The sequence below is a fragment of the Lissotriton vulgaris genome, chromosome 10, assembly GCF_964263255.1.
Source record: "Lissotriton vulgaris chromosome 10, aLisVul1.2, whole genome shotgun sequence".
Lineage (NCBI taxonomy): Eukaryota > Metazoa > Chordata > Amphibia > Caudata > Salamandridae > Lissotriton > Lissotriton vulgaris.
Genome location: NC_141698.1, coordinates 1055495360 through 1056648792, shown reverse-complemented (window position 1 = coordinate 1056648792; position 1153433 = coordinate 1055495360). Strand labels below are relative to the sequence as shown.

Below are 1153433 nucleotides of genomic sequence, written 5' to 3'. Positions count from 1 at the left end.
ATATACTTTTATGTGACTGTGAAATGCTTTTATGATAATTGCTATCGAATAAAGCTTATGCAAAATGAATGGGGGGCATGGAAGAGTTCCTGACTAAGTGGCTCACCGGCTGGCTACTTCCATAGTTGTTGTCCTATTATTTTGTTGTAGAGAGGGCACACAGGGCCATGATGCAGAAGTCGCCCCGGGAAGCCAGACCAAGTCCTTTCATTGCAAAGATTTTGAATAAGCACAACAGCGGAGACATGATTTGAAATCAATCCAGACAAAGAACACCTGATGTTCAAAAACACTTGCATCCTCAAATGTCATGAGTACACAAGACTAGTCCAGCAGAAGCAACAGTAATTTATGGCAGACAAGGCCCAACTAGGTGAGCAGAAACTTCCCTATGCATTGCTGTATCTAGCCAAGCTGAGGGTGGTGTACCAATCCCGTATGCTATTCTTTGAGGCACCAGAAGTATACGTACACATGACAGGATTGCCCCGTACTTTGTAGTACAATGGCATTTTAAACAAGCATTTGCAATTCAATAGGTCTGGCATTTACGCAAGTTTAAGCAATTGACATTGCAAATAACTGGCTTTTATTTATGTTTTCTTTTTTAAAACATAAATAAAATGCATTGTCATTTACAATGCCACTAGCTTAAACTCGTGTAAATGTGAGACCTATTGCATTGCAAATGCTTTGACTGGTATGGCTCCCACGGTTCCCCGCTGTGTGCCAAGCATACGTTGTATAAATTGATGTGAATACTGTAAGTGCTGGACTGGCTCACTCTGGAAGAGAACTGGGCCTTGTCATGAGAAATGAGGCTTTAGACTGGAGGAGAGCGGTCCACGGGACACCCGAGGGGGTGCTGACCTCACTGATGAAGGCCGCCTGCGTGTACGTGTGTCGGCTGAAGGTGTCAGCTCAACACAGCTGGACACTCTGAGGCAAAAAAAGCTGATAAGTCAACAAAAGAGTGATTTCGAAAGAAAGGTAGCTCTGAAAATGTATTTTCATTTTGGAGGCGGCCTGACAGGAGTCATTAATGAACTTGGTGCGTGCAGGAATCGCTTAGGAGCAACTGCTAGAAAGAGCAGGGGGATTTTCCGCTCTGCAACGAAAATGCAATTGCATCTGCCCAATGATCCTGTAGACAACTAGTAAGGGCCAGTCTCCAACGCCGTCCTCTCCAAGCTGCCTCGTCAAACCCGCAGCTCTCACCTAATTAATGCAGCACTTGGACCCAGTGTCTCGCCGCTATGCTTTTCCTTGGCTTGTCGTAGGTCTCTATTGCATAGCTCGTCTTCAGGGCCGGACGTCGAGCTGTAACTCATAATCGGGTATAGGCTTGGTAGGCTTCTTCCTCAGCTGCTCATCAAGGGCTATGCCACGTACCCTCTTCTACTACGTTTGCTTTCCCTGGTTCCGGAAAGGACTCCGCACTGTAGTCTCAGCGTTGAGCTCCACGATTGAAAACCAAGGGAAAGGGAAAGAGCAGTGCACGCTGGAGGCAAGCCGTGACCGTGCACATCGGCGTGGCCTGCAACTCGTGCCCAGTGGCGAGGCGTAGAACTCGGTGAAGAAGGAGAGATCGGTTGTCGGTGTCCAAGATGACCAGTGGGTCTTTTTGTGAGTACATGCTGGCCCAGCCGAGGACCCAGAGGAGCCACAGCACATGCATCATTCTACCAGTAACAGCGCTGCAGGGACGGAAGAAGACCAGCCATAGAGAAGGAGGAGGGAGGGAAAGAAAAAGCACGCAATGTTTGTTGGTGAGGGAGAGGGGGGGTGGGTGGGGGTGGAGGGTGTGTGTGAGTGTGTGTGTATGTGTGTGTGTGCGTGTGTGAGTATGGGCACGCACATTCTACCATCAATGAGGGTCATTTGGACTGGTGCTAGGTGCCCACTAGAATAGTGGACAGCATATGCCAAGCCAACGTCTCACAGCAGCTACAGGAGTGCTGTGTGTTTTCTGATTGGAGCAGCTGTAGCAGCACTGTGCTTTAACAATGGCTGTGAGGGCACTGTCCTTTACGGGATGGGGCAGCTGTGAGGGTGCCATTCCTCCCATCCCGTGAAGTAACAGTAGATGCTGTAGCACCCAGGATAATGTGCTGCATGGCCAAATAATTATAAGGTCCCAAAGGCACGACATATTGGCTATGCCAATGCTTTTTCACGGAGTGTTGGCGTGACGGGCAACACACAAAGATAAGAACAGAAAGAAGCATTTGACAAAGCCAACACAAGTGGTTTGCCTGTTATACCTAAGGTAACAATACCATTATTTCATGCATTGCAAGTTATGAAGTAGAAGATGGCAGTCACTTCACATTTCATATAATTTTTTCAACAGCAAAATGTAAAAAAATGAATATGCAGTGACCCTGATAGTGTGGAGCGCTTTTGTAGGCCTGAGCATGAAATTCTACTTCGCTCATTGATTTTGCGGAGTTTTTCCCACTCCACGCTCCGCGTAGCACGCGGATTTCTGAAAAACTCCGCAGAGCAGAGTTTTTACTTACTTGCGCTCACCAACATGAAGTTTGCAAGCGGGGAGAATTTTACCCCAGACCACCTCCCGGCGATATCTTTCAATGCTGGCAGTGTGGATGGTCGCTACCGCTTGCGTTGAGAAACCTTCCATTCGCGCTGAGGAAGCTGCTGCTCTAGTAGAACATCAACTCGAGCAGCAGAAAGAAGCTGCACCCTCTTGCGCTGTGCGTGCACCTTTTCAACTGATTTTATAGCACGGGTCAAACTCCAAGTTCTGAAAATCAGTGTGAATGGTGCAACGTAACGCACTCTGCTGCTTGCCAAAGTCCGCGCAGCACAGCAGAGTTTTTCAGTCATGCGGAACTCCACGAACTCCGCCAAGGCCTACTCATTAGCAGTTGCTAACAGACAGCTGCAGCTGTCTGTAGCCAAACACTATCAATAGTGCACTGCTTGACCTGCTGCTTTTGCTCAGTTGGTGGCTCTGGGGACTCACACATTTAACTGCAGAGATCTGTGTTTGACTTCAGGGTCACGGGTTCAAAGGCTGGTAAGTTGACTCAGCCTTTCATCTTTCTGTGGTTAATAAAAGGAGCACTATTGAGTTAGAGAACAATGAACATCTGTTTTTCAGTACCAATGTACTTTTCAGGGTGAAAATGTGCTTTACAATTCCTACTGCTCCAACTGGGGAAAGTAGGGAATGTGACCTGAGCTCACCATGTAAATCACCAGTCCCCCCAGCAATACTGTAATAAGAGAGGAGTATTTTGAAAGATACATGGTTATTATGAAAGATGTGCTGGAGACTCACCCACAGTAACCTGAGTCCTACTTCATGTTAGGATTATATTTAAATGTACAGATTGTGTCCACCTTAGAAGAGTGAGAGGCTGGGTAGCTCCTATGTGAATTCAAAAGTGCAATCTACAGTTTATTTACATTATTCTGCAGTAAACTGAGCCTTTGAGTAACCGTAACTGGACTGGGATGTGTAACCTGGAGATCACAAGCAGACCTGTGCAGCTGGCTCAGTCACCTTTAACTATACTTTAGGGATTAGAGCCTGCAGCTTGTAGGTTGCAGTGTATTATGTAGTAGGCACAGTAACAAGTTCAACAACCTTAATGTAATGAGGACATGAACTCACAGGAAGAGTAAACTTGACTCTGTGCATCAAGCAAATCAAGCCCTTATGTGTCTGATTACGTGCCAGGCATGAATGTGGCATCCCCAGCAGGGGGACTGGCCTAGTTAGTGAGATTCAGGGGGGGCTCAAATTTCCCAATTAAAAAAGCAGTCAGCTGCAGGGTGGACAGGTAAGATGATCAAGGCCCAGATCAGTTGACTGGGGGTGAGTGCTTGCAACGTTCAACACTCGGTCCATCATCCCCTTTGGTTTTGCTTTGTTTCCTAAGTTGGCAGGGTGTGCCCAGACTTGGGTCCCTTGCTCACTTTGCCACTGGATTCAAGCTAGGCTGGCTGATGATGGCTGATTATCCAGAAACCAGTTCCAGGATGTTTTTTTCAGGTACAGGGAAGACATGGCTTGGCAGTTTGGGCTGGACTGTTCCCATGAGGCACAGGGTCAGACTGATTTGCATATGGCCATGTCTGAACTGGGATGGGAGAGTGGGCTAAAGAATGGTGATGGATTAAACCCAGATCAGCTGACTGGGGGTGAGTGTTTGATTCGCTCAAACGCTCCGTCCATCATCCCCTTTTGTATCGCAATTGTTAAAGTAGTCATTTAAATGCTAAACGTGTCCTAGATTCTTATTATAGAAGGCACAACATTATAGATTATTAAATCAAGCATAAGAGGTGGTTTTACAGCGCACAACTTGAAGTAGTTAGAATTGTGCCTATGTAGGATAATAAAGAAAAAGGAGGCTCCAAAATAAAAGATTTGTTTAGGATCACACAATTTGAAGAAGCAGGGCAGCAGGTATTGATTTAAGTTTATCTGGTTTCACATTTTGAAATTCAGTCTCCATTTGCATATCTCTGGCACTAATTCACATAAAAGGTTAATCTTTTGTCTTTTATTCTCGGGTCAAAACCAGAAAAACACATCGATAGCAGACCCGACACAGGGCCCTGAGCCCAAATGCCAAGTAATGAATGCAATAATTTGGGAGGGTGTCACACCCCCAAACAACCCCCTTGAAGCTATGCCCTGATCTCCAGGCAGCAACTTCAGAACACTTTCTGGACCTGAGGACGAACTGAAGAGGACTGGACCTGCTGTCTTTGACCTGAGAGGAGCCATGAAGGACTGGACTGCTCTTCTTGTACTCAGGAGAAAGAAGTAGTGGGTGCATAATCCCACTCTATGTTCATGGGATGGGGGAGTGCAACCTAGAATACACCCTCACACACTTTTAATCACTCATTCTTTTACGTCTAGTTACTGGTGAACGTGGGAGTGATGAGTAGGGGTGTGGAGTAAATCTGATGACGGAGCGTGTACGTGTGTCCACTAATTTTATCATTTATATGGTTTTATTTGCTATTTATGGCATTGGGCATTGCTTTAAATGGGCAAGTACTCTGTCCGGTACTGAGTACCTGCACTTCTTCCATTTGAAAGGGTGAGTAAGTGCACTTCTCCGCAGTGCTGCCAGTGCACTTCTCAGGAGCAAGCAGAATAACAGATACTGTAAATAGCGAGCACCTTCACTTCTATAGTGCCATTTAATGCACTGGCGTAGAAGCATATTCGAGTATATTGGTCAGAATTACTGAGAGATGAAAATGGCCCTTAAAATGACTGCACAAAATAGGTTTATCAAAGTATAAATAACACACGTCCTGATACAGAGCTCTCTGTGCATGTGGGGCCCCTGCTCTATTGCCGGTGAGTCTCACAGACGTGGGAGGTAAGAAGTGTTCTTATGGGTCCTTCTGGTTCTGCTGTTAATTCCTTCTCTGCTGTTCAGTGAGTGGGTTTTAATAGAGCGGTCCCTTTAAAAGTGTACTTGAAAGCCCTATGCTGCTCTGGTGGCAGCTCTGAGCACTAAGAATTGGAATATGAGAAAGATGCAATAACATACAAAGTGGCTTGTTGGTCTAGGGGAATGATTCTTGTTTAGGGTGTGAGAGGTCCCGGGTTCAAAGCCTGGATGAGCCCATTTTACTTCTTATTTATCTCATATTCAAATTTTTTAATTTTTATTTAATGCGTTTGAAATAAGGAAAAAGGATTTTTTTTCATCTTTCTGAAGTGTTTTTCAGTGCCCCTATTTTAAACAAAAAAATCTTACAATCAAAAGATAGCTCGTCTGGGATTTGACCCAGGACCTCTCACACCCAAAGCAAGAATCAAACCCCTAGACCAACATGCCACTGGGAAGTTCATTTACCAATAGGGTTTAGATGTCTGTACACGTAGAGCTCGTGCTCTATATTTTCGCACCAGTTATGCACATTGCACTGGAAGTGGCAAAAATTAGATCTTGTTGAGGGAAGATGGTTTAAGGCACAAACAGTGACTTCTTTTAGAAAATGTTCACGTCCTTTTATTTCAAACGATTTACAACAAGAAGACATTAATTTAAAAAAAAAATGGATTACACTCATTTCCCTTGCACGAGGTTGTTTCAAATTTGTGAATAGAATATAGTAAGTTTGTTACATTTATAAGATGCAAAACAGAAGTATCTGATAATGAGCAGAGATGTCAACGAGCGGAAGCCCGATTGGGATCCGGCTGCACACCGACTGCACTTCCGATTATCACTCGTTGAAACCGGTGCACAGTGACAGACAGACAGGAGGTGGCGCTACGGAGACAACATTGAATATCGAAAAGGAGAGCAATTAGCGAATTCCAAGCTTAAAGAGCTTGCAAAGATTATTGCTACTAGGAGCGTTGGCCTTTAAGAACAAAAATAGAAATCATAGATGTAAAAAAAAGTAAAATAAACGAACCGCCTGAACAGGGACTAGAACCCTGGTCCCTCAGATTAAAAGCCTGATGCTTTACCGACTGAGCTATCCAGGCTCATTTGAAAATTGGCAGGCTTGTGTTTATATATGGAAAAAAAAATGGCGTCCCCACACTGCTGTTTTCTTTGTTTCATAGTTTCCTCTGTTTCCTGAGCCCTTCAGATCAATCCAGACAGGATCCATCAGAGAGTTTCACACTCTGAGTGTCTCCCCCGCACTGTGCTCACCACGCATTCTGCCTGCAGAATGAAGGAGCTGTTTGCATGCCATCACATTCACATAACATTAGTGGAAGAGCTCGAGTGCTCCTATGTGCGACTGCTTGTGAGTAGAGTGTGCACATGCATAAGTGTGACTGCTCGTGAGTGGAGTGTGCGACTGCTCGTGAGTGGAGTTTGAGCTTGAATTTGTGTAACTGCTTGTGAGTGGAGTGTGTGCGACTGCTCGTGAGTCGAGTGTGCATGTGTGTGACTGCTATTGAGTGGAGTTTGTGCTTGCATGTGTGTGACTGCTTGTTGGAAATGGCCCTGTTTGCAGGGTTATCCCCAAATATTTAGATTTTTCCTCCTATTATTTCCTGACCTGTGTGCATTGGTTTTAGGACTATGGGCATTTAACCACTCCAAATCAGTGATAAAGTATGCTCTCTGTGTAAACTGTGTTATGGATTGGTTTTTTCATGATTGGCTATTTGATTCATGTGTCAGTCCCTAGTAAAGTGCACTGCGAGTGCCAGGGCATATAAATCAAATGCTGTTGGTGGGCTGCAGCACTGGATTGTGCCACCCACGCAAACAGCCTGTAAAGTGTAACTCTGGCCTGCCATTGCGTAGCCTGTCCACAGCCTAGGGCTGCCATGTCAAATTGGCAAGTGCACACACTTGCAAGTCCCTAAACCTTCCCTTTTCTACATGTAAGTCGCCTCGAGGTAGGTCCAATGTACCCCCATGGGCAGGGTGCACTGTATGTGAAAGGTAGGACATGCGCTGGTGTGTGTGGCATGTCCTGATAGTGAATTTAATTTATTTTTATTTATTTTAAAAGTTTTATAGAGCGCAAACAAGATCCTTACGGATATCAGAGCTCTTTACATACAGAATGGGATAAAAAGGCAAGGAGTAATAATTAAACAAAACATTTTGTGCAAAGATGAGCAAATTGTTACAAAAAAAGAAACAAGGTAAGGTAGCAACGGTGCATAGGTGGTCAATATACATAGTCACAGGAGGAAGAGTACTGAGTTACGAGATTACATTAGTCAAAGTTCAGGTAACTTTAGCTAATAGGAGAGATTTTACTTCTTTTTTGAAGGATGCCAAGGATGAGATAAGTCTGATTTCTGGAGGGAGGGCATTCCAGATCCTGGGCGCCATCCCTGAGAAGGAGCATTTATAAGTTTTTTCTTGTGAAATCTCTGAGGTTACAAAAGAAGATTGTCTGCACTTCTTGTCACTCTTGAGCCACCCGAGATTGTCAGTTTCTGAGCGAGGTAGCTGGGGGAGTTATGGTGTATAACCTTGTGGGTCATGCAGGCGATTTTCAGATGTATTCTAGCTTCGTAAGGCAGCCAGTTCAAAGCTTTTAGATCAGGAGAAATGTGTGAAAGTTTTTTTGAGCCCGTGATTAGTCTGTCTGCAGCATTAATAGAGGCTTTTATTGGTGCGGTTGTCGATATGGGGAGACCACAGAGGGCAACACTTCCATAATCCACTCAAGGGATGACTAGGGCTTGGACTGCAGTTCTGAAGTCATTGAGAGGAAGGAAAGTTTTCAATTTCCGCAATGTGTTGATTTTGAAATTAGCTCCCTTCGTTGCATTGCTGACGTGATGATGCATATTGAGATTGCAGTCAAGGGTTATGCCTAAAGATTTCGCTGAGTCCACAATAGTAGGTTGAACGTTGAGTGCAATGAGATGGTTAAGCCAGGACTGAGTGAGGGGGACTTTGGTGGGAGGCGCTATTAGGAGGAATTCCGTTTTTTGAAGGTTAAGTTTGAGGTGACTCTCTGCCAGCCAAGTCTGTATGTTCCTAAGCATTGTGTTGAGTATTTTGATGTCATCAAGGGTGTGTATTTTAAGGTAGAGCTGGGTATTGTCTGCGTACATGTGAAATTGAACATTAGATGCTTGAAGTAGTGCGGTAAGTGGTTCCATGAGTATATTGAACAGAGTAGGGGAGAGGGAGGATCCTTGAGGGACACCCAGTGTTACAGGAACTGGTGTGGACATAGTATTGTTAATCTTGAATTTCGCTGGGGACGCACTGAGGTAGTGCTTGATCCTTGTGTGCGCCACCCCATTGCTACAGCCTGGTCCTGCTGGATGGCAGATCGGGAGCGGAATGGCAGTGACCTGAAGAGCGACCAGAAGGCGCGCTACTGAGCGGAGGTACCCGTATACGATACTTGGTGCTCCCCTGCGGTGGTCGCTGAGTGCCTGGTCTGCTGGCTCTGCGTAAGGACAGGATGTCGAAATCCACTCAGCCTAATAGTATCATACAGTATACAACCCAGCGTCTGCCGTCGCAACGGATTACGGGGCAGAGAAGTCAAGAGGAGTGCGCGGATGTGCCGGCGGAGCCTTCCCGGGCGGAGTTGCTGAAGGCCATACAGGGCTCCCATTCTGCGCTGGAGCGGCAGATAGAGACTGTATCGCTTGATGTCAACCTTCTGCGAACGGATCTTCGCAAAGTGGCGGATAAGGTATCGGTGGCTTCCCTCCAGAAGACAGTCATGCAACTCACCTCTATGAAGCAGGCATTGGAACGAAAAGCTGAGGACGCGGAGGGTAGGGCGCGCCGCAGCAACATTAGAGTCCTGGGTGTGCCGGAGCGATTGGAGGCGGGGAATGCCGAGCACTTCCTGGAGGACTGGATTCAGACTAAACTGTGCCCGCATGGGCTATCAAATGTATTTGGCATCGAACGAGCGCATAGGGCCATGGTACCCCCCGCACCCGGGGGAGCCTCCGAGGGCATTGATTGCGAAGATCCTGAACTATATAGTCCGGGATTGCATTCTGAAGGCGGCGAGGTAGACGGAGTCTCTCACCATTGAGAACAGCCACATATGCATCTATCCTGATTACACCCAACAGGTGCAAGAGCAGCGAAAGTCCTACCTGGGAGTCAAGCAGAAGCTCCAGGAGATGAAGCTACAATATATGCTGTTATATCCTGTCAAGGTCAAGGTGATATCTCAGGGCCGGGCACATTTCTTCGAATAGCCCGCTGAGGTGTGGGAGTGGCAGGAGATACAGGGGTGACGACATGCCCACGGGAGAGTGAGGGGGGCCCCGTGAGACCTGGGGGAACCATCCCCAGAGACGACGATGCGGAAGGCGGAGCCGTTGGGACCTTCCTTGGCAAGGGATGGTCCAGAGTCCTCGGGCGCATCCACCCCTGGGGACGTGTTGGTTCCAGATACCCTGCAGGACATTGTGCCAGGTACAGACTCCACGGCTCCGGTGATCGCAGAGACTGGAATGTCTGAACTGCTGCAGGGGACGGCTCTGTCGTAAGGTACTGTTGGAGTGAAGAGTGTTGTGCTCTGCTTTGGGGGCTTTAGTGCTGGGCCTTGAGTTTGTATGAGGTACCTGGGAGCCGTGCTGTTCGAGCTTGAATGACGTAGAGGAGCGTAGGACCTGTATCCCGTTGGAACGACCTTATGTGGCGGTGTCTGTCTTTATTTTGGCTGGGGAGGGCCCTGCTTTGGGACTGATGCCGGCGGCCAAGCCCAGGTTCATTCCTGTACGTCTGGTTCCCATGGGGAGCTAGAAGGGGGGTGGGTGGTGTTTGGTTGGGTGTGTGTGTGTGTGTGTATTGGATGGGACGAATAGGGTGGCTGTGTACATCCTGGCACCAGCAGGGGGAGGGCAGGATAGCGTGTTTTGTTGTTGCTGTCATCTTGCTCGTGGGTGGGGGTGGGGGTAGATGTTATGGGGGGTTGTTGGGTTGGGGGGGCTTGGGGGGTTGGTGGGGTTGGGAGGGGAAATTGTTGCTGGCATCGAGAGTACTGTGTTTCTGTTATTTGAATGGCTGATCAGATGGGCTAGGTCTCCCGGCCTGGATGCTGGTTGGGCCCGTGGGTGGCGGAACACGCCGTTTGTAATATATGTCCAGGTTGGGCGTGATCTCCTGTCATGGGGTTTAAATTCTTAACTTGGAACGTGCGTGCATTGGGCACTTGCACTAAAAGATACAGGGTCCTTTCATTCCTCCGACGCCATGGCGTCTCCATTGGGTGCCTCCAGGAGACCCACTTGAACGAAGAGGGTGCCCAGAAGCTGTCCTAAAAATGGCGGGCCAGATGTTTCATTCATCCTATTCTACCTATGCCAGGGGGGTCCTAATCTGGGTGGCACCTGGGGTTCCCTGTGCCGTGATTGTGTAACAATAATAAATGCATGGGGCTAGTGGCAGACTGTATGAAAGGAAGGGCTATTTGTATTTAAAGAATGTAAATCGAGAGAAGATTTCTGGTATCTACAGTCCAAAGACAATAGAAATAGAGGAAGGACTGACAACCTTATTCTATGACATAGATACCTTTGGCTGGGGAACTTTCAGCAGAGTATGTGGCTCACTGTGTATGTGCAGGGGCTTTGAGTGAGTTTTGACCAGGGTTCAAACCCCAGGTGGGGAAAATCTTTTTTTTTTTTTTATTTTATTTCTAAATTCCACAAATGAAAGCTGTGCCTTTGTAAATGACCCCCTAGCAGTATCTGGGAGAACTATGGCCTCCTTACTCATAGTGCATGTCAGGCATTGATAATGGCATGCTGTGTGGCACGTGGATAGGGGGGACAGGTTTGCTATGAAAGAAATCACTTATTTAGTGGAATGAGAATTTGGGGATGATTGTGTAAGCATTGGAAATGCATGGGGCTAGTGGCAGACTGTATGAAAGGAAGGGCTATTTGTATTTAAAGAATGTAAATCGAGAGAAGATTTCTGGTATCTACAGTCCAAAGACAATAGAAATAGAGGAAGGACTGACAACCTTATTCTATGACATAGATACCTTTGGCTGGGGAACTTTCAGCAGTGTACGTGGCTCACTGTGTATGTGCAGGGGCTTTGAGTGAGTTTTGACTAGGGTTCAAACCACAGGTGGGGAAAATCTTTTTTTTTTTTTTTTTAATTTTATTTCTAAATTCCACAAATGAAAGCTGTGCCTTTGTAAATGACCCCCTAGCAGTATCTGGGAGAACTATGGCCTCCTTACTCATAGTGCATGTCAGGCATTGATAATGGCATGCTGTGTGGCACGTGGATAGGGGGGACAGGTTTGCTATGAAAGAAATCACTTATTTAGTGGAATGAGAATTTAGGGATGATTGTGTAAGAATTGGAAATGCATGGGGCTAGTGGCAGACTGTATGAAAGGAAGGGCTATTTGTATTTAAAGAATGTAAATCGAGAGAAGATTGCTGGTATCCACAGTCCAAAGACAATAGAAATAGAGGCAGGACTGACAACCTTATTGTATGACATACATACCTTTGGCTGGGGAACTTTTAGCAGAGCACGTGGCTCACTGTGTATGTGCAGGGGCTTTGAGTGAGTTTTGACCAGGGTTCAAACCCCAGGTGGGGAAAATCGTTTTTTTTTATTTTTTATTTTATTTCTAAATTCCACAAATGAAAGCTGTGCCTTTGTAAATGACCCCCTAGCAGTATCTGGGAGAACTATGGCCTCCTTACTCATAGTGCATGTCAGGCATTGATAATGGCATGCTGTGTGGCACGTGGATAGGGGGGACAGGTTTGCTATGAAAGAAATCACTTATTTAGTGGAATGAGAATTTAGGGATGATTGTGTAAGCATTGGAAATGCATGGGGCTAGTGGCAGACTGTATGAAAGGAAGGGCTATTTGTATTTAAAGAATGTAAATCGAGAGAAGATTTCTGGTATCTACAGTCCAAAGACAATAGAAATAGAGGAAGGACTGACAACCTTATTCTATGACATAGATAGCTTTGGCTGGGGAACTTCCAGCAGAGTACATGGCTCACTGTGAATGTGCAGGGGCTTTGAGTGAGTTTTGACCAGGGTTCAAACCCCAGGTGGGGAAAATCGTTTTTTGTTTTTTTTTTAATTTTATTTCTAAATTCCACAAATGAAAGCTGTGCCTTTGTAAATGACCCCCTAGCAGTATCTGGGAGAACTATGGCCTCCTTACTCATAGTGCATGTCAGGCATTGATAATGACATCCTGTGTGGCACGTGGATAGGGGGGACAGGTTTGCTATGAAAGAAATCACTTATTTAGTGGAAGGAGAATTTAGGGATGATTGTGTAAGAATTGGAAATGCATGGGGCTAGTGGCAGACTGTATGAAAAGAAGGGCTATTTGTATTTAAAGAATGTAAATCGAGAGAAGATTGCTGGTATCTACAGTCCAAATACAATAGAAATAGAGGAAGGACTGACAGCCTTATTCTATGACATAAATACCTTTGGCTGGGGAACTTTTAGCAGAGTACGTGGCTCACTGTGTATGTGCAGGGGCTTTGAGTGAGTTTTGACTAGGGTTCAAACCACAGGTGGGGAAAATCTTTTTTTTTTTTTTTTTAAATTTTATTTCTAAATTCCACAAATGAAAGCTGTGCCTTTGTAAATGACCCCCTAGCAGTATCTGGGAGAACTATGGCCTCCTTACTCATAGTGCATGTCAGGCATTGATAATGGCATGCTGTGTGGCACGTGGATAGGGGGGACAGGTTTGCTATGAAAGAAATCACTTATTTAGTGGAATGAGAATTTAGGGATGATTGTGTAAGAATTGGAAATGCATGGGGCTAGTGGCAGACTGTATGAGAGGAAGGGCTATTTGTATTTAAAGAATGTAAATCGAGAGAAGATTGCTGGTATCTACAGTCCAAAGACAATAGAAATAGAGGAAGGACTGACAACCTTGTTGTATGACATACATACCTTTGGCTGGGGAACTTTCAGCAGAGCACGTGGCTCACTGTGTATGTGCAGGGGCTTTGAGTGAGTTTTGACCAGGGTTCAAACCACAGGTGGGGAAAATCGTTTTTTTTTATTTTTTTTTTATTTCTAAATTCCACAAATGAAAGCTGTGCCTTTGTAAATGACCCCCTAGCAGTATCTGGGAGAACTATGGCCTCCTTACTCATAGTGCATGTCAGGCATTGATAATGGCATGCTGTGTGGCACGTGGATAGGGGGGACAGGTTTGCTATGAAAGAAATCACTTATTTAGTGGAATGAGAATTTAGGGATGATTGTGTAAGCATTGGAAATGCATGGGGCTAGTCGCAGACTGTATGAAAGGAAGGGCTATTTGTATTTAAAGAATGTAAATCGAGAGTAGATTGCTGGTATCTACAGTCCAAAGACAATTGAAATAGAGGAAGGACTGACAACCTTATTCTATGACATAGATACCTTGGGCTGGGGAACTTTCAGCAGAGTACGTGGCTCACTGTGTATGTGCAGGGGCTTTGAGTGAGTTTTGACCAGGGTTCAAACCCCAGGTAGGGAAAATCGTTTTTTTTTTTTTTTTTAATTTTATTTCTAAATTCCACAAATGAAAGCTGTGCCTTTGTAAATGACCCCCTAGCAGTATCTGGGAGAACTATGGCCTCCTTACTCATAGTGCATGTCAGGCATTGATAATGGCATCCTGTGTGGCACGTGGATAGGGGGGACAGGTTTGCTATGAAAGAAATCACTTATTTAGTGGAATGAGAATTTAGGGATGATTGTGTAAGAATTGGAAATGCATGGGGCTAGTGGCAGACTGTATGAAAAGAAGGGCTATTTGTATTTAAAGAATGTAAATCGAGAGAAGATTGCTGGTATCTACAGTCCAAAGACAATAGAAATAGAGGAAGGACTGACAACCTTATTCTATGACATAGATACCTTTGGCTGGGGAACTTTCAGCAGAGCATGTGGCTCACTGTGTATGTGCAGGGGCTTTGAGTGAGTTTTGACTAGGGTTCAAACCCCACCTCGGGAAATTATTTTTTAATATTATTTTAACTTTTTTAAACAATTTATTTATTTTAGCAGAGTGAAACATAGTCCTTTGGAAATGCTCAACTGATAATAATGAAAGACCAAGTAGAAAATCTATGGCATATGTCACATCAGATGTGGCATATGCCACATGACAGAGTGACACGTGTCACATGCCAGACTTGGGCTCCAACCCCTTCTCCACAAGCCCTTGATCACATGCAGTTCGCTTTAACCTTTTTGTTTTTATAATTGCATTCAAAGTGCACGCCCCCAATCCTTCTCATTGCTAGTCATGTGACCATAAACCATGTAAAAATACTGTCAGCACGTCTTCGTATTAGGTAACATAAAACACTACCATCATGTGTAATAATACAGCCCTAAAATACATAAATGTATTTAAAACACTGAAACCACACATATTAGGAAGCGTATTTCCGATCAATTTTTCCTAAGTCGTTTAAAAGTATACTTAAAAATAAACTAGAATAAATTGCTGGAACTTCCAATACTCCGCAATTATTTTTCTGTATAAATACAGAAATGCAATGTATAGATACTGGCCTGCTATAGGTTATTATATTTTAATATACTTTAAACTGCGTCTTCATAAAGTATTTTAAATGGGCGAATATATATATTAAAGGCTCCTAAAGGAATTCCCTTTGTGGCCTCTTGCTTCTCTGCAACGGAGGGGTTTTTGTTGGATATTTTCACGCCAGCCAGAGGCGTGTGAAGAGGCCCCGGTCTTGAAAGTGGCTGAAGCTTTACTGGTTCTGCTTTTGCAGCGTTTGGTGTCTCCAAGTGATTGGATTTTGCTTCAGCCCGCCTCGGAGTGCGGACCTAGGAATGGGCTGCTGCTCTGAGCAGTTTGTGACTACACGAAGAGCCGGGACCCACTGTGATGCGGACTCACGGCCTGCCTGGTAACTGCATTTGAGGCTGGAACGTCAAGGGGACCCGAGGGAACCCGAGGACAGTAAATGAAAAACAGGAATGCCCATTGCTATTCATCGCACTTTGCCCTGAACAACAAATAGCTCACCTGGGCTCAAGATTTGTTTTGACTCCCCCTTGCACTACCTATACAGAGCAATGAACTCTGGGACCTGTAGTCAAGTGACAAGACTACGGAGGGTGTGCCCTCAGGTGATTGAGGGGTGGAGCACTTTAAACCAACGGAAGTGCAGCAGGACACATATAAGTGTGAGTGGAGCAGTTTTCTGTCATGCCCGTGTGTCCAATTAAAGGCTCCTAAAGGAATTCCCCTGTGTGGCCTCCTGCTTCTCTGCAACGGAGGGGTTTTTGTTGTGTATATATATATATATATATATATATATATATATATATATATATATATCTCCTCCAATCCTGCTTTCAATAAAAACAGGTCTGACACATGCTCGGGTTTCCAAACTGGATTTCAATGGCACCAGTACACCTTTACCAAGCTTCGCGATGTCCGTAGTTACAGCCTCTGGCAGACGCGTTTCGGCGTGTGCCTCATCAGTGCCAGGTAAATGCTGCATCTCTCAAGGTGAATCTTTTCGCAGGGCTGTTGTTAAAATACACCACGTGTTCTCATTGGCTGGGACTCATGGATGTAGAGAGCAGACAGGGAAAGTTCCTCCGGTGATCAATGTCGCTGTGATCCCCACCACGAGACCTCGGGCACAGGGCACCAAGTCCCGCAACAAGGAACAAGCACAACAGTCAGATTGTGGTGCAGTGACCCATCTTCACACATGATAATGCGTTAGTTGCTTCGCCGGTTCCTTTAGATATTGCGGGAACGAACAGGTGGATTGTCATCCCAGTCGGGCGTTCCTTAAGCAGACAGACTGCCTGCTCCCTCTCCCCAGTACCTCCAAGACACTACAGGCTGGGGGGGGGGGCCGCAATGTGCTTTTTAAACACTCCAAGCCACGAAAGTTTGTCGGTTATTTGCGGAGCTCCTGAACGAGGGGCGTGTCAGATAAAGAGGAGCCGACCTCCGCCTTCACATAACTCCTCCAATCCTGCTTTCAATAAAAACAGGTCTGACACATGCTCGGGTTTCAAAACTGGATTTTAATGCCACCAGTACACCTTTACCAAGCTTCGCGATGTCCGTAGTTACAGCCTCTGGCAGACGCGTTTCGGCGTGTGCCTCATCAGTGCCAGGTAAATGCTGCATCTCTCAAGGTGAATCTTTTCGCGGGGCTGTTGTTTAAATACACCAAGGGTTCTTATTGGCTGGGACTCATGGATGTAGAGAGCAGACAGGGAAAGTTCCTCTGGTGATCAATGTCGCTGTGATCCCCACCACGAGACCTCGGGCACAGTGCACCAAGTCCCGCAACAAGGAACAAGCACAACAGTCAGATTGTGGTGCAGGGGCCCATCTTCACACATGATAATGTGTTTGTTGCTTTGCTGGTTCCTTTAGATATTGCAGGAACGAACAGGTGGATTGTCATCCCAGTCGGGCATTCCTTAAGCAGACAGACTGCCTGCTCCCTCTCCCCAGTACCTCCAAGACGCTACATGCTGGGGGGGCGCCGCAATGTGCTTTTCAAACACTCCAAGCCACGAAAGTTTGTCGGTTATTTGCGGAGCTCCTGATATTTATATATATTTTTTTCTTCTTACACACCGGTTCCACCAACCGCCGCTCCACTTGACCACGGGTGCCTCTTGCCGCACGGTAGAGTGTGCAATATCTTCCCAACACTTAGTCCCTCAGTCCACGGGACTTATTTCAAAGAAGAGCACTCAAAGTCACTCCAGCATGGCTAGCCATATTTATTCACAGCATTGCAGATAGTAAACAAGGGTTATAAACGCGTTTCGGCGTTGCCGCCTTCGTCAGTGTAATTCATTGCATTTTTTTCAGTGATTTATATAAAATTCATTGTGACTTCCGGTCACGTGCACTAAAAGTAAAAATAAAAAACGGCGCATTTCATGCAATTCCATCATTGGAAATGGCGGCCATCTTATAGTGATAAATAACGCGCTAACACAATCATAAAGTGCAATGTGAATACATTCATCTGTACATTCAAGAGCTTTCACAAATCATTCGGTGATTATAATGATCAATTCATTAATGATGCTAATTTGTATGCCAATATAATATTGTATAACATATTATTGGTCGCTTATCGTTTTTTCAGGGCCGTTATTTCGCACAGTTCTCCTAATCACTCCCTTAATTGGGCAGCTATCTTTGGCATTTAGAGGTGGGAACTGGCTTGGGTGGGAGTCTCATTAATTTTAGGGCTTAGTATAGCCCTTGCAATCAAGCCCTGAATGGGCTTTATTACATTCAAGCTAATATTTGGCAGGTACTTGGGTCTTGGATGTAATAAAGCCCCTTCAGGGTGACCAATAATATGTTATGCAATGGATTACACTGACGATGGCGGCAACGACGAAACGCGTTTGTAACCCTTGTTTACTATCTGCAATGCTTTGAATAAATATGGCTAGCCACGCTGGAGTGACTTTGAGTGCTCTTCTTTGGAATAAGTCCCGTGGACTGAGGGACTAAGTGTTGGGAATATATACATAAAGCTTTTCTCCAACTGACGAGAGCCACCATCCCTACAGGGGAGCTTCGCAAAGCGGGCAAGGAGCAACCCGCATTTTGGCACACCAAGGCAAAAAAGAGAGAAAACTGCGAAGCCCAACTGCGTCTCTCACTGGCTTTATTTGCTGTTCTGAAGTTGCAGGACATCAAACCCTACGCGTTTCGGCCGTTATTAATGGCCTTGTTCACAGGTGAGGTGCATCACAATCAATTAGCTAACACACTTTTGAACACCCTCTTCACGTGACCAGATAAAAGTACTACCAGACCAATAGTGCACCTTGGTTGTTGTTACACACTGCGGTAATCGTAAACTGTAGCTGAATAGCGTCTTGGAACCACAGATAGAATAAAACCATTTCACAATCTTAACATATTATGATATATATCCATACTAATATAATAAAGAGAGAACCCAAACCTTTGAGGCGGGTAATCTCAGGAACCACAGCACCAATCACAACACCCAATACAGCGTTGGAAAGGGCAGTTGCAGAAGAAGGACATAGGCTATGCAGACGCCCTTCATATACATTTAAAAGGTAAAAGAACTGTGGCAGCAAAGTAGTCCCTTTTGGGCGTGTCTGCGTTGTGCTGTGGGCATGTGCTGGGGGCGTGACAAACGCTGGGGGCGTGTGGTACGTTCCGCCCTTCATGCCATGTCTCATATCATGTGCTAATCCCACCCTTCTCCCTTTAAATACCCCTGCACCCCATAATCATAACCCACCCTTACTCCTTAAAATACCCCATCACCCTTAAACATTAACCCATCTTAACCCTATAAATATACCCTGTACCCCAAAACCCAAACCTACCCCTAAACCCTAAAAATACCCCTGTACCCCAAAACCCAAACATAGCCCTGAACCCTGAAAATAAACCTGTACCCCAAAACCCAAACCTACCCCTGAACCCTAAAATACCCCTGTACCCCAAAACCCAAACCTAGCCCTGAACCCTAAAAATAACCCTGTACCCCAAAACCCAAACCTAGCCCTGAACCCTTAAAATACCCCTGTACCCCAAAACCCAAACCTAGCCCTGAACCCTAAAAATAACCCTGTACCCCAAAACCCAAACCTAGCCCAGAACCCTTAAAATACCCCTGCACCCCAAAACCCAAACCTAGACCTGAACCCTTAAAATACCACTGTACCCCAAAACCCATACCTATCCCTAAACCCTGAAACTGCCCTTGTACCCCATAACCCAAAACTATATCTGAACCCTTAAAATACCCAAACACCCCAAAACATATACCTCAGTACCCCAAAACATATACCCCTATACCCATACTTACCTTATCCAAACATTAAAAAAAACATGCTTTTACCATTCATGCATTTACGATGAATTTCGTTGTAAATGTATGCGTGGTAAAAGCATATAAAATGTAATGCCATGCGTTATAATGGCATTGCGGAGTCATGGTACTTTGGTAATGAAAGTATGCGGCGGAGTCATGGTATACGGAAAGAAAGTTGCGTAATAATGGGTGTTTACGCTCCCCCGGTAAGTACATTGGTGGTACGGCGGCCCACATCTCCAGCAACATACTCATATTTTTTCACCACCCATTTGAAAAATGCACAGGTCTCTCTTATTGATGGCCAGCACCGACATACACTTTTAGACATACCTCCCGCCACAAGTTCTAGAATTGTGAACTTTAGAGCTGGAGAGCTACGTTTGAATCTCGGCATCAGCTCAACATCCTGTGATTGCAGGCAAATCACTTTGTCTCCCCGTGCCTACCACAAATGAATGTGTTCTTCTGTAATGTAAATTGTACTCATACCATGTTGTCGAGTTTGCGCTATGTAATATTGTAAGGAAAAATAAAGTAGGGAAACTCGAGTTCACACACTACTGAACGCGCACTCTTAAGTGCATCAGCAGTGCACTGTGAATCGGAGCGTTTCACAGGCCTGTCACAGACAAGAAATGCTATCAAAACAAAATCCTACAAAACAATATACTACTGCCCGGTAACAATTCATACCCGGACAACGTTGGGACGGGCTGCTAGTATATATATATAGGGGGATAGAGAGAGATAAAGATATAGATATAAAGTGCAGAAAATATTAAGTTTACACTTTTACACTTTTACTGTCGATGCTACAATCTACGGCCAAACTGAAGGTCAATACACATGCCTATTTAAACTTCCAAGAAAGCCTGCTAATGAAAATCAAGGAGACATGTGTACCAAAAAACAGTCATAAATAAAGATCTAGCCCAAAACAACGGCTACACATGAACATTACCTAGAAAACATGAAAAAGTCACTCCTCGCCTAACAAATGCAGGCATGCATATGTCATGACGGCAGACATCTGACACTGGCGCATTCAATGCCATGGTGCACAAGTAAAATACACATGAATAATTAGAATACACATGTAATAAAGGTGCACTTTATGTATGCATTTGAAGTGAATGCAGCTAGACTTTATTGAAACTGTTCTGTCATGAGCAAATGAGTCCTGATAAAGGCAGGAGTATGTCAGGTGAAGCTCTTGAAATGCAACCCTATTATTCATGAGAGGCGGTAATTGGGATTATTGTTTTGTGATAGAGAAGGATATAATTGGTGCTGTTTGAATGTTGGGATATACCTCCAAGCCCGTAGGAAGTAAGTAAGTAAGTAATATTTTTCTAAAGCACGTGAATGCCAAGGCTTCTTAGCACTAATGAGTGCTATCACTGTCCGAGAGACATGCTTTAGACACTAGAAACAAAGAACCAAGTCTTCAAGCATTATCTGAAGACCAGCCTGCTTGTTTGAGACCTCAGTGAGAATGGCATCGAATGCCACAGCTTACAGGCCAACTGGAAAAAAACTTCTGCCCCCCTCCAATTTGCTTTCTTTACCTTGGGGATAACCACCAATCAGGCAGTGGATGATCTTAAGTCACGTCAAGGGACATGCCACCTAAGTGACTTCTGAAAGATGGAAGGGCCAGAATCATGGAGGGCCTTGCATACAATGCATAAGTCCTTAAATTTTACCCGAGCCTAAACAGGCAGTCAGTATAGCTCCCAAATGCTCTTTGATATGGGACTACATTTTGGAATTTTTAGGAGTGAGCGGACTGCTGCATTCTGCAAAGACAAGCTTTGATTGCAAATGCTTCTGTGCTCCTAAATAGAGAGCTTCACAGTAGTCTATCGTCGATCGAACCAAGTCAACTATTACCTTTTTTTGTAAGTCTAATGGGATGAATAGAAAGATCTTTTTTTAAATCTTCAAGATATAGAAACATGAAGATGTAATATGATTGATCTATTCTGAAAACAATGGATCATCGAACATGATTCTCAGATGTTTTGCTTTTCGAACTGGGGATAGGCAAGGCCCAGAGACAGCCGCCACCAAGTATTGTTCCAGAAAGAGGTGTTCTTTCCAAAGAGTAAAACCTCTGTTATCTCAGTATTCAATTTGAGACACTTTTCCTGCATTCATCTAGCGATGTGTGCCACACAGTTGTTAAATTCTTTGGCCACACGTCTAAATCAGATGAAATTTATACCACTATTTGTGTATCATCTGCGTAAGAAATTGCTGAATTTATTTACCCTTAAATAAATTCACAAACATTTTGCAACACAGATCTTAGTAGAAAAAATATTCTAAATGATGTCCAAAACTCTTATTATTGTTTTAAGCCAGGAAAGTCAGTATTTAGATTGTCTTAAACCATGATAAAAAACCCTTCATAAATGAGCCACTATTGCCAGGCTTAAGACAGTCTAATGACTGTCTTAAGTCTGGAAAACTCCTTAGCAAACTGGCTTCTTAGAATGTATTCTTAGTGTATTATTAATTCTTAAAATATAATTTAATTGGATTTTTTCTTTAAAATCTATGCCTGTCTGCATTACTTATGTTATTGTTTCTCTCACAGTGTAGTTCATCATACTAAATGCTTTTGTTTGAATAGCAATTCACCAGCCACGGCCGGCAGTGGGAGTACCAGCAGGGCGGTGACGTGGGGAGGGGCAGGGTGGGGGGTAGTAATGTATGGATTACGGAGTTTTACAGGTAAGTAAACATTTAAATAAATAAAACGAATTTTGTTGCGTGCACTGCATCGCATTTGGGGATGCAGTGCACTCAACGAAATTCGTTTTATTTATTTGAATGTTTACTTACCTGGGAAGCTCCGTAATCCATGCATAACAAAGGGACCTTTTCAACCTACTTTGGTCAAGTATATTCTGGGCCCTTGTCCAGTGGATTTGCTTCAGCGGCTTGCCATCATCTTGCATCTAAAGCAGCTGCTTTTCACTTGCAAATGGTGGGTTGGCAAGAGCATGAACCAGAGGGCACAGTGTGAAGCACAGCTGTAAAATAGTAAATGCTGGGGCCAAAAGCTCTGCTCAGAAGTCTACGGCTAGTGCTGTTTAATGTTGGTGCTCTAAATAGTCCCTCTCATGACTCTTTAATTCACTACTAAACATTTCATGTCCCTTTATCTCACTGTTGTGGGTTTTTGCTTCCTCTCTTTGTCACAGTTTTTCCATCTTTGTCTTCCTCTGTCATTCCACTTATTGTGTTTTCCCTCTCTTGCCCCCTGTAAGTGTCTGATGAGGAACATCAACCTCCATCTCAAACTAAGTACTGCAACTGTGCAGAAAAAAGCCCTCCAATTAGCAAAGTTAGAAAACCTTCAAGGATTTGGGGGGGTTCGAGGGATCTGAATCTAGGCAAATGTCCAGAAAAGCAAGCATAGACCAGGTGTCCAGAAACACAGATCAAACCATTTTCAAAAAGTTAGATTGGTGTGGAAAATGCCCAAAAAAGAGGGAATGCCAAGTGCCGCAAAAGAATTGTGGACTCACAGAGCTCTATCTCATTTTCAATATTGGAGAGGGTGTCGTTGGCACACAGATTGAGGTAATTTTAGTGCCTTCAAGATTTGGGCTGAGGACCCTGAAGTTCTAATTATGGATATGCAAATTTGTGAAATGAAATTCTGGTTTTGTAGATAGAGAATGTGTGTAAGAAACTAAGAAACGTTGTGCATATCACAAAGTTGACAATGGTTTTCATTGTGGGTCCTCTAGATGAAAATCATGACTTTTATAGAGTTTTAATTCATATTTATTATAAATCACGGAAATTAATAAACAGAAACAGTGATTTTCTCTTCTGCAACACTACTCAACATAAAAAATAACCCCTGCAGTATGTGTCTAGTAGAGAATACAATGTATGTAATAGTATTGTGGGAGTCTCCTGTATGAGATAATGATTTAATACACAATTAGTATATATCACACTGCAAAAGTAATTTGTGCTAGAAGATGTTGTGATAATATTGTGGCCCTTTGCCTCCTATGGGGAGTTCCTACTCCCATCCAAGAGATTCGCCCTGGCCATTCCTTGTTGGTTTAACCTTTACTATATTTTCCAATCTTCTTCCTGTTTTTATGCATATTTTGCCCCTCATTTCCCATATCTCTTCTATTTTTGCAGCTGGGCTCAGTGATGGCAAATATGTGTGACAGATCTTCAGGTGCGTCTGTGTCATGTCTCACCTTTTGTGTCTTCACATTTCTGCCCTGTGTACTGAAAGTCGGAGAAGTGAGGGGAGAGTCTGTCCAAGTAGAAAAGAAAAGATGCTTGGAAAAGGTATACCCTGGAGAAGGAGGAGCCTCACAGGAGAGTAGAGGTGAAGAAAGAAGATAAGCCTTAGCTAGATGGAATCAAGAGGCCTATCTTCAGTGGAGGTTTAGGTCCAGCCTTTTGCACAAAATGTCTTTACTGTACCCACAGTCCACAAGTCATTCACACCTCAGATCCTCAGATCTGCTTTAGTTTTACTTCCCATCTTGAAGTAGCGTAATGCGTAAATATTTATATTTGTCTCTGTAGGAGAAGATGAGGTCCAGAAACACTTTTTTCCTTCATATTGTTACAAATCACTGACTTCTAAGGACTGGTGTGTGATGCAACACATTTTTTAAAATATTGTCCTTTCCAAAACATATTGTTTTGTCCAGGATGCTGTTGTATTTTTAATACAAAGTGACCCGCCACGTACAATAACTGTTCATGCCAAAATACATTTTGCAGTGTAATGAATATTTTAGAAATGTGTTGAAGGGGATTTGAAATGCAGTTTGAAAGTGAAAGGGAGAACTAGGAAGTAGGTTGGGGTGGCATAATGCCATTAAGCAATCCATACTGTGTGTCTTCAATAGATGGGGGAACCCAAGTGTAGCTGTGCTTTGCGTTACTGTATTTAAATATGTCAATTTTTTAACTTTTACATTTTCATAACATGATTAATCTAGATTTTCTCAGAAATGTACATTATTGTGGAAATTTGACCCCTCTAAATCCAAGAACCATTCTTACTCTCCTAAGAAGACTAATGTGAAGTGCCAACAGTTCGGTCAGACCCCATTATACAAAACCCGTTTGCATGGCTTTGGTGGTCCTTTACTTCTTTGAACTCGTGAACAAGAGCCAGGAGCTCCGAAACGTGTTGCGCTTTGATTTGCAGCCATTAAATAAATCACTCTGGTGGAAGCAGATAAGCCACGTCGATTCCTTTGTGGAAAGTATGGAGCACACGTGATGGCATTAAAGGGGCTCGCTACCCCATTGTGGCTTTTACCGTGGCAAGTGGCTTGGGTAAAGTGGACTGTTGTGGTGGATATATGTATATATCCACCACAACAGTCCACTTTACCCAAGCCACTTGCCACGGTAAAATATATATATATATATATATATATATATATATATATATATATATATATATATATATATATATATATATATATATATATATATATATTTATATATATATATATATATATTACCTACTGGCAGTCGCCAGTAGGTAGTTATAGTTAGGACCTAGTTTCCATAGGAAATCCACAACATTCTATTTGGAATAACTTTGGCGCCGGTCGACAGATCTTTGTGAATTTCTCCAAGAAAATGGCCTACTCGGTTCCGCTCCTTCCCTGAAAGTTTGGGGATGATTTATCAAGTGGGGGCCGGGAAAAAAGGGGGGTCCCAAAACATGTTTTCCCCATGCAATTTTCCATAGGGACCTTTAGCCAGGGCAACAGCCCGAACGGCTGAACGGAATTACACCTAATTTGGCAGAGAGGTAGAGTTTGGTTCGCAGATTGTGCTTTTTGTTAAGTGGTGTAAATCGGTGCAGTAGTTTCTGAGAAAATTACAAGTAAAATCATAGCGATATCTAGAGACGAAGTACGGCACGTGTACGGAAATCCGTACAATTACGAGCTGCATGCTGATTGGCTGTCAACTGTCTGTCAACACTCCATCTTGTTCGTCACTAGAACCGAGTCACAAGAAAACAGTAAAACAAAGTTGAGAAATAAGGAAAGGGGGCAGGGTAGAAACATCCTGACCCTCTAGGCTTGCTCAGGGGGTCGTACATGGATTTTTAGGCTATATATATATATTTTTTTTTAAACAGACAAATCGCAGGTTACGCGTACGGAAATTCGTACAATTACGAGCACGAGCTGCGTGCTGATTGGCTGTCAACTGTCTGTCAACATTCCAAACCAGGAAGTGTTGGCAGCCATCTTGTTCGTCGCTAGAACCGAGTCACAAGAAAATAGTAAAACAAAGTTGAGAAATAAGGAAAGGGGGCAGGGTAGAAACATTCTGACCCTCTAGGCAGCTCAGGGGGTCGTACTTGAATTTTTAGAAAAAATAGTAAAATCACGAGGTATGCGTTCGGAAATCTGTACAATTACGAGCACGAGCTGCATGTTGATTGGTTGTCAACTGTCTGTCAACGCTCCAAACCAGGAAGTTTTGGCAGCCATCTTTTATTTAGAAGTATGCGGGGGGCTCATGGCCCTCTTACATGCCCCAGGGACCACCACCTTCCTGGGGCAGTAATATTTAAAATAGGGGGGTCCGTGACGGCACAGACCTCCCCGCCTCGGGGACTACCACTTCTCGGGGCTTTTTAATGTTGGGAGGGGGTTACGCGGCCTCCGTCCTGGAGCTCTTGATGGCTCTGGGAACACCATCTCTCGGGGTCAACTCCTGCAGTGTCCCGGGGTGCCTACCCCCGGGACACTGCTGTTTGCTTTGGTAGGGCAGGAGAGCCACGGCTCCCACTTTAGCACAGGAAACCGGGTTCCTTTTTGAAAGAGAGAGCAAGTTAATCTGTTCTCTCTTTCAAGTAGGAAAGCAGATTGCTTTTCGTTAGAGAGAGCACCATGTAACCTGCTCTCTCTGAAAAAGCAATGCCGGCTCTCAAAGGATGCGGGGAGCCGGCAAGGACCGTGGGGGCATTGGGGTTCCCCCCAAGATCCCCTATGTAATTTTTTTAGTCCCGGGCGATGGGGTCCCTTTGCAGCTCCTTAAACATTCGTACATATCATTTCTGCAAAATCCTTTTTTGTGTTGGGGAACAGAGTATTACTCCAGTGACTTTGTCATCCATGTATCTTTTTTACTTTTTCTTTATTTGAATTACGTTTTATTTACAGTATGTTTCTACCTCTCTTTAGAATGAGTTCCACAGCGTAGCATCCATTGCAGTGTTCTTAGCTTTTTTGTTCTTTTGCCTACTTACCAGTTTGTGTTCAAGATTCGGTGTCCTATTTGTGTAGCTTTCCTTTGTGTATCTTTTGTGCAGCCTTCTTTTGTGTTTGTTTTTTTTAATCTGACTTTGTTTATTCAGTGCTTTATCCAGTGTTCTGAATATAGCAGTACATCTGTAGACATGTACTTTACTCCTTTCCTTTGCCTCCCTCCACCCTAATTGACAACGTAATTGGGTGAGTCAAACTAAGGCACTGCTGTCGTCACTGTTTGAAGTTTGCAACACAGTAGGTAGGATAAGTAAATAAATAAAGCCCTTGACACAATGCAGAGTGACACTGTATTTAGTGTATTTAATTTTCGAATGTTTTCAAAATAAAATACACTCATGTACAAAATATTGTTGCTTTATTTGCAAGATAAATATTTAATATAATTCATATGAATCACCACATATGCTGATATTACAGTAAAGATAAAATGAAGTGTTTATGTTTTTGTACAAGGACCTACAACATAAGAAATTCAGTATGGAAAATCAACAAAACAATTTGGAAGACAGTTTCGAAATTAGTAACAGTGTCATAGAAGAGCTGAACATACTTTTTACAAGTAGCGAGAATGAAGAGGAAGATATAAATGCTGCAGATATTAGCTGTGATTTCCTAGACTAAACCTTAGATGTTGATTTTCTGGAAGCATTAGATGACATTGAGTATGATCATATGACTTTTGAAATTGATAATCAGGAATATGAAATACATGATGAAATTATTTTAGAAGCTCTATTAAGTTATGAGATGTTAAACGAATACATTTATTAAAATGGTTTGAGACATTCTTCTTGCAGAATTGTAATCATTCAGCTAGTACTGAAGTACTCATGTTGCAAAGTGGGCCTTAGGGCATGGACTGCTTCAAACCCCTATAGACTATGTATGCACTCTTCCATGCACCGGCAAATTTGTCTTTTATACCTTCAATTGCCCAGTCTGTTTCCTTACACTTCCAAGAAACACTAACACACTTCTAGAAAGGCAGCAAGTGTGCAAATTTCTTACTGCCTTCGGCTGGGGTAGTTGTTACAACAAAAAGGCTTGATAAAGGGCCTACACTTTGAATACGAATATGAAATAGAAGAATATTTAATAACCATAGCCAAGAAAGGCAGCAGGTAGATGTGTGTATGCGTGGATGATGTGTTGATTGAGTGGAAGATGAATAATGTAAAAAATAAGAAAGGCTGCAAGTGTGCAAATTACCCAATGCTTTTAGCTGGTGAAGTAGTTAGAACAAAAAGGCTCGATAAAGGGCCTTGACTTTGAATCAGAATATGAAATAAAAGAATAGTTGATAACTACAGCCAAGAAAGGCAGCAAGTAGATGTGTGTATGTGAGGATTGATATGTTCATCTACTTTTCCAATTTGTCCAGATGTGGAATCTGTTCTTCTACAGTTATTTATTCTTCTCCCAAATACAAATTTTTATAGTATTGATTATTTTTTACCAGATTCAACGTTGCTTTTTTCACTTTCCTAACATCAAGTAATTCTTGCCAGATGTTCTTACTCTTAGTATGAACGCCATTAACTACAATAACTAGAGGTTTATCTTCAACATTTTGTACACCAATTGTTTCAATATTTTTCACTGTTGTATCAATACAGATATTGTGATACATATTATCCAATTAGAAGAATAATTGATAATCCCAGTCAGGAATGGCTGCAAGTGTGGAAATTACCCAGTGCCTTCTGCTGGGGAAGTAGTTACAACAAAAAAGGCTCCATAAAGGGCCATGACTTTGAATCAGAATATGAAATTGAAGAATAATTGACAACCACTGCAAAGAAAGGCATCAAGTGCGGAATTTTCCACTGCCTTCTACTAGGGTAGTATGTACATTAAAAAGGTTGGATAAAGAGCCTTGACTTTGAATCAGAATATGAAATTGAACAATAATTGATAACCCCTGCGAAGAAAGGCAGCAAGTGCGCAAATTTTCCACTGCTTTTATTATGGTGATCCTCCTTCTATTTGACAGGATTCTCAGAAGAGATGGTCCTTCTTAGGAAGTCAAAGTAGAATGAATAAAAAGGGAGGGATCTTTGAACAGTTGGAATAGGAAGTGCTATGAACCAATACACTATAATACATATACTTTCTGGCATTTTTTCAGTGCAATATTAAATTTCTTCTACAGATTTAAGTACTGATTTCATGTTGCATGAAGACTTAGACTCAGCCAAATGATTCTTCTAGATTTGGAGTAAAGACTTGCAGATGATAAGTGATCTGAACATTCATAAGCTCCAATTTCTTGATGAAATACCATCTTTAAACTGTAACTATTTAATTTTTTAGTTAGACTTTTCTTGTAGGAAATCTCTTCTCACATCTCCTTCAGTTCTGTCTTTTCTGAATTTGTTATGTAGGGTGTTAGATATAGAGGAACAGCAACGGAATTGTCTGCAATATATTGAATGCCTATGTTAGAATTCCACATGGACAAAATGAGTGGGTTGTAGTCATTTATGTATTTTGACACTTCATTTCTTTTTAAGTTGTATGTATTTTTTGGAGACTTTCTTGTGGTAGTATGTAGCAAAGATGATATAAAACTGTTCACTCTACCTTTCAATATTACAGTACATGGAAATCCAAAATGACATTTGGTGTAGAACTTGTCCTTAAATTTGTAGTTTCAACAACAGTATTTCTCACAACCGTGGCTTTGTAATTGTAAGACTTGTTCTCTTAAATCCTTATCTTATGTACTTTTGGGATTTGTGTCTCAAAGAAATTGAAATAAATCATCCCAAGAATACTCAGCACAGCTTACATACACATTTATATAATATTGATTAGTTTTTTTACCAGATACGTTGCCTTTTTTACTTTTCTAACATTCACTAATTCTTGCCAGATTTTCTTACTCCTAGTAGGAACCCCATTAACAAGAATAACTAAATGTTCATCTTCTACATTTTCTACACCAATTGCTTCAATTTTGTTTAAAAAATCTACAGGCAAATATACAACTCTTCCCTTTAATCCTGTTTGTAAATTTGAAGGAGGCAATATTTCTGTATTGGGCTCCACACGAACAATAGCCTGAAATGGATGCACACATTGAATAAGAATAGACTCATAGGTATTTAAATCCATCAGTTCAGAAGGAATAATTACCAACTCAAGATTATTATGCACAGCTCTAGCAGGCATTTTGTTGTCATCTAATTTGTTATATTAATATTTACAAATACGCTGATCAGAACCCAAATGAAAACAATTCTCTACCAACAAATAAGTTGCAAAATGCTTCCACTCATTATTATTTCCCATTTTACTTTTTAAATACAGATGAACAGTCCTGGTTTGATTTTTATAATGAGTTCGTTAAAAATAAATAGAAGAATAATTTGACGTTTCATGTGAAATCTCCTTAAACTTTTTAATATCTTGTTCAAAATTTTCTACAGTACAACATTGTACATTCTCTTCCACATTTTCTTCTATTAATATTTCAGTTTCTGCACTGTCTTCCTGAGGACCAAAGTAAGTAGGCTGAATTTCATCAGAAACATTTGTACATCTTATACAGATGCACGGAAAAGAGTACTGTTCACCTTTTTTAAAATTAGTGCTGGACTTTTTGCTTATATAATGTTCTGACTAATTTCGTCATTTGAGTATGATGAACTGGTACCATTCTGAATTGGTGAAAAACACTGCGCCAAACTTTTTTAGAAAGACAAGCCAGAGAATGACCGGGCAAACCAGTATTTTCTGTCACTGTGCAAGGGTCTTATTCTTGAAACATCTTAATCTTTTGTTTAACACTTTTCTTAATATAGTTATGTAAGAAATTGCGTAAAAAATCAATAGATTCTTGACTTATAGTATAATTACTACTACAATTACAAGTGTTTACTGGAGCTTTAGGACGGCTCCCTAAAACCTCCTCAGCTAACACCTCTTCTGTATTTCTAGGAAGAATTTTCTCTTTCTCAAAAGCACAACCATTTCTAACCTCATAAGCATGACCACTAGTGTCATGTGCATGCAACAAATCATTACTCTGAAGATAACTCTCATGATTAAAAAAAGGCTATGGTTCCATTCACCCAAAGAAACTTCTGAAAAATTACTTCTGTTAGTTATTCTTTTCCACTTACTTTTGGCCTTCATTAAAGTGATTGGTTTATCTAGTGATCAAATTGTATTGATTACTAAAACAAAAAAAATTCAATTCGAAAGCCTTCTCAAATAGATTTTCTATAGTTTTCTTTTTCTTATAAAATGCGGTTCATAAAAAAAATCTTCACTTTCTTAATAAATTTGTTACAACTGTATTATAAAATTCTAGAATAATTGATAACTGTAGCCAAGAGAGGCAGCAAGTGTAAAAATGTCTTACTTCCTTAGGCCGGGGTAGTTGTTATAATAAAAAAGGCTTGATAAAGGGCCTGTACTTTGAATACGGATATGAAATGGAAGAATAGTTGATAACTGTAGCCAAGAAAGGTAGCAAGTAGGTGTGTGTACATGTAGATGATGTGTTGAGTGGAAGATGAATTATGTAAAAAATAAGAAAGGCTGCAAGTGTGCAAATTAATCACTACCTTTGGCCGGGGAAGTAGTTACAACAAAAAGGCTAGATAAAGGGCCTTGACTTTGAATCAGAATATCAAATTGAAGGATAGTTCATAACCTCTGCGAAGAAAGGCAGCAAATGCGCAAATTTCCCACTGCCTTCGGATGGGGTAGTTCTTACAACAAAAAAGCTTGATAAATGTGTAGTGACTGATGTTGAGGACAGTGATGCTCCTGTTTCTTATTTGTGATGAGGTTGATAGACTATTTCACCTTACACAAAAGTTCATCGCAATAAATGCATAGAAATTTAGGTTTACCACAATCAAGATTAATGTGTGAATATGGACTGGTTGCTGAAGATGATGTTGCAGCAGTTGATGTGCTTGGTGCAGCAGCAGGTGGGTTGACCTTCAATGTTTGTGTTGCAGCTCAAGAAAAGTTGTTGGGGTGCAAGTTCTTCATGTGTCGCACTATATTTGCTGTGCTAAAGAAGTATTTTTTCTATGGATCACCCTTCGAAAGAGTTGTTTGGCAAATTTTACAGATTACTTTTGTAGTATTAATCTTTGGCTGGGGTAGTAGAAATGACAAAAATGTTTGATAAAGGGCCTTGACGTTCAATCAGAATATGAAATTGAGGAATAATTGATAATCCCAGCCAACAAAGGAAGCAAGTGTGCATCTACAGCAACAAAGTTCTGTGAAGTGTGCGTTGATGCGTGGTCCAAGCAGGACACATTGGTAGCAAAGTCTTTAAAATCAAGTTTTCTAATAAATATTGGTTGTCCATTCACAGAAGTAAGTTGAAGTATATCTTCAAAAAGTACGATATATTTTTTTTCTAAATAAGTCGTCTTATTCAATACCGTCACGTGGTGATGATTTGTGGTGCACTGAGCTAGTAATACCTTTGGCGCTGAGCTTGAACGTACCCTGTGATGATGTGTGGTCCGGAGGGAGTTACAGTAATTGAAGTAATGTCTTTTGTTTATTGAATTCTGCATCAATTCCATTTAAAAGGGACAGTATGTCTCACTGTGAAATAAAAATGTTCACTCTTCTTTGTGATGATTCATGGTGCACTGAGTAAGTAGTATCTTTGGCGCTGAGCTTTTATGTTCCCTGTGCAGTGTAGATTGAAGGCAGTTGTTAACAGACATAGACGAATAGTTTTTGTCACTTATTTAAACAAAATGTGAACACATATAGTAGAATTTTGTCTGCATTAAATAAATGAAGGCTGACTTTTCAAGTGTTCCCAATTAAATCTGAGGATATTATGCAATGGTCTCTGTTTTAAGTAAATCAAGTTTGTATTGAATGTTTTCTGTAGTGCTGGCGCTCCTGGTATCTAGTTGTGAACTCTACTGAGCGCAGAATTGATTGAAGGCACATAGTAAAGAGAAATTTACATGGAAAACTGAATTGAAGCTGTGCACCCTGCTGTCCATAATGTAGATTGAAGGTACTAATTGACACAAACATTGATGAATGCTATTTTGTACAGTTAACAGAATCTGAGGACAGAGTACACTTGTCTCTGCCTTAAGTAAAGCAAGGCTGGATTCAATGCTGTCCTTAATGTAGAAAGAAAGCTGAATTGAAGTTGTGAACCCTGCTGTCCGCAGTGTAGATTGAAGGCTCTAGTGAGCACAGTTATAGATGAATACTATTTGTGACATTCTTTTACAAAATCGGAAGACATAGAATCCATTAGTCTCTACTTTAAATAAAGCAAGGCTGGATTGAATGTTTTCTGTAGTAGTGGAGCTCCTGCTATCAAGTTTTGAACTCTACTGACCGCAGAATAGATTGAAGGCAGTTGTCAGCACAGATATAGAAGGCAAATTTAGTGACAAAGCTGAATTCAAGTTGTGAACCCTGCTGTCTGCAGTGTAGATGGAAGGCTGTTGTTGACACAAAGATCGATGAATGCTATTTTGTCACAGTTGACAGAATCTGAGGACAAAGTACAATTGTCTGTATTAAATAAAGCAATGCTGGATTCAATGTTGTCCTTAGTGTAGATTGAAAGGTGAATTCAAGTTGTGAAACCTTCTGTCCACAGTGTAGGTTGAAGGGTTTAGTGAGCACAGTTATAGATTAATGCTATTTGTCACATTCTTTTACAAAATTGGAAGACATAGAATCCATTAGTCTCTATCTTAAATAAAGGAAGGCTGGATTCAATGATTTCTGTAGTACTGATGTGACTTGTGGTACGAAGAGGTAAACTCTGTTGTTCGTAGTGTACATTTGAAGGTAGTACTTAGTACAGACATTGAGGAATGCTTATTGTGCCATCCATTAATAAAATTGTCTCTGCCTTACATAAATGAAGGCTAATTTAAATGCTGTGCATAGTGTAGATAGAATCATGAATTCAAGTTGTGACCCCTGCTGTCCGTAGTGTAGATCGAAGGCAGTAGTTGACACAGAAATGGAGGAATGCTTTTTGTCTTTTATTTAAACAAAATATGAAGACATACAGTTGAAATATCTCTAAATTAAAGACATGAAGGCTGAATTTCCTACTGTTTAAACTTTAAGAAAATCTGAGGACATTGTGAAATTGTCTCTGTTTTAAATAAATCAAGATTGTATTGAATGTTTTCTGTAATGCTGGCGCTGTTGGTATCTAGTTGTCAACTCTACTGAGCGCAGAATTTATTGAAGGTAGTTCTCAGTACACAAACTAAAGAGAAATTTACATGCAAAGCTGAATTGAACTTGTGAAGTGTGCTGTTTGCAATGTATATCGAAGGTAGTACTTGACGCAAACATCGATGAATGCTATTTTGTTCAGTTAACAGAATCTGAGGACATAGTACAATTGTCTCTGCCTTAAGTAAATTGAGACTAATATGTCAAACTCTGTTTTAAGAATATGCTGCATTCTTAAATGCACAAAGGCAAGCATTAAGTTTGATACCATGCTTACGTCATCAATAATGAGAAGTTTCATTTTCTTTAAGAGTCTTCACAACAAGCTTCTCCAGATAGCTTGTGGTATTGCAATTTGTTGTCATGCTCCACAGGTAGTATAAGTAAAAGATGTAATGTAGCATTGGAAATGTTAACATTTGGTCATATTTTGAATATATGGAATTTATTACAAATATGTGACAAGGAAATTATGCTAATTATAGAACTATTCAATAAGATATAAGAATTGTAAAAATGACTGAACATGGCAAAGATGTTTTACAGATTCGATTACTTTGCAATTTGTTTGCAAATGAAAATATTGTTCCTGAGTTTGTAGCTACTTTTAGAATAATTGATAACCCCAGTCAAGAAAGGCAGCAAGTGAGCAAATTCCCCACTGCCTTCGGCCAAGGTAGTAGCTACATTAAAAAGGCTCGATAAAGGGTCTTGCCTTTGAATCAGAATATGAAATTCAAGAATAATTGATAACCCCATCCAAGAAAGGCAGCAAGTGTGTACATTTCTTACTGCCTTCGGCTGGGGTAGTTGTTACAACAAAATGGCTCGATAAAGGGCGTGCACTTTAAATATGAATATAAAATAGAATAGTTGATAACCATAGCCAAGAAAGGAATCAAGTAGGTGTGCGTAGGTGTAGATGATGTATTGATTGAGTGGAATATAAATAATGTAAAAAATAAGAAAGGCTACAGAAGTGTGCAAATTACACAGTGTGTTTAGTTAGGGAAGTAGTTACAAGAAAAAGGCTTGATAAAGGATCATGACTTTGAATCAGAATATGAAATTCAAGAATGATTGATAACCCCAGCCAAGAAAGGCAGCAAGTAGGTGTGTGTATGTGTAGATGATGTGTTGATTGAGTGGAAGATAAAAAAGGTGAAAAATAAGAAAGGCTACAGATGCGCAAAGTACCCACTGCCTTGTGAGGGAAGTGGATGTTTGGATTTCCAGTCCACTACACAGACTGTGCATCGGATTCCGCAGTGGGAACCTGAGAAATGGGTAGCACATCTAAGCAACCAATGCAAGTGTACAAAGTACAAACACTGTGTGATAGAAAGGACGCAAGAAAGGACGCAAGTGTGCAAATTACCCACTGCTATTCATGCATAGTAGTTACCAAGAAGGCCTAATAAAGGGCCTGCATATTGAATTTAAATTACTTGAAGAATAATTGATAACCCCAGCCAAGAAAGGTAGCAAGTGTGCAAATTTAGCACTGCTTTCGGCTGGGGTAGTTGATACCAATTACAAGATAATGTAAAAAAAATTAATGTTGAGCATAGCGATGCTCCTGCTCCCTGCATTTTATTAGGTCGATAGACTGGTCCCCGTAAGACAAAAGTTCATCACAATAAATGCATAAAATGTTAATTTCACCGAAATCAGGATATACATAAGCATGAGCGGATTTTGCGGATTGGCAATCCGCGAATTTTGCGGATTTGCGGATTCGCAATCCGCAAAATCCGCGAATTCCCGCGAATTTGCGGATTTTTTTTTTTTGTGTTCGCCCGTGTTTCTGCCAGTTCGCGAGGGTTTTTACAATTTCGCAATTTGCGAACTTACCTGTCGGGTCGCAAGTTTTGCGAACTTGTTGTTTCTACGTGTCCAGCCTGTTTGGGACACTCTTCTTCATCACTGCCACTCTCTGTCACCACTGCCACTCTCTGACTACTCATGCCACCCTCTGGCCCACCCATGCCACCCTCTGTTTCATCACCACACCCTCTGGTTGTCCAGTGTACATTATTTTCGGCAAAGCAAAGCACACCTTCCCTGCCTCAAGTGACCTGAATTAATTTGGGGCTGATTAATGTGTAACAGAATATTTTTTTAGCTGGCACCTGCTTCCTTAGTGCGCCCTGATTAGTGATCTTTTGCACTTGCTAAGTGCTTTCATTGTTGCAAAATTAGTTACAACACCTGCCCTGCCCCAACTGACAATAATGAATTAGGGGCTGATTAATGGATTTTAACTTCCAGCCTGGCTCCTGCTTGTCTCCCTTAGCTGTAATTCAGGACCTTTGTGGCATATGTGTAACTATTCTGAGGTTCAGAGCAGGGTCACATAATAGTTTCAACTGGCAACTGAACTCTGGAGGGGCCCCTCAGGAAGCACTACAGGAAATGGCTACTAATGATGTGCCTGAACTTTTGAACCTGGTAAGTAGTTACTTTCAGTTTTGCTAAGATCGTATTTCTGCAATTTTGCACTTATTCGCGGGGCGCGAACTCACGCGAACAGTGCGAGCAGCGCGAGCAAAATCCGCTGCTCGCGGATTTGCGGATTTTGCGGGAAATTCGCAAATCTCGCGGATTGCGGATTTCCGGAAAATCCGCAAAATCCGCGAGCGTAACGGATTTTCCGCCCATGCTTAGATATACATGAAAAACGCTTGATAAAGGGCCTTGACTTTGAATCAGAATATCAAATTGAGCAATAATTGATAACTCCAGCCAAGAAAGGCAGCAAGTGTGCAAATTTCCCACTGTATTCGGACGGGGTAGTTCTTACAACAAAAAACTTAATAAATGTCTAATGACTAATGTTGAGGACAGCGATGCTCCTGTTTCTTGTTTTTGATGAGGTTGATAGACTGTTTCACGTAACAGAAAAGTTCATCGCAATAAATGCATAGAAATTTAAGTTTACCAAAATCAAGATTTATATGTGAGTATGGACTGCTTGCTGAAGATGCTGTTGCAGCAGTTTATGTGCTTGGTGCAGCAGGAAGTGGGTTGCCCTTCAATCTTTGTGTTGCAGCTCAAGCAAAGTTGTTGAGGTGCAAGTTCTTCACGTGTCGCACTATATTTCCTGTGCTAAAGAAGTATTTTTTGAATGGATCACCCTTTGAAAGAGTTGTTTGGCAAATTTTAAAGATTACTTTTGCAATATTAACCTTCGGCTGGGGTAGTAGCTACAACAAAAAGGCTCGATAAAGGGTCATGACTTTGAATCAGAATATCAAATTGAACAATAATTGATAACCCCAGCCAAGAAAGGTAGGAAGTGTGCAAATTTCCCACTGCCTTTCGGCCAGGTAGTAGCTATAACAAAAAGGCTCAATAAAGGGCTTGCACTTTTAATAGGAATATGAAATTGAACAATAGTTCATAACCTCTGCGAAGAAAGGCTGCAAATGTGCAAATTTCCCACTGCCTTCGGCCGGGGTAGTTGATACAACAACAAGGTTTGATAAACGGCCTGCAATTTGAATAGGAATATGAAATTGAATAATAGTTGATAACTTCTGCAAAGAACGGCAACAAGTGCGCAATTTCCCACTGACTTCTACCCGGGTAGTATCTACATGAAAAAGGCTTGTTAAAGAGCCTTGACTTTGAATCAGAATGTGAAATTGAAGAGTAATTGATAATCGCAGCCAAAAAAGGCAGCAAGTAAGTGTGTGGATGATGTGTTCATTTAATGGAAGATTAATAAAGTAAAAAGTTAGAAACGGTGCAGACGTGCAAAGTAACCACTGCCTTATCAGGGAAGTAGATCTTTGGATACCCAGCTCATTACACAGACTGTGCGTCACAAGAAAGGATGGAAGTGTGGAAATTACCCTCTGCCATTCACAGGAAGTAGTTACCAAGAAGGCTGAATAAAGGGCCTGCATTTTGAATTTCTATTACTTGAAGAATTATTGATACCCCTTGCCAAGAAAGGCAGCAAGTGTGAAAATTTCCCACTGCCTTCGGGCGGGGTAGTAGCTACAGCAAAAAGGCTCGATAAAGGGCAATGACTTTGAATCAGAATATGAAATTGAACAATAGTTGATAATCCCTGCGAAGAAAGGCAGCAAGTGTGTAAATTCCCCACTGCCTTCGGACAGGTTAGTAGCTACAACAAAAAGGCTCGATACAGGGCCTGCACTTTGAATACAGATATGAAATAGAAGAATAGTTGATAACCATAGCCAAGAAAGGCAGTAAGTAGGTGTGTGTACGTGTAGATGATGTGTTGATTGAGTGGTAGATGAATAATGTAAAAAATAAGAAAGGCTGAAAATGTGCAAATTATCCACTGCCATTTACGGGTAGTAGTTATCAAGAAGGCTCAATAAAGGGCCTGTACTTTGAATTAGAATAACAAACAGAAGATTTGATAACCATAGACTATACTGGCTCTTTTTTAATATTGGTAGACTTTTGTTAAGCTTTTTTTAATACATGAACAGCAGGAAGTGAGCAAATTACCCACTGCCATTCCCGAGTAATAGTTACCAAGAAGGTTCAAAAAAGGGCCTGCACTTTGAATTTGTATTACAAGAAGGATAATTGATAATCCCAGCCAAGAAAGGCAGCAAGTGTGCAAATTTCCCACTGCCTTCGGCCGGGGTAGTAGCTACAACACAAAGGCTCGATAAAGGGCCTTGACTTTTAATCAGAATATGAAATTCAAAAATAATTGATAACCCAGCCAAGAAAGGTAGCAAGTGTGCACATTTCTTACTGCCTTGTTACAACAAAAAAGCTTGATAAATGTCTAATGACTAATGTTGAGGGCAGCGATGCTCCTGTTTCTTGTTTTTGTTGAGGTTGATAAACTGTTTCACGTAACACAAACGTTCATCGCAATAAATGCATAGAAATTAAATATTCCAAATTCAAGATCAATATGTGAGTATGGACTGTTTGCTGAAGATGCTGTTGCAGCAGTTGATGTGCTTGATGCAGCAGCAAGTGGGTTGTCCTGCAATCTCTGTGCTGTAGCTCAAGCAAAGTTGTTGGGGTGCAAGTTGTTTACGTGTTGCACTATATTTGCTGTGCCAAAGGGGTATTTTTTAGATTGATCACACCTTGAAAGAGTTGTTTGTCAAATTTTACAGGTTACTAATGGTTGGTGTGTTTCAGTTAGTATGTGTCTGGACTTCGCTGGAATCTTTAAGGGACAAAGTAGGGCTTCCATAATACAGAAATACTTTGTACTTAGTGACCTCCAATTCTATTTTATGATGAACGGTTGAATTCTACATCTGCCTTTAGGACTAGTAGGAGGGTAGCATTTTAAAGTGTTTTACAGGTTACACTACATGTGTCCATGCAGCTAAAGAAAACGTAGCATGGTTATGCATGGGCATCCTCTCTTACAAAACATAGCACTCAGCATTCTGGATTGTAAAAGCTTGCCATAGGAGTGACTGACGAGTTTATATATGTCAGTGAGAAAAGAAAAGAAAAATAAGTATGCTTGTTTTACATTAGAGATATACAGACCTGAAAGACTGTGCATGTAAATCCATGAAATCTTTTTTGAAGTTATGGAAGAAAGCAGTGAAAGGGTGTTTAAAAGCAAAACTGTCCAGCATAAAAAGTGCATGATTGTTCTTTTTGTTGAGTCTAAACAGACCTTTTGGATTATGACCATGGAATAGTGGTGTAACTATATCATTGATTCTATTGTCAGATATCTACCTTAGTGATAGTGGAATTACCACTAGTTTTTAGACTACCAGTGAACAATCATGTTTAGAGGAGCAGTATTCGTTCTTGACCTTCAAAGAGGAGGAAGATTTAAATTTATATTTCAACACCTAAACAAAATAATTGCTAAATTTCAAAAAGAAAATTAAGTAGGAATGTTAGAGGAAGTCTGGTCCAACTCTAAAAGGATTGTGCAAATCGGAACAGCTGAAAGAAGTTTGTCTCAACATTAGTTTTTATGATAATTCAGACACATCACTAGATTGCAGGAGTGTGCAAATATCTAGTTAGACATCTTGCATGCGATCATATGTTACTTAAAAACATACATTTTGCACATATCTAACCAGTAAAAGGTAAGTAAGATTTACATTAGGTTTTATAAAGTCAAGGTGGAGTCATCTGATGCATTCGAAACATTGGGCCTGTTGGGAAGATAATGAAAAGTAACTTGTTATTAACATTGCATTGTTTAAAGGTCAATAGCTTTTTGAAATGAAAACTTTATATGTATTTACATGGTAAACATAGTTATCTCTCATCACTTAGTGGAAACGTGGTAATGACTCCATAACTTGGAAGGGTGCATAGCCAGCTTTTCAACATGGTGGACGTAACTCTAAAAAGACCCTTGCAAATGCCTCAGTTATCTGAGTGAGAGTAACATACTCCCTGTATCAGACAAATGGGAACTGGAGAGTTAATGCGTTCTAAAGACTCCAAGGACTTATATCACTTAATTTTGATATTCTGCATTTACACTCATTAGTGTACTTACCATTAACTTTTGCTCGTACGTTGTTGAAGTATCTTGGTTGCAGACAACACAATACTTTTCAACAGACTCTAAATGTAAAAAACAGATGTACATTAGCACATCATAACAGCAATGCTAACAATTAAAAACTTAGTTTGCAATATATTATGCATGAGTCTAGGTGTTTTTAGATCCAGGATTAGACACAGTTACAACTGTTGCAAGCATATTCAAATGACTTCACTACAAACAATATTGAAAATTCACAACTATAATGACAATATCTTAATATACTATGTTAAAAAGTAATGATATGTCTTTATCTATGAAAGATCGTGTATGAAAAAACAAAATAAAGAAGAATCCAATGTTCAGGACAACACCAGAGTATAAGACCTTATTTATCATTGAAATGTTAAAGTCAAACGTGATGATTCCATTAGGTTCATTGCAATTTTCAGTCCATAATTCCCCAGAAATATTACATTAGTACAAATCTGGGCTACTGGCTGCTGAGTTGGGTAGCATTCTGCAAACTGAAAACATAATAACAAAGCTAGGGCTAGGGCGACTGACTCTGGGATCTGGGGATCACGGTTCGATCCCCGGCCCCGGCGGTAGGTTAGCCCAGCACCATGTGACTCTGGGCAATAGCTCGCTTAATCTTCCCGACGGCCCCCAGCGCCTAGAGACCCTTACGGGTGAATGTGCGCTTTACAAATGTGGATTATTTATTATTTATATGTTGAGCAAAAGTCGAACCTGAATGTTAAAGCAATCATAGGTTTCAGAGTAGAGAATTTTAGTACACACATTGATGGGAAATTATTACTTAAAGATAAGTAACTGTAATAGGAATGAAAATATAAATATATTTGGTGTAGAGAGATATTTTTGAGAGGAGGGCATCGATTACTTGTAAAAATATATGAAAGCACATGAGCTTCTAAAATGGAACCAATAAGTACATCATATGCTATTAGCTATAGTATACACAATTTACATGTAGCAGAACGTGGTGTACCTGGTACAGGTGTGGAAGATGGATCAGGTTGTGACGATCGAACAGGTTGAGAAGATCGAACAGGTTGTGAAGATCGAACAGGTCCTGAAGATGGTACAGGTGCTGGTGAATTCACTGGTTATGCTTCCTGCAAATAATTTTGAAACAGTAACATTTCTTAGTGAAGAAATTAGTTTAACAACCTAACACAAACGTTTCTACAACACAAAAAGTTCATCTAAATTAACTTTCTTATATTAATGTAGTTTGAAAAATATGTTGTGTGCAGAAAGTTTAAGCAAGTGATATAGAGTACAGTCTATACAAATACAGAGGTAAGGCCTGTCAAATGGATGCAGTTTGAAAACATGACAGTTTAACAAATGGCCCTGAGGCCCTGCAGTGATAGGCTTGATTTTTATATTTAGAGTTTCTTATGTGGGTGGCACAATTACTGCTGTAGGCCCAGTAGTGGCGTTTATATGAGCAGCCTTGGTATACATAACTATCAAGACTAACATTTTAATCATGGACAAACAAATACCATTACACTTTCAAAAAAAGCAGCAATTGCACTTAAAGACTGATCATGAAGTGGTGAAGTGTCCAAAACATGTATTTTGGCGAAAGCATGTCATAAAAAGATGTACGATAGAGGGAAAAATGGTTAGGTAACCTAAGCCAAATAAAGGGCCAGTACAACACCGTAGTGTCAAGGTTATAAATCCAACAATTACTATGAAGTAAAACTATGCTACTCTGAGGAGGCAAAACTTTCGTAGGCCAAATAGAGCACATAAAAAAACAACTATAGGTCACATGAGTAAGGAAGAAATGTTAAAAGTCAGCGGAGGATTAAAAGGGAGCAAATATGATGATTAGGAGAGAGTACTTATGTTGAAACACAAAGCACGTGGCGTAGTACAAAAATGCAACATATATATTTATGAAAGCACAATATATAAGAAAACAGGCCTTGGAAGGCCATGTGAGGCAGTGATAAATATTAAAATTCATGGGAGAAAAAAAAACACAGCTGGGAGGGCCACGTGACGCACAAAAAATACCATCAAGCACGGAAAATGTATAAGAAAGGCATAGGAGGGCCCCGTGACACAGAAGGAATTATTAGGATCATGCAAGTACAATCAATAAGAATAGAGGGCTGGGAAGGCCACGTGAGGCAGTAATAAATATTAAAAGTCATGGGAGAATTAGGAGAGAGCAAATACAATGAACCACAAAGCATTTATCCCACAAAAATAAAGCAAAACAGAGCTGGGAGGGCCACATGACGCAGAAACAAATACCATCAAGCACGTAAAATTTCTAAGAACAGACAAAAAAGCATGTGACACACTTCAAAAATACGACATAGAAATTCATGCACGCATAAATTATTAAAGAAAGGCATAGGAGGGCCCCGTGACTCAGAAGGAATTAAATAATAGGATCATGCTAGTACGATCAATAAGCATAGAGGCGTGGGAAGGCCAAGTGAGGTAGTAATAAATATTAAAAGTCATGGGAGAATTAGGAGGGAGCTAATACGATGAACTACAAAGCACGTAACCCACAAAAATAAAGCAAAATAGAGCTGGGACGGCCACGTGATGCAGAAAATAATACCATCAAGCACGTACAAATTTTAAAAACAGACACAAAAGCATGTGACAAACTTTAAAAATACGACCCAGAAATTCATGCACGCACAATTTATTAAAGAAAGACATAGGAGGGCCCCGTGATGCAGAAGGAATGAATAGGATAATGCAAGTGCGATCAATAAGAATACAGGGCTGGGAAGTCCACGTGAGGCAGTAATAAATATTAAACGTCATGGGAGAATTAGGAGGGAGCAAATACGATGAACCACAAAGCATGAATGCCACAAAAATAAAGCAAAACAGAGCTGGAAGGGCCACATGACACAGAAAAAAATATGATGAAGCACGTAAAATATCTAAAAACAGTCACGATACACGTGACATTTAAAATATACAACCCAGAAATTCATGTAAGCACAATTTATTAAAGAAAGGCCTAGGAGGGCCCCATGACGCAGAAGGAATTAAATAATAGGAACATGAAAGTACGATCAATAAGAATAGAGGCCCGGGAAGGCCACGTGAGGCAGTAATAAATATTAAAAGTCATGGGAGAATTAGGAGGGAGGTAATACGATGAACCACTAAGCACGTAGCCCACAAAAATAAAGCAAAACAGAGCTGGAAGGGCCATGTGACGCAGAAAAAAATACTATCAAGCATGTAAAATTTTTAAGAAAAGACACGAAAGCACGTGACACACTTCAAAAATACGATCCAGAAATTCATGCACGTACAATTTATTAAAGAAAGGCCTTTGAGGGCCCCGTGACGCAGAAGGAATTAATAGGGTCATGGAAGTACGATCAATAAGAGTACAGGGCTGGGAAGGCGACGTGAGGCAGTAATAAATATTAAAAGTTATGGGAGAATTAGGAGGGAGCAAATACGATGAACCACAAAGCATGTACCCCACAAAAATAAAGCAAAACAGAGCTGGGAGGGCCACGTGACGCAGAAAAAAAATACCATCAAGCGCGTTAAATTTCTAAGAACAGACACGAAAGCACGTGACACACTTTAAAAATACGACATAGAAATTCATGCCTGCATAAATTATTAAAGAGAGGCCTAGCAGGGTCCTGTGACGCAAAAGGAATTACATTTTAGAATCATCCAAGTAAGATCAATAAGAATAGAGGCCTGGGAAGGCCACGTGAGGTAACAATAAATAGTAAAAGTCACGGGAGGATTAGGAGGGAGCAGATAGGATGAAGCACAAGTAAACCAAATCAGAGCTAGGAGGGCCACGTGACGTAGTAAAAAAAATACTAGCATGCAGGTATAATTTACAGCTCATTCTCCTACCTTTGCCTCTGTCGTCTCTTGTCTTGTATTCAAAGGCTGGTGCTTTGGCTGGGCCTGGGGTGGGCTGCGCGCAGGTGCCGCCGCCTCCGTGCCGTGGCTGTGCGGCAGCAGCAGTGACACTACGTCGAGTGTGAGGAGTCCTCCTCCTCTCAACCTAACAGTTCGTAGTAAAATTGACCACAACAGTGTGTCTGTCATCCCAGCAGAGGCAGGCAAAAGAGAGTGTGGTCACGTAAGTGCCCTCATTATATGGGAACCAAACCAAGACCAGGGTTGTCATTGGTAGCGCTTTCGCGATCTACAAGAATGATGTCCTTGGGGGACCTCCCATTGGTTAATGTATTGCTTTCCAGGCTTAGTGATAGCAAGCATCCCAGGTGGTGGCATCTGGGGAGTGTGGACGTGCGTGCACCATGCATGTGCAAGTGTGAGTGTGTGCAGCAACAATTAACAACAGAGAGAGACAGGGCGAGGTTATCATGTGCGCAGAGGCAGGCCCAGAATCGGATCTCCAATGAGTGACCACTTCTAATCAATCTCGTTAATGTGCCCTGAGCTCTGATTTGTCACTGAAAGGGTGATTGCACCATACTGTGTACTGCTAATCATATTCACCATACCCGCGAATACGGTACGAATATGCTTTGATGTTCCGCATCGCATCAAAGCTTTTGTGTAACGTCACATACGGCGTACTGTACGCGAAAGGCGCCAACATTTCTAGGTCTTTAAAAACATATATTTATGTATTTAATGTACATACTAAGGGAAGACATTATCTGGGATAATTATGAAAATAGTTTTTTAAACTTTTAACAATCGTATATTACTTTTAAAAAGAATTACACAAATCGCGGTAGAACGTCATGCGTACTTGTATCGTAAGAGCACCGTAAGCACACCATAAGCGTACGCAAAGTCATGTGACTTTAAAAGAAGAGATTTGATTGGTTCCTAACACTTTCTAATGCAACTGTTGAAAGTTCCGTCCCATTTTAATCATTTGACTTTGACTTTCTAAGAAAGAGCATCTCTTCTGAGAATATTGTCAAATAGAAGGAAGATAACAATAATAACAGCAATGGACTCATCTTCCAGCCATTCTTCAGATGGACATTTCATTCCTAACGAACCTCCAAAAAAGAGGAAAGAAGCTCTAATTTGAAAGTTTTTTACTTTTCTAGAAAGGGAAAAAAAGGTTAATGCTCCAAAAGGAGCCTGTAAAATTTGCCAAACAACTCTTTCAAGGGGTGATCCATCTAAAAAATACTCCTTTGGCACAGTAAATATGGTGTGACACATGAAGAACTTGCACCCCAACAACTTTCCTCGAGCTGCAAGACAGAGGTTGCAGGACAGTCCACCTGCTGCTGCACCAAGCACATCAACTGCTACAGCATCATTTTCAGCAACCAGTCCACACCCACAAATTGATTGTGACTTTGGTGAAGTTAAAATTGTATGCATGTATTGCGATAAACTTTTGTGTTATGGGAAACAGTCTATCGACCTGATAAGACGCAGGATACATGTGCATTGGTGTCCTCGACATTAGTTCTTTTTTTTCATTCTTTTGTTCCAGTTGAACGTGTTTTGGGTTCAAGTTCCATTTTATTTATTTTAAAAAAAACTTGTTAAGCGAAATTAAAATGGGATGGGACCATCACAAAACTTACACCTTTATGGGACACTAAGGCACTGGGACATCTGCGACGCACTAAGGGCTTTACCCAATGGGATAGCATCGGGATTTCAACTGTGGGGGACATGTGGACTAGAGAGGGGGTGGTTTCCTTTGCAACTCTTCAGGAACAGTATGAGCTGGGGGATAACGAACTATACAGATACATACAGATCAGACACGCCCTACAGGCGGCAATCCCACCAGACACATCCCCACCAGAATCCTCTCCGCTAGAAGACCGTCTGCTCACGGACTTCTTACAGGAGGGAGCAACCTCGCTGACATACCGCAAATTGATCAATAACCTACCTGACCCACTGGAGAAGCTAAAAGACAAATGGATGACTGATGTCGGAGACCTAGCTAGATGAGTCCGACTGGAACGCAGCCATGGCGTCTCCCCGTGAGGCAGGTATATCCTCCAAATTCCGTCTAGTGCAGTTAAAAATTCTACATAGGATTTATTACACCCGCACGACGCTACACAAATTGCAAAGGGCGGATCATCCCTATTGTCTCAGAGGCTGCGGGGCAGAGGGCACGTTTATACACACGCTGTGGGACTGCCCATGTATTGTTAGTTATTGGCAGTGGGTTCTACGTACCATCGCACAGACACTTCACACCTCACTCACACTGGACCCGCGGATGTGTCTACTGAATGTGTGGGGGCCTACTGATCTTACCTTCTACGCAAGGGCGTGGACCACGATAGGGCTGGTCACGGCAAAACGAGACATCGCACAGAAATTGGCGCAGTGGATCCGAAATATGGACATGCTCATGCTGACAGAAAGAGCAGTATACAAATTACTGGACAACCCTCGTAAATGGAACGGAGTCTGGCAACCGTGGAATTCCTACAGGGGGGATATATGTGAGCCGCTGGATGAGGAGGATCTTGAGGGTTCTGATGATGAAGAAGAACACTGAATGGGGATCGGGGCAGGATGATGGGCAACACACATGGTGGTATGGGATGGTTTTGTAGTAGGGGTTTATGGCGGGGGGGATAGGGAAGGGCTCAGGGTACGGAGAATGTATGATTGGTCCCTCACATGACAATTATGATGCTAGATGCTATACCGAGTCTAATTTAATGACATGCTGATTCATGTGTGCAATTTCTTTTAGTTTATGTTCATTGTTACACAAAAAAACACAAAAAGCAAATTGTAATTTTTTACGGTACATTTATACGCTCCGTTCATCTGATCACTTTGATAAATGATGCTGCTACATAATCAGAAGAGGTCCGAAAACATACGCATTGTCTATATTTACTTTGTACCATGAACCGGCCTCAGGGATGTAAGCATTTATGTGATTGATGATGATGATACTATTTTATTTTTGCAACAAAAATACAATTTAAAAAAAAAAAAAACTTGTTGACAAAACACCAAAAAAAAGAAAACTAAAAACACAAAAAAACAGTTCTTTTTAGTAACGTTTTGATAGTCCATAATAGCGATTTTTAAGAAATCGCTAATAAAGACTCGCAAAACGGGATGCATGTAGAGATCTGAATATTTTTTAGATTTCTACTGCTTCCTTATTTACGATTCACTAATTGCAAATCGCAAATAAGGAATGGCTGTCCCATTCATTCCTATGGACCTGAAGACCCATAGGAATGAATGGGGAGTCATTCCTTATTTGCGATTAGCAAATAGCGAATCGCAAATAAGGAAGCGATTTCAAGGGTGCCAGGGTGTCCAAAGGACACCCTGTAGCACCCCTGAAATGGTAATATACACTGGTGTTGCGCACACACATCCAAAGTACATGTGTGTGTGTAACATACAACTTAGAAAAATGCACTAAAGTGCATTTTTCTAAGTTTTCGCTATTTACCACCTAGTTAGACTTCATGGTAAATAGCGGCCCAAGATTGCGAATTCGCAATTTTACAATGGTTCATGAAGTGCATTTAAGGAATCTCAAATTGAGATTCCTTAAATGCAATTAATCGCAATTTAGCGATTTCTATAATTGCGATTTTTGCATTTGGGATGATGAATCCCAAATGCAAAAATAGCGCTCGCAAAGGGCCAGATTCTCAGACTCTGGCCCTTTGTGAGCCGATTTCGGCTTCATGAATATGGCTGAAAATTTCTATGTTAGTGTATAAAAGTTTCTCAGAATGAATGCGTATGGTACGATTACCCAAAAAAAAATGAAAAAGGAACTATATAGAATTCAATTTTAATATATTGAAAAAAAATGTATCAGAAAAACAATTTGCAATGTAGTTTTGTTTTTATTTTACAATAAGAATATGAAATATAATTTAAAAAATAAAATACATTGTATTTATATTAAAAATTTAACAAATTAGTATAAAAATGAAGATATATAATAATTAATACATTTAATAATTATCATTTACAAAACCTTTGAAATACACTGAAAAAAAACATAGGTTTCACACACGTTATAGTTAGGAATTAGCATTTAAAAAACCTTGAAATTCACTGAAAAAAACATAGGTTTTAGGCACGTAATAGTTGGGAATTAGCATTTAGAAAACCTTGCAAATTCACTGAAAACACCATAGGTTTCACACATGTTATAGTTAGCTGGACATTTCACTCATACGAAACCATTGAAATTCCCCCGTTATAGTTAGTTCAGCTAACTATAACTTGCGCGCCCACAATGCACTGCTGATGACATCACATATTACATCACTCCCGTGCCTGTGAGAAATCTTTGGAATCAGAGCAGTTTCTCTTCAGGTGTAGCAATTCCCCAAATGGGATGTTTTTAATCATACTAAAAAAAAATTAAAAATAAATATATATATATATATATATATATATATATATATATATATATATATATATATATATATATATATATATATATATCTCAGCAGAACTCCATCTTCAAAACACCAAATCTTAAGGAAAAGACGAACACGGACCCAGGAAGTTAAGTGCATGAATTGATTTATTTTCCGTAGACACCATGCACCACCATGATGCGTTTCGGCCCCCCAAGAGGCTTTGATCACATGACGTTGACAGTGCAAGCCGCCCTTTTAAAGTGCTAGTGTAAACCATCACATGGTCAGTGGATCAAACGATATGGAAGACATACTGTTGGGGTCACAACATAAATATTGGCTTGCAATAAATGCCCCTATTAAATTCAATAATACATTTTGGCAACAATAATTTAAAACTGATCCAAAAGATGTGCAAATGTCAACAAACAGTACAAGCAAGTGCTTGACAATGCAGTCTTGTGCAAAAGGTGATAAACCCCATAGTAGGGTAAATAGCACCGATGCATTGCATAAATATACAGTACAGTCAGTCATGTAGTAGGCAACCATAAATAGGCTGAAAACAACGCGGGATAAAACATAGTTAATAATAATTCATATACGTTTCAATGAATGTGCAAATTAGCAATAATTGTGCAAACAAATGCATATCAGTGCAGATTTGTTGAAAACATAATGAAACCCATAGTGGGCGAAATTGCACAGGTATATTGAGCACCTACATCATGTCATCATATATGTGAATAGGCAATTATCAGTCCCTTAGAACGTGTAAATAACGCCTGACCGTTGATACTGCGTCCCGATTTAGTAAAGCACATCAATGTTAATGGGCCAGAATACTGCCTGGGTGCAAAAATACTGGAGCAATTGCAACCTACGCTGTAAACCTGTGGTTAATCTTACATGTACATGGCCAGTTGCCACGAGGATGCAATTGTCATAGTGATGCCCTTGCATGGAAAAACTAAAATATAATGTGTGCAAAATTCTGCGATGTTAAAAACTGTCTAAAGTAGCTCATTGATTCATTTCTACCCCCTGCAAACATTGGGAGCATGTCGCTCAGAAGGACCAGAGTCTATGGTGGTGTTGTATGTGCAGTAGAGGAAGTAAATAAAAAAATCAATAAAATAATGATTTTTAAAAACAATGTGTTGTGCTCACTATCCTCTACACTGACATATATCAAACAAAAGAGCATCATGAATTTGATCTGTGAAATTTAGTTGCACAAAGAATAAATACAAATATCTATTACGTCATAAATATTTAAAAGCCGCATATGTCTTAAGATAAATAAAAACATCCTGAAATATGGGCCTCACACCAACATGGTAGGCTAGTTACAACCAGCACATCGTGGACAGGTTGCCAAGCAGAGCATCTAAAAGATTTTATTGTGTGCATCCTATAATGACTGACTAAATCCATGTATGTCTATGATGCCCAACAGAGGAGTTTGGTCCACTGAGATCATGTTACTAAGTATAAAACAAGAGGAGTGAAGTGTGGACAAAGGGAAAAAGAGATTAAAATGTGATCGCGGGAAAATATCTACTGCTTAAAGAAGTCGGTTACAGTGAAGCAAATATTATATTGATGGAGTCTAAACTGATGCTGATATATTGATTGGGGCCGGGAAGAGAATTATAAATGCGTATATAGATCCTCACTCGAGTTCAAAACATTTGGGCTCTTGGTATCCAGCTCAAGGATGTATCTTGTTTCCTGTTTTTTGAGTAAGGCCTCACGGTCCCCCCACGGCGAAGTGGGGGCACCATGTCCACCACAAAGTAGCTGAGATGTTCCAAGGTACTTTTGTGGGTCTCTTTGAAGTGCCTGGCCACTGGATATGTGGCATTGTTGTTACTGATAGCCCTCATATGCTGGAGTACACGTTTGTGAACCTGCAACTTGGTACTACCCACATATTGCAGGCCACACGTGCACTCCAGCATATACACCACAAAGTCAGATTTGCAGGTGAGCTTCTTGCTGATCACTCTGGGGACATCGCTGAAGGGACTCTTATATGTCATTTTGTTCCTTCCCACTTTACAAGCTTTGTAAGAAGCACATTTGATAAATCCTTAGGTTAGCTGTAACCAAGAACTGACAGAAGTTACTTCTGGCTGCCTTTTAACTAACATGTCACTCATGGAGCGTGCCCTGCGAAAAGTTAACCCAGAGAGTATGACCAATAACAGAATCACTTTGCACAATAGACCAGTTGCTGTTAATGGTCTTGCGTAATTTGTTATGCTGGCGACTGAATTGCATGATTAATCTGGGGGTTCTAGAATATCATTTTGATTAGTAGGTATCCCCACCAGCTTTGGGTTGAGAGCTGTGGAGCATGGGACAATCTTTGCTTTTCTGATGGCTATGTCCAATGTATTGGCAGAGTAGCCCCTGGCTAAGAACCTCAGTTTACTCTCACCTTGTGCTTGCACACATTCAGAATCAACACGCAAATGTGTCTAATGCGCAGCATCTCCCCATAGGGGATGATGCGTATTAGGTGATCAGGGTGGTGGCTAGAGGTATGTAAAATCGTGTTGCCGGCGGTGACTTTGCGGTGTAACCAGGTTGCCAGTACATTATTAGAAACGTAGACCTCAACATCCAAAAAATTAACAGACATCTTGCTAACATTGTCAGTGAATTCCAAATTGAGGTTGTTAACATTGATCTCCTCAATAAACACTGATGCTGCTGACTCTGACCCCTTCCAGACCAGGAAGAGATCATCATTGTACCGATACCATGCAACAATATGCTGTTTCAAAATATGGTCAAATCCTGTTTTGAGGACTTGCTCCTCCCACAGTCCCATGTGTAAACATGCGTAACTGGGGGAGAAGCAAGCCCCCATCGCCACACCCCTTAGCTGCTGAAACACCTGATTCTGAAACAGAAAATAATTGTTATCCAAGCAGGTCTGGATCATGTCAGATAGCATTTTGGTATGTTTGGACATGTAGCAAGGTTTTTTCCTTAGGAAATGATCACCATCCCTGTGATGAATACTGGTGTATAAGGCTGTGATGTCCAGAGTTATCAGTAGGTAGTCATCCTGCCACTTGATGGTCTCAATTTTCCTCAAGAAATCTCCCGTGTCTTGCAGGTAAGAAGGAAGATTTTTAACATGTTCTTGAAGAAAAAAATCAATCTATCTGGAGGTGTTCTCCAGTAAGCCATTCCTCGCGGAGATGATGGGTCTCCCTGGAGGGCGTGTGGGATCTTTGTGAATTTTAGGAATCATATAAAACACTGGAATGGTGGGATGATTGACCTTAAGATATTTGAACTCATCATTACTGAGCAGGCCAGCACTTTTCCAAGACAGCAGTTTTGCATTAAAGTTTCTCCAAGCATTTTTCACAGTTTGCCCATCACTGCGTTTGTAACAATTGCGATCATTTTAAGAGCTTCCTCCATATACAAGGACCTCGGCCACAAAACAATGTTGCCCCCCTTATCGGATTGGCGTACTATAACGTTGTTGTTTTGCAGCTTCTTCATCAGGCTACCATAGCTGTTGTTTTGCCTGCGACATTGCTGTTTTGTGCAGAGTAGACATATGGAGTTTTTGGAGTTTCGAAGTGACCAAATCATTGTAGATATCTATATTGTCATGGAGCATGACGGGATTAAATGTTGACTTGGGTTTGAAATTGGTTAACCCGGTCAGATTTAATTGTGGCATGTCGATAGTATTGCTGGTGATAGTGTCATCAAGGGAGCGCTCTTTATTTAAGTCTTGTAGATCACATAACAACTCAAATTCATTAACAGTCATTAGAGGGGGACTGGCCGGACCCCCTACATCTCCTTCCTGTATTTTCTGTAGCCTAGTTATATTAAGCAAAAAGAACTTGCGCAATTTGAGCTTGCATGTATATTTGTACACATCAATGCGCGTCTGCGCATAATCAAAGTTATTAGGAGGGCAGTCTGTTAAACCTAGTGACAGGATATTTTTTTCATTGTCAGTGAGATGTAGATCAGTCAGATTAATGATTGAAAGTGCATCACCCGTCTTATCCTTCATTTCCGATTCCATTTGCTCTGTGGTTTCTTGTAGGTAACTGGTTTCCCGCTGGTGCTGTCTATTGCGGCACTGTCTGCGCTGGTGGCGTTTTATGTTTGCTCTTTGTGTTGATGAGAGTTCGGGACGCGGGGTCTGAAGGTTTGTCTGCGATCTTGGTGCAGGCATTCCTACTCCTGCGCCAGGGAGCATTTTGTAAACCCCAATCGTGAGCTAGATGCAGCTGATTCATTTTCCGATTCACTCCCAGGTACAGAGCTCACATCAGATAGCGAGGAGGATGATTGCACCATCTCGTTTGCGGTCAAAGAAACCTGCTGTGCCTGTGCTGAGAACTTGGCCTTCTTGAGAGAGTCAAATTTTCTAGCAAAAGTAAACATTTGCCCATTCTGATAGTCAAACTTATCTCTCTGAAATTTAAAAGCCTTACGTATTTTTATAATGTCCTCCTCCTTTGCAAGGCGCCCCTGCATCTCATCACCGTACTTTTTCTCCCGTGTAGGATCACCCACTTTAGAGATCTTTTCATTGAGCTTGTCTATTTTAATCTGTGTGAGGGCTCGATCACTTTCCGCATACTTGACTACAATTTTAACCAGGCGACATGATGATTCAAGGTTGCACTCAGCCCACTCAGCCAGCATTCTTGGGTCCGGATTCTCATAGCTCGGAGCCAGCATAATGCGGAGGCCGCGTGGGATACGTCCCACCTCCAGGTAACGTGAGAGTGACTTGTGCTCCCACCATTTTGACTGCTCCGTGCGAATCACTTTCTCTAGCGCCTTAAACATGTCTTTCAACACGGTACTCCCAGTTACAGCAGCATTAGAAAGTGCCCTGCTCGGCACCTCCGTGATCGGAAAGTCATCAAACATTTCCGCTGCCGCCTCCTCGCGGCTCCGCACAGCGTCGGCGGCCATGGTGCCCGCAATAGTTTAAGGAATTGAATTAGTTGGACAAAGAACCAGCCCACAGCACACAATTGGGCTCACCGTTAATGTTCTGCACACTCCTCCACCGGAACGTGTAGCCTCTGCACACTCCTCCACCGGAACGTGTAGCCTCACTTCCTGCCTACTCAGTGTACAGCAATTAGGCTCAATCACCGCTGTGAGAACTCACCGCCGTCGCTATCAGCAGGAGTCTCTGTGGCTGTCCGGGGGCTGCTGCGGCTGCTCCGACTGAAACAAACAGATGCTTTCGGGTTACCAGAAGCTAGCTTCCTGCCACGCTGCCCAAACAGAGGAGGGGTCCATGAAACACTGAAGAAGTAAACCGGTGTGAAATAGGAGCAGAACTTCGTCTTCAAAACACCAAATCTTGAGGAAAAGACGAACACGGACCCAGAAAGTTAAGTGCATGAATTGATTTATTTTCCATAGACACCATGCACCGCCATGACGCGTTTCGGCCTCCCAAGAGGCCTTGATCACATGACGCTGACAGTGCAAGCTGCCCATTTAAAGTGCTAGTGTAAACCATCACATGGTCAGTGGATCAAACGATGTGGAAGACATACTGTTGGAGTCACGACATAAATATCGGCTTGCAATAAATGCCCCTATTAAATTCAATATTACACTTTGGCAACAATAATTTAAAACTGATCCAAAAGATGTGCAAATGTCAACATATATGTGTGTATACACTGGAAAAACCATAGTGATGTCATTTGAGACGTCACTGACAATGTAATGAATGATATAATATGTGATGTCATCGGCAGTGCATTGCGGGGGCGCGAGTTATAGTTATCTCAACTAACTATAACGGCCGAATTTCTCTGGTTTTGTACGAGTGAAATGTCTAACTAACTATTACGTCCCTGAAACCTATGTTTTTTTCAGTGAAAAAAAAATATATATATATATGTATATATATATATATATATTCACGAACAGTCCACTCCAATCAGGCTAGACAGAAGACCAGCACGCCATACCTTCAGCTTCCAAAGTTTATTAAATTCGAGCCCCTACCCCCACAAAAAAAATATATATATATATATATATATATATCTTTTCTTTACGGCCAACATTAGTAAAGTACAAGCAGACTTCCTTGACGTCCATGTAACCATTGACAGTAATACTATTATCACTTCATTATATCGTAAACCTACGGCTGGAAATAGTATACTGCACGCCAGTAGCAAACACCCACAGCACGTGATTGCCAATATTCCATACGGCGAGCTGCTGCGTGTAAAAAGAATTAGCAGCACTCCAGAAATATTTGAGCAGGAGGCCCAAAACACTATTAACAGACTTAGAGCGAGAGGCTACAAAGAAAATACTCTGAATAGTGCCCTTAGACGTTGCCGAGACAAACCTAGGGAAGCACTTTTCACATCTGAAAGTGAAGACTCAGAGTCAGACAACTCTGCCCCTCGCCTAATTCTAACATTCAGCAAACAGGAGAGACAAATAAGGTCCATTGTTAGGAAGCATTGGCCTATCCTCCAGACTGACAGTCTTTTGAGTGATATGCTCCCCAGTGCCCCGACTATAACCTACAAAAGGGCTTCCAGTATGCATAACTGTCTAGTTAAGAATAGCCCTGAGCTGGGCAGTGGCAGTGCCTGGCTCAAACAGAAAGGTTTCTTCAAATGTTCCTCTTGTAGGGTGTGCAAATTCGGTGTTAACACCTCGCATTATCTTACACCGTTTAGTTCCATCAGGAAAGCAATCCAGGGTTATTACAACTGTCACAGTGAGTTCGCAATATATGTCCTGACATGCACATGTGGCCTACGTTATGTGGGCAGTACCAAGCTGCAGGTGCACGTCAGGATATTGCAGCACTTACGAGCAATAGTAAACAGTGACAGTACCTACCCGGTGGCACGCCACTTCAAGTCCACACATAACAATGACTTGTCTAATTTATCTTACTATGTCATTTATGTGGTAGCGCCCCTCGCAAGAGGGGGTGACAGAGAAAGATTGCTGAGGAAAAAAAAAACCGAATACATAATACTACTAGACAGCAAATACCCGAACGGGTTAAACACCACTGAGGATTTACATCATTTGTTGTGAGTGTGCATTTTACCATCTTGTACCTGTTTATCTGCATACATATTCTTTCCTCAGAAACTTGAGGGTATTCACATGTGGCTTTTCAAGGTCCTGCTGAACACTGAACGGGCACTTGTTAAGAAAATCTATACTGCGCTGATGTGCACCCATCAGAATTTCATTCAAGATTCTGTAATCATATAAAACTTAATTTGTAAAGCTCCCTGTAAATATGCATCTCCCTGTACAAACTTTATAGTAATTAATGTTGATTGTTGAGTTATTATAATCAACTAGGATTCTTTTTCTTCTTTTGTTTTTCACTATAAATAATTCATTTTGGTAGGAATCACTATAGGTAGTGGTTTATGAGTAAAGGCACTAGCAATGTACATTACCCTAGTCATGATTAAATCATATTTTTATGGATCATTGATTCTAGGAAAGGTCCAGATTGTCAATGCAGTGATCTATGGAGTTTTCATTTGTAAATATGTATATAGGATTGTTAATAGACAGATGATGTGTATACATATACATATTTTTGATATTTGTACAGAATAATATACATAGATAGTATATATATATTTTTTTACATGTAAATACTTCATTGAACCCAAATTAGATTAATTTGTATTCTCCATTTATCAGATTCAGGACCTCATATTACGCATGTACATTGTGTTGTATATCAAAGTTTTTGCATTCATGCAGCTATTTTGTTTCAGTGCCCTACTCACTATTTTTATATTTGTTTAGTGGTGTGCACGTAGATAAAAACTACAAGAGTGTGTTTTTTATGTTTATACACCATGTGACTACCAGAAGAGGTGGAGCATCACTTTAAAAAAATGTGTATAAATTTGTTGCTGACCAGGTGCGCGGTGTGTGACCAAGAGCACAAGTTGCTCGAAACGCGTAACCTGTGAGGTTTTAATAAATCTCCTTCACTGCAGCCTTTGGGTCCGTGTCTTCTTTTCCACAGCGGGAGTGTACTGTCAGAAGATTCTTTTTCATATATATATATATATATATATATATATATATATATTCACAAAAAAAAACATAGGTTTTAGGCCTTATATAGTTAGGAATTAACATATAAAAAACCATTGAAATTCCTCCTATATAGTTAGCTGGACATTTTATTGACATAAAACCCAATGAAATTCCATATATAGTTAGTTGCAATAACTATATATCGCGCACCCGCAATCCACTGCTGATGATGTCACATATTACATCATTCATGACATGGTCAGTGACATCACTGATGACATCACTGATGACATCATCCAGTGACTGTGTGTTGCTGTAAAGTTTAAATATGTTTTACATATTGAAGAATGAGTGGATGTATAAGTGTCTGGATGAAGGATTTAGTAGGTGCGTGACTGACTGAGCGAGTGAATGAATGTGTCTTACTGAATGCATGGGTTAATAACTAAACTGTCTGAAAGTGTGCATCAATATGTCTGTTGTTGTGCAAGCTGCTACATGTGTTGATCAGTAGCTATATGAGTGGCTATATAGCTTATTGATTAGTTGCCCAAGTATTTGTATGGAAGACTGAGTGTGTGTGTAACTGGCTGGGAGGCGAGTGACTCTGTGCAGATCAATGTGTACTTGTATCAGTAATTGTATAAGAGAGTAAGTATGTGTTAGTATATGTTTGAAAAAGTAAGGTGTTCTGTGTTTAACTGTATAGATGAGGAAATCGAAGTGTGATTGATTCTTTACAGGACTGACTAGGTGTGTGAGTAAGTCCATGGATGAGTGGCAGTGTGTGAGTGTCTGCATAGGTGTATGAGTGCATATGACAGTGTTGTAATAATGAGTGACTGTATGTACGAGTGATTGTATGGGTGAATGAGTGAATGTGTGCGTAGACGTAGGAATCAGTGAGTGCGTATGTAGTAACTGGTATTGGTGTGTCATGATGTCATCAGTGATGTCATTTGAGATGTCATCAGTTATGTCATCAGTGATGTCATTTGAGATGTCATCAGTGATGTCATCAGTGATGTCACTGACCATGTCATGAATGATGTAATATGTGACATCATCAGCAGTGGATTGCGGGTGCGCGATATATAGTTATTGCAACTAACTATATATGGAATTTCATTGGGTTTTATGTCAATAAAATGTCCAGCTAACTATACAGGAGGAATTTCAATGGTTTTTTATATGTTAATTCCTAACTATATAAGGCCTAAAACCTATGGTTTTTTTAGTGAATTTCATTGGTTTTTTAAAGGCTAATTCCTAACTATATATAGTGTATAACCTATGGTTTTTTCAGTGAATTTCATTGGTTTTTTAAATGCTAATATATAGATATGTAAGGGCAGAAACCTATGGTTTTTTCAGTGAATTTGCAAGGTTTTGAAAATGCTAATTCTATTAGAGGATAACGTTTAAATATGTTACGATCCTTGTGGGACCACCTGAGCAGCCCTAGGGATCCGATTTTTGATGCATGAACGATGGTTGGATGCATGATGGATGAATGATTGTTGGGTGGATGCATGGATGGATGCATGCATGATAGATGGGTGAATGGATGCATGAATGATGGATGGATGCAGGATGGATGGATGGGTGGGTGGATGGATGTGGTGCATGAATGGTGGGTGGGAGGGTGGGTGGGTGTTGGATGGATGCATGCAAGAGCTCATAAACATGAGACTCGCCTGCAACATCATTCACACTACAAAAGTTGTGGAGATGCAGCAATATCAACACAAAAATAAGATCAGCCAACATGCATGGAGTATCAAACGACAACATACACCACTCATTGCCAAATCATAGCACGAATCATCTACAACGGGTCAGAATGGTACTAAAATGTGTCATCATATGAATTTAAAATTTGCAATGCAGATGTTTGAATGTAAAAATGAACACTTGGCATAGTACAGCCGATTCCATATGCAGCTGTAATTATAATTAACTTTTACGATCGGCTCAATAAACAACTTGGGCCAGGCGCAGGCAACAAGCAGCTCACCGACCCCCAGGCAGGCCGCCAGGCAGCAAGGAATCGCTCACCGAAAACCGGAAATAGACATAAGCAATCAACAGCTGAGCTTCTCTGCACAACGGCTGCAAGAAAGGAGCCAGTAGTATTTTTTTGAAAACTAACCTATACACCGGGTTATGTGTTTGTTTCACGAACTCTATCACACATTGGTATTAGATAGATTGGAGTGACAAGAATTATATATTTATAAAACTTCTTTTTAATTATTCTTTTTTTTAAATAAACTTCTCACAAGTGATTATGTGATTTTTTTCTCCTTTTCACACTTTTTTATATATATACATAAATAAACATTGATATTCTTTTACACAATTCCTGCAAAATACTAAACATAGATATATATCTAATTACAATAATTGATATACATATATTGATACATAAGTCAACAACTGATTATTCATAACCAATACAAAACTAGATCCAACAACGCGTTTCGCCTTCATCGGGAGTTTTGTATTCTTTACAGTGGATACTAAAATAGTAGAAAACACTCAATTAATTTTTCTCAAAGATGGAACAATCTATAATAGACAATATGTGACAGTAGTTATACCTATAATACACTAAATCTCTCTATTCTGTAGTTGATTCTGAAGCACCCTCTCCCAGTGCCAGAGACCCTCACCCTAGATGACTACAAGCTCTATCTTTATACATCAGTATCCACATATTTACATAAAACCTTTACATGCTATTTTTACATAAAACCTAAACATGCTATATTTACATATGTACATTCTTTATCTATATACACAACTTATTCATCTGATCCTTACATTAAACCTTCTCTGAGTTTGTATTATTTCGGGTTAATTTTGACATTTTCAAACTAGGTGCCCATTTAGAGATCATTTTAATTTTAAATGCCTGCAGAAGATGCCCAATGCAGTGATAGCGACTAAATGTGGATGGCTTGTACGTAATGTATCCTACCTTAAATATAAGAAATGGTGATTCTATGCGAGATAAAGTGAAGCAGTGTTTGGATGGCGACGGCTGGGACGGTCCTGGACAGATTTAGAATCTAAAGCAATAGTCTGTAATGAGAATACAGAGTCAACGGAGTCTGTCTAATGATCTAATGTGAAGTGAACCTTAAATTTGAAAAGAAGTACATGTGAGAGGATCTATTTAGGTGGAAATGCAATCTTTTGATTAAACACTACACATCGAGGTGTAGTTAGCGATATGTTCCTGATGTGGGGTTCTGCCAAATTATACAATTATCTGTCAAAATATAAAAATGAGATAACGCTTACTAAATGCTAAATGTTACTATCCATTAGAATGTAGCAGATAAGTCAATGGTACCTACTTGAGATTAAGGTTTGAGTGTGTGCCGGCTCTGATGGCTGACTTTATGTTCGTGCAGGACGCACTAAAACCAGTGCTGCATAGAGAAACCAAGATAAACCAGGTGTAAGCACTCAATATTTCTTGAAAAGAGTTGCCATAATCATTTACAGCTGTGGCAGGTGAGCGTATCTTGAACGGGGGCGGCATTGTAATGTTATCCTCATAAGATGAAGAGTAATACTAAAACTGTGCCACCCAAATAAACTTCTGGCAGAAATGATAATCTCATCCCATCAGTCTAAGCGGTATTCATAGCGAACTTGAAGCCTGAGAATGTTGCTGGCGTGCTCAATGCTCGCTAGGTAAACGCCACTTGTGTCTAAATATGCAATCATGTAGACCCTCACCTAAGGGACCTCCGGCATCTAAGGGGATAATTATTCTACCGGATCCCCCGTCTATCGATATGGTCCTTACTTACTTACTTAAAAACCGGCCGTCACAGGGTCCCGTCTACCCGTGTGTGTGTGGGGTATTTAAACCCACAGAACGCGCTTTCGTGCGATACTTCGGCGGAGGCATCGCGATGATAAGGATAGCAAGACAGAGGGGTTCTCGATGAATAGGACTCAACTATTAATGAATGAAATTAACTGAATTATTAATGTAGGTAAATTACCCAAAACGATGATTATATTTAAAACGGGATTATGTTTCCGCATTTCTGTATATAGAGATACAAAACCTGAATGCTGTATGTTTGACATAGAATCGATCCAATTACGAACAGAGTGCCGAGTATAATTGCAACTGGAAAATGTTCCGGTTTCTCGCAAGAAGGACCCGGCCAGTAGTAGCCAATCCTGATGCTGCGAGCCCCCGATGACGTCAGAGCTCCTTGGCCAATCGGAGCGCGGCTCCTTCGTGCCAGCAGCCTATCAGAGCACGGCTCCTGCGTGCCAGCCACCAATCAGCTAGCTGCCCCTTCGGTTTGGTCTCCGTGGCTCTGGAGATGCGGGCGGCAATTTCTAGGGCAGTCTCAGGCCCCGGATAAATGTTAACAAGCACCTACGAGGACGAGGGGAAGGGGGGCGGGAAAGCACACGGAGGGGGCGGGAATAGCTCCAGAAATCACTTTAAGTGAAAGACAGGGGGAAGCGGAAACCACGTCCTCCCGGCCCCGCCCACAATCAGGCGGCGGCCATCTTAAGGCAGCTTGGGCGGCGGCGGTGATCTCGGGGGCCAAAACGAGGGGTGGGCACCCTCGAAATTAAAATAAAAACATTAAAATGAAAGAGAGAAACCCCCCAAGCCCCCCCAATCCCCCCCCCAAAAAAATCGCGAAAAATCGCGGGGTGCGCGCACGCGTTTGCGCTTATAGATATATAATTGATTTCTCTTCTAATTTTCTCAGGAACCACTGGAGGGATTTACACAATTTTACCAAAAGCGTGATCTGCATACCAGACACTACCATTTTGACAAGTTTGGTGTAATTCCCTTCAGCGGTTCAAGCTGTAGCTGAGTCTAAAGGTCCTACGGAAATTAACATGGGGAAAACACGTTTTGGGACCCCCCTTTTTTCTCAGCCCCCACTTGACGAATCCCCCCCAAACTTTCAGGGAAGGAGCGGAGCGGAGCGAGCCATCTTCTTTGAGAAATTTGCGAAGATTCATTAACCAGGGCCAAAGTTATTCCCAATAGAATGTTGGGGATTTCCTATGGGAAACCGTCCTAACTATATATGCCTACTGGCTATGGCCAGTAGGTAATATATATATATATATATATATATATTTATATATATATATATATATATATATTATATATATATATATATATATATATATATATATATGTATATATATATATATATATATATATATATATATATATATATATATTGTTAGACCTGGCACCTTGGCGTGAGTCTCCCTTCCACTTTTTGCTGATGTGCCTCCGATGTTTTGCTGGTTTTCCGATACTCAGAGCACTGCGCCACGGCTGATCCGTGCCGCAGTGCAAGTGCTCCCTACTCTAAACTGTACATACGATTGGTATCCATGATTGGTGCATTGGATTTACTGTTAGTCCCTAGTAACGCGCACGAGAGAGTGCCGGGGCGTGTAGATGCCAATACTGCTGGTGGGCTTGCAGCGCTGGTTGCGCCACCCACCCAAGCAGCCGTAAAGATGTGTCTGGGAACTGCGACCGCAGAACCCGCGTGCGGTCTCGTACTGTCACGCTAGCTGGGCAAGTGTCCCCACTTGCCAGCACCGACCCTTCCCTTGACTACATATTAGTCACCCCTATGGTAGGCCTGCGGGCAGGGTGCCTTGTAGGTGCAAGGTAGGACAAGCCCTGATGTGCGTGGCATGTCCTGGTAGTGACCTACAACGAAGACCGTATTTCACTACTGAAGGCTACCTGCTCCATTAGGCCAGACTGAGCTGCGAGGATTATTACAACCTATAACCCCCGCAGGCTCAAGGAGCATGGTAGTGAGTCATGTTTAGTATGCCTGGACTCAGGATGATGAGATATTTCTTGTAGTCAAGTTTATTTCATTATCCTGGGTTTGCAAATGCTACTTTTAGAAAGTTAGCATTTGCTTGCCTAACCATTTCAGTTGCCTCTGCCAGTATGTGTATCCGACTGTCTGGGATGTGTGAGTGACAGGGCTGGAGGGATGACAGGTGGTGAATGCGCAGATTACACCTTAGTGGGAGGTAGGAGTGCCTCTTGACTCGAACTGTCGCTGTGCTCGGCCACCACAATGCTGGCTCCACCCTCCTGGGGAGCGGCGGATGACTCTGCCGGCACCTGGCCCAGGAAGGGCGAAGCCCCATCAACAAGGTACTCTGGCCACCCCTGTCCGGACAATGCTGGCTCCACCTCCTGTGGGGCGTCTGATGCGCCTGCCCCTCACACTGAAAGCAGAGCCGGAGTACACCCGTCGGGGTACTCCAGAACTGAGAGTGGCTATGCAAAGGCCCCCCTGGCCTGCGAGAACAAAAGACTTGGCCTATAAAAGATGGAGCCCTGCTCCTTGAAAGTTAGATCCAGTTTGGGCCACAGAACGACTCTGCCCTACGAGAAGGACCGCGAGAAGACAAGGAAGGGTGCTGACTCTTGCCTGTGTCTGGTGCCTTGCTGCCGAAGGAGAGGAAGACAAAAAGACTACGAAAAGACTTTTGTGCTACTTGTGCCAAACTCTGCGAAGAGATCTCCAAGGGCTTGGAACTGAACTTGCCCCCTGACCAGCGTCCCAGGACCAGTGGACGCTAAACCCCCCCTTGGAAGAAAGCGACTGCGGGTGCTGACCATCGCCGCAGTACCGACAAAGAGGAAGCTCCTCTAAGGCATCCACTCCCTCCCGACCACCGTGACCGGGGCCCAAAGCTACAGCGGAAGCACAGTGAGGACCAGCCGCCGCTGGCCCGAACATCGTGACCACACCTGCGCTGGGAGCCCGAGAGCAAAGCGAAGGAGGACCCGTCTGGTCCGAGCTATCGAGGCGACTGCATAGCGAGCCGTCCCTCACTTGCAAGGACAGACCATTGCCCTACGAGAGTCCACCAGGTCGGTAACCTGCCCGACAGCCCAGCTGTGAGCCCACAGCTGCACCGACATTTGGCTGGGTACGTCCTGCGCTTGGGGACCGTACCGCCACTTGTCACCGCCACACAGCCGCCGACTCCAAGGTCGGAGCAGACGACGAAGAGAGGACCGTGCCGCCACAGAGCACCGCTGCCCCGGACGACCAGTGACCTGCTCGGCCGAAGAGCCGCAACGATCAGCGACACCGGGAAGGCAACGCGACGTGGGACAGATCCCCTGGAAGCCGCTGGCTCCACAAAGACCTTTGTTTAACGCCGGCCTACGGGCCTCAAAAGAACTACAATAAGAACTGTGGTAACCTAAAGCTAATAATCTGCAACCGTATCCGTAAAGTTATTGACTGTATTCACAAGCCTGCGTAAAGTCTATATAAAGAGATATATTTTTACAAGAATACAGTCTGGTCTCGTTGTGTGGTGGGTTGGTTGTAAAGGTGTACTGTTGCAAGTGTTTAACCCTATGTGCCCCAAGGATTAGCCTAAGACTGCTTAAGCCACACTACCTAGAGGGTAAGCAGAGGTTGTCTGGAAGGTAACCCTCAGCCCTGACGAGGAAGAGAGAGTCCCTGCTTGTCGCTAGTGTTGCACTGCGCCAACTAGAGCCTCCCCCTTCCTACATTGGACGCAGCGGTGAGGATTTTCGAATTTACACTTGCGATAGTCATACCTGAGCTTCTGACCACTACACAAGGATTACGGTACGGTTATTAAACCACAGACTTTGCTTTTTGAAAAGAAGATTCCGAGTGCAGAAACCATGCCGGGCACAAAGAGCCTGGATGGAGCGGAATCCACGACCTCCGAGGTTTTGGAGGTAGAGTGGGACCCCGCCAAAGTGGATAAATATTCCAAGGACGAGCTGAAATTCTTTTGCAAGAAACTCAAAGTTCCGCACGCTGGCTGCAAAAACAAAACGCAGCTCTCCAAGGCCCTGAAAGCCTGGATAGAGTCCCGAAAGACCCCGGAAGAGCAAGACGTCCTCGCCGAGCAGAACGCAACGGAGGAGCAGAATGCGCTTGGGGATCTGATCGATCTCGAGCGGCAGGACAGCGAACACAGCTTTGGAAAAGGCCTGTCGCCAGAGGAGCTGGCGGACAGGAAGGAAACCCGGAATCACGAAAGAAAGTTGGCAGAATTGAAAATCCAGCTGGAGCTTGAAACGAAAAGAATGGCGCTGGAAGAGCGAAAGCACCAGATGGATTATGAGGTGAAAATGAGGGAGATAAGTCTCAAAGAGAGAGACTTGGATCGGCCTCCCTCTGGTGGCAGCACATCGCCAGTGCAGGTAGAGTCAAGAGTGCATATCCTGAAGGACGTAGTCAAGGAGTTCTTTAAGGGGGATGACATAGGACAATGGTTTAGGGCATATGAGGTAGCCATGTCCTCCCACCGGGTCCCTGAAAAGGATTGGGGAGCGGGGTTGTGGGGAAGGTTCCTTAGCGAAGGGAGAGATACCTTGCTAGATTTGCCCGTCGAGAATCAGAGGTCCTATACCCACATGAAAGAAGCTTTGTTGAGCAGGTACGGGCTTACCCCTGAAATGTATAGACAGAAGTTTAGGGGATGTACTAAGCGGCCTGGGAATACGTATGTGGAATATGTGACTTACTTTTGCAGAGCACTGGATGGTTGGGTGAAAGGTAACAAAGTGAATGATTTTCAAGGTCTCTTTGATTTAATTGCATGGGAGCACTTGTCTGATCACTGTTTTCCTGAGTTACGCCAACATCTGATCGATAGCAAGCTGTCCAACCCGAGGAAGCTTGCTGAGGAGGCGGACCGCTGGCTCAGCACCAGGGTCCACAAGGGTCCCGTGGGAGATTCCGCCAAGAGTGGGCAGGGTCCCCAGCAGAAGAGTGGGGGGGACAAGGGGGGAAAACAGAAAGGGTTCCAAAAAGGCCCCCAAAGTAGTTCCCAAGGGAATCCGCAGCAGGGTTCTCAGCCTCCCCCACCCCCGAAGCAGAATGGGGCCCCGACAGGTAAACCTGTTCCAAAGGGGCCCTTCAATTGTTTCAAATGTGGCGAGCCTGGGCACATATCGAGTGACCCCAAGTGTCGCCTATTTGGAAAACCCGCACCCACTGGTGCTCCGCCCCGACAAGTGACTAGCGTTCACCTGGGAGAAGAAATGATGGTCCCGGGGGGTGGAGATCCCGTTCACATGACCCTGGTCTCGTTAGGAGACAGTGAGATGATCCCTACGAACTACCTGCCCTCTAACACTAAGAAATATGGGCAGGTGGTGATCATCAATGGCAAGGAAGCTGAGGCTCTTAGAGACACAGGAGCCAGTGTGACTGCAGTGAGGCAGCACCTGGTGTCTCAAGAGCAGGTTGTACCCCATGCCTACTGTAGGGTTATCAACGCTGATAATTCTGAGAGTCAGTGTCCGATGGCTCAAGTTCCCTTCGAGTGGGGGGGGGTCTCTGGTACTCTGCAGGTCTGTGTGAGAAAAACCATGCCTGTTGACTGTTTGCTAGGGAACGACTTGGAGCACTCCCCTTGGGAAAAGGTGGAGAAAACGACTCACCTACGGATGGTGGGTCTGCCTGACTGGGCGTGCGTGACCACCCGGTCGATGGCAGCCAGTAAGGGTGATCGAGAGGTCCTGGGGCCTGATGGAGAGGCCCAGGAACCGGCCTTAGGGAGAAGGCGCAGGGGGCGCGGGAAACCGGCCCCTGAAGTTCCTACGGTCCAGGAGGAGGCAGACCTTGAGGGGGATGCCCTGGAGCCTACGGGGGAACAGATCGCCGAACTGGGGGACCTGCCTGAGCTGACCCATTGGCAGCAAGAAGGAGGACCCTCCAGGGAGGAATTCTGCAGGGAGCAGAAAGAATGCCCTTCTCTCACGGGTATGCGGCAGCAGGCTGCAGACCAGGCCAATGGTGTTCAGGCCAAAACACATTACGTGTACTGGGAGAACGACCTCCTGTATTCAGAGCCTAAGGCTGCTGAACCTGGGTCAGCCCGTGTGCTGGTGGTACCCCAGAAGTTCAGAGCCTTCCTACTGGGTCTGGCTCATGATGTACCTTTAGCAGGACATTTGGGGATGGACAAGACCTATGACAGGCTTGTCACCCACTTTTACTGGCCCCAAATGCATAAGAGTTCCGATACTTATTGCAGAACCTGTCCGACTTGCCAGGCAAGTGGGAAGACGGGAGGGAAGAACAAGGCTCCCCTCCAACCCTTCCCTGTGGTCGGTACGCCATTCCAGCGAGTGGGTATTGACATCGTCGGGCCTCTGGACCCCAAGACAGCCATGGGCAACAGGTTCATCCTGGTCTTGGTGGACCATGCCACCCGGTACCCTGAAGCCATACCTCTGAGGACAGTGACGGCTCCCGTGGTGGGGCGTGCACTGATGGGAATTTTCTCACGAGTAGGATTCCCTCTAGAGGTAGTGAGCGACAGGGGGACCAATTTCATATCGAAATATATGAAATCCCTTTGGCAGGAGTGTGGCGTAACGTACAAGTTCACCACCCCCTACCATCCCCAAGGTAACGGGTTGGTTGAAAGATTCAACCGAACCCTCAAAGGCATGATCATGGGCCTGGAAGGTCCGATGAGGCGCAAGTGGGACGTCCTCTTACCATGCCTACTGTTTGCCTACCGCGAGGTGCCACAGAAGTCCCTAGGGTTTAGTCCCTTTGAACTGCTGTACGGCCACCCCGTGAGAGGACCACTGAGTTTGGTAAAGGAAGGCTGGGAGCAATCTCCCAGGAAACCTCCCCAGAATGTATATAGCTACATGCTGGCCTTCAGAAACCAGACCAGGCGCTTCAGACAACTTGCCGAGGCAAATCTGGAAGCGAGCCAGGAAGAAATGAAGCGGTGGTACGATCAGAATGCCACTCTGGTCGAGCTTCAGCCTGGACAAGAGGTGTATGTCCTGGCCCCGGTGGAGCCCTGTGCCCTTCAAGATAAGTGGACAGGACCATTCGAGGTTGTGGAGCGGAAAAGCCCCGTGACATACTTGGTGGACATGAAGACGGCCAGGAACCCTTTGCGGGTCCTACATGTCAACCGCCTCAAGCCCCACTTGCGAAGGTCCGAAGTGGGCATGTTGTTGGCAACCGATGACGGAATGGAGGAGGAGTCAGAGCCTCTACCGGACCTCTTGGTGGCCTGTGAGAAGGATGGGTCAGTGGATGGAGTTAACCTCTCACCCTCCCTGACCGCAGAACAACAGGAGGATTGCCGCCAGTTACTGGGGCAGTTTCCAGACCTGTTTTCCCTGGTTCCGAGTGTCACAGATTGGTGCGTCCATGATGTGGACACTGGAGACAGCTTGCCGGTGAAGCATAAGGCTTACCGGGTGACTGACAGGGTACGGGCCTGCATCAAGGAGGAGGTCTCCAAGATGCTTGCCCTCGGGGTGGTTGAGTCTTCCAGCAGTCCTTGGTCCAGCCCCGTGGTCTTGGTCCCAAAGGCTGCTGCGCCGGGAGCCACACCCGAACTCCGGTTCTGTGTGGACTACAGAGGACTCAATTCAGTCACGAAGACTGACGCGCACCCCATCCCCAGAGCTGACGAGCTCATTGATCGGCTAGGGGCTGCCCGGTTTCTCAGCACGTTTGATCTGACGTCTGGGTACTGGCAGATCGCCTTGACCGATGGGGCAAAGGAGAGGTCGGCATTCTCTACCCCAGATGGGCATTTCCAGTTCCGGGTTATGCCATTTGGAATGAAGAATGCCCCTGCCACCTTTCAGAGATTGGTCAACCAGGTGTTGGCTGGACTGGACGAGTTCAGTGCCGCCTACCTGGATGACATCGCGGTGTTCAGCGGCACCTGGCCCGAACACCTGCGACACCTCTGGGAAGTGTTGATGGCCCTGCGCAGAGCAGGCCTCACAATCAAGGCAAGCAAGTGCCAGATTGGGCAGGGTTCCGTGGTGTACTTGGGACACCAAGTTGGGAGTGGCAAGGTAGCCCCCTTGCAGCCCAAAATCGAAACCATCCTGGCTTGGGAACCCCCCAAGACCCAGACGGCAGTGAGAGCCTTCCTGGGGCTCACTGGGTATTACAGGAGGTTTGTCAAGGGCTATGGCACGATTGTGACCCCCTTGACAGAGCTGACTTCGAAGAAGCAGCCCAGGAATGTGATTTGGACTGACACCTGTCAGAAAGCTTTCGACACCCTGAAGACTGCCATGTGCACGGCGCCCGTGCTCCTGGCCCCCGATTTCTCCAAAGAGTTCATTGTGCAAACAGACGCTTCAGAGCATGGTGTAGGGGCTGTTCTTTCACAGATGACTGAGGAGGGCTTTGACCAACCCGTAGCCTTCATAAGTCGGAGGTTACTTCCACGGGAAAGTAGGTGGAGTGCAATAGAGCGTGAAGCATTTGCTGTGGTCTGGGCACTGAAGAAGCTAAGACCCTACTTGTTTGGGTCTCACTTCCGAGTTCAGACGGACCACAGGCCCCTCAGATGGTTGATGCAAATGAGGGGTGAGAACCCGAAACTATTGAGGTGGTCCATTTCTCTACAGAGTATGGACTTTACGGTGGAACACCGCCCTGGCACCGATCACGCCAACGCTGACGGTCTGTCCAGATTTTTCCGCCTTAGTGATGTGGAACTCCCTGGGGAAGGGTAGTTCCCCCCACATTTCAGCTGGAGGGGACACATGTTAGACCTGGCACCTTGGCGTGAGTCTCCCTTCCACTTTTTGCTGATGTGCCTCCGATGTTTTGCTGGTTTTCCGATACTCAGAGCACTGCGCCACGGCTGATCCGTGCCGCAGTGCAAGTGCTCCCTACTCTAAACTGTACATACGATTGGTATCCATGATTGGTGCATTGGATTTACTGTTAGTCCCTAGTAACGCGCACGAGAGAGTGCCGGGGCGTGTAGATGCCAATACTGCTGGTGGGCTTGCAGCGCTGGTTGCGCCACCCACCCAAGCAGCCGTAAAGATGTGTCTGGGAACTGCGACCGCAGAACCCGCGTGCGGTCTCGTACTGTCACGCTAGCTGGGCAAGTGTCCCCACTTGCCAGCACCGACCCTTCCCTTGACTACATATTAGTCACCCCTATGGTAGGCCTGCGGGCAGGGTGCCTTGTAGGTGCAAGGTAGGACAAGCCCTGATGTGCGTGGCATGTCCTGGTAGTGACCTACAACGAAGACCGTATTTCACTACTGAAGGCTACCTGCTCCATTAGGCCAGACTGAGCTGCGAGGATTATTACAACCTATAACCCCCGCAGGCTCAAGGAGCATGGTAGTGAGTCATGTTTAGTATGCCTGGACTCAGGATGATGAGATATTTCTTGTAGTCAAGTTTATTTCATTATCCTGGGTTTGCAAATGCTACTTTTAGAAAGTTAGCATTTGCTTGCCTAACCATTTCAGTTGCCTCTGCCAGTATGTGTATCCGACTGTCTGGGATGTGTGAGTGACAGGGCTGGAGGGATGACAGGTGGTGAATGCGCAGATTACACCTTAGTGGGAGGTAGGAGTGCCTCTTGACTCGAACTGTCGCTGTGCTCGGCCACCACAATGCTGGCTCCACCCTCCTGGGGAGCGGCGGATGACTCTGCCGGCACCTGGCCCAGGAAGGGCGAAGCCCCATCAACAAGGTACTCTGGCCACCCCTGTCCGGACAATGCTGGCTCCACCTCCTGTGGGGCGTCTGATGCGCCTGCCCCTCACACTGAAAGCAGAGCCGGAGTACACCCGTCGGGGTACTCCAGAACTGAGAGTGGCTATGCAAAGGCCCCCCTGGCCTGCGAGAACAAAAGACTTGGCCTATAAAAGATGGAGCCCTGCTCCTTGAAAGTTAGATCCAGTTTGGGCCACAGAACGACTCTGCCCTACGAGAAGGACCGCGAGAAGACAAGGAAGGGTGCTGACTCTTGCCTGTGTCTGGTGCCTTGCTGCCGAAGGAGAGGAAGACAAAAAGACTACGAAAAGACTTTTGTGCTACTTGTGCCAAACTCTGCGAAGAGATCTCCAAGGGCTTGGAACTGAACTTGCCCCCTGACCAGCGTCCCAGGACCAGTGGACGCTAAACCCCCCCTTGGAAGAAAGCGACTGCGGGTGCTGACCATCGCCGCAGTACCGACAAAGAGGAAGCTCCTCTAAGGCATCCACTCCCTCCCGACCACCGTGACCGGGGCCCAAAGCTACAGCGGAAGCACAGTGAGGACCAGCCGCCGCTGGCCCGAACATCGTGACCACACCTGCGCTGGGAGCCCGAGAGCAAAGCGAAGGAGGACCCGTCTGGTCCGAGCTATCGAGGCGACTGCATAGCGAGCCGTCCCTCACTTGCAAGGACAGACCATTGCCCTACGAGAGTCCACCAGGTCGGTAACCTGCCCGACAGCCCAGCTGTGAGCCCACAGCTGCACCGACATTTGGCTGGGTACGTCCTGCGCTTGGGGACCGTACCGCCACTTGTCACCGCCACACAGCCGCCGACTCCAAGGTCGGAGCAGACGACGAAGAGAGGACCGTGCCGCCACAGAGCACCGCTGCCCCGGACGACCAGTGACCTGCTCGGCCGAAGAGCCGCAACGATCAGCGACACCGGGAAGGCAACGCGACGTGGGACAGATCCCCTGGAAGCCGCTGGCTCCACAAAGACCTTTGTTTAACGCCGGCCTACGGGCCTCAAAAGAACTACAATAAGAACTGTGGTAACCTAAAGCTAATAATCTGCAACCGTATCCGTAAAGTTATTGACTGTATTCACAAGCCTGCGTAAAGTCTATATAAAGAGATATATTTTTACAAGAATACAGTCTGGTCTCGTTGTGTGGTGGGTTGGTTGTAAAGGTGTACTGTTGCAAGTGTTTAACCCTATGTGCCCCAAGGATTAGCCTAAGACTGCTTAAGCCACACTACCTAGAGGGTAAGCAGAGGTTGTCTGGAAGGTAACCCTCAGCCCTGACGAGGAAGAGAGAGTCCCTGCTTGTCGCTAGTGTTGCACTGCGCCAACTAGAGCCTCCCCCTTCCTACATATATATATATATATATATATATATATATATATATATATATATATATATATATATTCCAGCTCAAAGGTACCCAACGTACAAAGGAGCACCCGGACCTCATCTGCACACAAGGAGCCTTGAATGGTAAGCACGCCTCCAGCACCACGATATCCTTTCACTGTTCAAATTGCCCTGGATGCCTGACGCGTTTTGAAGTGTCCCCACTTCTCTTCAGAGGCTTTGGCAGTTATGAAGGAGAGCTTGAGGCACCACATCCCTTCTTGCTTAGATGCACGCCCTAGATGGGACTTATGGGACTTGTAGTGCCTCATGTCGCGCTAATGTTCAGTTGGTAACTTTTCAAGCCCACAGATGGGCCTCGCTGTGTGGAATGCGTGCAAAATCCATACGCTGCTGTCCCATATTATCGGGCCGTAGTCAAGACCGCAAGGCCCTCGGTTCTTTCAGGGTGGTGCTCCTTCCGCGGCATGGGCCGCCGCGTAAATATTCCAGCTCCAAGGTACCCAACCTACAAAGGAGCACCCGAACCTCAGCTGCACACAAGGAGCCTTAAATGGTAAGCACGCCTCCAGCACCACGATATCCTTTGACTGTTCAAACTGCCCTGGATGCCTGGCGCGTTTCGAAGTGTCCCCACTTCTCTTCAGAGGCTTTGGCAGTTATGAAGGAGAGCTTGAGGCACCACACTCCTTCTTGCTTAGATGCACGCCCTAGATGAGACTTATGGGACTTGTAGTGCCTCACGTCGCGCTAATTTTCAGTTGGTAACTTTTCAAGCCCACAGATGGGTCTCGCTGTGTGGAATGCGTGCAAAATCCATACTCTGCTGTCCCATGTTCTCGGCCCGTAGTCAAGACTGCATGGCCCCCGGATCTTTCAGGGTGGTGCTCCTTCCGCGGCATGGGCCGCTGCGTAAATATTCCAGCTCCAAGGTACCCAACGTACAAAGGAGCACCCGGACCTCAGCTGCACACAAGGAGCCTTAAATGGTAAGCACGCCTCCAGCACCACAATATCCTTTGACTGTTCAAACTGCCCTGGATGCCTGACGCATTTCGAAGTGTCCCCACTTCTCTTCAGAGGCTTTGGCACTTATGAAGGAGAGCTTGAGGCACCACACCCCTTCTTGCTTAGATGCACGCCCTATATGGGACTTATGGGACTTGTAATGCCTCACGTCACGCTAATGTTCAGTTGGTAAGTTTTCAAGCCCACAGATTGGCCTCGCTGTGTGGAATGCGTGCAAAATCCATACGCTGCTGTCCCATGTTCTCGCCCCGTAGTGAAGACCGCATGGCCCCCGGTTCTTTCAAGGTGGTGCTCCTTCCGCGGCATGGGCCGCCGCGTAAATATTCCAGCTCCAAGGTACCCAACGTACAAAGGAGCACCCGGACCTCAGCTGCACACAAGGAGCTTTAAATGGTAAGCACGCCTCCAGCACCACGATATCCTTTGACTGCTCAAACTGCCCTGGATGCCTGACGCGTTTTGAAGTGTCCCCACTTCTCTTCAGAGGCTTTGGCAGTTATGAAGGAGAAACGCGTCAGGCTGCTCCTGCCAAGCGCATTGTGGGGCCCATCCAGGGCTATGCATTGGGGACACCATGGACACGGCACCCATTTGGGTAGCAATACCGCACTACAGGTTCCAGAATCCTGTGAGGGACTATGGATCACCTGTACATTTTCAACAGCCTATCAGAAGGCAGTATTTTTTTAACAAAGGGTGTGGTTTTGGTGAACTATGCCTTTGAAGAAGGGAACCAACCCGAAACGCGTCAGGCTGCTCCTGCCTTGTGCCCGATCTACTGGAGATTCGCTGCAGCTCGTGTGCTCCCTCGCCTGTGGGTGACTTTGGAGCTTCCATTTTTTCACGGCGGCCCGGCCGTGGAGGGAGCACCACCGTGAGAAGGGAAGCGGGCCTTGGGGCTTGGTATCCTGCCATGTTCTTGTGGAGTGCAGCACCAGAGAAAGCCAGACCAAGCGCATTGTGGGGCCCATCCAGGGCTATGCATTGGGGACACCATGGACACGGCACCCATTTGGGTAGCAATACCGCACTACAGGTCCCAGAATCCTGTGAGGGACTATGGATTACCTGTTCATTTTCAATAGCCTATCAGAAGGCAGTATGTTCTGAATAAAGGATGTGGTTAAAACGCTGTGTGTTTGGTGAACTATACCTTTGAAGAAGGGAACCAACCCGAAACGCGTCAGGCTGCTCCTGCCTTGCGCCTGATCTACTGGAGATTCGCTGCAGCTCGTGTGCTCCCTCGCCTTTAGGTGACTTTGGAGCTTTAATTTTTTCACGGTGGCCCGGCCGTGGAGTGAGCACCACCGTGAGAAGGGAAGCAGGCCTTGGGGCTTGGTATCCTGCCAAGTTCTTGTGGAATGCAGCACCAGAGAAAGCCAGACCAAGCGCATTGTGGGGCCCATCCAGGGCTATGCATTGGGGACACCATGGACACGGTACCCATTTGGGTAGCAATATCGCACTACAGGTCCCAGAATCCTGTGAGGGACTATGGATCACCTGTTCATTTTCAACAGCCTATCAAAAGGCAGCTTTTTTTGAATAAAGGGTGTGGTCAAAACGCTGTGTGTTTGGTGAACGATGCCTTTGAAGAAGGGAACCAACCCGAAACGCGTCAGGCTGCTCCTGCCTTACGCCTGTTCTACTGGAGATTTGCTGCAGCTCGTGTGCTCCCTCGCCTGTGGGCGACTTTGGAGCTTTCATTTTTTCACGGCGGCCCGGCCGTGGAGGGAGCACCACCGTGAGAAGAGAAGCGGGCCTTGGGGCTTGGTATCCTGCCAAGTTCTTGTGGAGTGCAGCGCCAGAGAAAGCCAGACTAAGCGCATTGTGGGGCCCATCCAGGGCTATGCATTGGGGACACCATGGACACGGCACCCATTTGGGTAGCAATACAGCACTACAGGTCCCAGAATCCTGTGAGGGACTATGGATCACCAGTTCATTTTCAACAGCCTATCAGAAGGCAGTATTTTTTGAATAAAGGGTGTTGTTAAAACGCTGTGTGTTTGGTGAACTATGCCTTTGAAGAAGGGAACCAACCCGAAACGCGTCAGGCTGCTCCTGCCTTGCGCCTGATCTACTGGAGATTCGCTGCAGCTCGTGTGCTCCCTCGCCTGTGGGTGACTTCGGAGTTTTAATTTTTTCACGGCGGCCCGGCCGAGGTGGGAGCACCACCGTGAGAAGGGAAGCGGGCCTTGAGGCTTGGTATCCTGCCACGTTCTTGTGGAGTGCAGCGCCAGAGAAAGCCAGACCAAGCGCATTGTGGGGCCCATCCAGGGCTATGCATTGGGGACACCATAGACACGGCACCCATTTGGGTAGCAATACCGCACTACAGGTCCCAGAATCCTGTGAGGGTCTATGGATCACCTGTTCATTTTCAACAGCCTTTCAGAAGGCAGTATTTTTTTAATAAAGGGTGTGGTTAAAACGCTGTGTGTTTGGTGAACTATGCCTTTGAAGAAGGGAACCAACCCGAAACGCGTGAGGCTGCTCCTGCCTTGCGCCTGATCTACTGCAGATTCGCTGCAGCTCGTGTGCTCCCTCGCTTGTGGGTGACTTTGGAGCTTTCAGTTTTTTCACGGCGGCCCGGCCGTGGAGGGAGCACCACCGTGAGAAGGGAAGCGGGCCTTGGGGCTTGGTATCCTGCCAATTCTAGTGGAGTGCAGCGCCAGAGAAAGCCAGACCAAGCGCATTGTGGGGCCCATCCAGGGCTATGCATTGGGGACACCATGGACACGGCACCCATTTGGGTAGCAATACCGCACTACAGGTCCCAGAATCCTGTGAGGGACTATGGATCACCTGTTCATTTTCAACAGCCCATCAGAAGGCAGTATTTTTTGAATAAAGGGTGTGGTTAAAACGCTCTGTGATTGGTCAACTATGCATTTGAAGAAGGGAACCAACCCGAAACGCGTCAGGCTGCTCCTGCCTTGTGCCTGATCTACTGGAGATTCGCTGCAGCTCGTGTGCTCCCTCTCCTGTGGGTGACTTTGGGCCTTTCATTTTTTCACGGCGGCCCGGCCATGGAAGGATCACCACCGTGAGAAGGGGAACGGGCCTCGGGGCTTGGTATCCTGCCAAGTTCTTGTGGAGTGCAGCGCCAGAGAAAGCCAGACCAAGCACATTGTGGGGCCCATCCAGGGCTATGCATTGGGGACACCATGGACACGGCACCCTTTTGGGTAGCAATACCGCACTACAAGTCCCAGAATCTTGTGAGGGACTATGGATCACCTGTTCATTTTCAACAGCCTATCAGAAGGCAGTATTTTTTGAATAAAGGGTGTGGTTAAAACGCTGTGTGTTTGGTGAACTATGCCTTTGAAGAAGGGAACCAACCCGAAACGCGTCAGGCTGCTCCTGCCTTGCGCCTGATCTACTGGAGATTCGCTGCAGCTCGTGTGCTCCCTCGCCTGTGGGTGACTTTGGAGCTTTCAGTTTTTTCACGGTGGCCCGGCTGTGGAGGGAGCACTGCTGTGAGAAGGGAAGCGGGCCTTGGGGCTTGGTATCCTGCCAAGTTCTTGTGGAGTGCAGCGCCAGAGAAAGCCAGACCAAGCGCATTGTGGGGCCCATCCAGGGCTATGCATTGGGGACACCATGGACACGGCACCCATTTGGGTAGCAATACCGCACTACAGGTCCCAGAATCCTGTGAGGGATTATGGATCACCTGTTCATTTTCAACAGCCTATCAGAAGGCAGTATTTTTTTAATAAAGGGTGTGGTTAAAATGCTGTGAGTTTGGTGAACTATGCCTTTGAAGAAGGGAACCAACCCGAAACGCGTCAGGCTGCTCCTGCCTTGCGCCTGATCTACTAGAGATTCGCTGCAGCTCGTGTGCTCCCTCACCTGTGAGTGACTTTGGAGCTTTCATATATATATATATATATATATATATATATATATATATATATATATATATATATATATATATATATATATGTTTTTTTTTAAGCAAAAGATCCTCAATGAAGAAGACGCCGCGCACCACTTTCAAGTTAGTTTTAGTGCTTTATTTAGTAGGTTTTCTCCCACCCTACGCGTTTCAGACTTTCCCAGTCCTTGGTCACGGTATACAAACAATAGTCCCTTGTTTGTTTTGCAATTTTATACACATACACCCAATTAGCCTGTTACGATGCATTATGGGTGTTGTAGGCAGTTGCAGTTATTGTTTCATTTATCAACAATTTTCAAAATACTTCGAGTCTGTTGGAATTTCTAACGTTGTTTAACGGGTTAGTACCGGTTTAGATTGTCACCAATACTATCTTAATTCATACATTTATGAAATTAAATACATTAATGATAATGAGCTGATGCTTTGTATATTATCACATGTTCAAGTTAAAACAAAGACCCCTATGGGATTAAATGGGGATGATGATATGTACGTGCACCTTTAAATTGTATTACTGACGGGCACAAGACACTTATGAGAACATTCTGAACATTATTGATTGAACTATGAGCTTCATAAAAATGTATACTTCATGTATGGTTTAAATTGAATGTGGTAGATAAGCAGAATATTAAGACATTTTTATTAGTTTTCCAGATACTAAGGGCTTGTAGGAATTTTTGTTGTCTGGGTATTTGTTATAAATATGGCACTCAGCCTTTAATTAACTTGATGTCATGAGTGATGTCACTGACCATGTCATGAGTGATGTAATATGTGACGTCATCAGCAGTGCATTGCACGCACAAGTTATAGTGAGTCCAACTAACTATAACGTGGGAATTTCAATGGTTTTATGCAAGTAAAATTTCCACCTAACTATAACTGGTGTGAAACCGATGGTTTTTTCAGTGAATATATATATATATATATATATATATTTTTTTTTATATATATATATTTATATATATATATATATATCTATATATATATATTTATATATATATATATATAGATATATATATATATATCCACCGATATATCTGGTAACAACCCTGGACAGCCAATAAACTCTGTATAGGGCAGAGAATGCATGATATATTAAGAAGATAGTGCTAAATGCAACTGGACACGAACAGTAGCAGCCACGTGCTCTCTAGGATTTGTGTTTCTGTGCTCCTTAGGTAGGATTTTTGCCCCAAATTACTCTTAATTAATCAAGCGGGTGTAATTCCATCATTTTTGCAATATTGAATCACACAATAATGCAAAATTACAGAAATGACTGCGATTACTCAGGCCTAATTAAAACCACTTCCATACCTAGTCAAAATCCAGATGTAAACAATTGGTGTTGATCATTAAAAAGTATGATTAGGTCAAAGGTTGCTAAAGACTTCTTGGGAACATTCTGAAAGCTTGACTGCCATTGCATTCCGTCCCCATTGCATACCATTAACTTTGTAGTTTGTAACTTGCATTTGCTTTCTTTCTACTTGCTAGCTTTAATTGTTTTAGGCTGTCGAGCATGTGTTTCTCCCTCCCATGGAGAATAGCCTGTTTACAATATTCTTCCACGAGTGCTCTCTTTTGGTAAACAGGCCTTTAAATTTTGTTCCTATCTTGTTACATTTGCTGTGCATTAAAAGACAGAGGTCAAATTCCAGGTTCTGGTTTTCGCAGGAACTTGGTGTTTACTTTTTTTCTGCCATCAAAGTGAGAAGATTTATCTGACAATCTGGTTGGTGAAAGGAAAGGCTTTTTTCTAGCACACAACAAAATGTAAATGTATGTAAATGAACTAAGCAAGTATCTCAAAATATATCAGGAGTTAAAAAGCACGAATGAAGCACATTTTTTCATAATGCTGAAGTGTGCCGGAATCAAATATTTTAATACGATCAAATCAAATCAATTTACTAGGTGATAATAATTCTGCACATTATCGTGTGTGCACTGTACAGTTTTATCAGAAAAACCGTATGCTTGTGCAAATTTAATGGTCATTTCAATTGCAAATGTGTCATCTTTAATGGCAGTGCACTACCACGCCATGCATACTCCACTCTATGCCACTCCACTCTAGGAAACACAAATCCACTTTATGCCACTCTACACCACTCCACTCTATGCTACTCTATGCCACTCTACTCTGTGCCACTCCACTCTACACCAATGTATACCATTTCACCCTACGCCACTCGGCTCCACTCTATGACACACCACTTTATGACACTTCACTCTACTCTATGACACTTTATGACACTTTACTTCACTCTACAACACCCTACTCCATGACACACCACTCTATCCCACTCTACTCTATGCCACACCACTCTACGAAACTCTATGATACTCTACGCCACTTTACTCCAGGCCACTCTACACCACTCCATACCACTCTACTCTATGACACTCCATTATACCATACTCCACTCTATGACACTCCACGCCACTCAACTGTATGAAACTCCACTCTACAACACTCTATGCCACTTTACGACATTTTATGCCAATCCACTCCCATCTACTACACTCCACGTCACTTTACTCCACTCTACAACACTTTACTCCACTCTGTTTTATGCCACTGTACAACACTTCACTCTATGGCCCTTCACTCTACGTCATTCCACTCTGACACCCTGCCTAAACCACTTTATGCCACTCTACTCTTCGACACTCTGCGCCACTCTATGTCTGTTAACTCCAGGTTACTCTACTCCACTCTCCACCCCTCCATGATATTCACCTCCACTATACACCCCTCCACTGTAGAGTGCACACTCTACAACTCCCTACACCACTCCATTTTATGCTACCCCACTCTATGACTCTCCACTCTATATCACTCCACAACAATCCACTCTATTCCACTCCACTCTTTGACACCATACTCTATGACACTCCACTCTATGGCACTCTACTCCACTCTATTGCATGCCATTCTACACCACTCCAATCTATGACTCTCTGCAATACTCTCACCACTTCACTCTAAGCCATTCTACTCCACTCTACGCCACCCTAGTAAAATAAAAATATGTTTTTCTATTTTGTTTGTGCTTTGGTCTCATGTTAAGTTAGCATTCCAGCACCATTTTATGTTCAGCCGCCATTTTCAATCATGTTGTCAGCTATGTATTCCCTGACTCGAGAAGCAGGCTGTGGAAATGTTCTTTTCTCCATGGTTCAGCCTTGCTCTGCTAATGAATACACTGTTTTTATTAAGCACATTCCTTTCTCATAGATAGAGGCTTTCTCCCACTGGCCTAGCGATAGATACAAGCAGAACGACCTTGGCATAAAAATAATGTGTGGCCGGTCTCAGAGTCGAGACTCATCTTACTTTACTTCTTTGTTTTAGCTGCACCTGCTAGTAGATTTCCATTACGAGCGGGACATTCTTGGTTCAGAGACGTACATATTCTATCTCTATGTTTGCTAAAGTCATTCTCTCTGCAGCAATCCTAGGAGGCTGGTCAGACTGGACTCCGTTCAAGTGTACCTGAATAAAATATACTTGGTTTGTATTCTCTACTGTCTGGCCGACTCTTCATTTGTACGGAAGGATGAGAGCTGGTCGCGAGTGACCCGGGTAGCCCTAATCAGTTCACTTCCTTCAGTTGGCCCTCGAACAGGGACTCCATCAGGTGATCCATCCTCGCCCGCTGACTTTGTGTGGAGGTCGGGCCATCGTCTGGTCTGACAGGCAGACCAGGGATCCCTGCACGAGAGAGACATGAACTCACAGCTGCCCCATCTGTCTAGCTGGGTGGTGTCTCGCCCAGTGGTCATACCGACTGGGGTCCTGAATGGCAAAATCTTGGATTTGACCGTTTGGTCTGAAGAGTCGGCAGTGGATAATAAATTCTTTTGACCTGTGTGCACCAGGTAAGTTTGTTTTGGTTCTTTGTGGATATAGTACCATTTGGCATGTCTTTTGCAAGGTCCAAGGACCGATTTTGTTTTGCATTTGTTACGGTCTTTGTTTGTTAATAGATTTGTTTCAAACTTGCTTCCCAAGATTGTGACTCGATTACAGGCTTCCGAAAGTACCTGGTCCACATCTTTTCCTTCTGTTATTTTGAATATGACGCAGTATTATGAGCACAGGGACAATGAGGATAAGGAGAAGGAAAAGAAGCACAAGGATTTGAAGACAAAGGTGTGTTGCAGCAGGCTTCTCTGGAGAATGGTAGAGGATGTGCTTGTTTAGCCCGACAGTTTCCACGTACTAGCAGGAATACTATGCCGGTGTGGCCGAATCATTGTGCATATTGTAAGGAGGAGGGACACTGGCACAGTGAGTGGTACTTCTGCAGAAGGTGGCAGTCCCAAGAGAACGAGGGTCTGGTGGACAGGGTCGTGAAGTTGGTGGCCTGGATAGGGCTCAGAACACTGTGGCATCTCACGATCGTACTAATCAGAACTACTTTGACGACCCTCTGGGCAAACAGTATTATCATGATGACTACGATACGGATGAGGTGACCGAGATGTCTTACAGCTAAGATAGCCAGAGACAGGGTGAGGGACCAGTTTTGATACCTGTAGACCAACGAGGTCCGTATGTTAGTGCGGATGTGCATGGTTCAACTGTGGAGTTTTTGGTGGATTCAGGTGCAACAAACAGCTCTATTTCTCATTCCTTAGTCCCTGCGGCGACTCTGTCTGACCATCATTATGTTTCAGTAAGGATTTTCTGGTGTACCGGTTTCAATTTGTGTCAAGGAAGGTGCTATTTTACCCCATATTCCTCAGTATAAGATAGCAAAGGCAGGTGAGCGAGCTTTGAAAATGATTGTACAGGATTTGATTGAGAAAGGAGTACTTGAGGAGACGACTGCTAATGTTTGCAATAGCCCTATTCTTCCCAATCTTAAGAGGACGCCTTTGGGTCCCTATGAATATCAAGAAGATGTTTATCGTTTTGTGATTGATTTGCGTGAAATTAACAAAATAGTGATTCCCCAGTTCCCGGAGGTCCCTGACATTACGACTATGTTGATGATGATTCCTTCTTCTGCTAAATTCTTTTCTGTCATTGACTTGAAAAATGCCTTCTTCTGTATTCACATTCATCCTGATAGCAGATATCTGTTCGGGTTCACCCTCGCCGCTAGAAGCTTTAGATTCTGTTGCGCTCCGCAAAGGCTATACAGAGAGTCAGAGTATCTATAGTCAGGCCTTTGAAAGCTCAGCTTGACTCCTTGTCACTCTTTACGGTGGTCAGTCAAAATATTGATTTTTAAATATCGACCTACCTTAATATCGAGTTTTTAATATTGTATGGACAGAATATCGAAGTCAAGAATGTCGTTGACCAGAATATCGACCCCAAGGTAAGTAATATTATTTTTTTCCAACCCCTTCTTTGCGCCTGTCGGCCAACGGCCATTGCAAACACTACCTCCGAAGTGCTGCGCACGTCCGTTAGCCGACGCAGCCCTGCCCACTCAAAGGAACGCCCCGCACCGAGGCAGATTTGCCGCCATGGTTAAGGTGTTACTATCTAAGTAAGTAATATTGAAGTAATATCGTAAACAAAATCATCGTTGTCAACAATATCGAGAAAAAAAATTGTGTTTTGTATTTTAGCATGTATTTTATATGTATGTTAAACATTTTTTTAATGTATTTTCATAAATTGTAAAATAAATGTTCAGAAATTAGTAATTGTGCTAAAGTAAACTTTGCATTTTAGTATCAGAGCGGGTTGTGAGTTTATAGGGGAATAGGGTGGGAAGTAATTTAATTATAATTAATCAATTAATATGTGTTTATTTATTGTCATTGATTATTAATTATTTGTTAATTAATTATTAATTGGTAATTTATGTTTATTAATTAGTTAATTTATAATTACAATAATTATAATTCATGTAGTGTTAATTTTTTATTAATGTATTGTTAATTAATTATTAATTGGTAATTAATTTTTATTAAGTGATTAATTGATAATTAAATTAATTATGTGATTTTTTATGTGTAGTGGGTTGTGAGTTTATAGAGGAATAGGGTGGGAAGTAATTAAATTGAATTAATTGAGATTGTTTTTATTTATTGTTGATGATTATTAATTTATTGTTAATTAATTTTTAATTGGCAATTAATTTATATTATTAGGTAATTTGTAATTATATAAATTAGAATTAATTTATTATGAATTGTTATTAATTGATTAATTGATAATTAAATTAATAGTGTTTTTTGTATGTGTAGTGTGTTGTGTGTTAAAGGGGGAATAGTGTGGCAAGTAATTGTATGTTATTCAAGTAAATATTAACTTAAATATATTGGTATTTATAAACAATTTTTTGTTAATTAATTATTGATATGTTTTTTTTATTATTATTTAATTGATAAGTATGGTAATTTAACACCTCACTGGAGATGGAATAGTAATTTTAACCCCTACGTTATCCAACGCTTTCTCTACTGTTGCACTCTCTGCAGTGGGAATAGTAATTGTTACCCCTACGCCATCCCGAGCTTTCCCTACTGTTGCACTCACTGGAGTGGGATAGTAATTTTTACCCCTACGCTATCCAACGCTTTCCCTACTTTTGCACTCACTGGAGTGGGAATTGTAATTTTTATCCGTACGCTCTCCAGCGTTTTCCCTACTGTTGCACTCAGTGGAGTGGGAATAGAATTTTTTACCCCTACACTATCCTGCTCTTTCCCTACTGTTGCACTCTCTGGAGTGGGAATAGTAATTTTTACCCCTACCCTTCCAGTGCTTTCCCTACTGTTGCACTCACTGGAGTGGGAATAGTAATTTTACCCCTACGCTATCCATCACTTTCCCTATTGTTGCACTCACTGGAGTGGGAATAGTAATTTTTACCCCTACGCTATCCTGTGCTTTCCCTACTGTTGCACTCTCTGGAGTGGGAATAGTAATTTGTACCCCTATGCTGTCCTGCGCTTTCCCTACTGTTACACTCACTGGAGTGTGAATAGTAATTTTTATCCCTACGCTATCCTGCGCTTTTCCTACTTTTGCACTCTCTGGAGTGGGAATAGCAATTTTTACCCTGACACTATCCAACTCTATCCCTAATGTTGCAATATGTGGAGTATATATATTAATTTATATGTATATATATAATTAATTTTAATATTATATGTATTAGTTATTATTTTTAAATATGTTTTAATATTTAAATCTATGTTTTTTTAATTATATATATTATTTACTTAATTTTACATTATTATTAAATTGTTTTAAAAAAACTATTTTTAACACCGACATTTTTTACTATATTTTTTTTCCAATATTTTAGTACTTAGCTTTAAGTAGATAGGGCTTCAATATTTCTGTTTCCATATTTCTGTAGGTCGATTTTCTGACCGTTGATATTTTGTCAGACATTCACTCCCTACAGGTAATGTATTGCTTCAGTATGTCGATAACTTGCTCATCGCCTCGGATACCGAACAAGGTTGCACGGACAGTACAGTTAACTTGCTGCCACATTTATCTCAACATGGCCATAAAGTATCCCTTTCCAAATTTCCCTATTGTCGACAGGAGGTCACCTACTTAGGTCACCTACTGTCGAAGGTGGGTAGGAGATTGACCCCTGAGTGCATTAGTACCATTGTTAAAATGTCTGTCCCTCAAACTCAGAAAGACATGCGTGCTTTCATAGGTATCCCTTCCTATTGCAGGCAGTGGATACCTGGCTATTCATTGCTTATTAAGCCCCTGCTTGTGTTAACACTAAAGGATGTGCATGAACCCTTGCCTTGAGCGCCAAAGTGTCAGCAGTCTTTTAAGCAATTAAAAACTGCACCTTGATCGGCTCCAGAGCTTGGTACCCTTAACTATGCTGAATGCTTAGTATTGTACTTCGATGAGATGGGTGGCAGAGTTTTTTAACCCAAAAATTTGGAGATAAGCAACATCTGAGTACTTACTTCTCTGCTGTGCTCGACCCTGTCACCAGAGCCCTCCTGAGCTGTATAACAGCAGTCGCGGCTGTGGCTGTCTCAATAAGACAATTGGCGGGACTCCTACTCGATACTGACCTCATAGTTATGGTACCCCATGCTGTGAATACACTTTTGAATAAGACAAGGACACAGCACATCACCAGTGCACGTCTTACAGGTTATGAGCTAACACTCTTTCAAAAGCACATTACAATCAAATGCGATGCCACTCTGAACCTAGCCACATTATTATTACCCCTCCCTTCTGAGAATGAGGAAATTGACATACATGATTGTATCTTCCGGATGAAAGAAAAGACGAAAGGACGGGTAGACCTGACTGATGTTCCCTTATCTGACCCCCAAGGGGAACTATATGTCGATGGCACTTGTTTTAAATTACCAGATGGCACAACAACAACTGCGTATGCAATTACTACTTTCTGCATGGTAGTTGAGACATCACGACTTCCCTATCAGTCAGCCCAAGCTGCAGAGTTAGTTACCCTAATACGAGCCTGTAAATTGAGTGAGGGTCTGGCTGTCAATATTTATACTGACAGCCAGTATGCCTCCAGGTTGCGCATAATTTTGGGCCCCTCTGGGCCGAGAGATGGTACCTTACTTCCCATGGGATGAGAATACAACATGACCCTCTCACGTATAGGCATTTGTCTGCTTTGAAACTCCCTAAGAAGTTAGCAATAGTGAAGTGCAGCACCCATAAGAAAGTTACTGACAATATGGGTCAGGGGAACATTTGTGCAGATCAGACAGCTAAGGAAACAGTCTGAACAAAGATGAAAAGAATGTTTGTAGCTGGTCCGTCAGGTGGGTACCCGAGTTCTCCATGTTTGAGGATACACTTGACAATGTGAAGGAGATACAGAGTGAGGCCACGGTGCAAGAATTAGCAATGTGGCAACAAAGTACAGCAAATTTGAACGATGAGGGATGCTGGATTGAGAAAGTCTGCTCTTTCCCTACTGTTGCACTCTCTGGAGTGGGAATAGTAATTTTTACCCCTACCCTTCCAGTGCTTTCCCTACTGTTGCACTCACTGGAGTGGGACTAGTAATTTTTACCCCTACACTATCCATCACTTTCCCTATTGTTGCACTCACTGGAGTGGGAAAAGTAATTTTTACCCCTACTCTATCCTGTGCTTTCCCTACTGTTGCACTCTCTGGAGTGGGAATAGCAATTTTTACCCTGACACTATCCAACTCTATCCCTAATGTTGCAATATGTGGAGTATATATATTAATTTATATGTATAATTAATTTTAACATTATATGTATGAGTTATTATTTTTAAATGTTTAAATATTTAAATCGATGTTTTTTAATTATACATATTATTTACTTAATTTTACATTATTATTAAATTGTTTTTAAAAACTATTTTTAACACCGACATTTTTTACTATATTTTTTTCCAATATTTTAGTACTTAGCTTTAAGTAGATAGGGCTTCAATATTTCTGTTTCCATATTTTTGTAGGTCGATTTTCTGACCGTTGATATTTTGTCAGACATTCACTCCCTACAGGTAATGTATTGTCAGATGCATATATTCTTCCTGTAGTGACAATGGCCCACGGCCAGGCTCATATCAGTGCTAACGGTATTCGAAAGTTATTAGATCCCGTATGGCAAAATGACAACAACTCGAAGAAAGCTGCACATTTTGTGAAATACTGCATGGTGTGTGTGATGCCAGTCCTGGCAAGGGTACCATCCAGTAATTTTCCATCCCCCACTTTCCCTTTTGAGGTCCTGCAAAGTGACTTCATAGAGATGGACAGTGTGAATAATTTGAAGTATGTGTTGGTGGTTGTCTGTGTGTTCAGTAAATGGGTTGAGGCCTACCCCACTAAAGAAAATACAGCCATTGCGACTGCAAAGATGGTTCTGAAGGAGTTCTTTCCTCGCTTTGTCTTGCCCCGTTTGATCTGGAGTAATAATGGAAATCATTTCAATGCCTAGGCTATTTAGTTGGTTTGTGAGGAACCACACATCAGACAGAAGTTTCATGCTTCGAATCACCCCAGACAGCAGGTTTCGTTGAGAAGTACAATGGTACTCCACAAACTGAAATTGACAAAGATTCAGGAGACCACCGGAATGCAGTGGCCAGTGAAGAATCGGGTTTTAGAACCTAGCAGCGCCAGGGAAAACACTCGAAGTCTTCGGATTCCCCTGCCTCGGCAAACAGAGACACGGGACACTTCTTGATGACGTCAAAGCCCAAAGTTTATTGGCTGCAACCAGGAACAGAGGTCTACGAAGCACAACACAGGTGGTTCGCTAGAGACTGCACAAATTCAATGAGCGAAGCATGGTCTTTTATTCCAAAAACCACATTCCAGGCTAGCATCGATTACATACAAACTAACCAATCACAGTGTGACATTTCAAAAGTAGCGCATGACGACAATCCCACTTTCCGTTGTCCAGCCCACCAGAAATGACCAAGCACATTCCAATATCCTGTTTGATCAGGCCGGACAAACCCATCATAAAACCTCAACCCAAATCAGTGATTATGTCGTAAAGGAAGGAGCAGAAACAGATGAGAAGCAAGATAGAAGTGTGGGTGCAGTGTACTGTAAACTCAGCAATGTCCTGCTCTTTGATCTTTATCTGACCAGCTGCTTAACAAGGAACTGGCTCAGCGAGGTCAGCCTCGGGCAAGGGAGTCAGTTCGGCCAGGTCTCTCAGGAGTCAGCTAAGGTGTACGTGTCTCAAGGACTCGCTCAGCCGCAGTCATCGGCCTATGTGAGGGCAACCACACAAAATGGCTGCCGTACACAAAATGGAACCCGAGGGTTCAAACAAAATTCCTGAATACATAGTGTTCTCATTGATCAATTAAGACGAAAACACTCGTACACACCACACTCGTGATTTGCGGTCTGCTGACACCAAAATCGTTTATATCCGACTACCTTTATTGAACGGGTTCAGAACCTATGAACCACGGACCCACGAACTACGGAACCACAGACCCTCCTTTTGCTCTTACATAGGCAATAAACCCAAACCCATGTCAGTCTGAATTTAGGTCTATATTCATCAGATCATCGATATGTTGCTGTAGCATCATCCTAGTACTTAGTACCTCTCTCTGGACAGGTCTCCTCGCACATGAAGTAGCACAGAGGCCACAAATAGCAGGAGCACACTGTACACAGAGACAGAACAGGAAAAGGATAGCTAAGACCATCCCAATGACCATCAAAATCTTCCATCCCCACGTGGATATCAATCCCCAAACCCATCCCATCAACGACCAATCTCCCTTATCTATATGTACAGAATCCGAGATCTTATGTAGTCTGGAAATGGCCTGGAAGACTGACGGAGCGTTGTCTGGAATGAAAACGCAGCAGCTCGATTGAATCAGTTTACACACTCCACCTCGGTCTGCTAGTATGACATCAAGAGCAACTCTATTCTGAAGTGTCATAAGTCGATCCGACTGGAGCTCAGCAGTCAAGTTACTAAGGGCACCAGCAGTTTCGACTATGGTGGACTCAACCACTCTTGTCAACTGGTGAATGTTCCTGCTGTTAACCATCGGTCCCCAGAATGGCAGAAAACCCTTAAAGAAATCTCCCAACTCTTGCCCTGCAGTATCTTCCTTACTGAAGACACCTCTAGCAACTCTCGTCTTATGGTAATCTGCCGCAGCTGTAAAAGTGGGAGGCAACAGGAAAGAAACAAAACATGTGCCCGAAAAGTCAGGGGGCAACCATGTATACGCTTTGTCATAGCAGATGAAATAGGTACCCTTAGCTGCTAGAAATGCTGGGGAAGTCTGAGACGTAAACACATAAGTCTCAGTGCAGTCACTCTTCCCTAACTGAGCTTTCGGATTCTTGCCATTACCCTGCAGACAATAACGACCCTGATGGGGCACTATCCAAATCGGTGGAGAACTTTTCGCTCGCTGGTTAACACTCAGACTAACTCCATATCCAGTAACGTCCCAACCACTATATGGTTGTTTCTCATCTTTCGGAATAGTCTCAACCGCATTAGTCCCTTTCACCATGTTGACTATACCTCTAGCCAGAGCACTATTCTTCGGATTATTTTTCGGTGAACGTTGGGGATAGACACTATGGGCATAAATGAACATCGTTCTATATGCCCAAATAGAACCATTAAGGCTGAAAGGCAAAACCAAGTACGGAATACCTTTACCGGTCGTATGGGGCATTAGGCCACAAATCCAACAATTTGTCGTGTTCATAACTAGCTGGTATTGGTGCAAAAGTTGAATAAAGGAATTGTTGGCAAATTCCAATCTTCTAACTACTTCATGTTCTGGCAGAGGGTGAAAAGAATGAGAAGAAATGGTAGGAGGAGGTGTAGGTTGCACAATGGGCATAAACGTCACTTTAAAAGAAAATATCACATAACCAATTAAAAATATCATTAAACTCAGTAGCATAAACAAACACAATATTAAAAATCTTTTTTGTGTCATTAGTTTGTATATCTTGCTCTTAAAGCTTATTGTCTCAACAGGTCTCTCCAACTCGAAGAACTCCATCCTCACTAAATATGCTGCTCGCGGTGGTAGGGTTTTCTATGCTAAGGAATGCCTCTGTCAGCCCAGGGCAACTCCCTTAGGCTAACCAGAGCAGTCGACCTATTGTCTCAGGCTTGCACTCCAAAGACTTGTCAACCGCGACCCTACAGCTGAACCCGGATGGCGGTTCGAAAAACAAAAATCAGTAGTTCCTCGGAGGAGAGTTAACCTGCAAACAGAAAAATCATAAAAACGTAATTTTTTTATTTGTCCAGCGACTCTCGGTCGCAAAATATAACGGTCTTTGTTAGGCAATGTCTGTTCGCGGAACAGGAGTTCAGGCTCAGTAGAGTTCAAACGATTCCAAGGAGGCACAGCTTCTTGAAGAAGATTGTCACTTTCTTTCTCAGTGTTCGTTCCAATCAAACGGGCATCGCTGAATGGCAGAAAACGAGGCACGGTTTCAGTCTCAGAGTCTGGAAGTCCCTTCAGGACCCACCGGTCGTACGGTAAGGGCAACGGAGCCCGTTTGCAGTGTACGCCGTGGATCCAGTTTTTCTTGCCGTGCACTCGAACTGCGGAACGTGTAGATAGTAAAACCAAGTTGGGTCCTGTCCAGCGAGGCTGCTCGTTCTTGCTCCGCTGAAAGTTCTTTACAAACACCTAGGAACCGGGTTCAATGGCGTGACCTGGATCTTCAGAAAGCTGTGGTAAACTGTCATGAACCTGTTGGTGTAAGACACGCAGTTTAGCCATCAGTTCGTACAAATAATCAAGTAACACAGGATGTTCAATTTCACTAAACTTCGTCGGTCTTGGCACGCCCCAAATATTCGCCGGGCGGCCAAACACGACCTCATACGGACTCAAACCCATTCGCGAATGCACAGTCATTCTTGTGGACAGAAGGGCTAGGGGCAAAGCATCTGGCCATTGCAAACCAGAGCTCGCTTGAATTTTGGCTAATTTCAATTTCAAGGTGCTATTATAGCACTCGACTAAACCAGCTGATTGGGGGCGATTTGCAGCGTGGAATTTCTGCCTTATTCCTAATCCCTCACATACTCTCTTCATCACTTGACCCACAAATTCACTCCCATTGTCACTCCAGATCATTCTCAGCAAACCAAACCTAGGGAAGAACTCTTTGATAAGGGCTTTCGTTGTGGACAAGGCAGTATTGTCCTTCAAAGGGTAAGCTTCCACCCATCTAGAAAAGGAGCAAACAACCACTAACACATATTTCAGGTTGTTGCACCTCTCCATGTGGATGAAATCTAGCTGCAAAGCCTCGAACGGATACGTTGGAGGAGCAAAATGACCAGCCGGGGTTGGAGTTCCCTTACCAGGATTGTACATCAAACACACCATACAGTTCTTAACCAAATTCTCTGCACATTTGGGAATTCCTGCATTCTGCCAAACCGGGGCCAACAACTTGCAAATCCCTTTCAAGCTGATATGTGCCATTCCATGAGCCATTGTAACAACTGGAAGCACAAATGCATCGGGTAACAACTATCTTTGATGCTCAGACAAATCAATCCAACAACCATTCGAGTCCAATCTACCCTTACTCTCTCACCATTCATTCAACTCTTTCTCTGTAGCTTCAGCTTGGATGGATTTCACACTCTCAATCGTATCTTCACAAATGCTTCTATCAGGAACCCATCTCGCCGGACCTGCAACATACATTCGGCTCATCACATTTCTCGCAGTTTCTTTCGCGACTTCATCTGCAAACGCATTTCCGCGACCAACATCATCCGTAACTTTCTTATGCGCACTGCACTTCACAATCGCTACTTGCAATGGCACAGTAAGTGATTCAAGGAGTTCATTCACCAATTGGCCATGCTGGATTTTCGTCACATGCGAAGTCAGGAACCCACGCTCTCGCCACAAACGTCCAAAGCTATGAGCAACGCCAAACGCATACTGGCTGTCAGTGTACACATTCACTCGTTTTCCTTTCGCCAACACACATGCTCTCAGTAATGCAATCAACTCTGCTGCTTGCGCTGAATTGTGTGGGATACGTGCAGCTTCAACAATCGTATGCAAAGTCGTAACAGCATATGCCGCAGTCGTATCACCATTCGGAAACTTGAAGCACGAACCATCAACCCACAAAGTACCATCACACTCTGGAAGAGGAGTATCCCTAAGGTCTATCCTCCCTTTCGTTTCTTCCTCAGTTCTAAGGAAACAATCATGCTGTTCTTCAACATTATCTGTCTCAGCTGAAATCGGCAACAACGTGGCTGGATTCAACGTGTTGCATCTTTTAATGTGCACATCACTCGCTAACAAGGTCAATTCGTAACCCGACAACCGAGCACTAGTTAAATTCTGTGTCTTGGTACGATTCAACAAGGTATCCACTGCATGTGGAACCATCACAATCAATGTATTGTCCATAACCAAACCAGCAGACTGTCGAATTGAAACAGCCGCTGCTGCTGTAGCTCTCAAACAACTCGGCAACGCTCTAGCTACCGGATCCAAGGTCGACGAAAAGTAAGCACATGGACGCTACTAATCGCCAAACTGTTGAGTCAACACTGACAATGCACATCCCTCTCTCTCGTGGACATACAATGTGAAAGGCTTACTGTAGTCGGGGGTACCCAACACAGGAGCCGAACACAACGCATTGCGTAATTCTGAAAAGCTCTTCTGACATTCGTCAGTCCAAGGAATAGGATTTGGAGTATCCTTAACAGTAAGAGCTATCAAAGGCTTCGCTAACAACGAGAAATTAGGGATCCACTGTCTACAGTACGACGTAATACCCAAAAACGCACGTACTTCTCTCTGTGTCGTAGGCACACTCATTTTCGCAATAGCTTGAATTCTTTCTGGGGTCAGTTTCCTTCCCTCCTTCGATAAGAGGTGACCTAAGTAGGTTACTTCTTGTCGACAATATTGCAACTTCGAAAGAGAAACTTTGTGATGAAAATCAGACAAGTGGCGTAACAACAACAAAGTAGCCTCTCTACAAATCTCTTCATTGTCAGAAGCAACTAACAAATCGTCAACATATTGAATAAGAGCAGCACCATCAGGTAAAACCAACAGATCAAGTTGCGTTTTCAAAGCTTGGCTATAGATCGATGGACTCTCACAGTAGCCTTGAGGAGCGCGCTTAAAGCGGAAACTTCATCCTCCTAAAGAGAATCCAAAGATATCTCTACTCTCCACGGCAATCGGAATGCTGAAGAAAGCATTGTTGAAGTCAATCACCGAAAACCACGTGGCTGTAGCCGGGATCAAAGTTAACAAAGCGGTGATATCAGGTACAACAGGAAATTGCGGGACAACGATCTTATTCACATCGTGAAGATCGATCACAAACCTATATACAGGGGGCTGTGAAGAATCTGTCCTCTTCAGAACAGGCAAAACCGGACTATTGCACACATTACCTCTCGTTTCCTCGATCACACCCTTTTCGATCAGATCATAGATGATCGCCAAAAGTGCTTGCTCACCATCACTCGAGATATGATACAGTGGAGTACGCGGTAACCTAGCATTCGCTTTCAATGTCACAACATATGGCGGAATCTCCAAGAGGCCTACATCGTTCGGACCAGTAGCCCAAAGAGAATCAGGGAGGGAAGTCAGAATTCAGGTGGAAGTCGATCTGTAGATATATACATCTGAGAGATCACTCTCTCACCCAAGGAAAGATGTACTCCTGACGGAGAACAATATAGCGTCGCATACAATCTTTTTAACAAGTCCAATCCCAACAAGTTCTCACCACAACCGGTCGTCAAAATGAGGGGTGCTTCAAATTTACGAGGTCCAACAGAAAGAGGCAACAGAGTAGAAATCGGATTCGTAACCGGGGCGCCAGAAAAATGTACTGAAACATTCTTTAAGCCATAGAAAAGTGCGCCAGGGAGTTTAAAGTGCATAATAGAACTCTTCGCAGCACCAGTATCCAACAGAAAAGGCTCTGACATACCTGATGCAATCACTTCAACATAGGGTCCACTCTGATCTACTGGAACTGAAACAACTCCCTCTCTTTGTCTATGGCTGTCCTAGCAATCATTACCATCCACTTCCTCACCTTCGACGTAGTAATCGTCCGTATAGTACTGAGCTGTCCTACCAGACGCACCCTGTTGCTGATCAAAACTATTCATAGAATTCTGTGGAGGCAAAGAAAGCGCGTTCTGACCACGATCTCTACCTCTAGGCGCTTGTTGAGCACCTCGACCTCTCACACCCAAAGCACCATTTGTGCGCTGTAACAAAACCGGACAACTACTCTTGAAATGGCCCTCTTCTTTGCAATACGCACACTGATTAGGCCCATATGGAAAACGTTGTTGAGAAAACTCGGTCCTCTGCGATTTTCTCGAATATTGCTGATTCTGCTGATAATCGCGTTGATTATTACGGGGCGGATAAGCTGGTTGTAGAAGAACTTTAGTCTTCAATTCCTTAGTCTTCTTATCCTCTTTCTCTACCTCATCTTTGTGCCTATTTTCATAGTCCTGGGCCGTAGCTAAAATCTGCGCTGACGTGGAAACGGCCCAAGCACTCTCAGAATCCTTCAGTCTATTGCACAATTCGGGAAGCAAATTATGAACAAATTTGTTGACGAACAATCTCTGACCACCCTCGGTAGCCATGTCCTGACCACTGTGATCTACAAAGGTCTCTTCGAACCGCGTGAAAAAGTCGGACACAGTTTCATCTTTCTTCTGCTTACACGCAGACAACTTGTCCCAATTTACACGCACTTCTGGCATCAAAGTCTTCATATAAGTAATAATTTTACCAGGAAGTTCATTAATCAAATCCTCAGGCTTAGCGCCACCTACTTGTCTATTATCAGCATTTCTAAGATGAGCCCATGTGTCACCTAATTCATCCGCATGATCCGTATGACGAATCTTACTCCAAATAGACTGTGGAACAACATTCCCAAACAACATATCTATGTCTGCCATATTCATGATACACAAACCTACAGTCTGAGTCAACTCCTTATAGTATCCTGCCGGATTTTTGCGCGGATCAGGCAAAGTCTGCTTAAGCGCCAAGACTTCAGGGCGCTTCCAAGGAACATGTACCCAAACACGCTGAAAGTGTGCAGCAACATTTCCATCTTGAGGTCAACAAACTGGAGGAACCTCACGCATCGGATACTGACGCGCTTTTCTCCCTATTGACGAATCAGGCTCAAACAGTCGCACAGAAGGAGTTGCACTTCGGAATGACAACAACGTCGCAACTGCTTTTTCAATCTCGAGACCCACAACGGTCCCTTTCGCAAACTCGGAACGTATTCGGTACAACTCAGATGGAGCTTGTCCTTCTTCTACCCATTGTTCAAAAAGGAACGCATACATCATATCAAAGACTTACCGTTGCTTTGGTGCTTCCCATTGATGGAAAACATCCATAATACCCTCAAGATCATACTGCGTAGAATACGTAACCCATTTACGCGCCATGTGATCCAACACTGTCCGTTCATTAGAATCAGGCAACTGACTACTCGATTGTCCACGCTCCTCAACAGGAGACATACCACATGATCCCAACAGAGGAGAAAAGATACTAGTAACTGCAGCAGTCATTCTTTGTCTAGCAGAAGGAGAAGGTGACAGAATAAGGGAAGACGGAACAACATTAGGGGAAGTAAAAGTCGGAGCAGAAGGAGTATACAAGACAGGCGTAGGAGTAGCAGACGAAGGAGGTAGCAAAGTCGGCGGCCCTTGAGAAAGCTGCACCAAAGGAATAGTAGCCAATGGAAGAGGAGCTGGCTGTAGAGGAATCGCAGGTGGCAAAGCAGCCGGAGGTTGCGCAACTACAACTGGTGGCGGAGGTGCCGTAGCATTCTGTGCATAAGGGGGTGGCGAACTCAATAGATGCGACATTAAAGGATCTTTCGCAAGATCTTTCTTCTCTTCCTGCTCTTTAGGTGGCAAAGCTGGGTAGCACTTATCTACCGCTAACTTCCGGATCCTAAGCATCTGTTCGCTCTCTTGCTCTTCCTCATTATCCCTAAACTGTATAGCAGCTTGCACCATTGACAAACCTCGTTCTCGTTTATTCTTCTTCGCTAACTTAATTTCTTTCTGTTTGGCTTCTTTTCGCCATCTGCGGAAAGAGTCAAACATTGCCGGCCGGGCTTTCTACTTGAACAGTTTAACTTCGAGATTGTCTAAAATCTCAGTTTCAAAGCTACCATAACTGGGCCACTGTAGGACACCGTCTTTTCTCGTGTATTTCACCCAGATGTCATTATATCCGATGGGGCCCACACCATGTTTTACATAGAGCTCATAGGTCAGAGTTCCAATCTGAGGAACCGAACACGAATCCTCCAATCGGGAATCCCTAGAACAACCAAAACCGAATATCTTTCCAAGTCTGCTAAGACCAGGCATCTTCGCTCACTAGTCTAGCTTTAAACTTCAAGGGAAATCTCAAAACGATAGTCTCGTGAATACACGAGTCCCTCGGCTTTGGGGCCTGCAGGTACCAAATCAAAGCGATCCTCGGAGGGATACCAAAAACAAACTAAGGACTGGGAGACGCTCCACTCATACTTAACTGAAATGTCAATGGCGTCACCAGAAGACCCGTCTATCGTCTCGCTCTACAAATTGTCTATGGCTCCAAGACAGGGCGACAGTCAGGGCAGCAGTCCTTCGTAGCCGTCGGAAGGCGGGGAACCTCGCAGCAAAGACTTTCGGACCACAATGACATACAGGGGTCGATGAAGTGGCAGGCCTTCCTCCAGAATTTCCACACGAAGCTCCTCACGATCTTCGGGCTTGGACCGGTACCGCTGAAGTCGCCCCACGTTCGGCGCCAACTGAAGAACCGGGTTTTAGAACCCAGCAGCTCCAGGGAAAACGCTCGAAGTCTTCGGATTCCCATGCCTCGGCAAAGAGAGACACAGGACACTTCATGATGACGTCAAAGACCAAAGTTTATTGGCTGCAACCAGGAACAGAGGTCTACGAAGCACAACACAGGTGGTTCGCTAGAGACTGCACAAATTCAATGAGCGAAGCATGGTCTTTTATGCCAAAAATCACATTCCAGGCTAGCATTGATTACATACAAACTAACCAATCACAGTGTGACATTTCAAAAGTAGCACATGACGACAATCCCACTTTCCGTTGTCCAGTCCACCAGAAATGACCAAGCACATTCCAATATCCTGTTTGATCAGGCCGGACAAACCCATCATAAAACCTCAACCCAAATCAGTGATTATGTTGTAAAGGAAGATGCAGAAACAGATGAGAAGCAAGATAGAAGGGTGGGTGCAGTGCACTGTAAACTCAGCAATGGCCTGCTCTTTGATCTTTATCTGACCAGCTGCTTAACAAGGAACTGGCTCAGCGAGGTCAACCTCGGGCAAGGGAGTCAGTTCGGCCAGGTCACTCAGATTCAGCTACGGTGTACGTGTCCCAAGGACTCGCTCGGCCGCAGTCATCGGCCTATGTGAGGGCAACCACACAAAATGGCTGCCGTACACAAAATGGAACCCGAGGGTTCAAACGAAATCCCTGAATACATAGTGTTCTCATTGATCGATTAAGACGAAAACACTCGTACACACCGCACTCGTAATTTGCGGTCTGCTGACACCAAAATCGTCTATATCCGACCACCTTTATTGAACGGGTTCAGAACCTATGAACCACGGACCTACGAACTACGGAACCACACCAGATGCTTTACCATTAGCTCCTTTGTGCACAAGAACAACAGCACATTCTAGGGCAGGATTGTCACCCTACGCGGTCTTGGTCACATGCCCAGTTAATGTCTGGGGCGTCCCGCGTAGGTTCTGAGAGATTGAGTACCCTTTATTGACCGATTATCTGTGTCAGTTAACTGAAAATTTGCATTCTATTCACCAACAGATACGAGAGTTGCTTCCGCCTATACCAGAGGGGCCTGGCCACAACATCCAGCTGGGTGTTGCTTTGAAACTTTCAGCGGAAGAAGAGCTTGGAGCCCCATTGGAAGGGGCCCGGGTTAGACCTCCTTGCTACCAGGAGCGCTGTGAATGTTGCTGGCCGAAAGAATTGGATTCATACCAGTCACTGCCGCAGAGTACCCTTGCCCTTACCCTATGACCAGTGGGTGAGGTATGGTAATGGGGATGCTGAGGGAGACAATTTACCTCAGTGTGTCCTCTTCAGTGACGCCCAGCTTATATGGACCCAAATGGATGCTAACAAGGATGATGTACTAAATGCAGCAGTCCCCCTGGAAATTCGAGCAATAAAAGAGCCCCTCTTCGTTGACCCCTCTGTGCCTGGAGTCACCAGGAACAATGTGTGCCTTCGGTTGAAGAACGGTGCACAAAAGGAGAAGTCAGACTCTTTAGGGATGGACTGTGCAAGTCAGGGTGTAGTTTGACAATAGTACCAAAGGTGTTAGTTTAGGGTGAGGCAAGATTGGTGCCTTGTTCTGACATTGGACAGGATAGATCGAACGTGCTCCGTTGGAGGGGGGTACATTATCCTGTGCGACATGGGATTCCTTGAGAGCTAGGACTGAACTGCTCCACCGCCGGTGCTCAAGAGTGCCAACGTTGATGAACAATAGGAGCCTGTACCAGTGAGGCTCAGCCGGACACTGGGAACTATTGCCTTCATTATTACTTTTTACTGCATTCTCCTTCTTTGCTTCATAATGAATCCGTTTTGTCAGCCTATTAATGAGGAGGAACAGTCATTTGCACTGCCGTGTCCAGAATGGTGTTGGTCCACAAAGAGTAAAATACTTTTTGCATTATTTGTTGGAATTGCTTTAGTTGCAATACTTGGAATATCTCTTGGTTTCAATAGGAGAAGTATCTCATACCTTCTTTGGTTGTATAACACCCATTCCCCCTGAACACATTTTTGTTACTTTAGCCCCTCACAAAGGAGATCACTGAAAGACTTGCACAGAAAATGTCTTCATACAAATGTTGCATTAAGCTCATGATGTGTCCAATATAGCAAATTGTTGAGTTTGTGGATTACTCCCTTCAGCTACTCATAAAGGTGACAATTTGTTGTTCATGCTTTTGTCATATCCTGGGAGTTGTGAGGGTCGGTTTGCATTGTTTGTCATGGTACACTACCATTTCCACCACTCTGCCCAGGTTATGACACCTGCTGATTCTCGCACTGTGGTTGGTTATATACGTTTTTATCATGGGTTTACTCCTTTAGGTAAGGCAAGACTAAACATCTCTGGTACTTTGTCCCCAAACTCCTGTATGAGCAAATATGACAAGGTGAAGAACAACACATGGCTTCGAATGGAAATGGCGGATTTCCAGAAGTTTATTACATCTGAGTATTGTCAATCTTTCCAAGATTGTAATGTCACTAAGGACAAACCAATACCGGTGTCTGTGGTTCGCTCAGCAGCTGCCTTCTATGACATGGGGAGGGGGAGATAGAGGTGGGGGAGAATACATGTAATTTCACCTACCCACTCAGCAAAATTAATAGTACTCCTTTGATCTTACCCCCTAACGTCTATGTCATCTGTGGATCCCGACCTTATATATGCTTCCTAGGGGATGGTCTGGCAGGTGTTACCTCTCTTTTCTTCTTCCCCCGGTGTATGTTGCTTCAACCAATTACCATAAGGATCATCAGCTGCAGCGTAGGAGTATATACTTGCCCCGAGTCAGAAGGGTCATTGACACGCAGGATACATATCAGGCGGGTACCACCTTACAGCTGTTTGAGTATGCCACGAAGGGTATCATACTTTTTGGGGCCCCATGTCCAATAGCCTTCAAATTTGTTGGTTAAAAAGGGTTGTTGAAGTGGTCATTAACACTAAAGCTGGTTTACTGACAAACATCACTGCTGAGATTCAAGCTACGCAGTTTGTTACCTTGCAGAACCGGATGGTGTTAGACGTCATACTTGCAGATAGGGGTGGGGAATTTGACGACATTGGCAGTAGCTGTTGTGTGTAGATACCTGACCATGCCCCAAATGTGTATGCTGCCATAGAGAAATTGCATAGACTCTTATCTGACATACTGTTGTAAATGAATCTAGGACCCTAGTGTAATTTTCCCGATTCATGCCCTTATATAGGTATAAAGTACCCGATCCTTATATAGGCATAGAAATCATTACCATATTTGGACTGAGCCTATACAGCCCAAATACGGCATGGCTACTTCCACTAAGTACCAAGAATCAACAACGATTTCTTAGAGAAACCCGCCTTCAGCAGCTAGGGACTTCCCCTCGCCTGAATACTAATTTATCTAGGAAATCATGGAGTTTTCAAAGAACTGAGTCTTTGAGTGACGTTATTAAGTCCAATCATACGTCAAACTCGGCACCTTCAAAGTATAAAGATGCCTACATTTGCCCAGACAAACACACAGTGGTTTGGAGCAGATCGACTAACTACTTGCCCAATGCATGCAGCAGCAAGTGCCGAGGGAAGCTGACCCTCCAGCTGACGCACTGAGAAACTCTGTCTTTTCTCCTGCCGATAAATCAAGCTCCAGTGTTTCCAAGCTACCCTTGCGAGTTGCTGGTAAATCGAGTTCTGAGAGAGAGATACAAGACCTCCTTCATTCTAAGCCAAGGTATGGAGCTGATTAGACCCTTAGAGAATTCTTGGATAGATCCTTGGCAGAAAAATACTAAACTTAAGCTACTCCTCACTTACTTCCTCCCTTGTACTAGACTTAGGTTAGGTACACCGGGGTAGGCGTATTTTAGAAGCACCAGTTGAGTATTTTTAGTCATTATTTTATCACTGTATGTATTTTATATGTTTTAAGGCAACTTATGGCTTAGAAACCATATCATGCTTTTACAGTACTACTTTATAATACTTTTCGTATTATATACGCTGTACTTTATAACCAGTATTACGATTGTAGCAGTACATTTCTTATGCATGAGAAAGAAGACTGTTCAATAAATACCTTTTATTGAAAACGCCTGTCTCTCTATTTTTCTCAGCACCTCTGGTGAAGTGAAGCATGCACGATTGACTGAGTAAAATAGTTATCTATAGTTTCCGCAACTCTAGAGATTGATTTCTTATTCTTGGGAAACAAAGTTGTCATGTTTATGCGGTTGTCAGAAACTAATCCCTTCTTGTTTATTCGAGAAAGTTTCTACTGACCTCTGAGCTAGCTGGCACTCACAATTAAGTTTAATATATATGATAGAGACCTAGTCGACCTCAGTCCTACGTCAAAACTATAGTATATGTTATTCCATTGCGCAGAGCCTGTTGGGAATATAGGTACTACACCACATTACACAAAAAAAATGGTACAGGGTCTTTCTCTGGGATGCTCTGGGGGTATGCTCAAGTCCTGGGGTTGGAAGATCCTTATCTTTCTAGCTGTGATTGCTGGTACTTTCTTCACATGTTGCCTTTGCTTACACTGTGTCCCGACCTGCTGCACTTTTTGTATAAATGTTCTCACCCATAAACCGAAGAAGTCAGTTCATGACACTAGCGCTGCTATTATGTTGCAAAAGGACAATAACGATATAATGCAAATCGATGAGGGCATTTTTGGTTGCACATCATCCCTTGTTACTTCTACCCCCGATACGGAGTATATGGCTTGCTCCAAGTGTTGATGTCCTTTGCTTCTTAGAATACTACACCTTTTCCCTTCACAATATAAAATGGTTTAGCGAATGCTAAAAGGAGGGTCTGATGAAATGAAAATGTTTTGCTATTTTGTTTGTGCTTTGTTCTTGCGTTGTTAGCACTCGCTGCTCCATTTTATGTTCAGCCACCATTTTGAATCATGTTGTCAGCTACGTATTCCCTGACTCAAGAAGCAGGCTGTGGAAATGTTCATTTCTCCAAGATTAGGCCTTGCTCTGCTAATGAATAAACTGTTTTTATTAAGCACATTCCTTTCTCATAGATAGAGGCTTTCTCCCACTAGCCTAGCGATAGATACAAGCAGAATGACCTTGGCATAAAGATAATGTGTGCCCGGTCTCATAGTGGAGACTCGTCTTACTGTACTTCTATGTTTTAGCTGCACCTGCTAGTTGATTTCATTATGAGCGAGACATTCTGGATTCAGAAACGTGCTATGTATGTTTGCTGAAGTCAGTCCCTCTGCAGCAATCCTAGGAGGCTGGTCAGACTGGACTCTGCTCGAGTGTACCTGAATAAAATATACTTGATTTGTATTCTCTACTGTCTGACCAACTCTTCATTTGTATGGAAGGCTGAGAGGTGGTCGCGAGTGACCCGGTTGGCCATTTTTGGTTCACTTCCTTCAACCCCCCTCCATACCACTCCACTCTATGCCACTCCACTTTATGACACTCCATTCTATGACACTCAATTCTAGAACACTCTCCACCACTACACGTTACAACACTATATGCCACTCTATGACAGTCTATGCAACTCCTCTCTACTACTCTTTATTCCATTTTACTCCACTCACAGGTACTCCACTCTATGCCACTCTACTCCATTCTACAACACATTACTCCACTCTACAAAATTTTACTTCATGTTCGACACTAAACTCCTCTCTATGCTACACAACTCTATTACACTTCGCCCTACACTCCTTCACTCTACTGCACTCCACTCGGACATCTTCTCTACTCAACTCCAGTATACAACACTCTACACCACTCTATGACACTTAACTCTAAGCCATTCTACTCCACTCTACCCACCTTCATCGCAAAGTGGACAATCTACAACTCTCTATGCCACTCCACTCTACGTCACACAACTCTACAACTATACACTATATGACTCTCCACGGCACACCACTCCAATCTATCACACTCCATTTTGCGACACTATAGTCTATGACACTTCACTGCATTATACTCCACGTTACGCCATTCCATTGTACTCTACTCTACCCCAAGACGCTCTACGACACTATATGCCCATCCACAACACGGTCCTCAACTCTGCGAACTCCACTCTATAACATTTCACTCTACGACACTCCACATTACAACTCTCCACTCTACATACGTCACTCAACTTTATGCTACTCTATTCCATTCTACACCATTCTCTACTCCACTCTCCATCACCCTTCTCTACTGCACTCTATGCCACTCTATTCCACTCATCCCCACTCTACTCTACGTCCATCCTCTCTATGGCTCTCAACTCTAGGCTCCTCCACTCTATGACATTCCACTGAACGACACTCCACTCTATGCACTCTAGTCCACTCTATGACGCCCTTTTCTATTGCACTCTACACCACTCTACTCCACTCTTCTGTGCTCTACACTACTCTACTCTATTACACCTTACACCACTCCACTGTACTAAGCCCTACGTCACTTTACTCCATTCCACTCTACACCACTCTACTCCACTCCATGACACTCCACTCTTCTCCACAACATTCCACTATACTCCACGGTACTCCACTTACTCCACACCACTCTACTCCACTCCATGACACTCCACTCTTCTCCTCAACATTCCACTATACTCCACGGTACTCCACTTACTCCACACCACTCTACTCCACTCCATGACACTCCACTCTTCTCCACAGCATTCCACTATACTCCACAGTACTCCACTTACTCCACACCACTCTACTCCACTCCATGACACTCCACTCTTCTCCACAGCATTCCACTATACTCCACGGTACTCCACTTACTCCACAGCAATCTATTCCGCTCCATGGCACTCCACTCTGTGACAATCCACTCTACCCTACTCTACGACACATTATTCCACTTTACACCATTTCACTTTAAGACAATCTATACCACCCCACTCTACGACACTCTATGTCCCCGCTCTACGTCCCCCTGCATCACTCCACTCTACTTTACTCCACACTACACCACTGTACTCCACTCTACACAACACTCCACTCTACTCCACTTTACTTCACAATAACACTCCCCTCCACTCCATGACATTCCACACTGTGACACTCCCCGACACTCCACTCTACAACATTCCACTCTACAACACTACGGCATTCTATGACACTCTCCACTCCACGCCACTCTCCTCTACGCCACTTTTCGCCATGCTGAGCAGCAGCCAGGCTGGTGTACAACATGGACAAAAAAAAAATTTGCAAAACCAATGGTTCTTGCATAGGGGAGACCTAAAGGCTTTCAAATGCTTGTTTACTAAGCACCTCAACACAATTAAGATTTCAGCATGTTCGATATAAATAGACACGGGTCTGTTAGTAAACATTAACGGGACCGATGTATTCAAGAGTTATAGCCTTCATGCTTGTCCCGTGGCAAACTTTGTCTTCTGCAGCGGGCTCATAAAACCTCGAGTTGGAAATGGCCGTGCCCGCGGATTGAAGGGCAGAGCGCCCCGGAGGCATGTGAAAAATGCACGGCGAGGAGCGGGACGGTTCGTGAAGGCACGTCTGTCTGCGCTGCGAGGGGGCCTGGCCACGAAAAAAGGGCCGGCTCTGCGGGGATGACAGGAAGGGGTGAGGTTTTCTATGAAGAAAGAAAAAAAAGAGTAAAAAAGTGCCTGAGACCTGGGAGCAGCGGGCCAGCTGTTTGCGAAGTTGAACGTTTCCTGTTCCCCTGCTCGGTGCTCGGCTGTGAGTCACCCAGACGCGGAGGGCTGGGAGGGCTGGGGGACGGGAGGGAGGCAGGAGCCTGTGTTGGAATCCGGGGCTCGCTCGGGACGGAGAGGCACCTCGAGGGCCAGAGAGAGGCCCCCCGCATGAAGAGGCCCCCTCGCGGGCCCCGGCCTGGTCTTATGAGAGCCCCGCTGGAGGGACCATGACTGAGGGGCGGCCCCGGGGCCAGCTCTGGCTGCTGCACGCTGTCTGGTGGAGCCTGGCGGCCAGCGCCGTGCCGCCCTACCTTCTGGACTCCGGTAAGTGCCCTGTGCGCGCGCCGCGCCAGTCCCAGGCTGGCTGGCCTGTGCGGACGGACGTGCGCTCTCGGTTATGTGGATTCTGTACAGCGCCTGGCGTGCTTCTGTTTCTGAAATCACCTTGGTGGTGTCCTGGCCGAAGGCGGCCATAGAAAGAGTCTTTTAAATAAGTTGATGCATAATTCCCAAAAGTCAGTGCACTCGTGCTGTCTGGGAGTCTTCGGACTGCGTGTGGGACAGACTCCTCCACATGCTGAACGCTCACTTGGTTGAGCGCCTGCTGCGGAGATAATTCTGACTTGCAACAGGTTTCAGTCTCAGCGCGACCGAGAGCTGCAGGGGTCAGTGTGCAGCGACTCGTACATGTCACCTGTACCCATCCCAGTAGGATTGCTCAGCAGGTTAATGCACCTGCTCCAGATGAGTGTGCTTGAGATGCGGTTCGCCTGTTCAAATCACAGCAAGATTGAACAGTCGTTTAATGTGCACTGGATAGCTCTGCATAAAGCCTACCTTTCGAATTTCCTAGCCAGATAGTTCAGCGGGTTAATGTTCTTGCAGTGGCGGTTCTGGGGTTTACAAGCTTGACTCCTGGCACGGTTCGTTCTTTCAAAGTACTATACGCTGAATGCACGTGTACGGATCAATAATAACACTATATATTTACACGCCAGGAGACAATTCCGTGCCTACTGTCGTCAATTATAATATGAAGAGACGCCACGTTTCTAATAAAAGTGACTTTTCCTGCTTTGCATGTAATCCATTGAGAAAAAAATGCTTTATTTTGGTGAAACAAATCTAAGTGGGTTTTGTTCTGAAAATGCAACATATATGGAATCATATTTTCAGTTTCTTTTGCCTTCTCTGCCCTGCGGTCAGCGTGTGAGGGAGATGAAGAGAGTTGAGCTATGTTGGGCAGATGTGCGCGTAATTTACAGGTGACCTGCACGAACCCCGACACGATTAACTTCGCCTTTCACCCTGCTAATGCCAGTAAAGCGCCAAGTCTTTTGTGGCAGGCGCTGCGCCAGTAATGGATCGGGTTGTGCCCCGGGGCTGCCAGAGAGAGGGGCGCAGCCCACCCTCCTCCACTTGAGACGCTCTTCCCGGCACTCTCCGCCCCTGTGAAGCAGCTTTTGTAATCCCGGCGCTGCTGCGTGGGAGGCTTCGCATGGTTTGTCCTGCGCAACGCGCTGTTTGATTTCTGCATCTTAATCTCTGCGAGTTAGACCCGGCATGTGAGGCTGGTGGATAGCGTGTCCTGCTCTTAACGCTCACACCTCTGTTGGTGGGTGGAGCGTGTAGCGGCCTCTAAAAACGTACCATAACTTCGATTACAAAATCCCGCACATTAGTTATTCTCGTAAATGTTATGTCCCAGGGTGCAGTGAAGCACGAAAAGGGTACACCTGGGTCAGCAAACAAAGCACACGAAGTAAATATTATGGTTCAATCATTCTTTCGAGGTGTTCGGGGGAGAATCTTGTAAATGCCACCAGAAACACCGGGTGACTTTGTTGGGCAAAAGCTCACTTATTTGTTAGGTATATTATATATTTTTTCATATATATCATGCTTATATTGGGTGGCAGTATGCTTCAAAGGGACTGTTTGGGGGACAAAAAGGATTTCTAGGTGCCGGCAAGTTAACTACAGTGCTTGTTTGTCTGCAGTAGAAGGATAGACACCTGTTAGTTGTGTTACTCAGCAGTTGTGTTATAAAGCAGCAGTATGCAGTCATGCATTAATTAAAAGCGCCTTCAGCGGGTAGAGCTGATAGGTTGTAAAGCCCCAAAGCCCCCCTCCTCCAGTCTCCGGCTGCTGGTAGGCCCTGATTGCCGGAGCAATGTTTAGGTTTCCCTTACCATTCTCGGAGATGATGCTGCTTAACAAAGGGCACTGTTGCAGCTGCGTTTTTGATGCTGGCCCTGCATAAATGCATCGCTATTCTTAGAAGGTGATTATGTGGGCGAAGGAAATAATTAAATATAAGCCCCCCCCCCCCCCCCCCCCCCCCCCGTTGTGTGAAATGTATAATTCACAGGAATGTATGAATGTGGGAATTGAGCCGTTCAAACCTAGCCTTGCTACAACATGCCGGGCAGGTAGACAGGGGGCGATTGAAAGGGGCAGAGGGGGCACCCGGCGACCGGAATGGTGTGTTGATGCAGAAGGAAGTGGTGGCGGAGCAGACACGGTGGCCGTGGGGTATATTATAGGAAGATGAAGAGCGGGTGTTAAATTCCCGCCCGGAAATATCGCCGCTTTTTGTAGAATTAAACTAGCTAGTCACGCAGTGACCTTGCCTATAACAGCCCGTAACATGTATTGCACCAAACATTCGCTTTATTCACTAACCAGCGCTCAATGTAACACGTCATAAAATGACACGTCAGAGTTTATCTTGGAAGTTAACGACACAATGCAAATTGTGAGATGTGGACTTTGAAGAGCGAGTCTGTGTTCTGCGCTGGTCGCTCGGTGCTGACGTCGTTTTGTACTGATCCCTCTGGGCACCATTCCAATGTACTGGTGAAACTGTTGTGTATTTGTCCATTGTGCCTCAACAATGCTGCTTTTTGCTCTCCACTCCATTGTAAATTGCTGTCTCGGGTACCTGAAGTGTGCCTTCCTTGCGATGTCGCGTGTGCCTGGCACCAGGAGTTTACACAAACGCCTCGTTGCAGTTGGGTGGGTCAATGCACCTGCTGCACTAATTATTGTGTGCCCGTGGTCTGATCCTACGCAGCCTGAAAAAAAGTTGTGATGCGTAGTAGTAAAATACGTTATCTGCAGCACCGGCGCACAGTGGCGGTGAGATCAAGCACTATACAATACATACTGGTTATTGTACAACTTTCCAATCCTTGCCTCAACACATCAGCTTCCTTCGCATATAGCATGTGTATTATTTTTGCATTTATATAGCGCCTACTTCCCCTGACGAGGCGTCGAAGCGCTTAATTGCACTTGAAAGTTCTGGACTGTGACTGCACCTTTGCTGCTTTCCAAACGCGAACCAAAAGGCATCCGCTTTGATTGGTATTACACTCTCTGCTTTATTATTATTAATCTGGATATCCCGAGGTGCGTAGATGACCCCTGGGGCGCCAGGGATAAGGGGTTCAGTGCCAGCGAATACAAAAGAGGTGACCAAAATCTCAGGGGCCCCGACCAACTTTGACATGGAGCATCTTCATTGTAATTTTTTATTTATGAGTGTAATAGACAAAGGCAAAACGTATAAATGATAAAAGCTCTATAAAATACATAAACTGATCAAGTTGATTGTCTAATATCGGATGACATAGCCATCTCCTGTCAATGTCATATTTAAAGTGTCTCCTAACATGAGGCATGTTCCCATCCCTTTAAAGTTCAAACTCATAATCGCGCCCTTTGGAACTCTCCAGCTTTATTATAGCTCCTAAAACTTGGCGCTAGCATGTTCACGAAGTGCCGAGGATCACCCATTTCGGTGGTGTGGAGAAGCCTGGCTGAGCACGAGGACTAGGCCACAACAGACAGGCGCTTTCTGAACACCCCACATATGACACACCCCTCGTAATATGTCTTGCACGTGTTTCACGTGCGGTCCTGAACACACCTTGGGGCAGATTTAGAGATCTGCGCCTTATCGACTCACAATGGCCCAGAGGGGGAGCACAGAGGGAGTTCTGCACTGGGCTCTGAGTGGCTGTTAGTGGACCCAGGAAGGACTGCCCCTGCCGCCTGGGGCACAACCCGCGCACGAGTCTGCACGGCCATGGATGTCAGGGGCACTCCATACACCTGTCATTGTTAGGAAGACCATGTTGTGTTTTTGTCATGTTATGATGAAGTAAGGCAGCAGCCTCAGGGCTCCTTCTGTCGGTGGCATCGAATTACAGCAAAAGCCCCCCTCCCGCCCCCTAAAAGGCCTGTTTTCGCTGCACCTGCCTCACGCTAGAGGCAAAATGTCATTGTTTTTCTGGTAGAGCTGGAACCCTGGCACTGGCCCTGCCTAGCTTTGCCTATCCATCTCAGCAGACACTATGCGACATTAATTACTTACCACAAGAGGCCCTAATTTCACCTGTCTCGAGACAATGCTTTCCTCCGTCCACCCCTGGTAGCACAACATTTATCACAGTGATGTGTCAGGAGTCACTAATCAGAGTGCCTCTACCGGATGTTGAGGCACAACTCACCCTCACACACAAGAGAGCGCCCAATGTTTGGATGAAAAACAGAAGCTTCTAACAGCTATCAAGGCCCAAGTGGAAACTTGCAATTTTTGCTCTAAAAGTTTGTTTTAATATCAATGGATGATTCCCACTTATAAAACAATTTATGTGAAAATATGATTGAGCCTTTGCTGCATGGTGTGTGCGTGTGTGCGTGTCCGTGCATGTACGTGTGTGTCGGTGTGTGCGTGTGTCACTCCGAGTGCCTCCCTGTGTTCCCATTTAATTCTGTCGCTTAAAGTTCTGTCATTGGCCTGGGCAGGCAACTGGACTGTGTAATGAAACCACACTATTTTTATACAAAGGGGTGTGTGCTTGCCCCAACACTTTACATTTTCTAGTTTTTAGGTCTGGCCTTTGAGACAGCTTTAGATGCCTCGATTGACTTCTGTTTCCACCCCCAAAAAATCATACATAATACACGCATGTAAAGGGGCTTTAGGTCAGACTTCATCCCGCGATCAGTTACATCTCCCGCCACCCTTTGCGTCCGTGCAGCATACTCTGTCGCGCGGGGCAGTTGGTCAGTCCTCTATACCCATTGGCTGACTTCACTCTGAGTGGCTGCTCAAAGCCTGTGCACGTTGTTCTCCTCCACTTAAAAGTAGTTCTGTTACCTTCAGTGACACACCCAGTTCAAAGAGTGTTTTATGCTATCTGTTTATTTATATCGACTTTGACTGCCACCTATTTATTTTACCTACACTTTAGAGGCCCAGTTGGGGATTTTTTCCTGTCTTTTTTTAAGTTGCTGTTATGAAGTTTTTACATGTCATAATATTGTAGCTGCATGCAATTTGAGTGCTTGGTTAGGTGGTGTTTATTCTTGTCTCCTTCATAAATAAGGACAATTATAACATGCACAGCACAAGTAAACACACATTAAACACTCAAGCAACCAAAACAGCCGCAACCTGCTTCGGAATTATCCGAATGTTGAAAAAAATTCTTCCACTACTACCTTTCGAAGCTAGGCAAGTGGTAATTCAGGGCCTTGTACAATCTAGGCTGGACTTCAATAATGCCCTATACCTAGGAGCCCCAGAGTATGTGTTAGAAAAACTGCAAAGAACACAGAATTGTGCCGCCCGCACCCTCTTACAGATTCCCCGCAGAGAGTCAGTCAAGGCAGGAATCAGAGCTCTCCACTGGCTCCCAGTCAGAGAGAGAATAAAATTCAAGGCACTCTGCATATCGTATCAAGCATTTCACAGAGCAAGCCCAGAAATTAACCATTCACTTCTCTCCCCCTACTGCCCTGTAAAAATCCTGCGCTCCACGAATGCACTTTTTGTCGTAGTCCCCAGAATCAAGAAAGCTAGAGCAGGAGGCAGGTCCTTCTCTCTGAATGCTGCCAAACTCTGGAATTCGCTCCCCTTTCCACTCAGAGCCAAACCTACCCTTCTACACTTCCGCAAAGAACTCAAAACACTCTTATTTAGAAATTAATCCCCCTGCTCCCTCCCACCCTCAGAATTCTTCTCTTTTCCATTATCAGCGCTTGGACGCCTTCGGGCAGCAGTCGCGCTCTACAAAACCCCTTCACTTCACTTCACTTATTTAAAATTTATCACTAGTAACCCTGTTATAGTAGTGATTTTTTATTTTTCTAAAAATTTTTTTATCGCAAACAAATGGTAGCCATGTTTAGGCGCTGCTTGTCTTTTTCTACATATTTTTGTGGCGTATGCTTGCAACGAAAACAAAAATGCACCAGCCTGCCAAAGCCTTACCCAGGGGCTTTGGCAGTGCTTGTTCTGATTTAGATCTCCTCTTAGACAACCTCCCAGATCCCTTCCTACGTCAAGTTTAGCAAAATACATTCTCTTAATTACGAAAATTATTAGTTATTTGATTATACAGTGGTTGGGCATCAAAGCTCTTTAAATGTCTCCAATGTATATGTTGTGGCTGACTCTTTAAACATTCATCTTGAAAACGGCCAAACAACGTTGTATGGAGTCGGCTCCTTGGGGCTCGTGCAGCAGTGGTGGTCACAAGTGGAAAGTACTGGTGTTTGCCCGGATTTGAGTGTAGACTTTGGCCATTATCTACATTGGAGGCCTCAAACAGAACTGAGGAGCTAATGAGACTGATTGTGTGATGCTTACCTCATGCAACACCCATTAGGCCCACTTGCATGCACTGTCGTGCTAAAGCCACTCCTGTGCTTGCATTGGCCAGTTCTGTGCTTGCATTGGCCACTCCTGCTCTTGCATTGGCCACTCCTGCGCTTGCATTGGCCCCTCCTGCGCTTGCATTGGCCCCTCCAGCGCTTGCATTGGCCATGCCTGTGCTTTTATTAGCCAGTCTTGTGCTTGCATTGGCCAGTCTTGTGCCTGCATTGGCCACTCCTGTGCTTGCATTGGCCACTCCTGCGCTTGTATTGGCCACTCCTGCGCTTGCAATGGCCACTCCTGCGCTTGCATTGGCCCCTCCTGGCTTGCATTGGCCCCTCCTGCGCTTGCATTGGCCCCTCCAACGCTTGCATTGGCCCCTCCAGCGCTTGCATTGGCCACGCCTGTGCTTGTATTGGCCAGTCTTGTGCTTGCATTGGCCACTCCTGTGCTTGCATTGGCCCCTCCAGCGCTTGCATTGGCCATGCCTGTGCTTGTATTGGCCAGTCTTGTGCTTGCATTGGCTAGTCTTGTGCTTGCATTGGCCCCTCCTGTGCCTGCATTGGCCCCTCCTGTGCCTGCATTGGCCCCTCCGGTGCCTGCATTGGCCCCTCCTGTGCCTGCATTGGCCCCTCCTGTGCCTGCATTGGCCACTCCTGTGCTTGCATTGGTCTCTTCTGTGCTTGCATTGGCCCCTCCAGTGCAGCATTGGTCCCTCCTGTGCTTGCATTGGCCACTCCTGTACTTGCATTGGCCACTCCTGTGCTTGCTTTGGACACTCCAGTGACTTCTGGTTTGTCCTACTCGGACTGATCAAGAAGAGGTCAATAACAAATGATTTTAGACCTTTGAAAAGCCACTCAGGGGAGGGCTTACCAATATCTGGGAGTCCATCATACAGCTGTAAATTCACTTGGATTTTATTGGTCACTGGCCATTATCTGGAAGTGCAGGAGCTGCAAATAACAGCCAATATCAGCACAGACATTGTGATTGACCTGTTGATAGTTTGCAACATGTTTTGTTCCCATGTCGGTGGAGGCAGCTCCTATGGCTGCCAATAACTAACCCCGGGCAAAGCACTACACTACGCTCGCGTAGTTTGCGTTACTTCGCGAATTGCACGCAGCACAGTGCAAACACACGTAGCGCAGCGGTCATTTTTTGCTTGCTCACGGCCGTGAACATCAAGTTGGCGACCGCGAGCAAGCAAAATGACATCCCGGCGAGACTTTTTTAATTCGTGATAAGCAACATCAAGTTGCTGATCGCGAGCATGGAAAATAAACCTCCCGGCAAGATTCTCAACACGGGAAGGTCATGTTTCTCATTGCGAGTGGTCGCGTATGCTCGCGACCGATCGCAATGAGAAACTACCAGTCCCCGTTGAGAAAGCTCCCACTCGTGTAAAAATCTACTTGAGCGGCAGCAAAAGACAGCTCGCACTGTGCAAGATGCCGTTTTCAATGATTGCACAGTGCGGACAAGCATCTGGCACTGTGCAATCATCTCGAACAGCGCACTACGCAGTTTGCGTAGTGCATCGCGAAGTGCACTTTGCATAGCTACGCGTAGCGCTACTTCGCAAACTATGCCCAGGCTTCCCAATAACACACACATTCCAATTGCATCTGAGAAATTGACTCTGACTAGATCTTTGCATAAATGGACGACATGTGATAAGAAAACAAAAAAAAGAATGACTTGCATCTGTTGAATGGGTATTAAGTGCTAATAGATTAGATTGTTTCACTCTAAGTACAATAATTACTCATAATTCATATCTTATTATTACTAAGAACAAAGAACAGTCTGTTTGTTTTTTAATGTTTATTTCTATTAGACATTTCTGGTTGTCCGACTTGCCAAATTGAGATTATCTGATCAGGTGTGTACTAGGATTTTTTAAAACGGAAAATTGAAGGACAGGGTCTTGTTAATGGGCAGAGAAAGAGAGACACTGAAGTCAGTAATGCATATCCCTTTGCACCTTGGAAGCTAAAGCCACACCCCACAGGTATCCGGAGCCTGTACATTTCGAGTAGGAACACTATCTCCTTTGTGATTCAATTTTTTGTTGATTAGTGTTGTACAAAATTATTTAAAAAAACGTGTAATTTTGCCCAAGGTATGAACTTTCTACCTTTTGAAAACTTTCCTTCTTTGTGAAATTTGCTGCTTAGGAGATTTTTCTGTGGGGGAATTCTCATGCAAAAAGTATGCTTTGTGTTTTTTTCCCCTCCAAAACCTGCTCTTAGATGGATTTTTATACTCCTTTATTTTAGTGAAGTTGGCAAAAATGTCTGATTTTGCAGTTTCAAAGAACCCTAATTTGTTGACATGTTAGAATGCCTGTGAATGAATACATTACAAGTCTATAAAACTCCAATGTGTATCATATACATGGTGTATGGATTATCCTTATCTTAATTGTCCTCCTTACTGCTTGTGTATATTTAAACAATTCTAAGGAAGATTTATAAAGTCTTTGCACCAGCGCACAGTTGTCAAAGTAACACAACGGCGTAAAGTCTGGTAAGGGGATTTACTTTCAGGCCAAATGGTATTTTACGCTGGAAAAGGGCCCAGTGCGTTTTCTCAGTGCAAGTAGCGCATTGCGTTGCTTTACTTCACTTTGCGTCAATTGGTTCGTTACTTGGGTGAAGCACGCAAGCACCCATGGTTTTTGGCGCAAAGCCCAATCTACTAAAATAGCCAGACCCAGCTTTGCATTAAAGAATAACACCCCTCGCAAGCACCAACATGTTTATTTTTCAAACATTTCTCTCATGTATCTGTGCTGCACTGTGAGACATGTTAAAGAATTGATCTAGGCTTGGTGTTTGTAATGGAATGATGTACGTCCAGTACAAAACCTCTGCTAGCCGCCCGCACACAACTTTACGCCCTGCTGCAAAGGTTGCGCGTAGCACTGGGCAGCCTCTTCGTGAGAAGGTACATGGGCCTTAGGAGACAAGACACTTGTGGTTTTCAGATTCAGGACAGTGAGGGGGTGGGGGGGGGAGGGGTTAGACGTTTTGTCATCGGAACAGCCGTGCCCCACATATCAGGGCCTTACCCACCCTGCTCAACTTTAGAAAGGAGCTTAAAAACGAAGGGCTTTGCAATTATGTTCTATGCATACAGCGCCAAGAAACCTCAGGGTATCCAAGCACTTTGCAAATTGTATTAACATAACATATGAGGGCAGGCTGCAGGCTCTTTTTAATAAACCTAAATCTCCCCTGTTTTCTTCCCCTGGCGCATATACAGTCCAGCACAGCAACTTTGATTGCCGCACTGCATTACACTAAACATGATTAAATCTGCCCCTACATAACTAGCAACTGTTTCCAGGTAAGAGGGCGACGTGCACCAGTTGTTTTGCAGCCAATATCACTCATCCTGCTCGGGTCTGCATTTTCACTTTTCCACCTGTAGTCCAGCCTGCTTAGGACTGCAGATATCAACCTTAGCTTGTTCTACATATTTTATTGGTCGTTTCATCGATATATGTTTTTGTGTCAGTAGATTTATGCATAAGCACTGGTGCTATTTACACTTAAGTCATAACATGTACACATAGTCACCAGCCATCTCCAAGTCTGATGTTTCACTTTCAGCCGAGGGCATCTACTTCCATAAAGAAAGGTATGACTACAGCCTTCGGGCGCCACCTAGAGGTGGCACCAAATTACTGCAAAAGGCTTGATTTTTTTTTGACTGAAGGTAATGCACTCCAGGTAGCAAATTTCTAGTTTGGCTGCAGCATTGAAAATCCTCACACCAAATCTGCTTCAGCCAATATAGGCTTTTTAGCTTGCCACACCTTGCAGGCTGGCATTTGCAGTTTCACATCTACCAATATTATTGTGGGTTTAAAAGTCCCTGTGTGCAAATGTTTATTGTGTAAAAAGCCGGACTCAAAGGTGCCAAGCTCACATGAGGCTACTTGGAAGCTTTACCAGTACCATTTGTCTAGGTTTTGCATTTCAGTCGCTGGACACCATGGCTCAGCTTATAATCAGTATTAAAATCTTTATAAGGAGGAGATAGTTGTTTATGCGTAGACAGTGTGAATTGCATCGAGCACATGGTCCAGCTGTATGAGCAGCTGGGGCCACAGAGGCACTGGACAGGCAGTATGAAGAGATGAACAGCATGGCCTTTGCTGGTGGAGGTGTGTAGGAAGCTATAATGGGGTTTGGCTCTGGGTCACCCCCGCAGCCGTCTCCTACCCAGCCGGAGATTGGACATAGCTTTTCCTCGTCTCCCCGTTATGTTTCCTTCCCTCAGCAGCCAACATTGTTTTTTGCATGTATTCTGCTATGCTCTTGTAACGGATGTAATTTGTAACTTGTAACTTAATGTTCCTCATGTAAAACGCTCTGTTACCTCCGGGTCTAGCCAGCGCCATATAAAACTTTTCAAAATAAATAAATAAAGAGATTCACTTGAAGGCTCTTCATTGGCTTCCAATTAAAAAAAGGATTCTTTTCAAAAGACTTGTCCTTGCTCACAGAGCGCTGCAGGCCACCGGGTCAGGCTACCTCAGGGACAGGATTATAGAGTGTGCTCCTTCTAGCAGTCTCTGATCTTCCATCGGTCATTTGGCTAGGATCCCACAGACTCAACGAGCTAGAATTGGAGGACGGTCTTTCTCCGATCTCAGGCTGGTGCCTGGAGCAAACTACAACAACGGAGAGACCAATCTTTGAGGAAAAATGAACCACCTGGATGTCTCCGCAGCAATAATGCTAGGGTTGCTTGTGCAGACAGCCTTAAAGCCAGAGCAGGGACACTCGGTGTGCTTTATACACCTCTATATCATTTCATATCATATTACATCATATCAAGCACATGAGTATATTGTGCAAGGGTTTGAGGCCGAGGGGCCCTGAATACATCGTATGAGGAGTTTGAGAATCAGGAAAGACAGTGGGAGGACCTTGGATCAATCCCATGGACATGAAGAGCTTGGGACAACTGAAGAGTCTGTAAGGAGCGTGGTACACGTGGTTAGACCGTCTAAGGTGCTTGGAGCACATTTAATGGAGGGGTCGGTATGTTGAGCACCTGGACAGAAGGGATTAGTGGCCTTGGGTTCATGGACAGACTGTCAGGAGCTTGAAAGGAAGGCAGTTTGGGCACGTGGACATGGGAGGATCGATAGCCTGGAGCTCCGGTCAGACTGTGTGAGGAGTGTGAAAGGATAGGTAGCTTGGAGCTCATGGAGAGACGGTGAGGAGCACGGAAGGATAAATATCCTGGGGCTCATGGACAGAGTGTGTGAGGAGCGGCGAAGGATCGATAGCCAGAGACTTATGAACAGAGTATGTGAAGACCGTGGAGGGATAGACAGCCTGGGGCTCATGGATAGAGAATGTGTGGAGCTTGGAAGGATCGATAGCCTGGGGCTCATGAACAGAGTATGTGAGGCATGTGGAGGGACAGAAAGCCCTGGGCTCATGGATAGAGTATGTGAGGATGCTGGAGGGTGGGGGGCTTGACGTTTGTGGACAGTCTATGTGAGGCGCCTGGTTGGATAGGTAGCTTGGGGCTCATGGATAGAGAATGTGGGGAGCCTGGAAGAATCGATAGCCTGGGGCTCATGGATAGAGAATGTGAGGAGCCTGGAAGGATCGATAGCCTGGGGCTCATGGACAGAGTGTGTGGGGAGCACGGAAGGATCGATAGCCGGGGTCTTGTGGACCGAGTATGTGAGGCATGTGGAGGGACAGATAGCCCTGGGCTCATGGATAGAGTATGTGAGGATCCTGGAGGGGTGGGGGGCTTGACGTTTGTGGACAGTCTAGGTGAGGCGCCTGGCTGGATAGGTAGCTTGGGGCTCATGGATAGAGAATGTGGGGAGCCTGGAAGAATCGATAGCCTGGGGCTCATGGATAGAGAATGTGAGGAGCCTGGAAGGATCGATAGCCTGGGGCTCATGGACAGAGTGTGTGGGGAGCACGGAAGGATCGATAGCCGGGGTCTTGTGGACCGAGTATGTGAGGCATGTGGAGGGACAGATAGCCCTGGGCTCATGGATAGAGTATGTGAGGATCCTGGAGGGGTGGGGGGCTTGACGTTTGTGGACAGTCTAGGTGAGGCGCCTGGCTGGATAGGTAGCTTGGGGCTCGAGGACAGGAATGATAGCGTGCAGGGCATAAGATTGTTACTACAAATGAGTGTCCCTGATTGTTAAAAAACTCTCCAGTTCTTTCGACCCCTCATCTCTTTGCAACATCTAGAATTACACCCAACTCTTTCTCTAGAAAAACGTTCTCTGTACGCCATATCATCCAAAATTGCTACACAACTCCCCATTTCCTTACGGGTAGATGACTCCTATTTTGAGTACAGTACCTAAATGGTCTTCAAATCTGTTTTTGTCACTGTGTCCTTGACCCTGATTTCCTACATTCTTCCCTTCTGCTGTGTATGCTGTGTTTACAGCTTACACACTTTCGTATTACCTTACATAAACTTTTATTACATGGTTTACTCTACATTCTGTAGACGAGGCAAGGAGTCCCTGCGGGCTGTGCCTTCCGGATACGGAAGTGCGGTGTCAGGAAACGCGTCGCGGGGTCAGCCTATTTCGAGCCACAGGAAATGTTATTGTACCACCCAGCCGTGTAACCCAGAGCTGGAGGCTTTCACTTCTTAGCATGGATTGACAGGCGGGCCGGGGGCAGCTGCACACATCAGAGGCCTTGTTTACCCTGTAGTGGCTTTAAAGCTCTATATAAGTAAGCAGGCGGCTTACCAACCAGATTTACCGCCATAAATTATAAAACTGTTAAAAAATAAAGATACAAAAATAAGCAAGCGTTATATATCGCGGAGGGGGGCGATGAAAGTGTTGGGGGTGGGAGAGAAGAACCCTCGGTATGTTACAGAGTATGGCGCAGGACTACAGATACTGTGAGTATAAAGAACAAGCATTTGCAGTGCAATAGGTCTCAGATATACGAGTTTTTGAACTATTGGCAATGTAATAGCTTAGACTCTCGGAAATGCGAGACCTATTGCATTGCAAATGTTTGATGTCTTACTAGCACCTATGTGGCTCTTTCGCATTTATGGAGGCCGTGTCCCTTTCTTTAGACAAGTCGTGTCTAAAGAAAGAGGTGTGTCCGTCATTAAAGTGTAACCACAGCATTGGGTGCTTTGACAAAAAAGCATCTGTTTGTCAAGTTGACAAACAGATTTTTTTTTTGTAAAAGCACTAATGCCATGCTTTCACTTTAATAGCGGCCGTGCACCCTTCTTCAGACACAACTTGTCTAAAGATAGGGGCGCGGCCTTCACGAATGTGAAAGTGCCGCATGGGCGCTAGTAAACAAAAAAATAAATAAGTGCGGCCGCTATACTTAAAGTGGACCACGCTACTAAGATGAATTAATAAAGAAACATGGCCACTATAGTTAAAGCGAACCGCCATTAGTAAATAAAATAGAAGCGGGAGGCGTGCTACGACCTAGTGGCTGGAATAGGGGCAAATCATTAACCTCCTAGGAGCGCCGAACGTTCAGCGCCCAGTGCTGAACGGTCGAAGAACGAATGCTGGCCCGTCGGCCAACGGTCGTGCGCAGCACTGGCAAGGTAGTGTTCGCGATGACCGTTGGCCGACGGCAGCACTTAAGGGGTTAAACAAAATAGTGCTCAGAGCCACTATACAGCAGAGCATGTGCCCAGTCAAGTAAAAAGTCCAGTCATTATGGGAGGTAACAAATGCAGAAAAGGCAGTACTAATGAGGTACTAACAAGCTTAATACCGACTCGGAAGTCAGCGTTTACGAAGGACAATGACGCAAGCCAATTAAAAATATTGGCAGAGAGTGGGCGGGGCTTCAAAGCCATACTCTAATACTGCATGCCTCGCAGCAGCGCATTCGCTGCCCAGGCTCAACCTAATAAATGGAACTGGTGCAGAAATTCAGCAAACGCTCATTTTTATTACCTTTTTATTATCACTTCTTTATTTAGGTTATGGAGCGCCTACATTTTCCGACCGTACTTAATACAGAAACATTTTCAAATCGGGGCAAAAATGACAGAAACAGATTGCGGCAAAAAAATGTCCCTAGTTTTCATTTTAGATTATTTTACTCATGAGCATAGTTTTTAACCAAGTTTAGTTCCTTATTTAAAATACAAATTGCATTTAGTTTTTTCCTCTTTTTTGTGCTTTACTAAGAATGAAGCAAGCTCATCGTTCCTCAAACTTAGTTTGGTAGTTTAGTATTTTAAAAGTTGATAAAAACTCGTCTCCAAACCTACTGATATGTGTATACCACATAGTTATTATTGAACTGAAACATCCCCAGTGTTTTTTTCTGTGTTTTTATCGCATGCCTCCTACAGGCAAGGGACGATTCAGTAAGGGGGTGCCTGGAAGGGTTAGCAGAAGCGCTAGGGTCAGAGAAGCACTTTCTTTTCAAAGTGAGTTATGATGAGAAGTTGGCATCACTGAGGAAATGATTAATTAATTAATTCATTCATTTATTTATTTATTCAAGTGTTTTGTGGAGATAGGATCTTCATATGAGTATGACTTCTGAGCACTGCTGTTTACAGGCCAATACAGTAGAAAGTAAACCAAAGCCAAAAGCGACAACAAATAACATTCACTTCTTGAGTCCTACAAGAATGGGAGAAGAACCCCTGTCTAACCTTCTGCGATCACAGGCCCAAGTAAAGATTTTCAGTAAAATGATCACCTGGGCAGCTCAGTTTTGAGGAGGTTCTTGAGTCTGGGGTAGTTCTCTTCGGCTCTGTAGTGATCCAGAGTTTTTCAGACTGGCTGCGGTGCCTCTTCGATTGAGGAGGCATTTAGGGATCAGGAGTGAGGATGCTGGTCAGACGCCCCTGATGGGAATGCAGCTGGATGGCCACCTTTGGTAGGAGTGACAGGACCTTCTTCCAGTAGGCCTGGGTGGTGGTGCTCTTCATAAGGCATCCTCTCCCCTGGCCCTTCAGAAAGGAGTAAGACAGCAGTTGAGAACGATTGCAAAGCGAGTCCTACCACTGAGGAGGCCCTTAAGACCAGCCTTGGCAGAGATAGTCCAGGTTTTCCGAGGCCTTCAGCACATTGCACCAGTCCAGGGGCTGCTCATGAGCTCCCACATTCCTAAAATGCACATCTCTGACTATTTAAAAGATGTCCATCTTGTTCCCCCACAGCATCTTTCCCCAAAGGGCACCTGCAGTCTCAGGGGCGCACTGTGGACTCTTCACTCACACACAACATCCGCTCTCATTATTGTACACCTGGGACCTACTCTTCCCCCTCATACTGGTTGCATCTTCTAGCTCTAAGCCCAGGCCCCATCCATCCTGTCTTTCAACTTCCTTCATTGACAATATTGGTTTTATTACAGATATTTAGAGGAACAGTTCAATGGTTATAACCACCTGAGGCAAAAATCAATTTTCACCTCTGGTGGCCTATTCGTCACCGGCAGAAGGTTCCCAAGTGCAATACGGCATCCTTTTCTGCCACCTCCTGGAGGCGCCATGATGTGTATGCTCACCTTGCCTTATGAACGCGCTGATCCTGGATATTTTGTGTATGTTGCTGTGGGGTGAACTATAGAACGTTTTTAGCCCTGCAGAAGTATCTAAGCTGTAACAATGTTATGTGTGGGGTCCACACAAGACCTGATTACAGAACAAGAGGGTGCTGGGTAGGAGGTTTTGGCAAGTTAGTGGGGATGCAGAGTATTCTGTTGGTTATCATATATTTACATCGCCCATTTTGCAATAATTATTCAACTGCATTTATTAAAAAGTGAAAGCAACAGAGATGAGGTGTGACATTATGATGGCAGTACATGCACATATTTGTATTTATCCTTACACTGTTCCCCTTTTTAAACTCAAAGAGTAGTAGTGATTTCCCAGTACCCAAGTGCCAAAGCTGTCATTCGAATACTGGGTCTCCAGTTCCAAGGCCAGCAATTTAGCAATAATTCCAGATTGCTCTTCCACCTTTGTGGAGTTGCGTGGTCATCCAAGCATCACCATCTGACACCATACCTTTTGTCCCGCCAGGTTTCAATCAACTTTAAAACAGGGATAATCCAAAACTGGGCAAGAAGTCATGGTTTTTGTGGTGTAAATCTAGTTAAAAGAACATCGAAGACGAAGAGGTTGTGTACCATGCTTCGAGTCTACACACCTCTCCTCCAGAGGAGGGTTCAAGTGAACTTTTGATTTACTCACATGAGGCACCTTAAATTGTCCCTCTTCTGTATCCAATACCTCAAAAGTGCAACATTTGTCTCAAAGACGCCTCCTTTGGCTGCAGGGAGGGAACTTCTGCCCTCTGCTATTTCCTCCACTTGTTTTAATTATGTTGTTATGCGACCCACAACACACTTCGTAGGAATGCATGTGCTTACAGCCACATGCATCAAGCTAAAAACCGGTCGCAAACGGGCAGATTCTCAGAATCTGCCCCTTTGCGACCGGTTGCATTTAGGATGCATCATCCCAAATGCAAAAATCGCAATTTAAAGAATCTCTAAATTGAGATTCCTTAAATTGCGATTGCATTTAAGGAATCCCAAATTGAGATTCCTTAAATGCAATGCATCAAAGTCAAAAAATTTCCGATTTTGCTAATAGGAGTAGCAAATTACCATGAAGTTGAACTTCATGGTAATTTGCAAAAACTTTCAAAAATGCACTTTTGTGTATTTTTCAAAGTTTCATGTTGCACACACACATGCCCTTAGTGTAGTGTGTGCACAACATATGTGCACAGATCAATTTCAGGGGTGCAACAGGGTGTCCTTTTGAGACCCTGGCACCCTTGAAATTGCATTCTCAATTTGCGATTCTCTAATTGAGAATCGCAAATTGAGAATGTCTTCCCATTCATTCCTATGGGCCTCTAGACCCATAGGAATGAATGGGGTGGTATTCCTTAATTGCGATTCGCAATTTGCGAGTCGCAATTAAGGAATGTTTAGAAATCGCAATTTTTTAAGCGATTTCTACATGCATACGCTTTTGCAATTCCTTAATTGCGATTCCTTGAAAATCTCAATTAAGGAATCGCAAAAGCCAACATTGATGCATGTGCCTGTTAGTGTACATACTAAAAAGGGAATTAATTACACTTGTTACAGATTTTTAGTCTGTTAATATATGATGGATAATACACCAAACCATTTGCCTGCCCTGCCTACCACTGGCTTTTTTTCAGCAGAATCCTTTTGGTATTTATTTTATAAAGTATGAACATGACCCGCTTGACTTACCACCGGAAATACACTACAGGAAATCACAACCGGAAATAGCAATACAGTAAGCCTTTCCCCTTCAACCACCACCACAAACAGTGCACTGGCACACATTTCTATGCATCCTGCAGAATACACTGCAGGCGCGGTTTTCAAATTCGACGTAAGACTTTGATTAACGGGGAAAAAACGCTGGCAAGCGGAGGGGTGTACGGGGTTGCAGGTTGTCATGCCTACCAAAAGGTGCAGTATTTTTAGTACTGTCCGTAGGTTAAGTTATCAGTAGGCCCACTGGAATAAAGTGGCAGGCGATCTCCAAATTATGTGGCAGAGTTGATTTAAATTACGGGGCAAGGAAATGCAAATTATCCAAATGCGGCACGTGTGATAGCATTACTGCATAATTCTGTCATTTTTATCACTTGTTAAAAGTGTCTAGGCAAAAGTTTTACCTCATTAGTACTACCGCTAACTTCCAAATATTTAATAAGCAGCTGAAAGAGGACAATTCAACCTGTGGATAGGACTTTCCACTGCACAGGAAAATGGGTTGTCGGAATTTTAGTAACTTTTGATCCGTTTCAGTTAGAAACACTTATTTTTGCTAAAATCTGCAGATTATGCAGTTTTTGATAGATTATGTGGCAAATGCGGCAAATCCATATATTTGCAGAAAACGACAGGGCTTCAGAATAGCATGATTTGAAGGGCCCTGTTTCTCAGTTTTTTAAGTGTGGCTTCAAGTCACAGGCACTAAGCCAGAATCAAGGCAAGCAATTTTAGCTAGAAGAGATTTGACTATACACTGCATGCTTGCATGTCATTAAACAAAAAATGCTTAAATAAAATGTCTGCCCTAACGCTGCTCAGGTCTGTATTTTTTCGCCTTATGCCCTTCCTGCTTGGCATTGCCTACTGGCGTTCTGCAGGGGTTGAGAACTGTGCTTGCTTCGTGGTGTTTGACTTGTCCTGTCCAGTGACATTCTGACTTCCCAGAACAGTTATTGTTATATTGTATGTTTTTTTAATCTCAGTTTTTCACTGCACATTGATTGGAGGCCTTCTAGGGCTGACTGCAAACATTTAGAAAATGTGCGCCGTCCTGGCTGAAGTACACACGGATCACATTTCGCCTCCAAAGGCAACGAGTCTTTATTAACTCAACGCTCCGGATTAAAAAGAATTACAAAGATGCGGAAACCTGATCTGCAAGGGTTTCCTCTTATTTCCTGTTCATTCAAGAATAGCAAAAAGCTACGAGTCTGTCAAGGATTGTATTGTTAACCTTTTTGCGTCTCATAAAGGAACATTCACGAGAGTGTGTTTATTACAATTTGTGTATAAAGGACATGGAACTCACTCGGAACTGTACAGAGAATAGGTAGGGCGTCGCCCAGGACTTTCTAGGGCATCACTGAGTTAAGTGGGGCATGCCCAGGATCACACAAACAGTTGCATTTGTGGTGTGCGAGTGTCCATGGGCATGAAGACTAAAGGGGCTGGAGAAATACAATTAAATTGATGACACTGAAGGCTGGCATGCAAAGGTTTTTAGAAAATTGACACAGTGCACTCTGCCAAAGAGTTTGCCCACCTTGACAATGACATCTTGAACGGCACAAAACCTAGTAGTGGACAGACAGACTTGCAGAACTGCCAGCCAGAGTTTATCTACTCCTAGAAGCAGGGCTTTAAGTGGGATGAAAAAACTGGAGGGTCGCTCAGAGGGGCGTGGTCATTGTAATTAAGTGCGTGGTTTAAAAAAACACTTCAGCTAAAATATCTGTGCTTAGCATAGGGCGCCGCCCGACTTGTATTTTGCTGTTTCTGTCATTGCATTTAGATATATAATACAACAAGTAACATCATACCTACAACAAGTCAGGACTATTGTCTTTGTCAGTGGTTGTTAGTTACCAAGATAAATAAGCAGCAACTATTGCTTGTAAACAGAGCCCGTTAGAGACCCTTTTCGAGGCCCCTTTTAAAAAACTGCCGGTGCTCAGACCTGATGAGACCAGGCCCACTTAAAGCTCTGCCTAGAAGTACAACAGGAGGGTGGTGCAGTCGGAATACTGGGGCATGAGCAGGAATGTACAGTTTACAATCCTCGCCGGGGTGAGTGGGCCCTCTGATGGGTGGGCACCCTGCATGCAGCTTTGGATAACCAGGGTTTGCTGTCAATGCCTTTATTTTCACAGGGTGCCCTCTTTAGTATGTGAATGGATGTAGGTGAGCATGCCTCTCCTGTTACCCCAAAACAGGCGGAGTAGGTAGGGAGGGTGGTGTAGGGATTCCTTTTACTGCACAATCACTGTAGTGGGAGAGAAATACACACACTCATGGTCTGTGCCCGGTAGGTCTGTAACCCACATCACAAACAGTGTAAGAAATATTAAATCAGGTTTATTCCATGTACCTGGAGATCACCGTATAGGGAACAGATGCTACGATGTACAGTCCCTCTCTCTCAGCATCATTGTAGAGGCACCACCCTGAGCGAACCCATCCCAGCTCTGGTAGAAAGTCGAATCACGTGAGACGCCCATCACCAGGGACACAGTTCTGCCTTCCCTTTGCACCAATCATAACCTCTACCTGATCACTGCTCTCTCAGCCCTATTGGTTCAATGTCTCCATGTTTACCTTATTTCATGTATTAGGCCTGGCTAAACGCAGCAGCCGAGGAAAGACCTATTGCTGCCAATTCTACAAAACGTACACAGAGTGGCAGGGAGGAGCATTTCCATCTCTCACCTCTCGGTACTGGGTGTTTAATGTACCACTGCTGCTTCCATTGCAATGCAGGACGGATTATTGTACATCTCAAAAGCACAGGGACTTGCCGCACATTATACTCTTTGAATTATGTGTGCATTGCATACAGAAAGAAAATCGTTTTTGCTTTGTTTTTCTGTACATCGGGCTCCTTTACTCTTTTTGTCAGGAAATGTGTGTGAGTCATACACACACATATTTTCAAACCCTTCTATCCACACAGCCCAGGGACCTAAAACACAACAGCATTGGCAAAACAAGCAGGTTTGGCATTGCACGAAGCACAGGGACTCACACATACAGTTGAAATATGTTGCACATTCACGCCAGTCCTATTGGCTTGGCCAAAGCTTGTGGCTCGAAGGCTCGCTATCTTCTTTTTATCTTTTTCGGATGCCTCCACGCGCGTCTTTAGTGCCAGCTAGGAGCAGCTTCGCTTGATCTGCCTCCATGTTTCCATTCCTGGCGTTTGTTTTAGAAATGATAATCGGTTGCATTAGCACAGCTGGTTCAATGAAAGCAAACAACTTCCAAAATACACTGATTGTAGGAATCAAAGCCCAGGGCTGGAGACATGGTGTCCTTTCGCATTAAAGTGGTGTGTTAACACTGGCTCTGAATGTAGAATGCATCATTGCACTCATCTCAGATGTTATTGTAGCCTTGTGTTCTATACTTATTTCAAGGGTTTGTGTAGCGCTGGCTTGTGATAGGGACCACTTCGTAGCGCTGAAATGAAATCCCCATGCCTAGTAATGTCACTTGATGCTGAATGGTCATCAGATGGTAAAGCATGGGCGAAAAGTGTTCAGCCGCCACAATGAGAGGTACATCTTGGTGCACAAGCGCACAGGTAGACATGTAATGGGCCCTTGGCTTACGTCAGAGCATGAGATGACAGGTAGAAGGGTAAATACGAAGAAAGGACTGGCCAGAGACAGCCTGCTTCAAAGATAGAGGACGTCTGAGTGGCATGTGCTATGCCGTTCTATACAGCCAAGGCATAGCCTGGAATAATGCCATCAGGCCTTTCAATGTAAAGTCTTTGGGGGAGGGGGAGCCTTGTGAGGTGTAGCATGTGTCGCCGAAGCCAAGAAGAGGGAGAGCTAAGGGCTTTAGTGTTCCAAAAAGGTGTAAAAACCAAGCCTTTTTCAGCAAAGACTATTTGAACAACAGGAAGCAGCACTAGGAAGATGTCAGGGTGGAGAGACAGGAAATGCACACTGAGGTGCAGAGGAGGATGGGACGTCAAAAAGATGGAGACAAGATGGCAAAATCATTGAAAAAAGGTCTGTGGTCACCTTTTATTTCCTAAACAGGAGTAAATGTAAAGCCGGAGAGCGTGCAGGGTCTGTGTGTCAGGGGTTTGGAGTGCAGTGGCCCGCTTGGCAGTGGCCTGTTGGGCCCACCCACCTGCAGCTGTGTGTGGGACTTGTGTAGAGTGACTCGAGCTGCAAAGCGACAGAGCACTGTACACGTTCAGGGTTGTACAGGAAGGAGGAAGAGAGAGGAGTGGGTACTGGGGATACAGCATCAAGCGCGAGGTTTGCACTGGAGTGGGGCAGCGTGTTGGGTGAGGATTGCAGGGAATTGCAGGGCAGTGAAGAGAGTGGTAGGTAGTGCTTGAAATGGAAAAAATAGAAGTGCAGGTACTCTGTACCAGAGTACCTTCTTGTTTCTGTGAAGTGCCGGTACTCCCCAATTAAAAGTATAGCATTTCTCTTGAGGAGTGCCAGTACTCTCCAATTAAAAGTATAGCATTTCTCTTGAGAAGTGCCAGTACTCTCCAATTAAAAGTATAGCATTTCTCTTGAGAAGTGCTGGTACTCTCCAATTAAAAGTATAGCATTTCTCTTGAGAAGTGCCAGTACTCTCCAATTAAAAGTATAGCATTTCTCTTGAGAAGTGCCAGTACTCTCCAATTAAAAGTATAGCATTTCTCTTGAGAAGTGCTGGTACTCTCCAATTAAAAGTATAGCATTTCTCTTGAGGAGTGCCAGTACTCTCCAATTAAAAGTATAGCATTTCTCTTGAGAAGTGCCAGTACTCTCCAATTAAAAGTATAGCATTTCTCTTGAGAAGTGCTGGTACTCTCCAATTAAAAGTATATCATTTCTCTTGAGAAGTGCCAGTACTCTCCATTTAAAAGTATAGCATTTCTCTTGAGAAGTGCCAGTACTCTCCAATTAAAAGTATAGCATTTCTCTTGAGAAGTGCTGGTACTCTCCAATTAAAAGTATAGCATTTCTCTTGAGAAGTGCCAGTACTCTCCAATTAAAAGTATAGCATTTCTCTTGAGAAGTGCCAGTACTCTCCAATTAAAAGTATAGCATTTCTCTTGAGAAGTGCTGGTACTCTCCAATTAAAAGTATAGCATTTCTCTTGAGAAGTGCCAGTACTCTCCAATTAAAAGTATAGCATTTCTCTTGAGAAGTGCTGGTACTCTCCAATTAAAAGTATAGCATTTCTCTTGAGAAGTGCCAGTACTCTCCAATTAAAAGTATAGCATTTCTCTTGAGAAGTGCCGGTACTCTCCAATTAAAAGTAGGGGGGGGCGGTCTTGTATGCAAATGTCTGAAAAGTGATCAAGCGGCACGTGGCTTCATCTGCACGTGGACATTGTATATCCCGTCAATTACAGCAAATGAGCGCTTAATCCCTAGGTTAGGGTCAGCGTGGAATGAAGTGTCTGCCTTGATTCACCCCCAGACAGTCAGACAGACTGAAAGAGCTAACGAGGGGGTGGATGTGTGAAAGGCAAACTCATTACCTGGGGCCCCGCGTGGGATTCAGGGTTCAGAGCGACATTCTAGTTTACAGCTTCAGAAAGTAGGATGAGGCAGTTTCGCCACTGAGTAGGTGTGAAAGAAACGCCGCACAGTATCGTGTAGGCAGAGAAACAGGTCTTTATAATTCACCTCAGGATGGAACAAGAGAAATAAAGCGTTTGATGCATCACAGAGAGACCGACAGGTCCCCCAAGGATGCCAGTACCCGCCTGCTCCTGCCATGGTGTGGTTTCACACTGCACAGTCATACCCTACCCCACAAACACCCTAGAAACATTCAGAAGCACCAAGGATGAATACAGCGCACTCTCCCGCCAGCAACACCAGCTCGCATGACACCAACCTAGTTTGTGATGCACACATTGAATTCACTAGGGTCTGTCTGATCAAGGGACCGGGGTCCCACCAAACCAGACAAAAACAGGCAAGTCTTCAGCACGCCTACCCACACACATAGGACAAACACCTCTGAACAAACTCTCTCCTAGCCACGCACAAGCAACCACAACCTACACTCAAACACTGTCCTTCTGTGTCTGCACAAAGGGCGCCCAGATGAAGCCATAGACACTTCCCATTGACAAAGGTTGAAGCTCCAGTAGAAATGTCAGTAATCCAATATAGCACAACGCTTGTGCACTCCACATGTACTTGTGCCTTCACTTTTTCCAGGTGACTCTTTGACAAATTCATCACTTGTGGTGAGTGGCCACCGCGCCCTCTGCTCTTCGAAGCATGTTGTGATCTAGTAAACGCCTTGAGCCCAAAGATGGTTGCTAGCTTCAGAATTTCATTTTCACTTTTATAATATACATATATGTATATGTTTGCACGTCTATTTATAGAACATATATGTGTATACCTGTGTTAACCCTTTTAAAGTGCAAACCTAGCTAAGCAGCAATGTCTTTCTAAATGGTTGGAGGAATTGCAGCGCTACAAGCGAAATCGAATTTTGTCAACTGGAGGGTTCCCCGTACACTAAATAAAGACTGTTTTCATGCCTGTTTTTTCAGACAATTGACCCTGCCTCTCAGCAGCTTTGGCACTGGATGGGGCATGGGGAGTGTAGAGCATTCACCATTTTAGTAGCCCCTTGTAGTTTAGTCCATTTACCATTTTGGTAGACCCATGTAGTTCTCCATATCTCCCTAACATGTACGCCCACAATTAATAAAATATGATGTCCGCCTGGGAAAAAAAGTTACTTATTGCCAACTGTTGTAACCCCAGAGGAGAAACATTGGACCGAAAGTAATCAGTTTTTGTGCCGTTAAGCAGGATAACGCAGCTCTCAATCACTCCAATACCCCTGTGTGGTGCCTTGTATAGAAGAGGCGCTTTTAGACCCCTCTCCTGAGTTGGGGTCCTCCAGGCACCCATTCTTGCAATTAAAAGTGATTAAACTGGACCTAAAGGCATCAATGCTCACAGACCAGACTTACATAACTTAGGGTTCTTGGCCAACAGGCATACAAGCGTTCATGCACAAATAACCATGTGCAGCAGGTGTGAGGGTGATGCGCATCATCATCACGGGGCACGTGCACGGGGTACCACAAGGCTATGTGCACCAGGAAAGCACGTGGCGATGTGTGTCAGGCCAGCACAGGGATGGGTGATTCAGCAGGGTGGCACTGGTTTTCTTTTGCTCAAGGGGCAGGGTGAACGTTCATTGGGTGAGCATGGGTGATGCTCATCAGGGGCTTCAGAGTGATGTACACAGTGGGCACAGGGTGACAGGCAGCTGAGGGTACAGAATTATGTACATTAAAAGCACCAGGGGACGTGCACCAATGGGAACATTCTCTGTGCAGTCCCATGGACTCAGTTTGCAGACTCTCGGTCAGAATTTCACTTTGTAAATTAGGGCGGTGTTAAGCTAAATTGTCTACACAAGTTGTATTGATGGTTTTAGTCTTTGCAGTACGGTTTGTTTTTTGTTCCTGATTTCATAGGAATTACAATGGTTCCCTATTGCCGGGTTGCAACAGCCTAGCTGAACAAACACACTTCTGCAGCGTCTAAACGTCACTGTGCCTGACTCGTAAAGTAATCGAGTATCCCGTGATGTACTTGCCTAGAGACCCCTTCAAGCCATGGGTGACATGTGGCATGAGAAAGCCATGACAGGCTGCATGGATTACATTGAAGCCTGTGCTAGTTACAGCAGGCAGTGTGCAACGTAATTCAAATGTCCATCGACTGTTACAGCAAGTGCCCGCCACAAAAATGCCCATTTGAAGGCCGGATTCATTTTAACAGCATCATCAGGGAAAACAGCAGTTGACACGTTACCAAGGGGTAGCTGTTCAACTCCACTTCTAAGGCACGTTTCTTGTATACATACGGATACATTTCTCTCTCAGGCAATGGGAAAGCTGCCAGATGCACATAGAACACCTTTGTACTTTCTTCTGTCTCTCCAGATGATGTAACATGAATTAAAGATGCAGGCTCCGTTCATCAGGAGCTAATGGTCGACTCAGCATCACCGATCACCCTGCCCCAGAGAAACACAGACAACCGCCCCTCATCACAGCAGCCCACCCTGCCCCAGAGAAACACAGACAACTGCCCCACATCACAGCAGCCAGTCCTACAAAACAGGGGACTGGAGACATTCAGAAGAAAACACATAGATAAACTTATAAGAAAGAGGCAAGGTGTGGATTCTCAGTTTAATACAACAGGTTGGAGTGGAAAACGACAAAGGCCCAACTTAAAAACAAGCATTTGCAATGCAATAGGTCTCACATTTTAGAAACATTGACCTATTGGTATTGTAAATGAAAATATCTTTTATTTGTGTTTTTAAAAAAAACCGCAATACTAAAAGGCATTGTCATTTACAATACCAATAGGTCAAAGTTTCTAAAATGCAAGACGTAATGCATTGCTAAAGTTCATTGTTTACAAGTAAACCATGCTGCGCTTTCACGTTAATAGAGGCAACGCCCTTTTCTTTAGACGAGCCATGTGTAAAGAAAGGTCCGTGGCCGCTATTAAAGTGAAAGCGCGGTATGGGATGCGTTTACCAAAAAAAGCATTTGTCAAGTTGACAAACAAATTCTTTTTTGTAAAAGCGTCCTGTGAAAGCTCTCATGGCGCACTGAATATGCTGAATGTTGCAGGAACGTATGTAGTGCCTGCAGTACGGGAAACCAATAAAGAAAATAGTGCTTACAGAGTAAATAAGACATATCGTGTAACAACCGAAGTAAAAGGGCCAGTCCTCATGGGAGGTTACAAATGAAAACAAGGCGGTATTAAGGAGGGACTAATAAGCCTATTAACGAATCAGAAGCAAACATTTACGAAGGACAATGACACAAGCCAATGACAGATCTGGGTGGAGAGTGGGCGGACTTCAAGTCCATACTCCAATACAGCAAGCCTCGCAGCGTAGAGCAGCGCATGCGCTGCCCAGGCTTGACCTAAAAATATAGGGTACTTGCAGAACTCCTACTGTCCCACTCAAATACAGGGACAGGTTTCACAGACCGCAGGAAGTGGCTACCTGGTGAAAGATGGTCATTCTTTGGCACAGCAGCTCCCACGCATCCCACACTCAACATATGACTGGCACCAATGTGTGAACCTGCGACCTGTAGGCGCACACACTCCTTTTCGCAGCAGGTACCCAACCCACTGAGCTGTCGTCCCCGTTTGTCCATAGGATGGGAAAGTATCAGCCAAGAAAACAACCCAGATGCTCTCACATTTTCACTGAAACCTGGAAACCGCCTGGGCCGAGACTGGATGCAACTAAAGCCAGGCTGAGAAAGAAAAGTAAATTGCCCCTGAGACATGGAGCTTTCCTTTGGCCCTGAAGTGTTTCCACTTGATATCTAAACAGTCATCACTTAGATGTCCAGGCCTAACACCTTCTAGACTAAACACACGCCAAGAGCTTTGTTCTGAGGTATTTTAAAGGAATGGAAATAAAGTTCAAATCGGGCCATTCCTCGAGCGGTGTCTGTAGGTGGAGTGTAAGTTGTCCACAGCTCAGCTCTCTAGAAACCAAAGCTACAGCTTCCTGATAGGCCCTGGGGCAGGGGCCATCAGCCAAAGAATGTCAATCCAACTTAGATTCGCAGGCGTGGAAAGCAAGCGCGCTCGAGCCATTTCTATCTGAGTTTCGAAGATGACATTGGGAGACACGTTTCAGGACATGCGATTGATAACAGTGGGGCAGATTTACAAGCCCCTTGCGCCTCTTTTATGCTGTTGTTGCGTCACTTTTGTGACGCAGTGGCGCCGCAAAGCCAGCGTCATGGTGCAGGGTATTCACAACGTGACGCATCTAGGAGATACGTCACGCTGTAAAGCCCTGCGCCACATGTAGGCATTCCTGCGCGGGGGTTGGGGGGCGTTCCGGCGCAGGAACACCTCCTAAAAGTGGCTGAGTGAAATCTACAAGATATCACTCAGTCACTTTTAAGGCCATGCTGCGTAAAAACCCAACCATGCTTGAAGCAGGTGTAAGGTTTGACGAAGCATGTTAGGGATAGGGCACCCCCAAGCCTTGCTGGAACTGCGTCACGCTTGCGACGCAACTCCAGCAATGCGCCGCCTTTCCGACGGGGGGATGCGACATGCATCTGCCCATCCGTGCGCCACGGTGCACCGCATTGTAAATGCGGCGCATCAGTGGTGGCGCACGGGTGGGCAGATGCGTTGCAACTCTTCTGGCGCATCCCTGATGATTAGCGCCCGAAGTAGCAAATCTGCCCCTGATTATTGTTTTCTCCAAAACATAAGTGAACGTTCATGCTTTGCGAGGGTACGTGCGAGAGGAGCAGATTCAACCCTTCTACAGCAGATCGGTGAAATTTTGCAACTACTTATAAAAAAAAAATCCATTCCGTGATGAACATTAAAACATGTCCTTGTTGAAGAATTAATTTCAAATGCACGTTTTGCGCTCTTCCTTTTCAAAGCGCTATTGGTGTTCAGCGACACGTGAATCGTGTCTGACGTGGGCTCATCTAGCTCCCAGAGGAGGTTTATTCAGGTTGAAGTGCTACATGAATGAAGGAGTGTGCAGCTCAGATGCCCTGCTCATCCAGTTATTGGCCTCTCTGCAGCGAAGCCTGTGTTTGTAACATTGCAGTTTAGCCTTGTAGCTACCAGCCACTCAAGGCAAGACCCCAGACCTGTTTCACTGCTACCCAAGCTGACAGATGATGGCGTTTGCTTATTTCTGGGTTGATTGCAGTGTGAAATAAGACAACAATCATTGGGAGGCATTTAATTGCATGTTACAAAAACTGAAAACTCTCTTGGTACGTAAATAGTAATTGCTTTAACTAGCCTGCTAAAAGGCACCCGTGTTATCAACCTGCAGTTTGTGGTTTGTGCTGTATAAATCTTCAGATTTATTCTTATCTAATTCGAATTAGGAAGGAAGGCGCAGATGAGTGTGGGAATGGATGGAAGGACTCCTGGTCATTTATAGGTCCCTCCTAGTAGGCAGCGCATTCGCCGTCTAATGCAAAATTGACTTACTTAGAACATACAGGGGCATTGAGCCCACCTATTGCTTACCATTGGTTGGCTTTCCTGTCACTCTCATATGCCTACTTCTTGTTAGTGTTCCCGTGTGTTTGCCCACCCATGGAGCATAGCCTCTTTACCATCTCTTTTGACTGTCTGGCTTCTGTGTTTTCATTGCTTGCTTTCCAAGCACTGCATCTTAATTATGGGTTAAGCACTGTGTGGCAGCGCATGTGTTTTCCTGCTGTCTACCATACTTTTCTTTTCCTTCCATCCACCTGCGCTCTCCAACCCTCTTGCTCATTGCTTCTCCTCACCACCTCCACCCTCTATTTTGCTTTCCCGCGATCTTGCTCTTCATGTTGCTTCCCAAGCCCTCCTCTCCCACCTGTTGCTTCTCCTTCACACTCTCACCCACCATGTTGCTTCCCCTCTGAGGCTTCCTTCTATTTCTTCGATTGCTTCTTCCCCCCACACCCACCCTCCATGTTGCTCCTGTTCCTCCTGTAACTTCCCTCATCTGTACCCGCTGTGTTGCTTCCCTTCACCTTGGTTCTCTGTGTTGCCCTTAACATGTCTTCCCCCATCTGTACCCACTGTGTTGCTCCCCTTCACCTTGGTTCTCTGTGTTGCCCTTAACGTGTGCTTCAAAAGAAAAAATGCCTTTTTGCTACTTTTTTATTTTTATTTGCTGATCCTACCCAGTAAATATAAAACAGGTTGTGTTATTTTGTTGACTGCCAGCTGCGTGGTGCACTTGTCTGCAAATTGATGCATCCGATGTGTCATTGAGCCTTTTTAATTTTCCTTAGCCATGTTGAACAGCATCGAGGATGTAGTACAACATGGCTTAAAACAATTGGTAAAGCCAATTGGTCCCAAAAGCAAGACCCATTGGGTTTGCCAATGCTTGTTTATATGCTTGAATGGGGTAGTCTAGTTAGTTACTGGGCTTTGGTGACATGTTACACCTGATTCCTTTTACTTTGAACATGTGCTTTCCATCTGAGCAGGGATTAAGGTACTAACCTTGGAGTGGTGTGGCTCACTGGTTAGAGGCGGCAGACCCAGAAGCAGCGAACGGCCTGGACCAGGGTTCAATTCCCGACGCGGCAGGGTCGTGCACCTGGGTCAACGGACCCGATCATTCTCGCCTCGGTGCCTACTCTAACCAGGGATCACACTCGGCAACTCTGGGCATTAAGCTTGCCTCATCTCTACAACGACCCCCCACAGACGCCGGGGATGCCTGGTTTCACCTTGGAGATACCCAGAAGGGACCATCTCACAGGGAAAGCCAGGACGGGTTCCCCAGCAGTCTTCAGCGCGAGGACACCCCAAGATGGGGTAACAGTGCGCTTTACAAGTATCATCATTACATTACCCCTTCGATGCTGGTGACGGAACCATTCCGTCATCAGTCACGGTTGAGCTGTGCGGATGACGGAATGGTTCCGTCACGACCACACCCTGTTCTGGAATGTCCAGCACCGGGGAAGAATCTGCACCGCACGGAAGGTTTTAAGGGCATATGTAGCATCAAAATGTAGAGGGGCAACTGTGAAGAATGGGAAGGTTTTCACCTCAGAGGTCTGAGAGACATCAGCCACAAGGCAAGCCCCCCAGAAACTATCATTGATAAATATTCCTGTTATTCACAGCTACCCAATTCTAATCCTATATAACATGAGATCATTGCGTAGCATCGTCTGCCTCAGGGACCATGTTATGTTTTGTTGATTTGTGTAGTGCACCATTCACCGGAGAGAGGATCCGGGCACTTGGGCAAGGTCTATAGGTGTGTGGCCCCAAGGTGCTTATATGAAGAACCAGGTCTTCCGCTTCTTGCGGAACTCAAGAAGGGAGGAGGAGGCTCTGATGTGTTGAGGGAGATCGTTCAGTGTACAGGGTGCCATGTATGGGAATGATCGACCTCCAGTTTTGCTTTTACAGATGTTAGAAGTGTATGAATCAATGAAATAGCATTTATAGAGCATGCAGCTACTCAGAAAGAGTGTCCCGGTGCTGAAAAGACTATCAGACCCTCGGCTGCTCCCAGAAGCTGGAGATCGGGAATTAATTATGGAAAAGCCAGGTTTTAAGCATTTTCCTAAAAATGGCAACTTCGGTCACTTTCCTAAGAGTCAGTGGGCAAAGGTTCCAGGCGTGGGCACCATGGAGCCGAAAGGAACAGCCGCCGGAACTGGCACAGCGTATCCTGGGAATGTATGTGAGTGAAAGTGATGCAGAGCATAGGTGTCTGGTGGGTTGGTGAAAGTGTATGCAGCTGTTCAGGCATTCTGGTTCTGTGTTGTGTAGAGCTTTGTATGTGTGTGTGGGAAGTTTGAATTGGCTTTGCTTGTGAATGGGGAGCCTGTGAAGATTCTTCTAGTGTGGTGTGATGTGGGTGTGGCATGGGAGGTTGAGAATGAGTCTTGCAGCTGTGTTCTTGATGATCTAGAGTCTGTGTAGGAGTTGTTTGGAGTTTCCAGCATACAGAGTGTTGCTTTAGTCCAGCCTGCTGGTGAGGAATGCTTGCGTGACAGTCCATCTGGTGTTCCGAGGCACCCATCTGATTATCTTTCACAGCATGCATACAATGTGGAAGCAGGAGGTGCACACTGGTTGAGTATATGGAGGGGCCCCCCTCTGGACTCACTCAGGAGGCTCAGGCCGGGGTACTGTGCTGGGAGGGCCCCCTAGAGCTGTGGGGTCTTGCAGCGCTGCCAACCACACAAGTGTGGCGACAGCAGTGCCACGCCCTAAACCACCTGCCTACACAGATGATCCATGCCCACCCAAGCCTGCCCCAATACCCTTGGGCACAACTGTCTCGACCAGCCATACATAAAGTGCACAAAGCATCCCTGAGTGTTGAACTTAGCTGCATTACTGATAAAAAACACGTTATTTATCCCGCAGAAATCCCCTGCATCCAGCTGTCCTGTACTGTCCAATCGATCAAGAGTCAGCTAGAGAGGCTTGCCCTGGACCCCACACCTAGTACATGATAGCCTACAACTGACCTTCCCTGACATGGGGTCAGTGGCCCATTCATCGTTCCTAAATACCCCGGGGAGGGGAGGCTGGCATAGGCTCCCCCGGGTTCCCCATACACCAACTTATTCAACAGTGGCAGCTGGTGACATTTGAAAGAGGTGAGGTGTAAAAGTTTGGGATGAGTGCCCTCTGGCAAGCTAACGAGCCACACTGCTATAAGGTGAGTCCTGGGGGTTCCTCCTCCAGGTAAACTTTTGAAAAAGAAGTGGGAAAATGGTGCATTTTTAAGTAAATTCGAGAAAGCAAGAAACTTCATAAAGCAATTGTAAACTGTCTCTGCAAAAAGGGGGCCAACAATGAGTGATGCTGTGGTGTGTCCAATACTTTCACCTGCCAAAGTCAACTCATGTTGCACCAAGAAAAATTGTATTTATTGGGACATGTTCTCTGCAGACACCCTGGAACACAGTGGAGATGAGTGTTCACCCAGACACCTATTTTAGTAAGCCTGCTCTGAGACTACAAGAATTGCATGCTCCACACTATCACCCATTCTAGAAAGGCGTCATCATATCACAAGGAGAGCAGTTTCTGTGCTGACACCAGTAAGATGCTCCTGGTAGGATTGACATCCCATTAGCCACCTTGGAACCCTCTTGAAATAGTGTTTGTCAAGCCACCCATTCTGCAAAGAGTTGCCGAGACTCCATAGAGCACAGTGCCATCCCACCTTTGGGAACCACACAGCTAGGCACTCATTCAGGAACGTTACTGACAGCAATTTCTACCAAAACACCTACTCCAGGAGTTCCACTAACCGAGCTGAGAGCTCAGTGTCTATCCCAAAAACTGGTCTAAGAGGACGCTTCAGAGTGTAATGTCTCTCAAGATACCTATTCGGTGAGGCCACCCTGGAGAACCATTGAGGGAGTAGTTCACATTGGAGCATTGTGAAATTAAGTGTACCCTCTACAGTACCAAATTTCTAAAAGGGAAGGTAAGAAGAGGAATCCAGCCTGCTATTATTTTTAAAGAAAACTCTCAGATAATTGGGAGGTAGTGTACAACCAAATACATCTTCTAGAAGGTCACATTAACAGGGTGTTCATCCACCAAAACACACTTGGGCACCATAGATTGCATTATCCACCTCAACACTGATTCTAGGAGTGGCTTCACCTTTGGGAACACAGGAGTGAAGGGATCACCTGGTGACTCAATGGAGCAAGCGTCTCTAACTTGGCCACCAGAGACTGCAGAATATTTCCCAAAAAGTTTTCTATGAGGACCATCCGGATCACCATGAAGTGAAGACCACCACGTGAGATATTCTTACCAGGAGGTCATGGGGTAAACGTACCTCACACCAATTCGACGTGGCACATTGTGCCTAAAATTAACTACTCAAGTAGGCCCATCTTGAGAGGTCACAGGAGCTTCTATTTACTGGACACAGATCCAGGTGGAGGCTAGTTTTTCTAATGCAATGTTCTGGTGGTATCTCTTGGAGAAAAATAAGACCACTGGTTCTCTCAATCCAATACTGGAATGACTCATTACCAGACCCAATCTTGGATGTCAATACACTTGATTTGCAGATCTGACTCACTCTGAAAGAGTAGCAGGACTGCTCCTGCCATACACACCCTTAGTGTAATGGAAAGAGGAAGGATTATTGATAAGAGCGTCAAACAGTGAACCCTTGTTTGGAGAATGATCATGGAGGAGGAAGGTTAAGAGCTTTCCTTTGAAATTCCTTTTGCAACTGTGCAAAATAAAAGGCTTTTTAGAGTGACAATGAAAAGATGCCCTTCACAAGTGCTAATCCGCCAGGCTCACCTTGCAATGATAACGCAGATTGAAAAATTAAGTATTATCATATTTACAATCCATACATTATTCTTTAGTTATAAATGTAAAAGATAGAAAAATAAAGCAATGAAAACAAAAAAAATGGGCCATGAAAGGCAATCGTGTAGGAATCGCTGCTTCAACAGACTTTCCTGGCCCTCTGAGTACATGCAGCGCTTTAAGAGGATGTGTTTGGTGTGGGAGCAATGAAGGAAGAAACTGCTTCAAAATCATTTAAAAAGGCAAAAACAAAATTAAACGAGATGTACTTTGTGCAGCAACAATTCTGCAGTCTGCTCTAGATGCGAGTTTGGAGTCTACATAATTATGCTGCCCTGGAGCTGCCCCAGCAGCTGTACAGGAGCATAAACAGATCTTCCACCTAATTGATCTAATAATCCAGTCTTTAAAATGGTTCAATGTACAGAGCACTTCAGTTGGAGAACAGTGGAAATGGTCTCAAAGGAAGGAGAAATGTGCAGCCTAGTATTGAAGTGGCCTCCAGGGGAACTGTGGAACCCAACTCTGGAAAAGGTTCCTAGTTGTACAAATCGTAGAATGCTGAAGATGCACAGGAGTATGTAGGCCTGTCAGGAGCTCCAGGAGGCCGGGGGTGCACTGATCTGCACAACTCCGACAGCACCCCGTGCGTATGCAGTAGCCATCCAGAAGCAGAAGAAATGACAGCAGTATACACACAAATACACAGCTCTAGAAGCATGGTGCACATGGAGTTATGGCCAATGCTCTATTTCTAATGGAAAATGCAGCATAATTTGGCTAGATGTTAGATGCCAGTTGTCAGGATACAAACCACATAAAAAGAAAACTAAGTATGTGAACAATACATCTCTCCAGATATTCTATCCCTTGCTTGGTCAGGTCAGCCACGTATCTATCTTTGTCATAAAATTTCTGCAAATACAGATTATATTATTAGCCTTAATTTAAACGGAAATGTATCCCATTTTTTAGCGTTCAATTGGTAAATTATGAAGCACCCCGGTGTGCCCTGACACCAAAGACATGCAAATGTTCGTAATGACAATAAGCAATACGTCCTATGAAAATCAAGCCTGCAGACACTGAAATATTCCCACATTGGCATCATACAAGTTGTGCTGAAGTGTTTGAAATAATTTTAAAAGGTGCAGCAAGAATGGAATGGATTATATTTTTCAGTCCTGTAATCATGTAATGACTTATTTATTTCACACATTTAAATAATGCTTGTGTGAATTTGGTGTAGCCTGCATATATCTGTGCTTTAATAACACATGATGACTGGCCCCTCAAGTCTTTAACTTTCTACAGTGACTTGAAACAAGAGGCCCAGTAGGACTTTTAAGCTCCCTGGTTAAGAAAATAAAGAGGTGAATGCGCTTGCTGATCGTACAGCAGTGCACCAGGTGGGGAAGAAAAGAGGCTAAGAGCCAACGATAGCCATACTCTGGGCCCCTATTTCTTGCGTGGACAGCAGTGTGGATGCACCAACAAGGGTGTGCATACACAGTACAAAATATGTTGGCACAAAAGAAAATATCCACACTTTTTCTTGCCTGTTAAGTCGCTGAACTATCTTCCTTTAACTAGACAGGCTGTCCCGTTCTGCCACTGTTCTCTTTGTCATCTTGGTGATGAACAGTCCAACCAGGGAGGCTGTTGATGTTAACAGTCATGCACCTGAAGGTGCGCACCCACTTGTCTGCTTCATCCTCAGCTCCTGGCAGACACCAACGCTGCAAATCCTGGCATCCATTCTTCTTGAAAGGGGCCTTCGAGTCTGTGCAGAATCCGATGCATCAGCATGACGCTTGTGTGCGCGCATCCACAGTCTGCCCGTCCCGCCGCCTGATTCAGCGATCGATTCGGCACCATTTATAAATTTTATTTGCATCAGTGTGTGCCCGGGGTGCCGTGCCACACCACACACTGCCACCTGCCTGCCCTGCATCAGACAGACGGCCGGGCCCGCCCCCGCCCCTGACGGGGCCCCCCCACCCCATTTTGGAAATTCGGACTTACTTGACTTGACTCTCGGGCGGGGTCCCAGCGCGGCCCCCCTAGCGACCATTTACATTTTCGAACTAGAAGTCACTCAGTAGACTCGGACCGCCCGCGCACAATTCCACAATAACATTTAATTTGAAAATTCGAAGTTTCGAACTAGAAGAACTGCTGCCGCCTGCCTCACACACACTAGTCACTCACTGCTGATTCCCAGGACCCCGGCGGCGGGGCCGGGGCCCCCGGCCGGCCCGCCAGCACCATTTAAAATATGAAAGACAGACTGAGACTCGCAGGGGCCCCGGCCGGGCCCACTCTGCGCAGTGCGCACCATTTTGTCACAGCCCTAGTGTGCGCAAGCAGCATGTGTTACGTGAGGGGTATTTACGTGAGGGGCCCCTGTGGGGCCCCTGGAGCCAGTGGCACTCGCGTGGCCCCCCCGCAATGCGGGGGCTGCGGGGCCTTGTGTTACGCCCCTGGACATCACATGAAATCCCATGGGAAGGTCTTGTTGCCGAAGACAAGTACTTCCGCCTTGTCCGAGTTGAGCTTCTGGCAGTTGGTTCGCATTCAGTCTGCTACCATGGTCATGCAGCTAGTGAAGTTGGTTCTGGGGTGTTTAACTTGTCGGTCACAGAGAGGATGAGCTGGGTATCATCGACATAGGAGATGACAGTGATGTGTTGTGATCAGATGACGTTGGCAAGTGTTGTCATGTATATGTTGAAAAGAGTGGGGCTGAGAGACGATCCCTGTGGGACTCCGAATATCAATTTCTTGGTCTCTAATGTCAAGGGTTGCAGCCTGACTCTCTGGGTTCTTCCCGTGAGGAAGTAACACATACATTTGAGAGTGGATCCTTGCATGCCAATCTCATGGAGTCTTCTGATGAGAGTGTTGTGGAAGACCGTGCTGATGGCTGCTGAGAGGTCGAGCAGGATGAGGGCCGCTGTTTATCCTCAGTCCAGGATGTTTCAAATGTCATTGGTGCCCGCAATGAGTGCTGTTTTTGTTTTGTGGTTCTTTCTGAATTCCGACTGTGTGTTGTCTAGAAGATGATGAAGTTTGAGGTGGGTTGTGAGTTGCTTGTTAATGGCCCTCAATCACTTTGGCTGGGTATGGGAGCACAGAGATGGGTCGACTGTGGGCTTCTTGAGGAAGGCTTGATTTCTGCAAGTTTCCATTCATCCAGGAAAGTGGCAGACATGATTGAGGTGTTGATGATATGGGACGGGGGGGGGGGGTGCCAATTGGTGAGGTTCCCAGTTTGTAGATGTGGTGGTGGAATGGATCGGTTGGGGCCCCTGAGTGGATGGTTTGTTTGATTGCAGCTGTGTCATTTCTGACGTGGGTTGTCCATTTGGTCAGATGGATATCTCAGTTGGTAGTGGGTAGGTTAGCAATGAAATTCTCTGGGGTTGGGTTGGTGTGTGAAGTTACTGTAGATGTTTGCAATTTTGCTGTGGAAGAAGTTGGATAGAATGTTGCAAAGTTGTTGGGAGGCAGCAATGTTGTTGACAGTGGCTAAGGGCGAGGTGAAATCCTTGACGATCGGGCAGATCTCATTGCAGCTGTTGGAGCTTCCTTCGATGGGGTCCACTAGTGCCTTTTTCTTGGTGTCTCTAATTTGCTGGTGATAGCATCTGAGTGCAGCATTGTAGGTAGTTCTGTCGGTGGTGTCATGCCAGGCTCTCAATTTCCTATCTAGCTGTTACAGTGTCGTTTGGTGTTTCAGAGGGCTTCTGTGTACCAGCAGGTCTGCTAGTTTGATTTACTGTGCTTCTTGCATTTGATGAGTGCAAGGGATTCCACGCAATTCTTGATCCAGTTGATGTCCTTGTTGAGGTTGTCTGTGGGGTTAGTGCTGAGGGCACTGAGACAGCTTGCTTCTGTGAATGTGCCCCAGCTGCGACTTGGAAGTGCTGCATCTGGTAGCAGTGTTGACTGGAGGTGTACTGATGTGGAAATGGATGATTGAGTTGTTGGTCTCTGTGAGCTGTGAGGTGCAGTTGTTTTGATGCTGTCGGCTGTGGTGAAGATGGGATTCAGTGTGTGTCCTGCAGTGTATGTTGATTCTGTGACTATCTGCGTGCATCCGATGTTGCTCAAGCTTTTAAGAAGTGCTGTGGAGCAGTGGTTGTTTCGGTCTTACAGGTGAAATTTGATGTCACCGTGGAGAATTTAGGCTCTGGAGTCGATAGTGAGCGAGTGACAAAGTTGGTGATAAAGTTGGTAAAGTTGGCTTGGGTTTCAGTTGGTTGGTAGACCAGGGTTCCGTTCAGTGTGAATTTTTGGGAGATTTGCAGCTTGATGTGCTGGTGTTCCATGAATGGAGTGGCGTTTGCTGTGGATGTTGTGCATTTGATGGATTACTTGTAGATGATTGCGAGTCCTCCCCCTGTCTTGTGAATTTGATTTGATTATGTGATTTGTAGAGCGCTCTAATGCCCGAGGGCGTCTTGGCGCTGTCAAGGATAAAACTGCCCGACGGTGGATCTGGTGCACCCTCAGGCTAAGATGAGAAAAGCCAGGTCTTTAAATTATTTTGGAAGGACCACAATGAGGGGCTGTTTTTCAGTTTGGCGGGAAGCTTGTTCCATGTTTTTGCTGTGTTGCCTATGAAGCTTCTCCCCCCCCACCTTAGTTGTTTGAATCTGGAGGACCTGAGGAACTTAGCACTACTAGATCTTACAGTCCTTGTTGGTACATAGGGTTTTAGGTTTCTTTTTAAGAATCGTGAGCCTGAACCGTGCAGTGTTTTATGCTAGCTGACTTAAACTGAATTCTTTTTCTACAGTGAGCCAGTGTAGGCCTCTCATTTTTGGCCTACAGGTTCCAATTTAGGAATATTCAGAACCAGCCTGGCTGCCGCGTTCTGGAGCCGCTGAAGTTTTAGTAACAGCTGTTTTTGTAGCCCTACATATAGAGCATTACCATAATCTAATTTTGATAGAACTATCAAGGTAACCAGGGTTTTGGAGGTGTCAGGTGGAATGCATGGCAGCAGTTTCCTGATGAGCTTCAGCGTATACCAAACAGATGAGGAGAGGTTGTTTATTTGTGCTTCAAAAGTTAGTTTGGAGTCAAATATGACACCTAGGTTCCTTACGTTGTCCACCGGCGAAAGACATCTGCTGAGGCTGTCCGGCCACCAGAGGTTAGACCAGATGTCTGATTTTCTGTTGAGCTATCTTGTAGACCACTGGGATTATCGTAGTAAGGTTGGGAGCCAATGAGGAGTTGAGACGGGTCTCTGTAATGAAGAGGATGTCGGTTGTGTTGCTAGAAGGTTCCATATTTTAGGTGAGTTTTTGCTTTGCTAAGTGATCATGAGCTGAGAAGCATGCGTGCGAGTGGGTGTTGACATGAGGGGTTGCTGTGGCATAGGATGGGAGTGTAGGTGTTGTTGGTGGTTTTATAGTGTGTGTGGTGGGGGTGTTGAGGGCATTGTTAGTATTTGTGTGGGGGTTGTGGATGGGTGACTTCTGGAGAATTGGCAGAGGGTACAGGTGAAGGCTCTTACCCTTGGTGTGATGTGCGACACAGCAGCAGGTAGGGGAACAGCATCTGGGGCCCAGTGACCTAAGGAGTGCTGTATAATATCGATTGACGGTGATAGGAGCAGGGTTTCTGGCGCTGGGTGCGGTCCAGGCTCAGATGAGTGCTGAAGGGCTTGCCCCTGCCCTCTGCATGCATCTGCTGTGCGTCCATGTTGCAACTGTCATTAAGTAGGTCCTGAGAGGGAGGAGTCCCAGGTGCCATGATGTCATTTCCTGTGTTGATGGGTGATGGGTAATTATGTCCTCTTCCTTGGCTTCTTCTTTTAAAGACAGTTTTGGCAGAAAAGTAGTAATGGTACTTCCTGGGCTGGTGGATGATGGGAACTCCAGTGATGTCACTTCCTGTGCCGGTGGGTGGTGGAATTTCTTTTACAAAATCCACAATTTAGTGGTCGGTTTATTTCTCATAATGCCCCTCCTTAATCTATAATTTAGAGATAGGATTATTTCTCAAAAACACCCTTTAGATTCAAATAAAGCTACCAGAAGTAGAACATGCTTGTTGGGAGCACTGAGATTTAGACAGCTGCTTTCAGAGTCATAAGAATAATAAAGGTATCTTGAACTGTGTACTAGGTATGCAGAAGAGCAGAGCAACAAATATGTTTTGAAAATCACACTCTGAGTGGCAGTTTGAGGATTATTACATCACAAACTTCAAACTTTCAGAAAGAAGGCGTTTGTTACCAGTTAATTCTTACGTTCCAATAGAAGTGAATTCCAGTCGTACATGCTGACATCTCCACCCTCCCTCCCTTTTTTTGCCCCTAAACTTTCTGAGTTTTGTGTACGAAATCCATTCTTGGTTATCAGACATATCAACTGTCTGCAGCTGTTTCAGCTCAGACAGTGGTTGGCGAGAGAGCCATTTGACACAACGGTGACCCCGGTATCAGTAGGGTCTAACCACCAAGAAATCCTAAAAGACATAAAGTGTGACCGCCCATCACATGATCTCACCCAAAGATAGTCAACGGCTAGCACACTGCAGTACTATCAAATCAAGAGCTAGGCAGGCATGGCTGGTGTCACGCATGCGCTTTTCTTGTGCCCTACCAAACCGTTGGCACGGAAACAAATTAACCCTGATGGAACCAAACCATGTCAGAAGCGCCAATCATAAGTCGTATTAAGGTTTAAAATTTAATTTGATAGAATTGACTTCATTCGAAATCAATAGGAATGAACCATGTTTATGAAATAAGTAAAATTGTGTTAGTTTGAATATTCATATATAAATGTTTGTTTTAATGTTGTTTGTAAGATCAGTTTTTGTATCTAATGTGCTGAAACAATCACAATATTGTTCAACAGTTTTAAGGATTTACTTTGGGTTGGTGGTTTGTGGCTTTTATTCAAATCTTGATTAATCACCTCTGAATGCCTCTTCTGGAAACTAGGATGACTAGCTGGTTGTACTCACTATGGGCCATATGCATGAACACATTTTCCCATAGGCACAGAAAGGGCAAAACCCTATGATGCATCTGGCACTATACCCCAATACTGTGCATGGATTAGCAGTGGGTTTATCTGAACCCCCTTACTGTAGTGACTCCCAAAGTAGTTGATACATAGAACGTGGGGCAAAGGAAAGGGGAGTATAGAAAAGTGTTGGGGTGATGATTCCATAGGGTGAGGGACTGCTCTGGCCAAAATAGGAAAATCAGTGTTGTCTGAAGCCCTAAAAATCTTCATGTCATTCTGGAAAACAGGTAACAGGAAGTCTCTCTCCATCAATAACATCTTGATAACTGAAATATCTTTTTCTAGGTAGAGCCCTAGTTAATTTGAGATGGAGACATTTTGCGCATCAGCTATTTTATGTAGATTTTAAGTCTATCATTCATCTGAATTTCACTATTTTTAGCATGGAATGGCGGTCTCACAATATTTCTAATAAACTTTAACCCACGGCACCAAAAAAAGGTTATTCAAAGGTATCACCGAATGCACCCATTAAAGGCAGCCTGGGAATTCAATATGAATAAGTGATGGCGTAGAGGACATTATGATAGAGCCATTAAACGAAATTGCGTCATAATAACCTGTTGTGCAATGATCTAAAGGGCCCTTTTCACTGGAATTCAGTTTTACAACCACGACACCTTTAATCACGGGGCTGCATCAAATATAGTTTGATCACAGGTGTGATCCGCTGTTTCAATTATTGTCTGTTGAAAACAATTTGCACAAAATAAAACAGCATCCGCTCTTACCTACATATTTACATGATTTTTTTTATGTTGTCCGGGGTTTATTTTGGCATAGTGTTGAGTTTTTCTAGAGGATTTCTTGAATGTTGGAGTTCTGCATGGAGTAATTGGTAGCAAACACAAATGCTTCTCTTTTTGTTAATTTGAACATCTTGAGTATCTGTTTATATAAAAGGCATTCATTCCGCATAAAACCCCATTTAAATAACTAAATAGTATTTTTTTATAAACAAGTATCATAATTATCCAAAACTTGGATTATTTTTCATATGACTCAAACATATTTGCATGTTTGGGTGAATCTATGGCCCTCCTGCGTGTCCTTGTCGATTTGGGTCTGGTGGCTTAGTTGACTAATCCATCCCCTGTAGGGTCTTGTGTTTGATTTCATGGTCATTGGTTCAAATCCTGGCGGGCCTACTCAGCCTTTCTTCCTTCTGAGGTCAATAAAACGAGTACCATTGAGTTGGATAACAATACACATCTGTTATTCAGTGTCAAGATACCTTTCTTGGTGACGATATGCTTTACAAACAAATATCAAGTTAAAATCCTAAAAATATATCAATCCAATGTACAAATTGAAATATTGGACTGCTTTACTCTTTGCACCACTTAGTATCTGCCTGTGAGGTCTCTGTAAGAAGACTGACAATATCAAGCGTAACTAAAGCAACTGTATCCTGGGCTGAAAATAAGCTTTTTGTACTAATGCATTCAGTAGAATCCTTCCTGTGTGCCCCACTCTGGGAAGGGGTTTTCTTTGTAAAAGTAATGAATATGACTTGCTTGAGGTTCTAGCAAACAACTCTTGTCACCATTGATCTTCCACAAGGGACAGCAAGATGCTTATAAATCTTTTTTTATATGATATTGTCACTGATAGATGTCCGGTGACATGATATGTGCATATATATTTTCAACGCACCTTTTATGTGAAAGCTTTTGATCAGGTGTTATCATGTTAAACAAACAAGATATGATGCATCCACTGATCACTTACCCGCTGTATCATCACAAAGCTGATATAGAGTTGGAGCCATATACTGTGTTATCCGCCTTTTTTGTTCTGGTTTAAAGTATTGGAGCAGATATTTTTAAGTAGGAAAATTAAAATATATAAAATCGTATTTCATTTATTAATGATCAAATATGTTTATTTGGGATTAAAAAAATCAAATATTAGTTTGCTAAATTTGAATTAATTTGCAAAAAAAATATAAATAGCTTTAAGCATTTTTAATATTATTTAATAAGTGTGTCCAAACAATTTTTCATTGATACAGCACTGGGGCATGCAATAAAGTTATTTTTTGTCTGCTGTTCTCTACTGTTAGTTTGGCAATAGAATGTAATTAACGTACACAGTTTTTACGTAAGAAATAAAAAGTCTGCAGAAAGGAGGATCGTAGGTGACACAGGCCAAAGGAGAAATCTGGTACATTTACAACACAACTCTAACAGGCACATGCATCAAGCTAGGATTTTGCGAGTCCTTAATTGCGAATATTAAGGATTAGCAATTAAGGACTCGCAAAATCCTATGCATGTAGGAATCGCTATCATAATAATAGCGATTCCTACACATTCCTTACTTGCGACTTGCGACTTCTGTTCCTGGATTACTAGGGCCTTGGACTCTCTGATACCTATTGTATCTACTAAAATCAACTCCAGAGAGTCGAGCCCCTGGTACGATAGTGCCCTTCGGGCCCTAAAGGGTGCCTGTAGACGGGCTGAGAGGGCCTGGAGGAAAACCTATGGAGCTGATCTAAAAGCTGCATACGCCAGGTCCGTCAAGCTCTACCATCGGGCTATCTGTCGAGCTCGAGCGGCTTTTTATGCCGCGGAATTCCGGAACAGTACTAATCCGTCGAAAGCCATCTTTAAGGCCGTAAAAGATCTTATGTCAAAGCGGACTACCTCTACGACCGTAAGCTCTCTTTCCCACTGTGAATCCCTTGCTTCCTATTTTCTGGGGAAAGTCCAAGCTATTTATCGGACATTCCCTAGCATAGGGTCCGGTCGGGAAAGTATCAATGGGACCCACCATCAGTCTACTCTGCTTGTCTTCCCCCCCCTTACCTTGGACGGGTTTGATAAACTTGCGTTGCAAGTCAAATCTGGATCTCCATCCGATCCAGTAAGGCCTGCTCTCTTTCGAGATCAGGCTTTTATGGGACGTGCAGCTGTATGTTCCCTCGTCAACCTTTCCTTGGAAACGGGAGTAGTTCCAGCTAAGTGGAAGCAAGCTGTGGTGTCCCCAATTATCAAAAAGCCCTCCCTGGACCCGGCCAAGCCTGAAAGCTATCGCCCCATTTCATTGCTACCTTGGCCAGCCAAGATCACTGAGGCCCATGTCAACTTGGCCCTGTCTGAACATCTTGTACGGACCAATGCCCTCGACCCCACACAAAACGGATTCCGTGCCGGCCACAGCACGGAAACCGCGTTACTTGTGATGGTGGAACATCTCCGTGCAAGGTTGGATGCTGGTCAAACGGCGGCGCTTATATTGTTAGACCTTAGCGCCGCCTTTGACACGGTAGACCACAGCATCCTCCTGCATCGGCTTGAGGAGACCGGCATTGGCGGTCAGGTGTTGCAATGGTTCCACTCCTTTCTAGATAACCGCTCCTTCTGTGTTGCCATCCCTCCCTTCAAGTCCAATTTCCAACCGCTGGCCATGGGGGTTCCGCAAGGGTCCTCGCTGAGTCCCACGTTGTTCAATCTTTACGTGAGACCGCTGGCTGATGTCGCTAGGCAGTGGGGCCTAACTTTGGTCTCATATGCCGACGACACACAGCTGGCGGTTACTCTCAGCGGGGATGCGGAGACTGAGGCCCCCAGGTTTCAGTCTGGACTGAAGGCGGTGGCTAGCTGGTTGACAGGCAACTGCCTTCAGCTAAATGCCACAAAAACGGAGGTGATGGTTGTCGGTAAGGGAGTGGAGCTGTGGGGTGACCAATGGTGGCCCTCTGAGCTGGGACCCACTCCGACCCCGGTATCTGAGATGAAAAACCTGGGGGTCTGGCTGGATGCGGGCCTCTCCTTTGTAGGGCATACTAAAAAAACTGCGGCCTGTTGTTTCGGTCTCCTAAGGGGCTTGAGACCTGTTCTCAAGTTCTTTGACGCCCCGACCAGGCAGCTGGTGATCCAGGCAACTATCATCTCCCGCCTGGATTATGCCAGCTCTCTTCTGGCTGGGGCTAACCAGGCCGAGCTAACCCGTCTGCAGCGGGTTCAGAATGCTGCGGCGAGGGCGATTGTCGGCCTGCCCAGATTCAGCTCGGTGGCAACTGTCCTTCGTACCCTACATTGGCTCCCTGTCAGGAAGCGCATCCTTTTTAAGGTCTTGTGTCTCGCTTTTAAGATTCTGAGAGGTATTGGCCCGGAAATCCTATCCAGCTGTCTTTCCTTTTATGTTCCCACCCGCACCCTCCGTTCCCAGGGTTTGGCCCTTGCGGTGGTCCCCAGATTTAGGCTTAGTCGCATGGGTGGCCGCTCGTTTAGTGTAAAGGCCGCATCAGCATGGAACTCCCTTCCTGTTGAAATTCGTCTGATGGAGGACCTCTTGACTTTCCGGAGGGCTTTAAAAACTTTCCTGTTTTAGCTGCTTTCATGTTTTTAGTTTCCTGTTGTGTTATGTCCTACCTTGTCTCTGCGCCGGGACGCCCCTTGGCTGGGGTATCTGTGCGCATAATAAATCAATATAACATAACATAACATAACTTGCGAGTCGCAAATAAGGACTGGCTTCCCATTTATTCCTATGGGCCCATATGAATGAACGGGAAATTGCAAGCGCAATTTGCGAGTACCAATAGGTACTTGCAAATTGCGCATGCAATTTCAAGGGTTCAAGCTTGTCAAAGGGGCAGCCTGTTGCACCCCTGAAATTGATCCGTGCACATATGTTGCACACACACATGTCCAAAGGACATGTGTGTGTGTAACCTACAACTTTGAAAAAGGCACTTTAGTGCATTTTTCAAAGTTTTTGCTATTTACCATTTGGTATGATTCCACGGTAAATAGCGGGCCCAAATAGTGAAATCACTATTTTTAAAGGCATCTTGCATTGCATTTATGAACTCCCAATTTGCTATTCATTGAATGCAATCGCAATTTAAGAAATGCAAAAATTTGCAATTTCTTAAATTCATGCATCGCAAAAGCTATTTTTGCGATCCAAACGGTTGATTTTTTGCGAATCGCACCGCTTGCGATCGCAAAAAGCTTTGATGCATGTGCCTGTAAGCACCTAATAATTACTTCAGTTCGGCTTCCACCATAGGCTTATAGGCTGGGATCATGCTTAAAAGTAGCAAACTACCCCATTTCTTTTTATCTCTAATACCTCTGTTTATTAAAAATGTTGGGGTACACTTTTCAATTTTTCACGCATCACAATGCAGCAAGCCACCTTCCTGTGCTGCGTGAAAGGGCAAGAATGCACTATATTTAACATCACATGGCGCATTCTTGTCATTACTTGCGTTGGGCCGCTCTTGGCTGACAGGTGCCAACCCAGGCACCCTTGCACCATGGTGCAAGGGTGCCTACATTGTAAGCAAGATTGTTTCTGTGCAGGAAGGGACATCATCCGACACAAAAACCATCCTCCGAGGCCTTTCCCTCTTTCTATGTGTTCTACGCGATTTGCGCTGCGTTGCATTACTCTACATTCATCAGGCCATGCAGGGCTACGCAAGGTGGCCGTGCGTGACTTAATAACTCTTACTTCAGTGTTGCATCTTCCTTGAGTGGTGCAAGGGCGATATAAAACATTGGTAAATATGCTTCAATGTAAGTGTAAGTGATTGGCAAACTATAGCGAAGGGCTGATGTAGATAAGTTAGCCATTTCATATTAGCACCAAATATTTTGGTTTCTTATCAAAATGAACTTATCAAAATATGCATCCTTGGTAAATCTGCAGGGTCATGAAAATGAGAGGTCTTGGAAATTAACTCTATTTTCATGGGAAGCTATTTAACATATTGATAACTTGTTTTGTTTGCGATGTGCTTGCATCCTTTCAGCAGGGCCACTGGAATTATGCAGCACTGGAGGGTCAAATTATGCAGCAGTTGAGTAAATTATGCGACAAGAAAAGACAAATTATGCTGCATTATGGGGCACGTTTTGCTATGGACCGCTATTGCAATGAATGCTTATTGAGACAAAAAAGGTTTGCTTTTAGACAGTGTTTTTTTAGATTGACATGAACTCAGCAGCTTCTCCAACAATAAAGTTTTGCAAAAAAAACATCACAAACCAAAACAAACATAGGCAAAGTGAAAAGATGCTGCAGTTCATTCATGTTTGGACTTTCCTCCTGTCTCAATGTAAGTCCACATCTGATGAAATCCAAGTGTGGATGTTGTATGCAGTCTAAAGTCCAGCCATGCAACAAATGGTGGGGACATTGATTAAATGACATTTGTTTAATTCTCCCATTTTTAAAGGAGTTTTATAACAACGCTGTTCTGCACCCATAAAGACAGGCACATTGAGCACAGGTCAGAAAATATTGTAGTGTACACACAGACAAGGCTTGTTGGCGCTTCTGGATTTCACAGTAGAAACTAAATACAAATATTTTTGTAGGAGGAGGTTTTTAGAAACATATTAATTTTAAGGGTCCACATTGCCCTGTCCTAGAAATAATATCACTATTTTAAAAAAAAAATGATTGAACATATATGTTTAAAATTGTTCGTATGCAAGTTCTTAAACTTGAAAGGTCGGAGTAGTCCTTTCTGCAGAGGGTACGTTTTAAAAGACTTGGGAGACTTTCTTTCCAAGCTGTTATTTTGGCATGCTCGTGCAGGCAGGGCTGGACTTGCAGAGAAACAAGCAGGGTTCTGTTACTCTTCCAGCTCCTCCGACCCAGCAGGTGGACTCTTCCCAGAGCACAAACAGGTCTTTCTTTAGCTAATATATGTTTCCTTATAGGGTCACAGCGCAGAGCCTTGACATGGGCCCCCGAGGCATACTAGTACCACTGGGGACACATAATTGCTGCATGCACCATTTGGAAGCGGATGTCAACCTTGCAGAACATCCTTGTATGTGTTCAGAGCACATCCTCCCCTCTCCGGGGCCCAGTTCATGGAAAATCCCACTCCATTCATTCCATTTCAAATGTAACCTTAGAGATCTCAACACCAATGTCACCAGAAGCACAGTTTCGCAGACTGTTAAGCAAGCTGTGAATTAGAAGGCCCTGTTTTTGGGACCAATTACAATAGTCTTTGACCTGGTTGACGACAGAGGCATGCGTGGCTAAACCATGCGTGGCTCTGCAACACTGCCCGAACAACGAATGCGTCTTAACAACACATTCCTTTAACCCCTCCCATGCTGATGACGAGCTCAGCTCGTCATCAGCCACGGTGCTCGTGTGCTGATGACGAGCTGAGCTCGTCATGGCCCGTGGAACTCTCGCACGCTGGGCTAATTCCCCTGCTGTGCTGAGCGTTCCATTAAACGGGCGTGGTCGTGACGAGCTGAGCTCGTCATCAGCACACGAGCACTGTGCTGCATGATGAGCTGAGCTCGTCATCAGCACAGGTGTGCTGTGCGCGCCACCACGCCACCCAGCACAGCGGGGGACTTACCCCCACAGCGAAGGGGTTAATATGCATGCCTTTCCCATGCAATTTTGTGGTAAAGACAAGACTTGTAAAGGGATATGTGTGGAAAAGATCACACCCCAGCCCTCCTGCCCTAAGCACTAAAAACAACCTGCCCCCCCCCCCGAGCCCAACACAACAACCCGACTCCTCCTGAGACCTTAAAACAACCCTGACCCACTTTAGAGCCCTACAAAAAAACTTACTAGACCAAGACTCCAGATCCTTCCTCTTCCTGTGCCTGCACACGTGTATCTAGACCGCACACTGCCTTAAAAACGCATTTGATTGGTTTAGGCATATGTGTGGTTAAGGCAAGTGTGGTTCTGCTAGCGGGGAAACGACATACGTGGCTCAGCCCGAGTTGTCAATGCTGTTTCCCCTATAACCTTTTTGTGCGTCTCTTGCATGATCAGCTAAACTCAGATCCAAGGTTGGGGGGGGAGGGGGTAAAAATAGAGACCAAGAAAGTAAGCTCCACCCACGGGTGAAGGTAGTGATAGAGAGGTGCATCTTAGCTGCACTCTTATCCAACAAAACATATCACTATGTCTTATTGATTAAAAGAGCCAATAATGGCTGTTATAGGCCTTCTGCTCCAACAATCCAATGTCTGTCTTCCTGTGTCTCTCTTTTTGAGTTAAAACATTCTATAAATAGATGGAAAGGTCTACTAACTTCACAGGCTTGCTGTTTTGGGCAATAACATTCATTAAAAGCCCTCTCATAGTCTGTCGTCTACAGTTCGACCTTTAACACTATTAGCACATTTTAGTCAGTGTGGATAGAATGTCCTAAATCAATCACGGGCAAAGTGAAAAACAATAATTGAAATGTTGGAGCAGAGGCCCACATGCATCAAGCATTTTTGGAGTCGCAAACGGTGCGATTCCTTAAAATCGGCTGTTTGCGATTTCAAAAATGCTTTTTGAGATGCATCATGCTTTTTTAGAAATCGCAACTTTTTTGCGATTTCTAAAATTGCGATAGCATTTCAGAAATAGCAATTTAGCGATATCTAAAATGCTATGCATCATTTGATTTCAAATTGCGAAATTTGAAATTGCAAGTGCAAATTACCACGAAGTTGAACCTCGTGGTAATTTGCGAATTTGTTTAAAAAAGCACAAACATGCATTTTTTAAACTGTAAAGTTACAGACACACATGTCCATAGGACATGTGTGTATGTAACTTATACTCAAAAGTACATTTCATGGGTGAAGGGGGGGGTCATTTGGACCCCCCTCTCCACCCTTGAAATGCATTGCTGAATTGCGATTTCAAATTGCGAATTCGCAATTCCAATTCATTCCTATGGGCATTTTAGCCCATAGGAATGAATGGGAATTGCGAATTCGCACTTTGCTAATCGCATAATATTTGACAATCGGTAAAAATTGCGATTTTTACTGATTCTCAAATATTTTGCGAAAATGTACATGCATCCCATTTTGCATTTCCTAATTTGCGATTCCCTAAAAATTGCAAATTAGGAAGTGCAAAATGAAACAATGATGCATGTGGGCCAGAGTGTCTTATCAGCTGTTGATGGTTCTGCTACTCTATACGATTCAATGGAGCTTGCGACATGACAATGACCTAATACAACGATTCTCCACTGTAGGTTCCAGAGACGTTTTAAGGGAGGCATGAGCAAAGAGGGCAGTTGCCCAGGAACCTAACCTTCCAAGGATCCCCTGGGAAAAGGATTTTTCTCTTTATTTGACTACTGTTAATCAGTGCTTACTTTGTAAATATATAAGTGCCAGGGCCCTTGTCAAGGGGCCATTTGGGGCTGGCATCACCCATTGTCCCACCTGAGCTGCCAAAGACTGCACTAATACAAATACCAATTTTCAGACCCCTACGGTTGTGATAATTCAGACTAATCCAGTCCCCGAAAGCTACAAGCATGGCTTGGGTTATTTTGAATACATATTGAATTATTAACCCTTTCCTTGCTGATGACGGACCCGCTCGTTCATCAGCCGCGCCTGCGCGGGGCTGATTTCGGGCCTGCGCGGCGCGTTCTATTAAGCGGGCGGGGCCATGACGGAACTGCTCCGTCATGAGCACAGCTCAACCGTGGCTGGTGACGGAGCGGTTCCGTCACCAGTATGGGCGCGCCGCGCGGCCCCCCCGCCCCCTTAGCGCTGCGGCGGAATAGCCGCCGCAGCGATGAGGTTAAACAAATCTCTAAACTAGACAACCAGCTCCACCATATGGCAGACCGTGATAGGTGACGGTGTTGACAATTAAGTGCTGTTGCTGAGCACTGGAAACATCCAGCCCAAATTAAGCACTGCTGTCTATCTTGTTTCTTTACCCAAACCTCTCTCCTTACCACTACCTCAGACCCTGTTTCTCTAGTGTGTCATTTTAAGGACTTTTGGGGTCCCGAGCAAGACATAAAAGTTTAACCTATAATTTATAATTGTTTAGCATCAATTTGGCTTGAATTAGCTGGAAATAGGCACTAACGCTCAAAACTGTTCCATATATGGGCCCCAAATAATTCTTGCACGGGCCCCCAAAAATCCTTAAGATGACACTGGAAGGATCTTCAATGATAACTGTAAAATATGTCTGCGTACTTGCGGGGATCCCAGAGTACCTAATTTTTAACATAACAGCATATGTAGATAAAGGAGATGAAAAGGTGTTTCACAAAAGAAGGCATAACCTCCACAGTCTAAACAGACAAAGGTGTTTATTGAATTGTATTGTTTCCTAAGTAATACAAAAGGAAGCACTGTAGCATGTGACCTCAAACACGGTGCTACAACAAAAGAGCCTAAACTCATAGATGGAAAAAAGTACATGAAGGAGAGAAAAGCCCAATAGATAGACTATATCGAAAACTGAAAAATGGCACTGTTTCTTTAAGGAGACGCTTTCTGATCCCAGCATGCCTTGTGCCAGCAGCTGCCTCAAAAGCTCAGTTGTTTCTCTGGCTTGTGCTGAGTCGATCTCACAACACTTCTAGGGGTTTCAAACCCTATTTTTTTTAGGTTTTATCCTCCGAATGGAATCTGTTTCAACGGCATTCCACATTATAAGTGTGGTTGAAACTTTTCCACTCTAAACAAATCAAGCAATCTTGTGCATATTGTGTAAAAATAATGCATTCTGTCATTATGGAATTCAGAGTATTCACACATCTATTACAATGTTTCTAGGAAAAGCTGCAGTATCTCCTAAAAAGAAATACACTTAATTTTTTTTTAAAAAGTCTGTATCGTAGCAAGTTACCTGACTAGCATTGCTTGCTATGAATCCATCTTCATTGGCCACGCAAAGGGTATCCGCGGGTCGGTGTATTCTGACCTGTGCGTAAACCCTTGTTTATTCACGGGTCGGAATTACGAGTTGGAAGATATTTTACGCATTCGATAATAATCAGATGTGTTAAATACTTCAACTTTCGTTATATTTTGGCGGGTTAAACCTGACGATTTTGGCGGGTTAAACCTGACGAAATTTAACATGACTAAAGCATACAGTATTTTGATGGGTTAACCCCTCCTATGCTCATGACGAGGTCAGCTCGTCATGAGCCACGGTGCTCGTGTGCTCATGACGAGCTGAGCTCGTCATGACAGTTGGAACGCTCGCACGCTGGGCTAATTCCCCTGCTGTGCGAGCGTTCCATGAAAACGGGTGTGGTCATGACGAGCTCAGCTCGTCATGAGCACACAAGCACCGTGGCTCATGACGAACTGACCTCGTCATGAGCACCGGGCGCTGTGCGCGCCACTCCCCTCCCTGCATAGCGGGGAAAACAGCCCCGCAGCCAAGAGGTTAAACACGACAATCAACATGTTATTTCCCACAAATATGTAATAGGTACTATGTCTCGCACCCAATAATTAATGTACTTTGTGGTATCAGGTGCAACAAATAGCACCAATACTGGTAATCAGGGCCAAAGTGTTTTGTCATCCAGGTAACATACACTGTAAAGATCTTAAAATGATCGCACTCATGTCAAGCGATAATACTTCCACATGAACCAACACAATGTGTGTAATAAATTCTAAACAAATCTCTACACAGTCAAGCATAAGCAAACATCAAGACACAACCAATGGATGGAAAAAGGTAAACCTGGAAATATAGGATAGGGGTGCCAAGATTACGAAAGCCTTTTGCTATCATATTAATTGTAGAACATGCTTTTCAGAGGCAGATACCGGGGAGTCTGAAATCATGCGGCAAAGCAGGACCAAATTATGAGGCACAATTAATTATATTAAAAAAGGCAATGAACAGCAAATTATGTACCATAATGCAGAGTTTTTTGTGATAGTATTACTTCATTATTTTGTCATTTTTACATGTGTTAACATGGTCTCGGAAAGCATTTCACCTATTGGTACCAATTTAAAGCCCAAGAGCTGCAATACGGAAATGGGAAATGAAAAGTTCACTTGTGTGACAGGTCTTCCACTCAGCAGGAACACGTGTTATCATGTTTTTCGTTCCTTTTGACCTGTTTGAGTTAGGACTTTTTTGTTAAAATCTTCTGATAATGCAGCAGATGGTGGATTATGTGGCAAATCCGTAATTATGCAATAAACGCCCCAGATGCAGAATTATATGATTCCAGTGGCCTTGCCCATGACATGTTATGTTATGTTATTTTTATTTGTACCACGCACAGCTGCCCCAGCAAAGGGGCGTCCTGGCGCTTAATAAAAGTATATATTAAGTGTTTTCCCTTAAAAGAATGTGATAATCGAATTAACTATGGAATGTGTGGTGTTTTTGAGTAAATTCTTCGAAAGAGTAATCCTGTTTTGCTGCCAGGCCGCCATCGCTCCAGATTTAACCCCTCCACATGCATGACAGGGGGGGCGGGGGCGGGGGGGGGGGGGGGGTTGCCTCCTCATTAGCCCGCAGCATAGACATCTTTCAACCACTGAAGAAAGAGTAAAGTCGTTTGTGAGCACACCAGGGCGCGGGACATCTGCCTGGCTTCCCGCCGACTTTAAAAACTGGACGCTTGTTTATAGCAGTTTGCAGGCCTGCAATTTTGCACAACTGTTTTTGAAGGAAAAACAGGGCGTTAACGGCCCGGGCCTGTCATTTGCTCTGCCCTTACTTAGCAGAAAGGAGGCTTTTCAGAGCGAGGAAATTACGGGCTGGACTGAGCTGAGAAGTGAGCTCTCCATCGCGTGACTGCGAAGCTGTTTTCGTTCCTCTCTCAGCAGCGTGTCAGGGCAGAGGGAGAGTGCATTAAGGCCTGGCCGGCGCAGGAAGCGCGCCCTGTGCTCGTGCGCATTCCCGGCGTTCCCACAGATGCACGTTACAGCTGATACAGATCACGGCGCGCGTCATCGCTGCGCTGCTGCTTGATTCGCTGGCACTAACCCCACATTCCTCCTGCGGACAACTGAGCATCAAGACCTCCAAACTAAGCCAGAAATGAACATATTACATTTTCACAGCATGTCGTGCTCGGGCTTAAGGCCCGTTATTCAGTAACATCCGTGCAAATGAGACAGCATTTAAAGTCCTGCACGTCACTGCACGGCATGTGTGTGCCATTGACTTCCAAATAATCTTTGTTTTGGTGGTACCACGTCACGGCTCTTAGAAAGAATGCTGCCGCATGCCAAGGCGGCCTAGCCCTGAATCCACCTCATGCCTCTTTCTTACACCACCCTACATTGGCTCTTTATTTAATAAGTTGTTTTTCATCCCTGCTTTCTCCTTTTATCACTGTTTATCATTCTCTTTCTTTCTCCCATTTCTTGGTCTGACGTATGATAAAAACTAAGCCCTGGGTCTCCCCCAGAAGTGAGCCTGCCCAGAGTCTGCAAGCCACTGCAACGTGATGCCTTTGGGTATTTGTTGCGCTATATATACATTTTCTACATTTCATTAAGCGCTGTGCCACGCTATGTGGTGATTTCTGCTTGCAAAAGGCAGCACTTCTGCTTAGCTAGCCCCAGCGTTGGACTGTTGGTACTCTGGACCTGCCACAGAGAGTGGCTTTAAAGGGTCAGTATGTGGGCTGTTTTTTTGGTCCCATGGGCTTTGATGGGGCAAAAAAATAAAATAACAGCCCACAAGATGGTTCTTTCCAGCCAGCGCGTCGTGCCAAAGTGTCCGACGGGACCAGTGCAACACCACCTGGCTCCCTAATGATCATGCATAGGATGGGGGCCGCTATCTCATGAATATACACACATTTTTTTTGTTGCAGGATTTAAAAAAAAATAATTTTATTGTATTTTCATTTACATAAAACACAATCATTAAGACATGCATAAAAGACTGGCTGTAGTTGTCATTCTGCTTCTGTGGCTCGTACAGTTACAAATCGTAGGCGGATTGTTAGTGTCTGTTTGGTTTTGGTTGCATAACCCTCTTGGATAGACCTAATCAAGTTTTTGAGGCTTACTTCTAGTTTCTGATCTACTTTGAGCAGTGCGTTTTTTGTTAACTATTGGTGTGACTATCATTTTGACTGTTTCTACTCTTCCCCACCAGGTTATGAATTTAGGTGACCATTTATCCAGTAGTTCTTTTATCTTTTTGAATGTGCTCTCTTGATTTTTTTCGAGCGTGCTTCTTAGATTTCTATCAAAAATGATTCCCAGGTATTTTATCGAGTGCGTTTATACCTGAAGGTATCAGGGATCCGAGCGCGTTACCTGAGCACCAATTGCTTTACACAAGGACACATTCATTTTTGTTAAGCACGGGGAGATTACGTGATTTTCCCAGAATCATAGGATCACAGGATTTTGAACGTCATTGTAGAGACTGACTCGAACTGAGAAGAAAGCGATATGCCTTGCAGGCAGTAAAGAACACACGGATATGCAAATTCCTAGTGACTATAGGTTTCGAAAATGTCTGTCACCTCTAACTTCACTTTCCCACCCACCCCTTGCACATAGATAATCTATTAGTTGTATATTATGACGGAGACTGGACATGGGGGAAGAAGGGTGAACCAATCAAAGGTGGTGCAGACCCCTCATTCAGACTGCAAATCTAGGCTAATCTTGTGTACTGGGTCACACAGCAGCACTACTGTCCGTTTACACATATATCACAGGATCAGATACCAGATGTATTACACCAATATTACATGCTCAAACCTCAAACACAACTTGATATATCAGTGTAGAAGTTAAAATGCCTCTACACAAATAGCCATGGCAGCAAATGATTTAGTTTTACGAAGGAACCAAAATAAGCAATTAATCTCCCAACCTCAGCGTGGATTTTTACTACATTATCAGCTTAAAACAAATTTTGAAAAAAAACTGTACTGTCCCCATAATCTCTGCTTTACTATCTCACACTGCTGCTGATGATCCAAAATCGGTAATGCTGTGCAGGGGAGGCCAGCACCCCCCACTAACTGCTTTATTGGCTGAGGCCCAAACTCACCGCAAACATCTGAAAGATAAACAATCCTTAGGTGTTTGCACAAAGATTAAAATACCAGTGGGCGAAAGTCTAATTTGCTGCTGTATAACTAGGCAAAATTCTGGAAAAATGTATGTGAAATTATACAAATGCAAAACTGGCCGTTAGTTCTGGATTTTTCTGCAAAATGTATCCTCACATTCATTTTGGAAGCGAGGACGTATTTTATGCTTAAAAAAACAAATTGCACAAAAAACACAAGTAGTAAGCGCTCATATATTAATGTTGCAATACAATCACTACAAGTGCCACAAACAGCAGTTGCTCGCGGTCTGGGCTTTTGTGCTGTTCCTTTGCTCCTTCAGTGAATATTTTACCTCAAACACAGTGTAATTACATCATGTGGCATATGTTGCCTCTCAACTAATGTCGTGCTGCTCACAAACACAAAAGTGGGCAGTGGACCACAAAGCACTTTTGCAGCATCAATTTAGAAAATGACCCAATAGTTTCCAACAAATACACACTAACGTTTGTACAGATTCCAAATGTTCCCCCTGCCCAGAAGCACTTCCCCTCCACAGGGAATACAAACAGTAAAAACACGATAAATCGGACCGGCACCACCCTTTGCAAAAGTTATTAATGTCCATAACTTCCATTAGGATCAGATTGTGTGAAAAGAGTTGATTTTCATGTCAGTTGTATGATGTATCATTTCTTTATTCTCAATCCATATAAAAAAAACATCAGTCAACGCGTTTCGTCCTGTTTGAATAGGACTTCTTCAGGGCAAAATTGAATCTGTGTAACACCCGTGATCCTGGGATGTTATCTAGTTGTAAATCGAGTTTATAGTCAGAATTGTCATCTGGCTTCTCTTCCAAAACCTCAAATTCGGTCCTCTTTATCTCTTATACAAGTCTTATTTTCATTTAGCCAATACGTCAGTGTGTAAAAGCCCAAGATTCGTCTGGTTTAATAACCACGGATCAGTAGTCACAGTGTGTATTCAAATGTCGTGCTGCTGTAGATCCTCATCTCAAGAGGATGGGACATTTGACAAAGGTTGGCCAAAGTTCCTATAATAAAGGAGAGACGAGTGAAAGCATCTTTTACGAAATGCCACTTCCTGTTATGGTTCATTATCGTCTTGTGTAGGTGTTTGGTGAGAGCTGCTGAGAGGCTTTGCGGAAGTAGAGTCGTTAACGCAGCCCTGTGTCAGCGTCTGTGCGACCACGCACAGCGCATGCGCCCGTCGAGCACGCACCAGGCAGTGCCTTTAGAGATTGTTTTCGAGGTTTGAGGAAGGGTCAATGCAAACCTTTGTAAATGTTCTTCATCATTAAGTAGAAATGACCTCAATTTTACTAATCCACCCTCATGGCCAAACGTTTTTCTGTGCATAGATTTGGTTTACTCCTCCCGCGTGGCCTGTTTTCCCCGTGTATATATTTTATCTATACTTGAACCGATTATTGTTGCTCGTCATATGCTCAGTGACTGTTTATTGCCTTGCTCTCGAATTTGTAAAGCACTCTGATACCTCCGGTTTAGTTAGCGCTATATAAAACCTTTAAATATTAGTAACAATTGAGGATTCATTTGTATGTACATTATATTTCTTCCCTTGCTTCCTTTATTCTCTTTTGTTCTGTTCTTTTTCGATTCTTCGTCTTACCATGTCCAATTTTTTTGCTTTTTTGTGAAGTGGAGTTTGTATTTTTTCTCATTTAAAACGATGTTTAGTCACATTATGTAAGTAAGATCACGCAGTTCGGACTAGTGATGAAGCAGGATTAGAAATAAAGACTTTCTCCATGGCCAGTGACCCACGGATGCTTTTCAGCCCCCCCCCCCCCCCCTCTGGCCGACATTAAGCACTATGAAGCACTGTTTAATCCTGAAATACTCAAGAGTTGCTGTTGAATTTGGGAATGATAGCATTATTTATTGAAACAAAACATCCGAATAAGGTTTATCTGGGACTTGGGCTCAGTGGGTTGTGCCCATGCTGCTGGTACCTGGTCAATCAATCTAACCTGCACACATGTCACTTTTTCCTCCTGTAATGCACCGTTTGCTACCTCTTGAATTTGTTTGCTCACGATTGTCACTTTTGCCTCATGTAACTTAGCGTTTGCTTTTGTAATTTGTTCACTTGTAATGTTCTCATGTATCAGTTCTGTTCTTATTGTGAAGCGCTCTGACACCTTCCGGTAAAGTCCGCGCTAATAAAAACGCATAAATAAATGAATGAATAAATACATAAATAAATAAATAAATAAATGGTCGGGGACCCCTGTAGCTGTAGGCTGTGTTTTAATTTCAGGCTGACTGACTCTGCCTCTTGTGCTTGCAGTTTGATTAAATAAATACAACCGTATTATGTAGTAATGCAATATGTATATTACGTGCCTACAGATAATTTATTGTGTGCTGCGTTCTATAAGAATTGGCTGTGGAATGAAAAGTGACTCCATCTACAAATATTGCGCCATGAGGTTTGCGGTCGGCGCCGTTACGTGGAAGTAGCATCTCCCAGCTCGTGACGGCTGCCTCCGGCGGGGTCACACTGTTGTGTTGGGAGAATGCCGGCATTAACCGAGCCGGGGCATGCCAGGACAGAGCTCTGCGCAGCAGAGAGCTGCTCTTTCCTTTCATGTGCCCAGTTCACAGTTTCCAGCCCTGCAGTCCATGTGCTTGTTGCGGGCTTTGTGCTCTGACTTCTGTCGGAGAGACCCTTTTTATCCAATTTGTGTTTTATTGAAGTTATTACAAGTCGACATTTATTAAGCACCACCACAAACGTGCTTAACATAAAAGCTGTGAACTCAAACAGCACGCAGGCAGATCCGAGGCCAGCTGTTTCACTGTCACTCGCTCACATCTGCTAATGTAGCTGGTTGTGTTAATTAGCGCTTTAGACAGACACAGCTGCTCGCTACCTTAAATCACCGGTTCAGAGTCCCCCTGGCGGTTCAAGCGTTCATTGTCCCGAGTCTGACAGCATGGACAGTGGTTCACGAGTGATGGTTCTTGTGTAGGGCTTGAATCGGCTGCAAGGCACCCAGTGTTTCCCATCTAAATGAACTAAGGCTTGTAGAGATTCATACCATGGTTTGTCGAGGATCACACAGTTTGCTCAAGTACCTTCCACTTTAACCAGAGAGATGCACACGGATCTTGTGGATTATTGGGCCAAGTTATTCTTTTCTCTCTCTGAAGGAGTGTTTCCTGGCTGTTTAAAAGGGAGCCCGCTGCATTCCGTCCTAAAATAAACCAGCAGCTATTGGGTGCAATCGTATTAACTGTATAGCTAACATTCTTGTAGGCGGTGTGATCAACCAATTGAAATAATCTGCTGGACGCAGCACAGATACCGCCATCTTGCACATCGCTGGTGACATCTTTACGCATTCATGACACTGGTGATTTATTCTTATTAATACTCCTTGATCTACTACCGGTGTTTGACAACATGTTCTTGTTTTCTGTTGTTTTTGTACTTGTATAGCGCACAGCTACCCACAGTGGGTTTCCCGGCGCTTGTACGAATACCGCAAGGGAACCCTTCCTTGCTTTCCCTGTGAAGTGTCCACTCCTGGGCACCCCATGGTGCAGACCAGGCATCCCTCGCGTTGTGGGGGCCGTTGTGGAGACTAAGCAAGCTATTGCCCAGAGTTGCAGCGTGGGACCCATGATCAGAATAGGCACTGAGGCGAGAATATCCGGTCAGGGGAATTAATGAGCCCGAGACCCGCCGGGGCTGGAATCGAACCCTGGTCCCTGGTCAGAGCTCTGCATCGAGGTCTGCCTGCTCTAACCATTGAGCCACACTTCTCCACAACATGAACCACAAAATCCTTATTTAATCCTCTAAAGAAACACATGGGTTTCAGATGCAATTTTCTCCACTGGTTTCAATATTTCTCACCTAACCAATGGTTTGGAAATTATAAGAATTGACCTCTCTTGCTCAATCCCTGCCCCTGGTCTCAACAACGCTCCTCATCTGTCTCTTCTGGCTGATGCACTCTCCAATCTCTACCTGGAACCACTGGGTGACATCATCAGAGGGCAGTATTTCATGGCACCAATATGCTGGCATCACCCAGCTTTATCTGAAGGCTCCTTCTCCTGAGGGCATCACCTTAGGAGCTTCGACTCTTGATGGCACACTAACCTGGACGATGGCGCATCATCTCAAGCTTGATCCCAACCAGACAGCGATTGTGCTCATCTGGTCTCAATCCTGCTCCACCTCAGTCCAGAGATGGCTAGACTGCACCTGACTGCTCTCCATCCACGATAGAAAGGGCTGAAACAGTAGATCCCACTCTGCAAATTCAACTCTGGTTCCGTAACAATGTAAACACCGTAGCCAAGCGCGCTTATCATCAGATTCGACTTGCCTGGGGGCAAAACTATCCTTCAGAAACAGGACTGGTGTGTGTTGTAGTTCAAGCAGTGGTACTTTTCCGAACTGATTATGGGTACTTCATTCTCTCAGTGGTTCTTCAAATCCACCTAGGCCATCTCAGAGCATCCTTTCGTGCTGCGGCACGAATTACATCTGGGATCGGTTGCTATCAGAGTCCTTAAACTGGCCCCTGATTGATGGTAGATGAACTTATAAACTGATGTGTTTAGTGCTTAAACTCTTTCACTCTGGTCATGCTTGCTATCTGGCAAGAAAGTTTAAGATTTCATGGGGGTTCCTGCCAACTTCCCAGTTCAGGCAACGTTCTTTTAGAAATCCCTAATTTTCAACAAAACAAAAATAGGCTTTTTTCCAGATCAGCCTCAAATGTCTGCAATTCCATTCCATCTGCAGCCCACACCACCCCCTTCCACCTACTTTCAAACTAGAACTAAAACATTTCCCTCTGAACCATTAGTTACCCTCATCCTCTCTGTAGCACAGTGACAGCTTGAGTGTGGTGTACTGAAATCTCCTCTGTGGACACGGTACTGTGCTGGTACTGTACGCGGTGAATGCTCAGGGACCAACCTCATCATCCTATTGCTTGCTGTTCTGGGCTGACTCAACATATATTTGTGAATATTTAGGCTTCTGTACAGGTGCTGATTTGGTTCCTGCTTAACTGTTGTAAAATGAGGGTTGAACCTGTGTATTATCATTGATGCATAAAGGCTTGTTATCTTGATTACATATTGTCCTGGTGATGGACTATGCTGCCTTGTTCCATCTGCTGCCCTCTATATAGTGCTCTGTTGCTCTTGGGCCTTCTATGTGCTAAAGAAGAACTTTAAACCAATAAATAACAAATACTACAATGTAGTAAGGAAGATAGAAGCCAAATCCAAGTTTCTCACGCCTGTAAATTGGCTGCTAGACAAGATCTTGGGTACCCGTAACCTCTTTTTTCCCAGGACTCGGATACCCGAGACGGTAGGTGCTATGAAAGGCCATTCTTCTTCTTTTCCTGCTAACAACTAAAGCTCTTCTTAGTAAAAGAGTTGTAATGCAGTCCACTTCCTCTGGCCTGCTGCCTTGAATGGCGCCGGAGAAGGTACAACATTCCTCCTATTGTGTTCAGGGAACAAAGGTCTCAGCAGGCAGAGCTTTCTTTCATAATGAGATGTACTAAACAGACAAAAATAGCCCATTATTTCAATGCACCAGTTATCCTCTTCCCCCCTGGAGGAAAGCTCTTCCACGTCTCTTGCAGAGTTTAGAAGTAATTGGCCAAAACAGGAGCTGGCACAAGGTGAGTCTCCTTGAATAGCTCCAGAGCTGGTCTACCTCATAACTCATACTGTATAAGGTTTTATCATATTGAGCAATATATAGATTTCCATATTAATCTGGCTTATGTCACAAACGTATATCTATCTATTTACGTATACATCAATATCAATAAAACAGTTCTTGTGTAGCGCTGGGTATCACCCATGGGGGTATCCAGGCGCTGTGCTGAGGGAGTTCCCTCGAAGAGCTACGTCTTGCGTCCCTTCTTGAAGTCTGTCAATGATGGTGCAGTTCGGAGGTGGAGGGGGAGAGTGTTCCAGGATTTGGCAGCGAGGTGGGGGAATTAACATTCTCGGTGCAGCATCCAGGGCCGGATTAGGAACAGCAACCAGCCCTGGTAGATTGCTGCTCGACCGGCCCTGGGAGCGGGGGGCAGGGGGATGCTAGTAAAAAGCACAGCTCCCGCTTTGAATACTGGGGGCCGATATCGCAGCACTGCTCAAAACAATCCCCCAGTGACAAACCGTCCCCTACAGCCAGAAAACCGGCCCCACCGCTCCGGCCCACCAGGGAAATCCCCACTGCCTGCTACGGCCTGTCCGGTGCTGCCGGCATCAACGGATGTGCAGAGTCTGTGCAAGGGTGAGCTGTGAGGAGCGGAGGTTTCTGGATGGTTGGTGGAAGTTCTTGTAGTGGTTCATGTGTGCGGGTCCCTGGTCATGGAGGGCTTTGGAGGTGTGGGTCAGGAGCTTGAATTGGCTTCTCTTCTGGATGGGGAGCCAGTGGAGGTCTCTCAGGTGTTGCGTGATATGGGTCCTTTTGGGCAGGTCTAGAATCAGTCTGGCTGCTGTGTTCCAGATCATCTGGATTCTTCTCTTGAGTTCTCTGTTGGTTCCTGCTGTGTGCATATATATATATATATATATATATATATATGGAGCAAAATTCTGTTCCCAGTTCTGACCACAGAAGTAACGGACCACCACACGGTTTTGGCAGAGTGTCACAGCGAACTTTTATTATCCATTTCGACAGCAGTTCAGGTAGGCATGACGCGTTTCGGGCAGGAACTGCCCTTGATCACATAACGGAAATGCAGATTGTATCGCCTTAAATAACGCACACACTCGTTTTTTTCTTTCTACAATCACACCACGTGTTCTAGTGGTGAACAACATAGAAAACAGACTTTTTCTAGCGTGTTAAGTGTTTTAGATGTGCACACGGAACTGTGACTTTGCCGATATAAATACAAGTATAGCAGCATGATATACATTGCACAAAAAATACGAATTCTTTCAATACAGTTAAGATTGCAACCAAAATATGACCGCTTAAATGCGTATTGGCGTGTACCAATCTCGAACCAGTGACATAATACTTAAAACCATATGATACAACTGTCGTGTTTTATAAATAGTAATCCAGTTAATGAAGCCTTTTGCAATCAATAAATAACATATAAATATGTTAAAATAGTAGAAAAATATACCTCCATAAATAAAAATGGTCAAATGGTAATTTACATAAATAAATATTATGTTAAAATGATTGTGCAAAAATGGCAATTTGTCTTTTAACTGGCTATAACGTAGTTGTTATACAGTCAATTACATGTATTGGCTCCTGAAAGTGGCACGCCTGAAGGTCCCGTTGCTGGTAAGCAAAGAATACTATTTATAAAGTGCTAGTGCTGACCTATTATAATCAGGGTAGCCTCTCTACCCTCAAACCACTGGTTTCTAAAGCAATAGATAACCAGATACGTGCAAAGCCAACTTCCCATTATATAAAGTGCTGAGTGAAATAAGTGCAACCAAGATAGTATATAAGGTTTAAAAACATAGTGATACTCGGGAGAGATATACAATCATAGGTTCAGTAAGGGTCGCTCAAAGATCTTAGTAAATTTAATTACATCTTGTGTTATATTTATCTATACAGCTGGCGATGTTAAGGACCCAAGTGACAAGACCAATTAAATTGATGGATGGGGTACAGGATACAATAATCATTACAGCAGGAAGGTATGTATATCCTCCCTGTCATTAAGTCCGTTAGGGTGTTTGGAATCGAGATTAAGAATATATCTCGTTTCTAACTGCCTTAAGGCTTTATCTCTGTCCCCACCACGCTTAGGTATCGGTGCCTGATCAATTACAAAGTAAGTAAGACAATTGACGTCTTTATTGTGGCTCACTTTGAAATGTCGGGCTACCGGATATGCTGGGTCACTGTGGATGATGGCACGAATGTGTTGTAGGATGCGCATATGTACGGGATTTTTTGTACTGCCAACATAACGCAAGCCGCAGGTACAAGTAAGAACATAAATAGCGTATTCAGTGCGGCAGTCGTATTTCCCTCTGATGGTTTGCGCTTTATTTTTAAATGGGGTGTTGTAAGTGGCAGTGTTGGCTCCAAATTTACATGCCCTACATGTGGCACATTTACGGAATCCATTGCTGGAGGGCATCCATGTTTTTATGCTTGTAGACCCCGTGGAAATCTCTTTAGATAGGAGATTCCCTAAGTTTCTAGACTTCCTAAATGTCACGCTAGGATGTTCTAATAACGTGGTTTTAAGAATAGGGTCTGTAAGAACAATGGGCCAATTCTTTTTCATGATGTTGCGTATTTTGCGCTCCTGTCTGCTATATGTGGTGATTAGTCTTGGGGAACTATTTTCATCTGCTGTACTGGGATCTGCCTCAGTGGTGCTAGGCAGCAGGGTGGATCTCGATCTTTCATTAGTCTTATTCATGGCTTTGTCAAGGATGTCCTCGCTATACCCTCTTGCTCGCATGCGATCTAAGCATGTCCGACTGCAAATATTAAACTGTTCCGGCGTGCTGCAAATGCGTTTTAGGCGCAGCAATTCACCATAGGGTATGCTGGCAATTAGGTGGCGTGGATGAGCACTAGATGCATGTAATATTGCATTTCCAGCAGTTGGTTTTCTATATGCTATAGTAGTAAGTGTCTCATCAGTTATCATTATCTGGACATCTAAGAATTCAAGCATGGTGTCGCTTATATTAGACGTGAAGTGCAAATTGAACTCATTAGCATTTAAAAGTTCCACAAACTGTAAAGCACTCTGCTTATTGCCTTTCCAAATAACAAAAACATCGTCTATATAACGAAGCCATGAAATAACATTATTTTCAAATGTCACTTTGTGTTCCTTCATGAGGACCTGCTTTTCCCAAAACCCTACATGCAAGCATGCATAGCTTGGAGAAAAGCAGGCCCCCATGGCCACCCCCTGCTTTTGTCTACAAAGTTCCTTTTCAAAAGAAAAGTAATTGTTGTTCAAGCACCATGAAATGAGGGAAATCAACATTTTGTTATGCATGGCATATTCAGCAGGCCGTGTATTTAAGAAATGTTCCACACCACGTAAACCACAATCGTGCCTTATACTTGTATAGAGAGACTCTATATCAAGAGTTAACAAAATCCATTCCTTTGACCAGGTTATGTCATTAAGGTGCCGTAGAAAATCGCCAGTGTCTTTAAGATAAGAGGGCATCGTTCTTACTAGGTCCTGTAAATAAAAGTCAATGTATGAGCCCACATTTTCCGTCATGCTTCCTATCGCCGAAATAATCGGACGGCCAGGAACCGGAACAGTGTTTTTATGAATTTTTGGGAGTAAATATAGATAGGGCAACCTTGGATGGGTGTTAAACAGGAACTTATGCTCATCATTTGATATCAGTCCCTCTGATTTCCACTTCAATAGTTCTTTTTTTAAATTATCCTTTGCTTTGTTGTATTTACTCCATGATGTCAATTCATAACATTCATTATTATTTAGTTGTCTCTTGGCTTCCAAATCATACTGTTGTTTTGGCCACAGGACCACATTGCCCCCTTTATCAGATTTTTTAATGATAACAGAAGCATCCTTGGCTAGTTTATCTGTTAATTTATTCAGCGCAATTTGTCGTTGAATAAGGATGACCTTTTTGTTCTGGTTGATGGAACAATTCAATTCCTTGATTTCCTCTACGACGCGATCATGAAAAACGTCGATTGCATCCTTTGGCATTAGGGGAATGAATGCAGACTTGGGTTTGAAAGGGCTTTCTCCTGCACCCTTCTGTAGTAAGTTTAATTCTTTTACTTTAGCTTGTGTGGGTGCCTGGGAATTCAATTCATCTTCTTGGTTCAAGCCATGTAAAGCCCATAACGCTGGTATTTCCCCTACCGATAGGCCAGAGGGGTTAGAGGCTTCCTGCTTGTTTTGTTTGTTTTCCCCTAGATCTTTGAGGGCATGAAACTTTTTAAGTTTTAACTTCCTGATGAAAATAAATAGATCCACACGTGTAGAAGCATAGTCAAAATTAGTGTTAGGACAAAAGTTCAGACCTAAGGAAAGCAGCTGCTCTTCAGCTTTTGTCAAAGTTGTAGTGCTAAGATTAACTACGGTGTTATCATTTATTGCTTTTTCTTCCGCAAGTAGTTTTGCCTCTTTTTTGGCTTCTCTTTTGCGTTTCCTCCGGGCGGTTTTTCTAATGGTGTTCCGCCTTCGTCGGCTTGCTTCCTTTCTTTTCTTGGTCTCAAAGTTTTCAGACGGTCCTGCACTAAAAAATCCACCTCTTCACCTAAGCCCGGGATAGCATCAGTGGGTTCCATGCTGCCTGAACTCACTGAGCTCAAACTGGATTCACTCGTGACTGATATTGTGTCTATTTCTTCCAGATTCCCAGATGCTGTAGTCTGGTTAGTTTCCAAGATGTTAGGTTTGGTGGAAGCTTTTCCCTTCATTTTGCGGATATTCTCATATTTTTTTGCAAAAGTGTAGATTTGGCCTCTTTCATAATCCTCCAAGTCTCTGGCGAATTTATGCACTTTTCTATTTTTTATCTTTTCTTCATATTTTTTCAAGCGCTCTTTAATTTCATTCATTTTTTTAGAAATCCAGTCCTGGTTTTCCATTTTACTTAAGTCATGTTCCATCTCCTCAATTTCTTTTGCGAGGGCTAACCGGTCGATATCAGCATATTTAATTAGAATCCTGATCAGGTTCATTGATTGTTGCAGGTTACTTTCCCCCCACTCTAATAGCATTGCGGGATTGGGGTGCTCAAAGCTGGGAGCCAGAAGTATGCGCAAGCCCCGCGGAACCCGGTTGACCTCCACATATTTAGTCAGGGATTTACTCTCCCACCATTTCGTTAGCTCACTGCGCATTTTTTTCTCCAAATTTTCCACAACAAGTTTGCATCTTTATTTGCGTCTTCGGCATGCTCATTCTGCGTTTTTTTCGGTGCATTTTTATCCTTGTTTCTAACCACATTGTCGAAGAGCGCATCAGCTTCCTGTTCTCTCTCCCGTACTGCGTTACTCAACATGATGCCAGTATCCTTTGGTTATTGTTGACTGCAATAATACTAGCCTGCACGTGTGCGTGCAACTTGGCTATCTTCACATAAAAATGGAAAAACACGCTGTGTTACGCCAAATCGTAGCCCCGTCTTGTGTATGCTTTTTTGGATTACTCACCGGCGACGAGGTCAAGCCTTCGCGGGTCCTCCGACTCAAGCGTCGGCGTCCTCGAATGCCGGTTTTCGTTCTCGTCGTAGCTCACAAGGGGTTTAGCCAGCCTGAAGATTTCCTTCCGGAACAGCAAAGGTTGTCGGGTTGAAGGCGGCTTCCAGCTCTCGAGGCGGGGTCCAGAAAAGCGAAAGCAACCAGAAACTTCCGCATTCGATATGGAGCAAAATTCTGTTCCCAGTTCTGACCACAGAAGTAACGGACCACCACACGGTTTTGGCAGAGTGTCACAGCGAACTTTTATTATCCATTTCGACAGCAGTTCAGGTAGGCATGACGCGTTTCGGGCAGGAACTGCCCTTGATCACATAACGGAAATGCAGATTGTATCGCCTTAAATAACGCACACACTCGTTTTTTTCTTTCTACAATCACACCACGTGTTCTAGTGATGAACAACATAGAAAACAGACTTTTTCTAGCGTGTTAAGTGTTTTAGATGTGCACACGGAACTGTGACTTTGCCGATATAAATACAAGTATAGCAGCATGATATACATTGCACAAAAAATACGAATTCTTTCAATACAGTTAAGATTGCAACCAAAATATGACCGCTTAAATGCGTATTGGCGTGTACCAATCTCGAACCAGTGACATAATACTTAAAACCATATGATACAACTGTCGTGTTTTATAAATAGTAATAGTATATATATATATATATATATATATATATACATACCCACATATATCTATATAAATATATATAAGGTTGTACGCTGTAGAGAACTTTCAGAGGATGGGTACCTTCTCGCAGTGATTCCAAGAATTCCAACATACACCAGTCTATGATTGTTGGTGGGTTGTGATGTTTAACAGGTGTGACTGGAGGTCTTGCCAAAACTTTTATGTGTTGCCTGGCATGTTAGTATGTGAGTGCATTAGCAGAGTTAGTGGTGGCAAGGTTCTTTCAAAGCTTTCATGTGTGACCTGTATTATTTGGCTTGTTTATGTCCTGGCATGTTAGTATGTGTGGGCATTAACTGCAGTTAGTGGGGGTGTTGGGAGCCATGACATGTATGTACTGCCCTTGTTAGTTTGGCATGTTAGTTTGTGAGTGCATTAACATGTATGTAGTGGTGGTGGTAAGGTCCTTCCAAATCTTTTATGTTTGGCTTATATGAATTGGATTGTCCATTGCCTGGCATGTTATTATGTGAGCGCATTAACTGTATGTAGTGGTGGTGAGGGGCTTCCAAAGCTTTTAAGTGTGGCCTGTAATATTTGGCTTGTCCATTGCCTGGCATGTTAGTATGTGCGGGCATTAACTGCAGTTAGTGGGGGTGTTGGAAGCCATGACATTTATGTATTGGCCTTTCAACTCCACAGCAGACATGAGCCGTGCTGGATGTGTGCCAGGTGTACTGTCGAATATGTTGTAAGGGTTGTACACCTTTGTATCATTGTAATATTATTTACAGTATTATGAATTGACTTCATTAGGACTAGATTGATTCAGACTAATCCTCAAAAAATAATAATACACATTACTCCTTCAGGAGTCGCCTCTCTTACTTTACTTGCAGACACCTCACTGAGTGGACGTCTGATGGCGCGGACTCTCTGTTCAGCATACCCTATTTACACATGGGAGACATGAGAATCTGAGTGCAACCAGTGCCATCCTTCAGAGGTCCAGCAGATGAGTGACAGTGTCTCTGATTGGCTCCCACTGCTGCCATTCATGCCATGCCAGCATAGCCCTCCCACTTGGGTGAGGGGTGTTGGGTTCATGCTCTGCAATACTAATCTCTCAAGTTAGCTTTAGTCCACTTCTGAGCGGGTGGATTTGCTTTTACAGGGAGCATGTCTTTAATAATCCTTGGGGATTAGCCCTCTTAACAGAGGAAGTGGCGTAGAAAGAGTGGCGCAGCATCTGATGCGCGCGAGGGAAAGCCCCTCACTCTACGCGGCACCTTTAAAAAGCCATAATTGGGATACAGCTGTCGCCCCACACACCATCGACATGGTGCTGCTGCACCTGCTGCAGTAGTAAATGCTATGCCCCTTGTGTAAGTAGGTGTCAGCAACAGTAGGGGTCCCAGATTCACTGTTTAGCCTAGTTTGAGCATACATCTGTTGCTCAGTTTCTTCTAGTCTCTTCACTCATCTGGCTCTAATAGCCCTATGTTTAGTTCCTTATTGATCATTTGATAACATATGTATATGGGTGATAAGCATGATTCACAGATCTGGAAAGAACATGTGTACAAGGGTATTTCAACATCCTGCCACAGTTGCCCTAATCCAGGTTTGCGTATCGTAGGCGTGCCTAGGGTTAGAAGACTAGGTTTACGTCAACTTTACGTGGTTTCATTCATGCATGTGCAGCGGGACATGCGTAATTTGTAGCACGTGCATCTGTGTTCCAGTTTACTACCATTTGAAGGCTTCTGAAGCAGTTTCAGAGTTTGGGCTCCCTCGATGGTTCTGGGGTACTCATCGACTGCAGCCATACTGTCTGTTGCCTACTCGTGCAGTGAATAAGATGTATTGTTACTTTCCAATGTCATGGCACTTGGAAAGCGTGAAAGGCTGCGTCGTCCTTGTTGGGTTTCAGACTTACCCCTTCCCAGCCACAGCAGATGTCAGGAACAAGTGTTTAGCTCACTGAGCCATCTTCCATGCCCCAGCTTCTTCCCAAGACAGAAAGTCGTTGTTTAGGTGAACTTGTTATGTTAAAAACTACAGATTCTTGCTAAATGCTTGGCAAAAGTTTAAAAAAACACCCGTTCATCAGAAGCAGGGGATGCCTCATTTGGGAGTGTGAGGGCACGGTCTGTGCCCATCAAAATTCCTCATTTGCCAGCTTTCAAACTAAGATGTAATGTTGACTTCCAGTGTGTCCGCCCAATGCCAAGAGAAAGTGCTGGATGCCGTACGAGCAGTTTACTGCACGCGCTATTGACGTGTGTGATAAACCCCCCTGTTAATAGTGGGTTAATCAGATTTCATCAGCCCAGTTTAGGAGAATTGCTGGGCGTGAAAGCACACTGAGCACCCTGCACCAGCCCTTCTGCTTTGCATTAGGATAGATGTAAAAAAGATGGTCTGGGATGCGGCCCAAGTAATTACCAGTGGCTGAGATTAATCCAAGCATCCCACCCATCACTGTTATGTATACTTGAGTGCGACACCCAAGTGTGATGGGTGTGCCCTGATGTGGGTCCCGTGCTCACTCAACCGCTGGAACCAATCTTTACTTGACTGATGAGCCCAACGTGGGTGAAACTGGTGCTGGGTTGCTTGTGTTCCGGTTCAGAGAGGACCTGGCCCAGCAGTTGGTGATGGACTGCTCCTATTCGAGCGGGATGATAACTGATTTGCATATGGCTGGGTCTAATTTGAGGTTGCATAATGGGCAAAAAAAACATGGACTGGAATGTGGTTCCAAGTAATTACCAACTGCTGAGATTAATTAAAGCAATTTTTTATATGCTACAATGTTGAAGCCCAGGAGGGCCCATCAGTCTCTTTCAGAAGAGTGACACATTAAGTACTGTTAAATTGGGTATAAGTGATATAATTTCTGTACAGTGCTCTCAAAATGTTAGAACGGGAAACATGTTATTATCGATACTCAAAGGCATTATGTGGCAAAAGCAGTGTGAAAACTCCTCGCTGCTGAACTGTTTTTCATTTGTATACAGCATGTTTCCCTTGTTTACACCCCGAGGGGTACCGCTAACTACAGGGCAGGCGGTAGCTCCTGGGGTGGCCACCTTTCCAAGAGAGAAATACTAGCCATTAGTTATTGGTTTAAGAGTCTGCAAAGGGCTAGAGATAATATTCACTAGGACTTTAAAGAAACTCCTATAAATGTATTTGTAACGTGACTTTCCTGTATTTATTTACTTTCGTGATGGACCATTAAATCAGCTCTAGAACACATATAAATGTGTTTTCTACTAATATTTACTGTTTGAGTTGGGCACAGATATGGGCTATTAATATCGCCGTTGGGTAATTTTGCTTATTTTTTTACCCGGTGCTACATTCAAATACTGGTGGTGTCGGTAGAACACTGGCCAGGTGGCAACCCTGGCATTTTCTATCCCAGGAAGGAAGACTGGGGACTGGCACCAGCGGCTCGGGGTGAACAAGACACATCTTCCCATCAAACCTGAGCTTGAGACCAAAGAGTGCGTGGTGCGGAATTAGGTTCCCATCTGGCCTCATAGGCTGGTGAACTGGGTCCCACTAAACTGCGCCACCGATACTTTAAAGTTTTCTACCCGCACCAATTGTATTTTAATGTTTTCTACCGGCACCACCGGTATTTTAAAGTTTTCTAATACGCCACCAGAATTGTAATGTTTTCTATAAGCACAACCGGTATTTTAAACTTTTCTACTCGCACCACCGGTATTTTAATGTTTTCTGCAGCTACCCACCGGTCTTTTAAAGTTTTTTACCGGCACCACCGGTAATTTAATGTTTTCTACCAGCACCATCGTTTAAAAAAAGTTTTCTACATGCATATACCGGTATTTGAACGTTTTTTACCAACACCCACCGGTATTTTCAAGTAGGTTACCAACACCCAACGGTATGTAAAAGTTTTCTACCGGCTCCACCTGTATTTTAATGTCCCAGCCAGTACAAAAATAAGCAAAATCATTTAATGCCAGCACTTTTAGCCCTTATCTGTCCAGGCCTTGGCAGAGAGTAAAACAAGGACAAATGGCCGATATTTTGCTCCTGGAAAGCTGGCAACCCTCTGCGGAAGCAGAGCGGCAGGCACCCCGGTGTTGTGGACGGACCATAACAGCTCGGTACCACACTTTGTTTTAGGAGATCGAAGAAACTCCCAGGGAGCAGCAGGCCCTCGGCTCGCTCCCTTCCAGAGGGCCAAGACCCCGCATTGCAGGGACTGGAGGGGGCCTGGGCAGTCTAGACTATCCAGAATGTCCACGTCTGCCCAAGAATGGCAGCGAAAGTGGATATGCGCCTCGCAACTCCCAAGCGAGCCCAGCACGGGCCGCTGCCGACGTAAACATACGGGGATTCTCGCCCTGAAGCTACATCCCTTAAAGGGGCCAAGTCCAGGATCGCAGACGTGCTCCGGAGCATGGAAGAGAGCGCGCGCAGCCCTGCAAGCCTCATCACGGGTGCTGTGTCGACCCAGCATCCACCCAGAGCACGTGGCCTTGCTTCCAAACAGGCCAGATCTTTATTGGCAGCGGAGGGCCTCCTCGAAAGATGTGCGTCACTAGCGCTTTGAAGGGAACATTTCTGACAACACCTGGAGGAAGGACGCGCCAGGACGCCCTTGGAGGCCCAAATGCCAGCACTCACGGGCAGCCCCGAGTTTCTAGTCTAAAATACTTTGCATTTGTCACACATTTTCACTCACATGGCCTCAGCTTTCTTAAAAAAAAAATACTCCTTTCACTGTTTAGAAGTATTTCTTCTCAAGAGAAATTTGTAAGAGCAATGTAATGGTTGCAGGGTCCTATGAAGGATTGGGGCCAATACATATTTTGAGGGCCACTGTCTGGAACAGCTTTGAATTTCATACGTCATCTTTTGCTAATTGAAGCCTTATGTTGCACAACATTAATAAATTATACGTTAAACATTAAAATACAATAATACACAGAAGGGAGCTAGAGTGAAGCTTCACTTTACCAGGGCACCCCTGGAAGGTGGGGGCCCTCAGCAGCTGCCCACTTTGCCCATGCCTTTAAACTTCTCTGGGTTGTTGTGTGGAGCGGAAAGTGCAGGAGAGTGATTAAGTAAGTGAGTGAGAACAGGCAAGCACAGAAGTGAGCCGTAATGACCTGTGTAGTGACGCCTGTCAGTGTGTGGCCCGGGCAGCCAGCGGCATTCCCTTAGGTAGAGGAGTCGCAACCAGTCTATCTTCTCTTTCAATGGAAATCACTTTCCGACAAGTAGACTAAACATTACTTGGACCACAGGGATCAGTGTACTCTCCTTCTTCTGTTTCGGGGATTGTCCGTATGAGGCCTGGTTGCTCAAGCATTCTGAAGACAGCGTGTTGGTTCCGAAGGAAGGGGAAGTGACGTAGTGGGTAAGAAGTTGATGGTACAAAAGAGTTATATTCAACTTTGCACTCAGTCAAATGGTTTAATCCTGGGCAAAGCGCTTCATCTCCTTGAGCCACAAGTTCTTATCTACTGCATTTTTAAACATGTAGATCCTGGAAAATTGGTATTGGTAGCATGTTGAGCTCATTTATGACAGACGTGAAATCCATATTAGAGCAGGCGCACACATGTTTTATTTGTCCTCTCTGCCTCTGTACGTTCCCCCACCAAACTCGGTTTCTAGCCCGCCACACAGTGCTCTCTTCCTTAATTTCACTTCCTCTTGAAGCAAAAGCTCAGTCTCCTCTGTTGTTCCTTTTTCCATCTCCAGTCATGGAAGCAGTCTATAGTATCCCTCTTCCTTTTGACTTCTCTTGTTTGTTTTCTATAATTCAAGTTTTAATTCCTTCAATCTTAAGACTCTTAGTAACTTTTTTTGACTTTTTTCAGTTGAATTTTCACCTCCAAACAGACCCGTGATGGAATTCAATATCTGCCCGGATTTTTCCAGTTATGAAAGTTATGCTTCAAAGTGACTTTTTGCAAAGTTTATTTTTCTTCTGTCTTCATCTTGTTTGCCAACTGAAAAATCTTCACGCTTATTTCCAGGATTTGTAACTCAATCAGATAAGCAGTGAACAGCAAGTCAATGGATTCAAGTGTTTGGGAAATCTGTCTGGGCATTTTAGTGCTGCCTAAGGATTTGATTTGATTTTGTACAAAGACCTGGCATTAACACGAAGAAAATGCATATGCTTTGCACTAAAAAAAAACCATCGGGAGCACATTACCAGGAGGTAAATGGCACCTTCTCTGTGGTCACCACAGTGTGCCTCAGGTCAGATCATGTGTTATCCACTGATGTAGACTTACTACTGTGTTAAGTAACAGCCTAACACTAGGGCAGGAGTGTAGACTGCAGTAGACTATGAGGCCCCACCAGGGGGGTGACCGAGGAAGAGTCCCAGAATGTTGGTGGGTCACAGGCACAGGTAGATGTTTCCAGTTCTGGTACTTCCATTGTGGACAAGGCCATCTTCATGGTGCCACCTTCAAGCTTCATCAGAATGAGACGTGAAAACCACCTATTATGAGGATGTGGCTGTTATGATCGGACCCCTCTGTCCAGTCCATGACAAAGTCACCCATGTATCGCAGGTCCACCACCGGTTTCATAGGCTGCTGTTAAGAAATTTGCATTCTCCTCTATTATTCTTGTGATCAACCTGGCCAGGAAGTTTGGTGATTGTAAAAGGAAAACGCCCTGTGTCGTTCTGGCGATGTTCTATTAGGAGGCAGTTCTTTGCAAGGCCTTTAAGAAAGGAGGCATTTTTTACCTGTAGTAAATCTGATACTCTTACTGCGTTAGTCTCATACCATTATTAGCCCACCTAGTGGCGAGATGGGACATTGCACTTTAACCGGGGGAGCAGATTGGGCCACATGTCCCTCCTGTGTCTCTCTCTACCCATACATCCTGAGTTTGAACTGGAAGGTGCTAGATCTGACAGCAGTAGAGGTGCACTCTTGTCTCCAAGATCACAAGGAAATTCATGGAAAGGAGGAGATAAACAGCTGAATGTCTTCAAATGCAGGTTTAGGATTTCATTCAGTGAGACCTTGCTGTAGGTGGGGCTTAAATTAACTCATCCAATTATGCATATCATTGAACGTGTTGAACTTGGCCCTTTTTGAAAGGTCATCCCTGAACTTTTTGCCTTCCTCCTTTTTTTCTGACCTGGTGTTGGTGGTTTTAGGACTCTGGGCACTTTAGAACTGCTGTCCACTGTGAAGTGTGTGTGCTCTCGGTGGTTAACATGATAAGATTGGTCTACACCTGTTTGGCATATTTATTTACCTGTCAGTCTCTTGTAAAGTGGTGTTCGAGGCATATGGGCTGCAGATGGTACATGATGAATAGATCGCCCTCTGGTGTTGGGCTCGGATGATTGCACTTTGTTTTTCTCTTGGAGAGTCTTTTGTATCTTGGTGACTCCTCCCTTGGTTGGTAGTGCGCATGGGCATCGGCTCCATCCTTAGATTGTTTTTTTCCGCCATCGGGTTCGGATGAGGATCGAGACGCTCCAGATCAACTTCAGAGAAAAGTGATTTATCGGCGCGTATTCCCTTTCCAATTCGACGGTATTGTTATCGAACGCGTTTCATTTCCATTCCGACGCGTTGCAAATTCAAAATCAAAGAGAAAAACTTGGATCTACGTCGACGAACAGGAGGCCTTTCTCGACGCAGTCAAGCCCGGAGTCCATGGAAAGGACTCCATTCAAAAAATGTCCAACGTGTGGTGCTAAGTTCCCACACAAGGACCTACACGAGGTGTGCAACCTCTGTCTGTCGCCTGAACACGAATCCAGGGACTGGGAAGCCTGCGCAGCATTCTCCTCCAAGCTAACGATTAGAAATCGTCGAGCTCGAAGACACGAGGTTTCCAGAATGCAGTCGGAGGCGATCCCGGAGCTGTTCGGAGACGAGCAAATTGAGGAAGAAGAGGATCAGTCGGGGTCGGAAGGGGACCAGTCGGAGGTTGAAGAACTCATCGAGCAACAAACCGTGAGTGACGACGTCCCCTTACCGAAAAACCGACCCCGTGCGGTAACGACCCCGCCTTCGGGCCCGGTCAAACCGCAGAAAAAAGTTTCCGACGCCCCGCCCTCGGGCCCGGCAACGAAACCGAAACTGAAACCAAAACACTCGGACTCCCACCATGTCGGATCCGAGAAAAGGGCGACATCGACTTCGGCACCGAGGCTACATACAAGGGAAAGCTCGGTATCGAAACATTCCATGTCGAAACATAAATATGATTCGTCGTCCAAGATTCACTCGATACCCAGGAAGTCGGAATCGAGTAGACATTCGGTGCCGAAAACACCAAACACTGACGATCGAAAACATAAGCACCTTTCGGAACCAGGACCTTCGGTACCGATTCAGGAGCAACAGACAGATCCCAAACAAAAGATCTTGTTTATCGATCCGCAAACTGGCAAAGTGGTCACGAAGAAGAGAAAGAATGAACAGACAGAAGATAAATCTCTTCCTTCAAAAAAGAGAACAATGGGGACAAATATAACTCCTCCTGCTTCTCCTCGACCTAAAGTCACACCCTCTTCTCCTATTCCTCACACTAGGCCAAATATTCCTACACCTTCCACAACAAGACCATCTACACCTCAGTCTGATGTAGACAGTGATCTAGGGGAGGGAGAACCTCAAGGGGATGACGAAACCATCCCAGATGAGGATGACCCATGGGAAAATTATGACGTAGGGTCAGATGAGGACAACGACCCAGAGTTATATCCCTCAAAGCCTTCACCACCTGATGATAACACAGGGTTTGTGCAGCTCATTAATAGGGCAGCAAAATATCATAAAGTAGATATACATACAGAACCTCAAATAGAGGATTTCCTGTTAGAGACGCTACCTAATGCACAAAGAACATCAGGTACTCTTCCTATGTTGAAGGGTCTTCTCAGTCACACAGAAGAAATATTCAAAGACCCAGTGAGGGCTAGGGTGTTAAACCCAAGAATTGATAAAAAATATAAGGCGGCTCCAAAAGGATCCAATATTTATTAAAGGGCATGTACCTCTAGACTCGCTGGTGGTCTCAAACGCTCGTAAAAGAGCAAACTCATTATCTACAGGAGAGGCTCCTCCACCTGATAAAGAGTCAAAATTAATAGATGCATCAGGCAAAAGAGTAGCATCACAGGCGGCAAATAGCTGGCGTATAGCCAATACACAGGCACTACTCGCACGTTATGATAGGGCACATTATGATGAATTAGAAAAACTCATCACACATCTCCCCAAAGAACATCAGAAAAAGGCAGATCAGTTAATACAGGAAGGTAAAATAATAACTAATACTTCCATTAAGTGCGCCCTAGACGCAGCAGACACTGCAGCAAGATCTATCAACATCAGTGTCATGTTAAGGAGACATGCATGGCTTAGAATCTCAGGATTCAAACAGGAAGTACAAACGGCCCTACTAAACAAACCATTTGATCAAAAGACACTGTTTGGTTCAAGCACAGATGAGACCTTAGAAAAAATGAAAAAAGATACAGAAACGGCTAAGTCAATGGGAGCATTGCAACAGCCAACACAAAGAGGTTCCTTTCGTAGATCCACCTATAGAGGGGGCTCAAAGAATACAGGAACAAATCAGCAATCCACCTCTTTCACACCAACATCACCCAGAGGTAATTCAAGAGGCAGTTACAGAGGTAACAACAACAAAGGTAGAGGCCGCGGAAATAATAACAACCGCAACGCCTCAACCCCAAAACAGTGACTTCATAGAACTCCCCCCAGACCACATAACACCGGTCGGGGGACGTCTATCACAGTTCCTACCTGTCTGGGAGAACATCACATCAGACAAGTGGGTGAGACAAATTATCCAACATGGTTATTGCCTGGAACTCACAGCTACCCCACCAAACATCCCCCCCAAACAGCGTCCAATGAGTCAAGATCATCTGACATTATTAAGAGAAGAAGTACTAGCACTTCTACAAAAGCATGCAATAGAGAAGGTCCCAAAAGATCAACAAGGAACAGGAGTATACTCTCTATACTTCCTGATCCCCAAAAAGGACGGGTCCCTAAGACCAATATTAGACCTCAGACCTCTCAATGCTTACATAAATTCGGAGCATTTCCACATGGTCACGCTCCAACAAGTACTCCCTTTACTGAAGAAAGGGGACTTTCTTTCTACACTGGATCTAAAAGACGCTTACTTTCATATCCCAATTCACAAAGCCCACAGAAAATACCTAAGGTTTGTATTAGAAGGACAACACTATCAGTTCAAAGTCCTTCCGTTCGGTGTTACAACAGCACCGAGAGTTTTCACAAAATGCCTAGCTGTGGTGGCAGCACACCTAAGAAGACAACAAATACATGTCTTCCCATACTTGGACGACTGGCTAATAAAGGCCAAGTCAAAAGAAGAATGTCTTCACAACACACAGAAGACAATTCAATTGCTGCACCACCTAGGGTTCACGGTGAACTACAAAAAATCACACCTGCAACCAAACCAGATTCAGCAATACCTGGGGGCTACGTTAAACACAGAAAAGGCAATAGCACACCCCAACCCAATCAGGATACAAACAATGGTCGGGCTAATACAAAGATTTCAACCACAACACTCACTACCAGCACGAGTGTTTATGCAACTATTAGGCATGATGTCCTCCTGCATACTGCTAATACCACATGCCAGACTACAAATGCGTCCACTACAGGAGTGTCTAGCGACACAGTGGAATCAGGCTCAAGGTCAGATTACAGATCTGGTGTTGGTAAACGACCGGACGTATCGCTCTCTGAAGTGGTGGAACACGGAAAACATTTCCAAGGGACGGTCGTTCCTAGAGCCAATTCCACAAGTGATAATAACAGCGGACGCATCGCTCTCAGGATGGGGAGCGCATATGGACAAATACACAGTGCAGGGGAAGTGGAGTGTGCAGCAAAAGAAACTGCACATCAACTACCTAGAACTATTAGCAGTATTTCTAGCACTAAAAGCTTTCCAAATGCAAATTACAGGCAAGGCAGTCCTGATCAGAACAGACAACATGACCGCAATGTATTATATTCAAAAACAGGGGGGGACACACTCTCTCCAACTATCCAAACTAGCACAGGACATTTGGAGATGGGCCATTCCTCAAAAGATCTATCTGTTAGCAGAACACCTACCAGGAGTTCAAAATCAGATAGCAGACATCCTAAGCAGACAGTCAGAACAAGTACACGAATGGGAGCTGCACGACCAAATACTGCAGCCATTCATCCAAAAATGGGGGCAACCAGAGATAGATCTGTTTGCCAATCATCAGAACGCAAAATGCAAAAACTTCGCATCCAGGTACCCACACCAAAGGTCCCAGGGCAATGCACTATGGATAAATTGGTCAAACAAATTTGCTTACGCGTTCCCTCCTCTACCACTAATTCCGTTACTGGTTCGGAAGCTGCAGCAACACTCAATGACAATGATACTAGTGGCACCCACGTGGGCAAGGCAGCCGTGGTTCACCACACTGCTACAACTCTCACAAGTACCACATCAAAAGCTAAGATTATTACCCATGCATCTTACACAGAACCATGGAGAAATAATGCACCCAGATCCCAAACAACTGAACCTAGCGATCTGGCTCCTGAGGTCATAGAGTTTGGATATTTAGATTTACCACCAGAATGTATGGAAATCATTAAACAAGCAAGACGTCCTACCACCAGAGCATGCTATGCATCAAAATGGAAAAGGTTTGCTATACACTGTAACAGTAAGCACATCAACCCTCTGGACGCATGCACTAAACAAATCATTTGCTATTTACTACACTTGCAGCAATGTAACTTAGCATACACCTCTATAAGAGTTCATCTCGCAGCTATAGCGGCGTACCTACAAAACAGGCAACATCTTTCCCTGTTTAAAGTACCAGCAATTAAAGCTTTCATGGAAGGACTCAAAAGAGTCATTCCACCAAGAAGACCACCTTCCCCAGTCTGGAATCTCAACATAGTACTTACCAGACTAATGGGGCCACCCTTTGAACCTATGCATAGGTGTGAAATACAATTCCTCACATGGAAGGTGGCCTTCCTCATAGCTATCACGTCACTTAGAAGAGTAAGTGAGTTGCAGACTTTTACAATTCAAGAACCATTTATGCAGTTACACCAAAATAAGGTGGTTCTTAGAACAAACCCAAAATTCTTACCAAAGGTAATTTCAGCATTCCACATCAATCAGTCAGTGGAATTACCGGTTTTCTTTCCAAAACCACAAACAGTAGCAGAAAGAGCCCTGCATACACTAGATGTTAGAAGGGCCATATTGTACTACATAGAAAGAACACAAACTTTCAGAAAGACAAAACAGCTATTTGTTGCGTTTTCTCCAACACACAAGGGCAATCCCATATCTAAAGCGGGCATTGCCAGATGGATTGTAAAATGCATTCAAATATGCTACTTAAAAGCAAAGAGAACATTAACTGTTCCTCCTAGAGCTCACTCTACACGTAAACTAGGAGCATCTATGGCATTTTTGGGAAACATTCCACTAGATGACATATGCAAAGCAGCTACCTGGGTTACACCGCACACCTTCACAAAACACTATTGTGTAGATGTGCACACAACACAACAAGCTAGAGTGGGACAAGCAGTATTAAAGACTTTACTTCAAACAGTTGCAACAGACACGGGCGACCACCGCTAGGGAGAGAACTGCTGTATAGTCTATTCATAATGTACCATCTGCAGCCCATATGCCTCGAACGGAATATGCTACTTACCAGTATGCATCTGTTCTTGGCATAGAGGGCTGCAGAGTGGTACATGCCCTCCCAGCCTCCCCGGAAACCTGTGTCTGTTCCAACATTATCTTATTTAGATACACTTACATGGGCATTCTTATCTGTATTCTACTACACTACTCCATCTAACCCTACTATGGCAAAACAATCTAAGGATGGAGCCGATGCCCATGCGCACTACCAACCAAGGGAGGAGTCACCAAGATACAAAAGACTCTCCAAGAGAAAAACAAAGTGCAATCATCCGAGCCCAACACCAGATGGCGATCTATTCATCATGTACCACTCTGCAGCCCTCTATGCCAAGAACAGATGCATACTGGTAAGTAGCATATTCCATCTCAGATACCGAGGGCCAGTAAATTAAATACTACTGGTGGGCTTGCAGCGCGGATTGCGCCACCCACCAAAGTAGCCTTTCAAACCTGCCTCAGACCTCTGCCATTGCAGGGCCTGTGCGCACAGTGTTACTGCCGCTGTGACATGGCACCTAAAGTGGGTGCCACATCTGTGACCTTTTACTGCATGTGAGTCACCCCTAAAGTAGGCACTAGCTAGCCTTATGGGCAGGGTGCATTGTAGGTAAAAGGTAGGACATGCACCTTAAAGTGTGTGACATGTCCTGGTAGTGTCAAACAGACATTTTGGTTTCTCACTGCTGTGAGGCTGCCCTCTTATAGGAATGCATTGGGGATTCCCTGATAAGTGTTTCAGTGGTAATTCCTGATATGAGAGGAGCAGCGTGGTCAAGTTTGGTATGTTTGGAATAGTAATAATAAATGCTGTGCAATGGTGTGCGCAGATTTATTATCACTATTCTAGAAATGCCACATTTAGAAGTTGGCATTTCTGTGTGCTATGTGTCTGCCTGCCTGATATGTATTGCATGTCTGGCTCTGGAGTGACGGGGGCTGGTGAGGTATGTGGCTCCAAGGAGGGCAAGGTGAGTCAGTGCTAGGCTGAATGGGCAGATCTACATTTGGAGTAGTGTGAGGAGTAGTCCCTGACCCTGAATAGGGTTGTGCCTGCCTGGGTGAATACTGGCTCCGCCCCCCTGTCGTGTGTCTGAGGACCGAGCCCCCATCTGACAAAGGAGAGTGGAAGCCTGGTGAACAGAGTGCTTCAACACCCCCCCAGAACCAGTTGGGACTGGTTCCCCCAAGCCCTGTGCCAGGGCAGAGCAAAATGAAATGCAATATAAATAGGGGTCTGTGACCCAATGTGGGGTGTGCTTACTAGGAACCTGTTGGAGCTGTGGTGCTGCTGGGCGCCGGGGGGAACCGCCACAAGGGTGTGCCCCCCTGCTGGAGGGTCCTGTGAGCTGGCCCACCGGGGCCCAGCTCTGCCCTGCATGATTTTGGGGCTGAGAGTTCCCTCCTGATTGTCCTGAACCAGGGACCGACACGCTCTCTGGGAGTAGCTGGGAGCACTGGTGAGTACAGTCCCTTTCTCCTTCCTGCAGCTGTGCTGAGGGGCCGTGGAGAGCCCCCCTGCTTATTGAGGTGCCCTGGAGGGGTTTGTGAGCCTGATGTGGGCTTGAGAACAGGATTGACCGACAGACAGAGCAAGGAGCTGCGCTGTTCCCTGGAGATCGACGGATAGCTCGCTCCGTATGTCTCTGTAGTCAATTGCGGACCGGAAGTCAGGCGGCAACTTTGCCTGACTATGGGCGGGGCCTATTCAACAGGAAGCTCAACGGAGGAGAGGAGGCGCCATGACCTCATCAGCAAGGGCAGGACATCGCGCCCTCCAGGAAGGAAGCTGTGCCCGACCCAGAAGCCAGGCGGCGCGTGCCTGCCCAAGGATGGAGCTCACCATGCAAAGGAGGAGAACCCTGCGTGCCAGCCAGTGGAAGAGAAGCCTCACAGGCTCAAAGGGTCCCAGGAGACGAGGACCGGAGCCCCTCGAACTCCCACAGGGACCAGAGGAGACCAAGAAGAACAGCCCCAGTGAGTGGGCCTGGAATGGTGCATTGTTGGTGCTGTCAGAGTGCACCGGGAGGAGCCCAGTGAACGGGGCTCCCTAGGCACTGTTAGTGCCAGTGCTTTCTCTGCTACACAGCTGCACCGCGAGAGCGTGGGCAGCTGCAACAACTGGGCACTTTGACCCTGTTTAGTCCCGGAGTAGGGCTTCAAAGGCACTGTTAGTGCCAGTGCTCATTTTGCATCAGCTGTACCGCGAGAGCGAGGGCAGCTGCAACGGTGGGGCATTTCTTTCTTAGGAAAAGGGGGTGAGACGCACCCCAAGCCCCAATGCATTCTGCACATTGTTTTTGCTGGCAAGGCAGCCAGAGGGCTACTTGGGATGCCCTACATTTGCGAGCCCTGACATTTGGGACAGAGGGCATTTGGGCCCCAACGAAGGCCAGTTGGCCTGGGCTCATTTGGTGTCCTGATGTGTGCACCTTCCTAGTGAACCTGGGGTGCACTGCTGGTTATTAGGATGTATGCCTAATATGACTGATGCATAATGTGTTTATGCTGATGATGATGCCTAATGTCATGCTATGATGTTTATGCTTAGGATGATGCCTAAATGCTAATGTGATATGATGCTAAGTACAGTATTTCTACTAATAGTTTCTGCTTGCCTTATATTTGCGCTTGTGCTTTGTGATGGTTCTAACCGTGGCCCGATTGGCCCAGTCATGTATATAATCCCCTGTAAATGATTACCAGGTGCCAGTTGGCACAGTGTATATGTGTGATTATGATTCTAATGTGTACCAAAAGAACTGATGGCAGGGGTTTTGAGCAGTAGGCAGCACCTCTGTTGTGTTTGCACATAAGTTTACTCTCGATAATTACAATGTCTCTTGGCGTGCTCCATGTCTTCGCACTGTGCCATCCACAGTGCTAAATAATATGTAAAGATAACCTCTATATATGTAGACAATACAATAAATGACAGAGCACAGCACAATATAGTAAGTAACTGACTAGTCAGTTACATACTATATTGTGCTGTGCTCTGTCATTTATTGTATGATTCTAATGTGTTTTGGATAATACAAAGGCTATTTGTTATATAAGCTTGTGTGGAGTGTCTTTTGTAGTGTATCTAGTGTGTTGCTCTTGTGTGTGCGTTGCGCAAATGTTTGACACATTGCCTCTGGGATAAGCCTGACTGCTCATGCCAAGCTACCAAGCGGGGTTGAGCAGGGGTTATCTTCAGCGTGTAACTCCCTTGCCCTGACTAGAGTGGTGGTTTCTGCCTAGCTTAGGCGCTTGCCCTAGCCAACCAGAAATCCCATTTCTAACAGACCCATAAACTAAATTAAGTGCAGGTGGTAAATGCAGTATAAACATTTTTGTTTTCTTTGCATCTTAAAATGTGGGCACACTTCAGAAATATTTGGAAGCAGTTGCATGCACTTAAGAGACAAATATTCAACATATTTAAGGAGGGGGTGGGGGGTGTGAGACTACTGTATCAATTTTAGGAGATGTTGGGACTCTGTGAGGATCTGGAGGCACCATCTGAACTTGTTCACTTCTACTTCAGATGTGCTTGGATTGTCTTTATCGTTACCTAGGTTTGTTTTTCCAAAACTATTTTGACGGTACTGTTTATTTGGAGTGTGTGTGTGTGGCAATGAATAGAACTCTTCACGGAGTATGGCTACCCGCGCCATTTTAAAGTTGCCTTCCAGAGAGGCCGATGGGCGTAATAAAGCTGGCCTTTTTAGTGGTTTAGTCGTTTGCCATAGGTGGAAAGATGCCAGCTCACCCAGTCAGGCCATTCAAAGGCTCTTTAGAAGGGGGAAGGGCGTATTGGGAAACTGAGCGTGAGAACTGGGAAGTGGTCACTAGCCAACATCTACTGACAATGCAAGGTTCTGTCAAAGTTTCATGTTTTAATCATTTCAAATTTCGCCCGTGGCACACACACAGAGCTTTCTGCATTACATCTGCATTACATATTTAAACCCTTGCTGGTTTTCATCGAAATCTGACCTCTCTCACTTAAGGAAAGGGGTTGAGATTTTTGGGGAGTCTTCTTAGACATTTTTGAGAAACAACTGTCTGCTTAGGTTGTCCCACATTCAGACAATCCCAGCATTTACCAGTCTTCCAGAACCAGGGTTATTGTGGGTCAAAAGCCCACCCTACAGAGACATTAATCAGTGCTTAATTTGTGAAGTGCCAGCACTGCAAATGACAGTAACAACGCCACCACTAACCCTCCCACTCCTACAAGGGTGACATTTCGGACTATTCCAGTCTCTCAAAGTTATAAGAACGGCTGGGCGGCAGGTAATAGTCATTTTAATGTAGATTGAATTAATTAACTGTTGTGGTCATCTCAAAATTAGCCAGACAGTGCCACCTTGTGGCAGACTGTCAAGCGCCAGTGTTGACAGTTATGTGCCGGAACCACCAGCACAAATTAAGCACTGCAGGAATTAGATGTATTATCAGTGGCAGGCAAGTTTAGAGTGAGTTTATCCTTAACATGTACACAGATCAATAGTTTAATGCAGGAACACTGCAGAATAAGATAGTCCAATGTGTGGTGAGGACAGAGGCAGGGGCATGGTGATATTACAACTGGCCATTGACACTCTTGCAAGATACTGCTTTTCTGCAAGTCCTGGATTTTCAGCCAACAACACCAGCATTCTGGCTCTGGCCTCTGGATGTGATGTTCCATTCTTGTATTAGGCTTCCCGTGGTGACAAGAAAGGGTACCCATTTGGCATGAAAAAGGCTCAAATATCAGTTTTCAGTAGGGGGAGCGGAAGGCCGTGGTTCCACATGGAAAATTACTTTTCCAGAGGGGAAGAAACAGAAATGTGCTGCAAGTGCAAATGAACGTTTCATCAAACTTTACTCCTGCCTATTGTTGACGTACAAAACAAACTTCAAGAGATTGTACAAATGGTAGAAGGCTAGGCCTGGAAATCTACTCATTGCATGGAGTTCTAAGGGTACTCCTATTAGGGCTTTAAGTGGCCTGGGTCCCTCTTTGTCTCAGCCCGGTAATAATAAAGAACGGACATTATTCATCCCCTGTATTCATGCTGTTAACCTTAATGGCAAAAAATACAATGTAAAAACATTAAAGTAATTCATGTCAACTATTTGGTTTCTGTTTATATTGCATGTTTTACTTAAAGTTGCATTACCCAATAGTGTTATCTACTTCTAGAATGGTGTGTTTCTCTTTTGTTTTTCTTCTTCATATTTTACTTGTATATGCACACTTTCAACTGGCTCGCCTGCATGTATTTCACACGAGCCATGACTGAGCGCCCTGGCGTTGAGGCTAAATCCAGCTCGAGTTTCTCACAGTGCCTGTCAGTGTGCCAAAAAAGGTGTTTCAGAATACATGCCCATCCAATCCTTGGCCTCTCTGCAGAGCGCACAGAGCAATGGTCATGTGATTGTGATTCTGTACAAATGCGTGAAGGAGGTATACAGTTGTAAAAATATCGACAAATCGAAAGTAAAACAAAATGCAGCGGTTACAGGTGGGGTGAGGAGGGGGTGTTGTGTTTTTGCAGGGTGGTGAAGTGAAGAAGATGCGACCTAGAGTGAATCTAACAGGAGTGAATGAGACACTCTGTCGGTGTTTACCCTCCCCACAGGCCTCAGCAATGTTTATTTAATTCACAGTCTCGCAATTTCAGTATTGAAACATTTCGAAACATTTTGAATAGTAATTATTTAAAACAAAATCATTTGTTGTTACGCATTTATCTTAAATAGTACACAACCTTTGACAAAGCCAATAGTAATGGCTGGTTTTAGGTGTATTTAGTTGTTGTGTTATATAACTGGATGCAATAACAGAAAGTTCAGAGGAACAAAAATACTGGTTGGGTGGCACACTATAGGTCCCCTACCAGCTTTTTTCATCCCACTTACGCCCTGCTCCAAACATGTGCTGTTTGATGCAAGTCTTAGTGCCCAATCAATGATGCCTCGGTATCCCATCCCCCCTGTGTGGGGGAGGGTGGGCGTTGGTAGGGAGGTCAATACACATTTTCTTTACATAAAGAGCAGTCCGGTGCTCGCTTTCGGTGGAATCCTTCCAATGCCAAGTTCTTCAGCTGGCCTAGCCCTGATGTTCTAACTGGCTTACAAGGCGCTACTTTTTCTGACAGATGTTTTCCTGAGGAACTTTTTATATCTCTTGGAACTCCCCACCCTCAGACCGGACCTGCCGGGGAGGTTCTGCCAGCCTAACATGAGATCCCCTCCTGGGCCAGCAGTCAAGCGGAAGTGCTTCCCTTGGGAGAGGCCTGGCCATGAGCACAATGGAAAATAACAATAAACATCCGCCCTTGATTCAGAAGCGCACGTGACTATTGTGTGACTCTGAGCGCGAAAAACCAAGAGCACTTTTTTTATGGCTCAGAAAAAGTCTGATTTCCTCTTCACACCCTTCTTAAGCATGAAACGCCAATGCTGGCTGAATGACCCGGCTTTAGAGGGCCGCGGGCGCATTTTGTGGCCTGGTGGCCCAATGCAAGGTTCATTTGACGCCGAAGCATTCAAGGCACAATGCACACCCGTCAATATATGAAATCTTACTGTGCAAGACCTTCAAGAGTTCCATTACCATGTAGGTATATGATATTATTATTATTACGTAAAACATAGACTCCTCCAATATTTAAATAAAAGGCGGTCTCTAAATGTCTTATGAGCTTCCAGTTGTGACATCACTAGTCACTGTAATGCAAAAATTACATCACTACTGTAATGCGTTATTATAGTTGAGTAGTGACAGAAGAGTGCCAGCTGGCAGAGCCTGCAGACTGTGAAAGGCTGACCGCGAAGTAGAATTACAACTGCTGTTTAAACATCAGAAAGGAGAGCTCGCGTTTCAGCGTCTTTAAACGAAATGTCCCTAAAAATGATCTCTATTAGCAGAGAGGGAGACTTTTATAGAGTACTTTTTTTGAAAAAGAAGTGCTAACATGAAAGCAGCAATCTCTGCACGCTACCACGCATTTGTAGTGCGTCTGTTTTTTAAAGCAACTTACATTACACTCTTTACAAGAGGTTTTTGCAACAATTAATTGCTGCATGTTTATTTTCAAACTGCAGATTCTCCATTTCTTCTTGGGTTTTGAAAGTAATCTTGTCGTTCGTTCCATGCCCTTTGCCCTTCAGCCGTGCCCCTCTGTGGTCATACAACACCCCTCGGACTTGCAGGAACCTTCTAACGTATAGTAGATACGTCTTGAGTACATACATGAGGCTGCATATGATTTTTCATGTCTTTGTATGTTCAGGGTGGGGTTTTCTATGCCCCATGTTTTGCTCCTTGGAATAAAAAAAAAACCTTGGACACGCGTAAGTACTCTGAACTGTTTCGGTTGAAGAAGGTACAAGGCTGATTTGCATATGGGTCACCCCCCCCCTTTGCTACCCCTGGTATCATCATGAAGACATCAGCAGGAATAGAAAGCGAACAGGGCTTTAATAACTAGGTTTATTTCCATGGTTTTCACGCCTTGCTGCTTCAAAGCATCTCACCAGCAAGTGCTATGTTATTGTTTCTTGGCGCTGGATAAACACAACATCTATGCCCATCATAAACACAGGAAAGGCAGCAGTGCCTTGGAAAAAAGAAGTTTTGCGGCATGTGCTGCGGTAGGTCACACGCGAGCACTCTCTTGCCATCTAGTGTTGGGTGCAGGCGATTTAAGTTGTTTTTCTCCGAAGAAGAGGTTTAACTTTAATGGTGGCATGCGATCCAGTGCACCAGGACAAAGAGGCCAACTCAGATTCTTTTTTGTGAATCTACAGCACTACAAGCTCCAAACCATGTTTGATGTTCCTAGCATTGTTGACTTATAAAACAATCTGTGCTTATGAATTGTCTGGCACAATAAAAAAACAATCTACATTCTGGGAGGACATGGTGAGTAACACTATTTGGCTGCCCTTTGATGCAACATTGGAAAATAAAAGCAGACCCGTGTATAGTAGGAGTATTTCTGTTTTACTGCTGCTAGAGGAGCACGCGGTATTCGAGAAGGGCCTACAAAGTGCAGGCCAGCTGCAATGGCTGCATATCTGGGGAGGCCCCTGCTGGCAGAGCTGGGCGACCAGACACTGGGGAAGACTCAGCTCTGATCTGTTGTTGTCCAAAACTCTGGGCAGCTGCTACAAGAGGCAATAGTGTACATTCCTCAGAGGGAGGGGGTTAAGCTCTAATATAGAAGATGGGATCTGGGAGCACCGGAAATTGATTAATCTCTCGAAAGTGATGTGGACAGAGGGACTTGAAAGAGGGAAGAAAAGTAAAGAATAGCATGGAGTTACGAATAATACATCTATCCTTCCTCTATCTGCACTTACCTTTCAATATTTTGGTCCTTGAAGTTTTGTCCACAATATTCTTGTCCTGTTACCCAATCTTACCTATCTACAATCACGGGCATCCTTCCTGTACAAAACCTATGCTAGACTCAGGCACGCACCCTAGCACTATGACACTAAGAAGAGTGCACCCTCCTGCTTTCTCCCTGTCATGCAATGCAGCACGGCCTCTTTAGGGACTGCGCTGCATACCGTGACAGTTTTCATAATCTGGGCCTAAGTGTCTCCCGCCTGACAAACTCTAATTAAGGAGTTGAAGGCCAGGTTTAGAGTTCGGTGAACAGGTTACTCCGACACAAACCTGACGGATATCCCGTCCACCTCATGACAAGTGCCTTTGGATATAATGTTCTTGTAATACGGTGTACGGGATAGCAATCACTTTTGCAGCAGAGTAACATGTCCTTCGAACCATAATTCAGACCCTTAGGGCATCATTAGGATGGTGGGCGGACTCTGTCCGCCAGCCATCCTATCGTAGAATGCCTGCCATTGGTGCGGGGGTCCCATTGGTGACCTTAGGATGTGCCCCCCACACTGGCGGGCGCATCCTGCATTCTTGACACTGCGGCGGACGGTGCACTCAGCACCACCCGCCGCAATGCCAAGAAGGCATGTTGTGCAGTTCCATGCACAACGTGGCAGGCACCGTGCAGTGCCTTCCATGTTGTGCATGGAACTGTAGGGGGGTAGCATAGGTACCCCCCATGTGCACCCTCTACGCCCCAGAATTCCTGGGTGCCCGCTACGGGCCCCCAATGGCAAAAACAGCCTGCCTTTCCGTGGCGGTAACGAGGCATATCCCCACTGATATGCTAATATGGATGGCGGTGTCTCACAGACACCGCCACCATGCTAACAGCTTTTCCACCCGGTCGACTCTTCGACCGGGCGGAATACCGGCGGACGGTCTTTCTGTCCGCCGGGGTCCCTCCTGCCATGGTAATGTGGTGGGGGGAAATTCTAATGCGGGTAGTGGTTTTTAGCGGGCGGATCGCCACCGCCATGTGGGCGGTGGCGATCCGCGAGCTATCCTAATCACCCCCTTAGTCTTTAGGGATGATGTACTTTTGTTGTACAAATGCTTAGCCTTGAATGTCTACACCATATTGTTATTATTATTGGCCTGGTTTTCAATGGTAAAGAATTCCTCTCAGCAAACCTGCTTCTTTCATTATATAGGAGTAAATGTATAGATGTATGTATGTATGTATGTAGGAGGCAAGTATACATGCCCTTATATTGTTGCTATCTTTCTAAATACAAAAAAGCTCTAACATACATGCTCAAAGTCATGCAAGATGCCATTTTGTTTTTAAACAAAGTCACTCCTTTCTACTGTTTCTACCAACTTTTGATCAGTGGCATCTGGCACACTAAGACCCTCAGAGTTCAGATGCTGTTCCTTTCCATGTTTCCATGTTTACTGGCCATTATTGGGGCACCAACCAGGGAGAGGTGGGGGGCATTTTAAGGAGATTTCTTCCATTGGTGAATATAATATTAAAGAAATGGGATATTTAGTGAAGGGAAGAAGTGGAAAAGTCATTACATTTCCAACAGGAAGACAGTAAGTTTCTTGAAGAATGATCTGGGTAGTTTGCAGTCCTTCCTTCTCCAGAAAACAAGATGCTGAGTCTTGATTTTGGTTGTGCAAACTATTATGGTATTTATGCAGCTTGTTGGGAAGAATAACCCTGAGCCTCAACAGATGTAGCATTAAACCTTTTTTTTCTTCTTCCTACCCTCAGATAAAAGCATGATGGATTACGACCTGCCGCTCATGCCCCAACAAGCTCCAGAGCCTCGCGAGCTGTGCAGGTGGTGTGATCGATTATCGCCCAGGTGCAAACTCCGCGATACATGCTACACCAACTGCAGCGCCACTGCCACCTGTGAACATCGCCAAGAAGCTTGCGCCGCACTACAGTAAGGGCCTTAATCAATCATAATAACCACTTAGAGCTCCAAGTCACTGTTGCACAATGACAATTGTTTCAACATTCGTAGTATATTTTGGGCTCCATTTTGAAAACTGCTTAACCTGCATGGCCTATATTTCTTTACATATATTTTTTTTTAGAAATTCCTCCATGCAGTGATTTTAGAGCATGGGCGGTTTTGCGGCAAGGCAGTTTTAAGGGTACACCAGATTCCTCCTAAAATTTGTACCGATTGCCTATGGATGCGAATGGAAGCCTCAAAATATGACTTTGTACAGGACTCTAAAAATCCTACCAGCTACAGATTCAGGGTACTATTTCTGCCTGGGTTGTTTGATCACACAAATTAGTCTATTTGTCAACAGCGGTGGATGAACTGTGGTTATTGGGTCACATACCTGGTCTCCTATTCCAAATGAGGTTGTTGGCAGTAGGCGCTGATTGGTCAACTGCTGATTTGTTCTCTGTATCTAGTTTATTTTCTGATTACTGAGCCCTGGCTCTTAGGCTGGGGAGGTGTCAGGAGGGTTTCGGGGACAGAAGTATTGGTCTACTGAGTTGTCTAAGTTCTGAAATAATCCCTGAAAGATGTACTGGTCAAGTTATTTCTTGTAGTCAGTTAGTTTTAGTGGCGGATCAAGTGGATTCTGGAGTTATGGTTCTTGTATGTTAATGGATTTGCTCTTGGTTTCAGCACTTTAGTTTTGTTCTGTTGGATAGAAGAGGAGTGACTGACTCTAAGGAGACAGGATGAGATGTAAGTGGGAACCTGACCTTTTACACTAAAAGACGTGCAGTTCGAGTGGGTTGTTATTAGGGGTGGGTGGTGGACTCCGCTCCCCTAATTCAGTTTACTGTGTTTTTGCTACTTCGCTTGGAGTGCAAAGTTCGGTCAAAAACTCCGCCATCCACCACATAGCGGAGTTTCCCGGTGCCCACCCCTAACTTGTCAGAGGATTGGGTTCTATTTATTGTCAACCTGCCCCTAGAACAAGCCAGTTCACATTGTAGTCGTGAGTCACACAGGTCTCACTTTCGGCAATCTACTCACAGCTCGGGTCGAACTGCATACCTGCGGGGACGTGCAAACAACCAAAGAGTAGGCAATGACATTACTTCTGCATGCATAAAGATTAATCTAGCCAATCAAGCTAAGCAGGGGCAGGGTAAATGCTGGCGCAAAACACATTGAGTAAATCATAACACTAGAGACACGATTGAAGGTCTTAGACTGCCTCTTCAGTGGCTGTGAACTCCTGCTACCCTCACAGGCCGATAGCAAAGCAAACCAGAAAATTCAGTATTTACCATCCCCAAACCGCCAGCTGCATCGACCAACACTTGAACCTCCGGCTCCGCCATCTTGCTACAGTTTGTCGCACATGCATAGACGAAAAAGAGCAATTTGCGATTGGGAATTGTAGGTAGTGGATTTGGAAGTAGGTTCCTGTCTACTTAGACTTAAAAATACTGAATTTCCCGGTTTGCTTTGCTATAGACGTGTGGGGGTAGCGGGATTCACAGCCATTGATGAGGTACTCTAGTGTCATGATCTACTTAATGTGTTTTTTGTGTCAGTATTAACCCCACCCCTTCTTCTCTTGATTGGCTAGATTAATCATTATGCATGCAGAAGTAATGCTATTGCCTATTCTTTCGTTGTTTGCATGTTCCCGCAGGAATGCCGCTCGAGCCGAGCTGTGATTGGATTGGCGAAAGCTGAGCTCTGGGCGCCTCACTCCTACAATGTGAACTGGATTGTTCTGGGGGTGCAATCACATGTTGACAATAAATAGAACCCAATCCTTTGACAGGATTTGCAAAGGAAATTAAATATAATAGTAGAACGCCCCATAAGAAAGGCATGCAGCCCGCAAAGCGAGTCGGACTGAGTTTTTTGGTAACTCCAGGGAATTCCGCTGAGTGAAACTCCACGAACTCCGCCCAGGGCTAGTTGTTATAATGACCGTGCCAACTATTTTTTACTTTGCACACATTGCAGCAGGTATGATTTTGAATTTGTGTGTTCATCAGATGCTAGTGATTACTTGGCATGCGTGCATTTTGTCATTTTCTAGGACATCATAACTCCTGAGTTTCTTCCTGTTTTGTGCAGCTTGACACAAGATATGTTATAGCCATTGAAATATCCCCTTCTTCATTTCAGTTCCTCCTCCAGATGCCCCCTGTCTTGTTGTCTTTATTCCATTACCACCCCTCAAAACAGACCCTCCTTCTCTGTTTACCTTTGCTTCCATTCCGCCACCTCCCACTAATTTCAGCTTTACTTCCATTCTGTTTATGCGTTATGTTCTCCACTCACTAACTTCAGCTTTACTCCTCTTTCGCCACTGTCTATGTTCTCCTCTCACTCCCTTCACTTTTACTTCTATTTTGCAACTGCCTGTTCTTTTCTCCTCCCTTCACCTTTGCTTCGATTCCTCCACCGCTTATGTGTCCTCTCACTCCCTTCACCTTTGCTTTCTTTCCAACCCCAACTGTCCCCCTCCCCTCACCCCCTTCACCTTTTCTTCCCTACTCTTACTCCTTTTACCTTTGCTTTCTTTCTTTCCTCTCGCTTGCTTCCTTGTCTCCACCAGCTTGGCCCCCTCCGCTTGCACGTCCCACATTTACTGACTTCCTCCATTAATAGTTACCCTTTCTCTAACTTTACATCTAAAATTCCATCTCCTGACATCATCCTAACTCTGCCCTAGCTCTACTGCCTCTGCCTTTGTTTCCTCCACCACTTACATTTCGTCCTCCTGCCGCTCCCATCTTTACTTCCAAATCTCCCTCCTGTTTTCCTCCCTTTTACCAATAAGTGTTTACTTCCTTTCCTTTTCTATACCTTCTTCTACTTTCAACTTAAGCTTACCTGCTTTTCCCTTCTATACCACCTCTTGCTCTTCACTGCATCGTTGATTCGTTGCTTCCTTTCCTCCCCTACTGCTCCTCCTTTCACCATCTCCAATTGCACCCAAGACATCTCATCTTTGCTTCATTTTACTTTCTTCCCTCCTTCTGTACCTTCTTTCCTTCTCATCACATACCTACTTTCAGCACCTATATCACTTCCCCTTCTCACTTCATTCTTACTGCTTTTTCTTTCTTTAGCCCACCACCTCCTGCCTTCCCTATCTTTACCACCCATCCACCACCTGTTTCTCCTCTCCACAATCTTCTCACCTTAACTTCAACTCATGAACATCAATTCACCAAAATGCAAGGGGTAGCAGAAGTGAAATCACACGCCCTTTGACCTTCATGTTTACTCATACACAAATGCTTACACATACACACACACTCTCTCACGTAAACACACTCACCCACAAGCACGCACACAACATACATTTAAAAGCATTGTTTTTTACTTATCTCAGTTGCCACGAAAGCCATATTCCATCTAATTGTACTCCACTCATTATTGCACTAATAGTGACTAATGTTGCATTAGTCACTTTTAGTGTAATAAAAAAAATTGAGAGGAAACAAAACGAGTGGAGCCCCAACCGATGTCCAAAAGGACGAGCTGCCACCGTGTTCCTGGCACTGATTTTGCCACCTCTGAGGCCAGGGGTCTCAAAGACAGTGCCAGGGGTCGCAAGGAGCAAGCCAGGGGTTGTAGCTCCGACCCCTAAATGACGTCCATGCGTAAACTGGCTTCTGCCCCCCGTCAAAAGACATAGCTAGGCCCTGCGCCGCCCGAGGCAGCTGCATGTAAGAGCGGGGGTGCTGGTGATTCATGTTTGCCGCCCCATGATGGACGTAGGTAGGAACTTGTGCCGCCTGGGGCGGACCGCCCCCCATTGCTCCTCCACTGTCCCCGTCCTTTCTCTCCATCCAGTCTATCTGTTCTGCACTTCCAGTGGTGGCTATTCGAGGGAGTGCTGCGGGCGGTGGGCGGGGGAGGGGCAGGGTGGGGCGGGGGAGGGGCAGGGTGGGGCGGGCATACGAACGAACTGAGTTATCAATCAATCAATCAGGGGGTTTTGTAAAACATGCTACTCACCCGCGAGGGTCTCAAGAGTAAATAAATAAAACAAATTACATTGTGTCCGCTGCATCGCCATTTGGCGTTGCAGCGGGTGCTATGTAATTTGTTTTATTTATTTATTTACTTAACTCCGTTTGGCCGTCTGCTGGAGTTTACTACCCTCCACTCTGCCCTTCCCCTGCCCCGCCCCGGCTCACCACCCCGCAGCACTCCCTCGAGGAGCCGCCACTGTGCACTTCTTCCTCCTCTTCCAGCTCATGTCAGCGGAGGTCGATATGCTGTTCCCTGCAGCAAACACAATAAAGAAATTAAGAAGTAAATTAGAATTATAGGTTTTTGTAAAAATGAGGGTCCTTGGTTTAGAGAGAAGGCTCTTAAGTTTAGCAATTAACTCTCAAATTTAAATATGGCCTGAGGCATTGGAGACTGTAATAACACTTCTCCATTCGCTTTAGTTCTCTGTGAAAATGGAACGAGCCTAGAACTGACTTTTTTTGATTTCCATTCCTTTTCACTTTTTTATAATTTTTTCCCTATCTTGTCATTTTCACATTTGTGAAATAATATGGTGGCCTGCACGATCCCGCGTACATGTATGCACACCCTTTGCACATAGCATTTTTGTGCACTTTTTCATGTTGCATAATTACATACCACCCATCTCATGAAGAACATTAAATTGTAGCAAAATATATTATGAAATAAGCCTTTGTATAAATTGAATATCGTATTCCCTTTTGCACGCAATTTCCTTCCCCTAATGCACATGGTGTGCATAGTTTAAGATGCACATGAAACTTTATATTGTTCACACTATGCACATATATAACATGCTCGTGGGAAAGATGGCACTGGAAAAATTATTTGTCTGCACCTGGAAAGTTATTTATTTATTTATTTGTAGAATTTCAGTAATGCTTCTACCAAAACGATTTACAAAAATGAATGTAGAGTAATAAATAGAATAATAATATGAAAGAACAAGTAGAGAAACGAAAACATAAAAGAGACCAAAAGAAGATACAAGGAGAAAAGAGAGGAAAGAGAAAAAAAGCGTTCATACCAGTTAACATCGATTTGCCCTGAAAATATTAATAAAAGGTTGTAAAGTCAAATCACACTCCGAAAAGGGGCTACACCTGATGCCCAGCAACAGATGGAATCAACCAAAAGGAGGAAACGGGCTCAGTCTATTCTGGATTCTTTCCTAGTTGGAAACAGATACATTTATTAATTCTAGTCTTGTCACTTCCTGGTTGCTCTTTTCCATGTCTCATGCATCTTGCTCATCGCTTCTCTGTTCCATCGCGGAACGCGTGATTCAAGAACATGCTCATTGTCACTCTTGGTCATGAACCCTTGAAAAACCTATCTGGATCATGTGCTCTGTAAGTCTGCCATTCTAAACCAGTTTGGGACAAGCGCTATGTAGGATCAGGGAACGTCGGAGAACATCTTCTTACTCCACATTATGTCTTGCCAGATTCTCTGTGGGAGTGACTTCCCTGGTGAGTGTCTTGCACTCACTGAAATTGCCTGTCACAACTCACATCACATTCTGCATATAAAAATGGAGTTACTTGCCTTATTGGCCCCTTTTGCATCACATTTTTCTCGAGCAAAGGGCCTCTTTGTTAATCAAAAATTATCCTTTTCAGTTGGGAAAAAAAACCATCAACAATTTTCATTTTCTTTTCATAAACTGGGCATTTAGATCCATAAATTATTGTGGGATCAACCCTACTAATATTCAGAACGTGAAGTATTCACCCCTGCTAGGTTTCCCTCACAGTTTATTCACCCTGGTATTCCACTGAACAAAGCTGAGGGGCCTTCCTCCTCAGACCAGGAACCCTCCTACATAAGACAACTGTCTACATTGATGGTACTTGGCCTGTGAATTTGGAGGATTTTCCCCAGAGGGGTGTTGATGAAGGTCTGGACTTTTCTGTAGGAGATCACTATTGTCCTCCAAGTTTCTGCTCCTTACAGAAGGACTGATCTTAAGTTAGTGTTAAAAAGACGAATCTTAGTTTGCAGCATTCGGTCCTTGGAACTCCAGACCTTCTTTGGCTGAATGAAGGCAGCCCTTGCTTTGTAGGTGCTTGCTTTGACCCAGAAAATTATTATAAAAAAAGTATTGGGGCAAATTAACAAAACATTTGCCATGCTACACTGTGACTTGTGTGCAGTGAGAAGGGCAACTACATAATTAAAATACGGATCCTGATTCACAAAATTAAGATAGGTGGATTGTTTCCAATGCGGTTGTCAGTTCTGATTTTGATAATTGACACCGTGGGGTGATGGATGAGTACGGTCCCATGAAAATTATTCAATGCAAATGGTGTGAAAAAACAAAAAGTATCAACATTCGGAATGCCTTTGTCGGCAATTCTAAACTTACACCTAAAGAAAGCATAAATACTGCAGTAATTGTGCCAACTTGCAGGGAACATTCTCATGATTGTGGTGGTATGGTTGTGGTAAAGATTAACATTGAATACTATTCGCCTGAAGAAGGAGACAGAGAAAAGAAAGTTTAGCCGGGATGTACACTAACCCAAATTCTGCAGCTGCAGAGTTTCTGTAATGAGGCCAATAGATAACCTTGGGGATATGACAAACAATTGTATCCTAGGGTAATTCATACTTTTCCATAGTGCACATCGAAGGGTTTCTAAATTTGGTGATTATCAGAAAGCTTCTAAATTTATAGGTGCGCCTCTAAACCTGCAGGGATTTTCAACGTTTACATGAATGGGCCCATTATGACTGAGGCTCAATTCTTCTGGCCCTGTGTTTCCTCTACACAGTTGTTCAGAGCATATTCAAGCTAACGTGGAGCGCCGATATGCCACAGGGGCCATTTTATATCCAGTAGGGCGGTAGCTGGGCTTTGACCAACTGACCACCCAGGCTTACGGTTGTCGCCAAGCCCTTGGAGAGGAGAAAAGCATGTCCAAGTGCATCTTCTTTTCAGGTTGGTGATTGCTTCAAGCCAACCAGTTTCAGTGGATCTGTTAGTGCCAAGGGTGTTGCTAAACCTTTCCCTGTGGAAAATAGTTTTTGCTGCTGAAAACCTCTCCTACATTGTCACAAGTGCAGAGAGATGTTCTCGTATCATTGCCAGGAATATATTTCTGGTCTGTTAAGTGGCTAGAGAGGTGTTTGTGTCCAAGCTCACAGTGCATTCCTGCCCTGGCATGCCCACTCCCCACCTATTGAAGTACATGTACTCACACTATTCACGTGAATGTATCTTTTTTATGAATGCAATGCATTTTATTAGGCTTTTGAAAATCCCAATGTTTTTCGTAACCACACACACACACACACGCGCGCGCGCCCACACACACACGCACAAACAAACGCACACACACACACACTCTCTCTCTCTCTCCCTCTGTGTCTCTCTCGTGTTCAAATCTATTGCCATTGTGTAGTCGACTCTCGCTCTCCTCACTGAGAGTTTGAAGAGCATCCTGGGAATTCAGGAAATATACGTATCCGGGGGCGTGAGGGCTGCAGCCAATGACGAAGGAGGGGCTGGCACTTAACTAGCAGCATGGCCCTTTCTTGGCCCCTAACAAAACACCAAAACGACCGGTTTGCGCAAGTTGGTTTATTTTTGTAGCTTTCAGCCACAAAAATGTGCTGCTCAGAGTTTATGATTCCGGTATGAGTGAAAAATGTGCTGCCTGCCCACCTTTACAGGGAAACATTCTATTTCCACCATCTGGGTCTGAGAGTGAGTTCAGAGAGCGGTTCTGGATAAGTAACTTCAACGGATGTAATAATTTGGGTCAAAGGGGTAGCAGAGATCTTTGGAGCACACCAGTCAGGATGTCCCCTCACAATAAAATATTATACAAATTATCCCTCAAAAGGCACGCTTCAGTTTATGGTCTGTGTGTTGAAATGATTGATTTTATTACGTTGTTATATTTCTAAATGTAAGTGTGTGATTGCCAGGCTCGTGAAAATAGTCGATGACTAATACAGCATATTATTTGCATCAAGTGTACTATTAAAGCAGCTTTCACCCATGTATTACTGCTATGCAAAGGTCAAAGTACAGGCCAATTAGGTCGCTCTTAAAGTCCCCTACAGAGGACAGCTGGGCCCACACTCAGAAGGTCTCTTTAGTAACATTGATCTGGCTGAGTGGATTGAAGCCTTTGTGGTGGTTCTGCTTGAATTAATTTGCTGATAATTGCTACAAATTAAAAACAGCGTAAACCATATGTGTAGAGCCAGAGAGGGGAAAGGGAGTTGGATCGGCATCATGAAAGTCTCTAGGCTCCGCCCCTTGAGATTCATGCCCCCATCTAGCAATAGTAAGAAATGCCATATTCCATGTTGTTGATCTGTAAGTGTACTGCTTGCGTGCACTCACACACATTCACGCACACACACACACACACCCACCCACACACACACCCACACACACACACACACGTATGCACTCACACACACAAATATGAACAGAACAACACAATGTTGGAACACAAAGCAACCCAATACCCTCTCTGTCTTCTTTTCGACTTCCCTGAAATCTTTAGGCAAACAACTGGTGAGAGGTCCCTGCCCACCCAGCTGTGTGACCATCTGGCGGTACGACTCAAAGGGGATGAAGATCCTACCTCAGGCCTGTGTATGATGGAAGAAAGGAGGATAGTGGATGGACTGCTCTACATGTGCTTGTGCCGAAGGAATGAATGCAACAATAACCCGGCGCCCAAAACAGGTATGCTGGTTCTTTCCTCCTTGGTAAACTACACCAGTGGGACAGATAGTGCCTATTTCATTACTCCTCAGAACTTGTGATCAGTCTCTGGTGTAATTTGTTGAGTTCAAAACATTCTTTTAATGCCACTGAGGACGCAAAGGATAAATGAAGGTAGCTCTAACTTGGGGGTGAAACAGGTAAAACTTCATGAATAAATAAATAAATAAATAAATACATGGCGGTAAACAGAAATCATGGGATCAGAAAGTCCAAATCAATAATAGAGAGGACACTCTTCGATGGGAGAAGTACAACTTCTTGAATTACCAATACCTTGGTGATTGGAATCCCCATGGCCAAGATCCTTGTAACCTACAGCTCGTACGCCTAACTCTAGACTGGGTCAATACAGCCTCTCGTCTCTTACAGGTGTCATCAAGTTGAGTAAGATGATTGCCTTTCATGGTGACATTTTTCTTCCTTACATTTTATGGAGGTGGGTGGGTTGTGTGTGGCGCTCTTGTATATTGACTACTTTTTCAAAAGTGGTTCAGAAAAGTGGGTATTTGGGGTTCGGTGAAACTTTGCTCTTATTCCTGATTGAGAAAGGTGACTGCCTGTGGAGTCACGCCTCCTACAGAGCCACACCTGATTGTAAACGGAGTCACTCCTCCCACTGACAGTGCCACACTTCCTCATTACATTTTTTATCTAAAAAAGGAGATAATTTAAAGAAAATTATGAAGAATACGGTGAGGGCACATCTGTGCCTCTGCTTCATTTGAACACAAAATACTCCCCAGCTTTTCTATTGCGGAAAGCATGTACATCGGGTCCACGTCTCAGCGGTTGATGAGTATTGGTTGGTGCACAGCAGTTTTTGGATTTGTATTGGTGGATCGTCACAGTAATTTAGGGCCACATATATCAACCAAATTTGCATTCTCAAACTAACCGATATGCAGAATTGGCACGTTTGCAAACGCAAAAAAAGGCTTTTTACATGTACCAACCCCCTTTTGCCATTCGGTAACCTGTTACCAAGTGCCAAATGGGTTTGCAATTAGGTATTTGTAAGGGGCGCGTTTAGGGCGTCCCTTCCAAATAGCGAATCCTAATAGTATGTATGAATGTTTTGTGACTGTGAATGCTGTCCCAAAACATTTGCATTTTACCACCTTCTTCATGTAGGTGCTAATCCATTCACAAATGGGAAGGGGTCCCCATGGACCCTTTGCCCTTTAGGAATGGTTGTAAAAACATTTTCTAAGATCCGGCAGTAAAGAAGAAGAAAAGGGGCACATAAAGAGGGGCCACATATGAAGTGCAGGAAGAATAAACTCAGTGAAGGAAAACAAAAGTTAAAAAAAGAGGGCACCAATGGGAGAGGGACAATCTAAGTAAATACAAATGGAACACATGGGGACCGTGGCCTATATACAAGCAGAGAGGGCCTAAGTCCCGGGTCTCATAGAACCCAAAGGTGTTGGAAAATATAAATAGAGAAGCAGACTTAAGGGCGAGAGTGACAGAGTCTTTTTACGTAATCGCATTTTCCCATGGGAGAAGTTCGTTGAGACCAGAGGTAGCTGTCTGAAGAGTAAAGATCCAGAAGACCTCTCTTTTCTTTCTAAAAATGTCTACGTTGCCGTCTCTCGGATTCCTGATCTTTTCCAAAATAGTCAATTTAACATCTTTCAGTGTGCTTTTTTCGATCCAATGTTCAACCAAGGGCGCTCTGACTCCCTTGTTACAAGGGCATTGAATCAAATATATAATGTTGGATGTATGGCAGTTGGTCATTTCCCTAAGTTTAAATTGTTTTTTGCCCCATACACGTATATCAGACCACATGGCATGATTACAGGCCTGGCATGTACCGCATTTATGGTTGCCTGTAATGGGCGTCGATCCTGATATGGATTTCTGGATTAAATTCTTTTCCTCATTACAGGTTGCTTTAACCATGGTTGTGTTTGAATGCAAAAACAGGTTTTCGGAGTTTAGTAGTCTGTTCACCGGCATTCAGAATATGCCATTGTGCTCTAATGATCTGTCTGATTTTATTATCGAGATTTATTATTGAGTAACACTGATCAATTTAGGGTCCTCGGTCTTAGGTGGTTTTTGGAAAAGCCTGTCTCTATTGTAATATCTAGCTCTTTTGTAAGAACCTTTAATGAGCCCTCTTGGATATCCTCTTGCGAGGAATTTGTATTTAAGTTGTTCTGCATGATAGTCGTAGTCTTTTATATTGCAGCAGTTTCTGGGCAATCGCAGGAACTGACTAAGAGGGATGCCACGCTGTGACATCTCGGATGGTAACTGTTGAAGTGAAGCAGGGTATTTCTTGCCCTCGGTTTAGTATATAGAAAGATCTGGATAGTATCATTGTCATTGGAGATCCAGATGTCAAGAAACTTAACTTTGCTTTTGATAGTGAACTTAATATGTGGATAGCAGAGGTTGATCCGCAAGAGGAATTTGGTTAACTGCTCTTCATCACTTCTCCCAATGAAAAAGATATCATCAATGTATCTTTGCCAGTGATGAATATTTTCAGCAAATGGTGCAATTTCGTTAAAAATACATTTCTCCTTGAAAATACCCATGTAGATGTTGGCTACATTGAGGGCACATGCCGCCCCCATACTAACTCCTTAGGTTTGTATATAACAGGAGTTGTCAGACTCAAAGTAATTCTGTTTGAGGACAATGGCCAAACATTGTAAGATATACAACCAGTTTTCATAATTTTCAGTCCTCTCTTGAAGCACTTTCACCCCTTGTAACGGTTCTTGTTGGTGGATGTTAGTATAAAGTGCCTCGATGTCCATCGTGACTAGGGTATCCGTATTAGAGTTGAATGGAATTCCTTCTACTTTGGATATCATTTGACCTGTGTCCTTGACGTAGGCTGGGAGGACAGAAACCAAGGGTTTGAGAAATTGGTCCACATACCTAGACAGAGGCTCGGTATTACAACCTATAGTAGACACTTTGGGTCTAAAAGGTGGATTGGTTGTGAGTTTTGGGAAGTCCATACATTAAAGATGTACGGGTGTCGGATTTATTGAGGAACTCAAATTCCTGTCTGCATATCGTACCTTTATTCATGGCTTCCTCTATGATATGAAGGATTTCTTTCTTTTGCTGTGAACTCCAACATGGCGGCTGTCATTTCTTCATATTGCTTTTACATTGATACATTCTAGTTCTTTTAGAAATATCCCCATTTGTGCCTTATTACGAGCCTTCCACAGTTTCTCATGCCGCTTTATAATGCGCTCCACAAGCCGTCAACTTCACTTCAGTTGTATCACTGAAGGAAGTACTGTGTGTCCATCAGATTTCGAGTAAGTTTATCGGCTAGCGTCTCTTTGTACTACTGGATTTGTCTCGAATTTCGAGCTTCGTTTTCACTTTGCCTTTTGGCTTATTTAACTGTTCTCCTGATCCAGTTGTATCTTTTACTAAGGACCTACTGTGTTTCTACCCGATATTGCGTACGTTTATCTGTTGGCATCTATCTCTCAAGCCTTCATAGGATCTGCCTCCACTCATTTTCATGCTCCATTTTATTTTGTCCCTTGGATTCCTCTACTTTACACTTTAGATACTTTTCCCAGGTTTTTGCTCTCTTTTATAAGTCACGTGATTACGAATCTTATGTTTGCCTTATGTTTTGTTGTATTGCGGGCTTCAGTTTATTCACCTTTCCTCATCTAGGAGGGATCCTGTGGTCACTACACTTTGGTGTTCCCCAAGCCCGTACATCGAGATTCACTGAGGTTTCAATCCATAGCTTGTTTATTTCTCAGATCGATGTATTTTTCATTAATTTTTTTCAGACTCGGTCTCTCCCATTATTATTATTATCAAGATTCTGGCGCTACCTTCTGCATTTACTATTGGAGGGGGTTTCCCCCACCCTTTTTTCTCACCTGGTTGAAGACGAGTTTTCTTATTGCTTACCTTTCCAAAGATTGTGTATGAGGCAAGTACTGTCCTCCATATTTATATTTTTCTTTTATATGTTTTTTTCTGTACCGTTTTTTTAACTCAATCTTTTTCTCATATACTAATAGGCATTTTATACTCCTTGGTTACCGCCTCGCCTTGACCTACATTTTTTCCTGAATCTTTTCACTTTTTTCGAAACCAACTTTTTAATGTGGGACTATTATTTAAGTACCTGGGTTCTGCCCGTTTGGGTTTAACTCCTCAAGTAGGTATCATGCACCCTCCGTTTTCTATGTTGCCTATTCACTCTCTGACACGTGGGTCGTTTTTCCAGATTTTCTACTTCAGTTTGAAATCTCTCATACTTCTACCTTATCCTTTCACTGTGTTGTTATTTGGTTTGTTACAATAATTGGTCACAATATGCATAGTCACATCGTAGTTACAGTTCTAATCCTTCCAATTCTTCTGAATTTACTGTATTCAATATATCTCTCCCTTTTCATTTCCCCCCTTTGCCCTTGATTTAATTTATAAGAATATTTCGTTTAAATTCATTCGCTGTATTTCCATATTTCAGATCAGATCTTGCATGTTACGGTGAGCCCCCGTTTCCTGAATCATTATTCTGTGAATTTATTCAGATTTATGACAGGTGTCATTGACTTCTGAATATAGATAGCGCCCTCATGAAGGTTGTGGTTCACCCCTTCTAACACATTGTGACTACCGAAAATTGCGTTGGCGCACCTCTGTCTATATATATTGTACTTTCGTTATTAGAATAATTCTGTAGCAATTTGATTTTTGCGAATATCTCTACTGTATTACATGAGATTCTTTTTGATTTGTCATATTTGTTTGTATTTTGATCTGCACTTGGGGTGAAGTATGGTGAAGTATGATTGGGTGGGAGTTTTTATTTTTTCAAATGTCATTGTAGGTCTTTGTGTTTTTGATGTATGTAATTTATTGTTTCTTTTTTGACTTACTGTGGAGCTCACAAACTCTGTATATAAATATACATATTAATGTCATGATATTTTTCTATATATATCAAACAAAAAATATTCTATGGGCGATGAATACATCGCAAAATGAACTGATCTGACTTATGGTGTTTGTAGTATTATAGACGCACTGCTTTGTTAGTACAAAATTGGAGAAGTTTTTTTCCCCTACTTTTTGTTAGAATATCCTTCCCTGGATTCTTCTCCATAAATTTGTTTTCTCAGGCACCCTCTTTTTTGATTGTGAATGGTTCCTGTAATTTAATCTTCTCTAGATTAGTCCACCACAGACCGTTCTCAGATGCATGCTTTCCATATAATATTGAACTGGAGGAGCCTGCATCATTTTTGACTAAAGTTCATGAAATCTGGGGGGAATGTGCGTCCAGTTTCACCGACTTAACCCATCCATACAGGGGAACGGGGAAAATAATGAGATATATGATGTTGTCTTACAGCACGTCATCTCCTTCAAATTGACCCGAACAAGCACATCTGCTGACCAATCAAATGCTGAGCTACTGTAAACAGCTCACCAACAAAGGGGATGGCAACTTACATTTTGTAATTACATTCACTCTTTCACACAGCTAATGCTGTCTCAAGCCACACCCAAAAAGGGATTAGTTCTCCTTATTTAATATAAGAAGGACATCAGAACTGACGCATCTTCCAACTTAGGGCCTAAGACCTTCCGACATCTACTAGAAAGTATGTTATAAGAGGAATGTAATGAACAACAGACTTGTTATTTTAACTTTCTTCATCGTGAGACCTTCTTTCTCTTTGTCTAGTAAAAGAGATTTTTGAACGATCCAAGCACGATGGAGGAAGTCCAATGCACCAGCAATGCCGGTATTGTGATCTGAGACCCTCCGATTGCAAAAACGAAGGCCGCTGCACAAGTAACTGTGACATCTTCGCCATCTGCGATTTCGCCCATGAAGTCTGCGTTGCTGTCTGGTGAGACAACTTGGTTTTTCTGCACAACAATAGGGATTAGAAGCCACCCAGGTAGCTGGCTTTCCTAAAGGGCTGCATGGTTGTCCTTGTAGACACGCCATGACGGTTCAAACCGGATACAAATAATGATGTGTTTTCTACGCACTGTGAATAACCTACTGCGCTGTTAGTAAATTCAGTGTTCAATTTACCAACGTCTGTATAATGAAGTGCTGACCTGGTTTTAGCTTGACTCAAACTTGCAAACTCTTAGAAGCAGCATGTCGGCTATAGTGACTTTGTCTAAGAAATAGAACAATGCTTTTCTTTTCTTGGCTCCTGGATCAAAATGTCAAGAATCGCAGGCTTGGAACCCTCTCCTGGAGGCAGCCTGTTTTTAACATAAAGGTGGGACTTCCTATATGATAGGCCACAATCCACAGAGATGAAGATATTTGCTGTCTTCTTAAGAAAATCTAGGCCCTGCAGCATTTGAACTGTGACCGATTATCAGTGCTAAATGTTATGTTGGGAAGCAGGTGGGTTTGCCAATACATGGAAGATGTTTAAGAAGATGTTTTACTTATTTTCTTGAGTCTACTGTAAGTAGTCTGCTAGCTGGTCTTTTAGGTGTGCCATATGAATATCGAACTCACAATATCCGTGGGACGTCATATCGAGGGCAAAATATGTTTAAAAAAAATATCGACTGGTAAGCTGAGGTTTTCTAAACCAAATTTCACATATATGTACCTGTGTGGTACATGCATCTTCAAGGTACAGAGCTGCGGATTTAGGAATAGAAAATCTATACTTCCCTATAAGCGCTTAGCTTTCAATTTTTTGTCCTTCGATAATCTTTCCTCGATAGTCTTGTCTCTCAATATTTTTTGTGTCAATATTCAGTAATCCAACCAGTCTTTTGAGGCAGTATTGTTTTATATTAACTTTGGTTCTTTTAGATTTGTGAATTTAATAATGCCTTTATTTTTTTTTAATACGGATTTATTGTGTAGTTTTACCTGTACAGTACAATCCATGATTACTTCCTTACTATTAGAATGTGGTTTAGAGGTTCTTTATACTGTTTATGTGAATCTTTCTGCTGAAAATTTTTACATTGTACAGCAGCATATATGTCATTTTTTTTGCACGTGTACGTGCTTTAAAAGTAACAAATATTGAGTAACATAACGGAATAATCTCAAGGGAACGGAGAATTTAGGAGATCATAGACGTTTGTAACAGTGGGGCCCATGCAGGTAAGTGCGGTGCAGCGGAGCAGGCGGGATAGGGAATGTAAAATAAATAAATAATAAAACCACGTACCATGCGCTCACCGCATCGCAGAGTCGGCAATGCGGCAAGCACAAGGTAAGTGGTTTTATTTATTTATTTATTTTATGTTCCCTATCCCGTCATTTGTCACTTTTACCGTCCCTCGCCCTGCCCCTGCCCCGCCCCCTCTCCGCTTACCTGCTCGGTCCACCACAGGTTTGTAGTAAAGCAATATCAAAGTTCCAGCTATAAAAAACATGGAAGAGAACGCATGGGATTCCAGTGTGAGACAGGAAGACATATTCAGAGAACATGCATGCTGTTGATCATTTGTTGATGTAGTTGTTGGAACCTTCACCTAAGGAGGCTGACACAGCAAGCCTTTTGATTCTAATTATTCTGCAGGCGAAAGAAGGGTCGAAACGTGACCTTGGAAACATTGTGTCATGACCCCAGGGAGAATTTATACGGTCACTCACTGGGCAACGTGGATGAAGGGAAATGTGTCCTGAAGGAACAGAAGGTGGAAGGCGGGTTGCTGTACCTGTGCGCCTGTACCGGTGAAGACTGCAACAGCCAGCCCAGCTTCAGTGACTTTGATGCTGAAGGTAAGTGTGCCGACAGTGGTTTTCCCACTGCATGTGAGAAGACATTGGTGGCAGATTCACAATGTTCTTTGCGTGTGCAGCGTTACTTTACATGCCCAAATTAGAGTGTAGACATATTTTTGCAAGATGATTTTACACTTATCCAAAGTTTTTTGGTGTGAGTTAATGTACTATCATGAACAGAGTGGGAATTTCAGGGCAGGGACCCTTGAACCTTGACCCAAACATAATTGTTTGTGGGTAATTACAAAAATAATGTTTTTGTGGATATTCTCAAACGGTTTGTGACTTATTTTGACCATAGAAATTGTCAGAGATGTACTCCTGCCACAAGGAAGAGCTACATCTCTTTCCAGGGTTGGCACAAATTCCTATCAACATTGGCATGGGTTTATGAGAAGGGTTTTTCACGAGCTTGCAAATTTTGACATTGATTGGCCAGTTACGCCGCGGCGATGGTTGGTTTGACAAGTCTCATGTGTATCAAGGGCAACTGTTGAATTGTTCCGGAGTCTGCCCAGTTGTTGCATGGGGAGATGTCAGGGTGGCTTGGTCTGTGATACCATTGGGTGCTGAAATGTACCAGAAGCTGCTCAGTTACCCGAACAAAGCGAAACCAAAGGGGATGATGGGCGGAGTGTTGAACATTGCAAGCACTCAACCTCAGTCAACTGATCTCGGTTTAATCCATCATCATTCTTTAGCTCACTCACAATATATTAAGATTTGCTCACAGTCTGGGCGCATCATTTTAAATTTAAGTAGGACTTAAGTTGTGGCAAATGTGCCAGGATGCCTCGTAGGCAAGTCAACATCTGCGCCCACATAATGATTTGGAAGGCGGATGGTTGTTTCACTGTTCCTGATCGTTAAACTTTGCATGCTTTTCGGTGCAGCTGATCAGTTGTTTTCAAAGAAGTAAAAACCGGTTTAATCATTATAGGAGAGGCCATTGGATAATGAAACCTGGGCGGTGAGATTTTGAACATCTCAACAAAGACCAGGAACCTGAGACCCCTATCTTTGTAGCTGGCCCCTCGACAGCATTCAAAATCCCAGGGATTTAGGTCTCGCCTACCAGACAGCACAACCTTTCAGTTGACGTAAAGCCCTATTGTCAGCTTAAGGTGGGCTTTCAGCCCGCTCATTCTTACCATGGTTAATATATATCGCTCTCATTTGCTTGCTTTTTATTGCTTGCCTTGTGTGGCCTTGACATTCTCTTCTTATTTTTTTTACCTCCTCTGGAGCATGGCCTCATTACTTTTGTCCTTCAATTGCTTACTTTTCAAGCACTACTTTTTCTTTTTTGTTTGAGCACTCCATGAGAGCGCATGTGTTTTCCAGCTGTCCCCCTTTTGTCACTCTATTGTCCCTTTCATGGGTTCATGTTGCTGTCACCCTTGTGTTTCACCCACACCTCCCTCCGTGATGCACTTGCCCAAGTGTTCACCCCTCGCGTCAGCAGGTCCATGTTGCTATTTCTCGTCCATGTGCTTCCCTGCCCCTCCCCCATGCTGCATTACTCTCTTTGTGTGTTGTTTTCCCATAACCCTGCCCTCGATGTTGCTTACGTGGTACGTGTGCCTATAAAATAACGTGGCCAACCACATCAAATGCTTTTTTTCTTTTTTTAGCCATACTGGATAGCATAATTAAAAAACATTAGCTCAGCCACTGTTTACCAAAGGGGAGGCCTATTGATTTCTCCAATGCTAGTTTGTATGGGGAATTATTTTAACTTAATAGGAGTTAATACACGTTTTTACAAAGAATGGGTTCAAGACAAAATTACATTTGACCCAGTTTAGAAAATACTTTACAGCCAAGGTCTTGTCATCTACGCTCAGCCCATTTACTTCCAACTCCCTATAAATAAAAGTGGAAAGAACGCAGAGTCCCTTCTATTTGCAGTAATCGCATATGCATATTGCCTGAGTATTCCCATTTTATTCTATTTAAGATGTTTTAGGGCCAGGACTTAAAAGGCATGTACTCTAAAGGTCCTTTGCAAATTGGCCCCAGTGTACCCAAAACTTCACTTTTATGTAAAAAAGTTCCCACTTTTACTTGTGACCGTGAACGTAGATGCAGGCGCGGTTTACAGCTGTGTACTGTGGTTCTCACCAGGATCTAATAGTCAGTAAGATTCTGCTATGAATTACAAATTTATTATGAAGTATTGTACTGACTGTAACCATTGTGTACTTAGATCCAGACCACCGCGAAGAAGTAGGACAAGAAATTGGCTGGATGGCCCCTTTGTCAGCTAAGCTTTACTCAGACACCAAATTCATATCCTATGACACATTAGAAGTAATTTCTGAACATCCATTGTTGTTGCCTCTCAGGTGCCTCACCCAAATAAAGGTGATCAGATTCCCCGTCTAGCAATTATGGGAGATTTGGGACTTGATTGGAGTTTGCACTTTGTTCTGCTCTTGTCTTTCCCCAAACCTTTCCATTTCCTTCATTGACATCCATTTCGGACGTTTGAGGTCCCCATTGGTACCAGTTACTATGTCTTTGTTATAAGAAATGTATTGCTGGTAACGTAGCACTGATCTGAAGGGGAGCACCATTATTTTATGTTTCTTGTGCTGAGTTGAATGAACTTATGAAAGTGAATGTAGCCGGGCTTTTTAATGGGAATTGAATCACTCCAGGATCTAATTGTAATTAGGGCTCCCGGTTTTATGGTATTTCTTTTTTTCAACATTTCCGTCTGTATTTATCCATATTTATTTTTGGGTAATTTTATCTGTATTTATCCATATTTATTTTGTGTTTTGCGTATAAATGAAGTTTAAAAACTGTACATTTCCATATTTATTTAACTGATAGACGTGCACTCATACTTTGTCTGTTGTGTTTTAGCTATTTAAGCTGTCAAATATTACATAACAATACATCCACTGGTAATTACTAGCATTATACCATAAATGTATGTTAACAAATGCTGTTATTTAAATACATTTCATCCTGTGTTTTTTAATTTCTCATGCTGTCCATATGCTTAGCTGCTGGCCTATAATTAATCAAAGACCGCATGGAGAGTCACCTAAAAGGTGCCCAATTTTCGGTATTTATCCACTTTTAAAAATAAATACAGACAGAAAACACATTGTTTTCTGTCTGTATTTATCTCTAAAAATCCGTAAAAACGGAAAACAGGGCGCCTTAATTGTAAGTCATATCAATATTTTGTTTGTTGACTGATCTGTTACGAAGCAGTGTACTAATCGCAATCATTGTATACTTAGGTCCGGACCAATCCGAAGCAGTAGGACAGAAGATTGGATGGGAGGAACCTTCCTTAGGTAACAGTTTTATTTGTTGATTCTACGATTCATTTGAAGTAAGGACCTGATTTATACTTTGGCAGACGAAGTAAGTATTGTCCCCTCTGCGGAGTACTTTATTGCCGCCATTGCGAGGGTACTCCACTCACCAAAGTTGGAGAAGTCCACCAGCCCAGCTGACATCTCTTGTATTTACAGGAAGTGCCATGCATCGAAAGTTTGATGGACGACTTCATCAACGTGATGGGGCAGCACCCCAAACTTTCAATATTTGTTCTATTTCCAAAAAGAAAATCCCACCGTAAGATTTTCTTTTTGAAAATAAAAAACAAATAACCCCCTCGCTGTGAGAGAATTTTCCCATGGTGTTAGTGGGCAGTGAAAAGTACAAATTGACCCTATCACCAGGTTTTACCTGGCAATGACAGACAATGAAAACGGGCCATGTGTTCGCCCACTCTAAATAGGGCGGGCAAACACATGGCCAAACCTCCGACAGCCCTTCCTCAGTCGGGCCGCCAGAGGTGTATGTAGGTGACGGAGATAGTGTAGTCTATGCCATCAACTTGCCATAGTTCTGCTTGATGCTAAACGAGGCGGGCAGAAATTTGCCTTGGCAAAGAGGGTATTCCGTTGCTTTTCCAACGCAGTACCCTGTCCACCACAGTCTAAATCGGACCCTACGTTTTTAACTTTTGAAGTAGTTCAGTGCTGGGTAACGACCCCAGGTTAGCTGAAACAGATTTGAACTGATGGGTAGTAGTAACAAAATGTAACCTTGATTTAAGTATCTATTTGCTCTGGGTGTCCAGTTTTCCTCTCTGTGCAGTTCTTTCCCCCCTTTGGCATCTATTTGCAATGGCTGAGGTACACATTATTACGGGTTCCTGAGTATTTTGTTCTAAGAAATGTATTTATTCTAACGTAAGACTGGGTTGTGCCAGAACCTTTGTTTTATCTTTCTTTGCTTGGGATTCTTGTAAATGCCACCCCTGCGTGAGCTCTGTTACTTTTAATTCTCAATAAAAAAAATACCCATTAAAAAGAGAAAGCAAGTACATTTGTATTGCCAGTGTTGTTGTGAAGACCATGATGGTCTTCATTTTAGTTTGTATATATTTACTTCATGATCTCCCTGCAGCCTGTTATCTGTCATAGAAAGTATGACCTTCATAACAGGCCACGAAATATGCAAAGTTCCTCATGGCTGCCCACTGTTTAAGCTGACATGTTTTGTCACTTTCGTCATTACTGTGTAGGCATGCGAATACATGGTCCGAGTGCCTACAAAATAACATTGCCAAAAACACATCATAGCCTTTTTTTTCCTTCTTTAAGCCATGTTGTACAGCATAGATAAAAACCATTGGCAAAGCCACTCGTTTCCTAATGGGAGGAGAACTGCCAAAGCCAGTTAATATGTGGAATTATTCTTTAATTCTAACCAGAGTTAATGCTTATTTTTCCAAATGGTCCAAGACAAAATTACATTTTACCCAGTGTAGAAAATATTTTAAACCCCACGTCGTGTTAATCTACGCTGTCTTAACAGCTAATGTGTGAACTATACACAGGGGGTGGTTCACAAAAGCATTCATGAGTATGTGGAGTAGTACAGCAGGAGTACTCTTTACATACTCTTGTATGTTTTTTAAATGAGCCCTGATACATCCAACTTCCCATTAGTAAAAGTGCAAAGAACACAGAATCCTTTCTATTTGCATTAATTGAATATGAATATTGCCTGAATATTCCCATTTTAGATGTTTTGGGGCCAGTTACGAAAAGGCATGTGCAAATATGTAAAAAGGGAACTACAAAAGTACTTCTTTGCGTACTTCAAAATGTTTTTGTAAATAGGCCACAGTGTGCCCAAAACCTCACTTCTATGTAAAGAAGTGTCCAGTTCAACTTATAACAGTGAACATAGACGCAAGTGCTCTTCACAAATGTGTACGTTGGTTCTCTCTGGAATATAATTGTAATTCACCACAGAATCCTCTTGGCTGACTGATTCATTACACAGTACTGTACTGACTATAGCCATTATTACTTAGATCCAGACCACCCCCAAGACGCAGGACAAGAACCTGTCTGGAAGGAAGCCTCATTAGGTAAGATTTTATTACATATTCCAAGACTCATTAGAAGTAATTTATGAACAACCAGTGTTGTTGCCCATCAGGTTCCTAACCCGAATATAGTTGGCCAGTGCCTGTCGGGTTCCTAGCTCGAATATAGTTGGCCAGTGCCTGTCGGGTTCCTAACCCGAATATAGTTGACGAGTGCCTGTCAGGTCCCTAACCCGAATATAGTACACCAGTACCTGTCAGGTCCATAACCTGAATATAGTTGGCCAGTGCCTGTCGGGTTCCTATACCAAATATAGTACACCAGTGCCTGTCAAGTCCCTAACCCGAATATAGTTAATCTGATCCCAACCCTGGATTATCTTTTTGAAAATGTAGAAAAAACAGTAACACCCTCGCCATGGAAGATTTATCCCATGGTATTGGGGTCATTTTGAAGTTTTCAATGCCTGTTACTGCCAGGTTTTACCTGGCAATTACGGACAGTGTAAACTGGCCATGTGTTCGCTCACTCTAAGTAGGGCGGGTGAACACATGGCCAAGCCTCAGAGGATCCATACACCATCGGGCCATCAGAACTGTATGTAGGTGGTGGAGACAAAGTAGTTCCCACCGTCTATATATTGAGGTTTTATCCGTTTCTAAATGAGGCGGGAGAAACTTCACTTTGGCAGAGAGGATACTCTGTCGCTGTTGCAACTGAGTACCCTCTCCTCCAAAGTCCAAATCAAGCCTTTATTTTTTAACTTTTAAAGTAGTTGCCTGCTGGATACCAACCCTAGGTTGGGTAGAACAGATTGACACCAATGGGTATTAGTTGACAATTTTCGGCTTGACTTGAGTTTCTCTTTGCTCTGAATGTCCCGTTTTCCACTTCGCCCAGTTCTTTTCCCCCTTTGGCATCTACATGGAATGGCTGAGGTTCACATTTATACAAGTTCCTGAGTTTTTTGTGGTCATAAATGTATTGATTCTAATGTGAGAGTGTTTTGCACCTATGCACCATTATTTTATATGTTTCTCTGCTTAGGGATTCTTGTAGCGGGCACCTCTGCTTGAGCGGTGTTACATTTCATTCTAAATTTTAGAAAATGCACATAAAGGGGAAAAAAGTGCATTAGAAGTGCCAATATTGTTGTAAACACTATGATGGTTTAATTGTAATTAGCTTATTTCTGCCTCATTTTCTACCTGCAGTCTGTTATCTGTAATAGAAAGGCTGGCGTTCCTAGCAGCCCACGAAGAATGCTGAGTTCATCCTGGCTGCTTACTGTTTGAGCTGACGTTTTGCCACTTTCAGTATTAACAACATGGAACCTCAATTAAAACTAAACATGAGGATAGATCCGACGTGGTTTTCACAGGGGCGTAGGAAGGGGGGTGCGGTGGGTGCGAGCCGCCCCCGGTGTCATCACTGAGGGGGGTGACAAAATATGTGTTTTAAACACACATTTGTGCCATTTTGTCAAGCTGGGAGTGACGAGAAATTTTCCGCACCTGGTATCACCTGACCTTGCTACGCCACTGGGTATTCGCCATGTTAATTCAGTCTGCTAAGAGATACAGTGTCTCGGAGCTCTGTTTTATTTTGTAAATATGAGATAGCATCAGTGGTCAAATGCTATTTAATCTCAAGGATTTGACCATTGATTAGAACAGGCCTTCATGCTAGAAGCATTGCGAGAGGTTGTGTCGGCTTGAAGATCTAGTTTCTCTCATTCAGAGCTGGTTTCTGACTCCATGAGCAGTGCTGAAGATGTCCCTGACCAAATGTAGAAGTGAAAAAAGAAGAGTTGTTCTGTTCCTCGGGGAGGATTGATGGAAAGTCACACGAAAGCTGGAGCCCACTGTGTCACACAAAGATCTACAGGGGGAAATCCATTTGTTGGATGTAATGCCCTCACACACCTTTGCAGGTGTCATGCTTCATCATCTGGGCTTCTCCTCGTTGGGGCTGCGGTGCAATACCCAACGGGCTCACCGTAAAGAAGGGCACTTTATCGGAGATCTTTTATCCAACAGCCGTTAAGTGTAGTGCGGGTGTGGGGCCAAGATAGTGTAGATGTGGTGGTGATTGTAAAATGAGGCTGAGAGTACCTGAAATTATCTTTATTCTGGGGGCCTCCTGCCTCAATTAAAAGCTGTGAAACCGACACTCATTGGAGAGTAATGTCTCCTATTTATGTGTCAGTTATTGAAAACTAGTGGTGACGGTCAGCATGTTTCTCGCGTTTAAGTCAGTGGCCTCGCGATTCTTCAGGACCATACGGAAAGGAACTATCTACACTAAAGATTTGTTTATATGTCAATGGTTCAATAGTTTAGAAAAAAAACAGGAAGTAGACTCATTCACCGACTGACCCGGTATACCCCTGGCACCGCGGAAATTGCACTATTGCAACGCAGACCTTTGAATCATGCCTGATTGAGGGTTGAAACCGCCACCACCAGGCAACCATCATGCCCGCTGCTTTTCGTACTTCCCGGGTACACCTTCCCGGCATTAGAGGCTTAAAACGATAAGGCGTTTAATTTAATGTCCTGATGATGGTCCCCATGATTAAGTAGTGGGATCGAAACGCGGTCGACCTGTTGTGCACCTTATACAAAAACTTGATTTATATAATGTGTATATGTAATGGTGCCTTTGTGATTTTTCTGTACATTGAATTCTTACAGAAAATCTCTGCTTTTGCCTTAAAAGCCCTGTTGTTGTTCTTGTGTCACCTTCTGTATTTGATCCGATTGTGTCTGGGTACAGGCTTGTGCCCCACACTGGTGATTTGTTGGAGGTATTCCTTCTGTATATGAAAAACTTTCAATTGAGTAAAAATTGAAGACCTCTGTCCGGCTGGACATGTCGCTCCTAATATAGAACTGATTTCGTCTGTATTTATTGTCTCACATTTACATGCTTGCATGGGACCGCTGTTGTTTCATAAAGTATGCTCCCTGAGGTCCTATGCTGACTCATTTGGGGCCCCTTGTTGTCCTATACATGGTTCAATAGTAACACAATAAGGTTAAATGTGTCAATCTACCTGCAATGGGCTGGAACTACCTAAAAGTGTAAAGATTCCAGGCATCAACAGTATGCAGCGGTCATCAAATCAGGTTTTCATTCCCATGTATCTTGGTATTTCGAAGCGTAGTCTGGTGCTCATTGATCTACCCACACCGCCTGACCAAATGTACACAATCTCCCCTCCTGATGAGTTCTGATAATAAACAGCTGAACCAGCTGTTCAGAGGCTCCTATGATTCATCTTGAGAAACTTAAAGGGCTGTTTGCTATTTAATGCTTTAGCTGCAATTTAGAATTGTACTTGGATATAGCATTAAGGTGTTAGGATGCTAGAAACAGCTTGTTCATTTGCTAGGAATGTCCTACTTGTTTTCACTAATCATACCATGCCTTATTGTTCTTATTTTTATATACTGTGTGTTTACCATTCATATTTTTAGCATTAGACTGGGGATTTTAAAATACAATTTTTATCTACATGCCCCAGTTATCTTTGTGTGCGTTGTTCACAAATCAAAGATTGTTGGATTGCCACTGTGTCCCTGAATCTGAGTGATCTGACAATAATAACCTGAAAACACTTCTTGTGCATGATCACCCTTCCGTCTGTGTCAGGGCTGTGGTCTAACTGGTTTTTCTAATTCAATGTTAATGCAATAAACAACATCTTCCATCAGAGGGTTAGAGAGCTGGCCGCTGCAGCTCCGGGGTCCCACAGAATTCATATCAATACATGGAGGTCTATATTTAGTTCTGACTGTAAGCCTTCTAGCAAGATTTTCAATCAAGATCCAATGACCAGAAAAGCAAAGTGTTCATTAACAAAGAAGACAATTTGGGTTGGAGAGAAGTATGTCAATACTGTCGTTCTTTCCTTGAATTTCAGCCACCTCCAGATGCTCTTGTTCCAGGGATATAGTAGTCTAGGGTACGCTTGAATATTTGGCTGCAGCACTTGTTTTCATAGGCCTAATATAGCATATTTTAGCCTAAACCGATCTAGAAATGAGCAGAACACTGTGCAAGATGGGGGTATCACAATGAGACTCAGTTGGTGCTAGGGAGAGCGTTAGAACGGGCCAAACGAAGGAGCGAGAGATGGTTAAGCTTTTGTGTGGAGTAGCTGAATAATAGACAGAAGGCGCAGGAGGTGTATAATCTAGGCTCCGGGATCATAGGGGTTTCTATGCTCTAATTCAAGACGTCATTTTGTAATTTTCACTGCCCGTTACTGACCGGTTTTACCTGGCTATGATGAACAGTGAAAATTGGCCATGTATTGGCCCACCCCAAATAGGGCGGGTGAACACATGGCCAAACCTTTGACGGCTCTTACTCCGTCGGGCCGTCAAACGTATATGTTGATGGCGGAGATACAATAGTCTCATCTGACAACATTTTAAAGCTCCCCCTAAGTATCCTTACCATAATGGTCCGCCCGCTCAATTTAAGTGTGGGCGGACCATAGGTTTGGCTATGGCAGTGACTACTCCATCACCACCAAAGTCAAACCTCTCAGACGGCCCCACAGAGTAAGGTCCGTTGGCAAAATGGCTATATGTTCCCTCACCCAATCGGTAAGAGCGAGCATATAGCTATTTTTTACTGTCCATCACTGCAATGCAAACCCTGGCAGTAAGAAAATGCTAATAAAGCTCATCCTGTTATGGGAGATGAGCATTACACTTTTTATTTTTAAAAGGAAAATCGCATTTTAAGATTTTCTTTTTGAAAATACAAAGGTAAACTGTTTGGTGCAGGGCTGCGTCCTGCTGACACAGTCCTGCACCAAACCATGATGGCGGTCCTTGTCAATGCATTATAAATGACCGTCATCTTGGCGATCATTTATAAATTTGGCGGACGGTCCCTGCAGGAGGAGACTTGAGTCTGCATTCCCTGTAACTTATACAACACTATCTTGTGTAATCCCAGATATAAACTAAAGAATTTGGCAACATTTGCTCCATATGGAAAAGACAACCAGTGCATGTAAAGGCCATGGTGCATGTCTAACCTGAGCTTTTTGCAATGCACAGAGAACTGTGTAACAAGTCACCTCCACTGCAGTGCATGGACACTTCACTGGTAATGCACTGCAGTGGAAACACTAGGCTGAGCAAGGATGGTGCTAACCAATCAGCTGCTGAGCTGCCATAAAGAGGCTCAGCAACAAATTGGGCTATCCAATGGCTCTCTCTTTATGCGCTTGTTTTTTTGTAAGGACTTGAGCTCCCTGCAGACAGCTAAAACAATCTGGAGCTAAAGCAGCCTCCAGCACGTCCTAAATATGGAAATCACTTCTCCTTTAATAATAGAAGAACATCAGCACTGACAAACTCTTCATTGAATGGACTAGGGACAGCCAGGTAACCAAAAGAAAGTACAGCATAAAAGAGTTAAGGGTCAAGCTGATAAAATGTTATGTAATAAAGCTGTTCATTCTGAGCCCTTCTTTCTGTCTGTGTAATTACAGAGACTTTCAGACATTCCAACCCTGATGGATCAATTGCAATCAGTCAGCTGTGTAAGTTTTGTGATGAGAGAGAATCTACCTGCAAAAACGAGGGCCGCTGCAACAGTACCTGTGAAATCACCTCCATCTGTGAGAAGCACCAGGAAGTCTGCGTTGCTATCTGGTGAGACGTCTTTGTTTTCTACACATGTTAGAGTAGCAGCCATCCAATCAGCTGCTGTTCCCAAAGTGATGTATTAATTTATTTGCAGATACATTGTCACAATTTAAACTAGACTAGTTGTTCTGTATAGCACTCCATATGGCACTTTTGTTACTTCACCACACTGTCAATTAATCAAGGATTTGTAAAGCGCAGTGCGAAAACAGTAGCGGCTGGCATGACTCGCGTGTGCGGAACCGGCAAATGTTTTAAACGTACCTTTTCTGCGCGCTGAGTCTTGTGTCTTCACTGTGTCTTCACTGCTCCGGCTCTCATGCCTCCGACAGGAATAGGAAGCAAGCAGCCTCCCTCCCTTCCCCTAAGCCAATCACAACGCTTCAGTGGAGCGTTGTTATTGGTTGGGACGCCTCCCAGCCAGGGGCTGTAGGGGATGGCATGTATGGAGAAGTGCAGAGTGCACATGACTGGTTTGGGCGGCTTTCTCGCACTGCAAGAAAGCAGTGGGGGGATGCTCCTCCGCCCTAGTGGAGGAGCCACCCCTGGAGAACAAAGATGCGACTCACCCTTCACTGCAATACTAGTTCACACAAGGCAATTATCTTTCTGTTGACGTTGTTTACCCTGTGCTACGGTATCGAAGAAACGAATCCAGCACGTGCATGTGCTTTAAAGTCAATAAACACATAAACCGGTATTGCACTGCACAGCGCCATGAAACCCGAAGGAAGCACTTGCTCTCTACAAGTAATTATAAAATATCATACTAGGGTGACCAAATCTTGAGAACCAAATGCCGGGACATTTTGCAAAAATAGAAGGAGGACTACAATTTTACATCAACAGAGGGGCGCAAAATTAAAGCTCTCATCAACATAGGGACACAGAGGAGGCACTAAAAAAATAAACAGAATGTAATTTCAAAAACCAGCATCATACATATTAATTAAATTGCTTACTTATAACAGCTGCTAAGTAGCACAGCTTTAGGGCACCTAAAAGGTGTTCTCACTGTTTGCAGTTGACCCCCTTTAAAAACCGGGACAGGAGCCAAAATTTCCTAAATCTCCAGGGACCCAAAATACTAAGGGGCACATACATCAAGGTAGGATTTTGCGAGTCTTTAATTGCAATTATTAAGGAATCGCAATTAAGAACTCGCAAAAGCCTATGCATGTAGGATTCGCTATAAAAATAGCGATTCCTAAACATTCCTTAATTGCGACTCGCAATTTGAGAGTCACAATTAAGGAATGGCTCCCCATTCATTTCTATGGGCCTATAGGAATGAATGAAAGATTGTATGCGCTATTTGTGGGTACCAATAGGTGCTCGCAAATTGCACATGCAATTTCAAGGGTGCAAGGGTGTCAAAAGGACACCCTGTTGCACCCCTGAAATCATGATGTGCACCCATGTTGCGCACACACATGCTCCGAAGTTTTTGCAAATTACCGACCAGTTTAATTTCTCTGTAATTTGGGGCCCGAATAGCGAAATCGCTATTTAAAAGTGGTTCTTGCATTGCCTTTAAGGAATCGCAAATTGCGATTTCTTAAATGCAATCGCAATTTAAGAAATCGCAATAAATTGAATTTTTTTAAAATTGCGAGTGCCTTACACCTTGATGCATCCCTAAAGCCCTTTTTGGAGGGCGCAAACGGCCGATTTTTGCGAATCGCACCGTTTGCGCTCGCAAAAAAGGTTGATGCATGTTCCTGTTAGAGTTTTTTAAGGGCATGCAGTTTTGTGATATGTAAAAGAGGACACACTTTTTAAAACTTGCCACTAATTACATTTCAAATGTTAAATCATATGTGGAAAAAATGTAGAGGATCCTAGTCTAGAAGCAGAAGAGATATTAAGAGAGCATGTCCCTTATTCACATAATTCTAGGAAGCCTGGATGTATTTGCGGCCTATTTACCATGAAGGATACGATTTTTTTTCATTTACAGGCGGAAGAACGATAAGGGCATGACCTTAGAAACACTGTGCCATGACCCCAGCGTGCCCTTGTATAATTACACCCTGGACACCGTGGATGAAGAGCGGTGTGTGCTGAAGGAGCAGAAGGCTGCTGGCGGGCTGCTGTACCTGTGCGCGTGCAGAGGTCAAGAGTGCAACGACATGCCCACCTTCAGTGACGTCGACCTTGAAGGTACGCATGCTCACCACTATGCCACATGATGTATCCCTGCAAATCTGCATGCAGAATGATTTACAGAAAGGGTCTAGGATATAAAACCGCACTTATTTATATTATGGGAAATTTTGTGACCATGTGGTGCATTGATCAAAGGAAACCTGACCCTTTTAGTTTCCTATGTCATGAAAAACCTTCCACAACAGACAATTACAAAAAATAATTTGATCCGCACACAGTTCACATAAGAAATCAGTTCCACCGGGTGAAATAGTTCACACAATTCTTTATTCTTTGAATCTTTATTTTCTTCTTCTTCACAGTAGCCAACGCGTTTCGTCATATTAAAAGACTTCTTCAGGGCTCATCAGTCATCAGTCATGTTCCAATGAGTGTTCCCTCTTCTCGAGTAGAGCAGACCTTATGGTCCTTGTTCTGTGTCCCTACAGTATTGGGATCATTCGTCTAAAGGATGCACTTGTCTTCTTGATATCGCTATGGAATTCCGTTCATAAGAGGACAGCTTCAAGAGCTTTGCATCCTCAGTCTGGAGTCTTTGGTCAGGCTGGTATTATACGGTAGGTTCCTTGAACAGTATACGGTCAATGTTGACCCAGGGCTCTTAAAAGTATCACCAGCAAGGCTTCCTTCTCTCTATGTTCAACACCGTCAAAACTGTGTGAACGGAATTCCATAGGGATATCAAGAAGACAAGTGCATCCTTTAGACAAATTATCCCAATGTCCACTTTCAGACCTCCCTCATAGCACTGGGACTGACCAGCACAAAACTCCAAAATAGGGTCAGTCCTGTGCATGAAGCATTTTGTTTCTAATTAGGGTCCCACTGGAAGGATAGAAGGGCACTTTTGCCTAATTAGCCCAACCACTCTGCCTCACCCACTCTGGCGGTTTATATTAAGTATACCCCAGACTGTGCCACTCTGGCTGTTCTTGCAGTGTGTTCCCACGGCTGTGCCACTCCGGCTGTTTAAGGAATGGGTGCTCTGGAGTGTGCAAAGTTATTTCATTTTTTTCAAGCAAAATTTCATAAGAGCTTGCCCCTATCCCGATGAGTTATTCTTCACGCGAGAGCATACTTCTTGTAAAAAAAAGTAATGTGGGATTCTGACACGAGACTGGTTCAAGCAAAAAATACCTCATTGTGGGAAATTCCGTGCGCTGATTGTCCCGTGAAGTAAAATTACACAAATTTGCATAATTTCATGTAACACAATTATGGTATTTTCACAAATTTGGCCAGTTTAATTTAAATTTTGCTCATGCCTTCCTTTGGCTATGCTATGTTTCCATACTACCCGTTATATCCTGCCACCTTGGTGGCACACCTTACTTACCTGTAGTGGGCATACCTTTCCATGTTTTTCAGTAAATATAGGGTCCCAGGCTCCCTACGGGCACCTCCATAGTGCCTCCTTTTTAACGAACACTCGTGCATTAAATGAGTGAGCTAATATACCAAGCAACACATAAAAACACTTTGAGCGCCAGAGGCTTTTCCATTCCTGCTCCCTTGTTTTATATCCGTGTTTCCATTTAAGTGAAAGCAGACTCTTCGGGTCGCCATGGCAGGAAGACAAACGAACATTACAGTATCAGACATGTGGTTTCCTGTCTGTGTTTAACGTGGAGCGGAACATCGCAGCCAGCTGCTCCTGGCCCCGCCCCCGGGATAACCAGCGGTAATTGGTTTCAATTACACTGACTGGCGTCCGGGCGTAATGACGTCACACCTACGTACTGATGCTACATCCTCCTCCAATGCTTCTCCTTTATTCCCCTCTGGCTCTGTATTCAGACTCTGTGGTAGCTGTAAGACCGATTTAAAGTCTGACTGGAACAGGGGTATCCAAGGTAGTTCCAGGACACCCATGCTGTACCAGATTTTCAGTAAAAGCACAAAGTCAGGGCTTTATGTGGGCCAGGTCCAGCCGGTGCTCAGCACCAGCAGTTCTAAAAAGCAAGTTTTGAGATGGAACCCTATCGGGTTCTTCATTTTTACCCTCACCCTCAGGCTGAAAAAAACTCTTAACTTAGCAGTGCCACCCGTCATTGCCTTTGATGCAACTTCAAAGTGACTCGTTCTAGTTCTTTCATAGTCTCATTATTACAGAAATGAAGCATTTTAAATATTTTATACAACGAAGCCATAGTTGTTGCTTATTTATCTTATGCAACTAACAACCATTGACAAAGCCAACAGCCCTGACTTCTAGGTGTAATGCTACTTGTTGTGTTTTATATCTGGATACAATGACATAAGAAGCAAAATATGCGTCGGTGGCACACTATGCTAAGCACAGATTTTTAGTTGAGTGTTTTAAGCCAAGCCCTTCATTAAATCGACCACGCCCCTTTGAGAGACCCCCCAACCAGTTTTTAAATCCCACTTAAAGCCCTGCACAAAGTAAATTATTTCCTTTCAGAGTGATAGAATATACATTCATTTTATATGAATAGCCTAAAATGTTGACATGGACCTGGCCCGATGGGACCTTCGTTGAATACCCAAGTTGTGGTGAAAATGTCAGACTCGAGTCTGGAACTAAATCCTGAGACCAGGACATGAAAGTATCTGAACTCCGGCATTGCTGGCAATTTGCTGCAAGGCCATATAATGGCAACAGAGAGCTATATACATCTTTATAACACATCAAAACCTCTTTAGGGAATCACAGGAGTCTCGATTTTAGTATTCCTTGATTGCTGAGCACATAGTAGTCTGTTCACTGAGGTGCTCTCCACAGCAGACCGATTGAAAAACAAGCATTGGCAAAGCCAATAGGTCTCAACTATTAGGAAACAAAACCAACACGTGGAGAGCGCGGGAGCAAAAGAAACATGGGGGCTGAGGGGAAAGCAAGAGAGATGGAACAGGTGGGAGAAAGAATGAAAGAAGCACACAGACGAGGGCAAGAGGGAGGGGGTGGCTAGAAGGAGTTGGGCAGCAGAGAAAAATACAGAGAACTGGGCGAGAGTCGTACATAAGGGAGATGGCCTGAAAACGCATGGAGTGCTTCACACAAAACAAAAAAGTAATACGCTGTGGAAACGGCAATGCCAGCCAATCAAAGAGATTGTAAAAAGGCAATGCTGCAAGGGAGGGAAAAACACAAGATTGAAAGCTGGGAGACGAATGAGAAGCAGGAAAACGCAAGTGACAAGAAAAGCCAACCAATGATAAGCAATGTGTGAGTTTCAAGCCCCTCGATTTTCTTGGTAAGCCACAATATGCCTCGCAACAGAGAGCGCATTGGCTCACTATCCTGTAAGTTCGATCTAAATATTTCTCTGTGTTGACCCCTGCTGGCAGACAGGCCATTCTGCAGAATATCATGTCTTACCAAAGTGCCAGCAAAAATGTGTAGCGTATGCTAAGGAAATAGAGGAAAAAAAAGAGGTTTTTAATTTCTAGGTTTAAGGATTATAAGACTCCAGTAGTTACAGTGGGTTGCCCCTGTCCCACATATGTCAAAAACTCCTAACCAAACATCAATGGCTGCATAATAAGTAATTGCCAGGGGTGATAACTAAGTTACTGTGACCACAATAGAGGGTTTTAAAAATAGTAGATTGGCATGTTTCAAGCAATTTTCTGACTCCAGTTATGTCCAGTTAATTTTGTGAAGCTGATCAAATGTCCAATATTCAGGATACTGAACATCTTTTCTGCTCTGCCCCATTATGAAAATATCTCGAGAGACGCACTAGTAATATTTAGAGTACCCTGGTAATTTCATGCATCTTCCAGTGATTCTCAGAGACTTCTCTGGCAGCTGTATCCCGCCAGAGAAATCTGACTATGCTACCAGTGGAAGCAGGGATTCCGGCTGATCAGTCCTCAGATTACCAGGTTCAGAACCATATAAGGGGATATACCAGGTTCAGGCTTTCCATCTGTATTTACTTATAACTAAAGTGTAAATTTACCTTTGTGAATAAGACCCACTATAAACAGAGGGACGCCCTATTTAATTCCTGCTGTTTTCACTGCTTGTACTTCCGTTCAACTTTCCACAGCCAATGGGAGGCAGGTGAGAGGTTAAAGGTGGAACAACAGGTCAATCCTGTGATGTCAGTGGGGGGAATATTGTCACTTCCATTAATCCTGGAATTGTGGTGAATACTCATCAATGGGGACAGCAGTGAAAAGAAAGATGAATTCACTTCCTGTGGTGTTCACAACGGGTCAAAGTTCAAGTGATAGCACTTTGTCTACCACTTTGATTTCTGCACAACAATCCCATAGTTTTCAGTACGTTACTAGAATCCAACACTAAATGGTGAGGTGCTAGGAAATAATGTAGCCTGTCGGGAGAGGGGGCGGGGGCTGCTCAAAGGTCACATGATGTCACTTCCTGTATTGTCATTAAGTCATTGTTCATTAAGGTATTGTCAATGCCATATTTTTTTAGAAATCTACAATAAAAAAAACTCTTGCTGCTTACATATGTCTTTTTAAGAAGTTATGAACATTCTGTAGGGAGACTGATTCTTTATTGGACCAAACTGTTACAATTTATTTTGCTGATTCTCACTTGTTGTTTTTTTCTTTCCAGAATGGAAGGGGATTCCAAAGGCGATGCTAATCCCCATCAGCCTCCTCCCGCCCATCTTAATTGCCTTCTTGGTCATTATCGCTTTCTATTGTTACCGCATCAATAGAAGAAAGAAACTCCACCGGAAGTGGGAGAAGGACTGCAAGTCCAGGCACCCTAACATGGACTGCAGTGACATCCGGGCCATCATGATGGACGACGACCGCTCTGACATCAGTTCCACGTGCGCTAACAACATCAACCACAACACAGAGCTCCTCCCCATCGAGCTGGACACCTTGGTGGGCAAGGGCCGGTTCGCCGAGGTGTACAAAGCCAAGCTGAAGCAAAACACTTCAGACCAATACGAAACTGTGGCCGTCAAGATCTTCCCGTATGAGGAGTACGCCTCCTGGAAAAACGAGAAGGACGTTTTCTCGGATATCAACCTGAAGCATGAGAACGTTCTCCAGTTCCTGACAGCGGAGGAACGCAAGACAGACCGCGGCAAGCAGTACTGGCTTATCACCGCCTTCCACTCCAAGGGGAACCTACAGGAATACCTCTCCCGACACATCATCTGCTGGGGAGACCTCTGGAAGCTTGGAGGATCCCTCGCTCAGGGCATCGCCCACTTGCACAGCGACCACACACCCTGCGGGCGACCCAAAATGCCCATCGTTCATCGGGATCTGAAGAGCTCCAACATCTTGGTGAAGAGTGACCTCACCTGCTGCCTGTGTGATTTCGGGCTCTCCCTCCACCTGGATCCAATGCTGTCCGTGGATGACCTGGCGAACAGCGGGCAGGTGAGTCATGTCCCATTGTTAAGTAGCGACTTGCAGGGATTTAGCCTGTGACTCATTTCATGAATCAGTCTCTGGGAACAAACCTAAAACAACACATTGAGCACACATAGAGAAGAGTTTGACATGGCTCAGAAAAGAGTCTGACAGTATTTATAAACAGTGTGGCTAAAAAAACCCTTAGGCAGCGTGAGCCATCCTTGATTCTAGGACTCTAATAAGATGAATCACCTGGGAGTGCACTGCATGAACTCTGGCTGTTGTTTGTTTAACTGTTAGTGCCCACATCAATGATGTGCCATACTAATTTAGAGTACGTTTTAAAATATGTCATTTACATTTATTAAAAGAACTTTCAAAACTATTGCACACACTTTTTCGCAGGTTTGCAAAAAAAAATTAAAAAGAGTTAATCAGCTAAACATTATAGAACATTTTAGAAATTAATATTAAAAGGAGTAAGCACAGTTTCCTGACTCGTTGGGAAGCGAGTTTCCCCTGGATTCTGACGGCACCACACTCTGATGGAAATCTCAGCCGGATCATTAATTTATTAATAATGGTGTTTATCAGTCTTTTAGAGAAAGATCTTATAATGGTGCATAATCCAGTGTAATACAAATGCTTTTGGTGATGCTGTGTTTTCCCAGGGCAGAGGGCCTGCTCACACCCCTTACTGCAAAGGGACCAGCGCAGTACTAGAGACAAGACGCCTAGTTTAATCCACCCACCTGAAGAGGTGCAGACTAAGGAAAGCCATTGCTTTCCATTGAACTAGGGAGACAGGCGGAGATCCAGTTTCCTCCATGCGAATGGTGTAGGAAAAGTGTCCCCTAAAAAAAACAGTCACGGAGAAAGAAAGAACCTACAAAGTGTCGGGTTTCCATGAGATGACACACTGCAGAAAAAGAAAGAACCCACATGGTAGCGGGGTTCCATTAGATATCACGCTGCATAGAAAGAAAGAACCCACATGGCGGCGGGGTTCCATTAGATAACACGCTACAGAGAAGGAAAGAACCCACTTGGTGGCGGGTTTCCATTCGATGACACGGTGTGGAGAAAGAAAGAACGTACATGGTGGAGTGTTTCTATTCGATGACACGCTGCAGAGAAAGAAAGAACCCACATGGTGGAGAGTTTCCATTAGATGACAGGCTCAGGTCTGCACCACTGTTGACTCATGACTCAGGATTAAGAGCAGGTCATTGAGGTGGGACAACCTATTTCCTGGGCCTCATCTTTGGATATTCATAGAGTGGATGCAGCATGTCGGGGGCGTGGCCCCTGCCCGCCTGTGCTTCCCATAGTCCTGTGCTTCCACAGGCTGTTACATTCAAATAGTGGCATTCAAGTGCACTGCCAGTTGATGTAACTTACCTCAGAAGGCATCTTCTGAAGTTGTAAAGGGAGGCTTTATCATTAGTCTGCATTAGTTTGAATTCTCCTTTGTTTTGGGTGGGTTGCATGCATAGCAACTTCATTGCATTGGCTGGGCCAGCTGTGGAAAGCTTGGATCTTACCCAAGACTTTCTTGGCAGATCCGAGCCACTGAATGTGGTCTGTGTAGGGAAGAGAGACGGTCTCTAGGTCTAGTGGAAGAGGTCTGCTCTCTAATGCTGACTTTCACAGTCAGTGAAAACTACAATCCCAAAATAATGACTTTATCTCAATGGGCTTCGGTTATCCAAGGATGCAAAATGAAAACCCCAGATAGTTACTCATTGCATGCGGAGGTTCTTGTTAAAGTTTTGAGTCCCTGTGGCATATGTGGCTGCAGCAGTGACACCTAGTGGCATGCAAATGAATCAACATAATGCACACACAGCTGCTTTTGTACAGAGCTTAGCTACATTTGGATTGAAATCTACTGCAGTCAAATGGGGAACATCCTTTACGACGCAGATGTTACCCCGCAGTACCGTTACAACGCGTATTTTAGAACGCAAGTCGTAACCACGACGTGCGCTGGAGGGCGCTAAATGACAAGGAATAGTAGATTTACTATTCCAAAACCTTCCCTACAGTACGTAGGCTGGTATTGGAATAGTAAATTAAACTATTCCTAAGTCCGCACCCCTACAGCGCAAGTCGTGGTAACGACTTGCATTGTAAAATACGCGTTGTAACGGTACGCGTGGTAATACCACGCGTCGTAACAACGTACATCCCAGTCAAATTGTTAACAAATAAGGACAAACGACAGGCCAAGGTTCAGCTCAACCAGAGCACATGTACAATCAACAATCAAAGGTTGGTGCAAAACGCTTCCTGCACCCATCGTCCAAAGGTACAAATCAGGTCACAATTTTCATAGAAGAATGGAAGGTGCACTCGTTGAAAGTAGACACGTGAACAATGAGTCCAAAAAAGCGCTTCTTTTTATTCAAGTAATCTATAAAAACCAGCACACAGCCAACGCGTTTCATTCCCAGTTGTGCCAAAAGGGCACTTCGTCAGGGCTCTTAGATTGATGGCCAAATAGGCATTGAGAGAAAGTAAAAGTTGCACAAGCAGGTTGTAAACCTACAGCTTCTATCTACACAGCAGTAGATCAGGTAAGCATCATACCCACCTTCTGTGTTGTTCCAGTACAGCTCAGGAGCCGAGTTACAAAACTTCCTAATGTCAAAGATAAACTACAGAGGAACTAACTTAGAGAAATATAGTTCCCCCAGAGTTCCTCTAAGCCACTTCAGTTTTACACAAGTGCCAGAGCAAAACTACGTAAAAGCAGGGAACCATGAAGCATGTCAGCCCTGCCGCTGCTTCTGAAGAAGGGGGTAGGGAGGAAGGGCTGGGGCCAGGTCTGTCCTATTCTATGGTCTGACTCACTGGAGGCTCCACTAGATCTTCACAAGCACAGAGGTTTGAGCTATGTAAGTTTTGCCAGGAACAAATTCCTGGTCCACTGCATGCGCCTATCTGTCAGAACTGACTTTGGGTCACTTTGTTGCCCCTCTCTGCAGGTGGGCACAGCCAGGTACATGGCCCCGGAAGTACTGGAATCCCGAATCAACTTGGAGAACCTGGAGTCGTTTAAGCAGACGGACGTGTACTCCATGGCGCTGGTCCTCTGGGAGCTGACCTCCCGCTGCAATTCTATTGGAGGTAAGCAAGGTGTCCTGATTGCCAGTCATCATTGTTACCTAATACAAAGGGAACCGCCCAGTGCATAGTTACATGCAAAAAACACAAATTGTGGTAAAAAAAAATCTGCATACTGATTGACATAATAAGGGCATATGACACATACCCATCATTAGGTTCACTTACTCCGGTAAAATAAATATCAGTGTATGGATTTTCCACCAATGTAACTCAAGGATTTGGGGAAGATCAATGAGTGTTTCAGGGTAAGGCACCATGCAGGAGTGGTTTGTGGGTGTGAGTTTTTTGGTGTTCATATTCTTTATACCAGTAGTTTCCCTCATCCAAAACAAGTTTACATTTACTCCTGTAAAAAACAAGAGTAAGTGACTTCCCAGGGTTGGGAAGAGAAGGAATGTTTTCATTTCATATTTAACAGGAGTATAGGGGAGAGAGTTTCTTCTGTGGGGAAAAGTGTTTGAAAATGAGTTTAAAACCGTTAGTTGTGCAAAATGTATCAATCCACCTTATTCGCTGTGCAAATTTAACAGTTAGTGCACAATCATCATAAGTAAATGTTATCCATTGGAGTTTTTCAGGAGTAAAGCTTAGATTCTGTGTGAACTCTAAGAAAGTAAGAAATCTACTGTAAACCTAAGCCAAGGAGAGTAGATTTCAAGTCTCACGCGGATAGGTTTTGTGTCTGTGTAGATTATTTCTTTTATAATGGTTCATAGGTTAGGTACCTGTTACTGGTAGTTGTGTGTGATTTGCAGGTGATTAGTTTGACTCTCAGCAGGGCCTACTCAGCCTTTCATCCTTCTTAAGTCGAAGCACTAAGTGCCATTATGGTTGGTCATGATGACATATGTCCTTTGCAGTACTCACGAATGGCAAATGTCAGATCGACATTGTACATGAACAGGGATGTTAATAATTATGCTTACAAAGTTCCCAATAAGTATCAATCAGTATTTTGAATATTGGATCAAATTGATGGCAAATCTGCCTACTAATTAAACAGCAGCATTGTAGACCTGATACAATGGTGGGGATGCCCATGAGGACAAGAAGCAGAAGAGACCACGTAGACCTTGCATGCCACGATAAAACTATGACAACTCTCCATTTCAGACCGCGACACATCCACACCACCGTCTCTCAGGTTAAGACTATGGACCTGATTTCGATTTTGACGGATGGGCTACTCCATCACAACGGTGATGGAAATCCCATCCTCTGAAAAATAAATCACATTATATCCTATGGGATTTATATTTCACCGGACGGGGACGGTATGTCCATCACCGCTGTGATGGAGTAACCCGTCCGTCGAAATCTAAATCGGGCCCTAAGTGTGTAAATCTAAAAAGGATTTCATCTGCAAATTTTCTGAATTTCACAAAGGTGGCAAAGGGTTTTATGGACAAATGATCCATGCAAAAACCTATTTTGCCACACACAACTTTCTTTTTGCAAAAGGAGCTTCTGTACAAGGTCTTTTTCTGTGGAAACCGTTTTTGTAGGAATATTTACTAAAAGGTGGAAATTTACAAAGGGGAAAACCTTTGCAACTTCATAAAGTTGAGAAGATTGTTCACCAGTCTTTCAAAATTTCAATTTTGCACATACATAGTCAAGACATATGCATTTTAATACTGAACTACACATATAAACACAAACTCACCAGCCCTAACAGGGGCTTGGATTGATAATGGCGCTAAACTTGAATTTGAAGCTAAGCATGGCTTCGGATAAGAATCACCAGAGGTACCTTTGACATGTTCTGGTTTACCTTAGATAAAAATACTTTATTATATATGGGTCTAGTTCCAGCTATATTTCTTTTGCTGATTAAACCATACCTGCAAAAAGAAGGTATTGAATCATTGTGCAAGTCTTGGTTCTCTCCAACCTGGATGGTTGCAACAACCTAGTCCCCGTCATCACCGATTCCCAGATAGCTCCACAGACTAGCATCCTTCAGGCTTATCACTGTCTCATGAAAGTTCTAAAAAGAATGCCCATGTCACCCTATGCTGGACCTGGCCCTCTCTGCAGGGTCACCCCAAACGATTTGCCTTTTTCCCTCCACTTTTTGATGAATTTGTTTTTGCTGGCCTTAGGCCTGCTAACCAGTGCTAAAGTGCTTGTGCGCTCTACCTAAAACATGGTTTGTTAGGCTTACACCTGATTAGCATACTTAATTTCCTTTTAAGTCCCTTGTAGAGTGGTACACCATATACCCAAGGCCTGTGAATTAAATTCTACTAGTGGGTCTGCAGCACTTATTATGCAACCCACTTAAGTAGCCCTTCAAAACATGTTGTACATGTCCTGGTACTGATAAAACCTAAACTCGTTTTTCACTTTTGTTAGGTCTGTCCTCCAATAGGAAAACATTGTGGATTACTTATTACATTTAATACGCTGTACTTTCTAATTGGGAGCTGTTGGCTATGTCATGTTTAGTTTCTATGAAACTGTAATGATAAACCCTCTTCAATGGTAAAGGCAGATTTTGTATGACAATTTTGAAAATGTCACATTAGAAAGTATTTTCCTGTCCTTAGCCCTTTTGTGCATGTAGCCTGTCTTGGGTCACATGTGGCTAATCAGCAACAGGGATATTAGCACACTGGGCTTTCTTGCATGTTTTTGTGGCAGATAGATTTGTTTTCATTTCTTTGAGGTAAGAGTATCACAATAAGCCAATTTTAATTCTAATCGTCAGCCTTGCTTCCTTGCTTTCACTTCCTGTCTGTGCACACATCCGCCTCCCTGTCCCTTTCCGGGTGGGTTTGCGCAGTTGTCAAAGAAAGTACTAGGATCCTGTCATCTCCTGCCTAATCCCTTTCATACAAAGCTTCGCTGTCTACAGTAATTTAGAGTTTGCAGTGGATCAAACGGAATATCCGGCAGAATTAAAGGTACCCAAAAAAGAAAGATTCTGCTTTAAAACCACGAGAGTGTGGAAGCCTTGTAATTAGTCATGCAAGCTCTGACCAGAGCATGTGAAAGTAAATACTGCAGCAACCTCAGGACCTGCTGACAAGGCTTCTTTATGGGAGGCGAAGAGACCAAGAAACCCTTCAGTAGGATTACTAGTCAGTTTATTTTTTCTTGATGACCTTCGGATCACGATGCTCCAAATCTATACCCTCCCCCAAACCCAAGGAGAAAGTGGAAACCACTGTTGCTACATGAAGTGATAGCTTCACCAAAAACCTGACAACGCCCACCTTCAACAGGTCCACATGACTGTTTAATTTGCTATAATGTCACTTATTTTGATAGTCAAATATTTCAATGCTTGGACATTTTCCATGGACCATCCGCGTATGTCGAGGAACTCAAATGCGTAGGTCAGTTTTATCAGGATGTATGACATTACAACGCATGCTTTTACCACGCATGCCGTTACAACGCAGTTTTTACAACGCATACCATTACAACGCATAGCGCTTTGGGGTGCTGGATAGTGAATAGTTTAATTTACTATTCCAACTCCAGTCCCCGTGGATAGTAGGTAAGGTGTTGGATAGTAAATTAAATCTATTCCCTATCCTAGAGCGCCCCCCAGCGCAATGCGTTGTAATGGTTTGCGTTGTAATGGTTGCTTCGTAATGGTAGTGCGTTCTAAAAGTTTCGTTGTAAAGGTTGTTCGCCGTTTTATCAGTTTCTATATATATTAGGAATGAATGTATGACGTTACAATGCATACATTTACAACGCATGCACTTACAACACAGTTTTTCCATCGCAACATCCTATACAATGCATTCCATTACATCGCATGACACTACGTCGCATTTAAAAAAACTACTTTTACAACGCATTGCATTACATCGCATACTACCTTTAAAACGCATACCATTACATTGCAATTAAGCAAAGTATTGGATAGTATAGGGGTAAAAATTACTATTCTAACTCCAGGGGGTGCAACAGTAGGGTAAGTGTTGGATAGTGTGGGGATCAAAATTACTATTCAAACTCCAGGGCGTGCAACAGTAGGGTAAGTGTTGGATAGTCTAGGGGTTTAAAATTACTATTCTAACTCCAGTGGTAAGAGTTGTAATAGTATGCGTTGTAATGCCTGCGTTGTAGTGACATGCGAGGTAGTGTCATGCGTTGTAATGGTATGCATTTTTAATGCCCGAGTTGTAGTGTCATGCGTTGTAAAGGATGTTGCGATGTAATGCCTGCGTTGTAAGTGTAGTGCGAATTAATGGTTGTGTTGTAAAGGTTGTTTCCCATTAGGAATCACATCCATAAAACTTGTTTTTCCCTGATGGCTCCTCGTCTCAACCTTCTTCATGCCCCGACTGACTCCTATTTAGCCGCTTTTTATGTCTGCCTTGAAAGCACAATTGTCTACATGAGCTATTGTTACCAATTCTTTACATTGTGTATGCTTTGGATGTACCTTGAAAAGTATTTTGTTCCACCTCATGCTGTTGGCTGTTTGGTGTTACATTTTGCTTTCTATAGAGGGACTATTTTAATTCTCAAAGTACACTGAATCATCACACAGTAAACCTGCTGTCTTATATGTATATTACATATAGAAAACGTAGTTTTTTTTCAGCGCAGCAAGCCTTTTAATCAGGACTCAAAATTCAAGTCAGACCTATTGGTGTTGCCAATGCCTGTTTATCATTCCAAGGCAGATTGGCTGCTCTACGCTCCGACACACAGTGACCACCTTGCCTTCTTTAGAATTAATCTGATATTGGCATTACTCTAGAGAGGGCTATTCTAATCCCAGCTTTAGGGTCACTTCTTCATTCATTCATTAACTATCCATGCTCAGTAGCATTGCTTTTAATGCCAGAAAGAAAACCTGTTCCTGCCAGTGTGCCCACTTTGGCTTCATTCACCTATTATTTTCTCTTTGTGCACATCAGTGCTTACTTATATTCTGCTTGGAGGATGGAGCTGTTTCCCTTCACTGGTCCTCCACCAGTGTTGTTTGCTTGGCACACACCGAGGAATGCTCCATGTCTCATGTTCCACGGTGATGCAGGACGCCATGTTTGTAAAGTTGAGCAAGGATGATTTATGCCAACAGCTCTCAGCAAAATGCTCTGCGAACAGATTTGTGACTAGGAAAAAAATGTGTAATGCACTTATAGTTATGGAAATGACTTAAACCCCCATGCCTTGGTAGTACCAACAGCACATGCGTATCCATTTAACTCTGCTTCAAAAGCTTTGATGTACAAGCAGGGCGAAAAGTGTGAAGAGCAAAGTTTATTCACAGTTTAAGGATAAGGAATCTCATGGTCGACCCTCAGGCATCAGTCTGGTCACAATTGTCATTCAAAGTATGTGAACACTCAGCCCATCTTATTCATTCACTTTTGACATGTTATTGACACCCACATTATTGTGTAACTTGACAGAGATCTACAGAGCTCAGTCTCAAGGGCTCCTACTACACCTACCTTGGCTACCCTGCACTGGCTGCCGGTAAAGGAGTGTATCTTTTGTATGTCTCTATGTGCTGTGCACAAGGCAGTGCACACGCCACAGAGATCAACACGCCTAAGTTGATACATCCCCACCTGTTCGTTAAGATCTAAAGCCAGTTCTGCCTGGCAGTTCCCAAATGCCAGCTTGAAACTCTGGGCAAGAGGTCCCTTTTCCAGCAGCTGCTTCTAGGTGGAACTTGTTGCAATGTGCCAAATGGAATTAGTTGAAATGTAGGCAGTGACTCAAGACCAGGCTGTTTCCTGTTTGTAGTCGGTCGACTGACTAGCTCTCTTGCATTGGTGTTTTTGTACTTGTGTCGGTTTCTGGGCTTTCAGCAGCAAGGTACCCTACACAGGGTGCTTGCTGCTTTCTATACATTACAAATGCAAATACAGATACATCTTCCCAGGGCTCTTCAGCGCTGGAGCTGGCATAGTGCAATAAGCATAGCTGTGAGGTGCGCAGAACAACCATGTGCGGCAGCAAATGTCAGACCACAAGCATTGGAAGGCCAGTCACGGGCCCGCCCCTAATGCTGCCATCAAGCTTCTTGGCTGGCAAGGTTGTTGTTTGGGTTGAATGCCTGTTTCATATTTGAATTGTCTGGAACCCACTGGTGTACATTTTTTGAGGAATGACTGCATTTTATTCTTTCAGAGGTTGATAAAATGCATTTGGACAATATTAAAGACGATTTCTTATATTACATAAGCTGAGAGGCGATTCAGTTTGTGGTGTTAATAAGTCATATGCGCTGGGAACTTCTCTGGTAGCATTTAGTTTAATTTTTTATCTTATCACTGCCATCATTAAAGTCTGCCAGCTGTCAGATTGTACAATGTGGTCTAGTGGTTGGGGTGGAGTTGAGAGGGAGGAACAGGAACAGGAGGGGCCAGGGACCGGAACGAGAGCAGTTAGAGTAGGGACAGGGATAAGGATGGATGCATAGTAATAAAGCTCCAGTAATTATAATTGATGGTGTCTGTAGTTATTGTAGCAGGATGCTACAACTGGCGACGAGGGTGGGATTAGCAAAACCCACAGACCCCAGCACCTTGTGAAAATACCCTGTCCCGAGCAGCAGCCTAAATCGAGCTGTCGAGCGTGACTGAACTGCTGCTTCGACTGAAGAGGCCATCAGCAGGCCACTCGACCCCTCTGCAGATCGTGAGGGAGCCGAGAGGAGCGACTGAAAAGAGCGCTGAAACGCTCGGTGCCAGAGAAGAGCCCTTCGCGCTCAAAACGCGAATCACGCCGGCGGTGTGTGCAGTGAGTGGCCCTCATAAAGACAGGAGTCGGGAGCCCACTCCGACCCTGCTAGACCCCAGAGACCTGGAATAGGTGCCCAGCGGTGGGAGAATCGCTCCCTGAAGGACCGGTTGAGGAGCGCGACTGAGCGCCGGAGAACTGGGGCCTGAATGCCCGTGATCGGAAGGAGAAACCCTCACGCCAGATGCGTGTAATTTGGCAGGGTGTCGGTGTTGAGAAGCGCGAAGAGCGCTGAGTAAGGCGGGAGCCCACCCCGGCGGCAGAAGTCAAGGAAAGCTGCCCTACCTGAAGTATTGACTCCAGCGGTGGATCCTGGCTGCAACCGGTAAGTGGAAGCACTGAGAAATGCAGTAACTCCGGTGAAGAAACGAAAAACGGCCGAAATCCCGTCGAAAACGAGATTCCCGCGCGGCCATTTTGGAGTCAGGCAGCAGTGTCCAATCCCCTGCGAGGGATCATCGGCGGCCATTTTGAGGTCAGGCAGAAGACCTGAAATTGCAAATAAACATTGGCGAGTGCCACAGGGCCCAAAAACAAGCACTGGTAAGTGCAAAACAAGCATTGGTAAATGAAATGATGACATTGAATGAACACTGGCAAGTGACGGACTATATCGATGAACGCACATTGACAGAATACAAGTAAACAAGCATTGGCACCTATGTTGTATCAAGCATTGGCAAATGCAGGAAGGATGAAAGAAAACAAGCACAGATAAGTGCAAGAGGTGCACCAAGAAAACAAGCACGAGTGACCGCAAGAGAAAGTCATCAAACAAACACGAGCAACCGCAAGTCTTGAAGGAAACAAGCACTGGTGGATCGAAACGAACAAACGTTGATAAATTCAAAGTGGCAGCAATCCACCAAGCATTGGTAATTGCAAGAGACTGATAAAGGCAATAGTAAAACCGCAATAGCACAACAAGCAGAAGCAAGTGCAAGGGTTCACAATAAATAATCATGAACGAAGGTAAAGAGAAAACAAGCACGAGTCGACGCCCGAGACTAAACAAGTAAACAACCACGAGTACATGCAAAAAGTGCAATTTGTAGACAAGCGCAAGCAGATGCTGGAAATACAAATGAAACAAGCACGAGCTAACACAAATAACAAACGAAGACTATCTTGAGCACAATTGAGCACTGATACAAGCAACAAGGAGTGTGATGAATCGAAGTGATTTTAACAAACCAGCACCAGTAATAGGAATGAAACAAGCATTGCTACCTACAAATGAACAATAAGGAATCAGTCTTAGCAACCTTAAATGAACGGATGTTGGCAAAAGAGGAGAAGCAAACATTGATCCACACAAGCGAACAAGCCGTGGCAGGCGTAATGAAAGAACACGCATCGGCCAGAGGAAATAAACACCAGCAAATGCCATAGCCAAGCAAAGTAAACGGTGAACACAAACACGCACTAATACCGGTGACAAGGAAGCGAATGAATAAAAGCAACTGTCAGCAACAAGCACTGGCACCTACACGATTCACAGCGCGCCAAGCACAAGTCGGTACCGGTAACAAGCGAAGACTGCACTGAACATAAACAAGCACGGACGACCACAAGCTCTGAAGTCAGCGAGCACAAACAAACGCAGATCTCGAATGTAAGAAGTACGAGCAAAGACAAGCGCCAAAGTAGACATTTGGCACCAAGTGAAGACAAACAATTGAGCAGAGTGAACAGTCCTGGAATCAGAGTCAAGAATCTTCCTCCCTCATGGCAGCAGGAAAAGCAACTCAACGGTCTAATCCCTGTATTGAAGTGCCACCCCCAGTGACACAGACTGACACTCGGAATCTGGGTCTCGAATGGAATCGGTGGCTGGACTCCCTGGACGATTTTCTTGATGCAATCGATGAACAAAGGGATGGACAATGTCTGACACTACTCCTCCAGCTAGTCGGTCATGAGGGCCGTCGCCTAATCAGATCATTTCCCAAAAGGGACACAGAGAGCTATGGAAGACTCCAAGTGAAGCTACGTGCCCATTTTCATGCACTGGTGGAAGTGGATCATGCTCGCATCGCTTTCCATGCAGCGCGGCAGGAACCAGGAGAACCACTGCCGAGATTCATTACCCGGTTACTAAGTCTGGTACCCTGTTGCCACTTTAACACATTTACTAATGAGGAAGCAGTTCGACTCCGAATAATCGAAGGTTGTTCAAGCGCAGACACGAAGCGCAAGATTCTTCAGGAACAATGGTCGCTAAAGAGAATCATCAGAGGGGCCGAGGCTGGAGTGCGAATAAAAGCAAAAGACTTCTCGAAAGACGTGCAATCAAATGCAAGACGCATGGATGTCTGGAAAGAGGCACCCCTCATGCCTAAGGGAGAGGCACAGGAAACAAACAAAGCTGAAAAGAGGGAGTGTGAATCCGAGTCAAGAATCCAGAGACAGAACGTCATGGAACACTCCAAGTCACCATCACAAAAGACAAGGATGAATCAGGATCGCGAAAGCGGTACGGATGCAACCTCATGGAGCTATTCAACCTCAAGGAGTCAGTCAACAGATGAGGACACTGATACAACCTCACAAAGTTATTCAACCTCAAGGAGTCCGTCAACTGATGACGAGAACGATTATGAAACAGATGACGTGTCAAGCAGGACAAATCACATCCATGGACAAGATGGCAGATTGCTCAACAAGAAGGTAAGAAAGATGACCCACGGAAGAAGGGACCTATCCCGTCAATGCCGGGAACCAGCACGCGGACAACCCCGGCCATCCTCCCGCCATGCACTAAAGTCTACAGATGAGTCCGAGGAAGCATCAAGCAGTGAGACAAATCACCCCAATGACACGGACGTTAACACAAACAACAAGCGAGGAAAAGAAACCAACCGCACGAGGAGTAGCAAGCCACTCAGACACCGGAAAGGGAGAGGCATGTGCACTACAGACAGTTGTGTCAACGAGAAAGCGGAGAAGAGACAATTGATGTCCCGTGGAAAGGGTGAAGACCAAATGCTCCGAGACCAAACTAATGACGTAAACGATCCCCCCACAGCAACAACACAGAGGACACAAAAGGAAACATACCCACGGAAATGCTCCGTAAACAACTCCGACTCCAGGAGCATGTCATCCCAGAATGCCAACTCAATAGACATATCGGTCACGACGCCCTCAAAGGAACGTTCTCAGAGGAAACCGGCAACCGACTCCTCCGAGTCGGAAGACATGTCTGTCCGATCATTTGGGTCAACAAAATCACGGTCCCGACCACAGCCATGGCATCAATCACCCGGACGCACAACAGAACCAAAGGACAACACGTCACGTCAGACATCGCCACCTCAAGACATGAATAAGATACCGTCACCCCTGATGGGGTCAGAGAGGTTGACTAAAAGAACTGATGGAAGGAGAACAGAGAGATGGGACAATATCTATTCAGTGGCAAAGGACTATCCCGTCACCCTACGGGGAGGACCGAACGTGGTGACAGAAACAAACTGCCACCAAATGAGAGACAAACAGACACATGACCAGGTGGTCAAGGGTCTCGCCAGCCTCAACCATGAGCGAGAAGGGAAGAAACGAACAGTGGCAGCAAATGAGGCCAAGAATCAAGACAGGACACCCACCTCAGATAGTACATTGACGTCTGGCGTGCCCGACGGTGTACAGATGAACAGTGTTGCTCCCAACCGGACGAGACAAAGAGAGATAACCTTACAGGAGGGAGTTTGGAAGAAGACCGGAACATTATCCACTCCTAAAGAAGATCAACCGTCAACAGAACAAGAGTCACCAAGGCACGCAGACTGCCACTGCCGAGTTGAGCCAGCAGCAGTCACACAACATGAAAGAACCATGACAACTGCGGAACTGGATAATAAGCCGCCCATATACAATGGGTCACACTCTCAGAAGTGCAATCCGGTAGTCAAGGATGCTTTGGCTAAGACGCCGGAAAGAGTGATCAACGTCAGGACCCCCACGGATTCGACGCTACTGATACTCGAAGAACAAGTTGTCCGCCAACCCGTGTGGTGGACTGAAGAATTGCGAACACTGTGGAAATTAAGTTCAGTTTGTTAAGAAGGGGGGAGATGTCAGATTGTACAATGTGGTCTAGTGGTTGGGGTGGAGTTGAGAGGGAGGAACAGGAACAGGAGGGGCCAGGGACCGGAACGAGAGCAGTTAGAGTAGGGACAGGGATAAGGATGGATGCATAGTAATAAAGCTCCAGTAATTATAATTGATGGTGTCTGTAGTTATTGTAGCAGGATGCTACACCAGCCATATGCAAATCAGTCTTAGTTTCACTTAAAAATTGAGGGCCCATTTCACAAATGTAAAGTTAGAGGAAGGTCTAACTTGATGAGTTTCGGTATTCAAAAAGGGCATTATTACGACTTTTGGTATTCCCAAAGGGCATTTACGGGTAGTAAATGCCCTTTGTGAATACAGTAAATTGTAAAGTTATACTTTTGTCTAACTTTACCTTTGTGAATCGGCCCTGAGTTGTCTAGCCCAAAAAGTTAGAATATGAAGATTCTGAACAGGGCCATCAAGACATTTGGAATTGTCAGACCTTATCAGTTTCTTCTGGCATGAGTAGCTACGACACAGAAAACTTGAGACACCAACCTGGGAGTACACCTTTAATGTAGGGAAACACTGATAAAGCAAAGATGTAATGGATGTAAAGGTTTACATCACTTTTTACTACTGTAAATGTTTCTGGATCACATTCCATTGCATCGTTTTTATATCAGCTGTGCAATTACAGAAACAAACTAACCTTGTATGTGTAAGCCCTCATGCATCGCACCCCAATGTCTCCAAGAAGGTCGTATTACACCTACAGAATCTTCAAACCAAACATCCAGCGCCACCTGTAATGACTCCAGAAGGATTGGAAGCTATCCCACCACTCTACAAGTACAGGATAACGTACAGTATGGACTCAGGCTTTGCCGCCGCCCCAAAAGGGGGCGGGCATTCTCACCTGCTAAGCCACACCCCTTCTGAACTGACACACGAACAAAGCCAGGCGCGCCAGCTTCAGCCTTGTTCGGTCACTCATTGAGCGGCACCTTCACTCTCTCTGGAAGAGTGACCTCGCCCCATGTCTGGGTGCAAACCACCAACTTGGGGATACACACCAAGGCAAAAAAAAATCAGCAATGCTACAAAACCGCAAGATTGTCGGCAAGCAATAAGTAAAGCAACTTCTTTCAGCCCTATTATTTTTATTATTCTTTGTTCAATGCTTGTATCTTTCTCAGACTCCAGTAGTCATGATTAGCATGGAAGGAACTTTCTGCATTGCTGTTTCCTGGTGTTCCCATTGGGCTCCAGTGGGGGCGGAGAGCGACAGCATGCTGCTTGAAAGAAGAGGCGGGGAAGCATGGCGAATGTTTGTTTGTCTGGGTTTTCATCAGGGTGTAATTTTCAGACAAATTTAGAAATGCAATACTGCTTTCTGAGGTAGGGCACCAACATTACTCGGCCAGGACAGCTGCGTGCCAGATGTTGGGCCCTGTTGAGCATTTCTTTCATCCTCTGGGCAGGAATTTGCAGAGAGGCAGATAGGTAGGGCAGGGCAAATGTATTTCATTCTCACAGACTTCTAGAAATGCAAAGCATCTGGAAAAAAAGTTAGTATTCAGAGTCTATGATGTCATTTCTTAGTGCTTGTCAGTTTTTTATTAAATCGTCCTCCTTGCTTCGCCTCAAGCGTTCCTCTTTCTTGTTCTCCCTTTCAAGACTTCTTTTATTCCTCAAGGATTCAATAATGCTCCAAAACCATAAGGGGATATGTTAAAGTGGCCAACCTATAGACAGCGGGCCCAAGAATAAACCTAGTATCAAATGTAAGCTTTCCTGCTTGATTCAGTGTTGTGATTTTCATCAAACAGCTGTATCTGCATACATGTGGACTAGTGACATGATAAACACTGGTCTTAAATGACAAAGTTTACATAGTGGGCACCATAACTGATTCTCTCAGACCTGGGAGGAATTAAAAGGAAGTAAAACCATCCCTGGAGAAATACTGTGATCCCACCCTGCCTCCAGCCACCCCTCTTGTGTTACTTCTGAATCTCATGTATGCAGATCGAAATGAGAGAACACGACGGGGCGCTTTTACCATGTGATAAAAACCACAGCATTCATTTTTTTTTTTTTGAAGCTTATATAGTGCAGGAATCACCCTCGAGGGGGTATCCCCTCGCTGCGGTGAAGCAGCGCTAGGGTTACCGACAAGTAAGCCATAAAGAGTTCAATTTTTAGGAGTTTCCTGAAGCTCAAGTGATCCTCACCACAACTGTCCAAAGTGAGGGGTAATGAATTCCACAACCATGGAGCCCTATAAGAGAAGGATTTGCCTCCTGAACGCAATTTCTACACACGGGGAATAGTAAGAAGATTTTTCGTACCCAAGCGTAATACTCTGCTCAACTGGTAAGGAATACGTTCCTGAGCTAAATAGCTAGGTCCTTTGCCATTTAGGGCTTTGTGGACAGTACAGCACCTTTTGAATAAATTCTCTGGTGGATGGGAAGCCAGTGAAGTTGCTGTAGGAGAGAAAGAGAGGCCGTTCTAGGAGGCATATTTGTGACCAAGCGCGCCGCCGTGTTCTGTACAACCTGTAATCTATTTAGCAGAGATTCGCTGTCAGCGTCCAAATGCGCATTGCAATAGTCCAGGCGACTCATAACCAGTGCAAGAACTAAGAATTTGCGTACCGCTAGTGGAAGGAGGGGAAAGACTCTACGCAGCAAGTGAATCATATAAAAGCAAGTCCCAGAGGTAGCCCCCACTTGGTCCTGCATAAACAGTGTCTGATCTAAGTAAACACCCAAGCTTTTTACCACCGTCCTAGGGATGGGGCAGTCCCCAAGTCTGCTGGCCACCAATCCGTAGACCAGAGTTTCTTAGCGTTACCAAAAGAGATTATCTATGTCTTTCCAGCATTCCTCTGTGTGACCTGTTTCACCTGCACAAAGTCCTCCATGTAGCCCATGGAGACATTTGTGCAGGAAAAATGGAGCTGTGCGTCCAATCACACCTGGCGCTGAACTTGAAGTTCAAAAGCAGCCGCAAACCCAGAATGCACCTGATTGTAGATTAACGGAGGAGCTCTGACTGAGCCCTCTGGTGTTTGAAGTAAGTATACCATAACTGGAACATACTTTATCAACAGAAGGGAGGACGAAAGGTTGAGGGGGACCTGAGTGGATATAAAAGTATGTCATTGAGTGTGTGCCCTCTTCCAACAGGAAGGCACGCTGATCCCTTAACCCATCTTACGAACAACATTTGTGAAACCAAACAAAAGTACATTATGGACAATCATGATGGGAGCATCCTGTATTTGCAAAATTAGAGAAATAGATCTATGACTTGTTTCCAACATAATACAGTAAGTGGGTGAATGCCCCACCTTCATCGTTACCTTGCTTGTAACTATGGAATGTTCATAACTCCAACGCTTTGGGCTTGATTCACAAAAACTTTGTTATGAGTAGGTCTGACTTACTCTTGTACTACTCCTTGCCTTTCCTGAAGCCCAGGAGTAGGGCACAATTTCTCCTGGCTTCACTCATGGAAGTCAATAGAGAGACAGGAGTACCCGAAGAGTAGGAAACAGGACAATGTGTGTAATATAGGACCTTTGTATCTCCTCTACGGAACACGAATATTAGTGAACAGATTATTTGACATGTGCAACACATTTCATTGTTTTGACCAGGCTTAAACTCTCAACCACCTATCCATGTTGGTTTGGACTTTTTCCTCATTCTAAATGCCCCACGTCCGACGTGATGAAAGTGAATGGTGAAACACATCACCTAGGGGATGGGGGAGAGGTAAAAATGAAACTCTGTGAGGAATTCTGCCCTTTCGATCTAAGAACGCTATGTTGCTCTTGCTCTCCTGCGCACACTAGTCATTCACCCTCACTGTAAATTGTAGAATAATTGCAGGGACACACACAAATATGTGAACCCCTCTTCTCACCAGTGTTTCTGTAGTCTCCCTTCATTGATTTTTTTGCCCACATTCATGTTTCCCTCCCATCTCCCCACTGCCTGGTGATGTTTCCCTTAGAGTGTGGCTACCCTCCCCTCTTGCATCGGAAGGAGTTTGCCGCAAATCCACCTCTCTGTTTTACGTTGGGTGCATTGAAAGAAGACATCTTCCAACCATATATACTGGCCCAACCGATAATATAACAACGTAAAGTAGCACAAGTAGTAGTAATGCGCTATACAACTTCAGAATAACCCAATAACAATGCAGATACCTATTTTCAGTTCTCCATTTTAGTAAGAAAGTGTGTTGGTTGAAAAATGACGATCTCGCGTCAGCCATTGGTCTATCAATGATGTCATGGGTCTAAAGCAGAAAATGGGCCCCTTTTGCTCAGTTGGGGTAAATTGGCCTTAAGATAGATACGCCTCTGCTGCCAGTTTGTATTACTGCACAAGGTCTTGAGCCGTTTTTCCCGTCCCCCAAAACACTTCCTACGTCCTGTTATTGTTTGCGCATTGTTTTGTTTCTCCACAGCTAGCCTTGTGCTTAAGAAATTCAGTACACATACATACACACCCGAAATACATCACCACCCCTCACCCTTCTGTTGTTACTCTCCCAACAGAAAAAAGTGATCTCAAATGTTCATCTTCACCCGGTAGAGCCACAACCAAACTTCCCTCCAACCCCTTGGTAGATGATGGCTGAGACCTGTGATGCAGGCCATTTTGATGGATGATGTATTCTGAGATGTCAAGTTGCAGGGGCTCACCCAAGGCTATCACCCACAACTAGTATTGCTCTGATGGTATTTTAATTTGTTGACATTAAAATTAATCAACAGGAAATTGTACAGTGTTTGATGTTAGTAACATATTGGAACATTTAACAATTCCAGTGGTATTTTAATAAATAGCACTTTGTCCAAAAATCTGTTTTTAACACAAACAAATTGAAATACTGTTGCATACAACTGTTAAAGGGCTGTGGCCAGTACTGCTGACGAATGCAATTACCACAAAAGCGTACGGTTGGTTCACTCCCTAAATTCTTCTTTTTCTTTGAATTCTGACACTTGTAGCGGTAGAGCTCTCATTGTAAATCAAAAAGCTGAAATGTAACAGTCAAAAAGTGGAGTAAATACATTTAGCAAAACATTGTGTCTGATATTTGAATCCACATACTGCTGAAGACTCTTAAACTAATCAAATTACAGGCAAGAGAGAATTTGCTTAAATAATTTGGGTTCTGATGTACTAATCTGTTTGTAACCCCGAATGGGCAATTTCACACCAACTGATTTGCTAACTGGGATGCAATTTGCGATCTGCTAAATGTACAAATAGATCCTATTGCACATTGCCTTTTCGCTGACTTTCACTACATGTGACCCTCAGTGATTAACTTTGAGTTTAGCGAGAATGGCTAACAAGAGGCAGTGGACATCCATGCCTGCATTTGCACGACCAAATGTATTCGTTTTTAAAAAGAAGCCTTTGTCTCTGAGAGAGACAGGTGCTGCTTTGTAAAGATCATTTTCCTGGGAAGACATCAGGGAGAGAATGCAGTCTGCTTTTCAGGAGGCCTTTGAACATATTTCAGAATGGGAAACTGTCAAGGGTAGCTTTCCCTCTGCAAGTAAAACTCCAGCCCAAAGCAGGTATCGGTATCCGGTCAATTACATTCGCAAGTACAGCAAGTTCAAGTTCAGGGATTTGTATAGCGCACTACTCACCCAGAGGGTCTCAAGGCGCTTGAGGGAGGGTGGGTGCATTACTTATCGAAGAGCCAGCAAAAAGCCATAGATACATGTGATCGCAGTGGTAAAAAAATAAAAAAATAAAATGTAAATCTTGTACTTGTATAGCGCACAAATCATCCCCGAAGGGGTCTCAAGGCACTGGGGGCCATTGGGAAGATTAAGCGAGATAATGCCCAGAGTCGCATGGTGAGGGGCAGACCCCTGCCGCCAGAGCCAGGGATCGAACCATGATCCCCAGCATCCAGCGTCAGACGCCCTGGCCGTGGCGCCACACTTCCCCCCTTTCACAATATCTCAATCAAGAGGAGATGGCCCATTCACATGCCCTACTAACCACAATCAAGAGGAGAAGCCCCTTTGACATGGCCTCTAAACACAATTAAGAGGAGCTGCCCCTTTCACATGCCCTCAACCACAAACAAGAGGAGACGCCCCTATGACATGCCCTCCTACCAGCAATTCAGAATGAGTCACATAACCCCTTCTGCAAGCCCAACAAGCATTGGCATAGCTAATAGGTCTCGCCTTTGGGACCTTTTAAGTGTTTTGCTTGAGCTATTTGGGGGGTGGTGGGGGAGGTAAACAAGGCACCACGGACTGAACGTAAATCAAACAGCTGCTCAGGCTTTTCAATCAAATTATTACAACTTATTGCACAAGGAGGTCGGCGTTGGCAGCCCCTGGTGCTGTGTGCTCCAGATTTGGAACAACAAAGGAAGGTCCCGCGGATGTTCTCTGAAAGGACCATTTGGCAGTTACACAGCCTCCTCCACACTCAAACACACAGAGGCAGACACACATGCAGAGAGGCAGCTGCACAAGCTCGCAAACCACACACACTCATTCACAGTCTCACTGAGACACGCAAATACACAGGCAGACAGAATTACAGACAAGAAGAGAACTAAGTTGATTAACTTAAAGTCTGGGGCTGCCTCATAATGACATAAATAACAGGCTTCCTAAATATGCAACTCAAGAATTGCAACTCCAAGAAACAGTTCAGGGTTCTTAAAACAATCATCAAATTACATTATAATAGAAGTGAAAAAGAGCCCAAAGAAAAGATTTGAAAAGGGAATAGCAGGAATTATGCCCAGTAGGGCTCTCAAATGAAAGTCAACCCAATTAGGAGATATAGACAAGGAGCTCGTTTTAAGTTCAACACCAGCACTCACGTCGGTACAGAAGCACCACTAGAACCAAATTGGGGAGATTCTTCCACACACTGTTCTCCTGTATCTAGGGCACGCCATGCCTCACCTTTGTTACAAAAACAAGCCCGCGAGGTCACAAGCAAAAACAAACAATTGTGTGCACAATAAATACACTATATACAAAAATGAATACTAAATACTCAAACAGTCACATGACACCAAAGTGCAATTTAGAATACAGTACATACAACCTAAATCAATTACAATCAAATAACATATACAGCATAAAGGGAAAAAGACCAGTCCTTTAATTGAAATACCAGTGGACAGGCGGAATCAAGAGTGGAAAACAATTGCCTGCGTGTCACACGGAACCTGTGACTAAATGTTCGATCTGGTTGTATATAGTGTTATTGTGCACACAATTGTTTGTTTTTGCTTGTGACCTGATTGCTTTTGACAGTGGTTTCTTTTTGATGTCATGCTTTTATGAGCTTGAAACTTGCTTAAGAATCAAAATAAATGTCTTGCTAAGTAAATGGTTTGGTCACGCAGTACTTATGGGCTGTGTGAGCCCTAATTTGAAATCAAAATATCCAGGCTGGCTACTTTGTTCTGTTTTGCAATTGTTGAGGTCCAGGCTGGCCTGTTTTGTTGGACCCAAAACCTTTTTGTATACATATTTTTTGAAAGACAGCACGCAAAGCCCAATTAAAATAAGCACAAAAAATACACACACGCACTAGCTTGTGAAAAGTCCTGGTCAGCTGCAAGAGGCCGTATCCTTAGATCAGCACATGCGCGCTGCGCCAAGGCTCGACCTAAAAAGCGATTCCACTCTGCACACCATGTTATTTTTGGGAATCGCAGAGTTTGGGCCGTCATCAGGACTATAATCAGACGCAGCAGGATGCTAGGTTCATGATTGGTGAAACACTGAGAAAGTCACATGCATTGCGGGTTTCTAGTGGTTCTAATATCATTGCCATGTTTGAAGGCTATCAGCACTCAGATATATGGGTTTGAAAAGTATGAAAACGTGTATGAATTTAGGGCCGTCCTATTCCACTTTATGCAAACCAGCACTAAGCAGCCCCGAGGATTCTTGGAGCTGTCCTAACAATGACATGCTCAGGTGTGGAGATCGCCCCAAATACTGACAATTGAGAAAAAATCTTTTTCAGACTCACATCTGGAAAAGTGTTTTGACCCAGCCTGTAAACCCGATGTGGATTCAGATAGCGGCTGGGAAGTCTGTGCAGCATTTCAGTGGCTCGTGACAGCACTGTCTGGGGATCCCTTCTTCCTGTAACAGGAGGAGCTGGCAGACACTTCTGTACACTTTGAAGAATGGTCTTTTATGCCTCAGTTCACAATGTTAATCCCTTTTTGTGTTTCCTTTCTACCTCTTCCTGTTTTGTTAATGTAGTGCAACGCCCTCTCTTCCCTTTGGTTTGCCCGTGAACCTGAGAGCTGCTAAACTAAATAAACAAACTGTGCAGTATTATTAATTTAATTTAGAACACACTCCCAATGACTCACAGCCAATGAAACCACTTTGGTGATTTTTTGGGCGAAAATATCAAAGGTAGTTTACATTTAAAAAAACGAAATCCAGGACTTTATTTACAAAAATAAAAACAAAATAAGATGACGCCTTGGTGAGCTCATCTCACTGGAAAATGTAAGATCTCTGCATTATTAGCAGCACATTCCAGCACTTAGCTATGTCACTCCCATATCACTGCTGCTTTTGTTGCTTCTTATACCAAGCTTTCCAAAGAAGGTACAGAAGGGCTGGATTCACCCCAAATTTTCAGGGTAGCTTAATAAGCTAAATTTACATGTCATCTAGTTATCAATCATTTACTTTATCAGTATTTATCCTTAAAGTAAAAAAAAAAATGCTTTTAGGTACAGACAAAGTTTTAGTGCAAACTGATCAAACTGATGCTTGGGGCAGACAAAGGTTGTGGAGCATGATGACAGATAATTGGCTGTACCGGTCGAGTGTATGTAAGGCAAGTGTTAACTGCTGCCCGTAATGATGATGTTTTGATTAGTCAGCTTTATTATAGAGCTATGTGAACCTCTCAACGATTCTTTTATGGGCATGTTGGGGAGGATTTCTTTGGCGAAATAGATTTCCTGTACAGTAGCTATTGTGCAATTAGCTGTTTTATTGTGAACTATGGTAAACACACAGATTTCAGCAGCTCTCACACAACCCCCTGAGCTAGCTCACTGTAGGAAATCTGCCTTTTCTGCTTGGTCCGCGCAGATTGTTCACATTTTTCTCGACCCTATGTTTTTGGTGACTTTGGAACTCTGTGGATTTTACACCTGGTGACCAAGCAGTCTGTGTTCTCTCTTTAACCCCTTGGCCGCGGCGGTAATTCCATCACGTCGCTGGGGGGGGGAGGGGTTCCGCGGCGCCGCCATGCTTGTGACGGAACCACGCCATCACGAGCCACGGGCGGGCTGTGCTTATGACGGTGTTGTTCCGTCACGGCTCCGCCCACTCACTAATTTGCCCGCACAGGCTGGGAATCAGTGCCGTGTGGGTGGAGCGGCCACAACATGATGGAACCACGCCATCATGAGCACACGCCACCCGTGGCTCGTGACGACGTGGTTCCGTCACCAGCATGTAAGGGGTTAAACATGATTTAATTGGCTATTACTAATTGGTATGCTTAATTTTCCAATAAGTCCCTAATAGTTAGTGTACAAAGAGTACCCAGGCCCTGGAAGTTAAGTCTTGCTAGTAGAATGCAGCATCTACTGTGCCATCCACTACAGTGGCAAAGCAATCATGGCATAAGGCCTACCATGTGTAGCTTGACTGCTGTCGTGGTAATCCTGAAATTCAACCCACCAAAATAACCTTTTTTTCAGGTAAAAACCTCCCTTTAAAATATTAGTAAGTCACCCCTATGTAATCCTTTTGGCCCACAAGTTATTGTGCATCATATCTAAAAGGAGGACATGTAGAAAATGAATAATACCATGTCCCTACGGTGACATGGCCCAAAAAGCTATTTTAACTGTGGCAGAGCTAGCTGTCCTTTGGACAAATTCAGAGTTCAGATTAAAATACCAATACTGATAACTCAGGAAAGGTACCATCTAGAAAAATAATTAAAAAAACGTTTATATAGTTTTAAAACCCAATTCAATGGTGAAGTCAGATGTTTCATAAATATTAAGGAAAAGTAACTTTGAGACACTTACCTTTTCCCTGCCGATGCTCTGAGAGGCTAATTGGTAATCAGCTCTCCAACAGTAGTCCAGTCATTAATTAGATTTGATTTGCTGTGAATGAGGTGTGAAATGCCACCAAGAGTAAACAGTAGGCTGACCTGAATGAGAGGAGATGACTGCTCTGAATTCAACAAAATATGTAGTATGGGGGCTTTGGAGCTCCTTTTGACAGCACAAAGTCAAATCAAATCATGCTGTTGGGTCTGTTGAGCCACAAGTAATACTTGGTGTGCACTTTAAAGGGAGAGAACAGGATGGCAAGACAATTCTTATTAAACCCCTGTCTGGTTGCTGAAAGAGCTTGCTTTTGTCCTACCAGACTTCTGTCTCTGGGTTTGTTCCTGGTACAGTACCCGCTTCAATCTGGATTTTAGTGCATATGGGGGAGATACTAGGATTACCATAATAAACTTCCCACTCGCCCCAACAGCCTCAGAGCCCAAGTTTAGTGTGGCAGAAGACCTCCGCCAGTTTGAATTTTTCCGGACACATTGTGCTTTATGTTTGATTAGTGTATAGGAAATAGGAATTACTGCAAAAAATCAGTAGGTTGGGGCCTGCTATCTTTCACCACTGGTTAGGGAGGGGCCAGAACTCACTCCCACCAACAAGCTAATGGCAGGCATAAATGTGGCTTACCCAGGCTCTTTCTTCAGAACACTTTCTGGACCTGCAGAATATCAGAAGAGAACTGGACCTGCTGTCTGTAACCTTAGAGGATTCTCGAAGGACTGAGCTTGCTTCCTCTGGTACCAAGGACAAAGAAGCGGACTCCAAGTGACAGTTGGCTAACCTCCTCTGTGGATATATGGATACAACATCCTGCAAGAGGTCTTTTCCTAGAATTACCCAGACGACCAGTGGCAACTGGACATCCATTGAACCTTCTGTTGGCTTATGCCTCTGCCTGATACCCTGGGAGCCTATAGGCACCTCACCTGAAGTCTTGAGGGCCTTAGAAGTGTCCTTTGGTTGGTTGGACTTACGCAACTGAGTCAGATGGTAAAATATTTGACCAGGGCGAACATGGTTGGTGTAGCCGACCCGCACGCCATCATGGTCGGTGTTGGAACTGGCCCTTTTTGCAGGGTCATCCCCAAACTTTTTGCTTCTCCCTCCCTTATTTTTCCTGACCCGTGGTTGTTGGCAATAGGACTCTGCGCACTTTACCACTGCTGATCAGTGCTAAAGTGCATATGCTCCCTATGTAAATTGTTATTCTGATTGGATATACATGTTTGGCATATTTGTGTCACCATGAAGTCCCTAGTAAAGTGCACTGGGTGTGCCAGGGCCGGTAATGACAAATGCTACTAGTGGGCCTGCAGCACTGATTGTGCCACCCACAGGAGTAGCTCTAAAATGGTGACTCGGGCCTGCCACTGCAGCGCCTACGGGCAGTTTAGAACTGCCATGTCCTCCTGGTCCGCGTCCCGCTGACCAGGCCTAACCCTTCCCTTTTCGTGCACATCAGTCACCCCTATGGAAGGCCCAAGGTACCCCCCTGGGCAGGGTGCAGTGTATGTGAAAGGTAGAGCATGTACTAGTGCAGGTGACATGCTATGGTAGTGAATTACAGCCATTTTCGTTTTTCACTATTGTAAGGCTATCTTGCTCCATAGGTTAACATGGGGGATGCTGGCTACAGTGGTTAACAGCATTTCTTCCCATAGGAACAAGATAGGACATAAGTATCTAGTATCCCTGAACTCAGAATTTAATAACGCATCTTTTAGGAAAGGTGGTTTTTAGATCCTGTGTTTGAGAACAGCACTTTTAGAAAGTTGCTGTTCTCTTGTCGGACCCTTCTGTGTGCCTGAGACTGTTTGTGTATTGACTGTCTGGTTTGTGAGTGACAGGGGCTGGGGAATGCCCCAGAGGCTGGATGAGTCAGCACTAGGCTTAGTGGAGCAATTGCTACCTGAGTGGTGGGAGGAGTTAGCACCTGGGCTGAATAGGGCTGTGCCTGCCTGCCACAAGGCTGGCTCCACCTCCTGCTGGGCGGCTGAGGACCCTGCCCCTCACTCTGAAAGGAAAGATGCAGCCAGCAAAACAAAGTGCTCAGGATCCACCCAGAACTGGTTCAGACCGGGCTCAGGGCCCACATGCACAGAGAGAACAAAGACTTTAGGGGTATAAGTACAGGACCCCTGACAACAGAAAATTAGATCATCCTGGAAATCAAGAAGGAACCTCTGCCAAGGAGAAAGCTGACTCTGAAGAAGGAAGACTGTCCTGCTGTTGCTCTGCTGGACTGACCTGCTGTTGCTTTGCTGCCAAGGAGAGGGGAAGGACTTTGCTGTGAGCTGTGTCCCCTGTCTTGAAGGAATCTCCAAGGGCCTGAGAAGAGCTGGCTCCCTGTTTCCGAAGTCCCAGGAACAAAAGGACTTCATCCCCAGTCTCCCCGAACTCTGCTGAGAGAGTTCTGTCCTTCGTAGAGTGCTTGATCCAGTTGTGGGGCCTCTAGAAGTTGAACCTGAGCTGGGAAGCTTGAGACTAAGCTGAGAAATTTGTGAAGCTGAAAAGTGTCGCCTCGCTCGCTTGCGGAGCGCAACCCCGACAGTGCGAGAAGTTCCCCGCCGCTACGAGGGTCGAGATCGGCGCAGCACCTGACATCGCTGCCGAGGCCGTCGCACCCTTCGTTTGCGGGACGCCCCAGGCCGGTGCAGGGGAATCGAACATCGCTGCGAGTGTCGTCGCAGAGCCTGTCGCCTGGGTGAGATCACCGCACCGCTTGCTTGCGGACCGCATCACGTCGCTGCGAACATCGTCGCAGAAACATCCCATCGAGGAGCTGCGAGAGAGAGGGTCACCGCTGGACTGCGCATCGTCGCCCCGGAGATCGTCGCAGCCCCTACGAGATCGCATCGTGCCTTTGCGAGAACAGACTTCCCACGGAACCTACGCACCGGAATCTACGCAAGCTGCCTTCCTCCCCTTACAGACCGGATTCGTCGCCGCACGCCCGCTGCTGCAGCGGGGCTGTCGCATCGCCTCCCCAGGGTCTCAGGAGTAACGCATCGCTTGTTTCCACCGCACCAGCTTCCTGCTTGTGGAACTTTGTTGCATCTAAAAGGTACTGTGAGTCGACGTGACGCAACTGTGAACTTTTCACGCATCTGTGGATTATTTGATCGTAACTTAAAGAACTTTGATTACAACCTGAAGAACTCATTTGAAACCATAACCTTGCATTGTGTATGTTGGATTTCTGCCGTTTTGGTCTTGTGTAGTTTAGAATAAATATCTTGATTTTCCTAAACTGTTGTGGAATCAGTTTGTGGTGTTTTCACTGTGTTACTGTGAGTGTTGGTACAAATACTTAACGCATTGCCTCTGGTTAGCCTAGACTGCTCAGGCCAAGCTACCTTGAGGGCGAGCAGGGGTTATCTTAGAGGGTTATCTCCTCGTCCTGACTAGAAGCAAGGGTCCCTATTTGGACATTGGTACCTACCTCTGCCAACTAGAGACCCCCAGTTCTAACAGTCGGCTTCAAATTGTGCCTAGATCTCAGTATACCGTGACTATTTTTTATCACTAGAGCTTAGTGATTTTTTACTCCATTTCTAATTAAAACTTAGAAAATCGATTTCTCTAGTACCCTTACCAGCTTGTTGCCATTTTTGTGTCATTTTGTTTATTGTACTCGTGTAATTTAGTTTGGGATTGTCATTGCTAAGCATTATGACGGTTACTCTTTTTGGTACTGCATAATTACTTTTCACATCGCCCCAAGTTTAGCCTTTCTTCTCTATGCCTTACTTACCAGAGGGTTTAAGTTGAGCTCAGGTCAATTTAGTGACTCGGAGTGTGGGAAATGGGATTCCCCATTGGCTGAGGGTCGCACCAAAGTCCAGTAGGAACCCCACTTCCACGTAAAAGAGGGGAGGTGCACTCCCCTAAATGATGCCTGCTCCCCTTTGGTAATACTGTAGCCAGGGCAGACAGGCTTACTCCCTAGCTAGCGTGCCAAGCATTTCGGACTACGCGCGGTGGTAGGAGAGTCCCACTACAAATGGACACGACACAGAGTTCTAGTAAAAATATCGGATTCTTTATATAACTTTCTCATAAGGTGCATAACCTCCACAAGGTTACTTCAAGACGAGGCTTTAGTTGTCTTGTTCAAGAATGTTTCAGGTGGGTTTAGTCCTGGTCAGGGTAGGGTAAGTCCTTGGGCCGCTCCATTTGTACTCGCAGCGTCTCAAGGAGGTCCCAAGGGCGACGCGCACCGGATGGTGTGGGTGAAGAGTACGTGGCGTCCTCCTCCCGATGGTACAGGACAAAGATATACAGCGCACAGGGGGGTTCAGGGGGGGAGAGTACTAGGCGTACTCTACGTTCATGCTTAAAAGATTGCGATGCGCACCAGCGGGTGCGAGTCAGGGCTATGGAGCGTACTCTATGTTCTCAGGCTTGGAGGTTACGATGCGCCGGTTCTGTCCTCAAGGTTCGTGACACACCAGCAGTGCGGGCAGGAGTACGCTTCGTAGTCGTGCTTCTATCCTCAAGTTTCGTGGTGCACCAGCAGTGTCGGCAGGAGTACACTTTGTACTCGCGGTTCGGTTCTCACAGTTCGTGGCGCACCAGCAGTGCGGGCAGGAGTACGCTTTGTACTCGTGGTTCGGTTCTCACAGTTCGTGGCGCACCAGCAGTGCGGGCAGGAGTATGGAATGCACTCTACATTGCTACTGGTCATTCAATGCGGACGACAGACTTGAGCCGCGACGAGGTCAGCAGGGCTCTGGTAATGGCGAAAGCTTGGAGCCGCGACAGCCTCAGCAGGGCTCTGGTAATGGCGAAAGCTTGGAGCCGCGACAGCGTCAGCAGGCCTCTGGTGATGGCAAAAGCTTGGAGCGCGACGGCATCAGCAGGGCTCTGGTGATGGCAAAAGCTTGGAGCTGCGACAGCGTCAGCAGGGCTCTGGAGGTCTTTTTAGACGCACACTCGCAGTGCCTTAGGAGGGAGCCGTGACCGTGTCAGCAGGGCTCTGGGGGTACATCTTCCGTTATTCCCCCAACAAGAGTCTCCTTTCTAGTCCCAGCGTCCTTCCTTTATTCCCGACAATGTCTTTGATCTCCTTTCATGTAGGCAGGGAGTTCCCCTCCCCAGATCCTGGTCGGGGGGTGTCTCCCGTCATGGGACATCTCATCCTTTGAAGCAGGAAGGTAGGGTCGTCAGCCGCCCAGCTGGCAGCGGCATTGGCATTCTGGAGGACATGACACTACCCAGAAACCACTCCTCCCCCCTAATCCAAAAGGCAGACAGCTGACACCAGGTGCTGGAGTTGCCCTAGGCCCTGTCACCATCTCCAGATGGGGAATACACATCCCGGCCTTATCATCCAGTAAGAGTGTATGAGGAAACAGTCACTGCCCAGACGTCCTATTTCCAGACTTCGAAGGTAGAGGACACACTTCCTAAAGAGTGTATGACTTACTTCGGATTTTAGGGATGCTAGCCTCGTATTTTTACCATGTTCCCCGGGTAAGGTAATTAATAAGGGGTAATAAGCAAAAGCTACTAAAAATGAAGATAGCAGTAAAGTATTACGAGGTCATGCCACCCACACCAGGGCAGGACCTACCTTCTACTAACAATGCGCCCTACCCAAGGGCCGACCATAGGGGTGCCTGGTAGGTAGAAAAAGGGAACCCAATAAGGTTTGATAAAGGGTAAAGGTGTTGCAAGGTTCAGGGGTTAGTCTTGGAAGGAGGGCCAGGTCCAACACGGAGGGTAGTGATTATTCCATGAAGTGCTCAGTTGCCCCCCATCCCGATAATACAAATTCATACACTCACCAACTGTTATATATGAAACACATTCATGTCATATTAGACAAATAGTCACAGAATATACAGTCCTTGCACCACATACATGGAGCATGAGTTTTTGAGAATTTTTTTCAGGAGAGTGTATGGATGACAAAATATACCAGAAACAACAGGTTGTGTACACAGACACACTGGCGTCTCCATGTTGGGCTGCATGGTAACAAGTGGAAAAAATATGTAAGACTTGGTCTAGCTCAAGGATGTTATGGACCTCACCTGTTATTTTGTGTTGAGTCTTCATGGCTGTAAAGTAACTTACTGGGAAGATATTCCCAGGCTTTCGTATGACATCTCTATGTACATGAGGACCACTGCACCCTACTCCAATTTAGGAAAGAGTTGAAGATGCACCTCTTTAAAGAACACTACATCACAAAGCAGAAACTGTTCACTGCTCTAGAACCCAACCACTTCTACTGCTCTGGAACCCAACCAATTCTACTGCTCTGGAACCCAACCAATTCTACGGCTCTGGAACCCAACCACTTCTACTGCTCTGGAACCCAACCAATTCTACTGCTCTGGAACCCAACCACTTCTACTGCCCTGGAACCCAACCAATTCTACTGCTCTGGAACCCAACCACTTCTACTGCCCTGGAACCCAACCAATTCTACTGCTCTGGAACCCAACCACTTCTACTGCTCTGGAACCCAACCAATTCTACTGCTCTGGAACCCAACCAATTCTACTGCTCTGGAACCCAACCACTTCTACTGCCCTGGAACCCAACCAATTCTACTGCTCTGGAACCCAACCACTTCTACTGCCCTGGAACTCAACCAATTCTACTGCTCTGGAACCCAACCAATTCTACTGCTCTGGAACCCAATCAATTCTACTGCTCTGGAACCCAACCACTTCTACTGCTCTGGAACCCAACCACTTCTACAGCCCTGGAACCCAACCACTTCTACAGCCCTGGAACCCAACCACTTCTACTGCTCTGGAACCCAACCACTACTACTGTTCTGGAACCCAACCACTTCTCCAATAACTCGTTTATTGTATCCTTGCCTTTGACCCTGTTCAGCACTCCGCTTCCTTTTGTCTAGGTTCACGCTATAGAAATACCTCGTATATAAATACTCGTTTAATTTCTTAGCAAGTTTGTCAATGAAGGAGTGTGATTTTGATGTCAGCTTCAGAGATCTTGAGGTGCAGCAGATTAGAACAAGTGAAAAAGCGACTCAAAGGGGTGTCAAGAAGCAAGTTCGATGTTTAGTGTGCAGGTAGCCACCCCCCCCCCCTGCTTTGGCAGTGTTGCGTTTCCTGTAATATAACACACTTGACCGCAGATTGTTCATGCATCTGCTAGTTTAATTAGTTGTCTTTTTGGTCCTGATGTCAGTCACTGTTCATTAACATATGTTGTCCTCAAGTATTTAACCAACATTGTTTACAAAATGCTGTACAGTGTGCTGCCCCTCGATCTAGAGCTCGGTGAAGTCATTTCCTGAGGTATTACATCCAGGGTGAAAGGTTGTGAGATGACACTGTCTCTGTAGGGCAGGGATATGAGGCTACAGTTGTTACTAATGTTGACTCGTACACAGAACCTAAACAATGGCTGTATTGTAAAGCCTCGCCTTTCTGAATTGTCATTCTTTTAGCTCTTTGGAGAAAGGCAGGGGTGGGGGAAGGAAAGGGAAATACGAGTCTGTCTTAAATCAACATCATTGTTTAGAAACAGTAATGAGGGTACGGTAACAATTCCGAAAATGACTGAAAACGTTTGTCTCACACACCCTAAATCAATAAACATGTCACATATAAGAAACAATCCCCTCCATCAACTCCACGCTTTATTTCTTTTTCCTCGCCTTCTCCTAAGGCCATTTCAGCCGAGAAAGAAGCATCAATCAGTTGTGTTCTTCCTGCACTGTAAAAACACACACAATAAGTGAAATCAAGCAGAGAGTGATCTACTTTTTATGTCTCCTGTACAAAGTTGTATCAATACTAAGAGTGGACTTTGGGTCTGTCCATTTCTTATCATTGGGTGGCTTTCTATCAATCTTATTTGCTTGCTTCCTGTTAAATGGCTTTCCTTTCTCTTCTTGTGGTTGACCCGTCCCTGGAGCATAAACTCTTTACAATTCTTTTGATTGGATGACTTGTATCCTTCCACTGCTTTCATTAGTAGCACTACTTTTTCTTTTGCTTACTTTCTCCTCTGGAGTGCATGTGTTTTCTCTCTCTCCAACTCTTCTCTGTGTTGCTTCCCCTTTGAGATGCCCATCCCCACACACTCTCTGTGTTGCCCTGCCAACCCCAGCTCACTTACTGCATCCCCACATGTCCCCTTCTTGGTCCTGTTTTTTAATAACCCTCAGCTCATCCCTTGGCCTTGCTCATCCTCCTACGTGCTCACTGCCATTTCTCAGAAGTTTTAACTTGCTGTTCCCATCCTCTCACTTCTCTGTTGTTCCCTGGATGTATGTGTCCATTTTAGTTCTTTTTTTTTTCCTTGTGAGTACAGCCAGACTGCTGCAATTTGCTACAGAGTTGCTTGTTTTTTTACTAGATTTGCTCTTGCGCGCCTTTTTGTGTGTTTAATTCATCACTCCAAAATGGGAATCCGCCATCCTGGAGCTGTAAATCAAAAAAAAAATTCCACCACATGATTTATCCCCACAACCATCATGCGGGTGACAAACATCAAAATGGCTGCTAAGTGGAAGCGCATGTGCATGCATATGTCATCACTCTGGAGCCTCCTATCATGATGCATACGTGTGCAAGCATGATGATGCAAGTTTACGTGTACATCATTTACTCCAGTTGCAGCGGCCACAATAAAGAGGTGGTGGGGCGGGTTGAGGGGCCATGGGGGAGCATGGGAGAGCACAGGAGGGGGAGTGGCTGGGGGTTTATAATAAAAACCTAATTTAAAATAAAAACGTACCTGGAGCTGCCTCCCACGTTGCACTTGGCATAGTCCCTCCTGGTCCCAGCATGCACTGGGGCCATGCCACGGACTCCCTGCAATACCTGCGCTGCTCTCGCATGAGAGCAGCACAAGGATTGGTCTGAGCAAGCAGGAAAGACGCCCTGCTCGGACCAAGGAGTCTGCGGGGTTTCTCCAGGCCGTTTGCTCAATGCAACTGGGCTGGAGAAAACCTAAGTGTGCATGCGAGTTTTGGTCAGCCTGAGACGGCCAGACAAAAGACATATGCACACTTGGGAGTGGAGTGCACATCGCACTCCTCACCCCAATGCCCCGCCCCTCCCTTCGCAAGCTGGCTCCGAGCCAGAAAATGAAAAATAAAATGATGATATAATTTTATTTTTCATTTACTAGCTCTGAGCCAGGCAGTGGGGCAACGCTCCTCCGCCATTGTGAAGAAGCCGCCACTAATTTACACATATTTATTTATTTTTCCAATTCTGTTGACCATAGGCAATAAACCTCAACAGCTTATCTTTGTCCCATAAATTATCCGTGTTCCTGGTTTACATCAGACACTATCTTGTAAGGAATCAAGGTTCGTCGCTGTGGACAGGAGTATTGTGCTTTCGGGTTTGATAGGCTGTTGCAGGTGGTTGATTAGTTTTACTCTAATAAAATGTGACAAACTTCCAGAAGTAACAGGACTAAAGCTGAAAAAGATGTCTCTCAAGCAGATGTAAACATGTGTTCATTTTCTATGTCCTGTTTTATACATGTGAACCACATGTATTTACTGTTCTGTGCTTGTTTACTCTCTGGCAGAAGTGAAAGACTACGAGCCTCCATTTGGATCCAAAGTGCGGGAGCATCCTTGTGTGGAGAGCATGAAGGACAACGTGCTGAGGGACCGGGGGCGGCCCGAGATTCCCAACCCCTGGCTCAGCCACCAGGTGAGATAGCCCTGTCTGTGACGCGTCTTGTGTAGTGCGCTGAGAGTGTTTCCTAACATATTATTAAAATTAAGTATGCACTGGGTTTGGGAGTGAGTACAGTTTACCAGAAAGAGATATGGCATAGGGACAGACTAAGAGCTTTGCTGGTCTATTCCAGGCTTTTCAGAAGGTATAACTAGGCCTAGGGCCAAAGCATTTTTGGGACCCTCTGGATGAACAGGTGGCATCTGGCACCATCTGGTGATATGCCCAGGTAAGTTGCCTTATCATCATGGACATCAGGCCCTTGAAAGGGCCGGTCCTGGGATATAACACCCCTTTGCTCCCCTGCTCCTCTATGGGACATCCCTGGTCTGGTCCCAGACTCCTCCAACCGACATCCAATTCAGTCATCTGGAAGGAGGGAGAAGGCTGGCAATGAACAAGAGGAACATTTGTCATATCCAACACCAAACCTTACAGCTAATTGTATTTTCTCAACTCCCCTTCCCTCACTGTCCAAGGCGATATCATCAGGCCGGAAGGAAGGCTGTTGTTAAGGGAGCAGGTATTGGGGAGTCCTTTATGCTTTTCTCCGCTCTCTCGCCCTTGTAGCCTACCTTCATATAGGTCCTCTGGTTCTGCTCTGTTCCATCGTCGCTCAATGAGTTATGACCAGACTAGGGATAAAAGCGCAGGGAGTGTACCGGACTGCCACTGGTATAGGTGGGAGGGAACCAGCTGCGGCCCATGCAGGTAAGAGTGGGGGCAGTGGGGCCAGGTGGGGGGATTTCGACAGATAGTGATGAGGGAAACTTAAATAAAGAATTAATTTCCCCTCGTCTGTCGAAATCCTCAACCACTTTGCCCACCGCTCTTACATGCACGAGCCGCAGCTGTAGAGAACACCCCTTTCCTAGCCCCGCTCCCTACTAGTCCCTTGATAATGCAGTCCTACACTCTTCCTTCCACCCTATTGATAGTTAGACAGTGATGTGCCAGAGAATTCACCACCTGGTGGATCACACTTGAGTGGTCCACCTTGTGGGTGACACAAGTGCTTTCTACCTTGTGAAAAAACATTAGTGCCCCACCTAGTGGATGACAATAGTGCCGCACCTGGTGGATGACATTAATGCTCCACCTGGTGGATGACAATAGTGATCCACCTGGTGGATGACAATAGTGCTCTAGCTGGTGGATGACAATAGTTCTCCACCTGGTGGATTACAATAGTGCTCCACCTGGTGGATGACAATAGTGCTCCACCTGGTGGATGACAATAGTGCTCCAGCTGGTGGATGACAATAGTGCTACACCTGGTGGATGACATTAGTGTTCCACCTGGTGTATGACAATAGTGCTCCAGCTGGTGGATGACAATAGTGCTCCACCTGGTGGATGGCATTAGTGCTCCACCTGGTGGATGGCATTAGTGCTCCACCTGGTGGGTGACAATAGTGCTCCACCTGGTGGATGACAATAGTGCTCCACCTGGTGGATGGCATTAGTGTTCCACCTGGTGTATGACAATAGTGCTCCAGCTGGCGGATGACAATAGTGATCCACCTGGTGGATGACAATAGTGCTCTAGCTGGTGGATGACAATAGTGCTCCACCTGGTGGATTACAATAGTGCTCCACCTGATGGATGACAATAGTGCTCCACCTGGTGGATGACAATAGTGCGTGGATGACAATAGTGCTACACCTGGTGGATGACATTAGTGTTCCACCTGGTGTATGACAATAGCGCTCCAGCTGGTGGATGACAATAGTGCTCCACCTGGGGATTGGCATTAGTGCTCCACCTGGTGGATGGCATTAGTGCTCCACCTGGTGGGTGACAATAGTGCTCCACCTGGTGGATGACATTAGTGCATGTTTGTGGACACCTCTGAGAATATAGTGCAGGCACAGTTGTCGCTGATCGTGCATTGTCAGAAAGAAATCTGTAAACCTTTAAGGAAAAATAAAACAACAATTATTATTTTTTTTAAAAGCATGTTTACATTTCAGATTCAGTGCTTAGAATTGTGTTTAGGAACATGCGTCCAAAATACTCTTTTTGTCATATCCTGAACACTACTTCCTCACACTAGTTAGCATGGGGATTTTATTGAAGTTTGTTGAAGCTAATAAGTGCACTGCTTCTGTTTGTGGTCACAGGAATAACTGTGTACATTGTGGTGAGTCAATAAAGGACACTGGAGATGTATTTACATTAGGCCTGGGCAGTAAATTCCGTACCGCTTGGGGAATTTGGGTAATTCCGCGTTCCGCGGACAACGCAGAATTGCCAAAAATTACGCGATCTGCGGCTTCGCAGAATTTTTTGCTTGTTCGCGCTTTCAAAATGTGTGTTCGCAAGATATTTCTCCCCGAGCACGCAAACAGCTTTAGCGAACAGGAAAAAAGCATTGCGAACGAGCGGAAAAAGCAATTCTGCATGTTCGCAGAACTTTTGCGTGCTCGCTGAGATTTTTTACTATTTTGCGGAGTTTTGCGTAGCGCGACTACGCAGGTTCCGCCCACCCCTAATTTACACTAGCACTTTAAGGAACGGTGAGCCTGGCTAAGCCAATCAGAAATCTTAAATGTCGATCAATAATTATTATTGTTTGCCTGCAGTCTACCCTCACTCAAGAGCATGAAATAGGCAGTAACTTTGAATACTTGTGCGAGGGGAAGAGCATGGAAAATGGGTGCTAATAGTCTTATTCGGCACATGCTATCAGGCATCACCCTTTGTTTACTGCTTTTTCACTGTATGTCCTTGTTGATCTTACTTGCAGTTAACTCCTCTTAATTCTCACAGTAAATGGTTATAACACTTAAAACAAGTGCCCTATGTACAAGCCCCTATCGCCACAGGAACGTCACTATTTGTGACGTTTCCATGGCGATATGGGCTTTGTCTTATTTACAAGGCAGCGTTAAGCCACTTAACGTAGCATAACTCTGCCTTGTTAATAAGGGCAGCATAAATAGAAGGCAGTGCTAAAATTAAGACCAGGGAACACCTGGCCTTAACTTGGCAAAAAATGAGGAGAAATCCTTTATTTCTCCTCGTTTTTGCTTTTTCCATGTGTGCTGCCTTGTGGTAAATGCCTTGGATTGTTCATGTGTAGGAAGGTGACCCATTAACCCCTTGAACGCGGCTGGAATTCCCTCTCGGTGCCGGCGAATTCCACGCGTGCGTGGGGGCCCTCAGGCGCACACGCCCACCGTGACGTCGGGCTGCCCCCAGCCGTCCAACGCATGCAAAAGGTTAAGCAGCACACAAAAAAGTGACAAAACGGCATTTAAAGATTGTTTATGTGCAGGAAGGAACACTTTCCGACACATAAACAATCTTCCCCTGCACACAGACACCCTTGCACTAAGGCGCAAGGGTGCCTGTGTTGGCGCTACACTGCTTAGTGTAGCACCAGTGCAGGGGGAAACACAAGGCTCCACCATATCCTTGTAAATATGGTGCAGCCTTGCGTTTCTGAAGTGGCGTAGTGAAGCGTTAAGCCATGATGGCTAACACCTCACTCCGCCACTTCTTTGTAAATATCCTCCTATGTTTTAAAAGTTCTGAACTGAATAGTCATGGAAACTACACCCTCATACAGCAGGGGCAACTCTGTGCATACAACAACTCTACGAGGACATAGTAATGGCAGTCTGTGCTACAAATATAGGAACAGTAGTACAGCAGAGCATGGCATGTACATGGCTGGTGGAAGGCCCCACGGTGGGAGCTTTCGGGAAGCTCTGCTGTCGAAGACTCAAAGTAAACAAGAGCCATTTTGTAGTAATAGGAACATGATGTGTAGCGTCTGCTGCCTGCGCTTGTCTAGGTCACAAAGTTGGCAGCACTCATGGCTCCTCTGAGCCAAGCAAGGCTTTGGCAGCAGGTACACGAGTGTCTGGGACCTCAGTGCTCTCTGCTCTGTCGAAGGCCTTTTTCAGAAGAAAAGACAGGATCCTTTAATCCTCTGCTGCTCTCAGGATGTTTGGCTTCCACAGCTGCTACACACACTGCCTAATTAGTCTGCCATGGCCTGATCAGGCTTGCCCTAGTCTGGCTTTTGTACACTTCTGTGATCTTATAAAAGGAACTCTATTCCTATTGAGAGATTATAACACACTAAGTACACAAGTCTTAAAGTTTCAATGATGGAATTACATGTATATGGCAAATTATCTTTCTGACCGGTTCCTCTAAAAGGCCTTTAGGGGTGGAGTGGAATCAGTCACTTGACAAATTTTCCATGTGACTCTTCCTGAACGATCCTCCTTTCCTATCAGAAGCAACAACTAGTCAGGATATCATCTGACTTCCCCCTAGGCTAGTCAGTCTGAAATACGAAAGCAATATGCTACTAGTGTTGGGTTTACTGTTATTATTATTAGTGTTAGTTATCTTAGTGCCAGTGTGTTGGTGTTAATGTCAGTGTTACTGTTCGTGTTAATGATAGAGTTTGTTTTTGGCAGCGTTGTTGGACTTTATGTTGTTACTATTGGTATTAGCTTTGTTGTTTGAGGGTAGTTGTTGTCAGTGTGGCTATACTTGTGTTGTTGGTCTCATCATTGTTAATGGTATTAGTTTTATTAGAGCTGTAAATGTTATTGTTTTTAGTCGTTGATACAGTTAGTTTTGTTTTCATTGTTAGTGTTATTGTTTTTAGCAATGTGTTTAGTGCTTGTGCTTGTTAGTTCTGTTAGTGCTAATATTAGTGTTGTTAGAATTTGTGTTTGTTTAGTAAGTGTTAGTGTTGTTAATGCTAGCATTCTTAGTATTAGTCTTTAGTTTTATCATTGTTAGTGTTGTTATTAGTGCTAGTAGTGTTCATGATTGTGTTGTGGGTTTTGTTAGTGTTGGTAGTGGTACTGTTGTGAGTTTTGTGTTAGTAGTATTAATATTGTTAGAGTTGTTAGTTCTAGTGTATTTAGTGTTGTTATTAGTGCTGTGTATATTAATAATGTTAATGTTTTAGTATTAGTGCACACATTGTTAATGTTAGTGTTGTTAGGGTTAGCATTGTTAGTGTTGTAAGTGTTATCATAGTTCGTATTGGTCCTGATATTATTGCTGTTAGTGTTCATGTTTGTTGTGCTAGAGTTGATATTAGTGTTGTTAGCGGTAGTTTAGTGAGTGTTGGTTTTGTTAGGGTTAGCATTCTCAGCATTAGACGTTACTTTTATCATTGTTTAGTGCTGTTAGTGTTCATGATTGTGTTGTTGGTTTTCTTAGTGTTGTCAGTGTTACTGTTGTTAGTTTTGTGTCCGTAGTATTAATGTTAGTATTAATGATGTTAGAGTTGTTCATTTTAGTGGTGGGGTTAGTGCTGTTTATTTTACTATTGTTAGTGTTTTAGTGTTAGTGCACACATTATTAATGTTAGTGTTTTTAGGAATGGCATTGTTAGTATTAGCAATCTTAGTGTTATAGTTAGTATTAGTCCTGAAAGTATTGCTATTAGTGTTTGTGTTTGTTTGTTGTGTTTGTTTAGTGAGTGTTAATGTTGTTAGGGTTAGTATTATTAGTATTGCTGTGTATACCAATATTGTTAGAGTTGTTATTGTTAGTGCAAGCATTGTTAATGTTAATGTTGTTAGAACTTGATAGTCCCTATTCAGGAATATATAGTGGCATCAGTGCTAGGATCCTTCGACGGTATCTCAGTTTCTAATTCTCTTCAGGGTTGTGCTGAATAGTTAACTCAACACATTTTAAGCAAATTGAAACGAGAAAACGGCATCAACGCGTTCTAGCCAGTGAAATCAATGGTGTAAAAAATTTCCAGTGCTTCTTGCTCAGTTCTGGAATCCGAGAAGGATGAAATTGCAGAACGGGAGGCAATGGCAGAGCAGTGAAGTAAACAAAAGAGAGAAAGAGCGGAAAGCAGAAATGGGAAAGAGGAGAAGTAGACAATGGTGGTAGTGGAAACCCAGAGAAAACAAACAGGATTGTTGGGTGCAAAGTTGCTAAGTATTTCCCTTGTAAAATTCTTGAAGTTTTTTTTTCTTCAAAAAACCTCATTGTAGTTGTAAAGTTTAAAGAATTCTGAAAACAATCCATCAGATAGAGGTTTTGTAGAAAAAATGACAATTCTATCTTTAAAAAGTCTTGGAAAATACCTATAAAAAAGTTCTTAGTTTTTTTGCATAGGCAATGTTTTGCACACTGACAGATCCTTGCAACCTGTGTGAAGTGTGTACACTTTTTGCGGGTTAACATTTCCTAGACATTCTGGTGAGGGAAAGCTGGAAAGAGTAGGGGGCGGAAGGCCTGCCTTTAGTCCGTTCTGTGCTCGTGATGGAACCCCTCCGTCACGAGCCACGGGTGCCCTGTGCTGGTGACAGAGTGGTTCCGCCCTGTCTCAGCCGCTCCGCCCATGCTGCATCAATTCCGTGCCTGCGCAGCTGAATTAATGAGCGGGCGGGGCCGTGACAGGACTACTCCGTCATGAGCACAGCGCGCTCGTGACGGAGTGGTTCCGTCACAAGCATGGCGGCCTCGCGGGACTCCCCCTCCAACCCCCGTCCCCCCCCCCCCCAGTGTCGCAGCGGAATTACCACAGCGGCCAAGGGGTCAAAGACTCTGCCCACTATCGAATTCCAGTGAACCCATCATTCAGGATAGCATTCTGGACCGTCCGATATAGAATCCGGACACTTCACTCAAGCCTTCCGATCAACCATTGACACTGGTTGACATCTTGCCCCAACATATTAATTGTCAACTTGTAGTGGTAGAGCAATGAATTAATCAAAAAGCAGCAATCAAAGACCTTTGATAGATAACATACAACATGTCTTAAGAGAGTTAAAAGGGGACAGAAGGTGGCGGATTTAAAAGTTGTGCACATTTGTCAAAAAATACGTTTGCTAAATTCTTGTGAATTCTGCAAATATTTGAAAACTGGTGATCGACTTTTTGAGCTGTTTTTTTGTGGAATATTAGGGAAATTTGGCAAATTGTAGTCTCAGTAAGACGGCAAAAGAGATGAACACTGCCTGGGCTACACCTCATACACATGATGGGTCCCATGATCCAGGCCCGGACTTGCCGTTGCGGGCACCGGGCAATCCCCCGGTGCGCCGCATGGGTGCGGTCCGGTTTTGGGCCCCTGGGGGCCGTTTGTGTTACAGGGCCGTTTATGCACCATAGCTTCAAAATCGGCCCTGCAACAAAATAGGCCGAAAGCTGGCCCGGCAAAGAGCTCAGAACTCCCCCGCCCCCCCCGGGGCCCGGCCGAGCACTTTGCTGGGGCCGGTTTTGGTTCCCAGTCCGGCCCTGCCATGATCTGCCAACTCTTGAGACACAACACACCTACACTTCAGCACATCATTCAAGCGATCTGACAAGTGATTTTGTAGTCCTCAAACTAGGAAATTACCTTGTGTTACTTGTCAGAGTCTACGCCATCCTCATCAACTTCAGGAAGTGCGGGAAGCCTTCTTCTTCAAGGGTCCTTAAAATCTTACAGAGCAAGCTTTATGTCAAAATCTATATCTGTATAGAGCTATACGTGCTGTTAATCACTTAAAATAAGTAATAATGAGTAATATATTTTACCCCATTTCTGTAGGGTATCCAGTTGGTGTGTGAGACGATCACGGAGTGTTGGGATCACGACCCTGAGGCCCGACTGACCGCGCAGTGCGTGGCCGAGCGCTTCAGTGAGTTGGAGCATGTCGATAGCCTCTCGGAAAGAAGCTGTTCAGAGGAGAAGATTCCAGAAGACTGCTCCGTGGACAATACCTTGTAAGGATGGTTTGATTGTGAACTTGGAAACATGTGTGGCATCACTGATCTCTGGATATGGATTTAAAGGAACTGTTAAAAACAAAACAGGATGAACTCACCTCTGTTAACTTCAATCTTCTCTCCCAAGAGGAACAAGGAATTATGGGAGTGAAGAATGGGATGATTTGCATCTGAACTTGGAACATTTTCAGAGGATCAGCTGAGTCAAGGTTTCCTCAGGAACACATTTACAATAGTCATTGACCTTTGCACTTTATAAATACCTGTATATAGCTATGGAATAACTATTTTTATATATACAATAATCTTCTAAAGAATCAAGCTAAAAAACACATCCAGGAAAAAATACAAATAGGAAGGCTGAGCTACTAAACAAAAATACTAGTGTGATAGTATAGTGCTGCATAACACCAGAAACACACCAGGAAGCACCATCATGAACTGAGCATATGGGGTAGAGGGTGTACTCAAGCCAGGTCAAGATATGGCTGTACGTGGAGGCCCACCAGTAATTTCATACTGATCTAATATGGTCAGTTAACCCTTTCGCTGCTGATGACGAGCTCAGCTCGTCATCACCCACGGGTGTCGTGTGCTGATGACGAGCTGAGCTCGTCATAACTGAAGCAAAAGAGCAATTTGCAGCACAGCGCAAAAATCCCCGCAGCAGCCATGTGGTTAACTAACCTCATTCTCTATGTCTTTGGGAGTTTGTTCACACCGGTGAATTCCTCATCTAACAAATAGGAAAATATGTATGCTAGGAAATACAGAATTCAGACACACCTTTTCTGCTGCTGTTTTGAAGATAAAAAAATGGTATTGAATGAGGAACCAAATAGCAAAGTTTACCTCGTATTAATGAAGTAGACAATACAATTCTACCCTGGACATGTCTGCTGCACTCAATGGATATCTCTTATTTCAAATCTTCAGTAGGCTGCAATAGTCCGACCACTTCTGTTGCACGAACTTGAATGGGAGGATCTAACCATTGCGAAGGAATGGTTTTGCAAAAGGAAAACCTAAGCCTTGCTTTGCAGAGCGGCAGTATGATGCTTTTCTGCTCTTTCTTTTACCTCATTTGATACACAAAAAACAACAATCGATCCAGGACTTGGGTACCAATAGGGACCTCGTGCATAACTAAGTGTGTGCAAAACGCAGGTTGGAATTGCCAATGAAAATCATGGTATAAAATCACAAAAAATGAAAAAATATTAAAAAAGCAGTGCTGCTTTTTCCATCCTTTCCATTATTTCCAAATATGTGGTAAATTCTAAAGGAGTTTTTAATTGATTGGCCTTTGGTGGACATCACTAATTTAAGTGTGCCGAGAAGCCAAAATACACTGGCTGATAAGTTATCCATGCACGCGTGTGCTGCTCTGAGGTGATCATTTCGCACAGGTAACTATAGATTCAATCATAGGAAAACAACTGTTCTGGATTAAAGGTTTTTAGATATGACAATATGTGCAGAATGAGACTTTGCAGAACAATCAGATATGCTACATAAGGTGCCAGGCAAAATGCTAATTTCACGCAACATCTTTATGATATGTGAAAACCCTGTAGTGCATGGCCTAGTGCATAATGTTGGGCATCATAAATACTTTGAAACAATACAAGTCACTAATGGATGTCGCTTAACCCATTATCCCTCACGACTTAATGTTGTACATTCAGTATTCTCCACCGGGGCACTGTGATGTCACCAAGGATGATAAAAGCATCTTGTTGTTTGTGAGTGGCAAACAATGTGCCAGGGGTCACAGGTCAAAGATCATGTGAGCTAAAGGTATGGATCCCATAAGTAAAACAGGCCCTAGGAAATCGCCACATTCTCTCACTTCAAATTAAAAGTATTGACTCCAGAACTAGGCCAGAAGCTGATGGCATTCACATAATTGTTACTTCATATAACAAAAGCTAAAGCCCAAAATATTGTCATACTTTGAGGACGGTATCATTTTAAACTCGATTGTGTCAGCCAAAGACAGGTATCACTCAAAGCTATTAAAAAATTGCTCCACTTTATAGTAAGATTGTTTTTTATTTTTAAAGAAAGTTATTACAGACTTTGATTGTTATTACATAATAAAAGTGGTGGCTCTTCCTCTTGGTTAGATGCCTAAAAAACTCAAGTTTCTTTTGTTGTTTATTACCATAAATAAAAAAAAAAGCTTTTAACATATTAAAAGTATTCTTCAAGGGTCCGTCATCTGGAGCTGCTCAGCAGACCAGTACAGTTTGGAAACATGGCTGCAGATTAACTAACACTTTGCTCCAGGTTTGTGTTACAAAAGTGACAGAAAAGTGCTGGTGTGGGATTTACTCTCAACGCAAATCTTTTGAGTGTGAAGCTTTATTTGCTTGAAGGGGACTTACCTTGAATTGTATATGGGCGTTCCCATGCAACCACCAATGTGTGTTTTGATGCAAATCTCTATCTACTAAGATCAGCAGTCACAAAAGGCCCCGGGTCTCCTCAAGCAATTGTGTGCTGCTCACGTTAAACTGTTGACCGCGGGGATAGCTCAGGATTTCTCAAGCCTAGTCGCCCTGAGAGCAGCCTCTGTCTGCCCTTCAGTGCACCAAACCTGCCGATTTTCTGTTTCCACCAAAGCTGTGCACCTTTGGTCACAAGTCGCACTTTTGCATTAAAAGCAGCCAATTGTAAAAAGAATATATCTCTCTGCAGCAGCATAAATGAATTAATGCTACTTTCTAGAGAAAAAAACCCCACAGACAAAATAAAGATTTATTTTCAATCTTCCTAAAGCCGCTTTTTATAAACAAAACCCAGAATTTGATTTAACCGGTTGGCTGCTTCGAACGTTCAGCTCCAGTGCTGAAAATTTGAAAAACGGGTGGGGCAGCGTCGGCCAACGGACGTGCGCAGCACTATCAATGTAGTGCTCGCGACGACCGTTGGCCGACAGCAGCAGCCAACGGGTTAAGGGAAGGTGAGTAAATATTGCATCCTTTTACGGTAACTTAATATTGTAAGCTCGCAAAGTACCACCCAATATTGGACCTAGTAGAGGTGCGTAGGTAGGTACCTTTACTCTTAAAAGCAATGCCCTCACTGGGCAGCACGTGCAGCACCTGTTCAAGGCAGGGTACATCACAATGGTGTTTTGGGTGCTCCGCCGACATCACATTGAAGGCTAGGCCAGAAAGTCAGCAATTCATTTTTATTGTGTATTTCACAAGTCTGCCAACTGGCACTCCGACATAGGATACCATCACCCATTCCTGGCTTTTCAGCCAGTGGCAAGTTGCATTGTTGGGTTTGCAGTTTTGCTTGTAATAATGTCATTATGGGCTCAAAGTGCTGTTGAATTGACAGAAAGTGTTACATAGGATATCGAGCTACCGGTCTGCTCTGTTTTAAAAGTTTTTAAAAGTTTACAAATTCATCCATTCCACTACAAAAGCTTCCCGTTTCATACATTAACCCAAAAGTAAAATCTGTTCACATATTGTGTGAGTTCAGTCTCTCATTCACATCATGCATTAAAGCATGCATTCCAGTGCAAAGTGTTTTATCTTTTATGTGGTGGGTATTTTTATACTGAGTTTCACATCATAGCAAAGGTACAGCATAGACAGCAGCAGCGCAACCTTCCCCAACACAAAGAATAAGTAAAGGACAGGTGTCAGTAACAGAAGGAACATCATATGATATTCTTGCACATACAGGATAGACAAAGCGGAGATGGCTAACACACGAAGGAGGAAGTGATTGGAGTTAAAGGATGTGCACGCTCATTATAAACATATATATAGCATACAAGATGTGCAATGCTCCTGGAAGAAAACAGCCTGACATCTTATTGAATCAACATACATTCATGATGGTCCCTCACCAACCTGGTGGTATGTTTCATCACTGGGTTCACATCTGGCACTGGCAAGCATCCAAGAGTACTGTTGGTCACTGGTTGTACAGTTTCCTAGTCATGGGTTATCTGGTTTTAGGTGAGTTTATGTTCCTTATCACAACATTTGGTGCCTCCCTTTGTTACTCAGTCAGACTGATATTAAAATGGTGTGTGAGTGAGCTAAAAGGGTTTATACTGGTCTCTCCCTACTACACGATTCAAAACAGGCAGGTCAAACAATAGACCGCGCTGCCCTATACCATCGACACGTTTCAGTGGTCAAGTATTGCCCCTACAAGGCCAGGCACCTTCCTCAGGACTATCGATGTCTCATATCATCAAATACTTCCTGGTTCATAGGCTGTGTTATGTAAGTGCATCTAATATATCCTCTGTCTTTTCATAACAAGAGTCAACAGCAGTGGAAACACCCCTTCTTCATAGAGCAGGTACACCCTGGGCAGAAACAGTGCAAACGTCCCTTCTCCAGAGGACCGGTGCGGGCAGCAACAGTGCAAACTTTGCTTCCCCACAGGACAGCTGCACCATGGTAGCTGCAGAATACGCTTCCCTCTCTCCCAGAAGGCAAACAGTGCAACCTTCCATTCCCTGCGCAACATATTCAGCAGGACATGCTAATACAAGGTTTCATCACTCAGAGCATGCCCTGTTAAGGCATGAGTGACTTGTAGGCAGTGGTGGCTCCTCCACAATGGCGAAGGAGCGTCACCCCACTGCCTGGCTAAGAGACAGTAAATGAAAGATAAAACTAAGTCATTGTTTTATTTTTCATTTTCCGGCTCTGAGCCAGCCTGCGAAGGGAGGGCGGGGCATTGGGAGGAGGAGTGCGATGTGTACTCCACTCCCAAGTGTGTATATGTGTTTTGGCCGGCCGTCTAAGGCCTACCGAAACACACTTGCGCACTTAGGTTTTCTCCAGCCCGGCTGCATTGAGCTGCTATGCTGGAGAAACCCCACAGATCCCCTGGTCTGAGCAGGGCGTCTTTTCTGCCTGCTCAAACCACTCCCCGCACTGCTAATGAGAGAGCAGCACAGGGATGGAGTCTGTGACGTGGACCCAGTATTTGCTGGGACCAGGCAGGACTATGCCGAGAGCGACGCGGGAGGCAGCTTCAGGTACGTTTTTATTTTAAATTATTATTTATTATAACCACTTGTGCGCTCCCACGCCTGCACTCCCCTGCGCCCCGTCCACCCGTCCCACCACCTCTTTATTGTGTTGGCTGCGACTGCTTGTAGGTACAGAGAGGAATGCATAGGTGGATTATAGGGTACATATATATTACTTACGTAATCTGTGGCATCCCCCGCCTAAAGGCTGTGCTCAGGGTCCCGGCTTTTGTCCCGGGGGCCCGTTTTCTTGCAAACTGTGTCATTTTCAGTCACTCCTAGGTCCTCCTTTCACAGACACTCCTACGCCTGTAGACCTCAACCCTCTGCTCCCCAGGGGTAATAGCATACTATGTAATGTGAGATCTTTCTCCAAACATCATTCGGAAGTTTGGGACCTAATACACTCAAACTCCCCCGACTACTGTTTTTGCACCGAGACCTGGCTTAAACCTCATCTGGTCCCTGCTATCACCTTGGGGGTCCCTTCGGGGTATAAGATCCTTAGGCTGGACCGCCCTGTTAAATCTGGCGACGGGGTCGCGGTAATCTACAAGGATACTTTCAATGTCACTCTTCTTGACCAATGCTGCACTGACGACATTGAGATACTGGTCTTTAAAATTGGTCTCTCGCCCCAATCTTATTGGAAGGGAGCATTAGTGTACCGCCCTCCGGGCCCCTACACTGAGGCCTCGTCTATCCTCCTGGAGACTCTAGCCCCCCATATTAAATCTGGAGCTAATTTTGTTCTCCTAGGGGACTTCAATGTTCACAGTGAATTACCTGACAACGCTGATACTCGCAACTTGTTGACCGACCTATCTGCCCTAGGCTTCAAACAGTGCAACCAGGGCCCAACTCATCAGGCCGGTCATACTCTTGACTTAATCCTATCGAACTCTCACCCCTTGCCCTGTCACTCCCCTCTACAGGTGGAATGGACCGACCATTTTATAATCCACTTCCTCCTCCCTACGCTCTTGGAGGAACGCCCCAACCCTATTCCCCTGCCACTATGGCGCAGACAGTGGCACAAGGTGTCCGGTGATTCTTTCAGAAATGTTTTTATCCCTCCTGATTTTCTTCCCTCAGACTCCCCCAACTTGGCCTTGTCTAAACTTAATAACGCTTTGAGCACAGCGATCAACATGATTGCCCCCCTAAGACGCTGTAATCAGCGGTCGGACCGCAAACAAGAACTATGGTACTCAGACCTATTGCGCGCGGAGAAAAGAGCTTGCAGAAAGCTGGAGAAATCTTGGAGACTCTCGCGCAGCACTGTCGATAGAGATAGGTACAGCTCAGCTATGAGACTCTATCATAAAAACATCAGAGCTGCACGTAAGTCCCATATTATCTCCCAACTCTCTGGGGCCGGTCGCGACCCTAAAATGTTGTATCAGGTGCTCTGCACATTTACCAAGCCTGCCGCTTGTGATAGTACAGAAGTGCTAACACAAAAACTGTGCGATGACACGGCTGGTTTTTTCTCGGAGAAAATTGATGCCATTTACCAAAAAATTTCTCAATCTAGTACATCCATGGATGATAATGTTCCCCCTCCAAGTTTTCAGCCTGGAACAGTCGGTGTTGCCCCTGCCTCACTATCATCTATCCCTGAGATTACCTCAGACCAGGTCAACTCTCTGATTGGGTCCATTAAGTCAGGCAGCCCAGTAGACCTCGTACCTGCCCGGGTTATGCACCTCATTGGAAGTGTCCTCAGCCCCTCCATTCGGACGGTGATCAACCGTTCTCTATCTGAAGGGCTGGTCCCCCGGATGTGGAAGGAGGCCATAGTTAAGCCTATCAGGAAGAACACCGCTATCCCCTGGTCAGACATGACCAATTTGAGGCCGATCTCCCTTCTGCCATTCATCGGCAAATTGACGGAGAAACATGTCAATCACCATCTCTCCGCCTTTATTGAACAGACTGGTAGTTTAGACCATTCACAGTCCGGGTTCAGGCCTAGGCACGGTACTGAGACCGCCCTCCTCTCCGTGACGGACACCATACGCATGTCACTGGATAGAGGGCTGTCTGTGGTGTTGGTGCTGCTGGACTTGTCCGCAGCATTCGACACCATATCCCACGCCATTCTCCTTACCAGATTAAAGGAGACAGGCATTGACAAATCTGCCCTGGCATGGTTTTCCAGCTTTCTTTCTGAGCGGACACAAACGGTGAACATGGGCTCCTTTAGTTCCACCTCGGCCAACATCATCAGAGGAGTCCCATAGGGCTCATGTCTTAGTCCTACGTTGTTTAACGTATATGTCTCCTCCCTGGCCAACTTGACTAGGTCCTTTGGGTTCATGCCTATCTCCTACGCTGACGACACGCAGCTGCTGTTCACCTTTAAGACCTTGACCCCCGAGATTAGACAAGCTTTCTCTAACGGCATGACTGCAATCGCCAGCTGGATGGCCAAAAACTTCCTACAGTGTAATGTGGGAAAGTCTGAGGTCATGTTATTCGGAGAGGCGAGAATCCTCTGGACCCCAGACTGGTGGCCTCCAAGCTTGGGACAGGCTCCGCCTCCCAAACAGGTAGTCAAGAACCTGGGAGTACGTCTAGACCAGGACCTCACCCTTTCTCATCATGCCAGCACCACTGCAGGGTCCTGCTTCCACATCATCGGCCTCCTTCGGAAGGTGTTCCCCCTTCTACCGGACGATACCCGGAAGACCCTGGTCCAGGCCCTCGTTTTGAGCCGCCTGGACTATTGCAATGGCTTACTTCTGGCCGCCAATGAGGGAGTGCTCAATAGATTGCAGGTGGTGCAGAACACCGCAGCACGGTTGGTGACCAACACCCCCCCCAGAAGACCGTCCCTCCCCCTCCTTAGGGCCCTCCACTGGCTTCCTATCCGGAAACAGATAGAATTCAAGATCAGCTGTGTGATACACAAATGCTTATACAATCTAGGACCACATTACCTGACAGACAAATTTGTTTTTCACCGTCCGTCCCGTATCCTCAGGTCCTCCAACCTACAGCTGCTTCAGGTTCCTAGACACTATAAGACAAGACAGGGAGGCCGTGCCCTATCTATCATGGGTCCTCGTCTATGGAACAGTCTCCCCCTCTCCCTCAGAGAATGCCAGAGCCACACAGCCTTCAGGAAACGACTAAAAACTGTACTATTCTAGGAGGAGCTTCTGATCTGTTCACCTCACAGCACCGCGCGGAGATACACCTTCGGGTGTGATGCCGGCGCGTAACAAGCCCATAAATAAATAAATAAAATAAATATGGAGTTCTGACACCATTTACACTTCGTTGATATTTCACTTCGGGATCCTGAAAGTCCTACGTCTATCACTCAGAGATCTGCTGACACTGCTGTTAACTATTCTCATATCCTTCTGTCTTCCTTTTGTCACTTTCTTTAGACCCAGCTGCTGCCATTAACATGCACTTTAGTCTGTGAACTTTAGAGCTCCAGTTCTAGGTCCTTGCTGTCATACAGATAACTTTTCTGCACAAGGAGTGAAAGAGTTGTGGGCCCAGTGCAATAAATTGAAGAAAAATGGAAGAAAAAAAAGCCTATTTGCTGATCCTTTGTTTCCCCTCTATTGCCCCCTCTGCTCTAAATTCCCCTTCTCTCCATTAGATAGTCTCCCTTTCTCTCGTTTGCTGTGCATTCAAACAGTACCTCTACACATCGTCTCCCTCCCTCCCTTTTCTCTGTCTGTCTCTCCGCTTGCTTCTAGTCACCCCACTGCTTACATTTTTCTCTCTTCTCAGTCTTTTCTGATTTTACTATTGTTTTGCATTCATTTGTCCTTGCATACTTTACGTTTACCACGAAATACCTTACACTTTTCCTTAACACCTCCCTCTCGCCATTTTCTATTCCAACATGATGTATTATACATACTTTCTCATTTCTACAACTCTTCTCAAGTCTACCACTCTTTCACCCCTCTATCTCTCAGCTTCCTCCTCTAACTTCCTTCTCTCTACTACTTCTGTCTCCCAATGCATCACCTGTTACCAGTCCTAAGATTTTTCCATCTTGATTGATTGATTGATTGATTATAGTGCTTAAATAGTGCATACTGTCACCCTACGGGTATCCTGGCGCTTCAGACTAGGGAGAATTGACCAGAATGGAATAGGTCAGAGCAGAGAAACAGGGAGACAAGAAGTTAAACCCTAGGAAAGAGCCAGGTTTTTTAACTCCTACGAAACTCTATCAGAGAATCAGTTTGCCTGAGGTTCAGGGGTAGTTCGTTCCATAGGTGGGCACCAGCCACATTAAATGCCCTCCCTCCCGACCTAGAGCGTTTGAACCTGGGAACCGTCAATAAACTGGCGCTAGAGGAGCGAAGCTGCCTCTTGGGCTGGTACCATGTCAACTTTTCCTGCAGTGGGACTGGACCCAGCTCGTGCACCGCTCTGAATACCCGGCAGAGAGGCTTAAAGTGGACCCTTTCCTTAATAGGCAGCCAATGGTTCGGGGCACACTTTTCTGCAGGAGTGGTGTCACATCTGTTGTTTGTTCCCCAAAGGTGGTTGTCTAGGCTCCCACCTAATATTCTCTTGCACATCAATTTCCCCTGTTCTCTCCTGTGTCTCACAGTGCCCTCTCTACTCACAGCTACTCTCTTGATATTTTTTTAATCATTCATCCTCCTCCCTCTTCTTAAACACATGTCTAGGGGTGGGCGGAACTTGCGGAGCTGTACTTCGCGGAATTCTTTCTGAGGAGTTGAATAAAAACGCTGTGCTATTCCATGGAGTTCCACCCACCCGTAACCTGCAAGGGAGTCTTCTTTACGCTGGTTGCTGGAGGTGGCTCTCCTGGCAGAAAGCAAAGGCGTTAAGCTTTTTTCTAGCAGCCAGCCGCAGCGCATGCAGGTAAGAGCGGTGGGGCAAGGTTGGGGGGGAGGGGTTGGGGGTTTCGACAGATGGCAACAAGGGAGCATTAATTATTTGTTTAATTTTCCCTTGTGGTCATCTATCGACTCCCTCCCCTCCCAACCCTGCCGGTATTAGGATCCATCAGCCTTGCAGGTCTGTTTAAGCAACACAGCGCAAACACATCTGGAATGGTGAAAGCAGTCATGGGCTTGCGGCTCAGCTGTGGCAGGGTGGTCTAGGCCTGTGCGGAAATTGCTTAGCCAAGAACATTGTGTCTGAATGTTAATGACGTGGGTAGGAGCCTGCTCCTGGCAGGTAGTATATTGTTGAAATACATCATACATTGAATTGCCAGCAAACTCAAACTAGTCACTACCCCATGTTGCAATTGCAAACACTGAGAAAATCTGCTATTGCACTGATCATCACTCCTACCATCAGCCCAAGGGTCTTGGCAGTCTACAGCCCACACTGTGGCCTCCTGTTTGATGCTGACCCAGTAGTTACAATACAATTCTCAGCCTAACTGGCAACTAATACCCTCCTCAGTGATTCTCAGTTCACTCACACACACACACAGGTGAACACACATAGCTCTAGAGTGTGTGCATTAAAGCTTCTCCTCCCCCTTAAAAATAGACAGGCGTACAGTGAAAAGACTATGAGGTGAACTCAGGCCCTCTAAAATTAAATTTCCCACACCACCACATGCAAAGAGGCTCAGTACGCATAATTGGATCGGCTGGGGTGGAGGGTGGGTCGGAGATGTGAACATGTGTAGGCAGAAGCAACCCAGCTTACAAGGAATAAATAAATAAATTGGCCAGGTGACCAGCCACCATAGAAGGGCACAACAGAATATTTTTAGCCGGAAGTCTCCTACAGTAAGAGTAAGCACAAAGCAAATCGAAAGAAGTGTTTACCTGTTTACTCGGAGGGGACTGTGCTGTCCTTGCGGGGGCGCCTTCCCACCCGGCATCGAATCCATGGTCTGCTGATGCTCTATGTTCATCTACACTGGGACAGCAACAGAAATCAGGATTCCAGAGTACTGTCGACATCGAGGACGGACTAGTGTAGATGTGTTTGCAGTGCCAATCAGTCACAGTCTTTATGTCTCGCGGGTGAGGGGGTGGGTGTTCACAGGTGGGGGTCATGCAGGGAGGGTGTCACGCGGGAAGGGGGGGGCGTTTAATTTATTTTAAGAAAAAAAACTACCTTTTAACACCGGTCCCGGACTCCCGCGTCGCGTCTCCTGCTCAGTGCTCACAGGAAGCAGGATCAGGCAGCCTCCTTCTCCTCCCCTAAGCCAATCACAACACTTCAATGGCAGCATTGTGATTGGCTAGGGCACCGTCCGTGCAGGCGTCTATAGGGAGGCTGTTTTCTCCATGCAGGCTGCATAGCAGCCTGATAGAGAAAACGGGGAGTGCTATGACTGATTTGGTCAGCCCTGGGTCTGACCAAACAGTCAGCGCCCATAACATTTGTCTAGCCACTCCTCCCCGATCCGCTCACCCCCAACCAGGCATACCCTGCTTCTGCATTCTTGCAGTGCGAGAAGCAGAAACGTAAAATGGTATTTATACCATTTTACGCTTCTGCTTCTCGCACTGTGAGAAAGCAGTGGAGTGACACTATGCCCATGTGGGGGAGCCGCACCTGGTGCCAATACCATATTCAGTCAATAAAAAGCAGAGAACAAACTTTGACCGCCAGTGCGTTTCTGCTGTCTCTGGCCCAGCCCAACACTTTACAGAATGGACTGTGCCCAGGTCCGGACTGGGACCCACAACCGGCCCTTGAAGAAGTGCTCGACCGGCCCCCCATCCCCACTCGGGGGGAAGGGGGGATTGGAAGGGCCGCCGAGCTCTTGGCAAGGGCTGCTTTTAAGCCGATTTTGGTACAGGGCTGATTTTACAGCTATGCTGCAAAAACGGCCCTGTAACAAAAACGGCCCCCAGGGGCCCAAAACCGGCCCCAACCCGTGCGGTGCACCGGGGGGTTGCCCGGTGCCCGCTATGGCCAGTCCGGCCTGACTTTGCCAGTCCAGACCCTAATTTGGTCTGCTTCAGTGTTGTGTCCTTTCCTTTTGTCCACTCTCTGCTCCAGACTCAGCAAAGGCGGAGGAACCCTTAAACCGTCTGCACACTTCACGCCAACCTATGGTCAACAGAGTGCAAAGTGCTGCCATTGGCTGAGTGCTCTACACGTACCGAGTCATAGACAAAGAAAAAGGCAAGAGCACCATAAGCACAACATTGTGACAGCAACTAGAAGTTAGTACTGAATGATTAATTCCGCGGGCAGAGTGTCAGAATATATCAATTATTTCGTGTTACAAGAGTAATACAGAATTACTCAATTCTTCCAATTCCGCTGGTGGAATAAAAAATTCCGCCTACCTCTACATCATGACCTCACATTTTCCCTTCTTATCCTTCCACCTTCTTTTATCTATCTTACATAGGGTACTCTCACACTTTTCATTCGCTCACTCATTTGTGTCCATCCTCTGACTCATTACTCTGTCTCTCCTCACATCCACCAAACTCACCACACTCACGCCCCCTACTCCTGAGCGATATCTCACTATTGTATCTCATGCATTCCGTTATTAGATCTTTCTTTCACATATATTCTAGTCTTCTCACATGTCTTTCAAAGATCTTGTTTTCTTTTCTGTTCACTCAAATCTTTTCCATCCCATTCTCACTCTTACACTCCCTCAACTTTCAATGACATTCTTTTCTCATAAACACACATAAGTATGTATGTATGTATGTTCTTATATAGCGCTCGACTTACCCTAGGGCATCTCGGCACTTGCATTGGGGACCCGTCCTGGCTTTTCCCTGTGAGATAACCCGTACTGGGTATCCTCAAGGTGAAAGCCAGGCATCCCGCCGCGGGGGGGGGGGGCGTTGTGGAGATTAAGCAAGCTATTGCCCGGAGTTGCAGAGTGTGAACCCGTGATTCGAGCAGGCACCGAAGCGAGAATTATCAAGTCCGTGGACAATTGGGCTCAGGACCCTGCCGCCTCGGGAATTGAACCCTGGTCCCTGGTCTGACCTCTGCTTCAGGGTATGCCTCCTCTAGCCAGTGAGCCACATTTCTCCTTACACACATACACACATTATCTTCTCATTTTTAAAATCCTCCTTTTGGTTGCAAACCTGAGTCATGTTCCCTTAACCTCATGAACCTTCTCTTGCTCATATTCTTCTCCTTATCACCTACTTTTTCTCACAGGCATGTTAACTTTTTCGTTCCCTCCCTGACACTGAGGTACACAATCGTGGACAGCTGTGTTTTTATGTTCCCTATCACTAGTGCAAATGCTGATCATTTCTGAAAAATAAGCTGGTGAAAACAGAGGTGTGTTCCACATTTAGGCAGTATGGACCTTGCCCTTTCTGTGCCAAGGACGTAACTGTTCCATCCTCCACCATTGTGGTCATGTGCAGAGGAGGTAACATGTCCAGGAAATCCCTCTGCTGTTTACAGCAGAGGGATTTAATTTTTATTTTATTTTTCAGCCTCTGGAGCAGCAGAAGAGCTTGCCCTGCCGCCCAAGGCATTTTTTTTAGTCTAAGGACAATCGGCGCCCATGGAGCAGTGAAATGTTTACATTGGATGTTAAATAAGCCAATCAGCTCATTGGGAAAAAATGGTCCGTTTTTGGTGGAAAAATGCTCTGCATGGATTTGGTGTTTTGGTCCATTTCCTGTAGTGGGCACTCGGTCTATCCACACAAGTGAAGTGCCATTTGTATTGGAAAACCTGGGGGAATGCCGGGTGGAAGGAAGATTGTGGCTCCCTGCAGATTCCAGAACTTTCCATTATAGAAATGTGAGGAAAATGTGTTTTTTATAATCAAAGTTTGATTTTACAAGGGATTCTGGGTAATAAAAAACGTAGTGAGAGTCATGCAAGCAATCCATCCTGGATAGCTCTAAGTTGGCTTGGTTTCCCTGGGTGCTGACTGAGCTAGGGTCCAAAATCTAGAGGTATAAAAATGGTAGAACAAGGGTTATTATCAAATTTCTGGTCACAGTGAGGCTTCACTTGTGTGGCCAGGTCCATCCTCCAGCCTACCACACTGCCAAGGAGGGGGTTCCATCAGGCCCAGGGAGGCCTTGTCCGCTTCACCTGTGTGAAAAGGGCCCCGGGTAGAAGCTCCATCGCAGACCCGTGCCTGAGGCCCAGCTGGGGCTCCCAGCACCCTGGCCGCAGGTTCCCCTGAGCCTGGACATTTGGTCGCACGCCATGCTTTCCACTGAAGCGACCAGATGGCCGGGCTGCCCTGGAAGTCCCAACCATGGTTCATTTGCTTCCTTGAACCCAGCCATGGCTCCAAGAGTTTGTGTGCTTTTGCACCTTTGGTCCACTGTCACTCGGTGCACATATGTTATAAGAAATTGGATAACCTTCCTCCAGATTACTAGGGACAGGGTACCCTGGATACCCTTGTTGTCTGGTAGTTCTCAGCCAGTGACCAGATGGCCCAGGACTTAGGCCCCCCCATCCTGATCTCCATCCTCAGGCCTGCCGTGTGTCAGAGTGCCTCAGTACTGAGGCATGGGTCGGGGGCTTGGGTTCCAGAGTCTGGGACTTAGGTCCTGGTGCCGTGTCCTTAGTTCTGGGGCCATGGTCTTATAGCCTGGGTCCTGGGGCCTTGGTCCTGTGGCCTGGGTTCTGGTTCCCGTGGCCTGGGTCCTGGGTCCTGGTGCCTGGGTCCTGGACTTGGGTCCCTGGTCCTCTGTCCTGGGACCTGAGTTCTGGGACATAGGTCCTGGTGTCTGGGTTCTGGCCCTGGGGCCTGCTGCCTGGATCTTGGGTCATGGGTCCTGTGTCCTGAGTTCTGGGACCTGGTTCCTGGGTCCAGCGTCCTAGGGCCTGGGTTGCGGGGCTTGGGCCCTGGGTCCTGGGCACAAGACCTGGGTCCCAGGGTTTCGGTCCTGGGTCCTGTGGCCTTGGTCTAGGGTCCTGGTGGCCTTGGTCCTGGTGCCTGGGACCTGGGTCCCAGGGCCTTGTTCCTGAGGCCTGGGGCCTAAGTCCTGGGTCCTGAGTTCTTGGGTCTGGGTCCAGAGCAGTGGTTAAAGTGCATTTATTTTCACCAACATAAAATATTGGTAAGAATGCACATACAAAAATGGTTTGCAGTACTAATATCAACTTTACCATTTGAAATAAACTGGGAAAAAACACTATGGGTTCTACTCACAAATTCCATTTTGTAGTATGTAAAACAGTGCGCAGATCTACACCACCATGATGGAGATCTCTACATACGTAAGTGGGCGTTTCAATAGTAAATGTGGGAGCTACATTGGGATCCAGCTGGAAAATGGAGAATACTTACTACTAAATGGGAAACAAAAATGATGGAGGGGTTCAGGCAGAGACATGTGGAGACAAAGACACCCACAAAAGAGTGAGACCAATGCTATTCACAAGCACTTTTAAAGTTACTACAGTCCTAAAGGTGTCCAGACAGGTGTGAATGTACTCCAGCCCTGCCTTAAAGTGAGTCAAACACCACACATGGCCATTCAAAGGTAAAACCCCATGAAATGACGAATTCCATGTGGTTTTGAAATTGGAATAATAGGTCATATACAGTAATTCCTCCTTCCATGGGGTTTTACTTGTAATTGCACAATACTGGTGTGAAATTACCACATGATTACTGGAAAATTGCATGAAATTTTACCGCTGCCCTAGTACCATGCAACTTGTAGGGCTGAGGTGGCAATTCAATTTGTGGCAGGCAGAGGTCGCGGTGGGCAGGATCTGTTGAGAGCCACGACCACAGACTTCTACAGAGGTCGCAGTGGGAAGGATCTGTTGGGAATCACGATCCCAGATTTCTGTCGGGACTCACGATCCCAGACTTTTACAGAGGTCGAGGTGGGCAGGATCTGTTGGGACTCACGATCCCAGACTTCTACAGAGGTCATAGTGGGCAGAATCTGTTGAAAACCACTACCAGATTTCTACAGAGGCCTTGTTGGGCAGGATCTGCTGGGAATCATGATTCCAGACTTCTACAGAGCTCGCGGTGGGCAGGATCTGTTGAAAACCACTATCCCAGACTTGTACAGAGGTCGTGGTCGGCAGGATCTGCTGGGAATCATGATTCCAGACTTCTACAGAGGTCGCGGTGGGCAGGATCTGTTGAAAACCACTGTCCCAGACTTCGACAGAGGTCGCAGTGGGCAGGATCTGCTGGGAATCATGATTCCAGACTTCTACAGAGGTCGCGGTGGGCAGGATCTGTTGAAAACCACTATCCCAGACTTGTACAGAGGTCGTGGTCGGCAGGATCTGCTGGGAATCATGATTCCAGACTTCTACAGAGGTCGCGGTGGGCAGGATCTGTTGAAAACCACTGTCCCAGACTTCGACAGAGGTCGCAGTGGGCAGGATCTGCTGGGAATCATGATTCCAGACTTCTACAGAGGTCGCGGTGGGCAGGATCTGTTGAAAACCACTATCCCACACTTCTACAGAGGTCACGATGGGCAGGATATGCTGGGAATCACGATTCCAGACTTCTATAGAGGTTGCTGAGGTCAGGACCTGCTGGGAATCACTATCCCAGACTACTTTTGTTCTATAAAAACAGTTCCCATAGCATAGGGAAAAAATTGATCTTTCCTTAATAGTTAACCCGGACCCAGATGCGGGTGAGGTGGAACAGAAGGGTGTTTTCTACTATGAACAGAGAGGAGCACATAAACAACTAAAGGAGGAACATTAACCCTTTCATTCTGGGCTGACACATTGGCTCTTTTTCCATCCATTCTAGCTGTGGGGCTACTTTTAATAGTAGTATGGGCTGCCATGACCTACCAATCTCCATAGGACTCCATCCTGCTCACGGCCTCCTGCAGTGCGGGACTGGACGGATTGTTTCCCGCTGTGGCCGGGTGGCCAGAGCGTCTCCCTGCTGGATGAGGTGCTACAGTAATGAATAGGTTTATTAGCAAAGCTTCAACTGAGCCATCATCAGGGGAATATTTCTGATGTGGTGCTTGTCACATCTTTTTGATAAATGGTTGTTCCGGCTCGTAGTCTGGTCAGTGCCACGGCTTCATCAATGCGGGAAAAACATTTGCTGCAAAATCAAAATGCCCCCTGAAAATTGCAAACGTTTCTTTGGCCCCCCTGGCTTCCGACCCCTAATGCACAACTTTGCAAAGAAAGCGAAGGAGCAATTAACATTGACACCTAATGTTTCTGTGGACAGATGGCACCCAGAATCCTTTTACTTTAAGAGTTTGCTTCTTGCAGGTTCTTGACGTGATGCTCACTTGGTCCACATATCTTTTCTGAGATGGGACAGGGGGAGACCAGTGTAAATCCCACAAACCCTGAGTCAGTAGGGTGAGCAGCCTACTCCCAACATTCATCCAAGGGGTATGAGCGATAGATGAGTGGGTTCAGCGCTTGCTGAGCAGAGGCTGCGTAGAGCCTGACCTTCGTGTAGCGGGTTTGAATCCCAGCATGAGCTCAGCCTCTTATCCTTTTGGGTAGCTGCAATAAAATGTGGCCCATGTGAGCTGAGTGAATTAAACCAACCAATATTCAAGGCATCAATATACATTTCAATGAGGATATTCTTTAAATATGCAAATCAAACTAAAGGAAATAACCCTTTCAATTACTTATGTTTTGTACACATTTGCAATATGTGCACTCCCATAAGAAAAGAGTGCAACTTATTTTGTGTCTTGTACCATCATGAACCATTTCAAGCACTGGACGAATGGGTGGGAAATGCTGGGAACAATGTCCCCACACTTTTTCACTGTTGCAAATAATTTCTCATACTTTTGTAAGTTTTCTCATAGACAGCATTAGTACAGAGAACCGCATCTTCTCAGGCACATTCTCCCTCTACTGCAGATATGATGAAAGGAGTGATGAGGCCACAGGAGGTTCTTAACCCAGGACTCAGGCCCCTGGGGGTCGTTATCCTGGGACTCAGATCCCTGGGGGTTGTTATCCTAGGCCTCAGGCCCCTGGAGGTTGTTATCCTAGGACTCAGACCCCTTGGGATTGTTATCCACGACTCAGACCCCTGGGGTTGTTATCCTAGGCCTCAGGCCCCTGCGGGTTGTAATCCTAGGACTCAGGCCCCTGAGGCGTTACTATCCTGGGGGTTGTTATCCTGGAAATCAGGAACCTAGGGGTTGTTATCCTGGGACTCAGGCCCTTGGGGGGTTTTATTCTGAGACCCAGTCCCCTGGGGGTTGTTAATCTGGCACTCAGGCTCCTGGGTGGTGTTATCCTAGGCCTCAGGTCCCTGGGGGTTGTTATCCTAGGACTCCGGACCCTGGGGATTGTTAACCTAGGACTCCGGCCCCTGGGGGTTGTTATCCTGGGGCTCAGACCCCTGTGGATTGTTATCCAGGGAATCATGCTCCTGTGGGTTGTCATCCTAGGACTCACGCACTTGGGGGTTGTTATCTTGGGACACAGGCCCTTGGGGGTTTGGTTTTCTGAGACTCAGGCCCCTGGGGTTGTTATTCTAGGACTCAGGCCCCTGGGGGTTTTTATTCTGAGACTCAGGCCCCTGGGAGTTGTTATTCTAGGACTCAGGCCCCTGGGGTTGTTATCCCGAGGGTTGCTATCCTGGGACTCAGGCCCCTAGCGCTTATTTTGGGACTCATGCCCCTGGGCGTTGTTATCCGAGGCCTCAGGCCCCTGGTAGTTGTTATCCTAGGACTCAGGCCCCTGGGGGTTGTTATCCTGGGACACAGACCCTTGGGGATTGTTGTCCTGGAAATCAGGCCCCTGGGGGTTGTTATCCTAGGAATCAGGACCCTGGAGGTTTTTATCCCAGGCCTCAGACCCCTGGGGGTCGTTATCCCAGGACTCTTATCCTGGGACACAGGCCTTTGGGGTTGTTATTCTGGGACTCAGGCCCCTGGGGGTTATTATCCTAGGCTTCAGCCCCTGGAGGTTCTTATTCTAGGACTTAGGCCCCTGGGGTTGTTATCCTGGGGGTTTTAACCTGGGACTCAGGTCCCTGAGGGTTGCTATCCTGGGACTCATACCCCCTGGGGATTGTTATCTTGGGACTCAGGCCCCTGGAGGTTGTTATTCTGGGACTTAGACCCCCTGGGGTTTTTTATCCCAGGCCTCAGGTCCCTGGGGGTTGTTATCCTAGGACCTAGGTCCCCGGGGTTGTTATTCTGAGACTCAGACCCCTGGTGGTTGTTATCCCAGGCCTCAGGCCCCTGGGGGTTGTTATCCTAGGCCTGTCCTAGGGGGAACGACCCATGACCTTCCAGGTAGGTCGCTCCCCCTCTGCTGCAGCACCACCTGCGCCAGTGTCTCCCTCCTGATACCGCCTCCTGTGCTCCTGGTGCCCCCTGCACCCTCGCTGCTGTCTCATGCCACTGCCACTGCGTGACAGGTACCCCCGCTGCTGTGTGCCTGTGCCCCCTGACCCCTTCTTGATTTTCTGTACCCCCGCTGCTGTGTGCCTGTGCCCCTTGACCCCTTCTTGATTTTCTGTACCCCCACTGCTGGTTGCTGTGTGCCCCCTGCCCATTTTCGCCATTTTGTCTTTTTCGCTCTTGTGACCCCCTTGTGGCGCCCGTGCCCCCTGCCCGTCGTGTATTTCCTGCCGCTTCCTCCCCAGCGGCCTCGCCCCCCCATGCCCATTCACTGCCCGTCCTACCCAGCTTAATCCCCCCTCCCCACCTCCCCTTAAATGGCGGCCGCTGAGCAGCTGCGCACAGCGCACGTGCCGCTGGCGCACCTACGGCAAGAACATCTGCGCCGCCAGCGCCAGAACCCCTGGCCTCCACACCACCCAGGACTACCGCTACGACTCCAACACCCTCATCGCTCTCAACCACGGACGAACCTTCAGCTGCTACAAAGCCACCCCCAAGCGCACTCATGGCCCCTTCTCCTGCCGGAACTGCAGCTTCTCCTGCATCAACGACGCCGATGCGCCCACAGCAACGGAACCCAACCGACTGCGTTGTATCCTCACGCAAGCACGCCGTCGAACTCTGGGACCTACTCACCACCACATCTCCAGACGTGGCCTTCTTGACCGAGACCTGGATGAACAAAGCCTCCGCTCCAGACATCGCAGTGGCCATCCCCGACGGATACAAGATCTCCCGCAGAGACCGCACCAACGCAGTCGGAGGAGGTATCGTCATAATCCACAAGAACACCATCAAGGTCTCCACAAACACAGACAACACCCTCACCACCGCCGAACACATGCACTTCAAGATCGACATGTACCCAAGACCACCCTCTGAGGCTCTCTCGTCTACAGACCACCCGGCCCACGTCCCCAATTCTGCAACTCCATTGCCGACTTCATCAGAACGCACGCACTGACCTCCACCGACTACATCGTGCTCGGCGATCTGAATTACCATCTGGAAAACAACAACGACAGCAACTCCTCCACCCTGGTCGACAACCTCGCCACCCTCGGACTGAAACAGATCGTCACAACCCCGACCCACATCGCCGGCCACACGCTCGATGCCATCTTCTCTTCCAGCCCACACGTTGCCTTCAGCCACGCTTCCGAGCTCACCTGGACCGACCACCACTGCATCCCCTTCACCTTCCAGAAACCCGTCACACACCACCGCACCCCACAGATCCCCCACCGACGCTGGGGCAAAGTCACCAAGGACCTACTAGAAACACACCTCGCACTCAACCCACCGACCATCCCCACCGACCCCGAGGATGGGGCCGGCACCCTCAGACTCTGGATGGAAGATTGCGCCAACACCTTAGCACCAGTGAGACAACCCACTGACAGTGACACCAGCCAGAGAGCCAGCTGGTTCACCCCGGAGCTCCTGGCCTCCAAGCAGACCTGCCGGAAATTTGAAAACATCTGTCTCAGCGATAGAACGCCCGCCATCCGCGCAGCCCACAAAGACACCATTCGCAACCATCACCACCTGATCAGGACCACCAAAAGAGCCTAATTCAAAGACCGCCTCGACAACAAACCCCACAACAGCAAAGAGCTCTTCAACATCGTGAAAGAACTCTCCAATCCTAGCTCTTACACCAACGACATTCCGCCTTCACATGCCTGGTGCGACAGTCTCGCTGCCTTCTTCCACCGCAAGATCACCGACATCCACAACAGCTTCAACACCCGGCTGAACCCTATGGACCCCTCCACGACGAACACTTCGAACCCCACTGACCACGGCCTTCTAACCACATGGACCAACGTGAGCACCAAAGACATAATGAAGACCATGAGCACCATCCACTCGGGCTCCCCATCTGATCCTCTTCCCCACCACATCGTCAACAAAGTCGCCAGCCTCATCGCACCCCACCTGCATAACATCATCAACTTCTCCTTCGAGACCGCTACCTTCCCTGAGAGCTGGAAGCACCCCGAGATCAACGCCCTACTAAAGAAACCCAAGGCAGACCCGAGCGACCTCAAGAACTTCCGGCCCATCTCCCTGCTCCCATTCCCAGCAAAAGTCATCGAAAAGATCGTCAACACCCAGCTCACCCGCTACCTAAAAGACAACAGCATCCTGGACCTCTCCCAGTCAGGCTTCCGCAGCAACCACAGCACCGAGACTACCCTCATCGCTGCCACAGACGACATCAGAATCCTACTCGACAACGGTGAGACAGCAGCCCTCTTCCTCCTGGACCTCTCCGCCGCCTTCGACACCATCTGCCACCACACACTACGCACGCGCCTCCACGACGCAGGGATCCGAGACAAGGCCCTGGACTGGACCACCTCCTTCCTCTCCGACAGAACCCAGAGAGTCCGTCTCCCCCTGTTTCAATCCGGAACCACCAAAACCATCTGCGGCGTCCCTCAGGGATCCTCCCTCAGCCCGACGCTGTTCAACGTCTACATGGCTCCCCTCGGTCGCATCGCCAGACTACACGACCTTAACATAATCTCCTATGCTGACGACACCCAGCGAATCCTCTCCCTCACCAAGGACCCCCTCACCGCCAAATCCAACCTGCACCAGGGTATGAAGGCTGTCGCAGATTGGATGGAGGCTAGCTGGCTCAAGCTGAAGACGGACAAGACGGAGATCCTCATCCTTGGGCCCAACCCCTCAGCGTGGGACGATTCCTGGTGGCCAACATCACTGGGAACCCCCCCGGCACCAACCAAACAACCACGCACGCAACCTAGGAGTCATCCTCGACTCAAAGCTCAGTATGACCAACCAAGTCAACGCAGTCTCCTCCTCCTGCTTCCACACCCTCCGTATGCTCCGCAAGATCTACAGATGGATCCCGGCGGACACACGAAAAACCGTCGCCCTCGTCAGCAGTCGACTCGACTACGGAAACGCCCTCTACGCCGAAGCCTCGTCCAAACTCATGAACAGACTCCAAAGAATCCAGAACGCCTCCACACACCTGATCCTAGACGTCCCACACCGAGACCACATCACCCCACACCTGAGAGGCCTGCACTGGTTCCCCGTCGACAAAAGAATCACATTCAAACTCATGATCCACGCACACAAGGCACTCCACAAGACCGGCCCAGCCTATCTCAACAGCCGACTCTCCTTCTACGCCCCCAACAGGAAACTCCGCTTCGCCGACCTGTCCCTGGCCGCCGTCCCGCGCATCCACAGAACCACTTCCGGGGCAGATCCTTCTCCCACCGCGCCGCCAAGACCTGGAACACCCTCTCCCTCCACCTACGACAGACAGCAGACCTCCCGGCCTTCAGAAGACTGCTCAAGACCTGGCTCTTCTACCACTAGCTGCAGCTCCTCCCCGCTCCAGCGCCTTGAGACCCTAGCGGGTAAGTAGTGCGCTTTACAAATCCCCTGATTGATTGATTGATCCTAGGACTGAGGCCCCTGAGGATTGTTATCCTGGGGTTGTTATCCTGGGACTCAGACCCCTGGGGATTGGTATTCTGGCGGTTGATATCCTGGGACTCAGGTCTCTGGGGGTTGTTATCCTGGGAATTCAGGCCCCTGGGGGTTGTTATTCTTGGACTCAGGCCCCTGGGGGCTGTTATCCTGGGGGTTTTAACCTGGGACTCAGGCCCCTGAGGGTTACTATCCTGTGACTCATACCCCCTGGGGATTGTTATCCTGGGGCTCAGGCCCTTGGGCGTTGTTACCCTGGGACTCAGGCCCCTGAAGGTTGTTATTCTGGGACTTAGGCCCCTTCTGGTTGTTATCCCGGGCCTCCAGTCCCTGGGGGTTGATATCCTAGGACTTAGGCCCCTGGGGATTTTATTCTGAGACTCAGCCCCCTGGTGGTTGTTATCCTAGGACTGAGGCCCCTGAGGATTGTTATCCTGGGGTTGTTATCCTGGGACTCAGACCCCTTGGGATTGGTATTCTGGAGGTTGATAACCTGGGACTCAGGTCTCTGGGGGTTGTTATCCTGAGAATTCAGGCCACCGGGGGTTGTTATCCTAGGAATAAGGCCCCTGGGAGTTGTTGTCCTAGGACTCAGGCCCCTGGCAGTTGTTATCCTGGGGTTGACAACCTGGGACTCAGGTCTTTGTGGGTTGTTATCCTGGGATTTAGGCCCTGGGGGTTGTTATCCTAGGACTCAGGCCCCTGGGTGTTCTCATTCTGGTGGGTAATGCGGGATGTTAGCAAGCCCCTTTGTGCCAGAGGAGTGTTGGTGCATGGCCATGCCCCCTACTATTCTCAGTCACCTTTGATTTGCTTCAAATTGTGAGCTCTTCATTCCAGATACTTTGATTGCTTGCTCCACATGCACAATAATCTTAAACGGCGAGGAGGACCCATATCATGTGTGACAGCTTAATTCAAGCCTTGTTTTTTTCTGACATAGCTTTATATAATGGAAGTCTCCCACAGTAATTATTAGGGTCACAGCTCTCTCCGTGATCTCATCCGCCCCCTAGATATCATAGCTCCCATTGTATTTTTTAGCTTCTTTTTTGTACTTAGACCTCTAACATCAAGAGCAGTTTATTGGCCTCGTGGCAGCAACCCTTTGTAAAAATGAAATGTTTCAGTCCAGTTGAAAAAACAAGACTCAACCAGGCCTTTTAGGCAGTCTCAGTAAAGAGGCAGCAAATTGGATGGCCATGTGGTCATAACTCTAATGTTGCACCACATACCATGAATAATGCTCACTGCTGAGATCTGTAGGAACCCATGTTGCAGTGAGAGAATTAGGGACCCAGTGCTAACAGTCCAGCATCTTTCATGACTTCACTTTACGTAGGCAAGTGACTGATACAATATTGGACTTTCGCACTTTCAGAGGCACCAGCCTGTTGACAGTTTTACAATTTTTCATATAGAACAGTTGAATAAAAATACGAAAGGGCTGTCAATCACAAGTCAGGTACGCTTTTTATATGTCTCATATATTTCCAAGGATTCAGAATTTTCAACCTGTTGATAAACTGAGCTTAGAAGGTTAATACTTCTACTGCATAAAGCTGCATCTAACATGCAAGTCCTTAGCATTGAAGAATGTAGAATAGCTGACTATAGCTTTGAAGAATATAGCATAGTGGAATATAGCATTGAAGAAAATACCATAGCGGAATATAGCTTTGAAGAATATAGCAAAGCAGAATATAGCTTTGTAGAATATAGCATTGAAGAATATTCCATTGCAGAATATAGCATTGTATAATATTCCATTGTAGAATACAGCACTGCAGAATATAGCACTGCAGCATATTCCATTGCAGAATATAGTATTGCAGAATATTCCATTGCCGAATATAGCCTTGCAGAATATTCCATTGCAGAATATAGCATGGTATATTATTCCATTGCAGAATATAGCATTGTATAATATTCCATTGAAGAATATAGCATTGCAGAACATAGCATTGTAGAATATAGCATTGCAGAATATTCCATTGCAGAATATTCCATTCAAGAATATAGCATTGCAGAATATAGCATTGCAGAATATCCCATTGCAGAATATAGCATTGCAGAATATATCACTGTAGAATATTCCATTGCAGAATATAGCATTGCAGAACATAGCATTGACAAATATTCCATTGCAGAATATAGCATTGAAGAATATTCCATTCAAGAATATAGCATTGCAGAATACTCCATTGCAGAATATAGCATTGCAGAATATAGCATTGCAGACGATCGCATTACAGAATATAGCATTGCAGAATATAGCTTTGCAAAATATTCCATTGCAGATAATACCATTGAAGAATATTCCATTGCAGAATATAGCATTGAAGAATATGGCACTGTAGAATGTTCCATTGCAGAATATAGCATTGTCGAATATAGCATTGCAGAATACAGCATTGTAAAATATTCCATTGAAGAATATTCCATTGCAGAATATAGCATTGTAGAATATTCCATTGAAGAATATAGCACTGCAGAATGTAGCATGAAGAATATCCCATTGTAGAATATAGCAATGCAGCATATTCCACTGCAGAATATAGCACTGCAGCATATTCCACTGTAGAATATAGCATTGCAGAATATTCCATTGCAGAATATTCCATTGCAGAATATAGCATGGCAGAATAAAGTACTGCAGAATATAGCATTGCAGAACATAGCATTGCAGAATATAGAATTGCTGAATATGTAGCATTGAAGAATAAAGGATATAGCACAATATAGCTTTGAAGAATACTTCATTGCAGAATATAGCATTGCATAATATTCCTTTACATTTTTTTTATTATTAATAATGCAAAGGGAGATCGTTGGTGTATATACAGATAAAAGAAAAAGACAGCAAACAAACAAATCAGGGCGGCAATCAAATCGCATAGTATCCATTAACCAAAGTTAATACATCAAAACATATATGAAATGAATCATATTTAAATTGTCAATCCTTAAATACCCTATGCCAGATAGTTTGAAATTTCCGGGTAGCGCAAATACCTCTAGTTTTTGCCACAGCTTTTTCCTTTTAACAAATATGAAGCAACATGGCCCACCATTCTACCGAGCTACTAGGTTTAGGGGAGATTCAGGCCCTGGTAATTGTGAGCCTTGCAGTAACTGATAAGATAGCCAAGAATGCATGACATGCGCTGCTGGGGTCGTTCTTAAAACCCATCATTATTTCCTGTGTAGTAAATCTTAGTTGTCATCCCAGTCTATCTCCGCAAACATGGCTAATATCCTCCCAGAATCCTCCAATAGACGGGCATGTTGCAAATGTGTGTTATGTCGGCTGCAGTGGCTCCACATTTGGGACATTTTGTTTTCTCATCCAGGGCTTGGTCGACTCCTTTCCCCCGCTAACTTGCTATGTTCTTGGGAGTATAATATAACATACATAACGTCTTTAAGTGTTGAAGCTTTAGACTGACTGACACTATTGCCTCTTTTAATGTATTGAATGCATTCTTGATCACTTCAGCAGAGATATCTGACCCCAAACTGCGGCTCAAATTCAGCGCAAGCTGTACACATGGATCTGTTCTAGGCTGTGTAAAATGTGTGTAAGCAATACGTATTGAATGCTTAGGGAGTAATTCATGAATAAATGTCAAGATCTCATGTAAAAAAATTGATACTAACCCTTGTGCCCTCAGAAAAAATCTCTGATCTGAAGATACTTATAATAAAAATGTTAAGGAAGTGAAAATATATTTTGAAGACTTTGAAAGGTCTTAAAGCCAGTAGTGTCATATAAATGACCAAGTCCCTCCACCCCCTATGTAGCCCAGCTTTTTTCCAATTTATCTTTAAAGATCTCGGGGAGAAATAGATTGTCCCAAAGAGGGAACCTATCATGAAAAGTTGGGAGCGAATAGCCATGAACAATGTCCCTCCAAATAGTAACTGTGTCTCTGATGATCTTAAAACGAACACGTTTATAGTAATTTGGGTCTAGTGTGCTATATAAAAATCTAGCACTCTCTTGACCCAGTAAAAACTGATGGTAAAAATCTTGGCCTTTATTTACAAAAAGACTATGGAAGCTCCCTGAGAAAGAAGCCGTAAAATAAAGTTTAAAGTCTGGAAGTTGGAGCCCACCAGCATTGCATAATATTCCATTGAAGTATATAGCATTGCAGAATATAGTATTGCAGAATATAGCATTGTAGAATATAACATTGCAGAGTATATCATTGCAGAATATAGCATTGCAGAATATAGCATTGAAGAATATAGCATTGCAGAATATTCCTTTGCAGAATATAGCATTGCAGAATATAGCAGTAGAGAACATAGCATTGCATCTAATAAGCAAGTACTTAGCTTTGAAGAATATAGCATTGCAGAATATAGATTTGCAGACTATTCCATTGCAGAATACAGCATTGGAGAATGTTCCATTGCAGAATATAGCATTCCAGAATATTCCATTGAAGAATATGGCATTGCAGAATATAACATTGCCGAATATCCCATTGCAGAATGTAGCATAGCTGAATATTCCATTGCAGAATATAGCATTGAAGAATTGTCCATTGCATTCCATCTGGGAGAAATGGATTGTCCCAAAGAGGGAACCTATCGTAAAAAGTTGGGAGTGAATAGCCATGAACAATGTCCCGCCAAATAGTAGCTGTGTCTCTAATGGTCTTAAAACGAACACGTTGATAGTAATTCGGGTCTAGTGTGCGATATAAAAATCTAGCACTCTCTTGAGCCAGTAAAAACTGATGGTAAAAATCTTGGTCTTTATTTACAAAAAGACTATGGAAGCGCCCTGAGAAAGAAGCCCAAAAATAAACTTTAAAGTCCGGTAGATGGAGCCCACCAGCATTGCATAATATTCCATTGAAGTATATAGCATTGCAGAACATAGCATTGCAGAATATAGCATTGCAGAATAAGACATTGCAGAGTATATCATTGCAGAATATAGCATTGAAGAATATAGCATTGCAGAACATAGCATTGCAGAATATAGCATTGCAGAATATAACATTGCAGAGTATATCATTGCAGAATATAGCTTTGAAGAATATAGCATTGCAGAACATAGCCTTGCAGAATATAGCATTGCAGAATATAACATTGCAGAGTATATCATTGCAGAATATAGTATTGAAGAATATAGCATTGCAGAATATTCCATTGCAGAATATAGAATTGCAGAATATAGCAGTAGAGAACATAGAATTGCATCTATCAAGCAAGTACTTAGCATTGAAGAATATAGCATTGCAGAATATAGAATTTCAGAATATTCCATTGCAGAATACAGCATTGCATAACATTCCTTTAAATTTTTTTTATTATTAATAATGCAAAGGGAGATCGTTGTAGCATATACAGATAAAAGAAAAAGACAGCAAACAAACAAATCAGGGCGGCAATCAAATCACATAGTATCCATCAACCAAAGTGAATACATCAAAACATATATGACAATGAATCATATTTAAATTGTCAATCCTTAAGTACCCTATGCCAGATAGTTTGGAATTTCCGGGTAGCCCGAATACCTCTAGTTTTTGGTACAGCTTTTTCCCTTTCACAAATATCAAGCAACATGGCGCACCATTCTACTGAGCTACTAGGTTTAGGGGAGATTCAGGCCCTGGTAATTGTGAGCCTTGCAGTAACTAATAAGACAGCCAAGAATGCATGACATGCGCTCCGGGGGTTGTTCTTAAAACCCATCATTACTTCCTGTGTAGTAAATCTTAGTTGTCATCCCAGTCTATCTCCGCAAACATGGCTAATATCCTCCCAGAATCCCCCAATAGACGCTCATGTAGCAAACATGTGTGTTATGTCGGCTGCAGTGGCTCCACATTTGGGACATTTTGTTTTCTCATCCAGGGCTTGGTCGACTCCTTTCCCCCGCTAATTTGCTATGTTCTTGGGAGTGTAATATAACATTTATAACGTCTTTAAGTGTTGAAGCTTTAGACTGACTGGCACTACTGCCTCTTTTAATGTATTGGATGCATTCTTGATCACTTCAGCAGAGAAGTCTGACCCCAAAGTGCGGCTCCAATTCAGCGCAAGCTGTACACATGGATCTGTTCTAGGCTGTGTAAAATGTGTGTAAGCAATACGTATTGAATGCTTAGGGAGTAATTCATGAATAAATGTCAAGATCTCATGTGAAAAAATTGATACTAACCATTGTGCCCTCGGAAAAAAATCTCTGATCTGAAGATACTTATAATAAAAATGTTGGGGAAGTGAAAATATATTTTGAAGACTTTGAAAGGTCTTAAAGCCAGTAGTGTCCTAAATGACCAAGTCCCTCCACCCCCTAAGTAGCCCAGCTTTTTTCCAATTTATCTTTAAAGATCTCGGGGAGAAATGGATTGTCCCAAAGAGGGAACCTATCGTGAAAAGTTGGGAGTGAATAGCCATGAACAATGTCCCGCCAAATAGTAACTGTGTCTCTGATGATCTTAAAACGAACACGTTTATAGTAATTCGGGTCTAGTGTGCGATATAAAAATCTAGCACTCTCTAGCAAAATCCTGGCATTTATTTACAAAAAGACTATGGAAGAGCCCTGAGAAAGAAGCCCAAAAATAAAATAGAGTTTAAAGTCCGGTAGTTGGAGCCCACCAGCATTGCATAATATTCCATTGAAGTACATAGCATTGCAGAATATAGCATTGCAGAGCAGAATATTCCATTGCAGAGTATAGCATTGCAGAATATAGCAGTAGAGAACATAGCATTGTATCTAACAAGCAACTACTTTGCTTTGAAGAATATAGCATTGCAGAATATAGATTTGCAGACTATTCCATTGCAGAATACAGCATTGAAGAATGTTCCATAGCAGAATATAGCATTCCAGAATATTCCATTGAAGAATATGGCATTGCAGAATATAGAATTGCAGAATATACCATTGCAGAATATAGCATTGCTCAATATTCCATTGCAGAATATAGAATTGAAGGATAGTCCATTGCATTCCATCGGGGAGAAATGGATTGTCCCAAAGAGGGAAACTATCATAAAAAGTTGGGAGCGAATGGCCATGAACAATGTCCCGCCAAATAGAAACTGTGTCTCTAATGGTCTTAAAACGAACACGTTTATAGTAATTCAGGTTTAATGTGTGGGATATAAAAATCTAGCACTCTCTTGACCCAGTAAAAACTGATAGTAAAAATCGTGGTTTTTGTTTACAAAAAGACTATGGAAGCGCTCTGAGAAAGAAGCCCAAAAATAAAGTTTAAAGTCCGGTAGTTGGAGCCCACCAGCATTGCATAATATTCCATTGAAGTATATAGCATTTCAGAACATAGCATTGCAGAACATAGCATTGCAGAATATAGCATTGCAGAATATAACATTGCAGAGTATAGCATTGCAGAATATAGCATTGAAGAATATAGCATTGCAGAATACTCCATGGGCGAATATAGAATTGCAGAATATAGCAATAGAGAACATAGCATTGCATCTAACAAGCAAGTACTTAGCATTGAAGAATATAGAATTGCAGAATATAGAATACAGAATATTCCATTGCAGAATATAGCATTCCAGAATATTCCATTGAAGAATATGGCATTGCAGAATATTCCATTGCAGAATATCCCATTGCAGAATACAGCATTGCAGAATATAGCATTGCACAATATCCCATTGCAGATTATAGCATTGCTGAATATTCCAATGCAGAATATAGCATTGAAGAATATTCCATTGCAGAATATAGCACTATAGAATATTCCATTGCAGAATATAGAATTACAGAATATAGCATTGCAGAATATCCCATTGCAGAATATAGCATTGAAGAATATTCCATTGCAGAAAAAAGCATTGAAGAATATTCCATTGCAGAATATAGCATTGTAGAATGTTCCTTTAAATAATATAGCATTACAGAATATAGCATTGCAGAATATCCCATTGCAGAATATTCAAATGCAGAATATAGCACTGCAGAATATATCATTGAAGAATATAGCATTGAAGAATATTCCATTGCAGAAGATTACCGGTAATTAATAGGGCATTTCAGACTATTACATTGCAGAATATAGCATTGCAGAACACAGCATTGCAGAATATAGCATGGCAGAATATAACACTGCAGAATATAGCATTGCAGAGGATAGCATTGCAGAATATAGCATTGCAGACTATAATATTGCAGAATATAGAATTGAAGAATATAGCAGTGAAAAATAAAAAAATATAGCATTGTAGAATATAGCTTTGAAGAATTTTCTATTGCAGAATATAGCATTGGATAATATTCCAATGAAGAATATAGCATTGCAGAATATAGCATTGAAGAATATTCCATTGCAGAACATAGCATTGCAGAATATAGCATGGTAGAATATAACACTGCAGAATATAGCATTGCAGAACATAGCATTGCAGAACAAAGCATTGCTGAATATAACATTGCAGAAAATAACATTGCAACATTGCACAATAGAGCATTGCACAATATATCATTGAAGAAAACAGCATTGTAGAGTATTCAATTGCAGAATATAGCAGTAGAGAATATAGCATTGCATCTAAAATGCAAGATTTTAGCATCGAAGAACATAGCATAGCAGAATAGAGCATTGCAGAATATAGCAGAGTAGAATATTCCATTACAGAATATCCCATTGCAGAATATAGCATTGCAGAATATAGCATTGAAGAATATTCCATTGCAGAATATACCATTGCGGTATATAGCATTACAGAATATAGCACTGTAGAATATTCCATTGCAGAATATAGCATTGCAGAATATTCCATTGCATAATATAGCATTGAAGAATATCCCATTGCAGAATATAGTATTGCAGAATATTCCATTGACGAATATAGCACTGCAGAATATAGCATTTCTCAACATTCCAATGCAGAATATAGCATTGCAGAATATAGCACTGCAGAATATTCTATTGCAGATTATAACATTGTAGAATATAGCACTACTGAATATAGCACTGCAGAATATTCCATTGCAGAATATAACACTGCAGAACATAGCAATGCAGAATATAGCACTGCAGAATATTCCATTGCAGAATAAAGCATTGCAGAATATTCAATTGAAGAATATTCCAATGCAGAATATAGAATTGCAGAATATTTCATTGCAGAATATAACACTGCAGAACATAGCGATGCAGAATATAGCACTGCAGAATATTCCATTGCAGAATATAGCATTGCAGAATATAGCACTGCAGAATATTCTATTGCAGATTATAACATTGTAGAATATAGCACTGCTGAAGATAGCACTGCAGAATATTCCATTGCAGAATATAATACTGCAGAACATAGCAATGCAGAATATAGCACTGCAGAATATTCCATTGCAGAATATAGCATTGCAGAATATTCCATTGAAGAATATTCCAATGCAGAATATAGAATTGCAGAATATTCCATTGAAGAATATAGCATTGAAGAGCATATCATTGAAGAATATTTCGATGAATATTGATATAAACCTCAAACCAAGAAAGCTTCCAGGGGACTGGGGATCCAGGGTGATCCACCTTCTGGGAGATGTGCGTTTGACATACTGGGCGCAGGATCAAAGCATAGGGGAGATCTCAGTGGGCTAGAGAACTGTATGTAACATGTATGTTACAGGTGCCAGTCACAGTAAGCTAGTCCCCTCCCTACAATGCACAATTAGATTAATATATAAAGAAACTCGCTGCAACAAGGAATTTTCTGAGAAATGTGGGTAAAAATGACAAGCTTCTCACGTTCTACAGATGTATTTAAAAGTCGATAATCTCTACTTTACAGCTCAAGTAAAATACGATTAACTATCACTCATCAGATGGGTTTGCTCTTGTATTTTGATCATTGACAGTGCTGAGAGTTCTTGCCACTAGCACCAAGACGCCTATTTTGGAGTAAAAGCGCGCTTTATAAACCTTTTTAACATAAAATAACATCAATGAAATTGGCCAACAATTTGACATGCAGTTATTTGAAGGTGAAAGACCAACACAACAGGTACAGAATAATTTGCTCATTTGGCCATGTCTTTGTCCTTTTTCAGTGACCAACCTCCCCCGTCCTCGCGTGCCCTCCTCCCCATTCGCTCTCAATCACAGTTCCTATATTTTGTATGCATTGAAGTGCTTGTGGTAGGCGCTATATATGGCTAACAGTGTTTTTAGAACATTCGTGCCCTTTTAATAAAGAGATGCATGATTGGCTGGCAGATAACAATGGAAGCAAACCGCTTGATAACATATTTATTTATTTATTTAATGTGATTTTCTATAGTGCGAACATTACCCGAAGGTGTCAGAGCGCTTTACAACAGAACCAGTTGCGATACATAAGGATTTAGGATTACATGAGTTACATAAAATATACAAACAGGAAAGAAAATTGCAAATGTACAAGTTGTAAAGTCATACAGGGACAAGATACAAATAGAAAAAATTGTAACTTTACAAGTTGTAAAGTCACTGAAGGAAGAGATACAAATGGATAAACGCTAAGAATCACGTAGGAATGGTAGTGAGTACAAAGGTCTACTACATATACCAGTGGTTAGAGTTATCTCTATATACATATATATACAAACTAGCAGCCCGTCCCGACGTTGTCCGGGTATGAATTGCTGCTGGCCAGTAGTGTATTGTTTTGTAGGATTTCGTTTTGATAGCATTTCTTATCTGTGACAGGCCTGTGAAATGCTCCGATTCACAGTGCACTGCTGATGCACTTAAGAGTGCGTGTTCAGTAGTGTGTGAACTCGAGTTTCCCTACTTTATTTTTCCTTACAATATTATATAGCATGAACTTGACAACATGGCATGAGCACAATTTACATTACAGAAGAACACATTCATTTGTGGTAGGCACGGGGGAGACAAAGAGATTTGCCTGGAATCACAGGATGTTGAGCTGATGCCGAGATTCGAACGTAGCTCCCCAGATCTAAAGTTCGCAATTCTAGAACTTGTGGCGGGAAGTGTGTCTTAAAGTGTATGTCGGTGCTGGCCATCAATGAGAGAGACCTGTGCATTTTTCAAATGGGTGGTGAAAAAATATGAGTATGTTGCTGGAGATGTGGGCCGCCGTACCACCAATGTACTTACCAGGGGAGGGTAAAACACACATTATTCCGCAACTTTCTTTCCGCATACCATCACTCCGCATACTTTCATTACGAAAGTACCATGACTCCGCAATGCCATTATAACGCATGGCATTACATTTTATATGCTTTTACCACGCATACATTTACAACAAAATTCGTTGTAAATGCATGAATGGTAAAAGCATGTTTTTTTTAAATGTTTGGATAAGGTAAGTATGGGTATAGGGGTATATGTTTTGGGTTACTGAGGTATATGTTTTGGGGTGTTTGGGTATTTTAAGGGTTCAGATATAGTTTTGGGTTATGGGGTACAGGGGTAGTTTTAGGGTTTAGGGATAGGTATGGGTTTTGGGGTACAGGGGTATTTTTGGGGTTCAGGGCTAGGTTTGGGTTTTGGGGTATAGGGGTATTTTTAGGGTTCAGGGGTAGGTTTGGGTTTTGGGGTACAGGGTATATTTATAGGGTTAAGATGGGTTAGTGTTTAAGGGTGTTGGGGTACAGGGGTATTTATAGGGTTCAGGGCTAGGTTTGGGTTTTGGGGTACAGGGTTTTTTTAGGGTTTAGGGATAGGTTTGGGTTTTGGGGTACAGGGTAAATTTATAGGGTTAAGATGGGTTAGTGTTTAAGGGTGTTGGAGTATTTTAAGGAGTAAGGGTGGGTTATGATTATGGGGTGCAGGGGTATATAAAGGGAGCAGGGTGGGATTAGCACACAATATGAGACATAGCATGAAGGGTAGAACGTACCACACGCCCCCAGCGTTTGTCACGCCCACAGCACACGCCTACAGCACAACGCAGACACGCCCACAAGGGACTACTTTGCTGGCACGGTTCTTTTACCTTTTAAATGTATATGGTGGGCGTCTGCATAGCCTATGTCCTTCTGCTGCAACTGCCCTTTCCAATGCTATATTGGGTGTTGTGATTGGTGCTGTGGTTCCTGAGATTACCCGCCTCAAAGGTTTGGGCTCTCTCTTTATTATATTAGTTGATCAGAGACTGCTAGACACTTGTCTATTCTCTGTAACTGCTTATTAATAACTCAGAGACTGCTAGACTAATGTTTATTCTCTATAAATGTTTATTTAGCTGTTCAGAGACTGCTAGACTAGTGTCTATTCTCTGTAAACGCTCATTTAATGTATCATCGGTATGAAATTTTAATGGTATGAATTTTTAAGGAGTTTTTATTGTCACAGTGATTATCATTTTTTGGTATTCTTAATAGTAATGAACTTTGCACCTGTATCTATGATGAGTTATAGTTTTTTAAATTGTGCCATGTGCTTGCGTCTAAATGACTTTGTAAATTTAATTGCTTTTTATTATATGTTTCGTTGTCTGCTTTTATGAGTAATACTCGAATAAAGCACTTTTGAAATTGAAATTGATTATATTAGTATGGATAGTAGATTTTCTCAGGGCTCCATTTTACCAGCGATTCGGCTTGGACAAGTATATATTACATATTTACAGAGTGAAGAGAGAAATAAAAAAAATAAAAAAATAAATAAAAAGGGGTAGAGAGTGGTATGTGGGGAGAAGAGTTGGAGGCTGAGATTGGTGAGAGGAGAGAGGGGACCTGAGGGGGAGAAAGAGATAAGCCAGTCCAGCGTAATTGAAATGTCTGTACATAGGCTGATGGCACCTGGGCACATTTTGCAGCTCTTGTATCAAATACATCATGATTCTCTGTTTTGTTTGTTGGGTATGTTTTGCGCTCTGCGTGCCATGGCCACGGTTGGCAGAGCTGGCACTGGGCAGTGACTTCACGCTGGGCCAAACGAGCGGGGGTGAGTGGGCGCAGATGAATGCAGCTTCAGGTGCCAGCGTGCTCACTGCCACGGCAGTGTTCCTGGGCGGAGGGGGGCAGGGTGGCAGCCTGCCAGCTCCCTCTCTTCCCACGTGCTGGCTCTGCACGAGGAGGCTTGGCAGCAGCGGCTTCCTGTGCAGGCCTCTTCCAGCCTGTGTTATGGATACAGTGTAGGAGTCACAGCTGCATCGGAATCCCAGCGCCTGGGGATTAGTGCAGGAAGGAAAGACAACTGTGCTCTCAGGCAGAAACGTTAAAGCAACAGCACTGAGACGACATGTGAGTATTACACAGACCCAGCAACTGGACCCATGTCCTCAGAAGCACCTTTAATATCCAGCCTGTTTACCAGGGGTGCAAATAGGGTGGTTGTTTTTCTTCTTTTTTCAAACTTCACAAAGGTACAATAAGAACTCTTCAAAGGTTGTCGATTTTTTTTGCTTTGTCACATTCACATGAAAACCATGACCCTAGAACATATTATGTTGCATGTATTTATATTTAATACTCACTGTAAAAATATCCTTTCGATATTCACCTAAATCACTTATTTTTCTTCGCCACAAAATGTACTACACACGGTAAACTTGAAGAGAAAAAGTATGCTGACGCTTGCTGTTGCACATAGAAAATCACCATAAAACATAACGTATATTTGTGAAGTGCACGTTCCCAGAACGGTATCTTGGCGCTGAATAACAGTTGTTTATAGTTACCCAACTAAATGGTATTCATTTTATCAACCTCAGAAGGATAAAATGCTGAGTGGACTCGCCAGGATTTGAACCTGTGACCACGAGGCCAAACACAGGCTCTTACAGTGGACATATTAGTCTACTAAGCCACCAGACATGGCATCTGGTAAAATCTCAGAGAAAAAAAATCTGTTTACGCTTACAGTAGTGCATAGAAAATTACCATATAAGGTAAACTTGCAGCAAAATATTATGCGTATGCTTGCTGTTGTGCATAGAAAATCACCATAAAAGATAAAGTTGCAAAGAAACATTATGCCTAAGCTTGCAGTCAGTACCAGGATGCTTGTTTCCGGTCCAGGGAGGACCTGGCCTGGCAGTTTGAGCTGGACTGTTCCCATGAGGCACAGGGTCAAGACTGATTTGCATACGGGTGAGTCCAAACTGGGGTGACGGGGCAACCGAAAATACCAATGGATTTAACCCAGATCTGTGACTAGGGTGACTGCTGTGCATAGATCACCATAAAATATACATTTGAGAGGACATTTCTGCTTAAGCTTGCTGTTGTGCAATAGAAAATCGCCATAAAAGTAAACTTGCAGAGCAAAGATCTCCATACACTTGCTGTTGTGTATAGAAAAGTGCCCAAAAAGTAAAGTTTCAGAGAAAAATTCTGCTTATGCTTGCTCTAGTGCTCAGAAAAGTGCAAAAAGGTAAACTTGCAGACTACAATTTTGCATGCACTTGCAATACATGCCAATTCAAGAAATCTTTATTCGGTAATCAAATCACCATAAAAGAATCGAAATCGAAAATCAATGCAATACATTTTCACGTTTTGTTGCGTCCAATTCGAGTAAAAGCACATCACGCTGCAATTGAAAGGAAGTAGCTAAGATGAGAAAATAAACTTTTCACAAGCAAGTGCAAACTGGAAACTTTGCAAACAATTCGAAATCACCTATTCGGGATATTCGCAAAACTTTGCTGGCAATTAAAGAAAACTTTGGATTACCCTCCCTTTTGCAATTTGAGTACTGTGATTCTAGGTTTAACCTTTCCCCTTCTTAGTAGGACCCTACAAGCCCCAGTGTGCAAGTTTATATATGTTCTTTGCTAGTAAAACATCCAGTAATCCCAGATCGCATGAAGAGCACAGTCGGTGGCACTACCGTTGCCGATCAAGCTGCCAAATTATGGAATTCCCTGATTGCAAAGTGTAGAGTGCCTGAGAATTACCCAGAGTTCAGAACAATGGGGAAGAGCTGGTTATTCCCACTGTGATTCATCAGCGAATCCAGAGGCATAGCTTTTTTTTTGGGGGGGGGGGGAGTGGGGGCATGGGGTGTTACATCCCCCTAGCACCCTAAAAAATGCATTCTGTAGTAAATAGTTGGGTACAGGGGCTTTCAGTCAGGTACGGTGTGGTGTCTGACGGATTTCACCCAGAATATTTGCATGCGCACAATGGTAAAAGCACACACGCACACACTCTCTCTCGTCTCAGCCTTAAAACTTGGTAGTTTCAAATCTATTGTGCTTTAACCTCATCCGTGCGGCGCATTTTCCCGTTGTGCGCTGAACTTTTAAAAATCCTCAGCTCGTCATGAGCGTACGAGAGGTGTACTTCATGACGAGCTGAGCTCGTCATCAGCGTCTAAGGGGTTAAGTGCCCCTAGCAATCGTCTCTCCTCTGTTCTTCCACTGCCTCTTCAGCACCCCTCATGTCCTGCTTCTCATATAAAGTAATTTTAACATTTAATGCCAGCGTGATTGTTGGGAAATCTGAAGCTTAAACCCCCTCAATCTTACTGCCCAAGGTACACCCTGCGGGAATATACATGGTCTTCACACAGACAAGTGCCAGCACAATTTGTGGGCCTTGAGTCTATCAGTAGACACTGTCTACAAACAGATGCCAGTGGTTCCCCTCTAATGATCAAAAGAGAACCAGATCAGCTCCATCCCCTTGCAAAAGTTCCTTTACTAAGGTCATGAGCAACCCAGATCAATAAGGGCATTGTGAGAGTTTCCATTTAAGTTTTCTTTGTGCAGAAGGCATTTGTCTGCATACATTTACATATCTTGGTAGAGCATGCTATGTGTCTTGAAAGGCACCTAGTTATCTCAGATGGAGGTGGTAAGTGCTGTACAAGTACAAAAGTGCAATATGATCTTCCACATGCAAATAACGTTGTTCCTTTCTAAAGTTTTACATCCAAAGAGTGCATGCTATCTCAACAAGCATTGGCATCACCAATAGGTCTTGGCTTTGGGACCTTATAAGTGTTTAGCCAGAGATATTGGCAACGTTTCTAAGGTATGTTGTAGAGAAATGTAGCTGCTGTGTTCAGTACTGTAAAGTTTGTGTGCAACAGAAACAGCATATTCCCCCTGATGAGTCTGTTACACAGCATGCCCAAAGAGCAAGTACTAATGATTAAGTGCCCATGTGCGCACTGGTAGACCCGGTCTCACATTAAGCAGTAGTTTAAAGTCTAAAATTGTCAAACTGATGTAGCAGCATGGTTGCCTGCTCATAAAAGATGAAACGCTGAGCGCTAGAACACGTGGTCTCTGCAGCAGGCTCTCTTCACACTGAGTAATCCGTCCATGTGGGCTTGCGCTTTAGCATCATTACACTCACCGGTTTGTGTGTTGGGTATTATAAAACAGAAACAGCATATTCCCTAACGAGTCTGTTACACAGCAAGCCCAAAGAGCAAGTGCTAATGATTAAGTGCCCATGTGTGCACCGGTAGACCTCGGCTCAAATTAAACATTCGTAAGATAATGTTTACTCCATGCGACTCCTTCACCAGCACTGAAGAATTCACATTCAAACTGGGCCCCTTAGACGTTCATGCCTCACAAGCGCACTTGTTTGAAAGGTTTCACAATTCCCCTTTTGTTCTATTACAACTCAAACGAGGTGCTGTAAAGTAAAAAAAAATACATAAAAACAGGCGCTATTATAAGCATTGGGGCACATGAGCAAATGATTTAAATAGCCCACAAGTAATGCGGCTTGGCACGTTTTCTACTAACAAGGTAAAGTAACAGCGTTTGAGCCTCAATCGGAAAATAATGTTTACTCCAAGAAATTTATTCATACACAAGGACAAAAAACTAAGAAATTAAAGAAAAACGCGGCCACAAAAGTGAAAGCGACAGCATTGTCTTTCATTAGTAACATGATCCAAGGGAAGAATGCAGATGCCATAATGCGTGCCGCTGCTCACTCCAAAACACTATGGGAGTGAACATTTAGACAAAAGTTGGGACAAACACACGCCTGTGGCCATTTGCGTGCTTTCATTTTCGAAAGACACATGCAATGGCCAATGAATTGTGTGGGAGTTACCAAAATCACACAGACAAGTTTAGGGGAAGTTTGGAGTGCTCACAAGAAGCCTCCCATAGACAGTGCATCCGTGCTGCGCTAGGCTCGACCTAAAAGGGGAAACAGTTGGAACACCACTGCTTCAGCCACATGTGTTCCAACTACGCAAGCGCTACCAGGCTTGCCTTAATCGCCCATATGCCTTAACCACACACATGCATGGTTAAGGCATTGCACGGACTAGTTGCTGGCTGCTGCTCAGTGGAAGCAGGAGGATACCAGGAAGAGAGCTAGAGGATGCAGTGAGGTAAGTGGGGCTAGGGCCGGCTTTGGGTTTGTATGGGTTGGGCAGTCATTTTCAGGGTTGGGGGGTCAGGGTAGTTTTCAGGGCGGGGCCGTTTCCAGGGCTGGAGGGTTGGTGTGGTTTTCAGGGCTGGTGGGTGGGTTGGTGTTGTTTTTTTAGGTCGAGCCTAGGGCAGTGCGCATATGCTGCTCTTGGAGATGACTTTTAGAAATTGGTCAGCACTTTTCAAGCACTCATGCTTGAAAGGGCATCCACCTTGCGGGAACGAGCAGCGGCATGCAGGGGTCATCTGTTTTCAATTAGCGTGGCAGCGCGCTCTTATCACAGTCACTTAATATCCCCTGCCATGGTCCCCTCCCTCCCCTGCCCATCGCTGCCTTCTGCAGGTTCCCGTTTATTTGACAAACATGTTCCACTGCTGAGAGTCACCCAGTTTGTGATTGTTCCCAATGCCTTTGTTTATCTCTCTGGTTTTATACGAGAAGAAAGCTAGGAACATAAGTATCAAAATGAGCTTTTGGAAAATTGTTATACTGGCTGAATTATGTTTAACGTTTGATGGGTCCAAGGAATGCTGAGCGACGATTGAAATCTTTGGGAAAATAATGAGATGAGAATTTAAAATTATTTAGGTGCGGAATTTCCTTATTGGCTGTAATCAGTGTTTGGCCTGTGAATCCTGAATCACGATTTATTTTGCACTTGTAATGAGGGTATTCGATGTAACACGAGCCATTTTTGCACAGTACCCTGCCCCTCCCGCCAGAACCAGCGTGAAAATGTGTTGCCCATTCATTCTTTGGCACAGTAACTGATTGCATACCATCACATAGGGACCACAAGGGTTTGGAGATGTGACTGCTATGCACCCCAAGAGGACTTCAATTTCCTGCCTGTTATCTAATTTGATATTCTAAAATTATTCATGAGCTATGTCATACTTGTAAATTGTTTATCAATTTACAATTAACTTACTGCGGGGCATATCATCAAGGGGAAGCGATAAAATGATTGCCGCTTTAGCGAAAAGCAGCGATAATTTTATTGCACCGAAGACACCATCCGCACGATGAATACCATCCACTCCAGATCACCAACCGACCCATGCCCCCACCACGTCTTCAACAAGGCCGACTCCGTCATCGCACCCCATCTCCGAGACATCATCACCTGCTCCTTCAACACCGCCACCTTCCCGGAGAGCTGGAAGCATGCCGAACTCAGCGCCCTACTGAAGAAACCATCAGCGGACCCCACCGACCTCAAAAACTACCGCCCCATCTCGCTCCTCCCTTTTCCTGCCAAAGTCATCGAGAAGATCGTCAACAGACAGCTTGCCGCCTTCCTCGAGACAAATGTATCCCTCGACCACTTGCAATCCGGTTTCCGAACCAACCACAGCACCGAGACCGTCCTCATCGCAGCCACTGATGACATCCGAGCCCTGCTCGACAACGGGGAAACATCGGCTCTCATCCTCCTGGACCTCTCCGCAGCGTTTGACACTGTCTGCCACCACACCCTAGTGCAGCGTCTCAACAACACCGGAATCCAAGAGAAGGCACTCGTGTGGATCATCTCCTTCCTCGCGGGAAGAACCCAGAGAGTCCGCCTCCCCCCCGTGCAGATCCTAGGCCACCGAAGTCATCTGTGGCGTACCACAAGGATCATCTCCCAGCCCCACTCTCTTCAACATCTACATGAGCCCCCTCGCGGCCATCGCACGCCAACACAACCTCAACATCATCTCCTACGCCGACGACACCCAGCTGATCCTCTCCCTCACCAACGACCCCGCCACCGCCAGAACCAACCTACACGAAGGGATGAAAGACGTAGCCGAGTGGATGAAGAACAGCCGCCTGAAACTGAATTCAGACAAGACGGAAGTCCTCATCCTGGGACCATCACCCTCTACATGGGACGACTCCTGGTGGCCCCCCGCCCTGGGCAGCGCACCCAAACCAACAGACCACGCACGCAACCTGGGCTTCATCCTGGACTCCTCCCTCTCAATGACCAGACAAGTCAACGCCGACTCATCGTCATGCTTCAACATCCTATGCATGCTCCGAAAGATCTTCCGATGGATTCCCACTGAAACCAGGAAGACGGTCACGCAGGCACTTGTCACCAGCCGACTGGACTACGGAAACACCCTCTACGCTGGAACCACAGCCAAACTGCAGAAAAGACTCCAACGTATCCAGAACGCCACCGCACGACTCATCCTGGACATCCCCCAACACAGCCACATCTACGGACACCTGAGAGACCTGCACTGGCTCCCCGTCAGCAAAAGAATCACGTTCCGACTCCTCACCCACGCACACAAAGCCCTCCACGACCTGGGACCCAGTTACCTCAACAACTGCCTGACCTTCTACACTCCAACCCGCCAGCTAAGATCAACCAGCCACGCCCTCGCCACCGTTCCACGCATCCGAGGAGCCACCACGGGAGGAAGATCCTTCTCCTACCTGGCTGCCAAAACCTGGAACTCCCTCCCCATGCGCCTCCGTCTGACCCAAGACCACCTCTCCTTCAGGAAGCAACTCAAGACCTGGCTGTTCAAGCAGTAGCGGACTCCCCCCTCAAGCGCCTTGAGACCCTCCGGGTGAGTAGCGTGCTATACAAATGTTATGATTGATTGATTGACTATCAGCAAGAGCATGCCAGCGCTTGTTTCTATGCCTCTGCGCCTGTTTCCCTGTAGCCCAGCTTTGCAACGCCAATGATATGCAAAGTGGTTGTACCCTACAAAAATAACATGGATAATGTCTGAAACAAACATATCTCCTATTATCAATCCGGTTGCTAACCTGCGTAGCGACAAGAAAAGTAGCGCTAACCGCGCTTATTGCAGGTTTCATAATGCTTCTTTTATTCTTACTTAGCCATATTGTCCTATGGGAGGTGGATTGTGAGCATAAGCTCACCCTGCCCTATGTACAAGGATTCTCCTATCGCTGTGCGATTATCGCTGGATTTCCAGCGATAATCGCACATTTTGCAGCTTTTGCTGGATTATATATCGCATTGGAGATAAGCGTTGCTGATAGCACGCTATCTCGGGGATATAATCCAGCGATAGCTGGTGATAATTATTCTTGCACTAAGCACGCTTAGCGATAATTATCGCTGGCTGTTGCTGATATGTCCCTGCTAGACTAAACATTACGTGCAACAAATGAGTATAACAACTCTAATAATGATGCATAAGATTTAATTAGTTCTGATGCTTGCAAGTAACACTACAGTCCAACTGTGGGCTGCATTGGCTAGCATGCTATAGGTCTGTGAAGCGCTTCAATGCCTCTACTGGGACAGTAAGAGCTACATTCATCCACAACGCTTTGCTATAGTTGATTGTGGGAGCAGGATGTGTGCCAGTCTCCTGCCCCAGTGGCTTGTCAGCTCTTGAGTCGCTCTTGCAGGTCAGACATTGCCTCTGTGTTTCCTTCAGTAGTGATATGTTCTTCAGTTACCAGAAGCACCACTCGCCACCTACCCGGTGACTTTCCCTGATAACGTTTCTCCAGCTCCTTACAGGAACAAGCATTGGTATTGCCAATAGGTCTCCACTTTGGGACCTTATAAGTGTTTAGCCATGCATCAGTTGATGTTGTTGCACCAAGGATATTGTGCTGGATAACACCAACACTTATAAGGTCCCAAAGGCGAGACCTATTGGCTATGCCAATGCTTGTTTAATTAGAGGTTAGGGTGTTAGGCATAGGGGCAGTGGAAGAGGTTGGGGTAGTTTTAGGGACAGCATGGCTAATGGGAGGGGTCGGGGTAGAGTATGTATAGGGGCAGGGTTTTAGGCCTCGGGGGAGGGGAGTGGGGGTAGTTTTAAGGCTTAGGAGAGGGCGGGGTCATTTTTAGGGCTAGGGGGAAGGTCGTTTTTTAAATGAGGGGTTAGGGTTTTAGGCCTAAGACCAGTGAAAGGGATTGGGGTAGGTTTAGGGACAGCATGGGGTGCTGGGGGGTCTGGTTGGAAGGTTTTGGGCCTCAGGGCAGGGGGGCAGGTAGGGGGTTTGTAGCTTAGGGCGGGGGAGAGAGGGTCAGAGTAGTGGCACCTTAGCCACGCATACACCTTAACCATTCATGCCTTTAAAATGAAATTATGGGGTAAAGGACTATGTGGTAAATAGTTTGCAGTGGTGTCTTCTCCGCTAAGGTGGAGTAGCGTCGCCTCACTGCTTTTAAGCAGTGTGACTAAAGGTAAAATAAAATGATAATACCTCAATGTTATTATTTTATTGTTTCCAGCTGCTTTTCAGGCAGGGATGCTCTGCTCTCAGAGCAGATCAGGGGAGGAGTGGTTTGCCCACTCCAAGTGCGCATGAATGCTTGGCTGGCCCTCTGGGTCTGGCCAAACATTCATGCCCACTTTGCGTGTTCTCCATGCAGGATGCATTACAGCCCGCTTGAAGAACATACCCAGGGCCCCAGTCCCCATCTGAGCGCCGAGCTACGGGGCTCAGACCAATCACAATGCTGCATTGCAGGAGCCTGGGTGTGCTTCTTGGTTTCCGTTCCTGGCCCAAGTCGGAAGGAAGAGAGACGGACCAGAGATGGGGGACGTGGCGATAATGTAAGTGTTTAAAAAAAAGTTTTTTTTACATTCCCCTTCCTCCTCCTCCCCGACCCCTGCCCCATCACCCTCGAGCCATACCGGCCCCCACTGATGGTTTGGGCTGCGTGGTAGAGGCATGTGTGATTTAGCCATGTGTGCCTCTTTCACGCAACCCTCAAAAAGCCTTACCTATATTTCTAAAATCATGTGGAAACATTATCCTTGTTATGTTATTTCTATTTTGTAAAGCGTAACACATCACACATGAAGATGTATCTAGGCCTGGGCAAAGCACTACGCTACGCTCGCGTAGTTTGCGAAGTTTGCGCAACTTCGCACTATGCGAGCTGCACGTAGCACAGTGTGAACATGCGTAGCATAGTGCAGCAGTCATTTTTTGCTTGCTCGCGGTCCTCAACGTCAAGTTGGCGACCGCGAGCAAGCAAAATGACATCTGGCGGCACTTTTTCCTTGTTCGCGATCAGCAACATCAAGTTGCCGATCGCGAGCGTGGAAAATAAACCTCCCTGCGAGATTCTCAACGCGGGGAGGTCTGTTTTCTCATTGCGAGTGGTCACGTATGCTCGCGACCGCTCGCGATGAGAAACTACCAGTCCACGTTGAGAAAGCTGCTGATCGAGGAAAAATTCCCTCGAGCGGCAGAAAACTACAGCTCACACTGTGCAAGATGCCGTTTTTAATGACTGCACAGTGCCGGATGCTTGTTCGCACTGTGCAATCATTGAAAACAGCATCTTGCACAGTGCGAACATGCTACTACGCAGTTCGCGTAGTGCTACGCGTAGCTCGCGTAGTGTGAAGTGCACTTCACATAGCTTCGCGAAGCGCTACTTCGCAAACTACGCCATATCACAGCCTTTTCATGTATCCCATCTACTCCTGGACTGAAAACCAGGGACCATTCTTTCTCACTCCTTTCTGTCGAATCACCCTATCATTACCCGCCAGCCTCCGAATGCCTTACTCTGAGTGAAAACTACCCAAAGCCACATGACCTTCTACCTATTCACTATTATTATATTTCTGCAAACTACTCACAACTCAGCTCATAGTACACAATCTCTTCCTTTCCTGCGACATTAAAATGCCTTATCTCCTCACTCCTGTATATTCAGCCCAACAGCCATTCACGAGCCCTTCCGCTAACAATTACATCTAACCCTAATAATTTAATCTACCACAGAGAAAGTGGAGAAAATGCATGGAATGGTTTCCTTCAGAGCACAGGACTAATCCAATACCCAAATAGCACTAAATTATCCACGAACCTTGTATTCAGGAGTAGCACGGTACTAGCACGCTACCCATCGAATGTGCTCCCACGCTTCGTCAGGTTTAAGATACGTTATATAAATGCAATTACAATACAATAAAATACACATTGATGGAAATACCAAACATGAAAGCAGCAGTTGTGTTTGCACTTTATTCAGAGCATTAACTGTAGACAACATCATCTACTGAGAGTATTAACAGATGTTAATAGCCCAGTGCCTCTGAAGTAGGAATCCAAGCAAAGGGAATAGGATTGGGGGGCAGTTTACAACTGTTAGCATTCGAAGTCTTTGGGCATTTACGCGCCTGCTCTGTGCCCCTGCGTCACACAATGCAGGCAAACAACAGGAATGAATGCCTGCATTCTAAATATTCTGATTGGATGAGCCGATCTCAGTCCTAAAGTGACTGAAGAGCAGTGCTTAATTTGTGAATAAATGAGTGCCAGGGCCCAAGGCATTTCACAGGAGGACTTTGCAGCTTGCACCACCCACTGCACCTGCCAGAGCTTCCATTTCCACTGTTAGTAACTAACCATCACACTCCAACAAATGTGTCAATTTGGACTAGTCCATGTCGCCCAAAGCTGTACGACTGTCATGGACAAGGTATTTCATTATTTTAATTTTGTATGTGTAAATTGAATTTTTAAACAATCTGCTGGCGTGCCCTGCTAAAAAAAAAAACAGACAGACAGTGCCACCATGAGGTGGACAGTCAGAAAGAAGTTCCTTTGTTGAGAAATAAGAGCCAGGGTCAAGCACAAACAAACATTGTCACAAATTAAGCACTGCCGAAAACCAATGAAATACTGACTTAGTAATTCGTTTGTGAATTTTGGAGAGCACACATTTTTACCTTTTGAGAACTTCAAAACACTAGAACAAACTGAAGAGGAATATTCTGGTGAAGAGGAAAGGGATGTGGGTTCAGTTTGAAGGACGGGGTGCAAATCTGATATTCATTGAAATCTAGCCCTTACTGTGGGTGATCTCTTCTAGCATAGTTGGGACACTTGGGGCCAGATGTAGGTAGCCTAATACTGATCGGTAACGGCCGAAATTACAAAATTTCGGCAGTTACCGACCGTTATTAGGCTTTTCAGATGTAGGAGGCCAAATTGAAGGATTCAGTAATTTACTAAATCGGTAATTTAAGGAATCGGTAAATTACCGAATTCTTAAAATACCGATTCAGTAAATTACCGAATCCTTAATGTAGGGAGCACTCAAATGAGTGCTTTTCTCATTTCAGGATTCGTTATTTACCACCAACTACAAGTTGGTGGTAAATATCGAAAACCGTTAAAAAAGCATTTTTTAGCAATTTTTAACAGTGCCATGTGGCAGACATAGGAATGAGTGGGAAATACCGAATCGGTAAATACCGAATCGGTAATTACCGAATTTTACCGATTCGGTAAAATTTAACGCATTTTTTCCTACATAGCATTTACCGATTCTAAAATACAGAATCGTTAAAATTCGGTATTTTAGAATCGTTAAATGTAGATTACCTACATATGGCCCTTGGTTTCTTTGGAGTTTTCTGCTGTAGATGTCTCAAGATACACAATAATAGACTGTGGAAGGCCCTCAACCCAACATGAGCTCGCTTGGAACTGGCCCTATTTACAGGGTCACCCCCAACCCTTTTGTCTTCCTCCACCTACTTTTTGCTGAATTTGTTTTTGCTGGCCTTAGGACTCTGTGACTTTACCATTGTTAACCAGTGCTAAAGTGCTCTCTCCATAAAACATGGTACCATTGGGGTGTACCCATCTGGAATAGCTAATTTACTGGGAAACTGCACTACATGGGCTCAGGGACTAGAAATTAAATTCTTCTAGTGGCCCTGCAGCATTAATGGTGCTACCTATTTAAGTACCCCCTTGAAACATGTCTCAAGCCTGCCACTGCTGAGCTTGTGAGTGCAGTTTAAACTGCCAGTTCAACCTGGAAAAATACATCTTTTGCCAGGCCAACTATTCCATTTTCCCCTAAGGAAAGCCCTGGTCAGCCCCAAGGGCAGGGTGCAGTGCATATAAAAAGTTGAACACATACTTATTATAACTGGGGCAAGGATGTGGACTAATGGCTAGGGTGGTCGATCTCAAAACTATGAAACTGGGTTTGAGTCCTCGCAATGATGCTCAACATCCTCAACATCCTGTGATTCTGGGCAAGTCATGTAATCTCCCCGTGCCTAACAAAAATGTATGTGTCTGTTCTTGTGTAAGCAACTGGTGCTCAGGTAAGGTGCTCTGATACCCGATAGCTCCCAGTCAAGTTCACGCTATATAAAACTCTGAGGGATACTTGTATGTTTTACATGTCTTGGTAGATATTCCTGGGTGGTGCTTTATGCTTTTAGGTGCTATTTTACAGTTTATTCTTTAAAAATTCATAACTTTGGTTCTACTGATTGGATGTTTCATTTTAGTCTTGTATTATTTATTAAATTAAACTACATATTTCTAACCTGGTGGGGAATCTTTTTGTGCAGTGTTTAGACTGTTTTACAGTTTGAAGTGTTGCAGGAATACTTTATACATTGACTCTAAGTTAAGCCTGGCTGCTCTGTGCCAATTTACCAGGGGATGAGCACAGGTTAATTTGGGGTTTGAATGTGCCTTACTCTGGCTAGGATTGTGGTTGTTGCTTGACCCGGTCTCACACCCCAGCTGACCAGTAACCCGGTTTCTAGCAAGATTAATTCCCGACCAATTGATAAATAGCTTTTCCTAGTTGAGAAAAAAGCACATTATTTCTGCTACATATTTCATCACATTCTATAAAGCACCACATTGTAGGTCAAGATGCAAAGAATGTAAGCCTCGGTGTGCACTGAACATTGTGTTTGTCTAACTGTGGCCACACTGTGATAGAACACCTTCAGTATAGGAGCATGGTTCACACACATGAGGACTGCAGTATTTTGGATGGATTCCAAGGGCAGTCTATCATAAACATGTATGGGTGGTCCAGTATCTGGCCTGTGGCTTTAAGCTTTATATAACTCCATGTTTTCATTGGAGTGACTGATGAATAACATCCAGTGTATTATAATAAATACTGACATGTTTTATAGCTGGATGTAAAGGGATATGTTGTTCGTTTACTGAATGCTCCAGCATGTACCGAAGAGGGATGTGAATGAGTTATGGGGCCTGGGTTAGAGTTGAGTGCACTGGAAAATGTCGCTGATATTTGGAGGAAGTGCAAATCCAATGAGAATTCACCTACTGAATTTCCTCCATCATCCGCATGAGGATTCTCCTCCAAGATCCTAAAGTGGGATAAAGTCACAGGTGAAATGTTCTAGTGCTTTAGCTCTTCATCAAGGGGGCCTTGGGGTATTTTGGCAACTATACAAGATGCATTCTTGTGCCTATCTTTCCTTTTTTCACAAGCACAAACACAGCAGAGCCAACTAAATGTTGATGGTGCCATTGGTGCCCTTCAAGGGATGCCATAGGGGACCACCTTTATGGTGGATGCTCACAAACAGTGTGGCTCAATGGTTAGAGCGGCAGACCCTGATGCAGAGGTCTAGTCACAGACCTGATAATTCTCGCCTCGGTGCCTATTCCAATCATGGAGTCCCACTCTGCAGCTCTGGGCAATAGCTTGCTTAATCTCCACAACGGCCCCCACAACGCTAAGGATGCCTGGCCTCCACCTTGGGGGTGCCCAGGAGTGGACGCCTCACAGGGAAAGCCAGGATGGGTTCCACAGCGGTATTCGTACAAGCGCCTTGAGACCCTTGCGGGTGAGTAGTGCGCTATACAAGTATCAATTTACATTTACATTACATTTACAAACAGCCTTGCACGTCCTCCACACACCAGAACATGTTCCATTACCACTCAACTCTAAACCAGGTCCACAATCTTGTAAATATTGTAATATCCTTTTCTTTGAACAGATAAAAATTTACAAAACTTTCTTGATCCTGTTCAAGGAATGCGCCATCCTTTAATATAGCAGTGAAGGTCTGTTGAGATTTATGAGGCAAATAATATGATATAATTGCCTTTATAGATGTAGATTATTGTAATGATGACCTATTATCACTCAGTCTTCTGAAGCACATTTTTGCCCCCTAATAATCTGTGGGTATAATCAGGGTGCAGTAGTTTGAGGAGCATTATTTCAACTTATTGTATTTTTTATGGAATCATTTTTTATGGTGACATGGCCAACAAACAGTGGCTTGCCCATATGGAGGTTAGCAAGAAACAGCACAGGAGAATTTTAGACATTGCCTAAGTGGCAGTTTCTGTTGATGAACCAGAGTGAACTTCAGATAAACTCTAGCAAAACAGAAACTTTCGTTGCAGGAGGAAAAGAATATTTCTGGCTCTTGGCAGCAGATAATATGGGTTCACGACCAACTGCTGTGAAGGTGGCAAAAAAATCATGGGTTTTATATAGATTAGATTTCAGGGTCAGGTGTAGTTTTGTACTGGTTGCAAACTTGGTTGCAAATTGTGTACTGTCTTTTTGTGATCAGTAAATTATTTTGTGAACCAACCTATGTACTAATAGGTAAGTTTATAAAATGTGAAATTGGAGTGGGTCAAAGAATGGCCTGCCTCCTTAACCCGTTGACCGCGGCGTGAATTCTGCCATGGTGCCGGTGAAATAATGGGTGGGCGTGGTTCTGACGGCCCCCGCCATCCTCCGCACACGCCCACTGTGACGTTGTACGGTCTGGGGCCGTCCGATGCATGAAAGGGTTAATATTCATTAGGCAGGTCGCATATTGTGACCCCCCACTTATTAGCTCTAATTTCACACGGACGGCAGCCTGCAAGGGTCAGCAGACCACCATCCATGCATAAGTATTATAAACTGATTTTTTAACCCCTCCCCTGCTGATGACGGAACCGCTCCATCATCAGCTACGGTTGGGCTGTGCTGATGACTGAGCGGTTCCATCTTGGCCCGGCCGCCGCGCCTGCGCGGCGCTGATTTCGCGCCTGCGCGGCGCTGATTTCGCGCCTGCGCGGCCGTTGTATTGAGCGGGGCGGGTCATGACGGTACCGCTCCGTCACCAGCACAGCTCAACCGCGGCTGGTGACGGAGCGGTTCTGTCACCAGCATGCGGCCGCCCCGCCCCATTAGCGCTGCGGCGGAATAGCCGCCGCAGCAAAAGGGTTAAAGCAGCCTGAGTTTCTTAAAGGAAAGGGAACTTGCAAAAACGTCCTTGACAGCAGACAGTAGTCCCCTGGACCTGTGTTTATGCCCCTTGAAGAAACCACTGTCATTATCAAAGGAAAATTGGTCCAAAAGGACCTCTTCTTCTTTATAAATTAGTTATTACCCGACCTGAGAGTCAGTAACTGGTCAGTGGTTTAAGACTGGAATCCCAGTAGCAAAGCATTGATACATAGGTTACGATCCTCAAGTGGAAGGGACACCACAAACCTAGCCATTCCAGATTGGGATCCAGCAATCATCTCAAAACCCATTTAGCACTTCTGAATCACTAACTGGGTTTAGAACATCAGAAAACTACTTTTTACCAATGGCAAACTCTCCAAAATAGTATGTTTGCAACCTCAAATACATTTATCTACATCTGGCCGCTAACTCTTAAGTCTCAGTTTAATAAACCTTTTTCCTGTTTTGCCACCATGTAGGTGATGAGTAAGATCCTGCCCATTCTCGCGATAGATTGTAGAAGAACTGCCATCCAGGCAACCATTACTTTGTGCCAGGACTATGGCACCTCTATCTATTTACATTTACATACCTCAGGGTTACTTGGCAGATTGCTGGTAGATCAAAATACAGCTGCTGGAGCAATCTCAGGTCTATGTAGACAAGCCCATACTTCTGGCCTTCTGGTCAAACTACACTGGCAACCTCTGCACAAAGAATCTGGTTTAAATGCCTTTGCATTGACTGTTCACCCGATACAGCCCCTCTTTCAACTATACACATTTCAAAAGTATGTCGCCCGTTGACACCTGTGGTCTTCCCCAGCCCACCTCCCAAATGTTTCCAGGAGGCAAAAAGTTAGAGAAGGAGGCAGAGCTCTGTCATTTCGGGCGGCTAAGGTCTGGAATCAGCTTTCGTTTTTGGACTGAGAGCAGAGCAACTAACTGAAAATCAGGAAACTTCTTAAGACATGGAGACTCCTGCAATCCCCTTAAATTTAGAAGTCAGAGATTCTTTGTGCTGGTCTATGTTGTGCTGTAGTGTGTTCGCCATTTGCACCACATACTTAGTTGGTGATGCAACGAGTGCAAGGGAAGTGGTTTTATTTTTATAGTTTTTATGTTCACTATCCCGTCGTATGTCAACTTCCACCCCCGCCTCACTGCCACACCGCGCTTACCTGCATGGGCCGCCACTGCTTTCGATATTCTTTTACCATGCTCGCCATAGGGCATCACGGTGCACCTCTGTAGAGCCCTTGCTGGCATGCTCCACTACCACAATGTTCTCATGTGTTTTTGTGTGGAAGATCATAGCAGCTGCATTTTCTAGTACAGTAGCATGTAGTAGTACTACAATAGTCCTGCTTAAGTCTTACAAAATGTGATTCACAAAGCCAACAAGTGAACATCTCCACCTCCACCTCTCCTATCTTTTCTATGGGGAGATCCTCACACATGTAGGTTTACTACTGAGTAGTAGATGTGGGAGGGACCAGAGGAGTGGCTGGGAAAACGGACATACAACTAAAACATGAACTTACCAACAAGAGAGTAAGCTCCTTGTTATTCTAAAACTGCACTTCTGGCATTACTACAGCCAAAAACTGATCCAAAACAGAAGTAAATTGCACCAGCCCAGAGCTGGAGTAAGTCCAGCACCACAAATTGACAATACCCTGCTGTAGAAATAATGGAGGTAGAAACTTAAATTTACCACCATAGGAAATAAAATGTAATGAAATTAATTAAAATAGTAAGAAATATACATGAACATTAATTTAGGAATACAAAAATCTAAACATAAAACATTAATTATATAATTATATAATATTTAAACAATCTTTTGTGAATTTATATGAGTGTAACATTGTTTTAATTAAAATATAACTAAACTACTTTCAATGAATTCTGTTCATCTACTTTAATAATTAATAATGCATAATAAAACATTTATTTTCTTAACTTTACAAAGTTTTTTCACATCCCTGTTCTCACCTTCTTTATACTGTCAGGTATTCAAGATCGCAATACTTGTGGAGAGTGGGAGATGGCAGGACTCTCAGTGGATCTATATCTCTGGCTTGAATCTGAACTCAGGGTCTCCAACATAATTCCAAGGTTGGAGAGGAACCAGAAATAACATTCCCTCAGTTGCTATACAAGGTTTCAATGCTGTGTGTGTTTAAATATCACCACTAAGTAGTTATAGTTAGGATGGTGTTTCCATAGGAATTTACTTTTTTGGTGTGCTAATAACTTTGGCACCGTTATACAAATCTTCACAAAGTTTTCCACAAAAAAAATGAACGTTTGTAAGTGATCCGTCAAGTGAGGGGCAAGAAAAAGGGGGTGTCCCAAAACTCAAAATCCCCATGCAATGTCTGTAGACATTTGTGGAATGTGCTACAGCCAAAAGTTTGAATGGAATTACACCAAATTAGGCAGGAAGCTAGATCTTGATCCAGAAATCATGGTTAAGGTTAAAAATATTTGTATATCTGGACGGTTAGGTTCACAGGACTTTTGTGAGAGAACAGTGAGAGCACCTTAAAAAAATAGAGCATTGTGATCAGCATAGGAGGCATATTTTCCCTTGGGTCACCTTGTTCGTGGGGGAGTGAGGATCGCGCAGGAGCAAGTGCTCTGATTGGCTGGCAGCAACATGAAAATAAATGTTGTGGCAGCCATTACAGGACTCGGGACTTAGTTTCCTGTCCTAAAAATGTTTTTTTTAAACAAAATAAGGGGGCAGGGTAGGGATACCCTGTTGGCCTAGCTCTTGTGTGGGGGGATCCCAGAGGGACTCCACCAGGGCAAAATGTAAATGGAAGGTGCCATTGATTTTTCATTAAAATTACCCCCGGGTGTGTCAGGGTCCTGGGATCGATAAATAGAAATATTTGGGTACGTAGGCATGTGTGGGGCTCCCCGCCAAGCTGATTTTATCCCCAGGACCCCAATCTCCTGGGGCCCATGAAATTTTGCAAAGGTGAGAAGGAGAGGGAGGCGCACAGCCCCCATCCCCAAGCATCGTAAGGCCCTGGGGACCCCATCCCTGAGGCCTCTATATTTAAAAAATGGGAGGGAGCATGCTGTCTCCCTCCCTAAACCTCAAAACTCCCAGTGAACCACATCTATTTAATGGGGAGGGGGAGCACAGCCCCCCTCCCCAAGCCTCTAAAGGCTGAGGACCCCATCTCGCAAGGATGGATTTAATTACATGTCACAAAAAGCCCACTCCTGCAACAGTTTCCTGTCTGCATGAGCACAAGCAGGGGGAAAACATTTGCACTCGCACCCACACCCAGCGTGAGCAGCAAAAGTACTCCATCGTCCAGTTTGTTACCCGTGCTCTTGTGGGCAGGAAAAGGGATTGCAGAGAACACAGAAAACTCCTGCTTGGGCTGCAATGCCAGCTACCATTGCACACTTGATGGCTGCATGCAGGGAGCCCACATTAGTCCTAGGGGATGGGGTCCCAGGGCCCGTAAAGGCTCAGGGAGAGGGGGGCTGTGCCCTTTCCTCCCCTTAAAAAAGTATATGACCCCAGTGCATTGGGTCCTCAGGGATTATAAAAGGCTAGGGGATGGGGCTGCATGCCTGAGGGGCCCATTGAACCCTAATAATTGGTGTAATTCCTACCCCAGCACTCCAATGGGACATTTCCTTGCTTGTATCAGGGCCCATGACATCTTTGCTACACTACTGCATCCAGCTGTTCATTGCTGTAATTAATCATTAAAAAAGTTATATTTATGCTTGGTAACATAAAACAGTAGTTAAATGTCAAAATAGTGACATGAAAACTCCACATAGTAGTTCGCTTTACGCCACATAATTTTAATTTTTTTGCCTCATAATTAGGCTCTCCACTGCCGCATAATTCCAAGGGCCCTGGCTTTGGTGGCGTAGACCGCCACCTGGTTGTACCAGGCCTTGACTGAGATTCCGAGGGGAGGAGAGAAGCACCCCAAAAAAAATGTGGCATCACTACAAGGCTGACACTGACCTCACTCTTTAAGGGCTATTAGCAACGCTCACTTCTCAATAAATATATATATTTTGCTATAGAGTTCTACTCCTTAGAAAATCAAGTGAGCAATTAATATTAGTAGCTGATTGGATGAATATATTTTAGACCCTAAACATATTTAATAAACAATAATAACGTTTACAGCCTTTAACCCCAGGCTATATGTATTCCTGCAGGAGGGTATGTAATGTAGAACATGAAGAAAGTGTGTTCATGTCAATGAAAACATCAGCAGGGAAATGTGTAAAAACGTATGTGCTTAACGAGAGATTTGGGGTAGGAAAGTAGATGCATGTTTTAGTAGGCTCTGCAGAGCTGTCTGACCCTTCACTTGCCAGCAGGTTTATTAAACTCTGTGCTTTATTGCCATTAAAATTATATTGTCTTTTCTTTGTTTCGAGAACAGTAACATAGACTTTTGTGAAGAACTCAGCTTCTCTCATGTTCAGTGGCCCATGGAGCAGGTGGGGGCCACATTGCACCCCTTCAGCTGGATCTCGTCTGGGGTCTTAGAATTCCTGCAGTACAGGATTCCCCGGATGTCTGTATTCACCGATACCCTTGTGGCTTTTTGCTTCGGGTGCTTGCTGCTGGTCCAAGCTAAAGATGTTGCTTCAGATAGATCACTGCAGCTGTGTTCTCTCTCAGGGAGTCTGGGAGTGAGATGCACATGTCCACAGTATCATTTGTATTAATGCCATTTCAACACATCAAAAATGTTTATTGATTTCATAACTTTTATTATGGCCCCTACTCATTTTCTATATCTTGGCCCATCCAGTACTTGAGTCCCTCCGCAGACAGTGTCACCCTACCACACGTGCGTTATTCTCACCAAAACGTTTTTTTTATACAAAAGCAAACTTTTTGACATCATCAAGCAAATCCCACATGTAGTGCCTTTAAAGCAAGCCTGCTTGTGATTTTTTGGTCCCGCCTAGCGACGCAGCGTATGCGCTGCTCACCTTGGCGAGGCTATTGTTGTCGGTTTGGTAGGCGAAGGGGCACAGGAGATGTGCACTCCGTACGCGTGCACATCTCCTGTCCCCGCGTAGGGCTGGCTCGCTTTCAGGTTTGTTTAATTCTTAGCCAGCGCAGACAAAGGAGCCTTGGTGTCAGGCTCGCGCTGTAATAAATCTCAATGTGCACGCTTACGTACAGGAGATGTGCACTCCGTACGCGTGCACATCTCCTGTCCCTGTGTAGGGCTGGCGCGTTTTCACTTTCGTGCAGGACACTTTCAGGCATATTCTCTACTAGTTGCTGTCGAGTGTTACTCTATTGTCATCTGCGGGCTGCAGAAGTACACAGCCTCAGAAGGACAAACTGTAATACACTGCTGTCTAGAGTAGGATTCTGACATTTTGGACAACTGGAGGGGTGATCAAAATCTGTTAATCTGGAGTGGGGGTCAAAATCTGATAATCTACAGTTTAACATTTAATATGTATGTTTTTAAACTTTGAGGCGAAGAATGAGAGACTTACGGAAATTTGCCATATATGACTATGGACGATGGTACTTGCATTCATGGAGTTTTTTTTTTCTAAAGGACAACTGGAAAAGCTCTTGCAGAAGCGATTTAGGGTACTTGTTGGCATTTAAGACTATACAAATCTGTTACTTGACGTGAAAGGTGGACGCCAAATTACGCCTGACAGAATTGTAGGTGGATTCAGGATTAATCTGTGTGTGAACTTCACATTTCATTTTGAATCCTGGTGGATGGTTCTGAGGTCGACAAAACTGAATTAACAAGCATTTGCAATGCAATAGGTCTCACATTTGCAACAGTTTGAGCTCTTGGCATTGTAAATGACAATGCCTTTTATTTATGTGTTGGTCTTTTAAACATAAATAAAAGGCATTATCATTTACAATGCCAATAATTCTTGCAAATGCGAGACCTATTGCATTGCAAATGCTTATTTTAATTGTGATCAGAAATCACAAAATAGATATTTAGCATTGAATAAAAAGCAGACAGACATAAGAAACTGACATCCCAGCCAGGGATGTGCAGAACCCCACTATGGAAGGACACTGATGAGTGAAGTTAACATCCTACAGAAAGTGAGTTTGCCATGCAGGAAGAGAAAACTGAAGATTGCTGTTGTACAAGAGCTGGATTTGACTTTCCCAAAAAATAGACCTCTGAAAGTATGTTACATTATTTGTCGGTAACCTTTATTAGCGGTACACATGATGCTTTCAGACAGCTATATCAACACTGTCAATGATACCCAAGGGATCTACATTGCACAAAATGTAAACATGTAAACATATAACTCCCAGGTTTTGTAGCATTGACATTCTGACATTCTCTTCTGATGTCCAAGGCCATCACAGAAATATGATCATGTGTGATGTATTGATTAATGTGCAACACCTGCAAAATACCTTGATGGTCCAGAACTCAAAAAGGCCAAGCCCCTCCAACCCCCCACTCCCCCAATTTAGTGCCTCGTTGAGGGAGCACCCCTGCACTTCAATGAGATCATACTATTCATCAGCAATTTGAAAAGCAGAGAACAAGCATAACAGGGCATTGGGATTAATTGATGGATGATTGACTGTATGCTGAACGGATGAAGATTTGTGAATGTGAATGAACAAATCCATATAGTGATGTTAGAAAAATGCACAAATAAGTCAACTGATAGACGCAAGGAAGGAATTAATTAATTAATTAATTTCGAGAATTATAGGCCCGCGCACACCCTATGAGCAGGTGAATGAGGGACATCTTGTTGCAACAGGCAGAATTAAAAATGTAAGACTTTGGGGAAGATAAAGATATGATGACAGCAATGATTCTGCCCTAACAAGGGATTCTCCCCTCTAGAAAGCTATAGGGAAACTAAAAAAGGTAATTTAACAAAATAATTAATACAAATATTTTATGTTGAATAGTAATGCAAGTTAACTTTATATATACATATATAATATATATTTATTTTAAATCTAGAAAAAATAAAAAATGCTATAGCACTATTAACTTACATTTGAATTTAATCTTTAAGTATATTAAATATATTAAATTAAATTAGAACTATTTTTGCTGGAGTTCAAATGAAAAAATATAATTGTTTACGTCCACAATGGGGCTAATGGATCCACTTATTTCTTGTGTCTGTGCTCTCTTTGGTTAAAGGGTTAGTCCATGTGCTGTAGACAGTGAAATATATTATGGGAGCCTATGCACAGGTGGTGAACGGGTTCATAATCCAGGCCCCTGTCACTGTTTTTCCCACAGTTTTCACCTTTTCCTGTTTCTTTGCTTTAGCCTTCCTGAGATTCAGTCAAAGACTAGATGGCAGAATCCTGAAACCCAACTCTCTGTTATAGCACCCCTGATCTGGTGTATTGTAGGCATGCATCAACAAGTCATTGGTTAACAATGACACTCTGTTGAAAAGAAGATGTAACAAGTGGTCACAGGAGCACACACACACACACAATAACAGCAGATAAATAATATGAGACAACTATTTCAGAAGTACAACAGTGATGAAGTCCATCCTAAGTGATGCAGAACATGAGAGGACCATGTGTGCAGCCCGGTACCCAAGGCAGGAAGAAAACAATGATAAGGAGGAAAACACACTATTCATACCAAACAGACCATATTATTAATGCAACCACTGTTAGTTAAAAACACTGACAAAACCGACCAGATATCTCTTCATGGCATAACAACACATTTTATAAATAGATTACAAATTTGATTTTCAGTTAAAACTTTACAAGTTGCTCCCTGTCAGTTGTTACTATGGCTTAGCAACAACTGCAGAAACTCAACACATCAGGGTCACGTCACGTGCATGAAGGAAGACACATGTTTAAATATTGAACATGAAATGTTTAAGTAAATAAATATTTCTTTTCAAATCATGAAAAGTTACAGCCTAGCAACAAAAGTATCATTTAAAACATACATTTTTTTTAGAAGTTAGCAACTGTTAAATTCCGAAATTGCTGTGTGCTCTTTTAAAAAAAAAATGTTATCGGGTGGGACATTACCTATCTTTATGCAGTTTTTCAGCTTGGGATGAGTGAGGTATATGCGAAATACGATTTTTGTGCGGCAATTTCCATATGTTTGAGGTTTTTCCGAGCAGTTTGTTTTTGCTCCTTCGCTTCCCACCAGAGAGCTGGGAAAATGACTGTATGTGTGTTTTTACCACACAACGTGTACTGAGTCCTCACTGGTAGTACAGAATCACGTTTGCACTTGAATTGCTGTTAGAAGAGGACTCGGAATGGGTCAGCCACTGTCTCTAACTGCTCTTACAGAGCTCAGTATGAAGGGGGTTCCTTCAGTCCCAGGCAGGATTCCCTCATGTTCCTTATTTGTGTGGAAGTATGAGGTCAGGTAGATTTACAGATATGTTTCTAAAATTCAAAAGTAAGCGACAGAGTGACAGACGATGGCGGACAGGCTTCTATTAAAGTTAAGGGACTTCACTGCCAAGCGGGCCAATCTACAAAAAAACTGTTGGGCTGGGGTGAAATCAGTCAGTCAAAGCCTTTTACTAAACTTACAAGTAGTGTTCACTCTGCTGAGGCGCCGACGCTTCTGCATGCCACCATAATGGTAGAATGTGGAAAAATAGGCTGGAAAATGTAGTTTTCTAAACATAAAAATGTTGTTTGCTAAAATAGACATGTCTGCAAAAAAAAGGCCACATAAAAATACTTATCTACAAAAACTACATTTCCTTAATCCCACTATAAAATCACTTGCCACCAGCCAAACTGGGATTGGTATTGGAAAAATACTTTACTTCAGTCCTACAATATGGTAGGTGAATGTGGCTAGTTATGGGAATTTCTAGCAGGTGGTTTTTTTGCAGGGACTTCTGCTTGTACAGTGTTCATTTTTGCAGTTGTTTGGATTCTATATGTTTGAAGTCTACATTTTTAAAGTCTTTGTTTTCACAGGGAACCCACTTGAATATGTTTTAGGGACAGGTGCCCAGAGGGTTCACAAGGCTTCCTTTGAACTAATTAGAAAACTTGAAAACTCCAATTTCATGAGATTTCAAGCGTTTTGTTCCTCTGAACAGGATGAAAAACCAATTCCATAAACATAAGATTAGCAGCACTATTTTCAGAGATAGTACTTATGTTTAAACAAACAGGAGTACTAGCCGTACAATTCCAAAGCCCAATGCTATTATTCAGTATTAATTTAAGAAGTGCATCTTTACAGAGAGTTTTAAAACAGTGTTCAACCAGGTTCCTGACATAGTAAGTGCTACCTGTGGTGTTTCTGCTCAGGTGTGTTGGAAGAAGACTGTCTAATAGCCTTTTCAGTTGTGCACTCCATTCTGGAGCACAACTTGCGCCAGATCTGTTGCAATCATTATGATGCATAAAGGGTATATAATATATATTCCTTCCTAGGCCCCTAACATAAAAATATATCTAGAAGGTTGAAAAATGTTGGGTTTGTTCAATTAAAGTTTAAGGGGCATTTTAGGAGTTTGTCATTTACAGTGTTCTAATAGAGATTGATTTATGATTCACAGTGGCCAGATTTGATTTGGAATTTGGTGTATTGGGTGTGTCATATCCTATGGCACTTGTTGTACGGCGGACAGGATATCCGTCACATTTAGTGATCCATCCCACAAACTTTAATCAGCCTCTAGGGATAATTATGCTATGTGTATTTGTAAAATTTGTGAAATAGGAGTCTGTCAACTTTTCCAACTTTTTTCCGCAAGGTCTGGAAGATGGAAGAGGTAAGGTCTGATCATTTTATATACCTGAAGTTCGACATCTTATTCACTTCATGATTTTTATCAAACCTCATGTTGGAAAAGGCTCTAAATTTGGGATGTGATTCTCAAGATGTATTCAACATTCAGACAAAAGGTTTTATATCATTTTGAAATTTCCAGCATAATTAACTGATCACAAACATTCGTCTATAAACACATTCTTTGTCTGAAAACGAAAACATGGACCAGCAGCCTCATCGGCTGCTGGCCTACAGCTACAAATCTTTGCCAAGCAAGTCAATCTCATCCAGTACGAAATCCATGTCTTCGCGGCTGACTTGAGGGCTGATGATGATCTGACGAAAGAAGTTGACTTTGCCACGGTGAGGCTGGTAGCCCACCATCATGCTGCCTTTTTTCATCATCCGCTCTTTAATAACAGGAGCCACCTGAGAAGGAAGAAGATGATATCTGATGAATTCTGGATCAGCTTATCAGACTGATTTAAATAAATACACGTGACAAAAGGCATGTGTGAAAATGTAATCCCATGGCTAGTTCTAATAGATTCCCTACACAACCAACTTCACATAAGCCACATGCAGTGGAGAGATCTCTGAATGAATTGTTCACAAAGCTTTGTCAAAATAGGCATATTTAAGTTAGGCAAGAATTTCGCCTAATCCTAAACTATTTGTATAAATTAAAAGTATTGAATAGGTTTCTAACGGTGGATTAATATGTAGAAATGTAGGCTTTTAGGTCTCAAATGGATAGCAATGCTTTCCATATTTATGAAGGACTTTCAGAGAAGTATATGAAAGAAAACCAGAGATACCGCAATTAGGCCTGGAAAATATGTATATTACGCTGGCGTAATTCATTAATTTAACGAAATTTGCATTAAGTTTGTTATCTTAAATCCCCAGAATTAAGCCAGTGCGACACTTTGCATAATTGCACTGCATTTGTGCAAAATATTTACCATGAAAGGTGCCATTCACAGTAAAAAATTAACCACAGATGCATGCAAACAAAAGAACGTGAGCAGCTGCTGTATGTGATGCTTTGTTTAAATGCATCCTTGTGGCAAAGAGTTTGTTTCAATGCTGGAAAGAACTTTTAATATATACAAGAGGAGAGCATATCATCTCACTTCAACAATTTCCTTGGAAATACACTACTAAACCTATCTAGGGAATAATGGACCTTTATTTAGAACAAACTAAACATCCATAAATGTGTATTTCATTATTCTTAACATGCGATTTTTGAGGATACTTTTTACCTTGATGTATTGCATTTTCTCTTGACATCCAGTCTTTTTCTCTCTGTTTTCTATTTTATTTTTGCTCTCTTTATATAATTTTATTTAAGTTTATAAAACGAAACAATATGGGTATTTTTACTGATTAACCTCCTTTCGAACAACTAAAGACATATTTCAGTCTTGATGCTTTATACTCTGTATATGATTTTACTTACATTGTTAGCCAAAACTATAAAACTTTGTGAAATATAAAAATTGACACGAGGGCACATTTCATGTTAAAATATAGCACCAAAGTACAGTTTTGTATTTCACATAATTATGCATAATTTTGCGTACTTTTGCTGGAATTTCACATAATTAGACGAAAGCAATTTACACAAATTTCACACACTGCTAAATACAACCAAAATTTACATGAGTTAGACAAACATGCTTTATTTCCTTGGTGTCACCATTTACTGAAAGAGAGGTTGGCTTTTGTTCAGGTTGATCAAGGAAAACCCTCATAGATCTAACAAATGATAAGAAATGGTTCTACTTCTTTTACATTTACAGAACTTGGCATTGAAAGTTGCAACACACACTCCAAAAGTATGTTATTATGCATAATTTCGGAGGCAGCCCTTCATGCATCGGGTTTGACGTCATGACCTCATTTCTGGGGAGGAAAGATGATAAGGGAGGGATTTCCTTTAACCCCTTGGCTGCGGGGCACATTTCCCCGCTGTGCTGGGGGGGAGGGGGTGCACACAGCGCCCCGGTGCTCATGACGAGCTGAGCTCGTCATGAACCACGGTGGTCGTGTGCTCATGACGAGCTGAGCTCATCATGACCACACCCGTTTCTTTAGAACGCTCGCACAGCAGCAGAATTTGCCCAGCGTGCGAGGGTTCTAACGGCCATGATGAGCTCAGCTCGTCATGAGCACATGAGAACTGTGGCTTATGACGAGCTGAGCTCGTCATGAGCATGGGAGGGGTTAATTGACTATTCCCTCTGTCACACATTAAAAAACCTCCCTATAGCTCCATCTCTCTCTTAGAAATAAGGGATTACTCAAAGGGAAAGGAGCAAATGTTTCTGCAAACTCACATCTCCTATATGAGTTCAGGTTATTGTAGCTGCCCTGCCCTCCCCTCCTTCTGTTATATCTGTCATACCTGGCTTCTTGGTAGGGAGTAAGAGGAGGATGCAGAAAACAGGAGAGTGGCTGGATGTACAATTACATAAATGAATGTAATGCAGAGTGAGTCCAGGACGTTTAGTGGTTTAAACACAGAGATCAATATCTTAGACCCAGTGAGAATCCATCATCTCTTCGTTCTTTTGCCCATGAAGTTAGTGCCAAGAAAGGGAAATGAAAAGTTTACAACATTGTATACAGTTCCCTATTATCCTACACACTGCTTCCCCTAAATTAGAAAATAATATTCTCTCTACTATTCAATCATGGTTTTTTAATCATGGGAGTCACTTATTGAAATTTAGCATCCACATAATACCTTCTTGCCATATCAGCCACGACATGGAAATTGCTAGCAATAGCAGAAAAACTAAGGGTACGATTATGGTCTTGGGGAATAGGATCATCCATCAAAAACATGACGGATGTCCCATCCGCCGTATTACACGTTCCATAGGATATAATGGAATTTTAATACGGCGTCAGGATATTCGCCACGTTTGTGATGGAGTATCCCATTCGCCAACATCGTAATCAGGCCCTAAAACAATTATCACATACAAAGGCAGCAACAAAGAGGGGTGTTAATCCCCATGCATGTTCCAAAGTAGAGCAGCTCCAAATACCATGGTGGACACCCCTACATAATTAAGGACCTCCGGAGATGGTTGGCTACAACTCCCTTTGTAGGCCTGGCACAATCTAGCCAACATCATGGCAACAAACACAGTGTTATGAGCAATCACAGTGGGAATTATCTTAAGATGACAACCGAGAGGCGCTGACAGTCCAATGTCAAATAAACGGAGAGCTATTGAACATCCCTCGTGTGAACCCTCGTTTTTAGGTCTCGCCTGGACATCGCATCCAAAGGATGCGTCCAGGCTGAAGACTTATAGCTGTCTGACACGGGGGAATGAGGGACACGAAACTATCACGAGCTTATCCTTGGCTGGATTGAGCTGCGTGCACGAGCTTTCTGCCTTCAGCCTTCAGTTTCTTTTATAATGTTTCTTTTTTTCTTTGTGTGAGCTTGCCTTAACCGACAATGTTTCTTTCTTGGTGTGATCGTTGTTTCACTTTCGTTTCCCGTGTTAGACCGTTTTGTTTCTCGTCTCAGACTAGAGTGTGTTTGTTCTGAACACGAAATATGGGGCACAAGGCATACATTCACTTGACACGCAGCAATCAAGCCAGGCTCCTGAAACAGAAGCAAGCTCCACATGCACAAGTAGCGCATTAAAGCACTTTAGCACCATGTGAACCTGCCATCCCGGGGTGGCTTGTTGTACATGCAGATCTTGGAGGATTATTTATTTTAAAGTCCTTAAACTGTAAGTTGATTCCACCTGTCATTCATCGGATGCGAGACTTGCTACACACTCACAGAGCACATTTTAAATATAGAATATCATGTGTCTTTAACGCATGCCTGCCTGCCTCAGGGATCACGCCAGCAACTCCCCGGGCGGCGGCGCCACACCTCCAACTCCCGGCGCAGCCCAGGCAGCAAAGCAACAGAGGCTGTCCCGGTGTGTGCATGAATGGCGGTGGCAGTCTTCAGGGCGTCGGGGCAGCTCCTAGACCAAGCCTGCCTCAGCTCGAGCCGCCCGTCTCAGGGTTCCTGCCTCAGGGGAAGGTCCGGTCCGGGAAGGTGCTGTGTCGACGGGAGTCGCAGCACACGCGCCCCAGCGCCTGCTCGCACATCCGGCCATCGACACTCAAAACAGGGGGGGTGATCCTCCGCAATGTTCGACCACCCTAACCCACACACCAGGCGATCACTCCGCTACCCCAGCCAGGGCCATCCTCACCGCTATTTCGCCATCCGCCGGGATCCTGTCTCCGCAATCTCTCGGCGGGGCAGGGCGCCCCCGGGTGCGCAGCCCTCACGCCGCGAGTCCGCTCACCAGCGCAGGCAGGATTGTAGGAACACCCAGGTCTGACCGGCGACTTCCGGTCTCGGCTTCCGGCACCAGTGATGATCTCGTGCTTGCCCTCTGCCTCCCGCTACTATCTCTGCTGCCACTGCTGATACCGTGATCCTCAGAGCCCCAGGGATTTTCTGCGATGCCTCTTGCAGTACGCGGTTAGTGGGTGAGCTCCGTACCTCAGGTTCCTTGGTAGCAGCTCGCGGCCGCCTCTCGCCTCTCACCGCTGCCGCATGCATGCACACGCATTTACACTTACACGCAGGCACCCAGACAGGCAACCCCCCACAGTCACACACACACACACATGCATACACACAGACTCCAAGACACAGACACACGCACGCTCACACACATGCACAGCCCGTCGCCGCACGCGCGCGCGCGCGCGCACACACACACGCCCCCCCCAACAAGGCGAAGCCCAACTCACCGGCTTCCTCGGCTCTCACCGGCAGCAGGACTCTTCCTTCCTTCTTCGGCACCGGGGCGCAGGGTAGGCTCCTGCCTGCTCCGGTGCTCAAAACAATCGCGGGCTTCCTCGGCTCTCACCGGCAGCAGGACTCTTCCTTCCTTCTTCGGCACCGGGGCGCAGGGTAGGCTCCTGCCTGCTCCGGTGCTCAAAACAATCGCGGCTCTTCCGTGGGAGGCGTGGTAGGCTCCCGCCCTCCTACTTCCTGTTTCCGGTTGTCCCGCCCGGCCTGCCTGACTTCCTGGTCGCAGGCCGGCGGCGGACTGCAGCACGCGCCATGCTTGTTCCAAGGAGAGGCCGGCGGCTTGAGCAGGGGGATGGGCAGTTTGGTGTTTGCGTGGTATAGGGAGGTGAGAGCCCAGCAGGAGGACGACAACTTGGAGTTTGTTCTCATTTCATTATATTTAATTAGTGTTCTGTGTATTTGTCAGCCTTTTTAAGACTTTCCAGTGCGGACTTCCAGCGCTGTTACGATTCATTGGATGATGAACTTGAACGTTCTCCGCCTTAGTTCCTGAAAACGCCAGGGGCACGTTTTACTTTTCCTTTCACCTTGTTGAAGGTATTAGTTACAGAACGCATCCATCCATTCAGCAGGCAGGATGGTCTTTAGGGGAACCTCCAGCGCCCTTTATATAGAACAAAACTAGAAATTCCCGTTGGTGTATTTGGCTCATCTTTCGTCCCTCTTTTATCAGTGCCCGTCTCACTCGCCTTCTCTTTTCTAGCGCCAGCCAGACAGCAGATGTCCGCCTGCTCGAGGTTTTTTTTTGTTGCTGATTGTATCGCACGCTAATCTTTGAAAAGAAGTATGGTGACTCCTTGTAGCAGACAAATGCAGAGTGCAGAGTGACAGTAAGTGCAGAGTGCGTGCAGAGTGAGTGCAGAGTGCGTGCAGAGTGACAGTGAGTGCAGAGTGAGTGCAGAGTGACAGTGAGTGCAGAGTGACAGTGAGTGCAGAGTGACAGTGAGTGCAGAGTGAGTGTAGAGTGAGTGCAGAGTGACAGTGAGTGCGGAGTGACAGTGAGTGCGGAGTGACAGTGAGTGCGGAGTGACAGTGAGTGCGGAGTGACAGTGAGTGCAGAGTGACAGTGAGTGCAGAGTGCGTGCAGAAACAGTGAGTGCAGAGTGCGTGCAGAGTGACAGTGAGTGCAGAGTGCGTGCAGAGTGACAGTGCGTGCAGGGTGAGTGCAGAGTGCAGGGTGAGTGCAGAGTGCAGAGTGACAGTGAGTGCAGAGTGACAGTGAGTGCGGAGTGACAGTGAGTGCGGTGTGACAGTGAGTGCGGAGTGACAGTGAGTGCGGAGTGACAGTGAGTGCAGAGTGACAGTGAGTGCAGAGTGACAGTGAGTGCAGAGTGACAGTGAGTGCGGAGTGACAGTGAGTGCAGAGTGACAGTGAGTGCAGAGTGACAGTGAGTGCAGAGTGACAGTGAGTGCAGAGTGCGTGCAGAGTGACAGTGAGTGCAGAGTGACAGTGAGTACAGTCACTCAGCACCACCACATTATCACTCAGAACCACCACAGCACCACTCAGAACCACCACAGCACCACTCAGCACCACCACAGCATCACTCAGCATCACTCAGCATCACTCAGCACCACCACAGCACCACCACAGCACCACCATAGCACCACTCAGCACCACCACAGCATCACTCAGCATCACCACAGCCCCATTCAGCACCACCACAGCATCACTCAGCACCACCACAGCACAAATATGTTCTCTCAATGTTTCGAGCTTTATTACAAATGTCACAAAAAGATGTTAATATTTCACTTCTGTTCTTGGATTTCGTTACAATAAAATACACTGAACATAATCTTCACAAAAGTTATTTACAAAAGTTTAAGCTATTGCCATTATAAATTACAATCACTTTTATTAAGTATTAAAAAAAATTAAAAGCCATTGTTATTTGTAATATCAATACATCTAAGTCACGTAAATACAAATGTTGCATTACAAATGCTATAGGTGTCACATTTGCGAAAGTTATAACTATTGGCATTGTAAATGACAAAGCTATTAATTTAGCTATTTTCAAAACCAACACATAAATGAACATTTGGTGAATTACCATTAACATATTTGACTTTTTTACTAAGATATTATTGTACTCTTTTATGCAAACAAAATTTAGATACTGCATAAATAAGTTTAATAAAACATATTTTATATGTAGCTTTTTATGTAAAAAAAAACTATAGCACAAAGCAAAAAACAATTGCCATTTACAATGCTAATAGCTCAAATTTAAATAATGCGAGACCTATTGCATTGCAAATGCTTGTTTTAACGTTTGGCAGACCACAGCACAAGCGAGCCACCAGGGGTTCAAAAAAAGAACTTTCTTGTAATACACTCTTGAACAGATGAAAGTTACCTTCACCAAGCTACTTATCAGCCTGGCAGAGCACAGCTTGGCTTTCTAAGACATGGAGATAGCAAACTAAACTCCAGTCAGAAATAGTTACTTTGTCAGTTCAACACATAGACATCACTCCAAGAGGCTGGACTGCTCAAGACACTGATCTTCTTTCTTCTCCCAAGGGCCGACTGATGACATTATGACATTTCTCCATCATCTTCATATCTAATCCTGTGTTTACTTTATCCTCATACATGTGTGTCCTTCAGTATCCTCGCTCACTTGCCTCATCACCAATGGAATGGTGTGGCCACTGGCCAGGAACAAGTAGACAAAGAACTTTAGGGAAACTGGTACAATTCTGAAAATGTATTATAGTTACAAGTAGGCAGATAACCACCAGAAACAATCATGCTCCAAAATATGACCACGCAAAGGATACAAGTCCACACCTCCTAAGTGACAATTCCTCGCGTGGCAACAGCATCATTCTTACTAGAAAGACAATCCCACCTCAACACCTACTGCTCTTGCAGTCATTGTGAGGGAGGCAGGAAGGCACTGATGTGGATGTGTAGGCCAATGACAGGAAGAAAGGATGTGTTGACATGAGTTTCCCTGTCTGTCCTTTGCACAGACTGATCATTCCACATGGTTGGATGCATTGATGTGATGGTGTCAGCATTGATACACACAAATTGCCTACTACAAATAGCTCCGAAATGCATGGGACTCGCTAGTCAGCTACACCGCCCCACCTCATTACTCAGCCTTTACAGGAGCCAAGGAATTGAACAACACTATTCTTTTTTTTAATGGTTTTATTTTGCATTTTCAGGAAAAGAATAAGACACACAGTACATTTCCGAAAGAAGCAGTGTGAAGTACATAGAACTGGGAAACACGGGCCAGGCCCCCCGCCCAAGGCAATCAGCACCAATCAATTACAAATGCACTCAGGGCGTACATACAAAAAAACAACAAAAAAAAGGGGGAAAAGCCAACATCATTCCTCCCAAATGGCCCCAATGGAACATAGCCGCTCTCATATGATGAGGACATGAGGTGAAGATCAGATGCCGTTATGGGTCTAGACGTTGTCATATGGAGCCCTCCCGCCACTTGTAGACGTCATAGGTGAGTAGCGAAGGGGCGCTATATGACATCAAACTAGGCACCGCAAAGGGTTGGTGCAAGCTGCTCCAGACCGTGCACAGAGAAGATGTTGTCAGCGCAGTGCTATGATTCTGGTGTCTACTTTTCAAATTTTTCACTTTCAGAAGGTATGAATTTTATTTCTTTAACTTCAAAGGAATGTGCAAGGTGGGGCTTTAAATGTGTCAGTATTGTTTGGAAGAGCAAAGGTCTGTTTTAAAATATTTTTTCCATAAGCTGGCACCATATGCCAACAATACTAAGAATGACCACCATATGGACACCAGATGCCAGGGGTGGTCATAGTATGGCAGTGATTGCCACAGTACATGAATGCCCACCTCATATCATAAATGCCCAATCTAGCATCAACGGCTTCGTGGTACGCTTTTGAAACCCTGACTACCGGTATAGATGCCATGGCTTAGATCAAATCAGGATCCCTGCTGGATCCCTGCCCCCTTTACGTCTTCTGCCACCATGCACCTCTATTCAGCACCTATTTAACCCATCTGTTCAACAGTTCTCCTTGCAAATGGAAACATGCCCTGGTATTCCTGCTTCTGAAAAAGGCAGGTTCAGACCTCCTCAGTATGGCAAATTACCACCCTATTTCCTTACTCCCATATGCAGCAAAAGTAATTGTGAAGCTTACACAATCACAACTTTTTCTTTATTTAGAGGAAAACAACCTGCTGGATGTCTCCCAAACAGATTCAGAACTAATCACAGTAGGATAACCGCTCTGCTGGCCCTGACCGATAACATCAGGCTGCCAGGTAAATAAGGGCAAATCTGCTGTCCTTATCCTCCTGCAGCCTGTGACACTGTGTCCCATGCTGTTCTCATAAAAAAGACTGCATGTGATCGGTCTTCAATGGACTTCTCCTGAATGGCTTCTATCCATCCTGTTGGGCAGATCGCAGTCAATTTACCTTCCACCGTTTAGACCTGATCCATCACCCTAACATGTGGTGTCCCCCAAGGCTCATCTTTGGGCCACACACTCTGTAACATTTATATGACCCCTTTGGAAGACACTGCAAGAGCAAGGGGGGTTTGACATATCCTATGCCAAAAATACACAACTGATTGTATCAATAGCAGAAAATTCTGAAACAAGCAGATGCAACCTAATAGACTGCCTGACTTCACTCGCCTCATGGATGCAAGATCAGTGTTTAGATAAAACTGAAATGATTCTGTTGTGGATGGCAGATTTCATCTTGAATGACTCCGGGTGGCCCAACACTCTTGGCCCTGCATCTACTCCTAAAAACACAGCGAGGAACTCTGCAATCTTAATAGGCATCACACCTTCCTTGAAAGAGCAGGTCGCCTCGATATGCAGCTCATGTTACGGCACCCTGCACTTCTTGTGCCAAAACCCTCATCCAGGTGTCTGTCATTGGTCACTTAGATTATGGAGATGCTTTGTATGTCAGAATGGCAAATTATCCATTTTCTCTTTTGCAAATTATTACGAAACTGGCCGCTTGCCCGATATACAATATTCCCAATATACCTGCATTACATAACATACTGTAACATAACATATCATGAAATAACATATTATAGCATAACATTACGTAACATAACATATCATGAAATAACATAACCTATAGCATACCATAATATAACAAACGCCCATCATATGCAGAGGCTGCTCACCAAAATCCAAAGAGAATCCATGGGAGCCAAGCGTGGTCAGGCATGCCAGCATGGCTACAATATGCATTTGGGGGATCGCCGTAAACTAGAGTAGGCTCTTTGCTTGCCAAGATCCGTGGAGAGCCACTAGATGTCAAGAAAGGCCACTGTAGTAAAGTGCCTTTTTTGACATGGTTAGCCCCCACTTTTTGCCTGATGACTGATGTGATTTTGATCAGTGAGTGCCCTGGGTCACTGCTAATCTTGTCCCCAGGGTCTGATCTCCTTCCCTAAAATGTACCCCTAGTAAACAGTTGCCCTAATACCTAGGGAAGAGGGACATAAGAAGGTCTCCTAGGGACCGCTCACCCAGACAAGGTGGTGCTGCCCTCGTAGGCTGAGTGACCAGGGGTAGGACACATCAAAGGAGGTGACATAGCACACAGCCCTGTGAGTCATGCCACCCCACACTGCTTGAGGTATAGGTAAATCACCTCTTTAGAAGTCCTTAATAGCCCTAAGGCAGGGTGCAATATACCCCATATGTGGACACCCCCGCATGAGTCAGGGCATCTCTACAATGCCCAGTCAATTCTGTGGGGTTGTAAGTGCGCAGGGAAGCCATAAAGAGTACACAGACTGGATTCCCATCCACACAAGTTTCCTAGCTACATGATGGCTTTCCTGAATGAACCCTTGCAGATTCCAGTGTCAGAATTATTAATAATTTCACACAGGAGACCCTTCTAGAGGGTCCCCTGAAACCTTATCAGTCACTGGTTGTCTAGTTTTAGCCAGCCTGCCATCACCAGACATGTTTCTGAACCCCTGGGGGAAGGGCCACAGCTCTCCGGTTCCAGAAAGAATGCCTGCCCTGGGCAGAGGTAGTGACACCTTCCCTTGCACGATCTGCCTATGCAGACGCAGGAACTTCAAAGGACATGTCACCTTTGAACCCTGCCCCCAGCCCTCTGCTGTTAAAAGCAGATGGCAACCTCCCAGTCCTGCTCCACTTTTGGCGGGAGATCTGGCGGGAAAATGAGGTAAAATGGGAGGTGTGTCTACCTTCCCCCTGTACCACCCCTCAGGTGGGGCAGGCAAGGTAGACACCACTTTTGCCTATCTGCCATCTTGAGGATGGGGATGGTAGCTAATTAGAAGTCAGGGTATTCCCACTCCTCACGTGGGGTAAGCATAAAGGGGTGTAGGTACTCTACAGGCAAGCAGTCCATTGGCTACTACCGCGCCTCCCCTAAATTCAGTATTTAGTGGCTCCCCGAGAAACAGACTCAGATTCGACGGACCTAACGAAGTCGACGGAAGAAGACCTCTGGTAGAACAAGAACTCAACCCTGCTACAGAAAAAAACAGCGCAAACCCTGCCAACTCCAAACAGAACTCGACAAAAGCAACCTGCTGTCTCTCCTAAAACCTGCAAGACTTCCAAGAAACCCTGGAGTCCCTGCAAGTCTTTGCCAATTGCCAAGAACCTTCATTTGGGCAACAGGCTCTAGTGCCCAGCATCTGTTGGTAAAGAAACCGCTGTGGTTGAGGACTTGCACACTGTATTGACGTGACTCGCTACTGGAATATTGTTGCAGCATTAACGGTCTCCACCAACTCGAGGGATCCTCTCAGCACAATGACCGACGCTGGAAACAGCCCCGTTCCTGAGAGCCTGTACCTTCCTGCCAGTGGCTTCGACGGCGTAGGCAGCAATGTTGGCATGACTGCCTCCTCCTCCGTGACGGTCTGCTCTTCATCACATCTGTGGCCTGAACATTGCCAGTGAACTCTGACATACAGTATACATGACTGCTGGTACTCCTGCTCCAAGTAAATCTCGACTCCTGCTGTACCCGAGTCCTGGACCTCCAAAGAACGTCATCTAGCAGGTGAAGACCTTCAACCGGTCCAAGTGGCGGGGTCCTCCGAATCTCCTCAGTGGAGTCCTCCTTCCAGCGACCGCAAGGGTAACTGAATTGGCTGTACTCCACCATCTAAGACTACACCTTCATCCTGGCAACCTCGACCACTGGTTGTCGGTGCTTTCATAGAACTACAGTGATCTGCTGTCCGCAACCGCAATGGTAACTGTGTTGGCGGTTCACTGAACTCCATTAAAAGTGTACATCTCTATTGCTTCCTGCACCGACTGCAATCGAAAATATTTGACGGAATGAGTGTGTAGATACTGAAAGTACTGCATGCTTTGAACAGCATTGCCTTTTATCCCAATTTCCACAGTCTACAAAGTATTTATTGGAATATTTTAAAACTGTACAAAGTATATCTTCAATTTGAAGTCTTGTTTCTCAAATATAAATAAAGATAATTGCTATTTGTATACAAATTGGTCTTGGATTTATTCTTCAGTGTGTATTTCATATATTGCCTCTGTCAGTACAACAAATGCTTAACCCTCCCCTCTGATAAGCCTAAATACTCGCCCTCACTACCACAAAAGAGAGTTAGTATTATCAATTTGTTGCCTCTACCTTCCTTTGGCGATCTCTCACACTCTCTACATTGTGTACTTCACTTTAGCACACTGTACACAAAAGCAGTCTCCTACAGCCACTGTGTGGCAGGAATACACACCGAGGTCAGGTTGGATGCTCATGGGTAAAGAGTGTGCCAAGATGCCAGTGTGGCCTCTGTTCACACACCCTAGAGGACAGGCAGCCACAGTTACAGGAACAAGCTGCTGTATTGTTAAGCAGTTCTTTTTAAGCAACCTAGGGGCATATTCTCAAGAACGTGTAATAACCATCGCAAAAGTAACTTAACGCAACCTTCAACATCGCAGTCTATCGCAGGAAATTTACACCGTGTTAACTAAGTATTCACAACATAGCGGTACCATGCGATAGTCTCCAGATAACGCGTCACATGACCGTGTTAAAATCAATGCCACGCCACAAAAAGGCGAAACACGAACTCAAAAAAGGTTGTAATGAGGGCAATCGCGATTCAAAAAGCAGAAAAAAAACAGAGGCAGACTTGCAAACCTACGCATCTGGTGAGAAAATGCACTATAAAAGCTACAAAAACAACACACCAGAAACAATCCAAAGTGCGTAGCAACATGGATGCACCCTGACCAAGCGCAGGGGCCAACGCGAACACCACAAGCCCCACAGACCACCTGCTAGGAACAACGGGGTTGGTGAAGGCCAAGGAGAAGAGGGAGAGGAAGATAAGGTGCAGTCCACAGGAAAACAAGATCAGAGTCACAGAGGTGACAGAACACTACCATCAACTGACCCACAATTAGACTACTGTGAATGCAGATGGAGTGTCGAGGAAGCCAATGGAGGAGGCCAAGAGGCACTGGTATGATGTGAAAATCGAAACCAGGCACAAAGCCGCTGCCAACAGGAAGGCAGCAACGGCGACAGGAGGTGGAAGTCCTGCACCACAGGAGGAGCTGGAGAAAACGGAGGCCACAGACATCAGTATGGAGATGGTGCAAGGAGTTGGGAGTCCGGACACAGCTCGGAAGGACCTGACCCGGTACACAGACAAAATATCGATTTTTAAATATCGATATACAAAAATATCGAAGTTTAAATATCGATGGGACAAAATATCGAAGGTAAGTAATATCGACAGTCTAAATATCGATATTAGTATGATATCAGTAATATCGAAGTTTTAAATATCGATGTCAATAATATCGAAATAAATAACTTCGATGTTACTAATATCAATTTTTAAATAAATTTAGTGTATATTATATTGTATTTATTATGTTTTATTATTTATTTTTAATGTAATTTAATTAAATATTGTCTTTTACTACTGTAGCGGGTTGTGGGTTTATAGGGGAATAGGGTGGGAAGTAATTTAATTATGTTAAATTAATTATTAATTAGTAGGAAATATTAATTAATTAATTGAGAATTAATTTTTAATTAATAATTTTAATTAATTGATTAATTGATAAATATGTTCTGTAGCGGGTTATGGGTTTATAGGGGAATAGGGTGGGAAGTAATTTAATAATAATGAATTAATTAATATATGTTTGTACATATTTTAACTAATAATTAAATGGTAATTAATTTATATCAATTAGTTAATTAATTAATATAATTTTGTACATATTTTTAATTATTAATTAGTTGGTAATTAATTAATATTAATTAGTTAATTACATTAATTATAGTAATTTTTTTATATATATTTTTTTATTCTTAATTAATTAATTGGGAAAAATAATATTAATTATTAAATTAAATTAATTACAGCTAATGTGCTAATATATTTACTTTATTGTTATTGTTAATTAATAATTAATTGGTAATTAAATAATATTAATTAATTTTGGGTAAAGGAGTATTTTTAGGGTTCAGGGTCAGTTTTCAATTTTTGGGTAAAGGGGTATTTTTAGGGTTCAGGGTCAGTTTTCAGTTCTTGGGTAAAGGGGTATTTTTAGGGTTCAGGGTCAGTTTTCAGTTTTTGGGTAAAGGGGTATGTTTAGGGTTCAGGGTCAGTTTTCAGTTCTTGGGTAAAGGGGTATGTTTAGGGTTCAGGGTCAGTTTTCAGTTCTTGGGTAAAGGGGTATTTTTAGGGTTCAGGGTCAGTTTTCAGTTTTTGGGTAAAGGGGTATTTTTAGGGTTCAGGGTCAGTTTTCAGTTTTTGGGTAAAGGGGTATTTTTAGGGATAAGGGTCAGTTTTCAGTTCTTGGGTAAAGGGGTATTTTTAGGGTTCAGGGTCAGTTTTCAGTTTTTGGGTAAAGGGGTATTTTTAGGGTTCAGGGTCAGTTTTCAGTTTTTGGGTAAAGGGGTATTTTTAGGGTTCAGGGTCAGTTTTCAGTTTTTGGGTAAAGGGGTATTTTTAGGGTTCAGGGTCAGTTTTGGGTTTTTGGGGTACAGGGATATTTTTAGGGTTCAGGGTCAGTTTTGGGTTTTTGGGGTACAGGCGTACAGGGTAAAAACAAAAAAAATTACATTAAATCAATTTAATAACATTAAAAAAAAAAAATTACATTAAATTATTAAGTGTTTTATTTATTTTAAATGTATATGTATTAGTTTTAATTTTCTTTTAATATTTTTATTTAATATTTGTAAAATTATATGTATTTTAACATTATTTTTACATTATTATTAATACATTTAAAAAAACGATATTTTTAATTCCGATATTTTTGTACTACGATATTATTTTTTCGATATTTTTGTACTTACCTTTATGAAGATAGGATTCCGATATTTTTGATGTCGATATTTTTGTTCCGATATTTTTGTATTTCGATATTCTGTCTGTCGATATTATGTCAGACATTCACCTGACCAAACATCAACAGTGTGAGTAACGACCAGGGACTGGTGGGACGGGGGAGATGGTCAAAATGGCACACATGCACAAGTAAGTACAGCACACAGCACACCCACAAAGACCCTGGTTCATGTCCCTGATCCCGGTGGAACACTGCAGCACACTCACATAGCAAGAACAGCACATCCACATTGACGGCAATGTGGTACAATGCGCAACCCCGACACTGCAGAACAGAGGACACAACTGGCTCCGCACACACTCGGAAACAGGCATACTACATCTGACAGAGCTGGAAACTGTGAAATGGAAATGTACACGTACAACCCCACATCCGCGTCATGTAGTCCACATGTCCATTATCCCACATTTATTTATATTTATTTATTTATTGCATTTGTTATGCGCGACAGCTACCCACAAAGGGTTTCCCGGCGCGAAATTTGTAGGATGAATGAGCCAAAGGATGGAGAGGGCCTAGAAGTTAAAAAGCCAGATTTTGGAGGTGCATCTAAATTATGCACCTCCAAAACAGTCACAATGTACATTGTCATACAGACTGCATGTAAACAAGAACAATTCGCCAACATACATGTCAACACAATGTCAACATGCATCTCCCCTTCACATTGCAGAAGGGCACACAACACCTCTAGCAGAGCAGACCACACACTGATCAGTGATGCCAGGGAGGACCACCACACCTTCAACACCGACGCCCTATAACAGCCCATTGACATCCCACTCAACCCACCACCAGGACCAGGGCAGCCAAGCAACATAGCAGAGAACACAGCCCCAGCAACAGACCACACAGCATGAAGCACCCGCAAGCACGGCTGGCTCACAACACTTCACCGAGCCACACATGCCATTACAATGCCATTTGTCTGAATGCCAAAAGGAGGTGACCGAACAGGGGCGGGTGGGGTCCGATCCCATGGAAAACAAAGTAGTTCACATACGTGGTTCTCTAATTCCCTTCAGGGACCACCTACACCACACAATAGAGACCCACACTGCCACAGAGACACATGCATATGCACATTTCCAGTACAGAACCACACCTAGAGTCATACAAATATTAGTCACACACACACGTTGGCTCTGAATACGTGGGCCCAGTCCACTCCTCTTACGTATTAAGTGGGTGACGACAAACCTACATGTCCAAGCTCCAACCCGCTGCCTGCGGTGACATGTCTGCGTCCGCTGGACTCAGCACAATGTAATGTCGTAGGGACCAGGGCCCTCATGCATACAACATGACCACAGGAACACACGCAGATAGTATGTGGAACTGGCTACGGGCACATGCGCCCAGCCCCTTTATTGGCAGGGTCACATGTACAGTGACGCTGTGCTGGATGTGTGTAGGGTGAGTGTAAGCCAGCCCACACAGAATGGTTGGTGCTGGCAACAATTTGAACAGTGAACACCATTAAAACGGAAACAGAAAACACCAGCATAACAGGGTCAACTGCTGAGCAACATGGAGGTACAGAGGTCATCCAATATGCAAACAGAAGTGTCCGTGAGTTGCAGTGCACTGAGGTTGGGGCACCAGAGCTGAGCGCGCTCATGTGAAGAGAATGTCTTGTATTGTGTCACTTTGGGATATACCTGATGAAGCTGCAGTGGGGTGTGTTACACCTGCATCATCTTCCTCATCATCGTCCCAGGTCTCCCACACTGCCTGAGGTAACATTGCTGCGCAACCTCTCCACAGCACAAAACACAATCAGCAACGGTTCATGTGTTGCGGTGCACTGAGTCAGTGGCACCTGGAGTGCTGAGCAGGGTATCAGGTAGATGGTGGCATTCACGACAGGTGTGAGCAACTCCGTCAATCTGCCAGTACCACTGTTTCAACTCTGGCAGATGGCGGTTGAAGGTGGTCCTGGCGATGGTGGCGTGTGCCTCCCATGGTGATGCCACGTCCGGGCCGATCAGGACTCAATTGGATGTGTGAGCCCTGGTGTACCGCAGTTAAGGCCGGAGGCAGCGGTTAGCGCAGGGCCACAGACACATGGCGTTGACGACCCTAAGGCCATCATCTCAGAGGTCATCCAATATTCAATCAGACAGGGTCCCTGACTTGAGCTGCACAGAGTTAGTGGCCCTGGATGCACAGTGGCTGACACAGGCACACCACCACGGGATGGTGACTTGTGGTCCACTGAGGCAGGGCCAGGCAGACTGAGCGGGTCCTCAACGATGTCCAAGGGGAGTGTGGCGTAGGGTCACGGGGGACAGTGGAAGATGTCCTCCAGGGCATGATGCGGGAGTCCAGTAGCCGTCCGGAAGCAGCAAATGGAGGAGTGGAATGCTACAGCCCGTTGCCACCACAAAATCGGTGTCAGCTACATGAGGATGAAAACTACCCACTAGTCCATAGACTCAGAAGCCACCAAAGTTCGACCAGAGAGTGTCCATGAATATCGGGGAACAGACTTAGTGGCACCGGGGCTGAGAGGGGATGCAGTCTGCGATGATGCCGGTACACTGATATGAACTCTGCCATTGCTAAATCAAGACTCTGTGACCTACTGGACCGCAGTGTAGGCCAGAGGCAGCAGTCAGCAGTGGCCCATAGCCACGTCTGGTAGGCTTGCGATGCACAGAGTTAGTGACACCAGGGCAGTTGTCGGTAGTGTACGATCACCTCTGTAACGATGATCCTTTTTTCCTCCCAACTGCAACGTGTCATTCTCTTACGTCTCTCCTTGCGTGCAATGATATGTACTCTGCCTTTGAAAAATCGATGCTCAGTTCCAATTGTGTGACCTACTCGAGCACAGCGTAGGCAAAGGGCAGTGGCCTGCATGGGCCCACATGCACGTGTGGTTGAGATGCTACGCCCAGACTTGGTGGCACCACTAATCGGAGGGAGTATAGTGACATAAACTCTGCCATAATTAATGTTCTCTGACATGGTGTAATCAAGACTCAGTTCCAAATGTGTGACCTACTTGTCGACTGTGTCTGCCGGTAGAGTATGTAAATGAGAAAGGAGTACTTTGGGTCTGTGTCGCTGTGGCCGTGATGGTCTGAGGAGGCTGCTAAGGTCACGGCCCTCGGGCTTGGAGCTTGCACCGGCACGTGGTGGGCCCACTTTGACACACGCCAATGTCGGCAGGGGAGCAGTGAGGCCTTGAATGCCAGGGGCGGGCAGGACAGGTCCGGGGACCAGTGGCCAGGGGTGCAGCGGGCGCACAGGATTGCAGGCCCCGCAGCACACAGTGTCGGCCTCATGGCGGGGTGAGATGCGCCGCCCTGGCAGAGACGTTGGGCATTCCGGAAGAGGACCATGCCCAGAGTAACGTGCCTTTTATTCACAGCCCTATGCTGGCCTGGTGTACGGCGGGCTAGCCCACTCCGCTCACGCTTACGGGGAGGTGACGTAACAAGCTACATTTCCACGGGCTTCCCCACTGGCTGGGGTGACATGGTTGCGTCCACTTTCCATTACACTCCAGACACCAGCAGTGTATGTTGACATGGATCTGTCTGTGGTCTGCATACTGCAGTCTGGCCCTCACATCCACGCCACACTTGGCATTGTTTACATTCTTCTTCATCGGTCACTTGCCTCCTTCGCACCTGCCTGGTCCCCACCTCTTCCCACATTCTGCTACTGTGTGACTGCGGTGCCATGCCATTGATGGCTGATGTACATGGCTGGCCCAGGTTCCCACAATGAGTTGTGCTGTCGTGTCTGGTGTGTGTGCCTGTTATTCGGCATGTTGAATGTGAGATTGTGATGGGTGCATTTCTAGTGTTGTGAGTTGCATGATTGTGGAGTTGCGGTGTGGGTTGTGTTCATTTGGTACTTGCCAACGAGCAGTGCATTTCCGTGGGTGCCATCCAGGTAGCGTAGGTTGATAATGGACTGTATGAAGGTGTAGGGATCATGCACACTGCCTGGGTGGTTGCTGTCGACGTTGGTGGAGATTCCTCGGTGGTCCGCTATTAGCTGTACATTGGTGGGTAGACGTGCACCCTCTGTTGCGCTTATTGTGTGCAGTGTTGCCAGGGGGCACAAGTTGGGCATGTGTGCAGTCAATTGCCCCCTGGCACATGCAGGAAGCCAGCTGTGGTGTAGACGCCTTGCTTGGACTCTGGCTGTTCCTGCGCAGTGTGGGGGAAATATAGATAGTGGGGTACCAAGCTGATGGTGTCATCCATGTCCATTGTGAGGGACTTGGATTGGGCTGGCTGTGTGACTCCTCCGTCTCATGCGGTTGTTGGTTGAAGGGTACCAGAGGCAGACATGTGCGGCACAGCCAGCAGCTTTGTCTGAGGTGGGATGTTGATTTTCCACTGTGTTGGCACCATCAGCCTGTGGACAATGGTGGTCAGGATGCGGAGGATGGTTGTCCTTTCGAGCATGTAGTGGGCAATGACATTCTCTGGTGTTGGGTCTGTGAGGTTGGTGTATTTTCTGAGGGTCGCTGTCTTTGTGTTGCCTCAGTGTTGGTCCGGGGGGGAGGGGGCGGGGTGTGGTGGTGGTGGGTGTTGTGGCCCTGTTGGGGCTCTGCGCTGCATGATCCTTGGCTCCATGGCACCTGTTGCCCTTCAGGTGTGGCTCTGGGCTGGGCTCCCTTTTGTGGTACTGGCTGTCGTCCGACTTTACACCAAATCAGAGCAGGTGTTAATTTCCTGCTGCTAACATGCCTTATCGCATGTTTTGTGATCTTATCGCCGATCTGGCTGGTCGTTGAGAATGTTTCTGAGTGGTGTTGTCGCGGCTTTTTGCACGGGAGCATCTCATTAGCGATAGTTGCCGGGGTCCTCTGTGGCGATGTTTTTTGCGGATGCTATCGCAGGTAAACTGGTGCAATGGGCTAGTAGCACCAGCTTGTGAATGGTGCGATAAATTTATCGCCAGTTTGGCTGTGAAAAAGTGCAGTTAACTCTGCAATAAGTCCTTGAGAATATGCCCCCTAATGTTTCTCACTCGTTTTAAATGAAAAGAATTATGAACTTAAAGAAGCGAAGAGAGAAATAAACCTTGTTGCTACGTTTTTGCAACACAAAAACATGCTGTGTTCGTTTATTTAAAGTCAGAGAGGTTTATTGGCCAGAAGAAATATGGACAGGTCATTTAGTAGCCACCATTTTCATTCCAAAACAAGCAGAACCGCGCTACAACGACGACAAATCGCATGTTTTCACCTCTCAGTCTGGGCCTCGCTGCAGTAAACAGCCATGTTTTCTTTCATGTCTGCATGTGTCCTGGACCGCCTCCATCAGCCGCTCATAAACGAGGGATGCCCACCAGAGCCTGTGCGCCTCAGGTCCCATGAGCAACAAAGACAGACATAAACACACTCTCTGGCAATCACAGCAGACCACTTCCACAATCTCAATGAGGCAATAAGCAATGGAAAGGGATGAATGCAGCCTTGTGCTGATGAGCCTGGAGGCAAGGCTCGGGGCCATAGCATGGGAAAGCTAAAAAGTTGTCTAATATTCTATTTTGGTTTCACAGGTGACAAACCATTATTAATAGTTACCATTTTTAAAGTACACACACAGACAAATTGTATTGTCGTTTTCCAATTCAAACTCAATACAAGAATGGAGAGTTGAGTCACAGACCTCTGCTACCAGCACCTAACCCACTGAGCTAGCCTCACAGATGTCAGCTTCACGCTGATGAACTGAGCTCAAAGTCCATTCTTTGCAGATTGCATCACTGTGGTTTTTAATGAAATGTACTTTATTTTTATGAAGTGCTGTATCCAAGGCTGTGGCTTTACAGGACATAGGCAGATGAGGCAGTGTGCTGTGAGGCAAGGAGGGCCGAATAACTTGGACTAGTTCTGGAAGAGTCGAGTCTCTGCCAGGTTTCGGGAGCTGCCGTGGATGTGTTGGTGTAAGATGAGTGCTGCTCAGACGAGCTGATCTAAAAACAGCTGTCAGTGTTGAGATAAAGTGACTGTCAGGCCGCACCTGGGCTTTTATTTTGTCTGAAATAAAGTAGGGGCATATCATCAAGGGGCTGCAATAAAATTATCGCCGCTTTAGCGTCTGTTTTTGGGCGAAAAGCAGCAATAATTTTATCGCATTATCAGCAAGTACACGCTAGCGTGTGAATCCATGCCTCAGCGCTCGTTTACTTAACGCCCAGCATCGCAACACTAATGAAATGCAAAGTGGGCGTACCTTACTAAAATAACGTGGAAAATGTCGCTAACATAACTTCCTCCTATTACCAATGTGGCCTTAAACCCGCGTATCGATGATAAAAGAACCGCTAACCGCTCTTATAACTGGTTTCAGAATGCCTGCTTTTAATCTGACTTAGCCATTATATCCTATGGGAGGTGGATTGTAAGTATAAGTCCACCTTGCCCTATCATCATGGATTTGCCTATCGCTGTGTTTTTAGCGCTGGATTTCCAGAAATAATCGCACATTTTGCCGCTATCGCTGGATTTTTTATCTCCTTAGTTGATGATAACGCGATATCTTGGCGATTTAATCCAGCGATAGCCAGCCATAATTAAACTCGCGCTTAGCGATCATTATCACTGGCTGTTGCTGATATGCCCCGTAGTGTCGCTATAGAAGAAACACTGGGTTAAGGCACCATGCTGAAAATACATTAATGATAACAACAACTATGAAGATAATAATAATAAATATATATATTTTTTAAATGAAGAAAAAGAAAAATGAACCTACTGGTGCAATTCAATTTAAAGTGTTGGGGTAGCGGAAGGCAACAACACAACATTAGAACCTGGTAACACCCCAGGAAGTGACATCATGCAACTTTTAACTCTGCTGATAGGTCATTTAAAACTTCAAGCAACAGCATGCTACAATGAGTGGTTGCAAAAAAATTTCAAGTTATGAAATACATATTTACATTGGTTAAAATAAGTATTTTACAAGTTTGCGGTGATCAGAAATAGGACCTTTAAAATCATCTATATGAAAGTAGAGAACAACGCATGATAAAAAATTACACACTACTATCAAAAAGTGTGCCACCTTTTTCCTCTTCCTAAAACAGGCCCATAGAAATGAAGCAACACAGAAACATACAAATGGGTCTGGTAAAGCCTTTAGAAAATACATGGCGACCCGGCATTGCCTACATTTATGGTGCCTAAGGATTAGAAGTATAAATATTTTTCTTTCCTCAGAGTAGTTTTTACAAAATAGTAAAATTTGCAGGTCCGACTGGAAAGCATGGTTGTTACAAGGGCAGGGAGCGAGATCTGCTAATCTATATTTATTTTGTGTGAATCCCAAGAATATCGGCATAATATTCAGTCTGAAGCGTAATAATATGAATCTGTGCTGTGCATTGTTTATGCGAAATAAATAAGGAAAACTGATAATGGTGGAACCAGGTCATATGCAATAGAAGACTGGTAGATCCGTTTCTTTTCCCTATGGGCTTGTTCTGCTCTTTGGGAATGTAGATCTGTTAACCATTTTTTCTTGACTTCTTCGCAAGTATCGGGGTCCTGAAAAAGTTTTGCCATCCCTAGGGCTTTCAGTACTGTTTCTACATAATTTAGCCACCCGGTCCTTTTGTAATGATCTAGATTACAGCATTCTCTTATAATGGTTTGTGTCAGGTCGACCGTGGTTCTCTGCCATATTGACAACCACATGAGGACCAGGGCCATCCTTATGGAGTCACTCAAGTAAAGAAACCCCAGTTCAAGATGTAAATCGTGGTTTGGGGCTGATTGTGGTAAAGACACACGATTTTTTAAAAAGGAGTCTTCCATTTGCTGTAACAGACCATCGTTTATCATCCCCCAAACACTAGCTCCATATGTAACGGCTGATTTTACTTTGGCTCAATATATGTTTTTAACTACGTCCAATGGGCTTCCACCCAACTCTTTTGCGAATCTCTTAACAGCGTTGAGGCTTCTTTGCATACCCTGCCTCTTGTTTTTACTAATTTAGACCAGGAGTGATCCTTGTAAAAGAGCAATACTTGCGTGGCTCTGCATGCCTTAGTAAATCCAGAATAATTCCAAGCAGCACAAATCGCTTTGCGCTGAAAAGGTGTTCCATGGGTGGAGCATGGATTTTGATGCAATCCCAAATTTTCTACGATTATTAAACCTGGGAGTGCATCAAAATGGTACACAATCCCAAGTGAGATGTAACAAGGTGAAATATCTTTATTTCCCCTCGTTATTTCCTCTACGGATTGTTTGTTGTGCAGACAGGTGTGCTTCCCATGCTGCAAGGGTCCCAGCATTGGCACAAGGCAGCACACAGTGTGCCAGTGCTAGAAAAGAGCAGAAATGCATCATATCCAGGGCCACTAGAATTATGCGATTGTGTGGCCGCAGCGATTTTTGCACAGGTACAGATTTTCAGCATTTGCCGCCTAAACCATCATCTGCCACAAAATCTGCAGATTTTAACATAATTTTTTGTTTTTAGCTCAAACTGTTCAAAAGTTACTAAAAATGCAGCAGAGCAGTGGAAAGCGCTTTTTAAACCTTTCAGTTGCTTATTGCTATATTTGGGTTTTAAACTGGTACTAATGAGGTGTAACATATGGCCAGACAGTGTTTCCAAGTTTAAAAATGACGAAATATGAATACGTATACAAAAAGTGGTGCATTATGCCGCATAGTTTGCTTTTTCTTGCTGCGTAATTTACTCAGCTCTACCTCATAATTTGGCCCTCTCATGCTGCATAATTCCAGTGGCCCTGATCATATCTTAGTAGATATGGCACAATTTTGCTCTCCCCCTCACAAGAAACGCAGCAACTTGTTTTACAAACTTGCACAGCGTGACTTCTTTGTAAATCTTCCCCATGATGTGCTTGTTGGTGTCCTCCTTGTACCCCCAGTGTCTGCATGAGTTAGATGGTATACACGGTTTGTTCCACATTCCTTCTAATTGGGTGATCGGAATATACAAAAGGCAAAATTGTAAGTAGTTATTTTTACAGGTTGGATGAAGTTAAATATACCAGACTTGTGTAGGTATATTTCTCAATTATATTATATGCATGTTTATACTTCCATGACGTGTTCAAGTCAGGTGATTTGCGAGTAATGGTCATAGTCTTACATATCAGGATCTTGTGCTGCAGGTGGGGATGTTTGCAAGAACTGATAATGGTGAAAGATTATTAGCTGCAATTGCCTTTTCTGTGGCTGCAAGGCAGAGGGCAGAGTTTAAATCTTCAGATCTTCTAAGTTCCTCGAGGATGTAGGGCCAGATGTACAACGCTTTTTAACGTGCGCAAAAGGGTCTTAGACCCGTTTGCGCATGCTAAAAAGCATGGGCCCATGTACAAACAGTATTTTGCGACTCACAAATAAATTGCGACTCGCAAAATACTGTTTTGCGACTCACTATTAGGAAGGGGTGTTCCCTTACTAATAGTGACCGCAAAGCTATGTACCAATGTTTTGCGACCACGATTGTGGTCGTAAAACACTCGCAAATTACCACCTACTTCAAGTGCATGCAATATATTTTTTTAAGGGCAGACAGTGGTCCCAGGGACCATTGCCAGCCCTTGAAAAATGAAATGAAAACGTTTCATTTAACAAAAAAAAATACATCCTGTTTTCCTTTAAGGAATGCGGGCTGCATTAAAAAAAAGCTGCTTTATTTAAAAGCAGTCCCAGACATGGTGGTCTGCTGAGCCCAACAGGCCACCATACCTGAAAGGGCCTGTCATTCCCACTGGGGTCGTAAATTACGAGAGGCTCATTAATATTCATCAGCCTCAAAATTTGCGACCCCATTGGGAATCTCAAACACTGTTAAACACACTGTTGTACATGCCAAATAGTGCCTCGCAACTTGCAACGCAATTTGTGGCAGGTCATACATCTGGCCCCAAATGCTTCAATGAATTCTCCTTGGCTGAAATGCGGTCACAGACAGAGTTTATTTTCGCCCTATGAGGTAGTCCAAGTATAGGCGGCATTGATTGCTCGAGCCCTTTTTTGGTTGCCAAGGGAGACAAATAACGGAGACCCAATAGAGATTTGATTTCCTCTGTGTAAATGTGATTGATTTTATCGACCGTTTTCTCCTTAAAAACAATGGAGGCAAATACGAGTGATGGTGTCAGTGTTGAAGGGAGTATTTATTGGGATTAGGAAATGGCCCAACCACCACATACCCTGGAGAATCGCTTTACTGATCCAGTAACAATCTGGACCGTGTCTTTTTATTTGCGATATGAACTGTCCAAGATAGCTTATTGTCAATTGTTAGGCCTAAATAGTCATCAGAGGTTACTGATTCTATAAGATTATTATCAATGGTCCAGTTCACTCCCTTCTGAGTCCTGCCAAAGGACATTACTTTTGTTTTCCTCTGGTTAATTTATAGTTCATTTATCTGGTTCATCAATCCGATTAAAATCAGTAGATTAAGTAGCTGGCTTTGCAGACCTGAGGGTCTCAAAGCTAATACAATGATGTAATTAGCATACACTTGGTAATAAATGTGTTGCTAGTTTTGATACAAAGCTGTTCAGGGGATTGAGGTGTGCTGTTAGGTCCAAGATGGATGTACGATGTTACATCGCATTCTGTCGTAACGCATGCCTTTACCAAGCATGTGTTACAACGCGAATGCTATTACAACGCAAACCTTTACCACGTTTGTTATTTCAACGAAAATGCCTTTAACATACATGCCTTTAAAAGGAATTAGATTATAGGCATATGCATGGCAAAGGTTTCCCTGACCCCTATCCTACACCCTAATCACAGTCCCTGGCGTACCCCACCCCCTACCCTCTGGCCCCTAACCCTTCTATAAATGTACCCTTCCCCTGCCCTAAACCCTAAAAACCTGCCGCTGCTCTCCAACCGGCCCCAGGCCCTTCCCCTGCTGTAAACCCTAAAGCACTACCCCTACGCGTCCCCCATCCCCCAGTTCTTCTTTATCCGAAACCCCTAAAATAGAAGCTCCAGGCCCAACCCCCTTCCCTATCTCCTCGTGCAAGCCGCTCGTCTGAGGGGCGGTGCACGTTGTTGTGAGGAAGCGGAAGAGTCTCTCCGTTTCCTCTAATGACGTGGATTGCCTACCAATGTGGCTGTTTTCACGCATATGCCCTTACTACTACACATATGCCTTTACCATACGTACCTTTATAACGGAATTTGTTGTAAAAGCATGCATGGTAAAAAACATATGCGTAGTAAAAAATGCAGAGTAAACATTACGTTGCAATGGAGCCTGCGTTGTAACACATACGCTGTAGTGGCATGCGTGGAAAAAGCTGCCTTGTAATGGCTGTTTCCCGGCCAAGCTATATAAGGAGGAAAATGGACTGGCCAGAACGAAGCCCTGCATTACACTGTTTGATGTAACTTTTGGAGAAAGAACTCGTTTACACAGCTTAATTTGGAGCTAGGTGTTTTCATGCAGCAATGTCAATAAGTATAGTAGCATGTGGTTAATGCCTCAGAGTTTCCTCAGGTTCACCCTTTCCAAGGCAGAGGCATAGTCTATATAATAGGTAAGTAGGTTGGTTTTCTTTTTAGTGTTTCGTCCACCAGTAACTTCAAGTTGGCAATGTTATCGATCGCAGAGCAATTGGATCTGAATCTGGATTGATTGAATGGAAAGAATGTTTGTGATGATGGGGGGCTTGTCTTGAAGAGTGTGAGTGGATCCTCCCTGGAGTTACCATCTCCATCTCTCTCTGCAGGTATGTAGGGATACAGATTTTTGGGAGGTGATGCTGTACCTCTTCAGACCTTCAGAGTGACAGAAGCCCAGATAACATCTGCATGTGTGATGACACAGTGCATTCAAGACTATTTATCAAGAAAAACAAAAAACAAGGATAACACAATATCAGCTGTACTCCACATAATATAAAAAAAATCAACCCAGAAGATAACTTGAAATAACTGGTCCAGGTCAGGACATTATCTCATCTAGGGTAGAATGCCGGGATTTCAACTACTAAATATCATGCTACAAAAATATTTTATCCAATAGATTGAGTACAAAAATATGGTGACAGTAAATATGAATAGGGAGGTATAGACTTAATATATTAAACTCCACATATATGTACTGTGACCGTATTGTCCACCTTCCCGATCACTCTACGTGTTCCACTGCTGTAAATGGCAAAGCGGCTGCAAAGCAGTCGAGGTCCATTTGCAACTGGCGTACATCTGGAGCCAACAGAAAATTCAAGGGGCATATTTACAAGCCCCCTGCGCCACCACTACGTCACATTTTGTGACGTACTGGTGGCGCAGGGGGCTCCTCCATATTTACATGGAGAGGAAAAGCCACCCTGAGTGACTTGTTCTCTCCTCGTAAATATGGCCCCTTCACACGCAGCACTGGGCACTGAAGGGGTGTTCCATGATTGTTGCTGTGGGTGTTCCCACGCAACACCCATGGAACAAGACACAGCTCCAGATTTATGAGAAATCGTAAATCTGGAGATGCATGTGAATGCTACGGCACCCTAGAGGTGGCGTAGAGAGGCGCAACGAGGAGAAATGTTTTCATTTCTCCTCGTTTTTTCCTCTTTCAATGCATGCTGCATTCTACAGCACACATTGAAAGAGCAAAAAGCCTCTTGTGATTGTTTTTGTGCAGGAAGGTGTCCCTCCCTGCACAAAAACAATCTCCCCTAGACACAGGCATCCTTGCACCATGGTGCAAGGGTGCCTGCGCCGGCGCATGGCAGCTGTTTGTGCGCCAGCGCAGGGGAAGCACAGAGATGCGACATATTCTTGTAAATATGTTGCATCTCTGTACTTTCCAAACTAACGCAGCACGGCGCAGCAAAATGACTTGCTGCACCGTGCTGCGTTACTTTGTAGTAAATCTGCCCCCAAGTCTTTGAATAGCCTCTTCCTGCAGATGCCCACAGGCCATAATGTACTGATTTCAGCCCAGTTCATCCATGCGGGGTAAACAGTTTTCGGGTCATCTTCACTGCGGCTCAGATTATTAAAGTTTCAAGCAACTAGGAAGGGACCTTGCTGCAGTGCGCTGCGTGAAAGGGAAAGAACAGAAATTAGCAATATTTACTAGGCTATGGATAGGGTGCCCTTCTGTTCTCACCTTGTGCTGGTGCACTTGTAGGAACCATAATACAGGAGTGCCTGTGTTTAAAAAAAAAAAAATTATTTGTGCAATTTTATATAGCGCAAACTTTACCCGGTGGTCTGAATAGTTGTTGTGCAGGAAGGCATAACTTCCTGCACAAACTCCGTTCTTAGAGGCTTATTCTTGTTTGTACGGGTGCTGCAAAATGCAACACACATGCAAAAAGGAAGTAACAATGAGAAATAAAGATATTTCTCCTCGTTGCAAAAGCCTTGGGTAGGGGCACCATTATGGCACAAACTCAGGTTTGTCGACATTAGTAAATCTGAGTTTGCATCAAAATACATGGATGGATGCACTGGAACACCCATTCTCCGCCCATGTAACACCTCCCCGATGCAAGGCAATGCAAGGAATCGCTATGTGCTGTCTTGTGTTACTTTTTTCTTTTCAAAGCCATGCTGTTGTTGTAAAGCTTTTATTCGACATTTTTGTCACAAAGCCATGCAAAGCCATGCAAACCTGGCTTTGCTTGGCTTTGTAAATCCGAAAATAAATTTTGAGTTGAGGTTTTATCAGAGAAGTGGCACATCCACATAGCAAATCTGAGTAAATTTGTGTATTTTATATAGTTTAAATAGAGTGTTCATTTTTAAATTTCCACCAGTGTAACTTCAACGGTAAGAAAATAAAATACATTTCTGACTTTTTGGACTGTCTTTTTGATATATTGGTAGCACCTAATTGTTGATTTTCTATATGAAATATTTTCCAGGCCAACAAGGAAATGCCAGAGTGAAGCAACAGATTTAGAGGCATAGCTGTCAATTGATCAGTAAGTGCAGTGGCACCGTGACCCAGCATCTGAGGGGCCCACTACATCTCAATTAGAGATTTTGGGGCAGATTTACCACTTTTTCATGCAGCGCAGTGTAGCATCCGCAAATGCTGAGCTACGCTGAGTGAAAAGGACAGAGGAGGAGAGCGCAAAATTTACTGAAATAAGGCACTCTCCTCCCCCTTCCCTAGCACTGGCGCTGAAATCAGCTGCTGTGCGCCACTGAGACACCTTTGTGCCATGATGCAAGGGTGTCTCTGTGAGTCTGGCATATGTTCCAGTACAAAATACTACACTTAAACTGACTTTAAACCTTTACCCTCTTTGTATTTAAGCTGTATAGTGCAGCACACGTACAAGGTCGGAAAAGAAAGGAGAAATTAACACATTTACTCTTCATTGCGCCCACTTCAAATGAGTGCAGTTTTCTGACGCTAAACCCTGTCTACTTTATTTAGTAAATTGGGTTTAGCATCAGAAACCTTGGGTGGTTGCATGGGAACGTGGGAACGCCCATGCTCCACCTATGGTACGCACCCTTGGCGCTAAGTAATGCAAACATTATGTTAAAATGATGAAAGAAGCGTAGACCAGGTGAAGAAGGTAATAAGATCTCTACTTTATTCTTTAGATCTCTTCATGGTTACAGGTGACCAGATGTAGTTAGATCCATAAGAGTGCCCCACCAGGAGCAGGCTCTCCACTGCTCAGCCCATCCAAACCAACACAATCAACATTCCATCTGATGTCATCACTGGCTGAGCAGCAGGGAGAGAACCTCAGTAAGGAGGGTGTATTAAGTAAAGGTACATTACAACACATCCCCCGCTTTATAATGATAGAAAACAAACAACACATGTGAAGATGAAAAAACAAACATTCCGACAAAAGAGGATGCAATAATAAGAAACAATATACATCATCCCCATGCCAAAGTGATCACAACAACAAATGCATGAAAGTTGCCAAACATACAAATGAGGAGAAATGAAGATGGATGAGAACTCAAATACTACACCCATCTCCCTTTCATAAAGATCACAAACAAAAAGAAAGCAAGTTAATAAAAACATACTTCAAGACCGGAGGGTGTATTAAGTAAAGGTACATTACAACACATTACTTTCATGTTATTTCCAAAAGAAAATCAGAAAAACAAGTGGGCAGATTTACAAGCCTCTTGCACTACTTTTGCGTCACTTTTCCCATGTTAAAAATGACGCAAAAGTGGCGCAAGGGGCTTGTAAATATACCCCCAGATTTTTCGCCGATTTGCATCACTTTTGTGACGTAAACACAGCGTAAAATCTTAGTAAATCTCCCCCTTTATTTTTACTCCCAGAAGGCAGGGAGATCTATTTCCTTTGGTGCATTCAGCCCCTGAGCGGTCGTGTTGCTCCTCGGAACAGATTGTCGAGTGAGAGTCGCCATGGCGCTTCACCTCCTTCCTTTATAATGTTGTCAATTTCCCCCCACTCTCAGCTGCTTTCCATTATGTCCAGAACAAATGACAAAGCCTGGGCCATGAATCGTTCTTTGAGTGTCTCGCTTGCTCTTCCGTCCGCGCGTCGTGAGCTCGATAGCTCACTGATGTAAAACACGGAGCTGCCAGGCACTCGTTTGTTACGAGGAAGAAAATCCATAGTCGGCCATGAATCCGCGCTTCCATCTCTCGCTGTCGCGTGAGCCCGCGCGCTGGAGTCAGTCATGGCGTTGCATGGGGCGGGGGTGTCAGCATACCACTATAAATCACTTTTATTGCACAGCATCAAATTAATGAGCCCTCTAAAACAGGTGGGTGGGCCCCAGGAGACTTCAATCCACGCCAGGTTTTCTGGCTCTCCATATAAAATACACTCACATACAATGAATCTAAATGAAGCATTTGAATAGCGGGGATGGGAGGTGTCCTCGAGATGTCCAAACTCCATGCGCTGACAGAGGTAAGCCTGGGAGAGCTATTGAGGGGCCCCCGTCAAAGGCGCGTGCCCTTTAACATCCAGGACCGCATTCTGACAGCGGGGCCGAGTCAGTGTTAAAGCAGGCGCCACTTCTCCAACCATGGGTTTTGTGCAAATTGCGCTAAATCCTGGGGTGTTGGCATGCGTAATTTCATTGAGTTATTGATGTCGGATGTATGAGGTTACAACGCATGCTTTTACCACGCATGCTGTTACAACGCAAGTATTACAACGAAAACCTTTACAACGCATTACACTTGGGGGACAGAGAAGGTGGTTAAGATTTATGCTTGTGCAAAGGTTCAAACAGTCTTTCGGAAGTTTGCTGACATCAGTCAACTTTGCTTTTTTACTGAGTTTTTTAAGTAAAAATTTTTTTTTTCTTTTTGCTGCAAAATTCTGCTCTTAAAAGTGCTTTAAGCGCTTTGATTACTTGTCATAATTGTTTTACTCCAATACTATCTTCCCCGTCCCAGTCCACACTAATGTGAGGTGACAGTGCACCTTCTAGACAGGCATCCTGCTGACAACGTAAAATAATGATTTTTTCAAATGTACCCTGGATCCTCTCAGGCGGAGGCTCTGTGCCCACACTCCAAGCACTAGATAAGTGGAGCTGGTTCAACCACATCTCCTGAGTAGGCTACCCAGGCTTCAAAAATACACAACCACATGAAAAAGATAAAAGTCTCCTCAACTGTACCCAGGAATGCTGGAAATGGGAGTGAGGGCAACAGAAGGGGAATAACCACGGCAGTAGCAGCAGAGACAGCCAGTGCTGGTGCTCAAAGGTTATCACAGACTCAAAAGAATGTTCCCCTTAAGAATCCCAGGACATGTTCAGGCCACAAAGAAGACCAGCCTAAGCCGCCAACCACAATCGAAGACAGCCACAGACACAACCCATCAAGCATTGCCCCAATGAACACCATTGAAGTGGAGGCCATCCAAAGGACATGGGAGGTGAAGACCTGAAAACATAACCTCAATTGAGCTTGAGAAAACATCCAAACAAAACTTGGATGAAACCATAGGGACAACAGGAAGTGACACTCCAAAGAGCCCAAACGTCATGAGCAAAACCCCAGGATCAGCCCAGCCCACGGAGGCCCAGTCTCTAAACGAACAGCCATTAGGCAAGAACTTCAGAAGGTCCTAGGAAGAACGGAAGACAGAGTGGGTGGTGAATCCGCAGAAACACCTAGAGCATAGCAATGAGAGATACAAAGAATGGGCTTCACAAAATGAGACCCCAAGATGAGATCCACCAATCCTCACCAGTGCAGAGTCATGTTAGAGTGAAGAAAAGAAATGATAAAGAAAGAAGAAGGCTCAATCACAAATACACTAAACTAAGAAAAAACATGGAAAAAGGCAATTGCTTTTTATTGAGGAGTAGTCCCCAAGAAGGTAACCCCGAAGCATAGGCGAATGACTGGATAGAGCGAATGACTTCAGGAAAAGGAGAAGTAAGGCAAGATTGATTCACCAATCTGTTCCCGATACCATGGTTGGAAAACAATCTCTAAAGAAGTAATCAAGGTGAAGGTCTAGCCATGTCTAATCAAATACCCTCAATTGTTAAAGTACCCAAAGACACCCCCCTATTGTGAAGCATTTCGAAGTCAGGGATACCAAAAGTTGGGGAACCAGAAGGATTTCTTGAACCATGGCTACAGCACAATTTCATAGCAAGGGCCCTAGGAGTAGACAAGAATTAAGGGATCTGGAAGATTGCATTGAAACAAGAGCCGCAAGAGAAGACGAATCATTCAAGGAAGTAGACTAGCTCTTCAAAGACACCCAAAATGTCTTGTGCAGAGTAAAAGGGGTTACACACAGAGAGAGAAGAAAAACAGACTGAGCATAGAATCAACCTGGACCAGCCACAGGACCTGGGCTTGTAGGTGTAGAGAGCAGGTGCAACAAGAACTTGCCCAGTGGTACATAAGCCTTGCCATAGTTAGGTAGTGATGAATTACAACATAGCAAGCTTGATCGAAAAGCAGGACAGAGCCACTCTCTGTTTCTTTGCCTAGTGGATTCTAAACATGCAAAGATGCAGAAAACCTACAATATTTCTGGAGCAGAATGCACCTGCAGGGTTAGAGGAGCCTTGCCAAACAGAGGTTGACAAACAGTGGAATTCCCACAGGTTCTGGGGAAGACAGGGGAAGTAGTAGTCAAGTCAGAGTGCTCAATCCAGAGGCCACTGACAAAAAAACAACCAGGAGATGAAAAAAGAAGAAGAGTCAACACTTGATTGAAAAGTCCAATAAGTTGACATAGTTATGCGGTGACAGAGGAACTCGCCCTGAATGTGTGAGTCAAGAGATAGAGACTTTTACAAGCAAGGCACAAGTGACAAAAGTACACAAGAGGCCCATGGCAAAATAGTGCAGTGAGGGCCACATGGAAACAGCAATTCTTTAGGTAATCCTAAAACAGACAACAACTGGGCTCCAAAGAGTAAGGGGGATTGGCTGGGCTTGAACTACTGTGCTGAGTACCTAATCCCTGAGCCACAGCACCAGTAGATAGAATCCAAATCGCATATCTCCGCATCAATCCATAACTAGCGAAAGATCAGGAGAAGGTCAGTAATGACATTCTTTAAACTTCATGTTATTCCTCCATACAGACCATGATGATAGTGGTAGCGGGAATGAAACCCTATCCAACAGGATGAGATTTAAATAATAAGGAGTGATCATTAAACAAAATATAGAAATATAAGGTAGGTGAGAGTTGGTGCAAAATCTCCACGCACTCCAGTCACCACACTGCCCTTTAAAAACATCAGCAAAATAATGTCAAACATCCAGGTACAAGCATTAATGCCGAGGTCAGCCCAATCTAAGATGGCATCTGTTGATGCACAGTGTCTCAGCCCACAGTGAGCCAGACTCCTGAGAGAGCCAGCGTTCACCGTGTGAAACAGCCTGCATGTGCCATACCTCACATCCACAAATGAACAGGGCAGAAAATGACAAGGCATCCAGCCTTCTGCACACACCAGAAAAGTGAAACCAAGAACTGAAAGCATGAATCAATCAATCAAAGTGTTCTTATATAGCAAGGCTTATTAGCCATGAGGGTATCCAGGCACTAAGCTGTGGCTTTCAGTCGAAGAGTCCCTTCCTGATGTCTGCCAATGAGGGTGCTGTTCAATGGCGGAGGGGAAGGGCGTTCCAGGATTTTGCAGCAAAGCGGAGAAGGATTGTCCTACGGTGCAGCAGCGGCAAATGTGCAGTGTCGGTGCAAGGTGAGTGAAGTGTAGGTTCCTGGGTGGCTGGTGGAAGTTTAGACAGTGGTTCATGTATGCTGGTGCTTGGTCATGGAGGGCTTTGTAGACATCGGTCAGTAGCTTGAAATGGCATCTCTTCTGTAGGGGGAGCTATGGAGGTCTCTTAGATGCTGGGAGATGTGAGTCCTTTTAGGCAGGTTAAAGATAAGTCTGGCTGCTGCGTTCTGGATTTTCTGGAGTCTTCTCATGAGTTCACCGGTGGTGCCTGCATATAGTGCATTGCCGTAGTCCAGATGACTGGTGATGAGGGCCTGAGCCACTGTTTTCCTGGTGAAGGTGGGTAGCCATTTGAAAATTCTGCAGAGCGTGTAAAAGCAGGTTGAGGAAAGGGCGTTGACCTGTCATTTCATGGGGAGTTTGCTGTCCAGGATGATGCCGAGGTTGCGAGCGTGAACTACAGAGTGAGGCTGGGTCTGAGGTCCGATGGCCACCAGGAGTTGTTCCAGAAGTAGGTGTGGCTGCCAAAAATCAGTACTTTGGTTTTGTTTATGTTTAGTTTCAGGAATTTGTTCTTCATCTAGGCTGGGACGTTCTTCATGCAGTTGTGAAAGTTGGTTTTCTTCATAGTGGGGTCCACTGAGTATGAGAGGATGAGCTGGGTGTTGTCAGCATATGAGCTGATGTTGATGACGTGGGCTCTTATGATGTCTGCTAGCGGCATCACACAGATGTTGAAGAGGATGGGACTGATGAATGATCCTTACATTGCTCATCAGATGGTGTGCTTGTGCTGTGAGGTGAAGGAGACAAGTCCTCTGTGTGCACCCGAAGAGGAAGAATGGCATCAATCTGAGGGTGTTGTCTTTGATTCCGATCTGGTGCAGTTGATTGATGAGTGTGTGGTGGGAGATGGTGTCGAAGGCAGCAGAGAGGTTGAGAAGGATCAGGGCGGCTTATTTCCCTCTGCCGAGTAAGGTGCAGATCTTGTCTGTCACGGCGATCAGGGCAATCTCGGTGCTGTGGTTGGCTCTGTATTCTGGTTGGGCGAGGTCTAGAAGGTTGTTTCTCTCTAGGTGTTTGGTAAGTTGGAGGTTGAAGACCTTCTCAAGGACTTTGATGGGAAATAGGAGCAGTAAGATTGGGTGATAGATCTGGAGGACTTTGGGGTCTGCGGAGGGTTTCTTGAGAAGGGTTAAAACCTCTGCATGTTTCCAGGCATCGGGGAAGGTGGCTGTAGTGATGGAGATGTTGGAGGTGTTGCAAGGGTAGGAACCAAAACTGTTGGGATAATGAGATGAAGTAAAAACATTTGCATTCTGCGTGTGCCTCCTGCTACAGCATATGACCCAGGGAGGAAAGAGCAAGACACTCCGACCCCAGCTACGAACCAGGAAATTGCTACCAAGGAGTAGAAACAATAAGAGAAGGTAAGCCACAGTACCGACACCCCAACTCGACATAGGGTGATTGCTGGCTGCACCTACATTAATAAGGTAAAGTTCAGAGAGGGGAGGTGAAGCAAACAAACAGGAGAAAGACTATGACACTAAGAAGGCATACCCTACCGGTCTGCAGAAGGTTCTAGTCACCTCACCCAAAGAGTCCGAAAAGCATCAAGGGCTGCACATGGCAGTCTGTGGACAGCAACATACATAACTAAAACAAAAATTTCAAACAATGGGCCCTTCAATGAGGACAAAGCTGGGAGTCTTCTACAGACACACACAAAGATATTTGTGGTTGGGCCTGTTCTGGTTATTTGGGAGTACATATATATTGGAGTGTGTGCATAGATCCTTCCACTGTGAGGACCAAGGGCAGTTTTTTCCTTTGGGTTGGGAGCGGGTGCCTTTTTTTGGGAGGTGCATTCACCTCACATTAGTAAGGGCTACAGCAAGAAGGCAATGAGTTTTTTCTTTCAAACATATTATTAGAAGAAGTTTTCTAATTTCTACTCTGTTATTAAAACTTTGCAAAGTTCATGAACTTCACAAAGATTGTGAAGATTTAAAATAAACATATTTGCAAGGTTATGAAGTAAAAACCTTGCAACTTTGCACATCAATATGAAATATTTTGTATAAAGAGCTGTTGAATGCATGTTATAAAACGGGTAGGCCTAAGAGCCTAATTACTTGTGTCAGGATGGCATTTGGGCGAATATGTTGTTAGATGGTTCATCTTATGGGAGAAACAACTACTGCAGTTGTTGGACATGTTTTTTTTGACCAGATAACGGTTGGTGGAACAGGCTCTAGGAATCTAGTTCCAATTGAAAAGGAGTACTCTTACAAATAGTCCTTTCGAGCACAAAAGGGTGACTTATCGCCCGTAGGAGAAGCCTTTGTTAACTTCTTGCCAGTTCAATCCACCTGCACATCTTTCCTTCATTGCTGCTGTCATTGCTCAAGAAACCCAGTTGCCTGTTGATCACAAGACACCCTGCTCCCAAATTCTGGGCAGATCAGGCGATCAGTTGAAGTGATCGCCTCCCATTTTAGCATGGGGAAGGTTGAGAGGAGCACTGTGGTCATCATCCCACACATCCGAGAGGACAGCCTGCTGTCCCAGTCACTGAGATTGCCATTCAAAGACCATGGAATGCAGTCTCGGGCCAAGGTAGCTCCTTGGAAGGATAGAAGTAGCGTATATCTGTGGTCCTGGTCTAAGTGAGACCCAGATTCAGAGTAGTCCTCAAAGAGCTGAACTAAGGATACAAATCTGGGATACGGCAACCATCTCTGATATGCTCCTATCACCAGGTCTCCTCGTGACATGAATATAATGCTCAAGAATTGTATGTGGAAGGTGGTCTCTAAGGGGAATTTAAGGCATGGTTGGTAAGAAATAGGGACTGCAAGCAGGAAATGCCTGGTGTGTGGCAGGTACTGGTTGCAGCCACCTCTCTCTCTCTTTCTGAATTTCTCTCTCACTCTTTTTGTTTGCTGAGGAGTACTGCTGCAGTAGAAGGGGCCCTCCCTTGTACTGTAGCAAGTGGACTGTCACTGCTCCCTCTTTAGTTAGGAATCATACAAAACTCTTTTTCCATAATTTGTGTGCCACCAGTGGCGTAGCAAAAGGTGGTGGTCCGCCCAGGGCGGCATGAGTTTTGGGGGTGTCTCTTACCTGCGGCCGCTGCGGAGCGGCAAATGCAGGGATCATCAGCGCACCACTTCAATCTTACCTGCGGCGGTTGCGGGATGGAAAACGCAGGGACCGCCATGTGTGGCAAAAGGTCTAGCTACACCACTGTGTACATGCTGCCCTTCAAATCTGACATGGATCCTGCTAGACCTGTCAGACTTCTGGTGGTCTTCCCCCAAACCTTTTGCCTTGCTCCTCTTTTTTTTGCTGATCTTGTTTTTGTTGGCCATTGGACTCTGTGTACTTTACCACTTATAAAGTGTGTGTATTCTCTCCCTAAAATATGGTAACATTGGCGTAAAACCCAATTAGATCAATTAATTGACTTCTAAGTCCCTAGTAAAATGGTACTACATGTAACCAGGGCCTAAGCATGGGCGAATTTTGCGAACTCGCGATCCGCAAATTTGCGAATTCACGATCCGCAAAATTCGCGAATTTGCGATTTTTGTTTTTTTGTGTGTTCGCGGGTTTTTTTGCGTGTTCGCAGGTTTTTTTTGCGTGTTCGCGGGGCTTTTTGCGTCTTCCGAGCCGCTTGCATAGCGAAGTTACCCATGCAGTCGTTTATGGGAGAGGGAGAGAGAGATAGATAGATAGATAGAAAGAAAGAGAGAGAAAGAGAGGGAAAGAGAGAGGGAGAGAGAGAACGAGAGAAAGAAAGAGAGGCCGGATCTCTGAAGGGCCAGATTCCTGAGTTGCCCCTACAGAACATACAGCTTTTTATTTTTAGCAAAATGCATATGAAAATTGTGCTGTAAAGGTCTCTTTTAGTTTAACCCCTCCTGACAACTCAAAATGGGTGTATTTGCCATCCTCTCCCTTCTTCCTGTTTTTTATATCTTTAAGTGCTTCCTGATGAGGTTTAATTCCTTGGACAGGTGCCTCGTTGCCTACTTGTAACTATTCTCTGACCCTGCTTCAAGGGTCAGAGCAGGGTCAGAGAATAGTTGCAAGTAGGCAACAAGGCGCCAGGAAGCAATTAGCAGCAGGTGTCCAAGTTGAAGTTAATTTGTTTGTAACCCTTTTGTAAAAGGTTACAAAGAAATTAGGTTCAACTTTTGCACCTGCTGCTGTAACCCTTGCTTGGCTGAAAATTCGTCCCTGCTGATTCACGGATTTTACCGCCATTTCGCGAGATTCGCGGATCGCGAAATCACGGATTATCCGCAAATTCGCCCGCGAAACGGATTTTACGCTCACCCTTACTGTAAATTAAATGCTATTAGCGGGTCTACAGCACTATTTGTGCCATCCACTGCTGTAGCCTTTTAAACATGTCTCAGGCCACCCAATGCAGCTTGTATGTGCAATTTCAAACTGCCATTTTGATCAGGCAAAATAAATCTTATTCAAATCCTAAATCCTCCTTTTTTAAATTCAAATAAGTTGCCCCCAGAGTAGGCCCTAAACAGCCCTTAGTGCAGGGTGCAGTGTATTTAAAAATGTGGACATGCACTTTAAACTTTTACATGCCCTTGTAGTGATAAACTCTTAAATTTGTTTCTCACTACTGCAAGGCATACCTCTCCCATAGTATACTTTATTACATTTAATAAGTGATAACTTTCAATAGGTAACACGTAGGAATATGGTGTTTGATGTCTAAAGTTTTGTAATTTAAAACCCTCTTTCATGTCAAAGTCAGGTCACAATTCTTAAAATGACACTTTTAGAAAGTTACTATTAATTAAATTGGGAACCCAATAAACCCTTGGAGGCTTGGGTAACAAAAAGATTTATATCAGGTAGCAGTGCCTACAAGGGTTTTGTTTAAGAATACTCAAACTTAGTTCATCAAAATCAATTATGAGTGCCAGCTTTGTGGCATCAAATATATTAATTTTAAGTATTGTTTAGAGAAATCAAAAGTGAATGTATCACAGAGAACAACAATGGGTATATACTTTTTTGTAGGAATTTATATAGCTGAATAATTGAAATTCAAAGGGTACGAAGAGACATTCACATAAACAAAAATGACAGCGGTTTATTGTCTTTCACATGAAAGTATCTCGTAATCAATTTTGTGAGTAACCCATTTCTTTCAATTATTTACATATAGAAATTATCATTCAACATACAATGACAAATTCCTATATAACAATTTTTTCATGAAAAAATGGGTTAGATGTGTCGACGTTTCGGTCTTGTCTTTTTGATACATCTAGTAGATCATCTTCAGGACAAAAAAATTCATATGTGGACTGAAGACCCTTAAGATAAGATCGACTGGTGACCTTTAAGCAATAGGTCTGAATAGATATAGATACTCCAAACTGATTGTTGCCGGTGGAATGTTTAGATTATGATGTATGGTCTGGAAACCTTTTTACCTCTTTTATTTTTAGCAAGGCAACACTTGCGTTTTGGGGGGCGAACAACACCATCAGAGATAGGCATCCACAGCTGTTTTGTTTTAGCATGGACGCCAATCTCTGACGGTGTTGTTTGCATCTCTCAACTGCGCTTGAAACAGTCATCTGCCTCAAATGGAATTCTCCAGCAGTGTCCTTCACTGGTTCACCTACTCCCTTTACATATGAGCACCACTAGGTCCTAAAAGATCCCTAACAACTGTGGAGTGCCCCAGGGTTCCACGCTGTCTTCTTCACCCTCTACATGGACCAGCTTGGTGCTCTACTCACAGATGACAAGATTCACAATATCCTGATGATACACAACTCTACTTGAAAATATCCCATGCATTAGACATCCAACACCTCAAACAATATTTGTATCATCGAGACCTGGATGTCCAGCTCTTACTTGAAGCTCATCCCAGCTAAGACAGAATTCCTGCAATTTGCCAACAACAACAAACAAGAAAGGGTACAAACCTGTCTCAATGATAGGGACTTTGACAAATTTAAACCCCAGCTTTCACTGATCATCAAATTACTTGGATTCAATCTGGACACCAACTTCACCCTCAATAAGCAGATTGCCAAAATAGAAAGAGAGTGATTGATGAACCAGCTTTCTCTTTCAGCCAGTCCTCTTCATCCATTGGTCTGTTATTGTGTCATTCACATTTTATTCTTCCCACTACAGCATATAGCATGGGCAAATGGGTCAGGCTCTTTCGGGAAACTGCATTTACAATGCAGCCATTACCAGGCAAACCATTACCACACCTCCTTAGCAAAGCAAACATCTTTACAACGTATGTCTTCACCATGCAAAAGTTTACCACGTTTTTACCTTTACCATGCATGCCTTTACAATGCAAATGTAAGTATTTCACAGGTATGTATAAAGCCTTAAAAAAATATATATATATGTATGTAAAAGACATGCATGTAAAGACTTATGTTTTGTTAAGAACACGCTGTAAAGGCATGCATGATAATGACATGCATGATTGCATCATCCAACGGGCTAACTCAGCCTCTGGCTCACTTCGCTGTGAGTGACTGCCTTCTTTCCTTTCACAAGGTGCACATTCACACACAAAGTAGTTCACTTAAGGGTGATGGACTGCCTTGGCAATAGGAGAATTCTGAAACAATTTTTTTTTTAGTTTTTTCCTAATGTTTCGTTTGTAGATTGTATAGGCCTGGTGATTTCCCTAACAATAAAGATTTACCAAAACCATGACAAAATAAAACAAACATTGACAACGCCAAAATGCTGGCACCCAACACCAGCTCTGTTACTTTAGCCAGTGCTTGGCTTTAATTGGGCTGTCAGCTACAGGCACCCGTCTGCAAGTTGTGGTCCTTAGGTATTATTTTTTGTGCCTTGCAATACTGTGGACTCTTCCAAGACAATGTTGTGTTTTGTGACTTTGCTTTAAATCTGATCATGCGAGCTGGCACCAGGGTCTCAGCTGTTCTGTGATCCAAGGGAAGTGCACGTGCATTTACTAAGCATCAGAACAATTCCGCCTGGACACTTGTTGGACATACACATGTGCTGGTGACGTCTCATAGGTAGCCCTACTATAATAGCATGTTTTCAGGAACCACATGACACCAAATTCTTGCTGTTTTACAGTGTTCTAAGTAATAGATAATCTTATTACCTAACGGAATAAACTCAATGTATCAATCTTAGAAGGATGGAGAGTGAAAGCTGCCCTGTAAGATTTGAACCTGTGCTCTCTCTTTTCATACCCCACGCAGCTCCCCGATGATTCCCGCCCCACTCCTCATCCCAGTTGAGTTTGTTTTTTTATTTTATTATTTATGTATTTATTTATTTACAAGGCCCACCAGCTGCAAAATCCTCCCAGGCTTCTCACGTTCTTTTCTATGTGCACTTTTGTTTCTTTTTTTTATATTTTAATTCACCTTTCTATCATGGGCGCCTGCCATGTTAGAATAGTACATTAGAAATGGCCACCCTGCATCATGACACTGTCGCAAGCACACGTCATGATGCATGTGTCATGAGGACACATGCATACCCATGTGAAAGACATACGTACACGCCTGTGTCATTGTGTATGTGTGCACATTAGTTGCCACTTTAGAATGGGTTTCCATTAATAGGAAACCTGTCCAACACTGTTGCCATGCGCATACATTTTAATGCAAGCATTCACATGTCGATGCCAATAAGCATTAGCAAAGCCAATAGCTTGTCCAATTAAGGTCAGAACATCCTGGGTTTTGCCAGTCCCTGCTGTTTCACGGCCTCTAATTACATTCAAACAATAGCAGCATTTTTTTCACTGAAAAGGCAAAAGAATGTGTGGAAAGGTTGGCACGCAAAAAAGTTATCAAGGCAGGTAGACTTTGTTAGCTCTTTCAAAAATCTCCTAATTTCCTTAATAAATGCTTATGAGCAACATTAGAAATGGAGGCTCCATTTTAGAAAAGTGTGTCACGTGACCTAAAATAGCAACCGTTACCAGAGCTCTTCTCTGATTGGTTCTTTTCTGTTTCCCAGCTCAGCCGAATAAGCATAACTGTAATAAAGTGATAGGATGTGGCCACAAAAAAGGTAAATAGTAGCAGCTTTATAAAGCACTAGCAGCCCGTCCCGACGTTGTCCGGGTATGAATTGCTGCCGGCCAGTAGTATATTGTTTTGTAGTATTTCGTTTTGATAGCATTTCTTATCTGTGACAGGCCTGTGAAACGCTCCGATTCACAGTGCACTGCTGATGCACTTAAGAGTGCGCGTTCAGTATTGTGTGAACTCGAGTTTCCCTGCTTTATTTTTCCTTGCAATATTTTATAGCGCAAACTTGACAACATGGCATGAGCACAATTTACATTACAGTAGAGCACATTAATTTGTGGTAGGCACGGGGAGACAAAGCGATTTGCCTGGAATCACAGGATGTTGAGCTGATGCCGAGATTCGAACGTAGCTCCCCAGCTCTAAAGTTCCCAATTCTAGAACTTGTGGCGGGAGGTGTGTCTAAAAGTGTATGTCGGTGCTGGCCATCAATGAGAGAGACCTGTGCATTTTTTCAAATGGGTGGTGAAAAAATATGAGTATGTTGCTGGAGATGTGGACCGCCGTGCCACCAATGTACTTACCGGGGTAGGGTAAACACCCATTATTCCGCAACTTTTCTTTCCGCATACCACTCTGCATACTTTCATTACAAAAGTACCATGACTCCGCAATGCCATTATAACGCATGGCATTACATTTTATATGCTTTTACCACGCATACATTTACAACTAAATTCGTTGTAAATGCATGAATGGTAAAAGCATGTTTTTTTTAATGTTTGGATAAGGTAAGTATGGGTATAGGGGTATATGTTTTGGGGTACTGAGGTATATGTTTGGGGTGTTTGGGTATTTTCAGGGTTCAGATATCGTTTTGGGTTATGGGGTACAGGGGTAGTTTTAGGGTTTAGGGATAGGTATGGGTTTTGGGGTACAGGGGTATTTTTAGGGTTCAGGGCTAGGTTTGGGTTTGGGTATAGGGGTATTTTTAGGGTTCAGGGGTAGGTTTGGGTTTTGGGGTACATGGGTATTTTAAGGGTTCAGGGCTAGGTTTGGGTTTTGGGGTACAGGGGTATTTTTAGTGTTCAGGGCTAGGTTTGGGTTTTGGGGTACAGGGGTATTTTAGGGTTCAGGGCTAGGTTTGGGTTTTTGGGGTACAGGGTTATTTTTAGGGTTCAGGGCTAGGTTTGGGTTTTGGGGTACAGGGGTATTTTTAGGGTTATGGGGTAGGTTTCGGTTTTGGGGTACAGGGGTATTTTAAGGGTTCAGGGCTAGGTTTGGGTTTTTGGGTACAGGGGTATTTTAGGGTTCAGGGGTAGGTTTAGGTTTTGGGGTACAGTGGTATTTTTAGGGTTCAGGGTTAGGTTTGGGTTTTGGGGTACAGGGGTATTTTTAGGGTTCAGGGGTAGGTTTGGGTTTTGATGTACAGGAGTATTTATAGGGTTCTGAGCTAGGTTTGCGTTTTGTCGTACAGGGGTATTTTTAAGGTTTAGGGATAGGTTTGGGGTACAGGGTACTGGGTATATTTATAGGGTTAAGATGGGTTAGTGTTTAAGGGTGGGTTATGATTATGGAGTGCAGGGGTATTTAAAGGGAGCAGGATGGGATTAGCACACGATATGAGACAAGGCATGAAGGGTGGAACGTACGCCCCCAGCACAAGCCCACAGCACAACACAGACACGCCCACAAGGAACTACTTTGCTGGCACGGTTCTTTTACCTTTTAAATGTATATGGTGGGCGTCTGCATAGCCTATATCCTTCTGCTGCAACTGCCCTTTCCAACGCTGTATTGAGTGTTGTGATTGGTGCTGTGGTTCCTGAGATTACCCGCCTCAAAAGTTTGGGCTCTCTCTTTATTATATTAGTATGGACTGCATGTCAAAATTTAGATAAATAAACAGCTTCATTTAACATAAAAAAATGGCACTTTGTCCAATAATAGTATTATTCTCACCTGTCATTTACTGTTCTGTTGACTGACTGTTACCGTTTGTGGGTGAATTTTCTTTTTTTTTTTTTTTTTAGTTTCGAGAGTAGTTTGACTCCGTAGTGGAAGATTTGGTTCTAAACACATAATTTAAAACCAGTGCACCTCTCAGAGTAGACATGTGTCAAACGTGGCTGTTATTTAGCGATTTTTCCATAATAATTTTCTCCACCAGCCAATACACTGGCAGTGTTTTCCAAAAGCCGCTTTTTGGATACACTTTCACATTAGAAAATGTTTCCACTAACCTCGGCCCAAACCTGCCAAAATTCATTCCTCTGCAAGAACACTGCTGTTATTGAGACGGACGAAAATAATATTAGTGGAAACGCTGAATTCTGGAGCAGAAATAGTCCGTCGTTGGTTTCTAAGTGCTTGGAAATTCACTAGTCTACTTTCCTGCTTGTTTTTGCTCCATTTCCCATTTGCGACCTGCAATTTCACACCCGACTGACTTCTTATTCCTTCGCATGTAGAAAAGCACCGAAGGAACAAATATTACAGACATGCCACAAACTCGAATTTAATGCATTGGGCGTTAAGAAAGGAGTTACTGCTGTAAAAGGCAGGAGTGGCTGGTGTCAGGGAAAAGTGGCGGAGCAGTGCGGGCAGGGGGTAGGGTAGGGACGATGACAATAGCACACTGGAAAAACAAGCACTGGCGTTGCCAATAGGTCTCGCAGTAGGAAAGTTGGAGCTATTGGTTTTGTAAATGACAAAGCCCTTTATGTATTTAAAATGATAACCAAAGTGAAAGGCATTGTTATTTGCAATTGTAATGGCTCCAACTGTCGTACTGCGAGACCTATTGGCAACGTGAGTGGTTTTGCGAGACCTATTGGCAACGTGAGTGGTTTTTCGTGTGTGAGTGGCGTTGTGTGTGTGAGTGGCGTTGCGTAGTTGAGTGGCGTTGCATAGTTGAGTGGCGTTGCGTAGTTGAGTGGCGTTGCGTAGTTGAGTGGCGTTGCGTAGTTGAGTGGCGTTGCGTAGTTGAGTGGCGTTGCGTAGTTGAGTGGCGTTGCGTAGTTGCGTGGCGTTGCGTAGTTGCGTGGCGTTGCGTAGTTGCGTGGCGTTGCGTGGTTGAGTGGCGTTGCATGTGTGAGTGGCGTTGCATGTGTGAGTGGCGTTGCATGTGTGAGTGGCGTTGCATGTGTGAGTGGCGTTGCATGTGTGAGTGGCGTTGCATGTGTGAGTGGCGTTGCGTGGTTGAGTGGTGTTGCATGTGTGAGTGGCGTTGCATGTGCGAGTGGCGTTGCATGTGCGAGTGGCGTTGCATGTGTGAGTGGCGTTGCATGTGTGAGTGGCGTTGCATGTGTGAGTGGCGTTGCATGTGTGAGTGGCGTTGCATGTGTGAGTGGCGTTGCATGTGTGAGTGGCGTTGCATGTGTGAGTGGCGTTGCATGTGTGAGTGGCATTGCATGTGTGAGTGGCGTTGCGTAGTTGAGTGGCGTTGCGTAGTTGAGTGGCGTTGCGTAGTTGAGTGGCTTTGCGTAGTTGAGTGGCTTTGCGTAGTTGAGTGGCGTTGCGTAGTTGAGTGGCGTTGCGTAGTTGAGTGGCGTTGCGTAGTTGAGTGGCGTTGCGTAGTTGCGTGGCGTTGCGTAGTTGCGTGGCGTTGCGTAGTTGCGTGGCGTTGCGTGGTTGAGTGGCGTTGCATGTGTGAGTGGCGTTGCATGTGTGAGTGGCGTTGCATGTGTGAGTGGCGTTGCATGTGTGAGTGGCGTTGCATGTGTGAGTTGCGTAGTTGAGCGGCGTTGCGTAGTTGCATGGCGTTGCGTAGTTGCGTGGCGTTGCGTAGTTGCGTGGCGTTGCGTAGTTGCGTGGCGTTGCGTAGTTGCGTGGCGTTGCGTAGTTGCGTGGCGTTGCGTAGTTGCGTGGCGTTGCGTAGTTGCGTGGCGTTGCGTAGTTGAGTGGCGTTGCATGTGTGAGTGGCGTTGCATGTGTGAGTGGCGTTGCATGTGTGAGTGGCGTTGCATGTGTGAGTGGCGTTGCGTAGTTGAGTGGCGTTGCGTAGTTGAGTGGCGTTGCGTAGTTGAGTGGCGTTGCGTAGTTGAGTGGCGTTGCGTAGTTGAGTGGCGTTGCGTAGTTGAGTGGCGTTGCGTAGTTGCGTGGCGTTGCGTAGTTGCGTGGCGTTGCGTGGTTGAGTGGCGTTGCATGTGTGAGTGGCGTTGCATGTGTGAGTTGCGTAGTTGCGCGGCGTTGCGTAGTTGCGTGGCGTTGCGTAGTTGCGTGGCGTTGCGTAGTTGCGTGGCGTTGCGTAGTTGCGTGGCGTTGCGTAGTTGCGTGGCGTTGCGTAGTTGCGTGGCGTTGCGTAGTTGAGTGGCGTTGCGTAGTTGAGTGGCGTTGCGTAGTTGAGTGGCGTTGCGTAGTTGCGTTGCGTAGCGTGGTTGAGTGGCGTTGCGTGGTTGAGTGGCGTTGCGTGGTTGAGTGGCGTTGCATGTGTGAGTGGCGTTGCATGTGTGAGTGGCGTTGCATGTGTGAGTGGCGTTGCATGTGTGAGTGGTGTTGCATGTGTGAGTGGCGTTGCATGTGTGAGTGGCGTTGCATGTGTGAGTGGCGTTGCATGTGTGAGCGTTGCGTAGTTGAGTGGCGTTGCATAGTTGAGTGGCGTTGCGTAGTTGAGTGGCGTTGCGTAGTTGAGTGGCGTTGCGTAGTTGAGTGGCGTTGCGTAGTTGCGTGGCATTGCGTAGTTGCGTGGCATTGCGTAGTTGCGTGGCGTTGCGTAGTTGCGTGGCGTTGCGTAGTTGCGTGGCGTTGCGTGGTTGAGTGGCGTTGCATGTGTGAGTGGCGTTGCATGTGTGAGTGGCGTTGCATGTGTGAGTGGCGTTGCATGTGTGAGTGGCGTTGCATGTGTGAGTGGCGTTGCATGTGTGAGTTGCGTAGTTGAGCGGCGTTGCGTAGTTGCGTGGCGTTGCGTAGTTGCGTGGCGTTGCGTAGTTGCGTGGCGTTGCGTAGTTGCGTGGCGTTGCGTAGTTGCGTGGCGTTGCGTAGTTGCGTGGCGTTGCGTAGTTGCGTGGCGTTGCGTGGTTGAGTGGCGTTGCATGTGTGAGTGGCGTTGCATGTGTGAGTGGCGTTGCATGTGTGAGTGGCGTTGCATGTGTGAGTGGCGTTGCATGTGTGAGTTGCGTAGTTGCGCGGCGTTGCGTAGTTGCGTGGCGTGGCGTAGTTGCGTGGCGTTGCGTGGTTGAGTGGCGTTGCATGTGTGAGTGGCGTTGCATGTGTGAGTGGCGTTGCATGTGTGAGTGGCGTTGCATGTGTGAGTGGCGTTGCATGTGTGAGTTGCGTAGTTGCGCGGCGTTGCGTAGTTGCGTGGCGTTGCGTAGTTGCGTGGCGTTGCGTAGTTGCGTGGCGTTGCGTAGTTGCGTGGCGTTGCGTAGTTGCGTGGCGTTGCGTAGTTGAGTGGCGTTGCGTAGTTGAGTGGCGTTGCGTAGTTGAGTGGCGTTGCGTAGTTGCGTGGCATTGCGTAGTTGCGTGGCGTAGTTGCGTGGCGTAGTTGCGTGGCGTTGCGTGGTTGAGTGGCGTTGCATGTGTGAGTGGCGTTGCATGTGTGAGTGGCGTTGCATGTGTGAGTGGCGTTGCATGTGTGAGTGGCGTTGCATGTGTGAGTGGCGTTGCATGTGTGAGCGTTGCGTAGTTGAGTGGCGTTGCGTAGTTGAGTGGCGTTGCGTAGTTGAGTGGCGTTGCGTAGTTGAGTGGCGTTGCGTAGTTGAGTGGCGTTGCGTAGTTGAGTGGCGTTGCGTAGTTGCGTGGCGTTGCATGTGTCAGAGGCTAAATGTAGCACAGGGAGACCTCCAGCGGTAAGACAATCAAAAACAACTTAGAAAACATTTCACAGTATGAAGAGATCAAACTCATGAACGAGCGTGATACACCTCAGCTAAAAAAAATCATGATAAATAACAACACACATTAGAAGTGAAACTGCAAGTACAGAAGGACCAGCTTTGCTTGTTTAAAACTCCCACTTCAGGCAGATGAGTGTAATGTGTAAAGCGTCTTGTGCACATGAGCAGATGGGAGTCTGGAAGCAAATACAAACAAGAGGAATGGCTGAGGCGCATTGGTGTGAAGCACATCAAAGGGCTTCTCCTCCCCTAATTAGGTGAGGAGAAGCCGTTCCGGGAAACTGAAAGTACGGCCGGCCTGCGGCCGGCCATGAATAATTAGGGGAGGAGAAGCCCTTTGATGTGCTGGGCTGGCTGGCCCCATGCTCGTGCATGTTATCACGTGGTTCACGTGCACAGCATGAAAACCGCGGGGCTGAAAGCCCTTTGGTTTGAAGAGAAAATAGCCGACTTGAATTCTCCCCATTTCCCATTCCTGCGGAATGGTAAAGGCTCGACCTAAAAAAATATCTGCCGCCCGCTGCATTGCCGCTCTTCTGGTAATCTGCAGCACAGGCTGAGACTCCCAGATGTGGTGAGACACCCGGCCGCTAAAATACATTGTTTGCACGCACCTCCCTGGGCCGGGTGCGGACCAGGCAGTATTTAATAAAGGGTGACGTCAGCGCACGTGGCTGATGACACGAACGGAGCGTCTGAGTTGACGTCCCTTATTGTAGCTCCGCTGTTGGTATTAGGCCTGTCCCCCACCCTGAATGTACCCCTGTGCCTGCCTGATCCTGAATACCCCTGCCTGACACCCGGGTTATCACATTGGCAACTGAGAGAGCGCAAACTGACCTAAATGTATAAGTACGTCACACTTACATGTAGTAAGCACAAGTCATGAAGAGAAATGCCATGAGTGCTGATATTGTATGCACATATATTCTGAAATGTGTAGTTAATCTAGAGATTTAGGTAGAAATAGAACTAATGCAGAATTGTGTGGAAATGTATAACCTTATTAGACGTGGTTAATCCTGAATCTATGTCGTGTAGCTGCTAAAATGAAAAGATGCCATGTTATAAGCACAAGACGGAGTAGGCCTCAGAGCCAAAGCTGAAAGGGTTGGGAAAGGTACTCGTGTGCACGACATAGATTGCACTAATGTTATTTAGTAATCATGTTTAATGGGACATATTTTATAGATGTGTTTACCTAATCATAGAGTAAGATATTAACATGCTATTAATTAATGAAAGAGTCAAAGTATATAATCAGTATATGAAATGTTGTAGGCCTGAAATGTTTAAAGACTTTTGATTTACACGTATTGGTCTGTGCTGGGAATAATGTTGCAAACTTTCGTTAGAAGTTTATGAGAATTGGGATCCTGGCTGCAGATGTCTGTCTGCAAGAGAAAGGGGGGATCCAATTATAAATGAAATGAATAGAGGTTTGTTCAGGAGCCGGCACAGACATGGAGGAGTGCTTAGGAATGTTTTAGGGGGTATCAGCGGGCCGGAGAAGAGTCTGAGAAGCAAGGTCAACTCTAACGCACGAGGCCTAACAGAAACCAGCATGGAAAAAGCCAGAAGCAACACCACGTGAGGGGCGTCTCACGAGGGGCGTCTCTAATGTTGTTGTGTGTTTTGTATTAGGGACAGCACCGCTGGGTGGAGTTAGAGTAGATGCCTGAGGACCCTTTAGAGAGCGGATGGGTAGGCAGAGAGGGGTCATGACTGGAGGACTATAGGTTTTCACCAAGAGACTAAGAGTGGGTGATCTTCCTAGGAAGTCACTCACAGCTGACACCTTTTTGATAGGCTGAGACTTTGTTAAGTAGGGATACCATCCAGAGCAGGGTAGGGACAGCCTAACCTGTATTTTATCTCCAGCCCTAAATGACGGAGAGATCTCAATACGTGTCTATGCTTATAGCCTTGTTATTTTTAGAACTTGTACTGGTAGTTTTCTTTGCTCGTCTGAGGGTTTTCAGAGAGCACATGTATGTAGTTGGGCCCGTATATCTGGTGAATCTCATTTTGAGATGTCTGTACTTACAGCTGATCCTAACTTTATAATAAATCTTTGAAAGCTAGAAGTTGTTTGTGGTTCTTCCGAGTGGAGTCCATTATAAATTGAACTAACCTGGTAAGAGATGCACTTTCTTCCCTCAATGACAGACAATAAAGATTCAGTCGACCAGAACGGGGTTTAGATCAAGGGTGATAAGATAGTGATCAACAACCCCGCCCCCGCAGTTGGTAGCTATAGAGGATGGTTGTCTTCTTGAGGAAGGTGACCTAGGCCAGGTTAGATTACCCCAAGGCCCCTAGAGATCGAAGATCGGAAGAACCGCCCGCCGAAGAAGGTCCGGATGACGTGAGACAGAAAAGCAGCAGTCTCGGTCGAGAGTGAGTATAAAGGGTCATGCGTGTTAAGATTGCGGTGTTTTTGTATTGTATCTGTGTTGTAATGTCTGGCGGAGTTGAATGCCTGTAGAGTGACTGTGGAACAGGTTGTGAGCGCGCGCAACCGGTGGAAATCTTAAGTTCAAGGAGAGCTTAAGTGGTTCGGGTGTATCGGACATCCAGAGTAATTGTCAACCAGTGTGAAGGGGGTCATGAGGTACCATTGATCGCCCGCAGGACCGAGATAGGGGGAACGTAAGAGTGAGTGCGTGAGTAACGGACGCTGGTCGGAAGTTACTGTGTGTGCAAGAAACCTATCAGAGAGACGATAGACATTTCGTCAGTTGTGTTGACAATTACAGATAGACTGTGGACGTACAGTCGAGAGAAGTGACCGCTTGGTCGGAAGTAGTAATTTTTTCAGTGTATGAATGGGACGCATGCATGACCGGGAGACGAGCTGAGAAAGGAGGGGTGCTGCTGCGAAGCGGAGACAAGTGACGTCAGAAAGTGCCGCGCTGGGATTGGCCGGCCGGAGCGAGACCGCGCTGCGATAGGCCAGCTAGCAAAGCCGCGCTAGGATTGGTGGATTGTCAACAGGAAGTAAACAGAGTATTGAGGCTGGAAATTGTGCGTATAATCATGAAGTGTTTTAAATGGTTAAGAGCAGTTTTTAAGAAAGAGAGGCGGGGATCTTACGAAGGGGAAGAAGCCCCGCCGGAGGGTACGCCGGCTCGTTATATGGCGGCAAATGTTGGGCTGCATACCATTTTGTGGATTTCAGAGTGGAGTAAGATTACAGAGGGAAATGAGGAGCTGACGTTTCCGAAGTACGGGACGTTCAGATTAGAGGTGTTACACCGATTGAAAGCAGTCATGACTTCCATGAGACCCATGCCTAGACCAACCCAGTTTGAAGCTCTCAATGCCTGGATTAGGGCAGCGCACGAGAAGAATCTGAATAGACGTCAAGAAAGGGTGAAACGATCGGTAAGAGCAGTGCAGGATGCCAAATGGGATGCGGATGCTAAAAGATGGAGAGTGCATAACATGGAAGTAAATAAATTGTACCCAGTGTTAGAAGCGCCCGGAAACAAAAGTCCCCTAGAAGAGGATGATGAGAGCGAAACGGAGGACAGCCTGATAAACAGGTTACTGACAGATAGGCCACCCCCGTATAACAAAGGGACGGGAGAAGTCGAGCATAGTGAAAAGGGGGGGGGGCAACGTAGGAGAGTATGGACCGCTTCCCAGTTCCAATTGGGATCCCGCTGCAAAGAAAGAACTGTCCCAGCCTGGTTCGATGCAGCAGGTGGTCGGGAGGTTTGTGGTACAAAGAGTGCCGGAAACGGAGTGTGCCACATCCTACGCACTGCCAGATGCCCTGCAAGTACCCGTTACTATAGGCCCTATAGTATCGATTTATGACCCAGAAAGAGCTAGAGGGGAGGAACGGGTACAGAGGGACAGAGAAAGAACAGAGATGGCAAGGAGGAGCGATACGATCAATTCCCCAAGTCAGTTGCCGATACCAAGAGAGTGGAGCACCCCGGTACACACAGCAGAGGATCCAGTAGGGGATCCGGGGGGCCATAGATGGCCAGTGGATATGAGGGGATCAGGACGGAAATCCTTTCAGGAGTTAAATGAGTACATGAAGAAGTGGGATGAGGCAGTAGAGGCTCAGAAGAGCATCATAGCTGCGGAAGCTGGAAGGGAAAGTCAGGATAGCAGGACCCGGACTCACTGCGGGGCTGATGAAAGCAGTCCGGAGTGGGACGGGAGGGAGAAGGACAGTAGGGGAGTCACCCATTGGGCCCAGAGTGGAGGTAGATCAGACCTGGAAAACGGGGGCCCCGGGAGTGGGGGGGTGTCTCGCCCAACACGCAGTGAAGGAGACAGGAGAACGCAGGAGTACAGAAACAGTTTTAAGTGTACCCATTGTGTGCCCGGCAACAGAGAACAGAATGGGAGTTGTGAGAGGCCGCGCCATAGTCCCTGTGATGACGGACAAGAGCCCTGTCCAGGGGATATGGAGAGCCGAGAAGGAACATACCGGATACTGAGTGATACTAGACAGAGAGAGGATGGCGACCGGAGGGAGAATAGCAGAGAGTCCTACTGTGAAAAGAGAGAAGAAGGAGAGAATGGACAAAATAAGATTGGGGGTAACAGGCCCGTGTTCCATCACCTTCCAAGATCGGATGGCCGAGCCTGGGACCTGGAAAGATGGGAGCAAGGGAGAACACTCCTTAACTCTCCCGAGCCCAAACGTAGGGCTCGGAGTTGGGATGGTAGAGAGACCAGTGAGCCCCCTTCGAAAGACATATTGCGAGCTGAGATAAAAGCCAAAAGACTCGATGTCGCCAGTTTAAAGTCAGATCTGGATGACATGGTAGATGGTACCCTGCCATTAGAAAGAATGGAAATGTATGAGCAGGATGAAATACTGTTCATGGCAAAGGACATCACTCGAAAGGCGAGAACAATCCATGAGAAATTAGTTGAACTAGCAGGCAAATATATGGTGGACCTGTCAAGGACCAAAGCATTACAGGGTAACCATAGGCTACATTATTCAGATCGGGACCTAGATGAGAGGAGAACAATCGGACTGAAAACTCACATAAGGGAATTGATCACTGGAATAAGGACGTGGAGGGCACTAGACAAATGGGAGGAAAGGTGGTCCAAGAAAGGGACCGTCAGGAGAAGCATGATTGGTACGACACCAGGAGGACCGCAGAGAATAGAGGCATATCCTTTGCGTGAAGTTGCAAATGGGAACTATGTGCATGTGCCATGGAGTAGGGGAGATTTGGCCGCTTTTACCACTTCGTTCCCCAAATTGTGGGAGAACCCTGTCGAGTGGTACAAGCAAGTGGAGAGATTCGTAAAAATCTCAAAGGTCCTATGGATAGATTTGAACACGCTGTTTGACATTGTAGTACCAGGAGATTTGTGGACAGCATGCAAGGTTAGCGCTGAGTGGCCCACAACAGAGCCAGAGAGAGATGCTAAGACTAATGGGCCGTCCGAGACCGTAATGGCAAAATACGAGAGAGTGATGACTTGGCTGAAAGAAAAAGTGCCAATGCAGGACATAGATTGGGTCAAAATAGATCGAACAAGACAGGAACCCAAAGAGACAGTTCACGAATATTATGAGAGACTGCTGAAGGCGTTTAAACAGTATAGCGGCCTGGATGTAATGGATCCGAAGGACATAGGGCAATTTGTGTCTAAGTTTGTTCTGGGCCTGAGACCGGATATCAGTTTAATGATTCAGCAACACTTGATTTGTTGGCAAAATAAACCTTTAGATGAAATCCTGAGATATGCCAGGTACTGCTGTGACGAGATAGACTCCAAGGCAAAGAAGCTAAAAGAGAAACTGATGGTGGTGCAGATGCAGGCAGCTGGCAAGGGGGGACAGCAGCAACAGCAGCAAGGAACAGGTACTGGGGGCAAGAAACAGTATAGCCAGAACAAGGGCAATGAGGAGAACTCCACCTTTAAACCCAGAATAGACATAGCTGCCTTGAAGAAAACGACTCGGTGCCACCAGTGTAACGAGGTGGGGCATTGGAAACGCGAGTGTCCCTACAATGTTGAGATAGGGGAACAGGAGATAGAGGAGGAAGAGGTCCAGAGTACGCCTGCGAGAGGGGTAACGCAATACCAGGGAAAGGTGCTCAAAGGGGGGACCCCTCCTCCACGAGCCCAGTTCCCTCAGCCACCGAGAGTAGGGACTATGGGTAAGACATATAGACAGATGCCTCTGTTTGTAGGTGGAGAGGAATGCTATTACGTAGACCCACTAACTGGACAGAGAGTGGAAAGGGAGGACTGTACCCTCGGGGCAGCCTTGGAGGTGGATCAAAGGGGACCCTATGTTGAGGCCGAAGTAGCAGGGTGCCCCACGACATTCCTAGTGGACACAGGAGCCACTCGATCCACTATCAGATCAGCCGCAGTTCCAGGCCTGCCCATGTCTGGAGAGACAATACAAGTGGTGGGGGTTGCAAACAGGAGAATAACAAGCCCATTGACTGAACCAGTGCAGGTGAAAATAGGGAAATACAGCGATGAGCACCAGTTTGTGGTTTGCGATTCTAGTCCTGTATGTCTGCTAGGAAGAGACCTTTTGTGCAAGTTAAATTGTACAATATACTGCACACCACAAGGAGTGGAGGTATTGACTAATGACGATGATGCTGACTTCAAAGTCGCAAATTCAAGAATATGTGTGGAGCTGTATCCCACTCTGACAGTAGAGGAGCTCCCCTGGGATCTGAGAGAGACAGTGGCACCAGAAGTATGGGACTTCACTGGGGAAGAGATTGGATTGGTCAAAGGGGTGGACCCAGTGAAAATTGTAGTGAAACCACATGCTGAGTTTCCGAGAACACCCCAATATAAATTGACTCCAGAAACAATTGCAGGTATAAAGCCCGTGATTGAGTCCATGATTAAGCAGGGAATCCTGAAAGAAATCGTGGGTAGTCCATGTAACTCCCCGATTATGGGCTTGCAAAAACCAAACGGGAAATTCCGGATAGTGCAGGACCTCCGAAAGATTAATAACATTGTTGTCTCATGTTGTCCAGTGGTACCGAATCCATCAGTGATACTGTTTCAGATTCCGTTTCAAGCCGAATGGTTCACTGTAATAGATCTTTGTCAGGCTTTCTTCTCGATCCCTCTGGACGAGGAGAGCCATTTTCTTTTCGCATTTAAGCTGGAAGGTCGCGTCCTAACATGGTGTCGTATTCCTCAGGGGTATACAGAGAGCCCATCGATCTTCAATCAGCTTCTGAAGAAAAATCTTGAAAGTCTAGTGCTGCCCCAGAAGTCGGTTCTGGTCCAGTACATAGACGACCTCCTTGTGGCGTCAGAAACAGAAGAAGCTTGCAGGGAGGACTCCATTGCTTTGTTAAATCACCTAGCTGCAAATGGGCACAAGGTGTCCCCGGGAAAATTACAGTACTGCCTGACAGAAGTGCAGTACTTGGGACACAGAATTGAGAAAGGCAAACGAAAGGTGTCACCAGACAGGATAGAGGCGATCATGAAAATGAATGTGCCTAAGACACAGAGAGAAGTCAGGATGTTCCTAGGGATGGTGGGTTATTGCCGACAGTGGATCGCAAACTTTTCACTGAAAGCAAAACCCTTGCAAAAACTGACGCACAAGGAGGTGAGCGATCCGGTACCATGGGACAAAGACTGTTTGATGGCGTTCCTGCAGCTGAGAGAGGACCTGTGTCGTGCTCCTGCTCTGGGAATGCCTGATTACAATAAATCATTCTTGCTTTACTGTTGTGAGAGAGAGGGTTGTGCGTTGTCTGTGTTAGTCCAAATCCATTGGAATGCCCGTAGACCAGTTGCTTACTTCTCGGCTACTTTAGACCCAGTAGCCGCAGCGTTGCCCGGATGTCTCAAATCCGTTGCTGCAACAGGTGTCAGTATCGAAAGATGTGAGAATATTGTGATGGGGCACCCGTTAGAGGTGTACGTGCCCCATTCTGTTGAACTGTTGATGACCAGGACCAAAACACAGCATCTGACCAATAGCAGGCTCACGCGCTATGAGCAAGTCATTCTTGCTGCAGAGAACGTGACCCTCAAGAGATGCTCTGTTTTGAACCCTGCCACCTTGATGCCACTCCCAAATGATATCGAAGATGATGATTGTACAGACCATGACTGCCTCGATGTGACTGAACTATGCACCAAACCTAGACCCGACATCGTGGATGAGCCACTGACTGACCCCGATGAAGTTTTCTTTGTCGATGGCTCATGTGTAAGAGACGAAGTTGGGCAGTTGAGAGCAGCTTACGCTGTTTGTACAATTACTGGAATTGTGGAAGCTGGATGCCTGGAAGGAGTACACTCCGCTCAGGTAGCCGAGATTATTGCCCTGACGCGTGCCTGCCTGGCAAGCAATCAAATTCGAGTCACCATATACACCGACAGCCAATATGGTTACGGGGTAGTTCACGATTACGGGCAGTTATGGTCTCAAAGAGGGTTCATGACCTCTTCAGGCTCTCCCATTCGCAATGGAGAGTTCGTGCGCTTGTTGTTAGAAGCCTTACAATGTCCAGCAGGTATCGCAGTCGTGAAATGCACCGCACATACCCGAAACATGGACTTCGTGTCACAAGGCAATAGATATGCCGACGAAGTTGCGAGGTACTGTGCGGAGCAAGGGTACTCTTTCACGGAGGTGGAAGTGGGCGGAATAAATGTAAGAACTGAATTAGCCATGATATTAGAAACTGTTGATACTTGGGATGAACTGAAATGCCTACAAGAAAATGCTCCTGATTTTGAAAAAGAAACATGGGAAAAGGCAGGATGTGTGGTGGGTGAGGCTCATCTCTGGGTTTCAGCAGACGGAAGAGCAGTGTTACCCAATGAGATGGTGAGCCCAATGGCGAGACAAATCCATGGTCCAGTACACCTAGGGAGAGACGCTATGCTGAGAGTCTTTAGGCAAACCTGGTATAACCCCAAATTCAGAGTAGCAGCCAAAGCAGTGTGCCAGCGTTGTGTGACCTGTCAGCAGTTGAATGTAGGGAAAAGAACACCAGTTGCACTAAGCCACATAGGGAGGTCTGGGGGTCCGTTCAACCGTATGCAGTTGGATTTCATCGAACTGCCAAGGTGCAACCGACTCCGTTATGTCCTGGTGGTTGTTTGCGTATTCTCCAGATGGGTTGAGGCATACCCTACACGTAGGTGTGACACCCTCACAGTGGCCAAGTTACTGCTTAGGGAGCTCATTCCGCGCTTCGGGGTACCGGCCTCTTTGGAATCAGATAGGGGAACGCATTTCAACAGCGAGCTTGTGAAGATGATTTGTGCTGCTCTGAACATAGATCAGAAATTGCATTGCAGTTACCGACCAGAAGCCTCAGGAATTGTGGAGCAGATAAATAGCACCATTAAGGCCAGAATTGCAAAAGTGTGTTCATCAACGACCTTGAGTTGGCCTGACGCCCTGCCATTGGTCCTTATGAGCCTCCGTAGTACCCCAGACAGAAGAACGGGACTGTCACCTCACGAGGTGTTAATGGGGAGAGCAATGAGGTTGCCATCTGTACCTACTGCTGCACTGTTAAACATCACAGATGATATGATCCTGGACTATTGTAAGGGGCTGTCTGACGCCATTCATTCTGTGTCCCTTCAGGTGCAGGCTGCCGAAGTCCCGTCGTGGCAGGACCTGTGCCATGACCTGTGCCCTGGAGACTGGGTGCTTGTGCGAAAGCACGTGAGGAGAAGCTGCCTGGATGTTCGTTGGCGTGGGCCTTACCAGATCATCCTGATCACGAACACCGCAGTCAAGGTGGGAGGCCTGCCCAATTGGATCCACGCGTCGCATACGCGGAGGGTTCCAGCACCTCTGGAAGAAACAGCTCCTCTCTCGGATGGAAGTCCAGCTGCGGACCGAGAAGCCATAGAGGGGGCCAGCCAAGCTGTAGAGGTGCCAGAAGAAGCAGGGAACGAGTCTGACCAGCCGGAGGACGGTCAGTACAACAGCGAAACAGACGACGCTACTGAAGGAGGAAGTAGCTGGGAATACGAATCCGACACTGACCAGGCTGAAAGAGAGCGAGAGCAAGCCAGAAGGACAAGAAGCAGAAGGGTTAGGCGTGGAGAAGCCAGCTGGCCTCAAAGAAGGAGTTCAAGCCTGAGGTCGACTCCAGAAAGAACCCTTCCTCCGATATCCGAAGATTCAGACCTGGAAGAAGGTGCTCAGGGCGCTGAAGCACCGGACTTGAGAAGGTCAAGAAGAGTGCGTGTGCCTAGCAGAAGATACGCCACCCCTGAGTGGACATACCTGGCGACAAATGTCTTGGGAACGAGCGACAGGGAGGATCAGAGCGGTGCTGGTGTCCAGCTCTGAACCCATCATCACAGTAGAAGTACAGCTGTTAGTGCCCGGAGTTGAAGCAGAAGGGTCGCTAACATTCACACTCCCCAACCCTCCCCGCCTCAGCAAGTTAAAGCACATGTTTTTCACAGAATTGCAATTCCCCGATTTTGGTACAAAGATAACAAGCCATGAAGAGCACGTTCTTCGCTTGGAAATATTGAACTATGCTGTCCAAGCTGCAGGATCGAAACTGATAGTGGATGCTTAGAGACTTTGTAAATAAGCAAGAAAAGAAGATTACCTAACGCCTAGGAAGCAGAGAATCTTAGGGACCTTCCCTTGAGTTGACGGAGAAGGGCTAGGGTTGTCTGTGTTAAAGCTTGAAAAGACTTTTGCAAAGGAGGTTGTCAGCTTCCAGTTGTGTTGTTCAAAGGACTGTAAAGGAACGAGAAGAAAAGAACTTTGGGTTGAGAAAAGAGAGAGTCATACTGTCTGACGAAATGGAGGCCGGCACCCCGAACCGTAGAGCCAAATGTATAATAGGCACATTAATAGTGGGAGTGATATTTTTAATAGTATTAATAGTCACAGTTTCGTATGTAAAGGGACACGAGGATGAGGCAAAGGTAACGGATGAGAAATCTGTAGTGACACCTAAACCCACTGTTGCTGGTCAGAAGGGGGAAAACATTCAGGAGAAGGCGTTATTAGCAGCAGAAGCCCGTAGGTTACACGTGGATGAGTCCCAAGGCGACTTTAGGTCAAACGCTTATGCTAAACTTTTGTATGAATACGTGGATGCCATGGAGGTTAAGGACTGTTACGTCTGCATGCAGTTGCCGGCGTCTGTAGATGAAGGCATTAGATATCATCACCTCCCGCTGACATATGGCATTACATGTAGCTTATTGCTTAGTATATTTTATGGGAGACATAGTTTTGAATACTATTTCTCCAATTATGATTCAGTGTTGCCAGAAGTCCCAAATTATAAGCAAATGAACAAATGGGACTACTGGAAGAGTGAAGACAGATTGGCCAAGTTCTTCATTCCTTGGATTACCTTAGATACTTCACATGCCAGCAGAAATAACCTGACATGCAAGGTGTCAGAAGTCGAGAAGAAGTTTATAGGGCAGGTGGATGATAGATACAGGAGACAAAAGATTTTGAAAAAATCAGGACAATGGAAAACAGATTGGACCGAGGAAGAGAAGGCACACAAAAGAAAGGGTAGTAGTGGTCCAATAGCTTTAGATAAAACGCAGAGAGGAAAGCTATGTCTTCACCGAGCCAAAACGTATTATGAAAATGTATACGTGGGAGAAGTCAGCTGTGAACATGCTTTCAATCTAGAGTACTATACCAAAGATTTCCTGAAGGGAATGCAAGTGATTCCAAATGTATATTTTGTATGTGGAAGAAATGCCTACGTGAGACTACCTGATAACTGGTATGGATCATGTTACCTGGCAATTGTCTTCCCCAAAATATATCATGCCCAAGACTTAGAGATCATCGAGGGCAAGGCTTCGGCCAGAGGAAGAAGAGATATAGGGGATGCAGAAATGGTTGGAGATGTATTTGGAGCTGCATTTCCTCTTTTAGGACTGATCCTCAATGATGTCAAAATTAGACGACTGGCAACAGTCGTAGACAGGTTATCTGCCAGCACTGCTCAGTCCTTAATGCTGGTGGAAGGAGAGATGCAATCGATAAGGGCCATGGTTCTTCAAAACCGTCTTGCATTAGACGTCCTGCTAGCAAAAGAGGGCGGAGTCTTTAAGGCTTTGAAGGTCCAGGAATGTTGCACTTACATTCCAGACAATTCAAAACCCCTTGAGAAAGTTATTAGGAACATAACTGATATTCACAAAGAGATCAAAGACCTAAGTAGAGAAAATGTCTGGGAAAAGGTGGGCCATGGAATGAGTGAAGCTGGAGGCTGGTTCACCAAATTAGGCAAAAGCTTTGTGTGGTATGTGCTAAAACCTATCATCATAATATTGATCTGTGTGATCATGTTGTGGGGATTGGTGAAGGCATTCAAATGGTACAGAGCAAGGAGGTTGGAGAGGGCCCAGAGAGAACAGCTAAAGAGATTAGCTGCCATACAAGACAATCAGTACCGGAGTCTGAGGGCTCTAGAAACGCAGAAACGAGGTACACTAGCAATCACGTCAGTTTGAATATTAGTGATGACCCCGAGAGGTCATCAAAGGGGGGAACTGAGAGAGCGCAAACTGACCTAAATGTATAAGTACGTCACACTTACATGTAGTAAGCACAAGTCATGAAGAGAAATGCCATGAGTGCTGATATTGTATGCACATATATTCTGAAATGTGTAGTTAATCTAGAGATTTAGGTAGAAATAGAACTAATGCAGAATTGTGTGGAAATGTATAACCTTATTAGACGTGGTTAATCCTGAATCTATGTCGTGTAGCTGCTAAAATGAAAAGATGCCATGTTATAAGCACAAGACGGAGTAGGCCTCAGAGCCAAAGCTGAAAGGGTTGGGAAAGGTACTCGTGTGCACGACATAGATTGCACTAATGTTATTTAGTAATCATGTTTAATGGGACATATTTTATAGATGTGTTTACCTAATCATAGAGTAAGATATTAACATGCTATTAATTAATGAAAGAGTCAAAGTATATAATCAGTATATGAAATGTTGTAGGCCTGAAATGTTTAAAGACTTTTGATTTACACGTATTGGTCTGTGCTGGGAATAATGTTGCAAACTTTCGTTAGAAGTTTATGAGAATTGGGATCCTGGCTGCAGATGTCTGTCTGCAAGAGAAAGGGGGGATCCAATTATAAATGAAATGAATAGAGGTTTGTTCAGGAGCCGGCACAGACATGGAGGAGTGCTTAGGAATGTTTTAGGGGGTATCAGCGGGCCGGAGAAGAGTCTGAGAAGCAAGGTCAACTCTAACGCACGAGGCCTAACAGAAACCAGCATGGAAAAAGCCAGAAGCAACACCACGTGAGGGGCGTCTCACGAGGGGCGTCTCTAATGTTGTTGTGTGTTTTGTATTAGGGACAGCACCGCTGGGTGGAGTTAGAGTAGATGCCTGAGGACCCTTTAGAGAGCGGATGGGTAGGCAGAGAGGGGTCATGACTGGAGGACTATAGGTTTTCACCAAGAGACTAAGAGTGGGTGATCTTCCTAGGAAGTCACTCACAGCTGACACCTTTTTGATAGGCTGAGACTTTGTTAAGTAGGGATACCATCCAGAGCAGGGTAGGGACAGCCTAACCTGTATTTTATCTCCAGCCCTAAATGACGGAGAGATCTCAATACGTGTCTATGCTTATAGCCTTGTTATTTTTAGAACTTGTACTGGTAGTTTTCTTTGCTCGTCTGAGGGTTTTCAGAGAGCACATGTATGTAGTTGGGCCCGTATATCTGGTGAATCTCATTTTGAGATGTCTGTACTTACAGCTGATCCTAACTTTATAATAAATCTTTGAAAGCTAGAAGTTGTTTGTGGTTCTTCCGAGTGGAGTCCATTATAAATTGAACTAACCTGGTAAGAGATGCACTTTCTTCCCTCAATGACAGACAATAAAGATTCAGTCGACCAGAACGGGGTTTAGATCAAGGGTGATAAGATAGTGATCAACAACCCCGCCCCCGCACAACGAGTGTGGGATCGCACTCCGCGAGCAACCACAGCTGGCGTCTGGGCTGGTCTTGTAGGCGATCTAGCGGCTGGAGCACGGTGGGTGACGCATGCACCCACTCAGAAAAGGAGGTGTGGTGTGTGACTCGAGGCAGCATGCCGGACTCACCGGAAAGGATGGCTGCTGCAAGTTGCGCGGCCGGGAAAACTCTCCCCGAATTCAGGCAGGTGGCAGACCCCGCGACGGCGGCACCGCAATGGAAGAAGTGGCTGGGGCAGCTGGAAAACTACTCTGTTGCCACCCGAGAGACTGACAACACAGTAAAGAGGTTGTTGATGGTACTAATGGGTGGCAATGAACTATATGACCTGTTCCAGGACCTGCCTGATACTGGAGACAGTGGTGACTACGACAAAGCGATACAGGCCCCGAATCGTTACTTTGATCTGCAAGTAAATCCCGATTTTGAACATTTCAAGTTGCGCCAAGCCAAACAACGGGGGGAAGAATCGATTGACATGTACTATGCATGATTGAGAAAGATGGTCAGCACCTGTAGTGGGGTCGATCGACCCCACTACAGGTGCTGTGTTGTTCCGGTGATGAGCAGGGTGCACATCACCGGAACAGCGCAAGCTGATCCTCTGCCAACCGGGGATCACGTTGGAAGAAATACTAATCCTGGGAAGGTCGCATGAACTGGCAGGCGCACACGCAGGCGAAATGGAAAGGGCGCTTGCAAAGAAATTGGCTAGGGGGTCAGTCCGTGTTCCCAACTCCTATCAAGGAAGAAAGGGTCGAGGCACTGAAGAAGGCATATGGCCGAGGGGCCAGAACTGGGGCCAAGCAGGAGGAGATGCGCCAGAGGCGAGAGTGCCGGAACTGCGGCATGGGGGCGCATTCCCAAAGAGTTTGCCCAGCACATGGGAGGCCGTGCCTGAAATGCAAGTATGCTAGCCCACCCACTTACTTCGTCTCGCTACAAGCTAATGAGACTGACAAACAAAAGGCCGGGTCAATTTGTTTGTATGGGTAATATTATTTAACCCTTTTATTCATATATTTTTACTTGAAATGTAACAATTTCATGGGCAAGAAGAACACTTTGTAATCACTTGCAGAGAGAATATTTACAAAAAGAATACAAAAACATTTACACATATTTACGCCAACTGGACATGTATCACATATACTATACACAACAAACTTCTCATGAAAATGGTATTTCTTGACTCTATAAACAATGATTAATTTTTGAGAGCTAGTCAGGGCGCTGTTAACCAGAAAATTGGTAAACAAAAGATGTAAAGGGCAGCAATCAAAAGACAAATCAAATTATTTCAAACCAACGAATGTTTAAACCCAACACAAAGGGGGTACTGATATTGAAATTTGTCTGCCGTTTTGCCGACGCGTTTCGAATCTGTAAATAGTTGCAGATTCTCCTCAGGGCTCTCTCAGTGTTATGATTCTGCACAAAAAATAAAAAACGAAGTTTGTTTTAAGATTATGTATTTCTAAAAGATTCCCCACTGTTGCTGTGTTTAGGTGGGTTGATTTACCTTTGTATCCGGAGCGGAGGGCTCTCGTGGATTAGATTGAGCACATGGCACTGTGCATCGCGAATCAATTGGAGTAAAGTTAAATCTGTAAGACATTAGTTCACGGGCTTAGTAGGCCATCTCAAGTGGAGCAAAGTGACTACTACAGACCCCAAGGCGGCATAATCATACCTTGTCTCGAGTCAAGCGTAGAGTTCAATTCCTCATTTGGCTCGTCCTACTTAGTTTGTGCGACCTAAGGGAAATTAAGGTCGCGCTCAGTTTTTGGTCTTTATTCTGGTTCAGAACACTAGGACATTAGTAGGACAAAGTGAAAAGCACATACCTAGAGTCTCGGGTTTTAACACAGGGCGGCGGTCGCCATGCCGTGTGTTTCTTCGTTGGACCCGGTCTCTGTTTGTAACGGGAATGAGTTTTCCCAGTCCTTTTCAGCAGCGCTGTTTACTCGCGCTGTAAAACAAGAGTGGGAGGGTGGGGGTTAACTCAGTTATGGTTGCGGGTGTAAAGCAGAGTTATCTCGTCGGAGCATGGGTTACACTGACCTTCCTCTCGCACAGGTGAACCAGGGACTGCTTACGTTGGAGACGCCTGGTGGCTGTAGCGGGCGCTTACATCATGGCGAGCCGGGTACGTGGCATTCTGGGAGTTGTAGTTCAACGGGGATACATTATAGCCTCGAAATTTCAGAGAGTGCATTTAACCCCGTTTGGGTAGTGTTGAATTTTAATATTAGGTAAGCTTCTTTTTTCAATAATATTTGATCAACATTTACTCCTTTTTTAAGTTGATTGATACTGAAGAGCACGGTCCATTTGAACTCATTGTCGCCATGCTGTTTGTCGACATAGTGTTGCACAAGGGGCGCATTTAATACCTTGTTTTTGACCCGTGATTTGTGTTGTGTCATGCGGGTATTCACCTGCTGCGTAGTCTTGCCAATATAGATTTTTTTGCAAGGACAAATTATAGCGTAAACGACATTTTTTGTTTTACAATTGGTCAAATTGGTGTGAGACCAAGATATGTTGTGGTGTTGGAAGATCGTGCCCTCGATGGTTGTATCACAAGCGATACAATTCCCGCACCTATGGTGTCCCTCAATTGGTTTTAAGCCCCATTTAGATATCAGGTCACTTTTCGGTTTTTCTAGTCTGATGTCTGCACGGACTAGTTGTTGACCAATGTTTTGATTCCTTCTGAAGGCGAATATTGGGCGGGGGATGGGTGTCTCCAGTTGTTCCAACAAGTGCCAATTTTTTAGTATCACTTGGCGAATGTTGTGGGTTTCGGCACAGAATGTCGTTACGCATACCAAGTTCTCAAGGTCGCGTTTAACCTTTGTTTCCAGGAGGCTTTCTCTTGGAGTGCAACGTGCTCTTTTGAAAGAGTGTTTAAGGAGCTTTTTGGGGTATCCTCGTTGTATCAATTCATCGCAGAATTTTGAGCCATGTTGATCATATTTATCCAGCTCTGAACAATTCCTCCTAATTCGAAGGAGTTGCCCATAGGGCAAATTTGCCCTCAAGTTCCTGGGGTGTGAGCTCCCGTAGTGGAGTATAGTATTCCGGTCTGTCGCTTTTTTGAAAAGACAAGACTTAAGGGAACCACCCACATCTCCTACCTCCACATCCAAGAATGTCATTTTGACATTACTTGAAGTCAATGAAAATTTGATGTCCATGTGTCTATTATTGAGCCACTGGTGAAAGTCACTCAACTCAGAGTGGCTCCCCTGCCACAGGAGCCACACGTCGTCGATGTAACGGTACCAGTGCACAATTTGATTCAAGAAAGGGTTATCGGCCTCCACATACTTTTTCTCGTACTCTGCCATATAGAGCACGGCCATTTCAGGGGCATAAGGGCACCCCATCGCGGTGCCCTTGATTTGCATAAAGAAGTCGTTATTGAAACGGAAATAGTTTTTCTTGAGAGTTATTTCGGCCAATCGTAAAATGAACGATGTTGGGACCCTGTGCGGTCTTTCCCTTAGGTCTAAATAGAGTTCCAGGACCTCCAACGCTTCCTCTTGCGGTATCTGGGTGTAAAGGGACGTTACGTCCATGGTGACCATAAGTTGTGACTCCCGGTCAAACGGGGTCCCTTCTACCTTTACCAGGAAGTCAGTGGTGTCTCTCAAGTAGGACTTCACATTTGTAACAAGGGATTTCAGAAAGAAGTCTATAAACTTAGATAAAGGCTTGAGGCATGAATCACAGCCCGAGACTATTGGTCTCCCCGGTGGATTCGACAAGTTCTTGTGGATCTTTGGTAAGAAGTATGCCACCGGGGTGCGTGGGCATTTCTTAACCAAAAACTCACTTTCTTTTGGGCCTAGGAACCCACTTTCTTTGCCTGTTTGGACAGTCTCTGCGATTAAAGCTTGAATCTCCTGCAGAGGGTCCTCCTGCAGTTTCCTATACCATTCCTGGTTATTCACTTGCAGTGCCCCTTCAGCCAGATATTGTTCTCTGGGCCATATCACTACTGCTCCGCCCTTATCGGCTTGTTTTATGATCAAAGAGTGATCATCTTTAAGATTTTTAAGGGCCAAACGCTGTCCTTTGGTAATATTTTGCTTGACAAATTTGTGTCTGTTCTCTAATTTAGTAATTGAGGACAACACAACTTGTTCAAACGCATGTACCTGTTTCGGGATGTTTTGGTTAGGGACAAAGGTGGACTTATTCCTAAGGCCTGTTGTTTCCATACTGATGTTGGGGGGTTGGCTAGCAAAAAAGACTTTCAGACGAATTTTGCGGCAAAATTCTATTGCCTCTAATTTGATTTTAGTGAAGTCAGTCTGTTTCGTTGGTACAAATTTGAGTCCTAAATTGAGGACAGATTCTTCCTCCTTTGTCAGAATTTTGGTAGATAAGTTCACTATGGTGGAAGCGCCCGCTACGTTTTGTAGTAGTTTCTCCTGGTTCGCATCTCCCATGCCGGTTTGAATCTTACTTTTTGCTGTTGGTCCTTCTCTAAAAAAGGAGTTTGTTTCTTATTCCTGGTCCCTCTTGCTTCTGAGCCAGAGGACTCTGAGGATGATGTCTCAGAGAATGTTTTAAATCTGTTCCTCGACCTTCCTTGGAAATTTGTCAAGGCCCCTCGGGATTCTGTTTGAGAATAGTAATCCTCTTTGAGGAATGGATAAGCTCTTTCCAATGTGAAGGATTTGGAATCCCTTTCAAACTGAGCAGTTTTATTATTTATGGTGTTATCTTTAAAAATTTGTAGTTCTTTGTCAAGTTTTTCTAGCAATGCCTTAGAATCTGGAATCACTTCGCTCTCTGCAATAGCCTTTGTTAATTCATCAATCTCTTCCTGTTCTTTTATACACAACCTCTGTGCTGTTTCTATTGTGTGGACCATGAGGTCCCTACTGCACTTCGTGTTTATGCCACTGAACCCCTTCTTATAGTCCGCATCGTCAGTAAAAATCACCGGCACATTTTTCACCTGAAGGCCCCAAGGGATGGTCCCACCCCTTAGGTGCTTCAGTAGAAAATAGCCGTGTAGTTCTGTACGAATGTGTTTTTTTCGAAGCCTGGTCAGTTTGTCTGTTTCATTCTGCTGTTGGGCAGAAGAACTTAAGGAAACTTCAGCAAAAGGGGAATTCGCCAAAAGGTTTTGAATATGGCTTTCTGAAAATGATAGAGTGTCCTTCTCGCCCATTACTTTGGAGAGACAAAATGTCGCTCCTAAGTATTAGTTCACAGAGCTTATCCTGTGAAAGAATCTTGATGCCCTATAGACTCTCGCGGGTGTGCACCCGCTCTAAAACTGGTAAAGAAATGGAGTTTGGTCCTTGGACGGGGGGCAGCTGGACCCAATATAACAGTACAAAAGACAGTTTGCTAGCCCACCCACTTACTTCGTCTCGCTACAAGCTAATGAGACTGACAAACAAAAGGCCGGGTCAATTTGTTTGTATGGGTAATATTATTTAACCCTTTTATTCATATATTTTTACTTGAAATGTAACAATTTCATGGGCAAGAAGAACACTTTGTAATCACTTGCAGAGAGAATATTTACAAAAAGAATACAAAAACATTTACACATATTTACGCCAACTGGACATGTATCACATATACTATACACAACAAACTTCTCATGAAAATGGTATTTCTTGACTCTATAAACAATGATTAATTTTTGAGAGCTAGTCAGGGCGCTGTTAACCAGAAAATTGGTAAACAAAAGATGTAAAGGGCAGCAATCAAAAGACAAATCAAATTATTTCAAACCAACGAATGTTTAAACCCAACACAAAGGGGGTACTGATATTGAAATTTGTCTGCCGTTTTGCCGACGCGTTTCGAATCTGTAAATAGTTGCAGATTCTCCTCAGGGCTCTCTCAGTGTTATGATTCTGCACAAAAAATAATAAAAAATAAAAAACGAAGTTTGTTTTAAGATTATGTATTTCTAAAAGATTCCCCACTGTTGCTGTGTTTAGGTGGGTTGATTTACCTTTGTATCCGGAGCGGAGGGCTCTCGTGGATTAGATTGAGCACATGGCACTGTGCATCGCGAATCAATTGGAGTAAAGTTAAATCTGTAAGACATTAGTTCACGGGCTTAGTAGGCCATCTCAAGTGGAGCAAAGTGACTACTACAGACCCCAAGGCGGCATAATCATACCTTGTCTCGAGTCAAGCGTAGAGTTCAATTCCTCATTTGGCTCGTCCTACTTAGTTTGTGCGACCTAAGGGAAATTAAGGTCGCGCTCAGTTTTTGGTCTTTATTCTGGTTCAGAACACTAGGACATTAGTAGGACAAAGTGAAAAGCACATACCTAGAGTCTCGGGTTTTAACACAGGGCGGCGGTCGCCATGCCGTGTGTTTCTTCGTTGGACCCGGTCTCTGTTTGTAACGGGAATGAGTTTTCCCAGTCCTTTTCAGCAGCGCTGTTTACTCGCGCTGTAAAACAAGAGTGGGAGGGTGGGGGTTAACTCAGTTATGGTTGCGGGTGTAAAGCAGAGTTATCTCGTCGGAGCATGGGTTACACTGACCTTCCTCTCGCACAGGCGAACCAGGGACTGCTTACGTTGGAGACGCCTGGTGGCTGTAGCGGGCGCTTACATCATGGCGAGCCGGGTACGTGGCATTCTGGGAGTTGTAGTTCAACGGGGATACATTATAGCCTCGAAATTTCAGAGAGTGCATTTAACCCCGTTTGGGTAGTGTTGAATTTTAATATTAGGTAAGCTTCTTTTTTCAATAATATTTGATCAACATTTACTCCTTTTTTAAGTTGATTGATACTGAAGAGCACGGTCCATTTGAACTCATTGTCGCCATGCTGTTTGTCGACATAGTGTTGCACAAGGGGCGCATTTAATACCTTGTTTTTGACCCGTGATTTGTGTTGTGTCATGCGGGTATTCACCTGCTGCGTAGTCTTGCCAATATAGATTTTTTTGCAAGGACAAATTATAGCGTAAACGACATTTTTTGTTTTACAATTGGTCAAATTGGTGTGAGACCAAGATATGTTGTGGTGTTGGAAGATCGTGCCCTCGATGGTTGTATCACAAGCGATACAATTCCCGCACCTATGGTGTCCCTCAATTGGTTTTAAGCCCCATTTAGATATCAGGTCACTTTTCGGTTTTTCTAGTCTGATGTCTGCACGGACTAGTTGTTGACCAATGTTTTGATTCCTTCTGAAGGCGAATATTGGGCGGGGGATGGGTGTCTCCAGTTGTTCCAACAAGTGCCAATTTTTTAGTATCACTTGGCGAATGTTGTGGGTTTCGGCACAGAATGTCGTTACGCATACCAAGTTCTCAAGGTCGCGTTTAACCTTTGTTTCCATTTTTTGTGCAGAATCATAACACTGAGAGAGCCCTGAGGAGAATCTGCAACTATTTACAGATTCGAAACGCGTCGGCAAAACGGCAGACAAATTTCAATATCAGTACCCCCTTTGTGTTGGGTTTAAACATTCGTTGGTTTGAAATAATTTGATTTGTCTTTTGATTGCTGCCCTTTACATCTTTTGTTTACCAATTTTCTGGTTAACAGCGCCCTGACTAGCTCTCAAAAATTAATCATTGTTTATAGAGTCAAGAAATACCATTTTCATGAGAAGTTTGTTGTGTATAGTATATGTGATACATGTCCAGTTGGCGTAAATATGTGTAAATGTTTTTGTATTCTTTTTGTAAATATTCTCTCTGCAAGTGATTACAAAGTGTTCTTCTTGCCCATGAAATTGTTACATTTCAAGTAAAAATATATGAATAAAAGGGTTAAATAATATTACCCATACAAACAAATTGACCCGGCCTTTTGTTTGTCAGTCTCATTAGCTTGTAGCGAGACGAAGTAAGTGGGTGGGCTAGCAAACTGTCTTTTGTACTGTTATATTGGGTCCAGCTGCCCCCCGTCCAAGGACCAAACTCCATTTCTTTACCTGAAATGCAAGTATGGACACTTTGCCAAAGTATGCCAAAGTGGTAGGCCACAGGGCGGAAGCAGACCTCCAGAGTCGCGGCCCATGAAGTCAGCAAAGAAGGTGCAGGAGGAAGAGGAGGTGGACAGCAGGGGCAGCAATCGCCAACCACAGAGGACGAGGAGGACAACGTGTTCATGATATCCCATATCCGAGAGGTGAACACCACCAAGAGACCACCCCCTACATGCCAAGTATAGATCGGAGAATCCTGTGTATGGGCACTGATTGACACAGGGGCTCTGTTAACATACTGGATGCGGATCAGTATAAGAGGCTCATGCCAAGGCCCCGACTAATGCCAACGGCGGCCAGGATTCTGACATATGGAGGAGATACTTGGATTCCACTACAAGGAGTAATTGATCTGGAAGTGACGTACAAAGACAGTGTCACGGCCACCCAGTTTTATGTCACCTGTGACCGGGCCGGTTTGTTATTAAGCTGCCACACCGCCAAAGATCTGGGACTGGTGATGTTCGCAAAGCACATACACCAATCCCAGGCGGACCGAATTCTTGAAGAATTCCCCGAGCTGTTCCGGGGACTTGGAAGCATGAAAGGAGTGGAGGTCCAACTGCACACTGACGAGTCTGTCCAGCCTGTAGCGCTTCGTCACCGGAGGGTACCCTTGCATCTAAGACCCTTGGTAGAAGAGGAGCTGGACCGTTTGGAACGGAATGGAGTTATTGAGAAGGTGTTGGGGTCCCACGCCGTGGGTGTACCCCTTGGTAATGGCATCCAAGCCGAAGCAGCCTGGGGCCATCCGGCTGTGCGTGGACATGCGGCTGCAGAACAAAGCCATTCGCCGTGAGAGGCACATCACTCCGACCATCAATGAGATTGTAACTGATTTGAATGGGGCGCAGTGGTTCTCGAAAGTAGACGTGAACTCTGGGTATCATCAACTGATGTTGACGGAAGAAAGCAGGTACATCACGACGTTCTCCACACATGTGGGGTTGCGCCGCTTCAAGAGACTGAGCTTTGCGGTGTCCTCCAAGGCAGAGGTGTTCCAAGAGGCCATGAGAGAAGCACTTTCTGGCCTAGTAGGAGTCATCAATGTGAGCGATGATATACTGATCTTCTCGAAGTCGCTGGAGGAACACCATGTGAGGTTGAGAGCTACTCTTCGGTGGCTACTGGAACAAGGCCTAACGCTGCATCAAATGAAGTGCGACTCCTATGCCACTGAGGTCAAATTCTTCAGGTATCGGTTCTCTGCCAGAGGGCTACAGGTGGATCCTGCCAAGGTAGAAGCCATTGGAATGGTGGCTATCCCTCAAACACCGTCCAAAGTGAGGAGCTTCCTAGGGATGGCTAACTACTGCGGCTGATTAATTCCGCAACTGGCTATCATCTCGAACCCTTACGGCAACTCACAAAGAAAGACACTACCTGGCAGTGGACGGACAAGGAGGACCAAGTGTTTGCCGATGTGAAGAAAGCACTACTAAAAGAGGCCACGGTGGCGTACTTTCGGCTGGGAGTGGCCACGGAACTGATAGTGGATGCCAGCCCGGTGAGACTAAGAGCCGTGCTCCTGCAGATGTCAGACCAGGAGGAGTGGTTGCCTATGCCAGTCGAGCGGTCACTGTGGTGGAGACCAGATACGTGCAGATTGAGAGGTAAGCCCTAGCCATCCGGTGGGCTTGTCAACACTTTCACATCTACTTATGTGGGCACAGTTTCACCGTTGTGACTGACCACACGTCGCTGGTACCCCTCTTTGCGGCAACGGCACGGAGCGGACCACTGCGAATTGAGAGGTGGGCTATCCAGATCCAGAAATATCGGTTTGAGGTGGTATATCGTCCAGGAGAGAGCAACCCAGCAGACTTTCTCTCCCGACATCCTCTGGCTCCCAGTGGTGTCCAAGGGCCCGAAGTGGACGAGGGTGCTTGTTAGAAATGGGAATTTCTGGTTGGCTAAGGCTTGCGCCAAAGCCAGGCAGAAACCACCATTCTAAATCAGGGCAAGAAAGTCGCCCGACAAGATAACCCCTGCTCACCCTCTTGGTAGCTTGGCACGAGCAGTCAGGCTTATCTCAGAGGCGATGTGTAAAGCATTTGGCGCACGCACCCACCAGCAACAACATCCCAGGCCCCCCACAAAAGGAACTCTACACAAGGGTATATAAAAATAGCCTTTGTATTATCAGAACACATCAGAATCAGAAACACAGGATGTACATTGTGCCAACTGGCACAGGCAATATTTACAAGGGATTATGTACATTGGACAGGGCCACATGGACCACTGTCAGGAATATGCACTTTAGAATCTAGGATATTTGTTAGAATTAGCACTTAGAACATAGAATATAAGACCACTGTAGCATCAAGAATAGAAAATAGAGCACACAACCAGTAATCACTGGTGAGAGGTAAGTACCACCTACGCAACCCTAACCACCTCAGGAGAATGCCACGCAGGGAACCAGGACCTCATTAGCAACACCTGTACCAGAAAGAACAACCACCTAAGTATCACTATACATCTAGGGGTATAGGCATGAAAACATTACACATGATGCATCACAACATTCAGAGGTGTAGGGAAAAACACATGATGCATAAACATACATTCAGGGGTGTAGAAAAGCAACTTTGTACATGATGCATAAAAACACATTCAGAGGTACCAGAACACAGGGTGCGCAAAACATACAACACACAGTACATTTCCTAGCACCCTAAGAAGCACATAACTCACAACAAAGTCCAGGTTGCGCCACAGCGCCAAAAAACCTAAACGTCGCAGCTGCCCACTACTTGATGGGCAGCTGAGGACAGGGACAGCCCAGGGCCTAAACGCTGCAGCTCGCACTAAGTGCTGCGCAGCTGGGGAAGGCCAAGGTAGGGATGAAGGAATGCATCTCACTCCTAAGTCCAAAGAGCAAGTCCCTAGAAAGCAAAATCTAAACGGTGTAGCTGCCCACTACTTGCTGGGCAGCTCGGATAAAACTGCGGCATGGGCTTTCCCTAGCCCTGTGGAGTAAGACTGCGCCAAACATGGAGAGCCCTCTAGGCTCTCAGACAAAACACGCTCATCGTTGGAACCCTCTGGCTCCTTAAAAATAAATGCCCCCAACAGTGGAGCCCTCTGGCTCTAGGACAACTTGGGGCATATGTGGAGCCCTCTGGGCTCAGGGAAGAAGACACATGCCCAACGTTGGAGTTCCCCCTCTGGGGACTCGGATATAATGCAGCAAAATGTGGGAGAGCCACAGGGGAGCGGCCCGCTGCCCATCGGGGCCGCTCTACCCTCGGACTGGGGACCCCCCGAGGCACCTGCACTCACCTGGCTGCTCAGGGAGGTGGCGTCTCCACGGGGACTCTCTGCTCCTCTTTCAGGGCGGCCGGTGGGGCTCTTGGTCTCCGGGGCTCCCTCCTCTGCATCGGAGCCCCGCCACACTGGTGCTGGGTTTTCTGGCGGCCCCAGGGCTCTCCCTCTCTCCTGGGAGCCCCGGGCCGCGATGACTCGGCCGGCTCTTCTTCCCGCCGGTGGCGGTCAGCACCTCCAGTCTCCCTCACTCAAGGGGAGCCCCGCCTCAGCTAGGTGCCATGCTTCACCCAGGTCTCCTCGGGGACCGGGACTTTGAAAAAGGGAGCCCACGAGGCTCCTTTACTTCCTTCTCGGCTGGCGCAGGGCTCAGGCCAATCCCAGCACAGCGGCGGGCGGGACTTCCTTTCCAGACCGGAAGTCCTGCCCAGCGTCAGGCACTACAGTGCCTGACTTCCTTTTTACCCGCGGTTTGCGGCGGTGAATCTTGGGGGCATTAACGAGGGGTGGGCACCCTCGAAGTAGAAAATAAAAGGAGAAACGGGATGGGCACCCGTTAAAGCTCCTGTAAATGGCCAATAAGCGAGGTGGGCACTCGCGCCAAAAACGAGCCAAGGGGGGATCCCCACGCCGGGGAATCCTTTGCACAGGATGCAGTCCAGCACGGCAGGGCTGAGATAAAGCGCTCCCTCAGGAGAAGCAAAGCGCTCACTAGGATAGCATGTTTTTAAAAGTAAAATACAGCGTTCCCATGCTGCCAGAGGTCCTGGGGGAAGGTAATGCCACAAGGGTTCCAGGGCAAGGCAGAAGGGCCCCAGAAAGCAGTCCTCCAGCAATCCAGGGGCTGGGCAGGGCCCAGGGAGGCAAGCCTTCACCTGGGCCCCAGCAGCAGCACGCCCCTGGTAGATTTAAGTGCCCAACAAGAACATTGAACATGAGGTCACAGCCTCATTTTATACAGAAAATCCCTTTGTCTAAAGGTGCAGGGTTGGGGCAAAACCAGACGCAGCTGCTTTGGGAGCACTCTGATGGGCTCAGCCCCTCTTACTATTCGTTGGCCATGCTAGGGTCAGTAGACGCACCACAGGGGGAGCCAGCATTGTGTGAGGAAAGCCCAGCCCTATTCAGGTCCCAGGTGCACCCCTGCCTCACATCAGCATGCTAATCTCAACACTCACCACCGGGACAGACCCATCCTGATTCCTGGAACCAGGCTCACCAGCCAGCTCCAACCAATCACACACCAGACACAAATTACACAAACATGCCAACTTCTAGAAGTGGCACTTCCACACTAGACACAATCACGCCGCATACATCATTGCTCAGCATTTAATCACACGAGTCCGCACATACCAAACTCGCACCTGCACTCCCCACGCATCAGTAACTACCAGGGACACACACATTCCCCATGAATTCCTATGGGAGGGCAGGCCAATCTCACACACACACTCAGAGAGTGCACACACTTTACACTGCACCACAGTGCTAAAGTGCGCAAAGACCAGAAATCATTATAATTATGTAACACTAAAATGGGTTCCAGGCCCGCCGCCAAAGCAACAATAACTGGGCCAGCACGAAAAGAGGGGCTAGACAGGCTGACATTCATGTCGGGGACCATGTGGTAGGAAAAGATCGATACTCAGGATTGAAATTCTGCACGCCATTTGAGCCTGATCCTTGGAGAGTGGTGCGGGTCCAAGGGACTCTAGTAGTGGCTGAGAAAGGACACCAACATATTACCCGCAACATGTCATGGTTCAAGAAGATCCCCAGACCGAGTGAAACTGCAACGGACCCCGAGGTAGAAGTGTGGGAAGAGGAGGAAGCAGAAGTGCCCTGGGACGGGAGCCAGACAATGGGGGCGACCCCGGAAAGACCCGAGGGAATAGCTGAGCCAAGTGGTTCTGTTCCTGGAGGTGACAGCCACCAGCAGGGGGCCAAGAGCAGAGAGGTAGGAGCCAAAACCCTCGCTATGAGTTCCGCAATAACCCAGCGCCGAGCACCAGGCTGCGGGACTTTGTGCGCTAAGGCTTCTCGGAGTGAGGCTGATCAAGTGTGGTGCTGAATGCCAGGTACTGGAGCTTTTGTCCAGATGTTGCCATAAGGACTGGCCGTGTTATTGTTCGGACATTGTATTTTCCAAATGTACAGGTTGGATGGGGTGTCGTGAGCCACTCGGCCCCTACAATACATTGTTTACACGGACCTCCCTGGGCTGGGCGTGGACCAGGGAGTATTCAATAAAGGGTGACGTCAGCGCATGTGGCTGGCGGCACGAACGGATTATCTGAGTAGGCGTCCCTTATTGTACCTCCGCTGTTTTAGGCCTGTCCCCCACCCTGAATGTACCCCTGTGCCTGCCTGATCCTGAATACCCCTGTCTGTCACCCGGGGTATCACACCAGACACGGCTCTGGCTAATCCAGATGCTGCTGACAGTGTGAGAGAAGTGTCGGGATCGGTCTGAGCACCCTGGATTTGTGCTCCAACAGGGACTGTGAGCCTGTGCCTGCTGTCTCCAACCCGGCAATGCAGCTCGGGTTGGAGTCTTCTCAGTAAGCATGTCTGTTTGGCCATTCTAGGACTCAAAAAAATTTGTTATTCTTAACTTTACCATAGTGCCCAGGGAGAAAAAAATAGGAGACAGTCAAGGGAGTGTGGGCGCATTATATCCCTAAAGTCTTACACCTCAAAAGACACTTCAATAGCAGTGGCACGCCAAGGGGTGGGTGGGTCACGATGGTGTTAAACCTCAATTTCATGAGGCAATGTGCCCAAATAAAGTGCAACATCAGCACATCAAGACCACAGTTAAGTAAGAAAGGACTGACTTTATAAGTGAGTTGTAAGGCAGAATTAGAAATTTATGAAGATTCATTACAAAAATGTAATACGTGCAATACATTGATGATAAAGTGCTGATGCAACAGATCTAAATTAAATGCATGAAATCATTGCCATAAAGGCGCTCAGTAATATCACAATATTAAAGCAAAATCAATAATTGCCTTAGCACTAAATGTGCAGAAGAATAAGTAAAATAATCCGACAGCATCCCTAATTGCATTAGAGCTGTCTCTGGCTTTCCCTCAAAATCGACGGTTGGATTTTCTCTTAGACAAGCATGGAAAGTGGTGAATCATCATGGTGTGATGAAAGAAATATAATTTCAACAAAACAGAAATAAGACTTTAGAAATGTCATACATCCTTTTCACCCGAGTACTAACCCACTACATGAATACAGTTTCAACCTCCTCTGCCCTAATGTCAGCCAGACGTGTCAGAACACAATACTTCCATAAACAACGGTGAACCATTGTGAAAGAATGCAATAGCGTGTGCAAGCGAAAGAACCTTGGAGAAAAGATACAATCCTGAGCCTATAATAGAGAGTCTTCTTCGAGGACAGCCTCAATCGGAAATAAACAGACATGCCTTGCTAGTCTAAAAGCAGCAGAAATAATAAACAGTGAATGTGACACAATGAGACATCCATTTTGAACAAGAGGGTGTATGAGGCCTAGCTAAGTGAGGTCTTTTAGAATAAGACAGTAAAAGGCACTTTAACAGGTCACATAAAAATTGTCTCAAAAGTATTATCATCATGCAAGTATACACGTTAATTTGAGTGAAGATGAATAATCTGCATACTATTAATAATGCACAAACGTTTTCTCAGGGATAAGGGTGGGGCAAGGAGTAAATTGTGTAAAGTCATCCTGGGTCAAGGGTTGCACGATGTCACTTCCTGTACCGCTGTTATTTTGGTGAATTGCCATTCATGATAAAAGAAGCAAGTTGTAAACTAGCTGGGTGGGGGGTAGGGGGGGAGTCAGAGTGTGATAGTCGTGAAGCAAGCTAAAGCCAAAAGGCAGTACTGAGATTTGAGTTACCCTAAAATATCAACAGCAAACATCTGGAGGAAAAGTGCAACCAGCTGCACCCTGTCTTGGTTAACCAAAACGTGAGGGCAACACAGAGCATGATGTGCGGGAGCAGTCCAGTAAGCAGAATCTATTACAGACCATTGGTGGCCTCAATTGAAGCATTGGTATGCATGGACAAAAAGAGACCATGCATTTATCTCAAAAGAAAAAGACAAAGGGGTATGCTAGAGTCTAGTAAGTTGCTTCATCTTTTACAAATAAACCCACATTTGGACAAGCCTCAAACTTCCATTTAAAATAAAAAAAAATTGACTTTTGTGTATTTTTTTTAAATTAAATAAAATATTTCAGAATTTGTGTATTTGTCTGTTCTATACAAGTTACTGTATTTTTGGATATTGTTTTGAGGTTCAACTCAGTCCTCAGAAGTCAAAGGATTATGAACCGCTGTTCTAGCGCATACCTCATCAAGAAATGAATTAATAAATCATACGAAGATGCAGGAAAATAGATTTTTTTCTTCCTAGTTTCATATAGCGCAAACTTGACCCGAAGGAATTGGGTATCATAGAACTTTACATGAGCACCAGTAGCATTACACAAGAACACCTTAATTTTTGTTAGGCACGGGGAGATTGAGTGATTTGCCCAGAATCACAGGATGTTGAGCTTCGTTGCCGAGACTCGAACCTGGTTCCCCAGATATGAGATCGACCGCCCTAGCCGTTAGGCTACATCCTCTCCCCCAAAAAACAATAGTTATAATATATGGTCAATGATATGGACCATATATTGAATATGAGTAATGTTATCACCTTAAATTATTCCTTATTGTTCAAACATTTGATGTATAATCATTTGCCAGGTACTATCTGTTGTGTGAAGCAAAGAGGTAAAGTTTGTGCTAAAACACATATCATTTTTGATGTATTCTCAGTGATGAAAAACAGTAACATCTTCTTTAAATATGTTTTCTTTTTTCTTTTATTATTTGTAGGAGTGCAGTGCACTGCTGAATTTATTTATTTTACAGAACGTAAACGCGTAACACCTTGGTCCCAGTGAAAGCTGCAGAAAGTAAACAGTACTCACCAAGACACTATTTGCCTCTTTGTCTTGAAAATGATTTTGCCTCTTGAGAGGCTAGGGATCACAAAGGCAGTGCCCTGAGTCTCAAGAGACAAGCAGCGTCTCTGAGGCTCGACCAACCATCTCACAACATACGAGCAATCAACAGTATAGATTGGGAGGTGAGGACATAGACCACGGCAAACTACCACGGATGTGTTCAGAAGCCAATGGTGCTTTTGCTGGGTCCCTGGAACATTATGGAAAATTGGTGCTGCTGGAGGCCTGTGCATGTCTTCTGCTGCAGACTCATTGGTGTGGAACTAGGAGAATCAGGTAATGTGTTCTGACTTCTTCCCTTGTTGGACTTTTGATAGAAGATGGCTGACTCTGAAGTCTGAGACAACTGCTCTTCTGAAGCCTAAAGTAATGAGGTGACTTGGTTACTTACCATTATCACCCCCTCCCCCCATGGGCGTCGATTCACCAAAATGCCTGGGGTATCAGAAGCGACATCATATGTTTTGACCCCAGTGACATCACAGGAAGTGATGTCCTATTACTTTAGACACACTGCCTACTCCCCTCTGCTGGTTGTGATCTGTCTAACTTTTCTATTATCTGCCGCGTCTTTCTCAGCTGATGTTAACTCTTGTTCACCCCTCCTGTCGATCTTATCTGTGTCTTTCTTACTTAGCTCCATATAACACATGTTTTCTCCTCTCTCACTGATTTCCTTTCTCCCCTGCTCTGTCTCTTTTTCTACTCTATTTCATCTTTCTGCCTCCCTTCTTATTGCCTTATCTGTCCCTTTTCACTTGACTGTGGTGCAGTACTATTGGTGTTTCTTTCATCCCTCTTTATCCCTCTCAAGCATACATCCTCCTGTGTTTGTCTCTTGATCTCTCACCCAGGGGCCATAGCTTTGTGGGGGTGGGGAGGGGGTATTTGGGGTGTTACACCCCCCTAATAAATGCATTTTGTGATAAATGGTTGGGTGCAGGTGCTTTCAGTTGGGTATGGCCAGATGTCAGTTTTCACCAGGAATTTTTACACGCACAGACAAAACCGTCCCTCTCTCTGTTTGGAAAGACTTAACAAATATTGATTATTTCACAAAACAATGTGCTTTCTCTCACTTAGTACCCCAACCAAACCGCATTCCTCTCCCTTTCTGCTGTCCATGTGCGCCCATCTTATCTTAGGATGTATGTTAACATTATGTGTTGACGTGATTGTTGGGAAATCTGAAGCTACTAGCAGGAGGCCTAGGGAGATCGGGTGCAGAGTGTGCACTCTCACGCGGGATGCGGGACAAAGTCTATGGATGCTAGATTTCGTAAAGTTAGTGTTATCAGACGAATCCGACTAGGTAGAGCTGAAACGAAAAAGGATCTGGACCTTTGGATAGCAAAGCTATGCTGGAGCACCGAAATGCTGAGTTTACCTAGCCCAGGGGCTGCGGATGCATAGGTCTGGAAAGAAGTCGGGAATCCTCGTTGCAGTCTATGGAGCCTGAAAGAAGAAGTTGCTGGCAGGCGACCAGTGAAGAAGTTTGAAGGGATCCAAGCCTGGATCGAAGATGGAAGACACCTGTAAGCAGAGGGGACCAAGTTCTGAATCACTAGCCAGTGATTAGATGGGCACCAGGATGGCACCGGATGGAGTCACCTCGACCAGGTGAGTGGGCGACGCTGGGCTCTGCAGTCTCACGGACCAGGAGGCGTTGTCGGCGACCAGGATGGAGGTGCGAGCTGTCCCACGATGGTATCTGCTGTCGACGTCGCTGGACCCAGGATTGGGGCAACAAGTCTTGGCAAATGCAAGCCCACGCGGTGGACCTAAAATGGCGTCTGGAGTGGACCAGGAGGGTCCGGGGTGCTCCTCTGTTGGAGGGGAGCAAGGGCCAGTCTGGAGCAACTAGACCAGCGGTGTTGTCGTCGTGGAGCATCATCAAGAGGGCCACAAGCCAGCAGGCAAGTAGCCGGACAACGCGGTGAGCAGCAAAGAGCAGAAGGGCCCCACGCAGATCTGGTGGATGCTGGGGGCTGGACTTCGGTGCTGGAGCTACTCAGGGTTAGGGCTTCTCGAACTCCAAAGCACTCACTCGAGGATCCCTCGGCGGTCATGCTGGATAAGCGTCGTGCAGTTCTGAAGATGGCCGGTCCCTCGAGGTCTCGTCACACCCACGGATCTCAGCTGGGCTGATGATGTAGGTAGAGGTCAGAGGTGCTAGGGAAGCCGGGTCTCGTCGTGCTGGTCAGTCGGATTCCGGAGGAAGGACGTGCAGCAAACCGCAGTGTTCTTATATGGTGCCTGCGGGTGCAGGGTGACTACTCCTTAGTCACAAGGGAGAAATCTTGAGAAGAAGTCGAGAGTTCCTTTCGTAGAAAGTAGTTTCAGGATTCAAAGATGATCTGATCTGGAAGGGGGCCCGCTCCTATCTTTATACTAGGAACAGGGGCCGGCACGCGACTAGGTCCTGCCCATGGGTGGGACCAGGAAGGGGGGTGGTTACACCCCTCTCCCATTCCGGACTTTCCCCAGCTCAGGGGCTGGTGTGCCCCTGGAACTGGTTCTAGCCGGCAGATGCATAGTGAGCACCGGGGTGCCACTTGCAGTCACCTTCCTATTCAGCCCGGCCTACCCAGGATACACAAAACCCTGTCTGGGATGGTCTAGCACCGCCCCTGACAGGAAACCCTTTGTCCAAGCTCTCCTCGCTGGAAGGACTCCCAGCAGCAGGAGGTCAGACTTGTGTCTGTGGTGGCAGCATCCATTTTGTGATGCTGAGGCTCGAGTTATCTTTAACCGAGGTTCACAGTTACATACATGTCGTGTCCCTCTAGAAGGGTGGAATGCTAACCCCGTTGCCAGAATTGGCGAGGGGTTAGTATTCCAATTCGTATGACACCTTACTCGACATGTTTTGATAAAGCGATACCAAAGATAGCAAATAACCGCGAGGATTATAATGCACTTAAGAGTATATGGTACGCGTTATCATAGAACAGCTATTAGGACTTGGTTCCGCAAGCTGCAGACGGGCACAGCTCATGCCAGAGCACCATCTCACATGATTCCATGCGCTCTGCCTTCAGGATTGTTAAGGCCTGCCATAGGAGTGACTGATAGGAATCTATGTGTCTATTTTAGGGTTAGATATAGGTATACTATATCTACAGCAAAGGGTGATTACACCACTTTGCCCCAGCTGTCGTGCAGCCAGTTGTGTCAGATTTAGATGGCCAGCCAGGGGTGGCATAATACATGCTGCAGCCCCTGGTAGGCCCTGGGTACACCTATGCCCTGAGTTACAGGGTCTGATAAGGTGGCCCAGTACCAATTGGATATGTACCTAAGGTACATGGAATCCATTTTACAGAGAGAGCAGTAGGCCTGGGGTCCTGATTGGCAGGGTCCCAGGCCAACTATGTCAAAAACCAGCTAAAACACAGGGCAAAAAAAAAAAATTGGGGGCAACCATAGTCAGGATCTACCTTCCTACATAATCCCCCCCCCCCCCCCCCCCCAAACGAAAGGAGATAAGGCTACCCTTGTCCAGGTAAGCCTCTATTGCCTAGGTGGCCATATAAGGAAGGACCAGCTCTGGCTTGGTTTCCCCCTGTGTCATGGTCCACTAAGCAACCCCTCACCCTAAGGGTATCTGAGGGTCTCCACCATAGGGAATCTCTGTCTCTGGTGTGTCTTGGGAAAGTAAAAGGCTGATGTTGGGATGGAGTACTGAAGTGAGGCTCCTCTACCTTTGGGCTCAACTTCCTCCAATCACCATCCATCATGCGTGCCTTTCTTTCTGTAGCTGAGATGCACTGTGCTCTCAGGGTCAGCCTCTGGCTACCTAAAGCTGGAGGCTGGGTCCCTCTGTTTGGCTTACTGGAGGGACAGTTCAGGTCTGGGGCCCTCAGGTCCCAAGTTTGGCTGTGCCCAACAGTGTCCAGCTGTGGGAGGTCCCTAGCTAATTTTAAGGGGGATCCCTCAGGAGTTTGTTTTATTTTCACTGGGCTAGGATTACTAGCTTCAGTGACCCTAATCTGCTGATTGGGGAGTTCTTTTGGACAGGGGGGCCTTTGGGGTCCACCACTGGCCTCCCTGGCCTCTTCAGCCCTGGGCTGACTGAGGCAGGGTAGAGAGGGGCAGGTTACCTGCTCCAGACTGGGTCCCACCTAGGAAGGGTCCACTGCCATCAGGGGCTCTGCCAGGCTAGGCCTGACTACCTCTGGGGCAGTTCCTTCACCAGGGGTAGAGTCAGTTCCCTGAGGAGGCTGGCTCTCACTTAGTGTCTGGGAGGGGGAAGATTTCTCTTCCTCCTCAATGCTCCCAGTTTGGGTGGAGTGATCCATTGTTTCAGGCTTCAAACCCCACTATCTGTTTGAGTAGAGGCTGAGACTATTACAGCCTTACCAACCTTTTCAGGAAGGCACTCAGTTTGTGTTTGGGCTGTGAATGTCACAGCCCTCCTATCCTGTTCTGGAAAGTCTGTCTGAGCCTGGGCAGTGGCTACCACTGCTCTTCCAACCTTTTCAGGGAGGAATGGTGCTTGGACTGGGGCTGTAGCTATTACTGCCCCACTAACCTTTCTGGGTAGGCCTAATATCCTGGAGTGGGATTCTTGCTCCACCTCAGCCCATGCTGAGAGTTCCAGGTCATTCCCCAGTAAGCAATCTACAGGTAGGGTGTCTGTCACTGCCACTCTCATGGGCCCTGTGACATTACCCCAGCTGAGCTCGACTACTGCCATGGGATGCCTTCTTTTCACTCCATGAACGTCTGTCACCTGATAAATGAAACCAGGGGTCAGTTGAGCAGAGGGGACCAGATGGTCAATCACCATGGTGATGCTGGCCCCTGTGTCTCTGTATGCCTCAACTTTCTGACCATTGATAAGGGGCTCTTGTCTATACTTCCCCAAAATGTGGGAACCAGTAGTGAAGTTGGCAAACCCCCATGCCAGTCTCACAGACAAGAGTTGTGTTAGGGGACCTGGCTAGGCCATGGTCCACCTGGATTCCCAAGGTAATGCCCACTACATTCTTGGGGGCACTCCCACCACCTGGGGGATTACCACTAGTGGTAACAGGAGGTCTGGGAGTAGTACCTGGGGGTATGTTTTCCTTATTGTTGTTGGCCTTTGGGCAACTGCTGTCACTTTTGTAATGGCCTACCTGTTTGCAGGTATGACAATAAGGTTTCTTTTGGGTAGGGGGAGAAGTCTGGGACCCACCCTTTTCAGAGGATTTTTGGGGCCCTGTGGTTTGATCAGAAGATTTATTCCCACCCTTCTCTTGAGGCTTGCTTGATTCCTTCTTTTGGTCACCACCCTGGTTCTTAGGCCTGACCCTGGTTCTGACCCATTTGTCTGCCCTCTTACCCAATTCTTGTGGAGAGGTCAGATCAGCGTCTACCAGGTTCTGGTGTAATAACTGGTTCTGACAATTACTTAAGATTTGCTCTCTCACAATTAGATTGTACAATCTAATCCTTTGAAATCACTAACCTTACTTCCCAGTAGCCAGCCTTCAAAAGCCTTAGTGGCACAGTGTCTCTGAACATCAACCTGTACTGTTCAGTTGTTAAGCCAAATCCATCAACCAGTGTATTCTTCAGGACTTGGTAATTGTTAGCATCCTCAACTCTAGTAGTGAGGAGCTTATCTCTACCTTTGCCTTCAAAGGAGAGCCACAAGATAGCTGCCCACTGACTCTGGGGGACACACTGGACAGTGCAGGCCCTCTCCAAAGCAGTTATCCATTTGTGGATGTCATCCCCTTGTTTAAAGGGGGGCACTATCTTACTCAGGTGTCTAGTGTCTAAACTCCTGTCTTTTTCTCTAGGTAAAATGATGCCACCAGTGGGATCTACCCCACTCAATTTCTGCTCTCTAGCAAAGGCAAGCCTCTCTTTGGCCAGGGCAAGTTCTTCCCTTTCAATCCTCAGATTGGTCTCCCTCATCTTTGCTTCATGCTCCCTTCTCTTAGGGGATGACATCCCTCTTCGAGAAGAGGTCTGAGAGCCATTGGTTCGAATGGATCTGTTAGAGCCTCTGGATAGAGACCTATCTCGTCCATTCCTAATGTTAAGTCTGCCTGAGAGTGGCCCTGGGGGTCCCCCAAATCCATTCTCATGCCTACTTAAGTTGGTCCTGGTCAGTCTACTGACTTCTCCCTGACCCTTGTCTGCCTCATCCTCTGACAACTCCTGATCCTCCTCCTCACCTTCACTCACTGTTCCATTGTTTTGGAGGTCAGGGTCCCCAAGGGTTCCCTCTAAGGGGGGCATATTCCCATCTGGATGAGAAGGATCTGTGTTGGCAGTCCTCCTGGCATCATAAGTCTCTAAGAGACAAATAAGAAAGGGAATGGTAGGGTTAGAACCCTGTTTTAGCTTCCTGGATGTACAGATTTGTCTCATCTCCTGGAAGCTAAGAGCAGCATATCGTGAAGTGACCTGTGGAGGGTCCACTGACATAAGGGGGGCTTCTGAGTTCCCTCCTTTGTCCGACATGCTTCTAGTGTGGTGTAAGTGATGCACCTACCTACACTGTTTGTTTGCCTACTGATCCCTTGGTTAGAGTTGTAGTCAGGGTGTGCTAAGCCCTGTGGAACTACAACAGCTGGTTCAGTAGAACTCAGAGTATTCTAAGCTAAGTTATATGTACCTGGGTACTTATGTGACCTTTCACAATGATATTCTTAGGATACGTGTGGTAAAACAACAGCAAGCTCAAATCCCAATCGCTGCTCACCAATGTGAGAAGTTGGCCTGATATGTAGTGCTCACTATTCTAGTGATCACTGTGTATCATTCCAAACGACCCTTATTGAAGATTGGTTGTAAGTCAACCATAGACCAGCTATCCTAGTAGCGTGGACAAGAGCAGTCTTTAGGCTAGACTCTAGAGGGCGTGTTAAGCCAGCTGTTATACCATCACATATACCCCTTGAACACCAAGTGAAAGGACACCACACAAGTTGTTATGAAAATAAAGTATATTTATTCAGAACACAACAGCCCTGGACTCTTTATGAGGACAGGGCGCTAAGCACAATACAAAGCTCTTAGGAAAATACGCAAAGTCGCACAATTTACACAAATGCCCGAGGGGCACGAAAAACCATATACTCTAAAAGTGGAATGCGAAATTACTAGCAGGTAAGTACTACTCTAATAGGCTTTAGGATCGCTAGGACTTGACTACTGAACCTTCAGATTACTAGCAGGAGGCCTAGGGAGATCGGGTGCAGAGTGTGCACTCTCACGCTGGATGCGGGACAAAGTCTATGGATGCTAGATTTCGTAAAGTTAGTGTTATTGGACGAATCCGACTAGGTAGAGCTGAAACGAAAAAGGATCTGGACCTTTGGATAGCAAAGCTATGCTGGAGCACCGAAATGCTGAGTTTACCTAGCCCAGGGGCTGCGGATGCATAGGTCTGGAAAGACGTCAGGAATCCTCGTTGCAGTCTATGGAGCCTGAAAGAAGAAGTTGCTGGCAGGCGACCTGTGAAGAAGTTCGAAGGGATCCAAGCCTGGATCGAAGATGGAAGACACCTGTAAGCAGAGGGGACCAAGTTCTGAATCACTAGCCAGTGATTAGATGGGCACCAGGATGGCACCGGATGGAGTCACCTCGACCAGGTGAGTGGGCGACGCTGGGCTCTGCAGTCTCACGGACGAGGAGGCGTTGTCGGCAACCAGGATGGAGGTGCGAGCTGTCCCACGATGGTATCTGCTGTCGACGTCGCTGGACCCAGGATTGGGGCAACAAGTCTTGGCAAATGCAAGCCCATGCGGTGGACTTAAAATGGCGTCTGGAGTGGACCAGGAGGGTCCGGGGTGCTCCTCTGTCGGAGGGGAGCAAGGGCCAGTCTGCAGCAACCAGACCAGCGGTGTTGTCGTCGTGGAGCGTTGTCAAGAGGGCCACAAGCCAGCAGGCAAGTAGCCGGACAACGCGGTGAGCAGCAAAGAGCAGAAGGGCCCCACGCAGATCTGGTGGATGCTGGGGGGCTGGCCTTCGGTGCTGGAGCTGCTCAGGGTTAGGGCTTCTCAAACCCCAAAGCACTCACTCGAGGATCCCGGTCGTGCTGGATAAGCGTCGTGCAGTTCTGAAGATGGCCGGTCCCTCGAGGTCTCGTCACACCCACGGATCTCAGCTGGGCTGATGATGTAGGTAGAGGTCAGAGGTGCCAGAGAAGCCGGGTCTCGTTGTGCTGGTCAGTCGGATTCCGGAGGAAGGACGTGCAGCAAACTGCAGTGTTCTTAGATGGTGCCTGCGGGTGCAGGGTGACTACTCCTTAGTCACAAGGGAGAAATCTTGAGAAGAAGTCGAGAGTTCCTTTTGTAGAAAGTAGTTTCAGGATTCAAAGATGATTTGATCTGGAAGGGGGCCTGCTCCTATCTTTATACTAGGAAAAGGGGCTGGCACGCGACTAGGTCCTGCCATGGGTGGGACCAGGAAGGGGGGTGGTTACACCCCTCTCCCATGCCGGACTTTCCCCAGCTCAGGGGCTGGTGTGCCCCTGGAACTGGTTCTAGCCGGCAGATGCATAGTGAGCACCGGGGTGCCACTTGCAGTCACCTTCCTATTCAGCCCTGCCTACCCAGGATACACAAAACCCTGTCTGGGATGGTGCTAGCACCGCCCCTGACAGGAAACCCTTTGTCCAAGCTCTCCTCGCTGGAAGGACTCCCAGCAGCAGGAGGTCAGACTTGTGTCTGTGGTGGCAGCATCCATTTTGTGATGCTGAGGCTCGAGTTAACTTTAACCGGGGTTCACAGTTACATACATATCGTGTCCCTCTAGAAGGGTGGAATGCTAACCCTGTCGCCAGAATTGGCGAGGGGTTAGCATTCCAATTTGTTTTACACCTTACTCGACATGTTTTGATAAAGCGATACCAAAGATAGCAAATAACCGCGAGGATTATAATGCACTTAAGAGTATATGGTACGCGTTATCATAGAACAGCTATTAGGACTTGGTTCCGCAAGCTGCAGACGGGCTCAGCTCATGCCAGAGCACCATCTCACATGATTCCATGCACTCTGCCTTCAGGATTGTTAAGACCTGCCATAGGAGTAACTGATAGGAATCTATGTGTCTGTTTTAGGGTTAGATATAGGTATACTATATCTACAGCAAAGGGTGATTACACCACTTTGCCCCAGCTGTCGTGCAGCCAGTTGTGTCAGATTTAGATGGCCAGCCAGGGGTGGCATAATACATGCTGCAGCCCCTGGTAGGCCCTGGGTACACCTATGCCCTGAGTTACAGGGTCTGATAAGGTGGCCCAGTACCAATTGGATATGTACCTAAGGTACATGGAATCCATTTTACAGAGAGAGCAGTAGGCCTGGGGTCCTGATTGGCAGGGTCCCAGGCCAACTAAGTCAAAAACCAGCTAAAACACAGGGCAAAAAAAAAAATTGGGGGCAACCATAGTCAGGATCTACCTTCCTACAGAAGCCATGTCTGAACTGGGGTGGCTGAGTGAGCTAAAGAATGGTGATGGATTAAACCCAGATCAGTTGACTGGGGGTGAGTGTTTGATTTGCTCAAGCGCTCCGTCCATCATCCCCTTTTGTATCGCTTTGTTCGCCCTACGTTGGCAGGGTATGCTCAGACGTGAGTCCCTTGCTCACTTGGCCACTGGATTCAAGATAGCTTGGCTGATGAGGATTATGAATCGGAAACCGGTCCCAGGATGCTTGTTTCCGGTCCAGGGAAGACATGTCTTGGCAGTTCGGGCTGGACTGTTCCCATGAGGCACAGGGTCAGACTGATTTGCATATGGCCATGTCTGAACTGGGGTGGCTGAGTGAGCTAAAGAATGGTGATGGATTAAACCCAGATCAGTTGACTGGGGGTGAGTGTTTGATTTGCTCAAACGCATTGTCCATCATCCCCTTTTGTATTGCTTTGTTCGCCCTAAGTTGGCAGGGTATGCTCAGACGTGAGTCCCTTGCTCACTTGGCCACTGGATTCAAGATAGCCTGGCTGATGAGGATTATGAATCCGAAACCGGTCCCAGGATGCTTGTTTCCGGTCCAGGGAAGACATGGCTTGGCAGTTCGGGCTGGACTGTTCCCATGAGGCAGAGGGTCAGACTGATTTGCATATGGCCATGTCTGAACTGGGTTGGCTGAGTGAGCTAAAGAATGGTGATGGATTAAACCCAGATCAGTTAACTGGGGGTGAATGTTTAATTTGCTTAAAAGCTCCGTTCATCATCCCCTTTTGTATCGTTACAGGAAGAAGCCCTAGAGCGTGGGATTGTTTCTGTGAAGCAAAATACCAAATACTCTGATGCACTGGGAATTTTCGCTCAGCACATAGGGGTGCATGCTGATTTTTTCAGCACTAACCAAATTGTGCCATTCACTGAAATGGTCCTCAAAATGATCAGCATCGGAAGGAACAAAGAGCCAGATGTACGAGGCATTGTACCGGTCACAAACGTTTGTTATTATTTTTATTATTCATTTTGTAAGGCACACAGCTACCCGGAAGTTTCCCGACGCTATCAGACACAACGCGAAAGAAAAAAAAACAACTACTGGGGAATAACCAAGTTTTTAGACCTTTGCAAAAGTTGTTATAGCTGGGTTTGTGCTGGAGTAGCGTGGGGAGCAAATTCCATAGTGAAGGGGTCAGGTAAGAGAAAGACCGGCCACCCATACAAGACTGTTTGATCCTGGGGACTAAAAATTTGGCCTGATAGGAGGATCGAAGAAGGCGCATTGGGAGATAGGGATTGGCTAAGGCACTCAAATACTGAGGCCCTGTCTCCAATTTTATCTTTTGCATGTAGCATAGGGCCTTGAATTTGATACGATTCTCAATCTAAAGCCAATGGAGGTCAGGGAGAGAGCCTGAGATGGAGGTCTTTCTGGGCACCTGGCAGAGTAGTCTGGCCGCGGAATTCTGTACTACCTGCAGTTTTCAAACCACCTCCTTATTGGCTCCTAAGTACAGCACGTTGCCTTAGTCCAGCCTGGACGTAATCAAGGCCTGGATCACAGTTCTTTGTGTGAGACTAGGCAACATCCAGAGTATTTTTCTGAGCCATTTTAGGATACCAGTAAAAGGCATTTTGCCATGTACAAATGGCAAAATGCAATTCAGTAACTCAGAAGGGGCGTGTTTAGGGCGTCCCTTCCTTATACCGAATAGTATTGGTATGTATGAATGTTTTGCGACCAGGAATTCTAGGTATTAACCTATTCTCAAAGAGGAATGGGTCCTCAAGGGACCCTTTGTGAATGTGGGCGCCAATATGTTTTAAGAGCAGGCAGAGGTCCCATGGACCACTGCCTGCTCTTAAAAAATGAAAAGGTAGCATTTTATTTTAATTTTTGAAATGCATCCCATTTCCCTCTAAGGAAAAAGGGCTGTATTATATTATTGCTTTATTTAAAAAGCAATCACAGACATGATGGTCTGCTGACTCCAGGAGGCCACCATTCCTGTGATGGTAGCCATTCACAATTGGTTGCAAATTGTGACCTGCCTCATGACTACTGATGAGGCAGGTCTATTTGCGACCCACTGCAAATCGCTAACAGTGTCAAACACACTGTTGTACATAGCAGTTTGCGATTTTATAATAGCAAATCACTATAATTTGCTATTAGGAAATCGTAAACACGCGATTGGGCTCGATGTATGTAGCATTTTACTGCTCGCAAACGGCCGGGCCCAACCCGCAAAATGCTTTTTGGCATGTACAAAAAGGCAAAATGTGACTCAGCAACTTGTTACAGAATCACCTTTTGCTTTTGCGATTCAATATTAGGAAGGGGTCTGTTTACGGCGTCCCTTCCTAATACGGAATAGCACTGGTATGTACAAATGTTTTGTGACCGGGAATGCGATTGCAAATCATTCGCAGTTACCACCAACTCCATGATGTTGGTAATACATTCGCAAATGGGAAGGGACCCATTCCCCTCAGTGAATGTATGTAAAAACATTTTTTTAAGAGTGGGCAGTGGTCCCAAGGAACACAGGCTGCTCTTAAAAAATTAAAAGAAAACTTCGTTTTTCTTTTTGCAATGCATCCCATTTTCCTTAAAGAAAAACGGGGTGCTTTACAAAAAAAATATTGCTGTATTTAAAAGCAATCATAGACATGGTGGTCTATTGACCTCAGGAGGCCACCATCCCTGTGATGTTTGCGATTCCTAAGAGGTAGGCTGTTTGCAACCCACTGGGAATCGCACACTTCCTTGCATGCCGTTTTGCGATTTCCTAATTGCGAATCGCAAGCATTCGAAATGAGGGAATCGCAAATTGGTTTCTTAGTGCATCTGGCTCAAAGATTCAGGGTAGGTCGAGAAACCATTCACGCTTGTGACTGGCAGAATTTGTGGCAGGGCTTAACCTGGGCCTTTCATTCTTCCGAGGCTGGTGACAATGAGCACGCTGTGTTGGGTAAAGACAGCTCACATTGTTTGAGCACATAAAGATAGCGTGTTTTAAGTGGTGGCATCTAACAATTATTATTGCCCAAAAAAGTATTCCACTTTCTTCTGCTTCTGGGTACACAGATCTGTTAGTTTAATTTCCTGTTTGGTAATGTGTTGGACAATTACCAACTTTAAAGTGCAGATGAGTTCGATTAAAATAAACGCATACATCCTCCCCCGCCGGAACTTAATTTGATGACAGGTAAAAAAAACTCTGCACTTACAATGCATTGTGGGAGTTTTACAAGCACACCAGGTGCATAATAGTTCCCTGGAAAGAATAACGTCATTGTCTGTTAAATACAGGTTTATTGACAGTGGCACGTGCCAACAGGCCTCTGGCTGCTCTGCAGCGACCACGGGCTTGCCAGATACCCAGATCAGGCTGAGTAGTTGGGCTAGGAAAACATGCTCTCGAGTAGGGAGAGAAAACCTCAATTACTAGAGATATTGTAAAATCTTGGCACAGCCATTTTAGTGATGGGGAAACAGCTCTGTGAACTGAGAGAGCGCAATTTGAACGAAAGGTATATAGTAGCCATATTTAGACTTATATGTTATAAACGTAGGAATGAAACGCACATCGTAATGTAAAGTTGGCAACTATAGCATAAGGGCCAACGAATGTGATAACATGGGATAGGAAATGTAAATGTATTCACACGTTAAAATGCATTAAGTTTAGAAACCCCGTATACATGAAGGGCAAATGTATAGAAATGTGTATAAATACTTATGAAATATAGAGCGTGCACAGTAGAATTCGTGTACGTGTGTAACTTAAAATGTGTAACTTTACATTGAGAGAAGCGGCGAGGAAATAACGTGGAAAGACGTAAACGTGGATAAATGTATAAGAGAATTTACATAAAGATGTAACCAAGGAAAATGCATAAGTTATGTTCTATGTAGTCGTATTCTATATAAGTATATGTCTAATGTAGAATGTGTTTAAGTATAACTAGGGCTTTTGTTAAAGTACGAATATATGAATGTAGGCCAAGGGTTATACCGTCGAGAGAGTTTCTATAGGAATGTTGGAAGAGCTTGGGTCATTTGTGTTTCTAACCTGACTGACCAAGAGTCCGAAGGAGCATAATCACATGAATGTAATTTAGTGGTCTTGTGAAGGTCGTAAATAGTTGATGTGAACGTGAGAGCCGAGAAGTCTAGCACTTGTTAGATTTAAGGTGACAATGCCGGACGGAACTTGTTGTTCGAACGTGAGGAGAGGTATATGTTGAAGTGGACTATGTTTTGACAAGACCATTCATATGATCTAGAAGGTTAAGAAGTGTACAGATAAGTTAAGGCCTTGTCCAAGTTCCTATGACACTTGAGCTGAGAGAGTCAATAAATGTCGACGATGAAATGATGAAGATGACATCCAAAGGAGAAGGGTCAACTTAACGGACGACGCGAAGAGTGGACCAATGGAAGAAGCAGGAAGTTGACATCATCGGGGGAAGTCCGTGGTGGGCGTCAAGGGGCGTTCCACCCACACTGTGATTGTGTATTTTAGGGACAGCACCCCGGGGAGGAAGTAGCAATGAGCAATTGGGAGATTAGGAACAGCGAGACGAATTGCTCAGAGCAAGGGCGAGGGTAGATGCCTTGAGCAGATGCGCTGAGACATCATAGCGCAAGGGAGCAGTAGGCCGAGGACCCTTAGAGAGCAGATGGGTAGGCAGATAGGGTATTGCTTCTGAAACTTAAGATTTCCTTTAGAGGCTAGAGAGAGTTTGAACTTCTTAGGGAGTCAAACCGCTGACACCTTTTTAGGGAAGAAACTTGCAAAGTAGGATTGTCACATAGCCTAGAGTAGGGACAGTTTTAACTTGATTATTGTTTTGTCTTACTGCAGATGACGCAGAAGGAACCATTTCACACCGAAGCTTAAAGCCACTGATATTTTAATTGATTTTGTATTGCATACTTTGAGATTTTATCCTGAGTGGATTGTATCGTATTCAAAATTAATCTTTATATAAACTTTTGAAACTTCACCAGTTGTAAGTGGTTCTTAAGAGTGGCGTCAGTTAATGGGGTTTGTCTAACCAATGCGGGGGTGGTCCTTTCCTCAATGACAGATATTATCGGTCCAAAACAGATGAATGGGATTCTTTATTAAATTTATCATAATCATAAATTGATATCAAAATCCCGTTCCCCGCAGTTGGTAGCAGAGTATGATGGTTATCTTCTTGAGGAAGACGACCTAGGCCAGGTTAGTTTACCCCAAGGTCCCTAGTCATCGTCGACCAGAAGAAGAATTGCAGCCGAAGACGGTGCTGACGGTGCGTCGAGAGAAAAGCAGCAGAATCGGTTGAGAGTGAGTATAAGGGTCATGCGTTGTAAGATTGCGGTGTTTTATGTTGTTCCTGTGTTGTAATGTCAAGCGGAGTTGAATGCCTGTAGTGTGAGTGAGGGAAAGTTGTGAGCGCGCGCAACTGGATGAAATCTTATGTCCAGAGGACTTAAGTGGTTCGGGTGTATCGAACACCTAGAGTAATTTTGTCTACCACTGAAAGGGGGTCATGAGGTACCATTGATTTCCCGACAGACCGATGATAGGGGGAGCGTATGTGTGAGTGAATGAGTAGCGGACGCTGGTCGTACGTCTACTGTGCGTAAGTAACCTATCAGTTGAGGCAAGTGTCCGACCGTAAGAGGAAAGACGCTGTGCCAGTTGAGGTAGCAATTACAGTTAGACTGTGGCCGTACAGTCAGAGAAAAGTGATCGCTTGGACGGAAGTAGTCATTTTTCAATGTATGAATGAAAACGCATGCGAAATCGTGAGACGAGTTAAGAAACGAGGGAAGCTGCTGAAGAAGATACAAGTGACGTCAGCGTAGAACCGTGCTGGGATAGGCTGATTAGCGAGAGTCGCACAGGGACTGGTGGTTGTTATCAAGCAAAATGAAGTGTTTTAAGGGTTTAGGGAAAATCTTTAAAAAGAAAAGGAGAAATTTATATGCCGGAGAAGAAGCTCCACCAGAAGGCACACCAGCATATCATATGGCAGTAAATGTAGGCTTACATTCAATACTGTGGATTTCTGAGTGGCATAGGCTAACTGAAGGGCAAAAAGAGTTGGCGTTTCCAAGATTCGGAACGTTTAAATTAGAAGTGTTGAACCAACTGAAGGCGACGATGCTTTCAATGAGACCTCTACCGAGGCCAACACAATTTGAAGCTCTTGGTGTGTGGTTTAGAACAGCACACGAAAGGGGCGTAAAGAGGCGACAAGAAAGAGTGAGAAGATCGGTAAAGGCAGTGCAGGATGCTAAATGGGACGATGAAGCCAAGAAATGGAGGGTGCAAAAGATAGAAGCGGACAAATTGTTCACCATGATAGAGGCTACGGGAGAAAGAAAACCTCTAGAACAGGAAGATGAGGAAAGTGAGTCGGAGGAGGATCTAATAGACAGGTTGTTAACAGATAAACCACCTCCATATAGCGGTGAACTTGCGAGTCCCATATTACCGCAAGTAGACGGAACTAGGTGGGGAGAGTATAAGTCGATCCCGGTATCAGAGTGGGACGCTACTAAGACCGTAGAGATACCCCAAACTAGTCCGGAACAGAGAGTAGTGGGAAGACTTGTGGTCCAGAACGTGCCAGAGACGCAATGCGCTAGGTCATACCAGATGCCGGACGCTTTACAGGTTCCGGTCACCATAGGTCCTATTGTGTCAATCTATAACCCGGAAGGGGTCCAGCAGGATGAACAGGCACGGTGGGATAATGAAAGAGCAGAAGAGGACAATAGGAATGCCACAATGAATTCCCACAGGCAGATACGAGCACCAATAAGTCGGAGTACCCCATTTGATTCCGCAACGGGTCCCAGAGTAGAACAGCGAGGTCGAAGAGGGTCAATGGATTTGAGGGGTCCTAAACCGAAAACCCATAAGGAACTAAGGGAATACCTGAGAGAATGGGACGCTGCCGAAGAAGCTCGGAATAAAAGTTTAGAAACAGGATCCGAGTGGAGAGAGCAGGATAACAGGATTCTCTCTCATTGTGGAGCTGGCGAAAGCAGCGCCGAGTGGGAGGGAAGAAGCCAAGAGAGCAGAAGAGATACCTATCCTACTGAGAACAGCAATAGGCTAATGTGCGAAGACAGAAGTGCAGGGTGTGGCGAGGTGCCTCGCGTCACCTTCAGTGAAGGGGAACATAGGACACAGGAGTACCGGAATACCTTCAGGTGCACACACCATGCCCCAGGTGAGAATGAAAGACATTGGAGTCACGGAAATATGGAGAGTCGCGAAGCGTCTCGACATACATCCGGAGATAGTGGTCAGAGTCACGAAAACATAGGAAGTCGCGAAACGTCTCGCCATTCCTCCGGTGATCGCGAAAGAGGTCACGGGAACATGGAGGGCCGTGACGGACCCTATCGTTTATTAAGTGACACCAGACAACAAGCAAGTTATAATGGGTTAGAATCGAACGGTGGATCCTATCTCACATCTGGAGAAACCGAGCTTAGAAATCGGAATGTAGGGTTGGGGGACGGAGCGTTATTCCACCATACCCCACGTGGAGATGGAAAGGCTTGGGATCTCGAAGGGTGGGAACGAAGAGAAGGAAGCAGAGCTCCTCATAACTCACCTGTGCTCAGGCGTAGGGCGCATAGTGGAGGTGAGAGGGATATGAGGGAAGAACATAGAACTGAGATGCTGAAAGCTGAAATAAAAGCGAAACGGCTTGATGTGATGAGTTTGAAGGCAGATCTGGATGAATTGATTGATGGTACAGTGCAACTAGAGAGATTAAACTCATATACACCAGATGAGATACTGTTTCTATCCAAAGATATTACTCGAAGAGCGAGGTCAGTTCATGAGAACTTATCTAATTTAGCAAACAGGTACATGGTAGACCTGTCACGAACTAAGGCTTTACAGAGTAACCACAGGCTAACTTGCACAGATCAGGATTTGGATGATCGCAGAACGATCGCGCTGAAAGTACACATAAGGGAATTGATCGTAAGTATCAGAATATGGAGAGATCTAGATAGATGGGAGGAAAGATGGTCCAGAAAGGGCTCCGTTAGACGGAGTGTACTTGAGGGTTCCCAGGACACAGATTTGATGCGAATGGAAGCCTTCCCTTTGCGAGAGGTCGCGAATGGAAGCTACGTCCATGTGCCCTGGACTAGGGGGGATTTGGCGGCATTCACCAATTCCTTCCCAAAGGTTAGAGATAATCCTGTCGAGTGGTATAAGCAGGTAGAAAGATTCGTGAAGATCTCAAAGGTACTGTGGGTCGATTTGAACACACTGTTCGACATCGTAGTACCCGGAGACTTATGGACAGCGTGCAAGCTTAGTGTCGACTGGCCCACTTGTGAGCCAACGAGAGAAGCCAGGACGAATGGTCCATCTCATAGAGTCATGGAAAAGTACGAGAGGGTAATAACGTGGCTAAAAGAGAAAGTGCCGGTACAAGACATAGACTGGGTAAAGATAGATCGGACTACCCAAGAGCCGAAAGAGACAGTGCATGAGTTTTACGAGAGGTTGCTAAAAGCATTCAAGCAATACAGCGGGTTAGATGTGATGGATCCCAAGGACATAGGACAGTTTGTTTCAAAGTTTGTCTTAGGATTAAGACCAGAAATATGCCTAATGATCCAACAGCATCTGATCTGTTGGCAGAACAAACCTTTAGACGAGATTCTGAGGTATGCAAGGTATTGTAGTGACGAGATAGACTCGAAGGCAAAGAAGCTTAAAGAAAAGCTAATGTTAGTGCAAATGCAAGCTGCTGTAAAGGATAAACAGCGACAGCAGGGAACAGGGACGCAGGCAAAGAAACAGGATAATCAGAGCAGAGACGAGGAAGAAAGACCGAGACCGAGAATGGATATCGAGACGCTGAAAAAGAAGACGAGATGCCATCAGTGTAACGAGGTGGGACACTGGCGACGCGAGTGTCCTTACAACGTTGAGACAGGGGAATTAGAGCAGGAGGAGGAAGAGGTTCAGAACAACGTGGTTAAGGGAGCCACAGTCCCGAAGGGCAAGTTTGTCAAAGGGGGGACTCAGACTCCTCGAGCCCCGTTTCCTCAACCACCTCGCATCGCGAACGGAGGAAAAACCTACAGACAGATGCCATTGTTTGTAGGGGGAGAGGAATGTTACTACGTTGATCCTCTTACAGGGCAGCGGGCTAGTAGGGACGAAGACTGTACTCTAGGAGCCGCCTTGGAAGTAGATCAGAGAGGACCATACGTAGAGGCTGAAATAGCGGGATGTCCTACAACCTTTTTGGTGGATACAGGGGCCACTCGATCTACGTTGAGATCTGCGGTAGTCCCGGGTCTGCCAATGTCAGGAGAAACGGTACAGGTGGTAGGAGTTGCGAACAAAAGGATGACAAATCCCTTGACCGAACCAGTGACGGTGAGGATAGGGAATTACAGTGACGAACATCAGTTCGTGATCTGCGATTCTAGTCCTGTGTGCTTATTAGGGAGAGATTTGCTGTGCAAACTGAATTGCACGATACATTGCACACCAGAAGGAGTAGAAGTGCAGACCAATGATGAGGACGCTGATTTTAAAGTTGTAAACTCAAGGGAATGCGTGGAACTTTATCCCACCTTAACAGTGGAGGAGCTTCCACAGGACCTGAGGGAGAAAGTCTCAGCTGAGGTGTGGGATTTTACTGGGGAAGAAATAGGATTGATCAAAGGAGTAGAACCGGTAAAAATCTTGGTAAGACTCAATGCTGAGTATCCAAGAACACCACAATACAAGTTGACACCAGAGACGATTGCAGGGATAAAGCCTGTGATCGAATCCATGATTAAACAGGGAATACTGAAGGAGATCGTGGGAAGTCCATGTAACTCCCCGATCATGGGTTTGCAGAAACCTAGTGGAAAATACAGAATAGTACAGGATCTTCGAAAGATTAATAACATTGTTGTCTCATGTTGTCCAGTGGTACCGAATCCATCAGTGATATTGTTTCAGATACCGTTCCAAGCTGAATGGTTCACAGTGATAGATTTGTGTCAGGCTTTCTTTTCGATACCGTTAGATGAAGAGAGCCAATATCTTTTCGCTTTCAAACTGGAAGATCGCGTTTTAACATGGTGTCGTATCCCTCAGGGGTATACAGAGAGCCCATCGATCTTTAACCAGTTATTGAAACGAAATCTTGAGAGTCTAGTACTGCCCAAGAGTTCAGTTCTGGTCCAGTACATAGACGATCTCCTTGTTGCGTCAGAAACTGAGGAAGCTTGCAAAGAAGACACCATCACCTTGTTAAATCACTTGGCTGAGAACGGACACAAGGTGTCTCCAAGTAAATTGCAATATTGTAAGACTGAGGTGCAATACTTGGGCCACAGGATTGAGAAGGGAAAGCGGAAGGTGTCTCCAGACAGAATTGAGGCGATTATGAAAATGAACGCGCCTACAACACAAAGAGAAGTCAGGATGTTTCTAGGCATGGTTGTTTATTGTCGACAGTGGATAGCAAACTTTTCACTGAAGGCCAAACCGTTATTACAACTGACGCACAAAGGAGTAAGTGATCCGGTACCATGGGACAAAGATTGTTTGATGGCGTTTTTGCAGCTGAGGGAGGACTTATGTCGCGCCCCGGCTCTAGGAATGCCGGATTATAAGAAACCTTTTTTGCTTTACTGCTGCGAGAGAGAGGGATGCGCTTTAGCGGTATTGGCACAGGTCCATGGAGATGCGCGCAGGCCAGTGGCGTATTTTTCGGCTACATTAGATCCAGTAGCCGCAGCGTTGCCCGGATGTCTGAAATCCGTAGCTGCAACGGGTGTCAGCATTGAAAGATCTGAGAGCGTAGTTATGGGTCATCCGTTAGAAGTGTATGTACCACATTCTGTAGAACTGTTAATGACAAGGACGAAGACTCAGCATCTGACGAATAGCAGGCTCACACGCTACGAGCAGGTCATACTGGCTGCCGAGAATGTGACCCTAAAAAGATGCTCTGTCTTGAATCCTGCAACCTTGATGCCACTTCCGAACGAAGTGGAAGATGAAAACTGTACAGAACATGACTGCCTCGATGTGACTGAACTATGTACCAAACCGAGACCTGATATCGTAGATGAGCCATTGACAGACCCAGACGAAATTTTCTTCGTTGATGGTTCATGCGTAAGAAACGATGTCGGTCAGCTGAGAGCAGCTTATGCAGTATGCACGATTACCAGAGTTATAGAAGCCGCTTGCCTGGAAGGAGTACACTCCGCACAGGTAGCTGAAATTGTGGCTTTGACTCGTGCTTGCTTAGCAGGCGAAAGACTTCGAGTCACTATATACACCGATAGTCAGTATGGATTTGGCGTAGTTCATGATTACGGGCAGTTGTGGTCTCAAAGAGGTTACATGACCTCCTCGGGTTCTCCGATTAGGAATGGAGAATTCGTGAAACTTCTGTTAGAGGCTTTGCAAAAACCAATGGCCATAGCTGTGGTCAAATGTGTAGCTCATACAAAGAATACGGATTTTGCATCATTAGGAAATAAATATGCCGATGAGGTGGCGCGTTACTGCGCAGAGCAGGGATATTCTCACACTGATGCAAAAGTGGGGGGAATCCAGGAAATGACTGAATTGACCATGTTATTAGATACTATAGATACATGGGACGAATTGAGAGCAGTACAGGAAAATACACCAGATGATGAGAAAAAGGGCTGGGAAACAGCTGGGTGCGAGAAAAGTGAAATGAATTTCTGGGTGTCTGCCGACGGAAGGGCAGTATTACCAAATGAACTCATTAGTCCGATGGCAAGAAAATTGCATGGATCAGCTCACATAGGAAGAGATGCTATGGTGAGAGTATTCAGGCAAACGTGGTTTAACCCTAAATTTAGAGTAGCGGCAGAAGCAGTGTGTCAGCGATGTACGATCTGTCAGCAACTAAATGTGGGTAAGAGAACACCAGTTACCTTGAGTCACATAGGAAGGTCTGGGGGGCCTTTCAATAGGATGCAGATTGACTTCATAGAAATGCCTCCATGCAACAGACTTAGATATGTGCTAGTGATTGTTTGCATATTTTCTAGATGGGTCGAGGCTTACCCTACACGTAGGTGCGATACACTTACAGTAGCAAAATTGTTACTTAGAGAGTTGATACCGAGGTTTGGGGTGCCATCCTCTTTGGAATCGGACAGAGGAACTCATTTCAATAGCGAAGTGGTGAAGATGCTGTGTTCAGCTTTAAACATCGATCAGAAGTTACACTGCAGCTATCGACCGGAAGCTTCAGGGATCGTAGAGCAAATTAACAGTACTATCAAGTCCAGACTGGCTAAAGTTTGTTCATCGACATCCCTGAATTGGCCAGACGCACTTCCAGTAGTTCTCATGAGCATACGTAGCACACCTGATAGAAGAACAGGCCTCTCTCCACATGAAGTGCTAATGGGGAGAGCTATGAGGTTGCCATCGATTCCGACTGCAGCGCTAGTGAACATCACAGACGATTTGATTTTGGACTACTGCAAGGGACTATCTGATGCCGTAAATTCTGTGTCCCTCCAGGTCCAGGCTGCAGAGGTTGCATCAATACAAGACTTGTGCCATGACCTGAGTCCAGGGGACTGGGTCCTGGTGAAGAAACACGTCAGGAAGAACTGCTTAGACGTGCGTTGGCGAGGACCGTTTCAAGTCATACTTGTAACGAATACTGCAGTGAAGTGTGGAGGGCTGCCAAACTGGATACATGCCTCACACACCCGAAGAGTGCCAACACCTCCAGAAGACACAGCTCCTCTCTCGGATGAGAATCCGGCGGGAAGCGGAGAAGCCATAGAGGGGGAAAGCCAAACTGTGGAGGTGAGCGAAGAAACTGAAACTGTGTTGGAACAGGGTGACGAAGGTCGGGACACTAGCGAGACCGAAGTCGTCTCAGGAGAAGACAGTAACTGGGAGACCGAATCAGAAACTGAACAAGTTGAGAGTGACCAGGAGACGGGTCCTGTAACAAAGAGCGGGAAGAGGGAAAACAAAGAAGCTAGTTGGCCGGAGAGAAGGAAAAGGCCAACTTCGGAAAGGAAAAAGGAAAGAACTCTTGCCCCGATCGCTGAAGAATCGGATCAGGAGGAAGAGACGACAGATTCAGGAACTGAGAGTCCACGAAGATCAAGGAGGGTACGTGTGCCCTGCAGAAGGTACGCCACCCCAGAGTGGACTTATCTAGCAGATGTATTGGGGACAGAAATCTGGGAGAGTGAAGAGTGTGAAGGTAACCACTCTCGATCCAGTCGTGACAGTGGAGATATGGATGTTGGCGCCTGGGCTTGAGACTGAGGGGTTACTGACTTTCACACTTCCCCGACCCCCACGTTTGAGTAAAATTCAAGATTTGGTGTTAAAAAGACTACAATTTCCAACAGTTGGTCAGCAAATGACCGAAGAAGAAGAAAAAGTTATTCGTTTTGAACTGTTAATTATTGTTGTGAAAGCTGCAGGTCCGTCAATAATTGTTGATGCATGAAAGACTTTCTGTACGTATGTTATAAAGAAGAAGATAACCTAGCGCCGAGTGGAAAGAAGAATAAAATTTGGGATTACATTTAGAGGACGGAGAAGGGCTAGGGTTGTCTGCTGCTAAGAAGAGAAAAGACATTGTGGTGAAAAAGATACCTGTTGATAACAAGCACTTTAAAGACTGTGAAAGCAAACAAGTAACCAAAGACTGGAAGGAGAACTTTCGCTGGAGAACGAGGGACGCTGTTTTGATAACATGGAGAACGGCAACCTAAACAGAAAAGCTAGATGTATAGTAGGTACACTTATAGCAATAGTGATATTTCTCATAATCATAGTAGTAACGATATCTTACATGACAGGCCATGAAAACGATAAAAGAATAGCGAATGTAAAAATTGTAACGACTTTGAAACCTGCTCTTGTGGGAAAGAAGGAGGAGAGCAATGTTATACGTGAAAAGGCGTTACTTGCAGATGAAGCTCGTAGATTACACATAGACGAGTCACAGGGAAACTTTAGGTCAAATGCATATGCCAAGTTATTGTATGAATATATCGATGCCATGGAGGCCAAAGATTGCTACGTTTGTATGCAATTGCCGGCTTCTGTAGACGAAGGCATTAGGTATCACCATCTCCCATTGACTTATGGGATCACATGTAGTTTACTGCTTAGTATATTTTATGGTAGAGAAGGATTTGAGTACTACTTTTCGAATTATGATTCGGTACTGCCTGAAGTTCCGAATTATAAGCAAATGAATAAGTGGGACTACTACAAAAAGGAAGATAGACTAGCTAAATTCTTTCTTCCTTGGGATACGTTAGATACATCATATGCACGTAGAAATAATCTGACTTGCAAAGTATCAGAAGTAGAGAAAAGGTTTATAGCACAAGTAGATGATCGATGCAGACGGCAGAAGATTCTAAAAATGTCAGGACAATGGAAAATAGACTGGACGGAAGAAGAGAAGGCACATAAAAAGAAAGGTAGTAATGGTCCAATAGCATTGGATAGAACGCAGAAAGGAAAGTTATGTTTAACTCGAAGCAAAACGTATTATGAGAGTGAATTTGTAGGTGAAGTTAGTTGTGAGCACTCTTTTAGGTTAGAGTACTACACAAAGGATTTTATGAAAGGGATGCAAGCTATTCCGAATGTGTATTTTGTATGTGGGAGAAATGCCTATGTAAAACTTCCAGATAATTGGTATGGTTCGTGTTACTTGGCAATTGTCTTCCCCAAAATATATCATGCAAAGGATTTGGCGGTCATAGAAGGAAAGGCTTCGAGGAGAACGAAAAGAGAAGTAGGAGATGCAGAAGTAGTAGGAGATGTATTTGGAGCGATGTTTCCATTGTTAGGTTTGATTCTTAACGATGTTAAGATTAGAAGGTTAGCGACAGTCGTGGATAGATTGTCTGCCAGCACTGCAAGATCTTTAATGTTAGTAGAAGGTGAAATGCAGTCGATTAGAGCAATGGTATTACAAAACAGACTTGCTTTAGATGTAATATTAGCAAAGGAAGGCGGAGTTTGTAAGGCTTTGAAAGTTCAGGAATGTTGTACTTATATTCCTGATAATTCAAAACCACTTGAGAAAGTCATACAGAACATTACACAGATTCATCAAGAAATTGAAGATTTATCAAAAATAAATGTTTGGGAAAAAGTAGGAAATGGAGTAGGCAAGGTTGGAAGTTGGTTTGCTAATATAAGCAAGGGTATAGTCTGGTACATTTTAAAGCCTGTATTAATAGTAGTAATTTGTATAATTATATTATTAGGATTAGTAAAATTGTATAAATGGTATAGGTCGAACAAGTTACAAAGATCGATGAGAGACCAAGAAAGGAGACTAGCTGTTTTACAAGATCAACAGTATAAAAGTCTGAGAACGCTTGAATCGATAAAAAGAGGAACAGATGTAACTAGTTCAGTATAAACTATGTATTCAAATTGCTTTTAGTGATGACTCCTAAAAGTCATCAAAGGGGGGAACTGAGAGAGCGCAATTTGAACGAAAGGTATATAGTAGCCATATTTAGACTTATATGTTATAAACGTAGGAATGAAACGCACATCGTAATGTAAAGTTGGCAACTATAGCATAAGGGCCAACGAATGTGATAACATGGGATAGGAAATGTAAATGTATTCACACGTTAAAATGCATTAAGTTTAGAAACCCCGTATACATGAAGGGCAAATGTATAGAAATGTGTATAAATACTTATGAAATATAGAGCGTGCACAGTAGAATTCGTGTACGTGTGTAACTTAAAATGTGTAACTTTACATTGAGAGAAGCGGCGAGGAAATAACGTGGAAAGACGTAAACGTGGATAAATGTATAAGAGAATTTACATAAAGATGTAACCAAGGAAAATGCATAAGTTATGTTCTATGTAGTCGTATTCTATATAAGTATATGTCTAATGTAGAATGTGTTTAAGTATAACTAGGGCTTTTGTTAAAGTACGAATATATGAATGTAGGCCAAGGGTTATACCGTCGAGAGAGTTTCTATAGGAATGTTGGAAGAGCTTGGGTCATTTGTGTTTCTAACCTGACTGACCAAGAGTCCGAAGGAGCATAATCACATGAATGTAATTTAGTGGTCTTGTGAAGGTCGTAAATAGTTGATGTGAACGTGAGAGCCGAGAAGTCTAGCACTTGTTAGATTTAAGGTGACAATGCCGGACGGAACTTGTTGTTCGAACGTGAGGAGAGGTATATGTTGAAGTGGACTATGTTTTGACAAGACCATTCATATGATCTAGAAGGTTAAGAAGTGTACAGATAAGTTAAGGCCTTGTCCAAGTTCCTATGACACTTGAGCTGAGAGAGTCAATAAATGTCGACGATGAAATGATGAAGATGACATCCAAAGGAGAAGGGTCAACTTAACGGACGACGCGAAGAGTGGACCAATGGAAGAAGCAGGAAGTTGACATCATCGGGGGAAGTCCGTGGTGGGCGTCAAGGGGCGTTCCACCCACACTGTGATTGTGTATTTTAGGGACAGCACCCCGGGGAGGAAGTAGCAATGAGCAATTGGGAGATTAGGAACAGCGAGACGAATTGCTCAGAGCAAGGGCGAGGGTAGATGCCTTGAGCAGATGCGCTGAGACATCATAGCGCAAGGGAGCAGTAGGCCGAGGACCCTTAGAGAGCAGATGGGTAGGCAGATAGGGTATTGCTTCTGAAACTTAAGATTTCCTTTAGAGGCTAGAGAGAGTTTGAACTTCTTAGGGAGTCAAACCGCTGACACCTTTTTAGGGAAGAAACTTGCAAAGTAGGATTGTCACATAGCCTAGAGTAGGGACAGTTTTAACTTGATTATTGTTTTGTCTTACTGCAGATGACGCAGAAGGAACCATTTCACACCGAAGCTTAAAGCCACTGATATTTTAATTGATTTTGTATTGCATACTTTGAGATTTTATCCTGAGTGGATTGTATCGTATTCAAAATTAATCTTTATATAAACTTTTGAAACTTCACCAGTTGTAAGTGGTTCTTAAGAGTGGCGTCAGTTAATGGGGTTTGTCTAACCAATGCGGGGGTGGTCCTTTCCTCAATGACAGATATTATCGGTCCAAAACAGATGAATGGGATTCTTTATTAAATTTATCATAATCATAAATTGATATCAAAATCCCGTTCCCCGCAGAATCAAGGAGGGGGCGTAAGCACTGAGGCCCATGCTGCTAGTGCTCCGGGATGTGGCGCAGTGCTTAACTTGGAGAAAAGTAAGTTCCAGGGCCTCCCTCGTCAGGAGGCCACTGGATCTTGCACCATCATCTGCCCCTGCCAGCGCTGCCAATGACAGTACCAACTCAACTTCTAACCATCACACTTCTACTAGTGTGACAATTCACACTATTCCAGTGCCCCATAGGTACACGGATGGCTTGAGTGGCAGTTATTAGTCATTCTTGATGTATATTCAATTAACAAACAGCTGTTGTTGTGCTCATCGCTAATTAGTCAGACATCGCCACCATGTGGCAGACTGTCATAAGAGCCGGTGCTGACATTTAAGTAAAGGTGCCGAGCACTGGAAACCACCGGCTCAAATTAAGCACTGGTGTTGTGCGATATTTATCACACTTGGTAGGTAATGTTACACTGGGGAACGGATGAAATAAAGTCTGCATGACTTACAACTCGGACCTCTGTACCAACAGGGATTTGCTATGGGGTTAGAATTTTAGGAGCCGTAAGCCAGTTAGGTAAGTAGGTAGTACCAGGGGCATAGCTTGGTCAGTGAGATTGGGGGGGGGAGTAAGCGTCAAATATCCCAACAATCACGCTGGCATATCGTGGTAAAATACATTATTTGAGAAGCAGAGCATGACGGGGCTTAAGAGGCCGAGCAACGGGATAGCAGTGCAAATTGTAAACTTCAATCTGTTGTAAAATAAGAACTTCCAAACACAGAGGAGAGATAGAGTGTGTGTGTGTGTGTTTTTGTCTGAATGTGCACATAAAAACCCTATCTGAAATCTGACTGACACCTCACAATACCTGATCAAAAGCACCTGGGTCCAACCATTTCATACAGAGTACATTTATTGGGGGTGTAACACCCCAAACACCCCCCTTGAAGCTATGCCCCTGGGTAGCACCAGTGGTGTAACAAAAGCCTGCAGTCCCCTGTGCTGCAGCGGGCCCCATCCTGCACTATGCACGGACAGTGGGCCTCTAGCCTGAGAGCTCCTGACTGGGTCCGGAGCGTGCCATTATAATAAATGAGGTGACCCAGTAAAGTGTCAAAGGACCTGGGTATCGATTGGCAAGGAAAACAGCTGATCCTTGAGAATCCTACTTACACTAAACTATAGTAACAATAAGTGAAAATTAGAAAAATCCGCACAGCTGTGATAAGCGATTAAATCATATAGTTGAAAGAGTACGTAATATACAAGCACATTCCACAGGGGTGGCTCATAGAGAAAAGGCACCCAAGAGGCAAGAGGCAATTCAATTGTAAACATTAGTTTATTTCATGATAAATCATATGCATTAAATGAAAGACATATGTAAACACAGGAGCACGCTGTTCAGCATGTAATGCTCAGAAGGTTGCGTCCAAGGAAGAAGAGGGAAGTGAACGTTGGTGCTCATGTGAGAGGAAAGAAGAGAGGATGAAGATCATCAAGAACATTTGAAGAACAATTAAAAACCACTAAAATACAAGGAATCTGGCTATGATTCCCAACAAAGCCAGTATCCCTAAAGTAGTAGGCCTACCCCTAAACTAAATGGCAATACACATAAATATTTATTCATCGATTTGATGCACAGTGCAACTTCATCTGTGACTGGGGTAGGAGGGGAATAAACGTTGAGTGCAGGCCCAATGGGAAAATGTCGACGTTTCGACCCTGACGCCAAAGGGTGAATGGACTACTCTGCTGTGGGTCTTCCTCAGGACAGGGGGAGGGAAACCTATGTCTTCCATATTGGTAGGCATTTTAAGAGTGCACAAACTCTGGATTTATAATGTAACACAGTAATTAGGATTGGCTCTACTAATAAGAATTTCTTTCTACCCAAATAAACCCTTTTGTAGCAACTTTAGGATAATGAAAACTAGTGAAAAACATAACTGATGGCAGTTTATAGCTTATTGCTGGGTTACGGTGTTTATGAACTACACTGTATGAAAAGGGGCTGTGGACATAAAATACTTTTCTGTGATCTGCATGATACATATTCTTTGCAGCAGTCGTATTAACCCTCTGCACTACCTTACATGAGTCAAAACTGTCACTAGACAAAACTCTGACCTCTTTCCAGAAGCTACATTAGTCACTAGAGTTATCTTAACAGTTTTAATGTTGCCTGAAAACTGCTGTATATAGAATGATCACTGCAGTGGGTCCTTTTAAAACTCCTGCATTTACTGAAGTGAAGTCGCAGTTGGAGTTGACTTTACTGAAGTGACATCGCAGTGGGAGGTGACTTTACTGAAGTGACATCGCAGTGGGAGGTGACTTTACTGAAGTGCCATCGCAGTTGGAGGTGACTTTACTGAAGTGACATCGCAGTGGGAGGTGACTTTACTGAAGTGACATCGCAGAGGGAGGCGACTTTACTGAAGTGACATTGCAGTGGGAGGTGACTTTACTGAAGTGACATCTCAGTGGGAGGTGACTTTACTGAAGTGACATCGCAGTGGGAGGTGACTTTACTGAAGTGATGTCGCAGAGGGAGGCAACTTTACTTAAGTGACATCGCAGAGGGAGGTGACTTTACTGAAGTGACACCGCAGAGGGAGGTGACTTTACTGAAGTGACATCGCAGTGGGAGGTGACTTTACTGAAGTGACATCGCAGTGGGAGGTGACTTTACTGAAGTGACACCGCAGTGGAGGTGACTTTACTGAAGTGACATCGCAATGGGAGGTGACTTTACTGAAGTGACATCGCAGAGGGAGGCAACTTTACTGAAGTGACATCGCAGTGGGAGGTGACTTTACTGAAGTGACACCGCAGAGGGAGGCGACTTTACTGAAGTGACATCGCAATGGGAGGTGACTTAACTGAAGTGACATCGCAGAGGGAGGCGACTCTACTGAAGTGACATCGCAGAGGGAGGTGACTTTACTGAAGTGACACCGCAGAGGGAGGTGACTTTACTGAAGTGACACCGCAGTGGGGGGTGACGCTACTGAAGTGGCATCGCAATGGGAGGTGACTTTACTGAAGTGACATCGCAGTGGGAGGTGATTTTACTGATGTAAAGACGAGAAAAATGTCTAGGGGTCAAAGAATGCTACAATCTTACTGTGTAAACATCAGAGATGGTGCTGTGAGATGGACAAAGGTAAGACTACTATGTGAAAATATGTGTCATACTGCACTTAAATTCCTGAATTTGGAAAAAAGTGCCCATCAGCTCCCGCCCGGTACCTCCCTATACATCATTTGGGCTCTCCTTACCCATGAGAAAGTACAGTCTGTCTACGATTGTGATGTTGACAGACGGACAACTTCAAGAAAATCAAGAGTTGTACATTGGGTCAGACCGGAAAATTTTGTGTGTCCGGGTAACTGGATTACAGTGCCCAAAAATAAATTTTGTGATGAAAAAGTGCAGATGATAAAATTAGGAAGTAGTTGAGTGGATAAGAAAATTATTTTATTAGGTTCCCTCAATACTCCCAATATTAAAATATAGGAAAACAAGCAGATTTAACATAATATCTGTAAGTCAGTAGGGTCGACATGTTTCAGCAAGAGGGACTCTGAATATGTCACTGCTTTCTTCAGGACCTTGATGTTAATGGCTACTGCACAAAAATAGAAAAATATCACCTGTATACTTTTCTCGGTGTTGCTCAGTCCTCTCCTCCGTGACTAATCGGTAGGAGGAAATGCATCACCCCACCTGGCTGCTGCTCAGGTATGAGGAGCACCGCTCTTCTAGTCGGTACACCGAGCGTCCCTCTAAGCATTTTGGGGGGGATTTTACTGATGTGACATCGCAGTGGGAGGTGACTTTACTGAAGTGACATAGCAGTGGGAGGTGATTTTACTGATGTGACATCGCAGTGAGAGTTGACCTCACCACAGTGGAATCACACCTGGAGCTACCCTTATTGCAATGACATCACACTCGCTTGTGTACAACCACACATTAGAAGCTAGCCATGCTGCAGTGACACAGCACACACACCTGCCCCCCACACCCATCAGAGACACAAGACATTTAGGTGACATAATAAGAATGCTCATAAAGGGGGTGCCCCAGATTATCAAGTTAGGAATCAAAATGGCACCAAATATGGAAACAATGTCGAAGGACAAAATATCAAAAGGTAAATACGGTTAGATTTTCTATACCGAAGTCCACTGAATTTGCATTAGCAATAAATAAATCTTCATTGTGAATAGATGTGGAGTTAAGAATAGTAAATGTATACTACCTCTATATGGGCTTGCCTTTCAATATTTTGTCTCTCAATATTCTGTCTATGATATTTCTGTATCATAATAGCCTCGATAATCACTAGTACAATCACAAACCGAGGCTCACTGTTGGTACAAACAAATGGGATTTGCATCAAGTTTTTATTTTTTTCCCAAAGGTCTAAGTTATCTTACTTCTTGCTTAATTTCAGGTCAACCACAGCACACTCTGCAAAGGATTGCTGACCATCTTAAAGTGATGCCTAATCTTTGGCCCTCGCGATCAAGTTAACAAGGCACAACTCAGAAGTTTTTACATTTTGTTGTGAACAGAGACCAGTGGACGTTGTCCATTGAGAATTGACCTGCACAGCTTCTGCGTATGCCCTCCGCCCACTGTGAAATCCCTCAGTAATAGCCTCGAAGTAAGGACCTACCTATCAGTGTAGCCAATGTGTGAGAGGCCACTGTGCTCCCAAGTATGGACTATTCCTGGAATATGCCTCCTTATCCCGCGTTTTTTTGTCCGCAGGGAATCACAATGCGGTAGTTACAACGACTGCGTTGTGATTCCGCATACCATTACCCCGCAAGTCGTAACAACAACTTGCGGAGGGGGGGCGCTGGATGTTGGAATAGTATAATTTACTATTCCAACTCCAGTCTGTGCGGACAGTAGGGAAGTTGTGAGATTTTAAATCCAACACCTCCCCCCCTCCGCAAGTCGTTGTTCCGACTTGCGGAGTAATGGTATGCGGAATCACAATGCGGTCATTGTAACAACCGCGTTGTGATTACCTGCGGGCAAAAAGTTTCGCTATAAATGTTGTTTACCCTATTCCTGCCTAGCTGGGGTTCCCTACATGAGCGTCCATGGCACCCTTTTTATGTTAAAGACGTGGACTGGAAGTGAATTAAAAATAAAGGAACTGGAATATCAGCCCCCTGCTGATAAACATTAGAAATGTTACAATAAAGCTAGGGGTTTGCAAAATTTTCATTCTCCTTACTGTATTCAGAAATGTTCAGGATTTTCACACCCCAAAAAGGTGAAAATATTTTAACTTCTTTTTGGGCCCACATAATTTTGGTAATTTCTCTTTAATCTTGTTATGCAAAAGTCCCAAAATTGAACTATTATGTAGCATTGCGTAATTATACGTCGTTCGCTATAAAAAATGTTCGTTGTGCTTTTGATTTTACCCCCCCCGCACTTTTCATGATGTGAAAAGCATCCTTGCGTACACGTTGAACACGGGTACTCATTATGCAATCAAATTCAGCACCAAATGCCACGTTTGCGTTTTGCATAACTGCACAATTTCATGTAATTTTTACAAAATATCACATAATTAAGCATAGGATAATTATGTGGATTTTCAAAGCACTCATGACCTAACAAGACTAACCATCCTTGGTAAAACCAACTAAACAACCTTTATGTGGGATTTACTCCTGCATAATTGTACATAGTTGTGGCTCACAATTACATGGCTGTAAGTGAACTTACACCGACTAGGTATAGATTTGTCAATACGCAGCTGGTGTAAATCCATGCACTTTCAGTCATAAACTAACATTATTGACTTACCCAGAACACACAGCCAGCCATACACCCCCTCTGCTTTGTCCTTTCACCAATCACCGCTATGCTTACATCTGGCTGGTTCTTAGCAGGCCCAGCGGCCATCACATGGGTGGACTGTGGATGCTAAAGGCAAGTGAGGCATTTAGGTGAACGCAGGAGGCAGGGCCGGACTGGCTGTAGCGGGCACCGGGTATTTCCCTGGTGGGCCGCCCGGTTGGGGGCTGGTTTTAGGCCTCTGGGGGGGCTGTTTTTGTTACCACGGGCCGGCAATACCCGCCCCCTGTAACAAAATTGGCCGAAACCGGCCCTGCAAATAGCTCAGCCGCACCCCGGCTCCTCCGTAGGGGGGCCGGCCTAGCAGTGTGCCAGGGCCGGTTTTGGTTCCTAGTCGGCCCTGGCAGGAGGACTTGATTTGGGAGGGGGTCTCCAGGACTCAGGACAAAATGGCATGTAGGGGTACCTAGAAGGACCAGATACAGGATGCTAGATGCGGGAGAGCCTAAATATCATTGGATGGCTGGGGTACAGCAATGACACATCCTAAAGCATATAGTTACAGGGTCTGGTACCAAAACTGACTTATTGTGTGCAATGTTGCTCACATGGTATCTACTCCCTGCTACCAGTGGGTGTGCATTGTCATAAAACCAAGGCTTTATGATTTGTAAATTATAAATATTGATAACGAGGCACTCTTCATAAAGTCCAACAAACAAAAGGTTTGTACCACATGTAGCTTGACTGTGAGCTTTTTATGTCAAAGGCAGCCAAAAGCACTCAATGTTACATAAAGGCTGCCATAGATGTAAAAAGTGCACAATCAAGCTAAATATGAAATTTTGGCCTCAATTTTGGACCGTATTTGGAATACATATTACTGATTTTTGTCTACCCAATTTAGTTTTATGGACTTGTTGTTTGTTGGACTTTACGAAGAGTGCTTCAGTATCAATATTTATAAAATCCTTGGACTGGGCTAAGAAGACGCGTAGAAAGGGAACAAAAAGCAACAGATGTTTCTGGGAGCACTGCTGGTTTAGTCACTATGGGCCTCATTTACAAGAAAGTGCTGCAGCGCGGCACCGCAAGTCCTTTGGCTGTGCCACGCTGGAATGCGTCATATCTACAAGGGTATGATAGATCCATTTGCTCTCCCCTGCACCAGTGCACAATTAGCTGCCATGTGCCGATGCAGGCACCCTTGCACTATGGTGCAAGGATGCATGCGTCACAGGGGTGATTGTTTATGTGCAGAAAGGTGTCCCTTCCTGCACATAAACAAACGGAAATGGTGTTTTTCAACTACTATGTGTGCTGCATTAGCACACATAGAACTTGTAAAACGTCATTTTTTTAATGATTGTTTATGTGCAGGAAGGGACACCTTCCTGCACAAAAACAATCAGAAGAGGTAAATTCCTTGTTCTATGTATGCTGCAGAATGCAGCATGCATAGAAAGAGTAAAAAAACTAGGCAAAATGAATACATCTCTCCTCGTTGTGCCTTCCTACGCCCCCCGTGGGGAGGCGTAGCATTCAGACACATTATTTATTTATTTTGAAAAGTTTTATATAGCGCTTCTAGACCCGGAGGTTTCAGAGCGCTTTACATGAGTTACAGCGAGTTACAGGTTACATAGTCACATCACTTAAATCAAAGAATAACATGGAGAGGAGGAGGGGGAGGGAGGGAAATACACAATGGGAAAAACGAGGAAAACAATGTCAGATGTCCGGCTGGGTAGGTGATGGCCGAGGGGGTGGCACCAGGGCCAGACTCCTCTTTAGCTGCATATGACAGCTCCACCGGGCATCAGCCAAGGTTGCTCATGTATCGAGGTGAGTACAAACAGTTTTGACGCCCATGGAACATCGTCAAAGGTACAACAGAAGTTCAGAGGAACGTTATTTATGAGTTATATATAGTGCTGGCTAGACCCGTAGATATCAGAGCAGGAGGGGGGAAGGGGTAAGTGTGAAGGGAGAGGATGAAGGAAAAGACGGCAGGAGAGACGAGAAGAAGTCTGCCCAAAGACCGACTGGGTAGGTGACATTCGAGGAGGGAATCCGCAGCCCATCACCCCTATAGCTAACCAGGTAGCTCCATCGGGCATTAGTCAGATTGCTAGGTCTTAATTGACGAGGGAAAGTTACCAGAAGAAAGTTCAGTGGATAGACAGGATGGGAACTATGAGTAAGGACGGGTGAGGGCAAAGGTCAATAGCTGGAAAGAGGAGAAGAGTAGAGAGGCGAGGGGTAGGGGGTATGGTGAAGAGGAGAAGGGAGAAAAGTCCAGTAAAGAGACGCAGCAGAGTGTGCCCAAAGACTGGCTGGGTAGGTGATGGTCAAAGAAGGAAATCCATAGCCCATCTCCCCTTTAGCTCGCAAGGTAGCTCCACCGGGCATCAGTCAAAATGTCTAGGTCTCAGCTACTGATAGGAAGATCTCCGAGTCAAGTGTCATTGAGGGTGAGCATGAGCGGGGTCGGTGAGGGCTGATCTAGAACAGGATGATGACCAATGGTTTTAGAACAGGATTTTGATTTCTTGTAAATATGGAAATGTGTCTGGTTCCATGGGTGTAGCGTGGAAACCCCCACAGCAACGCCCATGGAATACCCCTTTCAAGCAAAGTGCTGCATGTAAAGAGGCCATATTTACAAGGACAGAAAACGCCATGCAGGGTGGCTTTTCCTGTCCTAGTAAATACGGGGTGGCAAAATGTGCTTCTGGTGCGTCACAAGAAGTGACACACTGGCGGCACAAGGGGCTTGTAAATACGCCCCTATAAGACCATTGGTCGCATTCTGACATGTTTAAGTAGTAAATCTCACATACCGTAAGTAATGTTGGGTCTCATGGATATGAGCATTGACCAGCTTAATGTCTGAACTGCAAACGGATACTGGGCACAGGGCATCAATACATAACATGCCCTGTGCCAACAAGGGGCTGCTGTAGGCTGTGCCTACCGCATGCCAGCCGCAGGGTGCTGCGCTTGGTGCCCACTAGACATAGACATGTCCAGAAACTGCCATAGGATGTGAGTATTCCGTCTACAAGGCACGTCTGCAACTCATAAGCTATCGATTGTGTGACTGAGTGATTAAGCGCTTGGATACCCTATTGGGTGGTCAGCTGTGCTTTATAAATCTTGATTGATTGATTGATTGATTCAGGGGTGCTATGGTACCATAGATAACCATGTCTGGGGTGAATCCATCTTTATATGTTTTCTTAGCAGTGGTTTAAAACCCGACATTGCACAGGAATGATGTCATACCTGAGAATGATTTGTTTTTTCATAATTACACTGTGAATTATGGATTTTAATAAAATGAGAAAGCTGGAAATAAGTGTGGAGTACAGCAGCATGCAGCAGTGTTAGGCAGTGCATTTTTGTGCCCATTTTCCTGTTTTAAAAGCCTTTAATAATAATAATGTACAACAGCAACATGGACTGGGGTAATGGTGACATTTACAAACCGCTCTGCCTCATGGCTGAGTAATGGCCTCAATAACCACACATTTGCATGATACAACCAGGGGGTGTTTAAAGTACAAACTTCGCCCACGAACTTTCTGTAGTTGCAGAATGCAACACCTAAACTTTACCTTAAAGGTACTGAAATACATCAGTTGAGTCACATTTGAAACAAACTATTAAAGCTTTGCAGAATATGTGAATAGTTATGAATGGTTACCAGTATTCCACAACATGGCTCCCTGTATTATTCAAGAACAGTTAGCATATACTCAGGAATAGTTCTGATAATTGTACATAGCAATGATGTGTTTTTTGTTTTAAAAATGTACCTTAAAAGATGTGTTTTAGAACTTTTCATACCTGAAATGTTTTATTTGTTGTATTGTACACTCACTTTAAGTTTATCCTCTCGATTGTCATATCGAACATTTACTACTTATACAAAAGTACATAATGAGGCCTATTTACAAAGGCTTTTTTGAGTAAGTGAAGTAGTACATCTTTTTCATACTCTTGTATACCTTTGTGAATTAGCCTAAAACATCTGAAATGGTGTGGGTCCGTCATATGTGCAGGGACACCTTCCTGCACAAAAACAATTAGAAGAGGTGAATTCCTTTTTCGATCTGTGCTGCAGAATGCAGCATGCATAGGAAGAGAACAAAAACGAGGCAAAATAAATACATTTCTACTTGTTGTGCCTCCCTACGCACCCGAGGGGAGTCGCAGCATTTGGAAACATTTAAAGGTTTTCGATTTCTTGTAAATATGGAAATGTGTCTGGTTCCATGGGTGTAGCGTGGTAACACCCACATCAACACCCATGGAATATCCCTTTCAGGCAAAGTGCTACATGTAAAGAGGCCGTATTTACAAGAACAGAGAAAGCTATGCAGGGTGGCTTTTCCTCTCCTTGTAAATATGGGGCAGCAAAATGCGCCGCCGGTGCGTCACAAGAAGTGACACACTGGCGGCACAAGGGGCTTGTAAATAAGCCCCTATAAGACCATTGGTCACATTCTGACATGTTTAAGTAGCAAATCTCACATACCGTTACTAATGTTGGGTCTCATGGATATGAGCATTGACCAGCTTAATGTCTGAACTGCAAACAGAGATACTGGGCACAGGGAATATATGCATAACATGCCCTGTGCCAACAAGGGGCTGCTGTAGGCTGTTCCCACTGCATGCCAGCTGCAGGGTGCTGCGCACGGTGCCCAATAGACACGATGTTCTGTAAAATTCTGCCTTGTCCTGTGATGTTATGGTTCCGTCACGATTTTGGTGATGTCGTACTGTATTTAGCAAATATGGCTAATATGGAGTAAATTCTTCATGTTAACTAGCGAGTTCATTGCATATTCAGAGACTTTGTCTCGAATATGGGTTCCATTTTGTTTGTGCCTCCATTTTGGTGTTGCCATCACGTAGGCCCATGGAGGTAACTAGACAAACGAAGTTGCATGGGCTTCGTTGTTCATGCACTTATTAACTAAACCTTTTCTTGACTCTAAGGTGCATTGTAAGGAACTGACCTCTTTATCTGAAACTGACCCTTTGTGAGGCCAATTTCCTTAGTTGATCCTTGTCTGAGATTGCGAGTCAAAGTTCAGGACATCATTAATTTTTAGCTTTTCTACACATGCCTTATCTTGCTCGTTATCTATCATTGTTTCCTTTTTATGTTCCTTCGTTACATGCATTGTGCTTTCAATTATGGCTTTGTCCGGCTTGTGGAAATTGAATTTGGGACATCCTAATAATTAACTTGTGGGGTTGGTACAATGTAAAGTGAGCCTTTTGGAATAAGATAATGTATAGAAATGTGCTTCTATTGGTCAGAATTTGCTGCAGTGGGTGTCCATTTGTAATGTGAATATTGTGTATAAATACTGATGTCTTGCTCTACTAAAATTGAGCAGTTTCTTGAGTTGTACACCGTGTTGTGTTGGCGACTTTGTTTGGTTCTTTGTTTGGTTCTTTGTTTGGTTCTTGGTTTGAATCTTGGTTTGGTTTGATTCGGCTACTGCAGTAATCGAAGCAGAGGGGCTCGTATATTTGCGAGAGTATTGATAGTTGATAACCCCTTGAAGTTTGAAGCTAGATTAGTGAGCTATAAGATGCCTGGTCTTAGCAAAATTAGGAAATGGTTTAGTTGTGGTTGCAACAAGGATTCCGGATTGGAGGACTCGTGTCCGATACCTCCGGTTGGAACTCCAACTTATGAGCTCTATTCAAAACACGGAGTGGGTCCTATCACCTATAATGAGGTATGGATCCGCTATACTAGGAAAGATGGTGCCTTACGATGGCCCCAACATGGTAGTTTCGAATCAGAGGTTTTAGATAACCTAGAAGTCGCGCTATTTAGGAAGAAAGTCCGGCCGGCAATGTTTGACTCTTTCCGCCTTTGGCGAAAGGAAGCCAAACAGAGAGGAATTAAAACAAGCAAAAAGAGATAGGAAAGATAAAAATATGTCAATATTACAAGCTGCTAGGCAGTTTAAGGAAGAATGAGAAGAACGTGTGAGTGAAGTCTTAGATAGACAGCGTTGCATGGCTATCGATAAATGTTATCTGGCCTTGCCGCCTTCCCTTCCAAAAGTGAATGAAGACCCTGAAAAAGATCCTTTGATCTCTCATTTACTGAGATTGCCACCTCCCTATGTGCAGGGTGCTACTGCACCACCATTACCCCCGGTTGTTCCACCCTTTGTTGTTCAACCTCCTGCTGTTGCTCAGCCACCCGATGCTCCACAGATGGTTTTGCCTCCTCCTGCGCAACGCATTCTAGGGTCGCCAGCTTTGCTACCAACTTTGCCTCAAACTCCTTTGCCTTCTGCATCTTTGACTTCTACTGTTCTTGTCCCTACACCTTCTTTGCCTCAGAATACTTATTCTCCTGTTCTTATGTCTACTTCTTCTCCTTCTACTCGAAAACGAATGACCGAGACTGTTGTTAATCTGTTGTCACCATTGTTTGGGTCACTGAATATGACCCCTGTTTCGAAACGCAAGCAGAGTCGTAGTCAGCTTCCTAGTTCCAAGGAACGGACAGTGTTGGATTTATTGGCTCGTAGGTGGATTTTAAATGCTCCGAGGTATGATTTGCCAGCGGTTATGGATGTTTTCTTTCAGTGGGAACCGTCTAAGCAAAGGTATGTTTTTGATGTAATGTGTACTTTTCTGCGTCAGGAATGGGAAGATAATGAGTTGGGTCCGATTCCGCAGGATGTGCTTGATGTTCAGTCAGAGTTTGCTAAAGGGATGATAGAGGAATCTGATGTTACAGATGCCGTAGAGACGATACTTGCTTTCAGATCTAGGCTTTCGCCTCAGACATTGTATGAACCTGATTACTCTGTTAGGAGGAAAGTGAAACAGTACCCTATGAGAGAAGTTCCTCCTGTATGGAAAGAAGCAGTTCAGGCTAATGTAAATCAGGGTATCATTGCTGCTCCGGCTCATTTTCAGCGAGTATGGGTACATGTCCCTTGGAAGAGAGCAGAGGTCTTGGCTCTTAAGCTGACCTTACCTGACCCTCGTAAGAATCCTGCTGGTTATTACAAGGAGTTGTCCCAGACAGTTGAAGCGTGTATTATGAATTTAGCTGACATCGATATGTTGATGGGTAATGTAGCCCCTCAACCTTTGTGGGCGAAGATTCGTCATGAGAATCAAGGTTCTGAATTAGGTGATACCTGGGCGAATATTGTTGCTGCAGATGGTAGACAGGAGGGAGGTGCTAAACCTGAACCTTTAGTTTCAGAATTACCAGGTAGAATTATTAATTTGATGAAAACGATGATGCCCGCTTTACGAGTGAATTGGGATAAGTTAGCAGCATGTAAGCAGAAGAAAGACGAGAGTGTATCTGATTTCTTCACTAGGTTTGAAGAAACATTTATTGATCATAGTGGTCAGGATATGAGTACGAAAGGTGGTCAAAGGTTGTTTGTGGATAAATTTGTCTTTAATTTGCCTCCCGAACTTTCTAAAAAGTTAAGGATTCTCAGAGTTCATGGGCTGTTTCTTCGTCGGCCCAGATATTGGCTACTGCGCAATATTACGAGAATAGGGATAAAGATGAGAAGGATAAAGTAGAGAAGAAAACAAAGGATCTAAAGACGAAAGTTCTTTTGCAGCAAGCTTATCCGCCTCGTCAGAATCAGTCTGTTTCAGCAACCTCCACAATTTCAGAGATTGTTACAGAAGCCTGAGCCCTATGCTCCACGATTCTTTCCTGGCCCTAATCAGTGTGCTTATTGCAGAGAGGAAGGTCACTTTAAGAATAGTTGTCCGGTTCTGTTACATGGGGGAAAATGGTGTACCTAGTCAGAGAGGTCGTGGTAGTTTTCAGCAAGCTCCTAGGGGTAGGGGACGTGGTGTGATCCCCAAAATGAGCGTTCCTCTTCCCTACAGAATTCTGCAAATTATTTTGACAGACAGAATGTCCCGAGTGGTCAGTCTGCCCAGTATTATGTTGAGGATTACAATGTTGAAGGTGAGAGTTCTGGTTATAATGATAACTAGGACAGCCAAGGACAAAGTGAGGGAGTAGTATCACTTCCAGTAGATCAGAGTGGACCTTATGTTGAAGTGATTACATCAGGTGTGGTAGAACCTTTTCTTTTGGATACTGGTGCGACAAAGAGTTCTATTATGCACTCTAAACTTCCTGGCGCACCTTTGTCTGGCTTGACCAATGTTTCAGTAGGATTTTCAGGCGCCCCAGTTCGTAATCCGGTTTCTAGTCCTTTGTCCCTTTTCATTGACCCTTGTGAATTGGAAGCTCCACTTATTCTAACGACTGGTTGTGGTGAGAATCTGTTGGGTTTGGACTTGCTGAAAAGATTGTATGCGACCTTGCATTGTTCTCCTTCAGGAGTACAACTTACCCTTGGTAAGAAAGTGATTTCTCCAATGTATTTGTCTAAGGATTGTTTGCCACTGGAATTGCGTTCGCTTCCTGATACACTTTGGGCCACAGGTCCAAATGATGTTGGTCTTTTGCAGATTCCTCCGTATGCTGTTACCCTTAAATCCAATGCTAGGCTGCCTCGTATTCCACAATACAGGATTTCGAGCGATGGTGAGAGAGCTCTTTTAGCGATTGTCTATGATCTGGTTGAGAAGGGTGTAGTTGAGGAAACGAGAGGTAATGTGTGTAACAGCATTCAAGGACCGGTTGGACAACAACGCACACAACTGCAAGGAACTCTTCAACATCGTGAAAGAGCTCTCCAACCCCAGCGCAGGAAACAACGACATCACCCCATCGCAAGACCTCTGCAACTCCCTCGCTTCATACTTCCACAACAAGATCGCGGACATACACAGCAGCTTCAACAACCAACCAACGCACACCATGACCGAACAACCACCCCCCACCACCACCCTCCACGCCTGGACCCCGATCAGCACCGAAGACACCATCCGCACGATGAACTCCATCCACTCCGGATCACCGACCGACCCCTGCCCTCACCACATCTTCAACAAGGCTGACGCTGTCATCGCACCCCACCTGCGAGACATCATCAACACATCCTTCGACACCGCCACCTTCCCTGAGAGCTGGAAGCACGCCAAACTCAGCGCTCTACTCAAGAAACCAACAGCGGACCCCACCGAACTCAAGAACTACCGCCCCATCTCGCTCCTCCCGTTTCCAGCCAAAGTCATCGAGAAGACCGTCAACAAGCAGATGGCCGCCTTCCTCGAGACGAATGGATCCCTCGACCCCTCACAGTCCGGCTTCCGAGCCAATCACAGCACCGAGACCGCCCTCATCGCCGCCACCGATGACATCCGAGCCCTGATGGACAACGGAGAAACAGCGGCCCTCATCCTCCTAGACCTCTCCGCGGCATTCGACACTGTCTGCCACCGCACCCTAGTACAGCGCCTCAGCAACATCGGAATCCAGGACAAGGCGCTGGAATGGATCATCTCCTTCCTCGACGGAAGAACACAGAGAGTCCGCCTACCACCGTACAAGTCAGAGGCCTCCGAAGTCATCTGCGGCGTCCCTCAAGGATCATCTCTGAGCCCCACCCTCTTCAACGTCTACATGAGCCCCCTCGCGGCCATCGCACGCAAACACAACCTCAGCATAATCTCCTACGCCGACGACACCCAGCTGATCCTCTCCCTGACCAACGACCCCGCCTCCGCCAGAGCCAACCTGCACGAAGGGATGAAAGAGGTAGCCGAGTGGATGACGACCAGCCGCCTGAAACTAAACTCTGACAAGACGGAGGTCCTCATCCTGGGCTCTTCACCCTTCGCCTGGGACGACTCCTGGTGGCCTCCCGCCCTGGGCACCGCACCCAAACCGACAGACCATGCACGCAACCTGGGCTTCATCCTGGACTCCTCCCTCTCCATGACCAGGCAAGTCAACAACGTCTCCTCGGCGTGCTTCAACATCCTACGCATGCTACGGAAGATCTTCTGGTGGATCCCCACCGAGACCAAGAAGACCGTCACCCAGGCCCTCGTCACCAGCCGACTGGACTACGGCAACGCCCTCTACGCCGGTACCACCGCCAAGCTCCAGAAGAGACTCCAGCGGATCCAGAACGCCTCAGCCAGACTCATCCTCGACATCCCACGAACCAGCCACATCTCCGGACATCTGAGAGACCTTCACTGGCTCCCCGTCAACAAAAGAATCACCTTCCGCCTCCTCACCCACGCACACAAAGCCCTACACGACCAAGGCCCGAGCTACCTCAACAGCCGGATCAACTTCTACGCTCCCAAACGCCACCTCCGATCAGCCAACCACGCCCTCGCCGCCGTCCCCCGCATCCGAAGAGCGACTACAGGAGGAAGGTCCTTCTCCTACCTGGCCGCCAAGACCTGGAACTCCCTCCCGAACGACCTGCGCCTGACCCAAGACCACCTCTCCTTCAGGAAGAAGCTGAAGACCTGGCTGTTCGAGCAGTACCTGATATCACTGCTTTGTTGACTCTGATTCCTGCTTCAAGCAATTGCGCAAATGAGTGTGCCATCCACACAGAGAGAAGTGCGTGCCTTTTTAGGTATTACATCGTATTGTAGACGGTGGATTCCCAATTTTTCACTGTTGGCGAAACCTTTGTTAGCATTGACTCTGAAAGATACTCAGCATCCTCTTCCTTGGTCGGACGAATGTCAGAAAAGTTTTTCTGAACTACGCGATGCATTGTGTTTGGCTCCTGTGTTGGGTACTCCAGACTATAGTAAGCCTTTCACGTTGTACGTGCACGAAGGAGGGAAGGTTGTGCGTTGTCAGTGTTGACACAACCATTTGGGGACAAGCAGCGTCCATGTGCGTATTTTTCAGCAAAGTTAGACCCAGTTGCTAAGGCGTTGCCGAGTTGTCTGAGAGCTACAGCTGCAGCGGCTGTTTCTATCCGACAGTTTGCTGGTTTGGTATTGGATAATACGTTGATTGTGATGGTCCCACATGCAGTGGATACCTTATTAAACAGGATTAAGACACAGCACCTTACTAGTGCACATCTGTCAGGTCACGAGTTGACATTGTAGGCTAGTCATGTGCACATCAAAAGATGTAATGTGTTGAATTCAGCTACGTTGTTACCGATCTCTACAGAGACGGATCCTCAGGAACAGCATGATTGTTTTCTTCGTACAGAGGAAGAAACGAAAGCTAGAGTTGACCTAAGGGATACTCCCCTTACGGATGTTGATGGTACGCTGTGGGTAGATGGTTCGTGTTTTAAGCTTCCGAATGGTGAGACGACTGCAGCGTATGCTATCACAACCTTACATCCTCGACATCCCACGAACCAGCCACATCTCCGGACATCTGAGAGACCTTCACTGGCTCCCCGTCAACAAAAGAATCACCTTCCGCCTCCTCACCCACGCACACAAAGCCCTACACGACCAAGGCCCGAGCTACCTCAACAGCCGGATCAACTTCTACGCTCCCAAACGCCACCTCCGATCAGCCAACCACGCCCTCGCCGCCGTCCCCCGCATCCGAAGAGCGACTACAGGAGGAAGGTCCTTCTCCTACCTGGCCGCCAAGACCTGGAACTCCCTCCCGAACGACCTGCGCCTGACCCAAGACCACCTCTCCTTCAGGAAGAAGCTGAAGACCTGGCTGTTCGAGCAGTACCTGATATCACTGCTTTGTTGACTCTGATTCCTGCTTCAAGCAATTGCGCAAATGAGTGTGCCATCCACACAGAGAGAAGTGCGTGCCTTTTTAGGTATTACATCGTATTGTAGACGGTGGATTCCCAATTTTTCACTGTTGGCGAAACCTTTGTTAGCATTGACTCTGAAAGATACTCAGCATCCTCTTCCTTGGTCGGACGAATGTCAGAAAAGTTTTTCTGAACTACGCGATGCATTGTGTTTGGCTCCTGTGTTGGGTACTCCAGACTATAGTAAGCCTTTCACGTTGTACGTGCACGAAGGAGGGAAGGTTGTGCGTTGTCAGTGTTGACACAACCATTTGGGGACAAGCAGCGTCCATGTGCGTATTTTTCAGCAAAGTTAGACCCAGTTGCTAAGGCGTTGCCGAGTTGTCTGAGAGCTACAGCTGCAGCGGCTGTTTCTATCCGACAGTTTGCTGGTTTGGTATTGGATAATACGTTGATTGTGATGGTCCCACATGCAGTGGATACCTTATTAAACAGGATTAAGACACAGCACCTTACTAGTGCACATCTGTCAGGTCACGAGTTGACATTGTAGGCTAGTCATGTGCACATCAAAAGATGTAATGTGTTGAATTCAGCTACGTTGTTACCGATCTCTACAGAGACGGATCCTCAGGAACAGCATGATTGTTTTCTTCGTACAGAGGAAGAAACGAAAGCTAGAGTTGACCTAAGGGATACTCCCCTTACGGATGTTGATGGTACGCTGTGGGTAGATGGTTCGTGTTTTAAGCTTCCGAATGGTGAGACGACTGCAGCGTATGCTATCACAACCTTACATACAGTTGTTGAGACAGCACGCATACCGCAGAATTCTCCGCAAGCAGCAGAGTTGATTGCACTGACTAGAGCGTGCGTGTTGTCAGAAGGAAAGCGAGTGAATGTTTACACCGATAGCCAGTATGCGTTTGGTGTTGCCCATAGTTTTGGGCGTTTGTGGAGAGAGCGTGGGTTCCTTACTTCCCATGGAACGAAAATTCAGCATGGACAGTTGGTGAATGAACTTTTGGAATCTCTCACTCTCCCAAAGCAGATTGCAATTGTGAAGTGTAGTGCGCATAAGAATGTTGTGGACGATGTTGGTTGAGGGAATGCGTTTGCGGATGAAGTTGCGAAGGAAACGGCGAAAGACATGATGAGCCGTATGTATGTTGCGGGCCCAGCTAATTGGGTTATGACTGGTGGAATGTGTGAAGACACATTAGAAAGTGTGAAAATGATTCAGGCTAAGGCGACTGAGAAAGAAGTGAGTGTGTGGAGAGAGACTACAGGTATGTTGGATCCTACAGGTTGTTAGGTTGAGTTGTCAGAACTCCAGCGATGGTTGTGGCCAGATGCGTATGTGCTCCCTGTGGTTACTATGGCTCATGGAATGGCTCACATCAGTTCAAAGGGAATATGCAAGTTGTTGGCTCCAGTTTGGCAGAATGCTGGAATTCCGAAATGTGCAGAGAACGTGGCGAAACATTGTATGATTTGTCTGAAGTATATCCTGGTAAGGGAACTCCAACTGCAGCTGGTCATTTTGCTCCTCCGACGTATCCGTTTGAGGTGATACAGCTAGATTATATTCATATGGAGAGATGCAATAACTTGAAGTATGTCCTTGTGGTTGTTAGTGCCTTTTCCAGATGGATAGAGGCCTACCCCCTAAAGGATAATACTGCCTTGTCTACAGCCAAGGTTTTGCTGAGAGAATACTTCCCTAGGTATGGTTTGCCGAGAATTGTATGGTCGGACAATGGAAGTGAATTTGTGGGTCAAATCATAAGGAAAGTGTGTTCTGGTTTAGGAATAAGGCAGACGTTCCATGCAGCGAATCACCCCCAGTCTGCTGGACTTGTTGAATGCTACAATGGTACCTTGAAGCTGAAAATAGCTAAGGTACAAGCGAGCACTGGTCTTACATGGCCGGATGCCTTGCCGTTGGCTCTTTTGTCAACAAGGACGACATTGCATTCTCGTGTGGGACTTAGCCCATACGAAATAGTTTTTGGTCGTCCAGCGAATGTTTGGGGTGTGCCTCGTCCTAAAGAATAAAGCAGTATTGAGTACCCTATGTTGGTGGATCACTTACATGACTTGACTGCTAAATTACGTGTTCTCCACCAACAGGTCTATGACAGTTTGCTGACAGCTACTACAGATCCAGGAATTTGGAACCTAGATGGACTGGCCCTTAGTTAGTCCTTTTGGTTACTAGAACCGCTGTTAGAGTAGTCGGAAAAAAGAACTGGGTGCATGCCACCTACTGTAAGAAAGTTCCTTTGCCTTTACCGTATGATTAGTGGGTGAGGGATGGTATAGCTGATACAGATAGCGAGCGAGTCCCCACATTCGTGCCTTTTAGTGATGCTCATTTGACATGGACACGGTCAGAACGCGAGGATGATGATGTTCTGCAAGCTGCTGTGCCTCCTCATCTAAAGATTGACACCACCAATCCGGAACTTTTATTTAAGGATCCAACTGTACCTGATAAAGAACGCTACGATTTAAGGCCAAGAAAGCCTGTTGTTATGGACAAATTAAAAAGAATTTTTTATATAGTGAATTACACCTTGTCAGATCAAGAGACTTTTTTGCTTTTTCCTTTTTCGAGTCACCATCCGGACTCAGCTGCAGGGTCGCAGTACAGCCTTAAGGGGTGAACCACGTATTGACACAAGGTCTGTGGTTCAGGGTCGTTAGTGCGATCTTGGCGCACACTTAAGTGAAGAAGATAAGAGCCGTGAGCAGCACTTTAGAGGATGAAGTCTTCTGAGTCTGATAGTGTTAGAAAAGTTGATCCTAAAGTGAAAATATGTATATTGGTTTGTAGCAAATGTTTTTTTGATAATGTGTTTTCTAATGCTTTTGAATATTACGTTAGCTTGTGTGGGTTGGATTTTCTATATCACACAATTGCCGCTTACATCTACCTCCCAACCTACTCTTTCTTTTTCTACTGTTTCCCCACATGAGTTTCATACGTTACCTGAACATGAGCAGACACGAAGACCAGAATTTGTGAACAATTCATTTATACAGATGTTGCATCAGCATCAGCTAGTCATAAATACCACGAATTGTTGGGTGTGTGGTCTTATGCCACATACTACGGATAAGGGAATGCCATATTTGGTTTTGCCTTTTTCGCCTAATGGGTCAGTTTGGGCACTCCAATCAATGTTTATCTATGCGAATGAAGCCTCTTCTGTACGTTCTGTCAAAGACAATGCGGGTAATAATGCCTTGATACGGGGAAATGGTTGATATGATTAGAGATATCTATGCGTATAACGCTATCCCTAAAGATGAGGTACGAGCATATGTCGGTTGGAATAAGACGACATATAGTGTTAGCTTGACGGAGAAAGAAAGACAGCGAAGGTCTCCTCCTATTTGGATTGTACCCCACCGAGGTCATCTTTGTTTGCAAGGTAATGGTCAGAATCCGAGAGCTCAGCTTGGTAAGAGTGTGTGTGTTCACACATATGTTTATACGTCCCAGAAATCTCCTCCATTCGTGCCAGCTAAACGCACGTATTTGGTTTGTCACGACAGAGCCTACACATGGTTGCCATCTGATTTTTCTGGCACATGTTATGTGGCATTTCTGCTTCCCCCTACATATACTGCTGTTTTCGATTACCATAATACAAGATATGGTAGAGGTGTAATCGATGCGAAAGATACTGTCGCACAAGAAGTTGGAGACTTCTTTAAGGGTTTCCAACCCTTTTGGGGTCCTATGGCTAATAGTAGGAATATTTCTCAGCTTACGAGATTGGTTGAGGCCACTATAAATGAGACTGCAGGTGCCCTTAGCAATATTACAGCTGAGCTTCAAGCGGATCGCCTTATGACATTACAGAACCGCTTTGTTTTAGATATTATACTTGCAGATAGAGGTGGGGTATGCAAATTGATTTGATCTAGTTGCTGCGTTTTCATACCAGATAATGCACCAACAGTGTACCAAGCCATCTCAAGACTAAATAAGATCTCTGAGTCTATTCATGTGGACGAAGGAAACTGGTCGTTGATGGGATGGTTATGGGAATTGTTGTCCAAATGGGGATGGAAGATTCTGATGTTCCTTGGTATGGCGTTAGCTATCCTTTTCTTGTGTTGCCTATGCATCCAGTGTGGTCCCGCCATTTGTAGTCTTTGTGCTACAATCTGTGTGAGATGACCCATCTCGAGAGAAGTGAAGGCTAATAAGATGATGTTACAGCAACACCTTGATGACCTGATGAGAATAGATATAGACCTGGATTCAGATTGACTTGAGTTTAGTTTCTTGCCTACGTAATGGCAAAAGGAGGGTCTGAGGTTCTGTAAAATTCTGCCTTGTCCTGTGATGTTATGGTTCCGTCACGATTTTGGTGATGTTGTACCGTATTTTGCAAATATGGCTAAAATGGAGTGAATTCGTCATGTTAACTAGCGAGTTCATTACGTATTCAGAGACTTTGTCTCGAATATGAGTTCCATTTTGTTCGTGCCTCCATTTTGGTGTTGCCATCACGTAGGCCCATGGAGGTAACTAGACGAACGAAGTTGCATGGGCTTCGTTGTTCATGCACTTATTAACTAAACCTTTTCTTGACTCTAAGGTGCATTGTAAGGAACTGACCGCTTTATCTGAAACTGACCCTTTGTGAGGCCAATTTCCTTAGTTGATCCTTGTCTGAGATTGCGAGTCAAAGTTCAGGACATCGTTAATTTTTTGCTTTTCTACACATGCCTTATCTTGCTCGTTATCTATCATTGTTTCCTTTTTATGTTCCTTCGTTACATGCATTGTGCTTTCAATTATGGGTTTGTCCGGCTTGTGGAAATTGAATTTGGGACATCCTAATAAATAACTTGTGGGGTTGGTACAATGTAAAGTGAGCCTTTTGGAATGTGATAATGTATAGAAATGTGCTTCTATTGGGCAGAATTTGCTGCAGTGGGTGTCCATTTGTAATGTGAATATTGTGTATAAATACTGATGTCTTGCTCTACTAAAATTGAGCAGTTTCTTGAAGTGTACACCGTGTTGTGTTGCTGGGATTACTGCTACTAGCTGCAGCTAATAAATTTGATCTCTGACGCCACCTAGAAGTATTCCGTCTCTCTGTTTGCCAAGACAGGAGAACCCGAAGACTTTGGGCGTGTCCCTGGCGCCGCTGGGTTCTAAAAACCCGGTTCTTCAGACATAGAGATGTCCAGAAACTGCCATAGGATGTGAGTATTCCGTCTCCAAGGCACGTCTGCAACTCATAAGCTATCAATTATGTGACTGAGGGCCATATGTATTAAGCAAATTCGCATTCGCAAAGGCCGAAATTCGCTGAATTAGGGCATGTATGTGCGCCACATTTGCGATTCCTTATTTTGCAATTGCATTTAAGGAATCGCAAGTTTTGCGATTCCTTGAATGCAATGTATGTAGCAAAAAACCCAGCAAAACGCCCTTAAGGAATCGCAAATTACAACCAACTTCTAGTTGGTGGTAATTTGCGAATTCTTTGAAAAATTCAAATTTTTGCATTTTTCAAAGTGCCATGTGAAACACATACATGCCCTTAGGGCATGTATGTGTGCCACATGTGCACCCATGCATATTTCAGGGGTGCAACAGGGTGTCCTTTGGACACCCCTGCACCCTTGAAATTATTCTCAATTTGCGATTAGCAAATTGCGAATCGCAAATTGAGAATAACTTCCCATTCATTCCTATGGGCCTCCTGGCCCATAGTGATGAATGGGAAAGTATTCCTTAATTGCGATTCGCAATTTGCTAATCGCAATTAGGGAATTCTAAGAAATCACACAAAAAATGTGATTTTGTACATACATACCCATTTGCGATTCTCAAATAGTGATTTCTTAAAATTTGCTATTAGGGAATCGCAAATGGGTATCTTGATACATATGGCCCTGAGTTATTAAGCGCCTGGATACCCTAATGGGTGGTTAGCTGTGCTTTATAAATCCCGATTGATTGATTGATTCAGGGGTGCTATGGTACCATAGCTAACTGTGACTGGGGTGAATACATCTTTTCAGGCTTTGCATCTTAATTTTAATGTTTTCTTAGCAGTGGTTTAAAAACCGACATTGCACAGGAATGATGTCATACCTACAAGCTATTTGGTTTTACATAATTACACTGTGAATTATGGACTTTAATAAAACGAGAAAGCTGGAAATAAGTGTGGAGTTCAGCAGCATGCCGCAGTATTCGGCAGTGCATTTTTGTGCCCATTTTCCTGTTTTAAAAGCCTTTAATAATAATAATGTACAACAGCAACACGGACTGGGGTAATGGTGACATTTACAAGCCGCTCTGCCTCATGGCTGAGTAATGGCCACAATAACCACACATTTGCATGATACAACCAGGGGGTGTTTAAAGTACAAACTTCGCCCACAAAGTTTCTGTAGTTGCAGAATGCAACACCTAAACTTTACCATAAAGGTACTGAAATACATTAGTTGAGTCACATTTGAAACAAACTATTAAAGTTTTGCAGAATATGTGAATAGTTCTGAATGATTACCAGTATTCCACAACATGGCTCCCTGTATTATTCAAGAACAGTTAGCATATACTCAGGAATAGTTCTGATAATTGTACATAGCAATGATGTGTTTTTTGTTTTAAAAATGTACCTTAAAAGATGTGTTTTAGAACTTTTCATACCTGAAATGTTTTATTTGTTGTATTGTACACTCACTTTAAGTTTATCCTCTCGATTGTCATATCGAACATTTACTACTTATACAAAAGTACATAATGAGGCCTATTTACAAAGGCTTTTTTGAGTAAGTGAAGTAGTACATCTTTTTCATACTCTTGTATACCTTTGTGAATAGGCCTAAAACATCTCAAATGGTAATATTCATTGGATATTCATTACAATTAGTACAAACAGAAAGTACGGCGACTCCCTTGCACTTTTACTAATAGGAAGTTAGATCTTTCAGACCCGATTAACTGAGGTATGTAACAGTACATAAAAAGTACTACTGGAGTACTACTACTTATACTCATAAATGTTTTTAAGAATTAGATATGTGGCTCAATGGTTAGAGCGGCAGACCCTGATGCAGAGGTCTAGCCCGGGACCAGGGATCAATTCCCCCTCTTGGCGGGTCTTGGGCTCAAAAAATTCCACGGACCTGATAATTCTCGCCTCGGTTCCTATTCCAATCATGGAGTCCCACTCTGCAACTCCGGGCAATAGCTTGCTTGATCTCCACAACGGCCCCCACAAAGCTAAGGATGCCTGGCCTCCACCTTGGGGGTGCCCAGGAGTGGACGCCTCACAGGGAAAGCCAGGATGGGTTCCACTGCGGTATTCGTACAAGCGCCTTGAGACCCTTGCGGGTGAGTAGTGGGCTATACAAGTATCAATTTACATGTCACAAGTGCCAAGTTATGTGCTCTCTTTATATTTATATAAGATCTGTATAAATCTGGAAACAACCATCTGTCACAGGAGTGCACAGATATAGGCAATGAAGAGGGTATTTCCCTTAAATGTTATGTCTTTGCTATAATTTTAAAAAATCATAACTCAATTTATGTAGCTCTACTTATGGCAAACTTTGCCATTTTTTAACAATGGGGTCCCTAGCTGGCAGAGGTTTGCTCCCTGTCCAAGTAGGGACACTTTATTCTAGTCAGATTAAGGGATCACATAGCTAAGATAACCGCTGCTCACTTATTTTATTTATTTATTTAAAGAATTTTATATAGCGCTGGCTAGACCCGGAGGTATCAGAGCGCTTTACATGAGAATCAACAATGTAACAGAAAAAGTTCAACAATTACACAATAAATCCCCCAAAAATAGGCAATACAATTAGGAAAGGAGAGAGAAAAGTAGTGGAGGGGGCAGGGGAGGTGACAAAGGGAGGATAAGGGAAGAGACAATACGGAGAGACGAAAAGAAGTCTGTCTAAAGACAGACTGGGTAGGTGATGACCAAGGAGGGAATCCACGGCCCATCTCACCTATAGCTAAACCAGGAACCTCCATCGGGCATCAGACAAAAAAGTTCAGTCTCAATACTTTTAGAGAGGGGAGAAGGAGAGACATAAATAGAGGGAGGATGCAGGAGGAGACGACAGGAGGGACGAAAGGAAGTGCAACATGTGGTTTAACAGTATAACAGAAAAAGATCAACAATTACACATTACATCAAACAATCAGCAATACATTAGGAGAGGAGGGAAAGGAGAGAGAAAAGAAGTGGGGTGTAGGTGAGGTGAGAATGTGAGGATAAGGGAAGAGACAACAGTAGAGACGAGAAGAAGTCTGTCTAAAGTCCGACTGGGTAGGTGACGATCAAGGAGGGAATCCACGGTCCATTTCCCCTATAGTTAAACCAGGTAGCTTCATCGGGCATCAGACAAAGTAGTTCGGTCTCAAGTGTCGAGGGAAGAGGTTTGCAGAAAAACAGGATGGGAGGGAGATACGGCAGAAAGACGAAGGAAAGTCTGCCCAAAAACCGGCTGGGTAGGTGACGGTCGAGGGGGAAATCCCAAAACCCATCTCCTCTATAGCTATCATGTAGCTCCACCGGGCTTTGGCCAAATAGCTAGGTCTCAATGGGAAACATTTAAATAACATGGAGGGCAAAATAAATGGAGCGTAGAGGGGAGGGAACAGGGAAGGTGAGAAAGGGAGGATAAGAGAAGAGACAACAAGGAGAGACGAAATGAAATCTGTCTAAAGGCCGACTGGGTAGGTGACGACCAAGGAGGGAATCCACGGCCCATCTCCCCTATAGCTAAACCAGGCAGCTACATCGGGCATCAGACAAAAAAGTTCTGTCTCAATACATTGAGAGAGGAGAGAAGCAGAGATATAAATAGAGGGAGGAAGCGGGATGAGACAACAGGAGAGATGAGAGGAGTAGAGCAGGGAGGGGTAGGGGGTAGGTATTTCGGTAAGAGTTCCCATGGATCTGCTGCAAGGCATTAAAAAAGCAGGTCCGTTTCTTCACAGGCGCCATCTTGAGGTTGAAAAGCTGGGTGAGAATTACGCCAGAAGTCTTGTGTTGCTATGACCGGTAGGAACGGCGGCCACAGCGTCAGACGCTCCCGACCATTCGATGTCCGGGGACAAGAAATATCCAAATAATGTCCAGGGACAAGTAACATTTTTGCTAATAAATCTGATTAGTGCTAATTTGGAGTTGTGAGGAATAGGGAGTTTTTCTTGTTAACAAGCTTGTTCCCAAGGTTTCCAGGTGTCTGTTTCCGAATTTGAAGGGTTGCTAATGATTAATGTGCCATTTGAAGATGTCTTCTCGTTTTGCAGGGTGTTTTTGCATTGGTATACGGAGCAGTCTTTTTTTTGTTTCTAGTGTTGTTTTTCTCAGTTCCGATCTCAGGGGGGCGCCATCTTATGTGGGTTGAGTGGTGTGTGAGCGCTGAACCTCATTAGTCAGGTTCAGCTGCTTGCTTTCCTCTGTCTTCTCCGTGCGCCTTTATTCTCCCCCTCACCGCACTCTCACTGACCTTCAGGCCTGGCTCATGTTTGCACGCGTGTGCTTTCAATCATAGAGTGTTACAATATCGTGCACCCGGTTCTCCTCATCTGTGTTCTCTTCATATCAATTGCCTTCCCTCTTTTCCACCCAAGATGGCGGCTGCTGTTTTGGGCGCCTTCTGGTTTTGGTTTCACCTTTGTTCTGAGCGCCCCTCCTCTCGCTCCTGTGCTGTATTTCCTCCTTACTTTCCCACCCGCTTCCGTATCTTCTTCCTTCGCTCTTTTGCTCCTGTTCTGTGTCGTGCCTATGCGTGACCCTGTGCCTTGGGGTTCGCTTGCTTGGCAGCCACGTTTTACTATTTTGAGCCCTTGTTTAGTTGTGGTTGTGCGGTATGGTCGCTTTCGTTTCCGATTTGGGCGTCGGTCAGACGAGGCTTGTTTCCTCATAGTGCTACCCTCTTATGCCTCCACAGCACACTGTTTTGCTCAACTGTACTGCTTTTCTTCCCCTAGCTAAGATAGCGGTTGACGTTCTGTTGTGCGGTGGTTTCTGGTTTCGGTTTCAATTTTCACCGAACCTTAATCCTTTGTTCCAGCGCCCCTCCGCCTTCTGTTCTCGTTGTGTATGCAGCGTTCCCCCTTCTGCAGTTTTTTCCTTTGCCCGCAAACAGATGCGCGCCGCTAAGGGCTCTGGGTTCTCTCCTACCCCAGCCCTTGTCCATCACCGTACACCGGCGCTCGCCTAATCGTCCTTCCGCTATATGTGCCCTTGGGTTAGTTCAAGGTCTGGTGCAATTGTGGTTCTGCGTGGTCTGCTTTCTGCTGCGCTCCCCTCTCACTGTGTGCAGTTCTGGTCGGCCGTGGTCCTTCATGCTAGCGGTTTTGGTTTTGTGCCGCCATTTTCTTTCTTCCTCACTGCCGCCGGGCTACAGATGAGAATCGATCAGCTCTCCTTTGTTTGTGCAGTATTCTTCATGAGACTGCTATCACTGCCTGGGGCTGACCTTCCGATGTCCGTAAGCGGTCATCTTTCCCCGATTCTCCCGGTGTGAGCTTGCGAGATCGGTGTTTTCCCTCCAAGTTCGACGGAAGGGAAAATCCTTGGCAACTTGGCACAAGCAGCCAGGCTTATCTCAGAGGCAATGTGTGAAGCATTTGTACATTCACACACAGTCACACAGTGAAAACACTACAAACTGAGTCCACACTAGTTTAGAAAAATAATCAATCTTTATCTAAGTAAAACGAGACTAAAATGACAAATATCCAACATGCAAAAGCAAAGATATCACTTTTAAAATGTCAAGCAAGTTCAGTCAGTAGAAATCTATGGATGCATTTGTTTTAGCACAAAGTACCTTTGATGCTTAAAAATCAGAGACGAAAAAAAGGTGCAGGAGAGGTGTGGCGCCGGAAACTAAAAGCGGTGCATTGACTCCTTAGGCCAAGGGTAACTGAGATGTCAGTTTCATCTGCATGCAGGGGAAGTGTTGCGTTAATTTCTTACTGCGAGGGGAGGTGAATCATCAATTTCCAGACATGCAGCCTCTGGGTCATCCTGTGGGGCTAGGTTGATGAAGAGACAGCGTTGAAGTTCAATGTGTTGAAAATGCACACCACTGGGGCAATGCGGCAGGACAGGCGATGCATCGTTTTTCCAGCCACACACAGGTGATGCGTCAATTTTTTAGCCACTCAACATTCTGCGTCGAGGTCGGCACGTGTGCAACGAACATTGGTGACACAGTGCTCGGAGCTCAAGCAGTAGTGATCTTTAAGCTGCATGGCAGGCACAGCGTCGATTCTTCACCCGCCTGGTGGCGATGTATTGAGTCTTCATCCGCAAGGTGGTTCTGCGTCGAAAAGAATTAGCAATGAGGGTCTCTTTGCAGCAAAGCCACCTCCAAGGGACCAGACCTGGAATTGGCACCACTAGGCAGGTCAGAACTCCAAGCAGAGGAGTTCTGGGGATGTAGGTAAAGTCTTTGATGGTCCTGATACTTCTTAACAGGAGGCAAGCACACACAAGCCCTTGGAAACCCTTGGAGGCAGGATGCAGAAAGCAAGGTTCAGTCCTTTTGCTGTCAAAGACAGAAGCAGCAAGCAGCAGGTCAGCACAACACAGCAACAGCAGAGTGGCAATTCCTCTCCTATAATATCCAGCTCTTCTTCTTGGCAGAATTTCTTTTAGTCCAGAAGTATTCTCAAGTTATGGTGTCAGAGCTACAGTACTTATACCAGTTTCTGTTTTTGAAGCAGGCAAACTTCAAAGAAAAGTCTTTGTAGTGAACAAGACCCTGCCTTTCCCTGACCTGGCTCCAGACACACTACATGAGTGGGTAGAAACAGCTTTGTGTAAGAACAGGCGGTGCAATCCTATTCAGGTGTCAGTGGCTACTCCTCCCACCACTCTAGCTCAGAAAGACGCACAAACCTGGTGATGGGCCATCAGGATATGCACCTCAGCTCCCTTTTTAGGTCTCGCCTAAGCAGCTCGCATGCGCTGCTCTAGAAGGGTCTTTAACCATCGGTCTTCACTTTTGAAGTACTGCACTCGTGCTTGTGGCGTCATCCACCTTGTGGGAGCGAGCAGCAGCACGGTCATGTTAATTACAAATATATGGCCGCTGCTCGCTCCAGCAAGGTGCATGCCGCCACAAGCCCGAATGCAGTGCTTCAAAAGTGAAGACCGCTAATTTACCCAAAGTTTGTTCTGCTTTTCGCAGCGCATGGAGCGTCAGTACATTGCTCCTGGTTTCCGTGATGCCAAGGGGCATTGCAGCCCCTCCCACTCCCCCTCTTGTGCCAACAGTTTCAACAGTTTATTTTAATAAAAAGAAATCATATGTGTATACACTTCTGTACACCCACTGTCGATGTTTCCTTTTTTTGCGTGCTTTTGAACTTTTAGCAAAGTGGCTATGACGCTTGCATAATCTTTTGCTTAAACTCCACCCATTCGGAAATGCGTGTTCGCATAAGGTGTTGTCTTGCAGGAGGGACCAGAAACTCACAGGAGGGCGACATGAAATTGACTAGTTTTTTATAAACATTTTAATGTGATTTGGTAACCTTTTAACCGCTACTTAAATTTGCCAATTACTCACATTTTCCTTATCTTGCTCCCTGTTTTTTATGCCCTCTCATCTTTTGCATTGCTTGCACAGTAAAATTGGAATTGCACAACTCACCATTTCAGTGAGCCCTCGTGTCCCCTCTGCCCTCAACCGCCATCTTGGGTGAGGGACCGGGGATTCCTGCACGCTGCTGGGACGTCGACCTGGTTAGCGCAATAGTGTTGTGGGGATTAGTGCCCAACACTATTTAAACATCAGGAATGCAAGCGAGCCGTAACAGAGAATTGTAACACGCTGCTGGCTTTTGGAAAAACTGCTCCTGCATAGCGGAACGCTGCTTGGCACTTTGCACTTTTTTGAAGGAAATTCACTTGTTTTTATAAAAATTTTAATGTGATTTGGTAACCTTTTAACCACTGCTTAAATTAGTGGGTTACTCACATTTTCCTTATCTTGCTCCCTGTTTTTTATGCCCTCTCATCTTTCGCATTGCTTGCACAGTAAAATTGGAATTGCACAACTCACCATTTCGGTGAGCCCTGGTGTCCTCTCTGCCCTCAAACGCTATCTTGGGTGAGGGACCGGGGATTCCTGCACGCTGCTGGGACGTCGTCCTGGTTAGCGCAATAGTGTTGTGGGGATTAGTGCCCAACACTATTTAAACATCAGGAATGCAAGCGTGGAGCGCGCGCGAGCCGCTGGCGCGCCGTGCCTTGACGGGCCCAGGGGTCAGGACCCCTGTTCAACCATATATTTACTCAGCTGAGGCACTGTTGGCATTAAAAACAGGCATTGAGGAGCTAGAGGCCACTACGCGATTTAGGTTGCAAGAGGAATCACTACTGAGGGGAGTAAAACGTTCCATACGAAACCAGAAACACTCCCAGACGAGTATGACTCTGGGCTTAAAAGTCGCAGTACTTAACACACGCTCCCTGCAAAAAAATAATCTTGAAGTGTTTGCCCTCCTCTGTGAAGGGGATATCGACATCCTTGCCCTCACAGAAACGTGGTTGGGAGTCTCCTCCACCCCAGATATCCTGGCAGCATTACCTAAAGAATTTGATGCGCTTTGGTATAATCGACCTGGGAATGCCAGAGGTGGGGGAGTTGCGATAATTTTTTTTAAAAACCCTTACGGTGAGTCAAATTGTAGCAGAAAACTGTGATAGTGCAGAGCTTCTGGGAATAAAAAATCTCCCTGAAATCGTCCTGCATGGTATTGCTAGCAGTGTACCGCCCCCCCCAAAAAACTCTCCTGATTTCAATGATGCCTTCTTGGAGCTCTTAACTGATCTCAGATCAAGATATAAACATCTCCTGGTGGTAGGGGATTTCAACCATCACTGGGAGAAGTCACCTAGAGCCCTAGTGGAGGTAGGGTTTGATTCTAACTTAGCTTCCCTGGACCTGAGACAATTGGTAACCGGCCCCACGCATGTTAAGGGCCATACTCTTGACCTGATTTGGTTCTCCATTCCTAGGGCAGAGATAACTGACATCAGCCCTTGTGTCTGGTCGGATCATTCCCTGATTAAATGTTGGGTCCCGGGTGACTATTCACCATCTCCGTCAGACCCTCTATGGAGGAAGGTCAGAGCATGGAAACAAGTGGAGGCTGAATCTCTAATCTCTATGCTTCTCTCGATTCCACCCCCCACCATGGGTGAGGGTAATTTACACCAACAAACGGTAGCACTGACCTCTTGGCTTCTGGTTGCAATTGATGCACTGGCCCCGGAATGGATTAAAAGGACTAGAGCGAAAGGGAAAGGAGCCCTTTGGTTTAACGCAACCTTAAAAATGGGAAAGCAAGCTCTGCGTCAAGCAGAGAGGAGATGGAGATTGAATTACAATTTAGCGGACTGTGACACCTACAAGATCCTTCTGGCCAAATATAAGGCCGATATCCTATCCAGGAAGGTGGCCTTTTATGAGGACAGAATTGGCCAAGAGGGTAATAAGCAAAAAGAGATTTTTTCAATTTTGAAGGAGCTCACACAGACAGAGCGCAAAGCTTCATTAAATGACCGCCCGGATTGCGATACTTTTCAGGAGTTTTTTCTCCAGAAAGTCCGGGATATCAACACGGACATTACTATTACCACGACTGACCTCAGTATACCAGACCCCCCCCAGTCCTCCAGATCTGAGCAGAAACCTGAATAGTTTTCCCTGGTTTCGACGAAGTGAGTCTAGCAGCAATAGCTCACCAGATTAAATCAGGCTCCAGAATGGACCCCTGTCCACCGAGGATATTCCAGATGGCTTTGCCGGGGCTGGAAAAACAGCTGGTGGCTCTATTAAATGAGTCACTAAACTCAGGTTATTTGCCAGTGAGTCTGAAAGAACTAGGGTTACCCCCTCCTGAAGAAAGCAGGGGCGGATACAAAAGCCTTAAAAAACTATAGGTCTATCTCCCAACTTCCGTTCCTGGCAAAGATCTTGGAAAAGCAAGTTCTGAACACCCTGGCTAGCTACTTGGAAGATCACGGGCTTCTCCATCCCAGGCAGGCAGATTTTAGATCACAACACAGCACTGAGCTGGTGATGGCTGCTGTTGTGGATGATCTGAGAATCAGGGCCGACAACAAACAGCCATGTGCCCTGATTCTTTTAGATCTGTAGGCGGCTTTCGACACGGTCAGCCATGCCAACCTGCTGAACCGTGTAGCGAAACTGGGAATAACAGGGCAAACTTTTAAATGGCTTAAATCCTTCCTTACAGGCCGAACTCAGAGAGTGCAAATGGAAGACCAACTATCCTCTGCTAGTGGTGTGACCTGTGGTGTTCCTCAGGGATCGGCACTGTCCCCACTTTTATTCAACATCTATTTACAACCTTTAGTGGAGGAGTTGACGCACATAAACTGTCAAATTTTTAACTATGTAGATGACACACAACTGCTGGTCCAACTTGACAACACCAGTCAGGCACAGGACTCAGTGAAAAACCTTCTTAGGTTTACGGTTAATTGGATGGCAAACAATCTCCTGAAAGTTAACCCGGACAAAACTGAGGTACTTATTATATCAAATCAAGAAAGCCCCTGGTGTGAGCTTTTCTGGCCTCCTGAACTTGGGGAGGTACCAATCCCAGGAAGAGCAGTAAAAAGCTTAGGCTTAAAAATTGACGCAGATCTGTCAATGGCTCCCCAAGTCCTCGCGGTTGTAGGCTCTTGTGTAGGTCTACTAAGGCAGCTGCGAAGACTTGTTCCCATTCTTTCTGCCTCGACATTACAAACCATTGTGTCTGCCACAATCATCTCGAGGTTGGACTATGGAAATGCTCTTTATCTGGGTCTCCCTCGAAAGCTCCTTAAGAAACTGCAGGTGGTCCAGAATGATGCGGCCAGGCTGATTTTCTCACTACCACGGAGCACACGAGCAACGCACCTTCTTCAGAGGTTGCACTGGCTGCCCATTGAGCACCGAGTGCAATTCACGTGCCTCTGCATAGCCCATAAAGCTATCTATGGAGAGGCTCCCAAATATATCAAAGATCATCTGAGGAAGCATGTGCAGGGCAGAATATTGTGCTCCTCTGAAGCCTGCAAACTAACCCCTTTGAGATTCAACCTCAAATCTAAGGGAGGGAGAGCTCTGTCGGTCCTCCTCCCTCAAATCTGGAATGAGCTTCCGGCAACTTTGCAAGGGGAGCCAATGCTGCTACCCTTTAGAAAGGCGTTAAAAACTCATCTGTTTAAAAATATAACATCTCTAACGTAAATTGCCAACTGGGTGGGGAGCGCGCCACCGATAGCTATGTGTTGTGTTCCTTCTTTTTAAAAAAGCGCTTAGAGACCAGTGGTGATTTGCGCTATATTAAACTACAGTAACATAACATAACAAATGTATAGGACAACAACTACAATCTGTGGCTGACATTTACTTCCGGGAAGTGCGTTTTCACAGAGGAGCATACTGGAATATTTCCCAGCAAGGGCAGGCGATTTCAGATGTGCTGCTGAGAGCTCAGGTCACACCAGAGTCCAAGGTGCGAGTGATACTATCTTAAACCGGTGGCATGTTGCCAGCCACTACAACACTATGAACGCTATTAGGCTCAGAAAGCAAATGTTCTTCTTCTGAGAACAATCACGCTGAATAGTTTTCAAAATAAAATACTTAAAGGGCTTACTCTGTTTACGTTTTAACGTGTACTGATTTTTTCTTATAACGGAATGATTTAATCGGAATGGGTGATGCTTAAACAAACTCTGATGTGGGCACAATGTACATACCTATATGGGGTTTCAGCGCTCTTCATCACCATGATTAATTTTCTGATCAATGCATAGGTCACCATTGTGTATCAGTGACTGGCACATAATGCGATTTTGTGAAGCTGTGTGACTCGATCGCATGCGTCCAAACATTTATTGTCTGCGTAAAACACAATGAGTGAAGTGGAAAAGTATATAAATCAGGGAGTCAGTAGTCCTATGTTCTGTTGAACAAGCTGAGCAGCATGTTTTTCCATGTGAGTGTGTAGTATGTCTTGTAATTATTAGAGTAAATGTATTGTTTTAAGCACTGTCCACCGTAGTGTGTCTCCGTATGAATCCAACCCACCCTTCGATCTGCTGGAGAAGGGATTCTTCTGCAGTAACAGTTCATCAGCGTGTCTGAGACTGACAAAGGGGAGGGGATGAACTTTCTTGCTTACCAGAGAAAGTTTATCTGTAAATATAAATATGTAACTTATAAAATATATCACATTTTTTCATAGTTAATATGAATCACGTTCATGTTTGCAAAGTAAGCATTTAGTGTGTGAGGCAGAAGTACAATCCTGTCTAGATGTACTTCAAAGAAATGTGTTTAACTCTAAGAAAAAGCTTCCCTGCTATTACCGCCTTTCTCTGTGCCCTCCACCCAGGGCCGGTCCTAGAGTTCATGGGGCCCTGGGCAGAATAGGAAAATGCGAGGCCCCTATAATTTGCATACGATTTAACTTAACAGGAAGTGACATCAAAGGAAGTCAATTCTATTGCCCATTATTTATATTGATATTGATATTGTTTATAGAGCATGCCAATGTGGCCCTGCCATCTGCAGCTTTAACCGTAAATAAAGCTAATTGGGCAACGTAGTTGAAAAAAGCCAGGTTTTAAGTTTTTTTCTAAAACAGAATTGGACTGGGCTTTGAAATGCAAAGACATTTTGTTTCAGAGTTTGCAAGGAATGGAAACTAAAGGGCTGCACTGACAAGTCATATAGGATGTGCAAGTTAGCTGAAGAGTCCATTGAACATATAATGTGCCTATGTCCAGACCTACTAGATGTGCGGAGAAAATATTTAAAGTCAATGTTTAATGCTGAGGGCATGAGAACAATACCAGAGGCTGTATTATTGTGCTTCAAAGGCGGTTCTGTAAAAGTGGTGGGTAACTTTTTAAAGTTCTTGAGACATACGGTTAAGCTCTGGGGGAAAAATACTTAACTTTGTCTTTAATTTTTAATCAAAAGGTGTTGAATTTTAATTGTGCTTTTTATCAGCATTTTGTGAAGTTTTATGTAAAGTAATTTGTGTATATAGTTTTATGTAAACTTTAAACAATAAGGTAAAATCTCTCTCTCCTCAATGCTTTACACTTCACATCATCTATCTGCCTGACTCTTAGAGTGCCCATTGATTCTGCCCCTCTGACATCCAACTCTCACTAGTCCCTCTCTCTCCCCCTCCACTTTAGTTCTCTGCTGGCACTGTGTCTCTGACCAGCTCCCATCCATGTGCTACCCTTCACCTATCAACTCTCATTCAAGCCTTGGACCTTGTCTCACTGTTTCTGAATCTCTTACGCCCATCTGCCTCTTATTTTTCTCACTGATTCTGCTTCTCTTTCACCCCCTCTCTGCTCCTTGCTGTGCACTTCATCTCTCAGCTCTAATCTTTTCTCACTGATTCTGCCTCTGTAATGGCTACCTTTCACCGACCATAAAGCAGACCTGTAAACTTCCCAAAAAAACAACCTACATTCTGACCTGACAGATTGGGCACAGTCTGATTTGATTGCCCTATAGGTCAGTCCGACCCTGCAAACATGTCAAACCTCATTGTGCAGACACTAGACCAGTTTCTTTGCAGGTCAAATTAGTACATGAATATAGGGAAATATATGGGGCCCGTTTCAATGTCCGTTCTAATTTATTACTGGATCTAATACACGTAAAGCCTTGCTCCAGCCACTTGTTAATGCTGTGTCTGCTCCTCTGCCTGCACCCCTTGTCTCACTGTCATACTCACACCTATCTGCTCCCCCCCTTTTCTCACCTCTATGCTTAGTTTCCCAGTGTTCCCTCATCCTAGGTGAGCAGTTTTCAGTGACAGGACGTCATTCTATCCTTTGTTGTGCGCCCTGCAGGATATCCTGCTTTTCATTCATACAGGGGCAGGGCGCACTTCACACAAAAGGGCAGTTTAAGTACCTATCAAATCGCTGCCATCATCATGCAGCTGCAGCGATTAGGCCCTGCGAGAGGGACCAGCAGGGGAAATGGGTCAATAAAGAAAACCTTTAAACTCTTAGGGGGCCCCCTGGGCCTCGAAACACTGAAGTCAAGGTGCGAGGCCCCTCCTCCTGCGACCAGACCGGAGGCCCTGGGTAACCGCCCATGCTGCCCATGCCTAGCGCCGGCCCTGCCTCCACCCCCTCTTTGTGCCCACCACCACCTCTATGCCCACCACCACCTCTCTCTATGCCCACCAGCACCTCCTCTCTCTATGCCCACCACCACATCCTCGCTCTGTGCCCTCCACCACCTCCTCTCTCTGTGCCCTTCACCGCCTCTCTCTGTGCCCTCCACCACCTCTCTCTAAGCCCTCCACCACCTCTCTCTGTGCCCACCACCACCTCCTCTCTCTGGCCCTCCACCACCTCCTCTCTTTGTGCCCTCCACCACCTTCTCTCTCTGTCCCCTCCAGCTCCTCTCTTTGTCCCCTCCAGCTCCTCTCTGTGTCCCCTCCAGCTCCTCTCTCTGTCCCCTCCACCTCCTCTCTCTGTCCCCTCCAGCTCCTCTCTTTGTCCCCTCCAGCTCCTCTCTCTGTCCCCTCCAGCTCCTCTCTCTGTCCCCTCCAGCTCCTCTCTGTGTCCCCTCCAGCTCCTCTCTGTGTCCCCCCTACATATTTAATATTATGGAAGTGCTAACTAAAGGTCGACAAACCATTGTCCAGCTCGAGCCATATTCAAGGTCCTTTTAAAACCTTGAGGCCAAAGTGAGCCGATATTTCATGGTAGGGTATGTGTCCCTCCCACTAGGTAGTGCTGCTGACTCTAGATAATGGAGAACTAGGTTAATGATCCAGACCTTGGCTCACCATCGTGTAAATCAGTGCAAAACATTGGCATAGCCAATAGGTCTTGCTTTTGGTACCTTATAAGTATTTAGTTATGCAGCAAAATATCTTTGGTGCAACATCAACCGTTGCATGGCTAAACACTTATCAGGTCCCAAAGGCGAGACCTATTGGCTATGCCAATGCTTGTTGTGACTGTCTTGAGTGACGGCACAAACATCCAAACTGTCACCCTCCCTCAGCAATGGATTCCACAGGCAGGCAGGGGCACAGAATGGTAAAGCAAGGAAATGCCCACTTTCTAAAAGTGGCATTTTCAAACATACAATTTAACAACCAACTTTAAAAGATGTATTTTTAAATTGTGAGTTTGGGGATCCCAAACTCCAAATCTCTATCTGTTCACAATTGGAGGTTACATTTGTAAGATGTTACTAGTCAACTCTTATGATAACCTATGGGAGAGATAGTCCTTCCAATAGTGTAAACGAAATTAGTAGTAGTTCATTATCAGGACATGTAGAGCACACATGAATATGTCCTACCTTTCACATACACAGCACCTGCCCAGGGGGCTACCTTGGGCCACCTTAGAAGTGCCTTACATGTAGCAACAGGAAAGGTTTGGGCCTGGCAAGTGAGTGCACTTGCCAGGTCGACATGGCAGTGGCAGGCCTGAGAGGTTTGAAGGGCTCTCATGTGGGTGGCACAATCAGTGCTGAAGGCCGGTTAGTAGCATTTGATTTACAGGCCCTGGGCACACATGGTGCACTTTACTAGGGACTTACTAGCAAATTAGGTATGCCAATCATTGATAACCAACCACAGTAACAATTTACACCAGGAGCACTCCCACTTCAGCACTGATCAGCAGTGGTAAAATGGCAGAGTTCAAAAACCAGCAAAAACCATATGCAGCGCTCAGTGAAACAAGCATTGGAAATGCAATAGGTCTCGCATTAGGAAAGTTTGAGCGATTGGTATTGTAAATGACACTTTTTTTATTTATGTGTTGGTTTTGAAAATAGCAAAATAAATAGCTTTGTCAGTTACAATGTCAATAGTATTAACTTTCGCAAATGTGACACCTATAGCATTTGTAATGCAATGTGTGTTGTATTTACGTGACTTAGATGTATTGATATTACAAATAACAATGGCTTTTAATTTTGTAAATAATTAATACTTAAATAAAAGTTATTGTAATTTATAATGGCAATAGCTTAAATGTTTGTAAATAACTTTTCTGAAGATTATGTTCAGTGTATTTTATTGTGACGAAAATCCAAGAACATTGCATTTGCACCTACACACACACAGAGGCACACACACACACATAGATGTGGTGGTGGTGGTCCTGGGGGATATGGTGGTGGTGGATGTGGTGGTGGATGTGGTGGTGGATGTGGTGTTGGTGGATGTGGTGGTGTTGGTGGATGTGGTGGTGTTGGTGGATGTGGTGGTGTTGGTGGATGTGGTGGTGGTGGATGCGGTGGTGGATGTGGTGGTGGTGGATGCAGTGGTGGATGTGGTGGTGGTGGATGCGGTGGTGGTGGATGCGGTGGTGGTGGATGCGGTGGTGGATGCGGTGGTGGTGATGGATGTGTTGGATGTGGTGGTGGATGTGGTGGTGGTGGATGTGGTGGTGGATGTGGTAGTGGATGTGGTGGTGGTGGATGCGGTGGTGGTGGATGCGGTGGTGGTGGATGCGGTGGTGGTGGGTGTGGTGAAACTGGTGGTGGATGTGGTGGTGTATGTGGTGGTGGTGGATGCGGTGGTGGATGTGGTGGTGGATGTGGTGATGATGTGGTGTTGGTGGATGCGGTTGTGGTGGTGGATGCGGTGGTGGTGGTGGATGTGGTGGTGGTGGAAGTGGTGGTGGATGTGTTGGATGTGGTGGTGGATGTGGTGGTGGATGTGGTGGTGTTGGTGGATGTGGTGGTGGTGGATGTGGTGGTGGATGTGGTGGATGTGGTGGTGGATGTGGTGGTGGATGTGGTGGTGGATGTGATGGTGGATGTGGTGGTGGATGCGGTGGATGTGGTGGTTGATGTGGTGGTGGTGGGTGTGGTGGTGGTGGTGGATGTGGTGGTGGTGGATGCGGTGGATGTGGATGTGGTGGATGTGGTGGTGGATGTGATGGATGTGGTGGTGGATGTGGTGGTGATGCTGGATGCGGTGGTGGATGTGGTGGATGCGGTGGTGGATGCAGTGGTGGATGTGGTGGTGGATGGGGTGGTGGATGTAGTGGTGGTGGATGCGGTGGATGTGGAAGTGGTGGTGGATGTGTTGGATGTGGTGGTGGATGTGGTGGTGGTGGGTGTGGTGGTGGGTGTGGTGGTGGATGTGGTGGTGGTGGATGTGGTGTTGGTGGATGCGGTGGTGGATGTGGTGGTGGTGGTGGATGTGGTGGTGGTGGTGGTGGATGTGGATGTGGTGGAGGTGGTGGTGGATGTGGCGGTGGATGTCATGTCTAGCGCTTGGACGCCTCCGGGCAGCAATTCGCGCTGTATAAATTCACATCCTATCCTATCCTATCCTATGTTGGATGTGGAGGTGATGGTGGATGTGGTGGTGGATGTGGTGGTGATGGTGGATGTGGTGGTGGATGCGGTGGATGTGGTGGTGGTGGATGCGGTGGTGGTGGATGGGGTGGTGGTGGTGGTGGATGGGGTTGAGGATGTAGCGGTGGTGGGTGTGGTGGATGTAGTGGTGGTGGGTGTGGTGGATGTGGTGGTGGTGGGTGTGGTTAAAATGTTGGTGGATGTGGTGGTGGATGTGGTGGTGTATGTGGTGGTGTATGTGGTGGTGGATGTGGTGGTGGATGTGGTGGTGGATGTGGTGGTGGTGGTGGATGTGGTGGTGGTGGATGTGGTGCAAGTGGTGGTGGTGGATGTGGCGGTGGATGTCATGGTGGATGTGGAGGTGATGGTGGATGTGGTGGTGGATGTGGTGGTGGTGGTGGATGCAGTGGTGGTGGTGGATGGGGTGGTGGTGGTGGTGGATGTAGTGGTTGTGGGTGTGGTGGATGTGGTGTTGGTGGGTGTGGTTAAAGTGTTGGTGGATGTGGTGGTGGTGGATGTGGTGGTGGATGTGGTGGTGGATGTGGTGGTGGTGGATGCGGTGGTGGTGGTGGATGCGGTGGTGGATGTGGTGGTGGTGGAAGTGTTGGTGGACGTGTTAGATGTGGTGGTGGATGTGGTGGTGGTGGATGTGGTGGTGGATGTGGATGTGGTGGATGTGGTGGTGGATGTGGCGGTGTATGTCATGGTGGATGTGGATGTGGTGGTGGATGTGGTGGTGATGGTGGATGTGGTGGTGGATGCGGTGGATGTGGTGGTGGTGGATGCGGTGGTGGTGGTGGATGCAGTGGTGGTGGTGGATGGGGTGGTGGTGGATGTAGTGGTGATGGGTGTGGGTGTGGTGAAAGTGGTGGTGGATGTGGTGGTGGATGTGGTGGTGTATGTGGTGGTGGTGGATGCGGTGGTGGATGTGGTGGTGGATGTGGTGTTGGTGGACACTTACCTCGAAAGAAACAAGAGGGAGGGCATTGCTGTGGGGAGGGGGGAGGAGAAATGCGACACGGCCGCAGCAGTGGGCGGAGCAGGGAGAGCAGCCTTTGAAGTGCACTTTACACGGCCGGCCGGCAGTGAAACTGAAAGCACGGCCGGCCGGCCGTGAAAGCCTTTGATGTACAGTCTAATGTACTGTGTTCTTGCAGTGTGGACTGCTTGTCAGTTTCTCAGATTTACAGTACAGTTGCAGTTGATTTTCCGCATAAACCTTTTAAGTAAAATGTGGCAAATCGATATATAGTAAATGGTTTCTGAAACGTGTGGCTAAGCTCTGGATATGACCCATCAATGCAATATACACTCTGCCATTGTAAGTGAGAGCCTGAGTCTGCTGATGGCTAAAACTGGCTTTTTTCCTTCTTCGGGGCATGCAATCAGGCATGCAGTCGATGAACAAAAGTCCACGGATGATGCAAATGCAAGGACAGCCTGTGTACATGCACCCGTCTGGCATGATGGCAGGAATGGGCCCTGGACAGATGGGTCCTGGAGGCATGCCACCCTCTCAAATGATGCCTGGCCAGATGCCGCTTATGCAGCCGGTGAGTGCTTCTTTGTGTGCTGAATTGAGATTATTTTATTTTTTCCAGCTCACAAAATGTTTATCCATGTACTTGCCAGCCTAGTTAGAGTATTTCGTTTGCAATCACAATCTACATGGCCATCTTTTATTTGTGTATCTTGGAATTAGAATAGTTTGAGCATTACATGCCATGAAAGTTGTTATTTTCTTGGGTCGAGGGTGAAAGAGATGCTCGCTAATATTGAGGTAGGGAGTTTCCTGTTTTGGGCTGCATGCTTTTCTCTTTGCTCCTTACCGTCTACAGATTAATGCATTTGTCTCATGTCGAGCACTTACAGGGGGCGGAGCAGGGAGAGCGGCCTTTGAAGTGCACTTTACACGGCCGGCCGGCACTAGCACGTGGGTTTTCCAATCAACTAATGACGGAGGGGGTGGATTTTAACAATAATGGAGTTCAGTGGAGTGCCAGTATGGCTTAAAAGGAACAAAATGGAATCTTAAGACCAACCTCCATATACTTGTATGATGCCTGAAAAATATTCGAGGGCTACAACTTCCACAATGCTATGTACTTTTGTACTTATGACTAGTCACAACAGCCCGTGAAAATGCTTTAACTGTTTAGGCCACTGTGACCATTTGGCTGAAGAAGCAAGGAGAACGGTTCAGCACCAATACACTGTACACAAACATTGTGAATTCTAAAAATTGTAAAGCATGCTCAGAAAATCGGAAACGAAGTGAACGCTCATGAAACAGATTTAACTGGGACAGGAGAAACCTATATCTGAAATGCGCATGGCTAACTTTGAACAAGTATAGTGTGTACATGTAGCTGGCAATTTTTTTAGACTAAAACAAAAGACATTGGCAAAGCCAATAAGTTTTGCCTACGTGAGACCTATTAAGTGTAAGGTACCGTAATTTTGTATTATGCATGATTAATTAAAACCATTGCATATACATTTTGCATATAGTGAACAGGATTTATACAAAGTTATAAATAAAATACAAAATTCTTATTTAGTCTATAATAACAGATTGCGAGAGATTTGAGCTTAAAACCAAAGGACAGCGTCTCTGGATTCAGATTCTCAATTTCATCCAGTGGTTTTATTTTGGCTACGAAGGAAACCTTCAAAAATGTCTTGTGCAAGTTACCACAGTGCAAAATAGGCTTTCTAAAAGTGTAGGACCAAGTTCCCCCCATGACTGTCTTGCACCCACTGTCCTTGTCCTATTGGCTCGAGGTTTGCAGTTCAGCTCTTTTTGCTGTAATTAATGGTGTTGTGTATTGTGCAAATTATCTGATGTGCACAACTGGCAAAATGATGCAATAAAAGGTTGCGGGTGGCTCATACTTACCAAGCTTGTATAGTCTTATGTTTGTGAGACCTACTGGTGTTGGCAATGCTTTTTAATGATGATGCACAGCAGCGCCGGCAACATTTACTGCTCCATAGCGCTGTTTATGTTTACTTTAATCCATGTTGCATAGCAGTACGAGCTGTGTAACATGTAAATAAAAACCAAGAATTCCAAAACCTTCAGGTCGATTTTGCGCTATATAAATGTGAAAAAAACCCAGCAAGAGGCTGGGAAACAAAGAACGTGTAGCTGGAGGGGGCGGGATGGATTACAGAGAAGGACGACGGGTGGGAGAAATGTTCGAAAAAAGAATGGAAACCGGTGGAGAGGAGGTTTAAAAGACCAGAGGAGCGGGGATTTCAGGGGTGAAGGAGATTGAGAGCAGAGGCATGCACTTTCTAAAAGTGTGTGCTGAAGAGTAAAACAAGAGCACTTTCAGGGGGCGGAGCAGGGAGAGCGGCCTTTGAAGTGCACTTTACACGGCAGAGAAGGGGAGGGGGGAGGAGAAATGCGACACGGCGGGCAGGGGAGGGGTGGAGCGGGGAGAGGGTGTGAAAGCAGCAGGAGCCTGGAGTGAGGCTCAGGGAACAGACGGCGATTTGGTGATGTGCACGCGCATTTTAGGTCAATGCGCTTGCGCATTGACCATTAAAGCCACGGGCACAGCACCAAATCGCCCAGTTAGTTAAAGTTTGTTTAAAGCCCTATATCCTCGCAAGCTCGATGCGTGCGCATCGAATAGCGAGACCTAAAAAAGGAGGTCAGAACCAAAAAAGATAGGAGGAAAACACACTAAAGATGCCAGATCTAACAGTGCCCTTTAGTCAACTGAGTGATACCCATTTATCACTCATAGAAGGATTAAATGCCGAGAGGTCCTGCTGGGGTTCACACTGGTGCTCTGCAGGTTACCCATAATCCCTGCATAATGCACATGCATCCATCTGCATTCACATCTGAATGTGAATGCAGATGTGTTCGCGCTACATAAAATCGCATTAAATAAATACATAAATAAATAAATAAATAAATAAATAAATAAAAACATGTTCAGGATGCAACATATTTGGTTCACATGTCCTTTGATTTCTTTTCAATATAAAACCACAAGGAAGGAATGGACACATAAGAGGGAGAAAATACATCTATGATGTATGCTATATTTGCACATTTTTTATTAACTTTTCCTGGAAAGGGAAACTCTTTTACTGATTGTTTCTGTCATTTCACTGCCTTTAACTCTAAATTACCTTTGATGGGACCTTGCGTTTTAACTTTCATTGCAAAGAACAGGGGCTCCCTGGAAAAGATGAGAAGTACACCTAGACAGGGAATTACATATATGTAAATATTCTAGGGCTACTTCAAACAAATTCTCGAAACTTGTATGTGAAAAGCCCAATAGTGACACTAATAGTTAAAAAGTATAAAAATAGAGTCTTTTTCGGAAACCACCTTGAAAAATCATACATTCATTAATTCAATGATTTTTTTGCTACATCAATTGCAAATTATACTACTTAATGTTATGATGATCATATATATCAATATGACTTGTTGAATATGGTATGAGTGTGGCATGAATGAATGTGGTTAGGATGTTGTTTATTTGCCAGTGTCTGTAGGACATATTTCTCTTATTATCCATTATATATGTTTTATATGCACAAATAAGATTATATAAAAAATTGAATAAATATATTTTGATACTTTCTTAACTATTAGTGTCACTATTGGTCTTTTCACATACATGTTTTGAGAATTTGTTTGAAGTAGACCTAGAATATTTACATAAAAGTTCTGAATTTCATTGTAATGAGGTGATCGCAGGTCATGGAAACTAACGCCATAGAATCACCTTCGCTCACTGCCATGGCTGGACTTGGAGAGAAAATAGGCCCGTCTCCAAAATAAAAGTGCTCCTTACAGCAGATTAAGATAGCGATGGATGTCATTAAGGTCACCGCCTCTTGCGACCCCTGCCTTGCAGCCTTGGGACCCCTGGCACTGCATTTGCAACCCTTGATATTAAAGGTGGCAAAATCAGTACCAGGAACACAGGGACAGTTCTGGTTAGGGCTCCAATTTCCTTCTTCTCTGTCAATGTTTTATTACACTCATAGTGAATAATGCATTATTCACTATTAGTGTAATGAAGAATGGAGTACAGTTAGCTGGAATATGACCGTCACTGGCAGCTGAGGTAAGTAAAACATACTTTTAAATGTATGTTGTGTGCGTGCTTGCGGGTGAGAGTGTGCTTATGTAAGAGTGTGTGAATGTGTGTGCAAGTGTAAGCATGTGTGTATGTGAGTGAAAGTAAAGGTCAAAAGGTGTATGATGTCACTTCCGCTATCTCAGCCATTTTGGTGAATTGACCAGGCAGTTCCTCCAATAGGGCGGAGAAGCGTCGCCCCAGTGCTTTCTCGCAAAACACCATTTTATGTTTCTGCTTCTCGCACTGCGGGAAAGCAGTAGGTTATGCCTGGTTGGGGGGGGTGGGTGGGTTGGGGAGGAGTGGCTTGCCAGGTGCTGTGGATCCTGACTGTTTGGTCAGCCCTCTGGGGCCGACCAGACCAGTCATGCGCACTCTGGATTTTCTCTATGTAGGCTGCATGCAGCCTACATAAAGAAAATGGCCTCCCAATAGGGGTCCAGATGGGCGCCGTCCTCCCGGCCCTTGCAGCGTTGTGATTTGCTGAGGGGAGGGGGACTGCCTTCTTCCTGTTCCTGCCGGAGGAAGGAGAGCAGGAAAGCAGCAGGAAAACGCGGGACCCTGCAAGGAGCGTTTTTTTTTTAATTCACCCCGCGCAAACTCCGTGTGGCCCCTCCACCTGCGAGTCATGCCGGCCTCGTTGACGTTCATGAAGATAGCTAAAAAGTGGCCACATTCTGCAAGTTGTTGCAGTTTTGAACGTCTAAAGACGTTTTTTCTTCGTATGTGGTGGGGGTAGACTGAAAGTTGAAGAACTAGAGGAAATGGATGAGACATTTTGAAACCAATGAGACCCGGACCAAAACATAACAATGAAAGAAAGGGAATAAAACACGTCAAAGAAAATAAGTGAATAGAAAAATAAAATGAAGTAGGGAGGGAGAAGTAGCAGAGTGCAGAGAATCTATGAATGAGAGAAACAACACTAAATAAGAAAAAAATTAGGAAACGAAGGGAATGGAATAGAAGGGAAGGTGAGAGTATAAAAAAGATGGATAAAATTGGAGTGTATATAAGGATATAAAGGAGAGATAAGGAATGAGTGCAGAAAAGAAGGGAGGGGGGAAATAAATGCAGCTGGCCGCGTCGCCCACAGTGGGCAGCATCGTAATGGGTGTTGCTCCCTTGCAAGAGAGGATGGCAGCTTTGTGCAGTAAAGGCCACCGTAGGTCGCGAGGGCGGTACCACCTCTGTTCATTGACTTGAGGTGTCATGAGCTGAAAGAATGAGTGAGACCAGATGGGTGGTCTTATAAAGTCAGCAGACTGGGCTGGGCCTCTTTGTGGTGGAAATTACAATTACAATTGAATTGCAGTAATTGTTTAAAACCGATAGGCCATCTCACTAGGAGTTTATTAATTTCTCCCCCATTGTCAATTTCCACACAGTGGAAAAGGCCGCCTAATGGAACTAGAGCTGCTTTTGTGCGACATCTAGTGGTCACTTTTAGGTACTGTTAGAACCTTTGGGACCGACTAAACGAGTGACATAAGCAAAGTTCCCATAGCTGCACCGCTTGTGCGGCATTGAAAAGGTAGTAAACAAGTAGCTTCCTTCCAAAGGTGATAGCTGAAAGGTTGCCTCGACAATTTCATTTATGCAAACAGCGTTTACCATAAATCCAACAGAATAGATAAAAAATAATCAACCAGTAAGATTGTGGCAGAACTTGTATATACTGGAGCCTTCCAATGAACAACATTTATTTTAGTTGTAGCGATTGGTAAAGTCTAATTCCCAGAAAATGGGACATTAAACTTTTCACTTAGTGTTGGCTAAAGGGGTCTTTTAAAAAAAATGTAATCTTCCCAATTACTTTTTTGTAAGGGGGAATGGTACCGCTTAGTGATCTCGCTGTGCTCTCTCCATCCCCCCTGCACCCCTGCCTTTTGCCTTGTTTGGCACCTAATATACTCATACACGCCTCCCCCATCCACTTCTAAGACAATTTTTCCTCCCCCCCTTTTTTCCCTCTACCGTATTGTGGTAAAAAATAACTACTTTCATTAGAATTTTGCCTCTTTTAGGCTGAAAACACAGAAGCCACAGAAGCCACAGTTGCTGATTTCCCTTTGTTCTGTGCTTTTGTCACTCTCAAACAAGAAAACAGCTCTATTCAGCTGTAACGGGATGACGAGACCCACGAGTACCAGAGTGACTGGGCCTCCATTTTACACATCTCCAGATCAGTGTTTGAAATGAAAAAATAGAAGTGCTTCTTTCTGAGAAGTGCCGGTACTCTCCCGCTCAAAATAAAAAAGTGCCGGTACATTGTACCGGACAGTACCGGCCCATTTAAAGCACTGCTCCAGATGCAAGAAACTGCTGCCGCAGAACGACCCCATGCCACAAAATGACTTCCACAGTAGATCAAGGCACATGGAAACGGGTGAGCGAGCCACAAGCATGTGAAAGAATGTCTTCCGGTCAGTGTCGACTTTGACACAAGAGGAAGGATGATTTTCACGAACTGCAGTTCAGTTGAATTGGCTTTATCCTGCAGTGATAACATTCAACTTCATTATAATATGAATCATCTCAACAGCACTAAACGCAGCACTGATTGTTTTTGCCATTTGTAACTCTTGACAGAGCCTTTATTTTGAATAAGCAGAAGATGAAAGGCTGAATCAGCCCCGTTTAATTAAAATTCCTTTCCCCCTGTCTACAGAGACGCTATTGCTGCAGGCGCCCAACCCACTGAACTGTCTGCCTGGTGGTTAAAATGCATTTATTGATTCCTGAGGGCGTTCGTACCCTCAGCAATCAATAAAAGAGGACAGCACCACAGTCAGTTCTCTGCTTTTAGTTATTTTTATGAAACACCATATTTCAGTGAAACAGGATAAATGTGCCATGTTCCCGAACATCATAACGCTGTCAGTAAAAGAGGGAAGAATCCGATAAAATGCAGTAAGATGCCAATGCGGCCAGTCTGACAAAATACCAAGGTGACAGAATAACAGCCGTTCGAATAATATGTGGAATTTGACAGAAGGCTGGTTGATTCAGCCAAAAGGATCTAGTTGTCAACCACAAACAGTGAGTATTTTTTCTATTAAAATCAACCATCTTGTCCAGTTCATCCAATGGAGTTAAGATTCACAGCTATTTAATGACTTACGGGTCTAGTGAAGAAGGGGTTATGCTTGAACCTTGCAGAAGCCTTTCAGCCAAAAGTGCAGAGCCCTTTTTAGGTCTCGCGTGGCATACTGCGCACATGCGCAGTCGAGCTCGTGCAATTTTATGTTTTAGGGAGAACTTCACTAGCGAGGGTTAAGCCCTCTTCTTCATTGGCTGGCGTCCTAAACAGTGGCCAGACATTGGAAAAGAGGTCCTAGTGAGGTTCTTCTTTCTCTTTTAGCCCCGTCCTTTTCAGATTGGGTTCCTTGACTTCCTGCTGGCGTAAAAGGTTCCTTATCTTCTTTATGGGTCCAGATAGCCCCATAAAGAAGATATAGAAAGGGACGGGGCTAAAAGAGAAATGTCTTTAATGTTAGTATAATCGCGGCACTTGCAAGTAAAGCGGGGGTGCCTTGATTATTTCTAGCACCTCTGCTCGCAGTGCTGCCGCTTCTGCCTACTGGTGCCGAGCCTATTTTTGTACCCTTTCTCCATTGTAACTTCACTTGTTCCATTGTAAAGCACTCTGACCCTTCAATTAATGTTTGCGCTCCCCAACCCCCGGGCAATTCAAACTATTCCCTGTGACTCTCAGCTAGGTGCAGAAGCATTACCTATGGCAGGCTCCGAGATTTTCGGCTCATAAAGACTATACTGTAACATCATTCAAAGCCGGGGCATGACCAACACCACAACCCAAGTGGGGGGGGAGGGGGTTGGGGGGCTGGCACATTATGCTACGCTCCTATTGTAAGCCAGCAATTGAGGGCCCACCCTGTAATGTCCTATCCCTGCAGCTGGCGTTATCCTGTCAATCCCCTTCTCGCTGCTCCACCGTCGCTTGCTCCTTATGAAATGAAGGCGTTATATGAGGTTCTTAGGGCATGAAAAGAGGAGAAATACAAAGACCGGTCCAGCTGTGAAGAAGTGTTGTGGCCGCTGTGGTCCACACAAACTTACTTCCCACTCTCCCTACCGCTATTGCGCTCCGTGATATTGCCTACCAATGCCTTTATACCCCCATGAGCAAACCACTCCCGCCATTGTAAGCAATGCCGCCATGGCCAATCCCTCCTTCCTGACCACCATGCGTCCGACTTAAACTTTGTTCATTTCGCTCTCGCTGCTTATTCACACGTCGAGAGGCAGAGGCCGGGCAATAAATATTCCCTAATTGAACTTTGCTATTACCATTCAGCTCCCCCCTGCCCAACTGTAGCACCCCTCCTGTTTGCCCGCATCCCCCCACCCCACACACATATTCAGCGCTTCCTGCCATGCCTGGTGGAGCTGACCCGCACCGACCCATTTCGCCAGCCCGCCCCCCCTGGGCCATAGCATGACCTCCTTGATCCCCCTATCACATACAATCCTTCCTTCGGAAGGCCCCTTTCCTGTAACTAAACCCCCCCGATCGATGTCTTCTCTGCCTGCCCTAGGTTGATGCCACCCCACCCCCACTACACCTGGCGTGCTTTGCCTCCCTCCCACCTTACTTCCTTAGCACTGCGCCATCCAACGCTGCACTGCAATTCCCAACCCTCCAACCAATAGGCCCGCGCCCCCCCTCCTGCTCCCAACCAGCAACAGCCCTAGGACTCTCCTAGAGTCTCCCCCGCCGCCTCGTCCATCTCCTCACTTAATTCCAATCTCCACCCACCCCATCTCCACACAGCCTGCAGTTTAATTATTTTCCTTCCCCCCCTGGATGCCTTCAAACCCCCTCATGTCTTTTGCGAGAAGGCACTCTGAGCTAAACACCTTCACCCTCAATCTTCTATCCCTAGCGCCCAAAACCGCCATCCTTTAGCATTCGTTCTTTGTCATGCCCTACCAGCCTAGACCACTACCAAGACACCGTATTCTGACCTCCTCCCACCGAGCGCCCGCAGTGACACTGCACCGCCCCGATCCCTTGGTCTCAAGTCTGGCACTTTCCCAGGGGCCGCTAGCCCTCTCTACACCAAGGGGCAAGGAGCACAAAGAGCCTCCCGGGCGATCCCGTCCCCCTCCTACCAGGTCGGCTAATCACCCCTCCCCCCTCCATTTTGCACTTAGACCCCTTGCAGCCTTTTTCTTAGTTAATCACTACTGTACTCATGGAGCGTTTGTGCACCCGGCTCCTCCCACCTTTGAATCCCAATCTGAAACACTATGTTGCAACAAGCACCAACACTGCATCCTCCACCGCCACCCCCCGCTCCAGATCGCGCCCAACCCCCGGCCCAACTTCTCTCCAACCCAAATGGCCTCAGAGGATGAAAGGCCCCCTGCTTGCATCCACCCCCCTCATGCAAGGTCTCTCCTGCAAGCACTCCCCCCAGCTCTTCCCGCACACCACAGACCGCCACTCTCTACTGCCAGCCCCAGGCGGAACCGCAACCTATGTTGGAGCGCGCTCGGTTATGCAAAGGCATGTCGCATAGAGCCCCCAAGAAAGCGTGGTGCTCTGCCCTGCTGCTTGCACAGACCATGTGGGGTTGTTGCGCTCTGCCAAAGTGCAGTCAATGGATGAATGTGTCTGATTGTGTACACACTTTGAGCTATCACGGATTCCGGCACGTATAGCGTTTGGCAGATGGAGAGTCAAGGCACATGCAGCCCGGTGCCCAGATGAGAAGACAGGCGCATGGGACGGTTTGCCCCCCCCCCCCCCCACTTCACAGTTCAGTTAAGTTGTGGGTCTGTGTTTTGCACCCAGTACTTATGGTCCGGCAGTCTCCAGTTAAACCAGTAGCGCTTCTTCTCTTCATAAAGCGCTACAACCAAGTGAAGTGGGTGTTGAGTTATACTTTGGTATGTGTTGATACGCTTTATTATATTCTGCCATGTGTATGTTATGTGTTGTAACGCTCTGCGCTGTATGCCATGGTGCACATCGTGCTGTGCTCTGGTATGTTCTATGTTTTGCTTTGCTATTGGATGTTATATGCGATCATATGTTTGTTATATATTAGTGTGTGCTATGCTCCGCTACCCTGTGTTATGTGTTGTTCTGCGCTACGCTGTATGTTATGGTGTATATCATGCTGTCATCTGGTATAGTCTATGCCATGATTTGCTATGTTAATCTATATGTTATGAAATGTTTTGGTATATAGTATACTGTGCCGGGGACAAAATCATAAGCCAATTGCGTTTACGCGGCATGAGGGCACAAGGTCATGAAGAGGGATCGGGGCTTTGGGCTGAGATCTGACCCCCAACATCCCTCCTCAAAACAAAAGCTTCTGAAGCTACCACTAATGCCCTGGGGAGTATGTAAAAATAAATACCCATGAAACGCAGCAGCTCCCACCCTCCAGACATGAACTGGAAACCCACATCCCACAACCCACACCTGCAGTGTGAGAGAGAGCAGGGTGTGTGAGAGACAGCATTGCGTGTAAGAAAGACAGCAGTGTGTGAGAAACAGCAGTGTGAGAGACAGCAGTGTGAGAGGCAGCATAAATGTGTTCCAGGGAGAGACAGCAGTGTGAGAGAGACAGCAGTGTGAGAGAGTCAGCAGTGTGAGAGACATGTTATTTATGTTTTGGTTTTTAAAACATTAATAAAAAGCATTGTTATTTGTAATGTCAATAGCTCAAACTCGTGTAAATACGCAACCTATTGCATTGCAAATGCAATAGGTCTCGCATTTGCGAGAGATTAAGCTATTGTCATTGTAAATGACAATGCCATTTATTTATCTGTTTTCAAAACCAACACTTAAATAAAAATGTTGTCATTTACAATGCAAATAGCTCTAACTTTTGCAAAGGCGAGACCGTTGCATTGTAATTGCTTTTTCCTACATGATGCTTGGTTCATCTTAAGAGGGGGCAGGTTCTCTTGCTGTAGGATTGTTGTCTGATGATGGAAGACCTTTCACCAGTGGTGTCTTTAGAAATTATTTTGAGGCGCACACAAATGGCCATAAATAAAACTAATATGGTCACCTATAAAGAGCAAAGGTGAAGGGTGTCTCTGTATTTACCGATAGATAGACAGACAGACAGGTAGATGGATGGATGGATAGATAGACGGACGTGGATGGACGGATGGGCAATCGGGCGGGCAGCCAGGGCTGGCAGGTAGGCGGACCTGGGAGAAGCTTTGAGACGTTGGTCCACCATAGGCCCTATAAGAGTGGTCTGACGAACATAGGATTCTGAGTAAAGCACAGGGTGGGTTCAGCAAGGGTACAGAGAAGGTAGACAAAGTAATCCTTCTTCAATCCATTATCATTTAAAACAGGGCTTTAAGTGGGATGAAAAAACTAGGGGATCTCTCATAGAGTAGGGGCCAATGTAATTAGGGTGTGGCTTAAAAACGCATAAGCTAAAAATCTGTGCTTAGGATAGTGTATCGCCCGAGTTGTGTGTTGCAGTTTCTGTCATTGAATCCGGATATATGATACCAAAAGTAACATCATACCTACAACAAGTCAGAACTATTGGCTTTGCCAATGGTTGTTAGTTGCATAAGATAAATAAGCAGCAACTATGGCTTGTATATAATACTGAAAAAGCTTCCAGTTAAAGCCCTGGTCACACAATGACACTGTTGCTGCTCCTGAGTTTCAAAAAGAGACGGGAAATCCAGAGAGAAAATGACTCTTCAAAGGATTTGCTTTCCCCTACTAAGATCACCTGGCATGACGTCATGCCGTTACGTCTCCACTTGCAAGAAGTGAGCAGTGTGAGCAGCGCACATCGATGTGCCTGCTGTCACTGCAGTGTTGCATCCAGTAAATAATCTGCAGAGATCCAGCGAGTAGTAAAAGAAAAGATTTATTCTTGTAAGAGACACAGCGCTCCTGATCCAACAAAGTGTCTCTCTTGTTCAGCATCCACTCTACAACTGCAGACTGGAGCTTATAAGAGAGTAACATTCTATGTTGCTAGGTAACAGAGACAATAAAAAATTCAGACTTAACCTACTCAATGAATGATTAAACCTATATATATATATATATACAAGGAATGTAACATGCAGTCCGGAAAAAAATGGGCCGCCAGTGCCAGGGCACAAGACAGAGCCCGATAGAGACCGGTTCGAAGCCTCCTTTAAAAAACTACCGCCGCTCAGCACCAGTAAGACCCAGCCCACTTAAAGCACTGATATAAAATGTCCATCTTAAGAAACAAAGCAAAACCACAGGGGAAGATGGATGGAGTGTTGAACATTGCGTGCACTCACCCCCAGTCAACTGATCTGGGTTTAATCCATCATCATTCTTTAGCTCACTCCGCCACCCCAGTTCAGACATGGCCATATGTCTGACCCTGTGCCTCATGGGAACAGTCCAGCCTGACCTGCCAAGCCATGTCTTCCCTGGACTGGAAACCAGCATCTTAGAACCGGTTTCTGGCTAATCAGCCGTCATCAGCCAGGCTAGCTTGAATCCAGGGGCAAAGTGAGCAAGGGACCCACGTCTGGACATACCCTGCCAACTTAGGGCGAACAAAGCAAAACCAAAGGGGATGATGGACGGAGTGGTGAACATTGCGTGCACTCACCCCCAGTCAACTGATCTGGGTTTAATCCATCATCATTCTTTAGCTCACTCCACCACCCCAGTTCAGCCATGGCCAAATGCAAATCAGTCTGACCCTGTGCCTCATGGGAACAGTCCAGCCTGACCTGCCAAGCCATGCCTTCCCTGGACCGGAAATAAGCATCAGGCTAATCAGCTTGTTTCCGGTCCAGGGAAGATATGGCTTGGCAGTTCCGGCTGGACTGTTCCCATCTTCCTTGCCTCAGCTTCCTGCTGGAGCTTCATGTGTGTCCCTGACATGGAGCATCACACAGCTTCCTGTCTGCACCCAGTGTCCTCTCCACTGGCCGCAGACTCTTGCCGATGCTCTTTTTAAAAACTTTTTTACTCTCACAGAGTGCATGTGTATGCGGTCCATATCCCTCACCATCACTCTCCTCCTGCTGTTACTGCTCCCTCCCTCATGTTGCTTTCCCCATCCTCTTCCCCCTGTTATTGCTTCTTTCCCTGCCCTCCTCCTGCTGTCCGTGGTTTGTTTCCCCCTCACCTGCCTCCCACTATCTGTGGTTTGATTCCCACCCCCAACCTCCTTCATCATGCAAGCTTGTCACAGAGGTCTTTGGATGGGGTGATGTCTGTGGCTTCACTGTGTGGGTTGGTGAATTCTTGAATGAAGGTCAGACAGTTTGTGATGCTTTGAATTTCAGGCTTTAGGGTTGTGCCAGGATCATAAAGTGAAACACGGGGAAGGGGCTGACCAAGTCTTCTCAGATTCTCTTACTGCACATAAATGCTTTTAATTAGAGACCCTGGGCCTGTTGAACAAAACATTTGCATTAAGTCAGTGGATTTGGCTTCACAAATGCAAAGTCCAGATCTGCAATGCACAAAAATAGTTTGCAATTGGGAATTACAAAATATAGTTTACGAACCATTGCAATTCACAAGGTGAAAGGGAGACGCTGACAAGGGGGCACTCCCTCATCTTACCCCCACACTGACACCTTTCCGACTCAAGATGTTGTGCACTAATGGAGAACAGACCTTCCCGGTGAGCATTCACGTGCAGGGATCTCCTTCCTAGGGCCGGATCTAGGGCAGTGCGACCGGTGCGGCTGCACTGGGTGCTAACCTGGGGAGGAAGTGCTGACCTCAGAGGGGGAGCAGTGTGTTTAGCAATAACTTATTATTTAAAAATACCTGCTGCAGAGTTCCTAGTGCGCAATAAAAATGTCACGATAACTCTTGTGATTAATGTTCCTGCTAGAGAGAGAGATGGAGCTTTGTCTAGGGGCAGTTTTGAGGCGCTACAAAGTGCTGAAGCGGGTTAATATGCCTGATGCAAAGAACAGATCTGTATTTTATGTAGATAGTTGAGTGGATCACTGCTTTGGTCCCAGAGATCTTTTTTGTCATCACCGCAGTTCATAAGTTGCAATCCTAATAGATAGAACAGTGACTGTTGCACAAGAGCCACATGCAAACTGCATAAAATAGTTTAGGACGTTATAGGCCTCATTTATGAGGACCCTTGCGCCACCGAAACGGCACTTTTTGTGACGTTCCGTGGCCCAGGAGCCTGCTCCATATTTAGGAGGCAGCACTAAGCCACTCTTTTCTACTTAATTCTGCCTCGTAAATATTGTTCCCTTTAACACCGTTTTCTGCGTTAAAGGGGCGTGCAATGGGTGGTGCTGAGGGTGTTCCCAGCAACATCCATGGCTTTTTGATACTGCCCCAGATTTACAAGAAATCGTAACTCCTACAGCACCAAAGACGTACGCCTCCCCAGGGAAGGCACATTGAGGAGAAATATCTTTCTTTCTCCTCGTTTTTCCTCTTTCTATGTGTCCTGCATTTTGCAGCACACATAGAAAGAGGAAAACGCCTCTTGTGATTGTTTTTGTGCACAAAGGTTTCCCTTCCTGCACAAAAATAAGTACCATGGTGCAAACCTGCCTGCGTTGGCGCACGGCAACCCACTGTGCACCGGTGCAGGGGAAAGGGGAAAGGACAGGAATGCCCTGTATATGGTAGACACATCATATTCCTGCCCTTTTCTTTTGCCGTAGGTCAGCGCAGCAGGTAGGTCTGCGGCGCTGCCCTACGACAAAACATCATAAATGAGGCCCTATGTTTTTTTCCACCCAGTGTTTCATTATCTATTACGAATATTAGTTAAGGTTTCATTTGGATAGATATACATTCTTACTAGTGAAGCCAGCCTTTAGTGCTTTAAAACAAATGAAATGTATGTAAGAGAGGGGCTGTGGAGAGACGAGGGGCACTTTTCCCCGATGATAGTGAGGAAATCCTTGGAGAAGGTCAGATTCATGAGGAACAAAGGGCGCCAATAATGATTGTCGCACAGGGAGCCACCAGTGCTAAAGTCGGCCCTGCTTCTTCCACTTGGGCAACCGTGTCCTCCCAACTCGAAGGAAGCACAGGAGTGAAACTTCTCTTCAGATGTTTTTCAAAATACTAACAATGTTGTGAACCTCATGATGAAGTTTATTTCTTTGAAAAAGCTAGCCGAAAGATCCGCCACAAGTTATTTTTGGGGAAAATTCCTCTGCAATAAGTTTTTCTTCAGGTGATTTTGAACATAGTCAACCACATTTGGAACTGTGCTACGTGAAAAAATTGAATGCTTCAGTGGTGAAATTATAATGGCCCACAACCAAAGTCCCAACCTGACTACTACTGACAGCCTTGTCGCTCAGGGGCTAATTTACAACAGGTCTGCACCACCGGAACGTTACTTTTTTTGACACTCCTGAGGCACAAGCCTGCGTGGCTCTGCATGGCCCCATAAATATGGAGTAAGACACAGCTGCGCAGGTCGCGGCGTTGCCTTACTCTGCATCAAGGAGGCATTCCATGGGCATTGCGGTGGGGGTTCCCATGCAACACCCATAGACTTTGATGCTGCCCCAGATTAACATAATAACGTAAAGCTGGGGCAGCGTCAAAACCTTACACCATCCCTAGAGCAGGGGTAATGAGGGGAAATATTTGTTTTTCTCCCCACATTTTCCTCTTTCCATGTGTTCTGCATTCTGCCGCACACATAGGAAGAGGAAAATGCCTCTTAGGTTCCCCTCCCTGCACAATGGCAATCCTGCCAGTAATTGAGGCATCCTTGCACTATGGCGAAAGGGTGCCTACATTGGTGCTAGCCATCAAATTGTGCGCCAATGCAGCGGGAAAGGACAAGAATGCACCGTATTTTATAAATATGGTACATTCCTGCACTTTCACATTAGTATAGGGCAGCACAGCAAAAATACTTGCAGCACTGCCCTATGCCAATACTTCATAAATGAGGCCCTTACTGTGGGTAAAGGTATACTTGTATTATCCCATTACAAAACCTGTCATGTCAGCACACCTGCAGAACTGCTTGTGTGCATGATTCGAAGCATGTTTTAAAATGCCACATTTAGACAGCACAAAGATTTTTGCAGTAAGTGCATTAGCCCATTTAGCTATCAAATCTGCTTGAAGCAGCTGTCAGCACTAAGACAACACACACTGCAGAAGTAGCTTGTGTCCTTTCACCGACCTTGCTTCCTCTTGGTACAAACCTCCATGCCTTGTGTGCAGAGAGACCTCTTCAGCCTCTTCACTGGCAGGCCTTTGGGGACTAGGCCCACTTTGAGCTTGCTTGTATATTTTATAACTGCAATAATTATAATTGCAGCTCCATTGCTCAGGTCAATTTGTGGCAACTGATCCCTGGTCTCTGGTGGCCAATAGAGTACCAGGATGGTTCTCAGTTCAGGCCCCATCTATCAGGAGAGGGAGCCTACGGGAGCTCAGCCATCGTCAGCACATGGTGACCGTTTATAGGTCGCTGACGCCTTCCCTATTCTAGTCCATTCTACCTCTGCTAAACTCAACCCAAAAGGACAAGGCCGGACTGGCCATAGCAGGCACCAGGCTTTTCTCCGGTGGGCCAGAAGGGTGGGGGCGGTTTTATACTGGTGCGGGCTCTTTCTGTTGCTGGGAGCAGGTTTGCAGCAGTGCTGCAAAATCAGACCCTTGTAACAAAAGTGGAGCAGCGTTGCCGACCCACCCGAGGTCAGTCGGACGTAATTGCCAGGGCTTGTTTGCGATTCCAGTCCAGCCCTGCAAGTGGACAGTATCTTCTGATGATTGTCATTTAATAAATGCGTGTTCGTTCTTCACTCAGCAATCTGTTCACCAATTCATTTATCGATCGATAAATCCACCCATTTGACCACCCAAATATCAACCAATGCACCCTTCCATCCATCTATCCATGCATTTGCCCATCCCTCTACCCATAAGGCCATTCATCCACCATATACCTGTTCATTCCACATTTGTTTGTTCATTCATTTTTTTCATCGATAAACCCATGCATACATTGGTTCATTCATCCATCTCATTGCAACTTCACATGTAAATGCCTGTTACATTTATTGCAATTTAAAGTAGCATAAGACACATTCCGGGGCCTGTGCTGTGTGTGTCAACTTGTTAATTATGGCCAGCTCTAAACTGGTACTAGGGCTCTATATACTGGAAAATCTACAGTAAACAGTAACATCTCACCTGCTCTTGTAAATATCGGTTTCTTGCTGAACTAGTTTAAAACTCTGCTAGACCACAACTTCCATACTCCCCCCCCCCCTACTCAAGAACACCCTCCGTTACTAGGTCTACCATCTCCCACGTGGACATGTTTAGTTGCGACACCTTGGCCTGAAACTCTAGACTCGCCCAGTGATGATGGAAACTTTCATTCCCACCAGAGACACTGAAACAACCTATGAAACCAGAAACATAAACTATCTCTCCTCTGATCCCAGACCTTCAGATCAACTCACTGTTATTACCAAACTAGATTACAGCTAAGGCTACCAGTAAGTTTCCCCCATCATGCCACCACTCCCTTCTATAAAGTTTTAAACTTTGCCTCCAAAGTACCATTTAATGTTCCTAGAAACACCCCTACTGCATCCTGGCAGTACCAAGCTGGCATTCTTTCTGCTGAGAATAAAGCCCTGTATAAACTCTTGCCGCTGGCCTTTAAACTCAAAGAAGCGTCATCCCCAGGCTATATATCGGATTCTCAAACCCAATATATCCCGTCAAGCAACTTAAGATCTGCCCAAAGGCACATCCTCACAGCAGTGAAATCCCCCTGTGCCCCACCCACATTCCAGACCCTCCACCTTCTTGGGCCCACCCACTGGAATGTTCTCCCACTGAACATCAGGTGCAGACTACCATCATAGGGCTTGAAATTAAAACAAAAGAAAAAAAAACTGAAAACACATGCATTGAAACTTAAAGACCATAGAGGCTACAGAGATGAAGGGCTTCATTAATGGGGATTTGGCCTAGGGGAGCTCTGCCCTACGTCAAAGTGAAAGGACAGAAATGCACCAAATTTTTCCAATACGGTGCATTCCTGACCTTTCCCTCCGCGCTGGAGCTGTTTTGTCAGTCTAGCGTCAACGCAGGTACACTTGCACCATGGTGTCTGAGTGCCTGTGTAATCGGCAGGATTAAGCGCAGGAAGGGGCACCTTCCTGCCCAGAAACAATCCACTGAGACATGTTCCTCTTTATATGTGTGCTGCAGAATGCAGCGCACATGAAAAGAAGAATAAATGAGGAGAAATGAAGCTGTTTCTCCTCGTTACGATTCATATTGCGAGGACTAAGGTTTTAGCACATCCCTAGATGTTCATGGTTTTTTAAATCTGAGAAAGCGTCCAAATCCAAGGGTGTTGCGTGGGAACACCCACCACAACGCCCATGAAAGCCTTCCTAGCAGAGTAAGGCAACGCAGCCATTTGCCCTGCCTTGCTCCCTAGCTATGAGTCTATTCAAGCCATGCTAAGTGGCTTTACATGGCCTCTTAAATATGAATTAATGGTTTGCTCTGCTGAAGCTTCACAAAAAGTGATGCTTCAGCGGCGCTAGGGGCTCATAAATATGCCCGAAATGTTTACCACAGAAGAGCCTCACAATGCACACATGTTGCTTTTTGTATATGTTTGTATTTGTGCCTCTTGCTAAAGACAGTTCACTTCTCTTGATATTGCCTTAAGTTTCTAATATAGCCTATGTCAGAATCCTTTTTGTTCTTTGTGTTCTTACTCCACAAAACAGTTGTGTAGTTCCCTCATTGGGTTCTGTACCTTCACACAATCCATACATTGCCCTATGTTCCATAAGTCGTTCTTGGCCTTAGGTACCAATATTATAAAAAAAAGTGTTATTCAATGCCGGTAATAAATAAATCACAAATAAATACATTATACATTTTTCATATGTTGGCAGTTATTACATGTTTTGCCTTTCGCAGCGTGTAGGCAACATAAGTAACAATTAATCATCTCAATGGTCCTTGTTTAATAAACATCAGAAGGGTAAAATACTGAACCAGGTCTCGCAGGGAGTAAACTTGTGACCTGGATGGTAGAAGCAGACATCAGCAGCGAGTATTTAACTCACTGAGGGGCATATTGTCAACAACTAGCGATATTTATCGCTAAATGAGCTTAGCGAAAAAAAAATTCTCGCCGCGCATCGCCGGATTTTATCACAGAGATAACGTGCTATTAGCAACATTTATCTCAAATGCAATAAAATATCCGGCGATAGCGGCGAAATGCGTGAATATCACTGGAAAACCACCAATACTCAGGCATTAACGCCAATAGGGTCTTAACCTGAATATCCAACTTCCATTGGATATAAAGGTTAAGAAGTGGTCTGAGCAGGCGTTAGTTTTTGGCGATATTCGCGCTTAGTGCAATTTTTTGTATTGCTGTGCCTGCGTTGATAGTAGGCGATAGCGATGTTAGCGACTGCTTTCAGTCGCTAACCGGTTGGGTACGCCCACTTTGCATGTCATTAGCGATAAATATCGCTGACATGCAAAGCGGGACCCAAACCACTCGCTATTGCCTAAAAACTGTTGCTAATTGATGTTACCGACAGCTTGCTAATAGGGCGATCAAATTAGCGCCACTTTTCGGCCGAAAACGGCCGCAAAAGCGGTGATAACTTCATATTGCCCGCCTTGCTAATATGCCCCTGAGTTTTCTGAACAACTTTCTGGACAATGCTGAACATTACATGTAGCAAACCTTCAGTGAGAGACATTTTGCTTACAGATTAAAAATTATGCACTCCATGGGAAATGTTGATTTTCTGACATTTCTGAATTCATTTTGTTTAGAGAGCTCTTCAGCCTCAGGTGCTGCACACAGCAACACTCTGCTACATAGTAATGTGCTTGATACAATCCTGAGAAGTATTTGATACATGTGTTGCATACGGGTAAGTAACACAGACTTGAAAACATTTTATTACAGGTTCAAACCTGTGCACAAAGAGCATGACACCTATTTACAAATAATATGTGTTTGCACTTGTGGGGTGAGCAGCCAGGGGGCGCTGCAAGGTAGTGAATAAACAAGTTTGCTTACACGAGTCAAGTTATGAACATTGGGCACTTTTTCCCTCACTTGAGAAACATCAATTTTAATAAAAATCAAATGAAAGAAGTATAAAAGACCGAGACAGAGGCGAGGAATGATAATGTAAGAGCAAAGACAGAGATAGGAACTAAGTAGAGCTTAAAATCTTCCAGTAAATAGCAACTAAGCATGGACACAATTTTTTTGATCCTTATTAATCTGATATTAACATCTAGTGCTCAATAGCTATTGGAAGAGATAGATAAGAAACATCTTAGCCTCTACTGTTCATTAGCACTTTACCGCGTCAGCCACTAGGCGGCGCTGTTTCCACAGCTAACCACAGATCCTCAATTTAAACACGCCAAGCAGCGTCGCTTTTATAGTGGTGCAGCCTGGCGCAGCAAGAAAGAAACCCTGACATTTTAAACCAGCAGTCGCGCCGCTCTAAAGAGCTGGCTCGTATTTCCACCCACCAGAGCAGCACCCGTCTCACTCTCAACAGCTAAAGGTAGCAAATGAACGCAGGGAGGCATATTGTATCTTTTAATGATGCTTAATGGTGACGTTCTAATAAAAGCCCCTGATATGGCGCCCCAGAGAATGCGCGGTGGGCAATTAGTGAGAAGCTCAGAATAATCTCGATGCAGCACTGATTTTGGCAAATTTGCAAAACCTCTCCCCATCACATGTTGACTATAATCATGCAATTGGTGAAATAGAACCTAATCAATGAATGAGGGGCTTTACGTCACTAAAGTGATTAGCTCAAGATCACACATGGGGTAACTATGATTAGATCTCGGGTCCCGAGTTACAGAGTGCACAACTCACTGAAGACTCCACATATCCGGGTAAAACAAGATCACAGAACTGGCGCAAGGAGCAGTGGAGGGCGACAGGAGCATTGTATTGTAGCTGTACGTGTATATCTATCTATCTATCTATCTATCTATCTATCTATCTATCTATCTATCTATCTATCTATCTATCTATCTATCTATCTATCTATCTATCTATCTATCTATCTATCTATCTATCTATCTATCTGTCTATCTATCTATCTGTCTATCTGTCTATCTGTCTGTCTGTCTGTATCTATATATATATATATATGTATATATATATATATATATATATATATATATATATATATATATATATATATATATATATATATATATATATATATATATATAACTACTTACTGGAGACTGTCAGTAGGTGATATATATACGCGGAAGACGACCCAATGCTGGCTCAGCATCCCAGTGAATCCGTCAACCGGCGTATTTACATATGGCACGGGTGCCTTTCTTCAAAGGAAAGCAAGTGGAGGCTTTACTCAGCAATCTCATGCCTCGATCCACTTGGATGTTGAAAACTGTGATTTTGGGAGTTAACAGCAGGCGAATCACTAGATAAAACTGAATGGACTACATTACCCATGAGGCCATGCAGTGATCCATGCCTACTGAGGCGGGTTTATGGAATTGAATAAGTGCCGCCAAACCTTGCCTGGCTGTTTCTCCTAACCCAATTCCCCTGATAAAGTCAACAGATGAAACGCGTCGGGAAGGGACTGTAATGCAGTGGACTGGTTGTGCGGTGTTGCTGCTGCTTCTTTGAATAAACACATTTGGCTGATGCTTGCCTGTGGTGCAGTCGTCTTCCACAGCAGGCACCTGTTTTTTGTGTGTGTATATCTATATATACACTTTAATATATAAGTTAGCCTTGGGAAGTTGCCAGTCTCCACGGCTGCAGGGGCCACAATGCCCCACATTTATTTTGTCTTCAGCTCCGGGGAGGTGGCAGTCCCTGGGGCAGGACACCCATCATTATTTTAAAATGCCCCCAGGACCTGGCCCACCCGGGGCCTGCATTAAACAAAGCGCGGGAGCCCATGCATCTTTTTTTCCCATTTTCGGCAGGGATCTGGAATCCAAAGCGTCTTCCGCTGAAAACTTTTTTAATGCTGTTTTTACCCCTGGTGGGTCCCAGAGGCCTAAGGGGTCAGAGTGTTTCTACCTTGCCCCCTTTTATGTTTTTTAAAGCGGTTCAACTGAGTCACAGGATGGCAGGCTTCAAACCTTCTTTATTAGCAAACTTCACACTTTCACTGATAATGAGTGTCCCGACGCATTTCGAAGCTCCAAGCTTCTTCTTCATGGGATGGCAGTATATGAATTGACGAATAGCTGCAGCCATTTATAGCCAATTGCGCATGTGCTCCCCATACTGCCATCCCATGAAGAAGAAGTTTGGGGCTTCAAAACACGTTGGGACACTCATTATCAACGAAAATGTGAAGTTTGCTAATAAAGAAGGTTTGAAACCTGCCATCCTGTGACTCAGTTGAACCGCTTTAAAAAACATAAAAGGGGGCAAGGTAGAAACACTCTGACCCCTTAGGCCTCTGGGACCCACCAGGGGTAAAAACAGCATTAAAAATGTTTTCAGCGGAAGACGCTTTGGATTCCAGATCCCTGCCGAAAATGGGAAAAAAAGATGCATGGGCTCCCGCGCTTTGTTTAATGCAGGCCCCGGGTGGGCCAGGTCCTGGGGGCATTTTAAAATAATGATGGGTGTCCTGCCCCAGAGACTGCCACCTCCCCGGAGCTGAAGACAAAATAAATGTGGGGCATTGTGGCCCCTGCAGCCGTGGAGACTGGCAACTTCCCAAGGCTAACTTATATATTAAAGTGTGGGGGGGATCCTTCCCCCCCCATGCAGCCCCAGGGACTGCTACTTCCCCAGGGCACACTATTTTTAATTTATACAAAATGCGAGGCAGGCCTTAAGGCCTCTCCTGCTGCCCTGGGGAAAGCCATCTCACCCGGGCATATAGATTATTAAAAAAAAAAGTGCAGGAGGATCTACTGCCTCTCCCTCAGCCCCGGGGACCACCACCTCCCCGGGGCACAAATACAATAATTAAGGGGGACTGTTGCAGCACCCCGGCCCTGGGGCCACCACCTCCCTGAGGCTTAATTCACAAAGGAGGGGGTTCGCGTGGCCCTTCTCCACGAGCCCTAGATGGCCCTGGGGTCTGCCACCCCCCCACAGACAGCTCCATCAATGTCCCGGGGTGCCCACCCCCAGGACAATGCAGTTTGCTATGGCTTGCTGGGAGCATCACTCCTACCAAGTCATAGCAAACCTGCTCTTTTTTCAGGCAGCAAGAGCAAAAATGCTGGTGTTTGTTGAAAGCAGAGCAGGGTCTTTTTCCCTGCCCGCTGTGAAGCGAGCAGGGACACAACCATTGCTTTGAGATCTAGGGAGAAGCATTTCAACAGCTCCCTGGATCACAAAGCAAGCCTGCTCCCACCGGCAGCAGGGAGCGGGCAGGTTCTGCAGAGATCTTGAGGCTCTCCCTGCGATCCCCAATGTGGAAAATGTGGATGCCTTTGGTTGAGACCCTTTTGTACCGCTTTTGGCCACCATAAGTGTGGCAGGGTATGCCCAGACGTGAGTCCCTTGCTCACTTTGCCACTGGATTCAAGCAAGCCGGGCTGAAGACAGCTGGAATGCCAGAAACCGGTCCTCGGAAGCTTGTTTCCGGTCCAGGGAAGACATGGTTCGGCAGTTCGGGTTGGACTGTTCCCATGAGGCACAGGGTCAGACTGATTTGCACATAGCCATGTCTGAACTGGGGTGGCAGAGTGGGCTAAAGAACGGTGATGGATTAAACCCAGATCTTTTGACTGGGTGTGAGTGTTTGATTGATTGAGATGCTCAGTCCATCACCACTCCCTTTTGTACCGCTTTTGGCTGCCATAAGTGTGGCAGGGTATGCTCAGACGTGAGTCCCTTGCTCACTTTGCCACTGGATTCAAGCAAGCCGGGCTGAAGACGGCTGGAATGCCAGAAACCGGTCCTCGGAAGCTTGTTTCCGGTGCAGGGAAGACATGGTTCGGCAGTTCGGGCTGGACTGTTCCCATGAGGCACAGGGTCAGACTGATTTGCATACAGCCCTGTCTGAACTGGGGTGGCAGAGTGGGCTAAAGAACGGTGATGGATTAAACCCAGATCTTTTGACTGGGTGTGAGTGTTTGATTGATTCAGATGCTCAGTCCATCACCACCCCCTTTTGTACTGCTTTTGGCCGCCATAAGTGTGGCAGGGTATGCTCAGACGTGAGTCCCTTGCTCACTTTGCCACTGGATTCAAGCAAGCCGGGCTGATGACGGCTGGAATGCCAGAAACCGGTCCTCGGAAGCTTGTTTCCGGTCCAGGCAAGACATGGTTCGGCAGTTCGGGCTGGATTGTCCCCATGAGGCACAGGGTCAGACTGATTTGCATATAGTCATGTCTGAACTGGGGTAGCAGAGTGGGCTAAAGAACGGTGATGGATTAAACCCAGATCTTTTGACTGGGTGTGAGTGTTTGATTGATTCAGATGCTCAGTCCATCACCATCCCCTTTTGTACCGCTTTTGGCCGCATTAAGTGTGGCAGGGTATGCTCAAACGTGAGTCCATTGCTCACTTTGCCACTAGATTCAAGCAAGTCGGTCTGAAGACGGCTGGAATGCCAGAAACCGGTCCTCAGAAGCTTGTTTCCGGTCCAGGGAAAACATGGTTCGGCAGTTCGGGCTGGACTGTTCCCATGAGGCACAGGGTCAGACTGATTTGCATATAGCCATGTCTGAACTGGGGTGGCAAAGTGGGCTAAAGAACGGTGATGGATTAAACCCAGATCTTTTGACTGGGTGTGAGTGTTTGATTGATTCAGATGCTCAGTCCATCACCACCCCCTTTTGTACCGCTTTTGGCCGCCATAAGTGTGGCAGGGTATGCTCAGACGTGAGTCCCTTGCTCACTTTGCCACTGGATTCAAGCAAGCCGGGCTGATGACGGCTGGAATGCCAGAAACCGGTCCTCGGAAGCTTGTTTCCGGTCCAGGCAAGACATGGTTCAGCAGTTCGGGCTGGATTGTTCCCATGAGGCACGGGGTCAGACTGATTTGCATATAGTCATGTCTGAACTGGGGTAGCAGAGTGGGCTAAAGAACGGTGATGGATTAAACCCAGATCTTTTGACTGGGTGTGAGTGTTTGATTGATTCAGAAGCTCAGTCCATCACCATCCCCTTTTGTACCGCTTTTGGCCTCCATAAGTGTGGCAGGGTATGCTCAAACGTGAGTCCATTGCTCACTTTGCCACTAGATTCAAGCAAGTCGGTCTGAAGACGGCTGGAATGCCAGAAACCAGTCCTCAGAAGCTTGTTTCCGGTCCAGGGAAAACATGGTTCGGCAGTTCGGGCTGGACTATTCCCATGAGGCACAGGGTCAGACTGATTTGCATATAGCCATGTCTGAACTGGGGTGGCAGAGTGGGCTAAAGAACGGTGATGGATTAAACCCAGATCTTTTGACTGGGTGTGAGTGTTTGATTGATTCAGATGCTCAGTCCATCACCACCCCCTTTTGTACCGCTTTTGGCCGCCATAAGTGTGGCAGGGTATGCTCAGACGTGAGTCCCTTGATCACTTTGCCACTGGATTCAAGCAAGCCGGGCTGAAGACGGCTGGAATGCCAGAAACCGGTCCTCGGAAGCTTGTTTCCGGTCCAGGGAAGACATGGTTCGGCAGTTCGGGCTGGACTGTTCCCATGAGGCACAGGGTCAGACTGATTTGCATATAGCCATGTCTGAACTGTGGTGGCAGAGTGGGCTAAAGAACGGTGATGGATTAAACCCAGATCTTTTGACTGGGTGTGAGTGTTTGATTGATTCAGATGCTCAGTCCATCACCACCCCCTTTTGTACTGGTTTTGGCCGCCATAAGTGTGGCAGGGTATGCTCAGACCTAAGTCCCTTGCTCACTTTGCCACTGGGTTCAAGCAAGCCGGGCTGAAGACGGCTGGAATGCCAGAAACCGGTCCTCGGAAGCTTGTTTCTGGTCCAAGGAAGACATGGTTCGGCAGTTCGGGCTGGACTGTTCCAATGAGGCACAGGGTCAGACAGATTTGCATATAGCCACGTCTGAACTGGGGTGGCAGAGTGGGCTAAAGAACAGTGATCGATTAAAGCCAGATCATTTGACTGGGTTTGAGTGTTTGATTGATTCAGATGCTCAGTCCATCACCACCCCCTTTTGTTCCGCTTTTGGCTGCCATAAGTGTGGCAGGGTATGCTCAGACGTGAGTCCCTTGCTCACTTGACCACTGGATTCAAGCAAGCCGGGCTGAAGACGGCTGGAATGCCAGAAACCGGTCCTCGGAAGCTTGTTTCCGGTCCAGGGAAGACATGGTTCGTCAGTTCGGGCTGGACTTTTCCCATGAAGCACAGGGTCAGACTGATTTGCATATAGCCATGTCTGAACTTGGGTGGCAGAGTGGGCTAAAGAACGGTGATGGATTAAACCAAGATCTTTTGACTGGGTGTGAGTGTTTGATTGATTCAGATGCTCAGTCCATCACCACCCCCTTTTTTACCGCTTTTGGCTGCCATAAGTGTGGCAGGGTATGCTCAGAAGTGAGTCCCTTGCTCACTTTGCCACTGGATTCAAGCAAGCCGGGCTGAAGATGGCTGGAATGCCAGAAACCGGTCCGCGGAAGCTTGTTTCCGGTCCAGGGAAGACATGGTTTGGCAGTTCGGGCTGGACTGTTCCCATGAGGCACAGGGTCAGACTGATTTGCATATAGCCATGTCTTAACTGGGGTGGCAGAGTGGGCTAAAGAACGGTGATGGATTAAACACAGATCTTTTGACTGGGTGTGAGTGTTTGATTGATTCAGATGCTCAGTCCATCACCACCCCCTTTTGTACCGCTTTTGGAAGCCATAAGTGTGGCAGGGTATGCTCAAACGTGAGTCCATTGCTCACTTTGCCACTAGATTCAAGCAAGTCGGTCTGAAGACGGCTGTAATGCCAGAAACCGGTCCTCAGAAGCTTGTTTCCGGTCCAGGTAAAACATGGTTCGGCAGTTCGGGCTGGACTGTTCCCATGAGGCACAGGGTCAGACTGATTTGCATATAGCCATGTCTGAACTGGGGTGGCAGAGTGGGCTAAAGAACGGTGATGGATTAAACCCAGATCTTTTGACTGGGTGTGAGTGTTTGATTGATTCAGATGCTCAGTCCATCACCACCCCCTTTTGTACCGCTTTTGGCCGCCATAAGTGTGGCAGGGTATGCTCAGACGTGAGTCCCTTGCTCACTTTGCCACTGGATTCAAGCTAGCCGGGCTGAAGACGGCTGGAATGCCAGAAACCGGTCCTCGGAAGCTTGTTTCCGGTCCAGGGAAGACATGGTTTGGCAGTTCGGGCTGGACTGTTCCCATGAGGCACAGGGTCAGACTGATTTGCATATAGCCATGTCTGAACTGTGGTGGCAGAGTGGGCTAAAGAACAGTGATGGATTAAACCCAGATCTTTTGACTGGGTGTGAGTGTTTGATTGATTCAGATGCTCAGTCCATCACCACCCCCTTTTGTACTGCTTTTGGCCGCCATAAGTGTGGCAGGGTATGCTCAGACCTAAGTCCCTTGCTCACTTTGCCACTAGATTCAAGCAAGTCGGTCTGAAGACGGCTGGAATGCCAGAAACCGGTCCTCAGAAGCTTGTTTCCGGTCAAGGGAAAACATGGTTCGGCAGTTCGGGCTGGACTGTTCCCATGAGGCACAGGGTCAGACTGATTTGCATATAGCCATGTCTGAACTGGGGTGGCAGAGTGGGCTAAAGAACGGTGATGGATTAAACCCAGATCTTTTGACTGGGTGTGAGTGTTTGATTGATTCAGATGCTCAGTCCATCACCACCCCCTTTTGTACCGCTTTTGGCCGCCATAAGTGTGGCAGGGTATGCTCAGACGTGAGTCCCTTGCTCACTTTGCCACTGGATTCAAGCAAGCCGGGCTGATGACGGCTGGAATGCCAGAAACCGGTCCTCGGAAGCTTGTTTCCGGTCCAGGCAAGACATGGTTTTGCAGTTCGGGCTGGATTGTTCCCATGAGGCACAGGGTCAGACTGATTTGCATATAGTCATGTCTGAACTGGGGTAGCAGAGTGGGCTAAAGAACGGTGATGGATTAAACCCAGATCTTTTGACTGGGTGTGAGTGTTTGATTGATTCAGATGCTCAGTCCATCACCATCCCCTTTTGTACCGCTTTTGGCCTCCATAAGTGTGGCAGGGTTTGCTCAAACGTGAGTCCATTGCTCACTTTGCCACTAGATTCAAGCAAGTCGGTCTGAAGACGGCTGGAATGCCAGAAACCAGTCCTCAGAAGCTTGTTTCCGGTCCAGGGAAAACATGGTTCGGCAGTTCGGGCTGGACTATTCCCATGAGGCACAGGGTCAGACTGATTTGCATATAGCCATGTCTGAACTGGGGTGGCAGAGTGGGCTAAAGAACGGTGATGGATTAAACCCAGATCTTTTGACTGGGTGTGAGTGTTTGATTGATTCAGATGCTCAGTCCATCACCACCCCCTTTCGTACCGCTTTTGGCCGCCATAAGTGTGGCAGGGTATGCTCAGACGTGAGTCCCTTGATCACTTTGCCACTGGATTCAAGCAAGCCGGGCTGAAGACGGCTGGAATGCCAGAAACCGGTCCTCGGAAGCTTGTTTCCGGTCCAGGGAAGACATGGTTCGGCAGTTCGGGCTGGACTGTTCCCATGAGGCACAGGGTCAGACTGATTTGCATATAGCCATGTCTGAACTGTGGTGGCAGAGTGGGCTAAAGAACGGTGATGGATTAAACCCAGATCTTTTGACTGGGTGTGAGTGTTTGATTGATTCAGATGCTCAGTCCATCACCACCCCCCTTTGTACTGGTTTTGGCCGCCATAAGTGTGGCAGGGTATGCTCAGACCTAAGTCCCTTGCTCACTTAGCCACTGGGTTCAAGCAAGCCGGGCTGAAGACGGCTGGAATGCCAGAAACCGGTCCTCGGAAGCTTGTTTCTGGTCCAAGGAAGACATGGTTCGGCAGTTCGGGCTGGACTGTTCCAATGAGGCACAGGGTCAGACAGATTTGCATATAGCCACGTCTGAACTGGGGTGGCAGAGTGGGCTAAAGAACGGTGATCGATTAAAGCCAGATCATTTGACTGGGTTTGAGTGTTTGATTGATTCAGATGCTCAGTCCATCACCACCCCCTTTTGTTCCGCTTTTGGCTGCCATAAGTGTGGCAGGGTTTGCTCAGACGTGAGTCCCTTGCTCACTTGACCACTGGATTCAAGCAAGCCGGGCTGAAGACGGCTGGAATGCCAGAAACCGGTCCTCGGAAGCTTGTTTCCGGGCCAGGGAAGACATGGTTCTTCAGTTCGGGCTCGACTTTTCCCATGAGGCACAGGGTCAGACTGATTTGCATATAGCCATGTCTGAACTTGGGTGGCAGAGTGGGCTAAAGAACGGTGATGGATTAAACCAAGATCTTTTGACTGGGTGTGAGTGTTTGATTGATTCAGATGCTCAGTCCATCACCACCCCCTTTTGTACTGCTTTTGGCCGCCATAAGTGTGGCAGGGTATGCTCAGACCTAAGTCCCTTGCTCACTTTGCCACTAGATTCAAGCAAGTCGGTCTGAAGACGGCTGGAATGCCAGAAACCGGTCCTCAGAAGCTTGTTTCCGGTCCAGGGAAAACATGGTTCGGCAGTTCGGGCTGGACTGTTCCCATGAGGCACAGGGTCAGACTGATTTGCATATAGCCATGTCTGAACTGGGGTGGCAGAGTGGGCTAAAGAACGGTGATGGATTAAACCCAGATCTTTTGACTGGGTGTGAGTGTTTGATTGATTCAGATGCTCAGTCCATCACCACCCCCTTTTGTACCGCTTTTGGCCGCCATAAGTGTGGCAGGGTATGCTCAGACGTGAGTCCCTTGCTCACTTTGCCACTGGATTCAAGCAAGCCGGGCTGATGACGGCTGGAATGCCAGAAACCGGTCCTCGGAAGCTTGTTTCCGGTCCAGGCAAGACATGGTTCAGCAGTTCGGGCTGGATTGTTCCCATGAGGCACAGGGTCAGACTGATTTGCATATAGTCATGTCTGAACTGGGGTAGCAGAGTGGGCTAAAGAACGGTGATGGATTAAACCCAGATCTTTTGACTGGGTGTGAGTGTTTGATTGATTCAGATGCTCAGTCCATCACCATCCCCTTTTGTACCGCTTTTGGCCTCCATAAGTGTGGCAGGGTATGCTCAAACGTGAGTCCATTGCTCACTTTGCCACTAGATTCAAGCAAGTCGGTCTGAAGACGGCTGGAATGCCAGAAACCAGTCCTCAGAAGCTTGTTTCCGGTCCAGGGAAAACATGGTTCGGCAGTTCGGGCTGGACTATTCCCATGAGGCACAGGGTCAGACTGATTTGCATATAGCCATGTCTGAACTGGGGTGGCAGAGTGGGCTAAAGAACGGTGATGGATTAAACCCAGATCTTTTGACTGGGTGTGAGTGTTTGATTGATTCAGATGCTCAGTCCATCACCACCCCCTTTTGTACCGCTTTTGGCCGCCATAAGTGTGGCAGGGTATGCTCAGACGTGAGTCCCTTGATCACTTTGCCACTGGATTCAAGCAAGCCGGGCTGAAGACGGCTGGACTGCCAGAAACTGGTCCTCGGAAGTTTGTTTCCGGTCCAGGGAAGACATGGTTCGGCAGTTCGGGCTGGACTGTTCCCATGAGGCACAGGGTCAGACAGATTTGCATATAGCCACGTCTGAACTGGGGTGGCAGAGTGGGCTAAAGAACGGTGATCGATTAAAGCCAGATCATTTGACTGGGTTTGAGTGTTTGATTGATTCAGATGCTCAGTCCATCACCACCCCCTTTTGTTCCGCTTTTGGCTGCCATAAGTGTGGCAGGGTATGCTCAGACGTGAGTCCCTTGCTCACTTGACCACTGGATTCAAGCAAGCCGGGCTGAAGACGGCTGGAATGCCAGAAACCGGTCCTCGGAAGCTTGTTTCCGGTCCAAGGAAGACATGGTTCGTCAGTTCGGGCTGGACTTTTCCCATGAGGCACAGGGTCAGACTGATTTGCATATAGCCATGTCTGAACTTGGGTGGCAGAGTGGGCTAAAGAACGGTGATGGATTAAACCAAGATCTTTTGACTGGGTGTGAGTGTTTGATTGATTCAGATGCTCAGTCCATCACCACCCCCTTTTGTACCGCTTTTGGCCGCCATAAGTGTGGCAGGGTATGCTCAGACGTGAGTCCCTTGCTCACTTTGCCACTGGATTCAAGCGAGCCTGGCAGAAGATGGCTGGAATGCCAGAAACTGGTCCGCGGAAGCTTGTTTCCGGTCCAGGGAAGACATGGTTTGGCAGTTCGGGCTGGACTGTTCCCATGAGGCACAGGGTCAGACTGATTTGCATATAGCCATGTCTTAACTGGGGTGGCAGAGTGGGCTAAAGAACGGTGATGGATTAAACACAGATCTTTTGACTGGGTGTGAGTGTTTGATTGATTCAGATGCTCAGTCCATCACCACCCCCTTTTGTACCGCTTTTGGCCGCCATAAGTGTGGCAGGGTATGCTCAAACGTGAGTCCATTGCTCACTTTGCCACTAGATTCAAGCAGGTCGGTCTGAAGACGGCTGGAATGCCAGAAACCGGTCCTCAGAAGCTTGTTTCCGGTCCAGGGAAAACATGGTTCGGCAGTTCGGGCTGGACTGTTCCCATGAGGCACAGGGTCAGACTGATTTGCATATAGCCATGTCTGAACTGGGGTGGCAGAGTGGGCTAAAGAACGGTGATGGATTAAACCCAGATCTTTTGACTGGGTGTGAGTGTTTGATTGATTCAGATGTTCAGTTCATCACCACCCCCTTTTGTACCGCTTTTGGCCGCCATAAGTGTGGCAGGGTATGCTCAGACGTGAGTCCCTTGCTCACTTTGCCACTGGATTCAAGCAAGCCGGGCTGAAGACGGCTGGAATGCCAGAAACCGGTCCTCGGAAGCTTGTTTCCGGTCCAGGGAAGACATGGTTCGGCAGTTCGGGCTGGACTGTTCCCATGAGGCACAGGGTCAGACTGATTTGCATATAGCCATGTCTGAACTGTGGTGGCAGAGTGGGCTAAAGAACTTTGATGGATTAAACCCAGATCTTTTGACTGGGTGGGAGTGTTTGATTGATTCAGATGCTCAGTCCATCACCACCCCCTTTTGTACTGCTTTTGGCCGCCATAAGTGTGGCAGGGTATGCTCAGACCTAAGTCCCTTGCTCACTTTGCCACTGGGTTCAAGCAAGCCGGGCTGAAGACGGCTGGAATGCCAGAAACCGGTCCTCGGAAGCTTGTTTCTGGTCCAAGGAAGACAGGGTTCGGCAGTTCGGGCTGGACTGTTCCAATGAGGCACAGGGTCAGACAGATTTGCATATAGCCATGTCTGAACTGGGCTGGCAGAGTGGGCTAAAGAACGGTGATCGATTAAACCCAGATCATTTGACTGGGTGTGAGTGTTTGATTGATTCAGATGCTCAGTCCATCACCACCCCCTTTTGTTCCGCTTTTGGCTGCCATAAGTGTGGCAGGGTATGCTCAGACGTGAGTCCCTTGCTCACTTGACCACTGGATTCAAGCAAGCCGGGCTGAAGATGGCTGGAATGCCAGAAACCGGTCCTCGGAAACTTGTTTCCGGTCCAGGGAAGACATGGTTCGTCAGTTCGGGCTGGACTTTTCCCATGAGGCACAGGGTCAGACTGATTTGCATATAGCCATGTCTGAACTTGGGTGGCAGAGTGGGCTAAAGAACGGTGATGGATTAAACCAAGATCTTTTGACTGGGTGTGAGTGTTTGATTGATTCAGATGCTCAGTCCATCACCACCCCCTTTTGTACCGCTTTTGGCCGCCATAAGTGTGGCAGGGTATGCTCAGACGTTAGTCCCTTGCTCACTTTGCACGGGATTCAAGCAAGCCGGGCTGAAGATGGCTGGAATGCCAGAAACCGGTCCGCGGAAGCTTGTTTCCGGTCCTGGGAAGACATGGTTTGGCAGTTCGGGCTGGACTGTTCCCATGAGGCACAGGCTCAGACTGATTTGCATATAGCCATGTCTTAACTGGGGTGGCAGAGTGGGCTAAAGAACGGTGATGGATTAAACACAGATCTTTTGACTGGGTGTGAGTGTTTGATTGATTCAGATGCTCAGTCCATCACCACCCCCTTTTGTACCGCTTTTGGCCGCCATAAGTGTGGCAGGGTATGCTCAGACATGAGTCCCTTGCTCACTTTGCCACTGGATTCAAGCAAGTCGGTCTGAAGACGGCTGGAATGCCAGAAACCAGTCCTCAGAAGCTTGTTTCCGGTCCAGGGAAAACATGGTTCGGCAGTTCGGGCTGGACTATTCCCATGAGGCACAGGGTCAGACTGATTTGCATATAGCCATGTCTGAACTGGGGTGGCAGAGTGGGCTAAAGAACGGTGATGGATTAAACCCAGATCTTTTGACTGGGTGTGAGTGTTTGATTGATTCAGATGCTCAGTCCATCACCACCCCCTTTTGTACCGCTTTTGGCCGCCATAAGTGTGGCAGGGTATGCTCAGACGTGAGTCCCTTGATCACTTTGCCACTGGATTCAAGCAAGCCGGGCTGAAGACGGCTGGAATGCCAGAAACCGGTCCTCGGAAGCTTGTTTCCGGTCCAGGGAAGACATGGTTCGGCAGTTCGGGTTGGACTGTTCCCATGAGGCACAGGGTCAGACTGATTTGCATATAGCCATGTCTGAACTGTGGTGGCAGAGTGGGCTAAAGAACGGTGATGTATTAAACCCAGATCTTTTGACTGGGTGTGAGTGTTTGATTGATTCAGATGCTCAGTCCATCACCACCCCCTTTTGTACTGGTTTTGGCCACCATAAGTGTGGCAGGGTATGCTCAGACCTAAGTCCCTTGCTCACTTTGCCACTGGGTTCAAGCAAGCCGGGCTGAAGACGGCTGGAATGCCAGAAACCGGTCCTCGGAAGCTTGTTTCTGGTCCAAGGAAGACATGGTTCGGCAGTTCGGGCTGGACTGTTCCAATGAGGCACAGGGTCAGACAGATTTGCATATAGCCATGTCTGAACTGGGGTGGCAGAGTGGGCTAAAGAACGGTGATCGATTAAAGCCAGATCATTTGACTGGGTGTGAGTGTTTGATTGATTCAGATGCTCAGTCCATCACCACCCCCTTTTGTTCCGCTTTTGGCTGCCATAAGTGTGGCAGGGTATGCTCAGACGTGAGTCCCTTGCTCACTTGACCACTGGATTCAAGCAAGCCGGACTGAAGACGGCTGGAATGCCAGAAACCGGTCCTCGGAAGCTTGTTTCCGGTCCAGGGAAGACATGGTTCGTCAGTTCGGGCTGGACTTTTCCCATGAGGCACAGGGTCAGACTGATTTGCATATAGCCATGTCTGAACTTGGGTGGCAGAGTGGGCTAAAGAACGGTGATGGATTAAACCAAGATCTTTTGACTGGGTGTGAGTGTTTGATTGATTCAGATGCTCAGTCCATCACCACCCCCTTTTGTACCGCTTTTGGCCGCCATAAGTGTGGCAGGGTATGCTCAGACGTGAGTCCCTTGCTCACTTTGCCACTGGATTCAAGCAAGCTGGGCTGAAGATGCCTGGAATGCCAGAAACCGGTCCGCGGAAGCTTGTTTCCGGTCCAGGGAAGACATGGTTTGGCAGTTCGGGCTGGACTGTTCCCATGAGGCACAGGGTCAGACTGATTTGCATATAGCCATGTCTTAACTGGGGTGGCAGAGTGGGCTAAAGAACGGTGATGGATTAAACACAGATCTTTTGACTGGGTGTGAGTGTTTGATTGATTCAGATGCTCAGTCTATCACCACCCCCTTTTGTACCGCTTTTGGCCGCCATAAGTGTGGCAGGGTATGCTCAAACGTGAGTCCATTGCTCACTTTGCCACTAGATTCAAGCAAGTCGGTCTGAAGACGGCTGGAATGCCAGAAACCGGTCCTCAGAAGCTTGTTTCCGGTCCAGGGAAAACATGGTTCGGCAGTTCGGGCTGGACTGTTCCCATGAGGCACAGGGTCAGACTGATTTGCATATAGCCATGTCTGAACTGGGGTGGCAGAGTGGGCTAAAGAACGGTGATGGATTAAACCCAGATCTTTTGACTGGGTGTGAGTGTTTGATTGATTCAGATGCTCAGTCCATCACCACCCCCTTTTGTACCGCTTTTGGCCGCCATAAGTGTGGCAGGGTATGCTCAGACGTGAGTCCCTTGCTCACTTTCCCACTGGATTCAAGCAAGCCGGGCTGAAGACGGCTGGAATGCCAGAAACCGGTCCTCGGAAGCTTGTTTCCGGTCCAGGGAAGACATGGTTCGGCAGTTCGGGCTGGACTGTTCCCATGAGGCACAGGGTCAGACTGATTTGCATATAGCCATGTCTGAACTGTGGTGGCAGAGTGGGCTAAAGAACAGTGATGGATTAAACCCAGATCTTTTGACTGGGTGTGAGTGTTTGATTGATTCAGATGCTCAGTCCATCACCACCCCCTTTTGTACTGCTTTTGGCCGCCATAAGTGTGGCAGGGTATGCTCAGACCTAAGTCCCTTGCTCACTTTGCCACTGGGTTCAAGCAAGCCGGGCTGAAGACGGCTGGAATGCCAGAAACCGGTCCTCGGAAGCTTGTTTCTGGTCCAAGGAAGACATGGTTCGGCAGTTCGGGCTGGACTGTTCCAATGAGGCACAGGGTCAGACAGATTTGCATATAGCCATGTCTGAACTGGGCTGGCAGAGTGGGCTAAAGAACGGTGATCGATTAAACCCAGATCATTTGACTGGGTGTGAGTGTTTGATTGATTCAGATGCTCAGTCCATCACCACCCCCTTTTGTTCCGCTTTTGGCTGCCATAAGTGTGGCAGGGTATGCTCAGACGTGAGTCCCTTGCTCACTTGACCACTGGATTCAAGCAAGCCGGGCTGAAGACGGCTGGAATGCCAGAAACCGGTCCTCGGAAGCTTGTTTCCGGTCCAGGGAAGACATGGTTCGTCAGTTCGGGCTGGACTTTTCCCATGAGGCACAGGGTCAGACTGATTTGCATATAGCCATGTCTGAACTTGGGTGGCAGAGTGGGCTAAAGAACGGTGATGGATTTAACCAAGATCTTTTGACTGGGTGTGAGTGTTTGATTGATTCAGATGCTCAGTCCATCACCACCCCCTTTTGTACCGCTTTTGGCCGCCATAAGTGTGGCAGGGTATGCTCAGACGTTAGTCCCTTGCTCACTTTGCCACGGGATTGAAGCAAGCCGGGCTGAAGATGGCTGGAATGCCAGAAACCGGTCCGCGGAAGCTTGTTTCCGGTCCTGGGAAGACATGGTTTGGCAGTTCAGGCTGGACTGTTCCCATGAGGCACAGGGTCAGACTGATTTGCATATAGCCATGTCTTAACTGGGGTGGCAGAGTGGGCTAAAGAACGGTGATGGATTAAACACAGATCTTTTGACTGGGTGTGAGTGTTTGATTGATTCAGATGCTCAGTCCATCACCACCCCCTTTTGTACCGCTTTTGGCCGCCATAAGTGTGGCAGGGTATGCTCAGACATGAGTCCCTTGCTCACTTTGCCACTGGATTCAAGCAAGCCGGGCTGAAGACGGCTGGACTGCCAGAAACCGGTCCTCGGAAGCTTGTTTCTGGTCCAGGGAAGACATGGTTCGGCAGTTCGGGCTGGACTGTTCCCATGAGGCACAGGGTCAGACTGATTTGCATATAGCCATGTCTGAACTGGGGTGGCAGAGTGGGCTAAAGAACGGTGATGGATTAAACCCAGATCTTTTGACTGGGTGTGAGTGTTTGATTGATTCAGATGCTCAGTCCATCACCGCCCCCTTTTGTACCGCTTTTGGTTGAGAGCAGGGTACCCACACTACAGGCTGGGCCCCAGGGGATGGATTCCAGGGGCCAAAATCGGCCCAGATGGGGGGCTGTGTGGCCACTACCATGTGTATAAAAAATGGGGCAGGCACTGAGGAATGGGGTTTCAGGGCCGAAAATGGCCCGGCTGGAGGGCGGTCCAGCCCCCACTCTCATGTTTAAAAAACATTGGGTTTGACCCCGGGTGATGGTGTGCCTGGGGCCGAAAATGGGCCAGGAGGTGGGTGGGTTGCACAGCCACCCTCTTGTTTTTTTTTTAAGTAAAACAATTAAATAGGGTCAGGTTCCAGGACATGGGGTACCCGGGGCACATAATGGTCCAGGGAAGGGGGGCAATGCAGTCCCTATCCTAAAAAGAAGCTGGCAACTAGCTGGAGGCCCGCCCACTTTCTTTACTACTCTGCAAATACGCCTCCTGGCACGCTCCTGGTTGGGGGATGAAGTTCCCTTGGCTGCCGGGGGCCCTTAGGGGCCAATAAGACCTCCTGTTACCTCCAGTAAGCCCACATAGTGGGATTACAAAGAGGTGGTTAAAGGCCACACCCCCTTTCTACGCCACTCTTCAAACATGGCTCTCAGCGCACTGCTGGTGGGGGGCTGAGGTCCCCTTGCCTCCTGAGGACCTCAGGACTAAAAAGGACTTTTTCTCCCAACCCAAGGAGTAGTGCACCAGGAGGCGCGTTTGCAGAGAGGTGAAGAAAGGGGGTGTGGCCTCCTACCAGGTCTCAGCAATCCCGCTGTTTGGGACTTGCTGGAGGTAACAGGAGGGATAGTTGGCCCCCAGGATGTCTTTGGAGGCCAACTACCCCTCCTGTCTTCTCCAGTAAGTCCCACACAGTAGGATTGCTAACATGTCTTTGGAGGCCTCGCTCCCTTTCTCCACCACCCTGGAAACACGCTTCCTGGTGCACTACTGGTTGGGACATGAAGTCCACTTTACTCCTGATTTATTTGGGGACAAATACGCCCTCCTGGTCCTCCTATGAGTCCTACAGAGTGGGATTGCTTTGAGCTGGGTGGCGGCTCAGCCCCCTTTCTCCACCACTCTGCGAACGCGACTACGAGGTAAAAACCATAGAAATTCACTGACAAAAACAAAGGTTACTGGTATGTTACAGTTAGGAATTAGCATTTGAAAAAACCTTAGAAATTCACCAAAATACAAAGGTTACAGGGACGTTATAGTTAGGAAATAGAATTTATAAAACCTATGAAATTCACTGAAAAGCCAAAGGTTACAGGAATGCTATGGTTAGGCTGACATTTCACACACACAAAACCATAGAAATTCAGCAGTTATCGTTAGCTGAGCTAAATATAACTCACACCTCCGCAATGCGCTTCTTAGGACCTCACATATTACATCATTCATGACATGGTCAGTGACATCTCTGATGACATCTCAAATAGACATTATATCATACGCAGGAATTTGATGCAGGCACTTTTTCTTTAGATTCTAATTCACATTTTTATCATCACACCCACATCTTTTGAACTAAAGATTCCACAGCCTTGGTTCTTATGTGACATTAGAGACAATAAATAGTGATTACAAATATATGTGTTTTAGAAATAACTCCTAGTGACGTAAAAAGAGGAAGCTTCGGATAGACTGCAGAAGAACATCCGATATGGTTAATCAGTCTGATTATGAATCATAATAGAAAGTAAGTGCCAAGTTGCCTATAAAGATTGGGAAAAATAACCTTATAGGCCATATAAAGTATAACCTGGCATATTGATATAAATTGCATGACATTATACATGCAGTACCTATGGCAAGAAACTATTAATTTCAGAAACATATTCATGAAAATGATATATACCGAAAATACACAAGAGAGAGACAATGTACACACAAGGTATTGTTAATTTTAATTTTTCTGAGAGCCTCACTGTTTCCTTTGTATTTTGGTGGGACAGTGCACTAGCAGCGAGCAGGAATGAAGAATACCGCAATCAATGAGTCAATAAAAGCACTGAAAATAGGTGGCCGCATTCCAAGAACTGACAATATGAGCAAAGCTTTCTATTATGAATTACAGGCAGAAAAACATTACTCTTCCTTCTTGTTGTTAAATGTGTTATTATCCGCAGCCTTGCCACCGGATCCCATCTCTGGTGTGAGGCGGTCCAGGGCGAGAAACCGCTATCAATACATGCACTGCGTCTGCAGCAGGAAACCCTCCCAGCAGACGCTGAGGCAGAAAAACCGTCTGCCGCCTCCTATTCCTGTGTTCTGCAATTGATGTTATACAGAAGATGAGGAGCTAAAGTGCTGAACCAAAGCAGGCCCTTCAGAATAGGGGAGGGGGTGTCAGAGGAGCAGGGGCAGCTCTAGGCTCATGGCGGCCCTGGGCAGGGAGCATAGATAGGGGGCCACCGAAGGAACGCAGGTGTGGAGGCCAGTGAAGAAGGGGGGGGGGTCAGGGTGTTTGGAAGTGGAACAGAGCCGGAGGCCGCCAAAACCCTGCCAGGGGCCACCATGCAAATATGTATCCATCCTCAGAGGATTATTATATTAAGGATATGTATTGGCGTGGCGGCCCCTGGGGATTGGCGGCCCTGTGCTGGTGCACAGCTCGCACATGCCTAAGGCCGCCCCTGAGAGAAGCCATTATTCCCAAGGTCCTATGCTTTTCTCAGGGCTCTGTGCCCCTGATGCAATCCTTTATGCATGTATAGTCCCTAAAGCAGGGCTGCTCAATGACACCAGGTGCTGGATTTGCTGTATTTTCTATTTCCCTGCAAAACTGTATTTAAAGAATTTGAATCTGCTCTTGGCCTTTGGGTGCCCTATCTGAATTTGTTGACCCGGGCCACGCAAAAACCTCTTTCATGCTTCAACAAGAACACACACTTTCTAAAGTTCCACTATCAGGAGCTGCTATTATCAGCTTCAACTGTAAATGCACATAAAAGATTACATACACAGCATACCCTCTTCTCTGGGCAGAGACGTAACTTTCTGCAGTAAATCATTTCTCCTCCAGACAATATCTGAAGTTAGAAAACCCGTTCTAAAGGGGTGAATGCCGTAACTGCCTCATTTTTTCAACAGTGTTGGACAATGGGTTACTGGTTAGGGGAGAGGGTGAACCCCTTCTCATGCAGCAACCATAAAGTCTGTCAGGCTGAGACACAAGCAAACCCTCAATTAACCTGTGCTCAACCCTCTGATAGCTTGGCACAGGAAGTCAAACTTAACCTAGAGGCAATGCGAAAAGTATTTATGGAGCATTTCAGACAAAAATAAAGTAAACATACAACACAAGAAAATTCCCACACCAATTTATATAAATAGACTCACATGTAATACATTATTTTACACCACAATGACAAATGTCCAATCAGAACTACTGGAGATATGCAATTTTAAAGATTTAAGTGAAAATAAAGGTTCAGGTCGACTGCGATGTAGCACAGGCCTGAATCAGGGACCAAGTAAGGCCTGCTGAACAAGAGTACCTTAAATGCTGGTTGCGGTGCTTTGCACAGTTCCACATTGAGGATTAATAGCACAGACAAGACAATGCAAGGTCCTGGTGTGGAGATGTATCATGCAGCATTCACTCCAAGAAGCTGCGAGGCTGTGATGAGAGGTTCAGTGTTGTCGTTGAGGGTGCCTTTGACTAGGGGCTTGCGATGCGAAGTGCTGAGACAAAGTTGCATCATGCACAGGCTGGTTTTGAAGTAGCTGCTGGGCTTGTGATGTGGAGTCCTGCATCATCGTCGAGGATGCTGTTGACGAGACCCTTGTGTTGAGAAGATCTGCATTGAGGATGCCTCATGCAGCAGCGGTTCTGAGGAGGCTGCAGGCTGCGATGTGAAGTCCTGCATCGGGGATGCATCACACAGCGATTCCGATGCAAAGTTTTGTGAGTTGATAAGTTGCACTGCATTGGCTCGGCTGGGACCACAGCTAGGCTGGCAGAGCACTTTCAGGCCCACTTCCAAGGGTCCAGGGCTGGGGCGACCCACTTGGGGGGCAAGACTCACCACAGGTTGAGTCCATATGCTGGGTTCAAAATGGGTGAACTCTGTTCTGTCTCTGAATCTTCTGATCAGAAGGTCAGCCAACTGGCCCTTGGAGTCACTCTTGTGGTCCTGGGTTGAAGAAGGAAGTCCAGCCCTTCGCTCAGGTAGTAGGGCAGCAGTGTAGTGGGGCAACAGAGTCGCAGCCCATCTGACAGAGCAGCACAGCAGTCCTTTGGGGCATTCCACATGTCCAGAGGTGTACTGAAGAGTGGGGTCTAAGGTGCCAATATTTATTTCTGGTACCAACCTTGAAGTAGGGCCTGGCAAAAGGTTTATCTTGCCATGTTAAAATGGTAGTTTAAAACTGCACACACAGGCTGCAATGACAGGCCTGAGACACATTTAAAGGGGTACTTTAGTGGGTGCCTCAGGCCCGTTGTAGCATTTAATACTTTACCTGGGACTTTCAAGTCAATTAAACATTCCAGTTTGGAGTAAGCCAATTTCACAATGTTTAAAAAGAGAGCACACACACTTAGCACTGGTTAGCAGGACAACAAAAACGAGATCAGCAAAAATGGAGGAGGAAGGCAAAATGTTTGACCATCCTAAGACTGTCAGGTTTAGCAAAGAGATTTTGGAGCGATATCGCTATCCAGCGTTCCTGCCCTTTAGCCTTTCACTGGGGTTGGAATACTGCATATAGTTACAGAAGAGCCCAGTCCGTCATGACTTCCTCAAATCCCTACCACTCTACTTTACCATCCCCTTTAGTTTGCAAGGTTTTGCTGGCCCAGATTCGCTTTTGGCTGCTAGGTTGACTGCGGAGTGAGTAGGACAGCTGAGAATGGATCAGTGAATCTTTTAATCCTCTGGCCTGGGGCTCTGAGACTTAGATGATGTTTGATGGCTATTTATATAGTGTGATATTCACCATTCCACAGCTATCTGCTGGTGTATAGTTTACAACTGGACACAGGGTTGGTCTACCAGAGCTGTTCCTGAATCACAGCTTCTGCAGGCATTACTCTCAGGATAAAGGGACTGTAGATTGATACATGGGCCCTCTAAGCCAATGACTTAAAGTAACTTATGTTGGGCAAAAAGCACCCATAGAGATTACCTTCACCTACCCATGTGCCCGATGCCTCCTACGACTAGTATTGGCAAAGCCAGTAGGTCTGTCTTCTACTGCCAAGTTTGTGAGCACTTCTTTCTTTCTTTCCGTTGAAAAAGTATATTTATATAGTATAACAAAAACCATTCAAAGTGGTAGCCTGCGCTTGCTTCTTTGAATGGACCTTGTTATATTTACTACTTGGTAGTTGTAGGATGGCAGCCCGAGCAGGCATGTGTACACATAGGTGGCCCTCAAAAAATGTAGACCTCACAAAATCTATACAAATATGGCTGCACAAGGGTGCACACATATGGTGGCCATCTTGAAATCTAGGGGCATATGTATCATCCGTTTTTTTGTCGCAAACGCTGCGATTCGCAAAAAAGCAGCGCTTGCAACAAAAAAATCAGAAAATGCGATGTATGATTGAAATCGCATCGCATCAGCATTCAAGGAATCGCAATTTGCGATTCCTTAAATGCTATGTATGAAGCACCTAAATTGTGCAATTTCTAATTAAGAAATCGCAAAGTACCCCCGACTTGAAGTTGGTGGTAATTTGCGATTTCTTTCACAAAAGCACTTTTTGCCATTTGTGGAGGTGCCATGTGGCGCACATCCATGCCCTTAGGGCATGTATGTGCGCCATATGCACACACATGTAAATTTCAGGGTTGCATCAGGGTGTCCTTATGACACCCTTGCACCCTTGAAATTATTCTCAATTTGTGATTCTCAAATTGAGAATCGCAATTTGAGAATAACTTCCCATTCATTTCTATGGGTCTCCTGGCCCATAGAAATTATTGGGAAAGTATTCCTTAATTGCGATTCGCAATTTGCGAATCACAATTAAGGAATATTAAGAAATCACAAAAAAATTGCGATTTTCTACATACATCCCATTTTGCAATTCTCAAAAAGCGATTCTCAAAAAATCGCTATTTGAGAATCCTAAACATGGATGTTGATACATCTGCCCCAAAGTTTTTAAAAAGATCGCTAATTCTGCATTTAGACACATGCACACACAGGAGCAAATGGATGTAGCCAATATGAAATGATTGTTTTCATAGTCCTTTCATGCACACAGAACAGTGGTCCATTTAGAAATTGGTCAATTTTTGCATGATACTTATCTTATGCACTATACCTACTTTTCTATGATCTCTCAGAGAAAGATGTCTTAATAATGTGACTAAGAGGGATGCCTTGTGTTCGTTCCTCAACAAAATGCAGACTTTATGGGAAGACTTCAGACGTTTGAAAACTTTCCAATACTAAAATATAACTGCCATTATTGGAACTGAAAAGGTAGCTATTAAGTGTGGTATTAAACTGAACAAACCTACATTGATACCTTAGCCGAAAAGATATTTGCTCAAGGACCTTTCTTTTTAGCAGTCTGACAAATTATTGATTTAGAACATTCAAGGCCACACCCAGATTTGAGGGTTCTTTGATGGTCACTTAAAGCACCTCCAGTTTCAGACTGTTGCTATTTATGTGCTTGGGTATCTAGTCAGGGGACTAAACCTATCAACACTTTAAGCCTGGTTTGTGTCACAAAACTGATGCCAGCCAGCATTAAGAAGATATATTCTGGGATTTACTTTCCAGCACAAAACATGTTTTGAGATGGAAAGTAGCCCCTAAGTAATGCAAAGTAGTGTTATGTGCTGCTTTGCAAAAACTTTATCAATGGGGTGTACTATGGGTGGTACATTAGACTTCCAATGCAGCCACCAATGTTTTGTGATGCAAATCCTGATCAACCAACACTGATGAACAGTCATTTGTGCCAAACGTTCACTACTATTTGAGGCAGGAGTAACGTTAGAGAAAGGTTGAAGTGGCAGGTACACACAGGAACACAATGTAGATATCCAGTAAGAGTTTTTTAAATGAACAGGAGTATCATTAGTACAGATGTAAAATGGCCTAGAGATTCCTCCGACTGTTCTGAACACTTAATCATCAAGAAAGTACATTCCAATACAGAACACTAAATGATCAAAAAATAACATGGCGTCTTTACAAAATACAAAGAATGATACACTAACCAATAACTACATAGCTTATATATCATGCCATTGAATCTGGAGAGGGCAGAACATGCAGAGTTTCACACTGCAGAATTGCGCGGAGTTACATGAAATCTCAGCGAGATGCAATTGAGTACTGCGAACGGGCGTAATTACGCATGTCATGCTGTTCGTGCTGATTTTTAGCAATGTGAGCTCATTAAAAATCAGTACAAATGACACATTGTGTCATGCCAGAGGGTGCTGCTTCTTGATCTAAGTTTGCTGCCGCTCGAGTAGACTTTCTACACGAGTGGCAGCTTTCTGACTGCAAACGGTTGCAACCACCCACAACCTCCTGCGTTGGGGAAATTTCACCAGGTGCCCACCTAGCAACCAAAGATCACACATGGGGATGCCATATCTAGCTTGCCAACTTAGTTTTGGCGAGCTACATGTGAGAAAAAACTCCTCCATGTGGCAGTTGGCGGAATTTGGTCAGAAACTCGCAATATAAGTGTAGTAAGAACTTATCACCCACCCCTACATCGAATAAAACTATTCCAAATAGATAGACAGATACCACATACCTCTCCCTTCACACACAACCAGTACACAAACACAAAACAATTATCCCTCAAACACTAAAATACACACACACCCTAATCTTAACTTATGAACCAACAGGCAAGAAAATACGCACTGACAAAAAAACTAAATACAATTAACCACTATAAAGCCTACTAGGCACTCTTTTTGCACATGAATTCCTACCTAACTTGCCAGCTTGATCAAACCCTCCCCGACAAGCTTGATCAGACCGCATAACATGGCATTAATAACTTCTGGCACAACCGATTTTGCCACTCGTGACATGTTCCACAATTGACCATTGGAAACCAGAGCAGAGTTCCACTCATATTCACCACTTGAATAAGATACCTGAACTTTGATAAACCATTTCTCAGCAGCAACGGATCTTAAATGAGGACCCAATCTCCCATATCCACAGCTCCAACATTCTTGAACATTTTCTTTGACCTACATTCATGAATGTGTCTATACTTGCTAGGGTCATCAGTGACCCACTTCGCTTTGTTACACAATATCTGTACCTCAACACTGGAGTCACCAATATCCACCATCCACATAGGAGAAAGACATGACAACACTTTCCTCTCGCTCATCAAATCAAAAGGAAGCTTTCCTGTTACTGAATATGGTGTCATGAGGCAGGTCCACAATAATTCTCCAAGAGCTTCAGCACAATCCTTGCCAGCTTTAAGTACACTGAGGATAGACTCTACCAGTATTTTATTGATCCGTTCTACCTCACCACTGAACTGGGGATAATATAATGGAGTGTGCAAATGTTTGATGCCATTTTTCTTTAGAAATGTATGCAAGTCAATAGAGGTAAATTGCACACCATTATTTGACAACATTTCAGAAGGTGTTCCTTCTATAGAAAACACTGCACGTATTGGGCTCGACTACACCCTCACATCAACCGAGCTCAAACGATGATCAATCACAATAATCAAGTACACTATGTGAGAAGGTAAAACATTAAAATGACCCCAAAAACTAAATTGCCACCTTCTGCCACACCTTTTCTGGTCAGTGATGCAAACTGGGTGTTGGAACCAAAGTGACCACATGTTTATCTCTATGGCAACACTGAGAACAGTTACAGACTAAATCCTCAACAAAGGCAGTTAGATGACGAAATTCCTCATCTAGAACTACCTGATGGTATGCAATCTTAAGATCCAACTTAGTAAACCATTTGGCCTTAACCATGGCAGTTATCAGATCTTCAATGGGAGGTATGGGGACATTTTTCACGCAAATAGCGTTGTTAAGACTCCTCAAGTCGACACACAAATGAAGTTCACGTGATCTTTTTCTTAGCATCTGAAACGCTGTGTTCTAAAACATGAGCATGGCACTTTGTTGCCATGCGAATTGAAAGATGTTGGGTTGACTGCTATTGTTAGTGCTGTTCACTGCAGAGACATGATTCAATGCATTTTCTAACTGTTTGGAATCATCTCTCAAAGACTCAATACTTTTAGTTATATCAATGGCTTCATCTAATGTAGGGTTTTTGCTAGCTAATAACCCCTCCTGAATTTCCTCTGAATAACATCTGGCTACAATTTGATTGTGTATCAATTGAGATGTCAAACTCTCAAATTGGCAATAAGATGCGAAAACCTTCAGGGCAGTAACATACATGCCGATAGATTCCGATGGTGCTTGTACTCTAGTGAAAAACATATGTCTGAGTACTACCAAATTGACCTGCCCTCAAAGTGATTCTCCAATTGCTCTCCAGCAATTTGATATTCATCAATAATTTCATCTTTAGAGAGTGCCTGATCTAGTAAATGGTCAAAAAATTACTTTCTGCATCATACTGAAACTGAAAAACAAAAAATGTATAATAAATAAATAACAAAAAGTAAGCAATATAGAATCTAAAAAAAATGAATGGTTCATAAGAAATACCATTGAATGGTTCACAGATAGGTAAGAGTCAGAAATCAATGCAACAAAATGTGCATAATGCTGTAGGCTTGAGTTTGAAAATACACATTATACTTTTCCCATAGCAGGCCAATCACTGTTGACACCAAAATTAAAACCAATGTGAGAAGTCTTGTCAACTTCGAATGCATGTAGAATATTTAAGGTTGCTAATCGCTGTCAGCATGTAAGCAGATGATAATGTACTTCAACCTGCAGGTGGCGCAGTAAACACGAAAATGCTGCACTGTGTCTCCAACTAGAGGTTGATAAGTGTATGGCACTCTGGCGTCATCCGTGATCCCAACGCATTAAAGGCTGCTTCTTCATCAAAGTGGCCCCTCTATGTCGGCTGAATAAATGATCCAACACAGGGGTATGGCAAGGCAGAAACTGCGAAGCAGCCCACAAAGTCTAGACGCATCCACGAGGGTCGGAAGGTGACCGGGGAGGCAGCCCAGGCATTCCGCATAGGTAAATGCGCTTGAGCACTGATTGCGAGGATGATGTAAATCCAGGGCTCGAGTCGGGGTACCACGCGGGTGGATGGCGTCCCCCCACTTATTTTACCGGGGGGACCCCATCCCCCCTGCCAAACAGCTGGACTTCACTCTTTGGCCTCTCTGGGACGAGGAGCTCGGCACCTTTTGTGACGTCACTTCCTTTCGTGACGTCACTTCCGGTGACAGCGTCCCCCCACTTCTTTCTTCAGGACTTGTGCCCTGGGTAAATCTCAAAGTCTATTGCCCACAATTACATGCCCTCGAGCAGTCGAGAAAGCACAACAGCATGCCTAACTATTTTAGCAGGTTTCATCCGATGATTGCCAACGGGGGTTTAATGCGGTAGATGTACACATGCAAATCCCTTGGGCCTTAATTGCCAAAATGTCTTACTCAACATCCACAGCCAAGTGAATTGGCACAGTAAAATCCCCGACAAAACTCCAGCAAACTCCTCGTCGCCAAATATGAAGTGTCAGGTACACACAGTAACACAATGCACATATCCAGAAAGAGTAATTTATTGAGTGACAGAAGCATCATTAGTACAGATGTTAAAAGGCCCAGAGGTTCCTCCAACTGCTCTGAAAACTTAATAATCAACAAAGTAGATTCCAATACAGAACACTAAACATGCCAATAATAATTTGGCTTCCCTACACACTACATAGAATGTTACATTAACCAATAACTACATAGCTTATATAAACAGTCCATACAATGAAACAATTCCATATACCTTCACAGATACCACAAAGTTTCTTTTCTCAGTTATAAAAGTGTTAAACTATGTGATGCGCAGTATTTTGCAATGCAAGGGTCCCCATTCAGTGCAAAACCTGTGCTAGACCTTGCACAAGGAGCAAGGGTGTGGCGCTAGGAGCAAGGGTGTGGCGCTAGGAGCAAGGGTGTAGCGCTATGCAGCAAAAGTGTGCAAACGCAAGGAGAGAAAAACAGCGCCATATCGTAATAGACACAAGGCTGTTCTGCTCTCTCCCATTCACACAATGCAACGCAGCTCAATGCAAAGTCTCTGCTAATGTGCACTAAATGCTGCGTGCAGGGCATGTTGAGATGATGCCAATTTTAAAAGAACACCACATTAAACCGCAATGCACACCCTTTGATACCAGAAGCTCAAAATGTGATTTCAAATCCGTTGACACTTTCTAAACTTAGATACCCCAAGACAGTGTACATCACTTGGCTTTGCAGCGAGAACGTAAGTAAGTGTAAGTGTATTCTTATAGTATAGCAAGCAGCAGCTGTCTATGAATGACCTCTGAAGGACAAACTATTTCCGGGGCAGACGGCATTCCACGCCTCAGCCTGCAGTTCTGACGCCCAATCAAGGGAGTCAGAAGTCTGCGCGGTTCCTGGCACGTGGCACACATGTGAAGAGCACGTGAGTCGTGACCCCAGCCGAAGACAGAGAACGAAGCGAGGGCACAGAGAGGACAGCGGAAGTGACTGCGTTCGGGTCTGGCTATTGTGCAGTAGGTGCTGTGGCACCGGTGCACAGAGCATTGAGTGGCCCATTGTGTCTTTTTTTTTATCGCCCATGCTGGAACCAGGGTGCCCATTTTTCCTAGTTTGGCTGCGTGCCAACAATAACCTTCCTTTGCCACTGAGCTAGATATACCAGTGGGCGGCATGAGACCTTGTCACAGGAGATGGGCAGTCAAAAATATGAAGACCCATATATTTAAATGTCTAATGTTGTCCGCAAGGGGGCAAGCCCACCTTGCAATTAGTGGAGGGGGGCGGGGGCAAAAGACCTCAAGAACGTGCCTCCAGTATGCTGGCCCAGCATCCGCTTGGCCAGTACGTGAGCAGTATAATCAATAGCCCAGGGAGCTGGGCGTGGTTTTCAGTATGAAGCTGGCCACTAAGTGAGCACACGTGTGCCATGTCTAATTATTCAGGGCCCCCGGCCCAGGACACTACACTGGCGACGAGGTGTTCTGACCACCCCGCCGACCTTCACTGCCGCCTCCATGCCTACCATCGGCAAGTCTTCCCGGGAGCGCTCCAGCCGCATCTCCCCCACGACCCGCTTGACCTCCGTTGCCCAGTCTTGGCGCCCGTATCGCAGCTGTGTTCCAGCTCTACTGAGCCCACCGCACATGCGCATGCAAGTTATTAGCCCCGACGGTGTCCTGGACCTCTTCGCCTGCCTGCCTGTCGACGGTGAGTGCATTTCCAAGACGGGCTCTACGCCCTGGGGCCCCCAGTCTGCGCAACTCACCCTCTGCTCGCCATCACTGTGACTCACAGCTGCGTTTGCCTCCCTGGGGTCTCTCATCCTGCCCTGGTGGTCTGGACTTTGCCTGGGGATGTGGAGCTCTGTCCCCCATCGGTACCTGTGACATTTTGGCCTAGCGGTATCCCATGCCTAGGAGGTGCTACCACACTGCGGCCCCTTGCCCATACCAGCCTGCACCCAGCATTCCCGCCCGAGGCGGTCCGGCTATCTGTGCCTCCAGCCAGCTGCACTCTCTGGCCCTGCTGATTCTGGGCCTGCTCCTGCGACCCCGAGTGGCTGTGTCGCCTCCACGGGCTTGGTCCCGCTGTAGTTCCGTAGTTTGAGGGTCTGAGGTTCGGTGGTTCTGAACCCGTTCAATAAAGGTCGTCGGAAATAGGCGATTTTGGTGTCAGCGGACCGCAAATCACGAGTGCGGTATGTACGAGTGTTTTCGCATTAATCGATCAATGGGAACACTATGTATTTAGGGATTTCGTTTGAAACTTCGGGTTCCATTTTGTGTACGGCAGCCATTTTGTGTTGTTGCCCTCACATAGGCCGATAACTACGGCCAAGCGAGTCCTTGGGACACGTACACCTTAGCTGACTCCTGTGTGACCTGGCCGAACTGACTCCCTTGCCCGAGGCTGACCTCGCTGAGCCAGTTCCTTGTTAAGCAGCTGGCCAGATAAAGATCAAAGAGCAGGACGTGCCGAAGTTTACAGTACACTGCACCCACCTTTCTATCTTGCTTCCAATCTGTTTCTGCTCCTTCCTTTACGACATAATTACTGATTTGGGTTGAGGTTTTATGATGGGTTTGTCCGGCCTGATCGAACAGGATATTGGAATGTGCTTGGTCATTTCTGGTGGGCTGGACAACGGAAAGTGGGATTGTCGTCATGCGCTACTTTTGAAATGTCACAATTTGATTGGCTAGTTTGTATGTAACTGATGCTAGCTTGGAATGCGATTTTTGGTGTAAAAGACCATGCTCCGCTCATTGAATTTGTGCAGTCTCTAGCGAACCACCCGCGTTGTGCTTCGTAGATCTCTGTGCCTGGTTGCAGCCAATAAACTTTGGTCTTTGACGTCATCAAGGAGCGTCCCGTGTCTCTGTTTGCCAAGGCAGGCGAACTCGAAGGCATCGGGAGTTTTCCCTGGCGCTGCTAGGTTCTAAAACCTGGTCCTTCACCGCCTGATTGTCCGCCGCCATGGCTACTGTGCCCCCGCTGGAGCTTTTTGCGGTCACACGACCCCCGCTATCCCAGGCAGCCCGCTCGAGAGAGTGGCTAGAGCGCCTTGAGAACTTCTTCGAGGTGGCTGAGATCGCGGCTCCGCGACGGCGATCCATGCTGCTCCATCTTGGCAGTGCGGACATCCACAAGATATCGAAACGGATCAGAGAAGGTGGCCCGCCCAGAAACTACGCCACGATGAGCGACGCCATAACTGCCTACTTTGAGCCCTTTGCCAGCCCCGACTACGAGCGGTTCTTGCTTCGCCAAGCTCGCCAACTGCCAGAGGAGTCGATAGACGTATTCTACGCCAGATTGAAGGAACTGGCGAGTTTGTACACCCTCCCAGATGAAGACGATGAGGTGCACGCCCAATTTATTCAAAGCTGTGCATCCTCCAAGCTTCGCGAGCGTGTCCTGCAGGAGAACAATATGCCGATGAGGGACATCCTTACGCTCGGCCGCTCCAAAGAGCTGTCGAAGGCCAGAGCTGCGCACATGGACCCTAAGCCTGCCGTTACCATCAAGACATAACCAGTGTGTGCCATCCTGGCCGATCCCCAAGAGCCACGCCTCAGGACCCCTCGACAAGCAAACGCCAAGCCTGCCCAGTTGTCTCGCAACCACCCATGTGGATGGTGTGGTGGCCCTACACCTCACGACAGAGCCTGCCCTGCACAAGGCAATACCTGCAGTGTCTGTGGGAAGGTGAACCCTTTTTCAAAAGTGTGCAGGTCCACACCGAGGAAGAGACAAAACGGCCCACCCAGGAGAGTACGGGAAATCGAACCGTCCCCCGACAGTCCAGCCAGCAGTGACATGGTCGCCGACAAAGCTGATGCCGCCACCGTCCACATGGTCCAAATGCTGAACACCCTCTTGGCCACTGAGCCTGCCGCAATCATGTGCACTGTCAAGGTGCAAGACCAACCTGTCGCAGCCCTCATCGACACAGGGGCCACTATCAATCTCATGGCAGTCAGCGTGTATCGGACCCTGCCGAACCCTCCAGCCCTTCACACCACCAGAGTGCAGGTCTACCCCTACGGCACCAGATGGCCACTCCGGTTGTGTGGAGTGTTCCAGGCTGGTCTCTCCCATGACGCAGCCCACCAACAAGCCAAAGTATACATCTCGCAAGAGGGATCAGGGTTTCTGCTGAGTTGCAAGACAGCGCAAGACCTCAGCCTCATTCACTTTGCGCTCACAGTCCGTGCCAATGACTTGGACAACCTGCTACAAGGATTCGGAGACCTCTTCGATGGGATCGGATACCTGAAAGGCCCCGCTGTCCGTCTTCACATCGACAAGTCAGTCGCCCAAATCGCACTCCACCACCGGAGGATTGGCTTCCATCTTCGACCCAAAGTTGAAGGGAGCTGCGTCTCCTGGAACATGCTGGTATCATCAAGCGAGTGCACCGCCCCACCCCATGGGTGTCGCCCATCGTCGTCCCCAAGGAGCCGAAGCAGCCGGATGCCGTCCGCATCGGTGTGGACATGAGGATCCCCAACCTCGCTATCAAGCGCGAGCGTCACCTGACTCTAATAGTTGACGACATCATTGGAGAGCTGTCGGGCTCTAAGTGGTTTTCAAAGATGGACCTTCGCTCGGGGTATCACCAGATTCCACTCCACCCAGACTCTCGTCCCATCATGACATTCTCCACACACGCAGGGCTCTGGCGGTACACACGCCTCAACTTTGGGATATCAATTGCGGCCGAAGTATTCCAGAACATCACCCAGAACGTCCTGCAAGGGTTAAGTGGTCAGCGATGACATCCTTGTGCATGCACCTACCGTGGAAGAACACATCCAACGCCTCCGCGTGGTGTTCTCCCGCCTCCAAGACAGTGGCCTCACCCTCCATCGCGAGAAGTGAGAATTTCTACGCAGTGACATCAGTTTTTTTGGGTACAGATTCTCAGACAAGGGCATTGGCCCAGACTCTGACAAGGCCAAGGACATCCAGAGCACCCCAGCACCAACCTCAGTGACCGGAGTCCACAGTTTCTTGGGAATGGTCACGTATTGTGGACGCTTCATCAAGAACCTTTCGGATCTGACAGGCCCCCTGCGAGACCTCACCAAGTCCACCAGCCCCTGGGTGTGGGAAGCGGAACAGGAGGAAGCGTTTCAAAAGACCAAAGCGGCCCTATCGGTAGACACGAACCTGGCGTACTTTGACCCTGGGCACGAGTCACAACTGGTAGTGGACGCTATCCCAACGGGCCTAGGAGCAGTGTTGGCCCAACAACAAGTGATAGTGATAGTGAGTAGACTCTTGAGGCGGAAGCCGGGAGTCAGGGAACACATCTCTGTGTACTTGTTGTATTTTACTTTACCTTCACCATTTAGTTGATCGTAAATCTAGTTGTGTGTTAAATAATCGTCTCACTCCTTTTATTTTATTTTTCACCATTAGTCGATCGTAAATCTAAATTAGTGTGGCTTTTAAACTTTCACTGTGTGACATGTTTTGATAATATTCACTGAACGCTGTGTTGTTTCAGGGGAATTTTAAAAATAACAACGCTGTGCCCCTACCCCCTCCTTCGCACGCCCTGACAGTCCACTCTGTTCTCAGTAGCCGATTAAGGGCCTCTGGAACGCGGGACTAGGCACGACCAACCTCTCTTCAGGCGCCATATTGGGCGTACCGCAGGCTCAGCGGGCTAGTGTTTAGGGCAATTAGGCCCAGCACTACATATAGAGCTGAAGCCTCTGCAACGCGGTGATAGTGAGTAGACTCTTGAGGCGGAAGCCGGGAGTCAGCGAACGCATCTCTGTGTACTTGTTATATTTTACTTTACCTCCACCATTTAGTTGATCGTAAATCTAGTTGTGTGTTAAATAATCGTCTCACTCCTTTTATTTAATTTTTCACCATTAGTCGATCGTAAATCTAAATTAGTGTGGCTTTTAAACTTTCACTGTGTGACATGTTTTAATAATATTCACTGAACGCTGTGTTGTTTCAGGGCAATTTTAAAAATAACAACGCTCTGCCCCTACCTCCTCCTTCGCACGCCCTGACAGTCCACTCTGTTCTCAGTAGCCGATTAAGGGCCTCCGGAATGCGGGACTAGGCATGACCAACCTCTCTTCAGGCACCATATTGGGCGTACCGCAGGCTCAGCGGCTGGTGTTTAGGGCAATTAGGCCCAGCACTACAAAAAGCCACTTCGATAAGAGCGAAGATAAACTAGCCTCAGACCTGATCTTGGACCTTGGAACTCACCAGCTTAAGCTGGAAAGTCGGAGTCCCACCCATATGCTAGGACACCTTTTAGACCCCATCTTCTCCAACATCACTGACCTTACAATCTCAGGTCCTACCCCAGTACCATGGTCTGATCACTTCTTAATAATGCTCAACTGGCGACTCTCCAGCCTCGCCCGCCCCAGACCACCAGCCAGTAAACCGACACATCCCTGGGCTAAATTAGACACAGATAAATGGAAGTATAACCTGGAGCTTTCTCCCCCGTCTTTGGTCTTGGATCCTGCTCTTGCCGACGCAGAATTCTCTAAATGGATCGGAGAAACTCTGGATAAAACTCTCCCGAAAAAATCCACCTGCAAACCACGAGAAAAAATCACCTCGCCCTGGTTTACCGAGGAAGTGCGCCTCGTAAAAAAACTCTGCAAAAAAACTGAACGAGAATGGAGAAAAAACTTTGATCCCACCAAAAAACTCGAATATAAACTCATGATCCTCAAATTCAAAAAACTCTCAAAATGGCTCAGTCCAATTACTTTGAAGAAAAAATCAGGCTATCTGCCAATTCTTCTAGGGAGACCTTCCAAATAGCTAAACAACTTTTAAAAGTCCCGACCCCTCTTCCCCTGTGGAACCCTCGGTCAGTCGGTGCAATGAATTAGCCGAGTTTTTCAATTCTAAGGTTAAAAAAATTCTTAACTCCCTTCCCCCACAACCACCGGACCATTCACCCCCTAACTTACCTAGATCCACACCCCAAACACTGGAGCCCCAGCTGAATCAGTTCCCCCCTAACACAGTAGAGAAGCTACCCCCAATAGTACAATCAATAAAAAGCGGATCCCCATTGGACCCCGCACCCTTTAACATCCTAAAATCATTCGCCCCAACCATTTTGCTTTAAATGGTGAATCTGATTAACATCTCGCTTTCCCATGGTACTGTTCCACCTAGTTGGAAAAAAGCAACTGTTAAGGCACTGATTAAAAAACCGCACCTAGATCCTCTGGACCTAAGCAACTTTCGACCGATCTCTCTCTTACCAGGCACCAGTAAGATTGCAGAAAAATATGTAAACCGCCAACTCTCCGACTATCCGGAAACCAATGGCCTTCTCACACCCTCACAAACTGGCTTTAGACCAGGCCAGAGTACGGAGACTGCGATGTTGGCGGTGGTCGAAGAGGCAAGAAAGATCATTGATTCAGGAGGATCAGTGGCAGTGATCCTCCTGGACCTCAGCGCGGCCTTCGACACCGTCAACCACTCGACACTGGTCCACAGGCTCAAGGAGTTGAATATCTCAGGGCCTGCCCTATCCTGGCTAGAATCCTTTTTGAGGGACCGTTCCTTTCAGGTTACGGATGGTAATTTCACCTCCAAGTCAACACCTATACACTGCGGGGTCCCTCAGGGCTCATCCCTGAGCCCGAAACTTTTTAATGTATACATGTCCCCCCTCGAGAAGATTGTCGCCCCATTTGGGATTAAGCTTTTAAACCTACGCGGACGACACCCAGCTGGTGGTATCCCTGAATCAGCATGACTATTCTCCCACTGACCTTTACACCAGTCTCTGTGACATAACAACATGGATGGATAAGTCACATCTTAGGCTCAACAGTGAAAAGACTGAGATCATGGTCCTGGGTAATCAGTCACACTTCCGCCCTGAGTCCTTGTGGCCTCCCTGTATGGGTACGCCCCCTATCCCCAAGCATGAGATCAAGAGCTTGGGGATTTGGTTGGACGAAGGTCTTAACTTTTTCACCCAAGCGAGGAAAACAGCTGGAACTTGCTATGGTCTTCTACGGACCTCTAGAAAAATCCTCCCTTTAATCCCTGCAAAATCCCAAAAATTACTGATTCAAGGCCTAGTGATGGCCCGATTGGACTACGGTAATGCCCTGTATCTAGGGGCCCCAAACAAGGTGCTGGCAAAACTCCAGACGGTGCAAAACACAGCTGCCCATCTTCTCACAGGGACACATAGTCGTTGTTCGGCTAAACAAGCCCTAAAATCACTGCATTGGCTGCCTATCCAAGAAAGGGTACATTTTAAAGCCCTCTGCACCACCCATAAAATTCTACACAGAAAATCCCCACCCATCCTGAAAGACCTTATTGATCCCCACAAAACCACCAGAACCCTTCGATCCTCACTTTCAAACTTGGCAGCAGTGCCCAAAGTTAGGAAAGCCCGCTCTGGAGGCCGACTGTTTTCGTACAACGCCTCCAAGGTGTGGAATGCTCTCCCCCCGGACATCCGAGCCCAGCCCAACCTTTTTCCTTTTCGCAAGGCACTTAAGACTTGGTTGTTCCCTTAAACCCATTTTCCTTCTCAATCCTTTCTGATCTATCATTAGCGCTGGGACGCTCACGGGCAGCCATGCGCTTTACAAGTCTGTAAAATAAATAAATAAATAAACAAGCCTGCGGCGAGTGGGCCCTGATTGCCTATGCCAGCAGAACCCTCACGCCCATGGAGCAGCGCTTTTCACAAATTGAGAAAGAGGCCATAGCAATCTTGTGGGGGTGCCGCCATTTCCACATTTACCTGTACTGACACTTGTTCGTAGTAATCACAGACCACAAACCTCTCATCCCGCTCTTCCAGGGATCCATCTCACGTCCTCCCCCGAGGATAGAAAAGTGGGTGTTACAACTCCAAGAGTTCCAGTTCACAGTATAGTACAAACCAGGCACCCGCAACCCGGCCGACTTCCTGTTGCGGCACACCCGGCCTGTCACGGAGCCAGAAGCGGCGGAAGCCACGGCCACGGAAGAGTATGTCAGGATGATCGTCGAGAGGTCCAGGCCCCTTCCTATCTCTCTAGATGAGGTGATACAGGACACGAAGGACGACGACTGCCTTCAGATCGCCATTCAAGCGCTCTCTTCAGGAGACTGGAAGCCGCTGCAAAGTCCCGCGCCCTTCCGCACCTCAGAAGCACAGACCATGCTGAAGGCCCTGTACCAGGTGCGCAACAAGCTGTCAGTCTCTGAAGAAGGCTGCCTCCTACGAGGCCCCTGCCTCGTTCTGCCGGGACGCCTGACTCACCAAGCCACCCTTTTAGCGCATGGGGCAAAAAAATCGCCTCCGGAGCAAAGTCTGGATCCCCGGTTTGGACCGTCAAGTCAAACCCATCATCCAGCAGTGTCCGGTATGTCTGGCGACCAGCCTTCCGAACCGTCCCGCGCCTGTGATCACCGAGGATGGTCCCACCTCCCCTTGGGAACGGGCCAGCGCAGATTTTGGCAGCTACCGGGCGGAAGATACATGTTTGTAGTGGTGGATGATTTCTCACGGTATCCTGAAGTAGAGATCGTAGCATCCACCGCCGCTGGGGATGTCATACCCAAGTTGGAAAAAATATTGGCTACCCATGGCCTCATTGGTGAACTCAGAACAGACAATGGCTCTCCCTTTACCAGCATGGAACTCTCAGAGTACCTGGTAGCCCACCGGATTACACATCGCCGGGTGACACCCCGATGGCCACAGGGAAACAGAGAGGTGGAGCGGCTCATGCGAACTCTGAACAAAACCATCCAAATAGCCACTGCTGATGGCCAAGCATTGGAGCTAGCCCTGTACCAATTCCTCCGGGAATACCGCCTCACCCCACATTGCACCACGGGCGTCTCTCCAAGCTGCCTCTGTTTCGGTAGAGCCGTGACAGACACCATCCCACAACACCCAGAATGGACGAGGGCTTCCCTCCCTCCGAACCAGTCTATGGCCCGGCAAACAAAAAACAACCAAGACGCCTCAAGATGGAGAAGGGCGGAAGAAAGCCCTATCTTAGTGGGTGACCAAGGGCTGGTGCCTGACCGCCGCCCCGGCAGAAAGTTCAGGATGCCACTTGAAGTAGACCTGTGGACAGTGACAGAAGTCAAAGGCACCATGGTCACGGCGCTTCGAGGAGGGGAAAGGGTGACCAGGAACGTGTCATACTTCAAGAGGGTTCCCATGGACGACTTCGAATGATTCCCTGAGCCCGGAGAGTCAGACGCCGTGGAGCCGGGCATCCGGCAGGGATCAGAATGTGAGAGCAACCGTCATCCAGTCCCAAGTGAAGAAGAAGACCGGGCCACCCCAAGCCCGGGAGGTTTGCCATGCCAGAGGGAACTGAGCAGCCAAGGACCACCCGAGGTGACTGACCTCGCGAGTCTGCCTCCGACCCCTCCAGCTAGAGACAGTCAGAGCCGGTATAACCTATGGCCCCATCCATGGCTGTCCCAGAGGTACCAGGACTTTGTTGCCCACTGCCGACCCCTGTGAGCTGACCAGCGATGAGTCATGGCAAATTAAGTAAGACTGTTCCGTTAATATTTCTGCTGTCAGAGGTGCCAGTTACGTTGCAAGTTTAAGATATGTTCATTCTGTGTTTTGTTCTTTTGGGTAAAGGAGGAATGTAATGTTGTCCGCAAGCGGACGAGCCCACCTCGCAATTAGTGTGAGGGGGGCGGGGGAAAAAGACCCCGAGAGCGTGCCTCCAGTAAGCTGGCCCAGCGTCCGCTCGGCCAGTACGTGAGCAGTATAATAAATAGCCCAGGGAGCAGGGCATGGTTTTCAGTATGAAGCTGACCACTAAGTGAACACACGTGTGCCGTGTCTAATTATTCAGGGCCCCCGGACACTACAAAATGTACAAATTCTTTTACTTCATTATTTTGATTAGAAAAAATAACGGGCAAAAAAACTCAGACATTTTACATCACACTCGGATGCTGTGATTTCGGATTGTCATGTTAAATTAATAGCGTACAGACCAGATGGAATGATACACGTTTTCTGGTGTGAGGTTTTACAGTATTTACTGGAGAACAAGAATAATGTCACCACTGCTTTACCTCGAAAGCTCAACTTTTGCAAGAACAAATTTTCAACTTAAAAACAACACAAGAACACAGAATTTAGGGGCATATTTACAAGGGCTTTATCTAAAAAGCCAAAAAAGCGGAGATAAAACCAGCACCCTATTTACAAGAGGGTGCTAACATGCATAATCGCATGTTAGCACCCTTTTTCCCAATGCCTCCCTTTGCATCTCCAATGAGATGCAAAGTGGGCGTTACTGGGTGTACCCCGGATGGACTACCTTGCAAATAACGCTGATGTTAACATCCTGATATTTACAAGGCAGCCCACATGATTTTAGCACACTTTAGATTACGTTTTCGCCAAAATCTAACGTCTGCTAAAATCCTGATTTAGCCATCCCTAACATAGGGGTGGATTATGCTGATAGGACCATCTGGGTCGTATCAGCAAGATTATCACCGTTTTGCAGGGAACATCGCTGGAAAACCAGCGATGTTCCCTGCAAAAGGGCGATAACCTCACTATCTCTGGAATTTTTATTACCCTGGCGATAATTATCGCTGGCTGTTGCTAATATGCCCCTGAATGCGTGATGAATACACTGATGGTTCTATAACCAGATTAGTAATCAGGCGTTACCGGTGCAGTAAGTACACAGCTCGATATAATCCACTCTGGTGTCCCACTGTCGTTCACCCGACCACCCACCCAAATACCACCCTATTATTTAAGTATCAAAGGCCCAGATTTTCACAAAAGGCATGGAAACAAAAATGTTATGCTGCGTTCCGTGACAGGGAGGGAGCAGAAGAGCCCTCTCCCTAGCGCTGGTGCCTGTGCACCAGGCACACAACTTGGATGCGTGTCTGAGTTTACCATAGGTTTTGCAGTGGAAGGCTATCCTTCCAGTACAAAATGCTATGCTTAGACACACTTTAGAACGTTTCCTACTTTGTATGTGTGCTGCACAGTGCAGCACGCACGCAAAGTCGGAATGAAAAACATTTCTCCTCTTAACAACCTACTTTTCAATGGCGTTAACTTTTGTCGCTAAACCCTGTCTATTATTGTTTGTAGATAGAGTTTTGTGTCATAAGGCATGGGTGGTAGCATGGGATCGCCCATGTACCACCCAAGTAATGACCCCTTGGTGCTAAATAATGCAAAGAAGAAAAATCCCGCTTCAGGATTTTCTTTTTGTAGATTAAAAAAATTAAGTTTGGTGCACGGCATGAACCAAACTTCAAAAAGCATTGACAGGAACTGCAATTATGTTGGTTCCTGCCAATGCTTTAGAAATGAACAGTCATTTGTAAATTTGGGGGGCAGCACCTTCATTAGGGCGCCAGAGTTATTTATACCATCTCTGTCTTATCACTATCCACATCCCATCTTCTCCATACTATTCCACTTCTTCCTCCACACACAACAGCAAACGTGACAGAGAACTGCTGCAATTTATTTGATTCCTGGTACATATTCCAAGTGACTAATATTCTTGCAAGTAAAAAGGTCCTCTTGTTATTTGAGGTGGCGCAAACCCTGCACCTTGAGTATTAAACAAATGACAAATGTCAAAGACTTATGATCTATTCTTGAAACAAATGTTGTACCCAAGAAATAGGCTCTGAAATCCAGCACTCCCCACCATAACGCAAGTATCTCTCTTTCTAGGACGTAGTAAGTTAGTTCAGCTAAGGACAAGAGGCAAATGCCACAAAATCATCCTTTGCATTTAAAGTTTTTGGAAGGATCTGCAAAAAGTGCATAATTTGCTTTCAGGTAATTATGGGAAATTACAGTGAAGTGACGTGAAATTAGACAAACTGCAAATCTGTCATTTCATGCTATATTTTAGCATGAATTGCCACTGGCATTGTTGTTCCTTTGGGTTCATGGTAAATTTTACTGTGAATTGTGCCATTCGTAGTACATTTTTACTGCACTTGGAATGCAATTACACAAAGTGGAATAATGGCGTAATTTGGGACATTTACACTAGAAGTGTAACGCTAAATTCCCGCAATTATGTGATTTGCAGCTGTGGAATTCAAGTTTCCTCCAGCCCAAATTTTTTGCAACAAAACCACCCCTAAACTCCACTCACTAGCATCAGTGATCATGTTATATGCGTCAGGTGGATTTAAAGGTTTAAGTGCTTTGTGTCAACTATATCCTTTATAACCTCAACAGTCAAAATGTATTCTTCAGTTTTCTTTGGCGGCCTCTGTAAAGATTTGATTTTACTTGCAAAATGTAGTACACATCTTAAATAGTACCCCTCCAACCCTAAGAAAGACCTTAAGTGATCTTAATTGCAGGGTTGGGAGATTCCTAAATTGCTTTCAACAATTTCTCTTTCGGCTTCACACATGCGCTTAAGAAATAGTGTCATAAAAATGTACTACTTTTTTCAAGGTCCTTAATTTCTACTTTATGATCTCCAAAAGCCGTACAAACCTTTTGCTTCACATCCTTGCCATAAAACAAAATATCATCTTTGAATTATACCTCACTCACATCTTCAAGCTACATACCATGGACTCTGAATTACCAGGGATGCAGACATCAGCCTAAAAGGAGTTCACTTACATCAGTATATACCACCTGGTGTTACAAACAAAATAAGGTCACGTGATTTGTGAGTTAACTCAAATTCATGATATGCGGTAGATGTATTCAAGGATCTAAGGAAGGAAATATGGCAGCCTCTTTAATGTAACCAATATTTCTGCAATATTGAGGAGTGTCTCATATGTTACTAAGGAGTTTTGGTTGAGGTCGCACAAGTCAACACACATTATCAATGAATTATTCAGCTTCTGCACCAAAACATCTGGAGGCAATCTCTCTGAACGCTCTATAGCCTCTATTGTACCCATCTCACTTAATTTTTACAATTCTTTTTTCCGTATATCTCTCAGTCTTAAAGGGCTTCTTGCAAAATGTGATGATTATTTCTAATGCTCCCTATTATAGAGGTATTATGTGACAAAATCCTTTCAAATTGCCCAATTTATCATTGAAAACTTCTGAGCATTTTCTTATCCATTGCACACTTGTGTTTTCCTTCTCTTTAAAATAAAAAAGTAATTAGCATCCTCTCTGTTGTTAGACAAGATTTGATTTGGATCATTTGGATTCGGTTTCATATATCTAGTTCACCTTGATCCGACCATTCCAAAGTTATGACCAATCTTTTACCATGTGCACCCTTTGTTTCCTTATCTTTAAACTCCATGTATTCGCCCAATACTTCTACCCTGCTTTTACCATAGACAAACATTTGAATGTTCAATTTAGTAAGAATAATGTTGAGAAACTTTATAAAATCTTTTTGATTAATCAATAAGGGGATCCAAAATTTGCCATGACCCTAGTCTCCAGATCATTTATCTGTACATTAAACAATGGTGCTTACTTAAATGTTTTCCTCAATCACTACTTTCTCTGTTTCATCCTCATTTCCCAATAATCATAAACAAATATTTATTTCTGTTTGCACACACTGTTGATGTTGATGTCATAATTGTGCACAGATTTGCACATACACCCGAAATGACCCTACCTTCCACAGTTATAACACATTGGTGACTGGGCCTGGCAAGATTTTGTTTTGCCTGTGCCCCCACATCTGGAACACCCTTCGTTTTTACAATGCTTTTGTATTTCAGTCCTATTACTCTTTATTTTACCATGTAAACATTTGTTATATTTCATATCGGTACCCTGATATAGGTCTAGGGAACATCGTACACTTTCCCTACATCATCTCCCCGTCATTTCATATGAATGAGCCTTATGAGGCCATAAATCCAAATAAGGACAGACTGCCTTTTATGGACATAACGCCTTATCAGGACTGAAGCCTTTTATGGACTAAACCTTTCACCTAGTTCCATTCAGAGGTCGGGTTTTTCCCAATCGATATTGCTAAGACATCATCCTTAGCACATATGAACAATTTATCAGTACACTCTACAGGAGGTCCACTTCACCTCTCCCATCGACGCACAAGGTTTAATCCACAACATCATCCTCATACTGACAAATGGGGAACATACGCACATAGACTGTATAAATACAGCACCTCTTGCTATCAGTAAGCAGGAGGGATCCGAGACTTCAAGGCCGGCACACCGACCAGAGACACTGCAGCTTCGACATGCCATCGCTCCAGCTGACAGTGGTATTACGATCCCTTGCGGGGTGTCTAAGTCAAGTCCAGGATGAAGTCTCACACTCTCACACTCTCACTATTCAGGAATGGGGGGTTAGACTAAATCCTAGTGGGATTCTTAGCTCTTAGACTTAGGCCATATGTATCATCCTGGCCATTTGCGATTTCTAAATAGCGCTTTTTAAGGAATCGCTATTTAGAAATCGCAAAATGGTATGAATGTAGGAAATAGCTTATTTTTAGCGATTCCTTAACATTCCTAAATTGCGATTAGCAAATTGCTAATCACAAATTTCCCATTCATTTCTATGGGCCAGGAGGCCCATAGGAATGAAGGGGAAATTTGCGATTAGCAATTTGCTAATCGCAATTTAGGAATATTTTCAAGGGTGCAGGGGTGTCACAAGAACACCCTGCTGCACCCCTGAAAATGACATGTGTTGGCATATGGCGCCCATACATGCCCTTAGGGCATGTATGAGCGTCATATGGCACCTTTGGATTTTAAATAAATATTTTTTTTAAAAGAATTCGCAACTTACCACCAACTAGAAGTTGGTGGTAATTTGCGAATCCTTATGGGCATTTTTGCATTAATTTTCCGTTAATACATTGCATTTAAGGAATCGCACAATTTGCGATTCCTTAAGTGCAATCGCAAAATAAGGAATAGCAAATTTTGCGATTCCTTATTTTGCTGCCAAAATGTGTCATACATACCATTTAGCAAATTAGCATTCGCAAAGGCCGAAATTCTGCCAATTTCGGCCTTTGCGAATGCTAATTTGCTTGATACATATGGCCCTTAGGCTCTTACGCACCTACTCACATGCTAGGTACACTTAGGTACATCTAGTCAGGCATCTTAGGAGTATGCACTTTATTTTATAATTTCATATTCATGTATGCGTTCATTACTATTGTAAAATGGTAAAACAATACTATTCCTTCTTATTCCCTGTATTGCTGGTTCTATATCTCTGCAACTGTGTTACAGTTGTAGCAGCACACTTATTTTACATGAGAAGACCTACGGTACAATACATTCTTGTTGTAAACACTGTTTCTTCTGTGTATCTCTCTGAGAGCAAAACAAGCAAGCACGAGTGACTGGGTGAAAAGTAGTATATTGTTTCCATGAGTATGAGGTTATTATGTTCTAAAGATGCAAAAACGAATCTCTCTGATTAAAATGGTATCTCGCTTGGGGGGTAGGCCAACTGCCCGGGACAAAAATGGCCTGTAATACAATAGGGACACATCACATTTTTCCACTCATTACCGACCCTTTTATGGAAATGTGGGTAACTGTTCATTTTGGGCCCTAGCTCAGCCTGCACCACTGGAAACATACCAACCTTGCCAATGCTTGAAGGCTAGACACCCAGGGTAGTCAAGGATGGCATGACTTCTGTGGCTTACACCAGTTTTTTTAACCTTATCTTGAACCCCTTGCAAATCTCAAACTATGGCTACAAACATACATTTTACTCACATTTCTGTGCGGAAAACTTCTGGAATCTGTGGGGAGTCACACATTCCTACCATCCAGCTTTCTCCTAAGTGTCCCAATAAAAATGGTACCTCACTTGTGTGTGTGGACCTCATGCCTGTGACAGGAAAGCGCCCAAAATGCAATCTGGAGACATCAACATTTCCTGTCAATTGATTTGGCAATGGGTAGCTGTGGTGTATGGGCCCAGGCTCGGCGGCCACCCAGGAAAACATATCAAACCCAGAGCTTTCTGAAAATTAGACACCCTTGGGAGTCCAGGTTGGTATGGACCCCACAATTTTTCTTACCCATAATGCACAGCAAACCTCAAACTTTGCAGAAGAGCACACATTTTCCTTTCATTTGTGTGACATAAGAAACCACATGGAGCCACAAAATTCCTACCACCAAGCCTTCCCCCACTTATCCCAATAAAAACGCTACTGCACTTGTGTCGCTAGGCCTAGTGCCTGTGACAGGCCTGGATCGAGTAAGGGTAAATAGGAGTCCCCCAAAGGTTCAAGGACTTTGGCAGCTACATTAATTATCAGTCAGTCAAAATACACTTTATTCGATTTTTGTTAAAATCATAAAAGGCAAGAATAATACATTTAATTATCATGACCTGAAGTCTGAAATCAGGGCCGACTTTGGCGCTGGTGGTGCCCAGTGAGACAATCTATATTGGTGCCCCCCCAAAAACCTTATTCTCCATGAATTCCCTCACTATCACGCTCCACCAGTGCCTCTAACATGCACAGCATTTGATTTATACACCACTCATACCAACGTAGAGTAGCAGAGCACTTTACATCACAGACTTTATGTAGAGCCAATGACTCATATGTGTGTAAATAATGCTACGGGAAAACAATGAGGATTACCAGGTGTAGGAGTCACATGTCACTGATTCTAGTAGGTAGTATATTTAAGAGTGTTTTGTCTGGAGAAGCACAAACTCGGGACTTCAAACGTACCACAGTGGTTGGCTTTACTAGTAAGAATGTATTTAGGCCCAAATTAACACTTTTTAGCAACTTTGGGATAATGAAAGAGTGGGGGGAGGGGGGAATCTAACATTCTAACTCATACCATACAATTTCCATGCAGCTCTTTGATCACAGTTCATAGCTTTACTTGGAATGTAACTTATGAACTACAAGTAAAAAAAGGATCTCTGCGACAAAAGCAATGACCCACTGAGCTATCCCCGTGAAATGCAGTTTGATGATTAATTCTGTACTCCTTCTTTGCAGTAGGCAAATTAACCTTCTGCGCTACTTCATTGTAAGTGGAAACTTCCACTAGACAAAACTGATCTTTCGAGCAGGTACATTAATCACCAGTTATCTCAACATTTTTATTGTTGCCTGAAAACTGTAGGACAAACAATGAACTCGGTGGTGGTGCTTTTTAAAATCTGTGTTATTTCTAAACATGGCACCCCTGAGGTCAGCACCAGGTGTAGCTGCACTGGTCGCACAGCCTTAGAAACTACCCTGAGTGAAATTATTAGAGACCAGCTTGTAGAGAAAACATCCATAAGAAGATACAAGAAAAAACTCTAAACTTAGCATCCCATTTATAAATTGTGCATAATATAGAACACCCAGGGATGTATATGAGGGAAATATCTTTAACAGAGGAGTAGAGTACTGATAAAGACAAACAATGCCTCTAGTACTGTAGTTCTGATAGTAGCCTTTCATGCAGGACCTACGCTGTTTACGGATAACATATACTGTGGGCTTGGTGGTAAATTAAGTCTGTCCATCCCCACCGAATATGTCAGGCTATGTTTTTGCATTAGCTAGCTCGCAGTGCTACTAGAATCAAAATGAACAGTTACCCACATTTCCATAACAGGGTCGGTAATGAGTGGAAAAATGTGATGTGTCCCTGTTGCGTTACAGGCAATTTTTGTTGTGGGCAGTAGACCCACCCCCACAAGTGAGATACGATTTTTATTGGGAGACATTGACAACACTAGGTGGTAGAACATGTGTGGATCCTCACATATTACAGAACCCTCCCTCACATAAATATGAGGAAAATTTGAGTTTTTAGGCACAGTTTGAGGTTTGCAAGGAATTGTGTGTAAAAAAAAACTAGTTAGAACCTCACAATTCACACCACCCTGAACATCCCACAATGTCTAGTCTTCAGAATAGTAGAACATTTGTTATTACGAATTGGATGTTTCTATATTTGTTCCTTCCAAATACAAGCCTACGTGTAAGAAAGAATACATTTTGCAAAGTGCTCTCTGAATCACATGCTAGCATGGGTACCCATAAAATTCAGAGATGTACAAAAACACTGCTCCTAAACTCAGTATCTGGTGTACATTCCAGAAAAATATAGGATACATTCATACCCATTTTTCACTCTTTATATTTCAGATGATTTGCTATATAAGTGATATACAATAAAAAACATTTGAATGATGCAGCTTGGTTGTTGGCATGGGGTACCTCAAGTTCTTGGAGAATGCACAAACCCTATACATCCCCATGACCAGAAGGGTGTACCAGATGTCTGTTAAGAAGAAGTTGTAGATAAAAACGATGTCACAAATGGCACGATGTCACAAATGGCTGTTTTTTCCCACTCATTTTAATTTTTTGTATTTCCACAGTTAGTTTCTCAAGGAAATCCTTGAAGGATCTACACACATGATCCCCTTATGTATTCAGAATGTTGTCCACTTTTCAGCAGTGTATAGCTGAATACCCCAAGAGTGACACAAAAGGTAAGTTAATCTGCCCGCAGTCTTTAAACTAAGCACAGTCTCTTTATTTCTGTTAAAACAATTGATGGCGATGCAACAAATCTTAAATCCCCTTCCCATTGGTAACATAGGCCAGCTACAACTTCCGAAATATAGCAGCTTTCCATAGTACAATATTCAAAGGAAAGGTACCAACCACATCCGCATGAACAACTGGAACCAAAGAAAGGACCAGCCTCAGCTGATGAAATGGTAGCCTCTTTGTTCCTGCAGTCATTGCTGGCAGAAATCAGAGCACATATTGCAGGAAATGCATCAGAATGCTAAAAGTGTCTGATAATCAGTTTAAGAGACAATTTTACCACTCCGTCATATTTAATTTATGACAGTAATCCCCATGACACCTCATGGAATTATCATAATTAATTAGCAGCAGCTGTAAGCTAATGGTGACAAAATGCAAAACCCTGTTCCAGGAAGTTACTTTCAATCTCTCAGTCAAACTTCTGGCTTTTCTACTGTATAAGGAAGCAGACAGTGACTCATGACAATTCCCAGTTACTTCTGCTTTTGGACCTTTGCTGTGAATGAGTAGCCCCAAAGGAGGTTGATCCACTGTGACCCTCTGAGCTGAGAATGGACATGAGCTCTAACTCATCATTTAAAATATGGTACAATGGTGCACAGCTGAGGTAAGAGGAGCTGCTCAGGCTATGCAACACATGTACACACACAGGCCTGTGCACACGTTTGCAGACAGCACAGGGAAAATGTTGTCTGACAGTGTTAGATGGGACTGGGAGTAAAGTAGATTGCCTGCAAAGGCCCTTTAATTCACCTGGGAATCCAGGAAGAACTGTCCCCTTGAATTTTGAAGGAAATGTACAAATCTGTTGGTTTAATCTCTTTGTACACTTTGGATAAAGCAAACCTAAACCAGAACTGTTGAGGCAAAAGATAGGAAAGTCTGTTCCCTGCCACAGTCATATCCAGAACTAGTTTTAATTCGTATGCATTTGGTTGCATGTTTCTAAACTCTGACATATTTCCCTCAGCTAGCCATAATGGAATTCATGAATTTAGCGTTCATGTTGGGCCAGGCAGTTTCTGCTAGCCAGCTGGCGGTTCAAAGAACACCCCGGGGAAAAAAACTTTAACCAGTGCTCTCTTCATTCCATGTATGGGAAAGAAAATCAATGAGAAGGGCCCAGAAGCCCTTGTTCCTTTTAGATGTGGGCATTACATCACATCACTGATTTGCTAGGCATGTGCAGGGTGAAAAGAATACAACAAATCGACTGGTAGGAACTGAAACAATTTTGCATATAGGCCTTACGGGCCCGATTCACAGAACTAACTTAAGACAAAATCCTAAACTTACTACTTTTGGTATTCACAGAAGTTAGGATTTTGTCTTAAGTCTGTCTTAAGTCTGTTTTAAGAGAAACTTAAGACAAAATCCTAACTTCTGTGAATACCAAAAGTAGTAAGTTTGGATTTTGTCTTAAGTTAGCTCTGTGAATCAGGCCCTTAATGTGCAAACTCACATTTGCAATGTAGCAAAGGAGCACAGTAGTCGTAAATGGATTGTGAGAAGTTGTAAAAGGATTTGTGATTTGCATTGCCAACGTTGTGACTCTGCATCTCAAAAGGAAAAGATGGCTTGAAAAGGAGCATTCCTCCATCCCTTGCGACTTATTCCTCAATGGTTTGCAACTGATGGCTAATGCAAACCATTTTTGAGTCACTGACCCCAGAAAAAAGGGTCAGTGTCCATTCTGAATGTGGAAGCTGTCCGTGATCGCTAACTTCTAATATGTGAATGTGGGTGACTGGCAACGGGAGGAGGAAACTGCTGTCCAGGCTACACTACATGCAACGCCCCCATGCATCCCAACAATGTATTGCAATGTAGTACCTCTCCCTTCAAGGGGCAGGGTCTGCAATGCTGGCATTGTTCAAATGTTATGTTATAGGTATTTCTAAAGCACGGCGATTACCCAAGGGTGTCCTGTCCTGGCGCTAATCACTATTCTCTGAGCAATTAAAATAGGAGGCAACATTACAGGTTAAAAAGTAATAATAACTTGGTACTTATATAGCGCACGACTCACCACCAGGGCATCTAGGCACTGTACTCATACCGCTGTAGGAACCCTTCCTGGTTTTTCCCTGTGAGATGTCCACCCCATGGTGAAACCAGACATCCCAGCTCTGTTGGGGCCATTGTGGAGATTAAGCAAGCCATTGCCCAGAGTTGCAGCGTGGGACCCATGATTAGAATAGACACTGAGGCAAGAATAGCAGGTCCGAGGAAATTGTGAGCTCGAGACCTGCCGAGGTGGGAATCGAATCCTAGTCCCGGGCCAGAGCTCTACATCAAGGTCTGCCGCTCTAACGATTGAGCCACACTTCTCCACAGGTTTTCAATCCCCTTCTAAGCGTAAGGAGGTCGGTGGCATTTCTCAAGTATAGGGAAGGTCATTCCAGGCCTTTGCTGCGCAAACAAGAAAGCTTTTCCCACCCCATGAGGCTTTTTTAATGGGTAGTCCTATCACCAACTTGGCTTTGCAGGAGCGAAGGGTACTTCTGGGTAAGTACCACCACATTTGCCGTTTCAAGTAGTCTGGGCATGTGCCATGGAGTGCCTTGTAAAGGTGCATAGAGCTTTAAAACGCACCCTTTTCCTAACCGGCAGCCAAATAGGTTTTTTGATTTCCTTAGTAAAAGGGGAAAATTTGGGCGTGCCAGTAAGCAACCTTGCTGCTGCATTTTGCAACAGCTGCAATTTACTTGAATAACGTAATGAAGGTCTGCTGGCCTTAGCAGGCATCCTTCAATTAATTCACAGCCAATCAGAAGGATACGCAGAAAGAATCCTGCCTCATTATTACACATGGTGAACGATTACTGTGAATTGTACTAAACAGCCATATTGAGTAGTGATGGATTAGTACCACTGTCACAGCACAGAAAAGGAACTAGTCACCTACGGCCACATGCATCATCCCGGCCGTTTGCGAAATCCAAATTGCGAAAATTAGGGAATCGCAATTTGGAATTCGCAAAATGGGATGCATGTATATTTTTGCATAATATTTGCGATTCGGTGAAAATCGCAATTTTTACCGAATCGCAAATATTATGCGAATTTTAATTTGCGATTTCGCATTTCCCATTGATTCCTATGGGCCAAAAGGCCCATAGGAATCAATGGGAATTGCGAATTCGCAAATTAGAATTCACAAAATGTTAATGCATTCCATGGGTGCAGGGGGGGTCCAAAGGATCTAATTTGAGCATTTTAATTCTTTTTCGCAAATTACCACGAGGTTCACCCTCATGGTAATTGTGAGAAGTTGGCCCGATATGCAACGTTCGCTATTCTAGCGACCGCTATGTATCGTTCCAACGACCCCTATGGTGTTTGGTTGTAAGTCAACCTATAGACCAGCTATCCTAGTAGCGTGGATACGAGCAGTCTAAGGCTAAAGACTCGAGAGGGCGCGTTAAGCCAGCTGTTTACCACACATGTACCCCTTGAACACCCAGTGAAAGGACACCACACAAGTGTTATGAAAATAAACAATATATTTATTAAGAATCACAACAGCCCTGTACTCTTTATGAGGACAGGGTACTCAGCACAAACCAAATCTCTTTAGCAAATACTTCAAGTGCACAATTAAAACAAGTGTCCGAGGACACGGAAAGATTAAGGTCTCGGGCGGACCCGATAAGGCAAGTCGGAAGCGAGGGACTCAGGACCCTAGAGTAAGGAGGCTATGCAGGCACCGAAATGCCGAGTTACCTAGCCACGAGGGCTGCGGCTGCACAAGTCTTACAGGCGTCGGGGTCTTCGCTGACGAGCCAGGAGCCGGAAGAAAAGGAGTTGCTGGCCGGCGACCAGTGCTGAATAGTTCGTAGAGATCCAAGCCTGGATCGGAGATTGATGAAACCTGAAAGCAGAGGGGACCAAGTTCGTACTACTAGCCAGTAGTCAGAAGGTACCAGGAAGGCACCGGTTGGCCGTCACCTCGACCAGGTGAGTGGGCGACGCTAGGCTCTGCAGTCTCACGGACCAGGAGGCGTTGTCGGCGACCTCGGTGGAGGTGCGAGCTGTCCCACGAAGGATGATGCTGTCGGCGTCGCGGGGCCCAGGATGGGGCAACAAGCCTTGGCAGATCTCAGGGCCACGTGGTGGGCCTAAGACGGCGTCTTGAGTGGACCAGGAGGGTCCGGGGTGCTTCTCGTAAAGGTGGAAGCAAGGGCCAGTCTGGAGCAACCAGACCAGCAGTGATGATTCTCGGATGTCGTCACAGAAGGGCACAAGCCAGCGGCTAGTGACCAGACAACGTGCTGAGCAGCGAGCAGAAGGGCCCCACGCAGATCGTGGAGATGCTGGGAGACTGCACTTCGGTGCTGGAGCGGCTCAGGGTCGGGGCTTCTCGGACCCCAGAGCACTCACCAGAGAGTTACCTCGGTGGTCGTGCTGGTTTTAAGAGCGTGCAGGTTCTGATGATGGCCGGTCCCTCGAGGTCTCGTCGCACCCACGGATCACAGCTGAGCTGATGATGTGGGTAGAGGTCAGAGGTGCTAGGGAAGCCGGTTCTCGTCGAGCTGGGCCGTCGGATTCCTTGAGGAAGGACTTACAGCAAACCGCAGAGTTCTTAGTTGGTGCCCGCTGATGCAGGGTGACTACTCCTTAGTCACAAGGGAGAAATCTTGAGAAGAGTCTTGAATGTCCTTTCGTAGAAAGTAGTTCTTGAATCAAAGATGATCTAGTTTGGAAGGGTCCCCGCTCCGGTCTTTATTCTAAAGAAAGGGGTGGGTACATGACTAGGTCCTGCCCTAAGGGTGGGACCAGGAAGGGGGGTAGTTACGCCCCTCTCCCCTGCCGGACTTTCCCCAGGCCAGGGCTGTCGCCCCTGGAACTGGTTCTAACCGGCAGATGCGTAGTGAGCACCGGGGTGCCACTCCGCAGTCACCTTCTCGCCAAAGCCCTACCTACCCAGAATACACAAACCCTGTCTGGGACGGTGCGAACAGCGCCCTCGACAGGAAACCCTTTGTCCAAGTGCTCCTCGCTGGAAGGACTCCCAGCAGCAGGAGGTCAGACTCGTGTCTGTGGTGGCAGCATCCATTTTGTGGAGCTGAGGCTTCAGTTAACTTTAACCGGGGTTCACAGTTACGTACATGTCGTGTCCCTCTAGAAGGGTGGAATGCTAACCTCGTCGCCAGAATTGGTGAGAGGGCAGCACCCCGATTCGTATGACACCTTACTCGACATGTCTGGATAACGCGACACCGGAGTTACCGATATGGCACGCGTTATCATGGAACAGCTATTGGGTCTTGATTCCGCAAGCTGCAACCGGGCTCGGCTCGGGCCTGAACCTAGCTCACACGAGCCCACGCACTCTGCCTTCAGGATCGTTAAGGCCTGCCATAGGAGTGACTGATAGGAACTCGGGTGTCCATTGTATGGTTAGATATAGAGCTACTATACCTAAAGCGAAGGGTGGTTACACGTCTTCGCCCCAGCTGTCGTGCAGCCAGTTGTGTCAAATTTAGGAGGCCAGCCAGGGGTGGCATAATACATGCTTCAGCCCCTGGCGGCCCTGGGTACACCTATGCCCTGCGTTACGGGGTCTGATAAGGTGGCCCAGTACCAATTGGTAAATGCACCTAGGGTACATATCGTAATTTAGAAAGAGAACAGCCAGGCTGTGGGTCTGATTAGCAGGCCCACAGCCAGAGAAAGTCGTAAACCAGTGAAACAAAAGCAAAAAATCTGGGTGATCATAGGATTGCAGACCCTACTCTCCTACAGTAATTTGCACCCCCTAATTGCGAATTCGCAATTTTAAAAACAATCATGCATTGCTTTTAAGGAATAGCAAATTTGCGATTCCTTAGAAGCAAACGCATTTTTGGAAATCGCTAAAAATAGCGATTTTGACAAAAATTATTGATGCATACTAAAAAGATATTTAGGAATCGCAATCGGCCGATTTGACCGAATCGCACCGTTTGCGCCTCCTAAATACCTTGATGCATGTGGCCGCTAGTGCTGTGCAAAAAATGACTTTCTTTGCGAGCCAATACATTGGCCTTCTAATTCATTAATTCCAACTAGCCAAGTTTGATCTCAACTTTTGAAAGATAATGGATTTTATTTCAGAGAGTAATTGATTTCATGGATGAAGGTTTTGAGAAACAAAAGGTGCAAATTCACTATCATTGCAGCTGCAACGGGGTCTCCAGGCACTCCGGAGTGATCGAGTAGCACATTTCAGAGAGAACAGATACTTAGAATACTGAATTATTAATTAGGAAAATGATCTACCAATAATATTCCCACTGACCTTTTTACTGAAATTGTCAGAATGGGCCACACAATTGCTCCTGCTGAGACAGCCAAATTCAAAGGACAAACCAAGAGAGCCAGTTGGTTCACCAAGAAACTGCAATCTACAGAGTGCCACTGCTGAAAACTAGAAAGGAGGTGGCGCATCAGCAAAAAGACAGAAGTCCACACCACCTTCAAGACCACTCTTAACCAGTACCACAGCCTCCTGAAAGAATCAAAGAAGTACACCAAAGCAGACCGCATGAAAGCCAGCATAAACTGGAACTCTTCGCCATTGTGAAGGAGTTTTCCAATCCCAATGCCACCAAGAGCGACATTACTCCCTCCCAGGAACTATGCGACAACCTTGTTGACTTCTTCCACAACAAGATCTCAGCCATTTAAAAACACCAAGCCTCCGCCGCTGACAGCATCAACCAGCTCACATCCATGAACACAAACCTCGAACACCTGGTGTGAGAAGTTAGCCTGGCATATGATGTCCACTAGTACTAGTGTATATTTACAAAAAGGGGTGGTGAGGGACAGAGTCTCTGAATACAGCAGAAAGCTCTCACCCAGTCAAAAGATCAGGGCTAGATCCAACACCGTTTTTTAGCTCACTGCACCATCCCAGTTTCAGAACCTGGCTGTATGCAAATTAGTCTGTTCCTGTCCCAGTGCATGATGGGAACAGGACAAACCAAACTACAGAAGCCAATTCTTACACTGGGAAGGAAACAAGCTCCCGGGGACCGGTTTCTGGCATTACAGCCGTCTTCGGCCCGGTTTGCTTGAATCCTGATGGTGCAATGAGCAAGGGTCTCACATCTGAGAATACCCTTCCACGCTTAGGGTGGACAAAAATATTTACAAAAAGGGGTGGTGAGGGACAGAGTCTCTGAATACAGCAGAAAGCTCTCACCCAGTCAAAAGATCAGGGCTAGATCCAACACCGTTTTTTAGCTCACTGCACCATCCCAGTTTCAGAACCTGGCTGTATGCAAATTAGTCTGTTCCTGTCCCAGTGCATGATGGGAACAGGACAAACCAAACTACAGAAGCCAATTCTTACACTGGGAAGGAAACAAGCTCCCGGGGACCGGTTTCTGGCATTACAGCCGTCTTCGGCCCGGTTTGCTTGAATCCTGATGGTGCAATGAGCAAGGGTCTCACATCTGAGAATACCCTTCCACGCTTAGGGTGGACAAAAATATTTACAAAAAGGGGTGGTGAGGGACAGAGTCTCTGAATACAGCAGAAAGCTCTCACCCAGTCAGAAGATCAGGGCTAGATCCAACACCGTTTTTTAGCTCACTGCACCATCCCAGTTTCAGAACCTGGCTGTATGCAAATTAGTCTGTTCCTGTCCCAGTGCATGATGGGAACAGGACAAACCAAACTACAGAAGCCAATTCTTACACTGGGAAGGAAACAAGCTCCCGGGGACCGGTTTCTGGCATTACAGCCGTCTTCGGCCCGGTTTGCTTGAATCCTGATGGTGCAATGAGCAAGGGTCTCACATCTGAGAATACCCTTCCACGCTTAGGGTGGACAAAAATATTTACAAAAAGGGGTGGTGAGGGACAGAGTCTCTGAATACAGCAGAAAGCTCTCACCCAGTCAAAAGATCAGGGCTAGATCCAACACCGTTTTTTAGCTCACTGCACCATCCCAGTTTCAGAACCTGGCTGTATGCAAATTAGTCTGTTCCTGTCCCAGTGCATGATGGGAACAGGACAAACCAAACTACAGAAGCCAATTCTTACACTGGGAAGGAAACAAGCTCCCGGGGACCGGTTTCTGGCATTACAGCCGTCTTCGGCCCGGTTTGCTTGAATCCTGATGGTGCAATGAGCAAGGGTCTCACATCTGAGAATACCCTTCCACGCTTAGGGTGGACAAAAATATTTACAAAAAGGGGTGGTGAGGGACAGAGTCTCTGAATACAGCAGAAAGCTCTCACCCAGTCAAAAGATCAGGGCTAGATCCAACACCGTTTTTTAGCTCACTGCACCATCCCAGTTTCAGAACCTGGCGGTATGCAAATTAGTCTGTTCCTGTCCCAGTGCATGATGGGAACAGGACAAACCAAACTACAGAAGCCAATTCTTACACTGGGAAGGAAACAAGCTCCCGGGGACCGGTTTCTGGCATTACAGCCGTCTTCGGCCCGGTTTGCTTGAATCCTGATGGTGCAATGAGCAAGGGTCTCACATCTGAGAATACCCTTCCACGCTTAGGGTGGACAAAAATATTTACAAAAAGGGGTGGTGAGGGACAGAGTCTCTGAATACAGCAGAAAGCTCTCACCCAGTCAAAAGATCAGGGCTAGATCCAACACCGTTTTTTAGCTCACTGCACCATCCCAGTTTCAGAACCTGGCTGTATGCAAATTAGTCTGTTCCTGTCCCAGTGCATGATGGGAACAGGACAAACCAAACTACAGAAGCCAATTCTTACACTGGGAAGGAAACAAGCTCCCGGGGACCGGTTTCTGGCATTACAGCCGTCTTCGGCCCGGTTTGCTTGAATCCTGATGGTGCAATGAGCAAGGGTCTCACATCTGAGAATACCCTTCCACGCTTAGGGTGGACAAAAATATTTACAAAAAGGGGTGGTGAGGGACAGAGTCTCTGAATACAGCAGAAAGCTCTCACCCAGTCAAAAGATCAGGGCTAGATCCAACACCGTTTTTTAGCTCACTGCACCATCCCAGTTTCAGAACCTGGCTGTATGCAAATTAGTCTGTTCCTGTCCCAGTGCATGATGGGAACAGGACAAACCAAACTACAGAAGCCAATTCTTACACTGGGAAGGAAACAAGCTCCCGGGGACCGGTTTCTGGCATTACAGCCGTCTTCGGCCCGGTTTGCTTGAATCCTGATGGTGCAATGAGCAAGGGTCTCACATCTGAGAATACCCTTCCACGCTTAGGGTGGACAAAAATATTTACAAAAAGGGGTGGTGAGGGACAGAGTCTCTGAATACAGCAGAAAGCTCTCACCCAGTCAAAAGATCAGGGCTAGATCCAACACCGTTTTTTAGCTCACTGCACCATCCCAGTTTCAGAACCTGGCTGTATGCAAATTAGTCTGTTCCTGTCCCAGTGCATGATGGGAACAGGACAAACCAAACTACAGAAGCCAATTCTTACACTGGGAAGGAAACAAGCTCCCGGGGACCGGTTTCTGGCATTACAGCCGTCTTCGGCCCGGTTTGCTTGAATCCTGATGGTGCAATGAGCAAGGGTCTCACATCTGAGAATACCCTTCCACGCTTAGGGTGGACAAAAATATTTACAAAAAGGGGTGGTGAGGGACAGAGTCTCTGAATACAGCAGAAAGCTCTCACCCAGTCAAAAGATCAGGGCTAGATCCAACACCGTTTTTTAGCTCACTGCACCATCCCAGTTTCAGAACCTGGCTGTATGCAAATTAGTCTGTTCCTGTCCCAGTGCATGATGGGAACAGGACAAACCAAACTACAGAAGCCAATTCTTACACTGGGAAGGAAACAAGCTCCCGGGGACCGGTTTCTGGCATTACAGCCGTCTTCGGCCCGGTTTGCTTGAATCCTGATGGTGCAATGAGCAAGGGTCTCACATCTGAGAATACCCTTCCACGCTTAGGGTGGACAAAAATATTTACAAAAAGGGGTGGTGAGGGACAGAGTCTCTGAATACAGCAGAAAGCTCTCACCCAGTCAAAAGATCAGGGCTAGATCCAACACCGTTTTTTAGCTCACTGCACCATCCCAGTTGCAGAACCTGGCTGTATGCAAATTAGTCTGTTCCTGTCCCAGTGCATGATGGGAACAGGACAAACCAAACTACAGAAGCCAATTCTTACACTGGGAAGGAAACAAGCTCCCGGGGACCGGTTTCTGGCATTACAGCCGTCTTCGGCCCGGTTTGCTTGAATCCTGATGGTGCAATGAGCAAGGGTCTCACATCTGAGAAAACCCTTCCACGCTTAGGGTGGACAAAAATATTTACAAAAAGGGGTGGTGAGGGACAGAGTCTCTGAATACAGCAGAAAGCTCTCACCCAGTCAAAAGATCAGGGCTAGATCCAACACCGTTTTTTAGCTCACTGCACCATCCCAGTTTCAGAACCTGGCTGTATGCAAATTAGTCTGTTCCTGTCCCAGTGCATGATGGGAACAGGACAAACCAAACTACAGAAGCCAATTCTTACACTGGGAAGGAAACAAGCTCCCGGGGACCGGTTTCTGGCATTACAGCCGTCTTCGGCCCGGTTTGCTTGAATCCTGATGGTGCAATGAGCAAGGGTCTCACATCTGAGAATACCCTTCCACGCTTAGGGTGGACAAAAATATTTACAAAAAGGGGTGGTGAGGGACAGAGTCTCTGAATACAGCAGAAAGCTCTCACCCAGTCAAAAGATCAGGGCTAGATCCAACACCGTTTTTTAGCTCACTGCACCATCCCAGTTGCAGAACCTGGCTGTATGCAAATTAGTCTGTTCCTGTCCCAGTGCATGATGGGAACAGGACAAACCAAACTACAGAAGCCAATTCTTACACTGGGAAGGAAACAAGCTCCCGGGGACCGGTTTCTGGCATTACAGCCGTCTTCGGCCCGGTTTGCTTGAATCCTGATGGTGCAATGAGCAAGGGTCTCACATCTGAGAAAACCCTTCCACGCTTAGGGTGGACAAAAATATTTACAAAAAGGGGTGGTGAGGGACAGAGTCTCTGAATACAGCAGAAAGCTCTCACCCAGTCAAAAGATCAGGGCTAGATCCAACACCGTTTTTTAGCTCACTGCACCATCCCAGTTTCAGAACCTGGCTGTATGCAAATTAGTCTGTTCCTGTCCCAGTGCATGATGGGAACAGGACAAACCAAACTACAGAAGCCAATTCTTACACTGGGAAGGAAACAAGCTCCCGGGGACCGGTTTCTGGCATTACAGCCGTCTTCGGCCCGGTTTGCTTGAATCCTGATGGTGCAATGAGCAAGGGTCTCACATCTGAGAATACCCTTCCACGCTTAGGGTGGACAAAAATATTTACAAAAAGGGGTGGTGAGGGACAGAGTCTCTGAATACAGCAGAAAGCTCTCACCCAGTCAAAAGATCAGGGCTAGATCCAACACCGTTTTTTAGCTCACTGCACCATCCCAGTTTCAGAACCTGGCTGTATGCAAATTAGTCTGTTCCTGTCCCAGTGCATGATGGGAACAGGACAAACCAAACTACAGAAGCCAATTCTTACACTGGGAAGGAAACAAGCTCCCGGGGACCGGTTTCTGGCATTACAGCCGTCTTCGGCCCGGTTTGCTTGAATCCTGATGGTGCAATGAGCAAGGGTCTCACATCTGAGAATACCCTTCCACGCTTAGGGTGGACAAAAATATTTACAAAAAGGGGTGGTGAGGGACAGAGTCTCTGAATACAGCAGAAAGCTCTCACCCAGTCAAAAGATCAGGGCTAGATCCAACACCGTTTTTTAGCTCACTGCACCATCCCAGTTTCAGAACCTGGCTGTATGCAAATTAGTCTGTTCCTGTCCCAGTGCATGATGGGAACAGGACAAACCAAACTACAGAAGCCAATTCTTACACTGGGAAGGAAACAAGCTCCCGGGGACCGGTTTCTGGCATTACAGCCGTCTTCGGCCCGGTTTGCTTGAATCCTGATGGTGCAATGAGCAAGGGTCTCACATCTGAGAAAACCCTTCCACGCTTAGGGTGGACAAAAATATTTACAAAAAGGGGTGGTGAGGGATTCAAGCAAGCCGGGCCGAAGAGGCTGAAATGCCAGAAACCGGTCCCCGGTAGCTTGTCTCCTTTCTGGTAAAGAATTGGCTTGGTAGTTTAGTCTGCCCTGTTCCCATGATGCACTGGGCCAGGGACAGACTGATTTGCATATAGCCAGGTTCTGAGCTGGGATGGGGCAGTGAGATAAATAACGGTGATGGATCAAGCCCTGATCTTTGGACTGGGTAAGAGTGGTCTGCTCAATTCAGACACTCTGTTCATCACCACCCCCTTTTGTAAATCGATTTTGGCCACTATATGTGTGGCAGGGTATACTCAGACATGAGTCCCTTTCTCACTGCTCCATCAGGATTCAAGCAAGCCGGGCCGAAGAGGCTGAAATGCCAGAAACCGGTCCCCGGTAGCTTGTCTCCTTTCTGGTAAAGAATTGGCTTGGTAGTTTAGTCTGCCCTGTTCCCATGATGCACTGGGCCAGGGACAGACTGATTTGCATATAGCCAGGTTCTGAGCTGGGATGGGGCAGTGAGATAAATAACGGTGATGGATCAAGCCCTGATCTTTGGACTGGGTAAGAGTGGTCTGCTCAATTCAGACACTCTGTTCATCACCACCCCCTTTTGTAAATCGATTTTGGCCACTATATGTGTGGCAGGGTATACTCAGACATGAGTCCCTTTCTCACTGCTCCATCAGGATTCAAGCAAGCCGGGCCGAAGAGGCTGAAATGCCAGAAACCGGTCCCCGGTAGCTTGTCTCCTTTCTGGTAAAGAATTGGCTTGGTAGTTTAGTCTGCCCTGTTCCCATGATGCACTGGGCCAGGGACAGACTGATTTGCATATAGCCAGGTTCTGAGCTGGGATGGGGCAGTGAGATAAATAACGGTGATGGATCAAGCCCTGATCTTTGGACTGGGTAAGAGTGGTCTGCTCAATTCAGACACTCTGTTCATCACCACCCCCTTTTGTAAATCGATTTTGGCCACTATATGTGTGGCAGGGTATACTCAGACATGAGTCCCTTTCTCACTGCTCCATCAGGATTCCAGCAAGCCGGGCCGAAGAGGCTGAAATGCCAGAAACCGGTCCCCGGTAGCTTGTCTCCTTTCTGGTAAAGAATTGGCTTGGTAGTTTAGTCTGCCCTGTTCCCATGATGCACTGGGCCAGGGACAGACTGATTTGCATATAGCCAGGTTCTGAGCTGGGATGGGGCAGTGAGATAAATAACGGTGATGGATCAAGCCCTGATCTTTGGACTGGGTAAGAGTGGTCTGCTCAATTCAGACACTCTGTTCATCACCACCCCCTTTTGTAAATCGATTTTGGCCACTATATGTGTGGCAGGGTATACTCAGACATGAGTCCCTTTCTCACTGCTCCATCAGGATTCAAGCAAGCCGGGCCGAAGAGGCTGAAATGCCAGAAACCGGTCCCCGGTAGCTTGTCTCCTTTCTGGTAAAGAATTGGCTTGGTAGTTTAGTCTGCCCTGTTCCCATGATGCACTGGGCCAGGGACAGACTGATTTGCATATAGCCAGGTTCTGAGCTGGGATGGGGCAGTGAGATAAATAACGGTGATGGATCAAGCCCTGATCTTTGGACTGGGTAAGAGTGGTCTGCTCAATTCAGACACTCTGTTCATCACCACCCCCTTTTGTAAATCGATTTTGGCCACTATATGTGTGGCAGGGTATACTCAGACATGAGTCCCTTTCTCACTGCTCCATCAGGATTCAAGCAAGCCGGGCCGAAGAGGCTGAAATGCCAGAAACCGGTCCCCGGTAGCTTGTCTCCTTTCTGGTAAAGAATTGGCTTGGTAGTTTAGTCTGCCCTGTTCCCATGATGCACTGGGCCAGGGACAGACTGATTTGCATATAGCCAGGTTCTGAGCTGGGATGGGGCAGTGAGATAAATAACGGTGATGGATCAAGCCCTGATCTTTGGACTGGGTAAGAGTGGTCTGCTCAATTCAGACACTCTGTTCATCACCACCCCCTTTTGTAAATCGATTTTGGCCACTATATGTGTGGCAGGGTATACTCAGACATGAGTCCCTTTCTCACTGCTCCATCAGGATTCAAGCAAGCCGGGCCGAAGAGGCTGAAATGCCAGAAACCGGTCCCCGGTAGCTTGTCTCCTTTCTGGTAAAGAATTGGCTTGGTAGTTTAGTCTGCCCTGTTCCCATGATGCACTGGGCCAGGGACAGACTGATTTGCATATAGCCAGGTTCTGAGCTGGGATGGGGCAGTGAGATAAATAACGGTGATGGATCAAGCCCTGATCTTTGGACTGGGTAAGAGTGGTCTGCTCAATTCAGACACTCTGTTCATCACCACCCCCTTTTGTAAATCGATTTTGGCCACTATATGTGTGGCAGGGTATACTCAGACATGAGTCCCTTTCTCACTGCTCCATCAGGATTCAAGCAAGCCGGGCCGAAGAGGCTGAAATGCCAGAAACCGGTCCCCGGTAGCTTGTCTCCTTTCTGGTAAAGAATTGGCTTGGTAGTTTAGTCTGCCCTGTTCCCATGATGCACTGGGCCAGGGACAGACTGATTTGCATATAGCCAGGTTCTGAGCTGGGATGGGGCAGTGAGATAAATAACGGTGATGGATCAAGCCCTGATCTTTGGACTGGGTAAGAGTGGTCTGCTCAATTCAGACACTCTGTTCATCACCACCCCCTTTTGTAAATCGATTTTGGCCACTATATGTGTGGCAGGGTATACTCAGACATGAGTCCCTTTCTCACTGCTCCATCAGGATTCAAGCAAGCCGGGCCGAAGAGGCTGAAATGCCAGAAACCGGTCCCCGGTAGCTTGTCTCCTTTCTGGTAAAGAATTGGCTTGGTAGTTTAGTCTGCCCTGTTCCCATGATGCACTGGGCCAGGGACAGACTGATTTGCATATAGCCAGGTTCTGAGCTGGGATGGGGCAGTGAGATAAATAACGGTGATGGATCAAGCCCTGATCTTTGGACTGGGTAAGAGTGGTCTGCTCAATTCAGACACTCTGTTCATCACCACCCCCTTTTGTAAATCGATTTTGGCCACTATATGTGTGGCAGGGTATACTCAGACATGAGTCCCTTTCTCACTGCTCCATCAGGATTCAAGCAAGCCGGGCCGAAGAGGCTGAAATGCCAGAAACCGGTCCCCGGTAGCTTGTCTCCTTTCTGGTAAAGAATTGGCTTGGTAGTTTAGTCTGCCCTGTTCCCATGATGCACTGGGCCAGGGACAGACTGATTTGCATATAGCCAGGTTCTGAGCTGGGATGGGGCAGTGAGATAAATAACGGTGATGGATCAAGCCCTGATCTTTGGACTGGGTAAGAGTGGTCTGCTCAATTCAGACACTCTGTTCATCACCACCCCCTTTTGTAAATCGATTTTGGCCACTATATGTGTGGCAGGGTATACTCAGACATGAGTCCCTTTCTCACTGCTCCATCAGGATTCAAGCAAGCCGGGCCGAAGAGGCTGAAATGCCAGAAACCGGTCCCCGGTAGCTTGTCTCCTTTCTGGTAAAGAATTGGCTTGGTAGTTTAGTCTGCCCTGTTCCCATGATGCACTGGGCCAGGGACAGACTGATTTGCATATAGCCAGGTTCTGAGCTGGGATGGGGCAGTGAGATAAATAACGGTGATGGATCAAGCCCTGATCTTTGGACTGGGTAAGAGTGGTCTGCTCAATTCAGACACTCTGTTCATCACCACCCCCTTTTGTAAATCGATTTTGGCCACTATATGTGTGGCAGGGTATACTCAGACATGAGTCCCTTTCTCACTGCTCCATCAGGATTCAAGCAAGCCGGGCCGAAGAGGCTGAAATGCCAGAAACCGGTCCCCGGTAGCTTGTCTCCTTTCTGGTAAAGAATTGGCTTGGTAGTTTAGTCTGCCCTGTTCCCATGATGCACTGGGCCAGGGACAGACTGATTTGCATATAGCCAGGTTCTGAGCTGGGATGGGGCAGTGAGATAAATAACGGTGATGGATCAAGCCCTGATCTTTGGACTGGGTAAGAGTGGTCTGCTCAATTCAGACACTCTGTTCATCACCACCCCCTTTTGTAAATCGATTTTGGCCACTATATGTGTGGCAGGGTATACTCAGACATGAGTCCCTTTCTCACTGCTCCATCAGGATTCAAGCAAGCCGGGCCGAAGAGGCTGAAATGCCAGAAACCGGTCCCCGGTAGCTTGTCTCCTTTCTGGTAAAGAATTGGCTTGGTAGTTTAGTCTGCCCTGTTCCCATGATGCACTGGGCCAGGGACAGACTGATTTGCATATAGCCAGGTTCTGAGCTGGGATGGGGCAGTGAGATAAATAACGGTGATGGATCAAGCCCTGATCTTTGGACTGGGTAAGAGTGGTCTGCTCAATTCAGACACTCTGTTCATCACCACCCCCTTTTGTAAATCGATTTTGGCCACTATATGTGTGGCAGGGTATACTCAGACATGAGTCCCTTTCTCACTGCTCCATCAGGATTCAAGCAAGCCGGGCCGAAGAGGCTGAAATGCCAGAAACCGGTCCCCGGTAGCTTGTCTCCTTTCTGGTAAAGAATTGGCTTGGTAGTTTAGTCTGCCCTGTTCCCATGATGCACTGGGCCAGGGACAGACTGATTTGCATATAGCCAGGTTCTGAGCTGGGATGGGGCAGTGAGATAAATAACGGTGATGGATCAAGCCCTGATCTTTGGACTGGGTATGAGTGGTCTGCTCAATTCAGACACTCTGTTCATCACCACCCCCTTTTGTAAATCGATTTTGGCCACTATATGTGTGGCAGGGTATACTCAGACATGAGTCCCTTTCTCACTGCTCCATCAGGATTCAAGCAAGCCGGGCCGAAGAGGCTGAAATGCCAGAAACCGGTCCCCGGTAGCTTGTCTCCTTTCTGGTAAAGAATTGGCTTGGTAGTTTAGTCTGCCCTGTTCCCATGATGCACTGGGCCAGGGACAGACTGATTTGCATATAGCCAGGTTCTGAGCTGGGATGGGGCAGTGAGATAAATAACGGTGATGGATCAAGCCCTGATCTTTGGACTGGGTAAGAGTGGTCTGCTCAATTCAGACACTCTGTTCATCACCACCCCCTTTTGTAAATCGATTTTGGCCACTATATGTGTGGCAGGGTATACTCAGACATGAGTCCCTTTCTCACTGCTCCATCAGGATTCAAGCAAGCCGGGCCGAAGAGGCTGAAATGCCAGAAACCGGTCCCCGGTAGCTTGTCTCCTTTCTGGTAAAGAATTGGCTTGGTAGTTTAGTCTGCCCTGTTCCCATGATGCACTGGGCCAGGGACAGACTGATTTGCATATAGCCAGGTTCTGAGCTGGGATGGGGCAGTGAGATAAATAACGGTGATGGATCAAGCCCTGATCTTTGGACTGGGTAAGAGTGGTCTGCTCAATTCAGACACTCTGTTCATCACCACCCCCTTTTGTAAATCACTAGTACTAGTGGGCACCTTGCACCCGTCAAATCGACCCTTATTGATGGTGGTTGTAAAGTCAACCTTATAGAAAGCTATCCTAGTGGTAGCATGAACAAGCAGTCTTCAGGCTAAGACTTCAGTAGGCGAGTTAAGCAAGTTGTTTTACCATATATAATCCCTTGAATACCAATGAAAGGACACCACACAAGGTATATATCAAATATATATGTATTTAATCTAAACACAACCCCTCTGCACTCTTCATGAGGTCAGAGGTAAAAATATAATACAAGTCACACAGTTAATATACGATAGGTTGCACCGTATACGTTATGCCCTAGGGGCCTTACAAACCACATACTAAGAAAGTGAATTGCTGGGACTACTCTAAACAACCAAGGGTTAGGAAGTAGGAGGCCCACGGGAGACGCGTGCAGTGTCTGAACACAGACGCAGGTTACCATTGACATTCTATGGGAAACGAAGAAGTTACAAATATACATTTTAAGGACACTTCCGGATGGACTAGGATGGAACCCTTTTAAACTAGGACACTTCGAGAGTCAAGACCCATGGGAGCACCGGAGTACTTGTGTTACCTCACCCAGGGAAACCGGGTGCATTGGTGTCTTTTTGTGTCGGGTTTCGTCGTCATTTTTTATGGAGAGCTGCAAATAAGTGCTGCAAGCGACCAGAGGAAAAGTGTCCGGGTGGATCCAAGGGTGGATCAGAAATGTGAAGAACCTGAAAGCAGAGGGGACAGAGTCTGGGTCACTAGCCAGTGACCAGGAAGGTACCAGGAAGGGTCCAGACGATGTCAGGTGCTTGAAGGTGAAGAAGGTGAGTTTGTCTCTCCAGCCACGAGGTCCAGGAGGCATCAACGATGACCAGGCGCTGGATTCGTGCTGTCCCACAATGGATCTAGATGACTGCGGTGTTGGTGTCCGAATTGCACCGAACAAGCCTTGGCTACCCCAACCAATGTAGGATTTTAAGATTGGCTCTGTTGCAGACCAGCAATGTTTGTGGCGCTTCTCCTTTTCAGGGAAGCTGGAGCCAGCCTGGAGCAACCAGGAAAGCAAGTCAATTTCAAAATAGAGTCTTCAAGGGGCTCACTAGCCAATGGACTAGGAAATGAGAAGACACATTGAGCTCAAATGCAAAGGCGAGGCCCAATTACCCTCGTGGAGTGTGGGGGTCTGGGCTTCAGAACAAATGGTGCTTGGGGCTGGGGCTTCTTGTACCTCAATGCACAACTTACTGAGGCTTCAGGAAAGGAGTGTAGGTAGCAAACAACAGGATGTCTAAGATGTCCGGTCCCACGTCTCTCGTGTCCGCCACGGGTCTCAGCTTTACTGTTAATGTGGGTCGGGGTCAGAGAGGTCTGAAAGTCCAGTTCTTGTGTCACAGAGTCTTCGGGTTCCGACGGGAGCCTTGAAACTGCAGACCGGCAAAGATGCTGTTGGTGCCTGTTTGCACAGGGTGGTCACTCCTTGACCACAAGGGAGATGTTTTCCATCTTCCAGTCAGAATGGAAGGTCAAAGGTCCAGGATATGTCTTTCAAAGATTCATCCAGGATAATCTAAAGTCCTAGGGACACAGCTCCTATACTTATACTAAGAATGGGGGCTGGATTACCTGACTAGGTCCCTCAATGGGTGGACCTGAGAAGGGGGTGGATACACCCCTTTCCCTTTGTCCAGTTTCAATCCAGAGCTGGGGCTGGAGTGCCCCAGCAAGTGGTTTGAACCGGGTTATGCATGGAGCACCTTGTGTGCCCCAGGCAGTGTCTAGAAACATTCACTGAATGCAGCCCTCCCTGCCCCATTACACAAAACCCCTGTCTGGGGAGGTGCCAGCACCTTCCTGGACAGGAAAACTATTGTCCAGGCCTCCCCTGCCGTAGTTTCGTCCAGCAGCAGGAGGTCAGACTTGTGTCTGTGGCAGCAGCATCCATTTTGTGATGCTGAGGCTCTGTATTACATCAACCGGGTAAACCAGTAACTACATGTCTTCTCCCTCTAGAAGGGTGGAATGCTACCCCCGCCGTCAGAATTGGCGGGGGATAGTATTCCAAAGTGTTTGACACCTTACACGACATGTTTTTATAAAGCCAAACCAAAGTTAGCATTCATCGCAAGGATTATAATGCACTTAAGAGTATATGGTATGGCTACATCATAGAACAGCTATAAGGAGATGGTTCCGAAAGCTGCAGAGGGGCTCAGCTCATGATAGGGCACCCTCTCACATAAAAGCAAGCACTCTGCCTCCAGGATTGTCGAGGCCTACCATAGAAGTTGCTTATAGGTGTATATGTGTCTATATATAAAGGTAGATATAGGTATACTATATCTAAGTAAGGGGTGATTACACCGCCTTACCCAGGCTGTGTAAACAGACCTGTGGTGTCAGTTTGGAAGGCAAACCAGGGGTGGCACAATACATTCAGCAGCCCCTGGTAGGCCTAAGGTACACCTATGCCCGGGGTACCTACGGTACACTATACAGGGGCTCAAAAGAGTGACCCAGTAACCAATCTGGTATGCACTTAAAGTACATGGTATCAGTTCAGAGAGAGAACAGCTGCGCTGTGGGTCTGATTAGCAGGCCCACAGCCACACTAAAGAAACACCAGAGAATCACAGCAAAAAGTGGGTGTGACCATAGGAAGCAGACCCTACTCTCCTACACCTGCTCACCCACTGGGACCTCCTCACCACGCAATACACTACCTCCATCATGAAATTCATTCACTCAGAGACCCCTGCCCCCAACACGCTTCCAACCTCAGAAGCAAGACAATTGTCAACGAGCTCAGGAGAGTGCTGAACATCTCCGTCACCTTGGCATTGTTCCCTGAGGACTAGTAGCACGCTGAAGTGAAGCCCCACCTGAAAAATACATCCACCGACCCTACCAAATCAAAATACTACTGGCCCATCTCTCTGCTCACCTATCTAGAAAAGGTCCTCAAAATAGCGATCAACCAGAAACTCACCCAACCAGAATACCACAAACTCCTGAACCCCTCCCAGTCTGGAGTTTGAGCCAACCACAGCAGAGAGACGGCTCAGCCACCGATTATATCAGGACCCTCCTGAACCACGGTGAAATAGCAGCACTTAACCTCCTGGACCTGTCAGCCGCATTTCACACCATCTCCCATCACATCCTGATCAACAGACTCCACTACATTGGGCTCCAGGGAGATGCCCTGAAATGGATCGTCTCTTACCTCACTAGTAGAACCCAGAGGAGCCATCTCCCACTCTTCACCTGAGAGCCCAAGAAGATCATCTGTGGAGTTCCCCAAGGGTCATCCCTCATCCCCACCCTCATTAACGAATGTACGTTGTGATCCCAGAGTCTTTTTCACCACAGGTAATCACATCGCGGTCGTTACAACGACCGTGTTGTGATTCCGCATACATTACTCTGCAAGTCGGAACAACGACTTGTGGACGGGGGGCGCTGGATGTTGGAATAGTATAAGTAACTATTTCAACTCCATTCTGTGCGGACAATAGGGAAGGTGTTGGATTTTAAATCCAACACCCCCCCCGCACCCTCTCCGCAAGTCGTTGTTCCGACTTGCGGAGTAATGGTATGCGGAATCGCAACACGGTTGTTGTAATGACCGCATTGTGATTCACTGCAGTGAAAAAGAACGTTTACCTCTTTAACACCTACATGACACCTCTGGTTGACACCATAAGATCGCATTTATTCCCCATCATCTCCAACCTGATGGCATTCAACTTATCCTCTCACTATCCAAAGACCCTTCCATCACCAGAGCCAGCTTCCACAGATGCATGATAAACGTCGCTGACTGGATGAAGGACAACTGCCTCAAACTCAGCATGGACAAGATAGAAGTCCTTATTTTTGGGAACAACACCTCGGCATGGAACAACAGATGGAGGCTCACAGAACTCGGTCCACCGACGCCCAAACAGATCACCCCCGCAACCTCTGCATCATCCTGGACAGAAAGCTATCTATGAAGAAACAAGGCAACACACTTTCATCTGCCTGCTTCCACACCCTTATTATGTTCTGCAACAACTTCAGGTGGATCCCAGTCAACACTAGACAGATAGTCGCACAGGCCCTTATCATCAGCAGGCTGGACTAAGGGAACACTCTCTATATAGGGATCTCTGCTCACCTCCTGAAGTAACTGCAGACATCTCAAAACTCAGCGGCAAGACTCATCCTCTTCCTCCCCAGAAGGCCCCGCATTACACCCCACCTCAAGAAACTACACTGGCTGCTGATCCAGAAGAGATGCCAGTTCAAGCTGTGGACCCACGCTCACAAGGCCGTGCACAACGAAGGTCCAGCATGCATCAACAAACACCTGACTTTCGACTTACCGACCAGACACCTTCGATTGGCTTCCCTCTCCCTCGCCCCGCCCCCCATGGATCCGTTGCAACAACAGGGGAGGATGCTCCTTCTCACACCTGGGGGCCAATGCATGGAACCACTTTCCCGGGCACCTCTGGACCGCTCCATCACTCCAGCATTTCAGGAAAGAACTCAAGACATGGATGTTTGATTGAACTGCCCACCACACAGCAGCCAACCTCTCCTGCGCTGTGAGACCCTCGTGGGTGATTTGCTGCGCTTTATAAATGTTTGATTGATTTATTGAGAAGGCTGGTTATAACACCTTGTTCCTCCCTTGCCAAACTATGTCAGTTTCACCCAACCTCAGAACCTGTTGCCATAGATAATATCAATTTACCAAACTGCCAGGGGCTTGGGTAGTGACACCACACATATTGTAACCCCAATGACCTTCTCTAACTCTTAACTACATTGGCATCTTGGATTACTGGTTACATTCTGTTTCTGTCGCTGCCTTCCTGATCCCCGAACCAGTCGTAGGAAGAGAATTCTTGGGGCTACCAAACTGAATGCCAGGGCTAGAAGCTGCAACACCTAATTCACCTCCATGCCTCCCACCCACCTGACCACTCAAGTAATATGTGTTTTCAGTTCATGGAGACATTTTTGCATTTACATAAACTTCTATCACGATTATTATGATTACGATGTTAAATATTATGATTACCGTTATATTTATGACAATGAAGATGATTACTATTACTGATGTTATTTTCAAGATGACTTTTGAGAATGCCTAAATTATAATAAATAAACAGACTTCTTTATTTATCATGTGATATAATACTGCACTTCTGTAAAGCTAAGCTGAAATAAATAAATACCCCACTGGGTGTCCTAAATAGCAATGGAGAAAGATGTTCTGTACAAAGAATTCTATAGCACTGCTTGGTAGCAATTTACTGCTCAATAAAACAGCAGCTTCCTTCTAAAACTGAAAAGCAATTTCTAATCTTTGAAATAAATCTTCTGAGGCACATGCAATGTACTGCAAATATTTAATATTTATCATGTGTTCATCTGAGACACTGCATGAAAATACACAGCAGACAGTCCCAATTACTAGAATTCAAACTGAAGGCATTGAAATCTAACTTTTCAGCACACATGGAAACACATATTTTAGAAAATGTAGAAATTAGCAGCAGGTTTTTGCCTCTGTGACCATTGGAGTTTTTAAAGCTTGTGGTTACCAGACCTTTAGACAAATAGAAAAGGGCCACACAGTCTTAGTGAGCACCACTGCAGACGTAGAGGGTAATTTACTGTTTCGGTGATGGCCAATCAAACAGCTTGGGCCAGGGAGGCCAAGCCTCCAAGCGGAGAGGTTCCCTCCATTGTGGCAGGGAATTTTCACTGAACGCACTTCAGCTGACACAACAGAAGCACTTTTGGACAATTGTACTATGTCACAGCGACCTCCTAAGCATTGTTTTTGTTTTTAACCCCTTGCGTGCTTCTGTCGGCCGTTGGCCGACGGGAGCACTACCTCGCTAGTGCTGCCGTCAGCCAACGGCCGACGCAGCCCCGCCCATTTTGCGGAAGTGCTGCACTGTCTCAAAATCTCGGCCGCAGGAAAGGGGTTAAGGAGCAAACTGCGAAGCTAGGTTTTCCTTCTGAGAAACCAAAACACCAAGGGGCATATTTACAACAAACTGGCATAGGGCGGCACTGCAAGCATTTAACAAATGCTGGGATGTGCCGTATTTACAAGAATACGGCAGACCCCTGTGTTTTTCCCTTCCATCAGTGCTAAAAAAATACTGCCTAGCACCAATGCAGGCACCCTTACACGATGCAAGGGTGCCTGCTTTGCAGGGATGATTGTGTTTGTGCAGGAAGGGTCACCTTCCTGCAAAAAACTGAGGGATGATTGTGTTTGTGCAGGAAGGGTCACCTTCCTGCAAAAAAATGAGGAATGATTGTGTTTGTATGATTGTGTTTGTGCAGGAAGGGTCACCTTCCTGCAAAAAACTCAGGGATGATTGTGTTTGTGCAGGAAGGGTCACCTTCCTGCAAAAAACCGAGGGATGATTGTGTTTGTGCAGGAAGGGTCACCTTCCTGCAAAAAACCGAGGGATGATTGTGTTTGTGCAGGAAGGGTCACCTTCCTGCAAAAAACTGAAGGATGATTGTGCTTGTGCAGGAAGGGTCACCTTCCTGCAAAACAACAATAATAAATGGTGGCTTGCTCCTTCTATGAATGCTGCAGATTGCACCACACATAGACAGAGCAAAAACCGAAGAGAAGTACAAGTATTTCTCCTCGTTGCATCCCTCTAACGCCTCCTTTAGAAAGGCATTCATTTTTGGTGTTTCCTCAGATTTACAGGTCCATGTAAACCTGGGGCAGTGTCAAAAAGCAATGGGTGTTACATGAGAACGCTCACAGCAACGCCCATTGCACACCCCTTTGCAGCAGAAAAACAGAAAAAAAGAATCGCAAGGCACGTCCTACATACGGTGAGCTTTCCGAAACTCAAAAACTGTTTGCCATACAGCAGATAGTCACCAGTTGAGCATTTCCAGCGGGAGAGTTAGCTGAAGCTCCCCCATCATAAAGAAAGTGCTTTGAGGCTCACTAAATGCGGGCCAGCATTGTTTGTGGATGGACATCCACCATTTTTTGGCCTCTGCCCCACATCTGCCCCACATCTGTGAACCCATATCTCCAAAGTCCTCTGAAAAGAAGGATTGTATCAAGAGAAGGCAGACTGACATGTTCCCAGAGAGACGCGGGAATGTGAATTCTGTGGATCTTTTTTTGTTAAATATAAAACTGTAGAGAGTTTCTCATAGAACAGAAGGGGTAGTTGTAGCTGGAGCAAGAAAAGCGTGAACAATGTTCTTCCACTAACAAGAACAGCTAATGCAAGAGATAGTTAAGCCTTTTCTGCCAGTTTATGTAATATGCTTTTCTAACTGCCCCAAGAGCTACTCTTTTTAGAAGGTAGAAGAGTCTTTGCCTTCACTAGGGGAAGTAGGGTTCCAAACATTTTTCACTCCATTTCAGAGGATTCATTTTGGTAAGTGCAGGAGTCAATGATAGAGCATCATAAGAAAGGTCAAGAACCATCAATATGAGTGCGGCAATCAGTGCTTAATTTGAGCCGGTGTCTGTCGTGGGTGGCTAGCGGCACATATTTTTGGGGACTGGTACTTTTTATTCCAAATCAGGGGGAAAATACACAGATAGGCAAAAATTCAACAAATGGAGTAAGCAGGTACCTGCAAGAGTGAGATGAAGGGGCAGTAGTGTCTGGCAGAGGATTAAAGATGCCTGAGGTGGATTCAAGACTCCTCCGCCAGGCGTCTGTGCAAAACTCTGGGCACTGGCTCTCTTTGATGAACAAGTTAAGCACTGGGTGCAATATACTTAAAATGACAAGAAACCCCAAAAATATAGACTTGAGGTGATGAAGTTGGACTAGAAGTGAAAGTAGGAGAACTTTTCAAGCAAAGAGGTGGGGGAGGGCATGTTGAAGAAAATGAGTGTATGATCTGGCCATATTAATATGGAATAATAACCATCCTTAGTCAACTCATACAGGAACAAAAAATGGAGCATTGCAGGCAGTGTGAGTCCGGTGACTACTAATAAGCAGGACAAGAAAGACCTATCATTTCAATGCTGACAAAAAAGTCCCATGAGACAGTAGGTCAGGAAGTTGGAGATCCCTGGGATGATAATCTGGGCAGACCAGAAAGGATCTTGCACAATGATTCCACATACGACATAAGAAGAGGTGCTAATTCTAATAAAGAGATGGAACAATAAAATGAGATCAGAAAAGTTAGGCGAAAGAACTGTTTTGGGGATTCTCTAAGGGCCTCATTTATGAGGCCGTGTGTCACTTTACGCCGCCGGTGGGTCACATTTTGTGACACACCAGCAGAGTAGAAAATGTGCCTTGTTTCACCATATTTACAAAGTGACGCATTTAGGTAGATGCGTCACTTTGTAAACCCCTTTGCTACATTATACTTACGCCAGGTATAATGTATGCATGGGGGGGGCGTTCTGACGCAAGACAGGGTCATAGAAGTGACGCAGTGAAATCTATAAGATTTCACTGCGCCACTTCTAGGACACAAATGCGTCAATTTCTTACGCCTGCCTCACAGCAGGCGTAAGACTGGCGCAGGCCCTTTCACATGGGGCTTGCCCCATGTGAAAGGACACATTACTGGAGTTGCGTCACTTTTGTGACACACTCCAGCAATGCGTCACTTTTGCGCCATACAGACATACTGTAAATATGACGCATCATTGGTGTCGCAAGGAGGGCGCAATGAAAAGTGACGCATCGCTGTTTTCACGCAGCGATGCGTCACTTTTCATAAATGAGGCCCTAGGTATCTGTAGTCGGCCACAAGATGATTCTCTAACAATAATATTGTTGAAGTACTTTGAAAGTGCCAGGCAACCATGTCAAGCTTGCAGAGTCATCCGCATGTCGACAGTTCTGATGGTTGATGAAACTCAAGGCTAAGGTTTCCAAGAGAGATTATCTCGTCCAACTAAACAATGGCTTGGAGGAGGATTTAAGAATGCCACGTGACTTTCCAAGTGAGATCTATCGAGTCTTTAATCTAGGTCACTCCCCCTCCTTGATGCACCAGAAATGGCAGCTATTCTCAAATGCTTCTGGTTGGCAGGGATCCGGTGTCAAACTTGGCAATGAATAGTGTACAACCAAGTAACTCAATATGTGGTGAAATCATGAATTAACTACTAATGCTACACGCTTTTAACTGTTTCCCGTTGTGCTATTTCTTCACCTTTGACTATAGGTATCAGTAAATAAGTTAACTACATTATGGTCACACAACAAAGTGGTTGTTCATGCAATAAATTATTCACAGGGCCCGATTCACAGAACTAACTTAAGACAAAATCCTAAACTTACTACTTTTGGTATTCACAGAAGTTAGGATTTTGTCTTAAGTTTGTCTTAAGACAGACTTAAGACAGACTTAAGACAGACTTAAGCTAGGATTTTGTCTTAAGTCTGTCTTAAGTCTGTCTTAAGACAAACGTAAGATAAAATCCTAACTTCTGTGAATACCAAAAGTAGTAAGTTTAGGTTTTTGTCTTAACTTAGTTCTGTGAATCGGGCCCATTGTCTGCAAATTGCATGATGCTAATAGATTTGCTAAGAAAACGAGTGAAGGATTGCTTTACGGGGCATGTTGAATATCAACGCATCATGCGCAGTGGGTAACACACAACAGCTGAAGCTCTCTCTTGCTAGCAGTGGGTACAGTTTCATGTTACTAGAGATGCCTCCTTTCTAGACCAAGAGCAGGTGATGGTTAAGTGCAGCTGAGCCTCTGGCCCTAGGAGAGCTATCAGTGGCACTAAGTTCAGGGGGTGGATACCAGTTGTGCTACAGATCCTCCAAGAAACTAATCAGAACCATGGGATTGGGTGCAGGTCACACATTGGAGAGAAAGGTGCAGGAATGTGGGTTTGGGTCAGGGAAAAGTGAGATAGCCACACATGTGTCACTAGATATCTTGCAGTGGTGCCCACTTTACCAATATGGGAGTGGATTCTGACCCCACTATTATTATTTCTCTAAGGGTTGCCATGAAGTAATGGGAAAGGCAGTAAGAACCAATGAAAGACAGATGGCACCCATTGGCTTTATATCCCTAAAAGTGTTAGTGGGCACTGAAAGCTGTTTGCAAGTCACAGTATGAAATGCTACTTTCTCCACTTCATGTTCACTGCCATTCTTTTGACCTTTAGGACTGCACACTTAGCAAGAGCAAAGGGAGATGTTACATTTAAGGCAATGAAAGTACATGATCTAATCCGGGGGGAGAATGCGGTGGACCTAAGCATAATACAGACCAAATGGGGATGGGCCAACCATGTCATTATGGGAATTCGATGATTCCAAACACTGCGGTGTTATGTTCCTAAAGACCTGCTTGGTTTGTCCTCCAGAAATTAGATGCTCATTCTCCAAGACGGGTCCCTTGCAACTCTTTGCCAACCTAATTAGGTGCTAGACATTGCCTTATCAAAAGCAGAGTGCATAAGAAAACATTCTCAACTCACCCCTTCAGGGCAGGAGCCTTCACCCGCTTTCAGAGAGAGTCTGCTGTCCAGCACCAATATAAAAAGTAGGAGATGGCATTTACAGTTGTAAATTATGCATCAAAAGCAATAGCAGCTGGTGTCTGGGCCAACTGATGGGGCAGGGGGAGGAGAGGGACCAGGGATGATGGACAAAAAAGAAAATTATCTGCTGCATCGCCGGTCCTCCGCACCTCTCTGGCTCCAATACACTGCAGGCACAGGTTCCCAGACTCCCCTGTGGCCAATCCTGAGGCTGCTTTCATGCTGCTGGCAACATGAGAGCAGCCTCAGGATTGGCATGAGCACCCTCAAAACCTCAATTCGCACTCGGAGTGAGACTGGGAGCCTGTGCCTGCTGTCTCCAACCCGGCAAAGCAGCCCGGCTAAACCCACATGCGCACTGATGGCAGTGTGTGCAAATACTCCCCTCAGTGCCTGTCATCCCCTCTGGCCCCACCCCCAAACACTCGCCCGGGAAACAAAATAGATTATTATTAGTTTCTATTTCTTTTCTTTTAGTCTTCTGGCGGGGGGACACGGGAGTCGATGCTCCTCCGCCATAGCGGAGGACCCGTCGTTCATCAGAACTGGAACCGCAAAGTACGGGTTGTTATTGCATCCTCCAGCACGGATTTACTGTATGCCTTCTTTAATGTGTGCCTTGTCTTGATTTAAAGTGAACTTAAAGGAAATATACCACTGTACCCTCTCATGGCCAGCACAGAACAAGTGCGTTTATAGTTGGAAATAAGGGTGGCAATTGGTGATTGGTTCTTTAAGAGGGTCAACAGTACAGGTGATTGGTCAGTCATACTTGATCAGGACGGCACCGTGAGCCAAAGCAAGGATGTGAGTTCACAGTCTTATCATTATGAGTTGTATTTTTGGATACCTCTGGTATGAAATTATTATTGTTGAATCTGAAATTGCATCAGGAGTTAATGTTTGGTGTACTAAAGTTGTCCTGCTTATTCATGTGGGTATGCGTGTGACTTACCTTCTACTGCAGTAGTACCCTACTATCCTCTATGAGGGAGAAACTTGTTCATGTAGCGGCTGCACTAGGCCGATGTGACTCATACGGTATGGACTCATCCTCCATAGAGAATGGGTGGGACAAGGTCACAGCATCCATTAAACTGTCAAGAAGGAGGATTAACCTCACAAGTAAAAAAAGATTCCAAAGCAATATAACATGGCTTCATCGGATCAGTCTATCAAACTGCATTTTGAGCTCCATTAGGTAAGTTTATTTGTTATTGGTATTGATATTTCCCTGTGTGGCGCAAATTTTCGCGCTGTGTGGGGATTTAAATAAGTGGGCGGAATTCAGACAGCTGGGGGCCGTCCTCCGTACACGCCCACCGTGACGTGTGACGACTCCCGGCCGTCACAAGCATGCAAAGGGTTAAAATTCAGGATGCTTTTGATGGTCCAGGCTCTTGCTAAGCCAATATATCAGGAAGCCAGTGGCCTTGGGTATTACAAGATGGCCTCCCCTGGGGATAACCTGGCTAGGTTACAAGGGAACGAAAATGCTTTTTGGAACAAAACGTTACTGCAGACAGTGGACACTGGCTGCACAAAGGATATTCATTTGATCACACTGAGCCTTTATGGTAAGCCTTTAGAAGAACATAATGCCTGCCTTTAATCCTTCCAGGGACACTTTGAACCCTGGCGACTGTGGGATGTCCTGGGAACGCTCTTCCTTACACAGGAGAGAAAAGAAATGTTGAAAAGATTTAAACCCCTTCACATTTAAGGAGCTACAGTTTAATAAAAGTGGTAAATGTTGTTTTTTGTTAAGCCCAGGCTTTCTCAGGATGGCTATCAGATGTTAATTCTACCTCTGACACTCTTGTGGAAATATTTCTGACAAGTGTGTTGCAAACATAGGTTGGGTCTTAACGTATAGACGGTCACAGTGTCGGAGGTCAGTCACAGTAAACAGACAGACTAGTTTCACCCAGGATGCCAACTTTGATGGGACTCTTTTTGAGTCAGACACAACATGATCCTCTCAGCACTCAACAAAACGTCTTGGACATCTGTGGTTAGTGCTTTAAAAACAGCTTTGATGCAATATTTGTCAGTTGGATTAAGTTTGTCAATTTATTACCTAAACCTGCGACCTGAATCAACAAGGTCACATCTGAGGCTCTACCAAGTCGCTGAGGTACAAGATTTAGGAATACAGTGTTAATCTTACATAATTAAAGACTGTCGATTGGATGCTGTTCAACCATTCTCTGCCCAGTCGCGGCTCTTGATCAGAGGTTTCCAACTTTCCACAAGCTCAGCACACCTTCCTACTGCACAATAAATATTCATAGAGGCTTATTCCTCTTCATGTGTGTGCTGCAGAAAGCAGAGAGGAACTAATGAGATAAAAAAAATTCTCCTTGTTATGCCACCCTTGGGTAGGTCATTCTGGGGCAACCCCTTTACAAACTTTAGTAAACCGGGTTTACTTCCAAACCCATGGGTGGATGCATGGGATCCCCCGTGCTCCACCCATGGAAGGCCTCCCCAACACCCGAAGCTTTGCATACCCTAGTAAATCCCAAAATAAATGTTTCATCTGGTTGCATCAAAAAAGTGGCGCAAATGGATGCAAATTGTTAGTTAATCTGGGCCCAAATTATTTCTCCCATAGCTGCATTATATACAGAAACAAGTTTTCTTTTCTTTTTTACTGCAGTAGGCTTTTTTAACAATATTTCAGTAAGGACTCCAGATGTAAGCTAGACCCTTTGGCTTTGTCAATGCTTGCTAATTATGTTCCCCACCCAGGACCAAAACAAGAAGGGGTATGGTTGAGTTGGCGGGAGAGGGCATTATATCCCAGGTCTGTGCTTTCAGGGTCCCGCTCTCCTTTAGCAACATTTATTTACACATTTTTAATTTCAAGCAAGCATGTCATCTTCATCAACAATGAAGCAGCATCCATGGCCAGGCTGCTAAATGGCTCCAGATGCCGTGCTTTCTATTTCACTGAAGTGCATTTTTAGGTCACAGCCTACCATACAGTGCAGCTGTCTGGTTTGCTAAAGACATCTTAGGGGCTTCAGAAAGTTGGCCTATGAATGAATTCTACTTGTTGCTCACGCTTTCTTGCTTTCCATTTGGCTTTAGTTGCTTTCGGCTGTGCAGCTTGAGTTCGTCCCTTCCGTTTCAAAACCGTATTTACTGTATTCTTCCACAAACTCATTTTCTGTAAACAGCCCTTTAAATCTTGTTCTTATCTTGTCATATTTGCTCGCCATTCAAAGACGGAGAAGAAAGGTCAAGCTATGTCTTCTAGGAAGTGCTTTTGCTGACTCCAAAGTGAGAGCGTTTACAGGAAAGAGGAATGCAGACTGCTTTCCCCAAGGAGCCTGCTAATGCCCCTTTATTAGACACGCCCTTTGAGATGCCTATCTCGTCCTCCAGCAGCACAAAACGTATGTCTTTCAAAGCCACACAAGGTGAAGCCTTTGCTATCATTGGCACAACAATCTTTCTAGTTCACTTGCTATTTTCTCTGGCAGATGTAGCAAGAGCGAACCATAAATGTTAACAGAATCTGACCATGCAATTTTACATGCTAGCGAATTTACAGCCACAACCTGGTTTTCCCTCACTCTGAGCCAGGCTACATTCACGCAAACAGGTGATGTTAGGATATCTATGCTATCCTGGTGAGGAACAGCAATTCTCGTGCCTGACGAGACTACTTTCCTTCATTACAGCCACTATGCACGTCCACCAATTTAGATGAGGAGAGCCACAAAGATACACTATTACACAAGGAAACCAGACCTTATTTGATAGTCCATTTTTTACCATTTGTTCATCATAAAAAATATTAATCCCAACGACCTGGTAAACCGTTGCAACTCTGCCCTAATCTCCACGATAGACATGGGTGACGTCCATGACCTCACAGTCTTTTGCAATTCCACTATGCTTGATATTCTTCATTCCACAGCGCCCCTACAAGAAAAAAATGTTTCCTCCAAAATCTCAAAACCATGGTTCAACAAGAACCTGATCTCTGATAGGGGCAAGCTAAGATCAACTGAGCGTCTATGGAAATCAGCACCCTCCACTGATCACCTACAACACCTCAGAGCGCTGAGAAACTCATACAACAAAAAGATCCAAAAGGCCAAGGCAGACTTTTTAAAAACTCAGCTAAACCAAGCCATTAACCACCCCAAAAAACTATTCAAAATCAGCAACCAACAAGCCCGCAACACGCCTAAATCTTTGGAACTAAATGATTCGGCAACACCTAACTGTGAATAGCTGGCCAATTTCTTCCTAGAAAAGATAAAAACCATTGAACTCGACATCCAATCTAGGATCAAGGTCCATTTTAGTACACCGAAGGAAACCCCAAAAAACAATGCCTCCTGGCACTCCTTCTCGCCCATACCTGAACAAGAAATCTATAACACTCTTCTAGCGATTAACTCCTCCAATCACTTCTCTGACCCCCTACCTCCTTCTTTATTCAAAATGATAAAAACATCTATTCTACCCCGATGGTCAAAGATTACAATCGCCTCTCTGAAGCAAGGCTCCATACCGGACTGCCTTAAAGTAGGACAGGATTTAAAAAAGGAGGTGGTGATGAACAGAGTGTCTGAGTTAAACAGACCACTCTTACCCAGTCCAAAGATCAGGGCTTGATCCATCACCGTTATTTATCTCACTGCCCCATCCGAGCTCAGAACCTGGCTATATGCAAATCAGTCTGTCCCTGGCCCAGTGCATCATGGGAACAGGGCAGACTAAACTACCAAGCCAATTCTTCACCAGAAAGGAGACAAGCTACCGGGGACCGGTTTCTGGCATTTCAGCCTTCTTCGGCCCGGCTTGCTTGAAAAACGGTGTTGGATCTAGCCCTGATCTTTTGACTGGGTGAGAGCTTTCTGCTTAATTCAGAGACTCTGTCCCTCACCACCCCTTTTTGTAAATATTTTTGTCCACCCTAAGCGTGGAAGGGTATTCTCAGATGTGAGACCCTTGCTCATTGCACCATCAGGATTCAAGCAAACCGGGCCGAAGACGGCTGTAATGCCAGAAACCGGTCCCCGGGAGCTTGTTTCCTTCCCAGTGTAAGAATTGGCTTCTGTAGTTTGGTTTGTCCTGTTCCCATCATGCACTGGGACAGGAACAGACTAATTTGCATACAGCCAGGTTCTGAAACTGGGATGGTGCAGTGAGCTAAAAAACGGTGTTGGATCTAGCCCTGATCTTTTGACTGGGTGAGAGCTTTCTGCTTAATTCAGAGACTCTGTCCCTCACCACCCCTTTTTGTAAATATTTTTGTCCACCCTAAGCGTGGAAGGGTATTCTCAGATGTGAGACCCTTGCTCATTGCACCATCAGGATTCAAGCAAACCGGGCCGAAGACGGCTGTAATGCCAGAAACCGGTCCCCGGGAGCTTGTTTCCTTCCCAGTGTAAGAATTGGCTTCTGTAGTTTGGTTTGTCCTGTTCCCATCATGCACTGGGACAGGAACAGACTAATTTGCATACAGCCAGGTTCTGAAACTGGGATGGTGCAGTGAGCTAAAAAACGGTGTTGGATCTAGCCCTGATCTTTTGACTGGGTGAGAGCTTTCTGCTTAATTCAGAGACTCTGTCCCTCACCACCCCTTTTTGTAAATATTTTTGTCCACCCTAAGCGTGGAAGGGTATTCTCAGATGTGAGACCCTTGCTCATTGCACCATCAGGATTCAAGCAAACCGGGCCGAAGACGGCTGTAATGCCAGAAACCGGTCCCCGGGAGCTTGTTTCCTTCCCAGTGTAAGAATTGGCTTCTGTAGTTTGGTTTGTCCTGTTCCCATCATGCACTGGGACAGGAACAGACTAATTTGCATACAGCCAGGTTCAGAAACTGGGATGGTGCAGTGAGCTAAAAAACGGTATTGGATCTAGCCCTGATCTTTTGACTGGGTGAGAGCTTTCTGCTTAATTCAGAGACTCTGTCCCTCACCACCCCTTTTTGTAAATATTTTTGTCCACCCTAAGCGTGGAAGGGTATTCTCAGATGTGAGACCCTTGCTCATTGCACCATCAGGATTCAAGCAAACCGGGCCGAAGACGGCTGTAATGCCAGAAACAGGTCCCCGGGAGCTTGTTTCCTTCCCAGTGTAAGAATTGGCTTCTGTAGTTTGGTTTGTCCTGTTCCCATCATGCACTGGGACAGGAACAGACTAATTTGCATACAGCCAGGTTCTGAAACTGGGATGGTGCAGTGAGCTAAAAAACGGTGTTGGATCTAGCCCTGATCTTTTGACTGGGTGAGAGCTTTCTGCTTAATTCAGAGACTCTGTCCCTCACCACCCCTTTTTGTAAATATTAAAGTAGGACAGGTCACACCCATACTAAAGAAATCCTACTCCCTCCCCTCAGATCTCAACAACCACCGCCCTATATCCAACATCCCCACCCTGGCAAAACTGCTGGAAAAATGTGTACAAATACAAATATGTAACCACATCGAGAATTTAAACCTCCTAGACAAACATCAATCGAACTTCCGTCAAGGTCAGAGCACGGAATCGGCACTCACCCACATAATGGATGACATACTAAAAATGCTAGACCATGACGAATCACGCCCATTGATACTTCCTGACTTATCCTCCGCTTTCGCTACAGTCAAGCATGACAACCTATAAGCCCTACTGGAACAAAGGATGGGCCTTACTGGCCCAGTGTTACAATGGTTCACCTCCTTCCTAAATAACAGAACACAAAGAATCAAGATGAAAGCATTCACTCTCTCAACCCTCCATGGTCACCATAGGGGCTCCAGAAGGATCATCACTCTCACCCATTCTTTTCAATTTCTCATGGAACCCCTGGCAAATGCATTGAAGTCTGCGAACATTCTATATCACCTATACGCGGACAAGACCCAACTGTATATGAAAATCTCCTCACCAGATGACTTCATCTCCCTCAACGCTATTCTATAGAATACTCAAAGCTGGCTCACCGACAAACACCTCATGATCAACACCCCAAAAAATGAATTCCTGATCATCTCCCCACCCAACTACACACCCAAGATAGACGTATGGTTGAAACACCTAACTTCCTTTGACTATGCTCCCCACATCATCAACTCCGCGAAATCCTTGACAAACACCTGAACATGCAAACACCTGAACATGCAAGCGCACATCTCTAATGCCACCAAGGGAGCCAATCACCAGATGAGTATACTAAGGAAACTTAAACCCTTTCTACCACAGACCGACTTAAAAATGGCGGTACAAGCCCTAGTGTTACCAAGATTGGACTATGGAAGCACCAACCTATGCGGTCTCCCCAAATATAAGCTGGCCCTACTAAGGCCATCGCTTAACACTGCGGCTAGACTGGTCTCAGGAACTAAAAGAAATAACCACATTTCTCTGAACTTGAAAGCTCTGAACTGTCTGCCCTACGAGGCAAGAATACACCTAAAGATCGCCTGCATGACCCACAAAGCTCTGCATAACAATACCCCCAGTTAATTAGCACAAAAGCTAGAGCGTTCTGGAGGTTGCAGGCAACTGCGAAGTGCTACTTCACTACTACTGCAACCACAATCCTGCCATAAAAAGAGAACTGGTTGCAGAGGTTTCTCAGGGATCGCACTGAAGATTCGGAACTCCCTACCGCCAGTGATACGTGGAATCCCCTCATTTACCTCCTTCAAAAAAGAAGTAAAAATGCTTCTAATGAACAAACACACCTCCTAAGACTTTAATGCTACGTCGACTACTAGTCACGTATGCTACCCATTTGGTATACAGTCATAATATCGAGTAAAAAATATAGAATTGCATTAATATCGAGTTAAAAATATAGAATGGACAAAATATCGAATGGACAGAATATAGACAACAAAAATATCGAATGCAATGGACAAAATATCGAATGGACAGAATATAGACAACAAAAATATCGAATTTGAGGTAAGTTAATATCGATTTACATAAATATAGAAAGTCAAAATATCAAAGTATAAAATATAGATGTTAAAAATATCGATTTTTTTAACAATATCTCATTTTTTAAAGTGTTTTTTATGTTAGTATATGTGTGAAAAGTGTATATTTATTTTATAATTTATTTTAAGTAATGAATTTTATGGTATTTAATTTTTGCGTAATTTAATTCTGTAGCGGGTTGTGGGTTTATAGGGGAATAGGGTGGGAAGTAATTTAATTATAATTGATTAAATGTTTTAATTTATTTATTGGTATTTATCTTGAATTAATTGTTAATTAATTTTTAATTGGAAATTGATTAAATTATAATTTGTAATTAATTTGTATTAATTGATTAATTGATAATTATGTTAATTGTATTAATTTATTTTATGTAGTGGCTTGTGGGTTTATAGGGGGATAGGGTGGGAAGTATTTTAATTATAATTGATTAAATGTTTTCATTTATTTATTGGTATTTATCTTGAATTAATTGTTAATTCATTTTTAATTTGTAATTAATTAAATTGTAATTGGTAATTAACTTGTATTAATTGATTAATTGACAATTATGTTAATTTTTTTTCTTCTGTTGCGGGTTGTGGGTTTATAGGGGAATAGGGTGGGAAGTAATGTAATTATAATTGATTAAATGTTTTAATGTATTTATTGGTATTTATCTTGAATTAATAGTTAATTAATTTTCAATTGGTAATTAATTAAATTATAATTGGAAATTAATTTTTATTAATTGATTAATTGATAATTATGTTAATTTTGTTAATTTATTTACTGTAGCGGGTTGTGGGTTTATAGGGGAATAGGGTGGGAAGTAATTTAATTGTAATTAATAAAATTTTTACATTTATGTATTGGTATTTATTTTTAATTAATTGTTAATTTTTTTTCAATTGCTAATTAATTAATTGTAAATTGATAATTAATTTGTATTAATAGGTAATGATTTTTAATTAATATTTTTATTTGTATTTTCAATTGATTAATTATTATATTATATTAAATTGGTAATTATTTTTAATTAATTTGTAATTGGTATTAATATATATTTTTTTATTAATATATGAAGTATTTACTTTCCCTACTGTTGCACTCTATGGAGTGGGAATAGTAATTTTGACCCCTACGCTATCCAACGCTTTCCTTACTGTTGCACTCACTGGAGTGGGAATAGTATTTTTTACCCTCACGCTATCCAACGCTTTCCCTACTGTTGCACTCCCTGGAGTGGGAATAGTAATTTTTACCTCTACGCTATCCCACACTTTCCCTACTGTTGCGCTCTCTGGAGTGGGAATAGTAATTTTTACCCCTACGCTATCCAATGCTTTCCCTACTGTTGCACTCTTTTGAGTGGGAATAGTAATTTTTACCCCTACGCTATCCATCGCTTTCCCTACTGTTGCAGTCACTGGAGCGGTAATAGTACATTTTACCCTTTCCGCTATCCTATGGTAAAAATATTGTATATTCTTTATTAATATTACTTTCATATATATATATATGTATTAATAAATCAATTTGTATGTTTTTTTTACTACATTAATTATTTATTATTGTTAAGGTTATTTAAGTATTTTAAGTATGTTTAAGTTAATTATACTTAATATTTCATTAATTTTTTATTACTTTAAAGCATTTAAAAAAATTCGATATTTTGACTAACTATGAGGCCTATTAGGATGGCGGACAGACCTGCGTCCGTCCGCCACCCCAGAGGTGGAGGGACTGTCTGCAGGGGCAGCGGCAGTCCCTCCATACCAATTAGGATGGGACCGCCACCCTGGCGGTCACATCCCGTATCTTTAACCTAGCGGCGGGTGCTGCTTGAAGCAGCACCCGCTGCAAGGTTAAAAATGCATGCTTTACATTTACATGCACAAAGCGGCAGGCACCACGCTGTGCCTACCGCTTTGTGCATGTAAATGCAGGGGGGTCCGCCGCTGCTCCCACCGCCATCATAATCTGGCAGTGGGTGTTTTGCAGGTCCGCAGCGGTGAATCCGCATCCTCCGGGCCGGCGGTGGCTTCCACCGGCCCGGAGGATGCAGATTCACCGCAATCATAATCAACCCCTATATTTTTTACAACAATATTTTTGATTCGATATTTTTGTACTAACCTGTTTGGAGATAGGAAGTCAATATTTTGGTATTCTATATTTTTTACTTGATATTATGGTAGTTCTATATTTTTGTCATCGATATTGTTTCAGTGATCCTACCCATTTATTACTGCCTACCTCTTCTATATTGATTGACAATTACTAAGGGGCCGATTCCGTTTCGGGAAAAAGCACTCCGAATAGCCGTACGGAGTCTTTTTCCCGTACGAATCGTACCCTGCAATGTCCCCGTACGTACGACGTAGTACGATTCTCACCCAATGCAGCTCCCGTACGAATCATACCAGGAACCGTACAACTCGAATTCCTGTACGAATCGCCGCCGGAACACGCAGCAATCGATGTTTGTACAGTTCAAAGCAGGTTTTCCCGACCCAGCAAGTACGATTCATCCCGACGACTCTCCGTACGACTCTTTTCCTACGGGAGCTAAAAACTGTCGGAAAAGCAGAGTATGCCTCGAAACAGATACGGAACGGACTCCCCCGGGTACGGTGCATATACCCCATGATCGCAGGGGTACGGTGCGTACCCCTGTGATCATGGGGTGTATGCACCGTACCCCATGATCGCAGGGTGTATGGTGCGTACCCCATGATCGCAAGGTGTACTGTGCGTACACCCTGCGATCACGGGGTATGGTGCGTACACCCCATGATCGCAGGGGATACGGTGTGTATGTAAATGTGTGACCCTCCATACGAATCGCACTTACCTGACGTGTACCGTATGAATCGCGTCTCCATTCCACGTTCCGGATCGTACTCGTCGGGTCTTACAGCATTATTATTATTTATTATTTATGTAGTTTGTAGAGCGCACAGCTACCCCCGAGGGGGTGTCCCGGCGCTAGAACCTGAACCTCCAGGTGAGAAGAGAGGAGCATGGAGGGAAAACAGCAGAATAAAAATCAGAGTCCAGAAAAGAGCCAAGTTTTGAGTCTGGCCCGGAAGATGGATTCAGAAGGACAGAATCTAAGATCGATTGGCAGAGCGTTCCACAATTTAGCCGCGATAACACTGAACCCTCTGCCACCCATTCTAGAGAGTCTGAAACGGGGAGAGATCAGAAGGCGGAGGTCATTGGATCTCAAGGATCTGATGGAACGGGATATTGAGACACGTTTTTTCAAGTAGTTGGGTCCGAGGTCGTTGATGGCTCGGTAGGCAAGGGTAAGGATCTTGAACTGGATACGGCTGGCCACCGGTAGCCAGTGAAGTTCCTTACGATAAGCGGAGACTGATTGACGGTAGGGGATATTACCAATCAATCTGGCCGCCGCATTCTGGACAATCTGAAGCCGGTCTATCAGATATTGGGGGGCACCAGCATAAAGGCTGTTAGCATAGTCCAGGTGAGACGTGATGAGGGCATGGGTAACTGTACGGCGGGAATCCAGAGGGAGATAGGGAAGTATCTTTTTGATCATGCGCAACTTCAGGAAGCAGGCAGAGGTCACTTTATTGACCTGAGTTTTGCATGAGAGGGAGTCGTCAAACTGAAATCCCAGGTTACGAGCAGAGTGAACGGGAGAGGGAGCGGGATCAAGTGCCGTGGGCCACCACCAAGAGGAAGGGATGGGATTTTTCTGGTTAAAAAACAGCACCTCTGTCTTGTCTGCATTGAGTCTAAGGTGGTTATCAGTCATCCAGACACTGATGTTGTTGAGGCACTGGCGGAAGTTGGTGAACGCGGAGTCCGAGTGGTCTCTGAAGGAAAACATCAGCATGTGTACAAATCGTACGGTCCACTGTGAGGGTACGAGTCATACGGAATCTCCGGTGCAATTCGTATGGGTTGCGACGTTTCGGACGGAAACTGTCCGTACGAAGCGTACAAAGCGTACTACGCGATTCGGACGGACGTGTACGATTCGTACGGAGAAGGCTCCGGATACGATTCGGACGGACGCTTTTTTCCCCGAATCGGAATCGACCCCCAAATGTACATATACTACCTCAACTGCCTAATGTTTAATAGCGGTGTGTGGATCCTTCGTTATTGATTACCAGTCACCTATGCTATCCATATATTACTATCTATCTCTATTGTACTGAATGGCAAATACCGAATGTATGTATACTACCTTAACCATCTAATGTTTAATAACTGTATATTGTAAAGCGGTCCGATACCCCCGTGGGTCGTGTTCACGCTATATAAAGCAATATAAAGAAAATAAAGAAATCTGTAAAACTCCACGTTTGGGCAATTGAAGATTGATGACTTCACCGACTTACCAAACTGACAGTACTAGAATGTCTGCAGCAGGGCATTATTTCCCAACTATTGCAAATGCCTTACCTCACTCCTATAGCCCCATCAACTGGACTCTAAAGAGTTTTAGGAAGCTATCCCACTTACTTTTTGTGACAAGCAGTAGCATTATTGCAGGTTGGTATCCAGTTCACTTTTATTGGAAGGGAGGTAAGCATGACCGCTGCTGCCCTACCCACACTGAGATACTCCACTTGTACTCAGAGCACAGATCACTAGGAGATGGTGCCAGACTTATCATAGCAATATCTTAGACAGAGATACTGTCTAGAACCCCCAGACTCCGTTGTAATTGAGATGTCTGGCAACCCCTGGGTTACCGGATAAGGCCCTCGTTGATCACGATCAGTAGATATTGCAATATCAGACTTAGCAAAGTTTCAAGTGTTCACAGTTAGGTTTTCTAAGTACTAGAAACCCTCCCTAGCGCCGGAAGATCCAAGGATATCCTGGTATTTATTTGTATGCATTATTTTAACTTCACTACTTTACTTCCTTGTAAGTAAATACCTATGTTAATTCATAACTATTACAACATACAAAATATTATTACAAAATGCTAATTTGCAAAGGAGATTTGTGTAAATCAAATTAGGGCATAATGGATGACCTTATACCAGCATTTTCTCCTTATTATTATTAAAGGCACAGTGCACACATTTTAGTGAGTAACTCATTTTTCAAGGAGCTTGGTGGGAAGTGGCCAATGAGAGGTCAGGATTAACATTAGTTCTGCATGCAAAAGCGTTAGTAAGTGGATGATTCCTTCGAATCTAAACGTGCCTTTTTAAGCAGTAAATCTGCACTTTCCTTTTTTTATTTTCTTAACTGTAGGTAAAATGCTGGCTTTGGAGGCTGTCAATGCTTGGTATTGATTGGGCCTGCAGACAGTAACACTGTATGGCCGCCCCTGCATACCCAAATGCTATGATTCTATTGTGATTGACCAAATCAGCAACATGGCGGTCTATGAAAATCATATCCATGTTTATTAGATATAGATGTAAACATAGATATAGATATATAGATGTGCATCTTACCTATTCAACCTTTATTTCGTATTGGTACTTGTGAGAATTTACAAATGGCTAGCTCAGTGGCTGATAAACATATATTGCCTGTATCTTTTCAAGGTCCTCTCCATCCTTCCCATGAAAAAAAGCACACATTCTACAGAGACTACCACGAGTTCTAGTTTAGTTTCCATCAAATGAATCTCTTCCATCACTGTCTAGGGGACAAGAATGTATAACAACTATTGGCAAAGCCAAGAGGTCTCGCCTACGAAAGATCTATTGGTTTTGCATGGATGAAAGTAAAGAGAAAAAGCTGTATGACACAGCCAGCTTTGACATCATCATAGCGTTTTTATATTTTTATTTTAATCCATGCTGCACTGAAGCCAGGGCTGCTGTACAATATAGCTAACAAAACATTGACAACGTCAATAGATCTAGTATAGGCAAGACCTATTGGATTTGCCAATGCTTGCGCACTGCTTATCACACCTTGCCATAATGGAAAAAGCATTCAGAGAACCCCTCGTTAAATGTTGGCCCAGACCTCGCACTAACATCTCATAAGCCTGGGACCATTTGCTCCATTGTTATGCCTATTGATTTTATTTTAGTGGTATCTATAAAGCACAAACCTAGCACTGTAAACAGCAAGATGATATGTGATCAGCATGTGAGGCTGGGGGCATGCATTGATATTCAGGACGAGAACGCAGCACAATAATGCCTACAAAGCACTACAGCGCCACAGTAACGGTGTGGTCAGTGCCGCCCTAATGCATGGACACCCTGGGCAGTTGGCCGGGGGCCCACGATCATAGGGGCCCCATGCAGACCAGAATTTAACACAAATTTTCCATTAAACATTTTTATTCCTGTGAGTGGTTGCGTAGGAAGTGTGTGTGTGTGTGTGTGTGTGGGTGTACTTGTAAAGCGCACTGTGACTCCAAGGAGTATCCTGGCGCTGAAGACCGCTCGGGAACCCGTCCTGGTTTTCCCTGTGAGATGGTCCCTTTCTGGGTATCTCAAAGGTGAAACCAGGCATCCCCGGCGTCTGTAGGGGGCCGTTGTAGAGATGAGGCAAGCTTAATGCCCAGAGTTGCTGAGTGTGTTCCCTGGTTAGAGTAGGCACCGAGGCGAGAATTATCGAGTCCGTTTGACCCTGGTCCACGACCCTGCTGCGTCAGGAATTGAACCCTGGTCCCTGGCCGTTCTCTGCTTCCGGGTCTGCCGCCTCTAATCAGTGAGCCACACCACTCCACAAGTGCCCGGTGCACTTCTTTGCCGGGAGCCTATAATGCTTTTAAGACGGCTCTGGGTGTGGTGGGTGAGGGTATGAGAGCCAGTAAGGATACTGAAAAGATTGAGAAGAAGTGTATTCAGACCTTTCCCGAAATACTCCACTGATACAAGGATGCATGAGGCACCATCCAACCGGAGGGATGGCATGGCATAACCCTGCACACACCTGCACGTACACGTATCCTGATCCTCCACCTGGAGGAATGGTATGGAGGAACCCATACCACACCTGCCCTCACACACACCCCGATCATCCACCTGAAGGGATTGCATGGCTAACCTTGTCACCACCTGCCCTCACACACATCCTGACACTGGCAGCAGCAGATTTCGTGACCAGGGGCGACTCTAGGCTCATGGTGGCCCCTGGCAGGGAGCGTAAGTAGGAGGCCCCGGAAGAGGGGGTCCGGGCGGGCGGAGCACGGAGGCTAGAGAGGGGGGGGGGGTCAGGGTGTTTGGAAGTGGAACAGAGCCGGAGGCCGCCAAATCCCTGCCAGGGGCCGCCACGCAAATATGTATCCATCCTCAGAGGATTAATATTAAGGATGTATATTGGCGTGGTGGCCCCTGGGCTTTGGTGGCTCCGGGCAAGGTGCACAGCTTGCACATGCCTAAAGGCGCCCCTGTCGTGATCTTCTCAGCCCTACAGTACATAAAATGGTCGCCCTTCATTGTGGGGCCATCACTGGAGCACATTATTTCTTGCAGGCGTTCTGCTTGGAAGGCATAAAGGGCCTGAGACTGGAGGTTGCTGACAAAAATCTACCTTCATCTTCTAACCTTGTTGTACTAGTTACACATGCAGGTAGTTTACGGTGATTCAAAAGTACTGCAACAAACACTCACCTGATGAAGTTTTTCCCAAAACTCAGGACCTTGCTCCATTTTTCGTAAACTTGGCGGAATGTACCAAAAGCAAATATTTGAATATTCAGGCTGTTGAGAGAGAAGACAGATAACGTGATTAAGCTGTCTCTGTAATGAAGAGTGAATTATTTCACTCATTCAAAGGGATAGCCGGAATGGGTAAAATGTACAAAGTGTTATTAAATGGTATAGAAATTCATCAAATGAATATGAACGCTGGTTCAATGTCACTGAATAAAGTCAATGGTAGCACTCTGTACCTCGCTATCGTCAGCATCAGGCAGACGTGAGGATACCCTGGTAAAACCACACTCTCCGTTACTACCCCACCATCTTTTCCTGCTACCACGCCTGCCCCTTTCCACGTCACTGTGTTCGACTCCTCTGAGCCTTGTCACACTACTCCTGTCTATGTCCCTGCCAGTGATTATTTGTAAAACATTGTGGGCCCGATTCACAGAAGGGCTCTGGCACTTAGGGCCCGATTCACAGAACTAACTTAAGACAAAATCCTAAACTTACTACTTTTGGTATTCACAGAAGTTAGGATTTTGTCTTAAATTTGTCTTAAGACAGACTTAAGACAGACTTAAGTTAGGATTTTGTCTTAAGTCTGTCTTAAATTTGTCCTATGTGCTGGAGAAGGCATTTGCTATTACAGAAAAATAGGACTGCACTCGTTCTGCACCATTGTCACTGTAGGAATATGCATGTGCTCTTGCCAGAAGCAATAGTGATATCATCAACCGTGCAATACATAATCCATGCCATATTACATGGTGAGTAAAGCATCACTTAGACCACCTGAAAATATTTTGATTTTAATCCCAAGCACAAGTGGTCTTATCAGAATTGGCTGCTGGGGGTTGCTGAAGTCCTTCCCCTGAAAGGAGTGTACGGCGTGGGGGGGATGGGTGGTGGGGGGGGGGGGGGGGGGGTGGAGGGATGGAACTGTAGCAATTCTGCAATGAGCTCTGGTGCAAGCAAGGAAAATGACCCATTTCACTATTGTTAGGGTAGTAAAATACAGAAATTATCAAGGACTAATGTGCCTCTCAGGGCTCTGGGGCCCGGTGCACTGCACCTTCTGCACCAATGGTAGCTATGCCCCTGGGGTGGGGATAGGTTGCTGCTTCTACTGAACAGTGCACATGGGCACTGCTCTAATGGAGCCAGCATATGAGTCCCTGCCACACATCTGCTCTGCAGATGGAAGTCCTGGGAAGGTTTTTAGCTCAGCCTGGAAGAGCTACCGTTGGCATATGTAAAACAGCATGAATTTTGCATATTGCAGCACAATGTGCATTAATTGCACCCTCAACAAGTGCTCAAAGGGAGCCGGTGGCTGCTGGTTAGGGCTCCAACACTCATTTTTGTGGAATGGCACTTATGTTTCCTCATCAGAAATTAACAAATAGTGAGAGAGCAGCCCCATCTGGGACCTGCCTGGGCCACTCCTCACCTGGGCCCACAATCCCAACAGTATAGTCAGTGCTTAATTTGTAAAATACTAAGTGCCAGGGCTCTGACCGAGAGGCCACTGCAGCTTGCACCACCCATCGCCCCTGGTTTCGCTGTCAAACCAACTACTAACCATCTCTCTCGCATATAAATGTGCCAGTTCAGATTATTCCAGGTCCCCAAAGCTAAAGGAATGGCTGGAGAGGCAGGTATTAGTAATTATTTTATGTATATTGTTTTCCTAAACAACTGTTATACTGCTCATTTCTAAATTACATGAGCAGCGCCACCTTGTGGCAGACTGCCCTAAGTGTGGTGTTGACAATTAGGTGCCGGTGCTGAGTACCTGAAACCAATTAAGTGCCGGTGCTCAGCACCGGAAAGCTCTGGCTCAAATTAAGCACTGGTATAGCTCCAAACAGCATGCAAACCCACCCACACTTCCACCCATGTTACCTCTCCCTGGTTCGTCCTCATGTTTACTGTTTGTTACCTCTTCCCATTTTTTCACTATTGGATACAAATGTGGGAGGACATCCCCCACCCCCTTTGAAAAGAACTAGCTCCATCAAAGCATCATTTGACCCCTTCACATTCATTGCCAGTTTCTATATCTCCCGCCTGTAACCATGATTTAGTACTTGTGATATGTCTTTCATTACTATGCCCCCTTGACACAGAGTATCAGACAGCAGTGTTTTGCAGTTTAAAAAAAACACATTTTGCACACATTTGTTTTACTTTTGTGATGCAACCCAGCAAAACATATTTGTTAATCTTTGCCTTGATTTAATGTTGTCTAAGAATACCTGACTAGGCATGTGATAGCCTGGGAGCTATGAACACACTCAGATAAAGCCTGTGCAAATGCCACGCGATAAAGAGAATGCAGCGAATGCAAGAGGAGGTGGCACAAAATGTACACAATATCACAACCTGTCCAGCAATAGCTGAGATGTTGAAATGCTTCAGGCACTTTTGAAAAGATTAGAAGATGTTGCTGGTCGTTAAGGGATTGCTTTCTGAGAGTAACATAAATCAGATTATACACAGTAGCAGCTGAGGCTCTGTGAAGAGGAGGGACTGTGGCTGCAGTGATATGAGACAAGTGATAAGAGCGAATTTAGTGATAAGGAGTCTTTTCGAAGTACACATCTAGAGAATAAATGTTATCTCAAGACCAGAGGCTGTTATTATACATTTCTTTTCTGCATTTATTTCAACAGTAGATACCAAAACTATTTGAAGAACAGATTGAAAATATTTTTTTTTTACATTCCCTGCATGGTTTGGGGCAAAACGATGCAGGCATAGACCATTAGAGCAGTATCACATATTAACACTCAATGAAACATTACCCCTCTGTCTTGCTGCTCAATGCCAGCCAGCTGAGTCAATTCCATCATTCTTATTCATTTGCTGTTGTCTTCATTGCACTTATTTGGTTCAGTATTGGTTTCAGAGTGAACACATGCTCAATGCAAAGGCCTAGTCTACAGCCTTTTACCCTGGACAGCAACACTCCACAGAGCTGTTGTTTGATTCTCTAGGGACTTCATTTGTTTCCAGACTCCCTAGTCCACACCGGAATGCTGTGGCCTCTCCCTATGTCCTCAGTTCAGGAGAGAGGGTGGCACTGAGCATTTTGTAGGATGTGCATCTGGCTCCCTTTTTAACCCCTTGACTCTAGGGCTTTGTCTCCCCCATCCTAAACCCTTTTTAGGGTGTTTGTGGTAGCTTCTACTTAAACCTTCATAGTTTTATTTCCACAAAAGATGTCCACACCACTTGTATGTCCTTTTTTTCTAACATCCTGTGGATCCTAAAGGAACCCAGGGGCTGTATATACCCCTAGAGAGAACTGAGAAAATAGTCAAATATATCTAAATTTAGTTTTTGGTGGAAAACATAGGAAACAAGGGCTATGCAAGAAAGCATATGTTTTTCTTTTAAAAATGGCATCAGCAAATCATTTACTGTGCTGGGATCACCATTTTACCTGCAATCAAGAACAAGCTGAATTGTATTTTTTAAACAAAACATTTTTTGCCACAGTTTTTGCATTTTCAGAAGCAGTAGTTCATTTTTCATAATTGTTGTGGTTTCAACCTGCTTGCAGTTTGTGGTGAAAATAGGTGTGAAACCCATGGGTGACCCCAGAATGTTATATATTTCTGAAAAGTACACAAACTTCTGAACATAACAAGGAGTCATTGATATAGACCCCTGAAGATTTTCCAAAAGAAACTAATATTAGGAATAAAGAAAACAATGAAAATTAGTATGAAAAACTAGCCATGGGTGCCAACGTTTTCATCTGTAATTTTTTGTCAAGATGCTAAATTTACAAAAGCAACATATTGTTACATCCGTCACACCCTTCTGGTCATAAGGTTTACCAAGGTTTATAGGTTTTGCATAAATAGGCAAAACCCAGACCCGCAGAAATGTGAGAACAATGTATGATATTAGGCAAAGGTTGAAGTTTGAAGGGCATTGTGAGTAAGAAACTGTCATGGAATCCATGCAAGGCACACATCTGGAATCCCCAGGATGTCTACATTTTAAAAATGTCTGGATTTGGTAGGCTTGCCTGTGTGGCTAAGCCCAGGCCCAAATTCTGGAAGTGTCCATCACAGAAATATGAGGAAAATGCAGGCTTTTTTTTTTACAAAGTTTCAGGTCTGAAGGTCATTGTGGCTAAGAAAACAATGTGGGATCCACACAAGGCATGCCATCCTGGACTCCTCTGAGTGTCTAGGTTTCAAAGATTTCTGGGTTATCAGGTTTCCTCTGGTGGCGGCTGAGCACAGGTCCAAATAGAGCAGCCAGAGTATGTCAAGCAATAGGACATTTGAATTCCCCCTCACTCTGTCAGTCTATATGTCTGAACTACCCTTAAAAGAATCCAAATTTCCTCTTGCTTGCCATGAGGATGGGGATGCTTTATGACCCATGCAGGCAGAAAGACTGTTGGGGCGTTAGGGGCAGGGGTTAGGATAGGCCCAAAGCCTGGAGGCCACTCACGCCCAATATTTTTTTACTAAAACAAAAAAATGCATCACAGTTGGTTAGTGGGTATTTTGGCCCACAGGGTAGAATTGCAATAAAACCCCATTAAACACTTGGGAATCCTACATTTATGACATCATTAAGTGGAAAGTGTACGAGGATGAAGCTTCAGCATCCTGGTAAATTCATGGCCTCACGAATGCACAACTTTCTTAAATATCATAAGAAAAGAAGGTCCAGTAGACTTCCCCCACCCCCCACAGGCAAACATTGTAATTCTAAGCAAACAATATTACATATATCGTAATTTTCATGTGGGTGCATCATCACTCCAAGCAGAGTGGTCCCAACATGGACATCTACTAGGTATAGCTAGCCCAGGGAGGCGCCTGCTAACCCTAGTTGCCCTTTGGTACCCCTGGTACTTATGCTGCTATCCCAGGCTACATGGGTCATGGAGGTAGGAGAAGGAATAGAACATGAACAGGACTCTAATAGTCATGTTTACTTTCTATAGTTTTTGCTCCATACTCTTGAATAAACTGCCAGCAGCAAATAAAAGGCTATGGATGAGACTCAAGATTGAACATGTGATTTTATATTGAGACAAGGTGTGCTTGAAAACACTTTCTGCTACCTATGTTTTTAGGTAAATTGATGTCAATGGTCCCAAATAAGGATGGACATCTGCACCTCTTATGCTGTTTGGTTGTGGGGAACATTGAGCATATATTGGAAGTGAAAGAAGTATTCCCAGTGGATAGGTTATTGACTGAAAACATCAGAGGCCTCAGTTTTAATTCTGGCTTTCCATCTCAGCCACATTGTAATCTCCACTGCCCCAAATGAAAGTGATACAGAACACAGGATGTTCACATTTTGCCATTAGTTTATTGTTTTTAGATTGATCCAGCAGCCAAAGAGCCTGTAATTATTCACTTTATTGCCATTTGAAGGTTCAGCTCAGAGCCAGTGGTCTCAGGACAGATCACAGGCGGAACAAGTCCACTTCATTGAAACATTAAAACACTACAACCAGACTTTCCATCTTCATAGGTAGCCTCAACAGAGTGAGCAAACACTGATACAGCTGTAAGCTATCTCTTACTGCTGCAGAGAATAAGGCCCAGATGTAGGTAAATCTGATTTACTGACTCTAGAATACCGATTTTTACCGATTCGGTATTCTATATTCGGTAAATCAGATGTGGGTAAAATTTCGGTAATTTTTACCGAATCTGTATGATTCGGTAATTACCGAATCGGTATTTACCGATTCGGTAATTGCCATTGATTCCTATGGGTCTACAGGCCCATAATAATCAATGTCAATTACCGAATCGGTAAATACCGATTCGGTAAAATTACCGATTTTGCAAGGGTGACAGGGTGTCACTTTGACACACTGTTGCACCCCTGATTTTGCCTTGTGTGCCATGTGACACACATACATGCCCTTAGGGCATGTCTGTGTGCCACATGGCACAGGGGTACATGCACAGATGTGCATGTACACTGGAATTCGTTATTTACCATGTAATAGTATTACATGTTAAATAACGAATCAGTAATGGCCTGTGGCACTGTTTTCAGTGCCACCTACATCTGTATTTACCGATTCGGTAAATTTACCGATTCGGTATTTTACAGAATCTGTAAATTTACCGATTCTGTAAATTAAGCCTACCTACATGTCAAATCCCAAATACCCGTCGGTAACGGCCGAAATCGACCGTTACCGACCGGTAATTGGCGACCTACATCAGGCCCCTTGTGCCTACATTGCTGCCTCCATCATCTTTCAGCACTTTTTACAAGTACTGAAAAGTGATTCGTTTCACAGTGGGCCCTGTGCCAATCCAGTACTTCCACTCACTCAATTGACAAAGAGTAAGATGTGGGCACAAACAAGATTACTCAAATTATACTGATGTAATTTTGTTTGTAAATGTCCACATTAAATAGATTTCAGTGGTGCAGTTTTGCATTGACAATTTAACTAACATTTGGACTGACCAAATGATGCAAAATGTAGCTTTTGGACTGATCAATCAGTGCTACTTTCATTTTTCTAGCTCAGACTTTGCAGTCTTAGCTGTCCATCTGGCATCTTGTAATTAATATACAGAGGGGCAGATCTACAAGAAAGTGCTGCAGCGTGGCACCGCAAGCCCTTTGGCTGCACCACGCTGCGGCACTTTCAGAGCACAGGAATGCGACATATTTACAAGAATTTGTCGCACTCCTGAGCTCTCCCCTGCGCTGGCGCACAAACAGCTGCCATGCGCCGGCGCAGGTCCCCTTGCACCATGGTGCAAGGTTCACTTCGCCATGGGGAGATTGTTTTTGTGCAGGAAGGCGCACTTTCCTGCACAAAAACAATCACTAAAGGATTTTACCTCTTTCAATGCGTGCTGTAGAATACAGCACGCATTGAAAGAGGAAAAAACAAGGAGAAATGAAAACATTTCTCCTGGTTGCGCCTCCAAACGCCGTAGCAATCAGAGGCATCTCCAGATTTACGATTTCTCGTAAATCTGGAGATGTGTCTTGTTCCTTGGGTGTTGCGTGGAAACACCCACAGCAACACCTAGGGAACACCCCTTCAACGCAAACTGCTGCGTGTGAAGGGGCCGTATTTACAAGGAGAGGAAAAGTCACACAGGGTGGCTTTTCCTGTCCTTGTAAATATGGAGGAGCCCCCTGCGCCACCAGTACGTCACGACACACTGGTGGCACAGGGGGCTTGTAAATCTGCCCCAGAGAGTCATTCAGCCACTGGGTTTTTTGGGTTAGACATCTTTGGCCATTTCTTCCAGCCAGGGACAATAACACCTTGGATCAGCCAAGAGGGGTATCTCTCGTCATCGCCAGGCTATTGACCATTGGGTGCATTGTTCTCCCTTAGAGCAAGAGCTTCCACATCAATGCATGGCGTGGATTCTTTGCGTGAGGAGCTGGAAGAGATTATTTTCAGCAGCTGCCAGGGACTACTTGTTAAATGGAGAAGCCATCTCAGAAAGAAGGCTTTCTACACTTAGCATCCCTCAGTTTGACCTCAGTAGCATTCCATCAATAAATTCAGAGGCTATGAGACACTTTTCACTTTACCACACCTTTAGGAAGCAGAAATAATCCCCTCATAGTGCTGCTTCAAAATCAAGCACTTTGTTGAAAAATTACTGATTCAAGCCATTTCTTTACATTGTGGTTACAAAAATTTTCTGACCACGCCAAACCCAAGGTCTTGGTGAACATGATCAACAACAGATGTGCAAATAGCTTCTGAACACTCACTGCACACTGTCATCAGGCATGCCCGGATCATATGAACACAGTGAAAACTTGAGACAGTGCCCCCCCCCCAATAAATTCTACCAATAAGACCCATTTCATCCACTTGTACTTAAGAACGATACCACTTACCTCCAATAGGAGCTGGAACCCTTCCCGTTTCTTAATTTTCTCCACTAAGTACCTAAAAAACAAGTGAATCAGTGTTACCAAAATTAACAAGACACTGTAAACATAAACATGCTGTCGTGACATTTTAACACCTTCCATGCTCCACGGTGCTCGTGTGCTCATGACGAGCTGAGCTCGTCATGACCGTTAGAACGCTCCCACGCTGGGCAAATTCCCCTTCTGTGCGAGCGTTCTAAAGAAACGGGTGTGATCATGACGAGCTCAGCTCATCATGAGCACACGACCACAGTGGCTCACGATGAGCTGAGCTTGTCATGAGCACCGGAGCGCTGCACGTGCTCCCTCTTCCCCCAGCACAGCGGGGGAATATGCCCCGCAGGGAAGGGGTTAATGTTGAGGAAGGAATGCCCACCAAAGGGCTAATTGCAGAATACTGAAGTGATGCAATTCCAAGAAATCATAGGGTTTGAAAAAGTGACAACACTCATTACACTATGGACCCGATTACGAGTTGCCCATTAACCCATTCTGTGCTGGTGACGGAACCACTCCGTCACCAGCCACGGACGGGCTGTGCTAATGACGGAGTGGTTCCATCATGGCCCAGCCGGCACGCCTGCACGGCAGTGATTCCGCGCCTGCGCTGAGCGTTCTATTGAGCGGGCGGGGCCATGACAGAACTATTCCGTCACAAGCACAGCGCGCCTGAGGCTCGTGACGGAGTGGTTCCGTCACGAGCATGGCAGCACCGCGCGATCCCCCCCTCCCCCTTAGCACTGCGACGGAATTACCGCCGCAGCCAAGGGGTTAAAATGTATCCCATGCAAAAACCCCTGTTTACATATGAGTTGGAATTATGACTACTTAGGTATTTAACTCATCCAATATATATCGTCTGCGTTACATAACTCAACCTTGGTTAAATTCCAGCAGGTGAAACGAGGGGATAACCATACAACAGCTACTGTTTAAAGTGGCTTTTTCACATGTTAGTCACCAACAATTCGTAATAGGTGGTATTTATTGCACTTGTAGTATCGTTATTTATCATGCATGATAACTAGCACCTATACTCGTTATCAGCCCATTGTGTTCTAAAGTCATGCTAGATACCGGCAAGGGAAATTTTCTCAAACCCGTACCCACCAAAAAATGCTTTCAAAATTGTACATGGACAAAATTTGCACATCACAAATTTTATGTAATGTAAAGTTCACGAATGTTATGAATTTTGCCTGCATAATAAAATGTTGCACACCGCCAAATTAGTTATAGAAGACAAGTACAGCATAGTATTGAGAAGTCTCTGGCATTATAGACTTGTCTAATATCCAACACTAGGGCCCTCATTTATGAGGCCTTGCGTCAGTTTTGCGCCGCCGATGCGTCACTTTTTGTGACGCACCAGCGGCGTAAAATATGTGCCTTGTTGAGCCATATTTAAAAAGTGACGCATCTAGGTAGATGCGTCACTTTTTAAACCCCTGCACCACATTATACCTGCGTCAGGTATAATGTATGCAGGGTGGGCGTTCCCCCGCAAAAAGCCTCGTAATAGTGACGCAGTGAAATCTATGAGATTTCACTGCGTCACTTTTAGGATGCTGTTGCGTCAAAATCTTGCGCCTGCCTCACAGCAGGCGTAAGACTGACGCAGGCCCTTTCACATGGGGCTTTCCCCATGTGAAAGGACGCATTGCTGGAGTTGCGTCACTTTTGTGACACACTCCAGCAATGCGTCACTTTTGCGCTTACAGATACGTCAGAAATACTGACGTATCTGTAAGTCCTTGCGACATGATGCGTCATACATTAAATATGACGCATCATTGGTGTCGCAAGGAGTGCGCAGTGAAAAGTGACGCATCACTGTTTTTACGCAGCGATGCGTCACTTTTCATAAATGAGGCCCTAGGATTCCTGAAAGCAGGTTGAGAGGAGAGGGCTGAAGGATCAGGGAGTTCTGGAAAGTCTAATGAGTGCCCTCTGAGCTTCTAGAAGTCTGTCAACTTTGCAATCATGTAATAAACATTGAAAGTATTTTTCACTATGATGTGAGAGAAGGAATCTGGATCCTTCTCCTGTTAGTTTGATGCTGATTATGGAATCTTTGCAGGAGGTGACCCCTAGGCTGGGTTTGACAGTCAATACCCTTAAGGTTCAATGGGCAGCTAGCAGGGCTTCTAGAAATGGTTGGATAATCTGAGGATGATGGAGGTCTAGTTTCTAGATGCTGATGTTCAGTCCTTGACCCTTAAGACCTTTTTTCTTGTAGCGATCACGTTAGCAAGGAGATTGGGGGAGTTAGGAGCTTTGTCCTGCAAATTTCCCTTCAGTGAAATGTTTCAGGATACAATGGTTTTGGTTCTGGGTCCTTTTTTGTTATGAAGATCAGCTCCTCCTTTGACAAAAAGCAACATTCTCAATGAGTGTTTTCCTTCCCTTTCCTCTGATGATGATAGGGGGTTGCATTCTTTAGACTCTTGGAGGTCTCTCCTCATCTATTTACAAAGGGTTCAAACTTTTGAAACAGCTGAATCTTTGTGAATTTTGATCTTGTGAGGAAAAGGGAAAACCCTATGGTTTCTATATTAAGCAGGTGGATCAGGTCCCTAATTGTTAGGGCATATGAGGTTGAATATAGGTCCAGCATGAAGTGATATAGGGCAATTTAACATGTAGTATGTCTGTAGTATGTCTTTCACTGTGGCAGAATTGCAAGGTGCTTCAATAGCTGAGATTTGTTGGGCAGCCGCATGTTCTGACTCTTCTACCATTACTATGCATTATAGGCTTTTGCATAAATGATGTCTTTAGTTACAGAGTGCTTTCCTCTATGATGAAATAGGGGATTGCTTATAGTCTGTTTAATAAATCCTGGTTCTGTTTCTTTACCACTATTTGTGGTCAATTTGATTTGCTTGATAACTTTCTCTGTAATGAATTCAAATGAGGGAGTCGTACTCCCCTGCTTTAATTCATACTCCCTCCAGCCTTCCCAATGCAGAACAACTGACTAGTGAGTTGGTTGTGAGCTTGGTAAAGGTACAAGAGGCAGGGCAGGAGAGGTGCTTCTATTGTGTGGGCTTTCTTGGGATCGGTATCTGGAGAATGAAACAAGGCTCCTTCTGTAATTAATAAAAATGAGGCAGTAGGTCTCATTTTAATGCTATTACTGGTCAGTAATCGAAGCACAATAATCTCAGAAATATTTGCATTGCAATGCATTTACAAAAAAATAAGGCTAGATGAACTAAGGCCTTTTGGGTTTGCAGAGGGCTTGATTCACAAAATCTGCTCATTTGCAATTGCATAAAGGCCTTTTTAGCAAACACAAATTGTGATTCAGTAACATGCTACTGAATTGCAATTCTAATTTGCAGATACATACAGAATCGGTATTTGGAGGCAGCACGAAGGTAGTGGTAACTCAATCGCAAATGGAGAGGGATCCAAAAGACTCCTTGTCTTCTTGGTGAATACTGACCAAATTTTTTTTAAGAGTAGGTAGTAGTATGATAGACCACTGCCTATTCTTAAAACTTGTTTGTTAAACTTTTTACCTTTCTTTAAATGCATCCCTTTAAAAAGAAAGAAAAATGGGCAACGCTATTTTAAAAAAGTGAATGTTTTATTTAAAAGCGATCACAGACACGGTGGCTGTGAATCATAGAAGGGTCGCAATTTGCGGCCTATCTCATACATATTTATGAAATAGTTCAAATTATAACCCATCATGATTCTGCAATGTGCATATCCACCTGGTAGCACATAAGTCAGTTTGCAAAATACTGCATTGGTCACAAAAATACTGGTCACAATTTGCGACTTGTATTTTGCAACCAGTGCTAAGTACATTTGTCCCTTAGCCCTCTCACCTCCACCTCAACCCCCTGCAGCCCTGCACAATTTTTCTTGATTGGGATCCACTAAGAACTGATGGCACAAGGCTATCAATTGGAGGCCTCAAGATGTCACCAGTTCCATCTCGGTTCCTCTGTATTAATGAGGACTGTTGAGGCTCCTTTTGTGGCTCAGGGACAGGACGAAAGGGACTTTGGGAGTTGGAGTCCCCTGAGCCCTACTGCGTCAACTTGCATTCAAATGCAAGTTGTTCCACTGTTTTTGTTATCCTACAATGGTACCAACGTTAAATCGCTCCTTCTGTAAGGAGCAGAAATGTGGATGATAACAACAACCACCACCAATATAGTACAGACCATCAGCAACACCTGTCTGAGGAAAATCTGCCAAATCCACTCGCCAAACACCATCAGCAACAACATACTCTGGCAGCAGACTTTCCAACTGCCTGCTCATTAAGAAACCATGAAAAGACGCTGGTGCTGGCTTGGCCACACCCTCCGCAAGCCTGCATCAAACACAACCAGGCAAGTCCTGGTCTTGAACAAGCACAGGAAAAGGAAAGCAGGAAGAGAATCCCCTGGCGCCAAGGCCTCGAGACTGACTGCGAGAAGATTGGTTACACCTGCAGTCAAATTAAAAGAAATTCCAGGACAGAGATGGCTGGAGGGTCCTAGTTGATGACTTATACCCAAGGAGGGGAAGAAGGCATAAGTAAGCACAATGGTGTGAACCATTGATGTTGATAAGAGTTAGCATATTGCACGCCAGTTCACCTTTGATTGTCCCCATGAACTCATAGAAACAATAATACTGCACATGAGTTGATAACCATTTGTCCCACTCACGTCTTTTCTTATACTCAGTACATCTCTGTAAAAATAAATCTGTAATCATCACCTTGTGATACTCCAAATGCTATTTCTACAATTGCACACAATCCATTATGAAAAGTGGAAAAGAGCACCTGTATCACCCCAACTGGGAAACTGCTCTATAACCTACAAGGTTTCCTCAAACAACGAAATGAAGCTGGCAGCAAAGTGCCCTGTATACTAAAAGCATTGAATAGATCCTCCCCCCAGCCACAATGTAACTCAAATAAATGTGTTACCTTTGGAAATTAGAGTAGAGTTACATGGATAATGTGTCACTTTGCTTAGGTCAGGGTAGATCTGCTTGCTTGCCTTCAGTTTCTCAAACTTTTATGTATACAGTACTTGTTCCAATCTCAATAGAGACAAGCATTGTAAAGCCAATAAGTCTCAGTTTTAATCGGCCAAAATATTGGCTTTGCTTATATGTTCTTTCACTGCCATGAGATTGCATGCAACAAGAAGCATGTCCAAACATGGCGTGCACCCTTGGAATGGGTTTTCTATTAGAGAACAGCCATTTTAAGATAACTGCGATGTGTACTCATGCATTATGATGAATGACCACGTGAAGATCATGACACGGATCATAATGTGTGCACACGCATGTGCTGCAACACATGCATGCACATGTGTCATAATGTCATGATGATGGACGGCCTTGTTAGAACAATAAATTAAAATGTTAGGGTGGAAAAAAAATTGCCCATGAAATGCAAAAACGTATGCGAGTGGCTGTGCAGTAATTTTCTGCAGCCTTGATCCCTAAATCTATACTACTATTATAAAGGAAGAACTTTGAACCTTTGAGGCGGGTAAACTCGGGAACCACAGCGCCAATGCACACACCCGATACATTGTTGTAATTGTCAGGGTGTGCAGATGGACATAGGCTATATAAACGTAATAAATATATGTTATTTAAAAAAATTACCGAAAAAAAAGTAGTCCCTTGGAAGAAGCGCCGGACGCGACGTGCGTGCTGACGTGAGGAGCGCGGGGAGGAGCGGCGTCCAGGACCGCGAGGAGGACCGGCGGACATGGCGCGGGGAGGAGCGGCGTTCAGGCGGTGAGGAGCGGTGAGCGGCGGATGAGGTAGGTTATTTATTTATTTAGTTAGGAGCGGTGAGCGGCGGAAAAATTAAGCAAAAATGACAATTGTGAGCAAGAGGAAGCAAACGGAGCATTACAAAAGTGAGCCAAACGGTGCATTACAGGAGGAAAAAGTTACGTGTGCAGGTTACAAAAGCGTACATCGTGAGCAAGAGGAAGCAAACGGAGCATTACAAAAGTGAGCCGAATGGTGCATTACAGGAGGAAAAAGTTTTGTGTGCAGGTTACAAAAGCGTAGAAAGTAAACATAGAGGTATAGGAGGAAAAAGTGACGTGTGCAGGTAGCACGAGGAAGCAAACGGAGCATTACAAAAGTGAGCCAAACGGTGCATTACAGGAGGAAAAAGTTACGTGTGCAGGTTACAAAAGCGTACATCCTGAGCAAGAGGAAGCAAACGGAGCATTACAAAAGTGAGCCAAACGGTGCATTACAGGAGGAAAAAGTTACGTGTGCAGGTTACAAAAGCGTAGAAAGTAAACATAGAGGTATAGGAGGAAAAAGTGACGTGTGCAGGTTACAAAAGCGTACAAAGTAAACATAGAGGTATAATACTGCAATATATGGAGGAAGGCTCCAGGGGATCCACGGACAACGTCGGGGCGGGCGGGGGCCCTGAAGCCTAATTGCTCCCGGACAACGTCGGGACGGGCTGCTAGTACATAAATAAACAGATAAAGATCATGCAATTTGGAGTGGGGCAGGGCGCCCTGAAGGAGGGGTTAACATGTTAAATAAAAAAAGAGAAAGAAGTGTGCCCAAGGCATCAAACAGGAAGAGAGTATCACAAGAGCACTTTGCAGCTGGGCTTGGCCTCCAAAAAAAATAAAGGAATAATAAAAGAATATTATAATTGGGGTGCGGGGTGGGGAGTGATGTAGGGAATATCAGGGGCAGAGTGTAGTAAAAGGAGAGTACCCCGAAGGCAGGGAGAGAAAGAAAGGAAACACATGGATTCCCATGACATGCTTAATGCCAAATATAAAAATAGTCCCCTCAAGTAAGCAGAGGAAGGATACAACTCATCCAGTGAGAACACTGTGAGATTTAAATGATCCTGGGTGGTACCTTCACAATAAGCATGGGCTGAAAATTCGTTCCGGATTTTCCGCGATTTCGCGATCCGCGAATCTCACGAAATTGCGGTAAAATCCGCAAATCAGCGGGGACGAATTTTCAGCCAAGCACTTACAGGGTTACAGCAGCAGGTGCAAAAGTTGAAGCTAATTTTTTGTAACCTTTTACAAAAGGGTTACAAAGAAATTAACTTCAACTTGGGCACCTGCTGCTGTAAGCCTGTAAGTGCTTCCTGGCGCCTCGTTGCCTACTTGCAACTATTCTCTGACCCTGCTCTGACCCTTGAAGCAGGGTCAGAGAATAGTTACAAGTAGGCAATGAGGCGCCTGTCACAAAAATTAAACCTCAACAGGAAGCACTGGCAGATATAAAAACAAGCATTTGCAATGCAATAGGTCTCGCATTAGGAAAGTTTGAGCTATTAGTCTTGTAAATGACATTTTGTTTGATTTATGTGTTGGTTTTGAAAATAGCTAAATTAATAGCTTTGTCATTTACAATGCCAATAGTTATAACTTTCGCAAATGTGACACCTATTGTATTTACGTGACTTAGATGTATTGATATTACAAATTACAATTTCTTTTAATTTTTTAAAATATTTAATACTTAAATAAAAGGGATTTTAATTTATAATGGCAATAGCTTAAACTTTTGTAAATAACTTTTGTGAATATTATGTTCAGTGTATTTTATTATGACGAAAATCCAAGAACAGAAGTGAAATATTAACATATTTTTGTGACATTTGTAATAAAGCTTGAAACATTGAGAGGACATATTTGAACCAGTTGTTGTTGAATGGTTGCGCAGATTGATGCTGGGGTGGCGCTGAGTGGTGCTGTGGTGGTGCTGAGTGGTGCTGTGGAGATGCTGAGTGGTGCTGAGGTGGTGCTGAGTGATACTGGGGTGGTGCTGAGTGGTGCTGTGGTGGTGCAGAGTGATGCTGTGGTGGTGCTGAGTGATGCTGTGGTGGTGCTGAGTGGTGCTGTGAAGGTGCTGAGTGATAATGTGGTGGTGCTGAGTGGTGCTGTGGTGGCGCTGAGTGGTGCTGTGGTGGTGCTGAGTGATGCTGTGGTGGTGCTGAGTGATGCTGTGGTGGTGCTGAGTGGTGCTGTGGTGGTGCTGAGTGATAATGTGTTGGCGCTGAGTGATGCTGTGGTGGTGCTGGGGTGGTGCTGAGTGGTGCTGTGGTGGTGCTGAGTGGTGCTGTGGTGGTGCTGAGTGATGCTGTGGGGGTGCTGAGTGGTGCTGTGGTGTTGCTGAGTGATAATGTGGTAGTGCTGAGTGATGCTGTGGTGGCGCTGAGCGATGCTGTGGTGGCAGTGAGTGGTGCTGTGGTGGTGCTGAGTGATGCTGTGGTGGTACTGAGTGGTGCTGTGGTGGTGCTGAGTGATGCAGTGGTGGTGCTGAGTGATGCTGTGGTGGTGCTGTGGTGGTGCTGAGTGATAATGTGGTGGTGCTGAGTGATAATGTGGTGGTGCTGAATGATCCTGTGGTGGTGCTGAGTGGGGCTGTGGTGGTGCTGAGTGATAATGTGGTGGTGCTGAGTGATAATGTGGTGGTGCTGAGTGATGCTGGGTAGCGCTTAGTTATGATGTGGTGATGCAGAGGGCAGAAAGGCACAAAAAGTAGTCTAACAAAGGGCAGAAGGGCAGAAAAACAAGGGAAAACGAGTCTAACAGAGGGCAGAAGGGCACAAAAAACCAGTCTAACAGAGGACAGAAGGGCAGAAAAACAAGGGAAAAACGAGTCTAACAGAGGGCAGAAGGGCACAAAAAACGAGTCTAACAGGGGGCAGAAAGGCACAAAAACGAGTCTAACAGAGGGCAGAAGGGCTCAAAAAACGAGTCTAACAGAGGGTAGAAGGGCAGAAAAACAAGGGAATAACAGGGGGCAGAAGGGCACAAAAAACGAGTCTAACAGAGGGCAAAAGGGCAGAAAAACAAGGGAAAATGAGTCTAACAGAGGGCAGAAGAGCAGAAAAACAAGGGAAAAACGAGTCTAACAGAGGGCAGAAGGGCACAAAAAACGAGTCTAACAGGGGGCGGAATGAATCCCGCCCTGCGTGTTTGTCCACGAAGATGCCACCAGTTTGTGCAATACCTCTACTCAACTGGAGTACATTCTACTGTCTAATCAGTAAGTGCTCCCTTGTTGGCTAAATGTATAGGGGCAGATTTACAATAACTGGCGCATCCCCAGGGATGCACCAGTTATTGTGCGCCGCAGCTCCGCCACCCAAGGTCTGCCGCATTTACAATGCAGCGCACCATGTGGCAAAAACGGCACAGATGCGTCACGCATCTGTGCCGTAAAAGCAGCGCATTGCTGGAGCTACGTCGCAAGCTCGACGCAGCTCCAGCAATGCTCTGGGGGGCCCTATCTCCCCAATGCTGCGTCAAGCCTTGCGCCTGCTTCAAGCAGGCGCAGGGTTTTGACGCAGCATTGGCCTAAAAGTGACTGAGTGAAACCTTGTAGATTTCACTCAGCCACTTTTAGGAGGCGTTCCTGCGCAGGAACGCCCTCCCCTGCACCGGAACGCCTCCTGATGGCGCAGCGCTTTACAACGTGACGCATCTCTCAGCATTGCTGGACGCAGCTCCAGCAATGCTCTGGGGGGCCCTATCTCTCCAATGCTGCTTCAAGCCTTTCGCCTGCTTCAAGCAGGCGCAGGGTTTTGACGCAGCATTGGCCCAAAAGTGACTGAGTGAAATCTTGTAGATTTCACTCAGCCACTTTTAGGAGGCGTTCCTGCGCAGGAACGCCCTCCCCTGCGCCAGAACGCCTCCTGATGGTGCAGGGCTTTACAACATGATGCATCTCTCAGATGCGTCATGTTGTTAATACCCAGCACCATGGCGCATCTTTTGTTCTGCCGCTGCGTCACAAAAGTGACGCAACTGTGGCGCAAAAGAGGCGCAAGCGGCTTGTAAATCTGCCCCATAGTGCTTTTACTACACTGTAGCTGCGTAAAGGGCCAGAAGATGTGTCTCCAGTGACCATGTGTGCCAGTGCCTGTGTTACAGGCACATATGGTCACTGTAGACACGTCTTCTGGCCCTTTACGCAGCTGCAGTGTAGTAAAAGCACTATACATTTACCCAATGAGGGAGCACTTACTGGATTAGCCAGTAAAAAGTACTCCAGGGCAAATCGCAAAAAAATCTGCGATTTCGCGAGAAAATTTGCGAATTCGCTGATTTTTTTTGCGATTTCACGGGGAACGCGAATTCGCAAATTTTGCCCATGATTCATTCACAAGAATATCGAGGAAAGCTACTGAATCAAGAGCAGACACCTAAAATAGCAAACAAAGCCATAAAATCATGAGCAAGGGGCTAAGACAAATCACACTACGATGTCCTCATTAGAAGCAGCAATTACATTCTGCTGGGCCCAGAAGCAGGGGTTACCAGGACCACTAAAATTATAACTTTTTTTCACATGAGAATTCTAGCTAATTAAAAAGTGAAACTTCAGTTTGAAGCTATGGGGAAAGCCATGCGCGAAATTACACAAAAACTCTGTTCCCACATGTTATTTTACAAAATTATGCAATCGCCATTATTTACCCTTGCCCTCTAAAATTTCAGGAATTACCTTTAAAGATAGTTCCAGGGCGAGAAATACCACAGATTTGAAGTGGTCGTTCGTAATGAGGGCCTAAGTATATGTAATGTATTGGAAACAATAGGTCTTGCCATCTAACAGGCTGCAGGAGAGACCTAAAAAATATGATAGGTTAGAATGGGAAGACTCACATATTAAGTGCACCTATCCTAGGAACAGGCTAGGCAACCTAATGAAGAGCTTTGCTGAAGAAGGGCACGTGGGTGTGGACAAAGGCAGAGCTTGTGTGCACTCTGTATACTCCTTTTTCATGCATAATAAAATACAACACACTAGGGAGTATGCTTGTTTTCTCCAGCTGCTAAGTGGCCCTTGTCATGTATGACACATTTCTCTAGACCGCATAGTTAGACAACAGATTTTGGTTGAAAGGCGGGAATAGTTAAGGGAGCTGCAAATTATCTCGGATCATTTGTAAACTACTGGAAGAAACTTTCCATTATCTGAAATGTAGTCTCTAATTGATAAACTATCTTTTAAATGAAGGGACACATCAGTAGTAACATGATTTTAGGAGATCATTGATATGTTTTAGTATGTGTGAGCATGAATAGAGTTACAAAACACAAGCAAACTCAATATGCAATTGGACCCAATCAGTGCTATATTATCTGTGCAGTCAGACAGTTTTTAATATACAATAGACTAGTAAGACAGAAATAAGCGAAGAAATTGAAGCGGATATTAATTGGACACGGCCACTTCCTGCTTTTTCACTTGTAAAGTAGAAGCTTGTATATAAGTATATGGATTTGCCCTTTTGTAATTTTGTGTTTTTTTCCCCTTCCTCCCAGTCATTGCATGGTTCAAGTATCTAGAGCAATTGTATACAGGCATGTCACCTTAAATGTCCTGAAGATGATCCCACTGATTATAATAGGGATAGAAACGTCGTCGACAAATTGTACACCATATACATTGACAAAATTGCAATGTTGATCTTGTAATTGTGTGCTCACAATATTCTGTCCGTCGTTTCAATATCTAATGTAAATGCAGACACGTTTTCCTTGCCTGAACCCTTACCTTATTGTTGTTTTGTATGTTTATGTCAGTAGGACGCAGGTTGTGTTCCATGAATTTTTTCACGTATTTCTGTCTTACTAGTCTATTGTATATTAAAAACTGTCCGGCTGGTCAGATAATATAGCACTCCTTGGGTCTATATTTATACACTTTATCTAATTGTCTAGGGACCATTGTCTTTAGAAATGAGTATGAATAGAAACAGACCTGGGTTAAGATTTCGACATTCTATTTTTTCCAATCAAACTCAATTATAAATCTGGAGGGCAAGGGTTTACTTTGCTCCTTTATACATTTTTCTCGTTTACAATAGTCTTAGAGAAGGAGAGGTAAAATGCAAAGTAAAAGGACAGCATATTGATGGTCTAGCTTGGCAGCGCATCCATAGCCACACAATTAAATGAGCATCTCTAGAGAGGGGTTTTGCCTCCTCTCACATGTTGGGAGCCAGGAGAACATGTTTTGATTGCACAAACGTTGTGTGCTTCCCCAAAAAAAGGACTTTCCCTCCAGGTGTTATGATCATTGTGTTTATTTATCCAGCTGCCGGGGCTGGAACTTTCAGGAAGGCACTCAGGACATTGTAATGCTGTTAAAGTGTCTTAGATAACAAGATAATTAATGTATTTTTTCTGGCAGCAGCACTGATGGGAGAGGGCAGTCAATAACTTAGATATGGCTTGACGGTGCACCTGACCATTTGACCTACACCAATATTATTCTGCAGTTCTTTGCTTCCACACACGTGCAATATATATCTCCATGCACATTTACTTGTAATGCTTCACGTTACTATACAACTTTCCTTAAAAGCCAGATCAGTTATAGGTACCAAAGGGCAAGCCAATGTTAGCAGCTGCTACCTTTGGTGACCGCTATCCAGTAGCGGCTGGCAAAATTAACATCTGGTGGGCCGCGATGCCCAAAAAACTCACCACAAGTATGTTGCTGGCCACAGGGTCCGGTCACTGTCTCTCTCATCTTCTGGCTCTCTCGGGAAGAGAGGGACTTCCTTCCTTGAGCCACGTGATTCCAACCAGGATTGGTAGGATCAGGCTGACCCAGTGATCATTTTGAGGCTGGGGGCCTTCCGCTGCAATCCCTGGGCTGGTTTTTCAGCCCTGGGCTTGCAGGCTTCGAAGCGTGCTTGACAGTTTGGCCGGCAGTAGACTGCCGGCCAAACTGTCATGCGAACTGGCAGGAGGCTGATGTACTGATCAGCACCGCCCCCTGACTGCCCCCTGACCTTGCACTGAAGCAGCGCGAGCCTGCCACACATGACAACATTTAATTTTTTACCATTTTATGAATGTGTGTACCTGCTGCGCTGGTAGCAGGTGGACCGACGCTCATCCGCCATAACAGAGGAGCCACTACTGTCCCTGTAGTTGTGCATTACAGCCCAGATTGCGGTATAGTGTTGAATAAAACACGCCTTTAAAACTAGTTGAAAAGGGGCAGAGCTTAATTTGTAAAAGAATAAGTGCAGGGGCCCTAGGATTTGCACAGAAGCCCAAGGCCAGCACTATTGAATGTCGGGGTGCCAAATGCCAAGGCTGCGTCAATCCACCAGCAGACAATCCCTGCCCTTTTATCTCAGTCTTACCAGGTCTGTGCTTTCTCACTTTGTCAGAGTGTGCCCATCTTTCCCTTCCATCTTTTTCCCCAAGTGTGTTTTGCGCTGTCTTGCTTTGGGTCAATGTTTCTTGATAAAATAAGTACCAGTGGCTCTCACCAGCAACCACTGCCTCAAATTTAACACTGAGTGGGGACATGGCCACAACAACAAGCTCTGAAAACAGGAAGGTTATGACTGAAAAGAACTGTCTGTCCTCGCTATTTCGCCTGGGACAGGGTACCACTGAAGACTAGCTTTAGCTGACCACAGGAAGTGATGATACTTTTGGAGTTTTTTCTGTAGGGACATTTGGACAGAGTAGTAAGGCATACGTTAGCAGCACCTTTGAGGTGCAAAGGAATGAAGAACCCTAGTCTGCCATGTGCAGGGAGGGGTGAGTACAGAATAAGCATGAGCGGATTTTGCGGATTGGCAATCCGCGAATTTTGCGGATTTGCGGATTCGCAATCCGCAAAATCCGCGAATTCCCGCGAATTTGCGGATTTTTTTTTTTTTGTGTTCGCCCGTGTTTCTGCCAGTTCGCGAGGGTTTTTACAATTTCGCAATTTGCGAACTTACCTGTCGGGTCGCAAGTTTTGCGAACTTGTTGTTTCTACGTGTCCAGCCTGTTTGGGACACTCTTCTTCATCACTGCCACTCTCTGTCACCACTGCCACTCTCTGACTACTCATGCCACCCTCTGGCCCACCCATGCCACCCTCTGTTTCATCACTACACCCTCTGGTTGTCCAGTGTACATTATTTTCGGCAAAGCAAAGCACACCTTCCCTGCCTCAAGTGACCTGAATTAATTTGGGGCTGATTAATGTGTCACAGAATATTTTTTTAGCTGGCACCTGCTTCCTTAGTGCGCCCTGATTAGTGATCTTTTGCACTTGCTAAGTGCTTTCATTGTTGCAAAATTAGTTACAACACCTGCCCGGCCCCAACTGACAATAATGAATTAGGGGCTGATTAATGGATTTTAACTTCCAGCCTGGCTCCTGCTTGTCTCCCTTAGCTGTAATTCAGGACCTTTGTGGCATATGTGTAACTATTCTGAGGTTCAGAGCAGGGTCACATAATAGTTTCAACTGGCAACTGAACTCTGGAGGGGCCCCTCAGGAAGCACTACAGGAAATGGCTACTAATGATGTGCCTGAACTTTTGAACCTGGTAAGTAGTTACTTTCAGTTTTGCCAAGATCGTATTTCTGCAATTTTGCACTTATTCGCGGGGCGCGAACTCACGCGAACAGTGCGAGCAGTGCGAGCAAAATCCGCTGCTCGCGGATTTGCGGATTTTGCGGGAAATTCGCAAATCTCGCGGATTGCGGATTTCCCGAAAATCCGCAAAATCCGCGAGCGGAACGGATTTTCCGCCCACGCCTAGTACAGAACTGGTTGGCCGGCAGCAGTCATGTATGTTACGCTTTAGTAAGTGGTGCTTGGAGTTTGTCTAGTGCTTTTCAGTAAGTACAATGTAGGGTTTGTTGTTTGGTTGGGGACAGATGGCGGGTTTGCAGTCGAAAGAATTTCTGTTATGCTTGGTTATGTTGGGGCTACAATTTTACAAAAAAAGCTGACCATCAGAAAGGAATTCTACAGTGTGGGAGCACAAGATGGCCTTTGAGTGGAACACTTTTTGCAGATCTATGTATTATTTCCTATGCAAGTTTTAGCATGTGCAGAGGTGGGATTTTGCAATGTCACATTCTTCATTCTCATCCCTGTCTCTAACCTTTTGTGATAGGGAAAGGGGCACCAGGTCATGTGCATACCAAAACACCCTGACCAACCAACAAAGCTCTAGGTGAATTTAGTGTAGTAACAGGTACACTTTTATCCATGTTGCTGCCAAATTGGATGACCCAACAAATCTGGGATAGACTTGGTATTTGCAAATGCCTTCTTTATTTATTTATTTAATTTATTTTGAAAGTTTCATAGAGCGCGAACAAGACCCTTGCGGGTATCAGAGCGCTTTACAGTCAAAGAGTATAATTAAATCATACATTAAAGATATACCAGGATCATAGTGCATAGCAACAGAAAGCAAAGCAAACTAAACCAAATCAAAAAGATGGAGAACAGAAGCGGCCTGATGATTCATGGTTCAGAAAAGGGGGTGGTGATGAACAGAGTGTCTGAATTAAGCAGACCACTCTTACCCAGTCCAAAGATCAGGGCTTGATCCATCACCGTTATTTATCTCACTGCACCATCCCAGCTCAGAACCTGGCTATATGCAAATCAGTCTGTCCCTGGCCCAGTGCATCATGGGAACAGGGCAGACTAAACTACCAAGCCAATTCTTCACCAGAAAGGAGACAAGCTACCGGGGACCGGTTTCTGGCATTTCAGCCTTCTTCGGCCAGGCTTGCTTGAATCCTGATGGTGCAGTGAGAAAGGGACTCATGTCTGAGTATACCCTGCCACACCTATAGTGGCCAAAAACGATTCAGAAAAGGGGGTGGTGATGAACAGAGTGTCTGAATTAAGCAGACCACTCTTACCCAGTCCAAAGATCAGGGCTTGATCCATCACCGTTATTTATCTCACTGCACCATCCCAGCTCAGAACCTGGCTATATGCAAATCAGTCTGTCCCTGGCCCAGTGCATCATGGGAACAGGGCAGACTAAACTACCAAGCCAATTCATCGCCAGAAAGGAGACAAGCTACCGGGGACCAGGTTCTGGCATTTCAGCCTTCTTCGGCCCGGCTTGCTTGAATCCTGATGGTGCAGTGAGAAAGGGACTCATCTCTGAGTATACCCTGCCACACCTATAGTGGCCAAAAACGATTCAGAAAAGGGGGTGGTGATGAACAGAGTGTCTGAATTAAGCAGACCACTCTTACCCAGTCCAAAGATCAGGGCTTGATCCATCACCGTTATTTATCTCACTGCACCATCCCAGCTCAGAACCTGGCTATATGCAAATCAGTCTGTCCCTGGCCCAGTGCATCATGGGAACAGGGCAGACTAAACTACCAAGCCAATTCTTCACCAGAAAGGAGACAAGCTACCGGGGACCGGTTTCTGGCATTTCAGCCTTCTTCGGCCCGGCTTGCTTGAATCCTGATGGTGCAGTGAGAAAGGGACTCATGTCTGAGTATACCCTGCCACACCTATAGGGGCCAAAAACGATTCAGAAAAGGGGGTGGTGATGAACAGAGTGTCTGAATTAAGCAGACCACTCTTACCCAGTCCAAAGATCAGGGCTTGATCCATCACCGTTATTTATCTCACTGCACCATCCCAGCTCAGAACCTGGCTATATGCAAATCAGTCTGTCCCTGGCCCAGTGCATCATGGGAACAGGGCAGACTAAACTACCAAGCCAATTCTTCACCAGAAAGGAGACAAGCTACCGGGGACCGGTTTCTGGCATTTCAGCCTTCTTCGGCCCGGCTTTCTTGAATCCTGATGGTGCAGTGAGAAAGGGACTCATGTCTGAGTATACCCTGCCACACCTATAGTGGCCAAAAACGATTCAGAAAAGGGGGTGGTGATGAACAGAGTGTCTGAATTAAGCAGACCACTCTTACCCAGTCCAAAGATCAGGGCTTGATCCATCACCGTTATTTATCTCACTGCACCATCCCAGCTCAGAACCTGGCTATATGCAAATCAGTCTGTCCCTGGCCCAGTGCATCATGGGAACAGGGCAGACTAAACTACCAAGCCAATTCTTCACCAGAAAGGAGACAAGCTACCGGGGACCGGTTTCTGGCATTTCAGCCTTCTTCGGCCCGGCTTGCTTGAATCCTGATGGTGCAGTGAGAAAGGGACTCATGTCTGAGTATACCCTGCCACACCTATAGTGGCCAAAAACGATTCAGAAAAGGGGGTGGTGATGAACAGAGTGTCTGAATTAAGCAGACCACTCTTACCCAGTCCAAAGATCAGGGCTTGATCCATCACCGTTATTTATCTCACTGCACCATCCCAGCTCAGAACCTGGCTATATGCAAATCAGTCTGTCCCTGGCCCAGTGCATCATGGGAACAGGGCAGACTAAACTACCAAGCCAATTCTTCACCAGAAAGGAGACAAGCTACCGGGGACCGGTTTCTGGCATTTCAGCCTTCTTCGGCCCGGCCTGCTTGAATCCTGATGGTGCAGTGAGAAAGGGACTCATGTCTGAGTATACCCTGCCACACCTATAGTGGCCAAACACGATTCAGAAAAGGGGGTGGTGATGAACAGAGTGTCTGAATTAAGCAGACCACTCTTACCCAGTCCAAAGATCAGGGCTTGATCCATCACCGTTATTTATCTCACTGCACCATCCCAGCTCAGAACCTGGCTATATGCAAATCAGTCTGTCCCTGGCCCAGTGCATCATGGGAACAGGGCAGACTAAACTACCAAGCCAATTCTTCACCAGAAAGGAGACAAGCTACCGGGGACCGGTTTCCGGCATTTCAGCCTTCTTCGGCCCGGCTTGCTTGAATCCTGATGGTGCAGTGAGAAAGGGACTCATGTCTGAGTATACCCTGCCACACCTATAGTGGCCAAAAACGATTCAGAAAAGGGGGTGGTGATGAACAGAGTGTCTGAATTAAGCAGACCACTCTTACCCAGTCCAAAGATCAGGGCTTGATCCATCACCGTTATTTATCTCACTGCACCATCCCAGCTCAGAACCTGGCTATATGCAAATCAGTCTGTCCCTGGCCCAGTGCATCATGGGAACAGGGCAGACTAAACTACCAAGCCAATTCTTCACCAGAAAGGAGACAAGCTACCGGGGACCGGTTTCTGGCATTTCAGCCTTCTTCGGCCCGGCTTGCTTGAATCCTGATGGTGCAGTGAGAAAGGGACTCATGTCTGAGTATACCCTGCCACACCTATAGTGGCCAAAAACGATTCAGAAAAGGGGGGGTGATGAACAGAGTGTCTGAATTAAGCAGACCACTCTTACCCAGTCCAAAGATCAGGGCTTGATCCATCACCGTTCTTTATCTCACTGCACCATCCCAGCTCAGAACCTGGCTATATGCAAATCAGTCTGTTCCTGGCCCAGTGCATCATGGGAACAGGGCAGACTAAACTACCAAGCCAATTCTTCACCAGAAAGGAGACAAGCTACCGGGGACCGGTTCTGGCATTTCAGCCTTCTTCGGCCCGGCTTGCTTGAATCCTGATGGTGCAGTGAGAAAGGGACTCATGTCTGAGTATACCCTGCCACACCTATAGTGGCCAAAAACGATTCAGAAAAGGGGGTGGTGATGAACAGAGTGTCTGAATTAAGCAGACCACTCTTACCCAGTCCAAAGATCAGGGCTTGATCCATCACCGTTATTTATCTCACTGCACCATCCCAGCTCAGAACCTGGCTATATGCAAATCAGTCTGTCCCTGGCCCAGTGCATCATGGGAACAGGGCAGACTAAACTACCAAGCTAATTCTTCACCAGAAAGGAGACAAGCTACCGGGGACCGGTTTCTGGCATTTCATGGAATACAATATTGATAAGCATGTCAAATAAAAACATCACTGAGCATATAAAAAGGGAGGAAGTAAGGTGCAAAGCCAGGGTGAACAGACGAAGCATAGTAATAGCAAATGTAAAGATTAGGTAGACAGGATTGGTAAAGGGTATGGAAGTCCTCACAGACACCTGGGACTGAGTTTAAGTGAATTTTGCAATAAGGATGCCTTTTACTTCCAATTTGTTCAGTCTAGTTTCCGGTGGAAGGGCATTCCATATCCTGGGTGCCATACCTGAGAAGGATCGTTTGTAAGTTTTTTTCTTGTTGAATTTTTGTGGTTTCAAAAGGAGGTTTTCAGCACTTCTTGTATCTCTTGTCCCACCGGCTATTGTGAGTTTTTGTCTGAGATAGATGTGTGCATTCTGATGTATGGCCTTATGCGTCATGCACGCTATTTTCAGGTGGATTCTGGCTTCAAATGGCAGCCAGTTTAGAGATTTTAGGTCAGGGGAGATGTGGGCTCTTCTTTTCGAGCCAGTGATGAGTCTTGCTGCCACGTTGGTAGAAGCTCTAAGGGGAGCTGTAGTGGCTTTGGGGAGGCCGCATAGCTATACACTTCCATAGTCCAGCCGTGGTAGAACTAGAGCTTGAACTGCCATCTTGAAGTTGCTGGGGGGTAGGAAGGGCTTCAGCTTCCTTAGAGTATTAATCTGAAAGTTTGCTCCCTTTGTTGCGTTATTAATGTGTTTCTGCATATTGAGGTTGCAGTCCAGAGTTATACCCAATGATTTTGCTGAGTCCACAATGGTAGGTTGGACGTTGAGTGCTGTAAGGTGTTTGATTCATTTGCGCATTATGGGGACTTTGGCGGGTGGGGCAATAAGGAGGAATTCAGTTCTTAAAGCATTCAGTTTGAGGTGATTCTCTGCCAGCCAAGTTTGGGTGGTCAAAAGAGTAGTGTTAAGCAGATTAATGCCATCCAGGGTGTTGATCTTAAGGTATAGTTGGGTCTCATCAGAGTACATGTGGAATTGCACGTTGGATGCTTGTAGCAGATCGGTGAGTGGTTCCATTAATAAGTTAAAGAGTGTGGGGGATAGCGAGGAGCCTTGTGGAACTCCTAGCGTAACTGGAACAGGTTTGGACAGGGTGTTGTTGACCTTGAATTTTTGAGTCCGGTTTTGCAGAAAAGAGGTAAACCACTTGAGCACTTGATCATTACATCAAAAGGTGCCATTTCCCGATGAACACAATATACACCCGCCCCCCATTCATTACAGGTGACTATAGTGAACCTGTGGAAATCTGCATCTGATTCGAATAAGTCTGGTTGATCTTAAAGTCCGGCACAGGTTTGGAGAGCTCTATCTACAAACTTGTCTGTTTCATGGATCTTGAACCATAGACTCTTCTAAGACCAGTGGTATTAAGCCCAATATTTCAATGTCATTCATTCTTGGTTGTGGCCTCGCATGTCTCTCACAATGATCTGACATACAACTATGGAAAGACTCCATTTGCAAGTCCTATTAGTTGCATTTACTTTTGACTGACTCAGTGAGTACTTGTTATGCTCAACATATGACCCTTACAACATCTAGGCCTGAAGGCCTAAAACATGGCCTCTTTTCACCTTGGTTCACCAATTCTAGGAAGAAGTGGATTTTGAAACACTCCTTAAAGAGGAAATTCATTTTAGTTATTCCAAAGCTTAGGTCAAGGTGCTGCTTCTCTATGTCATGTAGTCAATGGCGGGGACGGTTAGAGCACGGAAGATACACGAGTAGATGGTTTGTGAGAGGGAATGGTGTTTTTGCAATTTGATTCTCAGGTAGGCAAGTCTCCCCAAGCAGAAAATATGTATGGTAGGTGCCTGCATATTGTTATTATTATTGTTATTATTATTATTATTATTATTATTATTATTATTATTATTATTATTATTATTATTATTATTATTATTATTATTATTATTATTACCATCATCATTATTATTCTTATTGTTATTAGTATTTTTGTATTTATTGTTGTTGTTACTATTATCCCTTTGAATGCGGGTGGAATTCCCCTGCGATACAGCATAATTTTACACGTGTGCAGATCAGACAGGTCCCTGGCGTCCGACGCATCCAAAGGGTTAAATATTGTTGTTGTTATTATTATTGTTGTTGTTATTATTATAGTAATAGTGCTTTGTCGCAGTGCACTGGTTCCTCTTTACACCATTCCACGTCTCTGGCTGCCGCCATACTCAAGAAGAAGACCCCTTCCCCTGGGGTACCACCCTCCGGGCTCTTTCATATGCCTGGGATTGCCACATCCCACATGTTGGGGTACTCTCTAATGAGACATGCCTCTTTTACCTTGGGGGACACCATCCATCTTTTCCTTGATCCAGGAGAAAGGAAGAGCACCCTAAATAGAGGCCATTAACCCTCTCGCTGCGGCTGGAATTCTGCGCCTGTGCGGCACATTCCGATCGTGGGCGTGGTCATGACGGCTCCCGGCTGTCATCGGCACACGCCCACCGTAACTCATGACGGCCAGGAGCCATCACCAGCACCGAACGTGTTAAAGGGCCTTACTGGTTGCAATGCTGCTCGGTACCTCCCCTCAACCTCTGATATTTTAATAGTCCTTTATCTCATGGTTCACTTTTGTCATTACATTTAGTAGATATTCAATTAGAGATGGTTAACAGTGAATCTTCAGAATGCTTTTCACCGCGGGATTCTGAGTGACATCAAATAGAAAACCAGAGCAAGCTTGTTGTCTGTTAAGTCACTCAGACTTCCCCCAAGATGAAAAACATCCGCTATTCTCTTATTATCCATGTATATTTTCATGTTACGTTTGACCCCCTACAAGTCCCCCAAATCATCTACCCCTGCTTTCAGCAGCTATGCAAGTGCAGACTGAGGAGTAATGTGGAGTTATCCATAACCTGACCTATCCTCTATGTCCAAAATATAGAAAACATTACTGGCCTCCAGCCACCCAAGCTACCACCCACTGCCATCTCACTGCCCTCACCTCCCGAACGGTGCCCTCTTCTCTTCATCAGGGCAGAGAGCCGGAGCTCCACAGCCAGGCTCTCAAGAAGCCTCAGAGCAGCCTAGAACTCCTTAATGACGTAGCAATAATGGTTAAGAAGTTTTATTGGCCAATGGTGCTGCATCATAGCAGGGAATAACCAGATTTAGAATGTGGAAGTCACACTAACATCTCTCAGCGAGAGCCATACATAACAACACATATAAACCAGTGCTTAATTTGAGCCTCCGGTTTCCAGTGCTCAGAACCGGCACTTAATCGGCAACACCTGCGCTTGTGACAGTCTGCCACTAGGTAGCACTGTCTGGCCAATTTAGAGATGACCTCACAGTTAATTATGAATTCAATATACATCAAAATGACTATTGCCTGCAAGCCATTTTTACGGCTTTGTTGGGCTGAAATAGCCTGAATTGTCAGACTGATAAGAGTGTGATGGTTACTAGTTGTGTTGCCCTGGCACTTTTTTTTTTTTACAAACTAATCACCCATTAAACACACTGCTGTGCTGGCCTAGCCCAGTGCACTCCAGTGTCTGGTGTTTGTGCGCGTGCTCTTGTCCATGCCACACACACAATCGACGCTTGTCTGTCCTGCAAAAGCTGCTCGGCAGAGGAATGCTAAGCAGTGATTTACTCTGCAGCCTGGGCTGACAGGTCGGCCATTTTCGAAGGGGATTAGAGCCCTCGAGAGGCATTTGAAACCAGCAGGGAGAAATGATTGGCTTGCTGAAGGAGGCCAAATTGTCCTATAATAATCAGTGCACGGTCCAAGGCCGCTTAAATTCGCCTTCCGCAGGTCACGCTGCTCTCGAGGTCTCGAGTCTTCGAAGCATCAGTAACATGATTGCTTTTTGCTGATTTAATGGGGCACTGTTGCGTCCATAAAGTGCTGTGTGTTTCAAATAATATTTTGATGTGTTCTGATGGCTGCGGAAGAGTATGGATGCTCACAAAGTGGTGCACTTCAAAGGAATGAATTATTAATTTGATTCCTGAAAGAAACTGCTTTCGTGGAAAATTGCACTGAATGAACATGATCCTATGACTGACATAAAGGAGTGGAAACAGGAGGGCCCGACTAACAAGCTATATTTTTAGATTTGCAGTTTACAAGAATTTATATCATTGCAGATTCCTTGCCTCGCAAATAAATGTTGTTTGTTGAAATCGAAACCAGCCGCAAGATGTATGTATTTTTTCCACTGCGTTATTACTAGAATGAGACATGAAACACGTTCCTTTAGCCATTGGGGTTTTCTAAAAATTACCACCTTGATGGGACATTTTCACATCATAAGTGGAGAAAAAGCCACCACCCAGCAACTACATTGAATTAAATAGTACTTTTCTTACTAGGATTAGAAGCCTACACTTGTCAGTTACATGTATATTTCAGGAGGAGGTGCTCTAACCCCGCGCTACTTTGCAGGGATTGTATACAATCTGCATTTACACACACCTGTATAGAGTATTCAGATATCTACATTCATACACACCTGTAGAATTAAACTCACCTGTATAAAGTAATCAGACTATTTACAGGTATACACACCTGTATAGAGTAATCAGACTGTCTACAGATGTACAGGCCTGTATAGAGTAATCAGACTATCTACAGGTATACAAACCTCTATAGAATATTCAGACTATCCACAGGTATACACACCTTTACAGGGTAATGAGACTATATATAGGTATACACACAAGTATAGAGTAATGAGACTATCTACAGGTCAGACCTCTATATAGTATTCAGACTATTTACAGGTATACTCACCTTTCAATTGTGGCACAGTGTAGGTTTCAACCCTATCTTCTTCAAATTCAATATCCACAGATGAAATTGATGCTGGTATTGTCATGGTGAAAATTGTCAGTTCTCAAGTTGCAAAAATAAAATGCCCAAAAGGAAAAAGTTCCACCAATTGTATGTGGTTGCGTGATTGTCTACATTACACTAGTAGTGTACACCAATCACTGAATGTAGGGCACAAATGCAAGTCCAGATCCTCACCGCTGACCACCAATGTTAGACATGGGGGTCTGTAGTTTGCAATGGTTTGCACCTTTGTCCAAGTAGGGACCCTTCTTCCTAGTCAGAGTAAGGGGGATACACTTCTAAAATATACCCTGCTTACCCACTTCGTAGCTTGGCACAAGCAGACAAACTTATCTCAGAGGCGGTGTGTAAAGCATTTGTGTGCACATACAGTAATACAGTGAAAACACTACAAATGGACACCACACCAGCTTAGAAAAATAAGTAATCTTTATCTAATCCAAACAAGAGCAGAACAACAAAAATCCACAATACAGTCATCAAAATATGACTTTTAAAAGGTAGAAACAGTTCTGTCCATAGCAAACTATAGTTGCGACACTTTCAACACAAAGTACCTTGGATGCGTCACATCAAAAACAAAAACAGCTGCACAGAAGGTGATGCATGTGTTCCTTATGCCCAGGGAAGTTGATGCGTCGGTTCCTTACTTCAGGGGAGGTGATGCGTTGGTTCCTTACTGCCACGCAGGGGAGGTGATGCATCAGTTCTTTACTGAAGGGGAGCTGATGCTTGGGTTTCTTACTGTGCGGGCAGGTGATGTGTCCGTTTCTTACTGCAGCCCGGCGTTCTTGTAGACTTGGTGCCCTAGTGGGATTTTTGAGAATCGGGGATGCGTTGATTCTCGATGAGCAGGCGGCAACGGCGCTGTGTTGGTTTCTCTAGCTGCGGTCCCATGATGCGTTGGTTCTTGCAGCGGCATAGCAGGGCTTGCATTGGAATCGGTGTGGTGATCTCGGACTTTGGTGCACTGGATTCGGCGTGCGGAATTTCTCCAGCCGCGGGCAGGTACTGCGTTGGTTTCTTCAACGCTGCATCGGAAACAGGTGTGTATGTGCTGCGCTTCTCGTAGATGTGTTACTTTTCCAGCTCCCAACAGCAGAAACAACCTCCAGATGCCCAACACAGTCACAGGCACCTCTTGGTAGGGCAGAACTCCCAGCAAGAAAGTTCAGGGGAGTTGGTGGTGAGGTCTTTTTACCCCTAAGACTTTAACACAGGAGGCAAGCTCGACTTCAAGCCCTTGGAGATCGTCCTCAAGCAGGAGACACAGTACACAATAAACTCTTTATCTTCTCCTTGGTAGAAACAGCTACTGCAGGCCAACCCCAAACAGCACACAGCAAAGAGGCAGTACTTCTCCTTCAGTTTCACCAGCTCTTCTACTTGGCAAAGGTTCCTCTTGAATTCCAGAAGTAATCTAAACTTCTGGGGTCTGGGCCCAAATATTTATACAGTATTTCCCTTTGTTCTCTAGTGTCAGAGAGGCTCCTTGCCAGTCCTGTCCTCTCTGGTGCAGCTTCCCGGCAGGTGGTGGAGACAGCATTGTGTAAGGCAGACCAGGCCCATTCAGGTAAAAGGAAATCTCCTCCCCTACTCTAAATGCAGCCGAGGGCTATTCAGCTCAGCCCTGACTCCTCCAGAAAAGGCGGGACACACCTCAATCACCCCCCAGTGGCTGTCTACAGTGAATGCACATCCCAAGCCCCAGTCATTCCAAAGCGAGGCAGTCAATACACAAACCCAACAGAGGCATACTGGATGGCTAAGCAAGAAAATACCTGCTTTCAAATACAGAATGCAAAAATCATCCTTACTAAACGATTAATCGTTATATTCTGAGTTCTGGCATACTAAACTTCACCTTCCTATCTTGTACCAATTGGAATTTATTTTTATAAGATGTCATAAATAAATTCCCATTTTATCCGATGGGACCGATAGCCTTTCGATAGTGAAAAACAAAATTCACTGTAGTTCACTATCAAGACATGTTATACACACCAGTAGTTCAAGTTCAAGTCACCCAGAGGGTCTCAAGGCGCTTGAGGGAGGGTGGGTGTAACTACTTATCGAATAGCCAGGTTTTTAGCTGCTTTCTGAAAGAGAGGTGGTTTTGTGTGAGGCGGAGGTGTGTGGGGAGAGAATTCCAGGTTTTGGCCGCTAAGTAGGAGAAAGATCTTCCTCCCATGGTGGATCTATTGATGCGCGGAATTGCGGCGAGGGCTTGATTGGATGAACGTAGTTGGCGGGTGGGTGTGTAGAAGGACAGTCGTTTGATGAGGCATTCGGGTCCTAGTTCGTAGAGGGCCTTGTGTGCGTGGGTGAGGAGGCGAAATGTTATTCTCTTGTTGACAGGGAGCCAGTGGAGATCTTTCAGGTGACCGGAAATGTGAGCTTGACGGGGGATGTCCAGTATGAGTCTGGCTGAGGCGTTTTGGATGCGTTGGAGTTTTTTCTGTAGTTTGGCTGTGGTTCCGGCGTAAAGGGTGTTTCCATAATCTAGTCGGCTAGTGACTAGTGCGCGGGTGACTGTCTTTCTTGTTTCGGTGGGGATACAGCGGAAGATTTTTTGAGCATGCGCAGGATGTTGAAGCATGATGATGAGACGGCGTTGACTTGTCTGGTCATCGATAGGGAGGAGTCTAGGATGAAGCCCAGGTTACATGCGTGGTCCGTAGGTATGGGTGCGGTTCCCAGGGCCGGTGGCCACCATGAGTCGTCCCAGGCAGCAGGGGAAGAACCTAAGATGAGGACTTCAGTTTTGTTCGAGTTTAGTTTTAAACGACTGTTCTTCATCCATTCGGCTACTTCTTTTATTCCTTCGTGTAGATTGGTTTTGGCGGTGTTAGGGTCGTTGGTGAGGAAGAGGATCAGTTGGGTGTCGTCAGCGTAGGAGATGATGTTGATGTTGTGTTGTCACGCGATGGATGCAAGGGGACTCATGTACACGTTGAAGAGGGTGGGACTGAGTGATGATCCTTGTGGTACGCCGCATATGACTTCGTGGCTTCTGATTTGAATGGAGGGAGGCGGACTCTCTGGGTTCTTCTGGCGAGGAACGAGATGATCCAGTCTAACGCTTTTCCTTGTGTTCCGGCGTTGCTGAGGCGTTGCATGAGGGTGTTATGACAGACTGTGTCGAAGGCGGCGGAGAGGTCAAGTAGGATGAGGGCAACTGTTTCTCCGTTGTCCAGTAGCGTTCGGATGTCATCTGTAGCAGCGATGAGGGCGAATTCGGTGCTGTGTTTGGCTCGGAAGCCGCACTGTGAGGGGTCAAGTGAATTGTTGGATTCAAGGAAGGCGGCGGGCTGACTATTGACGGCTTTCTCGATGACTTTGGCCGGGAAGGGGAGGAGTGAGATGGGGTGGTAGTTCTTAAGTTCAGAGGGGGCCGCTGTGGGATTCTTCAGAAGGGCGCTGAGTTCGGCATGTTTCCAGCTATCTGGGAAGGTAGCGGAGTTGAAGGAGCAGTTGATGACATCGCGGAGATGAGGTGCGATGATGGAGTCTGCTTTGTTGAAAATGTGGTGGGGACATGGGTCGGTTGGCGATCCTGAGTGGATGGAGTTCATCAGGCAGATGGTGTCTTCAGTCGTGATTGGGTTCCAGGCGCAAAGGTTGTGAGAATGCTGTTTTGGTTAGGAGGTGGGTGGAGTGGGTTGCTCTTCGGACAGGTTTTCAAAGGTGTTATGAATGTCGGCGATTTTGTTGTGGAAGAAAGAGGATAGAGAGTCGCAGTGGTCTTGGGAGGGAGTGATGTCGTTGGTGCTGGCGGTGGGGTTGGTAAATTCTTTGACGATGTTGAATAGTTCCTTGCTGTTGAGGGCGTTGTTGTCGAGTCGATTCTTGAATGCTGATTTCTTGGTGGATCGGATCAATTGGTGGTGTTTGCGGGTGACGTCCTTGAAGGTGGTCAGGTTGTTAGTGGTTGGGTTTTTTCTCCAGGTTTTCTCGAGGGTACGACATAACTTCTTGGATTTCTTAAGGTCATCGTTGAACCAAGGGGCCTTTTTGATTCCTTGTTTGATCTGGTGGTTTTTAAAGGGTGCTAATTCGTCAGCGCTGTGGGTGATCCATTGTGTGAGTTTGGTGGCAGCTTGGTTTGTGTCTGATGATATGGCGGGGGGGTTTTGGATGAGTGATGTGAAGAGTTGGTCGGTGGTGATTTTGTTCCAGTTTCTTCGAGGAATATGTTGCGGTGGGATGTGGGTCGTGGTCTTTTTGTAGCTGAAGTGAATGCAGCTGTGGTCCGTCCAGTGGAGAGCTGTGGTCTGATCGAAGGAGATGTGTTTGCTGGAGGTGAAGATAGGGTCGAGCGTGTGTCCGGCTAAGTGGGTGGGGTGTCAACAAGTTGATTGGCCAGGTTGTCCAGGTGTTGCTGTCGTTGTTCTTTTCCAGGTGGAAGTTGAGGTCTCCCAGAAGGATGTAGTCCACGGAGGGGAGGGCGTGTGGACTGATGAAGTCGGTGATGTCTTCGCTGAAATGTGTGCGGGATCCTGGCGGCCTGTAGATGAGGGTGCCTCTGAGTGTGGTATTGGGGTCAGTGTGGATCTGGAAGTGAAGGTGTTCGGTGGTCGCGAGGTTATCGTCGGAGCTGGTCGTGATTCGGATGGTGTTCTTATGGACGATGGCGATGCCTCCTCCTGTTTGGTTGGTGCGGTCTTTTCGGATGATCTTGTAAGCGTCCGGGATGGCTATGGCGATGTCGGGCGCTGATGATGCGTTCATCCAGGTTTCTGTAAGGAAGGCGACGTCCGGCGATGTAGTGTTGAGTAGGTCCCAGAGATCAGTGGCGTGTTTGTGGACCGAGCGGGTGTTCAGCAGGATGCATTTCAGGTGGTTAGATTCGGAGCTGTGTTTGGAGGAGGAGGATTTGGTGTGGGTCCTGATGCAGGCGAATTTGCAGGAGTGGCAGGCGAAAGGTCCGTGGGTGTGTCGTGGGGTAGCTACGCAGCATTGTGGGGTGCGTCCGGGGTTAAGGGCAAGGAGAGTAGCGGCATCATACGTTAAGCGAGTGGGGTGGGTATTGCAAGGACCAGAAGATCTGGCGCTGGGCGCGGTCCAGGCGCGGACGGGCGTAGACGGGCTTACCTTTGGCGCACCTTCGGCGCGCATGCGGCGCGACCGCTGCGCGATACCGCTGCACGCATGAGCATCTGTCATATGCGGATGGTGAAGGGACGGGGGCGAGGGAGGAGCAGCTGGGAGGCGGGAGCGGGGTGGAGAGCCGGGCTGTGAGGGAGAACAACAAACAAACAAAATGGCCGCAAGCCAAAAAGAGCAATAGGACGAGATGGGGCACGACCTTACTGAAGCGCTAACCAGTACATGTCCTAGCTTTCACGTACACTGCACACTGCCCAAAGGAGTCCCTTGGACCTACTTTAGGGGTGACTCACATGTAAGAAAAGGGAAGGTTAAGGCTGGGCAAGTGGGGGCACTTGTCAGGTCGACAGGGCAGTACTAAACTGTGCGCAGGCACTACAATGGCAGGACTGAGACACTTTTGTAAGTCTGCTTGTGCGGGTGGCACAATCTGTGCTGCAAGCCCACTAGCAGCATTTGGTTTACAGGCACTGGGCACACACAGTGCACTGTACTAGGGACTTAACAGTAAACCAAATAAGCCAATTATTGAAACACTAATACAAGACAACAATTTACAGAAGGAGCACTTGCACTTTGGCACTGAACAGCAATGGCAAAGTGCCGAAAGCATCTAGATTATCAAAAAAGAAGTCCAACACACAGTAAACACACAGGAGGCAAAGGCAATAATACAAGGAAAACCCACTTCAAGAATGCCAGGTTTAACAAAATGGTGATGCAAATGTTGAGGTTAGGTAGGGAGGGAAAGAGGGGGGTTTCCTACACAGTACTTAATATTACACACTAGGACTAAACCCTGCACACAGATATATATTCAGAATTGAAGTTAGGGTCCTGGTGCTATAGTCTGTTGGCATCTCTCTCCCCTATGGCCGAATCTATTAGTGACTCAGGTGGATCTCTCTTTTGGACATGATGTGGCAAGAATTAGTTCTAGTGCCGTTTTGCCTCGAACACAGTTTCTCATTCTATACAGTTACTCATCCAGATGTGAGGCTGCTCATCAGGCTGAGTCCTGGCAGCATCCCTGCTTCCTTCACCGCTCCCCTGCTTCTGGGGCTCAGCATGAGCCAGTCATCAGAGTCAGGTGTTCCTCATGGTAACATCTGCTCAGTCGGTCAAATGCTTCTCTGGAGGGCACTGGTTCTCCAAAGTCCCAGAGTTGTTAGTTGCAGCCTCGCTCCAGATGTGCAGTTCCAGAAAGCTGCAGCCACAGGTTCCATGGGTCCTTGGAAGCGGGTGAGGCAATGGTAGGCCTCTCACAGTGGATGTAGTGTCCACAGATAAGGTCAGGCCGAGATCAGGTATGTCTTGGCACAGGGGCTCAGGTCATGCTGCACCCAATCTGTTGACACAACAGTTCAGGTCATGACACATTCATTCACCTGCCAAAGCACATGGGGGCCCCTAGCACTCCATCTCTTGGCACAGCTGCTCAGGTCATGCTGCACTCCATCACTTGGCACAGTAGCTCAGGTCACACCACACTTGATCTCAGGAAACAGCGGCTCAGGTCAAACCACAGCCTACAACTTCAGGCTTAGTAGCTAGGCAATGCATGTATTCACAATTGCAACTGCCAGTCCCAGGAAAGTCTGCAGCCTCCTGCCATCGAGTACATAGATCATTCTACGTGCCCCCACACTCCTGCAGGCCACGGCAGCGGGGTCCCACTTCACTTCTTTTCTCCTAGACAGTCACTCCTCTCTCATGGGTGACAGGGAAGCTGACTTCTAGGTGCTTAGGACTGGTAATCATCTCGTGCTGCAAAACGCAGGCCACAGACAATGTCCCCTCATCTCTGGCAAGTTAGCAGTCAGGTAGACACCAACTTTTGTTACGCAGCTGTCCGTTGAGTTTTATTTTCTTTCAATTTCTTTCTTATTCCTTTCTTTTCTATTTTTTCATTTTTTTATATATGTCTCCCTGTTCTTGTTTGTCAAAAAGGCTAGAGGCGAGGTTAAACACCCAACTTTTGTGGGTAGGCTATGAAACACTGAGAAAACATTTTAAGATGATGCACTAGAGTGTTCACATCAGTGCCACATGTGCATTCTGCAATGATTATTTCTGCATAATCACAGCAACACTGAAGATAAACATATGCATCACAGTGTTCTTTCAATCATTAAGCCACCTTTTTTAACTATGTTTGTCTCTATACTGTCATATATTTTATTAAAACTAACGACAATGGTTGACATCTACCACAACTACTGTGGTCTACTCTCTTTATCTTCTTTTTACATAATTCTCACTTAGACAAGCCCTTCATCCCTAAAACTTGACAGAGTTACAATACAAAATAGTGGTCCTGAAGAATGCCTAGAACTTCTTTGTAAGGCCATCAACCAGGCAAAAAGATGTGGACCCATCACCAATTGGGATGAAGTCTCTCAGTTTTAATCTATACCTTGGGATACCAGCATGAAGTAATTTTTCAGTCCACCAAGAGGTCGTTTTTTTTCCATAAGCACTTACCCTGTGTAGCTCCAATAGGGCCATTAATAACAGAAAACACACTCCAAAGAGTTCCTCAAATGCTTAAAAGAGTTGTAGCCAACACCAGGAATCCTAGAGTGTGGATTGAGGAGGGACCCTATGGTGAGGCATGCTACATAATGGCAGGTGAGGGTTTCTGTCCTTAACATAGGGACTTGTCAGTAGGCCTGGGTGTAAAATTCCTCTCCGCTTGCAGAATTAGCAATATTCAGGAACATCGCGGAGAGAATGGAATTCCCGATAAATTCTGCATTCCGTCTCGTAACAGAATTTATTTTTGGTTGGCACACTTGAGCTGGGTTTTTGTGCGTGCTGGCGAGCGTGAGGAGTCTTGCCGGGCACTCGCAGCACTGTCGAGATTTGCTGGGTGCCCGCGAGCGCCAGCAACACTTTCTGACTGCCCGTGAGGGCTTGCGTGACTCGTCCCGCTTGCTTGCGCACACATCAGTGCCTTTCTTCTGAAGACAGCGAGCACGAGCTAGCACCAGTGACCGCGACTGCATCCTCGAGCAGATTTTCTCCTCGTGGTGCTGTTTGCACGCAATATTGAGTGTGAGAACATGTGTTGCATTGGCGAGCGTCAAAAACGTAGTGCGACAGGCATATTGAGCTACTCCGCCTGCTCGCGGAATTCCGCTGAGTTTTTGGGTCCGCATAGCAGAGCATAGCAGATCTCCATGTGTTCCGCCCAGGCCTACTTGTCAGCAGCACAGAACCTATCCCCTTTAAGACTGATCTAGTTTGAGTGACTTTATGGACTGTGCAATAATTCAAATGACTGTCAAGGTAAATTCATTTAAACAGATTTGATATTTTTGCATCTGATTTTCTTCTCCTTTTCAACTACAGACAAGTAGGTACTTCATATGACGTTTGCAGTGTTTGGTGATTCATTACAGTGGCGTAAAGGTGCATAACTAAATAGTGAAATTCAAATAAAATGTTAGCCTTTTATTCAACATAATTCAAAACACTGACTGCACTGCAAGTTCAGGTTTGTAGATTTTGCATCTATCTAGACAGCCAACAAATAATCATGTTGACATAGCCTACACTAAATTTTAAAACTTTCAATTCTATCCTACTCTCATTCGTAATTTCCAAGGAATCATAAAATATAACCTACCTATTTAGAAATGTTTACAAATAAATAATAATATATTTCATATATATATATATATATATATATATATATAGAACAATCAGCTGGGGGAGGAGTCTCCGGACCTTTCATTACAGGGTTGCAGGATTGGGACATTGAGTGGAGGACTTACTGTGCATGGCAGGGCGCTGAGGAAGGCCAGGAGCCGAAATGCATTCGCCGCCAGCACTGAATGCTGCTGAATAAAGCTTGGTATTACCTGTTAACCCCCTCTGGCCTCCTTTTCTTCTGTTGTGGAGGGAAGTTATGTTATGATATGTTATGTTATGTTATTAAACATTTATATCGCGCACGGATACTCAAGAGTGTCCCGGCGCGGAGGTGAACCATAACAACAAGCAGCATATTTAGATGGATTGATTAAAAAGGAAGGTCTTCAGCTGTTTCTTAAATAGCATAGTGTCCTGGATATTGCGCAGCTCCAGTGGAAGGGAATTCCAGGCCACTGCAGCCTTAACAGAGAGGGAGCTACCCCCTAACCGAACCCTGCGGAAGCGGGGAACAGTGGTCAGGCGCAGAGTGGTAGAGCGAAGGTTTCTAGAAGGCGTGTAGAAGGAAAAGCGCCTCTGGAGATAGACCGGGCCAAGACCATGCAAGGCTCTATGAGCCAGCGTAAGGGCCTTGAACTGAATGGGGTGGACAACAGGCAGCCAATGCAAGTCGCGTAAATACTGCTTCATGCTTGTGTGCCCAGGGATTTGCAGCAGAACCCTGGCCGCCGCATTCTGAATCACTTGCAATTTCTTTGACTGGTATCCGGGGAGTCCGACGTATAAGCCATTGGCGTAGTCAATACAGGATAAGATCAATGCCCGAGTGACCATTTCCTTAGCAGAACGAGGTAGCAAAGGGAAGAACTTCTTAAGAGATTTTAGGATACCGAAGCATACCCCTGCCAATCGCTTTATTTGAGTGGAAAAATGAAGATCCTCCTCAAACCAGATCTCCAGGTTTTTTGCAGGATTGCCAGATAACAACGACTGGGGATACTCAGGGGGCAATGTTTTCTGCTCCAGCCAAGGGGGCAGTCAGGATGGCCCTGCAGCACCAAGAGTCCCGGACTTTATTTGGCAAACGTCGTTGTTAACTCAGCGATTTCAAACACTCGGGAGACCGAGACGTCTGGTGTCCGCCTCACTGTCCAGGAGGTATCAGGCGGTTGGAGGCACTTGCCTCCGTTAGGACGCTATGCGCAATGGCTGTCCCTGCTGATATTTCCTTCCTGGACGCCGAGGTAGCTGCGGACCGAGGGGACACAGGGAGGCCTTGAAGACTTTGGCAACGCTCCTTGGGGACCCCCACTACCCTCTTGCACAATCCGGACAAAGCCATTTATCCACCAAGAGGCACTACCCATACCGCCGACCCAGATGCACACCCAGGGTGCATTCTGGGAGTTGGAGTCCGCTGTTCTATTCCGGACACCAACAGGTGAGAACAATCAGCTGGGGGAGGAGTCTCCGGACCATTCATTACAGGGTTGCAGGATTGGGACATTGAGTGGAGGACTTACTGTGCATGGCAGGGCACTGAGGAAGGCCAGGAGCCGAAATGCATTCGCCGCCAGCACTGAATGCTGCTGAATAAAGCTTGGTATTACCTGTTAACCCCCTCTGGCCTCCTTTTCTTCTGTTGTGGAGCGAAGTTATGCGATGTTTTCTGCTCCAGCCAAGGGGGCAGTCAGGATGGCCCTGCAGTACCAAGAGACCCAGACTTTATTTGGCAAACGTCGTTTTTAACTCAGCGATTTCAAACACTCTGGGGACCGAGACGTCTGGTGTCCGCCTCACTGTCCAGGAGGTTTCAGGCGGTTGGAGGCACTTGCCTCCGTTAGGACACTATGCGCAATGGCTGTCCCTGCTGATATTTCCTCCCTGGACGCCGAGGTAGCTGCGGACCGAGGGGACACAGGGAGGCCTTGAAGACTTTGGCAGCACTCCTTGGGGACCCCCACTACCCTCTTGCACAATCTGGACAAAGCCATTTATCCACCAAGAGGCACTACCCATACCACCGACCCAGATGCACACCCAGGGTGCATTCTGGGAGTTGGAGTCCGCTGTTCTATTCCGGACACCAACAGGTGAGAACAGTCAGCTGGGGGAGGAGTCTCCGGACCTTTCATTACAGGGTTGCAGGATTGGGACATTGACTGGAGGACTTACTGTGCATGGCAGGGCGCTGAGGAAGGCCAGGAGCCGAAATACATTCGCCGCCAGCACTGAATGCTGCTGAATAAAGCTTGGTATTACCTGTTAACCCCCTCTGGCCTCCTTTTTTTCTGTTGTGGAGGGAAGTTATGCGATATATATATTTATATTATTTATATTTCGATTTTTCTTAAATTAAAAAAATTCATTATAAAATAAAATTACCACTTCTATTAAAATCAGCTATTTATGTTTTAAGTAATTATTTATTGATTATAAATGTAATAAATGTGTAAATATATTGAAACATTATTGACCGTTTGAACAGTTTAATTTATTTTAAAATCAATGTAATCAAAATATTTAAACTATGTATGATTTATACTCTTTTCTGACGCACAAATTGCTTGAGACTGTCTTATCGTAGTTGACACGAACTCGGCACCTGACACTTGCAAATACAATGGAAGACGGACAGAGACTTTACCGATACGACCACTACAGCTCCGGTGCACAGGCAGACTGACTTCGATTGACATGGACTGAACTACCACACTCTCAACTGGGAATTTCTCCTAGCCGTGACTTTGAGCCTTGAAAAGGCCCCAGGCCTGCGCGCCACTACAGGGTGCAACACGTGTTGGCTGTTGTTGCTATTTATTGAAGATCACAGAATAAACCTCTTTCTTCTCACTGTGGACTTCTGTCACCTTTCCTTATTAAATGGATAAACATATGTGCGCTTTGAATGAATATTCCATTCTTTAATCAACTTATATATTTATAATTGTTAACGCAACTCAGCATTCACTAATTAAATAACTTCTTTCAGAGTGTCCACAATTATTGAGTATTAATTAAACATTTACAAAGATGCAAAATAATACAGTTTTTAATAAAACATTACCCTCCAATTACCTCAGTAAACCCAACATCCAGAAAAAAATTGGATAAATGATATATCTTTTATTAATTATAACTAACGATATAACTTTAACAAGAAATCTAACTGAATATTATACAGAAACCAATGTTGCGTATCAGAAGATTTTAGCTTTCAATATATTACAATTTTGATATTACTGTAAACAAAATAGACCTATGCTTGACGCTCTTTATTTCAATATGTTTGTAGTCAGGAAGTATTGACTCTGCGATTTAGATATTCTGGTGTCAATATTCAGGTGTTGCTCTCTCCTCGAGCAAAGCTGTCAGAAGATATTCTATCTAAAATTTAAGAGCAGCAGAGAAGCAAATATTATTTTAGTTGATAGAGTTGGAGCCTGGCAGGGGCCAGCTGGACAGGAATCATGACCGTTTTGGAGGACAATACTAAGCATGGGCGTAAAATCCGTTCCGTTCGCGGACTTTCCAGATTTTTTGCAATTTCGCAGTCCGCGAATCTCGCGAAATTGCAGAAAAATCTGCGAAATCGCGTGCGGGACGGATTTTCAAAAACTGAAGCACGTGAAGCACTTACAGGGTTACCAGGTGCCCAAGTTGAAGCTAATTTCTTTGTAATCATTTACAAAATGGTTACAAAGAAATTAACTTCAACTTTTTCACCTGCTGTAACCCTGTAAGTGCTTTCTGAGCGGCGCCTCCAGAGTTGTTGCCTACTTGCAACTATTCTCTGACCCTGCTCTGACCCTCGAAGCAGGGTCAGAGAATAGTTACAAGTATTGCACAATGCTCCAGGCTGTCACAAAAATGAAACCACAACCGGAAGCACTTACAGATAAGGAAGCAGGTGCCGGACTTGAAGCTCAAATTCAGTAACACATTAACCAGCCCCCGGTTGAGGCCAGGCAGCTGTGCTTTCCCCCCATAATCTACAGTGGTGAACCAGAGGGTGCTGTGATGAACCAGAAGGTGCAGTTGTGAACCAGAGGGTGCTGTGATGAACCAGAGGGTGGCAGTGGTGAACCAGAGGGTGGCAGTGGTGAACCAGAGGGTGCTGTGATGAACCAGAGGGTGGCAGTGATGAACCAGAGGGTGACAGTGATGAACCAGAGGGTGGCAGTGGTGAACCAGAGGGTGGCAGTGATAAACCAGAGGGTGGCAGTGGTGAACCAGAGGGTGGCAGTGGTGAACCAGAGGGTGCTGTGATGAACCAGAGGGTGACAGTGATGAACCAGTGGGTGGCAGTGATGAACCAGAGGGTGACAGTGATGAACCAGAGGGTGGCAATGGTGAACCAGAGGGTGGCAGTGATAAACCAGAGGGTGGCAGTGGTGAACCAGAGAGTGCCAGTTGTGAACCAGAGGGTCGCAGTAGTGAACCAGAGGGTGCTGTGATGAACCAGAGGATGACAGTGATGAACCAGAGGGTGACAGTGATGAACCAGAGGGTGGCAGTGGTGAACCAGAGGGTGGCAGTGATGAACCAGAGTGGTGAACCGGAGGGTGACAGTGATGAACCAGAGGGTGGCAGTGGTGAACCAGAGGGTGGCAGTGATGAACGAGAGGGTGGCAGTGGTGAACCAGAGGGTGGCAGTGATGAACCAGATGGTGGCAGGGGTGAACCAGAGGGTGGCAGTGGTGAACCAGAGGGTGCTGTGATGAACCAGAGGGTGGCAGTAGTGAACCAAAGGTTGGCAATGGTGAATCAGAGGGTGGCAGTGATGAACCAGAGGGTGGCAGTGATGAACCAGAGGGTGGCATGTGTGAACCAGAGGGTGGCAGTGGTGAACCAGAGGGTGGCAGTGGTGAACCAGAGGGTGGCAGTGATGAACCAGAGGGTGACAGTAGTGAACCAGAGGGTGACTGTGGTGAACCAGAGGGTGCTGTGATGAACCAGATAGTGGCAGGTGTGAACCAGAGGGTGGCAGTGGTGAACCAGAGGGTGGCAATGGTGAACCAGAGGGTGCTGTGATGAATCAGAGGGTGGCAGTGGTGAACCAGAAGGGGGCAGTGATGAACCAGGGGTGGCAGTGATGAACCAGAGGGTGGCAGGGGTGAACCAGAGGGTGCTGTGATAAACCAGAGGGTGACAGTGATGATCCAGAGGGTGGCAGTGGTGAACCAGAGGGTGGCAGTGATGAACCAGAGGGTGTAACTGGTGAACCAGAGGGTGCTGTGATGAACCAGAGAGTGGCAGTGATGAACCAGAGGGTGACAGTGATGATCCAGAGGGTGGCAGTGGCGAACCAGAGGGTGGCGGTGATGAACCAGAGGGTGGCAGTGAGGATCCAGAGGGTGGCAGCTGCGAACCAGAGGGTGGAGGAGATGAACCAGAGGGTGGCAGTGATGAACCAGAAGGTGGCAATGGTGAACCAGAGGGTGGCAGTGGTGAACCAGAGGGTGCTGTGATGAACCAGAGGGTGACAGTGATGAACCAGAGGGTGACAGGGATGAACCAGAGGGTGGCAGTGGTGAACCAGAGGGTGCTGTGATGAGCCAGAGGGTGACAGTGATGAACCAGAGGGTGGCAGTGGTAAATCAGAGGGTGGCAGTGATGAACCAGAGGGTGGCAGTGGTGAACAAGAGGGTGGCAGTGATGAACCAGAGGGTGGCAGTGATGAACCAGAGGGTGGTAGTGATGAACCAGAGGGTGACAGTGGTGAACCAGAGGGTGACTGTGGTGAACCAGAGGGTCACAGTGGTGAACCAGAGGGTGCTGTGATGAACCAGAGGATGGCAGTGATGAACCAGAGGGTGACAGTGATGAACCAGAGGGTGGCAGTGGTGAACCAGAGGGTGGCAGTGGTGAACCAGAGGCTGGCAGCGATGAACCAGAGGGTGGCAGTGATGAACCAGAGGGTGGCAGTGGTGAACCAGAGGGTGGCAGTGGTAAACCAGAGGGTGGCATTGATGAACGAGAGGGTGGCAGTGGTGAACCAGAGGGTGGCAGTGATGAACCAGATGGTGGCAGGGGTAAACCAGAGGGTGGCAGTGGTGAACCAGAGGGTGCTGTGATGAACCAGAGGGTGGCAGTAGTGAACCTGAGGTTGGCAGTGGTGAATCAGAGGGTGGCAGTGATGAACCAGAGGGTGGCAGTGATGAACTAGAGGGTGGCATGCGTGAACCAGAGGGTGGCAGTTGTGATCCAGAGGGTGGCAGTGGTGAACCAGAGGGTGGCAGTGATGAACCAGAGGGTGAAAGTGGTGAACCAGAGGGTGACTGTGGTGAACCAGAGGGTGCTGTGATGAACCAGATAGTGGCAGGTGTGAACCAGAGGGTGGCAGTGGTGAACCAGAGTGTGGCAATGGTGAACCAGAGGGTGCTGTGATGAATCAGAGGGTGGCAGTGGTGAACCAGAAGGGGGCAGTGATGAACCGGAGGGTGGGAATGATGAACCAGAGGGTGGCAGGGGTGAACCAGAGGGTGCTGTGATAAACCAGAGGGTGGCAGTGATGAACCAGAGGGTGGCAGTGATGAACCAGAGGGTGACAGTGATGATCCAGAGGGTGGCAGTGGTGAACCAGAGGGTGGCAGTGATGAGCCAGAGGGTGGAACTGGTGAACCAGCGGGTGCTGTGATGAACCAGAGAGTGGCAGTGATGAACCAGAGGGTGACAGTGATGATCCAGAGGGTGGCGGTGATGAACCAGAGGTTGGCAGTGAGGATCCAGAGGGTGGCAGTTGCGAACCAGAGGGTGGAGGAGATGAACCAGAGGGTGGCAGTGATGAACCAGAAGGTGGCAGTGGTGAACCAGAGGGTGGCAGTGGTGAACCAGAGGGTGCTGTGATGAACCAGAGGGTGACAGTGATGAACCAGAGGGTGACAGTGATGAACCAGAGGGTGGCAGTGGTGAACCAGAGGGTGCTGTGATGAACCAGAGGGTGACAGTGATGAACTAGAGGGTGGCAGTGGTAAATCAGAGGGTGGCAGTGATGAACCAGAGGGTGGCAGTGGTGAACAAGAGGGTGGCAGTGATGAACCAGAGGGTGACAGTGATGAACCAGAGGGTGGTAGTGATGAACCAGAGGGTGACAGTGGTGAACCAGAGGGTGCTATGATAAACCAGAGGGTGGCAGTGATGAACCAGAGGGTGACAATGATGAACCAGAGGGTGGCGCTGGTGAACCAGAGGGTGCTGTGATGAACCAGAGGGTGGCAGTGATGGGTGACAGTGATGAACCAGAGGGTGACAGTGATGAACCAGAGGGTGACAGTGATGATCCAGAGGGTGGCGGTGATGAACCAGAGGGTGGCAGTGAGGATCCAGAGGGTGGCAGTTGCGAACCAGAGGGTGGAGGAGATGAACCAGAGGGTGGCAGTGATGAACCAGAAGGTGGCAGTGGTGAACCAGAGGGTGGCAGTGGTGAACCAGAGGGTGCTGTGATGAACCAGAGGGTGACAGTGATGAACCAGAGGGTGACAGTGATGAACCAGAGGGTGGCAGTGGTGAACCAGAGGGTGCTGTGATGAACCAGAGGGTGACAGTGATGAACTAGAGGGTGGCAGTGGTAAATCAGAGGGTGGCAGTGATGAACCAGAGGGTGGCAGTGGTGAACAAGAGGGTGGCAGTGATGAACCAGAGGGTGACAGTGATGAACCAGAGGGTGGTAGTGATGAACCAGAGGGTGACAGTGGTGAACCAGAGGGTGCTATGATGAACCAGAGGGTGGCAGTGATGAACCAGAGGGTGACAGTGATGAACCAGAGGGTGGCGCTGGTGAACCAGAGGGTGCTGTGATGAACCAGAGGGTGGCAGTGATGGGTGACAGTGATGAACCAGAGGGTGACAGTGGTGAACCAGAGGGTGGCAGTGGTGAACCAGAGGGTGGCAGCGATGAACCAGAGGGTGGCAGTGGTGAACCAGAGGGTGGCAGTGATGAACCAGAGGGTGGCAGTGATGAACCAGAGGGTGGCGCTGCTAAAATGCCTGGGAGCCCTCTGGGTGTGAGCCCCAGTGCTGCTGAGCTGCCCAGGGGTTGTGAGCCCACACGCTACTGAACTGCCCCGGGGCCCAGTGGGTGTGAGCTCTCCTGCTGCTGAACTGCCCCGGAGCCCTCTCACTGTGGAAATCATTTGTGCTCAATTGCCTGGGAACCCTCTGGGTGTGAGCACACATTGTGCTAAGTGCCCCACTGCTCCCAGTACATATATACCCGTACCACACAGCATCATTATGCTCTTGCACCATGAAGTTTGGTCCCTGGATGCTACTGATCCGTGTAGGTGGTACCACCGTCTGGTGCAGTCAAAATGTAAAGTCATAACTTGCTACACAGCACCAATAAACACGTGTCCCCCCTGGCACCGGTATGCGCATGTACCAGGCGTGGAGCACCCGCATGCCACTGCACTCTACTGCCCAGCGCCAGCATATGCCTTGACGGTGCAGTTTAGTATGAGATGGGACATTGTCCAGCAGCAGCAGCTGCATGCGCCTGAACCCACTGAGGAGGATCAGAATGGCTTTGTACCAACACGGGCAACAGAGCTATCTTGGACATCTGAAGGATTCAGGGGTCATGTGCCAAACGTATTTTTGCATCCATGAGTTTCCCGAGCGCTATCCCTGTGTAGCTCCTGTGACCAGGAGGCTGCTTTCTCCTCATCTGCTGCTCTGCTCGGTCTCTGACCCTTTATAAACAAGATGCATGTGAACTCGCAGAGAAGCCCCGCCCATTTGGCCCCGTCCACCACACACTAGCGGTATGAAACGTCTTCCCGCCTGTCCCCTCTATAATGGCCAGCTCACTCAAGGGACCTCGGCGGCTTTTGGCGTGCTGGCAAAGTTACAGGCACACGTGGTCACATATTTGTGCAAATGGCACAAAAATCCGTGAGTTCGTGGGAAAATTTGCGAACTAGCAGATTGTTTTTGCCATTTCGCACGAATTTGCGGACCGCGAATTCGCAAATTTCGCCCATACTTAGACAATACACTACTCCAAAAAAAAATAAGGAAGGTAAGCAAGCTGCTTACTACTTTATCATTTGTAGGGTGGCCACACATATTTATTGATGTATTTATCAATTTATATATGTACTTCTCATAGGTATTGTTTAATTTGATGTGTTTGTGCGGCACCAAGTTACCATATGGCTAGAGCTTCAGGGTGGGGAGACTTGACACGACAGAAGCAATGGTTTTAGAAAGTCTGTGCCTTTTGAAGTCAGTAAAACCTCGGGTAACATCAAGTTGATCTAATGTTCGCTGGAAGAGGATTCAAAAGTCTGAGTGCAAGAGGCTGGCACCAAGTGCTGAGGGAGCTCAATTGAGTGGTTTTATGAGGAACTGTAAGTGAGACCTTAGGGAGTGGTTTTCTATACCAGAGTTGTTGTTTGATCCTTAAATAACATGCCCCTGAATTATTTTTTCAATAAAGTCAGATAAGTTGAAATTGTTCTCATATTTTTAGGGAGTTAGCACAGCAACTTGATATGAGGTTAGATGTAGCCCTAGTGGTTCAGAAGTTATGGGAAACTCCAGAAACTTTTCAGACTGTTTGGGACTCATCAATGAGGTGCAAGCTCAGCCCAATGGCAAAGGGGGCATGGGAACTCCCATCGCACTTGCACCATCTCACTTAAAAACAACAAATAGAGTGATCGGTGGAATGCATAAATTAATCTCTATCAATGATAATTGCTTGGGCCACATATAACTCCACAGCCGGGAATGTGTGACAACTGGCTTTTTCTTTGCAATCTAGTCCCCTTGCATTATCTTGTATCACTTTGTAGGGTGAACCTGCTGCGCCAACTCTCTTCTCCTCCTTTCTAGAAAACAGAGAACAAAACATACATTGGGAGAATATACAATCTGGAACTTTTCAACTCCTGTGTGGTGTCCCGCAAAGATCTGCTCTGCCACCTACCCTTTTCAACATATACGTGTCCTCTTTGGCTAACTTGGACAAGAAACATGGCTTTTCCTTGATTATGTATGCCGACGACTCACAGGTCACCATTTCATTTTCTGAACCATCAGAGCCAGGAGCCATCAGCTTTCATGCATGTCTGAAAGATATCATGAGCCGGATGAGCGTACATTTTTTGAAAATAAATACGGATAAACCTGAGGTTTTAGAATTTGGTAAAGGACCATCAGTGTGGAACACTAATTGGTGGCCCAGGGAGGTGGGAGTCTGTCCTGCCCCGGTTACCAAGGTCAAAAACTCGGTGAACAGCTCAGTCTATCGGCCCATGTTAATGAACTAACTTCCTCCTGCTTTTTCCTCTTAAAAACCTTGAGGAAAATCTTCCCATTCATTACATATGAACTCCAAAAGACAGTTGTAGTTGCTCTCTTTTTATCCAAATTAGATCACTGCAACACACTCTTTATGGGAATTGATAAGGCACAGGAGAGGAAGTTACAATTACTACAAAATGCCGCTGCTAGATTGCTTGTGAACATCCTGAAGGGTCGCCCACCTCAGAGGTCATTAGAGCATTACATTGGCTCCCTGTTCATCGAAAGAGCCAATTTTAAGTCTCTCTGTTTAGTACATAAGGCCCTTTATGGAGGAATCTCCGGGGAGGTACGGAAATTTTTCACCAGGTATTCTCCAGCTAGAACTCTTAGATCCTCCACTGAGGGCTTTGTCTGTGTTCCAAAAACACACAAGCCCAGATGCCACACTGTCTTTCTGTGCGGCAAAACTCTGGAACCAGATGCCTTCCACCTTACGCATTCAACTAAACCGGATGAGGTTTAGGAAATAATTAAAAACCTGGCTGTTTGCTAAAACCTAAAACACCGAGAGTTCAGGTCGCTCGATTCACCTATGTAGCACAGTTAGTGCCAAGACGCCTCGGCATTCGCTGCACTCTATAAATAACAATTCAAATCAAATCAAATCAAAAGTACTCTTTCACAATCAATTTTCACTCGAGATACCACAAAGTTAATTTTGCGCAATTTACGTCTCCTTGTTATGATACTATGCATAATCTCAGTGGGAGAATGGGTAATCACCCACACAAACTTAGTCAACAGTCCCAGAGAAGAGTTAAGACTAACAAGCAGAGAGAGGAAGGTGGCACCCGGAAAGAAGCAATGGCATTTGCCCACCCAGCCCCCAGATGGAGTCCACCTTGGGAGGGAGACAGGTGCAGAAAAGAGATGTTTGTCAACCAAAGGTTTCTTGCTGCACAGAACAGGTTTAAGCACAAAATGTCTTCAGTGACAACAGCACAAGCCGAGAATGTGTGACAACTGGCTTTTTCTGGCTTATGATATCCGGTTTCTGATGCAGGGACTGTTACTAAATCAGAATGTGGGGGCAGGTGTTACGACAGCATTATGTAGGGTCCGATTCACAGAACTAACTTAGGACAAAGTCCTAAACTTACTTCCATTTTGGTATTCACAGAAGGCACTTACTCATTTCGGTATTCACAGAAGTTAGGACTCCTAACTTTAGGACTCCTAAACTGAGAAAATTCCTAACTTTAAGACGTTCGGTATTCACAGAAGGCATTTAGGAATCCTAAAGTTAGGACTCCTAACTTCTGTGAATACCGAAATGAGTAAGTGCCTTCTGTGAATACCAAAATGAATAAGTGCCTTCTGTGTTTACCAAAATGGTAGTAAGTTTAGGATTTTGTCTTAAGTTAGTTCTGTGAATCAGGCATCTACACTTTAACTTTTTCAATTAGATTCTGAAAAAAATGCCCTTTCCGAGCTGAGAAGCCTCCACGGTGTCCAGATGGATTAAGTGATGGAACGTCTTCTGTGCACCTCCTCGGTTCAGTGAGTGAACAGCTGCTGCCCTTTAATTGGCTGTGCTTCGTCTTCAACTTCTCCAACATTGCGTTAAAAGTTACCATTATCCTGGGGCCTGACAAGAAGTCAGAGCAGTTAATTTCATGCTGTTTTACGAGAGAAGAGCATCTAAGGGTAATTTGGAGTTTTATGAGCCACCCAAAAGGCTGCACTTCAGAGACGCAGACACAGCATGGAACACTGGGCTTTAGTAAATCCCAAAATGAACACTAAAAACAGCCTCACTCTTTCTTGTTTTACTCCTGTGCACTTCATACCTGTCATTGCTCAACCAAAATATGTCTGTGTCACTAAGAAACGTGGGTGCTCCCTTGATGGCTCCCAGCCAGAGAATGACCCATTTCTCTTTAAGATACAACCTATTAAAGTGTCAGCACTTAAAAGCAAATCGTGTAGGCACATAAGAAGCTCGGGAAAGAGAATTAAGGAAAGACAACTAAGCGACATTCAACAAGAGAGTTAAGACATTTAGGATGGAATGACGTTTCTCTAGAAAATTAGAAGAATTTGTGGGGTTTTGTCAGTGGGAACTGGTGAACTTTGGAACCGGTGGGGTGGAAACACAATCGAGGGCTTCCACGGGCAGCTGAGGGCACCATATCTGAATACCACAAAGGGAATCCAAGGGAGCCTGGTTTCTTCCCTAAAAACACTTTTGAAACAAGCATTGGCAAAGCCATTAGATCTTGTCTTTGTGACCTACTGTTTATGCTTGTGGTTTTAACAAGACTGTATAGCATCCGTGATGCTGTGCATCATGGCTAAAGAATAATAAGAAAAGGCCTTTTAATGCAGATGCTTGCATCATATGTATGCACATGCACCACACATATATGTTTCTGCAAAATGACGTGGGCGCTCTTTTTTTTTTACGTTTTTTAATTTGTATTTACTGATGTGAGTTGGATCAGTAAATAACAAATTTGAGAACTTTTTTCTAAAGTGGCTGGAGGTTGGAACACAAACGATAAAGGCAATGCAAGGTGAAGCATATGAGGGTGAGGGCATCATGGAGAGATCCAGTGTAAAGCACATGGGTGAAAGAAAGAAACGTAGAGCGCAGAAGGGGAGAGACACTTGGGAGACAGATGGAAAACACATGCACTCTCAAGGAGTACTAAAGATGAAAGAAAAAAATAGTTCCCTAAAGTGAGGAGCGGATACACGCAAGTAAATTTGTAAGGGCTCCAGGGAAACAACAGGCACATGATGGACAGCAAGCATTGAAAACAAAGCAGGCAAATGAGAGACACAGAAAAGTCAACCAATAGTACAACGTGTTGGCTGTCAGGCCCCCTGCGGACTTGGTAAATCCACAATATTTATGTCTGCGCTGTTTGGCAGGTTCGACCAAAAATGAAAGGCAAATTGTGCTTTTTTAGTGCTTTTTCTCTGAAGAAATTGGCTAAAAGCAAAGTTTTAACAAGGAATTATGAAGAGGCACTCGTAAAATGTGCTCATAAACCAAAGTCTGCTCAGTAAACGTAACATTTGTCTGAGGAGTCTGAAAGTTTCTCACACCAAGAAAAGCTTGACAACAATTGTATCCCAGCAGTATATTTTACTCCATAGCTTCCCTTAGAACTTCACTAAGTAGTGGTCAGTTATAGCTTCATGTTGGAGTACCTTCCCTTGTACCCCTTACCTCGTTGCAGTTTCGCCTCCTGCCCCTTGATTACCGCCTCATAGTGTGTAACAGAATCTTTTCAGAAGAGTGGAGGATGGATGGGCCGAGGCTCATTAAATGATCTCACAACTACAGGTGGTCGAAGTTTTATCCCACGCACACAAAGTCAGATGAAGTACAGGGATTTCATTCTGAAGGAGGTGGCCCTGGTTTCCTGACTTTCCAAGTTAACGCTTACATTCATGGCGCAGTACAGGATTTCCTACTGTAGAACATCCTATATATGAATGTCCTACAGGAGGAAAGCATAGTGAGCCGCAGCCCCATGTGCAGGTAGGACATGCAGGGCGGGGACAGGGAGCGGACACTGTGAGTGGCGGAACAGCACATCAGTTGGACAGCATGACTCATGACGTGGCCAGTAGGCGGGTTCTGGAGCAGGAACGGGGAGTTCCGCTCAGCTGCCACAGTTTCCCTCTGTAGCAACGGGCCTGTGCAGCTGCCCCGTATAAAAAAAAACCTGCAAAACTTTGTAAAGCCTGTAGTGTTAAAAATATATATATTGAAGTTACTCTTCACTTGTGTTTTGCAACTTTGCCCACCCTACTTACAACCTAATGCCTAAGACAACAGAAGCAGTTAGATGAGTCTATTTTGTTGAGTAAATTCCTCATTTGATTGCTTTAAAAGCGCTGTCTGAAAGACTTGAAGGCAGTGCTTAATTTGAGCCAGTGCTTTCCAGAGCTTAGCACCGGCACCTAATCCGCAGCACCGGTGCTTATAGCACCAGTTAAGGACACACTTATTTATAAGGCACATGATTTTCACACAGATTCACAGAATGTTGAGCCACGCCGAGAATCGCACCGGATTTCCCAGCTACGAAATCGCAGCTCTTCCCATTAGGCCAAGTCCTCTCCAGGTTAATAACTGCCAGGGCTCTAGTCAGGAGGCAGTTTGCACCAGCACATTTGTCCTGTTAGCGCTCCCTCCTGAGGAGAGCCCAGGCACTTTTTATTTTACAAGTTAACCACTGCTTGAAGGTGATTAGCCCAGGTTTTGTTTTAGTGGTTCGGCTCTAACTTGCATCACCAAGTGGTCATAACTGCTAGGGTGGCCATGTGCCTTTCACCATTTCATATTAAAGTTCCTCCTACTTCTTAATGTCAGTGAACTAAAGCAAATAAACACTTTTTCACTTTTAGTTGAGATACTGTGGTCAAGATGTTGGTTTCTTCCTCTCTACAATTTCCCCTCTATGGGTTGGGTGATCTTGCTGGGTCAGTCTGTTCTTACTGTAGAGAAGGGGATGTTTTGCCTCACTAAAACTTTGGTAATCATTGAGTGGCAGCATCTCAATGCAAATAAAATAATACCTATCTACGTTCCTTGATAATGCAACTGTTCTCACATGTGTTTGGCGTGACAGTGAGGTACACAGCAGATAGATGTGCTGACATTAAGCTTTGTGATTCTAAATAAACATTCCCAAACACAGTTGAGCTATGGTTTGCGATTGATTTCTTATTGTAGTTAGTAATGGTGTAGAATACCAGAGACTTTGGGTGAGATGTACTATTTACTGGTCACAATTTGAGACCAGTATTTTTGTGACTGGTAAAGATTTTTAGAAATTGACTCATGTACTAATAGGTTGGTTCTGAAAAATCTGAATCGTATTGCATTGGAATCCAGCATACCTCTTGAGTATTAATGACGTAGATTGCTCATTGCCACCCACTATGATTCGCTTGTCATCACAGGGATGGTGACATACTGGGCTCAGCAGACTTCCATGTCGGTGACTGCTGTTAAATAAAGCCATTTTAAAATTAAATTAAGGTAATTTTCCTTGAAGGAAAATGGGCTACATTTTGTAAAAATTGAAAACTATTTTTAAGATCAGGCAGTGGTCCCAGGGATTTTCCATTTCTGTCGCAAAACATTACTACATACATGAGGAATTGGTATTGGGTAGGGACACCCAAACATGTCCCTTCCAAATACCGATTTGGTATGGTTTCTTAAACCTATTAAGGGGTTGGTTGACCAATTTTCAAGTCACTAAATGGGTTTAATACATTTGAAAAACACATTTACTGGTTGCAAACCTTTTGATTTACCACTTTCAATGTGGATTGACGTGCCATCCACAGAGTTTAAGCATTCTGGATTCGAATAGATTCTTGTTAATTAGAGACTGTCATAAGTAGTTTCATGCTGAAAATTGTGCTTTCTAAAGGATGCACTTTTGTGTAGTTTGATGCATACAGTGCTTTCCAAGAATGCTAATATCCTGGTTTTTATTAATCAATTGCTGCAGCTGTTCAGGAACAGCCAACCCCACCTGCAAGCAATGCTGCCTAATATCCAAGATGGCCTTACCTAGAGGCAGTCCTGTGAAGACCATGTGGTTGATGCATTACTTTTCTCTTTTCCAGGACCAGAAGAGCATCACTTCTTTAATTAACTTTGGGAGTGTCCTTTTCTGATGAGGAGAGCAGATGTCACCTAGAACCTCTCAGCACAGCACCACCCGTGTGATTAGTGGTGTCAGCAAGGGCTGGCATGCCCCTGTTAAAAGGGCACGGTGCAGTGCAGATTTACAGGTGGGTCATGGAACTATGACTGTAGGACATTATTGCTTGTTACCTTCCAAAGAGACACACTTGCTTTGTATGTCAATGCTCAGTGTACACGTACATAGAGGAAAGAATTATTTAGGTAGAGCCCATACTAAGGGCCCGATTACGACTTTTGGAGGAGCGGTTGCATAGCGGTGCAAAACCCCTGCCCCACCGCTTTGCCAACGTTCACCGCCCCAGCCTGCTAGATTACGACTTTTCGATAGTCTGGCAGGCAGGCAGCACTGCTGTCCCATGGCGGTGCATCTTTTAAAGGCTGCAGTGCCTTTGAAAACGACACAGTAATGTGACCGCACTACAAGGTTCCTGCACGGCATGGACTCGAACGTCCATGCCGTGCAGTAACCTATGTGCATGCACACATGGGGGCACATGTTATGCTCCTCTGTGTGCACGTGTTATACCCCCCTGAATGCATTCATGCAATTGAGGCACGGCGGGGCCCTTTTGTTTCCTCTCCTCCAGGGTTTACATGGAGAAAGAACCTCCATGTAAACCCTGGAGGAGGGGGAACTTGTAATATACATGGCGGTCCCACCAAGTATACTGTGGCCTCTGACCACTGCTCTAACAACAAGGGAACGGTGGTTGACTGGTGGAGCTGGTGGTCCCAGGGCAGTCCAATCGTCCAACTCCTAAGGGGAGGGGGGGGGGGGGGTCGGACCGCCCGTGCGGCAGTGGCTGGATCTGCCACCAAAAGTCTGGTGGTCCTCGGACCGCCAGACTCGTAATAGGGCCCTTAATGTCTTGTACGGTCTATTTTTTGACAAAATACTGTAGTACAAGCTAAAAGAAGCAAATTATTGCATCACATTTGGCATTTAGTCACTAGTAAAGATATTCCTCAGCATTTATAGAAGTTTGCAGAGTAATGTAGTCACTGCCTTCCTATCAGAGGATGCAGAAATTGGGGGAAATATTGCCATATGCCCCCAGTCACAGATTCAGAACACTTTGCTTCTATGTATGTTTCAGGGAGTAACCTGTAATTTATTTCAATTTATTTGTGAACTTATTTAGCGTGAACCTAGCCCAAAGAGCACCAGAACACTTTAAGCAGAGGAAAATCTTTAGTCAGAGATTATGACATTTTGACATTAGGAAACAGAGCCTTAATTCAAGCAAGAAATACGATTTCAGGACTCTTTATAATGACATTCACATAAAAAGGTTATTTATGCAATATTGCTTAGGGTGGGGAGAGGAGAAGAGAAATTTGGACATGTAGGTATGCTAAGGATTTAAATTTTCTGAACCTAAAGACTCAGGGGCTTATGTATGAGCACTTGCATCCCTTTTGCGCCGCTGGTGCGTCACTTTTTGTGACGCACTAGCAGGGTAAAAAATGTGCCATGTTGCGTCATATTTACAAAGTGACGCATCTAGGTAGAGGCACCACTTTATGAACCCCTGCGCTTCATCATACCTGCACCAGGTATAATGTATGCAGGGTGGGCGTTTTGACGCAAGTAAGCCTCGTAGAAGTGACGCAGTGAAATCTATCAGATTTCACAGCACCACTTCTGGGACGCAAATGCGTCAATATCTTACGCCTGCCTCATGGCAGGCATAAAACTGACGCAGGCACATTTTACCTGGGACTTGCCCAGGTGAAATGATCCATTGATGGAGTTGCGTCTCTTTTGTGACACACTCCAGCATTGTGTCATTTTTGTGCCTACAGATACGTCAGAAACACTGATGTATCTGTAACTCCTTTTGACACGATGCGTCATACTGTAAATATGATGCATCATTGGTGTTACGAAGAGGGCGCAATGAAAAGTGACGCATCGCTGTTTGCACGCAGCGATGCGTCACTTTTCATAAATGAGGCCCTCAGATCACAGATGCTGAATAATATCAGTGGAAGCATGACAATCTTCCTCCGGCGCGAATCGCAGATACACTGATGGACCATGAGTTAAATTTGGGCTCCACTTCCAAGTGGTCCACTGCAAGGAATGGTATCTTAAGGTAGGACGACCCTGAAAGTGCCTTTTACTAGTACCTGAAATGTGTAATCTTCCCCTGGCATTATTGTTTAAATGGGACAGAGACGGACATTGTCTTTTTCATTAGGAATGTACAAAATTATGATTTTTTCCAGAAAAGTTGCAACATTTCTCACCTTTGTAACTGTACAGCTGGGGAATGTATTCCTACAAAAAAGATTAATGTAACAAGGCTCACCCCTCAAAAGCATTTTGCAAGGGAATTCCTCTTCAAAAGAAGGTAGTTTCGCTAGATTCTTTTCTAAAAAACATGTTTGAAAGACTTTAAAACTCCTCTGTCAACTTCATGAAGTTGGCAAAGTCAGTGAAGTTTTAAACAAAATTTCACAAAGTTGTCAAAAGGCAATGTTGCACATTTCGTACACCTGTAAGTTTAATATGAGAGGCATTTACAAGCGTGTTCATGCCCTCAAGGGGAAGCTGAGCAGAAGTGTGAAATTGGCTTGTTAATTTATGGACCGCTCACTGAGTTATAGATGTCATGGTCAAAGGCAAGCTCATGTAGATCCAAGAAGAACCCTTTGGAGGTCATCACCAAGCTGTCATCGAACTATGAAAAGTATTCCAACATTCTGTACACTGTTGAAATAATCCTTCTTTGTGTACTGACACTGACACATCACATAACCAATGTGAACATATTGAGCTGAAACATCACTCAAGTGGACAATAATTTGACCCACAAAGCTATTAGTCTATAAACATCAGATGGGCATGTTTGATTAGTGACATGGATAAAACAAAAAAAGTTGTTAGAGATGTAGGTCAAGGTTGACAAAAAATATTACAATTGATATCTGAGTGCAAGAGAGTGAAAAGAAAACAGTAGTAGACATGCGCACTTCATGCAAACCTTGGCTTCCCATATCAATATATGATGTATGACATGATTTGCACCGATATTTGAGCCAACAACAATCAGAATGATGCTTCTATATTAGAGAAAATGTTGCCCAGTGGATCCTTTAGTTGATCAGAAAATAAAAAGAGAGAGGCTTATGACATTTATCTTTAACCCATGCCGTGCATGGATGTTTTAAGTATGTAATATGTTTACTCTTACTTGATATACTCAGCCACTCAACACCCAATGCTTAAGTGCAACAAAGTGAGTTAAATATAATAAGAAATGTGCTGAGATATTGCTGAGCAGGTACGGGAATCCTGTGCTGCGGGGATCACTTACAATACTCCGACCCAGACTTTGGCCAGTCTGTAGGAGAGTATACAAGGTCATGGTTTGAAGAGATAACTTTTTGAGACCTCAGTAAGGCAGATGTTTTAGTCCCTGGGACTCAAATAAGGAATATCCCAGAAGGTGTATACTCAGGATCACCATCTTTCCTTGACTTCTATTGATTGTTTTTGCCGTCACTGTCCTAACAAGTCCTTGCTCTATTTTTATTGTATATCGATTCCTGATATGCCGGTGTTGGCCGTTGAGCCTTGTCTTTCAACCAAATCGCTTGCCCGTTATTCAGCTTTGAGGGTGACAGCAGCTAGTTTTGCATCATGGATCACTCAAGGCTAGCTCTTTGTAAGGGGAAACATAAAAGGTACTTTGTTGGTGTGAAAATACAGTAACACCTTTGGTGCTGTGTCAGGAACCCCATCTAACTGAAGATATTGCCACTAGTCTTGGATAAACTTGGTCATAGAGCCAGTGACAGCCACAGCATGTTGGCTACTGCATCAATGTGCAAACTGGCTCCTTGTGGCAACTTATTGCTTCCTGGTGTTATGAGTGGGCTTGTGTAAAAAAAAAAAAAATATATATATATATAAATAAACAAATAACTAAATAAACAGAGGACAAAAGAGTCAAAACCTACAAGTAAAACATCTTACACGCTCACACCAGCTATTTTCTGCCATGAAGAGAGACACAATTTGTTTCCAATGAACCAGAAGCAACATCTGACCCAAATTCCAACATGAACAACAGATTCCATGACACTATGCCCAATGATATCAGTTTTGTAACTCTAATAACTTAACCTCAGACAAGTATTAAAAGTCTTGCCCAGAGCTTTCACAAACCGCTGTGAACTCTCCCCCCCAATTTAGATGTTCCGCTATGTTAACACTATACCTTGTAAACACAGTAGCCCCTGTGTGGGAGATTGTACCTTGATAATGCAAGGGCCCGGTTCACCCTTTCTTCGAGACCAGCAGTGCCAATGGCCTTCCATGTAAGCCAGAATTTGAAGGCATCGGCGCGTCTGCTGCACTGGACAGACTTGTCCCCTGTATCGTACTTGACATCATAGAACTTGTCCTGCTGGAACAGGTAAGAGGCGTTTGCTGAGTGACATCTTTGAAGGAGGTTCTGTAAAAGAAGAAGGCAAAACCTTTCATGAAGTGCATAACATCATTATTCAGAACTAAATAACAGGAATTGAGGTATTCCTAAGCAAGGAAGGTGTACCTTCTGGTGTCAAATGTCATCTGGGGTTGATCAGTAAGGTAACCACATTTTTAACACATTCTATCACTGGTCAGTGGATTTGAGTTCCCCTTTGCCCTATCAGAATCCATAAAAGGCCTTGGAGGCATCATGGATGCCCGACTGATGTTCGGAGCACAGGTACAGATATCACCTTCAAGGTTCAAGCTGCCACTATGCTCGTGCTCTTAGACCTTGACTTTGACAACGAGTGACTCACCAACCCATTATCTTCCTTTGAGTGGGTTTCAGAGGATTCAAAATTCATCTGGAATTCACCTGTTCCATCTCTGCCTCTGGAACGACATGGCATCTGTCATGGAAGCCATTCACTCACCAGCAGTGCCCTTCTGAATATCCTTTAAGGCCCTGCATACAGCACATCATGCTTTTGGTGGAATATAATCAATATTCCTACAAGTTCCAGGTCTTACTAAGGCCAGCATCATCATTTTCCCCAATTCGTGCAGACAAACTAGGAAATACACCATCTGAATGTCCTTGAGGACCACCTCTTATTGAAGAAAGTCTGTTAAAAGATGGGTATTCCCTCCAAATTGTAAGGAAGGATAGGATTCTGGGTATTTCATTGTCTACAGCTTTGTATCCTAGCTGAGGTGTAGGGTATGTCAATCTGACAACCCTCCAGTATAGCCACATGGGTAAGGAATAGTGTTCATGTATGTGTACATCTTCACAGCTGATGCATCTCCCCGAGACTCTATCACAGTTTCATGCAACAACTCGAGCTGATCATGTCTCTGCCTTTCTAACATGAAGGCCAATCCTTCCCACATAGAACAGTTGCAAAAATGCACCTCTCCACCCAAAGCCTGTACTCTTCATCTGACCACACAAGACCCCAGCACCCTTAAACCATAGTGTTAAGTGCCCTACAGAACAATCAGAGTGCACCACCAGCTTTTGTACATGACAGCTGTCACTTCACATGCAGGACACACACGACTTAAGGTCTCCTGCTGCTCATGTGAGACTCAGCTTTAAGATCCATCAAATTAGGTAACTAAGCTACCACTCAGTATAAGTGGCAGCTTGCACTACACAAATGAAAATGATTTGTATAGTGTTGGAAAAGCAAGGGCGAACTCAAAGTGTGTGCGATTCCCTAAGAGAGTGTAGGTGCGGCTCTAGTCTAGGCTTGGACTACACAGAACTCCACGAAGGGACCACAAACTCTGCAGTGCTACGCAGCATTCCGTAAGCCATGAAGCGCATTAGTTTGAGCTATTCAGGCTGATTTTTAGCCCTGGGTTTTTGTCTCCCGCTGGAAAATCAGCGCGAACAGCACCATGCGCAGTGGAAGCAGGCGTGGATTCTTTCTGCCGCTTAAGTAGAAGTTTTACTCGAGCGGCAGCTTCCTCAACGTGACTGGAAGGTTTCTCAATGTGAGCAGCAGCAGCCATCAGCGATCGCCCATGTGAGAAATCATGCCGCAAGGTGGTCTGGAGTAAGATTTTGCTTGCTCGTGCTCATCAACTTAATGGTGGCAAGCATGAGTGAGGAAAAAACTCCACTCCGCACGTTTTTGGGAACTCCGTGCATAGCAGAGCATGGAGAAGGGAAAACTCTGCAAACTCCACGAGTGGAGCAGAATTTCACGAAAAGGCCTGCTCTAAACCATGTAGCTCTGGGTAGCCTCATCCTCCCACGAAGGATCATATTCGTCTAGCAGGATTGCAGAGTGTACCGAAGGGATGTATTGTAGAAAGGAAATTGATATATGTGCTTTTGTATCGGTGTCCCTGAGAGAGGGGGCAAAATGTAGTTCCTACACTAACATTACACTAGGTGGAGACACTTTGTAGCATGCTAAAGATACATGACACAGCACAGACACATGGTCAGGTCTTTTTACCCTCTCCTGTTCGGACATCACAGAATGGGCATCTGTGAGACTGACCTATAGGGACAGGGAGATAAAATTTGACCTTGTTGAATGAGGCAATATTAGCTTCATATGCTCAACAATACTGTCTTTCTTCTATGTCCATTCTTTTTTCTTTTTATATCATGTTTAGGATTTTTATATTTTCGGTTTTACTTTTGTACTGGACATATACCAATGTATTTCCAAACAACATTTTTAATCACATACCAAAGTAAAAGAAAAACTTCTACATTTGAGTGAAACTGCTCCTGTAAGTAAAAAAAAATCTGAAATCTCATACTACATCTGTTGAGCCTGAAACACAGCAGAAACATTGGTTATAAGTGGAAGCTGGACAGAAGAGAAATGCGAGTAGCAAGTTCTCAATCAAAAATCCTCAGATGAAGGCATCTCTATTGAGGAAACATAAAGCCCCAGGTAACCCACAAAGCAATCTCAAGCCAAGTCCAAAGTACCATTATTGTGCTCATTGCCTACATCTTCATGTGAGTGTCCAATCACAGCGTGGAATCCACCAAAAGTGCTTTTGCTGAGACCACAGGAGCACTTTCAGCAAACACTCCCAATCCTTGCAGACCACTGTGTGATAAAGGCATGGTGGGTGAGCCTGTTGCCATTATTTTTTTCTAAATCAAAATGCCCTAAGTGGGAGAAGGGTTTGGGGGAAAATGCATTTTCTTGAGGCATGGGGAGTTTTTTCCTGATGCATCAGGGACATCGATTTATTCTTCCTGGTGGTCCATGCAATTTTGTTCATGGTGCGCCAGGGTGGAAAACACAATTTCGAAACCAATGCTCTAAATAGGATCTTTCCGAATCCATGACACTGGTGGCCCTGCAACATTTGGCCCACTGGAAAGATATTCTAGTATGTAGAACTGGCTGACATTTCCCTGTGGATAATTCAGTGAATGGGGGTCCAAGAGTCGGATGGACGAGGTATCCCACTTTTTTGACAAATGCCTGATCACTGCCATAATCTAAATGAGGTTTTAAGTCACTTCTCCAAATTCCGTTTAGTTGCCAACATAGTTAGTACTTATTTTGGTAATCAGGTCAACCTCCTTTGCATCTGCTGTAGTGCTACCTTTCTCGTCCAAGGTAACTGTCAGGACCCACTGGATTTCACAAGCCAATTTTTGTCACAAGAGTCTCTATTTATGCATTTAACTTTGTAATGCCATCCCAAAAGCAACACAATGTACAATATCCCTTTAAATAGACTCTCAACATACATGTATATTACTTTCTAATAAGGCATTTTCCACTTTGGAAGAGCAGAGGCCTCTATGGGAGTTGCTATCACACCTCCTCCTTTCTGTCTTCTCCATCCCAGCCCCAGGCAAATTGATAATGTCTCTCCATCCAGCTTGGACTTAATTGTCCACCAAAGGTGTCTTCCATCTTTACCTTCCCTAAGAGCTAGAATAAATACTCTGGTCCTAATTTAAATCTTGGTGGAGGGGAACGCTCTGTCACAAACGTGACAGTGATCCCATTTGCCATATTAAGATCCCATTATATCCTATGGGGAAATGGGATATGAGATTTGGATATCCGTCACGTTTGTGACGTAGTATTCCATCTGCCGAGATCTAAGTAAGGCCCTCTGTTTTTGCTATCTCTGCTCTTTCCTTTTCAGTGCTTTAGCTCTTGCTTGATCACCATTTCAGTGTACCTCTGGAGTACCGGAGAGTCATTCCACTGGGCCATCTCTATTGTCCTTGTATCCGTACTCTGCTCCAGGCCCATACACTAGCCTTACACCAAGGTTCCTCTGCGGACAGTTCCAGCTACTCATCTGCATCAATGGAGGCTTTGGTCCACTCTGCCAGCTTCTTTCTGTTTTCCCAGAGCATTCTTATGAGTGCTTGTTCCCTGCCTGGAGGACCGCTCGCCTTTGTCACTGAGAAGCACTGGGCAACAATATAGGCACATTGTTTTTTAATCAAAAGGTGTAGGTCATATGTAAACGACCGAGTACAACCCTTAACAGCGTTTCATCGCATTGCATTATAATAGTTATATATTAATTACAAATTCACTAAATACAAGTAAGTAGGTAGTTAACATAGAACCACACATATTCCATTGATGAACTCATGAGAGATTTTCTATAAATGTATAATTTTCAAGGTGCTGCTGATGCTAATTGTGATCTGCAGAACCCTTTCGAAGAGGCTGTCAAAAGTTATAAATTGTCTGTTGCCCCCACGGTTGAATGCTTGCACACTTGGCTTGCTTGTTTAAGCTGTTCTTCCATGAAGTATTTGCCAACTGCAGGGATTTGTCACTGAATCTTTGTCCATGTGTGATAATTTCTACAGACAGCATGAGCAGGTGTATGGAGACAGTATGTTACTGACAGGTGAGTGAATAATTAGAGAGAGCCAATCATTTGCCTGCTTGCAGTGATGGTCTACATGGTCCAGTTGGGATGGCATCTTCAAGGACTCGGTGGGTGACTGAGGATTTGTGAGGTAAGGTGCTTGCATGCAAATGGCTTATTAGTTGGGCATATCTTGGTTCTAGTGGTCAGTGACCACTAGACCCGTTTCTGCCTAACCAGGCAGATGTGCCCCAATCAGGGTAAAACAATCCTAGGTTGCTTCAGAGAGAATCTGGCCTGGCAGTTCAGGTTGGACTGTTGATATTGGGGCAGGGTCAAGACTGATTTGCATATGGCTGGGTACAAACTGTTGCGGCATAGTGGGCAAATGAACAATTGGTAAGAATGCTGCTCAGAATGGTTTCTAGTGGTTAGATTTATTGCAAGCAGCCTGCCATCACCTCTTGTGTGTTTTTTGACCTGCCCTAAGTGGCAAGGGTGTGCCTAGACATGGGTCCCCTACTCACTGTGCCACTGAAACTAAGTGGCACCTGGCTGATGAGCCCCAGTCAGGGTGAAACCAGTCTTGGATTGCTTGTCTTCTGGTTCACGGAGGACAGTGCCTGGCAGTTCAAGTTGGACTGTTCCTCTTGGAGCAGGGCTGGGTCCAAACTTAGGTGTCATGGTGGACAGAAGAGAGAAGGGTTGCAATGCTACACCAAGCAGCTGCCAGTGGTTAGACTTATTGCAAGCATCCTCTCATCACCTTTTGTGTGTTTAGTGATGAATTTTACTCACTTTTGCCTGTGTACTTTTCTTACATTTTCAAACATATCACAATGGGAAGGATGCAAGGTCAAGCATATAGACTGGGGCAGTCAGGGAAATGTTGTAGAAATCAAGGTATTTCCCAATTGCCATACTCACGGTTGCCCCAACTTCATCAGAGAGAGATTTTCCAATGCCATATTCACAGTTTTCCTTCCTTAATCAGAGTTGGGATTCCCAATGACTATCGTTACAGTTTCCCAACCTTGTTCAGAGTTGGAACTCCCCATTGCCAATTTCTCGCTTTTCCTCCTTTTTCATATTTGGACTTCCCATTGCCAGGCCCCTGCTTTTTCATGCTTGGTTCAGAATTACATGTACCATATACCATATTCAAGTTTTTACCATCTTTTCACAGTCTGGGAAGCACTGAGTCTCTCACAGTAGAGTCTCACCAGACTACCATCGGAAACAACCTGCCGGAGGGCCATCCACCAGAGAACAAACAGCTCATCAGCATCACAAGGGCTGCCATATTTAGGTCTAAGTAGGAAAAAATAATGTCCGCCCCCCATGCAATGGAAATAAACTTCCAGGGCATTAGGGACATTGACATTCTGTTTTACATAGACAACCCCCCCATTTGCCTACTGGGCAACCATGACATAGTGGCATGGCCTGCATTCAGGACTGTAGAAAAGAGGGGGCATTTGGGGGCCAGGCTGGCCAATATTATTCTGAGACCGCCTCAAAATACCCAAGGAAGCTGGTGAGAGACCGTATGTCCCCGAAGCCCTGCATCAGTTTCCCCTTCACTGAGGATCAGGAGGTGAGGGCAGGGAGCGTAATAAGAGCGCACCGGGAGCCCGTTGCAAAGTAGACTTGTGGCATTTCTTAGGATGATAGTCTGCTTGGGTAAACAGCCTTTACAACGAAACTTTTACAACGCACTACCATTACGACGCAACCATTACAACGCAAACCATTACAACGCATTGCGCTGGCCGGTGCTCTAGGATAGGGAATAGATTTAATTTACTATCCAACACCTTCCCTACTATCCATGGGGACTGGAGTTGGAATAGTAAATTAAACTATTCACTATCCAGCACCCCAAAGCGCTATGCGTTGTAATGGTATGCTTTGTAAAAACTGCGTTGTAACGGCATGCGTGGTAAAAGCATGCGTTGTAACGTCATACATCCGTCTGCTTGGCTAGTTAATGCACTGGGTTGTCCAATCAGAAAGGTTATATGTAATTGTGGGCCTGAGCTGGCATGGTTGTAGCAAGAGACTACTGGAGAGATCTGCTGGGATGTGCATTTTTACTATTATCTTATATATGAGTGGCATTGTGAGATGCAATGAAGTGGCCGCAGGGTATAGATACTTGGAACCAGCTGTCCTGGACTATATTTAAGTCCTACGATTGCCAGCAGTGTGTGACAGATCTCGCCAGTAATTCTATGCCTGCTCTTTTTGTGACGGCTGGTTCTTTGGCTGCACAGTACTGGTGATAAAAACCCTCATAGCAGATATGTTTTATGTTAATGTAAGAGGTGCAAGTTACACTTGGCTGTCGACATCTGAGTGTATGGTATTAGTATTATCGTGGGCTCCAGCTGTAAAATTACATAACATCATAATACCCCAGCAAACCATAGGTCAACCCTCCTTAACTTACTTCCTTAGAGGTAGTTTAATGATTGGGTTGTTTCCAATCTGTGGATTGTAAACTGAAGATTAAGCTTGTGGGAGTGATTGTCTTTCAGAGGGTTCTGTTTCCAGAATGTGTGGGTGTGTAGTTGTCTTGGACGTAGCCAAGATTTCGCCTGTCTCCTGAAGTGAATGCATCTAGAAGCTTCGAATGCTGGTTGGTATTGGGTTCCAGGGCTTGACAGCTTGTATTGAGAAACCAGAGGCTCCTATGGATTTCCTATGGTATGGTGTGGTATGATGATAAGTGGTGCAAGCCTGGAGTGCAGTCTCCTTTTTTATTTGTATCGCTTGAATTTGGCTTGCTGGTTTATCATTCCTTTTCCTTGGAGGCTCTTTGGACAATGCAAAGTACATTGAATAATGCCCTTCTTGCTCTAGGTATCCAGTGGAGTGATTGCAAGACGGGAGACAGCATTTTGGATGAACTGAATTTTGCATCCAATGAATGCGGGTATGTCAATGTATAGGCTGTTGCTATAGTCAAGCTTGGAGATTACATGTGTGAAGATGGCTGGCAGTTTCTGTTGGTATCCAAGGTATGGGAGGATGCAATATAATGTTTTCATTGTGTACAAGGCACTCTGTTTGAAATTATTAACATGTGGTGTGAATCATAGTTCTGAATGCATGATCACCACTAGGTTTTAGACTCCTTGATATTGTTCGAGGGGGTCTCATGCTCTTTAGGTCAAATGGCAGTAGGCTGGTATTTTTGCAATTGTGCGTTGGTCATAATCTCTGCCCTTGCTGTATTTAGCTTTAGATGGTTTTTTGTCATATGCTTATGGCCCAAAAGCAGTCATCAAGTTTTAAATTATAGATTTTTTCAAACCATCCATTTTTAAAATGATTTGGGTGTCATCTGCATAGTTATAACAGATGAAATTGAATGATTTAATTAGGGTTTGGTAGAGGGGTCAGGAATTAGGGGTTGGCGGAATTTGCATGGTCGCGCTACGCAAAACTCTGCGAAACGGTAAAAAATCTCTGCGACCAAGCAAAAGTTCCATGAGCACGTGGAATTGCTTGTTCTGCATATATTCGCAATGCTTTTTTCCTGTTCGCAAACGCTCAGGGAGAAATATTTTGCGAACACGCATTTTGGAAGCGCGAACAAGCAAAGAATTCCACGAAGCCACGGATCGCGGAATTTTTGGCAATTCCGCATTCTCCGTGGAACGTGAAATTACCCATATTCCGCAAATTCCACGAGTGGAACGAATTTACAGCCTAGGTTAGGTATATGTTGAATAAAAGAGGGGATATGATGGAACCCTGAGGGACGTCACACTGTTGAAAGTGAGAAGCTGATGTGAATGGTGGTACCACCACTAGTACAAAGTCTCAGCTGAAAGGCCAATAATTCAATGGGCATTAGCTGAACTCCCTCTCATATTTCACATCTAGTATGTCAAACAAGAATTTTATGTATGGAAAGATTGCTCAACTGTACAGGACTTTGAGTCATGTTGTTCTTCAGCCAGCAACTTTCATGATCTTTTTATATTCATAAGTGGTTGTCAGAACCTAAACATTCCAGCCATTCAAAAGCAATGTCCAATCAGGAAACTCCAGATTCCAATATGGCAAAGTGCTTTGATTAGCCTATTGTGCTGCGGCATCACAAGTCAGTCATGACTTACATTTGATTGATATTGATCCAGCCTACACTGACCTGTTGTGAAATATAGCCTGGTGAATAATGTATCTGCTCTCGGGATCTTTATATTGTTTGTCGATTTATTGTTAGTTTAATAAGTCTGCTGCAGAGGCCTAACTAGAATTAGTGTGAATCTGAAATGACTCAACATAATCTGCTATGTTCCAAAGGGCTGCTATGACAGACCAAGAGAAAAACATACTAACAATTCTGTTTGCGATTACCTATTGCGGATCTTGGCGATTCGCTGTTTGGTGATCGCAAACCTCAATGTACAAATGTGTGTTTTACACATTTTGCGATTCCGTCTGGGTCGCAAATGACTTCCCTCATGAATCTTAATGAGGTATGTCTCGGTTTGAGACCCATTGGGAGTTGCAAAAGTAGCAGGGATGGTGACCTGCTGGGGTCAGCAGACCACCATGTCTGTGATTGCTTTGAAATACATTAATCTTTTTATTAGAAAAGGCAGCCTGTTTTTCCTAAAGGAAAATAGGATGCATTTTAAAAAGAAAAATTAAAAGTTTTCTTTTAATTTTGGAAGAGCAGGCAGTGGTCCATCGAACAAACATTCACAAAGAGGAGGGGGTCCCTTGGGTACCATTCCCATCTGCGAATAGGTTACCACCTACTCGAAGTAGATGGTAAAAAGCAAATGTTTTACGACCACATTTCATCGCATAAGCGCATGGCACTGTGATTTTTTATTAGGCAGGGATGCCCTAAACACGCACCTTCCTAAAACGATTCGCAAACCGAATGTGCGATTCGGTAATAACTTACCGAATCACAAATAGGGCTTTGTACATTCAAAAAAGTATTTTTGCATCCGCCAACGGGCTGATTCAGTGAATCGGCCCATTTGTGACCAAAAAAACACTCTGAACCTGTGGCCTTATCTATCGCTGGATAATGGTTTAATATCTAGATAACCTGTCAAAGTCAACATGTTGAGAATTCATTTCCTTGAAGCAAATACTGTAGAAACCATAACCAGGACATCTGACACTGAAAGCATTGGTATTATAATGAACCTTTCAAGACATCCCAGCAGAATATCGACTAACATTTTCTGATTTGTATATATTGTAATTTGATAACTGTGTAAGTATGAATCTACATTTTGAAATGTAATTACTCCTTTGGAAATCTGCTTTATATTTATACTAGCAGCCCGTCCTGACGTTGTCCGGGTATGAATTGCTGCCGGCCAGTAGTATATTGTTTTGTAGGATTTCGTTTTGATAGCATTTCTTATCTGTGACAGGCCTGTGAAACGCTCGGATTCACAGTGCACTGCTGGTGCACTTAAGAGTGCACGTTCAGTAGTGTGTGAACTCGAGTTTCTCTACTTTATTTTTCCTTGCAATATTATATAGCGCGAACTCGACAACATGGCATGAGCACAATTTACATTACTGAAGAACACATTCATTTGTGGTAGGCACGGGGAGACAAAGCGATTTGCCTGGAATCACAGGATGTTGAGCTGATGCCGAGATTCAAATGTAGCTCCCCAGCTCTAAAGTTCGCAATTCTAGAACTTGTGGCGGGAGGTGTGTCTAAAAGTGTATGTCGGTGCTGGCCATCAATGAAGAGAGACCTGTGCATTTTTCAAATCGCTGGTGAAAAAATATGAGTATGTTGCTGGAGATGTGGGCCGCCGTGCCACCAATGTACTTACCGGGGGAGGGTAAACACCCATTATTCCGCAACTTTCTTTCCGCATACCATCACTCCGCATACTTTCATTACGAAAGAGATGAGGCGACTTGAAAACCTTCGTTTTTTTTGTTTTTTTTTGAATAACTTAATACTTGTTCTTTTTAAGCAAACGCTCTAGTTAGTATTTTAAACTTGCAGGTGTCTAATTCTAATATCTGTGACTTACTGCTATGTCTGCATGGCCCTGGACATAGTAACTGTAGTTGTAGCTACAATAGTATCATATGTATTTTGATATAAAAAATGCTTGTACCCGTTTTCTGCAATCTTATTCTAATTTCTTGATATGCACAGTCAGCCATTAACATGTTATTCTTGTCCCTTGTAAAGTTCCCTGGTGGCACTGTGCTTTTTGCATAGTGCAAATCTTCACATTAAAATAAAATTAGCAACAAATGAAAAATACACAGGAACAATGTTTGGAATTGTTCCAAACTCTGATAGGGCTGAAAGCCTTCAAGCTCCCAAAATCAGTGCAATGCATCAGGGGGGGAACATCCTTTACAACGGAACTTTTACGACGCGGTACCGCTACCACGCAGGTTTTACAACTAAAGTCATAACAACGACTTGCGCTGGAGGGCGCTGTAGGATAGGGAATAGTTTATTTACTATCTAAAACCTTCCCTACTATCCACGGGAACTGGAGTTGGAATAGCAAATTAAACTAATCCACTATCCAGCGCCCCCCAACGCAAGTCGTTGTAACGACTTGCGTTGTAAAACCTGCGTGGTAACGGTACGCGTGGTAATACCACGCGTTGTACCGTCATACATCCCATCAGGGTGCTGCCACTGGGCAATTAAATGGATGGTCTGGGCGGCTCGTCAGGGGTTACAACTTCGATGTTAAATATGCGCCACACCACTTTTCAAATCCACCAGCCGCCACTGGAACTAGTGTCTTCAGCCAGGCCACAATTGGACCCACCCCAAGCTCACACAATCCCCTTTCCTTTACCATGCCTACATGTCTTACTGGTCGATGTCTGACCAAAGTCTCCTTTTGTACAACAGCTTTCACACAGCCTGCCTGTAACTATAAGGGGTGTATGAGAATGTTGGAGCCTGCTTCAAGTCCATGTAGTTTTGACGGTGCTTTTGTTCCAATGTAATTGAACTATCCATCTTTTGTCACAACCTTATGATGAAATTTATTGTGGGACTTTCCCAACTTTCCCTATAAAATGACACCTACATTTTACTTAGTTTCCACTATTTTAGTAGCCTTGACACATTTACAACACACTGTTCACCACTAATTTGCCAAACTATTCTTGATTTATTGCTCCAAGTTCACTGCATGTACTTTTAAATTAGTGCCTAGGTAAATTAAAACTTCACTTACAAAGTTGAGTGGAATCAGGAAACTCCATACTTTACGAAGCAGAATATGGGCCAGATGTAGGTAAATGGCATTTACCGATTCGTAAATACTAAATGTTACCGATTTGGTATTTACAAATCGGTAAATGCTATGTAGGTATTTTTACCGATTAATTTAGCAAATCTGTAGAGTTCGGTAATTACCGAATCGGTATTTACCGATTCAGTAATTGCCATTGATTCCTATGGGCCTTGAGGCCCAATGGAACCAATGGCAATTACCGAATCGGTAAATACCGATTCCGTAAAATTACCGAATTGACAAGGAGGACAGGGTGTCACTTTGACACCCTGTTGCACCCCTGATTCAGGCTTGTGTGCCATGTGACACACAGACATGCCCTTAGGGCATGTCTGTGTGTCACATGGCACAGGTATACATGCACAGATGTACATGTACACAGGAATTCGTTATTTACCATGCAGTAGTATTACATGGTAAATAACGAATTCTTAGGGGCCTTTGGCACTGTTTGCAGTGCCACCTACATATTGATTTACCGATCCGGTAAATTTATCGAATCGGTATTTTACAGAATCAGTAAATTTACTGAATCAGTAAATTTACCAATTCTGTAAAATTTTGGCCCCCTACATCTCAATCACCAAATACCGGTCGGTAACGGACGAAATTGGCCGTTACTGACCGGTATTTGGTGACCTACATCTGGCCCTAAGTTTCCTAACTTTACGTGAAGTAAGGTTTATCCTTTCAGGCCTTCCAGGTGTGATGATTTCTACGGTAGGACATCACCCAACAAACAAATGTTGAGGGTGGAGGCTGAACATGCACCACCTGAGGTAAGAGGTGCAGGAGTAAGCGATCTGTACCGAGGCTTGCTTATTATAAATAAAAAAAACCTTCATAAGCTTTGCATCTTTGAAAGCATGAACAGATTAGAAAATACACAAAGTTGGAATCCAGCCTGCTTTACAACTTTACACCCCTCTACTTTAAATCCCATCTAATCAATAGGATTTTAGGTTGGACTGTGATAAGTTGATTGAGTGTGCTTTAAGATGTGCCCTAAAAAATCCACATATTATTCCACATAGAATCACAAGGTGTGCACTCTGGATATTGAAATCTGATCATCGATGACAAATAATATGTAGGGCAGAATATGAAATCCAAAATTTCAACAGGTGAGTAAGTATAGATTTTCTATACCAGACTCTACATATATTTACATACGCAATATATATATATATATATATATATATATATATATATATATATATATATATATATATATATATATATATATATATATATATATATATATATATATATATATATATATATATATATTCAAGGTATGGAGAAATGGAGTTAGGAAAAGTAAATCTATGCTTCCCCATATGTAGGGGTGTGCGGTAAACTCTGCTCCACTGGTGGAGGTCTCAGAGTTTTGCCCACTCTGCGCTCTAGTTAGAGCTCAGAGTTTGGTAAAACCTCCGCCAACTGCAGCGTGGCAGAGTTTACTGCCCACCCTTAGTACAGAGCATGATTCTCGCCTATAGTGAAGTGACACCTCCAGCCAATTCTAGATTTTTCCAGACAACAAAAAAAAATTCTTTTTTTAGAGGTCTTTTGTGCAAAAATTCCTGCTTCACTGTTGTATGGTATTGTATTGAAACATGTTGAAAAAAGTTTTTTTTAAATACAACAGATGGCAAAATTTTAAGGAGCGTGACTTCAGCCAACTCTGCTTGCCGTGTGGCTGCACTAAGGCTAGAATTTTGATTAAGAAGTAGTTGGGTACAGGGTCTTGCGGGGATAGAACGATGGGTTATAAGCCTGGTAAAGGGCGATCCTTGCACAGAAAGAAATATTAGAAATTTTAAAGGAACAGTTATTAATTCTTAACAATTTCAGAACTGCGATTGATTTGCTACAACCGGATGAGTCTTTGCTTTTCACCCTATCACCATATCATATAAGGGCCACATTGAAGCAGGTCACTTGGGAATTAAGCTTCACTAAGGATAGGGAAGCTCATATCTTAAAGAGGGGTATCCATATGGCCATAGATTACTGTGTGATAAATAAAGTACAGGGTTATATTTCATGGAACATGCCCCACAGAGTGCGCTGTTTTTGGCTATTATTGAGGCAGGGTATGCTTCCTTTAAATAACGTACTGTCTAAATGGTATGGTTCTTCTCAGATTTGTAATCTGTGTAATTATTCCATCCAAGACGTTAACCATGTTCTATTTATTAGCCCCGCTTTATCACTGTGTCGGCGTAAATGGATGAGAGCAACTTGTCTACAATTATATATTCTTTCGGCCTCTGCACTAACTGATTCTATTTATGAGCCACCAAACGAAATGTTTTGTCATAGGATTTTTAGCTTTTTAAAGTGTTTTTTAAATTTGTATTAAGGAGCATTGTATGAAGGATGCAATTATTAACTTTGGTTTTACCTGATGTTGTAAAGTATTAAGAGCATAAAGGATATTAAAAAGGTTCCTATTGTATAAAATATTTTAATGTTTTGTATTTGGAGATGTTTTATTGTCAGCTTTCACTTATGATTGTAGAAACCTTGCTGCACAATTTTTATGTGGATTTCTTTGGAATTCCAAGGTCATATGTAAATAAACTTGAACTTGTACTTTACTTTTTTTGCTTGAGCCATCAATGTTAAAAGTGAATCTTCAAGACCCAAAATACAAAAGTTTGTGTGGAGAAATACCTGTAATGCCGTAGGTGACATGGACCACTTTGCGGATATCCAAGTGCCCCATGAACACAGCTTCTGCGGGAAAGCCCACAGAAGCAGTCTCTGTCCTGAGAACTCAGAGTTTCATATACAGGTTCCCCCTCCTTCCTTCAGTGAAACCTCATCTTGGACAGGCTTGTGTTTCTGTCAAGTTGCCTGGGTATTGTGTTTCCCTTTACTGCAACCTCGCTCCTCCCGGTTCAGATCCTGATCCAAGGGGTGATGTCATGTCAGGGAGGAGTTTGGCACCTCCTTCACTGTCGGGCCCTCCCACTGGGGGTAGAGAAATAGAACAGCATGGGGAAAGTGAATTCATTCTTCATGACATTGCACAGAAAGTGTACCTGGAGAACTGGCACAGAGAAGGCACCAACATGCAGCTATTGGAACTAGGAGCCACCCTGATGCCACTGCTGAAGTTGGCAATGGGAGGGATGGCATCATGTAAGAGAGCAGTGTTACATTAAGGTGGAAGCATGGCCCCAATGCCAAAGTTCTGCCACACTAGTACCCCTGTTACTGCTCCATTGAGCAATGGGGTACTGGCACAAGGTCACAAAGTGGGTGTCACATTCACAGTGGCATCCTGTGTGCCAGCTGGTAGTGTCACCTAGACACTCAACATGCCATGACACTAAGACTGCAAGCCCATATTAATGGTGGGTCTTCAGGTTGGAGCGAGTTGCTCCAACCTGAGTTCACTTATGGCCAAGTAGCAGGCTGCTTTTGACGCCGATGATCCGCTGTTTGGCGCCACGCTCTGCCTTCTCTGTTTACTGATTTTCTTTTACATGTTGGGCGAAGTGCTGGTCTTACCGGGGTCCCTAATTAGCAGCACTGACCGACACCTGCATGTGCTATGTATTTCTATCCTGCAGGTGGAACACTTTTTAGAAGTGGAAAATATACAAGCATGTGCAACTACTGAACTACTGTGACTAGCACAAAGTTATACGAACATCCAATCAGGGCTACTAGTAAGCGCATATAGGCATAGCATAGAAACCATGGGCCCTGGTGCATGTACAGAAATGACTCCAACCCTCTCCTTTTCACCAGCCCAGCCATTGGTTGGATAGTAAAGCCCTAGCTAGGGTTCAGGGGGGCTCTAAGAACCCTGGTGATATTGCACCTGCCACTGTATGTACTGTAACCTTCTCAGAAGCACCCACCCCCATGTGCATCAAATAAACTGCTGTACTATTGCCAAGACATTTGGACTACTTTAGGGGAAATTGTGGATGCTTTGAGTCAGGTGAAAAAATAGTTTTTTTAAATATTTCATGTGAACTACAAAATGTATCTTATGGGCCCTGGAAAAACAGCGTCCCAGCGGCCTGCTCTTCACACTGCACACTAGTCTGCTCCAGCAGCGGTGCGTCCATTGGGGCGTAGGGGCGTAGCCCCACCAGCCACCATGGACCCGCATCGCGGCCGCCGGCCAATCTACATTGCATTGCATTGCACAGGGGGGATGGCCTGCTGCAGCTTGAGTGACAGTCCACACTCAGGCAGCAGCAGACCGTCCCGCTGGGGAACTTACAGTGCGCATGCTTGGGAAAGTTGGTAACTTTCTCAAGCATGCGCACTGTAAGTTCCCCAGCGGGACCCAGGGGTGTTTGTTTGCTGCCACAGCCCGGGTTTCCAAAGGGCGACAGGGCGAGCAACAAATGTGCCTCCCTAGCCAATCCTGGCGCTGCTCCAGCGCCAGGATTGGCTGAGGACGGAGGGCGGGGTTTCCGCTCCAGTGAAGGCGCCACGGTCCCAGAACTTAGAAGATGTAGGCGGCGCTGATCGGCGGTGAGGTAAGTTTTCCCTTCTTTATTCTTCTAATTCCCTGTTATTTCATTTTTTTTTAAATGTATTTTATGTGCATTATGCCCTATATCGCGAACATGCATTACATTACCGTTTTCAAGTTCAAAATTTTAACTTTAAAACAATAATGTAATGCACGTCGCCATGAACTTAGTGTATATCATTTTGCGCCCATTTCTCTGCGCCTCCAACTCTCCATAGCAGTCAGCTGCCACCGAAGGTAGGTGCCGCTGTCTCTTCCCTTGTTGACTGCTATGGTTGTCGCTGCCACCAATTACGCCTTCTATGGCCAGTTTCCATTGGAAGTCAAAAGAGTCTGACATTTAAGAGGTCATCTGGCTGCTTGACCCACAGTCTCAGCAGTTACTAGGTACTGCCGTTCCTCTGTGCCCCCTTGTTCCCTGCCTGGCCTGCTCTCACTCTGCCTGTCTTCTGCGACAATCCTCTTTCTAGCTATGTGGTTAGTTCTCTAATTGTGATTAACGTGGATTATTTATCTCTATAATTACAGTGTGCGAGGGCAGGGCTTCGGTTGTAATATCCGGGTTAAAAAAAAGTGTGCAGTCGAAAAAGAAAAGAAAAATAAATATTTTTCATAACAAGGTTCCTTTCTTTGAGCTCACACTGTGTGCTTTCAGCCCCCCTCCTGAATGCCTGCGCTGCAATAGAATCTGTCACTTCCGGTTAGCCACAATAGAAGGTATCCAATTGGTCCCCAAACCTGTTTTTCCACTAAGAGCCAATTCTGTTTATCAGTCACTAATTAAATCTTCCGCCCCTGCAGGGTCCCATGCAAGAGGCCTGCCTGGCGCAATCTGTGAAAATAAATAAATCACTCGATCAGAGCGACATCGTATCCGCCTGGGCGACCGCTTCGCCCTCACCCCCAACATTACCCCTCCACCCCCACACACACACTCACCCGAAATATCAAAGTGTGAAGGGGCCGAGCTGGGACTGGCTTAGCACTGATCATTCCCCCCACACTGGGAGTTCACTCACGGCTCGGTTTTTGGCATGGTTACTTGTTTTGGATGCTTTCTCTGTTTCCATCAGCCCATGTGTTCAGAGCATGTTTTTAAACGCTTATTGCCTCAGGGTTATTATGGCTCTAGGGCTATAAGGGCTATAAGGAAAGTTGCATTTGTACTCCGGTTATCAGACACCTGCGAGGAACCCGTCATCAACTTTGCAAAAGAAGAAATCACAGATTGATGAAGTCAGTTCTGGCGAAAAGCCATGTCACACAGAAACCTACATCCGACAAACACCATGTCACTCTCTCCACCCTACACTTCTTGAAAATGAAGTATCTATCTCTGGAATGAACCAATACTGCTGCCAACAGGGCAGAACAAACCACGTGTCTCAACTTTGCATATCCCAACCACCCCTACCAATAAAGGGAAATAAATGAGAGAGACAGGAGATAGAGAGAAAAGAAATTCCAAACTATCCAACCAGAGAAGGGGCGGAGGACCATGCACCCTTAGTCACTGAATACCTAGCTCAGACTTAAAAAAATAAATGAATGAATGAAGGTTACGGCTGTCAGTGTCCTAGATAATTCTCGCTAATCTGTAATCAGTAGAACAAATTCGATGCCCAAAACCTTTTTAGTAGGATGCAGTTAAACACTGGGTATACCGATTAACAAGGGCACCTCTTCTCAGAGGCAACAGAGCTATCATCATTTATATTTAGATTTCGGTGCGTGGTGCCCCCATAAAATCCTTAATTTTGCGTGAGGGGCTCTTGCGTGAGTTAAGAGTTAATCCCTGTGAGAGGTGTTCCCCTGTTTATATGAAGGGTCACCGACAGGGGCCCTTGTCTTTGCAGCTAAGGAGTTACATTTGTCTGATATCGTTTTTTTTTAAAATTAAAATTAAAAGCTCTTGGCTAACGCAAGACCTAAAAAGCAACGTAGCAAGTGTCACCGAGGCAGCCGGAAATACCGTGGATTTAGGCCCTCCTTGTGCTTGTGACAGTAGCCCGCCATGGGCAGGTTGCCAACCTTGTATCCTTTAGATTCCCCCCCCACCCCGCACAGCCCCGGCCAAAACTCTACTCTTCCATTTCTATGTGACTCTTAGAGTATATCCATGTGTATCCCTTCCCTATGTATATAGAGATCACAGGTGAGGTCCAACAGAGTACAGTTGGTAGCCCAGGCATTTTCTATTTAAGCTGTGCAGTCTAACAGCCTCGTGGTGTTCACTCAGGAGAGTTTGTTGTTTTGCAAACTCGACCCAAAGGTTTTGGTGGGTATTACCTGTGCACCCACCCTGGCTACATTACACTAGCTCAGAGGTTTGTAAGCACCACAAGGCGAAGCGATTTGCCCCGAATCACAGGATCTATTAGAGCCGGCGCTGAGACTCGAACAGCACTTAGTGCTTTTTTGACTTTTTTCACGGACCTCCAGTTAGCCACGTGTGCTACATGTATACATATTTTCACTGTACGGAGCTATAGTCATAAATATGTATACATGTAGCACACGACACAATGTGAAACGGAGACTCAAGAAAAAGCACTAAGTGTTGTTCGAGTCTTAGCCTCGCTCTCTGTTGACTAAGATAATTTAAAGGCTTACTGACAAAATGTGTTTGAGCTGGCAGCATCTTTATTTCACATTTTTCATAACAATTTGGAAGGAATGTAGACGTCACTGGAATTCAATAGTAATCTCTCGAAGCTCGAACAATGTTTTTTCAGTGCCTGGACTGTGTGTATGTGACAGGACTGCACCATCTTCTGCGCATGATAAAAGAGCTCTGCATATGGCGTGCGAACAGCATAAATATTGAAGGCTGCAGTCTGGGAAAGCTAGGAGATTTCATTGTATGAAAGCTTGTGAAGGTGTTTGGCATTTGTCCAAAACCGGTGAACCCTTGATTGTCACAACCCAATACTCTGTAAATTGCTGATTTTATTGTTGGGAAGTCAAATTGTGAGCTGGATGTGTTCCTCCTTGGTGATTGCAGCCTGCTGGAGTGTGTAGAGTGAAAATAAAGGGAAAGGCGAAAGCTGGTCTAAAGTGACATTCACATTTGTAGTAATTAAGTTGCTTTTTGTGAGCTTTTAAGCCTTTTAATTGCTAATTGGTGATCTGACAGTCAAAGTGTTTATTTACAGCTGCCAAGACTTCCGATTGCTTACCTGTGACAGTTTCAGAGTTTCGGTGTACTTAAGTCCACTTGTACAAGTGGCTCACTCCAGAAACTGTTGAATGTTTTTAATGCAGTAAGGTATGGGGCAGTTCTGATGTACCAAGTCAGACCCAGACCTGTCCCCACAGTTGCTCCGGATTAAGGAACATTGTCATTTCATCTCAGGTGCAATGTAAAGACTCCCAGTGAGCTGAGGACTCTTTTGGCTCAAGAACCAACTAGCTGGAGACCCTTGTGGTTGCTTAAAGATTTAAGATCAGCCTGTAACTCAGTCTTGAGCTGGGTGGGTGACCTCGATTACAAAGTGGCTGTGCCAGATGTCCCATTATGACCCCTTTTGCCTGTCTCCCCTTCAGGCGCACAGGGCATAAAACTGGGGGGTGCTCAACCCTGCCAAAAAACTGACAGCTGCCATCTTATCAGGGGTGGGATGCTTTGGTGTGCTGGTCTGGTTTTCTGGGTGCATTGGCTCAAGTTTTTCCCATGTAATTGTTTGGGTGTCTTGGTAAGTTGCTTTTATGTGAATGTCTGACTTATGACTGCGCATTCCTTTCAGTGTGCACTTGCTTCAGTTTACTTTTTGAGTCACTGTCTAGTTTGCTGGATGTATTGCTTTAATTTTTCTTTCATTAAACTGTTTGACTTGCTTGGTGCTTTTATGTTGGTGCCTGCATGCTGAAGTGTACTCTTCTTCAGTTTAAATGTATGTGACTGGCCTGTTGACTAGCACCCTGCTTTCAAAGTGAAGGTTCACAGGTTCACACTTGCTTTAGTTTACTTTTGTATGGTTGACTGCATGCACATTTTTGCTGGATGCATTGCTTTAAGTTACTACTTGATGCATTGCTTTCAGTTTGCTTTCAAGTAATTGCCTCTCATTTTCCTAATGCTTTGTGAAGGCTGTTTCCCAACTGCTGTGCAACTTCTTCTACTCTTAGAGCTGAGATTTTCATGAAAGTCTTAGAGTCTGAATTCAGCACCTGAGCGTAATAGGACGAAATGTATGAAGCTACCTATGCTATGCCATCTATTAATGTAATAACTGCACTTTCACAATTGCTTTATTAACCTTCCTGCTTTCTCAAATTTGCTTGAAAATGCACGATTTGTCTTCTTTTTTTCAAAATTTTCTTGGGGGGGTTTATCCCCCCAAACCCCCCTTTTGGGGTTTGGGTGCGCTCGCTGCGCTCGCTCGCTACAGTGCTGTATGCAAATCACTTTGCGCCCCACCACTTTGAAATGTCACCCGTCCGCCCCGGTGTGCTCTGATGCAGAGATCGGTAATGTGTCTCAAACATCTAAAGCAGTAATAATAACTAAGGATGGGTGGAACTCTGCGGAAACTCAAATAATGTTAATGTAACTCAGTGGAACTCCACGGAGTGAAACTCCATGAGTTCCACCCACCCTTACCTACATGGTTGTACCTTTCGATATTCTGTCCTTGATATTCTTCTATCTTAATGTCCCGGGGGTTTATTTTTAGGTGTACGACCAGTATTTGGGAAAGAATGCACCTACAGAACACAGTTTTAATGATTTGTCAAAGATGAAAATAGTTGAAATTGAATTCCTGCTCCAGACCTGCCTGAATTGCTTTTTTGCAGAAAAGGAACACTACATTGGGAAGGCTGGTATTCAAACCACTAGGGACGTATGGGTCCTGCCTCCACCACTTCTGCGAAAGATAGATCTGAGTCTGAGTGTTATCTCTAGCCTCACAACAGTTTGCTGACAACAACACTCAAAGTAAATTCTGTTCCACATCTTACAATAACATCATGGAACATGGCTGGCTCTAAAAGCATCAGGGCAAGCATTAGCCTACATGAAGGAGAGCAACTTTATGTGCATTAAAGAGAGTTGGGCCCTTTCCTTGTCTACTTTACACGGATATTATGAAATCTTTAAGCTGGCGTCACGACTCAGCCTCTTTGGCCGCACTTCAGGAGGGCTATCTTTTTTCATTAATTACACAAGTAAGTTAGAGACCACTCCAAATAATCGGAGCTCCTCAGCTCTACAAGAAGCCACCATTACAGGTACACAAATCAATCGTAAATCAGTAGCTTTGCTGCTCCTAAATTGTTATCTCAAGGCACCAAAAAATGCCAAGCTGATCATTGCAGAAGAGCTATGTGGCGGGCTAGAAGGCCTTTTTATGGACTTTCCAAGCCATGATCATCTGCTTGTGAGTGAATTTAACGTCCATGGACTGCAGAACATCAGTGAATCCTTAGCCATGTCCAAAGAGGGAGGAAAATTGCAAGATCTTCTGTCAACTTACAAAGAGCTTGAGGCACAAGGAATTCATCAGTTGATTCTTCCTACCCGAAAACGAATCTCGACAATTGACTATGTCTTTATATCAGAGCTTTTAGCAGGCCAGCTTGTAATCTTCCAAATAGACATCAGACCAGAAAGTGGCCACAACTCACTAAGGTCTACTTTGGAAGTAACATAATCCATAGCGTAAAGAAGTTAGAAAGTCGGCTCTTCGACTACGGCTGAATCTGTGAACCTACTGAGGAGAATGAAGTGGAGACCGTAACACAACTTAACGGTCACTTCACGACTATGAAAGCAGGACTTTGAGGAAATATATAAGCACCCACTGTCCATGCATCAGGCATGGGTCAGTCTTATAGAAGATCTAGGAGCCTACTTATCAGGTCATGACATCAAGACTATTTGTTCGAGGAATGATTGGCAAAGGAGGCCACAAGATTGCTATGGATCAAAATTAATGGTCTAACGTCTTGCTAATGCTTAAGAAAAGAATGCAGGCCCATTTTTGGGATCACATCAACAAACTAAAAAACTGTAAAATAACAAGGGAAAACGGTGTCTAGGATGTGATAAGGGTGAACCATGTGAAGGAACTATATACAGACCAGACCCTTGCAGACAGATATACTGCATTGCCAGCTGCAGCAAATCTTTAACCAAGCCCTAACACCAGAACTAATAACCACTGACATGGTCACAAACACAAATAGGTGCATGAAAAAAGATGGAGCACCTGGCACAAATGGCCTTCCAGCGAGTATATTCAAATGCACCCCTGAAGCATGGTACAGTTTGGTTACTCCTTTCTTCAAACATGCCTTTCTAACAGCAATGGAACCGGAAGCATGGAGGGGTCTATCCTGGGCCTGAATATAAGAAAGGGGACCAGACCATAACGCCAAATTGGTCTTTTGGATCTGGAAGCTGAAGCCTACGATCACGCTCTACTTGATCAACTAGAGGCATGGGTTTTAGGGCATAAAGTCCTGCCTTTTTTTAAATTCCGGTTACCGGGTGGCTGCATCTACAGCAGATAACATTACAGCCCTATCCTTTTAGAGACACCGGGTGAAACAAAGAATTCAGTTACCACTTTTTTTGCTGTTTTATTGACTACAGTCCAGCATTCAACGAGGTTTACAGGACAACCATATGAAAAAAACCTGAAGCTTGGGGCGTCCCACCGAAAAAAGGGTTATAATAGTATTATATACCGGGACATGGGTCTGTTGAAAACAGTACTCAGCACCGTGACACCCACAATAAACACCTATAGAGGCTTAAAGCAGGGGTGCGCTCTTGCAACTCTACTTTTTAATCTGATTTGAGGAAGTGCTTGGAGACTGGTTGCTTAGTGCCGGCCAGGCTTCGGCTCACTAAGCTCCACATCATCCAATACATGGATGACATTGTGATAATGAACCACACTAGTTGTTCATTATCATCGGTGGTCTGCATGTAGCCAGCATGCTCGCACTCCCCTTCCGAGCAGAACGGCTTGTAGTAGAGGTACCCACCCGCTCCCAAACGCCGATTCTCTCACATTTCTGGAATTTACAGAGCGCCGTGCATTATCCTCAATTGAAGCACCCCCCAGAACCCCGCCCATTGGCGCCGTGAAACCAATGCTTCTACCAGGATTACGGACCATCGCCGCCTAATCCAAGTACCCTGCGACCGCCAGGGTCTCCACCATTGGATTCTGCCCTTCGGACACCAAGTCCTTGATTGCACATATTTAGTGTTGTATAAGGCTTACAGTTATCCTTTGTCCTGATAATGATCCCATTAATTGCATGAAAGGGATCAAAACGCTGTCGACTATACATAACAGCGTACACACAAATAATTACATTTACAGTGTAACACCTGTTGCTATGTATTGAGCTTGCCACATTCCATATAACATTGAACAAGCTGCCTCTCTGTTTTGCCTGAATGTTTCGTCATTTGTTTTTGTTTTGACCCATGTGTTAAAATTGTCACCCTTTTCACCTTGTCACACCTTGTATGTATTGCTTTGGATACAGGACTGTATCCGACTGGATATTACAACTGTCTTTAGACAGAAAATGTAATCTTATATAAGAAAAAATGTTCTACCCAGTTGGGTAGTCTATATAGATTCCACTGTGTTCTGTATACATTCCTTAAAATAAACTTTTTCCCTTACAAGGACCACTGTCCAAATATAGTACTATGTCACCCTAGGTCCTTGTTTACCTTTAGGGTTCCCTTGTCTTTATTTAAAGACAATGAACCACACCAAGGCAGGGCTCCAGTGAGTGCTGAGTGCCCCAAACACTTACAGGGAGATAAATCATCTTAAGGCAAATCAAGATAAGGCAAAGGACCTCATCTTTAGAAGATATTGAAATAAGTATGTGAACTGGCTCCGAGGAGGTATGATTGTTAACACCACCAAGAAATATAACCATCTGGGAGTTTGGTTTGAAGAAAACACCAAACCCATCACACATGTGAAAATTCTGAAAAAGAAATTAGCTGCAATTACCAATAGAATCACCCAACAGAAATCCATACTCAGTAGTGTGTCAGCCGCCCCCATACTCAGGGTCATGAATGCCAGACATCTCCCTGCCATGCAGTATGGCCACCAAGCTTATCCAGGAGCCTTTGCACCTGTCAGGGAGCACATTCATTGTACTGCCTCTAGGTAAATTTTCCAGCTGCCACTTTATATTTGACAGTCAAGATTAAGGCTGGAATTTGGCTTGGTTAATCAGTCCTGAGAATGTAAAGCTGCCTTATTAAAGTATCACATCAGGATTATGAAGGCCCTAGCTAACTCACTAAAGGCACATTTGAAATTAATCTTCGAGACCCGGGATAATCCATGGTATCATTATCCGCAGGTCGCTACTGTGTCTCTCCAAATAGAGGAAATGGTTTTAAAGAACCTGGATATACCCCACTTAGACTGGAAAAAAGCCTAAACATGCAAATGAGGGAACTTTCAAGGGACTAGGATTTGAGGCTATTAAACAACTCTGCATCTGTCCATCTTCTAAACAGCTCTTACTTTGTGGCAAATCCTCATTACCTTCTAGGAGCTATAAACAGATAATCCCATAGGAAGGACATACACAACAGCTTCGGCACACAGCCCACGCACCCAACCACCGAACCGACGCCCCCCCACCACCACCCTCAGCGCCTGGACCCCGGTCAGCACCGAAGACACCATCCACACAATGAACACCATCCACGCCGGATCACCAACCGACCCATGCCCCCACCACGTCTTCAACAAGGCCGCCTTGGTCATCGCACCCCAACTCCGAGACGTCATCAACTGCTCCTTCAACACCGCCACCTTCCCGGAGAGATGGAAGCATGCCGAACTCAGCGCCCTCCTGAAGAAACCATCAGCAGACCCCACCGACCTCAAGAACTACCGCCCCATCTCGCTCGTCCTGTTTCCTGCTAAAGTCATCGAGAAGACCGTCAACCGACAGCTTGCCGCCTTCCTCGAGACGAACGGATCCCTCGACCTCTCGCAGTCCGGCTTCCGAGCCAACCACAGCACCGAGACCGGCCTCATCGCAGCCACTGACGACATCCGTGCCCTGCTCGACAACGGGGAAACAGCGGCCCTCATCCTCCTGTACCTCTCCACAGCGTTCAACACTGTCTGCCACCGCACCCTAGTACAACGCCTCAGCAACATCGGAATCCAAGAGAAGGCTCTGGAGTGGATCATCTCGTTCCTCGCCGGAAGAACCCAGAGAGTCCGCCTGCCCCCGTTCAGATCCGAGGCCACCGAAGTCATCTGCGGAGTACCAGAAGGATCATCACTCAGTCCCACCCTCTTCAACATCTACATGAGCCCCCTCGCGGCCATCGCACACCAATACAACCTCAACATCATCTCCTACGCCGACGACACTCAGCTGATCCTCTCCCTCACCAACGACCCAGCCACCGCCAGAACCAACCTACACGGAGGGATGAAAGAAGTAGCCGAGTGGATGAAGAACAGCTGTTTGAAACTCAACTCAGACAAGATGGAAGTCCTCATCCTGGGACCATCTTCCTCCGCCTGGGACGACTCCTGGTGGCCCCCTGCCCTGGGCAGCGCACCCAAACCAACAGACCACGCACGCAACCTGGGCTTCATCCTGGACTCCTCCCTCTCGATGACCTGACAAGTCAACGCCGTCTCGTCCTCGTGCTTCAACATCCTACGCATGCTCCGGAAGATCTTCAGATGGATCCCCACCGAAACCAGGAAGACGGTCACACAGGCACTCGTCACCAGCAGACGGGACTACAGAAACACCCTCTACACCGGAACCACAGCCAAACTACAGAAGACTCCAACGCATCCAGAACACCTCCGCACGACTCATCCTGGACATCCCCAGTCACAGCCACATCTCCGGACACCTGAGAGACCTGCACAGGCTCCCCGTCAACAAGAGAATCACGTTCTGACTCCTCACCCACGCACACAAGGCCCTCCACGACCTGGGCCCCAGGTACCTCAACAACCGACTGACCTTCTACACTCCCACCCGTCAGCTTCGTTCGACCAGCCACGCCCTCGCCGCCGTTCCACGCATCCGAAGAGCCACCATGGGAGGAATATCCTTCTCCTATCTGGCAGCCAAGACATGGAACTCCCTCCCCATCCACCTCCGTCAGACCCAAGACCACCTCTCCTTCAGGAAGCAACTCAAGACCTGGCTGTTCGAGCAGTAGCAGACCCCCCTCCCCCAAGCGCCTTGAGACCCTCCGGGTGAGTAGCATGCTATATAAATTTCATGATTGATTGATTGATTGAAGGACTTGTGCATGCAGCTCTTAGGGTTACCAGTGAGAGATTTCAACCCTGTCTGCACCAGCCAAGGAGGGTCTGGGGAATGTAGAATGTGCAGCTACAGACATGAATCGTGGTTGCACTTTCTGTTCTGCTGCCCCAAATTAGACACATCTTAGAGGCAATTGTTGAAGCCAATATTTCCAGCCTAGGGGGTACGCATGTGCGAGGACGCCTCCGTGCTCCGATTTTCACACTCCGCTCCATCGATATTGTCCAGATATGGGAAATTTGTGGATGAATTCAAGACTCTGCTTCACCCGCAATTGTTTTACTTGAATGGGACTGATGATGTGCACTGGGGCTGATGGGGGAAAAGCAAACGGTAAATGGCTGTGCCCTCAGAAAGACATAATTTCGCCCTGTCTGATCTGAGTGGTTGGGTTGTTTTTAGCATAGCTAAGTGTGCAATGGTTTAAAAATAGATCACTAACAAAATCAAGCAACGGTGTGGCTGCTAGCAGTGATGTGAATATAAACATTACCGCTATCCCGCCTAGCCTAAGGTCAAAGGCTAAAACACCAGGGGGTCAGAGGTACTACCATTAGGAATTCTGATTTCCCAATTGTGATTCTCTCCAAATCATAACTAGAAAATTAGCCTCCCTAATGTATGAAACTCTTTTGAGTTTCATTAGCAATTCCTAGTGGGTCGCAAATGGGCCTACCTCATGCATATTAGCCAGGTATGTTGCAATTTGCGACCCATTAGGAATCACAGCCATCACATGGATGGGGGCCTGCTGAGGTCAGCATATCACCATGTTTGTGATTGTTTTTTAATAAAACAATCATTTTTTTAATGCAGTTTTAATGCAGTTGATTTTTTTGTGTTTAAAAATAAAAAATTAAGATTTGCACTTTTATTTTTTAAGAGCAGGCCATTGTCCATGGGACCCCGGCTTGCTCTTAAAAAACATTTGTTTTCCATTCTCAAAGGAGTAGGGGTCCCATTGGGACCCCTTCCGATTTGCGAATGGGTTACCACCTCCTTAAAGGAGTCGGTAAAATATGAATATTGTGCGACTGTAATTTAGTTGGAAAACATTCATATATCCCATTCAGATTCAGTATTTGGAAGGGAAACCCTAAATATGCCCCTCTAAAATACTGAATCGCAAATACAAATTACTATTCAGTAACAGGTTACCAAATCACAATTTGTGTTTTGTACATATATAAAAGCATTTTTGCAGTCAGAAACGGCCCTATCGGCTGCTACGGACCACAAAAATTATTCAAACATGTGGCCCTACATTTGAAATAGTCCTACTGAAATAGGTCTAACAGGTTTTAATAGGGCATAATTGAAATGCCGGCTCATTCCTTAATATCTGGGGCTTGGCTTTTTAGTATCTCCTTGTATTTTAATAAAGCTTTTGATAACACAATTGTTTAATACCTTTTTGAGGGAAAATCAACAGTTTCTAGCAAGGTTTCCTATAAGCACCATTGCATTTTATTATCAAGAGGTCGAAGTGTGTTACATGTCACAGAAACTGCTGTTGCCTCTTATATGCATAGAACAGGCTGAGTACTGTAATGAATTTTATCAACGCATTTGAAAACATACATCTTTAATGCTTTTACGAAAGCTATATTGAACTGCCTTCTTCTGGCAAGGCAATTTTATCATTAATAATGTATTTTAATGCACATCTTCAAATGGTTACTGTGGTTTTTATTGACTAAATAATAAAGATGACATTGATATTGCGATGCAGCTTAGCCTAAAAGGAGCCCAAAGTATTCTAACTTTTGCAAAAATACACAATAGTGTCACGTGTGAACATTTATGCAAATACGGTTGGTGCTCTTTTGATACAAAGGTCTCCTGCTAAAAGTAGTGTTTGTTGAGTTTTTTTCTACAAAAACGTACTTTTTGCAGGCATTTTCCCTGTTATTTAAACTTCTTAACCTCTGTGGCCCCCCTCGCCGCCATTGTCCGTCACCACGGCCTCAGCATTGTATCCTACGCGAATGACACCCAGCTCATCCTCTCCCTCACCAAGGACCCTGCCAACACCAGACTCAACTTCCAGGCAGGAATGCAGGACGTCCCAGCCTGGATGAGTAACAGCTGCCTAAAGCTCAACCCGGAGGAGGCAGAAGTCCTCATCCTCGGAACCACCCCATCGGCATGGAACAACACCTGGTGGCCGACTGCCCTCAGCACCCCCCTTCCCCCACGGACCACGCTATAAACCTCAGCATCATACTCGGCCCCTCCCACTCCATTAACCGTTAGGTCAACGTAGTTGCCTCCAGCTGCTTCCACACCCTCCGCATCCTCTGTAAGACCTTCAAGTAGATTCCCCTCAAGTCCAGAAAGACAGTCACCCACGCACTCATCAAGAGCAGGCTGGACTACGGAAATGCCCTCTACGCCGGCATAAAGAAATCTTTACCCTGCAAGCGCCAGACGATTGAAAACACAGCCGCCTGACTAGTCCTCGGTATCCCTCGACACAAGCACATCAACCAACACCTACGAAAGCTCCATTGGCTCCCCGTCGAGAAGAGAGTCACCTTCAAGATACTCATCCACGCCTACGAATGCCTACACAACACCGAACCCCAATACATCAACTACAGAATCATCCTCCACGCACCCAAAAGGAACCTCCGATCCACCCACCTCGTCCTTGCCAAAGCCCCACGCGTCCACAGAGCCAAAGCAGGGGGAAGATCCTTTTCCCACATCGTTGCCAAGGCCTGGAACGAGCTCCAGATCAACATCAGATGCGCCCCTTCCCTGAAGACCTGACTTTTCAGTTGAATGGAACTGCTGCCCCCCCCACCCCCCCCCACCCCTTGAGACCCTTACAGGTGAGTAGCGTGCTTACAATTCCCTGATTGATTGCGAACATCGAGATGTTCATGAAGGTTAAAGGAAAGTTTACAAAGTTAGCAAGAAACTTTGAAACTTTGCTGCATCTTCCTTACATTTCTCTTCCCTTTCTAGGTAGCTTATCCCTTTTTTTCACCAAGGATGACACATCCACTGAAAGAATCACTTCACACTCGCACACCATCCAAAGGTTTCCCACAAGAGCAGATGTGCGCAGTCTCCAGGCAGCATTGCTCTTACCAGAGACTGCGCCCTCCTGAGAGCTCTCCATCTGTTTGCATCCCCTGGCCTCCGCTATAACTTCGCTGCTTAGAACATTCGGCCCATAAAGACTGACAACATTCCGAAACGAATTAGACGCCGCCGCGCGCGGGCAGCGGAGTCTCTCTGCACTCAATCTCCTGTTCACATAAAAATACTTCTGCGATATCTCACCGGTGCAAAAGACGGGATTTAATCTCCGCTAAAATACACTGGGGATGTCTGCCAGCAAATGATGATACAATAGTTCAGAAAATGCAATTTCTTTGTGTCTCCAAAGACATGAAACAATAATTCCTGCGGATAGAGAGGCATCCGATGAAGTGTGGTGGAGGCAGGAACAGGCAGTGCCTGAGAAGGAAATGTGGGCTGGCATGGGTGGTCCACGCTAAAGGGGCCGAACAGGGGCTGGTTTCATGAAACTTCGTTTAAAGTCTATGGGTTAATGTGCTAAGATTGGGAATACTGATTTCCTAATTGAGATTAATTCCTAATGTATGAAATTGCTTTATTCCCAAATAGTGATTCATAGTAAGTTGCAAATTGAATATTAATGAGTTAGGTCGCAATTTGCGACCCAGTAGGAATCAAGGCCATCACAGGGATGGTGGCCTGCAGGTGCGGCAGACCACAATGTCTGTGATTGTTTTTAATAAAGGATTTTTTTTTTTTTATCCAGACCATTTTTTTTTAAAGGAAAACGGGATGTGTTAAAAAAAGAAAAAAAAGAAACTTTGAAGTTCCATTTTTTTTAGAGGAAGCAGTGCTTCGTGGGTCACTGTCTGCATGTAAAACATTTTTTTCAACATTCTCAAAGGGGAAGAGGTCCCAAAGAGACCTCTTCACATTGCGAATGAGTTACCACCACTTTTAAAATAGTGGTTAAGTATTACTGTTTTGCGACTGGAATTCTGATGCAAAACAGTAATACATACCCTACTGATTCGGTATTTGGAAGGGACGCCCAAAGCCTGCCCCTTCCAAATACCGAATCACAAATGCAAATTGCAATTCGGTAACAAGTTACTGAATTGCATTTTGCATTTCATTATATTAAAAAAAAGCATTTTTCTGGTCTCAAATAGCACGCTTCTGTGAATAGGGCCATTTGCAACTAGAAAAATGCTTTGTACATCTGGCCATAAGTCCTCTATTTACCAATAGAGGCTAGGGGTAGGCCGAATATTTCATTCCGTCTGTGAAATTGGTGGAAATTTGGTCACTCTGCATTACCCTTAACATAGAGTTCCGGCCAAATTCCGCCAAACGCTGCATGGCTGAATTTATCTCCTGCTAGGCTCCAGAAAATGAGATTTGGCGAATGAGATTTTGCGACCCCTAGCGCGATATTCTAACGTGGGCTGTTGGGGGTGGTCATGAGAGCTCGCTGTCAGAGGCTGCCGCTCAAATAGTTTTGCTGCCGCTCTAGTAGATTTTTTACTCGAGCGGCAGCATAATAAATTTGAATGGCTGCGCGCTCTTGCTGGGCGCATGGTGCCGTTTGCGCTAATGGTGCTAGATTGGTGAACGAGCAGCGCAAGCTTCATACTAGCCGTCCGTTTATGTAACTCCATGGAATTCTTCAGAGTGAAACCCTGTGAGTTCCGCCCACCTCTAATATAGGCACAACTTTGACTGTGTTGACTCATGGCTATATCTTTACATAAGTTAGGCCTATGCTGGTCTCTTTACTTCCTTGGTTAAACAGGTTTGTGCTGTCATAAGAATAAGTCATGGTGTCAGAGTACAATGTTTATTTGCTTAATGTTCCAAGGGGCAGATTATTGAAATAGTTCATGCAACTCAACAAGACCCTTAGCTGCGCTGCGGGATAGGGAGAGGGCACGAATGCACCATATTTCACATTATATGACGCGGTCTTATTTCCTCCTGGTGCTGGCACACATTTGACTGCCAATGCAGGCACACTTGCAACATTTGTGTGTTGCAGACAGGATTGTTTTATGTGCAGAAAGGCAACTGTCCTGCTCAAAAACAATCCTCTGATTATTGTTCCTCATTCTATGTGTGCCTCAGAATGCAGCACACGTAGAAAGAGAAAAGAAATGGAGAAATAAAGATATTTCCTCGTTACGCCTTCCTTAAAAAGACATAGCATTTTGATGCATTTCCAGGATTACCACCCATGGTAAATCTGGGAGTTCACCAAAATACATGAATGGATGCGTGGGAGCACCCACGCTCCACCCATGGAACTCCTCCCTGGGGTAGAGTAATGTAAGGCAGCAACTTGCACTGGCTTGCTTTACTCCAGGCTTACCAAGAGCCATATTGCCACGCAAGGTGGCCCTGCAGGGCTTGGTAACTCTGACTTTAATGTTGTGCTGCCCTTATGTTGCCTTGCATGACACAATTGGTCCTAAATATTCTCAGATCCACGTTTGGAGGTACTCCAGTACTGGCGCTTGCATGCTCAGCAACAAACATCGATGGCCCCCAGAGGGTGTATCTGTGTGTGTAGTTTATTTAATAAAAAAAAATCAATTCAATATATATATATGTGTGTGTGTGTGTGTGTGTGTGTGTATATAAATATAAATATATTATGTGATAAATGTTATATTGAGTTCAAAATAATAATTGTATTAAATTAATTAATATTTAACTTTTTGTTACAAAATAGTTTAATAAAACTTTTAATGCAAAATCATAAATACTTAAAATTAAATAAACAAATAAGTGATAATAATACTTATGTTACTTTGATTTACATTTTTATTTAATGCTGAGATATTTAAAATATTTGTTAACAATCATTAGACATTATTATTTTTTCCTCTATTATACCATTTGGATATCCCTGCCCAGCGGCGGTGATCTCTGCCTAGATGTGAACGATTATTGTAGTGCCTTTATATTCATACATTCACCTTTAGATGTCTCCACCCAGTGAATGGAGATATGCAAATCTAGTAAATTTACACTTGTAAATGGTGAAGAGCAAAACTGTGTCAAGTTACTACAAGCTGCAGTAGTAAATTTACAAATTAGTAAATCAAAATGTATACATTTACCTTCCTGAATAGCCCCTCGAATTTGTTAGGAATAACTTGGATCAAACTGAACCTTTCAAGAAATTACTGAAGAATAACGTCAAGTTTTAGGGGATGATAGAACAGACTTAGAGGCAGCTTTGGAGTTAGGCTGACATGGCACTCTACCTCAAACACCTAAATAAGTTTTAGAGCTATACTTATTTCCTTGGGTTTCCACCATGAAAGTTGGTTTCATCTTTTGAACTGTACAAGCTGGTGCTCTGTGTGGATTACTGTATATATTGAGTATTCAAGGCAATGCATGCAAATAGTGTGTAGTTTGGCATTGAAACAACATGCAGGTCACAGTGGACATAATTTACTAAGATCCCAAATGCCTCTCTGTGAACTTGTGGATGGCTGCAATGAACTCAGGGAAAACAAAACAAGTAGAAAGCTATCTATTGCCATTGGCATTTCCATTGACAGGTCATGAAATACTTGGGGTAACTCACAGAGGTGTCTTTAACTAGCAGGGCACAGCACTGGATCCCGGCCATCAGCATCTTATGTGGATTCCACGCGACAGAGTCAGCCCTAGAAAAACAAGAAAGAGACTGAGAGGAGAGCAAATGATAGGTGATCAGAAAGCTAGTGCTGTAAAGGAAAATAACAGTGTTAATTCTTCATCTGCTGGTGTAGTGTTCTCAGATAACTGTAAACCAGGAGTGAGCATTAAAATTAGACACCATCACTGTTTCCAGCCAGGTCTAAACCCGGCCCCCTTACCATCATTTGTAGTGATGGCTGGGCTACGGTGGGGGAATGGTCGTGTGAAGGTAGACATCAGCATGGTGGTGCAGGTGTAAGTACACTGTGATCCTCATTCTGCCTGGTGGCCCTGGTAAGAGGCTTGGCAGTGTACAGGTTGTTGGCTTTTACCATGGGCCACATGCTTCCGGCTCCAGAGAATGGCAGAGAATGGCAGAGATTCCTTCTCATCCTGCTCTGCATGGACCGCAATGTGGTGGGACATCCTGGATCTCCCTTGGGATGAGACATGTATGATCCCTAAATCTCAAGCATTACAGACAAGTGAATGACCTAGCTTCTGCTAGTGGGACCTGCAGGGAAAGTCATCCTGACAATTATTTAGGTGCCCCAGATTGGTGGAAGTTCCTCAGACTCCCTGAACCCTGGGGAGAGAGACACAGGTGGCTATTGGCCATGTTTTATTGATGGCACACACCATCACTCTACTAGTATCCTAGCTCATCTATTGCTAGATTGACGTTTGAGCACTCCCACTGGCTGGTGGTCTGTGTGAGGATAGTGTAATGTTCTGCCCTGACACCCTCCTGTGGGGAGTCAAGTCTGACATTATTTTTTTCTATTGTTTTGAGAGACCATTGTTTGGTGACTGCACATTGTATCACTGAGTTTATAGCTGAATGTCAGTTATAGTCCATATTGTACAGCTGATGTGGTCATGTCTGTACAACAATGCACATATACGTGTGAGACGTGTATGTATGATGTCTGACATGCTTCCTGATGGGTGTGTCGTTAGTCCATAATTGCTGGGACTTTAATGATTTTATCGGATCTTTGGGTTTACTTCACATGGACTTTGCCATGCATTTGTTGCTTCATTTACACTTTTTGTCTTATGTTGAGGCTTGGTGAAATATATCTTTTCTGCTTCCTGCTGGTCTAAGATATTTTATCATGGCTTTAATAATTAAATCCCATGTGGGCTCCGGTAACCTGTAAATGTGCCAGGTTATCACTATCAGGCCACAAATTACACTAAGACCCTCACTGCAAGTGTGCCGGAATTTGGTGCGAGGATATCGGGGTGGTGGGGAATCTCTGCACAACTTTTCTACTAGTTTGAGGAATAACCTCACAGACTGATAATACTGGGGACATTTAACGTGCAGTTTTTCCCAATTCTTTGGAGAAAATTGCTGAAATGTTGGCACGCTCAGAGAAGATGGAAAGTGGAGGTCAGTGGGGAGGAGTGGGTGTGGGGTTGGGTTGGGTGGAGGAGTGGTTAATATCAGAGCAGCCTGCACAGGAGGAATCATTGTCTTTTCCCCTATGATACTGGAGGGGTTGGCACGGTGTGCTGTGCTCTGCCTGTTATGTAATGTTATGTGTATTTATATGGTGTGTATGTCACCAGGAGGGTACACTGACACCTTGAAAAGGGGGTGCTGTCTTGACTGGGGCCTCTTGGAATAACCAGCCCCTGCAACATATAACAGGGTCTGGTGTCTTCACGCATAGAGCTCTCGGGCGGAGTTCGTGGAGCTGATAATTCTGGGCCCAGAAACACTCTATCCGGAGGTATTGCTTTTGAAATCTAGCATAAAGGCAATGACTTATTCGGCCCAAAAAAATCTCCATAGAGTACCCCCATCCCAGAGATGCTCACAGAGTTTGGGGTGATCTGTTCCCCTTCAGGGCTTGGAAGGGCGTTTCCCCAGCCCTTTGCAGGAGGAAACCTCCCCCTCGTGTGGGGTGTACTAACGTGTAATTGAACAGAGTTGTATCACACAGTAGTAAAGCATTTAGTGCTTCCAGATATCCTTTGGGGGATATCTTATTGGCGTAACTGCTGCCTTTTTCATTGTCAACCTAGTTTGATGGCGGAGAATAGCCTTGTGAATCGGGTCTTGTGGATATTGCACATAGAGGCTGATTTGCAAAGAAATGACCCTACGAGTATTAAACATACAAGAAGCAAAATGTGACCACAACTGGTTGCAACATGATTATTGGGGATGATTCACAGGCGTTTCCATCTGCCCCATTAGTAAAATGGGCATCATCTGTTACAAGCTTCGAGCTGATCACAAAACACATAACATCCTGCATTTATCACTACGATCTCAAAGGTACACAGCTAAAGTGTTCCCCTTTGAGTAAACACTTTTAACAAACAATTTCTTTCCCTTTTTAGGGCGAGCCTAGTGACAGCGCGCAAGAGCTGCTCGCTCTGCGAGACTGCTGTAGTAGAGTATGGGAAAGAAGCTGCGCCCAATCTACTCCCATATTTTTCATTGGTTTGTGTCATTGTCTTTCGTAAATGCTGCCTTTGGATTTGTTAATAGGCTCGTTAGTCCTTCCTTAGTACGTCCTTGTCTTCATTTGTATCCTCCCATGGGGACTGGCCCCTTTACTTCTGTTGTTACACGGGACCTGTTATTTAGTCTGTAAGCACTATTTACTTTATCGAGCTTCTCTTATTGCAGGCCGGGCATGCACTGCTTCAGCTAAAACTGCTTGTGTGTTTTTTAAGCAGCAGGGCCTCCCAGTAGCAGGTGGTTGCCGGCGGAGTTTTGCAGAGACGAGTCGGACTGCAGCGACTTCGCCTCTTTTGGGGTTGTATGATTCATTCATTACAACACTTACTCGGTACTTTTGAAAAATGGCGATTTCCGCAGGGACTCGCACAGTTCGTTCCACCTAGACCAGCGTGGACCCATTCAAGAAAAGGTCTTCTTATGAGCGATTGAATACGTAACAGTACCACATTTGAAATCATCCAGACCTCGCCTAGATATTCATATGGCGCTACATCGGCATTTTTAAAGATAGGACGGCCCCACTTCGTCCCCTCCCCCACTGTACTTGTCCTGATGAAGACCCCGGTAAAGGACTTAATTTAGCCTATGTGTAGGGGTCGAAACGTCGACGACTTCTTTCTTTTGGGACTTCCGGCACATCCCCTGGATTGTATTAAACTATACATGTGACCGTAGAATGTCCCCATGTTAACTGTGTTTACAATACATGCCATAACCTGTTTTGGCCTTTTGTTTTTGGAATAATTCCAATTACGATTTGAAGACTGTAAATATTTACTTCCTTTGAGTCTGTGTACTTTTCCTGACTTTCTCACCGCTTTTGAGCACAACCTCTCTCCCCTTTCCCTCTCCCAATTTGGGGCTATTCACTTTTCCAATGTGATTGTAATTGCTTCACTGATTCACACGTAGTGTTGTTAAATAAATGACAACATTTGTTTAAGAGTAATTGTTTGATTAATTTTTAATTGCTTGGTAATTGTGTTAGTGTGTGTTTTCACCCAACACGTTCTCCTTGCGGGGACCCCCTCTTTACATCTCCCAGTAGCACAGGCACCCACTTTCATTCACTTTAACCGGGCTGAAATCAACAATCAAAGAACTTACTGATCAGGTTAATCTACTCGTAGCTAGTAGTGCGAGTAGAGTTCCGGCCCCTCCCCGCCTTGCAGGCGCTGTGCCACTTCACCTTCCGTAGCGAATACAATCTCGACTCAAACTCCAATGAGTGTTGTTCCTGTCATCTCCAAGCCAAATCCCATTGCTGCATCTAGGCAAAATGACCCTCTTCGGCCAAATAGGATCAATCTCCAACCCAGGCAGGGCCCACACCCAAATTGTGGCTCCCTGCCAAATTTTGCACATCTGGCCTGACCTAATAGCAATGCTTATTCACTTAATAATCAAAAAGGCAGTATATGCGCCCCATCTCACTCCCTAAACCTATCTTTATGACCAATGTCCCTAAACTCTCCCCAAACCAAAATATGAAGGGGAAGATTTGCTCATAAACAAAATTGTACAATGGACTCGTCATGTGAGGGGCTGCCGCTCTGTAATTAGAGACGATATTATAGGAGCCCCAAGGCTAACCAACCTCAGAAAACATATGGATTGCTTTGAAGTGCTCTTGGCTGATGAGATGGTGGCCCAGAATTTGATGGCCTTAGAAGCCAGATTTAGCGCTCCTATATCCTCTTTCATCCAATTTAAGCACAGATTACTACAGAACTTGCCTGTTAGAGCCTAACCTTCAGCTATTTACCTATCTACCGATTCTAATCTGGTTGCTAAGGACTGACTCACACCTACCAGCAATCATCTGCGCTCAAAGTCTTCGCTACCACATCACCTAATTTCCCAGCACTCACGTATAGATATAATTTTACCTACCCCTAACTGCGCCACACATGCCTTGAAAATTTTCATCCGGCACCCCAACGAGCTCCGGCAGAAGGGAGACCATTGGAGTGCCTGGTACTACTCATGCAGAGTTACCTGCGCATACCACAACTAAACTCCACCAGCAGACAGGAAGTATGTAGTAAGCTCAATGTGGTAACATGGAATGTGGCTGGGGTAAGACCAAAATTGACCCTCCCACATTGGAAACATTTTATTGAGTCTTTAGACATATGCTTACTACAAGAAACATGGAGTACCGCCCCTGCCTATGTGCCTGGTTTCATAACATTCTATAACTCAGCAATCTCCAATTAGGCGGGACGTCCTGTAGGTGGGGCTGATTATTTGGATTAAGATTGTACTCCAATGTACAGCTTGTGAGCTGTGGTCCGATAGCTTGGAAATTCTTGCTGTGCAACTTAAACACCCGGATGGTGCCTTTCTTGACATCTACAATGTCTATGCTAGATGGACTAAAGCTAGAAAGAGGTAAGCCACGTTAGATGAGTTGGAGGCTCTCTTTGATGATAGGGCTACTCCACCTCCGCTTATTGGGGCTGGCGACTTTAACATCACCTTCGAACCCCTGGATAGCGAGGATATCTGCAAGACTAACAAGGAGGACAAGCTGTGCAATGTACACCACCTCAATCTCCCTCGTATAAAAAAATTGACCTAAACAGCACATCAATTAAAAGCACTTTCCATGGAGTTTTGACCTAGGGCAGCAAATGGGCGCACCGCTTCAGATTTAAGGGGGGTAAATACAGTTAATGGGACCAACAATTTAAGTTGTATCTACTATATTTTGGTGGACCTCAGGTTGTGGTCCAGAGTGTTTGACACGAGTGTGGGCTGCACTGTGGACAGCAACCATAATCCCTTACAACTCTCATTGAGGTCACTCTGGGAGGGTTCTCTTAGTTCTTCAAACCAAGCCCTTTCCTCGAAGGAGATATTTCTTTCCACTGACGACTGTCGCCGTAAGTGGCCCCAAGTGACTATGAATGAAGACAAGCTGGAATCCATCAAACAGAACTTGCTGACAACCACAGCTGAGCTCCAAAGTTTGATTGATTATTTGGGAGGGCTGGGCAAAATTAGGGATTGCCACACTCAACTCTTTGAGCAGTTAACCAAGCTCTTCCACGGATCAGTGCGCCCATGTAAATCTGCCCCGAACCGAAGACCCCCGATGGCCTGGTACAATAAGGAATGTAGTGTCTTTAGATGGCAACTAACCCAGGCAATCAGAGAAAACAATCTGACTCTAGAGAGGGATCTGAAGAGAAGGTACAAGTTAGCACAAAAATGGGCCAAAAGGGAGTGGGATATAGGTATATGAGCTCTAATTAGAGAGTCCTGGGATAGCAAGGACTCGCAGAAGTTCTTGCTCCTTGTAGCTAGGAGGGTCGTTAACAGGCCTCCACCCCCTAACATCAATATCTACACCACCGCCTGGTACAATCACTTCTCAATGCTATAATCTGGGTCTAGTTCATCCAAAAGAGAGGAAGCCTCCTATGGCTAAACCCCTGCTGCAGCGAATAACCTCTTCTCCCGAAACGAAATCATGACTTGCATTAATTCCATCGCCAAGGCTAAAGCTGCTATGCCGAATGGCATTTCGTGTGACGTGTTCAAATATGACTGCGAGAACTGGGAAAACTACATCTTGGCCTTGGCTAATGCCATAGCTGTGGGAGCCCAAATGCTCAATTCCTGGATGGGAGCAGAGGTGATCCCAGTTCATAAGAAAGGTGATAGATCCCTACCTGGCAATTATACGCCAATTAGTTTGATAGACTGTATAGAAAAGGCCTTCGCCCAGGCACTCCTCCTTATGCTCCAGGATTGGATTAGCGAACACAACATCCTTTCCCCACTCTAGGCTGGCTTCAGACAGAAGATGAGCACCATTAATCAGGTGTTTCGTTTTCTGCTTCTTACCTGGAAGGTCATGGTTTTGGGTCACGGAACTCTCTACACAGCCTTCATCAACCTAAAGACCACCTTCGATCTTGTCTCCAGGAATAAACTCTGGCAAGTTCTAAATTATATGGGCCTACCCAAGGAAATTCTATCATTCATCATCTGACTCTACAAGGCAAATTCTTTTCCGGGGTGCGCTGGGGCAGTCGAGGCCAGCTCTCAGACCCGATAGTAATCAACAGGTGGGAATGCCATGGCTGTGTTCTAGCTCCCACACTTGTCTCCCTCTTTGTGAATGGTGTAGTCTAGCATCATTCAGAGGTTCCAGCGGATGCCCAACTCATAGGGGGAGAAAAAGTGGAAACTCTGTTACTCTGTCTATATCAAACACACCAAGTGGGCTCCACCTGCTTAGGAATTTTTTTACATTTTTGTGTGATTTACTGGGTCTGGAGATTAACATCCAAAAGGCGAAGCTCCTTCTCCTCAACCTCCATAAGTCATTTAGAGATAAACTAACAATAGGAGGGGGTCCCCTTGGAGAGGGTGAACACCTTTGACTACTTGGGAATTACCATCTCCAAACATATGTCATGGGAACCCCATGTAGAAAAGCAGACGGTCAAGCACAGACAAATTGTCGGGGGCTTGCTCAAGGAGCATAGGACCTCCTTTACTAAACCAGTGGCAGCCCCAGTTCACATATATGAGGCCAAAGCTGTGGTCTCCGCACTTTATGGAACAGAGTTATGGGGATTTGAAAGGATGGACGCCCTACTGAACTCGAGAATAAGTTCCTTAGGTCTCTTGTCTCTCTACCGCACAGCACACCAGTCCATCCTTGACTTGTGAAGGGCCACCATTGCTGAAAAGGCCAAGCTATGCCCCCTGCTTTTTTGGCAGCACATTAGGTACACCCTCATATGCCGCTGCCCTTGATGAAGTGGTCGCACTCGACCTTTCCGGCATGATTGTCCAGATCAGCAATGTCGAATTTTCTCTAAGAGCATTCACCGCCCCATAGCAAAGATGCACTAAAGAAATACTATTGGGACTGGGTAGCCCAGGGTTCATTTATTAGCTCCTCGTGGGGATGCCTAACCTTGGACTTTATGAATTTTAAAATAACTGGATTTTATGAGCAATATTCTGAAATCACCAGTCCCCTGGACAGGAAACTCTGTAGGTGATTCCGCTTTGGATCACTACCTTTTGATTCATATACTAGCACCTGGCTGCAGACATCCACTTGCTCTCAGTATTGCCCCAGGTGCATATCTGCTACAGAGTCCATTGCCGATGTGTTCTTTGTGTGTCCCAAGGAATCTTGTCCAAGTCGCAAATGGCTGAACCAATCTATAAGCAGCTGGGTACGCGCAGCCATGTCAAGGCACTACGTATCTTATGATAAGATGCTACAACTGTCTGTGCCGTTGCCAAGTTCTAGGGCCACATGCGGGCAATAAGAAGGCCTCTGTCGAAAGTGTGAAACTCTTACAAAGATTACTAACATTTTGTTCTACTGTATCCATATGGCTTTAAATCACCCCCACGTCATTGTTTTGGGTCCACTGGTAAACCTTTGATTGGCTTTGAGTGCGTAAAAAGCCTAGAGACATGCCAGCTTAGCAGGCCTTGTCACCCAAGTGGTTTAGGCAAATGCTTTTCTTGTCATAGTTCTCACATCACACCTGTGTTCACCTAAAACACAATGGACTTTTAGATTGTGTTCCTATGGACAGTTTCATTCTTTGTCTTAGCCTACTGTGTTTTTTAACTTCCAATTGGTTACCAATGTATAAACGTTCATTATACCATACTTCATGTTGTGTACTCATCCATTTGTTTTCCAATGTATAGGTTTGGTTTTAATAATTGTTTGTATGTTGTACTTTGCACTTGCACTTTTATGGTCTATGACCGAAATAAAGTTGAGTGAAGATGTCTCCACCTGGCTGTACAATACAGCTGGATTGGAGAAACCTAAGACTCCAGCCAGACGGTCATATGCACTTCCAGTGCCCAACAACTCCTCCTCCCTCTGCTGCCTGTCACTCAGGATGCCCGGTCCCCTCGCGCCTTGATTCTGCAGCATCGGCTGTCAGAAGAAAATAAAACAATAATAACATTTTTTGATTATTGTATTATTTTTCTTCTGCATTAAGTGGGGTGACGCTCCTCCGCCATTGAGGAGGAGCCACAGATGCAGGTATGGGTCTGGAATATCAAGCAGGGAGTATCGTGGTATCTCATTATCGTAGCAAAAATATCGCGGATCACAATATCAACAGTTATGTATAGATATTCTATATCTAACATAGATTTATGTGGAGATATAAATATCTTCAATGCAAGCAGCTGTAGTGTTAAGAACAGTACATCCATGCTTCTCTATATGCACTTACCTTTCAATATTTTTGTCCTCAATGTTTTGGTTACAATATTAAGGTTTCATGATTTTCCCTACTAAATTTTGATTTCCATTCCACAACCGCAGGATATTGTAGCATAATAAAGCACTATTGTATTGCATTGTCAATGCATTTCTATAGTGCTTACTCACCCAGAGGAGGCATTGTAGCGCTTATTATAGTCTTGTATGAGAGAGCAGGGTCCTGCACTTAGGGAAATGTAAAATAAAATGTTTGATACCAAGGCCTGGGGGGAAGAGAATGCCCCCCACCACCACGTAGAAATGAAGCATTTGTTTTATATTTTATAGCCTAATGAGAATGTGCTGAACTCCTGAGGACAATGATGCATATTTTTACCACCTTAATGCTATGGACATATTTGTAACACTCTACAATGTCTACAGAGGAAGCCAGAAGTGAAGCTGTACAAAACCATTGATCCACATTTCCCAATAGTTACAATTATCTAAAGGAATTAAAAAATGTGGGTGAGTCAGTAATGTAAAGGTTATCCCTGACTACTATTAACTAAATATTTCACCTCCTTTCGGTAGGCTTTCACTGTCTACATCAATGACACCAAGTATAGTTCATGGGGGCGGAGCCTAACCAGGCAGCAGGATGGTGCTCTGTAGAGGGGCTCTGCCGGAAGTAGCTTTAATCCACCAGAAATCCAGCACCAACGGGCTCATCCACAGCAGCTGACCACTAAATAGCACTTTACAACTGCGGAGAGACTCCCTTCGTGATGTGCGGGCCCCCATCGAAAAACCTGTGCCACCGCCGGCCTGGTTGCGGCCTGTGCCGTTCCTGGGTGCTGCAGGCTTGGAGTGGTGTTGAGGACTGGGCCCCCCTGAACTGCCCGTGCGGGCCCAGCCTCTCTGAGGGCCACTGTCACTGCCGCGGGGGCCACCTATAGGGTGGCCGTGACATCATCTGCAATCAGAGATCTCTGGCCTAAGGTAAGGGCCTGGCTCAGGGCACCCGAGATTGCAGGCCTTGCTAGGGAGAGACGGAACTGCTGGCTCCTATATATGTTAAAGCCCGCTGTGCCCAGCGGGAGCGGTACTGATTTGGTGAACTGATCCCTGCGCAGATGAGCGAGGGCTAGCCACTCTTATTTTGATTGGTGCTGGGGCCTAGGCCTGAAACCTACTGTGTGGGAGGCCTGGGGCTATTTTGGCCACAGCACCTATCTCTTCACTGCTGCGGCGGGGGTGTTGCTGGTGGCAGTTCTGGTCCTGGACCTTTGTTAAGTTTCATCATGGGGAACAGTGAACACTGCTGCCCTGTCTGACCCTAAAGCAGCCCATCACACTGGGCTCTTCTGCTGGCTGCAGGCCAATTGTTGGGGGGCTCCTTTTGCTGGGTCGCGTGACGCTTCTGGGCCTGCTCATGCCCCCTGGTCCTGGTGGCCATCCTGGGGTGAGGTGGGGCTGAATATAAGAACAGTAGTCCTTGTCAATTCCTAGCTCTCTGGGCTTGTGCGCAGGACCGTCCTGGCCCTTCCTATAATGCAAGAATAATCCACAGTGTGCCCCCTGCCTGGGTCCCAGCTCATAGATTGAGGATGCTACTTGGGCAGGAGTGCCCTCTGGCCTCAATGCTGCTGTAGTGTCCTTTGAAACCGGCCCTGTTTCTTAATGGAACCCTTCATCTCAGCTGTGATCATTGGACGGAGGTCCCCATCGTACAACCTACTTCCAACCGAGGTTCTGCTCGTAACCCCCATGATTGGCGCACAACCTGCAGTGTGGTGGGACCTGGACATAGGTGTTTTTGGATGTTTTCCGTGGGTGCCTTGCCTAGTCTGGTTACCCTGCCTGCATTAGCCCTGTGTGACCACTTGGTCTTCTAATGCAGTGCTGGACCCTTGTCCTCATTGGTACCACTGATGGGTGGTCTGTGCCTCACTCGGAGATGCAATGGGTAAACAAGATAACTGCCAATCAAAGCTCTTGTTTGAAGGCAAGAGACACACCCATCAGGCAGACCAGGACCCGCCGAACAATGAGCAATCTGATTCCTCTCGCTGGGCCTCTGGACACGGTATTGACCTCAAAGAAATCCTAGTGGAAATACAATCTAGTCTGCAAGCAATTGATGCAAAACTAGATCTCATGGCAAGTTGCTTAGACCGCATGAAAAGAGAATCCGATGTGGATGTCGCGCACGCTGTGGCCAGTTAACACCTCCTGTAAATGGATACGGTCCTGGAACTCATTAAGGCAAAAAATGATGACTTCGATGCACATTCACGGAGCAATAATCTTCATATTACCGGGGTTCCGGAGTCCACGGCTGTAGATAAAAAGGAGGACTATGCTGAATCCATGTTGAGAAAGCTTTTAGGGGGGAAACCCTATCCCCGGTCTTTATCGTGGAACAAACCCATCGCACCCTTGCACAATGACTGTCACCGGGCACCTCTGCCAGCCATGTAGTCTCACAGCTACTCTATTACAAAGACCAAGATGTATCCCTTTGCAGACCTGGAAACAACACGACGTGCAATACTGAGGCAATGTACTACCCTTTAATCGCAATTTTACTCTCCAGTGCAAGCTGCCCAAAGAGAGTTCCTGCCCGCCAAGAGACTCTTCCAGAAAGCGAACATCAACTACGCTCTCCTTTATCCCGCTGAACTACGTATCCCTCACAAGGAGAAATCTCATTACGTAACCGATGCAAAGGCCCCTCTTAAATTTGCCAAAAGCATCACAGTCAGCACGATGTCTTCACGAGCAACCCTGCGGGGTCGAGAGGCGGCCTGACTAGATGAAAACGACTGACTTCACCGGCTTGGTGGTTTGCCACCTAAACTATTTCATCCCTCCCCGGCTTGGGCGCTATCTGGGCACTTCCGAGAGTGGAACCTGTGATCTGGCTATGCAGTTTCTTCAGTTGCCAAATCCATTGACCCCTTCAACTGGAGCCCTTGGACATCATTCTGGGGACCCTGTGCCACCCACGGCCCCCATTCAGCTCTTGACTGAACCGGTCACCTGGCTCCTCACTGCCCTCAGGAATGATTCCTGTGCTCTCTGTTTTGCTATGCGGAAGGGCCTGGTATGGGGGTGGGTTAATTGGTTCAGCCATGTTTGGGATTGGAGTGGGTGAGGGTGGGAACATTCTTACTTGTTTGTTCTTTTTCTTTTTACTCAGGCAGGACTTCCATGCAGCACTCAATACTACCTTGGCCCCCAAACTGACAACTCACTATATTCTAATCTCCTCCTCATTTTTCTTTGCAGGCTTCCTGTTAGCATCCCACAAGTTTCCTATCCAGGCCCACAAGGGTCAGCCCCTTCGAGCCATGGTATTACCCCCAGACACCATGGCAACAGCCATTAGGTGCCTAACCTGGAATGCACATGTGCTAAACGACCCGCAGAAGGCCAGTCTAGAGCACTCTTGCACTGTCAGACACCACATTGACATCTGTTTCCTTCAGGAACTCCACCTCACCCCATCAATATCCTCCAGCCTCAGGGCGGGATGGTGCACAGAAACGCATATATGTCTCTATTCTAACTATGCACGAGGGACAGTCATAGTTATAAGTAAGGCTCCCTGTTTTCCGTTTTTACGGATATTTACAGATAAATACAGACAGAAAACTATGTGATTTCTGTCTGCATTTACTTTTAAAAGTGGATAATTACAGAAAATGTGCTTCTTTTAAGTGACTCCTCGTGCTGTCTTTTGTGAATTATAGCCAAACAGCTGAGCACACGGACATCATGGGAAATTAAAAAAACAGGATGACATTTCTTAAAATAACTGCATGTATCAATATACATTTGTGGCATAATGCCTAATATTTGCCAATGGATGTACTGTTATGTAATATTTGGCAACTTAAATGGCTAAAACACGACAGGCATCAAAGTATGAGTGCACGTCTATGATTGAAATAAATACGGAAATGTACAGTTTTACAACTACATTTATATGTAAAATACAAAATAAATATGGATAAATACAGAACAAATGGCCAAAAAATAAATATGTATAAATACAGATGGAAATGTTAAAAAAATAAATACCATAAAACCGGGAGTAAAGGTTTACCTTGGCACCTGCCCAAACTGTAAGCAACCTAGAGGGTTGCTATGTCATCCTAGCAGGTACACTAGATCACCATCCAGTCATACTGGCCTCTATCTATGGTCCAAACACTGCCTGCCTGGAGTTCTTTGCAGATGTATTGGGACGAGTGGCTAATGTGGGGCCAGGAGCTGTAACATGGGGGGGGGGGGGCGACTTTAACATAGGACTAGACCCAGCTATAGATCGCTAAGGTGCTCTCCGTCAACCCTATCCCAACACGGCTGCACAGCTGCAAACCTAATTAAGCAATAATTGCTTTACAGATGTACCTGTGTTACATTGGCACATGGTACATGGTCACCCATGGATTATTGGTTGACCACCTAGTATGTCCTCACATGGGCCATTGCCATATCACATCTACCTCGTGCTCTTTCACACCACACTCTGGTACTCCTAGAACTCCCCCCACCACTAGCCGCTCCGCTGTCATTTACATGGCAACTGCCTCCCAGGGCCCTCCGAGACCCTGTCTTTCGAAGAACTGAGATTAGTACCACTATCACTGACTATATTGCTATTAATGAGGGATCAGTCTCATCTCTATTGGTCTTATGGAAGGCCTTTACCGCTGTGACCAAAGTAGTTAGTAACACCAAACAAGCCGGCCTCCTCAAAGCGATCAGAACGTGTCTCACCACGCTGGAGCGGGAACTCCGAATGCTAGAACTAAAGTGCTATGGGGCAGATTTACGTTTCCTGGTGCATCCCTGCAAATCAGCAGGGATGCGCCAGGAAAGATGCGTGACGCAAGTTTATCCTTGTGCCACCACAGACGAGCCGCATTTATAATGCAGTGCATCATGGCGCAAGGATAAAAAGATGTGTGTAGCATCTGCCGGCGTAAGGTTGGCGTAGTGCTGGAGTTGTGTCGCGGGCGCAACGCAACTCCAACCTGGCCTATCCTCAACATGGTGTGTCACGCCTTACGCCTGCTTCAAGCAGGCGCAAGGTGTTGACGCAGCGGCTTCGGAAAAGTGACTGAGTGCACTTTTCCGAGGCGTTCCTGCCACGGAACGCCCACCATGTGCCAGAACGCCAACATGAAACCTGATGCAGGTTTCATGGGGCACAGGACTTTACCCCTGACGTATCTCCCTAGATGCGTCACGTTGTAAATAGGGCGCAACGTGGCACATGGTTTACGCCGCAGCTGCATCACAAAAGTGACGCAATGGTGGCGCAAATGTGGTCACCGGGCTCGTAAATCTGCACCTTAGTCTCTAAGTCTCCCGCCTCTATGGCAACCTTTTGTGAAACACTCACTGAATTCAACGAGAAGGCAGTGCAAGAGTTAAGCTATTTTACCCGTGAGATAACGTTGCATCACTATGGAGAGGGAGATCGGCCCGGTAGAACACTCACATATATGATCCGTAGGCTGCAAACCTCGGATTATGTAGTAGAATTGCTCGATGACCAACTGATACGAAATGTATCCCAATTACCCTGCTAAATACAATGGCCTCCTTTTACTCTCGTCTCTATCAGACTATGGCAGCCCGAGCCGGGAAGAGCTTGCAGCCTACCTGGATATTATACAATTACTCTGGCTTGACCGCTCGCACCACTCATACTTAGATTCCCCGTTTACGGGAGGTGAAGTGCTACAAGTTATAGAAAGCCTCCCAGTGATAAGGCGCCAGGCCTCCTATTACAAAGAATACGCTACCCAACTGATCCCACACTTACTAGCTATGTTTGAGGTTTCCCTGGCATCCGGTGAACCCCCCCCCCCCCCCCCCCCCCCCATCGTTCAAAGCGGCAGACATCCTTACAATACTGATAAGCCAGCGAATCGATGCAATTCCTACAGGCCACTGTCAATGAAAAAAGTTGACAATAAAATACTCGATAAACTTATTACTAATCGATTCCTCGCTCTCTTGTCTGATAAGGCATGCCCAGATTATTATAACGGTAATGGCTCACAATAACTGCACACTGTACAGTTCCCACAGTAACAAAAAAAGTGCTCACTTCTAGGGCCAACAGTTAAAACCCTAATACTTCAAAGTTTTACAATCACGCAGAAAGAGCACTCTATGATTATTAATATAGTGTCTACTAGGCCTGAAATAAAGACAGAAATGCACAGTCACACAAGACTACAGTACATCATGTGTTCCAAAAGAAGGCATGTCAAGACACATCTTTTCTTAGTGCTCATTTCTTTATTTTTTCATTTTCAAAGGGAACAAGGACACAGCCAACGTGTTTCGTCCCAAAACACGGGGACTTTCTCAGGGCAAAAGAGAGGTCCTCTAAACATAGACTCTCTTGGTGTATTCTTCCCATAAGACACAACCATGTACCCTGCCCCCATACATATAGAAGCGGTATTTAGCGATGTGTTAAACAGAAACCACTCCATGTGTTTTCAGTGAAGTCTCTCCTTGGGCCCATGCGTGCATAATTCAAGCAAAAAGGCCCTTTTTTATTCTTCAATCGTTCTGGCTTGGGCCTAAGTCTGCAGTTTGTGCGCCTCATCAAGCTACTGTATACTTCCCCAACGGCAGGAATATGCTTAAATGGGATGATATCGGACCTGTTTCCAATAACGAGTGGCACTCGCCCGGGCTTCCCCCTATCCCCAGTTCTTTATGCGGTTGCGATGGAGCCGTTGCCAGCCCAGTTGAGACAACACCGCGCCCAGTGATGGCTCAACTTTACAGTGCAGGATGTTAATATCTATGTACGCAGAAGATATTGTTCTTTATGTCCGGGACCGCCAGGACAATCTTGAATCAATTATTCTGGAAGTCATCAGATTTGGTGGCTAACTACGGTAGGGCAATGTTTTGGCTAGAGGAGAAAATCACAACATCGAACCGACTTCCCTTATCCCTGACAGGCCGACTAGCGAAAGCCAAAATAGTTGTGCTACCCAAATTCCTATATCTTTTCATTATTACCCTCATGCAGCTCACTTCCCAATTTATTCAGCATCTGGGATCAAATTTTATATAACTGGTGCGGGCCTGAAAGCAGCCAAGAATCGCTTGGGAAACAATCGCACTACTGCTGCGACAGGGAGGTCTTAATGCACCAGACATGACACTGTATGCACTGTGCGCTCAAGCTTAATATCTTCATTTCTGGCTGAATCCCACATGATTCAACCGCATATGCGATAAAGACGGATGTGGTGTCCCCAAAGTCGCTGCCTATTGTGCTATATCAGACACACAGGCATTCACATACAGATATTAATACAGCTGAGTGTGTTGGTGGGCGTGGGATGGCCTGCGCTGCAGAGCCAGACTGAAATGCATCTACAACCCATGCTATGTTATGTTATGTTACCACAACTTGTATAGCGCAACAGCTGCCCCAGCAAAGGGGCGTCCCGGTGCTGACAGCAGAGTAGCTGACACATGTGGGTGGAAATGATAGTAGGACTACGGTGCAGGGAAAAGGTGAGTTTTAATGGCCTTCCTGAATTCTAGGTAGTTGTTGCCCTACAAGACGACGGCGATAGAGCACGAGCACACAAGAGGAAACTATTCACATTTGGTGAATTTTACCCTGATGGCCAATTCCTTTCTCGTTTCATTCTGAGTGAACCCCCCATATCCCACTGTGCTAGCCACCCTGTATATCACCAGTTATGCGCCACACGCAGAGCTGTGCATGACATGTCCCCCGAGTCTCCACCCACGTTAGATGCTCTTTAGAACATGCTGACACACCTCTTCCCGCAAACGAGTGACTAGATTACATGCTATTATGCAGGACAAGACACCAGCTCTTTTACCTCAACAGCCTGTTATACCTGGTCCTTTGAGATTGACACCCCCATCATGGATGAACAGTGGACATATTGCTGTGAACAGACTACAGCCCTCTCGCCAAACTATAGACTGAGACTTATCCATTTTAGGTTCCTGCATCAATTGTTTCGTGCACTGACACAAATACAGCGTATGGGACTGGTGATGGAGGCATGCAGTGTGGGGTGTCTAGCACCCCAGGCCTCCTTTCTGCACCTTGCCTGGGACTGTGCAAAGGAGGCGGACTAGTGGCAGACAGTGCAACTCACCTGGCAACAGATTACTGGCCCCCTCGTGTCGCAGACCCTGCTGGCAAGCTTTCTGGGCTACATCAAGGACCTCTCACCTGGGAATCTACGCCTCATGGCTATGCTCTTGCTTCTAGCAAAGCAACAAGTTTCCATGCACTGGGGAGGAGGCCTGCACCCAGAGTTAAATCCTGGCTGCAGGATGCGGCCTATTGTCAGGGACAACTGGCCACTACTGGGAACAAATGCAGCTGACATCTCGCCCTGAAGATATTTGGGTACCACTGCTACTGTACCTTTGGCTCCAAAATTACCCCCGCCCCTATTGCCTGCAGAGGCGGAGTTGCCTGCTGGCATCTCATCCAGGGACTCTGCAGCAGCAGCACCCCATAAGTGCACAAATATCACCGTGGGATGCTTGATCTTCCACTTGATGTGGTCAAATTGGTTGACTGCTACATAACTCTACAATTGAGAAGCCCAGATTTCACTAAACTCTGGGCCATATTACCAAGGTGAAGTATCCCCGCTTTTTTGGCGAATTGTGCCGAGAAAGCGGCAATACTTCTAGCGCCCTATTAACAAGGGCATGCTAGCGCCTGCCTCAAGCCCACTTTGCATGTCAGTGTGAAACATCGCTAATGACATGCAAAGTGGGCGTTCCCACGTCCAACCACATGTAAAATGTTGTTGAAGGTGGTAACACCCTATTACCAAGGCAGGCGTTGGGAGAAGGAGACCTGCGATAAACTTGTTTATCGCAGGTCTCTCATCGCCTACTCTGATCAGGTGTTAGGCATTGATAACATGGGGGTGTGGATCATAAAGCTGAATCCACCCCCCCATATTATCAAGGCACACATTAGCGCGTGACAACAACGCTTGTTTTCAAGCGCTAATGTTCCCTATCCCTGGCTATCGCTGGATTTAATATCGCCTACGTGTTGCGCGCTGATAATGACGTGCTAACACGGCGATAAAATCCGGCGATAAAATCCGGCGATAGCCGGCGATAGGGAAATGCGCGATGTGCGGTTTTTTTACGCACATCTTGGTAATATGGCCTTTAGGAATCTCACCTACAGCCATTGCCAGCATGGGGGACTGTATTGCTTCTTTTGATCAGACCTGCAGTTCCCCCACACTACCCCCTACTCCCTCCCACCCCTCTTCCCCTTCCCTTCCTCTCCACCCCTTGTTCCTTTATTGTTAACTGTTCTGAGGCCTTTGCCTCTATGATGTTCTTCATTCTAAATGCCAATAAAAACCAAGTAAAAAAATAAAAGTACAGTTAACAATACCAAAATGTGCCTTGTCCATGCCAGAGTTCCACTGGGTCACCCAGCTCACTTTACAACCACTGGCTGACACTGTCTTTAACATCTCCTGTCTAGAGCTCAGTGTTGGGGTGCAAAGCTCACCTCTGGATTCCATGCAGCAGTTTGCGGTGTTTCCTCGACATCAGAGCTGAGCCGCCCCAAGATGCCTGTCCAAATAAAATTAAGACAAGTGTTTACATTCTTGATGGCTCAACAGTGCACACATACTCAGGGGTAACTTACCTCTAGATTAAAACTGATTAGATTTAATACTTTAGGATCAGTCAAGAGAATGGAGATGAAAATTAGCTTAATATTATTTACTTATAACAATAATAATTAGTATCAAAGTATTAAACCACTTAATCGCAAAGGGACTCCTGCCATGTACAACTAATTTCATAAAAATGTAAAACAATCTTATAAATAATTAGCAACGCCATATCCTGAATAGTAGTTTACCAATGCTTTCTGGCTATTAAATATAAGATTAAAGGAAATAAAATTGCTGAGCAGTTAAAAGACAACTGAAGTCACCGGGGAAGAGAAAATAAACTGAAGATAATAAGGAAATGAGTTCCTGGTGAGGAATTTGATCAGAAGAGAATGTTTTTGTTGGTATCGCTGTGCATTTCTGGTGAAACACAAACGCATAGAGTTCCTCACTGAGCAAATTAAGCGAGAATAAAATAAGACAGCTACAGAATGTAAGGGCCAAATGCATCAACATAAAAACCAGTCGCACAATCTGCCCCTTTGCGACCGGTATTTTTGCATTTGGGATGCATCATCGCAAATGCAAAAATCGCAATTTAAGAAATCGCAAAATTTGTGATTCCTTAAATTGCAATTGCATTTAAGGAATCGCAAATTGTAATTCCTTAAATGCAAAGCATTAAAAAGAAGATAGGGATTTCGCAAATATGAATCGCAAATTACAGTCAATCTAAAGTTGATGGTAATTTGTGATTTCATTAAAAAAATGCACTAAAGTGCATTTTTCAAAGTCCCATGTTACACACACACACATGCCCTTAGGGCATGTGTGTGCGCAACATGTGGATACATTGTAATTTCAGGGGTGCAACAGGGCGTCCTTTTGGCACCCTTCCACCCTTGAAATTGCATGCGCAATTTGCGAGTACCTATTAGGTACTCGCAAATTGCACATGCATGCCCATTAATTCCTATGGGCCTCTAGTGAGTGTCTGTGTCAATGGCTGCAGGAGTGTGGGTTATGTGGAGAAGTAGAGGGTGCTGGAGTAACCGCAGGCGGTGTAGGCAAATGTGCTGATCCTTCAGCACCATGGAGAGCTCTGTCCTGGTTTCAGGAGTGACCGCAGGTGGCGTAGGCAAACATGCTTTTTGTGTTTGTTGGAGAGATCCTTCAGCACCATGGAGAGCTCTGTCCTGGGTTCAGGAGTGAAGAATGGTGGTGAGGTAACTTCAGGGGCTGTGTTGCGATGGTAGTCCCGAAACCGGTCCTAGGATGCTTGTTTCCAGTCCAGGTAGGACCTGGCCTGGCAGTTCGGGCTGGACTCTTCCCTTTGGGCGCAGGGTCAAGACTGATTTGCATATGGCTGGTTCCAAACTGGATTGGCATTGTGAGCAAAAAAACAATGGATTTAGGCCCAGATCTCTGCACTGGGGTGAATGTATGACATTGTTCTGCATTCTGTTCATCAATCGTTCTTTTTGGATTTGGGATGGTGGGGGAGCAGAGATTCTGGTCATAGGCGCGGGCCAGTTGCAGAAGGGCACAGACAGGCCTGCCTTTAGTTCACTAGTGGTGCACCTGCATCTGCTATGTCTGCACTGCGGCTGCCATGTAGAAGGAGTGGGAGAGCAACAAAATCCTGAGGGCAGTGGACGCGGCTGGTCCGGTCCAGGCTTGTCACAGGAGAGACACAGAAGGCGGTCATGGGATGGAACAGGTATGACAAGTGGCAAAGGGACACTGTAAGAAGAGGAAAGAGTGAAAATAGTAGGGGAAGAACGGGCGAAAAGTTCACAAAAAGGATAAAAATGGCAACAACTGTGAAAGAAAAGAGAGAGAGAGATTGGGGGAGTAAAAAATCTGCAAAAGGTGCTAATAGAGAAAAGGAAAAAGAAATGTCAAAGTGTGAGAGAGTACAAAAATGACAAAAAGTGCTCAGCAGAAGGTTAAAAACCAAGGGCAAAATGTGTGAGAGACAGTGGAGGAGCAAAAAGCGGTAAGAGATGCTAAGAGCAAAGAAAAGAAAGGCCAAAAAGGGTGAGAAAAAGCTTGAACAAAATAGCAAAAAGATGTAAGAAAGAGAGTGAAAGAAAAGGAAAAAGAGGCAGCAAGTGGAGATCAAGAGGGCGTGACACTCGCGGTCTGAGGGAGACACGGCCCTCGGAGTGGCAGAGCAGTGTTGCAGAGTCCAAAAGGACCAAGGCCTGGCCAGAGGGCCAAGGCATCCAGTTAAGGAGGTCAGGCAGGGGCAGGCAACTTATTCTCAAAGTGAAGTCGGATCCCCAAACTTCAATCTACCTACTGAGTACAACATCAATGGACATGGAAGAAAGCTATTTGCAATAGACATGCAAGGCCATGTCTTCCATGAGGTGCCCCTTACACTAATAAGTGCAAAAGCCTACGACTGCAGCCATTGAAGAAGGGTGTCCTGATAGAGCTGACATGATAGAAATAACTGGGCCAAACCGATGTTAACAATCATGGTCCAGTGCTCTCTGAGAGACACAGATATTATGATATACTGTTCTTGAGTCATAATGTGTTAATTATGATCCAATGTTGGGGAGAGATGAAGGAAAATACATTTTCCACTTGCACTGTCGATTAAACCTGTATTCATTTTACAACAGTACATTAAATTAGGTGGCAGAGATGGCTGTGTCCTAAATTAGAATGTTTGCTACACCCATAAAGTCCGGAAACTATGACCTGTCTTTGCCTGATTTCACAGTAGCAAGCTTTAACCCACGCGGGCACACACATTGAGCTGATTTCAAGCCCAAGAATATTTGAAATGATATGCACTAGAAATGGCTCAGATGTATGGTAGGGCACAGGCAGTGCCAGGGTCTGTGGCATGGTGAGTTGGAGCACTGGTGATAATCTGAGGAGAGGTGGGACAGTGCACATGTCACATATGTGGGCTTGGATGGAGGCACTGCTGAGTTGCAGAGGTCCACTTCCAGTTCATCATTGACCCATGTTGCTGCAGGAACAGACTCTCACTGCTGGGAAGGATAGGGAAAATGATTTATTTAACAACTTTGAAAGCTTTGCCCTTTGTAAAGATTGCAAAGTTTAAAGAACTGTGCAAAGTGGTGAGACACTAAAAGTTACACCCACCCACAGTCATTGATTTACATAGGTAAAAAGTTGTGGCTTTTTCAAGTGTGAATATATGTGATGAACAAGGTCAGCAACAGCTAACGTTATTTGTACCATGGTGGCATCTATCAGTGTATTAAGGTATGCATGGAGAAAGCAGAAGTGAGTATTCTCGAGGAAATGTGAGAGTAGTGGTAAGGTAAATGAAATCAAAATAACTAAACACCTGTAACTTTGTGAGTGCTCAAAACGTTTCCCATGTGTATCTACAGTTGTAACACCTGAATGGTCCATGGGTGATTGTTGCAGAGAGTGTGAAAAATCTCTCAACAGTCACCATTTTAACAAGGTAGGTGAGTGTGGCAAAGTAATTTATTTGATGTGAAATCATTTAACATTATTTACCATTAAAAGAAAACTTGCAACAGAACGTTCTCCGGCATTGACCCGAAAATCTGAACTCCCTTTCTCTGGAAATCAGACTGATCCGTTCGATTGCATTCTTCAAAAAAGAAGTGAAATCTTTACTTATGACCAAACCTCTAAGCTAGGTGCACTATTGTGACTCTTGATCTTCTCCCTTATCACTCATTCTTCTACTGTATCATGTATATTTTACCTATTGAATTATCCTATGGAGGTTAGATCCTCATTTTGCAATTTTACACAGTGTTCCTCTGTAATGTATGTGCCTGGTTTCGTGTTTCTTTCTGTGACTTATTTCGTATCACTGGTAAAGCACTCTGATACCCTCTTGAGTTATGCTCGGGCTATATAAAACGTTATAAATTAATAAATGGAAAAAAAAACAGAAAAGAGGGGATATTTGTGAAAGGTCAATATTAAAAATCAATATGATAAAGTAATACTGGCACACATGGGATATTTTTGAATATCAATCTTTTCGATGCGTAAATGCCTAAACCTATTGGTAGCGCCCATATTACTTAGAATTTCGGGAACATGATGAGAAGCCTAAAACGTCATATGCCTATACACTTCCCAGAATGTATAAATATTGAGTAAATCTATGCCCATGTTGCCTTTTACACATTGTTTCTTAAAATATAAGGGACTTTCTTCTGATATCTTAATAGCAAAGCCAATCCATCATAATCTAAGTTGTCTGGACATTCCATATGTATTTTGGGTTAATCTGTACAGATGGGTTAATCTGTACAGATGCCAACATTATAGCCCACAAGTAGTGTGAGATCAGAAGATGGATAAAAATACATAAAGGCAACATTTATAATAACATATTTGGTATCAAGAGAGACCAAAAAGGTTTATGCCAGTTCTCTCTCCTTTCAATTTCCAGTGTTTAGGCAAATTAATAATTATGTAAAATGACTCTGTCATTAGTAGCTACTTGTTTTAATTACTCCAAAAGTGATATAGAACATTTATACATGTATAGCTTATGCTTATTTGAAAGAGAAACCTTTTATAAATCTTCTGCCTAGATGAGGACGCTTGACTTACAGCCAGAAATGTGAATCATGGCTTTCATTTGATAGGTTTGTTATCAATTGATGTTCTGCTTGTGCATATCTTGTAATAAAAAGGAAAAGAGTCTAAAATCATTTTATGTCCTATGGCTCTCAGGGCAGCACTCGTAGACATCAAGCACCAGACCGATGAAGTATTTAGGCCACCTCCTTTCCTTACTGCTTAAGGTGTATCTCTATCATGGTTGAATCTCTCAGGATTAGCCGGAGCATGATCAAATAAATTATTCTCTAAAGCCTATTGAAAGCTACGATCAGGATATTTGTCAGTGTAAATCAGTAGTTTCTACAACACTTAATATCATGATCATTTCATATGACTTGTACTGACTGCTAGCAAGATCCTGGATCCATTTGAATCTGCCCTATGAGGCTCTCAATAAATGTGCATGTAGCCCTAGCTACCTCTATAAGAACTAATTTGTGTCTTCCTAACTCTTCCACTGTAGACTGAAAGCATGACTCCTCCTAAAAGAAAACTCAGTCTGCAGCTTTCTTCTGCTGGGCCCCGTCTGTGCCCTGGATATGTGTAAACTTAGGGCTTCCGCCTCAGAGGCATTTTATCAACATTCTGGTGTTTTCTATGTGTTTTATACATTTTATAGAAATGTGTTGGTTTTGTTTCCGTAAAGGTGATGGATTACCCTAAAGCAAATACACGTGGAAGTAAACTTGGAGTAAACATTTGCTAATTTCTATACATGAATGTATGACCAACATTAAGATCTTGAGTTTTTCTCAAAAAGGTCATCCACAGTATCATGATATCACAATTGTGCTTTATTAAAGTGGAAAAGGAAGTACAAGAAATAAAAATTACATCAACATTATGTAGCAGTGCTCATCACAACTGTTTCCCAATCTATAATATTTTTGTGTGCGTGAAAGATTTTCAGTCCGCCCATGTTAAGTTCCATAGTGTAGTTATAACAGACATAAAACAGCGATGCATAAGTTGGAGGCCAAAGCATACTTATTTTGTTACAGTTCCCCCTTCTCTCACTGGAATCCCTAATGCCCGTGATACAGGCAACAAACAGTATGATCTTATACATGTAGAGGTGAAGGAATTTGGTTGGGTTTCTATGGATATGGACTACCCACTGTAGGAATGAAAACAATTTTTAGTTATCAGCTCCCTGTGAGGGGGTAGCCAGAAATGTAAAACACCCCCACTGTGAACCATATGACTGTACGGACGTGAGAGAAGCATGTAATCCTGACTCGTTCTAGGAAGGTGCACTGGAATTCTGTTCCTCAGCAAAGTTCTTTCACACTCACAATTCATTTACCTCCTACTTATTTTCTATTGGCATTTTCTTCCACTTCTCTTTCTCTAACCATGTTGGATTGAATTGCCAATTTTCCACTCCCCAAGCTGTGATGTTGTCTATTCCTTTTGTAGTGTTATTTATTAGCTTCTGCTTCTCTTTTGTGAGCTGCAAATCACATACCGAAGCTCAGAAGGACCACACATGAATTGCCATGTAGTTCCCACTAATCCATAGGAACTGTGCATTTGTTTGACAACATTAACTTTGGATGAATAGACTAGACTGATTCCAGGCACCCCAGCAGGATATGTTGGCCTAGAGACCAGTTAGCTCACAGTGTCACCACCAGTCCCCCAAGCCCAAACAGGGAGCGCATGGTTTCTGGCAACCACTAAACATGACAACCCTGACCACTCAGCGATCATGGTAACAGACCAGAAACCCTCTAACTCAGTCACTTGTGCTTATTTGTTCTCAGAGAAATATAAAGAGAATACAAAGTAGGTTGTTTTCAATATATTTTTTGAACCAACTTTATTCTTGTATAAAATGCATGTGCTGTGATGATCAGTAGACAGAAGCAGATAAAAGTGACAAAAAGCACCAAAAGAGTAAATAGCAGATATATTTCAACCATGGTGCTAAAAAAGTGTATGTAAAAAAGTTAGTAATCAGGCGTACTCCTACTATGCAATCCGTACACTATGTATGTCTAGAGTGTTTGTAGGTGTGAAGTCTCATAATGTAAATAACAAGGACCCCCTGTTAGAAAAGTAAATTCGTGGTACAGGGAAATAAACAGTGTAACAATGTTGGCATAATATCAACACAGTGGGAGGGAGAAATTGCATAAAGGAAATACAACCAAATAATTATGAAAAACTATATTTCATTTAATAGGTATATAAATGTTCATATTAAAAACAGTTAATAAAAAGCATGAGTATAAATCAATTATACAAAAACCAAGATATACAGTTGTCATACAATACATAAAAAATACATGTAAAAAGCTTCTATAACAGTGGCAATCAATGTTATTCAATTGATTGCCACTGTTATAGAAGCTTTTTTTTATATACCTATTAAATGAAATATAGTTTTTCATAATTACTTGGTTGTGTTTCCTTTATGCAATTTCTCCCTCCCACTGTGTTGATATTATGCCAACATTTTTACACTGTGTAGGTGTGAAGTCTCAGCATGCTGCATGCAGGAACCCTCGTGTCAGCTCACGTGCCTCCTCAGCCAATCCTTAGAGATGCTTATTATTTATCATAAAAAACATCCTTGTGGTGTACGTATAGATTAGCAATGTTATGGATACGTACATAGCCCTGTCGGCCTGTGGATGAAGATTTTATTATTATTATTATTGCATTTATAGTGCACAACAGCTACCCACAAAGAGTTTCCCGGCGCGGGATTGTAGAGTTGTGTAAATAGGGTAGGTAAAGACGAGTGCCTAGATGTTAAATAGCCAAGTTTTTAAAGCTTTACGGAAGTTGATGTAATTGGATAGATAGAACAACATTTGTACATTGTTCGTAAATGTCTTGTACTCGGTGCTTAAGGCATCGTGATAAAGTTATGCGAAGCCAGATGTGTAAACAGAAGTAGTTCCAGAGAAACTAATCTAACATTGTCACGCACATGAATATGGCAAATAGGCAGTAATGTTATTGTGCAAAAATAGGACAATGTAAGAACATATGCAGCTGTGTTACAAAGGCCTAACTCGGGGACATAACAGAATCATTTACTCTGTCTAGTAGTACCTTTACTTCACTTTACCCTTGTTACTGCGCATTGTCAATAGATACTGTCTTCATCTAAAAACAACTTCTCTTACTTAAACCACATTGCAGGTCTGGACCTTCATTACCTAGACTGATCATATTCCCTCCCTGCAGCACTAATTTACATTCAGCCTACTCAGCCCTCTGCTGAAATACATCTGAGAGAATTACCACAAATCCACTTGTCTTTTGGAATCTACTTCTCACTGATGCTGCTCTTTAATGTTCAAAGGGAAGCACAGCAAAACTTAGCACCGACTCATCCATGTCCAGTGACCAACAGAAGTGCAATTTGTGTGCTGGGATGATCGAGGTGACAGGTTAGTTGAACCGGAAGGATAAAGAGGTTGAGGAAGGTGCAGGGTTGCCACAGATGATACGCTTCAGCGGCACACAATCTGCCTTAATGACAAAACCACTTACATCAACATGTAGCCAAAGTCCATACTTTTCACAGACATCTGCTATTTTATCCAGAGGATCAAAGGCTCCCAGTACCGTGGTTCCTGCTGTGGCACTGACTAGGAATGGTGTTGCCCCCTGTGGAATGATCAGAAACAGAGAAGTCACTTGCAATGGCCACTCATATACATACACAATAGAATAAGAAAATAGCACAGAAGAACCTTGAATAAAAAGGATCCTATATACAACAGACTAGCCTTGGCCTCAGAGAGGTTAGACTGTCTTGTCTTCAAAAAGGTAAACTTATAAATATCAGTCCTGCATTAATAAAGGAGGTTCCTTGGATTAAAACTGACAATGCTTTTCAGGTGCATGAGTTCATGTATGTGATGGTTTATTCCTGGTTACCTGGCCTAATTTATAAAGGGTCTTGCATCTTTATGATATGCACTGTACTACTAGATTGTTTAGGTGTGTGGTGTTCTCCATTTAAAGCTGCAACTAAATAAATAAATAAAGCAAATAGAAAGCCAATGCCACAGATAACCACTTTTCCAGTGGTACAGGAAACAGACTTGATTGTAGGAGTGACTATTTTTTTATGTGGCACCAACGCTCCACAATATCGCTAGCCATGTGTTTTATGATTAGGATAATGCTTATTTCATCAGTTAATAAAACAACCACCCCACAGTTAATACATTCTATTGGAGTGTTGTTGCTAGAGGGCAGCTTGATTACTCCATAAGAGGAGTGTGGGATGTGACATGTATGTGTGTGCTTGTATGTCTATGATCAGGCGTCTGAGTATTCAAGTGAGTAGACTTCTATTTCTGGAATTCAGAGTGTGATTAGGAGTGTAGCTTGGGAATAGTAGGTTAAACAGAGGATATGCTTGAGAGCAAAGCAATTTTGACTGCCTCACAGGGAGGCATGAGACAATTATGTTATACTTGTATAACAATCTACATGTAAAATGGTTGCATATAGTTATACAAACTCCTCAGCTCCCAATAGGCACATTTATGCCACTCAGTGCTTCAAGATTAAAGGATGCAGTAGAAAGCACCATCACATGCTAACATCATTTGCTCAACTGAAGATTAATACTGACAAATACCTTTCCTTTTTAATGAGATATCACAGAAAGAACACATTTTTCATTAAATTGTTGTGGAAGTTTCATTTTTCAGCTCTGTCTGTAGTAAAAGGTTTGTGTTCTTTGTTTCGGATAAATGTTGAACCAGTTTAAATATGTTGCACAAACCCAACAGTTTAAATGTGTTGCACAAACCCAACCTTGAAGGTGATTTTGAACTCTATACTACTACCACCAACTAACCTTTTTATAGCTTTTGGAAATAGGGTAATATTAGCAACTTTTTTTCATTGTTACGAAACCTAGAATATTGCTAGGCACAAAATTAATTGATTAGCTCTAGCCTTGACATGAACCTTCTGGATCGAACTTTGATTCAACTGCCAAAATTGAACATAACATCATTTTGAATGCTTTCTCCTAAAAGGTCTTTATTTTTTTTAAAACAATCATGCATCAGCAAGTAAAATGAGCTAATAACATGAATAAAACTCAGCATAAGAAAGGTCAGGGATTTGAAGTGGTGTAATTGATGTGAAGAATAGATAACACATTCCAAAGGTTCTTATATGATTTAAAAAAGAATCATAATTGATAGTAAGAAGTTTTGAAAGTGTTTTTAAGAGTTTCTAAAAAGAAAGATACAGTAGACTCAGATTTTGTAGGTGGTATGCAACATGTTGAGATTGTTAAAAAAAATTTAAATTTCAGTTTAGAAATTTAGAAAGATAAATAATCAAAAGCGTTTCAACATAATTATTTCTATCTTATTTTAAAATCAAAATACCTTTGCAATTTTCAAAACTCAACAATATGGTTTCTAATTCAATTTTTGAATGCCCAAATCAAAATTTTAAAGTTCTAAAAAGTGACTCAAACTTGTTTTAAACTTTTAGGAAAGTTTGATCGCACAGTAGTAAATAAATTCAACTTCTTTAAAATACACCTCAAAAATAGACCTTAAGTAAAAATGTCCAAACTTTAGTGTTACAAAACTATTTTTAACATAACACTTAGCCAAGTCTAAAATTCTATCCTTTTAGCTAAATAATCCATCTATTATTTAACAATGCCAAACTTATTTACCAATGCTATGTGTAGAATGTCTAACTAAACATTTTAAACTCCTAGAAAAATCTAATTCCTGTTAAAAAGCATCCTAATGGGGGTGTGGTTTAGGCACAGGGGAAGTTGACTGCCTAAAGATGGAAGCTTGGCGTTGCGTCACAGGGCCCATTTCTTCGCTGAAGTCAGCATGGAGACTTTCTTCTGGTTAAGAAGAAAATGTGGACTCCTTAATTTAGGAGGTGAGAAGGGCGTTCTTTTCAGAAGAATGTACTGACCACGTGCATGCTTTTCCCATTTTGCCACCCGCTCCGGAGCTCTGTGAGAAGAGCAAAAGCCATGATGAACGGCTTTCTCACAACACATGTTGTGCACTGATGTATTTACCTTGCAGCACATTCTACCAAAAAGGAACATATTTATTTTCTCAAGAATTATTTTGCATGAATAACAGGAATGGCACCCTTGAAGTATTCATCTTTCTTATTTATTTACTCTGCTTAACTGATGCTTGTAGCAACAATCTTGTGTGGGCAAATATAGGAAAATGAAATGGCTTTACAAGTTTCAAATGAGTAACTTACTCTGCCATTCCATGACCCTCTCCTTTTTATTCAAATACATTAAAACCAGCAAGAGACTTAAGCATTATCCTCCCTCATCAGATAAATTACCATCACCCATCTCTCTGGAAATGTTCTGGGACTGCATGCTATGGCTTGCGTCATCCTTGCTCCTTCACAGTGACATTTCAAATAACACTATAACGTTTGAAGATCTATGAAACTTATAAAATTCCACCAATTACTTGCGTCTGACAAATAGATACTGCAGGACCTTTCCATTGTTGAGACTTTTCATTACACATATCTTTAGTACTTGGAGTTTCCTCCTATGATTATAGTTCTGAATTAGTAGTTTTATGTTAGAACATTTTGGTTTACCTATGTTTTTCCTGATAATATGTTTGTATGTTAACTCCTTCTTTTTGTCTTTTTTGCTCAGTTTTCTCTATTTCTGTTATCATGCTCCATTGTTGATGTGTGATGCTTCATAAATGTGCCATTTTATTTCTGTGTAGTCTCCATCCCCACCTCTTTTTAGTCAATGTATCAAAGTTTGTTAATTCAGTCGTAGCTTGTTTAATATGTTCTGTCTCTATCTTTTCTATCTTATTTCTCTTGTTTTGTCCTTTGTCCCCTCTTCTTTTTTGATCGTTTCATGTTTTTCTCTCCTAGTCTCTCTCTTCTCCCTATACCCTGCTTCTTCCTTGGGTTCTTCTTGTTTTCTTCCATAAATCATTTATAAGCTCTTTGAGGTCTGCTTTCAGAAGCTACGTTTGTGTATTCTCACATCATTTAGAGTATTATCATGGAACGTTAACATATTTTATGAATCCCATCAAGCGACAGAGAGTTCTACCTCACCTGGCTAAATGCAATCCGGATATGCCCTATTACAAGAAACACACCTCACAGAAATTGAAGCTTTGAAACCTAAATGGGGATGAGTAGGCTCTATCTTGGTGTCCCTGTCGTTGCATAAGAAAAATGGAGTGGTTATCTTATGCAATAAAAAACTAGATTTTATTGTGTTATCTCAAGAAACTGACAAGGAGGGCAAATGGATTTTAGTTTTTTTCTTTAGTAACAACATTCCTATAATAGTGTTTAATATTTATGGGCCTACCCAAGTGGATTATGACTTCTGGCCTGTTATAAAAAACAATTCTTCTGTATGATGATTCGTACTTCATTTTGGGATGAGACAGTAATCAGATTATTGATTCATTTCTGGACCCACACTCTTTAATTAGCACATAAAATGCACAAACAATTTTGTTCTACTGTCTCCCATACCACTCTCTTTGATTCCGGGAGGTTATGTCACCATGCTTCCAGAGACTATTCATTCTACTCTCCAGTTCATGGATCACTCACTAGGCTAGATTATATATGTTTAAGCAAACACTTGTCACAATGACTTGTCACTGCTAGTATTGGTCTCATTGTGCTTTCATATCATGTCCCATTGATTACAGATACAGATTTGATTCCTGCTACTGCTTCCTGCTAAATGAAACAGATGGAGGTCTAACAATTCTTTAGTGAAAGACGTACAATTTTCTTCTTCTTTTCTCTCCTTTGAGTCTTATTTCTTTTTACCTTAATTCAACCCCGGACATGTCCCCACAGCTTTTCTGGGACACACTTAAGGGAGCTGCAAGGAGCGTTATCATTGACTTTGTTTTCCGGAAGAATCGTATACAAGATAAAAAGCATTAAAAGTGATCGTCTTCCTTTAAAATGTTAGAGGCCCAATATTATTCTTCAATATCCGAAGCAAGCTTACAAAATGTAATCAAATTCAAATCACATTTCAATGAAAATTCTACGAAGCAGGCTTCCTCCATATCACCTAAGAGCAGTGCTCTCTACTATGGGGGTAATCACAAAGTTAGGAAAGTATTGGCGACAGATTTCAAAATTAAGAAACAGCGTTCTCATATTGTCTCTGTTTCTAATACTGACGGTGTTTCACTGTTTAAAGATGAAGATATTTTACGAGAATTTGTAAAATTCTACACTTATTTTTATATGCAAGAGGCCTCACTCCGGAAACCACATATTGCATCCTACTTTCAACAAATTCAGGACTACCAAGCTGAACATGTCTGCCCTAGAAAGGCCCTTAGTGCACTCTCTCTCCTAAAAAAAGGCAAATACCTGGTCCAGATGGATTTACTTTTGAATTTTTCCTTCACTTTTCTGGCCTACTAATTCCTAAATTGCTACAAGTCTTTCATTCTTTCTCTACTTCTGGGTTGCAATCTGGTTCATTTCATCCCAAAGGAAGGCAAAGGTAAAGAATGATCACCCTATATCTCTTGTTAATTTCGATTATAAGATCTACACTAAAGTATTAGCATTACATTTAGACCCTCTCTTTCCACAAACGATTGGGAAGGAACAGGTGGGGTTCATTAAAGGCAGATAAGCCTCCAACAACACATGTCTATTCTTCAGTGTTCTGAGGAAATCCTCTGCAGTCAATTATTTTTTTAGCCGCTATAATGATTGACACAGAGAAATCATTTGATAGAATTAATTGTGATTTCTTGCTTCAATCTGTGCAGCAGCATGGTTTTGAGACTAGATTGATTTCTTTAATATATGCCTTTCCTAGAGTATTGGTCCTGGTTAATGGACAGACAGCCCAATATTTTGTTCTAGGGCAGGGTGTGCGTCGGGATTGTCCTTTATCGCCGTTAATATTAATCTTAGCGCTAGAACCCTTTCTTTTCCATATCTCACACAACCCATTTCAATGTGGTGATAAGCAGTTCAAATTTGTGGCCTATGCTGATGATATTCTGTTTTTTATTTTGGATACGGATTGTACTATACAGATCTTCTTATGGATCAGCTTCTGGATATAAAATCAACCCTGAGGAATCAGAGGTACTTCCACTTATTAACTATTGCTTTACATATTTTTTTACCTCCTCTGGATTTCAATGGACTACTATTAATTACCTAGGTATTTGGTTTACAAAGGCTATCCCCAATACAGTGCGTCCCAACTTAAAAGAGGGTTTGAGTAAAATCGAATCTCTCCTAACCTCTAGAAATCCACTGCTTCACCTTCATAGGAATTAAAAAGACAATCTCCGCTATATTGTTACATATAGTTTCAGTGATACTGGTACATTTCCCTTTATTGTTTTTAAAAAAGTGACTCTATTCTTTCCCGATTTTTATAGCAGCATATAAAATCTAGGATATTGTTATTAAAATTCCAAAAATCTAAATTGTAGGGTGGGATGAACTTTCCCCACTTCCATCATTATCACCAGGCCATTTGTTTATGACAGGTGGCTTTGTGATCTCAAATTTGTGCCTCTCTTTTCTCTCCATTGTGGCTTGGAATGGAACGGCCACTGCACCTCCCTTTTACTCCACCGAAAGTTATCTCTTTTACTTTCCTCTTTCATCTGATGGCATCAACATTTTTTAAACGTACTTATTATTTATTAAAATCTTCTTCTTGCCCTGGTGAAATCTCTTAGGGTGCCTTTTCACACTGACCTTTGTGGAATAACAAGTTGATCAAACATAGAAATAAATCTTTGCCCTGTAAATCTTGGAGAGACCAGAATATAATTTGGGTCGCTGATTTCTTTCAGAATAGTACACCAATCTCTTTCCCACAGTCTCAGCAGTCTTTTAAATGAATTAATTCCAACCAGTCTCGCTTTAACCTTTTGTTAAATAAAGTATTAGATGTCTTTCTTTCCCAGGACGATAACAATTTTTCATTTTCTTCTGATCTGGAATTGTTAGGTCTTTTAGTTTCCACTCCAAAAGTTTCTCAGATCTATAAATATCTTTCCCTTGTTAACTCGCAGATTTCCAAATCTAGAACTGAAAAACTTTGGTAAGCAGATTTGGATTGTACTTGGTCAAGTATGTTTTAGATTACATTTTGGGGGGAAATTTATAAAACATCTAGAGCAGCAAACACAACCCAAACTCTGTGTTTTTGTTTATAATAGGTCGTACATTACTCCGTCCCTTCCCAGAGGCCGAATGCTAATTGTTGGTCCTGTAACAAACCTAACAGTGATTTAATGGAACTGTTTGTCTGGTGCCCAAATACACTTTCCTGTTGGCACAAGGTCTGGCAGCAAATCAATGCAATTTTTCACAGTCATTATCCTTTTAAGATTATCTACCTATTTCTTGGCAGTGTAATTGATGTCAATGATGCTCCTGTATTTTTTTTAAAAAAACTGTTGGACTTGTTACTTGCTGTTGCTTTTCAACAAATGACTATATATTGGAAATATTCTGCCAATGTTTCACCTAGAGCTCAATGATATAGTATTTGTTCTCATCATAAATTGGATAGTGCTTTTAAGTTGTCTAATGGTTATAAAGTTAATAGTGATTTGTTTTGAATACCTCTTATGCCTTTTTTAGATTGTAGTATTAAACAGCTACCAGCCACTGTTTGTTTATTATCAGAGAACTTAAACCCACATTGAACTCCCTGATTCCAAATTAAATACTTATTTTCTTTAGATTATATATTGATAAATGGTTTATATTTGATAATCTTTCGTAATGGTCCCCAGAGTGTTATTGTGTTTCAGAATTATTAATAATATGATGCATGTTTTTATATTATATATTTATTCCGTGCAATTCCTCTCCATCCCCTCTTTCCAGTTTCTTCCCCGTATTCAAAGATGCTAACTTGTTTTAAAATATGGCATTTTTGGTACTTTTGCTTCATTCATTAGATAGTTTATATTGCAATGTATGATTTACAAATTTCCTTTTTTCCCTTTTATTGATTAAATATTAAAAGAGGTTTTTTTACAATGTAATGTATGGTTCTCAAATAAAGCCTCCTAATAACATTTAAAGTCCTAAATTGAATTTGTTATCAATAAGTGCAACTTTGTTACATACACAGGCATTTTTAAAAGTATCAAAGATTAAAACAGAGGAAAACTTGTCTAAGATATGTGTGGAAGATGCTTTGCCTGAATTGAGAGTTAATCTGAAGCAACCATCTTTTCTTTCATTCTTGGATTGTTTGATTAGCAACAGTTTGTTAGTGTTGCTTTCTAAATTTCGTAAGTTAAACATTTTCACAGAGTGGATTAAAATTCCAATTAACAATTATCTAATAGGATCTCAAACCCAAAGTAATTTGCATTGTCAGGAGAATGGTAAAAAGCACTGGGACAGACAGAGGCACAATAATAACAGATGTCCTATCATTTCAAGAGAATGGAAGAGAGACACGAAATACAGCACAACAATACAACATGACATTCATCAATCTCATAATGCACATTGTTGTGTTCAACTGTCAGCTTGACAGAATTCTTTTTTCGTTGAACAACATCAATTACAGAACTCTCACTATGAAAAGGAATCCATTCATTGCCACATACTACCACAACAAAAGTTTAGATACATTGTATCTTTGTCATGATAGATGTGAGTATCAAAACATTTGTTGTTTCAAGTGTTTAGGGATACTTAAATATTTACTTTAAAATACTGAACATTAAACTCAGCATGGTAAAGCTACCAAAGCTTTGCGTACATAGCAGTTTATTTATTTTTTGTCTCTATTCTATGGTGAACAGCAAGCCTCAAAATGTTATGACATTTTAAAGTCATGTGTTTAGCGAAAAGGCCTGCAATCTTTCTACCTGGCCAGAAGTATGATAGATTTGCTTCTGTTGGGTAGCTTCTTCTTCACTAGTACAACATTCAGACCTGAAAATTGATTTAGACAGACACCTCCGGAAGACCTCGCATCCATGTAAGTATTAGGGCCTTTCTACTTGATCACTGTCTTGAGTGATAACCTTTCTATTTACATAGCAGAAATATGTTGTAATCTTGCAGTCGAGGAATAGAATTTGTCTCCAAACATTTCAACATAAACCCACCTACTCTGCTTTATCCTCACAAAAAGTCGACCAGAGTACTCCACTTTGGGGGTTGACAAAGCTTTAGGACACTGTCAAATTAGTACAAGTAGTCAAATTAAGATGGTAGGAGTAAGGGAAACCCAGGAAGTACTTGAGTATTACAAATACGGAGCGTCTTTTCCACATACCAAAGGAAGATACTGGGAGTTTCTGATCCCAACATGACCAATACATCGCAAAAGATGACGAAGGTGAATTTATGGAGTTCCCAAACTCTAATCTGTTCTTGTTTCAATTTCCCTCTCTTGTTTACACACAGACACACTCTCTCTTATTGTTATGCAAGGGAACTCTAGTTTGTTTGAATGATGGCACATCTCTTGTTTACACTCTCACCTCTTGCTTGGCTCGCTGGACCTCTTTCTCCAGTTCCTCAGGTATCATCTTACCTCTAAAGGACACAGATTTTTTGCTTTCAGTTATGTACAAACATGTATTTAGGATTTAATTAAAAAAAACTAACTGACTAGTAGTGATATTTGATTATAAAGGGGAATGTCAGGCTGTGCCTCCTCACCTGTCATCAGCTTTCACAAAGTAAATATTATCGGTACCGATCCCAAGGAAGGATGCAGCTTTCCTCATGGAGTAATGACACTGAAAGACACAGGACAATCAAAGTCAACAAGATGTACAATGGGGTGTGAGTCTAGAATGGGAGAGGTTAACTTATAAGGGCACAAAAGCATCATATTATAAAGACACTTTCTTCTGAAACATTCAACCCTACCAACAAACTATTCCATCTGCATTTCCCACTAAGACCGAGAACAGACACTGCTTCTTTTCTCTTGTGTAAGTCAAGATAGGCTCTCAAGTGGGCAATCACCTTGATTTTCGATCACTGTAAGGCTGAACATGATTTATCACATCCAGAGCCATGCAGCTTCCATTATCTACTGAACCTCAACATCAACCTCATTTTATTTTCCTCATTTATTTGGTATTTCGAAAGTGTAAACCTTGTCATGAGGGTAGTGCTGCACTTTACATTCAAACAGGTACATAAGCCATACCAAAAGAACATAACTGTAACAAAAGTACATTACAGTGAAATGAATGCATGGATGCTCAGCAACAATTGGTACAACATATGTGAAGAAACGAGTGTTAGGCCCAGGTGCAGTAACTCTAGAGGTATACACCATAACAGAGGCAGACATAACTAGGTATCTAGCTGCATGTATTCTTGAAGATGTAACTTGATCAGGTATGTCTTCTATATTTTTCTGAAGGAGAGATGATATGGTGTGAGGCTAAAATGCCCACAATCTAAAGGCTATGCAAGTAAAGCCTAGATAAAGAACTTGCATTGTTGTTTTGGGAATTTCTAGTAGAAGGCACAATTGCCCATTTCCACTCTTTCATGTCCTATGGTGCGTTGAATTTCCATTAGCTGTTATAGTACCCAGGAGCCATATGAGTCATACCTGCTACTTTAAAGTTAACCGAATTATGAATAACTTGTACTAACTGCCTTTCATCAGAATATCAGACTAGAGATCCACTCTACATTAAACCACGCTGTATGGAAAACAAGGGCCCACTTTCTGAAAGGCTCGGCACTACTACTAACAAGATACAAATCATTATTCAGGAAACCTGGCCCTATGTGTCAACCTTCTTACCCTAAGCCTCAGGAAGACTGGATCAGTAACAATACTTAGTTTGTTTAAGGCCGTATCATATACAACCATATTTCCCCAACTCATTGTATTTCCAGAAAAGGCTCAATACAATCTTCCTTTGAAAATAACTTATCTTCTGCCTCTCACATTAGCATTTTCTAATCCCCCAATTTCTTTGCTCTTGTTTCTCCTCTTCTCCCAAACACGTAAGGCTACTATTTATTGCGGCAAGCGTACAGCAGTGGCCAAGAGGTGGTATGTAGTGAAACATAAAGAAAATGTGTAGAAATACTTGATTTTTACTTGATCAGCAGTAGAAAACCTGCCCAATGCACACCATACAATGAAATGCCATTTGTCCCCGCATTGGTATTCTTAGCACAAAGGCAAATGCTTTATCAGTAGGAGCCTAAATGTCCCACAACCCTGCTACAGAAGACTTGATGCTCACTGGAAAGATTGAAAACGTTGCCCTCTTCTGGAGAAAGGCTTCTAAGGCTTCCAGGTGTAGGTCATCAGGGTACCATGATGTACTCACCAGGTGGGAGAACATACACCAATTATAAGGCACTAGTAACAAGGAAGCAAAGTCATACTATCATCAAAGTTAGATCACAACATGACAATTAAGTAATGTCCAAGAAATGTTTCAGAAACTCTGTACAGCATTCTGGGTACCAGCAGTTTTCAACTACAATATTTCATGATCACTATATGTGGACACTAAAATCAATCAGGAACCTCAGTATGATTGATGTGGCTATTTGCTGTGTAGATGCTCGGATGTCTAAGGGAGGATGTAGTATGCATACTTATTTAGTCCATGGCCTTTGGGCTAAGGCTTTGCACACATTGACTGTGGTTTTGGCAAGGGCACCTCCTTGTGATGAGATCTGTACTCTAAATATCCACCTATAATTAATGAAAAGTAGGACTTTGAGGGTCCTCTGCATTGAAGTTTATGAGGGGATGTAAATGTGAGGCAATCATATTTAATTAAAAATGATCAGAGCAGCCCATATATGGCAACCATGGCATCTGTAGCTTTTTTTTCTTGGAGTACGCTCTTTAGGACTTGGAATTTGTGCAGGATTGGCACACCACTCATTCTAAAATTCAACTGCTCAACTCATGCATGAGTCACCTCTTGCCACAAGTCATCCAGTAACACCAACCTTAGTCCCGGATGTAAACAGATGACACTCAGCCTTACCTGTGACTGAAAAAGGGAATGGGGAACTGCAACAATAGCTCTTGCTGCCTGGAACCATAGGAGCTGAAGTAGGGGTGCGTTGGGTTGGGGTATGCTGTAGCACCCAAAAATAATCATGCTGGATTTCAGATAGTGAATGAACAATAAAGAGACAATTTTTTTTTGGTATCTTGTCACATTTGCTTTGTGTTCTAAGACAGAGGTCAAATGTCAGGGTATGTCTACTGACAAATTGCTGCTTATTCTTTTAACATGGAAATTGGTGTTTACTTTTCTGTCTCTGACTAGAAAGGTAAAGGAGTTTATAAAGTGAACTATATGACCATCTTGCTGTGAAAGCTAAGGCTGTTGGATGTCAAACTTAAAACCTATAAATGAACTGTACATATATTTATAAATATACCAGCAGTTCGGAAACCACAAATGAATCACACTTTTTGCAATTCTAAAGTATTTTAATAGGATAAAAACAAATCAACCACTTTGATTGATGATGTGGAAATGATAAATATGAGCTGAAACCTGATTTCCAGACATTATTGTTCGTGCGCTGCATAGTTTTATCAGTAAAACCGAATATCGTACCAATTTAGTGACCATTTCAATGGAAAATGTGCTGCTTGTAAAAGACAGTGTGCTACAATCGCTTGATTTTTTAATATATTTGCAACAATGTGCTCCAAATTCACCACTGGCTAAATACCACACCCATACCATTCTCCTGCTATATGGACGTGGCTCATTTTGTTTTTGTTCTTGTGTGATGCTTGGATGTTTCACAATCCCTATGATGTTAGTGATGTAACATTAATGGCAGCACACTCCCTCTGAAAATTGTTCCAGCACCATATTGTTTTTGATAAAAGATTATCAGTTTGCCTAAGTGGGTCTAAGACCAATGTTCTACTTTGAACCTAAATTTGTATAGAGAGTGACAATAGAATAAACAAACACATTTCAGAATATGCCTGACACTTTAAAACATATTATTCAAGAATACAGAGTTATAAGTGTTTTAGAGGGAAATGAATTGCCACAGATGGAGTCAGATGACAAAAGAATTGATGGTCTGGAAGAAGCTCCTCATGCTCATGATACTGAACCATCTATTGGTTAATACATTAATGCCCTCATTACTATCTCATATACAGTCTTTCAAAAAAGCTCTTTCAAACTACACCTATGGAAAAATGAATCCAGAACTTGTCGACTGTGATGTTAATGACCCATCCCAAATCCCTAGTGAATGCAAAGGGTAAAGAGAATAAGTAGGGTCTGCGCTACTGCATTAACAAGGCAAGTCGCAGAGACTGCTCTACCTTTTGACAATAACAAAAAATGGACATTGTAAGGGCTCCTTCATTGTAGACCTGCACCTAGTTTTAAATTGAAAGTGTGTTCAAGTAACAGAGGTAAAAGCATGTGAATGGGTTTAGAGAACAAACTGGCAGAAATGTTGATAATGGGGCATTGTATGGTCACTAATAGCTTCCTGGAGGCAAAGCAAACTTCTGAACAAGGTCCATTAAAAGTCTGAGTGCTTACTTCATTGTGGGATTCAATGCCTGTCTTGCAGCGAGTTGATTCACAAAGGATTTGATCTGAAGGGTTTGCTTTCAAACGCTATTTCTTTGTGCGTGTGTTGTTACATTCCACCGCCACTGTTGTCACAATTCAGGTTAGTGTACCATCTGATGTGTGTGGTGCTTGCAGAGAAAGCAATACAATTGTGATTGGAACAAGAAAAGGGGAAGAGCAGAACTCAAAACAACATCAGGGCCTGAATGTGAAACAACATGACCTCGCAAAACACCAGCCCCAAACTACACAATAGGAGTGAGCCTGAACCTTTTCATTCAGTTAGATAACAGTGAATGTTTTTCACTCCTAAAGGAAATTGTTAGAAATAACTGGTTATCATGATGCAAACTAAACCACAATGGTTTCTATATATTGGCTGAGTGCTTTCAGAGCTGTATCATGGCAGCTCTTCCAGCCCTAAAAGCAGCCTTCTAGCTTTCAGCCCTCTCAGAAATAACAGAGCTTCCAAATTACCTGTCTGGCCATGCACAACATACAACTCCAGAAATTAATTTGTGCCGCTTGGGGGGCGTGGTCTAGCTGTGCTGCGAGATGGCCGCTCTCTGAGAGGGCTCCGCCGGCTGAGTCATCATCCACCCAAAATCCTTGTACATCAGGCAGAATTAACCCCTTTAATTAGGAATATTTGATTACCCAACACAACATGCGCAGTTTGAGCCCATTTTGTCAGATGCAGGTTAGAAGAATCCGCCAGCTGCGGGCCGTGCCTAGCGGACTCAGAAATGCGAGACGATGGCCACCTGTACGGGAAGATCGACGTGTGGGTCGACACACGGAGCCTGCGCCTGATGGAGGATGATCCTCACCTGCTCATCTGCGACCTGACCAGCGAGGGGCCCGCTCCGTGGAGGGTGAGTGTGGCCAGGATCACGATCCTGGGATGAGGTGCGCGCCCGGGCCTTAGAGGTGTGTGGCGGAAGGAAGCCGGGCAGCCCCAGCTGTTGTAGCTGCGCTACGGGGTTGCCGTTACTCGTGCTGCTCTGGGGTCTGAGGTCGAGGCCTCTCCTAGTCTGGAGTTTCTCCCTTGGACAGTCCGTGGCCGGGCTGGATGAATGAACTGGGGCTCAACTGCTGCCGTGAAGCGGCCGCGGCTGGCACACATCACCGTTCTGGCAATCAGACATTGCTCAAGCCGGGTAGGAGATACCCGGCTTCGCCACACGCCGCCATTCTACAATCTGGCCAATATGCAATTGCCCAGAGACGCGGGCATCACTGAAGCACCTAGGGGACCCTCATATGGGTACGGGGAGGCAACCATCTGCCCACCACTACGTTGGCGTTGGAGGATTATCTGGATTTGGCCTTGCCCCTGAACCCCAACCTAAAGCCCTGCTACAATTTTGCCCACATGCGATTGCACTGAGACTCGGGCACCACTGAAGCACCAGGGGGCCCCCCTTGGACTCCTATCCATCTCGGGCGCTGGGACCCGGCCCTATGCCAACCGCTGAGTTGGGGCAGGGGATCACCTGGATCTGGCCTTGTTCCTGGGACCCAACTTGAAGCCCTACTACAATTTGGCTCACTTGCAATGGAGATTAGACGCGGGCACCTAGGAAGCACCCGGGATCCCCAAACCCCTGGAATCCTGCCCAGCGCGGGGGACGCCCCCCACTGACAGCCACTATGCTAGCGTGGGGGGATCATTTGGATTTGGCCTTGCTCCTGAGCTCCAACTTGAAGCTCTATCCAGGACCTCGCCGGTTGCGGGCCCGGAGGACTACTTACATGAAGGTGCTGGCATCCGAAGCAATAACATTTGGGCTAACATGGTCGGGCGCGCCCCTCCTGCTGCCTACTTGTTGCCCCAGTGACAACAGCGGGCCGGTGTGCAGCAGATGGGTCGGCGCGCTCCCTGTGCCAGGCCTAGGAAAGGACATCAGAACATGACAATACCCCCATATTAAACACCCCACTGTCGGGAGGAGTACCACGGTGAACAGCGCCAGAAACATGGGCAAAATGGACACTAAACAGTCCAAACTGCCGTTTGAAAATGAAAGGTTAACTAGACACACTGATTCTGAACCGAATCTCGAAGCTAAGCAGAGATGGGGCCGCCGAGGGAGGCGATGATCTGCGCTCCATACTCCTGGACGTAAAGTCTAGCCTCAAAACAATTGACAATAAGTTAGATAAGGTCACTGACAGTTTAGACCACGTCAAAAAACAAATGGACACTCATGAACTGCGCATTGATAAATTAGAAAACCGAGCCACAGATGCGCACGAGTATCAAGCTGAATCCAGAGAACAATCGTTAAATATGGAGAGGGTCCTGGAGGTCATTAAAGCTAAAAATGAGGACTTGGAGGCTCGGTCCCACCGTGATAATATCCGTATTACAGGCATACCTGAGACCACGACTATGGGCAAAGTTGAGGACTTTGTTGAAACCCTATTGCAGGACATTTTTGGGTCTTCTCTTTCAGCTATGTTCATTGTAGAGAGAGCTCACAGATCCCTAGCCCCGAGACCTCCAGTGGGTGGCACCCCGCAACCTATCCTGGCTCACTTACTCAACATCGGGATAGAGATGGAATTCTCCATGCTGCAAGAGAGATGGGCCAGATAACACACAAGGGTAATCAGATCTCCTTTTTCCCGGACTTCACCCCGAAGGTCCAGTCTGCGAGTAGAGAATTCATCTCAGTCAAACGTATCCTTCGTCATGCGGGCATCACCTTCACCCTTCTGTACCCAGCCAAGCTCAAGATCACACATGAAGGCAGTCACCACCTGTTCACAAATGCAAAATCAACTCTGAAGTTTGCCAAACATGTAGCAGGTAACAAACGCTCACCAAAAACCTCAGGAAGATCAGAAGCGACCCTCAGTGACAATGATTGACATTTCTGCGTATTTCCAATGATTTTTTCTCCTGTGATTTTTTGGTAAGGAGCGAGATGGGGGCTTGGACATTCTGTACTAAAGAATCGGTTTGTGACTACACCTTTCACTGTCCAAATCACATTGTCAAATAGGAAATGGGTAATCTCAACTTATCTCTCATTAAAACTCTCGCCCACCTGGTCTTTTGCCAGGTTGTGCGTCGGAGACACCTCGCCCCTGGGGAGATCTCCTGTAACTGTTCTCTTTAGTTCATGTTGGAGGGCTGTTTGAAGTTTTATGGGGGGAGGGATGCTAATGCTCAACCTAATGGGGGGTTGATGTGGGTGGGGGTCTTGGTTTTGGAGTTACAGTACAGCGGAATACTGTTAAATATTCAAGAAATGTGTGCAAACTACTAGACATATTTTATCAGTCTATTTGAGACGACAGGGGAAGCACACTCAGATTTGCTCCCAGATTGGGCTGGCTTCTGAACCTACGATGTTCCGGGGCTCGGACACGGGGGTACAAGTGGAAAACTGGACACATTGCATTAAAGTAACATGTCAGCCCCAAAGTTCTTAACATGGAATATTAGAGGTCTGAATGACCACAGAGAGGTCAGGCTCATTTCCAGGATATGGAACGCTCTCCCTGGAGTCCTCAGATGCAACCCCATCCTTCTCCTGTTTCAAAACGGACCTCAAACTCCATCTCCTTAACAAATACTTTCCTGAACAACATCAACTAACCTAGACCTAGACCTCAATATTCCGAGTTGACTCCCATTCAAGGAACGGACTATGCTAATCACCTTGTTTTCTCTTTTTTTTCCCTCTCCCACTCCGTTGCACAGTTATTTATTGTTCATGTTGTATTCTTTATCCGTGGTTTGCTTACTTACTGTCAGCCTTCTAGGTAATGTAAGGTCCTTCTGTTTTTCACAATGTGTATGTGAAGCGCTCCGATACCTACGGGTCTAGCTAGCGCTATACAAAACTTTTAAAACACAGTTCGATACTGAAGGGAGATTTGTCATTCTTAAAGGCTCATTGTGTGTGCTGCTATTTACGGCCCTAAAACGGACGAGTCAGAGTTCTTCCATAATGAATGGGCTCATATTGATGGTCTGGACTGTGAAACTATCATCTGGGGATGGGACTTTAATGCCATTTTAAATTATTCCCTAGATAGAAGAGGGGCATCGCAGAGACTTCCTCCCCATGTAACGAATCTCTTAAATCTCTTATTCAAGCAAATGACGCTGTGGAGGCATCGGAACCTACATAGCGCAGTAGGACCCTGCATCAACTAACATCATAACGCCTGGTCTAGACTAGACTATTGGGTGGTTTCCCGGGATATTGCTACATGGACATCAGATGTGTGTCTTCTGCCAAGAACCATCTCTGACCATGCCCCCTGTCTGTTGCAACTAGAAATCCAGTCACCAACTAAACACTCCTTTACATGGAGGCTCCCTCCACTGGTCCTACTAGACTCGGCCTTTCGTGAGGAAATTAGGAAGGATATAAGTGACTACTTTGCTGAAAAAAGGGCTCGGTCGCATCGGCAGGAATATTGTGGGAGGCTTTTAAAGTGGTTGTAAGGGGATGCTGTATTTCAACAAGTGGGCATGCTAAAATCCATCAGTCAGAGTCTCCAAACTTGGGGAGACTTAGCAATCCTTAGAGCACTCCTCTTGGAATATACAGAGGAAGCAAATCGGGAAGTGAAGTTCATGGGGAAATACAGGACTGCTAGAAGATATGGGGAGGGGGATCGCCCTGGGAGTACTTTGGACTTAGACCTCAGAGAAACTCTGCTATTATTACAGAGCTTAGGGATGAGCATGGCAAACCAAGTAGAGGACCACAACAGATGCTCAATCACCTATCTGAGTTTTATGCTAACTTATACTCCTCTACTATCCCGGATACAAAGGATGAGCTACACACATATTTAGAATCACTAGAGCTACTCTGGCTGGGTAGGGCACACAGGGAATATCTAGATGAACCCTATACAGTAGAAGATATAATACAGGTCATCAATAGTCTTCCCAATGACAAGGCCCCAGGCGTGGATGGCCTGTCCACCTCTTTTTATAAAACCTACAGTACCATATTAGGACCACACTTACTAGAGGTTAACCAGGAATCGATCGACATGGGTCATCTCCCACCCACGATGCGTGAAGCAGTAATACTAACACACTTAAAGCCTGATAAAGACCCAACAAGCCGAGACTCTTATCACCCGTTATCTCTTATAAATGTAGATAACAAAATTTATGCTAAACAAATTGCTCAAAAATTATAGCCCCTACTCCCCTTGATAGCAAGACCTGACCAATCCGGTTTCATACCAGGTAGGTCGACAGCACATAATCTGAGAACCTTTTTTGCTTTACTCCATTATTTAAACCCCACACACCAGCAGCGGCTGTGTTGCTAGATGAAACTAATGCATTTGATTCTCTCGAATGGACATACATTTTCACTATACTGTCTAGATTAGGCTTTAGTCCAGCATTCATAACTCAAATCAAGCTCCTCTACTCTGGCCCCACTGCTAGACTCCGGGTAAATGGTCTCCTGTCAGAGAGCTTTCGGATCACTAGGCAAGGATGTCCTCTATCCCCTCTCCTCTTCGCCATAGCTATGGAACCATTGACCGCTCGAATTCGACAGCATCATGCCAACAGAGGGGTGGGGTTCTCATCTAGAGACTTGCTAATCTCGTTACACGCAGATGATATCACATTTTATATAAATGACCAAGTAGCAAACACATTCCCTATACCCCGCAAAATTACCAGATTTGGTGGGCTATCTGGATCCAAAAAAACTGGTCCAATCCACGATGTTCCCTCTGACAGACTGCACAGTCCCATTCCCACTTGACTATCCACTCAAATGGGCTGATGGTCAGGTTAAAATCTGGCTAAGTAGTGACATGCAGGAGCTCTGGGAGATGAACTTTGGACGCACGATTAGTTGGCTGGAAGGGAAGATTAATACTTGGTCACATCTACCCCTCTCCTTAGCAGGAAGAATTGCTATAGCCAAGATGATCGTGCTGCCCAAACTTTTATATCACGTTGTCAATCTCCCTATCCCCCTTACACAATTGTTTTTAAAAAACGTAAGATCCATGATGATACAACGTGTATGGGTTGGGAAGCAGGTGCGAATTTCATGGGAACTTCGCACTCTGCCTCTGAGTTAGGGAGGGCTGGGAGCACCGGATATCCCCTTGTACGCCTGTTGTGCACAAGCCCAGTTCCGAAATCATTGGATTTATGCCTACCCCGTTCCAGCAGCGTGTAGCTATTCAGCTGGACAGATCCGCGCCTGTTCCATTAAACATGGCAATATTCTCCAAATTTACCCAGAAAATTAAATTGATACTACCGAAATGCTCCGGTGTGCTTGGGACGAGTTGCGCATAAGAGCAAAGAAAGTGTTGCTGTATGCCTCATCCACCCCTCTCGCATAAACCCCCCTGATACCGGCATTGGCTGATCACAGCGAGGTTCTCAGAGCTGAAAGAGGTTCTCAGAGCTGAAAGACTTGTCTGGAAGACATTTGACAATCTGTACCCAGGGGATACCTTCGTCTCCCATCCGGCGGCAGCAGGGGCTGGCACTTCACATTTTTCTGACTCACTCTTATATTACCGTATTAGGGCTATCTACCGCAAATCACATAACTCCTTCCCTGCCCCTCCACCCACATTAATGCCCCTAGAGCATGTACTAAATAATACATCCCAGTGTAGGCTAATCAAATGATTATACAATTCTATGCAACTCACAATCCCGACCATTCAACCCAAGGCATTTGCAGGTTGGAGCGAAGAGTTACCCACGCCTCTGACTGAAGAACAGTGGACATTTTGCTGTAGACAGCTGGAGATGATTTCTCCGAATTATAAACTCTGTTGGATTCACTTTAAATTCTTGCACAGATATTATAGGACGCCCGCACAGCTTCTCCGGATGGTTCTGCGCGAGGATGCTAGATGCTGGAGATGTGGCTCACACCAGGCCTCCTTCCTCCACATGGCTTGGTACTGGCCCAAGATAGCAAACGTTTGCTTCAATTAGAGGAATACTCGAGTCGTGGTTGGAGCCGTCACCACTCCTGGGTATCCTGGGGTACACGAAAGACATTCCACCTGATATTAGGGTCTTACTTGCGATGTTGCTACTGCTAGTGAAGAGATGTGTGGTCATGACCTGGGGAGGGCAGGGGTCCCGAAGGTCCAGTCTTGGATTACAGATGTTACACACTACCAGGAACAACTCAATACATTAGGGGAGTTGATACCGATGGCCTCCAGAACGCGGGATATTTGGGGGCCATTTTAGGATTGGATTCACATACAAGACCCATTAGATGTGAGCCTTAGGGATGCACTAAGTTATACTGTGTGTTCTTCCCATTGACCTGGACAGCCCCATGAGCCCTGTAGCCACGCCGGCGGGCCCTTTTGGGTAATAACAAACTTTGTTGAATATTCTGCTGCTCCCCCTAATGTCTACAGTGAGATAAATTCTGTAGTTGTCACTGCACTTTGCTTTTTAATCCATGTGTTTTCAGATGCTGTACTGGTTTCCCCCCTATGTTGGGGCTGTTGCTTCTTTTCTCCCCCTTTATTGTCTCTCTTTCCTTCCCTTCCCTTTACTTTTTCTTTCCCTTAATTATTTTTGGATGTACAAGATTATACTTTGTGCGTTACGATTGCAATAAGTACATACTCATATGCCCTTTATGATTTACATCTATGACTAATAAAATGTTCAATAAAAAATAAAAAATGTAAGCCACTGTTATGCTCCTTATTACATTTAATCCCCGAACACTCTAGATTAGTCAAAGGTTTGAAGTTTTGTACACAACTCCATACACAGACACAGACAAGCTTGAGGGTGAAGAATGCAGAGAATTCTCCCGTTGCTCATCAATACATATGTGGGTGGTGTTTGTAACTTATGACCGTGAATGGGAATATTGATTTCTTATACTCATCGTAAGACTTGTGATTTGGAAATTGCTATTAGTAAAAGTCCTGAGGAAGTCAATGGGAAATCTGACCAGTGCCGAAACACGTGTTGACTAGATTTGTGATGAATGGAAAATGGTACCTAGAACGTCATATAAAAAATCCTGCAAATAAAGCAGCAGAAGATGTGCTCATTGATTATATGTAGTGCTTGAAGTTTGTCCTGTTTGAGGAGTTTATTGTAGCAGTTCCTCCCTCCTTGAGCATCCATCTATTGGTAGAATTTGTTGATTAGTGAACTTTTTTTGTATAATCTACAAGTACTTGGTTTGTGTGCACCGCATACTTTCCCAGCTATAACATTTTCTATGTTAATATGCTCATTAGTTGTATTTCTTTTTTCGATATATATGTGAAACAGGAATGCTATCCAGATAATGCTTTAACCTTTTCATAGGTGCTTAGCAGTACATAGGAACCTTGCACTGCACGAAACATGAAATAATATTTGGAAGAATAAGTGGTCAGTATGCAAATCTCACAAAGCTTTTTTATTTTTTGTGTTGTTTGCAAAGGTGAAGGGCGGTGCTTAGAGAGGGATGTGGGAGCTGGTTCCTTTAGCCATAACGTTACCCATTATTGTTTCCTATGTTCATGTTTAATTCATGTATGCCAGTCAAACTGAATACCTCACATTTCCCAGAGTATATGCTATGAATAACAGGTGATGGTGCCATGCTCAGCACTTACTACGTTATGGCCTTCATTGTGAGTAGGGTTTGACATTTCCTGTATGTAATTCCACTCAATAAGGGCAGGGACAGAGTGTGACAAGCACCTATAACTTTCTGAAATGTGCTTCAACTTGATGTGTCACTATTACTTAAAAATGCATTGCCTGTTTAGGCATTTTTGATAGCTCTAAAGGTCTGATACTTACAGTATAGGGGAGTAACTGATTATTAAACGTTCTTAAAGACTACCTGACAGTAATTTCACTGCTTGCTTGATGAGCTATTTTATCTTCAGCACCACTGAAGAAGAAGGAATTTAGGGAAGGACTACCATGTAATTGTGCCCACACATCAATGGGTATACTTTGAGACAAGGGGCATAGCCTATGTGTTCAAAATTCAATGAAATGTTGACATTAAAGAGGTAAGAGATGTGTTTAAAACTAATAATATTTGAAGATTTGGATTCATTGGTCACTTTATTAATTGAGAGCAAAGAAAGACTAGTTAAACCCTCCCAGAAAATCAACAGCCATCTTGAAATGGTATTGTTCTCATACAGCAGAGAGGCAGCACTTTTGTAGTGAATCCCTGAATGAATTACTAAATTCATTATCTTTTTGTTTTTCTTCAGTAACTCTGATATGTGAAAAGCAAAACCTGTTAACACATTACTTTCACCGTACCTTGCACTGTAATATTTGTATACTCACAGCACTTTCAAAGAGGCTGCAGTTTTGATGGGCCTTCAACACCTACTTCCTCTTAATGAACACAAGTGACAGAACTCCTTTTCTAAGCCGAGAGGAGTCAATGCTCCGACATACTTTTTATACACACAGCCAGAGAAATCAAAGCTCAATCCTAAAGGCAAACCCACTGATGCACTCCAAGGATGTTAATTCCAGTCTGAGAAAGTTAGTTATGTGTATTTACCTCTTCAGATGTAAACATCACAAGTCGTGGTCCCCCATAGAGTCCTCTTTCTTTTATTTCAGGGAAGTACTTATACCTGGCCAAATTCAAAGCATACATGTTGGAAATTGACCCACCTGAAAAAGTAAAACATTTCATTATTTTTTATTTCATAGAAATGCAAATGTTTTCCCTGTTGGAGATACTATTAGCAGCGCAAAAGCAAAGAAGTTGTGGTTTGCCACCAAATTCTATCCTCAACCTTTGAATTTCACCCGTTGCATGCTCATGACGGCTCCACGCCATCATGAGTCACAGGTGGCGTGTGCTCATGACGGCATGAAGCCCTCATGCCGCTCCCGTTCCTCCCACGCAGCACTAATTCCCCACCTGTATGGGGTCATGTGACTCATGACGGCGTGGAGCCGCCATAAGTACGGGAGCACCACGCCCACCCCCTAGCCCCGCCTGTGCCACTGCAGAATTTGCGGCGCAGAGAAGGGGTTAATAGCGATTCACATAACCAGAAGCCAACCAGATGAGCAGTGATGAATAAGGCCACATGCTTCTTACCGCATGCCGTTTTTTGCCAACATCCAAATAGTGACCCTGGTGGGCGGCTAATGAATATCTAAGTCTCATCATGTTTCTGGGCAATGGCCGCCATGCCCTACAATTGCGCAATTTATATAGATGGTCCTGAATATCTCTTTTAACTTGTATAAGAACTGAACTTTCTTCTGGCTCCTAGTAAATGTTGAGACTCTCTACCAGCACAATCCAATTTACAGCCATTACAAGTGTCCTCCTTGTTCTTCTTCAACGTGTAATAGCTATCTAATTTACCTGACTGTTAATCTCACGGTGCAGCCGAATTGTCATTTTCTGGTGCCTAAATATTGAGGTAGACTGTCTTAATCACTCCAGCAAAAATTCAACTCTTTTTCCTTAACGTGATCCTCTTTATGCAACTAGTGGCTGAATCTACCTAGAAGGTCATACCCTGGAAGTTGTTTCGCAATGGAAGACCAAATTGTTTTCAACCCCCACTCCCAATGGGACGGTAAGATCATCTGGAGATTTACTACATGGACCACTTATCAGCATCCTATGTCTACAACCAAAACAAAATACGGAGTTAAGCACAATTGGAAATATGTGAAAGCTTACAATATTATTGCATTTATTGGGGTCCATACCAGTCCTGGGTGAAATTTGCATTACGCAAGCATAATTTCAATAATTTGATGTTATGTTTGTTACAGGAAATTACACCATTATGCCACTTTGTGTAAGTATGCACCACTCGCAGTAAAAATTCACAGCAAGCACACCATTCGCCGTAATGCACAGAAACAACAGAATGCATCAGGCTGCTGTCCATGGTGCTTTTGCTTAAATGAGTCCTTGCACCAAAAGCTGATGATGGATGCAGTTGATGCTGAAATATAATGCAAAGTGATGGATTTGCACTTTTCATAATTATGCGTGACTTCAAATAAAATTGTCTATATTTTGATTAATTACCTGAATTTTGTACACTCATGGTGCCTACATTGGAATTGCTAACTCAATGATTCTGTTGATCTCATGGTGACCTTTTGCAGGTGTCTAACAGAAGTACTCCTGCTAAGATGCCTAGAGTCAACGTGTTCCTCCTTGACGCTGGAGTCTCTATTGCTGCCACCATGGGGAGCTAACCCCAAATTCTTCCTCTCTTTCTTCACTTCTAGGAATTCCCTTTCAAGGGCCAACCATTTGCAGTTGTCTAATAGTACCCTGCTAAAATTCCTAGACCTATGAATTTGCAAGAACAACCAGAAGTCGTTGTTACAGGTATAACTGTTGTCTTTGGAATCACATAGGCAAGAAATCACTGTAAGCTCACTGACTTGCCAAGTACTTCCTATATGGGCATTTTAGTGGCCATTGTTATTAACTCTGCACTTTCGTAAAATAAATCTATTATTACACTTCACTGGTAACCATCTAGTTAGTCGCAGAGACTGTTTTAAATGTGTGAATATGTTTAATAATCCTTTTTACTGTATTTAATGTGTATGTGCTTTTATGGCTTGCTTTTATTAACCGAATAGAGTGATTGATTGATTGAGTTTCAGGAGTTACCAAAGTCAAACTGTCAATCAAGGCTTAGGGGCTGAGTAGGATGTCGGTGGGACTGCCGCCGACGGTGTGTCGGTGGCAGTCCCACCGACATCCATCGGAGCACTCCGACCGACGCATTATGATGTAGTTGGGCGGACCGCATCAGGTGTCGGGACTGACTTATGCTTCTTGGGCCATCGGTAGGATCGTATTCCCTACAATAGAGGCTGAGCCTGCTCAGACACCTCGGTAGGGATTACGATGTCCCTTTCGAAGTGTGGCTCACTGATTAGAGCGGCAGACCCTGATGCAGAGGTCTGGCCCGGGACCAGGGTTCAATCCCCGACGCGGCAGTGTCCTGAACCCAAAAATGTCCACGGACTCGATAATTCTCGCCTCTGTGCCTATTCTAATCATGGGGTCCCACGCTGCAACTCTGGGCAATAGCTGCTTAATCTCCACTACGGCGGCCCACCCGCTGCGGGATGCCTGGCTTTCACCTTGGGGATGCCCAGTAGGGGTTATCTCACAGGGAAAAGCCAGGACGGGCTCCCAAGGCAAGCGCCTTGATGCCTTCGGGTGATACGTGCGCTATATAAATCGTAATACATTTACATTTCGACAGCCTTTCCATAGCGGTCCACTTGACATAGAAAGGCTGTCGGAAAGGGACATGGGGGCCCCTTTCAGGGCCCCCGTCCCTCCTCGGCCTCCGCTATGGGGTCGGGGGTCACATGTGGAGCCCCCCAAACATCCATGCACCCAGTGCCAGGCACCACAGGATCCCTGACACACAGTGCAGAGATGTTTGTAAACATGGCTTTTGCCATTGGGGCTTGTGCTGCGGTCCTTTTTAGGGCTGCAGCACAAGCCTCAATGGGAAAAGGCATTTTTCCTGCTGCTCACACAGCGGTCGAATCAAAATTCGGCAGGCGGGACCACAGACTACCTGTCGGCTGGTCCTGATCCCGCAACGATGGCAGTTGGACGGTCGTGCAATCGCCATTGTAATAAGGCACTTGATCTTGAAGTTTGGTATTGGGGTAGAATATTAACTTCAAATAGTATACGTACTGCTAGCAATATAAGTATGTCCAAGCAAGGATGTTATATCTTTATTTTTGAAAAGGAATAGAATTGAGTGAGGGGACATCCAGCCAAGCATGGACTGTTGATTCTCCAGCAGAAAAACACAAAAGATGTGAGGGATGGACAGGCAACTCAATTCTATTGAGTAGGAGTGCACCAACCCGTTGGTAATGTCTTGGGCCACAGACTTTGAATGGACTTTTTTTTATCTGCAGCTTCTTGGGATCCTGCATGGGAAAACTACAACCCTGAAGATGACATCCCTTGAATTTGTTAATAAGAAACAGCTGGGCAGAGGTTTATTTCAGGGGAGAAAAATGTGAGTGCCGAGAAATAGCCACATAAAGAAGAGTGATGTATGGTGCAAAAGGAATTTGTTGACAATGTGCTCTTGAGAAAGGAAGAAACAATGTCAGCTGAAGAAGGACCTTTAGAGCTCACCAGATTAGCTGACAAGTTTTGAAGTACCTGACTCCATTGAAGAATAAAGAATGTTCATGGGTGATAGTCACAGCTTCTGACACGTGGCTGAAGAGGCATTTTCGTATATATGAAAAGTACAGGTGAAAACTAAGGCTTAAAACTACAATGCCACGGTAAGATTAGAGTTAAAAAAAATCTCAAATTGTGGACCATATTAACTGGGATGTGGAAGGTCCCACCCTCTAGGGATTCTGACATTTTCTCACTTTAACTCATTATGTTTTGAGATCCTGTACTAAATATGATTTTTTTAGGGATTTTGTTTTTCTAATGTGGGTTCGTGGCAGGTTGGTTCTAGATGGGGTAGGCGTAAAATTGTGAAAAATCCCAGGGTTACGTTATTTGAAAATACCTTTTTGTTAATCTTATGTGGATGAAACATAGTTTTTCATTATTGCCTTTCTTCCTTTTCATTAAATAAAATACATTTAAAAAAAACCTGTCTGCCAAAGCCTCTGAAGCTTTTAAGACAACGTCAATCCAGCAAGAATTTACTGAAGCAGCCAACTGCAAAAGCAAACGAAAGGAAAGCCAAGTTACCAAAGAAGACAGACGCAGTTGAGAGAAAACAATGCTTTATATATCTTTGCTGCACTCTTTTCCCACATTTTGCTGGATTTTGATTAATGTAATGGATGTGATCTAACAATCTTTGCACTTCTGGTGAGTAGCATTAGCTGGTGCGCAGGGCTCAGACTGGGATGGTACGCCCTACTGCCGTTAATGCACTGCCCCCAGGGCAGCACTAATTTTGCACCTGCCCTGAGGGCAGCACAATAGTGAAAGGTGGAGTGGCTGTTTGCAGCCTCTGGACTGCCTTTCAATCTGTAGGTGGCAGTGCGGTCTACTTTTCAAAGGGGGGCATGGTTCCCCCTTCGGGTAGATGCAGCCACTCACTGCACCTGCTTACAAGGGGATGCCTCTGAGGTCCATGGGACAAACATTGTGCCCCAGACAACTTCTTTGCCTCTGCGCTCGCGTCTATTATAGACCATGGAAATAAGAGAATGCCCTCTTAGGATCCTGCCAGTGCTACATTTGAACTGGCATGATCTGTAACGCCGAAGGGGCTGCACAAGCATCTGTGTCCTTTTCTATAATAACAGAGGGGCATATTAGCAAGGGCATTATCGCCGCTTTAGCAGCACTTTTTGCCGATAAAGCGGAGATTTTTTTATCGCCCAATTACCAAGCTGTCGCTAACAGCAGTTAGCGACAGCTTCCAGGCGATAGCGACCAGTTTAGGGCCCGCTTTGTATGTCAGCAATATTTATCGCAAATGACATGCAAAGTGGGCGTACCCAAACTGGTAGCGACTAAAAGCAGTCGCTAACACAGCTATCGCCTATTAGCAATACCCGTGATGCGGTAAAAAAACGTGTGCTAACCGCGATTAGCACCAGGATATTACACCTGGTAAAAACCTGACTTAGCCATATTAGTCAATGGGAGGTGGATTCTACGGCTAAGTGCCCACCTGACTATTAGCGAGATTTTCCTTAGCGATAGGATTTTTATCACTGGAAATCTCACGTTATAGATGGGAATCACCACTATCGCTGGATTTATTATCACTGTGGAGATAAATGTTGGTAATACTGCGTTATCTCCGCGATAAAATCCAGCGGTAGGAGGCGATAAAAAAAATCTGCTAAGGGCGGTTTGTGATAATTATCACAAGTTGTTGCTAATATTCCCCAGAGTTCCTGGAAGGCAGAATGATAGCACACAGGCGCGTTGCCACCCTGGTGCTGATAATACAGCTGCCGGTGTCTCTATTTAATTTTTAAAAAATGTGGGCCTAGTTTTGATGATAGCATCATATTTATGATCTCCTCTCTTTGCTAATTAACTAACACCACAGTGACTATAGAAAGGAGTCATCATACTACAGACTTTGAAATCCCCATAGTGGAAGCAGTAAACTTAAAAATACGTTTTACACAAAATCAAAAATCAACTGAAACTTGGTAAAACAGGTCCTCTCAAGATGGTGCACCTCAGGACCACACAATAAAGGTTTGCACCGGTGCAGAATGGAGCTCTGAGCGTACTTGCTCTATCCACAGTGCAAACATTTACTTGGAAACCCTCAGAGTTAGTGCTTGAGTTCAGAGCCAGACAGGCCTTTTATTCCACCGGGCATTTCCCTGGGGGGCTGGAGCATTTTGAGCCTTTTTTTGATGGCCCAGAGCCACTCCTGGTGCCTCTGTCACTTTCCCTAGGTCCCGGGGGTAATAAGCCAGAGGCACAGGGAGGCTTCAAGAGAGAATAGAGAGGAACAGAACAGAGAGAGGAGAGAAGGAGAGAGAGAGAACTGATGGATGCAAAGACAGATTGTGTGAGGAAATGAAGGGAGAGAGTTTGAGCATTTTTGTCTGGGCTGCTATTGGTTCCCCATCCAGGCCGTGCTTGAGATTCAACGGGCTCAGCGTGAAATACAGCGCAGCCACTATTACTATGTGTATCTGGTGCCAGCAGCGTATACACTAACTCATTAAAGAGAAAGCGCTTGAGCATATAGACAGCACAACTTTGCCCAAAACAGGTGCAGTGTTCTGTCCTTTGCACTTTTTTTCATGCTATGGCCCCAAATAGGTTTTCCTACATAGAGTATGGGCTCCCTTAAAGGTGCTTATTCTGTCACTTAAAAACTTCCATATATGAAACCTTTAATAGATCCAGATGTTGTGAATGTTACTGGCACACGCTGCTCAACCGCTATCACCAAGACAAACAGTTTGCTCAAGTACCTCCCTCTGATATGAGCTATGTCGGCTTCTGTGTTATGAAAGGTGTTCTGCACGCGTTTGCACCGTGTCTTGACACGCCTTGCCCTACCTGGCGCAACCCTGATACCGAATGCTGGGATGGTAAAGATGCCAGAATCGTGTGACTATTGTACTATATTGCAGCATTTATATATATAGAGCTTACTTCCCCCATGTGGGTTCCTGGAGAGCTTGTCTAACTAGGCAGCATAGGGTTTGTGGTTGGAAGTGTGTTGTAATAGTTTTTGGTCCTATGTCGGAAGGATTTACATGTCGTGTGTGGACACTACTGAGGAGAGGTTCTCGTATTATGGAACGCTGTGCTTAGAAATGTGGTGGATTAAAAGATGCGAGAGATCGATGTGCAGTTTATGGTTTCAGTAAGCTGGCAGCTCTGAGTAGCTCTGCAGGCCACTCTATTTCTTTTTTTAAAATTCTTTTTATTGCAAACAACGTAATAGGAATACATCAGTTCTATATCATTATACATATAACTCGACCATTCATTTTTCTTTTCCTTACTGTTATCGAAGCGAGTATCTCACCAATGGTGCATAATCCTCCCTGTAAGCCTAGGGTTCTTTTCACAACACTCGATAGGTCTGCCATTGTCCCCAAATCTTTTCCCATGTCTTCTGACAACCTCTGTTATGGTAAATAGTTTGTTCTGCTAACCAGCAACAGTCTAGGTCCATCTGTCAGTCCTTTGGTAGAGCTCGGGCACCCCAATACCTAGCCAGGTTTCGTTTGGTAACCACTGAGCCCAGCGCCAGCCAAATCCCATGTGTCTCGGCCATACCACCTTCCCAGGGATCAGCGACAGGAACCAGTTCGGCTCCAGGGAGACCTCCAGCCCAGCTACCTGCATCAAGATTCTTCCTATTTTACCCCAGTCTATCTATGTCTGTCGGCATTCCCAAATGAAGGTGACAGAACGTTCCCTCCTGGCCACAACCTCTATGGCATCATAATAACTCTACCCTACATACGCGGTGCAGGAGCTCCCTGGAGCAATATGTGTGGTGGGAAACCTTTATCCGGATTAATCGTAAACTGGAGCTAATTGCTACCTCCCTCTGTCCCTGAAGGGCTTCTCTCCAGACTTCCTCATGTATCAGTTCAACATCTCCCACCCACACATCTCTCAGTGATATAAAGGGGTCTGGTGTGTTATTTACTTGTTTTTTGTATACTAACGATAACGTCTTCTCCTCCAAGGGTTCTGTCAGGAGTCCTAGTTCATACTCTTATTAGAGGGTATCTAACTTCATGAATGCCTGGTTCCTCCAAACATCTGCAAGTTTTTCCAGTCCCAGCATTCCCATTTCCTGCATTCCTGTAGTTTGCCTACTTTCTCTAGTTGGTCGTTCCCCCACAGAGGGTTCATTGCCGTCAGTTTATCCCCCCAACCTTAGTATTTCGATGGCTTTCACCAGGGTTTAATCACCGTCTGTGTGTGTCGGCAACTCCTTCTGCGCTCTATTATTATATAGCAGTTGTGCGCAACCCCTACACCCCATATACTCTCTGTCGACTCTACTGGCTGGTTCTGTCCTGTCTTCAAACATCCAGTCATTCACCGTGATCAGAGGGGCGGCCCAGTAGTACAACTTCACAGCTGGTATCGCCAGTCTTCCGTCATAGATTCCTCTTTGTAATTTATACAGGCGATCCGTGCTGTCACTTGACTGGGGGTGAGTGTTTGATTCGCTCAAACGCTCCGTCTAGCATCCTCTTTGGCATTGCTTTGTTCACCCTAAGTTGGCAGGGTATGCCCAGACGTGGGTACCTTGCTCACTTTGCCACTGGATTCAAGATAGCCTGGCTGATGAGGGTTATGAACCCGAATCGGGTCCCAGGATGCTTGTTACCAGTCCAGAGAAGACATGGCTTGGCAGTTCGGGCTGGACTGTTCCCATGAGGCACAGGGTCAGACTGATTTGCGTATGGCCATGTCTGAACTGGGGTGGCAGAGTGGGCTTAGGAACGGTGATGGATTAAACCCAGATCAGTTGACTGAGGGTGAGTGTTTGATTTGCTCAAACGCTCCGTCCATCATCCCCTTTGGTATCGCCACTACTGTCCAAAGCAGGGATCGCAGTTCAGTCTCCACCACTCCGAAGAACGATGGTGGGATCGGGTGTGGGGTGTACTGCAGGACATAGAGTAAGCGAGGGAGCGTCATCATTTTAAACAGAGCAGCCTGGTCAATTAGTGTTAGTGGCAACGTCTTCTACCTCTTGGCAACCCTTTTATATCTGTCTAACTGGGGTAGCAGGTTTCTCTCGTAGAACCGCTGGGGGTCCTAGTAATATTAATCCCTAACTATTTAAACCCTTCCACTTCCAGTGGGATCTTACATCCCGATGTAAGGCTAGGAGTCCTCCCCGACAATGGGAACATTAAGGAATTAGGGGCAGATTTACAAGCCTCTTGCCCCACTTTTGCGTCACTTTTAACATTGGAAAAGTGGCGCAAATGTGGCGCCAGAGGCTTGTAAATCTGCCCTTAGTCTAATGAAAATAGGATGGATTTAAAAAAGAAAAATTAAACGTTTCTGTTTCATTTTTTAATAGTAGGTGGCGATTGCAAAACAATCATACATTGAAGTATGACTCGCTTATAGGAGGTGGCGCCCATGGCACACTCCATCTTAATAGCGAGTCTCAAAACCTATTTTGCGAGTCAGTAATGCGTTACCGACTCACAAAATACTAGTTTGTACATAGAGCAGACCTATTTGGTAGGCGAAAACGGGCCTATTTCCCGTTTGCGACCGCAAAAAAACGGTTGCACATCTGGCCCTTGATGCACCAATCCTTAAAAAAGGAAATGGTGACTATCCACTGACATTTTAGAGAACTGCTTCTCAAGATGAGCTGAAAGACTTTAGTGTTCAAAGATGAGCAGTTCTAAGAGTCATAATTTAGCCCTTTAAAAAAAAAAATTTGTGACCCACAGAAAAATAAAAGAATCATATTGGAGTCTTTGTCATCTGCTTACTTTTGAATGATTGAACCATAAAACCTTTGTTTCCCCTTGTTCCAAAATCCCAGGGCAGGACTTTTGGTAGCAGAGAGCAGGGAGATATGGTTGTTTCTCAAGGCTACAGCAGATGTGCATTTCCATGTTCTAACCCAGCGACAGTTCCACCCTGGGAGTAGTAGTAGGTCTGAGGTTGTTTGCCAGCCTTTGGGCATTTCTTTTGTTTTTGTCATAGTTTTTGCAAAACGTTATTGTTCAGGAAGCTAAAGGGACTTGGTCAATCTGAACAACAACAAAACATTGGCTAAATGCAGAAAAATGTTTTGGGGTCCTGAAAAAACACACATACCGTGGTACTCCCTCGCATTGAAGGGAACTACTTTGTGTTGGATGTGCTGCTTGTGAAAGGGCATAAAACACACATAAGGTGATGGAAGGCAGTTTGCAACAAGTCTAACCACTGACAATAGGTTAGCACTCCAACTCATCGTTCTTTTGCTCGCCATGGCACCTCATTTTGCAAATCAGTCTTTCACCTGCTCCTCGTGCTCAGTCCAAACTGCCAAGGCAGCAGGGCCGGACTGAGAACCAAAACCGGCCCTGGCAAAGTGCTCGGCGGGGGGATTGGGGAATTCGGGGTGCAACTGAGCTCTTTGTTGGGCCGGTTTTCGGCCGATTTTGTTACAGGGCTGATTTACGGCCCTGTAACAAAAACGGCCCCCTGGGTCCAATACCGGGCCCCACCCTTGCGGCGCACCGGGGATTGCACGGTGCCCGCAAAGGCCAGTCCGGGCCTGCAAGCCAGGATGGTTTTGCGTTGGCTGTTCCACCACAACACCCATTGCTTTTTGGTGCTGACTCAGATTTGCAAGGATCTGTAAATCTGAGGCAGCGACAAAAACTAATGCCATGAAAAGCAGGCGTCAGACTGGAGCCATGAGGAGAAATACTTCTATTTCTCCTAGTTTTATGCTCTTTCTAAGTGTGCTACATTCTGCAGGACACATAGAAGGACAAAATTACCTTTAATAATTGTTTATGTGCTGAAAGTTGCCAATTCCTACACATAAACAATCATCCCTGCACCATAGGCAGCCATGCACCATGGCACAAGCAAGGGTGTCTGTTTTGGGACTAGGCAACGTTTTTAGCATTGGCACAAGGAAAAACAAAGGGGTGCGCCATATTCTTGTGAATGCAGTGCATCCCTGCATTTTTTAAATGACGCCACATGGCGCTGCTAAATTGCTTGTAGCACCGCACTGCGTAATTTCTTTGTAAATAGGTCCCAGGATGGCTATTCCTATCTTAACTGAGAAGGGGAAAGAGGTAGGATTGATAATGTAGGAACACCAGGATAAAGTCAGGTTTGTAATCCCCAACATTTGATTCTTGAGTTTTTGAGTGAGCTAAAGAAAACACCCAAACTCAGTTTGTTCACTAGCTATCTGTTTTTTTCTTGTCACAACAGGATCAGGGATTCTGCTAAAGTATCTCTGCGAGCATGCTCAGCTTACGGGGCGTGTGGCAAAAGAAAAGAAGACCCACATCCAGTGATGCTCATTGGTTAAAAAAAAAATAACTGTTCCTTTCCCTTCCCCCACACACCAGTGGCGACTGGTAGGGAACGGGGTGGCGGGAGGGGGTTGAAAAATATAAAATAAAAACCCACTTACCTTTTCCTCTGCCTCTCCTCCCTCTCTGCTTCACTTTTATTCCTACTCCAATACGGAATAAGCTGCAGGAAGCACCCAGGTACACAGGCTCCCCTGAGCCAATCACAATTCTGCAATGCAGCTTTTTGTGATTGTCTTGAGCGCCCTGAATCAGGGGTCAGATGGGGACAAGGAGCCTGTGCATAGTCCCCACCAGGCTGTGCATGACAGCCTGGTGGTATGCAAAGTGCGCATGACTGTTTGGCCGTCCAAGCAGTCATGCACACTTACGTGTGCACAAACCACTCCTCCACCCGGAGCCACCAGACTTTCCCTGCCCTAACCCAAGAGAATGATAATAATGTTGCTTTTGTGAATTTATTTTTCCCTTTTTCACTGATCTAAGAGCAGTGGGGCTACGCTCCTTCTCCTTAGTGGAGGAGTCGCCACTGCCACCCAGGCTAAGAATCCCCACCTCCTATTTTTCCAGTAAACGTGCCCATACCTGGCTGAGCCATGTTCTTCCTGGAACATGGCTGGGTGCTCCGCAAAGCAGGGGGCTTCTCTCCTCCTTCGCGTCTTCCTTGTGTTGCAGGTGTGTCAACTCCCTCATGTCTTCAATCCGCTGCACGGAAACCACGTCTCATCCCCCGTAGCTCTGTTCAATGTTTAGAAATGCCTCCAGGGTCTCCTACCTCACCATCTACCAACAGGTTGATGCGTCATTCCTATGAGAGCCACGCTTGCCTCCCATTGGTTCATTAAATCTTGAAGCCAGTTCTAGACTTCCTCCTCTCTCAGTTGTGACTTGTATATTAAAGAGACAGTGTCCCTTTCCTATTGGTTGTTTCATTTCCCACTTCCTGTCATGCAGGGGAGAAGGGTTGTAATGTCCGCAACTAGTTGTGCCTAACTTTCATCTATGCTCATTCAAACAACAGTGGTCCTATGCATATTCCAATATAAAACCAATAAATTTAGACGGAATCAAATCTATATTTAGAATGACATGTCCAGCCGGAGAGAGGTCCTTCAAGTTTACTTGATAAACAATGTTTCAGAATAAAACAAAGATACCTTCCACAAGACCCCTGTGTGGTACACAAGCCTGTGCCCAACACTTGCGGGGTGTTTACAGTTGGTGGAAAATTAGAAGGGTTTTTAAGGCAAACAAGCGTTCTTCTGTTCACATGTCAATTATACAGAAAATTTCAAGCAGCACCATTACATCAATTTAGCAATCAAATATTCATATAAGGTGCTTAAGCAAGTCAACGGCGTTTCGGTCCCCCTAAAGGGTCATGGGGACCATCATCAGGACAAAACAATAATTGCCTTTATCGCTAAACCTCAAAAATGCCTGAATGGAAAAGGAATAAAGAGAAAAGAAAAATACATACTTTAAGAACAGCGCATTAGTTAATTCGTAACAAGTGACTCTTTGTGCAGAGTGCATTCAACCGTTACCAAGGTGAAGGTGTTACAGGGTTTCCACAAGAAATAATTACAGGCGAGTGAAGAAGTGGTAACAACGCGGTGGAGTTTAAGGTTCAGAATCGCGAGCTTAAGGTCGAAATGGAACAGGCTAGTTGGCGTTTAAGATTCTGTGCCATGGCTGATTGTTGGTGCCTAATGCGGTAGTGCCTAATTGACCCCGGCAGTAGGGCGTAGTATAGGTTCAGGTCCGCGAGCTATCGGTCGAAGTGGACGTTGTGATTATTGGTGCCTAATGCGGTGGTGCTTAATTAAGGTCTGCGGTAGGACGTAGCAAAAGTAGTGAGAAGATGAGTTACGTGCCTATATCGCGACTGGGTGTTGAGTTAATGAACTCAATTTGCTTACCGAGGCAACGTATGAATAATGTCTAGCTGAGTGGATAAGCAGTATTGCCCGGACCAGCAGCCCTATATGGGAAAGGTAATCTATAGATTAAAAGGTGATTGATACCTAAGTTACAATACGGAACTCGTGCCATGCAATACTTCTTACCCAATTAGGACGTGGGTTGCCGCGTTACTCAATCGTAACCGGGCGACGCCAGGGTAAGCCTGTTAAGACAGAGGGGGTATTTAGGAAACTTAATTGCAGCGTTCCAACCAAGGAGCGGTGCCCTAGACTACTGGCTTACTCACCATTATGGACTGTCTTGGAAATCTTCCCTGGCGTGCTAGTGCGATCGAACCAGGAAGTCAAGAGGGGGCGGGTGGGCGGTGATTGGTCAGTGCAAGTGAGGCTATAGGAATAAACATAAACATAAACGAAGGGTGCATGTTGTGGTGGCCATCTTGAGTGATGCGTGTTTACAGTGATGTTTCATGCAAAGTGACAATTTAAGAAAGCATCGATCAGTACATTTAAAAAAAATGTACATTTTTATGAGTCAGGTAGATGCTTGGCGCTTTGCCCAGAGTCTCTAAAGCATCATTGTAGGGGATTCAGATTAAAGCAGTCCATTCCTCCTGCAGGTTCAAACCAGAGCTCAAGCTGTCTGTCTTCAGAATCCATTTTAATTCTTCTCTGTTAAGCATACGGGTTAGGTCGCCTCCTCTGGGTGGTATGATGATTTGTGTGATCACAGTCCAACGGATCTCGTTTTCAGTATGCCCTTTGTCTAAAAAATGTTCAACCAAAGGTGCGTTCAGTGTTTTGCACCTAATGCGACTGCGATGTTGGGATATTCGCAGCTTGATTTTCTGTTTTGTCTGGCCAACATATATAAGATTGCACGGACAAAAGATTGCATAAATGAGTTTACAGCTGTTGCAGTTGGTAAAGGTACGCAGTTAATTTTTTACATTTTTAAATACAAATTCTTTACTGTCAATTGAAAAATCACATACCACACATGAACCACATTTGGAATGACCACGCAGAGGGGGTAATGACCAATGATCATGAAGTGTGGTATTTCTACCAATTGTGGGTGGTAAAGCTGCCCTTACCAATTGATCCTTGAGATTTTTGCTTTCCTTGAAAGCGAAGAGGGGGGTTTCCCAATTGATGGGACCTGAGTTCAGAATGTGCCAGTTCTTTTTTATACATTGTTTTACAATATTGGATATGGTGGAAAAGGTGGTTACACATACTGTTTTTTCAATGGTTTCTTTGGGTTTGGGTTCCAGGAGAGTGTCTCGAGGGCAGTACCAGGCTCTTTTCATAGAGTTTTTGATCAGGCGTCTAGGGTAGCCTCTAATCCTAAGTTTCTCAGATACGGTACTAGCCTCAATGAAGTAATCCTCTTTCTTAAAACAATTTCTTCTTAGTCTGAGGAATTGTGAATACGGTAGACTGTCCCTTAGTGCCCTAGGATGACAGCTGTTGTAACTAAGAAGGGTATTTCTTTCCGTTGGTTTACGAAACAGGGACGTATATAGAATCCCATCATGGTGTTGGATGGACAAATCTAAGAAGGGAATGCTATCTTTGTTATGGGACAGGGTGAACGTGAGGCCATTGCAATTGTTATTCAACCAGTGTAGTAGCCCTGGGAAATCCTCAGTAGAGCCACCCCAGATTAAAAAGATGTCGTCTATGTAGCGCTTCCAGGTATGTATACCCTGATGGAATGGGTTACTACTAGACAGAATGGTATTGGTTTCCAACCAGTCCATATACAGGATCGCCAGGGTGGGGGCAAAAATAGCCCCCATGGAAGTGCCACGCACCTGTTGGTAGTACTGTGAGTCATAGAGAAAAAAGTTTTGGGTGAGGCAAATCTCCAGGAGTTGTATTATGAATAGGGTGGGCACCCTATGGGGACGTGTTCTGGTGTTTAGTATGCTTTCCATTACAAGTAGGGAGTCTTTCTGGGGAATATTTGTGTGTAGGGATTCTACGTCTAATGTGCATAGAGTCTCATACTCGGGATTAAAAGAGTAGTTTTCAATAAAATTAATCGTGTGCATGCTGTCTCTAATGTAGCATTCAGTTATTGGCACAAAGTCCTTCAAGAAGAAGTTAACATAATGGCCGAGTGGTTCTAGCACCGAACCACAATATTGGTCTACCCGGGGGGTTATCCATCCTTTTGTGGATTTTTGGCAATGTGTACAAAACGGGAGTTCTTGGGTTGGTAATGTTTAAGAAATTATACTCATGTTTACTTAAGAAGCCATTCTCCAAAGCTTCCATTGTGATGACTATAATAAGCTTTTGAATATCTTTAGTGGGGTTACAGGGCAGTCTGCAATAATGGTCAGTGTTGGATACCTGATGTTGGAGCTCATTTTTATAATTCTCATTATCTTGCAGAACTATCCCACCACCTTTATCCGCTGATTTGATAATCAATTTGGTGTTATTTTTGAGGGAGCTGATTGCTGACTTTTCTTCCAAAGAGATGTTGTAGGGTATGAAGAGATTTCCTTAAGAATAACCTTTTCAAAAGTAATGATTTCTTTTGGAATCATATTAGACGTGGGCGAAAAGGTTGATGGTGGTCGGAATGGAGTCGTAACAATTTTGGGTTCTGAAGGATTAATTTCAAAGTACGAACGTAGTCTCAATTTTCGGAAAAAGCCTAACAATTCAGATTGGAGGTTCAGAAAATTCGGATAGGTGGTTGGGACAAAGGATAAACCTTTGCTAAGGATAGATAACTCCTGAGTGGAAAGTATATGGTTAGAAATATTAAAAATGGGGATAGTGTTTGGATTGATATTATCTGTTACCACTGGTAAAATTTCTGTCTGGTCTGGCGCTCTCCTGGAGGGTTGTGCCATCTTTGTTGTTGTTTGACCCTCCCTTTCTTTTGGGGTTCGGAATTGCCTCTGGATAAAAAAGGAGTCTGGTTGCGTGTAGGTCCACTGCCGCCCTCACCAGGATCTGAACTGTCAGATGAGTTTGCTGAGGAGTCGGTAAAGCCTACCACAGTGTTTCTTTTATTGAAACGTCCCCAGGGTCTTGGGGTTTGTTGGTGCTGGTAGAAGTTACGATTCGTATTAAAATCCTTTTGTAAATAAGGATAAGTACGTTCAAGGGTGAAAATTTTAATGTCTTTCTTAACCTTATTTGATTTTTTATTTTGTTCGATACAGTGGAATTCAGAGACTGTTTTCTCAATTTTCTCAAGTAGGGCCTTTGTATCAGTAATCGCTTTGTCATCAGTTATTTGTTTCTCTAAGTCTTTGATGATGTTCTCAAGTTTTTTAAGTTCCTCGCCTGCAGTTTCGTGGTACCGATAGTGCTAAAGCCTGTTATGTACTTAGGATTGTCAGTAAAGACACCAGGAATGTTCCTGACTTGGAGGCCAAGTGGAATAGTGTTGGATTTGAGATATTGGGTAAGCATTAGGGTCATTAGTTCTAGTCTAGAATGCTTCTTTTTTTGTTTTTCAAGTTCCTCAGATAGGCTGGTACTACTTGTGGCATTGGTTTCCTCTTGGTCAGTGAACAAGGATGGTCCTGCACAGATTTTATTAATATATTCAAGTGAATATAGAGGAGCTGTGTCAGACATTACAGTGAGAGAGGGAAAAGAGTGATGAGCAGAGGGAGACCGCTCGTGCACAGGTAGGGAGGCCAGTGACCACTTAAGAGAAGTGGAAGGGAGGACAAAGCCCTTGCAATCAGCCGATTGGCTGTAGGGAAAGAGAGGAGTGAGGAGGTAAGGGCTCGCGGAGCATTACGTGCCACAGAATTGTCTCAGTATCATCGTTCTCACTGAGGTCTGCCTGTTAAGGACATAGCATAGAAATAGGTCAAAGAATCATCAAGAAACTAAAGAAAACATTGTTATTGAAGCACGAGCATTAGACCTCACAGCCTTAGTGTGGTGTTGCCAATAACGGTGTGCCTACCTCCTCCATTTTTCTGACTTTGTTTGCACTGGATTTAGGAGTCTATGCACTTTACCACTGCTAAACAGTACTAAAGAGCTTGTTCTTCTGCCCATGACATGGTAATATTGGCTTATCCCCAATTGGCAAATTCAATTTACTGCTAAGCCCCTAGTTAAGTGCACTAAATTTGCCCTGGGCCTTGAAATTAAATGGTACGAGTGGGCCTGCAGCCCTCATTGTGCCACCTACTTAAGTACTCCCAAGGGGTTGGGTAGCTTTCACCACTTTCAGCTGGGGGGGGGGACAGACCTGATAACCTTAGTGTGGTCTCCCCGCCCCCAATGTTTTGCTGACATCCTCCATTTTTCTGACCTCGTTTTTGTAAGCTTTACCACTGCTGAAACACTAAAGTGGTGGTGCTCACTCCCTTAAAAATGTTAATATTGTCTCATCCCTAAACGGCATATTTAATTTACTTATACACAAAGTGCACTACATGTGTAAATTCACTGAAATGGTGAGCCTGCAGCACTCATTGTACCACCCACTTAAGTAGCCCCCTAACCATGGCTCAGGCCTATCATTGCAGAGCCTGTATATGCAGTTACCCGACCATTCCGTCCTGGCAAGATACACCTCTTTGCAGGCCTAAACCTTCCCTTTATATACACATAAGTCACCCTCTACGGTAGACCGGGCATAACCCCGTTTTACATGTCCTTGTACTGAAATACCCTCAAATTCATTTTTCACTAATGCAAGGCCTATCTGTCTCATAGAATTACATTGGGGTTACCTTATTACATCTTCTAATTGTAACTCTCAACTATAAAGAGATGGACTTTTCAAGGTTGGTGTCTCTGGAATCAAAAGTTTAAATCACAACTTAGTGAAGCCAGATTTTAAATTTGAATGCTGAAAATTCCACTTTTAGAAAGTTGGCATTTTCTTATTTTAGCCATTTGGTACCTTCTACCTGCCTCTGATACACATTTGAGAAGGGAGACAGCTGGGCTTTGTGTATTCCCCTATACAGCAACACACAATGTGAGCTTATGTGGGGGGATGGGAGGGAGGAGCTGGGCACAGCCTCACACTTACATCTGAATAGGTGGTGTCCTGTTCCCACACAAAGGGCTGCATACACCCCTGTAGTGAGTCTGGAGCCAGGGCAGGAAGAGAGGACCTCTGTGCACTTCAAAGACCTGCCTTTGATATCCCCCCACTATAAAGGAACAACTGGGTATAAGTACTGGGCCTCTGTAACCAACACTTCAGTGCACTTCTGGACCTGTGAAGACTCTGTCAGTAAAAAGGAATGGTGTGCTGCTAAAGGACTGCCACTCTGCTGGACTGCTGCCTTGCTGGACTCCTGCCTTGTTGTGCTGCCCTGCTGTCTGTCAGCCCCTTGTCTGGGTGAGAAGGACTGCACCTGCATCACTTGAACCGAGAGTGACTCCAAGGGCTTTATGGCTTGCCTCCTGTCTGAAGTCTCAGTGACTTAAATGACTTCCACCGCTTCTGCTGCTGCACCTAGACTCAGCCATCTGTGAGTCTGCCCTGCCAAATGGTGACACCCCATGCCTGTACCTTTGAATGAGAGGCCTAAAGTGCTTGCTTCAATGAAACTCATGCATCTCTGGAACCGGAGCATCAGCGCCTCTGCTGTGTGAATCGATACTATGCATCTCCTTCGCAATCAGTACGGTGCAATGGTCTAGCCAATGTTTTTGCATGTCCGTTGACAACAGCCTCAATGACAAGGACAAGAACTTCACATCATAGCCCCTGCGCTCATCGGAGACTAGGCACTGCCACTGTTGCGCAGGCCAGGACCACTGCATCTCCGTCATTGAGAGGAACGACGCCAACACATTGCTTCCTTTCAGCTGCACCCTTCGTTTTCTTCAACATCGGTGAAGCCAGGATCAAGGTCCTGTCCTCCATTAATGACTCAGTGGAGGCCCTGGATTCCTGTGATGATACAATGGAAGCCCACAGCAGTCAAAAGGTTAAGAACTGCTGTCCTAGAGGGGGGGGCTCTTCATTCACCACGTTTGTATTCCAATTCTCATTATTTCACCCATACAAATGTATGTGTCCTTTCCTCTATATTTACGGAGCATCCATAAATCTCTTCAAACTGTGGCAGGTCGAACATTTAATTGGTATATGAGTTTTTCGAATGCAGCCATTTCATCCAGTCAATTTTGAATAGTGGGGACTGTGACTTTTTGCCAGTGCATAAACTTGCTAACCACTAGCACAATGGGTAACCAACTTTTTATATGAAAAGGTAGTGTAGAGAGGTCTGTGGCATAGGCATTGGAAGAATGTGTGCTGCAGCACCCCCAAAAAAACTATGCCGGGTCCTGGAAGGTGAATGAAGAATCAAGATACATTTAAATTATATTTCTATTTTGTCACATTTGGTGTGCATTCAAAGCCAGAGGTCAAATGTCAGTCAAGTCTTCTGACAAATTGTTGCTTATTCTTTTAACATTGAAATAGGTGTTTACTTTTTTGTCTCTTACTACAAAATGATAGGATTTTATATAGTGACCTTTTTGTAAAGTGACAATCTTGATGGTGTGAAAGGAAAAGCTGTGGGATGTGTTGTCTTCTTACACACAACAAAATGTAAATACCTCTATGTGACCTTTTTCAAATATTTTAAAGTAAATAATCAGCTAGGAAAGCACAAATAAGGCATATTTTTTTCTAATTCTTTGTGTAATTGAAAAATAGATTGCAAAAGGATGAAGACACTTTATTTAGTGATGCACAAATTAGAAATATTCGCTGAAACCCAATTTACAAACATTGTCATTTGTGAACTATGCAGTTTTATCAGTAAAACTGCATGTTTGTGCAAATTTAGTGATCAATTCAATGGAAAATGTGTTGTCAGCAATTGGCAGTGTGCTACCACACCACTTTAGTAATATATCCGTGACAGTGTGCCACTAGATGCAACCCCATCTACATACTACACCCTTACCACTATCCCGCTGCATGGGTGTGGCTTATTTGCAATACTTGTTCTTTGTGTGAGGCAGAATCCATTTGAGTTCAGCGATGTAACAGTGATGACAGCACACCCACTCTGAAAACAGATTCAGCACCACTGGTCCATGGTGTTAAGTAGGGTCATTAAGGTGGCATTAGGGCCCATTATAGTGCTGAATCCCTTGCATCGCACGGAAGGGATTCAGAAAGGACGACATCCTTTCTGATCGTGCTGGAGGCGGGCATTTTCAAAGCAGACAAGAAATTGAGCACTTTGCAAAAACATTACAAACGAACAAGTTGCATTTATATTTCCCCACACCAACATTGTGCAGGTAAAATAAGAAAAGGATTTCCTTACTTGTATTTTAAAGAGAACTTACCTGCATTTTGGGAAACGAAGGGGCATATTATCAAGGGGGTTTATCTCCTCTTTTTTGGCTTTAAAAGCCAAGAAAGCGGAGATAAAATTATCTCCCTATTACCTAGCTGTTGCTAACACCAGTTAGCTACAGCTAGTAGGAGCTAGCGACCATCTTGGGCCCCACTTTGCTTGTCAGTGATATTTATCACTAATGACATGCAAAGTGGGTGTGCCAAGATGTTAGCGACTGGAAACAGTCGCTAACATCGCTATCTCCTATTACCAACTTTTGGAGATATTCGCGCTAAGCGCGAATATCTCCAAAAGCTAACACCTGCCCTGAGCAGTTCTTAGCCATGTTATCCAATGGGAGGTGGATAACATGGCTAAGAGCATTAGCTCGGTAATGCATGAATATCGCTGACTTTTCAGCGATATTCATGCATTGCGGCAATTTTTATCGCATTTGCGATAAACCTTGGTAACACCAAGGTTTATTTGCGGTAAAAATCGCCGCAGCTCAGCTGTAAATTTTTCCCGCTAACCAAGCAATAGCGATAATTATCGCTATTACTTGGTAATATGGCCCGAAGTTCCAACTGACTGGTCATATGACATCATGATTTTTAAACATGCAGGTTTGCACTTTCCATTTTTCACTGCTTCCAACTGTGAGCAAGGCGGCAATGTTCGCCGAAATGCGTAAGGAGATGGAAGCTTCCTTGCGGTCGTGCCAAGAATAAATGCAACTTTTCCAGCAGTGGGCCTCTATCTGTTGCTTCACGTTTATGGAATTAGTGGGCTGCTCTGTGCCCACTGTTTAAAGAAGCCGCCCTGAAGGGTCGGGGGCTCTGGTACTCGAATAAAGTTTTAGGAATATATATATATCCGGAAGAGGGTGCAAGTGGAGGAGTGGGTCCTGCAGCTAATGTCCCCACTGTAATAGACGAGCTGGTTTTTTTAGAGGAGGACCGGCGCTTCAATCTGAGACCGAGGCGCCAGGTAGCCTACACAACAAGACCAAGAGGAAGAGGCAGAGGAGCCGGCGGCGGAAAGGGAGGAGAAAACGCCAACAAAAAAGCAAAATGATTGCGGCTGAAATATCACAGGGAGAAGTCAGAGACTCAACCATCATTAACCTGACTAAACTAACCCTGTCACCCAAAGAGGAACAAGTTCTAAAATTGGGCTTATCTTTCTGTCCGCCATCTGAATTCAGCTACGTAGATACTCGCATAGACACCTACAAATTGGTGAGAAATTTAAAACTGAAAAAATTCTTTGCTCTCAACAAGTTCAAGGAACCACAAACGGGCAGGGAATCAAAAACTGTTGTTACCGGTATCGACAATTTGCTAGTCTCTGATATAGATCTCATGTTGGAACTCCATGATATTGAAAACACTGATGATGAAACGACAACTTCTAGGGCTCTAGAAATCAATGAAGAAACTCGAGAAGACACAGTAGATGTGCTCAGCCGAGCTCTGGATTTGGCTAAAGAACAGAATGTAGACATTTCCAAGACTGTGAGCACTGACTTCAGAACTAAATCAAAATTCACCCCCCTCAATGTAAGAGACTCTGTGGACATTTTCCATGAGTTGGTGGTCAATGACCTTAAAAATTTAGAGAAGTGCACAAGTGTGCAGAATAAAACATTTAACAAGCAAGAAAAGGAGTATTTTGCTTTAGTGAACAAGTTGAAGTCCAACAGCAGCTGCATTGTTCGTGATGCAGATAAAGGGGGCAATATTGTCCTATGGGACAGGAGTCAATATTTGTGTGAGAGCTATAAGCAACTAAACAACAGAAACAATTATGTTAAAACCATGGACAAAGTTATGCATGACAGCTTTGCTAAATATAATATTCAACTGCTTGAATGGTATAAACTTAACTTAATTTCTAAAGAAGAGTTGCAATTTTTGAAAGTGAGTAACCCAGTAACACCGGTGTTCTACTTAATACCCAAGGTGCACAAGTGTGCGGTCAACCCCCCAGGGAGACCTATAATCTCTGCTATTGGGGGGGGCCTGGAAAGCACCTCAAAGTTCATTGACTCTTTCCTCTGCCCCCTAGTCAAGCAACTCCCATCCTATGTCCAAGACTCAGGAGATTTCTTGCGTAAGATCTATGACCTGCCTTGGGAAGAAGAGTATCTTCTCATGACAATAGACGTCACCACACTCTACACCAGCATTAGACATGAGGACGGCCTGAGGGCCGTGAGACATGCACTACGAGCCAGACGATCAACCTCTGGCTACACTCACAAATGCTGGTGGAGATGGCGTCTGTTTGTCTTAACAACAACTTCTTCCTTTTCGAGTCTACTCTCTACAAACAGATATGTGGGACCGCGATGGGCACCTGCTTCGCCCCCAGCTATGCTAATTTGCATATGGGCTGGTGGGAGGAGCAGGTGATCCGGGCGGAGTTCCACACTGAATGGGGCGAAAACATATTGCAATGGAGTCGGTATATAGACGACCTATTTGTAATATGGAAGGGTTCGGAAGCCAGTGCCAGGAATTTTGTGGATAAGATCCAGGCCAACAATCTGAACTTAAAATTCACTTGTGAAATTAGTTCAACATCTTTAAATTTCCTTGATTTAACCATTTTTGTGAAGGGTGGCCGACTACATTCCCAATTGTTCAGAAAACCATCAGCAGGGAATACACTGCTTCACGCAAACAGTTTCCATCCTGACAGCCTCATCAGGAGCATCCCGTATGGGGAAAGTTTGCGGGTGATACGTAACTGCAGTGACCCCGAAGGCCAAGTACGAGAGCTCGCCACCCTTGAGAAAAGATTCAAGGCCAGGGGATACTCTGAATCAAACATCTCTAGTGCAATACAGAAGGCCAAAGTGAGAAGTAGGGAAGAAATTCTTTTCAAAAACCCCTCAAAAGATCAGGTAGCCAAACGCCCCAAAAGTAACATCAGAATGATTACTGCATACAATAAACAGCATAAAGCAGTAAGGGGGATCATTAATAAGCATTGGCACCTTATAGCCAATGATCCAGTACTTGAGCAGTTTGTACAGAGGAGACCTGAAATTACCTACAGAAAAGCCAGATCATTCAAACAAATGTTAGTTTCGAATGTTCTGCCTGATGTCGTCCACCATCAGAAGAAAGGGTTGGAGTGGTTAAAAAGGAAACCTGGCTTTATCAAATGCTCTAAATGCAAAGCCTGCACTGCAGGAGTTAATACCCGCACATACCAAACTGGAATTTCTAAAAGACTTAAAACCATCAGGGGTTTTTTCAGTTGTAAGACGGATTATGCTGTCTACGTGCTCCAGTGCCCATGTGGCCTGAGGTACGTGGGCAGCACAATTCATCCAGTTCATGTGCGCATCCTGCAGCACATGAGAGCCATCAAACATGCCGATCCTACCTACCCGGTAGCCCGGCATTTTGAGACATGTCATAAACAAGATGTAACAGGGCTCTGTTACTTTGTTGTTGACTCTGTCCCTGTCAGCAGTAGGGGCGGGGATCGCTTGCAGAAGTTGAGACGGCTTGAGTCCAGGTATATACTCGAACTCAATGCCAAGGCCCCCGGAGGTCTCAACCTAGAAGAAGATTTAAAAACACATCTTTAGATCTAGATGTCCAGACACATTGTTTAGTCTGGACCTGTAGTCAGGCTTATAGGCTGCTGTACAAGCTTATCTGTTCAACAGGAGTTGGTGGTCGGCCTAGGATCCCCGCTCCCGCAAACGAAAGAGGTTTTATTTTAACTTGCACAATTTTAAGGGTGTCACAAATTTAAGTGGGGGTCACATGTGAAACCAGTCTGCCTTATTGCCCACTTGGGCGGTATTCCTTGCGGTCTGCTTAACGCTATGATACAAAAAAACGGCCTAAATATTTGTCAATGACAATAAGCCCACTAGGGCACAATTTATTGTACTATTTATAGTATTGCGGTTAAATCAGTAGTACTGTATTTAATTATGACTGTGTATTATAATGTTTGCACATTTGTCATTGTTGCCGATGAATTTATTTATTTATTAAGCTGAGCTCCGCTATGATTTTCAAGGATTTACTTACGTGATGGAATGAACAATTAGTCTTTTTTCCATTTCTTGCCTTAAACTTCCTGTTTCTGTCACGTGACCTCTCAACCTGTTTTGCACTTTAAATGGTTTCTGTTCACATTGTACCTTAGGTGATCAAGCCTGCTGGTCAGGCGAAACGCGTCCAGGGTTTTGACAAATAAAACTTTAATTTGTCTGGTACACGGTCTCGTCAGCGTGTGGTTTCTCTACCCGTTGAGGCTTTATCGAAAAGACCCGGCAGCGGAGGTCTTTGTACAGACGAGACACCCGTTGGTTTGGTGGCGGTGATTACTTCCGAGGCAAGGAGTGGAGAAGATATATATATATATATATATACATTTACATATATACATATATACATACATACATATACATACATATATATATATATATATATATATATATATATATATATATATATATATATATATATATATATATATATATATATATATATATATATATGTGTGTGTATATACACATACTATATGTACCCACACACACATACATATATATAATGCTCGGCACTAGTCCCCAGATCCCTGTTTTCCTTTCAGGGAATAGTCACACATTAGGTTATGGACTGAGAAAAACACACTCTTTGCATCTTAAGTGTCCATGCAAAATTATTTTATTATCGTCCGCCCTTGTTCAGAACTTAACTTTTTCTTAAACCTTGGTAGAAGTAACATTTGAAGTACATCATATGCTTGATTACAAAATTCTCTTCACATAGTTCTTCTACAGAACAGCCAAACCAACACGTGTTTCGCGAAATGATTTCGCTTCTTCAGGGCTTCAGAATTTCAGTTCCATCATAATAATAGTCTTCTCACCTCTTGACAAAAGGATCCCAGATTCATCCTGGCAATATGCACTGTATAATATAGACTTCCAATATCAGGAAAAATGGCTATAGCCTCCCATCAATACGAACACCAGTCAGTTTCAGGGATCCCACCATACCATGGCAACCAGTACTCTGATTTGTGCATGCAAGAGCATTTTGCTCTTGCTTTTACACATAGAGAGCTGTTGCATTTCCCTGTGTATAAAAGCAATGCAGGTTCCAGCGGGAGGCAAGGAGCCGGCAGGGACTGTGGGGCCTTCAGGCTCCTGCGGCTGTCCCCCACGAAGTGGCCATTCCCCAGAGGATGGGGTTGCCATGGACAAAAATGGCCCAGGAGGGGGGTCAATCGTCCCCCCTCCCTTGAAAGAAGATATTGTAAAAAAAAAAAAAGAAAAAGCCTGGCCCCAGGGTATGGGGTCACCGGGGCTGAAATCGGCATGGGGATGGGGGCCAACTTCCACGCTACCATTTTCGGACCCATTCAAACACCCATACCAGTGCTTACACAGCTACTCACTGATTCATAGATCAGCACACACATCCACTCACTCACCCATACAGCCACTCATACACCCACTCACTCACTAATACAGGCATTAACATATCCACTCATAAACACAACACCACTCACATACTGAATCAGTCAACCATAGAGCTACTCACACACCTAGTCACTCACCTATGCAGTCAATCACACAGCCACTTACTAACCCACACAGTTAAACACACACACACTTACTTACTCATACAAATACTACCACGTACTCGCTCATCTATACAGTCACTGACAGAAGCACACACTCATCCATATAGCCACCCTCACATTCCCTCATTCACCCATACGGTCACTCACATACCCCATCACTCACCTATACTGCCTTTCACATACCCAGTACTCACCAATATACCACTGACATATACACTCACCCACACAGCCATACACACACTCACTCTTCCATGCAGCCCTTTACATACACAGTCACTATCCCATACAGCCACTGACTCACCCACTAACTCATCCATGCAGGCAGTCACACACTCACTCATTCACCCACCCACACAGACACTCAGACACCCGTAGAGGTTCTCAGTCAGTCAATCAATCACTCATACAGCCACTTATGTATCTATTCACCAACTCATTCAGTCACTTAGACACCAACTGACAGACAGGTACAGACATTCACCTAACCAGTCACTCACCCATACATTCACTGACACCTAATCGCTCACTTATACATTCAGTCATGCACCCACTGAATCATCCAAACAGGCACCCACTTATTCACCAATAGAACTTAGTATACATTATTAACGCTCGTAAACTTTTTTAACCCGTTAAGTGCGCCGCAAATTCCGCCCCAGTGTGGACGTTCCATTGCGCGGGCGGAATCGGAACGTTCAGCGGACGTGCGCAGCACTAGCGAGGTAGTGCACGTGACGTCCGCCGAACGTTCGCAGCACTTAACGGGTTAAAACACTCACAATCACTGGATGATGTCATCAGTGTTGTCATTTAGCTGAATTGCTGTCTGTGGAGTTTTTTTCTTTCTCTGGTGTGCCAAAACACTTTCAACAAATACTTATAACCCTGCCAGATGTCTCTTGTGTTCCATTTTCACCATGAGCATATTCTCAAAAGGTCAACTACCCGGAAGATGCGCGCAGCTGGCATAATTTACGTGTATCCCAAAGTAAAGAAACTCTATTGTTTTTTGTACCTGGGCTGAAAATACCGTCACCACCTTCCCATCCTATAAATTCAATCATCTTCGTGAGGACAGCTTCCTCCACTAACAGGAAAACTGGAGACACCTCGTATGTATAGCTTTAAAAAGAGAAGAGAGAAAAATAAGCTGTTAGTATCAACCACACAAAAAACCCACCGAGGGCTTCATTTTCAATCAAGTACGATTTCACCCTTGTGGGGATTAATACAAATTTCCGTAATAACCATGTGCTCGCCATAAATGTAACCCTTAAACAAAGGGCCAATTCACCCTTGCCAGTGACGGCTTTGAAAATGGCCTCTTTGCTGTGAGTTCTCGCACAGAACATCTGCTAAAGAGATGCAAGGCAGATGCAGACGGCCCCAAGGTCCTGCAATTCACAGGGTAAGCACAATAGAAGTAGGACAAATGGTGATGGGGACGCCAGTCATAATGATGAGCAGTTTAATGATGCCCTCTCAAACAGGCATGCTAATTTCAATTAAAACCTGTTTTCATCTGCTGGCAGCATCCAATTATATTTGGATGGAACATAACAAAACACCCTCTTTTATAGAACACTCACACACATCGCTGTGGTCGCTAGGTGCTGATGCTAAGCACGTTTACTGTTAACCAACAAAAATGTTCGCATTTTAATGATTTAAGATTAATAATAGAAGCCAGGGATTTCTGAGCATTTCCACTTCCACCTGCTGTGTGTCCAACACAAACAAAGATATCCCTCTTACTCCTTCTAAATCTTAATTTTCACAATGCTAAAGCATTTAATCCTTTATGGGTTCCAGAGTAGCGTGCTACTCGCCGAAAAATCACTGGCGCCTTGTCTGGGGTAGTAAGCACTATATAAATGCAATTACAATACAATAACATTTCCAATAGAGAAAATGATAAATCAGAACCCCTGTTAAAAGTCAGAAGCTTGGGCAGGTTTAAAACTCTGGGCAATATTTCCAAGGTGGGCAATATGTGATTATCGCCGCTTTAGCGGCGGTTTTCGGACGCTAAGCGGCGATAATTCTATCGCCCTATTAGCAAGCTGTCGCTAACAGCAGTTAGCGACAGCTTGTAGGCGATAGCGAGCGGTTTGGGGCCCGCTTTGCATGTCAGCGATATTTATCGCTAATGACATGCAAAGTGGGCGTACCCAACCTGTTAGCGACTGAAAGCAGTCACTAATGTCGCTATCGCCTATTAGCAAGGCAGGCGTAGCGAAGGAAATATTCGCATTAAGCGCAAATATCTCCAAAAACTAACGCCTGCTCAGACCAGTTCTTAGCCATTATATCCAATGGGAGTTGGATATTATGGCTAAGTCCCCATTGGCGATAATACTTGAATATCGCTGGATTACCAGCGATATTCACGCATTTCGCCGCTAACGCCTGAAATGTTATCGCATTTGAGATAAACGTTGCTAATAGCAAGTTATCTTAGCGATAAAATCAGGCGAAGCACGGCAATAGAAAAAATGTTGCTAAGCCCATTTAGCGATAAATATCGCTAGTTGTTGGTTATATGCCCCTCTATTCTTTTTTACTTCCTTTTACAGCTTTATTTTTGTGCTAGCACAAAAGGTAGTGATTGAGTCACTCACTGTCCTAGAGATATTCTGTTTATCTTGTCCTGCCTTTTCTAAGGGGGGAAGTCAGGAGTGTAACACAGGCCCATGCAGCCCCTGCGGAGCAGCCCCCCACACTATTCATGGGGGCACCCAACGCTTCCGGGGGCCCTAACACTAACTTAATAATATGTATGGGTAAACGAAAACTTGAAGAACGAACTTGTTACGATATTGAACGGTTATGTTGTTAGAGCGGTCGAATGACCTGCAGATATAACAAAAGACAACAATGCGTTTAATCAGAAGTGTTGTGAACATGCGTGAGTCCTAGTCTTGGAGGGGAGGTTAGCCTTCCTGTGGCTAGTATATAAAATACCTCTTTGGAATAGCCCCGTTTTATCTTAAAGAATGAAAAGAAAGTGCTGCGTCACGGGTAGAAAGCTGAAATCTGAGGGACAAGGCCTGTAATGTAGTTTGATAATGTAGAGTACCTTCCATTGCTAAATGAAGCTTCCAAGCCCCAGCCTATTCAGAGAGGAAACCAATGAATAAATACAGTCAATAATAAACAAGCATTTGCAATGCATTCGGTCTTGCCTTTGGGACCTTTTATGCAGCACATTAGCTTGGGTGCTGAAACAGCTACTGTTCTTTAACATGGATGTAATGTAAGCACCAAACTGCGTGACAAGCCAGGTATGGGAACACATGGAGAGAAATATAGCCTTTGAGCGAGAAATGGTATAGTCCAAAGATCTGTTTTTAATACAAAAACAGGGCCTTCGGTGGTCTAATCACTGAAAATGCAAGATTTCAAAAAAATATTATAGTCTACGGGTGCTCGTGGACAATTTCTATTGACTATAATCTAAGGAATGCAAAAGTGATTCTGGTATTTTACTAACCTCTGCTGGTCGTTTTCTATCAATAAAGTTAAATAGAGGCAGTTGAAGAGAAAAAAAAGTCCCTAAGTGGAAGCAGACAAGTCCTAGGGCTGATCTCCAGAGCCCACAAAGTACATACACACATAGGTATATACTAAAGTATATACTATAGTATATACTAAAGTATATACAAGAGGTCTCGAATGCTTGGCCCAATGAGCCTTGAAAGTTGAGGAAGAATTGCTGATCTTGATGGACAGTCAGAGTTGCATCTTGTTCACCAGACAGTTCTTCCTAAATCAGGTTCTATATTGTGCCACTCATATATCCCACGCTGCTTTGGTTACACTTTTTTTAATATGCTTTTGAGATACTGCTATTTTTGTTAAGGGTTATTGCATAGTGGTACTAATGTAAATCACATGTTATGCTCCCCCTCCTCTCCTACTTCTCATGACTAACCCAGATTGTCTACTAATTCTTTCTAGTCTAGCCCATACTTTTATTACCTAGCAATCTAAGCTGCCTGTTTACATGTGACAACATTCTTAGTTAGCTGGCGAGGAGTGACATTGATGGGGTCTGTTTATGTTCCAATAAATCCTTGCACCTGGCAATTTTTGATACAAGCAGACTGGACAGGTAATGTCGCAGGATAGCTTTTAAATTTTAATTTTTTTAATTTTTATAAAACCTCAGTTCTACCAAATACTAGCATGATGTTGTATTTGAACACTGACTGTACAAAAGGGGGTGGTAATGGACGGAGCATATGAACCAATCAAACACTCATACCCAGTCAAAAGATCTGGGTTTAATCCATCACCGTTCTTTAGCCCACTCTGCCACCCCAGTTCAGACATGGCTATATGCAAATCAGTCTGACCCTGTGCCTCATGGGAACAGTCCAGCCCGAACTGCCAAGCCATGCCTTCCCTGGACCGGAAACAAGCTTCCGAGGACCGGTTTCTGGCATTCCAGCCGTCTTCAGCCCAGCTTGCTTGAATCCAGTGGCAAAGTGAACAAGGTACTCGCGTCTGAGCATACCCTACCACACTTATGGCGGCAAAAGTGGTACAAAAGGGGGTGGTAATGGACGGAGCATCTGAATCAATCAAACACTCACACCCAGTCAAAAGATCTGGGTTTAATCCATCACCGTTCTTTAGCCCACTCTGCCACCCCAGTTCAGACATGGCCATATGCAAATCAGTCTGACCCTGTGCCTCATGGGAACAGTCCAGCCCGAACTGCCAAGCCATGACTTCCCTGGACCGGAAACAAGCTTCCGAGGACCGGATTCTGGCATTCCAGCCGTCTTCATCCCGGCTTGCTTGAATCCAGTGGCAAAGTGATCAAGGGGCTCACGTCTGAGCATACCCTGCCACACTTATGGTGGCCAAAAGCGGTACAAAAGGGGGTGGTGATGGACGCTCCATATAGCATTGCCAGTGCCATTGGTGTATGGCAATACTGCATGGATACACATAGACCTGCATGAGAATAATAAGTATACTAAGGAATTTCTGACTATATGATGGAATTTAGTGCAAGTAACGGTCTATCATCAGCATTTACATTCAGGAACATCTGTAATCTCTTAATGGAACTGCGAGGACACCGATTAATGTCAATGATATTGATTGCTATCGGTATTTATGTGACTTCTGTGAGGATATTTATTAGGTGTTATTTAAATTGCTGCCTTACAAGTGTATTGAATGCCTTGTCGGCGATAACAATATTAGTGACGTCAAATGAGATACCACCAGTGATGCCATGAGCGAGTTCCTGTAGAGTGTTGGTCATCAGCAGTGTATTGGGGTGGCATTATGATGGCATAGCAAGCTATAATAGGGGAATTTTAGTGTATTATAGGTTCTAGATCATACCCATAGCACTGCTTGAGCTTTTCCTGGGATGGGATTTGTATGGGAAACAAGAAGATTTTATTTTCAATAAGCTATTTTGTGATCTAAATTGTCAATTCCAATCAAACATTTAAGTATAATTTTCTCACTAAAATTCTTCCAACAAGGAAATCTCAAATTACGAAAGGGTCTAATACACAAAGGTAAGCTTACACTTCTGTGTAAGTTTACGATTGTTTGCTATTCACAAAGGTATTTTACAAGAAGTATCTTCATGAAAGCAGAATGTCCCCACATAAAAAGATAGGTCTGTCCTATCTTTTTATATGCGGAGACTTTACTCTCATTAAGATACTACTCATAAATCCCTTTGTGAATAGCAAACAATCATAAACGTACACAAAAGTGTAAGTTTACCTTTGTGAATCAGGCCTTTAAATTCCAGTTGACCGAACTGGTACAAGAACACATTCTGGATCATTCATGAGACAAATGTGTGTCATGAATATTTGTGTTGATTGAATAAGCGCACAAATATTATCAGTGGCTGCCAACATTTTGTTTGTGTTTCTTATTCAAAGAGTTCAGCAAAATGATAACTCAAACACTACTGGACAAATTTGCACAAAATTTGGTATGTTGACAAACGGCACTGGTGTTTGTGTTTATTTTTGCTATTTGGTGTAAATCCATTCAGCATTTTTCTGAATAATTAAAATAAAATGTTTTAAAAAATATTGACAGTTCCATTTTTGAACTTTCATAGTGGTATGAATCAATGGTTTGCAACTGCAATTGTGGCTGCTAGGCAATGGTCAGATACCCACACCTCAAAGGACATGGTAATCGATTAGCAAAGTGGAAAGCATGCCCTAGGGAGACCATCCTCTTTGTGAGCAATGCTCGAAGGGGAGCTGGTAATGGTCCATGGGACAATTGCCTGCTCCCCTGATGTGTTCCCAAATGAAAACGTTTTTTCAAAGCAACACCATTTCATTAATGAACATGAGCTTCTTAAAAATAATGTTTCCCATTTGGGTATACCAACGCATGGTTGTAGGTCTGCTGTTCTAAGCAGGCTGCCACCCCTCTGTTTGTAGCCAGTTACATGGGGGCAGAAATAGCAACCTGCCTAATTAATATTCATTAGGCAGGGTTATTTTGCAACACCAACACCGCCCACTCAGTGACTGGGGATTTTGTGACACGTCCTCTTAAGAATTTAAATCACATTGCCAAATAATGTAACAGCAAAATGTTGAGGCAGGATTACAAACATTTTTTGGGAGATGTTTCTTACTGCATCATGCACAAGATGCACACCAAACACCAGGGTATGAGAGCATAGCCCACAGGTGTGAAAATTCCCCCCCCCCCCACCTCCCCCTGAAAAAGAAATTCAAAATTTCCACCCAAATACAATTTGGGTGGAAAGGTTTTAAAAGCCCCAGACTGTTTGACATATGTGCATGAAATGTGGCCCTATTCTGGCAGCTGAGCACTTTACAAATTGCGCATCATCATTTGACTGTCAAAATGTGACCCTCCCCACGTTGGCTACTTCTATATCATGAGTGCATCTGTCTGTGTGATCATTATCCACCATTGTCGTTTTTGGAGTTTTACCTCTTAATTTAAGACCTGCAGTTGCAAATTTAGATCAGCTGATGGACCCAGACCCTCTACATACTTAAATGCAGGCTTGGCTTTATCTTCCACTGGACACTTAGACCATTGTCTTAAGTCTGTTGCCCTCAGCCAAGTAAACACTGCTCTAACTGGATGGCACATAAAGAATAAGATTATACTTACATACTGGGGTTCAATGCTTCTGTAATGAAACGCCCAACGAGAGAGTAGTGGTCCATGCCAGCATACAACTGGTTAAAGAATCTTGGATGGCCTGTAAATTGGAAACATGTTAGAGGTTACCCAAACTCATGAGAGGTGGGCAGATTAGCAAATTAAGATGGAGATCCCAGGTAGGGGGTCTGATTTGACATTTAAAAACTCTTTACAATGGTTATTTACCAATTTCATCACATTTGCAAAGTTTGTCATTTTAGGTCATTAGATAGTATCACTTCATTGAATGCATTAAAATGTAGGATTCAACAATCTCCCTAATGCTCTAACGGCATTGTTATGTTTTTGTACTCCATCTTTTTTACTTTCCCACTTTCTTGTCTCTACTTTGTGATACCATTCTTTTGCTTCCTTCTTTTTACTGTAATCCTTTTAAAAGGGGCAACAGCACAAAAAGGAATTCATATTTGGGACCCACAGAGCAAAGTACAAGGATTTAAAAATGCATTTCTCCCTTTCCCCATAGCACAAACCTAAGTGTTTGTGTTAATGGCTTCCCCAATCTTGACAAACAAAACTGGTCCAGGGCAAGCACACCAATTAAGGTATTTACATAGATTAGCAAAACAACTGGGTATTGGAGATCCCACAGAATGTGTACTCAAGTTAGATCCTTTTTGCACATATGCCGTAATTGCTGGATGACCTTCATTTAACAGGATCTAAGGGCCTTATGGTAGAATACTCCTCACAAAGGTCCTGTCCACAGTATTATAAATACATTAAAGTCTAGGGGCCAGATGTAGGTCGCCAAATACAGGTCGGTAACGGCCGATTTCGGCCGTTACCGACCGGTATTTGGAGATTGTGATGTAGGGGCTTTAAATTTTACTGATTCAGTATTTACCGATTCAGTAATTGACATTGATTCCTATGGGCCTCAAGGCCCATAGGAATCAATGGCAATTACCGAATCGGTAAATACCGATTCGGTAATTACCGAATCATACCGATTCGGTAAAAATTACCGAATTATTACCTACATCTCATTTACCGAATCTAGAATACCGAATCGGTAAAATTCGGTATTCTAAAGTCGGTAAATGAGATTTACCTACATCGGGCCCATAGCTACTTGTAACCCAGTTGGTGGGATGTCCTCCACAATTTGACAGAGTATCCCATCCACCAACCTCTAAAGACGATTTGGTTTTATTGCACAGCAAAAGGGACAGTGCCTAGAATACTGACCTCAGCTCTGACATAGCCCAGTATTCCTTCATATGCAGAAATTCAGGTAAAAATGTATGCAAGTTTCACGCAACACAAAGCAGCTAAGTCACCCTGCTGCGCTGAGTGAAAGGCGAACTATGAACAAGGCTCTAGCAGGATAGATATAGTAGATTCAAATGAGAGGTCAACTTATTATTTGTCACCTCTGTGGTGCTAGAGTCAGCCTTAGGGATTAAATCATGATTATTCTGATAATTTGTGTTTGGTTTGCATTAGAGGTGTTGCTGTGCTGCTGTCAAAAAAGGCACTGACAACAACACATATAATACTAACAAAAATTTGCTTTCATACTTTACATAGAAATCGAAGCAACACATGATTGAAAAATGTTCAAGACATATCAACCAGTTTTATATGCTGATACTGTTCCTATGGATCAGGACAACTGTCATAGCTAACAATGTTGTGTCCAGGTGAACAGTGTGACCGCAATGGCGGACAAATGCACTGTTATGAAGGAATCAAGCAAATACCATCTCCAGGTAAAAACATTTCAATAGACCTGCTTATGTAATACACAAATTAATTGGATAGAACAACACCTATAACATTGGTTTATAACAACATTCGAATCCTCTCTGTTCTTCTTGAGTGGAATTGATCGTGGAACATGTAGGTTGATGCGTTTCAGCCTTATACTTCGTGGCCTCCACAGGACAGTGTGGAGCAGTTGTCACACAAGCTTCTGCCTATTGTGGGATAATGGTTATGTTGGAGGATTTTGTCCAAATATAGGACCAGAAACCCACTTTGACACCCTCCTGTGAAGGTTAAGGAGAGGCTGGCTACTTAAAGTGGGGACCCTCTGTTTGATGCATTGTGTGGAGGAGAGCCAGAGTCGGGCAAGTGGAAAAAGTGGGTGTCACTATGGGCAGAACCGCAAGAACGCAGGTCCTTGATCTGGATTCCATGTAAAGTATAAACTAAGTTGCAAGAAAGGATGTCAGCAGCTGGTTTGCGTAGCAGATGCAATCCACAAATCGGTGTGTGAAGTAACTCACTACGCTGCGCTAGGTGCCGGGTAAAAGGGGTATTTACCATTGAACAACATTAAATTACATTACACAACACCTTGACCTCGGTCACAGGCCTGCACTCTCCCCGACAGCTCCTGCGATCTTCTGCTGCCTCTTGGCCCCCTGCCTTGCGTGTTCGAGTCTGCCGCTTCAAAGTACTGTTTATTTGTTTTTTGTTGTAGTTTGCGCTTGCCTGCTTTTCTTCTGTATTCCTGTGTTTCTGTGATATTCTAGCCTCCGTTTTTAGGGCTCGGCCTACGTCACCACTGCGTCAGCAGTGGGGCGGAGCTTCAAGCCGTATTGTTTTGGGGCTCAGAGTAGTGTAGCAAAAATTCTTCCGTGCGCGAGATTGTCGGTAGTTATTTTTGGCCTCTGCATTGTAATTGGTCCTCGCGGTGCAGTCTTTCTAGTAGCCTTAACGCAATAGGTCATGTATAATTTTCGTTTGCTAGTTCCTGCATTTTCTGTGTGGTTATGCGCACGGCAATCCATTAATTTCAATTAGGAGCTGTCAGGGAGCCTCTGTAATGGAATCCAGATGGTCTGGGCGCGTTCACCATTCTGCAGTGCGTTTGTCGGGCACGCGTTTGTCTGCATTCTTTAATGTGTATTTGTCAGGTGCGCGTTCGTCTGCATCCTTTAATGGCGTGTGCGTGAGAAATCATTGCAGCGATGACAGCGAGTACTTTAGTGCTTCCTGCATCCAAGCTACCGCTATCTTTCAGCAACATTACAAAGTCAACTCCACACATGTCCCCCATTCAAGGAGCACGCCGTATTACATGCGTTTGTCGATTTATTAAAGCACCCAAAGAAATCGACAAACGCGTGTTCCTTGAGTGGGGGACATGTGCATTCACAACCTGCAAGGGAGGTGAGCCAGAAGAGGCTTATAACTGTAAATTCTGCAGTGCAAAGCTTTCACTTCAGTCAGGGATGACTCAGACCTTCATTTTCCAGCGGTCGATAAAAAGAATTACAGTTAAGCTTCCTATTGGTGCCATTCGGTACAAAAGCTGAAGTTTGTATGAATCCTAGATGAAACATTTAATCGTTCACTGAAAGTGTAAACACTGCTCTTAATCTTGCCCCGTCTTTACTCTTGCACCTCAGCAGGTATCGTGTTTCTTTAATAGGACAGTACTGGCACATCGCAACAAGACGTTTACCAGGAAAGTGCTGTTTCGTGCCAGCAGGGCTCCTGTCCCTTTAATGGAAGAGTGCCAGCCCTCCTCAGCAGGGCTCCTGTCCCTTTAATAGAACAGTGCCAGCCCTTCTCAGCAGGGCTCCTGTTCTTTTAAGGGGGCAGTAGCACGTTTCTTTGCGGGACACCTTTTATTTTATTGGGACATCACTAGAACTTTTCAACGGAATTCCTTTGTTGTGGGGCAGTACCGGCACTTCTCAGCATGGTGCATTTCCTTTTAGTGGGACAGTACCAGCACTCCTTCTCAGCATGGTCTATATAAAAAAAAAAACAGGACCGGAGCGTTTTTCGGTAGGCTCCTGTTACTTTAATGGGGCAGAAGGGCTGCTGTATTTTTGCTCATTTCAGAGGAAAGGCGCTTCTCAACTGGACCGCACCCACTACATCCAGCGCCGCATCAGCCAGTGGATTTGAGGATCCTGATGAGAAATGCTGAGCTCTGACAGCTAGTGATGGGCATGGATTGGAGCCTTGATTCATATATAATTGCGGTGGATTCTGTACTGCCGTTTCTAAGCGCTGTAACTGTGGATAATATTAGCAACCTTAATAGTCCTCTGTATTACAGTCTCGGAACGATAACAGGCTGAGCGCCCTGGCAGAGATTTTACCTAGTGATCTGAAAATCGTTAATGTTGCTGATCAATCGGGCCTCTCTGTGTTTGTGTGTGCTGTTGAGAGCAGGGTGATGTTGAGTGCGGGTGCTGTGTTCTGTTGAGTGCAGAGTGTTGTGTGCTGTTGACTGCACAGTGCTGTTAACAGCAGAGTGTTGTTGAGTGCAGAGTGATGTTGAGTGCGTGTGCTGTGTGCTGTTGAGTGCAGAGTGATGTTGAGTGCATGTGCTGTGTGCTGTTGAGTGCAGAGTGCTGTGTGCTGATGTTGAGTGCAGAGTGATGTTGAGTGCAGAGTGTTGTTGAGTGCAGAGGCGTGTGCAGAGTGCTGTTCAGGGTAGTGTGGTGTGTGCAGTTCAGTGCATAGTGACAGTGAGTGCAAACTGAGTGCAGAGTGACAGTGAGTGCAGAGTGAGTGCAGAGTGACAGTGACTGCAAAGTGAGTACAGAGACAGTGAGTGCAGACTGACAGTGAGTGCAGAGTGAGTGCAAGAGTGACAGTGAATGCAAAGTAACTATAGAGTAACAGTAAGTGCAGAGTGAGTACAAGTAACAGTAAGTGCAGAGTGAGTGCAGAGTGACAGTGAATGCAGAGTGACTACAGAGTGACAGTAAGTGCAGAGTCAGTGCAGAATGACAGTGAGTGCAGAGTAAATGCACAGTAACTGCACAGTGACAGTGACTGCAGAGTGAGTGCAAGAGTGACAGTGAGTTCAAAGTAAGTGCACAATGACAGTAAGTGCAAAGTGAGTGCAGAATGACAATGAGTGCAGAATAACAGTGAGTGTACAGTGACAGCGAGTGCAGAGTAAGTGCAAGTAACAGTGACTGCAGTGTAAGTGCAGAGTGACAGTGAATGCAAAGTGAGTGCAGAGTGACAGTGAGTGCAGAGTCAGTGCAGAATGACAGTGAGTGCAGAGTGAGTGCAGAGTGACAGTGAGTGCAGACTGAGTGCAGAGTTACAGTAATTGCAGAGTAAGTGTGTGCAGAGTGACTGTGTGCAGAGTGAGTGTAAGAGCAACAGTGAGTGCAGAGTGAGTGCAAAAGTGACATTGACTTCAAACTGAGTGCACATTGACAGTGAGTTCAAAGTGAGTGTAGAATGACAGTGAGTGCAGAATAACAATGAGTGTAGAATGACCGAGTGCAGGGAGAGTGCAAGTAACAGTGAGAGCAGAGTGAGTGCAGAGTGACAGTGAATGCAGACTGAGTGACAGTGAGTGCAGAGTGAGTGCAGAATAACAGTGATTGGAGAGTAACAGTGACTGCAAAGTGAGTACAGAGACAGTGAGTGCATATTGACAGTAAGTTCAAATTGAGTACAGAAACAGTGAGTGCAGAGTGACAGTGAGTGCAGAGTGAGTGTGAGAGTGACAGTGAGTGAAGAATGACACTGAGTGCAGAATAACAGTGAGTGTAGAGTGACAGTGAGTGCAGAGTGAGTGCAAGTAACAGTGAGCGCAGAGTGAGTGCAGAGTAACAGTGAATGCAGACTGAGTGCAGAGTGACAGTGAGTGCAGAGTAAGTGCAGAGTGTTAGTGAGTGCAGACTGAGTCAGAGTGAGTGTAAGAGCAACAGTGAGTGTAGAGTAAGTGCAAAAGTGACAGTGACTTCAAACTAAGTGCACAATGACAGTGAGTTCAAAGTGAGTGCCGAATGACAGTGAGTGCAGAATAACAATGAGTGTAGAATGACAGTGAGTGCAGGGTGAGTGCAAGTAACAGTGAGTGCAGAGTCAGTGCAGAATGACAGTGAGTGCAGAGTGAGTGCAGAGTGACAGTGAGTGCAGACTGCGTGCAGAGTTACAGTAAGTGCAGAGTAAGTGTGTGCAGAGTGACTGTGTGCAGAGTGAGTGTAAGAGCAACAGTGAGTGCAGAGTGAGTGCAGAGTGACAGTGAATGCAGAGTGAGTGCAGAGTAACAGTAAGTGCAGAGTGAGTGCAGAATTACATGAGTGCAGAGTAATGACAGTACGTGCAAAGTGAGTGCAGAATGACAGTGAGTGCAGAATAACATTGAGTGTAGAATGACAGGGAGTGCAGAATGAGTGCAAGTAACAGTGAGTGCAGAGTAAGTGCAGAGTGACAGTGAATGCAGAGAGAGTGCAGAGTGACAGTGAGTGCAGAGTGACTGCAGAATGACAGTGAGTGCAGAGTGAGTGCAGAGTGACAGTGAGTGCAGACTGAGTGCAGACTCACACCGATAGACTCACCACCACACATAAAACAACACAAAACAACACACCCCCAGCTGTCAATTAATGCTTTCACCCAAAAAAATAAACACCATGCATCAGTGCCCCTAAACACCAACGCACACAACAAACACTGTCAGTGCAACTTTCACTAAACACACACACACACCAACAGCTGACAGTGCACCACCCACTCTTTTAATTTCCACAATCATCAACAGCTGACAGTGCACTCCAAAAAACATGCCTAAAACACATTCCCATTCACAATGCCATTATCTCAAACTCAAACAGCCCGAGACCTAATGCATTCCTAATGCTTGTTATTTTTCTGCCCACACCTGATTCTTGCCCCCTTGCGCCGTCTCCTTCCCATGCTTCCCGCCACTGCTCACCCTACCCCTCCGCTCTCCCCGCTCCTACTTCCCAGCTGAGCGATCCTCCCTTCCCCTACATAATGCAGACCGCTGCGGGGGAGCTCTCGTAAGACCTTGACCTCGGTCACATGCCTGCACTCTCCCCTACAGCTCCTGTGAACAGTTGCTGCCTCCAGGCCCCCTGCCTCGAGTGTTCGAGTCTGCTGCTTCAGAGTACTGTTCATTTGTTTTTTGTTGTAATTTGTGCTTGCCTGCTTTTTTTCTGTATTCCTGTGTCACTGTGATGTTCTTGCCTCTGTTTAGGGCTCGCCTGCTGATGCGCTTCTGCGCATCGCTGGCGAAGCTCTATTACGGCTTATCCAGTGTTGATCCACCACTGGCGATTTCTTCAAGTGCATGTGCTTTTTAGGTCATTGCGCAAGCGCAAGCCCTAAAAAGCGCGTGCACAATGCCACCAGCCCCCTGCCTGCCTGCCTCGCATTACCAGATCAAAGGCAGCCCAGCCCCCCTCCCACAAGCTTCTCAGCGTGTGCTCTGCCTCAGGCCTGCATTTCTCCTCCCCTCGGGCAAACAGATAGCCGCAATAACACCCTCCCTGCTCAGCTTTTTTTTCTCAATTTCTCCCCGTCTACACTTCCCATTAGGAGCCCTTCCTCCCCCCAGATAATCTATCTCCATAAGAGATAAGCAGCTCTTCCACCATCTCAAACCCGTATTAGTGCTCCTCACTATGCATGTTTTTACTTAGAAAATCAGCACAATGCAGCAGTGTGACATCAAGCCAGGTTCATCGACATCACTGCAAAAGTAAAGTTTTTATTCCCCATTTCCTCTTCAAGAAAGTGACTGCGCATCAGCCTCTACGGATCAGAAAGCGGAGCCCCTCCACTGACCGGGCTGCGAGTCAAATGGCCATGTTTCACAAATTATGGTTTTCGTGGTCTTATTCTGGAGTAGCCCTGTTGGCAAGAGAGGAAAGAGCAAGGCTCTGACAGTCAGTCCTCCTCTGCTTCATAGTATGCCGCGCCACTATAGTAAGTTGAACAAGGGATATTATTTGACAGAAAGAGGCAACCTGCATCTATTCACGGAAATACATTGAGCAGTCTACATTTTTATTTTTTAAAGCTACATACAATGCACCATAACTATTCTAGGTCTACAAATGGAAATACATAACAAGCAATATTTTTATTTATTTTTTAAGAGGTGCATACTTAAAAAAATGATTACAAAAATTAAACATCAACTAGTAATTAAAAAACCTAGCAATTAAGATATGCCACGTCAAATAATAACTTTTGTCGCCAATTAATTATCAGTGTCTGGAATGGATATGGTCACACCCTCACTCACCCTCAACCCCTCACCCTCACTCACCCTCAACCCCTCACCCACACCCTCACTCACCCTCAACCCCTCCCTCACGCTCACCCACCCTCACCCTCACTCACCCTCACCCTCACTCACCCTCAACACCTCACCCACCCTCACCCTCACTCACCCTCACCCTCACTCACCCTCAACACCTCACCCTCACTCACCCTCAACCCCTCACCCTCACTCACCCTCAACCCCTCACCCTCACTCACCCTCAACCCCTCACCCTCAACCCCTCACCCTCAACCCCTCACCCTCACTCACCCTCAACTCCTCACCCTCAACACCTCACTCACCCCCACGCTCACCCTCACGCTCACCCACCCTCACCCTCAACACCTCACCCTCACTCACCCTCAACCCCTCACCCTCACTCACCCTCAACCCCTCACCCTCAACCCCTCACTCACCCTCACTCTCACTCATCCTCTATCACCCTCAACCCCTCACCCTCAACCTCTCACCCTCACTCACCCTCAACCCCTCACCCTCACTCACCCTCAACCCCTCACCCTCACTCACCCTCAGCCCCTCACCCTCACTCACCCTCACCCTCACTCTCCCTCACCCTCACCCTCACCCTCACTCACCCTCAACCCCTCACCCTCACTCACCCTCACTCACCCACCCTCACTCACCCTCAACACCTCACCCTCACTCACCCTCACTCACCCTCAACACCTCACCCTCACTCACCCTCAACCCCTCACCCACCCTCACTCACCCTCACTCACCCTCAACCCCTCACCCTCAACCCCTCACCCACACCCTCACTCACCCTCAACACCTCACCCTCAACCCCTCCCTCACGCTCACCCACCCTCACCGTCACTCACCCTCAACACCTCACCCTCACTCACCCTCAACCCCTCACCCTCACTCACCCTCAACCTCTCACCCTCACTCACCCTCAACCCCTCACCCTCACTCACCCTCAACTCCTCACCCTCAACACCTCACTCACCCTCACGCTCACCCTCACGCTCACCCATCCTCACCCTCAACACCTCACCCTCACTCACCCTCAACCCCTCACCCTCACTCACCCTCAACCCCTCACTCACCCTCACTCTCACTCATCCTCTATCACCCTCAACCCCTCACCCTCACTCACCCTCAACCTCTCACCCTCACTCACCCTCAACCCCTCACTCACCCTCACTCACCCTCAACCCCTCACCCTCACTCACCCTCAGCCCCTCACCCTCAACCCCTCACCCTCACCCTCACCCTCACTCACCCTCAACCCCTCACCCTCACTCACCCTCACTCACCCTCAACACCTCACCCTCACCCTCACCCTCACTCACCCTCAACCCCTCACCCTCACTCACCCTCAACTCCTCACCCTCAACACCTCACTCACCCCCACGCTCACCCTCACGCTCACCCACCCTCACCCTCAACACCTCACCCTCACTCACCCTCAACCCCTCACCCTCACTCACCCTCAACCCCTCACCCTCAACCCCTCACTCACCCTCACTCTCACTCATCCTCTATCACCCTCAACCCCTCACCCTCAACCTCTCACCCTCACTCACCCTCAACCCCTCACCCTCACTCACCCTCAACCCCTCACCCTCACTCACCCTCAGCCCCTCACCCTCAACCCCTCACCCTCACTCACCCTCACCCTCACCCTCACTCACCCTCAACCCCTCACCCTCACTCACCCTCACTCACCCACCCTCACTCACCCTCAACACCTCACCCTCACCCTCACTCACCCTCACTCACCCTCAACACCTCACCCTCACTCACCCTCAACCCCTCACCCTCACCCACCCTCACTCACCCTCACTCACCCTCAACCCCTCACCCTCAACCCCTCACCCACACCCTCACTCACCCTCAACACCTCACCCTCAACCCCTCCCTCACGCTCACCCACCCTCACCCTCACTCACCCTCAACACCTCACCCTCAACCCCTCACCCTCACTCACCCTCAACCCCTCACCCTCACCCTCACTCACCCTCAACCCCTCACCCTCACTCACCCTCAACTCCTCACCCTCAACACCTCACTCACCCTCACGCTCACCCTCACGCTCACCACCCTCACCCTCAACACCTCACCCTCACTCACCCTCAACCCCTCACCCTCACTCACCCTCAACCCCTCACCCTCAACACCTCACTCACCCTCACTCTCACTCATCCTCTATCACCCTCAACCCCTCACCCTCACTCACCCTCAACCTCTCACCCTCACTCACCCTCAACCCCTCACCCTCACTCACCTTCAACCCCTCACCCTCACTCACCCTCAGCCCCTCACCCTCAACCCCTCACCCTCACCCTCACTCACCCTCAACCCCTCACCCTCACTCACCCTCACTCACCCTCACCCACCCTCACTCACCCTCAACACCTCACCCTCACCCTCACTCACCCTCACTCACCCTCAACACCTCACCCTCACTCACCCTCAACCCCTCACCCTCACCCACCCTCACTCACCCTCAACCCCTCAACCCCTCACCCCCTCACCCTCACTCACCCTCAACCTCACTCACCCTCACTCACCCTCAACCCCTCACCCTCACTCACCCACCCTCACTCACCCTCAACACCTCACCCTCACCCTCACTCACCCTCACTCACCCTCAACACCTCACCCTCACTCACCCTCAAACTCAACATACATACATACATACCCTCACTCACCCTCACTCACCCTCAACCACTCACCCTCACTCACCCTCAACCCCTCACCCTCACTCACCCTCACTCACCCTCAACACCTCACCCTCACCCTCACTCACCCTCACCCTCACTCACCTGCACTCACCCTCACTCACCCTCACCCTCACTCACCCTCACTCACCCTCAACCACTCACCCTCACTCACCCTCACCCTCACTCACCCTCACTCACCCTCAACCCCTCACCCTCACTCACCCTCAACCCCTCACCCTCACTCACCCTCAACCCCTCACTCACCCTCACTCTCACTCATCCTCACTCACCCTCAACCCCTCACCCTCACTCACCCTCACCCACCCTCAACCCCTCACCCTAACTCACCCTCACTCACCCTCAACCCCTCACCCTCACTCACCCTCACTCACCCTCAACCCCTCACCCTCACTCACCCTCAACCCCTCACCCTCACTCACCCTCACTCACACTCACCCTCACCCTCACTCACCCTCACTCACCCTCAACCTCACTCACCCTCACCCACCCTCAACCCCTCATCCTCACTCACCCTCACCCTCACTTACCCTCAACCCCTCACCCTCACTCACCCTCAACCCCTCACCCTCACCCTCACCCTCACTCAACCTCAACCCCTCACCCTCAATACCTCACCCTCACTCACCCTCACCCAACCTCAACCCCTCACCCTCAATACCTCACCCTCACTCACCCTCACCCTCACTCACCCTCAACCCCTCACCCTCACTCACCCTCAACCCCTCACCCACACCATCACTCACCCTCACTCACCCTCACTCACCCTCACTCACCCTCACTCACCCTCAACCTCACTCACCCTCACCCACCTTCAACCCCTCATCCTCACTCACCCTCACCCTCACTCACCCTCAACCCCTCACCCTCACTCACCCTCAACCCTCACCCTCACTCACCCTCACTCACCCTCAACCCCTCACCCTCACCCTCAATCTCTCACCCTCAATCCCTCACCCTCAGTCACCCTCACCCTCACCCTCACTCACCCTCAACCCCTCACCCTCACTCACCCTCAACCCCCTCACCCTCACTCACCCTCAACCCCTCACCCACACCATCACTCACTCACCCTCACTCACCCTCACTCGCCCTCACTCACCCTCACTCACCCTCACCCTCACCCTCACTCACCCTCAACACCTCACCCTCACTCACCCTCAATGCCTCACCCTCACTCACCCTCAACACCTCACCCTCAACCCCTCACTCACCCTCACTCTAACTCACCCTCACTCACCCTCAACACCTCACTCTCACTCACCCTCACCCACCCTCAACCCCTAACCCTAACTCACCCTCACCCTCACTCACCCTCAACCCCTCGCCCTCACTCACCCTCAACCCCTCACCCTCACTCACCCTCAACCCCTCATCCTCACTCACACTCACCCTCACTCACCCTCACTCACCCTCACCCTCACTCACCCTCACCCTCACTCACCCTCACCCTCACTCACCCTCACCCTCACTCACCCTCACCCTCACTCACCCTCAACCTCACTCACCCTCAACCTCACTCACCCTCAACCTCACTCACCCTCACCCACCCTCAACCCCTCACCCACCCTCAACCCCTCATCCTCACTCACCCTCACCCTCACTCACCCTCACTCACCCTCAACCCCTCACCCTCACTCACCCTCAACCCCTCACCCTCACTCACCCTCAACCCCTCATCCTCACCCTCACTCACCCTCACTCACATTCACCCTCACCCTCACTCACCCTCACTCACCCTCACCCTCACTCACCCTCACTCACCCTCACTCACATTCACCCTCACCCTCACTCACCCTCACTCACCCTCACTCACCCTCACTCACCCTCACCCTCACTCACCCTCACTCACCCTCACCCTCACCCTCACTCACCCTCACCCTCACTCACCCTCACCCCTCATCCTCACTCACCCTCATCCTCACTCACCCTCAACCCCTCACCCTCACCCTCACTCACCCTCACCCTCACTCACCCTCAACCCCTCACCCTCAACCCCTCACCCTCACCCTCACTCACCCTCACTCACCCTCACTCACCCTCACTCACCCTCACTCACCCACCCTCACTCACCCTCACTCACTCACCCTCACTCACTCACCCTCACTCACTCACCCTCACTCACCCTCACTCACCCTCACTCACCCTCACTCACCCTCACTCACCCTCACCCTCTCACCCTCAACACCTCACCCTCACTCACCCTCAACCCCTCACCCTCACTCACCCTCACTCACCCTCAACCCCTCAGCCTCACCCTCACCCTCACCCTCACCCTCACCCTCACTCACCCTCAACCCCTCAGCCTCACCCTCACCCTCACCCTCACTCACCCTCAACACCTTACCCTCACTCACCCTCACTCACTCTCAACCCCTCACCCTCACTCACCCTCACCCTCTCTCACCCTCAACACCTCACCCTCACTCACCCTCAACCCCTCACCCTCACTCACCCTCAACCCCTCACCCTCAACCCCTCACTCACCCTCACTCTCACTCACCCTCACTCAACCTCAACCCCTCAGCCTCACCCTCACCCTCACCCACCCTCAACACCTCACCTCACCCTCACTCACCTCACTCACTCTCAACCCCTCACCCACCTCACCCTCACTCACCTCAACCTCACCCTCAACCCCTCACCCTCCCTCACCCCCTCCCCCTCGACCCCTCCCCCTTAACCCCTCACCCTCACTCAGCCTCACTCACCCTCAACACCTCACCCTCACTCACCCTCAACACCTCACCCTCACTCACCCTCAACACCTCACCCTCAACCCCTCACCCTCACCCTCACTCACCCTCACAACACATATTGTGTTACAATAGGTGTCACATTTGCAAAAGATAAAACTATTGGCATTGTAAATAACAAAGCTATTAATTCGCTATTTTCAAAACAAGCACATAAATAAAAAATGTGTCCTTTACAATACCAATAGCTCAAACTTTCCTAATGCAAGACCTATTGCATTGCTGTGCTTCTCTCCCCTGCTGCACTCTCCTGCTCTCTAGAGATGTGGCCTAACGACAAGAGCTGCCATCTAAGTCACGTAAATACAAAATATGTTGCATTCCAAATGCTATAGGTGTCACATTCGCAAAAGTTATAACTATTGGCATTGTAAATGACAAAGCCATCAATTTAGCAATTTTAAAAACCAACAAATAAATAACATATGTCATTTACAATACCAATAACTCCAACTTTTCTAATGCGAATCCTATTGCATTTCCAATGCTTGTTTTATTTTTCTGCCCATACCTGATTCTTGCCCCCTCGCACCGTTCCCTTCCCATGCTTCTTGCCACTGCTCACCCGGCCCCTACCCTCTCCCCACGCCCGCTCCCACCTCCTAGATGAGCGTCCCATCCCATCCCCTACATAAAGAAGACCACTACATGGTCATGCAGCAGACGCGCTGTGCTGTCGCACCTAAAGGGCCCCTAAGGCAAGCATGTCTGCGCCCGTCCGCGACCAGCACCAGGAACCCTGGCTCTCCTAGGACCCACGGCTACGATCCTTCCACTCTCAACGCACTCAACCCTGGAAGACACACTAGCTGCGTAAGATGCGCACCGAACACCACCCAAGGTGAGTTCTCGTGCAGAGCCTGCCACTGATCCTTCATCATCGGCAATGCCACCACCACCACTGAAGGCCCGCCCAACACGCGAACCACCAACACCCACACCTGCGTTCTCCTCAACGTGTGCTCCCTGCACTAACACGCCATAGAGATCTCGGACCTGATCGACACCCTCTCGCCCGACGTTGCCTTCTTCACAGAAACCTGGACCAATGCCACCTCCGGCCCCGACATCACCACTGCCATCACTGACGGCTTCCAGGTCCAGAGAAAAGACCGCCCCCACTGCCCAGGAGGAGAACTCACCATTGCACACAAGACCCCCTCCGACTCTCCACATCCTGCACAAGTGACCCCCACTACGACACGGAACATCTCCACTTCCAGATCCAGACCAGCCCCAGGACCACGCTATGCGGCACCCTCATCTACAGACCACCGGGCCTTCGCACTCAGTCGGCAACAACCATCGCCAAGCTCGCCGCACCCCACGCAATCACCTCCATGGACTACTTCCTCCTTTGGGCCCTAAATTTCCACCTCGACAACCGAAACAACCCCAACTCTATCACTCTCCTTGACAGCCTCGCCAACCTTGGACTGAAGCAGCTGGTCAACACACCGATGCACAGAGTTGGACATACTCTGGACCCTATCTTCATGGGAGGAACAAACATCCGGTTCAGCCACACCACCCAGCCGCCCTGAACTGACCACCACTGCGTCCATTTCACCTTCAACACCACCACTGCACCCAAGCCCACACCGCGACTGCCACAAAGAAAGTGGGGCAAGGTCACAGAGGACCTCCTCAACACCACCCTCCGCCAAGACCCCCCAAACGCCACGACCAATACTAATGCCGCAGCCACAGATCTCCACCGCTGCATCGCCCACTGCGCCAACACAGATCTCTGCAGGCTACGTGGCGGGAGGCTAGACTTGCTGATACCTGATTGCAACTTATTAGGGTTGCGAACTCTGACCCCTCTAACTCTTCGGGGAGCGAGATCATATTTATATATAGGGTGATCTTTGCTGCAAACTTATTTGTGGTTGCTGGCAGCCTTTACCCGTGTACTTTTTCTCGCCCGTGATACTTCTGCACATTAATAATTATGTTACTGCTATTGAGACATTCATATTGACTTTGGAATGAATCCAGCCACGTGTTTATTTCACTCCTCATGTTATTTAATCCATGGTATTTCACTATCAAAATACATAACGTTGAGTCCTCACTATATGAATGGATTACTAGACACCTTCCTACTACTATCCTTGCCTTGATAAAGTCTCTGTGGGAGACGAAACACATGTTGGCGATTTGCGGTGATTTGTATGCTGGAAAAAACTTGCTTTTAATGAATTTTGAATAAAGAAGAATAATCAAAATCTCGAGCCGTGAAGAGGACTTCTTTCTTGACTCCACATTGGACCACTGTGTATCCCTATACTGTGTGCTTGTTATGATATTTTATGAATTTCACTGGTGACAATGAACAAATATTTCTTTATCTGTACAATACGTACATAAAAACTGAAATTTCTAAAAAATAAGTGTTGGAGTGCTGTAAATAGATTCACACTCGCACCCCTTCGGCACCCCGCCAAGCAACGCCCGCTGAAGGCCACCTGGTTCACCACAGAACTACAGGAAGCAGGAAACTCTTGCAGATGCCTAGAGAAAACCTGGTGAAACCAGAAAACCACAGAAGCACGGAAAAAGCAGAGGAGCGCCCTGAAGGAATACCACCAGCACATAAGGGACACAAAACGGACCTTCATAAGAGACAAAATCCAGACCATCGCGACCAACGCCAAGAAATGGTTCAGCGTCATACAGCAGCTCACTAAACCAACCAGCGAAGCCAAGGACGTCACACCTTCCCAGCAACTCTGCGATAAGTTCAGCTCACACTTCCACCAGAAGATCAAGGACCTCTACGACAATTTCAGCAAACCAACACTGGACATCACCCCCCTCCTTAGCGGCCGATCAGCCAACCATCTCGACCTGGAAGCCCGCTACCGTCAAACACATCACCGTAACCATGCATAAAACCCACTCAGGAGCCCCTACGGACCCCTGCTCACCGCACATATTCCACAAGGCCGCCGCCGACGCCATTGCACCCAAACTTGGACTGACCATCAATGCCTGCTTCACGTCCGGCATCTTCCCAGACGACTGGAAGCGGGCGGAGGTTAAACCCCTCCTAAACAAGCAGAAGGCCGACCCAACGGAACTGAAAAATTACCGCCCCATCTCTCTCCTTGTTTTCGCAGCCAAAGTCACCGAGAGACTCGTGAATGCTCAGATGACCACTTTCATCGAAAGGAACTCCATCCTAGACTCCTCCTAGTCCAGATTCCGCAGGAACCACAGCACTGAGATCGCTCTCCTCGCCGCCACAGACGACATCCGAATAGTAGACATGGGACACACTGCAGCCCTCATCCTTCTGGACCTCTGCGCAGCCTTCGACACCGTCTCTCATCCCACCCTTGCAGCCAGACTTCACGACGCAGGGATTCAGGGAGCCGCCCTTGACTTGATCTGATCCTTTCTTTCTGCCAGAACCCAGAGGATCAGACTCCCTCCCTTCCTCTCCAAACCCACTGATATCAACTGCGGAATGCCCCAAGGCTCATCACTCAGCCCCACGCTCTTCAAAATCTACATGGCTCTCCTTGCTGCCATCGTCAGACAGCATGGGCTCAGCATTGTATCCTACGCGGACGACACCCAGCTCATCCTCTCACTCACAAAGAATCGCGAAGACACCAGACTCTGCTTCCAGGAGGAATGAAGAACATGGCAATCTGGATGAAAGACAGCTGCCTGAAGCTCATCTTAGAGAAAATCGAGATTCTCATCCTCAGACCCTGCAACTCCGCCTGGGACTACTCCTGTTGGCCCTCCGCCCTTGAGAACCCACCCACTCCTACAGACCACGCATGCAACATCAGCATCATCCTCGACTCTTTCCTTTCCATTAACTGCCTCATCAATGCTGTCGCCTCCACCAGCTTCAACTGCCTGTGCATCTTCCTAAAAACCTTCAGATGGATCCCGCCCGAATGCAGAAAGACTGTCACGCACAAGCTCATAACCAGCAGACTGGACTATGGCAACGCCCTGTACACCGAAATAAACAGATATCTCCTACACACACTCCAGACCATCAGGAACGCCGCAGCCGGACTCGTCCTCTGGACCCCAAGCCATGATCACATGACCCAACACCTACGAGACCTCCACTGCTCGCTCCCTGTCGAGAAGAGGGTCACCTTCAAACTCCTTACCCATGCCTACAAATCCCTCAACAACATCGGACCCAAATGCCTCAACGAGAGATTATACTTCCACGTACCCAAGAGAAACATCCGCTCCGCCGACTTCACCCTGGCAGAGGTCCCCCACATCTGCAGAAACAGAACAGGTGGGAGAGCCTTCTCCTACATCGCAGCCAAGACCTGGAACAAGCTCCCCGTGAACATCAGACGCTCCCCGACCCTGCACACATTCAGGAAGGACCTCAAGACCTAGCTTTTTAAATGATCCGGAGCTAACCCCCAGCGTCTTGAGACCCTAACCGGTGAGTAGTGCTCTATACAAACCTCTGATTGATTGATTGATTATTTCTGTCCTATTCTAATGCTGCCACACTTTATGCTGCCTATAGCCAATACAGGGTTATAAAACAACGAGGGGACCCTCTAGGTAGTTAAGTACATGGGGTAGCAATTTTTTTATGACAACATGGGTCCTTAACATATCAAGTATAAGCAATTCAATGAGTTATAGCCAACACTGTGTACTATAAGCAAAAAAGTGTCCAGCCGGACACGAAATGTAATCAATATCAAGAATTAAAAGGAATTGTCTGAGCACATATATACAGTGGGATACAGTCCTGTATCCAATATACAAGGGAAAAAACAGAAATAACAAACAGAAGGAAAAATTATTTTCAGGCAAAAGAAGAGAAAAGGACGCACGTATCTAAGTAGAGATAGGGAAGGCTGTCCTTGTATAGAAAAACACACAATTTGTAACACATTGGAAGGCTAGTGTTTAACTATTTCACTAGCTGCCGGGTGGATAGGCGGGGTCACTGCCCCGCCCATCTGCCCGGCAGTCCCCCGGCATCTGCCAACTTGGTATCGAGGTATTATCCCTCGCCCATCTTGACCGCTCGGGACACTGTTCCCGTTCAATTGCCTCGCGTCTTCGCCTCAAATTCTTCCATCCCACCAAGCGCTCCGGACACTCCTGGATCCCCGGAATGCCTCACAAGCTTCTCGCTCACGCCGAGCCTGCCCACGATTGAACTGGTACATTGTCCGCGTTCAGGTCCTCGAGTACTTCTCGTACCTGTTCCTAGCCGACCACTTGTTGTTAGGCACCGCCCTTCTTCAGAGTCTACGGCTAGACTAGAAGCCCATTAACACCCCGCCCCATTCTCAGCCTCACAGGCTTGTATTTATTATTCAGGCAATTATTCCCCAGTCCTGATGATGATCCTTATAATCTGTGTTTAGGATCAAAACGCCGTTGACATGCTCCGCCGCCCACATAGGCCACGCCCCTCGTTTGAGAGGCCACGCCCCCTATCGCCACTATTTCAGACACTGAGTACAAGCGCCATGTCGATAGCGATTTCTCCTGAGGCGGAAGCCGGGAGTAGGCCTGTTTGTTTGTTTTTAACCTTTGAGTGTCACTTACAACTTGTTGCTTTTACCTGCTTATTCTCCACTTGTTCAGGGCGCCTTCACGCTCCTAATCTCACCACGCAGCAGAGCTTATCGCTGCCGCGGGACCTTGCCATTGCCGCCATCCCCGCCGCCCACATAGGCCACGCCCCTCGTTTGAGAGGCCACGCCCCCTATCGCCACTTCCTGTCCTCTATAAAATGTGTATTTTCCGTACGCGCAGCGGACGAGCTCAGCGGGCGCGCCGAATGCAAGGCGCGCCTAAGGCAAGCCCGTCTGCGCCCGTCCGCGCCCGACCGGGACACGGGGCACAACACTTCTCACATATACCTCTGATCAACTGAGCTCTTTAAAAGCCAATTGGCAATTGAATCAGGCCACATTGTCCTATGCCCAAAAGCTTGGCATTGCCTCTCCCATGCCCATCACACAAACCTCCCCCCCTCCTACCACTACTGCCCTCCAAGGAGTCAGCCTGTACCAGGTTTCTGCTGTCAAAGAACTTGCTCTCCCAATGAATGTTCTGTTTTTTATATTTTTAGGAAGTTCCGTGATGATCCTAGATTTTGGGTGACCTTAGGCAAAAAGATCCATTTTGCTGCTCTGTTCTTTCATTGTAATTGGGCCAGATTCGATTCTGTTAGGAGCTGTTCTCTTCTCCTTGCTGTGGCACCTCTGGCACACGCCTCGCCTCGGTTCATTTTCCTTCAGAGCTTTCAGTCAGCATCCCTGAGGCTCAGAAAAGTGATGGAGGCGACGCTCTGCCCAGGGGAAAGCGGAGCCCGGGCTGTGGAAACCTTGGCATGCTTGGCAGCCCACGTGCATGCGGGGCGCGCGGGAGTGACAGCCGGGACCCCTGGGTGACCCGCGCGGAAGCGGTGACTGCTTCCTGTCCGGCCACCGTGAAGCACGCGGACTCCTCTGGCAGGTGACAAGGGCCTCCTGCCCCCCAGGGTCAGAGCCACAACAGAGATGGGCCGACCCCGTCAGGGAAAACAGTTAAAACCGAACATATGAGGTGTATTTTCAGAAAGTAGAAATATTGGCGTCCCATTATCAGCGCCGGCCGTGCTCAGAGCTGCCCCCTGCGATTCGGCAAACATTCCTTTGGAAATCCGCCCAGATGGTTATCAACAGTGTAGTATTAATGTTATTTAACCCTTCTCTCTGCATTTGCATTTCTTTCACGCGCACATACTGAACACTTGGAGCTGGCACACAAGTTTTTTTAGGCGTCATTCACACCTTTAAAATCCAGAACGCGTCGCACCCCTCGTCGGTACTCTTGTATTGTAATTGTGCAGCAACATAGTGCGGAAATAAAGTGACCATTTACTCCCGCAAAAAGCTGGTGGCAAATTTGCAGAAATAAATGTAAAAAAAAAAAAGACTCATGATATTTCTGCAAGTCAATTTATATGTCTGCATTTATAATTCTTGATCCAAGAAAATAAAGTGCATCATAGCCGAAGTAACATAACTACGGCAAAAAGGGTATGGCTGTTAACGCAGAAGGTCATTTTTAAAAAGGGGCGCCCAGTATTCATGAAGGGTAAAAAATAGGATCAAAAGTGTCATGGCTAGTAATTTGTCATGTGTGATAATCTGTTTGAGAAAATGTGTTGGTTTCATATGGAATGTTGGGCCACAAGTCAAAACATATTGGGCCTGATTATAATGTTGGGTGAAAAGCCTTCGTCCAGCAGTCGGAGGCTTTCTGCCCGATATGGTAGATTTACAGTCTGACCGCCGTATTAGGATGACAGTGGTCGGAGTGAAACTTGTGAGCGGATTCCGCCCACCATCGGGATTATGATGTTGGTTTCCGACAGCCTTTCCATGACGGCCTAACAGGGCCCCTTACCCCTGGCCCTCCGCAATAGGTACCTAATGTGCCCCCCTACACATCGTTGCACCGAACGGCAGGCACTGTGAGGGATGTTTACAAATCTCTATTGGTCAATGGAAGTTCGCGCTGTGGGCCTTTTCCGCCCGCAGCACAAGCGTCCATTGACAAACAAAGTATCCAAATATTGAAACATAATTGTGCTGTGGCACTGAAAAGGCAGGCACTTGAAATTAAGTTGATTTCAACTTGCTATGGGCAGCCAGCTATCTCCTAGTAGGAGGCACAATCACACCCCTCGTGAGCATCTCTGAAAACTTGGTGCAACTGGGCCACAATTTCACATGATTTCTTCTCAAGTTTCTGCGGCCTTGACAAGATTGGCCACAGAATTTCGCCCATCTCTTGTATGCACAAGCAGTGGCCGCTGGTGACTTTTGGAAGTGGTACGGCGTAAAGGTTGTGTGTGAGTTGCCGGTGGTGAGCCAGGGAGCCCGACCGCCATAAGGGTAGTTCGGGGGGAGTGGGTTCTCCTCCCGAGAAACATTTGAAAAAAAGTGTGGGCAAATTGTGCATTTTCAAGCAAATTTGATAAAGCAAGATGGTTAATAAAGCAATTGTGAAAGTGTAGCAATAAAGATATTTCATATAATAATGATGTAGGTAGCTGCTTATTCAGTATTGCCACAGAAGTTCTTCACAGACTTTGTGACAACACCTCCTCTGAATATGCTTGAGAAGTGTTTTACATCTGATGCTATGATGACAACACCAGTGGTGGCTGCTACTTAACAGGGGTGTCGGGGCAGGGAAAGGGATATTTGATTGTTTTTTCAATTTTGCTTTAAAAAACAACAGATTCTATTTTGTGAATCATTTTGGCGGTAAATATCCCTTCAACCGATTTACAGAATCTTCAAGTAATAATGTTGCTATTATGGGCACTATGAGGCTGAGCTCCAGGAGAGACCCCGATGCATATGCAAACATCAGTGGCCTAACCGCTTGCGCCTCTGCATAACGTTGTATGTGCGTCTTCGATGCATTCACTGGGCTGCAGCTCTTTACTTTTCCAGCAGCGCTACCTAACCATGTATGCCATTCTGTGTTTTCTGGCACAATCATTGTACCATGCTGTAATTCCTTCATAGGTGAATTTCTTGACCCAAGTCTAACCATGTTTTTCTGCACGGACTTTCGAGATGCTCAGTTAATGGAGGGCGAGCGTTGGGAGGATGTAACTAACATGTGATGTAGCCTCTCACATGGAGTAGAGGGGCTAGCAATGACTACTCCTCACAGTATTTGGCAGTGGCACAGATTGTATTTCTGCAGTAGCGCCAATAAAGCTTTTTGCTGCATAATGTACATGCTACCACGGTAACTTTAGTAAATTTGGGCCACGTACACAGCACTATATTCTGTACTTATCACTGCTTTTGTGAATAACAACCTCTCCCCTCATCAAGGTTTTTACGGAGATTTGTGAATTATTCACGAAGGACATTTTTGATGTGATACTTGTTTTATAAAGTGTCCCTAGCATAAATATCATAGCTCCGTGGCTCATGACGAGCTCAGCTCGTCATGAGCGTCCAAGGTGTTAAAAAAAATGTTTTATTGACATCCCGAGAGGGAGAAAAAAAAAGCGTATATATATACAATTAGATTGAACAATATAGCACAATGAAAAACCAACAATTCATAACACATATTTGAGTTTAACAGAACAAAAGATAAAAATTTTAACGAGACACAGGATGAATATTCAAGAAATCGAAATGTTATAGAGCATTTAACCCAGTATCTCAAAAGAAAGAAGAACCGAGAAATTTTTAGGTACATTTCAAATGAAGCCACCCCAAATTTTTTCACATTTTATTAGTGACCCTGAGCCTCGTAACTTTGCAAGGGCTAGCTCCATTGTGTATATTTCATTTACTAGTTACCACCATTCCATAATGTGAGGAGGTTTCAAAGAAATCCATGCTCTAGCTAAGCCCTGTATTTACACTACTGTATCAAGTAAAAAGTGCCTAAAAATAGATTTTATTCAGACAAAGTGATTCTGTTTCAAAATTCGTCAGATTCAATATCTATGAGTTATGAACCTATGTGTATTTATTCACAATTTTTTGAAAAATATATTTTCTTATTTAGACTACAAAGTTCATAGGGTACATTCAACACTAAGGTTGATTCCAATGCATACAAATGAAAAAAGGTACATCTTAGTTTGACCTATATTTCATAAGTAAAAAGTCCACTCCTGATAAAATCATAAAGGTGACCGATATCTTCACAAATAAAACAGTCACTTAACGTATATCAATACAAAGGGAATTGGATAGTACAGTCGACGTTACGGTCTTCTATCAAGCAAATCCTTTAAACCAACACAATCTGCATTTAGCAATGACCCTTCCAAAAAACGGTCAGTCTCTCAGACCTTGGCAGTGTTGCATAGATTTCAAGGATAATCACTGGTATTCCTGGTTGTATTCTGATATCTTTATTGTCAGATCAGTGAAGTCATAGTCTTCACGGGAAGTCTTTTTGGAAGGAAACCTCCTTGATCTTTTTGATATTTATACTGCAGTCAATGTTATCAGTGTAACAAGAACCCGACGGGCGGTAGTCCCTCACAGTGGAAGTTCACGTATTTACACTATGGCACTCCATGTTGCAAGGATTGCTCAGATACATCAGGAATCATGGCGTATCTAGTGGTGTACTAATGACCCAATGCTGGAGTGTGTCGGTAAACTGACGCAACTGCAGCGATGAGTCAGCACACATGAGACGAGTGCCATGTAAAAGGCCAGCTTCACCGCTTCCGCCTGCTTGAAGCAGGCGCAAGGATTGTGACGAAGTCAAGTCGTTGGAGTGGCACAGTGAAATCTGTAAGATTTTGCTACGCCACTTCTATCAGGCGTTTTTACGTGGGAATGCCCACCCTTCATGCATTCTACCTGACGCAGATATAATGTAGCACAGAGCTTTATAAAGTGACGCATCTGCATAGATGCTGTGCTTTGTAAATAGGGAGCAGTGTGGTGCATTGTTTACGCCACTGCAACGTCACAAAAAGGTGATGCAACGGCAGCACTTGCCCTCATAAATAAGGGCTAAAGTGCTTCACATACAGCCAAACAGAATGCCAGCGTAAGACCACCTGCTATCATGCTATTGTGTGAGACTACTATGTCAGTTTTTAGGTCTGAGCACCCAGATCTGGTGTTAGCTAAAATGCTTCTAATATTCAATATATATAAAAAAATAAAAACATGGGGAGGTTTCACCTGCATCTAATATGTTTTCCTGCTTTTGTTGGAATTTAAGTTGGTTGAATAGGAGACACTTTGGGGGTCATTAGGATGGCGGGCGGACATTACCCACCCGCCATCCTGTCGGGGATTAGGACCGCCCGCCATAAGGGCGGGGGTCCCATGGGTGGTATTAGGATGCGGCCACCACAGTGGCGGCCGCATCCTGCATTTAGAACATTGTGGTGGGTGGTGCTCTCTGCACCGCCCGCCACAATGCCATAAATGAATGTATGCATTTGCATACACAATGCGGCAGGCACTGCGCGGTGCCTACCACATTGTATATGCAAATGCAGGGGGGTACCACAGGTACCCCCCGTGTGCACCCCCCATCCCCCCTTCACTTTGGGGGCCCGCAGGGGGCCCCTAAAGTGAAGACTGCATGCCTTTCCGTGGCGGCATTGCGGCTACGGAAAGGCATTGTAAAATGCCCATCATAATATGGCTGGCGGTGTCTGATAGACACCGGCAACATATTATTCCTTTTCCGCCCTGGCCACAAGGCGACCGGGGCAGAAAAGCGGCGGATGGTCTTTCCGTCTGCCGAGGTTCCCCCCGCCATACTAATATGGCGAGGGGAAAATGAGTGAGGATGTCGAGCGGATTGCCCCCACCAGGCTGGCGGTGGCTACCGCCAGCCTGGCAGGGGCAATCCGCCCGACATCCTAATGGGCCCCTTTGTGTTCCCTAAGTATTTGGCCAGATATTGTGTCTTGACAGAAAAAAAAACAGATTAACGGGTAACATGTTCTCTTCGAAAGAAAAACATCATACTCTGATTTTCTGATTTGGTATCTGGACTTTACCTGTAATATACAACTTTTCAAAGTATTGGGCCTGATTCACAAAGCGCCGTAGCATTTTTGAGTACGGTTACACTTTTAAATATGTTTACTACTTTTTGGCATCCACAAACTGTAATTCTTTAGCAACTTACAATTTTGTAGTAACTTACACTTTTAGGGCCAGATGTAGGTAAGTAACATTTACCGATTCTTAATTACCGAAAATTACCGAATTTTACCGATTCGGTAATTAAGAATCGGTAAATGTTTGGGGTGGGTATGTAGGGAATCCAGATGTTCCCTTTTACCGAATCGGTAAAAGTCGGTATTTACCGATTCGGTAAATACCGAATCGGTAAAGCCTATTGATTCCTATGGGCTTCAAAGCCCATAGGAATCAATAGGCTTTACCGATTCGGTATTTACCAAATCAGTAAATACCGAATTTCACAAGGGTGCAGGGGGTGTCACTTTGACACCCCCTAAACAGGATTGGGTGCCATGTGGCAGGCATACAAGCCCTAGGAGCAGGCCTGCCTGCCACATGGCATAGGTGTGCATGCACACATGTGCATGCACACCGGAATCGGTATTTTACCATGAAGTTGGATTTCATGGTAAAATACCGATTCGTTAAGGCCTTTGGGACTCATAAGAGTCCCACCTACATATGGAATTTACAGAATCGGTAAAATTACCGATTCGGTATTTTACCGTATCGGTAATTTTACCGATTCTGTAAATGTAGATTTACCTACATGTGGCCTTGGATTTAGGCCCCTACATACCGATTGGCCATTTACCGGTCGGTAACGGCCAAACTCGGCCGTTACCGGTCGGTAAATGGCCTGAAACGGCCACCTACATCGGGCCCTTAGTCACTTCAGCACTACAAATGGCAAAAGCACTGGTACTGCAGCAACTTCTCATAGAAAATAATGGAGGTAGGAACCTACAACAAATGTGCAAGTTATTACAAACATGTAAGTTACTACAGTTTGTGCAGTTTGTAAAATGCTGAAAAGTATTGAACTTACTCAAAAGTGTAAGTTACTACAAAAGTGCAGCTTTAGAAAGCTATGTAGTTCTACGGCAGGACTACAAACCATACCACAAAGTGCAGTTTGTCTATCAGGCCATTTGTTTGCACTTGTGATTAGAAAGGGACTCAGAATTGGCCCTGAAGTATTCTGAGGGATTTGAGTTGAATGTAGCTAGCAATTTGAATTGAAAATGTGATACTTACATTTTGAAATAGAGTTCCACTTCTTAATGCTAAACCGTCTTAATTTTTTTCAGTTGCAATTTAGATTTATTCATTAAATGCTAATATATTTTGGGGAGTGATGTTCCAGATGCAGATTTATTCATGTGTTCAAGAGAAATCAAGCTAGATATATCCACGCGTTTCAAGGATGTAGTGAAGGGGAATCCACATATTTTCAGGAAGCTGATATTATGGTGGGAGCCCATGTTCACATAGACTAATCTGTTTTAATGAGGACATGATCTGATTGGATCCACCTGTTCACAGGATGAAGTGAGCATGGGGCTACCATATTTCCAGAAGGACATGCGCAGGTTTGGTTCACCAGTTCCCAGGATGATGTTAGCACGTCATCCACACGTTTCCAGGTTCAATCCACCTGTTCCCATGATGAAGTGACTAGAAGATCCACATGTTTCCAGGAGCACATGACCAAGTCCTATCCACCTGTTCCCACGATCAAGTAACCAGATCATCCACGTGTTTTAGGAGGGCATGAGCAGGTTGGTTACATGTGTTCCCACAATGAAGTAAGAAAGGGTATTCAAATGTTTTAAGGAGGACTCGAGAAAACACAATTTGCATTATTCCAGGATGAAATGAGTTGGGTGAGCCACATTTTTTAAGGTGCAACATGATTAGGGTAGGCCCATGGAATTCCTGGATCACATGAGTGGGGAGATCCACATGTACCCAGGAAGGCATGTGCAGGGTGGATCCATATGTTCCCAGGATGCAGTGAATATGGTAGATTCATACTCTCCCAAGAACAAGTCAAAACAGTAGATCTAAATGTTTCCAAATAAAGTCAGCAAGGTGTACCCACAGCTTGCAGGACCACATAGGCCCCAGAGGAAGCGAGCTTTCAAGGAGAGGCCTGTGATTTTCCTTATTCTCTGGTTATTTGGTTATGTACAAAGAAAACTCCTTTGAATCCCAGAAAAATAACAACATAACTACGCTGTGTGCATTTTCTTAATGCCACAATGATCAGCGGATGTATGACGTTACAACACGGTCTTTACACCGGGATACGTTTACAACGCGGTCATTACAACGCAAGTCATTACAACGACTTGCGCTAGATGCTCTGGACTTAGGAATAGTATGATTTACTCCAGCCTACGTAACAGTAGGGAAGGTGTTGGAATAGTAAACCATACTATTCCTTAGTATATAGCGTCATCCAGCGCAAGTCGGTGTAACGACTTGCGTTGTAATGACCGCGCTGTAAACGTATTGTGGTGTAAAGGCCGCGTTGTAATGGTTGTCTCCCATGATCAGCGGTTGTTTATACAATGGACCACTGGAAGATGCATTCAAATGCATACCACTATGTGTAGCATAGACTATCTTTAATGCAGCTTTGTGCACATAGATTGTGAAATTATCCAGTGACCTGTAAAATGATATAGAATTTGCATGGCACACTAATCACATTAGCATTATAGTGCTAGTTTTATGCATATTACATTTAAAACATCATGGGATCATAGGGTAATACGATGCATTCTTGAATAAACAAAATGTTACTTGATTTACAGAACCTCAGGTGCAGTAAAACTGAATTGTAAATGATGTTAGTGCATACTTGTTTTGACACTATAACGTATGGTGTTCTGGCATAGCTGCAAGAGTCGCTGGTGTGTTTCCCCTCTGTCTCGCAACTCTAGGTCAATTCGCTTTTTCAGTTCTTCTGGAGGCAGCCACTCACAAACCTATGGCAATAATAGGAAATATAAGCAACACAAACATATTCACAGCCAAATCCAAAGAATTCAGGAATTGTTGCTGATGTGGAAGTATTATGTAGAAACTCTATTTTTTACTACAATGAATGAAACGAGATTTATATGAATGAAACGAGATTTATATCGCGCAACTTAGCCCCAGAGGGCATCAAGGCGCCTAACCAAATAAAATGATACGGTCAGAGAGCATGATTAATGATAGGCCTTGATGAAACACCACGTCTTTAAAGCCTTCTTAAAGAGAACCATGGTGGGTTGAGAATTGATCTCAGAGGGGAGGGCATTCCATAAATTAGGGGCCACAAATGAAAAAGCTCTTCCGCCCCATCTAACCTTGTTTGTCCGAGGGACGGTGAGAAGGTTCTTATTGGCAGAACGAAGGTTTCTGCTGGGGGCGTAGGGACTCAGAAGGGAACTTATGGCCTCAGAGCTGCCGTCGGATAGGGCACTGAAGACTAGGCATAGGATTTTAAAAGAGACTCTAGACTGAATCGGGAGCCAGTGAAGACTCTTCCTTGCAAGAGAGACAGAAGCGGTGTTAGGGAGGTCCAGAACAAATCTGGCAGCCGCGTTCTGGATGGACTGGAGGCGTTGGATGAGGCCTTTATTGATGCCTGCATACAGGGCGTTACAATAGTCCAGCCGTGATGTAACTTGATTAGAGTGGTGCTGTTTTTGTCAATGCTATTGACAACACAATGTATATGTTAGATGATACTCTGGTTATGATATTCTTTTACTGCACCTCAGTGCAATACACCCTCAGAGTAAACCAATTTTACTTGTTTCCACATCCTGGATTTGTTTGGAGTTTGACATTCAATCGATTCACCCATGATCAAAGACACACTCCCTGATCAATGAAGAGATAGTCAAGAACCAGCACAGCTGCCTTGTTGATATATCATCTCATCTGTTTCCTTTGAGGAAAGACATTACTTTACCTTATCTATTCTCAAAAACACTCTAATCAAGTTACTTCTCTTGTGCATGATCTAATTGGGTTGTAAGCAAACAGCCTGTCAAGAAATCACAGGTCAACTATTCCAATAATTAAATTGATGAAGAGAAGGGTATTGAGAATGAAATCCTTGGACAGTGTCTTCCATGTCATTTATCACCATGTATGGAGTCCATCTACGACTTTAACAGATATCCCTTTTTCTCCCTCTGAGGATGCTTGGTATTAAGTTTAATTCCATTCCCTCCAGGATCTTGAAGGTTCATAAATAGTTCATAATTTTTTTAAAAAGTTTTTTGTCATCGCTGAATAATGAATTGTCTCCAGATTCCACACACGTTCCAGATATAGATATTGAAAGAAGTCAGTCCTTAATGTTGCCAGTACTTGTGGGGGGTTCTATACAGAAATATATTTTTCAGTATCGAGACACTTTGGTGCGGTTAAGTGTGACCAGAACACATGCAAGACATTGCAGGCTTCCAATGATACAGGAGAGAGGGGGCTTCAGCACTGGCACTTCCCACCTAACACCTCTCATTTGATAGACCTGACTAGCTGGGTTAGTCGCGCCATGTAGTCTGGCAAGTGAGCATTCCTTAACTCTTGATTGTGGGTGTTAGGTAGACTGGATGTGGCCAGTTCCAGGGCTGAGAGGGACATTCTAGTCTAAAAAATATTGTGGGCACTGTTGATATTTTTATATAGCAAGGGGCGTGACATTACTTGCTCAAGGGGATGGAAACATTTCTAGTCTACTGAAATGCTTAACTTAATGGGAAATGGGCAGTTTATGCCAATTTCCTCAGTTGCAGATCCTAAAGTGACCCTGATAGTAATATATTCCTTTGTTGCTTTAACGGCATGTAATTTTAACGTGAAAAATGTTATACTCCAAGGCTGAGCTAGAAAGCCAATGCTGTTTTCACTCTGTTCTGACAACACTTAATACAACCCATGCAGCCCAATTGTAATCTATCCATGGTGAGTTGGGAGATTCGACAGGGAACTAGCCCCCCACCCCCTTTGCAGCAGCAGGAGCTGGTTCCTGCTCCCACAAAGTACCGCTCTCAAGTTGTCCTAGTTCTTTAAAAAACTTCATCCGCTTTATATTCTAGGAAGCTTGCAAAGGTTTGGAAAAAAAAATTGTGATTCAAGACTTTGTTATTTTGCACACAACAAGCCATGTTGATACTGTTTCTCTTTAGAGCTGGCTAAGATCTCCTTCTTGAATTCAAATTTTGATCCATGCTTCCTGGTTCCTGTGCTTTTCTTTCATGCCTGGCAGCATCTGGACATGGCTTCCTATCTCAGTCCTAGTTTTCGGGGTTCCATTCTGATGGGTGGACTTAAACTTCACGTGTCATCATTTGAGGTGATCATTTCGTGGCCAGTGGAGATTGTGCATGACGGTGGGTCTCATTATCTTGGCAGCCATTGAAACCATTGACCCTCAGATCCTTACTCACACTGCTGAGTGGCACTGCAGCTCTTGCCTGGAAAAATATCCCAGTTGACCAGTTTAAAATGGTTTTCCTGAAGTTTTCAGAAATTGTATTTGGTACACACAAGGGAATTTGTGTAAATTAAAACACCAAGGTAACCATATAGACGTCAACACACAATATTAACCACTTCCAAAATGCACAGGCTTTGAAGCAGAGTTTTCTCCCTATCAGTACAGATGATGACTTAAAACCCATACTCCATCAACTGGATCTAGTAGAGGCCATTTGTAAATGGTCAAATTGAATTATTCCCATGATCCAGGATTGTTTTATTATATGGATTAAATTACTGTTGTTCATTAAGTGTATTCAAGGATTTTAATTCCAGGAATGAGGCCTTTCTAATCTTGCAATCTAGAGCTCTAGGACTCAAAACCCCTGGATATCTATAAAGGGTACGCCTATCTATTAAGGATAGGCCTCTTTAACATATAGGAAAACTCTAATCCCCATTGTTGACTCCATTTTTGGCACATACTCAAATTCACTGATACTCAACTGCTTTTGATTCAACATGCACATGCATTCTCAGAGGTTGCAAGCAGTAAAGCTTATTGTTGTGTTTGTGGAAACATCCATCTTGTTCCCACTCACTGAAGAATGTTGTCACATTCTCAAAACTATTCACAACTAATATCATCTGCCTTATATTATTTTGCATATTCATTGTTTTCATTTTTCTACATTTTCATTCTTTCCTATTGTCTTTCTTCTTGATTCTCATTGTTCACCTCTTCATTCCAAAAGTGCAGTTTTCAGTGAGAGCTCATATAAAGCTCCTTTTGACAGGAGCTACACTCATGGCACTATGCAGTCTCTAGAAGCACAAACACCTAATGTATGAGTTGGGGAATGTGGCTACATCCTTACATTGTGGAGAAGGTGTGGCACAGCTGTCAGGGTGTCTGAATCTGGAACACAGGGGCTCACGGTTCAATCCCCGGAGGCAGGTAAGCCCCGCACCATGTGATTCTGGGCAATAGCTTGCTTAATCTTCCTGACGGCCCCCAGCGCCTTGACACCCTCGGGCAATTGTTTGCGCTTTACAAATACTGGTATTACTATTATATGAAATGGACTATGAGCTAAAATAAGACATTTTCAAAAGCTGTAGTATTTATGAAGAAGACCTAAATGGATCGAAGCATTGGTCTTGTCAATCAGGAGGTGACACTGGTTGATGGAGGGTTATCTAGCACGAGTGCATTTTCCTATTTTCATTTTCTTATCAGCTTATCTACTGTGAAGAAGGATAAACGTGACATGTTTGTCTAGGACTCGCCTTTATTTACAATATTAAAATGTGAGCTATTTCAGGTGTTCATCAAGATTTCTTTCTGTGATAAAAACCCTGCGGCTTTAACTCGTGGATGTTTACACCTTGTAATACCTTCCTGGCCCTGGCTCCAGACCAACTTCAGGGGGGATGCAGCCCTTTGTGTGGCGGCAGGACACAGCCTATTCATGTGCAAGAGGAGCTGTGCCCAGCTCCTCACTCTGGGTATGGCGCAGGGCACACCACTGCCTCAATGGGTGAAATGTGCTTCCCTCTTGTGACTGTCCCTTTGGACTGTAACTGGACGTTAGGGAAGGAATGCTGCAGTTGGGGAGGTTGACTGACTGAGGCCTACAGTGGGTGGCCTCTACTGACCTCGTAAGTGGATCACAGACTGTTGGGAGTGACTCTGTGGTTGGATTGTTTACCAGAGCTGCGTGCGCAGGGCTCAATGATGAGCGAACTGAAGGTGAAAGATACTTGCCAGGCCGCATAGTAGGGGGTGCCTGTGTCCGATGACATTCCGCCTGGGAGTAGCAACTAGCTGGTGATACCTGCCCTCCAGCAAACGCTGGACAAAATCCTGGCTGCCATTGCAGACTCCAAGACCTCCTTCCAGACGCAGGTAGGGGGTGTTTCGGAGTAACTGGGCCTCCTGCGGATGGACTATAAATTCTGAGATAAGGCCTGGGAGACAGAGGTGGTAGTTGAGGAATTTAAGCCAATGCAACAGTTGCAGTAACATCAGCAAACTGACCTAGCCAAGCGAGTGAAGATTCTGGGGAGCAGACTGGAGCACGCTGAGGGCTGCAACTGGCGCAATAACGTGCAGGTTGTGGGGCTGCCTGAGGGAGTGGAGGGGAATAACATGATTGCCCACTTGGAGAACTGGGTGAAAACTCATGTGGTCCCTACTGATCTTACCCCCTTGTTTTCCCTGGAGCCTGCGTACTGAGTTCCAGCGAGGTCCCCCGCCCTGGGACACCCACACAGGCCAGTGGTGACCAGACTGCTGCATTACCAAGACCATGACATCTTGCTCCAGGAAGCCTGCACGAGTGTCCCCTTCCATGTTGATAATGCAACAGTGACCTTGTTCCTTGATTTCACTGTGGCAGTGCAAGCTAAAAGAGCTTCCTTCCTGGAGGTTAAGATAGAACTGCAGCAACTCGCCCTCAGATACTCTCTCCCGTTCCCTGCTAAACTCTCTGAGTTCCACCAATGCTTGGCAGTGGCTGAACAAGTACCAAGCAGAGGGCACGAGTGGTGGTGTACCGGAACAGCATTCTCTCCCGCGCAGGTGATCAAGGAGGAGACACCGGGACCAGTCTCAGGCAAGATGTGTTTGGGGTCCAAAGAGAGCTCAGGCGGAGCAGGACAGGGTGGCAACCCTCCTAACAGTAACGGACCTTGCCCACGAGTGGAGTTCAGGCTCAGATGTTGGAACTCACTCTGAAGGCCACCCAGGTGATACCTCAGATGATACCTCAAGTGGTAAGCAGTGTACGCCATTCGTGACACCGCAGACAGCAATTGAGCTGCTTTGATTGACTGTTGGTATGTTGGATAGATAGACATGCGGGAGGGTGGTGCTATTGGATGGGATACGGAATGCCTGTACATATCAAGGCTGCAGGACGCTACCAAGAAGCAGTGAGGAGACCCTCCTAGAGGTGGGCTGTACATGTCCGTGCCCCTATTTCATTAACATTGTTGCTAATCTCTTTACTGTGGTCTTGGGGGAGGGAGCTTTGTTGGGGAGTACCTGACCTCCCACCAACTGCTTAAGCTGCCTGGAGTACTGCTCAGAGAGGAGATGTGGGGAGGGGGATTTGATTGCTCCTCTCGCCCTGCTGCTCATGAGTGTGAGTCAATCACAGCTGGATGGATTTGGAGGTGTTGGGTGAATGGAGGAGGGATTTGTGAAAGTCCTGAACCTCCTGTAGGTCCTTGTTGAAGCATATGGCTTGCCACCTAGGCAGTTCCAATGAGGTATTAGCCCAGACACTGGCGACTCTTTGGGAGACTGGGGTCGATGAACCTCAGACACATAATGTCCTTAATTTACTGCTGTTCCTGGGAAAGAGTAGACACCTGGTTAGATGGATATACGGAGCCCTCAATGGATTGGTTTGGAAAGATTTGAACACCCTCTGGCAGAAATGGAACACTATACTGAACAGACTTCTCTGTCGAGTATAGTATTCCATTTTCCAAGGAATGGGCAAAAATGTTGGCTTATCCACAGATAGTGTCCCAGAATACCAGGTTTAAAGTGATTCAATGTATTTATATCCACCAGACCTGGCTCACCTCAAAGAAATTAAATATGGAGGGAAACATAAGCGCTGTCCTCGTTGTGCATTGGTGAAGGCAGATTTTTGACCTGGTCCTGTACTGATTGTGTTCCTGTTGGGTTTATTCCCGTGATCAATATTTACCAAAGTGGGGAAACTTATCATGGATTTGGCTCTCATGTCAGCCAATTATCTGATGATTTCCATGACATTGAAATTGACAGTTGTATGGGTGATAGTGAGATGTAAACAACTGTCAGGGAATGGGCTCAGACGAAGGACCCAGCACTACACAGAGAGGAGGCATGCATGGTAAGAAGACGACAGATAGCCCGACTATTGACGGAAGAGCTAGACACATTTGAACCCTGAGGACCATGATCACTCTTGTCGGAAGGTTAGGGATTTGGGAATGAGAGTGGACTGGCTGACTAGGAACACACAGGGAGACATAGCTACATACACTGGAGGGCAGTGGCGTAGTGGTGATTTTTGCCCATACACTATGTAGAGCCTCACTTTGGGAATTCAAAAGTTGCCATGCTGATGTCGTCTGTGCCCTGTTTTTGGTGACAGTATTTTGGATGGGGGGAGCCCTTGCCTGCCCTTTCCCCTTCATACACTGGTTGAGATGCTAAGTGATAGCCCACTTGTATCCTACTTGGAATCCACTGTTATCATTGGTTGTTTCATTAATAGTTTTACTATTATTACACAAATGCATATGCAATGCACATTTGATTATTCCCCCTTGTAACTCCTTATACATTGTAGGTAACTGGGACCATTGCGGTGAGCCCGAGAACTATGGGACAGATATGTGAAACTGTACTTAGTCAATGTATAATAGATGAGTTGTGATGTTACTCTGTGGACAGGCATGATGGACACATACCAGTTACTGTGCTGCTCTGAAGTGTGCTTGTGTAATGTTTTGAAACTATTAAGAAAAAAATATTTTTTTAAATAGAAGAAATACACAAAGCCCAACTGTCAGCCACACCCAGTCCTGTGACTCAAAGTCAGACTAAAGACACTAAATAGCTAAGGCACGAAAGTGCTAACTTTCAAAAAGTGGCATTTTCAAAATTGTAATTTAAAATCCAACTTCACCATAAGGTAGGATTTTTAATTGCTATTTGAAAGACCCCAAACATGAATAGGTTACCTGTTTCTATTTGGGAGTTACAACTTTTTGAATCTAATGAGGTAACAGGTGAGAGGTAGGCCTTACAGTAGTGAAAAACGAGTTTAGGATTTATTCACTACCATGACATGTAAAACTAGAATGTCCCCCATTTAAAGTACACTGCACCCTGCCCACTGGGCTGTACAGGTCCTACCCTAGGGGTGACTTTCATGTATTTAAATGGCAAGCTGGAGACATCTTTAGAGTGCTACTTAAGTGGGTGGCATAGTCAGTGATACAGGCCCACTAGTAGCATTTAATTTACAAGCAATGACTCAGGTAGTGCCACCTTACTAGGGACTTACACATAAATTAAATATGCCAATTGGATATAGGCCAATCTTACCATGTTTTAAGGAGAGAGCACTAACACTTTGGCTGTGGTCAGCAGTGGTAAAATGTGCAGAGATCTAAGGCCAGCAAAAAGAAAGTCAGGTCTGAATGCAAAAAGTTAGTTGGCAAATCACCCCAAGGATGCCAGGTCCAACAAGGCTCCATAACAAAATAAATAAAAGAAAACGCAATGCTAGAACCAAAGTGCAAAACAACAAAAACAAATACCAATAATGCAGCACAAAACACAAACACACAAAAACAACACAATACATCAATATTCTTGGCATGCATTACTACCTCCAGAAATCTGCTTTTATGATATGATGAAAAAAGATGTTTTGGACTAAGCAGTTCCTTAAATTACCACTGAGGACAACTGATAATGGCAACCAAAATATATTGTGAGAAAGTATTAGTCACTAGATTTCTTCTGGCTCTATAGATTAAGCACTATCACCTCCCTTTACCAGCGCCAACCACTCAGCAAAACCTTCACCTAGTAGACCGTCTTTGCTGCCATCCTTAAACCTACCCCCTTGCTTTGATATCACTAATCCTTCTTGATTGCACTACACCATGTGTAACCAGTCAAATAAGTCAGTTATATTGTCATGCAAAAATAAACAATCAAGACCTATTTTATGAAGTTGTAGTGCTGAAGAGGGAAAAACTGAAAAATGATATGATTTAGGCACACCTCAATGCAAAGAAGCCATACCTTCTCATTTACATCTGTGGCCTTCTTTACAGCATCTTCCATGATGATATGGTACGCTTCCTCTACAAACCTCTGCCCCGCTTTTGAATCGATAATTGGTCCATTCAGAACGACCCCGTCCACCAGCACAGCAGTCTTCTTTATCATCTCTGAGGTGTGGTGGTCCACTGTGGGGCAAACATTCACCAGCATGAGTATGTAGTCAGAAGAAAGAATAGGAAGAATATGTGTGCTCATATCTCAAATCTATCAACCTTACTAGAGCCATCTTTTACTATCTCATAAACTTGAGAGAGAGAGAGCTCTTCTGCAGGAAAATAAAGCACCCAGTTCCCCGAAGCACTGTGCCTCATGCATAGACATTTCTTGAAATAGTCAATCTGTTGAAAGACATTTCAAAGTAATTACTATGCTGCAAGCCAGTCTCACTCTAGCGTCATGAATGCTCTACTGAGAAATTAATTACATTTTTCAATGTTTTTTATACTTTCTGTTTCATCTTTGTGACAGCTTTCATAAGAGAGTCCATGGATATGTTAGTTCCCTGTGGTATGATGGAATGGTGTGGATGTGCAAAGCATTCTGCACATGTGTTGTTGCGGATGGTTACTATGCTAGACCATGGGTGTGCTTGGCTCAAAGCATTTATTTTTCCTCTGCGAGCAGTGTTTCGATGTTGTACATGAGGACCATTTGTTATATCCTGGTAATGAGTTCCAGAAGACTTGAATAGGTTACAGATGATACGTTTATTCTTCTTAGATGGTAAGATAGGTTTTCCAGTATATATAATCAAAACTCCACCAGGAGCATCCTCTCTGCTGCTCAGCCCAGGATCCAACTGACAGTCCATTCACAGCATACCAAACATTCCAATGACATCACATTCACACTAACATTCCACTCACACTGGCTGAACAGCAGAGGCAGAGAAACAGGGAAGATGTAAGGTAGAAACCTTAGATATAACACACCTTCCCTCTTTATAAAATGAACAAAGAGAAAGCAAATGTAAATAGCAACGGTGCAGTAACATCACAGTATAATCAATAAGAAATTGCAGTAGAAAAATTGTAAATGCACATAAGTTTGAAAAACATACTAAAAATAAGCAAGGTGAAATGTGATGAAAACATAAGCAAAAAAGGAAAACAAAACATGTAATAAAGTACAAAGTGAGAACAGTATGACAAATTTTACAGCACGAAAGAAATACAAAAATAGAAAAGACACACATCTTCCTTAGCAGAGAAAAATTGAAGTAAGAAGTTTCAAAAAGAAGGAAATAGTAAAAGAACGGAAAAGCAAACTAAGATAATGTACGTAAGCAAGATGTAATAATACCACAAAGACTAACAAAGAAGTAGTGCAGTGACCACCACAACTACACCAACTGGCCAGGCCAGCGAGAAGAATGGAACCACTGAACACAGCAACAAGAAGAAGGAAACAAGAGAAGCAATGAAAGTAAAGAAAGAAACAGGTGGCATACACCTAACACATCAACCAAAGGAAGACATGTAGAAAAAGTAAGATGGGGAAAACCCTTTATAGAGAATCACCAAAATAAAAGTAATGAAAATGCGATCTGTGTAAACTGTACCACACCGCAGATATGAGTACAGTTGCACCTAAATTAGACCACACGAGAAAAATGCAGGGAAAGTGCGATCTGGGAAACTGAACTACAAAGCAAAGAAATTCCGGTAACACCTCAAATTAGACCACATATGTAATCCTGCTCACAATATGAAAAATTAAACTGTAAATATCAAGTACACACATAAAGAATAAAAGGAACAAATAAAATGCTCCAGGAAAATGCGATCTTGGTAAACTGAACTACACAGCAAGGAAATTCAGTCACGCCTCAAGTTAGACCACGTATGAAACTGCAGGAAAATTGGATCTGGGTAAACTGAACTACACAGCAAAGAAATTCAGTCACGCCTCAAATTAGACCACATGAGAAAACCTGCGCACAAAATGAAAAATGCACAATAAGTATCATCATGACAAATCAGAGGTACACGGAAAAGTGCTACAGGAAAAGTGCGATCTGAGTGAATTGAACTACACAGCAAAGGAAATCTAGACATGCCTCAAGTTAGACCACATACAAAACCTGCGCACAATATAAAAATGCACTGTAAGTATCATTAGGTAAAACAATCAGAGAAATAAGGAGAAATGCTCCACATCAAAATACAGACAGCAAAACATAAGAAAACCTGCATGGCAAGCAAAAACACATAACTAATGCAGTTGCATGTAAAGAAATATGATGAAAGCACATCCAAAATAAACCAAAACAGATAAATAAGTAAACAATAAGCATTGTGACATAGCAAAAATCAATGTAGGTATATAGGCAATATGGCAGTAAAATAAGTAACACAGTATTAGTTACAGAAATAAATAAGAAAGTAGATGCAAGTTTCAAAACAATGAATTAAAACAAATAAAGTAGTCACTGTGCTCATTAGGACGCTGGATGAACCAAAGAATCAGTCCGTAGATTCAAAGCAGGTCCAAATTATGTATTCAAGGAAATGTGGTTGAAAGTGGTAGCCTGCACACGAAATAGCCAGAAGAACTCTGCACCAGAAAAAAATTTACTAAAACAAATAAAGTATACACCGTAGTCAGAAGTGGTAGTCTGTAATTACTTAATGCAGATGAAGACCACGATGCAGAACAAGGGAATCCGAAGAGTAGAAGAACGCATGGTAGTCTGTAATTACTTGATGCAGACTGAATACCACGATGCAGAATGAGGGAATCCGAAAAGTAGAAGAACGCTGCTGAGTGCTCAAAGTTGTTAATGGTAAACAAGAAAGGAAGCAGCAAACTTCGGAATGCGCGTAACAAAATAGAATACATAGCGCATCTAAAGAAACCGACACGATTGGCAACTTGACGCGCATCCATGGTTCCAACTTCAAGATGGCGGCACGTTCGGTTACGCCATGCCGAGTGGCTCCAGGCATCACAATGCATTAAAATTTGGCAAAAAGCAGGAAGACTCTGCACGTCACAGTTGGAGGAAAGACGAGCTGGGAGGGTGCCGAAGGCGGTATGTCTGCGCGCGTTGAGTCTATGCACGCGGTGGGGCACGTGAGGAAATTGAATGACAGCAGTTAAACCTTCAAAGTGCAATGGTACCCAAGTAAGTGTACAAATAAGCAAAATAAAGTACCCCCACTCACCGGAATTCGCAAGGCATGATGCTACTTCATAATATACGTGCGACTGGTCATAAAAAATTGTTGTCCCCACACATTGCAGGGAAATACTGTTTGTCACATAAGACAGTCTTCCAAAGAGGTTTCGCTACTGAAGATAAAGCCAGGATACACAAGTAAGCTTTGCATAGGCAAACTTTCTTCATAAAGCAAAGGGCTTGCTAAACTTCAGTTCAAATCATAGCCCAATCAGTGGGTTCTTAGATATAGTGTCACATTTTATGGATGCTGGGTCCACACTTCTAGAAGAAGCAGGGAGTCAAAACACAAGACAAATGGCAGCATGTAACAAAGGTCCTGTCAGAAGCAGGTAGCAGGAATCCGACTGTAGAAATCAGGCAGAAAGTAGAAGATAGCTGGAAGCATATGCCTTGTTTGAAGTATGCAGCAGGAATTAAGCAGTAAAGATCAGGCAGAAAATAGCAAGTAGCAAGAAGCATTTGCCTTGATTGAAGCAGGTAGCAGGAATTAGGCAGAAAGAAGCAGGTAACAGGAACCTTACGCCTTGTCCATGGGCTGTCCGGTGAAATATGGACACTGGTGGGGTGGGAGGGCGTAAAATCCTTAAGTAGGTTCGTTTTGAGTAAAATCTTGAATAAAAGTACCTTTAAGAAGCTTGAAGAAGGTCCTTTAGAAGCTTGAAGAAGGTCCTCACGTGTAGTTTTGATCCCACCCTTGTCGCCAATTTATGTTATATCCTGGTAATGAGTTCCAGAAGACTTGGATAGGTTACAGATGATACCTTAGATCTTCCCTGTTTCTCTGCCTCTGCTGTTCAGCCAGTGTGAGTAAAATGTTAGTGTGAATGTGATGTCATTGGAATGTTTGGTGTGCTGTGAGTGGACTGTCAGTTGGATCCTGGGATGAGCAGCATAGAGGATGCTCCTGGTGGGGTTTCGATTATATATACTGGAAAACCTATCTTACCACCTTAGAAGAATAAACTTATCATCTGTAACCTATCCAAGTCTTCTGGAACTCATTACCTGGATATAACACCATTGTTGCCCTCGTATTGTGTTCTCAACTTATCATGTTCTTTTACTGTTCTCTGGTGTGTTGTGATGTCAAAGGAATGAAGGGTGGGATGTTTAGGATTACAAGACTTTAGTGTTGAGATAGAGAGCGGTTGTGTGAGTGCATTGTAGCCTATGTGGTAAGTGTATTACAGTTGTTGATATCCAGTAGTGGTTGCGCACTACAACCTGTAGCTACACATATGTGTGGTGTGTAGCACACATGATTGAGAGGTAGCTGCACATGCAGCTGTGCCTAATATCCTGAGGATGGTCGGTGTTCAGCTTTGAGGGGTAGGATCCCGAGTTCATTATTTTCCATCTCCTCTGACTGATGATAACTGGTTCTGTATGATCATCTTAGGAAGACTCAAGTCGTCTCTTTTTGAATTGCAGGTGACTTTGGGTGTTTCTTCTCTTTGGCTGGGCAGAATCCCACGGTTCTGCTACTTGTCCAGAGAAAGTGAATCCACCAAGACATTTCTCCTTATAATGTATGTAAGAAAGGCAGTGGAATTCCCAAAAAAAACTTGTTGCGTACTAACCTGTATATCATACCCAAAAAGGGCTTTCATACCTTCTTGTATATCAAACCAAAATTCTCTAAGTGCGGGACAGGTCATGAACATGTGCAGGTCATCTGCTTTTTCCAAATTGCACTTTGGACAGCAGGGAGTAGGCCCCTTCGAAAATATGGCAAGCCTGGCTGGAGACCAATATACTCTATGGAGAGAAAACAAGTGGTTCCGCTTTAAATTGGCAGGTGAGACCATGCGATGTAATAAATCAAAGGATACTTGCCATAAATTCTGCAAGTCGGTATCCAGTACTTGATCCCTCCATAGCTGATCTGGGAGGGCGAACTCTCCATCTTCTTCCTCAAGTATTGTCCAATAAAGGACTGATGTTTTAAGAGTTCTAGGTTTCTTCATTAGGAGCTCATCGAAAACAGTCTTGACACCTTTATCCCCTGTAACAGCCTGGGTCCAGCTTTTAATTTGAAAATACTTGAATTTAGATAGATTCTTATCTGTAAGAACAGAAATGTCTTCCCAGCTCAAAAGGTTGCCTCCAGGCAATAACTGGCCCCATGTTCTGATATTTGCATTCTGCAAAGCGATAGATAATAAATCTTTAGTCCATTCAGGAGAGCCAGGAGAGTCCCATATTGGGGCGAGAGCGGAATAATATGGAATATTCAGCGCTCTTCTAGCTCTGGCCCACACATATGCCATGTCTCTAAAAACCTTTAGTCTCACTTTTTTAAAGTACTGCATGTCTCCAAACTTAAACAAAAATGCATTAGATCCTCCCTGGATCTCTGATAACATGTTTTGAAACATAAAGTCTGTTTCTGTCTCCCCTAGGGTGTCAAATAACCTTATTCCCGCTTTCAATAATAGGGTCCAGGCATATACTCTCAGATCCGGTGCGCATAATCCACCCTTGCTTTTCTTCCTGCGAAGCTTTTTCCAAGAGATCCTTATGCCTTTAGAGGCCCAAATAAAGGAGTTCCATTTGGCTTGAATCTTGCTTAGTTTGGCTTCATTGAAGGCAAATTCCTTCTAATTATGAGAATGTATCACGAGATAATAATAAGTAATTTTTTTATCTAATTGTCTTAGCTCGCAGGGAAATATGTAAACTATGGTTGAGCACCATTGTTCCGACATATGTAAATTGGATTAGGGCAATTAGGCACACTCTCAGTTTGGATAGTATGGTATGGAAGAGAAGGAAGCATTTTTGGACTCCCTGCATTATTTGGCTCGATGGTTTATAACAACTTTGTCCAATGATTAGCCCTTTCTGCAGAATGATGCACCCGAAGAGGAAGATGAGTCTAAGGGTCCGGAAAAGTGAGAGACTGAGCTGACTGTCCACATGGTGGCACTGTGAGATTTTTACTGGGTGTCTGCACAAAGAGCTCCCATAAAGATTCTTGGTACATCAAATACTAACAATATCTTTATTGGCGTATGAGGACAAAAAAAAAAAAAAAGAAAGGCAGTGGAACAGAGAAACTGCATCTGACCAGTGTTCTGAAAATACAAGCCTCCTAATAGTTGAAAAACATGTGCACACACTACAAGCACCTGCTGCCAAGGTAAATTCCCCAGCATAGGTTTTAGACAATGATGTAGAACGTTGAGGTGCACCACATCAGTAACCCTAAAGAGATAAGGAGAGAAAACTCTGTAATCAAAAAAGTTAACTTTGTGCAGTTCTAGTTTTTTTTTTTCTTTTCTTAAAAAGCAGTTCTAAGACAATCTGAGTGTTGTTGGCCAAGAGCCTGATTACAACATTTTAAATCTGGGAGCGGGTCACCACACCAGCGCTCACTCCCAGACTGCCAAAGTCGACTGCCACTCACGGCCCAGATTGCGTGTTTCCTCATTGTCTGTCAGGTGGATGGACGGCACGGCGGTCAAATTGCAGTACGTATTGAAAAGGCACCGCAGTGGGAGCACGGAAGACCGTTCGTGCACGACGAGTATTGTGCAGTCTATGCCGTGCAGAAAAGAGGGTACATGCAGTCAGGGGGGCACAACATGTGCCCCCCTGCATACACTCCAGTGCACAAGGGCTAACAGGGGGCCCATAGGGCCCCCATTGTGCTCCCACTACCAGCCATTTCATGACGGGCTCCCCGCCATGAAATAGCTGGGGGTGGGGAAACACCTACTATGTTTGGTGGTGCCGCAGCGGCACCGCCAAGTATATTGCTTCCCCAGACTGCAGCAATACCACCAGAGCTCCACGGCAGTCCCCTGGAAGTCCGAACACCGTACTCAGAATATGGCGGTCGGATCACTGGTGCGATGATCCCCGACCGCTAACGCACTTCCACCGAGACTTTGTCGGTCCTATGGACTGACAAACTTGCAATCGCAGCCGCTAATCAGTTGCAAATTGTATATACTGTACTTTTGATCATGCCTGTAAGGAGGTAATAGCTTTTGCAAAGATCAGGATAGTAAATGGTTAGGGCCATAGCATCCTTTGCCCGTCTTATGTAATTTGGAAACTGACACCCCTAGATCCTTCCCATCCCATAAATGATCCTTGTTAATATAATCAAATCCTGACCCTTGACTTGACCTGCATGATCTTGAATTTCTTCATCTGCCTAAAAAGATTTGGATTCGCTGGATCTGATGACTCTTCCAAATCTCATCCTACCTGCCTGATGCTGATGATACACTTTGACTCTGGTGTGTCCATTCCTCCCGCCAATCACTGGCTCTCTTGCAGTGTCAAGGTCCAACTATCTATCTGAAAGAGTATGTAGCAGGCACCCAATGAGAATCCTGTCCAAAGACGCAGCTGGTTCTCTGTAACAGGGTATAGGCTCTCTACTGTTTCAGGGACCGTCAATCACCCACAGCATTAGTGACATTCAGTCTGAAGCTCTATATGGGCCACTGAGGGCAATTGCCACTGGTTTTGTGTGTACTGAAGCATATCTGTGATCTGGGCCTTGTTCTGCTAGAGCAGGTAGCTCTGCCACACAGATTGTGGTGCTGAAAGTAGGGATGCAGAGTGTTCTGCAGCATGCTCTAGTGAAATTATCCACACATAAGATGCCTATGATCTATGATTTATTATCTGTGCAAAGGGGATTTCTAAAGTGTGCTATCCCTGAGGTACGTTGCACTCTACATTATGGGATAAACGTTTATCCTTCAGAGGTACGAGTGCTGTGTTGATTGAATGTATTTTACTTGCAAATATTAAACAAATAAGAATTTGAATGCTTTCTGAATTTTTGAAGATTAAAAAAATGATCACACACTCTGACTGATTTGGTCTTAGAAATACAAAGTAGATAGTGATTGCTGGATCTCAGCTTAAGAGCCGGGGAGTACCATTTAAACTTGCCGTTCAGAAAGTCTGGGTTACCTGCATGCAAATACATGGTACACTAAAGCAGCAGCTTTGCAATTACTTTTTATTTCATTGGCAACTATTGTCAATCTTTCAGGATGGAGAGATATTAGCACTTTTGAGCACCTTAGAAATCAGACGTGGTGCTACAATTTAAATTAACTGAAATTAATAAAGTAAAGATTATGGGCAACCAAAATAATTACATGGCTTCAGTCCTATATGGATTATATTAAAACAATTATAAATGGCATATGTAAATTACCATCAATAAATGGAAATGGTGCTTTCAACAGTTTTAACTGCCAGAAGCAGGTTTGGGTGACCTTGGCTACTTGGTTTTTCAGAGACAGCTCTTTCTCAATTACAATGGCTAATTTATTTTAAATAGGGTTTCATCTCTTGGGGGCAATAAGGAGATCCTTGCCGTGTGAGCGATTGAGGGCATTTTGGATGGATTACATTTTAGAAAGTGTGAAACCATCCACCATTGGGTGAATCTGAAAGCGTCCAATAGAAGCTGATTAGGGTTGTGAAGATAATTTTGTCACGCTCCCCAGAAATTGCGTGTCATTTGCATTAATTGTAGAGGGAAACTCCCATATTGTGCTGCAGAGTAGGAGTATATATATATATATATATATTACCTACTGGCTATCGCCAGTAGGTATATATAGTTAGGATTAATTCCCTATGGGATTTCTGAAAATTCTATGTCTAATAACTTTTGCGTTTGTGGACGGAATCGGCTGAAATTTTCAGGAAAATGGCACATTTTGTTTCTGAGCAGCCCCTGAAAATTTGGTGGGGTTTCGTCAAGGGGGGGCTGAGAAAAAAGGGGGGTCCCAAAACGCGTTTTTTGCATTGAGTTTTCCATAGGGCGGTTGGACTCACTTTTAGCTCGAACGGCTGAATGGATTTGCACCAAACTTGGCAAAATTGTAGGGACTGTTAGCCCGATGTGCCTTTGCTAGGTCTCAATATATGTGCTTCAGTGGATTTTGAGAAATTAACGTTTAAATCAAGATATATATCTGTAACAGCGCTCCGGGCAGCGATCCGGTCCGCTTACTTTTCGCTTATCGGAACTTTGCGCGCAGAAAGCTGATTGGCTCTCCGGTGTCTGTCAACATTCTAAACAGTCCGGAGCGGCCGCCATCTTGTCTCTCGGTAGGATCGAGAGAGAAGAAGAGGTGAAAAACGAAAGGGGAATTTAATGAAAGGGGGCAAGGTATCCCCCTCTTGACCCCCTAGGAATGTTGTTGGGGTTATTAAAGGGTCCCGTGGGGAAAATAAAAAAAAAATGATTTTTCACGGTAGAAGCGCTTCACGGGCCGCAAACTGGTAGCGAAACGGGAATTCGCCATTTTGTGCTTCGTTAATTAAATTATTAGGTATAAGGGGGTGCGGGAGACGTATCCTAATCCCCTATGTTTCCTGAGGGTGGCTGAGGAGGCTGATATATGTTGATACATCTCTTCCAGCGGCTGTGCGTGAGCTTTTTTTTTTTTTGCTGCGTGACAGTCCGGAGCGGCCGCCATCTTGTCTCTTGGTAGGATCGAGAGAGAAGAAGAGGTGAAAAACGAAAGGGGAATTTAATGAAAGGGGGCAAGGTATCCCCCTCTTGACCCCCTAGGAATGTTGTTGGGGTTATTAAAGGGTCCCGTGGGGAAAATAAAAAAAAATGATTTTTCACGGTAGAAGCGCTTCACGGGCCGCGAACTGGGCCGCAAACTGGTAGCGAAACGGGAATTCGCCATTTTGTGCTTCGTTAATTAAATTACTAGGTATAAGTGGGTGCGGGAGATGTATCCTAATCCCCTATGTTTCCTGAGGGTGGCTGAGGAGGCTGATATATGTTGATACATCTCTTCCAGCGGCTGCGCCATCTTGCCTTTTTTCCAATGCCACAATTTTGTCGTGCACGGCAGCCATTTTAGATGCCAGGCTGGTCCCAGGCTATCACCTACCCCTGCGGATGTAGTTTATGGCCCCAGCTGTAGAGAATTCAGACATGCCAACCCTCCCGATTCAGGCGTGTGACTACTGATTTCAGTGCTAGTCTCCCGCCTCCCGATTTCTGCAAGCAAAAACACGGGGGCATATTACGAACAACTAGCGATAATTTTTGTCTCTAACTTGTTTAGAGACAAAAATTATCGCCGCACATCGGCGATTTTTATCGCAGATAAACCTTGCTATTATCGCAGAAAAGTCAGCGATATTCATGTATTATCGAGCAAATGCTCTTAGCCATGTTATCCACCTCCCATTGGATAACATGGCTAAGAACTGCTCAGGGCAGGTGTTAGATTTTGGAGATATTCGCGCTTAGCGCGAATATCTCCAAAAGTTGGTAATAGAAGGTAGCGATGTTAGGGACTGTTTCCAGTCGCTAACATCTTGGCACGCCACTTAGCATGTCATTAGTGATAAGTATCACTGACATGCAAAGCGGGGCCCAAGATGGTCGCTATCTCCTTTTAGCTGTCACTAACTGGTGTTAGCGACAGCTTGGTAATAGGGAGATAATTTTATCTCCCCTTTCAAGGCTTTTAAAGCCAAAAAAGCGGAGATAAACCCCCTTGATAATATGCCCCACGATTCCTTGGGGGTTTCAGCTGACAGGGCTTGGTATTGTGTTACATGGTAATTTTTCCAGGAAACGTCAGAGGGTCGATGCAGGGGTTCTAGAAGAGGTGATAAACCATTTAAGCCTCATGAACAAGCGCATGGTCTTTTAAAGATTTGTGAAGTACTCGGAGCGGCGGTGTGTGTGTGTGCCCTCTTTCAGGAGCGGGCGGGGGGGCACTGCCAGCAACTTGCCAGGTCAGGTAGTGTTCAACACGTGCATCACCCTTTCTCTGCTTGCTATTGCGCTCCATGCTTCGGAAAGGTAAGAAAAAGAACGTGCATTTGAGTTTGAAATGTCCGATCCTGCAGCAGCACACTTCCAAAGCCCACACATGACAATAACCCGATTCAAGGCCCCATTCACCCGTTTTTAAAAAAATAGATAACACTCCAACAAAGTAAGGTTATAAAACTTTATTAACTATTAACTTTAACGAACGGAACAAAAACTAAAAACATTTAAACATTTCTCAACACAAAAAGCAACAATGGTTAGAAGCTGTCTTTTGTGCGAATAGTCCCAAGGCAGCACAACGTGCAGAGTTCTGGACGGCACCCAGGTGATGTCGCCTGGGTGCCGCACTGGTTTAGGGATCCTACAATGCAGCACAGAAAAACAGCGTGGGGCGTCCCGGGTGGTGCGGGGGGAGGCCTCGTCAGTAGCAGTCTGTGTCCAGTGTCACATGGCTGACACAACATGTACGACAGGCACCCAGGTGATGTCCAGTAAACTGCCGCACTGGTTTTGGTATCCTACAATGCTGCTCCGAAAATTGGCGTGCGGCGGCCCGGGGGGGGGGCGTGGGGGAGGCGGCGTGAACGGGCCTCCCCAGGTGGCGGCCATCTAGCTGAGTTGCGCCCGCTCTTGCGGCTACAGCGTCTCGCTCACCATGTTGTTGAGTTGCTCCCACTCTTGCAGTGCAGCGATAGGCGGCTGCCACATGGCTCTTAAAATGGCGGACGGCTCCTCGGTTTTAGGCCTGATCCACTGAAATGGCCCTGGGACACTTTGGAACTCGGACGCTTGCCTGCTAGGGCTTGGGCTCCATTCTCGAAAAGCGTCCCCTCAGCCGTGAATATTGTACAAAAGTCTTGGGGGCCCCCGACTCCCGCAGGCTTCCGGTGGGGAGCGGCTGCCATGATTGCTCGCGGAATGACCACGACGGAGCCACGAGATGGTGGTGCTCTCATGCTGACGCCAGCTTCAGTCTGAATGATCCAGAAACAAGGTGGGGCTTTCATCGTTTGGGAAAAAAAAATGTTCTAAACCAATGAAAAGTGTTATTTTTAGGTCATATGACCAAGCCTTCCATCTTTAGGAAACCAAAAGTAAAATGAACCAATGAAAAGTTTTATAAACAAGTCACATGACCTGTTATGCGGCATAGGGCTACAAAAAGTGTAGAAAATCCGTTGGCACGTGAGGCGGCGTCAGTAGCGGACCGATGTGCGAATAGGCCGAAGGCAGCACAACGGGCCGAGATCCGGATGGTACCGAGGTGGTGTCCAGCAAATTGCCGCACTGGTGTGGCCATCCTACAATGCTGCGCCGAAAGACGGCGTGTCCAGCTGAGTTGCGGTCACTGTTGCGGTACAGTGACTCGAACGCGCCGAGATCCGGATGGCACCGAGGTGGTGTCCAGCAAATTGCCGCACTGGTGTGGCCATCCTACAATGCTGCGCCGAAAGACGGCGTGTCCAGCTGAGTTGCGGTCACTGTTGCGGTACAGTGACTCGAACGCGCCGAGATCCGGATGGCACCGAGGTGGTGTCCAGCAAATTGCCGCACTGGTGTGGCCATCCTACAATGCTGCGCCGAAAGACGGCGTGTCCAGCTGAGTTGCGGTCACTGTTGCGGTACAGTGACTCGAACGCGCCGAGATCCGGATGGCACCGAGGTGGTGTCCAGCAAATTGCCGCACTGGTGTGGCCATCCTACAATGCTGCGCCGAAAGACGGCGTGTCCAGCTGAATTGCGGTCACTGTTGCGGTACAGTGACTCGAACGCGCCGAGATCCGGATGGCACCGAGGTGGTGTCCAGCAAATTGCCGCACTGGTGTGGCCATCCTACAATGCTGCGCCGAAAGACGGCGTGTCCAGCTGAGTTGCGGTCACTGTTGCGGTACAGTGAGTCGAACGCGCCGAGATCTGGATGGCCCCGATGTTGTGTCCAGCAAGTTGCCGCACTGGTGTGGCCATCCTACAATGCTGCGCCGAAAGTCGGCGTGGGGTGCCCCGTTGGCTTATGAGGTGATGTCAGTAGTGGACCGATGTGTGAATAGGTCGGAACCAGCACAAGGCGCCAAGATCCGAATGGCAAGTCCTGGATGTTGAGTGCCTCAGTTGAGAGTTCTGAGCAGTGCTTGTAAGACTGTCTGAAGCTTATTTGCACCTGCTGCAGCTTCACTAGGTCCGGCGGAACTTTTTTCCTTTTCCTTTCTGCTTCTTTTCCTACAATCCGTTTCATCTGAAGACACGACCAGGTCCCTGAATGTGTGCAGGGGGACGCTATTGATTGAATGAAAATGGTAGGCTTGACACAAAGCTGACTCAAGCGTTACTGTTGGTGCTATACAGACAAAAATTGGTTTTCAGTTTGTACATTCTTCAGGTTTTTTTTTCCATCCAAGTCTGATTGAGAGTTTGTAGAAAAATGGCTTCAGATTTTCCACATACTACTCTTCAACATTCTTCCTAAATGTAACAATGTGAAACTCACTAGGAGAACGGCTGTTTCTGTTTCCTTTCAAAATGCTGCCAACAATATTTTCTGAATGGAAGACACCATCTTGTAGCATAAAGGGCCGAAAGGGGTTCTGGTCTGGCCGATGGTTGGTGGAGACATTTTGACTATATCTTGGACCTGCCCGGCCTCGCCCAAAATGGCGCCGGTATAAATGGGACTCGTAACTCCTTGCCCGCAAATGTATATCTAGAAAATGTTATTGTAAGTGGCCCTGTTCTATTTTAATTACAAAATGTATGTCCACCGATTCCGCAACTGTTAGACACCTTAGTTCTTGCAACCTAATGGCCCGCTCGTTACGTTCCTCTACAGTGTAAATGTCTCCTCATCACATACGATTTCAGTTTGCTCCGTGGCCGGCCCACGTGGTTATAGGCCCGTATTTGTATACTGACATTTTCACAATAAAGGTTTTTAAAACAAAACACGGTAGTAGTATTTACATTGGTAAAGTTTTTACTTTTAGTCACTGTTTTCGAATCAGTAAAAGGCAAGTGAAATAAAGCAGTCCAATTACATGACGGATAAAAGGTATAATATGTAGGAACGCAGTAAAGATAAATGGTCAAGGGCAGTTGTGTTTTTCATGTCTGCAACATAAAGTGATCGATAAGAATCTGATAATCAGGCGTATCGGCGACTAAGACAGCAGGCCGAATCTCTTTTACTCAACGGCTCCGTCATGGAAGGAAGAAACGCCCTTTTTCTCGAAAAAGGAATATATTTTACTTGCAAGACAGTTGTAAATTTTCCGGGAAAGTACATTAGCCTGGAATATTATAACATATGTTTGAAAAAAAAATATTGTTCGAAAACAATAAAAAGCGTAATTTTTAGGTCATATGACCAAGCTTTTCATCATTAAATTAACAAAAGTAAAATGAACCAATGAAAAGTTTTATTAACAAGTCACATGACCTGTTATGCTTACGTTACGCGCTGCGCGCCGCGCCTCGGATCACTTCCGGGTGCGCTAACGCGGCGTGTCATAAAACGCATTACGCGACAACGTAGGTCAAGAATATAGTCTAAATGTCTCCACCAACCAGCGTTCAGAACACAACCCCTTTCAGCAGTCCAAAAAGTTCTGTTAAATGACAACAGAGGGGACAGGCAACAAGAACCATCAGTCAAAGAGGGGAGGGCAAGTTCTTCTCTTCCGGGTCATGTTGGGGCGCTACCGGAACTGATCGAATTGGCAGTCTATAGTGTTTGTGGATGTTTCAGACTAAAGCTGGCGTCAGCATGAGACCACTACCATCTCGTAGCTCCGTCGTGGCCATTCCACGAGCAATCATGGCAGTCGCTCCCCACCAGAAGCCTGCGGGAGTCGGAGGCCCCCAAGACTTTTGTAGAATCTTCACGGCTGAGGGGACGCTTTTCGAGAATGGGACCCAAGCCCTATCAGGGAAGCGTCCGAGTTCCAAGGTGTCCCAGGGCCATTTTAGTGGGCCAGGCCCAAAACCGAAGAGCCGGCCGCCATTTTGAGAGTCCTGTGGCAGCCGCCTATCGCTGCACCGCAAGAGCGGGCGCAACTCAACTACATGGTGAGCGAGACGCTGTAGTCGCAAGAGCGGGCGGTAAACAGCTGAATGGCGGAAGAGGCACAGTGTAGCAAAAGCGGGCGGAATGGCAACTAAAACGATAAAGGGGCGCCCCACTACAGCTTGTCTTCAGGTCAAACGGATTGTGGGACAAGGTCCAGAATTGAAGAGTCATCAAAAGGCAAAAAGTTCCGCCGGACCCCGGGAGCCGGCCGCCTATGTCGGGGGCGATCTCAGGCTACACCAGTGCTATAAGACTTGGGGAGGGTGTCGGAGCCAAGCGTCTTCTCCGAGTCCATGGCCATCACACCGCCCCTCAGGGGCCTCCGTCAAGCTGTTTAGGAAGGTAACATATCACATTGTTTTCTAATGCAGTCAGGTCCACAAACGACACTCACTTACTTTGAGAATAGTGAAGCTGCAGTAGGTGGAAATAAGCTTCAGACAGTGTTACAAGCACTGCTCAGAACTCTTAACTATGGCACCCAACATCCAGAACTTATGCTATTTGAGAATGGCAGTGACATCGAAGCATCTCAGGGACCAAAACCATTAACGTACTTTCACGTATGAAAATCTTACTTGGGGAGGGGGCAGGAGCGAAGCGCCCCCTCCCAGTCAGCGCCACCACACCGTATGTTGAAAATCTGAAGCCATCGTTCTACAAAGTCAACCAAACTTGGATTGAAAAATCTAGAAAAATGTACAAACTGAAAACCAGTTTTGGTCTGCATAGCATCAGTAGCAACGCTTGAGTCAGCTTTGTGTCAAGCCGCCATTTTGATTCAACAAAGCACAGGCATTGAAAAAGGCTGAAATTCAGAACTCTAAACTATGGCACCCAACATCCAGGAGCTTGCCATCCGGATCTTGGAGCCTTGTGCTGTTTTCGATCTATTCACACATCGGTCCACTACTGACATCATCTTATAAACCAACGTTATGTAAATAGTTTTTTAATAAAATGTTTTACCCTGTTTCTTTGCTGGTGTGTTGTCTATATTTTTAATATTTGCATAGGGTTTGTCGTTATTTTGGGCGGGATGGGTGACGGAGCCGAGCTGTCTTGCAGCCCTCATGGTGTGGAGCTCAGTTCATCTCACTATTTTCGTATTTCTCATGAAGGGTTGTTCCTAATATTTCTATTTTAGCGAGGTCAAAAAGAGATCCAATTAGTGGCCTACTGATTTTGCTCGATTACTTTTATTTTTTTTACACGATTTTTCACTATCTGCAAAGACTAAACAGAGTATTGCGACTTTGTGCTTGTTTGTAAATAGAGAATGATCCAAAGAGAACCAATTCTAAAACAGTAAATGCTTGGACAACAATCAATCAAATGGAGAGACAAGCAGGCACGACGGATTACAACGGGGGCAAAGGCTTGCGTTAACTACCGTTCACTATCTGCAAAGAGAGAGTACTACTAAGACAAAAGAGGGGAGGGGGGGGGGTGCAGCGTTCAAAGCACATCAGCGTGCATAAATACGAAAATGTTTTTATCTATCACGTACTTGACATTTTAAAGCTTTTCATATTTGCTATTAAAAAACCAATGAAATTCACAGAAAAAAACATAGGTTATAGTGGATATATAGTTAGGAATGTGCATTTACAAAACCTTGAAATTTCAATGAAAAAACCATTGGTTTTAGGCCATATATAGTTAGGGATTTGCATTTACAAAACCTTATTTTACTCGCATAAAACCATTGAAATTCCATATATAGTTATAAGCGCTAACTATATATCGCGCACCTGCAATCCACTGCTGATGATGTCACATATTACATCATTCATGACATGGTTAGTGACATCACTGATGACATCACTGATGACATCTCAAATGACATCACTGATGACATCACTGAAAACATCTCATTTGACATGACTGATAACATCACTGATGATATCATTCATGTGATAATACGATGAACCTCTTCAGACTCTAATATAACCTTAGATACAATCAGTGTAAACAGACACTCACAGACTGTCACTCATCCATGGAGTTACTCACACACCTAGTCAGTCATGCAAAGAATCAATCACACCTCCATTTCCTCAACTATACAGTTATACAAACTTTACTTATTCAAACATATACTAACACATATTTACTCTATTATACAATCCCTGATACAAGTTCACAATGATCCATACAGCCACTCACACATTCACTGGCTCTTATGCACAGTTATTTATATATGTCAACTCTCACATGTACTGTGTTTTACATATGTACTTACTTTGACATGTAGCACTGAGATATCCATTCACTCACCAATACACTCATGCACACAGTCAACCGCCCATACAGCTGTTTGCACATGCACTTTTGAATCTATACATATAGTGAATTAACTACTCACACATCTATGTACAGAGTCACACACCTCCCAGCCACCCATACACACACACTCAGTCTCCCATACAAATACTTGGACAACCAATCAATAACCCATACAGTTACTCATATAGCTACAAATCAACATATGCAGCAGTTTGTAGAACAACAGATATAATGATGCACAAATTAAAACAGTTTAGTCACTAACCCATGCACTCAGTGAGACACATTTAATCACTCAATCAGTCAGTCATGCACCTAGTAAATCCTTCATCCAGACACTTATACATCCACTCATTCTTCAATATGTAAAACATATTTTAACTTTACAGAAACATACAGTCACTGGATGTTGTCATCAGTGATGTCATCAGTGATGTCATTTGAGATGTCATCAGTGATGTCATCAGTGATGTCACTAACCATGTCATGAATGATGTAATATGTGACATCATCAGCAGTGGATTGCGGGTGCGCGATATATAGTTAGCGCTTATAACTATATATGGAATTTCAATGGTTTTATGCGAGTAAAATAAGGTTTTGTAAATGCAAATCCCTAACTATATATGGCCTAAAACCAATGGTTTTTTCATTGAATATATATATATATATATTTGTTATTTTTTTCATTTCCAAACCCCCGCCTGCACCTTTAACGAAAACAAAGGGATTTTTTCCTTGTCTAAGGTGCAAAGCCTGCAAAAACAACAAAAAAGTTCTAGAATTCCCAGGCAGAACAGGTGAAGACAGACCCTACAGAAAAATCTCCTCAATTGCAACTCTGACCACACGATCTACTGCCTCGAGTGCCCATGCAAGAAAAGATATATAGGCAGCACTATAAAGGCCACTAAGCTGAGAATTTTAGAACACATGCGAGCAATAACGAATAAGGATAAGAATTATCCGGTCGCTCGACATTTTGCCGTATACCACCAGAGCAATAGGGACCTGCTCAGCTTTTATTGCATGGATCAAATTTCAAAAGCAGAAAGAGGCAGTAACAGAGAAAAGGCACTCCGAATTTTGGAATCAAAATTCATTATTGACCTCAAAACAATAACACCTTGGGGTCTGAATAATGATGAGGAGATGTGGGTTCATCTCTGAAACCCTTCAAAACAGGGGTAGTTAGAACTATAGAACAGAGCTCTTGCCACAAACAGTCATTGGGTGTATTCTCCAGAAACATTAGAAGAAATGAAAACTAGTCCCTATATAATGTTGCCCAATAGTATGTTGCAGCTCATTATTAATAGAGGAAATGGTTAATATAGCCCATACAGGGCAAAAAGACAAAGAAAAAGCAGTAGTGGCGAACTTAGGGGGATTCATCCCCAAAAAAGCAAAATGATGTTGGGAGAAAAAAAAGTTGGAATAAGTCACTACGAATTAATGAAGTTTTCATGTCATGCATGGCAAAATGAAGTATGTACATATATGAGATTACTATTGTGTTAATGTTTTATAATTTTATTGTGCACTCTATGCACTTTATAGTCTCAGCCATTGAAAAGTAATAGAAATGTGTGTTGACAGGTACACTTTAAGATGGCCGCCTCGATTCTTTGCATGTATTGTCCATTTTCTATGTTGATGCAAGCACGAGAGGCTGGCGGGCTTTAAAATGGCTTTGTAATTAGAGCACTAACTGACACTGACAAATCTTTTCACAGCGAAACGCGTCTTTCTGGGGTGAGGTGGGTTTGCAGAATTAAACTCTTTATACCGGATTCCAGTGTGCTTGCCGTTTTACTGACGAAGGAAGTCAGATAGTGTTCGAATATATATTTATATATATATATATATATATATATATATATATATATATATATATATATATATATATATATATATATATATATATATATATATATATATGTATATATATATATATATATGTATATATATATATATATGTATATATATATATATATGTATATATATATATATATATATATATATATATATATATATATATATATATATATATATATATATATATATATATATATATATATATATATATATATATATATATAAGAAAACTTCGTATTTCACGTTCTCAACAAAGAAAGACTCGCACTCCAGGATCGTGGTCTAATGATTATTATTCTTGAATCAACAGCCACGCGTTTCGACCACAAGCTCTTTTTCAAAGCCAGTTTGCATAGACAACAAACCACCATTTTAAAGTCTATAAACATTAAGGTACATATTCCGATGTCGGACGGACCTAAGTCCATCTGACATCGGGCAGGAGTTGTAACCGACCGACCTGCTGTCGTCGGTTACAGCCCTGCAAGTACAATGCGACCGAACAGGGTTTGGTCGCATTCATATACCTGACAATGCAAGCATGCTTTCCGGTCGGAAAGCATGCTTGCATTGCTGAAGGTAGGGGTGCAGTTCGTCCCCGCACCCTGTGGTCGGCACCCCAAGGTGCCTGCCACCAGGTGCAGGGATCAACGGAGGGGCACCATAGGTGCCCCCAGGGCCACCATCCGGCGACCTCACACCCTTGGGGGCCCTGCTGGGGGGCCCCAGAGACAGCTTCTGACTACCTTTTCGTGTTGGACAGACCGACACGAAAAGGCAGTGAAAAGCTGCCATCGTACTCCCTCGGTGATAAAGAGGCGACCGGGGGAGTACTGGAGGATTTCCGGATGGCAGACGGGCTCTCCGAGCCCATCGTAGGCGATTCGGAAATCGGAGTCGGATTCCATTCTGACCGAGCCCATCGGAATGGCTCGGTCAGAATGGAATTTGGCCGACAATGACCGATTCGGTCGGAAGGGCTCCAACCGTGATTCAGAGCCCTTCGGACCCGAATCGGAATCAGCCCTTAAATGAAATAGAAGACAGACACAGACAAGGGTAAACCCAAAAGTAGTCTCTGGGACCAGGGTGTAGAACTGTACGTAGGAACAGTGGTCCCAGAAAGTGATAATACACAACATTTACATAGATCAAAACACAAATTCAAAAAAAGACAAAGAATATTTGTTGCACTCAGTGTTATTTAATCACACTGGGCATCGATCTATTGGTGTCAACATTTACACATTATTGCATATAAAGTGCCCTGAAAAAGAAACAGGGAAGGGGGGGGGGGGAGAAGGTAGGGTGATTGTGGTTTTAATGTTAGGGGTTTTTACAGAAAGAAAATTATTAGTGGGGTCCTGTATTACCTGATTATTTCTGTAGGTGGGCAGAACTCCACTGAATCTCACTGATTTTTTTTGTACTACTATGTGGAATTCCATGGAGTACAACTCTGTGAGCTCCACCCGCTCCTACTATTGGGTAGGCATATGAGCTCTGCACAAGGGAGGAACATTTCTACATGTTAGATTTGGGTAGAAAGTGGCAGTGTGGGGAGTGTTTGCAGTATTATGCACATGAATTACTGTACAAATGGGTAGGGTTACCCTGGGAACCTATTCCTTATTGTTCAAGGAGGGGTCAACTGCACCTGCCCTGGACCTTGCTCTTGGCTTTTCTTGAAGTCCTGACCCCCAATAACTGTTCCTGTTGTCCTGGAATCTTTGGCAGCTGCGAGAGCGTACTCCTGCTACCCAAATCTAAAAGCTGGGACTTAGAAACTTTTTCAAGAAATTTTGCTGGCAGAACCAACAGAAGACCAGGACCAACCTGTCAAGCTGATCGCCTTGGGTGCAACAGTGATGGGTCTGACTTCACCGTAGCTCCTGATACGTTGTTCTCCACACCAGCAAATCGAGCCAGACATCAAGCAGCATCGAATCGACATCTATGGTTTCCTGGCTGCGAACTCCAGACTTTTCCTGCCCATAGCTTTTCCAGCCTTCATCGATGGCTTCATCAAGACCTCATCCTTTGCTAACCCGTTGTCGACAAGCCCATCTTTGGATCCATTCTCCAGCTTTGCGTTGTTGATGACTTTGCCTTCTCAGAAAATGTCTACATTTGAAGGTGAATCTTTGACCTGGTACTCATATCTGAGCTGCACTTCATTGCAGTTGGCCTTAAAACTTACCCTTATCCCAGTCTAGAGGGTCCAGTTACCTGCAGGGCTTAGAGTGGGCTTAATGGGTTGAAATTTCATCCCTCAAGTGTGGAAGCAGAGGAAGGTAAAATGAAAGAGGTTTTGATAAGTGGGCATTCAATTGTGAAGTTGGCCAAGGATCATCCCTGAAAACAATTATTTGCCACCAGCTGGGCTTGAGCCCTGAAAAAATGTATCTGCATTGGCATGGTTCACGTGGGATGCAGTGGGAACGCCTGATGCACCAATAATTTGAGCTCAGAGGGAGATTTCGTTGAACCAATGCAGTGGTGTTACCCCACCTGAATAATGATTTTGATCAGTCGACAGTGCTGGAGTTTATCAAGATGTTTAAGCAAGACTTGGAAAGCTTGAGGGAAAGGTTGGCTAGCACAGTTAGGATGGACAGATTTGTTACCCATGACAGTGTGGAAGGAACGCAGAAGCTGGCAGATATCAACATGGGCAGGGAAGTGGTTAACAGGAAAATTTCAGGGGTTTGCAAAGTGAAAAGGATGAATGTTTTGAGGCCCAATGAGATTGTTTATGAGTGCCTTTCATTGTCCTAACATGATGGGGTCCACCTTTTGATGCTTGGAAACAAGTTATATCTGGAGGCGTTTATGGTGGTGGTGGAAGAGGTGCAGAAATGAGTTCGAAAAAGTTGATCAGGGATAGAAATAATACCTCAGGAAAGGGTTTTTCTGGTGGCAGCTTGAGGGGGCAAACACAGAAAGAAATGGTCAAACGGTAAAATGTGGAGACAGAGTATGGGAAGAGAGAAAAGGAAAGATAAATCAATGACATAGGGCCTGCTCCAAGATCAGGCAGGTGAATAAAATAAGGAAATGGATAGTCAGAAAGGAAAGCACATAAGATTCTTAAGGCATAACAATGGAGTTCTCACTGCTGTTGAGTAGTAAGGGGGGAAATGTTGGGAATAGAGCTTTTTTAGGTAGTGGTGAATGGGTTAGGGTCTAATAGTTAGAAAGTTAATAAGAACATTGGACTGTTTCGGGCTCTATTGAAAACAAGGGAGTGCTCTGGGCTTCTAATGGCTGGAAGAAGCCCTGAGTTCCAACATTCCAATGTTGTTCTTCACAGCTGTTGCTATGAACAAAGGCCTCACAGAGCCTGAGGGGAATTCAATCCCATCGGGCTCAGTGAGGCCTTTATTTTATTTGTTAGAACATTCTGTCCTCTAGTGGCAGAATCTTCTAATAGCCTTATGGCTCTCCGTAGATGGGCTATAATGGTATTAAAGTCCGGCTCCCTTTTTAAAAGCCCTCGCCGAGCTGGAAAAAGGCATTATTTAGCCGGTATAGCCCACAACAATGGGCAATAAGGCTATAGTTGGTCATTTCCACAATGTGCAGCTTGACCAAATGATGCAGGTTTGCACAGCTTGCTCTCAATAAAAGCAGTAATGATTGTCTTCTAATGTGGGCCCAGTTGTGGGGGCGTGAAATACCTTCTATGCCTGGGGGATTAGGGAGGCACATGGAGTGGTGCAATGATGTGGGGGGTCACGTATCCGAAGGAACACATCATTGCACCAGGTGTGCAGGTAAAACCCATTTCCTTGTGTCACTAAACTGAGAACCCAGCTGGCTACACTGAAGAAGTAGGAGGTAAGAGGTTTTAGGATGTAATGTCAGGTGGGAGTGAGCAGTTTGAGTTGGCAAAGACAGAGAAATGGATAAAATGTAGAAAGGGGAGACAGATACAATATAAGAAGGGAGCAGAGCAAAGAGAATCGAAAGAGGTGGGTGTAATAAAGTCTCCAATCCAAGTGCAGTTTCAAAGATTTATTTGCAAAGGCAGCACATCACCAGCCATCAGGCAGTCAGTCAAACTCCCAAGTGCCCTATTATTCTAGATCCAGAACCCAGGCAGGTAACTGGTATGACGAAGGTATTTAGAAGAAAATAATACTCTTAAAGGAAAAAAGTACTAGAATTGTACACTAAATGTAACAATGGGGCCTGGTCCAAGGGCAGGCAGGCTAATAAAAAAAGGAAATGGATTCTCGAACAGGAGCACACATGAGATTCTTAGGAGTGGGTGATTGGTTAGAAAATAAGGGCCATATTTATTTAAAAGTATCATAGTGCAGTGCAGCAAGAAACCTTGCGGTGCTGCATTGCTTTATAGGAAACGACAGAAATGTGCTGGATTTATGCCAACACAACGTATTCCTGCCTTTTCCCAGTGCTGGCGCAGAATCAGCTACCTTGCGCCAACGCTGGCATCCTTACACCATGGTGCAAATGACTTGCACTGAGTTGCGGTATTATGGATATATCAACCAAAGTGGCCTTGTGTGGCTTGATAAATCACATTTTGGGGTTGCGTTATGCATGTTACGTGGTGCAAAACTGATGCAACCCCTTGATAAACAGAGACCCAATTCTTAGAAAATTGAGTAGGGCATTTTTATTATGTGTGGCTCAGATATGGGGTGTAGACCTGCTCAGCTTACTCCCTATTAAAGCAGTCTTTTGCATGTATGCCATGATGGAATGTGGTGCTAATGATTGCCTCCCAATTAGGTATAGGAGGAAATAATAGAGTTAAGCAATTTAGTAGGAGCAGCGTCATTAGGAGATCCTGAAGGCAGCTAATCAGCTAATGTTCTAACAAAAGTTGAAGAGGTAATTGGTTCAAAACAATCAAACCGGGTGAGTGAGATCAGTGTGTGTGCTGCTCTATCTTGGAGGCTCGGTGTCTGGTGCAGTGTGTTTCCTGAGAAATGTTATATGCTCCTTCTGCCCCCTTTCGGAACCCTGCTCAATGCACACAGTTCCCGCTGCAAGATTTCAAAGTGCAGGCAGAGATGCAGCTGATCCATAATGTTCTGTGCTCTGCCTTCCTCTTCGGAACCCGGGTGCCTTTCATTGACTCTGCCATGCTGAAGATTGCCTAGGTTTTTCAGGCTCCACAGCAGCTCTGAGGTGAGGAATTCTTCCCAGTATAGCACCAGGACGGACTGGCAGTAGCGGGCACCGGGCATTTCCCCAGTGGGTCTGAAGGGTGTGGGAGAGTTTTGGACCAGTGGCGGTCGGTTTTGTTACTGAGGGCCGGCCGTGTATAGCACATCCTACTTTACACCTCTTCTTGCGCCCTACTGAGCATGCGTGAATAAGCGCATGGGCTGTTCTGCTGTATGGTTACGGGTTGGCTGGACTGTAGGGCTGTCGGTTGCTTTCTGATGTGCACCATCCTCCAGCATTGAAAGTAGCCAACACACCCTGCAGAGGACTGTAGAGCATCCCGGTACCCCTGTTGGAGAGTCAACCATTGTTCATAACGTACAGGTAGAGGACTAGAGGTGGGCAAGCCAACAAATTAATGGGGAGAGCCGAGCCAGAGCTGAGCCAAGGATCTCGCTTGGATCGTAGAGTCCGTGCAGGAGCGAGGCCCTGAAAATGTTCGTCACGTAAATGATAGGCCACAAATCCTGTAAAATATGATAATGTCTCTCCAGTATTAAAACAAAGTTTGTTTCTATAGCATATGGAAGCTTTGACCTTAATATGTCACAATATTGCATGAATCAAAGAACAGTATCCTTTGGACAAAATTATATTACCTAAACATCATCCTATCTATGCCTAACATTCAAACTTGATTTGTCACCTTCAGTGGCACTCGTCCATACTCAAGAAGATTGAACAATATATTGCCAACAGATAACCACAACAAATGAACCAATGAAAAAAATACAAGTTGATTTATTAATTTAAAAAGACACAGTTGTTTTAGGGAAAGAACTAGTTGACATGATCCTTCGCATAATTCATCAGCAACAGTCCTTTACACTGTATAATAACATAAAACATTAAAAACCATGACAATTAAAAAAGAGAGTAACTAACTTAGACAGGCACAGTATGTCATTTACATATAAACATCGGTGATATAACAATGCCGTATGTGTGAAACCTGGTACTTTATAATTTATACTCATTAGCCACCGCCCTTGTTCACAAATATCCTCTTCTCATGAAATATCAGTGAGATAATATTACTTTTTATACGTATTAAATGCGACCAGCCCTAGATCCTGATGAAATGGGTCCCATCTAGACCAATTCGCTACTATTTACTGTTTTATTACACAGGTTTTTAATCTATTGTATGCAAGTTTTAAATCAAAGAAAGTCAATACTTTGGTCTTGAGAAAGATGGAGGTATAAGAAATCCATGGAAACGCGTTGACGCCTAGTAAACCACACAATCCGTGAACTCAAACGCCAAGAAATGGAGGTGAAAGAGGTGAAATATCATTGAAAAAAAAAGCTGGAAGAAAAGATGATTATTAATGAAGGTGGGCGATGACCCAGTGCTTATTTTCTAAAAGAATAAGTGCCAGGGACCAAATCTTTGTCAGAAGTCCTCCAAAGCCGCCTCCAAGCATCAGGAATGCTGAGTCTTGATTTCAGATCATGCCTCCTGTGGCAGTTCCTCCATATGAGCGGAACATCGCCGCCACCTCATTGCTGCTGCATAGAAACCTGGAAAAATCTAATTATAATACAATGATTTCATTACCATTTTTTTCCAGCTTTCTGCCAAACAGAGAGTGGGAGTGGGGTCAGTGCATTATTGCTGATGATTAGCAGCAATGAGGAGTGGCCCCTACATTTTGAAGTGCGCATGTCGGTTTGGCCATCTAGCTTGCTTCCAGGCCGGCATGCGCAATTCAAACTCTCCAACTCAGCAGGCACAGGCCTCCAGTGTCTTTTGGAGTGCTGAGCCAGCCTGCTCCAGCCAATCCAGTTCTTTCACTAATGCTGCTTCACAGCAAGGGAGAAGCATCTGGAATGGATGAGGTAGGTTGCTTTGGGACGTCGCCTCGCGCTTTGAGGAGTTGGAGCCACGGACTGGATAACAGGAGTACGTGCTGCAGGCTAACATAAGGGAAGCTTTTATTTTTAATTTGTTAAATGTGACTCACAATATATTTTGATTGTGTGTGTTTATGTCGCTGTGTTTCTGATTGTGACTGTATGTGTGTGTTGGTTTTTTAAGCTTGTGTGTGCTCCACCAACTACCATTGCATGTCTCTTTCTTAAACAAGCAGACCTTCCCTGTCCTTTAATCTCACTTTTGCAGGTTATTTTTCATTCTTATTTTCTCCACTGCGAAACCTAAAATAACAGTCTGGTTAGCTGATTGTTGAGAAAAAGACATGCTCAAACACACACACACACACACACACACACACACACACACACACACACACACACACACACACACGCATAGCCTGGATACTTATAAACTAGGATCAAATTACTCTCCAAAGTTTAATCAACTGCTTGAAGTTTTTAAATTCATGATGCCCTCAAGATAGAAAGTTTGATTGTCCAGGCCCCAAAATAAGAGTGTAGTCATACGATGTAAAGATGCCTGATACAATGCTTGAATTAACTTCCACCATTTTGTTGACCCTCTGGTTCTCGCCACTTTGATCAATTCGTCAAGACACTAGGGGGCTAATTACGAAGACCGCCCGACACCGTCTGGGTCCTGGGACCGACCTACCTCTGGTCCGTGGTCCCGACTGCCTCAGAAAGAAGTGACTAAACACTATTTGGTCGCATTCTTGAATTTCCCCATGGGAGCATGCATTAAGCCGTAAACCGGCCGTAATATATGCTCCCATAGGGAAATGGGAGGTGTTGTTCCTCCTCCCCCCATGGCAGGCACCTCAAGGTGCATGCCACGGGGTGCAGGGATCAACAGGGGGGGCCGAGACTCCCAACCGGAGGCTGCACACCCCAAAGGGCCCTGCCGTGGACCCCCAAACAGGCCGGCATGGAAAACCATGCCAGAAACCATGCATCATAATCCCAGGGGCGGAAAAGCCTGCCCTTTTGGATTACGAGCTGGTTCCGAAGGGACGACAGCCTCCTTAAGCCTGTCGGAAGCCAACTGGTATAACCGGCTGGGTAAGTTTCCGACCGCCAGCATTGTGATAAGGTGGTCAGATAGTAAACTGAGCGGCCAATTACGATGCGGCCCTGAAGACTCCGACCATTGGTAATCGACCCCTAGGTCTGTAACTGAGCACAAAGCCTCTCCTTAGCTGGCATCTTTCTCTGACTCAGACAGAAGTATGAGATATTATCCCAAAAGTTCACACACTCAGAACAGACTGACCACTTCAGGTATAAGTAGATTGATACTCCTGGCCTATTCTTCAAACTGCTAGCATGTGACAGTATACATTTAGAAAATGATACCACAGTTTAGGTTTGAGTGAGAATAGTAAATGTCACACCTTTAGGGTCTACCATTACCACAATATGGTTAGATTGGAGTGGGAATAGTAAATGTCACCAATCTAGTGTCATTTTACATTTTTTTAACCCTTTCGCTGCGCCCGTCGGCCAACGACTGTCGCGAGCACTACCTCCGTAGTGCTGCGCATGTCAGTTGGCCGCCGCAGCCCCGCCCACTCGATTAAACCGCCCACCCCGGCGGAATTGCCGCCGCGGTTAAGCGGTTAAAACATTCATTCAATATTTTTACACTATTTCCCATTTATTTCTATAGGGAGATATTCTTTTTAAAATTTTAGTTAGCTGCAATTTTTTACTACAACCTTATATTTTCTAATATATTTTCGGTATTTTTTGTCTTTTTTCCCAGAAGTAGGTCACGATAAGGTGCCCCTTTTCGTCAGAACAGGTAAGTCATTTTTAAGGGTTTTGAGGGTAGGTGGGATTTAAGGGGAGGTTTAAAAAATAATTGTAGTTTTAAATGTATTGCGGTTAGTGTTTTTCACTAGTTTGTTTTTTTTGGATTTTTGTACACTGTTTTAGCAATGTATCACCATGCTATATTAAACTGTGTGATGTTAGTTATGTTTTAATGATTAACTGTTTTGTATATGTATTTTGTGGAACTTAACGTGTTTTGTGGGTGTTTTAAAAAAGAATGTACTCTACGGGTTGGTCTACAGCGTGTTCTATGGGCATTTGAAGTTTAGGGGGCCCATTGGGATGACAGGCGGACTTTGTCCGCCCATCATCCTACCGGTGATCTGAACCGCCCGCCATAAGTGCGGGGGTCCTGTGGCCAGCATTAGGATGTGCCCGCCACAGTGGCGGGCGCATCCAGCATTCCAACCATTGTGGTGGGCGGTGCACTCAGCACCGCCCGCCACAATGGCAGGAAGGCATGCTGTGCACTTCCATGCCCAGCATGGCAGACACCGCGTGGTGCCTGCCATGCTGTGCATGGAACTGCTGGGGGGTACCATAGGTACCCTCCATGTGCACCCCCCACCCCCAGGAGTCCTTGGGGGCCCGCAGTGGGCCCCCACAAGCAATTCTGCCTGCCTTTCTGTGGCCGGAAAGGCATCGGCAACAGCCCATCCTAATATGGCTGGCGGTGTCTGATGGACACCGCCACCATAAAAACCCTTTTCCGCCCCGGCCGCAAGGCGACCGGGGCGTATATATATATTACCTACTGGCATTCGCCAGTGGGTAGTTATAGTTAGGACCTAGTTTCCATAGGAAATCAGCAACATTCTATTTGGAATAACTGTGGCGCCAGTCAATGAATACACGCAAAATTCTCCAAGAAAATGGCCTGCTCCGCTCCGCTCCTTCCCTGAAAGTTTGGGGGTGATCCGTGAAGCGGGGGCTGGGAAAAAAAGGGGGTTCCAAAACATGTTTTCCCCATGCAATTTTCAATAGGGACCTTTAGCCAGGGCTACAGTCCGAACGGCTGAACGGAATTACACCAAATTTGGCAAAAAGGTAGAGTTTGATTCGCAGATTACCCATTCTTTTGAATGGTTTAAATCCGTTCAGTAGTTTCTGAGAAAATCAAAAGTAAAATCATAGCACAGCACCGAGACCGCCCTGATCGCAGCCACCGACGACATCCGAGCTCTGCTCGACAATGGAGAAACAGCGGCCCTCATCCTCCTAGACCTCTTCGCGGCCTTCGACACTGTCTGCCACCGTACCCTAGTACAGCGCCTCAGCAACGTCGGAGTCCAGGAGAAGGCACTGGAGTGGATCATCTCCTTCCTCGCCGGAAGGACACAGAGAGTCCCCCTCCCTCCGTTCAGATCTGAAGCCACCGAAGTCATCTGCGGCGTTCCTCAAGGCTCCTCGCTCAGTCCAACCCTCTTCAACATCTACATGAGCCCCCTCGCAGACATCGCACGCCAGCACAACCTCAACATCCTCTCCTACGCCGACGACACCCAGCTGATCCTCTCCCTCACCAACGACCCCGCCACCGCCAGAGCCAACCTTCACGAAGGGATGAAAGAGGTAGCCGAATGGATGAAGAACAGCCGCCTGAAACTGAACTCGGACAAGACGGAAGTCCTCATCCTGGGATCCTCACCCTCTGCCTGGGATGACTCCTGGTGGCCCCCCCGCCCTAGGCAGCGCACCCAAACCAACAGACCACGCACGCAACCTGGGCTTCATCCTGGACTCCTCCCTCTCCATGACCAGACAAGTCAACGCCGTCTCCTCGTCGTGCTTCAACATCCTGCGCATGCTACATAAGATCTTCCGGTGGATCCCCACCGAGACCAGGAAGACGGTCACCCAGGCCCTCGTCACCAGCCGTCTGGACTATGGCAACTCCCTCTACGCCGGAACCACCGCCAAACTCCAGAAGAGACTCCAGCGGATCCAGAACACGTCAGCACGACTCATCCTGGACATCCCCCGTCGCAGCCACATCTTCGGACACCTGAGAGACCTGCACTGGCTCCCGGTCAACAAGAGAATCACCTTGCGACTCCTCACCCACGCACACAAAGCCCTACACAACCAAGGCCCAGGATACCTCAACAGCCGCCTCAACTTCTACGCTCCCAAACGCCAGCTTCGATCGACCGGCCATGCCCTCGCAGCCATCCCCCGCATCCGAAGAGCCACCACAGGGGGACGGTCCTTCTCCTACCTCGCCGCCAAGACATGGAACTCCCTCCCGACCCGCCTCCGCCTGACCCAGGACCACCTCGCCTTCAGGAAGCAACTCAAGACCTGGCTGTTCGAGCAGTAGCGGACCCCACTCCCCTAGCGCCTTGAGACCCTCTGGGTGAGTAGTGCGCTATATAAATGCTTTGATTGATTGATTGATAGATATATCTATAGATAAAGTACCGTACTCTGTACCTTACTCTGTACTGTATTCTGTACCTTCCCGAGCACGAGCTTCATGCTAATTGGCTGTCAACACTCCAAACCAGGAAGTGTTGGCAGCCATCTTGTGCCTCGGTAGGCACAAGAAAGCAGTGAAACAAACTTTCAAAACACGCACATGGGGCATGGTAGACACCACCTGACCCCCTAGGCCTGCTCAGGGGGTCCCACAAGGACCCCCAAGGCCAAAAATTATTATTATTTTTTTAAATCGTGGGGTACGCAGTACTGTACTCTGTACGGTACTCTGTAGTATACTCTGTACCTTCCCAAGTGCATACTGCAGGTTCCTGGTGGGCTAGTTGGCCCCCAGGGACCCCCAGTATGCAAGGGGAATTAGTTCCCCCTCTGCAAACGCGCCAGGGGCTGCATTGCAGAGAGGTGTAAAAAGGGGTGTGGCCTCATTACACCTCTCTGCAAAGCAGCCCCCTGGCGCATACTGGAGGTTCCTGGTGGGCTAGTTGGCCCCCAGGGACACCCAGTATGCAAGGGGAGTTAGTTCCTCCTCTGTAAATGTGCCAGGTGCTTCGTTGCTGAGAGGTGTGAAAAGGGACGAGGCCTCCTTACATCTCTCTGCAATACAGCCCCCTGGCTCATACTGGAGGTTCCTGGTGGGCTAGTTGGCCCCCAGGGACCCCAGTATGCAAGGGGAGTTAGTTCCTCCTCTGCAAAAGTGCCAGGGGGCTGCGTTGCAGAGAGGTGTTAAAAGGCGCGTGGCCTCATTACACCTCTCTGCAAAGCAGCCCCCTGGCGCATACTGGAGGTTCCTGGTGGGCTAGTTGGCCCCCAGGGACACCCAGTATGCAAGGGGAGTTAGTTTCTCCTCTGCAAATGTGCCAGGTGCTTCGTTGCAGAGAGGTGTGAAAAGGGACGAGGCCTCCTTACATCTCTCTGCAATACAGCCCCCTGGCTCATACTGGAGGTTCCTGGTGGGCTAGTTGGCCCCCAGGGACCCCAGTATGCAAGGGGAGTTAGTTCCTCCTCTGCTAAAGTGCCAGGGGGCTGCGTTGCAGAGAGGTGTTAAAAGGGGCGTGGCCTCATTACACCTCTCTGCAACGCAGCCCCCTGGCGCATACTGGAAGTTCCCGGTGGGCTAGTTGGCCCCCAGGGACCCCCAGTATGCAAGGGGAATTAGTTCCCCCTCTGCAAACGAACGCGCCAGGGGACTTAATCCCCCAATTTAGAGCGTGCTACAGGGCGTGTTTGCACAGTGGTGAAGGTAGGGGGCAGGGCCTGAGGTGATATGTGTGCAAACATGCCCTGTGGTGCGTTTTTATGGTGCTCATTAGGATGGCGGACGGACCTGCATCCGTCCGCCACCCCAGAGTTGTAGGGACCGCCCGCATGGGCAGCAACGGTCCCTCCGTGCAGATTAGGATGTAACCGCCACCCTGGCGGTCACATCCTCAATATTTAACATTGTGGCGGGTGCTGCTTGAAGCATGCATCGAATTTGCATGCACTTAGGCTAACATTGACTGGTTTCACTTGGAAATTTTTCTGTTAGTGAATGAGTGGATGTGTATGTAGATTTTGGAATTACTGAATAGGTTGTTGTAACTGGTATCGGTATCTCCATTGTTTTGAAATTTTTAGTTTCTATTTTTGAATGTGTCTATCAAAGGTTATATTCTGGTTGATTGCTTTATTTCGATATGCATATATCATAAAAGCGGTACAAAAGATAAAAACAGCATGTCGAAAAAAGGTTTGACTGTACATTAGATAAAAGAGTAAAACACATTTGATCAGCATAAATTAGTTAAAAAAAGGATTAAATTGATATGGACAGTCTTCTGAGTCTAATCAACCAAGCCCATTTTAAAAACTTGGCAACGGCACAAACAATAGGAGGGGCTGTATTGGTTAAAAGAATCCGAAGGGCGACGGAGTACTGGCGGGTACCCAATTCTCTGCAGATAGGTCCAAGCCAGCGTGATCTGGGGCGACCATAGTCCGGGCATTCGAAAAGAAAGTGTGGCACCGTCTCTGGTTTATCGGGACAAAGAGCACAATAGCGTGATGAGGGCTGGGATTTATTCCACCTGGAGCAGAGGTCGGCCAAGGGTAGGGTTCCTAGCCGGAATTTGATGTACAAGGACCGGTCCATGGCGATTGTTATTATGTCCATGTACGGCTCGTAGGCGACGACATCTTTTATCAGCAGAAAAGCTGCGGTGTATTTGCATTGCTGCTGATTACTGATGCGCTTCACACGGACCCACTCCCAAAAAAGTTTTTTTAAGGTCTCCTTCGGGGGAGCGGAGTGGCTATGCCAGCAGGAGTCCAGGCCTAGGTCCCCTAAAAGAAGTTTAATGTCCTTCAGCCATTTAATGCTGTGCCAACCGTCGGAGTGCATCACCTCAGCTAGGCTATCGGCTTAAGGTTTTAGCTCCGGTACCCTCCACAGGCGAGCCCAGAGCAAGAGGGGTCGAAGACGGGCCTGATCTCCTATTGCTTTACAGCCAGCATCCATGAGCACTGGGATAGTCGGGCTACTCGATGGAATGGCAAGGAGATCTTTAATGAATTTGTTTTCAGCCTTGCTCAGTAAATCCACTTTGCCCAGGCCCCACAGTTCAGCTCCATAAAGTGACGCAGGGACCGCACGTGCTTTATATATATCTAGTAGAGGGGCAACACAATGTTTTGTTGAGTTGTTGAACTCCTTAAGGAGGGCCCCCCCCCCACCCTTTTGTGGGCCATTGTCATTTTATTGATGTGGGCGGTCCAGCTCATCGCGTCGTTAAGTTGAATTCCCAAGTAGTCGAATTCTGCCACTCTTTCAAGGGGTATAGAGTTCCGAATGGGAGGGCGGCCAAGTTTGCGGGGTGGGTGCATAACTAAGTACTTGGTTTTTTCCACGTTGATGACAAGTCCCCTGGTGGTGCAAAAGTCCTGGAAGCGATTCAGTAGTGTCTGGAGACCTTGGGGGGTTTTAGAGATGAGGAGGGTGTCGTCGGCGAACAGCAAAGTTGGAATTTTTACGCCTCCCAGAGTGGGAGCGTCTGCTGGTTCGCCGAGTAGATGATCTACCACCCCATTGATATAGAGGGAGAATAGGGTGGGGGCCAGGACACAGCCCTGCCTTACTCCCCTCTCGACCCTGATCTTGCCGGTCTTTTCCCCATTCAACCCCCATCTGACCTGGGCATAGGTGTTGTTATGCAGTTTGATAAGGAGGTTTAGTATATACGGGGGCATCCCTAAACCATGTAGCACCCTCCAAAGTTCCTCCCTAGGAACCAGGTCAAAGGCAGTCTTTAGGTCAATAAAGGCCAAGTAGAGACTGCCTTTGCCTAGCTCCACCACCTTCCAGTGTAGTAGCAGGAGCCTAAAGACCTGTTCGATAGTTCCGGTGCCTGAACGGAACCCGGCTTGCATATCGGACCGGATGTGGTTTTCGTCCACCCATTGTGAGATCCTCCCCAAAATGGCTTTCCCCGCCAGTTTCTGGCTCGAGTCTATTAGGCTTATGGGCCTATAGTTCCCAGGTAGATCCCGGCTGCCCTTTTTGTAGATGGGGACTACCTCAGCACCTCTCCAGGAATCTGGCACAGGGCCTCCCACAACGATTGCATTGAGGAGTGCAGAGATTAATACCCCCCATTCTTCCGGATATGCTCGGAGGATATCGCCTGGTAGGCCATCCGGACCAGCTGCTTTTAATGGTACCAAGGTTTTAATCTGCTTTGTGACATCCAAAACAGAAAAAAGTTCCAGGTCTTGAACTAGGGTAAAGGGCGGGAGGTTAAAAGGATCGTTTAGTGGGCCTTCAGCGGCAGAATAGAGTTTTTGGAAGTGGGAGAACCATGTCTGGGCATTGATGGTACAGGTCCTCAGAGTGTCGTCGGGACGGTTCCTGTTGCCCACCAAATCCCAAAAACCTTTGGCATCTTTCCCACGACTGGCGGCCAGGAGGTCCTGCCAGAAGTTATCCTCCCACTCCATCTTGGCGTTTTTTTGGCAGAGTGCATAGTGCCTCCTGGCCACCCTAGTCCTGGATGGTAATTTGGACTTGACTGCTTCAATGAGAAGTGACTTCGCCTCCCTGCACTTCTGATTGTACCAGCCCTGTCTAGCTCGTGAGCTTAGTTTCCTTCTGTTCGTATTAGCTGGAACTATAAAGAGGTCACTGGTAGCCTGGGTTATGGTGCAGAACCTTGAGGCCACCTCCAGCAACCCATCCTCTTGGGGGTCAAGATTGACTAGGGCTGAGGCAAGAAGCTGCCTAATGGCAGAGGTTTTCTCCTCTGAAAGTGCCAACTTCGCCCACTTTAGCCGCCGTGCACAGTTGGCGACTACTGACAGGTCCGGGCGGGGTTACAAGAAGTTCTGGTCACAGTGCTAGTTAACCACCTGTGAGACAAGGTGAGAGAGAGGAGGTTGTGATCACTCTCGACGGATGGTATAATCACCATGTCCTCCACCATACTCCACAGGTGTACGTCAAGGAGGAAATAATCGATCCGTGACGTGTGCCCTGGCCTGTTGTTGGTATGGGCCCCTGCTTTGTCGGACCTAGTCCTGCCATTGGCAGCCCTCAGACCAAACTCCATAGCTATTGAGTTGATCTGGAGGGCCACTTCTGTCCACTTTTTAATGGGCCTGAGTTCAAGGGACAGAATCCCCCACCTAGTGTCGTGTTCCTCTTGATCGGTTAGGATTTCGAGGTCCAGGGGCTCAAAGGTACAATTGAGATCGCCCGCCACCAAGGTACAAGACCTGTGAGGTGACGAGCGAAGCTGGGCTTCTAGACAAGATATTACTAGGGATTCTCTACCCCCCTTTGTGCCTCGGGCGTAAATGTTAAAAATATTTAGGATGACTCGGCCCTGGGGGTTTTTCAACAATATGTTAAGGAGATCCGGGCATTTGGTATCCCGCTCCACCACCCTGCAGTTGAGTTCTGAAGCCACCCAAATTAAGAGGCCACCCAAAGGGCGGCGCCTACCAGTTACACTATGGACTGCTGGCAAAAAATGGGTGGAGTATCCTGCCTTGTGCAGGGGCACCCCGCTCCAGGTTTCCTGGAACAGGCATATGGAGTGTTGCTCCACTAGCGAGTTCCAGTCCGGCAGCGCTAGCTTCCTCTCGAGGCCCGCCACATTCCAGCTGAAAACCCTAAACGGGGGGTCCGTCACAGCCGCAATGCTACAGTTCTCGACAGGAGGCAGCGTGTCCACAACACCCACAACAGGGAGGCTAACCAGTGGGTCAGAAGATGCCCTGGTCTCCCCTTGCTCTTTTACAAGCTCGGCAGTAGCCTGGCTTAGTGGTGTAGTCGAGGGGCTACGGATTTTAAGGAAGGGGGTAGGCTCGGCAGCAGGACGCAAAACCACAAGGGCCTCCCCGGGAGCGTCGCAGAGTCAGCAACCCCAGGAACCCCAATTCTGCATCACTGGAGCTGGGTATAGCTGCTGTGGGAAGATTCCCGGGGAAGGATGACCATGGACGATGTTTTGGGGAGGGGGCCCGACAGGGCAGAGCGGGGTGGTCAGGTCCGGCCTCGGGTAGAAAAAAGTTAGGTCGACAGCATCGACCCCCGTGCCGGCCGTTCTGCCTTGGGAGCATATTGAGTGGGCGGCTCTTATATCTTGAAAATTGACCACCACGCAATCTCCCTCAAAAAGGTTTCTTCCCATGGCCAATCCAACCCACCCTACGCACCCCAAGGATCAGGCCATCTACACCCAATGGAAGTGGTCTATTGGTTTTCATCCAGTGGATGACTTTGTTTTTTAGCGCCTGATGTGTTTCCTGCTGTGATTCTTTTAGGGGGGGGACTTTGATGAGGACAACAACATACGGGTGGCATTCGGGAGGGAGATTTACCGGGGGGCACTTGCGTGGCGGAATCTGCTGGGTGCGAACTGGGGGAGGATTTTTTGGCAAGGAGGGATTTTTAGACAGAGGGGGATTTTTAGGCAAAGAGGTGGAATGGGTAGCCCTAGAGATTGGTGCTGCTCCATTGGTTTTAGCAGGCGCAGCGGAAGCCGAATGCACATTTGGACCAGCCCCTTTCTTCTGAGAGATCTTTTGAGCAGGGTTCGGCGCAAGTGCCGTCGCTGCTATGGGGGGAGTGCCATGCACCTGAACTGCGTGAGTAGAATCACTCAGCACTGCCTGCTTCGCACTGGCTAGAGGGACTGGGGCAGGAGCTTTCCCTGTAGCCAGTGTTTTGGCCGGCAGTGACGACTGGACTCTGGTTGTTTGGCTTACTGGGACCTCTTTAGCAACATTCCTATCTGGGTTGATCTCACTAGGCTTAGGATGCACTTTCAGCAGGGTTTTCAGGGAGAAAAAGTTGTCCCTAGTGGCCTGTTCAAAATTGTCTAGTCTGACCCCCAGGCTCTTAACTTGGTCGAGTAGTGGATTAAACAGAGACTTTACCAGTTTCTCGAGAGACTCGGGGGAGGTACCCTGTTTTGTTAGGGCCGGTGTTGCTGGGGGCAGGGGGGACGGTGTCTGGGACTCAGCTGCATGCTGGGGGGAGCTAGAAATCCTGAGGAGTTCCAGCTCTCCAGCGTCTGGGTATGAGGTGCCCTTATGGAGCTGTGTCCTAGAGCGCTTGTAGAGCATGGAGTGATTTCCCCTCCGAATGTTAATCCCCCTTTTCCTTTTCCTATGTACCCGTGAATGTCTAGTCTGGGGAAATGGTTGTGGGTCAGGTGAGGGGACAATAGGATCCGAATGTGACCTGTTGTCGGGAAAGCTGGCTAAGCAGTGGGATGGTCCAGAAGCAATAGCCTCAGTACAGCGACTGCCTGGGGAAGGGAGTGATATGAGGCTTTCTATCCTATCTAGTCCTGCCTCTAGCGCTACAATGTGTTGCTCGTCAGATGGGAGCCCAGGCGGAGGTAGGTTGGAGATGGAAGTAGGCGGCGACAAGGCATGTGCCGCAGCTCCCAAGGATGAGCGCTTGGATGGAAGGAGGTCAAGTGAGAGGCGGCGTTCCGTCATAGCGATCTCCTTTTCAATGACGTTAGCCACCCGGGTGATAAATTTGTCCATTGTGCCAATCATCGTGGAGCCCCCTAGAGCACTTGCTCCACCGCCCCTCAGGGCTTTACCGGATCTGGTGGACATGATGGATTCAAGAGCTACAGTTGGGCTCAGAGGGATTGGAGCCGTAGAGGTCGATGGAAGGGGGGTGGCCCAGCCCAGCCTCTGCCGGCCCCGGACGGCCACAGACGGCCCGTCCTCTACCCGGGCTCCGCCCGGCGCCGTCCACGCGCGTCCGCGACGCGGAGGGATCTCTGTCCTTTTCTGCGCCTCCGGTCGCGCTCCGCCGGAAGTGGGCGTGGTTCTGCCTCAGGGCAGGCTGGGAGCTGTAGTTCTTCCCTGTCTGCGGCCGAGTGATGGAACCTACTCGGCGGCGGGTGAACAGACAGCCTCAGGGACCCAGCGCTGCCAGGGAACACAGGTGAGCCAAGCAATCCTTCGTGTTGAAAAGCCTCATATTACACTGAGAGGAGGTCTTCCACTATTTCACAAGGATGATGTCATCAGTGATGTCATTTGAGATGTCATCCGTGATGTCACTGACCATGTCATGAGTGATGTAATATGTGACGTCATAAGCAGTGCATTGCGGGCGCGCAAGTTATAGTTAGCTGAACTAACTATAACGGGGTAATTTCAATGGTTTGTATGAGTGAAATGTCCAGCTAACTATAACATCTGTGAAACCTATTTTTTTTCAGTGAATTTCTAAGGTTTTTTAAATGCTAATTCCTAACTATAATGTGGCTGAAACCTATGGTTTTTTCAGTGAATATATATATATATATATATATATGCACATCCACGTACTTCAAATGTTTCTGCTCTTAAGGCCAAGTCGGCCGAGCTTTCATCAGGACGGGCAGTGGTTGTGATCACTTTAGGTCACACGCGGGGAGCCATCGGAGCGCTGTTCCCTCCGATGTGAAGAAAACCCCCACCACTTGGGCCCATGATGTGAAGGGAATCTCCGTTTCATATCCTTATGACCTGGAAATCCCAGGTTTAGTCGGTACTAAGAACCGTGAGTTAAAAAACACTTAACGTTAACACTGAGGTTAGGGTGCACCTTAGAGAGTGCATACCGCCCAGTGTCCTTTTTAGTCCTGATGAAAGCTCGGCCGACTTGGCCTTAAGAGCAGAAACATGTCGACCCAGTGATTTGGATGATACGACTCAAACTTAAGGTCTACATTATCCATCCCACCCTTTTTAATCAGATGCTCCCGTCGATCTTTATTAAAGTTTGGTTTGGATCAGCGTCCGCACCTTTTTTACCTTTATCACTTTTCTCACTTTATTCACTGTTTTTATTGAATCCAGCTCCACTGCAGATGCAGGTGTCGTAGCAGACCAGATAGGTCTTTTACCTGCCTGGTGAAAACTACCCAATGATGAAGCATGTCACCCAATAGTTGGGTGAGTGAGGGTAATATATAAAATAATAATTATTTTTTCACATTTCACTTCACTTGAAAAAAAATTTTGTTTTCTTTTCTAGTCACTCCTTTGTTGCTAATTATATTTCGATTGGGGTATAGGAGTGTCCTTTGAGCCCTAACTCTCTTGTTGTTGTTACATGTTTTAGAGTTTGTCATAGTTTTTGAGAAACTTTGGTAGGGTAACATTGATTTTATAAAATGCTCTTGGCTATGATTTCTAAGTAATCTACTCATTTGTTATTCATGAAGAATGTTACTTTAAAATGTAGCATGTTGTACAATCTTTTGGTTTGTTTAGGGTTAATTTGGCTAACAGCTTCATTCATAGTTCTTGGTAGCTTTTGTAATGCTAAATTTGAATAATGTATGTTGAGTTCTGCCTAGTGTTGATTGGAAGGCGTTGTGCCATCCTCCCACTGCGGTGTTGGTTTTGGCTTCCTGTGCCAAGGTGCTGTCATAGACATTCCACTATGGTATTTTAAATTTCGGTTCGCTTCTGTGCCCAGAGTGATGCAGTCTGCCAACCCAAAAGTCTTTGAAATAGTCCGTTAGGGGACTAAGTTTTTCTTCATTTTATTATCAGAAAGCACTTTCTATAAGTTAATTGTATTGGTTAGCTACCTCTATGACAGGGCATTAGCTAGTTTGACATTCACCGTGTATGGTGCAAAGCTGTGTGAATAGTTTGGAACACATTTTGAAGGTCCCATCCATAATCCAGGTTTGACATTGGCTACGTTTCATTAAGTTGGTTGCTGAAGAGAATATTAGGATTCATTTTGTAATATTTAGGTTGTCCTGTAAAAGGGAAGGTTCCTCATTATGTGTAATTGTTAACTGTTCAGGTATGTGTATGTCTTGGTTTTGTCTAGGGCCAGGTGGGGTATCACCGGTGGCAGTTTCAGTTTGTGCAATTAAACATGTTAAAGTGTGCATAGGTGGTAGTTGCCCTATTATGTGTTTGTGGACTCTATGCAGTATATTTTCCAGAACTTTGCTTGTGGATTCCGGGGAGCAAGTGCTTGCCTCTCTTATATCTTTCCATATTTCTCTTACTTCTATTTCAGTCACATTTGGGAAGTGGTTGTGCTCTCTTACATAAATTACAATATCATCTTTTGTATTTTCACTCCCATAGCATGCATTAGAATAATATTTAGTACATTTCCAGTTTACAGTTTCTTATGATGCACCTTCTTGACTGTAGGAAGGCCCATGTGATTTAGTAACTGCTTTCCTTTCTGTGAAGTTATACATTTGGCTGCTTCTGTCATTGTATCTGTAAGTAGTGTAATAGTATAAATATATATCATATTTTATCTTTTGCATGTTTGTTATTACATAATAAAAAATGCAATTACATCTATTTTGTATGCCTACAGTATGTTCTGTTGATATGTTTCACATAGTGTTGCTGCTTTTCTGCTGTGGAGAAGGTGCTTTCTTTTCTGTTGACTGAAAAAAAACGTAAGTTACATTTTAAAAGGTACTTTGTTGTAGAGGTTGAGGTCATTAGGTTTATTTTTGTTTGCTATTTGCGTGAGTTTATAATTTGTTATTTGTTTATGTATACTTATTTCCTATATCTTTTTTGCTGGTTTGTGATAGTTGTTACTTTCTGGCAGTTTATCGGTTTACATGTTGTAGGTTTTTTCTTTTAGGAAATTATGTCAAAATATAAAAGTTGGAGAGTGTCTTAATATTTATTTGCTATTTACATTTGTAAGTTTCATAACAGTTATATTTTAGTTTATATATAGGCATTACTTGGTTATGTAGTTGTTGAGATGTATATGTTGCTTCTTTAATGGTTTGTTGGAGAACATAATTATTTTTTATGTATAAAATATAACTTGATATTTTTTGTCATAAATCCAGATATGTCCAGATATGTGGATGTGTGTCCGTATATATATACATACATACGTGTTGGCATGTGAACAAGGGCTGCAAGGCCCGAAACGCGTCATGGTCGGTTGTACAAGAAAAACCTGCAAATAAAAAAATCAGTTCCTGATACTTGTGGTCTGTCTCCTGCTTCGCCAGTTCTCGCAGATTGGAGGTGGCAATTCGGAGTTTCTGCACATATATATATATATATATATTCACTGAAAAAACCATAGGTTTCACACCAGTTATAGTTAGGAATTAGCATTTAAAAAATCTATTAAATTCAGTGAAAAAACCATAGGTTATAGTTAGCTGGAAATTTTACAGACATAAACCAATTGAAATTCCCACGTTATAGTTAGTTGGGCTCACTATAACTTGCGCGCCTGCAATGCACTGCTGATGACGTCACATATTACATCACTCATGACATGGTCAGTGACATCACTCATGACATCACTAATGACACCATCCAGTGAATGTGTGTCTTTCTGAAAAATAAATATGTTTTTTATATGTATATGTGAAGGTCGATGGAAAAATAAATGTTGAAATAAGTGTCTTAATGTATGTTTTTTTATATGTGTGTGTGTTAGTGAGTGAATGACTGTCTCACTAGTGTCTTTATCAGTAACTACATATGTTTTAATCTAGTATATGTGAGTATTGATGTATATAAGTGAGTATTTGTGAGAGTGAGAGATTGAAAGAGTTCCTGTTTAAATAAGTATGTGTTTCTATAAGTGATTGTTTAAGAGAGTAAGTATGTGTAAGTTTCTTTAGAAGTAAGGTGGTAGTGTGTGTATAGTTGTATATGCAAATAAATGGATGTTCAATAGTTTATTTGCATGTGTGAGTATGTGTGTGAGTAATTTTTGGATGACTGTTGGTGTGTAAAAGGATGTATAGGTGTTTCACTACATATGATGAGTGAGTATATGTATGAGTGACTATATAGAACTGTTGGTGAATGAGTGGATGTGTATATAGATGGTGGTATTACTGAATTGGTTGTTGTAACTGGTATGGGTATCTCTATTGTTTTGAAAATTTTTGTTTCTATTTTTGAATATGTGTTTCAAGGGTTACATCACACTGAAAGGAGGTATGTCACTCTGTCACAAGGATGGTGTCATCAATGATGTCATGAGTGATGTCACTGACCACGTCATGAGTGATGTAATATGTGACGTCATCAGCAGGGCATTGCAGGCGTGCAAGTTATAGTGAGTCCAACTTACTATAATGTGGGAATTTCAATGGTTTTATGTCAGTAAAATTTCCAGCTAACTATAACTGGTGTGAAACCTATGGTTTTTTCAGTGAATTTAATAGGTTTTTTAAATGCTAATTCCTAACTATAACTGGTGTGAAACCTATGGTTTTTTCAGTGAATTTCATAGGTTTTTTAAATGCTAATTCCTACCTATATATAGGACCTCAAACCTATGAAATGTAATATGTTTTATAATGAATCCTATATTGTATATTTATATAATACTATTTTATTATTATTATTATTTTTTTGCCCTGGTGCGCTCCCGGGGCGCGTACCGGGGAGCGCCCCGGTCAGCGCAATTTTGCCGCGCGCCCCGGGGCGCGTACCGGTGAGCGTCCCGTTAGCGCTATTGGCGCGAACGAAAACATCATCATGACGTATCGCGTAGCCGCGTTCGCGTGATATGCACGGCGTAAGCACGCCCGGAAGCACCCACGTGCATACGAACGTGCTACGTAAGCGCCCCAGGCCCCGGGGTGCGTAGCGTAAGCTCGTTGGGTCATGTGACCTGAAAATAACACTTTGCATTGGTTCATAACAGTTTTGGTTTCATAATGATGAAACCCCTGGTCTTGTGACCTGAAAATAACACTTTTCATTGGTTCAGAACAGGTTTTTTTTCCAAATGATGAAAGCCCCCACCTTTTTTCCTCATTCTCACTTTGTACTTTGAGTGAGGAAGACCTGTTTCCAGAGCTAATACTGCCTATTTCTACTCAGAAATGGCTACAGTAGCAGCAGCAGCTGGATCATCTGCCCCACCACCACAAGGACCACCAGAACATCTCATTGGTGGTCAAGAAGAAGAGGAGGAGGTGGAGGAAGAGGAGGAAGGGACAAGGCAGTTCCTGCAAGAAAACACTCCACCATACAAACCTAAGGAGCACTTCATATGGGAGTTTTTTAAAATCCCAACTGGTTTAAAAAAAGTAAACGCTGCAAAGGTGACCTGTCTCATCTGTGGTGCTGTGCTATCCAAGGGGAACCCTACGAAAAAATATTCCTTTGGGAATCATACAATGATTCGCATATGCAGCGTTTGCACCCTATTAACTTTACAGCAGCAGAGATGAGAGAACTCTGCAAAAACCTACCCCAATCATCTGGCACAACCTCAAAAACCAAAGAACCCACTCCATCAGGTCCAGAAGCAAGTCAGTTGATTTCAAGTATCTAACCAAACTTTGGGGGATACAAAATTGTTTGTGTACATTGTGGGAAATTAATCACTTATGATGAGCAGAGCATTACACTCATCATGCTTGCTGGTGATAACCACATATGCACAAAAAAGCCTTAACTTTTTCCTGTTTTTTTTTTTTGCTCAAGTAGAGCCGTTTCCAAATCCCTGTTTTTTGTTTTTCCCTATAAAAAATACAAAAAAATTATAAAACTGTTCATAAAAGCCCAAAAAGGTAAAAAAAAATCATAAAAACAATAAAAAATATAAAACAACAAAAAAAATAAAAAAACAGTTCTTTTTAGAACTACCTCCAATTCATAAAAAAAAGGCTTCATTTTTTTAAAAGTCTGTCATTCTTTTTTCCCCATGGTACGCTCCCCGGTGCGCTCCCCGGTGCGCGTACCGGGCGCTCCCCCCGCGAAAATCGGTAAAAAAAAAATTGCCCCGCGGGGCCCTTTTATAGCCCCCACATCAAACCTAGGGGGTCAGGGTGGGTCTACTCTGCCCCCTTATGGTCATTTCCCCCTTTGTTTTTGCCACCTCTTGTGTGTCGATTTTACCGAGACACAAGATGGCAGCCGCTCCGGACTGTTTGGAATGTTTACAGACACCCGAGAGCCAATCAGCTTTCCGTGCCCTAGTCACGTGGCGTGCCCGGTGCGCTCCCCGGTGCGCTCCCCGGGGCGCTGCCATAGATATATATATTGTTTTGAACCTAAGTTACTCAAAAACCCCTGGAGCACATATCTTGAGACATAGCAAAGGCACATCGGGCTACCAGTCCCTACAATTTTGCCAAGTTTGGTGGAAATCCATTCAGCCGTTCGGGCTAAAAGTGAGGTCGACCGCCCTATGGAAATTAACATGGGGAAAACATGTTTTGGCACCCCCCCTTTTATCTCGGCCCCCGCTTGACGAATCCCCCCCAAACTTTCAAGGAAGGACCGGAGCTCAGTGAGGCAAATTTGAGGAATTTTTCAGGCAGATTCGTCAACCGGCGCCAAAGTTATTCCAAATAGAATTTTGAGATTTTGCAGTGAAAGAAATCCTAGCTATAACTACCTACTAGTGACCGCCGGTAGGTAATATACATATATATATATATATATATATATATATATATATATATATATATATATATACATATATATGAGGTACGTTCAGTCCCTAGCGCAGCGCAGCGCAATCAGCCAACACCGTCAATCAGGTACCAGCGAGACCCAACGTGGTGCAAATTGATTTTATTTAGAATTCAGCCCAGCACCAATCCGCCATGACGCGTTTCGGCTAGAGATAGCCTTGATCACATGACATATATATATATATATATCTTCACCAGAGTTGCCTCTATCTTTAGGTTCACAAACCCTTTATTACACGAAAGCTGCATTTTACGGCTGCTACTAGCATCCCGATGCATTTCGAAGCCGCTGGCTCCTTCCTCATGGGGCAGCAGGTAGCAAATGACGGTTACACTCCAGCCTTCAATCACCATTAAGTGCATGCGCTCACCAGTGAGAGCATGCTGGTAGCTGTAGTTCAATTCTTCCCCGCCGGTGGGGTCCGTACAATTTGCCTCTCATTAGCACAGGGCACCGCCAAGCATATTGCAATCCTCTAAAGACTACTGCAGGACCACAAGGGAACGCCGTTCCCTGACGGTTGCTGCCTTGCAATGGGGGCTTGACCGACAAAGTCCTACTAGGGCGGTCGGACTGCAGGTGTCTGGGTGGCTGGAGCACCACCACTGAACCCCTGCGAGTCTGTCGGTCCTCGGACCTCCAGATTTGCAATCAGGGCCTTAGTATGGCATTGTGGAACAAGGATTATTAGGTGTTAAAACTGTGTTATCAATATCACACCAAGCCCTAATATAACCAGACAAATGTAAACTTTCCTTTTATGGCTTCAAGCACTAAAAAACCCTTGTGAGTGAACGCTTTTCTACATTAACTTCACACTTTAGGCCTAACATAATCTGACATAGAACAGCTGGAATCAAATCACAGTAAGGGTGCCTCACCATCCTGAGGTTTCTCTTGAAATGTAACAATCAGCCTTGATTGTGGAGCTCTCCCATGGAGTGGAACTACTGTCACGCAGCAATAAAGCAGTCTTAGGGGTGTGCAAAAAGATGACACGCTGACTAAGAGGGCTTCACATTCCCTCCCATCACATCAATATGACTTCAATATGACGCAGTACCAACTGCAGTGCTCAACAATCCTAACTAATTACACAAATAATTAATTGACCCCAGCGCGGGGGAGCTAGAACTGGAGGAGGCGATGTGCCATAGGAGCAAAGGACAGGCAGGTTATCCACTCAGTGGAGTGCACAAAGCCACCACATCAAATTTAACAAAGGAATTAAGATCCAACAAAAACAATACTTTTTCACATTGTAAATAGTAGTTACTGCCATTTTTTTACAGCAGAGATAAAAAGGGACTTTACAACTTGGCACAATAGAATTTTTGGGCCCAATTCACAGAACTAACTTAAGACAAAATCCTAAACTTACTACTTTTGGTATTCACAGAAGTTAGGATTTTGTCTTAAGTTTGTCTTAAGACAGACTTAAGACAGACTTAAGTTAGGATTTTGTCTTAAGTCTGTCTTAAGACAAATTTAAGACAAAATCCTAACTTCTATGAATACCAAAAGTAGTAAGTTTAGGATTTTGTCTTAAGTTAGTTCTGTGAATCGGGCCCTCTGTTTTTTATACCACACCTAACCAAGAAATTGCTTGAGTCGGGAGGGGTGTGTGGGAGAGGGATATCGAAACAGCAGTCAGTGAGGATAAGGGCGGGGCAATATCCCAACAAGGGACAGTGTGGAGTGGAAGGCTAGAGGCAACAATGAAGCAAAAGGGGGTGGGGGCAACATAGGAAGCAATGAGGAGGCAGAAAGGGGTTAAATGGACGGGGTCAAGCAACAAGGGTGTAAGGGCTAGAGAGGGCCTGCAAACACATGCCCTCTTATGGAGTGCTAGTGTAACAAGAAAAAAGTACCTGTGCAAACAGGCAGCCAATGGAAAGATTCTGGCCTCTGGGAGGAAACCTTACTTGTCCAAGTTCATGGAAGACCAGAAGAAGTGAAGAGAAAGGGAAAGAAAGGGATTCTGCCCAATGAGTAGCAAGGAAGAGAGAGATGTTGAAGCAAACCAATGGTAAGTATAAGTAAGTAATGGGCGGGCTCTAAGCCAGTTTTCAGTTTTGTTTTGTTATTTACAAGAGATTTTACAAGCATAGTGCAAGCGATGTGCAGGCAAAACCTAGAAATAAGTGGCGGTCCACAACAAAGAGTGGTGGTGGATCTCATGTGAAGCCACCACCTCCAATTTAGCACTGTAAAAGTTTTAAAGACGCTTGAAAGGAAAAGAAGAGAGGGTGAATTATATATACTCATGTGACATTGGTTCCTGTATACCAGTGATACTCAAAGTACGGCCCGGGGGGCCACATGTGGCCCCCTGGTCAAGAGCAGCATGAGGCTAATGTTTACATGACTTAATACTAACATAAAACATATGTAAAATAAACTGGCAAGCATTTGTGTAAAGGTTAATTGACATTAAACGAAGGAAGCAACTAGGGTGTCCTAAACCACTTAACTTTAGGAACCCCTTTGCTTATAAATACATCTTGCAGTAAAAGTATGATAAAGTCTGTTAATAATTCATTAACCACATCAGCGCGGCGCAGATTCCTGCGCTGTGCTGAACGTTCTAATGAGCCAACGGGCTCATGACGGAACGGTTCCTTCAAAAGCACAGGCAACCGATGCTCATGACGGAACCGTTCCGTCATGAGCATCGAAGGGGTTAACATGAGAATCATTTCACCTTACTACATCAGATTATCAGTGCATTGAGAAGTTGTTTTTTTAAGTGATAATTTTCAAACATGCATTGAGAAACTTTCATTGTTCCCTACACCCTGATAACAATGCCAATAATGTATGAAGAGGAAGGTGAGTTGTCATGTGCAGTTTTTGGGGACTGAGGTTTCTATTATACATTAACAACATATAGTTTAATAAATCAACCACTGGAGAAGGCTTTGTACAGCCCACATCCTGAAGTCATGTATTTTGAGATCCTCATGTGATAATGAAGAAAAAGAAGGGAAAGTGAAATAAAATAATTGCAGAGGATCACACAATTTGGTTAAGCGGAGAAGCTGGGATTAATCCCATGTTTTTGGTTTCACATTGTGTAATTCAGATACTTGATGTATACGCCTAGCTTCCCTCACACCCACCCTACCACAAACCCCTCACGAGACCCCGACTGCCACCATGCTGGTATCAGTACGGCCCTTGGTCACATCACAGACCAAGTTTGTGGCCTCTGGGAAAATGTTTGTGAGTACCCATGCTGTATACAGATACGAGAAAGCCCTATTGGCTGCTGGCGCTCTCCTGGCAGCTGACGTCATCACAGGCAGGTGCACGAGATGACCTTTCACCTGACTGTTTCTGTTTTCACAGCTGGAAACTCGATTGATAACAGTCTCTCGGCCCGCCTTACTCTGCAAATAACACACACAAGATGTTTTTTTATTGTTTGGAATTCCATTCATACTTGAACCTCATACCAGCATCAAACACGAATCTTGAATTTTTATCTGGATGTACCAGAAAGTGATTGGGTAACTATGGCTACAAAGTGAAGGATGATGTTATGATGGCTCATGGACTCATGCAGTCACCGTGGGTGCCTGGGTATAAGCTCGAATCTCATCTTGTTAATTGAACCTCTCAACTCTCTGCCGTCCATAAAATTAACAACCTTGAGCTGTCTAGCAACAGATGCATCTATAGTGCTTTGACGCGCATTCTTATTATGGGTAGCTACTCTGTATGGTTCTCTAATCTATTTTTCATAAGTTGCCTACGATTGGCTGGTTCTGTACAGGTGTGTATGATTTGTTAAACTTAGTAAGTGTTCTTGTTGGTTACTTTATAAGTAACTGAGGGGCATATAAGCAAGGGCGTTATCGCTGCTTTAGTGGCACTTTTTGCCAATAAAGCGGCGATTTTTTTATCGCCCAATTACAAAACTGTTGCTAACTGCTGTTAGCGACAGCTTGGTAATTGGGCGATAAAGTTCCAGGCGATAGCAACCGGTTTGGGGCCCGCTTTGCATGTCAGCGATATTAATCGCTAATGACATGCAAAGTGGACGTTCCCAAACTGGTAGCGACTGAAAGCAGTCGCTAACACAGTTATTGCCTATTAGCAATACCCGCGACACGATAAAAAAATGCGCACTAACCGAGATTAGCGCCAGGATTTTACACCTAGAAAAACCTGATTTAGCCATTATAATCAATGGGAGGTGGATTCTATGGCTAAGACCCCACCTGCCTATACGCCAGGTTTTCCTTAGCGATAGGATTTTTGTCGCTGGAAATCTCACGTTAGAGATGGGATTCGCCAATATTGCTGGATTTTTTATCGCAGTGGAGATAAACATTAGTAATACTGAGTTATATCCGCAATAAAATCCAGCGATAGGAGGCAATAAAAAAAATTGCGCTAAGCATGGTTTGCGATAATTTTCGCAAGTTGCTGCTACTATGCCCCTGCGTTTTATACTGCAAAAGATGTTTGTATTTTGTTACTCGTATTGATGGTTGTGCCAAAAGACTGCCATTTTTCTTTCAATTAGTTTGTTGATATTTCATTACAAGGCACATGTAGGCTGTTTTAAAGAAAGTACCCGGTTAGAGAGCAGTGATTCTGAAAGATTCTAAGATGTGTGTTGGTAGGCGGCGAGGTTTGTTCCCCAGTTGGATGTGCTCTTCAAGGTATAAGGCTTTATGTTATGTTATGTTATTAAAATTTCTATAGCGCACAGCTGCCCCAGCAAAGGGGCGTCCCGGCGCTTTTAGACTAACAGAGGAACTCCGGCTGCAATGTCAGAGGCAGAGTAGCACAGCAGACTGGTGCATATTACAGAATCAGGATCTGATAGGGAACAGATGGGTTTTTATCGCCTTCCTAAAGGGAAGAAGATGATCCAGGGCACGGATGTGAGCTGGTAGAGAGTTCCAGAGTTTTGCCGCTAGAACCCGGAAGGAACGGTCTCCGGCTCTTGATCGTTTAAAGCGCGGAACTTCCACCAGATTTTGCCCTGAAGACCTCAATGAGCGAGAAGGCACATAAGATGTCAGCAGATGCTCAAGGATTTGGGGGGAGGCTTGTTTGAGAATCTTAAAGGATAGGCACAAGGTCTTGAATTCTATCCTTTGCGCTACAGGGAGCCAATGTAGCTTCCGGGTGGTATCTCTCGCTGAGCAGAATCCAGGGAGGCCGTCTAGTACTCTGGCTGCGGCGTTTTGAACGCGCTGCAGCCGAGCTACTTCAGCTAGCTTGGCCCCCAGCAGAAGTGAGCTGGGATAATCCAGCCGTGATAGTACTGTGGCTTGGATGATGAGTTGTCTGGTTGTGGCATCGAAGAATTTCAGGATGGGCCTGATTCCGCGCAGAATGCCAAAACACTTGGCCGCAACTTTTTTAGTGTGTCCAGCGAAACTGAGGGAGGGGTCTAGCCAGACACCCAGATTTTTTACCTCGTTCACTGGAACGGGGGCCTGGCCCAGAGTCGCGGGCCACCACTGATCTCCCCATAGGTTAGTGTGTTTACCTACGATCATGACCTCGGTTTTGTTGGCATTGAGGTGGAGGCAGTTAGCTGTCATCCAACTAGCCACTGCTGCCAGGCCCTCCCTGAACCTGGAGGCCTCCAGGTCAGAGCCCCCTGAGAGTGTAACCGCCATCTGCGTATCATCATCATAAGAGACCATAGCAATGCCCCAATGCTTGGCGACCGAAGCCAGCGGCTGCACATACAGATTAAACAGCGTGGGGCTAAGCGCAGACCCCTGAGGCACACCCTGTTCAATAGGATAAGCCTGGGATTTGTATGGAGGAGTGGTGACCCTGAATGATCTTCTAGAAAGGAAAGACCTGAACCACTCAAGGGCATGATCAGTGACCTCTGATTCCTCCAGACGCCGGAGCAGCACTGCGTGTGAGACCGTGTCAACCGCGGCACTGAGATCGAGTAACACCAGTGCTGCAGTCTGACCAGAGTCCAACACCCAGCGAAGATGTTCCGTCATAGCAAGGAGAGCAGTCTCGGTGCTATGACCAGCCCGGAACCCATTTTGTGAGGGGTCCAGGATGTTGGCAGTCAGAAGATGTTTAGAGAGCACATTGTTAGCATGTGCTTCTGCCACCTTTGCTGGCCAGGGAAGAAGGGAAATGGGCCGATAGTTTTTCAGTTTCTTGGGATCTAAGGTGGGTTTCTTCAAGATCGGGGTGACATAGGATTGTTTCCACTTAGCCGGAACAGTCCCAGAGGCAAAGGACAGGTTAATGAGCTGGCGAAGAGGAGATACCACGTCGCATCTCTGAATAGAGCGGGTCAAAGCGGGTCTGCAGGAGAGCCAGATTTTACTTTGGCTGTCAGCCTGTCAAATTCTACCTCCGTGAGTTCAGGAAAGATGGTAAGACAGTTGTTATTGATAGCAAAGGAGCTGTGTTTTTCATTCACGGGGTAGGTGGTTGGGAATGAGCTATAGATAGTGCGCACCTTCTCGAGGAAGAAAGTGGCGAGATCTTCGCAATGTGTGGTTGAACAAATCTCAGCTATAGGGGCTCTTTTGGCAGTGAGATCTTTAAGAACTTTAAAAATCAATTTAGAAGGATTAGGGCTGTGTTTATATTCAGTGGAATAATAGGCCGCACTTGCTCTACAAATCAAATGGCTCTATGATAAGCTTTGACTTTGGCCAGGTACTGTGTTTTCTTCTCACTGTTATATCCTTTCGGCCATTCTCTTTCTGCTTGTTTGCAGGATTTCTTCATAAGCAGCAAAGCATTGTCATACCAAGGGCTAGGCTCAAAAGTACGGCATTTACTCCAGGCAGCAGGGATCAGGGAGTCAAGGGCACGACTGACCCAATCACAAAAAAGGTCATAGCCTGCTTCGGCATCGTTGAGTGGGTACAGGAGATCCTCAGCGAGCAAGCGATGAAAGTCCTCAAGCTTTAATTTCCTCCAAGGGCGTTTAAATACAGCCCTGTCGATATTTTTAAAAGTGGGGTTCAAGGTCGGGAGGAATAGTTCTATCAGAAAATGATCGGACCATGCAACCGGAGTAGGTGGCTGGACCTTCATTCTAGCTAGATTGGTTACTATAGGGTCTAAAATATGTCCGCGTACGTGAGTGGAGTGGGTGATAACTTGGGATAGCTGTAATGCCACTAAATCAGCTAGAGTGCTGCTGATGGTTGAAGAATTACAGAGGTCAAAGTGCATATTGAGGTCACCCACTATCGTGAAGTTGGCTGAACCCAAGGCGAGAGAGCTAACTGTCTCAGGGAGCGCTTTCCTGAAAGCGGTATAGTTTCCCGGAGGTCTATAGATCAGTAGCCCGGAGAGGGTCAGATGGTGATTAATTGATATGCGAAAGTAAGCATTCTCGCAACCCTCCATCTCTAGAGCCTTCCAAACACACGGGTAACAGGACTTGACTACTGTTGCTATCCCTCCGCCTCTGGTATTGCGGTTACATGTAAAGACTGAATATTCAGGGGGGAGGGCTAAATTCAACTCAGCTAAAATATCATCATGAAGCCAAGTTTCAGTCATAAAAAAGATGTCGGGGATTCGTCAATGATGAGCTCATGAATAGCAGAGTAGTGTTTTACCAATGATCTAACATTTAAATGCCAGATTTTAATGTCCTGTGAGCCTAATGGTGTTTGAAGGTCTTTAATAGGGATAGCGGCATGTAGGTGAAAGTTACCACAGCAGCACTTAAAAGGGCCACACAGCGGATGGCGACCGGGTTGTTCACATTTCTGGGTATACTGCCTTATATCCAGCAACTTATCTCTCATGTAAGTTATACCCCCTTGGCTGGGAGGGGCAGCATCCCTGGCGAGAGGCGCAGAGCTGGCGCTGACGGGCGCAGACAGGCTTACCTCAGGCGCACCTTCGGCGCCGATTCGGTCCGCCCGCTGCACCCGTCCGCTGCGCTCCCGCCACATACCTGCTTATATAGTACAATGAATGAACGTCGACCAACTAGACCGCCGACCAAGATGGCGGGTCAGTGTGTGCTGCAACCAGAAGTAGGTCTTTTCCGGTCTACCTCCTTGCTCTCAGACGGCCCTCCACACAAACAGCCACAAGACTGCGGTGGACCGGGGCCTAGAGCGTTGTGATGCAGGGGATTGCAATTATATACAGGTAGGTGTTCAGGGCGCAGTTTAAAAACACAGTGAAAACATCTGTCTAAAAACACGAAAGTGCCCTCCACCCCCAAAATACTCCAGTGCACACAACGAGTGCTCCGTTCCCCTCAATGAGCAATTTTACATTGGAAGGTGTTCAGGGCGCAGTTTTAAAACACAGTGAGAGCGTATGTTTATAAACACGAAAGTGCCCTCCACCCCCAGAATTCTCTAGTGCACACAGCGAGTGCTCCGTTCCCTTCAATAAACAGCTCAGAATGGGCTGTCAGTCAAGCCCATTAGTAATGTTGGACAAGTCTAGGGCGTTATGTTTGAGAAAGACGAATTATAAATGTTTGGAAAGGTGCTATGCAGTAGGTTTTGTTGAGTACAGATAAATATATATACTTATATCAAAGAACATATTGGCTCAAGAGCATGCACCTAACGTCCCTTGGTGTGTGCACCAAGGGGGAAATCTGTATTCCTTCCCCATAATAATTCACTCATAATCAGCTACCCCCAGTACTTAATATGAGCCGGTGGTATTCAGTACTTGGCACCAGCATTTAATTGTCATCACCGGCACTTATGAGAGTCTGCCACATGGTGGCGATGTTTGTCAAATTTAAAGACGAGCACAACAACAGCTATTCATTAATTCAATATACATTAACAATTACTAATATCTGCAGCCCAAGTCATTCTCATAGCTTTGGGGGCCTGGAATAGTCTGAATTGTCACACCTGTAGGAATCTGGTAGTTAATAGCTGCGTTGATACTATAATTGGCACTGCTGGGAGGGTCATTGGGTGGTGCAAGCTACATTTGCCTCCTGACAAAGGTCGTGTCACTTTTTTATTTTTTTTATTAAGCTGTGGCTACTGGGACTCAGCCCTCATGGATTCCTGCAAATTGGGTTCCTTTATTTTGTAGCTAGTAGCACGTACAAGCCAATATATTTTGGCAAAAAGCCTTGCTCACAATCTTTTTTACTATACCCCAGGTACCATTCAGGGTCTCCAACCTTTTATGTAATAAGAGCTACTTAAGCTCAAAGAAAATCATGTGGATCTACTATTTTTCACGTTGTAATAGTGATTGCATCACCCCATACATGATTACCAGCAGTAATCACGTCAGTGCATAAGTGAGGGTTACCAGTTCTAATTTCAAAAAGGCTTTATCAATTTGAAATGCCTCAACATGGTCAATACAAAGCAACCGAAGATGAAAAAGTAATATTATTAGCAAAGAACCTCCCAGTCCCTCAAAATTCATAACTCAAATATCAGCTTTAATTATAGTTTGCTAATTCAATCACTTTTGTCCAAGCATCAGCATGAGTTCTGTAAATACATTTTCATCTTGTAAACAAGCTTTCAATTTTAACCCCTTTTGTGCTCATGGCGGCCCCCGGCCATCATGAGTCATGGAGGGCGTGTGCGCACGATGGCCGGGGGCCGTCTGAGCCACGCCCGCGATTGGAATGTTTCGCACCGCTGCAGAATTCGTGCCGCAGCCAAGCTGTTAACAAAGACATGTAAATTCAACCAAACATACTCTCCTAATTTAATATGCAGGGCTGCACACAATAGAGCTACTTACAGAAAGATGGAGAGCTACCAGTAGCTCACAAGCGACTCGTTGGAGAAGCCTACAACATTGTAAGTGAATAAGCTGCAAAAAACTTATTTTATTGCATTAAGGTTGTGTACAAAAATGTATCCAACTGGACTGAATTATCTGCAGTGAAGGGAGTCACCACCACAGAGACTTTCAGCAGTGAAGTTTATTGGGCGGGAGCTGTATTTAAAGCGCCCACTTTGTGTAGAAAATACTAAAACCCATAGGGGGAGCTCTTCAACTGAAGTGAAAGTAAATGACCCAACCTGCAGGGAGTTCTTTTTCTGCGCTTGGTGGGCCTGTTAACATTTTACCTGCTCATTTCCGGCATGTCTCTCATGGCAGAAAAGGTCAGGGAACAGTGACGGTCTTCCTGCCCTCAATGGTTCAGGATGAGTGGCACTGTAACCCAGTGGAACTGTGGTGGAGAGACTCCTGGATCGGGGTGACTGCTGGGGATGTTTCCACTGTCATCATCAGTGTAACTCCTCATACAGAAGTCTCTCCACCAATAGTTGATGGAAACTAAGTGGCTTTTCTGACATTAAAAAAAGGGCCCGATTCACAGAACTAACTTAAGACAAAATCCTAAACTTACTACCATTTTGGTATTCACAGAAAGCCTTTACTCATTGACGAGTAAGTGCCTTCTGTGAATGCCAAAATGGTAGTAAGTTTAGGATTTTGTCGTAAGTATGAGTAAGTGACTTCTGTGAATACCAAAATGGTAGTAAGTTTAGGATTTTGTCGTAAGTATGAGTAAGTGCCTTCTGTGAATACCAAAATGAGTAAGTGACTTCTGTGAATACCAAAATGGTAGTAAGTTTAGGATTTTGTCGTAAGTATGAGTAAGTGACTTCTGTGAATACCAAAATGGTAGTAAGTTTAGGATTTTGTCGTAAGTATGAGTAAGTGACTTCTGTGAATACCAAAATGGTAGTAAGTTTAGGATTTTGTCGTAAGTATGAGTAAGTGCCTTCTGTGAATACCAAAATGAGTAAGTGACTTCTGTGAATACCAAAATGGTAGTAAGTTTAGGATTTTGTCTTAAGTTAGTTCTGTGAATTGGGCCCAAAGTGAGGGGACTGTAGACCTGGCGGGGTGGGAGGACTCCCTGTTTGCAGCATTCCTCCTGCTCCACCAAACCTTAAATGAGGCTTTTGTCTCTTTACTGCTTCTAAAGAACAAGAGACAGATTTACTAAAAAGGCACACAATGCAATGCAGCAAGACAACTTAGTGTGCTGCGTTGTGTCATACGGAGAGAGCAGGAATGTGCTATGCCATATGGATTATGAAATGATGCATTCCTACCCTCTCCCTGGGCTGGTGCACTGGGTGCAGCCTAGCGCTAACACAGGCACCCTTGTGCCATGGTGCATAAGCACCTGAGTAACAACCAGGTTTGTTTTGTGCTGGAAGGGACACCCTCCTGCACAAAATAGTTTTCTGAGGCTTTTTACTCTTTCTATGTGGTTGCATGACACAACCATGCAAGCCTAAACCACAAGTTCCTTAACAATGCGGTCGGAACAACAAATGCATCTTAACCATGCATTCCTTTACCATGCAAGTCTTTACAACGACTTGCCTTAGGGAAGTGCTGTACTTTGGAACAGTATAATTTATAGTTCCAACTCCAGTCCGTGCAACAGAAGAGAAAGTGTTGGACTTTGAAGTCCAACGCCACTTTACCTAAAGCACGCGGTTGTAACAACATACATGGTAAAGGAATGCGTGGTTCCGACACATTCATTGTTTTGATCGCGATGTAAAGGCAGTGCATGGTTCAGCCATCATCGTAACTGCTGTTTCCCTTCCATGTCTGCTGTAGAGTGCAGCACATGTAGACAGAGTAAATAACGAGAAGAAACTAAAATATTTCTCTTCATCACGCCTCACCTGGGAAGTGTAGCATTTTGATGCATTCCTGGGTTTGCTAGTGTTAGTAAATATGTGAATGCGCCAAAAACCATGGGAGGATGCGGGCGAACACCCACCCTCCACCCATGGCCCACCTATCCAGGGCAGATTAATGCAAGGAAGCGACTTGAGCTGCCTTACGATACTCTTGATTTACTAAACCACATAGATCCATGCAAGGTGGCTTTGCGTAGCTTAGTAAATCTCACTGAAGCCCTTGAGTTGCGTAGCAACGCCTTACGGGACACAATAAGGAAGACAGGGGCTTCATAAACTGGGCTCGAGTTCAGGTTAAGTCCAGTACATTTGGCTTTGGCATATTAGAATCATGTGCTTTCTCTTTATGGCTCAGCAGGACACACAGGAATAATACCTGGTGGCTTACCACAATGTGTGCTTTAAAAACACACATGTATTCCCGCATGAATATGTATAAACACAGGTCTAGCATGGCAGAAAGAATGCAAGCTTCCCTTACACATAATGGACAGCTACTGCGTGCCTTAACCGTGCAAGCATACCTGACATTCAAGATGGACACCTTATGTTGAAGTACAGCATCTGTCACTAACAGTGAGGTTCTGTAATTCTCGAGTCTGACTCCATTTTGTTCTGTGCCACCATTTTGTATTGCCCTCACGTAGGCCTGTGAAGGTAGCCTGGCGAATAAAGTGTCCCGGCCTTCTTAGTTCATGTATACATTAACTAGGTTTCTTTTTGACTCTGAAATGAACTGTAAGAAACTGACCTCTTCACCTGAACCTGACCTTGCAATGCCAATTTCCCTGACCGATCTTTGTCTGAGATTGCCAATCAATGTTCAGGACATCGTTAACTTTTAGTTTCCTTGCACATGCCTTATCTTGTTCAGCATCGGTTACCGTTTTTTTTTTATGTTTCTTCATTACATGGGTTATGCTTTCAATTATAGGTTTTTACGGCTTGTGGAGATTGAATTTGGGACATTCCTAATAATTAGCTTTTGGGTTGGGATACTGTAAATTGAGTTTTTGTTACGTGAAACTTTGTTTGAAAATGTACCTTATTGGCTAGAATTTTGTGCAGTGGGTGTACATTTATAATGTGAATATTGGGTATAAAAGGAGACATCTCGCCTTAGTAAAATGAGCAGTCTCCTGAGAATTTACACTGTGATGTATTTCTAGGATCACTGTTACTAGCTGCAGCTAATAAACTTGGTCTCTGATGCCATCTGGAAGTATTCCGTGTCTCTGTATACGAAGACAGGTGAACTCGAAGATCTTAGGCGTGCCCCGGACGCCGCTGGGTTAAACCCCGGTTCTTCAACTGGCGCCCAACGTGGGGCGACTTCAGCGGTACTGGTCCAAGCCCGAAGATTGTGAGGAGCCCCGTGAGGAAATTCTGGAGGACGGCCGCCACTTCATCGACCCCTGCATGTCGACGTGGACCGAAGGTTTTTTCTGCGAGGCTTCCCCTTTCCGACGGCTGCGAAGGACTGCTGCCCTGACTGTCGCCCTGTCTTGGACCCTCTTGTGATGATTTGTAAGGCGAGACGTTAGACGGTCTTCTGGTGGCGTGACAGACATTTTGGTTAAGTATAAGTTGGTCGCTCCCACGACTTTGTTTTGTTTCTTGGTTTTGATTCGGCCATTGCAATAGTCGAAGCCGAGGGGTTTGTATATTTGCAAGTGTATCATTTTTGATAACCCCTTGAAGTTTGAAGCAAGACTAGTGAGCTAAAAGATGCCTGGTTTTAGCAAATTTAGGAAATGGTTTTGTTGTAGTTGTAATAGGGATTCCGGATTGGAGGACTCGTGTTCGATACCTCTGGTTGGAACTCCAACTTGTGTGCTCTATTCAAAGCATGGTGTAGGTCCCATTACCTTTAATGAAGTATGAGTCCGTTATACAAGGAAAGATGGTGTTTTACGATGGCCCCAACATGGTAGTTTTGAATCAGATGTTTTAGATAACCTAGAAGTTGTGCTATTTGAGAAGAAAGCCCAGCCGGCGATGTTTGACTCTTTCCGCCTTTGGCATAAGGAAGCCAAACAGCGAGAAATTAAGCAAGCTAAGAGAGATAGGAAGGAAAGGAATATATCGGTAATGCAAGCTGCTAGGCAGTTTAAGGAAGATGAAGAAGATCGTGCGATTGAAGTGTCAGATAGACAACATTGCATGGCCATTGACGAATGTTACCCGGCTTTATCCACCTCCCCTTTCAAATGTGACTGAAGACTATGAAAAGGATCCTTTGATGTCACATTTACTGAGATTTCCACCCCCTTATGTGCAGGGTGCTACTGCACCTCCGTTACCTCCAGTTGTTGCACCCCTTGATGTCGTTCAACCCCCTGTTGTCGTTCAGCCACCCGTTGCTTCACAGATGGTTCTTCCTCCCCCGGCGCAGCCCCCTCCAGGGCCGCCAGCTTTGCCACCAGCCTTGCCTCAAACTCCTTTGCCTTACACTCCTTTATCTTCGACTACTCTTATTTCTGCCCCTACGTCTCTGTCCCATGGTTCACCGACGAACTCAAGAGCTCCAAGAAGAACTGCTGAGCCTTCGAGAAAGTCTGGAGAAGGGAACCAACACCGGACAACATGACCACCTTCAAGATTGCCACCCGGAAGCACCACCAACTGATCCGCGCCACCAAGAAAACTGCATTCAAGGACCGGCTGGACAACAACGCACACAACTGCAAGGAACTCTTCAACATCGTGAAAGAGCTCTCCAACCCCAACGCCGGAAACAACGACATCACCCCATCGCAATACCTCTGCAACTCCCTCGCCTCCTACTTCCACAACAAGATCGCGGACATACACAACAGCTTCAGCACTCAACCGACGCACGCCACGACCGCACCAACGCCCCCCACCACCACCCTCCGCGCCTGGACTCCGATCAGCACCGAAGACACCGTCCGCATGATGAACTCCATCCACTCCGGATCTCCGACCGACCCCTGCCCTCACCACGTCTTCAACAAGGCCGACGCTGTCATCGCACCCCACCTGCGGGACATCATCAACACCTCCTTTGACACCGCCACCTTCCCGGAGAGCTGGAAGCACGCCGAACTCAGCGCTCTACTAAAGAAACCAACTGCGGACCCCACCGAACTCAAGAATTACCGCCCCATCTCGCTCCTCCCGTTTCCAGCCAAAGTCATCGAAAAGACCGTCAACAAACAGCTGGCCGCCTTCCTCGAGATGAATGGATCCCTCGACCCCTCACAGTCTGGCTTCCGAGCCAACCGCAGCACCGAGACCGCCCTCATCGCTGCCACCGATGACATCCGAGCCCTGATGGACAACGGAGAAACAGCAGCCTTCATCCTCCTAGACCTCTCCGTGGCATTCGACCATACAACGACCATCCCGAGTATCTAAACCAATTTTCAACAATAGCCCATGATTCTCTTTACCACTACGGGCGCTACTGTGCAAGGAATAATAGTATCCACTCCTTGAGATAGAATATCGCACATCTACTCACTTTAATCTCACTACCTTTAAACAAAAATTTTTTTCGATTTTTTTCGATCTTTGGTACTTAGTCCCTCTTCACTTATAGGCAGCATAAGGCTAGTAGTTACATTCCAAACTACAAAAATGGCGACCACACAGCGCCGACGGTCTACACAGGTGGAAACGATTTCCCAATTAAAACAGACCACCCCACAGTATAAAAGGAACCGTTTCTCCAAGCACATTTACTGACGCTGGAGACCGGGTTACCAGGCAGGCGGCGTGGAGCTCTTAAAACGGAGGTAAGAGAAAGAAGACAAATGGGCGCAGGTTACCCCCTAGGTCCAGCTTACACGCTGTATTTAGACAAAACCCACTATGCTTACTTGGGGTCTCTTCCCCCTTTTTAAATGTGACTAACTTTAAACAGGATTGTATTGTTTTACTTATACACCAGTGGAACTGGTACTCTAAAACTAGAGGTCCTGTAAACACTACTTAATTTGCAGCCCTATATGCCTGCTGTCCCTTAAACAAGTTAATAGACCATAACTTTAACTGTTTTGAAATAAATTAGCTCCAAATAAGGGAACATGATGGAATATAATATGCGCATTGTATTCTCTCTATTTAGACAAAAGAAGTTGTCTTCCAATTTTAAAAAGAAGCATTCCGTTCCCTTTAGACCAAAGCAAGACCTAAAGGTGGAAAAGACGCTCACTGGAGCTACACATTGAAGAAAGTTTAATGCTTCCATGACCGGCTATATAGTAAGCATACCTTGCATGAGCTCAATTTTTAAATCTAGTGTCCATAATGCAATAGACTTACGGTTTACCTAATATTATGTACACACAGGTCAGCCTAAGGAACCTCCCTAAGTGTCGAACAGTGAACACGAAACTCATCTTTGTGGTTGCAACTAAATTCCCAAGGCAGCTACCATAAAACTTAAAGTAAGCATTGTATTGTGCCTAGTAGAGCATGAATAAAGGTTGTAGTTTTGCGAAAGAAAAACTGAACGCAATAACTGTACACAAATTATCATCGTGTACATACAGGTTTTTAAAGGAATAAACCGGAACCATAACAGTGGATAAGATTTGTCTATCCCCAGGATTTAGACTGAGACCGCAAATTGAATACTGCGAATTGAGTAAGAGAATCTTATTGTTTTGCTCTGACACCTATAGTATTGTAAAAAACTTTCTGAAAATGAAAACTCTCAATGAATGTACACTAATTGACTGTTCCGTATATTTTTAGATTGAAGAAATTTGTTTGTAGTCCTGAGGAAGGTGTACCATCAATTTCAAAACACCGAAACGCGTCGACAACTTGGCTACCTTTTTTTAACTTTTTGTGAAATTTTGTGAATTTGGATTTTGTGCTGAATGTTAATATACTGTGATTGCTTTTAAATGTAGAATTACTGAGTATATACCGTATTTTGATTCTGATGATGTTTTTAATAAATTTGATTTTAATGAAAATTATGTTTTTTGAGAGATAATTGTGGAACAATTCCTGGGTACATAGCATTGAGATCAGAAACGTTGTAGGTGTCTTAGTCCTTAAAAAGTAAATTGTACTTCAAATTCAAGAACCACAGAAAGGAACCAATTTTTTCTTGTTTTGCTATTTTTCCCAGTCCTTTCTGGGTGTGTAAGGGAAAACTCTCTCTTTTGTCAAAATTCGACACTGTCTGCCACCGCACCCTAGTGCAGCGCCTCAGCAACGTCGGAATCCAGGAGAGGGCACTGGAATGGATCATCTCCTTCCTCGACGGAAGAACACAGAGAGTCTGTCTACCACCGTACAAGTCAGAGGCCACCGAAGTCATCTGCGGCGTCCCTCAAGGATCCTCACTGAGCCCCACCCTCTTCAACGTCTACATGAGCCCCCTCGCGGCCATCGCACGCCAACACAACCTCAACATCATCTCCTACGCCGACGACACCCAGCTGATCCTCTCCCTGACCAACGACCCCGCCGCCGCCAGAGCAAACCTTCACGAAGGGATGAAAGACGTAGCCGAATGGATGATGACCAGCCGCCTGAAACTGAACTCAGACAAGACGGAAGTCCTCATCCTGGGCTCCTCGCCCTCCGCCTGGGACGACTCCTGGTGGCCCCCCGCCCTGGGCACCGCACCCAAACCGACGGACCACGCACGCAACCTGGGCTTCATCCTGGACTCCTCTCTTTCCATGACCAGACAAGTCAACGCCGTCTCCTCGTCGTGCTTCAACATCCTGCGCATGCTACGGAAGATCTTCCGGTGGATCCCCACCGAGACCAGGAAGACGGTCACCCAGGCCCTCGTCACCAGCCGACTGGACTACGGCAACGCCCTCTACACCGGAACCACCGCCAAGCTCCAGAAGAGACTCCAGCGGATCCAGAACACCTCAGCCAGACTCATCCTCGACATCCCACGACACAGCCACATCTCCGGACATCTGAGAGACCTGCATTGGCTCCCCGTCAACAAAAGAATCACCTTCCGTCTCCTCACCCACGCACACAAAGCCCTACACGATCAAGGCCCGAGCTACCTCAACAACCGCATCAACTTCTACGCTCCCAAACGCCACCTCCGATCAGCCAGTCACGCCCTCGCCGCCGTCCCCCGCATCCGAAGAACGACTACAGGAGGAAGGTCCGTCTCCTACCTGGCCGCCAAGACCTGGAACTCCCTCCCGACAGACCTGCACCTGAACCAAGACCACCTCTCCTTCAGGAAGAAGCTCAAGACCTGGCTGTTCGAGCAGTAGCAGCACCCCCCCCCTCCCCCAAGCGCCTTGAGACCCTCCGGGTAAGTAGTGCGCTCTATAAATGTCTTGATTGATTGATTGTCTTGATTGATTGTCACCTCAAAACACTTTGTCTCCTGTCCTCATGTCAACTTATTCTCCTTCTGCTCGGCAACGACTGACTGAGACTGTCACTAGTCTTTTGTCTTCTTTCTTTGGGTCACTGAATATGACCCCTGTTTCTGAACGTAAGCAGAGATGTAGTCAGCTCCCTGGTCCCGAAGAGCGGGAAGTGTTAGATCTCCTTGCTCGTAGATGGGTTTGAATACCTCCAAGTACAGTCCACAAGTGGTTATGGATATCTTCCTACAGTGGGAGGCACCAAAACAAAGGTATGTTTTTGATGTCATGTGTACCTTCCTTCGTCAGGAGTGGGAAGATAATGAGTTGGGTTTAATTCCACTGGAATTGCTTAATGTTCAGTCTGAATTTGCAAAAGGGACAATAGTGGGTTCCGATGTTGAGGAAGCGGTAGAGACACAACTCACTTTTAGGTCTAGACTTCCACCTCAGTCATTGTTCGAACCTAACCCTTCTATTAGGAGAAAAGTGAAGCAGTATCCTATGAGAGAGGTTCCCCCTGTATTCAGAGAGGCAGTTGTGGCTGATGCTGCTCATGGTATTGCGGCTGCACCGGCTCATTTTCAGTGAGTGTGGGTGCATGTCCCTTGGAAGAGAGCTGAGGTCCTGGCTCTTAAGCAGACCTTGCCTGACCCCCGTAAAAATACTGCTGGTTATTATAAGGAGTTGTCTCAGACAGTTGATGCGTGTGTTATGAATTTAGCTGACATAGATATGTTGATGGGTAATGTAGTTCCTCAACCCTTGTGGGCGAAGATCCGTCACAAGGATCACGCGCCAGAGTTAGGAGATACGTGGGTTAATATTACTGCTGCAGATGGTCGGCAGGTAAGAGGTGCCAAACCTGAACCCTTAGTTGCAGAACTACCTGGTAGGATTATTAATATAATGAAAACTATGATGCCTCCTCTGCGGGTGAATTGGGACAAGTTAGCGGCATGTAAACAAAAGAAAGACAAGAGTGTGTCTGATTTCTTCACTAGGTTTGAGGAAACATTCATTGATCATAGTGGTCAGGACATGAGTACAGAAGGTGGTCAGAGGTTGTTTCTAGATAAGATTGTTTTTAATTTACTTCCCGAACTTTCTAATAAGTTAAAGGACTCTGAGAGTTCATGGGCTGTTTCTTCTTCGGCCCAGATATTGGTTACGCACAATACTATGAGAATAGAGATAAAGATGAGAAGCATAAAGTAGAGAAGAAGACTAGAGAATTAAAAACAAAAGTTCTTCTGCAGCAGGCTTATCCGCCTCGCCCTAATTAGCGTCAGTTTCAGCAACCTTCCCAGTTTCAGCAACCCCCATAGTTTCAGAAACTCTTGCAGAAGCCTGAGTCTTTTGCTTCGTGACTCCCGCTAGGCCCTAATCAGTGTGCTTATTGTAAAGAAGAAGGTCACTTCAAGAATAGTTGCCCGATCTTGCTACAGCGTGCGAATGGTATGTCTGGTCTGAGAGGTCGTGGTGGTTTCCAACAAGTACCTAAGGGTAGGGGATGTGGTACGTTTCCCCAGAATGAACGTTCCTTTTCCCCTCAGAGTTCTATGAATTATTTTGACCAACAGAATGTTCCGACCGTCCAGTCCGCTCAGTACTACACTGATGATTACTATGTTGGAAGTGAGAGTGCTGGTTTTAATGATAGTTAGGACAGCCATGGACAAAGGGAGGGAGTAGTGTCAGTTCCAGTAGACTAGAGTGGACCTTATGTTGAAGTGATTACATCAGGTGTGGCAGAACCTTTTCTTTTGGATACTGGTGCAGCAAAGAGTTCTATTATGCACTCTAAACTCCCCGGCGCACCTTTGTCTGGCTTGACCAATGTTTCAGTAGGATTTTCTGGCGCCCCAGTTCGTAACCCGGTTTCAAGTCCTTTGCCCCTTTCTATTGGTCCCTGTGAATTGGAGGCTCCCCTTATTCTAACAACTGGCTGTGGCGAGAATCTGTTGGGTTTGGACTTGTTGAAAAGATTGCATGCAACATTACATTGTTCTCCTTCGGGAGTACATCTTACAGGGGTAAAAAAGTGATTTCCCCGATGTATCTGTATAAGGATCGCCTTCCACTCGAACTGCGTTCTCTCCCTGATACACTTTGGGCTACAGGTCCCAATGATGTTGGTCTCTTGCAGATTCCACCCTACTTTGTTACCCTTAAGTCAAATGCTAAATTACCTCGCATTCCTCAGTACAAAATTTCCAGTGATTGCGAAAGAGCTCTTTTAGCGATTATCTATGATTTGGTTGAGAAAGGTGTGGTTGAAGAGACGAGAGGTAATGTGTGTTACAGTCCTGTCCTGCCTGTCCTTAAGCGTTCTGACTCTTCTCAGCCACCTGTGCATCGGTTTGTGATCGACCTTCGAGAGGTCAATAAGATCGTTGTGCCACAGTTTCCTGTTGCCCCGGACATTACTGCTTTATTGACTATGATCCCTGCCTCAGTTGCTTGGTTTTCTGTTATTGATCTGAAGAACGCTTTCTTCAGTATTCCGATTGCTGAGGAAAGTAGGGATATTTTCGGCTTCTCTTTAGGAGGCCGCAGTATCCGGTTTAAGCGCGCTCCTCAAGGTTATTGTGAGAGTCCCTCCATTTATAGTCAGGCTTTGAAAACTCAGCTTGATTCTTTTGCAAAGCCTTCTGGTGCTACTCTTATCCAGTATGTTGATGATCTGTTGGTTGCTGCTGATGATGAAGAGATTTGTAAAGAAGTTACTCTTTCTGTGTTGCGACACCTGTCTGACCTTCATCCTAAAATGTCACCTTCGAAGTTGCAGTATTGCCGCCCAGAAGTGACCTACTTAGGTCATCTCTTGTCGAAGGAGGGAAGGCGATTGACCCCAGAGCGTAATCAAGCGATTGCCCAAATGACTGTGCCATGCACACAGAGAGGGGTGCTTGCCTTCTTAGGTATCACGTCGTATTGTAGACAGTGGATTCCGGGTTTTTCTTTGCTAGCGAAACCTTTGTTGGCCCTTACTCTTAAGGACACACCACACCCTCTTTCTTGGTCTGACGAATGTCAGAAGAGTTTTTCTGATTTGCGTGATGAATTGTGTTCTGCTCCGGTGTTGGGTACCCCCGACTACAGTAAACCTTTTACACTTTATGTACACGAGAGAGAAGGTTGTGCATTGTCAGTGTTGACGCAACAATTTCTAGACAAGCAGTGCCCATGTGCGTATGTTTCAGCTTCTTTAGATCCGGTAGCTAGGGCGTTGCCTAGTTGTCTAAGAGCTACAGCGGCTGTTTCTATCCGACAGTCTGCTGGTTTGGTATTGGATAATACATTGATTGTGATGGTCCCACATTCAGTGGATACCCTATTGAATAGAATGAAGACTCAACATCTTACCAGTGCGCGTTTGTCAGGTTATTAGTTGACGCTTTTGGCTAGTCATGTGCACATCAAGCGGTGCAACACATTGAATCCAGCTACATTGTTGCCGATTTTTGTAGAGACAGATGCTCAGGAACAGCATGACTGTTTTCTACGGACAGAGGAGGAAACGAAGGGTAGAGTTGATCTGAAATATACTATTCTTTCGAATCCTGATGGTACCCTATGGGTAGATGGTTCGTGCTTTAAGCGTCCGAATGGAGAGACGACTGCAGCATATGCTGTCACAACTTTGCACACGATTGTTGAAACAGCACGTATTGCACAGAATTCAGCGCAAGCAGCGGAGTTGATAGCATTGACTAGAGCGTGTGTTTAGTAAAAAGGAAAGAGAGTGAATGTTTATACTGATAGCCAATACGCATTTGGCGTGGCTCACAGTTTTGGTCGCTTGTGGAAAGAGAGAGGATTTCTTACTTCCCATGGTACGAAAATTCAGCATGGACAATTAGTGAGTGAACTTCTTGAATCACTTACTTTGCCGACCCAAATTGCGATAGTGAAGTGTAGTGCTCATAAGAAGGTTATGGATGATGTGGGTCGAGGGAATGCGTTTGCAGATGAAGTAGCGAGAGAAACGGCGAAAGATGTGACGAGTCGGATGTATGTTGCAGGTCCTGACAGATGGGTTGTGGAAGGAGGAATGTGTGAAGATACAACAGAAAGTGTGAAGATGATTCAGGCAGAAGCTACTGAGAAAGAATTGAGTATGTGGAGAGAGAGTACGGGAATGTTGGATTCAACAGGCTGTTGGGTTGAGTTGTCAGAGCACCAGCGATGGTTGTTGCCGGATGCATATGTGCTTCCGGTAGTTACTATGGATCATGGGTTGGCTCACATTAGTTCAAAAGGGATATGTAAGTTGTTGGCTCTGGTATGGCAGAATGGTGGAATTCCTAAGTGTGCTGAGAATTTGGTTAAACACTGCATGATTTGCTTGATGCATAATCCTGGAAAGGGAACCCCAACTCCAGCGGGTCATTTTGCTCCTCCAACGTATCCGTTTGAGGTGCTGCAGATAGACTATATTCATATGGAAAGATGCAATAACTTGAAGTATGTCCTTGTGGTTGTTTGTTCCTTTTCCAGATGGATAGAGGCCTACCCCCAAAGGATAATGCTGCCTTGTCTACAGCCAAGGTTTTGCTCAAAGAATTATTTCCCAGATATGGCTTGCCGAGGATGGTATGGAGTGATAATGGAAGTGAATTTGTGGTTCATATTATGAAGAAAGTATGTGCGGGTCTGGGTATCAAACAGAAATTTCACGCTGCGAATCACCCCCAGTCAGCAGGCCTGGTTGAGTGCTATAATGGCACTCTGAAGCTGAAGTTGGCCAAGGTACAAGCGAGCTCTGGTCTTACATGGCCCGATGCCTTACCATTGGCACTTTTGTCTACGAGAACGACAGTACATTCTCGCATGGGACTTAGCCCATACGAGATTGTTTTTGGACGCCCGGCGAATGTCGGGGTGTGCCGAGGCCTAAGAAGTACAGTGATATCAAGTACCCTATGTTGGTTGACTACTTACATGATTTGACTGCTAAATTGCGTGTTCTTCACCAACAGGTCCATGACACTTTGCCTTCAGTTTCTGTAGACACAGGCCACCCAATTCAACCTGGCGACTGGGTTCTAACCAGGAATTTCCAGAGGTCAAAGAACTTGGAACCAAGATGGACCGGTCCATACCAAGTCCTGTTATCAACTCGGACTGCTATTAAGGTGTTCGGCAAGAAAAACTGGGTACATGGTACCCATTGCAAGAAGATACCTTTGCCCTTACCATATGATAAGTGGGTCCGGGAAGGTGTTGCCGATTCCGAGAGTGAAAGGGTTCTGAGATTTGTACCTTTTAGCGATGCGCATCTGGAATGGACTCAGTCAGAACGTGCGGATGATGAAGTTTTGCAAGAAGCTGTGCCGCCGTGTTTGAGACTTGATACTACGCACCCAGAGACACTCTTACAGGATCCCACTGTGCCTGGTAAAGAACGCTACAACTTAAGGTCTAAAAAGGACAAATAAAATCTGATTTTTTTGTGAATTACACTCTTTCAGACAAAAGACTTTTTTTCTTTTTCTTTCTCGAACCACCATCCGGGTTCAGCTGCAGGGTCGCGGTATAAGACTTAAGGGGTGGCCCGCGTATTGATGAAAGGTCTGCGGTTCTAGGGACGTCTAGGACGCCTGGACGCACACTTGAGTGAAGAAGGAAAATTGCCGCTAGCAGCACGTTAGAGGATGGAGTCTGTTGTAACTGAAAGAGATGTTGAGAGAATAGATCTTAAGACAAGATTTTGCACATTGATACATAGCAAATGTTTTATAATATTGTGCTTTTTGATGTTTTTAAGTGTCACATTAGCTTGCGTGGGTTGGACTGTCTATGCTACACAACATATTTTAAACAACAAAGGAGTGAATTAATGAAAACAAAATGAGACAAAACAAGATGTGTTAGGTTATACAATGGTCCCTATCCGGTTGGCGTAACTGTCAGGTTGGAAAAAATCCAATCCTAGCAATCAGGAGGTCGCAACCCAGTAAAATAGTGTAACTACACATGACTGGAAAGGAAAAGTAAACCTCTTTGTTAAAAGGACCCTCACTCACCACTAGTTGGTGACATGCTTCATCATAGGGTCCCCGCTGGGGTGGCCGAATGCCCCCCCAGCGTGCTACAACGCCTGATTTACAGCGGAGCGGGTTGATGTTGAGTGTGACAGTGGTTTAACTCAAAAGAAAATGTGTTGCAAAATTAGTGAGTGTAGAATTTAAAAATTACTAGGTTAAAACCCGAACAAAATCTTCAATGTGGGTCAACCTGTATCCAGATTAAAAAGACGGACAAAATAGGTTCTGAATTTGGAGACCTGTGTCCTTAAGTGAGATATAAGGTCAACATGTTTCTGCTGTAAAAATGCAGGATCGCACAGCATTCGTCAGGACCATAGACCACTAGCACTCCGGTGGTATGTACACGCTAAGGTACACCCTCCCGTGAGGCACTTGATGTAAAAAATTGAAAGAGTATGATGGAATTACTCACAGATATTGCCCGTGTCGGCACACTGTGATTCACAGCAGCCCAAGTTACAGCTAGAAGAAGGGAAAATCACTTCATGGGTCAAGACAGCACGGGATTTGTTCACGCGGTGTAAAATTTTTCCACTCGCGACTCCCCGTCCCAAACCTATGCTACAGGACTGCCGTCTGCTACACAACAGACATCTGCACCCACCTCCCAACCTATGCTTTCTTTCACTACTGTTTCTTTGCACCAGTTTTATACGTTGCCTGAACATGAACAGACAAGGAGATCAGAATTTGTCAACAACTCGTTTATACAGTTGTTGCATCTGCATCAGTTAGTAGTAAATAACACCAACTGTTGGGTTTGTTGTCTTATGCCTCATACGACAGATAAAGGTATGCCATATTTGGTTTTGCCTTTCTCTTTTAATGGGTCTGTGTGGGCCTTTCAGACCATGTTTATTTATGCAAATGAGGTACGCCCCTTACTTATGTTCCCTTAAAGATAACTCGAGCAATAGTGCTTTAATAAGGGGAATAGTAGCTATGAATCGAGATATTGATGAATATAATGCTATCCCTAAGGATGAGGTGCAGGCTTACGTTGGTTGGAACGTGACTGGATATAGTACCAGTTTGACAGAGAAGGAGAGACGAAAAAGGTCTCCCCCTATTTGGATTGTACCCCACTGAGGCCATTTCTGTTTGCAAGGTAGTGGTCGGAATCCGAAAGCTCAGCTAGGTAAGAGTCTGTGTGCTCAAACCTATGTCTATTCATCTCAGACTTCTCCACCGTTTGTGCAAGATAAAGGCACATATTTTGTTTGTCATGACAGAGCCTACACATGGTTGCCACTTTATTTTTCAGGAAAGTGTTATGTGGCGTTTCTACTTCCCCCTACATACACTACTGCTTCAGACTATCATAGAACGAGATATGGTAGAGGTGTCTTCAATCAGGAAGATACTGCAGCACACGAAGTAGGAGATTTCTTTAAGGGCTTCCTGCCCTTTTGGGGTCCTATGATCAATAGTAGGCATATTTGACAGCTTGTCCGCGTTGTTGAAGCTACTATTAATGAGACAGCAGGTGTTCTTAGTAATGTTACAGCTGAGCTTCAAGAGGACCGCCTTATGACTTTGCAGAACCGTATGGTATTAGACATTATAATTGCAGATCGAGGAGGAGTATGTAAATTGATTGGATCCAGTTGCTGTGTTTACATCCCAGATAATGCCCCTACAGTGTACCAAGCCATCTCTAGGTTGTATAAAATCTTTGAGTCTATCCATGTAGACGAAGGAGACTGGACATTGACTGGATGGTTTTGGGGACTGCTGTCCAAATGGGGATGGAAGATTCTGACATTCCTTGGTATGGTTTTAACCATCCTTTTCTCTTGTTGTCTTTGCATCCAGTGTGGTCCCACCATTTGTAGTCTTTGTGCTACTATGTGTGTTCGGAGACCTGTCCCGAGTAGAGAATAATAAGATGATGCTACAGCAACACCTTGATGACCTAATGAATATCGACATAGACCTAGATTCAGATTAACATGAGTCTTAGGTTATTGCCTACGTAATGGCAAAAGGAGGGTCTGAGGTTCTGTAATTCTCGAGTCTGACAATAGCAATATTAATGGGACCCCCTCAAAGCTAATTTTGGCCAGGGAAAGGAGGGGAATAAGAGGAACAGCAAGAAAAAATATTTTCCATCAATGGCCGCAATATTTCAGTATAGGTGTACATCCAGTATTAAGTGTAAGTGGGTGACAAACGCACAACAATCTAAGAAACTGACCTTTTCACCTGAAACTGACCTTGCAAAGCCAATTTCCCTGATCGATCTTTGTCTGAGATTGCCAATCAATGTTCAGGACATTGTTAACTTTTAGTTTCCTTGCACATGCCTTATCTTGTTCAGCATCTGTTACTGTTTCTTTTTTTATGTTTCTTCATTACATGGGTTATGCTTTCAATTATAGGTTTGTCCGGCTTGTGGAGATTGAATTTGGGACATTCCTAATAATTAACTTTTGGGTTGGGATACTGTAAATTGAGTTTTTGTTATGCGACACTTTGTTTGATAATGTACCTTATTGGCTAGAATTTTGTGCAGTGGGTGTACATTTATAATGTGAATATTGGTTATAAAAGGAGACGTCTCGCCTTAGTAAAATGAGCAGTCTCCTGAGAATTTACACCGTGATGTATTTCTAGGATCACTGGTACTAGCTGCAGCTAATAAACTTGGTCGCTGATGCCATCCAGAAGTATTCTGTGTCTCTGTATACCAAGACAGGTGAACTCGAAGATCTTAGGCGTGCCCCTGACGCCGCTGGGTTAAACCCCGGTTCTTCAACAGGACATGCACAGTCCAGGCAGCATCACTGCAAACAACCCTTGTAAGGAAGACAGACAGACAGTGGGCAACGCTCCCTCACACAAAACAGGCACAGCACAAGTAGTAACGTCAAGTTTCGCTCATTAAAGGGGCAGGGATGATTCGATTCTGTACAAAGATATTAGGAGATAGTTAATGGAAAACAATTATAATGAGCCTCGTGTAGAGTTTGGTGATGGCTGATAATCCTTCAATTGCTGCATCAAAATCTAAATACAGACTACAATCCACTCCTGAGTTTTCTCCACCTTAGGTACAGTAATGCTGAAAAAAATGCAACCTACGGATTCTGCTCTGTATTTACATTTTGTTGCAGAAATGTGGGTTGTATTTTGTTACTAATGAACTCTAATTCGAGTTGTACATATCTTTATAATGATCACCATTATTCCTACAGGTATTGCACACCAACTCTATTATTCCCTAACACTTTGCACAAATGTTGCACTGTCCTTGGATGTGATTGGCTGCTGTTGCAGTCTATAAGTAAAGCCAGCATCTGAAGGTAACTCAGTTCGTTCAAGGCATGAATCAGCAAGGTACAGGCGAGGCATTGGCAGATACATCAAATATTGTTACCATGCACAGTTACCAAACCACCGAGCCCATCCCAACGAGTTCAAGGCAAACGCACAAATGCATAAAATAAGGATTATTCTTATGAATATCTAGTTATTTTGCATATTGCCAAACAAACACAGACTTCAGTTCCATTTCTGATTCTGAGTCCTGGGCGATCCGATTCTAAATCGATAGTAGCTAATCTGTTGGTTTCATCACTACAACTAAAGCAACAGCATTTGAACCAAGATTGATGATTGTCATATATTCAACCTACACTTTTGCACCCAAATTCAGGTCGCAACAGGGCCCAAAGTACAACAAAAGGCGATTTTTAACACCAATACATTTTGCTAGGTATAAATTGATAAAATTCATGTAAGAAATAAGCTAGCTATTCCTCGCTTTCTATCAAAAAATTAGGAGAAAATATGCAATGTTATTGATTATCAATATGCATCATTACATCCCACATGTGAAAAAGAACCTTACAAAATGACGATTCTCTGTGCGGTCGTGCCACACCATTTTACGATGTTACATAAAATTATGGAGCGAACACAGAGGAATTTCTATTATGTGCCTGTGAGAAATTGGGTTTGGTTGATGGGGGCGAAACCCTACTCAAGCAACCGCCACAATCCTTGTCAGTGTGAACCACAAAAAAGTCACTAAATTGACCTCTGCTTAACCCTCTGGTAGGTTGGCAAAATGGCCGTCAGGCTTAACTTAGAGACAATGTGTAAAGTATTTATACAGCACCCTAACAGTAATAAAGGAAAAATACAATACAAGAATCACCCACACCCATTTAGAAAAATAGAGTAAAATGTAATAAATTATTTGATGCCAAAAAAACAGCAAAAATCCAATCAGCCAATCAATCAATCAATCAATCAGTAGCACCAGAGCTATGCAATTTCAAAGATTTAAGGTATGCATAGCGTCTAAAATCACAAATCACCTTTTGTAGTAATCTGGTCATTTGAGACCGGGTGAAATTCACACGTTAAGGCTGGCCTCTGAACGAGTTAACTTCTAAAGTCAAGCGTGAAGAGTCTAGTTCATATGAGAGGGGGCCACAAGGAGCAGGGAGAACGTCACGGACAGTCGTCGTTGTATGAAAAGCATTTGTTGTTATTGGAGACTTCCGTTGGTGGTCACAGTGAGTTGTTGATGTTGTAGTGCAATGTGTAGGCCTCTTATTGCTAGTCATTATTGGCGGTCGCTGTAGTGTGGAGAGTCAGGTTCACCAGAGTTTCGTGTTGATGGTTGGTGCAGGCTGCAAGATTTTGGTGTTTGGTGTGAACGGATCTGTTCATGATCACAAAGAGACCAACACCTCTGGATTCCTACTTTTCTTTGAGGAGGAACTCAATTGATACCACAACCAGGGTCCAGAGCCTGGGAGCACCACCTGCGGATCAAGACTTTACTCTAGCAGAGACCACCAGCGCTCAGACAGTTCCAGTTGATGGTGCTATTACAGTTCCAGGCAGCAGTTATGCTCCCATCCTGTAAGAGATGGCCCATCCTGGCAAAATACACACCCTCTTTATGATGCTATCTGGAAGGAATACACAATGGGCAACTGCCAACCACACCTAGTCATGTGATTCAGAAAACAATCTCCAGGCACCAAATGTTTAGGACCAGAAAATGGCAACTTTCTAAAAGTGGCATTTCTGGAACTGTGACGTAGAATCCGATTTTACCATAAAATATGGTTTACTTTTAAAGTAGAATTCCTCAGACACAGAACATGACTTTCCTACTTACTCCAATCAAAAGGAATCACATATTACGTGAAATGAGGTAACCCAATGTTATTCTATAAAAGAGGAAGGCCTTGCATAAGTGGAAAACAAATTTAGGAGGTTTTCACTACAAGGACATGTAAAACTTAAATGTATATGTCCGACTTAAAAGATACAGCGCACCCTGTCTAAACGCTGTTTAGAGCCTACTCTAGGGGTGACTCATATGTATAAAAAGGAAGGTTCAGCATGGCAAAATGTTTAATTTACCAGGAAATCACAGTTTAAATCTGCGTACACAGGCTGCGGTGGCACGCTGAAACACTTTGCAAAAGGCTACTTAAGTGGGTGGCACAATTAATGCTGCAGTCCCACTAGTAGCATTACTCTGCAGAGAGAGCCAAGCTCACCAGAGCTCCTGTCATGTAGGCAAAATATAAGGATTAACTCCACACTGATAGCATGTCAACACAGTGGCGTAGGCGAGGGTGGTGCGGGGGTCCAGCTGCCATTTCAGGCAGCAACAGCCCCCCCCCCTTCACTCCTCATTGTGTCTGCCATGAGGCGATCGCAAAAGGAGAAAAATACTTGCCATCACCCACTCCTACCCCCCCCCCCCCCCCCTCAACCTCCCGCTCTTCACTGTGGCCGCAGGGCTAGCTTCGCCACTGTGTCAACAGCAAGTAATGACTTTCCCTGGTCAATTTGCTGGTTCTGTGCAGCATTGACAGAAAGAAATAGCAGCTCTGTATGATGATGAATGTGTTCAAAGGTACAGTGAATCAAAAGGAAAACAGAGAAGAAGTGACTTCATATCTGTATGTTGAACGCCAGTAGGTGATATTTTCACATTTCCTTTCCACACAGAAAAGAGGTCATGCTACTGTGCTAGAGGGCAACAGTTTCAAGGGGATTGGCATATAATCTGGTATGAATCTAAGAAAATTCTTGTAATGTGTGCTATGATAACTCTGTATAAGATAAGAAATCCAACAACCTTTTCTCATGTACTGATGTTAAACTTGTAGAAAGTCTTCCATGCTTAAGGCCCACCATCTGTTTATTGCCTCCCTGCATACCATGTACTCTCTTTGATCTTTAGGTTCACTCATTTACAAAGGTCTGGTGCTTAGCCCTCTTTTTCACTTTCCCACAGCTCTCACGCATGGCCGGCGGCCCTCTGGCCCTCCATTTTCCTGCAACCTGTCTCAGGGGAAGTGTCATGGATTAACTTTTCTTGTCATTTGAGGAATCATCAGGCAACAATAGCTTTCAGGGTTTTCGTCACTGCTTCTTGATCTCTCACCCTGCCCTGCAGCATCTGGATTGTTTGCTTGGTCCATGACATCTGGGGGTAGTTTCCAGGCATTGGAACGTTTGGCTCCTGTATCCCCATAATAAACTATTTGATCTTCATCCTTCTTCAAGTGCCACATCTGGTCACTGATAGACTACGAAGGTCACTTGACCTTTATTAACCCTAACCCTAAGAAGGTATCTTTTTGAGAAGGGCACAGTTGGCAGTGAGAAATCTTCCATTTATCAACAGGGCTTTTAAAGATTTATATATCATGAATGAGGCCAGTAAATTCGTACAAGCGCGACAGATAAAGAGAAGCGAGGCAAGTATTGGCGTGAAACAGCATCTTAAAAAACTGCTCTGAGTGAAATAAGACCCTTCACAAAGCTCCTATAACAGATTTCAAATACGAAAACGCTACAACGGAGGAAGAGGACCAAATGACAAAATATACTGGTGATGGGTAGCTTAAAAAATACAACAATAAAAAAGAAAATGTGGAGGTTATTTGAGAAACCCATTGTAGGATTTCTACATCAACATCCAGGCATAATGAGGTGAACACACGAGTTGGAGACACAGAAATAGTATGAAATCAAGGCTCTTGATAAAGAATAGAAAATCGGGACTGATGATAGTGTGTAATAGTTAGGTATAAAAAAAACTAAACTGTAACCACATTAAGAAAGATAGAAAAAGTGGGTTTTTAACTTGAGAATGTTGCAAGATGGCTTGTTGTTCGTTCAAGGTAGGGGTCTCAAGGCTCTGGAGGGCGTGTTGACCCACATGATGGTCAGTAGATAACTTTGTGTGGGGTCTTGAGGACTGCAGTAATGTGAGTTAACTTTTGTGCCCGTGATAGGTGACTGACCGCATGTTTGGTAGCTTTGGTAGTCAGATCTCTAGAAGGACCTGAGAGTATGGTGTTGCCATAGTTTTGCCTCAAGGGGACTAAGAACTTTGTCACCATTATAACGTATTATGACAACAGAAGGAACCGTAAAAGGACAATTTTTTAACGGGGTCCAATGTACGTGTCCGAGAGAATAGTCACAAAGCAATGTACAAAGTCCCCAAGGTCGAGTGGTGGAAAACTAGAGTATGTCGAGTGAAGCATGAAAAGGGAGGGAGAGAAAAGCCAAAGAAGGGGAATACCCTTGTTGGAACTAAAACCCTCACACACCTAGCAAGCTAGAAGTCATGCTTCATCATATGGGTTCTGCTCCTCGTCAGACTGGCACTGCAAGGTCTGACTGGCACCCATAAAGGGGCTCTTTATCGAAGATCTTTTGTTCCGGCCATATGGTGCATGCGGGTGTGCGGGAAGAAAAAAAGGTGTAGTCGTGAGAAAAGTGGTGAAGATTAAAAAAGGTGGGTCAGTCCACAATGAAATTTATTAGCGTGGCTGGCGCCCTTGGTTAAAATGGTGGGAGGGGAGATATAATCTACAGGTAGTATTTAAGCTGTATACCTACAACCCCCTGAACAGGTCAACATGTTTCTTGCCCAGATGGCAATTCGTCAGGACCTTAGTGAGACATACTACACAGTGAGAAAATGGGTGTTCATACAACCTTATTTATTTTTTTTTTTTAAATATATTTTTATTGCAGGAATCAGTAAATCGTTACATAATCGACCAGCATTATAAAACAAGCAAAATCAATGAGGCACAACCCTCCGTCCCCCCGCCGTATTCCTCGTACACAGCCATTCAGCCCACAACCCTGGGGTCGGGCGGCGAAAGTCAATGGGGGCTCAGCAGGACGCCAAAGCTGGTCCGGATAATCCACTGTCTGTCATCTGCTTTTCCAAACAAGCCTATAAACCCAGAAAGAAAACCCCACCCTCAAAAAGCTAAAAACCAAAGTAACCCCTACCCAACCCCGCCATCAGCGCACGGTAACTACCGCAACAGGATCTGCTAAAGGACCCATGGGGAAAACAACAGAGCTGAAAAGTTCAATCATCTAACGGGACATGGGACGAGCTGCATCCTCACTGTCAGAGTCACTGGGGGCGCAATAATCCCTAAGGGCCTGCACTAACGTTTCCCACTCCAGCGCTGCCTCCTGCGCCTTCTCATTACGCTGCCTCCAAGCTAGCTGGTATCTCAGTGTGCTCTCCCCCGCCGCCCACTTCAAAAGTTCGCTGTGCCATCGGCCTCCCGTCGGACCAGCTCGTGCCTTCCAGTTCCTGGTCACCTCCCGCTTAGCAAGGAGCAGCCCCAAATCGATGAACTTGCTGGATATTTTGTTCTTGGGGGTATGAGGGAACCAGTGCAGGAGTCCCACCGCCGCGTCAATCGATAAGGATCTCCCCGTCACCTCCTCCAGGGTCTTCCCCACTTCTACCCAATAGGATGATAATCCCGGGCAGGCCCACAACATGTGGAGAAGGTCCTCTTCTTGGGCTGGGCACCTGGGGCAGTCCGCTGAATTCGTAGCAAAATATCGCCTGATTTTCACCGGGGTCAGATAAGCTCTATGGAGCACGTAGTAGTGGACCAATTGAAAGCGGGCGTGGCGTGTGCCCTTCCAGGCTCGCCGCACCAGTTGGGACCAGGTCGTCTCCGGGATCTCCTTGCCATGTCCACCTCCCAACGGGTTCTCAGAGTAGTGAGGGGAGCCAGCCCCTCATTGATCAGTCTGCTATAAAGGCAAGTGACCGCCTTCACCGTGCCCGCAGACATCATCACGTATTGGCACACCGGAGATAAAGGGGGTTCCTCCTGCCCATGTTTCCAGTGCGCCTGAATCGCTCGGATAAGGGCCGAGTGCAACAAAAAGTCGCCGCGAGGAATCTCGAAGCGATCGATGAGCTCCTGAAAGGGCAAAAGCGCCCCGTCCTCGTATAGGTCACATATCAGCTGTAAGCCTGCGTCCTCCCAGTTTGCCAACCGCGACCAATCGCCGCCATGGGGCAAAGCCGTCAGCAACCCCAAAGGTATTTCGGGCGCATACGGTATTCTCAGGTGGCCCCGGGCGTGAGCTCGGTTCCAACACAGGCGAACGGTCCGCTCCTCAAGCGACAAGTCCTGTAAGGCCAAACGTTGTCGCAGCGCTCTGAAGGAAAGAACATGCCTGGCTATACCCGTACCCCTTCTGTCTTCTGGGCCCCGGAATTCCCGGGCGATCTCCTGGGTGAAGGTCTGGAGCTGCGCCGCCAAATAATACTTCTCAAAGTCCGGCACTGCAAGCCCACCCTCATCCTTCGGCCTCATCAGGGTCTTGAGGGCCACCCGCCGGTGGCCCGAGCCCCAGAGGAATCCAACTATCATAGATCGTAATAGTCGAAACGTGGCCGGTGAGACCCATATTGGCAGCGTCCGGAAATAATATAACAACCGGGGAAGCGCCACCATTTTGAGCAAAGCAATCCGCCCTGCCACCGAAAGCAGTAGCGTGGCCCAGAAGTCCATGCTGCCTCGAAGTGCTCGAGTGCCGCGGGCAATGTTCCCATCCAGGAGGTCAGATGGTTCATGATAGACGTACACCCCCAGGTATTTAAAGCAGTCAGGTTCCCATCTAATCTCCCTGCTGAGAGCAGGGCTAGGGGTGCCCCTACGAACCGGGAACAGACAGGTCTTAGTCCAGTTCACCCGGAGGCCCGAGACCTCCCCAAACTCCGTGAGCGCCGTCGCAGCTCCATGTAAGGCAGCGAACGGGTCCTCGAGGAAGAGCAGCAGGTCGTCTGCATACAGTGAAATGTGGTGCGGGCCCGAAGGAGTCCACAGGCCCGTATAATGGGCTCCCGACCGGAGGTGCAGTGCGAGCGGCTCCACCGCCAGCGCGAAGAGAAGCGGGGATAACAAACATCCCTGCCTCGTGCCCCTCTCCACCGGATATTGTGAGGAAATGAGCGGTCCCGCCCGAACCCTGGCCGATGCAGAGGCATACAGAACCTTGGTCCACCTGATGAAGCCCTCACCGAGACCGAACCTCCGTAACACAGTACCAAGGTAGTCCCATTCCAGGCTGTCAAAAGCCTTCTCCAAGTCCACCAATAAGACAACCGGGCACGGGGCGTCCACAAGCGGTTCTCCCAGTAAGCGGAACAACCTGCGAATGTTCATGGTGGTGTTACGCCTGGGGATGAATCCAGCTTGGTCCTCATGTACCAGGGAGCTCATGTGCCCCAGTAGCCTCGAGGCCAAGATGCTGCTCAGTATTTTATAGTCAACCGTCAGCATTGATAAGGGACGGTAAGACCCCGGATCGGATGAGTCCCTTCCAGGCTTGAGGAGGGGAACCACCAAGGCCTCACACATCGAGCCCGGAAGTCGCCCAAGCCTCTTCGCCTCTCTGTAGACTATCAATAACCTAGGGGCTAGGAGATCAGCATAGGCTGCATAGAACTCCACCGGAAGGCCGTCCAGGCCCGGGGTCTTATTCCTCGCCATCTTTTTAATGGCGCTACGGATCTCTCCCAATTCTGTGTCGGACCCCAGGGCTTTCGCCACGTCCTGCTCCACTGTTCGGAGCTCCAGAGGCTGCAGATAATCATTAAGCAAATCAGGGTCTCGGGTAGAGCGACTGCGGTATAAACTTTCGTAGTATTGCCGGTAGCAACTCAGAATCTCAGGCTGAGTGCACACCACAGTCCCGTCCGCCTTGCGCATGGACGTCGTCAGCGAGGACTGGCGCGTAGGGTTGGCTAGCCATGCCAGCAGCGCGCTCGATCTATCCCCCTCTGCGATGGACCGAACCGTATAGGCCTTGTAGTCAAAACAGCGGAGCCGTTCGACCTCCGCCGCTACCACCTCCTTCGCCTCCGCTGCGCGTGTCTGTAATTCAGGGCGCCCGGGGCGGCGGAGTTCCAGCTCGCGGAGCTTCCGGTCCGCTGTATCTAGGTCGGCGAGGATGATTCGCCTCATGCCGACCTTTTTAGAGATACAGTATCCCCTCACCACCACCTTAAAAGCGTCCCACTCTAGCGCTCTCGAGCTCGCGGTGCCACCGTTGGACGCAAAGTACTCCGAGATCTTATCGCCTAGGTCCGCTCTGAAAACACTGTCCTCAAGGATCTCGGGCCGCAACTTCCAGGTGGGCACCGCAGGCACCCCGGGGGACCAACGAAGGTCCAGCAGGAGGGGGTTATGATCCGATATGGTCCTGGTCAAATATTCAGACCGGACCGCTGCCGAAACTAGTTCTGGCGAGCCAAGGAACCCGTCCAGTCTAACGTGCAACTCATGGAGGCTCGAGAAGTAGGAGTAGTCCCTAGTTGTGGGGTGCTGCGCCCTCCAGATATCCGTTAAACCCCAGTGAGTCTGCCAGTCCCTACGACCCTTAGCCATGCGGCGAACCGGAGAATCAGGTAGGGGTGGATGCGATCGGTCATTGTCCACATCCACTACCGAATTGAAATCTCCACCGAGCAGGAGGGGCCCGGAGAAGAAGTGGGCCAACGAGCCCGATAACCTGGAGAGGAAGGCAGTCTGGTCTACATTAGGAGCGTACACACAGCAAACGTTTAGGTCTCTCCCTCCCAAGGTGCCCGAAATGGCCACATATCGCCCCTCTGGATCTATCACTGTTTTCGTGACCTGGAAGGGAACCCCAGCTCTGACCCAAATCAGCGCCCCTCTGGCATACGCGGAGTACGAAGTGCAAAAGACCTGCCCCCTCCATCTACGCTGTAGCGCCGCCCCTTCCGCCTTGTTCAGATGTGTTTCCTGCAGCAGCGCCATTTGTACCCCTCTACGCACTAAATAAGCGTGGACTTTGTGCCGCCTAGACATGGTATGAAGCCCCCGCACGTTCCAAGTAACACATTTCAGATTAGCAACATTAGCCATTGTCCCAGATCGTTCTTGCAAAGCCTCCCCATCTGGGTCCCAACAAAGAAAGGATATCAATCATCCCAGCGCTGATGGCGGCCATTTTCCCCAACCAAGACTTAACAACCCAAGTGTGAACCAAACCCCCATCCGCCCCCCCCAGAACAGGACCCAAATAGCACCATCTAGTTCCCATCCAAACCTTACCCTCCAAAAACCCACTATCCCCTACTAATCCTGCAGTCGCCACCGTAGGAAGGCCTTAAGGGCCAGGTGCGGGCCGGGCGGAGGCAGTGGGCCCTCGACGCTCAGGCCACCAGGACTAAGATAAGCCCAAAACAGTGCCAACCATGCTCAGGGCAAAAACAAGGCACCCCCCCCCTTTCCCCCGGGAGTCAGCATCAAGTGTCGGCACCCACCACCCCCGTGCCGGGCCCCCTCCCAAAAGGAAGTAGCTCACCCCGTTACTCCTGTCCATCTAGAAGGTCCTCCACCGATTTCGGTGTGATCACCGGCGTATGGACGCTATCAGTCACCGATTCCTCGGAGTCTGTTGGCACCCCCTCGTCACCAGGGTCCGCTTCCTCCTCAATGGCCTCGTCCCGTGATCCAGATAGCGCAGACAACACTTCCAGCACTCCCTTCCGCTCCGTCGATGTCTCCGCAGTCGAGGGTCCGCCTGAGCGGCCACGACGACTCCGAATTCTTTTGGACCGCCGTCTCTGCTCCGGCTCCGCCGCCTGCTGTGATGAGGAGCCGAAGCCATCTTTCCCTGCTCTGTAGAGTTCGAGCCAGTTGCAGACGTCCTCCGGGGTATCAAAGAATTGAGTCTTGTCATCGACAATTATGCGGAGCCTCGCAGGAAATAGGAGCGAGTACTGGATGCCCTCGCTCCTGAGCTCGCGCTTGACCGCCAGGAAGGAAAACCGTCTACGTTGAGTTTCATAGGTGTAATCCGGGAAGATGTTCACCTCGCTGTTCGCCACTTTGAATGGACCATTATGTCTGGCGGCGTTGAGGATGAGGTCCCGGTCCCGAAAGTGCAACAACCGTGCCACCACCGGTCGCGGGGTCCGACCCTGTTGTGGTGGCCTCGCTGGGACTCTATGGGCGCGCTCCAGGGTGTAGAAGGAGGATAGACCCTCCGGGGCCACCGTGTCTCGGAGCCAGGCCTCCAAGTATGCCACCATGTCGCCATCCTCAACTTTTTCCGGCAGGCCCACCACCCGAATGTTGTTCCTCCTGTTACGGCCTTCCGCATCCTCCGCTCTCTGCTCCAGGGCCGTAATCCGGGACAGGGCATCCTTCATAGTCGCAGCCAGGGTTCGCTGCGCCGGCTCCAAAGTTCTCACCGAGCTCTCCACTTCCTTGACCCTGTCCGAGAGTTTGCCGTGATCCGCTCTAAGGAGGCCTAGGCTTGTCGCTACCTGGGCAATGTCCTGCTGGAGGGCCGAGCGCGTGGTCGCAATCGCCTCCAAGACGCGGTCAAATTGCTGCTGCATTGATGCACCACCAGAACTCTCCGGGTCCCCACGTTCCTCTTTGTCCTGGGACTCCGAGTCTGAGGCGGCCGGGGTAGCCCCCTTGGCTCCTCTAGGTTTCCCCATGTCGCCGGGAGCACACCGTGCGGGTCCAGGAGTAGGCTTCTCCGAGTGCAAGCGCCGGCTGTGACTCTCCCGGTTGCTGGGCCTCAGGTCGAGTGCCGGAAATCCCCGTCTCCAGGGCCTGTTGGACCTCCTCAGCGTCGGCTCGTGCCACCACCACGTCGTCTGAGGGCACCGGGGAGGAGGCGGAGACAATCGTCGCCAGGTCGGGCAGGCCCGTGCGGCCGATAGAGTCCCGGAGTAAGGGTCACCGACTTCTCCGGATGATCTGCGGCACCAAAGGGTTGCGCCTCCCATGGAAGTGGGTCGGCCAGGAAAAAGTAGCCCAGTGCGGTGTAGGGAGTGGGGCCACCGTCGGGACCTCCAGGTGCCCGCGTGCGGGATCCACTATAGCGGGGGCATCTGCCCGTCCGAGTGCGATCCTCGTTGAAAGAGTCCGATCCGACCTATGTCCAGTTCCTCACATCCCCGTGAGACGACAGAGCAGGGGGTGCGCCGCTGCTAGTGGTGTTCCATCAGTCTAGTGGATCCGGCCAAGGGGACAATGAAGTCCGGGCGCCATGTTGGGTCGCACTCCGCAGTTCCACAAACTCCGATTTTCCGCCGGGTCACCGCTCGTTCGGACTCCGCCAGGGGCCCCGGCAGGTCTCCGTCGGGCCGATCAGCAGAATGCTGGGGTCTGGGTGCCCCGCAGCCTCCGATTTACAGGATAATCACGGGCTCAGTCCCGGAGCCGAGCTCTCAGGCGACCATCGCCATCGGCGCCCAAGCCACGCCCCCTGTTCATACAACCTTATGCCTTGAGGTCGTATAAAGGCAGGCAAAGGGGTCCTGCTGAGTTGGGGTGACCTAAAGGAAATATATAACAGAAAAAGCATTGTGGTGGTTCTGTTTCTGTTACAAGGTCACACAAAAAAAACAATCAGAGACATACTCGTGGGTGAAAAAGGAACAGTGACTGCACAAAAATTGGCATGTGCCTTCTCAAAGGGAAAAAGTGGTTTACGATGCAAGGTTAAAATTGTTAAAAAGACGCTCAACAAGAGGCACAGGAGTAGAGGCGCAAAGTAACAGATCTTACCCTAAGGGAGATCCTGAGGTGCCCCGCAATCTGCTCCAGTGGAACCTGCACGTAAAGGTCAGGAACCTGGGAGAAGATGGAGAGTAGAGCAATGAATAATGCTCAACAGTGGTAGCCCGTCGTGGGTCAGGACTCACAGAGTGGAAATTGCCGACGGGGTGAGAGGAAATCGGAAAGACCATTTGTGCGCTGATGTAGCCATAGGGAACCAAGTGAACCTAAGGCAACATGTAAGCAAAAGTGAGCACCTAAACACTGAATCAGCACAGGCTGTCACTGCGTACCCGAGCAGGGATCGCTGGGGAGCAGGTTCCAGTCCTGGCCAAAACTGCGTCCAGGACACAACAGAAGCACACGTTGAAAAGGCGCCAACAGTGGTAGCACTCGCGTCCAAAGGACGGCGTCGATCAACTGGAGGTGTAGGATCACCCTCTGTCCCATCGGCAAAACCGCACCCGGCATGAACTGAAGCCGGCTGGGTTCACGAGACGGGAGAACATTATAGGGAATCAAAGCAAACTTACCCGGATAGCGTGCGGTCAGCGCCGCTAACACCTACCCCCACAGTTCTTGTACCACTTTCTTTGTATATGGTTTGGTCACCACCTGGGGTCCACTGTGTATTCGGTGCTATTTACTTGATTTCGATGTGTGCATTGTGCATTGTTACGGGTAGGAGATATTTGTATGTGTTACAAAGTATTATATAATAAATACATATTTTTATAAATACCTGTGTGGTTCTTTTTCACTTAATATATACATATAAGATTGCATACTGGTAAAAACAAGCTGCTTTACACTCCTTCTGGGCTGGCCCCCACAGCTAACAGAGAGCTTTCTAAGGTTGTCTAAGACCTCTTAAATCACCATAAGGGTTGTCTGGACTGTATGCAGGGTGCCCACTTACATAAGTAGACATCATATACCAGGCCAGCTTCTCACGGTATGAGAAAGCAGAACAATGTCACCTAACACCAGATTTTCACAGTAGCTTCTGCAGGGGCCCAATGTATAGATTGAACAAGTTGGTGACTTGAATGGGACTTTGATGTACACCAGTGAGGACTTGTGTGGAATGTGTCGAAGAATGAGCATCATACTTTACCCGCTGAAAGTGCATTTTGAGATGGGATAAGAGTCATTTAAGGCTGTGGCAGATTAAGAAGGATTATCAGGCAATATTTACTTTCTTCAGATATGCAGAGAAAATGAACAATTTGCAGCATAGCAATCTCTGTTCTATATGCTGGTATGAAGACTAACACCTTTCCTGAACCCTTTAGAGACAGATCAGTGTCAGTAGAATGTAATGCAGATAATTAATTCAAGTGTGCCGCAAGGAAGTCGCCTATTTTTGGGATAAAATGTATACAAGCAGCAAATAAACATAGGTACATATTTGTTTATATTTTAGATGTACAGAACTTGATTTAGGGTGGTTCCTCTGCACTTAGTGGTTATTAGCCACAGAAGTGTGATTAGGGGTAAGAAAATGAACAGGTCCCATCTTAGGGGCTTCGTTCAACGTCAGCAGCAGAGACTGCCATCCCATTCTTCAACACCTCCATCTATCAAATGACAGTGCTACAGAAAGACTAGTCAGCAGCTCTAATCATCAAAAGGACAATTTGAGGTTCTAAAGGATTCTTGTCCCCTCAGTCCCCCATCCTTGTCTAAGTCTCCTCCCTCCAGTTTAAGGAATGTCAGCAATACACTTCCACTGCTTGGGAAAACACCTTCATCTCAATCCTATTCACAGTGCCAGGCCAGGGGCATCTAAAATGGATCCCACAGGCCTCCATTATTCAGGCTCATTCATGGACACAATCATTGACTCATAGATAAACACGCACAACATACACTTGAGATGTTAGCTCAAGGCTCCTTTCATATTGGCATTTGCATAGTGCTGTACAAATAGCCTTGAATAGGATAAGGAAATACAACGTACAAACCGGCCTGTGCTAGTGAGATGCTCTCAGCATGGGCTAATAACTAATTTTCAGTAAGCAAAACGACCTGCGAGTGGAATGTTGTTGGAATAGCAAGGAAAGATTATTAAATTAAGCTTTTTCTAACAAAGGACTCTGCGTCACCTTCCCTCATGCAACATACAGACCTTGAGCCTAATTCACAAAAGTAATCTGAGACAAAATCCTAACTTTACAGCCTTCGGTATTCACAAACTGTGTAACAAATACAGTGAATCGCAACCACCTCCATTCTCATTAACATTCGAGAGCTGTAGGTGGTGGCCGATTTATAAACTTAATAGGTAATGTTCTGTTAATTTCAAACTACAACTTCCATCATAATAAGAGATTCTTGTAGTTTCTGATCACGTGTTGTCGTACTTCACGTGACCACAAGGGAACTGACGATCTAAACAAATAAGTCGAGGACACGTACACTGGTGCCCCCCCCCAGATTGCTCATATGGACGCCCGGTATACCGACGGAAAGGTTGGTGTCCATACAGCCCATTGTAGTTAAATGTTGCGGCGGTTTTGAGTTCGAATTCAGCGCCTTCAATTGGGAGGAGTTTTCTCTCATTTATATAGTGACAGGTTTTTATTACACTATTGCCTGTCCCGAGGGCCTGTCTTTTCGCTAGCTTTACCAGCACTGCATTCTAGTGGAACGATGGCCTCTTTATAACAATGCTCATTGGAAGCTAAATAGCCGCTTAAACATTTGGAATCACTGCAAACTTGAAAAAACACGTCTTTAATATGTTCTGATGTACTTTCACTATGTTCTTAGAATAGCGAAGTTTTATGTGCAAACAATTTTTATTATCAGGCTAATAACATCGATTGGTGCTGCTTAACATTAGCAACATCACACTAATCTGATTGTTCAATTAGAGAAGCCCCAGATTGATATGGCAGTTCTAAGGATCTTTTGTCAACAACACGATCTTCAAAAATGTATATACCTGTAAATTGTGAAATGTGAGTCTGTTTGTTTCGTTTTGTCTTTTTTACCAGAGCGGTGCTCCTCACACCTGAGCTGCAGCCAGGTGGGGTGACGTAATTCCCTACTACCTTTAGGTAAGCGAGCTTCAGTATGAGTACTGGAATGATTTACCATACTTTCTCGAGAAATTGTGTTAACGGCACTACATGGTTAAACAACATAATAATGTTTACACCTCTTTTCTTTTATGTGTTACTCTGTGTTTTTTGTTTGGGCACAACCTTTCTACAGTATATTGGAGGAGACTGAGTAAGACCTGAAACCATACAGGTGATATATATCCTTTTATAATTATTGCAGTAGCTGTTACATCAAGGTCCTGAAGAAAGCATTGGCGTACCTTTAGCCATTTATGCTGAAACATGTCGACCCTACTAGCATACAGATATTCTGTTAAATCTGTTAGCTCTTTGTATTGTTTTTAATGTTGGGAGAATTGAGAGAAACTATTAAAACTGTCTACCTCTACTCAATGATATCCAATTTTATAAATGTCACTATTTTTTTTCACTATACACTCTTGCACTGCAATTCACTAGTAATACAAGTTTTCATTTTTCAGTTTTATACTGATTGTCCGTCACAATAACATCTAGTGACAGGCTGCACTCTCTCCTGGGTTACGGAGAGCCCGAATGATGACTAGGGCGGTACCGAGTGGGAACTGATGGGCACTTTTTCCAACCCAAGGAATTCAGTGCTTTTTTGTTGCACATTTGCACTAGCATTCTTTTGGTTTCCCTAGGTTGTGCCACATTACATTTCACACTGTGAGACCCATTTTTCTTTTTCTCTTTTTATCATTCCTACACATGCTTTTGTATAGCTCTATGACAATAAAGTTTACCAATATACATTTATTTTTGCAAAATATTTTGAAAAAATTACTAATGTACAAATATTTAACAGCATCAATTGTCAGAAAATCCATTTGATATAAATGCCTAAATCGCGACCTCGGAAACCCTATACTAAGGGAGCAGCAAATCTGCACCTTTGAGACTAAATCTAGGTTTAGTATTGGACAGTGATTGGTGTTTTATGGGTTTTATTTGAAGCTGTATTATTTTACCCTGGAGAAGGCCTCTGCTAGAGATACATTGGGGGTATTATCACTAATTGCTGATTCAGGAAAAGTATTGGAAAGTTATCTATGTGCCTTTGAACCTCAGTAAAATAACTATTAAACACTACATTATTCAGGTGTTTACTGTAACTTCACTGGCTTGAAGAAGAAATAAGAAAATTGTTCCTCTACAGAAGAAATCCAGAAATTGCTTCAAGCTAGTGAGCACACTACCCTTTGAAAAGGAGGCACTGATGATGTGAGAGGTGGTGGAGAGCAAGGGGACAAATAGTTTTTCACACTTTTGGGACTTGGTCACCTTTCCATTTTGTGTGATTGATGGGGATGATAGTGTCTTCTATCACAGACAGCGCAGTAGGTTGAAATGAAAAACAGAGTGTTGCTTAAACAGAGTGAATACTTTTAAGTATTCCTCTAAGAGTTATAGCATCACCACAACCAAAGGATATTTTTTATCTTAATGGCCTAGGAACGATGCCAAAAGTGCTTTGCTTTAGCCTGTGATTCATAAATTCTCAGGCTTTGCAACTGTAACAGTGTCTGAAATTTGCAAAGATTACTCTAAGTCTGGAAGGTTTTTCCAAAGAACCTTTTACAACCCCGTCTGATGAGCCAATCTGTTGCAGCATGAAAGCGACATCCTCTTCTATTCACAATTCAGAATAATATGTATGATTGTTTTTGGACCACAATTGTGGTTACAAACCATAGATCACTTACTGACACTCTGCTATTGTGGTTACTGATTCTATAAGGAGAACCTGTGCTAATGGGTCAATTTCTCCTTAAGAAGCAGGCAGGGCTCCAGGGACTGGTCTTCATTCCAAGTCAACACATTTTTGAAGCGGTATGTGTGCCTAAGGGACACAGGATGCTTTTTAATAAATAAGTTCACTTGGAACGAATATGGCTGTAGAGATGGAAGTCCGCTGTCCCTCACAGGTTTTCCGCTTTGTGTTCACAGGCAACTACAAGCGGTGGCTGAATGACTCACAACAGATTCATATTCATTAGGCAGGACACTTTGCGATCTCCTGTGAATCCACATTTGACATAGCAACTTATTAATACACAAATCGTGTTGCAAAATGAAGGACAAGTTGCAAGCCAGTCAGACTGCAATGCTGGTTTGAGACCTGGGCTTTGGGATTGAGCCCATTGTCCTGAAAGAAATGTTGTACTACTGAAGGACTATTCTCAGAGGCCGTAGTAGATTCTCAGCAGACATTTACTTGGCTAACTTCTATGAGAACACAAAAAGGCTCCTTTTTGGGATTGTGTAGTGTCTTCCAGCTTCTAATAAATAAAGCAATGCACTTATAGGAAAACATACATATTTTAATATCAGCCTTGTGAAAATCTACTGAGGTTTAAGCCTTATTACTGAAAGTCATTTATGCTTTTTAACCCCGTTACTTGTCAATCCACACGCTATTGTCCTGGCAGTCTTGACGGACAGCATTTGGATTTTCTAAAAAATAGTAATCGTTTTTTACACATTTATAAATAAATACAGACAGGCAAATAAATGTTTTTCTATTTGTATTTACCTGTAAAAATCTGTAAAAACGGAAAACAGAAAGCCATAATTATGAAAGACAAAATTCTAAAAGAAAGATATTTTATTTATTATAGAAAAACTGACATTTCCATGTTGCTTTTAACAAAGTATTTCATAATCAGTAACTCCCTGCCTATAGGCTTTGGCAATAGGTTGTCAGAATCAGTAAACCCTTGCCTGTTCGATATCACAACAGGTCTTTTCAATCAGTGTTGTAAGAGGGTTTTTCACAAGAAATAAGCCACTGTCTCTTCACAATCTATCACCTACTACATATGAGCTTAGACAAAAGGATATAGGTGGCACAGTCCTCAAGTTAAGAGTTAAGGCCTCATCTAGAGTTTGGGGGCGCTGGTCCACCGCCTAAACAGGGTTGGGCTCCTGATACACCAAAGTCATGCTTCACCTGCAGTATTTGGAGATGGGTAAGGACTTTACTCAGATGGACCCTCAGCTGGCTCTGCTAGTGGAAATCCTTGATCTACTGACCAGTCCTCCATTGGAGGCCAGGTCACAGGGACTGTTGCACATATCCTCCCCCTCCCCCATCACTCCACCTACTTATGCCGGGGCAACCATCACTAGACTGCCCTTTCCAGAACCCCCACAGTCGTGAGCAGGGTAATCCATCAATGGCTCGAACTCTCAGATAAATCTGCCTGCTCATCAGACCCATTGTGTTTTATTGTTTTGGGAGTTTATTCTTTAAAAAAGTTTGCAAAGGGAGTGTATCAAAGATGGTGCCCCACTGAATATATCTGATCCTGATAGTGTTTTACATTACTTAAACATTGCTGATAAGCAAGCACACAAATTCTCCCATGAAGTGGGAATGAATCTTAATATCTCCAAACCCTCAGCCCAATTTGGATGTGGTCTTTAAGTTCTGAAAGTGTTCAACCTCACAGAACAGCCCTAGGAAAGGTGCCCCTTCCTGCACAAAAAATCCTGAATGCAACACAGACACCCTTGCACCACGGTGCCTATGTACCTTGGTGCATGTGTGCATGTGTTGGCGCTTAGCAGCCAAAATGGGGCCAGCACAGGCGAAAAGGCATGAATGTGTTGAATTCTTTTAAATACAGCACATTCCTGCCCTTTTCCTGTAACTCTGTGGAGCGCATCAAGGTGGCTTGCTGTGCTGTGCTGTGCTGCACTGCGTGACTTTTTCATAAATATGCCTCAGCGTTACTGGCACAAAGCAAAAATGCTACAGAACATTGCATACCAGCGGTGCTCTACCAGAACACTTAACCACAGACAATAACCCCAAACCTAGGCAAGTAATGCACAGAGTCAGTGATCACAGGCCAACATTTGCAAGAGAGTAGAGCTGACAAATCTAAAAAATAAAACCTGGAACTGTATCCTAATCCCATTCTCTGCACTGTGTAGACGGAGACGGGGTTTGTGCATTTCTCTTTCCCATCTTCAACAGTTCCATTAACTCTAAAAATCTCTGGATTAGTGCTTGGGCTGAAGATAGCAAATCTTGAAACATGCTCTGTAAATGCTGTGTGCTTCTGACATCTGCTGTCAGTAGAACATGCACTAACTTGGAGAATTTTTTTTGAGTTAATGCAAGGGAGTGTCTAACATTGGTGCAACGGGTGCAGTGGCACTAGGGACCAGAGCCCTGAGGGGCCAATTGAACTCTGATAATTTATGCATTTTACTACTCCAGCACCAGTCAAATGGGCTTGCACCAGGTCCCATGGCATCCTCGCTACGCTACTGGGTATGCACTGTAGACAGAAAAAGGAAATCCAAAGACCAGGGGCGGCTGGTGTTAATGGGCAAAATCGGCGTCGCTCTGCCCCTACCACTCTGAGGGGAGAGGCAACAAGATAATTTAGAAAATCGCCACACAGCTGAAATTAAACTACTACTTGCTGCTCTCTTATTTTTCATGGGCAGTTGTGGTGAACTTTGCAGATGTCCTGCTGCATATGTGCCTGCTGGGCAAGGTATTCTTCGACCTGCAGGCACAAGCTACAGCTGTGACATCAGGGCAGAAGCAGTGCCCATTTTCAATGCCGTGAATAAGTTTGGATTTTGGGTGCTTACCCAATGGCCCTAGGAGGAGTTCACAGAACTTAATTCATTTCAATGGCAGGGGGTGGGGCAGGCGGAGAAGGAGCACGAGGTAATGGGTGGTAACAATTTAAAGTCATCACGAGAGGGGGTGGGCTGTAGGAGGGGTGCAGCTGGTTTCTCTTCATTCCTCGTGTGCCATGTGCTTTAACTTTTGGAAACGTTACTATTGAAGCTGAGGCTGAGCCCTTTCTCTGTGGGCACCTCTCTCATCTTGTTCGTTGAAACACAGGCCCAAAAGAATACAGGTTGGTGCCTATGTTCCCTTTAAGCTGTGATTCCATGTGACAGGATCACATCACAGGATATAGAGTTGGCACCAAGACTCGAACAGTGCGTAGTGCTTTTTAGGTTTTGCCTGGCGTCCGCTGCGCAGCAGCGTTCGCGCAGGCGAAATCTTATGTTACAGCAGTATGTAGCTTTGTCCCGCCTCTCTCTTCCATTGGCTAGCTCCATAAATGGAGGCTAGCCATTGGAAGAGAGATCTGTCCGTCATTGTCCGAGGCGATTCGTGGGCGTTCCATACATTTTTTCCCTCTCCGCCCCCTTGCGATCGTCATTGCGGCGGTGGGTGGATGTTATTTTTTTTTTTCAAGGTTTGTTTTTGGCATTCCTCCGAAGATGGCACCTGAAGAACAAGCTGGCCAAGGGCTCCCGCCTCTCGCGGGCCCTGGCCTTCCTGGAGGATGAGGAGAAGTCGGTGAAGCTCCGCATCTCCACAGCGGAGCTGCCCCCCTGGGTAAGTCGGTGCCTCCTCCGCCCAGCCCACCCTACCTGTTGCTCTGTTCCAGACTTGTACTGACTCTGGTATTTCTGGTTTCGCTGTTGCACGCGTGTTGATGTCAGGGCAGGTGACAGGAATATTGATCTGAAGTGATACTGAGAAGCAGGATGTACTTGGACCTGTTTAGGCTAAGGTGTCACTCGATAGAACTTAATTGTATAGGTTTCGGACTCCTACCTATTTCAGAGACTGTCTACTAAACCAGTGCAATTGTTATATCAAAGTGCTTCTGTAGCCCAATTGTTGATGCCGGCCACTATAGTTGCAGTATAGTTATATTGATCCGATAATGAAGGATCTGATCATTGAATATGTTTAGAGCAGTAAGGGCCCTGCTTAGTATTTACTTTTGGTAGGGCGTGCGCTTGTTTTAGGCTACTTTTCAAGGGGGAGTGTGCTTGTTTTTGATTTCAGACCTGGCAACACGAGTGGCGAGGTGAGACGCAGTCGTGGTATCTGTGCCTTTAAAGAGAGCACAGACTCTGTCCATGGGACGGCTCGCCTGCCCCCTCCACTAGCTGCCCCGGTGTCCCCTTGCAGAGCCTGCGGGGGTTGGACGCCCTGCTGTTGTCGATAGTGTCCTACTGACCTAAACAGTAAATCTCAAGACCAATTTTTTCGTCCAGATTAAATCAATTATTTTAATCTCATATTTTATCAAACCATATTTAGAACAAATTTACATAATTGAAAACATTGCTTACTTCAATCCACACTTACTCACAACAACAATCCTTGCATTCAATTCAGTCATTCAACCATACATACAATCTATACAAAACATGAAATAACTTAACATCAGTTGTTACAAAAAAATATTTACAATTCTAATTACACAAAAAACTGCACGGGAAAAAATTATCAGTTATCAGTTTTTCAAACAGGTTTTGTTTTTTGTTTTAGAACAACACTCCTAATGCTGTATAAGAACGTATAACGTTCTTATACAGCATTAGGAGTGTTGTTCTAAAACAAAAACTGTTTAAAAAACTGATAATTTTTTCCCATGCTGTTTTTTGTGTAATTAGAATTGTAAATAATTTTTTGTAACAACTGATGTTAAGTTATTTCATGTTTTGTATAGATTGTATGTATGGTTGAATAACTAAATTGAATGCAAGGATTGTTGTTGTGAGTAAGTGTGGAGTGAAGTAAGCAATGTTTTCAATTATGTAGATTTGTTCTAAATATGGTTTGATAAAATATGAGATTAAAATAATTTATTTACTCTGGACGAAAAAATTGGTCTTGAGACTTACTGTTTAGGTCAGTAGGTTGTGTGGCCATCCCAGGCCCCTGTAGAAATTAGGTGGCAATATTGGTGCTCGTTGTGGTTTTTGTTGTAAGTGAGGTTTGTCCTTATTGCCCGTGAGCCCAGACCCAGTTTTGGTTACGGTTGTCGTTAGTGTGGCTGCAGCCCGTGGCCGGTAAGGAACTGCAGCTGTGTCTGCTTTGGGTGGAAGGTGGGGGGGGAGATAATCGAGGCAGTATTGCAGAGTGTATTATTTTAGAGGATATACGGGTTATGGGCTTCTGTACGGGCATGGGATACTTTGGCGGAGACTATTTGATTTGGGGGTATATGGTACTTGAGTAGTCAGTGTTCGTTCCTTTATGAGGGGGGTATGAGGTGTTTTTCTTTTGGGAAGTATTTTCGGTAGGTTCCCTGTGCTCTTGTGCATTGTCTACGTTTTTGCGGGATTTGTGTTGCTTTTTCAGGCTATGAGTTGTTTACTTAGAAGTAGTCTGTGTTTTTGTCCGTTTCCATTGGAGAGAGGGTATGGACAATGTTTTCTTTGGAATGTTTCTGTTCGGGGTAAATGTTTTAAAAGTGTAGGCTTTCATTTAAGTGCCGTTTTGTGTATGTATGTGGGGTACGTGTCTTCGGGCGGGCATAAAGGGTATTGTTCTAACATTACAAAAACCTATGCACTAAAAATGTATTCTGGTTCAATGATGTGGAACTAAGGAGGGTGACTGCTATGCAGGTATGGGGTGTGGGAGGAGGGTTGAGTTGTAGCGCAGGGTCAGTTATGCAGTAGTTTGTGGGTAAAAACGAATGTTATGGTTTGGCTGCTGCTAGCAGGAAGATAGATGGGCAAGCATGCATGGTATCGGCGTGTTGAGTAGACCAGTCATTAGGGCTACATGCCTGGTTTCATTCGGGACAGTCTATTGATCTGGTAGGTGGAAGATGGAAAGTAGGGATTGGTCCTTTGAAAGTAGACCCTACATCCGTAATATCTGTCATGAAGGCTGTGGCTAGCCTGCAGGCTTCTTGGGAAGGAGATGACTGCTGTGGCTGGCATGTAAGAGGTCCTGAGGGAGGTGGTATTCCAATTTCCACATCAGGCATACATGCCTCCTATGCAGGAAGATGTCAGGACAAGAGTAAGCATGCGTATGTTGTAGGCGGAGCGATCAGGGGCCGATATATACATATAGTTCGGGTCAAGACTTTCATGCATGTATCTTGGTGTTATGATGGGCTTGTTTAATGTTCCGTTCCACATTCTTAAGGGCCCTGTTTGGTGAGAGGGATAAGTGCTTGCTGCTGTCATGCCCCCCCCCCTGTTCGTGCTTGCTGTCCTGCCTTCCCCCCCCCTCCCGCTGCCGAGAAGTACAGGTCGAGGCGCCCCACATAGTCACACTGCTCAGTAATCGGCAACGTGCACAACTCCAGCGAGGCGCTGGAACTGGGTGTAAGCAGGACTGCCTCCTACTGTCCGGACCCGGTGTCCACAGAGGATGGAGGGGTGTGGACGGATACGGGGGCTCACCACACGGTTGCTGATGGGGGGACTCCTGCTTCTCGCCGTGTGCTGGTGCTGGGCACTGCATGGGGGTGCAGAGGTGAGTGCAGTATTATCATTGCATGTTAGCATTTTATTTTCAATAGCGCTTTCTATGACGAACGAGGCTTCAGGGCGCTTTCTAGGGAATTGAGTAAGCAGCCAAATCTGTTTGTGCTTGATTGGTAGAATCTGCGTTTTATTGGGTATCTGTGGGCAGTATTATGGCATGAAGCAGAGAGATGTGAGAGGGGCAGAGACACGTTTCCATAGTGCTAGAAATACAACAACAGTTCAAGTACAGTGGGGCAATTTAGAAAAATCACATGCACACCATAGTCCCTGGCCAAACCCAGCCTACAATCTGGCCTCGTTAGAAACAGAGAAACATTAAAATATCTTTAAACACATATGAATAACGTTTTTACAGTGCATAACATGAAGAGAATCACCTCTTGTTGTTCCCAAATTTGCCAGTGAAGAAACACGAGGCACTACGCTGCAGGGTGGTCTGCCCTGGATCATACAATTTGGGTAAACGTGGACGCTGGGATTTGAGCCTAGGTTTTCAGTTGGCATTATTCAGCCACAGGAGGTATCTGCACAGTCTACTTTTGTAGAAAAAAAGACATTGCTTCGTGTATTAATGAAGTGTGGTCAATAAAACTTCCATGTCGAATATAGGAACCACTTGCTAACCAACCTGATACTTCACAAGACGTCTGTCCAGATAGTTAGATAGTGTGTGTGTGGCTGGCTCTGGGTGTGTGTGGCTGTATCTGTGTGTGTGTGGCTCTGGGTGTGTGTGTGGCTCTGGGTGTATGTGTGGTAGTAATTGCTGTCTGCTGAGCTCGTCCGTAGGGTGAAATAGGTCTCACATTTGCGGGAGATTAAGCTAATGGCAATGTAAATGACAATGCCATTTATTTATCTGTTTTCAAAACCAACACATAAATACAAATGTGGTCATTTACAATGCCAATAGCTCTAACTTTTCCAAAGACGAAACCATTGCATTGTAATTGCTTGTTTTCTCTTTTTCTCTCGCACGTCTGTTTCGCCTCGTGCACAGACTGCATTTTTCTCTTTCGGCAGTGGACATCCTATGCCTGTGTTTTGTAGTATTCTGTAGGGTGGCAGCCGGTACCTGTCTCTTGTGCTGCACTTTCTATATTTCTCTGCATATCCAGTGTCTGTCCCTGCAGCACACAGCCTGTGTCTGCCTCTTGCTGTAATTCTCATCCTCTGTACTTGTATGTTCGTGTAGTGTCTAGCCAGTGTGTTGAATTGAATTGAATTGAAATTATCTTTATTCGGATTATAATAGATCCATAAAAGTACATACAGAATGAAACAATTAAAATGCATAAAAACATGTATAGAAGTTAAAAACAGCCCAATTGGGCATGAGCAGCATTTGTGGCGTAAAGTGCATGATACAAGATATAAGACATTAAGCAATTAAAAGATGCATTCATAAATTTCTGTTTAGCTAATACCAATAATCATTGATTCCATACATATAGTTAATCCTCTATACAGTTTATATTTAGATTTTAAAGTGCGTTATGCATCCATGGGCCATTATGCATGTTCCATACTTGCCCTCGATTTCACACAGGCTTTTATGAAGCAGCTTATAGTGTATATAACATCATCAGTTGGTAACATTTGCAGAAATTTCAATGCCAATTTGAAGTCTCTTAGATTATATTTTCTAAAGATCGGCATTAAATAATGATGGATATACAATTTATAGTGGCCACAGAAAATAAAGTAATGCAGTAAACTTTGTTTCCCACCGACAGAACACGGACAGTCAAGTTCTTCTAGATTCTTATTATAGCCGAGTGGGAAACTCAGTAAATTTACAATACTTCCATCCCGGAACCTAAATAAAAGGCTCCGGTTCCATCTTCCTATTGGTATTGACAAATATCTACAGGGCTTGTATAGTTTATTTAAATTATTATTACCTGTCTCAGTTAGTGGAAGATATTTAATAATAGCTGGTTTCATTAATTCAGTTCTCATACGTTCTTCTTTATATATTTCAAACAGAGCCCGTTTTACATATGGCCGAGATACCCGCCACCCCCTATCAACACAATCCCCAAGAATTGGGAAACCGGAAACAGTTCTTGAACTTTTGGAAGGCGGGAAGGGAGTCACCCTTCCCGGCCGTATTTATTAAAATATGAAACAAAAGAAAACATTAAAATAACAGTTTCATATAATGTACAATTTCATTTCCACATTACGATGTTGGCTAACCTTAACAGATCTCTAATACAAAGGTTCTCCTAGCCGAACTAACATCCTACAAAACATTTGACTTGAAATTGTACATCCTAACGTTAAGGGCCAACGGCAAGGTCGTAACCGGTGTCAGATCCCTAAACCAGAAATACCCCCCTCACTTGTGAGAGGGGCGACCGCACAGAGGCGTACCTCAAGTGCATTTACCAATTTCCCTTTGTACTTGACGGGGGCCCAAATAAACTCGACGCCATTTAACGGTCGTTCGAGGACTCGTGTGAGGTGTCTAAAAGGTAGCGTAAACCCCCTCCCGCACCCCACACAACTTACCCATCTGCCGTCGCAGATGTCCTGGCCCCGGGAAATTCCCCAGGAGGGGCCGTAGCCCCTCCTATCCAGGAAGGGGCCTTGACCACCTTTCCTTTCCTTCCGGCGGCCTCTCCTTAGACAGGACCGCCTCCCCTTTGAGGGGCCAATTGGCCACCTCCCCCGCGCGCTCCCATCCGTAATGGGTGACGCCCCCTCATAGGGATCTTCCAATTACTGCTCACCGATCATGACCTTACCGCCCGACCAAAATAAATACGACAGTTCTACCTAAGTTACTAAGATCTCTAAAGCAAAACAGCATTTATTACCAAGCGTAAATACTGATCGATCCTTGTTCAAAATTACTTTATTAGCAAAAACATACTGAAAATAATCAATCTTTATTGCATCGCTTAAGAACTTTCACGACAACCATCACAACCTGTAAGAAAGCAGAGAAAACCAAAGATACTATATCAACTGTATTTACAACGAATCGCTGTCCTCAGGGGCTGGTGGGTGGGTCAAAATTGCTCTTCGTTCCGTCTCGAGCTCACGTGCAGCGGGGAGGTGCAGCTTCAGAGCACAGGAACAAGAGGATGCTTCGTTGGCTTCCGCTCCTTTTATCCGTCTTCGGGGTGGGCGTGAACCCGCCCCCGCCTGCCTCCAAGGGCGTGGCCGGCCGTGTTGGTGTCTAGGCCAGCCCACTCTAGGGCGGGAAAAAGGCGCGCCCCGGCTACGCCGCTTCGGGCATACCAGCCGAGACTCGCCTCCCGCCCAAGATGGCTTCCCGGGGGGATCGTGGTACTCGACCAAACGTTCGGGGGGACCGATTGGTCGCCCCTTTCCATATGGCCGAGATACCCGCCACCCCCTCTCAACACAATCCCCAAGAATTGGGAAACCGGAAACAGTTCTTGAACTTTTGGAAGGCGGGAAGGGAGTCACCCTTCCCGGCCGTATTTATTAAAATATGAAACAAAAGAAAACATTAAAATAACAGTTTCATATAATGTACAATTTCATTTCCACATTACGATGTTGGCTAACCTTAACAGATCTCTAATACAAAGGTTCTCCTAGCCGAACTAACATCCTACAAAACATTTGACTTGAAATTGTACATCCTAACGTTAAGGGCCAACGGCAAGGTCGTAACCGGTGTCAGATCCCTAAACCAGAAATACCCCCCTCACTTGTGAGAGGGGCGACCGCACAGAGGCGTACCTCAAGTGCATTTACCAATTTCCCTTTGTACTTGACGGGGGCCCAAATAAACTCGACGCCATTTAACGGTCGTTCGAGGACTCGTGTGAGGTGTCTAAAAGGTAGCGTAAACCCCCTCCCGCACCCCACACAACTTACCCATCTGCCGTCGCAGATGTCCTGGCCCCGGGAAATTCCCCAGGAGGGGCCGTAGCCCCTCCTATCCAGGAAGGGGCCTTGACCACCTTTCCTTTCCTTCCGGCGGCCTCTCCTTAGACAGGACCGCCTCCCCATTGAGGGGCCAATTGGCCACCTCCCCCGCGCGCTCCCATCCGTAATGGGTGACGCCCCCTCATAGGGATCTTCCAATTACTGCTCACCGATCATAACCTTACCGCCACAGGCCGGATAGTTGACCGGCTATCCGGACCCCCCACAAAACACTCCTACCTAAAGGTCATGCTGTAAACTCCTTAACCATGCTATGAAGTCTCCTATGAGTAATTCGTTCCCCACCCGGGACAAATGAACACCGTCCCCCAAATACATACTGTCCCCTTTAACAACCATGCGAAACAGAATGCAGTGTACTTGAACGAAACAATCTACTCATTTTATTATTAATTTTCCTTACTGAATGATTCAGTGCAGAAACAGAAATAGCCCCCCGCCACACTTTCCGTGGGATCATATGGGACCAAGCAATTGTGCACCCTGGAACTCTTCTCGCTAACCAACTTACCGTGGAAAGCATCGCCTCAAGAAGAAGTCGTCTACCAGTGGTCACCAAATCATTGCCCCCAAGATGTACTATGACTACAGACGGCGGTGACCTTGTCCGCCCTAACAAAACCTCGAAAAATGCTTGAAACTGGTCAATACAGAGCCCGCCCTTTCCGTAGAAGGACACCCTGTACCCGTATTCCCCAGCCACGTGAGTCATGTCACCTGCTTTGAATACGTCCGCGGCACGCCTCACGTATGAGTGGCCCACGACCCACACCTCCTTTTTCACAGCCGGTAATGTCTGACCGCTGGCCCCCCGGTGTCGGGTCGACTGGACAGTCCGCCCCGCCTCGTAGGCTTGCGCCACTGAAAACCAAACAAAAACAAGAAGCGTGAGTACATCGTTACAGCTTCACAACATGTGCAACCGTACATACCTCTTATAACAGTTCGAGGACCAACGCCCCACACGTTTTATTTGATCAACATTCAGACCCCTGGCTGTAGCCTCTGTAGCAGCCCCTATCCGAAAGGAATGGGTCCCAAAGTCGCCGGGGTTCAGGCCCGCGGCAGAAATCGACATCGCAAGCACCCGCTGAAACTGAAACCTCGTCAGTGGGGTGGCGTCAGCGTGTCTTAACAAGGTCCCCCCCCATGCTGCCACCCTCTGCGCTAAATATGCTTCTACGCACCCAACAGGGCACATGGCAGACCCGGGGGTCCTCTGGATGATTACACAGTCCCCGATTGCATCCTGATCGGATTTGGACTTTACAAACGAGACCGTCATCGTCTCCTCTTTGACCTGAATGTGTTCCCGGCACAGTCCCCCCATCGTATCCTGCTTGTTCTTTGCCACTAATTCGCTTACCCGCATAGCCCCATGGAATGCTAATGCCAATGCGGCTCGGAACAACACTGCTTCGTACTGGGATGAACATGTTACCGGTAGCACGGATAATAACAGGGCCAACCTATCCAAACCTATCGGGTGCCTATCGTCTACTTTGCGACCCTCAAGGCGTTGCCACCCCCGTAGCGCTTTCTGCACAACGAAAGACGCTGTCGGGTCCTGGATCCCATGAGCCCTTGCCATGAAGGAAATGGCGGCCCGATGCCTCTGGGCCGTAGCTACTGACTTGCCTGCGTGACGTAAAGAGAGCAGGAATCTTACTACAGACTCTTCCAGACCCCAAAGCTCCCTCCCGGCAGTACCCAAAAAGGCCCAATAGGAACGGAACGCCCCTTCATATGCCTTCCTCGTCCTGGGTGCTAAACTCTCTCCCACGAGGTCTTGTAGTTCGGGGCACCGAGAGACCAGAGAGCTTCGGGAAAGGGTGCCACCACCGGGTCCGCTGTGGGCAGAAAACCCCAGAAGGCCTGCATACGGAAACGAGAGAGCGCATCAGCCGCTTGGTTCATCACCCCCGGCACATGCCGCGCCCTAAACAGTACATTTAGTTGCATGCACAACAACACAATTTCCTTGAGTAGTCTTAGAATCAATTTGCAACGTGCTGCCTGACTATTGATACACTCAACCACGGTCATGTTATCAGACCAGAAAACCACAGAGTGACCCCTAAACCCTTCTGGCCATGTTTTCAAGGCCACCAGAATAGGGAACAGTTCGAGAAAAGCAATGTTACTCGTCAACCCGCACTCATGCCACCATGACGGCCATTTTTGAGCCGACCATTGTGTACCCAATATGGCGCCAAAACCCACACTCCCCGCCGAGTCTGTCCATAGTCCCAACTCCTCGGAAGACACTGCTGGTTTATTCCAGACAATTCGACCATTGAAATCCGCCAGGAATGCAATCCAAATGCGCATGTCCTGGCGAACCTCTACCGAGAGTCTCGTACGATGATGTCCTTCCTTCAAGCCGACCATGGACTGTGCAATCGAGCGGGAAAAGGGGCGTGCCATCGGCATTACTCTTAGGGCAAAATTCAACTGACCTACCACCTGTTGCAATTGATGTAAGTTCACTTTCGTTGCACGAATACATGTCTCAAGGGATAACCTGAATTTTAACACCTTTTCTTTAGGTAAACGAAAACAACCTTCCACTGAGTCGAGTTCGATCCCCAGAAACTCGATTAAGGTCGAGGGACCCACCGTCTTACCTGGCGCCAATGGCACACCAAATTGATTCATTAGGACACAAAATTCATGTAAGGCCTGTCCACACTCAGAATCCCCGGCTGCCCCCAGAAACAGAAAGTCATCGAGATAGTGCATAACATGTTGAAAACCTGTCTTCCTCGTGAATACCCACTGCAGAAAACAACTGAATTTCTCGAAATAGGCACATGAAATCGAGCATCCCATAGGCATACATTTATCCATGTAATAGCGACCCTGAAACTGAAAACCAAGGAGACGCTGATCGTCTGGGTGTACCGGGAGCAACCGGAACGCTGACTCGATGTCCGATTTGGCCATCAGCGTCCCGGGCCCCAGGCGATTCAACATGGCAACGGCCTCATCGAAAGATGCGTACCGCACCGAACATACTTCCGGGTCTATCGCGTCATTCACAGAAAGACCATGTGGGGCTGACAAATTGTGTATCAGCCGAAACTCACCCGGGTCCTTCTTGGGAACCACCCCTAGAGGAGAACACACAAAATTAGCAACTGGTGGCAAATCGAATGGACCGGCGACACGACCTCGAGTCACCTCTTTCCTAATCTTTACCTGCACCACCGCCGTGTGCTGTAAGACCGACATTTGATTCTTACAGTCCGGTACCCCCTGAAAATCCCCCACTGGGATGCGGAAACCATATGAAAACCCGTTCCGCAACACCCCAGCGGAAGCATAATCTGGGTATTCGCTGAGCCAAGGAATCATTGCCATGGTATCAATCGGAGTCGGTAAAGGCGCCCCTCGGACTATATTAGACCTGTTTGGCGCCTCCCTTACCACCGTTATCACCCGTTTTGGCTCTGCACATGGACTCAGGATGGGATGGCTGCCCGCATCCCCCACACTCATGTCTGAATTTGCATGACCCCTGGGGCCTGGTACATTTGCCCCTGTTAAAATTCCAACAGATCCCCCTTTTACCTGTGTTGCCACTCGGCTTCGTGTGGGACTCGTTACCTGTACCCGTCCGAAAGGGCGTCCCAGAGTTTTGGCGGGAGGATTCCCCCCCGTTACTCCCTACTAATGGCACCTTCAACATCCCTGTACTCTCCATTTTTTGCCAAGACACAGAGTCGTAACAGTCCCAGGATAACAACGGGTTGTGTTCCTTAGCTTTTCTGAACAGATTATCATAGCAGAACCACTGATTGCCCCCATATGCCACAGAATACTCCATAATACGTGACTGATAAATGGGTAACTCGGTCAACAACTCAGGTCTGCGCTCCCCCATTATGGAAGTAAAAATTCCCCACGCTCTGCCCCAAGTACCAATGGTCTCATCAACCTTAAAGGCGGCCATTTTAGCGCGCCAAACACTCGGATGCATGAGCTCCTTTTGACTCTTTACATGCTCGATCTCGTAATGGTCGGTAAGCAATGAAAACATGTTTACATATTTGTCCGCCCAAATCAATTCCTTGACTTCTAGTGGGACGTGCTGGGCAATCTTCTCCTTTCGAGAAGGTGCAGAGTCCCCCCCCGCAATCGGCAATGGCCGCTTACCTGAAGTAGACCCCACGCTTGCCGCCGAACTTGGGCCTGCTGTACTTCCAACCGCTGGGACCTGCAGGGGAACAGGAGATGGAGTCTTCGCAGCCTCCCTAGATTCCCGCAGTTGCCTCATCACTGCCCGGGCGTCGTCAGCCGTGGCGCCCTCGCTATCGTTTCCCAACCACGCTGCCAATTGCGCCGCTAACTCGGGGGGCATATCCCCCCTGTTCGCAGGGGTGACCACCACAGGGATTGGGTTCCCCTCCTTTGGCGCCGGGGTTGGCTCCTCTTGTGGCGCTTCGGGAACCGGGGTCTCCCCCCCAAGTGCTCCCCTTCTGGGCCTCTTGCTCTTTCCACCGGGAATTGTTCCCTGTAAAGGCCGTTTCGGTCCTCCCTCTCCGTCCTTAGCCTCAACCTTTCTCTTCAGATCGGCTATCTCCTTCATGAGCATGCGGAGCATCTCCTCGGTACCGACCCGCTTTCCAACCTTCTTGGGCATTCTTAGACGGGATATCTGTAAGACAAAAAGAGGGATTACAACGCTCAAAATTGCTCTTCGTTCCGTCTCGAGCTCACGTGCAGCGGGGAGGTGCAGCTTCAGAGCACAGGAACAAGAGGATGCTTCGTTGGCTTCCGCTCCTTTTATCCGTCTTCGGGGTGGGCGTGAACCCGCCCCCGCCTGCCTCCAAGGGCGTGGCCGGCCGTGTTGGTGTCTAGGCCAGCCCACTCTAGGGCGGGAAAAAGGCGCGCCCCGGCTACGCCGCTTCGGGCATACCAGCCGAGACTCGCCTCCCGCCCAAGATGGCTTCCCGGGGGGATCGTGGTACTCGACCATACGTTCGGGGGGACCGATTGGTCGCCCCTTTCCATTATTCTTGTGGGCGGGGACAATAGTATTTGGGGAGCTAAACAAAGAGCCATGCCCCACGCTCAGCAGGCTAGTCTTGACCGCATTTAGCCAAGGTATGAGATGGGATCGTTCATGTAATAGGCAATCTGAGATTATACTGCGGGTCAAGGAAGCCGCTGGATTTGTCCATATTTTTATCCAAAAAAGGGTAGGCCTTGACCTAATAAAATCAGCTATATATGGCAACATAAGTTCTTGGTGACAAATGAATGTTGGCGCACAGGAGGTTCCACCCAGCACCTTCCTGCAAAATCTACTTTCCTCCAACTGCAAAGGCATGCTGTTACAATAACCCCACACTTCTGATCCATATGTCCCAGTTGGCTGACATTGGGTGCGATAAATGTTTAACAGGGGGGTAATCACATCAGCCGTTCTCGGTTGACGAAGAGATAAAATTGAATTAATTGATTTACCAATCTTATTTCTTGCGTGGGCAGTGTGATGCTGCCATGAACCAGTATTGGAGAATAATAACCCTAAATAGGGGAAAGTGCTAGTACATTTTAATTCATTATCACCACTTTTAATTGAGAGAATGTTGTATCTTTTTGGTCCACAGTTCATAATAAAAGATTTTTTAAAATTGGTATTTAAACCTAAATCAGACATAAAAACAACAAACCCTGTAATTAATGAACGCAAAGCATTTGGGGTACGCCCCATTAATACTGCGTCATCTGCATAAAGTAAGGTAGTAATGGGGGAACCATTAATAATTGGAACATCCTTGGAGTTCCTTCTCAGGGCAGGGCTCAGCCCATTAATATATAAAATAAAAAGCAAAGGGGCGAGTACACAGCCCTGTCGGACTCCTCTTCTAATAAAAATATCATCAGATAGTTCACCATCATTGTTAATGCGTACTCTTGCCTTAAGGTCCCTATGTAGATATGAAAGAAAATATACTAATGAATCATCTAAACCATAATCAAGCAATTGTGACCATAACCTAGAACGATTGACAAAATCAAAAGCGGAACTCAAATCCATAAAACCTAAATAAATTGGGGACTTTTTAACGATAATATATTTGGCCATGATCAGATTCAAGTTGAGGCACTGCTCAACCGTGCCCACATGGCTTCTAAACCCCAATTGGCTGCAATGTAGCACATTATTATCCTCAGCCCAATCCCTTATCCTCTTGAATAGTACCCTACCAAGAACTTTTAATGTATTGTCGATCAGTGAGATCGGACGGTAGCAGGCCGGATCGGACCTGTCACCTTTCTTGAATATCGATACGATGACACTGTTCGACCAGGATTCGGGGATTGAGCTGTTGGTCAGATTGTTAAATAGGTTGCATAATAAAGGGGCCCAAAAGTTGATTTCCGATTTAATCTGGTCGATAGATAGACCATCAGGGCCAGGGGCTTTATTACTAGCGCTCTCCAAAATTGCATCCTCCACCTCAGATATTGAAAAGTTCAGTTGCTCAGCATTATTTAATAGGGAGGCGGAATCTATAGTAGGGACTGCTATAGTATAGATTTTGGAGAAATGCTCCACCCAGACCTCACCATTTATGTTGCAGTTAATTGGTTGGATGTTAGAACCAAAAGACCTGAGTGATTTGACTTCTCTCCAGAACCCCGCAGTGTCTTTTAGCGAGGCAGTCCGCGTGAGTGACTCCCAGTGGTTAACCACTAAAGCCTCAGATCTTATCCGTAGGGCGAGTTTATATTTAGATCTTAATTCTCTCACTAGGTTAAAATCCCTAGGATTTTGTTGTAAAGCTGCCCTCAATTCCCTGTTTAGAAAAGGGGGTGGTGATGAACAGAGTGTCTGAGTTAAACAGACCACTCTTACCCAGTCCAAAGATCAGGGCTTGATCCATCACCGTTATTTATCTCACTGCCCCATCCCAGCTCAGAACCTGGCTATATGCAAATCAGTCTGTCCCTGGCCCAGTGCATCATGGGAACAGGGCAGACTAAACTACCAAGCCAATTCTTCACCAGAAAGGAGACAAGCTACCGGGGACCGGTTTCTGGCATTTCAGCCTTCTTCGGCCCGGCTTGCTTGAATCCTGATGGAGCAGTGAGAAAGGGACTCATGTCTGAGTATACCCTGCCACACCTATAGTGGCCAAAAACGATTTAGAAAAGGGGGTGGTGATGAACAGAGTGTCTGAGTTAAACAGACCACTCTTACCCAGTCCAAAGATCAGGGCTTGATCCATCACCGTTATTTATCTCACTGCCCCATCCCAGCTCAGAACCTGGCTATATGCAAATCAGTCTGTCCCTGGCCCAGTGCATCATGGGAACAGGGCAGACTAAACTACCAAGCCAATTCTTCACCAGAAAGGAGACAAGCTACCGGGGACCGGTTTCTGGCATTTCAGCCTTCTTCGGCCCGGCTTGCTTGAATCCTGATGGAGCAGTGAGAAAGGGACTCATGTCTGAGTATACCCTGCCACACCTATAGTGGACAAAAACGATTTAGAAAAGGGGGTGGTGATGAACAGAGTGTCTGAGTTAAACAGACCACTCTTACCCAGTCCAAAGATCAGGGCTTGATCCATCACCGTTATTTATCTCACTGCCCCATCCCAGCTCAGAACCTGGCTATATGCAAATCAGTCTGTCCCTGGCCCAGTGCATCATGGGAACAGGGCAGACTAAACTACCAAGCCAATTCTTCACCAGAAAGGAGACAAGCTACCGGGGACCGGTTTCTGGCATTTCAGCCTTCTTCGGCCCGGCTTGCTTGAATCCTGATGGAGCAGTGAGAAAGGGACTCATGTCTGAGTATACCCTGCCACACCTATAGTGGCCAAAAACGATTTAGAAAAGGGGGTGGTGATGAACAGAGTGTCTGAGTTAAACAGACCACTCTTACCCAGTCCAAAGATCAGGGCTTGATCCATCACCGTTATTTATCTCACTGCCCCATCCCAGCTCAGAACCTGGCTATATGCAAATCAGTCTGTCCCTGGCCCAGTGCATCATGGGAACAGGGCAGACTAAACTACTAAGCCAATTCTTCACCAGAAAGGAGACAAGCTACCGGGGACCGGTTTCTGGCATTTCAGCCTTCTTCGGCCCGGCTTGCTTGAATCCTGATGGAGCAGTGAGAAAGGGACTCATGTCTGAGTATACCCTGCCACACCTATAGTGGCCAAAAACGATTTAGAAAAGGGGGTGGTGATGAACAGAGTGTCTGAGTTAAACAGACCACTCTTACCCAGTCCAAAGATCAGGGCTTGATCCATCACCGTTATTTATCTCACTGCCCCATCCCAGCTCAGAACCTGGCTATATGCAAATCAGTCTGTCCCTGTTGGCCTTTGAGCACGCGGAATCAAACCAGCGAGGGCTGTGATCTATATTGGGCCTAGATGGTTTAGAAGATTCCCTTTTAATAGCCCCACAAAGATTACTAAATGCAACAACCAATACTTCGCCAGTACTATCAAGTGACAAGCAGGTCTCTATTAACAGAGGATGCTTTTTAATTACCTTGGCTAGGATAACTTTATTATCCACCCCTTTCCATATTAGTCTTAGTCTATCAGTAGACAGTACCAGATTTTGTGGCCCATTCTCAGTTCTCGAGGCAGCCTTTATGGTCTGAGGATTGTCTAGATATATTCTGAGCGGGTAGTGGTCACTATATGCGGAGCAGATAACCTCAGCTTTTCGAATTATATCACACAGGGACGGACAAAGAAATATATAATCTATTGTGGAAGCGCAGCCTTGACCTATATAGGTGGGTGTAAATACATTTTCAGCACTAGTTCCAGCAATTTCCATAGCATTTACTAGATTACGGGATGCTAATAGATTCTTCAGCTCTTCACCATTACGACAAGGGGCACTAGTGCGATACATATGAGCATTAAAATCACCTCCGATGCAAATACCGTCAAAGGACCCATACTTCAGCCCCTCCATGATATCATCAATAAAGTTAAACAAAGACAGAAAGTTTCCATTGGGGTGATTAACAAAGTCATTATTGTAAAAATTAATTATACATAAAATCATCCTGTTAATGTATTTCACAGCCATAAAACATTTGCCTGGTGTTGGGATCTGTTTGGTTTGTGCCCGGGTTTTATCTTAGACCAAATTGATAACCCCCCACTGGGGCGTCCCATGGATGGAGCGGAGGCCTTTAAGTTATAACAACAAAAGCCCTCCATTGAGGGATTAGTTATGCACCAAGTCTCTTGAAGCAACAATATGTCACAGTTATTATTGACCCAGTCAGACCATTCTTTGATTTTCAGTTTGGAGTTGAGACCCGCTATGTTCCAACTTACAAGAGAAAGTACAGAATCCAAAAGGTTATTATTCATAGATTGGCCTCTTCCTGGAATCCCTGTCAAGGAATATGAGGCTTCCTGATTTCCGTTGATTAAAGTTGGTGATGGAACAACTGGGTTAGCTGGCTTAATCGGAGAGGGTCAATCTAACATGTCCAAACCTGACAAAGGTGCAAATCTATTGAATGTATTGAAAGGGAAAGCAACTGGCTGAAATTGCATAGCAGGTGGCTGAAAATACCTGGATGGAGGGTGGAATTGCATTAAAGGTGGTCGAAAATGCATAGGGGGTTGTCTGTAAAAATAGCTTAAAGGTAGCATAGTTGCAACCATGGAAATGGCCGAACAGTTACCACTTATGTTAAGCAAATGTCTTACTGTTCCAGGATTTTTAAAGTTAAGGACTATACAGTCTCCGTCCTTATCTTTAGGTAATGGTCCAATCCAAGGCACCCTGCGAACCAATATGATTTCTCTTGATATATCATATCCAACCCCCTTGTGTTTAGTTAGCCAGTCTATGCACTTGTTTCGTAGTTGTACCCAGGTTTCCCCCTGATCCTCCCTCAGCACTGGTACTCCTGCCAAAACCAGAACGAACGGACAGGCATCCGGTGGCAAGTGTAGGGGTAAAACAGGCCCTTCGTGTTTGCGAGGCCTATTAGACCCTGCTTGGGTGGCACCTTCATTGTTATCTACAGTTGATGTTGTTACTGTAGTAGTTTGGGTAAAGCCATCATCCTTACTGATGGCATTTTTGTTAGTGGTAGCCAAAGGGGTAGTTTTCCTAGGTGCAGGGGTTGGGATAGTTTTAGCAGCTATGCTGGGTTTTGCACACTTAACCCCTGTGTTAACAGATCGGGGTTGGGTTGTAGGTTGTATGATAGACGGTGATGATGTTCCCGGGTTATTCGTGCCCTCATCCAATATGATACGAGCGTCCTGTATTTTTAGTGACAGGGTGTTGCTTAGGGATTCAAGTTCTTTTAGGAGGCGGTCGGCTCTAATTTGATCCAAAATAATAGACCCCTTCGTTTTAGCTTCATCATTTTTAACCAGGTTATCTAGTCTGTCCAATCTTTTAAAAACATTATTAAACTGGTTGATCATAAGTTTTTCCAATCGATTAAAAATAGTGTCCACTATAGTTTCTATAAGGTTCCCATTTTGTTTGGAGAGGTTGTAATTATCTCCCATTAATGTTGTTTGGGTCCATATAGTATTAAAATTCCCACTGGGGTGAATAGTGGGCGAGGGGGAAATGCTATCTAAATCCGCTGAGTCTTTATCCTCCATAGGAACAGTTACCGCCCCCAAGGATTTTTGTTTATTCCACAGGCTTTGGGGGTGGGCTGACTTTTATTCGTTAAAGGTTGTTTCCTTTTATTGGCGCTTTGCTTAGTAGTACCTCTTTTTCTTTTTTCCCCTCCCAGTTTGTTACTACTGGAGTCCGTAATATCCAGAGTAATAACATCATCCTGGGAAACAGTTGTGCTAATAGGGATAGTTTCTGTTAGCGGAGGTACTGGAGGTGTTGATGACAGTACCGGCTGTAGACTAACAGCAGCTGTTGTTAGAGGGGCAGAGTCTGCAGCTATATAGGTAACAGTGTTTTCGTCTTCCACAACAATGGGCACGTTAACAGACGGATGTAATGGCTTAACCACAGTAACCTCAGGGATAATATGTATATTTCCATTTGCACAGTTAGTAACACTCAATATGTTGTTAATGGCAAGTGAGCCCATGGAAAACCTCCTCTCAGTCTCTACAATTTCATTAAAGGCAGTTTCAATCAATGTTTCAAATGATGTAATGAGAGAGACGGAGGTATCAGCACCCTGGGATGATATATCAATATGGGTGGTAGTAGCAGTGAAGTCACCCATATTTGTACCTGAGTGTAATACGTACGTTTGAGGGGATCTTAGGGGGGTGGCCCGCCCGACCACTGTCGTCCACGGACGGCCACAGACGGCCCGCCCAGACGGCCCGCCCTTTGCCCGGGCTTAGCCCCGGGCGTCCCGCTCGCGTCCCGCGACGCGGGGGTTCCCGAGCTTTATAGCTCCGTTGGCGCTCTCTGGGCGCGAGCCGCGTCACTCAGCACGCGCCGCCTGCCGGGATTTGTGGTCTCCCGGAGCGGCGGCGCGGAGTCCGGTGCCTTTGGACTCTTGGCGGTGGCGGCAATGGCGGCGATGTTCCCTGATGCTGTGTCAGCCCTCGTCTGACTCTCGGCGGTGGCGGCAAAGGTGAGTTGTTCCCCCCGCTCTGCCGGGGTTCCCGAGCTTTATAGCTCCTTTGGCGCTCTCTGGGCGCGAGCCGCGTCACTCAGCACGTGCTGCCGCGAGGCCTGCCGGTTGGATTTGTGGTCTCCCGGAGCGGCGGCGCGGAGTCCGGTGCCTTTGGACTCTTGGCGGTGGCGGCAATGGCGGCGATGTTCCCTGATGCTGTGTCAGCCCTCGTCTGACTCTCGGCGGTGGCGGCAAAGGTGAGTTGTTCCCCCCGCTCTGCCGGGGTTCCCGAGCTTTATAGCTCCGTTGGCGCTCTCTGGGCGCGAGCCGCGTCACTCAGCACGCGCCGCCGCGAGGCCTGCCGGGATTTGTGGTCTCCCGGAGCGGCGGCGCGGAGTCCGGTGCCTTTGGACTCTTGGCGGTGGCGGCAATGGCGGCGATGTTCCCTGATGCTGTGTCAGCCCTCGTCTGACTCTCGGCGGTGGCGGCAAAGGTGAGTTGTTCCCCAGTTCCCCAGCCAGTGTGTCTTGCTGTAGTACTCCTCCTGTGTCTTTCCCTGCAGTGTAAAGCCTCTGTCTGTCTCTTTCGGCAGGGCACTCCGGTGTCTTGATCTACTGTCCCTCCTATGTCACTCTCTGAAATGCACATCTTTAGAAGTGCTGTGGCTGTCTGTGATGTGACTGGGACTGTCTCTTGCTGTGGGGCACATCTTCTGTCTATCTCTTGTTGCAGTGTGTATCTGTCTGTCTCTGCAGAGTGCAGCCTGTGTCTGTCTCTTGCTACAGTGTTCATCTTCTGTCTGTCTCTGCAGTGTAGAACCTGTCTGTCTCCTGCTGTGATGCGCTTCATCTGTTTCTGCACAACCAATGTCTGTCTCTGCTGTGCATAGCTTGCATGTATCTCTTCATTTTCTCAGTGTGTGTCCATCTCCAGGAGTGCAGTGCCCTAGTTGTCTTGGCCTATCTCGCATAGGTTGAACCTGTACCATGTTTGTCTCGGTGTGTCCACCTCCAGGAGTGCAGTCACCTGCCTGTCTCATAGCCGGGTAAATCCCAAACTGCCTCTATCTTACAGCAGTGTTTGTCCATCTCCAGGAGTGCAGTCACTTGCCTGTCTGAGCAGTCTCGGCCTCTCTGGTATAGGCTGTGGCTGTCTCCAGGTGTGCAGTCACCTGCCTGCCTTGCAGCAATGGTCAATCTTGGCCGGCCTGCTCTGTGTTCTGCTCAGGGCGCCAGTCACCTTTAACCCTACCCATTCTAGCTTAGAGAATGGCTCACCTAAAGGCTATTTTTAACATTTACATTATCTATACCAACTGATCATAGGAAAGAGATCCTTGGAGGAAATTCGAATTACACTTGGTTTCCATTGGTATGATCTCCTTGGTAGTATATATGGAATTTTGGACATCTAAATAACTGATATGGAAAAACGCCCCCTTGCATCTAGGAACCGGACACAAGTCCATATTGGCATTCCTCTGTTTTTTATTAACCTCTTCCATGCTCGTGACGGCCGGAAGCCATCATGCGTCATGGTGGGCGTGTGCGCAGGACATCCCCCGGCCGGCCGAATCCCCGCCCACTAATGGAAACACCCGCACAGCGCGGAAATTCCATGCGCACGGGAAGGGTTAAGGACATATATAGCCTGTTGTCAAAACAACATGTCCTGCGATTGGACCCTACCAAAAGACATTTGCAACCGGTGAACTAGAATTTCAAATCAGTTTTGGTTGATTCCAGTTGCATCAAGTAACTGGCGAACACTGTCTCATCGAGCTCATTAATAGTATCTTATGGAGCTGGTTAATAATATCTTATTGAGCTGAACCTCACTGTCACTGAAACTTGTTCAATAGTGTGTCATGGCGATGTCTAATACAGTCGCAGGGAACCAGTTAAAAGTGTCTCACTGAACTGGTTAATGTTGTCTCATTCTGCTGGTTAATTGTACCTCGTGAATCTGGTTAATAGTGTCTCAGGGAACTGGTTAATAGATACTACTGCTTAATAGTGATTCTCAAGAGTCAGGTTAATAGTGCCTCAAGAAATTGGTTAATGGTGTCTCAATTAACTGGTTAATAGATTCTAATATAACTGGTTACAACTAAGTATTTCAAGAAACTGGGCGACAGTGTCTGAGAAAACTTGTTAATAGTGTCTCACAGATTATGCAAAGTCCTGCAGAAACGGTTATTGGAATATCATGCAATTCGTTAATAGTGTCCCAGGGAATAGTTTAATAGTGTGTCATGGTTACGCATGCAACATAACACTTATCGTCAACTTTTATGCCTCACCACTTTCAAATGTCACCAGCTGCCACTGCCGCAGACCCCATCTGTGTCAGCACTGATGAAAGCATGGGAATGTGATACTGCCCGAGACATTGGCCCAGATTCACTAAAGCTTTGCGCTGGCGCCAAACACCACAGATTAATGCAAAGCGACGCAAGGTCTTGCGAGGATATTTACTATTGAGCTCAAACATTGTTTCACGCTGAAAGGGGGCCTATTTCTCAGCAGCAAACCTCCCTTTGTCCTTCTTTGCATCAAGGGAGTAGGGCTGGGACAGAAAAGCACAACCAGCTATAGGTATTATTACACACAGCCCAAGCTACTAAATAGCCACAGGGGGCTTTGTGTCAAAAACAATTGCCAATGTATGCAGGCATTAACAGGGACAATTTGCTTATTTCTCAAAAAGACACACATTGCATGTATGCTGAAGTTGTCTAAGCATAGGAATTGACGAGAAAAGGTGAGCTTAGAAGAGAAATCACAATTTTAATGAGCACACACTCATATCTGCACCGTGGTGCAAGGCTGTACATTATACAAAGCAGGCTTGTTAGTGCACCAGCAGAGGCCTTGGCAGCAGTAGAAGGCCTATCATCAGGGGTGTAGCTTCCGGATGTAGGGGGGGGGGGGTGTTTGGGGTGTGTTACTGGTAAATAGCTTGGTAAATAGTTTGGTCCAGTTGCTTTCAGTCAGGTATGGTGAGGTGTCTGTCAGATTTCAGCAGGAATCGTTCCACACATTCAGATAAAAAAGCACACACACTCTCTGCTCTAAAAGTCTTTAAAAATGTTGGTTGTTTTACAAAATATTGTGTTTTCTCCCACCCGTACCAATTGCCGGTCATCTCCCTTTCCACTTCCCCGTATTATATTCCAGTGTGATGTTGGGTAATCCAAACCTCCCCCTCCCCCGCCCCCATCTTACTGACCAAGCTACGCTCCTGCCAATCATCGTAGATAGGGCTCTGCGCTGTATTTTATACCTTATGTAATTCAGTGAAGCAGATTTGGTTGGTTCATTGTGCTGCATGAAAAGTTAGTAAATCTGGTCTATCTTCTGTTAACAATGTGACCTGGACCTTGTGACTAGTGAAATACACTTCCTCGTGCGCTGCCCCAGATATAGATGACATGGTACCAGTAGTTTGTGGAATGTGCTGTGGGATCTCTGACCTCATAGGATATATGCATGAGCTGAAATGTTGCATGCTGGTGTGGAAACCAAAGAGCAGAAAGTAAAGGTAGCAGAGCCCTTGTGTGCTTGTGACACAATCAGAGTCACACCAACTCTTATGTAAAACTGGTGATGCCAAGACTCAGCAAGAACTCTGGCCAAACTTGGAAACCACAGATCATGGCAATAAAGCATTATTGTACTGTTGTGGAAGAGGTGTGGCGCAGCGGCCAGGCTGCCTCTCTCTGGAATACGGGGTTCACGGTAGGATCCCCGGGTCCGGTGGCAGGTTATCGCAGCACCATGTGACTCTGGGCAATAGCTCACTTGATCTTCCCGACGGCCCCCAGCGCAGGGACACCTCTATGGAGGTAGCTGTGCGCTTTACAAATGCTGGAATTTCATTATTACTAAAATTCATCCCTGGAAGCAAACCAGCAGAATCCACACCTTTAGAATTGGGAACGGACTCAGTTTTCCTTTTGTGCTCTTGCTTTGCCAGACACTTCGACATGAAGACCTGCAGTGATGCTGTTAGAGCATCTTGGTGATTACAATCACATCATGTGTGTTATGCAGCAAAGGTATCTCTGGGAAAAAAACTCTGAAGGCAATCTGTGTCTCTGCTAGAATCTCTGGAGAAACTTCCTGCACTGCACAGCTTGCAATGTCAAATCTAAGTGAGCACTGGTAGGACAATGATATTTTCAAGGGATATTATTTGAGAATGTTGACATGTTTCGACACTCATAGATGCAGTAGAATCGTCAGAAGAAGTTATCTTGCACCAATCAAGAAAAATGTGTCCACACATTGTTCAGACAATGTCGCTACTGTGGTCCTTGTGACCATTGTTTACTGCACCAGCACATTTGCCCAGATTGTGGTAAGAGCACTGATAAACAATATCTGCACTCGTCATAATAATACCCAGATCTTTTGAAAGAAACACCGAGGCTCCACAACGGATGCAGTGAATACATGAAATCTCTAAAGGGGATTTTATAATTTGAGCATCATTGATACAGAGTTGACTTTCCAAAACCAGAGTATCACTTTCGCCAATAGGCATTTGCATTGAGATAAACGTATGCTTGATGTGACAAATGTGGCAGTTATATAATACCAACAATAGAAGGATAATGTGTAAAATGTAAATTGTGACAAGAACTATTTAGAGTGTTACTCGTCTTTTCTTTGCTAGAGTACCACCTAGAAGAAATGTGAGGACAGGTCAGTGGAGAAATAAAAATAATAGAGCTGCCGGAGCTAGTGAAAGAACTGTTACCATCTTGCAAAAAGATTCAAGTTTTCTGTGAAAATGAGGGAGAAAGTACTTATTGGCTTTCTTTGTGAACTCAAGCTTCACTAGATGAAAGAACACTGATGAATTTAGTTCGAAGAGAGTTAAAAGACGAAATACTGATCCAGGTCTGTTGTCTTACCTCATTTTCAGAATTAATTTTGTATAGCCATGTTCATTAAAGACCATTAACAAGAACAAAAAAGAAAGAGATGAAAGCTAAGGGTCTAGGAAATTTTTAATTACCAAGAGTGTTTTCTCATTAAATGGGATGGGTAAACAATATCTCCTGTGTATGGGCTCATTAGGAGAATCTGGTGAAATTTCTGACTCACAACTCTTTGTGTTACAGATTGCCCGAAGAAAGAGTCATATTACCGCCCCGCTCTTTTGGTCTGAGTAGCTTCAGGGATATTCATACCTTTTCACAGACCCAGACAACATTACATACACTCTGGGCCCGATTCACAGAACTAACTTAATGCAAAATCCTAAACTTTCTATCAATTTGGTATTCACAGAAGGCACTTACTCATCAATGAGTAAGTGCCTTCTGTGAATACCAAAATGAGTAAGTTACTCAAAATGAGTAAGTTACTCATTTTGGTATTCACAGAAGGCACTTACTCATTAATGAGTAAGTGCCTTCTGTGAATACCAAAACGAGTAAGCGTCTTCTGTGAATTCGAAAATGGTAGTAAGTTTAGGATTTTGTCTTAAGTTAGTTCTGTGAATCGGGCCCTATGTTCATATGGAGATGACTGCACAGACAGTCGATGATACACTCCAAGTTTTAATCTTCCATCTCCATGTAATGCCCTTAGTGGGATTTGTCTCGCTGTGGGACTTCCACAGTGACACTGTTATGACCTTGAGTTGCCTCGATCCTGCTCCCATCTCTAAACAGTCAGACTCCTTTTCCAGAGTCTAAAAGCAGAAAAACTGTGGTGTGGAAGTTGGTCGCCCCACTTAACTGCTGCAGAAGACGGTCTGTCGATGCTGTGCTCAGACATACAGATGGCCTCGAACCTGCCGAACAGAAGGAATGCAGAAGTCATCCGTTGTTCTTTTTGCATTTGTCACCCCGAGTGGGATGGGTATACCCAGACATGGGTCCGTGCTCTCCAGGCCACTGGATTCAAGCTAGCCTGGCTGATGAGGGCTGAAACCACAAAACCGGTCTCAGGATGCTTGTTTCCGGTCCAGGGAGGACCTTGGCTCGCAGTTCAGGCTGGACGGTTCCAATTGGGCACCTGGTCAAGACTGATTTGCATATGTCTGAGTTCAAACTGGAATGGCTTGGGGAACACAAAACGATGGATTAGGCCCAGGTCTCTGTACTGGGGAGAACGTTTGACATTGTTCAGCTATTCTTCCGTCAGTTCTTTTTGAATGCAGAAGCGGGCACTGCTGGTGACCGATGCAGCATTGGAGAAACTCTTGCTGACGTTTGCCTACTTGGCTCCTTAGGATAGTTTATCTGAAGCTCAGGGTGATGGTGACCACAATTGCACTCGGAGCTGCAGTCTTCCATGCTGTGGAACAATTTTCCAGGAATTTCTAAATCAAATACTGGACCTGCAAACCATAATTGGTGTGTGACTGCACCAAGTCTGTCAGAAGCCCCAAAACCCTGGGAGAAAAGTGATGCAAAGAAAAGCTGCCCATTTATATCACCTGGGAGAGAGGCCACTCTATTTCATTTCAGTCAAAGTCATAAGGTCAGATGATTGAACATGCCAACAAACAATAAAAACACAGTGTTCTCAGTAAACAAATTGAAACTGTAACCCCAAGTAGACATTAGAAGGAGCCTAGCACCTTCGAAAGAACATGTTGGCCATGCACATTGGCTTCTCTCTACATTTTTCAAATAAATAAAGCGCTGCATAGATCAGCCACAATCTGCAGGACCACATGTAAAGGTGTGTTCGCTATTTTTTTCCCGCTCTGTGCCTACGTGCCTTAAACACATTTTAAGCACAATACTGTGACATCTGCTAACAACAGGAATGTTTCCCCTGTTTATATTTCTGGCACTCAGTGAATCATAATATCACAGAAATGGAGCTCCTTGTTTTACCGGAGAGTGAGGGGAGCTCAGCATGTGCTCTTGCAGAAATGTCACGTTTATTAGGCTGTGTAACTCATATTTTTGTCTCCTCGCTTTTAAGACTGCACACGTCCCTCCCTGGGGCGGCTGTAAAACAGCAGAATGGATTCCTCTTTTATTCAGAAGGACAATCTAATTACAGTTTGCAGCATGTGAAAGGCAAACGCGGATTTTGTAATTCAGGAAAGGAAGGCATGCAGCTTTTTTGTTTGACGTTATAATATAATATGTGAAAGAAAATCTATAGTTAGTGGAAACAGGAACATTAATTTCTGTTTGTTCCTTCCATATTAGCACCCCTGTCCAGAAGGCGCGGTGGACGGGCAAGTTTGCTAAGTAAAGAAAAGCAATGGATTGGAATGTTTACCTCAGCTGTCACACTCGTTGCCACAACACAACTAGTTACGCCAGTAGTCATGTTTGGCACTGGATATATTCAAGAACAAATGCAGGCAACATCAAGAATATAGAAAAGTGACATAGCAACAAATGTCTGATTTGTTTCGTGCTATTGCTCTGTGTGGTCATCCATGCGTTTGATTGGTCAAGCATGCTGCCATTTAAAGGGACTGCCAATTAAGCCCTCCTACTGTACCAGAGTGCCCAGCAGCAGCTGATCTTCACACCTTCAGACCTTTCAAAACTGCTCCGGTGAACTCTGGTCCTTTAAAGAAATGGCGGACTCGGATGCTCAAACTTGGCATAATATACTATTTGTATATATAGAACTCTAACTACTAGTATATGTAGTAGACCTTTGTACTCACTACCATTCCTATGTGATTTTAGAGTTTTTCATTTGTATCTCTTCCTTGAGTGACTTTACAACTTATACATTTGCAATTTTTTCTTGTTTATATCTCCTCCTTGTGGGGCGTGGCTACGGCGCCAAGAAAGATGGCGGCAGGTCCGGAGAGCTCCGTTACAACGTGAGGTGACGGGGGCTCCTCCAGGCGATTTCTTACCTCTTGTCAAGTCAAGTCAAGTCAAAAGATTTATATAGCGCGCTACATACCCATAGGGTCTCAAGGCGCTAGAGCCTTGAGACCAACAGCGTTACAGTGTGGCGGAAGGTGCTCGGCACCTCTACATGTGCTTTCCTGCCCAGAAGAAGCTGTTCTTACCCGTATTTTATCCTTTCAAGTTCCAGGCGGCTTGCGTCTGAATCGCGGCCGCCATTTTGTTGCATCTTTTTGCCTTTTTTTGCCACGTTTACTTTGCTGGACTCCCTCAACTTTTGCCATGCTGTATATTTACTTCTACCTGAGGACTTCTGGATTTTGGTTGATTTCTGCGACACTTTCCTGTTTCTGAGAGCCTCTAATGCTGATTGATTAGCATTTTTCTACTTCTCCTCAGGATGTGGCCGCCATTTTGATGTTTTCCTCACTCCGACTTCAGGGTGAAGATTTGCGGCTTGCAGTTGTTACAATGACCTCTTCTTGCTTCTATATATACTTTTGTCTCGCTTTCTATTGCTATTAATGAGAGCAATACGTCATTGTTGAGCCATTTATGGTATTTCAAGAACTTTTTCTGTCATTTATTCTCCTCACATTGGCAGTATCGTGCTGGTTTCCCCTTTTGATGCAGTGCGTTTTTCAGTAGATTTATCTCTGCAATGGCAACATCACGTACCAACCATACTGCTGCCCTTCAACAACGTACTGTTCCTCATGTACCATTGGAGGATAATAACCCTTTTAGCGTTTTACAAGATACGTTCGATGACTCACAATCTGATAGCGGTGCTATCAAGGGTTCTACTACTCCTGTTTTACTCTCCTCAAAACAATTTTCCAAATCTTCCTCTCCATCTCCTGTTGCTAACTCAGGGAAAAGGTCTAAAGTTAATCCTCCTTCTCCTACAGGCATGTCGACAACCATTTCTATGGAGCTTATATTGGAGGAGATTCGAGCCCTTAAACCTTATAAGTCAGAGATTAATTCCCGTCTCCAGAGTCTTGAGGATAATTGGTCTCACACTAAGCATGGGCGAATTTTGCGAATCTCGCGTTTGCGAATTTTGCGGATTTGCGAACTCGCAATCCGCAAAATCCGCGAATTCTCGCGAATTTGCGGATTTTTTTTTTTTGTGTGTTTGCGCGGGTTTCTGCCAGTTCGCGAGGGTTTTGTACAATGTCGCAAATTGCGAACTTACCTGTCGGGTCGCAAGTTTCGCGAACTTGTTGTTTCTACGTGTCCAGCCTGTTTGGGACACTCTTCTTCATCACTGCCACTCTCTGTCACCACTGCCACTCTCTGACTACTCATGCCACCCTCTGGCCCACCCATGCCACCCTCTGTTTCATCACAGCACCCTCTGGTTGTCCAGTCAGTGTACATTATTGTGGCAACGCAAGCACACCTTCCCTGCCTCAAGTGACCTGAATTAATTTGGGGCTGATTAATGTGTCACAGAATATTTTTTTAGCTGGCACCTGCTTCCTTATTGCTTCCTGATTAGTGAACTTTTGCACTTGCTAAGTGCTTTCATTGTTGCAAAATTAGTTACAACACCTGCCCTGCCCCAACTGACAATAATGAATTAGGGGCTGATTAATGGATTTGAACTGCCAGCCTGGCTCCTGCTTGTCTCCCTTAGCTGTAATTCAGGACCTTTGTGGCATATGTGTAACTATTCTGAGGTTCAGAGCAGGGTCACATAATAGTTGCAACTGGCAACTGAACTCTGGAGGGGCCCCTCAGCAAGCACTACAGGAAATGGCTACTAATGATGAGCCTGAACTTTTGAACCTGGTAAGTAGTTACTTTCAGTTTGCTAAAATCGTATTTCTGCAATTTTGCACTTATTCGCGGGGCGCGAACTCACGCGAACTCACGCGAACAGTGCGAGCAGTGCGAGCAAAATCCGCTGCTCGCGGATTTGCGGATTTTGCGGGAGATTCGCGAATCTCGCGGATTGCGAATTTCCCGAAAATCCGCAAAATCCGCGAGCGAAACGGATTTTTCGCCCATGCTTATCTCACACACAACAGAGAGTGGTGGATCTGGAGGGTTCTTTGGCTTCAGCTCAAACAGTCATTGTCCAGGTTCCTACAATGCAGAAAGAGATTGCCTCACTCAAACAACAAGTTGAGAATTTGGAAAACCGAAATAGACGTAATAACTTACGTATTTATGGCCTTGCCGAAAATCTTGAAGGGTCAAACCCAATTTCGTTTTTTCAATCTTTTCTTCCCTCTATTCTCAATCTTCCAACATCACCTCCTTTGAATATTCAGCGTGCTCACCGTCTAGGTCCTCCGTCTCGTCCATCAACTTCCACCTCCTCCATGAAACCTAGAGGTGTTATCCTGTATTTTCTGGAGTATACTGATCTTCTTCGAGTCCTTCATGCAGCCTAGCAAAAAGGGAAGATTTCACACAATGGCTCTAACCTTTTCTTTGCTCAGGACTATGCCAAAGCTACTGCAGATCGTCGTAAGAGATTTTTGGACATGAGACCTTTTTTACGGGCCTTGAATGCCCGCTATGGATTGTTTCATCCGTGCATCTTTAGAGTCACTTACAATAACAAGACAACATCTTATGAAGATCCTGTTCTCTTGCAGTAGTTCTTGGATTCCTGTCATGCCGAATCGATGGACATTCTGCAGCCATAATTATTTCCTGGTTTTATTGTCTTTTATTGTGAACACTCATTTGGTTGTTTGACCTTTCCCTAATGTTGCCTGTTTTTGTAATGGTGTTGTGTCGAATAGCTGCTGTGTCTTAACATCATGTTTTATTTGACATATTTTTTATTTTTCTCTTTTGTATTCTTTTAGTTGCTGGTCTTGTGGTCCCTGAGATTGTTTTTCATTTCTTCCTCTTCAATTGCCTGGTGGCTTCTCCCCTTGCTGCGTCTCCGTGGAGTCCGTGGTCCGTTGTGCTTCCTTCCTTTATGGTTCCTCCATCCCCAGTACTCTTGTATATTTATGGTATGTGTTTTGTTATTGAATTGAACCTTTGTTTTTGCCTTCTTTTTGTTCCCTCTTTCCTATTTTTTCCTCTCCTTTTCCTCAGCTCTCTTCTTTTCTTCTCTCTACCTTCTTGTTTCTTGAATTACTCTCTCTACGTTCATCCATCCTGCTTCTCTTTCTCTCATTACATTTTTCCACTTTTCTATATTTCTTACATATCATCTCCATATTTTCTCTCCCTTGTGTCTTCTCTTTCCTTTTCTCCATTTTCTTATGTTACTTGCACTTTTTTTACGGTTATTATTCGTAGTTGGATTATTTTTCTGGTTATTATTCATATGTTTCAAATATTTCTCAGAATTTTAAATGTCAATTAATGTAATTTCTTGGAATGTTAAAGGTTTGGGTTCTTCAATTAAGAGACAACGTGTTCTTTCCTACTTAGCTCATCTAAAAAGAGATATAGTATTATTACAGGAAATTCATATCAAAGATGTTGAGGTTTCTAAACTACGCCGTAATTGGGTGGGTCAGGTTTTTGCTTCACCGGGGACAGGAAAACGTAATGGTGTTGCTATTCTCTGTCATAAACGTTTGAATGTTCAGCTTGTTAAACAGGATAATGACACGGAGGGCAGGTGGGTTGTTGTATCGTTGTTGGTTAACAAAATTTCCTTGACTATTTTTAATGTATATGCTCCTACTGTTCCTGACAAATTGTTTTGGCCCCAAATTCTTTCTTCCACGATGCAATATACTGATGATTATTTTATTTTGGGCAGGGATTGTAACATGATTATGGACCCTTTCCTTGACCCTAGCTCCAATTCCCGATTTTCTCCTTCCCCAACACATGCTCAATTCACTTCGGTTATTTCTCAAAGGTCCCTAGTCGACTCATGGAGGCTTTGTAACCCTACACTGCAAGAATATACATATTTTTCCCGGGTCCATTCTTCCCAATCCCGTATAGATTATCTTTTCATTTCCAAAGCTCTCACTCAGCTCATCACTCACTGTGATATAGGTTCCATTTTAATTTCAGATATTGCCCCAGTCTCCCTTCAGCTTGATTTACTTCCTCCTAGTAAAGGTACTAGGAGATGGAGATTCAACAATTCACTACTCCTGCATGCTTCCTTCTCTGCTGCTTTTCTTAATTTTGCTTCCCTTTTCTTTGCAGACAATGAATCTTCTCAAACATCCCCTCCATTGGGTTGGGATACTTTTAAAGCTGCCTCTAGAGATTTCATCATTTCATATGTTTCCAAAAAGAGACGTTTAGCCACGCAATCTTTGTCCACTCTTACCTCCTGCATTAAACACTTGGAACATCTATATTATTCAACTAAATCCCAATCTAATCTCAATAATTTTATCACTGTCAAACTCTCCTTCAATAAGTTGTCCACCGAATCTGCCAATTTAATTTTGCTTAAATCCAGTGCTAAATATTATTCATCACAAAATAAAGCTGGAAATATGCTGGCGAATTATCTTAAGGTTAAAAAAAATGTATGAAGATTGATTCGATTGTTTCCTCTTCTAACACCATCCTTCATAAGGATGAAGATATTTTAACTGAGTTTTCTAATTTTTATCAGACTCTTTATACTCCTGAATGTCCTCCTCTGTCTTCAGACATTGATCACTATTTATCTTCCATTCCTTCTCCCTTAGTATCTGATGTAGATTTCTCCTCCTTGGACAAGGATATTAGCTCTGCAGATATCTTAGAGGCCATTCAGTTCTTAAAAAAGGGAAAGCTCCTGGTCTTGATGGCTTCTCCATTGAATTTTATTATAATTTTTTCACTCTTCTTGTCCCTAAATTTCATCAACTAATCTCTTTCTTTATATCTTCTCAAAATTCTGAAGGCTCTTTTCAGGAGGCGTTGATTTGTCTTCTCTCCAAGGACAATAAAGTTTATACCTTATGTAAAAATTATAGACCTATTTCCTTGATTAATCTTGATTATAAAATTTTTGGAAAGATTCTAGCTTTACCTTTGGATAAGATTTTACCCCAATTGATCGGTAAAGAACAATGTGGTTTCATCAAGGGTCGTCACCTTTCTGATAATACTCAATTATTCTTCAATGTCCTTAGTAAATCTCAGACTTCTGCTCACTCCTTGGCTGCTATCGCTTTAGATGCAGAAAAGGCTTTTGACAGGGTTAATTGGCCTTTTCTTTTGTCTTCTCTCAAATGGTTTGGTTTTGGCTCTAAATTTCTCTCCTATGTTTCATTATTATATTCTTTTCCTAGATCCTTTATTTTTGCTAATGGTCTTATATCCCCTTCCTTCCCCTTGTTTCGTGGAGTTCGTCAGGGTTGTCCTCTCTCACCCCTTCTTTTTGTTCTTGCTTTAGAACCGTTCCTGACAAAAATCCGGCTTAATGCTAATATTTCTGGGTTGTCTTATTGTGACAAACAAGTAAAGTTCTCTGCTTATGCCGATGACATTCTCCTCTTCATCTCTAATCCTCAAATCTCTATTCCTGCTTTCCTTTCTGAAGTTTCTGATTTCGCGGCTGTGTCAGGTTATAAATTAAATGTCGATAAATGTGAAATTCTTCCCCTTAATAAATTCTGTTTTCATGCTGATTTTCTGGTCTCCTCTTTTCATTGGAGCCCTTCCAATTTAAATATTTGGGTCTCTGGTTTGCTCCTTCAATTAAAGAAACTGTCGCCCTTAATATTAAACATTTACAAACCACTCTCACAGATTCCACGACAAGATGGCATCCTCTGTTTCTATCCTGGTGGGGGAGATTAGATTCAATTAAAATGCTGTTAGTTTCTATTATTTTATTTTTCCTTTCTAATCTTCCTTTCAATATTCCTAAGTCCTGTTATAAAACTATTTACTCTATTTTACCCCATTTTTATGGCAAAATAAAAAAACCAGAATGTCTTTCTCTAAGCTTAGACGTTCCAAACATTTGGGGGAGTTAATTTTCCTGATTTCTCCTCCTATCACACTTCCTTTTTTCTTTCTCATTCGGTTTCTTTTTTATCTGATTCACTACTAGACGCTGCCTCTTTTCCCCTGTGGGTTGACATTGAATCCTCCTTTCTTCACACTTTTTCTTTTAAGGAGTTTGTTTTATTACCTCGTGCCCCAAAGCAGATGTCTTTACCTATTCTTAAGAATTCTAGGAAACTTTTCCTTCCGATGTTTCTGAATGGTCTTGATGAATGTACACGATTTTTACAATCTCCTATTTGGTATAATATTCTTATTAAAATCAAAAATAGAACTCTTTTCTGGAAGGCCTGGGATGCTCAGGGCCTTTTTTGGGTTCATCAACTTTTTCAGCACAGTACTTATATTCCCTTTTCTATTCTTCAAACTCGTTTTTCTCTTCCTTCATCCTTTCTTTATAAATAGCATTTATTGATCGCTGCTGTTCAGACAAGTTATGATTCCCTCACCTCTTCCGTCTCTTGTAATCCTTCTTCTCCTCTTAACTTCCCTTTTTGTTATCCTCTTCTTCTATCTCGCAGATTTATAAAAAAATACATGAATCCTCTGCTGACAGAGATAAGTCGAAAATTGAACAAGCGTGGAAACTGGATTTGGAGGAGTCTTTTTCTATCTCTTTGTGGCAAGATATATGGAATAAGATAAGGAAGTGTTCTAGAGCAGCCAATACTATCCAAACGTTATTTTTTATCTATAATCGTCTCATGCTCACTCCTGCTAGATTGAATACAATCAACTCCTCTCTTCCCTCCCAATGTTGGTCTTGCTCGGAAGTAAGTGCGGATCTCAAACACATGCTCTTCTCATGTCCTAGGGTTCGTGTTTTTTGGTCTAAGGTTTGGCATCAACTTAACACTATTTTATCTACTGATTTCCCCTTTTCTTTTACTCATATTTTCCTGGGTAGTCTTTCAGATATATGGTCCTCCTCTGAGTTTAACACATCTATTATTGACCTGCTCCTAGCAGTGGTGTTTCAACAAACTACAAAAGCGTGGAAAGATACATCGTCCAGCTCCTTTCAGGCTTGGTGGTATGGTGTTTGTTTTAATCATAGATTGGATAGAGCGTATGTTTATCCTGTTACAATTGCTATCAAACGTGATTAATTGTGGTTACCCATTACTACTTTCTTAGATTCCTCAGCCAAATCCTCCATGCTACACTCCCCTCGTACTGAGGATGTACCCAAACCCCCATGATATGTTTCTTGCTTACTTCTTTGCTTCCTTTTCTATGTGTGCATTTTTTCTCTATTTTATATACTTTTTTCTGGAAAAATTGCAGGTTTTATTTCAACATGTTGTATTTTAGGTATTGATATGTTACTTTATTTGCTGAGTCCCCTTTCTTCTCTCTCCCCTCCCTTCTTTCTTTTCTCTTTCTCTCTTTTTCTCGTTTTCCCCTTTCATATTCATTACAGATTTGCTTGCATTGTTTTTGACATCAATATTGTATCTTTTTCCTCATTGCATTCTTATATCCAATAAAGATTTTCTTTAAACTTAAATATCTCCTCCTTGAGTGACTGCACAACTTGTACATTTGCAATGTTTTCTTCTTTATATCTCCTCCTTGAGTGACTTTACAACTTGTACATTTGCAATTTTTTCTGTTTGTATCTCATATGTAACTCATGTCATCCAAAGTCCTTATGTAACGGAACTGGTTCTTGTGTAAAGAGCTCTGACACCTTTGGGTAATGTTTGCGCTATATAAAATCACATTAAATAAATACATTTATAAAATAAAAGGGGGCCACAGCTAGATGGAAACATTACAGAGACTGCCAGGACAGAGCATTTACCAGAGGTGCATTCATTAGGCCAGGCAGCTCAGAGGAATCTTCCCTTACATCTCTGCAGTGCACTGTGCAATGTTCTAGGCTTCCTGCTGATGCCCAGACCTGCCTATGCCAACGCCTGGCTCTGCTGTAAGAACTAACTCAACCAGCTACAAATATCCAGAACACAGCTGTCAAAGGCCTCTCTGGCTCAAAGCTTGTACAAGAGAGGCCCCTTACGATGGCACCATAAGGGGCCCGGAGGAGAGTTGCATTACCTGTGGCATCAATGAACTTCATCGGTCTTAGAGGACTAGATTATCATCATAGCCTTGGATTGAGGTAGGCTGGATGGGCTGGGGCGGCAGGCTCCACTGCAGGTTGTGGAAATCGCCGTCACCCACCCTTAATCCAGGCAGGAGTAGTCTCCCTACTGCCCGGAGAAAGGTCCATCAACTCCAGAACCACTCTGGTCTTGACCCACAGACAGCAGAGCAAAACCACCTACTGAAGAGCAAAATTGGTTTAAATAATGTAAATTATTTATCTTATGTCATGTGTATCATGTTGCTATGCCATGTCATGCTTGTCATGTCCTTTCATGCATGTCATGTATGTCTTATAAAGTACTAGCAGCCCGTCCCGACCTTGTCCGGGAGCAATCAGGCAACCCCGACCCCCGCCTGCCCCGACATTGGCCATCAGCCCGGGCCCCCGTCCGCCCCGTCCCCCGGCTGCCCCTACCCCCGCCTGCCCTGACATTGTCCCCTCCGGAGGCTTACCTCACATAATTATGCCAGAGGCCCAGTGTTGCAGTGGTGGCCAGCAGCAGCGCCTGAGGCACTGGGGAGCTATCTGGGTAAGTGGGGCTCTGGCGCTCTGTTTGCAGGGAGGCGAGGATGAGCAGAGGTTGCAGGGATAAGAGTAGGAGTTCACAGAGTAAAGAGCAGCCGGCGGGAGTCGGGAGCTTGAGCACAATTATGCCAGAGGGTCCCCCACCTGTCCCGACCCCTGCCTGCCCTGACATTGTCCCCCAGAGCCCTTTTGTTGTAACTCCCCGTCCCCCGCGTGCCCCGACCCCCGCCTGCCCCAACATTGTCCCCCGGAGCCTTACCTCAGCCACCGCTCCTCAGTTCAGTGCTCCTCGCCGCTCCGCCGGTCTGCTGCTGTTCACCGCCTGTGTGCCGCTCGTCAGTGCTCCTCCCCCGCGCCATGTCTGCCGCAGGCCGCGGTCGGCGCTACTTCGATGTAAATTTTTTTCAATATAATGTATTTTTTTAATTTATATAGCCTATGTCCATCTGCACACCCTGAGGATTCCAACGGCGTATCGGGTGTGTGGATTGGCGCTGTGGTTCCCGAGGTTACCCGCCTCAAAGCCTCACAGTTCTTCCTTTATAATAGTAGTATAGATGTCATGGTTTGTTGTGTTATTCATGTTATATTATGTTATGTTATGTTATGCTATGCTATGTTATGTTCCAAACTGTGTAGAGGGTGCTCCTACACCGGTTGGTTCACTTGCTGCTAGGAAGGTAGCCTAAGTGTGAAAACTGATGGATAAACTGTTTAAAAGAGGAAAGGGGAACGTTTTCACGTTGTTCCTGAACAGTGTACAAGAGGATATATTTTTAAACTCTGAGGGAAGGGAGTTTCTTAAAGGTGCAAGGATCGAAAGGTTCTCTAGTGCCTGGACACTCTTCTTGAGTAGCTGTGCGTTCTACAAATACCCTTCATTCATTCATTCGTTAAGAAACTAGCCTATCCATGTCCCCATGTTACTGTAGGAAACACATTCTATAATTAGTTCTTGGATACCTCTGGATTGTCGTGCTTTTATTGCTTAGCTCGAGTTTTTAAAGGTAGCAGCAGTAATCCATAAATGAAGGACCCAGGGATACCTTTAACTCTTGAATATTTTAGCACTCTTAGGGCCAGATGTAGGTGGCCAAATAGCTAGCGCTAACGCTGAAATTCACAGAATTTCAGCGTTTGCGATCGCTATTTGGCTGAGAGCAATGTAGGTGAGTTTAAACCTACTAGCAAAATAGGGAATAGCAAATTGCGATTCCTTAATTGCAATGTAAGTAGCACAAAAGAAAGTGCACTTTAGCCTTAAGGAGTCGCTAATTACCACCAACTTCAAGTTGGTGGTAATTAGCGATTTGCTTTAAAAAAGCACTTCTTTGCCATGTGGCACATATTCATTCCCTTATGGCATGTATGTGAGCCACATGTGCACACATGCACTTTTCAGGGGTGCAACAGTGTGTTCTTTTAACACCCTTGCAGCCTTGAAATACCTCCCACTATTTGCGATTCTTTAATAGCGAATCGCAAATAGTAAATATCTTCCCATTCATTCCTATCGGCCTCCTAGCCCATAGGAATGAATGGGTAGGTATTCCTTATTAGCGAATCTCAATTTACGATTCGTTATTAAGGAATATTAAGGAATCACTAATATTTTAGCGATTCCTACTAACATTCAATTTTGCGAGTCCTTAATAGCGAATCGGTAAAATTCGCTATTGAGGACTCACAAATTTGATTTTACCTACATCTGGCCCTTAGTTGCATAATTTGCATAAAATACACATTTCTCAACTAAATTCGAGAACACAATCCTTGGGTGAGAAATCCAAGATCCCATATACATTGAACAAAATTTTTAGATTCCATAATTTTTGATCAACGTGACCAGCCTATTTGCAGACAAATGCAACAGTTAATTTGCCATCAAACCCCCTTATCTATGCCAGTCCCGAACCCTGCCTACCCACACCTTTGACACCGCCTGCATTTCTTGCTTAGCTTGCCGACTATACGTCTGAGCTACCATATCCATGTTAGGGGTGTTCTCATTAGGTATGTGTGCCCACTTCATTCATAGTCATTTCTAAGCAAACATGTCTTGACAATTAGCCCAGACAAGATGCATCAATTAGTTACTAGTGGTTAGATGTTCACCTCAATCTCTCATTGGTAGAAGTGAAATCAGCAGAAAGAAACCTGAGAATCATTTTGTTTAGACTGTAATGTCCATTTTGAGAAGGATGGAGATGGGCTGTTGTAATGTTATCAACTTTTTCATTACTTCACATCATCTACAGCTATCCTTATTTTATAAGTATCACAGCTCTATACGATTTCAAGCCCCTTTTCTCTATCTTTTCTCACTTCCTAGTGACTTGAAAATGTGACTAACCATCCTTTCCCTCCAAAAAAAGAATGTTTCCTGGAGCAGAAATGTCTGGCTCTCCAGGATGTCCATGTGGAGGACTTGTTAGTTCAGGTTTACACATTGGTTGAAGGACAATCACTGCACTTCTCAATTTCTTTTTCATGGGAGTTATGTAGAAACATTAATTTGCAATTTGATCTCTTTCCTTGGTCTGGCTTTGAAATTGTGAATGGATTATAGAGAACCTTGATCATAGATAGAAACAAATTAGGTTTTTAATAATGGTGGAGTAACGACTAGATAATTAGATCGAAACAAATGCATATATTATAAAATGCTTAAGTAAATTGTAGTCAGAGACTATGGAGTGTGTGCTATGGAGAGCCTAAGAAAATGACTCAGATCCTTGGAGAGATGTTGGCCAAGGGTGCATTGTATAAGGCACTATTTACTTCTGTAGCCGTGAAAGACATGTCAATGGCAAATACAATACCAAAACATTTCTCGTGAATGTGCAAAGTGAACAGGGTGGGAAACCAGTGTAAAAAGTGCCATATTTATTTTCTCTTGCAAATTTTAAATGTATCCAAAACCAGGTTAATGGGGAAGTGTGTGTTTATGGCATTAGTTTGCCCACCAGCTACTACCTGTGCTGGTTCCAGGAGAAAGGAGCTGCAGGCTTTTGGAAGATTTCACTGATTCTGTTTATAGTAAGACACAAAAACCCCAGTCTCTGCCTAGGTAAGGACTTGTTAATGCTTTCTCCAGTGTAACTGGGTGTCTAGAAAAAATATTGAGTTTAAATATCGTGGTACATAACTATTGTTAAAAAAATATTATTAATGTCAAAACATCGTGGGACAGAATATCATTGTGAAGAATATTACATTTTTGGGTATATGATATTGTTTTCAATACTTTAGTTGGTTTTAATTTTGTTTTCAATAACAGTTTTAAAAAATATCAGTTTTCAGCTAATTTAATATATTTTAGTTATTTTAGTTGATAGTTTTGTTAGAATAGTTATTCGTTTTTAAAAATACAGTTTGTGATTGAAGTGTTTTAGCAATATACTTTTGAATCTTATTAATAATCTTAGATGTATAAGGCAGTTTGTTGGGTTTGTAGGGGAATAGGGTGGGTAGTTAATTGCATTTTTAAATATAAATTATGCTATTTTTTCTTGTAAATGAATTATTTAATTGAATATTATGTAAATTGATAAATTATTATGTTATATTTGTTGAATCATTTGTTAATTTTAATGTCTATTTTCATTTTATTATTAGTGATAGTAAGTTTTATTTTACTAAAGGGTTGTTGGTTTTGTAGGGGAATAAGGTGGGAAGTAATTAGATTATAAATAAATTAAATGTCATGGTAATTCGTTTTTTATAGCAAATGTATCATTTAATTGATTATTATTTATGTTAATTGTTTAATTGATATATTATAGTTATGAGTTGACTTTGATAATTTCTTAGCATATTTTATTTGTAATATTAGTAATAGTAACTTATATTTCAGTAGTAGGTTGTTGGGGTTGTTGGGGTATAGGATGGGAAGTAAATTAATATAAAATGTATTTAAAGTCAATATCTTATTTTTAAGTAAATTCAATAATATTTTAATATTAATTTTGCAAATTGAGTTACATTTGAATTTTTGTTTAATTTTTGTAATGTTTTATTTCTTTAATGTGTGTTGCAATTCTTATATGTTTATTAAGCACATATTTTTTATACTGTGTTATTTTTGGGGGGATATATAGTGTGGGCAGATATTGCATTTTAAAAATGTGTTACATTAATTTGTATTTATATGCAATTGATTACTTGATAATTATTTATGCCCAATCTTAATGTTGTACCTAGGTTAAGTGTTATATAAATTTAGTTTGTCTAATAATTTTTTGTTTTTAAATTGTATTCGTTCTTTGAGTATTCATTTAAATTAATATTTTGGTTACTTATTTTAAAATGTTCCTATTTGTCATTAGGCGAGTGAATGTTTTTAAAAACAAAAAAGTCAAATATATTTTCATGTTTTTGTAATTTGTTAAATAATACGTTTTTATGTAATGGAATTTAATAATGTTATTATGTATCGATATACTTTTAGTAAATGACTAGGAGTTGCATTCTTTATAAATAATTCCTTTGAAGTTCAGCTATATATATAAATATATATTTATATGTATGTATATTAATATTCATACATATGAATGCATCTTTAATCTACTTATACTTACTTCCTTTATTCATCTAGTAGCAGCCCGCCCCGACCTTGTCCGGGAGCTTTCAGGCTTCTCCCTACCCCCGCCTGCCCCGACATTGCTCTGCTCCTCACCGTTGGCTCGCCTGCCCCGTCTCCCGCCTGGCCCGACACCCGCCTGCTCCTACAGCTCTGCTCCTCACCGTTACCTCGCCTGCCCCGACCCCTGCCTGCCCCGACATTGCTCTGCTCCTCACCGTTGCCTCGTCTGCCCCGTCCCCCGCCTTGGCCGACACCCGCCTGCCCCTACATTGTCCTCGAGCCTTACCTCAGCCTTCGGTCCGGTCCTCGCCGCTCTGTTCCTCACCGCCTGTCCGCCGCCGCTCCTCCCCCGCGCCTTGTCCGCCTCTCCGCTGCTGGTACCGCTGCTGTCCGCTGTTCCTGACGTCACCGCTCCTCCCCCGCGCCAAGTCCACCGCTCCTCGGACGTCGCGGTCGGCGCTACTTAGGACGGACTACTTTTTAAAAAATATAAATTTTTTAAATAAGGTTTATTTTTTTAATGTATATAGCCTATAACCATCTACACACCCTGCCGATTTCAACGGTGTATCAGGTGTGTAGATTGGCGCTGTGGTTCGCGAGTTTACCCGCCTCAAAGCCTGAAAGTTACTACTTTATTATAGTAGTATAGATATACCTTCCATGTACGTGGATCAATATATTTATTACTTTCCTCCCAAAACAATAAAATAAAGCATATTTAATCCGCTACTCTATTTCTCACCCTATACCTATATCAATATCTGTAATCTACATATACTTCCTTCCTTTATGGATCTATAATCTTTTGATGTACTTATGGATCTATATATTTATTATTTTATTCTAATTTAGCATATCGAAAGCACTACCCTTTTCTCACTCTATACCTCTCTCAATATATCTTCCACCTCAACTCTGGCTCATCTCAAACCTCTTTCTGCTACTCTTTCCAATGCACTATCCTATTTCTCACCCTCTACCTCTATCTATATAACCTCTACATCCACTCTCTCATTCATCTCAAACCCCATACCACTACTATATCCCCAAAATAGCCCTTTCTAGATTCTCCCCTACTCTTCCCCTCCCTGCACCATCTGACACATCTTTTACTATACTGATCCCTCAAAACAAGTCTTTCTAAACTCTTCCCTCTGACTCTTCCGGTCCACATCCCTTTTTACTCATTCCAAGTCTCCCACTACTTCTTTGACCTCCAAAAGAAAAAGTCTACATCCTTCAATTTTCTATCACTTCACAATCCTTTTCAATCAAAATAACATGTCCACTTCTCAAATTTCATATTGCACTATAATTTCACCATTAATCCTTTATGGGTTCCATAGTAGCGTGCTACTCGCAGAAAAAAAACGCTTCCACACCTCATTAGGGGTAGTAAGCACTATGTAAATGCAAACCTTTTTTCCCTCTTCTATACCTCCATTATCCTTCTCAACCCAAATAACTGACTAATATCCACCACTTAAATGACATATATTTCACTATACTAATTCACCACTGATCCTTTTGGGGTTCTGGAGTAGCGTGCTACTCGCCGAAAAAGTGCTTCAACACCCCATCAGGGGTAACAAGCACTATATATATATGAAAACCTTTGTCCCTCTTCTATCCTTCTGCTACCCTTCTCAATCCAAATAACTGACTAACATATCCACCACTCAAATTACTTTCATATTTCACTATACTAATTCAACACTAATCCTTTAATGGGTTCCAGAGTAGCATGCTACTTGCCAAAAAAGCGCTTCAACACCCCATTGAGGGTAACAAGCACTATATAAATTCAAACATTTTTCCCTCTTCTATCCCTCCGCTATCCTGCTCGATCCAAATAACTGATTAATATCCACCACAAAATTTACTTTCATATTTCACCATACCAATTCACCACTAATCCTTATGGGTTCCGGAGTAGCATGGTACTCGCCAAGAAAGTGCTTCAACACCCCAGTAGGGGTAACAAGCGCTATATACATGCAAACCTTTTTTCCCTCTTCTATCCCTCCGCTATATATATATACTATCAGCCCGTCTCGACGTTGTCCGGGTATGAATTGCTGCTGGCCAGTAGTATATTGTTTTGTAGGATTTCGTTTTAATAGCATTTCTTATCTGTGGCAGGCCTGTGAAACGCTCCGATTCACAATGCACTGCTGATGCACTTAAGAGTGCGCGTTCAGTAGTGTGTGAACTCGAGTTTCCCTACTTTATTTTTCCTTGCAATATTATATAGCGCAAACTCGACAACATGACATGAGCATAATTTACATTACAGAAGAACACATTCATTCGTAGTAGGCACGGGGAGACAAAGCGATTTGCCTGGAAACACAGGATGTTGAGCTGATGCTGAGATTCGAACGTAGCTCCCGAGCTCTAAAGTTCGCAATTCTAGAACTTGTGGTGGGAGGTGTGTCTAAAAGTGTATGTCGGTGCTGGCCATCAATGAGAGAGAACTGTGCATTTTTCAAATGGGTGGTGAAAAAATATGAGTATGTTGCTGGAGATGTGGGCCGCTGTGCCACCAATGTACTTACCGGGGGAGGGTAAACACCCATTATTCCACAACTTTCTTTCCGCATACCATCACTCCGCATACTTTCATTACGAAAGTACCATGACTCCGCAGTGCCATTATAATGCATGGCATTACATTTTATATGCTTTTACCACGCATACATTTACAACGAAATTCGTTGTAAATGCATGAATGGTAAAATATTTTTTTTTTAAATGTTTGGATAAGGTAAGTATGGGTATAGGTGTATATGTTTTGGGGTACTGAGGTATATGTTTTGGGGTGTTTGGGTATTTTAAGGGTTCAGATATAGTTTTGGGTTATGGGGTACAGGGGTAGTTTTAGGGTTTAGGGATAGGTATGGGTTTTGGGATACAGGGCTATTTTTAGGGTTCATAGCTTGGTTTAGGTTTTGGGGTATAGGGGTATTTTTAGGGTTCAGGGGTAGGTTTTGTTTTGGGGTACAGGGGTATTTTTAGGGATCAGGGGTAGGTTTGGGTTTTGCGGTACAGGGGTATTTATAGGGTTCAGGGGTAGGTTTGGGTTTTGGAGTACAGGGGTACTTTAGGGTTTAGGGATAGGTTTGGGTTTTGGGGTACAGGGTATATTTATAGGGTTAAGATGGGTTAGTGTTTAAGGGTGTTGGGGTATTTTAAGGAAAAAGGCTGGGTTATGATTATGGGGTGCAGGGGTATTTAAAGGGAGCAGGGTGGGATTAGCACACGATATGAAACATAGCATGAAAGGCGGAACGTAGCACACGCCCCCAGTGTTTGTCACGCCCACAGCACACGCCCACTGCACAACGCAGACACGCCCACAAGGGACTACTTTGCTGGCACGGTTCTTTTACCTTTTAAATGTATATGGTGGGCGTCTGCATAGCCTATGTCCTTCTGCTGCAACTGCCCTTTCCAACGCTGCATTGGGTGTTGTGATTGGTGCTGTGGTTCCTGAGATTACCCGCCTCAAAGGTTTGGGATCTCTCTTTATTATATTAGTATGGTATATGCTCACAAGTAACATGTGGATCATTGGGATTATGTAAAGCATTTAGTATGGTTGAAAGAAATCATAGATCCATGTTTGTTTGGAGCTGGGGTCTTCAAATTCGGATGTACTCAACTAGAATGGAAGCTAAACAGCAGCATTGAAACTCTCTCAAAAACAAAATTGTACGTTTAAAAACGGAATCCAATTTATTCCCAAACTGTCCCTGAACTCTTAAATGAAGCATGTCCAAATTTACTTAGGCACACTGTTCAATATACTGGAATAGTCTTTGTCGGATGTTGCTGTGAGAAGGTGGCCTGATATGCAGTGCTCACTATTCTAGTGAACACTATGTATCAGTCCAGCAACCCTTATTGATGATTGGTTGTAAGTCAACCTTATAGACCAGCTATCCTAGTAGCGTGGATACGAGCAGTCTAAGGCTAAAGACTCGAGAGGGCGTGTTAAGCCAGCTGTTTACCACACATGTACCCCTTGAACACCCAGTGAAAGGACACCACACAAGTGTTATGAAAATAAACAGTTATTTATTTAAAGATCACAACAGCCCTGTACTCTTTATGAGGACAGGGTACTAAGCACAAACCAAAACTCTTACAAAAATACTTAAGTTAGCACAGTATATACAAATGCCCGAGGGGCACGGAAAACCATATACTCTGAAAGTGGAATGCGAAATTCCTAGCAGGTAAGTACAGTACTAATAGCTTTTGGAATCGCTAGGACTTGACTAGGGAATCGTTAGATTACTTCTAGGAGGCCTAGGGGACTCGGGTGCAGTGTGTGCACTCTCACGCGAGATGCGGGACAAAAGTCTATGGTAGCTAGGAATTAGAAAGTTAGTGTTCTCGGGCGAACCCGACCTGGTAGGGAGAAAACGAAAGTAGATTCTGACCCTTGGATAGTGAGGCTATGCTGGGGCACCGAAATGCCGAAGTTACCTAGCCCAGGGGCTGCAGCTGCATAGGTCTGAAAAGACGTCGGGAATCCTCGTAGACGGACCAGGAGCCGGAAGAAAAGATGCTGGCCGGTGACCAGTGAAGAAAGTTCAGTCGGATCCAAGCCTGGATCTTGAAGATAGATGACACCTGAAAGCAGAGGGGACCAAGTTCGAGACTACTAGCCAGTAGTCAGTGGGCACCAGGAGGGCACCGGATGGTAGCCACCTCGACAAGGTGAGTGGGTGACGCTTGACTCGAAGATCTCACGGACCAGGAGGCGTTGTCGGCGACCAGGATGGAGGATCGAGCTGTCCCACGAAGATAGAAGCTGTCGGCGTCGCTGGACCCAGGATTGGGCAACAAAGCCTTGGCAAATTCAAGCCCACGCGGTGGACCTAAAATGGCGTCTGGAGTGGACCAGGAGGGTCCGGGGTGCCTCTCTTGAAGAAGGAAGCAAGGGCCAGCCTGGAGCAACCAGACCAGCAGAAGAGTTGTCGTCGGGCGTCGTTCAGAAGGCCACAAGCCAGCCGGCTAGTAGCCAAACAACGCGGTGCACAGCAAACAGCAGAAGGGCCCCACGCCGATCGTGGAGATGCAGGGAGGCTGATCTTGGGTGCTGGAGCTGCGCAGGGTTGGGGCTTCTCGGACCCCAAAGCACTCACCAGTGGAAGACTCGGTGGGCTTGCAATAAAGATGTCGTGCAGTCTTGGCGATCGTCGGTCCCTTGAGGTCTCGTCGCACTCACGGTTCTCAGCTTTGCTGTAGAGGTGAGTAGAGGTCAGAGGTGCCAGGGAAGCCGGGTCTCGTCGTGCTGGGTCGTCGGATTCGTGATGAAGGACTTGCAGCAGACCGCAGTGTTCTTTAGGATGGTGCCTGCGGATGCAGGGTGACTACTCCTTAGCCACAAGGGAGAATCTTGAAGAAGAAATCGTGAAGTCCTTTCGAAGAAAGTGGTATCTTGATTCCAAAGATGATCTAATTTTAACAGGGGGCCCGCTCCCATCTTTATACTAAAAAAAGGGGGCTGACCCGGTGACTAGGTCCTGCCTATGGGTGGGACTAGGTGGGGGGTGGTTACACCCCTCAGCCATGCCGGACTTCCCCAGGCCAGGGGCTGGTGTGCCCCTGGAACTGGTTCAGACCGGCCTATGCGTAGTGAGCACCGGGGTGCCACTCAGCAGTCACCTTCCTGTAAAGCCCTGCCTACCCAGGATACACAAAACCATGTCTGGGACGGTGCTAGCACCGCCCCTGACAGGAAACCCTTTGTCCAGGCTCCCCTCGCTGGAAGGACTCCCAGCTGCAGGGGGTCAGACTCGTGTCTGTGGTGGCAGCATCCATTTTGTGGAGCTGAGGCTTCAGTTAACTTTAACCGGGGTTCACAGTTACATACATGTCGTGTCCCTCTAGAAGGGTGGAATGCTAACCCCGTCGCCAGAATTGGCGAGGGGTTAGTATTCCAATTCGTATGACACCTTACTCGACATGTTTTGATAAAGCAATACCAAAGATAGCATTTAACCGCGAGGATTATAATGCACTTAAGAGTATATGGTATGCGATATCATGGAACAGCTATTAGGACTTGATTCCGCAAGCTGCAGACAGGCTCAGCTCATGCCAGAGCACCATCTCACACGATTCCAAGCACTCTGCCTTCAGGATTGTCAAGGCCTGCCATAGGAGTGACTGATAGGAATCTGTGTGTCCATTTTAGGGTTAGGTATAGGTATACTACACCTACAGCAAAGGGTGATTACACGACTTTGCCCCAGCTGTCATGCAGCCAGTTGTGTCAAATTTAGGAGGCCAGTCAGGGGTGGCATAATACATGCTGCAGCCCCTGGTAGCCCTGGGTACACCCATGCCCTGAGTGACAGGGTCTGATAGGGTGGCCCAGTACCAATTGGAAATGCACCTAGGGTACATGGAATCCATTTTAAAGAGAGAGCAGTAGGCCTGGGGTCCTGATTGGCAGGGTCCCAGGTCGACTATGTCCAAAACCAGCTAAAACACAGGGCAAAAAGTTGGGGGCAACCATAGTCAGGAGGTACCTTCCTACACAACCCCCCCCCAAACGAAAGGAGATAAGGCTATCCTTGTCCAGGTAAGCCTCTATTACCTAAGTGGCCATATAAGGAAGGACCAGCTCTGGCTTGGTTTCCCCCTGTGTCATGGTCCACTAGGCAACCCCTCACCCTAAGGGTATCTGAGGGTCTCCACCATAGGGAATCTCTGTCTCTGGTGTGTCTTGGGAAAGAAGAAGGCTGATGCTGGGATGGAGTACTGAAGTGAGGCTCCTCTACCTTTGGGCTCAACTTCCTCCAATCACCATTCATCATGTGTGCCTTTCTTTCTTTAGCTGAGATGCACTGAGCTCTCAGGGTCAGCCTCTGGCTACCTAAAGCTGGAGGCTGAGTCCCTCTGTTTGGCTTACTGGAGGGACAGGTCAGGTCTGGGGTTTTTAGGCCCCATGTTTGGCTGTGCCCAACAGTGTCCAGCTGTGGGAGTTCCCTAACTACTTTTAAGGGGGATCCCTCAGGAGTCTGTTCTATTTTCACTTGGCTAGGTTTACCAGCTTCAGTGATCCTAATCTGCTGATTAGGGGGTTCTTTTGGACAGGGGGCCCTTTGGGGTCCACCACTGGCCTCCCTGGTCTCTTCAGCCCTGGGCTGACTGAGGCAGGGTAGAGAGGTGCAGGTTACCTGCTCCAGACTGGGTCCCACCTGGGAAGGGTCCACTGCCATCAGGGGTTCTGCCAGGCTAGGCCTGACTACCTCTGGGGCAGTTCCTTCAACAGGGGTAGAGTCAGTTCCCTGAGGAGGCTGGCTCTCACCTAGTGTCTGGGAGGGGGAAGACTCTTCTTCCTCCTCAATGCTCTCTGTTTGAGTGGAGTGATCCATTGTTTCAGGCTTCACAACCTCACTATCTGTCTGAGTAGAGGCTGAGACCATTTCAACCTTGCCAACCTTTTCAGGAGGGCACTCAGTCTGTGTTTGGGCTGTGACTGTCACAGCCCTCCTATCCTGTTCTGAAAAGTCTGTCTGAGCCTGGGCAGTGGCTACCACTGCCCTTCCAACCTTTTCAGGGAGGAATGGTGCTTGGACTGGGGCTGTAGCTATTACTGCCCCACTAACCTGTCTGGATAGGCCTATCATTCTGGAATGAGTTTCTTGTTCCACCTCAGCCCATGCTGAGAGTTCCAGGTCATTCCCCAGTAAGCAATCTACAGGTAGGTTATCTGTCACTGCCACTCTCATGGGCCCTGTGACATTACCCCAGCTGAGCTTGACTACTGCCATGGGATGCCTTCTTTTCATTCCATGAATGTCTGTCACCTGATAAGTAAAACCAGGGGTCAGTTGAGCAGAGGGGACCAGATGGTCACTCACCATGGTGAGGCTGGCCCCTGTGTCTCTGAATGCCTCAACTTTCTGACCATTCACTAAAACTTCTTGTCTATACTTGCCCAAAACGTGGGGTCCAGTAGTGAAGTTGGCAAACCCCATGCCAGTCTCACAGACAAGAGTGTGGTCAGGGAACCTGGCTAAGCCATAGTCCTCCTGTTGGCCCAGAGTAATGCCCACCACATTCTTGGGGGCACTCCCACCACCTGGGGGATTACCACTAGTGGTAACAGGAGGTTTAGGAGTATTACCTGGGGGTGTATTTCCCTTATTACCATTTTTAGGGCAACTGGCATCACTTTTGTAATGGCCCACCTGTTTACAGGTATGGCAATAAGGTTTCTTTTGTTCAGAAGGAGTGTTCTGGGACCCACCACCCTTGTTGGAGTTTTGGGGCCCTAGGGAAGTCTTCTCTGTGGATTTATCCCCACCCTTCTCTTGAGGCTTGGTTGATTCCTTTTTCTGGTCACCACCCTGGTTTTTAGGCCTAACCCTGGTTCTGACCCATTTGTCTGCCCTCTTACCCAATTCCTGTGGAGAGGTCAACTCAGAGTCTACCAGGTGCTGATGTAATAACTGGTTCTGACAATTATTTAAGATTTGCTCCCTCATAATTAGATTATACAATCCTTTAAAATCAGTAACCTTACTACCCAGTAGCCAGCCTTCAAAAGCCTTAGTGGCACAATCAACAAAGTCAGTCCAATCTTGAGACTGAGTTTTCTGGGTGTCTCTGAACAGCATCCTGTATTGTTCAGTGGTTAAACCAAACCCATCAACCAGTACATTCTTCAAGACTTGGTAATTGTTAGCATCCTCCACCCTTGTGGTGAGGAGCTTATCTCTACCTTTACCATCAAAGGAGAGCCACAAGATAGCTGCCCACTGACTTTGGGGAACACCCTGCACAGTGCAGGCTCTCTCCAAAGCAGTAATCCATTTGTGGATGTCATCCCCTTCCCTAAAGGGGGGCACTATCTTACCAAGGTGTTTTGTATCAAAACTCCTTTCCCTATTGCTAGGTACAATGCTGCCACCAGTGGGGACTGTCCCACTCAATTGTTGCTCTCTAGCAAAGGCAAGCCTCTCTTTGGCTAGGGCAAGTTCTTCCCTTTCAATCCTCAGATTGGCTGCCTTTTCCTTAGCTTCATACATTCTCCTCTGGGGAGATGTCATTCCTCTTTGAGAGGAACGTTGAGAGCCATTGGTATGAAGGGATCTGATAGAGCCTCTTGATAGAGATCTATCTCGTCCATTCCCAATGTTAAGCTGACCTGAGAGTGGCCCCAGGGGTCCCCTAGTGCCCATCTCATGTCTGCTTAAGTTGGACCTGGTTAGTCTGCTGACTTCTACCTGTTCCTTTTCTGCCTCATCCCCTGATACCAAATCATCATCCTCATCATCAGCATCATCTGCTTCCTGAAGAGGATGGTCCTGGGCATCAAAGGGACCCTGTAAGGAGGGCATGTTGCCATCTGAAGTAGAAGGGTCTGGGTTACCAGCCCTCCTTGCATCATGAGTCTCTAAGAGACCAATCAGAAAGGCAGTTGTGGGGTTAGACCCCTGCTTAATCTTCCTAGAGGTACACACTTGTCGTAACTCATGGAAGCTAAGCGCAGTATATCTTGAAGGGATGACCTGTGGAGGGTCAACTGACACAAGGGGAACCTCAGTGTTTCCTCCTTTGTCCGACATACTGTTTCTAGTGTGGTGTAAGTGATGCACCTACCTACACTATGTGTTTACCTACTGATCCCTTGCTAAGAGTTGCAGCCAAGGTGTGCTAAGCCTTGAGGAGCTACAACAGCTGGTTCAGTAGAACTCAGAGTATTCTAAGCTTTAGTTATATGTACCTAACAGTACTTATGTGATCTTTCAACCAGATATTCTTAGGATACGTGTGGTAAAACAACAGCAAGCTCAAATCCCAACCGCTGCTCACCAATGTGAGAAGGTGGCCTGATATGCAGTGCTCACTATTCTAGTGAACACTATGTATCAGTCCAGCAACCCTTATTGATGATTGGTTGTAAGTCAACCTTATAGACCAGCTATCCTAGTAGCGTGGATACGAGCAGTCTAAGGCTAAAGACTCGAGAGGGCGTGTTAAGCCAGCTGTTTACCACACATGTACCCCTTGAACACCCAGTGAAAGGACACCACACAAGTGTTATGAAAATAAACAGTTATTTATTTAAAGATCACAACAGCCCTGTACTCTTTATGAGGACAGGGTACTAAGCACAAACCAAAACTCTTACAAAAATACTTAAGTTAGCACAGTATATACAAATGCCCGAGGGGCACGGAAAACCATATACTCTGAAAGTGGAATGCGAAATTCCTAGCAGGTAAGTACAGTACTAATAGCTTTTGGAATCGCTAGGACTTGACTAGGGAATCGTTAGATTACTTCTAGGAGGCCTAGGGGACTCGGGTGCAGTGTGTGCACTCTCACGCGAGATGCGGGACAAAAGTCTATGGTAGCTAGGAATTAGAAAGTTAGTGTTCTCGGGCGAACCCGACCTGGTAGGGAGAAAACGAAAGTAGATTCTGACCCTTGGATAGTGAGGCTATGCTGGGGCACCGAAATGCCGAAGTTACCTAGCCCAGGGGCTGCAGCTGCATAGGTCTGAAAAGACGTCGGGAATCCTCGTAGACGGACCAGGAGCCGGAAGAAAAGATGCTGGCCGGTGACCAGTGAAGAAAGTTCAGTCGGATCCAAGCCTGGATCTTGAAGATAGATGACACCTGAAAGCAGAGGGGACCAAGTTCGAGACTACTAGCCAGTAGTCAGTGGGCACCAGGAGGGCACCGGATGGTAGCCACCTCGACAAGGTGAGTGGGTGACGCTTGACTCGAAGATCTCACGGACCAGGAGGCGTTGTCGGCGACCAGGATGGAGGATCGAGCTGTCCCACGAAGATAGAAGCTGTCGGCGTCGCTGGACCCAGGATTGGGCAACAAAGCCTTGGCAAATTCAAGCCCACGCGGTGGACCTAAAATGGCGTCTGGAGTGGACCAGGAGGGTCCGGGGTGCCTCTCTTGAAGAAGGAAGCAAGGGCCAGCCTGGAGCAACCAGACCAGCAGAAGAGTTGTCGTCGGGCGTCGTTCAGAAGGCCACAAGCCAGCCGGCTAGTAGCCAAACAACGCGGTGCACAGCAAACAGCAGAAGGGCCCCACGCCGATCGTGGAGATGCAGGGAGGCTGATCTTGGGTGCTGGAGCTGCGCAGGGTTGGGGCTTCTCGGACCCCAAAGCACTCACCAGTGGAAGACTCGGTGGGCTTGCAATAAAGATGTCGTGCAGTCTTGGCGATCGTCGGTCCCTTGAGGTCTCGTCGCACTCACGGTTCTCAGCTTTGCTGTAGAGGTGAGTAGAGGTCAGAGGTGCCAGGGAAGCCGGGTCTCGTCGTGCTGGGTCGTCGGATTCGTGATGAAGGACTTGCAGCAGACCGCAGTGTTCTTTAGGATGGTGCCTGCGGATGCAGGGTGACTACTCCTTAGCCACAAGGGAGAATCTTGAAGAAGAAATCGTGAAGTCCTTTCGAAGAAAGTGGTATCTTGATTCCAAAGATGATCTAATTTTAACAGGGGGCCCGCTCCCATCTTTATACTAAAAAAAGGGGGCTGACCCGGTGACTAGGTCCTGCCTATGGGTGGGACTAGGTGGGGGGTGGTTACACCCCTCAGCCATGCCGGACTTCCCCAGGCCAGGGGCTGGTGTGCCCCTGGAACTGGTTCAGACCGGCCTATGCGTAGTGAGCACCGGGGTGCCACTCAGCAGTCACCTTCCTGTAAAGCCCTGCCTACCCAGGATACACAAAACCATGTCTGGGACGGTGCTAGCACCGCCCCTGACAGGAAACCCTTTGTCCAGGCTCCCCTCGCTGGAAGGACTCCCAGCTGCAGGGGGTCAGACTCGTGTCTGTGGTGGCAGCATCCATTTTGTGGAGCTGAGGCTTCAGTTAACTTTAACCGGGGTTCACAGTTACATACATGTCGTGTCCCTCTAGAAGGGTGGAATGCTAACCCCGTCGCCAGAATTGGCGAGGGGTTAGTATTCCAATTCGTATGACACCTTACTCGACATGTTTTGATAAAGCAATACCAAAGATAGCATTTAACCGCGAGGATTATAATGCACTTAAGAGTATATGGTATGCGATATCATGGAACAGCTATTAGGACTTGATTCCGCAAGCTGCAGACAGGCTCAGCTCATGCCAGAGCACCATCTCACACGATTCCAAGCACTCTGCCTTCAGGATTGTCAAGGCCTGCCATAGGAGTGACTGATAGGAATCTGTGTGTCCATTTTAGGGTTAGGTATAGGTATACTACACCTACAGCAAAGGGTGATTACACGACTTTGCCCCAGCTGTCATGCAGCCAGTTGTGTCAAATTTAGGAGGCCAGTCAGGGGTGGCATAATACATGCTGCAGCCCCTGGTAGCCCTGGGTACACCCATGCCCTGAGTGACAGGGTCTGATAGGGTGGCCCAGTACCAATTGGAAATGCACCTAGGGTACATGGAATCCATTTTAAAGAGAGAGCAGTAGGCCTGGGGTCCTGATTGGCAGGGTCCCAGGTCGACTATGTCCAAAACCAGCTAAAACACAGGGCAAAAAGTTGGGGGCAACCATAGTCAGGAGGTACCTTCCTACAGTTGCTCTTCAACTTGATCAATAGAGGGACAAATGGTTTTATGTAATCTTTCTCTCTCCCAGCCAGCACGCAGTGGTATTTAAAATACACTTTGGAATGAACCAGCACATGCCAGGGGTCGCTAGGCCTGTGCCAGGGGTTCAAAGGGCAAGCTAGGGTGAGCAGCTGCTACCTCTGGTGACCCCTCATTGACGTCTAAGGTCTTCTCCTCTGCCTGAGGAGGGGCTTTAGTGCTGTGTTTGCTGTCATCAGACCTCTCCCTGCCTTTGTGGTCATGGTGAGAAGTGGGAATTGGTCCATGTTGTGTGTGTTTGGGTTAGGTTGGCAGGGCCGTTTCTGTGTGGGATGTGCAGAGCCAGCTGGTCCCCATGACTGCGTTTATATTGACTGTGATGGATGGGGAAGGGCAGCGGGTGCCCTGAGTGTAGGGCTATGCCACGGTCATGGCACTCCACCTGCCAACTCTAAAAAAAGAGAGGGCCCTTCAACACTGAGAATCCGACCCAACATGAACTTAGCTTTGAAATGTATGAAAATTATACTTACTGGATGGTCACAGTAGAAACCTTGCATTATTAAGTATGATGTGGGTAAAATAATGTCCAATACCCCAATTAAGGGTCATTTGAAACTGGTAAGGGACTGGGAGACAGTGGAGCTGAAGAACTCTGAGAGATGGGGCACAGAGAAAGATGGCAGAACCGGAGTCAGACACAGAAAAAGTAGGTCTTAACTATTACAACGGAATGAACGGCTCCAATCTCATTTGGAATGAAGGGCCCCTGGCTTTGAATTGCTGGTCCAACTTGAACTTTCGATTCAAGTGCATTAAACTACATTAATGTTTTATGGAGGTTCCCCACAAGAAACTTGCAATTTATTGACAAAAAAAGAGTAAAAAAATGGACACTTGTAATTCCCAGGAGTCAAAAGAGAAAAAAGGGTAGAAGATAGCATTTTGAGATAGAGGAAAGATGAATGCGGGTGGTGAGAGAGAAGGATCTGGAGGAGGTATTCCGAATCCTCTACAGGTGTGTGGGTCACAAACCTATTAAAAGAAACCCTATCAAGAGCATTTAGAGACCCCATTGGGAAAGGTACCCTCAGAAGCAACCAGTTTGGTAGTAGCCAGTTCAGCTAATACTATGCAATAGGGCTCAGTATTTAGCCATTCAACGTGTTACACCTAAGGTATGTACAGATTGTACTACTGAATTTCAAAACATTTGTTTAAATCGGTGGCCCCGGGGGATTGGGTTACAGAGGCTACTTTCGGCCCCCAGGAATACATCTCCCGGGGCACGGTACACTTTAAGGGGAGTGGGCCCACATAGTACTCTTCCCAGGACTAATTTTGACCCAGGGGACCCCATCCCCTGGGGACTTGTTCATTTTACAGGGGGCAGGGGGGACACAGCCCCCACCCTCCCCGGGCTGATTTCAGCCTCCTAGGACCCCGTCCCCTGAGGTCCGGCCTGCTGTAAGAGGGAGGGGGCACACAGCCCCCCTCCGCAAGCTGATTTTGGCACCAAAGACTTCATCCCCCAGTGCCACTTACTTAACTAAAGGGGAAGGGGCACACTTGGTCATCCTCCCTGGGATGATTTTGGCTGTGGGGACCCCATCATCCAGGGCCCGGTGTAATTTTTATGGGGAGGGGCATGCAGTCCTGCACATCAGGCTGATTTCAGCCCAGGGGACCCCAACCCCTTGGTACCGGCACATTTTTAAAGGGAGGCTGATGGACGTGGCCCCCTTCTGTGGGGCCGATTTTGGTCCCGTGGTGCCCATTCCTCAGGGCCCGGCACTATATTGAAGGGGGAGGGAGGGCATGCGGCCCACTTCCCCGGGCCAATATCGGACACAGGGGTCCCCAACCCCTCAGACCAGGCACCATTTTAAAGGGGGTGGGAGTTACGTGGACACCCTCCAAAGGCCAGTTTTAACTCTGGGGACCCCCATACCCTGGCATTAATAGTAGGGGGAGTTCAGACCCCTCGGGGCCTATTTCAGCCCTGGAAACCCCACCTCCCAGAGCCCTGCAGAACAAAAGGTGGGTGCCCTTGTGCCTACCCAGGGCATCCATCATATCCTCGTTTGGAACCGAGGGGGAAGCCACAAGGCCACTACATCCAACGGAAGCCAGCATTGCTTCCGCCCACACGGAGCAGCTAATAATGCTGCTCCCTGAGTGTGAGAGCAATATTTAGATGTGTTTCCCTGACCGTATCACTGCAGGCAGGGAAACAGATCTAAAGTCTGTGCCCAGCGGGAAAGAGCATTTTTGAAGATTCTGCCAGCTTGAAGTGGACTTGGTGTTTACTCCCACTTGGCTTTATATTTACAAATGCTCCCGCCAAGAGAGCAAATACAGGTTTCCCTGCCCACTCTAATGTAGGCAGGGTGACTGCTATGTCCTGGAGGTGGACATGCCGGGACAGAGCCTGTGAGCCGGCCCTGGGTGATGGGGTCCCCAGGGCCACTAATAGCTCAAGGAGTGGTGCTATGCGGCCCCCTCCCAATAAAGGCTTGGATGAGGATGGCCGTGCAGCGTCTCTACCCTTTTAGTTACATTTCAGCTCCAGAAATGGGCTCCCCTGGGTCTTTTTCAGGCTTGGGGAGGGGGGCAGTGTGGCCCCAGTGCCCATGAAAATTAATGTCGGCCTGGGGGAGGGGATATGCAGCCCCCTCCCCATAAATATTAATGGCAGCCCAGCGAGTGGGCTCCCAGGGTACAACAATAGGTTGGGGAGGGTGGCCAAATCCACTCTATCCATAAATAATAAGATTGGCCCCAGGGGTGTTGAATGTGAATGTGCATCTGGCTTAATGATGGGAGCACATTGGCATACGATAGTCAAACTTTGCATTTGATATTAGTACCTGGGCCTTTGAGCCTGTTCCTCACATACAAGGGTGTAGCTTGGCATATGATGTTTGCATACGGCCATCAAACAGCTATGCCTGGCATAAGATAGGATTATATTAATCTATGAGCCTATCCATAGCACATGTGTGTCTGGGTTATGAGGAGCTACACAGGCTTGCACAACAATAGTAGTTTTCGAAATTGGTGTAAGTATTTGTAAAGTTATTGCATTCCCACCCCGCCCCACTGAGGTGACAGCTTCCTATAGATGGTTACCGAGGTTCAACTTTGACCTCTACACAAAGCGCATTTTCAAAAATGTTCAGAATGAACACAAAAGATTTCAGGGCCAAACTGGGAACCCAAAGTAGCCCGTCCATAGTTTGCTAGACCAACCCCACTACGGTGCGTGGTGAATGAGTGCTATGAGTGAGTCTGACTGCTACAAGGGAGAGTTTGAGGGTTTTTTCTGCCAAGAAATAAATTTTGGGGAAGCTGGTGCACTCTACAACACATTTTGTATTATAAATTCAATTGCATTATCTTTTAAAGCATAGTATGTATTGACCTTACAGTGCACCAGGATACCCAGCCAAACCCACAGCCATTTTTACAGAGAACACAAAAATTAGATGTCAAGTAACAAACATGGATTTAAATATAACATGTTTGCACACATTTACTGTTAAGCACAGCAACGAAGCTGAGAACACAATTCAAGACAATTTCGAGGGATGTTAGCATCCTCCACCCTAATAAGCAGACTGGCAGGGCTAGCTTTAATACTGGGGGCACTCAGTTTAACAATATTTCTGCCCCCCCATGACCTTCTCCTTCACAGATTCCCTCACTATCACTCTCCAACAGTACCCCTCAACTCACCATAGCCCCTTTCTCGCATGTATTTAATTTGTTTAATAGTGCCTCTCATACACGTGTAGGGTGTCTGAACACTTCACATTGCACACACATACAAAGACAATTATTCATACGTGTGTAAATAAGTTTATAGAAAATATTACATAAGACAAAGGTGACTACAGGGTGTAGGATTCAAAAGTCATACACACTGGTAGGCATTTTTTAAGAATGCTTGGTCTGGAGAATCACAAGCTCCGGATTCAAAATGTAACACAGTGATTCGGCTTTTAATAGTAACTTATTTCGACCCAAAGAAACCCTTTTTAGAACATTAGAATAATGAAAGACTGGGAAAAAAACATAACTCTCTAACCTATGTCATGCAGTTTGCATGCAGCTCTTTGATGTTCACAGTTTACTGTACTATATAACAATTTTGATTTATGACCTGCAAATAACAAAAGATCTATGTAACAAAAGCAGAAACCCACTAAGCTATCCATATAAAATACAGTTCTGTGATCTGCTTGGTTCACGTTCTATGCAACAGGCATGTTAACCCTCTCTGATGCATTAGATAACTCAGAATTGCAATTATGCAAAACTCTGATCTCCCTCCAGCAGGAACATTAATGACCAGAGTTATCATGACATTTTTATTGTTGCCTGAAAACTGTTAGATATGAAAGGAACTCTGCAGCAATGGATTTAAAACCCATTACAGTTTGCAAAACATAGTGCTCAGCGATAAAACGGCCCTAAGTAAAACAAGCATTTACAATGCAACGGTTTCGCCTTTGCAAAAGTTAGAGCTATTGGCATTGTATCCCGAGCTACTATAAGTGATGTGATAGTCCATCAAAGACTGTCAGCAGTAAATACATCAGTGCATTAGGCAGGGTTGCCAGCAGTAAAGTAAATAAACACTATAAATTTGCATTGCATCTACATTGCTTATGCATTACAGCCATAGCAGCAGTCACCATGCACCAAGGTAACAATATGAGTGATACATCTCTCCAACTTAAATAACAGCTTTAAATTTATTTTGAAGATGTAAATGCTTTTTCTCCAAACAGCACCCTGTCAGTTCTGAAAACACACACATTTTCGTCTCAAATATATGCATTTAAATTTTGACAAACTAATAATATTTCGACCAAGCAAAGGCTTTCATGTTTAGTAGGCTGCACATAAGAGAACTACTCATTGGTATGCGGCGAGCTACTGGTAGCTCACAAGCCACTTGTTGGAGACGCCAGGTTTAAGTAGAAGGGTTAGGTAAGCACTGTTGTGGAACTTGGCTGGTTCAATGGACTATGGGAAATAGGGTGGCCGCTGTCAGTCCCGGTCTGAGGCTAGATTTACAGTACAAAGAAAGGGGAAGTGAAAGGCCAGGCCATGGCTATTCTGAAAACGTTGCACCAGGGGTTACACGCCCTCTGTATCACGATCACCTGTCCCCTCACTCTCTTGTTCACTCTCTCTACACTCCTCCGAATCTCTTCCATTTCTATCGCGATCTCCCATCTTCTCGCCCCCTCTCTAAGTCTTTTCCCCGTCGCTCTCTCTCTTCCCCTCTATTCACTCTCCCCTCTCTTCCTCGCCGCCCCTCTCTCTCCGGCGTTATTCTATTTCTATCCTGCAAGCCTCTCTTCTTGTTCCGCGGTATCCATTGGGGATTCACCTGTTATCGATCGAAGCTGGCCTGTTCAAACCTTTTGGATTCCAGCGTACCGCAGCAGCCCAGTGAGTACTGACCAGCGGTACCAGTGGGGTCTACAGTATGAGCACAGGAGCACTTGCAACTCTACAGTTCGATTTCACAAGCGCAGGAGCGCGCTGTCAATACTACATATTGTCGAGCGTAGGAGCGCTTACATTCCTGCATTCATTTCACACCTGCAGGAGCGCGTTGTCCTTTGTTGCCAATTGAGTGAGCACAGGAGCGCTCACCTTCACACATTTTATTTCTCACGCGCAGGAGCGCATTATCATATCTACATATTGTGCAAGCGCAGGAGCCCTTGCATTCCTGCATTTGTTTTTACAAGCGCAGGAGAGGGTTGTCATTTGTTGCCGTTTGGGTGAGTGCAGGCGTGTTCACATTTACACATTTGATTTCCCAGTGCATGAGCGCTTGCACATTGCATAAACCCTTATCAACCCTGGGGGAGCCTGAAGTGCCAGCAAAGGAGCGCTTCCATGTATACCTTTCTACTCACACGCGCACAAGCACATTGTCTTTATTGTAGGAGTGACTCCAGAGGCTATTCTCTTCACTGCTCATTTCCTACTGCACAGGAGCGCTTATCCTTTCTTTATACACAACCTCCAATGGCTGTGCTTCCTGCCTTTCCCTACTTTTTGTTTTCTGGTTCCTTTTCCCCTGAACACCAAACCTCAACTTTCCTTCTTAGTGGATTACTAACCGAGACACCAGAGAACACCCCTGAGTTTGATATCAACCATTTTTGCAGGCTGCTGTTCCCAGATGGGTTCCCATATAGCCACGTAACATATACAACCAGGCCTACCTACAAGAGAACAGGCACTACAACGTTTAGGATTTCCTCTCCCGACCCCAACCTACAACCTGGTCGGTGCCATTGCTATCACTGGAGGACGGCAAGGGACGGTGGAGGTTGTTCATTTCGCATCTGTGGGACTGCTCCCTGAGCATAAGGTAAGGCTCGCAGAGCCCCTTCCAGGTCCCTGCGCCGTTAGCTATGCACTCAAATAAAACCGGGGAGGCAACAGCATACATTAAAGATGCATACAATCATAACACAAAATCACGCTAAAAAAATGAGACACAATCAAGAAATATACAATAAATATACAATCTTTAAACCATTAGTACTGCTCTGCCCGTAGAGTGCGAAATACAAGAAAAAATGTTAACTCGATATTAACACATCCTAGTGTCACAGGAGTGTTGAAGGGAGGCCCCGTGAAAACTGGACTGAAATCTCTAAGTGAGAGGTAAACACTGAGAAAATGAATATTTTAGTGGTGGGGCCGCCACACTTTATCACTCTGATCAGCTGATTTACAATTCATCAAAAACGATTCTCAACTACTTCACATGAAGATTTAAGGAAGCGGGTCAAGGTTACACAACAGACAGCAGCTTGCTCTTGATTGCTCCCTGAGCTGCCGTTACTATTCCTCTAATAACCTCTAAATCCGGCAAAAGGCACCAGCTGAGGATTTTACATGGCGGACACAGTCTGCATTCAGATGGAACCGAGCTGCAGCGACTGGAGGGAACCATCTTAAAACAATATTAAGGATTCCTTTTCTTGAAAGTGTATTTTCTCTGGAACTTCCAATTTGTATGGTAACATCAGGCAAAGGACATTCTAATGCGTCTTTTGCGTGCCCCTGCATACAAAGAAACCGCATTTACGGGCGGGAACCTCGTCCAATATCTTATTGCTCTAAACAGAACTTGGGTAGATGTACGTTTTTTGTTTTCCAAACACCCAGATTGATAGCACACCTAAGTGTTGAAGCAATTTCGAATCGTAAAACTACAGTAATAAAAGACAGCTACTACATCGATTACCGAAATCCAAAAATGTCCTACCTGTATATGAGATCACTTCAAAAGCAGCAGCAAGAATGTTGCAATGGCATCTTTCCCAAACTGATAAATTGTGCACTGGCGCTGACCCGGTTTTATTGCAAGTTGACTAGCAAATCTGAAGATGGAAAACTAATTTGCAAAAACACACGCTCTGCTGGTCAACTGCTGTAAACCCGAGAGTAATCCTCATGTGGAAAAAGATAATGAAAAGGAGCGAGAGCGTCCTGAAACGGGGAGGGGTTGTCGGATATTATCAATGCAGTGTAAACAGGGACACTATTCCTAAAAGTATGAGTGGGGTGAGCGAAAAAGCATCCCTCAAAGAAAAAGGTGGAGAGAGAACCAAGAGACGAGAAAGCAGAAGAGTGAATGCTGGGAGGGAAGAAAAACATCACATGAAACGATGTGGGAGTGAACATAATCGCAATCGGACAATGAGCTATCCGCAGTAGTGAAAGAATAGAAAAAGTGAGGAGAATGAAAAAATAGGTCAAGAAACAGGAAACTATAAAAAGGATCGATCAAAAAGATAACAAGAAACAAGTCAGGTCCCGGGCCGGCAGCCAATCACAGCACGGCCCAGGTAACAATGGGCGGCACTTAAAAAAGACACAGAAACGCCCCCGAATCGCGTTTCGACGGGGAAAGAGTGATTGACAGCCAATCTCTTCCAGTGGCTAGCCTCCATTTATGGAGCTAGCCAATGGAAGAAGGGGCGGGTTCAAGTCCCCCATACTGTTCTAACATTAGATTTCGCCTGCGCGAACGCTGCTGCGCAGCGGACGCCAGGCAAAACCTAAAACGTCCCTCGGAACAAAACCTTCCCCACCCTTCCAGCCTCCTATGGAAACACCTGATGCCCTGTAATAGCCAGGTTGGCCTTGGAAGCACTAAATAGGTAGCTGAAAAGGGCACTTGATGTTTTGAAGGTAAGAATTTTAAATAAATTTGCTTTGAGCCTAAGCATTGCTATTTTCACTGGAAATATAAACCTCTTCTGACTTTAGTCCTTGCTGAGGTGAAAGTGAACAGGAGCTCTGAGGAACTGATTTTTTTTACTCTAACTCACAGCCTGTACTATTATTATCAGGCTGAAACTTTCTTTTTGCAGTTAACAAATCTTTATTATGGGTTCTTCTTGTCCCTAACACTCTCTTAAGCCATTATTTCATTGATGTGCTTTCTGAGATTGGAGGCAACTAAAATGCAATATATTTCTTTTGAGTGAGAAACTTAAAAAAAAAAAAAAACATCTAGGAGGATCCCCTCTCACACTATTCCCTTGACTGGCCGCTCCCTCCTAAACCCCCAGTCACATGGTTGAACCGCTGCTCTCCTTCCGCGCCCCTGCCAGAATTCTCCACGGGTCACCGTACTACTGTTTTTATCTATTTTTACACTTTGACCTCCGAGTCCTCTGCTCAAAGTTGAAATGACCCTAATATTTCTAAATTAAAATTTTGTTGGCACAATTATTTATGGCTCAAAGATGGAGGGTAACAGCATGTGAGATTAGCTGAGAATTTCTGAACGGGTTCTTAGAGGAGATAATTGTAATATCCCCAGAACACTACTATAGAGAGCATACTTAGAAGGCTTCAGCCATACCATTGATCTTGGGAACACTGTTATTATTATTATTATTATTATTGGGCATTTATTAAGCGCCTGGTTACGCCACTGGCGTGTCCCCGCGCTATGGTAAGTGAAATGACTGTCCCCCCTCCTCCTAACCCAGCTGTCTACTGAAAGAGATAAGTCTTAAGTTTTTTCCTAAACTGGATCTCAGAAGGCTCAAGCCGAAGTTCCAGTGGCAGTTTGTTCCAGCATATGGGAGCGAGGTATCTGAAGGACCTGCCTCCCATCCGAGCTTTAGATATTCTTGGAACTTTTAACAGCCCAACCTGCGAGGACCGAAGACTGCGTGTAGGCTCGTAGTAGGCTACTAAGCTCTGGAGCGGGAGAGGTGCCTTGCCGTACAAAATACGGTGGCAGGTGGAAAGGGCCTTGAACTTTACTCTCCTCTCAATGGGGAGCCAATGGAGCGCTCGCAAGGCTGGCTTGGCGGAAGATCTCCTAGGGAGTCTAAGGACCAACCGCGCTGCCGCATTTTGAAGAACCTGCAAGCGACCGATGACCTTGCCTGTGGCCCCCAAATAAAGCAGGTTCCCGTAATCAAGTCGGGAGGTGACCAAGGCATGTACCAGCGTCCGACGAGCAGAGATAGGAAGCAGGTCTAAGACTTTCCTAAGAACTCTCAGAACGCTGAAACATACCCCCGCCACCCGACCGACATGTGGGCCAAAGGTGAGGTCCTTATCGACCCACACACCCAGATTCCTAGCCTCCCGGCAGGGAGCGGGGACTTCCCCCAGACAAGGTGGCCACCACGCCGACGACCACGCCGACGGTACACCCCCCACCACGAGCACCTCGGTCTTGCTCCCGTTCAACTTTAAACAGTTGGCAGACATCCAGGCCGCAAGGTCTTTCATGCAATTCCTGAAGATGTCTGCCGCAAGACCGGGCGCGCGCGATAGGGAGATGACCAACTGCGTGTCATCGGCATAGGACACCAAGCGGAGGCCGTGACCCTCCACAATAGCCGCTAGGGGGGAGACGTAAATATTAAATAGAGTTGGGCTCAGGGACGAACCCTGAGGGACGCCCTGGCCCAACTCAATCTCCCTGGAATAGCACTCACCCAGTCTGACCTGAAAGCATCTCTCAGAGAGGAAGGACTTGATCCAGCCAAGCGCAGCACCTGTCACCCCACCTTCACTCAGACACTGTAGCAAGGTGGAATGTGCTACAGTGTCGAATGCTGCGCTTAGGTCTAAAAGGATCAGTGCCATCGTCTGGCCCTCGTCTACTCCCTGTCTAAGAGCTTCTACCGCCACGAGGAGAGCGGACTCCGTCGAGTGGCGGGGACGGAAGCCAAACTGCGAGTCGTGGAGTAGCGAAGCCGTCTCCACAAACTGCATGAGCTGTATATTGGCTGTTTTTTCCGCCACCTTCGCCATGTAGGGGAGGAGGGAGATAGGACGGAGGTTGTCCAATTTATCAAAGCTGACATTACCCTGTAGAGTTGTATATGTGTGACAGTAACTAGTATATAACTGTGGCTCCCCCCTTTAGTTTGTGGTTATAATGGTTTGATCTGGTTCTACATCATGAGGCTAATAAAAAGTCTCTAGAACATTCCCTTGGGCATGAGCACTTGTGCAGGTGGCGTAGACCGAATGCATTATGGGGCATATATATATATATATATATATTTTAGTTTTATATAGTGCAAACTCGACCCAGAGCGCTTTACGTGAGCACCAGTTGAGATGGACACATTCATTTTGTTAGGCACAGGGAGATCACGTGATTTGTCCAGAATTACACAGGAGCAACCCGAGCAGGTAAGAGCGGTGGGGCCGTGTTGGGGGTGGATAGACGTCCACGAGGGGAAATTAAATAAATAGTTAATTTTCTCTCATTGTCGTCTGTCCAACCCCCCCCCCCCCCCAGTACCCACCCCCACCCGGTCCCACCGCTCTTACCTGCACGTGCCACGGCTGGAGTCACAGGATGTTGGCCTTCCTTGCCGATACTCAAACCCGGCTCCCCAGCTTCGAGGTTGACCACTCTCGCCATTAGGCCAAATCTTCTTAACAAAGGATGAGGGTCTCACGTACTCAAATGAGTAATATGAGTTTTTCTTATGGGTAGTGCAGTGATGTAAAGAAACTTGAGGGGACCCCCCCCCCTGCAAATTGCTTGGAGGTGGCTTCCCACTGGACCCAATCAGGAGCTCTCCGGTCAGGGCCTGCGGCCCATGCACAGTGCCAGAGGGAGCCCACTGGAGCCCGCCCCCCATACACAGTGAGGGCTAATGTTACGCCACTGGGGTAATGACTGACGAGCATAGGTTTATGTCTAGTAAAGAAGTAAAACATAAAGGAATTGATGAACAAGTTACCCCTTTAAAAGTACTTGTGGTGAATTTCCACAGGGCTATTGGCATTATGCAGGAGCAATTACTAAACTATGCGGCATTAAGAGGCAAATTAAGCACAATGTGTGGCATATTTTGTTCAGTATTACTTCATTGTTTTGTCATTCTTACACATGTTAAAACTATCGGGTCAAAGGTATGATCTCAGCTACTATTTGTGTCGCATCTAAAGAGTGTTTTCAGCAATTGAAAGGTGACCAGTTAACTGGTGTTGGAGGAGTTTCGTAATTTTCAATATCTGCAAACTCTGCAGCACATCATAGAATATAAGGCACAATCCATAAAACACATGGCCACAGAATGACATAGTTCCAGTTGCCCAGATTACTGGCTTAAAAAGGTTATTTCTTTAGAGACCAAATAAGTGTTCATATGCGATAGGAAGCAAGAGTAAATTTAAAAAGTTGTGTACACCACATTTAGATCAACGATGATGCAGAGTCAAAAACGTAGAATGTGGGAGCTATTTCTATGACAATTAGGGCCTGAAGACGAGTACAGCGGTCCGAAGGACAGCTGTACACGCAGTGGCAGTCGGACCACTGCCACACTGTGGAGCCACCCGCATTATTACGAGTGTGGAGGTCAGACTGCCACAAGACTGACGGCTCTGCCGGGATCAAGGATCCTGCTGAGCCGGCGGTCTGAAATCAACACCAATATGCTGGCGGTGCCTCTGCTGGCCCTGCCAAGCATATTCTGAATTGCCTTTTCACAGCCATTTTCAAGGCCAGATTTGAGTCTAGGGGTCCATGTGGGGGAATGGTACATGTTGTACCCCGTATAATTGGTAAACAGCCTTTACAACGAAACTTTTACAACGCACTACCATTATGACGCAACCATTACAACGCAAACCATTACAACGCATTGCGCTGGGGGGCGTTCTAGGATAGGGAATAGATTTAATTTACTATCCAACACCTTCCCTACTATCCACGGGGACTGGAGTTGGAATAGTAAATTAAACTATTCACTATCCAGCACCCCAAAGCGATATGCGTTGTAATGGTATGCGTTGTAAAAACTGTGTTGTAACGGCATGCGTGGTAAAAGCATGCGTTGTAACATCATACATCCCGTATAATTGCACCCCAGTTCCTGCACAGTGCATGCCACAGTGTGCAAGAACCGGCTGCAGGTACTGTCACGGTGGCGGGCTGCATGTTAGGCTCTCTTATGAGCCTAAAAGTTCACCACGGCGAGACCGCCGCAGCACCGTCTGCCCAAATTAGTCTTGTAATCTGGTGGGCGGGCAAACCACAGCTTTGGCGGTGCTGCAGCGGATGGCAACCTGGTGGCATGGCTGGAGGACCGCCAAAGTCAAAATACGGTCTTAAGACAGAATGAGGGAGAATTGAATACATTGGAAGAAGCTAGCCTAACAGAACAGTAGAAACTTCCTTAGGCTCAGTAAGTTGAGCCCTCACTTCTTTATCAGTGTGTGCCCTGTAGCTCACCAGTTTGAGGCCTTACAATTTCAGCCGTTCATCATTCTGAGGTGTATACACAGTTCCAATCCATCTGGTTTTATAGAACAAGCTGTTTATATGACTTATAAATAAGAAAAATGTCATGTAGTACTACATAAAACAAATTATTATTATTATTGTCATTATTATTATTATTAAGAATATTTAGATAGATTGGTAGAATTCCACTACCTAATTAATATAGGTGTACTCTTGGTGTCAATAAAAGGAGGCAGAGTTTGTGGTATCCTCTAGTTGAATGCTGCTGATTGCCAAATACCACTGCAACAAGTCTATTGGTAACTCCAATTGGGCCTTATCTTTTTAAAAATAAAGTCAGTTGAGAAACAGATTGTTCAAAGGCTCCAGATGGTATCGGAGGGTGGAGCATGTTCAAAGAGTGCAAATGGTACTTTGGTTGCTTAGGGAAATAAGATTCACTGTGTGTATGAAGCTTTCAAAGTAAAAGGCAGGAGTCCCAGCTGTAAGACGCTTGGAAGGAGCACCAAGAACGCTCTGGTTATAGCACAGTACCAGCCGTAAGACGCTTGGAGGGAGCACCAAGAACGCTCTGGTTACAGCGCAGTACCTGCTGTAAGACGCCTGGAGGGAGCACCAAGAACGCTCTGGTTACAGCGCAGTACCTGCTGTAAGACGTCTGGAGGGAGCACCAAGAACGCTCTGGTTACAGCGCAGTACCAGCTGTGAGACGCTTGGAGGGAGCACCAAGAACGCTCTGGTTACAGCGCAGTACCTGCTGTAAGACGCCTGGAGGGAGCACCAAGAACGCTCTGGTTACAGCGCAGTACCTGCTGTAAGACGTCTGGAGGGAGCACCAAGAACGCTCTGGTTACAGCGCAGTACCTGCTGTAAGACGCCTGGAGGGAGCACCAAGAACGCTCTGGTTACAGCGCAGTACCAGCTGTGAGACGCTTGGAGGGAGCACCAAGAACGCACTGGTTACAGCGCAGTATGTCAATGTCAATGTCAATGTCAATGGTACTTATAGAGCGCAAACAATCATCCTAAATAGGTATCACAGCGCTGTTATGACAGAAGTGGGTAGTGGCAATTAACAGGGTCATCATTGTAATTTAATCAGATTTGGGGAAAAGGAATGTTTTTAATTGCCTTCTAAAGGACAAATGGCAGTCAATTAATCTAAGTTCCATAGGCAGTTCATTCCAGCTATTTGCCACCAGGTGGGAAAACGCCCGTCCACCCATCCTGGCTGTTTTCGCACGAGTTTTTCTTGCTCTGGCTGCCGTACGGGATCTCAGATTCCTGGAGGGAACGTAAAATCTGATTTTGTTTTTTAGGATGTGAGGGCCCGTTTTGTGCAAAGCTCTGTGCGTTATGCACATTAGCTTAAACGTGGCTCTCTGCCTCATTGGTAGCCAGTGAAGCTCACGCAGGCAACTTTTAGCTGGATCATACTTTTTTTTATTACAGATCGCCGCAGCGTTCTGTACAATTTGTAGTTTTGAGAAGAGGTAGTCAGCCATTCCCACGAACAGAGAGTTCCCATAATCCAGTCTGCTCATTAACAAGGATTGGACCAGTATTTTCCTACACCCAATAGGGATCCATGGGAAGACTCGCCTGAGCATCTTAAGTATAGCAAAGCCTTTACCACAAATAGTTGATACGTGGGCTTTCATGCTCAAAGTATTATCCAGAGTCACACCTAAATTCTTGGCCGTTCTTGCTGGACTGGGAGCGGTACCTGCTGTAAGACGCCTGGAGGGAGCACCAAGAACGCTCTGGTTACAGCGCAGTACCTGCTGTAAGACGCCTGGAGGGAGCACCAAGAACGCTCTGGTTACAGCGCAGTACCAGCTGTGAGACGCTTGGAGGGAGCACCAAGAACGCTCTGGTTACAGCGCAGTACCAGCTGTGAGACGCTTAGAGGGAGCACCAAGAACGCTCTGGTTACAGCACAGTCCCAGCTGGGAGACGCTTGGAGGATGCACCAAGAACGCTCTGGTTACAGCACAGTCCCAGCTGTAAGACGCTTGGAGGGAGCACCAAGAACGCTCTGGTTACAGCACAGTCCCAGCTGTAAGACGCTTGGATGAAGCACCAAGAACCCTCTGGTTACAGCACAGTCCCGGCTGTAAGACGCTTGGAGGGAGCACCAAGAACGCTCTGGTTACAGCACAGTCCCAGCTGTAAGACGCTTGGAGGGAGCACCAAGAACGCTCTGGTTACAGCACAGTCCCAGCTGTAAGACGCTTGGAGGGAGCACCAAGAATGCTCTGGTGACAGCACAGTACCAGCTGGAAGACGCTCGAGGGAAGCACTAGGATCGCTCTGGTTACAGCGTAATACCAGCTGGAAGACGCTCGAAGGAAGCACGAAGAACGCTCTGGTTACAGCACAGTACCAGCTTTAAGATGATTTGAGGGTGCTCTAAAAATGCTCTGGCTACAGCTTAGTGCCTGCAGTAAAACACTTAAAAGGAGCACTAAAGACACTCTGGTTAGAGCACTGTACCAGCTGTAAGACGCTTGGAGGGAGCAGTAAGAATTTTCTGGTTACAGCACAGTTACAGCACAGTACCAGCTGTAAGATGTTTGGAGGGAGCACTAAAGATGCTCTTGTTAGAGGAAACAGGGAACACTAAAGTATCTTTGGTTAGAGCATGATACCAACAGTGGATGCTTGGATGGAGTAATAAGAACTCCCTGGGTACAGCATAGTACCAGCTGTAAGACCCTTGCAGGGGACACTAAGAACAAACTGGTTACAGCATAAAACCAATAGGAAGAAGCTTGGGGGGAGAACTAAGAACGTTCTAGTTACAGCACAGTACCAGATGTAAGATGATTGGAGGGAGCACTAAAGTACCTCTGGTTAGAGCATGGTACCAGCGGTCGACACTTGGAGAGAGCACTAAAGATTCTCTGGTTCCAGCATAATTCCATCTGTAAGACACTTGGAGGGAACACGTAAAGCAATCTGCTTAGAGGATAGAACCATTGGTAAGACACTTGGAGGGAACACTGAAGTAGCCCTGGTTAAAGTATAGTACCAACTGTAAGACACATGGAGGGAGCAGTAAAGACGCTTTGGTTAGAGCATAGCACCAACTGTAAGATGCTTGGAGGGAGCACAAAAGACACTCTGGTTGGAGCATATATTATGATGTAAAAGGCTAGGAGGAAGCACTAAGGAGGACCTCATTAGAACCTAGTATCAGCTGTAAGACGCTTGGGGGAGCACAAAAAATGCTCTGGTTACACCATTGTACCAGCAGTAAGATGCTTGGAGGAATGCTTTGGTAACAGCATAGTACCAGCTGTAAGACGTCTCGAAGGAGCTCTAAGAATGCTCTGGCTACAGCATTGCAGCAGCTTTAAGATACTTGTAGGGAGCACTAAGAACGCTCTGGTTCCAGCATATTAACTGTTGTAAGATGCTTGCAGGGAGCACTAAGAACGCTCTGGTTCCAGCATATTAACTGTTGTAAGATGCTTGGAGGGAGCACTAAGGATGCTCTGGTTACAGCACAGTACCAGCTGTAAGACGTCTCGAAGGAGCTCTAAGAATGCTCTGGCTACAGCATTGCAGCAGCTTTAAGATACTTGCAGGGAGCACTAAGAACGCTCTGGTTCCAGCATATTAACTGTCGTAAGACGCTTGGAGGGAGCACTAATGGCACTTTGATTGAAGCACAGTACCAGCTGTAAGACGCTTGGAGGGAGCACTAAGAACGATCTGGTTCCAGCATATTAACTATTGTAAGATGCTTGGAGGGAGCACTAATGGCACTTTTTTTAAAGCACAGTACCAGCTGTAAGATGCTTGGAGGGAACACTAATGGCACTTTGATTGAAGCACAGTACCAGCTGTAAGACTCTTGGAGGGAGCACTAAGAACGATCTGGTTCCAGCATATTAACTATTGTAAGATGCTTGGAGGGAGCACTAATGGCACTTTTTTTAAAGCACAGTACCAGCTGTAAGATGCTTGGAGGGAACACTAATGGCACTTTGATTGAAGCACAGTACCAGCTGTAAGACGCTTGGAGGGAGCACTAAGAACGATCTGGTTCCAGCATATTAACTATTGTAAGATGCTTGGAGGGAGCACTAATGGCACTTTGATTGAAGCACAGTACCATCTGTAAGACGCTTGGAGGGAGCACTAAGAACGATCTGGTTCCAGCATATTAACTATTGTAAGATGCTTGGAGGGAGCACTAATGGCACTTTTATTAAAGCACAGTACCAGCTGTAAGATGCTTGGAGGGAGCACTAATGGCACTTTGATTAAAGCATAGTACCAGCTGTAAGACGCTTGGAGGGAGCACTAAGAATGTTCTGGTTACAGCATAGTCCCAGCTGTGAGGCGCTTGGAGGAAGCACCAAGAATGTTCTGGTTACTGCATAGTCCCAGCTGTTAGACGAATGGAGGGAGTAAAAAGAACACTCTGGTTACAGCATAGTACCAGCTGTAAGACGTCTCAAGGGAGCACTAAGAATGCTCTGGCTACAGCAGTGTAGAAGCTCTAAGATGCTTGCAGGGAGCACTAAGAATGCTCTGGTTCCAGCATATTAACTGTTGTAAGACGCTTGGAGGCACTTTGATTAAAGCACAGTACCAGCTATAAGATGCTTGGAGGGAGCACTAAGAATGTTCTGGTTACAGCATAGTATCCAAATATAAAAAAAGAGGTGAGGGACGGGGAGCAAAAATACCAAAACTAGGTCCAGTACCAATGCTCCCAAGACTAAGTATCAACACACTAGATCGTAACTGTTCCTAAAAAAAGAAGAGAATGACTAGTCCTCTATTGTCAATTTTGGCTAGAGCTGTACTATGTCTAAAAGTAGGTGGGGTGAAAGTAACAATATGGGAATTCCTCCTATAGGAATAGGTGCCCTCACTCACCCTTACGGGTGTCGTGCTTCATCATCGGGCAATGCTCCTCGTGGGGGTGGCACTGCAGTCCCCCATTGGCCCCGCAAGAGGGCTCTTTATCTGAGATCTTTTAGGATGTGACACAGCTGTGCATGCTGGTGTTTGGGCCCAATGTAAAAGTGTGTTAGTGCCCAATAAAATTATCAAAACCGGATCCCCAAAGAAACTTTATTCTGGGGTCCAGAACATAAAGTAAAATATTAAGGACTGGAGTAAATCCTTACCAAGAAATACTTAGGGGGGGAGACAGCATGCTCCCGCTGCTCTCAGTCTGTGAGAGTGAAGAGTACATAAAATAGTGTCACCATGTTTCGCGCATTTGGTGGGTCCCTAATGGATCCTCTGTGCACTTCATCAGGACCGTGAGTAATGTGTTCAAAAAGTGTAACAAAGTGATGTAAAACCGTAATAGTCAGGAAAAAAGATGAACTGTACTGCCACCGTACCTATATTAAGGTGAGCATGTGTCTAAGCACTGGGAAATACGTATTATTCGTATTTTCACCACCCCTAATGGCGATGAGGAATGTCTACATCGGCAAGTGCTGCGAAAGCACGTAGAGACTTAAATGTCTCCCCAATTCGTGAGCGCCTATAAACCTGTCTGCTATCGATCAGGACCGCCGGTGGACACATTTAGGTCTCCACGTGCTTTTGCAGCACTTGCTGATGTAGCCATCCCTCATCACCATGAGTACAGGTTGTCTTTTTTCCTGACTAGTGAAATGAAATGAAATGAAATTAAATGAAAAAGGCACTTGTAAAGCGCATGGCTACCATGAGGCCTCCCAGCGCTAAGGACCTGACTGTAAGAGTGCCCCCTTTAACTGGATGGATATAAACATGTTTTCAACTGCTTACGAAACGCCAAATGGTTTTCTTCCAATCAAATGTGGTCAGCAGAGTGTTCCATCTTCTGGAGGCCACGTATGAGAAGCGTTGGCCCCCACTTCTGGTCCTGTAGATTCTCGGGATAGTAGCCAGGCGTTTCTTTACAGAGCGAAGAGCTCTGTTGGGGTGATAAAGGGCAATGATTGACTGTAAGATTGTTGGGCTTTAATTGGTCATGATCTTGTGAGTAATGCAGAGGACTTTAAATGAGATCCTCTCGGTGACAGGCAGCCAATGAAGAGAGGCTATGGCTGCTCTGGCTGACTCTCTGCGGGGGATATTCAGAAGCATTCTAGCAGCACAATTCTGGACTATCTGTAGTCTCATTATTGTGGACCGTGGTGAACTAGCATAAAGAGCATTAGCGTAGTCCAAGCGGGAGAGAATTAATGCTTGGACCACTAGTTTCTTGGTCTCCCAGGTTAATAACGGAAAAACTTTCCTCATCATCCTAAGCAAAACAAAGCAGCATCCTGCAACCTTCTGTGCTTGGACTTTCATGTTTAGCTTATTGTCCAGCCAGACTCCAAAACTCTTTATTTGATCTTTGGGGGTGGGTGAGGTGCCCAAACAGTTCGGCCAAGTCGGAGTGGACCCCTCTGGAAGAGGTTTACCCAGGAGCATTACTTCGGTTTTTGCTCCATTCAGTTGCAGGAAGGAGCGTTCCATCCAGGCTGAGATATTTTTAAGACAATGGGCTAGATTGTCTGGGTCATGTCCCGGTTGGTTGAGGGATACTATCAACTGGGTGTCGTCCGCGTATGTGACAATTCGGATGCCAAAGGGCTCAACAATTTTGGCCAAAGGACTCATATAAATATTAAAAAGGGTGGGACTTAAAGATGAGCCCTGTGGCACCCCACAATTCAAGGGTAAGCTTTTAGAGGTGAAGTTTTCCACAAAGACCTGGGATGAGCGGCCATTAGGGTGGACTCCAGCCAACCAAGTGCAACCCCCGATACCCCTGCCTCTCGAATCCTAGAGATAAGCAGGCAATGGTTAACGGTATCGAAGGCTGCACTTAAGTCCAGGAGGATAATAGCCGCCGAACCTCCTGTGTCCAAATTTTTCTGGTTTCTTCAGTGACAGCGATCAAGACTTTCTCTGTGCCCTGCTGGGGTCTAAAACCTGTTTGTGTGGAATGAAAACAGCCGCTCTCTTCCAGATAGGAGGACAGTATCCCATTCACATGTTTCTCTGTGACTAGATTTAGGATGGCAGGAGGAGCCATGTTTTTGGGAGATCCTGACTTTAATTTTTTCTGAAGAATTATTAGAGAGTCCAGGCTCATGGGAGGGAAGGCTTCTAACATGGTAGCTAATTGTCCCCCCTCATTATAACTGGGTGAGAATATGCGTGGTGGTAGGCGAAGGAAAGGTTAGGTAGATGGATTGAATTTTTGTATGGAAAAATTCTGCTAAGTCGTTACAGCGTTTGAGTGTATCAGCTACAGGGGGTGCCGGTGGTGTAGGGGTAGTGATTGTTTTAAAAATCCTAAACATTTCTCTAGGGGCATTGGTGGCTGAGGATATTTTAGTTTCATAGTATTCAGCTTGGTTTTTTTTTCGAATTTCCAGTTTATACAATTTTACTGCTTCTCTGTAGATTTGCTTTTTTTCCTCCGAAAAGTCTTTCCTCCACTGTCTCTCTGTTTGTTTACACTTGAGTTTAAGTTCTCCAAGGCTGGCTGTGTACCATGCCATCTTTTTTAAGCCCTTTTTATTGCTCCTGCGTTTCTTGGGGGCCACCAAGTCTAAAGAGGCTTCAAGCCAGCCGTTAATGTCTATGTTTGATGATTAAGGGTCACCCATTAACGTTGGTCGTGTGTTGTTAAGAATATCTGCCCATGACGCTACAGGAATCCTGGACCAATTCCGTCCAGGTTTTTTTGTTGAAGGCTCCGGCCACTTACTGGTCGGTGCGGACAAGGTAAAGGCTATTAGATCGTGGTCACTCCAAGGTAAAGGTATTGGGCTATAGACTTTTAAGTCGGCGTTGGTAAAAATGGAGTCCAACAAATGACCTTTGAGGTGGATTGGGCCATCCACTTTCAGGTTGAGGGCTAGGGCCCCCAGGCCTAGGCTATCAACCAATTCCCCTGTTCTGGAAGAGGAGGCATCATCAAAGTGAATGTTCAGATCTCCCAGAACGTGAAGTTGGACAGGGAGCTTACTGCACTGGCTATATTTTCTGGAAGGTCAATATTAAAATTTCCCAGGGCTCCTGGGGGTTGGTAGATAAGGACCCCAGAAAGGTGCTAGTTTGCGAGAAGTTAATAGCGAAGGAGAGACTCTCACAATCACAGGTCGACCCCTCTTTTACGCAGCAGCTGAGGTAGTCCCTATGTATAATAGCGAGCCCACCTCCTCTGTTATTTGGACGATCTTACTCATTATGGCATAGCCTGGTGGAAGAGCTCGGACAACCACTAGATCTGAGCAGTTGTTGAGCCAAGTTTCTGCAGAAAAAATACATCAGGGTTTTCTTCCTCCAGGATTAGTCTAATTTAGGTGGCATGTTTGGTCATGGACCGGTAATTAAGCAGGAGCATTTTAAAATTTTGTATGAGTCGAGGGGTCTTCTCGTATGGGTTATCTGCTTGCAGGACTAGAGAGCAATGAGGGCATTCATTTTTTTTAAAAGGGGGTCCAAGTTTATGGTGACATTCCTGTATAGTTCTGAGGCCAATTAGCTGCAAGGCCGTATAGCGGTGGGGTGCCCCCTCCCGAGAGCCAGGGGTTGTGGTCCCTGGTCCCGGTCGGGCGCGGACGGGCTTGCCTTTGGTGCACCTTCGGCGCGCCAGTGGCGCGCCCGCTGCGCGCCTGTCTCATGCTGGGTTACGTACTGACACCCTGCCGACTAGCGATCACGCGTCCGACGTGCCAGGGGGGTGTGTAAGGCCGTGCGTATCCGCCCTCCACTCAATCAGCATCAGCTGTGGTGGACCGGGATCGGAGCGCACGAGCCTGAGGACAGGTCAAAACAAAGTGCCTGGTGCGAAATGGTAGCAGCAACACAGGTAAAAACACAGTGCAATACGATTTTAAAAGCAGGATTGTATTTTTAAAAACGAACAGCGCTAGCAGCACTCACAGTCGTCCGCTGCGCGCCTGTCTCCAGCCCGGTTAAATACTGTATCACCTGTAAGACATCTAGAGGGAGCATTAGGACTACTCTGGTTACAGCATAGTGCCTGCAGTAAGACAGTTGGTAGGAGTGCTAAGAATGCTTTGGTTACAGCACAATACCTGCTGTAAGATGCAGCACAGTCCCAGCTGTAGGACGCTTGGAGGGAGTACTAAGAACCCTCTGATTACAGCAGAGTACCAGCTGTAAGATGCTTAGAGAGAGCACTAAGGATGCTCTGGTTAGAGGATCGATTCAGAAAAGGGGGTGGTGATGAACAGAGTGTCTGAATTGAGCAGAGCACTCTTACCCAGTCCAAAGATCAGGGCTTGATCCATCACCGTTATTTATCTCACTGCCCCATCCCAGCTCAGAACCTGGCTATATGCAAATCAGTCTGTCCCTGGCCCAGTGCATCATGGGAACAGGGCAGACTAAACTACCAAGCCAATTCTTCACCAGAAAGAAAACAAGCTACCGGGGACCGGTTTCTGGCATTTCAGCCGTCTTCGGCCCGGCTTGCTTGAATCCTGATGGAGCAGTGAGAAAGGGACTCATGTCTGAGTATACCCTGCCACACCTATAGTGGCCAAAATCGATTCAGAAAAGGGGGTGGTGATGAACAGAGTGTCTGAATTGAGCAGAGCACTCTTACCCAGTCCAAAGATCAGGGCTTGATCCATCACCGTTATTTATCTCACTGCCCCATCCCAGCTCAGAACCTGGCTATATGCAAATCAGTCTGTCCCTAGCCCAGTGCATCATGGGAACAGGGCAGACTAAACTACCAAGCCAATTCTTCACCAGAAAGAAAACAAGCTACCGGGGACCGGTTTCTGGCATTTCAGCCGTCTTCGGCCCGGCTTGCTTGAATCCTGATGGAGCAGTGAGAAAGGGACTCATGTCTGAGTATACCCTGCCACACCTATAGTGGCCAAAATCGATTCAGAAAAGGGGGTGGTGATGAACAGAGAGTCTGAATTGAGCAGAGCACTCTTACCCAGTCCAAAGATCAGGGCTTGATCCATCACCGTTATTTATCTCACTGCCCCATCCCAGCTCAGAACCTGGCTATATGCAAATCAGTCTGTCCCTGGCCCAGTGCATCATGGGAACAGGGCAGACTAAACTACCAAGCCAATTCTTCACCAGAAAGAAAACAAGCTACCGGGGACCGGTTTCTGGCATTTCAGCCGTCTTCGGCCCGGCTTGCTTGAATCCTGATGGAGCAGTGAGAAAGGGACTCATGTCTGAGTATACCCTGCCACACCTATAGTGGCCAAAATCGATTCAGAAAAGGGGGTGGTGATGAACAGAGTGTCTGAATTGAGCAGAGCACTCTTACCCAGTCCAAAGATCAGGGCTTGATCCATCACCGTTATTTATCTCACTGCCCCATCCCAGCTCAGAACCTGGCTATATGCAAATCAGTCTGTCCCTGGCCCAGTGCATCATGGGAACAGGGCAGACTAACCTACCAAGCCAATTCTTCACCAGAAAGAAAACAAGCTACCGGGGACCGGTTTCTGGCATTTCAGCAGTCTTTGGCCCGGCTTGCTTGAATCCTGATGGAGCAGTGAGAAAGGGACTCATGTCTGAGTATACCCTGCCACACCTATAGTGGCCAAAATCGATTCAGAAAAGGGGGTGGTGATGAACAGAGTGTCTGAATTGAGCAGAGCACTCTTACCCAGTCCAAAGATCAGGGCTTGATCCATCACCGTTATTTATCTCACTGCCCCATCCCAGCTCAGAACCTGGCTATATGCAAATCAGTCTGTCCCTGGCCCAGTGCATCATGGGAACAGGGCAGACTAAACTACCAAGCCAATTCTTCACCAGAAAGAAAACAAGCTACCGGGGACCGGTTTCTGGCATTTCAGCCGTCTTCGGCCCGGCTTGCTTGAATCCTGATGGAGCAGTGAGAAAGGGACTCATGTCTGAGTATACCCTGCCACACCTATAGTGGCCAAAATCGATTCAGAAAAGGTGGTGGTGATGAACAGAGTGTCTGAATTGAGCAGAGCACTCTTACCCAGTCCAAAGATCAGGGCTTGATCCATCACCGTTATTTATCTCACTGCCCCATCCCAGCTCAGAACCTGGCTATATGCAAATCAGTCTGTCCCTGGCCCAGTGCATCATGGGAACAGGGCAGACTAAACTACCAAGCCAATTCTTCACCAGAAAGAAAACAAGCTACCGGGGACCGGTTTCTGGCATTTTAGCCGTCTTCGGCCCGGCTTGCTTGAATCCTGATGGAGCAGTGAGAAAGGGACTCATGTCTGAGTATACCCTGCCACACCTATAGTGGCCAAAATCGATTCAGAAAAGGATTCAAGCAAACCGGGCCGAAGACGGCTGTAATGCCAGAAACCGGTCCCCGGGAGCTTGTTTCCTTCCCAGTGTAAGAATTGGCTTTTGTAGTTTGGTTTGCCCTGTTCCCATCATGCACTGGGACAGGAACAGACTAATTTACATACAGCCAGGTTCTGAAACTGGGATGGTGCAGTGAGCTAAAAAACGGTGTTGGATCTAGCCCTGATCTCTTGACTGGGTGAGAGCTTTCTGCTTAATTCAGAGACTCTGTCCCTCACCACCCCTTGTTGTAAATATTTTTGGCCACCCTAAGCGTGGAAGGGTTTTCTCAGATGTGAGACCCTTGCTCATTGCACCATCAGGATTCAAGCAAACCGGGCCGAAGACGGCTGTAATGCCAGAAACCGGTCCCCGGGAGCTTGTTTCCTTCCCAGTGTAAGAATTGGCTTTTGTAGTTTGGTTTGCCCTGTTCCCATCATGCACTGGGACAGGAACAGACTAATTTGCATACAGCTAGGTTCTGAAACTGGGATGGTGCAGTGAGCTAAAAAACGGTGTTGGATCTAGCCCTGATCTCTTGACTGGGTGAGAGCTTTCTGCTTAATTCAGAGACTCTGTCCCTCACCACCCCTTGTTGTAAATATTTTTGTCCACCCTAAGCGTGGAAGGGTATTCTCAGATGTGAGACCCTTGCTCATTGCACCATCAGGATTCAAGCAAACCGGGCCGAAGGCGGCTGTAATGCCAGAAACCGGTCCCCGGGAGCTTGTTTCCTTCCCAGTGTAAGAATTGGCTTTTGTAGTTTGGTTTGCCCTGTTCCCATCATGCACTGGGACAGGAACAGACTAATTTGCATACAGCCAGGTTCTGAAACTGGGATGGTGCAGTGAGCTAAAAAACGGTGTTGGATCTAGCCCTGATCTCTTGACTGGGTGAGAGCTTTCTGCTTAATTCAGAGACTCTGTCCCTCACCACCCCTTGTTGTAAATATTTTTGTCCACCCTAAGCGTGGAAGGGTATTCTCAGATGTGAGACCCTTGCTCATTGCACCATCAGGATTCAAGCAAACCGGGCCGAAGACGGCTGTAATGCCAGAAACCGGTCCCCGGGAGCTTGTTTCCTTCCCAGTGTAAGAATTGGCTTTTGTAGTTTGGTTTGCCCTGTTCCCATCATGCACTGGGACAGGAACAGACTAATTTGCATACAGCCAGGTTCTGAAACTGGGATGGTGCAGTGAGCTAAAAAACGGTGTTGGATGTAGCCCTGATCTCTTGACTGGGTGAGAGCTTTCTGCTTAATTCAGAGACTCTGTCCCTCACCACCCCTTGTTGTAAATACTTTTGTCCACCCTAAGCGTGGAAGGGTATTCTCAGATGTGAGATCCTTGCTCATTGCACCATCAGGATTCAAGCAAACCGGGCCGAAGACGGCTGTGATGCCAGAAACCGGTCCCCGGGAGCTTGTTTCCTTCCCAGTGTAAGAATTGGCTTTTGTAGTTTGGTTTGCCCTGTTCCCATCATGCACTGGGACAGGAACAGACTAATTTGCATACAGCCAGGTTCTGAAACTGGGATGGTGCAGTGAGCTAAAAAACGGTGTTGGATCTAGCCCTGATCTCTTGACTGGGTGAGAGCTTTCTGCTTAATTCAGAGACTCTGTCCCTCACCACCCCTTGTTGTAAATATTTTTGTCCACCCTAAGCGTGGAAGGGTATTCTCAGATGTGAGACCCTTGCTCATTGCACCATCAGGATTCAAGCAAACCGGGCCGAAGACGGCTGTAATGCCAGAAACCGGTCCCCGGGAGCTTGTTTCCTTCCCAGTGTAAGAATTGGCTTTTGTAGTTTGGTTTGCCCTGTTCCCATCATGCACTGGGACAGGAACAGACTAATTTGCATACAGCCAGGTTCTGAAACTGGGATGGTGCAGTGAGCTAAAAAACGGTGTTGGATCTAGCCCTGATCTCTTGACTGGGTGAGAGCTTTCTGCTTAATTCAGAGACTCTGTCCCTCACCACCCCTTGTTGTAAATATTTTTGTCCACCCTAAGCGTGGAAGGGTATTCTCAGATGTGAGACCCTTGCTCATTGCACCATCAGGATTCAAGCAAACCGGGCCGAAGACGGCTGTAATGCCAGAAACCGGTCCCCGGGAGCTTGTTTCCTTCCCAGTGTAAGAATTGGCTTTTGTAGTTTGGTTTGCCCTGTTCCCATCATGCACTGGGACAGGAACAGACTAATTTGCATACAGCCAGGTTCTGAAACTGGGATGGTGCAGTGAGCTAAAAAACGGTGTTGGATCTAGCCCTGATCTCTTGACTGGGTGAGAGCTTTCTGCTTAATTCAGAGACTCTGTCCCTCACCACCCCTTGTTGTAAATATTTTTGTCCACCCTAAGCGTGGAAGGGTATTCTCAGATGTGAGACCCTTGCTCATTGCACCATCAGGATTCAAGCAAACCGGGCCGAAGACGGCTGTAATGCCAGAAACCGGTCCCCGGGAGCTTGTTTCCTTCCCAGTGTAAGAATTGGCTTTTGTAGTTTGGTTTGCCCTGTTCCCATCATGCACTGGGACAGGAACAGACTAATTTGCATACAGCCAGGTTCTGAAACTGGGATGGTGCAGTGAGCTAAAAAACGGTGTTGTATCTAGCCCTGATCTCTTGACTGGGTGAGAGCTTTCTGCTTAATTCAGAGACTCTGTCCCTCACCACCCCTTGTTGTAAATATTTTTGTCCACCCTAAGCGTGGAAGGGTATTCTCAGATGTGAGACCCTTGCTCATTGCACCATCAGGATTCAAGCAAACCGGGCCGAAGACGGCTGTAATGCCAGAAACCGGTCCCCGGGAGCTTGTTTCCTTCCCAGTGTAAGAATTGGCTTTTGTAGTTTGGTTTGCCCTGTTCCCATCATGCACTGGGACAGGAACAGACTAATTTGCATACAGCCAGGTTCTGAAACTGGGATGGTGCAATGAGCTAAAAAACGGTGTTGGATCTAGCCCTGATCTCTTGACTGGGTGAGAGCTTTCTGCTTAATTCAGAGACTCTGTCCCTCACCACCCCTTGTTGTAAATACTGGTTAGAGGATAACACCATTGGTACGACCCTTGGAGGGAACAATGAAGGCATTCTGGATTCAGCACAGTACCAGTGGCAAGAAGATTGGAGGGAGCACTAAAGAGGCTCTGTTTAGAGGAAACAGGGAACACTAAAGTAGCTCTGGTTAGAGCATGGTACCAGCTGTAGACACTTGGAACGAGCATTAAAGACACTCTGGTTAGAGCACAGAATCTGGTGTAAGACCCTTGGAGGGACCATGAAAGATACCGTCATTAGATCATATTACCAGCTGTAAGATGCTTGGCGGGAGCATTAAAGGTACTCTGGTTGGGGCACAAAATCTGATGTAAGACATTTGGAGGGTGCTCTAAAGATGTTCTATTTAGAGCATAGTACCAGCTGTAAAACCCTTGATGGGAGCACTAAGGACCCTCTGGTTAGAGTACAGAATCAGCTGAAAGCAAGAAATTACAGTTGCTTGCAAACATCCTTCCACTCAACCACCCAGGAAGAATTGTCGGAGAGGGGGGAAGAAGGCATTTGCTGAGCATGGTGCAATTCATGGCCCGGCTGGATGGGGAAGCATGAGGATGGGTGCAAGGATGTTGGTTCTACACCTTGCAGGGATTTTGAGTACAGTCTAGGGGCAGGATTGGCAGGTGAAACATGCATATTAAGTGGATAGAGGCGGGCTCAGAGCAGGCGATATAGGAGGACTCTTACGCAACGCCAATCCCCTTCTTCTCTTGAGCAGTCCATCTTGACACTGGAAAAGATTTCCAGCTGCCATGAAAGGCCACTAAAGCTGCTCTTTTTAGGTTTGGCTCAACTTCGTCTTCCCTTGATGTCCTGTGTCTCGCCAGTCTCGCCACTGTCCGTGATCCATACAGGCCCTGTGGACCTCCAAGACAACTGAAGAATCTCCCTTGGAGTGAAGGAGTCACTCCCCTGCAAACACAAGCACCAGTTTGCTGATCCTGAGCTCCTGCAGGCTCCAGCAACACAGGAGGTGGGTTTCTGAAGGTCTCCGAGGTTGAGCTGCCCTCTTACCGAGTTTGAGGCAGATATCCTTTGTGGGGACTGCATAACCTGTACCCTTATGTACCGCATCCATTTGCAGCTGCACATGCATGCTGTCGTGCAACAGTTCTGTGCATTCGGCCATTTGTAGCCCTGACCCCATCATAATTTTTCTGAGAAGGACTCTGGCATCCTAGCTGGTATCCTGTGACACCACCTGAGGTACCCTCACGACTCCTGTGCCTCTGGCCTGTGGGACCACTTAAGGGTCAACTTTGCTTTATTAGAGCTCCCCTGGTTGCTCCAGGCCTGGCCTGACTCCCCTTGCTGTGGTGAGTCCCCTGGTACTTGCTGGGCCAGATCAACACTGAATTTGGCCATCTGCGTTATTTGCCGCTGCCAAGGCTTGTTGGTGCTCCCAACGGACACTGACTCCTCAGCACTTGACATCCTTCATGGGCCAGCTCATATCCAGCTCCCGGTTGTCCTAGACATCTCCTGGTCCACGCAGCTGAAGAGTCAAGATCACCATCAACACACCTGAAGCACCAGACATCGGTGGGCATTTGTTTACCGAGCCCCTGGTCACTCCAAAGTGGCCCAGACTCTGTCCCCTCTGCTTTCAGGTTCTTCTCATCTAGAATCCACATTTGGAATCCACCAAACACTTTTATTATTTCCAGCGTGTAGGAAGGTGGCTACCTGACTGTGGTTACCCCAGATTTTTTTGCCTTGTGTTTAGCTGGTTTTCGACTTAGTTGGCCTGGTTCCCTGCTAATCAGGGTCCCAGGCTATCTGCTCTCTCTGTAAAATGGATTCCATGTACCCTAGGTGCCTAACTAGATTGGCTTGGGTCACCTTATCAGCACCTGTACAGAGCACTATAGGTGCCCAGGGCATAGGTGCATCCAAGGCCTACCAGGGGCTGCAGCATATCTTTTGCCACCCCTGGCTGGCTATCTAAAATTGACACAACTGGCTGATCACTCAGCTGGGGCAAGGGGGTGTAATCACCCCTTGCTTAGATATAGTATGCCTATATCTAAACCTATCTGGAGACATATAAACCTGTGAGCCACTCCTATGGCAGGCCTTAACAATCCTGAAGGCAGAGTGCGTGGTTTAATGTGAGATGGTGCTCTAGCATGAGCTGAGCCTGTCTGCAGCTGTCGGGACCAATTCCCTTAGCTGTTCCGGGATAATGCCAAACCATATACTATTAAGTGCATTATAATCCTCACGGTTATATGTCAACTTTGGTTTGGCTTTATCAAAACATGACGTGTAAGGTGTCATACGAATTGGAATACTACTCCCTCGCCAGTCCTGGCGACGGGGGTAGCATTCCACCCCTCTAGAGGGGACGACATGTTACTTTTGCTAAAACGCGGTTGATTTTTAAAAGAGCCTCAGATCCACAAAATGGATGCTTCTGCCACAGACACATGTCTGACCTCCTGCTGCTGACCGAAACTCAGCAGAGGAGGTCTGGACAAAGGCTTTCCTGTCACGGGGAGGTGTCACACCACCCCAGACAGAAGATAGTGGATTGTAGCAGGGAGGTTTGAAAGAAACCAGACAGTGCCTGGGGAGCACAAGGCTTCCCCTTGCATAATCCGGTCAAACCGGTTCTGGGGCACACCAGCCCCAGCTCCAGTGTGACCTGGACAAAGGAAAGGGGGTGTAACCGCCCCCTTCCTGGTCCCACCCATAGGGAGGGACCTAGCAGGAGATCCACCCCTCAGATTGGAATAAGAGTGGGAGCAGTGCTAATGCAACTCAGATCATCCTGAAGAAACATAAGAAACGAATTCTGGACCCTTCGACATCCTACTCAACGTAGAAGACTGAAGAATCTCCCTTGTGGTCAAGGAGTGACCACCCTGTGCAAACAGGTACCACCCAGCACCTCGACCCTTGCTTTGTTGCAGTTCCCGCCGGAACTCGAGCAACAGAGATCAACGAGATCAAGCTTGCCTGCCTTCCCCCAGCCCGATCCACAGTCCCTGCAGAGCTGAGACCCGTGAAGGCGACCGGAAGCGTGGGGCACGCCATCTTGAAAAGGCCACGAGACGCTGACCGTGCAGCCCACGAGTGACCCTCGAAGCTGTACACCGGGGTTTGAGAAGCCCCAACCCTGAGCTACACTTGCACCAAAGCTACCCCCTCCACACTTGACGAGTGCTGCGTGGGGCCCTTCTGCTTGGGTTGGCTCGACGCATTGGCCCGGTCACTTGCCAGCTGGCTTGTGGCCCCTGTGCCAACGAAAACTTGAAACCGACTTGCTTTTCTGGTTGCTCCAGATCTGCACCAGCTTCTGTGAAAAGGAGACCCCACTCTGACCCTCCTGGTCTGAGTGAGAAGCAATCTTCTGGTTCTGCGTGGATTGCTTTTGCCAAGTGCTGTTTGCTGCAAACTTGAAGCCGACGGTGCTGACGGCGAGAGCCTGCGTGGGACAGATTGTGACCTGCTCCTGGATGTCGCAGATGCCCCAGAGCCCACGTGACAGCGGAGAGAAGCCTCTCAACAACCATCTGATTGCGCCCGACATTGCCTGGTTCCGTCCTGGTTCCACCCTGGTCACTGCTGAGTGACCCAGACTCTGTCCCCTCTGCTTTCAGATTCATCTCGACTTCGATCCACCCTTGGATCACATCGGACACTTCTGCTTCCCATCGCCTGCAGCTTCTCCAGCTCCAAGCACCAAGAGCCTGCGTGTCAAAACCCGACGCCACTTCGACCCTGTGCACCCACTTCCTGTGGGTGAGGTAACATTGTAACGCCGGTGTGCCCACGTTGGTACACACCTCTAGGGTCTGTGTCTTAAGTTTTGTTCCTCTAGGTTCAGCAGAAGTATCTTTAAACTAACTTTGTGTAACTTTTGCGCACCATTGACATTGCATTGGTGCAAGCCGCACTTTACGTGCTGCACCCGAATTCTGCGGGCTTCTCCCGACTTCAGCATTGCTAGTCCTGACTGCTCCCAGCGATTCTCTAGGCCCTAGGCCTAACCACTGTTTGATTGGTATCTCTTATACCACTTTTTTAATATATGGTTTGAATGGCCACCCGCCATCATCCATAATTGTGCAACTTTAAATGTTATACTGTGCTTTTGATTTAACCCTTGTGCCCCTTTGCTCATAAAGAGTACTGGGGATTAATTTAGAAATAAACACATATATTTTTATAATATATACTTGTGTGGTGTCCTTTCATTTGGTATTACAGGATTGTATGTGGTAAAACAGCTTGCTTAACACAACCTCTTAAGTTAAGCCTTTAAGGCTGCTTAGTCCATGCTACCCCTAGGATAGCTTGTCTAACAAGGTTGACTTACAACCAGACACCATAAGGGATTGTTTGGACTGATACAAGGTGGTTCCAGAATTGGAAACACCACATATCAGGCCAACTTCCCACACAGCAGCAGCATTTCTTTGTCGACATCCATAGAGAACGACAAGGGTTTCCGAAGCCATTTCGTGCCTATGCACCCGGCTCTTCTCGGATAGATAACTCTGGTACAAAGGTATCAACGGGTGGGGTGGCTCTCCAACCTCCTAAGTACCAATGGTTGTCTTCGTAATCTGCCAGGAAGGGTCCTTAATCTCGCGACTTTCCCATTGAATTGTACAGAGCACACAGTTGTGTTCTCACTATGCACCCGGCCTCCGTGGGGTCCCTATTCATTCACTTGGGTGGTTCCTTGGTGTCCCAGTGATTCTACACCTTCTAGACTAGGTCTAGTCCCGAGTCATAGTTCTTATACGAATTATTTAGTATATGGTTTGGTCTCACCCTGGAGCCCACTGTGTATTGTGCTACTTACGTTTGATGCTTTGCAACTGTACAATTTGATTTGTGTTCTATCCTCGTGTAGAGGATACTAGAGAGTGTTATATAGAATAAATACATATTTTTATAACTACCGTGTGGTTTCCCTTTCATTTAACCAATACTATAAGGTTGCATTCTGGTAAAACAAGGTACTTAACTTTCCCTCAAGACTTAGCCTGCAGGCTACTCTCTATAGCTACCATTAGCATAGCTTTCTATAAAGGTTATCTTTGACCTAATCACCATAAGGGTTGTTTGGACTAGTACAAGGTGCCCACTTTAATTGGTGGACAGCATATACCAGGCCAACTTCTCACACTTGCCAACATGTGTAGCACACCGCACCATGTAGGGTGTACAGTTGTAACAATGTTGTTTTTGTTTTGATCCTGTGCGTAAAGTGTTTCAGTGTTGTGCCTGGTGACTACCGAGATGCAGTTATTGTGTTATGTGACTCAGCGTGTAGCAGTATGGTGGATGATGAAGCGTGGGAGACAGATGCACAGTTGTATTGTTTTCATTGTTCACATCTGCTCAGAAATAGTTATTTCTCTCCTGTGATTTATTTTCCATCTCCCTTTCACAGATGCTATTATAAAGACCTTAAGTGCCATTGTAATATTGTAGCTGCTGTAATGTGTGTGCCTGGTTAGGTGATGATTTATTCTTGTCTCCTTCACAGATAGCGTTGGGAATTGGATTACTGGCTGTAGGAGGTGAAACTCTACTCAAGCAGCAACCACAGTTCTTGTCAGGGTGAAACAAGTAACCCCAAATAATCCTTTGGTAGATTGGCACAGAAGCAGTCAGGCTTAATTCAGGGGAAATGTTCAAAGTATATACAGCTCTGCAAACAGTAATACAGTGAAAACAGCACACAAGAAAAATTACTTGAGACCAAAGTGACAAAAATCCGATCAGTAGAATCGGAAATATGCAATTTCAAAGTTTTCAGGTAGGTAAAGCTTCTAAAAGCACAAAACACCACTCACGGATATGTGGTCATGTGAGACTGGGTGAAAATCACAAGTTCAGTCTGACCACGATGGAGCACATGCCAGATACAGGGACCTGGTTGGTCTCACTGAAAGAGTTACCTTCTAAAGTACAGCTTGCAGAGTTCCATGCGCTGTGGAGTGGACCACAAGGAACAGGAAGAGCATCATGGGTGGTCATCGCGGTAGCACGAAGAGCAGTCCGGCTGTCACAGAAGGTTGTTATTGCAGCGCAAAAGTGCAGATCTTGCATTGCCAGTCATTGCTGGCGGTCGTTGTGGCGTGAACAGATGGGTTGACTGGAGCTTCATGTGGTGGTTCAAGGGGCAAGATTTTGGTACGAACAGGCGCGGTCACAGTTGCAAAGACCCCAATACCTCACAATTGCTCCTTTTCTTGGAGAGAGAGAGATCAACTGATGCCAAGCCAAGGATCCAGGATCTGAGGGGCATCTCTTGTGTGAATCAGGAACTCACTCCAGAAAAGGCCAGCAGGGCTCAGGCAGGTCCAGCTGCAAATCCAGGCAGCAGGTCAGCTGGCCAGCCTGGGATGAAGGGTTGAATGTTCCATCGCAGCACACAGGGTGGCAGGCAGGAGGGTAGCAGAGTAGCAGAGCAGCAAAGTAGCAGTCTTTCTTGTAGCAGAGCAGCACAGCACTTCTTTTCTGTAGTATACAAAGGAATATTGCACATTACAATGCAATGTAATACATTGCTTGCCATTACAATGCAGTGGTTACAACGACTGCATTGTTAGTACGCGATGTATTACATCGCAAGTCTTTACAATGAATTCCACTAGGGGGCTCGCTGACTTAGGAATAATATTATTTACTATTCCTACTCCGGTTTGCGCAACAGTAGGGAAGGTATTGGAAATGTATTTCCAATACCTCAGCGCCCCTAGTAGAATTCGTTGTAAAGACTTGAAATGTCATTACATCGTGTACTAACAACGCGGTCCTTGTAACAACCGCATTGTAAAGGTACTGCGGTGTAATGAGCGCGTCGTAAAGGTTGTTTCCCCTCCACAGATCCAGAGGCATACTGAAGAGCTGTGTCAGAGGATCCACTATTTTTTCTTGATCCAAGCTTTGAAGTAGGGGAGGTTTCCGGAGGTTTCCATCCCCATAGGTTCTTGTAATTTCTGGCCTGTCTGCCCTGGCACCAGCTTGTCTGAGGACACAATTGACTGGCGTGAATCCCTTTGTGAGTGTGCTGAAGCAGAGTTGTTGTGATGTGCACGTGTGATAGGTGGCAGCTCCACCCCCTGTGAAGAGAGAGATGGCCCATCCTGTCAACACATATCTTCCATTACATCACTGTCTGGGAGTAATACGCAAAGACCAACAGCCATCTACACCTAGTCATGTGACCGAAGGTATAGGCGGAAGGCACCAAATGGTGAGGACTTTGGAAGGAAAAGAGAGCAGCGGGGTGGTGCAGTAGTTCTTCAGTTCACTGGGGTCAGCAGAGGGTTTCTTGAGGACGGGCCTGACCTGCATGTTTCCAACCATTCTAGGAAGGTGGCCATGGTGATGGATGTGTTGAGGATGGAGGTGATTTTACTGCTGATTTCTTTGCTCCTGAGGTTGATAAGGTGGTGGGGGCAGAAGTTTGTGGCTGTTCACCAGTGGATGGAGTTCATGATGACTGTGGTGTTCTGTGTGGGAATCTGTTCCCATGCGGTGAGCGCATGGTTGTAGGTGGCATCCGGTGGTGTGAGGAGGTTGTAGAGGTCAGTGGGTTAGGGTTCGAAGTTGCTGTAGATGGCAGATATCTTGTAGTGGAAGTAGTCTGCCAGTGTGTCACAGCGTTCCTGGGAAGGAGGGTCGGGTTCTCAGTGGCTAACGCGGGCAAGAAAACTCTCTGACAATGGTGAAGTGTTCCTTTCTGTGGTTGGCAGCTTTGATGCAGCCTGCTATGGAGTCTCTCTTAGTGTCTTCGAGGCATTAGTGCTATTTGTTGATGGCTGACTTGAAGGGTGCTCGGTCTGTGGTGTCTTTGCTGGTGCGCCATCTTCTTTCCAGTCATTTGCAGTTGAGTTTTGAGGGCCTGAGTTCTGATGTGTACTAGTTTGCTTGTTGGTAGCTCTGCTGCTCTTGGCTGGCTTAATAGGGGCAATTATGTCAGTGCAATTAGTGATCCAGGCGGTGAAATTCTGGTCAGCTTATTCCACGTTGGTCGCCGTGTCGGGCTGGGTGGTGCTGAGGGCGTCAGCCCATTGGGGCTCAATCACTTTGTTCCAGTTGCAGTGGTGAGAGCTGTGGGGGCCTGGTAAAGGTGCTCTGGGATACTGCAATGGTAAACTGGACGATTGCGCGGACGGTCCAGGTGAGTACTGTGGCATGACTGTCCTTGACTCTGTTGCTGGCAGTGAAAATCGGATCTAGCATGTGTCCTGCACTGTGGGTGGGGTTGGTAACCAATTGGGTTGCGCCAATGTTGCTTATGTTTTCCAGGAGGATAGTGGAATTAGTGTCTTTGGGATCGTCGAGGTGGTAGTTGAGGTCACCAAGGAAGATGTAGCGCTTAGAGTCGATTGTAAATGAGACAATGTATTCGGGGATGGTATTGCAAAAGCCAGGGTGTGGTCTTGGGGGTATGTAGATGAGGGTGCCTCTGATGGTCGTTCTGCCACAAATTTGGAGCTGCAGGTTGAAGTGTGCCATGATTGGTGTGATGTCTTCTCCTGTGATTGTGCAACAAAGTGCCTCTTTGAGGATGATGGCAATGCCTTCTCCCTATTTGTTGGAGAGGTTCCGGTGTATGATTTTGTAACTGTTGGGTGTTTTAGTGGCTATGTCGGATATGAAGGGGAGTTTGAGCCAGGTCTCTGTGATGAAGATCACGTTGGGCGTGGTGGAGATGGTGTCCCAGATTTTGGTTGCATGTTTCCTGGTAGATCTGGCATTGAGCAGGAGCAATTGGAGTGGCTCCAGGGTGTTCTCAGTTGGCGAAGTGGGAGTGGCATTGGTTTGTATGAGGGCAGGAGGTCCTAAGTTGCAGATGAAGAGATAGCAGTGGCAGATAAACGGTCCTGCTATAGAACGAAGGGATGCAAGGAAGCAGTTGTTGCGGCATCCGTGGTCCAGGGTTCAGAGATCTCCGGTGGTAGCAGGGTGGGCGACGGTCCTCTGCCGTTATGGAGGCACTTCCATTGGGTAATGAGAAGTTGGTGGAAGTCTGGAAAGACTAAAACAAGTAAGAGACTGTTCAAGTAGTCCAGCATTTCATGTATTATTAGTGTGTTTAATAGGGCACAGAATAATGCACTACATTCAATGTATTCTCATCTCTACAGTTGCTAATGCTGGTGCAGGAAGGAAGGATTGATTAGTTATAGAAAAACCCAAGAACTAGATGCTGCATTGTGCAAATTATCGCTATGGGAGGTTCAGGAGCAACATCCATAATTTTCTTACATAAAGGTTAACAATACATGGAATACCCTCCAGCAGGAGTGGTTGTTTGGACCAAAATTGAGCATTAGGGAGAAAATCAGAATGTGTTAAATGCGGACCCCCATGGTGGAGAGGAATGACCTTACGCACAGGGCTTCAGGGGAGTGACAGATGACACATACCTGCCAACTCACACGGTGCCACTGTGTGTCACATGATTTCGCCTCCCTTCACACAGTCACAAGGTGAGGAGATGAAATCACAAAGTGGCAGAAAAAACAAGCTGAAAACCACTGTAAACAGTGGATTTCCAGCTCCTTTTCGGAGGTTGTAAGCAGCCGATGTCCATTAAGAGGTGTGAAAACACCCCAGGGCCTTGACCACAGCCTCAATTACCCTTGATTTTTATTTTTCTGGGAGAGGCGGGGCTTGGTGAGGGGCCTCTAAGGTATATCACAGCGCGAGGCCATGCCCCTTCAAGGCCCCGCCCCCGCCTCACACAGTGGGATTCACAAGTCTGTTGGCAGGTATGGATGACGTGATGATATGTGAGGTCGGCAGCCGTTTGGCCACTGTCTACAATTAGATTTGGCATTGCGACTCTAGGGATTAATCAAACCCTCCGTGCATGTGAAAGCCCACATCCCACCCAGTGAACAAAAGAAAGGGCTGTACTAGAAGCAGGGCAGGGCAAGGGAAGTAATTGTTTACACTGTAGTGTTTGTTTTTCTCTGGAAGTAAGGGGAAGAGAGAGTTTAGATTGAGGCAAGGAGAGAGTAGTGAAGTTTTAGCAGCTGAGAGGAAGGGAGAAAGAACATCAACAAAGAGAAAAATTGAGACACCCTGAGCCTAGTGTGGTAGGCTGGAAAGAAAGTCGATTGAGATATGATGTATACCATTAATGTGTTGACATTAACCAAAAGGAAGTATGCTAGACATTTAAGGGAAGAGTAATATTTTTTAAGTGTCATTTGTTAGTACAATGGTGGGGACCATTACTGTGTGCAACATATCAGAACCATGGTGTTGTGAGGTCTACTTTCGAATTAAGCAATCTTTTCCTTAAAATAATCTGTGTCAGGAGTTTCTTTCCCAATGTTAGGGGTTCTGAGTCAACATGTTGTATTCTGCTCCTGCCTGGCCCGATAAGCATTGGCTGTTCAGGCAACCTGATTGGCTGAAGCTTTATCCAATCAAGCAGACTAAAACTGTAAATCATCAGAAACAAGGCGTTACCGGGAGTCTGGAAGCTCTCTCTCAAGGATCCTTTCTTGGGCAGGTCCTGGATTTGGGATAAACAGGGATCTGCTCAGCAGAAGGACATGCTCCCTCGGCCCTGCTCTACTTAGGTGTGTGAAAATAAAGATTGAGAGGGACATGAACAACATTTAGGATAGTTTGGCAGAGATACAAATTGCTTCAGTGATCGCCCTTAACTGGACACAGAGCAGCGTCTGCTTGGAAACCACTTTGGGGCAGATGTACCAGGAAGTGCCGCAGCGTGGCACGGCAGCGCCCCGCTGCAGCACTTCCGAAGCACTGACATGCAACATATTTACCAGAACATGTCGCAAGTCTGTGCTTCCCCCTGCGCTGGCGCTCAAACTCCAGCCATGCGCTGGTGCAGGCACCCTTGCACCATGGTGCAAGGATGCCTGCGTCGTGGGGAGATTGTTTTTGTGCAGAAAGGGGCACCTTCCTGCACAAAAACAATCACTGCAGGCATTTTCCTCTTTCAGTGCGCGCTGTAGAATGCAGCACACATTAAAAGAGTAAAAACCGAGGAGAAATTAAAACATTTCTCCTCATTGCACCTTGCTACCCCACCTCTAGGGTGGCGTAGCATTCACACGCATCTCCACATTTACAATTTTTCGTAAATCTGGAGATGTGTCTTGTTCCATGGGTGTTGCGTGGGAACACCCACAGCAACAATCATGGAACGCCCCTTCAACGCAAAGTGCTGCGTGTGAAGGGGCCGTATTTACAAGGAGAGGAAAAGTCACGCAGGGTAGTTTTTCTGCGCCACCAGTATGTCACGAAAAGTGACGTAATGGTGGAGCAGGAGGTGGAGCAGGGGGCTTGTAAATCAGCCCCTTAATATCTGGAAAATTACATACCAGAGACTTGTGACAAGGGCTCATGTGCAATCCTTTCGCCTGAAGCAGTGCATTGCTGCACTCAGTGTCTGCCGTCTCTTGCACCCTCTCAACCTATCAGAGCCGCCGTAAAACGAGGAGGCTCTCTCGCGGCCCTTTCACTGCACTGTCCACTTTAAAGCAATCTATTGCTTTGGAACCAAAATACTTCGATAAGTGGTAGTTAACGTTGTATTATAATCGATAGAACAATTTGGGCATTTGCCATTCCTTTTTCTTGAAAGGCTTTCTTCAACGAAGATCTAAACCTTTCAAGTGGCCTTGCACAGTCTGGCGGTGCCTTATTGATGTATTAAACTGGGAATAAAGCAAGAAAAATCATTACTGAGGACGTGTCTATTCTATTCCAACTTCTGCTGTCAGATAAATGTTCTGAATACTTTGGTAATCTGCATTACTCATGGCTTCCTCTGTGCAATCCTAATGCGTGCTTCACCGTCGACCTGTCTCCTCTGGAGACTGGCAAAATACAGCCCCCTAAAGTAGGAAAGAAAACCTCTTTCTTTCTCTTTTTTTAATATTTCTTAATCAGTGCTACAAAGTTCATCCCCTAAACACACACTGCCTACATTAAAAGACCAAGCAAGAGACACTACAAAGCAAAACAGCGAGAGACAGGGACATGCTGAGGATTTTGGGGGCCCCTGTTTGGAACAGATTTGAATTTATGATTCAATTTCAGCTCTTTCATGCCCACTTTGGCTAGGTCACAGATACAGAACACAAGCACACTAGTGCACATTCTAAACATGTTTACACCTAATATTTATGGATAGTAACGTGTGTTTCAGCATCTCACAAATGTTACTGCAAATGATCTCTGTAACACTGGCCCATTTCTCATATTTTAGGTCCTCTTTTGATCTAAAACAAACATTTTTTTATGGAAACAAACACATTTCTATGCAAAGTGTCTGTAATAGACTCACACATCACTCACATTAAAGATACATTAAAGGAAAACGGTATTTTAAACAATCTATGAATTTTTCAAGGTCATCAAGGCAAGACTCACTGCAGACCAGAGCTGGATCTATCATTGGGGGTCCTGAAATTTCAGGGACCCGGGGCCAGAGCCCACGTTGGCCCCGTCTTAAAACGTCGACTCCGGCGAGAGGGCTGGAAAGAAGGAGGACGAGACTCAAAGTAACTAAGATTCACAGTCAGTGATCAGAACAATCTCACTTTCCTTTTTCCTCACAGTCCTGACGAGTAATCAAAATATGTACCAAGGACAAATGCACATCACCCAGAATTTTTACGTGTTTGGACTGTTACGAGAAGGGCATGCGAGGTGGCAATGTGTAGTTGGAGTGTAGTTGCCACCCTACAACAAGCAAGCAGTGATATAGTGGGCATGTGTTGTTGTGAGTGTGTTTCTGCATAGTCCACTACAAGTGACGCCATCTTGTAAACAGCAGGGGGTGTTGACGTTCACGCGCCACGCAAGGGCCTGTCACTCCGGCATGCGCCTCCTGTCAACTGTCACTCCATCCAATTGACACTTTCAATTTTCAGTCAGCTTTTTTAGGGTCGCTGTGTCACGGCGGAGGTGAAGTATTTTCCGGGGCTCTCCTAAGGGGTAGGTTGAGAGGTCACTCACGGTCACTGGTTGTCAAAGGCGACCTTACAGAGCAGGCTTCATTTTCTTTAGCCGTTTCCCTGGAGTTGGTTTTAAAGAATGTTTTCAAAACTTCCTTACTTAATTTGCACCTTCTTCCTTGTAACCGTAGTTTAATGTATTGGTACTGGTATTATTCACAACTAAACAAAACGTACGAATCTTATGAAAATGGCAATGGAGGTAAAAACGAAGTAGCAGATTTACAAGCCCCTTGCGCCACTTTTCCCATGTTAAAAAGGGCACAAAAGTGGCGCAAGGGCCTTGTAAATGAGCCCTAAGGCTGTTTGATACACTAAAAATTAAATACATTTTGTTCAATAGTCATCAAGGCAGCCATAATGTTGCACAGCGCACTCAAAATTCTAGCATTAAATATACAAACCAAAAGACAAAATAAATAAATAAAGTGGAACCAAAGTGAGATAGGTAAAACTTTCTACAAAGCAGAAAGCCATGTGCATAGAAAGTAGAAAAAGGTGCAGGCAGACTAAGTTGCAGAGTCATGCGGTTATTTAATCATTATATGTTAGACAAATTAATGTCCATACAAAACAAAAAATGAAATTAAACAGGTAGCATTAATGCATCAAACTCTTTCAAAATGCCACAAGGTAAAGCTAGACATCATAAAATGAATTGCATAGTCTAAACGGTAGCTTTGTGGGTCGGTTTTTCTTTTGCAACAGTGAAGACACACCAAATCTAGTAGGGTTGGGTAACACTGCTGACAGTAGAAGAGTGCTATGGCGGCCAGGCTCTGCCATCCATCATATGAGCGGCAACAGTGGCAGCAGTGCAGCCATCTGCTGACTCACTGCTGCTGAGGAGGAGCCCTTGCAAATTGCTGCCCGCTCTGTGGTATGGGTTTCAACCAGCACCACACCACACAGGTGATCAAGACTGGGTCTGCACTAGAAGACGCTCGATCCGTACCCGGCTGGTTGATAGATGTAGAGCGGGCTTGCTCTTTCTTCATTGGTGAAGAGTGACCCGCCTACAAACACTGGGAGGTGAACGTTGAAGATTTACTACCAGAAGTTCAACATCCGGCTGCGGCAAAAATATCTACGTCTCCCATCCAGCACCAAAAAACTGTTGTAGCCATTAGACCACAGAACCAGCACTCACATTCAGGAGTTATTCAATTTTAAGTGAAAGCAAAGACGAAGAGGAAGGTGAAAGCTCTCCAAGATGACCAGCTACGCACATGAACCACCAGCACATGATTGCTGCTTCAACCAGATACAGCCCGGGTGCATCAAAAGCACATGATCCCAGCTCTAACATGAAGGCTGACTTTGCACCCTCCAGCGTGTCACCTCTGCATCATCGGATACATTCGCTGGTTAAAAGCTGTTACAGCGTGCTCATCAAGCATGGGACAGCGTCATCAGTAGAGGAGTGCCCTACCTGGTTGTGAGTTGTTGTAGCCTGCATCTCCAGTGTCTGGATTAGAGAAGTGTCCTAACGGCCTGAAGCACCATCCAAGCACCTCTGTGCTTTGTGCGTATCTAAACACGCCATTTCGCTGGGCTGGACACATTAAGGTCTAGTCATCTCTTTAGAGGAGCGTGCGAAGTTATTTGAATGCATTTCTTCTTTCCTAAACTGTTTACTAACAGATCAAGCTTCACCTGTATAAATCAGTGTTTCTTTGGAATAGTATCTCCATACCTAAATGTCAATTTTCAATCAGTCATAGTCATGATGGTTGCATCATATTACACGCTCCTTTCAAGAGACAAAAAAAACGTGACCATATCCGGCCCTTTAAAATGGAGTGTCTAGATTTACAAATAGTTCAGAGTGATTGGATGGTGATTCAGGCCATTAGCGCACTCCTCTAATCCAAGCGCTGAAGATGCACGCTGCAACCACTCATAACGAGGGAGCGCACTCCTCTAATCCAAGCGCTGAAGATGAACGCTGCAACCACTCATAATGAGGGAGCGCACTCCTCTAATCTAAGCGCTGAAGACACACGCTGCAACCACTCATAGTGAGTGAGCGCACTCCTCTAATCCAAGCGCTGAAGATGCACGCTGCAACCACTCATAATGAGGGAGCGCACTCCTCTAATCCAAGCGCTGAAGATGCACGCTGCAACCACTCATAATGAGGGAGCGCACTCCTCTAATCCAAGTGCTGAAGATGCACGCTGCAACCAACCATAGTGAGTGAGCGCACTCCTCTAATCCAAGCGCTGAAGATGCACGCTGCAACCTCTCATAATGAGGGAGCGCACTCCTCTAATCCAATAGCTGAAGATGCACTCTGCAACCACTCATAGTGAGTGAGCGCGCTCCTCTAATCCAAGCGCTGAAGATGCACGCTGCAACCACTCATAATGAGGGAGCGCACTCCTCTAATCCAAGCGCTGAAAATGCACGCTGCAACCACTCCTAGTGAGTGAGCGCACTCCTCTAATCCAAGCGCTGAAGATGCACGCTGCAACCACTCATAATGAGGGAGCGCACTCCTCTAATCTAAGCACTGAAGAGGCACCCTGCAACCACTCATAATGAGGGAGCGCACTCCTCTAATCCAAGCGCTGAAGATGCACGCTGCAACCACTCATAATGAGGGAGCGCACTCCTCTAATCCAAGCACTGAAGACACACACTGCAACCACTCATAATGAGGGAGCGCACTCCTCTAATCCAAGCGCTGAAGATGCACGCTGCAACCACTCAGAGTGAGTGAGCGCACTCCTCTAATCCAAGCGCTGAAGACGCACGCTGCAACCTCTCTTAATGAGGGAGCGCACTCCTCTAATTCAATAGCTGAAGATGCACGCTGCAACCACTCATAGTGAGTGAGCGCGCTCCTCTAATCCAAGCGCTGAAGATGCACGCTGCAACCACTCATAATGAGGGAGCGCACTCCTCTAATCCAAGCGCTGAAAATGCTCGCTGCAACTACTCATAGTGAGTGAGCGCACTCCTCTAATCCAAGCGCTGAAGATGCACGCTGCAACCACTCATAATGAGGGAGCGCACTCCTCTAATCCAAGCACTGAAAATGCACGCTGCAACCACTCACAGTGAGTGAGCACACTCCTCTAATACAAGCGCTGAAGATGCACGCTGCAACCACTCATAATGAGGGAGCGCACTCCTCTAATCCAAGCACTGAAGATGCACGCTGCAACCACTCATAATGAGGGAGCGCACTCCTCTAATCCAAGTGCTGAAGACACACACTGCAACCACTCATAATGAGGGAGCGCACTCCTCTAATCCAAGCGCTGAAGAAGCACGCTGCAACAGCTCATAATGAGTGAGCGCGCTCCTCTAATCCAAGCACTGAAGACGCATGCTGCAACCACTCATAATGAGGGAGCGCACTCCTCTAATCCAAACGCTGAAGACACACGGTGCAACCACTCATAATGAGGGAGCGCAGTCCTCTAATCCAAGCACTGAAGACACACGCTGAAACCACTGATAATGAGGGAGCGCACTCCTCTAATCCAAGCGCTGAAGATGCATTCTGCAACAACTCATAATGAGTGAGCGCACTCCTCTAATCCAAGCGCTGAAGATGCATGCTGCAACAGCTCATAATGAGTGAGCACACTCCTCTAATCCAAGCGCTGAAGATGCACGCTGCAACCACTCATAATGAGGGAGCGCACTCCTCTAATCTAAGCACTGAAGATGCACGCTGCAACCACTCATAATGGGTGAGCGCACTCCTCTAATCCAAGCACTGAAGACACACGGTGCAACCACTCATAATGAGGGAGCGCACTCCTCTAATCCAAGCACTGAAGACACACGCTGAAACCACTGATAATGAGTGAGCGCACTCCTCTAATCCAAGCGCTGAAGATACATGCTGCAACAGCTCATAATCAGTGAGCACACTCCTCTAATCCAAGCGCTGAAGACGCACGCTGCAACCACTCATAATGAGGGAGCGCGCTCCTCTAATCCAAGCACTGAAGATGCATGCTGCAACCACTCATAATGGGTGAGCGCGCTCCTCTAATCCAAGCACTGAAGATGCACGCTGCAACAGCTCATAATGAGTGAGCGCGCTCCTCTAATCCAAGCACTGAAGACGCATGCTGCAACCACTCATAATGAGGGAGCGCACTCCTCTAATCCAAACGCTGAAGACACACGGTGCAACCACTGATAATGAGGGAGCGCACTCCTCTAATCCAAGCGCTGAAGATGCATTCTGCAACAACTCATAATGAGTGAGCGCACTCCTCTAATCCAAGCGCTGAAGATGCATGCTGCAACAGCTCATAATGAGTGAGCACACTCCTCTAATCCAAGCGCTGAAGATGCACGCTGCAACCACTCATAATGAGGGAGCGCACTCCTCTAATCTAAGCACTGAAGATGCACGCTGCAACCACTCATAATGGGTGAGCGCACTCCTCTAATCCAAGCACTGAAGACACACGGTGCAACCACTCATAATGAGGGAGCGCACTCCTCTAATCCAAGCACTGAAGACACACGCTGAAACCACTGATAATGAGTGAGCGCACTCCTCTAATCCAAGCGCTGAAGATACATGCTGCAACAGCTCATAATCAGTGAGCACACTCCTCTAATCCAAGCGCTGAAGACGCACGCTGCAACCACTCATAATGAGGGAGCGCACTCCTCTAATCCAAGCACTGAAGATGCATGCTGCAACCACTCATAATGGGTGAGCGCGCTCCTCTAATCCAAGCACTGAAGATGCACGCTGCAACAGCTCATAATGAGTGAGCGCGCTCCTCTAATCCAAGCGCTGAAGACGCATGCTGCAATCACTCATAATGAGCGAGCGCACTCCTCTAATCCAAGCGCTGAAGATGCACGCTGCAACAGCTCATAATGAGTGAGCGCACTCCTCTATTCCAAGCGCTGAAGATGCATGCTGCAACCACTCATAATGAGGGAGCGCACTCCTCTAATGCAAGCGCTGAAGATGCACGCTGCAACAACTCATAGAGAGTGAGCGCACTCCTCTAAGCCAAGCGCAGAAGGTGCACGCTGCATCCACTCATAATGAGGGAGCACACTCCTCTAATCCAAGCGCTGAAGATGCACCCTGCAACCACTCATAATGGGTGAGCGCGCTCCTCTAATCCAAGCACTGAAGATGCACGCTGCCACAGCTCATAATGAGTGAGCGCACTCCTCTAATCCAAGCGCTGAAGACGCACGCTGTAACCACTCATAATGGGTGAGCGCGCTCCTCCAATCCAAGCACTGAAGATGCACACTGCAACCACTCATAATGAGGGAGCGCACTCCTCTAATCCAAGCGCTGAAGACGTACGCTGCAACCACTCATAATGAGTGAGCGCACTCCTCTAATCCAAGCACTGAAAATGCAAACTGCAACCACTCATAATGAGGGAGCGCACTCCTCTAATCCAAGCGCTGAAGACGCACGCTGTAACCACTCATATTGGGTGAACGCGCAACTCTAATCCAAGCGCTGAAGAAGCACGCTGCAACCACTCATAATGAGTGAGCGCACTCTTCTAATGATGACTCTCTCCTATGCCGGAGGTGTACGCTCTAACAACTCTCGACCAGCGCATGTGTTAGATGACATGGAGATCCCTCTCTGGGGGTGTGCAATATCAGTCTTCACATGGAATCCGGGATCGTGAGCTTTTGATGCACATAGGCAATCTCTGGTCGGTGCAGTATTTGCGTGCTAGTGGTCTATGAGAGCAGCTTGACTTCTTGAAGCGCTTTTACATTAGTCTTTGTCATTGCTTTAATTAAAATGAAATAACTCCTCAATGTAGATGCCATCGTACACATGGTACTTGGCATGCGTTGGCCAGCGTGGTCCATCAAGCTTTTGCAGCTATGAGTAGACACTCAAGCATTAGCACATGCCTTGACGGAAGCTGCCCTACATCTTTCACCCACCTAGGAATAGATCTAGGGTCAGATGTAGGTAGGCAAATACCGGTCGGTAACGGCCGAAATTCGGTAATTTCGGCCGTTACCGACCGGTATTTGGAAAATGAGATGTAGGGCCACCTAAAATACAGATTCGGTAATTTTACCGAATCGGTAATTTTACTGATTCGGTAAAATGACCGAATCAGTAAATTTACCGAATCTGTATTTTGGGATGTAGGTAGCACTGTAATTAGTGCTACAGGGCTGTAAGAATCCGTTATTTAATACCAACTAGAAGTTGGTGGTAAATAATGAAAAGCCTTGAAAAAGCATTTTTTTTTTGCTTTTCAAATGCTGCCATGTGGCAGACATACATGCCCTTAGGGCATGTATGTGTAGCCATTCATTTGAAGATGTGTTAATTGTTTTACTATAAGATGGAGATATGTGTACAGACAGCCATATGAGAGGAGGCACTCAATACATCACAACAGAGAGATAATATTACATTAGTTTGATTTTCAACTATGTATTGTATAGAAGCGTACTTCCTTATCCACAAAAATACAGTAGTACTACAATGACTAGACTGCATCAATTTCCACACTTCTTAAAGTCAGTTACATATGAATGGAATACTGCAACCATTACAAAATAAGGAATACAAGGGTTCCACCACCAGTTCCAAAATAAATGTGGATATTTTTTATTGATTGATTTCCAAAATTCTCGTTAATCTTCATTGTAGGAAGGTACATCCTGACTATGGTTGCCCCCAACTTTTTGCCCTGTGTTTTAGCTGGTTTTGGACATAGTCGACCTGGGACCCTGCCAATCAGGACCCCAGGCCTACTGCTCTCTCGTTAAAATGGATTCCATGTACCCTAGGTGCATTTACCAATTGGTACTGGGCCACCTTATCAGACCCCGTAACGCAGGGCATAGGTGTACCCAGGGCCGCCAGGGGCTGAAGCATGTATTATGCCACCCCTGGCTGGCCTCCTGAATTTGACACAACTGGCTGCACGACAGTTGGGGCGAAGACGTGTAATCACCTTTCGCTTTAGGTATAGTAGCTCTATATCTAACCATACAATGGACACCCGAGTTCCTATCAGTCACTCCTATGGCAGGCCTTAACAATCCTGAAGGCAGAGTGCGTGGGCTCGTGTGAGCAAGGTTCAGGCCCGAGCCGAGCCCGGTTGCAGCTTGCGGAATCAAGACCCAAGGGCTGTTCCATGATAACGCGTACCATATCGGTAACTCCGGTGTCGCGTTATCAAGGCATGTCGAGTAAGGTGTCATACGAATCGGGGTGCTGCCCTCTCACCAATTCTGGCGATGAGGTTAGCATTCCACCCTTCTAGAGGGACACGACATGTACGTAACTGTGAACCCCGGTTAAAGTTAACTGAAGCCTCAGCTCCACAAAATGGATGCTGCCACCACAGACACGAGTCTGACCTCCTGCTGCTGGGAGTCCTTCCAGCGAGGAGCACTTGGACAAAGGGTTTCCTGTCGAGGGCGGTGTTCGCACCGTCCCAGACAGGGTTTGTGTATTCTGGGTAGGTAGGGCTTTGGCGAGAAGGTGACTGCGGAGTGGGACCCCGGTGCTCACTGCGCATCTGCCGGTTAGAACCAGTTCCAGGGGCGACAGCCCTGGCCTGGGGAAAGCACGGCAGGGGAGAGGGGTGTAACTACCCCCCTTCCTGGTCCCACCCTTAGGGCAGGACCTAGTCATGTACCCACCCCTTTCTTTAGGATAAAGACCGGAGCGGGGACCCTTCCAAATGAGATCATCTTTGATTCAAGAACTACTTTCTACGAAAGGACATTCAAGACTCTTCTCAAGATTTCTCCCTTGTGACTAAGGAGTAGTCACCCTGCATCAGCGGGCACCAACTAAGAACTCTGCGGTTTGCTGTAAGTCCTTCCTCAAGGAATCCGACGGCCCAGCTCGACGAGAACCGGCTTCCCTGGCACCTCTGACCTCTACCCACGTCATCAGCTCAGCTGTGATCTGTGGGTGCGACGAGACCTCGAGGGACCGGCCATCATCAGAACCTGCACGGTCTTAAAAACCAGCACGACCATCGAGGTAACTCTCTGGTGAGTGCTCTGGGGTCCGAGAAGCCCCGACCCTGAGCCGCTCCAGCACCGAAGTGCAGTCTCCCAGCATCTCCACGATCTGCGTGGGGCCCTTCTGCTCGCTGCTCAGCCTGTTGTCTGGTCACTAGCCGCTGGCTTGTGCCCTTCTGTGACGACATCCGAGAATCATCACTGCTGGTCTGGTTGCTCCAGACTGGCCCTTGCTTCCATCTTTGTGAGAAGCACCCCGGACCCTCCTGGTCCACTCAAGACGCCATCTTAGGGCCACCACGTGGCCCTGAGATCTGCCAAGGCTTGTTGCCCCATCCTGGGCCCAGCGACGCCGACAGCATCATCCTTCGTGGGACAGCTCGCACCTCCACCGTGGTCGCCGACAACGCCTCCTGGTCCGTGAGACTGCAGAGCCTAGCGTCGCCCACTCACCTGGTCGAGGTGACGGCCAACCGGTGCCTTCCTGGTACCCTCTGACTACTGGCTAGTAGTACGAACTTGGTCCCCTCTGCTTTCAGGTTTCATCAATCTCCGATCCAGGCTTGGATCTCTACGAACTATTCAGCACTGGTCGCCGGCCAGCAACTCCTTTCTTCCGGCTCCTGGCTCGTCAGCGAAGACCCCGACGCCTGTAAGACTTGTGCAGCCGCAGCCCTCGTGGCTAGGTAACTCGGCATTTCGGTCCCTGCATAGCCTCCTTACTCTAGGGTCCCGAGTCCCTCGCTTCCGACTTGCCTTATCGGGTCCGCCCGAGACCTTAACCTTTCCGTGTCCTCGGACACTTGTTTTAATTGTGCACTTGAAGTATTTGCTAAAGAGATTTGGTTTGTGCTTAGTACCCTGTCCTCATAAAGAGTACAGGGCTGTTGTGATTCTTAATAAATATACTGTTTATTTTCATAACACTTGTGTGGTGTCCTTTCACTGGGTGTTCAAGGGGTCCATGTGTGGTAAACAGCTGGCTTAACGCGCCCTCTCGAGTCTTTAGCCTTAAACTGCTCGTATCCACGCTACTAGGATAGCTGGTCTATAGGTTGACTTACAACCAAACACCATAAGGGTCGTTGGAACGATACATAGCGGTCGCTAGAATAGCGAACGTTGCATATCCGGCCAACTTCTCACATTGGTGAGCAGCGGTTGGGATTTGAGCTTGCTGTTGTTTTGCCACACGTATCCTAAGAATATCTTGTTGAAAGATCGCACAAGTACTGTTAGTACATATAACTAAAAGCTTAGAATACTCTGAGTTCTACTGAACCAGCTGTTGTAGCTCCTCAAGGCTTAGCACACCTTGGCTACAACTCTTAGCAAGGGTACAGTAGGTAAACACGTAGTGTAGGTAGGTGCATCACTTACACCACACTAGAAGCAGTATGTCGGACAAAGGAGGAAACTCTGGGTCTCCCCTTGTGTCAGTTGACCCTCCACAGGTCATCCCTTCAGGATATACTGTGCTGAGCTTCAAGGAGTTAAGACGACTGTGTCACTCCAGGAAGATTCAGCAGGGGTCTAACCCCACAACGTCCTTTCTGATTGGTCTCTTGGAGACTTATGATGCCAGAAGAGCTGAGAAACTTCGTAGCTCTTCTAATCCAGAAGGAGACATGCCTCCCCTCGAGGGAACCCGAGACGATCCTGACCTCATCCACCTCGCAACTGAGAACGAAGATGTGGAGGAGGATGAGGATGAGGATCTCTCTGGGGATGAGGCAGATAAGGGACAGGTAGAAGTCGTCAGACTAAGCAGGTCCAACTTAAGCAAACATGATAGCGGTACTGGGGGACCCCTGGGGCCACTATCAGGTCAGCTTAACATTGGGAATGGACGAGCCCGATCTCTGTCAAGAGACTCTGGCAGATCCCTTCAAACCAATGGCTCTCACAACTCTTCTCAAAGAGGGATGACGTCCCCTCAGAGGAGAGTGTACGAAGCTAAGGAAAGGGCAGCTAATCTAAGGATCGAAAGGGAAGAACTTGCCCTGGCCAAAGAGAGGCTTGCCTTTGCTAGAGAGCAACAGTTAAGTGGGGCAGTCCCCACTGGTGGCAGCAATGTACCTAGTAATAGGGAAAAGAGTTTCGATACGAAACACCTTGGTAAGATAGTGCCCCCCTTTAAACAAGGGGACAACATCCACAAATGGATTACTGCTTTGGAGAGGGCCTGCACTGTGCAGGGTGTTCCCCAGAGTCAGTGGGCAGCTATCTTGTGGCTCTCCTTTGAAGGTAAAGGAAGAGACAAGCTCCTCACCACAAGGGTGGAGGATGCTAACAATTACCAAATCTTGAAAAATACACTCGTTGAAGGGTTCGGCCTAACCACTAAGCAGTACAGGGTGCTGTTCAGGGATACCCAGAAAACGCAGTCTCAAGATTGGTCTGATTTTGTCGATTGTGCCACTAAGGCTTTTGAAGGCTGGCTACTGGGTAGTAAGGTTACTGATTTTAAAGGATTGTATAATCTAATTATGAGGGAGCAAATCTTAAATAATTGTCAGAACCAGCTACTACATCAGCACCTGGTAGACTCTGAGTTGACCTCTCCACAGGAATTGGGTAAGAGGGCAGACAAATGGGTCAGAACCAGGGTTAGGCCTAAAAACCAGGGTGGGGACCAGAAAAAGGAATCGACCAAGCCTCAAGAGAAGGGTGGGGATAAATCCACAGAGAAGACTTCCCAAGGGCCCCAAAACTCCAACAAGGGTGGTGGGTCCCAGAACACTCCTTCAGAACAGAAGAAACCTTATTGCCATTCCTGTAAACAGGTGGGCCATTACAAAAGTGATGCCAAGTGCCCTAAAAATAGCAATAAGGAAAACATACCCCCAAGTAACACTCCCAGACCTCCTGTTACCACTAGTGGTAATCCCCCAGGTGGTGGGAGTGCCCCCAAGAATGTGGTGGGCATTACTTTGGGCAATCAGGAGGACTATGGCCTAGCCAGGTTCCCTGACCACACTCTTGTCTGTGAGACTGGCATGGGGTTTGCCAACTTCACTACTGGACCCCACATTTTGGGAAAGTATAGACAAGAAGTTTTATTGAATGGTCGGAAAGTTGAGGCATTCAGAGACACCGGGGCCAGCCTCACCATGGTGAGTGACCATCTGGTCCCCTCTGCTCAACTGACCCCTGGTTTTACTTATCAGGTGACGGACATTCATGGAATGAAGAGAAGGCATCCCATGGCAGTGGTCAAGCTCAGCTGGGGTAATGTCACAGGGCCTATGAGAGTGGCAGTGACAGATAACCTACCTGTAGATTGCTTACTGGGGAATGACCTGGAACTCTCAGCATGGGCTGAGGTGGAGCAAGAAACTCATTCCAGAATGATAGGCCTATCCAGACAGGTTAGTGGGGCAGTAATAGCTACAGCCCCAGTCCAAGCACCATTCCTCCCTGAAAAGGTTGGAAGAGCAGTGGTAGCCACTGCCCAGGCTCAGACAGACTTTACCGGACAGGATAGGAGGGCTGTGACAGTCACAGCCCAAACACAAACTGAGTGCCCTCCTGAAAAGGTTGGCAAGGCTGCAATGGTCTCAACCTCTACTCAAACCGATAGTGAGGTTGTGAAGCCTGAAACCATGGATCACTCCACTCAAACAGAGAGCATTGAGGAGGAAGAAGAGTCTTTCCCCTCCCAGACACTAGGTGAGAGCCAGCCTCCTCAGGGAACTGACTCTACCCCTGTTGAAGGAACTGCCCCAGAGGTAGTCAGGCCTAGCCTGGCAGAGCCCCTGATGGCAGCGGACCCTTCCCAGGTGGGACCCAGTCTGGAGCAGGTAACCTGCACCTCTCTACCCTGCCTCAGTCAGCCCAGGGCTGAAGAGGACAGGGAGGCCAGTGGAGGACCCAAAAGGGCCCCCTGTCCGAAAGAACCCCTTAATCAGCAGATTAGGATCACTGAAGCTGGTAAACCTAGCCAAGTGAAAATAGAACAGACTCCTGAGGGATCCCCCTTAAAAGTAGTTAGGGAACTCCCACAGCTGGACACTGTTGGGCACAGCCAAACATGGGGCCTAAAAACCCCAGACCTGACCTGTCCCTCCAGTAAGCCAAACAGAGGGACTCAGCCTCCAGCTTTAGGTAGCCAGAGGCTGACCCTGAGAGCTCAGTGCATCTCAGCTAAAGAAAGAAAGGCACACATGATGAATGGTGATTGGAGGAAGTTGAGCCCAAAGGTAGGGGAGCCTCACTTCAGTACTCCATCCCAGCATCAGCCTTCTTCTTTCCCAAGACACACCAGAGACAGAGATTCCCTATGGTGGAGACCCTCAGATACCCTTAGGGTGAGGGGTTGCCTAGTGGACCATGACACAGGGGGAAACCAAGCCAGAGCTGGTCCTTCCTTATATGGCCACTTAGGTAATAGAGGCTTACCTGGACAAGGATAGCCTTATCTCCTTTCGTTTGGGGGGGGGTTGTGTAGGAAGGTACATCCTGACTATGGTTGCCCCCAACTTTTTGCCCTGTGTTTTAGCTGGTTTTGGACATAGTCGACCTGGGACCCTGCCAATCAGGACCCCAGGCCTACTGCTCTCTCGTTAAAATGGATTCCATGTACCCTAGGTGCATTTACCAATTGGTACTGGGCCACCTTATCAGACCCCGTAACGCAGGGCATAGGTGTACCCAGGGCCGCCAGGGGCTGAAGCATGTATTATGCCACCCCTGGCTGGCCTCCTAAATTTGACACAACTGGCTGCATGACAGCTGGGGCGAAGACGTGTAATCACCTTTCGCTTTAGGTATAGTAGCTCTATATCTAACCATACAATGGACACCCGAGTTCCTATCAGTCACTCCTATGGCAGGCCTTAACAATCCTGAAGGCAGAGTGCGTGGGCTCGTGTGAGCTAGGTTCAGGCCCGAGCCGAGCCCGGTTGCAGCTTGCGGAATCAAGACCCAAGGGCTGTTCCATGATAACGCGTACCATATCGGTAACTCCGGTGTCGCGTTATCAAGGCATGTCGAGTAAGGTGTCATACGAATCGGGGTGCTGCCCTCTCACCAATTCTGGCGATGAGGTTAGCATTCCACCCTTCTAGAGGGACACGACATGTACGTAACTGTGAACCCCGGTTAAAGTTAACTGAAGCCTCAGCTCCACAAAATGGATGCTGCCACCACAGACACGAGTCTGACCTCCTGCTGCTGGGAGTCCTTCCAGCGAGGAGCACTTGGACAAAGGGTTTCCTGTCGAGGGCGGTGTTCGCACCGTCCCAGACAGGGTTTGTGTATTCTGGGTAGGTAGGGCTTTGGCGAGAAGGTGACTGCGGAGTGGCACCCCGGTGCTCACTGCGCATCTGCCGGTTAGAACCAGTTCCAGGGGCGACAGCCCTGGCCTGGGGAAAGCCCGGCAGGGGAGAGGGGTGTAACTACCCCCCTTCCTGGTCCCACCCTTAGGGCAGGACCTAGTCATGTACCCACCCCTTTCTTTAGGATAAAGACCGGAGCGGGGACCCTTCCAAATGAGATCATCTTTGATTCAAGAACTACTTTCTACGAAAGGACATTCAAGACTCTTCTCAAGATTTCTCCCTTGTGACTAAGGAGTAGTCACCCTGCATCAGCGGGCACCAACTAAGAACTCTGCGGTTTGCTGTAAGTCCTTCCTCAAGGAATCCGACGGCCCAGCTCGACGAGAACCGGCTTGCCTGGCACCTCTGACCTCTACCCACGTCATCAGCTCAGCTGTGATCTGTGGGTGCGACGAGACCTCAAGGGACCGGCCATCATCAGAACCTGCACGCTCTTAAAAACCAGCACGACCATCGAGGTAACTCTCTGGTGAGTGCTCTGGGGTCCGAGAAGCCCCGACCCTGAGCCGCTCCAGCACCGAAGTGCAGTCTCCCAGCATCTCCACGATCTGCGTGGGGCCCTTCTGCTCGCTGCTCAGCCTGTTGTCTGGTCACTAGCCGCTGGCTTGTGCCCTTCTGTGACGACATCCGAGAATCATCACTGCTGGTCTGGTTGCTCCAGACTGGCCCTTGCTTCCATCTTTGCGAGAAGCACCCCGGACCCTCCTGGTCCACTCAAGACGCCATCTTAGGCCCACCACGTGGCCCTGAGATCTGCCAAGGCTTGTTGCCCCATCCTGGGCCCAGCGACGCCGACAGCATCATCCTTCGTGGGACAGCTCGCACCTCCACCGTGGTCGCCGACAACGCCTCCTGGTCCGTGAGACTGCAGAGCCTAGCGTCGCCCACTCACCTGGTCGAGGTGACGGCCAACCGGTGCCTTCCTGGTACCCTCTGACTACTGGCTAGTAGTACGAACTTGGTCCCCTCTGCTTTCAGGTTTCATCAATCTCCGATCCAGGCTTGGATCTCTACGAACTATTCAGCACTGGTCGCCGGCCAGCAACTCCTTTCTTCCGGCTCCTGGCTCGTCAGCGAAGACCCCGACGCCTGTAAGACTTGTGCAGCCGCAGCCCTCGTGGCTAGGTAACTCGGCATTTCGGTGCCTGCATAGCCTCCTTACTCTAGGGTCCCGAGTCCCTCGCTTCCGACTTGCCTTATCGGGTCCGCCCGAGACCTTAACCTTTCCGTGTCCTCGGACACTTGTTTTAATTGTGCACTTGAAGTATTTGCTAAAGAGATTTGGTTTGTGCTTAGTACCCTGTCCTCATAAAGAGTACAGGGCTGTTGTGATTCTTAATAAATATACTGTTTATTTTCATAACACTTGTGTGGTGTCCTTTCACTGGGTGTTCAAGGGGTCCATGTGTGGTAAACAGCTGGCTTAACGCGCCCTCTAGAGTCTTTAGCCTTAGACTGCTCGTATCCACGCTACTAGGATAGCTGGTCTATAGGTTGACTTACAACCAAACACCATAAGGGTCGTTGGAACGATACATAGCGGTCGCTAGAATAGCGAACGTTGCATATCGGGCCAACTTCTCACATTCATTATTTCACAATCAGATACTGGTAAAAACCCGTAAGTCTGCCCAGCCAACACGTTTCGTCTCACACTAGGAATTCCTCAGAAAAAGTACTACATATAGTAATTGCAACCCATCCTCATTATATTAAAAATAGTATATACATCAATGTGAATTAAAACAAACTTGCAATAGGACATTGCCATATATTCCCCAGCCCACAATAAAGAAGGTTGTGTTTTGAAAGGAAATTGATATTTGGTCTGCTAATAACTTTGGTGCCATTTTAAAAATGTTCACAAAACTTCCCAAAAAAAGAGCTTCATTCACCTCAGCTCCTTCCTGTAAAGTTTTGGGGAGATCCATCAAGCAGGGGCTGAGAAAAAGAGGGTTCCCAAAGCACATTTGCACCATTAAATTTCCTATAAAACAAATGAACTGAACTACAGCCAAAACGGTGAATATAGTTACACAATATTTAGCAATAAGCTAAATATTTACGGAGAAAGCAGGCTGTATTTGATTTGTTGTATGGTAGTTTTGTAGTTTTTGAGAAATTCAAGTTTAAAATGTATAGATATATCAGGCATGCGTAAATATATATAATTTTACGGATAATGGGGCATGCATACCTCCTCCCTGATCCATCTAACAGCCTAGGAATCCCATCCACTGGGGCCCAATTATAAAACAAATTTGAGGAGAGATGCATAGAAATGCTGTCCAGCTTAAACTTCTTATCCACTCGCTTGTGATGGGTTTGCTGTGGTGCACTTGTTGACTGTGATGTATATAACGCGTTTGCCAATGAGGTACAGAGTGCAACCTTGGACTGAAGGTTGGTGTGTGACAAACTTTTTGTACTTGTTAATTTTGCTGGTCTAATCTTATAATAAAAAGTTAAGCTCATAGAATTGTGAACATACCTTCAGTACTAGCTCAATTTTATGATAATTTACAGACAAACATTTTATTTAGTTTAGTTCTGTCTTTCTAAATACCCCCACATGTTTATCCTGGATTTAATGTTCTTTCTGTTCATAGTTATTATTACTGATACATTAAATGAAAAATCTCAGTATCAGGGAGTGCTGCCATTATCGGTACCAGGAGTGCTGCCATCATCGGTATCAGGGGGTGCTGCCATCATCAGTGCAAGAGAGTGCTGCCATCACCAGTATCAGGGAGTGCTGCTATTGTCAGTATCAGGGAGTGCTGTCATCATCAGTATCAGGGAGTGCTGCCATCATCAGTATCAGGGAGTACTGCCATCATCAGTGCAAGGAAGTGCTGCCATCATCAGTGCTAGAGAGGGCTGCCATCATCAGTATCAGGGAGTGCTGCCATTGTCAGTACCAGGGAGTGCTGCCATCATCAGTGCCCAGGAGTGCTGCCATCATCAGTATCAGGGAAGGCTGCCATCATCAGTACCAGGAGTGCTGCCATCATCGGTATCAGGGAGTGCTGCCATCATCAGTACCAGGAGTGCTGCCATCATCGGTATCAGGGAGTGCTGCCATCATCAGTACCAGGAGTGCTGCCATCATCGGTATCAGGGAGTGCTGCCATCATAAGTACAAGAGAGTACTGCCATCACCAGTATCAGGGAGTTCTGCCATCGTCAGTACCAGGGAACACTGCCATCATCAGTATCAAGGAGTGCTGCCATCATCAGTATCAAGGAGTGCTGCCATCAACAGTATCAGGGAGTGCTGCCATCATCGGTACCAGGGAGTGCTGCCATCATCAGTACAAGAGAGTGCTGCCATCACCAGTATCAGGGAGTTCTGCCATCGTCAGTACAAGAGAGTGCTGCCATCACCAGTATCAGGGAGTTCTGCCATCGTCAGTACCAGGGAACACTGCCATCATCAGTATCAAGGAGTGCTGCCATCATCAGTATCAAGGAGTGCTGCCATCACCAGTATCAGGGAGTGCTGCCATCATCGGTACCAGGGAGTGCTGCCATCATCGGTACCAGGGAGTGCTGCCATCATCCGTACAAGAGAGTGCTGCCATCACCAGTATCAGGGAGTTCTGCCATCGTCAGTACCAGGGAACACTGCCATCATCAGTATCAAGGAGAGCTGCCATCATCAGTATCAAGGAGTGCTGCCATCATCAGTATCAAGGAGTGCTGCCATCATCAGTATCAAGGAGTATTGCCATCATCAGTGCCAGGGAGCACTGCCATCATCAGTATCAAGGAGTGCTGCCATGCCATCGTCAGAACCAGGGAGTGCTGCCATCATCAGTACCAGGGAGTGCTGCGACTGTCAGTACCAAGCAGTGCTGCCACCATCAGTACCAGGGAGTGCTGCCATCATTAGTACCAGGGAGCACTGCCATCAACAGTATCAAGGAGTGCTGCCATCACCAGTATCAGGGAGTTCTGCCATTGTCAGTACAAGAGAGTGCTGCCATCACCAGTATCAGGGAGTTCTGCCATCGTCAGTACCAGGGAACACTGCCAACATCAGTTTCAAGGAGTGCTGCCATCACCAGTATCAGGGAGTGCTGCCATCAACAGTACAAGAGAGTGCTGCCATCACCAGTATCAGAGAGTTCTGCCATCGTCAGTACCAGGGAACACTGCCATCATAAGTATCAAGGAGTGCTGCCATCATCAGTATCAAGGAGTGCTGCCATCATCAGTATAAAGGAGTGTTGCCATCATCAGTGCCAGGGAGCACTGCCATCATCAGTATCAAGGAGTGCTGCCATGCCATTGTCAGAACCAGGGAGTGCTGCGACCATCAGTACCAGGCAGTGCTGCCACCATCAGTACCAGGGAGTGCTGCCATCATCAGTACCAGGGAGCACTGCCATCATCAGTATCAAGGAGTGCTGCCATCATCAGTATCAAGGAGTGCTGCCATCATCAGTGCCAGGGAGCACTGCCATCATCAGTATCAGGGAGTTCTGCCATCGTCAGTACCAGGGAACACTGCCATCATAAGTATCAAGGAGTGCTGCCATCATCAGTATAAAGGAGTGTTGCCATCATCAGTGCCAGGGAGCACTGCCATCATCAGTATCAAGGAGTGCTGCCATGCCATTGTCAGAACCAGGGAGTGCTGCCATCATCAGTACCAGGGAGTGCTGCGACCATCAGTACCAGGCAGTGCTGCCACCATCAGTACCAGGGAGTGCTGCCATCATCAGTATCAAGGAGTGCTGCCATCATCAGTATCAAGGAGTGCTGCCATCATCAGTGCCAGGGAGCACTGCCATCATCAGTATCAAGGAGTGCTGCCATGCCATCGTCAGTACCAGGGAGTGCTGCCATCATCAGTACCAGGGAGTGCTGCGACCATCAGTACCAGGGAGTTCTGCCATCATCAGTATCCTGGAGTGCTCCTTCGTCAAGAAGAGGTGGAGAAACGATACTCCTTCGTCAAGAAAAGATGGAGGGAAGATGCCCCTTTGTGAAGAGGAGGTGGATGGACGATGCTCCTTTGTGAAGAGCAGGTGGAGGGATGATGCTCCTTTGTCAAGAGGAGGTGAAGGGACGATGCCCCTTTGTGAAGAGAAGGTGGAGGGACGATTCTCCTTTGTGAAGAGGAGGTGGAGGGATGATGCTCCCTTGTCAAGAGGAGGTGAAGGGACGATGCTCCTTCGTGAAGAAGAGGTGGAGGGACGATGCTCCTTTGTCAAGAGGAGGTGGAGGGATGATGCTCCTTTGTCAAGAGGAGGTGGAGGGACGATGCTCCTTCATGAAGAAGAGGTGGAGGGACGATGCTCCTTTGTCAAGAGAAGGTGGAGGGATGATGCTCCTTTGTGAAGAGGAGGTGGAGGGATGATGCTCCTTTGTCAAGAGGAGGTGAAGGGGCGATGCTCCTTCATGAAGAAGAGGTGGAGGGAATATGCTCCTTTGACAAGAGGAAGTGAAGGGATGATGCTCCTTTGTCAAGAGGAGGTGGAGGGATGATGCTCCTTCATGAAGAAGAGGTGGAGGGACGATGCTCCTTTGTCAAGAAGAGGTGGAGGGATGATGGTCCTTTGTCAAGAGGAGGTGGAGGGACGATGCTCCTTCATGAAGGAGAGGTGGAGGGACAATGCTCCTTTGTCAAGAGGAGGTGGAGGGATGAGGCTCCTTTGTAAAGAGGAGGTGGAGGGACGATGCTCCTTCATGAAGAAGAGGTGGAGGGACGATGCTCCTTTGTCAAGAGGAGGTGGAGGGATGATGCTCATTTGTCAAGAGGAGGTGGAGGGATGATGCTCCTTCATGAAGAAGAGGTGGAGGGACGATGCTCCTTTGTCAAGAGGAGGTGGAGGGTTGATGCTCCTTTGTGAAGAGGAGGTGTAGGGACGATGCTCCTTTGTCAAGTGGAGGTGGAGGGTTGATGCTCCTTTGTGAAGAGGAGGTGTAGGGACGATGCTCCTTTGGGAAGAAGAGGTGGAGAGACGATGATCCTTCGTCAAGAGGAGGTGGAGGGATGATGCTCCTTTGTGAAGAGGAGGTGGAGGGACGATGATCCTTCATGAAGAAGAGGTGGAAGGCCGATGCTCCTTCATCAAGAAGAGGTAGGCTACTAAAGAAGTGATGGCTGTTTGGTGATCACTGCATCCTACACCAACAGGTTTTTTCTTTGAGTTAATGTGGGGACACCCTGAGGCAAAGAAGTAACTCCTGAGCCTCTGCCTGGTGTGGATCATTATCAATACATACTCTTTGATGTCTAAGACTGCCCCAGTGCCATTCTCAGGAGACTATTGTCCATGTGGGGATCTGCAGTGGTCCAGCCCTCTGCACCCTCAGGGCCTGCCAACCCTGAAGGACAGCAACACTAACACCGACCAGTACCTTGACTTTGGGGTAGTTGCCAGTGCTAACCAATAATAAAGGCTCCTATGGGTGTGTTAATATTTGTACCGATTAGATGCTGTCAGGTTTGACAGATTACCCAGTCGCACTCTTCTGGGGAAATCAATCCCTTCAAGGGATTGATTTCCCCAGAAGAGTGCGACTGGGTAATCTGTCAAACCTGACAGCATCTAATCGGTACATTTGATAACTCCCCAACGGTCAGAGGGAGCAAACCGGTCAGCACCTAAGCTATTAGGAGTGCACTAAAATTTGGAATTACCCTACAGAGTGCCACACCACCCCCTCCACACATGTGTTAATATTTTCCCACAGTCAATACTTCTTAAAAAGCATCAGATCCAGCTTTCCAGGACAACAGAGAGCTCCTCTTACCCGCCACCCCAAGAAGTGACATCTTTTGCCAATCGGATTATGGATAAGACTCCCTGTTTTCCGTTTTTACTGATTTATACAGATCAATACAGACAGCAAAACGTTATTTTTGTCTGTATTTATTTTTAAATGTGGATAAAAATGGAAATTGGGTGCTTTTTGATTGATTGTAAATACACTTTGCCATGCCAAGCTATGCCAATAACTGTGTGAATTGATAGGTAAGGGGGTTAAAAATTAAAGTAAGTTTGGTAAAGAGGCTTAAACAACAGTAGCTATGCACAAGGTTGATACTGAAATGTGCATATTTTTATATAAGTGCATTTATTTATCTTTTGCGGGTGTTCATATCACTGAAACCTGGCAGCCATTCAAGCATGGCTGCATATTTATTGGTTAAATAAATGTAGAAATATACCAGTTTCAGTTTTATTTACTTCTCAAAACTCATATTAATTATGGATAAATGCAGATAAAGTTGACAAAAAATAAATATGGATAAATACAGACGTAAATGTAAAAAAAAAAATACCATATAACCGTGAGCCGTAATTATGGAACGATTCAGAAAAAGGGGTGGTGATGAACAGAGTGTCTGAATTAAGCAGACCACTCTTACCCAGTCCAAAGATCAGGGCTTGATCCATCACCGTTTTTTAGCTCACTGCACCATCCCAGCTCAGAACTTGGCTATATGCAAATTAGTCTGACCCTGGCCCAGTGCATCATGGGAACAGGGCAGACCAAACTACCAAGCCAATTCTTATACTGGGAAGGAAACAAGCTACCGGGGACCGGTTTCTGGCATTTCAGCCGTCTTCGGCCCGGCTTGCTTGAATCCTGATGGTGCAATGAGCTAGGGACTCACATCTGAGTATACCCTTCCACGCTTATGGTGGACAAAAATGATTCAGAAAAGGGGGTGGTGATGAACAGAGTGTCTGAATTAAGCAGACCACTCTTACCCAGTCCAAAGATCAAGGCTTGATCCATCACCATTTTTTCATCACCACCCCCATTTCTGAATCGTTTTTGGCCACTACAGGTGTGGTAGGGTATACTCAGACATGAGTCCCTTTCTCACTGCACCATCAGGATTCAAGCAAGCCGGGCCGACGACGGCTGAAATGCCAGAAACCGGTCCCCGGTAGCTTGTCTCCTTTCTGGTGAAGAATTGGCTTGGTAGTTTAGTCTGCCCTGTTCCCATGATGCACTGGGCCAGGGACAGACTGATTTGCATATAGCCAGGTTCTGAACTGGGATGGTGCAGTGAGATAAATAACGGTGATGTATCAAGCCCTGATCTTTGGACTGGGTAAGAGTGGTCTGCTTAATTCAGACACTCTATTCATCACCACCCCCATTTCTGAATCGTAATTATGGAACAGCACCAACTCTAGACCCTGAATAGCCGAACACTAGCTTATCTTGACTGCAGCAGCTGAAGGGTTAATTTATAAATGAAACAGGACCATTCTGTCTAATGTCCACTGTTCAACATAGTGAATGTGTTTAATAAAGAGTTATTGCTTTTCAGGAAATGGTCTTGTTTCGACATTCATCATTATTGTGATTGTAACACCAGAGTTACACTCTTTCTGATTCAACCTTCACACCGACTACCACACACTAGGCATTTACTGCTTACCAAAATCACACCGTCCATCCAACACTAGATATTACGGCTTAGCAAAGTCACAATACCACCCCACACTAGACATTTGCGGCTTAACAAAGTCACACTACCACCCCACACTAGACATTTGCGGCTTAACAAAGTCACACTACCACCCCACACTAGACATTTACGGCCTAAAAAAAGTCACACCGTCCACCTCACACTAGATATATACTGCTTAACAAAGTCACATCGTCCACCCCACAGTAGATGTTTACTGCTTAACAAAGTCACACTGTCCACCCCAAACTAGGCATTTACAGCTTAACAAAGTCACAACGTCCACCCAACACTAGACATTTACAGCATACCAAAGTCTCGCCGCCTACCACATACTAGGCATTTACTGCTTAACAAAGTCACACCCTTCACCCAACACTAGACATTTACTGCATAATAAAGCTACCCATGAAAGTCAAGCAGACTTTTCAGTCTTAACTTTTTAATAAAGATTTAGTAGCTGAAATTCTGGTCAGGAGTGTCCTGGTCAGAACGCAGGCAACAAATTAGAGTTTGTGAATCGTAAAATCCATCTTGTTCTGTGACAAACAGAGGTCTTTCCTCTGTCCCCTTTTATTCAAATTGTACAGTAGTCCATTGCAACCTCAGATCTCTCAATATCATCTATGGTTCCAATTGTATATTGACAATATCCAGCTTCATATTCATTTTGGTAGTGAAAACCAGTGCTTAATTTGAGCCAGTGGTTTCCAGTGCTTTGCAACTGCGCTTGTCAACACTGGCACGTATAACAGTCTGCCACATGGTGGCGATGTTTGTCTTATTTAGAAATAAGCACAACTACAGTTTATGAATTGAATATATATTAGAAAGGACTAATACCTTCTACTCGAATCATTCATATAGCTTTGTGGGCCTGGAATAGTCTGAATTGTCGCACTTGTAAGACTGTGCTGGTTAGTAGTTGTGTTGGTACTGTGGCTGCACTGGCAGGGGCAATGCGTGGTGCACGCTGGGGTGGCCTTCTGGCGAGGGCCCTGGCACTTATGCTTTTTACAACTTAAGCTATGGCGCTATCTCACTATGTCGTGACATCACCATCCCCAGAAATTGTTAGGTGAAAGAGAGCTACCTCTGCTTGAACGAATGAACAACTGGAATCCTTAAAGTCTGAGATACTTCTTCTATCTGCCCTTCTTGTGCCGCTGCTGCAGGATATACATCTCGATATATAAATGGGATGTGACATTTCATCTAACATTTCAATGGAAAGTGCCATCAAAACCCAAATTACATTATGCATTATTGCATTATGCAGGTAACGAGAGCTGCTGTGAATGCCAGTGAGCGAGGGTAGAGTCCAATTACCTAATGCCTGGATTGCAGTTATGAGATGCAAAATGTATTCTGGCTGAGCTCAACCGCAGCACATTTCAATCACATTCCTATCTGGAATCACACTTATTCCACGCAACCCGATGACGCTGCTCTTCTGTTGCCACGTCGGAACTCTGGCTGCACAATGGGGCCTATTTACTAGAAAATGACGCAGCGCCGCGCTGCAGGCTATCTTGCTGCACTGAGCTGTGCCATTAGTGCTGTGCTGTCCTCTGCGCTGACGCACAATTGGCAGCCTAGCACCAATGCAGCGGTTGCATGTCAAAATCATGAGGTCAGCAATATGGACCTGCGCACAAACGACTACAGAATATCCACATCCAACATATTGTCAAGGTGAGGAAGTACAGATGCATCCTTCTCAACTCCCCATCAAGTTATTTTGATGATATGTTGGAAGACGATATGGTGCGATCGATCAAGTGCAGGGCTATGGTAAAACCCAAAATATTTGGTGGAACACACAGCTCCATCACTGAGGTGATAAATCAGGTTGTCTCTGAAAGTTGTGGTGCATTTGTGAAATTCCTGTGATATGTGGGAAATTTTTCCTCAATCGGCGCTTTTACTGTTTTTGGAATCATGTTTTCCTCTGATGAACCCCTAAACTGTTTCTCAATGTTACCCAAAACGTTCTTCATACAAATTCAAAGCAACACATACCATTGACTAAAGGTGCATTTACAAACTAAAAATGTTCACCTGAACTCCACATCACACGCTTAGAAAAAATATTCATCATTACTTTTGACACAAAATGTCCATCACTTGCACACAATGCCTCACTCTGGGGCTGATTCACAGAACTAACAAGACAAAATCCTAAACTTACTACTTTTGGTATTCACAGAAGTTAGGATTTTGTCTTAAGACAGAGTTAAGACAGAATTCTAACTTAAGTCTGTTTTAAGTCTGTCTTAAGACAAAATCCAAACTTCTGTGAATACCAAGAGTTATTAGTAAGATTGGGATTTTTTCTCAAGTTAGTTCTGGGAATCAGACACACTGTCAGTAGTACTGGAGGACACTGTCCGAGCTTTCACGGTTCTGGGATTAGGTTTTACAAAGAACTGAAATGGGATACCTACATCCATTTGTTTTAACACACTTCAGCCAAGATCACAAGTCACAACATTTATCAGGTGGCAATCTAATATTTTGTTGAGGTGATGCAGACATTTGATAAACCCATACATTTTCAAATCAAAATAACTTTTATCTTTAAATGTACAGAATTTTCCAAACATACACTGTCCTTCACATTGACAAAAATGAATTTTCAAACGGTTTAAAGCGTTATTAATTTTCACCAACTAACACCTTTCAATTAGGCTCACAGTGACACTCGTTTGCAAGTAAATTGTGTCACACAACCAACTACCAATGAGACCCTTTGGCTTCCTGACAAGTGACCCGGTGTTTGCGCTGATTGGTATCAACCCCAATAATACCTGACTCCAACACGTCTGAATTGATTGAGTGAGATAAATAACTTCCAATTACAAATCTGTCCAATAATGGGGAATAACATATGCATTTTGGTGCTTAATGCGCGCATGACAATAAGTATCGGCATTGTTCACTGAATACATTCCTTAGGGTTGACTTGCAGAAATGTATCAGGTGAAAACTGCAAAGATGTGCTGTTTGCTGGAAAAATCGTCATTCTGATATCTGTGGTGACATCAGTTACTGCATATAACTCAATTCACTGGGCCACACGTAACAAGTACTCACTGTGATTTCCGAATAACATTAATGAGATTTGCAGTGTTGCTCTTTATCTAAAGAAAGCCATCCTCTAAATGAACTCAAGTCTCTCATATCAAAATAAAACGTCTCTCTTTGGAATTCAAATGTCCCTCAGAGGAGACCCCAAAACATCTTAAATCACACAATAATATTATGCACTTGAAGTGCAAAATGTCCCTCATTGTAACAGATTCACCACTGTAAATATATTTTATTTGCTCTCCACTCTGTCACTCAATTGAAAGAAGAATTCACTGTCCTCTTATTCATCAAAACTGAACTAGTTTTAAACTGAAGACACCTATTTATGCTCCACGTTGTTAACCAACTAGAACTCGAACAAAATTTCCCATAGAACTAAGGGTCTGATGCAATAGAACCAAGGGCCTGATGCAATAGAGCCAAGGGTCTGAGGTAATAGAACTAAGGGCCTCATACAATAGAACCAAGGGCCTGATGTAGTAGAACCAAGGGCCCGATGGAATAGAACCAAGGGTCTGCTGCAATAGAACCAAGGGCCTAATGCAATAGAACCAAGGGCCTGATGGAATAGAACCAAGGGTCTGATGGAATAGAACCAAGGGTCTGCTGCAATAGAACCAAGGGCCTAATGCAATAGAACCAAGGGCCTGATGGAATAGAACCAAGGGTCTGATGGAATAGAACCAAGGGTCTGCTGCAATAGAACCAAGGGCCCGATGCAATAGAACCAATGGTCTGAAGTAATGGAACCAGGTGCCTGATGCAACAGAACCAAGGGCCTGAGGTAATAGAACTAAGGGCCTGATACAATAGAACCAAGGGCCTGAGGTAATAGAACTAAGGGCCTGATACAATAGAACCAAGGGCCTGATGGAATAGAACCAAGGGTCTGATGTCATAGAACCAAGGGCCTGATACAATAGAACCAAGGGCCTGAGGTAATAGAACTAAGGGCCTGATACAATAGAACCAAGGGCCTGATGTAATAGAACCAAGGGCCCGATGGAATAGAACCAAGGGTCTGCTGCAATAGAACCAAGGGCCTGATGGAATAGAACCAATCGCCTGATGGAATAGAACCAATCGCCTGATGGAATAGAACCAAGGGTCTGCTGCAATAGAACCAAGGGCCTAATGCAAAAGAACCAAGGGCCTGATGGAATAGAACCAAGGGTCTGATGGAATAGAACCAAAGGCCTGATGCAATAGAACCAATGGTCTGAAGTAATGGAACCAGGTGCCTGATGCAACAGAACCAAGGGCCTGATGGAATAGAACCAAGGGTCTGATGTCATAGAACCAAGGGCCTGATGTAATAGAACCAAGGGCCTGATCTATTTGAACCAAGGGCCTGATGGAATAGAACCAAGGGCCTGATGTCATAGAGCCATGTGTCTGATGCAATAGAACCAAGGGCCTGATGTAATAGAACCAAGGGCCCGATGGAATAGAACCAAGGGTCTGCTGCAATAGAACCAAGGGCCTGATGGAATAGAACCAATCGCCTGATGGAATAGAACCAAGGGTCTGCTGCAATAGAACCAAGGGCCTAATGCAAAAGAACCAAGGGCCTGATGGAATAGAACCAAGGGCCTGATGGAATAGAACCAAGGGTCTGCTGCAATAGAACGAAGGGCCTAATGCAAAAGAACCAAGGGCCTGATGGAATAGAACCAAGGGTCTGATGGAATAGAACCAAGGGTCTGCTGCAATAGAACCAAGGGCCCGATGCAATAGAACCAATGGTCTGAAGTAATGGAACCACGTGCCTGATGCAACAGAACCGAGGGCCTGATGGAATAGAACCAAGGGTCTGATGTCATAGAACCAAGGGCCTGATGTAATAGAACCAAGGGCCTGATCTATTTGAACCAAGGGCCTGATGGAATAGAACCAAGGGCCTGATGGAATAGAACCAAGGGCCTGATGCAATAGAACCAAGGGCCCGATGCAATAGAACCAATGGTCTGAAGTAATGGAACCAGGTGCCTGATGCAACAGAACCAAGGGCCTGGTGCAATAGAACCAAGGGCCTGATGCAATAGAACTAAGGGCCTGATGCAATAGAACCAAGGGCCTGATACAATAGAACCAAGGGCCTGATGTCATAGAACCAAGGGCCTGATACAATAGAACCAAGGGCCTGATGCAATAGAACCAAGGGCCTGATGTCATAGAACCAAGGGTCTGCTGCAATAGAACAAAGGGCCTGATACAATAGAACCAAGGGCCTTATGTCATAGAGCCATGGGTCTGATGCAATAGAACCAAGGGCTCACTGCAATAGATCCAAGGGCCTGATGTAATAGAACCAAAGGCCTGGGACAATAGAACTAAGGGCCTGAAGTAATAGAACCAAGGGCCTGATGCAACAGAACCAATGGCCTGATGTCATAGAACCCAAGGCCTGGGACAATAGAACCAAGGGCCTGAAGTAATAGAACCAAGGGCCTGATGTAACAGAACCAAGGGCCTGATGTCATAGAACCAAGGGCCAGAAATAATAAAACCAAGGGCTTGATGTAATAGAAACAAGGGACTGATGTATTTGAACCATTTGGCCTGATGTAATAGATCCAAGGGCCTGATGCAATATAACCAAGGGCCTGATGTAAGAGAGCCAAGGGCTTAATGTGATAGAACCAAGAGCCGAATGTAATAGAACCAAGGGCCTTATGCAACAGAACCAAGGGCCTTATGCAATAGAACCAAGGGCCTGATGTAATAGAACCAAGGTCCTTATGCAATAGAACCAAGGGCCTGATGCAACAGAACCAAGGCCCTGATGCAACAGAACCAAGGGCCTGATGTAATAGAACGACGGCCCTGATGCAATAGAACCAAGGCCCTGATGTAATAGAACCAAGGGCATGATGTAATAGAACCAAGGCCCTGATATAATAGAACCACGGGCCTGATGCAATAGAACCTAGGCCCTGGTGCAATAGAACCAAGGACCCACTGCAATAGAACCAAGGGCGTGATGTAATAGAACCAAGAGCCTAATGCAATAGAAACAAGGGCCTGATGTAATAGAACCAAGGGCCTGATGTAATAGAACCAAGGGCCTGATACAATAGAAGCAAGGGCCCACTGCAATAGAACCAAGGGCCTGATGTAATAGAACCAAGAGCCTAATGCAATAGAAACAAGGGCCTGATGTAATAGAACCAAGGGCATGATGTAATAGAACCAAGGCCCTGATATAATAGAACCAAGGGCCTGATGCAATAGAACCAAGGCCCTGGTGCAATAGAACCAAGGGCCCACTGCAATAGAACCAGGGGCCTGATGTATTAGAACCAAGAGCCTAATGCAATAGAAACAAGGGCCTGATACAATAGAACCAAGGGCCTGGTGTAATAGAACCAATGGCATGATGTATTAGAACCAAGGCCGTGATGCAAATGAACCAAGGCCCTGCTGCAATAGAACCAAGGGCCTGAAGTAATAGAACCAAGACCCTAGTGCAATAGAACCAAGAGACTGATGCAATAGAACCAAGGGCCTGATGTAAGAGAACCAAGGGCCTAATGGAATTAAAGCAATGGCCTGATGTAATAGAGCCAAGGGCCTGATGCAATAGAACCAAGGGCCTGAAGTAATAGAGCCAAGGCCCTGATGCAAAAGAAGCAAGGCCTGCTGCAATACAACCAAGGGCCTGATGAAATAGAACCAAGGGTGTGATGTAATAGAACCAAGAGCCTCATGCAATAGAACCAAGGGCCTTATGCAATAGAACCAAGGCCCTGATGCAAAAGAACCAAGGGCCTCATGAAATAGAACCAAGGGCCTGATGTAAGAGAACCAAGGGCCTTATGCAATAGAACCAAGGGTCTTATGCAATACAACCAAGGGCCTGAAGTAATAGAACCAAGGGCCTGATGTAAGAAAACCAAATGACTGATGTATTATAACCAAGGGCCTGATGTAATAGAACCAAGCACCTGAAGTAATAACCAAGGGCCTAATGCAATAGAACCAAGGGCCTGATGTAACAGAACCAAGGGCCTGATGTAAGAAAACCAAATGACTGATCTGTTATAACCAAGGGCCTGATGTAATAGAACCAAGCACCTGAAGTAATAACCAAGGGCCTAATGCAATAGAACCAAGGGCCTGATGTAACAGAACCAAGAACCTAATATAATAGAACCAATGGCCTGAGGTAATAGAACCCAGGGCATGATGCAATAGAACCAAGGGCCTTATGCAATAGAACCAAGGGCCTGAAGTAATAGAACCAAGGGCCTTCTGAAAAATAAAACCAAGGGCCTAATGCAACAGAACCAAGGCCCTGGTGTCATAGAGCCAAGGGCCTGATGCAATAGATCCAACGGCCTGATGCAGTAGACCCAAGGGCCTAATGCAATAGAACCAAGGGTCTGATGCAATAGAACCAAGGGCCTGATGTAAGAGGACCAAGGGCCAAATGTAATAGAAACAAGGGTCTGATGCAATAGAACCAAGGGCCTGATGTAAGAGAACCAAGGGCCAAATGTAATCGAACCAAGGGCCCCATGCAATGAAGCAAGGGCCTGGTGTAATAGAACCAAGGGCCTTATGCAATACAACCAAGGGTCTGAAGTAATAGAACCAAGGGCCGTCTGCAAAATAAAACCAAGGGCCTGATGCAACTGAACCAAGGCCCTGGTGTCATAGATCCAAGGACCTGATGCAATAGATCCAAGGGCCTGATGCAATAGACCCAAGGGCCTGATGCAATAGACCCAAGGGCCTGATGTAAGAGAACCAAGGGCCTGATGTAATAGAACCAAGGGCCTGATGCAATTGAACCAAGGCCCTGATGTAATAGAACCAAGGGCCTGATGTAATAGAACCAAGGGCCTGATGTAATAGAACCAAAGGCCTGATGTAATAGAACCAAGGGCCTGATGTAATAGAACCAAGGGCCTGATGTAATAGAACCAAAGGCCTGATGTAATAGAACCAAGGGCCTTATGCAATAGAACCAAGGCCCTGATGGAAGAGAACCAAGGGCCTTATGCAATAGAACCAAGGGAATGATGTAATAGAACCAAGGGCCTGATGTAATAGAACCAAGGGCCTGATGTAATAGAACCAAAGGCCTGATGTAATAGAACCAAGGCCCTGATGCAAAAGAACCAAGGCTCTGATTTAATAGAACCAAGGGCCTGATGTACTAAGAGTCTGTTCACGAAAAGTGGTTGCAAGTTACACACTGGCTTTTTGAGAACAGTCTTTTTTTTACTGCAGCCCTGTCCCTTGAGGAAACCATGCTGTTTTAAAAACATATGGAGCTCCTGCTGCCTACTCCCCCTGAGGCTACCAACACAATACTTGTCAAAAAGAATAAGTGTGTGTCATCAGAAAGCTTCAGGTGATTCCATTAATTAAAACAAATACCAGCTTCCAGGCACCCTTTACGTTTGCAGAGTGACCAGTTGGGCACATTTACATTTCTTTCAGACAAGCAGGCACCCTGGTCAGAAGGCTTGTTTAGCTGTCTGCCCCTCCCTCGGTGTCACAGCAATGGAGACTATGTGATTGACACTTCAGCTGAAACATTCGAACTATCGGAATTTAATGTCCCATGACGGTTGTCTTTTCGCACCAAAATTACAAAACTATGGGCTCAGACCCCCCTCACTTCGACCACTGGCCTGGGCGAATAAAGCAGATCACAGACAGACGGACACAGGCACTTTACCCGGGGTCTGCGTGGGGCCGGATGGGCCATTCATTGCTGGAGAGTTGCTGCTCCTGGGTGGGCCTCGGTGTTCAGTCTGTGCAGGTGACGCTGCCAGGTACAGTTCACGCACAGCTGGGTTATCCCTCCGGGGCAGGTCCGGCTGTACCAGGCTGTTATCTCCGACAGCAGCAGCAGCCCTGGCGGGACCGAGGTTTGTAGAGCAAAGAGGCAGCGCGCGGGCAGGGCGGCTATTAATAACAAGCCAGCTGGCCCCCGGCCAGCCCTCTCAGCCCTGGAAAAACCCAAGCGCCCAGATGGTCAGGAGAGAGGGAGGGGGCAGCCCCTGTCACTGCTCCCTGGTCCCGGCTACCTACAGAGGCTTATCGCTTACGAAGTGTGCCGTCTCAGCAGCCCCGCTCGAGGGTTTCCCTCTAGCATACATCACAAGAATAAAATAGCGCACTGAAGCCTCGTCACTTGGGTAAACAGGAGTGACGGGGAAGGTAGGGAATGTGTAATGCACTTTCTGAGTAGTCTGAGGGTCAAAGGTCTCCAAACCAATGGGTCTCACCCAGCGTTTGCTGCTCCGGGGAAAAAACATTGACCTTTATTTGTCCCCCAGCTGTGATAAGGCGCTATATAAAGCAATCCCATGTATATTGGTATACATCATTGGTATCATATAGCATGGTAGAAAGGTCCTATGCAAGCATAATACGACAAGAGAATATTTTTAAGCCACGCACTTTTCTTTGAGCTGCTTTGCGTCACATGGAGCAAGGATATCCAAAATAAGATTTTGTGCAGGCTTGTCTCACTTTGTCACTTTTGTGATGCACTCCGGGTGCAACATGTTTCTACATCTGGGCCTAAGAGTTCATGCAGAAGTCAAGCCATTAAAATGTTTGCCATGTATATCGTGCAACATACACTTAGGTACACCCTCCAACCCAATAAAGAATTTTAGAAAATTCTAAATTAAATGTGACACGCCCATAATGTCTAACTACGAGATATAGCCAAACAAGTGCACCACTGTGGCTTCTTTCAGTAAAGATAAAATGAATTAAATATGTATCAAACCGAGTGCTTAATTTGAGGTGGTGTTGGCAGTAGGGGGGGCGGGGCGGGGGGGTGAGAGGTGCTAATTTTTGAGGACTGTCACTCATTTTTTCCTCATCAGACATTTCCTGAGAGCAAGAAAGAGACAAACACACAAAAGGGAAAGAAGCAGGATGAGAAAGAAGGAAAAAAAGACACAAAGGGAGACAGCAGAAACCTGCAAGAGTGAGATAAATGGGCATGGAGTGTCTGACAGCGAATCAAAGAGGCATGAGGTGGATTCAGGACCACACTGCCTTGGTATTCGGTGCGCATGCTTCTGCGAAACGATTCGGCACTCATGATTTTAACAAATTACGAACTGATCAGATTAGTTTAAAACACTTCCTCATTTGTAATTAGACGTAGCCCACGTAAATGAGTAAAGTAAACCCTCTTCTGTATTATAGATGTGGCGCAGGGGCAAAGAAAAAATAGTAAGGTGCACTGATTGCAAAGCACATAGGGGCAGATTTATGTTGTGTATGCGCCACGTTTGCGTCACGCAACTGTGGCGTAAACGTGGCGCATCCCTACGGCCGATTTACAACGTGACGCATCTAGGCAGATGCGTCACGTTGTAAAGCCCTGCGCCGCTTGTGGGCGTTCCGGCGCAGGGTGGGCGTTCCGGGGCAGGTGCGCCTCGCAAAAGTGGCTGAGTGAAATCTATAAGATTTCACTCAGTCACTTTTAGGCCAATGCTGCGTCAAAACCCTGCGCCTGCTTGAAGCAGGCGTAAGGCTTGACGCAGCATTGGACAGATAGGGCACCCCCAAGCCTTGCTGGAGCTGCGTCGCGCTTGCGACACAACTCCAGCAATGCGTCACTTTTACGGCACAGATGCGTGACGCATCTGTGCCGTTTTTGCCCCATGGTGCGCCGCATCATAAATGCGGCGCACCATGGGTGGCGCAGCTGTGGCGCATGTTAACTGGCACATCCCTCGGGATGCGCCAGTTAACATAAATCTGCCCCAAAGTCAGCGCATCCACAGGGGGAGCTTCTTGGAAGGGGACACAGGATTCTCCAGGGACAGAAAGAAACATATTTTGGTAGAGGGAATACATTTATGCCGAGGCTGTGATTTCATCTGCAGTGGGACAGAATAACTTGGCACTGAGACAGAAATGAGTTATATAAGAAACAGAAACTGACATACTATGGAAGAGAACTTATTGAGACTGGGACACTTAATACACTGTAACAAAAACTCAACTGCTGTTGGGGCACAGAACATCTCCACAATGCACTATGCAACACTTTCATGGGGCATATGAAATACTTGAACAAGACAGACGCACGCTAACATTGATACAGAATGTTCACCTGCACGGTGTTGATAATACACTTTCAATAGGGCAGCTAATACGGGTTCACTGGGGCAGGAAACACGGATTAACTAGACAACGAAAACCAATAGCATTATCTCTGGCCAACACCGTCTTATTCAAAGATGGCAGCCATGGAGCAGGTCAATTTCCTGCAAGCTAGGCTTTAAGAGTGCTTAATTTGAGGCGGTGTTTGTTGGTGCTCACCACTTGCTCTTTTTTAACACTGGTACATATGGCAGTCGACCACATGTTGGTGGTATTTGTTTACTTTTTAGTTAAACGAGTCAACATAGAATTTACTAATTCAATCTACATTAAAAACTCATAATGCCAGCTGTCAAGGCAGCCTTCTAGTTATGGAGTCCGAATTGTTACACTTCTTGCAGTGTGATCCTAGTCATTGTGCTGGTGCAAGCATAGCTTGTGTTGGCAGGGACAATGGGCGGTGCAAGATGCAGTGGCCTACTGAAGGGCCCTGGAACTTATTTTGTACAAATTAAGCACTGGTTTTATCACAACTGGGAGGGGCACGTAGTGGAGAAAAAGTCAATGAAAGAAATTCCATTGTGCCCTCATGAAATTTTTATTAGATTTCTTTTTAGGAACATTTTATGAAACAAATACCTTGAGTTAATTAAGAAGGATCGAAAAAACATTGTCTGATAAATTTTGGAGAAAAAAAAATGTTTTGCAACTGGAGTTAGCATAATAAATGGACCAATTTGGAGTGACGTCAATCTGGTGATGACCAGGTTCAAGAGTTGTTAAAGTACACATGGGGAAAAGCTGAAGTTGCAATGTAAAGAAGAGAACTTCCAGCCAGAGCATTATTTTGTTTTAGAAATAGAGGGCACATTTTTCTTGCATTTTAGTCCTTAAACGTTGTCATCAATGACAAGTGAGGGGTAAGAGTAGGACACACTGCGAAGAGTCTTAAGAATCCGGTGATCTTACTGAGATAATGGGAATAAAAACACACAGTACCCTTTACCTTTGAAGCTGAAAGCTTTGTCTCATTTATTTTTCAACCAAAATGCAATTTTCTTAGTGTAACATTATTTACTTTCAAACAAGAGTATTCAAACATATTTCTTTTCAAATACATTTCACTTATCCTGATCCGACATTTCTACCGAGATATGTGTCTTTTGGGGTACATGGTCAGTACCAGGCGCGCAACACCCATTGGGCTCACCGGGCTTCAGCCCCCCCTCCTCCCCCGTCGTGTGTGTCAGCCCGGGCTGACACGTCTACCCCACCCCACCTCCCCGAAATTGGGCTCTAGTTGCCCGCCGGGTCAGTACCCTCAGAAAACATATCGGATCGCAACTGGGAGATTTTCCCATAATGCTAAGGGTTCCTGATTGATGTTCCATGCATGACCAGCATTGATTACATTGTGGTTATTCAGTAAATTAGATACAGTCCAAATGGCGCCGTTTGGACAGCATCTTCTGGTGGGGCCACCTCAGGACCCACAGTCAGGGATGCTGCCTTCTGCCTCCCTCTCAACAGAGCAGCAGGAAGTCAACGAGGGCGCAGAAAAGACACTGACTCTGATATTGCAGCAGTCCCTTTACCATCGTCCTCTGAATCAGGTAATAGGTCTGAAATCACGGGCTCTATTATGTATAGGTGCACTTTCCCTGTTTGCAGCTGGCGCACCTTAAAACAGGGGCACAAGGCAAGCAGGTAAAGTGGGCGCTATTACGTAGACCGTGGTGCCTCCAGCGCAGCCGTGAACCCGCGCAGCCCCGGGGCAGGCACGGCCCGTGCCGGGCGTTATACTTGGGCGGTGACGTCAGGCAGGGGAGGGTTAGGGCGGAGGGTTGTAAAATGTGGGATATGGACCATTAAAGGTAAGTCCCGAAAAAAAAAAAACGAATTTCGTTGCCCACGCTGCATCGCCAAATGTAATGCAGCGTGGACACCGAAATTCATTGTTTTTTTTCCCCGGTACTTACCTCTAATGGTCCATATCCCACATTTTACAACCCCCCACCCTGACCCTCCCCTGCCTGACATCACCGCCCCAGTATAACGCCCGGCACGGGCCGTGCCTGCCCTGGGGGCACCACATTTAGGTGAAACACGGAGAGGCTTTGAAGCAGCTTCTCTGTGAGTAGTATAGGTTGTACACTACTCGTCACCATGCATTTTTTGACAGGTGGCCCGCCCCCTTGGCCCCGCCCCTTTTATAAAAAAAGTTTGATATAAAAAAAAACATTGATATCAAAAAAGTTTGATATAAAAAAAGTTTGATATAAAAAAAGTTTGATATAAAAAACAAGTTTGATATAAAAAAAGTTTGAAATAAAAAAAGTTTGATATATAAAAAGTTTGATATAAAAAAAAAAACCTTGCGAGAAAACGGGTTAGGTAAAAAAACAAGACATGCCCGGGCATGTTCGGACATCGTTTTATATGTAGTTCAGACATGTCCAGGCATGTCTTAGAGTTTTTATGGGGCTCCATAAGCCGGATATAGGTAATGTAACGGCAAATTACGCGGATATTTCATATCATCACATTATTAAAAAAAATAATGATAACGCATTTTAGATAAAAAATTGCTTTTTATTAAATATAAAATCAAAGCACTGACAAGTTTTATTTCAGGGTAGTATTTGCAATTTAATTGAAATCATGTTTTACATAACAGAAAATCACATTTTATGTCATTACAGTTTTATTATATGGAATTACGTATACATGACAACATTTTAGTGACAATAGAAAAATTGAAAGAAATTCCAGCTTATGATTAATGAGGTAACAGTTGTTATCAAATACATTATTGCCAGTGTTGTATAAATCACAGTATCAGAAGCAAAACATAAAATCAGAGGAAGATACATAAAAAAGGAATCACATCTTTTTTGGTACTGAAAATAATCATAATAGCTATAATACAATTATAATGTATGGAAAACACAAATTCTAGCTTATCATTATTAGTGAGGTAACGGTTGTTATCAAATACATTAATCTTGGTGGCATATAAATCACAGAATCAAAAGCAAACATAAAATCAGCGGAAGATACATAACATTTTTTTAAAAGGAATCGCATCTTTTTTTTTGGTACCCGATAATAATCACAATAGCTATAATACAATTATAATTTATAGAAAACACATTTTACAGCTTTTGATTAATGAGGTATCGGTATTCATGAAATACATTAAGCTCTGTGTTATATAAACCGCAGTATCAGCAGCAAACATAAAATAAGGTACATAAAAATCAAGAAACTAAAAAGCATATTATCAACACTCAGTAATATGCGGTATGGCCACCAAGCATAAAATCATTCAAAACTACAAGGATTGATAATAAAATGAGATAGCTACATAATGCAATATTTAGTTACCACAGTAATAATCACAGATCTCTATGATAAATCCAGGGTGCTATTCAGACAACAATCAATCAATCAATCAAGGACATTTATAGAGCGCGCTACTTACACGGAGGGTCTCAAGGCGCTTGGGGGAGGGAGGGTGCTGCTACTGCTCGAACAGCCAGGTCTTGAGCTTCTTCCTGAAGGAGAGGTGGTCTTGGGTCAGGCGCAGGTCGGTCGGGAGGGAGTTCCAGGTCTTGGCGGCCAGGTAGGAGAATGACCTTCCTCCTGTTGTCGTTCTTCGGATGCGGGGGACGGCGGCGAGGGCGTGACTGGCTGATCGGAGATGGCGTTTGGGAGCGTGGAAGTTGATGCGGTTGTTGAGGTAGCTCGGGCCTTGATCGTGTAGGGCTTTGTGCGCGTGGGTGAGGAGCCGGAAGGTGATTCTTTTGTTGACGGGGAGCCAATGCAGGTCTCTCAGATGTCCGGTGATGTGGCTGTGTCGTGGGATGTCGAGGATGAGTCTGGCTGAGGTGTTCTGGATCCGCTGGAGTCTCTTCTGGAGCTTGGCGGTGGTTCCGGCGTAGAGGGCGTTGCCGTAGTCCAGTCGGCTGGTGACGAGGGCCTGGGTGACCGTCTTCCTGGTCTCGGTGGGGATCCACCGGAAGATCTTCCGTAGCATGCGCAGGATGTTGAAGTATGACGAGGAGACGGCGTTGACTTGTCTGGTCATGGAGAGGGAGGAGTCCAGGATGAAGCCCAGGTTGCGTGCGTGGTCTGTCGGTTTGGGTGCGGTGCCCAGGGCGGGGGGCCACCAGGAGTCGTCCCAGGCGGAGGGCGAGGAGCCCAGGATGAGGACTTCCATCTTGTCTGAGTTCAGTTTTAGGCGGCTGGTCGTCATCCACTCGGCTACGTCTTTCATCCCTTCGTGAAGGTTGGCTCTGGCGGCGGCAGGGTCGTTGGTCAGGGAGAGGATCAGCTGGGTGTCGTCAGCGTCGGAGATGATGTTGAGGTTGTGTTGGCGTGCGATGGCCGCGAGGGGGCTCATGTAGATGTTGAAGAGGGTGGGGCTCAGCGAGGATCCTTGAGGGACGCCGCAGATGACTTTGGTGGCCTCTGACTTGTACGGTGGTAGACGGACTCTCTGTGTTCTTCCGTCGAGGAAGGAGATGATCCATTCCAGTGCCTTCTCCTGGATTCTGACGTTGCTGAGGCGCTGCACTAGGGTGCGGTGGCAGACAGTGTCGAATCCCGCGGAGAGGTCTAGGAGGATGAGGGCCGCTGTTTCTCCGTTGTCCATCAGGGCTCGGATGTCATCGGTGGCAGCGATGAGGGCGGTCTCGGGGCTGTGGTTGGCTCGGAAGCCAGACTGTGAGGGGTCGAGGGATCCATTTGTCTCGAGGAAGGCGGCCAGCTGTTTGTTGACGGTCTTCTCAATGACTTTGGCTGGAAACGGGAGGAGCGAGATGGGGCGGTAATTCTTGAGTTCGGTGGGGTCCGCTGTTGGTTTCTTTAGTAGAGCGCTGAGTTCGGCGTGCTTCCAGCTCTCCGGGAAGGTGGCGGTGTCGAAGGAGGTGTTGATGATGTCCCGCAGGTGGGGTGTGATGACAGCGTCGGCCTTGTTGAAGACGTGGTGAGGGCAGGGGTCGGTCGGAGATCCGGAGTGGATGGAGTTCATCATGCGGACGGTGTCTTCGGCGCTGATCGGAGTCCAGGCACGGAGGGTGGTGGTGGGGGGCGGTGGTTCGGTTGTGGCGTGCGTCGGTTGAGTGCTGAAGCTGTTGTGTATGTCCCCTATCTTGTTGTGGAAGTAGGAGGCGAGGGAGTTGCAGAGGTCTTGCGATGGGGTGATGTCGTTGTTTCCGGCGTTGGAGTTGGAGAGCTCTTTCACGATGTTGAAGAGTTCCTTGCAGTTGTGTGCGTTGTTGTCCAGCTGGTCCTTGAATGCAGTTTTCTTGGTGGCGCGGATCAGTTGGTGGTGCTTCCGGGTGGCAAGCTTGAGGGTGGTCATGTTGTCCGGTGTTGGTTCTCTTCTCCAGGCTTTCTCGAGGGCTCGGCAGTTCTTCTTGGAGCTCTTGAGTTCGTCGGTGAACCATGGGGCCTTCTTGCTGCCGGGTCTGCTGGGCGGGGTCCTCAGTGGGGCGAGTTCGTCCGCGCAGTTGCTGATCCACTTTGTGAGGTTGTCGGCGGCCTGGCTGGGGTTCGCTGAGCTGGCGGGAGGGTGCTGGCTCAGGGAAGCGACGAGCTGGTCGGCTGTGATCTTGTTCCAGCTTCTTCGAGCAACCTGTTGCTGGTGGTGGTGGATCGTCGTTCTTCTGAAGGTGAATTGGACGCAGCTGTGGTCCGTCCAGTGGAGTGTAGTGGCATGGCTGAAGGCGATGTCTTTGCTGGATGAGAAGACGGCGTCGAGTGTGTGTCCGGCGAGGTGGGTGGGGGTGGACACCAGCTGCTTGAGTCCGAGGTTGGCGAGGTTGTCGAGCAGGGTGATGGTGTTGCGGTCGTTGTTGTTCTCCAGGTGGAAGTTGATGTCCCCCTGGTGCTTTATATGTGCCAGCGCTATCAATATTACAGAAGGGGATGCACAAGCGTCCGTGGCCAATTCTGTAATACCAAAGTACCCCAGGGCTGCACAAAGCGGGCGCCCCCGGGGTACTTCTGGAATAGGACCCCTGAAATGTAAGTTTAGATTTCAGGTCTTTAAACTCAAACTTCAGGTCTAAACTTAGGGCCTGCATTCGTGGCTGGCAGGACCTCAGCGTTACAGTTTTGCATTGCATAGGTTATCCACGAGTGAGGGCTCCCTACCATGACTGCAGGGCCTCCCCCACGAGTGTTGAGGCGCTTTGTGAATCTGGTCCTAAGACTCTTGTGAATTGGGCCCGAAGAGTTCATTTCAGCACAACAATTGGGACAGGGACTGTGCACACTTGGTCAGCTCAGCTGTTTGTGGTGACACAGTAACCTGCGCACCAACCTATAAGCACCGGGCATGACAACAGGGAATACACCAATTGAAACAGAGAATAGAGAATTAGAAGTAGTATAAGTTTACATCTTGGATTGCAAGGACAATGATGTAGCAAGGTGGGGGCGGGAGGATGAGTTTTGGGGGCATAAGCCTCGTCCCGCTCCTACCTGCCATATCAGGTCTGCAATCGCCAACCACCCCGCTCTACAATGCAGCCGTCGCGGGGTGGCAAGTGGCGGGATCTCACCAGCACCCCCTGCCCCCACTCTTCAATGCGGCGACAAGCATAGGAACCGCTACGGGCGGCAAAAGGGCTAGCTACCCCACTGGACAGTGGGACTGGAAAACACCAGCAGCAGCACGTCACTTCAATGAATCACACCCAGACGTCAAGGTAACTGGACTAGAAAGTCATAGGCCATGCGACATGGAGTTTCTTACTCTGAGACAGAAGAACATGGGAACAAGAACACACAAACAACCTGAGAACCTATATGTACTTTATAATGGCGGTAAACACACACTGAGATGTTGAGACTGGCAATGCATCTGGTAATACACTAACACTAGGCGTGGAAGTCACACCAATCACTGATACGCTGGACAAATTGATACTGGGAGGGGAAGCACACCAAGGAAGACACAGGGAATCAGGAGACCCTAAAATGGAGAACCCTACATTGGGACCAGGAGAAGTCTGGATTTGGACGAGGGAGACCCATACACCAGGATGGAGAGACTAAGGGGCATATTTATGAAAAGCCAGCATCACATTTGCACCACGAAAAGTGGCACATGCGTGATGCAAGCCTCTAAGTCAGATTTATGAAGCCACGCAAAGCTTCTTTGTGTAACTTTGATTGACTTAAAAAATCTGAAGTAAAGCATAGCAGTGCTATTCGCTGTGTAACCTTGCTCTGCCTAAAGGAGGCATTCCGTGGGTGTTGTGATGGGTGTTTCCACACAACTCTCATGGTATTTGACGCATTCCCAGATTTACAAGGATTTGTAAACTTGGAAATGCGCTACAATCTTACGCCTCTCCAGGCGAGGCAAAATGAGGAAAATGTCTTTATTTCTCCTCATTTTTTAACTTTTTCTACATCTTAAACATTCTGCAGCACACACAGAAAGAGGAAAAATCCTCTCACTTTTTCTGATGCTGTGGAGGCGCAAACCTCTCAATGATATCTACGAGGCCACTCTGTCTGGCTTTGCTTGGCCTTCTAGATATGTAATAAGATAAAACAGCGGAAGTAGCTGCCTCACCTTACCTTGCGCTAGGGAGGAATTCCATGGGCATCGCAGTGGGTTTTCCCACGCAACACCCATGGATTTTGACGCTGCCCCAGATTCACTTGATCACATAAACCTGGGGCATCGCAAACACCTTATGCCTCCCCAGAGCAGGTGTAACGAGGAAACATTTTCTCATTATTTCCTCTTTCCATCCAGCACACATAGAGGCAAATAGCTACCTGGATTGTTTTTGTGCAAGAAGGTGCCCATGGTGCAAGTGTGCATTCTTGGGCGCTAGCCTGCCAAAACAGCGCCACCGTGGTTGTATGACATTACAACGCATGCTTTTACTATGCATGCCTTTACACCACAAGTTTTACAACGCATGCTGTTACAACGCATAGTGTTGAGGGGTGCTGGATAGTGAATAGTTTAATTTACTATTCCAACTTCAGTCCCCGTGTATAGTAGGGAAGGTGTTGGATAGTAAATTAACTCTATTCCCTATCCTAGAGGCCCCCCAGCGCAATGCGTTGTAACAGCATGCATTGTAAAACTTGCGATGTAAAGGCATGTGTCGTAAAAGTTGCGTTGAAAAAGATGTTACCCCGCAAGTGGAAATGAAAGGAATTGGATACATACAGTGCATTCCTTCCTTTCCCCATGATGCTGGGAAGCCGAGCAAGGTGACTTTATGTGCTGCCCATCACTACTGATTTCATAAATATGCCCCTAACACGTGAACAGGGAAACACGCACAAGCGATAAGTGACACTGCGGTTGAGACTGCACAGATCCTGAAGCTGGGAATATATGGACCCTGGAGCATGGGATCCACTGACTGATGGTTCAGAATTTCACTCACACGAGGTGAGTCAGTACACTGACACAGAAGCAGGGGGAGACATTGATAGACTCACCCGTGCACAACGGGGAAAGGGGAGAATACTCTACTGACTGCAGTGATACAAGGAATGAAGAATTACAGCAACTAAACAACAAAGAACATCATGACACTCAGACAAGGAATTACACCAGCATATGAGTGCTCATTACAAGGTCATGGTTGATCAGTTTTGTGATACATTTTGCAAAGTCAAAGCTGCTGATACTTATATGGGGATAATGTCCCTTTTCAACCAGAACGTGCAGATTTTGGTGACATAAGCACCAAAACCCACATGCTCTTCCCAAAAAATCTTGTTATTGGTTGAAAGTTGGCAAATTCGAATTTTATCATGTGCGATAAATATCACACCAATTATGGGGTCGCTGGTAATCAGGGCTTTAAGGCTAAGAGACAATAACTTTGGGACTGAGAGGCAGTGCCATTGTGTCCGGAAGATACTGCCACTGTGATGGGTGAAAGCAACATTCCGACAGGGATACACATACATCGAGGGCCCGATTCACAGAGCTAACTTAAGATAAAATCCTAAACTTACTACTTTTGGTATTCACAGAAGTTAGGATTTTGTCTTAAGTTTGTCTTAAGACAAACTTAAGACAGATTTAAGACAGACTTAAGACAGACTTAAGACAGACGTAAGTTAGCATTTTGTCTTAAATCTGTTTTAAGTCTGTCTTAAGACAAAATCCTAACTTCTGTGAATACCAAAAGTAGTAAGTTTAGGATTTTGTCTTAAGTTAGTTTTGTGAATCGGGCCCAGAGTGCGGTATTTCACCACCACTGGGTCAGGAAATGCATTCACAATGGGACAGCAACACAGGGGCTTATTTACAAGCCCCTTGAGCCGCCAGTGCGTCACTTTTAATATTGGAAAAAATGACGTATCGGCGGTGCAAGGGGCTTGTAAATAAGCCCCACTGTGAATAAGTTGGCCAAGACGTGGTAACACATGGGCACGAGTTCAAGGAATGCCCTAATACTGGTACAGGGGAACATAGGCACTAGGACAGGTAGACAGTGAACACAAAGACTCCAGAACTAGAAGACACCACCTCTGGGACAGGGACACACTTGACATTTAACACTACAAACTCTTCTCTGATTTTTTAACAAAAACAGACACCAAGAAACTGGGACACAAAGAAATGGACAGTGTAGCAAGAAGATACATTCACACAGGGTGAATGAATGCCTTGAATGCCTTGACTCCAGGACAGGGAGACACTTCCATTATAATGGTGGATCAGCTCTTATAGGAAAGGAGAGATACTCCCATTTGGGACGGCGACAGTGAAAAAAGGAATTCACAACTGTTCCTAGGATGGAGACATGCACATATTTGGATATTATAAGGAAACACAAAACTAATGACATCTCTGCAAACAGAGTCAGATTATTGGGACACCTACACAATGGCATAGAGACGTGGACCAGAAGATGCTTACATTGGATCAAGACATGCACCAACACTGTAATTTAGAATACACTGTTTCTGGGGCAGAGTGACTGGAAGAGTGACATCTACAGTAGGGGAGGGAAATCCCTTACAGTGGGGCAGAGAACACCTTCACATCAGGGGCAGGGAGATGCTTGCAGCTGGGTGGTGGTAGAACAGACAGACGCTCACACTGAGATTGGGAGACTGAATCGCTGAAAAGGGAATACACTGACACTCAGACAGGTAATACACATACACTGGGATCATGATTAAAATAAAACTTGTGGTTGGAAGAATAGCATAGTTAGCAGTGAACACACTCACACTGGATAAAACTTACTCTGAAACTAGGAACTGGTTTCACAAAGTGCCTCTGCACTGGTGGCTGAGGCCTCTCAGTCGTGGGGGAGAATCTCCGCAATGAGAATTTTCATTGTGGAGCTGTGCCCGGAGTGCAGAGACTCCCCCCAAGACTGCGGGGACTCTGCCGTGAGTTCTGAGACTCCCCCACAATTGCAGGACCTCTGTTGTGAGTGCAGCGGCTCACCCACAACTGTGGGGTCTCTGCTGTGCATGCAGAGACTCCCCCACGACTGCGGGGCCTCTGCCATGATTGCCTAGTCTCCTCCACAACTGCTCGGCCTCTGCCGCAAGTGCTGAGACTCCCCCACGACTTCGGGCCTCTGTTGTGAGTTCTGAGACCCCCCCACAACTGCGTGGCCTCCGCTTTGAGTGAAGAGACTCCCCCATGACTGCGGGGCCTCTGCAGTGCGTGCAGAGAATCCCCCACGACTACGGGGCCTCTGCTGTGAGTGCGGAAACTACCCCACAACTCCAAGGCCTCTGCCGCGAGTGCTGAGACTCCCCCACAACTGCAGAGCCTCTGCCGCGAGTGCTGAGACTCCCCCACAACTGCAGAGCCTCTGCCGCGAGTGCTGAGACTCCCCCACAACTGCGGGCCTCTGCCGCGAGTGCTGAGACTCCCCCACAACTGCAGAGCCTCTGCCGCGAGTGCTGAGACTCCCCCACAACTGCAGAGCCTCTGCCGCGAGTGCTGAGACTCCCCCACAACTGCGGGCCTCTGCCGCGAGTGCTGAGACTCCCCCACAACTGCGGGCCTCTGCCGTGAGTGCTGAGACTCCCCCACAACTGCAGGGCCTCTGCTGTGAGTGCAGAGACTCCCCCATGACTGCGGGGCCTTTGGTTTGAGTGCTGAGACTCCCCCATGACTGCGGGGCCTTTGGTTTGAGTGCGGAGACTCCCCCACAACTGCGTGGCCTTTGCTGTGAGTGTGGAGGCTCCCTCACGACTGCAGGACCTCTGCCATGAGTGCGGAGACTCCCCCACGACTGTTTGAGGACACAGTAGCATGTGTATTGGTATAGTGAGGAAAGATCACTAGGACGTCACCAACACATGACTGTACTAAGGACGTCTTGGTAACTAAAACATGATACATAGGCAATGAAACAGGGAGGAAGGCACCTTGAGGCAGGGCCACATACACAGGAACTGAATGGGTGTTTGCAGAGAGTGTGAATAAGCTGAGTTTGGGATAATGGCCACTGCAGCACTGAGGCAGGGATAACATTTGCAATGGTTCAGGGAACACACTTGCACCTAAGCATCGAATACAAAAGCACTGGTGCTGGGCACACACTAACAGAATGTTAAAAACACTAGGGAAACAAGAGGGAAACAAGACATGCACAAAGAGAAATAAATAGCTATGGTAAGACAGGGAATAAGCAGTCCCTTTGGCAGTAAGTGCTACTACAATGAGAAAGATAGACATAGACAATAGACTGAGTACACACTGACACTTGAACAATTACAATATATATACTCAGTCAATGGGCTATAGAGACACAGACGCTAGGACAGAGAAAACATGGACACTAGTGTGAGGATGGTATGACACAATACACACTACTACTGGAGCATAGAGGCACAAACACTGAGGCAGAAAGAAAAGAATACGCCCAAAGGTACAGGGAGACTACAGCCACTAGGACAGAAAGACATGGACACAATCATTCAGGGTACCCTGGCTTGGACACTGCCACAGGAAGACATTATCACGCACACAGCACAATGAAATGGAAGGCAGACTGTTGACTCCCAAATAGCTTCGTTCAAAGGTCTACAGACTCTTTGACTTTACCTCAGAAACAAGCATGCATACAAATGGCGGCACTTTCTTTGAGTACACTTGGGACCAAAAGCGGCACTCTGTGGTTGGAGGACCCAGCTCACTGGCGTTTACATGATAAGGGTTGTGTTTTGATGGCTTCCATGCTTTTTAAAATTATTTTTCCAGTTGTTTGTGTCCACATTCATCTCCTGTTCATGTGGGAAATGGATGTTCCGTATGTATACGTAGATTGTGTGTGTGTAAAGAGTGAGCATGAAGCACTTATCAAACATGTTGTAGTCAAACTGGGCTCCATTTTGCTTTTGCAAAATTTCAGTGAATGCCTAAGATGGAGGCTTGAAAGAAGAGTTTAGAGAGCAATTGTAAGTGGCCAGGTAATTCTGATGACTGTCTTGTGCTAAATCTAGAGATTTGCAAAAACAAAAGAGGGAGTGAAGAGGTAGTGTTTAAAAGGAGCCCTGGAGATGGATACGTCCTCCTCTAGAAATGTTGCAAAAACACAGCGATCCACCCTATAGATTTCAGACTAATGTACTCAAAGGTCACATGTATTTCCTAGTATGGTTGGAAGCACACAGTGTTTGTTGAAATACCCCTCACACACCAAAAGGGCCCTTAGTGTCATGCTTCATCATGGGGGTCTTCCCATCCCGCTGTAGGACGGGCGTGCTCCGACCTACGACTAAGTGGGAGCACTGATTTATTAGAACTATGTGTAGTGTAGGAGGAGTGAGTGGAAGGGTCAGTGTTGAGTGTGAGAAGTCAGTAAAAAAAATATCTGGCTCTTATGGACTATGAACTTTAATATCAAGTCCAGGATCTAATGTGCTGTTGGCTAAAGGTGACCTTCGTGGCAAGTATTAGTTAGCTGCTGTGTCTAGCCTACTTCATGAAACAAAAGCACTCATCATGGTTCAAGCACTGCAATCTGTCTGGCGTCTGATGTGTAAAGTTAGTAGTCAAGCATAGCTTTCTCTAAGGCTATTATCTTGGGCCAGCACAGTCTGTAACATGACACATAAGAAAGCAAAACTGCATTTTCTGTTTTTATCTTTAACCCGATCCTTCTTCAGAGTAAAGGCTGGGGAAGAAATAGGCCAGCAGGTCTTGGTGGGTGTTGGAGTACCATAGAAAGAGGTTGGGGGGAAGAGGATAATGTTGCAATCAAAGTCTTCACAAGAATACAAATACTGTAGTAACCAAGATACCCTATTCATATATCAACAGCCTGCCAAAGGGTAGGCTAACATATGTGTGAGCCCACATAGTAGGGATTTATAAAGTGCACTGCTTCTTAGAGAGTGTCCCAGCACTAGATGAATGGTAGGCACCTGATATAAAACCCAATTACGCCTAAAGCAGGGTTCATCCTTCACTGCCCATAGCCCAATATGCCCAGACTGCAAGAAAGGAGAAAGATGTACCTCTCCATCTCTTTCTGCAGTTGCGAGGTACAACAGCCAACACTGCTACCGAGGAAGGGATGGTTCTTGCAGGCTGATAGGTAATGAGCCTATCAGACAGGTACCTCAGACCCGACATATAGAAAGCTCGATGAGCCAATTAGAGACATTCAAACTGAATCCTCTCTTTGATAGGTAACTTGTGAAGCTCCTTTAGATACTGGTGAACACTTGCTAGGAAACCAAACATATGAAAATTATTTCACTGTTCCCTGTAAAATATGGATTTCATCATAATGTCAACAGGCTCCAAATCAATCTGCTGAGCTTTACAATTGTCAATGCTACTGTTATTATGCTTTAGATATAAACAACCGGAGTAAACCCATAGATCAGGTTGAGATCTGGGTGAGGAAGTATAAGCAAATGACAATATCTCAACCGGTATTATTGACGTGCCACAATTCCTTCCATATTATTCCGGTCTTCATTTTTTGATCCAACTTCTCTCGTCTGGGGTAACCAGTCAGCAAGACCTGGCCTCCAAACACCTACGGGTGTTTATCCAGACCCTCTTTCACCCCCTCCACGTTAATTGCTCCTGCCCACAGGTTTGCCCGATTTACAATTTCTCGTGGGTTCAAGCCTGGCTGACCTGCAGTGATTCATTTTCTCCATCTCTTCTTCCCTCCCACATCTAGCAGCACCTTCATTCAGTAACCTGGTCCTGATGATGATCCCAAACCGATAGGATCGGAACGCCGTCGACTACCAGAGGAATTTCCGGCCCCTTTCACTATGGTTCACAAAAATGCTTACAAATGTATCAAATTCATGTCAATAATTAACTGTGAACCACAAGTTCTTGGTATATATTTTGTCACTTTTTCACTTTGCGCCGCCGCTGTTTTTTCCCTTGTCACCTGGGTCATCCACTTTTGAGTATCAGGAGCACCTACGTGCACAAAGTTTTTGGATTACTTATGTATTTATTGCTTACAGTGCTGATGCAACTGTTCCCAATTCTTCCAAAACCCTTATTTAATTTGTTCTGCAAATGTCTTGTACTTTTCCAAATACATGGTGCCTTGGGCACATTTAAACGAACTATGAGTCTCCCTACCTTACCTTTCTTGCAATGGTTTGTGCATGCTTGATAACTAGTATTCTCAATAATACCAGTTGAGATATTGTCGTTTGTTTATACTATTATTATGCAGCAGTATTAATTTAGTCCATTGTTCGGTGTTGCCACAGAAAAACATAAATCCACTGGCCCACACCACTGCCTATCTATACTACTATTATAAAGAGAGAACTCAACCCTTTGAGCCAGGTAAACTCGGGAACCACAGCGCCAATCCACACACCCGATACATCCTTGAAATTGTCAGGGTGTGTAGATGGACATAGGCTACATAAAATAAAAAGTCCCCTAAAAGATGAGCCGGCCGCGACGTCTGCGTCATGACATCGGGAGCGCGGGGAGGAGCGGCGGACAGGCGGGGAGGAGCGGCGAGCGGCGGACAGGCGGGGAGGAGCGGCGAGCGGCGGACAAGCGGTAATGACCAGCGAGAAGCGGAGGAGCAGTGGAGCGGTAAAATCAGCAGCGCGAGGAGGAGCGGCGAGTAAGGTAAGTGAGGGACGGGCGGAGGGACGGGCGGGAGCCATGGGTGCACGCAAGCCTGAAATGCTGCCTCCAGCGCCCTTCTGCCCCGGGCAACACTGCCGCAAGCCTCAAATGCTGCCCCCAGGCCCCTTCTGCCCCGGGCAACGCCGGGGCAGGCCGCTAGTTGTTTTATAAACAACTTATTATTGAAAGGAAAACAAAATATACATATTCTACTTTCCAACAGTGCCCATTGTTATCTGCACTTTGATGAAATTCTTACATCAGGAGGAATACCATTTGAATTAAATACTGTGCCTGAAAATAATGCCACCTCTGTTTCTGTGCAAGTTAGTAGCCCACTCATGTACATTTTGGTGTTTCTAAAGTGCTACCCTAGCTGACTAGCCATGGAGCTCTATATAGTTGCAAGCCTTACTAAAGAAACATATGGGGGAAGGTAACAGACAGCTAGGAGAAGGGGTGAGAAGACAGCCTATATATTCCTTAAGCAGGTGCATTTTCAGTTTCTCCCTCAATAGCATGAGGCTTGCAGCTCTTCTGATATCAGAGGAGATGTTATTCCAGATCCGAGGGGCATTGGCTGAGAAGACATATTTTCTCTGTCCTGTTGTGTTTAGTCTCTAAACTGGTGATGTTGGAGGTCCTCAGCTAGTGTAGACCTCCAGATATTGACAGTTTGCTAGATAAACAGAAGTCTTGGTGTAACCTTGTAAGCGACGCAGCAGTGTTTGAATATACGATCCGGGTTTTGCAGGGGAAGCCTGTGTAGATCCTTAAATGCGAGGGCATCCTGATTGGAGTCCCCCCCCCCCTTGATGAGCCATACTGCGGCATGAAGGATGCTCTTTAGGGGAGCAAGGGTGGTCTCTGAGCACCCTTAGCAGGATGTGTCCTCCATCTAGATGGGGAGGACTTGGGCTTGTACAGTTGTTCTGTTGTCTTCTCCTGGGAGCAAAGGGTTCACTTTTTTTCTGGAGAGAGAGTTGGATTCTGGTTGTTTTGTTTTTATCGATGTGTTCTTTGAGGGAGAGGTTTGAGTTGTGGGTAAATCTGAGTAACTTGGCCCATTCTCTCAGTTGGGATGGGAAACCCATTAGGTTTAACTCAGAAATCCATGACTGAATCATGGAATGTTTGATATTGTTGGCATCTTTGTGGGGTTTAGCATCAGGTAGTTTGGTGACATCCAGGATTTCATGCGTTCAAGACAGGGTTGTAGTCTCTGTATGCCACGATTTAAGGAGATATTGAGATAGTGGTGGCTGCCATGCTAGACAGTATATAATTTGTAAAAGAATCAGTGCTGGGTCCCAAAATTATGCTCAGTAGCCCCTGGTGGTGCTACAGAATGTTGGGGTCACCACATACCAAAGCTTAGTTCTACCCCATGCTTCCTTCTTCCACCACCATACACTCCCTGACTCTTTAGTTTGAACTTCTAGGTTCTTTTTTTATCACTGCTTTCTCTCTTTGTGACTGTTTTGTAATTTTTTGCATCCGCCTTTGTTCCCCCGTTTTTCTTCCCCCTTTCATGTCTTTCTCTCTCAAACTCTCCTTCTCTCTCTTGATCTGTGTCAAAATCTGATTTAAAGAAAATAAGTGCTGATCCTCAAAATTCAGATCGACTTGCAACCCCTGTGTTAATTTAATCACGGTTTATTCTATAGGCTGCTTCATAATGTGAGATAGTATTTAACATACATATAAAAGTAATGCTCATATATTCAATGATGCGGCACCCTTTATTAAGTAGCTACATAACTATTTAGATTTCTGCTCATTATGCAAGATCAATGAAGATCAAATAGGCCAATGCATCTCACTGCACATACACCAACCACCTGTTCACGGTGCCTAGTTTGATGCTCACATTGGTAAGTACCCTCAGATTACTGGCCTTACAGAATCAGTTCACATGCAGCAAAATTATCAATCTGCACTGAGTTTCATGATGCCCTCATTGCTCGTTTGCAATGTTTTGTTTACTAATACGTAAAGTACCATAACATACCAGTTTCTGCAATTCTTTTGCAATATTTACATCTCCCCTCTCTTTCTACTTCACACCTATCTTCTTCCTCTCTTGCTGCATCACATTTCTCCACCCCATCAATAACTAATTCTCTCCTTTTTCGCTACAACGCTTCTCTATCTACTCCTATCTGTATCTATGTCAATTCTCCGTTTTACCTCTCTTTCTCTTCCTCCTTTTGCTTTCTCATGTCTTTCTAAATCTTTACTTTACCTCTACCGCCATACCTCTTTTGTTGTACCGCTCTCTCTCTCTCTCTCTCTCTATTCCAATGTACCTACTCCATCTTATCTCAACTCCCTCACCTTCAGTCCTTTCTATTTGCCATCTCTCTTTGTATCTTTCACTCTATTTACTTTCCTGTCTGCCTTACACGTTGCTTTACCTGAGATGTCTTTTTATACTTCATCGCTCTGCAATCCCACCTGTCTCTTACATTTATTTCTCCCTAGCTCTAGATCTCTATTTATTCTATAACCATACCTAACTTTATACTTCTCTTTCGCTCCCTACCTCTATATCAGTCTTTCTGAGGCCGTGGAGGGCTTTGTAGGTGTGTGTGAGGATCTTGAACTGGCATCTCTTCTGGATGAGGAGACAGTGGGGGTCTCTTAGGGGGGGGGGTTCATTTGGGGAGGTTCAGGATGAGTCTGGCTGCAGTGTTCTGTATGGTCTGGAGTCTTCTGAGGAGCTGGCTGGAGAAGCCAGCGTGGAGGGCATTGCCGTAGCCGAGGCAGCTGATGACGAGGGCCTGAGTGACGGTCTTTCTGCTTTTGGTTGGGATCCATATGAAGATCCTGCAGAGCATGTGAAGTGTGTGGAAGCAAGAGCAGCAACTGCATTGACCTCTCGTTTCATAGTCAGTTGGCTGTCGAGGATGATGCCGAGGTTGCTTGCATGGCTGGTCAGTGTGGGTGTAGGTCTGAGTCCTGCATGCCACCAACTGTGGTCCCATGCGGAGGTGTTCTTCCCAAAGATCAATACTTCAGTTTTGACAGAATTGAGTTGGAGGCAGTTGTCTCTCATCCATTTGGCTATGTTGGTCATGATGTTGCAAAAGTTAGTTTTGGCATTGGAGGGGTCCTTGGTAAGCAAGAGAGAGATAGAGAGTGTATTCATGCCAGTATCACTTCTTCCCTCGCTTCCTACCAACCCTTTTAGGTTCCTGACCATTTTTATTACCTAGCACAAACAGTGTGCAGGCCAGAAATCTTGGAGCCAGAGCCAAGCCCAAGCCAATAGTTTTTCTTTGCCTCCAAGAGCCTGAGTCAGTGGTGTTGGAAGTTTGGGTGTGAAGCACCCCTAAAAATACTTGATTGGGTTATGGTTAGAACTAACATTGACAAGGCCTTTATTTATTAGCCCTGAAGCATTTACTGTGCGTTCAAGTACAAACTGTCTCATGACTAGCAACTTTGTTTGAGAAGCAAAGCAAATTCTCTTAAAAGGGCAGCCATGTTTACTATTCCTATTGCTCACGGCATGCTTACGGCATTTAGTAATTTTACCTAATGACACTCTTGGGGGGGATATGTGTGAAGGGAGAAAGTCATAGTATTTCAGAGGTTTTCTAACACATACATAAATAAAGGCGTGTGGTTACTTTCAAACACAAAGTACAAATACCTCAATATACCTACATCAGCAATATATCTACATCATCAGCTTGTAAAGTATAGTCAAAGCTCTTAAGCCATGGGATGTCGATGACCAGCACAACATTGAAAAAAATTGTTCCGCTACCACTGGCTCTAGTACGTGCAGAGTCAGGGGGCAACTGTGCAGTTACACAAGTAACAGACACATTCTAAAAAAAACATACAAAGACCCCACCAGCAAGGATACTACTAACATAAATTATTTCTACACATAAGAAATTGCTTTTCTCAATTGACCTATATTTTTGTATCAAATCTTGTGACACTTCTTACAGAAAAAGCTCTGTTTGCTCTGTCTCTTTCTAACCAAAAAACAGACATTTGGCTCAAGCCATTAATTCATTGCCCAACTCCATACAATTGTTAGACATGGCTAATAGCCAGTACCTCAGCTAAGGCCTAGTGAAATCATGTGATTTCCACCAGATCATACATTTAGTGCAGCGTGGAAGATGGAATTTTAATGAATGTTTCTTGTGCCCAGATCATGAGGAATTAGTTCCCAATCGAGTGTCCACATCTCCTTGCACATAGACTCTGTTCCCTGGTGTGGCACAGAAATGCTCAACTCATAAAACAGACCTCACGTACATAACTAGTTTTACTCACAATTTTACGCCCACCCTACAACCCTTCTCCCACTTCCAACTACATTCTGACATATGCCCTTCATTTTGAAACAAGGTGCCAACTCAATTTATGGGCTTTTGTGTGACATCCTAATGCATTGTGGCTCTTGTAGTCTTGGTCCTCTTCCTTTGAACTAGTTAGACTGATATTGCCTGATTGCACTGATTTGCAGACAAATAATTAGGATTGGAAATGGCTTCCATGATAACATGAAGAGTGAGCCCTACACAACACTAGCAACAACTCTCTCACCAGCCACCTTCTTTTCATATATAATGCCCTCTCAGGATCCTTTAATTTGCCTGCTGTTCCCACACCTGAGAACCTCACCCTACACCTTGTCTCTCAAATGCTGGACGTAAATGCAAAGTTGTTAAAATGTCTCCACATTATGTGTGACACATTCAGCCAGATCTGTCTTTTTAGTCAGCAGCACGTTGGGATTCTTATATTTCTGAAAATAGATTACATGTCCCAAATGCAAAGTAATGTCCAAAAGCTAGGGCTTGTTGAGGAAGGGTTGCTTCAAAGGAACGTAAATGGCCTAACTACACTGACACAGCACTCTCTATCCTGAAAGGGAATCCTGAAATGTATCCAACCTCTTTAAGTGCCTAACTGTTCTTTCATTCTTTAGAGTCATATTGTATTATATATTACACCCCTATATACGGAGGTTCTGTTTTCCTGTGCATAGTTCTGTGTATGTGCAGAATACCTGCAACAATCAGGGTCATCATGGAAGCTGCGATGAGCTGCGACTGAGATGCAGCTCTATAGATCCCGGCCTTTATTCTGAGAAGGAAGATAACCTTGCAAGAGAAGTATGCAGGCCTTCACACTCAGAAAGGGTTTATTTGTTAATGCATTGAGACCGGCTTCCTGACACAATGCACAAGATATGGGTTTAGATCATTCCAACAGGTCTGGCTGAAGGGTACCGCTGGTATGCCCTCATTAGTACCGATGTATTAGTGATAGATAGGAGTGAGTAACATTAGAAACATTTAGCATGGTTGAATTGTTTGTGTTTTCACCATTATAATAATGCTTATAACAATGATGTGTCTCATCTTCCTAATAATCACAGTCCATGTTTAAATTGCATAGATTAGAGCTTTCCGAAAAACATTTGAAAATGCATTTTCGTATCTTTTCTTTGTGACACCATGGCCATGCAAAAGTGACAAACGAAAGGGTTAGATCTGTTTCCACGGATTCCTTGGGATTCTGAGTAGTCATGCTCGAGGTTACCAACAACATCTATAACTCTGAAAGGTGAGGAGTTTAGATATGGTACTGTGAGCTATCCAAACAGACCAAAATGTACTGATTATATAAGAAGACTAAGGGCCAGATGTAGGTCACCCAATACCGGTCAGTAACAGCTGAAATTACCGAATTTCGTCCGTTACCGACCGGTATTGGGCTTTTTAGATGTAGGTGGCATTTTTTTAGGATTCAGTATTTTACCGAATCGGTAATTTAAGGATTCGGTAAAATACAGAATTCTTCACATACCGATTCGGTAAATTACCGAATCCAGGATGTAGGAAGCACTCAAGTTGGTGCATTCCTCAGTTAAGGATTTGTTATTTACAACCAACTACAAGTTGATAGTAAATAATGAAAACCTTTTTGAAAAAGCATTTTTTTTTCTTTTCCAACAGTGCGATGTGGCAGACATTCACGCCATTAGGGCATGTATGTGTGCCACATATGCACCCATACACAATTGAGGGGTGCAACAGGGTGTCAAAGTGACACCCTGCCTCCCTTCAATGTTTTCCCCCTTTTACCGAATCAGTATTTACCGATTCAGTAATTGCCAATTATTCCTATGGGCCTCCAGGCCCATGGGAATGAATGGCAAATACCGAATCTGTAAATTCCGATTCGGTAATTACCGAAACTTACCGATTCGGTAATTTTTAACGAAAAATTACCTACATCCCATTTACCTATTCTTAAATACGGAATCTTTTTAGATCTGGCTTTGAGTCAAAAACCATGAGTGGTAGCTTTACAATTCCTAAGAACAACCCACTTAGCACCCATTTGACACTGTGTAGCACAAACAGAACATGGTGCCATTTGAACTGAAAAAATGCCAACTTTTCAGCACAAAGAAATTTGAGTAGGAAAGTTAATCTCCTATCAACACTTCATTTTGAGTCACTTGTATGACTGCGTAGGCACAAAGTCTTGATAAATCTTCTCCCTTGTGTTATGACCATGCCTGGGCCCTTTAAAGCATGCCAGCAGCTGAATTGTGATATATTGCGTTTATGAAATACAAACAGTTGATTTGAAAAATTAGCCACCTTGAGGAAAGCTTCATCAGGTGAAGTTCTTGCTTTCAATTCTAAAACATATTCAAATACCCTATTATACTGCGCACCAGGTAAGAGGTGTCTCAGGTACAAAAAAGCAAGCCAGGGGGGAGGTTGGGGGGAGGTTAGATGGCTATTCACCTCTCTGTCATTTCCTAATATGGCGGATATGTTCAGGGCTCCATGTAGTTCACTCTGGCTGCTTTGGGGGTAGGGATCTTGAGCTCAAGGGCTGCGTTTGAGATCACGAGCCGAGAAAAATTGGCAGGCCTGGATGAGGCTGCAGAGAAGCTGAAGAGGGGCTAACCGGAAGCCCCGGAAGCATCACCAATGATCACCTGCGATCCTTTGTGCCCCTGCGGGCCCTTGAAATGATCAGAGACGACCGCTTGTAGTGAGCTGTGTCAGGGGCGTCATAGGGGCGCCAACTACTGCGAGTGGTAGAGAGCAGTTGAGAAGCATCCAGAGCCTCAGGGGGTATGCGTGGGGAGCTACTCCATTGGTCTGTTGTTCGAGGCTCCACGTGGTTCTCCACTGAGGGCCTACAAAATCTGAAAGTGAACCACTGCATTTCAATCTGTGGACGCTTGTGTCTGAATTTGTGCTCCCATGAGCTAAGTGCACTGTGGTAAGTGCACTTGACACCAGGGTCGGCCTTAACCAAGGCTCCAATCATCTTACACACACAAGGAGATGATGGACAGAGCACTGAAACTTTTCAAACACTCACCCCAGTCACAGATCTGGGTTGAATCCATCATTGTTCTTTAGCTCACTCCGCCACCCCAGTTCAGACACAGCTATATGCAAATCAGTCTTGACCATGTGCCTCATGGTAACAGTCCAGCCCAAATTGCCAAGTAATGTCTTCCCTGGACTGGAAACAAGCATCCTGTGACCGGTTTCAGGCTAACAGCCCTCATCAGCCAGGCTAGCTTGAATCCAGTGGCAAAGTGAGCAAGGAACCCACGTCTGGACATACCCTGCCAACTTAGGGTGAACAAAGCAAACACAAGGAGATGACGGATGGAGCGCTGAAACTTTTTAAACACTCACCCCCAGTCACAGATCTGGGTTGAATCCATCATCGTTCTTAAGCTCACTTTGCCACCCCAGTTCAGACACAGCTATATGCAAATCAGTCATGACCCTGTGCCTCTTGGGAACAGTCCAGTCCTTACTGCCAAGCCATGTTTTCCCTGGACCGGAAACAGCGCTCCGTCCATCATCTCCTTGTGTTTGCTCCAATCATCTTACACCTCAACATGTGCTCCCCTCGGTCTGCCTTCTGCCCCCTCCAATTCCATGTCCCGGCCCTGAGTCAGCCGAAGGGGTCACACTCATTATTACCCAATCCCACACATTCCTCTACTCCACATTATACTTCACCATTTAATCACCATCTGCTGGCAGAGGTAAAAAACCACGTACAACAGTATTTTAAAAACCTCCAGGAAGAATCCAACAAGTACCAACCGAACTTTCCCTTCTTACACCATGGCTACAAAAAGGACTTGCATGGAAAAAACAAATTGATCTCTCAGAAGACTCTCATCTCAGTTGCCTCATCCACAGAACCCCAATTTCGCTACTGGGATCAGCCCTCTGAATGAATCAAGAAACCAAAGGGCTGCAGTTCTAAAGCAGGCCACCACAACTGTGGCCCCACCAACATTGACAAAGCGTGACCCAAGGAAGCCTTGGGCGGCAGTCCGTGTCCCTTCGAAAAGGTCGCAGACTGAAGGAGCTCAATCACCAGCTTTAGGACTGATAAATGAATTCTTCTTAAAGGACCCCTTAAAGACCACCCACTCCCCACTCTCAAGGGGTTTAACAGGTTCCTGAAACAATAATATGCTGTTACTGCCCTCTCACAGTGCAGGTCCAGAGGGATCATTAGCAACCAGACAAAAACCCCATAGATCAAATTTCTGTCTAGGGCTACAAAGGGACCTCCAATACAACGACAAGCCTCTCCTTCTAAATCATCATCATCAAAATCAGCAGACCTGGTGGTAGCCGGGAATGGCATCCTGATCTGCACGGGTATACATAACCTGGGCTTTGGAGAAAAAACCTTGTTCAATGAACACCTGGATGCAGTCACGGTAATTGCACAAGTACTTTCGCCATTGATAACACCATCAAAAGCTGAGCCAACAACCACCCTGGAGTCAAATTTCTATCAATCACCTCTCAAAAACCCAGGAGGGACAGTTTATCCAATCAGTAGCTCGTCAACCTATCAGACCAATTCCTTGCACACTGGAAGCTCAAATAGAAGCCCAAATGGAAGCATCACTGGCACAAATTCCACCTTTCAGGAAAGAGCTCAAAACAAAGCCCATCACTCCAACCAAACTAGGGAATCCAATTTCACCTTCCTCACAAACTCTGTAATTCCATCTCTGGCCTCCCTCACCTTTAAGCAAGATAAAATAGCCAAGGCCCTCCTTTGGCAATCACAAAAGACGAAATCCAGATAGGCTTAATACAATACATCACCTGAAGCTTAATGGACTTGGAGAACAGGAAAATCAATTTGGATGGTCAGTAAGCATGGGCTGAAAATTCGTTCCGCTTGCGGAATTTGCGGATTTTCCGCGATTTTGCGATCCGCGAATCTCGCGAAATCACAGTAAAATCCGCGAATCAGCAGAACGAATTTTCAGCCAATCACTTACAGGGTTACAGCAGCAGGTGCAAAAGTTGAGGCTAATTTTTTGTAAACTGTTAAAAAAGGGTTACAAAGAAATTAACTTCAACTTGGGCACCTGCTGCTGTAAGCCTGTAAGTGCTTCCTGGCGCCTCGTTGCCTACTTGCAACTATTCTCTGACCCTGCTCTGACCCTTGAAGCAGGGTCAGAGAATAGATACAAGTAGGCAATGAGGCGCCTGTCACGAAAATAAAACCTCAACAGGAAGCACTGACAGATTTAAAAACAAGCATTTGCAATGCAATAGGTCTCGCATTAGGAAAGTTTGAGCTATTGGTCTTGTAAATGACAATTTTTTTATTTATATGTTGGTTTTGAAAATAGCTAAATTAATAGCTTTGTCATTTACAATGCCAATAGTTATAACTTTCGCAAATGTGACACCTATAGCATTTGTAATGCAACATGTTTTGTATTTACGTGACTTAGATGTATTGATATTACAAATTACAAGGGCTTTTAATTTTTTAAAATAATTAATACTTAAATAAAAGTGATTTTAATTTATAATGGCAATAGCTTAACCTTTTGTAAATAACTTTTTGTGAAGATTATGTTCAGTGTATTTTATTGTGACGAAAATCCAAGAACAGAAGTGAAATATTAACATCTTTTTGTGACATTTGTAATAAAGCTTGAAACATTGAGAGAACATATTTGAACCAGTTGTTGTTGAATGGTTGCGCAGATTGATGCTGGGGTGGCGCTGAGTGGTGCTGTGGTGGCGCTGAGTGGTGCTGTGGTGATGCTGAGTGGTGCAGTGGTGGTGCTGAGTGATACTGGGATGGTGCTGGGTGATGCTGGGGTGGTGCTGAGTGGTGCTGTGGTGGTGCTGAGTAAAGCTGTGGTGGTGCTGAGTGATGCTGTGGTGGTGCTGAGTGGTGCTGTGGTGGTGCTGAGTGAAAATGTGATGGTGCTGAGTGATGCTGTGGTGGTGCTGAGTGCTGCTGTGGTGGCGATGAGTGGTGCTGTGGTGGTGCTGAGTGGTGCTGTGGTGGTGCTGAGTGATGCTGTGATGGTGCTGAGTGATGCTGTGGTGGTGCTGAGTGGTGCTGTGGTGGTGCTGAGTGATAATGTGGTGGTGCTGAGTGATGCTGTGGTGGCGCTGAGTGGTGCTGTGGTGGTGCTGAGTGGTGCTGTGGTGGTGCTGAGTGGTGCTGTGGTGGTGCTGAGTATGGCTGTGGTGGTGCTGAGTGGTGCTGAGTGATGCTGTGGTGGTGCTGAGTGATGCTGTGGTGGTGCTGAGTGGTGCTGTGGTGGTGCTGAGTGATGCTGTGGTCGTGCTGAGTGGTGCTGTGGTGGTGCTGAGTGTTAATGTAGTGGTGCTGAGTGATGCTGGGGTAGCGCTGAGTGTTGATGTGGGGATGCAGAGGGCAGAAAGGCACAAAAAGCAGCCTAACAAAGGGCAGAAGGGCAGAAAAACGTGTCTAACAGAGGGCAGAAGGGCACAAAAAAACAATCTAACAGAGGGCAGAAGGGCACAAAAAAACAGTCTAACAGAGGGCAGAAGGGCACAAAAACAAAGGGAATAACAGAGGGCAGAAGGGCACAAAAAACGAGTCTAACAGGGGGCAGAAAGGCACAAAACGAGTTTAACAGAGGGCAGAAGGGCACAAAAACGAGTCTAACAGAGGGCAGAAGGGCAGAAAAACAAAGGGAATAACAGAGGGCAGAAGGGCACAAAAAACGAGTCTAACAGAGGGCAGAAGGGCAGTAAAACAAGGGGAAAATGAGTCTAACAGAGGACAGAAGGGCAGAAAAACAAGGGAAAAACAAGTCTAACAGAGGGCAGAAGGGCAGAAAAACAAGGGGAAAACGAGTCTAACAGAGGGCAGAAGGGCACAAAAAACGAGTCTAACAGGGGGCAGAATGAATCCCGCCCAGCGTGTTTGTCCACGAAGATGCCACCGTTTTGTGCAATACCTCTACTCAACTGGAGTACTTTCTTCTGTCTAATCACGAAGTGCTCCCTCCTTGGCTAAATGTATAGGGGCTAAGCATGGGCGAATTTTGCGAATCTCTCGTTCGCGAATTTTGCGGATTTGCGAACTCGCAATCCGCAAAATCCGCGAATTCTCGCGAATTTGCAGATTTTTTTTTTTGTGTTCGCGCGGGTTTCTGCCAGGTCGCGAGGGTTTTTGTACAATTTCGCAAACGCGAACTTACCTGTCGGGTCGCAAGTTTTGCGAACTTGTTGTTTCTACGTGTCCAGCCTGTTTGGGACACTCTTCTTCATCACTGCCACCCTCTGTCACCACATGCCACCCTCTGGCTCACCCATGCCACCCTCTGTTTCATCACAGCACCCTCTGGTTGTCCAGTGTACATTATTGTGGCAAAGCAAAGCACACCTTCCCTGCCTCAAGTGACCTGAATTAATTTGGGGCTGATTAATGTGTCACAGAATATTTTTTTAGCTGGCACCTGCTTCCTTAGTGCTTCCTGATTAGTGATCTTTTGCACTTGCTAAGTGCTTTCATTGTTGCAAAATTAGTTACAACACCTGCCCTGCCCCAACTGACAATAATGAATTAGGGGCTGATTAATGGATTTTAACTTCCAGCCTGGCTCCTGCTTGTCTCCCTTAGCTGTAATTCAGGACCTTTGTGGCATATGTGTAACTATTCTGAGGTTCAGAGCAGGGTCACATAATAGTTTCAACTGGCAACTGAACTCTGGAGGGGCCCCTCAGGAAGCACTACAGGAAATGGCTACTAATGATGTGCCTGAACTTTTGAACCTGGTAAGTAGTTACTTTCAGTTTTGCTAAGATCGTATTTCTGCAATTTTGCACTTATTCGCGGGGCGCGAACTCACGCGAACAGTGCGAGCAGCGCGAGCAAAATCCGCTGCTCGCGGATTTGCGGATTTTGCGGGAAATTCGCAAATCTCGCGGTAATTGAAAGAAATTTGACTCCAGGGTGGTTGTTGGCTCAGCTTTTGATGGTGTTATCAATGGCGAAAGTACTTGTGCAATTACCGTGACTGCATCCAGGTGTTCATTGAACAAGGTTTTTTATCCAAAGTTTATATTAAACTTTTTAAACTTTACCAGTCGTAAGTGGTTCTTCAGAGTTGCGTCAGTCTATGGGGTTGATTTAACTTATGTGGGTTTGCCTTTTACTCAATGACAGTCAATAATCGATCCAAAATTGGATGAATGTGATAGGTATCTAGGTGATCAGATAGGATACCAAAATCTCATTCCCCGCAGTTGGTAGTAGAGAAAGATGGTTGGCTTCTTGAGGAAGGCAACCTAGGTTAGGTTAGAATACCCCAAGGTCCCTAGTCATCGACGACCAGAAAAAGAGTCCCTGCCGAAGAAGGTGCTGACGGTGCGAGAAAGAAAAGCAGCAGAGTCGGTCGAGAGTGAGTATAAGGGTCATGCGTTGCCAGATTGCGGAGTTTTGTGTTGTACCTGTGTTGTAATGTCAAGCGGAGTTGAATGCCTGTAGTGTGATTGTGAGACGGTTGTGAGCGCGCGCAACCTGGTGAAAATCTTAATTTCGGGGAAGAGCTTAAGTGGTTCGGGTGTATCGAACATCCAGAGTAATTGTCTACCGTTGAAAAGGGGGTCATGAGGTACCATTGATCGCCCGTAGGACCGAGATAGGGGGAACGTAAGAGTGAGTGTATGAGTAACGGACGCTGGTCGGACGTTTACTGTGAGTAAGTAACCTATCAGTTAAGGCGGGCGTCTGAAGTGAGAGGAAGACGTCTCGCCAGTTGAGGTGACAATTACAGTTAGACTGTGGACGTACAGTCAAGAAAAGTGATCGCTTGGTCGGAAGTAGTCATTTTTCGGCGTATGAATGAGACGCATGCAAGACCGTGAGACGAGCTGAGAAAGGAAGGAACTGCTGCAGAGGGGACGAGTGACGTCAGCATAGAGCCGCGCTGGGATTGGCTGGTCTGCGTAGAGCCGTGCTGGGATTGGCCGGTTGGTGTAGAACCGAGCTGGGATTGGCTGTTCAGCGAGAACCGCGCAGGGATTGGTGGTTCGTCATTGGGAAGTAAATAAGGAAGAGAATTAAGGAAAATCGTAGATCCTTGACAATGAAGTGTTTTAAACGTTTAAGGGCGATCTTTAAGAGAGATAGAGCGAACTCGTATGCAGGGGAAGAGGCCCCACCGGAGGGCACACCAGCTTATTATATGGCTGTGAATGTAGGGTTACACTCAATACTGTGGATCTCCGAGTGGAGTAAGCTAACAGAAGGAAATGAGGAACTGACGTTCCCGAGATACGGGACGTTTAGATTAGAAGCATTGAATCAATTGAAAGCGGTAATGCTTGCAACGAGACCTCTACCGAGGCCAACACAGTTCGAAGCCCTCAGTGCTTGGTTCAAGGCGGCAAACGACAGGAGCTTGAATAGGCGCCAAGAAAGAGTGAGACGATCGGTAAGAGCAGTGCAGGATGCTAAATGGGATGACGAAGCTAAAAAGTGGAGGGTGCAAAAAATAGAAGCAGACAAACTGTACCCAATGCTAGAGGCTACGGGAGAAAAGAAACCTCTAGAAGAAGATGAGGACAGCGAGCCGGATGAGGATCTGATAGAGAGGCTATTAATGGACAGACCACCTCCGTACAACAGAGAAGCCGAAAGTCCCGAACTACAGCAAGGGGACGGGGCTAGGTGGGGGGAATATAAACCGCTCCCCACATCAGAGTGGGAACCCAAGAAAGGTGAGGAAATACCTCAAGCTAGTCCCGTACAGAGAGTAGTAGGAAGATTTGTGGTACAAAAGGTGCCAGAAACAGAGCGTGCAAAGTCGTATCAACTGCCAGATGCTCTACAAGTACCTGTTACCATAGGTCCTATAGTGTCAATCTACAACCCGGAGAGAGCCCAGGAGGAGGAACAGGCACGGTGGGACAGGGAAAGGGCAGAGATGGAAAGTAGGAATAACACGATCAATTCCCAAAGGCAGTTGCTAGGACCAAGGAGTCGGAGTACCCCATTGGATCCAGTAACGGATCCCTGGATAAAACAGGGGGGTCAGAGAGGACGGATGGATCTGAGGGGACCGAAACCGAAATCCTTTAAGGAGTTAAGAGAGTACTTGAAAGAATGGGATGCTTCCGTAGAGACTCAGAATAAAAGAATAGAAACAGAAGCAGAATGGAGAGATCAAGACAACAGGATCCTCTCTCACTGCGGAGCTGGCGAAAGCAGTCCGGAGTGGGAGGGAGGGAGTCAAGGAAGCAAAGGAGATACTTGCCATACCACCGGTGGCAATAGACAATTGTGTGAAGACAAGAGCACAGGATGTGGGGGGGTGCCTCGCCTCATCCTTAGTGAGGGAGAACGAAGGACACAAGAGTACCGAGATAGTTACAGGTGCACTCACCATACCCCGGACGAAAATGTGCGACATTGGAGTCACGAGAGTATAGGGAGTCGCGAAGGGTCTCGCCATGCATCCGGTGATCACGGATGGGATCGCGGGAACATGGAGGGCCGTGAGGGATCTTATCGTTTATTGAGCGACACCAGACAGCAAGGGAGTTGCAGTGATTCAGAACAGAACGGAGGATCCTATCCTGCATCTAGAGAGACCGAGCCGGAAAGACAGAAGCCAGTGATGGGAAATAGGACATTGTTCCACCATACTCCTAGGGAAGATGGAAAAGCTTGGGACCTAGAGAGGTGGGAACAAAGAGAAGCAAGGAGGACTCCTCCTAACTCACCTGTGCCTAGACGTAGGACTCGTAGTGGGGGTGAGAGGGATGTAAACGGACCAACAAGAAGCGAGGTACTGAGAGCTGAGATAAAAGCAAAACGGCTCGATGTAATCAGTTTAAAATCAGATTTGGATGAAATAATAGATGGCACATTGCCAATGGAAAGGATCGATCTGTATGAACAGATGGCTAAGGATGTTACTCGGAAAGCGAGGTCAGTTCATGAAAAATTATCTGAGTTGGTAGACAGGTATATGATAGACTTATCACGAACTAAAGCTTTACAGGGTAACCATAGGCTAAATTGCACGGATCAGGATCTAGATGAGCGTAGGACGATTGGGCTGAAATAACATTAAGGAACTGATACTGAGTATCAGATTGTGGAGGGATTTGGATAAATGGGAGGAAAGATGGTCCAAGAGGGGAACCGTCAGAAGGAGCACACTTGCGAGGTCCCCGGAGGGAGAGTTAATGCGGATGGAAGCTTTTCCTTTGCGAGAAATCGCGAACGGAAACTACGTGCATGTGCCCTGGAGTAGGGGGGATCTAGCGGCATTTACCAATTCCTTTCCAAAGCTAAGAGAGAATCCCGTAGAATGGTACAAACAGGTAGAGAGGTTCGTGAAGATCTCTAAGGTACTGTGGATCGATTTGAACACCCTGTTTGACATTGTCGTACCCGGAGATTTGTGGACGGCATGTAAGCTTAGTGTTGAATGGCCCATTTGTGAACCAGAGAGAGATGCCCGGACGAATGGACCATCAGAGAGAGTCATGGAAAAGTACGAGAGGGTAATGGCATGGTTGAAAGAGAAGGTGCCGTTGCAGGACATAGACTGGGTTAAGATAGATCGAACCACTCAGGAACCTAAAGAGACCGTTCACGAGTACTATGAGAGATTGCTGAAAGCATTCAAACAGTACAGTGGATTGGACGTGATGGATCCTAAAGACATAGGACAGTTTGTATCGAAGTCCGTCCTGGGATTGAGATCAGACATAAGCCTAATGATTCAGCAGCATTTGATCTGTTGGCAAAACAAACCTTTAGATGAGATTCTGAGGTATGCAAGGTACTGCAGCGATGAAATAGATTCGAAAGCAAAGAAACTTAAGGAGAAGCTGATGTTGGTGCAGATGCAATCAGCTGGAAAGGGTGGACAGCGGCAACAGGGAACAGGAACCCTAGGGAAGAAACAGAATATTCAAAGCAGAGATGAGGAGGAAAAACCGAGACCTAGGGTAGACATCGCGACACTGAAAAAGACAACGAGGTGTCATCAGTGTAACAAAGTGGGACACTGGAGACGCGAGTGTCCCTATAATGTCGAGACGGGGGAATTAGAACAGGAGGAGGATGAGGTTCAGAACACTTTGGTAAAAGGAACAGCGGTCTCGAAGGGAAAGTTTATCAAAGGGGGGACTCAGACTCCTCGAGCTCAGTTTCCTCAACCGCCTCGCATTGCAAATGGAGGGAAAACCTATAGACAATTGCCACTGTTCGTAGGAGGAGAAGAATGCTACTACGTTGATCCCCTTACGGGGCAACGAGTGAATAGGGAAGAAGATTGCACCCTAGGAGCAGCCCTGGAGGTAGATCAGAGGGGACCATACGTGGAAGCTGAGGTAGCTGGATGTCCTACGACCTTTTTGGTGGATACGGGGGCCACTCGATCCACTTTGAGATCGGCGGTAGTCCCAGGTCTGCCAATGTCGGGAGAGACGATCCAGGTGGTAGGAGTCGCAAATAGGAGAATGACGAATCCTCTAACAGAACCAGTATCAGTGAAGATAGGGAATTACAGTGATGAACATCAATTTGTGATTTGTGATTCCAGTCCTGTGTGTCTGCTAGGAAGAGATCTGTTGTGTAAACTAAACTGCACCATATATTGCACACCGGAAGGAGTAGAAGTGCAGACTAACGATGATGATGCTGACTTTAAAGTTGTAAACTCGCAGGGATGCGTGGAACTATACCCTACCCTAACAGTGGAGGAGCTTCCACAGGATTTGAAGGAGACGGTGTCAGCTGAGGTGTGGGATTTTACTGGAGAAGAAATAGGACTGATCAAAGGGGTAGAACCGGTAAAGATCATGGTAAAACCCAATGCCGAGTATCCAAGAATACCACAATATAAATTGACACCAGAGACGATTGCAGGAATAAAGCCTGTGATCGAATCCATGATTAAACAGGGAATACTGAAGGAGATCGTTGGAAGTCCATGTAACTCCCCGATTATGGGTTTGCAGAAGCCTAGTGGGAAATACAGAATAGTGCAGGACCTTCGAAAGATTAATAATATCGTTGTTTCGTGTTGTCCAGTGGTACCGAATCCATCAGTGATATTGTTTCAGATACCGTTCCAAGCTGAATGGTTCACAGTGATAGACCTGTGCCAGGCTTTCTTTTCTATCCCCTTAGATGAGGATAGCCAGTATCTTTTTGCTTTTAAGCTGGAAAATCGCGTTTTAACATGGTGTCGTATTCCACAGGGGTATACAGAAAGCCCATCGATTTTTAACCAGCTGCTGAAGAAAAATCTTGAAAGTCTAGTACTGCCCATGAACTCGGTTCTGGTCCAGTACATAGATGACCTACTTGTAGCGTCAGAAACTGAGGAAGCTTGCAAGGTAGACACCATCACCTTATTAAATCACTTTGCCGAGAACGGACACAAGGTGTCTCCAGACAGAATAGAGGCGATCATGAAAATGAGCGCGCCCAAAACACAAAGAGAAGTCAGGATGTTTCTAGGCATGGTTGGTTATTGTCGGCAGTGGATAGCCAACTTTTCACTGAAGGCAAAACCGTTACAAAAACTGACGCACAAGGGGGTGAGTGATCCGGTACCATGGGACAAGGATTGTTTGATGGCGTTTTTGCAGCTGAGGGAGGACTTGTGTCGTGCCCCGGCTTTGGGAATGCCTGATTACGAGAAACCTTTCTTGCTTTATTGCTGTGAAAGGGAAGGTTGTGCTTTAGCAGTTTTGGCCCAGATACACGGAAATGCTCGTAGACCAGTTGCATATTTTTCGGCTACCTTAGATCCAGTAGCCGCAGCGTTGCCCGGATGTCTCAAATCCGTTGCTGCAACGGGTGTCAGCATTGAAAGGTGTGAAAATGTGTTTATGGGACATCAGTTAGTGGTGTACGTACCGCATTCTGTGGAATTGTTAATGACTAGGACCAAGACTCAGCATCTGACGAATAGCAGGCTCACGCGCTACGAGCAAGTCATATTGGCTGCTGAGAACGTGACCCTAAAAAGATGCTCCGTCTTGAATCCTGCTACTTTGATGCCACTTCCAAATGATATTGATGATGAAGTTTGTACAGATCATGACTGCCTTGATGTGACTGAACTATGCACCAAACCAAGACCAGATATCGTAGATGAGCCATTGACCGACCCTGATGAAATTTTCTTTGTTGATGGTTCATGCGTAAGAGACGATATCGGTCAGCTGAGAGCAGCATATGCAGTTTGCACCATAACCAGAGTTGTGGAAGCCGCCTGCCTGGAAGGAGTACACTCCGCTCAGGTAGCTGAAATCATTGCTTTGACCCGTGCCTGTTTGGCAGGCAATAATATTCGAGTCACCATATACACCGATAGCCAGTATGGTTTTGGGGTAGTTCATGACTATGGGCAGTTGTGGTCTCAAAGAGGTTACATGACCTCCTCGGGTTCTCCCATTAGGAATGGAGAATTCGTGAGATTGTTGTTAGAGGCCTTACAAGGTCCAGCAGCTATAGCGGTTGTTAAATGTGCAGCGCACACAAAAAATACAGATTTTGTGTCGCAAGGAAATCGTTATGCAGATGAAGTCGCACGTTATTGTGCGGAACAGGGGTATTCTCACACCAAGCTAGAAGTGGGGGGAATACAGGAAAGGACTGATTTGACTATGTTGTTAGAAACTGTAGACACGTGGGATGAACTGAAGTGTGTCCAGGAAAATGCACCTGATTTTGAGAAAAAGGCATGGGAAACAGCTGGTTGTACCAAAAGTGAGATGGATTTTTGGATATCTGCAGATGGGAGAGCAGTTTTACCAAACAAACTTATTAGTCCAATGGCAAGGAGATTGCATGGACCAGCACACATAGGCAGAGATGCCATGGTGAGAGTATTCAGACAAACGTGGTATAATCCGAAGTTTAGAGTAGCGGCAGAAGCAGTATGTCAGCGTTGTGTGATCTGTCAGCAACTAAACGTAGGAAAAAGAACACCAGTCACATTGAGTCACATAGGGAGGTCTGGGGGGCCTTTCAATAGAATGCAGCTGGATTTTATTGAAATGCCAAAGTGTAATCGCCTCAGATACGTCTTAGTGATTGTCTGTATATTTTCTAGATGGGTTGAGGCTTACCCTACACGTAGGTGCGACACACTTACAGTAGCAAAATTGTTGCTTAGAGAGCTGATACCGAGGTTTGGGGTGCCAGCCTCTTTGGAATCGGACAGAGGAACTCATTTCAACAGCGAAATAGTGAAGATGCTATGTTCAGCTTTAAGCATAGACCAGAAGCTCCACTGTAGTTATCGACCAGAAGCCTTTGGGGATTGTAGAGCAAATCAACAGCACTATAAAATCCAGACTCGCCAAAGTTTGTTCATCGACATCCCTGAGTTGGCCTGATGCACTTCCATTGGTTCTTATGAGCATACGTAGCACACCTGATAGAAGAACAGGTCTCTCTCCACACGAGGTGCTAATGGGGAGAGCTATGAGACTGCCATCAGTTCCGACTGCAGCCCTGTTGAACATCACAGACGATTTGATCTTGGACTACTGCAAGGGACTATCTGATGCCATTCATTCTGTGTCCCTCCAGGTCCAGGCTGCAGAGGTTCCATCAGCACAAGACCTGTGCCATGACCTGTGTCCGGGAGACTGGGTCCTGGTGAAGAAGCATGTCAGGAAGAACTGTCTAGACGTGCGCTGGCGTGGACCATTCCAAGTCATACTAGTTACGAACACTGCAGTAAAGTGTGGAGGCTTGCCCAACTGGATACACGCCTCACACACCCGAAGAGTTCCAGCACCTCTGGAAGAAATAGCTCCTCTCTCGGATGAAAATCCAGCGGAAAGCGGAGAAGCCACAGAGAGGGAAAGTCAAGCTGTAGAGGTGATTGAAGAGGCTGAGCCTGTGTCGGAACAGGCCGATGATGATCAGTACACCAGTGAGACCGAAGCTCCCTCAGAAGAGGAAAGTAGCTGGGAGTTCGAGTCAGACACCGAACAAGCTGTAAGTGGTCAAGAAACAAGTCCAAGAATCAGGAGCAGGAGGACAAGGAATGGAGAAGCTAGTTGGCCAGAAGGAAGGAGAAGGTCAAGCTTGAGAGCAAATCCAGAGAGAACCTTTGTCCCGATCTCTGAAGATTCAGATCTAGACGAAGGAGCTACGGATTCAGGCTCTGAGAGTCCGAGAAGATCAAGGAGGGTACGTGTGCCCTGCCGAAGATACGCCACCCCAGAATGGACTTATCTAGCAGATGTCCTGGAGACAGAGATCTGGGAGAGTGAGGGAAGTACAGGTAACCAATCTCAATCCAATTGTGACGGTGGAAGCATGGATGTTGACGCCTGGAATCGAGTCTGAAGGGTTACTGACCTTCACTAAATCATTGTAGATACATAAAGACTTTTGTGATTAAGCTATAAAGAAGAAGATAACCTAGCGCCGAGTGGAAAGAAGAATAAAATTAGGGATTACATTTAGAGGACGGAGAAGGGTTAGGGTTGTCTGTCGTTGAAAGTAAAAAGACATTGTTGAGAAAGAGACTTTTTGTTGATTAAGAGCGCTACACAGACTGAGAAATCAAATAACGTAAATAAAGACCTGAAAAAGAAAACTTTTCCTCGAAGAAGAAGGAGCCACGTTGTTTGATAACATGGAGACTGGCAACCCAAACCGGAAGGCCAGATGCATAATAGGTACACTAATAGCAGTAGTGATTTTTCTCATTATCACAGTAGTTACCATATCATACATAGTAGGACATGCAAGAGTAAAGGAGACAACAGATGTAAAGCCTGTAACGACTTTGAAACCTGCTCTTGTTGGGAAGAAGGAGGAGAGCAATGTGATCCGTGAAAAGGCGTTACTGGCAAATGAAGCTCGTAGGTTACACGTAGACGAGTCGCAGGGAAATTTTAGATCAAACGCATATGCCAAGTTATTGTACGAGTATATTGATGCCATGGAGGCCAAGGATTGTTATGTTTGCATGCAATTGCCGGCTTCCGTAGATGAAGGTATCAGATATCATCACCTCCCACTGACATATGGGATAACATGTAGTTTATTGCTCAGTATATTTTATGGTAGAGAAGGGTTTGAGTACTACTTTTCAAATTATGATTCGGTACTGCCTGAAGTCCCGAATTATAAACAAATGAATAAGTGGGACTATCACAAAAAGGAAGATAGATTAGCAAAATTCTTTCTTCCTTGGGATACACTAGATACTTCATATGCACGACGAAATAATCTGACTTGCAAAGTGTCAGAGGTTGAGAAAAGATTCATTGGACAAGTAGATGACCGGTACAGGAGGCAGAAGATTCTAAAAATGTCAGGACAGTGGAAAACAGATTGGACCGAAGAGGAAAAGGCACACAAAAGGAAGGGTAGTAATGGTCCAATAGCTTTGGATAGAACGCAGAAAGGGAAGTTATGTTTAACTCGAAGCAAGACATATTATGAGAGTGTATTTGTAGGTGAAGTTAGTTGCGAACATGCTTTTCGGTTAGAGTACTATACGAAAGATTTCATGAAAGGGATGCAAACGATTCCTAAAATATATTTTGTATGTGGAAGAAATACCTATGTAAAATTGCCTGACAATTGGTACGGTTCATGTTATTTGGCAATTGTCTTCCCCAAAACATATCATGCAAAGGATTTAGAGATCATAGAGGGAAAGGCTTCGACAAGAGCGAAAAGGGAAGTAGGAGATGCTGAGGTAGTTGGAGACATATTTGGAGCTATGTTTCCTCTTTTAGGTTTGATACTTAATGATGTTAAGATCAGGAGACTAGCTACAGTCGTGGATAGATTGTCTGCTAGTACTGCAAGGTCATTGATGTTAGTTGAAGGAGAGATGCAGTCGATTAGGGCAATGGTTCTTCAGAACCGTCTTGCTTTAGATGTTCTGCTAGCAAAGGAAGGCGGAGTCTGCAAGGCTTTGAAGGTCCAGGAATGTTGTACTTATATTCCAGACAATTCAAAACCACTTGAGAAGGTAATACAGAACATTACTGAGATACATCAAGAAATCGAAGATTTAACAAGGGTAAATGTTTGGGAAAAAGTAGGTAATGGAATGGGAAAAGTTGGAAGTTGGTTTGCCAATCTTGGTAAAAGTGTTGTTTGGTATATCTTGAAACCTGTCTTAATAATATTGATTTGCATAATCATATTGTTGGGTTTAGTGAGACTGTACAAATGGTATAGATCAAACCAGTTACAAAGGTCCATGAGAGAGCAAGAAAGGAGATTAGCTGCTTTACAAGATCAACAGTATAAAAGCTTGAGAGCTCTCGAAACGATAAAAAGAGGGAGCCTTGTAACTAGTTCTGTGTAAAGTGACATTCAAATTGAGGTGTTAGTGATGACCCCTAGAGGTCATCAAAGGGGGGAACTGAGAGAGCGCAATTTGAATGAAAAATATGTCTGTACCATATTTACAAGCTTGTCACGTAAAGTTAGCACGTGTAGCGTAAAGTTAGCATATGTAACTTAAGTAATAAGAAATGTATCTGTATTTACTCTAGAATGTGCATTAGAATTAGAAAGGCCCGTATATAGGTTGGGCTAAATGTAGAAGTGTATGAAAATGCTTAAGAACAGTAGAACGCGCTAAACAGAATTCATGTATGCAATAATTAAACGGAGAAAGAAGACGAAATGTAAATTGAAGAAATGTGCAGACTATATAGCACTGTGTAAGGACGAGAGTATAACGTTGCATTTTGTTTAACATGGATTCGATTATAATCAATGATTTGCTAATTTGATTATATATATATATATATGTGTGTTAAAAGTCATACTGTCTAGAAGAGTTGTAGGAATTTTAGAATGGTGTGTTCATATGTGATTTTAACCTGACGGACCAAGCGTTCGCAGGAGTGTAGTCTACTGCGTATAATTTAGTGGGCTCACTGGAATAGGGGAATAGCTTTGATCTGTACGTGCGAGACAAGAGTCAAAGGCCTCGTTAAATTAAAGTGACAATGCTGGACGAAGTTTATGGCCTAAGTGAGATAAGCGACGCTTGGAATTTGGGGTCTTGTTTAGAAGTGACCGTTCTCAGGACCAAAAGGGTTACAATCACAACTGTAATGAATAGAGCTCTGTTTGAGGTGATAGACTTTGGACTGAAAGTGTCAACTGGAATGTCATGGAGGTTACCAGCACGATGACGAAGATGGCGCCTGAGAAGCAAGGTCAACTTAACAGACGACTCGAAGAGACGAACTATGGAAAAACCCAGAAGTGAGACTACGTGAAATGTGTACGTAGTGGGCGTCTCAAAGGGGCGTTCCACCCATACTGTGATTTTGTATTTAGGGACAGCACCCCGGGGAGAAGACAGCGCAGATGGGCTGAAGAGCAGAGCAGAAGTCAGCACAGAGAGAGCAGTAGGCCGAGGACCCTTAGAGAGCGGATGGGTAGGCAGATAGGGTACTGCTTCTCGACATAGGTTTCCATCAGAGACTAAGAGAGTTTGAACTTCTTTGGAAGTCAAACTGCTGACACCTTTTTAGGTAAAGAACTTGCTGAGTAGGGATTCCATCTAGTACAGAGTAGGGAGAGTTTTAACTTGTTTATTCGTTTTCTGTAAGTGACGCAGCAGATTCATTTTGTGTCTATGCTATTCAATTTGTTGATTTTGGAATTGGTTTTGATCGTTTTCTTTTGTAGACTGAGATTCTTTAGGGAATTTATGTTTCTTTTAGTACCTGTATACTTGTTAAACCTTATCTTGAGAGGATTGTATTTGCAATTAACGCTGGTTTTATATTAAACTTTTTAAACTTTACCAGTCGTAAGTGGTTCTTCAGAGTTGCGTCAGTCTATGGGGTTGATTTAACTTATGTGGGTTTGCCTTTTACTCAATGACAGTCAATAATCGATCCAAAATTGGATGAATGTGATAGGTATCTAGGTGATCAGATAGGATACCAAAATCTCATTCCCCGCATCACTAATAACCCCGGGCGCAATGGGCGTAGCGGGGCTACGCGGAGGGCCATGGAGTAAAGAACAAACACCGTGGAGCTCCACTACGCCACCCGCCTCCCACCCCCCCTATTAACAATTGCTTAAAACTAAAATAAAACTACTTTTAAAGTAAATAAAAACCACTTACCTTGGCTGCGGCATTCTCGGGCTGCTCTCCTCCTCTTCATCGCTGCCTCTAAGGAAACTGCGCATGTGCGCGCATGCACATTTCTCACGAGAAATGCGCTGTTTTCCTTTTTGATGTGGAATAAGGTAATCAATAGGCAGTTACGGCTAGTTTCATTCCAGCAAGACTCTGCTTCTCTGAGGTCCTCTGAGATTTTACGCCCTTTAAATTCATCATAATTGGTCGGGAGATCTGAGCCATACCTTTCAGTCTCCATTAACAGTAGGGTACGTAGTGACATTATATATGTGTGTTTGCTCCGCCTACCAACAGTAGATTTCAACCCGGCATGGTCCCACCCAGAAAACAAGCATTGGCATGGACAATAGGTCTTGCCTTTGGGACCTTATAAGTGTTTAGTTATCCAGCACAATATCCTTGGTGCAACAACATCAAGTGTTACATGGTTAAACACTTATAAGGTCCCAAAGGCGAGACCTATTGGCAATGCCAATGCTTGTTATTTTTGCGTGGGTGATGTATTCAAGTTTATTACAGACATTAGGAAGGAAAATGTTTGTTTTTCAACACCATGCAACATCAAACAAAAACAGTTTCTTTTAGACTAATACACTTATGAGAAATGGCAGGGGGTCACAAAGATTATTAGCAGGAAATCAGATGTTACTTCCACAAAAGAAGAGTGATGCATGGCCTAAGTAACTGTATTCGTATTAAATATTACTAACTCTTCGTTGAAACATGAGCCCTTTTATCTTTCTAACCTCAAAAGCTTATCAGCTGGTAAACAAATATACACGCACCTTTGGTGACGATCCAAAGTGATGTTAACTGACTGCATTTCACATAAGAAAAATGAACGTTTTCTCCGTAAAATGATGTTTGAAAATGTGAAATTTCTCAATTTAAATGTGTTCTGGAATCCTTCAAACTGATCATTACTCTATTATTCCTAAATATTTAATAACATCCATTATGCCTAAAGTTTGCTGTTTACACAACAGTGAATGTCTGTTCAGGTCCAACCATGCTTCAGAGGCCTGTCTCGGTGCACAGGACCCACAGGAAAGGGAGTCCCAAACCCTCTGCCACTGGTCTGCACCCCGTTCAGAAGAAACAGAACCCACTGGAGAAGGGCCCCAGACTATGTGCGCCCCTGGAATTTGGGCATCGGATCTGGCCTTCTGATGACGTCACAAGGCTCACATGTCTGTATTACTGACTGCACCATTTCAGGGCAATCTGTCATAGTTCACCATCTTGTTTCAATTTCGGTAAATTGTTTGTGAAATGTATACATTGTAAAATAAAGTCAAGAACGGCAAGTGCAAATATTAAGATAACAGCATCCAGCAATATTTATGCCATTAATGGTGTAGGATGCTGTGAAGAGTCTTAATGTGAAATAACAGCTGGAACTACAGTGAGCTCATGGACAAGAAGGCACATACACCTTGATATCGATACAGACATAACGGAAGTTGCCAGACTATTTAAACGTCAAAGATTAAAGAGAAACCCTAGCAAGCAGCTAGGGAATGAGGTAAAAAAAGACATGCAGCTGTTAAGGTAGACGGGTGGCTAGCCAGCTGCTAGCTAAGCAGACTGAAATACAGCTATAAACAAACATTTAAAGACATGAAGAGAGAAAGAAAGAAAAAAGGAAGAAAGACAGAAAGAAAAAGAAGAGAGAGGGAAAGAAAGAAACAGAAAGAAAGATAGGCAACTAAGAAAGATAAGCTAGACGAATCACTGACAAAATATCGACTTTACAAAAATCGACCTACACTAACATCGAGTCTCAAACATCGATATCAATAACATCGACTCCCTATGCATATTTAAATATTTACTAAAATCTCGATCCCACATTATCGATTCACACAAATATTGACTACACTATTATCGATAACAAAAATATAGAAATACATAATATCGCCTTTTATTATTAAATATAGTATACTACAAAAATATTGATTACACTAATATCGACTACACTTATTTCGACTCTCTCAAAATATCGATAACTCTAAATAAGTATATTTTTCTTATATAACCACTACACATCAACACTCTTACTAATACACACATATAAATATATTAAATATATTAATAAACGTTTAGTAACTTATATATCACAGAACTTTAAATAATTTTTTACTATGTTATTACTATATTTATATAAACACTCCTTTTATACATACAATGTTTTTTCCTATTATCATTCTATTTTAAGTACCAACAATAATTAAATACATGTTTATTAAAATACTTACTTTTTCACTATTCCTCTATATAAACCTTTAACTAACATATAACTTCATTCTTTTACTAAAAAAATTCAAACTAACCAATGATAACTATTCTCAACATAGGTGACCAATCAGAAACAAACGCTAATTAAGCATACCCTATATAAACCATTCACAATTATCCCTAAAACCTGCAGGCAATATTCAGTGTGACGACATACTGGCAGTTTTTGGAGCACCCTCAATATTCTTCTGTGCATGGAAATACTACTAAATACTACAAGTAAGTATTCATATAGCTCTGCTAGATAATTATGATCTATTGTAACATATTACTCATATTCTACATTTTATAACTACATTTTTCTTTCTCTATCTCCTTTTTCCAACAACAGACTCTACTATAAAAAGAGTTGAACTTTTTCATCAAGAAAATCTACAAAATAACTATAAAGAAGGTATATACCTAATTCTTGGTTTTATCTTAAAGCCATTAGACAAATAGTTAAAAGAACAAATCTTTTAAAACCTGTATCTTCTGTTTTAATTCCTAAAAAATTAGTAAACCCAGGTTTTTTTAAGGAAATAAGTAAAACTGCTTTTGTAAAAAATGTCACTTATCTTTTTTAACATAAATAACATTTTTACAAATACTATACTTTTTCTCAAAACAGATAACAGAACTACAAAAAACAGCTAATTATCATCCAAGAACAGACATTCAACAACTAACCATAAACACTTGGTAAGTACAAAATGCAAACAGATATACTCATTGTATGCTCTAAAACATGGACAATGTTAATACTTGACTTTGTTACTACTTCTGATAGTATTTTCTTAAAATTTTCTCTTTTGTAAACTCTAAAAAGTACCTTTCTCATTATGAAAGGTTACACACTAGCAAATGTCTAACCAAAATACACAAATATACATATTCTATAACATAGCTTACTTTCTTTCTACAGACCTATAAAAACTAGAACACCATCTGACTGAAAATACATCTACTTTTTAAAGCTACTACTTTACTGTTGGTAAGTAAGAAGCTACAAATGGTACATGTTTTATTTAAAATGGTAGTAACGTTACAAAATTTCCTAATATTTTGAATATAACTTTTCTAGATAAAAGAAAACAAGAATGACAGAAGATGCAAGATTTATTACATCTCAGAAAGGAATATTTTTATTATGCTATATGGGTTATACTTATACTCAGGAGAAACAAAAAGACCTTAAAGTTAACTGGAAATGTACTAAGTATTACTCTAACAAATGCTATGGGCGTGCTACAACCAGAGAAACAAGTGTCATTAATACTACGGAACATAACCATCCACCTAACATCTCAGAAATAGAGGTTAGATCCACTCTAGAAAATATAAAAGAATTAAGTAGCACATCTGACCTACCAACAAGCGTCATTCTAAAAGAATTACTACCTAGAGTACCCAGGGAAGCAAGAGGTCAGTTACCATCAATTGCTTCAATAAAAAGAACCATAGCTAGGACCAAAAAATCCAGTAGACCCACAATACCAATACCTAAAACTTTTGAGGAAGTCATTATTCCACCTGAACTTACCATCACACATAATGATGAACCTTTTATCTTATATGATAATCATAACAAAGATAAAAGGATAATCATGTTTGCTACAAATAACAACCTTAAAAAATTAAAAGAAAGTCAAACATGGATGATGGATGGCACTTTTACCATATGCCCTAAACCATTCTATCAATTGTATACAATACATGGGCGATATCATAATACCTGTATCCCATTCCCATCTACTGTTTGTTACCAAACAAACAAACAGCAACTTACACAGAAATATTGCACAAAATCAAAGAACAAACATCAGACTACTTTCCACTAAAAATAATAATAGACTTCGAACAAGCTATGATTAATTCCATTCTGAAACATATCCACACACATCCATACAAGGATGTTACTTTCATTTTAACCAATGTCTATGGAGACATTTACAAAAATCTACACTTAGGGCTCCATTAGGATAGCGGGCGGTGGCAGCACCGCGGTGGTGGCGGGGCGGAAAAACAGCTTTTTCCGCCCGCGAGCTGCGGAACTCACGTCCGCAACATTAGGATAGGTAAACACAGGTCATTTCCCGCCTGCCGCGGCGCACCGCGCACCGCCATCAAAGTGCGCCCGCCACCGCGGCGATGGAAGCCTATCGAAACCCTCCGCTGCGCCCGATGACGTCCGCCCCGTCTGACATATTAGGATGTGCCAAACAAGCAGACGCACCGCAGCGGGGACACCGCACAGCTGAAGCAGGCGGAAAGTCGACAGCGGAGCACGAACGCCGAGCCCCGACATGAACCCCATGGACCCAGCCCTCCACATGCATCCGGTCATGTACCTGCTGCAACACTATCGCCAGATGGGCCGCCGCGGCCGCCGCCGCAGGTACGCCACTACACATATGCACCGCACAACACACATGCCGACACAGGCCCCCAGCACCACACTGGCATCCTGCTAGAGGACACAACACATCCACATGGGCACCCACATATCACCTACCTCACTACAAGGCATTCCACACCATCCGGAACACAGAACGTCCGCCAACCAGCAGGAACGCCCCGGTCACGGTCACGTCACCGCCGCGGTCGACACATGCGCACAATGTTGAAGGCAGGGCCACACCAAGGCAGGGGCAGGGCACCTACATCATACAAACACACCACCCCAGACCACACTGCACACCACCCGAGATAGCCACAGGCCAGGTACTAATCCTGTGCACCCCCATGCACACCAACAAGCACAGCAACAAGAACCACAATACACAAACACTGCAACACACAACACACAACCAGGGACACAGGCACTGCAGGAGTGGCTGAGAATGAACACACAACACCAGTGCACTCCCCATAGCCCACATACTTGCAAACAATCATCCACACAGGGCAAGACTAAACCAAAAACTGGCATACAACTCCTGGCCCACACATGTGTGCCTCACACCATACAGGGGTACACATACATACCCCACAAACCAAGACCCTTCACACTGCACACCTCTGCCACATCCAACACCACACATGCCATGTAAGCCATGCCACCTGGACTAGGGCCAACACAAGATGACCATACATATACACGCCTCGGCACACAGAAAGGAAAACACACACATACCCCATGACATCTCACACACCTAAAAAACCACTGAACAGCTGCACACCCTGTGCTGCCAGTGTCCTCCGAAGGTGACCTGTGAACAGTGTATGCAGCAATAGCAAATCCCCAACAGGAAATTACCATTGTCTGTGAAATAGCCATTACAGAGTACAACATCAGCTGGGCCAGAATGGACTGAAGAGGCCGTCACCCCTGTATAAAAATAAGATGGTCACAAAGAGCCTAGCAATGTAGAACAGAAAAATAGAGCATGGTAAACTGTCAAGCAAATGCAAACAAGAAAAGGATTACAATCCGCAACGAGACTGAGAAAATACACACCAGAAGTTTCAGATTTTATTCATATATTGCACAGATGTAGCAAGGCAACATTAGTAGACAACAGCAAGCCACACAACCATGTACAAATGGCAGCGACTATGCAGAGGTCATACATCAACAGGAACGGCAGAGTCCATGGCAGGGGAGACAGCAAGTACAGGAGAGGCTGCACAGGGGAGAGCACAGCACATCAGAGCAACAGGCCCAGAGTCCTTGGCAGGGGAGACAGCAAGTACAGGAGAGGCTGCACAGGGGAGAGCAAAGCACATCAGAGCAACAGGCCCAGTGTCCTTGGCAGGGGAGAGCACAGCACATCAGAGCAACAGGCCCAGAGTCCTCGGCAGGGGAGAGCACAGCACATCAGAGCAACAGGCCCAAAGTACTTGGCAGGGGAGAGCAAAGCGCATCAGAGCAACAGGGTTAGCAACACACCCAGGCTGCAAACAATGGTCCTGAGTAGAACACCTGTGTGTGGCACAAGCGAATGAGGGTGTTGTCAACTCACTCCAGGCTGTCATGCGTACTGTGACCTGGCTGCGTGTCATGGACAGCAGGACTACTTGACTGGTGTGCCAATAACAGAGGGCCTGCAAGGTGGAGGGCTGTGTGGACCAGGTGGCACCGTGGCACATGGAGGTGGAGTCATGCACACCCTTGACACAGTGTGGGTGGGAGAGGTTGGAGGGGTGCCCTTCCACTTTTTGGGTACATGAAACGGCTTGCCTGTCTTGGGGTTGATGGGAAGTGGAGATGGCAGAATAGGCACAGACACCAACTGTCCCACATCAGGGGCACACGCTGGCACTCCCTCGGGTGATGTGCTTGATCCTGCATCACGCATTGGCTGGCTACGCCTCCGGACCACCCTACCCTCTATGGAAGGTGTACCCCTCACAGTGACCACCTTACCACTACCCCCAGGGGTGGTGTCCACAGTGTCCTCCTGTCCCTCCTTGCCAGGGCTGGTCACAACACTGGGCTTCCCTGCCTTAACCATTGGGCTGGTCACAACAGGGCTCTCCTCTGCCCCAATGATTGGGCTGGTCCCAACAGGGCCCTCCTCCACCTGGCGCGATGTACTTTTTTTTGGTGTCGATGTGGTGGGTGGTAGTGTCCCTGTGCTCTCCCCAGGTGTAGCCATGACATGCCACACATCCTCTGTGGTAATCGCTGAGTCATAATCTTGTGATGCCTCTGCAGCATGTGAGCCTGATGTTTTGGACAATGATCGTGTGGCCTTACTTTTCTGTGACTTCACCTTGTCCGTGCATATGGAGGGGGAACTGCTCTTCTTCTGGGATGGAGTCTGTGGACGGGATTGTTTGCTTTGTGTCTGACCTGTGCTCCTAGTGTTGTACCGTTTAGTAGACGTAGGTCCCAAGTGGACAATGTCATCTGATGTGTCCCCTGAATGGGTGGACGTCACTGCCACCTGAGCTGCAATGGGACCAAGTGCCTGTTGTAGGCCTGTTGTGACTGTGGCTGACAATGACTGGACTGTGCGGTGTAGGCCACCCACGTCAGAGTGTATGCCCTCCATGAAAGCTAGAACCTGCCCTAATTTGTTATTGTGGCCACTGAAGGCATTGAGCAGGGCGGACTGGCCCACGCAAATTTGGCGCAGGAGCTCTACGCACTCTGCACTGAAGGCAGCAGGGGGGACAGGTGCAGGGGCAGCAGTGCCATGTGTGAATGTCACACGTCCCCTCTTAGTAACACGGATACGGCCAGCACCAGAGGAAGTGGATGGGAGGCTGGCCACTGGCCGCTGGGTGTCAGATGCTGTGGGACACTCCACATCCCCTGTGCCTGCAAACAGGGATGCATCCCCGCCACCATCAGATGAAGTGGTACTTTGTGTCTCAGCTACAGATTCCTCATGCATACTCCTGTCACCCTCAGGAGCGCTGGTGTTCTCAGTGTCACTTGGCTCAGTCCCACTTGCCTCGGCTGCCGCTGTCGTGCTAGTCTCGCCAACACTTGACTCAGGATCATGTAACTCTGTGTTGTCTTGCAAATCTGCATTAGTGAGACAAACAGGTTTGAGTAAGTGTCATCATCTGTACACACCACAGCTGATCAATTTTGCACAGTAGAGGCCTAGAGCCACATGAGAACCAACACACCCTCCTAACACTGTGCATGTACACACGATATAGACCACAACAGTGCCTGTCATGCAGACAAACTTCCAGGATTGAGGCATGCCAATGCCACACAGCACCACACCCTGCCCATGGATGTTCTGCCCCCAGCCCACATTGACCATCCCCATGGACATGATGTAGCCACAACACACATCACCACTTACACCCCTACAGGGAATCAGAGGGGACCACACACACCTGTATTGACTGCACATGACACAATGCCAAGTAGGCCATAGCAAACAACATGTGGCAATCAGGCTACACAATACCGTCGGATGAGTGGGCCTCAAATATCATGGATGCATGCAAAGTACACAGACATGGTGTGACACTCATCAAATGGACACAGCAGTCTAGTCTAGCACTATATGGACTACCCACACCAGCACAGAGCAAAGAGACCATGTGGACACACAAAATCTGTCAAGGACTGAGAACTGCATGCATGGGCAGAACAGTAAGGCCATGGTGGCGAAATGCCTCATACAGGCACACATCACAGTCGCCACTCACATCACATGACACAGCATGGCAACACATGCACATCACATGTGTTACCGCTGGCACCGGCCCTGTACACATGCATCCACTCCCAGACAAACTCTCCCTCCCCAGATATTCACCTTCTATGTCTTGCTGCTGATGCCCCTTCAGACGTGCATCCAGGTCTGGATTTGTCACTGCCAGTATGCGTGCCATCAGCGGAGTCATGGTGCGACGTTCCAAACGTCCTGTGCGTGGTACCATACCCAAGGTCATCTCTGCCACTTGCTTAGCCAGTCTGCTGATGTCGTCCCACCTCTTGTGACAGTGTGTGTGTCGTCTGTTTGATACCCCCAGGGCTCGCACCTTTGCTGCAATGGCCCTCCACACGGCCTTACGTTGGTGTACCTTGAGCTGCAGGCATGAGAGTAAAGAAGGGCAAAAGAACAATTACACAATGTAAGATGGCAGCATCTATCATTACAGCAGCCAGACACAGACTCTGGACTCACAGTAACCTCCCTCCCTCCAGAACTGGGCGTACCCTCTGCATGGCATAATTATTAGTGTATGCATGCAAACATTGTGCTCCCTAGTCTCCATGATATGCACACAAAGGCATAATGCATCAACACAAATGCATTGACAGCAGTGTGCAAATCGGAAATTGCACAGGGCACCAATGGGGTATATCCACTAATGATTGTGAAGCAACTGTAGCATGTAATTTGGTTGATGTCCAAGGTTTGGCTATGCTGCCACTGAACCCACTCTGTGGCTCACACTGACTCTAACTACAGGGGCACCCTTAAATTTCCCCAAAAGCGTTCACTGTCCTGGCATCTACAAGGCTAACAACTGTTGGTTCTGCATGGGCGTCAATGTAACGCCCCCCACTCACACATACAAGTGCAGGCCTAGGAAAGACTCACATTGCAACACACACACTACCTCGAGCAGGAAACAGCCTGTCTGTCAGTGTAAGTCATCACCCCACATCCCCAAGCATGTACTGCAGCATCACGACTATACGTCTGACACCACCCTGCCCTGCAGCTCCCTTCATGGCGACTTACCACAACATTGGGACCACCAAACAGCCGTGGGTACTGTGCCAGCACCCCGTCCACAAGGACATCCAGCTCCTCACTCGTGAATGGACTGGCACGGATCTTCTCTGTTCTAGACATCAGTGTGTATGTAGCAGACCTGTGGCGGAAGTGAGTTGTGAGGGGTCCCAGGCAGCAGGCTCTTGGAGCTGCAGGACAGGGTCTCAGGCAGCAGGACAGGGTCCAAGGCAGCAGGACAGGGTCCAAGGCAGCAGGACAGGGTCTCAGGCAGCAGGACATGGTCTCAGGCAGCAGGACAGGGTCTCAGGCAGCAGGACAGGGTCCAAGGCAGCAGGACAGGGTCTCAGGCAGCAGGACAGGGTCCAAGGCAGCAGGACAGGGTCCAAGGCAGCAGGACAGGGTCTCAGGCAGCAGGACAGGGTCTCAGGCAGCAGGACAGGGTCCAAGGCAGCAGGACAGGGTCTCAGGCAGCAAGACAGGGTCCAAGGCAGCAGGACAGGGTCTCAGGCAGCAGGACAGGGTCTCAGGCAGCAGGACAGGGTCCAAGGCAGCAGGACAGGGTCTCAGGCAGCAGGACAGGGTCCAAGGCAGCAGGACAGGGTCTCAGGCAGCAGGACAGGGTCTCAGGCAGCAGGACAGGGTCCAAGGCAGCAGGACAGGGTCTCAGGCAGCAGGACAGGGTCCAAGGCAGCAGGAGATAGTCGCAGGCAGCAGGCTCTTCGAGCAGTGGGAATGTAAGGTCACTCCCACAGATTTATAGCCCCCTGTGGTCGTTAGGAAGCTTAAAAGCTCCTCCAATTGGTAGTCCGGGTGTGCCTCATTCAAAAGCATCCAATGACCGTCTCCGCGGTAGCGGTGCACACCTCCCGCGACTTTCAAATCTGCATCATGCCAACCCCATCATCGATGCCATTGGCTGGATGCAATGCTCCACGGCGGTCACGCTCCGCGGGCGCCCGGAGTGCACTTCCGCGATGGTGCATCATTCAAAAGCATCCAATGACCGCCTCCGCGGTAGTGGAGCACACCTCCCGCGACTTTCAAATCTGCATCATGCCAACGCCATCATCGATGCCATTGGCTGGATGCAATGCTCCACGGCGGTCATGCTCCGCGGGCGCCCGGAGTGCACTTCCACGATGGTGCATCATTCAAAAGCATCCAATGACCGCCTCCGCGGTAGCGGAGCACACCTCCAGCGACTTTCAAATCTGCATCATGCCAATGCCATCATCGATGCCATTGGCTGGATGCAATGCTCCACGGCGGTGATGCACCGCCGTGGCCCGGCGGTAGTTACCGCGATTCATGCTGCGGAGCATGCCAGCGCCATGGTCACATGTCCATGTGCCAATGGCTGACACACTCCTGAATGGTGTGGTGCTGGGGACACACCGCCGTGGCCCGCTGTAGTTACCGCGATTCATGCTGCGGAGCATGCCAGCGCCATGGTGACATGTCCATGTGCCAATGGCTGACACACTCCTGAAGGGGGTGGTGCTGGGGTCATACCGCCGTGGCCCGGCGGTAGTTACCGCGATTCATGCTGCGGAGCATGCCAGCGCCATGGTCACATGTCCATGTGCCAATGGCTGACACACTCCTGAAGGGGGTGGTGCTGGGGTCACACCGCCATGGCCCGGCGGTAGTTACGGCGATTCATGCTGCGGAGCATGCCAGCACCATGGTGACATGTCCATGTGCCAATGGCTGACACACTCCTGAAGGGGGTGGTGCTGGGGTCACACCGCCGTGGCCCGGCGGTAGTTACCGCGATTCATGCTGCGGAGCATGCCAGCGCCATGGTGACATGTCCATGTGCCAATGGCTGACACACTCCTGAAGGGGGTGGTGCTGGGGTCACACCGCCGTGGCCCGGTGGTAGTTACCGCGATTCATGCTGCGGAGCATGCCAGCGCCATGGTCATATGTCCATGTGCCAATGGCTGACACACTCCTGAAGGGGGTGGTGCTGGGGTCACACCGCCGTGGCCCGGCGGTAGTTACCGCGATTCATGCTGCGGAGCATGCCAGCGCCATGGTCACATGTCCATGTGCCAATGGCTGACACACTCCTGAAGGGGGTGGTGCTGGGGTCACACCGCCGTGGCCCGGTGGTAGTTACCGCGATTCATGCTGCGGAGCATGCCAGCGCCATGGTGACATGTCCATGTGCCAATGGCTGACACACTCCTGAAGGGGGTGGTGCTGGGGTCACACCGCCGTGGCCCGGCGGTAGTTACCGCGATTCATGCTGCGGAGCATGCCAGCGCCATGGTGACATGTCCATGTGCCAATGGCTGACACACTCCTGAAGGGGGTGGTGCTGGGGTCACACCGCCGTGGCCCGGCGGTAGTTACCGCGATTCATGCTGCGGAGCATGCCAGCGCCATGGTGACATGTCCATGTGCCAATGGCTGACACACTCCTGAAGGGGGTGGTGCTGGGGTCACACCGCCGTGGCCCGGCGGTAGTTACCGCGATTCATGCTGCGGAGCATGCCAGCGCCATGGTCACATGTCCATGTGCCAATGGCTGACACACTCCTGAAGGGGGTGGTGCTAGGGTGACCATCCGTCCGTACATTTCACGGACAGTCCGTAATTTCGGCCGTCTGTCCGTTGTCCGTGAAGGATCCTTTAACGGACGCCATTTGTCCGTAATTTTAACCAGGCACACCTTCCACCCACCTCCCTTCTTAACTCAGAGGCTGTTCCAAAGCTCACATACACAGCAGCATTGGAGATGCACAGCGGGATGGCAACCCTCACACCTCCAGCCCATGATGAGCTGTTAAGAGGTGCTCGAAGGTGACAGAGGGAGGGGCTGTGGCTTCAGGAGCAGGGCATCCATTCAGATGCAAACAGCCCTGAATGCGTCTCTGCAATTGAGAGGAGCCGCCGCCTCACACATTCCCTTTCTGCCCAGGGCCCCAAACATCCTAGAACCCGCCCTGATTGCACCGAGGCAGCACTGGTTCTCTTCACAGAGCGAGCGGTTCTTCAAACATGCAGTCTATAATGTACTCAAGTAAAGAAATGGCACAATCGCACCAACACTGATTGACAAAGTATGGAGGACAATCAGCTAAATCAGTTCTCTTGCAGCATCTCCTGTAAGTGCTGTACATCACAGTGGGGGATAGCAAAACTAACATTTTGGAAGGAGAGACTGACTTCTCGTTGTCTTGTCCAGGAGGGGGTGAGGAGCCCTACCCCACCCTCACACAGACCAGGATGATACTGGGATACTGCATGCCCACCCCTGTGCCCACCCTGGTGGATCCCGTTCCCCCTCCAGAGATGGCTCTTGTCCCCCCATGTGGTGGCTCCCATCTCCCCCCACCCCCGCCTGTGATGGCTCCTGTCCCCCCCCTGTGGTGGATCCTGTCTCTGCCCTGGGTGGCTTCTGTTCCAGTCCTGGAATGGCTCCTGCAGCGGAGGTCAAATTCTTGATGGGCCTCTTCTCAGAAAGGCTTAGCTCAAAATGAATATGAGAAGGTGGGTGAGTGAGTAAGTGAAGGGATGGGTGGATAGCTGGAAGAATTAGTGAAAGGGTGAGTGGATGAATGAAAGATTGAATAGATGGATAATGAGAGAGGATGGACGGATTGATGAGTGAGTGGAAGGATGAGAGAGAAAAAGTAAATAGCTGGATGTATGGGTGGAAGGGTAGCTGGATGGGTAAAAGGGTGGATGGATGAGTAAAATGATGGCTGGATGAGTGAAAGTGTGGATGGTGAGTGAGTGGATGGATGAGTGAAATGATAGATGATTGATGAACTGATAAGTGCAAGGGTGAATGGATAGACAGATGAGCTAAAGGGTGGATGTAAGGACGGATGAGTAAGTGAAAGGGAGGGTAGATGGACAAAAGGATGAATAGATGAGTGTAGTGAAAGGACAAATGGATGAGAGAAAGGATGGATGTGTGATAGGGTCAATGGATGGATTCATGAGTGGATGAGTAGATGGGTGGGTGGGTGGATGGATGAAAGGGAGGATTGCTAAGTGAAAGGGTCGATGGAGAGAGAAAGGGAGGATGGATGACTTACAGGGTGGATGGTTGGAAGGATGAGTGACTGGGTGGATGGATAGTAAGTGAAAGGATCGCTGGATGGGTGAGAGGGTAAATGGCTGGATGGATGAGTGAATGAATGGATGGATGGATGGGTAGAAGACAGGAGGGATGAGTGTACAGATGAATAGGGTGAAAGGGTGGATGGATGGATGATGGATGAGTGAAAGGATGAATGAAGGGATGGATGAGTAAAATGATAGATGGAAGGATACATGATGGCTAGGTTAGCAAATGGTTGAATATGTTTGGATATGGCTAGGTTTACTTATATACTATTGCGCGACCTCCGATGTGTCTGTTAAACTTATCCAATAGTCCTGGAGTTTTGTCCAGAATTTTGACCTACTGTCCTGAAATTGTGTCCTGATTTTTGACCCTTTGTCCTGAATTTTTGCACTCACCATCCTGAATTAGCACCAATGCCAGTTGGTCACCCTAGGTGGTGCTGGGGTCACACCGCCAGGGACAAGCGGTAGTTACGGCCATATTCGTGCACATTGCTGTGTATTACAATCAGGGCCACTGTATCAGCACCCTGCAGCAACATGGTGAAGGGCACATCATAGTACACACGATGGCACACAGCCATGTCATCCACAGGTGGACGCACGTTCAGTGTGAAACACTTTGGCCTGTTGTTCTTCCATATTAGTGTTGAATTTGATGGCTGATGATGATTGACAGACTCCAGCTGCTGTAAATGTTGTAGTGACGTGTACTGTTGTGGCTCATTTCAGACCTTCACCTGGAAGTTGTCACTGCATTGTATCGGACAAGACTTCTGCTTTCCCAACTGCTCATGTACACAACCAGATGTGTCCCTGCAACTGTGATCATTGTGTTCATGAATGTGTTCCGACCTCACATGATGCTTTGAGGTGTGGCTGGTACACCAGATGGGTATGATAGACATGGGGAATCACAATAAATTTGCGGGTCTAGCTGGACCTTGAATGCACATGTGAAATGTTGTTCCATCATTTCCACTTCCACTATCCCTGATGTGTTTGTGGCACTTGTGTATTGTCACAGGAGAGGCGTGCCCTCTGTGTGTAGCTATTGGCCAGCCAAGTCACCTGAAGTGCCATGCATCTCTCTGGTACTCCATTGTTTCACATTTCATCATTTATGCTCTGTGCCATGCTCATCACATGTTGCTTGTCACTGACATTTTCATTTCACTCCTTGACTAGGAGGAGGGACAATCTACTCCGTCACCTGACAGTGCTGCAGGACATGGAGGATGAGGCGATCATCAGAAAATTCAGGCTAGACAGAGATACACTGAAGATCCTTTGTGATCTATTGGAGCCCCACCCGCAGCCTCGCCGTCACTATCCTACGGCATTCACACCCACCTACAAGGTGATGGCGGCACTCCATTTTTTTGCGACTGGTTCCTTCCAGGAGACCGTGGCCAACGCTGGGGGGATGTCGCAGCCCATGTTCAGCATGGTGCTGCGGGATGTGCTTGCGGCCATGATGATCTATCGTAATCGGTACATACATTTCCCCAGGGGACGTGAATTGGCTGCTGTGAAGGCAGACTTCTATGCCCTTGGGGCCATCCCACATGTAGTCGGTGCCATTGATTGCACGCACGTAGGTCTGTTGCCACCGCAGGCGACGGAGCACATTTATCGCAATCGCAAACACTACCACTCCATGAATGTGCAGGTGGTGTGCCTTGCAGACATGACAATTTCACATGTGTGTGCTAAGTTTCCCGGTTCGGCCCATGATTCTTACATCATGAGGAACAGCATGGTGCCACAATGATGGAGAACATGCATCCTGAACGTGCCTGGATTGTGGGTGAGTTTCACTACTGCAATGGCGTGCTGTGTGTCACTTGCTGCACTCTGGCTGTACAACATTGCAATGTGTGTTTTCCGTTCACAGGTGACTCAGCATATCCCAGTCGACCATGGCTGTTGACCCCACTACGGAATCCCCGGACACCAGCAGACATCCGCTACAACGATGCCCATGGCAGGACCCGACGGGTGATTGAGCGGACTTTCGGACTGCTTAAGTCAAGGTTCCGGTGCCTTGACAGGACCGGAGGCGCACTAGCATATTCGCCTGGGAAGGTGTGCCAAATCTTCGTGGCATGCTGTATGCTGCACAACCTGGCCATCCACAGGAGGGTCCCCCTGCTCCTGGATTATGGTGATGACCCAAGGCCACAACCTGCTCAGGGACCAGAATCCAGTGATGAGGACAGTGGAGAGGAGCAAGGAGTTGACCAGCGCCAGCAGCTCATCGAACGCTACTTCACTTGAAGGTGGGTGACTGGGTACAATGTTAACATTGTCTGATGATGTTGTTCTTGTTATGAATGTCTATGCGTGGCAATGACCAATGGCCACATGTACTGTCACCCATGTGTGTAGTTTGTGAAATGGAAGTTCAGTGCCGAGATGTGTATAGGACTTTTTTTGTGCACATCTGCTAGACATTGTGTAATATGGCTGTGAAGTTTAGTTTATTTTGTGTGCTGTGATCTGTGTGTTATGTAACAAAAAGGAGTTTGGCCCATGCGGACAGAAGTGGGGTAAGGGCCCAAGATACTTTGTAATAAAGAAGGTAACCCACACTTCAAATTGTATTACACCATTCTGTTTTGGGTGAAAAGATAAACAAAACTTATTAAGTTTTGTTTATCTTTTCACCCAAAACAGAATGGTGTAATACAATTTGAAGTGTGGGTTACCTTCTTTATTACAAAGTGATCTGTGTGTTGCCACAATGACACCAGTGACTGTTGTACTGTTGTGTCTCCCTAGGTGCTACAGAGGGTTCCTGGCCTGCATACTGTACATCATTGGTAGACATCATGGACATCTTGAACTATGTAAATACTACACTATAAAAATCACAACACAAAATCTTGTGCATCAGGTATTTTATTTTTGGAGTGTACATGTGATTGGTGCGGTGATATTTACAGGAAGGTGTGGAATGTGCACTGAGTTGACAGTCCAGTTCAATGAGTTGTACGAGTAGAGACCACATGGATGTGGTGACCCAGTCCAACAGTGAGGTGCCATTGCCAGGGCAATGTGGGGAAGGATAGTCCAAACTGTGAATGCAGTTGGGAAGAGGGTTGTCTTCACGGCTGGCTCCGTGACTGGCGTGTGGTAGGTGCATTGCCTCCAGGGACTCCCAGGCTCTTCTCAGGACACCCCCTGGTTCTTTTGGGGGGGGGGCCTGCTGATTGGCCAGCGACGTCAGTGGACCCGTCCCTCTCTGTTGGCGCAGGGGAGGATGGAGCACTGTCATCCTGCGGCACAACAGGAGGGAACGGAGGTGGTTGTTGGGACACAGGCCTGTCCCTCTGCAACGCCACTTGCTGACCCATGAGGTCCACCATCTGTCCCAGACGGTTATCGATGGACCTCATCAGCTGGATGAGCTCCCTCATGAATTCATCTGACCGGCCACTTTGTCCCTGGACGTCTTGGTAGGCCTCCACAACTCTGGTGAAGTGGTCCAGGGATGGTGTCCACTCCTCCCGAGGTCTGGTGGTGACCCTGGCCCTCCCACTTGTTCTGCCGCCACGGACATCTTCCCTCACCACTGGGGGACCACGCACTCTCTCCCTGCCCTCCACAGCTGTAGGTGTGGGTTCTTCGTCCCTGGGGACGGGGAGGTTGCTGTAGGTGGTACTGGTGGTCCTGGTGGTGTTGGTGGCAGTGGCGGTGGTGGCTGTGGTGGTTGCGGTGGTAGAGGCCGTGGCTGCAGGGGTCTGCTGCGTTGTAGTGGCAGCAGAGGTGGTGGTGGAGAGGATGGGGTCATGGGACCTCTGGGTCGGTGGCACATGTGATGGGCCGGCCATGAGCTCATCATCCAAGCTGTCCTGGGAGTCCTCTTCTGTGTGTCCATGGGCCGGGGGTGGAGACTGGCTCTGCTGGTCATTGGTGTTGTCCTCAGCAGTGAGTTCTTCGTCACCTGTGGAGTAGATGGTGAGTGGTCAGTGTTAGTGTCATCTGCGTATCATCATCTGTCTGTACACTACTTACATGTGCATTCATCAGTTGTAGTAATCATGGCTACACCTTCTAACATTTAATAGTGCTGGGTGACATCATGGAGTCATACATATTGATTCTCAATGCTTTGGGTTGGATTGTTGTGGGTTTACTGGATGCAGATCACATACACACTTCATGTGGATTTACTGTAGATACATACCTGTTAAGTCACTGTGCAGGAGGCAATGGCTGCCACATGCTGCTGGGTGGGGGAGGCCTCCATGCTGCTCAGCTTTGATACAGTGGCTATGGTGTTGGTTGTTGTACAGACCTTCCTCCATTCCACACACTCCCAGTCAAGATGGCTACCAACCTGTAAGTCTGTTTGTCAAACGGTGCAATGGCTGCCACATGCTGCTGGTTGGGGGAGGCCTCCATGATGCTGGGGTGGGGACAGGGGGAATGGTGGTAGTGGTAGTACAGGCCTCCCTGCCTCTCTCCTTCCCTCCCACACCCTCTCAGTGAAGATGGCTACCAACCTGTAAGTCTGTTTGTCAAACAGTGCAATGGCTGGCACATGCTCCTGGGTGGGGGAGGCCTCCATGATGCTGGGGTGTGGGACAGGGGGATGGTGGGAGTAGTGATACAACCCTCCCACCCGAAATACAGTGCTCCAATGCAAGATGGCTACCAACCTGTAAGTCTGTTTGTCAAACGGTGCAATGGCTGCCACATGCTGCTGGGTGGGGGAGGCCTCCATGATGCTGGGGTGGGGGCCAGGGGGAATGGTGGTAGTGGTAGTGCAGGCCTCCCTGCCTCCCTCCCTCCCTCCCTACCACACCCTCTCAGTGAAGATGGCTACCAACCTGTAAGTCTGTTTGTCAAACAGTGCAATGGCTGCCACATGCTGCTGGGTGGGGGAGGCCTCCATTATGCTGGGGTGGGGGCAAGGGGGAATGGTGGTAGTGGTAGTGCAGGCCTCCCTGCCTCCATCCCTCCCTCCCACACCCTCTCAGTGAAGATGGCTACCAACCTGTAAGTCTGTTTGTCAAACGGTGCAATGGCTGCCACATGCTGCTGGGTGGGGGAGGCCTCCATGATGCTGGGGTGGGGGCCAGGGGGAATGGTGGTAGTGGTAGTGCAGGCCTCCCTGCCTCCCTCCCTCCCTCCCACACCCTCTCAGTGAAGCTGGCTACCAACCTGTAAGTCTGTTTGTCAAACAGTGCAATGGCTGATACATGCTGCTGGGTGGGGGAGGCCTCCATGATGCTCCATGAGGCCTCTATGATGCTCAGGAGTTGGTGTGAGTTGTTTTACAGACCTCCCTCGCCCATACAGGCCTCCTTAGCAGGGTGGCTGGCTACATGGTGGGTGGGGATGGACATTCAAATGGTGTTTGGGTATTGCAAATAGCTAATTGTCATTGTGGTGTGGGACATTTTTGTGTACTTACCAGCCTCCGCTCCCCCGGCTACTCCTGTGAAAGTCTCAGGTAGAAGGATGGCAAGCACCTTCTCCTCCCATGGTGTGAATGTCTTTAGTGGGACGGGAGGGCCACTGCCAGTCACGTTTGCCAGCGTCCAGTTCTTGCTCCTCTTCTCCTTGACGACCCTCTTCAGGTCATGCCACCGCTTCATGAGCTCCTTCTTGGATCTTCGGGCGGCACCTACTGCATTCACCCTTTGGACTATCCTTTCCCACATTTTTGTCCTGGTGGCTAATGGTGTCTGTTGGACCAGGCTACCAAATAGTTGTGGCTCTACTCTTACAATCTCGTTGACCATGACTGTCAACTCAGTGTCGGTGAATTTAGGCATTTTTTGTGCTGTCATGGTGTGGGGGGGTTGAGGTGTTTGTGGGTGCAAGGGTGTGTGGGTGCAGGGGTGTGGTGATGATGTGTGTGGGGTTTTGTGTGGTGGGGGTTTGTTTGTGATTGTGTGATGGTGGTGGTGGTTGGTGGATGGGTGTGCTGTGGTCTTTTGCCTCTCCTGTCAGATGTGGTGTAAGGCCTTGTCTTCTGGAGTGATGCAAAGGGTTGTGGTCAGTGCAGGGGGTGGCTTTGTACTCAGCTGTGTGGGTGTGTCCAATGGGATTTAGGTGTTCAGGTGTGTTGTGGGAGTGGTTATGTGTATTATTGTTGTTGTTTATGTTTCTGTGTATGTGTGTTGTATGTTTTGGGTGCAGGGCTATTTTGTTTGTGCAGTGTTAGGCATGACTGCGGTCTGTTCGCATCGTCCGCCATGTTTATCATGTTCGTCCGTAGCGGTGGATTTGCTGCTGCTTGTCCGCCATTTCTCCGATTCACTCCTGGGTGCGTCCGCTGCGGTCGGTGTGGGCGGTTCCGCCCGCAACACCCTCGGAGTTATCCTAATTTCCCGTGCGGTGTCTCCGATGGACTTGTGGACGGTTTTGTGTAATCCGCTGCTTTTCCGTCCGCCGCGGTTGGAGTTTTGCCATCACCGCACGCGTCGGGCGGTTTTCTATGGGCGCCGACCACCGCGGTCGGCTTTCCGTGGCGGCTGATCCTAATTCGCATGCCGGTTTTGCCGCGGTCATGGCGGGCGGATGATTTCCGCCTCCATGGCGGTCGGGGTGGTTTTCCGCACGCTATCCTAATGGGCCCCTAAGTGTTGAGTATGCAACCAATATTACCTTTGCATACCAAATAAAACACCTAATAGCTCAGGCATATGTGCCAATAACTGACGTGGCTGAACATTATAATCTGTTAATTGAAAGTCCTTTCTACACACAAAACGAACAAAAACTTGCTCCACTTTTGGATTACTTTGAGGACAACTGGGTAGGGAGACTACACAGGTCAGGCCACAGACGCCAACCTAAATTCTTAATTCCCTGGTGGAATGTATATCTACCAACCCTAAACCAAGAAGCCAAAACAAACAACGCAGTTGAAGGTTGGCATAATGCCTTCCTATCTTCTACTGGACGAACAACTCCCACACTACACAAACTCCTCACAGCAATCCAAAAAGAGCAAAGTTTTCAAGAATTACGTATGGAGCAATCTGTCTTACAACTAAAACCCAAACTCTCAAGACAAACTGCTCAAATGTATCAATATTTACAACAGCAAGTACAACTTTACCCTACAACAAGAGGACTGGAATACTTAAAAATGATAGCCAAAACATTAAACTAACAATACTAACTAAATCAAAGGGTCAAAATCCTAAAAAATCCTGAAATATTAAACCACACATATTAATATATAATCATTTTTTCATTATTTTGTCTAATATATTTATTTTCTTAATTATATATAGACAAAATAATTATCTAAGTATATTAAATACATTTCATAACAACACTTTTCCCACCCAAAATAAATATTAATAATAATTCACTTACCTTCCACAGCAACATCATAAGCAAATCCAATAATCCATTACAATCCATGTAGTGAGAAATTCTCAAAAATAGAATAAAAAATGCCCAATAAAATATAAAAATACAACTGTGCAAAATCCATCCAGCATCCAAATAAATCGATTGTTCCAAATCCATTAAAAACCCGAAAATAATGTAAAAATTTAATAAACGCTCCAGGAAACCCGAAAAATAAAGGAAGTATGCTATACATCTCAGTTCAAACAAATGAAACACACTTCCTTTGATAAAAAAAACGTCACAGCTCGGAAACAGAAATAGCTGTATCCAAATACCTAGAAGAAAAAATTAAACAATCCCACCCACATAACACTTAGAAATATATCATTAAATATAAACATTACAGACTTGTATTTTCCAAAATAGACAAATCCTAGCACAAACTCACTAACTCCAACTACTTCGAACAACAAAAAGCCTCGATAACCGTAAAACGTACCTACTGAACTCCATACTATCTAAATAGTCATACAGTAATCCACAACCCCTAAATAACAAACGACTACCTTCAAAAGTTAGATAAAATAGTTAAAATATACCTAAATACACTCTTACCTGCTCAGACGTGAAGTTGCTTCCAACCGCGACCTTCACTCTCCCAAAATCACCCAAAAAGACAATGAGCGGTTACAAAATAAAAGACCCAAATAATACAGTAATGAAAGAAATAGTGCAATAAATGCCCAAAACATTTATTTTACTGTGAAAAAGAATGAAAAAATTTTAAAATATACTTACCAACATGTTCAAATATATATGTGTTTTTTAAACTTACAAATGTATTATATTCATACTTTTAATATTTATTACATTAAATATTAATAATTTTTAATATTTAATGCAATATTTATTTTAAAAAACTCTGATACAAATGTCAAATTTACTATCTATTTTTTCTGTATTCATTTATTAACAATATGACTAACATGTACAAATTATTATTATTAAAATATATTTTTTAATAATAATAATTTTAAAACATACAAAATGTTTTAAAATTTACAAATATTCTGATAATGATGTTAATGGTATGATGTACAATATTAATAATATCAAAATGTCTTTATAAAAATGTGAATTATTTTATAACATCATTTCTACAGCACTGTATTATGTTTACAAATTAAAAAGATTTATTTCATTACCAATGTATAATTATTTAAAAATATTTCACAATTTTTGTAATATATGTATAGTATTACTCATTGCATAATCTTGAACTAAATTTTTTTCTATGTGCCTAAAATGTACTTTCCTAAACAACTATTCAAAAAATTTATTTTTCTAATTACATTGTACTTATAATTTTAGTTTATGAGATTATACATTGATTTGTAATACATATATAATTTACTTAATTTAGGATGTTAAAAAAAAAAAGATTTGTTTGAAAAACAACTGTGTTATTTTTATCTTGTAGCTATTGAAAATTCATTAATAAAATTATTACAAATATTTTTTTGTTATAATTTACAATATATAGAGATATACAACATTTAATTAGGGTAGGTGCTGGATACTGAACCAATTTATTTACTATTCCTACTCCAATAAACATTTAGGGTAAGTGCTGCACAGTGAACCTATTTAATTTACTATTCTGACTCCAAACTACTATTATTTTGAGTAGATGCTTGACACTGAACCTATTTAATTAACTATTCCAACTCCAATCAACATTTAATTCAGGTAGGTGCTGGACACTGAACCTATTTAATTTACTATTCAAACTCCAATCAACATTTAATTAGGGTAGGTGCTGGACACTGAACCTATTAAATTTACTATTCCTACTCCAATCAACATTTAATTAGGGTAGGTGCTGGACACTGAACCTATTTAATTGACTATTCCAACTCCAATAAACATTTAATTAGGGTAGGTGCTGGACACTGAACCTACTTAATTTACTATTCTAACTCCAATCTACAATTAATTTAATTAGGTGCTGGACACTGAACCTATTTAATTAACTATTCCAACTCCAATCTACATTTAATTAGGGTAGGTGCTGGACACTGAACCTATTTAATTTACTATTCTAACTGCAATCTACTATTAATTTGAGTAGGTGCTGGACACTGAACCTATTTAGTTGACTATTCCAACTCCAATCAACAATTAATTAGGGTAGGTGCTGGACACTGAACCTATTTAATTTGCTATTCCAACTCCAATCAACATTTAATTAGGGTAGGTGCTGGACACTGAACCTATGTAATTTACTATTCCAACTCCAATCAACATTTAATTAGGGTAGGTGCTGGACACTAAACCTATTTAATGTACTATTCCAACTCCAATCATCATTTAATTTGGGTAGGTGCTGGACACTGAACCTATTTAATTTACTATTCCAACTCCAATCAACATGTAATTAGGGTAGTTGCTGGACACTGAACCTATGTACTTTACTATTCCAACTCCAATCAACATTTAATTAGGGTAGGTGCTGGACACTGAACCTATTTAATTTACTATTCCAACTCCAATCAACATTAAATTAGGGTAGGTGCTGGACACTGAACCTATTTAATTTACTATTCCAACTCCAAACAACATTTAATTAGGGTAGGTGCTGGACACTGAACCTATTAAATTTACTATTCCAACTCCAATCAACATTTAATTAGGGTAGGTGCTGGACACTGAACCTATTAAATTTACTATTCGTACTCCAATCAACATTTAGATAGGGTAGGTGCTGGACACTGAATCTATTTAATTGGCTATTCCAACTCCAATCATCATTTAATTAGGGTAGGTGCTGGACACTGAACCTATTTAATTTACTATTCCAACTCCAATCAACATTTAATTATGGTAGGTGCTGGACACTGAACCTATTTAATTTACTATTCCAACTCCAATCTACATTTTATTAGGGTAGGTGCTGGACAATGAACCTATTTAATTTACTATTCCAACTCCTATCTACATTTAATTAGGGTAGGTGCAGGACACTGAACCTATTAAATTTACTATTCCTACTCCAATCTACATTTAATTAGGGTAGGTGCTGGACACGGAACCTATTTAATTAACTATTCCAACTCCAATCTACATTTAATTAGAGTAGGCGCTGGACACTGAACCTATTTAATTTACTATTCTAACTCCAATCTACATTTAATTAGGGTAGGTGCTGGACACTGAACCTATTAAATGTACTATTCTACTCCAATCAACATTTAATTAGGGTAGCTGCTGGACACTGAACCTATTTAATTAACTATTCCAACTCCAATCTACATTTAATTAGAGTAGGCGCTGGACACTGAACCTATTTAATTTACTATTCTAACTCCAATCTACATTTAATTAGGGTAGGTGCTGGACACTGAACCTATTAAATGTACTATTCCTACTCCAATCAACATTTAATTAGGGTAGGTGCTGGACACTGAACCTATTTAATCAAGTATTTCAACTCCAATCAACATTTAATTAGGGTAGGTGCTGGACACTGAACCTATTTAATTTACTATTCCAACTCCAATCAACATTTAATTAGGGTAGGTGCTGGACACTGAACCTATTTAATTTACTATTCCAACTCCAATCATCATTTAATTAGGGTAGGTGCTGGACACTGAACCTATTTAATTAACTATTCCAACTACAATCAACATTTAATTAGGGTAGGTGCTGGACACTGAACCTATTTAATTTACTATTTCAACTCCAATCATCATTTAATTAGGGTAGGTGCTGGACACTGAACCTATTTAATTTACTATTCCAACTCCAATCAACATTTAATTAGGGTAGTTGCTGGACACTGAACCTATGTACTTTACTATTCCAACTCCAATCAACATTTAATTAGGGTAGGTGCTGGACACTGAACCTATTTAATTTACTATTCCAACTCCAATCAACATTAAATTAGGGTAGGTGCTGGACACTGAACCTATTTAATTTACTATTCCAACTCCAAACAACATTTAATTAGGGTAGGTGCTGGACACTGAACCTATTAAATTTACTATTCCAACTCCAATCATCATTTAATTAGGTTTGGAGCTGGACACTGAACCTATTTAATTAACTATTCCTACTCCAATCAACATTTAATTAGGGTAGGTGCTGGACAGTGAACCTATTTAATTGACTATTCCAACTCCAATAAACATTTAATTAGGGTAGGTGCTGGACACTGAACCTACTTAATTTACTATTCTAACTCCAATCTACAATTAATTTAAGTAGGTGCTGGACACTGAACCTATTTAAATAACTATTCCAACTCCAATCTACATTTAATTAGGGTAGGCGCTGGACACTGAACCTATTTAATTTACTATTCTAACTCCAATCTCTCCAATCTACTATTAATTTGAGTAGGTGCTGGACACTGAACCTATTTAATTGACTATTCCAACTCCAATCAACATTTAATTAGGGTAGGTGCTGGACACTGAACCTATTTAAATTACTATTCCAACTCCAATCAACATTTAATTAGGGTAGGTGCTGGACACTGAACCTATTTAATTTACTACTCCAACTCCAATCATCATTTAATTAAAGTAGGTGCTGGACACTGAACCTATTTAATTAACTATTCCAACTACAATCAACATTTAATTAGAATAGGTGCTGGACACTGAACCTATTTAATTTACTATTCCAACTCCAATCAACATTTAATTAGGGCAGGTGCTGGACACTGAACCTATATAATTTACTATTCCAACTCCAATCAACATTTAATTAGGGTAGGTGCTGGACACTGAACCTATATAATTTACTATTCCAACTCCAATCATCATTTAATTAGGGTAGGAGCTGGACACTGAACCTATTTAATTAACTATTCATACTCCAATCAACATTTAATTAGGGTAGGTGCTGGACACTGAACCTATTTAATTGACTATTCCAACTCCAATAAACATTTAATTAGGGTAGGTGCTGGACACTGAACCTACTTAATTTACTATTCTAACTCCAATCTACAATTAATTTAAGTAGGTGCTGGACACTGAACCTCTTTAAATAACTATTCCAACTCCAATCTACAATTAATTAGGGTAGGCGCTGGACACTGAACCTATTTAATTTACTATTCTAACTCCAATCTACTATTAATTTGAGTAGGTGCTGGACACTGAACCTATTTAATTGACTATTCCAACTCCAATCAACATTTAATTAGGGTAGGTGCTGGACACTGAACCTATTTAAATTACTATTCCAACTCCAATCAACATTTAATTAGGGTAGGTGCTGGACACTGAACATATTTAATTTACTATTCCAACTACAATCATCATTTAATTAAAGTAGGTGCTGGACACTGAACCTATTTAATTAACTATTCCAACTACAATCAACATTTAATTAGGGTAGGTGCTGGACACTGAACCCATGTAATTTACTATTCCAACTCCAATCAACATTTAATTAGGGTAGGTGCTGGACACTGAACCTATTTAATTGACTATTCCAACTCCAATCAACATTTAATTAGGGTAGGTGCTGGACACTGAACCTATTTAATTTACTATTCCAACTCCAATCAACATTTAATTAGGGTAGGTGCTGGACACTGAACCTATTTAATTTACTATTCCAACTCCAATCATCATTTAATTAGGGTAGGTGCTGGTCACTGAACTATTTAATTAACTATTCCAACTCCAATCAACATTTAATTAGGGTAGGTGCTGTACACGGAACCTATTTAATTGAGTATTCCAACTCCAATCTACATTTAATTAGGGTAGGTGCTGGACACTGAACCTATTTAATTTACTATTCTAACTCCAATCAACATTTAATTAGGGTAGGTGCTGGACACTGAACCTATTAAATTTACTATTCCTACTCCAATGAACATTTAATTAGGGTAGGTGCTGGACACTGAACCTATTTAATTTACTATTCTAACTCCAAACTACTATTAATTAGAGTAGGTGCTGTATACAGAACCATAAAATCAAATATTAAACATTAAATTTAAATGTAAATATATCACTAATGTTTAGAAAGTTTATTTTTTTTCGATTTTTTAAAATTATTTTCTGTAAAAATACATACAATTTTAATATTTCATATACACTTTTCAAAACACTACACACCCTTATCCCCTATAAACACTAGAACACAGTACGAAACATTATTGTACAATTTTTATTATTAAAATTAATTTTTTTTTATTTTTAATTTGATAAAAGTTAAAATATTTTTTATTATTTTTTATCTAATTTTTTTAAATAAAATACAAGTTTATGTATATACTTTGTACAACACTACCCACCCTTATCCCCTACAAACCCTATAAACCACTACCAAACATGTAATTAAAATTTTCATAAAAATATCTATTTGTAAAGAAATTGTAAATTGTTTGTCAATTTTTTTAAAGATTTCCAATTTGGAATATATTTTACATATTTTTTTCTTTTTGTATATATATTATTTATTACACTACCCACCCTTAACCCTTATAAACACTATAACCCACTACTAAACATAAAAATTTCGTATTTTTTAATATTTTACAATTTTATTTTCTAATTTCAATTGTAAATTTTAAAAATAATAATTTTTCCATACATACTTTTTACTACACTAACCACCCTTATCCCCTATAAACCATATAACCCACTACCAAACATAAATTACAATTTCTAATTTACAAATACGTTTTTTATAAAATTTTCAAATTTTTTTCAAATACGAAATTTTAATTTTAATTTTAAAATTATTTCTAAATTTTGTTTTCATTTTTTGGTATATGCTTTTTAAAACACTACCCACCCTTAACCCCTATAAACCCTATAACCCGCTACTAAACAGTAAATAACAATTTTATTATACATTATTGTTAATTAATATTTACAACTTCTTCTCTATATTTTATTAATTTTTGCTATTATATTTTTAATTACTACTAATATTATTTTTTTAATATTTTACAATTTTAATTTCTAATTTCAATTGTAAATGTTAAAAATAATAATTTTTCCATACATACATTATTAATTAATTAATATTTACAACTTCTTCTCTATATTTTATTAATTTTTGCTATTATATTTTTAATTACTACTAATATTATTTTTTTAAAGATACATTTTAAAACACTACCCACCCTTATTTAACATACTTTATTTCACTAATTATTACTACTATAAATTGATATACCTAACATTTTACACTATAAATACTTTACATACATTACAATTAACACTATATAAAATGTCGATATTTTTTCTTATCGATATTTTTGGCTTCGATATTTTCTATCTCGATTTAAATGTCCTCGATATTATTTATACACACATAAATCGATATTTTTAATATCGATATTTCTATTATCGATATTACTTACTTTCAATTTTACTAACTCGATATTTTGGCTAGTCGACATTATCAACTCGATATTTTGACTGTGTACCAAGCTAGACAATGGCCTACAAAGACAGGCAGGAAGCTTAGCTGGTAGTTGGACAGCTAAGCATAGCTTAAGGTATTTAAGCAGAAAAGCATCCCAAACTGTGCCATTCAACAGAGTATGGAGCAACGTCTCCTGCTCTTGCAGCTGCTCTGTTAGCTCTCGCTATGCTGTGTGAGGGTGCAGAGTGAGTCCTGAGAGGCTGAGTGACTGCGAGGGAGGATCACGCTAATTACCCGACGACGGTGCCCGGAGCAGCTGTTTTGAAGCACACTCGTGCTCGTGGCTCCATCCGCCTTGCAGGAGCGAGCAACAGCCAGTCAGCATGCGCGCCACTGCTCGCTCCCGCAAGGTGGATGCCGCCACAAGCACGAGTATCTGCCTTCAAAAAGAGCAGAGCAACGGCTAACGGTCCTCCTATGCAGCGCGCAAGGCGAGACCTAAAAAGGGGCCTGCAGAATATGTAACTTCAAGCGGGAATCATGGCTGCACCTTCTGTGCTGCTGCCCCGCCCTTGTCGATGCAAGAAGGACTCTACCAAAACCAATATTTCTGCTGAACGGCGTCCCCACTTGTGTGGAGGCAACCTCCATATGCTTTTCCCAAACTGATGCAACATCTTTATCACATGCGGGAAATTCTTCAAAGTTCTCAGAGATTCCTTTCAGTTCTGCTCCAGGACCTTCCAACCCCTGCATAATGTTCAAAAACTCATAACTGATTACTACTCCAGGAACCCTGGACACATAAAGCTCGAATCACTGGGGCCTTTCTAAATGTAAATCGTTTAAATATGCCTCTATTTTAGCCCATCGAATATCACAATCACACTTCCTCACTCTGCTCGAGGGTACGATTGTTGATTTTTTTTCCCTTTTACAAGACATAGGTTGATTCTCTGGGAGTCTTGGTTGCAAGCCAACCTATTTAGAACCAATGCATAAGTGTTAGAACACTTCCCTCCCCCAGTCTGAGCTTGATGGCTGCTCATATAACTGTTGTATGTGAAAAATATGGATAGTTTGACGAGCTGAAAGGGCATCTAATGTATTGACTTGACGGTTTCATGCACCAGCGCCTTACAATGTGAATTATCTGAATAATTAGGCCTTTTTATGAAGTGCCTTGGTTTTAGATGGCTTTTATTTTCGTGCTAGATGAAATCTACATGGTGGGAGAGTCATTTGCACTTCAAATATGTAATACCAAGATATTTATTGAATTAATTTTAGTCCTAGAAATGTTCTTACTTTGAATTGAGTGCGCACAAGTTACACAGTAGTTGTTTATTTCATGTAATGGTTTTAATTAACTAAATCATGACGAATTAACATTAACATTGGCAGTCCGTACTTGGCAAGCACCATCAATACAGCATTGCTATGGCACGGTCAGCATTTAGAATGTAATAGTTATATTTCTCAAGCAATGCAGCTGGTTTTGAGCAATTTTAATGTGGGATTCTAAGTGCAGTTGTCTGTCCTGGTGGCAGCCCTGTGAGTACACCTTTGAAATCTTTCTGGATGATATCCCAGTCATCATCAGGGAAAGATAATTTGCCTGTAGCAATAAATGCCCATCTGAATTTCTGCTAAAAGACCTTGTGAAAAAAAATATATTGGTCTCAAAGAGAGTGATACTGAACTCTTTGAAGCTCTTATTTGTTCATCCCTTGGTAGCTCGAATAGGCAGCATTTAAATTAAACATGAAAGAGCCTCTAGACATTATGCACCATACACTGAATTGTCTCTTCAGATTTTTGAAGACAAATTCAACAAAACGTATTTTATCGATCTTCGAAAAATTAAATGATGTGTATAGCCACAAAGGGATCTGACCGGTGACCAGCAGACTGGACACAATTCCTACTTAAGATTCATTAACAACCTCAGAAATTATACTGGTTCCAAATTGTCTTCTGAAACTCTTTAAGACCCAAATCCTAGTTCAGAAATATCAGTTCAGCATTACCCATCATGTACAGCAATTGCGGAATGCATGTGAGAAAGTCAGGTAGTAGCTCTGAGCTATGAAACTTCAATATATGTTTATGTACCCAGTGAAATTTAAGGGACTCTACAATTCCAAGTCCCTTTTCTTTGATGCTCCTGAGTCGGTGTGGGATTGGGCTATGGAGCAGCGGCCTCTTCACTGTAACCAAAGCCCTTCCTTGGGAGCAGTATTACCATCAACTGCTTCAAGGCTATTGAGGAGCCTGCTTCATCACAGGAAATCCCTGAGGCTGAATTTCTGTGGCAAGCCCTCCCTCCTTCTCTGATCACACTCCCACCCTGACCTGGCGAGCCATAGGCACCCGAACCAAACACAGGACTGTTGGATTTTTCCCTGAGTGGATAGCTTTATAGTAGACACTATTTCATTTTCCCTGAACTTCTACTGAGGTTCACAGGATGCTGGCACCTTCTTCCCTTCTTGTTTATAAATCCCAAGCTCTCTCTCTAAAATTTGTTTTAGACTTTTTAGGGTTTCTTTATGGAACACATTAATTGGATATTTTGCATTCTTTACCTATTGGTTGTTACTACCCTGTATTTCATAATATTTAAATGTAGAATACTTGAGCACCTGAATATTAAGGCTGTATTCATATACTTACTGAGCCATTGCCTAATTTGCTGATTGATTAATAAATTGAAAAATAATTATGGTAGGAATAATCTCCTTTCTGTAACCATTAAGAGCCTGGTGAGCAACGCGCTATACCAGCTTAAGAAGGGGTGCTACTGCGGCAGATTAAACTGGTTTATGGACCTCCTTAACATTTATCGTTAGCTCGCTAGTTACAAGTTAAAAGAAATAAACTCTGCAACAATGGGGACCAAAAAAAACCTTCAAGCAGCCTAAAATGGTGACAGAGAAAAAGGCAATATATTATTATGACAAAGAAAAAAAGTTAGAGGCCAATGGAAGGAGACAGTGCCAATGAAATCAAGTAAAATGCAACTAATGATGGAAGGAAAAAGGAAGCATAAAGGAAAGAGGGTACAATTCAACACAGAAAATAAGGACAAAAAGTGTGAAAGAAGAAAAGAAAGGAAGAAAAGATAAATGGAAGAGTGAAAAGAAGAAAAGGAAAGATCAAAAAAATAAAAATGAAAAAGTGAAAAGTGAAAAGAAACAAAGAAAAAAAGAAGAAAAATAAAACGCAATAGCAAAGAAGAAATGTGAGATGAAAGGATGAGTGAATGAAAGAAAGAAGAATGAATTAACAAATGGAAGGAATACCAAAAGAAACGTTGCAAGTAATGTGTGAAATAATGGCAGAAACACCATATGAATAAACGGATAGAAAAAAAGGATATAAAGCTAGAAAAAATGATCTCATGGAATGAGAGATGAATAGCCGAAGTAAAGAAAGATTGAAAGAAAGAATGAAATGCACATAAAACAAAAAAAGATGGTGGGAAGAAGGAAAGAAAGAAGCATGAAAAAAAATAAGAGGGGAATGGGGAGAGGATGTAGCCTTACGGCTAAAGCGGTCGACCTCGGAGCTGGAGAACCGGGTTCGAGTCTTGGCAAGGATGCTGTAGTATCCTGTCCTTATTGTTATTTATCATATGCTCCACCAGCGGAATGTTCCTGTGATGATGTGTTATGGAATCTTGGGAGCTTGTCACAGCAAGTCACAGTTGACAGGGGCTCAGCAGCATGCTGGCTGTTCCTGGTGGGGCTAGTCCTGAGCTGAACTACAGAACATGTAACCAACTACAATAAAGTCTCCTGAACTACCACATCCAGCCTGGTCTCAGTTACTACATTTATTACATGGGTTACAGTCCCATCTGTTCAGTGCACAAGAAATGACCTCCACTCGAGGTGTGTTGTATGGGTCACAATCCCATCACTGCAGTGTACAATATTGGACCGTTCAGCGCCCAGTGTGCACCCCTTCACCACATGTTTATTACAATATTACCTTCACAGGGTATTTGGTCTGAATACCAATTAGTGAATTTCTCAAGTTTAATGTGTTTTGCTTACAGTTTCCAATTGGTATTCAACATCATGTTTTTATTATATTGAGATTTTAATTTAATGAGAAGTATGAGTGATTTATTTTAATTGTCTCACTATTTCCTGTTACAGCTCAGTTTTCCTTTTGATAGATTTTATTGGTGTCATCTGTGGATTCTGGATTCTATTCTTCTTTGTTCTTCTTTGTCTTGCTCTTACCATTGTGTTCTTTTGCCCATTGGAGGTTTTCTTCTCTTACTCTTTGTTAGTGTCTGGTTTTGGTCTTTTGGTTATTGTGTTGTGCTATGACTTGTCTCTTTTTGCACACCCCTGGCGAGCAAATATGTCTTGAGGAAGTCGTTGGTGTTTTCTCTTTTCGTTCCTGTTGTTGTGTTGGAAAGGAGGATGGTATTCTCTCCTTTTGCCTTTCTTTTTTTCTGTTTTCCTCACCTGTTACTTCTCTGTTTTTGATTTTCTTTTAATCTGTTTTCCTCACCTGTTACTTTTCTGTTTTCCTCAATTATATCTTCGCACTTTCTTTTGTTGCTCTTTTTTCTCATTGCTTTGCAATGTTTCTGATTTACTCTTTCTCGTTTCTCTAACTTGGTTTTCTCTTGTGTTTTCATTCAATATCTATACTACTATTATAAAGGAAGAACTTTGAGGATTTGAGGCGGGTAAACTCAGGAACCACAGCGCCAATCCACACACCCGATACATCGGTGTAATCCTCAGGGTGTGCAGATGGTCATAGGCTATATAAAGTTAAAAAAGACGTTATATTAAAAAAATTTACATTTAAAAAGATGTAGTCCCCTCGAAGTAGCGCCGGCCGCGACCTGCGTGCTGATGTCAGGAGCGCGGGGAGGAGCGGCATCCAGGAGCGCGAGGAGGAGCGGCGGACATGGCGCGGGGAGGAGCGGTGGCAGACAGGCGGTGAGGAGCAGAGTGGCGGTGAGAGGTGAACTTAGGAGCGGCGGCTGAGGTAAGGCTTCGGGGACAATGTCAGGGCAGGGGACGGGGAGTTACAACAAAACAGATCGGCTAAGGAAAGGCAATATCGGGACAGGCGGGGGTCGGGGCAGGCGGGGGACGGGGACTGACAAGGTGACGGGTGGAAATCCCACTAGCTAATACGGACATTTTGCAGGTAGTACTGTCCGACCTCCATTGACTCAGGCCAGGCGGGGGTCGGGCCAGGCGGGAAAACAGATCGGCTGAGGAAAGGCAATGTCGGGGCAGGCGGGGGTTGGGGCAGGCGGGGGACGGGGCGGGCGGGGGCCCGGGCTGCTGGGCAATGTCCGGGCAGGCGGGGGTAGGGGAAGCCTAATTGCTCCCGGACAAGGTCGGGACGGGCTGCTAGTTGTTTTATATATGGAAGGAAAGGGGATATGTTATATCCTGGCTTTGATGTTTTTCATGCAATCTCTTGCTCTGCCAGTGGAATGTTCATTGGATGATGTGTTACAAAATGTTGGGAGCCAGAGATGTCAGTTGAGAAGGGCTGAGCAGCATGCTGGCTGCTCCTGGTGAGGTCTTGTATTGGACTTTACTTCATGACCTGTAACTAACTACAAATAAACATCTGTTACTACAGACGCTCAACATCCTGTGATTCTGGGCAAATTACTTAATTTCCCCAAGCCTAACAAAAAAATGAATGTTCCTCATGTAACGAAACTGGTGCTCATGAAAAGCGCTCTGATACCAGATGTTTTGGGTCTAGTTCGCGCTATATAAAACTCTGTAACGAAAACAATTTTTTTTTTAAAAATGATGAATCAGAGAAATAAGTCAATACAGGTAAATGTGTAGTTTTAGGCTAAATTCCTTTAGAATCAGCCATAATATTCATCATTTTGTATAATGCTCAGCAAATATTCTCCAGGTGTGCAATTCCCACTACACTACATAGGAAAGATTGGGTTTGCTCATTGTACTTGAACATTTATAGGTTTTTTTTTGGTCAAAGTGGGGATATTTTATTTTTCTGGCTACTTTCTTGGTCGTCATTGTGAAGCCTCTTGGGTTCACTGACTATTAAAATATACTGCAGATGTTAGTTTCCTCTCAATGGTTCAAGTCAACAACCAAAGGTCCATACAACTAGTGGGAGATTCTATTCCTTTCACCCAGAGATTGAGGTTTAAATACCCTCACGCCATTAAGCGGTGGCGATCAGAAGTTGGTTTGTCACTGAAGTATGGGAATCAGACTACTCTGGAAGAAATATGGAGTCACCAATGCCAAGTTCCTGCCTTTAAAATGTAAAGCTCAGGGGGGAGGAGCTACGCCAGCAAACAAGATGGCCGCGTAAGCTCCCGGCTCCGCCGACCTCCGACTCCTGCCAGAAGATCCTGTTATTTATCCTGTTTTCTCGCCCTGCCTCCGTGTGTATGAACTGGACTGGAGCTTAACGATGCAATCCCGAGATTTCTACCAGTTTGGTAGACAATGATACGTCGTGTGGCAGTTTGCGGCCTAGACCAGCCTGGAAGCCGGGGTCTCGAGTACTGGCCCTGCCGGGTTTCAGTTGAACAACATCGGCTGTAGTTGTGTGCCAGGGTCCGGTCTACCGAGGTGGAATTTTTTTTTCTTGGACTGAAGTTGACGATGGTTGGCTGAATTGGTGAATATCAAAGGAGGGGTGACGACGCACAATTGGAGCGGCGGTCGGGGGTCCCTGGCCCGGTGGCCCGGTTAGGGCCCCGCCGGTGTTCGCTGGGTTGGGATCTCCACCAGCGGTGGCTGAGTTCGGACTGTTTTTGTCCCCAACGATAAGTCTCCCTCTGAAGTCGTCCGTTCCGCAACCACCTATTCCCCCCGAGGAGACCGGGCTCTCTGGGGACGCGAATATGATCAAAACTGAGCGAGATGTTGTGGAGCGGACTGAGAGTGATCCGTCACTACGAACGGTGTTGGCAGCCATAGGGTCACTTCATGTAGGCATTGAAGCCCGCATCCATAAAATGATAGTGTTTTTGTCTGGAACTGGGCGGATGAGACCGGACCCTGGTCCACTACAAGAAACAAAACGACTCGAGATACCCAAGATGGCCACTTCGATGGAGGAAGCAGACCCCGTACTATGGGAGACGTTGGAGCCTTTGACCAGTGTTTTGGGTGCTGAGAGCAAGCTTGATGCCGCAATTGGATTGTCAGGCCTACGGTCGTTACCGACTATGGATCGACTACCTGATGGACTACCTGATGCTCCCTTTCCGGAGACTTTTGATGGGAACTGTTGTTGGTTTGAAACTGCATCACTCCACTATACATCGGCACCGCTAAGATGGCGGACGAAACAACTTTGGGAATCCATGATGGTGTGGGGAGTCTTTGGACTTAGCGGAGTTCTCAACACTTTCATCTCTCTGCTTTGTCTCGGATTGAACTTTGCTACAGCCTTTTTGTGCATTGACTATCCTGCGGAAGTGACAGTTTGTCCGGAAGGGGCGCACATGTTTGATTGGAAGGGTCGAGGATGAGACTGTGTGATTGAGCGTGCCATCGGGTATTACTGGACACGGGGTTTGCAACCACCAGTTGCGCAACGTATTTTTAGCTTAATAGATTTCGAGACCTTAGTCTGGGGATTCTTGGCTTTGGAGGGGGGAGCGGAGACCGGGGGCATGTAAGAAGATGCCCTCCTCCATTTTCTATTTTTAGTATTTAGTTAGTTGGGGCGACAGGCACACTGCTAGTTGGGGTTAGGCGATAGCCATATGCAGTGGTGCAGGGTGGGGGATGGGTTTATTGTTTTGTCTCCGTTTTTTTTATTTTTATGGTTTCTTTTTCTTCACACTCTCTTTCACTTTCCTTTTATAAGTATAGTTGGTGGAACATCCTGACGTTGTTGGTATTCCAGTATCTGGTGCTCATGCTTCTCCTATTATCCTGATTTTATAGGTGGGCAGACTCTGAGAGCTTGTGCTTAATGTGAATTGTATATTGTACTTTGACACATCCTGTTTCTCATACATTGGCGTAGGCGTCCCAGCCATTTCTTCACTACTTAGTATCCATTCCCTATCTACATCTGTCCGCCTTTTTATTATGTCTGAATGTATGGCACCTGATATGTCTATTATTTTCATTGTTTTGAAACTAATAAAAAGATTTACAAAAAAGAAATGTAAAGCTCAGTTCGAAAGTTCGGCGGTGTCGCAACTGGTTTGAAGGAGTTTGCGATAGCTGAGATAGCTGAGAAATGAGTATTAATAAGGTTGCGTGTTGAGATTGTGTATGCCAAGCTTGTGGTGTGATGTTACAGATCTGTGCCTTGCGGTGTGATAGTAATTCTTTGCTTGTTGTATAGATGCATATGTGCACAATGTTGAGCAATTGAAGTTGTTATCGGCTCGCCACAGTCCAAGATCCCAAGATAGATATGAGTATATCATTGTCAACCAGTCTACTAAAGGTTGTAGTGTTGGCTTGTGAGGTTTTATCGGGTGCACAAATAGAAAGAGAACTGCAACCCTATGGTGAGAGTACTTAAAGTGATTGATGCTGGTAGATTCCATTGTGCAAAGGAGAAACTGCTTCATTCAAGGTGATTTCCTGGTGGCCAAGATCTCATCTGTGTGTATGCTAACGTCGGCAAATGTTGTTTCCCTTTTCCCCTTGTATGAATGTTACTTTGAATTTCTTTAGTGGAGCCGACAAACAACTTGTAATAAAAGTGCTTGCTTTAATGCTTTTAAAGTGAGTTTGTGCATGGACGGAGATATTGTAAAGGAGGGTGAACCGTTGCAAGGAGCAAGAGTTGAGTCACATTGTACTGTGCTGAAATGGTGGGAGTAGGTGCTGCACTGATATTGGTTGTTACGGCATCAAGTATTGCACTGTAATATGTCAGGTTAAAGAGAGGCGCGATGAGATGGGATACCTATGTTGCAATATAGTGATTTGTGATTTGATACCAATTGGTAGTTATTTCGAATAGATTTTTTTCGCTGTTGAAATTGATGTAAAAATGAAAAGTTACAGAGCTATTTGGGAAAGGAAGAGGGGTGATGTGGGAATCGCCATCCGAGGGGACAAGGAAGGACCACCCGAAGGCATGCAAGGTCATTACATGCCATTAAATGTGGGGCTCCACATGTGCATTTGGCTTAATCAAGGGCTCAAAATCACTAAGAAAGAATGGGCATTACAATTCCCTTGATAAAGAACATTTAATTTGGGAATAATTGAACATCTGAGGATTTTTTTGTTGTGTGCTGCTCATATCAAAAACAAAGGAAAATATCAGACCAGAGCTAAGAAAACTGTTCATAGTTGTGTGGATGCTAAATGGGATGCTGAGCAGCGCAAGTGGAGAAGGGAAATAGACGGGATAGGTATGATGTACCCTGTATTAACAAATGAGTAATTTATGAGTAATTTAAAAATAAAAAATCCCAGGGCCAGCAAGATGCAGAGACACCAGACAAATCTGGTAGTGATAGTGACTCCAGTGACAATTTCCTAGATGACCTATTATCATTGCGTTGTCTATTTTATAATGCGGCCCCACCTTTGAACAGTGATGGTGCCACTAATAGCGGTACTGTTGCTACGGCCCCTGTCAACCACAATGTGGTAAAAGCTGGATGACCCTCCACAGGTCTTTAAGGAGCTGCCATGCCCAATTTATCTGTGCTACTGGAACAAACCTAGGTGCCTTTGGGCATGCAGCACTTGTTTTTGAGATGCCACCACCTATATTACCTGCACCCCCTGTAGCGGTCTTGGGAACGACTGTATCGTTGGTTAGTGCTCAAATGCCCACCACATTGGGGGCAGTGGGAGAAGCGCCCAAAGCTGAGATTACTTCTATGTCCCAGAATCCCCAGGTAACCATTTGAAGTCCATCTCAAATTGTCCAGTGTAATAGACCTGGAGGGAGGTTAGTGTTCACTACCCCAACTACATGAAATAAGGCAGGTTCAACTGAGATTGATGAATTAATTTCCTTCTTTAATGGATTACCTAATAGTGGTAAGACTGTGGTTGCAAGCAACGACATTAGTTCCCACCAGGTGAGAGAATCTTAAATGTGGTTAGGCTACAAACAGATCTAGATGAGTTTTGAGAAATCGTGACCTTTCCCATTTAGCTCAGTACCAGGAAAATGAACCCATAAACGTGAGTAAGGACATTACTCGTCATTCAGGGGGGCGTGGCTTGGACGCCGATCGGGATGGCGGCGTGAGCTTGCAGTTCCGCGCAGGGTCCCGCTAATTCTCCTGAAATCAGCACCCGGAGCGACCCCTGGTCGGTGTGACTGGCCTACGAAGAGTTGGGGAGCCACTGGGGAGCGGCGGAAAGCACTTTGGGGTTCGCTGGCCCCGTGGAGACCTCGTAAGACGACGGCCGAGGTGTTGCCTGGAGTGTGAAGAAAATGGCGGCGGCGCGGGCCGATGGCCTCGGACACCGAAACTGAGCGGAATTGGCATCGACTGGCGGGGTGGCCCGCTTCTGCGAGATCGGAGCTGTGGGAGCTGTAGATGCGGTCCTGGAGGCGGGGAGCTTGGTGCCCAGCATTTGATCGGGTATCGGGCGCGACTGCTCGTCTCTACTCCTTCTCCCCCTCCCCCTCCCCCCGGACCTGGCGGCGGTGAGATGGACGGCGCTGGTCCTTTTGATCCTTGGAGTTGCGGGCATTGTGGTGGCACTCTGTCGCGATCATTGCTGAGTCGCACATCCCACTAGACAGTGGTTGTTGGGACTTGGCGAGACCCTCTGCCCGTGACGGAGCAACCTAAGATGGCGGCTGCAGGGGGAGCGATCACCTTGGAGCAGGGCCGGGAGGATGTGGCGGCACTATCCCAGGTTGGCGAGGCCCCCCCGCCGATGATGGACCAGGAGCAGAGGCTGCATCGGCGCTTGGATGCCATACTGGATGCTATCACCTCGACCAAGGAGGCATTGCAACAGGACATTGCGCAGGTCGCTACGGGGCTGGGGCTCCTGCGAGCGGATCATGCCAAGTTGGCGGATAAGGTAAAGGACCATGAACAGCTCTTATTGGACTTGAAACCGGCGGTGGTGACCGCGGAACACAAGATTACGGACATCCTGACCCGGCTGGACATGTTGGAACGACGAGCGGAGGATGCCGAAAGCCGCAATAGAAGGAACAACGTGCGGGTCGTAGGCCTGCCGGAACGAATTGAGGGGGAGGATGCGGTGGCCTACATGGAGGAATGATTCCGGACTGTGGTGGCACCGGAGGGGCTTACTTCCTTCTTTACACTGGAACAAGCTCACAGGGTGCCGGCTCGCCCACCAGCGCTTGGCCGCCACCCCCCCCGACCGATGGTGGTGAGGCTCCTTCATTATAAGGACCGGGACCTCCTAATCCAGAGAGCTTGGGCTTCGGGCCCATATGAGGTGGAAAACAGCAGGGTCACGATCTTCCCGGACTACACTCAGTCGGTCCAGAAGCATAGGGCATTGTTTCTGGCAGTGAAAAAAGAACTGAGGGAGGAGGGCATCCAGTACTCCTTGCTCTTCCCGGCCAAACTGCGGATAATCCTGGATGGGGCCACGCACTTTTTTCAGACCCCGGATGAAGCATGGCTGTGGTTGGAATCGTACCGGGCTGGCACGGACAGGAATCACAAAAGTCGGCGAGATCGGCCTAAACCGCCTCAGGTCCGGTAGTCACAAAGGATCCGCTCCCGCAATAGGCATCAGTGGGAGAAGCGGGAGGCCCAAATGGCTGCATACAAGAGAGAGGCGCTTGCAGCGACGGCGGCCATTACGAGATCGCAGCCGGAGAGTGAACTGGCAGAGACGGACTCTGGCGATGGCGGCGGCAGGACCGGAGATGAACTTTCAGAGGCGGAGAGCTCGAAGGGGCCGGTGGTCACCCCCCAGACGTCGGATGGGATTTTTCATGGCTGATTCTTCATTGGGACTTAGAAACGGTTTTTGGTAGGGCGGCATCCTGTTGGAGCAGGGTGGGTCGCCGGGTAGGGTGCCGCGTTGGCATGGCGGGATGGAGAGCGCGGGCGCGGGCTCCGCTTGCCGGAGTCGGCGATAACTCACCCCCCCAGGGCCCTTAAGGCCTTCTGTGGTGGCGACCACAGGTTAGTCGGATGTGTGTTTGGTTTAAGGTTTGGATCGGGGCTGACACCGGGTTTGTGGGCTCTGTCCTGTGGAGAGGGGTTCGGGGAGTTTTCTTTTCACTAGTTTGTTTTGGGGGGGCGACTGCTATGGTGTGGGTATTGACTGGCTGCATTTGAACTGGATCGCTCTATGCTGGTATGGGGACGTTACCTAACTTGAAATGCCTGACGTGGAATGTCCGAGGGCTGCGAACTATGGTCAAACGCCACAAAGTGCATGCGTATTTGGTGAGGAGGGGGGTTCAGGTTGCCATGTTGCAGGAGACTCATTTAACGAAACAGGAATGTACCGCACTACAGAAGAGATGGCGGGGTCAGGTTTTTGGCACCACTTACTCAGCGTTTGCTAGAGGGGTACTGATATGGGTGAGAGCGGGGATACCGTTTCAGGTGCTGAATCAATTGGTGGATCCTGAGGGCAGATATGTGGCGGTGGAGGGGAGGTTATATGGTCGGGATGTGGTTCTCAGCTGTGTGTATGCTCCAAATGTTGATCAGGCCCGCTTTTTCGATGGTCTATCCGGGTCCTTGGCCTCCTTCCTAGCGGGTCCGGTGATACTGGGGGGGGAATTTAATTCGATCACGGATGTGGCCTTAGACAGATCTCACCCTCCCCTTGTTGACTCCCCGGTACGTAAGCTAGCCATGCATAGGAAGGATTGGAAAGATAGGTGGGGGCTGTTGGATGTATGGCGGGAACAACACAGGGATGCTAGGGACTACTCCTTTTTCTCAGCACTCCATGCTCTACATGTTAGAATTGATTCGGTACTGTGTAGCGGGTCCCTGGCCCCACTGGTCTCTCATACGGAGTATCTGACCAGAACCATCTCGGATCACAATCCTCTGTTGGTGCATGTCCAATGGCAGCGGGAGCGTTCCGCGATTCCAACATGGCGGCTCCGGCCCGACACGCTGGAGGACTCGGTGTTCAGTGAGGCAGTCCAACAGGGCATCGATCAGTATTTTAGTGAGAATGAGGGTACAGCTACATGTAGGTCCACTGAATGGGGTGCGATGAAAGTAGTGGTGAGAGGTGTATGCTTGGGTAGGTTTTCGAATGCTCGATTGTCGGTGCTGAATGCGCTTGCCAGTGCGGAGGAGAAACTGAGGGAACTGGAGCGGCGTAGGCTGACCCAACCGGACTTACAGGCCCGGTTGCTGGAGGCAAAGGAGGTGGTGGCCACCGAAACGGAACGGTTACGGAGCTATGACTACAGACAATACGCCATTAGAGCGCATGCCGAAAGGGATAAGGTGGGTACGCTCCTGGCCATGCTTGCTAATCCTGAACTTAGAGGCTGCCCGGTCCTAAGCATCAAAAATGCACTGGGGGAAACGGTGTCTTCCCAATCGGCGGTGCTGGAGTGCTTTCGGGCCTATTATGCGGAGCTGTACGAGAGTCAGTTGGGAGTAGAGGCCCACGAAATCGCGGCGTATCTGGAGTCGAGGCAGCTTCCGGTCCTTGACGATGACGATGCAAAAAACTTAGGTGGGCCTATCACGCTGGCCGAGATCAGGACGGCCATTAAGCACATGGCGCGGAATAAAACGCCCGGTGTGGATGGTCTACCGATAGAGTTCTATCAGAAGTACGTTGATAGTTTGGCGCCCAGACTGCTGGTGGTGTACACGGAGGCTTACAGGTTGGGGGGTCTGCCCGGATCAATGAGGGAAGCACTGATAGTGCCGTTGCTAAAACCCGGCAGGGAAGCGACTGATGTGAGGTCCTAAAGGCCATTGTCCATGCTGACGGTGGACTACAAGTTATTGAGCCGGATCTTGGCCACCAGGTTGGCCCCACACATGACTGGCCTGGTGCACAGGGACCAGGCGGGGTTTATCCCCACGAGGAGCACGGCGTTAAATATTCGTCGCCTGGTTGGGATACTGGATGGTGCAGTGGATACGGACGGTTCCCAGGCGGTGTTGTCTGTAGACATTGAGAAGGCTTTTGATAGTTTGGAATGGGTCTATCTGGATGAAGTGCTAGTGAGGTTTGGTATTGGTGAAGGGTTCCGCAGGTGGACGAAGGTGCTGTATTCCTCGGCAACGGCGCGAGTACGCCTGGGTAATTTGGTGTCTGCGGCTTATCCAGTTGGTAGGGGAACGCGACAGGGGTGCTCCCTTTCCCCTCTTTTGTTCGCACTGGCGATGGAACCCTTGGCGGTGCGTGCCAGGTCGGGAGACGGGTATGCAGGGATTGCAAGCGGTGGGCAGCTGCACCACATTTCACTGTACGCGGATGATCTGCTGCTATATATGGAGGACTCGGAACGGGCTCTGGAAGGGGCGATGGAAATGCTGTCTGAGTTTGGCCGGTTCTCGGGCCTCAGGGTTAACTGGGAGAAGACCTGTGTCTTTCCGCTTCGAGCGCATGCGCCCTGCCCCGCACGTGACTTGGGGGTGGTCTGGGAGCCATCTTGCTTTACTTATTTGGGAGTTCGTATCTACCACGAGGCCGCAGACCTATTAGAGGGCAATATTGGACGGTGCGTACGGGCGCTGAGAGGTTGTATGTCCTTTTGGGCATCCCTTCTCCTGACGGTGTTGGGTAGGATTGCTCTGTTGAAAATGGTAGCGCTTCCACGACTCCTGTATTATTTTCGGACGCTGCCCATTTGGATTCCTCAGAAGATCTTTAGGGATTTGCGGACGATGGTTATTGACTTCCTTTGGGGGCATGGCCGCCGTAGAGTGGCACTGAACACGTTGCTTCGCCCCAAGATTGAGGGGGGGATGGCCGTCCCTGACTTTGAGTTGTATTACTTGGCGGCGCAGCTTCAGGTTCTTACACAGCATGTGGCTAGGGTGTTTAGGGGGCCGGAGTGCGACCGAGAGTTGGGGATACAACGCCATGTACTGGCCTATATCGTTATGCAGCAGAAACTGGAGTTGCGAGGCCTCACTATGGAGGAGCGGACGCTCAGGTTATGCTGGCAGAGGAGTCTGAGGAGGGCGAAGGCGACTCGACCGTATGCACCGGAGATACCGATAGGCATGTTGACAGCACTGCCGCATGGGGCGATTGGTCCCCACTGTCGGAATGGGAGGAGTCGGGACTGCAAGTGGTTGGGGACCTGTATGTTGATGGGACCTTGGTGCCCTTCGGGGTACTACAGGAACAGTTTGGGCTGCCGGAGGGGGGCTTCCTCTTGCATGTGGCCGTGGTGGCGGCCATTCAGAAGCACTGGAGAGGGGGGCTCATCGAGCCGGACACGACCATGGCATGCCAATACGTAGTGATGGCCGGTGGCACCTTTAAGGCGGTGACCTGCCTCCATAATAGGATGCTGCATGAGGGGCTGGAACCGCTCCTGGGGCTGAAAGCGAAATGGGAGGCGAGCATAGGTAGGCCCATTCCGGACACGGTGTGGAGCCATATTCTTAAGCGTACGTGGAAGGGCACGAGGTACGCGCGCTTCCAGCAGGTGCATTTCTTTGTCTTACATAGGGCCTACTTGACTCCGGAGAAGATCAGACGGTACTTCCAGGTGCAGGAAGCACGGTGTCCGAGGTGCTTGGCGTTGGTGGCGGATATGGATCACCTGTTCTGGGACTGTCCGAAATTGGAGGCTTACTGGGCGGAGGTAGGGGAACTTCTCAATGCAGTGACCGACAGGGAGGTGGAGTTTGATATGGCGGCGTGCTTGTTGCTCTGGTTCCCACACATCAAACACACTAAGGTGACAAGTAAGTTTATTGACCTAGGGCTGATACTGGCGCAGAGAGAGATTACCTGGCACTGGAAGTCCAGGGAGGGACCGTCTGTGAGGAGGTGGACGACTGACTTGCTGAGGTGGTCCGAGTGCGAGAGTGTGCTCCGAATGAGGCAGGCTGTCAAGCTTGATAATGAGAAGAACTTAGAATCAGCGCGTGCATGGGAATTGATAGAGCAGGCCCTGCGTGATTCATTAGTGGAGGATGAGGACTGAATGGATAGGACTCGAGGACACCGCGAGGCTTACGATTACAGAGGTATCATCGGATCTGTAGCGGGACCCATACAAGAGTCAGGAACATGGCACACACCATTAGCGGTTGCTGGGGGGGTGGGACTAGGGGTTGTTTAGGGGCTGTTGAAGGGTGGGCTAGGAGCCGGGAGGCAGATTGGTTACGGCAGCGATTCTGGATTGGGACTGCTTACTGGGTCTGAGGAGCGTGGGTGGATAGCGGGAGGCAGCAGGGGTGCATGGGACGGACATGATGAGGCCCTCGTAGGGAACGGGGAACGGGACAGCAGCGGCTCTGTAGCACTGGAATGTTAGACTAGGATGGCTGATGTTGGGGACAGGTTAGGGGTTGGGGGGGTAAAATGCAGATACGTAAAAAGATTTCGACCATTGTCCCTCAGGGACGCTCACCATGATGTCTTGCTACTGATTAGGACGCTGTGCCGCCCGGCCTCCGGGATGCGGGCTGAATGGCTGTGTATGATCTGCGCTCTTACGATTGATGCGGGGGGACACCATGAGTGTACTGGTTGAGCAATTGTATGTAATGGTTTCTAATTCTGCAATAAAAACAAATTAAAAAAAAAATAATTACTCGTCATTCAGTTACATGACAAGCTAGCAGAGTTAGCAGATTCATTTGACAGAAATATCAATAGAATTAAATCCATCAGAAAAATGAATTGTGCCCAATTTGATGAGTAGGCTATCCTGAATATGAGGGCTTCTGAAATTAAATTACAGAAGAAAGAATTGGTTGGCAGTATATGGCAATGTAGTGACTTAGATAAATAGAAAGGTAGATGCAAAAAGAAGCTGGAGTAGAGGAAAAATATGTTGCTTTCGGAGAGAGAGAAAACTTGCCATGGGCTCCCCTAGATTGGACGCCTCCTCAAAATTGTCCGCTAAGAGAGGTAGATAGAGTGGGATATGTACATGTGCCTTGGGGTCAAAATGCTCTAGGATATGTACATGTGCCTTTGAGTCGAATGGCTCTTGCCTCTTTCACAAATCAATTCCCAAAATTAAGGGAAAATCCTGATCCATGGTACATTCAAGTTGTCCGGTTCCTACAAATTTCAAAGGTTTTTGTGGGAGGATTTGAACAATTTGAGATAGTGGTCCCGACTGTGGGCTGAATTTAAAGTGTCAATCTAGTGGTCGACTGTGGAGCCGACGAAGGTGGCTGGGACAAATGGTCCTTCACCTGATGTGATGAAAAAGAATGATCTGGTGATAAACCTTTTGAAGGGCAAGGTTCCACAGAAGGGGATCAATTGGTTGAAAACAACTTGTAAGACAACTTGTAAGACTCAGGAGGCTAAGGAGTCAGTGCATGCTTATTATGAGCGATTGCCACAAGTGTTCAAACAGCATAGTGGGGTCAGTAACCCAGAAGGGGGAAATCTGAGCAATTTGTGCCTCAGTTTGTTTTTGGTTTATGACTGGATATTAGCATCCATATTCAGCAGAATGTAATATCCCACACTGTTAGATGAGATCCTACTGTATCTGGAATATTGCAGTGATGAGCTGGAGATGAAGTAGAAGTAGCTTAAAGAAAAGTTTAAGTTGGCTCAGACTGAATCAATTCAGAAAGGATTTCAGAATGGGTCTTATGTGTGAAATGTTGGCGGAATGCAGGGAGTGGGAAACCCATCTGGAAGACAGCCTGTGTATGAAGCAAATGGTGGTTCACAAGGTAGAGGTCATAGTGGTCCTATTGATCTGAGTACAGGTACTGATATTGCGATGTTGAACAAATCAAATCCATGTCACTGTTGCAACAAGGTGGGGCATTGGAAGCAGGAATGCAGCCTGAATCCCAATAAAGGGTTGAATGATAATCAGGTGTCAAATGCAAATTATCTGCAAATGCTGAATGTTGGCTCGGTACAAATGCCAAATAACCAAATGTAGAAAATGCAAAATCCTAATATGTCTTATGTCTTATGTCGATGCCACAACAGAATGTGGGGAATACTAGATTTATCTTAAACTAGGGTCCTGAGGCAATTCAAGCCCTTTTTCAAACCAAGGTGCCTTTCAGCAATTTCAATTTTTTTACTCTTCACATTGCTATGGATCTGATTATGGGTGGGTGGTAAACTCTGCTCCAGGGGTGGAGTTAGCAGCCTCAGCAGCCCTGGGAACTTCATTCCCCAACTAGTAGTGAGCGAGGAGGGCCTTTTGCAGAGTGGTTGAGAAAAGGGGCAGGTCCTCTGATGATTTCTCAACAACCCTGCTGAGGGGGACTTACTTTTGGCAACAATAGGGTTTCTTGGTCCCTATCGGCCCTCATCAGCCACCAGCAGTTTGCCAGTAAACCCCTTTGCAAAGTGGTGAGAAAGGGGGCGGGCCTCCGACAACGTCTTAGCAATCCTGCTGTGGGGTACTAACTTCTGACAACAATAAGGGTTCTTGGCCCCCAACAACCCACAGCAGTCAAGGGGACTTCATCTCCCAACCAGTAGTGTACCAGGAGACCCCTTTGCATAGTGGTTGAGAAAGGAGGCATGGCCTCATACGACGTCCGAGCAATCCTACTGTGGGGGACTTACTTGTCACAACTGTAAGGGTTCTTGGCCCCCAAACCCCTCAGCAGCCAGGGGGACTTCCATAGGGGTTGCCAAGCATTATTCAGCCTGCTCACAGAACTCCACAGAATTTGGCTCAGTTTTTCTGCATCTCTGCAGAATTCGACAGAGTGAAACTGTGTGAGCGCTGACCAGACTTAGCTCTGATCAGTCACAATGATGGTGCCTTAGAGGGGAGAAAGATTGCATATTTGGTGCAGTCATTGAAGTAGACCAGTGTCGTCCATCCGTAGAAGATGAGGTGACTGACCATCAAGCGACCTTTCTTATTGCCACTGGTGCTACCCATTCCACTGTGAGAACAGTGGAAGTACCAAACCTACCCCTCTCAGGAAAATACTAGGTCCAAGTGGTGGGAGTTGCCAGGAAACAGATCACTAACTCTGTTTGACAAAAAGGGCCTGTATACTTAGGGTCGTTTGTGGAAGCACATATGTTGGTTTTATATGTGACTCTAATCCTGTGAAACATTCAGGATGAGATGTATTGTGAAAGTTAAATTGCACTATATTTTACACACCAGATGGTATTGAATTCCAAATTCATGATGAAGATGTTGATTTCACACTAGCTAGACAAGAGGCAGCTGTTGGTCTGTTTCCTTTAATCGACCGTTGAAGATTTGCCATTAGATCATAAGGATAACGTGAAGTCTGAGGGTTGGGACTATTTAGGTAAAGACATTGGTCTAATCAAAGGTTGAACCTGTCTCAGAAAATATTAAACCAAATGCTGAATACTCTATTATGCGATAGTGTAATCTCACTCCCTGAAATGATAGCTGGAATTACTCCAGTGATTGAGCCAACAATACAATAAGGTATTCTGAAACAAATAATGGGGAGTCCATCTAACTCACCGATTATAGGTCTCCACAAACAAAACAGTAAATACCAGATTGTGCAGGACCTGAGGAAAATGAATAATATCATTGTTCCCTGTTGAACAACAACTGCCTGATTGTGTTCCTAGAGCTGAAAGAAAGTCTTTCTCATGCTCCGGGACTCGGAATGCCAGATCATTTTAAAGCTTTTACACTCTTTTTTAGTGACAGGGATGACTGTGCAGTCTCAGTGTTCACGCAAATGCATGGGGATGGCCGAAGACCAGTGGCGTATTTTTCTACTACTCTTGATCCTGCACCTGCCGGACTGCCTGGCTGTCTTAAAGCTGTCTCAGCAGTGGGGGTCAACATTGAAAGGTGCAAGAGTATAATTATGGAACATCCTCTTGCAGTAATGGTCTCTTATTTTGTAGAGATCTTACTGACCCACACCCAAACATGCATCTGACAAATAGTATGAATAGGGTATACTGGTTGCTGATAATAGCACTCTAAATGTGTGATCATCCCTAAATCCTTCTACATTGTGGCCATTACCAGTAAAAGAAATGATTGAAAGGTAGGTTGAGCACGTTTGCCTAGATATCATGGAATTGAGCACCAAGCGTTGTGGTAGATATAGGCGATAAGGGTGGGAAGTGTTTTGGAAAAATGTAATATTTAATTCAATATTAAACATTTTTGAAAATTTAAAGGGGATTTTTTTGATTTGTTCAAAAATTTTAATAGTTTAAAATGTAATTTCATTTTTTTTATATATTATTTTAGTATTTCACTAAATTTTATTGTACAGATTGGATTGGGAATTATTAATTATTTTTAATTAGTGTACAGCACATACCCCAAATTAATGTAGACTAGAGTGGGAATAGTAAATTATTTTTAATTAGTGTCCAGCACCTACCCCAAATTAATGTAGACTGGAGTGGGAATAGTAAATTATTTTTAATTAGTGTCCAGCACCTACCCTAATTTTATCTAGACTAGAGTGGGAATAGTAAATTATTTTACATTAATGTCCAGCACCTACCCTATTTTTATGTAGATTGGTGTGGGAATAGTAAATTATTTTTAATTAGTGTCCAGCACCTACCCCAAATAAATGTAGACTGGAGTGGGAATAGTAAATTATTTTTAATAAGTGTCCAGCACCTACCCTAATTTTATGTAGACTGGAGTGGGAATAGTACATTACATTTAATTATTGTCCAGCACCTACCTCAAATTAATGTAGATTGGAGTGGGAATAGTAAATTATATTTAATTAGTGTCCAGCACCTACTCCAAATTAATGTAGACTGCAGTGGGAATAGTAAATTATTTTTAATTTGTGTATAGCACCTACCCTAATTTTATGTAGACTAGAGTGGGAATAATACATTATTTTTAATTAGTGTCCAGCAACTACCCCAAATTAATGTAGACTGGAGTGGGAATAGTAAATAATTTTTAATTACTGTCCAGCACCTACATTACATTTATGTATATTGGTGTGGGTATATTAAATTATTTATGTTAATAAACAGATTTCATACATTTTTTGTAGAGTTGTAATATTTTATTTTTTAATTAACAAGACACAAATGAAACAGAAAACATTAGTATTACATTTTTATTTCATACAAATATATTGAGGCATATATTCGGCAATATATTTTATGGTTATTTTAAAGTTTATTATTTTCATTGAAATTGTACATTTAATTAAAAAATAATATTTAAAACAGTTGTAAGTACTGTCTGAAATTATAAAAAGTAAGTACAATTTTTTCACATATTATATACTATTGTATTATTGTTATACATGTTGGTTGTACATAATATTTTTAAATTATTATTAATATTTAAAATACTAATATTAATTTTTAAAACAATATATTTGAATGAAGAACACATTTTAACACATGTTTATTTATATACATTTTGCAAAACATTTGTACAGATTTTCGTACATTTTTCCAGATTTTTTAAATTATAATAATAAATATTATTTATTTTTCTAATATTTATTTATTTTTATAATTTTACAAAATATATTTATTTTGTTAAGTATTTTTATACAAGTATAAAATAAGACTTTTTTTTACATAGTATTGATTTTTTTGTGTAAGGGTATATTTTCATTGATTAAATAATATGTTTGTAATGTTAATCTTTTTGTTTTGTTTTGGGTCATTTATTTTGTAACCGCTTTAGGTCGTTTTGTGTCATTTGGATGAAGACGAGCTCGCGGTTGGGAGACACTTCACGTCGCTGAAGGTAAGGTTTGTTTTATATGTTATAATCGTGTTTTATATTAATTTTGATAGTAGTTTGGTGCTATTTAGTGTAGTTATAAGTAAGTTAGTTGTATTAGTCGTTTTTATATGCTGTATTTACGTATGGTAGATGTACGTATTTTTAGCGTTCTTTAGGCTTGTTTCTAGAGTTAGTGTTTCGATGTTTAAAGTATATTTAGGTTAAATCTAATGTTAGTATCACTGTTAGTAAGTTTTTATGTGTTGTTTTATGTGGGTGGGAATGTATGTTTTCTGTATTTTTATTTCAGGAGTTCGTAATATCGGAAGGAGTCATTTTACATTTTTCGGTTTTCCTGGAGCGTTTGTTCTACATTTGATATTTTTTCGGGTTTTTTATGGCTTTTAGAAGGACCTTCGTTGCATGGATTATTCAGTTTTGGGACAGTTGTATTTTTTCAATTTTTTTGGGTAAACTTCTTTCAAAAATGGATTGTTATGGTGAAAATGGATTCTACAGCCTTTGGGATATGCTTGGTTAGTTTTTTAATTTTATTTATTGTGGGTGGGTAATGTTTTTATTATTATTGTTATGTTTTATTTATTTCAAATATTATTAATGTGTGTATATATCTATACTACTATTATAAAGAGAGAACTTGCACCTTTGAGCCAGGTAAACTCGAAAACTACACCACCAATCTGAGCACCCAAGACATGTTAGAAAACCTTAGGGCAAGCAGAAGGACATAGGCTACATAAAAATAAAAAATATACGTTGTTTACAAATTAAAAAAAAAAAAAAAAGTAGTCCCTTGCAAGTAGCGCCGGCCGTGACATCGGGAGCGCGGGGGAGGAGCGGCGTTGAGGCAACAGGAAGAGCGTCATGGCGGACAATCGGTGAGGAGCAGCGCGGGGAGGAGCGGCTGGTGAGGTAAGTCAAGCACCGCGGGTGCGCACCGAGGGACGGGCGGGAGCCGTCCAGGGGTGACAAGGCAGGGGGGGGCTGCAGTGTGCTTCAAGTCGGGTGCCACTTGTGGGACACCCCCGCGCCGCACGGCCACCAGCTGCTGCGTGTGCCCCCTGCCCTGCTGCCTCGCTGCCGCTGCCGCTGACCACGCCCCCCTGGCGTGCTCCGTGATCGGCTGCCGGCTCTCCTGTTACTGCTGCTAAGTGTTGTCTTTTGCCCTGTTTTTTGCCCCCATTTGTGCCTGTTTTTAATTATTTTGCTGTACCTGTGTTTACGTTTTCCTTCCTGGTTGTCCGCCTACCTCGCCGCCCTCCGCTCTCCCTTCCCGCCACCGCCGCTTGTCCCCGCCCCTTTTTTCTCTTCTGTACCCTCCCCACTCCCGCCTCCCAGCTGCTCCGCCCACCCGCGCACTTGGCCTTAAATGGCGACCGTGCGACGCAGGTGAGTGTGACCCACTTGTGGGACACCCCCGCGCCGCACGGCCACCAGCTGCTGCGTGTGCCCCCTGCCCTGCTGCCTCGCTGCCGCTGCCGCTGACCTCGCCCCCCCCGGCGTGCTCCGTGATCGGCTGCCGGCTCTCCTGTTACTGCTGCTAAGTGTTGTCTTTTGCCCTGTTTTTTGCCCCCATTTGTGCCTGTTTTAAATTATTTTGCTGTACCTGTGTTTACGTTTTCCTTCCTGGTTGTCCGCCTACCTCGCCGCCCTCCGCTCTCCCTTCCCGCCACCGCCGCTTGTCCCCGCCCCTTTTTTCTCTTCTGTACCCTCCCCGCTCCCGCCTCCCAGCTGCTCCGCCCACCCGCGCACTTGGCCTTAAATGGCGACCGTGCGACGCAGGTGAGTGTGACCCACTTGTGGGACACCCCCGCGCCGCACGGCCACCAGCTGCTGCGTGTGCCCCCTGCCCTGCTGCCTCGCTGCCGCTGCCGCTGACCACGCCCCCCCGGTGTGCTCCGTGATCGGCTGCCGGCTCTCCTGTTACTGCTGCTAAGTGTTGTCTTTTGCCCTGTTTTTTGCCCCCATTTGTGCCTGTTTTTAATTATTTTGCTGTACCTGTGTTTACGTTTTTCTTCCTGGTTGTCCGCCTACCTCGCCGCCCTCCGCTCTCCCTTCCCGCCACCGCCGCTTGTCCCCGCCCCTTTTTTCTCTTCTGTACCCTCCCCGCTCCCGCCTCCCAGCTGCTCCGCCCACCCGCGCACTTGGCCTTAAATGGCGACCGTGCGAACGCGCAGCGGGCGCGCCGATTGTGCGCCGAAGGCGCGCCAAAGGTAAGCCCGTCTGCGCCCGTCCGCGACCGGATCGCGACCAGCGCCAGGACCCCTGGCCCACGAGGACCCCGACCGACCCGCCTGACGTACTCCGCCGCCACCCTCATCGCACTTAACACCGGCCGACTCCCAGAATGCCATCAAGCCACTCCACGTCGCACCCACGGACCTTTCAGCTGCCACACCTGCAAGTTCACCTGCATCCGGACCTGCCTCGCACCAGCACCCGCCAAGTCGAACACCAGCAGCACCCACCTCAAGTGCATCCTGCTCAACACCCGCTCCGTCCACAGACACGCCATCGAACTCTGGAACCTCCTAGACGCCACAGCCCCTGACGTTGCCTTCCTCACGGAGACCTGGATGAACGCCTCTTCAGCGCCCGACATCGCCATCGCTATCCCAGAGGGCTACAAGATCGTCCGGAGGGATCGCAACGCCAACCAGATGGGAGGAGGCATCGCCATCATCCACAGGAACACCATCCGTCTCACGACCAGCACCGACAACACCCTGACCAGCGCCGAACACCTGTATTTCCAGATCCACACCAACCCGAACACCACCCTCAGAGGCACCCTGATCTACCGACCCCCTGGACCACGCACACAATTCAGCGAGGACATCGCCGACTTCGTCAGCCCGCATGCCCTCCCCTCCGCTGACTACATCCTCCTGGGGGACCTCAATTTCCACCTGGAGAACAACAACGACCGCAACACCAGCACCCTGCTCGACAACCTCGCCAATCTTGGACTCAAGCAACTGGTGTCCACCCCACCCACCTCGCCGGACACACACTCGACGCAGTCTTCTCTTCCAGCACAGACATCGCCTTCAGCCACGCCACAGAGCTTCAATGGACGGACCACAGCTGCGTCCACTTCACCTTCAAGAGAACGATGACCCACCACCACCAGCAACAGGCCGCCCGCAGAAGCTGGAACAAGATCACAGCAGACCAGCTCGCCACCTCCCTGAGCCAGCACCCTCCTGCCAGCTCAGCGAACCCCAGCCAGGCCGCCGACAACCTCACGAAGTGGATCAGCAACTGCGCGGACGAACTCGCCCCTCTGAGGACCCCGCCCAGCAGACCCGGCAGCAAGAAAGCCCCGTGGTTCACCGACGAACTCAAGAGCTCCAAGAAGAACTGCCGAGCCCTCGAGAAAGTCTGGAGAAGGGAACCTACACCGGACAACAGGACCTCCTTCAAGCTTGCCACCCGGAAGCACCACCAGCTGATCCGCGCCGCCAAGAAAACAGCATTCAAGGACCGGTTGGACAACAACGCACACAACTGCAAGGAACTCTTCAACATCGTGAAAGAGCTTTCCAACCCCAGCGCAGGAAACAACGACATCACCCCATCGCAAGACCTCTGCAACTCCCTCGCTTCATACTTCCACAAGATCGCGGACATACACAACAGCTTCAACAACCAACCAACGCACACCATGACCGAACAACCACCCCCCACCACCACCCTCCACGCCTGGACCCCGATCAGCACCGAAGACACCATCCGCACGATGAACTCCATCCACTCCGGATCACCGACCGACCCCTGCCCTCACCACGTCTTCAACAAGGCCGACGCTGTCATCGCACCCCACCTGCGAGACATCATCAACACATCCTTCGACACCGCCACCTTCCCTGAGAGCTGGAAACACGCCGAACTCAGCGCTCTGCTCAAGAAACCAACAGCGGACCCCACCGAACTCAAGAACTACCGCCCCATCTCGCTCCTCCCGTTTCCTGCGAAAGTCATCGAGAAGACCGTCAACAAGCAGATGGCCGCCTTCCTCGAGACGAACGGATCCCTCGACCCCTCACAGTCCGGCTTCCGAGCCAATCACAGCACCGAGACCGCCCTCATCGCCGCCACCGATGACATCCGAGCCCTGATGGACAATGGAGAAACAGCGGCCCTCATCCTCCTAGACCTCTCCGCGGCATTCGACACGGTCTGCCACCGCACCCTAGTACAGCGCCTCAGCAACATCGGAATCCAGGACAAGGCGCTGGAATGGATCATCTCCTTCCTCGACGGAAGAACACAGAGAGTCCGCCTACCACCGTACAAGTCAGAGGCCTCCGAAGTCATCTGCGGCGTCCCTCAAGAGTCATCTCTGAGCCCCACCCTCTTCAACGTCTACATGAGCCCCCTCGCGGCCATCGTACGCAAACACAACCTCAGCATAATCTCCTACGCCGACGACACCCAGCTGATCCTCTCCCTGACCAACGACCCCGCCTCCGCCTGAGCCAACCTGCACTGAGGGATGAAAGAGGTAGCCGAGTGGATGACGACCAGCCGCCTGAAACTGAACTCTGACAAGACGGAGGTCCTCATCCTGGGCTCTTCACCCTCCGCCTGGGACGACTCCTGGTGGCCTCCTGCCCTGGGCGCCGCACCCAAACCGACAGACCATGCACGCAACCTGGGCTTCATCCTGGACTGCTCCCTCTCCATGACCAGGCAAGTCAACAACGTCTCCTCGGCGTGCTTCAACATCCTACGCATGCTACGGAAGATCTTCTGGTGGATCCCCACCGAGACCAGGAAGACCGTCACCCAGGCCCTCGTCACCAGCCGACTGGACTACGGCAACGCCCTCTACGCCGGTACCACCGCCAAGCTCCAGAAGAGACTCCAGCGGATCCAGAACGCCTCAGCCAGACTCATCCTCGACATCCCACGAACCAGCCACATCACCGGACACCTGAGATACCTTCACTGGCTCCCCGTCAACAAAAGAATCACCTTCCGCCTCCTCACCCACGCACACAAAGCCCTACACGACCAAGGCCCGAGCTACCTCAACAGCCGGATCAACTTCTACGCTCCCAAACGCCACCTCCGATCAGCCAACCACGCCCTCGCCGCTGTCCCCCGCATCCGAAGAGCGACTACAGGAGGAAGGTCCTTCTCCTACCTGGCCGCCAAGACCTGGAACTCCCTCCCTCCCTCCCTGCGCCTGACCCAAGACCACCTCTCCTTCAGGAAGAAGCTGAAGACCTGGCTGTTCGAGCAGTAGCGGCACCCCCCCCCCCCCCAGCGCCTTGAGACCCTACGGGTATGTAGCGCGCTCTATAAGTGTCATTGATTGATTGATTGATTGATTGCCACCGGCAACGCTGGGGCGGGCTGCTATGGAAATATAAAAGTGCAGGTGCTCACTACCATAAACAATCTGCTTGCTATTGAAAACTGATGGTTCTCTTCTATTAATAACTAAAACGACTGACTTTCTGCTGAAAAGTGCATGCACCCAGCTTGGTTTTACACATCTCAAATAGGAAGCCCGGCGCACGGAGCACATTGTCGGCGAGGCCTGCCTCTGCGTTATAGAGAGAAGTCCCCCCAAGCCCAATTCCCCCCCGCTTTACAGAGCTGTAAACAATACCAAGCAGCAGGCAGAGACCGGGAGCGCTATTGATGCGAAAAGTTCCCAAACGGGCAAATTACGAAGTGGCTTTGAGGCCAGAAACTAAACTCCCCCACTTGGGGTTGACTGTGAGACCTTCCCGCATGGTGTGGTGTGATAATAAAACACATCTAATTTGTTTTATGCATTTGAGATCCGCGGAACTAGGTCGAAGGCACTTAGGCGCTAACAGAGACTGTTCACATTCCAGCAGAGCTCAAAATGTGCAGCCTAGATGGCAGAGATGACGAGGGGCTGTGTGTAGGTCGCACACCAGTGTATTTTACATACATTCTACGTTTACAATTTCAGCCCTAAAGAGGTGTGCCGTACCATAGTCAGAGAAAGGTGGAATAATTGTCATGCAGATGTCTGGGGAATCTGAACTGAGCGCTCTGGAGAAACCAACGAGTCATGCAGCACTTTTTGTTTTTTTTCTTTACTGTCCATTAATTGATGATTTTGTATGTGTGATTGCTTGGTAAGAGGATGAAAGCATTGATGGATGGATGAGCGCAATGATGAAAGAACTGCTATGCGACCGAGTGCACGGAGGGATGAATTGATTGATGAGTGAGTAATGAATGAGTATGAATGCATAAATGCACACAGTGAGAGTGACCACATAGATGGCTGTGGGAAGTAGGGTAATGGTTGCTTTGGTCCCTTTGCTGGCAGGAGGTAACTCTCTCCTGCCAATGTACTAATTCATCCCTTCATTTATACATGGAATCACTTATGCATCAATTCATCAACCCTTTCACTGATTCCTTTATTCATCCACTCTCCGATTCACACAACTTCACATGCAAAAACATCACAATTCAAGGCACTTTCTTTAAACAAACAATGACAAAGACAGCGGGTCTGGTTTTGGCATGCATGCAGTACTTTAAAAAAAATTCTTTTGCCAACATATACAATATGAAAGACAATTGAGCAAATCTTAAAAAGTAAGAAATTGCACAGCAGCTCAAGCACACCTGCCCTGGCACTGAAGTGCACTCCTTTTCAGGCAGCTGTGCACATGTGGTCAGGAAAAATACTGTCACTCAATCAATCAATCATTCATTTGTAAAACGCGCTACATACCCGTGAGGGTCTCAAGGCTCTGGCGGGGGGGCTTCTACTGATCGAAAAGCCAGGTCTTGCTGAAGGCCAGCAGGTAGACAATGCAGTGACCAACTTACTCAGCAGCAGCAGCGGCGGACACACAGGTGGCGATGTGCGCCGGGGGAGCGACCTACCGGGTGGGTCAAGGGTCGCTCAGAGTGTAGAAGAGCCGGTGATGGGTGAAGGAGGCTGACACATTGCCCTGTGCTGTATGCTGTGGTGTAAGGAAGCAAACTGTGAATGACACTTGAAGTGATTTATGGTTGAAGCAAGGTAACCAGAAGCCCTCCTTATGTATGTTTTATATTATGATTTTTGGGAAAAGACAAGGTTGACATGTCAGTTAAAGCTGTCTCAATGGCAGACCTAAAACGCTCAGCTTTAACTATCCACAACGAGGTATTTTGGAACATGACAGATTGACATTTTCTGTTAAAAAAGCTCTTAGCCTCCTGGTCCCAGATGGTCATGTCCTGGTTCTGGTTTGGATAGCAGTCAGACCACACATCGCACTTGAGCAGTAGGAAGCATTGTCAATGCCTCATAATGCATAGGATCTCACAGCGGCTCTACATAGGGGTAGCAAGCGCTATGCAAATGCTATAATACAATACAGTACTCGCTGACACAAACGGATCCGGCGAGTCGATACACCTCTGCTCCATAGTCAATCACTGGCACCAGTTGACTTTGAACAAAGGGCCTTCTTAGCTCTCAACCACCCCCTAGCCTGACAGGGATGTATGACGTTACAACGCATACTTTTACAACGCATACCTTTACAACGCATTTTTTACAACGCAACATCCATTACAACACATTCCATTACAACGAATATTTAAAAACTACCTTTACAACGCAATCCATTACAACGCATACTACCTTTACAATGCATACCATAACAACGCATACCATTATATTACATGTATGGTAAGTATTGGATAGTGTAGGGGTAAAAATTACTATTCTAACTCCAGGGGGTGCAACAGTAGGGTAAGTGTTGGATAGTGTAAGGGTACTATACATTTTAATGGTATGCATTGTAATGGTATGCGTTGTAATGACTGCGTTGTAATGACATGAGTTGTAATTGTATGCGTTGTAGTGTCATGCGTAATAATGGTTAGGTTGTAATGACATGCGTTGTAAGGGATGTTGCGTTGTAATTACTGCGTTGTAATAGTAGTGCATTGTAAAAGTTGCATTGTAAAGGTTGTTTCCCGCCTGACAGTGCTATCCAATCAATGTGACTTCTTGAGCCGCTATGCATGCTGGGAGTCGTGGTTTTGCCATTGTAACAATGGCCCTGCAAGTCACAGGATGCCAAGAGCTGAACATCCACGACAGGCTAAAGGTCACCCACATTGGCAGGTGGCCAGTTAAGTCCTGCGGACAACTATGTTGTAGAATTGATTGGTGTTTTTACTTTGAGGATTGCTTAAATTAAACAACAAATATCTGAACACTGAAAGTGAGTGCTGTCAGCAGCACAATCACAAATTCCCATTAAGCCAGTTATGTGCTGCCATAAAATAACAACATTAATTACACTCACTACTTTTAAAGGCATTCATAGGGGCACACAGTACAAACAATACCACCACAAATTTAACTTACCTTTCAACATCTATACTACTATCTATATCTATATCTATATCAATACTACTAATGTAAAGAGAGAACTGTGTCCTTTGAGCCAGGTAAACTCAAAAACTACACCACCAATCCAAACACCCAATACATCTTTGAAAACGTCAGGGCAAGCAGAAGGACATAGGCTATATAAAAAAAATATATATATACGTTGTTTAAAAAATGTACGAATAAAAAAAAAAGTCGTCCCTTGGAAGTAGCGCGGCCGCGAAGTGCGTGCTGACATTAGGAGCGCGGGGAGGAGCGATGAGGAGCGGCAGACAGGTGGGGAGGAGAGGTGAGGAGCGCGGACAGGCAGGGAGGAGCGGCGAGGAGCGCGGGGAGGAGCGGCGGAGAGGTGAACTCAGGAGCACGGAGAGGAGCTAAGGTAGGTGAAGCAACCGCGGTTGCGCTCCGGGGGACCCACGGACAACGTCGGGGCGGGCGGGGGCCCTGAAGCCTGATTGCTCCCAAGCCTTTTGCTCCCGGACAACGTCGGGACGGGCTGCTAGTATGTTATAAAATATTACATATATATTGCACACATTAATTTTTATTACTGCTTTGTTGTTTAGAGTAATTTAAAGTAGTGTTTTGGCTATTATGTTGAGGTATTCAATGCCTTTTGTGCTAGGGTACAACTTTACTTGTTCTAGGTATGTGTGCATTTGTTTGGTTTGTTTAGATGTTTTGGGAGTTAGTTCACTAATGGATTGTTCCATTCGGAACTCTTGATAGCTTTGTTCCTTTTGTAGGCATTTAATAATTTTTTCTAAACTTGGTTTAGTCCTGCCTGTTGATTGAAGGAAGGCATTGTGCAAGCCTTCAACAACGTTGTTTGTTTTTGATTCTCCATTTAATGTACTTCGGTAAACGTTCCACCAGGGTATTAAGAATTTAGGATTTCTCCTGTGGCCAGATCTATGGAGTCTACCTACCCATGTGTCCTCAAAATAGTCTAAGAGTGGACTTAATTTAGATTCCTTTTGTTTGTAAAAGGTGCTATCAATTAAAATGCTGTAGTGTTCTGCCATGTCTGTTTCTGGGACGTAAGCTAGTGCTGTTAATTTTTTTATTTGATATGTAAAAGATGAATTTGTTGCATATTCTATGCTTAGGGTTGTCTTTTGTAAGTGTCTCCATAGGCACTGGTTAAAGTGATAATAGCAGCCTTGGATACAGGTATGGGGATGTATTTTTAAGATACTTGAAAGCATTGCTTGTTCAAATTCTAGTATTATTTTTTCAGGGGAATAGTCATTAGTTTTTTGTTTGATTGTGTTTTATAATTCCATATATGTGGAATTCGTTTTATTTAGTAGTAGTGCATAAAGTAGACATATGTTGCAGTTTTGATATAGGCCATGTATTGTGTATAATTGGAAAAAAGGTTTGGGACAGATGGTAAAAGTCCCATCCATCATCCAATATTGGCTTTGCTGTAGTTTAATGAGGTTAATAGCTGTGCCAAAAATGATCAGTCTTTTGTCATTGTTTTTGTTGTCATAAATGACAAATGGTCGTTTGTTTAAAGTTATAATTTGGTCAGGATTTAAAATGATTTCGCTATATGTTCTAGGAGGTGGAGTGGTAGTGGTAGTTGTTATTTTGGTATGTGATATTGTTCTTTTTAGGGAAACTATATTTGGCATTTGTGTAATGGCTGATTTAGGTATTTGGGAAATCTGTTCTTTTAAAATTACGCTTGTTGGTTTTTGGGAACCTGTACTAGCTTCTTTTATGTTTTCTTATGCTGTTCTAACTTCGATTTCTGTTACGTTTGGTGGGTGGTTGTGTTCCCTAGTATAAAGTACTGTTGCTTCCCTAGTTGTTGCCCTCCCGTAACATTTGTTGGAGTAATATTTACAACATTTCCAATTAATTTTCCTCCCACATAGTTTTTCTTGGGTATAAGTGTAACCCATGTAGCAGAGTAATAGTTTTCCTTTCTGGCTGGTTACAAATTCTGCTCCTTCTGTCATTCTGCTGTTTGTTATGCTATAAGAAATATATTTTATAGTTATTTAAAATATTGTTGTATGTATTTTAAGTTACATTTAAAAACATTTCTGTATTATATACTTACATGGTTGAAAAATCTGTATTTGATTTTGATGTTCTTTACTGTTCAGTTGTGGCCTGTGTTTTCTGTGTTTTCTTTATCTGAAAAAATATATATATTTATTTGTATTAATTGTTCTGATATATTTTTTAGGTTGCAGTTACAGTTTTTGCTATAAGTTTTAGCTTAGAGTTATTACATGTTTTCATAAAATTCTTTGGAGATACTTACATTGTTAATTGTAAATTGGTTTTCTGAGCTCTGTTCTTTGTTCTTTTTCAGTAGAGTATTCTGTAGTGGTAGGAGAAAATAAAAAGTAGATATGCATTAGTAATTGGATCATGTTTGTTATTTTTTACAGTTTAGCAGTTAGTTTTATTTAGTTTAGTTTAGTTACTTACTTTTAATCCACTGAATTTTAAGTTGAATCTTGATGTTCTTGTAGGTGTAGTTGAAGTCAACCACAGTGTTTTCTCCTGTCTGTTTTTTTCCTTGTGGTTTGTGTTTAGTGTTTAATTGTTTATATAGTGGTTTAGAGTTAGTAATTAGTTTGCTATTGGGCAATTTTTATTTGCAGTGTTTTTATTGGTTAGTTTGTATTTTTGAAAATATGTTTGGGTACTTAGTTTCCATATAAGGCAAACGCTAATTAATATTTTGGTTAGTTAATTTTATATTATTTATTTAAATAGTTTCAGTTAAATTTCAATCCTTTTTAATGTTTTGTAATTCTGAAATGTAATTCTATTCATTGTATGTTATGAGAGATGTGTATTTTTGTGTTAATTTTATTTTTAATTGTTTAAAAGTATTATTATACATTTCTAATATTTTTCGATATTTTTAAATTAACGATGTTATTGTCGATAATTTTACAGTCAATATTTTTTACTTAGTCTGTATATTTTTGAGTAGTCGATATTTAATTATTTCGATATGTATGTTGTCGATTTTAGTGAGATCGGTGTTTATGTAGGTCGATATTGTGTATCCGATATTTTTGAATGTTTTAAGATAGGTATAGGATGTCGATATTATTGTTGTCGATCTTTTTGTGTCAATATTTTTGTAGGACGATATTGTGTCCTTCGATATTATGTCAGTGATTCATAACTTCATGTCACCCTCCATATATAGGAGGGTGACATGAACATATGCCCTATGCTCTGTATCTAGTCACACTAACCACTAAGGACTACTACTTTCATCCTGTGGAGTAGACATCTCAAATATTCACATTTTACATGGTGCAAAGTCCAACACCGAGCCCAACCACTCTCTCCTTTCAGTTCTTACAGGAGTAGAAATATAGTTTCTAACACCTTCATCATTACAGCTCAGAATCTTTCTGCTGATTCAGGGGTTTTGTCAAAGGTACTAACTCCTGGTGTCCAAATTGCCCCAAACAGGTATGATGTCACAGAAAAGAAGGATTCCCATTCTGCAACATAAAACTAAAAGAAAAGACTGAACCAGTGGAAAATTCAAGGAAAGGCAAGCATACATCAACACAATGTAAGAGTCTTTTGCTACAGTAGGTGTAATGGATTCAAGGAAGTAGTCACTTCAGAAAACAAATTGGTACTTTGTTTCTCAGTTGGGTGTAGATTGTGCGAAGAAAGTACCCAACATCTATCTTTGGACTACTGTTTTTATAATTTATTGTTTGCACTTTGGTCACCATCTCTTGCCATGTTAAAAGGGATGTGGTGGACAAGTTGGGATTTTTTTGTAACCTCCTCCTATAATGCTTTAGATTTGCGTTCACCACATGCGCCGCACCCAAGTATGAAATATGTTAATTGAGGTAATTGAAATTTTTATGGTCAGGTATGTCCCCTAACGAGTACCCCATCGTCTCCATGTACGAGTTAAAAGTGCATGTAACTTCCCTCCGCAACCGAATCTGAAGACGCAAATACATTTGCGTCCAACGTTAACATGTCCTCTATCAGATTCACCAGGAATGGATCGTTAATTCAGTTCCTAAGTATGCCGTGCCATCGTCTTTACATAGTGCACTTTCACGTTTTCCTGGCTCTTCCGAATTAGGCCCTGATTCCTGCCATTGAACCACTTTCTGTCTCTGTCTCCGAAAGCTGCAACGTGGAGATGAGGTGCATTTCTGACCTCTACCTTACTTCCTGCCAAGCGAAGCGGTGCCTGGCTCGGCCTGGCCTGCCTGCCAAACAGTATTTTGCCTTCAAGTTATCAGTGTAGCCAGCTCAGCCTCCTCGAAAACACATTCCTGTCTAGTGATATAGGTAAACAGCTCCCCGGCTGCAGAGCAAAGGGCCAAGCCTCCCTGTCTCCTTCATGAAATCCATAGCTCCCGTTACCATGGTAGGCCCATGGCCCCGCGCATTGCACTTAGACACGTATGCTTTCTGTATAGAATAGCCTCTGCCCGAGAGACCTTTTACTTCAGATTACACCTACCCCAAATACAAGATATCAGACATGTTATAGGAACAGGTCGATCTGACATGCCAGACATTTGTCTCTTCTACTAGAGCTAAAAGTCAGACCCTTAGCTTTCTCCAGATACACGTCAATCACACGTCATACCAGCTGCGCGCGCACCCATGTTACCGTTTTCAGCTGACTCTGCAGAATTCACTATGTATCCACCCACTTATGACACTTTTTTTGTGACGTTTCCAGTGCACGTCTCTGTACACGCCTTTTTGCTACGCACATTCACTTGTCACGCCTACTGTATGCATTGCTATTGCCTCGTTATACTATATATGTCATGTACTGTTAATAAATCGTTGACATCTTTTTGCCATCATTGCATATACCCCCGAACCCTTGTATTGATGGAATTGATTTCCATGACTCGAGTCATTCCGAATTAAAGCCCTTAAAGACTCAGACACCCCGGACTCTGCCTCTCATTTTTATTGAGCTATTCTTTTACTTGTAATTATGCGGAAAATAAGTATACGGTAAATTATATTTACCACATAATGACGGAAATAGATAGCAGTACAGTAGATCAGACAATTTGGGGGGAGGAGTGTTAGAGGATCTATGATTGGCCGGGTAGGAGGATTAGAAAAAGTTTCGGAAGAGAGACAACACAGCAGTCAGCAACTCCATGAGCATTTCACATCTGTCATGATAGAAGATGACAGTTAAGTTAACCTATTCAAACAGTTTTTAGAAGCCAACATACTCCCAAGTTAGTGGCAGTTAGCTAAGCTGGAATACAAAAAGGTCAGGTGGATATACCCAGGTCAAAATACTTATAATAAAAGTTTAGAAAAGTGACACTGTGTACAAATAGTGCAACTAGATTATTCTGGCATTGGATCTCTTGGGAGCAGGGGTGCACCACAGAGTAGAAGGGCCATTGAGGTTCATTGCAAAAGAGAAGTTCTGAAGAATGAGAACATAAAATGACAATATTTGAGGCTCAAGGTAAACATGGTGTGTGAGGAGACAGAGAATGGATCATAAGCTGCATACAATTACCTGGGCCAGTCCAGACAACCAGACTAGCTTCATTTACATTGATGTACATATCACACAAACAATAATAATGGCTGAGCAGTGACCATGATTTCCACAACCACTTACTTTTTAGACATGAACCAGTGGTCTGCAATATTGCAAAAAAAATCACCTCTGTCCATTCCACAGGGGTAGGACTTTTTGAGTCTTTTCATCATAGACATAGATATGTATTGTACCTTTTCTCCGTTGTGGTTGACAGGATTTGAAGTTTTTATTTCTTTGAAAAAGAGAGAGCCCTGTTGAACACAAGAGGACAAAAAAGTGAAAGACCTGACTACGACTTTGGTGGTCCTGAGACTGTCATCACAATGCGGTATGACCACTAGCATTGCGATGTGGGCGGTGAGACAGGATCTCGGGTCTTGCGCTGGTGGGAAAAGCAGCGGCTAGTGGAGTCACGTAAGGGTCCCAGGGTGATTTCTGTGTCATGGGGCACATGTTGTGGACCCCTTTGTTTGCACTGTCGTGTTCCGTGCATGACATGGTTCATGGCAACAGTACACCCGACGTGCAAGAGGCACTGCACTGAAGTGGCATTTGCTGTAGGCTCCCTCCATGAGCTGAAGCATGCTCTCCAATATGAATCAGAATTTGACATTCAATTCTGGACGTTATCCGATCCAAACACGAGCTTAGCATTAATTCACATACCTTTGAATCTCCATACTGGTGAAAGCGACCTACATAAGTAGTGGAGTCCTTTAAACCTTCACATCCGAAGTTGGGAATTAAAATGTAGGCATGGTAGGAGGACATTTTTTTTTAGGAAATGGAGGTATCCATTGCAGACTTAGGACCTGATTGAGAGTTTGGTGAATGAGTACTGCATCACAAAAGTGACAGATATCCCACCCGCCTTATTACAAATACCATAGGATATAATGCACGTGTAATAAGGTGGACAGAATATCTGTCATGTTTGTGAGGGAGTTACCTATCTGCCAAACTCTATATCTGGCCCTTAGATACCATTGCTCTTTGAATGCCTATGGTTAACTATAAGGCTGAATCTGTTTTATTCTCTTTGTCGCCTTGACCTCGAAACTCAGTCACCAGGTGAAAATGACTCTGTCCTCTTTAATTGTCAATCTGTGCTTTGCACACTAAACTCTCTAAGCTTATTTGCATTTGCTGCACACACCAAATATAAACATAATGCTGATATGTTTCCTTTTTGTTTTACAACAGAAATGTATGTTGTGTAATCTGGTGTGTTTGTTTTTTAATCTGGAAAATAGTGTTCATCCTGAATTTTAGGGTGGTCATTTGGAGAATAATCACTTCCCATGCTTGTTATGTCCAAGACATTGTACTCATCCACAGTTGTGCATTGCGTAGCTTTATGAGTTTTCAGTATGAAATGTTTATTCATTGAAATCCTCATCAGTTTCTCCAAGTTTTGAGTACAGAGACATGTCTTTCTGACAGTGGCAATTGCCCAGCTGTTCTGAACACCTGCTCCTAAGATACACTGGCTACAGGACATGGAAGATCCTTTATTGCCTGTCAGCTGAGTTCTGATTTCTGCCAATAGGTCAACAGCTTTTGATGCAAACAGAATTCTGTTTCATCAAACATATTATACCATCTTCTCGATTGACATAGTTATGTACTTTGGCTGTTTCTGAGTTGCCTGTGAGCTTGATTTAAATCCTCGAATATTCATTAGCCAACCCATTGTATATATTAGAAATGAAGGCACTGCTGTTGATGTTCCAGGCCATTTTGCTACCTCTAGTTCATGCTGCTGCTGCAGATAAAAAAACAATTGATGGACATAATGCAGAACAATTTCATACATTAACCCCAGTACTGAGATGTGGGCCTAAATCCATCATGTGTTTTGCTCACCATGCCATTGCAGTTTGAACCCAGCCATATGCAAATCAGTCTTGACACTGTGTCTCATGGGAACAGTCCAGCCCGAACTACCAGGCCATGTCCTCCCTGGATTGGAACCAAGCATCCTAGGACCGGTTTCAGGGTTTCACTCTTCATCAGCCAGGATAGCTTGACTCCAGTGGCATGGAGAGCATGCGACCCACGTCTGGGGGCATACCCTGCTTCTGGACTCAGAGCCATGAATGCACTCTCCGTAGGATCTATGATGTTACAACGCAAGCCTTTACCATATATGCCTTAACCGTGCAGTCTTTACCACGTATATGTAATGTTATGTTTGTAACACTTATATAATGCACAATTACCATCAGTCTCTTAGCGCTTGTCTAGGGATTAATTACCTTGCACCAGCTAGACGCTGAGGCTTCTGAATGCAGATACTCCAGCTCGCAGTGGTCTAACATCTTTTGTGGGGAGTTCAACTCGAGACCAAGAAGGGGTCCAACAGTCTCTCACTTCAGGTAATGGGGTTTACTTTATCCTAGAGGGATTCTTGTCCTAACACCTACATAGACCTGACACCAGAGACCTGGTTGGACAAGGCATCAGACCCAGACCTTGTGATAGCTGTCCCAACAGGTTTCAAATCGTATAGGCTAGATAGAACTGGTAAGAGAGGAGGTGGGATCGCTATAATTGCTCGTGATACACTAAAAATCCGTACCACAGCAATTCCCTCCACTACTTGCGAGGCCTTCCAATTTGATATATACCTATCACCCTCTCACAACTTTAAAGGTATACTATTATACAGGCGACCAGAAAACCGCCTAGGATTTCTTGAAGAAATCGCCACCTTTCTGGAAACTTTTGCTATTGATAAATACATAACCCTGCTAGGAGACTTTAATTTCCATCTAGACTGTAGTGAAGATAAGGACACCATTGCCCTGCAGTCTCAAATGGAGGTCTTCGGTCTAACCCAACTGGTGAAGGGACCTACTCATAACGCAGGACACACACTAGATGGAATATTTACCAATCATGAGAATTTGGTGGTGTCTGATGTCCTGCCAATGACCTGGACCGACCACCACCTGGTCTTAGCCACGATCCAAACTAACAAAATAGCTATTGGAACAATACCAGTACCAAAACAAGAAATATTTAAAGTATGGAGAGACATCAACATTCCCAGTTTTAAAGACGCGCTGGACAATTCAAAGCCCACGCTGTCCAATAACCCAGAAATCGCCACCAAACAATATCAAGCATGGCTGGACCAGGCCGTCAATGAATTAGTCCCTAAAAAAAGGATGTCTAGAAATAGAAAGTCCCCCTCTGCCCCATGGTATACAATGGAACTTAAAAAACTTAAACAACAATGTAGAAATCGAGAGAGACAATGGAGGAAAAACTATGACAACGGAAACAAAAAGACATACAAAGAGCTCCTAGCCCAGTGTAAGCTCCTGATTACCGAAACTAAGAAAAAATATTATACTGAGCAAATTGAAAGTGCGAAAAACTCAAACCAGAAGCTTTTTGAAATAACTAAACAGCTGGCCGGATGCGTCCCAGATTTGACTCCCCCATGCTCACAAAACTTCTGTGATTCACTGGCCACATTCTTTTTCAATAAAGTGAATGACATCTTCTCAGTATTCAATCTTGGCGATAATCAAAATATTGAAAAAATAAATACCCCTTCCCCAAGCAATAACTTATCCTGCTTTGCTGAAGTCACTGAAGATCAAATCCAGGACATTGTCAAAACCATTAAATCAGGATCGGCTTTAGACCCCTGTCCTCTGAGCACTCTTCGCCCATTTATGGACACGGTGACGCCAGTTATAACCCAAATATGCAATATAATGTTCCGTACAGGCATTTTCCCCACCCAATTAAAAAAGACCTTATTAAAACCTCTCTTGAAAAAGCCCGGCCTCGATAAAACCGACCTGAAAAATTACAGGCCTATAGCCAACCTACCGCTCCTCGCGAAAATAGTGGAGAAGGCCATGAACGCCCAACTTACGGAATTCATCGAGCAATACAATCTGCTTGATGAAACACAATTTGGATTCCGTAAGTTCCATGGGACTGAAACTGCACTTATAAAAGCTGCAGACGATATCAGACTAATCAGAGACCAAGGTGGTACAGCACTACTGGTGCTTTTAGACCTATCAGCCGCCTTCGACACGGTTGACCATAAGATTCTTGTCAACCGTGTCGAAAAAATGGGCGTGCGAGGCCAGGCAAAAAATCTACTGGCATCCTTTCTGATGGAGAGATCCCAGGCTGTGACCTTGGGTCAATTTGAATCAGCTGAATTATCTCTGCCATGTGGGGTACCTCAAGGTTCATCCCTCAGTCCGACACTTTTTAATATCTATGTGTCGGACCTCGCAAAGACCATCAAAGCGCACGGGATGAACCTTACCTCCTATGCAGATGATACTCAGCTAATTCTGGGTATCAGAAATGATGGAGAAACAGTAGCGGAGAGTTTCAAAGCAGGTATGCTGGCCATAGGACAGTGGATGGCCGCAAACTGCCTGAAACTTAACTCCGATAAAACTGAGGTGGTCACTTTTGGCTGTCTCAGTCCTAGCTGGTCCCCAGTATGGTGGCCGTCATCTTTTGGAGCCGTGCCTGAACCTGCCACAAAAGTACGGAATTTGGGAGTCATCTTCGATGACAATCTAAACTTTATGGCACATGCCAATCAGACGGCCGCCACGGCATTCTACAAACTACGCCTAGTCAGGAAGATTCTCCCTTTTCTACCTAAAAATGTTGGCAAGACACTTGTCAGCGCCCTTGTTTTGTCAGCACTGGATTATTGTAATGGCTTGTTTGCCAGTGCCCAAGCAAGGGTCATCAAGAAGCTGCAGGGAATTCAAAATGCGGCAGCCAGACTACTCTCAAACACCCCTAAATTCAAGCCCGTAGCTGAGACCCTGAGAAGTCTTCACAGGCTCCCAGTGAGGAACAGAATTAAATTTAAGACACTGTGTATTGTCTATAAGTCACTTCACCACCAAGCGCCGCAATTTTTGAAAGACCACCTTGTTCCATATACCCCCTCCCGGACACTGCGTTCAGCAAAACAAAATGACCTGGTTGTGCCACGGACCAGGCTGGTCAATTGGGGAGACAGACGTTTCTTAGTGGTAGGCCCTAAACTATGGAACACTGTCCCGCAATCCATACGATCTAGCCCAAACTTGATATCATTTAGGAAAAAACTGAAAACCTGGTTATTCAATCTTTAAAACTTCCCACTTACCCATGACACCTTATAGGAGAGCATACATTAGTACAGCGCCGAGACGCCTGCGGGCAATTGTTCGCGCTTAACAAATGCTAAAAATAAATAAATAAATACATACCTGCTAGGTGCACTCAGCTACATCTAGTTAGGATTGCATCATAGGAATACGCATTTTACTGTCATGTATTTTATATACTTGCCTGTATTCATGATTATAGCAAAATGGTAGATATCTGCCATTCTTTTACTCTCTTAGAGCTCCTAATCATTTATATCTGTTTCTGTCTAGTGGTTATTTCAGCACATCTATTTTACACTAGATTGATGAATGTTCAATAATAACCATGATAAGAGGGGAGAGCACAGCCACTTTACTACAGGTTAGCAGGGCTAAAGTGCACAGAGTTCCCTAGCCAGCAAAAAGAGAAAGGTAAAAATCTAGGAGTGCACCACTCTACAAAGAGAAATTTCCAGCAGCATCTGTATCATCAAAAGCAACAGGATTCTGGCAGACTCAAGCATGTCCAGAGCACGTTGGTATTACAGAAGGGGCTGCAGAACTTACACTGCCCCATTCATAACATGTCACACTGGTGCACATGTAGTGCTAGTGCAATCTCATGGGGGTGTTTTCTCATTTGCATGGGGATGTGGCATCATGCAAATGAGGAAACATCATGTCATTGAGCCCTCACCACCTTATAGACGCAGGTTCAGGAACAAAGGATCTATCATGTGGCGTGATGAGTGTGCATCATCCCATTGGAAAGGGAAACGGGTGTATGGACCACAGGATATATCCCTGTAGGCAGGTGCAGTCACTAACTGCACCCACCTACAGGGAAATCTCCTTCCCCCTTGAATTACAAGCTGTGTTCCCGTCTGCAGAGCAAAAGGCAGACCATCTGCTTAAAAACTGATGATCCGCCGTTCACTGATTTGCTCCACTTGGACAGGCACAAGTTCATGACTGTGCTGGGACAGTGCATTCTTTGTGATACCATTCACTGACTCAGTCTATGCCTGGTGCACCTGGTTACAGACAGGCCAAGACCCAGGCCAGTGTTGTCCACTCCCTTGGAGCCCTGCTTCCAGTTCCCTGTTGTGCACTACAGAAGTCTGTGAAAGCCGGACATTTGGCCGCTCGTGGTGGGTTGGACACCTTTGGCCATGCATGCTGATGGGATGGGTAAACCTTGTGGACCAGAGGCAGAGCGCGGCAAGGGTTGGCTGCAAAAGTATTGTTTTGAGATTTTGTTTGCTTTAAAAAACATAGAAATTCACAGAAAAAAAGGTTTAAGTTGAGATATATGAGGGGGAGGTACTAAGAGTTTAATTTACATTAAAAAAACAGAAATTAACTGAAAAAACAATGGTCAAAGTGGAGTTATGAGTGAGTAAGGTAGCAAGATTTTAACTTACATAAAAAAAACTTAGAAATTCACTGAAATAGTACTGCCATTTAAAAACTAAAAACCGTGAGATTCGCCTGTTACAAGTAACTGGCATACATATATCTTAAACTAAGTTAATATTAATTTAAATCTTACTACTTTCCTCATGTATAACTCCACTTTAATCTTTGTGTATTTTGAGTGAATATGTATGTATATATGTAATATGTTATAATTTCGCTTGATATGTTTGTATACCTAAATATGATCTAGACATAAAATAGTGTATCTGCACTTTGCAACAATTACACACGATTAATAGAAAAATGATCTTAAGCCACTGTGCACATCTTGCAAGGATCCTCCTGATAGAAAATCTGAGAAGAACAAGATCTATGAGCCATTGTACGTTTAGAATTTGAATGCATCTTATTTTATATATAGACCAAAAGGTTGCAAACAAATAATATATGTATTTTAAAAATCTGTGCATACTTTACATTTAGTTCATATTTCACCAAAATGAGGATGCAAGATGGTCTAATGTAAAACTTCTGTCATCTTTATCTACTATTTTAAAAGTCAAAGTGTTCTTTCTGTAGAAATTGGGCGAGGGACAAGCATTTATTCAAATTTGGAAGTGTACTCTGGGAGGGACCGTGTCCCGTGGTTCATGTCTTGCATTTCATTCTGGAAATAGGTGTGTTTAACCTGTGTGAAAAGGGTGGGAAGAGCTGATAGCCGGGTGTGCATGTGTGAGTGATACACAGCTGCACCGAGGAATGTAAACAAGGGTGGGGAGAGCAGAGGATAAACGTTTTGAAACAATCAGAAGGCTGTGCTCTGAACTGGGGAGGTTGTATATCTACTGTTGGTTTGAGTACATAAGGTAAATGCCACTTGCAAGCCTGGTTCTGCTGCTAAAGATATGATAAAGACACGACTGCCAATATGTTTTACTATACATATTCCATCTAAAATGGAACACTCAATATAGAATAATGCATCTGTAGTTAATCTTTCCTTTAGCTGTGACACAACAGTTTTTATCTAGGTATGCCTCCTGTAACTCCTCATCCAATAGGCATGGCTGCTTTGTATGTGACAGTTTGTTTAATGGGTGGCCACGTGTGTTGTTGTGTGGATAGATGAGTGAGGGAATGGGAGAATGAGTCAACAGTTGAATGACTGAGTCCATTAGTGGGCGAGTGCATGGATGAATGACTGAATAAGTGAGGGAATGCATGAATGCAGGGCTGGAAGAAAGGGTGAGTTCATGAGTGGAATTGAATGGAGTGGGTGGATTAGAAACAAGGATTGGTAAGTGCGTGCATCGATGAATGCTGAGAGATTACACCAGACATTAATGATACTGGTATTAAAATAACAGCACTTACCAATATTGCACCAGTGCACATGTCTTGACTGCCTGACTATTTTTTACCCATCACTCAGTACGGGATAGAGCAACACATGGATTAGAGCTCAATGTAAACACAGGATGCAAATGAGAACCCAGACACTGTAAACAAAGAGCAGTAGCGCTGCTGCGGAAGGCGGAGGACACTGCAGCAGAAGAGTGCAGAGCACAACCACCCAGAGTCACAGTCAGGACAGGGCTTGAAGCGCTGCAGAACAGCGAGTCACAATACAACAAGACTGCAATATGAGGATTGACTTGTAAAGTGTAGTATCAACCATTGCAATACTTATTGATAGTTGGTTGCATTGTCGCAATCAATCAAGGTGCGGAGCACAAGGGTATGAATTTGTGGATGCTGTGGTGGACCGTCTCATCGCCAGTCAGAATGCCCAGCAAGGGGCAAGAAGTGCACAGCGTGCGGAAAAATGAACCATTTTATGAAAGTATGTTGCTCCAGCAAACGAAAGACCCTGAGGTCTAACATCAACACAATCTCGGAGGTTCAGGAAAGGAGTAGCGACATGGACGACGATGACAGTGAGGAACACACAGTACACTCGGTCTTCACAGTAGGGTCAGAGTCCCAAAAACAAAGTTGATTGCCAAAGTGCCAGGTCCTAGTGGGAGGGCATCCCTCCATAGGGATAATAGACACCAGAGCTACCATAAACATCATGTCCTCCGATGCCTTTGGGCAAATCAGCTCACCACCGCAGTTAGCCTCCGCCAAGATCAACGTTTTTGCGTATGGCCAAACAAAGCTGCTTGCTATCAAAGGCAAATTCAAGACCACAATAGCCTTTGATCAAAAGAAGGTAGAAGCCCTGGTGTACGTGACAGACGAGGGGCATGGAATGCTGCTACGATGCAGGTCGGCGGAGGCCCTGGGCATCGTCACCTTCGCATTCGGAATACGGCAGGAGGAGATAAGTTACATACTGGAAGAGTTTTCGCAAGTGTTCCAAGACATAGTGTGTCTGTGAGGAAAGCAAATACATCTACAAACTGACCCATCTGTACAGCCCATAGCTCTTTAACACAGGTGCACTGCCTTTCATCTCAGACCATTGTTGGAGAAGTAGTTAATCAAGTTGGAAGAGGCAGGCATCATTGAAAAGGTAAAATGACCCACCCCCTGTGTCTCACCCATTGTGGTTGCTCGAAAACCTAAGCAACCAGGGGAGGTGAGAATCTGTGTGGACATGCACCTCCCCAATGCTGCGATAAAAAGAGAAAGGCATATGACCCCAGCCCTTGATGATCTGATTGGTGAACTAAGTGGGGCTAGTTGGTTTTGAAAGCTTGATCTTAGATCTGGATACTACCAATTGGTCCTGGATGAACAGTCCCAGTATATAACAAGCTTCTCCACTCATGTCTGGTTACGGCGACATCGAAGATTGCATTTTGGAATATCCAGTGCAGCAGAGATGTTCCAGAACACCATCAGAGAACTACTTGCTGATCTCCCATGAGTAGTCAATTCCAGCAACGACATTCTGGTCCATGCCAAGTCCATACCAGAGCACAACACACGGCTGAGACAGGTGCTACAAAGAATCCAAGAATCTGGACTCACCCTCCATCGGGATAAATGTGCGTTCCTACAAAAAAACTGCAATTTTTTTCTTTTCTGTGGAAGGACTGGCCCCTGATCCCAAGAAAGTATGGGATATCAAAGATTGCCCAGCACCCTCAAATGTGACAGAGATGCGCAGTTTTCTTGGAATGGTCAACTACTGTGGCCGGTTCATCAAAGACCTTTCCTCGCTTACAACACCATTGCAAGAGTTGACCAAAGCCTCAAACCCATGTTCATAGGGCCCTGAACAGGAACCAGCATTTCAACTCAAGCCATCAAAGATGCCCTCTCCAGCTCCACCACATTGAGGTACTTTGATCTGAAGCAACACACTCAAATTGCCGTGGATGCAGGTCCGAAGGCTATCTAGGCTGCCTTGATAGAATACCACTTCCATTTGTGGATATGGAAATCCTTTCCTCGTCACCACGGATCACAAGCCTCTCATTCCACTCTAAACAGGTACTGCATTGAAGCAGCCGCCACGCATAGAAAAGTGGATGCTCCAGTTCCAGGAGTACAACTAAAGAACTGAGTATCACCCAGGAATGGGTAATCTGGCAGATTACCTGTCTTGCCATCCGCTGGAGGCAACGCCCAGTGAAATTGAGGACACTGAGGAGAAGGGTGGTATGTCTGCTATGTGGTAGATCGAGCTCGCCCTTACCCATCATGCTGGGGTAGATATGTCAAGCCACTGGCTAGGACGAGTGTCTGGGGAAGACTCTGGAAGCAGTGAAGACCAACAAGTGGCACCATCTTCAAAGTCAAGGGGCTATTCTCACTCCAGAGGCGAGGAGGGTGCTTGAAAGTCTATTCATTGTGAGACAAGAGCTGAGCACTAATCCCAACGGGTGTCTTCTGAGAGGTCATTCCGATGACACTGGTGGACTGAGTAATACAACTAGCACATGCAGGACATCAAGGAATGGTGAAAAACAAAGGCCGGCTTCGAACTAAGGTGTGGTTCCCTTTGATAGACGATAAGTAGAAGTGGCAGTAAGATCCTGCTGCTGGTGTCAAGCAACTGGGAAGCCAAACACTCCTGCACCGAATGTGATGGATCTGTGCTAGCATGGATTTTAGAAGTTTCCCCAATGGGACACACACCCTAGTCGTGATCAATGATTTTTTAAAATACCCAGAGGTTGAAGTGTGTCTTCCCTGAGTGCTGGGGGAAGTCATACCTAAAGGGGCGGCACTTCAGGGACGACGTGCTTCCGTTGTGCTGCACCAGAAGCTGACATTATACATATATTTTCTACATGTCCGCAACTGTATACATTGGTTAAAAGTATTGAGCAATTCTTATCACAGGTCACAGGGGGCAAGATTGTCCTTACCCCAGAATTAATGTTGTTAGGTGGGGCAACAGAAGATAATAGTATGTACAAAGAATTTCTATTCTTAGCTATGGCTGTTTTAAGATTGTTGCTTGCTAGGGCATGGCTGGAAAAGACTTCCCCAGCTGTGCAACACTGGCTTGCTAGTTTACTGCCGGTTTACAATCTCGAAAAAGGGATATATGAAAGGAAAGGTAAAAAGGGTAGGGCATTAGGTAAGAAGATTAGGAAACCATTGATGCTGTGGAAAGGGGATTAGGTAGAGGTATGGTGGTGGGGTGCTAGTAATGATTTACGGGTAGATCCCGCTCTGTGCTAATGGAATAGGCAAGTAAGAGTCTTCCTTTATGGTATCTATGACTGATTATGTTAAACCATATACTTTTTTTTATAAATTTGGGAACATTTTATTCGGTATGGATAAATAAATAATGTGTGTACCTTTTTTATTTATTTATTTTTATTATTTTTTATCTTCTTTTTAAATTTATTCATTTCTCTTACATTAAATGCTGTGCTGTGCTGTATGTGAAAAAATCTTCAATAAAAAATATTAAAAAAAAAAACAAAATAAAAAAAGTGCTTGAAGCGCTAGGTAGACCCCCGTGTAAGACAAATACAATATTTCAAGTGGGCATTTGGGTTCAACTTGTTGCTTTAAAGGGAGGAACCCATTTTTCGAGATGCGTTCTGTTTTCAGCAAATAGTGTCTGCCACGTGCTAAACTAATCTCTAGGAGGTTGAAGAACACACATAAGAGATGATAGCCCCCACTCTATCTATGGATTTTTCAGAGATATGTCAAAAACAGCTGACAGACAGCTAAAGCTGGAAAGCGTTGCGACAAGCTAGCATCGTAAAAGAGAGTTTGCATGTAGTCTGAATACTAGCAGCCCAGGGATCCTCCTTTATTTACCTGCTCACACTCAGAGAGGACCAGCACACCTCCTAAAGTGAGGCTCCTGGGTGAAGGATCAGCTCATTAAAGCTACAGAGCGTGTAATGCATGCATTTTAATACTGTAATGCAACATCTGGGCATGCACGTAGCTCAATCCATTTTAAAGGGTCGATTCTTGAAGCCCAATGGACATACATCCACCCGCAGCCAAGTAAACAATAAAAGCTAATGAAACAGGCAACTGACTGGGGGTAGGGGTTAGGGGAGAACTATAAGCACTGTTTACAGCTGGACGGCGGCACTCTGTCACAGGCCATCCCTGCACAAAGTCCATCAGCCTTGACAAGGATAAAGCATTAGGCCTTCGTTGGGATTCACAGACATGACCCTGCCCTTCCTGCAGCTCGCCCATGCATCTGCCTAGACCTGCATTTCAAATTGTTGTCTTGTTTCAGATCTGCTGCAACTCTGATGGTTTCTCATTAAATGCTCCGTTTCTGCACTACTGCGTCATCTTTTTTTTAAACTACAACCTAATTGGATGAGAGGTCTGATTGTCAGTACAACTCATAATTTTAATTACAACAAACAAAAAATAAAGATATGGCCTTATTTGTTTATGATACTGCAATGGTATCACAGAAATGATTTAATGATGTAATAGTCATATTATTATTATTATGCGTTCTTATATAATATAGCCCTCGACTTACCCGGAGGCATCTCGGCACTTGCCTTGGGAACCCGTCCTGGCTTTTTTTTCCCTGTGAGATAACCGTACTGGGCATCCCCAAGGTGAAAGCCAGGCATCCCGCCACGGGGGCCGTAGTGGAGATTAAGCAAGCTAATGCCCAGAGTTGCAGAGTGTGAACCCGTGATTTGAGTAGGCACCGAAACGAGAATTATCGAGTCCGTGGACATTTGGGCTCAAGACCCTGCCGTGTTGGGAATTGAACCCTGGTCCCAGGTCTGACCTCTGCTTCAGGGTCTGCCTCCTCTAACCAGTGAGCCACACTTCTCCACTATAAAAGACGTTTAAATTCACACCTAGAAAAGATCTACAAAAGTACACCGATCCCCTTCATACAATAAACCTTGCATAGCCTCTCCCCAAATAATGTTTATTCCACAATTTACTCGGAGAAAAATAAATTAGGATTTCTAAAGCTTGGAAGAAAAATATTCTGTAAGAGAAAAACCCTACAGAGAAATAAATGCCCATGGTTAAAAAACAACATTCTAGGAAACATTTTCTCTTGTTCCTATGAATTAATTTTTGGTCTATTCAAACACATTTTAAATGCCAGCCAATATGCCACCCTTGGATAAAACCATAGATCGTGCGAATTCTGTTGATAAGTGCTAGACCTGTCATCCTTAGTGTGGTCTTTCTCCAGACATTTGGCCTTCTATCTCCTGTTTTTGCTGATTCTTTTAATTGGTCTTAGGACTCTGTGCACTTTACCACTGCTAACCAGTGCTAAAGTTCATGTTCTTCTCCCCTACACATGGTGACAATGGTGTATACCTGATTGGCATATTTGATTTACTGATAAGTCCCCTGTAAAAGGTTATAACATACACCCAGGACCTGTAAGTAAAATACTACTAGTGGGCCTGCAGCACTGATTGTGCCACCCACATAGGTAGCCTTTCAAACCTGTCTCAGGTCTGCCATTGCAGTGCCTGTGTGTGCAGTATACTGCCACTTCGACTTGGCATTTAGAACTACTTGCCAAGCCTTAAACTCCCCTTTTATTACACATATTTCACCCCTGCACGGCACAGTGCAATGTAAGTAAAATGTAGGATATGCACCCTAATGTTTTGCATGTCTTGGTATTGAAACAAAGTATCTATTTCATTTTTAGGTCTCGGCATGCGTAGGCTGCGCTTGCGCAGTCTCGCTGGTCAAGAAATTATGTCTTAGAGTAGGGAGGTAAACGAGCCAGCTCTTGTCCATTTTCTGGCTTCCTAAACGGCGGCCAGCCAAACGCTAGGGGTGTTTGGAGGACAATGTGGTACTTCTGCCCAGGATAAGCATGGACCTGTCCTGCTGGTTAGGGAGAGGTCCTAGATTTAGCAGGATGTAAGTAGGAATGCCAGCATTGGTGGGGGGCCCTGGCTGCAACGGTCGCAACACCCAGGGCAGTGGCGGAGTTACAGGGCGATCCAGAGGCGGAAAGGTACTCAGGGGTACCCTCTTCAGGAGCACAAAGGGTGCTGAGGCCTAATATCCCTAGGAAGTCTGTGCGGTGGACCCTGGGGTGCGACGGCGCCCCGTCTATCCTACGGGCGGTTGGAAACCTGTACAGCCCGGGGTCGCTTGAACTTTCCGCCCCTCGTAGGGGGGGGGGCGTGAGCAAGAGGGTGAACCGATGGTTCACCGGAAGTGGGAGTGGCTATTCCCTCACCACAACCGCTAAGCACCGATTGGCTAAGGCCACGATGCAAGTTGGCCCATCAGGTGGTAGGCCGCGAGGGGCAACTTGCCTTTGGATCGCCTGTAAGATAACCCACCATGTTGGCATATGTGTATGCTAATATACCTGCAGCAATTTTATCCCAACAAAAAGTTGTCTTGTCTGCTTATTTATGATACATGCATGTTGCTGCGGGATGGGCTGGTGAGTGGGCCAATATTGGCACTATGCGAGCCGACCGACACGTCCCCGCAGGGGACACTCATAAGTGGGCGGCCCCCTTAGTGCCACAAGATGCCTGTTCAGTTGTGGGCGGGACCATTGCTGCCCATGCTTGGGTCTCTTGCGTACTAAGTGTAGCCTAAGACAGCTGTGTCATTTCGGTTGCTTTCTTAGAACGTATGCTCCTCGAAGATTGTGTCAAGCCATTTTTCCATGATATGGGAAACTGATGAGTTGGGCAATCTTTGTTGTGACTATTGCCTGCTGTTAGTGTGTCTGCGCATGCAGCTCTCTCTCCGCATGTGCAGCTCTGTGTGTGTGTGGCTCTCTGTGTGTGTGCGGCTCTCTGTGTGTGTGCAGCTCTCTCTGTGTGTGTGTGTGGCTCTGTATGTGTGTGCAAATGCAATAGGTCTCGTATTTGCAAGAGATTAGGCCATTGGGATTGTAAATGACAATGCCATTTATTTATCAGTTTTCAAAACCAACATATAAATAAAAAGTTTGTCATTTACAATGCCAATAGCTCTAACTTTTCCGAAGGCGAGACCGTTGCATTGTAAATGCTTGTTCACTACTGTGAGGCCTACTCTTCTCATGTGCTCACACAGGGAATTCCTTAATACACTTTTAAACTGTAATTCCTGATGAGATAGGAGTGGATTTTTCCTGTTTCATATGTTTGGAATTGTAACAATAAATGCTCCTTACTGGTGAAGTTGGATTTAACATTGCTGTTTTAGAAATGCCACTTTTAGAAAGTGGAAGTTTCTCTGCACTTACTGCTTTGTGTGCCTAATAGCCTGTCTCCAATACACTTCATGGGTGGGTGACAGCTACACTTTATGCTTTCCCTCTAGACAGCCACAACACAGGAAGGATAGGTGTGTCTGAGTACAATTCAATTCAATTCAATTCAATTAATTTATATAGCGCGCTACATACCCAGAGGGTCTCAAGGCGATTGGAGAAGTGTGGGGAATTACTTGTCGAATATCCACGTTTTAAGTTGCTTTCTGAATGCTAGGTGGTTCTGAGTGAGGCGAAGGTGGATGGGAAGTGAGTTCCAGGTTTTAGCCGCCAGGTAGGAGAAGGATCTTCCTCCCATGGTGGTTTTGTTGATGCGAGGTACCGCAGCAAGGGCTAGGTTGGAGGAGCGTAGCTGGCGGGGGGGGTGTAGAATGAAAGTCGTGTGTTGAGGCATTCGGGTCCAAGTTCGTAAAGTGCTTTGTGTGCATGGGTTAGGAGGCGGAATGTTATCCTCTTATTGACGGGGAGCCAGTGGAGGTTTTTCAGGTGACCAGAGATGTGGTCGTTACGCAGGATGTCTAGTATGAGTCTGGCTGATGCGTTCTGGATGCGTTGGAGTTTTTCTGAAGTTTTGCGGTGGTACCGGCGTATAGGGTGTTTCCGTAGTCCAGGCGGCTTGTAACCAGTGCGTGGGTGACCATTTTTCTAGTTTCGGTGGGGATCCAGCGAAAAGTTTTTTTGAGCATGCGAAGAATGTTGAAGCACGATGATGAAACGGCGTTGACTTGTCTGGTCATCGAGAGTGAGGAGTCCAGGATGACGCCCAGGTTCCGTGCTTGGTCTGTCGGGGTGGGTGCTTTTCCAAGGGACTCTGGCCACCAGGAGTCGTCCCAGGCAGAGGGGGAGGTACCTAAGATAAGGACTTCTGTTTTGTCGGAATCCAGTTTCAGACGGCTGTGCTTCATCCACTCGGCTACTTCTTTCATTCCTTCATGTAGGTTGGTTTTGGCGGTGTTAGGGTCTTTGGTGAGTGAGAGGATCAGTTGAGTGTCGTCAGCGTAGGAGATGATGTTGAGGTTGTGTTGGCGTGCGATGGTTGCGAGGGGTCTCATGTATACGTTGAAGAGGGTGGGGCTGAGTGAAGAACCTTGTGGCACGCCGCAAATGACTTCAGTGGCCTCTGACTTAAATGGCGGGAGGCGGACTCTCTGGGTTCTTCCGGCGAGGAACGAGGTGATCCATTCCAGTGCTTTTCCTTGGATTCCGATGTTTCTGAGGCGTTGTAGCAGGGTGCTATGACAGACAGTGTCAAAGGCTGCGGAGAGGTCGAGGAGGATGAGGGCGACTGTGTCTCCATTGTCCAGTAGAGTTCGAATGTCGTCTGTTGCTGCGATGAGTGCGGTCTCAGTGCTGTGTTTGGCTCGGAAGCCGGACTGTGAGGAGTCGAGGGATTTGCTGGTTTCGAGGAAGGCGGCGAGCTGGTTGTTGACAGCTTTCTCAATGACTTTGGCCGGGAATGGGAGGAGCGAGATGGGGCGGTAGTTTTTGAGTTCGGTGGGGTCAGCTGTGGGTTTTTTCAGAAGGGCGCTGAGTTCGGCGTGTTTCCAGCTTTCCGGGAAGGTGGCGGAGTTGAGGGAGCAGTTGATGACGTCTCGGAGGTGTGGTGCTATGATGGAATCTGCTTTGTTGAAGATGTAGTGAGGGCATGGGTCTGTGGGGGATCCTGAGTGGATGGAGTTCATCAGGCGGATGGTGTCCTCAGTGGAGATTGGGTTCCAGTCGTTGAGGATGTTCAAGGGGGGTGAAGGTACGGCAGAAGGTTGGGTGGGTTGGTCTCCGGGTTGGTTGTTGAAGCTGTTGTGGATGTCTGCGATTTTGTCGTGGAAGAACGAAGCTAGGGAGTCGCAAAGGGCTTGAGAGGGAGTGATGTCGTTGGAGTTGGCAGCGGGGTTGGTAAACTCTTTGATGATGTTGAATAATTCCTTGCTGTTGTGGGCGTTGTTGTCAAGTCGGTCTTTGAAAGCGGCTTTTTTGGCAGTCCGGATCCTTTGGTGGTGTATGCGGGTGGCGTTTTTTGAAGGCGTCCTTGGTGCTGGTGTTTGGGTCTTTTTTCCATGCTTTCTCAAGGGAGCGACAGAGTTTCTTGGATTTTTTAAGATCATCTGTGAACCAGGGGGCGTTTTTGTTGCCTAGTTTTATATGACGTTTTTCAGGGGTGCTAGGTTGTTGGCGCTGTTGGTTAGCCATTGAGTGAGGTTAATGGCTGCTTGGTTGGGGTTCGAAGAGTGGGCAGGGGGGTTTTGAAGAAGCGATGAGGAGATCTGGTCGATGGTGATTTTGTTCCAGTTTCTTCGCAGAGTAGGTTGAGGATGGTTGTGGGTTGTGGTCTTTTTGTAGATAAAGTGAACGCAGCTGTGGTCCGTCCAATGGAGAGCTGTGGTGTGACTGAAGGAGATATGTTTGCTGGAGGTGAAGATAGGGTCGAGTGTGTGACCTGCGTAGTGAGTGGGGGTATTAACAAGTTGTTTGAGTCCGAGGTTGGCGAGATTGTCCAGAAGGGTGGTGGTGTTGCAGTCGTTGTTTTTTTCCAGGTGAAAATTGAGGTCTGCCAATAGAATGTAGTCCTCGGAGGGGAGGGCGTGTGGGGTGATAAAGTCAGTGATGTCTTCACTGAATTGTGCACGGGGTCCTGGTGGCCTGTAGAGGAGGGTGCCTCTGAGTGTGGTCTTGGGGTCGGTGTGGATCTGGAAGTGAAGGTGCTCGGCGCTAGCGAGGTTGACGTCTGAGCTGGTTGAGATGCGGATGGAGTTCTTATGGACGATAGCGATGCCTCCTCCTGTTTGCTTGGTGCGGTCTTTTCGGATGATCTTGTAGCCTTCCGGGATGGCAATGGTGATGTCTGGGGCTGAGGAGGCGTTCATCCATGTTTCAGTTAGGAAGGCGACGTCCGGAGAGATGGTGTCTAGTAGATTCCAAAGGTCGATGGCGTGTCTGTGGACCGAGCGGGTGTTGAGCAGGATGCATTTTAGGTGGTTGGTGTCAGGTCTCTGTTTGGTGTTAGTGGATGAGGAGTTGGACTTGGTGCCATCGAACTTGCAGGAGTTGCATGTGAAGGGTCCATGGGTGTGTCCAGGGGCGGCTTGGGCGCAGGGGGGAAGTCGACCGGGGTTAAGGGCTAAGAGGGTGGAGGCGGCGTATGTAAAGCGGGTGGGGTGGCTGGTACGGGGACCAGGGGGTCTGGCGCTGGGCGCGGGCTTGGCGCGGATTGGCGTAGACGGGCTTACCTTTGGCGCACCTTCGGCGCAACTGGGGCGCGACCGCTGCGCGTGAATGCTACACGATTGTCCAGCTGTCATTAATGGAGGATGGAGGGGGGCGGAGCGTGGGCGGGGCGGCTGGGAGGCGGGAGCATGGGGGGAGGGACGGGCTGAAGGCACAACCAAATGGCAATCGGTAAAAACACAACACAAAAGCTAACACGCCGATATTGGGCACAAGAAAAGCAAATAACGTTATGGAAATGCTTAATTTAAATTAAATACTCCCGTGGGCACTGTTGAGCACACAGGCACCAAATACGAGTCAAGAGTCGGCAAAGTTAGACACTCGGCACAATCAATAAATGAAAGAACAGCAGTGCGAGGCGCTTGTGGAGGAGAGCAGCGCTACGATACCAGAAGCTGCAGGAGGCAAGGGGGAGCAACCGCTGCGTTCGGATGGCCTTGCCTGGGCAGGAAGGAAGGGGAGGGCTAACACTTCATTTGAATAGGCAGTGTCCTTTCCCCACACAAAGGACTGATTGCCCCCTTTCCCCGCAACAGGTGGCCTGGCAGACAAGACTGGTCTGAAAGGAATTTTCCCACGCTTCTGAGAGCTGCTTTGAAGTCACTCCCACATCAAAGGTACTTTTTGGTATAAGTACTGGGTCTCTGATCCTCTAAAAGTAGACCGTTCTGGATCTTTTACTGTTTAGGAGAAAGTCAGGACAAGTGGGATATTGTCTTGATTTATTGCAAAAATCCAATTAAACAGTTGTTTGGAAAATGTTTTTATCTAATATGACTCTTATTTTTCAGTGTTAAGATCAAGAAAGGTGACAGCCAACACGCGTTTCGCCCCCTTCATGGTCATCCGGCCCGGGCTTCCTCAGGGCATAATAAATATATTTTAGGGCCTTAAATGGTCCCGTACACTGCACTTGCAAGTCCGTGATAGTTGAGGTCACGTGTTGCCTTCTGCAACTCCTGCATGTATTGGCTGTCACCTTTCTAGATCAATACCCCACTTGGCCTGAATTTCTCCTAAATCTAATGTTTCTAATGGGAAGGGAGTCTCCCATAATCAATGACAAGTACCTCACCCAGATTCTACTCAATTAAACACGGTTAGTACGGGATTGGGACCTATAACCCCCTCTTACCCTACGGACTGGACCTTGAACTGAACCTCTCCCAGAAGGACTGTTCAGCTAATTAAAGGACTCATCTTTTGACTGCAGACTTGGAAGGCCCGCTTTTCTCTTGTGTTGCCCTTCTGCCTGCTGCAGTCTGGCTCTGCTGAAGGAGAGTATGACTCTGCCTTAACTCCAAGTGATTTCCAAGGGCTAGTTGGCTTGTCTCCTGTTGCTTGAGACTCATGAATATCAAAGTATCTATCCCTGCTTCTGTGCCTGGCTCACTGACGCAGATACTTGCAGCATGGATTTTGGCACATCCCCTTTCTGCATGTAGCAGAACCGGTGCATCAACCCACTTGCGGGAGTAAAATCGGGGCATTGCCTCGGAACCAATATTTTACCTGAAGAGATTGACACATTGGAAAGCGTATGGCCACTGCTGCAGCTTGGTGTGATCGAGGCATCTGGGGAGACTGTGTGGCAGGTTCCAGCACATTGTTTAATACCTCTCGACACCGGCACCCGTCTTTTGAACTGACACATTAACTTCACTGTGTGGAGAAACTCAACACATCCTGCAACTGCTGGCCTCCACATCGACGCATCGTGCTGTTTGCGACCAGGAAAGGTACTTTTTTCACTGGGGCCTGCGTGAGTCCGGTTCTTGGCTGGCGCTCCATCGTGGTCGACCCAAACTTTGACTTTGCCCCAGTCCAGCGCGACCTAATGTGAAAATAAACAATCATAGTATAATATATAAACTAATTATCCCTCTCCCAGTAATTCATGAAAAAGAGCAGCACCCAGGGCCAGTCATTCACACTCCTCTGCTTACTTGACTACTTTTTGTTCGGAGAGTCAAGGATATGAGGAAAGGTAGCCTGCTAGATTGTAAGCCTGCAGTCAGTATTAAACCAAAGAACTTGAGAGTGTAGGGTCCTTGTTTCTATTTTTCACAGGAAGAGTATGCAGATACAGGAAACCAACGGTTTGTCATCAGGGGATGCCATGAACCTTTGTTTGTACAAATACATGCCAACATGTCTGCAGGCTCAGCTGTACAAGCCCTTGCAATTTATTTGGGAAAAGCATTGTATGTGGTCATTGTCATCTGACATTCACAGCCTATCTGTGATACTCAGCTCTGGGTCAATGTGTAGTAAAATTGCTGCTCCTCCACTTCATTCTGGCATCTCCCACCAACTGCTTTGGCTTGTGGAGGTCAGCTTATAGTTATGTCATCCAAGAGGGGATCCTTTGTTCCTTTAAATGCTTCTTGTTGGCAGCCACGCCAGATGGAATCTATGTGATGCTTGATTAAGTATCACAAAGGGTCCTTCATAATCACATTTTTGGTCATAATCATCCTCAAGATGTTATACACCCCTAGGAAACTCTACTTGTAAAACATGTTCTGGTTAGCCCCAGCCCGCTTAATGACCTACATTACTTTGGAGGGGAACAACCTTTACAACATAGTCATTACATCACACTACCTTTACATAGCAGTCATTACATTGCAACATCCTTTACATCGCATGTCATTACAACATAGCCATTACATCGCATGTCACTACAACGAAGGTCATTACAACGCATTTCACTACAATGCAGGAATTACATCCCAAGTCATTACAATGCATACCATTGCAACACATAGTACCCTTGCGCTATCCGACACTTACCCTACTGTTGCACTCACTGGAGTCACATTAGTAAAATCTACCCCTACACTATCCAAACGAACCCTACTGTTGCACTCACTGGAGTTAGAATAGTAATTTTTACCCCTACGCTATCCAAGACTTACCCTAATGTTGCACTTACTGGAGTTAGAATAGTAATTTTTACCCCTACACTATCCAACACTTACCCTAATGTTGCACTTACTGGAGTTAGAATAGTAATTATTACCCCTATACTATCCAACACATACCTTAAATGCGATGTAATGGTATGCATTGTAATGGTACGCGTTGTAAAGGTATAATGCGATGTAATGGAATGCGTTGTAAAGGTAGTTTCTGAAAATCCAATGTAATGGCATGCGTTGTAAAAGAATGCTTTGTGAAGGATGTTGCAATGTAAAAACTGTGTTGTAAAGGCATGCGTTGCAAATGTATGCATTGTAACATCATACATTCTACTTTGGAACATCTGTTACACTGATTGCAGGTAATTCAGGTAAGAACATTTCCGATTGGGCTCTATGAATCTGCATACCTCTCGACGATGAGTTATACCACGGTGCTAGGGGATTGCAAACAAACACCGGTGACGTATGCATGACAATGACATAATGTCTTAATTGGAATTTTGGACTTCTGGGATTTCCATCAGCACATCACTGATAATGTCCTGGAATACTTCAGTAAACAAAAAATGACCTTCAAACTCAGTTGCTTGAACCTTGTCAATGCCACATGGGAGAACAAGGTTGCACTTATATGCTTATGTTTGCCATTTATTAAGCTCAAACAGTCTCCTAAGCAGGAGTATTGTGGTTCCGTGATTCTGAACCCGTTCAATAAAAGTCGTCGTATCTAGACGATTTTGGTATCAGCTGACCGCAAATGACGAGTGCGGTATGTACGAGAGTTTTCGTCATAATCGATCAATGGAAGCACTATGTATTCAGGGATTTCGTTCGAACCTTCGGGTTCCATTTTGTGAACGGCAGCCATGGTTGCCCTCACATAGGCTGATGACTGCGGCCGAACGAGTCCTTGGGACACGTACACCTTTAGCTGACTTTTGTTTGACCTGAACGAGCTGACTCCCTTGCCCGAGGCTGACCTCGTTGAGCCAGTTCCTTGTTAAACAGCTGGTCAGATAGAGATCAAAGAGCAGGACATTGCTGAGTTTATGGTACATGCACACACCCTTCTATCTTGCTTCTCATATGCTTCTGTTCCTTCCTTTATGGCTTAATTACTGATATGGGTTGAGGTCTTTTATTATGAGTCAATCCGGCCTGTCCGAGCAGGAATGTAGGATTTTGCCTAGTCATTTCTGGTGGGCTGGACAACGAAAAGTGGGTTTGTCGTCATGCGATATGTTTGAAATGTCATCATCCGATTGGTCCGTTTGATTGTAACTGATGCTAGCCAGGAATGTGATTTTTTGCATAAAAGACGATGCTCCGCTCCATGAATTTGTGCAGTCTCTAGCGAACCACCCGTGTTGTGCTTCGTAGACCTCTGTTCCTGGTTGCAGCCAATAAATTTGGTCTTTGATGTCACCGAGAAGTATCCCGTGTCTCTGTATTCTAAGACAGGTGAACCCGAAGACATCGGGCGTTTCCCCTGGCACCGCTGGGTTCTAAAACCCGGTTCTTCAGTTGGCGCCCAACGTGGGACGACTTCAGAGGTACCGGTCCAAGCCTGAAGATCATGAGGAGCTCTGTGTGAAAATTCTGGAGGAAGGCCTGCCACTTCATCGACCCCTGTATGTCGTTGTGGTCCGAAAGTCTTTGCTGCGAGGTTCCCCGCTTTCCGAAGGCTACGAAGGACTGCTGCCCTGACTGTCGCCCTGTCTTGGAGCCATTAGACGATTTGTAAAGCAAGACAATAGACGGGTCTTCTGGCGACGCCATCGACATTTCAGTTAAGTATGAGTGGAGCGTCTCCCAGTCCTTAGAATTGTTTTGGTATCCCCTTGGGATTCTTTGATTTGGTACCTGCAGGCCCCAAAGCCGAGGGACTCGTGTATTCACGAGACTATTGTTTTTGATATTCCCTTGAAGTTTGAAGCTAGACTAGTGAGCGAAGATGCCTGGTCTTAGCAGACTCGGAAAGATATTTTGTTGTGGTTGTAATAGTGATTCCCGATTGGAGGACTCGTGTCCGGTTCCTCCGATTGGAACTCCGACCTATGAGCTTTATGTGAAACATGGTGTGGGCCCCATCGCGTATATTGAAGTATGGATTAAGTATACCAGAAAAGACAGTGTCCTACAGTGGCCCCGTTATGGTAGCTGGCGATGTTTGACACTTTCCGCTTAAGGCAAAAGGAAGCCAAACAGAAAGAAATTAAGTTAGTGAAGCGAAATAAACGAGAACGAGGTATGTCAATGGTGCAAGCTGCTATACAGTATAGGGATAATGAAGAAGAACAAGAAAGCGAACAGTTGCTTAGGCAACGTAAAATGTCGATAGATAAGTGCTATCCAGCTTTGCCACCTCATCAGCAAGATGAAAAGAAAGATCTTGAGAAAGATTCTTTAATGTAGCATCTATTGAGTTCGCCACCCCCTTATGTGCAGAGTGCTACCGCACCTTCACAAGCTTTAGTTGCGCAACCTCCGTTTGCCTTGCCACATGTGGTTCCTCAACAGCCAGCTCCTCTTCCGTTGGCTCCTATTCCTTTGGCCCAGCCTTCTCAAGGGCCGCCGACTTTGCTACTTCCTTCATCTACTACTCCTACGCCTGTATTGTCTACTCCTTCTGCTACTGCTTCTATGCATGCTTCTGCTCATCCTGTTTTTCCTCCTCTTCTGTTGTCAACTTCTCCTTCTGTTCGACAGAGAATGTAATGTAATGTAATGTAATGTAAAAGAGCATTTGTACCGCGCAGCAGCCACTCCAAGGAGCATCAAGGCGCAAGATACTGATCCAGAGATGTAGGAAACAGGTAGGGCGTAGATGGAAGCTCACCCAACTGTTACACTAGGGCTCTAACACAGGTGTCCTGTAGCTTGAAAATCCAGGTTTTCATGACTTATACTGTTGCTGGTTTCTTTTCTCCTCTTCTTGGGTCATTGGGTATGTCTCCTGTTGCAGAGCGTAAACAGTTGCGTAGCCAAATGCCTGGTCCTGATGAACGTTCAGTGTTGGATCATTTAGCGCGTAAATGGGTTACTTACCCTTTGCACTATAGTCTCGAATGTGTCATGGATGTTTTCCATCAATGGGGAGCACCGACACAGAGATATGTTTTTGATATGATGTGTTCTTTCCTTCGTGAAGAATAGGAAGATGGTGAGTTAGGACAAGCTCCGCCTGAGTTGTTCCGTATACGGTCTGAGTTTGCGAAGGGAACTCTAGTGGGTATTGAGGTTGAGAAAGCAGTTGCGACGTTGTTGTCGTTTAGGAGTGAATCTCCTTCTCAGCGACTGTTTGATCTTGATTCTTCAGCTAGGAGAAAGGCGCGACAATATCAGATGCGAGAGGTTCCCCCAGTTTGGAGACCGGGTGATGCAAATGCTGTTCCACCTGTTCAGCCACATTTTCAGCGTGTTTGGGTAAATGTTCCATGGAAGCGTGCTGAAGTTTTAGGCATAAGCAGACTTTGCCTGATCCACGTTAAAATCCTGCAGGGTACTATGAGGAATTATCTCAAACTGCAGATTCATGCACTATGAATTTGGCTGATCTAGACATGTTGTTTGGAAATGTAGTTCCACAGCCTTTATGGGGATTGATTCGTCATACGGATCATGCACAAGAATTGGGTGATACATGGAATAATCTTAGAGCCGCAGATGCTGGACAAGTTGGGGGTGCTAAACCAGAGGACGTGATTGTTGACCTCCCTGGTAGGATCATTAATTATATGAAGACTTTGATGCCTGCTATGCGTGTCAATTGGGACAAATTGTCTGCGTGTAAGCAGAAGAAAGACGAAAATGTGTCCGACTTTTTCACTAGGTTCGAAGAGACGTTTATCGACCATAGTGGTCAGGATATGAGTACGGAAGGTGGTCAACGGTTGTTCATTGACAAGTTTGTGCATAATTTGCTTCCGTAATTGTGCAATAAGTTGAAGGATTCTGAGAGTTCTTGGGCTGTTTCTTCGTCAGCGCAGATTTTGGCTACTGCCCAGTACTACGAAAATAGAGATAAGGACGAGAAAGATAGAGCTGACAAGAAGACTAAAGAGCTTAAGACTAAGGTTCTTTTGCAGCAAGCGTATCCGCCTCGTAATAATCAGCGTGATTATCAGCAACCTCAGCAATATCAGAGAAACTCGCAAAGGGTTGAGTCTTCTCAACAGCGTATTCCCGTAGGTCCTAATCAGTGTGCGTATTGCAAAGAAGTTTTGTTACAGCGCACGAATGGTGCTTCTGGTGTGAGAGGTCGTGATGTTCAGCAAGCTCCTAGAGGTAGAGGTCGTGGTCAGAATGCGCGTCCTTTGCCTCCACAGAATTCTATTAATAGCTTTGATCAGCAGAATGGTGCTTCTGGTAGGACTGCTCAGTACTATACGGACGATTACTATGTCGAAGGTGAGGTTATGGATGGTAATGATTGCTAGGACAGCCATAGACAAAGAGAGGGAGTTGTTTCAGTTCCAGTAGATCAGAGTGGACCTTATGTTGAAGTGATTGCATCAGGTGTGTCAGAGCCTTTTCTGTTTGATACTGGTGCTGCGAAGAGTTCTATTATGCACTCTAAACTCCCTGGCGCACCTTTGTCTGGCTTAACGAATGTTTCAGTAGGTTTTTCTGGCGCCCCGGTTACGAATCCGATTTCTAGTTCTTTGTTTATTTTTGTTGGACCTTGTGAATTCGAAGCACCCCTTATTCTGACGACGGGTTGTGGTGAGAATTTGTTGGGATTGGACTTGTTGAAAAGATTGTATGCGACGCTATATTGTTCTCCTTCAGGAGTACACCTTACATTGGGTAAGAGAGCGGTCTCTCCAATGTATTTGTCTAAAGATCGACTTCCACCTGAATTGTCTTCTCTCCCTGATTCTCTTTGGGCTACTGGTCCTAACGATGTGGGTCTCCAGGAGATTCCACCATGTGTTGTGATGTTGAAAGCGAATGCTAGATTGCCTCGTATTCCCCAATATCGGATTTCCACTGATGGTGAAAGAGCACTTTTGGCGATCATCTATGATCTGATTGAGAAAGGTGTGATTGAGGAAACGAGGGGTAATGTGAGCAATAGTCCGGTTTTGCCTGTTTTGAAAAGAACTGATTCTTCACAGCCTCCTGTATATAGGTTTGTGATCGAACTCTGCGAGGTGAATAAGATTGTAGTTCCGCAATTTCCACTTGTACCTGATATCACCGCTTTACTGACTGTGATTCCGGCTACAGCCACGTGGTTTTCGGTGATTGACTTGACAATGCTTTCTTCATCATCCCGATTGCCGTGAGAGTAGGGATATTTTTGGCTTCTCTTTAGGAGGCCGAAGATTCCGGTTTAAGCGCGCACCTCAAGGCTACTGTGAGAGTCCATCGATCTATAGTCGGGCTTTGAAAACACAACTTGATTTGATTGTTTTACCTGATGGTGCTGCTCTTATTCAGTATGTTGACGATCTGTTAGTTGCCGCCGACAATGAAGAGATTTGTAGAGAGGCTACTTTGTCGTTGTTACGTCATTTGTCTGATTTCCATCATAAGGTTTCTCTTACGAAGTTGCAATATTGTCGACAAGAAGTTACCTACTTAGGTCACCTCTTATCGAAGGAGGGAAGGAAACTGACCCCAGAAAGAATTCAAGCGATTGCGAAAATGAGTGTGCCTATGACACAGAGAGAAGTATGTGCTTTTCTAGGTATTATGTCGTATTGTAGACAGTGGATCCCTAATTTTTTGTTGCTTGTGAAACCTTTGATAGCTCTTACTGTTAAGGATACTCCAAATCCTATCCCTTGGACTGACGAATGTCAGAAGAGCTTTTCAGACTTGCGTGACGCTTTGTGTTCGGCTCCTGTGTTGGGTCCCCCCAACTACAGTAAGCCGTTTACATTGTATGTCCACGAGAGAGAGGGATGTGCATTGTCAGTTTTGACTCAACAGTTTGGCGATAAGCAACGTCCATGTACTTATTTTTCGTCGACTTTGGATCCGGTGGCTAGAGCGTTGCCGAGTTGTTTGAGAGCTACAGCAGCGGCGGCTGTTTCGATTCGATAGTCTGCTGGTTTAGTGATGGACAATACACTGATTGTGATGGTTCCACATGCAGTGGATACCTTGTTGAATCGTACCAAGACACAGCACTTAACTAGTGCTCGGTTGTCGGGTTACGAATTGACACTGTTAGCGAGTCACGTGCATATAAAGAGATGCAACACGTTGAATCCAGCTACGTTTTTGCCGAGTTCAGTTTGAGACAGATGTTGTTGAACAGCATGATTGCTTCCTTAGGACAGAGGAAGAAACGAAAGGGAGGATAGACCTTAGGGACACTCCTCTTCCAGAGTGTGATGGTACCTTATGGGTTGATGATTCGTGCTCTAAGCTTCCGAATGGTGATACGACTGCGGCATATGCTGTTACGACTTTGTATACGATTGTCGAAGCTGCACGTATCCCACATAATTCAGCGCAAGCAGCAGAGTTGATTGCATTGACAAGAGCATGTGTGTTGTCGAAAGGAAAACGAGTGAATGTGTATACCGATAGCCAGTACGTGTTTGGTGTGGTTCATAGTTTTGGACGTTTGTGGAAAGAGCGTGGGTTCCTGACTTTGCATTGAACTAAGATTCAGCATGGTCAGTTGGTGAATGAACTTCTTGAATCTCTTACTTTGCCATTGCAAGTTGCGATCGTGAAATGCAGTGCGCATAAGAAAGTTACTGATGATGTTGGTCGTGGTAATGCGTTTGCAGATGAAGTTGCGAAAGAAAGTACGAGAGATGTGACGAGTCGAATGTATGTTGTGGGTCCGGAGAGATGGGTTCCGGATAGAAGTATGTGTGAAGATACGAATGAGAGTGTGAAATTCATCCAAGCTGAAGCTACAGAGAAAGAGTTGAATGAATGGAGAGAAAGCAAGGGTAAATTAGATTTGAATGGTTGTTGGATTGAGTTGTCAGAGCATCAGAGATGGTTGTTACCAGATGCGTATGTACTTCCAGTGGTTACGATGGCTCATGGATTGGCGTGAAAGGGATTTGCAAGTTGTTAGCTCCAGTATGGCAGAATGCTGGTATTCCCAAGTGTGCAGAGAATCTGGTCAAGAATTGTATGGTGTGTTTGATGTACAATCCTGGTAAGGGAACTCCAACTCCAGCTGGTCATTTTGCTCCTCCAACGTATCCGTTTGAGGCTTTGCAGCTAGATTTCATCCACATGGAGAGGTGCAACAACCTGAAATATGTGTTAGTGGTTGTTTGCTCTTTTTCGAGATGGGTGGAAGCCTACCCTTTGAAAGATAACACTGCCTTGTCCACAGCGAAAGCCCTTCTTAAGGAATTCTTCCCTAGGTTTGGTTTGCCGAGAATGATCTGGAGTGACAATGGGAGTGAATTTGTGGGTCAAGTGATGAAGAGAGTGTGTGATGGATTGGGAATCCGTCAAAAGTTTCACGCTGCAAATCATCCCCAATCAGCTGGATTAGTTGAGTGCTATAATGGCACCCTTAAGCTACAATTAGCCAAGATTCAGGCGAGCTCTGGTTTACAATGGCCAGATACCTTGCCATTAGCCCTTTTGTCCACAAGAATGACTGTGCTTTCACGAATGGGACTTAGTCCATATGAGGTAGTGTTTGGCTGCCCGGCAAATATTTGGGGAGTGCCGCGGCCGACAAAATTTAGCGAGATAGAACATCCTGTATTGCTTGATTACCTGTATGAATTGACGGCTAAATTGCGTGTTTTGCATCAACAGGTTCATGATACACTGCCACAAGCTTCTGAAGATCCAGGACACGCCATCGAACCTGGCACCTGGGTCCTAGTGAAAAACTTCCAGCGGACCAAGAACGAGCAGCCCTGCGGGAATTGCCTCTACTTAGTCCCTTTGGCCACACGTTCCGCAGTACGAGTGCACGGTAAAAAGAACTGGATCCACGGCGTACATTGTAAGAGAGCCCCTTTGCCTCTGCCGTACGACCGGTGGGTCCAGAAAGGACTTCCTGATTCTGAGACTGAGACCGTGCCTCGTTTTCTGCCTTTTAGCGATGCCCGTTTCATTGGAACGAACACTGAGCAAGAAAGCGACGATCTTCTGCAAGAAGCTGTACCTCCGTCGAATCGTTTGGACTCTTCTGAACCTGAGCTTTTATTCCGTGAACAGACATTGCCTGGCAAAGAGCGTTATAATTTGCGACCGAGAGTCGTTGGACTAATAAAATAAATTCTTTCTTTTCTGACTTTTAAGGTTAAGCTCTCCTCCGAGGAACTATTTTGATTTTTGTTTTTCGAACCACCATCCGGGTTCAGCTGTAGGGTCGAGGTGTCAAGTCTTTGGAGTGCAAGCCGAAGACGTTAGGTCGATGGTTCTGGTTGGTCTGAAGGCGTTTCCCTGGACTGACAGAAGTATTCCTTAGCACGGAACACCCTACCGCCGCGAGCAGCAAGATAGAGAGGATGGAGTTTTTCGAGATGATGTTGAAAGAATAGGCTTAAAGAGCAAAATATGTACAGTAATGAGCAGAAAACGTTTTTTAATATTGTGTTTGTTCATGTTGTTTAGCTTAATGATGTTTTTTTTTGTTAAAGATATTTTTATTGAGAGAATAGAAAGATAGAAACAACAGAAGAGAAAGGGGATGAAAGCACATGAATTGCAAATCAAAGAAATGCCCACGCAGGGGCCAATGCAAAAGGCTGAGCAACAGTAACAGTTATGAAGGGCTGAGCAGCGTCATCACTCAGGGCAGGACATAAGAGTTCAAAAAAAAAAAAAAAGTTCAAAAATCTGCCCGGGACAATGTCAAGCCCCCCGAGAAAATCCGGAGGGGAAAGCCCGCCTTGGTATTGGGCAAACCTATCCAAGTCAGAGGCTTAGCGACCAAGTCCATGTACGCCTCCAAGCAGTTCGGCCATAAGAAAAACGACGCAGCAAGGAAGATCAGAAAAATCAAATCGTCCACATCCCCCTTCAGAAAAGAAAAACAAACCACAAACCCCCCACCCCAGAGGCTCCAACCTCCCCGGTGCACCCATCCCCCCGATGGTGGCAGCCTGACAACAACCATTCACACAAGCACAGTTCACACCTGAAACAGATGTAAGGCACGTATAGTGGGCGGGCAAACCGCTGACGGCAGCCCCCGAGACAGAAAGCGGACCAGTGGGCCCCATCTGAAAGTAAAGTTCTTAAAGTTATTTCTGAAAATGTCCGCCATACGCTCCACACTCAGCAGCCTCCATAACCTAGCAAACCAAAGGGAAAGAGCTGGGGCCTCCCTCTTTTTCCATGCAGCAGCCAGAGTCAGTTTGGCCGCTCCCAAACAGAGCCAAAGGATGTGCTTGTCAGCCCTGGTTTGGTGCTCTAGAAGCGGGTCCCGAAGGCCCAGGAGCACGAAGCCAATGGAATCTGGAATCGGGTAGCCCAGGATCTCCCTAATATGTGACAGAATTTCCTCCCAATATGGGCGTATGATGGGGCAATCCCACCAGATATGGCAAAAGTCCCCCAGGAGACCCCAGCCCCGCCAACATCTGTCAGACGCTGAGGGAAAAATCTTTTTCAATCGGGTCGGATACAGGTACCAATCTAGCATGGTCTTCATGTGTGCTTCTCTCAGATCGATCGAATGATTGAATGTGTGTAGATCTCGCCAAAGATGGGACCACTCTTCGTCGGAGATGTCCCGCCCCAGGTGCTCCTCCCACAAACCCATGTATCTAGGGCGAGGTGAGATAGCCGTGGTTAACAGTAAATCATAGAGGAAGGAAATCACCCCCTTCATAGATGATGTGCGTGTAATGTAAGATTCGAAATCCGTGGGAGACCTCGTCGCAGCGTCCCGCACCTCAGGAGACAATGCCCAATGTAGCAGCTGGGCGTGCCGGTAGCGCTCAGTAGGTGGCACACCATAGTCATGCATGCAATTTTGGAAGGTGAGCGGCTCATAGCCATGAAACAAATGCGCAAGTGCGTGGCAGCCCCCCGCCTTCCACCCATCAAAGGGCCCCTCAACAAGAGCCGGCGGAAACGCTGGATTAAAGTGAATCGGTGTGAAGGGGGAAGGAAAGGAGGTCCATCTTTCATCATTAGAGACCGAGTCCCAGACCTTCAGAGTGGTGCTCGTAGGGGTGCTAATGTATGCGTTGCGAGGCCGATCCCCCTTCGCCTTCCAAACCAGGTCCCAAATAGAACGCCCCGCCACACTCCTGTCCATATGCAGCCAATGCTTCTCTGACTCCATTTGGGTCCATTCAGCCAACACCCGGAGTTGTGCCGCCTTGTAGTAAAGAAGCATGTCTGGAAGGCCAGCCCCGCCCTTCCTCAAAGGCCGGCGAAGCGTAAGAAAGGAGAGTCTAGCACGGCCCCCTTGCCAGATGTAACGC

The 1153433-nt window shown here is 45.4% G+C and overlaps 2 protein-coding genes across 3 annotated transcripts; one reads left to right on the top strand and one right to left on the bottom strand.

The window, feature by feature from the left end:
* Nucleotides 1-103523: 103523 nt before the first annotated feature.
* TGFBR2 (transforming growth factor beta receptor 2) lies at nucleotides 103524-273057 on the top strand. 2 transcript variants are annotated; one of them, XM_086942112.1, is made up of 14 exons: nucleotides 103524-104028; nucleotides 194171-194348; nucleotides 202925-203109; nucleotides 208859-209027; nucleotides 210690-210892; nucleotides 214156-214212; nucleotides 216252-216308; nucleotides 221786-221948; nucleotides 223903-224105; nucleotides 228670-229457; nucleotides 232424-232565; nucleotides 263037-263164; nucleotides 270733-271275; nucleotides 271523-273057. In XM_086942112.1, exons 1-13 carry the CDS (start codon nucleotides 103932-103934, stop codon nucleotides 270910-270912), a joined length of 2550 nt encoding a protein of 849 aa, XP_086798238.1. In that variant the 5' UTR covers nucleotides 103524-103931; the 3' UTR covers nucleotides 270913-271275; nucleotides 271523-273057. The 2 variants fall into 2 exon arrangements, with proteins under 2 accessions (XP_086798238.1, XP_086798237.1); XM_086942111.1 differs by having other exon boundaries at nucleotides 103620-104028; nucleotides 270733-271462; nucleotides 271518-273057.
* A 56692-nt stretch (nucleotides 273058-329749) lies between these two features.
* On the bottom strand, nucleotides 329750-1015873 carry GADL1 (GAD like acidic amino acid decarboxylase 1). Its single transcript, XM_086942110.1, has 15 exons — nucleotides 1015671-1015873; nucleotides 800995-801161; nucleotides 792550-792676; nucleotides 764648-764738; nucleotides 758508-758614; nucleotides 731636-731751; nucleotides 718195-718274; nucleotides 718014-718068; nucleotides 709015-709131; nucleotides 700785-700849; nucleotides 682399-682480; nucleotides 649109-649308; nucleotides 596539-596590; nucleotides 588619-588708; nucleotides 329750-332243 (listed from the first exon to the last, which is right to left on the bottom strand). The coding sequence occupies exons 1-15, from the start codon at nucleotides 1015702-1015704 to the stop codon at nucleotides 332070-332072; spliced, it is 1557 nt and encodes a 518-aa protein (XP_086798236.1). The 5' UTR covers nucleotides 1015705-1015873; the 3' UTR covers nucleotides 329750-332069.
* Nucleotides 1015874-1153433: the final 137560 nt, after the last annotated feature.

Bases quoted from the DNA above. Each gene is read 5' to 3' on its own strand.
- TGFBR2 (XM_086942112.1), top strand. From the start codon at position 103,932: ATGACTGAGGGGCGGCCCCGGGGCCAGCTCTGGCTGCTGCACGCTGTC. The intron at 203,110-208,858 runs GTATGCTGGTTC...CTCTTTGTCTAG, and splicing joins TAACCCGGCGCCCAAAACAG to TAAAAGAGATTTTTGAACGA. The intron at 263,165-270,732 runs GTGAGATAGCCC...CCATTTCTGTAG, and splicing joins ACCCCTGGCTCAGCCACCAG to GGTATCCAGTTGGTGTGTGA.
- GADL1 (XM_086942110.1), bottom strand. From the start codon at position 1,015,704: ATGAATGGCCCATCCGGCCCCACGCAGACCCCGG. The intron at 731,752-758,507 runs GTACAAAAAACA...TTACTTTTTCAG, and splicing joins TGACGGTATTTTCAGCCCAG to GTGGGTCAATTTCCAACATG. The intron at 649,309-682,398 runs GTGAGTTACCCC...CTTCTTTTACAG, and splicing joins TGCTAGTTAAAGACACCTCT to AACCTCCTTCAAAGATGTCA.